The sequence below is a fragment of the Scyliorhinus torazame genome, chromosome 23 (assembly GCF_047496885.1).
Source record: "Scyliorhinus torazame isolate Kashiwa2021f chromosome 23, sScyTor2.1, whole genome shotgun sequence".
NCBI classification, from domain to species: Eukaryota; Metazoa; Chordata; class Chondrichthyes; order Carcharhiniformes; family Scyliorhinidae; genus Scyliorhinus; species Scyliorhinus torazame.
Window position 1 is genome coordinate 14,864,172 of NC_092729.1, and position 1,146,210 is coordinate 16,010,381.

General features: G+C 49.4%; 5 long non-coding RNA genes and 2 other non-coding genes across 10 annotated transcripts; 3 read left to right on the forward strand and 4 right to left on the reverse strand.

Moving 5' to 3' along the window:
• Positions 1-9,709: 9,709 nt before the first annotated feature.
• On the forward strand, positions 9,710-596,526 carry LOC140399571 (uncharacterized). 2 transcript variants are annotated; one of them, XR_011937725.1, is made up of 5 exons: positions 9,710-9,861; positions 10,025-10,158; positions 10,494-10,579; positions 12,569-12,674; positions 596,455-596,526. It is a non-coding gene; the product is annotated as an uncharacterized lncRNA (long non-coding RNA). The 2 variants fall into 2 exon arrangements; XR_011937726.1 differs by lacking the exon at positions 596,455-596,526 and adding an exon at positions 78,505-79,934.
• Positions 348,057-948,339, reverse strand: LOC140399568 (uncharacterized). Of its 2 annotated transcripts, XR_011937722.1 has the most exons (6): positions 948,186-948,339; positions 947,889-948,022; positions 947,468-947,553; positions 945,373-945,478; positions 348,541-348,636; positions 348,057-348,451 (listed from the first exon to the last, which is right to left on the reverse strand). It is a non-coding gene; the product is annotated as an uncharacterized lncRNA (long non-coding RNA). The 2 variants fall into 2 exon arrangements; XR_011937723.1 differs by lacking the exons at positions 348,057-348,451; positions 348,541-348,636 and adding an exon at positions 868,623-868,760 and having other exon boundaries at positions 948,186-948,337.
• Positions 352,994-353,183, forward strand: LOC140399799 (U2 spliceosomal RNA). Its single transcript, XR_011937886.1, has one exon. It is a non-coding gene; the product is annotated as a U2 spliceosomal RNA (small nuclear RNA).
• LOC140399569 (uncharacterized) lies at positions 407,808-410,757 on the reverse strand. The gene is made up of 2 exons (XR_011937724.1): positions 410,209-410,757; positions 407,808-408,131 (listed from the first exon to the last, which is right to left on the reverse strand). It is a non-coding gene; the product is annotated as an uncharacterized lncRNA (long non-coding RNA).
• LOC140399817 (U2 spliceosomal RNA) lies at positions 591,293-591,482 on the reverse strand. Its single transcript, XR_011937891.1, has one exon. It is a non-coding gene; the product is annotated as a U2 spliceosomal RNA (small nuclear RNA).
• Positions 948,340-1,021,286: 72,947 nt separating the features above from the next.
• Positions 1,021,287-1,083,753, forward strand: LOC140399704 (uncharacterized). 2 transcript variants are annotated; one of them, XR_011937797.1, is made up of 6 exons: positions 1,021,287-1,021,343; positions 1,046,311-1,046,360; positions 1,048,784-1,048,826; positions 1,051,086-1,051,135; positions 1,075,953-1,076,003; positions 1,083,700-1,083,753. It is a non-coding gene; the product is annotated as an uncharacterized lncRNA (long non-coding RNA). The 2 variants fall into 2 exon arrangements; XR_011937798.1 differs by lacking the exon at positions 1,048,784-1,048,826.
• Positions 1,083,754-1,115,727: 31,974 nt separating this feature from the next.
• LOC140399572 (uncharacterized) lies at positions 1,115,728-1,122,470 on the reverse strand. Its single transcript, XR_011937727.1, has 2 exons — positions 1,121,999-1,122,470; positions 1,115,728-1,116,029 (listed from the first exon to the last, which is right to left on the reverse strand). It is a non-coding gene; the product is annotated as an uncharacterized lncRNA (long non-coding RNA).
• Positions 1,122,471-1,146,210: the final 23,740 nt, after the last annotated feature.

A 1,146,210-nucleotide genomic window follows, 5' to 3' on the forward strand; every position in this document is an offset into this window, starting at 1 on the left:
AGAGGGCGAGGGACACAGAGAGCGAGGGACGCACAGAGAGCGAGGGACACACAGAGGGCGGGGGACACACACAGAGAGCGAGGGACGCACAGAGTGCTAGGGACACACTCGGAGCGAGGAAGACACACAGAGAGTGATGGACACACAGAGCGCGAGGGACACAGAGAGTGAGGGGTGCACAGAGAGCGAGGGACACGCACAGAGCGAGGGACACACAGAGAGCGAGGGACGCAGAGAGAGCGAGTGGCGCACAGAGAGCGAGGGACGCACAGAGAGCGAGGGACGCACAGAGAGCGAGGGGCGCACCGAGAGCGAGGGACGCACAGAGAGCGAGGGACGCACAGAACGAGGGACACACAGAGAGCGAGGGACACACAGAGAGCGAGGGACACACAGAGCGAGGGACACACAGAGAGGGAGGGACACACAGAGAGCGAGGGACACACAGAGAGCAAGGGACACACAGAGAGCAAAGGACACACACAGAGCGTGGGACACACAGAGATCGAGGGACGCACAGAGAGAGGGACGCACCGAGCGAGGGACACAGAGCGAGGGACACAGAGAGCGAAGGACACATAGAGCGAGGCACACAGAGAGCGAGGGACACAGAGAGCGAGGGGTGCACGGAGAGCGATGGACACACACTGAGACCGAGGGACACACAGAGAGCGAGGGACACACAGAGAGCGAGGGACACACAGAGAGCGAAGGACGCACAGAGAGCGAGGGACACACAGAGGGCGAGGGACACAAAGAGCGAGGGGTGCACAGAGAGCGAGGCACACACACAGAGAGCGAGGGACGCACAGAGAGCGAGGAACACACACAGAGAATCAGGGACACACAGAGCGCGAGGGACACAGAGAGTGAGGGGTGCACAGAGAGCGAGGGACACGCACAGAGCGAGGGACACTCAGAGAGCGAGGGACGCAGAGAGATCGAGTGGGGCACAGAGAGCGAGGGACGCACAGAGAGCGAGGGACGCACAGAGAGCGAGGGACGCACAGAACGAGGGACACACAGAGAACGAGGGACACACAGAGAGCGAGGGACGCAGAGAGAGCGAGTGGCGCACAGAGAGCGAGGGACGCACAGAGAGCGAGGGACAAACAGAGTGCGAGGGACAAACAGAGAGCGAGGGACACACAGAGAGCGAGGGACGCACAGAGAGCGAGGGACGCACAGAGAGCGAGGGACACACAGAGAGCGAGGGACACACAGAGAGCGAAGGACGCACAGAGGGCGAGGGACACACAGAGGGCGAGGGACACAAAGAGCGAGGGGTGCACAGAGAGCGAGGAACACACACAGAGAGTGAGGGACACGCAGAGCGCGAGGGACACAGAGAGTGAAGGGTGCACAGAGAGCGAGGGACACGCACAGAGCGAGGGACACTCAGAGAGCAAGGGACACACAGAGAGCGAGGGATACACAGAGGTCGAGGAACACAGAGAGCGAGGGGTGCACAGAGAGCGAGGGACACACAGAGAGCGAGGGACACACAGAGAGCGAGGGACGCACAGAGAGCGAGGGATACACAGAGGTCGAGGAACACAGAGAGCGAGGGGTGCACAGAGAGCGAGGGACACATAGAGCGAGACACACAGAGATCGAGGGACGCACAGAGAGAGGGACGCACAGAGCGAGGGACACAGAGCGAGGGACACAGAGAGCGAGGGACACATAGTGCGAGGCACACAGAGAGGGAGGGACACAGAGAGCGAGGGACAGAGATAGCGAGGGACACACAGAGAGCGAGGGACACACAGAGAGCGAAGGACGCACAGAGAGCTAGGGACACACAGAGGGCGAGGGACACAGAGAGCGAGGGACGCACAGAGAGCGAGGGACACACAGAGGGCGGGGGACACACACAGAGAGCGAGGGACGCACAGAGTGCTAGGGACACACTCGGAGCGAGGAAGACACACAGAGAGTGATGGACACACAGAGCGCGAGGGACACAGAGAGTGAGGGGTGCACAGAGAGCGAGGGACACGCACAGAGCGAGGGACACACAGAGAGCGAGGGACGCAGAGAGAGCGAGTGGCGCACAGAGAGCGAGGGACGCACAGAGAGCGAGGGACGCACAGAGAGCGAGGGACGCACCGAGAGCGAGGGACGCACAGAGAGCGAGGGACGCACAGAACGAGGGACACACAGAGAGCGAGGGACACACAGAGAGCGAGGGACACACAGAGCGAGGGACACACAGAGAGGGAGGGACACACAGAGAGCGAGGGACACACAGAGAGCAAGGGACACACAGAGAGCAAAGGACACACACAGAGCGTGGGACACACAGAGATCGAGGGACGCACAGAGAGAGGGACGCACCGAGCGAGGGACACAGAGCGAGGGACACAGAGAGCGAGGGACACATAGAGCGAGGCACACAGAGAGCGAGGGACACAGAGAGCGAGGGGTGCACGGAGAGCGATGGACACACACTGAGACCGAGGGACACACAGAGAGCGAGGGACACACAGAGAGCGAGGGACACACAGAGAGCGAAGGACGCACAGAGAGCGAGGGACACACAGAGGGCGAGGGACACAAAGAGCGAGGGGTGCACAGAGAGCGAGGCACACACACAGAGAGCGAGGGACGCACAGAGAGCGAGGAACACACACAGAGAATCAGGGACACACAGAGCGCGAGGGACACAGAGAGTGAGGGGTGCACAGAGAGCGAGGGACACGCACAGAGCGAGGGACACTCAGAGAGCGAGGGACGCAGAGAGATCGAGTGGGGCACAGAGAGCGAGGGACGCACAGAGAGCGAGGGACGCACAGAGAGCGAGGGACGCACAGAACGAGGGACACACAGAGAACGAGGGACACACAGAGAGCGAGGGACGCAGAGAGAGCGAGTGGCGCACAGAGAGCGAGGGACGCACAGAGAGCGAGGGACAAACAGAGTGCGAGGGACAAACAGAGAGCGAGGGACACACAGAGAGCGAGGGACGCACAGAGAGCGAGGGACGCACAGAGAGCGAGGGACACACAGAGAGCGAGGGACACACAGAGAGCGAAGGACGCACAGAGGGCGAGGGACACACAGAGGGCGAGGGACACAAAGAGCGAGGGGTGCACAGAGAGCGAGGAACACACACAGAGAGTGAGGGACACGCAGAGCGCGAGGGACACAGAGAGTGAAGGGTGCACAGAGAGCGAGGGACACGCACAGAGCGAGGGACACTCAGAGAGCAAGGGACACACAGAGAGCGAGGGATACACAGAGGTCGAGGAACACAGAGAGCGAGGGGTGCACAGAGAGCGAGGGACACACAGAGAGCGAGGGACACACAGAGAGCGAGGGACGCACAGAGAGCGAGGGATACACAGAGGTCGAGGAACACAGAGAGCGAGGGGTGCACAGAGAGCGAGGGACACACACACAGAGCTCGGGACGCACAGAGAGCTCGGGACACACAGAGAGCGAGGGCACAGAGAGCGAGGGGTGCACAGAGAGCGAGGGACACACACAGAGAACGAGGGACACACACAGAGAGCGAGGGACACACAGAGAGCGAGGGACACACAGAGAGTGAGAGGCACACAGAGAGTGAGAGGCACACAGAGAGTGAGGGACACACAGAGAGCGAGGGACACACAGAGAGCGAGGGACACACAGAGAGCGAGGGACACACAGAGAGCGAGGGACACACAGAGCGAGGGGCACCCTTAGAGCGAGCGACACAGAGAGCGAGGGACACACACAGAGCGAGGGACACAAAGAGAGATGGGACACACAGAGAGCGAGGGACACACACAGAGAGCGAGGGACACACACAGAGATCAGGGCCACATACAGAGAGCGAGGGGCACACACAGAGAGCGAGGGACACACAGAGAGCGAGCGACACACAGAGAGCGAGGGACACACAGAGAGCGAGGGACACACAGAGTGAGGGACACACAGAGAGCGAGGGACACACAGAGAGCGAGAGACACACAGAGAGCGAGGGACACAAAGAGAGCGAGGAACACAGAGAGAGCGAGGGACACACAGAGAGCGATGGCACAGAAAACGAGGGGTGCACAGAGAGTGAGGGACACACAGAGAGCGAGGGACACACAGAGGGCGAGGGACACCAGAGAGCGAGGGACACACAGAGAGCGAGGGACACACAGAGAGCGAGGGACGCACAGAGAGCGAGGGACACACAGAGAGCGAGGCACATAGTGAGCAAGGGACACACAGAGAGCGAGGGACACAGAGAGCGAGGGGTGCACAGAGAGCGAGGGACACAAAGAGAACGAGGAACACACAGAGAACGAGGGACACACAGAGAGCGAGGGACACACAGAGAGCGAGGGACACACAGAGAGATTGGGAGGCAAAGAGAGCGAGGGACACACAAAGAGCGAGGGACACAGAGAGCGAGGGGTGCACAGATATCGAGGGGCACACACAGAGAGCGAGGGAGACACAGAGAGCGAGGAACACACACACAGAGCGAGGGACACACACAGAGAGCGAGGTACACACAGAGTGCGAGGGACACACAGAGAGCAAGGGACGCAGAGAGCGAGGGACACGCAGAGAGCGGGGGACACACACAGAGCGAGGAACACACACAGAGAGCGAGGGACACACACAGAGAGCGAGGGACACACACAGTGCAAGGGACACACACAGAGAGCGAGGGACACACAGAGAGCGAGAGACACACAGAGAGTGAGGGACACACAGAGAGCGAGGGACACACAGAGAGCGAGGAACACACACAGAGAGCGAGGGACACACACAGAGAGCGAGGGCCACACAGAGAGCGAGGGACACACAGAGAGCGAGGAACACACACAGAGAGCGAGGGTCACACAGAGAGCGAGCGACACACAGAGAGCGAGGGACACACAGAGTGCGAGGGACACACAGAGCGAGGGACACACAGAGAGCGAGGGACACACAGAGAGCGAGGGACACACAGAGAGCAAGGGACACACAGAGAGCAAAGGACACACACAGAGCGTGGGACACACAGAGATCGAGGGACGCACAGAGAAAGTGACGCACAGAGCGAGGGGCGCAGAGCGACAGACACAGAGAACGAGGGACACAGAGAGTGAGGGACACAGAGAGCGAGGGGTGCACAGAGAGCGAGGGGTGCACAGAGAGCGAGGGACACACACAGAGAGCGAGGGACACACAGAGAGCGAGGTACACACAGAGAGCGAGGGACACACAGAGAGCGAGGGACGCACAGAGAGCGAGGGATACACAGAGGTCGAGGAACACAGAGAGCGAGGGGTGCACAGAGAGCGAGGGACACACACAGAGAGCTCGGACGCACAGAGAGCTCGGGACACACAGAGAGCGAGGGCACAGAGAGCGAGGGGTGCACAGAGAGCGAGGGACACACACAGAGAACGAGGGACACATACAGAGAGCGAGGGACACACAGAGAGCGAGGGACACACAGAGAGTGAGAGGCACACAGAGAGTGAGAGGCACACAGAGAGTGAGGGACACATAGAGAGCGAGGGACACACAGAGAGCGAGGGACACACAGAGAGCGAGGGACACACAGAGCGAGGGGCACCCTTAGAGCGAGCGACACAGAGAGCGAGGGACACACACAGAGCGAGGGACACACAGAGAGCTGGGACACGCAGAGAGCGAGGGACACACAGAGAGCAGGGACAGACACAGAGAGCGAGGGACACACAGAGAGTGAGAGGCACACAGAGAGTGAGAGGCACACAGAGAGTGAGGGACACATAGAGAGCGAGGGACACACAGAGAGCAAAGGACACACACAGAGCGTGGGACACACAGAGATCGAGGGACGCACAGAGAGAGGGACGCACAGAGCGAGGGACACAGAGCGAGGGACACAGAGAGCGAGGGACACATAGAGCGAGGCACACGGAGAGGGAGGGACACAGAGAGCGAGCGACAGAGATAGCGAGGGACACACAGAGAGCGAGGGACACACAGAGAGCAAAGGACGCACAGAGAGCGAGGGACACACAGAGGGCGAGGGACACAGAGAGCGAGGGACGCACAGAGAGCGAGGGACACACAGAGGGCGGGGGACACACACACAGAGCGAGGGACGCACAGAGTGCTAGGGACACACTAGGAGCGAGGAAGACACACAGAGAGTGATGGACACACAGAGCGCGAGGGACACAGAGAGTGAGGGGTGCACAGAGAGCGAGGGACACGCACAGAGCGAGGGACACACAGAGAGCGAGGGACGCAGAGAGAGCGAGTGGCGCACAGAGAGCGAGGGACGCACAGAGAGCGAGGGACGCACAGAGAGCGAGGGACGCACCGAGAGCGAGGGACGCACAGAGAGCGAGGGACGCACAGAACGAGGGACACACAGAGAGCGAGGGACACACAGAGAGCGAGGGACACACAGAGCGAGGGACACACAGAGAGGGAGGGACACACAGAGAGCGAGGGACACACAGAGAGCAAGGGACACACAGAGAGCAAAGGACACACACAGAGCGTGGGACACACAGAGATCGAGGGACGCACAGAGAGAGGGACGCACCGAGCGAGGGACACAGAGCGAGGGACACAGAGAGCGAGGGGTGCACGGAGAGCGATGGACACACACAGAGACCGAGGGACACACAGAGAGCGAGGGACACACAGAGAGCGAGGGACACACAGAGAGCGAAGGACGCACAGAGAGCGAGGGACACACAGAGGGCGAGGGACACAAAGAGCGAGGGGTGCACAGAGAGTGAGGCACACACACAGAGAGCGAGGGACGCACAGAGAGCTAGGGACACACAAGGAGCGAGGAACACACACAGAGAATCAGGGACACACAGAGCGCGAGGGACACAGAGAGTGAGGGGTGCACAGAGAGCGAGGGACACGCACAGAGCGAGGGACACTCAGAGAGCGAGGGACGCAGAGAGATCGAGTGGCGCACAGAGAGCGAGGGACGCACAGAGAGCGAGGGACACACAGAGAGCGAGGGACACACAGAGAGCGAGGGACGCACAGAGAGCGAGGGACGCACAGAACGAGGGACACACAGAGAACGAGGGACACACAGAGAGCGAGGGACGCAGAGAGAGCGAGTGGCGCACAGAGAGCGAGGGACGCACAGAGAGCGAGGGACAAACAGAGTGCGAGGGACAAACAGAGAGCGAGGGACACACAGAGGGCGAGGGACACACAGAGAGCGAGGGACACACAGAGAGCGAGGGACACACAGAGGGCGAGGGACACACAGAGAGCGAGGGACACACAGAGAGCGAAGGACACACAAAGAGCGAGGGACACACAGAGGGCAAGGGACACAGAGAGCGAGGGGTGCACAGAGAGCGAGGCACACACACAGAGAGCGAGGGACGCGCAGAGAGCTAGGGACACACAAGGAGCGAGGAACACACACAGAGAGTGAGGGACACGCAGAGCGCGAGGGACACAGAGAGTGAGGGGTGCACAGAGAGCGAGGGACACGCACAGAGCGAGGGACACTCAGAGAGCGAGGGACGCACAGAGAGAGAGGGACGCAGAGAGATCGAGTGGCGCACAGAGAGCGAGGGACGCACAGAGAGCGAGGGACGCACAGAACGAGGGACACACAGAGAACGAGGGACACACAGAGAGCGAGGGACGCAGAGAGAGCGAGTGGCGCACAGAGAGCGAGGGACGCACAGAGAGCGAGGGACAAACAGAGTGCGAGGGACACACAGAGAGCGAGGGACACACAGAGAGCGAGGGACGCACAGAGAGCGAGGGACACACAGAGAGCGAGGGACACATAGAGAGCGAGGGACACATAGAGAGCGAGGGACACACTGAGAGCGAGGGACACACCGTGAGCGAGGGACACACAGCGAGCGAGGGACACACAGAGATCGAGGGACGCACAGAGAGCGAGGGACGCATAGAGAGCGAGGGACACACTGAAAGCGAGGGACACACTGAGAGCGAGGGACACACCGTGAGCGAGGGACACACAGAGCGAGAGGGACACACAGAGAGCGGGGGATGCACAGAGAGCGAGGGACGCACAGAGAGCGAGGGACAAACAGAGTGCGAGGGACAAACAGAGAGCGAGGGACACACAGAGAGCGAGGGACACACAGAGAGCGAGGGACACACAGAGAGCGAGGGACGCACAGAGGGCGAGGGTCACGTAGAGAGCGAGGGACACATAGGGAGCGAGGGACACATAGTGAGCGAGGGACACACTGAGAGCGAGGGACACACCGTGAGCGAGGAACACACAGAGAGCGAGGGACACACAGAGATCGAGGGACGCACAGAGAGCGAGGGATGCACAGAGAGCGAGGGACACACAGAGAGCGAGGGCCGCACAGAGAGTGAGGGGTACACAGAGAGTGTGGGGTACACAGACAGTGAGGGGTACACAGAGAGCGAGGGACACAGCTAGAGCGAGGGACACAGCGAGACCGAGGGACACAGCGAGAGCGACGACACAGCAAGAGCGAGGGACACAGCGAGAGCGAGAGGCACAGCGAGAGAAGGAGAGAGAGAGATAGAGTGATAGAAAGTGAGAGAGATGTACACAGTGAGCGAGAGTGGGACAAAGAGAGAGAGGGATAGAGATAGAGGGACAGGGAGAGAGGGGGACAGAGAGAGGGGGGAACTTTTTGGGAGAGGGCGACAGAGAGAGTGACACAGAGAGAAAGACGTAGACAGTGAAAGAGAGGGATAGAGTGAGAGGACACTTTGAGAGCAACAGGGACACAGAGGGAGAGAGGGACAGAGAGAGGTGGGCACACGGAGAGAGTGAGGGACACACACAGAGAAAGAGGTACACAGCGGTCAGGATCTGAGGTTTCGGGGACGTGAGTGGGTCAGGATGTGAGGGATAGGGGACATGAGGGTGTGATGGTGTGAGGGTGCCAGGACGTGAGGCAGTCAGGACATTAGGGTTATCAAACTGACCGTTTTCATTCAATCCAAATTGTTTCTTTATAAATTCTAATCTCAGGAATTAACATCAGAAGATTTCAGTGAAAAATCTGTCCGTGAACAACAAGTAAAATATGAAGTGTAACTTTGCAATGAGCTTTGTTTGTCTGGCCAGGAATCTTCTCTCTAAATGGGAGCAGAAATGAAGTTGTGTTTAACTCACATTCTGTGATTTCTTGCTGGTTTTTACTCATTCTATGGAAAGCCTTCCTCAGGCGACAGACGAATGGTCATTCCCAACATGTCAGAAATTCAGAGGGAACAAATGTGAAACAAAGACAGAAATAACGACAGGACATTGTGAATCTGTTGTTATCTGCTGAATTAACATAACCATCGACAGGACAAGTGTTACCTTTGCAGACACAGGAAACACACCGAGGGGGACATTCCTGACAGAAAGTCGGGGGTGGGGACTGCACACAGGTCACTGAGGAGATCTCAGTCCAAACTGTTTCTAATCATTTCCCAATACTATTTTAAATTATGATTCAATCCTATTGGGAGGGGAGTGAGTGAGAGAGAGATGTGGCAGATGCAGTATAACATGGATAAATGTGAGGTTATGCACTTGGGTAGAAAAAATAAGAACGTCCCTGTCTAATAATTACATTTAATCCAATTTTTTCCGGCCTGCTCAGTGAACAACACTGGTGTGGGGAAGGCCAAGGTTTCGCTGAAGTCACATTCTGTGTGTGTGGGGCTGAGCAGCAAGGAGATCAGCATCTCTTGTCACTCATTTACATGTCAATAGAGAGCTGTCCTCTGAGACAGACATTCCACACATGGCAGAGACTAGGGGTGGAGTCTGCTCACAGCTCACTGAGGATATATCTGTGTCTGAGGGACTTCAGTTCACAAACCAAAAACCCACGACACTGAAAACATTACCCCTCTGCTTCAGTGTGTGTGTGTGTGTGTGTGTGTCGCTGGGTGTGTCAATCTGTCTGTTTTGAGCTGTGCATTTTGGGTGTTGACATGTTGCTGATTGGCTCGAGATTGGAAATGTTGGACTCCTGTTGTGCTGTTTTGTATTTTTTTTTAAATGTTCCTGTTATTGTCTTTATAACCAATTTTATCTCCTTTTTTTCTCCAGAGGCATCTTTATTTGGAAAACTGGAAGGAGGTCGGGAATCCTGTGAGGAGGACGAGGGAGTGTGAATTCTTCCCGAGGGAGCGCTGGCTGAGGCCTGTTCCGCAGGCTTCACCCGGGTTATTACCCTGACTGAGGTTTCATTTTAATATTGGAGGGATCAAAGAGAGTGAGGGAGGGAGACATAAATATGTATAAGAGGTACAGAGAGACAGCAAGAAACACAAGAGAAGGGGATTTTCACAGTAACTTCATTGCAGTATTAATGTAAGCCTAATTGTGATAATAAAAAGATTTTGAGTATTAATTGTCTCTCAATCTTTTTTAACCTCTGGTTGAAAGCTGTGACTTATTTGTATTCGGATGTTGCTGAGGAGTTGTAAAACTGAAAAGGGGACCCTGGGCTCTCGCTGTATTAAATAGTTTCAATCTTTTCCAGTGGTTTAGTTAATTTTCTCCCTCTTTTTCCCAGGAATTTGAATTTTGAAAGACTGCAATGTGAGCAGGAATCTTTGGACAAGTGGATGGACTGAGGCCTACTCCACAGGCCGCACTCACGTGAGTTGTCTCTTTATTGCCTCCCCGGCCTTGCACTTAGACACAAACACATTAACCCTTTGGTGGGCGGCAAAGAGTAAAATACAAATCTGGAATATGAAGCTGTCTAATTTTGTTCCAAAATGACAGGGGTTATATTGATTCTGAGCGTCCCAGCGGTGGGGGGGGGGATGATGGGGGTGGGGGGGGTGGGGCATTTCACTGTTTCAGCCAATCTCTGCAATCTGGGAGAGAGAGCGAGAGAAATCTCAGATCAGAAACTCTGAACTCACTTTTGAAAGTGGTCATCATTTGTTGGGCTCTCCCTGTGCCCAGGTTGCCTGCAGAATTCACAAAATTAACGATAGTGGGGTCACTTTTAAAATGAATCCATTGACTGTAAAGTAATCTCGATTGCCCGGAATTAAAGTCCCTTAACTTGAAGCGGGTATAATTCTGGAATGAAGCCTGTGTTTTAGGCCGAGACACAAGTTTTTTTTTTAGAAAATACAGCACAGAACAGGCCTTTCGGCCCACAATGTTGTGCCGAACCTTTGTCCTAGATTAATCATAGATTATCATTGAATTTACAGTGCAGAAGGAGGCCATTCGGCCCTTTGAGTCTGCACCGGCTCTTGGAAAGAGCACCCTACCCAAACTCAACACCTCCACCCAACACAAAGGGCGATTTTGGACACTAAGGGCAATTTTTCATGGCCAATCCACCTAACCTGCACATCTTTGGACTGTGGGAGGAAACCGGAGCACCCGGAGGAAACCCACGCAGACAAGGGGAGGATGTGCAGACTCCGCACAGACAGTGATCCAAGCCGGAATCGAACCTGGGACCCTGGAGCTGTGAAGCAATTGTGCTATCCACAATGCTACCGTGCTGCCCTTAAGAACAAATAAATCTACACTATATCATTTAACCGTAATCCATGTAACTATCCAATAGCTGCTTGAAGGTCCCGAATGTTTCCGATTCAACTACTTCCACAGGCAGTGCATTCCATGCCCCCACTACTCTCTGGGTAAAGAACCTACCTCTGACATCCCTCCTATATCTTCCACCTTTCACCTTAAATTTATGTCCCCTTGTAATGGTTTGTTCCACCCGGGGGAAAAGTCTCTGACTGTCTACTCTTATCTATTCCCCTGATCATCTTATAAACCTCTACCAAGTCGCCCCTCATCCTTCTCCGTTCTAATGAGAAAAGGCCTAGCACCCTCAACCTTTCCTCATAAGACCTACTCTCCATTCCAGGCAACATCCTGGTAAAGTATGAGGGTGAAATTAAATTTGCAGGAGGTCATTTGAATTCAGTTTGCTGTGGTTATGAATGTTGGATTCCTGTGTGTGACCCTGTCTCTCTTTCTTTCTCCTTCCCAACTATTAGAATGAGAGTGAGAAAGAGAGAGAGAGTACAGAAAGAGTGTGAGGCTGGGGGGTAATGGAGATTAGAGAGAGGGAGAGGAGAAAGAAAGAGAGGGTGGAGGGAGAGGGAGGTCGTGAAAAAGAGAGGCTTTCTCTCCCTTTCTGTCTTCTTTCCATTCTTGCCTCTCTCTCTCTCTCTGTCTCCCCTGCTTTCTGCCTCTATCTGTCCATTTCTCTCCAGCTTTTTAGTGTCTCTTTAAACCTTTAATCGAAGAAAACCACCCCACAAACTGCAATGGGGAGTCTCATCACATCTTTCTGGGGATACCCTGATTAGGGAAATAAATAGAAATAAATGCTGGGAGGGTGATGAGGGATAACGAGGGAGACAGAAATATGAATGAGAGGGATAGAGAGACCGAATGAGATAGCGAGAGAGAGAGAAAGAGAAACACAAGGGAAGCGGGAACTATCTCTCAATCGTTTTTATTCTGTGGTTTATAACTGAGATTATTGTAGGTGGATGTTGCTGAGAGTGTGTGTAACTGAGAGGGGGAATCTTGGCCTCTTGCTGTGCTACAAGTTTAAACATTTTCCTGCGTTTTAGTTAATTTTCTCCCTCTTTTCCCCAGGAATTTGAACTTTGAAGACTGCAGTGCGACCATGAATCTTTGGACAAAGGCTATTCTCCAGAGGACAAGTGGATGGACTGAGGCCTACTCCACAGGCCGCACTCACGTGAGTTGTCTCTTTATTGCTGCCCCGGCCTTGCACTTAGACACAAACACATTAACCCTTTGGTGGGCGGCAAAGAGTAAAATACAAATCTGGCATATGAAGCTGTCTAATTTTGTTCCAAAATAACAGGGGTTATATTAATTCTGAGCGTCTCAGGTATTTGTGGTGGGGTAGGGGGTAGGGGGCGGGGGGGGGGGGATTTCACGATTTCAGCCACTCTCTGCAACCTGGTAGCAAATGTAAACGACACTCAACACTGCCGACTGCACCTTCTGGGATCTTTCTGTGTGCCAATGGATTTCGTTTTAGAAAGGTTTTTCTTCATTTTAAGAGGCAGTTTAACTCTTTCAGAAACTGAAGGGACTTCTCCAGGGATGTTCCAATCCACACATGACACGGCGGTGGGGGTGGGGTTGTTAGGTGCAGTGGGGAATGGGGCACCCAGCAGTAGTGAGGGTGGGAGGGAGGAAGGACAGTGTCCCATCGGTTAGGTCCAGATAGCTGCCGCTGTGGGATCTTGCTGTTCACTCAGCAACAGTGACCACAACTCTTACAATAAAATAGCTCTCCCAGTGTTTGCGTGGGTTTCGCCCCCACAACCCAAAGATGTGCAGGCTCGGGGGACTGGCCACGCGGAATTGTCCCTGAATTGGAAAAAATGAATTGGGCACTCTAAATTTATAAAAATAAATAAATAAATCTACAGTCCCTACTTCTTAAAAAAAAACAATGAAATAGCTCACAGACTGCAAAGTGGGTTTGAAGGTCTCGAATGTTAAAGTTTTAAACTTGAGTGGTTGCGAACGAGGGAGTTAATGAAACCTTCCTGCTGCACTGACGGGATATTCAGCCAGATCTCATAGCCGCTGAGAGAGAAATCCACCATCAGAAACTCGGAACTCAATTTGGAAAGTGTCACCATTTTGGGGATCTCCCCGTGCACAAGTTGCCTGCAGAATTCCGGAAATGAACCAACAGTGGGGTCACTTTAATAATGAATCCATCGACTGTAAAGTAATCTCGAATTATAGTCCCTTAATTTGAAGCGGGGATAATTCTGGAATAAAGCCTGTGTTTTAGGCCGAGATTTAAATGTGAGGGTGAAATGAAATTGACAGGGGGCCATTTGAATTCAGTTTGCTGTGGTAGTGATTGTTCGATTCCTGTGTGTGACCATCTCAGTCTCTCCATCCCTCTCAGTCTCTCACCCTCTCAGTCTCTCTCACCCTCTCAGCCTCTCTCTCCCTCTCAGTCTCTCTCACCCTCTCAGTCTCTCTCCCTCTCAGCCTCTCTCTCCCTCTCAGTCTCTCTCTCCCTCTCAGTCTCTCACCCTCTCAGTCTCTCACCCGCTCTCTCCCTCTCAGTCTCTCTCCCTCTCAGTCTCTCACCCTCTCAGTCTTTCCCTCCCTCTCAGTCTCTCCCTCTCTCTCTCCCTCTCAGTCTCACCCCCTCTCAGCCTCTCCCTCCCTCTCAATCTCTCACCCTCTCAGTCTCTCTCCCTCTCAGTCTCTCTCTCTCCCTCTCAGTCTCTCCCCCTCTCAGCCTCTCCCTCCCTCTCAATCTCTCACCCTCTCAATCTCTCCCTCTCAGTCTCTCCCTCTCTCTCTCTCTCCCTCTCAGTCTCTCACCCTCTCAGTCTCTCCCTCTCAGTCTCTCTCCCGCTCAGTCTCTCTCTCCCTCTCAGTCTCTCTCTCCCTCTCAGTCTCTCCCCCTCTCAGCCTCTCCCTCCCTCTCAATCTCTCACCCTCTCAATCTCTCCCTCTCAGTCTCTCCCTCTCTCTCTCTCTCCCTCTCAGTCTCTCACCCTCTCAGTCTCTCCCTCTCAGTCTCTCTCCCTCTCAGTCTCTCTCTCCCTCTCAGTCTCTCTCTCCCTCTCAGTCTCTCACCCTCTCAGTCTCTCTCGCCCTCTCAGCCTCTCTCACCCTCTCAGTCTCTCTCCCTCTCAGCCTCTCTCTCCCTCTCAGTCTCCCTCACCCTCTCAGCCTCTCTCCCCCTCTCAGCCTCTCTCACCCTCTCAATCTCTCGCCCTCTCAGTCTCTCTCTCCCTCTCAGCCTCTCCCTCTCAGCCTCTCCCTCTCAGTCTCTCTATCCCTCTCAGCCTCTCAGTCCCTCTCAGCCTCTCTTTCCCTCTCAGTCCCTCTGCCTCTCAGCTTCTCTCTCCCTCTCAGTCTCTCTCTCCCTCTCAGCCTCTCTCCCTCTCAGTCTCTCTCTCCCAGTCTCTCACCCTCTCAGTCTCTCGCCCTCTCAGTCTCTCTCTCCCTCTCAGACTCTTTCTCCCTCTCAGTCTCTCTCAGCCTCTCTCCCTCTCAGTCGCTTTCTCCCTCTCAGTCTCTCTCTCCCTCTCAGTCTCTCTCACCCTCTCAGCCTCTCTCACCCTCTCAGCCTCTCTCCCTCTCAGTCTCTCTCTCCCTCTCAGTCTCTCTCGCCCTCTCACCCTCTCAGTCTCTCTCCCTCTTAGCCTCCCTCACCCTCTCAGCCTCTCTCCCTCTCAGCCTCTCTCTCCCTCTCAGTCTCTCTCCCTCTCTGTCTCTCTCTCCCTCTCAGCTTCTCTCTCCCTCTCAACCTCTCAGTCTCTCTCAACCTCTCAGTTTCTCTCCCTCCTGAGACAGTCGATTTGAAAATGTCCTGAGACAGCCCTGTCCTGTCCTGAGACAGTCGATTTGAAAATGTCCTGAGACAGCCCTGTCCTGTCCTGAGACAATCGATTTGAAAATGTCCTGAGACAGCCCTGTCCTGTCCTCAGACGGTCGATTTGAAAATGTCCTGAGACAGCCCTGTCCTGTCCTGAGACAGTCGATTTGAAAAAGTCCTGAGACAGCCCTGTCCTGTCCTGAGACAGCCGATTTGAAAATGTCCTGAGACAGCCCTGTCCTGTCCTGAGACAGTCGATTTGAAAATGTCCTGAGAGAGCCCTGTCCTGTTCTGAGACAGTCGATTTGAAAACGTTCTGAGACAGCCCTGTCCTGTCCTGAGACAGTCGATTTGAAAAAGTCCTGAGACAGCCCTGTCCTGTCCTGAGACAGTCGATTTGAAAATGTCCTGAGACAGCCCTGTCCTGTTCTGAGACAGTCGATTTGAAAATGTCCTGAGACAGCCCTGTCCTGTCCTGAGACAGTCGATTTGAAAATGTCCTGAGACAGCCCTGTCCTGTCCTGAGACAGTCGATTTGAAAATGTCCTGAGACAGCCCTGTCCTGTCCTGAGACAGTCGATTTGAAAATGTCCTGGGACAGCCCTGTCCTGTCCTGAGACAGTCGATTTGAAAATGTCCTGGGACAGCCCTGTCCTGTCCTGAGACGGTCGATTTGAAAATGTCCTGGGACAGCTCTGTCCTGTCCTGAGACAGTCGATTTGAAAATGTCCTGGGACAGCCCTGTCCTGTCCTGAGACAGTCGATTTGAAAATGCCTCCAGAGGGAAAGAGACGGGGTGTGGGAGAAATTCCCTGTCTCACTCTTCCCCACCGCATCCCCCTCCCCTCACCGAGCCTCCCTCTCCAGCTATTTCCCTCTATATTTCCTCTTCCAATAAAATGATAAAAACACCAATGTGATTTGTCGTTATTTGAATGGGGAGGCTGGTGGGGGTGGGGAATGTGTGTGTGTGTGTGGGGGTGGGGTGTGTGTGTGGGGGGGGGGGTGCGTGTGGGGGGGTGGTGTGGGGGTGGGATGTGTTTGTGTGGGGGTGGGGTGTGTGTGTGTGTGGGGGGGTGGGGAATGTGTGTGTGGGGGGGGGGGTGTGAGGGAGGGGTGTGTGTGTGTGTGGGGGTGTGGAATGTGTGTGTGTGGGGTTGGGGTGTGTGTGTGGGGGTGGGGGTGGGGTGTGTGGGGGTGGGGGTGGGGGTGGGGGTGGGGGTGGGGGGGGGCTGTGGGGGGAGGGGTTGTTCAGAGAGCCGCAGGATCTGGGCTGGGCTCCTGTCTCCATCATGTTTATTTTCTGTGGGATCCTGCTGTGCGCACTGCAACATGTAACCATGAACGTGTCGACGTCCATCATGTTGCCGAGGAGCTGGAATTGAAGTTGTAAATGTGAGGCTGTGTCAGGGACTGTTTCTAATCCCGGAATATCTCCTGTGCTGAAGACGGACTGATTAGTGAAGTGATGGTGATGGGGAGGGGGGTGCGTGTGTGTGGGGAGAGGTGGGGGGTTAATTCAGCTCGCTGAGTTCTCCAAAGTCTCCAGTCCCCCCCCCCCCCCCACCCCCCACCCCTGCCCCACTGCCAGTGGAAAGAGGGGCTTCCATTCAATCAGAGAATTTCCCAATCGCACGGTGCCCGTGTGTAACTGTGATTAATGTCACGGTTCCTTATGAAAGCCCAGCGGACCATTTGAATCAACTTTTACTGAGTTTCTGCTTGTCCCATTCTCAGTCTCTCTCCCTCTCTCAGTCTCTCTCGCTCTCTCTCAGCCTCTCTCCCTCTCTCTGTCTCTCTCTACCTCTCTCTGTCTCTCACCCCCACTGTTCCTCTCCCTCTCAACCTCTCTCCCTCTCAGCCTCTCTCCCTCTCAGACTCTCACCCTCTCTCCCTCTCAGCCTCTCTCCCTCTCAGCCTCTCTCCCACTCAGCCTCTCTCCCTCTCAGCCTCTCACCCTCTCTCCCTCTCAGCCTCTCTCCCTCTCAGCCTCTCACCCTCTCATCCTCTCTCCCTCTCAGCCTCTCTCCCTCTCACCCTCTCTCCCTCTCAGCCTCTCACCCTCTCTCCCTCTCAGCCTCTCACCCTCTCTCCCTCTCAGCCTGTCTCCCTCAGCCTCTCAGCCTCTCTCCCTCTCAGCCTCTCACCCACTCAGCCTCTCACCCTCTCTCCCTCTCAGCCTCTCTCCCTCTCACCCTCTCTCCCTCTCAGCCTCTCACTCTCTCACCCTCTCACCCTCACTCCCTCTCAGCCTCTCAGCCTCTCTCCCTCTCAGCCTCTCACCCTCTCACCCTCTCTCCCTCTCAGCCTCTCAGCCTCTCAGCCTCTCTCCCTCTCAGCCTCTCACCCTCTCTCCCTCTCAGCCTCTCTCCCTCTCACCCTCTCTCCCTCTCAGCCTCTCACTCTCTCACCCTCTCACCCTCTCTCCCTCTCAGCCTCTCAGCCTCTCTCCCTCTCAGCCTCTCAGCCTCTCTCCCTCTCAGCCTCTCACCCTTTCTCCCTCTCAGCCTCTCACCCTCTCTCCCTCTCAGCCCCTCACCCTCTCTCCCTCTCAGCCTCTCTCCCTCTCTCCCTCTCAGTCTCTCTCTCCCTCTCAGTCTCTCTCGCCCTCAGCCTCTCTCCCTCAGCTTCTCAGCCTCTCTCCCTCTCAGTCTCTTTCCCTCTCAGTCTCTCCCTCTCAGTCTCTCACCCGCTCAGTCTCTCTCCCTCTCAGCCTCTCTCCCTCTCAGCCTCTCTCCCTCTCAGTCTCTCTCCCTCTCAGTCTCTCACCCTCTCAGCCTCTCTCCCTCTCAGTCTCTCTCCCTCTCAGTCTCTCTCCCTCAGCCTCTCTCCCTCTCAGTCTCTCTCACCCTCTCAGTCTTTCTCCCTCTCAGTCCCTCTCTCTCTCCGTCTCTCTCCCTCTCAGTCTCTCTCTCCCTCTCAGTCTCTCTCCCTCTCAGTCTCTCTCTCCCTCTCAGTCTCTCTCCCTCTCAGCCTCTCTCTCCCTCTCAGTCTCTCTCCCTCACAGTCTCTCTCTCCCTCTCTGTCTCTCTCCCTCTCAGCCTCTCACTCCCTCTCAGTCTCTCTCCCTCTCAGTCTCTCTCTCCCTCTCAGTCTCTCTCCATGTCAGTCTCTCTCCCTCTCAGTCTCTCTCTGCCTCTCAGTCTCTCTCCCTCTCTGTCTCTCTCCCTCTCTGTCTCTCTCCCTCTCAGTCTCTCTCCCTCTCTGTCTCTCTCCCTCTCTGTCTCTCTCCCTCTCAGTCTCTCTCACCATCTCAGTCACTCTCCCTCTCAGTCTCTCTCCCTCTCAGTCTCTCTCACCCTCTCAGTCTCTCTCCCTCTCAGCCTCTCTCTCCCTCGCAGTCTCTCACCCTCTCAGCCTCTCTCCCTCTCAGTCTCTCTCCCTCTCAGTCTCTCTCCCTCTCAGTCTCTCTCCCTCTCAGTCTCTCTCCCTCTCAGTCTCTCTCACCCTCAGTCTCTCTCCCTCTCAGTCTCTCTCCCTCTCAGTCTCTCTCACCCTCTCAGTCTCTCACCCTCTCAGTCTCTCTCTCCCTCTCAGCCTCTCACCCTCTCTGTCTCTCTCCCTCTCTGTCTCTCTCCCTCTCAGTCTCTCTCCCTCTCAGTCTCTCTCCCTCTCAGTCTCTCTCCCTCTCAGTCTCTCTCCCTCTCAGCCTCTCTGTCTCTCTCTCCCTCTCAGTCTCTCTCCCTCTCAGTCCCTCTCCCTCAGTCTCTCTCACTCTCTGTCTCTCTCCCTCTCTGTCTCTCTCCCTCTCAGTCTCTCTCTCCCTCTCAGTCTCTCTCACCCTCTCAGTCTCTCTCCCTCTCAGTCTCTCTCTCCCTCTCTCCCTCTCAGTCTCTCTCCCTCTCAGTCTCTCTCCCTCTCAGTCTCTCTCTCCCTCTCAGTCTCTCTCCCTCTCAGTCTCTCTCCCTGTCAGTCTCTCTCCCTCTCAGTCTCTCTCACTCTCTGTCTCTCTCCCTCTCTGTCTCTCTCCCTCTCAGTCTCTCTCTCCCTCTCAGTCTCTCTCACCCTCTCAGTCTCTCTCCCTCTCAGTCTCTCTCTGTCTCTCTCCCTCTCAGTCTCTCTCCCTCTCAGTCTCTCTCCCTCTCAGTCTCTCTCCCTCTCAGTCTCTCTCTCCCTCTCAGTCTCTCTCCCTCTCAGTCTCTCTCTCCATCTCAGTCTCTCTCCCTCTCAGCCTCTCTCCCTCTCTGTCTCTCACCCTCTCAGTCTCTCTCCCTCTCCGTCTCTCTCCCTCTCAGTCTCTCTCCCTCTCAGTCTCTCTCCGTCACTCTCCCTCAGTCTCTCTCCCTCTCAGTCTCTCTCCCTCTCAGTCTCTCTCCCTCTCAGCCTCTCTCCCTCTCTGTCTCTCACCCTCTCAGTCTCTCTCCCTCTCCGTCTCTCTCCCTCTCAGTCTCTCTCCCTCTCAGTCTCTCTCCGTCTCTCTCCCTCTCAGTCTCTCTCCCTCTCAGTCTCTCTCTCTCTCCGTCTCTCTCCCTCTCAGTCTCTCACCCTCTCAGCCTCTCTCTCCCTCTCAGTCTCTCTCCCTCTCAGCCTCTCTCCCTCTCAGTCTCTCTCTCCCTCTCAGTCTCTCTCCCTCTCAGTCTCTCTCCCTCACAGCCTCTCTCCCTCTCTGTCTCTCACCCTCTCAGTCTCTCTCCCTCTCCGTCTCTCTCCCTCTCAGTCTCTCCCTCTCAGTCTCTCTCCCTCTCAGCCTCTCACCCTCTCAGCCTCTCTCACCCTCTCAGTCTCTCTCCCTCTCCGTCTCTCTCCCTCTCAGTCTCTCTCCCTCTCAGCCTCTCTCCCTCTCTGTCTCTCACCCTCTCAGTCTCTCTCCCTCTCCGTCTCTCTCCCTCCCAGTCTCTCTCCCTCTCAGTCCCTCTCCCTCTCAGTCTCTCCCTCTCAGTCTCTCTCCCTCTCAGTCTCTCTCCCTCTCTGTCTCTCACCCTCTCAGTCTCTCTCCCTCTCCGTCTCTCTCCCTCTCAGTCTCTCTCCCTCTCAGTCTCTCTCCGTCTCTCTCCCTCTCAGTCTCTCTCCCTCTCAGTCTCTCTCTCTCTCTCCGTCTCTCTCCCTCTCAGTCTCTCACCCTCTCAGCCTCTCTCTCCCTCTCAGTCTCTCTCCCTCTCAGCCTCTCTCCCTCTCAGTCTCTCTCCCTCTCAGTCTCTCTCCCTCTCAGTCTCTCTCCCTCTCAACCTCTCACCGTCTCTCTCCCTCTCTGTCTCTCTCCCTCTCAGCCTCTCTCCCTCTCCGTCTCTCTCCCTCTCTGTCTCTCTCTCCCTCTCAGCCTCTCTCCCTCTCAGTCTCTCTCCCTCTCAGTCCCTCTCCCTCTCAGTCTCTCTCACCCTCTCAGCCTCTCTCTCCCTCTCAGTCTCTCTCCCTCTCAGTCTCTCTCCCTCTCAGTCTCTCTCCGTCTCTCTCCCTCTCTGTCTCTCTCCCTCTCAGCCTCTCTCCCTCTCAGCCTCTCTCCCTCTCAGTCTCTCTCCCTCTCAGTCCCTCTCCCTCTCAGTCTCTCTCCCTCTCAGTCTCTCTCACCCTCTCAGCCTCTCTCTCCCTCTCAGTCTCTCTCCCTCTCAGTCTCTCTCTCCCTCTCAGCCTCTCTCCCTCTCAGTCTCTCTCCCTCTCAGTCCCTCACCCTCTCAGTCTCTCTCACCCTCTCAGCCTCTCTCTCCCTCTCAGTCTCTCTCCCTCTCAGTCTCTCTCCCTCTCAGTCTCTCTCCCTCTCAGTCTCTCTCTCCCTCTCAGTCTCTCTCTCAGCCTCTCTCTCCCTCTCAGTCTCTCTCCCTCTCAGTCTCTCTCCCTCAGTCTCTCTCACTCTCTGTCTCTCTCCCTCTCAGTCCCTCTCCCTCTCAGTCTCTCTCACCCTCTCAGCCTCTCTCTCCCTCTCAGTCTCTTTCCCTCTCAGTCTCTCTCCCTCTCAGTCTCTCTCCCTCTCAGTCTCTCTCTCCCTCTCAGTCTCTCTCTCAGCCTCTCTTCCTCTCTGTCTCTCCCCCTCTCAGTCTCTCTCTCAGCCTCTCTCTCCCTCTCAGTCTCTCTCCCTCTCAGTCTCTCTCCCTCTCAGTCTCTCACCCTCTCAGTCTCTCTCACCCTCTCAGTCTTTCTCCCTCTCAGTCCCTCTCTCTCTCCGTCTCTCTCCCTCTCAGTCTCTCTCTCCCTCTCAGTATCTCTCCCTCTCAGTCTCTCTCGGTCTCTCTCCCTCTCAGCCTCTCCCTCCCTCTCAGTCTCTCTCCCTCTCAGTCTCTCTCCCTCTCAGCCCCTCTCCCTCTCAGCCTCTCACTCCCTCTCAGTCTCTCTCCCTCTCAGTCTCTCTCCCTCTCAGTCTCTCTCCCTCTCAGCCCCTCTCCCTCTCAGCCTCTCACTCCCTCTCAGCCTCTCTCCCTCTCAGTCTCTCTCTCTCTCAGTCTCTCTCCCTCTCAGCCTCTCACTCCCTCTCAGTCTCACTCCCTCTCAGTCTCTCTCCCTCTCAGTCTCTCTCTGCCTCTCAGTCTCTCTCCCTCTCAGTCTCTCTCCCTCTCAGTCTCTCTCCCTCTCAGTCTCTCTCCCTCTCAGTCTCTCTCACCCTCTCAGTCTCTCTCCCTCTCAGCCTCTCACCCTCTCTGTCTCTCTCCCTCTCTGTCTCTATCCCTCTCAGTCTCTCTCACCATCTCAGTCACTCTCCCTCTCAGTCTTTCTCACCCTCTCAGTCTCTCTCCCTCTCAGTCTCTCTCCCTCTCAGTCTCTCTCCCTCTCAGTCTCTCTCCCTCTCAGTCTCTCTCACCCTCTCAGTCTCTCTCCCTCTCAGCCTCTCACCCTCTCTGTCTCTCTCCCTCTCTGTCTCTATCCCTCTCAGTCTCTCTCCCTCTCAGTCTCTCTCCCTCTCAGTCTCTCTCCCTCTCTGTCTCTCTCCCTCTCAGTCTCTCTCCCTCTCAGTCTCTCTCCCTCTCTGTCTCTCTCCCTCTCAGTCTCTCTCACCATCTCAGTCACTCTCCCTCTCAGTCTCTCTCACCCTCTCAGTCTCTCTCCCTCTCAGTCTCTCTCCCTCTCTGTCTCTCTCCCTCTCAGTCTCTCTCCCTCTCAGTCTCTCTCCCTCTCTGTCTCTCTCCCTCTCAGTCTCTCTCACCATCTCAGTCACTCTCCCTCTCAGTCTCTCTCACCCTCTCAGTCTCTCTCCCTCTCAGTCTCTCTCCCTCTCAGTCTCTCTCCCTCTCTGTCTCTCTCCCTCTCAGCCTCTCACCCTCTCTGTCTCTCTCCCTCTCTGTCTCTCTCCCTCTCAGTCTCTCTCCCTCTCAGCCTCTCACCCTCTCTGTCTCTCTCCCTCTCAGTCTCTCTCCCTCTCTGTCTCTCTCCCTCTCAGTCTCTCTCCCTCTCAGTCTCTCTCCCTCTCAGTCTCTCTCTCCCTCTCAGTCTCTCTCACTCTCAGTCTCTCTCCCTCTCAGTCTCTCTCCCTCTCAGTCCCTCTCCCTCTCCCTCATTCCCTCTCCCTCTCTGTCTCTCTCCCTCTCAGTCTCTCTTCCTCTCAGTCTCTCTCTCCCTCTCAGTCTCTCTCCCTCTCAGCCTCTCTCCCTCTCAGTCTCTCTCAACCTCTCAGTCTCTCTCCCTCTCAGCCTCTCACCCTCTCTGTCTCTCTCCCTCTCTGTCTCTCTCCCTCTCAGTCTCTCTCACCCTCTCAGTCTCTCTCCCTCTCTCCCTCTCACCATCTCTCCCTCTCAGCCTCTCACTCTCTCACCCTCTCACCCTCTCTCCCTCTCAGCCTCTCAGCCTCTCTCCCTCTCAGTCTCTCTCTCCCTCTCAGTCTCTCTCTCCCTCTCAGCCTCTCACCCTCTCTCCCTCTCAGCCTCTCACTCTCTCACCCTCTCACCCTCTCTCCCTCTCAGCCTCTCACCCTCTCTCCCTCTCAGCCTCTCTCCCTCTCTCCCTCTCAGTCTCTCTCCCTCTCAGTCTCTCACCCGCTCAGTCTCTCTCCCTCTCAGCCTCTCTCCCTCTCAGCCTCTCTCCCTCTCAGTCTCTCTCCCTCTCAGTCTCTCTCCCTCTCAGTCTCTCTCCCTCAGCCTCTCTCCCTCTCAGTCTCTCACCCTCTCAGCCTCTCTCCCTCTCAGTCTCTCTCCCTCTCAGTCTCTCTCCCTCAGCCTCTCTCCCTCTCAGTCTTTCTCCCTCTCAGTCCCTCTCTCTCTCCGTCTCGCTCCCTCTCGGTCTCTCTCTCCCTCTCAGTCTCTCTCCCTCTCAGTCTCTCTCTCCCTCTCAGTCTCTCTCCCTCTCAGTCTCTCTCCCTCTCAGTCTCTCTCCCTCTCAGTCTCTCTCTCCCTCTCAGTCTCTCTCCCTCTCAGTCTCTCTCTCCCTCTCAGTCTCTCTCCCTCTCAGTCTCTCTCCCTCTCAGTCTCTCTCCCTCTCAGTCTCTCTCCCTCTCAGTCTCTCTCCCTCTCAGTCTCTCTCCCTCTCAGTCTCTCTCTCCCTCTCAGTCTCTCTCCCTCTCAGTCTCTCTCTCCCTCTCAGTCTCTCTCCCTCTCAGTCTCTCTCCCTCTCAGTCTCTCACCCTCTCAGTCTCTCTCACCCTCTCTGTCTCTCTCCCTCTCAGCCTCTCACTCCCTCTCAGTCTCTCTCCCTCTCAGTCTATCTCCCTCTCAGCCTCTCACTCCCTCTCAGTCTCTCTCCCTCTCAGTCTCTCTCCCTCTCAGCCTCTCACTCCCTCTCAGTCTCTCTCCCTCTCAGTCTCTCTCCCTCTCAGTCTCTCTCTGCCTCTCAGTCTCTCTCCCTCTCAGTCTCTCTCCCTCTCTGTCTCTCTCCCACTCAGTCTCTCTCCCTCTCAGTCTCTCTCCCTCTCAGTCTCTCTCCCTCTCAGTCTCTCTCCCTCTCAGCCTCTCACACACTCTCAGTCTCTCTCCCTCTCAGTCTCTCTCCCTCTCAGTCTCTCTCTGCCTCTCAGTCTCTCTCCCTCTCAGTCTCTCTCCCTCTCAGTCTCTCTCCCTCTCTGTCTCTCTCCCTCTCAGTCTCTCTCCCTCTCTGTCTCTCTCCCTCTCTGTCTCTCTCCCTCTCAGTCTCTCTCACCATCTCAGTCACTCTCCCTCTCAGTCTCTCTCACCCTCTCAGACTCTCTCCCTCTCAGCCTCTCTCTCCCTCGCAGTCTCTCACCCTCTCAGCCTCTCTCCCTCTCAGTCTCTCTCCCTCTCAGTCTCTCTCCCTCTCAGTCTCTCTCCCTCTCAGTCTCTCTCACCCTCTCAGTCTCTCTCCCTCTCAGCCTCTCACCCTCTCTGTCTCTCTCCCACTCTGTCTCTCTCCCTCTCAGTCTCTCTCCCTCTCAGTCTGTCTCCCTCTCAGTCTCTCTCCCTCTCAGCCTCTCTGTCTCTCTCTCCCTCTCAGTCTCTCTCCCTCTCAGTCCCTCTCCCTCAGTCTCTCTCCCTCTCAGTCTCTCTCCCTCTCAGTCTCTCTCCCTCTCAGTCTCTCTCACTCTCTGTCTCTCTCCCTCTCAGTCTCTCTCCCTCTCAGCCTCTCTGTCTCTCTCTCCCTCAAAGTCTCTCTCCCTCTCAGTCTCTCTCCCTCTCAGTCTCTCTCTCCCTCTCAGTCTCTCTCACCCTCTCAGCCTCTCTCCCTCTCAGTCTCTCTCCCTCTCAGTCTCTCTCTGTCTCTCTCCCTCTCAGTCTCTCTCCCTCTCAGTCTCTCTCCCTCTCAGTCTCTCTCCCTCTCAGTCCCTCTCCCTCTCAGTCTCTCTCTGTCTCTCTCCCTCTCAGTCTCTCTCCCTCTCAGTCTCTCTCCCTCTCAGTCTCTCTCCCTCTCAGTCTCTCTCCATCTCAGTCTCTCTCCCTCTCAGTCTCTCTCCCTCTCAGTCTCTCTCTCCCTCTCAGTCTCTCTCCCTCTCAGTCTCTCTCTCCCTCTCAGTCTCTCTCCCTCTCAGTCTCTCTCCCTCTCAGTCTCTCACCCTCTCAGTCTCTCTCACCCTCTCTGTCTCTCTCCCTCTCAGCCTCTCACTCCCTCTCAGTCTCTCTCCCTCTCAGTCTATCTCCCTCTCAGCCTCTCACTCCCTCTCAGTCTCTCTCCCTCTCAGTCTCTCTCCCTCTCAGCCTCTCACTCCCTCTCAGTCTCTCTCCCTCTCAGTCTCTCTCCCTCTCAGTCTCTCTCTGCCTCTCAGTCTCTCTCACTCTCAGTCTCTCTCCCTCTCTGTCTCTCTCCCTCTCAGTCTCTCTCCCTCTCAGTCTCTCTCCCTCTCAGTCTCTCTCCCTCTCAGTCTCTCTCCCTCTCAGCCTCTCACACCCTCTCAGTCTCTCTCCCTCTCAGTCTCGCTCCCTCTCAGTCTCTCTCTGCCTCTCAGTCTCTCTCCCTCTCAGTCTCTCTCCCTCTCAGTCTCTCTCCCTCTCTGTCTCTCTCCCTCTCAGTCTCTCTCCCTCTCTGTCTCTCTCCCTCTCTGTCTCTCTCCCTCTCAGTCTCTCTCACCATCTCAGTCACTCTCCCTCTCAGTCTCTCTCACCCTCTCAGACTCTCTCCCTCTCAGCCTCTCTCTCCCTCGCAGTCTCTCACCCTCTCAGCCTCTCTCCCTCTCAGTCTCTCTCCCTCTCAGTCTCTCTCCCTCTCAGTCTCTCTCCCTCTCAGTCTCTCTCACCCTCTCAGTCTCTCTCCCTCTCAGCCTCTCACCCTCTCTGTCTCTCTCCCACTCTGTCTCTCTCCCTCTCAGTCTCTCTCCCTCTCAGTCTCTCTCCCTCTCAGTCTCTCTCCCTCTCAGCCTCTCTGTCTCTCTCTACCTCTCAGTCTCTCTCCCTCTCAGTCCCTCTCCCTCAGTCTCTCTCCCTCTCAGTCTCTCTCCCTCTCAGTCTCTCTCCCTCTCAGTCTCTCTCACTCTCTGTCTCTCTCCCTCTCAGTCTCTCTCCCTCTCAGCCTCTCTGTCTCTCTCCCTCTCAGTCTCTCTCCCTCTCAGTCTCTCTCCCTCTCAGTCTCTCTCTCCCTCTCAGTCTCTCTCACCCTCTCAGCCTCTCTCCCTCTCAGTCTCTCTCCCTCTCAGTCTCTCTCTGTCTCTCTCCCTCTCAGTCTCTCTCCCTCTCAGTCTCTCTCCCTCTCAGTCTCTCTCCCTCTCAGTCTCTCTCCCTCTCAGTCTCTCTCTGTCTCTCTCCCTCTCAGTCTCTCTCCCTCTCAGTCTCTCTCCCTCTCAGTCTCTCTCCCTCTCAGTCTCTCTCCCTCTCAGCCTCTCTCCCTCTCAGTCTCTCTCACCCTCTCAGTCTCTCTCCCTCTCTGTCTCTCTCTCCCTCTCAGTCTCTCTCCCTCTCAGTCTCTCTCCCTCTCAGTCTCTCTCCGTCTCTCTCCCTCTCAGTCTCTCTACCTCTCAGTCTCTCTCCCTCTCCGTCTCTCTCCCTCTCAGTCTCTCTCCCTCTCAGTCTCTCTCTCTCTCCGTCTCTCTCCCTCTCAGCCTCTCTCTCCCTCTCAGTCTCTCACCCTCTCAGCCTCTCTCTCCCTCTCAGTCTCTCTCCCTCTCAGCCTCTCTCCCTCTCAGTCTCTCTCCCTCTCAGTCTCTCTCTGTCTCTCTCCCTCTCAGTCTCTCTCCCTCTCAGTCTCTCTCCCTCTCAGTCTCTCTCCCTCTCAGTCTCTCTCCCTCTCAGTCTCTCTCACCCTCTCAGTCTCTCCCTCTCAGTCTCTCTCCCTCTCAGTCTCTCACCCTCTCAGTCTCTCTCCCTCTCAGCCTCTCTGCCTCTCAGTCTCTCTCACCCTCTCAGTCTCTCTCCCTCTCTGTCTCTCTCTCCCTCTCAGTCTCTCTCCCTCTCAGTCTCTCTCCCTCTCAGTCTCTCTCCGTCTCTCTCCCTCTCAGTCTCTCTCCCTCTCAGTCTCTCTCTCCCTCTCAGTCTCTCTCTCAGCCTCTCTCTCCCTCTCAGTCTCTCTCTCCCTCTCTGTCTCTCTCCCCCTCAGTCTTTCTCCCTCTCAGTCCCTCTCCCTCTCAGTCTCTCTCCCTCTCAGTCTCTCTCCCTCTCAGCCCCTCTCCCTCTCAGCCTCTCACTCCCTCTCAGTCTCTCTCCCTCTCAGTCTCTCTCCCTCTCAGTCTCTCCCTTTCAGCCTCTCTCCCTCTCAGCCTCTCACTCCCTCTCAGTCTCTCTCCCTCTCAGTCTCTCTCCCTCTTAGTCTCTCTCCCTCTCAGTCTCTCTCTCCCTCTCAGTCTCTCTCCCTCTCAGTCTCTCTCCCTCTCAGTCTCTCTCCCTCTCAGTCTCTCTCCCTCTCTGTCTCTCTCCCTCTCAGTCTCTCTCACCATCTCAGTCACTCTCCCTCTCAGTCTCTCTCACCCTCTCAGTCTCTCTCCCTCTCAGTCTCTCTCCCTCTCAGTCTCTCTCCCTCTCTGTCTCTCTCCCTCTCAGTCTCTCTCACCATCTCAGTCACTCTCCCTCTCAGTCTCTCTCTCCCTCTCAGTCTCTCTCACCATCTCAGTCACTCTCCCTCTCAGTCTCTCTCACCCTCTCAGTCTCTCTCCCTCTCAGTCTCTCTCCCTCTCAGTCTCTCTCCCTCTCTGTCTCTCTCCCTCTCAGTCTCTCTCACCATCTCAGTCACTCTCCCTCTCAGTCTCTCTCACCCTCTCAGTCTCTCTCCCTCTCAGTCTCTCTCCCTCTCAGCCTCTCTCTCCCTCGCAGTCTCTCACCCTCTCAGCCTCTCTCCCTCTCAGTCTCTCTCCCTCTCAGTCTCTCTCTGCCTCTCAGTCTCTCTCCCTCTCAGTCTCTCTCCCTCTCTGTCTCTCTCCCACTCAGTCTCTCTCCCTCTCAGTCTCTCTCCCTCTCAGTCTCTCTCCCTCTCAGTCTCTCTCCCTCTCAGCCTCTCACACCCTCTCAGTCTCTCTCCCTCTCAGTCTCTCTCCCTCTCAGTCTCTCTCTGCCTCTCAGTCTCTCTCCCTCTCAGTCTCTCTCCCTCTCAGTCTCTCTCCCTCTCTGTCTCTCTCCCTCTCAGTCTCTCTCCCTCTCTGTCTCTCTCCCTCTCTGTCTCTCTCCCTCTCAGTCTCTCTCACCATCTCAGTCACTCTCCCTCTCAGTCTCTCTCACCCTCTCAGACTCTCTCCCTCTCAGCCTCTCTCTCCCTCGCAGTCTCTCACCCTCTCAGCCTCTCTCCCTCTCAGTCTCTCTCCCTCTCAGTCTCTCTCCCTCTCAGTCTCTCTCCCTCTCAGTCTCTCTCACCCTCTCAGTCTCTCTCCCTCTCAGCCTCTCACCCTCTCTGTCTCTCTCCCACTCTGTCTCTCTCCCTCTCAGTCTCTCTCCCTCTCAGTCTGTCTCCCTCTCAGTCTCTCTCCCTCTCAGCCTCTCTGTCTCTCTCTCCCTCTCAGTCTCTCTCCCTCTCAGTCCCTCTCCCTCAGTCTCTCTCCCTCTCAGTCTCTCTCCCTCTCAGTCTCTCTCCCTCTCAGTCTCTCTCACTCTCTGTCTCTCTCCCTCTCAGTCTCTCTCCCTCTCAGCCTCTCTGTCTCTCTCTCCCTCAAAGTCTCTCTCCCTCTCAGTCTCTCTCCCTCTCAGTCTCTCTCTCCCTCTCAGTCTCTCTCACCCTCTCAGCCTCTCTCCCTCTCAGTCTCTCTCCCTCTCAGTCTCTCTCTGTCTCTCTCCCTCTCAGTCTCTCTCCCTCTCAGTCTCTCTCCCTCTCAGTCTCTCTCCCTCTCAGTCCCTCTCCCTCTCAGTCTCTCTCTGTCTCTCTCCCTCTCAGTCTCTCTCCCTCTCAGTCTCTCTCCCTCTCAGTCTCTCTCCCTCTCAGTCTCTCTCCATCTCAGTCTCTCTCCCTCTCAGTCTCTCTCCCTCTCAGTCTCTCTCTCCCTCTCAGTCTCTCTCCCTCTCAGTCTCTCTCTCCCTCTCAGTCTCTCTCCCTCTCAGTCTCTCTCCCTCTCAGTCTCTCACCCTCTCAGTCTCTCTCACCCTCTCTGTCTCTCTCCCTCTCAGCCTCTCACTCCCTCTCAGTCTCTCTCCCTCTCAGTCTATCTCCCTCTCAGCCTCTCACTCCCTCTCAGTCTCTCTCCCTCTCAGTCTCTCTCCCTCTCAGCCTCTCACTCCCTCTCAGTCTCTCTCCCTCTCAGTCTCTCTCCCTCTCAGTCTCTCTCTGCCTCTCAGTCTCTCTCACTCTCAGTCTCTCTCCCTCTCTGTCTCTCTCCCTCTCAGTCTCTCTCCCTCTCAGTCTCTCTCCCTCTCAGTCTCTCTCCCTCTCAGTCTCTCTCCCTCTCAGCCTCTCACACCCTCTCAGTCTCTCTCCCTCTCAGTCTCGCTCCCTCTCAGTCTCTCTCTGCCTCTCAGTCTCTCTCCCTCTCAGTCTCTCTCCCTCTCAGTCTCTCTCCCTCTCTGTCTCTCTCCCTCTCAGTCTCTCTCCCTCTCTGTCTCTCTCCCTCTCTGTCTCTCTCCCTCTCAGTCTCTCTCACCATCTCAGTCACTCTCCCTCTCAGTCTCTCTCACCCTCTCAGACTCTCTCCCTCTCAGCCTCTCTCTCCCTCGCAGTCTCTCACCCTCTCAGCCTCTCTCCCTCTCAGTCTCTCTCCCTCTCAGTCTCTCTCCCTCTCAGTCTCTCTCCCTCTCAGTCTCTCTCACCCTCTCAGTCTCTCTCCCTCTCAGCCTCTCACCCTCTCTGTCTCTCTCCCACTCTGTCTCTCTCCCTCTCAGTCTCTCTCCCTCTCAGTCTCTCTCCCTCTCAGTCTCTCTCCCTCTCAGCCTCTCTGTCTCTCTCTACCTCTCAGTCTCTCTCCCTCTCAGTCCCTCTCCCTCAGTCTCTCTCCCTCTCAGTCTCTCTCCCTCTCAGTCTCTCTCCCTCTCAGTCTCTCTCACTCTCTGTCTCTCTCCCTCTCAGTCTCTCTCCCTCTCAGCCTCTCTGTCTCTCTCTCCCTCTCAGTCTCTCTCCCTCTCAGTCTCTCTCCCTCTCAGTCTCTCTCTCCCTCTCAGTCTCTCTCACCCTCTCAGCCTCTCTCCCTCTCAGTCTCTCTCCCTCTCAGTCTCTCTCTGTCTCTCTCCCTCTCAGTCTCTCTCCCTCTCAGTCTCTCTCCCTCTCAGTCTCTCTCCCTCTCAGTCTCTCTCCCTCTCAGTCTCTCTCTGTCTCTCTCCCTCTCAGTCTCTCTCCCTCTCAGTCTCTCTCCCTCTCAGTCTCTCTCCCTCTCAGTCTCTCTCCCTCTCAGCCTCTCTCCCTCTCAGTCTCTCTCACCCTCTCAGTCTCTCTCCCTCTCTGTCTCTCTCTCCCTCTCAGTCTCTCTCCCTCTCAGTCTCTCTCCCTCTCAGTCTCTCTCCGTCTCTCTCCCTCTCAGTCTCTCTACCTCTCAGTCTCTCTCCCTCTCCGTCTCTCTCCCTCTCAGTCTCTCTCCCTCTCAGTCTCTCTCTCTCTCCGTCTCTCTCCCTCTCAGCCTCTCTCTCCCTCTCAGTCTCTCACCCTCTCAGCCTCTCTCTCCCTCTCAGTCTCTCTCCCTCTCAGCCTCTCTCCCTCTCAGTCTCTCTCCCTCTCAGTCTCTCTCTGTCTCTCTCCCTCTCAGTCTCTCTCCCTCTCAGTCTCTCTCCCTCTCAGTCTCTCTCCCTCTCAGTCTCTCTCCCTCTCAGTCTCTCTCACCCTCTCAGTCTCTCCCTCTCAGTCTCTCTCCCTCTCAGTCTCTCACCCTCTCAGTCTCTCTCCCTCTCAGCCTCTCTGCCTCTCAGTCTCTCTCACCCTCTCAGTCTCTCTCCCTCTCTGTCTCTCTCTCCCTCTCAGTCTCTCTCCCTCTCAGTCTCTCTCCCTCTCAGTCTCTCTCCGTCTCTCTCCCTCTCAGTCTCTCTCCCTCTCAGTCTCTCTCTCCCTCTCAGTCTCTCTCTCAGCCTCTCTCTCCCTCTCAGTCTCTCTCTCCCTCTCTGTCTCTCTCCCCCTCAGTCTTTCTCCCTCTCAGTCCCTCTCCCTCTCAGTCTCTCTCCCTCTCAGTCTCTCTCCCTCTCAGCCCCTCTCCCTCTCAGCCTCTCACTCCCTCTCAGTCTCTCTCCCTCTCAGTCTCTCTCCCTCTCAGTCTCTCCCTTTCAGCCTCTCTCCCTCTCAGCCTCTCACTCCCTCTCAGTCTCTCTCCCTCTCAGTCTCTCTCCCTCTTAGTCTCTCTCCCTCTCAGTCTCTCTCTCCCTCTCAGTCTCTCTCCCTCTCAGTCTCTCTCCCTCTCAGTCTCTCTCCCTCTCAGTCTCTCTCCCTCTCTGTCTCTCTCCCTCTCAGTCTCTCTCACCATCTCAGTCACTCTCCCTCTCAGTCTCTCTCACCCTCTCAGTCTCTCTCCCTCTCAGTCTCTCTCCCTCTCAGTCTCTCTCCCTCTCTGTCTCTCTCCCTCTCAGTCTCTCTCACCATCTCAGTCACTCTCCCTCTCAGTCTCTCTCTCCCTCTCAGTCTCTCTCACCATCTCAGTCACTCTCCCTCTCAGTCTCTCTCACCCTCTCAGTCTCTCTCCCTCTCAGTCTCTCTCCCTCTCAGTCTCTCTCCCTCTCTGTCTCTCTCCCTCTCAGTCTCTCTCACCATCTCAGTCACTCTCCCTCTCAGTCTCTCTCACCCTCTCAGTCTCTCTCCCTCTCAGTCTCTCTCCCTCTCAGCCTCTCTCTCCCTCGCAGTCTCTCACCCTCTCAGCCTCTCTCCCTCTCAGTCTCTCTCCCTCTCAGTCTCTCTCCCTCTCAGTCTCTCTCCCTCTCAGTCTCTCTCCCTCTCAGTCTCTCTCACCCTCTCAGTCTCTCTCCCTCTCAGTCTCTCTCACCCTCTCAGTCTCTCTCCCTCTCAGCCTCTCTCCCTCTCTGTCTCTCTCCCACTCTGTCTCTCTCCCTCTCAGTCTCTCTCCCTCTCAGTCTCTCTCCCTCTCAGTCTCTCTCCCTCTCAGCCTCTCTGTCTCTCTCTCCCTCTCAGTCTCTCTCCCTCTCAGTCCCTCTCCCTCAGTCTCTCTCCCTCTCAGTCTCTCTCCCTCTCTGTCTCTCTCCCTCTCAGTCTCTCTCACTCTCTGTCTCTCTCCCTCTCAGTCTCCCTCCCTCTCAGCCTCTCTGTCTCTCTCTCCCTCTCAGTCTCTCTCCCTCTCAGTCTCTCTCTCCCTCTCAGTCTCTCTCACCCTCTCAGCCTCTCTCCCTCTCAGTCTCTCTCCCTCTCAGTCTCTCTCCCTCTCAGTCTCTCTCCCTCTCAGTCTCTCTCTGTCTCTCTCCCTCTTAGTCTCTCTCCCTCTCAGTCTCTCTCCCTCTCAGTCTCTCTCCCTCTCAGTCTCTCTCCCTCTCAGTCTCTCTCTGTCTCTCTCCCTCTCAGTCTCTCTCCCTCTCAGTCTCTCTCCCTCTCAGTCTCTCTCCCTCTCAGTCTCTCTCCCTCTCAGTCTCTCTCCCTCTCAGCCTCTCTCCCTCTCAGTCTCTCTCACCCTCTCAGTCTCTCTCCCTCTCTGTCTCTCTCTCCCTCTCCGTCTCTCTCCCTCTCAGTCTCTCTCCCTCTCAGTCTCTCTCCGTCTCTCTCCCTCTCAGTCTCTCTACCTCTCAGTCTCTCTCCCTCTCCGTCTCTCTCCCTCTCAGTCTTTCTCCCTCTCAGTCTCTCTCTCTCTCCGTCTCTCTCCCTCTCAGCCTCTCTCTCCCTCTCAGTCTCTCACCCTCTCAGCCTCTCTCTCCCTCTCAGTCTCTCTCCCTCTCAGCCTCTCTCCCTCTCAGTCTCTCTCCCTCTCAGTCTCTCTCTGTCTCTCTCCCTCTCAGTCTCTCTCCCTCTCAGTCTCTCTCCCTCTCAGTCTCTCTCCCTCTCAGTCTCTCTCACCCTCTCAGTCTCTCCCTCTCAGTCTCTCTCCCTCTCAGTCTCTCACCCTCTCAGTCTCTCTCCCTCTCAGCCTCTCTGCCTCTCAGTCTCTCTCACCCTCTCAGTCTCTCTCCCTCTCTGTCTCTCTCTCCCTCTCAGTCTCTCTCCCTCTCAGTCTCTCTCCCTCAGTCTCTCTCCGTCTCTCTCCCTCTCAGTCTCTCTCCCTCTCAGTCTCTCTCTCCCTCTCAGTCTCTCTCTCAGCCTCTCTCTCCCTCTCAGTCTCTCTCTCCCTCTCTGTCTCTCTCCCCCTCAGTCTTTCTCCCTCTCAGTCCCTCTCCCTCTCAGTCTCTCTCCCTCTCAGTCTCTCTCCCTCTCAGCCCCTCTCCCTCTCAGCCTCTCACTCCCTCTCAGTCTCTCTCCCTCTCAGTCTCTCTCCCTCTCAGTCTCTCCCTTTCAGCCTCTCTCCCTCTCAGCCTCTCACTCCCTCTCAGTCTCTCTCCCTCTCAGTCTCTCCCTCTCAGTCTCTCTCCCTCTCAGTCTCTCTCCCTCTCAGTCTCTCTCTCCCTCTCAGTCTCTCTCCCTCTCAGTCTCTCTCCCTCTCAGTCTCTCTCCCTCTCAGTCTCTCTCCCTCTCTGTCTCTCTCCCTCTCAGTCTCTCTCACCATCTCAGTCACTCTCCCTCTCAGTCTCTCTCACCCTCTCAGTCTCTCTCCCTCTCAGCCTCTCCCTCCCTCGCAGTCTCTCACCCTCTCAGCCTCTCTCCCTCTCAGTCTCTTTCACCCTCTCAGTCTCTCTCCCTCTCAGTCTCTCTCCCTCTCAGTCTCTCTCCCTCTCTGTCTCTCTCCCTCTCAGTCTCTCTCCCTCTCAGTCTCTCTCCCTCTCAGCCTCTCACCCTCTCTGTCTCTCTCCCTCTCTGTCTCTCTCCCTCTCAGTCTCTCTCCCTCTCAGTCTCTCTCACCCTCTCAGTCTCTCTCCCTCTCAGCCTCTCACCCTCTCTGTCTCTCTCCCTCTCAGTCTCTCTCCCTCTCTGTCTCTCTCCCTCTCAGTCTCTCTCCCTCTCAGTCTCTCTCCCTCTCAGTCTCTCTCTCCCTCTCAGTCTCTCTCCCTCTCAGTCTCTCTCCCTCTCAGTCCCTCTCCATCTCCCTCATTCCCTCTCCCTCTCTGTCTCTCTCCCTCTCAGTCTCTCTTCCTCTCAGTCTCTCTCACCCTCTCAGTCTTTCTCCCTCTCAGTCCCTGTCTCTCTCCATCTCTCTCCCTCTCAGTCTCTCTCCCTCTCAGTCTCTCACCCTCTCTGTCTCTCTCCCTCTCAGTCTCTCTCCCTCTCAGTCTCTCTCCCTCTCAGTCTCTCTCCCTCTCAGTCTCTCTCCCTCTCAGCCTCTCACCCTCTCAGCCTCTCACCCTCTCTGTCTCTCTCCCTCTCTGTCTCTCTCCCTCTCAGTCTCTCTCCCTCTCAGTCTCTCTCACCCTCTCAGTCTCTCTCCCTCTCAGCCTCTCACCCTCTCTGTCTCTCTCCCTCTCAGTCTCTCTCCCTCTCTGTCTCTCTCCCTCTCAGTCTCTCTCCCTCTCAGTCTCTCTCCCTCTCAGTCTCTCTCTCCCTCTCAGTCTCTCTCCCTCTCAGTCTCTCTCCCTCTCAGTCCCTCTCCATCTCCCTCATTCCCTCTCCCTCTCTGTCTCTCTCCCTCTCAGTCTCTCTTCCTCTCAGTCTCTCTCACCCTCTCAGTCTTTCTCCCTCTCAGTCCCTGTCTCTCTCCATCTCTCTCCCTCTCAGTCTCTCTCCCTCTCAGTCTCTCACCCTCTCTGTCTCTCTCCCTCTCAGTCTCTCTCCCTCTCAGTCTCTCTCCCTCTCAGTCTCTCTCACCCTCTCAGTCTCTCTCCCTCTCTGTCTCTCTCCCTCTCAGTCTCTCTCCCTCTCAGTCTCTCTCTCCCTCTCAGTCTCTCTCCCTCTCAGTCTCTCTCACCCTCTCAGTCTCTCTCCCTCTCAGCCTCTCACCCTCTCTGTCTCTCTCCCTCTCAGTCTCTCTCCCTCTCTGTCTCTCTCCCTCTCAGTCTCTCTCCCTCTCAGTCTCTCTCCCTCTCAGTCTCTCTCTCCCTCTCAGTCTCTCTCCCTCTCAGTCACTCTCCCTCTCAGTCTCTCTCACCCTCTCAGTCTCTCTCCCTCTCCGTCTCTCTCCCTCTCAGTCCCTCTCCCTCTCAGTCTCTCTCCCTCTCAGTCTCTCTCTCCCTCTCAGTCTCTCTCCCTCTCAGTCTCTCTCCCTCTCAGTCTCTCTCCCTCTCAGTCTCTCTCAGTCTCTCTCCCTCTCACTCTCTCTCTCCCTCTCAGTCTCTCTCCCTCTCAGTCTCTCTCTCCCTCTCAGTCTCTCTCCCTCTCAGTCTCTCCCCCTCTCAGTCTCTGTCCCTCTCAGTCTCTCTCTCCCTCTCAGTCTCTCTCCCTCTCAGTCTCTCTCTCCCTCTCAGTCTCTCTCCCTCTCAGTCTCTCTCCCTCTCAGTCTCTCTCTCCCTCTCAGTCTCTCTCCCTCTCAGTCTCTCTCTCCCTCTCAGTCTCTCTCCCTCTCAGTCTCTCCCCCTCTCAGTCTCTCTCCTTCTCAGTCTCTGTCCCTCTCAGTCTCTCTCTCCCTCTCAGTCTCTCTCCCTCTCAGTCTCTCTCTCCCTCTCAGTCTCTCTCTCCCTCTCAGTCTCTCTCCCTCTCTGTCTCTCTCCCTCTCAGTCTCTCTCTCCCTCTCAGTCTCTCTCCCTCTCAGTCTCTCTCTCCCTCTCAGTCTCTCTCTCCCTCTCAGTCTCTCTCCCTCTCAGTCTCTCTCCCTCTCAGTCTCTCTCTCCCTCTCAGTCTCTCTCTCCCTCTCAGCCTCTCACCATCTCAGTCTCTCTCCCTCTCAGCCTCCATCATTCACCCAGAATGAGAGAAATTGTTGAAGAGAGAGAAAGGGGAGAGTGAGGGAAACAGGAGACATGGGGGTGGGGATGGGGGTCTCTGTCACACCCTGTGGGGATTCCCTGATTTGGGAATAGAAATAAATTCTGGGGGGCGATTATAAAAAGTGTCCGAAAGGAATGGACAGCTGATTTCCCCAGTGGAAAGAGGGCGGTGACGTGATGACTTTGCATTTGTCCCTGTGGCTGTCTCTCTCTCTCAGTCACTCTGTGTCTGCGTCATTTTCTCGTTCTGTCAATACCTCTCTGACTGCCTGACTCTGTCTCTCTCTTTGCCTCTCTCTCTCCCTGTCTCTGTGCCAGTTTCTCATTCTGTCTCTCTCTCTGACTGCCTGACTCTGTCTGTCCTCTCCTCCTGTCGGTCTGTCTCTACGTCTCTCTGTCTGTCTCTGTCTCTCTCTCTCCCCCTTTCGGTGTGTCTCTACCTCTCTCTGACTGCCTGACTCTTTCTCTCTCTCTCCCCCTTTCGGTCTGTCTCTACCTCTCTCTGACTGCCTGGCTCTGTCTGTCTCTCTCTCTCCCCCTGTCGGTGTGTCTCTACCTCTCTCTGACTGCCTGTCTCTGTCTCTCTCTCTCTCTCCCCCTGTCGGTCTGTCTCTACCTCTCTCTGACTGCCTGGCTCTGTCTGTCTCTCTCTCTCCCCCTGTTGGTGTGTCTCTACCTCTCTCTGACTGCCTGTCTCTGTCTCTCTCTCTCTCTCCCCCTGTCTGTCTGTCTCTACCTCTCTCTGACTGCCTGGCTCTGTCTGTCTCTCTCTCTCCCCCTGTCGGTCTGTCTCTACCTCTCTCTGACTGCCTGTCTCTGTCTCTCTCTCTCCCCCTGTCGGTCTGTCTCTACCTCTCTCTGACTGCCTGACTCTGTCTCTCTCTCTCTCTCTCCCTGTCGGTCTGTCTCTACCTCTCTCTGACTGCCTGACTCTGTCTGTCTCTCTCTCTCTCCCTGTCGGTCTGTCTCTACCTCTCTCTGACTGCCTGACTCTGTCTCTCTCTCTCTCTCTCCCCCCGTCGGTCTGTCTCTACCTCTCTCTGACTGCCTGTCTCTGTCTCTCTCTCTCCCCCTGTCGGTCTGTCTCTACCTCTCTCTGACTGCCTGACTCTGTCTCTCTCTCTCTCTCTCTCCCTGTCGGTCTGTCTCTGCCTCTCTCTGACTGCCTGACTCTGTCTGTCTCTCTCTCTCCCTGTCGGTCTGTCTCTGCCTCTCTCTGACTGCCTGACTCTGTCTCTCTCTCTCTCTCTCCCTGTCGGTCTGTCTCTACCTCTCTCTGACTGCCTGACTCTGTCTGTCTCTCTCTCTCTCCCTGTCGGTCTGTCTCTGCCTCTCTCTGACTGCCTGACTCTGTCTGTCTCTCTCTCTCTCCCTGTCGGTCTGTCTCTGCCTCTCTCTGACTGCCTGACTCTGTCTGTCTCTCTCTCTCTCCCTGTCGGTCTGTCTCTACCTCTCTCTGACTGCCTGACTCTGTCTGTCTCTCTCTCTCTCCCTGTCGGTCTGTCTCTACCTCTCTCTGACTGCCTGACTCTGTCTGTCTCTCTCTCTCTCCCTGTCGGTCTGTCTCTACCTCTCTCTGACTGCCTGACTCTGTCTGTCTCTCTCTCCTCCCCCTGTCGGTGTGTCTCTACCTCCCTCTGATGCCTGTCTCTGTCACTCTCTCTCTCTCCCCCTGTCAGTCTGTCTCTACCTCTCTTTGACTACCTGTCTCTGTCTCTGTCTCTCTCTCTCCCCCTGTCGGTCTGTCTCTACCGCTCTCTGACTGCCTGACTCTGTCTCTCTCTCTCTCTCTCCCTGTCGGTCTGTCTCTACCTCTCTCTGACTGCCTGTCTCTGTCTCTCTCTCTCCCCCTGTTGGTCTGTCTCTACCTCTCTCTGACTGCCTGACTCTGACTCTCTCTCTCTCTCCCCCTGTCGGTCTGTCTCTACCTCTCTCTGACTGCCTGACTCTGTCTGTCTCTCTCTCTCCCCCTGTCGGTCTGTCTCTGCCTCTCTCTGACTGCCTGACTCTGTCTCTCTCTCTCTCTCCCCCTGTCGGTCTGTCTCTACCTCTCTCTGACTGCCTGACTCTGTCTCTCTCTCTCTCTCCCTGTCGGTCTGTCTCTGCCTCTCTCTGACTGCCTGGCTCTGTCTCTCTCTCTCTCTCCCTGTCGGTCTGTCTCTACCTCTCTCTGACTGCCTGACTCTGTCTCTCTCTCTCCCCCTGTCGGTCTGTCTCTGCCTCTCTCTGACTGCCTGACTCTGTCTCTCTCTCTCTCTCCCCCTGTCGGTCTGTCTCTACCTCTCTCTGACTCGGTCTGTCTCTCTCTCTCCCCCTGTCGGTCTGTCTCTACCTCTCTCTGACTGCCTGACTCTGTCTGTCTCTCTCTCTCCCCCTGTCGGTCTGTCTCTACCACTCTCTGACTCGGTCTGTCTCTCTCTCTCTCCCTGTCGGTCTGTCTCTACCTCTCTCTGATTGCCTGGCTCTGTCTGTCTCTCTCTCTCCCCCTGTCGGTCTGTCTCTGCCTCTCTCTGACTGCCTGACTCTGTCTCTCTCTCTCTCTCCCCCTGTCGGTCTGTCTCTGCCTCTCTCTGACTGCCTGTCTCTGTCTCTCTCTCTCTCCCTGTCGGTCTGTCTCTACCTCTCTCTGACTGGGTCTGTCTCTCTCTCCCCCTGTCGGTCTGTCTCTGCCTCTCTCTGACTGCCTGACTCTGTCTGTCTCTCTCTCTCTCCCTGTCGGTCTGTCTCTGCCTCTCTCTGACTACCTGACTCTGTCTGTCTCTCTCTCTCCCTGTCGGTCTGTCTCTGCCTCTCTCTGACTGCCTGACTCTGTCTCTCTCTCTCTCCCCCTGTCGGTCTGTCTCTACCTCTCTCTGACTGCCTGACTCTGTCTCTCTCTCTCTCCCCCTGTCGGTCTGTCTCTACCTCTCTCTGACTGCCTGACTCTGTCTCTCTCTCTCTCTCCCCCTGTCGGTCTGTCTCTACCTCTCTCTGACTGCCTGACTCTGTCTCTCCCTCTCTCTCCCTGTCGGTCTGTCTCTACCTCTCTCTGACTGCCTGTCTCTGTCTGTCTCTCTCTCCCCCTGTCAGTCTGTCTCTACCTCTCTCTGACTGCCTGACTCTGTCTCTCTCTCTCTCCCCCTGTCGGTCTGTCTCTGCCTCTCTCTGACTGCCTGTCTCTGTCTGTCTGTCTCTCTCTCCCTGTCGGTCTGTCTCTGCCTCTCTCTGACAGCCTGTCTCTGTCTCTCTCTCTCTCTCGCTGTCGGTCTGTCTCTGCTTCTCTCTGACTGCCTGATTCTGTCTCTCTCTCTCTCTCCCCCTGTCGGTCTGTCTCTGCCTCTCTCTGACTGCCTGACTCTGTCTCTCTCTCTCTCTCCCTGTCGGTCTGTCTCTGCCTCTCTCTGACTGCCTGACTCTGTCTCTCTCTCTCTCCCTGTCGGTCTGTCTCTGCCTCTCTCTGACTGCCTGTCTCTGTCTGTCTCTCTCCCTGTCGGTCTGTCTCTGCCTCTCTTTGACTACCTGTCTCTGTCTCTCCCCCTGTCGGTCTATCTCTACCTCTCTCTGACTGCCTGACTCTGTCTGTCTCTCTCTCTCCCTGTCGGTCTTGTGGTGTTGGGTGTTCTGACACACAGATGAGCCAACACAGTTGCATATGGTACAACGCTTCTTTATTTAAACTTACTATTTACAGTTTGGTCTTTGCACTCTGCACGTGGGGGGTTCCCTGCTTGTGGTGTTTTAACAGCTCTTTCTTGTTCCCTTCTCCCCAGACCTACTGACCTCCAGGTGTCGTGCTCGTGCTTTTTATGTGGTTGGTGTTCTTGTCTGTGATTGGTTGTGGTGTTGTGTACTCTGATTTGCCTGTTAGTGTGTCCATCATGATGTGTGTGTTTGAATATCATGACAGGTCTGTCTCTCTCTCTCTCTCCCTGTCGGTCTGTCTCTGCCTCTCTCTGACTGCCTGACTCTGTCTGTCTCTCTCTCTCCCCCTGTCGGTCTGTCTCTACCTCTCTCTGACTGCCTGACTCTGTCTGTCTCTCTCTCTCTCCCTGTCGGTCTGTCTCTGCCTCTCTCTGACTGCCTGACTCTGTCTCTCTCTCTCTCCCCCTGTCGGTCTGTCTCTGCCTCTCTCTGACTGCCTGTCTCTGTCTCTCTCTCTCTCTCCCCCTGTCGGTCTGTCTCTACCTCTCTCTGACTGCCTGACTCTGTCTCTCTCTCTCTCCCCCTGTCGGTCTGTCTCTACCTCTCTCTGACTGCCTGACTCTGTCTGTCTCTCTCTCTCCCCCTGTCGGTCTGTCTCTGCCTCTCTCTGACTGCCTGACTCTGTCTGTCTCTCTCTCTCTCTCCCTGTCGGTCTGTCTCTGCCTCTCTCTGACTGCCTGTCTCTGTCTCTCTCTCTCCCTGTCGGTCTGTCTCTACCTCTCTCTGACTGCCTGATTCTGTCTGTCTCTCTCTCTCCCTGTCGTTCTGTCTCTGCCTCTCTCTGACTGCCTGACTCTGTCTCTCTCTCTCTCTCCCTGTCGGTCTGTCTCTGCCTCTCTCTGACTGCCTGACTCTGTCTCTCTCTCTCTCTCCCTGTCGGTCTGTCTCTACCTCTCTCTGACTGCCTGACTCTGTCTCTCTCTCTCTCTCTCCCTGTCGGTCTGTCTCTACCTCTCTCTGACTGCCTGACTCTGTCTGTCTCTCTCTCTCTCTCCCTGTCGGTCTGTCTCTACCTCTCTCTGACTGCCTGACTCTGTCTGTCTCTCTCTCTCTCCCTGTCGGTCTGTCTCTACCTCTCTCTGACTGCCTGTCTCTGTCTGTCTCTCTCTCCCTGTCGGTCTGTCTCTGCCTCTCTCTGACTGCCTGACTCTGTCTCTCTCTCTCTCCCCCTGTCGGTCTGTCTCTACCTCTCTCTGACTGCCTGACTCTGTCTCTCTCTCTCTCTCCCTGTCGGTCTGTCTCTACCTCTCTCTGACTGCCTGACTCTGTCTCTCTCTCTCCCCCTGTCGGTCTGTCTCTATCTCTCTCTGACTGCCTGGCTCTGTCTCTCTCTCTCTCTCTCTCCCTGTCGGTCTGTCTCTGCCTCTCTCTGACTGCCTGACTCTGTCTCTCTCTCTCTCGCCCTGTCGGTCTGTCTCTACCTCTCTCTGACTGCCTGACTCTGTCTCTCTCTCTCTCCCTGTCGGTCTGTCTCTACCTCTCTCTGACTGCCTGACTCTGTCTGTCTCTCTCTCCCCCTGTCGGTCTGTCTCTACCTCTCTCTGACTGCCTGACTCTGTCTCTCTCTCTCTCTCCCTGTCGGTCTGTCTCTACCTCTCTCTGACTGCCTGACTCTGTCTGTCTCTCTCTCTCCCCCTGTCGGTCTGTCTCTACCTCTCTCTGACTGCCTGACTCTGTCTCTCTCTCTCTCCCTGTCGGTCTGTCTCTGCCTCTCTCTGACTGCCTGGCTCTGTCTGTCTCTCTCTCTCCCTGTCGGTCTGTCTCTGCCTCTCTCTGACTGCCTGACTCTGTCTGTCTGTCTCTCTCTCCCTGTCGGTCTGTCTCTGCCTCTCTCTGACTGCCTGACTCTGTCTGTCTCTCTCTCTCCCTGTCGGTCTGTCTCTACCTCTCTCTGACTGCCTGATTCTGTCTGTCTCTCCCTCTCCTCCTGTCGGTCTGTCTCTACCTCTCTCTGACTGCCTGACTCTGTCTGTCTCTCTCTCTCCCCCTGTCGGTCTGTCTCTGCCTCTCTCTGACTGCCTGACTCTGTCTGTCTCTCTCTCTCCCCCTGTCGGTCTGTCTCTACCTCTCTCTGACTGCCTGACTCTGTCTCTCTCTCTCTCTCCCTGTCGGTCTGTCTCTACCTCTCTCTGACTGCCTGACTCTGTCTCTCTCTCTCTCCCTGTCGGTCTGTCTCTACCTCTCTCTGACTGCCTGACTCTGTCTGTCTCTCTCTCCCCCTGTCGGTCTGTCTCTACCTCTCTCTGACTGCCTGACTCTGTCTCTCTCTCTCTCCCTGTCGGTCTGTCTCTACCTCTCTCTGACTGCCTGACTCTGTCTGTCTCTCTCTCTCCCCCTGTCGGTCTGTCACTACCTCTCTCTGACTGCCTGACTCTGTCTCTCTCTCTCTCCCCCTGTCGGTCTGTCTCTACCTCTCTCTGACTGCCTGACTCTGTCTCTCTCTCTCTCTCCCCCTGTCGGTCTGTCTCTACCTCTCTCTGACTGCCTGACTCTGTCTCTCTCTCTCTCTCCCTGTCGGTCTGTCTCTACCTCTCTCTGACTGCCTGACTCTGTCTGTCTCTCTCTCTCCCCCTGTCGGTCTGTCACTACCTCTCTCTGACTGCCTGACTCTGTCTCTCTCTCTCTCTCCCCCTGTCGGTCTGTCTCTACCTCTCTCTGACTGCCTGACTCTGTCTGTCTCTCTCTCTCTCCCCCTGTCGGTCTGTCTCTACCTCTCTCTGACTGCCTGGCTCTGTCTGTCTCTCTCTCTCTCTCCCTGTCGGTCTGTCTCTACCTCTCTCTGACTGCCTGACTGTCTCTCTCTCTCTCTCCCTGTCGGTCTGTCTCTGCCTCTCTCTGACTGCCTGACTCTGTCTCTCTCTCTCTCCCCCTGTCGGTCTGTCTCTGCCTCCCTCTGACTGCCTGACTCTGTCTGTCTGTCTCTCTCTCTCCCCCTGTCGGTCTGTCTCTACCTCTCTCTGACTGCCTGACTCTGTCTGTCTGTCTCTCTCCCCCTGTCGGTCTGTCTCTGCCTCTCTCTGACTGCCTGATTCTGTTAGTCACTATTTGCCTCTCTCCCTCTGCCTCTGACTGTCTCTCTCCCTGTCGGTCTGTCTCTACCTCTCTCTGACTGCCTGTCTCTCTCTTTCCTTCTCTCTCAGTCCCTCTGTCTCTGCCTGCCTGTCTGTGTGTCGTTGTGTCGCTCTCTTTCTCTTCCTGTCTGTCTCTGTGTGTAAATGCTTGTCACAGGGTTTAAAGTGCTCCACACAGCTGACATTGCAATAAATCCAGGTTCCAGTTAAATGCACAGGAAATATTTGGATTTGAGGTTTAGTGATGGACTGACTTTGCATTTTCCCTTTCTCTCTGTCTGTTTCTGTCTCTCTGTCTGTTTCTCTCTCTCCCTCCCATCTTTGTCTTCAGCTTGTGAAGTATCAGAGAGAGAGAAAGAGAGACAGAGAGAGAGTCAGACAGAGAGAGAGACAGAGAGAGAGTCAGATAGAGACAGGGAGAGAGTCAGATAGAGACAGAGAGAGAGTCAGATAGAGACAGGGAGAGAGTCAGAGAGAGAGACAGAAAGATAGAGAGAGTCAGAGAGAGACAGGGAGAGAGTCAGAGAGAGAGACAGAGAGATAGAGAGAGTCAGAGAGAGACAGGGAGAGAGTCAGAGAGAGAGACAGAGAGATAGAGAGAGTCAGAGAGAGACAGAGAGAGAGCGAGAGAGAGAGTCAGACAGAGCGAGAGAGTCAGAGAGAGAGAGAGTCAGAGAGACAGAGAAAAGCAGAGAGAGCGAGAGAGAGAGAGGGAGAGTCAGAGAGAGAGAGAGTCAGAGAGACCGAGAGAGAGAGAGAGTCAGAGAGAGTGACAAGAGAGAGAGAGAGTCAGAGAGAGACCGAGAGAGAGAGTCAGAGAGAGAGTGAGAGAGACAGAGAGAGAGACAGAGAGAGAGAGACAGAGAGAGAGGGAGAGAGAGAGAGAGAGTCAGAGAGAGAGAGACAGAGAGAGAGAGAGAGAGAGTCAGAGAGAGATAGTCAGAGAGAGATAGAGAGAGAGACAGAGAGAGAGAGAGACAGAGAGTGAGAGAGTCAGAGAGAGACAGAGAGAAACACAGAGAGAGAGAGACAGGGAGAGGGAGAGAGGGAGCGAAAGAGTCAGAGAGAGAGACAGAGAGAGAGATAGACAGAGAGAGAGGCAGAGAGAGAGACAGAGAGAGAGAGAGAGTTACAGAGAGATAGACAGAGAGAGAGTCAGAGAGAGAGACAGGGAGAGAGAGAGAGACAGAGAGAGAGACAGAGAGAGAGAGACAGAGAGATAGACAGAGAGAGTCAGAGAGAGAGACAGAGAGAGAGAGACAGAGAGATAGACAGAGAGAGAGGCAGAGACAGAGAGACAGAGAGATAGACAGAGAGTCAGAGAGAGAGACAGAGAGTCAGAGAGAGAGACAGAGAGAGAGAGAGACAGAGAGAGCGAGTCAGAGAGAGAGACAGAGAGAGAGAGTCAGAGAGAGAGTCAGAGAGAGAGACAGAGAGAGAGAGTCAGAGGAGAGAGACAGGGAGAGAGAGACACAGAGAGAGAGAGAGACAGAGAGAGAGAGGGAGAGAGAGAGAGAGAGGCAGAGAGAGAGTCAGAGAGAGAGACAGAGAGAGACAGAGACAGAGAGAGACAGGGAGAGAGAGACAGAGAGAGAGACAGAGACAGAGAGAGACAGGGAGAGAGAGACAGAGAGAGAGAGGCAGTGAGAGAGACAGAGAGAGAGAGACAGAGAGAGAGTCAGAGAGAGAGACACAGAGAGAGAGAGACAGAGAGAGAGAGAGACAGAGAGAGAGAGGCAGAGAGAGAGACAGCGAGAGAGTCAGAGAGGGAGACAGAGAGAGAGGCAGAGAGAGAGTCAGAGAGAGAGACAGAGAGAGAGAGAGTCAGAGAGAGACAGAGAGAGAGAGAGTCAGAGAGAGAGAGACAGAGGCAGAGAGAGAGATGGGGATGTCAGAGGGGCAGGGAGAGGGAAAGGACAGCACGGTAGCATTGTGGATAGCACAATCTCTTCACAGCTCCAGGGCCCCAGGTTCGTTTCCCGGCTTGGGTCATTGTCTGTGCGGAGTCTGCACATCCTCCCCGTGTGTGCGTGGGTTTCCTCCGGGTGCTCCGGTTTCCTCCCACAGTCCAAAGATGTGCAGGTTGGTGGATTGGCTATGATAAATTGCCCTTAGTGTCCAAAATTTCCCTTAGTGTTGGGTGGGGTTACTGGGTTATGGGTATGGTGTTGACCTTGGGTAGGGTGCTCTTTCCAAGAGCCGGTGCAGACTCGATGGGCCGAATGGCCTCCTTCTGCACTGTAAAATCTATGAAATCTAGAAGAGATTTTTGGGTGGGGGTCTCTGCTGCACAGCCAGGGCTCAGACCCCCACCTCCCCACCCCATATTCCTCACCCCACCATGGTGTCCACACTGTAAACCTAACTAGACGGAGGGAAAGGGCGGGGGGAGAAACAGGGTGAGGGAGAACCAAACTGGGAGGGGGGGGAACGTTGGGGACTCAGTGGGGGAAATCAATGCTGCATCTTGGGAGCGGTTGAGTCCTCCTCCGTTGTGGGGCTGCCCGTGGGATCCTGCTATGCAGACTGGTCTACATTGTAACTTTAGTCATTAGTACATTGACTGGCCGTGGGGGGGTAAGGTTTTGGGTTTTAGTTCTGTAATCATAAATATTAAACATGTCCAGTGTGGTGGGACACTTATTCCAAATGGGAAGACAGGAGATTTTCCGAGGACATTTCAATCCAGCTCTCTCAAAGGGCCTGGAACGGGAAAGGCTGCGATTGGGGCCTGGCTTAATTTATCAATCGCACAGTGCCCGTGTTTTACTGGAATTAATGGGAAAGGAGAGAGAGAGAATGGGAAAGGAGAGAGAGAGAATGGGAAAGGAGATAGAGAGAATGGGAAAGGAGAGAGAGAGAGAGAGAATGGGAAAGGAGAGAGAGAGAGAGAGAGAATGGGAAAGGAGTGAGAGAATGGGAGAGGAGAGAGAGAGAGAGAGAGAGAATGGGAAAGGAGAGAGAGAGAGAGAGAGAATGGGAAAGGAGAGAGAGAATGGGAAAGGAGAGAGAGAGAGAGAGAGAATGGGAAAGGAGAGAGAGAGAGAATGGGAAAGGAGAGAGAGAATGGGAAAGGAGAGAGAGAATGGGAAAGGAGAGGGAATGGGAAAGGAGAGAGAGAATGGGAAAGGAGAAAGAGAGAGAGAATGGGAAAGGAGAGAGAGAGAAAGGAAAAGGAGAGAGAGAATACAGTAAAGGGGGGGGGAGAGAGAGAAGGGTGAAAGGAGAGAGAGAGAATGGGAAAGGAGAGAGAGAATGGGAAAGGAGAGAGAGAAAGGAAAAGGAGATAGAGAAAGCAAAAGGAGAGAGAGAATGCGGTGAAGGGGGAGGGAGAGGGAGAAGGGGGCGGAGATTGGTAACGGTGCCTTGGAGTCTTGCTGGGCAGAGATGACCCGGAAAGTGCCTCCCGAAAGAAGCAGCCGCTGGGTTTTAAATCCATCCCCCACTTGTGAAGCTGGTGGGAGAGGGACGGGAATTGAAAGTTGTTTAAGGTGAAGTTTTATTCCAGGATAATTCTGCTGCCAGTTTTCCCCACACGGGGCTGAATTGAGGGATTCAGTGTGATGTGCAGGAAGCATTTTGAGTTTATTGAGGTGTTGACTGGATTTCTCTCTCTGTCTCTCTCTGTCTGCCTGTCCACATTTTGGCCCACCTGTGGATTTTGTGTTGATAAAGATCCACCCTGGATAATGTTGCTGCCCAGCTTGTTTTAAAGGAGGATACAGCTCTGGGGAGGATCAGAGGATGCGGGGGGGGGGAACAGGTTACTGAGTTGCATGGTCAGCCGTGATAATGAATGGCAGAGCAGGTTGGAAGGGCCGAATGGCCTGCTCCTGGTTTCAGTGTTTAAATTGTTCCCCTGTCTGTGAGCAGGTTGTGTGTGTTTGTGGAATCGTGCTGTGTACTCGCCTGGTCTGGCTCCCTATTACTTACAAACACCCGCGAGCTGACTGTAAATGTAAAAGATTGAGGGAAAGAGGGAGGCTGGGAGAGGGAGAGGCAGACACAGAGAGAGAGAGATGGGGAAATGGAGGGAGGGAAGGGCAGCTGAACAGGGAGGGGCTGGGAATGGGGGTGTGAGGAGCTCAGGAAGGGTAGTGGAAAGAGACAGAGTGTCAGGGTGGGGGTGTTGTAGGAATCTATAATTGATAGGATCTTAACTTGTCGAACTACGTCAAGTTTGGGGGAAGCTTAGTTGATGAATCAAAGTCCTGGCACAATACGACAAGTTGTAAGATTTGTAATATTTTTGGACTATGCCAAGTTGTTCGATTCCTAGTATTATTCGACTGTGCAAAGTTGAAGGAATTTAGATCATTTCTGCCATTCGGTTACCAGTAGCACTTTGCGAATACTGGGGCTCAGCAGAAACTTCAGGTAAGGAATTTCTCAGGTGCCAAAAAGAATTGTTTTATTTGTAGTCGCTTGATTACAATTTGAAAGTCATTTAAAAGGCAATTCGTAGACAATTCGAAGCTTTCAGAGAATTACAGACATTATCTTTTTTGCTTAGACAGACAGCCGAAAGTAACTTTTAAACGGTCAAAGTCTGGCAATGGAACATGAAAAGAGAGAGAGAGCTAATCTTCAGCTAAACTCAAACTCAAAGTCAAAAGTGCACTCCATCACTGACACAGACTGACAGAACCCCCAAAAGACATCTCAAACAGAGACTATTAAGGACAAAACTGACTAAACTAACAGAAAGACACACTGACAGAATCAAAGACAGAAATTAAGGACAGACAACACTAAAAGACAACACACAAAGACACCTCTGACAGAATCAAAGACAGAAATTAAGGACAGACAACACCAAAAGACAACACACTAAAGACAATACTAAAATGGCGGGCGGAAACTTTTCAGTTATACACTTTCATATCTGTCTTAAGTCATCTAATCACACCCCAATATAATCCGAATTGGTTTGGGTGAGACTCAAACACATTTGATTTGATGGCAAGCCGTCCATCTTCAATGTGCAACATCAGCTTTTCAATTGTTTCATGTCTACATGTTATGGAATGTGATATTCTGCTAATCTTTACCAGCAATAGACTGGTTTTAGACTAGCTGTTATCTGCATTCTGAACAATGGTGCCTTCATGTTGCTGTGGTATTCAGTCCTTGTCCTTGACAATTAGCACAAGCAGTGTCAAATTGTCTTGCAACTGTGCTGTTTTAATGTCACACTGACTTTCAAAATATGCATTTGCCAGAACAACGGACCTCAGTAAAAGTGAATTATGCTGTATAAATGGGTATTTAAAACTAGGGCTCAATATTTATGCTTAAACAGCTATCTTTTACCTATACTAGTTGTATTCGAAATACCTGGCTTCTACAGGTGTCCACCGCTGCCGTGGGACTGTTACTGGGATCTTGCTGTGCGGAACTGCCTTCATTGCGACTGTAATCGATTCATTGACTGGAGAGGGTTTGGGATGTGATTGTGGAATGTTAAACACTGACACATGTCCCGTGTGGCGGGACTTTATTCAGAATGATAAGACATGAACATTTTGAAGGACATTTCGATCGAGCGCTGACAAGGGCCTGGAATGTAAAAGGCTGTGACTGGAAGGGGGCTTAAATTGCCAATCAGAACAGGGCCTATGTCTTGGTGTCAGTAATGTCACTTTTACATGTAAAAGGCCAGGGACCATTTCAATTCACTTTACTGAGTTTCTGAGTGTAGAATGTTCTTGTCTCTCTGCCCTTCCAGATTTCTCTCTGTTGGAGAGAATTGGGCGGTTGCGACACCCAACGTGTGGTAACATTCAAGGCTCTGGGCCTAGTGCTGGGCAGAGGGATTGGAGCAGATTAGAGTATTTACACTTGTCTCTCCAGGCTTGGTGGGTGGAAGGGCCAGTTCTGTACGGTCTGATTCTGTGGAGATCCGGCTCAGAGAGGGATAGAGAGAGAGAGCAATGAAATGAGAGAGAGGGAGAGAGAGAAATGAAATGAGAGAGAGGGAGGGAGAGAAATGAAATGAGAGAGAAAGAGAGAGATGGAGGCAGAGGTAAGTGTGGAAGTTGAAGGCGAGGGATGTGAAGGTTATCTAGTGGGGTGGGGGAGAGAGACAGAGAGTGTGGGAGGGGTGTCCTGCACCATCGTGGTACTGCCAGTGGGATCTTGCTGTGTAGAATTGCCTTCATTGCTCATGTACACTGACTGGAGGGGTGATTGGATCCGATTGTGCAATTAGGATGGAGATAGGGGAGAGTGCAAAGCCAGAGGGAGCGGAGAGAGAGAGACAAGAGTCGTGGCTGGGGGGTAGAGTCAGGGTCCAGCTTCCTCCTCCCCCCCCCCTCCTTGTGCCCACACAACCCACCCCATATTCCTCGCACGGCGACAGTGTCCACACTGGGGGGGGTGGGGAATGTTGGAGGCTGTGTGGGTGAAAGAGAGCCAGTGAGGCGATGGCGTGGGAGGGGTATCCAGAGACAGCAAAGCAGAGGTGGACATTGGTTGGTGGGTCAAGGGAGGGGGAGGGGATAAAGACACAGGATCTGACGGTCTCCAGTGTGGGATCTTGCTGTGTGAGGCTGAGGGAAATATTGACGTGGAGCGGTGGGGCTGGAGAATCAATCTCCACTTGGGAGAGGCGAGTTTTGATCAGGAATAGTCAGCGTGGCAGAGGGAGGCCGTGCTGAACAAATGGGACTGAATTATTGGAGGAGGTGACCAGATGAGGGTGGTGCAGTTGATGTAGTTTATCTGGATTGCAGCCAAGCCTCTGACAAGGCCCCACATGGGAGACTGACAAAGAAGTCAAATGCACATGGGAGATGGGGTAACTTGGAAGCAGAACTGAGTTAGTGATGGGAGACAGAGGGCGGTGGGAGAAGGCTGTTTGTGTGACTGGAGGCCAGTCATAGAGTGAAAGATGTTTACAGCATGGAAACGGTCCCTTCGGCCCAGCTTGTCCGTGCCGCCCAGTTTCTATCACTAAGCAAGTCCCACTTGCCCGCATTTGGCCCATATCCCTCTGTACCCACCCTGCCCACGGATGGGAGGGTTCTTGCCCCCCTAGACCCCGCCCCACATTCCTCGCACAACAACTGCGGCTATTCTCACCTCAAACACTTTTTTTTTTCAAATCCGGCCGATCCCACACTGGAGTGTGTGTGTGTGTGTGTGTGTGTGTGTGTGTGTGTGGGGTGGGGGGGGGGATCCTGCTGTGCGAGGATGAGGGACATATTGAAGTGGAGTAAGAGGGGGTAGTTTGTTTGGAGAGAGGTAAATGTTCTCGGGTGTTTGTGGGATCTGACTGTGCACTGCCACTGTACCATGGAATATACAGACTTCCAAGTGTTTGGGAGAGAGGGAGAGGTGACTGATGGAAGGGGAAGTGTCCGTATTAATACTGAATGAAACAGCAGCAAGCCTGGAGCCAGTGGCTCGGGAGACATATTTGACAGTAAAATTCTCTCGTCCCACATTGTTGTAATGATGTAAAGATGTTCCAGCTGTGCAGTGATTGAGTAGCAGGTGCTACATCGGTGTTGTAATAGGTTAGCGGGTGCCCCATCAGTGCTGTAATTAATAATTGTGCTCGCTCAGTGTTGTAATTGGGTATCGGGTGCTCCCTCAGTGTTGTAATTGGGTATCGGGTGCTCCCTCAGTGTTGTAATTGGGTATCGGGTGCTCTGTCAGTGTTGTAATTGTGTATCGGGTGCTCCCTCACTGTTGTAATTGGGTATCGGGTGCTCCCTCAGTATTGTAATTGGGTATCGGGTGCTCCCTCAGTGTTGTAATTGGGTATCGGGTGCTCTGTCAGTGTTGTAATTGGGTATCGGGCACTCCCTCAGTGTTGTAATTGGGTATTCGGTGCTCCCTCAGTGTTGTAATTGGGTATTCGGTGCTCCCTCAGTGTTGTAATTGGTTATCGGGTGCTCCCTCAGTGTTGTAATTGGGTATCGGGTGCTCCCTCACTGTTGTAATTGGGTATCGGGTGCTCTGTCAGTGTTGTAATTGGGTATCGGGTACTCCCTCAGTATTGTAATTGGTTTTTGGGTGCTCCCTCAGTGTTGTAATTGGGTATCGGGTGCTCCCTCAGTGTTGTAATTGGGTATCGGGTGCCCCCTCAGTGTTGTAATTGGGTATCGGGTGCTCCCTAAGTGTTAATTGGTTATCGGATGCCCCCTCAGTGTTGTCAGTGACTATCGGGTGCCCCCTCAGTGTTGCAATTGGTTATCGGGTGCTCCCTCAATGTTGTAATTGGTTATCGGATGCCCCCTCAGTGTTGTAATTGGTTATCGGGTGCCCCCTCAGTGTTGTAATTGGTTTTCGGGTGCTCCCTCAGTGTTGTAATTGAGTATCGGGTGTTCCCTCAGTGTTGTAATTGGCTATCGGGTGCTCTGTCAGTGTTGTAATTGGGTATCCGGTGCACCCTCAGTGTTGTAATTAGGTATTGGGTGCTCCCTCAGTGTTATAATTGGTTATCGGGTGCTCTGTCAGTGTTGTAATTGAGTATCGGATGCCCCCTCAGTGTTGTAATTGGTTTTCGGGTGCTCACTCAGTGTTGTAATTGGCTATCGGGTGCTCCCTCAGTGTTGTAATTGGCTATCGGGTGCTCTGTCAGTGTTGTAATTGGGTATCGGGTGCCCCCTCAGTGTTGTAATTGGGTATCGGGTGCTCCCTAAGTGTTAATTGGTTATCGGATGCCCCCTCAGTGTTGTAAGTGACTATCGGGTGCCCCCTCAGTGTTGTAATTGGTTATCGGGTGCTCCCTCAATGTTGTAATTGGTTATCGGATGCCCCCTCAGTGTTGTAATTGGTTATCGGGTGCCCCCTCAGTGTTGTAATTGGTTTTCGGGTGCTCCCTCAGTGTTGTAATTGAGTATCGGGTGCTCCCTCAGTGTTGTAATTGGCTATCGGGTGCTCTGTCAGTGTTGTAATTGGGTATCCGGTGCACCCTCAGTGTTGTAATTAGGTATTGGGTGCTCCCTCAGTGTTGTAATTGGTTATCGGGTGCTCTGTCAGTGTTGTAATTGAGTATCGGATGCCCCCTCAGTGTTGTAATTGGTTTTCGGGTGCTCACTCAGTGTTGTAATTGGCTATCGGGTGCTCCCTCAGTGTTGTAATTGGCTATCGGGTGCTCTGTCAGTGTTGTAATTGGGTATCGGGTGCCCCCTCAGTGTTGTAATTGGGTATCGGGTGCTCCCTAAGTGTTAATTGGTTATCGGATGCCCCCTCAGTGTTGTAAGTGACTATCGGGTGCCCCCTCAGTGTTGTAATTGGTTATCGGGTGCTCCCTCAATGTTGTAATTGGTTATCGGATGCCCCCTCAGTGTTGTAATTGGTTATCGGGTGCCCCCTCAGTGTTGTAATTGGTTTTCGGGTGCTCCCTCAGTGTTGTAATTGAGTATCGGGTGCTCCCTCAGTGTTGTAATTGGCTATCGGGTGCTCTGTCAGTGTTGTAATTGGGTGTCCGGTGCACCCTCAGTGTTGTAATTAGGTATTGGGTGCTCCCTCAGTGTTGTAATTGGTTATCGGGTGCTCTGTCAGTGTTGTAATTGAGTATCGGATGCCCCCTCAGTGTTGTAATTGGTTTTCGGGTGCTCACTCAGTGTTGTAATTGGCTATCGGGTGCTCCCTCAGTGTTGTAATTGGCTATCGGGTGCTCTGTCAGTGTTGTAATTGGGTATCGGATGCCCCCTCAGTGTTGTAATTGGCGATCGGGTGCTCCCTCAGTGCTGCAATTGGGTATAGGCTGCTCCCTCAGTGTTGTAATTGGTTATCGGGTGCTCTGTTAGTGTTGTAATTGAGTATCGGGTGTACCCTTAGTGTTGTAATTGGGTATTGGGTGCTCTCTCTGTGTTGTAATTGGTTATCGGGTGCTCCCTCAGTGTTGTAATTGGGTATCGGGTGCTCACTCAGTGCTGTAATTGGGTATAGGCTGCTCCCTCAGTGTTGTAATTGGTTTTCGGGTGCTCCCTCAGTGTTGTAATTGGGTATCGGGTGCTTCCTCGATGTTGGAATTGGGTTGGGTGCTCCCTCAGTGTTGTAATTGTGTATTGGGTGCTCCCTCAGTGTTGTAATAGTTTTTTGTGTGATCCCTCAGTGTTGTAATTGGTTATCGGGTGCTCCCTCAGTGCTGTAATTGGTTGTCGGGTGCTCCCTCAGTGTTGTAATTGGGTACCGGCTGCTCCCTCAGTGTTGTAATTGGTTATCGGGTGCTCTCTCAGTATTGTAATTAGGTATTCGGTGCTCCCGCAGTGTTGTAAATGGGTATCGGCTGCTCCCTCAGTGTTGTAATTGGGTATCGGGTGCTCTCTGTGTTGTAATTGGTTTTCGGGTGCTCCATCAGTGTTGTAATTGGGTATCGGGTGCTCCCTCAGTGTTGGAATTGGGTTGGGTGCTCCCTCAGTGTTGTAATTGTGTATTGGGTGCTCCCTCAGTGTTGTAATAGTTTTTTGTGTGATCCCTCAGTGTTGTAATTGGTTATCGGGTGCTCCCTCAGTGCTGTAATTGGTTTTCGGGTGCTCCCTCAGTGTTGTAATTGGGTATCGGGTGCTCCCTCAGTGTTGTAATTGGTTATCGGGTGCTCCCTCAGTGTTGTAATTGGTTATCGGGTGCTCCCTCAGTGTTGTAATTGGTTGTCGGGTGCTCCCTCAGTGCTGTAATTGCGTACAGGCTGCTCCCTCAGTGTTGTAATTGGGTATCAGGTGCTCCCTCAGTGTTGTAATTGGTTGTCGGGTGCTCCCTCAGTGCTTTAATTGGGTACAGGCTGCTCCCTCAGTGTTGTAATTGGGTACAGGCTGCTCCCTCAGTGTTGTAATTGGGTACAGGCTGCTCCCTCAGTGTTGTAATTGGGTATCAGGTGCTCCCTCAGGGCTGTAATTGTGAAGCAGAGGGGCTGAAAGTGTCTCAGTCCTCAGCTGCGGCAGGGAGGTGAATAGACTCGATAGGTACAGGTGCTTCAGGAGGGACAGAGGTGCAGGAAAGAGAGGAGGGGGAAGTGCTTTGATCAAGGGGAGCCTCACTGGAGTAGTCAAGAGATGAAATAACCGAGGAATCATCCAGCGATGTTTTGTGGGTGAACCAAGTATGGGATGGTGACCTCATTGGGATTGTACCCAAATAGTCAACAGGAATTAGCAGATGGAACTTGCAGAAGGAATAGGGTGGTCACACTCGGGGATTTTAATTTTCCTAATATAGTCTCTGTCAAGGTTGTGGAGGGAGGGTGAGGGAAAGAGTGTGCAAGAGGGTAGCGGGAGTCTGAGGGGGAAGGGGGAGTCTGAGGGGGAGAGTGTAGGGGGATTCCGAGGGGAAAGGGGGAGTCTGAGGGGGAGAGGGTAGGGGGAGTCTGAGGGGGAAGGGTGAGTCTGAGGCGAGGTGCAATATGGTTAAGGGATACAGAAGGGGTTGGGTGGGAAATGTCTAGTTTACAATGTTGATGGTTATGTTATTATTGCTTTTGTTATTGCTATAAAAATTTTGCAAGTACTTCAATAAAAATATTTTATTTAAAAGCAACAAAATTGTGCATCGTCTGGCGTGTTTATAAAATGGGTTATATAACACAGATTGGGGCAGTCCAAGAATGTTGCTGTGCCTTTATTATTTCAATAACGCTTTGCTGTAATCAATTTCCAGCTTTCTCTTTCTCCCCGAGGAGAGTTGATTTTGAAGCTTGGACGACGCAAAGAGAATCTTTCCTCGGCGAGGAATCCTCAGACAGGAGTTCTAACCTGAGAGAAACAGAATAAATGTCAATGTGTCTTTGTCCGTCATGATTGGGGTTTCATTATTCTGATGGGCCCTCAAGCGGTGGGCTGTGTTTTGTTTTTTTGGGAGGGGGGCAGGAGTCTCAGTGTCTCTGGGGGGAGTGGGAGACCGGTGACATTTTCACACCGAGGGTTGGGTGAGTTATTCCAGTGAACAAGATGGACAGTGGGAGCAGGAGGGAACGCAGCCTCAGGAAGGGATTAAGGAGGTGGAGAGTGGGAGCAGGAGGGAACGCAGCCTCAGGAGGGGATTAAGGAGGTGGAGAGTGGGAGCAGGAGGGAACGCAGCCTCAGGAAGGGATTAAGGAGGTGGAGAGTGGGAGCAGGAGGGAACGCAGCCTCAGGAGGGGATTAAGGAGGTGGAGAGTGGGAGCAGGAGGGAACGCAGCCTCAGGAGGGGATTAAGGAGGTGGAGAGTGGGAGCAGGAGGGAACGCAGCCTCAGGAGGGGATTAAGGAGGTGGAGAGTGGGAGCAGGAGGGAACGCAGCCTCAGGAGGGGATTAAGGAGGTGGAGAGTGGGAGCAGGAGGGAACGCAGCCTCAGGAAGGGATTAAGGAGGTGGAGAGTGGGAGTAGGAGGGAACGCAGCCTCAGGAAGGGATTAAGGAGGTGGAGAGTGGGAGCAGGAGGGAACGCAGCCTCAGGAGGGGATTAAGGAGGTGGAGAGTGGGAGCAGGAGGGAACGCAGCCTCAGGAAGGGATTAAGGAGGTGTAGAGTGGGAGTAGGAGGGAACGCAGCCTCAGGAGGGGATTAAGGAGGTGGAGAGTGGGAGCAGGAGGGAACGCAGCCTCAGGAGGGGATTAAGGTGGAGAGTGGGAGTAGGAGTGAACGCAGCCTCAGGAGGGGATTAAGGAGGTGTAGAGTGGGAGTAGGAGGGAATGCAGCCTCAGGAAGGGATTAAGGAGGTGGAGAGTGGGAGCAGGAGGGAACGCAGCCTCAGGAAGGGATTAAGGAGGTGTAGAGTGGGAGCAGGAGGGAATGCAGCCTCAGGAGGGGATTAAGGAGGTGTAGAGTGGGAGCAGGAGGGAACGCAGCCTCAGGAAGGGATTAAGGAGGTGGAGAGTGGGAGCAGGAGGGAACGCAGCCTCAGGAAGGGATTAAGGAGGTGGAGAGTGGGAGCAGGAGGGAACGCAGCCTCAGGAGGGGATTAAGGAGGTGTAGAGTGGGAGCAGGAGGGAACGCAGCCTCAGGAGGGGATTAAGGAGGTGGAGAGTGGGAGCAGGAGGGAACGCAGCCTCAGGAGGGGATTAAGGAGGTGGAGAGTGGGAGCAGGAGGGAACGCAGCCTCAGGAGGGGATTAAGGAGGTGGAGAGTGGGAGCAGGAGGGAACGCAGCCTCAGGAAGGGATTAAGGAGGTGGAGAGTGGGAGCAGGAGGGAACGCAGCCAGAGGAGGGGAGTAAGGAGTAGAGTGGGAGCAGGAGGGGTCTGGTGACGAAACGCCCCCACCTCTGTATCCATTTTGGCAATAAAATAAATTTTGTGGGTAAAATGTTTTTGGGAGGGGGTGGATAAGTTTGGGAGGGGGGAATTGAGGGGGGGTAATGACATTTGGGGGGAGAATAAAATTGGGGGGGGCAAATTTGGGAAAGGAATAAATTGGGGGGAGGAAATTATGTCAGTGCTCCCAACCCACAGCTTGCACTGTCAGTGCTCACCCCACACAGCCAGCACTGTCAGTGCTCCCACCACACAGTCAGCACTGTCAGTGCTCCCACCACACAGCCAGCACTGTCAGTGCTCCCCACACAGCCAGCACTGTCAGTGCTCCCCCACACAGCCAGCACTGTCAGTGCTCCCCCCACACAGCCAGCACTGTCAGTGCTCCCACCACACAGCCAGCACTGTCAGTGCTCCCCACACACAGCAAGCACTGTCAGTGCTCCCCCACACAGCCAGCACTGTCAGTGCTCCCACCACACAGCCAGCACTGAGAGTGCTCCCCCACACAGCCAGCACTGTCAGTGCTCCCACCACACAGCCAGCACTGTCAGTGCTCCCACCACACAGCCAGCACTGACAGGGCTCCCCCACACGGTCAGCACTGTCAGTGCTCCCCCACACAGCCAGCACTGTCAGTGCTCCCCCACACAGCCAGCACTGTCAGTGCGCCCCCACACTGCCAGCACTGTAAGTGCTCCCACCCACACAGCCAGCACTGTCAGTGCTCCCCCCCACACGGTCATCACTGTCAGTGCTCCCCCACACAGCCAGCGCTGTCAGTGCTCCGACCACACAGCCAGCACTGCCAGTGCTCCCACCACACAGACAGCACTGTCAGTGCTCCCCGCCCACAGCCAGCACCATCAGTGCCCCCACCACACAGCCAGCACTGTCAGTGCTCCCCCACACAGCCAGCATTGTCAGTGCTCCCACCACACAGCCAGCAGTGTCAGTGCTCCCACCACTCAGCCAGCACTGTCAGTGCTCCCACAACACAGCCAGGACTGTCAGTGCTCCCACCACACAGCCAGCACTGTCAGTGCTCCCATCACACAGTCAGCACTGTCAGTGCTCCCACCATACAGCCAGCACTGTCAGTGCTCCCACCACACAGCCAGCACTGTCAGTGCTCCCACCACACAGCCAGCACTGTCAGTGCTCCCAACACACAGCCAGCACTGTCAGTGCACCCACCCCACAGCCAGCACTGTCGGTGCTCACCCCACACAGCCAGCACTGTCAGTGCTCCCACCACACAGCCAGCACTGTCAGTGCTCCCACCACACAGTCAGCACTGTCAGTGCTCCCACCACACAGCCAGCACTGTCAGTGCTTCCCACACAGCCAGCACTGTACGTGCTCCCCCGCACAGCCAGCACTGTCAGTGCTCCCACCATACAGCCAGCACTGTCAGTGCTCCCACACACAGCCAGCACTGTCAGTGCTCCCCCACACAGCCAGCACTGTCAGTGCTCCCACCACACAGCCAGCACTGTCAGTGCTACCCCACACTGCCAGCACTGTCAGTGCTCCCACCACACAGCCAACACTGTCAGTGCTCCCCCACACAGCCAGCACTGTCAGTGCTCCCACCACACAGCCAGGACTGTCGGTGCTCCCAACACACAGCCAGCACTGTCAGTGCTCCCACCACACAGCCAGCACTGTCAGTGCTCCCACCACACAGACAGCACTGTCAGTGCTCCCCCACACAGCCAGCACTGTCAGTGTCCCCGCCACACAACCAGCACTGTCAGTGCTCCCCCCACACAGCCAGCATGTCAGTGCTCCCACCACACAGAAAGCACTGTCAGTGCTCCCACCACACAGCCAGCACTGTCAGTGCTCCCACCACACAGCCAGCACTGTCAGAGCTCCCACCACTCAGCCAGCACTGTCAGTGCTCCCACCACACAGCCAGCACTGTCAGTGCTCCCACCACACAGCCAGCACTGTCAGTGCTCCCACCGCACAGCCAGCACTGTCAGTGCCCCCACCACACAGCCAGCACTGTCAGTGCTCCCACCACACAGCCAGCACTGTCAGTGCTCCCACCACACAGCGAGCACTGTCAGTGCTCCCACCACACAGCCAGCACTGTCAGTGCTACCACCACACAGCCAGCACTGTCAGTGCTCCTGCCACACAGCCAGCACTGTCAGTGCTCCCCCCCACACAGCCAGCACTGTCAGTGCACCCCCACACAGCCAGCATTGTCAGTGCTCCCCCACACAGCCAGCACTGTCAGTGCTCCCCCCACACAGCCAGCACTGTCAGTGCTCCCCACACACAGCAAGCACTGTCAGTGCTCCCCCACACAGCCAGCACTGTCAGTGCTCCCACCACACAGCCAGCACTGTCAGTGCTCCCCCACACAGCCAGTACTGTCAGTGCTCCCCCCCTCACAGCCAGCACTGTCAGTGCTCCCCCCACACAGTAAGCACTGTCAGTGCTCCCACCACACAGCCAGCACTGTCAGTCCTCCCCACGCACCAGACCCAGCTCCTGATTGGCTGAGAGGCTGTCAGTCAGCGCCAGGAGATACTGGTTGGCTGAGAGACTGTCAGTCAGCGGTTGGAGCTCCTGATTGGCTGAGAGACTGCTAGCCGGCAGCTGGAGCTCCTGATTGGTTGAGAGACTGACAGTCAGCGGCTCGAGCTCCTGATTGGCTGAGAGACTGTCAGTCAGCGGTTGGAACTCCTGATTGGCTGAGAGGCTGTTACACAGCGGCTGGAGCTGCTGATTGGCTGAGGTGGTTTCAGTCAGCGGCTGGAGCTCCTGATTGGCTGAGAGGCTGTTAGTAGCGGCTGGAGCTCCTGATTGGCAGAGAGGCTGTCAGTCAGCGGCTGGAGCTCCTGATTGGCTGGGAGACTGTCAGTCAGCGGCTGGAGCTCCTGATTGGCTGAGAGACTGTCAGTCAGCGGCTGGAGCTCATGATTGGCTGAGATACTGTCAGTCAGCGGCTGGAGCTCCTGATTGGCTGAGAGACTGTCAGTCAGTGGTTGGAGCTCCTGATTGGCTGAGAGGCTGTTACTCAGCGGCTGGAGCTGCTGATTGGCTGAGATGGTTTCAGTCAGCGGCTGGAGCTCCTGATTGGCTGAGAGGCTGTCAGTCAGCGGCTGGAGCTCCTGATTGGCTGAGAGGCTGTCAGTCAGCGGCTGGAGCTCCTGATTGGCTGAGGGGTTTTCAGTCCGTTTTATTTTCTCATTAATTTAATAATTGATGTAACCGGATATTTCACCACGACCTTGATCTGCTCCCTGAACCTGGACTGAGTCACCACATAAATAAATGTGTTTGTGCAGCAATTTAAATCCTGCAGCATAAATCCGACTTGTTGTAAAGTATATTGAGGAAGGGTGAGGTAAACTAATTCTCTCACATCCATATAGAAAAATTTAATAACAGACACGGTCCAGAGGAGAATGAAAGCTCCGGAGATGCTGAAGAGTAAAATCATTGACTTCCTTCTGCTCTCCATCTCTGGGTCGCTGCGTTTGTCTCCCTGACTCTGAGTCCTCAGTGCCTTCCGGACTCGACTGGTGAGTAAAATGTGTCTGACTGTCAGAGCGTTGGTCAACAGGATTGAGAAGAACGGCATCAATGGGGTTACAACCTGATCAAACCAGAGATACCCACCCCATCCCGAGTCAGTGTAAACGCTGCTCTTTGTGACGCAGAACCACTGGACATTGTCCATTATCCCCCCAGGTTCCAATGTCAAGTACCGGGGGATGTTTTTCACACAGAGCAGGAGGCCGCTTGTGGACAGAACCACAGCCGCAGTTTTCCCGGTGCAATATTTAGTTTTCAGTTTCTGGCAGCGAATGGCCACAAATCGATCAAAGGAGAAAGTGAGGGTGAACCAGACAGAACAGTCCGTGGCTGCAGCCCGCAGGACAGAGTTAACACTACACACAGGGGTGAGGTACAGGAAACTCCAGGGGAAATAATAACCATTGATCCTGTTCAGTATGGGGTTAGTGATGATAAACAGCAGATCCGCCGTTGCCATGGCCACCAGGTAGCGAGTGGTGCAGGTAGAGAGGCCACACTTCCCCCGACACAGAATCACAATTCCCAGTATATTAACTGTCAGAGAGAGAAAGGAGAGACGCGGGAATTTACTGGGTAATGAATCTCCCTGTCTGAACCAGGACACAATTGCAGCATCAATATAATGGACAGTGGGTGGGTGGGGGTGTGGGGAGAGGAGTGGGCACAGAGATTAACATTGCAGAGAGGGGAGTAGGAAATGTAACTCCAGTGTTAAAGGTGAGGAATGGGGGTAAAGTGTGAATTGCAGCCCTGTCAGTTTGATGGCAGTGGTAGGAAAATGTTTATAATTCAGAGACCTTTGGGAGAGGTTACATTTCTCATTTAGTCTGATTTACAGGATTCACTCAGGCCGGCCAGGTTTCCCAAACCGGATACAAACAGACCCGAGATTGTCATCCCAGCTCAATTATTGGTGCACCCCCCGGATTGGACCGTTCCCTGGACTGGATTTCTGATGGGGTTAGACCCCACTCCTGGTTTATTTGAATACTCCACGATCAATGGAAAAAATAAAACAAACGCGGGACCTTCCCACTTCATAACCATGGGAGGAATAGAAATATAGAATGTACAGTGCAAAAGGAGGCCATTCGGCCCATCGAGTCTGCACTGGCCCTTGGAAAGAGAAAACCAGTTCAGCCCACCCCATCCCCATAACCCAGTGACCCCATCTAAATTGTTTGGAAACTAAACACAATTTATCTTGGCCAATCCACCTAACCCGCACATCTTTGGACTGTGGGAGGAAACCGGAGCACCCGGAGGAAACCCACGCAGATACGGGGAGGATGTGCAGACTCCGCACAGACAGTCACCCAAGCCGGGAATCGAACCTGGGACCCTGGCGCTGTGAATCAACTGTGCCAGCCACTGTGCTACCGTGAGGCCCAGCCTGTCCAGAATAGAGTCTGTCCAGTCTCCAGAACATCCCGAGGGATCACCCCTCCCAGGTTTAGTCATTCGTACAGCACCCGCTTCCAGGAATCCCCCATTGCCATGCCTCGAACATCCCAACATCACTGTTCCCAGGAATCCATCCTCTCCCTGTTTGGAAAGAATCCCTGCCAAGCTTTTCTCAGGTGTATTCCCGCTCCGGCATTGGACATTCCCCAGGGTTCACTTGGCCAGAATAGACTCTCTCCAGATTCGGACTCATTGCATTCGACGAAAAAGTAGGAACATTCCAAAACAAGAGCGTTAAGATGGAGGAGAAAGTTCCCAGAATAAAGTTGTTTAAATTAAAGTTACATCCTGCGGGACCTAACATCCGAATTGGACGATGAGATGTTGCTCCTCCAGCTTGCGTTGGGCTTCACTGCATTCTGGCAGCAGGCCAAGGACAGACATGTGGGCCTGAGAGCAAGGTGCTGAGTTAACATGGCCACAATAGGAAGGCTGGGGCCATGCTGTGGGCTGAGTGAAGGTGTTCCACAAAGCAGTCTCCCAGTCTGCGTTTAGTCTCCCCAATGTAGAGGAGACGGTATTGGCAGCAGCGAATAAAGGAGAACAAACTGAAGGCACAGAAGTGAAACGCTGCTTCCCCAGAAAGGAGAGTTTGCTGCTGAGAACCGGGACACGGGAGGAGGTAAAGGGACAGTTGTTGCACCGTCTGTGATTGCAGGGGAAGGTGCTGGGGGAAGGGAAAGGGGTGTGGGGTGTGAGGGGGAAGTGGACAAGGGGGAGGGAGCGGTACCTGAGGAATGCAGACATTGAGGGGGGTGGTTGGAGAGAGGTGAAGATGTGTTTGGTGGTGACATCATGCTGGAGTTGGCAGAAATGGAGGAGGATTTTCCTTTCAATGGGGAGGCTGATGGTGTGGAAAGTGAGGAGGGGAACCCGATCATGTTTCCGGGAGGGAGGGGGCTGTGTGAGGACAGAGGTGTGAGAAGTGAATTGAACACGACTGCGAGCCCTGTTAACAAAGGAAGGTGATGGGGACAGACCGGTTAAGGAAAAGACAGACATGCCAGGGGGGCTATTTTCGAAGACGCCAGCATCAGAACAGAGGCGATGGAGGCGGAGAAAGTGGAAGAATGAGATGCAGTCTTTACAGGAAGCAGGGTATGAGGATCTGTACACAACCCACGAGTTGGGGAACGGAGATGCAGAGGGACTGGACATCCATTGTGAAGATTAGGCGGTTAGGGCCAGGGAAATGGACCTTGTTTATATGACATACAACACCAGAGGAATCAGGAACCATAAAATCCCCACAGTGCAGAAGGAGGCCATTCGGCCCATTAAGTCTGTACCAAACCTCTGAAAGAGTACCTCAACCAAGCTCACCACCCCCCCCCCCCTCCCCTATCTCATTAACCACTTAATCTAACCGACACATCTTTTTGGACACTACGGAGTAATTTAGCATGGCCAATCCACCTAACCTGCACATCTTTGGGCTATGGGAGATAACCGGAGACCCGGAGGAAACCAATGCAGACAGGGAGAAAAAGTGCAGTATCCACACAGACAGTCACCCAAGGTAGGAATTGATTTCGGGATCCTGGTGCTGTGAGGCAGCAGTGCAAACCACTGTGTCACTGTGACACCGCTGTCTTTGGGAAGGGGCAGAACAAGGTAAAGCGGATGGAATCAAGATGGGAAGAAATGATCTTGGAGGGGCTGGAACAGGCCGAAATAATGGGTGCACTCGGACTTTCCTGTTTGTGGATTTTGGGAAGGAGGTAGAAGCGGGAGGTTGATGCAGGATGTGTGGGGTTGTGGCACTATGGTGTCCGAGGCTGTGGACAGAAGATATCCAGAGTCAACGAGGCCAGTGAAAGCCGTGGAAACAATATCATGATGTTTGGTGGTGTGCTGCTGGTCCAGGGGGAGGTACCAGGATGGGCCTGAGAGCGGACGGTCAGCCTCTGTGAGGAAGAGGTCAGTACACCAGACAATAATGACACCACCCTTGTGAGCAGCTTAGATCACCAGGCCAGGGTTGGATATCAGAGAGAGGATTGGAGCAAGTTTAGAGTGAGTCAGGATAGAGTTGGTGAGAGGCACAGGGAAATTGAGACGGTCGATGTCGCACTGACAGATCTCAATGAAAAGATCAAGAGCTGATAGGAGGCCAGAGGGTGGGGTCCAGGTAGAGGGAGATTACTGGAGGCGGATGGATTTCACAACAAATATTCATAAAATAGACAGTGAGAAACAGCAGAGACAATATTATCTATTCACTGATCACCATCAGAATAATTACCAAAGAATTGAAAAGCAGGAGTCGGTCTCTGTTATTCTTGAATTTAGAACAGAATATAATCACATCTTCCAGTCACAATGTCAACAGTTGGAAACAGTGAATTAGAAGCATGAGTTAAAAGAAATCCAGTAACACAGATTATACTAAATAGTTGGCACATATTCCAAAGTCAACATTATTCCTGACACATTTCATCCAAGTATTTCAATAACTACCAGAAATAATAGCTCTGAGTAGTATGATAGATGTTAAACAATTTGATTTTCTAAAGGCCGTCAGTAAGATTCGACGTAACAGACTGATGAGTAATCTCAGAGCCAGTGGAGTTAGGGGACACAGCAGCAGAATGGACACATGCTGGCGACACACACAGAAAACATGGAGAGGAGTTAAAGGGATTTAGGCTGATTGGTGGAAGGTGGGAAGTGGTGTTCCACAAGGATCAGCACTGGGATCACTCTCCTTCACCATTCCCATCAACGGTATGGGATCGGGAAGCAGAATGATAATTACACAATTTACAGACAGAATCAAATTGAGAGTGATAGTGAATACAGAGGCAGAATACAACTAATTACAGGCACACACCATCATTAATTATGAATTTGCAAAGTGGGTATTTCAATGGGACATTAATGTCCCGACAGATCAGTGTCCGCTGCTGCATTTTGTTCAGAACAATAAGTCCCGCAATCACTCCTTGGAAAACAAGTGTGTGAATGGACTGGAGGGGTTTCTGGCTTCAGGTGAATAGATTCACAAATCGTGTGAAGCAGAAAGACAGTTTAAAAACACCCATAAAAATGGATCAAACATGTGAGTTCATTTCAGGATGAATAGAAATGAGAAAATATCACAAAACCTATTGGAATACTGCACTGCTGTGGGTTTTCTGAAACATTAGAGTGTGGGTGATATCTGTTCCTGTTAGAATAGATCAATAGAAAACAGAGATAGAGACATTTCACTTCATACAATAAATATCAAACATCTTCAAAACACAGCCAAACTCTTCCTGTTTTCAACCTATTCCAAAGTTAAAACACACAGAGTGGAGCGACCCCTCACCAATAAAATACATCATTTCAAAACAGAACCAACTAATGTCAGTCCAGTTACTGACCCACACACAATACAATTCCACACGAACATATAGTCCCAGTAATAGATAGATACTTGGATCAGATATTCCAGTCTGATGAGAGACCCACATTCAGTACAATTCTACACTGACAGATACTTCCAGTAATCCTTGTTCACTGCTGTCAGATATCCCACTCTGGTGTGGGACCCACAGTCAGTACAATTCTACACTGACAGATACTTCCAGTAATCCTTGTTCACCGCTGTCAGATATTCCACTCTGGTGAGAGACCCACAGTCAGCACAATTCTACACTGACAGTGCCCGCAGTCAGTGTGATTAAATTCTTTCTCCTCCTAAACCTCCCTTCAGAGAGATTGCCTTTTCTGTGATCCAAGCTAACATTATACAAAATTCCACTCAATATAATAACTTCCCCGGTCAGAGGTCCAGTGAGTTACAAACAGTAGTTTATTGTGAGTTGATGAAAGGGATTCAAACCATTGACAGGCTTAAAGACATTTGACAATTATATCGTTGGCCAGGTGTCTATATAACAGTGAGCACGAGATCAGGATCAGATTTTCAGTCCCAGTTTAAAATCAGAGAGCAGCTCACACACAAATTAACACAACTTCAATGGTGACAGTCACTTACCAGGAACACCAACAATAGCCAGGATTGGGTAGAATACTTTCTCAACCATTTGAATTGGACGATGCATTTTCAGTGTGAAGTGATGTGCCCCTTCCTGCGATTGGCAATCTCTCGATCTAAAACTCTGAGGTTATATATTCTCCAAGCTTTTAATTAATACCCTGTGGAGCCACTTCAGGGGTATTGAGGTTGTGACATCGTTAAACTTATTTTTCAAGATGTGAACAAACAGATTCCGATATTGTGTTCAGTGAAAGCAAATATTATTTTTCTGATTGAGTGACCTCTTTGCAAACACTGGACTGTGTTGATCACATTGTTCAACTAACATTAACAGAAAGGATGCTGTCCACTCAGACACCATCAGTCCCATCTCTACATCTCACATTGTTTCAGTGATATCCCTCACTCCACTGTGACCATTCAGTGATTTAGTTCCAATTGTCAGTTTGTTTCTCTGGGTGGTTCCACTGCACTCTGGGGTGTAGCTGTCTCTGTAACTGTGACCATTCAGAGATTCAGTTCCAATTGTCAGTGTGTTTCTCTGGGTGGTTCCACTGCACTCTGGGGTGTAGCTGCCTCTGTAACTGTGACCATTCAGTGATTCAGTTCCAATTGTCAGTGTGTTTCTCTGGGTGGTTCCACTGCACTCTGGGATGTAGCTGCCTCAATCCACTGTGACCATTCAGTGATTCAGTTCCAATTGTCAGTGTGTTTCTCTGGGTGGTTCCACTGCACTCTGGGATGTAGCTGCCTCAATCCACTGTGACCATTCAGTGATTCAGTTCCAATGGTCAGTGTGTTTCTCTGGGTGGTTCAACTGCACTCTGGGATGTAGCTGTCTCTGTAACTGTGACCATTCAATTATTCAATTCCAATTGTCAGTGTGTTTCTCTGGGTCGGTCCACTGCAATCTGGGGTGTAGCTGTCCCTGTAATTGTGACCAGTCAGTGATTCAGTTCCAATTGTCAGTGTGTTTCTCTGGGTGGGCCCACTGCACTCTGGGGTGTAGTTGTCTCTGTGACGGTGACCATTCAGTGATTCAGTTCCAATTGTCAGTGTGTTTCTCTGGGTGGTTCCACTGCACTCTGGGATGTAGCTGCCTCAATCCACTGTGACCATTCAGTGATTCAGTTCCAATGGTCAGTGTGTTTCTCTGGGTGGTTCCACTGCACTCTGGGATGTAGCTGCCTCTGTAACTGTGACCATTCAGTGATTCAGTTCCAATTGTCAGTGTGTTTCTCTGGGTGGTTCCACTGCACTCTGGGGTGTAGCTGCCTCTGTAACTGTGACCATTCAGTGATTCAGTTCCAATTGTCAGTGTGTTTCTCTGGGTGGGCCCACTGCACTCTGGGGTGTAGCTGCCTCTGTAACTGTGACCATTCAGTGATTCAGTTCCAATTGTCAGTGTGTTTCTCTGGGTGGTTACACTGCGCTCTGGGGTGTAGCTGCCTCTGTAACTGTGACCATTCAGGGATTCAGTTCCAATTGTCAGTGTGTTTCTCTGGGTGGTTCCACTGCACTCTGGGATGTAGCTGCCTCTGTAACTGTGACCATTCAGTGATGCAGTTCCAATTGTCAGTGTATTTCTCTGGGTGGGTCCACTGCACCCTGGGATGTTGCTGCCTCTGTAACTGTGACCATTCAGTGATTCAGTTCCAATTGTCAGTGTGTTTCTCTGGGTGTTTCCACTGCACTCTGGGGTGCAGCTGCCTCTGTAACTGTGACCATTCAGTGACTCAGTTCCAATTGTCAGTGTGTTTCTCTGGGAGGTTCCACTGCACTCTGGGGTGTAGCTGCCTCTGTAACTGTGACCATTCAGTGATTCAGTTCCAATTGTCAGTGTGTTTCTCTGGGAGGTTCCACTGCACTCTGGGGTGTAGCTGCCTCTGTAACTGTGACCATTCAGTGATTCAGCTCCAATTGTCAGTGTGGTTCTCTGGGTGGGCCCACTGAACTCTGGGCTGTAGCTGCCTCTGTAACTGTGACCATTCAGTGATTCAGTTCCAATTGTCAGTGCGTTTCTCTGGGTGTGTCCCCTGCACTCTGGGGTGTACCTGCCTCTGTAACTGTGACCATTCAGTGATTCAGTTCCAATTGTCAGTGTGTATCTCTGGCTGATTCCACTGCACTCTGGGGTGTCGCTGCCTCTGTAACTGTGACCATTCAGTGATTCAGTTCCAATTGTCAGTGTGTTTCTCTGGGTGGTTCCACTGCACTCTGGGGTGTAGATGCCTCTGTAACTGTGACCATTCAGTGATTCAGTTCCAATTGTCAGTGTGTTTCTCTGGGTGTTTCCACTGCACTCTGGGGTGTAGCTGCCTCTGTAACTGTGACCATTCAGTGACTCAGTTCCAATTGTCAGTGTGTTTCTCTGGGAGGTTCCACTGCACTCTGGGGTGTAGCTGCCTCTGTAACTGTGACCATTCAGTGATTCAGTTCCAATTGTCAGTGTGTTTCTCTGGGTGGTTCCACTGCACTCTGGGGTGTAGCTGCCTCTGTAACTGTGACCATTCAGTGATTCAGCTCCAATTGTCAGTGTGGTTCTCTGGGTGGGCCCACTGAACTCTGGGCTGTAGCTGCCTCTGTAACTGTGACCATTCAGTGATTCAGTTCCAATTGTCAGTGCGTTTCTCTGGGTGTGTCTCCTGCACTCTGGGGTGTACCTGCCTCTGTAACTGTGACCATTCAGTGATTCAGTTCCAATTGTCAGTGTGTATCTCTGGCTGATTCCACTGCACTCTGGGGTGTAGCCGCCTCTGTAACTGTGACCATTCAGTGATTCAGTTCCAATTGTCAGTGTGTTACTCTGGGTGGGTCCACTGCACCCTGGGGTGTAGCTGCCTCTGTAACTGTGACCATTCAGTGATTCAGTTCCAATTGTCAGTGTGTTTCTCTGGATGGTTCCACTGCACCCTGGGGTGTAGCTGCCTCTATAACTGTGACCATTCAGTGATTCAGTTCCAATTGTCAGTGTGTTTCTCTGGATGGTTCCACTGCACCCTGGGGTGTAGCTGCCTCTATAACTGTGACCATTCAGTGATTCAGTTCCTATTGTCAGTGTGTTTCTCTGGGTGGTTCCACTGCACTCTGGGGTGTAGCTGCCTCTGTAACTGTGACCATTCAGTGATTCAGTTCCAATTGTCAGTGTGTTTCTCTGGATGGTTCCACTGCACCCTGGGGTGTAGCTGCCTCAGTAACTGTGACCATTCAGTGATTCAGTTCCAATGGTCAGTGTGTTTCTCTGTGTGGTTCCACTGCACTCTGGGGTGTAGCTGCCTCTGTAACTGTGACCATTCCTTTATTTTATTTCAGTAGTTTCTGTTTGAGCATAAGTAGAACATTTCAATGTCTCCAAAATCTGGAACTATTTAAAATGCAAAGTATGTGATCCCATATCTAAATCTGATTCAGCCCCTCAAACTAAGAAAATATTTAGAATCATTGGAACCTCAGAAAACTCAGAGGCTGCAGCAGCAACAAACTCATCACCTCAGAGAGCAGCATTAAAACATAGTCAGCAGTGAAAACTAATACCCCGTCTCTAACTGACACCGGCCTCCATCTGATACACACACTTCAACTGGGAGAGAGGCGGGGTGAGATGTGGAGGAAGAGAGAACTGGTGTGTGAGATGTGCTGATAGAAGACAGGGTGAGAGAGAAAGAGGGTGGGAGGAGAGATATTGGGAGAGAAAGAGGGTGGAGAAATAAAGCATAAAACGGGAGAAAGCGGTGGATTGTCTGAGAGAAAGGGAAGCAGAGAGTGGAGAGGGTGAGTGGCTGAGGGAGGCAGATTGGGTGAGAAGGATGGTGTATTAAATACTCACATAATCTTAGACATAAGTACAGGAGGGAGCGACTGAGTGACTGAGGGAGCGGGAGAGGGAAAGATTGAGGGAAAGTGTGAGAGAGGGAAAGAGAGTGAGAGAAAGTGTGATAGAGGGAAAGAGTGTGAGAGAAAGTGTGAGAGAGGGAAAGAGAGTGAGCGAAAGTGTAATAGAGGGAAAGAGTGTGAGAGAAAGTGTGAGAGAGGGAAAGAGTGTGAGAGAAAGTGTGAGAGAGGGAAAGAGAGTCAGAGAAAGTGTGAGAGAGGGAAAGTGTGAGAGAAAGTGTGAGAGACGGAAAGAGTTTACGACAAAGTGTGAGAGAGTGAAAGAGAGTCAGAGAATTGAGAGAGAGGGAAAGAGAGTGAGAAAATGTGTGAGAGAGGGAAAGAATGAGAGAGAACGTGTGAGAGAGAGAAAGAGTGTGAGGGAAATTGTGAGAGAGGGAAAGAGAGTGAGAGAACTTGAGGGAGGGAATGAGAGTGAGAAAAAGTGTGAGAGAGGGAAAGTGTGAGAGAGGGAAAGATTGAGAGAGAAATTGTGAGAGACGGAAAGAGTGTGAGAGAAATTGTGAGAGAGGGATAGAGAGTGAGAGAAAGTGTGAGAGAGGGACAAAGTGTGAGAGAGAGAAAGAGTGTGAGAGAAAGTGTCATTGAGGGAATTTTGTGAGAGGGAGGGAGGCATGGAGGGAGAGAGATGTAGGGATGGAGAGAGAGAGGGACAGAGTGTGAAAGTGTGTAACGGAGATGTGAGGGAGGGAGGGAGGCATGGAGCAGAGAGAGAGAGGGAGGGGGAGAGTGAGAGAGAAGGACAGAATGTGAGAGAGGGGTAAGAGTGAGGCAAGGGAAATCTGCTAGAGTGTGGGAGAGTGGGAGTGAGTATCAATGAAGAAGAAAGTATGTGAGAGGCAGGAATTTGAGAGAGGGAGTGTGAGAGAGGGAGGGAGTGTGAGAGATGGAGGGTGAGAGAGGGAGAGAGTGTGAGGAAGGGAGAGTGAGTGAGACAGGTAGATTGTGTTAGACAGGGAGAGAGTGTGAGAGAGGGAGAGATTCTGATAGGGAGACAAAGTGGGAGACAGTGGGAGAGAGGGAGGGTGACTGAGGTAGATAATGTGTCAGAGGGAGAGAATGTGAGGGGGAGAGTGTGAGAGAGGGTGAGAGTGCTAGAGAGGGAGGGAGTACAAAAGAGAGAATGCAAAAGGGGAGAGGGGGAGAGAGTATGAGAGAGGGAGGAAGTGTGAGAGAGTGCGGGTGAGAGAGTGTGAGAGAGTGAGACACTGTGAGAGAGGGAGGGAGTGTGAGAGGGGGACAGAATGTGATAGAGGGAGAGAGTGTCAGAGAGAGAGACAGTGTGAGAGAGGGAGAGAGAGTGAGAGAGGGAGAGAGTGTGAGAGAGGGAGAGAGTGTGAGAGGAGAGAGTGTGAGAGAGGGAGAGAGTGTGAGAGAGGAAGAGAGTGTGGGAGAGGGCGAGAGTGTGAGAGAGGGATAGATGGTGAGAGAGGGAGAGAGGGTGAGAGAGGGAGAGAGTGTGAGGAAGGGAGAGTGAGTGAGACAGGTAGATTGTGTTAGACAGGGAGAGAGTGTGAGAGAGGGAGAGATTCTGATAGGGAGACAAAGTGGGAGACAGTGGGAGAGAGGGAGGGTGACTGAGGTAGATAATGTGTCAGAGGGAGAGAATGTGAGGGGGAGAGTGTGAGAGAGGGTGAGAGTGCTAGAGAGGGAGGGAGTACAAAAGAGAGAATGCGAAAGGGGAGAGGGGGAGAGAGTATGAGAGAGGGAGGAAGTGTGAGAGAGTGCGGGTGAGAGAGGGAGGGTGAGAGAGTGTGAGAGAGTGAGACACTGTGAGAGAGGGAGGGAGTGTGAGAGGGGGACAGAATGTGATAGAGGGAGAGAGTGTGAGAGAGGGAGAGAGTGTGGGAGAGGGCGAGAGTGTGAGAGAGGGATAGATGGTGAGAGAGGGAGAGAGGGTGAGAGAGGGAGAGAGTGTGAGAGAGGGATAGTGTGAGAGAGTGAGGGTGAGGGTGGGAGAGAGGGAGACAGTGTGGGAGAGGGAGAGACTGTGAGAGAGGGAGAGAGTGTGAGAGTGGGAGGTAGTGTCTGCGTGGGTTTCCTCCGGGTGCTCCGGTTTCCTCCCACAGTCCAAAGATGTGCGGGTTAGGTGAATTGGCCAATGATAAATTGCCCTTAATGTCCAAATTGCCCTTGGTGTTGGGTGGAGGTGTTGAGTTTGGGTATGGTGCTCTTTCCAAGAGCCGGTGCAGACTCAAAGGGCCGAATGGCCTCCTTCTGCACTGTAAATTCAATGATAATCTATGATTAATCTAGGACAAAGGTTCGGCACAACATCGTGGGCCGAAGGGCCTGTTCTGTGCTGTATTTTCTATGTTCTATGTTCTAGTGTGGGAGAGGGAGAGAGTGTGAGAGAGGGACAGAGTGTGAGAGAGGGAGACAGTGTGGGAGAGGGAGAGAGTGTCAGAGAGGGAGACAGTGTGAGAGAGGGAGAGAGTGTGAGAGTGGGAGGGATTGATGAGAGGGAGAGAGAGTGAGCGAGGGAGAGAGTGTGAGAGAGGGAGAGAGTCTGGAAGAGTGGGTGACAGTGTGGGAGAGGGAGAGAGTGTGAGAGTGGGTGACAGTGTGGGAGAGGGAGAGAGTGTGAGAGTGGGTGACAGTGTGGGTGAGGGAGAGAGTGTGAGAGTGGGTGACAGTGTGGGAGAGGGAGAGAGTGTGAGAGTGGGAGGCAGTGTGGGAGAGGGAGAGAGTGTGAGAGTGGGAGGCAGTGTGGGAGAGGGAGAGAGTGTGAAAGTGGGAGGCAGTGTGGGAGAGGGAGAGAGTGTGAGAGTGGGAGGCAGTGTGGGAGAGGGAGAGAGTGTGAGAGTGGGTGACAGTGTGGGAGAGGGAGGGAGTGTGAGAGTGGGAGGTAGTGTGGGAGAGGGAGACAGTGCGAGAGTGGGTGACAGTGTGGGAGAGGGAGAGAGTGTGAGAGAGGGAGAGAGTGAGACACTGTGAGAGTGGGTGACAGTGTGGGAGAGGGAGGGAGTGTGAGAGTGTGAGGCAGTGTGGGAGAGGGAGACAGTGCGAGAGTGGGTGACAGTGTGGGAGAGGGAGAGAGTGTGAGAGAGGGAGAGAGTGTGAGAGTGGGAGGGATTGTTGAGAGGGAGAGAGTGTGAGAGAGGGAGAGAGTGTGAGAGTGGGAGACAGTGTGGGAGAGGGAGAGAGTGTGAGAGAGGGAGACAGTGTGAGAGAGGGAGAGAGTATGAGAGAGGGAGGCAGTGTGGGAGAGGGAGAGAGTGTGAGAGTGGGTGACAGTGTGGGAGAGGGAGAGAGTGTGAGAGTGGGAGGGATTGTTGAGAGGGAGAGTGTGAGAGCGAGGGAGAGAGTGAGAGAGGGATAGTGTTAGAGAGTGAGGGTGAGGGAGGGAGAGAATGCAAGGGAGAGATAGAGTGTGAGGGAGTGCTCTTGGAGATACAAAGAACAAAGAACAAAGAAATGTACAGCACAGGAACAGGCCCTTCGGCCCTCCAAGCCCGTGCCGACCATGCTGCCCGACTAAACTACAATCTTCTACACTTCCGGGGTCCGTATCCCTCTATTCCCATCCTATTCATGTTTTTGTCAAGATGCCCCTTAAATGTCACTATCGTAAAGATATCTGGAACTGGGTATCAGGGGGAAACACAATCCGGATTCATACATTTGCTGAGGAAACAAACTTGTTCCTAAATTATAAAATCAGATCCTGGATGAAGTAAATGTCCTTCATGCAGTATTGCACCATTTAAGTTGTGAATAACTGACAGAGTGTGATAGGTCAGTTATTGTGCAGAGCTGGAATAGAACTTGTCTTTCCCCAGTCAGAGGCCAGAAAGCAAACACGTGGCACAGCCGCTTTTAAAAATAATTGTAAAGCAACCTGAAAAAAAGATAGACCTCCCTCTAATGATTAAATGTGCGTCTGCTTTTATTGGGAGCAACACAGATGTTTTCAATATTAAAGCACAGGCAGCGCCCAGGGTCAGACAGATTGGAACTTACAATGAAGTTGATGCTGTGAAGTAAGCAGTGAGCTAAAGCGGACGCTGGGTTCACACATGGACACAGTGAATAGAAAGGATTACAGTGAGAATACTCGCGGTGCGGGGGAACTTGGAGGGAACCTGCAGGTGTTGGTCCCATCATCTCACAGCCAGACCACATCCAAAGCCTTTAAAATGCGTGAAGTCCCGAAGGAGGACATTCATTCCTGGGGCTGGTTTAGCACACTGGGATAAATCGCTGGCTTTTAAAGCAGACCAAGGCGTGCCAGCCGCACGGTTCAATTCCCGTACCAGCCTCCCCGAACAGGCGCCGGAATGTGGCGACTAGGGGCTTTTCACAGTAACTTCATTTGAAGCCTACTTGTGACAATAAGCGATTTTCATTTCATTTCATTCCGTTTCACCTCAGAGGCTCTATAGATGCGCAGATGATTCAATCCGACTGCACCGCCCTTTCCCTGGAGACGTACATTTGATTTCTGTCACTCCTACCATTCCCTGTGAAACCACTGTTGTATCTGCCGGCACCAGTGTCCCAGGCCGTGCAGACCAGATCAGAACCACTCGCTGTGTGAATCGTTTAGAAGCAGTTTTCCCTTCGGGATGATTGGATTGGCTGGGGCGGGGTTATTGGGAATAAAAGACGATGATGTGAGATTCGTTCCACACATTTAAGATGATAAAGTTTTGGATAATCTGGATGTAAATGAACTGTTTCCATGAAGAATATAAATATCTGTGGGAAAGATGTAACTGAAGTATATGATCATGCAGCTACATTCATCAGGAGTAATGCAGAGCCGGAACTGATAACAAATGGCAACATGGGAAGACTACACGGTCCCTCACACCTCCTCCACCATTCAATTTAATCACTGCTCAGCTTCTGCCTCAATGTCATTTCCCGCTTGTTCCTCGGGTCCTTTCATTACCTCATTTTCTGTAAGAATAATGGAGGCTGACACCCAAAGCCATATTTCAAACCGAGTTGGACATTTACGGCCGTAAGACCATAAGACACAGGAGCTGAACTTGGTCACTCGGCCCAGTGAGTCTGCTCCACCATTCAATCATGGCTGATATGTTTCTCATCCTCATTCTCTTTCCTTCACTCCTTCTCCCCATAACCCCTGATCTCCTTATTAACCAAGATCCTATCTGTCTCTGTCTTAAAGACACTCAGCGATTTGGCCTTCACAGCCTTCTGCGGCAAAGAGTTCCACAGATTCAGTACCTTCTGGCTGAATAAATTCCTCCACATCTCTGTTTAAAAGGATCGTGCCTTTAGCCTGAGATTGTGTCCTCTTTTTCTAGTTTTTCCTTCAAGTCGAAACACCCTCTCCACATCCACTCTGTCCAGGACTCGCAGTATCCTGGAAGTTTCAATAAGATCCCCCCCTCATCCTTCTAAACTCCAACGAGTACAGACCCAGTGTCCTCAACCGTTCCTCACACGACAAGCTCTTCATTCCAAGGATCGTTCTAGTGAACCTCCTCTGGACCCTTTCCAAGTGAAGCATATCCTTCTTCAGATACGGGGCCCAGAACTGCTCACAATACTCCAAATGGAGACTTATCCAGCCTCAGGAATACATCCCTGCTCGTGTACCCTCGCCCTCTCGACATGAATGCTAACATTGCAATTGCCTTCCTAACTGCCGACTGAACCTGCCCGTTAACCGTAAGAGAATCGTGAACAAGGCCTCCCAAGTCCCTTTGTGCTTCTGATTTGCGAAGCATTTCCCCATTTAGAGAATAGTCAATTCCTCCATTCCTCCTTCGAAAGTGCATAACTTCACACTTTTCCACATTGTATTCCATCTGCCACGTCTTTGCAGAATCTCCGAGCCTCAAAGTCCTTCTGCAGCCCCCCCCCCCCTCCCCCCCCCCTCCCCCACCGCTTCCTCAATACCACCTGTCCAGATCTTTGTATCATCTACAAACTCAGCAACAGTGCCTTCAGTTCCTTCTTCCAGATCATTAATGTATATTGTGGAAAGTTGTGGTCCCAGCACAGACCCCTGAGGCACACCACTAGACACCGGCTGCCATCCTGGAAAAGGCCCCTTTATCTTCACTCTCTGCCTCTGCCAGTCAGCCAATTCTTTTTCCATCCCAGGATATCACCCTGAACACCTTGGGCTCTTAACCAATTTAACAGCCTCCTGTGCGGCACCATCTCAAATGCCTCCTGGAAATCTAAATAAATCTTACCGCTGGTTCTCCTTTATCTAACTTCCGTGTTACTTCCTCAAAGAGAACTCTAACAGATTTGTCAGACATGACCTCCCCTTGACGAAGCCGTGCTGACTCAGTCCGATTTTATCCTGCGCTTCCAAGTACTCCGCAATCTCATCTTTAATAATGGATCTAAAATCTTACCAATGACCGAAGTCAGGCTAACCGGACGATAATTTCCCGTCTTCTGCCTCCCTCCCTTCTTATCCAGCGGTGCTACATTAGCCACTTTCCAGTCCTCTGGGACCCTTTCTGCCTCCAGTGATTCCTGAAAGATCACCACCACTGCCTCCACAACCTCCTCAGCTATCTCTTTTAGAACCCTGGGATGTAGTCCATCCGTCCAGGTCATTCATCCACCTTCAGACCTTTCAGTTTCCGCAGAACCTTCTCCTTAGTGATGGCCACGGCCCTCCCCTCTGCCCCCTGGCTCTCCTGGAGCTCTGGCATCCCACTGGTGTCTTCCACCGTGAAGACTGATGCAAAGTAACTATACAGCTCGTCTGCCATTTCTTTGTTACCTATTATTACTTCTCCAGTCACATTTTCCAGTGGTCCAATGTCTTTTTTTGTCTCTCTCTTACCTTTAATATATTGAAAAGAACATCTTCCTATCTTCTTTTACATTAATAGCTAGCTTGCCCTCAAATTTCATCTCCTTCTTTATTGCTTTTTCAGTTGTCCTCTGCTCGCTATTAAAGGCTTCCCAATTTTCTGGCATCCCACTATTCCGCGCCACATTGTATGTTTTTTATTTTGCATTACCGCTGTCCTTGACTTCCCTCATCAGCCATGGACTCCTTGTCCACCCCTTAGCATGCTTCCTCCTTCTTGGGATGACATTCTGTTGTTCCTCCCGAATAATCCCCCACAACTCATGCCATTGCTGTTCCACTCTCTTCCCTGCTAGGCTCTATTTACAATCAACACTGGGCAGCTCCTCCCTCATGTCTTTGTAGTACCCCTATTTAATTGTAATACTGTTACATCTGGCTCCAGCTTCTCCCTCTCAAACTGCAGGGTAAGTTATATCATATTGTGGTCACTGCTCCCTTCGGGTTCCTTCACCTTAAGTTCCCTAATCAAGTCTGCTTCATTACACATCACCAAATCCAGAATTGCCTGTTCCCCAGTCGGCTCTGTCACAAGCGGCTCCAAAAAAACCTCTCATTCCACAAATTCCTTTTCTTGGGATCCACGACCAACCTGATTTTCCCAGTCCACCTGCATGTTGAAGTCCCCCATGATTATTGTAATATTGCCGTTTTTACATGCCTTTTCTATCTCCTGATTTATTTTCTGCTCCACATCGCGATTATTGCTCCGAGTCTTGCAAATAAGTCCGATCAGAGTCTTTATATCGATTCGATTCCTCAACTCTGTCCATGGGGAATCTCTGCCTTCTGATCCTATATCGCTCCTTGCTATCGATTTAACTTCATTCCTTACTCACAATGCAACCACACTCCTTTTGCCCATCTGCCTGTCCTTTCGATAGAACACATATCCTTGCATATTTTGACCCCAGACCTGATCACGTCTCTGTGATTCCACCAAATCGTACCAGCCAATATCAATGTACGCAACATGCAAATGTACCTTGTTCCGTATACTGCGCACATTTAGGTCCACCACCCTCAATGCTGCATTGGGCATCTCCCTTCTCACCCTCGGCACCTTTTTTGCTCTGCCTGAGGGTGATGTTGTTCAGGTATTTGTGTTCTCCATTTCCCCTTCAGTTATTACACCTGCTGAGCTACCGCTCTGGTTCCCACTCCCTTTCATATTAGTTTCAATTCTCCCGAGTGACACTAACAAACCTCCCAGCGAGGATAGTGATGTCCCTCCAGTTTAGAAGCTGCCCGCCCTTCTTGTCCACCTATCCCGGAAGACAGCCCAATGGCCAAGAAATCTGAAACCCCCCCTCCTACACCACCAGTTTAGCCACGTGTTTAGCTGTACTGTCCTCTTGTTTCTTGCCTCGCTGTCACGGGGCACAGGGAGTAATCCTGAGACTACAACCCGAGAGGTCCTACTTTTTAGCTTACTGTCTAACTTCCTGAACTCCTTCTGCAGGACATCATCACTCTTCCTGCCGATGTCGTTAGTACCTCTGTGAACTAAGACCTCTGGCTGTTCACCCTCCCCTCCAGGACGTCCTGTGTTCGTTCAGCGACAACCTTGACCCTGGCACCAGGGAGGCAACATACCAACCTGGAGTCTCTTTCCTGTCCACAGAAGCGCCAATCTGTGCCCCTTACTATAATAAGAACATAAGAACAAAAGAACTAGGAGCAGGAGTCGGCTATCTGGCCCCTCGAGCCTGCTCCACCATTCAATGAGATCATGGCTGATCTTTTGTGGACTCAGCTCCACTTCCGGCCCGAACACCATAACCCTTAATCCGTTTGTTCTTCAAAAAACTATCTGTCTTTATCTTAAAAACATTTAATGAATGAGCCTCTATTGCTTCACTGGGCAAGAAATTCCATAGATTCACAACCCTTTGGGTGAAGAAGTTCCTCCTAAACTCAGTCCTAAATCTACTTCCCCTTATTTTGAGGCTATGCCCCCTAGTCTGCTTTCACCCGCCAGTGGAAACAACCTGCCCGCATCTATCCTATCTATTCCATTCATAATCTTATATGTTTCTATAAGATCCCCCCTCATCCTTTTAAATTCCAACGAGTACAGTCCCAGTCTACTCAACCTCTCCTAGTAATCCAACCCCTTCAGCTCTGGGATTAGCCTAGTGAATCTCCTCTGCACACCCTCCAGTGCCAGTACGTCCTTTCTCAGGTAAGGAGCCCAACACTGAACACAATACTCCAGGTGTGGCCTCGCGAACACCTTATACAATTGCAGCATAACCTCCCTAGTCTACAACTATCGCTTTCCTGCACTTTGCCCACCCTGCTGAGTTACAGAGCCAGTTGTGGTGCCACTGTTCTGGCTGCTGTTGTTTTCCCCTGATAGTCCATCCTCCCAAATATATCCAACACAGTATACCTATTAGAGATGGGGCGGCTACAGGTGATTCCAGCGCTGACTGCCTGCCCTTTTCAGCAGGCAGAAAATATTTGTCTGCACCTTAGGTGTGACCACATCTCCAGAACTTCTCTCAATTATGCTGTCCGCCACCTGCATGCTCCTCAGTGCATCCAATTGCTGCTCCAGCTGAACCACACGGTCTGTGAGGAGCTGCCATCGGCTGCACCTGCTGTAGACGTAGTTGACCGGAACACTGGAAGCGTCACGGTTCTCCCACGTCTCACAGTTAGAGCACTGCACCCCCTGAGTGACATTTATGCACTCGTTAATTCATTCAATATAATCATTTTATTATCAGATTAAGTTACAATTAACGGCATGGTCCTGGCGCTGGATTTTTACTGTAAATTAAATGTTAAGTTCTAATCCCTGCTCTCAGGTTTAGTTACTCATCTGCCCATGTAATGAATTAGTTGCTGCAGTTGTATAGAACTTGAGTTACATGAGTAATCCATGAGTAGAATGGGAATACAGGGATACGGACCACAGGAAGTGCAGAAGATTATAGGTCAGATGGGCAGCATGTTCATTACAGGCTTGAGGGCCGAAGGGCCAATATCTAGGTTGTACTTTTATTTGTGCTTTGTTCTAACTATTTGTATCAGGTATTGCTGAGTCCGGAGACCAACATCGCAATCAAGAGTCTATGTTACAAGTGTTTGTCTTGAACAACTAACACGAGGTAATGGGACTGAGAGACTGGAGGAGATAATCCCATACCTTCCGGGCCAGACAGCGGAAGAGAAGGCATCATGTGTTCAACTATTAATATGATAATAATAATCTTTATTAATAATACAAATATTTATTGTCACAAGTAGTCTCACATTAACGCTGCAATGAAGTTACTGTGAATATCCCCGAGTCGCCACACTCCGGCGCCTGTTCGGGTACACAGAGGGAGAATTTAGACTGTCCAACTCACCTCACAACACGTCTTTCGGGAGGAAACTGGAGCACCCGGAGGAAACCCACACAGACACGGGGGGAACATGCAGACTCCACACAGACAGTGACACAAGCCGGGAAACGAACCTGGGACCCCGGAGCTGTGAAGCCACTGTGCTAACCACTGTGCTATCATACCGGCCTTCACACCTGCAATCCTGAAGAATTGGGAGAGTGTCGGTATCACGGAGAGCTGTGGATCTGCTGTGTAATACTGAGAAATAAATCACCAAGGCCATGGCAGGGTTTGATTCTCCTCCAATCCGCCAGCTCCAATCTTAACCATCGCATTAGATCCCGGCATTGATCAGTCCATTAAACCTGGGGAACAGACTCTAATTGATAAATAATGAATGGAAACAATGGTTGATCACTCTCTTATTGTGAAACAGTCAGTATTGTCCCGAGGAGAAACCCGAGAGGATACAGAAGGGAACCGAAAGGACCAGTCTCCCCAACAACACCAGCGGGAGTTTGTAGTTATCCAGTTCCAGCAGTCAGATAGCCTCGATAATTTAAATAAATATGTGGCACAATATATAATTGTTTCTCAGCCCATTACTTCCCGGATTCCATTATTTAAATTGCTGAGACGTCTTCAGTAGAAACATGCAGATAGATCACAATGTATTCCACCACATAGCAGCGATATGTCTAGGAACTAATGGAATTAAAACCTGAAAGATAATTTCTGATACTCATAGAAATTTTCAAATGCATATTATTGTGAAAAGTATAAAGATTTCTAGACATATTCACTAATCATTGGACTGAAAATAATCATGTTCCTGGCATGATGATTCTATAGAAAGATAATCACAGTTTAGTTAATTGTGAGCAGAAATGTGCATGTTCAATTTATTGTGTTATTATAGGGAAGTCAGGAATTACTGACACTCTTTGAAAGAACAATCTTATTATGATTATTTTCTGAACAATATTTATTTACGCCTCTGATTACTGGAATAATCAATCCTTCAATAATCACTTTCAAAGTTGCAATCAAATGTTTTTCGTTATTTACTGTGTTCAATGGACTGAAAACGAACGTGATGCTTTCTATCAATGTTGTGCAAACATGATGGTGTAATATGTGTCATCCTGCCTTCCATCATTGGATTTCAGAGATCATAGAATTTACAGTGCAGAAGGAGGCCATTCGGCCCACCGAGTCTGCACCGGCTCTTGGAAAGAGCACCCTCCCCAAGCCCACACCTCCACCCTATCCCCATAACCCAGTAACCCCATCTAAGCTAAGAGCAATTTAGCGTGGCCAATCCACATAACCTGCACATCTTTGGACTGTGGGAGGAAACCGGAGTCCCGGAGGAAACCCGCGCAGACACGGGGAGAACGTGCAGACTCCGCACAGACAGTGACCCAAGCGGGAATCGAACCTGGGACCCTGGCGCTGTGATGTCATAGTGGCACCACTATGCTACCGTGCTGCCCGATTTGCTCAGTTTTCTTTGGTAGAAACAGGCAGAGAGAATTCTCACACGATTCCGTCATGGCACAACTATGATTAATGAAATTAAACCCTGAGATATAATTGCTGGTATCATAGACATGGGAAATATTTCCCAATACATATTATTGTGGGAAGTTAATTATTATGGTCTGAACAATAATTAGAAACGCCTGTGATTATTGCAATGAACAATCCTTTGCCAATCACAGTGAAAGATGCAATAACATTTTTTTAGTTATTTGCTGTGTTTAATGGACTGAAAACTAATTTGGTATTTTCTATCAATGTTGCACAAATAATAATTAGTTGTGTAATGCTTGTTGGACTTTAACATAATGAACTGTTCACTGATTTAATTCAACCTCGCAATGAATGAATGAGATAATTGTTTATTGGACCAAACAATCAATTCAAGTTCACTCTGATTATTGGGATGAACTATATTAACAGGTGATTAATCTTCACAGAAAACAATTAAATAATCCAAGTAAAAAGCACCAGATCCGTCAGAACTTCACCAGTTTAAAGACATTAAATGTTGTGACTCAGGCAATCATTGATTAAAATATCTCAGCCATTTTAACAGCTAGTTCTTCCATATTTGCTTTGATTATTGGGGGGAATGATTAAAAGTTAGTTACTCTAACTCTTGGACTGATGAAGAATTTGCTCTTCACTTTTCTGCGGAATCCAAGCAGTATAAAAAGTGTTGGCCCTCAGGACAATCCCAACGAAAGGACATTTGAAAAGGGACCTGTTGCAGTGACTGATGTTGTCTCCAAATCCGCAGCCCACTCACCCCTCTCTGGGGTGGGGTGATATCTGGGGTTGGGTGATCTCTGGGGTTGGGTGATCTCTGGGGTTGGGTGATCTCTGGGGTGGGGTGATATCTGGGGTTGGGTGATCTCTGGGGCTGGGTGATATCTGGGGTTGGGTGATCTCTGGGGTTGGGTGATCTCTGGGGTTGGGTGATCTCTGGCTCTGGGTGATATCTGGGGTTGGGTGATCTCTGGGGTTGGGTGATATCTGGGCTTGGGCGATCTCTGCCGTTGGGTGATATCTGGCGTTGGGTGATCTCTGGCGTTGGGTAATATCTGGGGTTGGGTGATATCTGGGGTTGGGTGATCTCTGGCGTTGGGTGATATCTGGGGTTCGGTGATATCTGGGGTTGGGTGATCTCTGGGGTAGGGTGATCTCTGGGGTTGGGTGATCTCTGGTGTTGGGTGATATCTGGGGCTGGGTGATATCTAGGGTTGCGTGATATCTGGGGTTGGGTTATATCTGGGGTTGGGTGATATCTGGGGTTGGGTGATATCTGGGGTTGGGTGATCTCTGGGGTTGAGTGATTTCTGTAATTGGGTGATATCTGGGGTTGGGTAATATCTGGGGTTGGGTGATATCTGGGGTGGGGTGATATCTAGGGTTAAGTGATCTCTGGGGTAGGGTGATATCTGGGGTTGGGTGATATCTGGGGTTGGGTGATCTCTGGGGTTGGGTGATATCTGGGGTTGGGTGATCTCTGGTGTTGGGTGATATCTGGGGCTGGGTGATATCTAGGGTTGCGTGATATCTGGGGTTGGGTTATATCTGGGGTTGGGTGATATCTGGGGTTGGATGATATCGGGGATTGGGTGATCTCTGCGGTTGGGTGATCTCTGGGGTTGGGTGATATCTGTGGTTGGATGATATATGGGGCATGTGATCTCTGGAGTTGGGTGACATCTGGGTTGGGTGATATCTGGGTTGCGTGATCTCTGGCGTTGGGTGATCTCTGCGGTTGGGTGATCTCTGGGGTTGGGTGATATCTGGGGTTGGGTGATCTTTGGGGTTGGGTGATATCTAGGGTTGGGTGATCTCTGGGGTAGGGTGATATCTGGGGTTGGGTGATATCTGGGGTTGGGTGATCTCTGGGGTTGGGTGATCTCTGGCGTTGGGTAATATCTGGGGTTGGATGATCTCTGGGGTTGAGTGATATCTGGGGTTGGGTGATATCTGGGGTTGGGTGATCTCTGGGGTTGGGTGATCTCTGGCATTGGGTGATATCTGGGGCTGGGTGATATCGGGGGTTGGGTAATCTCTGGTGTTGGGTGATATCTGGGGTTGGGTGATCTCTGGGGTTTGGTGATCTCTGGGGTTGGGTGATCTCTGGGGTTGGGTGATCTCTGGGGTTGGGTGATCTCTGGGGTTGAGTGATATCTGGGGTTGGGTGATCTCTGGGGTTGGGTGATCTCTGGAATTGGGTAATATCTGGGGTTGGGTAATATCTGGGGTTGGGTGATATCTGGGGTTGGGTGATATCTGGGGTTGGGTGATATCTGGGGTTGGGTGATCTCTGGGGTTGGGTGATATCTGGGGTTGGGTGATATCTGGGGTTGGGTGATCTCTGGGGTTAATTGATATCTGGGTATCGGTGAACTCTGGGGTTCGGTGATATCAGGTGTTGGGTGATATCTGGGGTTTGGTGATATCTGGGGTTGGGTGATATCTGGGGTTGGGTGATATCTGGGGTTGGGTGATATCTGGGGTTGGGTGATTTCTGGGGTTGGGTGAACGCTGGGGTTGGGCGATATCTGGTGTTGGGTGATATCTGGGGTTGGGCGATATCTGGTGTTGGGTGATATCTGGGGTTGGGTGATATGTGGGGGGTGATATCCGGTGGGTGCTGATATCCGTTCTGCGGAGATGTTTGGTGGGGGGCATCAATTCCAGGCTGGGTTCATATCCGAGGGGGGGGGGGTGATGTATTAATAATAATCGCTTATTGTCACAAGTATATTTCACTTAAGTCAATGTGAAAAGCCCCTAGTCGCCATAGTCCGGCGCCTGTTTGTCGAGGCCGGCACGGGAATTGATCCCGCGCTACTCGCATTGTTCTGCACTGCAAACCAGCTATTTAGCCCACTGGTATCGGGGGGTGGGTGTGTCATCGGGCAGAATGATACCTTGCTGGGGGCATCCGGAGGTTGTGGGTGTTAATCAGGGTGATAATATCGAGGGTCGTTATATCTGGGGACTGACATAGGAGGGGGGGGTATTTAAGGGGGTGATATCCGGTTGGGAGGGGTGACGTTTGGCGGGCGGGGGTGATCTCCGGGGGAGGGGCAGAGTTGATATCCAAGAGTAGTGACATATGCCAGTGGGTGATATCGGGGTGCGGGTGATATCGGGGAGGGGGTGATATCGGGGTGGGGGTAATATCGGGCAGGGGGTGATATCGGGGAGGGGTGATATCGGGGAGTGGGTGATATCGGGGTGGGGTGATATCGGGAGGGGGTGATATCGGGGAGGGGGTGATATCGGGGAGTGGGTGATATCGGGATGGGGTGATATGTGGGAGGGGGTGATATCGGGGAGGGGTGATATCGGGGAGTGGGTGATATCGGGGTGGGGTGATATCGGGCAGGGGGTGATATCGGGGTGGGTGTAATATCGGGCAGGGGGTGATATCGGGGAGGGGTGACATCGGGGAGTGGGTGATATCGGTGTGGGGGTGATATCGGGGAGTGGGTGATATCGGGGTGGGGTGATATCGGGAGGGGGTGATATCGGGGAGGGTGTGATATCGGGGAGGGGGTAATATCGAGGAGGGGGTGATATTGGGGGAGGTGGTGATATCGGGGAGTGGGTGAAATCGGGGAGGGGGTGATTTCGGGGTGGGGTGATATCGGGGAGAGGGTGATATCGGGGAGGCAGTGCTATAGGGGAGGGGGTGATATCGGGGTGGGGGGATATCGGGGGGAGGTGGTGATATCGGGGAGTGGGTGATATCGGGGAGGAGGGGTTATCGGGTTGGGGCTGATATCGGGGGGGAGGGGTGATATCGGGGTGGGGGTGATATCGGGGTCGAGTGATATCGGGGTTGGGGTGATATCGGAGTGGAGGTGATATTGGGGTGGGGGTGATATCGGGCAGGGGTGATATTGGGGAGGGGGTGATATCGGGGTGGGGTGATATCGGAGTGGGGGTGATATCGTGGAGGGGGTGACATCGGTGAGGGGGTGATATCAGGGTGTGGGTGATATCGGGGAGGGGGTGATATCGGTGTGGGCATGATATCGAGGAGGGGGTGATATCAGGGAGGGTGTGATATCGGGGAGGGGGTGATCTCGGGGAGGGTGTGATATCGGCGGGGAAGTGATATCGAGGTGGGTGTGACATCGGGGAGGGGGTGATATCGGGGAGGGGGTGATATCGGGGAGGCGGTGATATCGGGGAAGGGGTGATATCGGGGCAGGAGTGATATCGGGGAGGGGGTGATATCGGGGGTGATATCCGGTTGGGGGTGATATATGGGAGGGCGTGAAATCGGGGAGTGGGTGATGCCGGGTGGGTGGGGGTGATATCGGGGTGGGGGTGATATCGGTGTGGGGCCGATATCGGGGTGGGGTGATATCGGGGAGGGGGTGCTAACGGGGAGTGGGTGATATCGGGGAGGGGGTGATATCGGGGAGGGGGTGATATCGGGGTGGGGGTGATATCGGGGAGGGGGTGATATCGGGGTGGGGGTGATATCGGGGAGGGGGTGATATCGGGGAAGGGGTGATATCGGGGAGGGGGTGATATCGGGGAGGGGGCGATATTGGGGATGGGGTGATATCGGGGAGGGGGTGATATCGGGGTGGGGTGATATCGGTGTGAGGTGATATCGGGGAGGGGGTAATATCGGGGAGAGGCTGATGTCGGGGAGGGGGTGATATCGGGGTGGGGGTGATTTCGGGGAGGGGGAGAGATTGGGGAGGGGTGATATCTGGGAGGGGGTGATATCGGGGTGGGGGTGATTTCGGGGAGGGGGTGATATTGGGGTGGGGGTGATATCGGGGTGGAGTGATATCGGGGAATGGGTGATATCGGGGAGGGGGTGACATCGGGGTGGGGGTGATATCGGGGTGGGGGTGATTTCGGGGAGGGGGTGATATCGGGGTAGGGTGATTTCGGGGAGGGCGTGATATCGGGGTGGGGGTGATAACGGGGCGGGGTGATATCGGGGAGTGGGTGATATTGGGGAGGGGGTGATATCGGGGTAGGGGTGATATCCGGGTGGGTGTGATTTCGTGGAGGGGTTGATATCGGTGAAGGGGTGATATCGGGGAGGGGGTGATATAGGTGTGGGGGTGATATCGGGCAAGGGGTGATACCGGGGTGGGAGTGATATCGGGGTGGGGGTGATATCGGGGTGGGGGTGATTTCGGGGAGGAGGTAATATCGGGGTGGGGGTGATATCGGGGTGGGGTGATTTCGGGGAGGGGGTGATTTCGGGGAGGGGGTGATATCGGGGTGGGGGTGATATCGGGGGTGATATCAGGGTGGGGGTGATATATGAGAGGGGGTGATATCGGGGAGTCGGTGATGCCGGGTGGGTGGGGGTGATATCGGGGTGGGGGTGATATCGGGGAGGGGGTGCTATCGGGGAGTGGGTGATATCGGGGAGGGGGTGATATCGGGGAGGGGGTGATATCGGGGAGGGGGTGCTATCGGGGAGTGGGTGATATCGGGGAGGGGGTAATATCGGGGAGGGGGTGATATCAGCGTGGGGGCGATTTCGGGGTGGGGGTGATCTCGGGGAGGGGGTGATTTCGGGGAGGGGGTGATATTGGGGAGGTGGTGATATCGGGGAGGGGGTAATATCGGGGAGGGGGTGATATCGGCGTGGGGGCGATTTCGGGGTGGGGGTGATCTCGGGGAGGGGGTGATTTCGGGGAGGGGTGATATTGGGGAGGTGGTGATATCGGGGAGGGGGTAATATCGGGGAGGGGGTGATATCGGCGTGGGGGCGATTTCGGGGTGGGGGTGATCTCGGGGAGGGGGTGATTTCGGGGAGGGGGTGATATTGGGGAGGTGGTGATATCGGGGAGGGGGTGATATCGGCGCGGGGGTGATTTCGGGGAGGGGGTGATATCATGGTGGGGGTGATTTCGGAGAGGGGGTGATAGCGGGGAGGGGGTGATATTGGGGAGGGGGTGATAGCGGGGTGGGGGTGATATTGGGGAGGGGATATCGGGGGTGGGGGAGGGGCAGCGCTGCTTTTTGTATTGAGACACAACAATCTCGAAGTCCACCAATGGGCAGCAGAAGCCGCCACTGCGCCTGTGTCACACCCATCCCAGCATGCCCTGCGTGCTGGCGGCACCAATCTTGTGTTGCCAGGGGGACCACCGACAGCCATCTTGTGTTGCCAGGGGAGACACCCCGCAGCCATCTTGTGTTGCCAGCGGAGACACACCGCGACCATCTTGTGTTGCCAGTGGAGACACCCCGCAGCCATCTTGTGTTGCCAGGGGAGACACCCCGCAGCCATCTTGTGTTGCCAGGGGAGACACCCCGCAGCCATCTTGTGTTGCCAGCGGAGACACACCGCGACCATCTTGTGTTACCAGCGGAGACACCCCGTTACCATCTTGTGTTGCCAGGGGAGACACCCCGCAGCCATCTTGTGTTGCCAGGGGAGACACCCCGCAGCCATCTTGTGTTGCCAGCGGAGACACACCGCGACCATCTTGTGTTGCCAGAGGAGACACCCCGCTACCATCTTGTGTTGCCAGTGGCATCTGGCGGCAAGCAAGGGGGGCAGCAGATGGTGAGCAGTGAGTGCGGGTGGGGCTGAGTCTGTCTCTGTCTATGTCTGTGTCTCTGTGTCTGTCTGTGTCTCTGTCTCTGTCTCTGTCTGTGTCTCTGTCTGTGTCCCTGTCTCTGTCTCTGACTGTGTCTCTGTCTGTGTCTCTGACTGTGTCTCTGTCTGTGTCACTGTCTGTGTCTCTGTCTGTGTCTCTGTCTCTGTCTGTGTCTCTTTCTGTGTCTCTGTCTGTGTCCCTGTCTCTGTCTCTGACTGTGTCTCTGTCTGTGTCTCTGTCTGTGTCTCTGACTGTGTCTCTGTCTGTGTCACTGTCTCTGTCTGTGTCTCTGTCTGTGTCTCTGTCTGTGTCCCTGTCTCTGTCTCTGACTGTGTCTCTGTCTGTGTCTCTGTCTGTGTCTCTGTCTCTGTCTCTGACTGTGTCTCTGTCTGTGTATCTGTCTGTGTCTCTGTCTGTGTCCCTGTCTCTGTCTGTATCTCTGTCTGTGTCTCTGTCTGTGTACCTGTCTCTGTCTGTGTCTCTGTCTGTGTTCCTGTCTCTGTCTGTGTCTCTGTCTGTGTCTCTGTCTGTGTCTCTGTCTCTGTCTCTGACTGTGTCTCTGTCTGTGTATCTGTCTGTGTCTGTCTCTGTCTGTGTCTCTGTCTGTGTATCTGTCTGTGTCTCTGTCTGTGTCCCTGTCTCTGTCTGTATCTCTGTCTGTGTCTATGTCTCTGTCTGTGTCTCTGTCTGTGACTCTGTCTGTGTCTCTGTCTGTGTCCCTGTCTCTGTCTGTATCTCTGTCACTGTCTGTGTCTCTGTCTCGTCTGTGTCTATGTCTCTGTCTGTGTCTCTGCCTCTGTCTGTGTATCTGTCTGTGTCTCTGTCTCTGTCTCTGTCTGTGTCCCTGTCTCTGTCTGTATCTCTGTCTCTGTCTGTTTCTCTGTCTGTGTCTATGTCTCTGTCTGTGTCTCTCTCTGTGTCTCTGTCTGTGTCACTGTCTCTGTCTGTATCTCTGTCTCTGCCTGTGTCTCTGTCTCTGTCTGTGTCTATGTCTCTGTCTCTGTCCCTGTCTCTGTCTGTATATCTGTCTGTGTCTCTGTCTGTGTCTCTGTCTCTGTCTCTGTCTCTGTGTCTGTCTGTGTCTCTGTCTGTGTCCCTGTCTCTGTCTGTATCTCTGTCTGTGTCTATGTCTCTGTCTGTGTCTCTCTCTGTGTTTCTGTCTGTGTATCTGTCTGTGTCTCTGTCTGTGTCTCTGTCTGTGTATCTGTCTGTGTCTCTGTCTGTGTCCCTGTCTCTGTCTGTAACTCTGTCTCTGTCTGTGTCTCTGTCTCTGTCTGTGTCTGTCTGTGTCCCTGTCTCTGTCTATGTCTCTGTCTCTGTCTGTGTCCATGTATCTGTCTGGATATCTGTCACTGTCTGTGTCTGTGTCTGTGTCTGTGTCTCTGTCTGTGTCTCTGCCTGTGTCCCTGTCTCTGTCTGTATCTGTGTCGCTGTCTATGTCTCTGTCTGTGTCTCTGTCTGTGTCCCTGTCTCTGTCTGTATCTCTGTCACTGTCTGTGTCTCTGTGTCTGTCTGTGTCTATGTCTCTGCCTGTGTCTCTGCCTGTGTCTCAGTCTGTGTATCTGTCTGTGTCTCTTTCTGTGTCTCTGTGTCCCTGTCTCTGTCTGTATCTCTGTCTCTGTCTCTGTCTGTGTCTCTGTCTGTGTATCTGTCTGTGTCTCTGTCTGTGTCTCTGTCTGTGTCCCTGTCTCTGTCTGTATCTCTGTCTCTGTCTGTGCCTCTGTCTCGGTCTGTGTCTGCCTGTGTCCCTCCCTCTGTCTATGTCTCTGTCTGTGTCTCTGTCTGTGTCCATGTCTCTGTCTGTGTCCCTGTCTCTTTCTGTATCTCTGTCTGTGACTCTGTCTGTGTCTCTGTCTGTGTCTCTGTCTCTGTGAGGGTCTGTGTCTCTGTCTGTGTCCCTGTCTCTGTCGGTATCTCTGTCTCCGTCTGTGTCTATGTCTCTGTCTGTGTCTCTGTCTGTGTCTTTGTCTGTGTATCTGTCTGTGTCCCTGTCTCTGTCTGTATCTCTGTCTCTGTCTGTGTCTCTGTCTCGGTCTGTGTCTGTCTGTGTCCCTGTCTCTGTCGATGTCACTGTCTGTGTTATCTCTGTGCCCATGTCTCTGTCTGTGTCCCTGTCTCTGGCTGTATCTCTGTCTGTTTCTCTGTCTGTGTCTCTGTCTCTTTGTCTGTCTGTGTCTCAATCTGTATCTCTGTCTGTGTCTGTGTCTCTGTCTCTGTCTGTGTAACTGTCTGTATCTCTGCCTGTGTCTGTGTCTCTGTCTGTGTATCTGTCAGTGTCTCTGTCTGTGTCTCTGTCGGTGTCCCTGTCTCTGTCTGTATCTCTATCTCTGTCTGTGGCTCTGTCTCAGTCTGTGTGTATCTGTGTCCCTGTCTCTGTCTATGTCTCTGTCTGTGTCTCTGTCTGTGTCTACGTCTCTGTCTGTGTCCCTGTCTCTGTCTGTATCTCTGTCTGTGTCTCTGCCTGTGTCTCTGTCTGTGTCTCTGTCTCTGTGTCTGTCTGTGTCCCGGTCTCTGTCTGTATTTCTGTCTCTGTCTGTGTCTATGTCTCTGTCTGTGTCTCTGTCTGTGTCTCTGTCTGTGTATCTGTCTATGTATCTGTATGTGTCTCTGTCTGTGTCCCTGTCTCTGTCTGTGTCTGTCTGTGTCCCTGTCTCTGTCGATGTCACTGTCTGTGTTATCTCTGTGCCCATGTCTCTGTCTGTGTCCCTGTCTCTGGCTGTATCTCTGTCTGTTTCTCTGTCTGTGTCTCTGTCTCTTTGTCTGTCTGTGTCTCAATCTGTATCTCTGTCTGTGTCTGTGTCTCTGTCTCTGTCTGTGTAACTGTCTGTATCTCTGCCTGTGTCTGTGTCTCTGTCTGTGTATCTGTCAGTGTCTCTGTCTGTGTCTCTGTCGGTGTCCCTGTCTCTGTCTGTATCTCTATCTCTGTCTGTGGCTCTGTCTCAGTCTGTGTGTATCTGTGTCCCTGTCTCTGTCTATGTCTCTGTCTGTGTCTCTGTCTGTGTCTACGTCTCTGTCTGTGTCCCTGTCTCTGTCTGTATCTCTGTCTGTGTCTCTGCCTGTGTCTCTGTCTGTGTCTCTGTCTCTGTGTCTGTCTGTGTCCCGGTCTCTGTCTGTATTTCTGTCTCTGTCTGTGTCTATGTCTCTGTCTGTGTCTCTGTCTGTGTCTCTGTCTGTGTATCTGTCTATGTATCTGTATGTGTCTCTGTCTGTGTCCCTGTCTCTGTCTGTGTCTGTCTCTGTCTGTGTCTTTCTGTGTCCCTGTCTCTGTCTATGTCTCTGTCTGTGTCTCTGTCTGTGTCTACGTCTCTGTCTGTGTCCCTGTCTCTGTCTGTATCTCTGTCTGTGTCTCTGCCTGTGTCTCTGTCTGTGTCTCTGTCTCTGTGTCTGTCTGTGTCCCGGTCTCTGTCTGTATTTCTGTCTCTGTCTGTGTCTATGTCTCTGTCTGTGTCTCTGTCTGTGTCTCTGTCTGTGTATCTGTCTCTGTCTGTATCTCTGTCTCTGTCTGTGTCTCTGTCTCGGTCTGTGTCTGTCTGTGTCCCTGTCTCTGTCGATGTCACTGTCTGTGTTATCTCTGTGCCCATGTCTCTGTCTGTGTCCCTGTCTCTGGCTGTATCTCTGTCTGTTTCTCTGTCTGTGTCTCTGTCTCTTTGTCTGTCTGTGTCTCAATCTGTATCTCTGTCTGTGTCTGTGTCTCTGTCTCTGTCTGTGTAACTGTCTGTATCTCTGCCTGTGTCTGTGTCTCTGTCTGTGTATCTGTCAGTGTCTCTGTCTGTGTCTCTGTCAGTGTCCCTGTCTCTGTCTGTATCTCTATCTCTGTCTGTGGCTCTGTCTCAGTCTGTGTGTATCTGTGTCCCTGTCTCTGTCTATGTCTCTGTCTGTGTCTCTGTCTGTGTCTACGTCTCTGTCTGTGTCCCTGTCTCTGTCTGTATCTCTGTCTGTGTCTCTGCCTGTGTCTCTGTCTGTGTCTCTGTCTCTGTGTCTGTCTGTGTCCCGGTCTCTGTCTGTATTTCTGTCTCTGTCTGTGTCTATGTCTCTGTCTGTGTCTCTGTCTGTGTCTCTGTCTGTGTATCTGTCTATGTATCTGTATGTGTCTCTGTCTGTGTCCCTGTCTCTGTCTGTGTCTGTCTCTGTCTGTGTCTTTCTGTGTCCCTGTCTCTGTCTGTGTCTCTGTCTGTGTCTCTGTCTGTGTCCCTGTCTCTGTCTGTATCTCTGTCTGTGTCTCTGTCTGTGTCTCTGTCTGTGTCTCTGCCTGTGTCCCTGTCTCTGTCTGTATCTCTGCCTGTCTATGTCTCTGTCTGTGTCTCTGTCTGTGTCTCTGTCTGTGTCCCTGTCTCCGTCTGTATCTCTGTCTCTGTCTGTGTCTCTCTCTGTCTGTGTCTTTCTGTGTCCCTGTCTCTGTCTGTGTCTCTGTCTGTGTCTCTGTCTGTGTCCCTGTCTCTGTCTGTATCTCTGTCTGTGTCTATGTCTGTGTCTCTGTCTGTGTCTCTTCCTGTGTCCCTGTCTCTGTCTGTATCTCAGCCTGTCTATGTCTCTGTCTCTGTCTGTGTCTGTCTCTGTCTGTGTCTCTGCCTGTGTCTCTGCCTGTGTCTCTGCCTGTGTCTCTGTCTGGGTCCCTGTCTCTGTCTGTGTCTCTGTCTGTGTCTCTGTCTGTGTCCCTGTCTCTGCCTGTATCTCTGTCTCTGTCTGTGTCTCTGTCTCGGTCGGTGTCTGTCTGTGTCCCTGCCTCTGTCCATGTCTCTGTCTGTGTCCCTGTCTCTGTCTGTATCTCTGTCTGTGACTCTGTCTGTGTCTATGTCTGTGTCTCTGTCTCTGTGTCTGTGTCTCTGTCTGTGTCCCTGTCTCTGTCTGTATCTCTGTCTCTGTCGGTGTCTATGTCTCTGTCTGTGTCTCTGTCTGTGTCCCTGTCTCTGTCCCTGTCTGTGTCTCTGTCTCTGTCTGTATCTGTCTGTGTCCCTGTCTGTGTCTATATCTCTGTCTGTGTCTCTGTCTGCGTCCATGTCTCTGTCTGTGTCCCTGTCTCTGTCTGTATCTCTGTCTGTGTCTCTGTCTGTGTCTCTGTCTCTGTGTCTGTCTGTGTCTCAATCTGTGTCTCTGTCTGTGTCTCTGTCTGTGTACTGTCTGTATCTCTGTCTGTGTCTCTACTCTGTGTCTGTCTGTGTCTCTGTCTGTATCACTGCCTGTGTCTGTGTCTCTGTCTGTGTCTCTGTCTGTGAATCTGTCTGTGTCTCTGTCTGTGTCTCTGTCTGTGTCTGCATCTCTATCTCTGTCTGTGGCTCTGTCTGTGTCTGTCTGTGTCCCTGTCTCTGTCTGTATCTCTGTTTGTGTCTCTGCCTGTGTCTCTGTCTGTGTCCCTGTCTCTGTCCCTGTCTGTGTCTCTGTCTCTGTCTGTGTCTGTCTGTGTCTCTGTCTGTGTCCCGGTCTCTGTCTGTATCTCTGTCAGTGTCTATGTCTCTGTCTGTGTCTCTCTCTGTGTATCTGTCTGTGTATCTGTCTGTGTCTCTGTCTGTGTCCCTGTCTCTGTCTGTATCTCTGTCTCTGTCTGTGTCTGTCTCTCTCTGTGTCTGTCTGTGTCTCTGTCTGTGTCTCTGTCTGTGTCTCTGTCTGTGTCCATGTCTCTGTCTGTGTCCCTGTCTCTGTCTGTATCTCTGTCTGTGTCTCTGTCTCTGTGTCTGTCTGTGTCTCTGTCTGTATCTCTGTCTGTGTCTCTGCCTGTGAACCTGTCTCTGTCTCTGTCTGTGTCTCTGTCTGTGTCTCTGTCTGTATCTCTGTCTCTGTCTCTGTGTCTGTCTGTGTCCCTGTCTGTGTCTCTGTCTGTGTCTCTGTCTGTGTCTATGTCTGTGTCTCTGTCTGTGCCTGTCTGTGCCGCTATCTCTGTCACTGTCTCTGTCGCTGTCTCTGTCGCTGTTTCTGTCTGTTTCTCTGTCTATGTCTGTGTCTGTGCCTGTGTCTCTGTCTGTGCCTGTGTCTCTGTCTGTGCCTGTGTCCCTGTCTCTGTCTGTGTCTCTCTCTGTCTCTATGCCTGTCTCTGTCTGTGTCTGTGTCTCTGTCGCTGTCTCTGTCTGTTCTCTGTCTGTGTCTCCGTCTGTGTCGGTGTCTCTGTGTCTGCCTGTGCACCTGTATCTGTCTGTGTCTCAGCCTTTGTCTCTGTCTGTGTCTCTGAATCTGACTGTGTTTCTGTCTGAGTCTCTGTCTGTGTCGCTGTCTCTGTCTCTGTCTGCGTCGTGTGTCTGCCTGTGTCTCTGTCTCTGTCTGTATATCTGTCTGTGTCCCTGTCTCTGTCTGTGTCGATGTCTGTGTCTCTGTGTCTGCCTGTGTCCCTGTATCTGTCTGTGTCGATGTCTGTGTCTCTGTCTGTGTCCCTGAATCTGACTGCGTTTCTGTCTGTGTCTCTGCCTGTGTCTTTTTCTTTCTCTCGGTCTGTGTCTGTCTGTGTTTCTGTCAGTGTCTCTTTCTCTGTCTGTGTCTGTGTATCTGTCTGTGTCTCTGTCTGTGTCTGTGTCTCTGTCTGTGTATCTGTCTGTGTCTCTGTCTGTGTCTCTGTCTGTGTCCCTGTCTCTGTCTGTACCTCTGTCTCTGTCTGTGTCTCTGCCTCTGTATGTGTCTGTCTGTGTCCCTGTCTCTGTCTGTGTCTCTGTCTCTGTCTGTGTCTCCGTCTGTGTCTCTGCCTGTGTCTCTGTCTGTGCATCTGTCTGTGTCTCTGTCTGTGTCTGTGCCTGAGTCTGTGCCTGTGGATGTGTCTCTGTTTCTGTCTGAGTCTCTGTTTGTGTCTGTGTCTTTTTCTGTGTCTCTGTTTGCGTCTGTGTCTCTGTCTGTGATTCTGCCTCTGTCTGTGTCTGTCTCTGTTTCCGTCTGTGTCTATTTCTCTGTCTGTGTCTCTGTATGTGCCTGTGTCCCTGTTGTGGCTGTGTCTGTGTCTCTATCTGTGTCTCTATCTGTGTCTCTGTCTGTCTTTCTGTCTGTGTCTCTTTCTCTGTCTGTGTCTGTCTCTGTATCTCTGTCTGTGTCTCTGTCTGTGTCACTGCCTCTGTCTCTGTCTGTGTCTGTGTCTCTGTCTGTTTCTGTGTTTGTGTCTCTGTCTGGGTCTCTGCCTGTGTCTGTGTCTGTCTCTGTATCTCTGTCTGTGTCTCTGTCTGTGTCACTGCCTCTGTCTCTGTCTGTTTCTGTGTGTTTGTCTCTGTCTGTCTCTCTGTCTGTGTCTCTGTCTCTGCCTCTGTCTGTGTCTTTGTCTCTGTCTGTGTCTCTGTCTGTGTCCTGTCTCTGTCTCTGTCTGTGTCTCTCTGTACCTCTTTCTGTGTCTCTGTGTCTGTCTGTGTCTCAGTCTCTGTCTCCGTCTGGGGCACATTCTGCTGCACAGACTGTGTTTCAGTGTGAGGCACACACCCTGCTGATCGGCAATGGGGCGAGGCACATACCCAGCTGATCGGCAATGGGAGGAAGGACAGACCCAGCTGATCGGCAATTGGGGGACGCACACACCCAGCTGATCGGCAATGGGGGGGGGGGGTAACTACGCACCCAGCTGATCGGCAATGGGGGGAAGCACACACCCAGCTGATCGGCAATGGGGGGTAGCACACACCCAGCTGATCGGCAATGGGGGGAAGGACACACCCAGCTGATCGGCAATGGGGGGGAAGGACACACCCAGCTGATCGGCAATGGGGGGTAGCACACACCCAGCTGATCGGCAATGCGGGGAAGTACACACCCAGCTGATCGGAAATGGGGGGAAGGACAGACCCAGCTGATCGGCAATGGGGGGAAGCACCCACCCAGCTGATCGGCAATGGGGGAAACACACACCCAGCTGATCGGCAATTGGGGGACGCACACACCCAGCTGATCGGCAATGGGGGGGGGGGGGTAACTACGCACCCAGCTGATCGGCAATGGGGGGAAGCACACACCCAGCTGATCGGCAATGGGGGGTAGCACACACCCAGCTGATCGGCAATGGGGGGAAGGACACACCCAGCTGATCGGCAATGGGGGGGAAGGTCACACCCAGCTGATCGGCAATGGGGGGTAGCACACACCCAGCTGATCGGCAATGCGGGGAAGTACACACCCAGCTGATCGGAAATGGGGGGAAGGACAGACCCAGCTGATCGGCAATGCGGGGAAGCACACACCCAGCTGATCGGCAATGGGGGGAAGGACAGACCCAGCTGATCGGCAATGCTGGGAAGAACACTCCCAGCTGATCGGCAATGGGGGGAAGGACAGACCCAGCTGATCGGCAATGGGGGGGGGAAGCACACAGCCAGCTGATCGGCAATGGAGGGAAGCACACACCCAGCTGATCGGCAATGGAGGGAAGCACACACCCAGCTGATCGGCAATGGAGGGAAGCACACACCCAGCTGATCGGCAATGGAGGGAAGCACACACCCAGCTGATCGGCAATGGAGGGAAGGACACACTCAGCTGATCGGCAATGGGGGGACTGACAGACCCAGCTGATCGGCAATGGGAGGAAGCATACTCCCAGCTGATCGGCAATGCGGGGAAGGACACACCCAGCTGATCGGCAATGGGGGGAATGACAGACCCAGCTGATCGGCAATAGGGGGAAGCACACTCCCAGCTGATCGGCAATGGGGGGAAGCACACACCCAGCTGATCGGCAATGCGGGGAAGCACACTCCCAGCTGATCGGCAATGGGGGGAAGGACACACCCATCTGATCGGCAATAGGGGGAATGACAGACCCAGCTGATCGGCAATGGGGGGAGGCACACTCCCAGCTGATCGGCAATGGGGGGAAGGACACACCCAGCTGATCGGCGATGATGGAAAGCATACTCCCAGCTGATCGGCAATGCGGGGAAGCACACTCCCAGCTGATCGGCAATGCGGGGAAGCACACTCCCAGCTGATCGGCAATGCGGGGAAGGACAGACCCAGCTGATCGGCAATGTGGGGAAGCACACTACCAGCTGAACGGCAATGCGGGGAAGCACACACCCAGCTGATCGGCAATGCGGGGAAGCACACACCCAGCTGATTGGCAATGCGGGGAAGCACACACCCAGCTGATCGGCAATGGGGGGAAGGACAGACCCAGCTGATCGGCAATGGGGGGAAGGACACTCCCAGCTGATCGGCAATGGGGGGGAAGCACACACCCAGCTGATCGGCAATGCGGGGAAGCACACACCCAGCTGATCGGCAATGCGGGGAAGCACACACCCAGCTGATCGGCAATGGGGGGAAGGACAGACCCAGCTGATCGGCAATGCGGGGAAGCACACACCCAGCTGATCGGCAATGGGGGGGAAGCACACACCCAGCTGATCGGCAATGCGGGGAAGCACACACCCAGCTGATCGGCAATGCGGGGAAGCACACACCCAGCTGATCGGCAATGGGGGGAAGGACAGACCCAGCTGATCGGCAATGCGGGGAAGCACCCACCCAGCTGATCGGCAATGGGGGGAAGGACAGACCCAGCTGATCGGCAATGGGGGGAAGCACACACCCAGCTGATCGGCAATGGGGGGGGAAGCACACACCCAGCTGATCGGCAATGGGGGGAAGGACACACCCAGCTGATCGGCAATGGGGGGAGGCACACTCCCAGCTGATCGGCAATGGGGGGAAGGACACACCCAGCTGATCGGCGATGATGGAAAGCATACTCCCAGCTGATCGGCAATGCGGGGAAGCACACTCCCAGCTGATCGGCAATGCGGGGAAGCACACTCCCAGCTGATCGGCAATGCGGGGAAGGACAGACCCAGCTGATCGGCAATGTGGGGAAGCACACTACCAGCTGAACGGCAATGCGGGGAAGCACACACCCAGCTGATCGGCAATGCGGGGAAGCACACACCCAGCTGATTGGCAATGCGGGGAAGCACACACCCAGCTGATCGGCAATGGGGGGAAGGACAGACCCAGCTGATCGGCAATGGGGGGAAGGACACTCCCAGCTGATCGGCAATGGGGGGGAAGCACACACCCAGCTGATCGGCAATGCGGGGAAGCACACACCCAGCTGATCGGCAATGCGGGGAAGCACACACCCAGCTGATCGGCAATGGGGGGAAGGACAGACCCAGCTGATCGGCAATGCGGGGAAGCACACACCCAGCTGATCGGCAATGGGGGGGAAGCACACACCCAGCTGATCGGCAATGCGGGGAAGCACACACCCAGCTGATCGGCAATGCGGGGAAGCACACACCCAGCTGATCGGCAATGGGGGGAAGGACAGACCCAGCTGATCGGCAATGCGGGGAAGCACACACCCAGCTGATCGGCAATGGGGGGAAGGACAGACCCAGCTGATCGGCAATGGGGGGAAGCACACACCCAGCTGATCGGCAATGGGGGGGGAAGCACACACCCAGCTGATCGGCAATGGGGGGAAGGACACACCCAGCTGATCGGCAATGCGGGGAAGCACACACCCAGCTGATCGGCAATGGGGGGAAGGACACACCCAGCTGATCGGCAATGGGGGGAAGCACACTCCCAGCTGATCGGCAATGGGGGGAAGGACACACCCAGCTGATCGGCAATGCGGGGAAGCATACACCCAGCTGATCGGCAATGCGGGGAAGCACACACCCAGCTGATCGGCAATGGGGGGGAAGGACACACGCAGCTGATCGGCAATGGGGGGGAAGCACACACCCAGCTGATCGGCAATGGGGGGAAGCACACTCCCAGCTGATCGGCAATGGGGGGAAGGAAACACCCAGCTGATCGGCAATGGGGGAAAGCACACTCCCAGCTGATCGGCAATGGGGGGGGGGGGGAAGGACACACCCAGATGATCGGCAATGGGGGGAAGGACACACCCAGCTGATCGGCAATGTGGGGAAGCACCCACCCAGCTGATCGGCAATGGGGGGGGGGGGAAGGACAGACCCAGCTGATCGGCAATGGGGGGAAGCACACGCCCAGCTGATCGGCAATGCGGGGAAGGACACACACAGCTGTTCGGCAATGGGGGGATTCACACCCACCCACCGATAATCCCTCCTGTTAATGCAGAATGGTAAATCATGGTGGGGCTGGCTGGGGAGGGTCAGTTTTACCGGCAGTGCGAGGAGAGATATGCTGAGTGGGTGGGGTTTCCCCTCAGGATTTAATGAATTGAATAGGTAATTGGGGCAGCACGGTAGCCTTGTGGATAGCACAATTGCTTCACAGCTCCAGTGTCCCAGGTTCGATTCGGGCTTGGGTCACTGTCTGTGCGGAGTCTGCACATCCTCCCCGTGTGTGAGCGGATTTCCTCCGGGTGCTCCGGTTTCCTCCCACAGTCCAAAGATGTGCAGGTTAGGTGGATTGGCCATGATAAAATTGCCCTTGTGTCCAAAATTGCCCTTAGTGTTGGGTGGGGTTACTGGGTTATGGGGATAGGGTGGCGGTGTTGACCTTGGGTAGGGTGCTCTTTCCAAGAGCCGGTGCAGACTCGATGGGCCGAATGGCCTCCTTCTGCACTGTAAATTCTATGATGAGTGAACTAAAGGGAACTTTCAGCACATTTTTCAACTGCTGCCTGAACTGAGTCTGTGTCACGGCGTAAATCGCAGTGTTTGTGCAGCAACTCAGGAGCTGCAGCATGAAGCCCAATTCCCGAACGGAAGAATCTAACCATACAGACCGATACCCGAGATCGTACATCCGGAACCATATAGAATAAAGCATTACCGCTGACCATAACAGGATGAAATTGGCAGAGATAATGAAGAGTAAAATTATGGATTTCCTCCGACTCTCCATCTCTGGGTCTCTGGGACTCTCCCCACTGCTGTGAGCCCGGAGTCTCCTGCGGGCCCTGCTGCTCAGGACAATGTGTCTGACGGTGAGAACATTGAGCAGCAGAATCAGGGCGAATGGAACACCCGGGGTTAGAATGTGGAGGAGGAACTCGATTGTTACCCAGACTGGAGAGTACACAGCAGCCATTGTGACGAAACAAAACCAGGTGCGGTTCCACAGCGAATACCGACCGGTCAGCATCACCCCCCAGGTAATGTCCTTCAAACAGCTCAGCACAGCCACTGTTCCCAGAACCACAGTCGCCGTTTTCTCGCTGCAATATTTACTTTTCAGCCTCGGGCAACAAATGGCCACAAATCGATCAAAGGTGAAAGTGACGGTGAACCAGACAGAACAGTCAGTGGCTGCATAAAGCAGGGCGGCGTGGATATTACACACGCGGATGGACCGCAGGAAAATAAACTGTTCCTCAAAAACAATGGGAATGTGTCTCAATATCAGGTCGAGAATAATGACCAGGAGATCCCCCACTGCCATGGCCAACAGGTAACAAGTCACACATTTGGACAGCCCACAGTTTCTTCTCTTCAGGATCACAATTGTGATGAGGTTCACTGTGAGGAAGGGAAATACACAATGAAATTATACATCACACTGGGAAAGACATCACAAGTATGGTCGGCGTGGTGTTGAGGAAGTCAAATAAATATATACTAATACAGACACTCACACGCACACAGACAGTAATACACACACACACTCACACACACACATACAGAGACAGTAACAAACACACATACAGAGACAGTAACACACACACTCACACACACACATACAGAGACAGTAACACACACACACACACACAAACTAACACACTCACACTCACTAACACACAGACAGTAATACACACACACAGACACTAACACACACACACACTAACACACACACACTAACCCACAGACAGTAGTACACACACATACATACACTAACACACTCACACAAACACAGACACTAACACACACACAGACACTAACACACTCACATACAGACAGTAATACACACACTGACACTTACACACTCACACACACACAGAGACAGTAACACACACACACAGACACTAACACACTCACACACACACTAACACACTCACACACACAGTAACACACTCACACTCACTAACACACTCACACACAGACAGTAATACACTCACACAGACACTAACACACTCACACACACAGAGAGACAGTAACACACTCACACACACACACAGACAGTAATACTCTCACACACAGACACCTCCCGTACCAGCCTCCCCGAACAGGCACCGGAATGTGGCGACTAGGGGCTTTTCACAGTAACTTCATTTGAAGCCTACTTGTGACAATAAGCGATTTTCATTTTATTTCATTTCACTAACACACTCACACACATACAGAGACAGTAATGCACTCACACTCACACAGACACTAACACACACACATACAGATACAGTAATACACTCACACTCACACAGACACTAACACACACACACGCATACAGTAATACACTCACACACACACAGTAATACACTCACACACACTGACACACACTCACACACACATACAGAGACAGTAATACACTCATACAGACACTGACACACACTTACAAACACACATACAGAGACAGTAATACACACACACATACAGAGGCAGTAATACCCTCACACTCACACAGACACTAACAGACACACCGACACACATACAGTAATACACTCTCTCACACACACGGGCAGAGACAGTTATGCATTCACACTCACACAGACACGAAAACACACACACACATACAGTAACACACTCACACACGCACACACAGACAGTTATACACTCTCACTCACAGACACTGACAGACACTCACACACACACAGACACTAACACACACATACACACATACAGAGACAGTAATACACTCACATACAGAGACAGTAATACACTCACACTCACACATACAGAGTCAGTAATACTCACACAGACTAACACACTCATGCACTCACATACAGAGACAGTAATACACTCGCACACTCACACAGACACTAACACACTCACACACACATACAGTAATACACTCACACACACACAGATAGATACAGTAATACACTCACACTCACACAGATACTAACACACACACACAGTAATACACTCACACACGCACAGACAGAGACAGTAATGCACTCACACAGAGACTAACACATTCACACACACATATACAGAGACAGTAATACACTCACACACACACAGACACTACACACTCACACACACTCATACAGAGACAGTAATACACTCACATACACTGACACACACTCACACACACAAACAGAGACAGTAATATACTCACGCTCACACACACATACAGAGACAGTAATACACTCACGCTCACACAGACACTAACACTCGCACACACACAGAGGCAGTAATATACTCAGGCACAAAGGCACTAATACACACTCATAAAGACACTAATGCACACACTCACACAACAGACACAAATACACACACTCACTGATACTGATACACTAATACAAACACTCACAGAAACAGAGACACTAATACCCACACTCAAAGACACACAGAGACACTAATACACACACTCACTGACACGCAGATACACTAATACAAACTCACAGACACACACAGACACTAATACACACACAGAGACAATAATACACACACAGGCACATAGAGAAAGAAATATACACACAGACACTAATACACACACGCACTGACACTGATAAACACACTCACAGGCACAGAGACAATAATACACATACTCACACACAGACACTAATACACACTCACAGACAGACTGCTACACTAATACACACACTCACACACAGATACACTAATACACACTATCACTGACTCACACAGACATTAATACATACACACACAGACATACAGAGACACGAATACACACACACAGAAACTAATAGACACACTCACAGCCGCACACAAAGACTCTAATACACACATTCACTCACACACACAAATACACACACTCACAGACACACAGATAGAACATAGAATATAGAACATTACAGCGCAGTACAGGCCCTTCAGCCCTCGATGTTGCGCCGACCTGTAGATAGAAAAATACACACACGCACTGACACGCAGATATACTAAAACATACTCACAGGCACACACCCATGCACAGTAATACACACAAACACTATTGCACACACACACACAGACAGTAACACACACTCACAGACACACACAGGGACACAAATACACACTCACACAGAGACAGTAATACACACACATACACGCAAACACAAATACACACACTCACAGGCACACAGATAGACCCTAATACACACACTCACTCACACACACAAAGACACCAATGCGTACAATCTCACACAGGTACACTAATACACATACACTCACAGACCTAAACAGAGACTCTAATACACACACACACACAGACACTAATACACACACACAGATACACTAATGCACACACTCACAGACAAACACACAGACAGCAATACGCACACTCACACACACAAACACTAATACACACACTCACACAAAACAGACACACACAGGGACATTAATTCACACTCACAGACACTAAGAGGCACAAATACACACACACTCACACAGAGACAATAATACACACACTCACAGACACAAACACAGACATTAATACACACACTCACACACACAGTAATACACACACACAAAGACACAGACAGAGGCACGAATACACAACCTCATAAGCACACACAGACACACACAGATACACTAATGCACACACACAGACATACAGAGACACCAATACACACACTCAACGACACACAGAGGCACTAATACACACACTCACTGACAAGCAGATACACTAATACATACTCAGACACACACACTAATACAAACACAAACAGACACTCACAGGCACACACACGCACACTAATACACACACTCTCACACACAAGCACTAATGCACACACTCACAGACACACATAGACACTAATGCACATGCACACACAGACACTAATACAAACACTCACTGACACATAGAGACAGTAATATACACAATGAGAGACACAGACACAATAATACACATCCTCACCCACAGGCACTAATACACACTCACAGACTCACAGATACATTAATACAGACACTAATACACACACTCACACACACAGGCGCACTAATACATACACTCACAGTCACACACAAACACTAATACACACACTCACAGACACCCAGAGACACTAATTCACACACTCACTGACACACAGAGACACTAATGTGCACACTTACAGACCCAGAGACACAAAACTCACACACACAGACATACACAGATACATTGATAGATAAATTGAAACACACAGGGACACTAATACACACAATCACACATACACACACTAATGCACACACTCACAGACATACAGAGACACTAATACACACACTGACTGACACATAGAGACACTAATATACACACTTATATACACAGAGACACTAAAACACAGAGACACTGATACACACACTCACAGTCACGCAGAGACATGAATATTCACACACTCCCCCAGACACTAAGTCAGACACTCACTGACACACAGCGACATTAATCTACCCAGCCTCAGATACACACAGAGACACTAATAAACGCACTCACACAACTCAGACACTAATGCACACACTCTCACACACACAGACACTAATCCATACACACAGACACACACAGACACTAATGCACAAACTCAAAGTCACACACACAGGCACTAATACACACACACAGACACACAGAGAAACTAATACAACTACTCACACACAGACACTAATACACACACACTGACATGCAGGTACACTAATACACACACACTCACATAAACACTGGCAAGAATGCCCATACTCACACACAAACAGACACTAATACACACACACAGACACACAGAGACACGAATACACCACTCACACACAGACACACATACACTAATGCACACATTCACACAGACACACAGAGACACTAATACACACACAGAAACACAGAGACACTAATACACCACTCACACACAGACACTAATACACTCACTCACTGGCACGCAGATGCACTAAACACACACACTTGCACAACACACAGAGACACGAATACACACACGCACACACACGCACATATCGTAATACACATACTCAAATACACAGACAGACACTAACACACAAACTCACAAACAAACACAGACACTAATGCACAAACCCAAAGACGCACACAGATACACAAATACACACACACAGACACTAAAACACACACACACACACACTCACCGACACATAGATACACTAATACACACCTACAGACACACATACAGTCACTAATACACACACTAACACACATAGACACTAATACACGGATCGGAAATTAGCAAACGTGACACCACTGTTTAAAAAAGGAGGTAGGCAGAAAGCGGGTAATTATAGGCCAGTGAGCTTAACTTCGGTAATAGGGAAGATGCTGGAATCTATCATCAAGGAAGAAATAGCGAGGCATCTGGATGGAAATTGTCCCATTGGGCAGACGCAGCATGGGTTCATAAAGGGCAGGTCGTGCCTAACTAATTTAGTGGAATTTTTGAGGACATTACCAGTGCGGTAGATAACGGGGAGCCAATGGATGTGGTATATCTGGATTTCCAGAATACTACAGACAAGGTGCCACACAAAAGGTAACTGCATAAGGTAAAGATGGATGGCATTAAGGGGAAAGTAGTAGCATAGATAGAGGATTGGTTAATTAATAGAAAGCAAAGAGTGGGGATTAATGGGTGTTTCTCTGGTTGGCAACCAGTAGCTAGTGGTGTCCCTCAGGGATCAGTGTTGGGCCCACAACTGTTCACAATTTACATAGATGATTTGGAGTTGGGAACCAAGGGCAATGTGTCCAAGTTTGCAGATGACACTAAGATGAGTGGTAAAGCAAAACGTGCAGAGGGTACTGGAAGTCTGCAGAGGGATTTGGATAGGCTAAGTGAATGGGCGATGGTCTGGCAGATGGAATACAATGTTGACAAATATGAGGTTATCCATTTTGGTAGGAATAATAGCAAAAGGGATTATTATTTAAATGATAAAATATTAAAACATGCTGCTGTGCAGAGAGACCTGGGTGTGCTATTGCATGAGTTGCAAATAGTTGGTTTACAGGTGCAACAGGTGATTAAGAAGGCAAATTGAATTTTGTCCTTCATTGCTAGAGGGATGGAGTTTAAGACTAGGGAGGTTATGCTGCAATGGTATGAGGTGTTAGTGAGGCCACACCTGGAGTATTGTGTTCAGTTTTGATCTCCTTACTTGAGAAAGGACGTACTGGCACTGGAGGGTGTGCAGAGGAGATTCACTAGGTTAATCCCAGAGCTGAAGGGGTTGGATTACGAGAAGAGGTTGAGTAGACTGGGACTGTACTTGTTGGAATTTAGAAGGATGAGGGTTGATCTTATAGAAACATATAAAATTATGAAGAGAATAGATAGGATAGATGCGGGCAGGTTGTTTCCATGGCGTGTGGCAGCAGAACTAGGGGGCATAGCCTCAAAATAAGGGGAAGTAGATTGAGGACTTAGTTTAGGAGGATCTTCTTCACCCAAAGAGTTGTGAATCTATGGAATTTCTTGCCCAGTGAAGCAGTAGAAGCTCCTTCATGAAATGTTTTTAAGATAAAGATAGATAGTATTTTGAAGAATAAAGGGATTAAGGGTTATGGTGTTCGGGCCGGAAAGTGGAGCTGAGTCCACAAAAGATCAGCCATGATCTCATTGAATGGTGGAGCAGGCTCGAAGGGCCAGATGGCCTACTCCTGCTCCTAGTTCTTATGTCCTCACAGACACACGCTGACACTAATACACACTCACAGGCTCAAAAAAACAATAAAACACACTCGCAGACACACAGAGACACTAATACACACTCACAGAAACACATACAGACACTAATACACACACACATACTCTAATACACCCACTCACTGACACACACTGGCACCAATACACACAGACATTAACACACACACAGAGATACTAATACACACTCTAACGATGCACAGAGACAATAATACACACACACAGACACAGGGAGACTCGAATGCATACACTCACACACAGCGACACTAATACACACAGTCACACACACATGCACTAATACACGCACTAACACACACACACATAAACTAGTACACACACTAACTGATACACAGAGACAACAATATACACACTTCCAGACACATGGAGATTGTAATGCACACACTCACAGACACACAGAGACACTAATACAGACACTCACAGACACACAGACACTAGCACACACTCGCAGACACACAGAGACACTAATGCACCCACTCACAGACACACAGAGACACTAATACACACACTCACAGACACAAGCAGACACTAATACACACACACAGAGACACTAATACACACACTCACAGACACACAGAGACACTAATACAGACACTCACAGACACACAGACACTAGCACACACTCGCAGACACACAGAGACACTAATGCACCCACTCACAGACACACAGAGACACTAATACACACACTCACAGACACAAGCAGACACTAATACACACACACAGAGACACTAATACACACACTCACAGACTCACAGAGACACTAATACAGACACTCACAGACACACAGACACTAACACACACTCGCAGACACACAGAGACACTAATACACACACTCACAGAAACAAGCAGACACTAATACACACACACAGACACTAATACACACACTCTCACACACACAGACACTAATACACACACACAGACACACACTGACACTAATACACACACTGACTGACACATAGAGACACTAATAGACACACTTACATACACAGAGACATTAAAACACACACACAGGCACACACAGATACAATGATACACACATAGGGACAGTAATAAACACAATCACAGACTCACGCACACACTAGCACACACACACACAGAAACACTAATACACACACTCACAGACACACACAGAGACACTAACACATACACTCACAGACTCACACAGACAGTAGCACACACACTCACAGACACACAGAGACACTAATATACACACTCACAGACACACACACAGACACTAATACATACACTCACAGACTCACACAGACAGTAGCACACACTCAGACACACAGAGACACTAATACACACACTCACAAACACACAGAGACACTAATACACACACTCACAGACACACAAATACACACACTTACATACACACAGAGACACTAACACACACTCTCAGACACACAGAGACACTAATACACACACTCACAGACACAGAGAGACACTAATACACACACTCACAGACACAAATACACACATTCACAGACACAAATAGACACTAACACACACTCGTAGACACACAGAGACACTAATATACACACACGCAGACACACAAATACGCACACTCACATACACACAGAGCCACTAACACTCACTGAGACACACAGAGACACTAATACACACACTCACAGCCACACAGAGACACTACTACACACACTCTCAAACACACAGGGATACTAATACTCTATTCACACACAAATAAACCCTAATACACACTCTCATACACACATACAGACACTAATACACACACATACAGTCACACACAGACATAAATTCACAGAGCGACTAATACACACAGTCACAGATACACAGGCAATGCTACACACACTCAGAGACACACACATACACTAATACAGACACTCACAGATGCACATCGACACTAAAACACACACATACACAGAGATACTGATACACACAGACACACAGATACTCGTATGTATGTATACACGCACTCACACACAGAGACACTAGTACACAGCTCACAGACAGGCAGAGACACTGGTACTCACACACACACCAATAGAGACACTCACACTCACAGACACGAATACACTCACACACACAAACACAGACACTAATGCACACATTCTCACACACACACAGACACTCACAGATATACTAATAAATACAGAAACACAGACTCTAATGCACACACACACAGATACTGTCCTGTGCGAGTACCTGTAAGAAGTGGGTGTTTATAAATGGGTGTGTATATAAATATCTATAGTGAAGTACCTTACAGAAATGGGTGTTTATTACTGCAGTGATGTCAGAGATTGGGTGGAGATGGGCTGTCTGTCCGCTTTTTCTTTCATTTTGGCTGTTTGCTCCAGGGTGTGTTTTAGATTTGTTTTCAGTGTTGGAGCTGAAGCCAGACAGAGCAGGTGTACTGTTGATCTCTCTGCCATGAGAAACTGTCTCTTGATCATTTGGTGAATTCAGAATTATAAATGTTCTCAGTAGTGAATGTAAATCTAATGTCCCTCTGGTAAAATGTGTCTGAAGTCTTCTGGATGTCAAAAGGACAGCTTACGGATTACTTAGTGTTGTATTCTTTGGGGGTTGAATTTGAATTAATGGTTCCTAAGTTTTTCACTGTATGTTTTAAAAAGGTTAACTTGAGCTTATAGAATAAACATTGTTTTGCTTCGAAAAATACGTTTCCATTTCTGCTGTACCACACTGTAGTGTGTGCCGTGTGCTCCCCATAACACAATCTATTAAAATTTGTGGGTCAGGGGAACTCCAAGATACACTTTGGGGTTCTCTAAACCCTGGCCCATAACACTAAGACACACACTCACAGACACACAGAGACACTAATACACACACTCACAGACACACAGAGACACTAATACACACACTCGCAGACACACAGAGACACTAATACACACACTCGCAGACACACAAATACACACACTCACATACACACAGAGACACTAACACACACTCGCAGACACACAGAGACACTAACGCAGACACTCGCAGACACACAAATACACACACTCACGTACACACAAATACACACACTCACAGTCACACAGAGACACTAATATACACACTCGCAGACACACAGAGACACTGACACACACACTCACAGTCACGCAGAGACACAAATATTCACACACTCCCCCAGACACTAAGACAGACACTCACTGACACACAGACACTAATACATACACACAGACACACACATACACTAATGCACAAACTCAAAGACACACACAGCGACACTAATCTACCCAGTCTCAGATACACACAGAGACACTAATAAACGCACCCACACAACTCAGACACTAATGCACACACTCACACACACACAGACACTAATACATACACACAGACACACACATACACTAATGCACAAACTCAAAGACACACACAGCGACACTAATCTACCCAGTCTCAGATACACACAGAGACACTAATAAACGCACCCACACAACTCAGACACTAATGCACACACTCACACACACACAGACACTAATACATACACACAGACACACACATACACTAATGCACAAACTCAAAGACACACACAGAGACACTAATACACACACACACAGACACACAGAGAAACTACTCACACACAGCCACTAATACACACACACTGACATGCAGGTACACAAATACACACACTCACACAAACACAGGCAAGAATGCACACACTCACACACAAACAGACACTAATACACACACACAGACACACAGAAACACTAATACAACACTCTCACACAGGCACACATACACTAATGCACACATTCACACAGACACACAGAGACACTAATACACACACACAGACACACAGAGACACTCATACACCACTCACACACAGACACTAATACTCACTCACTGGCACGCAGATGCACTAAAACACACACTCGCACAACACACAGAGACACTAATACACACACGCACACACACGCGCATATAGTAATACACACACTCAAAGACACAGACAGACACTAACACACAAACTCACAAACGCACACAGCCACACACAGACACTAATGCACAAACCCAAAGACACACACACAGACACAAATACACACACAGACACTAAAACAGACACACTAATACACACATTCACCGACACATAGATACACTAATACACACTTACAGACACACATACTGTCACTAATACACACACTCACACACATAGATACTAATACACGGATCGGAAATTCGCAAACGTGACACCACTGTTTAAAAAAGGAGGTAGGCAGAAAGTGGGTAATTATAGGCCAGTGAGCTTAACTTCGGTAATAGGGAAGATGCTGGAATCTATCATCAAGGAAGAAATAGCGAGGCATCGGGATGGAAATTGTCCCATTGGGCAGACGCAGCATGGGTTCATAAAGGGCAGGTCGTGCCTAACTAATTTAGTGGAATTTTTGAGGACATTACCAGTGCGGTAGATAATGGGGAGCCAATGGATGTGGTATATCTGGATTTCCAGAATACCATTGACAAGGTGCCACACAAAAGGTTACTGCATAAGATAAAGATGCATGGCATTAAGGGGAAAGTAGTAGCATGGATAGAGGATTGGTTAATTAATGGAAAGCAAAGAGTGGGAATTAATGGTGTTTCTCTGGTTGGCAATCAGTAGCTAGTGGTGTCCCTCAGGGATCAGTGTTGGGCCCACAACTGTTAACAATTTACATAGATGATTTGGAGTTGGGGACCAAGGGCAATGTGTCCAAGTTTGCAGACGACACTAAGATGAGTGGTAAAGCAAAAAGTGCAGAGGATACTGGAAGTCTGCAGAGGGATTTGGATAGGCTAAGAGAATGGGCTAGGGTCTGGCAGATGGAATACAATGTTGACAAATGTGAGGTAATCCATTTTGGTAGGAATAATAGCAAAAGGGATTATTATTTAAATGATAAAATATTAAAACATGCTGCTGTGCAGAGAGACCTGGGTGTGCTATTGCATGAGTTGCAAATAGTTGGTTTACAGGTGCAACCGGTGATTAAGAAGGCAAATTGAATTTTGTCCTTCATTGCTAGAGGGATGGAGTTTAAGACTAGGGAGGTTCTGCTGCAATTGTGTAAGGTGTTAGTGAGGCCACACCTGGAGTATTGTGTTCAGTTTTGGTCTCCTTACTTGAGAAAGGACGTACTGGCACTGGAGGGTGTGCAGAGGAGATTCACTAGGTTAATCCCAGAGCTGAAGGGGTTGGATTACGAGGAGAGGTTGAGTAGACTGGGACTGTACTTGTTGGAATTTAGAAGGATGAGGGTTGATCTTATAGAAACATTTAAATTATGAAGGGATTAGATAGGATAGATGCGGGCAGGTTGTTTCCATGGCGGGTGAAAACAGAACTAGGGGGCATAGCCTCAAAATAAGGGGAAGTAGATTTAGGACTGAGTTTAGGAGGAACTTCTTCACCCAAAGGGTTGTGAATCTATGGAATTCCTTGCCCAGTGAAGCAGTAGAGGCTCCTTCATTAAATGTTTTTAAGATACAGATAGATAGTTTTTTGGAGAATAAAGGGATTAAGGGTTATGGTGTTTGGGCTGGAAAGTGGAGCTGAGTCCACAAAAGATCAGCCATGATCTCATTGAATGGTGGAGCAGGCTCGAGGGGCCAGATGGCCTACTCCTGCTCCTAGTTATTATGTTCTCACAGACACACGCTGGCACTAATACACACTCACAGGCTCAAAGAAACACTGATACACACTCGCAGACACACAGATACACTAATACACACTCACAGAAACACATACAGACACTAATACACACACACAGACACTATTACACCCACTCACAGACACACACTGGCACCAATACACAAAGACATTAACACACACACACAGATACTAATACACACTCTAACGATGCACAGAGACAATAATACACACACACACAGACACAGGGAGATCGAATGCATACACTCACACACAGCGACACTAATACACACAGTCACACACACATGCACCAATACACGCACTAACACACACACAGAAACTAATACACACACTCACTGATACACAGAGACAACAATATACACACCCACAGACACAGGGAGACTCGAATGCACACACTCACAGACACACAGAGACACTAATACAGACACTCACAGACACACAGACACTAATACACACACACAGACACTAATACAAACACTCACAGACACACACAGACACTAATACACAGACTCACAGTCACACGCAGACACTAATACACACACTAACACACAGAGACACTAATACACATTCACAGACACACAGATACACTGATACACCGACTCACACACAGAGAGGCACTAGTACACAGCTCACAGACTGACAGAGACACTAATACACAAACACACACACATTAATAGAGACACTCACACACATAGCCACTAATGCACTCACACACACAGACACTAATACACACACTCACAGACACACACAGACACTAATACACACGCTCACACTAACAGAGACACTAGTACACACACTCACTGACACATAGATACACTGATACACACTCACTGACACACATACAGACACTAATACACACACTCACATACACAGACACTAGTACTCGCACTCACAGACACTGGCACCAATACACACATACACACTCACACACACAGACACTAATACACACACTCACAAACTCACACTGGCACTAATACACACACACACATACACTAACGCACAGACACAGATACTAATACACACACAGTGATACACAGAGACAATAATATACACACTCACAGACAGAGGAAGACTCTAATGCATACACTCACACACACACAGCGACACTAATACAAACAGTCACACACACACACATGCACTAATAAACACACTAACGCAAACACACAGATACTAATACACATACTTACTGATACACAGCGGCAATACTACACACTCACAGACACACACAGACACTAATACAGACACGCACACACAGAGAGACACTAGTACACAGCTCACAGACCGACAGAGACATTAATACACAAACACACACACACTAATAGTGACACTCACACACATAGACATTAATACACTCACACACACAGACTAATGCACACATTCTCACACACACACCGATACTCACATACACCAATATACACGGAAATACAGACACACACAGACTCTAATACACACACTCAAACGTCCCTCCACACGCACACCACCCTCCACACACACACTAACCCCTCCACACACACTAACCCCCTAAACCACAGATCGACGAACCCCTCCACACGCACTAAATCCCCCACACACTGACCCCACCCCATACACACTGACCCCCGCCCACACACACACTAACCCCCCCACAGACACACTAACCCCCCCCCCACACACACACTAACCCCCCACACACACTAACCCCCACACACACTAACCCCCCCCCACACACACACTAACCCCCCACACACACTAACCCCCACACACACTAACCCACCCCCACACACACTAACCCCTCCACACGCATTAACCCCCCCACACACTGGCCCCACCCCTCACACACTGACCCCCGCCCACACACACACTAACCCCCCACACACACTAACCCCCCCAATCCCACTAACCCCCCCACACACACTGACCCCACACCACACACACTAACCCCCCCACACACACTAACCCCCCACACACACTAAACCCTCCCCACAAACCCTGACACACAAACACACACTAATCCCCCCACACACACACTAACCCCCACACATACACTCCCCCACCCCACACACACTCACCCCCACACACACACTCCCCCACCCCACACACACTAACCCTCACACACACTAACCACCCCCCCAACACACAAACACACACACTAACCCCCCCACACACTAACCCCTCCCCAAAATAAACACACACACTAACACCCCACACACACTAACCCCCCCCACACTAACCACCCCCAACACACACTAACCCCCCCCCACACACACACTAACAACCCCACACACACTAACCCCCCACACACACTAACCACCCCCAACACACACTAACCCCCACCACACACAGACTAACCACCCCCAACACACACTAGCCACCCGAACACACACTATCCCCCACCACACACACACTAACTCTCCCATGCATACACTAGCCCCCTGTGGTGGTTTGTATTAGGGGTATTGCGGTACCCTGTGATGCCGAGAGGCTATTGGTGGATAGACACTGTGGCCTGATTGGATCAGCCGCCTACTGGCTCCACCCAGTAAGGCGGAGTATAAGAGCCCGGGTTCGCCCAGCAGCCGCATTCAGTAACTGTGCTGCTGGGGAACAAGTCTGCGTAATAAAGCCATCGATCGACTCTTTCTCTTCTCGTCTCGTGAGTGATTGATTGTGCTGCAATTTATTACGCAGACTTAAAGGACATGGAGCTCCGACTCACTCCGGAGTGTCTGCGAATCAGCCCCCACGCGGCAGACTCTGCGGCCACTTTTAAACACTGGCTAGCGTGGTTCGAAGGATACCTCCGAACGGCCCCCGGCATTCCTACAGAAGACCAGAAAATGCAAGTCCTGCATTCCAGGGTGAGCCCGGGACCCCCCTTCCCCCCCACAGTGATCCATGTGCGGCCAACGGGCGCCACCATGTTGGGTCCCGGACTCCATGTGGGAGGGAGTGGCGCCGCCATCTTGGGTCCCGGACTCCTTGCGGGAACGATGGGCGCCGCCATCTTGGCTGACGGCCAAGGACCCCGGAATGGACGACTTCACAGGGCCTGAAGAAAACGCCCCAATGCAGCAACTACGACTGGCTTCTGTGACCCTGGGCCAGTCGCGGCCCCGAACGCTCCAAACAGCAACAACAACAGTATTTATAAACGGGTACGAGACGCCCTGCCTGATCGACACTGGGAGCACGGAGAGTTTTATACATTCCGATACGGTAAGACACTGTTCCCTTCCAATCCACCCGAGCAATCAAAAGAAAATTCTGGCAGCAGGATCCCATTCTGTACAGATCAAAGGCTTCTGCATCGCGAACCTCACGGTGCAGGGGAGGGAGTTCAAGAACTACCAGCTTTACGTCCTCCCCCACCTCTGCACTGCCACACTCCTGGGGTTGGATTTTCAGTGTAACCTCCAGAGTTTAACGTTTCAATTCGGCGGCCCTATACCCCCACTCACTATCTGCGGCCTCGCGACCCTCAAGGTCAACCCACCGTCCCTATTTGCGAACCTCACCCCGGATTGCAAACCCGTCGCCACTAGGAGCAGATGATACAGCGCCCAGGACCGAACATTTATCCGGTCTGAAGTCCAGCGGCTGCTGCGGGAAGGCATAATCCAGGCCAGCAATAGTCCCTGGTCCCTGGAGAGCCCAGGTGGTAGTTGTAAAGACCGGGGAGAAGCAGAGGATGGTTATAGACTGTAGTCAAACCATCAATAGGTACACGCAGCTGGATGCGTACCCTCTCCCCCGCAGAGCCGACATGGTCAATCGGATTGCACAGCACAAGGTCTTTTCCACCGTGGACCTTAAGTCCGCCTACCACCAGCTCCCCATCCGCCCGAGCGACCGCAAATACACTGCTTTTGAAGCGGATGGGCAGCTCTATCACTTTTTAAGGGTTCCATTTGGCGTCACTAACGGGGTCTCGGTCTTCCAACGGGAGATGGGCCGAATGGTTGAGCGGGACGGTTTGCGGGCCACGTTCCCATACCGCGATAACATCACCATCTGCGTCCATGACCAGCAGGACCACAACGCCAACCTCCGCAAATTCCTCCAGACCGCTAACGCCCTGAACCTCACATACAACAGGGAGAAATGCGTGTTTAGCACCGACTGTCTAGCCATCCTCGGCTACGTAGTACGAAATGGAGTGATAGGCCCAGACCCCGAACGCATGCGCCCCTGTTCCCCCTCCCTCACTGCTCCACGGCCCTGAAACGCTGCCTGGGCTGTTTCTCTTATTATGCCCAGTGGGTCCTCAACTACGCGGACAAGGTACGTCCGCTAATCCAGTCCACGGTCTTTCCCCTGTCGACAGAGGCCCTCCAGGCCTTCAGCCACATCAAAGCGGATATCGGAAAGGCCACGATGCGCGCCATCGACGAGTCCCTCCCCTTCCAGGTCGAGAGTGACGCATCCGACGTAGCTCTGGCGGCCACCCTCAACCAAGCGGGCAGACCCGTGGCCTTTTTTTCACGCACCACCCACGCTTCAGAAATCCGCCACTCCTCAGTGGAAAAGGAGGCCCAGGCCATAGTGGAAGCTGTGCGGCATTGGAGGCATTACCTGGCCGGGAGGAGATTTACTCTCCTCACTGACCAACAGTCGGTGGCCTTCATGTTCGATAATGCACAGTGGGGCAAGATCAAGAACGACAAGATCCTGCGGTGGAGGATCGAACTCTCCACCTATAACTCCGAGATCTTGTATCGTCCCAGAAAGCTGAACGAGCCTCCTGATGCCCTGTCCCACGGCACATGTGCCAACGTCTCTGAACCTTCCACGAGGACCTCTGCCACCCGGTGGGTCACCCGGTTCTATCACTTCGTAAAGACCCGCAACCTGCCCTACTCCATCGTGGAGGTCAGGACAGCCACCAGGAACTGCCAAATCTGCCAGAGTGTAAGCCGCACTTCTACAGGCCAGAGAAAGAGCACGTGATAAAGGCTTCCCGTCCCTTTGAGCGCCTCAGTCTGGACCTCAAAGGCCCCATTCCCTCCACCGACCGCAACATGTACTTCCTGAACGTGATTGGCGAATACTCCCGGTTCCCATTCGCCATCCCCTGTCCCCACATGACCGCGGCCACGGTCATTCGAGCTGTCGGCACCATCTTTACCCTGTTCGGTTTCCCCGCGGACAGACAGAGCGATAGGGGGTCCTCCTTCATGAGCGGCGAACTGCGTCAATCCCTGCTCTGCATGGGCATCGTCTCGAGCAGGACGACCAGTTACAACCCCCGGGGGAACGGTCAGGTAGAGAGGGAGAACGGAACGGTCTGGAAACCAGTCCTGCTGGCCCTACGGTCCAGAGGTCTCCCAGTTTCCCGCTGCAGGAAGTCCTCCCGGACGCCCTCCACTCCATCGGGTCACTGCTGTGTACAACAACAAATCAAACACCTCACGAAGTCCTCCTTGTCTTCCCTAGGAAGCCCTCCTCCGGAACGTCACTTCCGACCTGGCTGGCAGCCCCGGGACACATCCTGCTCCGAAAACATGTGCGGACGCACAAATCGGACCCGTTGGTCGACAGGGTTCATCTCCTCCACGCGGACCCTCAATACGCCTGCGTGCGTTCCCCGACGGCCGACAGGACACGGTCTCCCTGCGGGACCTGGCACCCGCCGGAGCTCCACACACACACCCTTTCACCAATCACCCCCTCCCTCCCACCGGCACACCCCACAGCCGTCCCCTCCGGAGCTCCACCCCCCCCCCAAAACCAGTCACCCCCTCCCTCTCACCGGCGCACCACACAGCCGCCCCCTCCGGAGCTCCACACCCCCGCCCCCAACACCAGTCACCCACTCTGGAGCTCCACACCCCCCCTCACAGATCCCCTAACACCACTCACCCCCGCCCTCCCACCGGCGCCCCCCACAGCCGCCCCCTTCCAGGGTGGATCGGTCCTTCCCCCGGTCCCGAATAGGGATATTGGAGCGGGAGGAGGCATCGTGACGCTCCCAGAGACGAGGGGGCCTGAACCAGAGCCTGCATCACCACCGGGGCTAAGCCGATCGGCGAGGATGACCAGGGCACCAATTCGACTCATCAAATCAGTATAGTAAAGCAAGAAATGTCTCTGTAAATAATTTTTTGGGTTGCCCAGTAAAAGCGGCATTGTAAGTAGTACTAGTAGTTGATATCGGAGCATAGCCGCCGTGTTAGCGGCATCCTAGGTACCGATTCTGTAAACCCCTACCACCATACGGCCCACGACCCCGCCGGGTTCTTTTTCAACAAGGGGTGAATGTGGTGGTATGTATTAGGGGTATTAAGGTACCCTGTGATGCCGAGTGCATATTGGTTGATAGACACTGGGTCCCGAGTGGATCAGCCGCATACTGGCTCCACCCTGTAAGGCGGAGTATAAGAGCCCGGGTTCTCTCAGCAGACGCATTCTGTAACTGTGCAATTGGGGAAGAAGTCTGCATAATAAAGCCATTGTTCGACTCCTTCTCGTCTCGTCTCGTGAGTGATTGATTGTGCTACACCCTGTGCCTGTATACAGATAACCATTTACTGCTCAATAATCACTGGGAGCAGGGGACAGACAGTGTGGTCCGGGAGCCCCCAATTAAAAAGATGTTTCAGAGACCTCTGTGCTGTATATAGTTAACCATTTACTGCTCAATAATCCCTGGGTGCAGGGGACAGGCAGTGTGGTCTGGGAGCTCCCAATTAAAAAGCTGTTTCAGAGAGCTCCGTGCCTGTATATAGTTAACCATTTACTGCTCAATAATCCCTGGGAGCAGGGGTCAGGCAGTGTGGATCCGGGAGCCCCGAATTAAAAAGCTGTTTCAGAGACCTCTGTGCCTATATATAGTTAACCATTTGCTGCTTAATAATCCCTGGGAGAAGAGACAGGCAGTGTGGTCCGCGATCCTGCTATTAAAAAGCTGTTTCAGAGACCTCTGTGCTGTGTATAGTTAACCATTTACTGCTCAATAATCCCTGGGAGCAGGGGTCAGGCAGTGTGGCTCCGGGAGCCCTGTTGAAATCTTTAATTTGAAGGGATCTTAACCCGCCGAACTACGCCAAGTTGGGGGAAGCTTAGTAGATGAATCAAAGTCCTGGCGCAACACGACAAGTTGTAAGATTTAATATTTCTGGACTATGCCAAGAATTCCTAGTATTATTCGACTGTGTAAAGTTGAAGGAATTTCTATCAATTGCACTACTCGGTTACCAGAAGCACTTTGCGAATACTGGGACTCAGCAGAAATTTCAGTTAAAACTTCTCAGGTGCCAATAAGAATTGTTTTATTTGTCGTCGCTTGATTACAATTTGAAAGTCATTTAAAAGGCAATTCGTAGACAATTCGAAGCTTTCAGAGAATTACAGACATTATCTTTTTGCTTCGGCAGACAGCTCGAAAGTAACTTGAAGGTCAAAGTCTGGCAATGGAACATGAAGAGAGAGAGAGAGAGCTAAACTTCAGCTAAACTCAAACTCAAAGTACAAAACAGACTAACAGACTGACAGACTGACAGAATCAAAGACAGAGCCCCCTAAAGACAACTAAAAACAAACTAACAGAAAGACTATGAAGGACAAAACTAACACCCCGAAGAAGACAACTATTAAAGAACAGACTAAGAGAATTAAAGACAGACAATTAAAGACAGACGAACAAACTAACAGAACACAACACAACAACATAACACAACACAAAGACTAACAGAAAGACACGAAAACTGGCGGGCGGAAACTTTTCAGTTATACACTTTCATGTCTGTCTGAAGTCATCTAATCACACCCCAATATAATCCGAATTGGTTTGGGTTAGACTCAAACACATTTGATTTGATGGCAAGCCGTCCATCTTCAATGTGCAGCATCAGCTTTTAATTGTTTCATGTCTTCATGTTCTGGAATGTGATATTCTGACCAACAAAAACTGGTCTTTTGCTGACTTAGCTGTTATCTGCATTGTGAACAATGGTGCCTTCATGTTGCTGTGGTATTCAGTCCTTGTCCTTGACAATTAGCACAAGCAGTGTCAAGTTGTCTTGCAACTGTGCTGTTTTAATGTCACACTGACTTTGAAAATATGCATTTGCCAGAACAACGGACCTCGGTAAAAGTGAATTATGCTGTATAAATGGGTATTTAAAACTGGGGTTTAATATTTATGCTTAACAGCTATCTTTTACCTACACTAGTTGTATTCGAAATACGTGGCTTCAACAAGCCCCCAATTAAAAAGCTGTTTGAGAGAACTCTGTGCTGTATATTGTTAAACATTTACTGCTCAATAATCCCTGGGAGCAGGGGTCAGGCAGTGTGGACCGGGAGCCTCCAATTAAAATGTTGTTTCAGAGACCTCTGTGCCTGTATATAGTTAACCATTTACTTCCTCTCAATAATCCTTGGGAGCAAGGAACAGGCAGTGTGGCCTCGGGAGCCCACAGATATAAAGCTGTTTCAGAGACCTCTGTGCTGTATATAGTTAACCATTTACTGCTCAATAATCCATGGGAGCAGGGAACAGGCAGTGTGGCAGCGGGAGCCTACAGTTAAAAAGCTGTTTCAGAGAGCTCTGTGCTGTATATAGTGAACCATTTACTTCTGAATAATCTCTGGGAGCAGGGGACAGGCAGTGTGGTCCGGGACCTCCAATTAAAAAGGTCTTTGAGAGACCTCTGTGCTGTTTATAGTTAACCATTTACTGCTCAATAATCCCTGGGAGCAGAGGACAGGCAGTGTGGCTCCGGGATCCCCTAATTAAAACGCTGTTTCAGTGACCTCTCTGCTGCATATATTTAACCATTTACTTCCTCTCAATAATCCCTGGGAGCACGGAACAAGCAGTTTGGCCTCGGGAGCCCCGATTAAAAAGCTGTTTCAGAGGCCTCTGTGCTGTATATAGTTAACCATTTACTTCTCAATAATCTCTGGGAGCAGGGGAAAGGCAGGGCGGCCTGGGAGCCTCCTATTAAAAAGCTGTTTATGTGACCTCTGTGCTGGATATAGTTAACCATTTATGTCTCAATAATCCCTGGGAGGAGGGTCAGTCAGTGTGGCCACGGGAGCCCCCAATTAAAAAGCTGTTTCAGAGACCTCTGTGCCTGTATATAGTTAACCATTTAATGCCCAATAATCCGTCGGAGCAGGCGACAGGCAGTGAGGCCTCGGGAGCCCCCAATTAAAAAGCTGTTTCAGAGACCTCTGTGCTGTATACAGTTAACCATTTACTTCTCAATATTCCCTGGGAGCAGGAGACCGGCAGTGTGGCTCCGGGGGCACCCAGTTAAAAAGCTGTTTCAGGGGCCTCTGTGCTGCATATAGTTAACCATTTACTGCCCAATAATCCGTGGGAGCAGGGGACAGGCAGTGTGGCTCCGGGAGCCCCAGTTAAAAAGATGATTCAGAGACCTCTGTCCTTGTATCTTGTTAACCATTTACTTCTCAATAACCCCTGGGAGCAGGGAACAGGCAGTGTGGGATGGGACCCCCAATTAAAAATCTGTTTCAGAGACCTATGTGCTGTATATATTTAACCATTTACTTCCTTTCAATAATCCCTGGGAGCAGGGAACAAGCAGTTTGGACTCGGGAGCCCCAATTAAAAAGCTGTTTCAGAGACCTCTGCGCTGTATTTAGTTAACCATTTACTGCTCAATAATCCCTGAAAGCAGGGGACAGGCAATGTGATCCGGGAGCCCCCAGTTAAAAAGCTGGAACAGTGACCTCTGCGCTGTATATAGTTAACCATTTACTGCTCAATAACCCCTGGGAGCAGGGGACAGGCAGTGTGGTCCGGGAGCCCCCAGTTAAAAAGCTTTTTCAGAGACCTCTGTGCCTGTATATAGTTAACCATTTTCTGCTCAATAATCCCTGGGAGCAGGGAACAGGCAGTGTGGTCCGGGAACCCGCAATTAAAAAGCTGTTTCAGAGACCTCGGTGCTGTATATAATTAACCATTTACTGTTCAATAATCCCTGGGAGCAGGGGACAGGCAGTGTGGCCTCGGGAGCCCCCAATTACAAAGCTGTTTCAGAGACCTCTGTGCTGTACATAGTTAACCATTTACTGCTCAATAATCCCTGGGAGCAGGGAGCAGGCAGTGTGGTCCGGTGGTCCCCAGTTAAAATGCTGTGTCAGAGACCACTGAGCCTTCATATAGTTAACCGTTTACTGCTCAATAATCCCTGGGAGCAGGGGACAGGCAGTGTGGTCCGGGAGCCCCCAGTTAAAAAGCTTTTTCAGAGACCTCTGTGCCTGTATATAGTTAACCATTTTCTGCTCAATAATCCCTGGGAGCAGGGGTCAGGCAGTGTGGCCTCGGGAGCCCCCAATTAAAAAGCTGTTTCAGAGACATCTGTGCTGTATACAGTTAACCATTTAATTCCCAATAATCCCTGGGAGCAGAGGAAAGGCAGTGTGGCCTCGGGAACCCCCAATTAAAAAGCTGTTTCAGAGACCTCTGTGCTGTACGTAGTTAACCATTTACTGCTCAATAATCCTTGGTAGCAGGGGACAGGATGTGTGGCGCTGGAAGCCCCTAATTAAAAAGCTGTTTCAGAGACCTCTGTGCTGCATATAGTTAACCATTTACTGCTCAATAATCCCTGGGAGCAGGGGACAGGCAGTGTGGCCTCGGGAGCCCCAATTAAAAAGCTGTTTCAGAGACCTCTGTGCTGCATATAGTTAACCATTTACTGCTCAATAATCCCTGGGAGCAGGGGACAGGCAGTGTGTACTCGGGAGCCCCCAATTAAAAAGCTGTTTCAGAGACCACTGTGCTGCATATAGTTAACCATTTACTGCTCAATAATACCTGGGAGCAAGGGACAGCCAGTGTGGCCTTGGGAGCCCCCAATTAAAAAGTTGTTTCAGAGACCTCTTTGCTGTATAAAATTAACCAATTACTTCTCAATAATCCCTGGGAGCAGGGGACAGGCAGTGTGGCTCCGGGAGCCCTCAATTAAAACGCTGTTTCAGAGACCACTGCGCCTGTATATAGTTAACCATTTCCAGCTCAATAATCCCTGGGAGCAGGGGACAGGCAGTGTGCTCCGGGAGCCCCCAATTAAAAGCTGTTTCAGTGACCTCTGTGCTGTATATCGCTAACCATTTACTGGTCAATAATCCCTCGGAGAAGGGAACAGGCAGTGTGGCTCTGGGAGCCCCTAATTCAAAAGCTGTTTGAGAGACCTCTGTGCTGTATATTGTTAAACATTTACTGCTCAATAATCCCTGGGAGCAGGGGTCAGGCAGTGTTGACCGGGAGCCTCCAATTAAAATGTTGTTTCAGAGACCTCTGTGCTGTATATAGTTAACCATTTACTTCCTCTCAATAATCCTTGGGAGCAAGGAACAGGCAGTGTGGCCTCGGGAACCCTTAATTCAAAAGCTGTTTCAGTGACCTCTGTGCCTGTATATAGTTAACCATTTCCAGCTCAATAATCCCTGGGAGCAGGGGACAGGCAGTGTGACCTCGGGAGCCCCCAATTAAAAAGCTGTTTCAGAGACCTCTGTGCTGTATATAGTTAACCATTTAATTCCCAATAATCCCTGGGAGCAGGGTACAGGCAGTGTGGCCTCGGGAACCCCCAATTAAAAGGCTGTTTCAGAGACCTCTGTGCTGTATATAGTTAATCATTTACTTCCCAATAATCCCTGGGATCAGGGTACAGGCAGTGTGGCCTCGGGAGCCCCCAATTAATAGGCTGTTTCAGAGACATCTGTGCTGTGTATAGTTAACCATTTACTTCTCAATAATCCCTGGGAGCAGGGGACAGGCAGTGTGGTCCGGGAGCCCCCAATTAAAAAGCTGTTTCAGAGACCTCTGTGACTGTATATCGTTAACCAATTACTTCCCAATAATCCCTGGGAGCAGGGGACAGGCAGTGTGGCCTCGGGAGCCCCCAGTTAAAAAGGTGTTTCAGATACTCTGTGCTGTATTTCGTTAACCATTTACTGCTCAATAATCCCATGGAGCAGGGGACAGGCAGTGTGGTCCGGGAGCCCACAGTTATGAAAGCTGTTTCAGAGACCACTGTGCTGTATATAGTTAACCATTTATTTCTGAATAATCCCTGGGAGCAGGCGTCAGGCAGAGTGGCTCCGGGAGACCCGAATTAAAAACCTGTTTAAGTGACCTCTGTGCTGTACATGGTTAACCATTTACTGCTCAATAATCCCTGGGAGCAGGGGACAGGCAGTGTGGCCTCGCAGCCCCCAATTAAAAATCTGTTTCAGAGACCTCTGTGCTGTATATAGTTAACCATTTACTTCTCAATAATCCCTGGGAGCAGGGGCCAGGCGGTGTGGCTCCGGGAGCCCCCAATTACAAAGCTGTTTCAGAGATCTCTGTGCTGTATATAGTTAACCATTTACTTCTCAATAATCCCTGCGAGCAGGGAACAGGTAGTGTGGTCGGTGAGCCACAATTAAAAAGCTGTTTCCGAGACGTCTTTGCTGTATATGGTTAACCATTTACTGCTCAATAATCCCTGGGAGTAGGGGAAAGGCAGTGTAGCCTCGGGAGCCCCCAATTTTAAGGCTGTTTCAGAGACCTCTGTGCTGTACGTATTTCACCATTTACTGCTCACTAATCCCTAGGAGCAGGGGTCAGGCAGTGTGGCCTCGTAACCCCCCAATTAAAAAGCTGTTTCAGAGACCTCTGTGCTGTATATGGTTAACCATTTACTGCTCAATAATCCCTGGGAACAGGGAACAGGCAGTGTGGCTCCGGGAGCACCCAACTAAAAAGCTGTTTCAGAGGCCTCTGTGCCTGTATAGCGTTAACCATTTACTGCTCAATAATCCCTGGGAGCAGGGGACAGGCAGTGTGGCCTTGGGAGCCCCCAATTAAAAAGCTGTTTCAGAGACCTCTGCGCCTGTATATAATTCACCATTTACTGCTCAATAATCCCTGGGAGCAGGGGACAGGCAGTGTGGCCTTGGGAGCCCCCAATTAAAAAGCTGTTTCAGAGACCTCTGCGCCTGTATATAATTCACCATTTACTTCTCAATAATCCCTGGGAGCGTGGAACAGGAAGTGTGTCACCGGGAGCCCCCAATTAAAACGCTGTTTCAGAGACCACTGCGCCTGTATATAGTTAACCATTTACTGCTCAATAATCCCTGGGAGCAGGGGACAGGCAGTGTGGCCTCGGGAGCCCCCAATTAAAAAGCTGTTTCAGAGACCTCTGTGCTGTATATAGTTAACCATTTACTGCTCAATAATGCCTGGGAGCAGGGGTCAGGCAGTGTGGTCCGGGAGCCCCCAATTAAAAAGCTGTTTCAGAGACCTCTGTGCTGTATATAGTTAACCATTTACTGCTCAATAATCCCTGGGAGCAGGGGACAGGCAGTGTGGCCTCGGGGGCCCTGTAGCAGCCAGGTATTTCAAATACAACTTGTATAGGTAAAATATAGCTGTTGAAGCATAAATGTTGAGCCCCAGTTTTAAATACCCATTTATACAGCATAATTCACTTTTACTGAAGTCCGTTGTTCTGGCAAATGCATATTTTCAAAGACAGTGTGACATTAAAACAGCACAGTTGCAAAACAATTTGACACTGCTTGTGCTAATTGTCAAGGCCAAGGGCTGGATACACAGCACCATTGTTCACAATGCAGATAACAGCTAGGTCAGAAAAGCTGATGTTGCACATTGAAGATGGACGGCTTGCCATCAAATCAAATGTGTTTGAGTCTAACCCAAACCAATTCGGATTATATTGGGGTGTGATTAGATGACTTAAGATAGATATGAAAGTGTATAACTGAAAAGTTTCCGCCCGCCATTTTAGCGTGTTGTCTGTGGAGTATTGTCTTTGGGGGGTGTGTGTTGAGGAGATGTCTTTGTGTTGTCTTTCTGTTAGTTTAGTGTTTTTTTTGCCTTTGATTCTAGTCTCCATTTTAGTTTATGTCTTTTGGGGGTTCTGTCAGTCTAACAGTCTGTGTCAGTGATGTTAGTCCACTTTTGACTTTGAGTTTGAATTTAGCTGAAGATTAGCTTTCTCTCTCTCTTCATGTTTCATTGCTAGACTTTGACCGTTTAAAAGTTACTTTCGAGCTGTCTGCCTAAGCAAAGAAAGATAATGTCTGTAATTCTCTGAAAACTTTGAATTGTCTACGAATTGCCTTTTAAATGACTTTCAAATTGTAATCAAGCGACTACAAATAAAACATTTCTTTTTGGCACCTGAGAAGTTTATACTGCAAATTTCTGCTGTGTTCCAGTATTCACAAAGTGCTACTGATAACCAAATAGCAGAGATAATATAAATTCCTTCAACTATACACAGTCGAATAATACAAGGAATCGAACAACTTGACATAGTCCGGAAATAGTACAAATCTTACAACTTGTCGTATTGCGCCAACTGTTTCAGATACTCTGTGCTGTATATTGTTAACCATTTACTGCTCAATGATCCCTGGGAGCAGGGGACAGGCAGTGTGGCCTTGGGAGCCCCTAATTTAAAAGCTGTTTCAGAGACGTCTTTGCTGTATATGGTTAACCATTCACTGCTCAATAATCCCTGGGAGCAGGGGACAGGCAGTGTGGTCTCGGGAGCCCCTAATTAAAAGCTGTTTCAGAGAGCTCTGTGCCTGTATATAGTTAACCATTTACTGCTCAATAATCCCTGAGAGCAGAGGACAGGCAGTGTGGCCTCGGGAGCCCCCAGTTAAAACGTTGTTTCAGTGACCTCTGTGCCTGTACATAGTTAACCATTTACTGCGCAATAATTCCTGGGAACAGGGACAGGCAGTTTGGCCTGGGGAGCTACCAATTAAAAGCTGTTTCAGAGGCCTCTGTGCTGTATAGAGTTAACCATATAGAGTTAAAAGTGCAGTGTAGATTAGTGTCTGATTGGCTGAAGCTGCCCCCACCCTAATTGCTGAGAGGCAGTTATCTGGCAGTCACCTGAGGCCTGTTAAGGGGCACAAAGGTACACATTGTATTCTTCTTTTGAAGTTTTACTGTGAGTCATCCTAAAGTCTGTATAAAAGAGAGACAGAAAGCGCACATTAGTAAGCATTGCGCAGGTCAAGGACACACAGCCTCAGTGGAGAGATACAGACCGAGTGAGAATTATGTAATTTGGTGCAGTGAGGTAATTCGGTGAAGAGTGGGAAAGGTGCTTTTTCCCGACTGTTTTGTTCTCTCTCTTTCTTCGGGCCTAATTTCGGGAGCCGTTCTGAGGAGGAGGAGCAGTCTCTGTGAGTATAAAAACCTAACGGAAACTTCCTGTTGTCCAGTTTTTTCCCCAAAAGTGACGTCAGAGGGAAGCTGTGATCTGATTGGTTGATAGCAAATCTGCCCCAAATTAAAAAAAACACACAGCTAAACTCATAAACTTAAGTAAAACTAATTAATTAATTAGTGATGGCTGGTCAGGTGATGTGCTTGAGCTGCTTGATGTGGGAGCTGGCAGATCCCATTGCGAGCTGCAGCGACCACATCTGCAGTAAGTCTTTGCTGCTCGAAGAGCTCCGGCTCAGAGTTGATGAGCTGGAGTCTGAGCTTCAAACACTGAGGCACATCCGGGAAAGGGAGACTTACCTGGACACTGTGTTTCAGGAGGCAGTCACACCTGTCAGTGTAAGTAGTTTAAATCCTGCCAGTGGCCAGGGACAGCAGGGTGTGACTGCAAGTCAGGCAGGTAAAGGGAACCAGCAGTCAGGAACTCAGGAGCCTCAGCCCTTGACTCTGTCCAACAGTTATGAGGCACTTGCTCCCTGTGTAGATGGGGAACAAGGCTGCAGGAAGGATGTGTCAGCTGACCAAGGCACCATGGTTCAGCAGGCCATTCAAGGGGAGGGAGTAAATAGGCAAGTTGTAGTTGTAGGGGATTCTATTATCAGGGGATAGATAGTATCCTTTGTGAGCAGGATAAAGAGTCCCGCATGGTATGTTGCCTGCCCGGTGCTGGGGTGCAGGACATCTCTGACCGGCTTGAAAGGATACTGGAGAGGGAGGGGAAGGATCCAGTTGTTGTGGTCCATGTCGGTACCAACAACATAGGCAAGTCTAGGAAAGAGGACCTGTTTAGAGATTATAAAGAGCTAGGATTCAAATTAAAAAACAGGTCCTCAAGGATCATAATCTCCGGATTACTGCCCGAGCCACGTGCAAATTGGCATAGGGAGGCAAGAATAAGGGAAGTTAACACGTGGCTGAAAGAGTGGTGTGGGAAAGAGGGGTTCCTTTTCATGGGACACTGGCATCAGTTTTGGGACAGGGGGGACCTATACCGTTGGGATGTTCTCCAACTGATCCGAGCTGGGACCAGTGTTCTGGCGGAAAGAATAAATAGTGTGGTCAACAGAACTTTAAACTAAAGATTGGGGTGTGGGGGGGGGGGGGGGGGGGGGGGGGAGGGAAAGTCAGGGAACTAAGAGGTGAAGTAATCAGTGGGAAGCGTAGCTGCTTAGGAATTAAAAAAAGCACGAAAAGACAAAACTCAGGAGAGGTTACGATAGTCCCCATCCCACAAAATATGACACAGTGTGTGGAAAGACTCAGTAAACCAAGGTCCACCACACTAAGAAAACAAAAAGGGACGGTCAATAGAGAATTAAAGGTGCTATATTTAAATGCGCGCAGTGTATGGAAAAAGGTAGATGAGCTTGTGGCCCAGATTGTGACTGGCAGGTATGATGTGGTAGGCATCACAGAGACATGGTTGCAGGGGGTTCAGGACTGGCATTTAAACATCCAGGGGTTCACAACCTATCGAAAAGACAGGGAGGTGGGCAGAGGGGGTGGGGTTGCCTTGTTAATTAGGAATGAAATTAAATCAATAGCACTAAATGACATAGGGTCAGTTGATGTGGAGTCTGTGTGGGTAGAGTTGAGGAACCACAAAGGCAAAAAAACCATAATGGGAGTTATGTACAGGCCTCCTAACAGTGGTCAGGACCAGGGGCACAAAATGCACCACGAAATAGAAAGTGCATGTCAGAAAGGCAAGGTCACAGTGATCATGGGGGACTTCAATATGCAGGTGTACTGGGTAAATAATGCTGCCAGTGGACCCAAGGAAAGGGAATTCATTGAATGTTTACAGGAGGGCTTTTTGGAACAGCTTGTGATGGATCCCACGAGGGAACAGGCCATTCTGGACTTAGTGTTATGTAATGAGCCAGACTTGATTAAAGATCTTAAAGTAAGGGAGCACTTAGGAGGCAGTGATCATAATATGGTAGAATTCAATCTCCAATTTGAAAGAAAGAAGGTAGAATCAGATGTAAAGGTGTTACAGTTAAATAAAGGTAACTACAGGGGCATGAGGGAGGAACTGACGAAAATCGACTGGGAGCAGAGCCTAGTGGGAAAGACAGTAGAACAGCAATGGCAGGAGTTTCTGGGAGTAATTGAGGACACAGTGCAGAGGTTCATCCCAAAGAAAAGAAAGGTTATCAGAGGGGGGATTAAGCAGCCATGGCTGACAAAGGAAGTTAGGGAATGCATCAAAGCAAAAGAGAAAGCCTATAATGTGGCAAAGAGTAGTGGAAGTCAGAAGATTGGGAAGGCTACAAAAACAAACAGAGGATAACAATGAGAGAAATAAGGAAAGAGAGGATCAAATATGAAGGTAGCCTTGCCAGTAACATTAGGAATGATAGTAAAAGTTTCTTTAAATACATTAAAAACAAACGGGAGGCAAAAGTTGACATTGGACCGCTCCAAAATGACGCTGGTAATTTTGTGATGGGAGACAAGGAAATAGCTGAGGAACTAAATAAGTACTTTGCGTCAGTCTTCACAGTAGAAGACATGAGTAATATCCCACCAATTCCGGAGAGTCAGGGGGCAGAGTTGAATATGGTAGCCATCACAAAGGAGAAAGTGCTCTGGAAACTAAGAGGTCTAAAAATTGATAAATCTATGGGCCCAGATGGACTACATCTTAGAGTTCTAAAGGAGATAGCTGAAGAAATAGTGGAGGCGTTAGTTATGATCTTTCAAAAGTCACTGGAGTCCGGGAAAGTCCTAGAGGATTGGAAAATCGCTGTTGTAACCCCCCTGTTCAAGAAGGGAACAAGGAAAAAGATGGAAAATTATAGGCCAATTAGCCTAACCTCGGTTGTTGGCAAGATTCTAGAATCCATTGTTAAGGATGAGATTTCTAAATTCTTGGAAGTGCAGGGTCAGATTAGGACAAGTCAGCATGGATTTAGTAAGGGGAGGTCGTGCCTGACAAACCTGTTAGAGTTCTTTGAAGAGATAACAAATAGGTTAGACCAAGGAGAGCCAATGGATGTTATCTATCTTGACTTCCAAAAGGCCTTTGATAAGGTGCCTCACGGGAGACTGCTGAGTAAAATAAGGGCCCATGGTATTCGAGGCAAGGTACTAACATGGATTGACGATTGGCTGTCAGACAGAAGGCAGAGAGTTGGGATAAAAGGATCTTTTTCGGAATGGCAACCGGTGACGAGTGGTGTCCCGCAGGGTTCAGTGTTGGGGCCACAGCTGTTCTCTTTATATATTAACGATCTAGATGACGGGACTGGGGGCATTCTGGCTAAGTTTGCCGATGATACAAAGATAGGTGGACGGGCAGGTAGTATGGAGGAGGTGGGGAGGCTCCAGAAAGATTTAGACAGTTTAGGAGAGTGGTCCAAGAAATGGCTGATGAAATTCAACGTGGGCAAGTGCGAGGTCTTGCACTTTGGAAAAAAGAATAGAGGCATGGACTATTTTCTAAACGGTGACAAAATTCATAATGCTGAAGTGCAAAGGGACTTGGGAGTCCTAGTCCAGGATTCTCTATTACAGGTTGAATCTGTAATTAAGAAAGCAAATGCAATGTTGTCATTCATCTCAAGAGGCTTGGAATATAAAAGCAGGGATGTACTTCTGAAGCTTTATAAAGCATTAGTTAGGCCCCATTTAGAATACTGTGAGCAATTTTGGGCCCCACACCTCAGGAAGGACATACTGGCACTGGAGCGGGTCCAGCGGAGATTCACACGGATGATCCCAGGAATGGTAGGCCTAACGTACGATGAACGTCTGAGGATCCTGGGATTATAGTCATTGGAGTTTAGGAGGTTGAGGGGAGGCCTAATAGAAACTTACAAGATAATGAATGGCTTAGATAGGGTGGATGTAGGGAAGTTGTTTCCATTAGCAGGGGAGACTAAGACCCGGGGGCACAGCCTTAGAATAAAAGGGAGTCACTTTAGAACAGAGATGAGGAGAAATTTCTTCAGCCAGAGAGTGGTGGGTCTGTGGAATTCATTGCCACAGAGGGCGGTGGAGGCCGGGACGTTGAGTGTCTTTAAGACAGAAGTTGATAAATTCTTGATTTCTCGAGGACTTAAGGGCTATGGAGAGAGAGCGGGTAAATGGAGTTGAAATCAGCCATGATTGAATGGAGGAGTGGACTCGAAGGGCCGAAGGGCCTTACTTCCGCTCCTATGTCTTATGGCCTTATGGTCTTATAACCATTTACTGCTCAGTAATCGCTGGGAACAGAGGACAGACAGTGTGGCCTGGGGAGCTACCAATTCAAAGCTGTTTCAGAGACCTCTGTGCCTGCAGAAAGTTAACCATTTACTGCTCAATAATACTTGGGAGCAGGGGACAGGCAGTGTGGCTCCGGGAGCCCCCAATAAAAAGTTGTTTCACAGACCTCTGAGCTGTATACAGTTAACCAGTTACGTCTCAATAATCTTTGGGAGCAGTGGTCAGGCAGTGTGGCCTCGGGAACCCTCAATTAAAAAGCTGTTTCAGAAGCCTCTGTGCTGTATATAATTTACCATTTACTGCTCAATAATCCCTGGGAGCAGGGGACAGGCAGTGTGGTCCGGGAGTCCCCAGTTAAAAAGCTGTTTCAGAGACCTGTGTGCTGTATATAGTTAACCATTTACTGCTCAATAATCCCTGTGAGCAGGGGACAGGCAGTGTGGCCTCGGGAGCCCCCAATTAAAAGGCTGCTTCAGAGACCTCTGTGCTGTGTATAGTTAACCATTTACTTCTCAATAATCCCAGGGAGCAGGAGACAGGCCGTGTAGCCTCGGGAGCCCCAATTAAAAAGCTGTTTCAGAGACCTCTGTGCCTGTATGTAGTTAACCATTTACTTCCCAATAATCCCTGGGAGCAGGGGACAGGCAGTGTGGCCTCGGGAGCCCCCAGTTAAAAAGGTGTTTCAGATACTCTGTGCTGTATATAGTTAACCATTTACTGCTCAATAATGACTGGGAGCAGGGGACAGGCAGTGTGGACCGGGAGCACCCAATTAAAAAGCTGTTTCAGAGACCTATGTGCTGTATATATTTAACCATTTACTGCTCAATAATCACTGGGAGCAGGGGACAGGCAATGTGGTCCGGGAGCCCACAGTTAAAAAGCTGTTTCAGAGACCTCTGTGCTATATATAGTTAACCATTTACTTCTGAATAATCCCTGGGAGCAGGGGACAGGCAGTGTGGTCCGGGAGCACCCATTTAAAAAGCTGTTTCAGTGACCTCTGTGCCTGTATATAGTTAACCATTTACTGCTCAATAATCCCTGGGAGCAGAGGACAGGCAGTGTGGACACGGGAGCCCCCAATTAGAAAGCTGTTTCAGAGACCTCTGTGCCTGTATATAGTTAACCATTTACTTCTCAATAATCCCTGGGAGCAGGGGACAGGCAGTATGGCCTCGGGAGCCCCCAATTAAAAAGCTGTTTCCGAGCCCTCTGTGCTGTATATAGTTAACCATTCACTGCTCAATAATCCCTGGGAGCAGGGGACAGGCAGTGTGGCCTCGCGAGCCCCCAATTAAAAAGTTGTTTCAGTGACCTCTGTGCCTGTACATAGTTAACCATTTACTGCGCAATAATCCCTGGGAGCAGGGAGCAGGCAGGTTGGCCTGGGGAGATACCAATTAAAAGCTGTTTCAGAGGCCTCTGTGCTGTATAGAGTTAACCATTTACTGCTCAGTAGTGCCTCTGAACAGAGGACAGACAGTGTGGCCTGGGGAGCTCCCAATTCAAAGCTGTTTCAGAGACCTCTGTGCCTGCAGAAAGTTAACTATTTACTGCTCAATAATCCTTGGGAGCAGGGGACAGGCAGTGTGGCTCCGGGAGCCCCCAATAAAAAGCTGTTTCACAGACGTCTGCGCCTGTATATAGTTAACCATTTACTTCCCAATGATCCCTGGGAGCAGGGTACAGGCAGTGTGGCATCAGGAGCCCCCAATTAAAAGGCTGTTTCAGAGCCCTCTGTGCTGTTTATAGTTAACCAGTTACGACTCAATAATCTTTGGGAGCAGTGGTCAGGCAGTGTGGCCTCGGGAACCCCCAATTAAAAAGCTGTTTCAGTGACCTCTGTGCTGTATATATTTAACCATTTACTGCTCAATAATCCCTAGGAGCAGGGGACAGGCAGTGTGGTCCGGGAGCCCACAGTTAAAAAGCTGTTTCAGAGACCTCTGTGCTGTATATAGTTAACCATTTATTTCTGAATAATCCCTGGGAGCAGGCGTCAGGCAGTGTGGCTCCGGGAGCCCCCAATTAAAATGCTGTTTCAGAGACCACTGCGCCTGTATATAGTTAACCATTTACTGCTCAATAATCCCTGGGAGCAGGGGACAGGCAGTGTGGACCGGGAGCCCCCAATTAAAAAGCTGTTTCAGAGACGTCTGTGCTGTATATAGTTACCCATTTACTTCTCAATAATGCCTGGGAGCAGGGGACAGGAAGTGTGGCTCCGGGAGCCCCCAATTAAAACGCTGTTTCAGAGACCACTGCGCCTGTATATAGTTAACCATTTACTGCTCAATAATACCTGGGAGCAGGGGACAGGCAGTGTGGACCGGGAGCCCCCAATTAAAAAGCTGTTTCATAGACGTCTGTGCTGTATATAGTTACCCATTTACTGCTCAATAATCCCTGGGAGCAGGGGACAGGCAGTGTGGTCCGGGAACCCCTAATTTAAAAGCTGTTTCGGAGACGTCTTTGCTGTATATGGTTAACCATTTACTGCTCAATAATCCCTCGGAGCTGGGGGCAGGCAGTGTGTCTCTGGGAGCCCCTAATTAAAAGTTGTTTCAGTGACCTCTGTGCTGTACAGAGTTATCCATTTACTTCTCAATAATCCCTGGGAGAAGGGGACAGGCAGGTTGGCCTCGGGAGCCTCCAATTAAAAAGCTGTTTCAGAGATCTCTGTGCCTGTACATCGTTAACAATTTACTGCGCAATAATTCCTGGGAACAGGGACAGGCAGTTTGGCCTGGGGAGCTACCAATTAAAAGCTGTTTCAGAGGCCTCTGTGCTGTATAGAGTTAACCATATAGAGTTAAAAGTGCAGTGTAGATTAGTGTCTGATTGGCTGAAGCTGCCCCACCCTAATTGCTGAGAGGCAGTGATCTGGCATTCACCTGAGGCCTGTTAAGGGGCACAAAGGTACACATTGTATTCTTCTCTTTGAAGTTTTAGTGTGAGTCATCCTAAAGTCTGTATAAAAGACAGACAGAGAGCGCACATTAGTAAGCATTGCGCAGGTCAAGGACACACAGCCTGAGTGAAGAGATACAGACCGAGTGAGAATTTGGTAATTTGGTGCAGTGAGGTAATTCGGTGAAGAGTGGGAGAAGGTGCTTTTTCCCTCCTGCTGTGTTCTCTCTCTTTCTTCGGGCCTAATTTCGGGAGCCGTTCGGAGGAGGAGGAGCAGTCTCTGTGTATAAAAACCTAACGGTAACTTCCTGTTTTCCAGTTTTTTCCCCCAAAAGTGACGTCACAGGGAAGCTGTGATCTGATTGGTTGATAGCAAATCTGCCCCAAATTTAAAAAAAAACACAGCTAAACTCATAAACTTAAGTAAAACTAATTAATTAATTAGTTATGGCTGGTCAGGTGATGTGCTTGAGCTGCTTGATGTGGGAGCTGGCAGATCCCATTGCGAGCTGCAGCGACCACATCTGCAGTAAGTCTTTGCTGCTCGAAGAGCTCCGGCTCAGAGTTGATGAGCTGGAGTCTGAGCTTCAAACACTGAGGCACATCCGGGAAAGGGAGACTTACCTGGACACTGTGTTTCAGGAGGCAGTCACACCTGTCAGAGTAAGTAGTTTAAATCCTGCCAGTGGCCAGGGACAGCAGGGTGTGACTGCAAGTCAGGCAGGTAAAGGGAACCAGCAGTCAGGAACTCAGGAGCATCAGCCCTTGACTCTGTCCAACAGGTATGAGGCACTTGCTCCCTGTGTGGATGGCGAACAGGGCTGCAGGAAGGATGAGTCAGCTGACCAAGGCACCATGGTTCAGCAGGCCATTCAAGGGGAGGGAGTAAATAGGCAAGTTGTAGTTGTAGGGGATTCTATTATCAGGGTGATAGATAGTATCCTTTGTGAGCAGGATAAAGAGTCCCGCATGGTATGTTGCCTGCCCGGTGCTGGGGTGCGGGACATCTCTGACCGGCTTGAAAGGATACTGGAGAGGGAGGGGGAGGATCCAGTTGTTGTGGTCCATGTCGGTACCAACAACATAGGCAAGTCTAGGAAAGCGGACCTGTTTAGAGATTATAAAGAGCTAGGATTCAAATTAAAAAACAGGTCCTCAAGGATCATAATCTCCGGATTACTGCCCGAGCCACGTTCAAATTGGCATAGGGAGGCAAGAATAAGGGACGTTAACACGTGGCTGAAAGAGTGGTGTGGGAAAGAGGGGTTCCTTTTCATGGGACACTGGCATCAGTTTTGGGACAGGGGGGACCTATACCGTTGGGATGTTCTCCACCTGAACCGAGGTGGGACCAGTGTTCTGGCGAAAAGAATAAATAGGGTGGTCAATAGGACTTTAAACTAAAGATTGGGGGGGAAGGGAAAGTCAGGGAACCAAGAGGTGAAGTAATCAGTGGGAAGCGTAGCTGCTTAGGAATACAAAAAAGCACGAAAAGACAAAACTCAGGAGAGGTTACGATAGTCCCCATCCCACAAAATATGACACAGTGTATGGAAAGGCTCAGTAAACCAAGGTCCACCACACTAAGAAAACAAAAAGGGACGGTCAATAGAGAATTAAAGGTGCTATATTTAAATGCGCGCAGTGTACGGAACAAGGTAGATGAGCTTGTGGCCCAGATTGTGACTGGCAGGTATGATGTGGTAGGCATCACAGAGACATGGTTGCAGGGGGTTCAGGACTGGCATTTAAACATCCAGGGATTCACAACCTATCGAAAAGACAGGGAGATGGGCAGAGGGGGCGGGGTTGACTTGTTAATTAGGAATGAAATTAAATCAATAGCACTAAATGACATAGGGTCAGATGATGTGGAGTCTGTGTGGGTAGAGTTGAGGAACCACAAAGGCAAAAAAACCATAATGGGAGTTATGTACAGGCCTCCTAACAGTGGTCAGGACCAGGGGCACAAAATGCACCACGAAATAGAAAGTGCATGTCAGAAAGGCAAGGTCACAGTGATCATGGGGGACTTCAATATGCAGGTGGACTGGGTAAATAATGCTGCCAGTGGACCCAAGGAAAGGGAATTCATTGAATGTTTACAGGAGGGCTTTTTGGAACAGCTTGTGATGGATCCCACGAGGGAACAGGCCATTCTGGACTTAGTGTTATTTAATGAGCCAGACTTGATTAAAGATCTTAAAGTAAGGGAGCACTTAGGAGGCAGTGATCATAATATGGTAGAATTCAATCTCCAATTTGAAAGAAAGAAGGTAGAATCAGATGTAAAGGTGTTACAGTTAAATAAAGGTAACTACAGGGGCATGAGGGAGGAACTGACGAAAATCGACTGGGAGCAGAGCCTAGTGGGAAGGACAGTAGAACAGCAATGGCAGGAGTTTCTGGGAGTAATTGAGGACACAGTGCAGAGGTTCATCCCAAAGAAAAGAAAGGTTATCAGAGGGGGGATTAGGCAGCCATGGCTGACAAAGGAAGTTAGGGAATGCATCAAAGCAAAAGAGAAAGCCTATAATGTGGCAAAGGGTAGTGGAAGTCAGAAGATTGGGAAGGCTACAAAAACAAACAGAGGATAACAATGAGAGAAATAAGGAAAGAGAGGATCAAATATGAAGGTAGGCTAGCCAGTAACATTAGGAATGATAGTAAAAGTTTCTTTAAATACATTAAAAACAAACGGGAGGCAAAAGTTGACATTGGACCGCTCCAAAATGACGCTGGTAATTTTGTGATGGGAGACAAGGAAATAGCTGAGGAACTGAATAAGTACTTTGCGTCAGTCTTCACAGTAGAAGACATGAGTAATATCCCACCAATTCCGGAGAGTCAGGGGGCAGAGTTGAATATGGTAGCCATCACAAAGGAGAAAGTGCTAGAGAAACTAAGAGGTCTAAAAATTGATAAATCTCCGGGCCCAGATGGACTACATCCTAGAGCTCTAAAGGAGATAGCTGAAGAAATAGTGGAGGCGTAAGTTATGATCTTTCAAAAGTCACTGGATTCCGGGAAAGTCCCAGAGGATTGGAAAATCGCTGTTGTAACCCCCCTGTTCAAGAAGGGAACAAGGAAAAAGAGGGAAAATTATAGGCCAATTAGCCTAACCTCGGTTGTTGGCAAGATTCTAGAATCCATTGTTAAGGATGAGATTTCTAAATTCTTGGTAGTGCAGGGTCAGATTAGGACAAGTCAGCATGGATTTAGTAAGGGGAGGTCGTGCCTGACAAACCTGTTAGAGTTCTTTGAAGAGATAACAAATAGGTTAGACCAAGGAGAGCCAATGGATGTTATCTATCTTGACTTCCAAAAGGCCTTTGATAAGGTGCCTCACGGGAGACGGCTGAGTAAAATAAGGGCCCATGGTATTCGAGGCAAGGTACTAACATGGATTGACGATTGGCTGTCAGACAGAAGGCAGAGAGTTGGGATAAAAGGTTCTTTTTCGGAATGGCAACCGGTGACGAGTGGTGTCCCGCAGGGTTCAGTGTTGGGGCCACAGCTGTTCTCTTTATATATTAACGATCTAGATGACGGGACTGGGGGCATTCTGGCTAAGTTTGCCGATGATACAAAGATAGGTGGACGGGCAGGTAGTATGGAGGAGGTGGGGAGGCTCCAGAAAGATTTAGACAGTTTAGGAGAGTGGTCCAAGAAATGGCTGATGAAATTCAACGTGGGCAAGTGCGAGGTCTTGCACTTTGGAAAAAAGAATAGAGGCATGGACTATTTTCTAAACGGTGACAAAATTCATAATGCTGAAGTGCAAAGGGACTTGGGAGTCCTAGTCCAGGATGCTCTATTACAGGTTGAGTCTGTAATTAAGAAAGCAAATGCAATGTTGTCATTCATCTCAACAGGCTTGGAATATAAAAGCAGGGATGTGCTTCTGAAGCTTTATAAAGCATTAGTTAGGTCCCATTTAGAATACTGTGAGCAATTTTGGGCTCCACACCTCAGGAAGGGCATACTGGCACTGGAGCGGGTCCAGCGGAGAATCACACGGATGATCCCAGGAATGGTAGGCCTAACATACGATGAACGTCTGAGGATCCTGGGATTATATTCATTGGAGTTTAGGAGGTTAAGGGGAGATCTAATAGAAACTTACAAGATAATGAATGGCTTAGATAGGGTGGACGTAGGGAAGTTGTTTCCATTAGCAGGGGAGACTAGGAACCGGGGGCACAGCCTTAGAATAAAAGGGAGTCACTTTAGAACAGAGATGAGGAGACATTTCTTCAGCCAGAGAGTGGTGGGTCTGTGGAATTCATTGCCACAGAGGGCGGTGGAGGCCGGGACGTTGAGTGTCTTTAAGACAGAAGTTGATAAATTCTTGATTTCTCGAGGAATTAAGGGCTATGGAGAGAGCGGGTTAATGGAGTTGAAATCAGACATGATTGAATGGTGGAGTGGACTCGATGGGCCGAAGGGCCTTACTTCATCTCCTATGTCTTATGGTCTTATGGTCTTATAACCATTTACTGCTCAGTAATCCCTGGGAACAGAGGACAGACAGTGTGGCCTGATGAGCTACCAATTCAAAGCTGTTTCAGAGACCTCTGTACCTGCAGAAAGTTAACCATTTACTGCTCAATAATCCTTGGGAGCAGGGGACAGGCAGTGTGGCTCCGGGAGCCCCCAATAAAAAGTTGTTTCACAGACGTCTGTGCTGTATACAGTTAACCAGTTACTTCTCAATAATCGTTGGGAGCAGGGGTCAGGCAGTGTGGTCTTGGGGGCCCCCAATTAAAAAGCTGTTTCAGTGACCTCTGTGCTGTATATAGTTAACCATTTACTTCCCAATAATTCCTGGGAGCAGGGGTCAGGCAGTGTGGCCTCGCAGCCCCCAATTAAAAAGCTGTTTCAGAACCCTCTGTGCTGTATATAATTAACCATTTACTGCTCAATAATCCCTGGGAGCAGGGGACAGGCAGAGTGGTCCGGGAGTCCCCAGTTAAAAAGCTGTTTCAGAGACCTCTGTGCTGTATGTAGTTAACCATTTACTTCCCAATAATCCCTGGGATCAGGGGACAGGCAGTGTGGCCTCGGGAGCCCCCAGTTAAAAAGGTGTTTCAGATACTCTGTGCTGTATATAGTTAACCATTTAGTGCTCAATAATCCCTGGGAGCAGGGGACAGGCAGTGTGGACCGGGAGCCCACAATTAAAAAGCTGTTTCAGAGACCTCTGTGCTGTATATATTTAACTATTTACTGCTCAATAATCACTGGGTGCAGGGGACAGGCAGTGTGGTCCGGGAGCCCACAGTTAAAAAGCTGTTTCAGAGACCTCTGTGCTGTATATAGTTAACCATTTACTTCTGAATAATCCATGGGAGCAGGCGTCAGACAGTGTGGCTCCGGGAGCCCCGAATTAAAAAGCTGTTTCAGTGACCTCTGTGCCTGTATATAGTTAACCATTTACTGCTCAATAATCCCTGGGAGCAGAGGACAGGCAGTGTGGACTCGGGAGCCCCCAATTAAAAAGCTGTTTCAGAGACCTCTGTGTCTGTATATAGTTAACCATTTACTTCTCAATAATCCCTGGGAGCAGGGAGCAGGCAGTGTGGCTCCGGAACCCCCAATTACAAAGCTTTTTTAGAGACCTCTATGCTGTATACAGTTAAGCATTTACTGCTCAATAATCCCTGGGAGCAGGGGACAGGCAGTGTGGCCTTCGGAGCCACCAATTAAAAAGTTGTTTCAGAGACCACTGCGCCTGTATATAGTTAACCAGTTACTGCTCAATAATCCCTGGGAGCAGGGGACAGGCAGTGTGGCCTCGGGGGCCCCCAATTAAAAGGCTGTTTCAGAGACCTTTGTGCTGTGTATAGTTAACCATTTACTTCTCAATAATCCCTGGGAGCAGGAGACAGGCAGTGTGGCCTCGGAATCCCCAATTAAAAAGCTGTTTCATAGACCTCTGTGCCTGTAGAGAGTTAACCATTTACTTCCCAATAATCCCTGGGAGCTGGGGACAGGCAGTGTGGCCTCGGGAGCCCCCAGTTAAAAAGGTGTTTCAGATACTCTGTGCTGTATATATTTAACCATTTACTGCTCAATAATCCCTGGGAGCAGGGGACAGGCAGTGTGGTCCGGGAGCCCACAGTTAAAAAGCTATTTCAGAGACTTCTGTGCTGTATATAGTTAACCATTTACTTCTGAATAATCCATGGGAGCAGGGGACAGGCAGTGTGGCTGCGGGAGCCCCGAATTAAATAGCTGTTTCAGTGACCTCTGTGCCTGTATATAGTTAACCATTTACTGCTCAATGATCCCTGGGAGCAGAGGACAGGCAGTGTGAACTCGGGAGCCGCTAATTAAAAAGCTGATTCAGAGACCTCTGTGCCTGTATATAGTTTACAATTTACTTCTCAACAATCCCTGGGAGCAGGGAGCAGGCAGTGTGGTACCGGAACCCCCAATTACAAAGCTGTTTCAGAGACCTCTGTGCTGTATATAATTAACCATTTACTTCTCAATAATCCCTGGGATCAGGGGACAGGCAGTGTGGCTCCGGGAGCCCCCAATTAAAAAGCTGTTTCAGAGAGCTCTGTGCCTGTATATAGTTAACCATTTACTGCTCAATTATCCCTGGGAGCAGAGGACAGGCAGTGTGGCCTCGGGAGCCCCCAGTTAAAAAGTTGTTTCAGTGACCTCTGATCTGTACAGAGTTATCCATTTACTTCTCAATAAACCCTTGGAAAAGGGGACAGGCAGTGTGGCCTCGGGGGCCCCCAATTAAAAAGCTGTTTCAGAGACCTCTGCGCAGTATATAATTAACCATGTACTTCTCAGTAATCCCTGCAGGTTACACGCATTGGCCTTGGGAGTCACAATTCAAAAGCTGTTTCAGAGACCTGTGTGCCTGTCTCTCATTAACCATTTACTGCTCAATAATCCCTGGGAGCGGGGGACAGGCAGAGTGGCCACGAAGTCCCCAATTAAAAAGCTGTTTCTGAGCCCTCTGTGCTGTATATATTTAACCATTTATGCTCAATAATCCCTGGGAGCAGGGTACAGGCAGTGTGGCCTCGGGAGCCCCCAATTAAAAGGCTGTTTCAGAGACCTCTGTGCTGTGTATAGTTAACCATTTACTTCTCAATAATCCCTGGGAGCAGGGTACAGGCAGTGTGGCCTCGGGAGCCCCCAATTAAAAGGCTGTTTCAGAGACCTCTGTGCTGCGTATAGTTAACCATTTACTTCTCAATAATCCCAGGGAGCAGGAGACAGGCAGTGTGGCCTCGGGAGCCCCAATTAAAAAGCTGTTTCATAGACCTCTGTGCCTGTATATAGTTAACCATTTACTTCCCAATAATCCCTGGGAGCAGGGGACAGGCAGTGTGGCCTCGGGAGCCCCCAGTTAAAAAGGTGTTTCAGATACTCTGTGCTGTATATATTGAACCATTTACTGCTCAATAATCCCAGGGAGCAGGAGACAGGCAGTGTGGCCTCGGGAGCCCCAATTAAAAAGCTGTTTCATAGACCTCTGTGCCTGTATATAGTTAACCATTTACTTCCCAATAATCCCTGGGAGCAGGGGACAGGCAGTGTGGCCTCGGGAGCCCCCAGTTAAAAAGGTGTTTCAGATACTCTGTGCTGTATATATTGAACCATTTACTGCTCAATAATCCCTAGGAGCAGGGGACAGGCAGTGTGTTCCGGAAGCCCACAGTTAAAAAGCTGTTTCAGAGCCCTTTGTGCTGTATATAGTTAACCATTTACTGCTCAATAATCCCTGGGAGCAGGCGACAGGCAGTGTGGCCTTATGAGCCCCCAATTAAAAAGCTGTTTCAGAGACCTCTGCGCCTGTATATAATTAACCATTTACTTCTCAATAATGCCTGGGAGCAGGGGACAGGAAGTGTGGCTCCGGGAGCCCCCAATTAAAACGCTGTTTCAGAGACCACTGCGCCTGTATATAGTTAACCATTTACTGTTCAAAAATCCCTGGGAGCAGGGGACAGGCAGTGTGGCTCTGGGAGCCCCTAATTAAAAGCTGCTTCAGAGAGCTCTGTGCCTGTATATAGTTAACCATTTATTGCTCAATTATCCCTGGGAGCAGAGGACAGGCAGTGTGGCCTCGGGAGCCCCCAGTTAAAAAGTTGTTTCAGTGACCTTGATCTGCACAGAGTTGTCCATTTACTTCTCAATAATCCCTGGGAAAAGGGAACAGGCAGGTTGGCCTCGGGAGCCTCCAATTGAAAAGCTGTTTCTGAGATCTCTGTGCCTGTATGTAGTTAACCATTTACAGCTCAATAATCCCTGGTAGCAGGGGACAGGCATTGTGTCCTCGGTAGCCCCAAGTTAACAAGTTGTTTCAGTGACCTCTGTGCCTGTGCATAGTTAACCATTTACTGCTCAATAATTGCTGGGAACAGGGACAGGCAGGTTGTCCTGGGGAGCCCACAATTAAAAGCTGTTTCAGAGGCCTCTGTGCTGTATAGAGTTAACCATTTACTGCTCAGTAATCCCAGGGAACAGAGGAAAGACAGTGTAGCCTGGGGAGCTACCAATTCAAAGCTGTTTCAGAGATCTCTGTGCCTGCAGAAAGTTAACCATTTACTGCTCAATAATCCTTGGGAGCAGGGGACAGGCAGTGTGGCCTCGGGAGCCCCCAGTTAAAACGGTGTTTCAGATACTCTGTGTTGTATATAGTTAACCATTTACTGCTCAATAATCCCTGGGAGCAGGGGACAGGCAGTGTGGACCGCGAGCCCCCAATTAAAAAGCTGTTTCAGAGACCTCTGTGCCTGTATATAGTTAACCATTTACTGCTCAATAATCCCTGGGAGCAGAGGACAGGCAGTGTGGCTCCGGAACCCCCAATTACAAAGCTGTTTCAGAGACCTCTGTGCTGTATATAATTAACCATTTACTTCTCAATAATCCCTGGGAGCAGTGGACAGGCAGTGTGTTCCGGGAGCCCCCAATTAAAAAGCTGTTTCACAGACCTCTGTGCCTGTATATAGTTAACCATTTACTTCCCAATAATCCCTGGGAGCAGGGGACAGGCATTGTGGTCTCGAGACCCCCAATTAAAAAGCTGTTTCGAGACCTCAGTGACTGAATATAGTTAACCATTTACTGCTCAATAATGCCTGGGAGCAGGGGACAGGCAGTGTGGCCTCGGGGGCCCACAATTAAAAAGCTGTTTCAGAGACCTCTGTGCTGTATATAATTAACAATTAACTTCTCAATAATCCCTGGGAGAAGGGGACAGGCAGTTTGGCCTCGGGAGCCTCCAATTAAAAAGCTGTTTCTGAGATCTCTGTGCCTGTATGTAGTTAACCATTTACTGCTCAATAATCCCTGGTAGCAGGGGACAGGCATTGTGTCCTCGGTAGCCTCCAGTTAAAAAGTTGTTTTAGTGACCTCTGTGCCTGTGCATAGTTAACCATTTACTGCGCAATAATTACTGGAAACAGGGACAGGCAGGTTGGCCTGGGGAGCCCACAATTAAAAGCTGTTTCAGAGGCCTCTGTGCTGTATAGATTTAACCATTTACTGCTCAGTAATCCCAGGGAACAGAGGAAAGACAGTGTAGCCTGGGGACCTACCAATTCAAAGCTGTTTCAGAGATCTCTGTGCCTGCAGAAAGTTAACCATTTACTGCTCAATAATCCTTGGGAGCAGGGGACAGGCAGTGTGGCTCCGGGAGCCCCCAATAAAAAGCTGTTTCACAGACCTCTGTGCCTGTATATAGTTAACCATTTACTTCCCAATAATCCCTGGGAGCATGGGACAGGCACCGTGGTCTTGGATTCCCCAGTTAAAAAGCTGTTTCAGAGACCTCTGTGCTGTATATAGTTAACCATTTACTTCCCAATAATCCCTGGGAGCAGGGGACAGGCAGTGTGGCCTCGGGAGCCCCCAGTTAAAAAGGTGTTTCAGATACTCTGTGCTGTTTTTCGTTAACCATTTACTGCTCAATAATCCCTAGGAGCAGGGGACAGGCAGTGTGGTCCGGGAGCCCCCAATTAAAAAGCTTTTTCAGAGACCTCTGTGCTGTATATAGTTAACCATTAAATGCTCAATAATCCCTGGGAGCAGGGGACAGGCAGTGTGGCCTCGGGAGCCCCCAATTAAAAAGCTGTTTCAGAGACATCTGTGCTGTATGTAGTTAACCATTTAATTCCCAATAGACCCTGGGAGCAGAGGAAAGGCAGTGTGGCCTCGGGAGCCCCAATTAAAAGGCTGTTTCAGAGACCTCTGTGCCTGTATATAGTTAACCATTTACTTCTCAATAATCCCTTGGAGCAGGGGACAGGCAGTGTGGCCTCGCAGCACCCAATGAAAAAGCTGGTTGGGAGACATCTGTGCTGTATACAGTTAACAATTTAATTCCCAATAATCCCTGGGAGCAGGGGAAATGCAGTGTAGCCTCGGGAGCCCGCAATTTAAAGGCTGTTTCAGAGGCCTCTGTGCTGTACGTATTTAACCATTTACTGCTCAATAATCCCTGGGAGCAGGGGTCAGGCAGTGTGGCCTCGAGACCTCCCAATTAAAAAGCTGTTTCAGAGACCTCTGTGCTGTATATGGTTAACCATTTACTGCTGAATAATCCCTGGGAGCAGGGAACAGGCAGTGTGGTCCTTGGGCCACAATTAAAAAACTGTTTCAGAGACGTCTTTGCTGTATATGGTTAACCATTTACTGCTCAATAACCCCTGGCAGCAGGGAGCAGGCAGTGTGGTCCGGGAGCACCCAATTAAAATGCTGTGTCAGAGACCACTGCGCGTGTATATAGTTAACCATTTACTGCTCAATAATTCCTGGGAGCAGGGGACAGGCAGTTTGGCCTTGGGAGTCCCCAATTAAAAAGCTGTTTCAGAGACCTTTGTGCCAGTCTCTCGTTAACCATTTACTGCTCAATAATCCCTAGGAGCAGGGCACAGGCAGTGTGGCCTCGGGAGCCCCCAATTAAAAGGCTGTTTCAGAGACCTCTGTGCTGTATATTGTTACCCATTTACTGCAAAATAATCCCTGGGAGCAGGGGACAGGCAATGTGTTGTCCGGGAGCCCCTAATTAAAAAGCTGTTTCAGAGACCTCTGTGCATGTATATAGTTAACCATTTACTTCTCAATAATTCCTGGGAGCAGGGGACAGGCAGTGTGTCCTCGGGAGCCCCCAATAAAAAAGCTGTTTCAGAGACCTCTGTGCTGTATACATTTAACCATTTACTTCCCAATAATCACTGGGAGCAGGGGAAATGCAGTGTGGCCTCGGGAGCCCCCAATTAAAAGGCTGTTTCAGAGACCTCTGTGCTGTACGTATTTAACCATTTACTGCTCAATAATCCCTGGGAGCAGGGGACAGGCAGCGTGGCCTCGAGACCCCCCAATTAAAAAGCTGTTTCAGAGACCTCTGTGCTGTATATGGTTAACCATTTACTGCTCAATAATCCCTGGGAGCAGGGGACAGGCAGTGTGGCCTCGGAAGCCCCCAGTTAAAAAGCTGTTTCAGATACTCTGTGCTGTATACAGTTAACTATTTACTGCTCAATAATCCCTGGAAGCAGGGGGCAGGCAGTGTGGCCTCTGGAGCCCCCAGTTAAAAAGGTGTTTCAGATACTCTGTGCTGTAATTAGTTAACCATTTACTGCTCAATCATCCCTCGGAGCAGGGGACAGGCAGCGTGGCCTCGGGGGCCCCTAATTAAAAAGCTGTTTCAGTGAGCTTTGTTCCTGAAGATGGTTAATCATTTACTTCTCAATAATCCCTGGGAGCAGGGAGCAGGCAGTGTGGCTCCGGGAGCCCCCAATTACAAAGCTGTTTCAGAGAACTCTGTGCTGTATATAGTTAACCATTTACTGCTCAATAATCCCTGGGAGCAGGGGACAGGCAGTGTGGCGTCGGGAGCCCCCAATTATAAAGCTGTTTCAGAGACCTATGTGCTGTACATAGTTAACCATTTACTGCTCAATAATCCCTGGGAGCAGGGAGCAGGCAGTCTGGTCCGGGGGCCGCAAGTTAAAATGCTGTGTCAGAGACCACTGCGACTGCATATAGTTAACCATTAACTTCTCAATAATCCCTGGGAGCAGGGGACAGGCATTGTGGTCTCGAGACCCCCAATTAAAAAGCTGTTTCGAGACCTCAGTGACTGAATATAGTTAACCATTTACTGCTCAATAATCCCTGGGAGCAGGGGACAGGCAGTGTGGCTCTGGGAGCCCCTAATTAAAAGCTGCTTCCGAGAGCTCTGTGCCTGTATATAGTTAACCATTTACTGCTCAATAATCCCTGGGAGCAGGGGACGGGCAGTGAGGCTTCGGGGGCCCACAATTAAAAAGCTGATTCAGATACCTCTGTGCAGTATATAATTAACAATTAACTTCTCAATAATCCCTGGGAGCAGGGGACAGGCAGTTTGGCCTCGGGAGCCTCCAATTATAAAGCTGTTTCAGAGGCCTATGTGCTGTACATAGTTAACCATTTACTGCTCAATAATCCCTGGGAGCAGGTAGCAGGCAGTCTGGTCCGGGGGCCCCCAGTTAAAATGCTGTGTCAGAGACCACTGTGCCTGCATATAGTTAACCATTAACTTCTCAATAATCCCTGGGAGCAGGGGACAGGCAGTGTGGCTCCGGGAGCCCTCAATTAAAACGCTGTTTCAGAGAACACTCCGCCTGTATATAGTTAACCATTCCCAGATCAATAATCCCTGGGAGCAGGGGTCAGGCAGTGTGGTCGCGAGAGCCCCCAATTAAAAAGCTGTTTCAGAGACCTCTGTGACTGAATATAGTTAACCATTTACTGCTCAATAATGCCTGGGAGCAGGGTACAGGCAGTTTGGCCTTGGGAGTCCCCAATTAAAAAGCTGTTTCAGAGACCTTTGTGCCTGTATATAGTTAACCATTTACTGCTCAATAATCCCTGGGAGCAGGGGTCAGGCAGTGTGGCTTCGGAAGCCCCCAAATAAAAAGCTGTTTCAGAGACCTCTGTGCTGTATATAGTTAACCATTTACTGCTCAATAATCCCTGGGAGCAGCGGACGCAGTGTGGCTCCGGGAGCCCCCAATTAAAAAGCTGTTTCAGATAGTCTGTGCTGTATATAGTTAACCATTATCTTCTCGATTATCCCTGGGAGCAGCGGACAGGCAGTGTGGCTCCGGGAGCCCTCAATTAAAACGCTGTTTCAGAGAACACTGCTCCTGTTTATAGTTAACCATTTACTGCTCAATAATCCCTGGGAGCAGGAGACAGGCTGTGTGGCCTCGGGGGCCCCCAATTAAAAAGCTGTTTCAGAGATCTCTGTGCCTGTATATAGTTAATCATTTACTGCTCAATAATACCTGGGAGCAGGGTACAGGCAGTTTGGCCTTGGGAGTCCCCAATTAAAAAGCTGTTTCAGAGACCTTTGTGCCTGTATATAGTTAAACATCTACTGCTCAATAATCCCTGGGAGCAGGGGACAGGCAGTTTGGCCTCGGGGGCCCCCAATTAAAAAGCTGTTTCAGAGACCTCTGTGCTGTATATAGTTAACCATTTACTGCTCAATAATCCCTGGGAGCAGGGGACAGGCAGTTTGGCCTCGGGGGCACCCAATTAAAAAGCTGTTTCAGAGACCTCTGTGCTGTATTTGATTAACCATTAACTTCTCAATAATCCCTGGGAGCAGGGGACAGGCAGTTTGGCTCCGGGAACCCCCAATTGAAAAGCTGTTTCAGAGGCCTCTGTGCCTGTAAAGAGTTAACCATTTACTGCTCAATAATCCCTGGGAGCAGGGGATAGGCAGCGTGGCCTTGGGAGCCCCCAATTAAAAAGCTGTTACAGAGACCTCTGCGCCTGTATATAATTAACAATTAACTTCTCAATAATCCCTGGGAGCAGGGGACAGGCAGTTTGGCTCCAGGAGCCGCCAATTAAAAAGCTGTTTCAGAGGCCTCTGTGCCTGTATAAAGTGAACAATTTTCTGCTGAATAATCCCTGGGAGCAGGGGACAGGCAGTGTGGCCTTGGGAGCCCGCAATTAAAAAGCTGTTGCAGAGAACTCTGCGCCTGTATATAATTAACCATTTACTTCTCAATAATCCCTGGGAGCAGGGGACAGGAAGTATGGCTCCGGGAGCCCCCAATTAAAACTCTGTGCTGTATATAATTAACCATTTACTTCTCAATAATCCCTGGGAGCAGGGGACAGGCAGTTTGGCCTCGTGGGCCCCAATTAAAAAGGTGTTTGAGAGACCTCTGTGCTGAATATAATTAACCTTTACTTCCCAATAATCCCTGGAAGCAGGGTAAAGACAGTGTGGCCTCGGGAGCCCCCAATTAAAAAGATGATTCAGAGACCTCGGTGCTGTATATAGTTAACCATTTACTTCACAATAATCCCTGAGAGCAGGGGACAGGCAGTGAGGCTCCGGGAGCCCCCAATTAAAAAGCTGTTTCAGATACCTCTGAGCTGTATATAGTTAACCATTTACTGCTCAATAATCCCTGGGAGCAGGGGACAGGCAGTGTTGCCTCGGGAGCCCGCAATTAAAAAGCTGTTTCAGAGACCTCTGTGCTGTATATAGTTAACCATTTACTGCTCAATAATCCCTGGGAACAGGGGTCAGGCAGTGTGGCTCCGGGAGCCCCAAATTAAAAAGCTGTTTCAGAGACCTCTATGCGGTATATAGTTAATCATTTACTGCTCAATAATCCATTGGAGCAGGGGATAGGCAGTGTGGCCTCGGGAGCCCCCAGTTAAAAAGTTGTTTCAGTGACCTCTGTGCCTGTACATAGTTAACCATTTACTGCTCAATAATCCCTCGGAGCAGGGGACAGGCAGTGTGGCCTTGGGAGCCCGCAATTAAAAAGCTGTTGCAGAGAACTCTGCGCCTGTATATAATTAACCATTTACTTCTCAATAATCCCTGGGAGCAGGGGACAGGAAGTGTGGCTCCGGGAGCCCCCAATTAAAACTCTGTTTCAGAGAGCTCTGTGCTGTATATAATTAACCATTTAATTCTCAATAATCCCTGGGAGCAGGGAGTAGGCAGTGTTGCCTCGGGAGCCCCCAATTACAAAGCTGTTTCAGAGAGCTCTGTGCTGTATATAGTTAACCATTTACTGCTCAATAATCCTTGGGAGCAAGGGGACAGGCAGTGTGGCCTCGGGAGCCCCCAATTATAAAGCTGTTTCAGAGGCCTATGTGCTGTACATAGTTAACCATTTACTGCTCAATAATCCCTGGGAGCAGGTAGCAGGCAGTCTGGTCTGGGGGCCCCCAGTTAAAATGCTGTGTCAGAGACCACTGTGCCTGCATATAGTTAACCATTAACTTCTCAATAATCCCTGGGAGCAGGGGACAGGCAGTGTGGCTCCGGGAGCCCTCAATTAAAACGCTGTTTCAGAGAACACTCCACCTGTATATAGTTAACCATTCCCAGATTAATAATCCCTGGGAGCAGGGGTCAGGCAGTGTGGCCGCGAGAGCCCCCAATTAAAAAGCTGTTTCAGAGACCTCTGTGACTGAATATAGTTAACCATTTACTGCTCAATAATGCCTGGGAGCAGGGTACAGGCAGTTTGGCCTTGGGAGTCCCCAATTAAAAAGCTTTTTCAGGGACCTTTGTGCCTGTATATAGTTAACCATTTCCAGATCAATAATCCCTGGGAGCAGGGGTCAGGCAGTGTGGTCTCGAGAGCCCCCAATTTAAAAGCTGTTTCAGAGACCTCTGTGACTGAATATAGTTAACAATTTACTGCTCAATAATCCCTGGGAGAAGGGGACATGCAGGTAGGCCTCGGGAGCCCCCAATTAAAAAGCTGTTTCAGAGACCTCTGTGCTGTATATAGTTAACCATTTACTGCTCAATAACCCCTGGGAGCAGGGGACAGGCAGTGTGGCCTCGGAAGCCCCCAAATAAAAAGCTGTTTCAGTGACCTCTGTGCTGTATCTAGTTAACCATTTACTGCTCAATAATGCCTGGGAGCAGGGTACAGGCAGTTTGGCCTTGGGAGTCCCCAATTAAAAAGCTGTTTCAGAGACCTTTGTGCCTGTATATAGTTAACCATTTACTGCTCAATAATCCCTGGGAGCAGGGGTCAGGCAGTGTGGCTTCGGAAGCCCCCAAATAAAAAGCTGTTTCAGAGACCTCTGTGCTGTATATAGTTAACCATTTACTGCTCAATAATCCCTGGGAGCAGCGGACGCAGTGTGGCTCCGGGAGCCCCCAATTAAAAAGCTGTTTCAGATAGTCTGTGCTGTATATAGTTAACCATTATCTTCTCGATTATCCCTGGGAGCAGCGGACAGGCAGTGTGGCTCCGGGAGCCCTCAATTAAAACGCTGTTTCAGAGAACACTGCTCCTGTTTATAGTTAACCATTTACTGCTCAATAATCCCTGGGAGCAGGAGACAGGCTGTGTGGCCTCGGGGGCCCCCAATTAAAAAGCTGTTTCAGAGATCTCTGTGCCTGTATATAGTTAATCATTTACTGCTCAATAATACCTGGGAGCAGGGTACAGGCAGTTTGGCCTTGGGAGTCCCCAATTAAAAAGCTGTTTCAGAGACCTTTGTGCCTGTATATAGTTAAACATCTACTGCTCAATAATCCCTGGGAGCAGGGGACAGGCAGTTTGGCCTCGGGGGCCCCCAATTAAAAAGCTGTTTCAGAGACCTCTGTGCTGTATATAGTTAACCATTTACTGCTCAATAATCCCTGGGAGCAGGGGACAGGCAGTTTGGCCTCGGGGGCACCCAATTAAAAAGCTGTTTCAGAGACCTCTGTGCTGTATTTGATTAACCATTAACTTCTCAATAATCCCTGGGAGCAGGGGACAGGCAGTTTGGCTCCGGGAACCCCCAATTGAAAAGCTGTTTCAGAGGCCTCTGTGCCTGTAAAGAGTTAACCATTTACTGCTCAATAATCCCTGGGAGCAGGGGATAGGCAGCGTGGCCTTGGGAGCCCCCAATTAAAAAACTGTTACAGAGACCTCTGCGCCTGTATATAATTAACAATTAACTTCTCAATAATCCCTGGGAGCAGGGGACAGGCAGTTTGGCTCCAGGAGCCGCCAATTAAAAAGCTGTTTCAGAGGCCTCTGTGCCTGTATAAAGTGAACAATTTTCTGCTGAATAATCCCTGGGAGCAGGGGACAGGCAGTGTGGCCTTGGGAGCCCGCAATTAAAAAGCTGTTGCAGAGAACTCTGCGCCTGTATATAATTAACCATTTACTTCTCAATAATCCCTGGGAGCAGGGGACAGGAAGTATGGCTCCGGGAGCCCCCAATTAAAACTCTGTGCTGTATATAATTAACCATTTACTTCTCAATAATCCCTGGGAGCAGGGGACAGGCAGTTTGGCCTCGTGGGCCCCAATTAAAAAGGTGTTTGAGAGACCTCTGTGCTGAATATAATTAACCTTTACTTCCCAATAATCCCTGGAAGCAGGGTAAAGACAGTGTGGCCTCGGGAGCCCCCAATTAAAAAGATGATTCAGAGACCTCGGTGCTGTATATAGTTAACCATTTACTTCACAATAATCCCTGAGAGCAGGGGACAGGCAGTGAGGCTCCGGGAGCCCCCAATTAAAAAGCTGTTTCAGATACCTCTGAGCTGTATATAGTTAACCATTTACTGCTCAATAATCCCTGGGAGCAGGGGACAGGCAGTGTTGCCTCGGGAGCCCGCAATTAAAAAGCTGTTTCAGAGACCTCTGTGCTGTATATAGTTAACCATTTACTGCTCAATAATCCCTGGGAACAGGGGTCAGGCAGTGTGGCTCCGGGAGCCCCAAATTAAAAAGCTGTTTCAGAGACCTCTATGCGGTATATAGTTAATCATTTACTGCTCAATAATCCATTGGAGCAGGGGATAGGCAGTGTGGCCTCGGGAGCCCCCAGTTAAAAAGTTGTTTCAGTGACCTCTGTGCCTGTACATAGTTAACCATTTACTGCTCAATAATCCCTCGGAGCAGGGGACAGGCAGTGTGGCCTTGGGAGCCCGCAATTAAAAAGCTGTTGCAGAGACCTCTGTGCCTGTATATAGTTAACCATTTACTTCTCAATAATCCCTGGGAGCAGGGGACAGGAAGTGTGGCCTTGGGAGTCCCCAATTAAAAAGCTGATTCAGAGATCTCTGTGCCTGTATATAGTTAATCATTTACTGCTCAATAATACCTGGGAGCAGGATACAGGCAGTTTGGCCTTGGGAGTCCCCAATTAAAAAGCTGTTTCAGAGACCTATGTGCCTGTATATAGTTAAACATCTACTGCTCAATAATCCCTGGGAGCAGGGGACAGGCAGTTTGGCCTCGGGGGCCCCCAATTAAAAAGCTGTTTCAGAGACCTCTGTGCTGTATATAGTTAACCATTTACTGCTCAATAATCCCTGGGAGCAGGGGGCAGGCAGTTTGGCCTCAGGTGCACCCAATTAAAAAGCTGTTTCAGAGACCTCTGTGCTGTATTTGATTAACCATTAACTTCTCAATAATCCCTGGGAGCAGGGGACAGGAAGTGTGGCTCCGGGAGCCCTCAATTAAAACGCTGTTTCAGAGACCACTGCGCCTGTATATAGTTAACCATTTACTGCTCAATAATCCCTGGGAACAGGGGACAGGCAGTGTGGTCCGGGAGCCCCCAATTAAAAAGCTGTTTCTGAGACCTCTGTGCTGTATGTAGTTACCCATTTACTGCTCAATAATCCCTGGTAACAGGGGACAGGCAGTGTGGCCTAGGGAGACGCTAATTCAAAAGCTGTTTCAGTGAGCTTTGTTCCTGAAGATGGTTAACCATTTTCTGCTCAATAATCCCTGGGAGCAGGGGACAGGCAGTGTGGTCCGGGAGCCCGCAATTAAAAAGCTGTTCCAGAGACCTATGTGCTGTACAAAGTTAACCATTTACTGCTCAATAATCCCTGGGGGCAGAGAGCAGGCAGTCTGGTCCGGGGGCCCCCAGATAAAATGCTGTGTCAGAGACCATTGCGCCTGCATATAGTTAACCATTAACTTCTCAATAATCCCTGGGAGCAGGGGACAGGCTGTGTGGCTCCGGGAGCCCTCAATTAAAACGCTGTTTCAGAGACCACTGCGCCTGTACATAGTTAACCATTTCCAGCTCAATAATCCCTGGGAGCAGGGGTCAGGCAGTGTGGTTCGCGAGAGCCCCCAATTACAAAGCTGTTTCAGAGACCTATGTGCTGTACATAGTTAACCATTTACTGCTCAATAATCCCTGGGAGAAGGGGACAGGCAGGTTGGCCTCGGGAGCACCCAATTAAAAAGCTGTTTCAGAGACGGCTGTGCCTGTATATAGTTAACCATTTGCTGCTTAATAATCCCTGGGAGCCGGGGACAGGCAGTGTAGCCTCGGGAGCCCCCAATTAAAACGCTGTTTCAGAGACCTCTGTGCTGTATATAGTTACCCATTTACTGCTCAATAATCCCTGGGAGCAGGGGACAGGCAATGTGTTGTCCGGGAGCCCCTAATTAAAAAGCTGTTTTAGAGACCTCTGTGCCTGTATATAGTTAACCATTTACTTCTCAATAAACCCTGGGATCAGGGGACAGGCAGTGTGGCCTCGGGAGCCCCCAATTAAAAAGCTGTTTCAGAGACCTCTGTGCTGTATATAGTTAACCATTTATTGCTCAATAATCCCTGGGAGCAGGGGACAGGCAGTTTGGCCTCGGGGGCCCCCAATTAAAAAGCTGTTTCAAAGGCCTCTGTTCCTGTATATAGTTAACCATGTACTGCTCAATAATCCCTGGGAGCAGGGGACAGGCAGTGTGGCCTCGGGGGCCCACAATTAAAAAGCTGTTTCAGAGACCTCTGTGCTGTATATAATTAACAATTAACTTCTCAATAATCCCTGGGAGCAGGGGAAAGGCAGTTTGGCTCCAGGAGCCCCGAATTAAAAAGCTGTTTCAGAGGCCTCTGTGCCTGTATAGAGTTAACCATTTACTGCTCAATAATCCCTCGGAGCAGGGGACAGGCAGTGTGGCCTTGGGAGCCCCAATTAAAAAGCTGTTTCAGAGACCTCTGCGCCTGTATATAATTAACCATTTATTTCTCAATAATCCCTGGGAGCAGGGGACAGGCAGTGTGGCCTCGGGAGCCCCCGATTAATAAACTGTTTCAGAGACCTCTGTGCTGTATATAGTTACCCATTTACTGCTCAATAATCCCTGGGAGCAGGGGACAGGCAATGTGTTGTCCGGGAGCCCCTAATGTAAAAGCTGTATCAGAGACATCTGTGCCTGTATATAGTTAACCATTTACTACTCAATAAACCCTGGGAGCAGAGGACAGGCAGTGTGGCCTCGGGAGCCCCCAATTAAAAAGCTGTTTCAGAGACCTCTGTGCTGTATATAGTTAACCTTTTACTGCTCAATAATCCCTGGGAGCAGGGGACAGGCAGTGTGGCCTCGGGAGACCCCAGTTAAAAAGCTGTTTCAAAGACCTCTGTGCCTGTATAGAGTTAACCATTTACTGCTCAATAATGCCTGGGAGCAGGGGACAGGCAGTGTGGCCTTGGGAGCGCCCAAATAAAAAGCTGTTTCAGAGACCACTGCGCCTGTATATAATTAACCATTTACTTCTCAATAATCCCTGGGAGCAGGGGACAGGAAGTGTGGCTCCGGGAGCCCCCAATTAAAACGCTGTTTCAGAGACCTCTGTGCTGTATATAATTAACCATTTAATTCTCAATAATCCCTGGGAGCAGGGAGCAGGCAGTGTGGCTCCGGAGCCCCCAATTACAAAGCTGTTTCAGAGAGCTCTGTGCTGTATATAGTCAACCATTTACTGCTCAATAATCCCTGGGAGCAGGGGACAGGCAGTGTGGCCTCGGGAGCCCCCAATTATAAAGCTGTTTCAGAGACCTATGTGCTGTACATAGTTAACCATTTACTGCTCAATAATCCCTGGGAGCAGGGAGCAGGCAGTCTGGTCCGGGGGCCCCTAGTTAAAATGCTGTGTCAGAGACCACTTCGCCTGCATATAGTTAACCATTAACTTCTCAATAATCCCTGGGAGCAGGGGACAGGCAGTGTGGCTCCGGGAGCCCTCAATTAAAACGCTGTTTCAGAGAACGCAGCGCCTGTATATAGTTAACCATTTCCAGATCAATAATCCCTGGGAGCATGGGTCAGGCAGTGTGGTCTCGAGAGCCCCCAATTAAAAAGCTGTTTCAGAGACCTCTGTGACTGAATATAGTTAACCATTTACTGCTCAATAATCCCTGGGAGAAGGGGACATGCAGGTTGGCCTCGGGAACCCCCAAGAAAAAGCTGTTTCAGAGTTCTCTGTGCCAGTATATAGTTAACCATTTACTGCTCAATAATCCCTGGGAGCAGGGGACAGGCAGTGTGGCTCCGGGAGCCCCCAATTAAAACGCTTTTTCAGAGACCACTGTGCTGTACATCGTTACCCATTTACTGCTCAATAATCCCTGGGAGCAGGGGACAGGCAATGTATTGTCCGGGAGCCCCTAATTAAAAAGCTGTTTCAGAGATCTCTGTGCCTGTATATAGTTAACCATTTACTTCTCAATAATCCCTGGGAGCAGGGAAGAGGCAGTGTGGCCTCGGGAGCACCCAGTTAAAAAGCTGTTTCAGAGATCTCTCTGCTGTATATAGTTAACCATTTACTGGTCAATAATCCCTTGGAGCAGGGGACAGGCAGTGGGGCCTCGGGGGCCCCCAATTAAAAAGCTGTTTCAGAGACCTCTGTGCTGTCTCAGGTTAACCATTTACTGCTCAATAATCCCTGGGAGCAGGGGTCAGGCAGTGTGGCCTCGGGAGCCCCCAGTTCAAAAGCTGTTTCAGAGACCTCTGTGCTGTATATAGCAACCATTTACTGGTCAATAATCCCTGGGAGCAGGGAGCAGGCAGTGTGTTCCGGGAGCCCCCAATTAAAAGGCTGTTTCAGAGACTGTGCTGTACGTATTTAACTATTTACTGCTCAATAATCCCTGGGAGCAGGGAACAGGCAGTGTGGCCTCGGGAGCACCCAGTTAAAAAGCTGTTTCAGAGATCTCTCTGCTGTATATAGTTAACCATTTACTGGTCAATAATTCCTGGGAGCAGGGGTCAGGCAGTGTGGCCTCGGAAGCCGCCAGTTCAAAAGGTGTTTCAGATACTCGGTGCTGTATATAGTTAACCACTTACTGCTCAATAATCCCTGGGAGCAGGGGACAGGCAGTGTGGCCTTGGGAGCCCCCATTTAAAAAGCTGTTTCAGATACCTCTGTGCTGTATATAGGTAACCATTTAATTCTCAATAATCCCTGGGAGCAGGGTTCAGGCAGTGTGGCCTCTGGAGCCCCCAATTAAAACGCTGTTTCAGAGAACTCTGCGCCTGTATATAGTTAAACATTTACTGCTCAATAATCCCTGTGAGCAGGGGACAGGCAGTGTGGCCTTGGGAGCCCCCTATTAAAAAGCTGTTTCAGAGACCTCTGTGCTGTATATAGTTACACATTTGCTGCTCAATAATCCCTGGGAGCAGGGGACAGGCAGTGTGGTCCGGGAGCCCCTAATTAAAAAGCTGTTTCAGAGACGTCTTTGCTGTATATGGTTAACCATTTACTGCTCAATAAACCATGGGAGCAGGGGACAGGCAGAGTGGCCTCGGGAGCCTCCAATTAAAAAGCTGTTTGGGAGACCTCTGTGCTGTATATAGTTAACCATTTACTTCCCAATAATCCATGGGAGCAGGGGAAAGGCAGTGTGGCCTCGGGAGCCCCAATTAAAAGGCTGTTACAGAGACCTCTGTGCTGTACGTATTTAACCATTTACTGCTCAATAATCCCTGGGACCAGGGGTCAGGCAGTCTGGCCTCGAGACCCCCCAATTAAGAAGCTGTTTCAGAGACCTCTGTGCTTGTATATAGTTAACCATTTACTGCTCAATAAACCCTGGGAGCAGGGGACAGGCAGTGTGGCCTGGGAAGCCCCCAGTTAAAAAGCTTTTTCAGATACTCTGTGCTGTATATAGTTAACCATTTACTGCTCAATCATCCCTGGGAGCAGAGGACAGGAAGTGTGCTCCTGGAGCCCCCAATGAAAAAGCTGTTTGGGAGACCTCTGTGCTGTATACATTTAACCATTTATCTGCTCAATAATCCTTGGTAGCAGGGGACAGGCTGTTTGGCTCTGGCAGCCCCTAATTAAAAAGCTGTTTCAGTGACCTTTGTGCCTGTATATGGTGAACCATTTACTGCTCAATAATCCCTGGGAGCAGGGGACAGGCAGTGTGGTCTGGGGCCCAGCAGTTAAAATGTTGTGTCAGAGACCACTGCGCCTGTATATAGTTAACCATTTATCTGCTCAATAATCCTTCGTAGCAGGGGACAGGCAGTGTGGCCCTGGTAGCCCCTAATTAAAAAGCTGTTTCAGAGATCTCTGTGCTGTATATAGTTAACCATTTACTGCTCAATAATCCTTCGTAGCAGGGGACAGGCAGTGTGGCCCTGGTAGCCCCCAATTAAAAAGCTGTTTCAGAGATCTCTGTGCTGTATATAGTTAACCATTTACTTCTCAATAATCCCTGGGAGCACGGAACAGGCAGTGTGGTCGGTGAGCCACAATTAAAAAGCTGTTTCAGAGACCTCTGTGCTGTATATGGTTAACCATTTACTGCTCAATAATCCCTGGGAGCACGGAACAGGCAGTGTGGTCCGTGAGCCACAATTAAAAAGCTGTTTCAGAGACGTCTGTGCTGTATATGGTTAACCATTTACTGCTCAATAATCCCTGGGAGCAGGGGTCAGGCAGTGTGGTCCGTGAGCCCCCAATTAAAAAGCTGTTTCAGAGACCTCTGTGCTGTATATAGTTAACCATTTGCTGCTCAATAATCCCTTAGAGCAGGGGACAGGCAGTGTGGCCTCGCAGCACGCAATGAAAAAGCTATTTGGGAGACTTCTGTGCTGTATACAGTTAACCATTTACTTCCCAATAATCCCTGTGAGCGGGGAGCAGGCAGTGTGGTCCAGGAGCCCCCAAATAAAAAGCTGTTTCAGTAACCTTTGTGCCTGTATATGGTGAACCATTTACTTCTCAATAATCCCTGGGAGCAGGGAACAGGCAGTGTCGCCTCGGGAGCTCCCAGTTAAAAAGCTGTTTCAGAGACCTCTGTGCTGTATATAGTTAACCATTTACTGCTCAATAATCCTTGGGAGCAGGGGTCAGGCAATGTGGCTCCGGGAGCCCCCAACAAAAAGCTCTTTCAGAGACCTCTGTGCTGTCTCTGGTTAACCATTTACTGCTCAATAATCCCTGGGAGCAGGGGACAGGCAGTGTTGCCTCGGGAGACCCAAATTAAAAAGCTGTTTGAGACCTCTGTGCCTGTATATAGTTAACCATTTACTGCTCAATAGTCCCTGGGAGCAGGGGACAGGCAGGGTGGCCTCGGGAGCCCCCAATTAAAAAGCTGGTTCAGAGACCACTGCGCCTGTATATAGCTAAGCATTTACTGCTCAATAATCCCTGGGAGCAGGGAGCAGGCAGTGTGGTCCGGGAGCCCGCAATTAAAAGGCTGTTTCAGAGACCTCTGTGCTGTACGTATTTAACCAATTACTGCTCAATAATTCCTGGGAGCAGGGGCCAGGCAGTGTGGCCTCGGGAGCCCCCAGTTAAAAAGATGTTTCAGATACTCGGTGCTGTATATAGTTAACCATTTACTGCTCAATAATCGCTGGGAACAGGGGACAGGCAGTGTGGCCTTGGGAGTCCCCAACTTAAAAAGCAGTTTCAGAGGCCTCTGTGCTGTACATAGTTAAACATTTACATCTCTATAATCCATGGGAGCAGCGGAGAGGGAGTTTGGCCTCGTGGGCCCCAATTAAAAAGTTGTTTGAGAGACCTCTGTGCTGAATATAATTAACCTTTACTTCCCAATAATCCCTGGGAGCAGGGTAAAGACAGTGTGGCCTCGGGAGCCCCCAATTAAAAAGATGATTCAGAGACCTCGGTGCTGTATATAGTTAACCATTTACTTCTCAGTAATCCCTGAGAGCAGGGGACAGGCAGTGAGGCTCCGGGAGCCCCCAATTAAAAAGCTGTTTCAGAGACCTCTGAGCTGTATATAGTTAACCATTTACTGCTCAATAATCCCTGGGAGCAGGGGACAGGCAGTGTTGCCTCGGGAGCCCGCAATTAAAAAGCTGTTTCAGAGACCTCTGTGCTGTATATAGTTAACCATTTACTGCTCAATAATCTCTGGGAACAGGGGTCAGGCAGTGTGGCTCCGGGAGCCCCAAATTAAAAAGCTGTTTCAGAGACCTCTATGCGGTATATAGTTAATCATTTACTGCTCAATAATCCATTGGAGCAGGGGATAGGCAGTGTGGCCTCGGGAGCCCCCAGTTAAAAAGTTGTTTCAGTGACCTCTGTGCCTGTACATAGTTAACCATTTACTGCTCAATAATCCCTCGGAGCAGGGGACAGGCAGTGTGGCCTTGGGAGCCCGCAATTAAAAAGCTGTTGCAGAGAACTCTGCGCCTGTATATAATTAACCATTTACTTCTCAATAATCCCTGGGAGCAGGGGACAGGAAGTGTGGCTCCGGGAGCCCCCAATTAAAACTCTGTTTCAGAGAGCTCTGTGCTGTATATAATTAACCATTTAATTCTCAATAATCCCTGGGAGCAGGGAGTAGGCAGTGTTGCCTCGGGAGCCCCCAATTACAAAGCTGTTTCAGAGAGCTCTCTGCTGTATATAGTTAACCATTTACTGCTCAATAATCCTTGGGAGCAAGGGGACAGGCAGTGTGGCCTCGGGAGCCCCCAATTATAAAGCTGTTTCAGAGGCCTATGTGCTGTACATAGTTAACCATTAACTGCTCAATAATCCCTGGGAGCAGGTAGCAGGCAGTCTGGTCTGGGGGCCCCCAGTTAAAATGCTGTGTCAGAGACCACTGTGCCTGCATATAGTTAACCATTAACTTCTCAATAATCCCTGGGAGCAGGGGACAGGCAGTGTGGCTCCGGGAGCCCTCAATTAAAACGCTGTTCAGAGAACACTCCGCCTGTATATAGTTAACCATTCCCAGATTAATAATCCCTGGGAGCAGGGGTCAGGCAGTGTGGCCGCGAGAGCCCCCAATTAAAAAGCTGTTTCAGAGACCTCTGTGACTGAATATAGTTAACCATTTACTGCTCAATAATGCCTGGGAGCAGGGTACAGGCAGTTTGGCCTTGGGAGTCCCCAATTAAAATGCTTTTTCAGAGACCTTTGTGCCTGTATATAGTTAACCATTTCCAGATCAATAATCCCTGGGAGCAGGGGTCAGGCAGTGTGGTCTCGAGAGCCCCCAATTTAAAAGCTGTTTCAGAGACCTCTGTGACTGAATATAGTTAACAATTTACTGCTCAATAATCCCTGGGAGCAGGGGTCAGGCAGTGTGGCCTCGGGAGCCCCCAATTAAAAAGCTGTTTCAGAGATCTCAGTGCCTGTATATAGTTAACCATTTACTGCTCAATAATCCCTGGGAGCAGGGTACAGGCAGTTTGGCCTTGGGAGTCCGCAATTAAAAAGCTGTTTCAGAGACCTTTGTGCCTGTATATAGTTAACCATTTACTGCTCAATAACCCCTGGGAGCAGGGGACAGGCAGTGTGGCCTCGGAAGCCCCCAAATAAAAAGCTGTTTCAGTGACCTCTGTGCTGTATCTAGTTAACCATTTACTGCTCAATAATCCCTGGGAGCAGCGGACAGGCAGTGTGGTCTGGGGCCCACCAGTTAAAATGTTGTGTCAGAGACCACTGCGCCTGTATATAGTTAACCGTTTACTGCTCAATAATCTCGGGGAGCAGGGAAAGGCAGTGTGGCCTCGGGAGCCCCCAATGAAAAAGCTGTTTGGCAGACCTCTGTGCTGTATATAGTTAATCATTTAATTCACATTAGTCCCTGGGAGCAGAGGAAAGGCAGTGTAGCCTCGGGAGCCCCAATTAAAAAGCTGTTTCAGAGACGTCTGTGCTGTATATGGTTAACCATTTACTTCTCAATAATCCCTGGGAGCACGGAACAGGCAGTGTGGTCCGTGAGCCACAATTAAAAAGCTGTTTCAGAGACGTCTGTGCTGTATATGGTTAACCATTTACTGCTCAATAATCCCTGGGAGCAGGGGCCAGGCAGTGTGGTCCGTGAGCCACAATTAAAAAGCTGTTTCAGAGACGTCTGTGCTGTATATGGTTAACCATTTACTGCTGAATAATCCCTGGGAGCAGGGGTCAGGCGGTGTGGCTCCGGGAGCCCCCAATTAAAAAGCTGTTTCAGAGACCTCTGTGCTGTATATAGTTAACCATTTACTGCTCAATAATCCCTGGGAGCAGGGGCCAGGCGGTGTGGCTCCGGGAGCCCCCAATTAAAAAGCTGTTTCAGAGACCTCTGTGCTGTATATAGTTAACCATTTACTGCTCAATAATCCCTTGGAGCAGGGGACAGGCAGTGTGGCCTCGCAGCACGCAATGAAAAAGCTATTTGGGAGACTTCTGTGCTGTATACAGTTAACCATTTACTTCCCAATAATCCCTGTGAGCGGGGAGCAGGCAGTGTGGTCCAGGAGCCCCCAAATAAAAAGCTGTTTCAGTAACCTTTGTGCCTGTATATGGTGAACCATTTACTTCTCAATAATCCCTGGGAGCAGGGAACAGGCAGTGTCGCCTCGGGAGCTCCCAGTTAAAAAGCTGTTTCAGAGACCTCTGTGCTGTCTCTGGTTAACCATTTACTGCTCAATAATCCCTGGGAGCAGGGGACAGGCAGTGTTGCCTCGGGAGACCCAAATTAAAAAGCTGTTTGAGACCTCTGTGCCTGTATATAGTTAACCATTTACTGCTCAATAGTCCCTGGGAGCAGGGGACAGGCAGGGTGGCCTCGGGAGCCCCCAATTAAAAAGCTGGTTCAGAGACCACTGCGCCTGTATATAGCTAAGCATTTACTGCTCAATAATCCCTGGGAGCAGGGGACAGGCAGTGTGGCCTGGGAAGCCCCCAGTTAAAAAGCTTTTTCAGATACTCTGTGCTGTATATAGTTAACCATTTACTGCTCAATCATCCCTGGGAGCAGAGGACAGGAAGTGTGCTCCTGGAGCCCCCAATGAAAAAGCTGTTTGGGAGACCTCTGTGCTGTATACATTTAACCATTTATCTGCTCAATAATCCTTGGTAGCAGGGGACAGGCTGTTTGGCTCTGGCAGCCCCTAATTAAAAAGCTGTTTCAGTGATCTTTGTGCCTGTATATGGTGAACCATTTACTGCTCAATAATCCCTGGGAGCAGGGGACAGGCAGTGTGGTCTGGGGCCCAGCAGTTAAAATGTTGTGTCAGAGACCACTGCGCCTGTATATAGTTAACCATTTATCTGCTCAATAATCCTTCGTAGCAGGGGACAGGCAGTGTGGCCCTGGTAGCCCCTAATTAAAAAGCTGTTTCAGAGATCTCTGTGCTGTATATAGTTAACCATTTACTGCTCAATAATCCTTCGTAGCAGGGGACAGGCAGTGTGGCCCTGGTAGCCCCCAATTAAAAAGCTGTTTCAGAGATCTCTGTGCTGTATATAGTTAACCATTTACTTCTCAATAATCCCTGGGAGCACGGAACAGGCAGTGTGGTCGGTGAGCCACAATTAAAAAGCTGTTTCAGAGACCTCTGTGCTGTATATGGTTAACCATTTACTGCTCAATAATCCCTGGGAGCACGGAACAGGCAGTGTGGTCCGTGAGCCACAATTAAAAAGCTGTTTCAGAGACGTCTGTGCTGTATATGGTTAACCATTTACTGCTCAATAATCCCTGGGAGCAGGGGTCAGGCAGTGTGGTCCGTGAGCCCCCAATTAAAAAGCTGTTTCAGAGACCTCTGTGCTGTATATAGTTAACCATTTACTGCTCAATAATCCCTTAGAGCAGGGGACAGGCAGTGTGGCCTCGCAGCACGCAATGAAAAAGCTATTTGGGAGACTTCTGTGCTGTATACAGTTAACCATTTACTTCCCAATAATCCCTGTGAGCGGGGAGCAGGCAGTGTGGTCCAGGAGCCCCCAAATAAAAAGCTGTTTCAGTAACCTTTGTGCCTGTATATGGTGAACCATTTACTTCTCAATAATCCCTGGGAGCAGGGAACAGGCAGTGTCGCCTCGGGAGCTCCCAGTTAAAAAGCTGTTTCAGAGACCTCTGTGCTGTATATAGTTAACCATTTACTGCTCAATAATCCTTGGGAGCAGGGGTCAGGCAATGTGGCTCCGGGAGCCCCCAACAAAAAGCTCTTTCAGAGACCTCTGTGCTGTCTCTGGTTAACCATTTACTGCTCAATAATCCCTGGGAGCAGGGGACAGGCAGTGTTGCCTCGGGAGACCCAAATTAAAAAGCTGTTTGAGACCTCTGTGCCTGTATATAGTTAACCATTTACTGCTCAATAGTCCCTGGGAGCAGGGGACAGGCAGGGTGGCCTCGGGAGCCCCCAATTAAAAAGCTGGTTCAGAGACCACTGCGCCTGTATATAGCTAAGCATTTACTGCTCAATAATCCCTGGGAGCAGGGAGCAGGCAGTGTGGTCCGGGAGCCCGCAATTAAAAGGCTGTTTCAGAGACCTCTGTGCTGTACGTATTTAACCAATTACTGCTCAATAATTCCTGGGAGCAGGGGCCAGGCAGTGTGGCCTCGGGAGCCCCCAGTTAAAAAGATGTTTCAGATACTCGGTGCTGTATATAGTTAACCATTTACTGCTCAATAATCGCTGGGAACAGGGGACAGGCAGTGTGGCCTTGGGAGTCCCCAATTTAAAAAGCAGTTTCAGAGGCCTCTGTGCTGTACATAGTTAAACATTTACATCTCTATAATCCATGGGAGCAGCGGAGAGGGAGTTTGGCCTCGTGGGCCCCAATTAAAAAGTTGTTTGAGAGACCTCTGTGCTGAATATAATTAACCTTTACTTCCCAATAATCCCTGGGAGCAGGGTAAAGACAGTGTGGCCTCGGGAGCCCCCAATTAAAAAGATGATTCAGAGACCTCGGTGCTGTATATAGTTAACCATTTACTTCTCAGTAATCCCTGAGAGCAGGGGACAGGCAGTGAGGCTCCGGGAGCCCCCAATTAAAAAGCTGTTTCAGAGACCTCTGAGCTGTATATAGTTAACCATTTACTGCTCAATAATCCCTGGGAGCAGGGGACAGGCAGTGTTGCCTCGGGAGCCCGCAATTAAAAAGCTGTTTCAGAGACCTCTGTGCTGTATATAGTTAACCATTTACTGCTCAATAATCTCTGGGAACAGGGGTCAGGCAGTGTGGCTCCGGGAGCCCCAAATTAAAAAGCTGTTTCAGAGACCTCTATGCGGTATATAGTTAATCATTTACTGCTCAATAATCCATTGGAGCAGGGGATAGGCAGTGTGGCCTCGGGAGCCCCCAGTTAAAAAGTTGTTTCAGTGACCTCTGTGCCTGTACATAGTTAACCATTTACTGCTCAATAATCCCTCGGAGCAGGGGACAGGCAGTGTGGCCTTGGGAGCCCGCAATTAAAAAGCTGTTGCAGAGAACTCTGCGCCTGTATATAATTAACCATTTACTTCTCAATAATCCCTGGGAGCAGGGGACAGGAAGTGTGGCTCCGGGAGCCCCCAATTAAAACTCTGTTTCAGAGAGCTCTGTGCTGTATATAATTAACCATTTAATTCTCAATAATCCCTGGGAGCAGGGAGTAGGCAGTGTTGCCTCGGGAGCCCCCAATTACAAAGCTGTTTCAGAGAGCTCTCTGCTGTATATAGTTAACCATTTACTGCTCAATAATCCTTGGGAGCAAGGGGACAGGCAGTGTGGCCTCGGGAGCCCCCAATTATAAAGCTGTTTCAGAGGCCTATGTGCTGTACATAGTTAACCATTAACTGCTCAATAATCCCTGGGAGCAGGTAGCAGGCAGTCTGGTCTGGGGGCCCCCAGTTAAAATGCTGTGTCAGAGACCACTGTGCCTGCATATAGTTAACCATTAACTTCTCAATAATCCCTGGGAGCAGGGGACAGGCAGTGTGGCTCCGGGAGCCCTCAATTAAAACGCTGTTCAGAGAACACTCCGCCTGTATATAGTTAACCATTCCCAGATTAATAATCCCTGGGAGCAGGGGTCAGGCAGTGTGGCCGCGAGAGCCCCCAATTAAAAAGCTGTTTCAGAGACCTCTGTGACTGAATATAGTTAACCATTTACTGCTCAATAATGCCTGGGAGCAGGGTACAGGCAGTTTGGCCTTGGGAGTCCCCAATTAAAATGCTTTTTCAGAGACCTTTGTGCCTGTATATAGTTAACCATTTCCAGATCAATAATCCCTGGGAGCAGGGGTCAGGCAGTGTGGTCTCGAGAGCCCCCAATTTAAAAGCTGTTTCAGAGACCTCTGTGACTGAATATAGTTAACAATTTACTGCTCAATAATCCCTGGGAGCAGGGGTCAGGCAGTGTGGCCTCGGGAGCCCCCAATTAAAAAGCTGTTTCAGAGATCTCAGTGCCTGTATATAGTTAACCATTTACTGCTCAATAATCCCTGGGAGCAGGGTACAGGCAGTTTGGCCTTGGGAGTCCGCAATTAAAAAGCTGTTTCAGAGACCTTTGTGCCTGTATATAGTTAACCATTTACTGCTCAATAACCCCTGGGAGCAGGGGACAGGCAGTGTGGCCTCGGAAGCCCCCAAATAAAAAGCTGTTTCAGTGACCTCTGTGCTGTATCTAGTTAACCATTTACTGCTCAATAATCCCTGGGAGCAGCGGACAGGCAGTGTGGTCTGGGGCCCACCAGTTAAAATGTTGTGTCAGAGACCACTGCGCCTGTATATAGTTAACCGTTTACTGCTCAATAATCTCGGGGAGCAGGGAAAGGCAGTGTGGCCTCGGGAGCCCCCAATGAAAAAGCTGTTTGGCAGACCTCTGTGCTGTATATAGTTAATCATTTAATTCACATTAGTCCCTGGGAGCAGAGGAAAGGCAGTGTAGCCTCGGGAGCCCCAATTAAAAAGCTGTTTCAGAGACGTCTGTGCTGTATATGGTTAACCATTTACTTCTCAATAATCCCTGGGAGCACGGAACAGGCAGTGTGGTCCGTGAGCCACAATTAAAAAGCTGTTTCAGAGACGTCTGTGCTGTATATGGTTAACCATTTACTGCTCAATAATCCCTGGGAGCAGGGGCCAGGCAGTGTGGTCCGTGAGCCACAATTAAAAAGCTGTTTCAGAGACGTCTGTGCTGTATATGGTTAACCATTTACTGCTGAATAATCCCTGGGAGCAGGGGTCAGGCGGTGTGGCTCCGGGAGCCCCCAATTAAAAAGCTGTTTCAGAGACCTCTGTGCTGTATATAGTTAACCATTTACTGCTCAATAATCCCTTGGAGCAGGGGACAGGCAGTGTGGCCTCGCAGCACGCAATGAAAAAGCTATTTGGGAGACTTCTGTGCTGTATACAGTTAACCATTTACTTCCCAATAATCCCTGTGAGCGGGGAGCAGGCAGTGTGGTCCAGGAGCCCCCAAATAAAAAGCTGTTTCAGTAACCTTTGTGCCTGTATATGGTGAACCATTTACTTCTCAATAATCCCTGGGAGCAGGGAACAGGCAGTGTCGCCTCGGGAGCTCCCAGTTAAAAAGCTGTTTCAGAGACCTCTGTGCTGTCTCTGGTTAACCATTTACTGCTCAATAATCCCTGGGAGCAGGGGACAGGCAGTGTTGCCTCGGGAGACCCAAATTAAAAAGCTGTTTGAGACCTCTGTGCCTGTATATAGTTAACCATTTACTGCTCAATAGTCCCTGGGAGCAGGGGACAGGCAGGGTGGCCTCGGGAGCCCCCAATTAAAAAGCTGGTTCAGAGACCACTGCGCCTGTATATAGCTAAGCATTTACTGCTCAATAATCCCTGGGAGCAGGGAGCAGGCAGTGTGGTCCGGGAGCCCGCAATTAAAAGGCTGTTTCAGAGACCTCTGTGCTGTACGTATTTAACCAATTACTGCTCAATAATTCCTGGGAGCAGGGGCCAGGCAGTGTGGCCTCGGGAGCCCCCAGTTAAAAAGATGTTTCAGATACTCGGTGCTGTATATAGTTAACCATTTACTGCTCAATAATCGCTGGGAACAGGGGACAGACAGTGTGGCCTTGGGAGTCCCCAATTTAAAAAGCAGTTTCAGAGGCCTCTGTGCTGTACATAGTTAAACATTTACATCTCTATAATCCATGGGAGCAGCGGAGAGGGAGTTTGGCCTCGTGGGCCCCAATTAAAAAGGTGTTTGAGAGACCTCTGTGCTGAATATAATTAACCTTTACTTCCCAATAATCCCTGGGAGCAGGGTAAAGACAGTGTGGCCTCGGGAGCCCCCAATTAAAAAGCTGTTTCAGAGACCTCTGTGCCTGTGTATAGTTAACCATTTACTTCTCAATAATCCCTGAGAGCAGGGGACAGGCAGTGAGGCTCCGGGAGCCCCCAATTAAAAAGCTGTTTCAGAGACGTCTGTGCTGTATATAGTTAACCATTTACTGCTCAATAATCCCTGGGAGCAGGGGACAGGCAGTGTTGCCTCGGGAGCCCGCAATTAAAAAGCTGTTTCAGAGACCTCTGTGCTGTATATAGTTAACCATTTACTGCTCAATAATCCCTGGGAACAGGGGTCAGGCAGTGTGGCTCCGGGAGCCCAAAATTAAAAAGCTGTTTCAGAGACCTCTATGCGGTATATAGTTAATCATTTACTGCTCAATAATCCATTGGAGCAGGGGATAGGCAGTGTGGCCTCGGGAGCCCCCAGTTAAAAAGTTGTTTCAGTGACCTCTGTGCCTGTACATAGTTAACCATTTACTGCTCAATAATCCCTCGGAGCAGGGGACAGGCAGTGCTGCCTCGGGAGCCCCGAATTAAAAAGCAGTTTCAGAGACCTCTGTGCTGTATATAGTTAACGACTTACTGATCAATAATCCCTGGGAGCAGGGACAGGCAGTGTGGTCCAGGAGCCCCCAATTAAAAAGCTGGTTGAGTGACCTCTGTGCCTGTACATAGTTAACCATTTACTGCTCAATAATCCCTGGGAGCAGGGTACAGGCAGTGTGGCCTCGGGAGCCCCCAATTAAAAAGCTGTTTCAGTGAACTCTGTGCCTCTAAATTGTTAACCATTTACGTCTCAAGAATCCTGGGGAGCAGGGGACAGGCCGTGTGTCTCCGGGAGCCCCGAATCTAAAAGCTGTTTCAGAGACTTCTGTGCTGTATATCGTTAACCATTTACTGCTCAATAATCCCTGGGAGCAGGGACAGGCAGTGTGGTCCAGGAGCCCCCAATTAAAAAGCTGGTTGAGAGACCTCTGAGCTGAAAAAAGTTAACCATTTACTGCTCAATAATCCCTGGGAGCAGGGGTCAGGCAGTGTGGTCCGGGAGCCCCCATTTAAAAAGCTGTTTCAGTGACCTCTGTGCCTGTATATAGTTAACCATTTACTGCTCAATAATCCCTGGGAGCAAGGGACAGGCAGTGTGGCTGCGGTAGCCTCCAATTAAAAAGCTGTTTCAGAGACATCTGTGCTGTATATAATTAACCATTTACTGCTCAATAATCCCTGGGAGCAGGGGACAGGCAGTCTGGCCTTGCAGCTCCAAATTAAAAGGCTGTTTCAGTGACCTCTGTGCCTGTATATAGGTAACCATTTACTGCTCAATAATCCCTGGGAGCAGGGGACAAACATTGTGGCCTCGGTAACCCCAATTAAAAAGCTGTTTCAGAGACCTCTGTGCTGAATGTAATTAACCATTTACTGCTCAATAATCACTGGGAGCAGGGGACAGGCAGTGTGGTCCGGGAGCCCCCAATTAAAAAGCTGTTTCAGAGACCTCTGTGCTGTATATAGTTCACCATTGACTTCTCAATAATCCCTGGGAGCAGGGGACAGGCAGTGTGGTCCGGGAGCCCCCAATTAAAAAGCTGTTTCAGAGACCTCTGTGCTGTATATAGTGAACCATTTCCTGCTCAATAATCCCTGGGAGCAGGGGACAGACAGTGTGGCTCCGGGAGCCCCCAATTAAAAAGCTGTTTCAGAGACCTCTGTGCCTGTATATAGTTAGCCAAGTTCCGCACACATGAGTGCGGCCTCAACCGTGACCTGGGATTCATGTCGCATCACATTCTTCCCCCACCATCTGGCCTGCGAAATCCTACCAACTGTCCTGGCTTGACACAATTCACACCTCTTTAACCTGGGGTTACCCCATCTCTGGATCTGCAAAGATTTAATCACCTGCTAATGCTCGCATTCCAAGCATTGTTTGGCATCTTTGAATTTGTATATATATGTGTTTCTGGAACAGACCTCTTCATTCACCTGAGGAAGGAGCAGCGCTCCGAAAGCTAGTGACATCGAAACAAACCTGTTGGACTTTAACCTGGTGTTGTAAGACTTCGTACTGTGCTCACCCCAGTCCAACGCCGGCATCCCCACATCATGTATATAGTTAACCATTTACTGCTCAATAATCCCTGGGAGCAGGGGACAGGCAGTGAGGCCTCGTGAGCCCCCAATTAAAAAGCTGTTTCAGAGACCTCTGTGCTGTATATAATTAACCATTTACTCCTCAATATCCCTGGGAGCAGGGGACAGGCAGTGAGGCTCCGGGAGCCCCCAATTAAAAAGCTGTTTCAGAGACCTCTGTGCTGTATATAGTTAACCATTTACTGCTCAATAATCCGTCGGAGCAGGGGACATGCAGTGTGGCCTCGGGAGCCCCAATTAAAAAGCTGTTTCAGAGACCTCTGTGCCTGTGTATAGTTAACCATTTACTGCTCAATAATCCCTGGGAGCAGGGGACAGGCAGTGTGGTCCGGGAGCCCCCAATTAAAAAGCTGTTTCAGAGACCTCTGTGCTGTATATAGTTAACCATTTACTGCTCAATAATCCCTGGGAGCTGGGGACAGGCAGTGTGGTCCGGGAGCCCCCAATTAAAAAGCTGTTTCAGAGACCTCTGTGCTATATATAGTTAACCATTTACTGCTCAATAATCCCTGGGAGCAGGGGACAGGCAGTGTGGACTCGGGAGCCCCAATTAAAAAGCTGTTTCAGAGACCTCTGTGCTATATATAGTTAACCATTTACTGCTCAATAATCCCAGGGAGCAGGGGACGGCAGTGTGGCCTCGGGAGCCCCCAATTAAAAAGCTGTTTCAGAGACCTCTGTGTGGTGGTATGTATTAGGGATACTAAGGTACCCTTTGATGCCGAGAGGCTATTAGTGGATAGACGCTGGGTCCCGATTGGTTCTGCCGCCTGCTCACTCCACCCAGTAAGGCAGCGTCTCAGAGCCCGGGTTCTCCCAGCAGCCGCATTCTGTAACTGAGCTGCTGGGGAACATGTCTGCGTAATAAAGCCATCGATCGACTCCTTTTTTTCTCATCTCACGAGTGATTGATTGTGCTACAATTTATGACGCAGACTTTAAAGGACATGGAGCTCCGAATCATTCTGTAGTGCTTGCGAATCAGCCCCCACGTGGCAAAATCAGCGGCCACTTTTAAACACTGGCTAGCGTGTTTTCATGGATACCTCCGAACGGCCCCCGGCATTCCTACAGAAGACCAGAAAATGTAGGTCTTGCCAGCCCTGAAATCTAAACTCTCATAGAGGATGCGGACGATTTCCCGACGGCGATCGCCATGCTGATAGAAATCTATATTCGGCCCGTCAACCAGGTCTACACACGCCACCAGCTCGCGACGAGACGGCAAATCCCCGGGGAATCGCTGGACGAATTCTACAGTGCGCTCTTAATACTGGGGAGAAACTGCAACTGCCCATCGGTTTCGGCTAACGAACACACAGAGCTGCTGGTCTGAGATGGGTTCGTGGCAGGCATGCTTTTGTCCCAAATTGGCCAGCGATTGCTGGAAAAAGACACACTAGGCCTCAAAGAGGCACGGGCCCTCGCGGCCTCGTTCGCTGTGGCATCGCAAAACTCCCATGCCTACGCCGCTGACTGCGCGGCCGCCCCTTGCGCAACGTGGACCCCCGCCGCAACCGAACCCCTGGGACCCCCCCCGCCCCCCCTTGCAGGCCTGCGCTGCCAGAGCGGCAGATCACACGGGGGGGCCCCGCTGCTACTTTTGTGGGCAAGGGAACACCCCCGAATGCGCTGCCCATCCCGCTCGGCCCTCTGTAAATGGTGCGGCAAGTAGGGGCACTTTTTAGCAGTGTGCCAGGCCCGCGAGGTAGCCGCAATCTCCGGGGGAGAACCCCAATCTCAACCCCCACCTCCACCCCACCCCCCCAGCGATCCATGTGCGGCCAACAGGCGCCGCCATCTTGGGTCCCGGACTCCATGCGGGAGTGATGTGCGCCGCCATTTTGTGCTCCTCCGGCAACGTGCGATCAATGGGCGGCGCCATCTTGTCCACCCCTGTCCGTGTGCGACCCGTGGAAGCCGCCATCTTGGCTGACAGCTAATGACCCCGGGATGGACGGCCCCACGGGGCCTGAAGAAAACGCCCCAATGCAGCAACTACGACTGGCTTCTGTGACCCTGGGCCAGTCGCGGCCCCGAAGGCTACAAACAGCAACAACAACAGTATTTATAAACGGGTACGAGACGCCCTGCCTGATCGACTCTGGGAGCACGGAGAGTTTTATACACCCCAATACGGCAAGACGCTGTTTCGATCTGCCCGAGTAATCAAAAAAATGTTCTGGCGGTAGGGTCCCATTCCATAGAGATCAAAGGGTTCCACATCGTGAACCTCACGGTGCAGAGGTGGGAGTTCAAGAACTACCAGCTTTGCGTCCTTCCCACCTCTGTGCTGCCACACTCCTGGGGTTCGATTTTCAGTGAAACCTCCAGAGTTTAATGTTTGAATTCGGCGGCCCTATACCCCCACTCACTATCTGCGGCCTCGCGACCCTCAAGGTCGACCCACCGTCCCTATTTGCGAACCTCACCCCGGATTGCAAACCAGCCGCCACTAGGAGCAGCCGGTACAGCGCCCAGGACCGAACCTTTATCCGGTCTGAAGTCCAGCGGCTGCTGCGGGAAGGCGTAATCCAGGCCAGCTATAGTCCCTGGTCCCTGGAGAGCCCAGGTGGTAGTTGTAAAGACCGGGGAGAAGCAGAGGATGGTTATAGACTATAGTCAGACCATCAATACGTACACGCAGCTGGATGCGTACCCTCTCCCCCGCAGAGCCGACATGGTCAATCGGATTGCACAGTACAAGGTATTTTCCACGGTGGACCTTAAGTCCGCCTACCATCAGCTCCCCATCCGCTCGAGCGACCGCAAATACACTGCTTTGAAGCGGATGGGCAGCTCTATCACTTTTTAGGGGCTATATTCGGAGTCACTAACAGGGCCTCGGTCTTCCAACGGGAGATGGACCGAATGGTTGACCGGTACGGTTTGCGGGCCACGTTCCCGTACCTCGACAACATCATCATCTGCGGCCACGACCAGCAGGACTACGACGCCAACCTCCGCAAATTCCTCCAGACCGCTAACGCCCTGAATCTCACATACAACAGGGAGAAACACCAGGTGTTAGATTTGGAGGTAGTTGAACACTTTGGGGAAAGTGACCACAATTCGGTGACGTTTACGTTAGTGATGGAAAGGGATAAGTATACCCCGCAGGGCAAGAGTTATAGCTGGAGGAAGGGCAATTATGATGCCATTAGACGTGACTTGGGGGGGATAGGTTGGAGAAGTAGGCTGCAAGTGTTGGGCACACTGGATATGTGGAGCTTGGTCAAGGAACAGCTACTGCGTGTTCTTGATAAGTACGTACCGGTCAGGCAGGGAGGAAGGCATCGAGCGAGGGAACCGTGGTTTACCAAAGAAGTGGAATCTCTTGTTAAGAGGAAGAAGGAGGCCTATGAGAAGATGAGGTGTGAAGTTTCAGTTGGGGCGCTTGATAGTTACAAGGTAGCGAGGAAGGATCTAAAGAGAGAGCTAAGACGAGCAAGGCGGGGACATGAGAAGTATTTGGCAGGTAGGATCAAGGATAACCCAAAAGCTTTCTATAGGTATGTCAGGAATAAAAGAATGACTAGGGTAAGAGTAGGGCCAATCAAGGACAGGAATGGGAAGTTGTGTGTGGAATCTGAAGAGATAGGCGAGATACTAAATGATTATTTTTCGTCAGTATTCACTCAGGAAAAAGAGAATGTTGTGGAGGAGAATGCTGAGACCCAGGCTATGAGAATAGATGGCATTGAGGTACGTAGGGAAGAGGTGTTGGCAATTCTGGACAGGCTGAAAATAGATAAGTCCCCGGGGCCTGATGGGATTTATCCTAGGATTGTCTGGGAGGCCAGGGAAGAGATTGCTGAGTCTTTGTCTTTGATTTTTATGTCATCATTGGCTACAGGAATAGTGCCAGAGAACTGGAGGATAGCAAATGTGGTCCCTTTGTTCAAGAAGGGGAGTAGAGACAACCCCGGCAACTATAGACCGGTGAGCCTCACGTCTATTGTGGGTAAAGTCTTGGAGGGGATTACAAGAGACAAGATTTATAATCATCTAGATAGGAATAATATGATTAGGGATAGTCAGCATGGCTTTGTGAAGGGTAGGTCATGCCTAGCAAACCTTATCGAGTTCTTTGAGAAGGTGACTGAACAGGTAGACGAGGGTAGAGCAGTTGATGTGGTGAAAATGGATTTCAGTAAAGCGTTTGATAAGGTTCCCCACGGTAGGCTATTGCATAAAATACGGAGGCTGGGGATTGAGGGTGAGTTAGAGATGTGGATCAGAAATTGGCTAGCTGAAAGAAGACAGAGGGTGGTGGTTGATGGGAAATGTTCAGAATGGAGTTCAGTTACAAGTGGCGTACCACAAGGATCTGTTCTGGGGCCGTTGCTGTTTGTCATTTTTATAAATGACCTAGAGGAAGGCGCAGAAGGGTGGGTGAGTAAATTTGCAGACGACACTAAAGTCGGTGGTGCTGTCGACAGTGCGGAAGGATGTTGCAGGTTACAGAGGGACATAGATAAGCTGCAGAGCTGGGCTGAGAGGTGGAAAATGGAGTTTAATGTAGAGAAGTGTGAGGTGATTCACTTTGGAAGGAATAACAGGAATGCAGAATATTTGGCTAATGGTAAAATTCTTGGAAATGTGGATCAGCAGAGGGATCTCGGTGTCCATGTACATAGATCGCTGAAAGTTGCCACCCAGGTTGATAGGGTTGTGAAGAAGGCCTATGGAGTGTTGGCCTTTATTGGTAGAGGGATTGAGTTCCGGAGTCAGGAGGTCATGTTGCAGCTGTACAAAACTCTGGTACTGCCGCATTTGGAGTATTGCGTGCAGTTCTGGTCACCTCATTATAGGAAGGACGTGGAAGCTTTGGAACGGGTGCAGAGGAAATTTACCAGGATGTTGCCTGGTATGGAGGGAAAATCTTATGAGGAAAGGGTGATGGACTTGAGGTTGTTTTCGTTGGCGAGAAGAAGGTTAAGAGGAGACTTAATAGAGGCATACAAATGATCAGGGGGTTAGATAGGGTGGACAGTGAGAGCCTTCTCCCGCGGATGGAAATGGCTAGCAAGAGGGGACATAGCTTTAAACTGAGGGGTAATAGATATAGGACAGAGATCAGAGGTAGGTTCTTTACGCAAAGAGTGGTGAGGCCGTGGAATGCCCTACCTGCAACAGTAGTGAACTCGTCAACATTGAGGGCATTTAAAAGTTTATTGGATAAGCGTATGGATGATAATGGCATAGTGTAGGTTAGATGGCTTTTGTTTTATGATTTCCCATGTCGGTGCAACATCGTGGGCCGAAGGGCCTGTACTGCACTGTATCGTTCTATGTTCTATGTTCTATGTTCTAAATGCGTGTTTAGCCCTGACCTTCTAGCCATTCTCGGCTACGTAGTGCGAAATGGAGTGATAGGCCCAGACCCCGAACACATGCGCCCCCTCATGGAGTTCCCCCTCCCCCACTGCTCCAAGGCCCTGAAACGCTGCCTGGGTTTTTTCTCTTGTTACGCCCAGTGGGTCCCCAACTACGCGGACAAGGCCCGTCCGCTAATTTAGTCCACGGTCTTTCCCCTGTCGGCAGAGGCCCGACAGGCCTTCAGCCGCATCAAAGTGGATATCGCAAAGGCCACGATGCACGCGATCGACGAGTCCCTCCCCTTCCAAGTCGAGAGCGATGCGTCCGACGTAGCTCTGGAGGCAACACTCAACAAGAGGGCAGACCCGTGGCCTTCTTTTCACGCACCCTCCACGCTTCCAAAATCCGCCACTCCTCAGTGGAAAAGGAGGACCGGGCCATAGTGGAAGCTGTGCGGCATTGGAGGCATTACCTGGCCGGTAGGAGATTTACTCTCCTCACTGACCAACAGTCGGTTGCCTTCATGTTCGATAATGCGCAGCGGGGCAAGATAAAGAACGACAAGATCTTGCGGTGGAGGATCGAACTCTCCACCTATAACTCTGAGATCTTGTATCATCCCAGAAAGCTGAACGAGCCTTCCGATGCTCTATCCCACGGCACATGTGCCAACGCACAAGTGAACCGTCTCTGAACCTTCCACGAGGACCTCTGCCACCCGGGGGGTCACCCGGTTCTATCACTTCGTAAAGATCCGCAACCTGCCCTACTCCATCGAGGAGGTCGGGACAGCCACCAGGAACTGCCAAATCTGCGCAGAGCGCAAACCGCACTTCTCCAGGCCAGAGAAAGCACATGTGCTAAAGGTTTCCGGTCCCTTTGAGTGCCTCAGTCTGGACTTCAAAGGCCCCGTCCCCTCCACCGACCACAACACGTACTTCCTGAACGTGATTGACAAGTACTCCCTGTTACCATTAGCTATTCCCTGTCCAGACATGACCGTGGCCACGGTCATTAGAGCCCTCGGCACCATCTTTACCCTGTTCGGTTTCCCCGCGGACAGACAGAGCGATAGGGGGTCCTTCTTCATGAGCTACGAACTGCGTCAATTCCTGCTCAGCAAGGGCATCGCCTCGAGCAGGACGACCAGTTACAACCCCCGGGGGAACGGTGAGGTAGAGAGGGAGAACGGAACGGTCTGGAAGACCGTCCTGCTGGCCCTATGGTCCAGAAGTCTCCCAGTTTCCCGCTGCAGGAAGTCCTCCGGGACACCCTCCACTTCATCCAGTCGCTGCTGTGTACAACAACGAATCAAACAGCTCCCGAATGCCTCCTTGTCTTCCCTAGGAAGTCCTCCTCCGGAACGTCACTTCCGACCTGGCTGGCAGCCCCGGGACACATCCTGCTCCGAAAACATGTGCGGGCGCACAAATCGGACCCGTTGGTCGACAGGGTTCATCTCCTCCACGCGGACCCTCAATACGCCTGCGTGCGTTCCCCGACGGCCGACAGGACACGGTCTCCCTGCGGGGCCTGGCACCCGCCGGAGCTCCACACACACCCTCCCTCGCACCGGCGCACCCCACAGCCGACCCCTCCGGAGCTGCACACAACCCCCCCCCCCAACACCAATCACCCCCTCTGGAGCTCCACACCCCCACCCCAACACCAATCACCCCTCCCTCCCACCGACACACCCCACAGCCGCCCCCTTCCCGGGTAGATCGGTCCTTCCCCCGGTCCCGAATAGGGATATTGGAGCGGGAGGAGGCATCGTGACGCTCCCAGAGACGACGGGGCCTAAACCAGCGCCTGCATCACCACCGGGGCTAAGCCGATCGGGGAGGACGACCAGGGCACCAATTTGACTCATCAAATCAGTTTTGTAGAGCAAGAAATGTCTCTGTAAATAATTTTTTGGGGTTGCCCAGTAAAAGCGGCAATGTAAGTAGTACTAGTCGTTGATATCGGAGCATAACCACCTTGTTAGCGGCACCCTAACACAACCTGCAGAAACCCATCCTCACGATCTCCACTCACCTCCCCATAACACAAACTGCAGAAACCCATCCTCAGCATCTTCACTCACCTCCCAATAACACAAACTGCAGAAACCCATCCTCAGCATCTTCACTCACCTCCCAATAACACAACCTACAGAAACCCATCCTCAGCATCTTCACTTAGCTCCCAATAACACAACCTACAGAAACCCATCCTCAGCATCTTCACTCAGCTCCCAATAACACAACCTGCTGAAACCCATCCTCAGCATCACCACTCACCTCCCCATAACACAACCTGCAGAAAACCATCCTCAGCAATTTCACTCACCTCCCAATAACACAACCTGCAGAAACCCATCCTCAGCATCTCCACTCATCTTCCAATAACACAACCAGCAGAAACCCATCCTCAGCATCTTCACTAACCTCCCAATAACACAACCTGCAGAAACCCATCCTCAGCATCTTCACTCACCTCCCAATAACACAACCTGCTGAAACCCATCCTCAGCATCTTCACTCACCTCCCAATAACACAACCTGCTGAAACCCATCCTCAGCACCTTCACTCACCTCCCAATAACACAACCTGCAGAAACCCATCCTCAGCATCTTCTAGCACCTTCCATAACACAACCTGCAGAAACCCATCCTCAGCATCTTCACTCAGCTCCCAATAACACAACCTGCTGAAACCAATCCTTAGCATCACCACTCACCTCCCCATAACACAACCTCCAGAAAACCATCCTCAGCAATTTCACTCACCTCCCAATAACACAACCTGCAGAAACCCATCCTCAGCATCTCCACTCATCTTCCAATAACACAACCAGCAGAAACCCATCCTCAGCATCTTCACTCACCTCCCAATAACACAACCTGCTGAAACCCATCCTCAGCATCTTCACTCACCTCCCAATAACACAACCTACAGAAACCCATCCTCAGCATCTTCTAGCACCTTCCATAACACAACCTGCAGAAACCCATCCTCAGCATCGCCACTCACCTCCCAATAACACAACCTGCAGAAACCCATCCTCAGCATCTTCTAGCACCTTCCATAACACAACCTGCAGAAACCCATCCTCAGCATCTTCACTCACCTCCCAATAACACAACGTGCAGAAACCCATCCTCAGCATCTCCACCCTCCTCCCAATAACACAACATGCAGAAACCCATCCTCAGCACCTTCACTCACCTTCCAATTACACAACCTGCAGAAACCCATCCTCACGATCTCCACTCACCTCCCCATAACACAAACTGCAGAAACCCATCCTCAGCATCTTCACTCACCTCCCAATAACACAACCTGCTGAAACCCATCCTCAGCACCTTCACTCACCTCCCAATAACACAACCTGCAGAAACCCATCCTCAGCATCTTCTAGCACCTTCCATAACACAACCTGCAGAAACCCATCCTCAGCATCTTCACTCAGCTCCCAATAACACAACCCGCTGAAACCCATCCTTAGCATCACCACTCACCTCCCCATAACACAACCTGCAGAAAACCATCCTCAGCAATTTCACTCACCTCCCAATAACACAACCTGCAGAAACCCATCCTCAGCATCTCCACTCATCTTCCAATAACACAACCAGCAGAAACCCATCCTCAGCATCTTCACTCACCTCCCAATAACACAACCTGTTGAAACCCATCCTCAGCATCTTCACTCACCTCCCAATAACACAACCTGCAGAAACCCATCCTCAGCATCTTCTAGCACCTTCCATAACACAACCTGCAGAAACCCATCCTCAGCATCGCCACTCACCTCCCAATAACACAACCTGCAGAAACCCATCCTCAGCATCTTCACTCACCTCCCAATAACAGAACCTGCAGAAAACAATCCTCAGCATCTCCACTAACCTCCCAATAACACAACCTGCAGGCACACATCCTCAGCATCTCCACTCACCTTCCAATAACACAACCTGCAGAAACCCATCCTCAGCATCTTCACTCACCTCCCAATAACACAACCTGCAGAAACCCATCCTCAGCGCCTCCATTCGCCTCCCAATAACACAACCTGCAGAAACCCATCCTCAGCATCTCCACTCACCTCCCAATAACACAACCTGCAGAAACCCATCCTCAGCATCTCCACTGACCTTCCAATAACACAACCTGCAGAAACCCATCCTCAGCCTCTTCACTCACCTCCCAATAACACAACCTGCAGAAACCCATCCTCAGCATCTCCACTCACCTCCCAATAACACAACCTGCAGAAACCCATCCTCAGCATCTTCACTCACCTCCCAATAACCCAATCTGTAGAAACCCATCCTCAGCATCTCCACTCGCCTCCCAATAACACAACCTGCAGAAACTCATCCTCAGCATCTCCACTCACCTCCCAATAACACAACATGCAGAAACCCATCCTCAGCATCTTCACTCAGCTCCCAATAACACAACCTGCAGAAACCCATCCTCAGCATCTCCACTCACCTCCCCATAACACAACCTGCAGAAACCCATTCTCAGCATCTTCACTCACCTCCCAATAACACAACCTGCAGAAACCCATCCTCAGCATCTTCACTCACCTCCCAGTAACACAACCTGCAGAAACCCATCCTCAGCGTCTCCACTCACCTCCCAATAACACAACCTGCAGAAACCCATCCTCAGCCTCTTCACTTACCTCCCAATAACACAATCTGCAGAAAACCATCCTCAGCATCTTCACTCACCTTCCAATAACACAATCTGCAGAAACCCATCCTCAGCATCTCCACTCACCTCCCAATAACACAACCTGCAGAAACCCATCCTCTGCATCTTCAATCACCTCACAATAACACAACCTGCAGAAATGCATCCTCAGCATCTTCACTCACCTCCCAATAACACAACCTGCAGAAACCCATCCTCAGCCTCTTCACTCACCTCCCAATAACACAACGTGCAGAAACCCATCCTCAGCATCTCCACCCTCCTCCCAATAACACAACCTGCAGAAACCCATCCTCAGCACCTTCACTCACCTTCCAATTACACAACCTGCAGAAACCCATCCTCAGCCTCTTCACTCACCTCCCAATAACACAACCTGCAGAAACCCATCCTCAGCACCTTCACTCACCTTCCAATTACACAACCTGCAGAAACCCATCCTCAGCATCTCCACTCACCTTCCAATAACACAACCTGCAGAAACCCATCCTCAGCCTCTTCACTCACCTCCCAATAACACAACGTGCAGAAACCCATCCTCAGCATCTCCACCCTCCTCCCAATAACACAACATGCAGAAACCCATCCTCAGCATCTTCACTCACCTTCCAATTACACAACCTGCAGAAACCCATCCTCACGATCTCCACTCACCTCCCCATAACACAACCTGCAGAAACCCATCCTCACGATCTCCACTCACCTCCCCATAACACAACCTGCAGAAACCCATCCTCAGCATCTTCACTCAGCTCCCAATAACACAACCTGCTGAAACCCATCCTTAGCATCACCACTCACCTCCCCATAACACAACCTGCAGAAAACCATCCTCAGCAATTTCACTCACCTCCCAATAACACAACCTGCAGAAACCCATCCTCAGCATCTCCACTCATCTTCCAATAACACAACCAGCAGAAACCCATCCTCAGCATCTTCACTCACCTCCCAATAACACAACCTGTTGAAACCCATCCTCAGCATCTTCACTCACCTCCCAATAACACAACCTGCAGAAACCCATCCTCAGCATCTTCTAGCACCTTCCATAACACAACCTGCAGAAACCCATCCTCAGCATCGCCACTCACCTCCCAATAACACAACCTGCAGAAACCCATCCTCAGCATCTTCACTCACCTCCCAATAACAGAACCTGCAGAAAACAATCCTCAGCATCTCCACTAACCTCCCAATAACACAACCTGCAGGCACACATCCTCAGCATCTCCACTCACCTTCCAATAACACAACCTGCAGAAACCCATCCTCAGCATCTTCACTCACCTCCCAATAACACAACCTGCAGAAACCCATCCTCAGCGCCTCCATTCGCCTCCCAATAACACAACCTGCAGAAACCCATCCTCAGCATCTCCACTCACCTCCCAATAACACAACCTGCAGAAACCCATCCTCAGCATCTCCACTGACCTTCCAATAACACAACCTGCAGAAACCCATCCTCAGCCTCTTCACTCACCTCCCAATAACACAACCTGCAGAAACCCATCCTCAGCATCTCCACTCACCTCCCAATAACACAACCTGCAGAAACCCATCCTCAGCATCTTCACTCACCTCCCAATAACCCAATCTGTAGAAACCCATCCTCAGCATCTCCACTCGCCTCCCAATAACACAACCTGCAGAAACTCATCCTCAGCATCTCCACTCACCTCCCAATAACACAACATGCAGAAACCCATCCTCAGCATCTTCACTCAGCTCCCAATAACACAACCTGCAGAAACCCATCCTCAGCATCTCCACTCACCATCCCATAACACAACCTGCAGAAACCCATTCTCAGCATCTTCACTCACCTCCCAATAACACAACCTGCAGAAACCCATCCTCAGCATCTTCACTCACCTCCCAGTAACACAACCTGCAGAAACCCATCCTCAGCGTCTCCACTCACCTCCCAATAACACAACCTGCAGAAACCCATCCTCAGCCTCTTCACTTACCTCCCAATAACACAATCTGCAGAAAACCATCCTCAGCATCTTCACTCACCTTCCAATAACACAATCTGCAGAAACCCATCCTCAGCATCTCCACTCACCTCCCAATAACACAACCTGCAGAAACCCATCCTCTGCATCTTCAATCACCTCACAATAACACAACCTGCAGAAATGCATCCTCAGCATCTTCACTCACCTCCCAATAACACAACCTGCAGAAACCCATCCTCAGCCTCTTCACTCACCTCCCAATAACACAACGTGCAGAAACCCATCCTCAGCATCTCCACCCTCCTCCCAATAACACAACATGCAGAAACCCATCCTCAGCACCTTCACTCACCTTCCAATTACACAACCTGCAGAAACCCATCCTCAGCCTCTTCACTCACCTCCCAATAACACAACCTGCAGAAACCCATCCTCAGCACCTTCACTCACCTTCCAATTACACAACCTGCAGAAACCCATCCTCAGCATCTCCACTCACCTTCCAATAACACAACCTGCAGAAACCCATCCTCAGCCTCTTCACTCACCTCCCAATAACACAACGTGCAGAAACCCATCCTCAGCATCTCCACCCTCCTCCCAATAACACAACATGCAGAAACCCATCCTCAGCATCTTCACTCACCTTCCAATTACACAACCTGCAGAAACCCATCCTCACGATCTCCACTCACCTCCCCATAACACAACCTGCAGAAACCCATCCTCACGATCTCCACTCACCTCCCCATAACACAACCTGCAGAAACCCATCCTCAGCATCTTCACTCACCTCCCAATAACACAACCTACAGAAACCCATCCTCAGCATCTTCACTCAGCTCCCAATAACACAACCAGCCGAAACCCATCCTCAGCATCTTCACTCACCTCCCAATAACACAACCTGCTGAAACCCATCCTCAGCATCTTCACTCACCTCCCAATAACACAACCTGCTGAAACCCATCCTCAGCAATTTCACTCACCTCCCAATAACACAACCTGCAGAAACCCATCCTCAGCATCTCCACTCCTCTTCCAATAACACAACCAGCAGAAACCCATCCTCAGCATCTTCACTCACCTCCCAATAACACAACCTGCTGAAACCCATCCTCAGCATCTTCACTCACCTCCCAATAACACAACCTGCAGAAACCCATCCTCAGCATCTTCTAGCACCTTCCATAACACAACCTGCAGAAACCCATCCTCAGCCTCTTCACTTACCTCCCAATAACACAACCCGCAGAAACCCATCCTCAGCATCTCCACTCACCTCCCAATAACACAACCTGCAGAAACCCATCCTCTGCGTCTCCACTCAACGCCCAATAACACAACCTGCAGAAACCCGTCCTCAGCATCTCCACTCACCTCCCAATGACACAACCTGCAGAAACCCATCCTCAGCGTCTCCAATCACCTCCCAATAACACAACCTGCAGAAACCCATCCTCAGCATCTCCACTCACCTCCCAATAACACAACCTGCAGAAACCCATCCTCAGCTTCTCCAATCACCACCCAATAACACAACCTGCAGAAACCCATCCTCAGCATCTCCACTCACCTCCCAATAACACAACCTGCAGAAACCCATCCTCAGCATCTTCACTCACCTCCCAATAACACAACCTGCAGAAACGCATCCTCAGCATCTCCACTCACCTTCCAATAACACAACCTGCAGAAACCCATCCTCAGCATCTCCACTCACCTCCCAATAACACAACCTGCAGAAACCCATCCTCAGCATCTCCACTCACCTCCCAATAACACAACATGCAGAAACCCATCCTCAGCATCTTCACTCACCTCCCAATAACACAACCTGCAGAAACCCATCCACAGCATCTTCACTCACCTTCCAATAACACAATCTGCAGAAAACCATCCTCAGCATCTTCACTCCCCTTCCAATAACACAATCTGCAGAAACCCATCCTCTGCATCTTCAATCACCTTACAATAACACAACCTGCAGAAACGCATCCTCAGCATCTTCACTCACCTCCCAATAACACAACCTGCAGAAACGCATCCTCAGCATCTCCACTCACCTCCCAACAACACAACCTGCAGAAACCCATCCTCAGCATCTTCACTCACCTCCCAATAACACAACCTGCAGAAACGCATCCTCAGCATCTCCACTCACTTCCCAATAACACAACCTGCAGAAACCCATCCTCAGCCTCTTCACTCACCTCCCAATAACACAACGTGCAGAAACCCATCCTCAGCATCTCCACTCACCTCCCAATAACACAACATGCAGAAACCCATCCTCAGCACCTTCACTCACCTTCCAATAACACAACCTGCAGAAACCCATCCTCAGGATCTCCACTCACCTCCCCATAACACAACCTGCAGAAACCCATCCTCAGCATCTTCACTCACCTCCCAATAACACAACCTACAGAAACCCATCCTCAGCATCTTCACTCAGCTCCCAATAACACAACCTGCTGAAACCCATCCTCAGCATCACCACTCACCTCCCATAACACAACCTGCAGAAAACCATCCTCAGCAATTTCACTCACCTCCCAATAACACAACCTGCAGAAACCCATCCTCAGCATCTCCACTCATCTTCCAATAACACAACCAGCAGAAACCCATCCTCAGCATCTTCACTCACCTCCCAATAACACAACCTGCTGAAACCCATCCTCAGCACCTTCACTCACCTCCAAATAACACAACCTGCAGAAACCCATCCTCAGCATCTTCTAGCACCTTCCATAACACAACCTGCAGAAACCCATCCTCAGCATCTTCACTCAGCTCCCAATAACACAACCTGCAGAAACCATCCTCAGCAATTTCACTCACCTCCCAATAACACAACCTGCAGAAACCCATCCTCAGCATCTCCACTCATCTTCCAATAACACAACCAGCAGAAACCCATCCTCAGCATCTTCACTCACCTCCCAATAACACAACCTGCTGAAACCCATCCTCAGCATCTTCACTCACCTCCCAATAACACAACCTGCAGAAACCCATCCTCAGCATCTTCTAGCACCTTCCATAACACAACCTGCAGAAACCCATCCCCAGCATCGCCACTCACCTCCCAATAACACAACCTGCAGAAACCCATCCTCAGCATCTTCTAGCACCTTCCATAACACAACCTGCAGAAACCCATCCTCAGCATCTTAACTCACCTCCCAATAACAGAACCTGCAGAAACCAATCCTCAGCATCTCCACTAACCTCCCAATAACACAACCTGCAGACACACATCCTCAGCATCTCCACTCACCTTCCAATAACACAACCTGCAGAAACCCATCCTCAGCATCTTCACTCACCTCCCAATAACACAACCTGCAGAAACCCATCCTCAGCGCCTCCATTCGCCTCCCAATAACACAACCTGCAGAAACCCATCCTCAGCATCTCCACTCACCTCCCAATAACACAACCTGCAGAAACCCATCCTCAGCCTCTTCACTCACCTCCCAATAACACAACCTGCAGAAACCCATCCTCAGCATCTCCACTCACCTCCCAATAACACAACCTGCAGAAACCCATCCTCAGCATCTTCAGTCACCTCCCAATAACCCAATCTGCAGAAACCCATCCTCAGCATCTCCACTCGCCTCCCAATAACACAACCTGCAGAAACTCATCCTCAGCATCTCCACTCACCTCCCAATAACACAACATGCAGAAACCCATCCTCAGCATCTTCACTCAGCTCCCAATAACACAACCTGCAGAAACCCATCCTCAGCATCTCCACTCACCTCCCCATAACACAACCTGCAGAAACCCATCCTCAGCATCTTCACTCACCTCCCAATAACACAACCTGCAGAAACCCATCCTCAGCATCTTCACTCACCTCCCAGTAACACAACCTGCAGAAACCCATCCTCAGCGTCTCCACTCACCTCCCAAAAACACAACCTGCAGAAACCCATCCTCAGCCTCTTCACTTACCTCCCAATAACACAACCCGCAGAAACCCATCCTCAGCATCTCCACTCACCTCCCAATAACACAACCTGCAGAAACCCATCCTCTGCGTCTCCAATCACCTCCCAATAACACAACCTGCAGAAACCCATCCTCAGCCTCTTCACTCACCTCCCAATAACACAACGTGCAGAAACCCATCCTCAGCATCTCCACTCACCTCCCAATAACACAACATGCATAAACCCATCCTCAGCACCTTCACTCACCTTCCAATAACACAACCTGCAGAAACCCATCCTCAGGATCTCCACTCACCTCCCCATAACACAACCTGCAGAAACCCATCCTCAGCATCTTCACTTACCTCCCAATAACAAAACCTACAGAAACCCATCCTCAGCATCTTCACTCAGCTCCCAATAACACAACCTGCTGAAACCCATCCTCAGCATCACCACTCACCTCCCCATAACACAACCTGCAGAAAACCATCCTCAGCAATTTCACTCAACTCCCAATAACACAACCTGCAGAAACCCATCCTCAGCATCTCCACTCATCTTCCAATAACACAACCAGCAGAAACCCATCCTCAGCATCTTCACTCACCTCCCAATAACACAACCTGCTGAAACCCAACCTCAGCATCTTCACTCACCTCCCAATAACACAACCTGCAGAAACCCATCCTCGGCATCTTCTAGCACCTTCCATAACACAACCTGCAGAAACCCATCCTCGGCATCTTCACTCAGCTCCCAATAACACAACCTGCTGAAACCCATCCTCAGCATCACCACTCACCTCCCCATAACACAACCTGCAGTAAACCTTCCTCAGCAATTTCACTCACCTCCCAATAACACAACCTGCTGAAACACATCCTCAGCATCTTCACTCACCTCCCAATAACACAACCTGCTGAAACCCAACCTCAGCATCTTCACTCACCTCCCAATAACACAACCTGCAGAAACCCATCCTCAGCATCTTCTTGCACCTTCCATAACACAACCTGCAGAAACCCATCCTCAGCATCGCCACTCACATCCCAATAACACAACCTGCAGAAACCCATCCTCAGTATCTTCACTCACCATCCAATAACACAACCTGCAGAAACCCATCCTCAGCATCTTCACTCACCTCCCAATAACACAACCTGCAGAAACGCATCCTCAGCATCTCCACTCACCTCCCAATAACAGAACCTGCAGAAACGCATCCTCAGCATCTCCACTCACCTCCCAATAACACAACCTGCAGAAACCCATTCTCAGCATCTTCACTCACCTCCCAATAACACAACCTGCAGAAACCCATCCTCAGCATCTTCACTCACCTCCCAATAACACAACCTGCAGAAACCCATCCTCAGCATCGCCACTCACATCCCAATAACACAACCTGCAGAAACCCATCCTCAGTATCTTCACTCACCATCCAATAACACAACCTGCAGAAACCCATCCTCAGCATCTTCACTCACCTCCCAATAACACAACCTGCAGAAACGCATCCTCAGCATCTCCACTCACCTCCCAATAACAGAACCTGCAGAAACGCATCCTCAGCATCTCCACTCACCTCCCAATAACACAACCTGCAGAAACCCATTCTCAGCATCTTCACTCACCTCCCAATAACACAACCTGCAGAAACCCATCCTCAGCATCTTCACTCACCTCCCAATAACACAACCTGCAGAAACCCATCCTCAGCATCTCCACTCACCTCCCAATAACACAAGCTACAGAAACCCATCCTCAGCATCTTCACTCAGCTCCCAATCACACAACCTGCAGAAACCCATCCTCAGCATCTCCACTCACCTTCCAATAACAAAACCTGCATAAACCCATCCTCAGCATCTTCACTCACCTCCCAATCACACAACCTGCAGAAACCCATCCTCTGCATCTTCAATCACCTCACAATAACACAACCTGCAGAAACGCATCCTCAGCATCTTCACTCACCTCCCAATAACACAACCTGCAGAAACGCATCCTCAGCATCTCCACTCACCTCCCAATAACACAACCTGCAGAAACCCATCCTCAGCATCTTCACTCACCTCCCAATAACACAACCTGCAGAAACGCATCCTCAGCATCTCCACTCACCTCCCAATAACACAACCTGCAGAAACCCATCCTCAGCCTCTTCACTCACCTCCCAATAACACAACGTGCAGAAACCCATCCTCAGCATCTCCACTCACCTCCCAATAACACAACATGCAGAAACCCATCCTCAGCAGCTTCACTCACCTTCCAATAACACAACCTGCAGAAACCCATCCTCAGGATCTCCACTCACCTCCCCATAACACAACCTGCAGAAACCCATCCTCAGCATCTTCACTCACCTCCCAATAACACAACCTACAGAAACCCATCCTCAGCAACTTCACTCAGCTCCCAATTACACAACCTGCTGAAACCCATCCTCAGCATCACCACTCACCTCCCCATAACACAACCTGCAGAAAACCATCCTCAGCAATTTCACTCACCTCCCAATAACACAACCTGCAGAAACCCATCCTCAGCATCTCCACTCATCTTCCAATAACACAACCAGCAGAAACCCATCCTCAGCATCTTCACTCACCTCCCAATAACACAACCTGCTGAAACCCATCCTCAGCACCTTCACTCACCTCCCAATAACACAACCTGCAGAAACCCATCCTCAGCATCTTCTAGCACCTTCCATAACACAACCTGCAGAAACCCATCCTCAGCATCTTCACTCAGTTCCCAATAACACAACCTGCTGAAACCCATGCTCAGCATCACGACTCACCTCCCCATAACACAACCTGCAGAAAACCATCCTCAGCAATTTCACTCACCTCCCAATAACACAACCTGCAGAAACCCATACTCAGCATCTCCACTCATCTTCCAATAACACAACCAGCAGAAACCCATCCTCAGCATCTTCACTCACCTCCCAATAACACAACCTGCAGAAACCCATCCTCAGCATCTTCTAGCACCTTCCATAAAACAACCTGCAGAAACCCATCCTCAGCATCGCCACTCACCTCCCAATAACACAACCTGCAGAAACCCATCCTCAGCATCTTCTAGCACCTTCCATAACACAACCTGCAGAAACCCATCCTCAGCATCTTCACTCACCTCCCAATAACAGAACCTGCAGATACCAATCCTCAGCATCTCTACTAACCTCCCAATAACACAACCTGCAGACACACATCCTCAGCATCTCCACTCACCTTCCAATAACACAACCTGCAGAAACCCATCCTCAGCATCTTCACTCACCTCCCAATAACACAACCTGCAGAAACCCATCCTCAGCGCCTCCATTCGCCTCCCAATAACACAACCTGCAGAAACCCATCCTCAGCATCTCCACTCACCTCCCAATAACACAACCTGCAGAAACCCATCCTCAGCCTCTTCACTCACCTCCCAATAACACAACCTGCAGAAACCCATCCTCAGCATCTCCACTCACCTCCCAAAAACACAACCTGCAGAAACCCATCCTCAGCATCTTCACTCACCTCCCAATAACCCAATCTGAAGAAACCCATCCTCAGCATCTCCACTCGCCTCCCAATAACACAACCTGCAGAAACTCATCCTCAGCATCTCCACTCACCTCCCAACAACACAACATGCAGAAACCCATCCTCAGCATCTTCACTCAGCTCCCAATAACACAACCTGCAGAAACCCATCCTCAGCATCTCCACTCACCTCCCCATAACACAACCTGCAGAAACCCATCCTCAGCATCCTCACTCACCTCCCAATAACACAACCTGCAGAAACCCATCCTCAGCATCTTCACTCACCTCCCAGTAAAGCAACCTGCAGAAACCCATCCTCAGCGTCTCCACTCACCTCCCAATAACACAACCTGCAGAAACCCATCCTCAGCCTCTTCACTCACCTTCCAATAACACAAACAGCAAAAACCCATCCTCAGCATCTTCACTCACCTCCCAATAACACAATCTGCATAAACCCATCCTCAGCATCTTCACTCAGCTCCCAATAACACAACCTGCAGAAACCCATCCTCAGCATCTTCACTCACCTCCCAATAACACAACCTGCAGACACACATCCTCAGCATCTCCACTCACCTTCCAATAACACAACCTGCATAAACCCATCCTCAGCATCTTCACTCACCTCCCAATAACACAACCTGCAGAAACCCATCCTCTGCATCTTCAATCACCTCACAATAACACAACCTGCAGAAACGCATCCACAGCATCTTCACTCACCTCCCAATAACACAACCTGCAGAAACGCATCCTCAGCATCGCCACTCACCTCCCAATAACACAACCTGCAGAAACCCATCCTCAGCATCTTCACTCACCTCCCAATAACACAACCTGCAGAAACGCATCCTCAGCATCTCCACTCACCTCCCAATAACACAACCTGCAGAAACCCATCCTCAGCCTCTTCACTCACCTCCCAATAACACAACGTGCAGAAACCCATCCTCAGCATCTCCACTCACCTCCCAATAACACAACATGCAGAAACCCATCCTCAGCAGCTTCACTCACCTTCCAATAACACAACCTGCAGAAACCCATCCTCAGGATCTCCACTCACCTCCCCATAACACAATCTGCAGAAACCCATCCTCAGCATTTTCACTCACCTCCCAATAACACAACCTACAGAAACCCATCCTCAGCAACTTCACTCAGCTCCCAATAACACAACCTGCTGAAACCCATCCTCAGCATCACCACTCACCTCCCCATAACACAACCTGCAGAAAACCATCCTCAGCAATTTCACTCACCTCCCAATAACACAACCTGCAGAAACCCATCCTCAGCATCTCCACTCATCTTCCAATAACACAACCAGCAGAAACCCATCCTCAGCATCTTCACTCACCTCCCAATAACACAACCTGCTGAAATCCTTCCTCAGCACCTTCACTCACCTCCCAATAACACAACCTGCAGAAACCCATCCTCAGCATCTTCTAGCACCTTCCATAACACAACCTGCAGAAACCCATCCTCAGCATCTTCACTCAGCTCCCAATAACACCACCTGCTGAAACCCATTCTCAGCATCACGACTCACCTCCCCATAACACAACCTGCAGAAAACCATCCTCAGCAATTTCACTCACCTCCCAATAACACAACCTGCAGAAACCCATCCTCAGCATCTCCACTCATCTTCCAATAACACAACCAGCAGAAACCCATCCTCAGCATCTTCACTCACCTCCCAATAACACAACCTGCTGAAACCCATCCTCAGCACCTTCACTCACCTCCCAATAACACAACCTGCAGAAACCCATCCTCAGCATCTTCTAGCACCTTCCATAACACAACCTGCAGAAACCCATCCTCAGCATCTTCACTCAGTTCCCAATAACACAACCTGCTGAAACCCATGCTCAGCATCACGACTCACCTCCCCATAACACAACCTGCAGAAAACCATCCTCAGCAATTTCACTCCCCTCACAATAACACAACCTGCAGAAACCCATCCTCAGCATCTCCACTCATCTTCCAATAACACAACCAGCAGAAACCCATCCTCAGCATCTTCACTCACCTCCCAATAACACAACCTGCTGAAACCCATCCTCAGCATCTTCACTCACCTCCCAATAACACAACCTGCAGAAACCCATCCTCAGCATCTTCTAGCACCTTCCATAAAACAACCTGCAGAAACCCATCCTCAGCATCGCCACTCACCTCCCAATAACACAACCTGCAGAAACCCATCCTCAGCATCTTCTAGCACCTTCCATAACACAACCTGCAGAAACCCATCCTCAGCATCTTCACTCACCTCCCAATAACAGAACCTGCAGATACCAATCCTCAGCATCTCTACTAACCTCCCAATAACACAACCTGCAGACACACATCCTCAGCATCTCCACTCACCTTCCAATAACACAACCTGCAGAAACCCATCCTCAGCATCTTCACTCACCTCCCAATAACACAACCTGCAGAAACCCATCCTCAGCGCCTCCATTCGCCTCCCAATAACACAACCTGCAGAAACCCATCCTCAGCATCTCCACTCACCTCCCAATAACACAACCTGCGGAAACCCATCCTCAGCATCTCCACTCACCTCCCAATAACACAACCTGCAGAAACCCATCCTCAGCATCTTCACTCACCTCCCAATAACCCAATCTGAAGAAACCCATCCTCAGCATCTCCACTCGCCTCCCAATAACACAACCTGCAGAAACTCATCCTCAGCATCTCCACTCACCTCCCAACAACACAACATGCAGAAACCCATCCTCAGCATCTTCACTCAGCTCCCAATAACACAACCTGCAGAAACCCATCCTCAGCATCTCCACTCACCTCCCCATAACACAACCTGCAGAAACCCATCCTCAGCATCCTCACTCACCTCCCAATAACACAACCTGCAGAAACCCATCCTCAGCATCTTCACTCACCTCCCAGTAAAACAACCTGCAGAAACCCATCCTCAGCGTCTCCACTCAGCTCCCAATAACACAAACTGCAGAAACCCATCCTTAGCCTCTTCACTCACCTTCCAATAACACAAACAGCAAAAACCCATCCTCAGCATCTTCACTCACCTCCCAATAACACAATCTGCATAAACCCATCCTCAGCATCTTCACTCAGCTCCCAATAACACAACCTGCAGAAACCCATCCTCAGCATCTTCACTCACCTCCCAATAACACAACCTGCAGACACACATCCTCAGCATCTCCACTCACCTTCCAATAACACAACCTGCATAAACCCATCCTCAGCATCTTTACTCACCTCCCAATAACACAACCTGCAGAAACCCATCCTCTGCATCTTCACTCACCTCCCAATAACCCAATCTGAAGAAACCCATCCTCAGCATCTCCACTCGCCTCCCAATAACACAACCTGCAGAAACTCATCCTCAGCATCTCCACTCACCTCCCAACAACACAACATGCAGAAACCCATCCTCAGCCTCTTCACTCACCTTCCAATAACACAAACAGCAAAAACCCATCCTCAGCATCTTCACTCACCTCCCAATAACACAATCTGCATAAACCCATCCTCAGCATCTTCACTCAGCTCCCAATAACACAACCTGCAGAAACCCATCCTCAGCATCTTCACTCACCTCCCAATAACACAACCTGCAGACACACATCCTCAGCATCTCCACTCACCTTCCAATAACACAACCTGCATAAACCCATCCTCAGCATCTTTACTCACCTCCCAATAACACAACCTGCAGAAACCCATCCTCTGCATCTTCAATCACCTCACAATAACACAACCTGCAGAAACGCATCCTCAGCATCTTCACTCACCTCCCAATAACACAACCTGCTGAAACCCATCCTCAGCATCTCCACTCACCTCCCAATAACACAACCTGCAGAAACCCATCCTCAGCATCTTCGCTCACCTCCCAATAACACAACCTGCAGAAACGCATCCTCAGCATCTCCACTCACCTCCCAATAACACAACCTGCAGAAACCCATCCTCAGCCTCTTCACTCACCTCCCAATAACACAACGTGCAGAAACCCATCCTCAGCATCTCCACTCACCTCCCAATAACACAACATGCAGAAACCCATCCTCAGCAGCTTCACTCACCTCCCAATAACACAACTTGCTGAAACCCATCCTCAGCATCACCACTCACATCCCAATAACACAACCTGCAGAAACCCATCCTCAGCATCTTCACTCACCTCCCAATAACACAACCTACAGAAACCCATCCTCAGCAACTTCACTCAGCTCCCAATAACACAACCTGCTGAAACCCATCCTCAGCATCACCACTCACCTCCCCATAACACAACCAGCAGAAACCCATCCTCAGCATCTTCACTCACCTCCCAATAACACAACCTGCTGAAACCCATCCTCAGCACCTTCACTCACCTCCCAATAACACAACCTGCAGAAACCCATCCTCAGCATCTTCTAGCACCTTCCATAACACAACCTGCAGAAACCCATCCTCAGCATCTTCACTCAGCTCCCAATAACACAACCTGCTGAAACCCATGCTCAGCATCACGACTCACCTCCCCATAACACAACCTGCAGAAAACCATCCTCAGCAATTTCACTCACCTCCCAATAACACAACCTGCAGAAACCCATCCTCAGCATCTCCACTCATCTTCCAATAACACAACCAGCAGAAACCCATCCTCAGCATCTTCACTCACCTTCCAATAACACAACCTGCTGAAACCCATCCTCAGCATCTTCACTTACCTCCCAATAACACAACCTGCAGAAACCCAACCTCAGCATCTTCTCGCACCTTCCATAAAACAACCTGCAGAAACCCATTCTCAGCATCGCCACTCACCTCCCAATAACACAACCTGCAGAAACCCATCCTCAGCATCTTCTAGCACCTTCCATAACACAACCTGCAGAAACCCATCCTCAGCATCTTCACTCACCTCCCAATAACAGAACCTGCAGATACCAATCCTCAGCATCTCCACTAACCTCCCAATAACACAACCTGCAGAAACCCATCCTCAGCATCTTCACTCACCTCCCAATAACCCAATCTGAAGAAACCCATCCTCAGCATCTCCACTCGCCTCCCAATAACACAACCTGCAGAAACTCATCCTCAGCATCTCCACTCACCTCCCAATAACACAACATGCAGAAACCCATCCTCAGCATCTCCACTCACCTCCCAATAACACAACATGCAGAAACCCATCCTCAGCATCTTCACTCAGCTCCCAATAACACAACCTGCAGAAACCCATCCTCAGCATCTCCACTCACCTCCCCATAACACAACCTGCAGAAACCCATCCCCAGCATCTTCACTCACCTCCCAGTAACACAACCTGCAGAAACCCATCCTCAGCGTCTCCACTCACCTCCCAATAACACAACCTGCAGAAACCCATCCTCAGCATCTTCACTCACCTCCGAATAACACAACCTGCAGAAACCCATCCTCAGAATCTCCACTCACCTTCCAATAACACAACCTGCAGAAACCCATCCTCAGCATCTTCACTCACCTCCCAATAACACAACCTGCAGAAACCCATATTCAGCATCTTCACTCACCTCCCAATAACACAACCTGCAGAAACCCATCCTCAGCATCTTCACATACCTCCCAATAACAAAACTTGCAGAAACCCATCCTCAGAATCTCCACTCACCTTCCAATAACACAACCTGCAGAAACCCATCCTCAGCATCTTCACTCACCCCCCAATAGCACAACCTGCAGAAAGCCATCCTCAGCATCTTCACTCACCTCCCAATAACACAACCTGCAGAAACCCATCCTCAGCACCTCCATTCGCCTCCCAATAACACAACCTGCAGAAACCCATCCTCAGCATCTCCACTCACCTCCCAATAACACAACCTGCAGAAACCCATCCTCCGCATCTTCACTCACCTCCCAATAACACAACCTGCAGAAACCCATCCTCAGCATCTTCACTAACCTCCCAATAACACAAACTGCAGACACACATCCTCAGCATCTCCACTCTCCTCCCAATAACACAACCTGCAGAAACCCATCCTCAGCACCTTCACTCACCTTCCAATAACACAACCTGAAGAAATCCATCCTCAGCCTCTTCACTCACCTCACAATAACACAACCTACAGAAACCCATCCTCAGCATCTCCACTCACCTTCTGTAACACAACCTGCAGAAACCCATCCTCATTATCTCCACTCACCTCCCAATAACACAACCTGCAGAAACCCATCCTCAGCATCTTCACTCACCTCCCAATAACACAACCTACAGAAACCCATCCTCAGCATCTTCACTCACCTCCCAATTACACAACCTGCTGAAACCCAACCTCAGCATCATCACTCACCTCCCAATAGCACAACCTGTAGAAACCCATCCTCAGCATCTCCACTCACCTCGCCATAAGACAACCTGCAGAAACTCATTCTCAGCAACTTCACTCACCTCCCAATAACACAACCTGCTGAAACCCATCCTCAGCATCTCCACTCACATTCCAATAACACAACCTGCAGAAACCCAGCCTCAGCATCTTCACTCACCTCCCAATAACACAACCTGCCGAAACCCACCCTCCGCATCTTCACTCACCTCCCAAAGACACAACCTGCAGAATCCCATCCTCAGCATCTCCACTCACCTTCTAGAACACAACCTGAAGAAACTATCCTCACCATCTCCACTCACCTGCCAATAACACAACCTGCAGAAGCCCATCCTCAGCATCTCCACTCACTTTCTAATAGCACAACCTGCAGAAACCCATCCTCAGCATCTCCACTCACCTTCCAATAACACAACCTGCAGAAACCCATCCTCAGCAACTTCACTTACCTCCCAATAACACAACCTGCAGAAACCCATCCTCAGCATCTCCACTCACCTTCCAATAACACAACCAGCAGAAACCCATCCTCACCATCTTCACTCACCTCCCAATAACACAAGTTGCTGAAACCCATCCTCAGCATCTTCACTCCCCTCCCAATAACGCAACATGCAGAAACCCATCCTCAGCATCTTCTATCACCTTCCATAACACAACCTGCAGAAACCCATCCTCAGCATCACCACTCACATCCCAATAACACAACCTGCAGAAACCCATCCTCAGTATCTTCACTCACCTTCCAATAACACAATCTGCAGAAACCCATCCTCAGCATCTCCACTCACCTCCCAATAACACAACCTGCAGAAACCCATCCTCAGCATCTCCACTCACCTCCCAATAACACAACCTGCAGAAACACATCCTCAGCATCTCCATTAACCTCCCAATAACACAACCTGCAGGAACACATCCTCAGCATCTTCAATCACCTCACAATAACACAACCTGCAGAAACCCATCCTCAGCATCTACACTCACCACCCAATAACACAACCTGCAGAAACGCATCCTCAGCATCTCCACTCACATTCCAATAAGACAACCTGCAGAAACCCATCCTCAGCCTCTTCACTCACCTCCCAATAACACAACCTGCTGAAACCCAACCTCAGCATCATCACTCACCTCCCAATAGCACAACCTGTAGAAACCCATCCTCAGCATCTCCACTCACCTCGCCATAAGACAACCTGCAGAAACTCATTCTCAGCAACTTCACTCACCTCCCAATAACACAACCTGCAGAAACCCATCTTCAGCATCTTCACTCACCTCCCAATAACACAACCTGCAGAAACCCATCCTCAGCATCTTCACTCACCTCCCAATAACACAACCTGCCGAAACCCACCCTCAGCATCTTCACTCACCTCCCAAAGACACAACCTGCAGAAACCCATCCTCAGCATCTCCACTCACCTTCTAGAACACAACCTGAAGAAACTATCCTCACGATCTCCACTCACCTCACAATAACACAACCTGCAGAAACCCATCCTCAGCATCTCCAGTCACCTCCCAATAACACAACCTGCAGAAACCCATCCTCAGCATCTTCACTCAGCTCCCAATAACACATCCAGCAGAAACGCATACTCAGCACCTCCATTCGCCTCCCAATAACACAACCTGCTGAAACCCATCCTCAGCATCTTCACTCACCTCCAAATAACACAATCTGCAGAAACCCATCCTCAGTATCTTCACTCACCTCCCAATAACACAACCTACTGAAACCCATCCTCAGCATCACCACTCACCTCCCCATAACACAACCTGTAGAAACCCATCCTCAGCAACTTCACTCACCTCCCAATAACACAACCTGCAGAAACCCATCCTCAGCATCTTCACTAACCTCCCAATAACACAACCTGCAGAAACCCATCCTGAGCAACTTCACTCACCTTCCAATAACACAACCTGCAGAAACCCATCCTCAGCAACTTTACTCACCTTCCAATAACACAACCTGCAGAAACCCATCCTGAGCAACTTCACTCACCTCCCAATAACACAACCTGCAGAAACCCATCCTCAGCATCTCCACTCACCTCCCAATAACACAACCTGCAGAAACCCATCCTCAGCATCTCCACTCACCTTCCAATAACACTACCAGCTGAAACCCATCCTCAGCATCTTCACTCACCTCCCAATAACACAACTTGCTGAAACCCATCCTCAGCATCACCACTCACATCCCAATAACACAACCTGCAGAAACCCATCCTCAGCATCACCATTCACATCCCAATAACACAACCTGCAGAAACCCATCCTCAGCATCTCCACTCACCTCCCAATAACACAACCTGCAGAAACCCATCCTCAGAATCTTCACTAACCTTCCAATAACACAACCTGCAGAAACCCATCCTCAGCATCTTCACTCACCTCCCAATAACACAAACCTGCAGAAACCCATCCTCAGCATCTTCACTCACCTCCCAATAACACAACCTGCAGAAACCCATCCTCAGCATCTTCACTAACCTCCCAATAACGCAACCTGCAGAAACCCATCCTCAGCATCTTCACTCATCTCCCAATAACACAACCTGCAGAATCCCATCCTCAGCATCTCCATTCACCTCCCAATAACACAACCTGCAGAAACCCATCCTCAGCATCTCCACTCACCTCCCAATAACACAACCTGCAGAAACCCATCCTCAGAATCTCCACTCACCTTCCAATAACACAACCTGCAGAAACCCATCCTCAGCATCTTCACTCACCTCCCAATAACACTACCTGCAGAAACCCATCCTCAGCATCTTCACTCACCTCCCAATAACACCACCTGCAGAAACCCATCCTCAGCATCTTCACTCACCTCCCAATAACACAACCTGCAGAAACCCATCCTCAGAATCTTCACATACCTCCCAATAACACAACCTGCAGAAACACATCCTCAGAATCTCATCTCACCTTCCAATAACACAACCTGCAGAAACCCATCCTCAGCATCTTCACTCACCCCCCAATAACACAACCTGCAGAAAGCCATCCTCAGCATCTTCACTCACCTTCCAATAACACAACCTGCAGAAACCAATCCTCAGCAACTTCACTCACCTCCCAATAACACAACCTGCAGAAACCCATCCTCAGCATCTCCACTCACCTTCCAATAACACAACCAGCAGAAACCCATCCTCAGCATCTTCACTCACCTCCCAATAACACAAGTTGCTGAAACCCATCCTCAGCATCTTCACTCACCTCCCAATAACGCAACCTGCAGAAACCCATCCTCAGCATCTTCTATCACCTTCCATTACACAACCTGCAGAAACCCATCCTCAGCATCACCACTCACATCCCAATAACACAACCTGCAGAAACCCATCCTCAGTATCTTCACTCACCTTCCAATAACACAATCTGCAGAAACCCATCCTCAGCATCTCCACTCACCTCCCAATAACACAACCTGCAGAAACCCATCCTCAGCATCTCCACTCACCTCCCAATAACACAACCTGCAGAAACACATCCTCAGCATCTCCATTAACCTCCCAATAACACAACCTGCAGGAACACATCCTCAGCATCTTCAATCACCTCACAATAACACAACCTGCAGAAACCCATCCTCAGCATCTGCACTCACCACCCAATAACACAACCTGCAGAAACGCATCCTCAGCATCTCCACTCACATTCCAATAACACAACCTGCAGAAACCCATCCTCAGCCTCTTCACTCACCTCCCAATAACACAACCTGCTGAAACCCAACCTCAGCATCATCACTCACCTCCCAATAGCACAACCTGTAGAAACCCATCCTCAGCATCTCCACTCACCTCGCCATAAGACAACCTGCAGAAACTCATTCTCAGCAACTTCACTCACCTCCCAATAACACAACCTGCAGAAACCCATCTTCAGCATCTTCACTCACCTCCCAATAACACAACCTGCAGAAACCCATCCTCAGCATCTTCACTCACCTCCCAATAACACAACCTGCCGAAACCCACCCTCAGCATCTTCACTCACCTCCCAAAGACACAACCTGCAGAAACCCATCCTCAGCATCTCCACTCACCTTCTAGAACACAACCTGGAGAAACTATCCTCACCATCTCCACTCACCTCCCAATAACACAACCTGCAGAAACCCATCCTCAGCATCTCCAGTCACCTCCCAATAACACAACCTGCAGAAACCCATCCTCAGCATCTTCACTCAGCTCCCAATAACACATCCAGCAGAAACCCATACTCAGCACCTCCATTCGCCTCCCAATAACACAACCTGCTGAAACTCATCCTCAGCATCTTCACTCACCTCCAAATAACACAATCTGCAGAAACCCATCCTCAGTATCTTCACTCACCTCCCAATAACACAACCTACTGAAACCCATCCTCAGCATCACCACTCACCTCCCCATAACACAACCTGTAGAAACCCATCCTCAGCAACTTCACTCACCTCCCAATAACATAACCTGCAGAAACCCATCCTCAGCATCTTCACTAACCTCCCAATAACACAACCTGCAGAAACCCATCCTGAGCAACTTCACTCACCTTCCAATAACACAACCTGCAGAAACCCATCCTCAGCAACTTTACTCACCTTCCAATAACACAACCTGCAGAAACCCATCCTCAGCAACTTCACTCACCTCCCAATAACACAACCTGCAGAAACCCATCCTCAGCATCTCCACTCACCTCCCAATAACACAACCTGCAGAAACCCATCCTCAGCATCTCCACTCACCTTCCAATAACACTACCAGCTGAAACCCATCCTCAGCATCTTCACTCACCTCCCAATAACACAATTTGCTGAAACCCATCCTCAGCATCACCACTCACATCCCAATAACACAACCTGCAGAAACCCATCCTCAGCATCACCATTCACATCCCAATAACACAACCTGCAGAACTCCATCCTCAGCATCTCCACTCACCTCCCAATAACACAACCTGCAGAAACCCATCCTCAGTATCTTCACTAACCTTCCAATAACACAACCTGCAGAAACCCATCCTCAGCATCTTCACTCACCTCCCAATAACACAAACCTGCAGAAACCCATCCTCAGCATCTTCACTCACCTCCCAATAACACAACCTGCAGAAACCCATCCTCAGCATCTTCAATAACCTCCCAATAACACAACCTGCAGAAACCCATCCTCAGCATCTCTACTCACCTTCCAATAACACAACCAGCAGAAACCCATCCTCAGCATCTTCACTCACCTCCCAATAACACAAGTTGCTGAAACCCATCCTCAGCATCTTCACTCACCTCCCAATAACGCAACCTGCAGAAACCCATCCTCAGCATCTTCTATCACCTTCCATTACACAACCTGCAGAAACCCATCCTCAGCATCACCACTCACATCCCAATAACACAACCTGCAGAAACCCATCCTCAGTATCTTCACTCACCTTCCAATAACACAATCTGCAGAAACCCATCCTCAGCATCTCCACTCACCTCCCAATAACACAACCTGCAGAAACCCATCCTCAGCATCTCCACTCACCTCCCAATAACACAACCTGCAGAAACACATCCTCAGCATCTCCATTAACCTCCCAATAACACAACCTGCAGGAACACATCCTCAGCATCTTCAATCACCTCACAATAACACAACCTGCAGAAACCCATCCTCAGCATCTGCACTCACCACCCAATAACACAACCTGCAGAAACGCATCCTCAGCATCTCCACTCACATTCCAATAACACAACCTGCAGAAACCCATCCTCAGCCTCTTCACTCACCTCCCAATAACACAACCTGCTGAAACCCAACCTCAGCATCATCACTCACCTCCCAATAGCACAACCTGTAGAAACCCATCTTCAGCATCTCCACTCACCTCGCCATAAGACAACCTGCAGAAACTCATTCTCAGCAACTTCACTCACCTCCCAATAACACAACCTGCAGAAACCCATCTTCAGCATCTTCACTCACCTCCCAATAACACAACCTGCAGAAACCCATCCTCAGCATCTTCACTCACCTCCCAATAACACAACCTGCCGAAACCCACCCTCAGCATCTTCACTCACCTCCCAAAGACACAACCTGCAGAAACCCATCCTCAGCATCTCCACTCACCTTCTAGAACACAACCTGGAGAAACTATCCTCACCATCTCCACTCACCTCCCAATAACACAACCTGCAGAAACCCATCCTCAGCATCTCCAGTCACCTCCCAATAACACAACCTGCAGAAACCCATCCTCAGCATCTTCACTCAGCTCCCAATAACACATCCAGCAGAAACCCATACTCAGCACCTCCATTCGCCTCCCAATAACACAACCTGCTGAAACTCATCCTCAGCATCTTCACTCACCTCCAAATAACACAATCTGCAGAAACCCATCCTCAGTATCTTCACTCACCTCCCAATAACACAACCTACTGAAACCCATCCTCAGCATCACCACTCACCTCCCCATAACACAACCTGTAGAAACCCATCCTCAGCAACTTCACTCACCTCCCAATAACATAACCTGCAGAAACCCATCCTCAGCATCTTCACTAACCTCCCAATAACACAACCTGCAGAAACCCATCCTGAGCAACTTCACTCACCTTCCAATAACACAACCTGCAGAAACCCATCCTCAGCAACTTTACTCACCTTCCAATAACACAACCTGCAGAAACCCATCCTCAGCAACTTCACTCACCTCCCAATAACACAACCTGCAGAAACCCATCCTCAGCATCTCCACTCACCTCCCAATAACACAACCTGCAGAAACCCATCCTCAGCATCTCCACTCACCTTCCAATAACACTACCAGCTGAAACCCATCCTCAGCATCTTCACTCACCTCCCAATAACACAATTTGCTGAAACCCATCCTCAGCATCACCACTCACATCCCAATAACACAACCTGCAGAAACCCATCCTCAGCATCACCATTCACATCCCAATAACACAACCTGCAGAACTCCATCCTCAGCATCTCCACTCACCTCCCAATAACACAACCTGCAGAAACCCATCCTCAGTATCTTCACTAACCTTCCAATAACACAACCTGCAGAAACCCATCCTCAGCATCTTCACTCACCTCCCAATAACACAAACCTGCAGAAACCCATCCTCAGCATCTTCACTCACCTCCCAATAACACAACCTGCAGAAACCCATCCTCAGCATCTTCACTAACCTCCCAATAACACAACCTGCAGAAACCCATCCTCAGCATCTCTACTCACCTTCCAATAACACAACCAGCTGAAACCCATCCTCAGCATCTTCACTCACCTCCCAATAACACAACTTGCTGAAACCCATCCTCAGCATCACCACTCACATCCCAATAACACAACCTGCAGAAACCCATTCTCAGCATCACCACTCACATCCCAATAACACAACCTGCAGCAACCCATCCTCAGCATCTCCACTCACCTCCCAATAACACAACCTGCAGAAACCCATCCTCAGAATCTTCACTAACCTTCCAATAACACAACCTGCAGAAACCCATCCTCAGCATCTTCACTCACCTCCCAATAACACAAACCTGCAGAAACCCATCCTCAGCATCTTCACTCACCTCCCAATAACACAACCTGCAGAAACCAATCCTCAGCATCTTCACTAACCTCCCAATAACACAACCTGCAGAAACCCATCCTCAGCATCTTCACTCATCTCCCAATAACACAACCTGCAGAAACCCATCCTCAGCATCTCCACTCACCTCCCAATAACACAACCTGCAGAAACCCATCCTCAGCATCTCCACTCACCTCCCAATAACACAACCTGCAGAAACCCATCCTCAGCATCTCCACTCACCTCGCCATAAGACAACCTGCAGAAACTCATTCTCAGCAACTTCACTCACCTCCCAATAACACAACCTGCAGAAACCCATCTTCAGCATCTTCACTCACCTCCCAATAACACAACCTGCAGAAACCCATCCTCAGCATCTTCACTCACCTCCCAATAACACAACCTGCCGAAACCCACCCTCAGCATCTTCACTCACCTCCCAAAGACACAACCTGCAGAAACCCATCCTCAGCATCTCCACTCACCTTCTAGAACACAACCTGAAGAAACTATCCTCACCATCTCCACTCACCTCCCAATAACACAACCTGCAGAAACCCATCCTCTGCATCTCCAGTCACCTCCCAATAACACAACCTGCAGAAACCATCCTCAGCATCTTCTCTCAGCTCCCAATAACACATCCAGCAGAAACCCATACTCAGCACCTCCATTCGCCTCCCAATAACACAACCTGCTGAAACCCATCATCAGCATCTTCACTCACCTCCAAATAACACAATCTGCAGAAACCCATCCTCAGTATCTTCACTCACCTCCCAATAACACAACCTACTGAAACCCATCCTCAGCATCACCACTCACCTCCCCATAACACAACCTGTTGATACCCATCCTCAGCAACTTCACACACCTCCCAATAACACAACCTGCAGAAACCCATCCTCAGCATCTTCACTAACCTCCCAATAACACAACCTGCAGAAACCCATCCTGAGCAACTTCACTCACCTCCCAATAACACAACCTGCAGAAACCCATCCTCAGCAACTTCACTCACCTTCTAATAACACAACCTGCAGAAACCCATCCTCAGCAACTGCACTCACCTCCCAATAATACAACCTGCTGAAACCCATCCTCAGCATATCCACTCACCTCCCAATAACACAACCTGCAGAAACCCATCCTCAGCATCTCCACTCACCTTCCAATAACACAACCAGCTGAAACCCATCCTCAGCATCTTCACTCACCTCCCCATAACACAACCTGTAGAAACCCATCCTCAGCAACTTCACTCACCTCCCAATAACACAACCTGCAGAAACCCATCCTCAGCATCTTCACTAACCTCCCAATAACACAACCTGCAGAAACCCATCCTGAGCAACTTCACTCACCTTCCAATAACACAACCTGCAGAAACCCATCCTCAGCAACTTTACTCACCTTCCAATAACACAACCTTCAGAAACCCATCCTCAGCAACTTCACTCACCTCCCAATAACACAACCTGCAGAAACCCATCCTCAGCATCTCCACTCACCTCCCAATAACACAACCTGCAGAAACCCATCCTCAGCATCTCCACTCACCTTCCAATAACACTACCAGCTGAAACCCATCCTCAGCATCTTCACTCACCTCCCAATAACACAATTTGCTGAAACCCATCCTCAGCATCACCACTCACATCCCAATAACACAACCTGCAGAAACCCATCCTCAGCATCACCATTCACATCCCAATAACACAACCTGCAGAACTCCATCCTCAGCATCTCCACTCACCTCCCAATAACACAACCTGCAGAAACCCATCCTCAGTATCTTCACTAACCTTCCAATAACACAACCTGCAGAAACCCATCCTCAGCATCTTCACTCACCTCCCAATAACACAAACCTGCAGAAACCCATCCTCAGCATCTTCACTCACCTCCCAATAACACAACCTGCAGAAACCCATCCTCAGCATCTTCACTAACCTCCCAATAACACAACCTGCAGAAACCCATCCTCAGCATCTCTACTCACCTTCCAATAACACAACCAGCTGAAACCCATCCTCAGCATCTTCACTCACCTCCCAATAACACAACTTGCTGAAACCCATCCTCAGCATCACCACTCACATCCCAATAACACAACCTGCAGAAACCCATTCTCAGCATCACCACTCACATCCCAATAACACAACCTGCAGCAACCCATCCTCAGCATCTCCACTCACCTCCCAATAACACAACCTGCAGAAACCCATCCTCAGAATCTTCACTAACCTTCCAATAACACAACCTGCAGAAACCCATCCTCAGCATCTTCACTCACCTCCCAATAACACAAACCTGCAGAAACCCATCCTCAGCATCTTCACTCACCTCCCAATAACACAACCTGCAGAAACCAATCCTCAGCATCTTCACTAACCTCCCAATAACACAACCTGCAGAAACCCATCCTCAGCATCTTCACTCATCTCCCAATAACACAACCTGCAGAAACCCATCCTCAGCATCTCCACTCACCTCCCAATAACACAACCTGCAGAAACCCATCCTCAGCATCTCCACTCACCTCCCAATAACACAACCTGCAGAAACCCATCCTCAGCATCTCCACTCACCTCGCCATAAGACAACCTGCAGAAACTCATTCTCAGCAACTTCACTCACCTCCCAATAACACAACCTGCAGAAACCCATCTTCAGCATCTTCACTCACCTCCCAATAACACAACCTGCAGAAACCCATCCTCAGCATCTTCACTCACCTCCCAATAACACAACCTGCCGAAACCCACCCTCAGCATCTTCACTCACCTCCCAAAGACACAACCTGCAGAAACCCATCCTCAGCATCTCCACTCACCTTCTAGAACACAACCTGAAGAAACTATCCTCACCATCTCCACTCACCTCCCAATAACACAACCTGCAGAAACCCATCCTCTGCATCTCCAGTCACCTCCCAATAACACAACCTGCAGAAACCATCCTCAGCATCTTCTCTCAGCTCCCAATAACACATCCAGCAGAAACCCATACTCAGCACCTCCATTCGCCTCCCAATAACACAACCTGCTGAAACCCATCCTCAGCATCTTCACTCACCTCCAAATAACACAATCTGCAGAAACCCATCCTCAGTATCTTCACTCACCTCCCAATAACACAACCTACTGAAACCCATCCTCAGCATCACCACTCACCTCCCCATAACACAACCTGTTGATACCCATCCTCAGCAACTTCACACACCTCCCAATAACACAACCTGCAGAAACCCATCCTCAGCATCTTCACTAACCTCCCAATAACACAACCTGCAGAAACCCATCCTGAGCAACTTCACTCACCTCCCAATAACACAACCTGCTGAAACCCATCCTCAGCATATCCACTCACCTCCCAATAACACAACTGCAGAAACCCATCCTCAGCATCTCCACTCACCTTCCAATAACACAACCAGCTGAAACCCATCCTCAGCATCTTCACTCACCTCCCAATAACACAACCTGCAGAAACCCATCCTCAGCATCTTCACTCACCTCCCAATAACACAACCTGCAGAAACCCATCCTCAGAATCTTCACTAACCTTCCAATAACACAACCTGCAGAAACCCATCCTCAGCATCTTCACTGTCCTCCCAAAAACACAAACCTGCAGAAACCCATCGTCAGCATCTTCACTCACCTCCCAGTAACACAACCTGCAGAAACCCATCCTCAGCATCTTCACTAACCTCCCAATAACACAACCTGCAGAAACCCATCCTCAGCATCTTCACTCATCTGCCAATAACACAACCTGCATAAACCCATCCTCAGCATCTCCACTCACCTCCCAATAACACAACCTGCAGAAACCAATCCTCAGAATCTCCACTCACCTTCCAATAACACAACCTGCAGAAACCCATCCTCAGCATCTTCACTCACCTCCCAATAACACAACCTGCAGAAACCCATCCTCAGCATCTTCACTCACCTCCCAATAACACAACCTGCAGAAACCCATCCTCAGCATCTTCACTCACCTCCCAATAACACAACCTGCAGAAACCCATCCTCAGCATCTTCACATACCTCCCAATAACACAACCTGCAGAAACCCATCCTCAGAATCTCCACTCACCTTCCAATAACACAACCTGCAGAAACCCATCCTCAGCATCTTCACTCACCTCCCAATAACACAACCTGCAGAAAGCCATCCTCAGCATCTTCACTCACCTCCCAATAACACAACCTGCAGAAACCCATCCTCAGCACCTCCATTCGCCTCCCAATAACACAACCTGCAGAAACCCATCCTCAGCATCTCCACTCACCTCCCAATAACACAACCTGCAGAAACACATCCTCAGCATCTTCACTCACCTCCCAATAACACAACCTGCAGAAACCCATCCTCAGCATCTTCACTAACCTCCCAATAGCACAACCTGCAGAAACCCATCCTCAGTATCTTCACTCACCTTCCAATAACACAATCTGCAGAAACCCATCCTCAGTATCTCCACTCACCTCCCAATAACACAACCTGCAGAAACCCATCCTCAGCGTCTCCACTCACCTCAAAATAACACAACCTGCAGAAACACATCCTCAGCATCTCCACTAACCTCCCAATAACACAACCTGCAGAAACACATCCTCAGCATCTTCAATCACCTCACAATAACACAACCTGCAGAAACCCATCCTCAGCATCTGCACTCACCACCCAATAACACAACCTGCAGAAACGCATCCTCAGCATCTCCACTCACATTCCAATAACACAACTTGCAGAAACCCATCCTCAGCCTCTTCACTCACCTCCCAATAACACAACCTGCTGAAACCCAACCTCAGCATCATCACTCACCTCCCAATAGCACAACCTGTAGAAACCCATCCTCAGCATCTCCACTCACCTCGCCATAAGAGAACCTGCAGAAATTCATTCTCAGCAACTTCACTCACCTCCCAATAACCCAACCTGCAGAAACCCATCTTCAGCATCTTCACTCACCTCCCAATAACACAACCTGCAGAAACCCATCCTCAGCATCTTCACTCACCTCCCAATAACACAACCTGCCGAAACCCACCCTCAGCATCTTCACTCACCTCCCAAAGACACAACCTGCAGAAACCCATCCTCAGCATCTCCACTCACCTTCTAGAACACAACCTGAAGAAACTATCCTCACCATCTCCACTCACCTCCCAATAACACAACCTGCAGAAGCCCATCCTCAGCATCTCCACTCACTTTCTAATAGCACAACCTGCAGAAACCCATCCTCAGCTTCTCCACTCACCTCCCCATAACACAACCTGCAGTAACCCATACTCAGCATCTTCACTCACCTCCCAATAACACAACCTACAGAAACCCATCCTCAGCATCTTCACTCACCTCCCAATAACACAACCTGCTGAATCCCATCCTCAGCATCATCACTCACCTCCCAATAACACAACCTGTAGAAACACATCTCAGTATCTTCACTCACCTGCCAATAACACAACCTGCAGAAAGCCATCCTCAGCATCTCCACTCACCTTCCAATAACACAACCTGCAGAAACCCATCCTCAGCATCTTCACTCACCTCCCAATAACGCAACCTGCAGAAACCAATCCTCAGCATCTTCTATCACCTTCCATAACACAACCTGCAGAAACCCATCCTCAGCATCACCACTCACATCCCAATAACACAACCTGCAGAAACCCATCCTCAGTATCTTCACTCACCTTCCAATAACACAATCTGCAGAAACCCATCCTCAGCATCTCCACTCACCTCCCAATAACACAACCTGCAGAAACCCATCCTCAGCATCTCCACTCACCTCCCAATAACACAATCTGCAGAAACACATCCTCAGCATCTCCACTAACCTCCCAATAACACAACCTGCAGAAACACATCCTCAGCATCTTCAATCACCTCACAATAACACAACCTGCAGAAACCCATCCTCAGCATCTGCACTCACCACCCAATAACACAACCTGCAGAAACGCATCCTCAGCATCTCCACTAACCTCCCAATAACACAACCTGCAGAAACACATCCTCAGCATCTTCAATCACCTCACAATAACACAACCTGCTGAAACCCAACCTCAGCATCATCACTCACCTCCCAATAGCACAACCTGTAGAAACCCATCCTCAGCATCTCCACTCACGTCGCCATAAGACAATCTGCAGAAACCCATCCTCAGCATCTCCACTCGCCTCCCAATAACACAACCTGCAGAAACCCATCCTCAGCATCTCCACTAACCTCCCAATAACACAACCTGCAGAAACACATCCTCAGCATCTTCAATCACCTCACAATAACACAACCTGCAGAAACCCATCCTCAGCATCTGCACTCACCACCCAATAACACAACCTGCAGAAACGCATCCTCAGCATCTCCACTCACATTCCAATAACACAACCTGCAGAAACACATCCTCAGCCTCTTCACTCACCTGCCACTAACACAACCTGCTGAAACCCAACCTCAGCATCATCACTCACCTCCCAATAGCACAACCGGTAGAAACCCATCCTCAGCATCTCCACTCACCTCGCCATAAGACAACCTGCAGAAACTCATTCTCAGCAACTTCACTCACCTCCCAATAACACAACCTGCAGAAACCCATCTTCAGCATCTTCACTCACCTCCCAATAACACAACCTGCAGAAAACCATCCTCAGCATCTTCACTCACCTCCCAATAACACAACCTGCTGAAACCCACCCTCAGCATCTTCACTCACCTCCCAAAGACACAAACTGCAGAAACCCATCCTCAGCATCTCCACTCACCTTCTAGAACACAACCTGAAGAAACTATCCTCACCATCTCCACTCACCTCCCAATAACACAACCTGCAGAAGCCCATCCTCAGCATCTCCACTCACCTTCTAGAACACAACCTGCAGAAACTATCCTCACCATCTCCACTCACCTCCCAATAACACAACCTGCAGAAACCCATCCTCAGCATCTCCACTCACCTTGCCATAACACAACCTGCAGTAACCCATACTCAGCATCTTCACTCACCTCCCAACAACACAACCTACAGAAACCCATCCTCAGCATCTTCACTCACCTCCCAATAACACAACCTGCTGAATCCCATCCTCAGCATCATCACTCACATTCCAATAACACAACCTGCAGAAACCCATCCTCAGCCTCTTCACTCACCTCCCAATAACACAACCTGCTGAAACCCAACCTCAGCATCATCACTCACCTCCCAATAGCACAACCTGTAGAAACCCATCCTCAGCATCTCCACTCACCTCGCCATAAGACAACCTGCAGAAACTCATTCTCAGCAACTTCACTCACCTCCCAATAACACAACCTGCAGAAACCCATCTTCAGCATCTTCACTCACCTCCCAATAACACAACCTGCAGAAACCCATCCTCAGCATCTTCACTCACCTCCCAATAACACAACCTGCTGAAACCCACCTCAGCATCTTCACTCACCTCCCAAAGACACAACCTGCAGAAACCCATCCTCAGCATCTCCACTCACATTCTAGAACACAACCTGAAGAAACTATCCTCACCATCTCCACTCACCTCCCCATAACACAACCTGCAGTAACCCATACTCAGCATCTTCACTCACCTCCCAATAACACAACCTACAGAAACCCATCCTCAGCATCTTCACTCACCTCCCAATAACACAACCTGCTGAATCCCATCCTCAGCATCATCACTCACCTCCCAATAACACAACCTGTAGAAACCCATCTCAGTATCTTCACTCACCTGCCAATAACACAACCTGCAGAAACCCATCCTCAGCATCTCCACTCACCTTCCAATAACACAACCTGCAGAAACCCATCCTCAGCAACTTCACTCACCTCCCAATAACACAACCTGCAGAAACCCATCCTCAGCATCTGCACTCACCTTCCAATAACACAACCAGCAGAAAACCGTCCTCAGCATCTTCACTCACCTCCCAATAACACAAGTTGCTGAAACTCATCCTCAGCATCTTCACTCACCTCCCAATAACGCAACCTGCAGAAACCCATCCTCAGCATCTTCTATCACCTTCCATAACACAACCTGCAGAAACACATCCTCAGCATCACCACTCACATCCCAATAACACAACCTGCAGAAACCCATCCTCAGTATCTTCACTCACCTTCCAATAACACAATCTGCAGAAACCCATCCTCAGCATCTTCACTCACCTCCCAATAACACAAGTTGCTGAAACTCATCCTCAGCATCTTCACTCACCTCCCAATAACGCAACCTGCAGAAACCCATCCTCAGCATCTTCTATCACCTTCCATAACACAACCTGCAGAAACCCATCCTCAGCATCACCACTCACATCCCAATAACACAACCTGCAGAAACCCATCCTCAGTATCTTCACTCACCTTCCAATAACACAATCTGCAGAAACCCATCCTCAGCATCTCCACTCACCTCCCAATAACACAACCTGCAGAAACACACCCTCAGCATCTTCAATCACCTCACAATAACACAACCTGCAGAAACCCATCCTCAGCATCTGCACTCAGCACCCAATAACACAACATGCAGAAACCCAACCTCAGCATCATCACTCACCTCCCAATAGCACAACCTGTAGAAACCCATCCTCAGCATCTCCACTCACCTCGCCATAAGACAACCTGCAGAAACTCATTCTCAGCAACTTCACTCACCTCCCAATAACCCAACCTGCAGAAACCCATCTTCAGCATCTTCACTCACCTCCCAATAACACAACCTGCAGGAACCCATCCTCAGTATCTTCACTCACTCCCCAATAACACAAGCTGCAGAAACCCATCCTCAGCATCACCACTCACCTCCCCATAACACAACCTGCAGAAAACCATCCTCAGCAATTTCACTCACCTCCCAATAACACAACCTGCAGAAACCCATCCTCAGCATCTCCACTCACCTCCCAATAACACATCCTGCAGAAACCCATCCTCAGCATCTCCACTCACCTCCCAATAACACAAGCTACAGAAACCCACCCTCAGCATCTTCACTCACCTCCCAATAACACAACCTGCAGAAAGCCATCCTCAGCACCTTCACTCACCTCCCAATAACACAACCTGCAGGCACATATCCTCAGCATCTCCACTCTCCTCCCAATAACACAACCTGAAGAAATCCATCCTCAGCCTCTTCACTCACCTCACAACAACACAACCTACAGAAACCCATCCTCAGCATCTTCACTCACCTCCCAATAACACAACCTGCTGAAACCCACCCTCAGCATCTTCACTCACCTCCCAAAGACACAACCTGCAGAAACCCATCCTCAGCATCTCCACTCACCTTCTAGAACACAACCTGAAGAAACTATCCTCACCATCTCCACTCACCTCCCAATAACACATTCTGCAGAAACCCATCCTAAGCATCTCCACTCACTTTCAAATAGCACAACCTGCATAAACCCATCCTCAGCTTCTCCACTCACCTCCCCATAACACAACCTGCAGTAACCCATACTCAGCATCTTCACTCACCTCCCAATAACACAACCTACAGAAACCCGTCCTCAGCATCTTCACTCACCTCCCAATAACACACCTGATGAATCCCATCCTCAGCATCATCACTCACCTCCCAATAACACAACCTGTAGAAACCCATCCTCAGCATCTTCACTGACCTCCCCATAACACAACCTGCAGAAACTCATCCTCATCAACTTCACTCACCTCCCAATAACACAACCTGCAGAAACCCAGCCTCAGCATCTCCACTCACCTTCCAATAACACAACCAGCAGAAACCAATCCTCAGCATCTTCACTCACCTCCTAATAACACAACCTGCTGAAACCCATCCTCAGCGTCTTCACTCACATCCCAATAACACAATCTGCAGAAACCCATCTCAGTATCTTCACTCACCTCCCAATAACACAACCTGCAGAAACCCATCCTCAGCATCTCCACTCACCTTCCAATAACACAACCTACAGAAACCCATCCTCAGCAACTTCACTCACCTCCCAATAACAGAACCTGCAGAAACCAATCCTCAGCATCTCCACTCACCTTCCAATAACACAACCAGCAGAAACCCATCCTCAGCATCATCACTCACCTCCCAATAACGCAACCTGCAGAAACCCATCCTCAGCATGTTCTATCACCTTCCATAACACAACCTGCAGAAACCCATCCTCAGCATCTCCACTCACCTCCCAATAACACAACCTGCAGAAACACATCCTCAGCATCTTCAATCACCTCACAATAACACAACCTGCAGAAACCCATCCTCAGCATCTTCACTCACCACCCAATAACACAACCTGCAGAAACGCATCCTCAGCATCTCCACTAACATTCCAATAACACAACCTGCAGAAACCCATCCTCAGCCTCTTCACTCACCTCCCAATAACACAACCTGCAGAAACCCATCCTCAGCATCTCCACTCGCCTCCCAATAACACAACCTGCAGAAACTCATCCTCAGCATCTTCACTCACCTCCCAAAGACACAACCTGCAGAAACCCATCCTCAGCATCTTCACTCACCTTCTAGAACACAACCTGAAGAAACTATCCTCACCATCTCCACTCACCTCCCAATAACACAACCTGCAGAAACCCATCCTCAGCATCTCCACTCACTTTCTAATAGCACAACCTGCAGAAACCCATCCACAGCATCTCCACTCACCTCCCCATAACACAACCTGCAGTAACCCATACTCAGCATCTTCACTCACCTCCCAATAACACAACCTACAGAAACCCGTCCTCAGCATCTTCACTCACCTCCCAATAACACAATCTGCTGAATCCCATCCTCAGCATCATCACTCATCTCCCTATAACACAACCTGTAGAAACCCATCCTCAGCATCTCCACTCACCTCCCCATAACACAACCTGCAGAAACCCATCCTCAGCATCTGCACTCACCTTCCACTAACACAACCAGCAGAAACCCATCCTCAGCATCTTCACTCACATCCCAATAACACAACTTGCTGAAACCCATCCTCAGCATCTTCACTCACCTCCCAATAACGCAACCTGCAGAAACCCATCCTCATCATCTTCTATCACCTTCCATAATACAACCTGCAGAAACCCATCCTCAGCATCACCACTCACATCCCAATAACACAAGCTGCAGAAACCCATCCTCAGTATCTTCACTCACCATCCAATAACACAACCTGCAGAAACCCATCCTCAGCATCTCCACTCGCCTCCCAATAACACAACCTGCAGAAACTCATCCTCAGCATCTTCACTCACCTCCCAAAGACACAACCTGCAGAAACCCATCCTCAGCATCTTCACTCACCTTCTAGAACACAACCTGAAGAAACTATCCTCACCATCTCCACTCACCTCCCAATAACACAATCTGCTGAATCCCATCCTCAGCATCTTCACTCACCTCCCAATAACACAAATTGTAGAAACCCATCCTCAGCATCTCCACTCACCTCCCCATAACACAACCTGCAGAAACCCATCCTCAGCATCTGCACTCACCTTCCAATAACACAACCAGCAGAAACCCATCCTCAGCATCTTCACTCACCTCCCAATAACACAGCTTGCTGAAACCCATCCTCAGCATCTTCACTCACCTCCCAATAACGCAACCTGCAGAAACCCATCCTCAACATCACCACTCACATCCCAATAACACAACCTGCAGAAACCCATCCTCAGTATCTTCACTCACCTTCCAATAACACAATCTGCAGAAACCCATCTTCAGCATCTTCACTCACCTCCCAATAACACAACCTGCAGAAACCCATCCTCAGCATCTCCACTCACCTCCCAATAACACAACCTGCAGAAACACATCCTCAGCATCTTCAATCACCTCCCAATAACACAACCTGCAGAAATCCATCCTCAGCATCGCGACTCACATCCCAATAACACAACCTGCAGAAACCCATCCTCAGCATCTGCACTCACCACCCAATAACCCAACTGCAGAAACGCATCCTCAGCATCTCCACTCACATTCCAATAACACAACCTGCAGAAACCCATCCTCAGCCTCTTCACTCACCTCCCAATGACACAACCTGCAGAAACCCATCCTCAGCATCTTCACTCACCTCCCAATAACACAACCTGCAGAAACTCATCCTCAGCATCTCCACTCACCTCCCAATAACACAACATGCAGAAACCCATGCTCAGCACCTTCACTCACCTTCCAATAACACAACCTGCAGAAACCCATCCTCAGGATCTCCACTCACCTCACAATAACACAACCTACAGAAACCCATCCTCAGCATCTCCACTCACCTTCTATAACACAACCTGCAGAAACCCATCCTCATCATCTCCACTCACCTCCCAATAACACAACCTGCAGAAACCATCCTCAGCATCTTCAATCACCTCCCAATAACAAAACCTACAGAAACCCATCCTCAGCATCTTCACTCACCTCCCAATAACACAACCTGCTGAAACCCATCCTCAGCATCATCACTCACCTCCCAATAGCACAACCTGCAGAAACCCATCCTCAGCATCTCCACTCACCTCCCCATAAGACAACCTGCAGAAACTCATCCTCAGCATCTCCACTCACCTTCTATAACACAACCTGCTGAAACCCATCCTCAGCGTCCTCACTCACATCCCAATAATACAATCTGCAGAAACCCATCTCAGTATCTTCACTCACCTCCCAATAACGCAACCTGCAGAAACCCATCCTCAGCATCTCCACTCACCTTCCAATAACACAACCTGCAGAAACCCATCCTCAGCAACTTCACTCACCTCCCAATAACACAACCTGCAGAAACCCATCCACAGCATCTCCACTCACCTCCCAATAACACAAACCTGCAGAAACCCATCCACAGCATCTCCACTTACCTCCCAAATAACACAACCTTTAGAAACCCATCCTCAGCATCTTCACTCACCTCCCAATAACACAACTTGCTGAAACCTATCCTCAGCATCTTCACTCACCTCCCAATAACGCAACCTGCAGAAACCCATCCTCAGCATCTTCTATCACCTTCCATAACACAACCTGCAGAAACCCATCCTCAGCATCACCACTCACATCCCAATAACACAACCTGCAGAAACCCATCCTCAGTATCTTCACTCACCTTCCAATAACACAACCTGCAGAAAACCATCCTCAGCATCTTCACTCACCTCCCAATAACACAACCTGCAGAAGCCCATCCTCAGCATCTCCACTCACCTCCCAATAACACAACCTGCAGAAACACATCCTCAGCATCTTCACTCACCACCCAATAACATAACCTGCAGAAACGCATCCTCAGCATCTCCACTCACATTCCAATAACACAACCTGCAGAAACCCCTCCTCAGCCTCTTCACTCACCTCCCAATAACCCAACCTGCAGAAACCCATCCTCAGCATCTTCACTCACCTCCCAATAACACAACCTGCAGAAACCCATCCTCAGCATCTCCACTCGCCTCCCAATAACACAACCTGCAGAAACCCATCCTCAGCATCTTCACTCACCTCCCAAAGACACAACCTGCAGAAACCCATCCTCAGCATCTCCACTCACCTTCTAGAACACAACCTGAAGAAAGAATCCTCACCATCTCCACTCACCTCCCAATAACACAACCTGCAGAAACCCATCCTCAGCATCTCCACTCACTTTCTAATAGCACAACCTGCAGAAACCCATCCACAGCATCTCCACTCACCTCCCCATAACACAACCTGCAGTAACCCATACTCAGCATCTTCACTCACCTCCCAATAACACAACCTACAGAAACCCGTCCTCAGCATCTTCACTCACCTCCCAATAACACAACCGGCTGAATCCCATCCTCAGCATCATCACTCACCTCACAATAACACAACCTGTAGAAACCCATCCTCAGCAACTCCACTCACCTCCCCATAACTCAACCTGCAGAAACCCATCCTCAGCATCTCCATTCACCTCCCAGTAACACAACCAGCAGAAACCCATCCTCAGCATTTTAACTCACCTCCCAATAACACAACCTGAAGAAACCCATCCTCAGCATCTCCACTCACCTTCCAATAACACAACCTGCAGAAACCCATCCTCAGCAACTTCACTCACCTCCCAATAACACAAACTGCAGAAACCCATCCTCAGCATCTTCACTCACCTCCCAATAACACAACCTGTAGAAACCCATCCTCAGCATCTCCACTCACCTTCCAATAACACAACCTGCAGAAACCCATCCTCAGCAAATTCACTCACCTCCCAATAACACAACCTGCAGAAACCCATCCTCAGCATCTCCACTCACCTCCCAATAACACAACCTGTAGAAACCCATCCTCAGCATCTCCACTCACCTTCCAATAACACAACCTGCAGAAACCCATTCTCAGCAACTTCACTCACCTCCCAATAACACAACCTGCAGAAACTCATCCTCAGCATCTTCACTCACCTCCCAAAGACACAACCTGCAGAAACCCATCCTCAGCATCTCCACTCACCTCCCAATAACACAACCTGCAGAAATCCATCCTCAGCATCTTCACTCACCTCCCAATAACACAACCTGCTGAAACCCATCCTCAGCATCTTCACTCACCTCCCAATAACACAACCTGCTGAAACCCATCCTCAGCATCACCACTCACCTCCCCATAACACAACCTGCAGAAACCCATCCTCAGCAACTTCACTCACCTCCCAAAAACACTACCTGCAGAAACCCATCCTCAGCATCTCCACTCACCTTCCAATAACACAACCAGCAGAAACCCATCCTCAGCATCTTCACTCACCTCCCAATAACACAACCTGCAGAAACCCATCCTCAGCATCTCCACTCACCTCCCAATAACACAACCTGCAGAAACCCATCCTCAGCATCTTCTATCACCTTCCATAACACAACCTGCAGAAACCCATCCTCAGCATCACCACTCACCTCCCAATAACACAACCTGCAGAAACCCATCCTCAGTATCTTCACTCACCTCCCAATAACACAACCTGCAGAAACCCATCCTCAGCATCTCCACTCACCTCCAAATAACACAACCTGCAGAAACACATCCTCAGCATCTTCAATCACCTCACACTAACACAACCTGCAGAAACCCATCCTCAGCATCTTCACTCACCACCCAATAACACAACCTGCAGAAACGCATCCTCAGCATCTCCACTCACATTCCAATAACACAACCTGCAGAAACCCATCCTCAGCCTCGTCACTCATCTCCGAATAACACAACCTGCAGAAACCCATCCTCAGCATCTTCACTCACCTCCCGATAACACAACCTGCAGAAACCCATCCTCAGCATCTCCACTCGCCTCCCAATAACACAACCTGCAGAAACTCATCCTCAGCATCTCCACTCACCTCCCAATAACACAACCTGTAGAAACCCATCCTCAGCATCTTCACTCATCTCCCAATAACACAACCTGCAGAAACCCATCCTCAGCATCTTTACTCACCTCCCGATAACACAACCTGCAGAAGCCCATCCTCAGCATCTCCACTCGCCTCCCAATAACACAACCTGCAGAAACTCATACTCAGCATCTCCACTCACCTCCCAATAACACAAACTGCAGAAACACATCCTCAGCATCTTCACTCACCTCCCGATAACACAACCTGCAGAAAGCCATCCTCAGCATCTCCACTCACCTCCCAATAACACAACATGCAGAAACCCATCCTCAGCACCTTCACTCACCTTCCAATAACACAACCTGCAGAAACCCATCCTCAGGATCTCCACTCACCTCCCAATAACACAACCTGCAGAAACCCATCCTCAGCATCTTCACTCACCTCCCAATAACACAACCTACTGAAACCCATCCTCAGCATCTTTACTCACCTCCCAATAACACAACCTGCTGAAACCCATCCTCAGCATCACCACTCACCTCCCCATAACACAACCTGCAGAAAACCATCCTCAGCAATATCACTCACCTCCCAATAACACAACCTGCAGAAACCCATCCTCAGCATCTTCACTCATCTTCCAATAACACAACCTGCAGAAACCCATCCTCAGCATCGCCACTCACATCCCAATAACACAACCTGCAGAAACCCATCCTCAGTATCTTCACTCACCTCCCACTAACACAACCTGCAGAAACCCATCCTCAGCATCTCCACACACCTCCCAATAACACAACCTGCAGAAACCCATCCTCAGCATCTTCACTCACCTCCAATAACACAACCTGCAGAAACCCATCCTCAGCATGTTCACTCACCTCCCAATAACACAACCTGCAGAAACCCATCCTCAGCATCTTCACTCACCCCCAATAACACAACCTGCAGAAACCCATCCTCAGCATCTTCACTCACCTCCCGATAACACAACCTGCAGAAACCCATCCTCAGCACCTTCACTCACCTTCCAATAACACAACCTGCAGAAATCCATCCTCAGCCTCTTCACTCACCTCCCAATAACACAACTTGCTGAAACCCATCCTCAGCATCTTCACTCACCTCCCAATGACGCAACCTGCAGAAACCCATCCTCAGCATCTTCTATCACCTTCCATAACACAACCTGCAGAAACCCTTCCTCAGCATCACCACTCACATCCCAATAATACAACCTGCAGAAACGCATCCTCAGCATCTCCACTCACATTCCAATAACACAACCTGCAGAAACCCATCCTCAGCCTCGTCACTCATCTCCGAATAACACAACCTGCAGAAACCCATCCTCAGCATCTTCACTCACCTCCCGATAACACAACCTGCAGAAACCCATCCTCAGCATCTCCACTCGCCTCCCAATAACACAACCTGCAGAAACTCATCCTCAGCATCTCCACTCACCTCCCAATAACACAACCTGTAGAAACCCATCCTCAGCATCTTCACTCATCTCCCAATAACACAACCTGCAGAAACCCATCCTCAGCATCTTCACTCACCTCCCGATAACACAACCTGCAGAAGCCCATCCTCAGCATCTCCACTCGCCTCCCAATAACACAACCTGCAGAAACCCATCCTCAGCATCTCCACTCACCTCCCAATAACACAAACTGCAGAAACACATCCTCAGCATCTTCACTCACCTCCCGATAACACAACCTGCAGAAAGCCATCCTCAGCATCTCCACTCACCTCCCAATAACACAACATGCAGAAACCCATCCTCAGCACCTTCACTCACCTCCCAATAACACAAACTGCAGAAACACATCCTCAGGATCTCCACTCACCTCCCAATAACACAACCTGCAGAAACCCATCCTCAGCATCTTCACTCACCTCCCAATAACACAACCTACTGAAACCCATCCTCAGCATCTTTACTCACCTCCCAATAACACAACCTGCTGAAACCCATCCTCAGCATCACCACTCACCTCCCCATAACACAACCTGCAGAAAACCATCCTCAGCAATATCACTCACCTCCCAATAACACAACCTGCAGAAACCCATCCTCAGCATCTTCACTCATCTTCCAATAACACAACCTGCAGAAACCCATCCTCAGCATCGCCACTCACATCCCAATAACACAACCTGCAGAAACCCATCCTCAGTATCTTCACTCACCTCCCAATAACACAACCTGCAGAAACCCATCCTCAGCATCTCCACACACCTCCCAATAACACAACCTGCAGAAACCCATCCTCAGCATCTTCACTCACCTCCAATAACACAACCTGCAGAAACCCATCCTCAGCATGTTCACTCACCTCCCAATAACACAACCTGCAGAAACCCATCCTCAGCATCTTCACTCACCCCCAATAACACAACCTGCAGAAACCCATCCTCAGCATCTTCACTCACCTCCCGATAACACAACCTGCAGAAACCCATCCTCAGCACCTTCACTCACCTTCCAATAACACAACCTGCAGAAATCCATCCTCAGCCTCTTCACTCACCTCCCAATAACACAACTTGCTGAAACCCATCCTCAGCATCTTCACTCACCTCCCAATGACGCAACCTGCAGAAACCCATCCTCAGCATCTTCTATCACCTTCCATAACACAACCTGCAGAAACCCTTCCTCAGCATCACCATTCACATCCCAATAACACAACCGGCAGAAACCCATCCTCAGTATCTTCACTCACCTTCCAATAACGCAACCTGCAGAAACCCATCCTCAGCATCTCCACTCACCTCCCAATAACACAACCTGCTGAAACCCATCCTCAGCATCTCCACTCACCTCCTCATAACTCAACCTGCAGAAACCCATCCTCAGCAACTTCACTCACCTCCCAATAACACAACCTGCAGAAACCCATCCTCAGCATCTCCATTCACCTTCCAGTAACACAACCAGCAGAAACCAATCCTCAGCATCTTCACTCACCTCCCAATAACATAACCTGCTGAAACCCATCCTCAGCGTCTTCACTCACATCCCAATAACACAATCTGCAGAAAACCATCTCAGTATCTTCACTCACCTCCCAATAACACAACCTGCTGAAACCCATCCTCAGCATCTTCACTCACCTCCCAATAACACAACCTGTAGAAACCCATCCTCAGCATCTCCACTCACCTTCCAATAACACAACCTGCAGAAACCCATCCTCAGCAACTTCACTCACCTCCCAATAACACAACCTGCAGAAACCCATCCTCAGCATCTTCACTCATCTTCCAATAACACAACCTGCAGAAACCCATCCTCAGCATCGCCACTCACATCCCAATAACACAACCTGCAGAAACCCATCCTCAGTATCTTCACTCACCTCCCAATAACACAACCTGCAGAAACCCATCCTCAGCATCTCCACACACCTCCCAATAACACAACCTGCAGAAACCCATCCTCAGCATCTTCACTCACCTCCAATAACACAACCTGCAGAAACCCATCCTCAGCATGTTCACTCACCTCCCAATAACACAACCTGCAGAAACCCATCCTCAGCATCTTCACTCACCCCCAATAACACAACCTGCAGAAACCCATCCTCAGCATCTTCACTCACCTCCCGATAACACAACCTGCAGAAACCCATCCTCAGCACCTTCACTCACCTTCCAATAACACAACCTGCAGAAATCCATCCTCAGCCTCTTCACTCACCTCCCAATAACACAACTTGCTGAAACCCATCCTCAGCATCTTCACTCACCTCCCAATGACGCAACCTGCAGAAACCCATCCTCAGCATCTTCTATCACCTTCCATAACACAACCTGCAGAAACCCTTCCTCAGCATCACCACTCACATCCCAATAACACAACCGGCAGAAACCCATCCTCAGTATCTTCACTCACCTTCCAATAACGCAACCTGCAGAAACCCATCCTCAGCATCTCCACTCACCTCCCAATAACACAACCTGCTGAAACCCATCCTCAGCATCTCCACTCACCTCCTCATAACTCAACCTGCAGAAACCCATCCTCAGCAACTTCACTCACCTCCCAATAACACAACCTGCAGAAACCCATCCTCAGCATCTCCATTCACCTTCCAGTAACACAACCAGCAGAAACCAATCCTCAGCATCTTCACTCACCTCCCAATAACATAACCTGCTGAAACCCATCCTCAGCGTCTTCACTCACATCCCAATAACACAATCTGCAGAAAACCATCTCAGTATCTTCACTCACCTCCCAATAACACAACCTGCTGAAACCCATCCTCAGCATCTTCACTCACCTCCCAATAACACAACCTGTAGAAACCCATCCTCAGCATCTCCACTCACCTTCCAATAACACAACCTGCAGAAACCCATCCTCAGCAACTTCACTCACCTCCCAATAACACAAACTGCAGAAACCGATCCTCAGCATCTGCACTCACCTTCCAATAACACAACCTGCAGAAACCCATCCTCAGCATCTCCACTCGCCTCCCAATAACACAACCTGCAGAAACTCATCCTCAGCATCTCCACTCACCTCCCAATAACACAAACTGCAGAAACCCATCCTCACCATCTTCACTCACCTCCCGATAACACAACCTGCAGAAACCCATCCTCAGCATCTCCACTCACCTCCCAATAACACAACATGCAGAAACCCATCCTCAGCACCTTCACTCACCTTCCAATAACACAACCTGCAGAAACCCATCCTCAGGATCTCCACTCACCTCATAATAACACAACCTGCAGAAACCCATCCTCAGCATCTTCACTCACCTCCCAATAACACAACCTACTGAAACCCATCCTCAGCATTTTTACTCACCTCCCAATAACACAACCTTCTGAAACCCATCCTCAGCATCACCACTCACCTCCCCATAACACAACCTGCAGAAAACCATCCTCATCAATATCACTCACCTCCCAATAACACAACCTGCAGAAACCCATCCTCAGCATCTTCACTCATCTTCCAATAACACAACCTGCAGAAACCCATCCTCAGCATCCCCACTCACATCCCAATAACACAACCTGCAGAAACCCATCCTCAGTATCTTCACTCACCTCCCAATAACACAACCTGCAGAAACCCATCCTCAGCATCTCCACACACCTCCCAATAACACAACCTGCAGAAACCCATCCTCAGCATCTTCACTCACCTCCAATAACACAACCTGCAGAAACCCATCCTCAGCATCTTCACTCACCTCCCAATAACATAACCTGCAGAAACCCATCCTCAGCATCTTCACTCACCCCCAATAACACAACCTGCAGAAACCCATCCTCAGCATCTTCACTCACCTCCCGATAACACAACCTGCAGAAACCCATCCTCAGCACCTTCACTCACCTTCCAATAACACAACCTGCAGAAATCCATCCTCAGCCTCTTCACTCACCTCCCAATAACACAACTTGCTGAAACCCATCCTCAGCATCTTCACTCACCTCCCAATGACGCAACCTGCAGAAACCCATCCTCAGCATCTTCTATCACCTTCCATAACACAACCTGCAGAAACCCTTCCTCAGCATCACCACTCACATCCCAATAATACAACCTGCAGAAACCAATCCTCAGTATCTTCACTCACCTTCCAATAACGCAACCTGCAGAAACCCATCCTCAGCATCTCCACTCACCTCCCCATAACACAACCTGCAGAAACCCATCCTCAGCATCATCACTCACCTTCCAATAACGCAACCTGCAGAAACCCATCCTCAGCATCTCCACTCACCTCCCAATAACACAACCTGCTGAAACCCATCCTCAGCATCTCCACTCACCTCCCCATAACTCAACCTGCAGAAACCCATCCTCAGCAACTTCACTCACCTCCCAATAACACAACCTGCAGAAACCCATCCTCAGCATCTCCATTCACCTTCCAGTAACACAACCAGCAGAAACCAATCCTCAGCATCTTCACTCACCTCCCAATAACATAACCTGCTGAAACCCATCCTCAGCGTCTTCACTCACATCCCAATAACACAATCTGCAGAAAACCATCTCAGTATCTTCACTCACCTCCCAATAACACAACCTGCTGAAACCCATCCTCAGCATCTTCACTCACCTCCCAATAACACAACCTGTAGAAACCCATCCTCAGCATCTCCACTCACCTTCCAATAACACAACCTGCAGAAACCCATCCTCAGCAACTTCACTCACCTCCCAATTACACAAACTGCAGAAACCGATCCTCAGCATCTGCACTCACCTTCCAATAACACAACCTGCAGAAACCCATCCTCAGCATCTTCACTCACCTCCCAATAACACAACTTGCTGAAACCCATCCTCAGTATCTTCACTCACCTCCCAATAACGCAACCTGCAGAAACCCTTCCTCATCATCTTCTATCACCTTCCATAACACAACCTGCAGAAACCCATCCTCGGCATCACCACTCGCATCCCAATAACACAACCTGCAGAAACCCATCCTCAGTATCTTCACTCACCTTCCAATAACACAATCTGCAGAACCAATCCTCAGCATCTTCACTCACCATCCAATAACACAATCTGCAGAAACCCATCCTCAGCATCTTCACTCACCTCCCAATAACACAACCTGCAGAAACCCATCCTCAGCATCTCCACTAACCTCCCAATAACACAACCTGCAGAAACACATCCTCAGCATCTTCAATCAGCTCACAATAACACAACCTGCAGAAACCCATCCTCAGCATCTTCACTCACCACCCAAGAACACAACCTGCAGAAACCCATCCTCAGCAACTTCACTCACCTCCCAATAACACAACCTGCAGAAACCCATCCTCAGCATCTCCACTCACCTTCCAATAACACAACCAGCAGAAACCCATCCTCAGCATCTTCACTGACCTCCCAATAACACAACTTGCTGAAACCCATCCTCAGCATCTTCACTCACCTCCCAATAACGCAACCTGCAGAAACCCAGCCTCAGCATCTTCTATCACATTCCATAACACAACCTGCAGAAACCCATCCTCAGCATCACCACTCACTTCCCAATAACACAACCTGCAGAAACCCATCCTCAGTATCTTCACTCACCTTCCAATAACACAATCTGCAGAAACCCATCCTCAGCATCTTCACTCACCTCCCAATAACACAAACTGCAGAAACCCATCCTCAGCATCTCCACTTACTTCCCAATAACACAACCTGCAGAAACACATCCTCAGCATCTTCAATCACCTCACAATAACACAACCTGCAGAAACCCATCCTCAGCATCTTTACTCACCACCCAATAACACAACCTGCAGAAAGGCATCCTCAGCATCTCCACTCACATTCCAATAACACAACCTGCAGAAACCCATCCTCAGCCTCTTCACTCACCTCCCAATAACACAACCTGCAGAAACCCATCCTCAGCATCTTCACTCACCTCCCAATAACACAAGCTGCAGAAACCCATCCTCAGCATCTCCACTCGCCTCCCATTAACACAACCTGCAGAAACTCATCCTCAGCATCTACACTCACCTCCCAAAGACACAACCTGCAGAAACCCATCCTCAGCATCTCCACTCACCTTCTAGAACACAACCTGAAGAAACTATCCTCACCATCTCCACTCACCTCCCAATAACACAACCTGCAGAAACCCATCCTCAGCATCTCCACTCACTTTCTAATAGCACAACCTGCAGAAACCCATCCTCAGCATCTCCACTCACCTCCCCATAACACAACCTGCAGTAACCCATCCTCAGCATCTTCACTCACCTCCCAATAACACAACCTGCAGAAACCCATCCTCTGCATCTCCACTCAACTTCCAATAACACAACCTGCAGAAACCCATCCTCAGCATCTCCACTCACCTTCCAATAACACAACCTACAGAAACCCGTCCTCAGCATCTTCACTCACCTCCCAATAACACAACCTGCTGAATCCCATCCCCAGCATCATCACTCACCTCCCAATAACACAACCTGTAGAAACCCATCCTCAGCATCTCCACTCACCTCCCCATAACACAACCTGCAGAAACCCATCCTCAGCAACTTCACTCACCTCCCAATAACACAACCTGCAGAAACCCATCCTCAGCATCTCCACTCACATTCCAATAACACAACCAGCAGAAACCAATCCTCAGCATCTTCACTCACCTCCCAATAACACAACCTGCTGAAACCCATCCTCAGCGTCTTCACTCACCTTCTAGAACACAACCTGCAGAAACTATCCTCATCATCTCCACTCACCTCCCAATAACAAAACCTGCAGAAACCCATCCTCAGCATCTCCACTCACCTTCCAATAACACAACCAGCAGAAACCAATACTCAGCATCTCCACTCACCTCCCAATAACACAACCTGCAGAAACCCATCCTCAGCATCTTCACTCACATCCCAATAACACAATCTGCAGAAACCCATCTCAGTATCTTCACTCACCTCCCAATAACACAACCTGCTGAAACCCATCCGCAGCATCACCACTCACCTCCCCATAACACAACCTGCAGAAACCCATCCTCAGCAACTTCACTCACCTCCCAATAACACAACCTGCAGAAACCCATCCTCAGCATCTCCACTCACCTTCCAATAACACTACCAGCAGAAACCCATCCTCAGCATCTTCACTCACCTCCCAATAACACAACTTGCTGAAACCCATCCTCAGCATCTTCACTCACCTCCCAATGACGCAACCTGCAGAAACCCATCCTCAGCATCTTCTATCACCTTCCATAACACAACCTGCAGAAACCCATCCTCAGTATCTCCACTCACCTCCCAATAACACAACCTGCAGAAACCCATCCTCAGCATCTCCACTCACCTCCCAATAACACAACCTGCAGAAACACATCCTCAGCATCTTCAATCACCTCACACTAACACAACCTGCAGAAACCCATCCTCAGCCTCGTCACTCATCTCCCAATAACACAACCTGCAGAAACCCATCCTCAGCATCTTCACTCACCCCCAATAACACAACCTGCAGAAACCCATCCTCAGCATCTTCACTCACCTCCCGATAACACAACCTGCAGAAACCCATCCTCAGCACCTTCACTCACCTTCCAAAAACACAACCTGCAGAAATCCATCCTCAGCCTCTTCACTCACCTCCCAATAACACAACTTGCTGAAACCCATCCTCAGCATCTTCACTCACCTCCCAATGACGCAACCTGCAGAAACCCATCCTCATCATCTTCTATCACCTTCCATAACACAACCTGCAGAAACCCTTCCTCAGCATCACCACTCACATCCCAATAATACAACCTGCAGAAACCCATCCTCAGTATCTTCACTCACCTTCCAATAACGCAACCTGCAGAAACCCATCCTCAGCATCTCCACTCACCTCCCAATAACACAACCTGCTGAAACCCATCCTCAGCATCTCCACTCACCTCCCCATAACTCAACCTGCAGAAACCCATCCTCAGCAACTTCACTCACCTCCCAATAACACAACCTGCAGAAACCCATCCTCAGCATCTCCATTCACCTTCCAGTAACACAACCAGCAGAAACCAATCCTCAGCATCTTCACTCACCTCCCAATAACATAACCTGCTGAAACCCATCCTCAGCGTCTTCACTCACATCCCAATAACACAATCTGCAGAAAACCATCTCAGTATCTTCACTCACCTCCCAATAACACAACCTGCTGAAACCCATCCTCAGCATCTTCACTCACATCCCAATAACACAAACTGCAGAAACCGATCCTCAGCATCTGCACTCACCTTCCAATAACACAACCTGCAGAAACCCATCCTCAGCATCTCCACTCGCCTCCCACTAACACAACCTGCAGAAACTCATCCTCAGCATCTCCACTCACCTCCCAATAACAAAACGTGCAGAAACCCATCCTCAGCATCTCCACTCACCTTCCAATAACACAACCAGCAGAAACCAATACTCAGCATCTCCACTCACCTCCCAATAACACAACCTGCAGAAACCCATCCTCAGCATCTTCACTCACATCCCAATAACACAATCTGCAGAAACCCATCTCAGTATCTTCACTCACCTCCCAATAACACAACCTGCTGAAACCCATCCGCAGCATCACCACTCACCTCCCCATAACACAACCTGCAGAAACCCATCCTCAGCAACTTCACTCACCTCCCAATAACACAACCTGCAGAAACCCATCCTCAGCATCTCCACTCACCTTCCAATAACACTACCAGCAGAAACCCATCCTCAGCATCTTCACTCACCTCCCAATAACACAACTTGCTGAAACCCATCCTCAGCATCTTCACTCACCTCCCAATGACGCAACCTGCAGAAACCCATCCTCAGCATCTTCTATCACCTTCCATAACACAACCTGCAGAAACCCATCCTCAGCATCACCACTCACCTCCCAATAACACAACCTGCAGAAACACATCCTCAGCATCTTCAATCACCTCACACTAACACAACCTGCAGAAACCCATCCTCAGCATCTTCACTCACCACCCAATAACACAACCTGCAGAAACGCATCCTCAGCATCTCCACACACATTCCAATAACACAACCTGCAGAAACCCATCCTCAGCCTCGTCACTCATCTCCCAATAACACAACCTGCAGAAACCCATCCTCAGCATCTTCACTCACCTCCCGATAACACAACCTGCAGAAACCCATCCTCAGCATCTCCACTCGCCTCCCAAGAACACAACCTGCAGAAACCCATCCTCAGCATCTCCACTCACCTCCCAATAACACAACCTGCAGAAACCCATCCTCAGCACCTTCACTCACCTTCCAATAACACAACCTGCAGAAACCCATCCTCAGGATCTCCACTCACCTCCCAATAACACAACCTGCAGAAACCCATCCTCAGCATCTTCACTCACCTCCCAATAACACAACCTACTGAAACCCATCCTCAGCATCTTTACTCACCTCCCAATAACACAACCTACTGAAACCCATCCTCAGCATCACCACTCACCTCCCCATAACACAACCTGCAGAAAACCATCCTCAGCAATATCACTCACCTCCCAATAACACAACCTGCAGAAACCCATCCTCAGTATCTTCACTCACCTCCCAATAACACAACCTGCAGAAACCCATCCTCAGCATCTTCACTCACCCCCAATAACACAACCTGCAGAAACCCATCCTCAGCATCTTCACTCACCTCCCAATAACAAAACCTGCAGAAACCCATCCTCAGCATCTCCACTCACCTTCCAATAACACAACCAGCAGAAACCAATACTCAGCATCTCCACTCACCTCCCAATAACACAACCTGCAGAAACCCATCCTCAGCATCTTCACTCACATCCCAATAACACAATCTGCAGAAACCCATCTCAGTATCTTCACTCACCTCCCAATAACACAACCTGCTGAAACCCATCCGCAGCATCACCACTCACCTCCCCATAACACAACCTGCAGAAACCCATCCTCAGCAACTTCACTCACCTCCCAATAACACAACCTGCAGAAACCCATCCTCAGCATCTCCACTCACCTTCCAATAACACTACCAGCAGAAACCCATCCTCAGCATCTCCACTCACCTCCCAATAACACAACCTGCAGAAACACATCCTCAGCATCTTCAATCACCTCACACTAACACAACCTGCAGAAACCCATCCTCAGCATCTTCACTCACCACCCAATAACACAACCTGCAGAAACGCATCCTCAGCATCTCCACACACATTCCAATAACACAACCTGCAGAAACCCATCCTCAGCCTCGTCACTCATCTCCCAATAACACAACCTGCAGAAACCCATCCTCAGCATCTTCACTCACCTCCCGATAACACAACCTGCAGAAACCCATCCTCAGCATCTCCACTCGCCTCCCAATAACACAACCTGCAGAAACTCATCCTCAGCATCTCCACTCACCTCCCAATAACACAACATGCAGAAACCCATCCTCAGCACCTTCACTCACCTTCCAATAACACAACCTGCAGAAACCCATCCTCAGGATCTCCACTCACCTCCCAATAACACAACCTGCAGAAACCCATCCTCAGCATCTTCACTCACCTCCCAATAACACAACCTACTGAAACCCATACTCAGCATCTTTACTCACCTCCCAATAACACAACCTGCTGAAACCCATCCTCAGCATCACCACTCACCTCCCCATAACACAACCTGCAGAAAACCATCCTCAGCAATATCACTCACCTCCCAATAACACAACCTGCAGAAACCCATCCTCAGTATCTTCACTCACCTCCCAATAACACAACCTGCAGAAACCCATCCTCAGCATCTCCACTCACCCCCAATAACACAACCTGCAGAAACCCATCCTCAGCATCTTCACTCACCTCCCGATAACACAACCTGCAGAAACCCATCCTCAGCACCTTCACTCACCTTCCAAAAACACAACCTGCAGAAATCCATCCTCAGCCTCTTCACTCACCTCCCAATAACACAACTTGCTGAAACCCATCCTCAGCATCTTCACTCACCTCCCAATGACGCAACCTGCAGAAACCCATCCTCAGCATCTTCTATCACCTTCCATAACACAACCTGCAGAAACCCTTCCTCAGCATCACCACTCACATCCCAATAATACAACCTGCAGAAACCAATCCTCAGTATCTTCACTCACCTTCCAATAACGCAACCTGCAGAAACCCATCCTCAGCATCTCCACTCACCTCCCAATAACACAACCTGCTGAATCCCATCCTCAGCATCATCACTCACCTCACAATAACACAACCTGCAGAAACCCATCCTCAGTATCTTCACTCACCTTCCAATAACGCAAACTGCAGAAACCCATCCTCAGCATCTCCACTCACCTCCCAATAACACAACCTGCTGAAACCCATCCTCAGCATCTCCACTCACCTCCACATAACTCAACCTTCAGAAACCCATCCTCAGCAACTTCACTCACCTCCCAATAACACAACCTGCAGAAACCCATCCTCAGCATCTCCATTCACCTTCCAGTAACACAACCAGCAGAAACCAATCCTCAGCATCTTCACTCACCTCCCAATAACATAACCTGCAGAAACCCATCCTCAGCATCTCCACTCACCTCCCAATAACACAACCTGCAGAAACACATCCTCAGCATCTTCAATCACCTCACACTAACACAACCTGCAGAAACCCATCCTCAGCATCTTCACTCACCACCCAATAACACAACCTGCAGAAACGCATCCTCAGCATCTCCACACACATTCCAATAACACAACCTGCAGAAACCCATCCTCAGCCTCGTCACTCATCTCCCAATAACACAACCTGCAGAAACCCATCCTCAGCATCTTCACTCACCTCCCGATAACACAACCTGCAGAAACCCATCCTCAGCATCTCCACTCGCCTCCCAAGAACACAACCTGCAGAAACCCATCCTCAGCATCTCCACTCACCTCCCAATAACACAACCTGCAGAAACCCATCCTCAGCACCTTCACTCACCTTCCAATAACACAACCTGCAGAAACCCATCCTCAGGATCTCCACTCACCTCCCAATAACACAACCTGCAGAAACCCATCCTCAGCATCTTCACTCACCTCCCAATAACACAACCTACTGAAACCCATCCTCAGCATCTTTACTCACCTCCCAATAACACAACCTGCTGAAACCCATCCTCAGCATCACCACTCACCTCCCCATAACACAACCTGCAGAAAACCATCCTCAGCAATATCACTCACCTCCCAATAACACAACCTGCAGAAACCCATCCTCAGTATCTTCACTCACCTCCCAATAACACAACCTGCAGAAACCCATCCTCAGCATCTTCACTCACCCCCAATAACACAACCTGCAGAAACCCATCCTCAGCATCTTCACTCACCTCCCAATAACAAAACCTGCAGAAACCCATCCTCAGCATCTCCACTCACCTTCCAATAACACAACCAGCAGAAACCAATACTCAGCATCTCCACTCACCTCCCAATAACACAACCTGCAGAAACCCATCCTCAGCATCTTCACTCACATCCCAATAACACAATCTGCAGAAACCCATCTCAGTATCTTCACTCACCTCCCAATAACACAACCTGCTGAAACCCATCCGCAGCATCACCACTCACCTCCCCATAACACAACCTGCAGAAACCCATCCTCAGCAACTTCACTCACCTCCCAATAACACAACCTGCAGAAACCCATCCTCAGCATCTCCACTCACCTTCCAATAACACTACCAGCAGAAACCCATCCTCAGCATCTCCACTCACCTCCCAATAACACAACCTGCAGAAACACATCCTCAGCATCTTCAATCACCTCACACTAACACAACCTGCAGAAACCCATCCTCAGCATCTTCACTCACCACCCAATAACACAACCTGCAGAAACGCATCCTCAGCATCTCCACACACATTCCAATAACACAACCTGCAGAAACCCATCCTCAGCCTCGTCACTCATCTCCCAATAACACAACCTGCAGAAACCCATCCTCAGCATCTTCACTCACCTCCCGATAACACAACCTGCAGAAACCCATCCTCAGCATCTCCACTCGCCTCCCAATAACACAACCTGCAGAAACTCATCCTCAGCATCTCCACTCACCTCCCAATAACACAACATGCAGAAACCCATCCTCAGCACCTTCACTCACCTTCCAATAACACAACCTGCAGAAACCCATCCTCAGGATCTCCACTCACCTCCCAATAACACAACCTGCAGAAACCCATCCTCAGCATCTTCACTCACCTCCCAATAACACAACCTACTGAAACCCATCCTCAGCATCTTTACTCACCTCCCAATAACACAACCTGCTGAAACCCATCCTCAGCATCACCACTCACCTCCCCATAACACAACCTGCAGAAAACCATCCTCAGCAATATCACTCACCTCCCAATAACACAACCTGCAGAAACCCATCCTCAGTATCTTCACTCACCTCCCAATAACACAACCTGCAGAAACCCATCCTCAGCATCTCCACTCACCCCCAATAACACAACCTGCAGAAACCCATCCTCAGCATCTTCACTCACCTCCCGATAACACAACCTGCAGAAACCCATCCTCAGCACCTTCACTCACCTTCCAAAAACACAACCTGCAGAAATCCATCCTCAGCCTCTTCACTCACCTCCCAATAACACAACTTGCTGAAACCCATCCTCAGCATCTTCACTCACCTCCCAATGACGCAACCTGCAGAAACCCATCCTCAGCATCTTCTATCACCTTCCATAACACAACCTGCAGAAACCCTTCCTCAGCATCACCACTCACATCCCAATAATACAACCTGCAGAAACCCATCCTCAGTATCTTCACTCACCTTCCAATAACGCAACCTGCAGAAACCCATCCTCAGCATCTCCACTCACCTCCCAATAACACAACCTGCTGAATCCCATCCTCAGCATCATCACTCACCTCACAATAACACAACCTGCAGAAACCCATCCTCAGTATCTTCACTCACCTTCCAATAACGCAAACTGCAGAAACCCATCCTCAGCATCTCCACTCACCTCCCAATAACACAACCTGCTGAAACCCATCCTCAGCATCTCCACTCACCTCCCCATAACTCAACCTGCAGAAACCCATCCTCAGCAACTTCACTCACCTCCCAATAACACAACCTGCAGAAACCCATCCTCAGCATCTCCATTCACCTTCCAGTAACACAACCAGCAGAAACCAATCCTCAGCATCTTCACTCACCTCCCAATAACATAACCTGCTGAAACCCATCCTCAGCGTCTTCACTCACATCCCAATAACACAATCTGCAGAAAACCATCTCAGTATCTTCACTCACCTCCCAATAACACAACCTGCTGAAACCCATCCTCAACATCTTCACTCACCTCCCAATAACACAACCTGTAGAAACCCATCCTCAGCATCTCCACTCACCTTCCAATAACACAACCTGCAGAAACCCATCCTCAGCAACTTCACTCACCTCCCAATAACACAAACTGCAGAAACCGATCCTCAGCATCTGCACTCACCTTCCAATAACACAACCTGAAGAAACCCATCCTCAGCATCTTCACTCACCTCCCAATAACACAACTTGCTGAAACCCATCCTCAGTATCTTCACTCACCTCCCAATAACGCAACCTGCAGAAAGCCTTCCTCATCATCTTCTATCACCTTCCATAACACAACCTGCAGAAACCCATCCTCGGCATCACCACTCGCATCCCAATAACACAACCTGCAGAAACCCATCCTCAGTATCTTCACTCACCTTCCAATAACACAATCTGCAGAAACCAATCCTCAGCATCTTCACTCACCATCCAATAACACAATCTGCAGAAACCCATCCTCAGCATCTTCACTCACCTCCCAATAACACAACCTGCAGAAACCCGTCCTCAGCATCTTCACTCACCTCCCAATAACACAACCTGCTGAATCCCATCCTCAGCATCATCACTCACCTCCCAATAACACAACCTGAAGAAACCCATCCTCAGCATCTCCACTCACCTCCCCATAACACAACCTGCAGAAACCCATCCTCAGCAACTTCACTCACCTCCCAATAACACAACCTGCAGAAACCCATCCTCAGCATCTCCACTCACATTCCAATAACACAACCAGCAGAAACCAATCCTCAGCATCTTCACTCACCTCCCAATAACACAACCTGCTGAAACCCATCCTCAGCGTCTTCACTCACCTTCTAGAACACAACCTGCAGAAACTATCCTCATCATCTCCACTCACCTCCCAATAACAAAACCTGCAGAAACCCATCCTCAGCATCTCCACTCACCTTCCAATAACACAACCAGCAGAAACCAATACTCAGCATCTCCACTCACCTCCCAATAACACAACCTGCAGAAACCCATCCTCAGCATCTTCACTCACATCCCAATAACACAATCTGCAGAAACCCATCTCAGTATCTTCACTCACCTCCCAATAACACAACCTGCTGAAACCCATCCGCAGCATCACCACTCACCTCCCCATAACACAACCTGCAGAAACCCATCCTCAGCAACTTCACTCACCTCCCAATAACACAACCTGCAGAAACCCATCCTCAGCATCTCCACTCACCTTCCAATAACACTACCAGCAGAAACCCATCCTCAGCATCTTCACTCACCTCCCAATAACACAACTTGCTGAAACCCATCCTCAGCATCTTCACTCACCTCCCAATGACGCAACCTGCAGAAACCCATCCTCAGCATCTTCTATCACCTTCCATAACACAACCTGCAGAAACCCATCCTCAGCATCACCACTCACATCCCAATAATACAACCTGCAGAAACCCATCCTCAGTATCTTCACTCACCTGCCAATAACGCAACCTGCAGAAACCCATCCTCAGCATCTCCACTCACCTCCCAATAACACAACCTGCAGAAACCCATCCTCAGTATCTTCACTCACCTCCCAATAACACAACCTGCAGAAACCCATCCTCAGCATCTTCACTCACCACCCAATAACACAACCTGCAGAAACGCATCCTCAGCATCTCCACTCACATTCCAATAACACAACCTGCAGAAACCCATCCTCAGCCTCGTCACTCATCTCCCAATAACACAACCTGCAGAAACCCATCCTCAGCATCTTCACTCACCTCCCGATAACACAACCTGCAGAAACCCATCCTCAGCATCTCCACTCGCCTCCCAATAACACAACCTGCAGAAACTCATCCTCAGCATCTCCACTCACCTCCCAATAACACAACATGCAGAAACCCATCCTCAGCACCTTCACTCACCTTCCAATAACACAACCTGCAGAAACCCATCCTCAGGATCTCCACTCACCTCCCAATAACACAACCTGCAGAAACCCATCCTCAGCATCTTCACTCACCTCCCAATAACACAACCTACTGAAACCCATCCTCAGCATCTTTACTCACCTCCCAATAACACAAACTGCTGAAACCCATCCTCAGCATCACCACTCACCTCCCCATAACACAACCTGCAGAAAACCATCCTCAGCAGTATCACTCACCTCCCAATAACACAACCTGCAGAAACCCATCCTCAGCATCTTCACTCACCTCCCAATAACACAACCTGCATAAACCCATCCTCAGCATCTTCACTCACCCCCAATAACACAACCTGCAGAAACCCATCCTCAGCATCTTCACTCACCTATCGATAACACAACCTGCAGAAACCCATCCTCAGCACCTTCACTCACCTTCCAATAACACAACCTGCAGAAATCCATCCTCAGCCTCTTCACTCACCTCCCAATAACACAACTTGCTGAAACCCATCCTCAGCATCTTCACTCACCTCCCAATGACGCAACCTGCAGAAACCCATCCTCAGCATCTTCTATCACCTTCCATAACACAACCTGCAGAAACCCATCCTCAGCATCACCACTCACATCCCAATAATACAACCTGCAGAAACCCATCCTCAGTATCTTCACTCACCTTCCAATAACGCAACCTGCAGAAACCCATCCTCAGTATCTTCACTCACCTCCCAATAACACAACCTGCAGAAACCCATCCTCAGCATCTCCACTCACCTCCCAATAACACAACCTGCAGAAACACATCCTCAGCATCTTCAATCACCTCACACTAACACAACCTGCAGAAACCCATCCTCAGCATCTTCACTCACCACCCAATAACACAACCTGCAGAAACGCATCCTCAGCATCTCCACTCACATTCCAATAACACAACCTGCAGAAACCCATCCTCAGCCTCGTCACTCATCTCCCAATAACACAACCTGCAGAAACCCATCCTCAGCATCTTCACTCACCTCCCAATAACACAACCTGCAGAAACCCATCCTCAGCATCTCCACTCGCCTCCCAATAACACAACCTGCAGAAACTCATCCTCAGCATCTCCACTCACCTCCCAATAACACAACATGCAGAAACCCATCCTCAGCACCTTCACTCAGCTTCCAATAACACAACCTGCAGAAACCCATCCTCAGGATCTCCACTCACCTCCCAATAACACAACCTACTGAAACCCATCCTCAGCATCTTTACTCACCTCCCAATAACACAACCTGCTGAAACCCATCCTCAGCATCACCACTCACCTCCCCATAACACAACCTGCAGAAAACCATCCTCAGCAATATCATTCACCTCCCAATAACACAACCTGCAGAAACCCATCCTCAGCATCTTCACTCACCCCCAATAACACAACCTGCAGAAACCCATCCTCAGCATCTTCACTCACCTCCCGATAACACAACCTGCAGAAACCCATCCTCAGCACCTTCACTCACCTTCCAATAACACAACCTGCAGAAATCCATCCTCAGCCTCTTCACTCACCTCCCAATAACACAACTTGCTGAAACCCATCCTCAGCATCTTCACTCACCTCCCAATGACGCAACCTGCAGAAACCCATCCTCAGCATCTTCTATCACCTTCCATAACACAACCTGCAGAAACCCATCCTCAGCATCACCACTCACATCCCAATAATACAACCTGCAGAAACCCATCCTCAGTATCTTCACTCACCTTCCAATAACGCAACCTGCAGAAACCCATCCTCAGCATCTCCACTCACCTCCCAATAACACAACCTGCAGAAACCCATCCTCAGTATCTTCACTCACCTCCCAATAACACAACCTGCAGAAACCCATCCTCAGCATCTCCACTCACCTCCCAATAACACAACCTGCAGAAACACATCCTCAGCATCTTCAATCACCTCACACTAACACAACCTGCAGAAACCCATCCTCAGCATCTTCACTCACCACCCAATAACACAACCTGCAGAAACGCATCCTCAGCATCTCCACTCACATTCCAATAACACAACCTGCAGAAACCCATCCTCAGCCTCGTCACTCATCTCCCAATAACACAACCTGCAGAAACCAATCCTCAGCATCTTCACTCACCTCCCAATAACACAACCTGCAGAAACCCATCCTCAGCATCTCCACTCGCCTCCCAATAACACAACCTGCAGAAACTCATCCTCAGCATCTCCACTCACCTCCCAATAACACAACATGCAGAAACCAATCCTCAGCACCTTCACTCAGCTTCCAATAACACAACCTGCAGAAACCCATCCTCAGGATCTCCACTCACCTCCCAATAACACAACCTGCAGAAACCCATCCTCAGCATCTTCACTCACCTCCCAATAACACAACCTACTGAAACCCATCCTCAGCATCTTTACTCACCTCCCAATAACACAACCTGCTGAAACCCATCCTCAGCATCACCACTCACCTCCCCATAACACAACCTGCAGAAAACCATCCTCAGCAATATCATTCACCTCCCAATAACACAACCTGCAGAAACCCATCCTCAGCATCTTCACTCATCTTCCACTAACACAACCAGCAGAAACCCATCCTCAGCATCTTCACTCACCTCCCAATAACACAACCTGCAGAAACCCATCCTCAGCATCTTCTATCACCTTCCATAACACAACCTGCAGAAACCCATCCTCAGCATCGCCACTCACATCCCAATAACACAACCTGCAGAACCCCATCCTCAGTATCTTCACTCACCTCCCAATAACACAACCTGCAGAAACCCATCCTCAGCATCTCCACACACCTCCCAATAACACAACCTGCAGAAACCCATCCTCAGCATCTTCACTCACCTCCAATAACACAACCTGCAGAAACCCATCCTCAGCATCTTCACTCACCTCCCAATAACACAACCTGCAGAAACCCATCCTCAGCATCTTCACTCACCCCCAATAACACAACCTGCAGAAACCCATCCTCAGCATCTTCACTCACCTCCCGATAACACAACCTGCAGAAACCCATCCTCCGCACCTTCACTCACCTTCCAATAACACAACCTGCAGAAATCCATCCTCAGCCTCTTCACTCTCCTCCCAATAACACAAACTGCAGAAACCCATCCTCAGCATCTCCACACACCTCCCAATAACACAACCTGCAGAAACCCATCCTCAGCATCTTCACTCACCTCCAATAACACAACCTGCAGAAACCCATCCTCAGCATCTCCACTGACCTTCCAATGACACAACCTGCAGAAACCCATCCTCAGCATCTCCACTCACCTCCCAATAACACAACCTGCAGAACCCATCCTCAGAATCTTCAGTAACCTTCCAATAACACAATCTGCAGAAAACCATCCTCAGCATCTTCCCTAACCTTCCAAGAACACAACATGCAGAAACACATCCTCAGCATCTCCACTCACTTCCCAATAACACAACCTGCAGAAACCCATCCTCAGCATCTTCACTCACCTCCCGATAACACAACCTGCAGAAACCCATCCTCAGCACCTTCACTCACCTTCCAATAACACAACCTTCAGAAATCCATCCTCAGCCTCTTCACTCACCTCACAATAACACAACCTGCAGAAACCCATCCTCAGCACCTTCACTCACCTTCCAATAACACAACCTGCAGAAATCCATCCTCAGCGTCTTCACTCACCTCCCAATAACACAACCTGCAGAAACCCATCCTCAGCATCTTCACTCACCTCCCAATAACACAACCTGCAGAAACCCATCCTCAGCATCTCACTCACATCCCAATAACACAACCTGCAGAAACCCATCCTCAGCATCTTCACTCACCTCCCAATAACACAACCTGCAGAAACCCATCCTCAGCACCTCCATTCGCCTCCCAATAACACAACCTGTAGAAACCCATCCTCAGCATCTCCACTCACCTCCCAAAAACACAACCTACAGAAACCCATCCTCAGCACCTTTACTCACCTTCCAATAACACAACCTGCAGAAATCCATCCTCAGCCTCTTCACTCACCTCACAATAACACGACCTACAGAAACCCATCCTAAGCATCTCCACTCACCTTCTATAACACAACCTGCAGAAACCCATCCTCATCATCTCCATTCACCTCCCAATAACACAACCTGCAGAAACCCATCCTCAGCATCTTCACTCACCTCCCAATAACACAACCTGCTGAAACCCATCCTCAGCATCTTCACTCACATCCCAATAACACAACCTGCAGAAACCCATTCTCAGCATCTCCACTCACCTCCCAATAACACAAACTGCAGAAACCCATTCTCAGCATCTCCACTCACCTCCCAATAACACAGCCTGCAGAAACCCTTCCTCAGCATCTCCTCTCACCTTCCAATAACACAACCAGCAGAAACCAATACTCAGCATCTTCACTCACCTCCCAATAACACAACCTGCTGAAACCCATCCTCAGCATCTTCACTCACATCCCAATAACACAATCTGCAGAAACCCATCTCAGTATCTTCTCTCACCTCCCAATAACACAACCTGCTGAAACCCATCCTCCGCATCACCACTCACCTCCCCATAACACAACCTGCAGAAACCCATCCTCAGCATCTCCACTCACCTCCCAATAACACAACTTGCTGAAACCCATCCTCATCATCTTCACTCACCTCCCAATGACGCAAACTGCAGAAACCCATCCTCAGCATCTTCTATCACCTTCCATAACACAACCTGCACAAACCCATCCTCAGCATCACCACTCACATCCCAATAACACAACCTGCAGAAACCCATCCTCAGTATCTTCACTCACCTTCCAATAACACAATCTGCAGAAACCCATCCTCAGCATCTTAACTCACCTCCCAATAACACAACCTGCAGAAACCCATCCTCAGCATCTCCACTCACCTCCCAATAACACAACCTGCAGAAACACATCCTCAGCATCTTCAATCACCTCACAATAACACAACCTGCAGAAACCCATCCTCAGCATCTTCACTCACCACCCAATAACACAACCTGCAGAAACGCATCCTCAGCATCTCCACTCACATTCCAACAACACAACCTGCAGAAACCGATCCTCAGCCTCTTCACTCACCTCCCAATAACACAACCTGCAGAAACCCATCCTCAGCATCTTCACTCACCTCCCAATAACACAACCTGCAGAAACCCATCCTCAGCATCTCCACTCGCCTCCCAATAACACAACCTGCAGAAACCCATCCTCAGCCTCGTCACTCATCTCCCAATAACACAACCTGCAGAAACCCATCCTCAGCACCTTCACTCACCTTCTAATTAACACAACCTGCAGAAACCCATCCTCAGCATCTCCACACACCTCCCAATAACACAACCTGCAGAAACCCATCCTCAGCATCTTCACTCACCTCCAATAACACAACCTGCAGAAACACATCCTCAGCATCTTCACTCACCTCCCAATAACACAACCTGCAGAAACCCATCCTCAGCATCTTCACTCACCCCCAATAACACAACCTGCAGAAACCCATCCTCAGCATCTTCACTCACCTTCCAATAACACAACCTGCAGAAATCCATCCTCAGCCTATTCACTCACCTCCCAATAACACAACTTGCTGAAACCCATCCTCAGCATCTTCACTCACCTCCCAATGACGCAACCTGCAGAAACCCATCCTCAGCATCTTCTATCACCTTCCATAACACAACCTGCAGAAACCCTTCCTCAGCATCACCACTCACATCCCAATAATACAACCTGCAGAAACCCATCCTCAGTATCTTCACTCACCTTCCAATAACGCAACCTGCAGAAACCCATCCTCAGCATCTTCACTCACCTCCCAATAACACAACCTGCAGAAACCCATCCTCAGCATCTCACTCACATCCCAATAACACAACCTGCAGAAACCCATCCTCAGCATCTTCACTCACCTCCCAATAACACAACCTGCAGAAACCCATCCTCAGCACCTCCATTCGCCTCCCAATAACACAACCTGTAGAAACCCATCCTCAGCATCTCCACTCACCTCCCAATAACACAACCTACAGAAACCCATCCTCAGCACCTTTACTCACCTTCCAATAACACAACCTGCAGAAATCCATCCTCAGCCTCTTCACTCACCTCACAATAACACGACCTACAGAAACCCATCCTAAGCATCTCCACTCACCTTCTATAACACAACCTGCAGAAATCATCCTCATCATCTCCATTCACCTCCCAATAACACAACCTGCAGAAACCCATCCTCAGCATCTTCACTCACCTCCCAATAACACAACCTGCTGAAACCCATCCTCAGCATCTTCACTCACATCCCAATAACACAATCTGCAGAAACCCATTCTCAGCATCTCCACTCCCCTCCCAATAACACAAACTGCAGGAACCCATTCTCAGCATCTCCACTCACCTCCCAATAACACAGCCTGCAGAAACCCTTCCTCAGCATCTCCTCTCACCTTCCAATAACACAACCAGCAGAAACCAATACTCAGCATCTTCACTCACCTCCCAATAACACAACCTGCTGAAACCCATCCTCAGCATCTTCACTCACATCCCAATAACACAATCTGCAGAAACCCATCTCAGTATCTTCACTCACCTCCCAATAACACAACCTGCTGAAACCCATCCTCCGCATCACCACTCACCTCCCCATAACACAACCTGCAGAAACCCATCCTCAGCATCTCCACTCACCTCCCAATAACACAACTTGCTGAAACCCATCCTCATCATCTTCACTCACCTCCCAATGACGCAACCTGCAGAAACCCATCCTCAGCATCTTCTATCACCTTCCATAACACAACCTGCACAAACCCATCCTCAGCATCACCACTCACATCCCAATAACACAACCTGCAGAAACCCATCTTCAGTATCTTCACTCACCTTCCAATAACACAATCTGCAGAAACCCATCCTCAGCATCTTAACTCACCTCCCAATAACACAACCTGCAGAAACGCATCCTCAGCATCTCCACTCACATTCCAACAACACAACCTGCAGAAACCGATCCTCAGCCTCTTCACTCACCTCCCAATAACACAACCTGCAGAAACCCATCCTCAGCATCTTCACTCACCTCCCAATAACACAACCTGCAGAAACCCATCCTCAGCATCTCCACTCGCCTCCCAATAACACAACCTGCAGAAACCCATCCTCAGCCTCGTCACTCATCTCCCAATAACACAACCTGCAGAAACCCATCCTCAGCACCTTCACTCACCTTCTAATTAACACAACCTGCAGAAACCCATCCTCAGCATCTCCACACACCTCCCAATAACACAACCTGCAGAAACCCATCCTCAGCATCTTCACTCACCTCCAATAACACAACCTGCAGAAACACATCCTCAGCATCTTCACTCACCTCCCAATAACACAACCTGCAGAAACCCATCCTCAGCATCTTCACTCACCCCCAATAACACAACCTGCAGAAACCCATCCTCAGCATCTTCACTCACCTTCCAATAACACAACCTGCAGAAATCCATCCTCAGCCTATTCACTCACCTCCCAATAACACAACTTGCTGAAACCCATCCTCAGCATCTTCACTCACCTCCCAATGACGCAACCTGCAGAAACCCATCCTCAGCATCTTCTATCACCTTCCATAACACAACCTGCAGAAACCCTTCCTCAGCATCACCACTCACATCCCAATAATACAACCTGCAGAAACCCATCCTCAGTATCTTCACTCACCTTCCAATAACGCAACCTGCAGAAACCCATCCTCAGCATCTCCACTCACCTCCCAATAACACAACCTGCTGAATCCCATCCTCAGCATCATCACTCACCTCACAATAACACAATCTGCAGAAACCCACCCTCAGTATCTTCACTCACCTTCCAATAACGCAACCTGCAGAAACCCATCCTCAGCATCTCCACTCACCTCCCAATAACACAAGCTGCTGAAACCCATCCTCAGCATCTCCACTCACCTCCCCATAACTCAACCTGCAGAAACCCATCCTCAGCAACTTCACTCACCTCCCAATAACACAACCTGCAGAAACCCATCCTCAGCATCTCCATTCACCTTCCAGTAACACAACCAGCAGAAACCAATCCTCAGCATCTTCACTCACCTCCCAATAACATAACCTGCTGAAACCCATCCTCAGCGTCTTCACTCACATCCCAATAACACAATCTGCAGAAAACAATCTCAGTATCTTCACTCACCTCCCAATAACACAACCTGCTGAAACCCATCCTCAGCATCTTCACTCACCTCCCAATAACACAACCTGTAGAAACCCATCCTCAGCATCTCCACTCACCTTCCAAAAACACAACCTGCAGAAACCGATCCTCAGCAACTTCACTCACCTCCCAATAACACAAACTGCAGAAACCGATCCTCAGCATCTGCACTCACCTTCCAATAACACAACCTGCAGAAACCCATCCTCAGCATCTTCACTCACCTCCCAATAACACAACTTGCTGAAACCCATCCTCAGTATCTTCACTCACCTCCCAATAACGCAACCTGCAGAAACCCTTCCTCATCATCTTCTATCACCTTCCATAACACAACCTGCAGAAACGCATCCTCGGCATCACCACTCGCATCCCAATAACACAACCTGCAGAAACCCATCCTCAGTTTCTTCACTCACCTTCCAATAACACAATCTGCAGAAACCAATCCTCAGCATCTTCACTCACCATCCAATAACACAATCTGCAGAAACCCATCCTCAGCATCTTCACTCACCTCCCAATAACACAACCTGCAGAAACCCATCCTCAGCATCTCCACTAACCTCCCAATAACACAACCTGCAGAGACACATCCTCAGCATCTTCAATCAGCTCACAATAACACAACCTGCAGAAACCCATCCTCAGCATCTTCACTCACCACCCAAGAACACAACCTGCAGAAACCCATCCTCAGCAACTTCACTCACCTCCCAATAACACAACCAGCAGAAACCCATCCTCAGCATCTCCACTCACATCCCAATAACACAACCTGCAGAAACCCATCCTCAGCATCTTCACTCACCTCCCAATAACACAACTTGCTGAAACCCATCCTCAGCATCTCCACTTACCTCCCAATAACACAACCTGCAGAAACACATCCTCAGCATCTTCAATCACCTCACAATAACACAACCTGCAGAAACCCATCCTCAGCATCTTTACTCACCACCCAATAACACAACCTGCAGAAAGGCATCCTCAGCATCTCCACTCACATTCCACTAACACAACCTGCAGAAACCCATCCTCAGCCTCTTCACTCACCTCCCAATAAAACAACATGCAGAAACCCATCCTCAGCATCTTCACTCACCTCCCAAAGACACAACCTGCAGAAACCCATCCTCAGCATCTCCACTCACCTTCTAGAACACAACCTGAAGAAACTATCCTCACCATCTCCACTCACCTCCCAATAACACAACCTGCAGAAACCCATCCTCAGCATCTCCACTCACCTCCCCATAACACAACCTGCAGTAACCCATCCTCAGCATCTTCACTCACCTCTCAATAACACAACCTGCAGAAACCCATCCACAGCATCTCCACTCACCTCCCAATAACACAACCTGCAGAAACCGATCCTCAGCATCTTCACTCACCTCCCAATAACACAACCTGCAGAAACCCATCCTCAGCATCTCCACTCACCTCCCAAGAACACACCCTGCAGAAACCCATCCTCAGCATCTTCACTCACCTTCCAATAACACAACCTGCTGAATCCCATCCTCAGCATCATCACTCACCTCCCAATAACACAACCTGTAGAAACCCATCCTCAGCATCTCCACTCACCTCCCCATAACACAACCTGCAGAAACCCATCCTCAGCAACTTCACTCACCTCCAATAACACAACTTGCTGAAACCCATCCTCAGCATCTTCACTCACCTCCCAATGACGCAACCTGCAGAAACCCATCCTCAGCATCTTCTATCACCTTCCATAACACAACCTGCACAAACCCATCCTCAGCATCACCACTCACATCCCAATAACACAACCTGCAGAAACCCATCTTCAGTATCTTCACTCACCTTCCAATAACACAATCTGCAGAAACCCATCCTCAGCATCTTAACTCACCTCCCAATAACACAACCTGCAGAAACCCATCCTCAGCATCTCCACTCACCTCCCAATAACACAACCTGCAGAAACACATCCTCAGCATCTTCAATCACCACCCAATAACACAACCTGCAGAAACGCATCCTCAGCATCTCCACTCACATTCCAACAACACAACCTGCAGAAACCGATCCTCAGCCTCTTCACTCACCTCCCAATAACACAACCTGCAGAAACCCATCCTCAGCATCTTCACTCACCTCCCAATAACACAACCTGCAGAAACCCATCCTCAGCATCTCCACTCGCCTCCCAATAACACAACCTGCAGAAACCCATCCTCAGCCTCGTCACTCATCTCCCAATAACACAACCTGCAGAAACCCATCCTCAGCACCTTCACTCACCTTCTAATTAACACAACCTGCAGAAACCCATCCTCAGCATCTCCACACACCTCCCAATAACACAACCTGCAGAAACCCATCCTCAGCATCTTCACTCACCTCCAATAACACAACCTGCAGAAACACATCCTCAGCATCTTCACTCACCTCCCAATAACACAACCTGCAGAAACCCATCCTCAGCATCTTCACTCACCCCCAATAACACAACCTGCAGAAACCCATCCTCAGCATCTTCACTCACCTTCCAATAACACAACCTGCAGAAATCCATCCTCAGCCTATTCACTCACCTCCCAATAACACAACTTGCTGAAACCCATCCTCAGCATCTTCACTCACCTCCCAATAATACAACCTGCAGAAACCCATCCTCAGTATCTTCACTCACCTTCCAATAACGCAACCTGCAGAAACCCATCCTCAGCATCTCCACTCACCTCCCAATAACACAACCTGCTGAATCCCATCCTCAGCATCATCACTCACCTCACAATAACACAATCTGCAGAAACCCATCCTCAGTATCTTCACTCACCTTCCAATAACGCAACCTGCAGAAACCCATCCTCAGCATCTCCACTCACCTCCCAATAACACAACCTGCTGAAACCCATCCTCAGCATCTCCACTCACCTCCCCATAACTCAACCTGCAGAAACCCATCCTCAGCAACTTCACTCACCTCCCAATAACACAACCTGCAGAAACCCATCCTCAGCATCTCCATTCACCTTCCAGTAACACAACCAGCAGAAACCAATCCTCAGCATCTTCACTCACCTCCCAATAACATAACCTGCTGAAACCCATCCTCAGCGTCTTCACTCACATCCCAATAACACAATCTGCAGAAAACCATCTCAGTATCTTCACTCACCTCCCAATAACACAACCTGCTGAAACCCATCCTCAGCATCTTCACTCACCTCCCAATAACACAACCTGTAGAAACCCATCCTCAGCATCTCCACTCACCTTCCAAAAACACAACCTGCAGAAACCGATCCTCAGCATCTTCACTCACCTCCCAATAACACAACCTGTAGAAACCCATCCTCAGCATCTCCACTCACCTTCCAAAAACACAACCTGCAGAAACCGATCCTCAGCAACTTCACTCACCTCCCAATAACACAAACTGCAGAAACCGATCCTCAGCATCTGCACTCACCTTCCAATAACACAACCTGCAGAAACCCATCCTCAGCATCTTCACTCACCTCCCAATAACACAACTTGCTGAAACCCATCCTCAGTATCTTCACTCACCTCCCAATAACGCAACCTGCAGAAACCCTTCCTCATCATCTTCTATCACCTTCCATAACACAACCTGCAGAAACGCATCCTCGGCATCACCACTCGCATCCCAATAACACAACCTGCAGAAACCCATCCTCAGTTTCTTCACTCACCTTCCAATAACACAATCTGCAGAAACCAATCCTCAGCATCTTCACTCACCATCCAATAACACAATCTGCAGAAACCCATCCTCAGCATCTTCACTCACCTCCCAATAACACAACCTGCAGAAACCCATCCTCAGCATCTCCACTAACCTCCCAATAACACAACCTGCAGAGACACATCCTCAGCATCTTCAATCAGCTCACAATAACACAACCTGCAGAAACCCATCCTCAGCATCTTCACTCACCACCCAAGAACACAACCTGCAGAAACCCATCCTCAGCAAGTTCACTCACCTCCCAATAACACAACCAGCAGAAACCCATCCTCAGCATCTCCACTCACATCCCAATAACACAACCTGCAGAAACCCATCCTCAGCATCTTCACTCACCTCCCAATAACACAACTTGCTGAAACCCATCCTCAGCATCTCCACTTACCTCCCAATAACACAACCTGCAGAAACACATCCTCAGCATCTTCAATCACCTCACAATAACACAACCTGCAGAAACCCATCCTCAGCATCTTTACTCACCACCCAATAACACAACCTGCAGAAAGGCATCCTCAGCATCTCCACTCACATTCCACTAACACAACCTGCAGAAACCCATCCTCAGCCTCTTCACTCACCTCCCAATAAAACAACATGCAGAAACCCATCCTCAGCATCTTCACTCACCTCCCAAAGACACAACCTGCAGAAACCCATCCTCAGCATCTCCACTCACCTTCTAGAACACAACCTGAAGAAACTATCCTCACCATCTCCACTCACCTCCCAATAACACAACCTGCAGAAACCCATCCTCAGCATCTCCACTCACCTCCCCATAACACAACCTGCAGTAACCCATCCTCAGCATCTTCACTCACCTCTCAATAACACAACCTGCAGAAACCCATCCACAGCATCTCCACTCACCTCCCAATAACACAACCTGCAGAAACCGATCCTCAGCATCTTCACTCACCTCCCAATAACACAACCTGCAGAAACCTATCCTCAGCATCTCCACTCACCTCCCAAGAACACACCCTGCAGAAACCCATCCTCAGCATCTTCACTCACCTTCCAATAACACAACCTGCTGAATCCCATCCTCAGCATCATCACTCACCTCCCAATAACACAACCTGTAGAAACCCATCCTCAGCATCTCCACTCACCTCCCCATAACACAACCTGCAGAAACCCATCCTCAGCAACTTCACTCACCTCCAATAACACAACTTGCTGAAACCCATCCTCAGCATCTTCACTCACCTCCCAATGACGCAACCTGCAGAAACCCATCCTCAGCATCTTCTATCACCTTCCATAACACAACCTGCACAAACCCATCCTCAGCATCACCACTCACATCCCAATAACACAACCTGCAGAAACCCATCTTCAGTATCTTCACTCACCTTCCAATAACACAATCTGCAGAAACCCATCCTCAGCATCTTAACTCACCTCCCAATAACACAACCTGCAGAAACCCATCCTCAGCATCTCCACTCACCTCCCAATAACACAACCTGCAGAAACACATCCTCAGCATCTTCAATCACCTCACAATAACACAATCTGCAGAAACCCATCCTCAGCATCTTCACTCACCACCCAATAACACAACCTGCAGAAACGCATCCTCAGCATCTCCACTCACATTCCAACAACACAACCTGCAGAAACCGATCCTCAGCCTCTTCACTCACCTCCTAATAACACAACCTGCAGAAACCCATCCTCAGCATCTTCACTCACCTCCCAATAACACAACCTGCAGAAACCCATCCTCAGCATCTCCACTCGCCTCCCAATAACACAACCTGCAGAAACCCATCCTCAGCCTCGTCACTCATCTCCCAATAACACAACCTGCAGAAACCCATCCTCAGCACCTTCACTCACCTTCTAATTAACACAACCTGCAGAAACCCATCCTCAGCATCTCCACACACCTCCCAATAACACAACCTGCAGAAACCCATCCTCAGCATCTTCACTCACCTCCAATAACACAACCTGCAGAAACACATCCTCAGCATCTTCACTCACCTCCCAATAACACAACCTGCAGAAACCCATCCTCAGCATCTTCACTCACCCCCAATAACACAACCTGCAGAAACCCATCCTCAGCATCTTCACTCACCTTCCAATAACACAACCTGCAGAAATCCATCCTCAGCCTATTCACTCACCTCCCAATAACACAACTTGCTGAAACCCATCCTCAGCATCTTCACTCACCTCCCAATGACGCAACCTGCAGAAACCCATCCTCAGCATCTTCTATCACCTTCCATAACACAACCTGCAGAAACCCTTCCTCAGCATCACCACTCACATCCCAATAATACAACCTGCAGAATCCCATCCTCAGTATCTTCACTCACCTTCCAATAACGCAACCTGCAGAAACCCATCCTCAGCATCTCCACTCACCTCCCAATAACACAACCTGCTGAATCCCATCCTCAGCATCATCACTCACCTCACAATAACACAATCTGCAGAAACCCATCCTCAGTATCTTCACTCACCTTCCAATAACGCAACCTGCAGAAACCCATCCTCAGCATCTCCACTCACCTCCCAATAACACAACCTGCTGAAACCCATCCTCAGCATCTCCACTCACCTCCCCATAACTCAACCTGCAGAAACCCATCCTCAGCAACTTCACTCACCTCCCAATAACACAACCTGCAGAAACCCATCCTCAGCATCTCCATTCACCTTCCAGTAACACAACCAGCAGAAACCAATCCTCAGCATCTTCACTCACCTCCCAATAACATAACCTGCTGAAACCCATCCTCAGCGTCTTCACTCACATCCCAATAACACAATCTGCAGAAAACCATCTCAGTATCTTCACTCACCTCCCAATAACACAACCTGCTGAAACCCATCCTCAGCATCTTCACTCACCTCCCAATAACACAACCTGTAGAAACCCATCCTCAGCATCTCCACTCACCTTCCAAAAACACAACCTGCAGAAACCGATCCTCAGCAACTTCACTCACCTCCCAATAACACAAACTGCAGAAACCGATCCTCAGCATCTGCATTCACCTTCCAATAACACAACCTGCAGAAACCCATCCTCAGCATCTTCACTCACCTCCCAATAACACAACTTGCTGAAACCCATCCTCAGTATCTTCACTCACCTCCCAATAACACAACCTGTAGAAACCCATCCTCAGTTTCTTCACTCACCTTCCAATAACACAATCTGCAGAAACCAATCCTCAGCATCTTCACTCACCATCCAATAACACAATCTGCAGAAACCCATCCTCAGCATCTTCACTCACCTCCCAATAACACAACCTGCAGAAACCCATCCTCAGCATCTCCACTAACCTCCCAATAACACAACCTGCAGAGACACATCCTCAGCATCTTCAATCAGCTCACAATAACACAACCTGCAGAAACCCATCCTCAGCATCTTCACTCACCACCCAAGAACACAACCTGCAGAAACCCATCCTCAGCAACTTCACTCACCTCCCAATAACACAACCAGCAGAAACCCATCCTCAGCATCTCCACTCACATCCCAATAACACAACCTGCAGAAACCCATCCTCAGCATCTTCACTCACCTCCCAATAACACAACTTGCTGAAACCCATCCTCAGCATCTCCACTTACCTCCCAATAACACAACCTGCAGAAACACATCCTCAGCATCTTCAATCACCTCACAATAACACAACCTGCAGAAACCCATCCTCAGCATCTTTACTCACCACCCAATAACACAACCTGCAGAAAGGCATCCTCAGCATCTCCACTCACATTCCACTAACACAACCTGCAGAAACCCATCCTCAGCCTCTTCACTCACCTCCCAATAAAACAACATGCAGAAACCCATCCTCAGCATCTTCACTCACCTCCCAAAGACACAACCTGCAGAAACCCATCCTCAGCATCTCCACTCACCTTCTAGAACACAACCTGAAGAAACTATCCTCACCATCTCCACTCACCTCCCAATAACACAACCTGCAGAAACCCATCCTCAGCATCTCCACTCACCTCCCCATAACACAACCTGCAGTAACCCATCCTCAGCATCTTCACTCACCTCTCAATAACACAACCTGCAGAAACCCATCCACAGCATCTCCACTCACCTCCCAATAACACAACCTGCAGAAACCGATCCTCAGCATCTTCACTCACCTCCCAATAACACAACCTGCAGAAACCCATCCTCAGCATCTCCACTCACCTCCCAAGAACACACCCTGCAGAAACCCATCCTCAGCATCTTCACTCACCTTCCAATAACACAACCTGCTGAATCCCATCCTCAGCATCATCACTCACCTCCCAATAACACAACCTGTAGAAACCCATCCTCAGCATCTCCACTCACCTCCCCATAACACAACCTGCAGAAACCCATCCTCAGCAACTTCACTCACCTCCAATAACACAACCTGCAGAAACCCATCCTCAGCATCTCCACTCACATTCCAATAACACAACCAGCAAAAACCAATCCTCAGCATCTTCACTCACCTCCCAATGACACGACCTGCTGAAACCCATCCTCAGCGTCTTCACTCACCTTCTAGAACACAACCTGCAGAAACTATCCTCATCATCTCCACTCACCTCCCAATAACAAAACCTGCAGAAACCCATCCTCAGCATCTCCACTCACCTTCCAATAACACAACCAGCAGAAACCAATACTCAACATCTTCACTTACCTCCCAATAACACAACCTGCTGAAACCCATCCTCAGCATCTTCACTCACATCCCAATAACACAACCTGCTGAAACCCATCCGCAGCATCACCACTCACCTCCCCATAACACAACCTGCAGAAACCCATCCTCAGCAACTTCACTCACCTCCCAATAACACAATCTGCAGAAACCCATCCTCAGCATCTCCACTCACCTTCCAATAACACTACCAGCAGAAACCCATCCTCAGCATCTTCACTCACCTCCCAATAACACAACTTGCTGAAACCCATCCTCAGCATCTTCACTCACCTCCCAATGACGCAACCTGCAGAAACCCATCCTCAGCATCTTCTATCACCTTCCATAACACAACCTGCAGAAACCCATCCTCAGCATCACCACTCACATCCCAATAATACAACCTGCAGAAACACATCCTCAGTATCTTCACTCACCTTCCAATAACGCAACCTGCAGAAACCCATCCTCAGCATCTCCACTCACCTCCCAATAACACAACCTGCAGAAACCCATCCTCAGTATCTTCACTCACCTCCCAATAACACAACCTGCAGAAACACATCCTCAGCATCTCCACTCACCTCCCAATAACACAACCTGCAGAAACACATCCTCAGCATCTTCAATCACCTCACACTAACACAACCTGCAGAAACCCATCCTCAGCATCTTCACTCACCACCCAATAACACAACCTGCAGAAACGCATCCTCAGCATCTCCACTCACATTCCAATAACACAACCTGCAGAAACCCATCCTCAGCATCGTCACTCATCTCCCAATAACACAACATGCAGAAACCCATCCTCAGCATGTTCACTCACCTCCCGATAACACAACCTGCAGAAACCCATCCTCAGCATCTCCACTCGCCTCCCAATAACACAACCTGCAGAAACTCATCCTCAGCATCTCCACTCACCTCCCAATAACACAACATGCAGAAACCCATCCTCAGCACCTTCACTCACCTTCCAATAACACAACCTGCAGAAACCCATCCTCAGGATCTCCACTCACCTCCCAATAACACAACCTGCAGAAACCCATCCTCAGCATCTTCACTCACCTCCCAATAACACAACCTACTGAAACCCATCCTCAGCATCTTTACTCACCTCCCAATAACACAACCTGCTGAAACCCATCCTCAGCATCACCACTCACCTCCCCATAACACAACCTGCAGAAAACCATCCTCAGCAATATCATTCACCTCCCAATAACACAACCTGCAGAAACCCATCCTCAGCATCTTCACTCATCTTCCAATAACACAACCAGCAGAAACCCATCCTCAGCATCTTCACTCACCTCCCAATAACACAACCTGCAGAAACCCATCCTCAGCATCTTCTATCACCTTCCATAACACAACCTGCAGAAACCCATCCTCAGCATCGCGACTCACATCCCAATAACACAACCTGCAGAAACCCATCCTCAGTATCTTCACTCACCTCCCAATAACACAACCTGCAGAAACCCATCCTCAGCATCTCCACACACCTCCCAATAACACAACCTGCAGAAACCCATCCTCAGCATCTTCACTCACCTCCAATAACACAACCTGCAGCAACCCATTCTCAGCATCTTCACTCACCTCCCAATAACACAACCTGCAGAAACCCATCCTCAGCATCTTCACTCACCCCCAATAACACAACCTGCAGAAACCCATCCTCAGCATCTTCACTCACCTCCCGATAACACAACCTGCAGAAACCCATCCTCAGCACCTTCACTCACCTTCCAATAACCCAACCTGCAGAAATCCATCCTCAGCCTCTTCACTCATCTCCCAATAACACAACTTGCTGAAACCCATCCTCAGCATCTTCAGTCACCTCCCAATGACGCAACCTGCAGAAACCCATCCTCAGCATCTTCTATCACCTTCCATAACACAACCTGCAGAAACCCATCCTCAGCATCACCACTCACATCCCAATAATACAACCTGCAGAAACCCATCCTCAGTATCTTCACTCACCGTCCAATAACGCAACCTGCAGAAACCCATCCTCAGCATCTCCACTCACCTCCCAATAACACAACCTGCAGAAACCCATCCTCAGTATCTTCACTCACCTCCCAATAACACAACCTGCAGAAACCCATCCTCAGCATCTCCACTCACCTCCCAATAACACAACCTGCAGAAATACATCCTCAGCATCTTCAATCACCTCACACTAACACAACCTGCAGAAACCCATCCTCAGCATCTTCACTCACCACCCAATAACACAACCTGCAGAAACGCATCCTCAGCATCTCCACTCACATTCCAATAACACAACCTGCAGAAACCCATCCTCAGCCTCGTCACTCATCTCCCAATAACACAACCTGCAGAAACCCATCCTCAGCATCTTCACTCACCTCCCAATAACACAACCTGCAGAAACCCATCCTCAGCATCTCCACTCGCCTCCCAATAACACAACCTGCAAAAACTCATCCTCAGCATCTCCACTCACCTCCCAATAACACAACATGCAGAAACCCATCCTCAGCACCTTCACTCAGCTTCCAATAACACAACCTGCAGAAACCCATCCACAGGATCTCCACTCACCTCCCAATAACACAATCTGCAGAAACCCATCCTCAGCATCTTCACTCACCTCCCTATAACACAACCTACTGAAACCCATCCTCAGCATCTTTACTCACCTCCCAATAACACAACCTGCTGAAACCCATCCTCAGCATCACCACTCACCTCCCCATAACACAACCTGCAGAAAACCATCCTCAGCAATATCATTCACCTCCCAATAACACAACCTGCAGAAACCCATCCTCAGCATCTTCACTCATCTTCCAATAACACAACCAGCAGAAACCCATCCTCAGCATCTTCACTCACCTCCCAATAACACAACCTGCAGAAACCCATCCTCAGCATCTTCTATCACCTTCCATAACACAACCTGCAGAAACCCATCCTCAGCATCGCCACTCACATCCCAATAACACAACCTGCAGAAACCCATCCTCAGTATCTTCACTCACCTCCCAATAACACAACCTGCAGAAACCCATCCTCAGCATCTCCACACACCTCCCAATAACACAACCTGCAGAAACCCATCCTCAGCATCTTCACTCACCTCCAATAACACAACCTGCAGAAACCCATCCTCAGCATCTTCACTCACCTCCCAATAACACAACCTGCAGAAACCCATCCTCAGCATCTTCACTCACCCCCAATAACACAACCTGCAGAAACCCATCCTCAGCATCTTCACTCACCTCCCGATAACACAACCTGCAGAAACCCATCCTCAGCACCTTCACTCACCTTCCAATAACACAACCTGCTGAAATCCATCCTCAGCCTCTTCACTCTCCTCCCAATAACACAACCTGCAGAAACCCATCCTCAGCATCACCACACACCTGCCAATAACACAACCTGCAGAAACCCATCCTCAGCATCTTCACTCACCTCCAAAAACACAACCTGCAGAAACCCATCCTCAGCATCTCCACTGACCTTCCAATGACACAACCTGCAGAAACCCATCCTCAGCATCTCCACTCACCTCCCAATAACACAACCTGCAGAACCCATCCTCAGAATCTTCAGTAACCTTCCAATAAATCAATCTGCAGAAAACCATCCTCAGCATCTTCCCTAACCTTCCAAGAACACAACATGCAGAAACACATCCTCAGCATCTCCACTCACTTCCCAATAACACAACCTGCAGAAACCCATCCTCAGCCTCTTCACTCACCTCCCAATAACACAACCTGCAGAAACCCATCCTCAGCATCTTCACTCACCTCCCAATAACACAACCTGCAGAAACCCATCCTCAGCATCTCCACTCACATCCCAATAACACAACCTGCAGAAACCCATCCTCAGCATCTTCACTCACCTCCCAATAACACAACCTGCAGAAACCCATCCTCAGCACCTCCATTCGCCTCCCAATAACACAACCTGTAGAAACCCATCCTCAGCATCTCCACTCACCTCCCAATAACACAACCTACAGAAACCCATCCTCAGCACCTTTACTCACCTTCCAATAACACAACCTGCAGAAATCCATCCTCAGCCTCTTCACTCACCTCACAATAACACGACCTACAGAAACCCATCCTAAGCATCTCCACTCACCTTCTATAACACAACCTGCAGAAACCCATCCTCATCATCTCCATTCACCTCCCAATAACACAACCTGCAGAAACCCATCCTCAGCATCTTCACTCACCTCCCAATAACACAACCTGCTGAAACCCATCCTCAGCATCTTCACTCACATCCCAATAACACACTCTGCAGAAACCCATTCTCAGCATCTCCACTCACCTCCCAATAACACAAACTGCAGAAACCCATTCTCAGCATCTCCACTCACCTCCCAATAACACAGCCTGCAGAACCCATCCTCAGCATCTCCACTCACGTTCCAATAACACAACCAGCAGACACACATCCTCAGCATCTCCATTCTCCTCCCAATAACACAACCTGCAGAAACCCATCCTCAGCACCTTCACTCACCTTCCAATAACACAACCTGAAGAAATCCATCCTCAGCCTCTTCACTCACCTCCCAATAACACAACCTGCAGAAACCCATCCTCATCATCTCCACACACCTCCCAATAACACAACCTGCAGAAACCCAACCTCAGCATCTTCACTCACCTCCCAATAACACAACCTACAGAAACCCATCCTCAGCATCTTCACTCAACTCCCAATAACACAACCTGCTGAAACCCATCCTCAGATTCATCACTCACCTCCCAATAATACAACCTACAGAAACCCGTCCTCAGCATCTTCACTCACCTCCCAATAAAACAACCTGCTGAATCCCATCCTCAGCAACTTCACTCACCTCCCAATAACACAACCTGCAGAAACCCATCCTCAGCATCTCCTCTCACCTTCCAATAACACAACCAGCAGAAACCAATACTCAGCATCTTCACTCACCTCCCAATGACACAACCTGCTGAAACCCATCCTCAGCATCTTCACTCACATCCCAATAACATAATCTGCAGAAACCCATCTCAGTATCTTCACTCACCTCCCAATAACACAACCTGCTGAAACCCATCCTCCGCATCACCACTCACCTCCCCATAACACAACCTGCAGAAACCCATCCTCAGCATCTCCACTCACCTCCCAATAACACAACTTGCTGAAACCCATCCTCATCATCTTCACTCACCTCCCAATGACGCAACCTGCAGAAACCCATCCTCAGCATCTTCTATCACCTTCCATAACACAACCTGCACAAACCCATCCTCAGCATCACCACTCACATCCCAATAACACAACCTGCAGAAACCCATCCTCAGTATCTTCACTCACCTTCCAATAACACAGTCTGCAGAAACCCATCCTCAGCATCTTAACTCACCTCCCAATAACACAACCTGCAGAAACCCAGCCTCAGCATCTCCACTCACCTCCCAATAACACAACCTGCAGAAACACATCCTCAGCATCTTCAATCACCTCACAATAACACAACCTGCAGAAACCCATCCTCAACATCTTCACTCACCACCCAATAACACAACCTGCAGAAACGCATCCTCAGCATCTCCACTCACATTCCAATAACACAACCTGCAGAAACCGATCCTCAGCCTCTTCACTCACCTCCCAATAACACAACCTGCAGAAACCCATCCTCAGCATCTTCACTCACCTCCCAATAACACAACCTGCAGAAACCCATCCTCAGCATCTCCACTCGCCTCCCAATAACACAACCTGCAGAAACCCATCCTCAGCCTCGTCACTCATCTCCCAATAACACAACCTGCAGAAACCCATCCTCAGCACCTTCACTCACCTTCCAATAACACAACCTGCAGAAACCCATCCACAGGACCTCCACTCACCTCCCCATAACACAACCTGCAGAAACCCATCCTCAGCATCTTCACTCACCTCCCAATAACACAACCTACTGAAACCCGTCCTCAGCATCTTTAGTCACCTCCCAATAACACAACCTGCTGAAACCCATCCTCAGCATCACCACTCACCTCCCAATAACACAACCTGCAGAAAACCATCCTCCGCAATATCACTCACCTCCCAATAACACAAACAGCAGAAACCCATCCTCAGCATCTCCACTCATCTTCCAATAACACAACCAGCAGAAACCCATCCTCAGCATCTTCACTCACCTCCCAATAACAAAACCTGCTCAAACCCATCCTCAGCATCTTCACCCACCTCCCAATAACACAACCTGCAGAAACCCATCCTCAGCATCTTCTATCACCTTCCATAACACAACCAGAAGAAATCCATCCTCAGCATCGCCACTCACATCCCAATAACACAACCAGCAGAAACCCATCCTCAGCATCTTCACTCACCTCCCAATAACAAAACCTGCTCAAACCCATCCTCAGCATCTTCACTCACCTCCCAATAACACAACCTGCAGAAACCCATCCTCAGCATCTTCTATCACCTTCCATAACACAACCTGAAGAAATCCATCCTCAGCATCGCCACTCACATCCCAATAACACAACCTGCAGAAACCCATCCTCAGCATCTTCACTCACCTCCCAATAACACAACCTGCAGAAACCCATCCTCAGCATCTTCACTCACCTCCCAATAACACAACCTGCAGAAATCCATCCTCAGCATCTCCACTCACCTCCCAATAACACAACCTGCAGAAACGCACCCTCAGCATCTCCACTCACCTCCCAATAACACAACCTGCAGAAACCCATCCTCAGCATCTCCACTCACCTCCCAATAACACAAACTACAGAAACCCGTCCTCAGCATCTTCACTCACCTTCCAATAACACAACCTGCAGAAACGCACCCTCACCATCTCCACTCACCTTCCAATAACACAACCTGCAGAAACCCATCCTCAGCATCACTCACCTCCCAATAACACAACCAGCAGAAACCCATCCTCAGCATCTTCACTCACCTCCCAATAACAAAACCTGCTCAAACCCATCCTCAGCATCTTCACTCACCTCCCAATAACACAACCTGCAGAAACCCATCCTCAGCATCTTCTATCACCTTCCATAACACAACCTGAAGAAATCCATCCTCAGCATCGCCACTCACATCCCAATAACACAACCTGCAGAAACCCATCCTCAGCATCTTCACTCACCTCCCAATAACACAAACTACAGAAACCCGTCCTCAGCATCTTCACTCACCTTCCAATAACACAACCTGCAGAAACGCACCCTCACCATCTCCACTCACCTTCCAATAACACAACCTGCAGAAACCCATCCTCAGCATCACTCACCTCCCAATAACACAACCTGCAGAAACCCATCCTCAGCATCTCCACTCACCTTCCAATAACGCAACCTGCAGAAACCCATCCTCAGCACCTCCATTCGCCTCCCAATAACACGACCTGTGGAAACCCATCCTCAGCATCTCCACTCACCTCCCAATAACACAACCTACAGAAATCCATCCTCAGCATCGCCACTCACATCCCAATAACACAACCTGCAGAAACCCATCCTCAGCATCTTCACTCACCTCCCAATAACACAACCTGCAGAAACCCATCCTCAGCATCTTCACTCACCTCCCAATATCACAACCTGCAGAAACGCACCCTCAGCATCTCCACTCACCTCCCAATAACACAACCTGCAGAAACCCATCCTCAGCATCTCCACTCACCTCCCAATAACACAAACTACAGAAACCCGTCCTCAGCATCTTCACTCACCTTCCAATAACACAACCTGCAGAAACGCACCCTCACCATCTCCACTCACCTTCCAATAACACAACCTGCAGAAACCCATCCTCAGCATCACTCACCTCCCAATAACACAACCTGCAGAAACCCATCCTCAGCATCTTCACTCACCTCCCAATAACACAACCTGCAGACACACATCCTCAGCATCTCCACTCACCTTCCAATAACACAACCTGCAGAAACCCATCCTCAGCACCTCCATTCGCCTCCCAATAACACAACCTGTAGAAACCCATCTTCAGCATCTCCACTCACCTCCCAATAACACAACCTACAGAAACCCATCCTCAGCACCTTCACTCACCTTCCAATAACACAACCTGAAGAAATCCATCCTCAGCCTCTTCACTCACCTCACAATAACACGACCTACAGAAACCCATCCTCAGCATCTCCACTCACCTTCTATAACACAACCTGCAGAAACCCATCCTCATCATCTCCACTCACCTCCCAATAACACAACCTGCAGAAACCAATCCTCAGCATCACTCACCTTCCAATAACACAACCTGCTGAAACCCATCCTCAGCAACATCACTCACCTCCCAATAGCACAATCTGTAGAAACCCATCCTCAGCATCTCCACTCACCTCCCAATAACACAAACTGCAGAAACCCATTCTCAGCATCTCCACTCACCTCCCAATAACACAGCCTGCAGAAACCCATCCTCAGCATCTCCACTCACGTTCCAATAACACAACCAGCAGACACACATCCTCGGCATCTCCACTCTCCTCCCAATAACACAACCTGCAGAAACCCATCCTCATCATCTCCACACACCTCCCAATAACACAACCTGCAGAAACCCATCCTCAGCATCTTCACTCACCTCCCAATAACACTACCTGCAGAAACCCATCCTCATCATCTCCACACAGCTCCCAATAACACAACCTAAAGAAACCCATCCTCAGCATCTTCACTCAGCTCCCAATAACACAATCTGCTGAAACCCATCCTCAGCATCATCACTCACCTTCTAGAACACAATCTGCAGAAACTATCCTCACCATCTCCACTCACCTCCCAATAACAAAACCTGCAGAAACCCATCCTCAGCATCTCCACTCACTTTCTAATAGCACAACCTGCAGAAACCCATCCTCAGCATCTCCACTCACCTCCCCATAACACAACCTGCAGTAACCCATTATCAGCATCTTCACTCACCTCCCAATAACACAACCTACAGAAACCCGTCCTCAGCATCTTCACACACCTCCCAATAATACAACCTGCTGAATCCCATCCTCAGCAACTTCACTCACCTCCCAATAACACAACCTGCAGAAACCCATCCTCAGCATCTCCACTCACCTTCCAATAACACAAACTGCAGAAACCCATTCTCAGCATCTCCACTCACCTCCCAATAACACAGCCTGCAGAAACCCATCCTCAGCATCTCCACTCACGTTCCAATAACACAACCAGCAGACACACATCCTCAGCATCTCCACTCTCCTCCCAATAACACAACCTGCAGAAACCCATCCTCATCATCTTCACACACCTCCCAATAACACAACCTGCAGAAATCCATCCTCAGCATCTTCACTCACCTCCCAATAACACAACCTGCAGAAACCCATCCTCATCATCTCCACACACCTCCCAATAACACAACCTAAAGAAACCCATCCTCAGCATCTTCACTCACCTCCCAATAACACAATCTGCTGAAACCCACCCTAAGCATCATCACTCACCTTCTAGAACACAATCTGCAGAAACTATCCTCACCATCTCCACTCACCTCCCAATAACAAAACTTGCAGAAACCCATCCTCAGCATCTCCACTCACTTTCTAATAGCACAACCTGCAGATACCCATCCTCAGCATCTCCACTCACCTCCCCATAACACAACCTGCAGTAACCCATACTCAGCATCTTCACTCACCTCCCAAAAACACAACCTACAGAAACCCGTCCTCAGCATCTTCACACACCTCCCAATAATACAACCTGCTGAATCCCATCCTCAGCAACTTCACTCACCTCCCAATAACACAACCTGCAGAAACCCATCCTCAGCATCTCCACTCAACTTCCAATAACACAACCAGCAGAAACCCATCCTCAGCATCTTCACTCACCTCCCAATAACACAACCTGCTGAAACCCATCCTCAGCATCTTCACTCACATCCCAATAACACAATCTGCAGAAACCCATCTCAGTATCTTCACTCACCTCCTAATAACACAACCTGCTGAAACCCATCCTCAGCATCACAACTCACCTCCCCATAACACAACCTGCAGAAACCCATCCTCAGCAACTTCACTCACCTCCCAATAACACAACCTTCAGAAACCCATCCTCAGCATCTCCACTCACCTTCCTATAACACAACCTGCAGAAACCCATCCTCAGCATCTTCACTCACCTCCCAATAACACAACCTGGAGAAACCCATCCTCAGCATCTTCACTCACCTCCCAATGACGCAATCTGCAGAAACCCATCCTCAGCATCTTCTATCACCTTCCATAACACAACCTGCAGAAACCCATCCTCAGTATCACCACTCACATCCCAATAACACAACCTGCAGAAACCCATCCTCAGTATCTTCACTCACCTCCCAATAACACAACCTGCAGAAACCCATCCTCAGCCTCTTCACTCACATCCCAATAACACAACCTGCAGAAACCCATCCTCAGCATCTTCACTCACCTCCCAATAACACAACCTGCAGAAACCCATCCTCAGCATCTCCACTCGCCTCCCAATAACACAACCTGCAGAAACTCATCCTCAGCATCTCCACTCACCTCCCAATAACACAACCTGCAGAAACCCATCCTCAGAAACTCCACTCACCTCCCAATAACGCAACCTGCAGAAACCCATCCTCAGCAACTCCACTCACCTCCCAATAACACAACCTGCAGAAACCCATCCTCAGCAACTCCACTCACCTCCCAATAACACAACCCGCAGAAACACATCCTCAGCGGCTCCACTCACCTCCCAATAACACAACCTGCAGAAACCCATCCTCAGCATCTCCACTCACCTTCCAATAACACAACTTGCAGAAACCCATCCTCAGCACCTTCACTCACCTTCCAATAACACAACCTGAAGAAACCCATCCTCAGGATCTCCACTCACCTCCCCATAACACAACCTGCAGAAACCCATCCTCAGCATCTTCACTCACCTCCCAATAACACAACCTGCTGAAACCCATCCTCAGCATCTTTACTCACCTCCCAATAACACAACCTGCTGAAACCCATCCTCAGCATCCCCACTCACCTCCCCATAACACAACCTGCAGAAAACCATCCTCAGCAATATCACTCACCTCCCAATAACACAACCTGCAGAAACCCATCCTCAGCATCTTCTATCACCTTCCATAACACAACCTGCAGAAACCCATCCTCAGCATCGCCACTCACATCCCAATAACACAACCTGCAGAAACCCATCCTCAGCATCTTCACTCACCTCCCAATAACACAACCTGCAGAAACCCATCCTCAGCATCTCCACTCACCTCCCAATAACACAACCTGCAGAAACCCACCCTCAGCATCTCCACTCACCTGCCAATAACACAACCTGCAGAAACGCACCCTCACCATCTCCACTCACCTTCCAATAACACAACCTGCAGAAACCCATCCTCAGCATCACTCACCTCCCAATAACACAACCTGCAGAAACCCATCCTCAGCATCTTCACTCACCTCCCACTAACACAACCTGCAGACACACATACTCAGCATCTCCACTCACCTTCCAATAACACAACCTGCAGAAACCCATCCTCAGCACCTCCATTCGCCTCCCAATAACACAACCTGTAGAAACCCATCTTCAGCATCTCCACTCACCTCCCAATAACACAACCTACAGAAACCCATCCTCAGCACCTTCACTCACCTTCCAATAACACAACCTGAAGAAATCCATCCTCAGCCTCTTCACTCACCTCACAATAACACGACCTACAGAAACCGATCCTCAGCATCTCCACTCACCTTCTATAACACAACCTGCAGAAACCCATCCTCATCATCTCCACTCACCTCCCAATAACACAACCTGCAGAAACCAATCCTCAGCATCACTCACCTTCCAATAACACAACCTGCTGAAACCCATCCTCAGCATCTCCACTCACCTCCCCATAACACAACCTGCAGTAACCCATACTCAGCATCTTCACTCACCTCCCAATAACACAACCTACAGAAACCCGTCCTCAGCATCTTCACACACCTCCCAATAATACAACCTGCTGAATCCCATCCTCAGCAACTTCACTCACCACCCAATAACACAACCTGCAGAAACCCATCCTCAGCATCTCCACTCACCTTCCAATAACACAAACTGCAGAAACCCATTCTCAGCATCTCCACTCACCTCCCAATAACACAGCCTGCAGAAACCCATCCTCAGCATCTCCACTCACGTTCCAATAACACAACCAGCAGACACACATCCTCAGCATCTCCACTCTCCTCCCAATAACACAACCTGCAGAAACCCATCCTCATCATCTTCACACACCTCCCAATAACACAACCTGCAGAAATCCATCCACAGCATCTTCACTCACCTCCCAATAACACAACCTGCAGAAACCCATCCTCATCATCTCCACACACCTCCCAATAACACAACCTAAAGAAACCCATCCTCAGCATCTTCACTCACCTCCCAATAACACAATCTGCTGAAACCCACCCTAAGCATCATCACTCACCTTCTAGAACACAATCTGCAGAAACTATCCTCACCATCTCCACTCACCTCCCAATAACAAAACTTGCAGAAACCCATCCTCAGCATCTCCACTCACTTTCTAATAGCACAACCTGCAGAAACCCATCCTCAGCATCTCCACTCACCTCCCCATAACACAACCTGCAGTAACCCATACTCAGCATCTTCACTCACCTCCCAATAACACAACCTACAGAAACCCGTCCTCAGCATCTTCACACACCTCCCAATAATACAACCTGCTGAATCCCATCCTCAGCAACTTCACTCACCTCCCAATAACACAACCTGCAGAAACCCATCCTCAGCATCTCCACTCAACTTCCAATAACACAACCAGCAGAAACCCATCCTCAGCATCTTCACTCACCTCCCAATAACACAACCTGCTGAAACCCATCCTCAGCATCTTCACTCACATCCCAATAACACAATCTGCAGAAACCCATCTCAGTATCTTCACTCACCTCCTAATAACACAACCTGCTGAAACCCATCCTCAGCATCACAACTCACCTCCCCATAACACAACCTGCAGAAACCCATCCTCAGCATCTCCACTCACCTTCCAATAACACAACTTGCAGAAACCCATCCTCAGCACCTTCACTCACCTTCCAATAACACAACCTGAAGAAACCCATCCTCAGGATCTCCACTCACCTCCCCATAACACAACCTGCAGAAACCCATCCTCAGCATCTTCACTCACCTCCCAATAACACAACCTGCTGAAACCCATCCTCAGCATCTTTACTCACCTCCCAATAACACAACCTGCTGAAACCCATCCTCAGCATCCCCACTCACCTCCCCATAACACAACCTGCAGAAAACCATCCTCAGCAATATCACTCACCTCCCAATAACACAACCTGCAGAAACCCATCCTCAGCATCTTCTATCACCTTCCATAACACAATCTGCAGAAACCCATCCTCAGCATCGCCACTCACATCCCAATAACACAACCTGCAGAAACCCATCCTCAGCATCTTCACTCACCTCCCAATAACACAACCTGCAGAAACCCATCCTCAGCATCTCCACTCACCTCCCAATAACACAACCTGCAGAAACCCACCCTCAGCATCTCCAGTCACCTGCCAATAACACAACCTGCAGAAACGCACCCTCACCATCTCCACTCACCTTCCAATAACACAACCTGCAGAAACCCATCCTCAGCATCACTCACCTCCCAATAACACAACCTGCAGAAACCCATCCTCAGCATCTTCACTCACCTCCCAATAACACAACCTGCAGACACACATACTCAGCATCTCCACTCACCTTCCAATAACACAACCTGCAGAAACCCATCCTCAGCACCTCCATTCGCCTCCCAATAACACAACCTGTAGAAACCCATCTTCAGCATCTCCACTCACCTCCCAATAACACAACCTACAGAAACCCATCCTCAGCACCTTCACTCACCTTCCAATAACACAACCTGAAGAAATCCATCCTCAGCCTCTTCACTCACCTCACAATAACACGACCTACAGAAACCCATCCTCAGCATCTCCACTCACCTTCTATAACACAACCTGCAGAAACCCATCCTCATCATCTCCACTCACCTCACAATAACACAACCTGCAGAAACCAATCCTCAGCATCACTCACCTTCCAATAACACAACCTGCTGAAACCCATCCTCAGCATCATCACTCACCTCCCAATAGCACAACCTGTGGAAACCCATCCTCAGCATCTCCACTCACCTCCCAATAACACAAACTGCAGAAACCCATTCTCAGCATCTCCACTCACCTCCCAATAACACAGCCTGCAGAATTCCATCCTCAGCATCTCCACACAGCTCCCAATAACACAACCTAAAGAAACCCATCCTCAGCATCTTCACTCAGCTCCCAATAACACAATCTGCTGAAACCCATCCTCAGCATCATCACTCACCTTCTAGAACACAATCTGCAGAAACTATCCTCACCATCTCCACTCACCTCCCAATAACAAAACCTGCAGAAACCCATCCTCAGCATCTCCACTCACTTTCTAATAGCACAACCTGCAGAAACCCATCCTCAGCATCTCCACTCACCTCCCCATAACACAACCTGCAGTAACCCATTATCAGCATCTTCACTCACCTCCCAATAACACAACCTACAGAAACCCGTCCTCAGCATCTTCACACACCTCCCAATAATACAACCTGCTGAATCCCATCCTCAGCAACTTCACTCACCTCCCAATAACACAACCTGCAGAAACCCATCCTCAGCATCTCCACTCACCTTCCAATAACACAAACTGCAGAAACCCATTCTCAGCATCTCCACTCACCTCCCAATAACACAGCCTGCAGAAACCCATCCTCAGCATCTCCACTCACGTTCCAATAACACAACCAGCAGACACACATCCTCAGCATCTCCACTCTCCTCCCAATAACACAACCTGCAGAAACCCATCCTCATCATCTTCACACACCTCCCAATAACACAACCTGCAGAAATCCATCCTCAGCATCTTCACTCACCTCCCAATAACACAACCTGCAGAAACCCATCCTCATCATCTCCACACACCTCCCAATAACACAACCTAAAGAAACCCATCCTCAGCATCTTCACTCACCTCCCAATAACACAATCTGCTGAAACCCACCCTAAGCATCATCACTCACCTTCTAGAACACAATCTGCAGAAACTATCCTCACCATCTCCACTCACCTCCCAATAACAAAACTTGCAGAAACCCATCCTCAGCATCTCCACTCACTTTCTAATAGCACAACCTGCAGATACCCATCCTCAGCATCTCCACTCACCTCCCCATAACACAACCTGCAGTAACCCATACTCAGCATCTTCACTCACCTCCCAATAACACAACCTACAGAAACCCGTCCTCAGCATCTTCACACACCTCCCAATAATACAACCTGCTGAATCCCATCCTCAGCAACTTCACTCACCTCCCAATAACACAACCTGCAGAAACCCATCCTCAGCATCTCCACTCAACTTCCAATAACACAACCAGCAGAAACCCATCCTCAGCATCTTCACTCACCTCCCAATAACACAACCTGCTGAAACCCATCCTCAGCATCTTCACTCACATCCCAATAACACAATCTGCAGAAACCCATCTCAGTATCTTCACTCACCTCCTAATAACACAACCTGCTGAAACCCATCCTCAGCATCACAACTCACCTCCCCATAACACAACCTGCAGAAACCCATCCTCAGCAACTTCACTCACCTCCCAATAACACAACCTGCAGAAACCCATCCTCAGCATCTCCACTCACCTTCCTATAACACAACCTGCAGAAACCCATCCTCAGCATCTTCACTCACCTCCCAATAACACAACCTGGAGAAACCCATCCTCAGCATCTTCACTCACCTCCCAATGACGCAATCTGCAGAAACCCATCCTCAGCATCTTCTATCACCTTCCATAACACAACCTGCAGAAACCCATCCTCAGTATCACCACTCACATCCCAATAACACAACCTGCAGAAACCCATCCTCAGTATCTTCACTCACCTCCCAATAACACAACCTGCAGAAACCCATCCTCAGCCTCTTCACTCACATCCCAATAACACAACCTGCAGAAACCCATCCTCAGCATCTTCACTCACCTCCCAATAACACAACCTGCAGAAACCCATCCTCAGCATCTCCACTCGCCTCCCAATAACACAACCTGCAGTAACTCATCCTCAGCATCTCCACTCACCTCCCAATAACACAACCTGCAGAAACCCATCCTCAGAAACTCCACTCACCTCCCAATAACGCAACCTGCAGAAACCCATCCTCAGCAACTCCACTCACCTCCCAATAACACAACCTGCAGAAACCCATCCTCAGCAACTCCACTCACCTCCCAATAACACAACCCGCAGAAACACATCCTCAGCGGCTCCACTCACCTCCCAATAACACAACCTGCAGAAACCCATCCTCAGCATCTCCACTCACCTTCCAATAACACAACTTGCAGAAACCCATCCTCAGCACCTTCACTCACCTTCCAATAACACAACCTGAAGAAACCCATCCTCAGGATCTCCACTCACCTCCCCATAACACAACCTGCAGAAACCCATCCTCAGCATCTTCACTCACCTCCCAATAACACAACCTGCTGAAACCCATCCTCAGCATCTTTACTCACCTCCCAATAACACAACCTGCTGAAACCCATCCTCAGCATCCCCACTCACCTCCCCATAACACAACCTGCAGAAAACCATCCTCAGCAATATCACTCACCTCCCAATAACACAACCTGCAGAAACCCATCCTCAGCATCTTCTATCACCTTCCATAACACAACCTGCAGAAACCCATCCTCAGCATCGCCACTCACATCCCAATAACACAACCTGCAGAAACCCATCCTCAGCATCTTCACTCACCTCCCAATAACACAACCTGCAGAAACCCATCCTCAGCATCTCCACTCACCTCCCAATAACACAACCTGCAGAAACCCACCCTCAGCATCTCCACTCACCTGCCAATAACACAACCTGCAGAAACGCACCCTCACCATCTCCACTCACCTTCCAATAACACAACCTGCAGAAACCCATCCTCAGCATCACTCACCTCCCAATAACACAACCTGCAGAAACCCATCCTCAGCATCTTCACTCACCTCCCAATAACACAACCTGCAGACACACATACTCAGCATCTCCACTCACCTTCCAATAACACAACCTGCAGAAACCCATCCTCAGCAACTCCATTCGCCTCCCAATAACACAACCTGTAGAAACCCATCTTCAGCATCTCCACTCACCTCCCAATAACACAACCTACAGAAACCCATCCTCAGCACCTTCACTCACCTTCCAATAACACAACCTGAAGAAATCCATCCTCAGCCTCTTCACTCACCTCACAATAACACGACCTACAGAAACCGATCCTCAGCATCTCCACTCACCTTCTATAACACAACCTGCAGAAACCCATCCTCATCATCTCCACTCACCTCCCAATAACACAACCTGCAGAAACCAATCCTCAGCATCACTCACCTTCCAATAACACAACCTGCTGAATCCCATCCTCAGCAACTTCACACACCTCCCAATAACACAACCTGCAGAAACCCATCCTCAGCATCTCCACTCACCTTCCAATAACACAAACTGCAGAAACCCATTCTCAGCATCTCCACTCACCTCCCAATAACACAGCCTGCAGAAACCCATCCTCAGCATCTCCACTCACGTTCCAATAACACAACCAGCAGACACACATCCTCAGCATCTCCACTCTCCTCCCAATAACACAACCTGCAGAAACCCATCCTCATCATCTTCACACACCTCCCAATAACACAACCTGCAGAAATCCATCCACAGCATCTTCACTCACCTCCCAATAACACAACCTGCAGAAACCCATCCTCATCATCTCCACACACCTCCCAATAACACAACCTAAAGAAACCCATCCTCAGCATCTTCACTCACCTCCCAATAACACAATCTGCTGAAACCCACCCTTAGCATCATCACTCACCTTCTAGAACACAATCTGCAGAAACTATCCTCACCATCTCCACTCACCTCCCAATAACAAAACTTGCAGAAACCCATCCTCAGCATCTCCACTCACTTTCTAATAGCACAACCTGTAGAAAACCATCCTCAGCATCTCCACTCACCTCCCAATAATACAACCTGCTGAATCCCATCCTCAGCAACTTCACTCACCTCCCAATAACACAACCTGCAGAAACCCATCCTCAGCATCTCCACTCAACTTCCAATAACACAACCAGCAGAAACCCATCCTCAGCATCTTCACTCACCTCCCAATAACACAACCTGCTGAAACCCATCCTCAGCATCTTCACTCACATCCCAATAACACAATCTGCAGAAACCCATCTCAGTATCTTCACTCACCTCCTAATAACACAACCTGCTGAAACCCATCCTCAGCATCACAACTCACCTCCCCATAACACAACCTGCAGAAACCCATCCTCAGCATCTCCACTCACCTTCCAATAACACAACTTGCAGAAACCCATCCTCAGCACCTTCACTCACCTTCCAATAACACAACCTGAAGAAACCCATCCTCAGGATCTCCACTCACCTCCCCATAACACAACCTGCAGAAACCCATCCTCAGCATCTTCACTCACCTCCCAATAACACAACCTGCTGAAACCCATCCTCAGCATCTTTACTCACCTCCCAATAACACAACCTGCTGAAACCCATCCTCAGCATCCCCACTCACCTCCCCATAACACAACCTGCAGAAAACCATCCTCAGCAATATCACTCACCTCCCAATAACACAACCTGCAGAAACCCATCCTCAGCATCTTCTATCACCTTCCATAACACAACCTGCAGAAACCCATCCTCAGCATCGCCACTCACATCCCAATAACACAACTTGCAGAAACCCATCCTCAGCATCTTCACTCACCTCCCAATAACACAACCTGCAGAAACCCATCCTCAGCATCTCCACTCACCTCCCAATAACACAACCTGCAGAAACGCACCCTCACCATCTCCACTCACCTTCCAATAACACAACCTGCAGAAACCCATCCTCAGCATCACTCACCTCCCAATAACACAACCTGCAGAAACCCATCCTCAGCATCTTCACTCACCTCCCAATAACACAACCTGCAGACACACATACTCAGCATCTCCACTCACCTTCCAATAACACAACCTGCAGAAACCCATCCTCAGCACCTCCATTCGCCTCCCAATAACACAACCTGTAGAAACCCATCTTCAGCATCTCCACTCACCTCCCAATAACACAACCTACAGAAACCCATCCTCAGCACCTTCACTCACCTTCCAATAACACAACCTGAAGAAATCCATCCTCAGCCTCTTCACTCACCTCACAATAACACGACCTACAGAAACCCATCCTCAGCATCTCCACTCACCTTCTATAACACAACCTGCAGAAACCCATCCTCATCATCTCCACTCACCTCCCAATAACACAACCTGCAGAAACCAATCCTCAGCATCACTCACCTTCCAATAACACTACCTGCAGAAACCCATCCTCATCATCTCCACACACCTCCCAATAACACAACCTAAAGAAACCCATCCTCAGCATCTTCACTCAGCTCCCAATAACACAATCTGCTGAAACCCATCCTCAGCATCATCACTCACCTTCTAGAACACAATCTGCAGAAACTATCCTCACCATCTCCACTCACCTCCCAATAACAAAACCTGCAGAAACCCATCCTCAGCATCTCCACTCACTTTCTAATAGCACAACCTGCAGAAACCCATCCTCAGCATCTCCACTCACCTCCCCATAACACAACCTGCAGTAACACATACTCAGCATCTTCACTCACCTCCCAATAACAAAACCTGCAGAAACCCATCCTCAGCATCTCCACTCACTTTCTAATAGCACAACCTGCAGAAACCCATCCTCAGCATCTCCACTCACCTCCCAATAACACAATCTGCAGAAACCCATACTCAGCATCTTCACTCACCTCCCAATAACACAACCTGCAGGCACATATCCTCAGCATCTCCACTCTCCTCCCAATAACACAACCTGAAGAAATCCATCCTCAGCCTCTTCACTCACCTCACAACAACACAACCTACAGAAACCCATCCTCAGCATCTTCACTCACCTCCCAATAACACAACCTGCTGAAACCCACCCTCAACATCTCCACTCAACTTCCAATAACACAACCAGCAGAAACCCATCCTCAGCATCTCCACTCACTTTCTAATAGCACAACCTGCAGATACCCATCCTCAGCATCTCCACTCACCTCCCCATAACACAACCTGCAGTAACCCATACTCAGCATCTTCACTCACCTCCCAAAAACACAACCTACAGAAACCCGTCCTCAGCATCTTCACACACCTCCCAATAATACAACCTGCTGAATCCCATCCTCAGCAACTTCACTCACCTCCCAATAACACAACCTGCAGAAACCCATCCTCAGCATCTCCACTCAACTTCCAATAACACAACCAGCAGAAACCCATCCTCAGCATCTTCACTCACCTCCCAATAACACAACCTGCTGAAACCCATCCTCAGCATCTTCACTCACATCCCAATAACACAATCTGCAGAAACCCATCTCAGTATCTTCACTCACCTCCTAATAACACAACCTGCTGAAACCCATCCTCAGCATCACAACTCACCTCCCCATAACACAACCTGCAGAAACCCATCCTCAGCAACTTCACTCACCTCCCAATAACACAACCTTCAGAAACCCATCCTCAGCATCTCCACTCACCTTCCTATAACACAACCTGCAGAAACCCATCCTCAGCATCTTCACTCACCTCCCAATAACACAACCTGGAGAAACCCATCCTCAGCATCTTCACTCACCTCCCAATGACGCAATCTGCAGAAACCCATCCTCAGCATCTTCTATCACCTTCCATAACACAACCTGCAGAAACCCATCCTCAGTATCACCACTCACATCCCAATAACACAACCTGCAGAAACCCATCCTCAGTATCTTCACTCACCTCCCAATAACACAACCTGCAGAAACCCATCCTCAGCCTCTTCACTCACATCCCAATAACACAACCTGCAGAAACCCATCCTCAGCATCTTCACTCACCTCCCAATAACACAACCTGCAGAAACCCATCCTCAGCATCTCCACTCGCCTCCCAATAACACAACCTGCAGAAACTCATCCTCAGCATCTCCACTCACCTCCCAATAACACAACCTGCAGAAACCCATCCTCAGAAACTCCACTCACCTCCCAATAACGCAACCTGCAGAAACCCATCCTCAGCAACTCCACTCACCTCCCAATAACACAACCTGCAGAAACCCATCCTCAGCAACTCCACTCACCTCCCAATAACACAACCCGCAGAAACACATCCTCAGCGGCTCCACTCACCTCCCAATAACACAACCTGCAGAAACCCATCCTCAGCATCTCCACTCACCTTCCAATAACACAACTTGCAGAAACCCATCCTCAGCACCTTCACTCACCTTCCAATAACACAACCTGAAGAAACCCATCCTCAGGATCTCCACTCACCTCCCCATAACACAACCTGCAGAAACCCATCCTCAGCATCTTCACTCACCTCCCAATAACACAACCTGCTGAAACCCATCCTCAGCATCTTTACTCACCTCCCAATAACACAACCTGCTGAAACCCATCCTCAGCATCCCCACTCACCTCCCCATAACACAACCTGCAGAAAACCATCCTCAGCAATATCACTCACCTCCCAATAACACAACCTGCAGAAACCCATCCTCAGCATCTTCTATCACCTTCCATAACACAACCTGCAGAAACCCATCCTCAGCATCGCCACTCACATCCCAATAACACAACCTGCAGAAACCCATCCTCAGCATCTTCACTCACCTCCCAATAACACAACCTGCAGAAACCCATCCTCAGCATCTCCACTCACCTCCCAATAACACAACCTGCAGAAACCCACCCTCAGCATCTCCACTCACCTGCCAATAACACAACCTGCAGAAACGCACCCTCACCATCTCCACTCACCTTCCAATAACACAACCTGCAGAAACCCATCCTCAGCATCACTCACCTCCCAATAACACAACCTGCAGAAACCCATCCTCAGCATCTTCACTCACCTCCCACTAACACAACCTGCAGACACACATACTCAGCATCTCCACTCACCTTCCAATAACACAACCTGCAGAAACCCATCCTCAGCACCTCCATTCGCCTCCCAATAACACAACCTGTAGAAACCCATCTTCAGCATCTCCACTCACCTCCCAATAACACAACCTACAGAAACCCATCCTCAGCACCTTCACTCACCTTCCAATAACACAACCTGAAGAAATCCATCCTCAGCCTCTTCACTCACCTCACAATAACACGACCTACAGAAACCGATCCTCAGCATCTCCACTCACCTTCTATAACACAACCTGCAGAAACCCATCCTCATCATCTCCACTCACCTCCCAATAACACAACCTGCAGAAACCAATCCTCAGCATCACTCACCTTCCAATAACACAACCTGCTGAAACCCATCCTCAGCATCTCCACTCACCTCCCCATAACACAACCTGCAGTAACCCATACTCAGCATCTTCACTCACCTCCCAATAACACAACCTACAGAAACCCGTCCTCAGCATCTTCACACACCTCCCAATAATACAACCTGCTGAATCCCATCCTCAGCAACTTCACTCACCACCCAATAACACAACCTGCAGAAACCCATCCTCAGCATCTCCACTCACCTTCCAATAACACAAACTGCAGAAACCCATTCTCAGCATCTCCACTCACCTCCCAATAACACAGCCTGCAGAAACCCATCCTCAGCATCTCCACTCACGTTCCAATAACACAACCAGCAGACACACATCCTCAGCATCTCCACTCTCCTCCCAATAACACAACCTGCAGAAACCCATCCTCATCATCTTCACACACCTCCCAATAACACAACCTGCAGAAATCCATCCACAGCATCTTCACTCACCTCCCAATAACACAACCTGCAGAAACCCATCCTCATCATCTCCACACACCTCCCAATAACACAACCTAAAGAAACCCATCCTCAGCATCTTCACTCACCTCCCAATAACACAATCTGCTGAAACCCACCCTAAGCATCATCACTCACCTTCTAGAACACAATCTGCAGAAACTATCCTCACCATCTCCACTCACCTCCCAATAACAAAACTTGCAGAAACCCATCCTCAGCATCTCCACTCACTTTCTAATAGCACAACCTGCAGAAACCCATCCTCAGCATCTCCACTCACCTCCCCATAACACAACCTGCAGTAACCCATACTCAGCATCTTCACTCACCTCCCAATAACACAACCTACAGAAACCCGTCCTCAGCATCTTCACACACCTCCCAATAATACAACCTGCTGAATCCCATCCTCAGCAACTTCACTCACCTCCCAATAACACAACCTGCAGAAACCCATCCTCAGCATCTCCACTCAACTTCCAATAACACAACCAGCAGAAACCCATCCTCAGCATCTTCACTCACCTCCCAATAACACAACCTGCTGAAACCCATCCTCAGCATCTTCACTCACATCCCAATAACACAATCTGCAGAAACCCATCTCAGTATCTTCACTCACCTCCTAATAACACAACCTGCTGAAACCCATCCTCAGCATCACAACTCACCTCCCCATAACACAACCTGCAGAAACCCATCCTCAGCATCTCCACTCACCTTCCAATAACACAACTTGCAGAAACCCATCCTCAGCACCTTCACTCACCTTCCAATAACACAACCTGAAGAAACCCATCCTCAGGATCTCCACTCACCTCCCCATAACACAACCTGCAGAAACCCATCCTCAGCATCTTCACTCACCTCCCAATAACACAACCTGCTGAAACCCATCCTCAGCATCTTTACTCACCTCCCAATAACACAACCTGCTGAAACCCATCCTCAGCATCCCCACTCACCTCCCCATAACACAACCTGCAGAAAACCATCCTCAGCAATATCACTCACCTCCCAATAACACAACCTGCAGAAACCCATCCTCAGCATCTTCTATCACCTTCCATAACACAACCTGCAGAAACCCATCCTCAGCATCGCCACTCACATCCCAATAACACAACCTGCAGAAACCCATCCTCAGCATCTTCACTCACCTCCCAATAACACAACCTGCAGAAACCCATCCTCAGCATCTCCACTCACCTTCCAATAACACAACCTGCAGAAACCCATCCTCAGCACCTCCATTCGCCTCCCAATAACACAACCTGTAGAAACCCATCTTCAGCATCTCCACTCACCTCCCAATAACACAACCTACAGAAACCCATCCTCAGCACCTTCACTCACCTTCCAATAACACAACCTGAAGAAATCCATCCTCAGCCTCTTCACTCACCTCACAATAACACGACCTACAGAAACCCATCCTCAGCATCTCCACTCACCTTCTATAACACAACCTGCAGAAACCCATCCTCATCATCTCCACTCACCTCACAATAACACAACCTGCAGAAACCAATCCTCAGCATCACTCACCTTCCAATAACACAACCTGCTGAAACCCATCCTCAGCATCATCACTCACCTCCCAATAGCACAACCTGTGGAAACCCATCCTCAGCATCTCCACTCACCTCCCAATAACACAAACTGCAGAAACCCATTCTCAGCATCTCCACTCACCTCCCAATAACACAGCCTGCAGAATTCCATCCTCAGCATCTCCACACAGCTCCCAATAACACAACCTAAAGAAACCCATCCTCAGCATCTTCACTCAGCTCCCAATAACACAATCTGCTGAAACCCATCCTCAGCATCATCACTCACCTTCTAGAACACAATCTGCAGAAACTATCCTCACCATCTCCACTCACCTCCCAATAACAAAACCTGCAGAAACCCATCCTCAGCATCTCCACTCACTTTCTAATAGCACAACCTGCAGAAACCCATCCTCAGCATCTCCACTCACCTCCCCATAACACAACCTGCAGTAACCCATTATCAGCATCTTCACTCACCTCCCAATAACACAACCTACAGAAACCCGTCCTCAGCATCTTCACACACCTCCCAATAATACAACCTGCTGAATCCCATCCTCAGCAACTTCACTCACCTCCCAATAACACAACCTGCAGGAACCCATCCTCAGCATCTCCACTCACCTTCCAATAACACAAACTGCAGAAACCCATTCTCAGCATCTCCACTCACCTCCCAATAACACAGCCTGCAGAAACCCATCCTCAGCATCTCCACTCACGTTCCAATAACACAACCAGCAGACACACATCCTCAGCATCTCCACTCTCCTCCCAATAACACAACCTGCAGAAACCCATCCTCATCATCTTCACACACCTCCCAATAACACAACCTGCAGAAATCCATCCTCAGCATCTTCACTCACCTCCCAATAACACAACCTGCAGAAACCCATCCTCATCATCTCCACACACCTCCCAATAACACAACCTAAAGAAACCCATCCTCAGCATCTTCACTCACCTCCCAATAACACAATCTGCTGAAACCCACCCTAAGCATCATCACTCACCTTCTAGAACACAATCTGCAGAAACTATCCTCACCATCTCCACTCACCTCCCAATAACAAAACTTGCAGAAACCCATCCTCAGCATCTCCACTCACTTTCTAATAGCACAACCTGCAGATACCCATCCTCAGCATCTCCACTCACCTCCCCATAACACAACCTGCAGTAACCCATACTCAGCATCTTCACTCACCTCCCAATAACACAACCTACAGAAACCCGTCCTCAGCATCTTCACACACCTCCCAATAATACAACCTGCTGAATCCCATCCTCAGCAACTTCACTCACCTCCCAATAACACAACCTGCAGAAACCCATCCTCAGCATCTCCACTCAACTTCCAATCACACAACCAGCAGAAACCCATCCTCAGCATCTTCACTCACCTCCCAATAACACAACCTGCTGAAACCCATCCTCAGCATCTTCACTCACATCCCAATAACACAATCTGCAGAAACCCATCTCAGTATCTTCACTCACCTCCTAATAACACAACCTGCTGAAACCCATCCTCAGCATCACAACTCACCTCCCCATAACACAACCTGCAGAAACCCATCCTCAGCAACTTCACTCACCTCCCAATAACACAACCTGCAGAAACCCATCCTCAGCATCTCCACTCACCTTCCTATAACACAACCTGCAGAAACCCATCCTCAGCATCTTCACTCACCTCCCAATAACACAACCTGGAGAAACCCATCCTCAGCATCTTCACTCACCTCCCAATGACGCAATCTGCAGAAACCCATCCTCAGCATCTTCTATCACCTTCCATAACACAACCTGCAGAAACCCATCCTCAGTATCACCACTCACATCCCAATAACACAACCTGCAGAAACCCATCCTCAGTATCTTCACTCACCTCCCAATAACACAACCTGCAGAAACCCATCCTCAGCCTCTTCACTCACATCCCAATAACACAACCTGCAGAAACCCATCCTCAGCATCTTCACTCACCTCCCAATAACACAACCTGCAGAAACCCATCCTCAGCATCTCCACTCGCCTCCCAATAACACAACCTGCAGTAACTCATCCTCAGCATCTCCACTCACCTCCCAATAACGCAACCTGCAGAAACCCATCCTCAGCAACTCCACTCACCTCCCAATAACACAACCTGCAGAAACCCATCCTCAGCAACTCCACTCACCTCCCAATAACACAACCCGCAGAAACACATCCTCAGCGGCTCCACTCACCTCCCAATAACACAACCTGCAGAAACCCATCCTCAGCATCTCCACTCACCTTCCAATAACACAACTTGCAGAAACCCATCCTCAGCACCTTCACTCACCTTCCAATAACACAACCTGAAGAAACCCATCCTCAGGATCTCCACTCACCTCCCCATAACACAACCTGCAGAAACCCATCCTCAGCATCTTCACTCACCTCCCAATAACACAACCTGCTGAAACCCATCCTCAGCATCTTTACTCACCTCCCAATAACACAACCTGCTGAAACCCATCCTCAGCATCCCCACTCACCTCCCCATAACACAACCTGCAGAAAACCATCCTCAGCAATATCACTCACCTCCCAATAACACAACCTGCAGAAACCCATCCTCAGCATCTTCTATCACCTTCCATAACACAACCTGCAGAAACCCATCCTCAGCATCGCCACTCACATCCCAATAACACAACCTGCAGAAACCCATCCTCAGCATCTTCACTCACCTCCCAATAACACAACCTGCAGAAACCCATCCTCAGCATCTCCACTCACCTCCCAATAACACAACCTGCAGAAACCCACCCTCAGCATCTCCACTCACCTGCCAATAACACAACCTGCAGAAACGCACCCTCACCATCTCCACTCACCTTCCAATAACACAACCTGCAGAAACCCATCCTCAGCATCACTCACCTCCCAATAACACAACCTGCAGAAACCCATCCTCAGCATCTTCACTCACCTCCCAATAACACAACCTGCAGACACACATACTCAGCATCTCCACTCACCTTCCAATAACACAACCTGCAGAAACCCATCCTCAGCAACTCCATTCGCCTCCCAATAACACAACCTGTAGAAACCCATCTTCAGCATCTCCACTCACCTCCCAATAACACAACCTACAGAAACCCATCCTCAGCACCTTCACTCACCTTCCAATAACACAACCTGAAGAAATCCATCCTCAGCCTCTTCACTCACCTCACAATAACACGACCTACAGAAACCGATCCTCAGCATCTCCACTCACCTTCTATAACACAACCTGCAGAAACCCATCCTCATCATCTCCACTCACCTCCCAATAACACAACCTGCAGAAACCAATCCTCAGCATCACTCACCTTCCAATAACACAACCTGCTGAAACCCATCCTCAGCATCATCACTCACCTCCCAATAGCACAACCTGTAGAAACCCATCCTCAGCATCTCCACTCACCTCCCAATAACACAAACTGCAGAAACCCATTCTCAGCATCTCCACTCACCTCCCAATAACACAGCCTGCAGAAACCCATCCTCAGCATCTCCACTCACGTTCCAATAACACAACCAGCAGACACACATCCTCGGCATCTCCACTCTCCTCCCAATAACACAACCTGCAGAAACCCATCCTCATCATCTCCACACACCTCCCAATAACACAACCTGCAGAAACCCATCCTCAGCATCTTCACTCACCTCCCAATAACACTACCTGCAGAAACCCATCCTCATCATCTCCACACACCTCCCAATAACACAACCTAAAGAAACCCATCCTCAGCATCTTCACTCAGCTCCCAATAACACAATCTGCTGAAACCCATCCTCAGCATCATCACTCACCTTCTAGAACACAATCTGCAGAAACTATCCTCACCATCTCCACTCACCTCCCAATAACAAAACCTGCAGAAACCCATCCTCAGCATCTCCACTCACTTTCTAATAGCACAACCTGCAGAAACCCATCCTCAGCATCTCCACTCACCTCCCCATAACACAACCTGCAGTAACCCATACTCAGCATCTTCACTCACCTCCCAATAACACAACCTACAGAAACCCGTCCTCAGCATCTTCACACACCTCCCAATAATACAACCTGCTGAATCCCATCCTCAGCAACTTCACTCACCTCCCAATAACACAACCTGCAGAAACCCATCCTCAGCATCTCCACTCACCTTCCAATAACACAAACTGCAGAAACCCATTCTCAGCATCTCCACTCACCTCCCAATAACACAGCCTGCAGAAACCCATCCTCAGCATCTCCACTCACGTTCCAATAACACAACCAGCAGACACACATCCTCAGCATCTCCACTCTCCTCCCAATAACACAACCTGCAGAAACCCATCCTCATCATCTTCACACACCTCCCAATAACACAACCTGCAGAAATCCATCCACAGCATCTTCACTCACCTCCCAATAACACAACCTGCAGAAACCCATCCTCATCATCTCCACACACCTCCCAATAACACAACCTAAAGAAACCCATCCTCAGCATCTTCACTCACCTCCCAATAACACAATCTGCTGAAAACCACCCTAAGCATCATCACTCACCTTCTAGAACACAATCTGCAGAAACTATCCTCACCATCTCCACTCACCTCCCAATAACAAAACTTGCAGAAACCCATCCTCAGCATCTCCACTCACTTTCTAATAGCACAACCTGTAGAAAACCATCCTCAGCATCTCCACTCACCTCCCAATAATACAACCTGCTGAATCCCATCCTCAGCAACTTCACTCACCTCCCAATAACACAACCTGCAGAAACCCATCCTCAGCATCTCCACTCAACTTCCAATAACACAACCAGCAGAAACCCATCCTCAGCATCTTCACTCACCTCCCAATAACACAACCTGCTGAAACCCATCCTCAGCATCTTCACTCACATCCCAATAACACAATCTGCAGAAACCCATCTCAGTATCTTCACTCACCTCCTAATAACACAACCTGCTGAAACCCATCCTCAGCATCACAACTCACCTCCCCATAACACAACCTGCAGAAACCCATCCTCAGCATCTCCACTCACCTTCCAATAACACAACTTGCAGAAACCCATCCTCAGCACCTTCACTCACCTTCCAATAACACAACCTGAAGAAACCCATCCTCAGGATCTCCACTCACCTCCCCATAACACAACCTGCAGAAACCCATCCTCAGCATCTTCACTCACCTCCCAATAACACAACCTGCTGAAACCCATCCTCAGCATCTTTACTCACCTCCCAATAACACAACCTGCTGAAACCCATCCTCAGCATCCCCACTCACCTCCCCATAACACAACCTGCAGAAAACCATCCTCAGCAATATCACTCACCTCCCAATAACACAACCTGCAGAAACCCATCCTCAGCATCTTCTATCACCTTCCATAACACAACCTGCAGAAACCCATCCTCAGCATCGCCACTCACATCCCAATAACACAACTTGCAGAAACCCATCCTCAGCATCTTCACTCACCTCCCAATAACACAACCTGCAGAAACCCATCCTCAGCATCTCCACTCACCTCCCAATAACACAACCTGCAGAAACGCACCCTCACCATCTCCACTCACCTTCCAATAACACAACCTGCAGAAACCCATCCTCAGCATCACTCACCTCCCAATAACACAACCTGCAGAAACCCATCCTCAGCATCTTCACTCACCTCCCAATAACACAACCTGCAGACACACATACTCAGCATCTCCACTCACCTTCCAATAACACAACCTGCAGAAACCCATCCTCAGCACCTCCATTCGCCTCCCAATAACACAACCTGTAGAAACCCATCTTCAGCATCTCCACTCACCTCCCAATAACACAACCTACAGAAACCCATCCTCAGCACCTTCACTCACCTTCCAATAACACAACCTGAAGAAATCCATCCTCAGCCTCTTCACTCACCTCACAATAACACGACCTACAGAAACCCATCCTCAGCATCTCCACTCACCTTCTATAACACAACCTGCAGAAACCCATCCTCATCATCTCCACTCACCTCCCAATAACACAACCTGCAGAAACCAATCCTCAGCATCACTCACCTTCCAATAACACTACCTGCAGAAACCCATCCTCATCATCTCCACACACCTCCCAATAACACAACCTAAAGAAACCCATCCTCAGCATCTTCACTCAGCTCCCAATAACACAATCTGCTGAAACCCATCCTCAGCATCATCACTCACCTTCTAGAACACAATCTGCAGAAACTATCCTCACCATCTCCACTCACCTCCCAATAACAAAACCTGCAGAAACCCATCCTCAGCATCTCCACTCACTTTCTAATAGCACAACCTGCAGAAACCCATCCTCAGCATCTCCACTCACCTCCCCATAACACAACCTGCAGTAACACATACTCAGCATCTTCACTCACCTCCCAATAACAAAACCTGCAGAAACCCATCCTCAGCATCTCCACTCACTTTCTAATAGCACAACCTGCAGAAACCCATCCTCAGCATCTCCACTCACCTCCCAATAACACAATCTGCAGAAACCCATACTCAGCATCTTCACTCACCTCCCAATAACACAACCTACAGAAACCCGTCCTCAGCATCTTCACACACCTCCCAATAATACAACCTGCTGAATCCCATCCTCAGCAACTTCACTCACCTCCCAATAACACAACCTGCAGAAACCCATCCTCAGCATCTCCACTCACCTTCCAATAACACAAACTGCAGAAACCCATTCTCAGCATCTCCACTCACCTCCCAATAACACAGCCTGCAGAAACCCATCCTCAGCATCTCCACTCACGTTCCAATAACACAACCAGCAGACACACATCCTCAGCATCTCCACTCTCCTCCCAATAACACAACCTGCAGAAACCCATCCTCATCATCTTCACACACCTCCCAATAACACAACCTGCAGAAATCCATCCACAGCATCTTCACTCACCTCCCAATAACACAACCTGCAGAAACCCATCCTCATCATCTCCACACACCTCCCAATAACACAACCTAAAGAAACCCATCCTCAGCATCTTCACTCACCTCCCAATAACACAATCTGCTGAAACCCACCCTAAGCATCATCACTCACCTTCTAGAACACAATCTGCAGAAACTATCCTCACCATCTCCACTCACCTCCCAATAACAAAACTTGCAGAAACCCATCCTCAGCATCTCCACTCACTTTCTAATAGCACAACCTGCAGAAACCCATCCTCAGCATCTCCACTCACCTCCCCATAACACAACCTGCAGTAACCCATACTCAGCATCTTCACTCACCTCCCAATAACACAACCTACAGAAATCCGTCCTCAGCATCTTCACACACCTCCCAATAATACAACCTGCTGAATCCCATCCTCAGCAACTTCACTCACCTCCCAATAACACAACCTGCAGAAACCCATCCTCAGCATCTCCACTCAACTTCCAATAACACAACCAGCAGAAACCCATCCTCAGCATCTTCACTCACCTCCCAATAACACAACCTGCTGAAACCCATCCTCAGCATCTTCACTCACATCCCAATAACACAATCTGCAGAAACCCATCTCAGTATCTTCACTCACCTCCTAATAACACAACCTGCTGAAACCCATCCTCAGCATCACAACTCACCTCCCCATAACACAACCTGCAGAAACCCATCCTCAGCAACTTCACTCACCTCCCAATAACACAACCTGCAGAAACCCATCCTCAGCATCTCCACTCACCTTCCTATAACACAACCTGCAGAAACCCATCCTCAGCATCTTCACTCACCTCCCAATAACACAACCTGGAGAAACCCATCCTCAGCATCTTCACTCACCTCCCAATGACGCAACCTGCAGAAACCCATCCTCAGCATCTTCTATCACCTTCCATAACACAACCTGCAGAAACCCATCCTCAGTATCTTCACTCACCTCCCAATAACACAACCTGCAGAAACCCATCCTCAGCCTCTTCACTCACATTCCAATAACACAACCTGCAGAAACCCATCCTCAGCATCTTCACTCACCTCGCAATAACACAACCTGCAGAAACCCATCCTCAGCATCTCCACTCGCCTCCCAATAACACAACCTGCAGAAACTCATCCTCAGCATCTCCACTCACCTCCCAATAACACAACCTGCAGAAACCCATCCTCAGCAACTCCACTCACCTCCCAATAACGCAACCTGCAGAAACCCATCCTCAGCAACTCCACTCACCTCCCAATAACACAACCTGCAGAAACACATCCTCAGCGGCTCCACTCACCTCCCAATAACACAACCTGCAGAAACCCATCCTCAGCATCTCCACTCACCTTCCAATAACACAACTTGCAGAAACCCATCCTCAGCACCTTCACTCACCTTCCAATAACACAACCTGAAGAAACCCATCCTCAGGATCTCCACTCACCTCCCCATAACACAACCTGCAGAAACCCATCCTCAGCATCTTCACTCACCTCCCAATAACACAACCTGCTGAAACCCATCCTCAGCATCTTTACTCACCTCCCAATAACACAACCTGCTGAAACCCATCCTCAGCATCCCCACTCACCTCCCCATAACACAACCTGCAGAAAACCATCCTCAGCAATATCACTCACCTCCCACTAACACAACCTGCAGAAACCCATCCTCAGCATCTTCTATCACCTTCCATAACACAACCTGCAGAAACCCATCCTCAGCATCGCCACTCACATCCCAATAACACAACCTGCAGAAACCCATCCTCAGCATCTTCACTCACCTCCCAATAACACAACCTGCAGAAACCCATCCTCAGCATCTTCTATCACCTTCCATAACACAACCTGCAGAAACCCATCCTCAGCATCGCCACTCACCTTCCAATAACACAACCTGCAGAAACCCATCCTCAGCACCTCCATTCGCCTCCCAATAACACAACCTGTAGAAACCCATCCTCAGCATCTCCACTCACCTCCCAATAACACAACCTGCAGAAACCCATCCTCAGCATCACTCACCTCCCAATAACACAACCTGCAGAAACCCATCCTCAGCATCTTCACTCACCTCCCAATAACACAACCTGCAGACACACATTTTCAGCATCTCCACTCACCTTCCAATAACACAACCTGCAGAAACCCATCCTCAGCACCTCCATTCGCCTCCCAATAGCACAACCTGTAGAAACCCATACTCAGCATCTTCACTCACCTCCCAATAACACAACCTACAGAAACCCGTCCTCAGCATCTTCACACACCTCCCAATAATACAACCTGCTGAATCCCATCCTCAGCAACTTCACTCACCTCCCAATAACACAACCTGCAGAAACCCATCCTCAGCATCTCCACTCACCTTCCAATAACACAAACTGCAGAAACCCATTCTCAGCATCTCCACTCACCTCCCAATAACACAGCCTGCAGAAACCCATCCTCAGCATCTCCACTCACGTTCCAATAACACAACCAGCAGACACACATCCTCAGCATCTCCACTCTCCTCCCAATAACACAACCTGCAGAAACCCATCCTCATCATCTTCACACACCTCCCAATAACACAACCTGCAGAAATCCATCCACAGCATCTTCACTCACCTCCCAATAACACAACCTGCAGAAACCCATCCTCATCATCTCCACACACCTCCCAATAACACAACCTAAAGAAACCCATCCTCAGCATCTTCACTCACCTCCCAATAACACAATCTGCTGAAACCCACCCTAAGCATCATCACTCACCTTCTAGAACACAATCTGCAGAAACTATCCTCACCATCTCCACTCACCTCCCAATAACAAAACTTGCAGAAACCCATCCTCAGCATCTCCACTCACTTTCTAATAGCACAACCTGCAGAAACCCATCCTCAGCATCTCCACTCACCTCCCCATAACACAACCTGCAGTAACCCATACTCAGCATCTTCACTCACCTCCCAATAACACAACCTACAGAAACCCGTCCTCAGCATCTTCACACACCTCCCAATAATACAACCTGCTGAATCCCATCCTCAGCAACTTCACTCACCTCCCAATAACACAACCTGCAGAAACCCATCCTCAGCATCTCCACTCACCTTCCAATAACACAAACTGCAGAAACCCATTCTCAGCATCTCCACTCACCTCCCAATAACACAGCCTGCAGAAACCCATCCTCAGCATCTCCACTCACGTTCCAATAACACAACCAGCAGACACACATCCTCAGCATCTCCACTCTCCTCCCAATAACACAACCTGCAGAAACCCATCCTCATCATCTTCACACACCTCCCAATAACACAACCTGCAGAAATCCATCCACAGCATCTTCACTCACCTCCCAATAACACAACCTGCAGAAACCCATCCTCATCATCTCCACACACCTCCCAATAACACAACCTAAAGAAACCCATCCTCAGCATCTTCACTCACCTCCCAATAACACAATCTGCTGAAACCCACCCTAAGCATCATCACTCACCTTCTAGAACACAATCTGCAGAAACTATCCTCACCATCTCCACTCACCTCCCAATAACAAAACTTGCAGAAACCCATCCTCAGCATCTCCACTCACTTTCTAATAGCACAACCTGCAGAAACCCATCCTCAGCATCTCCACTCACCTCCCCATAACACAACCTGCAGTAACCCATACTCAGCATCTTCACTCACCTCCCAATAACACAACCTACAGAAACCCGTCCTCAGCATCTTCACACACCTCCCAATAATACAACCTGCTGAATCCCATCCTCAGCAACTTCACTCACCTCCCAATAACACAACCTGCAGAAACCCATCCTCAGCATCTCCACTCAACTTCCAATAACACAACCAGCAGAAACCCATCCTCAGCATCTTCACTCACCTCCCAATAACACAACCTGCTGAAACCCATCCTCAGCATCTTCACTCACATCCCAATAACACAATCTGCAGAAACCCATCTCAGTATCTTCACTCACCTCCTAATAACACAACCTGCTGAAACCCATCCTCAGCATCACAACTCACCTCCCCATAACACAACCTGCAGAAACCCATCCTCAGCAACTTCACTCACCTCCCAATAACACAACCTGCAGAAACCCATCCTCAGCATCTCCACTCACCTTCCTATAACACAACCTGCAGAAACCCATCCTCAGCATCTTCACTCACCTCCCAATAACACAACCTGGAGAAACCCATCCTCAGCATCTTCACTCACCTCCCAATGACGCAACCTGCAGAAACCCATCCTCAGCATCTTCTATCACCTTCCATAACACAACCTGCAGAAACCCATCCTCAGTATCTTCACTCACCTCCCAATAACACAACCTGCAGAAACCCATCCTCAGCCTCTTCACTCACATCCCAATAACACAACCTGCAGAAACCCATCCTCAGCATCTTCACTCACCTCGCAATAACACAACCTGCAGAAACCCATCCTCAGCATCTCCACTCGCCTCCCAATAACACAACCTGCAGAAACTCATCCTCAGCATCTCCACTCACCTCCCAATAACACAACCTGCAGAAACCCATCCTCAGCAACTCCACTCACCTCCCAATAACGCAACCTGCAGAAACCCATCCTCAGCAACTCCACTCACCTCCCAATAACACAACCTGCAGAAACCCATCCTCAGCAACTCCACTCACCTCCCAATAACACAACCTGCAGAAACACATCCTCAGCGGCTCCACTCACCTCCCAATAACACAACCTGCAGAAACCCATCCTCAGCATCTCCACTCACCTTCCAATAACACAACTTGCAGAAACCCATCCTCAGCACCTTCACTCACCTTCCAATAACACAACCTGAAGAAACCCATCCTCAGGATCTCCACTCACCTCCCCATAACACAACCTGCAGAAACCCATCCTCAGCATCTTCACTCACCTCCCAATAACACAACCTGCTGAAACCCATCCTCAGCATCTTTACTCACCTCCCAATAACACAACCTGCTGAAACCCATCCTCAGCATCCCCACTCACCTCCCCATAACACAACCTGCAGAAAACCATCCTCAGCAATATCACTCACCTCCCAATAACACAACCTGCAGAAACCCATCCTCAGCATCTTCTATCACCTTCCATAACACAACCTGCAGAAACCCATCCTCAGCATCGCCACTCACATCCCAATAACACAACCTGCAGAAACCCATCCTCAGCATCTTCACTCACCTCCCAATAACACAACCTGCAGAAACCCATCCTCAGCATCTTCTATCACCTTCCATAACACAACCTGCAGAAACCCATCCTCAGCATCGCCACTCACCTTCCAATAAAGAACCTGCAGAAACCCATCCTCAGCACCTCCATTCGCCTCCCAATAACACAACCTGTAGAAACCCATCCTCAGCATCTCCACTCACCTCCCAATAACACAACCTGCAGAAACCCATCCTCAGCATCACTCACCTCCCAATAACACAACCTGCAGAAACCCATCCTCAGCATCTTCACTCACCTCCCAATAACACAACCTGCAGACACACATCCTCAGCATCTCCACTCACCTTCCAATAACACAACCTGCAGAAACCCATCCTCAGCACCTTCACTCACCTTCCAATAACACAACCTGAAGAAATCCATCCTCAGCCTCTTCACTCACCTCACAATAACACGACCTACAGAAACCCATCCTCAGCATCTCCACTCACCTTCTATAACACAACCAGCAGAAACCCATCCTCATCATCTCCACTCACCTCCCAATAACACAACATGCAGAAACCCATCCTCAGCATCTTCACTCGCCTTCCAATAACACAACCTGCTGAAACCCATCCTCAGCATCATCACTCACCTCCCAATAGCACAACCTGTAGAAACCCATCCTCTGCATCTCCACTCACCTCCCAATAACACAAACTGCAGAAACCCATTCTCAGCATCGCCACTCACCTCCCAATAACACAGCCTGCAGAAACCCATCCTCAGCATCTCCACTCACGTTCCAATAACACAACCAGCAGACACACATCCTCAGCATCTCCACTCTCCTCCCAATAACACAACCTGCAAAAACCCATCCTCAGCACCTTCACTCACCTTCCAATAACACAACATGAAGAAATCCATCCTAAGCCTCTTCACTCACCTCACAATAATACGACCTACAGAAACCCATCCTCAGCATCTCCACTCACCTTCTATTACACAACCTGCAGAAACCCATCCTCATCATCTCCACACACCTCCCAATAACACAACCTGCAGAAACCCATCCTCAGCATCTTCACTCACATCCCAATAACACAACCTACAGAAACCCATCCTCAGCATCTTCACTCACCTCCCAATAACACAACCTGATGAAACCCATCCTCAGCATCATCACTCACCTCCCAATAGCACAACCTGTAGAAACCCATCCTCAGCATCTCCACTCACCTCCCCATAAGACAACCTGCAGAAACTCATTCTCAGCAACTTCACTCACCTCCCAATAACACAACCTGCAGAAACCCATCCTCAGCATCTCCACTCACCTTCCAATAACACAACCAGCAGAAACCCATCCTCAGAATCTTCACTAACCTTCCAATAACACAACCTGCAGAAACCCATCCTCAGAATCACCACTCACATCCCAATAACACAATCTGCAGAAACCCATCCTCAGCATCTTCACTCACCTCCCAATAACACAACCTGCAGAAACCCATCCTCAGCATCTTCACTCACCTCGCAATAACACAACCTGCAGAAACCCATCCTCAGCACCACCACACACCTTCCAATAACACAACCTGCAGAAGCCCATCCTCAGCATCTTCACTCACCCCCCAATAACACAACCTGCAGAAAGCCATCCTCAGCATCTTCACTCACTTCCCAATAACACAACCTGCAGAAACCAATCCTCAGCACCTCCATTCGCCTCCCAATAACACAACCTGCAGAAACACATCCTCAGCATCTTCACTCACCTTCCAATAACACAACCTGCTGAAATCCATCCTCAGCATCATCACTCACCTCCCAATAGCACAACCTGTAGAAACCCATCCTCAGCATCTCCACTTACCTCCCAATAACACAGCCTGCAGAAACCCATCCTCAGCATCTCCACTCACCTCCCAGTAACACAACCTGCAGTAACCCATACTCAGCATCTTCACTCACCTTCCAATAACATAACCTACAGAAACCCGTCCTCAGCATCTTCACTCACCTCCCAATAACACAACCTGCTGAATCCCATCCTCAGCATCATCACTCACCTCCCAATAGCACAACCTTCAGAAACCAATCCTCAGCATCTCCACTCACCTCCCCATAACACAACCTGTTGAAACCCATCCTCAGCATCCTCATTCACCTCCCAATAACACAACCTGCTGAAACCCATCCTCAGCATCACCACTCACCTCCCCATAACACAACCTGCAGAAACCCATCCTCAACATCTTCACTCACCTCCCAATAACACAATCTGCAGAAACCCATCATCAGCATCTTCACTCACCTCCCAATAACACAACCTGCAGAAACCCATCCTCAGCATCTCCACTCACCTCCCAGTAACACAACCTGCAGAAACCCATCCTCAGCATCTCCACTCACCTCCCAATAACACAACCTGCAGAAACCCATCATCAGCATCTTCACTCACCCCCCAATAACACAACCTGCAGAAACCCATCCTCAGCATCTCCACTCACCTCCCAGTAACACAACCTGCAGAAACCCATCCTCAGCATCTCCACTCACCTCCCAATAACACAACCTGCAGAAACCCATCCTCAGCATCTTCACTCACCTCCCAATAACACAACTTGCTGAAACCAATCCTCAGCATCTTCACTCACCTCCAAATAACGCAACCTGCAGAAACCATCCTCAGCATCTCCACTCACCTCCCAATAACACAACCTGCAGAAGCCCATCCTCAGAATCTTCACTAACCTTCCAATAACACAACCTGCAGAAACCCATCCTCAGCATCACCACTCACATCCCAATAACACAAACTGCAGAAACCCATCCTCAGTATCTTCACTCACCTTCCAATAACACAACCAGCAGAAACACATCCTCAGCATCTTCACTCACCTCCCAACAACACAACCTGCTGAAACCCACCATCAGCATCTTCACTCACCTCCCAATGACACAACCTGCAGAAACCCATCCTCAGCATCTCCACTCACCTTCTAGAACACAACCTGCAGAAACTATCCTCACCATCTCCACTCACCTCCCAATAACACAACCTGCAGAAACCCATCCTCAGAATCTCCACTCACTTTCTAATAGCACAACCTGCAGAAACCCATCCTCAGCATCTCCACTCACCTCCCCATAACACAACCTGCAGTAACCCATACTCAGCATCTTCACTCACCTTCCAATAACATAACCTACAGAAACCCGTCCTCAGCATCTTCACTCACCTCCCAATAACACAACCTGCTGAATCCCATCCTCAGCATCATCACTCACCTCCCAATAGCACAACCTTCAGAAACCCATCCTCAGCATCTCCACTCACCTCCCCATAACACAACCTGTTGAAACCCATCCTCAGCATCATCACTCACCTCCCAATAACACAACCTGCTGAAACCCATCCTCAGCATCACCACTCACCTCCCCATAACACAACCTGCAGAAACCCATCCTCAACATCTTCACTCACCTCCCAAAAACACAATCTGCAGAAACCCATCATCAGCATCTTCACTCACCTCCCAATAACACAACCTGCAGAAACCCATCCTCAGCATCTCCACTCACCTCCCAGTAACACAACCTGCAGAAACCCATCCTCAGCATCTCCACTCACCTCGCAATAACACAACCTGCAGAAACCCATCATCAGCATCTTCACTCACCTCCCAATAACACAACCTGCAGAAACCCATCCTCAGCATCTCCACTCACCTCCCAGTAACACAACCTGCAGAAATCCATCCTCAGCATCTCCACTCACCTCCCAATAACACAACCTGCAGAAACCCATCCTCAGCATCTTCACTCACCTCCAAATAACGCAACCTGCAGAAACCATCCTCAGCATCTCCACTCACCTCCCAATAACACAACCTGCAGAAGCCCATCCTCAGAATCTTCACTAACCTTCCAATAACACAACCTGCAGAAACCCATCCTCAGCATCACCACTCACATCCCAATAACACAAACTGCAGAAACCCATCCTCAGTATCTTCACTCACCTTCCAATAACACAACCAGCAGACACACATCCTCATCATCTCCACTCTCCTCACAATAACACAACCTGCAGAAACCCATCCTCAGCACCTTCACTCACCTTCCAATAACACAACCTGAAGAAATCCATCCTCAGCCTCTTCACTCACCTCACAATAACACGACCTACAGAAACCCATCCTCAGCATCTCCACTCACCGTCTGTAACACAACCTGCAGAAACCCATCCTCATCATCTCCACACACCTCCCAATAACACAACCTGCAGAAACCCATCCTCAGCATCTTCACTCACATCCCAATAACACAACCTACAGAAACCCATCCTCAGCATCTTCACTCACCTCCCAATAACACAACCTGCTGAAACCCATCCTCAGCATCATCACTCACCTCCCAATAGCACAACCTGTAGAAACCCATCCTCAGCATCTCCACTCACCTCCCCATAAGACAACCTGCAGAAACCCATCATCAGCATCTTCACTCACCTCCCAATAACACAACCTGCAGAAACCCATCCTCAGCATCTTCACTCACCTCCCAATAACACAACTTCAGAAACCCATCCTCAGCACCTCCACACACCTTCCAGTAACACAACCTGCAGAAGCCCATCCTCAGCATCTTCACTCACCCCCCCCCCCCAATAACACAACCTGCAGAAAGCCATCCTCAGCATCTTCACTCACCTCCCAATAACACAACCTGCTGAAACCCATCCTCAGCACCACCATTCGCCTCCCAATAACTCAACCTGCAGAAACCCATCCTCAGCATCTTCACTCACCTTCCAATAACACAACCTGCTGAAACCCATCCTCAGCATCATCACTCACCTCCCAATAACACAACCTGTAGAAACCCATGCTCAGCATCTCCACTCACCTCCCAATAACACAAACTGCAGGAACCCATTCTCAGCATCTCCACTCACCTCCCAATAACACAGCCTGCAGAAACCCATCCTCATCATCTCCACTCACGTTCCAATAACACAACCAGCAGACACACATCCTCAGCATCTCCACTCTCCTCCCAATAACACAACCTGCAGAAACCCATCCTCAGCACCTTCACTCACCTTCCAATAACACAACCTGAAGAAATCCATCCTCAGCCTCTTCACTCACCTCACAATAACACGACCTACAGAAACCCATCCTCAGCATCTCCACTCACCTTCTGTAACACAACCTGCAGAAACCCATCCTCATCATCTCCACACACCTCCGAATAACACAACCTGCAGAAACCCATCCTCAGCATCTTCACTCACATCCCAATAACACAACCTACAGAAACCCATCCTCAGCATCTTCACTCACCTCCCAATAACACAACCTGCTGAAACCCATCCTCAGCATCATCACTCAACTCCAAATAGCACAACCTGTGGAAACCCATCCTCAGCATCTCCACTCACCTCCCCATAAGACAACCTGCAGAAACTCATTCCCAGCAACCTCACTCACCTCCCAATAACACAACCTGCAGAAACCCATCCTCAGCATCTCCACAACACCTTCCAATAACACAACCAGCAGAAACCCATCATCAGCATTTCACTCACCTCGCAATAACACAACCTGCTGAAACCCACCATCAGCATCTTCACTCACCTCCCAATGACACAACCTGCAGAAACCCATCCTCAGCATCTCCACTCACCTCCCCATAAGACAACCTGCAGAAACTCATTCCCAGCAACCTCACTCACCTCCCAATAACACAACCTGCAGAAACCCATCCTCAGCATCTCCACAACACCTTCCAATAACACAACCAGCAGAAACCCATCATCAGCATCTTCACTGACCTCGCAATAACACAACCTGCTGAAACCCACCATCAGCATCTTCACTCACCTCCCAATAACACAACCTGCAGAAACCCATCCTCAGCATCTCCACTCACTTTCTAATAGCACAACCTGCAGAAGCCCATCCTCAGCATCTCCACTCACCTCCCCATAACACAACCTGCAGTAACCCATACTCAGCATCTTCACTCACCTTCCAATAACATAACCTACAGAAACCCGTCCTCAGCATCTTCACTCACCTCCCAATAACACAACCTGCTGAATCCCATCCTCAGCATCATCACTCACCTCACAATAGCACAACCTGTAGAAACCCATCCTCAGCATCTCCATTCACCTCCCCATAACACCACCTGTTGAAACCCATCCTCAGCATCTCCACTCACCTCCCCATAACACAACCTGCAGTAACCCATACTCAGCATCTTCACTCACCTTCCAATAACATAACCTACTGAAACCCGTCCTCAGCATCTTCACTCACCTCCCAATAACACAACCTGCTGAATCTCATCCTCAGCATCATCACTCACCTCCCAATAGCACAACCTGGAGAAACCCATCCTCAGCATCACCACTCACCTCCCCATAACACAACCTGCAGAAACCCATCCTCAGCATCTCCACTCACTTTCCAATAACACAACCTGCAGAAACTCATCCTCAGCATCTCCACTAACCTCCCAACAACACAACCTGCAGAAACCCATCCTCAACATCTCCACTCACCTCCCAATATCACAACCTACAGAAACCCGTCCTCAGCATCTTCACTCATCTCCCAATAACACAACTTGCTGAATCCCATCCTCAGCATCATCACTCACCTCCCAATAGCACAACCTGTAGAAAACCATCCTCAGCATCTCCACTCACCTCCCCATAACACAACCTGCAGAAACCCATCCTCAGCAACTTCACTCACCTCCCAATAACACAAGCTGCAGAAACCCATCCTCAGCATCTCCACTCACCTCCCAGTAACACAACCTGCAGAAACCCATCCTCAGCAACTTCACTCACCTCCCAATAACACAACCTGCAGAAACACATCCTCAGCATCTCCACTCACCTCCCAGTAACACAACCTGCAGAAACCCATCCTCAGCATCTCCACTCACCTCCCAGTAACACAACCAGCAGAATCCCATCCTCAGCATCTCCACTCACCTTCCAATAACACAACCTGAAGAAATCCATCCTCAGCCTCTTCACTCACCTCACAATAACACGACCTACAGAAACCCATCCTCAGCATCTCCACTCACCTTCTGTAACACAACCTGCAGAAACCCATCCTCATCATCTCCACACACCTCCCAATAACACAACCTGCAGAAACCCATCCTCAGCATCTTCACTCACATCCCAATAACACAACCTACAGAAACCCATCCTCAGCATCTTCACTCACCTCCCAATAACACAACCTGCTGAAACCCATCCTCAGCATCATCACTCACCTCCCAATAGCACAACCTGTAGAAACCCATCCTCAGCATCTCCACTCACCTCCCCATAAGACAACCTGCAGAAACCCATCATCAGCATCTTCACTCACCTCCCAATAACATAACCTGCAGAAACCCATCCTCAGCATCTTCACTCACCTCCCAATAACACAACTTCAGAAACCCATCCTCAGCACCTCCACACACCTTCCAGTAACACAACCTGCAGAAGCCCATCCTCAGCATCTTCACTCACCCCCCCCCCAATAACACAACCTGCAGAAAGCCATCCTCAGCATCTTCACTCACCTCCCAATAAGACAACCTGCTGAAACCCATCCTCAGCACCACCATTCGCCTCCCAATAACTCAACCTGCAGAAACCCATCCTCAGCATCTTCACTCACCTTCCAATAACACAACCTTCTGAAACCCATCCTCAGCATCATCACTCACCTCCCAATAACACAACCTGTAGAAACCCATCCTCAGCATCTCCACTCACCTCCCAATAACACAAACTGCAGAAACCCATTCTCAGCATCCCCACTCACCTCCCAATAACACAGCCTGCAGAAACCCATCCTCAGCATCTCCAGTCACGTTCCAATAACACAACCAGCAGACACACATCCTCAGCATCTCCACTCTCCTCCCAATAACACAACCTGCAGAAACCCATCCTCAGCACCTTCACTCACCTTCCAATAACACAACCTGAAGAAATCCATCCTCAGCCTCTTCACTCACCTCACAATAACACGACCTACAGAAACCCATCCTCAGCATCTCCACTCACCTCCCAATAACACAAACTGCAGAAACCCATTCTCAGCATCTCCACTCACCTCCCAATAACACAGCCTGCAGAAACCCATCCTCATCATCTCCACTCACGTTCCAATAACACAACCAGCAGACACACATCCTCAGCATCTCTACTCTCCTCCCAATAACACAACCTGCAGAAACCCATCCTCAGCACCTTCACTCACCTTCCAATAACACAACCTGAAGAAATCCATCCTCAGCCTCTTCACTCACCTCACAATAACACGACCTACAGAAACCCATCCTCAGCATCTCCACTCACCTTCTGTAACACAACCTGCAGAAACCCATCCTCATCATCTCCACACACCTCCGAATAACACAACCTGCAGAAACCCATCCTCAGCATCTTCACTCACATCCCAATAACACAACCTACAGAAACCCATCCTCAGCATCTTCACTCACCTCCCAATAACACAACCTGCTGAAACCCATCCTCAGCATCATCACTCAACTCCAAATAGCACAACCTGTAGAAACCCATCCTCAGCATCTCCACTCACCTCCCCATAAGACAACCTGCAGAAACTCATTCCCAGCAACCTCACTCACCTCCCAATAACACAACCTGCAGAAACCCATCCTCAGCATCTCCACAACACCTTCCAATAACACAACCAGCAGAAACCCATCATCAGCATTTCACTCACCTCACAATAACACAACCTGCTGAAACCCACCATCAGCATCTTCACTCACCTCCCAATGACACAACCTGCAGAAACCCATCCTCAGCATCTCCACTCACCTCCCCATAAGACAACCTGCAGAAACTCATTCCCAGCAACCTCACTCACCTCCCAATAACACAACCTGCAGAAACCCATCCTCAGCATCTCCACAACACCTTCCAATAACACAACCAGCAGAAACCCATCATCAGCATCTTCACTGACCTCGCAATAACACCACCTGCTGAAACCCACCATCAGCATCTTCACTCACCTCCCAATAACACAACCTGCAGAAACCCATCCTCAGCATCTCCACTCACTTTCTAATAGCACAACCTGCAGAAGCCCATCCTCAGCATCTCCACTCACCTCCCCATAACACAACCTGCAGTAACCCATACTCAGCATCTTCACTCACCTTCCAATAACATAACCTACAGAAACCCGTCCTCAGCATCTTCACTCACCTCCCAATAACACAACCTGCTGAATCCCATCCTCAGCATCATCACTCACCTCACAATAGCACAACCTGTAGAAACCCATCCTCAGCATCTCCATTCACCTCCCCATAACACCACCTGTTGAAACCCATCCTCAGCATCTCCACTCACCTCCCCATAACACAACCTGCAGTAACCCATACTCAGCATCTTCACTCACCTTCCAATAACATAACCTACTGAAACCCGTCCTCAGCATCTTCACTCACCTCCCAATAACACAACCTGCTGAATCCCATCCTCAGCATCATCACTCACCTCCCAATAGCACAACCTGGAGAAACCCATCCTCAGCATCACCACTCACCTCCCCATAACACAACCTGCAGAAACCCATCCTCAGCATCTCCACTCACTTTCCAATAACACAACCTGCAGAAACTCATCCTCAGCATCTCCACTAACCTCCCAACAACACAACCTGCAGAAACCCATCCTCAACATCTCCACTCACCTCCCAATATCACAACCTACAGAAACCCGTCCTCAGCATCTTCACTCATCTCCCAATAACACAACTTGCTGAATCCCATCCTCAGCATCATCACTCACCTCCCAATAGCACAACCTGTAGAAAACCATCCTCAGCATCTCCACTCACCTCCCCATAACACAACCTGCAGAAACCCATCCTCAGCAACTTCACTCACCTCCCAATAACACAAGCTGCAGAAACCCATCCTCAGCATCTCCACTCACCTCCCAGTAACACAACCTGCAGAAACCCATCCTCAGCAACTTCACTCACCTCCCAATAACACAACCTGCAGAAACACATCCTCAGCATCTCCACTCACCTCCCAGTAACACAACCTGCAGAAACCCATCCTCAGCATCTCCACTCACCTCCCAGTAACACAACCAGCAGAATCCCATCCTCAGCATCTCCACTCACCTTCCAATAACACAACCTGAAGAAATCCATCCTCAGCCTCTTCACTCACCTCACAATAACACGACCTACAGAAACCCATCCTCAGCATCTCCACTCACCTTCTGTAACACAACCTGCAGAAACCCATCCTCATCATCTCCACACACCTCCCAATAACACAACCTGCAGAAACCCATCCTCAGCATCTTCACTCACATCCCAATAACACAACCTACAGAAACCCATCCTCAGCATCTTCACTCACCTCCCAATAACACAACCTGCTGAAACCCATCCTCAGCATCATCACTCACCTCCCAATAGCACAACCTGTAGAAACCCATCCTCAGCATCTCCACTCACCTCCCCATAAGACAACCTGCAGAAACCCATCATCAGCATCTTCACTCACCTCCCAATAACACAACCTGCAGAAACCCATCCTCAGCATCTTCACTCACCTCCCAATAACACAACTTCAGAAACCCATCCTCAGCACCTCCACACACCTTCCAGTAACACAACCTGCAGAAGCCCATCCTCAGCATCTTCACTCACCCCCCCCCCAATAACACAACCTGCAGAAAGCCATCCTCAGCATCTTCACTCACCTCCCAATAAGACAACCTGCTGAAACCCATCCTCAGCACCACCATTCGCCTCCCAATAACTCAACCTGCAGAAACCCATCCTCAGCATCTTCACTCACCTTCCAATAACACAACCTTCTGAAACCCATCCTCAGCATCATCACTCACCTCCCAATAACACAACCTGTAGAAACCCATCCTCAGCATCTCCACTCACCTCCCAATAACACAAACTGCAGAAACCCATTCTCAGCATCCCCACTCACCTCCCAATAACACAGCCTGCAGAAACCCATCCTCAGCATCTCCAGTCACGTTCCAATAACACAACCAGCAGACACACATCCTCAGCATCTCCACTCTCCTCCCAATAACACAACCTGCAGAAACCCATCCTCAGCACCTTCACTCACCTTCCAATAACACAACCTGATGAAATCCATCCTCAGCCTCTTCACTCACCTCACAATAACACGACCTACAGAAACCCATCCTCAGCATCTCCACTCACCTTCTGTAACACAACCTGCAGAAACCCATCCTCATCATCTCCACACACCTCCCAATAACACAACCTGCAGAAACCCATCCTCAGCATCTTCACTCACATCCCAATAACACAACCTACAGAAACCCATCCTCAGCATCTTCACTCACCTCCCAATAACACAACCTGCTGAAACCCATCCTCAGCATCATCACTCAGCTCCAAATAGCACAACCTGTAGAAACCCATCCTCAGCATCTCCACTCACCTCCCCATAAGACAACCTGCAGAAACTCATTCTCAGCAACTTCACTCACCTCCCAATAACACAACCTGCAGAAACCCATCCTCAGCATCTCCACTCACCTTCCAATAACACAACCAGCAGAAACCCATCCTCAGCATCTTCACTCACCTCCCAATAACACAACCTGCTGAAACCCACCATCAGCATCTTCACTCACCTCCCAATGACACAACCTGCAGAAACCCATCCTCAGCATCTCCACTCACCTTCTAGAACACAACCTGCAGAAACTATCCTCACCATCTCCACTCACCTCCCAATAACACAACCTGCAGAAACCCATCCTCAGCATCTCCACTCACTTTCTAATAGCACAACCTGCAGAAACCCATCCTCAGCATCTCCACTCACCTCCCCATAACACAACCTGCAGTAACCCATACTCAGCATCTTCACTCACCTTCCAATAACATAACCTACAGAAACCCGTCCTCAGCATCTTCACTCACCTCCCAATAACACAACCTGCTGAATCCCATCCTCAGCATCATCACTCACCTCACAATAGCACAACCTGTAGAAACCCATCCTCAGCATCTACATTCACCTCCCCATAACACCACCTGTTGAAACCCATCCTCAGCATCTCCACTCACCTCCCCATAACACAACCTGCAGTAACCCATACTCAGCATCTTCACTCACCTTCCAATAACATAACCTACAGAAACCCGTCCTCGGCATCTTCACGCACCTCCCAATAACACAACCTGCTGAATCCCATCCTCAGCATCATCACTCACCTCCCAATTGCACAACCTGTAGAAACCCATCCTCAGCATCACCACTCACCTCTCCATAACACAACCTGCAGAAACCCATCCTCAGCAACTTCACTCACATCCCAATAACACAAACTGCAGAAACCCATCCTCAGTATCTCCACTCACCTCCCAATAACACAATCTGCAGAAACCCATCCTCAGCATCTCCACTCACTTTCCAATAACACAACCTGCAGAAACTCATCCTCAGCATCTCCACTAACCTCCCAACAACACAACCTGCAGAAACCCATCCTCAACATCTGCACTCACCTCCCAATATCACAACCTACAGAAACCCGTCCTCAGCATCTTCACTCATCTCCCAATAACACAACTTGCTGAATCCCATCCTCAGCATCATCACTCACCTCCCAATAGCACAACCTGTCGAAAACCATCCTCAGCATCTCCACTCACCTGCCCATAACACAACCTGCAGAAACCCATCCTCAGCAACTTCACTCACTTCCCAATAACACAAGCTGCAGAAACCCATCCTCAGCATCTCCACTCACCTCCCAGTAACACAACCTGCAGAAACCCAACCTCAGCAACTTCACTCACCTCCCAATAACACAACCTGCAGAAACACATCCTCAGCATCTCCAATCACCTCCCAGTAACACAACCTGCAGAAACCCATCCTCAGCATCTCCACTCACCTCCCAGTAACACAACCAGCAGAATCCCATCCTCAGCATCTCCACTCACCTTCCAATAACACAACCAGCAGAAACCCATCCTGAACAACTTCACTCACCTCCCAATAACACAACCTGCAGAAACCCATCCTCAGCATCTCCACTCACCTTCCAAGAACACAACCAGCAGAAACCCATCCTCAGCATCTTCACTCACCTCCCAATAACACAACCTGCTGAAACCCATCCTCAGCATCTTCACTCACCTTCTATAACACAACCTGCAGAAACCCATCCTCAGCATCTCCACTCACCTCACAATAACACAACATGCAGAAACCCATCCTCATCATCTCCACTCACCTTCCAATAACACAACCAGCAGAAACCCATATTCAGCATCTTCACTCACCTCCCAATAACACAACCAGCTGAAACCCATCCTCAGCATCTTCACTCACCTTCTATAACACAACCTGCAGAAACCCATCCTCAATATCTTCACTCACCTCCCAATAACACAACCTGCAGAAACCCATCCTCAGCACCTTCTATCACCTCCCAATAACACAACCTGCAGAAACCCAGCCTCAGCATCTTCACTCACCTCCCAAAAACACAACCTGCAGAAACACATCCTCAGTATCTTCACTCACCTCCGAATAACACAATCTGCAGAAACCCATCCTCAGCATCTTCACTCATCTCCCAATAACCCAATCTGCATAAACCCATCCTCAGCATCTTCACTCACCTTCCAATAACACAACCTGCAGAAACCCAACCTCAGCATCTCTACTAACCTCCCAATAACACAACCTGCAGACACACATCCTCAGCATCTCCACTCACCTTCCAATAACACAACCTGCAGAAACCCATCCTCAGCCTCTTCACTCACCTCCCAATAATACAACCTGCAGAAACCCATCCTCAGCATCTCCACTCACCTTCCAATTCCACAACTTGCAGAAACCCATCCTCAGCACCTTCACTCACCTCCAAATAAAACAACCTGCAGAAACCCAACCTCAGCATCTCCACTCACCTCCCAATAACACAACGTACAGAAACCCATCCTCAGCATCTCCACTCACATTCCAATAACACAACCTGCATAAACCCATCCTCAGCATCTCCACTCAACTCCCAATAACACAACCTGCAGAAACACATCCTCAGCATCTCCATTCGCCTCCCAATAACAACAACCAGCAGAAACCCATCCTCAGCATCTCCACTCACCTCCCAATAACACAACATGCAGAAACACATCCTCAGCATCTTCACTCACCTCCCAATAACACAACCTGCTGAAACCCATCCTCAGCATCTTCACTCACATCCCAATAACACAATCTGCAGAAACCCATCCTCAGTATCTTCACTCACCACCCAATAACACAACCTGCTGAGACCCATCCTCAGCATCACCACTCACCTCCCAATAACACAACCTGCAGAAACCCATCCTCAGCAACTTCACTCACCTCCCAAGAACACAACCTGCAGAAACCCATCCTCAGCATCTCCACTCACCTTCCAATAACACAACCAGCAGAAACCCATCCTCAGCATCTGCACTCACCTCCCAATAACACAACTTGCTGAAACCGATCCTCAGCATCTTCACTCACCTCCCAATAACGCAACCTGCAGAAACCCATCCTCAGCATCTTCTATCACCTTCCATAACACAACCTGCAGAAACCCATCCTCAGCATCACCACTCACATCCCAATAACACAACATGCAGAAACCCATCCTCAGTATCTTCACTCACCTTGCAATAACACAATCTGCAGAAACCCATCCTCAGCATCTTCACTCACCTGCCAATAACACAACCTGCAGACACCCATCCTCAGCATCTTCACTCACCTCCCAATAACACAACCTGCAGAAACCCATCCTCAGCATCTTCACTCACCTCCCAATAACACAACCTGCAGAAACCCACCCTCAGCACCTCCACTCACCTTCCAATAACACAACCTGCAGAAGCCCATCCTCAGCATCTTCACTCACCCCCCAATAACACAACCTGCAGAAAGCCATCCTCAGCATCATCATTCATCTCCCAATAACACAACCTGCAGAAACCCATCCTCAGCATCTTCACTCACCTCCCAATAACAGAACCTGCAGAAACCCATCCTCAGCATCTCCACTCACCTCCCAATTACAGAACCTGCAGAAAACCATCCTCAGCATCTCCACACATCTCCCAATCACACAACCTGCAGAAATCCATCCTCAGCATCTCCACTCACCTTCCAATAACACAACCTGCAGAAACCCATCCTCAGCATCTCCACTCACCTCCCAATAACACAACCAGCAGAAACCCATACTCAGCACCTCCATTCGCCTCCCAATAACACAACCTGCAGAAACCCATCCTCAGCATCTCCACTCACCTCCTAATAACATAACCTGCAGAAAGCCATCCTCAGCACCTTCACTCACCTCCCAATAACACAACCTGCAGAAACCCATCCTCAGCATCTTCACTAACCTCCCAATAACACAACCTGCAGAACCCCATTCCTCAGCACCTTCACTCACCATCCAATAACAGAACCTGCAGAAATCCAAACTCAGCCTCTTCACTCATCTCACAAAAACACAACCTACAGAAACCCATCCTCAGCATCTCCACTCACCTTCTATAACACAACCTGCAGAAACCCATCCTCAGCATCTCCACTCACCTCCCCATAACACAACCTGCAGAAACCCATACTCAGCATCTTCACTCACCTCCCAATTACACAACCTACAGAAATCCATCCTCAGCATCTTCACTCACCTCCCAATAACACAACCTGTTGAAACCGATCCTCAGCATCATCCCTCACCTCCCAATAACACAACCTGTAGAAACCCATCCTCAGCATCTCCACTCACCTCCCCATAACACAACCTCCAGAAACCCATCCTGAGCAACTTCACTCACCTCCCAATAACACAACCAGCAGAAACCCATACTCAGCACCTCCATTCGCCTCCCAATAACACAACCTGCAGAAACCCAACCTCAGCATCTCCACTCACCTCCCAATAACACAACGTACAGAAACCCATCCTCAGCATCTCCACTCACATTCCAATAACACAACCTGCATAAACCCATCCTCAGCATCTCCACTCAACTCCCAATAACACAACCTGCAGAAACACATCCTCAGCATCTCCATTCGCCTCCCAATAACAACAACCAGCAGAAACCCATCCTCAGCATCTCCACTCACCTCCCAATAACACAACATGCAGAAACCCATCCTCAGCATCTTCACTCACCTCCCAATAACACAACCTGCTGAAACCCATCCTCAGCATCTTCACTCACATCCCAATAACACAATCTGCAGAAACCCATCCTCAGTATCTTCACTCACCACCCAATAACACAACCTGCTGAGACCCATCCTCAGCATCACCACTCACCTCCCAATAACACAACCTGCAGAAACCCATCCTCAGCAACTTCACTCACCTCCCAAGAACACAACCTGCAGAAACCCATCCTCAGCATCTCCACTCACCTTCCAATAACACAACCAGCAGAAACCCATCCTCAGCATCTGCACTCACCTCCCAATAACACAACTTGCTGAAACCGATCCTCAGCATCTTCACTCACCTCCCAATAACGCAACCTGCAGAAACCCATCCTCAGCATCTTCTATCACCTTCCATAACACAACCTGCAGAAACCCATCCTCAGCATCACCACTCACATCCCAATAACACAACATGCAGAAACCCATCCTCAGTATCTTCACTCACCTTGCAATAACACAATCTGCAGAAACCCATCCTCAGCATCTTCACTCACCTGCCAATAACACAACCTGCAGACACCCATCCTCAGCATCTTCACTCACCTCCCAATAACACAACCTGCAGAAACCCATCCTCAGCATCTTCACTCACCTCCCAATAACACAACCTGCAGAAACCCATCCTCAGCACCTCCACTCACCTTCCAATAACACAACCTGCAGAAGCCCATCCTCAGCATCTTCACTCACCCCCCAATAACACAACCTGCAGAAAGCCATCCTCAGCATCATCATTCATCTCCCAATAACACAACCTGCAGAAACCCATCCTCAGCATCTTCACTCACCTCCCAATAACAGAACCTGCAGAAACCCATCCTCAGCATCTCCACTCACCTCCCAATTACAGAACCTGCAGAAAACCATCCTCAGCATCTCCACACATCTCCCAATCACACAACCTGCAGAAATCCATCCTCAGCATCTCCACTCACCTTCCAATAACACAACCTGCAGAAACCCATCCTCAGCATCTCCACTCACCTCCCAATAACACAACCAGCAGAAACCCATACTCAGCACCTCCATTCGCCTCCCAATAACACAACCTGCAGAAACCCATCCTCAGCATCTCCACTCACCTCCTAATAACATAACCTGCAGAAAGCCATCCTCAGCACCTTCACTCACCTCCCAATAACACAACCTGCAGAAACCCATCCTCAGCATCTTCACTAACCTCCCAATAACACAACCTGCAGAACCCCATCCTCAGCACCTTCACTCACCATCCAATAACAGAACCTGCAGAAATCCAAACTCAGCCTCTTCACTCATCTCACAAAAACACAACCTACAGAAACCCATCCTCAGCATCTCCACTCACCTTCTATAACACAACCTGCAGAAACCCATCCTCAGCATCTCCACTCACCTCCCCATAACACAACCTGCAGAAACCCATACTCAGCATCTTCACTCACCTCCCAATTACACAACCTACAGAAATCCATCCTCAGCATCTTCACTCACCTCCCAATAACACAACCTGTTGAAACCGATCCTCAGCATCATCCCTCACCTCCCAATAACACAACCTGTAGAAACCCATCCTCAGCATCTCCACTCACCTCCCCATAACACAACCTCCAGAAACCCATCCTGAGCAACTTCACTCACCTCCCAATAACACAATCTGCAGAAACCCATCCTCAGCATCTCCACTCACCTTCCAATAACACAACCAGCAGAAACCTATCCTCAGCATCTTCACTCACCTCCCAATAACACAACCTGCTGAAACCCATCCTCAGCATCTTCACTCACCTCCCAATAACACAACCTGCAGAAACCCATCCTCAGCATCTCCACTCACCTTCCAATAACACAACCTGCAGAAACCCATCCTCAGTATCTTCACTCTCCTTCCAATAACACAACCTGCAGAAACCCATCCTCAGCATCACCACTCAAATCCCAATAACACAATCTGCAGAAACCCATCCTCAGTATCTTCACTCTCCTTCCAATAACACAACCTGCAGAAACCCATCCTCAGCACCTTCTATCACCTTCCATAACACAACCTGCAGAAACCCATCCTCAGCATCACCACTCACCTTCCAATAACACAACCAGCAGAAGCCCATCCTCAGCATCTTCACTCGCCTCCCAATAACACAACCTGCAGAAACCCATCCTCAGCATCTCCACTCACCTTCCAATTCCACAACCTGCAGAAGACCATCCTCAGCATCTTCATTCACCCCCCAATAACACAACCTGCAGAAACCCATCCTCAGCATCTTCACTCACCTCCCAATAACAGAACCTGCAGAAACCCATCCTCAGCATCTCCACTCACCTCCCAATTACACAATCTGCAGAAAACCATCCTCAGCATCTCCACACACCTCCCAATAACACAACCTGCAGAAATCCATCATCAGCATCTCCACTCACCTTCCAATAACACAACCTGCAGAAACCCATCCTCAGCATCTCCACTCACCTCCCAATAACACAACCAGCGGAAACCCATACTCAGCACCTCCATTCGCCTCCCAATAACACAACCTGCAGAAACCCATCCTCAGCATCTCCACTCACCTCCCAATAACATAACCTGCAGAAACCCATCCTCAGCATCTTCACTCACCTCCCAATAACACAACCTGCAGAAACCCATCCTCAACATCTTCACTAACCTCCCAATAACACAACCTGCAGACACACATCCTCAGCATCTCCACTCACCTCCCAATAACACAACCTGCAGAACCCCATCCTCAGCACCTTCACTCACCTTCCAATAACAGAACCTGCAGAAATCCAAACTCAGCCTCTTCACTCATCTCACAAAAACACAACCTACAGAAACCCATCCTCAGCATCTCCACTCACCTCCCAATAACACAACCTGCAGAAACCCATCCTCAGCATCTTCACTCACCTCCCAATAACACAACCTGCAGAAACCCATCCTCAGCATCTTCACTCACCTCCCAATGACACAACCTGCAGAAACCCATCCTCAGCATCTCCACTCACCTCTCAATAACACAACCTGCAGAAACCCATCCTCAGCATCTCCACTCACCTCCCCATAACACAACCTGCAGAAACCCATTCTCAGCATCTTAACTCACCTCCCAATAACACAACCTACAGAAATCCATCCTCAGCATCTTCACTCATCTCCCAGTAACACAACCTGTTGAAACCCATCCTCAGCATCATCCCTCACCTCCCAATAACACAACCTGTAGAAACCCATCCTCAGCATCTCCACTCACCTCCCAATTACAGAACCTGCAGAAAACCATCCTCAGCATCTCCACACATCTCCCAATCACACAACCTGCAGAAATCCATCCTCAGCATCTCCACTCACCTTCCAATAACACAACCTGCAGAAACCCATCCTCAGCATCTCCACTCACCTCCCAATAACACAACCAGCAGAAACCCATACTCAGCACCTCCATTCGCCTCCCAATAACACAACCTGCAGAAACCCATCCTCAGCATCTCCACTCACCTCCTAATAACATAACCTGCAGAAAGCCATCCTCAGCACCTTCACTCACCTCCCAATAACACAACCTGCAGAAACCCATCCTCAGCATCTTCACTAACCTCCCAATAACACAACCTGCAGAACCCCATCCTCAGCACCTTCACTCACCATCCAATAACAGAACCTGCAGAAATCCAAACTCAGCCTCTTCACTCATCTCACAAAAACACAACCTACAGAAACCCATCCTCAGCATCTCCACTCACCTTCCAATAACACAACCTGCAGAAACCCATCCTCAGCATCTCCACTCACCTCCCAATAACACAACCAGCGGAAACCCATACTCAGCACCTCCATTCGCCTCCCAATAACACAACCTGCAGAAACCCATCCTCAGCATCTCCACTCACCTCCCAATAACATAACCTGCAGAAACCCATCCTCAGCATCTTCACTCACCTCCCAATAACACAACCTGCAGAAACCCATCCTCAACATCTTCACTAACCTCCCAATAACACAACCTGCAGACACACATCCTCAGCATCTCCACTCACCTCCCAATAACACAACCCGCAGAACCCCATCCTCAGCACCTTCACTCACCTTCCAATAACAGAACCTGCAGAAATCCAAACTCAGCCTCTTCACTCATCTCACAAAAACACAACCTACAGAAACCCATCCTCAGCAACTCCACTCACCTTCTATAACACTACCTGCAGAAACCCATCCTCAGCATCTCCACTCACCTCCCAATAACACAACCTGCAGAAACCCATCCTCAGCATCTTCACTCACCTCCCAATAACACAACCTGCAGAAACCCATCCTCAGCATCTTCACTCACCTCCCAATGACACAACCTGCAGAAACCCATCCTCAGCATCTCCACTCACCTCTCAATAACACAACCTGCAGAAACCCATCCTCAGCATCTCCACTCACCTCCCCATAACACAACCTGCAGAAACCCATTCTCAGCATCTTAACTCACCTCCCAATAACACAACCTACAGAAATCCATCCTCAGCATCTTCACTCATCTCCCAGTAACACAACCTGTTGAAACCCATCCTCAGCATCATCCCTCACCTCCCAATAACACAACCTGTAGAAACCCATCCTCAGCATCTCCACTCACCTCCCAATTACAGAACCTGCAGAAAACCATCCTCAGCATCTCCACACATCTCCCAATCACACAACCTGCAGAAATCCATCCTCAGCATCTCCACTCACCTTCCAATAACACAACCTGCAGAAACCCATCCTCAGCATCTCCACTCACCTCCCAATAACACAACCAGCAGAAACCCATACTCAGCACCTCCATTCGCCTCCCAATAACACAACCTGCAGAAACCCATCCTCAGCATCTCCACTCACCTCCTAATAACATAACCTGCAGAAAGCCATCCTCAGCACCTTCACTCACCTCCCAATAACACAACCTGCAGAAACCCATCCTCAGCATCTTCACTAACCTCCCAATAACACAACCTGCAGAACCCCATCCTCAGCACCTTCACTCACCATCCAATAACAGAACCTGCAGAAATCCAAACTCAGCCTCTTCACTCATCTCACAAAAACACAACCTACAGAAACCCATCCTCAGCATCTCCACTCACCTTCTATAACACAACCTGCAGAAACCCATCCTCAGCATCTCCACTCACCTCCCCATAACACAACCTGCAGAAACCCATACTCAGCATCTTCACTCACCTCCCAATTACACAACCTACAGAAATCCATCCTCAGCATCTTCACTCACCTCCCAATAACACAACCTGTTGAAACCGATCCTCAGCATCATCCCTCACCTCCCAATAACACAACCTGTAGAAACCCATCCTCAGCATCTCCACTCACCTCCCCATAACACAACCTCCAGAAACCCATCCTGAGCAACTTCACTCACCTCCCAATAACACAATCTGCAGAAACCCATCCTCAGCATCTCCACTCACCTTCCAATAACACAACCAGCAGAAACCCATCCTCAGCATCTTCACTCACCTCCCAATAACACAACCTGCTGAAACCCATCCTCAGCATCTTCACTCACCTCCCAATAACACAACCTGCAGAAACCCATCCTCAGCATCTCCACTCACCTTCCAATAACACAACCTGCAGAAACCCATCCTCAGTATCTTCACTCTCCTTCCAATAACACAACCTGCAGAAACCCATCCTCAGCATCACCACTCACATCCCAATAACACAATCTGCAGAAACCCATCCTCAGTATCTTCACTCTCCTTCCAATAACACAACCTGCAGAAACCCATCCTCAGCACCTTCTATCACCTTCCATAACACAACCTGCAGAAACCCATCCTCAGCATCACCACTCACCTTCCAATAACACAACCAGCAGAAGCCCATCCTCAGCATCTTCACTCGCCTCCCAATAACACAACCTGCAGAAACCCATCCTCAGCATCTCCACTCACCTTCCAATTCCACAACCTGCAGAAGACCATCCTCAGCATCTTCATTCACCCCCCAATAACACAACCTGCAGAAACCCATCCTCAGCATCTTCACTCACCTCCCAATAACAGAACCTGCAGAAACCCATCCTCAGCATCTCCACTCACCTCCCAATTACACAATCTGCAGAAAACCATCCTCAGCATCTCCACACACCTCCCAATAACACAACCTGCAGAAATCCATCATCAGCATCTCCACTCACCTTCCAATAACACAACCTGCAGAAAACCATCCTCAGCATCTCCACTCACCTCCCAATAACATAACCTGCAGAAACCCATCCTCAGCATCTTCACTCACCTCCCAATAACACAACCTGCAGAAACCCATCCTCAACATCTTCACTAACCTCCCAATAACACAACCTGCAGACACACATCCTCAGCATCTCCACTCACCTCCCAATAACACAACCTGCAGAACCCCATCCTCAGCACCTTCACTCACCTTCCAATAACAGAACCTGCAGAAATCCAAACTCAGCCTCTTCACTCATCTCACAAAAACACAACCTACAGAAACCCATCCTCAGCAACTCCACTCACCTTCTATAACACAACCTGCAGAAACCCATCCTCAGCATCTCCACTCACCTCCCAATAACACAACCTGCAGAAACCCATCCTCAGCATCTTCACTCACCTCCCAATAACACAACCTGCAGAAACCCATCCTCAGCATCTTCACTCACCTCCCAATGACACAACCTGCAGAAACCCATCCTCAGCATCTCCACTCACCTCTCAATAACACAACCTGCAGAAACCCATCCTCAGCATCTCCACTCACCTCCCCATAACACAACCTGCAGAAACCCATTCTCAGCATCTTAACTCACCTCCCAACAACACAACCTACAGAAATCCATCCTCAGCATCTTCACTCATCTCCCAATAACACAACCTGTTGAAACCCATCCTCAGCATCATCCCTCACCTCCCAATAACACAACCTGTAGAAACCCATCCTCAGCATCTCCACTCACCTCCCCATAACACAACCTGCAGAAACCCATCCTGAGCAACTTCACTCACCTCCCAATAACACAACCTGCAGAAACCCATCCTCAGCATCTCCACTCACCTTCCAATAACACAACCAGCAGAAACCCATCCTCAGCATCTTCACTCACCTCCCAATAACACAACCTGCTGAAACCCATCCTCAGCATCTTCACTCACCTCCCAATAACACAACCTGCAGAAACCCATCCTCAGCACCTTCTATCACCTTCCATAACACAACCTGCAGAAACCCATCCTCAGCATCACCACTCACATCCCAATAACACAATATGCAGAAACCCATCCTCAGTATCTTCACTCTCCTTCCAATAACACAATCTGCAGAAACCCATCCTCAGCATCTTCACTCACCATCCAATAACACAACCAGCAGAAACCCATCCTCAGCATCTTCACTCGCCTCCCAATAACACAACCTGCAGAAACCCATCCTCAGCATCTCCACTCACCTTCCAATTCCACAACCTGCAGAAGACCATCCTCAGCATCTTCATTCACCCCCCAATAACACAACCTGCTGAAACCCACCATCAGCATCTTCAGTCACCTCCCAATGACACAACCTGCAGAAACCCATCCTCAGTATCTTCACTCACCACCCAATAACACAACCTGCTGAGACCCATCCTCAGCATCACCACTCACCTCCCAATAACACAACCTGCAGAAACCCATCCTCAGCAACTTCACTCACCTCCCAATAACACAACCTGCAGAAACCCATCCTCAGCATCTCCACTCACCTTCCAATAACACAACCAGCAGAAACCCATCCTCAGCATCTGCACTCACCTCCCAGTAACACAACTTGCTGAAACCGATCCTCAGCATCTTCACTCACCTCCCAATAACGCAACCTGCAGAAACACATCCTCAGCATCTTCTATCACCTTCCATAACACAACCTGCAGAAACCCATCCTCAGCATCACCACTCACATCCCAATAACACAACATGCAGAAACCCATCCTCAGTATCTTCACTCACCTTGCAATAACACAATCTGCAGAAACCCATCCTCAGCATCTTCACTCACCTGCCAATAACACAACCTGCAGACACCCATCCTCAGCATCTTCACTCACCTCCCAATAACACAACCTGCAGAAACCCATCCTCAGCATCTTCACTCACCTCCCAATAACACAACCTGCAGAAACCCATCCTCAGCACCTCCACTCACCTTCCAATAACACAACCTGCAGAAGCCCATCCTCAGCATCTTCACTCACCCCCCAATAACACAACCTGCAGAAAGCCATCCTCAGCATCATCATTCATCTCCCAATAACACAACCTGCAGAAACCCATCCTCAGCATCTTCACTCACCTCCCAATAACAGAACCTGCAGAAACCCATCCTCAGCATCTCCACTCACCTCCCAATTACAGAACCTGCAGAAAACCATCCTCAGCATCTCCACACATCTCCCAATCACACAACCTGCAGAAATCCATCCTCAGCATCTCCACTCACCTTCCAATAACACAACCTGCAGAAACCCATCCTCAGCATCTCCACTCACCTCCCAATAACACAACCAGCAGAAACCCATACTCAGCACCTCCATTCGCCTCCCAATAACACAACCTGCAGAAACCCATCCTCAGCATCTCCACTCACCTCCTAATAACATAACCTGCAGAAAGCCATCCTCAGCACCTTCACTCACCTCCCAATAACACAACCTGCAGAAACCCATCCTCAGCATCTTCACTAACCTCCCAATAACACAACCTGCAGAACCCCATCCTCAGCACCTTCACTCACCATCCAATAACAGAACCTGCAGAAATCCAAACTCAGCCTCTTCACTCATCTCACAAAAACACAACCTACAGAAACCCATCCTCAGCATCTCCACTCACCTTCTATAACACAACCTGCAGAAACCCATCCTCAGCATCTCCACTCACCTCCCCATAACACAACCTGCAGAAACCCATACTCAGCATCTTCACTCACCTCCCAATTACACAACCTACAGAAATCCATCCTCAGCATCTTCACTCACCTCCCAATAACACAACCTGTTGAAACCGATCCTCAGCATCATCCCTCACCTCCCAATAACACAACCTGTAGAAACCCATCCTCAGCATCTCCACTCACCTCCCCATAACACAACCTCCAGAAACCCATCCTGAGCAACTTCACTCACCTCCCAATAACACAATCTGCAGAAACCCATCCTCAGCATCTCCACTCACCTTCCAATAACACAACCAGCAGAAACCCATCCTCAGCATCTTCACTCACCTCCCAATAACACAACCTGCTGAAACCCATCCTCAGCATCTTCACTCACCTCCCAATAACACAACCTGCAGAAACCCATCCTCAGCATCTCCACTCACCTTCCAATAACACAACCTGCAGAAACCCATCCTCAGTATCTTCACTCTCCTTCCAATAACACAACCTGCAGAAACCCATCCTCAGCATCACCACTCACATCCCAATAACACAATCTGCAGAAACCCATCCTCAGTATCTTCACTCTCCTTCCAATAACACAACCTGCAGAAACCCATCCTCAGCACCTTCTATCACCTTCCATAACACAACCTGCAGAAACCCATCCTCAGCATCACCACTCACCTTCCAATAACACAACCAGCAGAAGCCCATCCTCAGCATCTTCACTCGCCTCCCAATAACACAACCTGCAGAAACCCATCCTCAGCATCTCCACTCACCTTCCAATTCCACAACCTGCAGAAGACCATCCTCAGCATCTTCATTCACCCCCCAACAACACAACCTGCAGAAACCCATCCTCAGCATCTTCACTCACCTCCCAATAACAGAACCTGCAGAAACCCATCCTCAGCATCTCCACTCACCTCCCAATTACACAATCTGCAGAAAACCATCCTCAGCATCTCCACACACCTCCCAATAACACAACCTGCAGAAATCCATCATCAGCATCTCCACTCACCTTCCAATAACACAACCTGCAGAAACCCATCCTCAGCATCTCCACTCACCTCCCAATAACACAACCAGCGGAAACCCATACTCAGCACCTCCATTCGCCTCCCAATAACACAACCTGCAGAAACCCATCCTCAGCATCTCCACTCACCTCCCAATAACATAACCTGCAGAAACCCATCCTCAGCATCTTCACTCACCTCCCAATAACACAACCTGCAGAAACCCATCCTCAACATCTTCACTAACCTCCCAATAACACAACCTGCAGACACACATCCTCAGCATCTCCACTCACCTCCCAATAACACAACCTGCAGAACCCCATCCTCAGCACCTTCACTCACCTTCCAATAACAGAACCTGCAGAAATCCAAACTCAGCCTCTTCACTCATCTCACAAAAACACAACCTACAGAAACCCATCCTCAGCAACTCCACTCACCTTCTATAACACAACCTGCAGAAACCCATCCTCAGCATCTCCACTCACCTCCCAATAACACAACCTGCAGAAACCCATCCTCAGCATCTTCACTCACCTCCCAATAACACAACCTGCAGAAACCCATCCTCAGCATCTTCACTCACCTCCCAATGACACAACCTGCAGAAACCCATCCTCAGCATCTCCACTCACCTCTCAATAACACAACCTGCAGAAACCCATCCTCAGCATCTCCACTCACCTCCCCATAACACAACCTGCAGAAACCCATTCTCAGCATCTTAACTCACCTCCCAATAACACAACCTACAGAAATCCATCCTCAGCATCTTCACTCATCTCCCAATAACACAACCTGTTGAAACCCATCCTCAGCATCATCCCTCACCTCCCAATAACACAACCTGTAGAAACCCATCCTCAGCATCTCCACTCACCTCCCCATAACACAACCTGCAGAAACCCATCCTGAGCAACTTCACTCACCTCCCAATAACACAACCCGCAGAAACCCATCCTCAGCATCTCCACTCACCTTCCAATAACACAACCAGCAGAAACCCATCCTCAGCATCTTCACTCACCTCCCAATAACACAACCTGCTGAAACCCATCCTCAGCATCTTCACTCACCTCCCAATAACACAACCTGCAGAAACCCATCCTCAGCACCTTCTATCACCTTCCATAACACAACCTGCAGAAACCCATCCTCAGCATCACCACTCACATCCCAATAACACAATATGCAGAAACCCATCCTCAGTATCTTCACTCTCCTTCCAATAACACAATCTGCAGAAACCCATCCTCAGCATCTTCACTCACCATCCAATAACACAACCAGCAGAAACCCATCCTCAGCATCTTCACTCGCCTCCCAATAACACAACCTGCAGAAACCCATCCTCAGCATCTCCACTCACCTTCCAATTCCACAACCTGCAGAAGACCATCCTCAGCATCTTCATTCACCCCCCAATAACACAACCTGCTGAAACCCACCATCAGCATCTTCAGTCACCTCCCAATGACACAACCTGCAGAAACCCATCCTCAGCATCTCCACTCACCTCCCAATAACACAACCTGCAGAAACCCATCCTCAGCCTCTTCATTCACCCCCCAATAACACAACCTGCTGAAACCCACCATCAGCATCTTCACTCACCTCCCAATGACACAACATGCAGAAACCCATCCTCAGCATCTACACTCACCTCCTTAATAACACAACCTGCAGAAACCCATCCTCAGCATCTCCACTCACCTCCCAATAACACAACCTGCAGAAACCCATCCTCAGCATCTCCACTCACCTCCCAATAACACAACCTACAGAAACCCATCCTCAGCATCTCCACTCACCTTCCAATAACACAACCTGCAGAAACCCATCCTCAGCATCTCCATTCGCCTCCCAATAACAACAACCTGCAGAAACCCATCCTCAGCATCTCCACTCACCTCCCAATAACACAACCTGCAGAAACCCATCCTCAGCATCTTCACACACCTCCCAATAACACAACCTGCAGAAACCCATCCTCAGCATCTTCGCTAACCTCCCAATAACACAACCTGCAGAAACCCATCCTCAGCACCTTCAGTCACCTTCCAATAACACAACCTGCAGAAATCCATCCTCAGCCTCTTCACTCACCTCTCAATAACACAACCTGCAGAAACCCATCCTCAGCATCTTCACTCACCTCCCAATAACACAACCTGCAGAATCCCCAACCTCAGCATCTTCACTCACCTCCCAATGACACAACCTGCAGAAACCCATCCTCTGCATCTCCACTCACCTTCTATAACACAACCTGCAGAATCCCATCCTCAGCATCTTCACTAACGTTCCAATAACACATCCCACAGAAACCAATCCTCAGCATTTTCACTAACCTTCCAGTAACACAACCTACAGAAACCCAACCTCAGCATCTCCACTCACCTCCCAATAACACAACCTGCAGAAACCCATCCTCAGCATCTCCACTCACCTCCCAATAACACAACCTGCAGAAACCCACCCTTAGCATCTCCACTCACCTCCCAATAACTCAACCTGCAGAAACCCATCCTCAGCATCTTCACTCACCTCCCAATAACACAACCTGCAGAAACCAATCCTCAGCATCTTCACTAACCTCCCAATAACACAACCTGCAGAAACCCATCCTCAGCATCTGCACTCACCTCCCAATAACACAACCTGCAGAAACCCATCCTCAGCACCTTCACTCACCTTCCAATAACACAACCTGCAGAAACCCAACCTCAGCATCTCCACTCACCTCCCAATAACACAACCTGCAGAAACCCATCCTCAGCATCTCCACTCACCTCCCAATAACACAACCTGCAGAAACCCATCCTTAGCATGTTCACTCACCTCCCAATAACACAACCTGCAGAAACCCATCCTCAGAATCTTCACTAACCTCCCAATAACACAACCTGCAGAAACCCATCCTCAGCATCTCGACTCACCTCCCAATAACACAACCTGCAGAAACCCATCCTCAGCACCTTCACTCACCTTCGAATAACACAACCTGCAGAAACCCATCCTCACCATCTCCACTCACCTCCCAATAACACAACCTGCAGAAACCCATCCTCAGCATCTCCACTCATCACCCAATAACACAACCTGCAGAAACCCATCCTCAGCATCTCCACTCACCTCCCAATAACACAACATGCAGAAACCCATCCTCAGCATCTCAACTCACCTCCCAATAACACAACCTGCAGAAACCCACCCTCAACATCTCCACTCACCTCCCAATAACACAACCTGCAGAAACCCATCCTCAGCATCTCCACTCACCTCCCAATAACACAACATGCAGAAACCCATCCTCAGCATCTCCACTCACCTCCCAATAACACAACCTGCAGAAACCCACCCTCAACATCTCCACTCACCTCCCAATAACACAACCTGCAGAAACCCATCCTCAGCATCTCCACTCACCTCCCAATAACACAACCTGCAGAAACCTATCCTCAGCATCTACACTCGCCTCCCAATAACACAACCTGCAGAAACCCATCCTCAGCATCTTCACTCACCTCCCATTAACACAACCTGCAGAAACCCATCCTCAGCATCTTCACTCACGTTCCAATAACACAACCTGCAGAAACCCAGCCTCAGCATCTCCACTCAACTCCCAATAACACAACCTGCAGAAACCCATCCTCAGCATCTTCACTCACCTCCCAATAACACAACCTGCAGAAACCCATCCTCATCATCTCCATTCACCTTCCAATAACACAACCTGCAGAAACCCATCCTCAGCATCCCCACTCACCTTCCAATAACACAACCTGCAGAAACCCATCCTCAGCCTCTTCACTCACCTCCCAATAACATAACCTGCAGAAACCCATCCTCAGCATCTTCACTCACCTCCCAATAACACAAGCTGCAGAAACCCATCCTCAGCATCTCCACTCACCTCCCAATAACTCAACCTGCAGAAACCCATCCTCAGCATCTTCTCTCACCTCCCAATAACACAACCTGCAGAAACCAATCCTCAGCATCTTCACTAACCTCCCAATAACACAACCTGCAGAAACCCATCCTCAGCATCTGCACTCACCTCCCAATAACACAACCTGCAGAAACCCATCCTCAGCACCTTCACTCACCTTCCAATAACACAATCTGCAGAAACCTATCCTCAGCATCTCCACTCACCATCAATAACACAACCTGCAGAAACCCATCCTCAGCATCGTCACTCACCTCCCAATAATACAACCTGCAGAAACCCATCCTCAGCATCTCCAATCGCCTCCCAACAACACAACCTGCAGAAACCCATCCTCAGCATCTTCACTCACCTCCCAATAACAGCATTGTAAAAATAATGAAAAATAACTCATTTCCTCATTCATTGAAAATGGACATGGGCTTGGTCTAATTTGATGATGTTGACTGTGGAGAATTTCAATCACTGAATGAGAATTCAGATAGTGAGATGCTCCCAGACTGGGAACCAATCTACATCAGTGAGCACAGGGATGATAGGTGACTGGAATTGGTTGAGGGTTAGGATATGGCAGCAGAGTTCGAGATGAGCTGCGCTTGATGAAGATTTGTATCAGAAATTGTGTGACAGAATACCATTGGATTAGTCGAGTGTGGATTTAACAAAGGCACAGATGATGATTTATTCTGCAGCTGAGATGAAGCAGAGGTGGCGATGGCAAGTGAGCAGGATTGGGAATGGAGAGAGCGTCTGGCTGTAATAACTTTACTGTCAAAGGGAGTGCAGGGATTGTGAACAGCCTCCGATATTAACCAGAGAGCGAGTGGAGCCACTGGATAGGGAATGACCTCAGTGACTGGAATCGATGTTGATATTTATAGCTAAAGGCACAGAGCTTCAAGGTAAGGAAGTGTTATTCCCACTTTTCCAGATGTTGCTCAGACCGCACCTGGAGTATTGCACAGTTCTGGCCCCTGATTTGAGGAAAGATGTAGGGGCTTTAGAGGCAGTTCAGCGGAGTTTGACTAGACTGACCGCAGAGATGAGGGCTTTGTCTTATCAAGAGAGTTGTTAAGAAGGAGTAGAGATCCAATTGTGGTTTATAAGATGATAAAAGGTGTGGGTGAAGTGGAAGTGGAGCGGATGCTTCCTCTTGTGGGGCGTTCTAGAACGAGAGGTCAGAATCTCAGGATAACAGGCAGCAAATGGGAATCAGAGCTGAGGAGAAACGACTTCTCCCAATGGGATGGGAACCTGTGGAATTCGCTATCCAGAGTGCGGGGCATGCTGGGACAGTGAGTACATTTAAGGAGCAGTTATATAGATTTTGAATTGTGAATTGGTTGAGAATTTTGGACAATGGGCAGGGCGGCGGCGTTAAGCCGAGGATGAGATCAGCCAAGACCGAATGACAGAGCAGACGCGAGGGGCCAAATAGCCTCATTCTGCTCCTGGACCTGAAAACTTACAAACTTCTGTACTGAAGAACGTGGATTCAATCTTTCCAAGATGCAAGTGACCAGAGCAATAATACACTTAAAGTGGTTTATACAATAAATAACTGAACAGGGAGACTTACCAGGGACACCGACAACAGCCAGGAGGGGATAGTAACCCGCTTGAATTATCATCAGTGCGCCGCAGATCCGGCCTTGTAAATACTGGGAAGACATATAGAAAATACCCTCGGATAAACCCCTGTCCATTGCTGTAACGTTCCTGTGGTTAGATCCCAGATTCTGATCCATTGCTGTAACGTTCCTGTGGTTAGATCCCAGATTCTGATCCATTGCTGTCACGTTCCTGTGGGTAGTTCCCAGATTCTGATCCATTGCTGTAACGTTCCTGTGGACAGTTCCCAGATTCTGATCCATTGCTGTAACGTTCCTGTGGGTAGTTCCCAGATTCTGCTCCCTCCTCTCGGTCTCTCTGGGAGGCTGATCTCTGGCAGTGTTGGAATTGACGCTCCCGCTGACTGTTTGGGATAACACAATGAAAGGAATCGCTTATTAATAGCAGAGACAAACCCTCCAGTGACACGGTTGGAATCCATAGAGACTGACATTAATCACAGTCACTAAACAAACAGGCTCAGTTAACCCCTTTCAATCCAATACTTTTTATATCACAATGAAATAGAAGATTAGCCGGGTCTGGATTGGCTGTGTGGCAGTGACTGAGGGATGGAGTGTGGAAATAGTGAACAATCCTCATTGATTTCTGAGTGGTTCCAATTTTCAATGTCCCATCCTGTTTATAAAAGGAGAGAGGGGGGTAAACCCTGGAGTGACAGAGCTGTCAGTATAATGTTAGTCACCAGGACATTTCTAGGGGTCAGACTGGGCAACAGGAATATTGTTCCTTCGCGAGGAAATGGTGTTATGTGACCAGAAACACGGCGATATTCGTGGGAAATCACGTCGCATGTTGTTATTGCAGTTATATTTCAAAATAACTGGACGATTAATGAGGGAACTGATATGAATTTATGTACTGGAACATATTGTGATAAAAAGTCATTTATTAGAGCTGTTATCGAGTCCCAAAGCCGTGGATTAAAGGGTCTGTGACAGTGAGAATGTGATATTGGCTAAGAAACAGAAAGCAGAGAGAAGCGGTGAATGATAGTTATTCAGACAGGAGGGGAGGAGACATTGATGTTCACTCGGGGTCCACATGAGGACAATTGCTCTTCAAGACACAATTCACTGCGATAGGCTTCAATGGAAAGAATTTCAACATTCACAAATGACAGACACTCAGCAATGACACAGTGAGCAGGGTAGCAGCAATCTTCAGCAGCATGTTCCCAGATCTGTGAAAGGGAGGGTCACGGGGAAAGTAAATTTAAATCACTGTCGTGTGGGTAATGCATTAGGGAGGAGGGCAGAGGACAGGAAATATAAACTAAACGGGACAAGTTTAAAAAGTGTACAGGAAGGGAGCGGGGACATGTCCACACTTTGCACTGGAAGGTCATGGTGATAAGATTGGAAAATCCTCAGAAGATATTTAACTTGATCAATAGAGGCGGAGACTCCTAAAAGTAGGATGTTAGGATCATAGAGTCATCGAGGTCCAGAGCACAGAAAGGCCATTCGGCCCATCTGGACTGGGCAGGTCATAAACAACCACCTGAGTATTTGAATCCCACTTTCTAATATTTTGCCAATAGCCTATAGAGTTATAACCAGGTTTATAGATAGGACCATAGCTGAGGAATTGCTTCTTGTTCTGCCGCTAAATATACAAAAGGATGTGAGGATCTTGGAGAGAAAACAAAGGGTATTTAATGGACTGTTGTCAGGGATGGAGGATTTCAGTTGAATGGTGGGATTAGTGAACTGGAATTGTAATCTGTAGATCTGGAGTTGGAAGAACTTCGGATCATTCGGGAGGCAAAGGGGGTCATAGATAGCAGCTTCAGGGAATTAGTTACACCAAAGATTGGAGATAGGTGGGTAACTGTAAGAGGGACTGGGAAGAAGCCGTCAGTGCAGGGATTCCCAGCGGTCGTTTCCCTGAGAAACAAGTATACCACTTTGGATACTTGTGGGAGGGGGACTTACCAGTGGTAAGACATGGGTACGGGCCTCTGGCACGGAGTCTGTCCCTGTTGTTCAGAAGGGAAGGGGGGAGTGGAGCAGAGCATTTGTAATTGGGGACTCGACAGTCAGGGGCACAGATAGGAGATTTTGAGGGAGCGAGAGAGACTCACGTTTGGTATGTTGCCTCCCAGGTGCAAGGGCACGTGATGTCTCGGATCGTGTTTTCCGGGTCCTTAATGGGGAGGGGGAGCAGCTCCAAGTCGTGGTCCACATTGGCACTAACGACATAGGTAGGAAAGGGGACAAGGATGTCAGGCAGGCTTTCAGGGAGCTAGGATGGAAGCTCAGAACTAGAACAAACAGAGTTGTTATCTCTGGGCTGTTGCCCGTGCCACGTGATAGTGAGATGAGGAATAGGGAGAGAGAGCAATTAAACACGTGGCTACAGGGATGGTGCAGGCGGGAGGTATTCAGATTTCTGGATAACTGGGGCTCTTTCTGGGGAAGGTGGGACCTCTACAGACAGGATGGTCTACATCTGAACCTGAGGGGCACAAATATCCTGGGGGGAAGATTTGTTAGTGCTCTTTGGGGGGGTTTAAACTAATGCAGCAGGGGCATGGGAACCTGGATTGTAGTTTTAGGGTAAGGGAGAATGAGAGTATAGAGGTCAGGAGCACAGATTTGACGTCGCAGGAGGGGGCCAGCGTTCAGGTAGGTGGTTTGAACTGTGTCTACTTCAATGCCAGGAGTATACGAAACAAGGTAGGGGAACTGGCAGCGTGGGTTGGTACCTGGGACTTCGATGTTGTGGCCATTTCGGAGACATGGATAGAGCAGGGACAGGAATGGATGTTGCAGGTTCCGGGATTTAGGTGTTTTAGTAAGCTCAGAGAAGGAGGCAAAAGAGGGGGAGGTGTGGCGCTGCTAGTCAAGAGCAGTATTACGGTGGCGGAGAGGATGCTAGATGGGGACTCTTCTTCCGAGGTAGTATTGGCTGAAGTTAGAAACAGGAAAGGAGAGGTCACCCTGTTGGGAGTTTTTTATAGGCCTCCTAATAGTTCTAGGGATGTAGAGGAAAGGATGGCGAAGATGATTCTGGATATGAGCGAAAGTAACAGGGTAGTTATTATGGGAGACTTTAACTTTCCAAATATTGACTGGAAAATATATAGTTCGAGTACAATAGATGGGTCGTTTTTTGTACAGTGTGTGCAGGAGGGTTTCCTGAAACAATATGTTGACAGGCCAACAAGAGGCGAGGCCACGTTGGATTTGGTTTTGGGTAATGAACCAGGCCAGGTGTTGGATTTGGAGGTAGGAGAGCACTTTGGGGACAGTGACCACAATTCGGTGACGTTTACGTTAATGATGGATAGGGATAAGTATACACCGCAGGGCAAGAGTTATAGCTGGGGGAAGGGCAATTATGATGCCATTAGACGTGACTTGGGGGGGATAAGGTGGAGAAGTAGGCTGCAAGTGTTGGGCACACTGGATAAGTGGGGCTTATTCAAGGATCAGCTACTGCGTGTTCTTGATAAGTATGTACCGGTCAGGCAGGGAGGAAGGCGTCGAGCGAGGGAACCGTGGTTTACCAAGGAAGTGGAATCTCTTGTTAAGAGGAAGAAGAAGGCCTATGTGAAGATGAAGTGTGAAGTTTCGGTTGGGGCGATGGATAGTTACAAGGTAGCGAGGAAGGATCTAAAGAGAGAGCTAAGACGAGCAAGGAGGGGACATGAGAAGTATTTGGCAGGAAGGATCATGGAAAACCCAAAAGCTTTCTATAGGTATGTCAGGAATAAGCGAATGACTAGGGAAAGAGTAGGACCAGTCAAGGACAGGGATGGGAAATTGTGTGTGGAGTCTGAAGAGATAGGCGAGATACTAAATGAATATTTTTCGTCAGTATTCACTCAGGAAAAAGATAATGTTGTGGAGGAGAATGCTGAGCCCCAGGCTAATAGAATAGATGGCATTGAGGTACGTAGGGAAGAGGTGTTGGCAATTCTGGACAGGCTGAAAATAGATAAGTCCCCGGGACCTGATGGGATTTATCCTAGGATTCTATGGGAGGCCAGGGAAGAGATTGCTGGACCTTTGGCTTTGATTTTTATGTCATCATTGGCTACAGGAATAGTGCCAGAGGACTGGAGGACAGCAAATGTGGTCCCTTTGTTCAAAAAGGGGAGCAGAGACAACCCCGGCAACTATAGACCGGTGAGCCTCACGTCTGTGGTGGGTAAAGTCTTGGAGGGGATTATAAGGGACAAGATTTATAATTATCTAGATAGGAATAATATGATCAGGGATAGTCAGCATGGCTTTGTGAAGGGTAGGTCATGCCTCACAAACCTTATTGAGTTCTTTGAGAAGGTGACTGAACAGGTAGACGAGGGTAGAGCAGTTGATCTGGTGTATATGGATTTCAGCAAAGCGTTTGATAAGGTTCCCCACGGTAGGCTATTGCAAAAAATACGGAGGCTGGGGATTGAGGGTGATTTAGAGATGTGGATCAGAAATTGGCTAGCTGAAAGAAGACAGAGGGTGGTGGTTGATGGGAAATGTTCAGAATGGAGTACAGTCACAAGTGGAGTACCACAAGGATCTGTTCTGGGGCCGTTGCTGTTTGTCATTTTTATCAATGACCTAGAGGAAGGCGCAGAAGGGTGGGTGAGTAAATTTGCAGACGATACTAAAGTCGGTGGTGTTGTCGATAGTGTGGAAGGATGTAGCAGGTTACAGAGGGATATAGATAAGCTGCAGAGCTGGGCTGAGAGGTGGCAAATGGAGTTTAATGTAGAGAAGTGTGAGGTGATTCACTTTGGAAGGAATAACAGGAATGCGGAATATTTGGCTAATGGTAAAGTTCTTGAAAGTGTGGCTGAGCAGAGGGATCTAGGTGTCCATGTACATAGATCCCTGAAAGTTGCCACCCAGGTTGATAGGGTTGTGAAGAAGGCCTATGGAGTGTTGGCCTTTATTGGTAGAGGGATTGAGTTCCGGAGTCGGGAGGTCATGTTGCAGCTGTACAGAACTCTGGTCCGGCCGCATTTGGAGTATTGCGTACAGTTCTGGTCACCGCATTATAGGAAGGACGTGGAGGCTTTGGAGTGGGTGCAGAGGAGATTTACCAGGATGTTGCCTGGTATGGAGGGAAAATCTTATGAGGAAAGGCTGACGGACTTGAGGTTGTTTTCGTTGGAGAGAAGAAGGTTAAGAGGAGACTTAATAGAGGCATACAAAATGATCAGGGGGTTGGATAGGGTGGACAGTGAGAGCCTTCTCCCGCGGATGGATATGGCTGGCACGAGGGGACATAACTTTAAACTGAGGGGTAATAGATATAGGACAGAGGTCAGAGGTAGGTTCTTTACGCAAAGAGTAGTGAGGCCGTGGAATGCCCTACCTGCTACAGTAGTGAACTCGCCAACATTGAGGGCATTTAAAAGTTTATTGGATAAACATATGGATGATAATGGCATAGTGTAGGTTAGATGGCTTTTGTTTCGGTGCAACATCGTGGGCCGAAGGGCCTGTACTGCGCTGTAATGTTCTATGTTCTATGTTCTAGAAGTTGGTGGCTTCCAATAAATTAGAAGAAAAGTTTATTAAAGACGCATAATTAGAGTGAATTTGGTGTACATACGGAAGTACCGGATAGGGGACAAAGAGCTCTATCCTACGATGGATTTAGACGGAAAAGGTTCTTCCAATGGAACCTATCAGGCAAAGGCCAGGCGTGTGGCAAGTAGATTTGAAGAAAACTTAGAAGATCAGGATTGAAGGGTAGGTTCACCTACGCTGCGAAAGGTTATTTTAAAGATCTTCTTGGCTCTATAAACCACAAAGGCATGGGAATTCAAATCTATCGATATAAAAGCTGCCTTTTTGCAGGGGCATCAGCTTCAGAGAGACAATTTTCTCTGTCCAGCTAAAGAGGCGGCTAACACAGAAGGGGGACTATGGGAGTTGAACAAATGTGTATATGGATTAAATGATGCGTCTAGATTCTGTTTTTTTTCGGTAAGGTTAGTTTTGTTCAAGTTAGGCTGTTGCCAGTTCAAAGCAGATCCGGCAACGTTTTACTGGCACTATGAAGGAAATCTTTCAGGCATCTTTATGACGCATGTGGATGATTTTTTGTGGGGTGGGCCTAGTGATTTCGAAGCTATTGTATTATCTGGTTTGAAGAAAGAATTCAGGCTCCCGGTGCATTTAAATATATAGGACTGGAAATCGGACAGACTAAGTTAGGGGCAACTTTACGTCAGCCGTCTTATTAAGAGAGCACCAGCCCAATAGCAATTAGTCGTGGTCGGGTTTCACAAAAAGATGCAGTAGATTCAATGATGGAAAAAGAGCAACTGCGAAGTTTAATTGGGTAACTGAATTGGTTAGGTAGACAGGCTAGACCGGACTTTAGTTTTGATGTCTTCGGGTTGAGAACAGAAATAAATGCTCCCAAAAGGGAAGACATAACAAGAGCAATTACAGCGTTGGTCAAGCTAAAAATGCAGGATGGGTTTTGAGGTTCCCGGTTTTAGGTGACCTGAGGCACTTGAAATTCATAGTTTATAGTGATGCGTCCTATGCAAATTTATGTGATGGGGTTTCAAGCGCAGGGGTTTTGACAATTTTCCCTTTGGGGAACAATGGTAAATGTTGCCCTCTTGTGTGGGAAGCGATGAAAATAAGGAGAGTGGTAAAAAGCACTTTCGCTGCTGAGACGTTATGCCTTGTAGATGCGGTGGATATGGCCTTTTATATCTCTCAGATATTGACAGACATTTGGGGATTCGGGGACTTGGGTAACATACCCATTGAGTGTCACCTTGACAATAAATCCTTGTGGGAAAATGTGCACTCTACACAAAGTGTCAATTAGAAAAGTTTAAGGATGGACATCGCAAGTTTGAAGCAGATATTGGAAAAAGGTGAGATAGCAAAAATCAACTAGGTGGACAGTAGTTATCAATTGTCAGATTGCTTTACGAAAAGAGGGTCTAATTCACAGAAACCTTTGGATATTGTCAATGACGGGCGCCTGTTTCTATGACTGCTTGTTTTTTTCTTTTCCCAAAAAATGAAAAACAGAGTGAGGGGGGGGGGGGGGGGAGGGGAAATTACGTGTGTTTTTGAGTTTCTTGTAATTTTGTTTTCACCAAATTATTTTTTTTCTCCATGGATGTGGATACTGTTAAGGTATGGACTAAGAGACATTCTAATTAGATGTCTCGTTTATATTAAGTATCCAATAATTGACACTAATATGTAAAGAGGCTTCAGGTGGCCTCTGGAGCAAGTGATGTAGTGATAGAATGTGTTCAAGGAAAATGAAAATATTTGTGAAAAGGAGCAGAAATCTTTACTCTTCACTCAATAGCAGCCAAAGGCTAACAATGGGAACCAGAGCGTTAGCTTAGAAGGTGTCCGAACTAAGGGAAAGTGGAGAACAAAAATAAGAGAACAACATCATAAGACCACAAGACCATAAGACGTAGGAGCAGAATTTGGCCACTTGGCCCATCGAGTCTGTTCCGCCATTAAATCAAGACTGATATTTTTTCATCACTGTTTTGCTGCCTTCACCCCATAACCCCGATCGCCTTATTAATCAATGACCTATCTATATCTGTCTTAAAGATACTCAGTGAATTGGCCTCCAAAGCCATCTGCGGCAATGACTTCCACAGATTCACCACCCTCTGGCTGAAGAAATTCCTCCTAATCTCTGTTTTAAAGGATCGTCCCTTTAGTCTGAGATGGTGTTCTCTGGTTCTGGTTTTTCCAACAAGTGGCAACATCCACTCCACGTCCACTCTATCCAGGCCTCGCAGTATCTTGTACGTTTCAATAAGATCCCCTCTCATCTTTCTAAACTCCAACGATACAGATCCAGAGTCCTCAAACGTTCCTCATACGAAAAGTTCTTCATTCCATGTATCATTCTTGTGAACCACCTCTGGATCCTTTCCAAGGCCAGCACATCCTTCCTTAGATATGGGGCCGAAAACTGCTCACAATATTCCAAATGGGGTCTCCCCAGAACCTTGTACAGCCTCAGAAGTACATCTTTGGTCTTGTATTCTAGCCCTCTTGAGATGAATGCTAACATTACATTTGCCTTCTAAACTGCCGACTGAACCTGCATATTAACTTTCAGAAGAGAAACGTGAAGATAAGGGGTGAGAAGATGAAACACGAGTGCAAGCTAGCGACTAACATAAAATAAGATATTAAGAGTTTTTCCAATATATAATTGGTAAGAGAGAGGCAAAATTAGACATTGGACCACTGCAAAACGTGGCTGGAGAAGTAATAATAGGAAACAAAGAAATGGCAGATGAACTGAATAGTTCCATTGCAACATTCTTCACGGTGGAATGCACCAGTGTGATGCCAGAGCTCCAGTAGAATCAGGGGGCAGATCTGATTGCAGTGGCCATCACTAAGGAGAAGGTTCTGGGGAAACTGAAAGGTCTGAAGGTGGATAAATTACCTGGACCGGATGGACAACACTCCAGGGTTCTAAAAGTGATAGCTGAGGAAATTGTGGAGGCATTAGTGATGCTGTTTGAGGAATCACTGGAGGCGGTTGGGGTCCCAGAGGACTGTAAAGTGATTAATATAACACCACTGATTCAGAAGGGAGGGAAGCTGAGGCGGGAAATTAGGTTAGCCTGGCTACGGTCATTTGTAAGATTTTAGAGTCTGTTATTAAAGATGAGATTGCAGAGGACTTGGAAGTGCAGGATAAAATAGGACTGAGTCAGCACGGCTTTGTCAATGGGTCATGTCTGACAAATCTGTCAGAATTCTTTGCGGAGATAACAAGGAAGATAGACAAAGGAGAACTGGAAGATGTGATGCATTTTGATTTCCAGAAGGCTTTTGACAAAGTGCCGCATATGAGATTGTTAAATAAGTTACGAGCTCATGGTGTTAAGGGTAAGATCCTGGCATAGATAGAGGATTGGCTGACTGGCAAAAGGCAGAGCGTGGGGATAAAGGTTTCTTTTTCAGGATGAGAGCCGGTGAGTAGTGGTGTGCTCAGGGGTCTGTGCTGAGACCACAACTTTTTACAAGAAAGCACAACAGCGCCTATACTTCCTCAGGAAACGAAGGAAATTCGGCATGTCCACATTAACCCTTACCAATTTTTACAGATGCACCATAGAAAGCACCCTATCGGGCTGCATCACAGCCTAGTATGGCAACTGCGCGGCCTAGGACCGCAAGAAACTTTAGAGAGTCGTGAACACCGCCCAGTCCATCACACGAACCGTTGACTCCAGCTACACCTCCCGCTGCCTGGGGAAAGCGGGCAGCATAATCAAAGACCCCTCCCACCCGGCTTACTCACTCTTCCAACTTCTTCCATCGGGCAGGAGATACAGAAGTCTGAGAACACGCACGAACAGACGCAAAAACAGCTTCTTCCCCACTGTCACCAGACTCCTAAATGACCCTCTTATGGACTGACCTCATTACACCCTGTATGTTTTATCCGATGCCAGTGCTTATGTAGTTACATTGTACAGGTTGTGTTGCCCTATTATGTATTTTATTTTATTCCCTTTTCTTCCCATGTATTTAATGATCTGTTGAGCTGCTCGCAGAAAAATACTTTTCACTGTGCCTCGGTACACGTGACAGTAAACAAATCCAATCCAATCCAATCCATCCAATATACATTTATGATCTGGAAAAAGGAACTGCACGCACTGTTGCTAAGTTTGGAGATGATACATAGATCTGTAGAGGGACAGGAAGTATTGAGGAAGCAAAGAGGTCGTGGAAGTATTTGGGCAGGCGAGGAGAGTGGGCAACGAAGGGGCAGATGAAATACAATGTGGAAAATTGGGAGGTTAGGCACTTTGGAAGGAGGAATTTAGGCAGAACATATTTACCTTGGAAACCAGAACCACAAAGGGAATTGGGAGTCCTTGTTCACGTTTCTCTTACGGTTAACGTGAAGGTTCAGTCGGCAGTTAGAAAGGCAAACACAATGTTAGCATCTATGTCAAGAGGGCTGAAATGCAAGAGCAGGGATGTACTTCTGAGGCTGTAAACGACTCTGGTCAGACCCCATTTGCAGCACTGTGAGCTGTTTTGGGCCCCGTATCTGAGGAAGGACGTGTTGGCCTTGGAAAGTTTGCAGAGGAGCTTCACAAGAATGATCCCTGGAATGAACAGCTTGTCGTTTCAGTACTCTGAGTATGTACTCGCTCGTGTTTTGAACGATTAAGGGAGATCTTGTTGAAATTGCAGGATACTGCGAGGCCTAGAAAGAGTGGACGTGGAGAGGATGTTTCCACATATAGGAATAACCAAAGGAAACAATGTCAGACTAAAGGGAGATCCTTTAAAACAGTAATGCGGAGTCCTTTCTTCAGCTAGAGGGTGGCGAAATCTGTGGAACTCTTTGCCACAGACGGCTGTGCAGGCCAAATCATTGAGTGTCTTTAAGACAGAGATATTTAGGTTTTTGATGAATAAGGGGTCCCGGGGTTATGGGGCAGAAGGCAGGACAATGGAGGTGAGAAAAATATCTGCCATGATTGAATGGCCGGGCCTCGTCGCCTACTTATGCTCCTATGTCTTATGGTCTTATCGCCTTACACTGTCCCAGGAAACAGTCCCAGGACAGGAGCAGCTCAGGATGTGATACAGAGTAGAGCTCCCTCCGCATTGTCCCCAACACACATTTCCACGACAAGTACAGCAAGGTGTTAGATCGAGTGTAAAGCTCCCTCTACACTGTTCGCATCAAACACACCCAGGACAAATACATCACATGGTTTGATAAAGAGTAAATATCCCTCTGCACTATCCTCATCAAAAACTCCGAGGACAGGTAGAGTACGAGGGTAGATACAGAATAAAGCTCCCTCCACAGTCTCCATCAAACACTCCCAGGACAGGTACAGCACGGTGTTAGATACAGAGTACATCTTCCTCTACACTGTTCCCATCAAACACCCCCAGGCAGGTACAGCAAGGGGTTAAATACACAGTGAATCACGTTCCTCAGTGTCCCAACAAGCACGTCATCATACGTGTACTCTGCATATTTGGCAACAAGAATACATTTACATTCCTAAGTGCTGCTCCGGCAGAGAGTGAGCGTGAGGATGTGTGTGTGTTTGTTACTGTTTTTGTCTGTGTGTGTGTGTGTGAGCTCTCAGTGTCATACAGAAGCTTCACATCCCCTCTCCTATGCTGACATCTCCTTGACATCAACGGGGTGCTCCATCTGGGAGTTCCACAGCCCTGTAACCCCTCGATTTAAAGCCTATAATTGTTAGAGATGGAAAATCATTGAACTGGATTCACGTGCCTGTTGGCGCAAAATAAGCAATCTGCAGATAATTGAAAGCTGGTTCAGGCTATACAAACCCTAGAGAACAGAATGTATTGGGATATTACAGATGTTGTTCCACTCAGTACACTGGCTGCCTTCATGTTGCAAGAAACTGATATAATATTTATTCTGATGATAGGGGCCACAATTTCACTGTGTCCATATTCCCAGCGCCTTTTGATATAATTTCAACACGACTTTACTGGTGTGTTTCTCCTGGTCTGTTTTGATGCTCTGATAGATTCCTACTGCTAATCCTTAAATGAGTAGTTGTCCAGAATCCTTGTATCTATTCTGCTCCCAATCACAGTATATGATTGTCATAACGTACGTGATGCAGGAGGGTCTCCGTGTTTGCAGAAGTTGAGCCATTGTCCTGCCCCAGCTGTGTAAGATTCATGGGTTAATCCGAATCTGCAGTCACGGTTTACACACAGCTTTTAGCTTTGGAAATCAAAATATTAACCAGTCACTATATCGGACTGCATCCACGTGTGTGTTTGTCTATGTGTTCCTGTGATTGCGTGCATGCCATATTGGAATTGGTGCTTGGCAACGAACCAGGCCAGGTTTAGGATGTCTCGTTGGGACAGCATTTCGGTGACAGTGTCCAGAACTCCTTAACCTTTACGATCGTCATGGGGAGAGATGGGAACAGGTAGGAAGGGAAGGTGTTTAATTAGGGGAGGGGGAAATATACTGCTATTAGACATGAGCTGAGGAGCATGAAGTGGGAACAGATGTTTTCATGGAAATGCACAACAGTAATGTGTTTTTTGTTTCAGGAGCACTTGCTGCCATTGCTGGATAGTTTTGTCCCACTGAGACGGGGAAGGAATGGTAAGGTGAAGGATCCTTGGATGACAAGTGAAGCTGAGTTTCTAGTCAAGAGGAAGAAGGAAGCTTTCATCAGGTTGAGGAAGCAATGAACTGGCACAGCTCGAGAGGGTTACAAGGTAGCCAGGAAGGAACTAAAAAATGGACTTAGGAGAGCGAGAAGGGGTCATGAAAAATCCCTGGCGGGAAGGATTAGAGAAAACACTTGTGTGAGAAAGAAGAGGATGATCAGAGTAAGCATAGGATCGTTCAGAATCGTATGTGTACGTGTGTGTCTGTGTGTGGCCTTGTGCGTGTTTGTGTATCCTTGTCTGTGTGTGTTTCTCTCAGTGTCAATGATCCTGTAATGTGAGGCCATGATGTAATTATCTATAACTCCCAATCGAGCTCTGGACCAGTGAACATTGACAGTGTCTAAATCGTGTAACTCTCACCCTCTTTTTCTCTGTGTGTCTTAATTTCTCCATCTCTATCTCTCTCACACATTGCCAAACACATAAATGAAATGAAATGAAAATCACTTATTGTCACAAGTAGGCTTCAATGAAGTTACTGTGAAAAGCTCCTAGTCGCCACATTCCAGCGCATGTTCGGGGAGGCCGGCACGGGAACTGAACCGTGCTGCTGGCCTTGGTCTGCCAGCTCTTTAGCCCTGTGCTAAACCAGCTAATGCAGAACTCTCACTCTCCCACAGTCAGACAAACTCTCACTGGCACATACACACTCTGCCTCTCACAAAAACATTCTCTCACACTATCTCTCACGCACACACTGTTTCTCCGACAAACACGTTGTCTCACACTCCCGAAAGATGTTAGGTGAATTGGGTATTCTGAACTCTCCCTCTGTGTACCCGAACACGCGCCAGAATGTGGCGACTCGGGGCTTTTCACATTAACTTCATTGCAGTGTTAATGCAAGCCTATTTGTGAGAATGAAGATTATTATTATAATACTACCTCTCACACACAGTCTGCCTCTCGCATTCACATACTCTCACACCATCTCACGGAAACGCTGTCTCTCACAAACACATTCTCTCACTATCACGCATACACTGTCTCGCACAAACATATTCTCTCACATTATCCCACACAGGCAATCTCACACTGATTCACTCCATGTTACATTCTGACAGTCAGAGATACTCATTAACGCGCACACGTATCCATTCTGATTGAGAGAGAGACCAAGAGGGTGGGAGAGAGTGAAAGAAGGATCTTTGGCCGACGGTGCCGGAAACAGAAGGATCACATTTCTCAATTCAGTTTCACATTAACTCAGATCCTTGCTGATCTGTGATATAACTCCACATTGCTGCATTCGTCTGTTATCCCTTCATAACGTTGGATAACACAATTCTCCAATTGAAAATCCCAAAACTGATAATGTTTGAATTCACAATTGTAGGAGAGAGTGAGCACGCTGACATGTTCAAATCGCCAATCTCTGTCCAGTCCACACTTTCAGACCCGGGAATCGTTGTGCCTGTTTGATGACAGTTGTCGGATTAGATAATATAGAGTCTGCAACATGAAGCTACTAAACTGACTGAGCGATTACAGATAACGGCCACATTGACATTAAAGAGGGATGAGAATATTAAACGCCTTTAGGAGGATATAGTCAGTCTTGTGAAATGGTACAGCACAGGGTGAGAGACGGAGGAAGCTCCCCCGAAAATGTGACATCAAACACTCCCAGGACAGGGAGTAGGTATAGAATAAATCTCCATTCCACATTGTCTCCTCAGACACTCCTTGGGCTGATGCATTACGGAATTAGATCCAGTATAATGATCACTCAGTTCGCACAGTCAACTAAAATATTCCCAGCAGAGCTACTGCGCAGGATTTGTATTGAGTAAAACTCCCTCCACACTCACCCTGAAACACTTCAATTGCGGCCACAACATACAGTCAGGCTCCCTCTGCTCTCACATGCTCCGTCACACACTTTCACACAGTCTGAGCCTCTCTCACACTCTCTCGCACACTCTAAAAAATCTCACACGCTATCTCACACTCTCAAACTCCATCACACTCCCTCACACACTCTAAAACCCGCTCACACTCTCTCCCACAATCAAACTCTCTCACACTCGATCTCACATTTTTTAGTTCTCCAACACCCACTCATATTCTCTCCCCAAGCCCACTTCCCACCAGCTCCCTGTCTGTCTTCGGATGCTCCATCAGCTGCTATCTTACAGACGTTCTCTCACATGCGTTCTCACATACGCTCTCCTACACTCTCTCACATGATCTCCCTCTGCCCCGCTCCATCCACGATCCCACTCCGCTCTTTCCCACACTGTCTCTCCCGCGCTCTTCCGCCACAGCACTCTTTCTCTCTCTTCCTCTCTCTCTCTCTTTTTCTCTTTCGCTTTCTCTCTTTTCCCTCTCCTATCTTTCTCTATATGTTTCTCTCTTCCCCGATATAGCTCTCTCTCATTCCTCTATATCACACTCTCTTCTTTTTCTCCTTCTCTTTCTCTCTCTTTCTCAGTCTTCCATGATATATCTCTCTCTGAAATTTAAATTTCTCTATCTCTCTCTCTTTATCACTCTCTCTCTCCTTCTTTTTCTCTTTCTCTTTCTCTTTCTCTCTCCCTTGATATAGCTCTCTCTCAACTCAAAATCTCTCTCTCTCCCTCTCTCACACACTCTCTTTTTCTCTTTCTCTTCTCTCTTTTTCTCTTTCTCTTTTCTTCTCTGTCTCTCTCATTCTCTTTTCCACCCTCGATATATGCTCTCTCAACAATCGATTTCTCTGTCTCTCACACTCTCTCTCCTTATTTTTCTCTTTCTATTTCCCTCTCATTCCCTATCTTTCTCTTTCTCTCCTTCTCCCTCGATGCAGCTCTCTCTCAACCCTCGATTTCTCTCTGTCAGTCTATTTCTCTCTTTCATTCTCTCTCCTTTTTCTATTTGCCTCTTTCCCCCTCTCTTTCTCTATCTTTCGAAATCTTTCTCCTTCGATATGGCTCTCTCTCAACCTTCAATGTATCTCTCCAGCTCCCTCTCTCTCGTTCTCCCCTTTTCCCCTCTCTTTCTCTCTCTTTCTCTCTCTCCCTCGATATAGCTCTCAACCCTCGATTTCGGTCCGTCTCTCTCTCTCAGTCTCTCTCTCCTGCTTTATCTCTTTCGCTTTCTCTCTGTTCCTCTTTCTCTCTCCTTATTTGACTCCTGCTCTTTATCTCTTTTTTTCTCTGTCTCTCTCTTTCTCACTCTCTCCCACAATAAATCTCTCAAATTTCAATTTCTCACTCTCTCCCCTTCCTTTTATTTCTCTTTCTCTCTCGTTCCCTCTCTTTCTAACTCTTTCTCTCTTTTTCTCTCGCTCCCTCGATATACCTCTCTCTCACCCCCTTTCTCTCTCTATTTCTCTCACTTTCTCTTTCTCCCTCTATTTCTCTTCTGTTTCTCTCGTTCTCACTCTCTTTCTCTCTCCCTCAATAGAGCTTTCAACACTCGATTTCTCTCTCTCTCTGTCCTTCCTTTTCTCTTTCACTATCTCCCTCTTTCCCTCTCTTTCTCTCTTTTCTCCCTCTCAACCCTCGATTTATCTCAGTCTCTCTCCTGCCTTTTCTCTCCTTTCTCTTTCTCTCTCCCTCGATATAGCTCTCCCAACCCTCGATTTCTCTCCTGCCTTTTCTCTCCTCTCTCTTTCTCTCTCCCTCGATATAGCTCTCCCAACCCTCGATTTCTCTCAGTCTCTCTCCTGCCTTTTCTCTCCTCTCTCTTTCTCTCTCCCTCGATATAGCTCTCCCAACCCTCGATTTTTCGGTTTCTCTGTCTCCTTCCTTTTCTCTTTCTCTCTCTTTCCCTCTCGTTCTCTTTTCTCTCTCTCTCACCCCTCGATTTCTCTCTCTTTCTCTCTCTCTCTCGCTCTCTCACTCTCTTTCTCTCTCATACTCTCTCTCCTTTTTCTCTTTATTTTTCTCGCTATTTTCCTCTCTTTCTCTATCATTCTCTCTCTTTCTCTCTCCCTCAATACAGCTCTCTCAAGCCTCGGTATCTTGCAGTCTCTCTCTCCATCTTTTTTCATTTTCTCGGTCTCTCTCTTCCCCTCTCTCTCCCTTTTTTCTCTTTCTCTTTCTCTCTCTCTCCCTTGCTATCGCTCTCTCTCAACTCACAATTTCTCTCTCTCTGGCTCTCTTTTTCTCTTTCTCTTTCTTTCTCTTCTTTCTCTCTTTTTACCTTTCTATTTTCTTCTCTGTCTCTCTCAACGCTGGATTTCTCAGTCTCTCCCTCTCTCTCTCTCTCTGTCACTCACTCTCTCCTTAGTTTTCACTTCCTCTTTCCCTCTCAGTCCCTCTCTACTTTTTCTCATTTTATTTACCTCTTTCCTTCTCTTGCTCTCTCCTTCTCTCTCTTTCACACTCTCTCCCACAATCTCTCTCTCTCTCTCTCAAACCTCAAGTTCTCTTTCTCTCCTTTTTCCCTTTCTCATTCTCTCTCTTTCATTCTTTTCTCTCTCGCCCCCTCCATATAGCTCTCTTATGCACCGAATTCTATCTCTCTCCCTCCCCGTCTCTCTCTCTCACTTTCTCTCTCTCTCTCCTTATTTTTCGATTCTCTTAGTCTCCTTCTCCCTCTATTTCCCACTTTTCTCTCTTTCTCTCTATCGTGCTTTTTCTCTTTCTCGTTCTCACTCTTCCTATTTCTCTCTATTTCTCTCCTCTCTCTCTCTCGCTGCCTCTCTTTTTTTCTCTCTCTCTCTCTTTCTCGCTCTCTCTCTCTGTCTCTTTTCTCTTCCTCTGCCTCTCTTTTTCTTTGTCCCTCCCTTGATATAGCTCTCTCCCAACCCTCGATTTCTCTCTCTCTACTTTTTCTCTTTCTCTCACTTCCTCTGTCCTTCGAGATAGCTCTCTCCCAACCCTCGATTTCACTCTCTCTACTTTTTCTCCTTGTCTTTATCTCTTTTTCCATTTATTTCTCTCTCTCTTTCTCACTGTCTCCCACAATATATCTCTCTCTCAAACTTCAATTTCTCTCTCCTTCTTTTTCTCTTCCTCACTTTCCTCCTCTCTCTCTCTCTGTACATATATATGCTCTCTATTTCCATCTCCCTCTTGTTTTCTCTTCCTCTTTCTCTCTTTTTCCCTCTATTTCTCTCTCCCTTTGTCTTTTACTATTTCTTTTTCATTCTCTTTTCTTCACTTTCTCTCTTTCTCTCCCTCTCCCTCGATGCAGCTCTCTCTCAAGTCTCGATTTCTCTCTGTCCCTCTATTTCTCTCCTTCATTCTCTCTCCTTTTTCTCTTTGTCTCTTTTTCCCGCTCTATCTCGATCTCTCCCTCCCTTTCTCCCTCGATACGGCTCTCTCTCAACCTTCAATGTTTCTCTCCATGACTTCCGGGTCGCGGCGATGCGGAGCTAAGCCGCGCGAGTCGGCAGCTCCCGCAGAAACGGACTTTTGGGCCCAACGGACCTGTAAAAAAAAAACAACCCGTGGGGAAGAACGGAGGAAGTCCCCTACAGACCTGCATGGACCGGACCCGCAGTGAAACGGCGAGGAAAGAGGCCCTGGAGCAGCGGGAGAAGAAAGAAGAAAAAAACAAAATGGCGGTGCCCACGGACAGAGAGGAGATGAAAGAGTTCATCAAGTGCTGCTTCGAGGAGCTGCGTAAGGAGATGGTGGCGCCTATACTGGCAATGGTGGGAAAACTTGGAGCAACTCAGAAAGCCCAAGAGGTGAAGATTCAGGAGATCCAGGAAAAAGTGAGTGAGAACGGCGACGAGCTCGTGGGCCTGGCGGAGAGAGTGGAGCGGCACGAGGCGCGGCACAAGACGTGGACGGGAAGACTCGAAGACCTGGAGAACAGATCGAGGAGAAACAACTTGAGGATCCTGGGTCTCCCAGAAGGAGTGGAGGGGGCCGACGCCGCGGCATATGTGGGCACAATGATCGGGACGCTGATGGGCGTGGAGGCCCCCCCCGGGATTGCTGGAGCTGGAAGGGGCGCTCCGGGTGCTAGTGAGGAAGCCCAAGGCAAAAGAGCCGCCAAGGGCGATGGTGGTGAGATTTCACCGGTTTACGGACAGAGAGAGGGTCCTGAAATGGGCCAAGAAGGAACGGAGCAGCAAGTGGGACAATGCAGAGATCAGAATATACCCGGACTGGAGCACGGAGGTCGCTAAGCGGAGAGCGGGTTTCAACCGGGCCAAAGCGGTGCTGCATCGGAAAGGAGTGAAATTTGGAATGTTGCAGCCAGCGCGACTGTGGGTCACATAATGGCCAACACCACTACTTCGAAACGCCCGAAGAGGCGTGGACCTTTATACTAACTGAAGAATTGGACTCTAATTGAGGGTTTGTGTGGGAGGGGGGTGTTTGAGGGGTGAAGTATGATGTTTGTTGTACATAGGGGGTCAACCACGCGCAGGAAAGGATATATGGGCTGGGGGAGAGGGACAAGGCCTGACAGGAGCAGCGCCATGGGGGGGCGGGGCAGGCTTTGGGAAGCGCGGGGGTTTTCCCGCGCGCGGCAGCATAAAAAAAAAAGGGCGGGAAGGGGACAATGGAATGTACATTGATTGGGAGAGTCCCACACGGGGGGGGGGTTAAAGGGATGGCGGGGGAAGCCGGGGTCAGCAGGTGTCAGCTGACTTACGGGAGGGATATGGGGGGAGCAAAAAAGCTAGACGGGGATCTAGCGGGAGGGGGGGGGGGAAGGGGGAGAGGCGGGAGGTGGGGAAGGGGGGGGGGGAAAGGGTTGCTGCCGCACTGGCCGAAAGAGAACGGGACACAGAAGAGGTGGCTGGGACGGGGGGAGACGTGGACAAGGGACTGGCCCAGAAAAGGAGATGGCTAGTCGCCGGGGGGGGGGGTGAGAGTCCCTCCAATCCGGCTGATAACGTGGAACGTGAGGGGCCTGAATGGGCCGGTGAAGCGGGCTCGAGTGTTTGCGCACTTGAAGGGAATGAAGGCAGATGTGGCAATGCTCCAAGAGACACACCTGAAGGTGGCGGACCAGGTCAGGTTAAGAAAGGGATGGGTAGGACAGGTATTTCACTCGGGATTGGACGCGAAAAATAGAGGGGTGGCAATTCTGGTGGGAAAGCATGTGTCATTTGAGGCCAAGACTATAGCGGATAATGGAGGGAGATACGTGATGGTGAGCGGTAGGTTGCAAGGGACATGGGTGGTGTTGGTAAATGTATACGCCCCGAACTGGGATGATGCTGGATTCATGAAGCGCATGTTGGGGCGCATTCCGGACCTGGAGGTAGGAGGACTAATAATGGGAGGGGAATTCAATACGGTGCTGGACCCAGCACTGGACCGCTCCAGATCAAGGACTGGAAAGAGGCCGGCGGCGGCCAAGGTACTTAGGGGGTTTATGGATCAGATGGGGGGAATGGACCCATAGAGGTTTGCAAGGCCGCAGGCCAGGGAATTTTCTTTTTTCTCCCACGTGCACAAGGCCTACTCCCGGATAGATTTCTTTGTTCTGGGCAGGGCGCTCATCCCGAGAGTGGAGCGGACGGAGTATTCGGCCATAGCCGTTTCGGACCATGCCCCGCACTGGGTGGAACTGGAGCTGGGAGAGGAGAGGGACCAACGCCCGTTGTGGCAGCTGGATGTGGGACTGCTGGCGGACGAGGTGGTGTGTGGGAAGGTGAGGGGGTGTATTGAAAGGTACTTGGAGGCCAACGACAACGGGGAGGTGCGCGTGGGGGTGGTATGGGAGGCGTTGAAGGCGGTGATCAGGGGAGAGCTGATCTCCATCAGGGCTCATAGGGAGAAGACAGAGGGAATGGAAAGGGCGAGGTTAGTGGGGGAGATCTTGCGGGTGGACAGGAGATACGCAGAGGCCCCGGAGGAAAGATTACTTGGGGAAAGACGACGGCTCCAGACGGAGTTTGACCTGCTGACCACGGGCAAGGCGGTGGCACAGTGGAGGAAGGCGCAAGGGGCGGCTTACGAGTACTGGGAAAAGGCTAGTCGGATGCTGGCGCACCAGCTCCGTAAGAGGGCGGCAGCGAGGGAAATAGGGGGAATCAAAGATGGAGGGGGAGCCACGGTTCAGAGTGCAACGGAAATAAATAAGGTATTTAAGGACTTTTATGAAGAGCTGTACAGATCCCAACCCCCAGGAGGGGAAGGAGGGATGAGGCAATTCCTGGACCAGCTGGGGTTCCCGAGGGTGGAGGAGCAGGAGGCGGTTGGTTTGGGGGCACCAATTGGGCTGGAGGAGTTGAGTAAGGGTTTGGGGAGCATGCAGGCGGGGAAGGCCCCGGGGCCGGACGGGTTCCCGGTGGAATTCTACAGAAAATATGTGGACCTGCTGGCCCCGCTACTAGTGAGGACCTTCAACGAGGCAAGAGAGGAGGGAACCCTGCCCCAGACAATGTCGGAGGCGACAATCTCCCTGGTCCTAAAGCGAGACAAGGATCCACTGCAATGTGGATCGTACAGGCCGATTTCGCTCCTCAATGTGGATGCTAAGCTATTGGCGAAGGTACTGGCCACTAGGATTGAGGACTGTGTCCCGGGGGTGATTCACGAGGACCAAACGGGATTCGTAAAGGGCAGGCAGTTAAATACCAATGTACGGCGGCTCTTAAACGTGATATTGATGACATCGGAGGAGGGAGAGGCGGAGATAGTGGCAGCTATGGACGCGGAAAAAGCCTTTGACCGAGTAGAGTGGGAGTACCTCTGGGAGGTGCTGCGCAGGTTTGGGTTCGGGGGAGGGTTTATTAGCTGGGTTAAGCTCCTTTACAGCGCCCCGGTGGCGAGCGTAGTGACAAACCGGCGGAGGTCAGAGTACTTTCGGTTGTACCGAAGGACGAGGCAGGGGTGCCCCCTGTCCCCCCTCTGGTTTGCATTGGCGATCAAACCCTTGGCCATATCACTTAGGGAGTCTCAGAAATGGAGGGGGATAGTCCGCGGGGGAGAGGAGCATCGGGTATCGCTATACGCGGATGACCTGCTGCTATACGTGGCGGACCCAATGGAGGGGATGGTGGAGGTCATGCAGACTCTTAGGGAGTTTGGGGAGTTCTCGGGCTACAAGCTTAATGTAGAGAAGAGTGAGCTTTTTGTATTACAGGCAGGGGACCAGGAAAGAGGGATAGGGGACCTACCGCTGAGGAGGGCGGAGAGGAGTTTTCGGTATCTGGGGATCCAGATAGCCAGAAGTTGGGGGGCCCTACATAAACTGAATTTGACGAGGGTGGTGGAGCAAATGGAGGAGGATTTTAAAAGATGGGACATGCTCCCGCTCTCGTTGGCGGGTAGGGTGCAGTCGGTCAAAATGGTGGTCCTTCCGAGGTTTTTGTTCGTGTTTCAGTGCCTTCCCATCGTGATCACCAAGGGCTTTTTCAAGAGAGTAGGTCGGAGTATTATGGGGTATGTGTGTGCAAATAAGACCCGAGGGTTAGGAGAGGGTTCTTGGAACGCAGCAGGGACCGAGGAGGGTTGGCTTTGCCAAACCTAGAGAGTTACTACAGGGCAGCAAACGTGGCGATGATCCGTAAGTGGGTTATGGAGGGAGAGGGGGTGGCATGGAAGAGGATGGAGATGGCGTCCTGTAAAGGAACGAGCCTGGGGGCGTTGGTAACGGCACCGCTGCCGCTCTCGCCGACAAAATACACGACAAGCCCGGTGGTGGCGGCAACATTAAAGATCTGGGGCCGGTGGAGAAGACACAGGGGTGCAATGGGAGCATCGGTGTGGTCCCCGATCAGGGGTAACCACCGGTTTGTCTCGGGGAAGATGGACGGAGGGTTCCAAGGCTGGCATCGGGCGGGGATAAGAAGAATGGGGGACCTGTTCATTGACGGGACATTTGCGAGTCTAGGGGCACTGGAGGAGAAGTTCGAGTTACCCCCGGGAAATGCATTTAGATATATGCAGGTGAGGGCTTTTGTGAGGCGACAGGTGAGGGAATTTCCGTTGCTCCCGGCACAAGAAGTTCAAGACAGGGTGATCTCGGGTGTATGGGTCGGGGAGGGCAAGGTGTCGGAAATACACCAGGAAATGAAAGAAGAGGGGGAAGCGCTGGCAGAAGAGTTGAAGGGTAAATGGGAGGAGGAGCTGGGGGAGGAGATTGAGGAAGGTCTGTGGGCTGTTGCCCTAGGTAGGGTTAATACCTCTTCCTCGTGTGCCAGGCTCAGCCTGATACAATTTAAGGTGGTTCACAGAGCGCACTTGCCGGGGGTGAGGTTGAGTAGGTTCTTTGGGGTAGAGGACAGATGTGGAAGGTGCTCAGGGAGCCCGGCGAACCATGTCCATATGTTTTGGTCATGCCCGGCACTGGAGGGGTTCTGGAGAGGAGTGGCGGGAGTAATATCTCAGGTGGTGAAAGTCCGGGTCAAGCCAAGCTGGGGGCTAGCAATATTTAGAGTAGTGGACGAGCCGGGAGTGCAGGAGGCGAAAGAGGCCGGCATTCTGGCCTTTGCGTCCCTTGTAGCCCGGCGAAGGATCTTGCTATTGTGGAAGGAGGCGAAGCCCCCTAGCCTGGAGGCCTGGATTAATGGCGGGGTTCATAAAATTGGAGAGAATTAAGTTCGCTTTGAGAGGGTCTGCGCAGGGGTTTTACAGGCGGTGGCAACCGTCCCTAGATTATCTCGCAGAGCATTAGAAGAAGGTCGATCAGCAGCAGCAGCAACCCTGGGGGGCGGGGGGGGGGGAGGGGGGAACGAGAGACTGTCTGAGGGGATGGACGAGCGGGAGATAGCATGGAGGGTGGGGGGAAACGGTACGCGCGGCCAAGAGCCAGTGTATAAAGCTATGTAAATATACCATCTTGCCTTGTATATATCTGGCTCAGGGAGAATTTGCGTTATTTTGTGACGGGGGGGGTTATTGTTTGTAAGGGGAAAAAATTGTGTTGTTAAAAAACCTTAATAAAAATATTTTTTTAAAAAAATATATATATTTTTTAAGACACCCAACACCTCGTCTTTTTGGATCTCAATGTGACCCAGGCTATCTACACCCCCTTCTCCAGACTCAACATCTATCAATTCCTTCTCTTTGGTGAATACTGATGCAAAGTATTCATTTAGTACCTCGCCCATTTCCTCTGGCTCCACACATAGATTCCCTTGCCTATCATTCAGTGGGCCAACCCTTTCCCTGGCTACCCTCTTGCTTTTTATGTACGTGTAAAAAGCCTTGGGATTTTCCTTAACCCTATTTGCCAATGACTTTTCATGACCCCTTCTAGCCCTCCTGACTCCTTGCTTAAGTTCCTTCCTACTTTCCTTATATGCCACACAGGCTTCGTCTGTTCCCAGCCTTTTAGCCCTGACAAATGCCTCCTTTTTCTTTTTGACGAGGCCTACAATATCTCTCGTTAATTATGTTAATTAAATTAATAATGTTAAAAGAAATTTACATCAAACGCAAATTGTCCAGTGACGATGTTCAATGCCGTGTATTATACATCACCAAGGAAGGTGGTACAGACATAAACACGGTCCCATAATGGGAAAAACGAGTGTGACGAGGCTCTGCTAATTGCGCCTGTTTCAGGAGTTTGGGCGTCCAGGGACAAACACTGTCTATATGCTGTGGCAGCAATTATTGATGAGAACTACAAACCAACAGATAACAGTTTATTCCAGTTGTGTCATTGAGACAGGAGAAATAGTTAAAATAGTTTAATATAGTCACAATTATTACCTCGATACTATTATATGGAGGTACAACTTTGTCTGTTCAGTTATGATGGAGTTTGAAATGGTAACTGCTCTCCCCATTCCTCTCGTCTTTATAATGCTGAAAGAGAGACAGAGGAAGTGGAGGACAGAAGGATAGGAGAGAGAATTGAGGATGTGCGTGGGGAGGCGAATGAGAGTTAGGAGAGAGGAGCTAAACTCCAGACCAAATCTAAGAGGGCCGCAGAGATCATTGCAATAAACCAAACTTTCTGATATCTAACATTAATGGAAGACGCTGAGAATTATCTGGTCCATTCCGCAGGATAATTAATGTCATCAGCAATCAGCTTATCCGCTGCAAAGGCGGATGGACACGGGAACAAATGTAAGGTGACTGGGGGAGCGAAAGTTGTGGATGAGGCACACTTTTACCGGAGATTAATGAAGGAGGTCAGAATGTGTGAAGAGCAGAGTCCGCAAGAAAACCCTTCAAGCGAAAGACAAATCAATCGGACATATTTGGAAAACTTGTACCTGAATAGACTCAGTATTCGGAATAAGATCAATGAGCAGACAGCACAAATAGATTCAAATGGGTATGATTTGCTGGGGTCACTGAAGCATGGTTGCAGGAGGACCGGGACTGGGAGATAAATGTCCAAGGGCACTCAGCATTCTGAAAGGATAGATAGAATGGAACAGGAGGTGGAGTTGCTGTATTGGATATAGAATTGGTATTGATAGAGTGGGGCAAGATGCCGATTCGAAATGGATGGAAACAAAACAATATCAGAATAAAAGCTCCTTGTAAAGTCAATGAGTCGACAGCACACATAGATACAAATGGGTATGGTTTGGAACGGATCACCTAGACATGGTTGGAACAAAGAACAATACAGCACAGAAACAGGTCGTTCGGCCTTCTAAACCTGTACCGGTCATGATACCAACCTTTCCCAAAACTCTCAGCCGTATCCCTCTATACCCACCCTAGCCATGTTATTTTGCAAGATGCCTTTTGAACGCCGTTAAGGTATTTGTTTTCACAATCTCCCCCGGCAACGCGTTCCAGGCGCACGCCACCATCTGTGTAAAAATCCTGCTTCGCACATATGCTCTAAGCTTTGCCCCACGGACTTTAAACCTATGTACCATGGTGCCTGACCCGCCTACCTTGGAAAGAGGGCCTGCCAGTCCAATTTAACAATGCCCCTCATGATATTATAGACCTTGATCAGGTCACCCCTCAACCTCCGTCTTTCTAATGAAAACAGTCCAATCAGCATCTCCGCCTAGGTAACACTATCCAGACCAGGCAAATCCCGGTCATCTGCACGCTCTCCAAAGCCTCCACATCTGTTCGGTAATGTGGCGTCCAGAATTGTGCGCAATATTCCAAGTGCGGCCTTACCAAGGTTCTATCCATGACTTGCTAGCTTTTATTCTAGTTTTTATACGAGGTGCCACGTCCAATGAAGGCAAGCATCCGTATGCTTTCTTCATTACATTGTCCACTTGTGTCCCGTTTTAAAAGATATGTGAACTTGCAGGCTCAGATCTCTCTGACTTTCTACATTCCTACGAGTTTTGCCATTTACTGTATATTTCCCCTCTATATTAAACCGATCCCGATCCAAGGTTCGAAACTGCACATGTCCTGCTGTATCCTCTAATGATCCTCAACACTATCTGCCACTCCACCGAACTTGGTGTCATCCATAAACCTATTGATCAGATCATTTACATTTTCCTCAATCATTCATCGATAGTCCAAACAGCAGAGCCCCAGCACAAATCCCCGTGGAACACCACTGGTCCTTACCTTTCATTCGGAAAAACATCCTTTTTATTGCTACCCTCTGCCATCCGTGACAGAGCGAGTTCTGTAGCCATCTTATCATTTCACCTCAGGTCCCGTGTGACTTCACCTTTTGTACCAGTCTGCCATGAGGCACTCGTCAAAGGTTCTGTTACAGAAATTTCAAGTACCCAATTCATTATTTTTCCAATTAGCGGGCAATTTAGAATGGCGAATCCACTCACACTGCACATCTTTGGGTTTTGGAGGCGAAACGCACGCAAACACGGGGAGTATGTGCGATCTCCACACAGACAGTGACCGAGAGCCGGGATTGAACCTGGAACGTGGAACCATTTATTGAAAAAACAGCATGTGGTAAAATTATGAAGGCGTTCTCCTGTTGATGGTTCCACGTTGCAGTAATGATGACGTCAATGAGATCGCAATGTACAACCGTTAAACAAAACTATTTCAGTTGGTTACACGGAATGTTATTAAAATTTTGCTTTAGAGACATAGAGTCATGGATGTTTAGAACCTGGAAACAAGGCCTTTGGCCCAGCTTGACCATGCCACATAGTTTCTATCACTAAGCTAGCCCCATTTTCACGAATTTGGACCATATTCCTCTATACCCACCCTGCCTATGTACCTGTCTACCTGTTTTTTAAATGACAAAATCGCACCCACCTCTACTACTGCCTCTGGAATCCCATTCCAGATGTACACCACCCGCTGTGTGAAGATATTTTCTCTCGGGTCTCTTTTGTATATCTCCCCTCTCACCTTAAACCTATGCCCTCTAGTTCTAGGTTCCTTCACCATGGGGAAAAAAGAGGACTATCGAACTAATGTATTTCCTCATTATTTTGTAGACGTCTATAAGTTCACACCAAATCCTCCAATGCTCCAGGGAAAAAGGTCTCAGCCTATCCAGCCTCTCCTTAGAACTCAGACCATGAAATCCTGGTACCATCTCGTAAATCCCCTCTGCGCTTTCCAGTTTAACAATATTCTTCCTATAATAAGATTAGCAGAATGGAACATAGTATTCCATGTGTGGCCTTCCGAATGCCTTGTTCAACTTCGACAAGACGTTCCAACCCCTGTATTCAATATTCTAACCAATACAGCCTGGCATTCTGAATGCCTTGTTCACCAACCTGTCCACCTGGGACTCCACCCTCAAGGAGCTGTGAGCCTGTTCTCCTAGATATCTTTGTTCTGTAACACTCCCCATCACCGTACCATTAACTGAATCGGTCCTGCCCTGATTTGATTTACCAAAATGCATTTCCTCACATTTATCCAACTTAAACTCCACCTGCAATTCATCGGCCCACTGGCCCAAATGGTCAAAATCCTGTTGCAATCTTATATTATCTTCTTCACTATCCACTAAGCCACCAGAACTCAAACTCCTTGACAAATATGCAACAAGTGCACAGTTTGTGGATGAGATCTTACATTATCTTTGGGTCGGTTTTACCAGTTTAACCCGTCTGAAATTCAGCGGATTAAAAATTTCAAATGTAAGTTACACCAAACTCAAATTGCCCACGGATTTTCTTCAACTCTTTTTATTAACATCAGCAATGAAGCTGGAACATGAATAACCACGGTCCCTTGATGGGAAGAGTAAGTGCGATGAGTCTCTGCTCATTCAGTCTGTTTGAGGTGACTCTTCAAATTTCACTCAGGGTTTTTGGGCGTCTCGGAGCCAACAGACAGTTATATTCATGGCTCCTGTCTCCATGCTGCGGCCATTAATTGTTTTCAGAGAACTACAAGAAAACAGATAATAGTTTATTCCAGTTGTGTCACTTAGTCAGGAGAAATAGTTACAATAGCTTCATATATTCACTATTATTACCTCAATAATATTGTATGGAGGTTCGTCTTTCTCTTTTCATTGATGATCGAGTATAAAATGGTAACTGCTCTCTCCAGTCCTCTGGCGTTTCTAATGCTGAAGGAGAGATAGAGAAAGTATGGACTGAGGATAAGAGAGAGAGTTGAGGACGAGAGAGGGGAGGAGAATGAGAGATAGGTTAGACGAGCAAAACTTTACATCAATTCTGTGGGAACGCAGGGATCATTGCAATAAACCAAACTTCCTGATACTTAACATTGATGGAATACGCTGAGAATGATCTGGTCTATTCCGCAGGAAAATGAATATCATCAGCAACTACCGTGTGTTCTGCTGACACATGTCACAGAGCAACTTCAGCCTCTGTTCCCTGACATCATCTTCTGTTTAGATTACATTTTCTGGAGACATGTTAGAGACCACAGATACACTGCAGTATATCAAACAGCTAATATACACCAAGGAATTCTCTAAAGTGATCTATGACCTCTGAAAAAACATCCATATCTGAGGACGATGAGAAATGCTTTGAGTATAATGACTGTTGGAAGTGGCTGTGGGCTGGGACAGAATTTCATGTGGATTCTGAGCAGTGATCTCCAGTTTCTTTTAATTCCGGCTGTCGGTTAATAGATTAACTCCAGTTGCTTCCATATTTCTTAATCTCCTCTCTGACATAAATCTCCCAATCCAGTTTTACATATTGTCAGTTGCCATTTCAAAGTAGTGACTGTGTTACGGCTGTAGGGTAAACAGAACACAGGTGTTAAAGGGACAATATTTGCCTGACAAGCGGAGGTGACCTTGTTCCCTCAGTGTTGGGTTTGGTCACAGCTCGGGAGAAACATTGCTTTGGTTTGTGTCAGTGGAAAGACAGTGTCAGAGTGAGAAGAATGCTGAGCAGAAGCTGCCAGGATTGGTTGAAAACCTAAACACAGAGCAGCTTCAGTATCTGTTCCATGACATCATCTGCTGTTCAGAGTTACATTTTCTGGAGACATATTAATGACCATCCATATCTGAAGACGCTCTGAAGGCAGTTCGCTGACTCTGTCAAGATGAACTTCCGGACCAACATTCACTCCGCCCCACACAGGAACCCACAATTGCCGAGGCCGAAATCAACTGCCTTACTGGGACTGTTTGACGTGGGGCGTTGCTTATAGTTGCTTTGTACCTTTTTCTCCATTGAATCGCTGCGCAATTTGATGCCCTTTTGTGGGCCGGACCTCTCCTTTCTTCCACAACCAAATTCCATCAATATCAAACTTTCTGACAGGATCAGGATTTACTCTGTGTTTCGGTGATTAATGTCGTTCTATCTCCCATTTAAATTGTGCAGAAGGTATTCCTTCCATGTTATATTCCATTTTTTAAAAATGTGATTTGGTTTCTATCTGTACAGCCTAAATTCTGAGAAAGAGGAACAGAAGAAATGCAATTGATGTGAGCTAGCTACGAAACTCGGAGACACAGTTGCAGAATATGAACCATGTGTACAAGCGAGCTGGCGATCCAGGACACACTATCAGAATAAGAATCATCATGTGTATAAGCTAGCCAGGGAGCGATGAGACACAGTTAAATAATAATTATCATGTATATTAGTTCGCTGGAAAAATGGAGACGTAGTTGCACAATAAGGAACATGTGGATAGGTTGGCTGGGGAACGACGAGGCACAGCGACAGAATAATAGTCATGTATATAAGTTGGCTGTGGAACGAGGAGACACAGTTACAGAATAACGGCCATGAGTCTAAGCTAGAAGAGAACAAGGACACCCGGTTACAGACTAATGATCATGTATATAATCCAGCTAGTGAACTAGGAGACATGTTCACAGAACAAGGGTTATTTATTTAAGCTCGCTGGGGAACTATAAGGCACAGTTACAGAATTATGTTCAAATATATAACCTAGCTGAAGAACAGGCGACACATTAGACGTATGGCCATTTATATAGGCTATCTGGGGATCCAGGAGAGACAGGTAAAGAATAGGGATCATGTAACCACAACCACACGGCACCTCTCTCCTCACACTGCCAGTAAAACAGCCCATCACCAGCCAGACTCACCCTGATTTGTCATCCTGCATTACCAGGGTCGTTGGCTATTTATGTTACCATTGGAGATGGTCGCCGGCCACTTTGGGTTTTGTGTGTGTATGTGTGTGGGTGGTGGGGCCGGCGATGCGAGGCCAAGAGGTTACTCTGGGAGGGGCAGCTACCACCTCAGGAGAACTGCAGCGGCCCCTGGGAATCGGGAGGAGGTAGAGGAGAAGGAACGCCACCAACTACAATGGGGAAAAGACTAGAAAAGATCTCAAATGAAATAAATCCGCTGACACAAGCATTATTTTAATGTTTCCTAAATTATTGAAACTTCCAAGTTCATGAAATGGAGAAATTCTCTTTATCAGTCATTAAAAAAAGTAAACGACCTCAGCACCAACATTCAGAATAATAGGGCAGCATTGCCGAGGCCCACTCACCTGCGCCATCCCGGAACCCTGCCTAACCGCCAACAACCCTCCAAATCGCTTCTCACCCCCCGCTGAGGGGTGGAGGACTCTTTAGTCCGTTGTATAAAAGGTCGGTCAGGAAGGTATCCACCAGGGGAGAAACCCAGCTGCTTCTGAGTGATTCCCCCATGACCAATCAGCTGAGTCTAGTGGGAAATGTCTGAATCACACACACCATTACCAATCTCCACCTAGTGGGGAATGTCTGAATCACACATACCTTTACCAATCTCCACCTAGTGGGGAATGTCTGAATCACACACACCTTTACCAATCTCCACCTAGTGGGGAATGTCTGAATCACACACACCTTTACCAATCTCCACCTAGTGGGGAATGTCTGAATCACACACACACCTTTACCAAACTCCACCTAGTGGGGAATGTCTGAATCACACACACCTTTACCAATCTCCACCTAGTGGGGAATGTCTGAATCACACACACACCTTTACCAATCTCCACCGAGTGGGGAATGTCTGAATCACACACACCTTTACCAATCTCCACCTAGTGGGGAATGTCTGAATCACACACACCTTTACCAAACTCCACCTAGTGGGGAATGTCTGAATCACACACACCTTTACCAAACTCCACCTAGTGGGGAATGTCTGAATCACACACACCTTTACCAATCTCCACCTAGTGGGGAATGTCTGAATCACACACACGTTTACCAAACTCCACCTAGTGGGGAATGTCTGAATCACACACACACCTTTACCAATCTCCATCTAGTGGGGAATGTCTGAATCACACACACACCTTTACCAAACTCCACCTAGTGGGGAATGTCTGAATCACACACACCTTTACCAATCTCCACCTAGTGGGGAATGTCTGAATCACACACACACCTTTACCAATCTCCACCGAGTGGGGAATGTCTGAATCACACACACCTTTACCAATCTCCACCTAGTGGGGAATGTCTGAATCACACACACCTTTACCAAACTCCACCTAGTGGGGAATGTCTGAATCACACACACCTTTACCAAACTCCACCTAGTGGGGAATGTCTGAATCACACACACCTTTACCAATCTCCACCTAGTGGGGAATGTCTGAATCACACACACGTTTACCAAACTCCACCTAGTGGGGAATGTCTGAATCACACACACACCTTTACCAATCTCCATCTAGTGGGGAATGTCTGAATCACACACACACCTTTACCAATCTCCAACTAGTGGGGAATTTTCTGACGTAATTAAGGGGTGGAGCCAGGGCTGAAGCTGACAGGACTGCCAAATGCATCCCGAACACGCCTATTTTTAATAGCACAGCACGAGTGGTTAGAATCTGCAATGCGCTGCCTGAGAGTTTCACCAATAAGAAGTCTTACAACACCAGGTTAAAGTCCAGCAGGTTTGTTTCAAATCAGTAGCTTCCAGAAGACTGCTCCTTACCAAACCTGTTGGACTCTAACCCCGTGTTGTCAGACTCCTTACTGTGCCCACCCCAGTCCAACGCCGGCACCTCCACATCCTGAGAGTTCCAAGCCTGCCTTTCAAAAGGGGAATTATCTGATGGGGAAATATTTGCAGGGCTCTGGGAGAAGGCAGGGCGAGTGGCAGCAGCCGAGTTCCTTCCCCCTGCTGCTGCCCATTCAAGGGTTTTCCAAAGCTTGCTCTGCAGCAGCTGCCTGTGACAGTGACATGCGTGTGGATAGGCACCGCCCGCGCCCATCCGATTGGCGGCCCGCTCCTCATCTACATACGTGTCACGCGGTCCGGCTGAAAAAGGGGGAAAGAGGCCGGTTCTGTAAATGTGAATCTCCTGTTCCGATGAGAAAGGCCAGGGAGCAATAAGCCAAGAGGGAAAGTCTCAGTGTTGACATCGGAAAGTCTTTGAATGCTGTCAGTCCGCTGTCAAAGAGGGAAGGCATAAGACACTTGGGCAACTCCAGAGCGCTGGGCATCGCTTCTCGGCCTTTTGGCTCAGATCAAGTGTAGTTTTTGTTCTTTTCAGTTTAATATCTGGAATGTCCCTTATCGGGGACCGTATGTTAAATTGATTTTTACAGCAGGGAGATGGACCCGGGACTTGCTCCGTCCACTCCGCGCATCGACCTGATATGGCAGTGTCTCCGGGATTGGTGCACACCCTCCTTTATGGGGAATTTCCAAGTCAAAAAACAAATTGCAAAGACAACGCTGTCCTTTATCTCATTTTCCTCTCATCCTTTTCACTCATTCACTCACAAAACAAAATTACTGCCCATTCTCCACCTCCCACACACTAAATACACCACACATTTAATAACAGATAGACTGGAGTGAGTTACGACTGGAATCTAATCGAGGAGTTTGGGTGGTTTATATATAGAATAACAGATACCCGGGAGTGAGTTACGACTGGAATCTAATCGAGGGGTTCGGGGTGGTTTATATATAGAATAACAGATACCCGGGAGTGAGTTACAGACTGAAATCTAATCGAGGGGTTGGGGATGGTTTATATATAGAATAACAGATACCCGGGAGTGAGTTACAGACTGGAATCTAATCGAGGGGTTCGGGATGGTTTATATATAGAATAACAGATACCCGGGAGTGAGTTACAGACTGGAATCTAATCGAGGAGTTCAGGGTGGTTTATATATAGAATAACAGATACCCGGGAGTGAGTTACAGACTGGAATCTAATCGAGGGTTTCGGGGTGATTTATATATAGAATAACAGATACCCGGGAGTGAGTTACAGACTGGAATCTAATCGAGGGGTTCGGGATGGTTTATATATAGAATAACAGATACCCGGGAGTGAGTTACAGACTGGAATTTAATCGAGGGGTTCGGGGTGGTTTAAATATCGAATAACAGATACCCGGGAGTGAGTTACAGACTGGAATCTAATCGAGGGATTCAGGGTGGTTTATATATAGAATAACAAATACCCGGGAGTGAGTTACAGACTGGAATCTAATCGAGGGGTTCGGGGTGGTTTATATATAGAATAACAGACACCCGGGAGTGAGTTACAGACTGGAATCTAATCGAGGGGTTCAGGGTGGTTTATATATAGAATAACAGATACCCGGGAGTGAGTTACAGACTGGAATCTAATCGAGGGGTTCAGGATGGTTTATATATAGAATAACAGATACCCGGGAGTGAGTTACAGACTGGAATCTAATCGAGGGGTTCGGGGTGGTTTATTTATAGAATAACAGATACCCGGGAGTGAGTTACAGACTGGAATCTAATCGAGGGGTTCAGGGTGGTTTATATATAGAATAACAGATACCCGCGAGTGAGTTACACACTGGAATCTAATCGAGGGGTTCAGGATAGTTTATATAAAGAATAACAGATACTCGGGAGTGAGTTACAGACTGGAATCTAATCGAGGGGTTCAGGGTGGTTTATATATAGAATAACAGATACCCAGGAGTGAGTTACAGACTGGAATCTAATCGAAGGGTTCGGGGAGGTTTATATATAGAATAACAGATACCCGGGAGTGAGTTACAGACTGGAATCTAATCGAGGGGTTCAGGGTGATTTATATATAGAATAACAGATACCCGGGAGTGAGTTACAGACTGCAATCTAATCGAGGGGTTCGGGGAGGTTTATATACAGAATAACAGAGACCCGGGAGTGAGTTATAGACTGGAATCTAATCGAGGGGTTCGGGGTGGTTTATATATAGAATAACAGATATCCGGGAGTGAGTTACAGACTGGAATCTAATCGAGGGGTTCGGGGTGGTTTATGCATAGAATAACAGATATCCAGGAGTGAGTTACAGACTGGAATCTATTCGAGGGGTTCAGGATGGTTTATATATAGAATAACAGATACCCGGGAGTGAGTTACAGACTGGAATCAAATCGAGGGGTTCGGGGTGGTTTATATATAGAATAACAGATACCCGGGAGTGAGTTACTGACTGGAATCTAATCGAGGGATTCGGGGTGGTTTATATATAGAATAACAGATACCCGGGAGTGAGTTACAGACTGGAATCTAATTGAGGGGTTCAGGATAGTTTATATATAGAATAACAGATACCTGGGAGTGAGTTACAGACTGGAATCTAATCGAGGGGTTCGGGGTGGTTTATATATAGAATAACAGATACCCGGGAGTGAGTTACAGACTGGAATCTAATCGAGGGTTTCAGGGTGGTTTGTATATAGAATAACAGATACCCGTGAGTGAGTTACAGTCTGGAATCTAATCGAGGGGTTCGGGGTGGTTTATATATAGAATAACAGATACCCGGGAGTGAGTTACAGTCTGGAATCTAATCGAGGGGTTCAGGATGGTTTATATATAGAATAACAGATACCCAGGAGTGAGTTACAGACTGGAATCTAATCGAGGGGTTCAGGATGGTTTATATATAGAATAACAGATACCCGGGAGTGAGTTACAGACTGGAATCTAATCGAGGGGTTCAGGGTGGTTTATATATAGAATAAAAGATACCCGGGAGTGAGTTACAGACTGCAATCTAATCGAGGGGTTGGGGATGGTTTATATATAGAATAACAAATGCACAGGAGTGAGTTACAGACGGGAATCTAATCGAGGGTTTCGGGGTGGTTTATATATAGAATAACAGATACCCGGGAGTGAGTTACAGACTGGAATCTAATCGAGGGGTTTGGGATGGTTTTTATACAGAATAACAGATACCCGGGAGTGAGTTACAGACTGGAATCTAATCGAGGGGTTCGGGGTGGTTCATATATAGAATAACAGATACCCGGGAGTGAGTTACAGACTGGAATCTAATCGAGGGGTTCAGGGTGGTTTTTATACAGAATAACAGATACCCGGGTGTGAGTTACAGACCGGAATCTAATCGAGTGTTTCAGGATAGTTTATATATAGAATAACAGATACCAGGGAGTGAGTTACAGACTGGAATCTAATCGAGGGGTCAGGGTGGCTTTGATATAGAATAACAGATACCCGGGAGTGAGTTACAGACTGGAATCTAATCGAGTGTTTCAGGATAGTTTATATATAGAATAACAGAGACCCGGGAGTGAGTTACAGACTGGAATCTAATCGAGAGCTTCAGGATCGTTTATATATAGAATAACAGATACCCAGGAGTGAGTTACAGACTGGAATCTAATCGAGGGGTTCGGGGTGGTTTATATATAGAATAACAGATACCCGGGAGTGAGTTACAGACTGGAATCTAATCGGGGGGTTCAGGATGGTTTAGAAATAGAATAACAGATACCCGGGAGTGAGTTACAGTGGAATCTAATCGAGGGGTTCAGGGTGGTTTATATATAGAATAACAGGTACCCGGGAGTGAGTTACAGACTGGAATCTAATCGAGGGGTTCAGGGTGGTTTATATATAGAATAACAGATACCCGGGAGTGAGTTACAGACTGGAATCTAATCGAGGGGTTGGGGTGGTTTATATATAGAATAACAGATACCCGGGAGTGAGTTACAGACTGGAATCTAATCGAGGGGTTCGGGGTGGTTTATATATAGAATAACAGGTTCCCGGGAGTGAGTTACAGACTGGAATCTAATCGAGGGGTTCAGGATAGATTATATATAGAATAACAGATACTCGGGATTGAGTTACAGACTGGAATCTAATCGATGGGTTCAGGGTGGTTTATATATAGAATAACAGATACCCAGGAGTGAGTTACAGACTGGAATCTAATCGAGGGGTTCGGGGAGGTTTATATATAGAATAGCAGATACCCGGGAGTGAGTTATAGACTGGAATCTAATCGAGGGGTTCAGGATAGTTTATATATAGAATACCAGATATCCAGGAGTGAGTTACAGACTGGAATCTAATCGAAGTGTTCGGGGAGGTTTATATATAGAATAGCAGATACCCGGGAGTGAGTTACAGACTGGAATCTAATCGAGGGGTTCGGGGAGTTTTATATACAGAATAACAGATATCCAGGAGTGAATTACAGACTGGAATCTAATCGAGGGGTTCAGGATGGTTTATATATAGAATAACAGATACCCGGGAGTGAGTTACAGACTGGAATCTAATCGAGGGGTTCGGGGTGGTTTATATATAGAATAACAGATACCCGGGAGTGAGTTACTGACTGGAATCTAATCGAGGGATTCGGGGTGGTTTATATATAGAATAACAGATACCCGGGAGTGAGTTACAGACTGGAATCTAATCGAGGGGTTCAGGGTGGTTTGTATATAGAATAACAGATACCCGGGAGTGAGTTACGACTGGAATCTAATCGAGGGGTTCGGGATGGTTTATATATAGAATAACAGATACCCGGGAGCGAGTTACAGACTGGAATCTAATCGAGGGTTAGGGGTGGTTTATATATAGAATAACACATACCCGGGAGTGAGTTACAGACTGGAATCTAATCGAGGGGTTCGGGGTGGTTTATATATAGAATAACAGATACCCGGGAGTGAGTTACAGACTGGAATCTAATCGAGGGGTTCGGGGTGGTTTATATATAGAATAACACATACCCGGGAGTGAGTTACAGACTGGAATCTAATCGAGGGGTTCAGGATTGTTTATATATAGAATAACAGAGACCCGGGAGTGAGTTACACACTGCAATCTAATCGAGGGGTTCAGGATTGTTTATATATAGAATAACAGATACCCGGGAGGGAGTTACAGACTGGAATCTAATCGAGGGGTTCAGGGTGGTTTATATATAGAATAACAGATACCCGGGTGTGAGTTACAGACTGGAATCTAATCGAGGGGTTCGGGGTGGTTTATATATAGAATAACAGATACCCGGGAGTGAGTTACAGACTGGAATCTAATCGAGTGTTTCAGGATAGTTTATATATAGAAAAGCAGATACCCGGGAGTGAGTTACAGACTGGAATCTAATCGAGGGGTTCGGGGTGGTTTATGTATAGAATAAAAGATACCGGGGAGTGAGTAACAGACTGGAATATAATCGAGGGGTTTGGAATGGTTTATATATAGAATAACAGATACCCGGGAGTGAGTTACAGACTGGAATCTAATCGAGGGGTTCGGGGTGGTTTATATATAGAATAACAGATACCCGGGAGGGAGTTACAGACTGGAATCTAATCGAGGGGTTCGGGGTGGTTTATATATAGAATAACAGATACCCGGGAGTGAGTTACAGACTGGAATCTAATCGAAGGGTTCGGGGTGGTTTATATATAGAATAACAGGTACCCGGGAGTGAGTCACAGACTGGAATCTAATCGAGGGGTTCAGGATAGTTTATATAAAGAATAACAGATACTCGGGAGTGAGTTACAGACTGGAATCTTTTCGAGGGGTTCAGGGTGGTTTATATATAGAATAAGAGATACCCAAGAGTGAGTTACAGACTGGAATCTAATCGAGAGGTTCGGGGAGGTTTATATATAGAATAGCAGATACCCGGGAGTGAGTTACAGACTGGAATCTAATCGAGGGGTTCGGGGTGGTTTATATATAGAATACCAGATATCCAGGAGTGAGTTACAGACTGGAATCTAATCGAAGGGTTCGGGGAGGTTTATATATAGAATAACAGATACCCGGGAGTGAGTTACAGACTGGAATCTAATCGAGGAGTTCGGGGTGGTTTATATATAGAATAACAGATACCCGGGAGTGAGTTACAGACTGGAATCTAATCGAGGGGTTCAGGGTGATTTATATATAGAATAACAGATACCCGGGAGTGAGTTACAGACTGGAATCTAATCGAGGGGTTCGGGGTGGTTTATATACAGAATAACAGTGACCCGGGAGTGAGTTACAGACTGGAATCTAATCGAGGGGTTCAGGGTGGTTTATATATAGAATAACAGATACCCAGGAGTGAGTTACAGACTGGAATCTAATCGAAGGGTTCGGGGAGGTTTATATATAGAATAACAGATACCCGGGAGTGAGTTACAGACTGGAATCTAATCGAGGGGTTCAGGGTGATTTATATATAGAATAACAGATACCCGGGAGTGAGTTACAGACTGGAATCTAATCGAGGGGTTCGGGGAGGTTTATATACAGAATAACAGAGACCCGGGAGTGAGTTACAGACTGGAATCTAATCGAGGGGTTCGGGGTGGTTTATATATAGAATAACAGATATCCGGGAGTGAGTTACAGACTGGAATCTAATCGAGGGGTTCGGGGTGGTTTATGCATAGAATAACAGATATCCAGGAGTGAGTTACAGACTGGAATCTATTCGAGGGGTTCAGGATGGTTTATATATAGAATAACAGATACCCGGGAGTGAGTTACAGACTGGAATCTAATCGAGGGGTTCGGGGTGGTTTATAAATAGAATAACAGATACCCGGGAGTGAGTTACTGACTGGAATCTAATCGAGGGATTCGGGGTGGTTTATATATAGAATAACAGATACCCGGGAGTGAGTTACAGACTGGAATCTAATTGAGGGGTTCAGGATAGTTTATATATAGAATAACAGATACCTGGGAGTGAGTTACAGACTGGAATCTAATCGAGGGGTTCGGGGTGGTTTATATATAGAATAACAGATACCCGGGAGTGAGTTACAGACTGGAATCTAATCGAGGGGTTCAGGGTGGTTTATATATAGAATAACAGATACCCGTGAGTGAGTTACAGTCTGGAATCTAATCGAGGGGTTCGGGGTGGTTTATATATAGAATAACAGATACCCGGGAGTGAGTTACAGTCTGGAATCTAATCGAGGGGTTCAGGATGGTTTATATATAGAATAACAGATACCCAGGAGTGAGTTACAGACTGGAATCTAATCGAGGGGTTCAGGATGGTTTATATATAGAATAACAGATACCCGGGAGTGAGTTACAGACTAGAATCTAATCGAGGGGTTCGGGGTGGTTTATATATAGAATAACAGCTACCCGGGAGTGAGTTACAGACTGGAATCTAATCGAGGGGTTTGGGATGGTTTTTATACAGAATAACAGATACCCGGGAGTGAGTTACAGACTGGAATCTAATCGAGGGGTTCGGGGTGGTTCATATATAGAATAACAGATACCCGGGAGTAAGTTACAGACTGGAATCTAATCGAGGGGTTCGGGGTGGTTTATATATAGAATAACAGATACCCGGGAGTGAGTTACAGTCTGGAATCTAATCGAGGTGTTCGGGGTGGTTTATATATAGAGTAACAGATACCCGGGAGTGAGTTACAGACTGGAATCTAATCGAGGGGTTCAGGGTGGTTTTTATACAGAATAACAGATACCCGGGTGTGAGTTACAGACCGGAATCTAATCGAGTGTTTCAGGATAGTTTATATATAGAATAACAGATACCAGGGAGTGAGTTACAGACTGGAATCTAATCGAGGGGTCAGGGTGGCTTTGATATAGAATAACAGATACCCGGGAGTGAGTTACAGACTGGAATCTAATCGAGTGTTTCAGGATAGTTTATATATAGAATAACAGAGACCCGGGAGTGAGTTACAGACTGGAATCTAATCGAGGGCTTCAGGATCGTTTATATATAGAATAACAGATACCCAGGAGTGAGTTACAGACTGGAATCTAATCGAGGGATTCAGGATGGTTTAGAAATAGAATAACAGATACCCGGGAGTGAGTTACAGTGGAATCTAATCGAGGGGTTCAGGGTGGTTTATATATAGAATAACAGATACCCGGGAGTGAGTTACAGACTGGAATCTAATCGAGGGGTTCAGGGTGGCTTATATGTAGAATAACAGATACCCGGGAGTGAGTTACAGACTGGAATCTAATCGAGGGGTTCGGGGTAGTTTATATATAGAATAACAGATACCCGGGAGTGAGTTACAGACTGGAATCTAATCGAGGGGTACAGGATGGTTTATATATAGAATAACAGATACCCGGGAGTGAGTTACAGACTGGAATCGAATCCAGGGGTTCGGGGTGGTTTATATATAGAATAACAGATACCCGGGAGTGAGTTACAGACTGTAATCTAATCGAGGGGTTGGGGTGGTTTATATATAGAATAACAGATACCCGGGAGTGAGTTACAGACTGGAATCTAATCGAGGGGTTCGGGGTGGTTTATATATAGAATAACAGGTACCCGGGAGTGAGTTACAGACTGGAATCTAATCGAGGGGTTCAGGATAGTTTATATATAGAATAACAGATACTCGGGAGTGAGTTACAGACTGGAATCTAATCGAGGGGTTCAGGGTGGTTTATATATAGAATAACAGATACCCAGGAGTGAGTTACAGACTGGAACCTAATCGAGGGGTTCGGGGAGGTTTATATATAGAATAGCAGATACCCGGGAGTGAGTTATAGACTGGAATCTAATCGAGGGGTTCAGGATAGTTTATATATAGAATACCAGATATCCAGGAGTGAGTTACAGACTGGAATCTAATCGAAGTGTTCGGGGAGGTTTATATATAGAATAGCAGATATCCGGGAGTGAGTTACAGACTGGAATCTAATCGAGGGGTTCGGGGAGTTTTATATACAGAATAACAGAGACCCGGGCGTGAGTTACAGACTGGAATCTAATCGAGGGGTTCAGGGTGGTTTATATATAGAATAACAGATACCCGGGAGTGAGTTACAGACTGGAATCTAATCGAGGGGTTCAGGGTGATTTATATATAGAATAACAGATACCCGGAAGTGAGTTACAGACTGCAATCTAATCGAGGGGTTCGGGGAGGTTTATATACTGAATAACAGAGACCCGGGAGTGAGTTATAGACTGGAATCTAATCGAGGGGTTCGGGGTGGTTTATATATAGAATAACAGATATCCGGGAGTGAGTTACAGACTGGAATCTAATCGAGGGGTTCGGGGTGGTTTATGCATAGAATAACAGATATCCAGGAGTGAGTTACAGACTGGAATCTATTCGAGGGGTTCAGGATGTTTTATATATAGAATAACAGATACCCGGGAGTGAGTTACAGACTGGAATCAAATCGAGGGGTTCGGGGTGGTTTATATATAGAATAACAGATACCCGGGAGTGAGTTACTGACTGGAATCTAATCGAGGGATTCGGGGTGGTTTATATATAGAATAACAGATACCCGGGAGTGAGTTACAGACTGGAATCTAATTGAGGGGTTCAGGATAGTTTATATATAGAATAACAGATACCTGGGAGTGAGTTACAGACTGGAATCTAATCGAGGGGTTCGGGGTGGTTTATATATAGAATAACAGATACCCGGGAGTGAGTTACAGACTGGAATCTAATCGAGGGTTTCAGGGTGGTTTATATATAGAATAACAGATACCCGTGAGTGAGTTACAGTCTGGAATCTAATCGAGGGGTTCGGGGTGGTTTATATATAGAATAACAGATACCCGGGAGTGAGTTACAGTCTGGAATCTAATCGAGGGGTTCAGGATGGTTTATATATAGAATAACAGATACCCAGGAGTGAGTTACAGACTGGAATCTAATCGAGGGGTTCAGGATGGTTTATATATAGAATAACAGATACCCGGGAGTGAGTTACAGACTGGAATCTAATCCAGGGGTTCGGGGTGGTTTATATATAGAATAACAGATACCCGGGAGTGAGTTACAGACTGGAATCTAATCGAGGGGTTTGGGATGGTTTTTATACAGAATAACAGATACCCGGGAGTGAGTTACAGACTGGAATCTAATCGAGGGGTTCGGGGTGGTTCATATATAGAATAACAGATACCCGGGAGTGAGTTACAGACTGGAATCTAATCGAGGGGTTCAGGGTGGTTTTTATACAGAATAACAGATACCCGGGTGTGAGTTACAGACCGGAATCTAATCGAGTGTTTCAGGATAGTTTATATATAGAATAACAGATACCAGGGAGTGAGTTACAGACTGGAATCTAATCGAGGGGTCAGGGTGGCTTTGATATAGAATAACAGATACCCGGGTGTGAGTTACAGACTGGAATCTAATCGAGTGTTTCAGGATAGTTTATATATAGAATAACAGAGACCCGGGAGTGAGTTACAGACTGGAATCTAATCGAGAGCTTCAGGATCGTTTATATATAGAATAACAGATACCCAGGAGTGAGTTACAGACTGGAATCTAATCGAGGGGTTCGGGGTGGTTTATATATAGAATAACAGATACCCGGGAGTGAGTTACAGACTGGAATCTAATCGGGGGGTTCAGGATGGTTTAGAAATAGAATAACAGATACCCGGGAGTGAGTTACAGTGGAATCTAATCGAGGGGTTCAGGGTGGTTTATATATAGAATAACAGGTACCCGGGAGTGAGTTACAGACTGGAATCTAATCGAGGGGTTCAGGGTGGTTTATATATAGAATAACAGATACCCGGGAGTGAGTTACAGACTGGAATCTAATCGAGGGGTTGGGGTGGTTTATATATAGAATAACAGATACCCGGGAGTGAGTTACAGACTGGAATCTAATCGAGGGGTTCGGGGTGGTTTATATATAGAATAACAGGTTCCCGGGAGTGAGTTACAGACTGGAATCTAATCGAGGGGTTCAGGATAGATTATATATAGAATAACAGATACTCGGGAGTGAGTTACAGACTGGAATCTAATCGATGGGTTCAGGGTGGTTTATATATAGAATAACAGATACCCAGGAGTGAGTTACAGACTGGAATCTAATCGAGGGCTTCGGGGAGCTTTATATATAGAATAGCAGATACCCGGGAGTGAGTTATAGACTGGAATCTAATCGAGGGGTTCAGGATAGTTTATATATAGAATACCAGATATCCAGGAGTGAGTTACAGACTGGAATCTAATCGAAGTGTTCGGGGAGGTTTATATATAGAATAGCAGATACCCGGGAGTGAGTTACAGACTGGAATCTAATCGAGGGGTTCGGGGAGTTTTATATACAGAATAACAGAGACCCGGGAGTGAGTTACAGACTGGAATCTAATCGAGGGGTTCAGGGTGGTTTATATATAGAATAACAGATATCCAGGAGTGAATTACAGACTGGAATCTAATCGAGGGGTTCAGGATGGTTTATATATAGAATAACAGATACCCGGGAGTGAGTTACAGACTGGAATCTAATCGAGGGGTTCGGGGTGGTTTATATATAGAATAACAGATACCCGGGAGTGAGTTACTGACTGGAATCTAATCGAGGGATTCGGGGTGGTTTATATATAGAATAACAGATACCCGGGAGTGAGTTACAGACTGGAATCTAATCGAGGGGTTCAGGGTGGTTTGTATATAGAATAACAGATACCCGGGAGTGAGTTACGACTGGAATCTAATTGAGGGGTTCAGGGTGGTTTATATATAGAATAACAGATACCCGGGAGTGAGTTACGACTGGATTCTAATCGAGGTTTTCGGGATGGTTTATATATAGAATAACAGATACCCGGGAGCGAGTTACAGACTGGAATCTAATCGAGGGTTAGGGGTGGTTTATATATAGAATAACACATACCCGGGAGTGAGTTACAGACTGGAATCTAATCGAGGGGTTCGGGGTGGTTTATATATAGAATAACAGATACCCGGGAGTGAGTTACAGACTGGAATCTAATCGAGGGGTTCGGGGTGGTTTATATATAGAATAACACATACCCGGGAGTGAGTTACAGACTGGAATCTAATCGAGGGGTTCAGGATTGTTTATATATAGAATAACAGAGACCCGGGAGTGAGTTACACACTGCAATCTAATCGAGGGGTTCAGGATTGTTTATATATAGAATAACAGATACCCGGGAGGGAGTTACAGACTGGAATCTAATCAAGGGGTTCAGGGTGGTTTATATATAGAATAACAGATACCCGGGTGTGAGTTACAGACTGGAATCTAATCGAGGGGTTCGGGGTGGTTTATATATAGAATAACAGATACCCGGGAGTGAGTTACAGACTGGAATCTAATCGAGTGTTTCAGGATAGTTTATATATAGAAAACCAGATACCCGGGAGTGAGTTACAGACTGGAATCTAATCGAGGGGTTCGGGGTGGTTTATGTATAGAATAAAAGATACCGGGGAGTGAGTTACAGACTGGAATATAATCGAGGGGTTTGGAATGGTTTATATATAGAATAACAGATACCCGGGAGTGAGTTACAGACTGGAATCTAATCGAGGGGTTCGGGGTGGTTTATATATAGAATAACAGATACCCGGGAGTGAGTTACAGACTGGAATCTAATCGAGGGGTTCGGGGTGGTTTATATATAGAATAACAGATACCCGGGAGTGAGTTACAGACTGGAATCTAATCGAGGGGTTCGGGGTGGTTTATATATAGAATAACAGGTACCCGGGAGTGAGTCACAGACTGGAATCTAATCGAGGGGTTCAGGATAGTTTATATAAAGAATAACAGATACTCGGGAGTGAGTTACAGACTGGAATCTTTTCGAGGGGTTCAGGGTGGTTTATATATAGAATAACAGATACCCAAGAGTGAGTTACAGACTGGAATCTAATCGAGAGGTTCGGGGAGGTTTATATATAGAATAGCAGATACCCGGGAGTGAGTTACAGACTGGAATCTAATCGAGGGGTTCGGGGTGGTTTATATATAGAATACCAGATATCCAGGAGTGAGTTACAGACTGGAATCTAATCGAAGGGTTCGGGGAGGTTTATATATAGAATAACAGATACCCGGGAGTGAGTTACAGACTGGAATCTAATCGAGGAGTTCGGGGTGGTTTATATATAGAATAACAGATACCCGGGAGTGAGTTACAGACTGGAATCTAATCGAGGGGTTCAGGGTGATTTATATATAGAATAACAGATACCCGGGAGTGAGTTACAGACTGGAATCTAATCGAGGGGTTCGGGGTGGTTTATATACAGAATAACAGTGACCCGGGAGTGAGTTACAGACTGGAATCTAATCGAGGGGTTCAGGGTGGTTTATATATAGAATAACAGATACCCAGGAGTGAGTTACAGACTGGAATCTAATCGAAGGGTTCGGGGAGGTTTATATATAGAATAACAGATACCCGGGAGTGAGTTACAGACTGGAATCTAATCGAGGGGTTCAGGGTGATTTATATATAGAATAACAGATACCCGGGAGTGAGTTACAGACTGGAATCTAATCGAGGGGTTCGGGGAGGTTTATATACAGAATAACAGAGACCCGGGAGTGAGTTACAGACTGGAATCTAATCGAGGGGTTCGGGGTGGTTTATATATAGAATAACAGATATCCGGGAGTGAGTTACAGACTGGAATCTAATCGAGGGGTTCGGGGTGGTTTATGCATAGAATAACAGATATCCAGGAGTGAGTTACAGACTGGAATCTATTCGAGGGGTTCAGGATGGTTTATATATAGAATAACAGATACCCGGGAGTGAGTTACAGACTGGAATCTAATCGAGGGGTTCGGGGTGGTTTATAAATAGAATAACAGATACCCGGGAGTGAGTTACTGACTGGAATCTAATCGAGGGATTCGGGGTGGTTTATATATAGAATAACAGATACCCGGGAGTGAGTTACAGACTGGATCTAATTGAGGGGTTCAGGATAGTTTATATATAGAATAACAGATACCTGGGAGTGAGTTACAGACTGGAATCTAATCGAGGGGTTCGGGGTGGTTTATATATAGAATAACAGATACCCGGGAGTGAGTTACAGACTGGAATCTAATCGAGGGGTTCAGGGTGGTTTATATATAGAATAACAGATACCCGTGAGTGAGTTACAGTCTGGAATCTAATCGAGGGGTTCGGGGTGGTTTATATATAGAATAACAGATACCCGGGAGTGAGTTACAGTCTGGAATCTAATCGAGGGGTTCAGGATGGTTTATATATAGAATAACAGATACCCAGGAGTGAGTTACAGACTGGAATCTAATCGAGGGGTTCAGGATGGTTTATATATAGAATAACAGATACCCGGGAGTGATTACAGACTAGAATCTAATCGAGGGGTTCGGGGTGGTTTATTTATAGAATAACAGATACCCGGGAGTGAGTTACGGACTGGAATCTAATCGAGGGGTTTGGGATGGTTTTTATACAGAATAACAGATACCCGGGAGTGAGTTACAGACTGGAATCTAATCGAGGGGTTCGGGGTGGTTCATATATAGAATAACAGATACCCGGGAGTGAGTTACAGACTGGAATCTAATCGAGGGGTTCGGGGTGGTTTATATATAGAATAACAGATACCCGGGCGTGAGTTACAGTCTGGAATCTAATCGAGGGGTTCGGGGTGGTTTATATATAGAGTAACAGATACCCGGGAGTGAGTTACAGACTGGAATCTAATCGAGGGGTTCAGGGTGGTTTTTATACAGAATAACAGATACCCGGGTGTGAGTTACAGACCGGAATCTAATCGAGTGTTTCAGGATAGTTTGTATATAGAATAACAGATACCAGGGAGTGAGTTACAGACTGGAATCTAATCGAGGGGTCAGGGTGGCTTTGATATAGAATAACAGATACCCGGGAGTGAGTTACAGACTGGAATCTAATCGAGTGTTTCAGGATAGTTTATATATAGAATAACAGAGACCCGGGAGTGAGTTACAGACTGGAATCTAATCGAGGGCTTCAGGATCGTTTATATATAGAATAACAGATACCCAGGAGTGAGTTACAGACTGGAATCTAATCGAGGGATTCAGGATGGTTTAGAAACAGAATAACAGATACCCGGGAGTGAGTTACAGTGGAATCTAATCGAGGGGTTCAGGGTGGTTTATATATAGAATAACAGATACCCGGGAGTGAGTTACAGACTGGAATCTAATCGAGGGGTTCAGGGTGGTTTATATGTAGAATAACAGATACCCGGGAGTGAGTTACAGACTGGAATCTAATCGAGGGGTTCGGGGTAGTTTATATATAGAATAACAGATACCCGGGAGTGAGTTACAGACTGGAATCTAATCGAGGGGTACAGGATGGTTTATATATAGAATAACAGATACCCGGGAGTGAGTTACAGACTGGAATCGAATCCAGGGGTTCGGGGTGGTTTATATATAGAATAACAGATACCCGGGAGTGAGTTACAGACTGGAATCTAATCGAGGGGTTGGGGTGGTTTATATATAGAATAACAGATACTCGGGAGTGAGTTACAGACTGGAATCTAATCGAGGGGTTCGGGGTGGTTTATATATAGAATAACAGGTACCCGGGAGTGAGTTACAGACTGGAATCTAATCGAGGGGTTCAGGATAGTTTATATATAGAATAACAGATACTCGGGAGTGAGTTACAGACTGGAATCTAATCGAGGGGTTCAGGGTGGTTTATATATAGAATAACAGATACCCAGGAGTGAGTTACAGACTGGAACCTAATCGAGGGGTTCGGGGAGGTTTATATATAGAATAGCAGATACCCGGGAGTGAGTTATAGACAGGAATCTAATCGAGGGGTTCAGGATAGTTTATATATAGAATACCAGATATCCAGGAGTGAGTTACAGACTGGAATCTAATCGAGCGGTTCGGGGAGTTTTATATACAGAATAACAGAGACCCGGGCGTGAGTTACAGACTGGAATCTAATCGAGGGGTTCAGGGTGGTTTATATATAGAATAACAGATATCCTGGAGTGAATTACAGACTGGAATCTAATCGAGGGGTTCAGGATGGTTTATATATAGAATAACAGATACCCGGGAGTGAGTTACAGACTGGAATCTAATCGAGGGGTTCGGGGTGGTTTATATATAGAATAACAGATACCCGGGAGTGAGTTACTGACTGGAATCTAATCGAGGGATTCGGGGTGGTTTATATATAGAATAACAGATACCCGGGAGTGAGTTACAGACTGGAATCTAATCGAGGGGTTCAGGGTGGTTTGTATATAGAATAACAGATACCCGGGAGTGAGTTACGACTGGAATCTAATTGAGGGGTTCAGGGTGGTTTATATATAGAATAACAGATACCCGGGAGTGAGTTACGACTGGAATCTAATCGAGGGGTTCGGGATGGTTTATATATAGAATAACAGATACCCGGGAGTGAGTTACAGACTGGAATCTAATCGAGGGTTAGGGGTGGTTTATATATAGAATAACACATACCCGGGAGTGAGTTACAGACTGGAATCTAATCGAGGGGTTCGGGGTGGTTTATATATAGAATAACAGATACCCGGGAGTGAGTTACAGACTGGAATCTAATCGAGGGGTTCGGGGTGGTTTATATATAGAATAACACATACCCGGGAGTGAGTTACAGACTGGAATCTAATCGAGGGGTTCGGGGTGGTTTATATATAGAATAACAGATACCCGGGAGTGAGTTACAGACTGGAATCTAATCGAGGGGTTCGGGGTGGTTTATATATAGAATAACAGGTACCCGGGAGTGAGTCACAGACTGGAATCTAATCGAGGGGTTCAGGATAGTTTATATAAAGAATAACAGATACTCGTGAGTGAGTTACAGACTGGAATCTAATCGAGGGGTTCAGGGTGGTTTATATATAGAATAACAGATACCCAAGAGTGAGTTACAGACTGGAATCTAATCGAGAGGTTCGGGGAGGTTTATATATAGAATAGCAGATACCCGGGAGTGAGTTACAGACTGGAATCTAATCGAGGGGTTCGGGGTGGTTTATATATAGAATACCAGATATCCAGGAGTGAGTTACAGACTGGAATCTAATCGAAGGGTTCGGGGAGGTTTATATATAGAATAACAGATACCCGGGAGTGAGTTACAGACTGGAATCTAATCGAGGGGTTCAGGGTGATTTATATATAGAATAACAGATACCCGGGAGTGAGTTACAGACTGGAATCTAATCGAGGGGTTCGGGGAGGTTTATATACAGAATAACAGTGACCCGGGAGTAAGTTACAGACTGGAATCTAATCGAGGGGTTCGGGGTGGTTTATATATAGAATAACAGATATCCGGGAGTGAGTTACAGACTGGAATCTAATCGAGGGGTTCGGGGTGGTTTATGCATAGAATAACAGATATCCAGGAGTGAGTTACAGACTGGAATCTATTCGAGGGGTTCAGGATGGTTTATATATAGAATAACAGATACCCGGGAGTGAGTTACAGACTGGAATCTAATCGTGGGGTTCGGGGTGGTTTATATATAGAATAACATATACCCGGGAGTGAGTTACTGACTGGAATCTAATCGAGGGATTCGGGGTGGTTTATATATAGAATAACAGATACCCGGGAGTGAGTTACAGACTGGAATCTAATTGAGGGGTTCAGGATAGTTTATATATAGAATAACAGATACCTGGGAGTGAGTTACAGACTGGAATCTAATCGAGGGGTTCGGGGTGGTTTATATATAGAATAACAGATACCCGGGAGTGAGTTACAGACTGGAATCTAATCGAGGGGTTCAGGGTGGTTTATATATAGAATAACAGATACCCGTGAGTGAGTTACAGTCTGGAATCTAATCGAGGGGTTCGGGGTGGTTTATATATAGAATAACAGATACCCGGGAGTGAGTTACAGTCTGGAATCTAATCGAGGGGTTCAGGATGGTTTATATATAGAATAACAGATACCCAGGAGTGAGTGACAGACTGGAATCTAATCGAGGGGTTCAGGATGGTTTATATATAGAATAACAGATACCCGGGAGTGAGTTACAGACTGGAATCTAATCGAGGGGTTCAGGGTGGTTTATATATAGAATAACAGATACCCGGGAGTGAGTTACAGACTGGAATCTAATCGAGGGGTTGGGGATGGTTTATATATAGAATAACAAATGCCCAGGAGTGAGTTACAGACTGGAATCTAATCGAGGGGTTCGGGGTGGTTTATATATAGAATAACAGATACCCGGGAGTGAGTTACAGACTGGAATCTAATCGAGGGGTTTGGGATGGTTTTTATACAGAATAACAGATACCCGGGAGTGAGTTACAGACTGGAATCTAATCGAGTGGTTCGGGGTGGTTTATATATAGAATAACAGATACCCGGGAGTGAGTTACAGACTGGAATCTAATCGAGGGGTTCGGGGTGGTTTGTATATAGAATAACAGATACCCGGGAGTGAGTTACAGTCTGGAATCTAATCGAGGGATTCGGGGTGGTTTATATATAGAGTAACAGATACCCGGGAGTGAGTTACAGACTGGAATCTAATCGAGGGGTTCAGGGTGGTTTTTATACAGAATAACAGACACCCGGGTGTGAGTTACAGACCGGAATCTAATCGAGTGTTTCAGGATAGTTTATATATAGAATAACAGATACCAGGGAGTGAGTTACAGACTGGAATCTAATCGAGGGGCCAGGGTGGCTTTGATATAGAATAACAGATACCCGGGAGTGAGTTACAGAATGGAATCTAATCGAGTGTTTCAGGATAGTTTATGTATAGAATAACAGAGACCCGGGAGTGAGTTACAGACTGGAATCTAATCGAGGGCTTCAGGATCGTTTATATATAGAATAACAGATACCCAGGATTGAGTTACAGACTGGAATCTAATCGAGGGATTCAGGATGGTTTAGAAATAGATTAACAGATACCCGGGAGTGAGTTACAGTGGAATCTAATCGAGGGGTTCAGGGTGGTTTATATATAGAATAACAGATACCCGGGAGTGAGTGACAGACTGGAATCTAATCGAGGGGTTCAGGGTGGTTTATATATAGAATAACAGATACCCGGGAGTGAGTTACAGACTGGAATCTAATCGAGGGGTTCGGGGTGGTTTATATATAGAATAACAGATAGCCGGGAGTGAGTTACAGACTGGAATCTAATCGAAGGGTTCGGGGTGGTTTATATATAGAATAACAGATACCCGGGAGTGAGTTACAGACTGGAATCTAATCCAGGGGTTCGGGGTGGTTTATATATAGAATAACAGATACCCGGGAGTGAGTTACAGACTGGAATCTAATCGAGGGGTTGGGGTGGTTTATATATAGAATAAGAGATACCCGGGAGTGAGTTACAGACTGGAATCTAATCGAGGGGTTCGGGGTGGTTTATATATAGAATAACAGGTACCCGGGAGTGTGTTACAGACTGGAATCTAATCGAGGGGTTCAGGATAGTTTATATATAGAATAACAGATACTCGGGAGTGAGTTACAGACTGGAATCTAATCGAGGGGTTCAGGGTGGTTTATATATAGAATAACAGATACCCAGGAGTGAGTTACAGACTGGAATCTAATCGAGGGGTTCGGGGAGGTTTATATATAGAATAGCAGATACCCGGGAGTGAGTTATAGACTGGAATCTAATCGAGGGGTTCAGGATAGTTTATATATAGAATACCAGATATCCAGGAGTGAGTTACAGACTGGAATCTAATCGAAGGGTTCGGGGAGGTTTATATATAGAAAACCAGATACCCGGGAGTGAGTTACAGACTGGAATCTAATCGAGGGGTTCGGGGAGTTTTATATACAGAATAACAGAGACCCGGGATGAGTTACTGACTGGAATCTAATCGAGGGGTTCAGGGTGGTTTATATATAGAATAACAGATATCCCGGAGTGAGTTCCAGACTGGAATCTAATCGAGGGGTTCAGAATGGTTTATATATAGAATAACAGATACCCGGGAGTGAGTTACAGACTGGAATCTAATCGAGGGGTTCGGGGTGGTTTGTATATAGAATAACAGATACCCGGGAGTGAGTTACTGACTGGAATCTAATCGAGGGATTCGGGGTGGTTTATATATAGAATAACAGATACCCGGGAGTGAGTTACAGACTGGAATCTAATCGAGGGGTTCGGGGTGGTTTATATATAGAATAACAGATACCCGGGAGTGAGTTACAGACTGGAATCTAATCGAGGGGTTCAGGGTGGTTTATATATAGAATAACAGATACCCGTGAGTGAGTTACAGTCTGAAATCAAATCGAGGGGTTCGGGGTGGTTTATATATAGAATAACAGATACCCGGGAGTGAGTTACAGACTGGAATCTAATCGAGGGGTTCAGGGTGTTTTATATATAGAATAACAGAGACCCGGGAGTGAGTTACACACTGGAATGTAATCGAGGGGTTCAGGATTGTTTATATATAGAATAACAGATACCCGGGAGGGAGTTACTGACTGGAATCTAATCGAGGGGTTCGGGGTGGTTTATATATAGAATAACAGATACCCGGGAGTGAGTTACAGACTGGAATCTAATCGAGGGGTTCGGGGTGGTTTATATATTGAATAACAGACACCCGGGAGTGAGTTACAGACTGGAATCTAATCGAGGGGTTCGGGGTGGTTTATATATAGAATAACAGACACCCGGGAGTGAGTTACAGACTGGAATCTAATCGAGGGGTTCAGGGTGGTTTATATATAGAATAACAGATACCCGGGAGTGAGTTACAGACTGGAATCTAATCGAGGGGTTCAGGATCATTTATATATAGAATAACAGATACCCGGGAGTGAGTTACAGACTGGAATCTAATCGAGGGGTTCGGGGTGGTTTATATATAGAATAACAGACACCCAGGAGTGAGTTACAGACTGGAATCTAATCGAGGGGTTCAGGGTGGTTTATACATAGAATAACAGATACCCGGGAGTGAGTTACAGACTGGAATCTAATCGAGGGGTTCAGGATGGTTTATATATAGAAAACCAGATACCCGGGAGTGAGTTACAGACTGGAATCTAATCGAGGGGTTCGGGGTGGTTTATATATAGAATAACAGATACCCGGGAGCGAGTTACAGACTGGAATATAATCGAGGGGTTTGGGATGGTTTATATATAGAATAACAGATACCCGGGAGTGAGTTACAGACTGGAATCTAATCGAGGGGTTCGGGGTGGTTTATATATAGAATAACAGGTACCCGGGAGTGAGTTACAGACTGGAATCTAATCGAGGGGTTCGGGGTGGATTGTATATAGAATAACAGATACCCGGGAGTGAGTTACTGACTGGAATCTAATCGAGGGATTCGGGGTGGTTTATATATAGAATAACAGATACCCGGGAGTGAGTTACAGACTGGAATCTAATCGAGGGGTTCGGGGTCGTTTATATATAGAATAACAGATACCCGGGAGTGAGTTACAGACTGGAATCTAATCGAGGGGTTCAGGGTGGTTTATATATAGAATAACAGATACCCGTGAGTGAGTTACAGTCTGAAATCAAATCGAGGGGTTCGGGGTGGTTTATATATAGAATAACAGATACCCGGGAGTGAGTTACAGACTGGAATCTAATCGAGGGGTTCAGGGTGTTTTATATATAGAATAACAGAGACCCGGGAGTGAGTTACACACTGGAATGTAATCGAGGGGTTCAGGATTGTTTATATATAGAATAACAGATACCCGGGAGGGAGTTACTGACTGGAATCTAATCGAGGGGTTCAGGGTGGTTTATATATAGAATAACAGATACCCGGGAGTGAGTTACAGACTGGAATCTAATCGAGGGGTTCGGGGTGGTTTATATATAGAATAACAGATACCCGGGAGTGAGTTACAGACTGGAATCTAATCGAGGGGTTCGGGGTGGTTTATATATTGAATAACAGACACCCGGGAGTGAGTTACAGACTGGAATCTAATCGAGGGGTTCGGGGTGGTTTATATATAGAATAACAGACACCCGGGAGTGAGTTACAGACTGGAATCTAATCGAGGGGTTCAGGGTGGTTTATATATAGAATAACAGATACCCGGGAGTGAGTTACAGACTGGAATCTAATCGAGGGGTTCAGGATCATTTATATATAGAATAACAGATACCCGGGAGTGAGTTACAGACTGAAATCTAATCGAGGGGTTCGGGGTGGTTTATATATAGAATAACAGACACCCAGGAGTGAGTTACAGACTGGAATCTAATCGAGGGGTTCAGGGTGGTTTATACATAGAATAACAGATACCCGGGAGTGAGTTACAGACTGGAATCTAATCGAGGGGTTCAGGATGGTTTATATATAGAAAACCAGATACCCGGGAGTGAGTTACAGACTGGAATCTAATCGAGGGGTTCGGGGTGGTTTATATATAGAATAACAGATACCCGGGAGCGAGTTACAGACTGGAATATAATCGAGGGGTTTGGGATGGTTTATATATAGAATAACAGATACCCGGGAGTGAGTTACAGACTGGAATATAATCGAGGGGTTCGGGGTGGTTTATATATAGAATAACAGGTACCCGGGAGTGAGTTACAGACTGGAATCTAATCGAGGGGTTCAGGATAGTTTCTATATAGAATAACAGATACTCGGGAGTGAGTTACAGACTGGAATATAATCGAGGAGTTCAGGATAGTTTATATATAGAATACCAGATATCCAGGAGTGAGTTACAGACTGGAATCTAATCGAAGGGTTCGGGGAGGTTTATATATAGAATAGCAGATACCCGGGAGTGTGTTACAGACTGGAATATAATCGAGGGGTTCGGGGAGGTTTATATACAGAATAACAGAGACCCTGGAGTGAGTTACAGACTGGAATCTAATCGAGGGGTTCAGGGTGGTTTATATATAGAATAACAGGTATCCAGGAGTGAGTTACAGACTGGAATCTAATCGAGGGCTTCAGGAAGATTTATATATAGAATAACAGATACCCGGGAGTGAGTTACCGACTGGAATCTAATCGAGGGGTTCGGGGTGGTTTATATATAGAATAACATATACCCGGGAGTGAGTTACAGACTGGAATCTAATCGAGGGGTTCGGGTGGTTTATATATAGAATAACAGATACCCGGGAGTGAGTTACAGACTGGAATTTAATCGAGGGGTTCAGGGTGGTTTATATATAGAATAACAGATACCCGTGAGTGAGTTACAGTCTGGAATCTAATCGAGGGGTTCGGGGTGGTTTATATATAGAATAACAGATACCCGGGAGTGAGTTACAGACTGGAATCTAATCAAGGGGTTCAGGATTGTTTATATATAGAATAATAGATATCCAGGAGAGAGTTACAGACTGGAATCTAATCGAGGGGTTCAGGATGGTTTATATATAGAATAACAGATACCCGGGAGTGAGTTACAGACTGGAATCTAATCGAGGGGTTGGGGATGGTTTATATATAGAATAACAAATGCCCAGGAGTGAGTTACAGAATGGAATCTAATCGAGGGGTTCGGGGTGGTTTATATATGGAATAACAGATACCCGGGAGTGAGTTACGGACTGGAATCTAATCGAGGGGTTTGGGATGGTTTTTATACAGATCAACAGATACCCGGGAGTGAGTTACAGACAGGAATGTAATCGAGGGGTTCAGGATGGTTTATATATAGAGTAACAGATACCCGGGAGTGAGTTACAGACTGGAATCTAATCGAGGGGTTCAGGGTGGTTTTTATACAGAATAACAGATACCCGGGTGTGAGTTACAGACCGGAATCTAATCGAGTGTTTCAGGATAGTTTATATATAGAATAACAGACACCCGGGAGTGAGTTACAGACTGGAATCTAATCGAGGTGCCAGGGTGGCTTTGATATAGAATAACAGATACCCGGGAGTGAGTTACAGACTGGAATCTAATCGAGTGTTTCAGGATAGTTTATATATAGAATAACAGAGACCCGGGAGTGAGTTACAGACTGGAATCGAATCGAGGGCTTCAGGATCGTTTATATATAGAATAACAGATACCGGGGAGTGAGTTACAGACTGGAATCTAATCGACGGATTCAGGATTGTTTAGAAATAGAATAACAGATACCCGGGAGTGAGTTACAGTGGAATCTAATCGAGGGGTTCAGGGTGGTTTATATATAGAATAACAGATACCCGGGAGTGAGTTACAGACTGGAATCTAATCGAGGGGTTCAGGGTGGTTTATATATAGAATAACAGATACCCGGGAGTGAGTTACAGACTGGAATCTAATCGAGGGGTTCGGGGTGGTTTATATATAGAACAACAGATACTCGGGAGTGAGTTACAGACTGGAATCTAATCGAGGGGTTCAGGATAGTTTCTATATAGAATAACAGATACTCGGGAGTGAGTTACAGACTGAAATCTAATCGAGGGGTTCAGGGTGGTTTATATATAGAATTACAGATACCCGGGAGTGAGTTACAGACTGGAATCTAATCGAGGGGTACAGGATGGTTTATATATAGAATAACAGATACCCGGGAGTGAGTTACAGACTGGAATCTAATCCAGGGGTTCGGGGTGGTTTGTATATAGAATAACAGATACCCGGGAGTGAGTTACAGACTGGAATCTAATCGAGGGGTTGGGGTGGTTTATATATAGAATAATAGATACCCGGGAGTGAGTTACAGACTGGAATCTAATCGAGGGGTTCGGGGTGGTTTATATATAGAATAACAGGTACCCGGGAGTGAGTTACAGACTGGAATCTAATCGAGGGGTTCAGGATAGTTTCTATATAGAATAACAGATACTCGGGAGTGAGTTACAGACTGGAATCTAATCGAGGGGTTCAGGGTGGTTTTTATATAGAATAACAGATACCCGGGAGTGAGTTACAGCTTGGAATCTAATCGAGGGGTTCGGGGAGGTTTATATATAGAATAGCAGATACCCGGGAGTGAGTTACAGACTGGAATCTAATCGAGGGGTTCAGGGTGGTTTTTATATAGAATAACAGATACCCGGGAGTGAGTTACAGACTGGAATCTAATCGAGGGGTTCGGGGAGGTTTATATACAGAATAACAGAGACCCGGGAGTGAGTTACAGACTGGAATCTAATCGAGGGGTTCAGGGTGGTTTATATATAGAATAACAGATATCCAGGAGTGAGTTACAGACTGGAATCTAATCGAGGGGTTCAGGATGCTTTATATATAGAATAACAGATACCCGGGAGTGAGTTACAGACAGGAATCTAATCACGGGTTCAGGATGGTTTATATATAGAATAACAGATACCCGGGAGTGAGTTACAGACTGTAATCTAATCGAGGGGTCCGGGGTGGTTTATATATAGAATAACAGATACCCGGGAGTGAGTTACTGACTGGAATCTAATCGAGGGATTCGGGGTGGTTTATATATAGAATAACAGATACCCGGGAGTGAGTTACAGACTGGAATCTAATCGAGGGGTTCGAGGTGGTTTATATATAGAGTAACAGATACCCGGGAGTGAGTTACAGACTGGAAACTAATCGAGTGGTTCGGGGTGGTTTATATACAGAGTAACAGACACCCGGGAGTGAGTTACAGACTGGAATCTAATCGAGGGGTTCAGGGTGGTTTATATATAGAATAACAGATACCCGTGAGTGAGTTACAGTCTGGAATCTAATCGAGGGGTTCGGGGTGGTTATATATAGAATAACAGATACCCGGGAGTGAGTTACAGACTGGCATATAATCAAGGGGTTCAGGATTGTTTATATATAGAATAACAGATATCCAGGAGAGAGTTACAGACTGGAATCTAATCGAGGGGTTCAGGATGGTTTATATATAGAATAACAGATACCCGGGAGTGAGTTACAGACTGGAATCTAATCGAGGGGTTGGGGATGGTTTATATATAGAATAACAAATGCCCAGGAGTGAGTTACAGACTGGAATCTAATCGAGGGGTTCGGGGTGGTTTATATATAGAATAACAGATACCCGGGAGTGAGTTACAGACTGGAATCCAATCGAGGGGTTTGGGATGGTTTTTATACAGAATAACAGATACCCGGGAGTGAGTTACAGACAGGAATCTAATCGAGGGGTTCAGGATGGTTTATATATAGAGTAACAGATACCCGGGAGTGAGTTACAGACTGGAATCTAATCGAGGGGTTCAGGGTGGTTTGTAAACAGAATAACAGATACCCGGGTGTGAGTTACAGACCGGAATCTAATCGAGTATTTCAGGATAGTTTATATATAGAATAACAGATACCCGGGAGTGAGTTACAGACTGGAATCTAATCGATGGGCCAGGGTGGCTTTGATATAGAATAACAGATACCCGGGAGTGAGTTACAGACTGGAATCTAATCGAGTGTTTCAGGATAGTTTATATATAGAATAACAGAGACCCGGGAGTGAGTTACAGACTGGAATCTAATCGAGGGCTTCAGGATCGTTTATAAAAAGAATAACAGATACCCGGGAGTGAGTTACAGACTGGAATCTAATCGAGGGGTTCGGGGTGGTTTATATATAGAATAACAGATACCCGGGAGTGAGTTACTGACTGGAATCTAATCGAGTGATTCGGGGTGGTTTATATATAGAATAACAGATACCCGGGAGTGAGTTACAGACTGGAATCTAATCGAGGGGTTCAGGGTGGTTTATATATAGAATAACAGATACCCGGGAGTGAGTTACAGACTGGAATCTAATCGAGGGGTTCGGGTGGTTTATATATAGAATAACAGATACCCGGGAGTGAGTTACAGACTGGAATCTAATCGAGGGGTTCGGGGTGGTTGAAAAATAGAGTAACAGATACCCGGGAGTGAGTTACAGACTGGAATCTAATCGAGGGGTTCGGGGTGGTTTTTATACAGAATAACAGATACCCGGGTGTGAGTTACAGACCGGAATCTAATCGTGTATTTCAGGATAGTTTATATATAGAATAACAGATACCCGGGAGTGAGTTACAGACTGGAATCTAATCGAGGGGCCAGGGTGGCTTTGATATAGAATAACAGATACCCGGGAGTGAGTTACAGACTGGAATCTAATCGAGTGTTTCAGGATAGTTTATATATAGAATAACAGAGACCCGGGAGTGAGTTACAGACTGGAATCTAATCGAGGGCTTCAGGATCGTTTATATATAGAATAACAGATACCCGGGAGTGAGTTACAGACTGGAATATAATCGAGGGGTTCGGGGTGGTTTATATATAGAATAACAGATACCCGGGAGTGAGTTACTGACTGGAATCTAATCGAGGGATTCGGGGTGGTTTATATATAGAATAACAGATACCCGGGAGTGAGTTACAGACTGGAATCTAATCGAGGGGTTCGGGGTGGTTTATATATAGAGTAACAGATACCCGGGAGTGAGTTACAGACTGGAATCTAATCGAGGGGTTCGGGGTGGTTTATATATAGAGTAACAGATACCCGGGAGTGAGTTACAGACTGGAATCTAATCGAGGGGTTCAGGGTGGTTTATATATAGAATAACAGATACCCGTGAGTGAGTTACAGTCTGGAATCTAATCGAGGGGTTCGGGGTGGTTTATATATAGAATAACAGATACCCGGGAGTGAGGTACAGACTGGAATCTAATCAAGGGGTTCAGGATTGTTTATATATAGAATAACAGATATCCAGGAGAGAGTTACAGACTGGAATCTAATCGAGGGGTTCAGGATGGTTTATATATAGAATAACAGATACCCGGGAGTGAGTTACAGACTGGAATCTAATCGAGGGGTTGGGGATGGTTTATATATAGAATAACAAATGCCTAGGAGTGAGTTACAGACTGGAATCTAATCGAGGGGTTCGGGGTGGTTTATATATAGAATAACAGGTACCCGGGAGTGAGTTACAGACTGGAATCTAATCGAGGGGTTTGGGATGGTTTTTATACAGAATAACAGATACCCGGGAGTGAGTTACAGACAGGAATCTAATCGAGGGGTTCAGGATGGTTTATATATAGAATAACAGATACCCGGGAGTGAGTTACAGACTGGAATCTAATCGAGGGGCCAGGGTGGCTTTGATATAGAATAACAGATACCCGGGAGTGAGTTACAGACTGGAATCTAATCGAGTGTTTCAGGATAGTTTATATATAGAATAACAGAGACCCGGGAGTGAGTTACAGACTGGAATCTAATCGAGGGCTTCAGGATCGTTTATATATAGAATAACAGATACCCGGGAGTGAGTTACAGACTGGAATCTAATCGAGGGATTCAGGATCGTTTAGAAATAGAATAACAGATACCCGGGAGTGAGTTACAGTGGAATCTAATCGAGGGGTTCAGGATGGTTTATATATAGAATAACAGATACCCGATAGTGAGTTACAGACTGGAATCTAATCGAGGGGTTCATGGTGGTTTATATATAGAATAACAGATACCCGGGAGTGAGTTACAGACTGGAATCTAATCGAGGGGTTCGGGGTGGTTTATATATAGAATAACAGATACCCGGGAGTGAGTTACAGACTGGAATCTAATCGAGGGGTTCAGGATGGTTTATATATAGAATAACAGATACCCGGGACTGAGTTACAGACTGGAATCTAATCCAGGGGTTCGGGGTGGTTTATATATAGAATAACAGATACCCGGGAGTGAGTTACAGACTGGAATCTAATTGAGGGGTTGGGGATGGTTTTTCTATAGAAAAACAGATACCCGGGAGTGAGTTACATACTGGAATCTAATCGAGGGGTTCGGGATGGTTTATATATAGAAGAACAGATACCCGGGAGTGAGTTACTGACTGGAATCTAATCGAGGGATTCGGGGTGGTTTATATATAGAATAACAGATACCCGGGAGTGAGTTACAGACTGGAATCTAATCGAGGGGTTCGGGGTGGTTTATATATAGAGTAACAGATACCCGGGAGTGAGTTACAGACTGGAATCTAATCGAGGGGTTCGGGGTGGTTTATATATAGAATAACAGATACCCGGGAGTGAGTTACAGACTGGAATCTAATCGAGGGGTTCAGGATGGTTTATATATAGAATAACAGATACCCGGGACTGAGTTACAGACTGGAATCTAATCCAGGGGTTCGGGGTGGTTTATATATAGAATAACAGATACCCGGGAGTGAGTTACAGACTGGAATCTAATTGAGGGGTTGGGGATGGTTTTTCTATAGAAAAACAGATACCCGGGAGTGAGTTACATACTGGAATCTAATCGAGGGGTTCGGGATGGTTTATATATAGAAGAACAGATACCCGGGAGTGAGTTACTGACTGGAATCTAATCGAGGGATTCGGGGTGGTTTATATATAGAATAACAGATACCCGGGAGTGAGTTACAGACTGGAATCTAATCGAGGGGTTCGGGGTGGTTTATATATAGAGTAACAGATACCCGGGAGTGAGTTACAGACTGGAATCTAATCGAGGGGTTCGGGGTGGTTTATATATAGAGTAACAGATACCCGGGAGTGAGTTACAGACTGGAATCTAATCGAGGGGTTCAGGGTGGTTTATATATAGAATAACTGATACCCGGGAGTGAGTTACAGACTGGAATCTAATCGAGGGGTTCAGGGTGGTTTATATATAGAATAACAGATACCCGGGAGTGAGTTACAGACTGGAATCTAATCGAGGGGTTCAGGGTGGTTTATATATAGAATAACAGATACCCGGGAGTGAGTTACAGACTGGCATCGATTCGAGGGGTTCGGGGTGATTTATATATAGAATAACAGATACCCGGGAGTGAGTTACAGACTGGAATCTAATCGAGGGGTTCAGGGTGGTTTGTATATAGAATAACAGATACCCGGGAGTGAGTTACAGACTGGAATCTAATCGAGGGGTTCGGGGTGGTTTATATATAGAATAACAGATACCCGGGAGTGAGTTCCAGACTGGAATCTAATCGAGGGGTTCATGGTGGTTTATATATAGAATAACAGATACCCGGGAGTGAGTTACAGACTGGAATCTAATCGAGGGGTTCAGGGTGGTTTATATATAGAATAACAGATACTCGGGAGTGAGTTACAGACTGGAATCTAATCGAGGGGTTCGGGGTGGTTTACATATAGAATAACAGATACCCGGGAGTGAGTTACAGACTGGAATCTAATCGAGGGGTTCAGGGTGGTTTATATATAGAATAACAGATACCCGGGAGTGAGTTACAGACTGGAATCTAATCGAGGGGTTCAGGGTGGTTTATATATAGAATAACAGATACCCGGGAGTGAGTTACAGACTGGAATCTAATCGAGGGGTTCAGGATGGTTTATATATAGAATAACAGATACCCGGGACTGAGTTACAGACTGGAATCTAATCCAGGGGTTCGGGGTGGTTTATATATAGAATAACAGATACCCGGGAGTGAGTTACAGACTGGAATCTAATTGAGGGGTTGGGGATGGTTTTTCTATAGAAAAACAGATACCCGGGAGTGAGTTACATACTGGAATCTAATCGAGGGGTTCGGGATGGTTTATATATAGAAGAACAGATACCCGGGAGTGAGTTACTGACTGGAATCTAATCGAGGGATTCGGGGTGGTTTATATATAGAATAACAGATACCCGGGAGTGAGTTACAGACTGGAATCTAATCGAGGGGTTCGGGGTGGTTTATATATAGAGTAACAGATACCCGGGAGTGAGTTACAGACTGGAATCTAATCGAGGGGTTCGGGGTGGTTTATATATAGAGTAACAGATACCCGGGAGTGAGTTACAGACTGGAATCTAATCGAGGGGTTCAGGGTGGTTTATATATAGAATAACTGATACCCGGGAGTGAGTTACAGACTGGAATCTAATCGAGGGGTTCAGGGTGGTTTATATATAGAATAACAGATACCCGGGAGTGAGTTACAGACTGGAATCTAATCGAGGGGTTCAGGGTGGTTTATATATAGAATAACAGATACCCGGGAGTGAGTTACAGACTGGCATCGATTCGAGGGGTTCGGGGTGGTTTATATATAGAATAACAGATACCCGGGAGTGAGTTACAGACTGGAATCTAATCGAGGGGATCTGGGTGGTTTGTATATAGAATAACAGATACCCGGGAGTGAGTTACAGACTGGAATCTAATCGAGGGGTTCGGGGTGGTTTATATATAGAATAACAGATACCCGGGAGTGAGTTCCAGACTGGAATCTAATCGAGGGGTTCATGGTGGTTTATATATAGAATAACAGATACCCGGGAGTGAGTTACAGACTGGAATCTAATCGAGGGGTTCAGGGTGGTTTATATATAGAATAACAGATACTCGGGAGTGAGTTACAGACTGGAATCTAATCGAGGGGTTCGGGGTGGTTTACATATAGAATAACAGATACCCGGGAGTGAGTTACAGACTGGAATCTAATCGAGGGGTTCAGGGTGGTTTATATATAGAATAACAGATACCCGGGAGTGAGTTACAGACTGGAATCTAATCGAGGGGTTCAGGGTGGTTTATATATAGAATAACAGATACCCGGGAGTGAGTTACAGACTGCAATCTAATCGAGGGGTTCAGGGTGGTTTATATATAGAATAACAGATACTCGGGAGTGAGTTACAGACTGGAATCTAATCGAGGGTTTAGATTTAACTCAATCTTACACAATCACTCACTCACACACTCACTCACACATGCTCACACACTCTTGCACACTCACCTGTACACAGATACTCACTCATTCCTAAACACTCCCTCTGTCTTACACACTCACTCTTCCACACTTACTCACACTTAAACACTCCCTCACTTACTCACTCATTCTTACACAATCACTCACACTCTCTCACTCTTACATACATCACTCGCTGATTCAAACTCACTCTTACACACAAAGATAGCGAGGGACACAGAGAGAGCGAGGGATACACAGAGAGCGAGGGATACACAGAGAGCGAGGGATACACAGAGAGCGAGGGGCACACAGAGAGCGAGGGACACACAGAGAGCGAGGGACACACTGAGAGCGAGGGATACACAGAGAGCGAGGGACACACAGAGAGCGAGGGATAGACAGAGAGAGGGGCACACAGAGAGAGGGGCACACAGAGAGCGAGGGACACACAGAGAGCGAGGGATACACAGAGAGCGAGGGATAAACAGAGAGCGAGGGGCACACAGAGAGCGAGGGACACACAGAGAGCCAGGAACACACTGAGAGCGAGGGATACACAGAGAGCGAGGGGCACACAGAGAGCGATGGACACACAGAGAGCGATGGACACACTGAGAGCGAGGGACACACAGAGAACGAGGGACGCACAGAGAGCGAGGGATGCACAGAGCGAGGGACACACACAGAGAGCGAGGGACACACAGAGAGCGAAGGACGCACAGAGAGCGAGGGACACACAGAGAGCGAGGGGCGCACAGAGAGCGAGGGACGCACAGAGAGCGAGGGACGCGCAGAGGGCGAGGGACACACAGAGTGAGGGACACACAGAGTGAGGGACACACAAAGAGCGAGGGGCGCACAGAGAGCGAGGGACACACAGAGAGCGGGGGACACACAGAGAACGAGGGACACACAGAGAGCGAGGGACACACAGTGAGCGAGGGATACACAGAGCGAGGGACACACACAGAGAGCGAGGGACACACAGAGAGCGAGGGACGCACAGAGAGCGAGGGATGCACAGAGCGAGGGACACACACAGAGAGCGAGGGACACACAGAGAGCGAAGGACGCACAGAGAGCGAGGGACACACAGAGAGCGAGGGGCGCACAGAGCGAGGGACGCACAGAGAGCGAGGGACGCGCAGAGAGCGAGGGACACACAGAGTGAGGGACACACAGAGTGAGGGACACACAGAGAGCGAGGGGCGCCCAGAGAGCGAGGGACACACAGAGAGCGGGGGACACACAGAGAACGAGGGACACACAGAGAGCGAGGGACACACAGTGAGCGAGGGACACACAGAGCGAGGGACACACACAGAGAGCGGGGTCACACAGAGAGCGAGGGAAACACAGAGTGCGAGGGACACACAGAGCGAGGGGTGCACATAAAGCGAGGGACACACAAAGAGAGCGAGGGTCACACACAGAGAGTGAGGGACACACGGAGAGCGAGGGACACAAAGACTGCGAGGGACACAAAGAATGCGAGGGACACACAGAGAGTGAGGGACACACAGAGAGCGAGGGACACGCAGAGAGCGAGGGACACACAGAGAGCGAGGGACACACAGAGCGAGGGACACACAGAGAGCGAGGGACACACAGAGAGCGAGGGACACACAGAGAGCGAGGGACACACAGAGAGCGAGGGACCACAGAGAGTGTGGGACACACACAGAGAGCAAGGGACACACAGAGGGCGAGGGACACACAGAGCGAGGGACACACAGAGAGCGAGGGACACAAAGAGCGAGGGGTGCCCAGAGAGCGAGGACACACACAGAGAGGGAGGGACACACAGTGAGCGAGGGACACACAGAGCGAGGGACACACACAGAGAGCGAGGGACACACAGAGAGCGAGGGACGCACAGAGAGCGAGGGATGCACAGAGCGAGGGACACACACACAGAGCGAGGGACACACAGAGAGCGAGGGAAACACACAGAGAGCGAGGGACACACAGAGAGCGAGGGACACACAGAGAAAGCGAGGGACGCACAGAGAGCGAGGGACACACAGAGAGCGAGGGACGCGCAGTGAGCGAGGGACACACACAGAGTGAGGGACACACAGAGTGAGGGACACACAGAGAGCGAGGGGCGCACAGAGAGCGAGGGACACACAGAGAGCGGGGGACACACAGAGAACGAGGGACACACAGAGAGCGAGGGACACACAGTGAGCGAGGGACACACAGAGCGAGGGACACACACAGAGAGCGGGGTCACACACAGAGCGAGGGAAACACAGAGTGCGAGGGACACACAGAGCGAGGGGTGCACATAAAGCGAGGGACACACAAAGAGAGCGAGGGTCACACACAGAGAGTGAGGGACACACGGAGAGCGAGGGACACAAAGAGTGCGAGGGACGCAAAGAGTGCGAGGGACACACAGAGAGTGAGGGACACACAGAGAGCGAGGAACACACAGAGAGCGAGGGACACACAGAGCGAGGGACACACAGAGAGCGAGGGACACACAGAGCGAGGGACACACAGAGAGCGAGGGACACACAGAGAGCGAGGGACACACAGAGAGCGAGGGACACACAGAGAGCGAGGGACGCACAGAGAGTGTGGGACACACACAGAGAGCGAGGGACACACAGAGGGCGAGGGACACACAGAGCGAGGGACACACAGAGAGCGAGGGACACACAGAGCGAGGGACACACAGAGAGCGAGGGACGCAGAGAGCGAGGGACACACAGAGAGAGGGAGGGACACACAGAGGGCGAGGGACAAACTGAGAGCGAGGGACACACTGAGAGCGAGGGACACACAACAGAGCGAGGGACGCAGAGAGAGCGAGGGACGCAGAGAGAGCGAGGGACGCACAGAGAGAGAGGGACGCAGAGAGCGAGGTACACACAGAGAGCGAGGGACACACAGAGAGCGAGGGACACACAGAGAGCGAGGGACACACAGAGAGCGAGGGTGCACAGAGAGCGAGGGACACAGACAGCGAGGGACACAGAGAGCGAGGGACACACAGAGGTCGTGGGACACACAGAGAGCGAGGGACACACAGAGAGTGAGGGGTGCACAGAGAGCGAGGGACACAGACAGCGAGGGACACAGAGAGCGAGGGACACACAGAGATCGAGGGACACACAGAGTGCGAGAGACGCACAGAGAGCAAGGGGCGCACAGAGAGCGAGGGACACACAGAGAGCGAGGGACGCACAGAAAGCGAGGGGTGCACAGAGAGCGAGGGGTGCACAGAGAGCGAGGGACACACACAGAGAGCGAGGGACGCACAGTGAGCGAGGGACGCACAGAGAGCGAAGGACGCACAGAGAGCGGGGGACGCACAGAGAGCGAAGGAAGCACAGAGAGCGAGGGACGCACAGAGAGCGAAGGACGCACAGAGAGCGGGGGACGCACAGAGAGCGAAGGAAGCACAGAGAGCGAGGGACACAGAGAGCGCGAGGGACACACACAGAGCGAGGGACACACACAGAGCGAAGGACAAACAGAGAGCGAGGGAAACACAGAGAGCGAGGGACAGACAGAGAGCGAGGGACACACAGAGAGCGATGGACGCACAGAGAGCGAGGGGGACAAAGAGAGCGAGGGACGCACAGAGAGCGAAGGACGCACAGAGAGCGAGGGACGCACAGAGAGCGAGGGACACAGAGAGCGAGGTACACACAGAGAGCGAGGGACACACAGAGAGCGAGGGACACAGAGAGAGCGAGGGACACACACAGAGCGAGGGACACACACAGAGCGAGGGACACACAGAGCGAAGGACAAACAGAGAGCGAGGGACGCACAGAGAGCGAGGGGCGCACAGAGAGCGAGGGACACACAGAGAGCGAGGGACACACACAGAGCGAGGGACACACACAGAGCGAGGGACACACAGAGCGAAGGACAAACAGAGAGCGAGGGACGCACAGAGAGCGAGGGACACACACAGAGCGAGGGACACACAGAGCGAAGGACAAACAGAGAGCGAGGGACGCACAGAGAGCGAGGGACACACAGAGAGCGAGGGACACACAGAGAGCGTGGGACACAGAGAGCGAGGGACGCACAGAGAGCGAGGGACACACACAGAGAGCGAGGGACACACAGAGAGCGAGGGACGCACAGAGAGCGAAGGACGCACAGAGAGCGAGGGACCACAGAGAGCGAGGGACACAGAGATCGAGGTACACACAGAGAGCGAGGGACACAGAGAGAGCGAGGGACACACACAGAGCGAGGGACACACAGAGAGCGAGGGAAACACACAGAGAGCGAGGGACACACAGAGAGCGAGGGACACACAGAGAAAGCGAGGGACGCACAGAGAGCGAGGGACACACAGAGAGCGAGGGACGCGCAGAGAGCGAGGGACACACACAGAGTGAGGGACACACAGAGTGAGGGACACACAGAGAGCGAGGGGCGCACAGAGAGCGAGGGACACACAGAGAGCGGGGGACACACAGAGAACGAGGGACACACAGAGAGCGAGGGACACACAGTGAGCGAGGGACACACAGAGCGAGGGACACACACAGAGAGCGGGGTCACACACAGAGCGAGGGAAACACAGAGTGCGAGGGACACACAGAGCGAGGCGTGCACATAAAGCGAGGGACACACAAAGAGAGCGAGGGTCACACACAGAGAGTGAGGGACACACGGAGAGCGAGGGACACAAAGAGTGCGAGGGACACAAAGAGTGCGAGGGACACACAGAGAGTGAGGGACACACAGAGAGCGAGGAACACACAGAGAGCGAGGGACACACAGAGCGAGGGACACACAGAGAGCGAGGGACACACAGAGCGAGGGACACACAGAGAGCGAGGGACACACAGAGAGCGAGGGACACACAGAGAGCGAGGGACACACAGAGAGCGAGGGACGCACAGAGAGTGTGGGACACACACAGAGAGCGAGGGACACACAGAGGGCGAGGGACACACAGAGCGAGGGACACACAGAGAGCGAGGGACACACAGAGCGAGGGACACACAGAGAGCGAGGGACGCAGAGAGCGAGGGACACACAGAGAGAGGGAGGGACACACAGAGGGCGAGGGACAAACTGAGAGCGAGGGACACACTGAGAGCGAGGGACACACAACAGAGCGAGGGACGCAGAGAGAGCGAGGGACGCAGAGAGAGCGAGGGACGCACAGAGAGAGAGGGACGCAGAGAGCGAGGTACACACAGAGAGCGAGGGACACACAGAGAGCGAGGGACACACAGAGAGCGAGGGACACACAGAGAGCGAGGGTGCACAGAGAGCGAGGGACACAGACAGCGAGGGACACAGAGAGCGAGGGACACACAGAGGTCGTGGGACACACAGAGAGCGAGGGACACACAGAGAGTGAGGGGTGCACAGAGAGCGAGGGACACAGACAGCGAGGGACACAGAGAGCGAGGGACACACAGAGATCGAGGGACACACAGAGTGCGAGAGACGCACAGAGAGCAAGGGGCGCACAGAGAGCGAGGGACACACAGAGAGCGAGGGACGCACAGAAAGCGAGGGGTGCACAGAGAGCGAGGGGTGCACAGAGAGCGAGGGACACAGAGAGATCGAGGGACACACAGAGTGCGAGCTACGCACAGAGATCGAGGGACACACAGAGAGCGATGGACACACAGAGAGCGAGGGACACAGAGAGCTGGGGACACACACAGAGAGCGAGGGACGCACAGTGAGCGAGGGACGCACAGAGAGCGAGGGACGCACAGAGAGCGAAGGACGCACAGAGAGCGGGGGACGCACAGAGAGCGAAGGAAGCACAGAGAGCGAGGGACACACAGAGAGCGAGGGACACAGAGAGCGCGAGGGACACACACAGAGCGAGGGACACACACAGAGCGAGAGACACACACAGAGCGAGGGACATACACAGAGCGAAGGACAAACAGAGAGCGAGGGAAACACAGAGAGCGAGGGACAGACAGAGAGCGAGGGACACACAGAGAGCGATGGACTCACAGAGAGCGAGGGGGACAAAGAGAGCGAGGGACGCACAGAGAGCGAAGGACGCACAGAGAGCGAGGGATGCACAGAGAGCGAGGGACACAGAGAGCGAGGTACACACAGAGAGCGAGGGACACACAGAGAGCGAGGGACACAGAGAGAGCGAGGGACACACTCAGAGCGAGGGACACACACAGAGCGAGGGACACACAGAGCGAAGGACAAACAGAGAGCGAGGGACGCACAGAGAGCGAGGGACGCACAGAGAGCGAGGGACACACAGAAAGCGAGGGACACACACAGAGCGAGGGACACACACAGAGCGAGGGACACACAGAGCGAAGGACAAACAGAGAGCGAGGGACGCACAGAGAGCGAGGGACACACACAGAGCGAGGGACACACAGAGCGAAGGACAAACAGAGAGCGAGGGACGCACAGAGAGCGAGGGACACACAGAGAGCGAGGGACACACAGAGAGCGTGGGACACAGAGAGCGAGGGACGCACAGAGAGCGAGGGACACACACAGAGAGCGAGGGACGCACAGAGAGCGAGGGACGCACAGAGAGCGAAGGACGCACAGAGAGCGAGGGACGCACAGAGAGCGAGGGACAGACAGAGAGCGAGGGACACAGAGATCGAGGTACACACAGAGAGCGAGGGACACGCAGAGAGCGAGGGACACACAGAGAGCGAGGGACACACAGAGAGCGTGGGACACAGAGAGCGAGGGACACACAGAGAGCGAGGGACGCACAGAGAGCGAGGGACACACAGAGAGCGAGGGACACACAGAGAGCGTGGGACACAGAGAGCGAGGGACGCACAGAGAGCGAGGGACACACACACAGAGCGAGGGACGCACAGAGAGCGAGGGACGCACAGAGAGCGAAGGACGCACAGAGAGCGAGGGACGCACAGAGAGCGAGGGACACACAGAGCGAGGGACACACATAGAGCGAGGGACGCACAGAGAGCGAGGGACGCAGAGAGAGCGAGGGACGCACAGAGAGCGAGGGACGCACAGAGAGCGAGGGACACAGAGATCGAGGTACACACAGAGAGCGAGGGACACGCAGAGAGCGAGGGACACACAGAGAGCGAGGGACACACAGAGCGAGGGACACACAGAGAGCGAGGGACACACAGAGAGCGAGGGACACACAGAGAGCGAGGGACACACAGAGAGCGAGGGACGCACAGAGAGTGTGGGACACACACAGAGAGCAAGGGACACACAGAGGGCGAGGGACACACAGAGCGAGGGACACACAGAGAGCGAGGGACACAAAGAGCGAGGGGTGCCCAGAGAGCGAGGGACACACACAGAGAGGGAGGGACACACAGTGAGCGAGGGACACACAGAGCGAGGGACACACACAGAGAGCGAGGGACACACAGAGAGCGAGGGACGCACAGAGAGCGAGGGATGCACAGAGCGAGGGACACACACACAGAGCGAGGGACACACAGAGAGCGAGGGAAACACACAGAGAGCGAGGGACACACAGAGAGCGAGGGACACACAGAGAAAGCGAGGGACGCACAGAGAGCGAGGGACACACAGAGAGCGAGGGACGGGCAGAGAGCGAGGGACACACACAGAGTGAGGGACACACAGAGTGAGGGACACACAGAGAGCGAGGGGCGCACAGAGAGCGAGGGACACACAGAGAGCGGGGGACACACAGAGAACGAGGGACACACAGAGAGCGAGGGACACACAGTGAGCGAGGGACACACAGAGCGAGGGACACACACAGAGAGCGGGGTCACACACAGAGCGAGGGAAACATAGAGTGCGAGGGACACACAGAGCGAGGGGTGCACATAAAGCGAGGGACACACAAAGAGAGCGAGGGTCACACACAGAGAGTGAGGGACACACGGAGAGGTAGGGACACAAAGAGTGCGAGGGACACAAAGAGTGCGAGGGACACACAGAGAGTGAGGGACACACAGAGAGCGAGGAACACACAGAGAGCGAGGGACACACAGAGCGAGGGACACACAGAGAGCGAGGGACACACAGAGCGAGGGACACACAGAGAGCGAGGGACACACAGAGAGCGAGGGACACACAGAGAGCGAGGGACACACAGAGAGCGAGGGACGCACAGAGAGTGTGGGACACACACAGAGAGCGAGGGACACACAGAGGGCGAGGGACACACAGAGCGAGGGACACACAGAGAGCGAGGGACACACAGAGCGAGGGACACACAGAGAGCGAGGGACGCAGAGAGCGAGGGACACACAGAGAGAGGGAGGGACACACAGAGGGCGAGGGACAAACTGAGAGCGAGGGACACACTGAGAGCGAGGGACACACAACAGAGCGAGGGACGCAGAGAGAGCGAGGGACGCACAGAGAGAGAGGGACGCAGAGAGCGAGGTACACACAGAGAGCGAGGGACACACAGAGAGCGAGGGACACACAGAGAGCGAGGGACACACAGAGAGCGAGGGTGCACAGAGAGCGAGGGACACAGACAGCGAGGGACACAGAGAGCGAGGGACACACAGAGGTCGTGGGACACACAGAGAGCGAGGGACACACAGAGAGTGAGGGGTGCACAGAGAGCGAGGGACACAGACAGCGAGGGACACAGAGAGCGAGGGACACACAGAGATCGAGGGACACACAGAGTGCGAGAGACGCACAGAGAGCAAGGGGCGCACAGAGAGCGAGGGACACACAGAGAGCGAGGGACGCACAGAAAGCGAGGGGTGCACAGAGAGCGAGGGGTGCACAGAGAGCGAGGGACACACACAGAGAGCGAGGGACGCACAGTGAGCGAGGGACGCACAGAGAGCGAAGGACGCACAGAGAGCGGGGGACGCACAGAGAGCGAAGGAAGCACAGAGAGCGAGGGACGCACAGAGAGCGAAGGACGCACAGAGAGCGGGGGACGCACAGAGAGCGAAGGAAGCACAGAGAGCGAGGGACACACAGAGAGCGAGGGACACAGAGAGCGCGAGGGACACACACAGAGCGAGGGACACACACAGAGCGAGGGACACACACAGAGCGAGGGACACACACAGAGCGAAGGACAAACAGAGAGCGAGGGAAACACAGAGAGCGAGGGACAGACAGAGAGCGAGGGACACACAGAGAGCGATGGACGCACAGAGAGCGAGGGGGACAAAGAGAGCGAGGGACGCACAGAGAGCGAAGGACGCACAGAGAGCGAGGGACGCACAGAGAGCGAGGGACACAGAGAGCGAGGTACACACAGAGAGCGAGGGACACACAGAGAGCGAGGGACACAGAGAGAGCGAGGGACACACACAGAGCGAGGGACACACACAGAGCGAGGGACACACAGAGCGAAGGACAAACAGAGAGCGAGGGACGCACAGAGAGCGAGGGACGCACAGAGAGCGAGGGACACACAGAGAGCGAGGGACACACACAGAGCGAGGGACACACACAGAGCGAGGGTCACACAGAGCGAAGGACAAACAGAGAGCGAGGGACGCACAGAGAGCGAGGGACACACACAGAGCGAGGGACACACAGAGCGAAGGACAAACAGAGAGCGAGGGACGCACAGAGAGCGAGGGACACACAGAGAGCGAGGGACACACAGAGAGCGTGGGACACAGAGAGCGAGGGACGCACAGAGAGCGAGGGACACACACAGAGAGCGAGGGACGCACAGAGAGCGAGGGACGCACAGAGAGCGAAGGACGCACAGAGAGCGAGGGACGCACAGAGAGCGAGGGACACAGAGATCGAGGTACACACAGAGAGCGAGGGACACAGAGAGAGCGAGGGACACACACAGAGCGAGGGACACACAGAGAGCGAGGGAAACACACAGAGAGCGAGGGACACACAGAGAGCGAGGGACACAGAGCGCGAGGGACACACAGAGAGCAAGGGGCGCACAGAGAGCGAGGGACACACAGAGAGCGAGGGACGCACAGAAAGCGAGGGGTGCACAGAGAGCGAGGGGTGCACAGAGAGCGAGGGACACAGAGAGATCGAGGGACACACAGAGTGCGAGCTACGCACAGAGATCGAGGGACACACAGAGAGCGATGGACACACAGAGAGCGAGGGACACAGAGAGCTGGGGACACACACAGAGAGCGAGGGACGCACAGTGAGCGAGGGACGCACAGAGAGCGAGGGACGCACAGAGAGCGAAGGACGCACAGAGAGCGGGGGACGCACAGAGAGCGAAGGAAGCACAGAGAGCGAGGGACACACAGAGAGCGAGGGACACAGAGAGCGCGAGGGACACACACAGAGCGAGGGACACACACAGAGCGAGGGACACACACAGAGCGAGGGACACACACAGAGCGAAGGACAAACAGAGAGCGAGGGAAACACAGAGAGCGAGGGACAGACAGAGAGCGAGGGACACACAGAGAGCGATGGACGCACAGAGAGCGAGGGGGACAAAGAGAGCGAGGGACGCACAGAGAGCGAAGGACGCACAGAGAGCGAGGGACGCACAGAGAGCGAGGGACACAGAGAGCGAGGTACACACAGAGAGCGAGGGACACACAGAGAGCGAGGGACACAGAGAGAGCGAGGGACACACACAGAGCGAGGGACACACACAGAGCGAGGGACACACAGAGCGAAGGACAAACAGAGAGCGAGGGACGCACAGAGAGCGAGGGACGCACAGAGAGCGAGGGACACACAGAGAGCGAGGGACACACACAGAGCGAGGGACACACACAGAGCGAGGGACACACAGAGCGAAGGACAAACAGAGAGCGAGGGACGCACAGAGAGCGAGGGACACACACAGAGCGAGGGACACACAGAGCGAAGGACAAACAGAGAGCGAGGGACACACACAGAGAGCGAGGGACGCACAGAGAGCGAGGGACACACAGAGAGCGAGGGACACACAGAGAGCGAGGGACACACAGAGAGCGTGGGACACAGAGAGCGAGGGACGCACAGAGAGCGTGGGACACACAGAGAGCGAGGGACGCACAGAGAGCGAGGGACACACTGAGAGCGAGGGACACACAGAGAGCGTGGGACACAGAGAGCGAGGGACGCACAGAGAGCGAGGGACACACACAGAGAGCGAGGGACGCACAGAGAGCGAGGGACGCACAGAGAGCGAAGGACGCACAGAGAGCGAGGGACGCACAGAGAGCGAGGGACACAGAGATCGAGGTACACACAGAGAGCGAGGGACACAGAGAGAGCGAGGGACACACACAGAGCGAGGGACACACACAGAGCGAGGGACACACACTGAGCGAGGGACACACACAGAGCGAGGGACACACACAGAGTGAAGGACAAACAGAGAGCGAGGGACACACAGAGCGAGGGACACAGAGAGAGCGAGGGACGCACAGAGAGCGAAGGACACACAGAGAGCGAGGGACACAGAGAGAGCGAGGGACACACACAGAGCGAGGGACACACACAGAGCGAGAGACACACACAGAGCGAGGGACACACACAGAGCGAGGGACACACACAGAGCGAGGGACACAGACAGAGCGAAGGACAAACAGAGAGCGAGGGAAACACAGAGAGCGAGGGACAGACAGAGAGCGAGGGACACGCAGAGCGAGGGACGCACAGAGAGAGGGGCACAAAGAGCGAGGGGTACAGAGAGCGAGGGACACAGACAGCGAGGGACACAAGACAGCGATGGATGCAAGACAGCGAGGGACACACACAGTGCGAGGGACACACACAGTGCGAGGGACACACACAGAGAGCGAGGGACACAGAGAGCGAGGGACACAGAGAGAGCGAGGGACACACAGAGAGCGAGGGACGCACAGAGAGCGAGGGACACACAGAGAGCGAGGGACACACACAGAGAGCGAGGGACACACAGAGAGCGAGGAACACACAGAGAGCGAGGGACACACACAGAGAGCGAGGGACACACAGAGAGCGAGGGACACACAGAGAGCGAGGGACAAACTGAGTGAGGGACACACAGAGAGCGAGGGACACACAGAGTGCGAGGGACACACAGACAGCAAGGGACACACAGAGAGCGAGGGACGCACAGTGAGCGAGGGACACACAGAGCGAGGGACACACACAGAGAGCGAGGGCCACACAGAGAGCGAGGGGCGCACAGAGAGCGAGGGACACACAGAGAGCGAGGGACACACACAGAGAGCGAGGGACACACAGAGAGCGAGGGACACACAGAGAGCGAGAGACACACAGAGAGCGAGGGACACACAGAGAGCGAGGGACACACAGAGAGCGAGGGACACACAGAGAGCGAGGGACACACACAGAGAGCGAGGGACACACACAGAGAGCGAGGGGTGCACAGTGAGCGAGGGACACACAGAGTGCGAGGGACACAAAGAGCGAGTGACACAGAGCGAGGGACACAAAGAGCGAGGGACACACAGAGAGCGAGGGACACACACAGAGAGCGAGGGACACACAGAGAGCGAGGGACGCACAGAGAGCGAGGGACACACAGAGAGCGAGGGACACACAGAGAGCGAGGGACACACAGGGAGTGAGGGATACACACAGAGAGCGAGGGACACACAGAGAGCGAGGGACGCACAGAGAGCGAGTGACACACACAGAGAGCGAGGGACACACAGAGAGCGAGGGACACACAGAGAGCGAGGGACACACACAGAGAGCGAGGGACACACAGAGAGCGAGGGACGCACAGAGAGAGCGAGGGACACACAGAGAGAGCGAGGGACACACAGAGAGCGAGGGACACACAGAGAGCGAGGGACACACACAGAGAGCGAGGGACACACACAGAGAGCGAGGGACACACACAGAGAGCGAGGGACACACAGAGAGCGAGGGACACACACAGAGAGCGAGGGACACACACAGAGAGCGAGGGACACACAGAGAGCGAGGGACACACACAGAGAGCGAGGCGCACACAGAGAGCGAGGGACACACAGAGAGCGAGGGACACACAGAGAGCGAGGGACACACAGAGAGCGAGGGTCACACACAGAGCGAGGGACACACAGAGAGCGAGGGACGCACAGAGAGCGAGGGACACACAGAGAGCGAGGGACACACAGAGAGCCTGTGAACTTACCATCCCATGACTAATTCCAATCCCCTGTGATCAGCCCCTTCACTGACTAATTATCATTTCCCTGTGAGCAGCTCCTTCCCTGACTAATTGCCTCGCCAGTGAAGAACCCCTACCCTGACTAATTCCCCTGCCAGTGAACAACCCCTACCCTGACTAATTGCCCTGCCAGTGAACAGCCCCTACCCTGACTAATTCCCCTGCCAGTGAACAGCCCCTACCGTGACTAATTCCCTGCCAGTGAACAGCCCCTACCCTGACTAATTCCCCTGCCAGTGAACAGCCCCTACCCTGACTAATTGCCTCGCCAGTGAAGAACCCCTACTCTGACTAATTGCCCTGCCAGTGAACAGCCCCTACCCTGACTAATTCCCCTGCCAGTGAAGAACCCATACTCTGACTAATTGCCCTGCCAGTGAACAGCCCCTACCCTGACTAATTGCCCTGCCAGTGAACAGCCCCTACCCTGACTAATTCCCCCGCCAGTGAACAATCCCTACCCTGACTAATTCCCCTGCCAGTGAACAGCCCCTACCCTGACTAATTCCCCTGCCAGTGAACAGCCTCCACCCTGACTAATTGCCCTGCCAGTGAACAGCTCCTACCCTGACTAATTTCCCTGCCGGTGAACAGCCCCTACCCTGACTAATTCCCCTGCCAGTGAACAACCCCTACCCCGACTAATTCCCCTGCCAGTGAATAGCCCCTACCCCGACTAATTTCCCTGCCGGTGAACAATCCCTACCCTGACTAATTCCCCTGCCAGTGAACAACCCCTACCCTGACTAATTCCCCTGCCAGTGAACAACCCCTACCTTGACTAATTCTCCTGCCAGTGAACAGCCCCTACCCTGACTAATTCCCCTGCCAGTGAACAACCCCTACTCTGACTAATTCCCCTGCCAGTGAACAGCATCGACCCTGACTAATTCCCCTGCCAGTGAACAGCCCCTACCCTGACTAATTCCCCTGCCGGTGAACAGCCCCTTCCCTGACTCATTCCCCTGCCAGTGAACAGCCCCTTCCCTGACTAATTCCCCTGCCAGTGAACAGCCCCTACCCTGACTAATTCCACTGCCAGTGAACAGCCCCTACCCTGACTAATTCCCCTGCCAGTGAACAGCTCCTACCCTGACTAAATCCCCTGCCAGTGAACAGCCCCTACCATGACTAATTCCCCTGCCAGTGAACAGCCCCTACCCTGACTAATTCCCCTGCCGGTGAACAGCCTCTACCCTGACTAATTCCCCTGCCAGTGAACAAACCCTACCCCGACTAATTCCCCTGCCAGTGAACAGCCCCTACCCTGACTAATTCCCCTGCCGGTGAACAGCCTCTACCCTGACTAATTCCCCTGCCAGTGAACAACCCCTTCCCTGACTAATTCCCCTGCCAGTGAACAACCCCTACCCTGACTAATTCCCCTGCCAGTGAACAGCCCCTTCCCTGACTAATTCCCCTGCCAGTGAACAAACCCTACCCTGACTAATTCCCCTGCCGGTGAACAGCCTCTACCCTGACTAATTCCCCTGCCAGTGAACAGCCCCTACCCTGACTAATTCCCCTGCCAGTGAACAGCCCCTACCCTGACTAATTCCCCTGCCGGTGAACAGCCTCTACCCTGACTAATTCCCCTGCCAGTGAACAAACCCTACCCCGACTAATTCCCCTGCCAGTGAACAGCCCCTACCCTGACTAATTCCCCTGCCGGTGAACAGCCTCTACCCTGACTAATTCCCCTGCCAGTGAACAACCCCTTCCCTGACTAATTCCCCTGCCAGTGAACAACCCCTACCCTGACTAATTCCCCTGCCAGTGAACAGCCCCTACCCTGACTAATTCCCCTGCCGGTGAACAGCCTCTACCCTGACTAATTCCCCTGCCAGTGAACAACCCCTTCCCCGACTAATTCCCCTGCCAGTGAACAGCCCCTACCCTGACTAATTCCCCTGCCAGTGAACAGCCCCTACCCTGACTAATTCCCCTCTCAGTGAACAGCCCCTACCCGGACTAATTCCCCTGCTAGTGAACAGCCCCTACCCTGACTAATTCCCCTGCTAGTGAACAGCCCCTACCCTGACTAATTCCCCTGCCAGTGAACAGCCCCTACCTTGACTAATTCCCCTGCCGGTGAACAGCCCCTACCCTGACTAATTCCCCTGCCAGTGAACAGCCCCTACCCTGACTAATTCCCCTGCCAGTGAACAGCCCCTACCCTGACTAATTCCCCTGCTAGTGAACAGCCCCTTCCCTGACTAATTCCCCTGCCAGTGAACAGCCCCTACCCTGAGTAATTCCCGTGCCAGTGAACAATCCCTACCCTGACTAATTCCCCTGCCAGTGAACAGCCCCTACCCTGACTAATTCCCCTGCCAGTGAACAGCCCCTTCCCTGACTAATTCCCCTGCCAGTGAACAATCCCTACCCTGACTAATTCCCCTGCCAGTGAACAATCCCTACCCTGACTAATTCCCCTGCCAGTGAACAGCCCCTTCCCTGACTAATTCCCCTGCCAGTGAACAATCCCTACCCTGACTAATTCCCCTGCCAGTGAACAGCCCCTACCCTGACTAATTCCCCTGCCAGTGAACAGCCCCTACCCCGACTAATTCCCCTGCCAGTGAACAACCCCTACCCCGACTAATTCCCCTGCCAGTGAACAGCCCCTACCCTGACTAATTCCCCTGCCAGTGCCCCTGCCAACTTCTTAGGCAAATTCATACCCTTCTTATCAACCCGAACAACAGCTCTGAGAAACTTGATCAAAAAATACACCTCTTTCGAATGGACAAGTGATCATCAGAGTGGCTTGATTTGAAATCGCAATTAACGACTGCACCTATAACAGCATCTTTCGATCCAAATCGGAAGATGAAAATTTCTACTGATGCGAGTCAGGACAGAATAGGAGCTGTACTGTTGCAAAAAGACGACAGTTCGTCTTTAGTTCCTGTTGCATATGCATCTACTGCGATTACACCAACAGAATGTCGAAATGCTCAAATTGAAAAAGTGTGTTTTGGACACTAACAGGCGTATTTTCCACCTCACTGGTGATGTCCTCTCGTTTTGGAATGGGAGAGTGTTCCCTCATGATGCTCTTGTTGAGATCCTTGGGGTCCATACATATCCGTAGATCACCTGACGGCTTCTTCAAACAAAGGATCGAACTGACCCAGTCAGTCGGTTCAGTGACTCATGAAATCATTCCTTGTTGTTTGAGCCTTCCCAATTCTAGTTTTAGTCTTTCTTTTAGTGGAGCAGGAATTCTCCGAGGACGATGTACCAAAGATTTTGCATCAGTCCTCAACAGGACCTTACACTTGAACGGAAGTGTACCCACGCCTTTAAAGATATCTGCACTGAAAGTCTGTGATTCTATGATTAAATGGTCTCTTTCGAGGAAGGAGTTATTTTCTAGCCTCCTATTAATGGAGAAAATGGTTGACATGGTCCTTGTTTAATGTCGTACATTGTTTCAATAATACCTGTTTTATTGTGTATACTGTTTTAACTCGCCGCTGTTTAATGTCAGACATTGTTTTAATAATCTGTTTGATAATGTATATTGTTTAAATGGTCCCTGTTTAATGTTGGACATTGTTTCAATAATCTTTGTTTTTTTTGTGTCTTCTGTTCAAATGGCCTCTGTTTAATATAAGAAACAGATCGATTTCAGCGGAGCGGTGGGCAAGTGATTTCTGGGAGGTAAGTGTATCCTTTTAAAAAAAAACACTTCTTTTCTGTTTTATTTTTTTCGACCCGGGGATTTCTGGGAAGACCCCCCTTCTCCCCCCCCCCCCCCCCCCCCCCCCCCCCCCCAACCAATAAATTCTGCTGGAGAGGAAACCCGAGACACTACACGTGTAGTGTCTCCCACCCGCCCTCCTCCTCTAACCTAATAATAAGACCCATTGGTGTGAGGTAAGTGCCATATTATATTTTATTATATTATATTATTAGCATTGTGCAGGTCAAGGTTCGGAGGTGGAGGAGCAGTCTCTGTCAGGGAGAGAACCTGAGAACATCTAAGACACTCAGAAGGTAAGAAGGTAAGTAAGTGATTTTTACTCATTTTTACTTTTATAACTTTTTCAAATTGTGTGTGTCGGGGGAAATTGAAGTGACATCACAGAAAAGCTGTGACCTGAGTGGCTGGTTGGGAATCTACACTTAATTTTAAAAATTAAGCATTGGTAACTAATTAAACATAATTACTAAATTATAATTTAGAGGGGTATCTAAGCCAGAGATCGGAGAGTACTATATTTAGTTTTCGCATTTCTATTAGAAATCTAGTGCTAGGAAACAGATAGTTAGCAGTAACTTTGAAATTTAAAAAATATATATATTAAAAAAAAAAAAATTTAAATTTAAATTAATTGACGCAATGTCAGTTAGAGGGGTGCAGTGCTCTGACTGTGAGATGTGGCAGGTCCTGGAGGCTTCCAGCGTCCCGGATGGCTTCATCTGCAGAAAGTGCACCCAACTGGAGCTCCTCACAGACCGCATGGTTCGGTTGGAGCAGCAATTGGATGCACTTAGGAGCATGCAGGTGGCGGAAAGCGTCATAGATCGCAGTTATGTAAATGTGGTCACACCCAAGGTGCAGGCAGAGAAATGGGTGACCACCAGATAGGGCAGGCAGTCAGTGCAGGAATCCCCTGTGGTTGTCCCCCTCTCGAACAGGTATACCCCTTTGGATACTGTCGGGGGGGGGGGGGGGGATAGCCTATCAGGGGAAAACAGCAGCAGCCAGAGCAGTGGCACCACAGCTGGCTCTGATGTTCAGAAGGGAGGGTCAAAGCGCAGAAGAGCAATAGTAATAGGGGACTCTATAGTCAGGGGCACAGATAGGCGCTTCTGTGGACGTGAAAGAGACTCCAGGATGGTATGTTGCCTCCCTGGTGCCAGGGTCCAGGATGTCTCCGAATGGGTAGAGGGCATCCTGAAGGGGGAGGGTAAACAGGCAGAGGTCGTTGTACATATTGGTACTAACGACATAGGCAGGAAGGGGCATGAGGTCCTGCAGCAGGAGTTCAGGGAGCTAGGCAGAAAGTTAAAAGACAGGACCTCTAGGGTTGTAATCTCGGGAGTACTCCCTGTGCCACGTACCAGTGAGGCTAGAAATAGGAAGATAGAGCAGCTAAACACGTGGCTAAACAGCTGGTGTAGGAGGGAGTGTTTCTGTTATCTGGACCACTGGAGCTCTTCCAGGGCAGGTGTGACCGATATAAGAAGGACGGGTTGCATCTAAACCGGAGAGGCATAAATATCCTGGCCGCGAGGTTTGCTAGTGTCACACGGGAGGGTTTAAACTAGTATGGCAGGGGGGTGGGCACGGGAGCAATCGGTCAGAAGGTGAGAGCATTGAGGGAGAACTATGGAATAGGGACAGTGGGGCTCTGAGGCAGAGCAGACAGGGAGAAGTTGCTGAACACAGCGCGTCTGGTGGCCTGAAGTGCATATGTTTTAATGCAAGAAGTATTACGGGTAAGGCAGATGAGGTAGAGCTTGGATTAGTACTTGGAACTATGATGTTGTTGCCATTACAGAGACCTGGTTAAGGGTAGGGCAGGATTGGCAGCTAAACGTTCCAGGATTTAGATGTTTCAGGCGGGATAGAGGGGGATGTAAAAGGGGTGGCGGAGTTGCGCTACTGGCTAGGGAGAATGTCACAGCTGTACTGCGGGAGGACACCTCAGAGGGCAGTGAGGCTATATGGGTAGAGATCAGGAATAAGAAGGGTGCAGTCACAATGTTGGGGGTTTACTACAGGCCTCCCAACAGCCAGCGGGAGATAGAGGAGCAGATAGGTAGACAGATTTTGGAAAAGAGTAAGCACAACAGGGTTGTGGTGATGGGAGACTTCAACATCCCCAATATTGACTGGGACTCACTTAGTGCCAGGGGCTTAGACGGGGCAGAGTTTGTAAGGAGCATCCAGGAGGGCTTCTTAAAACAATATGTAGACAGTCCAACTAGGGAAGGGGCGGTACTGGACCTGGTATTTGGGAATGAGCCCGGCCAGGTGGTAGATGTTTCAGTAGGGGAGCATTTCGGTAACAGTGACCACAATTCAGTAAGTTTTAAAGTACTGGTGGACAAGGATAAGAGTGGTCCTGGGATGAATGTGCTAAATTGGGGGAAGGCTAATTATAACAATATTAGGCGGGAACTGAAGAACATAGATTGGGGGCGGATGTTTGAGGGCAAATCAACATCTGACATGTGGGAGGCTTTCAAGTGTCAGTTGAAAGGAATTCAGGACCGGCATGTTCCTGTGAGGAAGAAGGATAAATACGGCAATTTTCGGGAACCTTGGATAACGAGAGATATTGTAGGCCTCGTCAAAAAGAAAAAGGAGGCATTTGTCAGGGCTAAAAGGCTGGGAACAGACGAAGCCTGCGTGGAATATAAGGAAAGTAGGAAGGAACTTAAGCAAGGAGTCAGGAGGGCTCGAAGGGGGTCACGAAAAGTCATTGGCAAATAGGGTTAAGGAAAATCCCAAGGCTATTTACACGTACATAAAAAGCAAGAGGGTAGCCAGGGAAAGGGTTGGCCCACTGAAGGATAGGCAAGGGAATCTATGTGTGGAGCCAGAGGACATGGGCGAGGTACTAAATGAATACTTTGCATCAGTATTCACCAAGAGAAGAAATTGGTAGATGTTGAGTCTGGAGAAGGGTGTGTAGATAGCCTGGGTCACATTGAGATCCAAAAAGACGAGGTGTTGCGTGTCTTAAAAAATATTAAGGTAGATAAGTCCCCAGGGCCTGATGGGATCTACCCCAGAATACTGAAGGAGGCTGGAGAGGAAATTGCTGAGGCCTTGACGGAAATCTTTGGATCCTCACTGTCTTCGGGGGGATGTCCCGGAGGACTGGAGAATAGCCAATGATGTTCCTCTGTTTAAGAAGGGTAGCAAAGATAATCCAGGGAACTACAGGCCGGTGAGCCTTACTTCAGTGGTAGGGAAATTACTGGAGAGAATTCTTCGAGACAGGATCTACTCCCATTTGGACACAAATGGACGTATTAGTGAGAGGCAGCATGGTATTGTGAAGGGGAGGTCGTGTCTCACTAACTTAATAGAGTTTTTCGAGGAGGTCACTAAGATGATGGATGCAGGTAGGGCAGTGGATGTTGTCTATATGGACTTCAGTAAGGCCTTTGACAAGGTCTCTCATGGTAGACTAGTACAAAAGGTGAAGTCACACGGGATCAGGGGTGAGCTGGCAAGGTGGATACAGAACTGGCTAGGTCATAGAAGGCAGAGAGTAGCAATGGAAGGATGCTTTTCTAATTGGAGGGCTGTGACCAGTGGTGTTCCACAGGGATCAGTGCTGGGAACTTTGCTCTTTGTAGTATATATAAATGATTTGGAGGAAAATGTAACTGGTCTGATTAGTAAGTTTGCAGACGACACAAAGGTTGGTGGAATTGCGGATAGCGATGAGGACTGTCAGAGGATACAGCAGGATTTAGATTGTTTGGAGACTTGGGCGGAGAGATGGCAGATGGAGTTTAATCCGGACAAATGTGAGGTAATGCATTTTGGAAGGTCTAATGCAGGTAGGGAATATACAGTGAATGGTAGAACCCTCAAGAGTATTGAAAGTCAAAGAGATCTACTAGGAGTACAGGTCCACAGGTCATTGAAAGGGGCAACACAGGTGGAGAAGGTAGTCAAGAAGGCTTACGACATGCTTGCCTTCATTGGCCGGGGCATTGAGTATAAGAATTGGCAAGACATGTTGCAGCTGTATAGAACCTTAGTTAGGCCACACTTGGAGTATAGTGTTCAATTCTGGTCGCCACACTGCCAGAAGGATGTGGAGGCTTTAGAGAGGGTGCAGAAGAGATTTACCAGAATGTTGCCTGGTATGGAGGGCATTAGCTATGAGGAGCGGTTGAATAAACTCGGTTTGTTCTCACTGGAACGAAGGAGGTTGAGGGGAGACCTGATAGAGGTCTACGAAATTATGAGGGGCATAGACAGAGTGGATAGTCAGAGGCTTTACGCCAGGGTAGAGGGGTCAATTACTAGGGGGCATAGGTTTAAGGTGAGAGGGGCAAGGTTTAGAGTAGATGTACGAGACAAGTTTTTTACGCAGAGGGTAGTGGGTGCCTGGAACTCGCTGCCGGAGGAGGTGGTGGAAGCAGGGACGATAGTGACATTTGAGGGGCATCTTGACAAATACATGAATAGGATGGGAATAGGAAGATACGAACCCAGGAAGTGTAGAAGATTGTAGTTTAGTCGGGCAGCAAGGTCAGCATGGAGGGCCGAAGGGCCTGTTCCTGTGCTGTACATTTCTTTGTTCTTGAAACTGTTTAAATGGCCATTTTTGCGGGGGAAAGCACTATTAAAATCGGCTCTTTAAAGTAATTCTTTTAAATAATCTTTTAAATAATCTGTGCTGACTGGAGGTCACTATTTAAATGTTCTCCCTTTAATGTAGTGCAGGGCACTATTTTAGTTTCTCTGTTGAGTGGAGAACACTTTTTCAATCATCTCTTTTGAATGTCGGACTGTATTTAAATAGACGCAGTTTAATGTAGGAAACTGTTTAATTGATTTATTTAATGTGTGGCATTGTTTAAATGACCTCACATTGTTGTAGTAGTTTGTATTTAATATTGTACATGGCTTAAATAGTCTCTGTTAAATTCAGGACACTGGTTAAATAAACTATTTCTAAAACGGCTATATTTTTAATGTTAGTTTTTTAATGTCCGCTTCATGTAGGACACTCATTCAAAGATCTTTTTAAAACTTCGTTCATGGGATGTGGGCACCGCAGTCTGTGCCATAATTTTCGGCCAATCCTCAATGTTGCAGCAGTTAATAGTCAACAACATTGCTGTGGGTCTGATGTCACATGTCGGCCGGACCAGGTAAAGGCGGCAGATTTCCTCCCGGAAGGACATTTGTGAACCAGATGGGTTTTTACGACAACAGACAATTGTTTCATGGTCGCCGTCAGATTTCAGTGAATTCAAATGTCACCATCTGCCATGGTGGGACTTGAACCTGCGTCCCCAGAGCATTACTTAGGGTCTCTGAGTCTTTCCTTAACTAGTCCAATGAAAATACCACTACGCCACCGCCTCCCCTCTACACCTATTCCTGATTCCTTTTGGCAGTAACCGAATCTCGTCCCCACCCTCTCTTTGCCTTCCGCACCCAGTGACAGTCATTCCCATCTCTCCGAATCCTTTCTAAACACACTGAAAATCTTCCTTAGTTCCTCATTCCCTCCCCACCCATTGAAAGTTACCTTGACCCCTGTCACCACCACTTTTCTCTCCGCTGAAACGTTTCCCAGCACCATCTGCACTCACTGGAAATTCCCCTCACTATTCTTCTCCCTCCGACCGTTCAAAATATCTTGTAGCAAGATCAATCCACCTGTGACACATAAAACCTCTTCCCCTCCAGAGCGAATATCGTTCCGTCCGCTAAAACCTTTCCCAGTACTCTACCTTTGCGGTAACCTACAACCACGCATGGTGTTCGGAACCCCCTGCCCCCCCCCCCCCCCCCCCCTCCCTCCCCCATGGCGACTAGAGACCCTTCACGGTGTCCTGAAGCCCTCCAGGGCGCCGAGAGAACCTTCACGGTTTCCTGATCCCCCCCATGGCGCCTAGAGACACTTCACGGTGCCCTGCCACCCCCCCCATAGCGCCTGGAACCCTTCCCAGCGCCCAGCCCTCCTCCATGGCGCCAAGAGGCCCATAATGGTGCCCTGCACCCATCCGTGGCGCCTGGAAACCCTTAACGGTGCTCTACACCCCTCCAAAGCGCCCAGAGACCCGTGCCGATGCCCTGAACACCTCCATGGCACCTAGAGACCCTTCATGGTGCCCAGACCCCCTCCATGGCGCCTAGAGACCCTTCACGGTGCCCTGAACCACTCCATGGCGCCCAGAGACCCTTCACGGTGCCCTGACCCCCTCCATGGCGCCCAGAGACCCTTCACGGTGCCCTGAACCACTCCATGGCGCCCAGAGACCCTTCACGGTGCCCTGACCCCCTCCATGATGCCGGGAAACCCGCAACGGTGTTCTGAAACACTTTACGGCGCCTAGAAACCGTTAACGGATCCCGGAAAACTTTTGTGGTCACCTGAAAACATCCCGGGTGCCGTGAAAAATGAAAGCAAACCTCAGCACCCACTCAACATTTCCTCCACACTCTGATCTCCTGCACCATCCCCTGAATTATGATCTCAGCTTCGGAATCACTTTACCATCCTCTTACCCACCCACTAAATCCCTTCCCTATTTTCTGAATCAATTGCCGAGCTCCAGAACCATTTCCATGGTTACCTTCTATCACTTCCAGATCCCCAGCCCGTTCTCCATAGCCCAGTATTTGTGAGACACCCTCACATGTAAGTGGTCAGAGAGCTGATATTGTGGCCCCCTATCTTATCTCAGACCATTTGCACCGACCTCCCCTTCCCTTTATCTGCAATGAACACATCTGTGCCCAGCCTCAATTCAAACCGGACACCTTCGCTACAGACAGCCTGATCCTGAGGGGAAACAAGACATGAAGCAGTGACCAATGCAGTAAGTTTTATTTCTGATTACAGGCCATTATCCAGACAGCAGGAATACAAGGTCAGGTGTTAGAGGAGTGAAGTAATAAATTAGCCTGTTTTCCAGGAAAGAAGCTTCCATTCAGAGAGAACATGGAGATCCCGGGTTGATGGGAGTCCCTCACTGGATCATTCATCTTTACCTTCAATACCGTTTTGACCATTCATCGCTCCATAGAGTTTTTTTTTTTCCAGGTCAGGTGAACGTCAGGTATCATCTTCTCAGTGATTGGCTCATCACTGAGTCTGGTCACGCCACTCGGCGGATGTTTTGAATGAAAACCCCCTAAAAGTAAAAGAAAACATGATGATGGAACTAATTACGGGTTCCTCAGCCTGATGGAGAACAATGAGAAAACAGAAAGCAGAATCTGTCAGCCGGACAGGGACACACTCGGCACAAAGCAGCAACATTAGGTTTGTTGTATATAATAATATTCCACAGTTTACAGCCTCCCACTCCAGAACTTGGAAAAGCCCACTCCGTCTCTCCATCTCTTGGTCTGTACAAACTCACTCACTCCACCTTCTGGTCTGTACAAGCTCACTCACTCCACCTCCTGGTCTGTACAAACTCACGCCCTCCACCTCCTGGTCTGTACAAACTCACTCACTCCACCTCCTGGTCTGTACAAACTCACGCCCTCCACCTCCTGGTCTGTACAAACTCCCTCCCTCCCTCCACCTCCTAGTCTGTACAGACTCCCTCTACCTCCTGGTCTGTACAAACTCACCGTCTCCCTCCAACTCCTGGTCTGTACAAACTCACTCCCTCCACCTCCTGGTCTGTGCAAATTCCCTCCCTCCCTCCACCTCCTGGTCTGTACAGACTCCCTCCACTCCTGGTCTGTACAAACTCCCTCCCTCCCTCCACCTCCTGGTCTGTACAGACTCCCTCTACCTCCTGGTCTGTACAAACTCACCGTCTCCCTCCACCTCCTGGTCTGTACAAACTCCCTCCCTCCCTCCACCTCCTGGTCTGTACAAACTCCCTCCACCTCCTGGTCTGTACAAACTCCCTCCCTCCCTCCACCTCCTGGTCTGTAGAAACTCCCTCCACCTCCTGGTCTGTACAAACTCCCTCCCTCCACCTCCTGGACTGTACAAATACACCCCCTCCAACTTCTGGTCTGTACAAACTCCCTCCACCTCCTGGTCTGTACAAACTCACTCCCTCCACCTCCTGGTCCGTACAAACTCCCTCACTCCCTCCACCTCCTAGTATTGACAAACTCACTCCCTCCACCTACTGGTCTGTACAAACTCCCTCCCTCCACCTCTTGGCCTGTACAAACTCCCTCCCTCCACCTCCTGGTCTGTACAAACTCACTCCCTGCCCCCACCTCCTGGTCTGTACAAATTCAATCCCTCCACCTCCTGGTCTGTACAAACTCACTCTCTCCCTCCACCTCCTGGTCTGTACAAACCCACTCCCTCCCTCCTCCTCCTGGTCTGTACAAACTCACTCCCTCCACCTCCTGGTCTGTACAAACTCCCTCCCTCCACCTCCTGGTCTGTACAAACTCACTCCCTCCACCTACTGGTCTGTACAAACTCACTCCCTCCACCTCTTGGCCTGTACAAACTCCCTCCCTCCACCTCCTGGTCTGTACAAACTCACTCCCTGCCCCCACCTCCTGGTCTGTACAAACTCACTCCCTCTACCTCCTGGTCTGTACAAACTCACTCCCTCCACCTCCTGGTCTGTACAAACTCACTCCCTCCACCTCCTGGTCTGTTCAAACTCCCTCACTCCCTCCACCTCCTGGTCTTCACAAACACACTCCCTCCACCTCCTGGTCTGTACAAATTCACTCCGTCCCTCCACATCCTGTTCTGTACAAATTCACTCCGTCCCTCCACATCCTGGTCTGTACGAACTCCCACCCTCTACCTCCTGTACCGAAGTACAGTGAAAATTAAATGGGGAGAAATAGCTGATGGAGATGCTGATCCTGTCTTCACACACAGTCCACACTCTCACAATCTGTAGCAGTGTCAGTGACCAGGAGCAGTAACTGAATTCTGCAATAAGGACAATGACAGAGTTTGCTATCCGGATCAATGATCCCACTATGACCCAGCAACGTGCCCCGCTCAGTAACTTGTGGTTTCATTATTGATCCGTGTGGACCAGCTCACAAAACCAACAAGCCCCGCGAAACACTCCGATAGTGACTAAAATATCAGAGATTTACCAATGGAGATTGTTTATCCTGAATTCTTCAGTTTGTTTTAGAATCTCACAATCCACATCTCTTAACCTATCAAACCATTGCATTCATAGCAAATACAATCGATTTAAAATTAATCTGCATGAACCCCAGCGGCTTTAGTGTTGGAGAACGTTAAGAGATTCTTACTTCCTTCCATAATATCTGGTCTCGCTCCAGTAGGATTGCTCTGAGTCAGCACTAGAAATACAAGCACCAGGAACAGCCCTTTCTGCATCTTCACTGGGGTCTGTCAGAGTTACGGTCAGAATGCTGGTGTAGATCTGCTCTCTATCGAATCGCGGAGTGTTGCTGCTTTTATAATCCCACGAGCGGGCGTGTCTGCTTCCTGGTGATATCATTGGAAACTGTGTTTTCCTTATTGCTGCCTTATTTCCATGAATGTCGCCTTGAGCAAAGCCAGATCCACACAGCTGTTTAGTTTAAAAATCTAAAGGGGACAGCAGTGTACCTCGCTAGTGTTCCACATGATGTGTTCCTCTTGCTGACATCCTCTCCCTCCGAAATGAAGCTGTGCTTAGACTACATATACAGACACAGTGCCTGTAAAAATGTTCATCAAAACCCCTGAATTTGGACGAACGTCCTTTTTTGTGAAGCACATCTGTATCTTAGATCCTGCCTCGTTGTGTAAGGCCATCTTCAGATGCCTATCCACATGTAGGTCCGGACACTGTATCCCTGCACTCTTCAGACCGGAGACATTATTTCCGTGTCGTCCCTGCCTCGCACTTTTGTTAAAATGCATCACGTCACAATGAAGGAAAAGAAGAGCAAAGCAAATTACAGCACAAGAGCAGGCCCTTCGGCCCTTCAAGACTGCAGCCACTTTGCTGCCCGTCTGAAAGGCGCTTCTGTGGCCGCGAAAGGACTCCAGGTTGGTAGTTTGCCTCCCTGATGCCAAGGTCCTGGATGTCTCTGAGCGGCTACAGAGCATCTTCAAACGGGAGGCTATCAGACAGAGGTCATTGCCCACATTGGCACCAATGACATAGGAGAAGGAGTAGCGGTGTCCTGTGACTGCAATTTACGCAGCTCGGTACAATATTAAAAAGCAAATCCTCTAGGGTAGTAATCTCAGGAATACTCCAGGCGCCATGTACTCGCAAGGCTAGCAACAGGGATATAGTGCAGATGAACACGTGACTAAAGAACTGCTGCAGAAGGGAGGGCTTCAATTTTTTTGATGACTGGGATGTCTTCCACGGAAGGCGAGGCCTTACAAGAAGGGCAGGTTACACCTGAACTAGAGGGGCACCAATATCCTGACTCGGAGGCTTGCTTGTATGCTATCTGTCTTACTCAGATACACTCCAGACCTCCAGGCCCACTGAGTTCGACCTCCCTCAGCCTCCCCTTCCTGTTCTCCTGGCTGACCCTGGTACCATGCTCATCCCCAGCCTCTACACTTGCTCGCGTACTGTCCTGATTCCCAGCCCTGCCAGATTAGTTTAAACCCACCCGCACAATACAGCTGTAGATGGTTGGGCCCCCGGCAATATCCTGAGGAACTCCTGCAGCGATGCCCAACCATCGTACCTTCTGCCAGTTATGACTCCAACCAGCGGAGAGTTTTCCCCCTGATTCCCATTGACTCACAGTGGAACATCATCTTTGTGTATTTCATGATGCCTTTCTTTTATTCCTTTCTTTATCTCTGTCGCACATCCCGACTACTGCCTGGGGGTCTGTACTTAACTCCCATCAGGCTTTTTCCCCTTTCTGCTCCTCAACTCTACCCACGCAGATTCTATGCCTTCCGACCCAATATCGCTTCTGACTATAAATTGAATTCATTTCCTTACTAACAATGCAACCACGCTCCCTCGTCCCAGCTGCGTGTCCTTTCTGGAGGACAGAGATCATTGGCTACTTAAGTCCCAGCCCTGATCCCCTTGCAGCCACGATGCCCCCAACATCGTACCGGCCAAATTTCAATTTGCGCGACCACCTTATTCACCTTGTTTCGTATAACGCACGCATTTAGGTGCAACCCCCTCATTCCAGAATAGACCGCCACCACCGCCCCACTCCGTTATCATATTTGTCCCCTCTTTTGCTTTAGCTGAAGTTGGATTCCTGCCACCTTCTCCTGTTGTACAAGGTGTTCTGGAAACTTTATTATCATTTCTGCAGGCCTCGGCCCCTTTAATTAAATTAAAGTCCTCTCCATTGACCTGCACTTCTACCTTCTCCTTTAACTTGGAGTTTCTAAACCACGCCCATATGTTCGGGTCATGCCCGGCACTGGATGGGTTCTGGAGGGGGGTTGCGAGAACTATATCTAAGGTGGTGAAAGTCCAGGTCAAGCCAAGTTGGGGGCTAGCACTATTTGGAGTGGCGGACGAGCCAGGTGTGCAGGAGGCGAAAGAGGCCGGCATTCTGGCCTTTGCGTCCCTGGTAGCCCAGCGGAGGATCTTGTTAGTGTGGAAAGATGCGAAGCCCCCCAGTGTGGAAGCCTGGACAAATGACATGGCAGGGTTTAATCAAGTTGGAGAGGATAAAGTTTGCCTTGAGAGGGTCAGTGCAGGGGTTCTCCAGGCGGTGGCAACCGTTCCTAGACTATCTCGCGGAGTGTTAGATGAAGATCGGTTACCAGCAGCAGCAGCAACCCGGGGGGAGGGGGGACATCTCTTTCGGGGGGGGGGGGGGAGGCTGGACGGGGAAGGGGGGTTTTCCTGGGGGCACTTGAGCAAGAAAATACATAAATGTTCAGGAAAGTTAATCTGTGCGGGAGGAATCGAATGTACAAAGTTCTGTATTATGTCGATTTGATATGTTTATGTCTTGCTCGGCGGCCTTTCTTTTCTTTCTGTTACGCGGGGGGGGGGGGGGGGTATATAGGTGACAATTTTGTTGAAAAATTCTTAACAAAACATATTTTTAAATAAAAACTTGGAGTTTCTCATTCTTCAGACAACTGAAGCCCCCCCCCCCCTCACCCCTGCCCGCGCCACTATTTAGTTAAAAGCCGCGCCTACAGCCCGAGTTGTGCCATTCGCCAAGACTCTGGTGCAAATATGATTCAGATGAATGTGCCAATGTGACATGAATTTAAACCGATTTCTCCCAAAAGCAATCTTTACCTCCTTTATCTTATTTACCAGTACCAACTGTCATGTGAGAGTCCATTTCAGAAAAATGTGTTTTATCAAATGGCTACAGTGATGTCATTTGTGGATGGAGCTGGAATGGAATTCTGCATTTTCCTTTCTGCGTTTTGAGCTGGAAGCTGTTTTTGGCTCTGTGCTTTAGTTTCACTTTCAGTTGGAGAGCTGCGTTCAAACCAAGCAGGTGTATATTGGTCTCTCTCTCTGTATGATAAACAAGATGTTCACATCACTTGATAATTTAAAAGTGATAGCTGTTCTCTGTATCGAACTCAAACCTTCTACCTTTGTTAAAACGTGTTTTGGCTCATGGATGTTGTTTGGAAAGTTACTAAGGGTTACCTATAGAGTACTGTATCTTTTTGGTGGGTTATCAGTGTTGGTAGATGATAAGATGTTTACTGTGGGTTTATAAAATGTTAACTGAATTCATGGAATAAACATTGTTTTGTTTTACAAATACTTTAAATCTCTGTTGCATCACACCTGTAAAGTGGGCCCTTGTGCTCCCCATAACCAAAATCTATTAAAAGTTGTAGGTCGAGGTGAACTCCATGACATACTTTGGTGTTCTCTGAACGCTGGCCCATGTCACAATTAGCTCGTGGTTCAGATATCAATCCAGAGATTATTACCTTTTCAAAACTCTCTTTTTTTAAATTCAGCTCTAGCTCTCACACTCTCTGAGCAGAACCTCTGTCCTAGTTCTAGCTATGTCGTACCTACGTAGACCACTAGAACTGGATCATTACCCTCCTACTCCGAGTGCACAGCTGTACCGCAGGAGAAGACCTGAGAGGGATCATGTAGCGAGGCAATGTGAGTAGAGATCAGAAACAGGTAGGTTACAGCCAAAATTTTGGAGTTTTACTATAGGACTCCCAACAGCCAGCGGGAGAAATTGGAGCAGATATGCAGGCAGATTTTGGAAAGGTATAAATGGAACAGGATTGTTGTGGGGGTCATATTCACTGTCCATATATTTCATAGATTTCGTAGAATTTACAGTGCAGTAGGCCATTCGGCCCATCGAGTCTGCACTGTCTCTTAGCACCCTACCCAAGGTTAACACCTCCACCCTATCCCCATAACCCAGTGACCCCACCCAATACTAAGGGCAATTCTGGACACTAAGGACAATTTAACATGGCCAGTCCACCTAACCTGCACATCTTTGGGCGGAAACCGGAGCACACGGAGGAAACCCACGCACACACGGGGAGGACGTGCAGACTCCGCACAGACAGTGACCCAAGCCGGGAATCGAACCTGGAGCCCTGGAGCTGTGAAGCAATTGTGCTATCCACTATGCTACCGTGCTGCCCGGTTGACTGGGACGCATTTATTTCCAGGGGCTTGGATCTGGTAGAACTTGTACGGAGCATCCATGTGGGCATCTTGAAACAATATGTAGATAGTCCAACTAGGAAAGGGAACGCACTGGGTCTGGCACAGCGGAATGACCACGGGCAGGCTTTTGACATTTCAGTTGGGGAACATTTCATGAAGAGTGACCATAATCTATTTTGTTTTAAGGTACTGTTAGACAAAGATAAGAGTTGTCCTCGGGTGAAGGTGCTAATTTGGTGGAAGGCTGATTATAACAATATTCGGCAGGAACTGAACAGTCCAGATTGGGAGACGCGGGGGGGGGGGGGGGGGGGGGGGGGAGAGACGGATGTTTGGGAGTATATCAACATCTAGCATGTGGAACGGTTTCTAATGTCAGCTGAAAGCAAGTCAGGACCGGGATGATCCTGTGAGGAAGAATAAGAAGGACAAGTTTTGGGAACCTTGGATAACGAGGGATATTGTGAGCCTGGTTCAAAGTAAAATGAAGCATGTGTAAGGGCTGGATGGCTGGGAACACATAAAGCCCGTGAGGAATTTCAATAAAACAGGAAGGAACATACGCTAGGAGTCAGGGCTTAAAGGGTCATGAAAAACGTCATCGGCAAACAGGATTAAATAAAAGCCCAAGTCTATTAGACATATATAATGAGCAAGAGATGAGCCAGGTAAAGGGTTGGCCAAGTCAAGGACAGCGGAAGGAATATCTGCTTGGAACCAGAGGAAATCGGCGAGGTACTGAATGAGTACTTTGCATCAGCATTCACCACAGAGAACGACTTGAGGAATGATGTGTCTGGGGAAGGGTGGAGTACATTGGTCAGCTCAGGCTTGTAGAGCCGAAGGGCCTGTTCATGTGCTGTACCTTTCTTTGTTCGTCTTCACCCCAGATGAGATGGCCAAACCCCTGCCCCAGACAGCACCAGAATCTGCGAGATTATCGATCTTGGTTACAGTAAATAATACCAATGCCGGTAACTCCCCGATGACGCCTCCATTTCTTTCTCCGCCGACCCGCCCCCCACACACACTTTAACCGATCCCTGTACCATGGTCAATTTGGTCATCCTCTCTCCAGTCCCCGATTCCACCCAATCAGGAGGAAAGAATGTCGAACTTTTTGGAGATGGACATGGGCTGAGGATCCTGTAACTCTACCTCCTGGACTCCTCTACCTGGATCTCATCCCTCTCCCCACATCACCCTTCTTATGTTACGTGTCTCTTAGTTCCTCAGCTAGGTTATATTCATGTCCCATTTTTTGTAATCTTGTGTAATCATATTTACATGACTCGTATCTCGTATTCCATAACTCTTATTTATGTCTTAATTATTTCCGATCTTATATTACCTATATTCCACTGAATTGCCTTCCAAAATTAGGTCTAAAAAATTATCTTTCTTCATATTGTTTAAATTAACTAGGAGCCTCCCTCACTCGAGGGATCGATGACCAATAGGGGAATACACTCAGAATATCAGGAGCAACATTTGCCAAATGTTAAAATCTGTAAGATACGTCTACAATTTGACACAGCTGCCTCAGTTACAGAGACAGAGTGTCAAAGAGAATACCCTCAGCGGCTGAATATCCACAGGGTTTGGGAAAACAGAATTCAATAGATCCAAAATCCTCTGAGATAAATATTGTTCACCTCGTTTCAGTCTTCAGTGGCGGCCCCTGAGACTGCGTCTCCCCTATCCAGATTGACTGGTGAGTGTCTACAGATACGGGTGGATATATCGCGATGCGGAGTAGGTATTTGAGTGAGACATGAGAGCAGAAGGACAGTGTACAGTTTATGGTATAAATAGTCTTATACAGGCACACAGAGTGTTAAGAACAGATTGAATTATCTCAGCTACAAAGTCAACTTGGCTGTCACAACATGGCAGACATTACAGAGACATGACTGCAAGATGCTCACAACTAGAAAGGCTGACCAAACAGCTAATAAAATCCACAAAAACGGTGCCTGAAAGCAACCTCGCAAGTGAAAACATCGGCATCACAGGAAACATTTACAATTTTTAAGGAAAATGAGAAAAGTTAGAAGATATGTGGGCCCTTTTAAACTGAAATTGAGTTGTTTTCAATTAAAAGAAGGTGGTGACAGATATGCTGAAGGATGGATTGCTTTCAATATTTACAATAGAGGAAGAGATTGGCATGCCAGAGGTCTCAAGGACAATATTATTTAACAGGAGCGGGGATTTATTAAAATTCACACAGTCTGCGTATCACTAATGGAGAAATTACTCGTGTTGGAATGTGACAGATACCAAGGAATAGGCCCTTCCCATTCCAGGGGTTTTAAGGAAGGAGTTGGGAACATTGCAGATTCCTGAAATGACGAGTACCCGTGCTAGCAATGAACATGACCCTTATTCTGGAACTGTGTCTCCGAGTTCAACTAGTGAGCTCGTATGCATAATCCTCATGCTGTAAATGTGAGTCTTAGTTCTCCAGCGAGCTTATGTACATGACCATTAATCTGTAACCGTGTTTCTCAGTCACCCAGAGGTGTATGCACGTAATATATTTCATGTAACTGTCGCCAAATTCTCAAGCAAGCTTCCTTACAGTACTCTTGTTCTGTAACTGGGCCCGCCAGTTCCACAGGGAGCTGACACACATGACGTTTGTTCTGTAACTGTGTCTCCTGGTTAACAGGCAGTGTGCAGACATGATCCTTACTCTGTAACTGTGTCTCCCAGTTAACAGGTAGTTTGTAAAAATGATCGTTATTCTGCAACGTTGTCTCCTAGTTCGATAGCGACATCATTTAAATGTCACTTGTTCTATTGCTGTTTCTCCGAGGTCGCTGCCTATGAAATTTTCAATGGTTTTAATATTCATGTCCAATTTTTTCCGACCTTTGCTTCTATATTTTCGTCTAAATTTTCTTGCAAACTTGAGCCTCAATAATGATCTTCCTTCACGTTATTTAAACTGACTCGGATTCTGCCTCACCGACGGATCTGGTGAATAATTAAAGATCTCACAGGTAGACATCCTTTCGGAAGGAGCGGTCACAGTATGGTTGAATTTAAAATACAGATGGAGGGTAAGAAGCTCAAATCCTATTGCAGCTTCATCTGCTTAAGCAAAGGAGACGACACTGAGGGAGGAGTTGGCTAATGTAGACTGGGAGCAAAGACTTCATGGTTGGACAATTGACGAAACGTGGAGTACATTCAGAGTTTATTCATAGTGCTCCGCAAAGGTATGTTGCAGTGAAAGTGAAGGAGTGGAGGAAAAGGGATAATCAGCCATGGATATCGAAGGGAAAACGTGAATAAAAATCCAAACAAAGTGGCAAAGATTAGTGGGAAACTCGAGCATTTGGAAACCTTTGCAAGTCAATAGAAAGCCACGAAAAAAGAAATAAAGAAAAGGAAGATAGATTAAGAGGCTAAAGTAGCTGAGAATATAAATGAAAAGGAGTGGCTCGGGTCAACATTGTTCCTTTCGAGTATGAGAACGGGATTTAATAATGGGAATTGAGGAAATGGCGATGGAGTGAACGAATATTTTGTGTCGGTCTTCACAGTATAAGCCACAAACAGCATGCCAATAATTAAAGGCAAGGAGGCTATGGCAGGTAAGGACCTAGAAACGATCATTATTACTAATGAGATAGTGTTGGGTAAGCTATTGGGGCTACAGGTACACACGTCTCCTGGCGGGGAAATAGCAGATGCCTTTGTGGTAGTTTACCAAATGTCGCTGGAACCTGGGGCGATTCTGGCAGATTGGAAAACAGCAAATATGACGCCACTGATTTAAAAAGGAGGGAGACAAAAGGCCAGTTAGCTTAACTTCTGTAGTGGGGGAAATGCTTGAATCTATCATCAAGGAAGAAATACCGAGACATCTGGATCAAATGTGTCCCAATAGGCAGACGCAGCATGGGTTCATGAAAGGCCGGTCATGCTTCACTAATTGTCTGGAATTCTATGAGGACATTACTAGCTCGGTAGACAACGGGGAACTCGCGGATGTGAGGTATCTGAATTTCCAGAAGACATTCGACAAGGTACCCCACGAAAGGCTGCTACATCAGTTAAAGGTGTAAATTGTTACGGGTAATGCAGTAGCATATATAGAGGATTGGTTAACTGAAAGAAAGCAAAGAGTGGGGAAAACAGTTTTTGTCTTGTTGGTGATCATTGGCTAGTTGTGTTCCTCGTGGATCAGTGTTGAGATCGCAATTGTTTACAATTTACATAGATAATTTGGAGTTTGGGACCAATTGTAATGTGTCAAAGTTCGCAGATGTCACTAAGATGAGTCTTGGAGCAAAGTTTACAGGACACTGAATGTCTGCAGAAAGCTGTAGATCGTTTCAGTGAGTAGGTAGGGATCTGGCAGGTGGAGTACATGTTTGGTAAATGTGAGTCAATCTATTTTGGTAGGAATAAAGCAAAATGGACTATGATTTAAATGGTAAAAAATGTCAGCTTGCTGCTGTGCAGAGGGACCTGGGTTTCCATGTGCATGAATCGCAAAATGTTAGCTTGCAGGTTCAGCAGGTGATTAAGGCGGCAAATGATATGTTGTCGTTCATTGCCAAAGGGATGGAATTTAAAGAACAGTAAGGTTATGTTGCAGCTGTTCAAGGTGGTGGTGAGGCCACACCTGGACTACTGTGCACAGTTTTGGTTCCATCCTTGAGAAAGGATGTGCTGACATTGGAGGGGTGCAGAGGAGATTCAACAGGTTTATTCCGGAGTTGAAACGCTTGTCTTTTGACGAGAGACTGAGTAGACTGTGACTATACTGATTGGAATTTGGAAGAATGAGGTGGGACCTTGTGGAAACAAATGACGGGAATAGATAGAATAGATGCAGGGAGGTTGTTTTCACTGCTGAGTGAATCTAGGACTAGAAGGCATAGCCTAAAAATATGGGACAGCAGATTTAAGACTGAGTTTAGGAGGAACTTCTTCACCCGAAGGGTTGTGAATCTGTGGAAATCCCTGCCCAGTGAAGCAGTTATTGCTGACTCGTTGAATCTGTTTTTAAGACAAAGATAGATATATCTTTGAACAGTAAAGAAATTAAGATTTATGGTGAGCGGGAGGGTAAGTGGAGATGAGTCCACAAAAAGATCAGTAACGATCTTATTGAATGGCGGAGCAGCTCGAGGGGCCAGATGGCCTACTCCTCTTTCTAGGTCTTATGTTTTTATTGTGTTCTTATGTCGAACAGTGAAATACTCTCAGCAGATCAGCAGAAACACTTGCAAACTATTCAAATACACCCGATACATTTGCAAGTTGACACATCAGCCTCAGTTACAGAGACAGCCTGTCAAAGGTTATAGTCTCTGCGACTGGACATGCACAGACATATGGGGTAGAACATTTAAAAGATCCAAAATCATCTGAAATAAATAATATTCCCCTCGGTTCAGTCTTTAGTGCCTGCCCCTTATACTGAGATTGTATCACCTCATATCGGTCTCCCCGCACAGTGTACAGAAACGGGTGGAGATGCCACTGTAAGGTGAATATTAAACATTTGGGCAATGTATTAGAGATGAACACTTTGCAGTTTACAGCATCAACACTGTTCCTGATATAAATTGATGGAGTATGAAGAAAACTTTTCATGAACCCAGCCTCAGATTCAATTTGGGGTTGCAACGTGGCAGCCAGAAAAGACATGTCTGGAGATGGTTGCAACTGTAAAGGGTGACAAAGTAGATAGTATAATCCGTAAAAATGGAGTATTGAAATAAACTCGCAAGTGAAAACAAAACATAGAACATAGAACATAGAACATAGAACATAGAACATAGAAAATACAGCACAGAACAGGCCCTTCGGCCCACGAAGTTGTGCCGAACCTTTGTCCTAGATTAATCATAGATTATCATTGAATTTACAGTGCAGAAGGAGGCCACTCGGCCCCCCGAGTCCGCACCGGCTCCTGGAAAGAGCACCCCACCCAAACTCAACACCTTCACCCAACACCAAGGGCAATTTGGACATTAAGGGCAATTTATCATTGGCCAATTCACCTAACCTGCACATCTTTGGATTGTGGGAGGAAACCGGAGCACCCGGAGGAAACCCACGCAGACACGGGGAGGACGTGCAGACTCCGCACAGTCAGTGACCCAAGCCGGAATCGAACCTGGGACCCTGGAGCTGTGAAGCAATTGTGCTATCCACAATGCTACCGTGCTGCCCTTGAGAACAAATAAATCTACACTATATCATTTAACCGTAATCCATGTACCTATCCAATAGCTGCTTGAAGGTCCCTAATGTTTCCGACTCAACTACTTCCACAGGCAGTGCATTCCATGCCCCCACTACTCTCTGGGTAAAGTAAAACATTCACAGAAAATGTGTAGTATTATGTGGAAAAGGAGAGTGGTCGGAGAGAATGTGGCTCCTTGTAAATTCAAAATGGTTCTGTTCTCAATGAAAATAAAGTGATGAAAAACATGTAGGATGAATCTGTTACAGTATTCACCATTGAGGGCGCGTTTCCATGTCAGGGAGCCGAAGAAAACTATTATTGAACAGGAGCAGGAACTGAAAAAAATTCAGTCGGGGTGTCACTAATGGTGAATTTAATAGCGTTCGAACGTGAATACTCCCCACCAACAGTGCGTTCCCATTTCAGGGTCTTCAAGGGGGGAGATAGAAACACTGCAGATTCGTGAAATCAGAAGAACCCAGATACCTGAGATACAGACCACTGTTCTATAATTGTGTCTCCTAATTCCCCAGCTGAATTATATGCATGACCCTCATTCTGAAATGTGGCTCCTAGTTCCACATACACATAGTATACCTGTCCCTTATTTTGTAACTATGTCGCCTGGCTCTCTATATGATTTATACATATAACCCTTATTCTGTAACTGTCTCAGAGGTCCCCAACTAGGTTATTCAAATGAGCCAGTTTCTGCAACTGTGTCTTCTGGTAACAGTTAGGTAATATGCATGATTATAGTTTTTAAAATCTGTCTCCTAGTTTCCCACCTCGCTAATGAAAATGACACCCATCCTGTAACGTGTATAGACTTTCCCCAGCTCGATTATCTGTAAATTTGCCTCTTTGCACCCCAACTAATTTTTGTACATGATTCTTATTCTGCAACATTGTCTGCTTGTTCTCCAGGTAGAGTATATACATGTTTTCTGTAACTGTATCTTGTATAACCACCTGGCTTATATACATGACCCATATTCTATAGCTGGCTCCTTGTCAGTCTGTAACTTTGTCTCCTAGTTCCCCAGCTAACTTACGTACATGACCCTTACTCTGTACCTGTATCGCCTAGTTCCCCAGTTAACTTACATAGGTAAGGTTTACTCTGTAACTGTGTCTGCTAGTTCCCATCTAACTTTTATACAAGACCCTTATTCTGTGCCTGTCGTGCCTCGTTTCCCAGCTAGTTTATATACAGGACCCTCATTTTGTACTCGTGTCTCCCATTCCCCAGCTAGCATGTTTAACTAACCCTTATTATGTACCCGTGTCTCCCAATTTCCCCATTTGCGTGTATACATGACCCTTAGTGTGTACCTATGTCCCATAGTGTGTCTATGTTCTCCAGCGACCATGACTACGTGGCACTTATTCTGAAACTGTCACCCAGTTCCCCAGCGAACTTACATACATACTCTTATTCTGCAACTGTGTCGCACAGTCCCGCAGCTAGCTGATAGAGATGAAACACGCGATGTTAACTGTGCCTCCAAGTTCATAGAATTCACAGTGCAGAGGGAGACCATTTGGCCCATCGAGCCTGCACAGGCCGTTAGAAAGATCACCCTACTTTAAGTCCACCTTATCCCCGCAACCCAGTAACCCCACCCAAACTTTTTTGGACATAATGGGCAATTTAGCATGGCCACTCCACCTAACCTGCACATCCCCGGACCGTGGGAGAAAGCCGAAGCTCCCGGAGGAAACCCACGCAGACGTTGGGAGAACATGCAGACTCCGCACAGACAGTGACCGAAGCCAGGAATCGACCCTGTGACCCTGGCGTGTGAAGAAACAGTGCTAACCAATGTGTTCCTGTGCCACCCACTGACAGTGCCACCAAGTGACATTTACTCTCAGTAATAACCTGCTCGCTGACCCCCAGTTCGGTTCTACAGCAAGTGAATATGCATAACTCTTATTGTGTAACGGTGTCTCCCAATTCACCATTGTGCTTATACGCCTTACACATGTTCTATAACTGCGACCCTGAGTTCTCCGGCTAGCTTATATATATGACGCTGATTTTGTAACTGTGTCTCCCCGCTGCCCAGATAGCTCATATACATGACCCTTATTCTGTAACTATATATCCTGGTTCCCCAGCTAGTGATATACATGGTCCTTATTTTGTAACTGTCCAGACAGTTGCTGAGGGAGATTTTATACGACCCTCATTATGTATCTGTGTCTCCTAGTTCCCCAGATAGCTAGGTACACATGATCCTTATTCTCTAACTGTCTCTCCCAGTTCATCAGCGAGCTAATATACATGACCCATTTCCGTAACTGTGTCTCCTAGTTTCACAACTAGTTACCATACATAACTCTAATCCTGTAACTTTGTCTCCTCGTTCTGCAGGTAGCTTCTCTTCATGGCCAGTATTCTGTTACTGTGTCTCCGCCTTCTCCAGCGCGAATGTATACATGACTCTCACTGCAACTGTCACCCTGTTCCCCAGCCAACGTACATGCATACTCTTATTCTGTAATAGTGTCTCACAGTTCCCAGGTAACAAACATGTTTAAAACTCATTCTGGAACTGTGCCTCCGAGTTCTCCAGCGAGCTTATGTACATGACCATTACTCTGTAATGGTGTCTCTTAGTTCAACATCTAACCTACACGCATGATCACGATTCTGTAACTGTGTCTCCCATTTCCCAGCTGGCTTGTATACCTAACAGTTATTCTCCACCTGCCACTTCCAATTTCCCTGCTTGTGATACACATGGCCCTTATTATGTAATTGTATCTCCCAGTTCCCCAGCTAGATTTTGTGCATTTGTTTTATTCTGCAACTTTATCCCAGTTCACTGAGAGCTTTTATATTGTGACCCTCATTATCTAACGGTGTCTCAGAGTTCTCCAGCGACATTAAATTAATAAATATGATTCTGTTATTGACTCCCAGATCCTCCGCGACATTATATACATGACCGTTATTCTTCAACGGTGTCTCGCACTTGCACAGCTCGCTAACATACATGAGCCTCATTGTGTAATTTTGTCTCCTAGTTCTAAATAAATGACCCTTATTCTGCAACTGTCTGTCTTGGTTCCCCAGAAGCTTATACACATGATCTATATTCTGTAACTGCGACTCGTAGTTCTCCAACTAACTTATATACATGAGGTGTGTAACTGTATCTCTTGCTTCCCAAGGTAGCTTATATACATGAACCATTTTCAGTAATGTGTCAGCCAGGTCCTGAGCAAGTTTATATACATTACCCTCTGTATGTACCTATGTCTCCTAGTTCCGCAACTAGCTCGGTATATTATTCCCTAGTTGTATCTGCTGGTTACCCAACGAGGATATATCCATAATCCTTATTCTGTAACAGTGTCTCCTAGTTCCAGTTAGTTGGAAACATGATTCTTCCTCTCTAACTGTGTTTCCTTGGTCCTCAGTGAGCTTATACACCTGACCCTTATTTGTAACTGTACTCGTAGTTCCGTAGCTAGCTCAGATCTATGACTTTGTTCCAATCTTGTGTTTCCAAGTTCTCCGGCTATGTATTTTGCCATGATTATTTGATTTATCTTCAAATAGTTCAGAGCATTGCTTCCAAATTTTCCTCTAAATTGTTCACCAAAATTAGGTTGAAAGAACGATCTTCATTCACGTCACTTAGACTGACTCGGAAATAGGGCCCATGTAAATAATCGCACTGTGGAAGAGGAGGTGCAGTGACGATTGAGGTTCGTGTATATATGCCAGCTGGCGAACCAGGTGACACAGTTATAGAGAGAGGGTTGTGTATATGACCCAGCTGGGGAACCATAGGACGCAGTTACAGAATAAGGGTCATGTATATAAGCTCGCAGGGGATGTGGCGGACAAACGTTGAGAAAAAGGTTGATATATATCAGTATAAAAACTGGCAAGTTATGCTACAGTTCTCCAGAAATTTGGTAAGACCGCACTTGGAATATTGCGCACAATTCTGATCACCGTTCAACCAGAAGGATGAGGAGGCTTTGGGGAGGCTGCACAGATTTACCAAGATGTTGTCTGGTCTGGAGGGTGAGAGCTGTGCGGAGAGGCTGAATAGACTCGGACTGTTTTCATTAGATCCCCTGGAAGTTGAGGAGTGACCTGATCGAGCTCTTCAAGATTATGAGGGGCATGGACAGGGTGGATGGGCAGGCACTCATTCCCAGGGTGGAGGGATCAGTCACCAGGGGGCATAGGTTTAGGTTCCGCTGGGCAAAGTTTCGTGGAGATATGCGAGGCAGATTTTTTACACAGTGTGTGAGGAATGCCTGAAACCTGCTGCCAGAGGCGGTTGTGGAACAGATACATTAACGGCGTTCAAAAGGCACCTCGAGAAACACGGTTAGAACGGATATCGAGCGATACATCACGAGGAAGTGCTGCGGGGTTTGGTGAAGGGCGGTATCATAACCGGTACAGGGTTAGAGGGCCGAATATCCTGTTTATGTGCTGCATTGTTCTTTGTTCTAGATCAGTTCACTGAGAAATAAGGAGATACGGTTACAGTATACAGGTCATGGATCTCAGCTAGCTGGAGAACGAAGAGACACAGTTACCAAACAGAGCCATGTGTATAGGCCTGCGACGGAACTAGGAGACACAGTTGCAGAATGTAGGTAATATAAATACGCTAGCTAGGAAAAACTGGAGCCACGGATGCAGGATCAGGGCCAGGACTATCAGCGAAATGTGTATCTATAATAAATAATGATCAGGTATATAAGCTGTCTGTAGAACTGGGAGAAACATTCGCAAAATAACGGTCATATATATATAAACTCCATGAGGAACGGGAGAGAAACAGTTCCAGAACAAGCGTCGTGACTATAAGATAGCTAGCGAATACGGGGACACAGTTACAGAATAAGGGCCATGTATATATTTTGCTGAGGAACGAGAAGGCTCATTTACAGAATGAGATTAATGTATATAGGAGACACAGCTGCACAATGAGAAGGAGACAGCTAAAGAAATTAAAGACTGCATGTATAAACTAGCTGGGAAACACAAGAGATACATTTGCTGAAAATTGGACATGTATATAATCTAACTGGACCACTATCAGACAATGTTTCAGAATAAGGATCAGAGATATTAACTATCTGGGCTATAAGATTCAGGGTGGTCTATATAGGAGGGATGTCCGAGGTCGGTTCTTTACTCAGAGAGTGGTTAGGGTGTGGAATGGACTGCCTGCTGTGATAGTAGAGTGGGACACTTTAAGGAACTTTCAAGCGGTTATTGGATAGGCACATGGAGCACACCAGAATGACAGGGAGTGGGATAGCTTGATCTTGGTTTCGGACAAGGCTCGGCACAACATCGAGGGCCGAAGAGCCTGTTCTGTGCTGTACTGTTCTATGTTTAAGGAGATATAGTTACAGAAAAAAGTATCACGTATATTAGCTAGCTGGGGAACTGAGACAAAGTTGCAGAATGAGTCTCAAGTATAAAAAGTAACTGTGGAACTAGATGAGACAGTTCAGAATGGAGGTTAGTTAAATAGGTAAAATGGAGAATTAGGAGACACAGATACAGAATCACGGTCATGGATATAGATTGGATGATAAAGTAGGAGGCACAATTACGGAATTATATCTGCAGATAATTGAGCCGGGGAACAGAGACAAGTGCAGGGTCAGGGTCATGTAAATAACCCAGCTGAGGAGCTGAGAGTCCCATGTTCAGAATAAGGGACGCCTTTCTGCCTGGCCACTCCCCTTTATATACCTTAATTGTAGCATTTCCTCTGATGAGTTTGATATTACTTTCGAGTTTATTTCCATGCACCATTTCTTTGCATTTCACTCTTGCTTTATCACCATTTACAGCTGTGACCATCTTGCAGCCAGGCTGCCATGTTGTAACCCGCAAGTTAAATCTGTGGCTTGTCATGTGAGCCATCTTACGCAACATCCATATAGACTTACCCTTTTAAATTGGTACAGGTTATCATGGAAATTGAAAGTATACTTAAAAATGGCATAATTGAAGTGGGTTGCAGCCAATGGAGCTCACCTACAGTGATCGAACCGAACACTGGATGGTACCCAACGGTTGTGTGTGGACTATAGAAAGGTTAATGCAGTCTCAAGAACGGACTCATATCGTATCCCACGCTTAGAGGATTGCATTGAGAAGGTGGGACAATCAGCTATTATTTCCAAACTGGATTTACTTCAAGGCTACTGGCAGGTAGGTTTATCCGAATGGGCTTTCATGATTCCAGATGTTATAAACCAATTCAAAGTTATGCCATTTGGCATGAAAGACGCCCCAGTCACATTTCAATGGTTAACGAACAGTCATTTCAGGATTACCCAATTGTGCAGCATACATCGACAATCTGGTAATTTTCAGTCTGACATGGAAAGAACATTTAAAGCATCTGATGAGTTATTCAAGCGACTTCAGGAGGCGGATTTGGAGGTAAACCTAGCCAAAAGTGAATTTGGAAAAACCCAAGTCACTTTCCTTGGCCATATAATCGGACAGGGTCAAATGGTCCCACGGGATGTGAAAGCAAACGTTATTGGGGAGTTTTCAATACCCTCGACACGAAGGGAAATAATGCGATTTCTTTGCGTGAGTGGATTTTATCGGAAATTTGTGCCGAATTTAAGCAGTGTGGTCGCTCTACTAACGGACTTGCTAAAGAAGAGTGGCACATTTCAGTGGCCATCGGTGTGTCAATAGGCATTTGATGGCCTGAAGCTGTTTTAACCAATGCACCTGTGTTGATAATTACAACGGGCCCTCTGATCGGATTCAACTAAAATATCTGACCTTATAGAGGAATGCCGAGGCGCAGAGAAATGCATGGATCGTGCAGAGACCTTCTTGTCCAAAAAGACTGTCAATCAAGAGGAATTTCAGTTGGAGGAAGAACAACTGTGGGTTTATAAAAATAGTAACTGGATTCATAGAATAAACATTGCTTTGTTTTACAAGCACTTTAAATCTCTGTTGTATCACACCTGTAAAGTGGGCCCTTGTGCTCCCCATCACCAGAATCTATTAAAAGTTGTGGGTCAGGGAAACACCATGATATACTTTGGTGTTCTCTAAACCCTGGCCCAGAACAGGATGGAGACATTCAATCTATTTCTCATGCTCTGTGTGTTTGTGTAAAGAACATTAATAACGCCATAAGCTGTGCACTGTCCTTCTGCACTATTTTGTTTAATACCCAAACGATAACTATTCCTATTTCAGTGACTTATCCGGACATGGAATATTGAGCACAACTGTAGTCTCCAGAAGGATGGGGAGGCTTTGGAGATGGTGCAGAGAAGGTTTACCAGGGTGTTGCCTGGTCTGCAGGGTGTTAGCTATGCGAAAAGGCTGAATAGACCCGCAATGTTTTTATCAGAACAGGGAGGTTGATGAATAAGGGTGATGAATATCGTACAAAACGTCATCCTCCATTTGCTTGGAAGCACTGTTAGGCCTAAACGATTATGAGGGGCGTGCACAGAGTGGATGAGCAGGCAAACTATACTTGGGTTGAGGAGTCAGCCACTAAGGGGCATAGGTTTAAGTTCAGTGGGGAAAAGTTTAGTGGAGATGTGCGAGGCAAATTTTATTACACAGGATGATGAGTGGCTGGAACGTGTTATCAGATGAGGTTGTGAAAGCAGATATATTAACGACGCTCAAAAGGGATCTCGACAAATACATGGATAAGGTGGATATAGAGGGATACGGCACTAGGAAGTGCCGAGGGTTTTGGCTAAGTGTGGTATCATGGCCGTGAAAGGCTTGGAGGAGAAGGTCCTCTTCGTGTTCATTGTTTCCCAGTGAGCTTCTGTGGAATAATGAGACATGGTTACAAATCAAGGGTCATGTATCAAAGCTAGCTGGGGAACAAGGAGACACAGTTACAGAATATGGATCATTAAGATAAGCTTGCTTGGGAACTTGGAGAAACTTCCAGAATTAGGTAATGTAAATACGCTAGCTGGAGAACCAGGAGGCACGGGTGCAGAATAAATCTCAAGTATAAAAAGTAACTATGGACCTAGTAGAGACGGTTATGAAGGAAGGTTGACGAGACAAGTTTAAAGGGGAACTCGGAGGAACAGAGACAGAATCACGGTCATGTGTACAGATTAGATGAAGAAGTAGCAGGCACAAGATCAGAATAAGGGACAGGTAGATAATTGAGTTGGGGAACAGAGACATGTGCAGGGTCAGGTTGATGTGTATTAGCAAACTGAGAAGCTGAGAGGCCCATCCTTTCCTTGGAGATATTTTCTGATCTTTTCTTCCTATAAGGGACACTCTCCTACTCTACTGGTCGCTGCGACCTCGAATTCTTATGGGTTCATAACGCATTACATTGCCTTCGTTGCCATTTTCTCTCTATCCTTGTGTTCTCTACTGAACTTTTTGCACTGAGTGCTGAATTTGGTGCTTTTTGAGTGCTATAGTAAGAGTTTGGTGACCGAGGGAGTATAAGGCTTCATTTTTATCTAAAGTTTAGTCTTTCTTTTATTTAGTTAATTAACTTAAAAGTTGCTGTTTGGTTCAGAAGAAGGTGAATTTTCAATAAGCTTTAAACAGGCTTTTACTTGTAGGCACTTGCAGCTGGAGCTTGTTAATTAGTTAATTGGATTAGGCCAATTTTCAGAGGTTAGATTCACAGTATAAAAGTGATCCCCTACAGTGCAGACTTTGTTTGCACTGAGTGCTGAATTTGGTGCTTTTTGAGTGCTATAGGAAGAGTTTGGTGACCGAGGGAGTAGAAGGCTTCATTTTTATCTAAAGTTTAGTCTTTCTTTTATTTAGTTAATTAACTTAAAAGTTGCTGTTTGGTTCAGAAGAAGGTGAATTTTCAATAAGCTTTAAACAGGCTTCTACTTGTAGGCACTTGCAGCTGGAGCTTGTTAATTAGTGAATTGGATTAGGCCAGTTTTCAGAGGTTAGATTCACAGTATAAAAGTGATCCCCTGCAGTGCAGACTTTGTTTGCACTGAGTGATGAATTTGGTGCTTTTTGAGTGCTATAGTAAGAGTTTGGTGACCGAGGGAGTTCGGTGAGGAGGGAGTAAGGTGCTCCTTTCATTTTGTTTCCAACATTTCCGCAAAGAGTGCGAAGAGAGCCAGGAGTTTACAGAAAGTGTAGCTGACTGGGAGCAGGGTCGGAGGGTGGAGATCTAGTTAGTCCACAGGGCAGATATATTCTGTCAGGTAAGAAGGGATGGAGCCTAGGCCAGTTGCATGCTCCTCCTGTAGGATGTGGGTGGTGAGGGATACCACCGGTGTCTCCGCTGACTATACCTGCGGGAAGTGCACCCAACTTCAGCTCCTCAAAGACCGTGTTAGGGAACTGGAGCTGAAGCTGGATGAACTTCGGATCATCCGGGAGGCAGAGGGGGTGATTGAGAAGAGTTACAAGGAGGTAACCACACCCAAGGTACAGGACAAGAATAGCTGGGTTACAGTCAGGGGGAAAAAAACAAACAGGCAGACAGTGCAGGGATCCCTCGTGGCCGTTCCCCTTCAAAACAAGTATACCGTTTTGGATGCTGTTGGGGGGGATGACCTACCGGGGGAAGGCCCTAGCGGTCAGGTCTCTGGCACTGAGTCTGGCTCTGGGGCTCAGAAGGGAAGGGGGGAGAATAGAAAAGCAATAGTTGCAGGAGATTCAATGATTAGGGAAATAGATAGGAGATTCTGTGGTCGCGAGCGAGACTCTCGGAAGGTATGTTGCCTCCCGGGTGCCAGGGCCAGGGATGTCTCGGATCGTGTCTTCAGGATCCTTAAGGGGGAGGGGGAGCAGCCAGAAGTCGTGGTGCACATTGGTACCAACGACATAGGTAGGAAAAGGGGTGTGGAGGTAATAAACAAGTTTAGGGTGTTAGGCTGGAAGTTAAAAGCCAGGACAGACAGAGTTGTCATCTCTGGTTTGTTGCCGGTGCCACGTGACAGCGAGGCTCGGAATAGGGAGAGAGTGCAGTTGAACACGTGGCTGCAGGAATGGTGTAGGAGGGAGGGCTCCAGGTATTTGGATAATTGGCGCGCATTTTGGGGAAGGTGGGACCTGTACAAGCAGGACGGGTTGCATCTGAACCAGAGGGGCACCAATATCCTGGGAGGGAGGTTTTCTAGTACTCTTCGGGAGGGTTTAAACTAATTTGGCAGGAGAATGGGAACCGGATTTGTAGTCCAGCAACTAAGGTAGCCGATATTCAGGACGCTAAAGCATGTAGTGAGGCAGTGGGGAAGGGAACACTGACAAAGGAGAGTACTTGCAGGCACGGAGGTGGGTTGAAGTGTGTATGCTTCAACGCAAGAAGCATCAGGAATAAGGTGGGTGAACTTAAGGCATGGATCGGTACTTGGGACTACGACGTGGTGGCCATCACGGAAACTTGGATAGGAGAGGGGCAGAAATGGTTGTTGGAGGTCTCTGGTTATAGATGTTTCAATCAGATTAGGGAGGGTGGTAAAAGAGGTGGGGTGGGGGGGGGGTGGCATTATTAATTAGAGATAGTATAACAGCTGCAGAAAGGCAGTTCGAGGAGTATCACCCTATTGAGGTAGTATGGGTTGAAGTCAGAAATAGGAAAAGAGCAGTCACCTTGTTAGGAGTTTTCTATAGGCCCCCCAATAGTAGCAGAGATGTGGAGGAACAGATTGGGAAACAGATTTTGGAAAGGTGCAGAAGTCATAGGGTAGTAGTCATGGGCGACTTTAACTTTCCAAATATTGAGTGGAAACTCTTTAGATCAAATAGTTTGGATGGGGTGGTGTTTTGTGCAGTGTGTCCAGGAAGCTTTTCTAACACAGTATGTAGATTGTCCGACCAGAGGAGGGGCAATATTGGATTTAGTACTGGGTAATGAACCAGGGCAAGTGATAGATCTGTTAGCGGGGGAGCATTTTGGAGATAGTGACCACAATTCTGTGACTTTCACTTTAGTAATGGAGAGGGATAGGTACGTGCAACAGGGCAAGGTTTACAATTGGGGGAAGGGTAGATACGATGTTGTCAGACAAGAATTGAAGTGCAGAAATTGGGAACATAGGCTGTCAGGGAAGGACACAAGTGAAATGTGGAACTTGTTCAAGGAACAGATGCTACGTGTCCTTGATATGTATGTCCCTGTCAGGCAGGGAAGAGATGGTCGAGTGAGGGAACCATAGTTGACAAGAGAGGTTGAATGTCTTGTTAAGAGGAAAACGGAGACTTATGTAAGACTGAGGAAACAAGGTTCAGACAGGGCATTGGAGGGATACAAGATAGCCAGGAGGGAACTGAAGAAAGGGATTAGGAGAGCTAAGAGAGGGCATGAACAATCTTTGGCGGGTAGGATCAAGGAAAACCCCAATGCCTTTTACACATATGTGAGAAATATGAGAATGACTAGAGCGAGGGTAGGTCCGATCAAGGGCAGTAGCGGGAGATTGTGTATTGAGTCTGAAGAGATAGGAGAGGTCTTGAACGAGTACTTTTCTTCTGTATTTACAAATGAGAGGGGCGATATTGTTGGAGAGGACAGTGTGAAACAGATTGGTAAGCTCGCGGAAATACTTGTTAGGAAGGGAGATGTGTTGGGCATTTTGAAAAACTTGAGGATAGACAAGTCCCCCGGGCCTGACGGGATATATCCAAGGATTCTATGGGAAGCAAGAGAAGAAATTGCAGAGCCGTTGGCAATGATCTTTTCGTCCTCGCTGTCATCAGGGGTGGTACCAGGGAATTGGAGAGTGGCGAATGTCGTGCCCCTGTTCAAAAAAGGGACTAGGGATAACCCTGGGAATTACAGGCCAGTTAGTCTTACTTCGGTGGTAGGCAAAGTAATGGAAAGGGTACTGAAGGATAGGATTTCTGAGCATCTGGAAAGACACTGCTTGATTAGGGATAGTCAGCAAGGATTTGTGAGGGGTAGGTCTTGCCTTACAAGTCTTATTGAATTCTTTGAGGAGGTGACCAAGCATGTGGATGAAGGTAAAGCAGTGGATGTAGTGTACATGGATTTTAGTAAGGCATTTGATAAGGTTCCCCATGGTAGGCTTATGCAAAAAGTAAGGAGGCATGGGATAGTGGGAAATTTGGCCAGTTGGATAACGAACTGGCTAACCGATAGAACTCAGAGAGTGGTGGTGGATGGTAAATATTCAGCCTGGATCCCAGTTACCAGTGGCGTACCGCAGGGATCAGTTCTGGGTCCTCTGCTGTTTGTGATTTTCATTAATGACTTGGATGAGGGAATTGAAGGGTGGGTCAGTAAATTTGCAGACGATACGAAGATTGGTGGAGTTGTGGATAGTGAGGAGGGCTGTTGTCGGCTGCAAAGAGACATAGATAGGATGCAGAGCTGGGCTGACAAGTGGCAGATGGAGTTTAACCCTGAAAAGTGTGAGGTTGTCCATTTTGGAAGGACAAATATGAATGCGGAATACAGGGTTAACGGTAGAGTTCTTGGCAATGTGGAGGAGCAGAGAGATCTTGGGGTCTATGTTCATACATCTTTGAAAGTTGCCACTCAAGTGGATAGAGCTGTGAAGAAGGCCTATGGTGTGCTCGCGTTCATTAACAGAGGGATTGAATTTAAGAGCCGTGAGGTGATGATGCAGCTGTACAAAACTTTGGTAAGGCCACATTTGGAGTACTGTGTACAGTTCTGGTCGCCTCATTTTAGGAAGGATGTGGAAGCTTTGGAAAAGGTGCAAAGAAGATTTACCAGGATGTTGCCTGGAATGGAGAGTAGGTCCTGCGAGGAAAGGTTGAGGGTGCTGGGCCTTTTCTCATTAGAACGGAGAAGGATGAGGGGCGACTTGATAGAGGTTTATAAGATGATCAGGGGAATAGATAGAGTAGACAGTCAGAGACCTTTTCCCTGGTGGAACAAACCATTACAAGGGGACATAAATTTAAGGTGAAAGGTGGAAGACATAGGAGGGATATCAGAGGTAGGTTCTTTACCCAGAGAGTAGTGGGGGCATGGAATGCACTGCCTGTGGAAGTAGTCGGAAACATTAGGGACCTTCAAGCAGCTATTGGATAGTTACATGGATTACGGTTAAATGATATAGTGTAGATTTATTTGTTCTTAAGGGCAGCACGGTAGCATTGTGGATAGCACAATTGCTTCACGGCTCCAGGGTCCCAGGTTCGATTCCGGCTTGGGTCGCTGTCTGTGCGGAGTCTGCACGTCCTCCCCGTGTCTGCGTGGGTTTCCTCCGGGTGCTCCGGTTTCCTCCCACGGTCCAAAGATGTGCAGGTTAGGTGAATTGGCCAATGATAAATTGCCCTTAATGTCCAAAATTGCCCTTGGTGTTGGGTGGAGGTGTTGAGTTTGGGTAGGGTGCTCTTTCCAAGAGCCGGTGCAGACTCAAAGGGCCGAATGGCCTCCTTCTGCACTGTAAATTCAATGATAATCTATGATTAATCTAGGACAAAGGTTCGGCACCACATCGTGGGCTGAAGGGCCTGTTCTGTGCTGTATTTTCTATGTTCTATGTTCTATGAACTTGGAACAGGGGGTGATAAAGTGGTGATGTAAACAGGAGTACGGCTTACGCTATTTTCCGGCCTACAAAACTCCCGACAGTTTAACGCAACAAAATCTCTCAGGTTTACCTTATATCCCTATTAGTACGCATGCATTAACACACTTCCGAATCTCGGAGGTTTGATCAGTATCGTTCTCACACTTGTGGTTTTTCTGTTTGCAATTGGAATCTAATTCAAATTTGGGTTCTCTCGGAGTGACTAGGCCACTTCTAGGTCGAGTCCCAGCGGAGTCGCCAGTAAATGTTGTTAAATGTTTTCTATCTTTCGTTGGCTCTGAATATGGCAGCCAATATGGTCGCCTTCCTTAATTCTAATTACGTTGACTCGAGAGACGCCAGGTATCTATTGAAACCACCACACAGTTCAAACCGAATACTGATCAAAGACTCCATGGACCCGTTCGTTAGTTCAATGTCAAATGCTTATTTATTTAAACACACAGTTAAATATACTCATGCACAAATACTACAGACTAAACTATCACTACTGCTAAAGCCTATAGTTAGCTTTGGGCGCCCATTCAGTCAGAGGAACAATGGCCGTTGTTCGGTTCTGAGGCTGCCGGGGTCGAAGTAGTGAAGGGAAACAGCTAAGGTCGCCCGCCTGATAGCGAGCGTTGAACTTGGACATACTTGCTCTGGTGCAGCTGTTGGATAGGTCTCTCCTCGGTGAGAGCCGGAGCCAAGAGAAAGATTCTCTCTTGGGGGCTCTTTCTTATCCCCAAAGGGGCTGCACGCTTTTTTGGGCGAGCCTTGAACTTGGCCCCAATCAATTGGGCCGTTTCTCGATGGTTCCTATCGATTTCATCCAATAAAGGGGTGGGTGCCCTGATTGCTGGGCGTGTCCTAGGTGGCCGTTGGCCTGCTTTGTTCTGGTCTCCTCTGGCGCCGGAGTGTCTGCCTTAGTATCGGTTACTCAAATGTTACTCTTTTGATCCCGGAGATGGGCCATTAGTATGCTAATGGACCTACAGTTTTTGGTCTTGTCTGGGAGCTGCGGCTCAAATCAACAGACAAACCCTGAACCTGCTTGTTTTCTCAGTATTGTCCATTTTCCCTGAAATCCTTACAAAGTGTCCATTTTGTAATCGGGAAGTGGCCATCCCAGATGGCTACAATACCACACTTAGTACTTCCTGGCGCCGTACCCCTCTATATCCATCTAATCCATGTATTTGTCGTTAACCCCTTTGAACGCCGTTAATATATCTGCTTCGACAAACTAATCTGATAATGCGTCCCTGGCAATCACCAACCAATCTAATAAAACCTGTCTCGCACATCTCCTCTAAACATTTCCCCACTGACCATAAATCCTCCTGGTGGCTGACTCCTCCACCCAACAATAGAGTGCCTGCTCATCTACTATATGCACGCACCTCAAAATATTTTATGCCTTACATCGGTTCCAAAAAAATTAAAGATGACTTTTTATACTGATATGCTCCAGCCTTATTCATCAACCTCCGGCGTTCTGATAAAAACAGTCCGAGTGTTTTCAGCCTTTTCCCATAGCTAACACCCTGCAGACCAGACAACATGCTGGTAAACCTCCTCTGCACCCTCTCTCTAAGCCTCTCCATCCTTCTGTGGACAAAAATCGTGCTCAATGATTCAAGTGCGGCCACACATAGATTCGAAACAACTACAGCATGAATTGGCAGTTCCTATGCTGACATACAACAGCGTTATTCTTTAAGTTGGCTCGCCACTTACCCAGAGAGCTTAAATTCATGGCCCTTTTCTGTAACTGTGTCTCCCAGTTCACCAGCGAGCTTATATACCTGAGCTATAATTCTGTAACTGTGTGCCCCATTTCCGCAGCTAGCTCTGATTAATGTCTATTGAATAGAACATGTGTTCTATTGCAGTGTCTCCAAGTTCTATGGCTTTGTATTTTTATGGAAGTATTATATTTATTTTCAATTATTTCATAACTTTGGTTATATCGTTTCCTCGAAGTTGTCATCAAAAATTAGGTCCAAAAATTATATTTCTTAATGTTATTTAAACTTAGTCTGAGCTTTGCTCACCCTGACCTCGATGTCCAATAGGGAAATAAACTCAGAAGATCACCAGCAACTCTTGCAAATAATTCAAATCTAGAAGGTATATTTGCAAGTTGACACAGCAGCCTCATTCACAGAGACAGCCTTTTAAATATAATATCCTCTGCAGCTGAAAATTCACAGCGTTCTGGGGTAGAGAATTCAGAACATCCCAAAACCTCTGAAATAAATAATATGCCCCTTTTTACAGACGTCAGTTGCTGCCAATTATTTCGAGACTGTATCTTCCAGTACCCGGGTTAGTGTCTGTACAAAAACGTGGATAAGTCACTGAAATAGCAATAGTTAACAAACAAAATTAGAGCAGAAAGACTGTGTCTAGCTTCCGGCATTACTAATCTTGTTTGTACATATCCTGAGTATAAATAATAGATTAAATGACTCCAGCCACAAAATCTAGCTTGCGGGTTACAAGATGGCAGCCATGACAGAATCATGAATGCAAGATTGTCACAGTTGTAAATGGTGACAAAGAAAGAGTAAAATACAAATAAATGGAGCATGAAAATAAACTCGCAATACTAAAATCATCACAGGGAGCTTTTGCAATTAATTATGAAAATGAGAATGGTCACATGGAAGGTCGTCCCTTTTTAACAGTTGATGGTGCATTTGTCAATTAAAATAAGGAAATGACAAACGTGCTTTTTAATGACTGTGTTTCAGTATTTACAAGAGAGGAAGAGTTCAAAATGCTAGCGATACGAGGAGACATATTATTGAAACAGGAGCAGGGTCTGGGCAAAATTCAGATATCTAGGAACCCCACTACCTGGTGATTTCCCTCCAAGTCACTCACCACCCTGACTTGGAAATATAGCCACAGTCTGTAACTGTTTCTACTATTTCCCAACAAGCTTCACTTAATAACCCGTGCTGTGGCTGTGTCTCCAAGTTAAAAATCTTGTGTATTTACATTGCCCACACAATGTAACTGTGTCTCCTGTTTTCATAGCCAGCCTCTTCACACAGTAATGGTATCTCCATGTCCCCATATAACTTAAGTACCTGAACATCATTCGATAACTGAGTCTCCTAGTTCCCAAGCTAGCTGAGATACATGAACATTATTCTGCATCCGTACCTCCTTGTTTCCCAGGGAGCATATATAGAACAAAAAGCAATATAGCACAGGAACAGGACATTTGGCCCTGCAAGCTTGTACCGGTGATGATACCATTCTTGGCCAAAATCCATAGCACTCCCTAGTGCTGAATCGTTCTATACCCAATCTAGCCATGTTTTGTCGATATGCCTTTTGAACGCCATGAAAGTACCTGCTTCTACGACCTCAACATGCTGTGTGTAATAAACCAGCCTCGCACATCTCCTCTACACTTTTCCCCACTGACCTTAAATACATGACCCCTGGTGACAGGCACCAACTTGGAATAGAGTTCCTGCCCATCCACTCTATCTATGCCCCTCATAATCTTGTAGACCTCTATCAGTTCGCCCCTCAACCTCCGGGGTTCTAATGAAAACAGTCCTTGTCTATTCATCCTCTCCACAGACCTAACATCCTCCTGACCAGGCAACATCCTGATAACCGTCCTCTTCACACGCTACATCATTCTGGCAGTGGTCGGCCAGAATTGTGCGCAATAATCCAAGTGCGGCTTTACAGCTGTTCCATATAAATGAAGGATGACTTGCCAATTTGTATACTGATATTCATCAGCCTTATTCATAACGTTGGTCCGATACTTCGTCAGAGAGCTGGTATACATGACCCTTTTTCTGTTACAATGCCTCCTAGTTCACCAGCTAGCTGATATTCATGACCTTATTCAATCACCGTCACTCCTCGGTGCCCTGCGAGGTTACATACATGACCCGTATTCTGTGTGTCCAATTTCCGCAGCTAGCTCATATTAATGATATGTCTTCTATTGCAGTGTCTCCAAGTTCTCTGGTTATGTACTTTTCAAAGAGTATTATATTTAATTTCAATGATTTCGAACCTTTGTTTACATCGTTTCCTCGAAGCGAGCTCCTGTAGAACAATGAACACGAAGATGACCTTCGGTTCTCCAATGCTTTCACGGTCATGATACCACACTTAGCACTTCCTCGTGCCGTATCCCCCTATATCCATCTTATCCATGTATTTGTTGTTGACTATTTTGAACGCGTTAATATATCTGATTCCACAACCTCATCTGATAATGCTTTCCAGCACTCACCACCCTGTGCAATAAAACCTCCCTCGCACATCTCGAAACTTTGCCTCACTGACCTTAAACCTATGCCTCCTGGTGGCTGACATCCACTCAAGAGTAAAGTGCCTGCTCACCCACTCTATGCATGCTCCTCATAATCCTTTAGGCCTTACAGCATACATTCAAATACATGAAGGATGACTTTTTGTACTGATATTCAACGGACTTAGTCATCATCCTCCGGGGTTCTGATAAAAACAGTCCGGGTCTATTGAGACTCTTTGCATAGGTAGCACCCTGCAGACCAGGCAACATCCTGGTAACCCTACTCTGAACCCTCTCCCAAAGTCTCTCCATCCTTCTGGGGACTACAATCGTGCTCAATATTCCAAGTGTGGCCTAACATAGCTTCGAAACAACTGTAGCACGAAGTGCCAGTTTGTATGCTGACATACATCAGCGTTATTCTTTAAGTTGGCTCGCCACTTACCCAGCGAGCTGATATAATGGCCCTTATTCTCTAACTGTGTCTCCCAGTTCACCTGCGAGCTTTTCTACATGAACTTTATTCTGGAACTATGTGCCCCATTTCCGCAGCTAGCTCTTATTAATGTCATGTTTTCTATTGCAGTGTCTCCAAGTTCTATGGCGATGTATTTTAATGGAAGTATTGTATGTATTTTCAATTATTTCATAGCTTTGGTTATACTGTTTCCTCTCAGTTGTCATCCAAAATTAGGTCCAAAAAATTATATTTCTTAACGTTATTTAAACTTAGTCTGAGCTTCCCTCACCCTGACATCGATGTCTAATAGGGAAATACACTCAGAAGATCACCAGCAACTCTTGCAAATAATTCAAATGTAGAAGGTATATTTGCAAGTTGACACAGCAGCCTTAGTTACAGAGACAGCCTTTTAGAGATAATATCCTCTGCAGATGAGAATTCGCAGCGTTCAGGTGTAGAGAATTCAGAACATCTCAAATCCTGTGAATGAAATAAATATGCCCCTTTTTACAGACTTCAGTGGCTGCCCCTTGTTCCGAGTCTGTATCTTGCAGTATCCGTCTCCCGAGTTAGTGTCTCTACAGAAACGTGGATAAGTCGCTGAAATAGCAACAGTTACCGCGTTTGGGTAAAACAAAATTAGAGCAGAATGACTGTGTCTAGCTTACGATATTATTAATTTTGTTTGTACAGACACACACAAAACGTTTGAAGAATAGATTAAATGACACCAGCCACAAATTGAACTTCCGTGTGACAACATGGCAGCCATGATAGAATCGTGGATGCAGGATTGTCACAGTTGTAAACAGTGACAAAGCAAGAGTAAAGTACAAATAAATAGAGCAGGGAACTAAAATCGCAAGGAATCATCACAGGGAGCGTTTGAAATTAATTATGAAAAGGAGAGCCGTCACATGGAATATCGTCCTTTTTTAACTGTTGATGGTGTATTTGCCAATTAAAATAAGGACATGACAAACATGCATTTAATGACTTGGTTTCAGTATTTACAAGAGAGGAAGAGTTCAAAATGCCAGCGATACAAGGAAACAAATAATTGAATCCGGAGCAGGGACTGGACAAAATTCAGATATCGAGGAAACCCACTACCTGGTGATTTCCCCTCCAAGTCACTCACCACCCTGACTTGGAAATATAGCCACAGTCTGTAACAGTTTCTACTATTTCCCAACAAGCTTCACTTAATGACCCGTGCTGCACCTGTGTCTCCAAGTTAAAAATCTTGTGTATTGACATTGCCCACACGATGTAACTGTGTCTCCCATTTCCCTAGCCAGCCTATAGACATGGCTCTTCATTCAGTAATGGTATCTCCATATGCCCACATAACGTAAATACCTAAACATCATTCGGTAACTGAGTCTCCATGTTCCAAAGCTAGCTTAGATACATGAACCTTATTCTGTAATCGTATCGCCTTGTTTCCCAGCGAGCTTATATAGAACAAAAAACAATATAGCACAGGAACAGGACATTTGGCCCTGCAAGCTTGTACCGATGATACCATACTTGCCCTATATCCATAGCCCTTCCTCGTGCTGTATCGCTTCATACCCAACTGATCCATGTATTTGCGACATGCCTTTTCAACGCCGCAAAAGTACGTGTTTCTGCAACCTCCCCTGGCAACGTGTTCCAGCCACTCTATACGCTGTGTGTAATAAACCTGCCTCGCAGATCTCCTCTAAAAATTTCCCGTCTGACCTTAGGTCCACGACCCCTGGTGGTAGACACCACCTTGGGATAGGGTGCCTGCCCATCCATTCTATCCATGCCCCTCATAATCTTGTAAACCTCTATCAGTTCGCCCCTCAACCTCCGGGGTTCTAATGAAAACAGTCCGAGTCTATTCATCCTCTCCACATAACTAACATCCTCCTAACCGGGCACCATCCTGATAACTGTCCTCTTCACACTCGACATCATTCTGGCAGTGTGGCGACCAGAATTGTGCACAATAATCCAAGTGCGGCTTTACAACTGTTCCATATAAATGAAGGATGACTTGCCAATTTGTATACTGCTATTCATCAGCCTTATTCATAATGTTGGTCCGCCACTTCACCAGCGAGCTTATATACATGACCCTTATTCTGTTACTGTGCCTCCCAGTTCACCAGCTAGCTGATATGCACGACCTTATTCAATAACCGTGTCTCCTCGCTCCCCATAGAGGTTACATACATGACTCGTATTCTGGAACTGTTTGCCCAATTTCCCCAGCTAGCTCATATTAATGTATGTCTTCTATTGCAGTGTCTCCAGGTTCTTTGGTTATGTATTTTTCAAAGAGTATTATATTTAATTTCAATTACTTCGGAACTTTGGTTACATAGGTTACTCCATGTTTTCATGTAAAATTAGGTTTAAAGAACATATTTCGTGACGTTATTAAAACTTACTCTGAGCCTCCCGGACCCCAGGGATGAATGTCCAAAAGGGAAATACACTCTGAAGATCAGCAGAAACAATTGCAAATTATTAAAATCTATAAGATATATTTGCAAGTTGACACAGAAGCCTCAGTCACAGAGACAGCCTGTTAAAGGTAATATCCTCTGCTGCAGAAAATTCACAGAGTTCTGGGATAGAAAATTCAAAATATACCAAATCCTCTGAAATAAGTAATATGCCCCTTTTTACAGACTTTACTGGCTGCCCCTTATTCTGAGACTGTACCTCCCAGGAACCTGATTATCTAGTTTCCAGACATGACCCTAAATGTGTAAATGCATTTCCCAGTTCCCAGCTGGCTTATATCTAAGGCCTTGATTCTGTAATTTTTTTTCTGCTACTTCTCCAGTCAGCGATACACATTATCCTTATTCTGTATCCGTTTGCATGCATGACTCTTATTCTGAACATAGGCCTCTCAGCTTCTCAGTTGGCTAATACACATCAACCTGACCCTGCGCATGTCTCTGTTCCCCAACTCAATTATCTACCTGTCCCTTATTCTGATCTTGTGCCTCCTAATTCTTCATCTAATCTGTACACATGACCGTGATTCTGTCTCTGTACCTCCGAGTTCCCCTTTGAACTTATCTCGCCAACCTTCGTTCTTAACCGTCTTTACTCGGTCCATCGTTACTTTTTATACTTGAGACTTATTCTGCACCCTTGCCTCCTGGTTCTCCAGCTAGCGTATTTACATTACCTAATTCTGGAAGTTTCTCCAAGTTCCCCAGCAAGCTTATCTTAATGATCCATATTCTGTAACTGTGACTCCTTGTTCCCCAGCTAGCTTTGATACATGACCCTTGATTTGTAACCATGTCTCATTGTTCCACAGAAGCTCACTTGGAAACAATTAACACGAAGAGGACCTTCTCCTCCAAGCCTTTCACGGCCATGATACCACACTTAGCCAAAACCCTCGGCACTTCCTAGTGCCGTATCCCTCTATATCCACCTTATCCATGTATTTGTCGACATCCATTTTGAGCGTCGTTAATAGATCTGCTTTCACACCCTCATCTGATAACACGTTCCAGCCACTCATAATCCTGTGTAATAAAACTTGCCTCGCACATCTTCACTAAACTTTTCCCCACTGACCTTAAACCTATGGCCTCTGGTGGCTGACTTCACAACCCAAGGGTAGTTTGCCTGATCCTAATTGTACATAATATGGGCCATATGCCAGCTGGCATATATACACGAACCTTATTCGTCACTGCACCTCCTCTTCCACAGTGCGATTATTTACATGGCCCCTATTTCCGAGTCAGTCTGTGACGTGAATGAAGATCGTTCTTTCGACCTAATTGTGGTGAACAATTTAGAGGAAAATTTGGAAGCACTGCTCTGAACTAATTGAAGATAAATCAAATAATCATGGCAAAATACATAGCCGGAGGACTTGGAAACACAAGATTGGAACAAAGTCATAGATCTGAGCTAGCTACGGAACTACGAGTACAGTTACAAATAAGGGTCAGGTGTATAAGCTCACTGAGGACCAAGGAAACACAGTTACAGAGGAAGAATCATGTTTCCAACTAACTGGAACTAGGAGACACTGTTACAGAATAAGGATTATGGATATATCCTCGCTGGGTAACCAGGAGGTACAACTAGGGAATAATATACCGAGCTAGTTGGGGAACTGGGAGACATAGGTACATACAGAGGGTAATGTATATAAACTTGCTCAGGACCTGGCTGACACATTACTGAAAATGGTTCATGTATATAAGCTACCTTGGGAAGCAGGAGATACAGTTACACAATAGACCTCATGTATACAAGTTAGTTGGAGAACTACGAGTCGCAGTTACAGAATATAGATCATGTGTATAAGCTTTTGGGGAACCAAGACAGACATTTGCAGAATAAGGGTCATTTATTTAGAACTAGGAGACAAAATTACACAATGAGGCTCATGTATGTTAGCGAGCTGTGCAAGTGCGAGACACGGTTGAAGAATAACGGTCATGTATATAATGTCGCGGAGGATCTGGGAGTCAATAACAGAATCATATTTATTAATTTAATGTCACTGGAGAACTCTGAGACACCGTTAGATAATGAGGGTCACAATATAAAGCTCTCAGTGAACTGGGATAAAGTTGCAGAATAAGAGAAATGCAAAAAATCTAGCTGGGGAACTGGGAGATACAATTACATAATAAGGGTCATGTGTATCACAAGCGGGGAAATTGGAAGTGGCAGGTGGAGAATAACTGTTAGGTATACAAGCCAGCTGGGAAATGGGAGACACAGTTACAGAATCGTGATCATGCGTGTAGGTTAGATGTTGAACTAAGAGACACCGTTACAGAGTAATGGTCATGTACATAAGCTCGCTGGAGAACTCGGAGGCACAGTTCCAGAATGAGTTTTAAACATGTTTGTTACCTGGGGAACTGTGAGACACTATTACAGAATAAGAGTATGCATGTACGTTGGCTGGGGAACAGGGTGACAGTTGCAGTGAGAGTCATGTATACATTCGCGCTGGAGAAGGCGGAGACACAGTAACAGAATACTGGCCATGTAGAGAAGCTACCTGCAGAACGAGGAGACAAAGTTATAGGATTAGAGTTATGTATGGTAACTAGTTGTGAAACTAGGAGACACAGTTACGGAAATGGGTCATGTATATTAGCTCGCTGATGAACTGGGAGAGACAGTTAGAGAATAAGGATCATGTGTACCTAGCTATCTGGGGAACTAGGAGACACAGATACATAATGAGGGTCGTATAAAATCTCCCTCAGCAACTGTCTGGACAGTTACAAAATAAGGACCATGTATATCACTAGCTGGGGAACCAGGATATATAGTTACAGAATAAGGGTCATGTATATGAGCTATCTGGGCAGCGGGGAGACACAGTTACAAAATCAGCGTCATATATATAAGCTAGCCGGAGAACTCAGGGTCGCAGTTATAGAACATGTGTAAGGCGTATAAGCACAATGGTGAATTGGGAGACACCGTTACACAATAAGAGTTATGCATATTCACTTGCTGTAGAACCGAACTGGGGGTCAGCGAGCAGGTTATTACTGAGAGTAAGTGTCACTTGGTGGCACTGTCAGTGGGTGGCACAGGAACACATTGGTTAGCACTGTTTCTTCACACACCAGGGTCACAGGGTCGATTCCTGGCTTCGGTCACTGTCTGTGCGGAGTCTGCATGTTCTCCCAACGTCTGCGTGGGTTTCCTCCGGGAGCTTCGGCTTTCTCCCACGGTCCGGGGATGTGCAGGTTAGGTGGAGTGGCCATGCTAAATTGCCCATTATGTCCAAAAAAGTTTGGGTGGGGTTACTGGGTTGCGGGGATAAGGTGGACTTAAAGTAGGGTGATCTTTCTAACGGCCTGTGCAGGCTCGATGGGCCAAATGGTCTCCCTCTGCACTGTGAATTCTATGAACTTGGAGGCACAGTTAACATCGCGTGTTTCATCTCTATCAGCTAGCTGCGGGACTGTGAGACACAGTTGCAGAATAAGAGTATGTATGTAAGTTCGCTGGGGAACTGGGTGACAGTTTCAGAATAAGTGCCACGTAGTCATGGTCGCTGGAGAACATAGACACACTATGGGACATAGGTACACACTAAGGGCCATGTATACACGCAAATGGGGAAATTGGGAGACACGGGTACATAATAAGGGTTAGTTAAACATGCTAGCTGGGGAATGGGAGACACGGGTACAAAATGAGGGTCCTGTATATAAACTAGCTGGGAAACGAGGCACGACAGGCACAGAATAAGGGTCTTGTATAAAAGTTAGATGGGAACTAGCAGACACAGTTACAGAGTAAACCTTACCTATGTAAGTTAACTGGGGAACTAGGCGATACAGGTACAGAGTAAGGGTCATATCCGTAAGTTAGCTGGGGAACTAGGAGACAAAGTTACAGACTGACAAGGAGCCAGCTATAGAATATGGGTCATGTATATAAGCCAGGTGGTTATACAAGATACAGTTACAGAAAACATGTATATACTCTACCTGGAGAACAAGCAGACAATGTTGCAGAATAAGAATCATGTACAAAAATTAGTTGGGGTGCAAAGAGGCAAATTTACAGATAATCGAGCTTGGGAAAGTCTATACACGTTACAGGATGGGTGTCATTTTTATTAGCGAGGTGGGAAACTAGGAGACAGATTTTAAAAACTATAATCATGCATATTACCTAACTGTTACCAGAAGACACAGTTGCAGAAACTGGCTCATTTGAATAACCTAGTTGGGGACCTCTGAGGCAGTTACAGAATAAGGGTTATATGTATAAGTCATATAGAGAGCCAGGCGACATAGTTACAAAATAAGGGACAGGTATACTATGTGTATGTGGAACTAGGAGCCACATTTCAGAATGAGGGTCATGCATATAATTCAGCTGGGGAATTAGGAGACACAATTATAGAACAGTGGTCTGTATCTCAGGTATCTGGGTTCTACTGATTTCAGGAATCTGCAGTGTTTCTATCTCCCCCCTTGAAGACCCTGAAATGGGAACGCACTGTTGGTGGGGAGTATTCACGTTCGAACGCTATTAATTTCATCATTAGTGACACCCCGACTGAATTTTTTTCAGTTCCTGCTCCTGCTCAATAATAGTTTTCTTAGGCTCCCTGACATGGAAACCGCGCCCTCAATGGTGAATACTGTAACAGATTCATCCTACATGTTTTTCATCACTTTATTTTCATTGAGAACAGAACCATTTTGAATTTACAAGGAGCCACATTCTCTCCGACCACTCTCCTTTTCCACATAATACTACACATTTTCTGTGAATGTTTTGTTTTCACTTGCGAGTTTATTTCAATACTCCATTTTTACGGATTATACTATCTACTTTGTCACCCTTTACAGTTGCAACCATCTTCAGACATGTATTTTCTGGATGCCATGTTGCAACCCCAAATTGAATCTGAGGCTGGGTTCATGAAAAGTTTTCTTCATACTCCATCAGTTTATATCAGGAACAGTGTTGATACTGTAAACTGCAAAGTGTTCATCTTTAATACATTACCCAAATGTTTAATATTCATCTTAAAGTGGCATATCCACCCGTTTCTGTACACTATGCGGGGAGACCGATATGAGGTGATACAATCTCAGTGTAAGGGGCAGGCACTAAAGACTGAACCGAGGGGAATATTATTTATTTCAGATGATTTTGGATCTTTTAAATGTTCTACCCCATATGTCTGTGCATGTCCAGCCGCAGAGACTATAATCTTTGACAGGCTGTCTCTGTAACTGAGGCTGATATGTCAACTTGCAAATGTATCGGGTGTATTTGAATAGTTTGCAAGTGTTTCTGCTGATCTGCTGAGAGTATTTCACTGTTCGACATAAGAACACAATAAAAACATAAGACCCAGAGAGAGGAGTAGGCCTTCTGGCCGCTCGAGCAGCTCCGCCATTCAATTAGATCGTGGGTGATCTTTTTGTGGACTCATCTCCACTTACCCTCCCGCTCACCATAAATCTTAATTTCTTTACTGTTCAAAGATATATCTATCTTTGTCTTAAAAACAGATTCAACGAGTCAGCAATAACTGCTTCACTGGGCAGGGACTTCCACAGATTCACAACCCTTCGGGTGAAGAAGTTCCTCCTAAACTCAGTCTTAAATCTGCTGTCCCATATTTTTAGGCTATGCCTTCTAGTCCTAGATTCACTCAGCAGTGAAAACAACCTCCCTGCTTCTATCCTATCTATTCCCGTCATTTGTTTCCACAAGGTCCCACCTCATTCTTCCAAATTCCAATCAGTATAGTCACAGTCTACTCTGTCTCTCGTCAAAAGACAAGCGTTTCAACTCCGGAATAAACCTGCTGAATCTCCTCTGCACCCCTCCAGTGTCAGCACATCCTTTCTCAAGGAAGGACACCAAAACTGTGCACAGTAGTCCAGGTGTGGCCTCACCAGCACCTTGAACAGCTGCAACATAACCTAACTGTTCTTTAATTTCCATCCCTCTGGCAATGAACGACAACATATCATTTGCCGCCTTAATCACCTGCTGAACCTGCAAGCTAACATTTTGCGATTCATGCACATGGAAACCCAGGTCCCTCTGCACAGCAGCAAGCTGACATTTTTTACCATTTAAATCATAGTCCATTTTGCTTTATTCCTACCAAAATAGATTGACTCACATTTACCATACATGTACTCCACCTGCCAGATCCCTACCTACTCACTTAAACGATCTACAGCTTTTTGCAGACATTCAGTGTCCTGTAAACTTTGCTCCAACACTCATCTTAGTGACATCTGCGAACTTTGACACATTACAATTGGTCCCAAACTCCAAATTATCTATGTAAATTGTAAACAATTGCGATCTCAACACTGATCCACGAGGAACACAACTAGCCAATGATCACCAACAAGACAAAAACTGTTTTCCCCACTCTTTGCTTTCTTTCAGTTAACCAATCCTCTATATATGCTACTGCATTACCCGTAACAATTTACACCTTTAACTGATGTAGCAGCCTTTCGTGGGGTACCTTGTCGAATGTCTTCTGGAAATTCAGATTCCTCACATCCGCGAGTTCCCCGTTGTCTACCGAGCTAGTAATGCCCTCATAGAATTCCAGACAATCAGTGAAGCATGACCGGCCTTTCATGAACCCATGCTGCGTCTGCCTATTGGGACACATTCGATCCAGATGTCTCGGTATTTCTTCCTTGATGATAAATTCAAGTATTTCCCCCACTGCAGAAGTTAAGCTAACTGGCCTTTTGTCTCCCTCCTTTTTAAATCAGTGGCGTCATGTTTGCTGTTTTCCAATCTGCCAGAATCGCCCCAGGTTCCAGCGACATTTGGTAAACTATCGCGAGTGCATTTGCTATTTCCGCCGCCATCTCTTTTAGTTCCCTGGGATGCATTCCATCATGGCCAGGAGACTTGTGTACCTGTAGCCCCAATAGCTTACCCAACACTATCTCATTAGTAATAATGATCGTTTCTAGGTCCTTAACTGCCATAGCCTCCTTGCCTTTAATTATTGGCATGCTGTTTGTGGCTTATACTGTGAAGACCGACACAAAATATTCGTTCACTCCATCGCCATTTCCTCAATTCCCATTATTAAATCCCGTTCTCATACTCGAAAGGACCAATGTTGACCCTAACCACTCCTTTTCATTTATATTCCCAGCTACTTTAGCCTCTTAATCTATCTTCCTTTTCTTTATTGCTTTTTTCGTGGCTTTCTATTGACTTGCAAAGGTTTCCAAATGCTCGAGTTTCCCACTAATCTTTGCCACTTTGTTTGGATTTTTATTCAACTTTTTCCTTCGATATCCATGGCTGATTTTCCCTTTTCCTGCACTGCTTCATTTTCACTGGAACATACCTTTGCGGAGCACTATGAATAAACTCTGAATGTACTCCACGTTTCGTCAATTGTCCAACCATGAAGTCTTTGCTCCCAGTCTACATTAGCCAACTCCTCCCTCAGTGTCGTCTCCTTTGCGTAAGCAGATGAAGCTGCAATAGGATTTTAACTTCTTACCCTCCATCTATATTTTAAATTCAACCATACTGTGACCAGTCCTTCCGAAAGGATGTCTACCTGTGAGATCTTTAATTATTCATCAGATCCGTCGGTGAGGCAGGGTCCGAGTCAGTTTAAATAACGTGAAGGAAGATCATTATTGAGGCCAAAGTTTGCAAGAAAATTTAGACGAAAATATAGAAGCAAAGGTCGGAAAAAATTGGACATGAATATTAAAACCATTGAAAATTACATAGGCAGCGACCTAGGAGAAACAGCAATAGAACAAATGACATTTAAATGATGTCACTATAGAACTAGGAGACAACGTTGCAGAATAACGATCATTTTTACAAACTACCTGTTAACTGGGAGACATAGTTACAGAGTAAGGATCATGTGTACATACTGCCTGTTAACCAGGAGATACAGTTACAGAACAAACGTCACATGTGTCAGCTCCCTATGGAACTGGCCGGCCGTTACAGAACAAGAGTACTGTAAGTAAGCTTGTTTGAGCATTTTGCGACACAGTTACATAAAATGTATTACGTGCATAAACCTCTGGGAGACTGCGAGACACGGTTCCAGATTAATGGTCATGTATATAAGCTCGCTGGAGAACTAAGAGTCACATTTACAGCATGAGGATCCTGCATATGAGCTCGGTGGTTGAACTCGGAGACACAGTTACAGAATAAGGGTCATGGTCATGGCGAACGCGTGTACTCGTGATCTCAGGAATCTACAATGTTCCCAACTCCTTCCTTAAACCCCCTGGAATGGGAAGGGCCTATTCCTTGGTATCTGCCACATTTCAAAACTAGTAATTCCTCCATTAGTGATACACAGACTGTGTGAATTTTAATAAATCCCTGCTCCTGTTAAATAATATTGTCCTTGAGACCTCTGGCATGCCAACCTCTTCCTCTATTGTAAATACTGAAAGCAATCCATCCTTCAGCATATCTGTCACCACCTTCTTTTAATTGAAAACAGCCCCATTATAAGATTAAAAGGGCCCACATATCTTCTAACTTTTCTCATTTTCTTAACAAAATTGTAAATATTTCCTGTGATGAGGATGTTATTACTTGAGAGTTTGCTTTCAGGCACCGTTTTTCTGGATTTAATTAGCTGCTTGGTCAGCCTTTCTAGTTGTGAGCATCTTGCAGTCATGTCTCTGTAATGTCTGCCATTTTGTGACAGCCAAGTTGACTTTGTAGCTGAGATAATTCAATTTGTTCTTAACACTCTGTGTGCCTGTACAAGGAAGACTATTTGTACCATAAACCTCACACTGTCCTTCTGCTCTCATGTCTCACTCAAATACCTACTCCGCATCGCGATATATCCACCCTGATCTGGAGACACTCACCGGTCAATCTGGATAGGGGAGACGCAGTCTCAGGGGCCGCCACAAAAGACTGAAACGAGGTGAAAATTATTTATCTCAGAGGGTTTTGGATCTATTGAATTCTCTGTTCCAATACCCTGTGGATATTCAGCCGCTGAGGGTATTATCTTTGACACTGTCTCTGTAACTGAGGCTGCTGTGTCAATTTGTAATTGTAGACGTATCTTATAGATTTCAATATTTTGCAGGTGTTGCTCCTGATCTTCTGAGTGTATTTTCCTATTGGACATCGATCCCTGGTGTGAGGGAGGCTCCTAGTTAATTTAAAAAATATGGAGAAAGATATTTTGTAGACCTAATTTTGGAAGACAATTCAGCGGAAAATCTGTCATATAAGGTCTGAAATTAGTAAGACATAAATAATAGTTATGTATATATTTTACATATGGTTACAAAGAAATAGAACATGAATATAACCTAGATGAGGAACGAAGCGACACGTAACAGAGGAAGGGCCATGTTGATAGGGAGATGAGATCCAGGTAGAGGAGTCCAGGAGGTAGAGTTACAGGATCCTCAGCCCATGTACATCTCCAAAAGTTTGACATTCATTCCTCCTGTGTGGGTGGAATCGGGGACTGGAGAGAGGATGACCAAATTGACCATCGTACAGGCATCGGTCAAAGTGTGAGTAGGGGTGGGGCGGGAGGGGGGGCGGCTGGGGGCGGAGAAACAAATGGAGGCGTCATTGGGGAGAGTATAGTTACGGGCATTGACATTGTTTACTGTGACCAAGATGGATAATCTCGCAGGGACTGGTGCCTGCCTGGTGCACGGGTTGGGCCTTCTCGTCTGGGGTGAAGATGAACAAAGAACAAAGAAAGGTACAGGACAGGAGCAGGCCCTTAGGCTCCACAAGGCTGAGCTGACCAATGTAACCCACCCTTCCCCAGACACATCATCCCTCAAGTCGTTCTCTGCGGTGAATGCTGATGCAAAGTGCTCATTCAGTACCTCGCCGATTTCCTCTGGTTCCAAGCAGATATTCCCTCCGCTGTCCTTCACTTGGCCAACCCTTTACCTGGCTCATCTCTTGCTCATTATATATGTCTAATAGACTTGGGCTTTTATTTAATCCTGTTTCCCGATGACGCTTTTCATGACCCTTTAAGCCCTGACTCCGAGCGTATGTTCCTTCCTGTTTTATTTAAATTCCTCACAGGCTTTGTGTGTTCCCAGCCATCCAGCCCTTACACATGCTTCATTTTACTTTGGACCTGGCTCACAATATCCCTCGTTATCCAAGGTTCCCAAAACTTGTCCTTCTTATTCTTCCTCACAGGATCATCCCGGTCTTGACTTCCTTCAACTGACATTAGAAACCGTTCCACATGCCAGGTGTTGATTTACTCTCAAACCTCCGCCTCTCCCCCCCCCCCCCTCCCCCCCCCCCCCCCCCCCCCGTCTCCCAATCTGGACTGTTCAGTTCCTGCCGAATATTGTTATAATCAGCCTTCCACCAAATTAGCACCTTCACCCGAGGACAACTCTTATCTTTGTCTAACAGTACCTTAAAACAAAATAGATTATGGTCACTCTTCATGTAATGTTCCCCAACTGAAATTTCGAAAGCCTGGCCATGGTCATTTCGCTGTGCCTGATCCAGTGTGGACCCTTTCCCAGTTGGACTATCTATATATTGTTTCAAGAAGCCCACATAGATGCTCCGTACAAGTTCTACCAGATCCAAGCCCCTGGAAATAAATGCGTCCCAGTCAATATATGGACAGTGAATATTACCCCCCACAACAATCCTGTTAATTTTAAACCTTTACAAAATCTGCCTGCATATCTGATCCTCTATCTCCCGCTGGCTGAGTCCTATAGTAAAACCCCAAAAGTTTGGCTGGACCCTCCCTGTTTCTGATCTCTACCCACATTGCCTCGCTGCATGATCCCTCTCAGGTCTCCTCTCGCGGTACAGCTGTGCACTCGGAGTAGGAGAGTAATGATCCAGTTCTAGTGGTCTACGTTGGTACCCAAGGCACAGCTAGAGCTAGGACAGAGGTTCTGCTACGTGAGTGTGAGAGCTAGGAGTTGAATTTTTAAAAAAGAGAACTGAAAAGGTAATAATCTCTGGATTGATATCTGAACCACGAGCTAATTGTGACATGGGCCAGGGTTTAGAGAACACCAAAGTATATCATGGAGTTCACCTGACCCACAACTTTTAATAGATTTTGTTTCTGGGGCGCACAAGGGCCCAATTTACAGGTGTGATGCAACAGAGATCTAAAGTATTTTTAAAACGAAACAATGTTTATTCTATGAATTCAGTTAAAATGTTATAAACTGACCAGTAAACGTCTTTCCAACTACCAACACTGATAAACCCCCAAAAAGATACTGTACTCTATAGGTAACTCTTAGTAACTTTCCTAACAACACCCATCAGCCAAAACACTTTTTACCAAAGACAGAAGGTTTGAGTTCTTTACAGAGAACAGCTATCACTTTTAAATTATCAAGTGATGTGAACATCTTGCTTAACATAGAGAGAGAGAGACCAGTATACACCTGCTTGGTTTGAACGCAGCTCTCCAACTGAAAGTGAAACTAAAGCACAGAGCCCAAAACAGCTTCCAGCTCAAAACGCAGGAAGTAAAACGCAGAATCACATTCCAGATCCACCTACAAATGACATCACTGCAGCCATTTGATAAAACACACTTTTATTAAAGGGACTGTCACATGACAATTGGTACTGGTAAATAAGATAAAGGAGGGTAAGATAGTTTTTGGGAGAAATCGGTTCAAATCCATGTAACATTGGCACGTTCATCTGAATCATACTTGCACCAGAGTCTTGGCGAATAGCAGACCTCGGGCTGTCGGCGCGGCTTTTAACTAAATAGTGGCGCGGGGTGGGGGGGGGGGGGGGGGGCGGGGGCGGGTGCGGGTGGTGCTTCAGTTGTATGAAGAATGAGAAACTCCATCTTAAAGGAGAAGGTAGAAGTGCATTTCAATGGCGAGGACTTTAATTTAATTAAAGGGGCCGAGGCCTCCACAAAGGATAATAAAGTTTCCAGAACACCTAGTACAACAGTAGAAGGTGGCAGAAGTCTAACTTCAGCTGAAGCAAAAGAGGGGACAAATATGATAACGTAGTGGGGCGTGGTGGCGGTCTATTCTGGAATGAGGGGGGTTGCACCTAATTGCCCGCATTATATGAAACAAGGTGAATAAGGTGGTCGCGCACATTGAAATTTGGCCGGTACGATGTTGGGGGCATCATAGACTCGTGGCAGCAAGGGGATCAGGGTGGGATTTGACTATCCAATGATATATGTCCTCCAGAAAGGACAAGAAGATGGGACGAGGGAACGTGGTTGTATTGTTCGTATGGAAATAAATCCAATTGATGGTCAGAAGCGATATAGTGTTGGAAGGCATAGAATCTTCGTGGGTAGAGTTGAGGAGTAGAAAGGGGAAAAAGCCTGATGGGAGTTAGGTACAGACGCCCTATCAGTAGTCGGTATGTGCGACAGAGATAAAAAAGGAATATAAGAAAGGCATCATGAAATACACGAAGATGGTGTTCCACTGTGAAGGCGGTGGCTGACTGGTATCGTCGCTGGACTCATAATCCAGAGACACGGGATAATAATCTGGGGACCTGGATTCAAATCCCACTCGGAGGAAACTCTGAGCGTGGCAAGGATGCAGCATGTGTTCCGGGTGAGGCACTTCAATGTTTGTCACCAAGAGCGACTCGGTAATACCACCACAGACCGCGCTGGCTGGGTCCTAAAGGACATAGCGGCCAGACTGGGACTGAAGCAGGTGGTGAAGGATCCAGCAAGAGGGAAAAGCATAGTTGACCTCTTCCTCGCCAATCTGCCTGCTGCAGATGCGCATGTCCATAACAATATAGGTGCAAGTGACCATCGTCCAGTTCTTATGTAGACAAGGTCCCGTCTTCAGTTTGATGATACCCTCCATTGTGTTGTGTAGCACTAACAACGAGCTGAATGGAGTAGACTTCGAAAATATGTAGCAACTGAAGACTGGGGATCCATGAGGAGCTGTGGGCCGTCAGCAGCAGCAGAATTGTATTCAACTACAATCTGCAACGTCATGGCCTGGGATATCCCCCACTCTACCATTACTACCAAGACAGGGGTTCAACCCTAGTTGAATGAAGAGTGCAGGAGAGCCTGAAAGGAGCAACACCAGGCGTACCGAAAAATGAGGAGTCAACCTGGTGAAGCTACGACACAGGACTGCGTGTGAGCCAAACATCGTACGCAGCAAATAATAGACAGAGCAAAGTGATTCCACAAGAAACGCATGAGATCTAAGCTCTGCAGTACTCCTTCATCCAGCCGTGAATGGCGTTGGACAATTAAATAACTCACTGGAGGAAAGGACTTCACAAATATCTCCATAATGGAGGTGCCCAGCACGTATGTGCAAAACACAAGGCTAGGCATTCGCAGCAATCTTCAGCCAGATGTGCCGTGTGGATTACATAGCTTGGTCTCCTCCGGAGGTCCCAAGCATCACAGACGTCAGTCTTCAGCCAATACGATTTGCTCCACGTGATATGAAGAAACGGCAGAAGACACTGGATTCTGCAAAGGCTATAGGTCCTGACAATATTCCGGCAAGAGTACTGAAGACTTATGCTCCAGAATTTGCCGCACCCCTCGCCAAACTGTTCCAGTAGAACTCCAACAATGGCATCTACCCGGCAATGTGGAAAATTGCCCAGGTGTGTCCTGCACACAAGACACCGAACCCATCCAACACAACCAGTTACCTCCTTATCAGCCTACTCTTCATCATGAGCAAAGTGATGTAAGGAGCCATCAACAGTGCTATCAAGCGGCACTTACTCAGCAATAACCCCTTCACGGATGCTCAGTTTCAGTACCGCAAGTGTCACTCAACCTATGACCTCATTACAGCCTTGGTTCAAACATTGACGAAAGAGTTGACTGCCAGAGGTGAAGTGAGAGTGACGGCCTTTGATATCACGGCAGCATTTGACCGAGTGTGGCATCAAGGAGCCCAAGCTAAACTGGAGTCAATGGGAATCGGGGAAAACCCTCCGCTGGTTGGAGTCATACCTGGCAGAAAGTATGATGGTTGGACATCGCTGCAGGAGTTCCTCAGGATATTGCCGGGGGCCCAACCATCTACAGCTGTATTGTGCGGGTGGGTTTAAACTAATCTGGCAGGGGTGGGAATCAGGACAGTACGCCAGCAAGTGCATAAACTGGGTATGAGCATGGTACCAGTGTCAGCCTGGATAACAGGAAGGGTAGGCTGAGGGAGGTCGAACTCAGTGGGCCTGGAGGTCTGGAGTGTATCTTCTTCAATGCACGGAGTATAACAAGTAAGACACATAGCATACAAGCAAGCCTCCCAGTCAGGGTAATGGTGCCCCTCTAGTTCAGGTGTAACCCGCCCTTGTATAGGCCTCGCCTTCCGTGGAACACATCCCAGTGATCCAAAAAATTGAAGCCCTCCCTTCTGCACCAGTTCTTTAGCCACGTGTTCATCTGCACTATATCCCTGTTGCTAGCCTTGCGAGTACATGGCACCTGGAGTATTCCTGAGATTACAACCCTAGAGGATTTGCTTTTTAACCTTGTACCGAGCTGCGTAAATTGCGGTTACAGGACCTCGCTACTCCTTCTCCTATGTCATTCCTGCCAATGTGGACAATGACCTCTGTCTGATTTCTTCCGTTTGAAGTGCTCTGCAGCCGCTCAGAGACGTCCAGGACTTTGGCATCAGGGAGGCAAACTACCATCCTGGAGTCCTTTCGCGGCCACAGAAGCGCCTTTCAGACGGGCAGCAAAGTGGCTGCAGTCTTGAAGGGCCGAAGGGCCTGCTCTTGTGCTGTAATTTGCTTTGCTCTTCTTTTCCTTCATTGTGACGTGATGCATTTTAACAAAAGTGCGAGGCAGGGACGACACGGAAATAATGCCTCCGGTCTGAAGAGTGCAGGGATACAGTGTCCGGACCTACATGTGGATAGGCATCTGAAGATGGCCGTAGACAACGAGACAGGATCTGAGATACAGATGTGCTATTAACCTTCACAACAAAGGACGTTCGTCCAAATTCAGGGGTTTTGATGAACATTTTACAGGCACTGTGTCTGTATATGCACTCTAAGCACAGCTTCATTTGGGAGGGAGAGGCTGTCAGCAAGAGGAACACATCATGTGGAACACTAGCGAGGTACACTGCTGTCCCCTTTAGATTTTTAAACTAAACAGCTGTGTGGATCTGGCTTTGCTCAAGGCGACATTCATGGAAATAAGGCAGCATTAAGGAAAACAGTTTCCAAAGATATTACTAGGAAGCAGTCACGCCATCTCGTGGGATAATAAAAGCAGCAACACTCCGTGATTAGATAGAGAGCAGATCTACACCAGCATTCTGACCGTAACTCTGACAGACCCCAGTGAAGATGCAGAAAGGGCTGTTCCTGGTGCTTGTATTTCTAGTGCTGACTCAGAGCAATCCTACTGGAGCGAGACTAGATATTATGGAAGGAAGTAAGAATCTCTTAACGTTCTCCAACACTAAAGCCGCTGGGGTTCATGCAGATTAATTTTAAATCGACTGTATTTTCTTTGTGTGCAATAGTTTGATAGGTTAAGAGATGTGGATTGTGAGATTCTAAAACAAACTGAAGAATTCAGGATAAACAATCTCCATTGGTAAATCTCTGATATTTTAGTCACTATCGGAGTGTTTCGCGGGGCTTGTTGGTTTTGTGAGCTGGTCCACACGGATCAATAATGAAACCACAGGTTACTGGGCGGGGCACGTTGCTGGGTCATAGTGGGATCATTGATCCGGATAGCAAACTCTGTCATTGTCCTTATTGCAGAATTCAGTTACTGTTCCTGGTCACTGACACTGCTACAGATTGTGAGAGTGTGGACTGTGTGTGAAGACAGGATCAGCATCTCCATCAGCCATTTCTCCCCATTTAATTTTCACTGTACTTCGGTACAGGAGGTAGAGGGTGGGAGTTCGTACAGACCAGGATGTGGAGGAACGGAGTGAATTTGTACAGACCAGGATGTGGAGGGACGGAGTGAATTTGTACAGACCAGGAGGTGGAGGGAGTGTGTTTGTGAAGACCAGGAGGTGGAGGGACTGAGTTTGTACGAACCAGGAGGAGGAGGGAGTGAGTTTGTACAGGCCATGAGGTGGAGGGAGTGAGTTTGTAAACACCAGGAGGTGGAGGGACTGAGTTTGTACGAACCAGGAGGAGGAGGGAGTGAGTTTGTACAGGCCATGAGGTGGAGGGAGTGAGTTTGTAAACACCAGGAGGTGGAGGGAGGGAGGGAGTTTGTACAGACCAGGAGGTGGAGGGAGGCAGTGTACTTGTACAGACCAGGAGGAGGAGGGGGGAGTGGGTTTATACAGACCAGGAGGTGGAGTGGGTGAGTTTGTAAACACCAGGAGGTGGAGGGAGGGAGTGAGTTTGTACAGACCAGGAGGTGGAGGGAGTTAGTTTGTACAGACCAGGACGTGGAGGGTGTGAGTTTGTACAGAGCAGGAGGAGAAGGGTGTTAGTTTGTACAGACAAGGAGGTGGAGGGAGGGAGTTTGTACAGACCAGGAGGTGGAGGGAGGGAGTTTGTACAGACCAGGAGGTGGATGGAGTGAATTTGTACAGACCAGGAGGTGGAGGGAGTGTGTTTGTGAAGACCAGGAGGTGGAGGGAGTGAGGGAGTTTGAACAGACCAGGAGGTGGAGGGAGTGAGTTTGTACAGACCAGGAGGTGGAGGGAGTGAGTTTGTACAGACCAGGAGGTAGAGGGAGTGAGTTTGTACAGACCAGGAGGTGGGGGCAGGGAGTGAGTTTGTACAGACCAGAAGGTGGAGGGAGGGAGTGAGTTTGTACAGACCAGGAGGTGGAGGGAGGGAGTTTGTACAGGCCAAGAGGTGGAGGGAGTGAGTTTGTACAGACCAGTAGGTGGAGGGAGTGAGTTTGTACAGACCAGGAGGTGGAGGGAGGGAGTTTGTACAGACCAGGAGGTGGAGGGAGTGCGTTTGTACAGACCAGGAGGAGGAGGGAGGGAGTGGGTTTGTACAGACCAGGAGGTGGAGGGAGAGAGTGAATTTGTACAGACCAGGAGGTGGAGGGATTGAATTTGTACAGACCAGGAGGTGGAGGGAGTGAGTTTGTCAATACCAGGAGGTGGAGGGAGTGAGGGAGTTTGTACAGACCAGGAGGTGGAGGGAGTGAGTTTGTACAGACCAGGAGGTGGAGGGAGTTTGTACAGACCAGAAGTTGGAGGGGGTGTATTTGTACAGTCCAGGAGGTGGAGGGAGGGAGTTTGTACAGACCAGGGGGTGGAGGGAGGGAGTTTCTACAGACCAGGAGGTGGAGGGAGGGAGGGAGTTTGTACAGACCAGGAGGTGGAGGGAGATTGTACAGACCAGGAGGTGGAGGGAGGGAGGGAGTTTGTACAGACCAGGAGGTGGAGGGAGACGGTGAGTTTGTACAGACCAGGTGGTGGAGAGAGTGAGTTTGTACAGACCAGGAGGTGGAGGGAGGGAGGGAGTTTTTACAGACCAGGAGGTGGAGGGAGTCTGTACATACCAGGAGGTGGAGGGAGGGAGGGAGTTTGTACAGACCAGGAGGTGGAGGGAGTGAGTTTGTACAGACCAGGAGTTGGAGGGAGACGGTGAGTTTGTTCAGACCAGGAGGTAGAGGGAGTCTGTACAGACCAGGAGGTGGAGGGAGGGAGGGAGTTTGTACAGTCCAGGAGATGGAGGGAGTCTGTACAGACCAGGAGGTGGAGGGCGTGAGTTTGTACAGACCAGGAGGTGGAGTGAGTGAGTTTGTACAGACCAGGAGATGGAGAGACGGAGTGGGCTTTTTCAAGTTCTGGAGTGGGAGGCTGTAAACTGTGGAATATTATTATATACAACAGACCTAATGTTGCTGCTTTGTGCCGAGTGTGTCCCTCTCCGGCTGACAGATTCTGCTTTCTGTTTTCTCAATGTTCTCCATCAGGCTGAAGAACCCGTATTTAATTCCATCATCATGTTTTCTTTTACTTTTAGGGGGTTTTCATTGAAAACATCCGCCGAGTGGCGTGACCAGACTCAGTGATGTGCCAATCACTGAGAAGATGATACCTAACGTTCCCCTTTCCCGGAAAAAAAAAATTCTATCGAACGATGAATGATCAAAATGGTATTGAAGGTAGAGATGAATGATCCAGTGAGGGGCGACCATCAACCCGAGATCTCCATGTTCTCTCTGAATGGAAGCTTCTTTCCTGGAAAACAGGCTCATTGATTACTTCACTCCTCTAACACCTGACCTTGTATTCCTGCTGTCTGGATAATGGCCTGTAATCAGAAATAAAACTTACTGCATTGGTCACTGCTTCATGTCTTGTTAACCCTCAGGATCAGGCTGTCTGTAGCGAAGGTGTCCGGTTTGAATTGAGGCTGGGAACAGATGTGTACATTCCAGATAAAGGGGAGGGGAGGTCGATGCAAATGGTCTGAGATAAGATAGGGGGCCACAATATCAGCTCTCTGACCACTTACATGTGAGGATGTCTCAAGTACTGGGCTATGGAGAACGAGCTGGGGGTCTGGAAGTGATAGAAGGTAACCATGGAAATGGTTCTGGAGCTCGGCAATTGATTCAGAAAATAGGGAAGGGATTTAGTGGGTGGGTAAGAGGATGGTGAAGTGATTCCGAAGCTGGGATCATAATTCAGGGGATGGTGCAGGAGATCAGAGTGTGGAGGAAATGTTGAGTGGGTGCTGAGGTTTGCTTTCATTTTTCACGGCACCCCGGATGTTTTCAGGTGACCACAAAAGTTTTCCGGGAACCGTTAACGGTTTCTAGGCGCCGTAAAGTGTTTCAGAACACCGTTGCGGGTTTCTCGGCATCATGGACGGGGTCAGGACACCGTGAAGGGTCTCTGGGCGCCATGGAGGGGGTCAGGGCACCGTGAACGGTCTCTGGGCGCCATGGAGTGGTTCAGGGCACCGTGAAGGGTCTCCAGGCGCCATGGAGGGGGTCTGGGCACCATGAAGGGTCTCTAGGTGCCATGGAGGTGTTCAGGGCATCGGCACGGGTCTCTGGGCGTTTTGGAGGGGTGTAGAGCACCGTTAAGGGTTTCCAGGCGCCAAGGATGGGTGATGGGCACCATTATGGGCCTCTTGGCGCCATGGAGGAGGGCTGGGCGCTGGGAAGGGTTCCAGGCGCTATGGGGGGTGGCAGGGCACCGTGAAGTGTCTCTAGGCGCCATGGGGGGGTTCAGGAAACCGTGAAGGTTCTCTCGGCGCCATGGAGGGGCTCAGGGCACTTTGAAGAACCTCTCGGCGCCATGGAGGGCTTCAGGACACCGTGAAGGGTCTCTAGTCGCCATGGGGGAGGGGGGGCAGGGGGTTCCGAACACCATGCGTGGTTGTAGGTTACCGCAAAGGTAGAGGACTGGGAAAGGTTTTAGCGGACGGAACGATATTCGCTCTGGAGGGGAAGAGGTTTTATGCGTCACAGGTGGATTGATCTTGCTACAAGATATTTTGAACGGTCGGAGGGAGAAGAATAGTGAGGGGAATTTCCAGTGAGTGCAGATGGAGGAGACTTAATAGAGGCATACAAAATGATCAGGGGGTTGGATAGGGTGGACAGTGAGAGCCTTCTCCCGCGGATGGATATGGCTGGCACGAGGGGACATAACTTTAAACTGAGGGGTAATAGATATAGGACAGAGGTCAGAGGTAGGTTCTTTACGCAAAGAGTAGTGAGGCCGTGGAATGCCCTACCTGCTACAGTAGTGAACTCGCCAACATTGAGGGCATTTAAAAGTTTATTGGATAAACATATGGATGATAATGGCATAGTGTAGGTTAGATGGCTTTTGTTTCGGTGCAACATCGTGGGCCGAAGGGCCTGTACTGCGCTGTATTGTTCTATGTTCTATGTTCTATGGTGCTGGGAAACGTTTCAGCGGAGAGAAAAGTGGTGGTGACAGGGGTCAAGGTAACTTTCAATGGGTGGGGAGGGAATGAGGAGCTGAGGAAGATTTTCAGTGTGTTTAGAAAGGATTCGGAGAGATGGGAATGACTGTCACTGGGTGCGGAAGGCAAAGAGAGGGTGGGGACGAGATTCGGTTACTGCCAAAAGGAATCAGGAATAGGTGTAGAGGGGAGGCGGTGACGTAGTGGTATTTTCATTGGACTAGTTAAGGAAAGACTCAGAGACCCTAAGTAATGTTCTGGGGACGCAGGTTCAAGTCCCACCATGGCAGATGGTGACATTTGAATTCACTGAAATCTGATGGCGACCATGAAACAATTGTCTGTTGTCGTAAAAACCCATCTGGTTCACAAATGTCCTTCCGGGAGGAAATCTGCCGCCTTTACCTGGTCCGGCCTACATGTGACATCAGACCCACAGCAATGTTGTTGACTATTAACTGCTGCAACATTGAGGATTGGCCGAAAATTATGGCACAGACTGCGGTGCCCACATCCCATGAACGAAGTTTTAAAAAGATCTTTGAATGAGTGTCCTACATGAAGCGGACAGTAAAAAACTAACATTAAAAATATTGCCGTTTTAGAAATAGTTTATTTAACTAGTGTCCTGAATTTAACAGAGACTATTTAAGCCATGTACAATATTAAATACAAACTACTGCAACAATGTGAGGTCATTTAAACAATGCCACACATTAAATAAATCAATTAAACAGTTTCCTACATTAAACTGCGTCTATTTAAATACAGTCCGACATTCAAAAGAGATGATTGAAAAAGTGTTCTCCACTCAACAGAGAAACTAAAATAGTGCCCTGCACTACATTAAAGGGAGAACATTTAAATAGTGACCTCCAGTCAGCACAGATTATTTAAAAGATTATTTAAAAGAATTACTTTAAAGAGCCGATTTTAATAGTGCTTTCCCCGCAAAAATGGCCATTTAAACAGTTTCAAGAACAAAGAAATGTACAGCACAGGAACAGGCCCTTCGGCCCTCCATGCTGACCTTGCTGCCCGACTAAACTACAATCTTGTACACTTCCTGGGTCCGTATCCCTCTATTCCCATCCTATTCATGTATTTGTCAAGATGCCCCTCAAATGTCACTATCGTCCCTGCTTCCACCACCTCCTCCGGCAGCGAGTTCCAGGCACCCACTGCCCTCTGCGTAAAAAACTTGTCTCGTACATCTACTCTAAACCTTGCCCCTCTCACCTTAAACCTATGCCCCCTACTAATTGACCCCTCTACCCTGGGGAAAAGCCTCTGACTATCCACTCTGTCTATGCCCCTCATAATTTCGTAGACCTCTATCAGGTTTCCCCTCAACCTCCTTCGTTCCAGTGAGAACAAACCGAGTTTATTCAACCGCTCCTCATAGCTAATGCCCTCCACACCAGGCAACATTCTGGTAAATCTCTTCTGCACCCTCTCTAAAGCCTCCACATCCTTCTGGTAGTGTGGCGACCAGAATTGAACACGATACTCCAAGTGTGGCCTAACTAAGGTTCTATACAGCTGCAACATGTCTTGCCAATTCTTATACTCAATGCCCCGGCCAATGAAGGCAAGCATGTCGTAAGCCTTCTTGACTACCTTCTCCACCTGTGTTGCCCCTTTCAATGACCTGTGGACCTGTACTCCTAGATCACTTTGACTTTCAATACTCTTGAGGGTTCTACCATTCACTGTATATTCCCTACCTGCATTAGACCTTCCAAAATGCATTACCTCACATTTGTCCGGATTAAACTCCATCTGCCATCTCTCCGCCCAAGTCTCCAAACAATCTAAATCCTGCTGTATCCTCTGACAGTCCTCATCGCTATCCGCAATTCCACCAACCTTTGTGTCGTCTGCAAACTTACTAATCAGACCAGTTACATTTTCCTCCAAATCATTTATATATACTACAAAGAGCAAAGTTCCCAGCACTGATCCCTGTGGAACACCACTGGTCACAGCCCTCCAATTAGAAAAGCATCCTTCCATTGCTACTCTCTGCCTTCTATGACCTAGCCAGTTCTGTATCCACCTTGCCAGCTCCCCCATGATCCCGTGTGACTTCACCTTTTGTACTCGTCTACCATGAGAGACCTTGTCAAAGGCCTTACTGAAGTCCATATAGACAACATCCACTGCCCTACCTGCATCCATCATCTTAGTGACCTCCTCGAAAAACTCTATTCAGTTAGCGAGACACGACCTCCCCTTCACAATACCATGCTGCCTCTCACTAATACGTCCATTTGTGTCCAAATGGGAGTAGATCCTGTCTCGAAGAATTCTCTCCAGTAATTTCCCTACCACTGAAGTAAGGCTCACCGGCCTGTAGTTCCCTCGATTATCTTTGCTACCCTTCTTAAACAGAGGAACAACATTGGCTATTCTCCAGTCCTCCGGGACATCTCCTGAAGACAGTGAGGATCCAAAGCTTTCTGTCAAGGCCTCAGCAATTTCCTCTCCAGTCTCCTTCAGTATTCTGGGGTAGATCCCATCAGGCCCTGGGGACTTATCTACCTTAATATTTTTTAAGATACCCAACACCTCGTCTTTTTGGATCTCAATGTGACCCAGGCTATCTACACACCCTTCTCCAGACTCAACATCTACCAATTTCTTCTCTTTGGTGAATACTGATGCAAAGTATTCATTTAGTACCTCGCCCATTTCCTCTGGCTCCACACATAGATTCCCTTGCCTATCCTTCAGTGGGCCAACCCTTTCCCTGGCTACCCTCTTGCTTTTGATGTACGTGTAAATAGCCTTGGAATTTTCCTTAACTCTATTTGCCAATGACTTTTCGTGACCCCCTTCGAGCCCTCCTGACTCCTTGCTTAAGTTCCTTCCTACTTTCCTTATATTCCACGCAGGCTTCGTCTGTTCCCAGCCTTTTAGCCCTGACAAATGCCTCCTTTTTCTTTTTGACGAGGCCTACAGTATCTCTCGTTATCCAAGGTTCCCGAAAATTGCCGTATTTATCCTTCTTCCTCACAGGAACATGCCGGTCCTGAATTCCTTTCAACTGACACTTGAAAGCCTCCCACATGTCAGATGTTGATTCGCCCTCAAACATCCGCCCCCAATCTATGTTCTTCAGTTCCCGCCTAATATTGTTATAATTAGCCTTCCCCCAATTTAGCACATTCATCCTAGGACCACTCTTATCCTTGTCCACCAGTACTTTAAAACTTACTGAATTGTGGTCACTGTTACCGAAACGCTCCCCTACTGAAACATCTACCACCTGGCCGGGCTCACTCCCCAATACCAGGTCCAGTACCGCCCCTTCCCTAGTTGGACTGTCTACATATTGTTTTAAGAAGCCCTCCTGGATGCTCCTTACAAACTCCGCCCCGTCTAAGCCCCTGGCACTAAGTGAGTCCCAGTCAATATTGGGGAAGTTGAAGTCTCCCATCACCACAACCCTGTTGTGATTACTCTTTCCCAAAATCTGTCTACCTATCTGCTCCTCTATCTCCCGCTGGCTGTTGGGAGGCCTGTAGTAAACCCCCAACATTGTGACTGCACCCTTCTTATTCCTGATCTCTACCCATATCGCCTCACTGCCCTCTGAGGTGTCCTCCCGCAGTACAGCTGTGACATTCTCCCTAGCCAGTAGCGCAACTCCGCCACCCCTTTTACATCCCCCTCTATCCCGCCTGAAACATCTAAATCCTGGAACGTTTAGCTGCCAATCCTGCCCTACCCTCAACCAGGTCTCTGTAATGGCAACAACATCATAATTCCAAGTACTAATCCAAGCTCTACCTCATCTGCCTTACCCGTAATACTTCTTGCATTAAAACATATGCACTTCAGGCCACCAGACCCGCTGTGTTCAGCAACTTCTCCCTGTCTGCTCTGCCTCAGAGCCCCACTGTCCTTATTCCCTAGTTCTCCCTCAATGCTCTCACCTTGTGACCTATTGCTCCCGTGCCCACCCCCCTGCCATACTAGTTTAAACCCTCCCGTGTGACACTAGCAAACCTCGCGGCCAGGATATTTATGCCTCTCCGGTTTAGATGCAACCCGTCCTTCTTATATAGGTCACACCTGCCCTGGAAGAGCTCCCAGTGGTCCAGATAACGGAAACACACCCTCCTACACCAGCTGTTTAGCCACGTGTTTAGCTGCTCTATCTTCCTATTTCTAGCCTCACTGGCACGTGGCACAGGGAGTAATCCCGAGATTACAACCCTAGAGGTCCTATCTTTTAACTTTCTGCCTAGCTCCCTGAAGTCCTGCTGCAGGACCTCATGCCCCTTCCTGCCTATGTCGTTAGTACCAATATGTACAACGACCTCTGCCTGTTTACCCTCCCCCCTCAGGATGCCCTCTACCCGTTCGGAGACATCCTGGACCCTGGCACCAGGGAGGCAACATACCATCCTAGAGTCTCTTTCACGTCCACAGAAGCGCCTATCTGTGCCCCTGACTATAGAGTCCCCTATTACTATTGCTCTTCTGCGCTTTGACCCTCCCTTCTGAACATCAGAGCCAGCTGTGGTGCCACTGCTCTGGCTGCTGCTGTTTTCCCCTGATAGGCTATCCCCCCCCCCCCCCCCCCAACAGTATCCAAAGGGGTATACCTGTTCGAGAGGGGGACAACCACAGGGGATTCCTGCACTGACTGCCTGCCCTCTCTGGTGGTCACCCATTTCTCTGCCTGCACCTTGGGTGTGACCACATTTACGTAACTGCGATCTATGATGCTTTCCGCCACCTGCATGCTCCTAAGTGCATCCAATTGCTGCTCCAACCGAACCATGCGGTCTGTGAGGAGCTCCAGTTGGGTGCACTTTCTGCAGATGAAGCCATCCGGGACGCTGGTAGCCTCCCGGACCTGCCACATCTCACAGTCAGAGCACTGCTCCCCTCTAACTGACATTGCGTCAATTAATTTAAATTTAATTTTTTTTAATTTTTTTTTTAATATATATATATTTTTTAAATTTCAAAGTTACTGCTAACTATCTGTTTCCTAGCACTAGATTTCTAATAGAAATGCAAAAACTAAATATAGTACTCTCCGATCTCTGGCTTAGATACCCCTCTAAATTATAATTTAGTAATTATGTTTAATTAGTTACCAATGCTTAATTTTTTAAATTAAGTGTAGATTCCCAACCAGCCACTCAGGTCACAGCTTTTCTGTGATGTCACTTCAATTTCCCCCGACACACACAATTTGAAAAAGTTATAAAAGTAAAAATGAGTAAAAATCACTTACTTACCTTCTTACCTTCTGAGTGTCTTAGATGTTCTCAGGTTCTCTCCCTGACAGAGACTGCTCCTCCACCTCCGAACCTTGACCTGCACAATGCTAATAATATAATATAATAAAATATAATATGGCACTTACCTCACACCAATGGGTCTTATTATTAGGTTAGAGGAGGAGGGCGGGTGGGAGACACTACACGTGTAGTGTCTCGGGTTTCCTCTCCAGCAGAATTTATTGGTTGGGGGGGGGGGGGGGGGAGAAGGGGGGTCTTCCCAGAAGTCCCCGGGTCGAAAAAAAAAACAGATAAGAAGTGTTTTTTTTTAAAGGATACACTTACCTCCCAGAAATCACTTGCGCACCGCTCCCGCTGAAATCGACTGGCCTGTTCCTGTGAAGGTAAGAGTTTTTAACGGATATACTTACCTCCCAGAAATCACTTGCCCACCGCTCCCGCTGAAATCGACTGGCCTGTTCCTGTGAAGGTAAGAGTTTTTAACGGATACACTTACCTCCCAGAAATCACTTGCCCACCGCTCCCGCTGAAATCGACTGGCCTGTTCCTGTGAAGGTAAGAGTTTTTAACGGATTCACTTACCTCCCAGAAATCACTTGCGCACCGCTCCCGCTGAAATCGACTGGCCTGTTCCTGTGAAGCTAAGAGTTTTTAACGGATATATTTACCTCCCAGAAATCACTTGCCCACCGCTCCCGCTGAAATCGACTGGCCTGTTCCTGTGAAGGTAAGAGTTTTTAACGGATACACTTACCTCCCAGAAATCACTTGCCCACCGCTCCCGCTGAAATCGACTGGCCTGTTCCTGTGAAGGTAAGAGTTTTTAACGGATTCACTTACCTCCCAGAAATCACTTGCGCACCGCTCCCGCTGAAATCGACTGGCCTGTTCCTGTGAAGGTAAGTGTTTTTAAAGGATACACTTACCTCCCAGAAATCACTTGCGCACCGCTCCCGCTGAAATCCACTGGCCTGTTCCTGTGAAGATAAGAGTTTTTACCGGATACACTTACCTCCCAAAAATCACTTGCCCACCGCTCCCGCTGAAATCGATCTGTTTCTTACATTAAACAGAGACCATTTGAACAGTATACACACAAAAAAACAAAGATTATTGAAACAATGTCCAACATTAAACAGGGACCATTTAAACAATATACATTATCAAACAGATTATTAAAACAATGTCTGACATTAAACAGCGGCGAGTTAAAACAGTATACACAATAAAACAGGTATTATTGAAACAATGTACGACATTAAACAAGGACCATGTCAACCATTTTCTCCATTAATAGGAGGCTAGAAAATGACTCCTTCCTCGAAAGAGACCATTTAATCATAGAATCACAGATTTTCAGTGCAGATATCTTTAAAGGCGTGGGTACACTTCCGTTCAAGTGTAAGGTCCTGTTGAGGACTGATGCAAAATCTTTGGTACATCGTCCTCGGAGAATTCCTGCTCCACTAAAAGAAAGACTAAAACTAGAATTGGGAAGGCTCAAACAACAAGGAATGATTTCATGAGTCACTGAACCGACTGACTGGGTCAGTTCGATCCTTTGTTTGAAGAAGCCGTCAGGTGATCTACGGATATGTATGGACCCCAAGGATCTCAACAAGAGCATCATGAGGGAACACTCTCCCATTCCAAAACGAGAGGACATCACCAGCGAGGTGGAAAATACGCCTGTTAGTGTCCAAAACACACTTTTTCAATTTGAGCATTTCGACATTCTGTTGGTGTAATCGCAGTAGATGCATATGCGACCGGAACTAAAGACGAACTGTCGTCTTTTTGCAACAGTACAGCTCCTATTCTGTCCTGACTCGCATCAGTATAAATTTTCATCTTCCGATTTGGATCGAAAGATGCTGTTATAGGTGCAGTCGTTAATTGCGATTTCAAATCAAGCCACTCTGATGATCACTTGTCCATTCGAAAGAGGTGTAGTTTTTGATCAAGTTTCTCAGAGCTGTTTTCTGGTTGATAAGAAAGGTATGAATTTGCCTAAGAAGTTGGCAGGGGCACTGGCAGGGGAATTAGTCAGGGTAGGGGCTGTTCACTGGCAGGGGAATTAGTCGGGGTAGGGGTTGTTCACTGGCAGGGGAATTAGTCGGGGTAGGGGTTGTTCACTGTCAGGGGAATTAGTCAGGGAAGGGGCTGTTCACTGCAGGGGAATTAGTCAGGGTAGGGGCTGTTCACTGGCAGGGGAATTAGTCAGGGTAGGGGCTGTTCACTGGCAGGGGAATTAGTCAGGTCGGGGCTGTTCACTGGCAGGGGAATTAGTCAGGGTAGGGGCTGTTCACTGGCAGGGGAATTAGTCAGGTAGGGGCTGTTCACTGGCAGGGGAATTAGTCAGGGTAGGGGTTGTTCACAGGGAGGGGAATTAGTCAGGGTAGGGGCTGTTCACTGGGAGGGCAATTAGTCAGGGTAGGGGTTCTTCACTGGCGAGGCAATTAGTCAGGGAAGGAGCTGCTCACAGGGAAATGATAATTAGTCAGTGAAGGGGCTGATCACAGGGGATTGGAATTAGTCATGGGATGGTAAGTTCACAGGCAGGAGGAATTAACTAATGTAGGGGATGTTCACAGGGAGGGGGCATTAACCACCATAGTGGTTAATTAGTCAGGGTAGGGGCTGGTAACTGGGGAGCAGAATTAGCCATGTTACCGTGTAGTCACAGACAGGAGGAATTGGTCAGTCTGGGATCTGTCACAGTGAGAAGGAAATTAGTCATGGTATTGTCTGCAATCAGTGATCATAGAATATAGAATTTACAGTGTAGAAGGAGGCCATTCGGCGCATCGAGTCTTGGAGGGAGCACCCTACTTAAACCCAGACCTCCACCATATCCCCGTAACCCAGGTCCCCACCTAAACGACATAGGTTAAAAAAAGGGATGAATCCCCAAAAGCAGAATACAGGGAATTAGGACGGGTTAAGAAATCGGACCTGAAAGGTAGTGATCTCAGGATTACTACAGGTGCCACATGCTAGTCAGAGTAGAAATGTCAGGATATATAGGATGAATACGCGACTGAAGAGATGGTTTCAGGGGGAGGGTTTCAGATTTCTGGGGCATTGGGACCGGTTCTGGGGGCGGTGAGACCAGCAACACACAGGACGGGTTACACCTGGGCAGGACTGGGACTGATATCCTCGGGGGCTATTTGCCAGTGCGATTGGAGAGGGATTAAACTAATATGCCATGGGGATGGGAACCTATGCAAGCAGACAGAGAAAGAGGGAGCGTGGAAAAAAGCAAAAGGTAGAAAAGTGAAGAAGAGAAGTGATAGGTGGAGAAACCGAGAGTAAAATTCAAACAGGGCAATAGAGGAAAATATTGGGAGCAAGAAAAACTCTGTGAAAAAGACAAACTGAAAGGCTCCGTGCCTTAATGCACCGAACATTTGCAACAAAATGGATTAACTAATCGCGCAGATAGAAATCAATGGATATGACATCATTGGGATTGCAGAGACATGGCTGCAGGGGGAACACGGATGGGAACTGAATTTCCCAGGGTTTTCAATATTTAGGAAGGACAGGCATAAAAGAAAAGATGGTGGCGTGCCGCTGCTGGTTAAAGACGAAATTGAGCAGTAGTGCGAAAGGATATTAGCTCTGACAATGTGGAATCTGAATGGGTACTGTTCAGAAATACCAAGGGACAAAATACATTAGTGGGTGTCACATATAGGTCTCCATACTGCAGTGGTGCGGTTGGGATTGGCATTAAACAAGAAATTAGAGATGCATGTAACAGGGGAAACTCTGTGATCATGGGTGATTTTAATCTTCACATAGATCGGGCAGATCAAATCAGCCACGATGCCGCAGAGGAGGAATTCCTGGAGTGTAGACGGGATGGTTTTCTTGACCAATATATGGAGGAACCCACTAGGGAGCAGGCCATCTTTGTCTGTGTACTCTGTAATGAGAAGGCTGTATTTGCCAATCTGGCTGACCGAGATCCCTTGGGGATGAGCGACCATAACCTGGTATAAATTTTTATCCAGGTGGAGAGTGAAGTAGTTGATTGAAGACACCACAAATGTTGGAGAATGAAAGGTTTAGTGAGAGGGAAGAACTGAGGGCGATCGACATGAGTAAAGAAATGGTGCTAGGAAAATTGATGGGAATAAAGGCGGATAAATCCTCAGGGCCTGAGAACCTGCATCTCAGAGTGTATTGAGGTGGATAGAAAACTGGTTGGCAGAGAGAAAACAAAGAGAAGGGATTAATGGGTCCTTTTCAAATTGGCAGGCAGTAACTAGTGGGGTCCCACAGGTGTCGGTGCTGGGACGCCAGCTATTCACACTATATATTTATTATTTGGATGAGGGAATAGAATGGAACATCTCAAAGCTTGCAGCTGATACCAAGTTATATGGGAGGGTGAATTGTGACGTGGATACAGGGATCCTACAGCATGATCTGGATAGGTTGGACGACTGGGCAATTCAATGGCAGATGTCGTATAATTTCGATTTGTGATGTTATTGACTTTAGAAACGAAAACAGGAAGGCAGATAACTACCGGAATGGTTGTAAATTGGGGGAGGGGAGTATGCAGCGGGACCTGGCTGTCCTTGTGCACCATTCGCTGAAGGTAAGCATGCAGGTGGTTAAAAAAGGCTAATGGTATGTTGAACTCCAGCAGAGGGTAGTAGAGCAGAGCTGCTGATTGGCTGTTGCGAGGGAAATTTGCATACTTCCGTGTGCTCATCCTAACTTGAAGGTGGTTTGTATAGGAGCTGTTGTCAAGTGGCACTTAAACCCGAAACACTTCTTCAGTGTTTCCCACCCTTCCCCCTCCTCTAAACAAAAAAACAACCGCTGTAAAGATCAAGAGGAAGGCTCGCGGGCAGGTAGAAGTAAAAAGAAGTTGAACCGTAACATTACTGCCTGCAGGTAACAGATTGGCTGGTGACTGGTAAGTAGTTTTTATTTTATTTTCCCTCAGGTGTTATCGTGCGGGGCGTGCTGAGTGAGTGCTTGCTGAGAAGGGGAGTGAATAACAGGTAAGCTCTTTCTTTTTTTTATCTGGAGGGGATGGCAAGGAAGGTGGTGCAATGTTCCTCCTGCAGAATATTTGAGGTGAGGGACGCTGGCAGTGTCCATGCTGATTTCATCTGTGGGAAGTGCACCCATCTCCAGCTCCTCAGAAACCGCATTGAGGAACTGGAGCTGGAGCTGGATGAACTTCGGATCATTCGGGAGGCAGAGTTGGTCATAGATAGAAGCTTCAGGGATGTAGTTACTCCGAAGAATAAAGATAGATGGGTGACGGTGAGAGGGGCTGGGAGGAAGCAGTCAGTACAGGGATCCGCTGTGGTTGTTCCCCTTAGTAACAACTATACCGCTTTGTACACTGTTGGGGGGGGGGGGAGACTTACCATGGGTAGGCCATGGGCTCCAGGTCTCTGGCACAGAGTCTGTCCTTGTTGCTCAGAAGGGAAGGGGGAGAGGAGTAGAGCATTAGTCATTGAAGCCCCATAGTGAGGGAGATAGATAGGAGAATCTGTCGGAACGATAGAGACTCGCGGTTGGTGTGTTGCCTCCCAGGTGCCAGGGTGCGTGATGTCTCGGATCGTGTTTTCGGGATCCTTAAGGGGGAGGGGACAGCCCCAAGTCGTGGTCCACATAGGTACCAACGCCACAGGTAGGAAAAGGGATAGGGATGTAAGGCAGGAATTCAGGGAGCTAGGGTGGAGACATAGATCTAGGACAAACAGAGTTATTATCGCTGGGTTGTTACCCGTGCCATGTGATAGCGAGACGAGGAATAGGGACAGAGATGAGTTGAACACGTGTCTACAGGGATGGTGCAGGAGGGAGGGTTTCAGATTTCTGGCTAATTGGGGCTCATTCTGGGGTCGGTGGGACCTCTACCAACGGGATGGTCTATACCTGGACCAGAGGGGTACCAATATTCTGGGGGGGACATTTGCTAATGCTCTTCGGGAGGGTTTAAACTAGTTCAGCAGGGGCTTGGAAACCTGAATTGCAGCTCCAATATACAGGAGGTTGAGAGTAGTGAGGTCATGAGTAAGGTTTCAAAGTTGCAGGAGTGTACTGGCAGGCAGGAAGGTGGTTTAAAATGTGTCTTCGTCAATGCCAGGAGCATCCGGACTAAGGTGGTGAACTTGGGGCATTTGTTGGTACCTGGGACTTCGATGTTATGGCCATTTCGGAGACATGGATAGAGCAGGGACAGGAATGGCTGTTGCAGGTGCCGGGGTTTAGATATATCAGTAAGCTCAGGGAAGGTGGTAAAAGAGGGGGAGGGGCGGCATTGTTAGTCAAGGACAGTATTACGGTGGCAGAAAGGACGTTTGATGAGGGCTCGTCTACTGTGGTAGTGTGGGCTGAGGTTAGAAACAGGAAAGGAGAGGTCACCCTGTTAGGGGTTTTCTATAGACCTCCGAAAAGTTCCAGAGATGTAGAGGAAAGAATTGCAAAGATGATTCTGGATAGGAGCGAAAGCAACAGGGTAGTTGTTGTAGGGGATTTTAACTTCCCAAATATTGACTGGAAACGCTGTAGTTCGAGTACTTTAGATGGGTCCGTTTTTGTCCAATGTGTGCAGGAGGGTTTCCTGACACAGTATGCAGATAGGCCAACGAGAGGCGAGGCCATATTGGATTTGGTACTGGGTAATGAACCAGGACAGGTGTTAGATTTGGAGGTAGGTGAGCACTTGGGTGATAATGACCACAATTCGATTACGTTTACTTTAGTCATGGAAAGGGATAGGTATATACCGCAGGGCAAGAGTTATATCTGGGGGAAAGGCAATTATGATGCGACGAGGCAAGACTTAGGATGCATCGGATGGAGAGGAAAACTGCAGGAGATGGGCACACTGGAAATGTGGCGCTTGTTCAAGGAACAGCTACTGCGTGTCCTTGATAGGTATGTACCTGTCAGGCAGGGAGGAAGTAGGCGAGCAAGGGAACCGTGGTTTACTAAAGAAGTCGAAACACTTGTCAAGAGGAAGAAGGAGGCTTATGTAAAGATGAGACATGAAGGTTCAGTTAGGGCGCTCGAGAGTTACAAGTTAGCAATGAAGGACCTAAGGAGAGAGCTAAGAATAGCCAGGAGGGGACATGATGAGTCTTTGGCAGGTAGGATCAAGGATAACCCTAAAGCTTTCTATACATATGTCGGGAATAAATGAATGACTAGAGTAAGAGTAGGGCTAGTCAAGGGCAGTAGTGGGAAGTTGTGCTTGGAGTCCGAGGAGATAGGTGAGGTGCTAAATGAATATTTTTCGTCAGAATTCACACAGGAAAAAGACAATGTTGTCGAGGAGAATACTGAGATTCAGGCTACTGGACTAAAAGGGCTTGAGGTTCATAAGGAGGAGGTGTTAGCAGTTCTGGAAAGTGTGAAAATAGATAAGTCCCCTGGGCCGGATGGGATTTATCCTAGGATTCTCTGGGAAGCTAGTGAGAAGATTGCTGAGCCTTTGGTTTTGATTTTTAAGTCATCTTTGCCTACAGGAATAGTGCCAGAAGACTGGAGGATAGCAAATCTCCTCCCCTTGTTCAAGAAGGGTAGTCGAGACAACCCCGGTAACTATAGACCAGAGAGCCTTGTGGGCAAAGTCTTGGAAAGGTTTATAAGAGGTAGGATGTATAATCATCTGGAAAGGAATAATTTGATTAGAGATAGTCAACACGGTTTTGTGACGGGTAGGTCGTGCCTCACAAACCTTATTGAGTTCTTTGAGAAGGTGACCAAACAGGTGGATGAGGATAAAGCAGTTGATATGGTGTATAGGGATTTCAGCAAAGCGTTTGATAAGGTTCCCCACGGTAGGCTACTGCAGAAAATACTGAGGCATGGGATTCAGGGTGATTTAGCAGTTTTGATCAGAAATTGGCTAGCTGGAAGAAGACAAAGGGTGGTGGTTGATGGGAAATGTTCAGACTGGAGTCCAGTTTCTAGTGGTGTACCATAAGGATCTGATTTGGTGCCACTGCTGTTTGTCATTTTTGTAAATTACCTGGAGGAGGGCGTAGAAGGATGGGTGAGTAAATTTGCAGATAACAGTAAAGTCGGTGGAGTTGTGGACAGTACGGAAGGATGTTACACGTTACAGAGGGACATAGATAAGCTGCAGAGTTGGGCTGAGAGGTGACAAATGGAGTTTAATGCCGAAAAGTGTGAGGTGATTTATTTTGGAAGGAATAACAGGAAGCCAGAGTACTGGGCTAATGGTAAGATTCTTGGCAGTGTGGATGAGCAGAGAGATCTCGGTATCCATGTGCATAGATCCCTGAAAGTTGCCACCCAGGTTGAGAGGTTTGTCAAGAAGGCGTAAGAATGTGTTAGCTTTTATTGGTATAGGGATTGAGTTTCGGAGCCATGATGTCATAACTTTGGTGCGGCTGAATTTGGAATATTGCGTGCAATTCTGGTCGCCACATTATAGGAAGGATGTGGAAGCATTGCAAAGGGTGCAGAGGAGATTTACCAGAATGTTGCCTGCTATGGAGGGAAGATTTTATGAGGAAAGGCTAAGGGACATGAAGCTGTTTTCGTTAGAGAGAAGAAGGTTAAGAGGTGACTTTATTGAGGCATACAAGATGATCAGAGGATTGGATAGGGTGGACAGTGAGAGCCTTCTTCCTTTGATGGTGATGTCTAGCACGAGGGGACATAGATTTGAGTTGAGGGGAGATAGATATAAGACAGATGTCAGATGTAGGTTCTTTACTCAGAGAGTAGTAAGGGTGTGGAATGCTCTGCCTGCAACAGTAGTGGACTCGCCAACATTAAGGGCATTCAAATGGTCATTGGATAGACATATGCACGATAAGGGAATAGTGTAGATGGGCTTTAGAGTGGTTTCACAGGTCGGCGCAACATTGAGTGCCGAAGGGCCTAGACTGCACTGTAATTAATGTTCTATGTTCAATGTTCATTGCGAGAGGTTTTGTGCATAAAAGCAGGGATGTGTTGCTGCAATTGGAAGGGCCTTGGTGAGGCCACACCTGGAGTATTGTGGGCAGTTTTGGTCTCCTTCTCTGAGGAAGGATGTTCTTGCTCTCGATGGAGTGCAGCGAAGGTTTACCAGACTGATTCCAGGGATGGCGGGACTGCCGTATGAGGAGAGATTGACGAGGTTTGGATTTTGCTCGCTGGAGTTCAGACGAATGAGGGGGGATCTCATAGAGACTTATAAAATTCTAACCGGACTAGACGGTGGATGCAGCAAAGATGTTACCAGTGATGAGTGTGTCACGAACCAGGGGTTACAGTCTGAGGATGCAGGGTTAACCATTTCGGAAAGAGTTAAGGAGAGATTTAGTCAGAAAAAGAGTGGTGAGCCTGTGGAAGTCATTACCACAGGAACTAGTTGATGCTAAAACTTTGAACATATTCAAGAGGCGGCTAAATGTAGCACTTGGGGAGGATGGGATCAAAGGCTACGGGGAGAAAGCAGGTACCGGCAGCACGGTAGCCTTGTGGATAGCACAATTGCTTCACAGCTCCAGGGTCCCAGGTTCGATTCCAGCTTGGGTCACTGTCTGTGCGGAGTCTGCACATCTTCCCCGTGTGTGCGTGGGTTTCCTCCGGGTGCTCCGGTTTCCTCCCACAGTCCAAAGATGTGCAGGTTAGGTGGATTGGCCATGATAAATTGCCCTTAGTGTCCAAAATTGCCCTTAGTGTTGGGTGGCGTTACTGGGTTATGGGGATAGGGTGCCGGTGTTGACCTTGGGTAGGGTGCTCTTTACAAGAGCCGGTGCAGACTCGATGGGCCGAATGGCCTCCTTCTGCTCTGTAAATTCTATGATAATTAGGCTATTGAGTTGGATGATCAGCCATGATGGTGATGAATGGCGGAGCAGGCTCGAAGGGCCAAAAGGCCTCCTCCTGCTTCTATCTTCTCTGTATCTAGGTAAACTTTTTAAACACGAAGCAGTAAACTAGCATGGACAATCTACCCAACCTGCACATCTTTAGACTGCGGGAGGGAACAGGATTCCCCGAAGGAACCTCACACAGACACGGGGAAATACTGCAAACTCCAAACAGGCAGTCACGTTAGGTCGAAATGCCACCGTGCCTCCCAGGGGTATTCGTCAGGGTGGTCACAGTGAGGGATATTAGTCAGGGTAGGGACTGTTCAAAGGGAAGGGAATTAGTCATGCTATGCTATGTCCGGAGGCTGGGGGAATTAGTGAGTTGAGGGGCTTTACACCGGGATATTCAATTAGTCAGGGGAGGGATCGATACGAGTGAAGCACATATCTCCAACGGTCACCTCAGCCAACTCGTGAATAATAAAACAACCAAGCAGGATCGGACAGTGACTCACGGCTACTGGTGAGGAACAGAATCGCCGATGCAGGTGATCTGCATCCTGCGATATTCAAACAACTGTCTTCGAACCACGATTAACATGCTAAAACTGTCCTCCAAATGTAATAATTTGAAGTACTGGATCACCTCTCAACACGCACCACTCTCAATCCAAGAAATGTCCAGTAAAGTGAGGCACAGTCAATCCTTCTTAACCGTGGTTCCTAAATTTGTCTTTTATTCATCTTTTCTTCACTGCTCTTCCCATTATAACGAAGTAGCGGGAAATGAAATCTGCCTTACAGTGTACTGAACGTCATTGATGCTCCATGCAGACTCCGTCCCGCAGAGACTGTCCCCTGGTCCCCCAAACTTCTGAAACTAATGTACCCACCGTCGACGTGATTAGTGATTTTGAAACCTGTCTATCCCACCTCTCTTTATTCTCTGTCCTGTTGGTGAGTAAGACAGTTTAATTCAATGTGTTTTCTGCGAAAAACAAAGACACGAATCCCTGATTTTCACAAAAGTCTGATGTATAATGTTCGTTGCTGACTTTATAAATAGTGGGCCTGCTTAGGCAACTGGTCAATCCAAATCGTTTTTTTAAAATGGAGCCAAATATAATTTCGTGACGAATTTCTGCTGCATCTCATGTCTCTGGAACAGATCGCCTGAATATTCCTGTGAGGAGCTGGCAATTGAGCCAGGAGTCCTGCAGATGTCAGGGTCTGAAGTGAACAACCGCCTCACTATTTGCAGCTCACCGCACGCCGAAGCGTTTGGCTGCTTCTGCATTCTGTCTTCCAAAGTTAATCTGGGAGCATCTTCATTTAACACAGTATTTATTTGCCACGGCAATTACTGATTTCACAGGCAGAGCGAGCAACTGCAGTGAACCGAGTGATTTTAGAGGAGAAGCAAACCTCTGTGGGGCACTGGGGGAAATCAAACCGCAGTTCCTCGTTAGTATAGTGGTTAGTATCCACGCTTATCACGCGGGAAACCGGGGTTCAATTCCCCAACGGGGAATTTGTACCTCTCCAGAAAAACGACGGGGGACCCTTTTGAAAGTTGGCACAGCGGCTGCCAAATCCGCCAAAGCACATCGCTCAAAAGTTGCATTCAACGGGGCGGACTTGACACCACTCCTCAAAACCGCCCGCACCAATTTTGTTGTACAATACTTCAGTCAGCGAACAGAACACATATCGTTTCAGTTCACAAATTTGCCCGTTGAAAAGTCCAAATGCTGCCTTCAACGGGAGCCATTTTTCGCACAAGATATGCGCTCGCAAAAGCGATACGAGTGAATCACATATCTCCAACGGTCACCGCAGCCAACTCGTGAAGAATAAAACAATCAAGCAGGATTCCAGTAATGGTCACTCGACCCTCTCCAGGGTATCAGAGCTGGGCTAGATCTCCCAAATAGGGGAGGGGAAGCCTTCCAGCCCGTCAATCTCGCCTCCGAGGCATCGACTAGGCGAAAGACGTCCCGTTCCGACCCCCCGTATACAACGCCAGGTGAGTCTGTGGCCAAGGCTCCAGCTCGCTACCAAGACCCCCTGTCATAGCGTTAAAGAGGGGATCCGGGATCTGACAAGTTTAGAGCAAAACCAGAAGGCATGATACCCCGCACCTCAAAACTAACATATGCACATATCCCCCACCCCTGAGGAAAATACCACTCAACCTTGCCCTGGTCAAGGCCGCCCTGTGCACCATCTTCAACCGGATCAAGATGAGCCGAGTGCAGGGGAAGAACATAAGAACTAGGAACAGGAGTAGGCCATCTGGCCCCTCGAGCCTGCTCCGCCATTTAATGAGATCATGGCTGATCTTTGTGGACTCAGCTCCACTCTCCATATCCCCGAATCCCTTTATTCTTTAGAAAGGCATCTATCTTTTTCTTAAAAACGTTTAAAGAAGGAGCCTCAACTGCTTCAATGGGCAAGGAATTCCAGAGATTCACAACCCTTTGGGTGAAGAAGTTCCTCCTACACTCCATCCTAAATCTACCTCCCCTTATTTTGAGGCTATGCTCCCTAGTTCTGATGTCCCTGACCAGTGGAAACAACCTGCCCACATCTATCCTATCTATTCCCTTCATAATTTTATATGTCTCAATAAGATCCCCCCGCATCCTTCTAAACTCCAATGAGTAAAGTCCCAGTCTACTCAACCTCTCGTCATAATCTAATCCCCTCAACTCTGGGATCAACCTAGCGAATCTCCTCTGCACTCCCTCCAGTGCCAATATGTCCTTTCTCATGTAAGGAGACCAAAACTGAACACAATACTCCAGATGCGGCCTCACCAACACCCTATACAATTGCAGCATAACCTCACTAGTCTTGAACTCCATCCCTCTAGCAATGAAAGACGAAACTCGATTAGCCTTCTTATTCACCTGTTGCACCGGCACACCAACTTTTTGCGACTCGTGCACCAGCACACCCAGGTCCCTCTGCAGAGCAGCATGTTTTAACTTCTTACCGTTTAAATAATAATCCATTCTGCTGTTATTCCTCCCAAAATGGATAGCCTCACACTTGCAGACCCTAGCCCATTCACTTATCCTATCCAAATCCTTCTGCAGACTTCCGGTATCCTCTGCACTTTTTGCTTTACCACTCATCTTCGTGTCGTCTGCAAACTTTGACACATTGCACTTGGTTCCCAACTCCAAATCGTCTATGTAAATTGTGAACAACTGCGGGCCCAACACTGATCCTTGAGGGACCCCACTAGTTACAGGTTGCCAACCAGAGAAACACCCATTAACCGCACTCTCTGCGTTCTGTTAGTTAACCAATCCTCTACCCATGCTACCACTTTACCCTCAATGCCATGCATCTTTAGTTTATGCAGCAACCTTTTGTGTGGCACCTTGTCAAAAGCTTTCTGGAAATCCAGATATACCACAGCCATTGGCTCCCCGTTATCTACTGCACTGGTAACGTCCTCAAAAAATTAGTCAGACACGACCTACCCACTGACCCCGTGAACAGCCTCACTCCTGACTCTCAGAGGGTGCTGGAGGCAGCCCCAAAACCTATCAGAAGCATACGGATGAGCATGTGGAGAGCCCTCGCCATACAGGGCTACGGAGCGGTTGCTAGAAAATTAGATGAGGCTAGATAGGTGCTTGATGGCCGGAACCGACATGATGGGCCTAAGTGTCCCTTTCTATGCAGCCCTTTCACCCCACAACGGGAGCACGTCCTCTCTCTAGAAGAGGGCGACATCTCCAAACATCGCAAAGCTGCAGAGATTCCCTGCAGGGTGTTACATTCGGAAAGACAACTTTCTGTTTTTTGGAGGTGTCCACCCTGAAGGCCAACACACCCGATTTCTCCACAAATGCCTCCAGACATTTTAAAAATTATTATTAAATTCTGTCCAGGCTACGGCCTGTTAAAAACTTGGAAAATAACTGGTGTCCAGTGGCAAAGCAGCGGATGTTATTGCAAAACATCCGTCCAACCCAGACATTCTCTCAATCCTGCGCACAAATTCACCAAACTCTCACTGCCACACATTCACATATACACACACGCTCACACACACGCCAACACATATCCACGTAGACACCACAAACAGACATGCACACTCACACCTGCATTCAAAAACAGACTCACACCTATACATTTACTTACAGTGCCTCACACACACGCGGACGCGCCCTCACACACACATAAATGGTACGCATTTACACACAAACGTTGGCACACGCTCTCTCCACACACACACTCACACAAACACTACACACACATGCATAGAAACACACACGACACACACACTCACATAGACACAGTGACGTGGACACACTCACACTTATAGAGAAACTCCAACACTCATGCCCACAGGCACATTCTCACAAACTCTCGCCAGAAACACACTCTCACATACACAAACAGACACCTTAACAACCTTAGACACAGATCCGGAAAGGTATGTGCGCGTGATTCTGACATTTTCTACAGGGGATGGATTAGTAGAGGTTTATGTGTGTAATTCTGACATTTCCCATTAGAGGGTAGATTGGTAAAGGTTTATCTGTGTGCGATTCTGATATTTTGCATCATGGGGTAGACTGGTACAGGTGCTTCTGTGTGACCCTGTCTTTCCCCATTAGGGCAAAGGATTAGGAGGATGGGGGTGAAAGGAGAGAACCAGGGCGAGAGAGAGTTAAACAGAGAGAGGGGGTTTGAGTAATGTTGGAGACGCAGTGGGAGAAATACATGGGTGTATCTGGATGTGGGGGTGCGGGTGCGTTTTCCTGCATGGTGAGACTTGTTGCAATGTCTTCATTGCAACTTTAATCATTCACTCATTGACGAGTGGGGGTACGAGTTTTGGAATTTAGTTGTATAATACTAAAACATTCCACTGTTCACTCTGGTGGGGACATTTAATGCAAATGGGAAGACAGGAGCCTTTCAGAATGCATTTTAATCCAGCTCTCACAGGGCCTGGATTGAAAAAGGCTGCAATTGGGGCTCAGTTTAATTCGCCAATCACAGTGTCCGAGGTTTGCTGTAATGAATGTCACTGTTCCCGGTGAAAGCCCAGGGGAACGTTTGAATTGAATTTTATTGAGTTTCTGCTTGTAAATGGGGCTGTTTAGCACAGGGCTAAATCGATGGCTTTGAAAGCAGATCAAGGCAGGCTAGCAACACGATTCAATTCTCATAACAGCCTCCCCGAACAGGCGCCGGAATGTGGCGACTAGGGGCTTTTCACAGTAACTTCATTGAAGCTTACTTGTGACAATTAGCGAATTTCATTTCATTTCATTCATTTCCATTTCATTTCAAATTCCTCGTCTGTCTCTCTCTCTCTCTCTGCCTCTCTCCCTCCATCTCTCTCTCCCTCCCTATCACCGTTTCTCCTTCTCTCTCTCTCTCGCTCTCCCTCTTCCTCTCTTTCTCCATGAATAAGAGAATAGAAAGAGAGGAAGGGGGAGTGAGGGAAACAGGAAGAGACAGCAGAATAGAGGTAGCATTTGATGGGGGATCTCAGGGGAGGGAAGGTGATAGTCAATTCCCACCCAGACCCCCTTTATAATGGGATACTGTCGGTGAACTCTGTCCCTCATTCCCCTCTCCCCTCATTGGGAGATATTGTCTGGAGATTGTACTCGGGGTGTGTGCGTGCATGGGATGATCAAATTCTGCAATGTGTGCATGTTGGGTCAGTTATCCGATCACAGACCCATTCAGAATGAGAGTTCAGGGAAGCTTTGCTGAAACTCTCTTATTCCTCTGACACATTCTCAATGTAGGCGCTGATTTTTTTCATGTCTGGAAAGAAAATGTGTCCATTTCATAAACCTGGTTGTCTCAATATTTTTAAAAACTTAGAAATAATGCTTTTGCCAGGGCATCTATTTCTTTAGAGAACTTTTGCAGCCTTTATTCCCATTGTGGCTGCTCTTCCTCCTCCTCCTCCCGCCGGCCATGGGCTCCATAGCTCTCCTTGCGGCAGCTGCTGCTCCTTCCAGAGTCACCTCTTGGCATCGCATCCCCTGCTTCCCACACACACAAAACGCAGGTTGAACGCCGACCGTCACCAATGCAAGATGGCTGCCTACCGACTCCAAAGAGAATGCAACATAGCTACCTACAGTCTCCAATGGGAATGCAAGATGGCTGCCCACAGTCTCCAATGGGAATGCAAGATGGTTACCTACAGTCTCCAATGGGAATGCATGATGGCTGCCCACAGTCTCCAATGGGAATGCAAGATGGTTACCTACAGTCTCCAATGGGAATGCATGATGGCTGCCTGCCATCTCCAATGGGAATGTAAGCTGGTTACCTACAGTCTCCAATGGGAATGCATGATGGCTGCCTGCCATCTCCAATGGGAATGCAAGATGGCTGCCGACCGTCACCACGGAAATGCAAGATGGCCACCGAACGCCTGACCTGACAACACACGATGGTCCCTCACCATCTCCCCGGCAACTCAAAATGGCCACCGAACGCTTCACCAGGTAATGCAAGATAGAACATAGAACATAGAACAATACAGCGCAGTACAGGCCCTTCGGCCCACGATGTTGCACCGAAACAAAAGCCATCTAACCTACACTATGCCATTATCATCCATATGTTTATCCAATAAACTTTTAAATGCCCTCAATGTTGGCGAGTTCACTACTGTAGCAGGTAGGGCATTCCACGGCCTCACTACTCTTTGCGTAAAGAACCTACCTCTGACCTCTGTCCTATATCTATTACCCCTCAGTTTAAAGTTATGTCCCCTCGTGCCAGCCATATCCATCCGCGGGAGAAGGCTCTCACTGTCCACCCTATCCAACCCCCTGATCATTTTGTATGCCTCTATTAAGTCTCCTCTTAACCTTCTTCTCTCCAACGAAAACAACCTCAAGTCCGTCAGCCTTTCCTCATAAGATTTTCCCTCCATTCCAGGCAACATCCTGGTAAATCTCCTCTGCACCCGCTCCAAAGCCTCCACGTCCTTCCTATAATGCGGTGACCAGAACTGTACGCAATACTCCAAATGCGGCCGGACCAGAGTTCTGTACAGCTGCAACATGACCTCCCGACTCCGGAACTCAATCCCTCTACCAATAAAGGCCAACACTCCATAGGCCTTCTTCACAACCCTATCAACCTGGGTGGCAACTTTCAGGGATCTATGTACATGGACACCTAGATCCCTCTGCTCAGCCACACTTTCAAGAACTTTACCATTAGCCAAATATTCCGCATTCCTGTTATTCCTTCCAAAGTGAATCACCTCACACTTCTCTACATTAAACTCCATTTGCCACCTCTCAGCCCAGCTCTGCAGCTTATCTATATCCCTCTGTAACCTGCTACATCCTTCCACACTATCGACAACACCACCGACTTTAGTATCATCTGCAAATTTACTCACCCACCCTTCTGTGCCTTCCTCTAGGTCATTGATAAAAATGACAAACAGCAACGGCCCCAGAACAGATCCTTGTGGTACTCCACTTGTGACTGTACTCCATTCTGAACATTTCCCATCAACCACCACCCTCTGTCTTCTTTCAGCTAGCCAATTTCTGATCCACATCTCTAAATCACCCTCAATTCCCAGCCTCCGTATTTTTTGCAATAGCCTACCGTGGGGAACCTTATCAAACGCTTTGCTGAAATCCATATACACCACATCAACTGCTCTACCCTCTTCTACCTGTTCAGTCACCTTCTCAAAGAACTCAATAAGGTTTGTGAGGCATGACCTACCCTTCACAAAGCCATGCTGACTATCCCTGATCATATCATTCCTATCTAGATGATTATAAATCTTGTCCCTTATAATCCCCTCCAAGACTTTACCCACTACAGACGTGAGGCTCACCGGTCTATAGTTGCCGGGGTTGTCTCTGCTCCCCTTTTTGAACAAAGGGACCACATTTGCTGTCCTCCAGTCCTCTGGCACTATTCCTGTAGCCAATGATGACATAAAAATCAAAGCCAAAGGTCCAGCAATCTCTTCCCTGGCCTCCCATAGAATCCTAGGATAAATCCCATCAGGTCCCGGGGACTTATCTATTTTCAGCCTGTCCAGAATTGCCAACACCTCTTCCCTACGTACCTCAATGCCATCTATTCTATTAGCCTGGGGCTCAGCATTCTCCTCCACAACATTATCTTTTTCCTGAGTGAATACTGACGAAAAATATTCATTTAGTATCTCGCCTATCTCTTCAGACTCCACACACAATTTCCCATCCCTGTCCTTGACTGGTCCTACTCTTTCCCTAGTCATTCGCTTATTCCTGACATACCTATAGAAAGCTTTTTGGTTTTCCTTGATCCTTCCTGCCAAATACTTCTCATGTCCCCTCCTTGCTCGTCTTAGCTCTCTCTTTAGATCCTTCCTCGCTACCTTGTAACTATCCATCGCCCCAACCGAAACTTCACACTTCATCTTCACATAGGCCTCCTTCTTCCTCTTAACAAGAGATTCCACTTCCCTGGTAAACCACGGTTCCCTCGCTCGACGCCTTCCTCCCTGTCTGACCGGTACATACTTATCAAGAACACGCAGTAGCTGATCCTTGAACAAGCCCCACTTATCCAGTGTGCCCAACACTTGCAGCCTACTTCTCCACCTTATCCCCCCCAAGTCACGTCTAATGGCATCATAATTGCCCTTCCCCCAGCTATAACTCTTGCCCTGCGGTGTATACTTATCCCTTTCCATCATTAACGTAAACGTCACCGAATTGTGGTCACTGTCCCCAAAGTGCTCTCCTACCTCCAAATCTAACACCTGGCCTGGTTCATTACCCAAAACCAAATCCAACGTGGCCTCGCCTCTTGTTGGCCTGTCAACATATTGTTTCAGGAAACCCTCCTGCACACACTGTACAAAAAACGACCCATCTATTGTACTCGAACTATATCTTTTCCAGTCAATATTTGGAAAGTTAAAGTCTCCCATAATAACTACCCTGTTACTTTCGCTCATATCCAGAATCATCTTCGCCATCCTTTCCTCTACATCCCTAGAACTATTAGGAGGCCTATAAAAAACTCCCAACAGGGTGACCTCTCCTTTCCTGTTTCTAACTTCAGCCAATACTACCTCGGAAGAAGAGTCCCCATCTAGCATCCTCTCCGCCACCGTAATACTGCTCTTGACTAGCAGCGCCACACCTCCCCCTCTTTTGCCTCCTTCTCTGAGCTTACTAAAACACCTAAACCCCGGAACCTGCAACATCCATTCCTGTCCCTGCTCTATCCATGTCTCCGAAATGGCCACAACATCGAAGTCCCAGGTACCAACCCACGCTGCCAGTTCCCGTACCTTGTTTCGTATACTCCTGGCATTGAAGTAGACACACTTCAAACCACCTACCTGAACGCTGGCCCCCTCCTGCGACGTCAAATCTGTGCTCCTGACCTCTATACTCTCATTCTCCCTTACCCTAAAACTACAATCCAGGTTCCCATGCCCCTGCTGCATTAGTTTAAACCCCCGCAAAGAGCACTAACAAATCTCCCCCCCAGGATATTTGTGCCCCTCAGGTTCAGATGTAGACCATCCTGTCTGTAGAGGTCCCACCTTCCCCAGAAAGAGCCCCAGTTATCCAAAAATCTGAAACCCTCCCGCCTGCACCATCCCTGTAGCCACGTGTTTAAATGCTCTCTCTCCCTATTCCTCATCTCACTATCACGTGGCACGGGCAACAACCCAGAGATAACAACTCTGTTTGTTCTAGTTCTGAGCTTCCATCCTAGCTCCCTGAAAGCCTGCCTGACATCCTTGTCCCCTTTCCTACCTATGTCGTTGGTGCCAATGTGGACCACGACTTGGGGCTGCTCCCCCTCCCCCCTAAGGACCCGGAAAACACGATCCGAGACATCACGTACCCTTGCACCTGGGAGGCAACATACCAAACGTGAGTCTCTCACGCTCCCACAAAATCTCCTATCTGTGCCCCTGACTATAGAGTCCCCAATTACTAATGCTCTGCTCCTCTCCCCCCTTCCCTTCTGAGCAACAGGGACAGACTCCGTGCCAGAGGCCCGTACCCCATGGCTTACCCCTGGTAAGTCGTCCCCCCCACAAGTATCCAAAGCGGTATACTTGTTTCTCAGGGGAACGACCGCAGGGGATCCCTGCACTGACTGTTTTTTCCCAGTCCCTCTTACAGTTACCCACCTATCTCCAATCTTTGGTGTAACTAATTCCCTGAAGCTGCTATCTATGACCCCTTCTGCCTCCCGAATGATCCGAAGTTCTTCCAACTCCAGCTCCAGTTCCCTAACTCGGTCTTGGAGGAGCTGGAGATGGCAGCACTTCCTGCAGGTAAAATCAGCAGGGACACTAACTGCATCCCTCACCTCAAACATCCTGCAGATGGTCGCTCACTCTCTCCCTGGCAACGCAAGATGGCCATCGAACGCCTCACCAGGTAACGCAACATGGCAAATTAGGGTAAGGTGGCTGGTGATGGGCACTTTCACCGACAGTGGCAGGAGAAAATACTGGAAAATATCTGACGGACTGGCAGCATGTTTAAGTGGAGAAAGCAGCTAACATTTCGAGTCCAGGTGACTCTTTATAAAGGTCTGATAAGGGATCATCTGGACTCGAAACGTTAGCGCTGTTCTCTCCTTTCAGATGGGAACAGGCCTGCTGATATTTTCCAGCAGTTTCTCTTTTGGTTTGAGATTCGAGAATCCCCAGTAATTTGCTTTAAAATATGAGGAGAGTGATGCCGTGTAGGAGGGGTTTCTGCTCAGGGTTTAATTAGTTGAATAATCGGAATAAAGGGAAATTTCAACACATTCTTAAAATGCTGTCTGAACTGAGTCTGTGTCACGGCATAAATCGCAGTGTTTGTGCAGCAGCTCAGGAGCTGAAACATGTAGCCCAATTCCCGAACATAACTATCTAACGATATAGGCGTAGACGTCAGATAAAACATCCGGGTCCATATGGAATAAAACATTAACACTGACCACAGCAGGATGAAATTAGCCGAGATAATAAACAGTAAAATGATGGATTTCCTCCGACACTCCATCTCCGGGTCGCTGAGACTATTTCTACTGCTGTCAGCCGGGAATCTCCTCCGGGCCCTGCTGCTCACGACAATGTGTCTGACGGTGAAAACATTCAGCAGTAGAATGACGGCAAATGGAACACACGGGGTCAGAATGTGGTGGAGGAACTCGATTGTTGCCCAGACCGGAGAGAACTTCACAGTCCTTGAGACAACACAAAACCAGGGTTCATTCCACAGCTGATACCGATATAAGAACATAAAATACCAGAAAGTGTTCTTAAAACAGCTCAGCACAGTCACTGTTCCCAGAACCACAGCCGCCGTTTTCTCGCTGCAATATTTACTTTTCAGCTTCGGGCAACAAATGGCCACGAATCGATCAAAGGTGAAAGTGACGGTGAACCAGACAGAACAGTCAGTAGCTGCATAAAGCAGGACGGCGTGGATATTACACACGCAGATATTCCGCAGGAAATAAAACTGTTCAATAAAAACAATGGGAATGTGCCTCAATATCAAGTCGAGCACAACGACCAGGAGATCCCCCACTGCCATGGCCACAAGGTAACAAGTGACACATTTGGACAGTCCACAGTTTTTTCTCTTCAGGATCACAATTGTCATGAGGTTCACTGTGAGGAAGGGAAATTAACAATGACATTGATCATCATGCTGGGGAAGACATTACCAGTTTCATCGAAACCAAAGAGAAAACGTTGGAAAATCTCAGCAGATCTGGCAGCATCCATAGGGAGAGAAAAGAGCTAACGTTTCGAGTCCAGGTGACGCTTTGTCAAGTTTGACTAGTTCGACGGAGGTGGTGTTGACAAAGACAAACAAATGCACATAAATACACACTCACAGGCACAGAGATAAAAATACACACACTCACACACGCTGAGAGACACTAATGCAAACACTGACAGACACAGACACACATATATACACACTCACAGAGACAGAGAGAGGCGCGATTACAAAATATAGACATATATGTTCACACACTCACAGACATAGAGACAGAAATACACACACTCACAGACATAGAGATACAAATACACACACTCACAGACATGGAGACAGAAATACACACACTCACAGACATAGAGATACAAATACACACACTCACAGACATGGAGACAGAAATACACACACTCACAGACATAGAGATACAAATACACACACTCTAAGAATCAGAGAAACACTGATTCCACTGATTCACCACTCTCTCGGTGAAGAAACTTCTCCTCCCCTCAGTCCAAAAGGGTTTACCCCGTACCCTCAAACTGTGATCCACAGTTCCGTACTCTCCCACCATCGGGACATACTTTCTGAATCTAGCCTGTCTAATCCTGTTCGAATTTTGCAATTTTCCACAGGACCCCCTCTCACTCTTCTAAACGTCAATGAATGTAATCCTAACCGATTTATTATCTCCTCGTATGACAGTCCCGCCATCTCAGGAATCACTCTGGTAAATCTTCGCTCCACTCCCTCCATAGCACGAAAATCTTTCCTCAGATAAGTGCACCAAAACTGCAGACAATACTCCAATTCCCGATATAGTTGCAGTCAATAAAAATAATAATCCTGGAACTCCCTCCCTTAGAGCACTGTCGGTGTTCCTACACCACGTGGACTGACCGATATCCATAAGCAATCCTGGAATTCACTCCCTATCCGCACTGACGTTGTACAGAAGCTACATGGACCGAATGATTAATAATAGCAATTATATTACGTATTAGCTGACAGCACTCTGGGTGTACCTATGCCACAGGGTCAGACTGATGTCCAATAAAGAAAATGGATCCCCTCCCAAACAGCACAGTGGGGTTGTTTTTTTAATTCATTTACGGGACGTGGGTGTCGCTGATTCGGCCCAAATATATTGGCCATCCCTAGTTGCCTAGTTGAAGATGGTGGTGAGTTGCCTTCTTGAAAAGCTGACGCCCTGCAGGGGTAGGTACACCCACTCTGCTTTTCGATAGGGAGTTGCAGTTTAGTGCCCCAGCGATAGTGAAGGGACGGCGATATGTATCCAAGTCAGGATGGTTACTGTTTTGGAGGGGAATCTCTAGGTGGTGGGGTTCCCAGCTCTGCTGCTCTTGTTCTTCTTGACAGCAGTGGTCGTGGGATTGGAAGGTTTAGTCTAACCAAACGTGCTATGTTGCGGCAGTGCATTTTGTAGGTGGCACACACGGCTGTCACTGTCTGTGGAAGTGGAAGAAATCAAGCGAGCAGCTTTGTCTTGGATGGTTATTTCAGGGCATTCTGGAATGGTCCACTCCAATCGCACGGACTACGAGGTAAGATCCGGGAAATCAAGACGGGTCATCATCGGATCTGAGGAAACAGCACAAGGCATCAGCTACCTCCAGAGGCCGGACAAAACAGCACATTGTTCCCAGGATTGCTTGAACCCAGACCAAACAGCACATTACACCATGCGGTCTGCTGAGGTTGGTCCAAACAGCACATGGCACCATGCGGTCTGCTGAGGCCAGTCCAAACAGCACATGGCACCATGCGGTCTGCTGAGGCCAGTCCAAACAGCACATGTCACCATGCGGTCTGCTGAGCCCAGTCCAAACAACACATGGCACCATGCGGTCTGCTGAGGCCAGACCAAACAGCACATGGCACCATGCGGTCTGCTGAGGCCAGTCCAAACAGCACATGGCACCATGCGGTCTGCTGAGTCCAGTCCAAACAGCACATGGCACCATGCGGTCTGCTGAGCCCAGTCCAAACAGCACATGGCACCATGCGGTCTGCTGAGCCCAGTCCAAACAGCACATGGCACCATGCGGCCTGCTGAGGCCAGTCCAAACAGCACATGGTACCATGCGGTCTGCTGAGGCCAGACCAAACAGCACATGGTACCATGCGGTCTGCTGAGGCCAGTCCAAACACCACATGGTACCATGCGGTCTGCTGAGCCCAGACCAAACAGCACATGGTACCATGCGGTCTGCTGAGGCCAGTCCAAATAGCACATGGCACCATGCGGTCTGCTGAGGCCAGTCCAAACAGCACATTACACCACGCGGTCTGCTGAGCCCAGTCCAAACAGCACATGGCACCATGCGGTCTGCTGAGGCCAGACCAAACAGCACATGGTACCATGCGGTCTGCTGAGGCCAGTCCAAACAGCACATGGTACCACGCGGTCTGCTGAGGTCAGTCCAAACAGCACATGGTACCATGCGGTCTGCTGAGGCCAGTCCAAACAGCACATTACACCACGCGGTCTGCTGAGCCCAGTCCAAACAGCACATGGCACCATGCGGTCTGCTGAGGCCAGAATAAACTGCACATGGTACCATGCGGTCTGCTGAGGCCAGTCCAAACAGCACATGGTACCATGCGGTCTGCTGAGGCCAGTCCAAACAGCACATGGCACCATGCGGTCTGCTGAGGCCAGTCCAAACAGCACATGGTACCATGCGGTCTGCTGAGGCTAGTCCAAACAGCACATGGTACCTTGCGGTCTGCTGAGTCCAGTCCAAACAGCACATGGTCCCATGCGGTCTGCTGAGGCCAGTCCAAACAGCACATGGTACCAGGTGGTCTGCTGAGGCCAGTCCAAACAGCACATGGTACCATGCGGTCTGCTGAGGCCAGTCCAAACAGCACATGGCACCATGCGGTCTGCTGAGGCCAGTCCAAACAGCACCTGGTACCATGGGGTCTGCTGAGGCCAGTCCAAACAGCACATGGTACCATGGGGTCTGCTGAGGCCAGAATAAACTGCACATTGTACCATGCGGCCTGCTGAGGCCAGTACAAACAGCACATGGTACCATGTGGTCTGCTGAGGCCAGTCCAAACAGCACATGGTACCTTGCGGTCTGCTGAGGCCAGAATAAACTGCACATTGTACCATGCGGCCTGCTGAGGCCAGTACAAACAGCACATGGTACCATGTGTTCTGCTGAGGCCAGTCCAAACAGCACATGGCACCATGCGGTCTGCTGAGGCCAGTCCAAACAGCACATGGTACCATGGGGTTTGCTGAGGCCAGTCCAAACAGCACATGGTACCTTGCGGTCTGCTGAGGCCAGAATAAACTGCACATGGTACCACGCGGTCTGCTGAGGCCAGTCCAAACAGCACATGGCACCATGCGGTCTGCTGAGGCCAGTCCAAACAGCACATGGCACCATGTGGTCTGCTGAGGCCAGTCCAAACAGCACATGGTACCACGCGGTCTTCTGAGGCCAGTCCAAACAGCACATGGTACCATGCGGTCTGCTGAGGCCAGTCCAAACAGCACATGGTACCATGCGGTCTTCTGAGGCCGGAATTAAACAGCACTTTGTACCAGGGGGGTCTCTTGAGGCCGGACAAAACAGCACATTGTACCAAGTGCCTGCTGAGGCCGGACAAAAAAGCACATGGTGCCATGCGGTATGATGAGGTGAGTCAAAACAGCACATTGCACCAGGGGATTTGCGGAGGCCAGATTCAACAGCACATTGTACCAGGGGGCTCCTGAGGCCAGACCAAACAGCACATTGTACCAGGGGATCTGCGGAGGCCAGACTAAACAGCACATTGCACCAGGGGATGTGCTGAGGCCAGACTAAACAGCACATTGTACCAGGGGGTCTCCTGAGGCCAGACCAAACAGTTCATTGCACCAGGGGGTTTCCTTCTTTTATAATTGAAAGTGAAATCCATCTTCTTTTTCTAAGCCCCAGTAAGTATCCAGATAGTAAAATTATAAAATCCAAACTCACAGAAAATAAAGGGAAGCAAGGTGGCTGATATACAAGATTTACAAGAGGATCCTTACATATGAAATGAATGAAAAAATTAAAATCGCTTTTTGTCACAAGTAGGCTTCAAATAAAGTTATTGTGAAAAGCCCTTAGTCGCCACACTCCAGCGCCTGTTCGGGGAGGCTGCCGTGGGAATTGAACCGTGCTGCTGGCCTGCCCCCGGTCCGCTTGCAAAGCCAGCGATTTAGCCCTGTGCTAAACAGCCCTAGCGAATGGTCCTGACCGATGGCATCGGGACAAATCAGACCAATTTAGGCCACATCTCATCAGAAAAGCTGCACTCCGTTGTGAGGACAGAGTATTCCTCTTGGTTTCCCGGGAGGTGTTTCCCCCCTAGAAAGACAGCCACTGCTGCAGGAATTACAGTGCACACTGTAAGTAACGTGCGAAATCTTTGTCTGTTTTGTGTTCCTCTTTTCAATCCCTCTCTCCGCAACTTTGCGGTTTCGTTTTGGAACGCGGAACTAAGCCAATTTGCTCAAACCAAAACCACTCCGTGTCTACTGCCTGCGTCCTTTTACTGCCTGTCCAGCTGGCTGGGTTGAAAATCACAGCCTTCTGTTTTTGAACTGAACCCACGCTGCAAGCTACTATTTGGACTGATCCCAGATCTCCCCTTTTCGCGAATTGGCACAGCCCGTGATGTCAGTTTGTTGGAATTGGCAAGCACCCAATAAATGTGGTTAAAATTCTGGAGCAGCGCCTTCTCTCGGTTGATGTTGGCGGGGCCATTGAGAACCTTCTGGAAGAAAGTCGGGTCTTGTGATGTCTACATTTTTTGTCCTGGGTTCCGAGAAATATCCAAGGATGAAGCAGCTTTAAAACTCTCTTTCTCTCAGCTCTCTCTGCCCGGCGAGTTAAAGCTCTTCCAGCCACACCTGTGGAAATCACACCTGTTTGTAAAATTGCAGACAGCAGCGAGACCTGCGAAAGGAACTATTGGTTTAAATCTTCCACCACGTCTCCATCAATGTAATCCAAATAGCCTTCAGGCTCCGGCTGAATCCATCATTAGGTAATCACTGGCAACAAAGGTCGCTGCCCCGGCAGTAAAAAAGAAACACCTCACACCCATTAATCCCTGTTACCTACCCCCTCTCTCCACGTGTATCAGTCCTGGGAAGCGGTTTGTGGAACAGTTTGATTAGCAGACAATTGCTCCATTCTTGTCATTGTTTATTCGTCCTTTCCTGTTATAAATAAACAGTTTGAATGCTTTATGTGGTGCCTGTAACTCATTGGAGCATTCCTGGGCCAAATATTTCAACAGGTTTGTAAGGATTATTTGATAATTCACATACGTCGCTACTCCGGGTCGAGGGAGACTGGAATTGATGGAACGCTCGCCCAGGGCTTCATATCAAGACCCTGGGGATAAAATATGGGAATGTTGGCCAGAAACTACATATGGTGACCCGGCATTCATAAGGATATTGAGCCACGGGAGCAGAGCAAACTTTGCCACACACGGTCCACCTGAATCCATTAAAGTACCTGGTCCTTCGTGGACGAGATTACATATTGAATTCACAGGCGCATTCCTGGGAAGAATATTCCTGATACTAGTGGATGCCCACTCCAAGTAGTTGGATATTCAGGAGGTGTGGGCTACAGCGTAAAAAACTTGCCTCGTACATCTACTCTAAACCTTGCCCCTCTCACCTTAAACCTATGCCCCCTAGTAATTGACCCCTCTACCCTGGGGAAAAGCCTCTGACTATCCACTCTGTCTATGCCCCTCATAATTTTGTATACCTCTATCAGGTCGCCCCTCAATCTCCTTCGTTCCAGTGAGAACAAACCGAGTTTATTCAATCGCTCCTCATAGCTTATGCTCTCCATACCAGGCAACATTCTGGTAAATCTCTTCTGCACCCTCTCTAAAGCCTCCACATCCTTCTGGTACTGTGGCGACCAGAATTGAACACTATACTCCAAGTGTGGCCTAACTAAGGTTCTATACAGCTGCAACATGACTTGCCAATTCTTATACTCAATGCCCCGGCCAATGAAGGCAAGCATGCCGTATGCCTTCTTGACTACCTTCTCCACCTGTGTTGCCCCTTTCAATCACCTGTGGACCTGTACTCCTAGATCTCTTTGACTTTCAATACTCTTGAGGGTTCTACCATTCACTGTATATTCCCTACCTGCATTAGCCCTTCCAAAATGCATTACCTCACATTTGTCCGGATTAAACTCCATCTGCCATCTCTCCGCCCAAGTCTCCAGACAATCTAAATCCTGCTGTATCCTCAGACAGTCCTCATCGCTATCCGCAATTCCACCAACCTTTGTGTCGTCTGCAAACTTACTAATCAGACCAGTTACATTTTCCTCCAAATCATTTATATATACTACAAACAGCAAAGGTCCCAACACTGATCCCTGTGGAACACCACTGGTCACAGCCCTCCAATTGGAAAAGCATCCCTCCATTGCTACCCTCTGCCTTCTATGGCCTAGCCAGTTCTGTATCCACCTTGCCAGTTCACCCCTGATCCCGTGTGACTTCACCTTTTGTACTAGTCTACCACGAGGGACCTTGTCAAAGGCCTTACTGAAGTCCATATAGACAACATCTACTGCCCTACCTGCATCAATCATCTTAGTGACCTCCTCGAAAAACTCTATCAAGTAAGTGAGACACGACCTCCCCTTCACAAAACCGTGCTGCCTCTCACTAATACGTCCATTTGCTTCCAAATGGGAGTAAATCCTGTCTCGAAGAATTCTCTCCAGTAATTTCCCTACCACTGAAGTAAGGCTCACCGGCCTGTAGTTCCCGGGATTATCCTTGCTACCTTCTTAAACAGAGGAACAACATTGGCTATTCTCCAGTCCTCCGGGACGTCCCCTGAAGACAGCGAGGATCCAAATAATTCTGTCAAGGCCTCAGCAATTTCCTCTCCAGCCTCCTTCAGTATTCTGGGGTAGATCCCATCAGGCCCTGGGGACTTATCTACCTTAATATTTTTTAAGACACCCAACACCTCGTCTTTTTGGATCACAATGTGACCCAGGCTATCTACACCCCCTTCTCCAGACTCAACATCTACCAATCCCTTCTCTTTGGTGAATACTGATGCAAAGTATTCATTTAGTACCTTGCCCATTTCCTCTGGCTCCGCACATAGATTCCCTTGCCTATCCTTCAGTGGGCCAACCCTTTCCCTGGCTACCCTCTTGCTTTTTATGTACGTGTAAAAAGCCTTGGGATTTTCCTTAACCCTATTTGCCAATGACTTTTCATGACCCCTTCTAGCCCTCCTGACTCCTTGCTTAAGTTCCTTCCTACTTTCCTTATATGCCACACAGGCTTCGTCTGAAACACGTCACGTAAAGTTGGCAACCTTGTCTTTCATTCAGGCCCACATTGGTTACCCGGCAGAATTGTGGTGAAGACTGGTCCAGTCTCATACATGTTGGAATTGCAAAGCAGACGAGTGAGGAAGTTCTTGGACCATTTAAAGAGGTGAGAGGTCACACAGCCAATGTTTGAATAGTTGGAACCAGCTGGTACTACCACTGTCCCCGTTGCAGAGCCGGAAAAGAGGGAACTGGGGAGTTCCATGGAGGACCCGCCGATGACCCCTATGGAGCTGGAGAGATGGTAATCCACGAACTGCTGGCAATGAAACTGTGCCATTGGTGGAGGATCCGGGTGGTGGACTGAGGCGATACACCATGCCTCCGAAGTTCCTGGGAGATCCATCCTCTGAAAGGCTGTTCTAAATTGCCTCTTTTTCATGTCTCAAACTTTTCTGAGATAGTTGATGCAAAATGACTCATGTTTTATGTATGTTACTGAGGGACATTAATGGGTAGGAATGTAATAGCGTTGCTCGTTTCAGGGGTGACCCCTTGCGATCCTCGTGACCAGCTCGAGGCCTCTTATGTGTGAGCTTGGACTGCGACCAATGGGGAAAACGTGGGGAACCTGGAGCAGGGAGCCTGACACTGTGGACCCGTGAGTCCCAGAGTAAAAAGCTGCTTCAGGTACCTCTGTGCCTGTAATTAGTTCCCCCATCCTTGTTCTCAATACGCCCGAGTTGTTCTACAGGAAGTGTCCGCAGTCTTGCCTCAAACCACCAGTTTCAGGGTCACCGTTACTGAGACGGGCTTTTCAATTCCGTAGACTGAGAAGGTCAATGAAGTTGTGATTGAAATGGCCACTGACAGCTCCATCCTCACCCCTGGTGTGAGGCTCCAGGTCGATTTGGAGGAGGGGATGCAGCTCTGTGACCATCGCCATGTTGAATCAGAGTCACCTCAATCCTGCTCCTTCATTAGGTGTAGGGTTGAGTTTAATTCGATGCATGTGCTCACAGAACCACGGAAACATACATTGCACATTAATGCCCTTCGGCCCATCGAGTCTGCCATGACGCATGGAAAATATCTGGCCGACAGATCTAACCCATTTACTAGTACCAGGCCTATAGCCTTGAATTTTATGACGTGCCAAGTGCTCATCAAGGTACTTTTTAAAACATAAATTTGGAGTAACCAATTCATTGTTTTTTCAATTAAGGGGCATTTTGGCGTGGCTAATCCACCTACTTTGCACACCTTTGGGTTGTGGGGCGAAACTCCCGCAAACATGGGGAGAATGTGCAAACTCCACTTGGACAGTGACCCAGAGCCGAGATCGAACCTGGGACCTTGGCGCCATGAGGCAGCAGTGCTAACCATTGCGCCACCGTGCTGCCCTTTCAAGGTACGCTTTGAAGGATGTGAGGCAACTCGCCTCTACCACCCTCCCAGGCAGTGCGTTCCAGACCATCACCACCCTCTGGTAAAAAAGGGTTTTTCCTCAAATCCCTCCTATCACTACTGCCCCTCACCTTGAACTGTCTCCCCTCAAAACTTACGATTCAACTAATGGGCACAGCTACTACCTATCCAACCTGTTTATGCCCCCCCATAATCTTGCACACCTCGCTCAGGTCGCCCCTCAGTCCTCTCTGTTACAGTGAAACAACCCCAGCCTATCCAAACTCTTTTCATAACTTAAATGTTCCATCCCATGCAACATCCTTTTGAATCGGCTCCACACTCCTTCCAGTTCAATCACAACCTTTGTGTAATGTGGGTGATCAGAAATGCAAATACTACTTCAGCTGTGGCCAAAATTCTACTGAAATCGAACATGAGCTCCTTGGTTGACAAATCTTTCTTGTAAACCTGGATTGGTAGGACAGAGCATCCCCCACCCCACCCCTTCTCTTCAAAGAGTTTCTCCTCTCTGCACCCTCGCCTTTATTTGTTGGCCATGTTACAGACCCAGATACACTGTAATAACAGTCCTCATACAATGTCCAGAGCTGTGTCCCCAAACTTCTATCCTCCCTGAATGTCTGCAGCAGGACATAAGACAATCTCCAGAAACCCGTCCACAGCATCTCTCCTGACTCTACAATAACAGATCTAGGCAAGTAATGGAAATGAACTCATTTCACATTCATTGGAAATTGACATGGGGATGTGTAAATCGGTGAGTGAGATTGTGGAGAATTTAAATTACAGAATGAGAATATTGCTAGTGAGATGCTGCCCAGACTGGGAACCAATGTAGATCGATGAGCACAGGAATGATCTGTGACTGGGATTGGGTGAGGATTAGTATATGGACAGCAGGTTGTGGATGAGCTATGCTTCATGTAGATTTGTAACATGAATTGCGCGACGAGACAATCATTTAATTAGTCGAGTCTGGAAATTACAGAGACACAGATGATGGTTTGTTCTGCAACTGGGATAAGACAGAGGGACTATGGCAGGTGAAAAGTACATGGTACATAGTACATAGAACAGAGAACATACAGTGCAGAAAGAGGCCGTTCGGCCCATCGAGTCTGCACCGACCCACTTAATCCCTGACTACCACCCTATCGCCATAATCCAATAACCCGTTCTAACCTTTTTGGCCACTAAGGGCAATAAATCATGGCCAATCTACCCAGCCTGCACGTCTTTGGGCTGTGGGAGGAAACCGGAGCACCCGGAGCAAACCCACGCAGACACGGGGAGAACGTGCAGACTCCGCACAGACAGTGACCCAGCGAGGATTTGAACCTGGGACCCTGGCGCTGTGAAGCCACAGTGCTATCCACTTGTGCTACCGTACTGCCCTTAAGCATTTGGAATGTAGGGAACATCTGGAAATACATAATTGCAGTGTCAAAGGGAGTGTGCAGTGTGGAACAGTCTCCAATATCAACCGGAGAGCGGTGTGGAGCCAATGGATAGAGATTGGCCTGGGTGACTAGAACGGGAACTTGGATTCAATATTTCCAACATGTCAATGACGAGATACACTTAAAAGGTTCATGCAATAAATATATGAACAGGGAGACTTACCAGGTACACCAATAATAGCCAGGATGGGATAATATCCGGCTTGAATGATCAGAAGTGTGCCGAGGAACAGAGTTGATGAAGGCAAACCGTTGGAAGAAAAATAGAACAGACCCGTGGTGAAACCCCTGTCCATTGTTGTAACTTTCCGATCGCTAGTTCCCAGATTCTGCTCCATTGCTGTCACGTTCCGATCGATAGTTCCCAGATTCTGATACTTTACTGTCGCGTTCTGATCGATTTTTGCCAGATTCAGATCAATTGCTGGATCGTTCCGATCGATTGCTCACAGATTCTGCTCCCTCCTCTCGGCCTCTCTGCAGCCGCTGATCTCTGTCAGTGTTGTTGTTGATGCTCCCGCTGACAGTGTGTGCTAACACATTGAAAGGAATCCCTTATTAGTAGAAGAGTGAACCTCCCCCCCACAGTGATACAATTAGGACCCATGGAGACTGACATTAATTGCAGTCACTGAACAAACTGGTTAATTTAACCACTTCCAATCCAACACTTTTTATATCACAATGAGGCAGAAGATTAACCAGCTAGATTGGCTGTGTGAGAGTGACTGGTGAATGGAATGTTGAAAATAGTGGCAACACTGACCGTAATATTCAATCCTCATTGATATATGAGTGGTTCCAGGGGACTGGAGGATTATCAATGTCCCATCCTGTTTATAAAAGGAGAGAGAAATGAACCCTGGAGTGATAGAGCAGTCAGTATAATGTTAGACATGAAGACATTTCTAGAGGTCAGAATGGCGGATAATAACATTGCTTCTTAGCGAGGAAATTATGAGTGAACAGAAGCACGGTGATCTTCATGGAAAGGTACATGTCATGTCGGTAGTATAGTTGTTTTTCAAAATAGCTGCAGGAATGATGAGCCTCGTTTATATATTTGTAATATGTCGATCGACGGGCGACTACCAGATGGATTAATCATTGAACGATTTATTTAATGTCAGCAATATAGAGAGTGAATGAGATAAAAGCTACCAGGATACAAGACTCCAAACTCACAACTGGCGGGAAACCCGGGCTCCAGCCCCACGATTCACACGCTGCAATCCCAATAGCCGATCGAGTCTCATGACCCTCCCTGACCCATTAATTTACCATTTAACATTCACAAATATGAAAGGAACTACTTACAAAAATGTAAATCACATGTCTCTCAAAAGAGTCTCTCATAGAATCAGTCGTTCAGAGGATCGTAATCCCCTGAACGCGGCACAAATCATTGGCGAGTGCTTCGGAAGTAGAGCTGAGTCGTAATAGGCCCTCAACGAGCTGAATATCGATAGGTGACGATGTTTCCATTCAGGGAGTTTTCTCACTCCGCCCCGAAGCTATACTGGGTTTGTCCTCGGGGTAACTTGCAGCAGCATTACTTTCATCCACATCCATCTCACTGCCCGACAAGTCTACGAGGGGCAGGTAGTTCCTGTAGCTCGGTGTGTGGTTCAATACTTCTTCAGTGGGCCAGGTGATTTTTTAAAACATTCTCCCTTAAACCTTTACCTTCCCTGACACTTGGCCTTTTTTGGCAACGACCGTTCCCAAAAATCTATTTGGGCCAGCCCCGAAATTCATCACATCAACCAAATCACCCTGCACAAATGTTCTTTCAACTTCCTTTAAACCACTGGGTGTTTGCTGCTCATTCTGCTGGGCCTCCACACACCCGACAAATTTGAAAAGATAAGGACAAATGTGTTCTGATATCTGTCCATCAGCAGTTCGCCGGGTATTGCACCCGTGGTAGTGTGAGGTATAGTTTGATAGGTGAGTAAGGACCGGGTCGATCTGAGTCTCAAATGGCAGATGCCTGCATTTTCATGATCGCCTTGAACGTCTCTAACAGCAGGTCGATTGGAAGCAGGGTGGTAGAGAGCTGTCCAACCATGTTGGGTACCGTGGGTCCTCATGAGTTATAGCACTGAAGACTTGTGCTCCAGAACTTGCTTCATCCCGAGACAAGCTGTTCCAGGACTGCTACAACACTGGCATCTACCCGGCAATGTGGAAAATTGCCCAGGTGCGTCGTGAGAACAAGAAACAAAACAGATCCAAACCAGCCAATTTCCGTCCGATCAGTCTATTCTCCATCGTCAGCAAAGTGATGGCACGGTGCTATCAAGCGCCAGCCACTCAGCAATAACCTGCTCACGGACGCTCAGTTGGCGTTCCGACAGGTTCAATCAGCTGCTGACCTCATTACAGCCTTGGTTCAAACCTGGACAAAAGTTCTGAATTGCAGAGGTGAGGCGAGAGTGACTGCCCTTGACATCAACGCGGCATTTGACCGAGTACGGCATCAAAGAGCCCTAGCTAAACTGGAGACAATGGGAATCAGTGGACGACTCTCCCCTGGTTGGAGTCATACCTGGCACAAAGGAAGATGGTTCTGGTGATTGGAGGTCAATCATCTCCGCACTAGGACATGACTGGAGGAGTTCCACAGGGTAGTCTCCCAGGCCTAACCATCTTCAGCTGCTTCATTAATGACCTGCCTTCCATCATGAGATCAGAAGTGGAGATATTTGCGAATGACTGTATAATGATCAGCACCATTCGCAACTCCTCAGATAATGAAGCAGTCCGTGTCCAAATGCAGCAAGACCTGGACAATATCCAGGCTTGGGCTGACAAGTGGCAAGTTATTCGCACCACACAAGTGTCAGGCAATGACGATCTCCTACAAGAAAGGTTGTTACCATATCCACTTGACATTAAATTTAATTGCCATCGCTGAATCCACCACTATTCTGGGGATCATTGATCAGAAATTGAATTGGACTAACCAGGGCAGGTCGAAAGCCAGGAATCCTACGCCGAGAAACTCACCTCCTGTCCCCACCCCTCTACCCTCTCCCAAAGCCAGTCTGCCATCTACAATCAACAAGTCAGGATTGTAATGGAATACTCTCCACTTGCCGGGATGAATGTAGCTCCAACAACACTCAATAAACTCGACACCATCCAGGACAAAGCAGCCTCGCTTGATTGCTCCTCCTTCCACCAACATTAAAACCGTCCACCACCGACGAACAGTAGCTGCTACTGTGTGTACCATGTACAAGATGCACTGCAGGAACTTACCAAGGTGCTTTCGACAGTACCTTCCAAATCCCCGACCGCAACCATCCAGGAGTGCATCAGCAGCAGATACCTCGGAATCCCACCATCTGGAGTTTCCCTCCAAATCACTCACGACTCGTACTTGGAAATATATCGCCGTTCCTTCGTTGTCGCTGGATCAAAATCCTGGAACCCCCTCCTTAACAGCAGATTGGGTGTACCTACACCTCAAGAGATGCAGCAGTTCAAGAAGGCAACCCACCTTTTGAATGGCAAGTAGGAGTGGGTAATAAATGAGGGCCTCAGCAGCGACACGCGCATCCAGTAAAATGATTTTAAAAGTCTTCACTCGAAAATGCAGTCCCATTATAGAAGGCCAGAACCTGAGGTCACCCATGATTGGAGACTGTCGCAAGTTGTCTGCTATTGCTGATGAGTATGTGGACATCATATTGTGTATTTAGAAACACTTGGACTGGACATCTACGTTAATTAAGGACACGGATCTGAAAGTTGGGCCACCAAATTCGAAGTGTCGTCTCACCCAGTGGCGACCTGAGCACACCCAAAGGTACCCAGGTGCAGCAGACAACAAATGTTGCTGCACTGGATACTGGTCACACTTTTTGACCAGATTCTCCATGACAATGTCCATCCCCGGCCATTGCATACAACTGCGTGCGAGCATCATTTTGCCAATCCCAGGATTTCATAGGATGGGTGCAATGTATCTCAAATTCAACTGCGGCTTCCTCGTGGAAGTGGGAACGACCAACCGAGCTCCCCACAATAGTATCCCGTGTTCACAACTCAACTTGCCTTTTCCTATCTTGAAGCGTCGCAGCAATTCTGATATATTCTCACACTGCCAGCCATGAAGTGCCATGTGGTTGACTCGAGATTTAAAAAATGGTCCTTTTGTGTTCAACGTTTGACCCACCTCACTGACACTGGCAACGTGCAAAGGAAGGGCAAATCAAGAATGTTCTGCTGTGGCCCCAGCGGCAGATATATACTCTGAGGTAGGGGAAGACGGTTCACATTGACTTCATTCTAAATGTGGGTGCCCAGCCTATGTTTACCCATATACTCGCCGGCAGGTAACAGTACAGCCGAGCGTGAGAGCTTGGCTGAAGTTATGGCGGGAATGGTCTCGTCCTCTGTAAATAACACCTTGTGATCCGTTACAACTAGGGAATATCGTCCAGAGACGCATTGCTACAGTTGTTAGACTCCGAATAGCATAGCCAGACCCTGGGAGTCAGCTTGTTCAACATTGCTCAAAGTCTTCGAGTAGTTGGTAATCGGCATTTCTGCACCAACTTCCACCTTCTGGTCAAAACCGTCCGTATTCCAAAAGGGGAATAGTCACAGGTAAGGATGATCTATTTTGATGGGTCGAAGTGGAACAAGAGACTGGGTGACTGTCGAGCTCCTTTACCCAGTTGAAACGTATCATTCTGATGTCATTTCCAACACCACCTCTGGTGCTTCCTGAATGTAAGTGTGACAACAATGTGGAAAATGTCGTAGTTCATGATTGCGAACAGAAAAATCAATTCTGACGCATGCTTGGGCGCAGTTGCATCATTAATCTCTTTGGACTTTCTTCTACAATTGATTTAGCCCTTTGGTGTCCACCCTGAATCCTGAGTAAATCACTTCCTGGGCTGACAAAAATTGCATTTTTCCATTATTCTGGCCTTCTTCAATCATTTTAAGATGTCTTCAAAATTTGCTGAGTGCTCCTGTTCATGTATTCCTGTAATTACTACATCTTCTGGATAGACAACCACCTGGGTGGCTTTGGGCAGCACGGTATCATTGTGGATAGCACAATTGCTTCACAGCTCCAGGGTCCAAGGTTCGATTTCGGCATGGGTCACTGTCTCTGTGGAGTCTGCACATCCTCCCCGTGTGTGCGTGGGTTTCCTCCGGGTGCTCCGGTTTCCTCCCACACTCCAAAGATGTGCAGGTTAGGTGGATTGGCCATGATAAATTGCCCTTAGTGTCCAAAATTGCCCTTAGTGTTGGGTGGAGGTGTTGACCTTGGGTAGGGTGCTCTTTCGAAGAGCCGGTGCAGACTCGATGGGCCGAATGGCCTCCTTCTGCACTGTAAATTCTATTCTATTCTATTATGTAAACTTTCAATCAAGAGCTGTAATATCCCACAGCCAGTTGAGACTCCACATAGTAGCCGGGTAGACTGGAATGAACCATTGGCCTACACTGTGTGTCCCTAGCTTTTAAAGGCTCACCTACCACTGGTAACTACACTAAAACGTTATAAAACGACGAACTTTGGATTCCTTATCCGCTACCCGTTTCACCACATTTTGTGCACCTTTTAAATGTTGTCTGGCCAATTTGCCTGCTCTATTTAATCGTTCCCTAAACTTTGACACGTAATCGAATAATGAAATTTCCGATTTCTCACTCACCAATTTTTCCTGAATCAATTTAACTGGTCCTCTTACCTCGTGACCAAAAATAAGTTCAACAGGACTAAATTTGGTTGACTCATTCGGTGCATCCCTAATTGCAAACAGTACGAATGGAATTCCTTTCTCCCAATCCTCTGGATAATCTTGATAGTAAGCCCTCAACATTGTCTTTAATGTCTGATGCCACCTTTCGAACGCAATGTGCGATTCTGGATGATACACAGTTGATTTAAATTGTTTTATTCCCAGGCTATCCATAAATTCTTTGAATACCTTTTGAGGTAAAATTTATCCTTGATCCGATTGTATTTCTGTGGGTAGTCCATATCTAGTAAATAATTCATGTAATTCCTCCACAATACTTTTAGCTGTAATATTACATAATGGAAACCTAGTAGACACATCCATTATAGTCAAAAGATATTGATTCCCACGGTTTGTTTAGGAAGCGGCCCTACGCAATCAATTAGGACCCTTTTAAATGGGTATTAAGGGCACTGGTTTTTATCACTGCTTGGGGTATGACTTGACATGTGTGACTTGATTGACAACTTTTAACTACATCGTTATGTAGTCCAAGCCAATAAAAATGTTTCTAGATTTTAGCTTGAGTTTTCCTTAACCCCAAATCACCTCCCACTGGTGCCTCATGTGGAACTCGCAATACCTCCTTTCTATACCTTACCGGCAATACTACTTGATGAACTTCTGCCCACTTTTCATCCGCCTGCATATGTAAAGGTCTCAATTTTCTCATCAATACATCACTTTTACGGTAATAACACTCTGGTATACACTCAGATTCCTCTTCCGTATATGCTTTCTGATACACCTGTTTCATTTTTATATCTTTCTGTTTTAACTCCGCCAATTTTCCTGAACTAAAAATATCCGCCTTATCCTCCACCTGTTCGTGTTCTTTTTCAATCATCTGATCAAAAATCAACCACTGGCTTATCAACCACAGTAGGCATCACTCCCACTTGCGATCCAGCTGTATCATTACCCAAGATAAACTGTATTCCTGGGCAAGATCGTTTCTCTATTACTCCTACTACCACTTCACCACCCTTCACTATACTTTCCAACCTTAACTTATATAATGGAACGCTACTCCTCTCACCCTGCATTCCACATATTATCACCTTTTCTGGCAACATTCTTCCCAACCTACATAACTCCGCATCTCTTACCATTAAAGATTGACTAGCTCCCGTATCTCTTAAAATTGTGACTTATTTATCTGCTCCTCCTGAAACACATGAGTAAACTTTTACCCACACAAGTAACTTCTTTAAGGAAATCTGGCACCTTCTTGAACAGTCTGTACAATCATTTGCACCTTCTTGGCTTCCCTTGGGCTTTCCTTCACCATTCTAACAAACCCCACTGTCTTATCCTGTTTCATCACATCAGCCTTCCCAGTGCTTTTCTCCAACCACCGACACTGTGACTTTACATGGTCTAGTTAATTTGAGTGAAAACATTTGAAACGTTTCATTTCTTTTCTACCCTCCTGGATTTAAAATGAAAATCTGAGGTACACTCTCCTTATTATCTCCCATCAGATCACCTTTACCTTTACCACTTGAGTATGTCTCATCTCCCCAGTTTCTATCGCTCACAGGCTGAAACTGATGTCGGAAACCAATCTTTGATTTATGAACTAATTCATAATCATCTGCCATTTTTGCTGCTAATCTCGCAGTTTTAACACTCTGCTCTTCCACATGAGTTCTCACTCCGCCAGGAATTGAATTTCTAAACTCCTCCAAAAGTATAATTTCTCAGAGAGCTTCATGCGTTTTGTCTATTTTCAAAGCCCTTATCCACCTATCAAAATGACTCTGTTTGAGCCTTTCAAACTCCATGTATGTTTGAGCAAATTATTTCCTTAAATTTATAAACCTTAATCTGTAAGCTTCAGGCCCTAGTTCAAATGCACCTAAGATGGATTTTTTTCACGTCCTCATACGACACCGATACCTCCTCCGGTAGTGCTGCGAACACCTTACCAGCCCTACTTACCAGCTTTGTTTCAATCAGGAACGCGCATGTCCTGTGGCCATTTCATTTGTTTAGCTACCTTCTCAAATGAAATGAAAAAGGCTTCTACCTCCTTCTCGTCAAACGTTGGCAATGCTTGGACATATTTAAATAGATCCCCACCACGCCTTCGACTATGACGCTCTTTCTCACTATCCTACTCAGTATCATCCAACTGAACGTTTCCCTTTACGTCTGCTAAATTTAAATGACTGTCATGTTTCATGGCCATTTTCTGAAGTTCAAACTTTCTCTCTTTATCTATTTCCCTTTATTTTTATTTTCTGCGAGAGCTATTCTTTCTTTACCAGTTTCTTCTCTCTCCTTTTCTTTTTCCTCTCTCTCACTTTCTCTTTCCGCGCTCTCTCTTTCATATTCAAGCTGCTTTAATTCTTTCTCATGTTCCATTTGTTTAATTTGTAACTGAATTTTTGCCATTTCCAATGAGTCAAACTGTATTTCAGGCAACTTTAAATGCTTTTCCACCGCCATAAATACCTCATCTTTTCGCATTTTGTCAGATAATGTTAACTGCAATGTTGTTGCTAAATCTAACAGGCTGCTTTTAGTCTCTGTCCGTAAGGTACTGTGAGTGACCGTCTCCACCCCCAAAAGCGTCTGAGCCTCTGAGCCATTGTCCACGACACCACCACCCCTTCCCACTTAAACGAAAATAGCACACCCGAAAATCAACCACAATATGCTCACCCCACGGTCTTTAAGTTCACTAAGCCAATCAAATAGATAGATTTTTATCCCGGATGAGCCCCCAATTGTTACGGGTCGTTGTTTAGAGAATCCCAAAGTGTATCATGGAGTTCACCTGACCCACAACTTTTAATAGATTGTTGTTTGGGGAGCACATTCTACAGCCTACAGTCATGCAACAGAAGAAGTGGCCCAGTATTTTTAAAAACAGAACAATGTTTAATCTATGAACTCAAGTTATCCTTTATGTTGTCATCACTAAAATAAGATGAACAAGGTAGCACCTATTTAATTTGTTTTGATTTGATTTATTGTCACAATAACCGAAGTATATTGAAAAGTATTTTCTGCTGCCAATGAGATGTACATAGTGGACGAAAATAATAATTGACAGAGTAGATTGACAAATGGTACATCGACAAACAGTAATTGGTTACAATGCGGAACAAAGGGCCAAACAAAGCAAATACATGAGCAAGAGTAACATAGGGCGTCGTGAATAGCGCCTTACAGGGAGCAGATCAGTCCGAGGGGGAGTCGTTGAAGAGCCTAGCAGCTTTGGGCAACAAGCTGTTCCTTCTGTATCTTCTGCCTGATGGAAGGGTCTGGAAGAAGGCAACGGCTATGTGGGAATGGTGTCCGCCGGCCTGAGGCATCGGGAGGTATAGGCAGAATCAATGTGCGGGTGGCAAGCTTGTGTAATGCGTTGTGTCATGTGTTATTAATCTTAAATCAGATCTGTTTGTCCCAAAATATTCCTCCAACCCTTCTCCACCCATGGAAATATCTTTCGACTCTTTCCCTGAAATAATGTTGTGGAATCAATTCTCCTAACTCTGTTTATCTTTACCTATGTCTATTCTGTCAGGTATAAGTTCAGGCTAGATCAGAGCTTTTGAGCGGTTATCTAGATTTTCGGGTTTGGAGTGTGTATACAGTCAAGCATCCAAGTTTCAATTGGTGTATCTTGGAAAAGGTGGCAGCTATGATACGCAGAGTATCTCAGCCACGGACGTTGTGTCAAGAGGCAGACAACACCTCTGCTCTGTCCACTAGCTTAATCATGACCGTCGTGTTATTTTTATTCGCTGCCTTGCTTCAACTCTGATCGTTCTGTCATTGGTCTGCTGGGCTGTTCCAGTGAAGTTCAATACAACCTCGACAATGAGCTCATGATCGTCCAGACTCAGAAATCCACATATATCTGGACTTAATATTGAGTTCAACAGCTTTATCTCCTAACCTTTGTCTCCATCTTGTTGTTTGTGTTTCATATTTAATTGACATTGTTGGCTTGGTTTTCTTTCTTTCTCGCATCATGTTACAATCAGATCGGTTTCATATATTACCGGCCAGTGTTTCGAGATCACAAAAGTGTATCATGGAGTTCAACTGACCCACAACTTTCAAATAGATTGTAGTTATGGCGAGCAGAAGGGCCCACTTTGGTGTGATACAACAGAGATCAAAAGTGCTTTTCAAACAAAACAATGTTTATCATATGAATCAAGTTAACATGTTATAAACACATAGTAAACATCTTGGCAACTATCAACTCAAAAACTCCCCCCCAAAGAATACAGCACTCTATAAGTAACCCTTAATCATTCCCAGCAACATCCATAAGACAAATACTCTCTTTAACAAATACATCAAGTTTAAATTCTCTACTGAGAGCAGATATCACTTTGAAATTAGCAAGTAATCTGAAGACATTCTTTTCATGCAGAGAGAGATCAAAATTACATCTTGTTTGGCTGGTTGCAGCTCCAACTCTGAAAGCGAAACTAAACACACACTGGAGCAGCCAGCTCAAAAACGAAAGTAAAAGCAGACAGACAGCCCAGCTCCACCCAGACTCTGACATCACTGCATCTATTTGATAAACACCCGTTTCTTAAAGGTAGTCTTACATGACACATGTATCAATCAAAGTTCTTTAGACACAACCTTTATTTCATTGCTACTGCCATGACCATTCTCTCTGTCTTTCTATCATGAAATATATTTCTCTTCCATCATTGTTTGTCTCCACACTCACGCACACTCATCCTTTGCTCGCCCTGACCCGTCCTTCTTCCCCTGGTTTATTACTCTGACATTTTTATCATTCTTTCCTTATGATGGCAGGACATCCTGAACTGAAGCGTTAACTGGATTATCTCCACCGATGCTGCCTGGACTGTTGAACTTCTTAAGAATGTTTTCGTCCTCTGTCAGTTTTCAGTCTACACAGCATTTGGTTTTGAAATTAATCTTTATGATTAGATCAGACCCATGCTGTGGAATAGGTCACTTTACCCGTCTGCATGTTGTCTACAACTTTAACCATTGTCCAGATAGTTTGAGGATTGCTGTGGGGTGGATGAGGTTGGAATTATATATTTAATTTGAATACTTTGTGTTTCGCTGATTCTGTTGTTTTTCGCCAGTTTGGCGCTTGCGGAATTGCATCAATAGACGTCCCACAACAGAGGTATGTATTTTTTCCATTTTGCGTTGTGAACAAGAATACAATGAGATGTTTTCTTTGTCCATTCTGCCATGTGGTTTGGACATCTCTGGAAAGGCCAGCATGACGTATCCATGATAATTGCACTGGATCTCAGTCTCTAACTCGACCATTTCAGAGGGAAGGTAAGATTAAAGCAGAATTCTATGCATCTGCAGTCACATGTAGACCAGAACAGGAGGTAATTATCACTTTAACCACTAAATATAGGCAGACTTGCACAGCACAGGGGCTGAATAGAGAATGTGTTTAAATCCACCAACCAGGTTAGTCAAGTTACAGGACAGCCAATAATAATCCCCCCACAATTTTATTCCCCCAAATTTTCGCCGCCCACATTGCCCCCCCCCCCACCCCCAAATGAGCTGATAATCAGAATCTTCCTCGGTGATGGGACAAGCAACATCGACAGACCGAGTAGCCCAGAGAAGTCAGCAGAAGACCAAAGGTTAAAGAAAACTAATTGCCAAGAGTGACTTGAAATTCTGCAACTGGCCCGAACAAGCAAAGATCCTTTTACCTTTCTGTAAAAGTAGTTATTCTCTTTTAACTTGAAAATAAAGTTAAGTTGAAATTGATAACCTGAAAGAGTGGTGATTATTATTTTCTTTATAAAGTTTACTTTACTTCACTTAGCAAACTGGACCCATGTGTAAGTTACTAAGTGGTAAGCAAATAAAATTATTCTCCGAAGATATGGGTTATACCGGGGGATAACTTGAAAAAGCTAGTTTGACCCGAATAGTAAAGGTGTCTGTGTGATTCAGACATTCCCCACTAGACTCAGCTGATTGGTCATGGGGGAATGACTCAGAAGCAGCTGGGTTTCTCCCCTGGTGGACAGCGTCCTGAACGACCTTTTATACAACGGACTAAAGAGTTCCCCAACGCTCAGCGGGGGAGGGGCGGGGGGCGAGAAGCGATTAGGAGGGTTGCTGGAGGTTCGCTGGGGTTCCGGGATGGCGCAGGTGAGTGTGCCTCGGTAATGCTGCCCTATTATTCTGACTGTTGGTGCTGAGGTCTTTTACGTTTTTTTATTGACTGATTAAGAGAATTTCTCCATTTCATGAACTTGGAAGTTTCAATAATTTTGAAAACATTAAAATGATGCTTGTGTCAGCGGATTTATTTCATTTGAGATCTTTTCTCGTCTTTTCCCCATTGTAGTTGGTGGCGTTCCTTCTCCTCTACCTGCTCCCGATTCCCAGGGGCCGCTGCAGTTCTCCTGAGGTGGTAGCTGCCCCTCCCAGAGTAACCTCTTGGTCTTGCATCGCCGGCCCCACCACCCACACACATACACACACAAAACCCAAAGTGACCGGCGACCATCTCCAATGGTAACATAAATAGCCAACGACCCTGGTAATGCAGGATGACAAATCAGGGTGAGTCTGGCTGGTGATGGGCAGTTTTACTGGCAGTGTGAGGAGAGAGGTGCCGTGTGGTTGTGGTTCCCTCACAGGATTTCATAAATTGAAGAATCGGACTAAAGGGAAATGTCAGCATATTCTTAACCTGCTGCCTGAACTGAGTCTGTGTCACGGCGTAAATCGCAGTGTTTGTGCAGCAACTCAAGAGCTGCAACATGAACCCCAATTCCATAACATAATAATCTACCCATACAGTGGTATGCCCCAGATAATCCAGCCGGTTCCACATAGAAAAAAACATTAACATTGACCATAACAGGATGAAATTGGCCGAGATAATAAACAGTAACATGATTGATTTCCTCCGACTCTCCATCTCAGGGTCTCTGGGACTGTGCCCACTGCTGTGAGCCCGGAGTCTCCTGCGGGCCCTGCTGCTCAGGACAATGTGTCTGACGGTGAGAACATTGAGCAGTAGAATCAGGGCGAATGGAACACACGGGGTTAGACTGTTGTGGAGGAGCTCGATTGTTGTCCAGACAGGAGAGAACGCAACATCCCCTGGGACATGACAAAACCAGGGCAGATTCATCAACCGATACTCACCTGAGAACATAAAATACCAGAAAATGTTCTTCAAACAGCTCAGCACAGTCGTTGTAGCCAGGACCACAGCCGCCGTTTTCTGGCTGCAATGTTTACTTTTCAGCTTCGGGCAACAAATGGCCACAAATCGATCAAAGGTGAAAGTGACGGTGAACCAGACAGAACAGTCAGTGGCTGCATAGAGCAGGACGGCGTGGATATTACACACGGGGATAGACCACAGAAAAACAAACTGCTTATCAAAGACAATGGGAATGTGTCTCAATATCAGGTCGAGAATCACGACCAGCAGATCTCCCACTGCCATGGCCACCAGGTAACAAGTCACACATTTGGACAGTCCACAGTTTTTTCTCTCCAGGATCATAATTGTGATGAGGTTCACTGTGAGGAAGGGAAGTAGACAATGAAATTATACATCTGGCTGGGGAAGGCGTTCCCAGTTTGATAGAGGTGTTGTTGACTAAGACAAACAGATATGCACAAATACACTCACACACAGATACACAGAGGCACACATACAGACACGCAGACACAGATACACAAATGCACTGTCACAGACACAGCAATGCAAACTCACACACTCACAAAATCACAGAGACACAAATACAGACACTCACAGACACAGAGACGCAAACACAAACACTCACAGACACAGAGACACACATACACACACAAACACACACACGTATATTTGTACCCACAAATACATTCCACTGCACCCACCCACACACCCAAGAACATGCACACACACCCACATACACACACACACACCCTGGCATGCACTCACGTACCCACACACAAACACCAATGCACACAGACACTCTAAAACTTACCCCCCCCCACACACACCCGCAAAATTAGTCCCCCAAACACAAAATGCACACACATATACTTAAGCACACAAAATCCAAGCACACTCAGACATACTACATACGCACACACAGACTCCCCCCAAACACACATCCACTCCCACACACACAAACTCACTCATACACAAAAACCCCGACAGAAACACAAAGACACACATGCATACACATATACAGTCCCCCCACGCACACTCATACTCACACTCTCATACACACCCACATATACACAGAGACCATCTCACAGAGATCCCCATCGCACACTCACACACAGCAACACGAATATGCACACGCATATGCACAAACAAAACCACCACACGCAAACCCACACATACAAGTCCACCCAAGCACACTCACACACATACCCAAACACACAAAGACGGATACATACATACATCCTCACACAAACACCCCCACACGCCCACATACACAGGCGCACACTCGTACCCTCACACACAAAAATGCACCCTCACAAAGACAAACGCATAAACTCTCACATACACACACCCAAACCAAGACGCGCACATACACACACTCAAATACGCACACATGCAAACCAACACACAACCCCACCCTCACACTCAAAGACGCTCACATAGGCACACATACACATACACTCCCACTCACACATTTCCACAAACAGGCCCACAGCCGCACACTCGCACTCACACACACAAGAACACACGCACAATCTCACACGTTTACTTGCCCACACTCCACCAACTCACCCAAATAGGCGTACACCCTCCACGCACACACAGACCCATTCACACACATATCAGCCGCGCATACACAGAAGCTCACACGCACACCCAAACACGGACCCACACACAGAAACCCCCACACACCCTCTCACACACACATGCACATGCTCATACCCACAAGCACACATTCACACTCAAATCCAACCACAGAAACAGACTTACTTTCACACTAAAACACACACCCACAGGCAGAAGCCCTCACACACACTGACCCTCTCTCACGCACACGCAACCAAACACTTTCTCAAAAACAGTCCACATAAAACGCCCACCCACAAACACCTCCTCCCACCCAAATACACAGGCACCCGCTCGCACAAATCTACGCACATAAGCACACACACAGCTGCACATTCACCCGCACACCTATACACACAGACACACATACATAGACACAACCAAACGCACACACAAACAGGCGCACACACCGGCACACACTCTCTCACACTCACATATATACATACACTCACACACCAACACACAAAGACACGCCCACACCCACACGCATACACCCACACATACACACTCTCAGCCGACACACACACCAACAAGCACATGCACAATAACAACCACATGCACACCCACATGCGTACACACAAACACCAAAACGCGCACCAAAGAACATTCATAACCAAATGCCCAGTCACACGTACACATGAACCCTCATCCTGTTCCACAGAGCCCACCCCCATGCCTATCCTCAGAGCCCGTCTCCATCCATACCCACAGAACTCACCCCATCCTTGCCCACAGTGCCCGTCTCCATCCTTACCCACAGTGCCCGTCTCCATCCTTACCCGCAGAGCCCACCCGCATCCCTATCTTCAGAGCCCGACTCCAATCCTGTCCACAAAGCCCAGGCCCATTCTGACCCACAGAGCCCGTCTCTATTCTGACCCACAGAGCCCGTCTCAATACTTACCCACAGAGCCCGTCTCCATCCATACCCACAGAACTCACCCCCATCCTTGCCCACAGTGCCCGTCTCTATCCTTACCCGCAGAGCCCACCCGCATCCCTATCTTCAGAGCCCGACTCCATTCCTGTCCACAAAGCCCAGCCCCATTCTGACCCACAGAGACAGTCTCCATCCTTACCCACAGAGACCGTCTCAATCCTTTCCCACAGAATACACCCCCATCCTTACCCACAGAGACCGCCTCTATCCTTACCCACAGAGCCCGTCTCTATCCTTACCCACAGAGCCCGTCTCCATTCTTATCCACGGAGCCCGTCTCCATCCTTACCCACAGACCCCTCCCCTCCTGACACCATCCTCCCACATTCTCAGCGTTTACCCCCCCCAGTAATGGTAAAGCGAGTTCGGGAGGCACAGTCGCCGCTCTGTAATGCCACCTTTCTAATTCTGGTGAGCCCCTCCCACAAAAAGAAATATGAATGAGATCAACTTATCCACGCCCTTGATGAACGATTTCGGTAGAACTGCGGGCAGCACTGGCACAGAAACAGCGGTAACATATTCACTTTGACAGCCTGTTCCCGGCCTGCCAATGGCAACGAAAGAATGTTCCACCTTGTCAAATCAGCATTCCCACTCCCCACCAAGATGGGTTACAGTTTCCTCTAACAAGTCCCGAAAGACGTGCTTGTTAGGTGAATTGGACATTCTGAATTCTCCCTCAGTGTACCCGAGCAGGCGCCGGAGTGTGGCGACAAAGGGTGTTTGTGAAACTAGAGGCCTGTGACCAGCTCAGTGTCGCAACATCAGTGCTGGCTCCATTGTTATTTGTTAGTTATCCTTCTGATTTGCATGAGCATTTAGGAGGCATGGCGAGTAAGTTTGTAGATTGGTGGCATTGTGGACATTGAGGAAGGTTATCTCAGATTGAAACTGGACATTAATCAATTGGGCCAGTGAGCCGAGGAATAGCAGATGGCGTTTTATATAGACAAATGTTAGGTGTTGCATTTTGGGAGATCGAATCATGGCAGGATCTACTCAGTTAATGGTAGGGAGTTGGGAAGAGTTAGACAACAACGTGATCTACGAATGCAAATTCATCGCTCCTTGAAAGTGGAGTCCCAGGAGGACAGAGGGGCGAAGAAGGCATTCGGCATGCTTTGTTTCATAGGTTAGAAAATTGAATACAGAAGTTGGGACATCTTGCTGAATTTGTACAAGACATTCGTAAGGCCACACTTGGAATACTATGTACAGTTTGGTCCCCCTGTTATAGAAAGGATATTATTAAACTAGAAATTGTAAAGAAAAGATTTGGTGGGATGCTGCCGGGACTTGATGGTTTGAATAATAAGGAGAGGCTGGGGAGACTGGGACTTTTTCCGTGGAGCATAGGAGGCTCAGGGATGAACTGATTGAAGTCTACTAAATAATGAGGGCATAGATAAGATAGATAGTCAACCTGTTTTCCAAAAGGTAGTGGGTCTAAAACTATAGTGGAGAGGTTTATGGTGAGAGGGGAGAGATACTAAATAATCCAGAGAGGCAATGTTTTAACACAGAAGATGGTGATTGTCTGGAAACAGCTGCCAGATGCAGCAGTAGTGGCGGATACAGGTTTGTCCTTTTACAAACATTTAGACAGTTATTTGGCTAAGGTGGGTAGAACGGGACAGGGATCAAATGCGGGCAATTGGGGCCAACGTAGTGGGTAAACTTGTGTGGCATGGGCAAGTTGGAGGGACGGGCCTGTTTCCATGGTATCAACATTCATGATTCTGACTCTATCAGCATGCCTGCTTCTTCTCGGCCAATTTGTAGATGGGACATGTAGCGCCCATTGATTCTGACCAGATGTTCCAAGAGTCGGTTAATGAGTTTGGTTTGATGTCAATTTCAATCCCATGCGTCCTGCAATGATAGTTGGGTTTTTCCTCTACAGTGGAATATTTTATCTCCACCAAAATCGCTCAGCTGCCCTTCACCTGTTTCTTCGGTCTCTTGCTTCGCAACAACATCATTGTTGAACAGTTTGAGTTCACGGCCACAAACGGAGCTCTCCGTTCTTACCAGCTGTGTTCCTCGTTATCCATAAGGGTTCGTTCATTCCGGGTTCTGAAATTCAGTTTGGGTTTGATAATCTGACCCCAGGTAAATGAGTTACTGGTTGTTGCCACTTTCGGATCGGAACAGACTATTTTCGGCACCTTTTTCTTCCATGTTCTCATACATGGTGAGCAGAGAGCAGGCTGGAGGGCTGCTCAGTCATGACGGTAGCAGGCGAAACGCTCTTTTGTTCTTATCTCAAGAGCTAGAAGATTGAATAAAACTCCACCACCAACGTTCCGGTCTGAAGTTCGGGTCTTGGCGATCTAACTGTCCTTTCTGATGGTCACAGAGGATTTGCTGTGTGTAGGGTAGGTGCTGGTTTGCTCTGAGTAGACGCCTGATGCAGGGTGTGCTGAATGTATGAATTTCAGATATAGTATATTTTGTGTATTTGGTGCAGTAAGGGTTAAAATTCTTGTGTCGTTCGTGTGTAGAACGGCTGCGTCATAGTTTCGAAAACAAAAAATTCAGATTTGCAAGACAGCGAGAATTTTGGGCAACAACAGATGCAATGAAGGTTTTGTAAACGTTTGGGCTAATGGATTTTTGTTTCTATCAAGATGTTTCCGTCTGGAATAGTTAATCACCAACGTTCTGTTCAGTTTAGTGAGATGATGTCGGAAATGGGTGGAGCCAGAACCAGTTTACGAGGCAGTCAGGTGCTAAGGGTCAGGGTTTGTTCCTGGTTGGAAGTTGAGCTGTCAAAATTTTGTGAAAAAATAAAGACGAGATTTTGAATTAATCTGAAAGTGCTCGTTCTTTAAAGAAGTCTCAAAACATCTCTCTTTCTCAAACTAAAGTTTTCAAGACAGCTCTGTACAGTCCGTATATCTGACTGCAAACAGTGAACTGGGATCTGAGATTGTTTCGTTGTTTGAGTGGGAAGATAGAGCAGTGACGGGCTATTGTGGCACCGTATTGATTAGCATTTCTAAAGGGGCAATCGAACGCTATTTTCTTGTTTGATGCTAAATATGCTTGTTTTACTTTTAGCAATAAAGCTAGCTTTAGTATACCATTTCCATATTTTCCGAACATTGTTCCTGGAGCGTATCCTTTCAGCACTGTTTAGACTATTGAGATAAAATTTTGTGGTTTCTGTCCAGTATTCAACCACAGTTGGGTCTGGTGCGGATCGTCATAGCGACATTTATGAGGTGGATCGGCCGTTGCAGATCAGAAGACAGCGGGTCGTTAATCGAGGGTCGGTCCAGTTCCTGTGACAATGCGAACATCGATCACGGTGAAACGCCCACTGATGCAGTTTTCATCACACCGGGCAGACATTGACCTATACGGGTAACGTCCACCTCATCCGACGTTAGGGAGTTGTTTTACTTTGCAATTGTCTGGTTCCACCCTTCCAAAATGGGACGGCCCGCTAGCACAGTTGATAGCAGTGTTGCTTTACAGCTCTAGGGTCCTGGTTCGATTTCCTTCTTGGGCAACTGTCTGTGCAGATTCATCCCTTTCCACTGTTTCTGCGTGGTTTTCCTCCGGGTGCTCCGGCTTCCTCCCACATGTCCCGATAGACGTGCTATTCGGTGAATTGGACATTCTGAATTCTCATTCCGTGTACCCGGACAGGCGCCGGTGTGTGGCGACTAGGGGTTCATCACAGTAACTTCATTGCAGTGTTGATGTAAGCCTCCTTGTGATACGAATAAAGATTATTGCTAAAAGACAGGTGTGGATCATCCTGTGGAAGCATTCCCCTGTTAACCCCCGTTTGACTCTTGTTTTCTCTCTCTTTCTTCCTATTGTATGTTTGCAGGTGGCTGAGACAATTGAGAAAATAGTGACCCAGATTGAGTTGCCAAAAGTGAATCTTACATTACTCCTGCAGTCCAAATTGAAGGGGTGAGCACAGGAAGTGAATGCTTCCTTGTCACAGGAGGTCTATAAGAGTTATGAGGCGGCAAGAAAGGTTCATGTAGATGGACACGAATTGATTCCGGAAGTATACAGGAAAGAATTTTGGAATTTAGGGATACAAACAGGACAAACAGACTTAACCAGAATTTCAAAGGGATAAACGTAAACATTTTAATAGATAGGTACCATTGCGAGATGAAACTGCCTTTGAGGCTCTGGGAGAGGTCGTTGTCTTCGAGGAGCTGAAGAATTGGTGACCTTCAATAATGAAACCCATGTTGAAGATCAGATGGTGCAATCTGCTGGCCAAACAGCAACAATGGCTGACAAGTATGCACCAATCCAGTGATTTTCAAAGTGGGGGTCGTGAACCACGGATGGGTCGGAGGATCGTGGCACATGGGTCGCCAAAAGGACACCGAAAAAAATTCTCAATGATCGCCTGACCATTTTTCCATTTTCTCACGAGGTAAAATCTCACTGCAGTACAGTGTATGGCAACACCGGACTGATGTAGAACATGGGACCATGGACACCCTTGCCACTTTGGTCGAAAATATAGTTGGTGCCGTTTGCAGATTGGGTGGCCTTTCCATCTACTGTGTTCAGAGTGTGGATCTGTATAAATTTCGTAATTTCAGTGTGTCACTAACAAACCCCGTGTGTGCTTTACCATTCTCTGAGTTAACCCTGACCTACAGTCTCCATCAACCGGACTAGCCCCTATCTCCACTCCTTTAATTTCTGAATTGCCTCTCTGCACCTGGGCTCGTGTCCTTCAATCTCTTTTTCTTGTATTTTGCAATGAATTTGGACTAGCTAATTATTTGTTTTACCAATTCAGGGACAATTTCGCGTGACTAATCCACTTTTCCTGCCCATTTTAGGGTTGTGGAGGTGAAACCCAGGCAAACCAGGGGAGAATCTGCAACCTCCACACGGAGAGGGACCCGGGGCCGGAATCGAACCCAGGTCCTTAGTGGTTTGAGGCAGCAGTGCAGATCAATGCGCCACGGTGTCGCCCATTCTCCTTTAAAAACGCTTAACTTTTCATCTCCTCTTCAGCCTCTATCCACCCCGTCTTCCGAGATACTTGTCTCCAAGCATCCATCTCTGCCGTGTGACTACATGGACTTCATCAGCTGAATTTGTTCATCGACAGCAAGGACTTTTGCTTCTAACTTTATCAGATCTCCAATTGTTCGCCAAAGATGGCATTCACTGTGGACAAAGCTACACTCAGATATACAGGGCCTGGTAAAATGTCGCAGGTGGATGGAATGGAATGTGCCTACACATTTTGCACATTGTTCAACTGAGCTGTGCCCAACATTGTTTTTTTAAATGTTTTCAGTATGTTGTATGTTTACATGGGAAACGGTATTGACAGGCGTCCAGTGATATGCTGTCTGGCGGCGCTTTGAATTCACCCGTTAGGGCTCCTCTTTCTGAAGTGCGAGGTTTATGTTTAATTTCCAATCCGATGTCATGTTAGGCTTTGAATGAATGTGTACGACGTTGTTAAAACTAAACAATATTGAGCCTGTTAAAATTTCCAGCGCTTGTAAGCATTTTTCCAAATGCTAATAATTGCTGTGAAGAAATTAAATAATCAAATGATCCTCAGTTGTAGCCTTGAGCAATGTGTCAGGATATTACTGTCCTCCATGGTGAAACAGCAGTGCAAATTACAATGTTTACATTTAATGATATAGAAGTGCCAACAATGAGTGCGACGTTTTGAACAGTAACTGTGCAGAATCTGTGCTGACTGTGGTGTGGGTCGCGAGAGTTGGCCATTCTATAAAAGTTGGTTGCCGGAAAAAATAAGTTTCAGAAACACTAGTGTAGATGCACTGACCAATCAAGTGACGCTATGATGTTTTTTTGCCACACTGCTGCCAGGTTGTTGATGTCATGCTCCAGGCATTAGTAATCATTTGGAAGGTCAGTTCGAGGGCTTCTGCCATCTGTTGCTGAATGGAACATCTGAAGTGGAACCTCTGGACCATAATGGATTCTAAAGATTTATCCTGTTTTATTCTCTGTGCCATTGCGCACAGGAGGTGGTTTGGCAATTATGGGTCGGGCAATATCTAGTCATGTAAAATACACATCCCGTGAAATATAAAATGAATGTCTGTGTCCTCATTATGGTGATGATATGAAGGGCACAGCAAAACTCCATGTCTACTCCATGGACCCCTGCTCCAGCTGTACAAGAAGCTTCACTCCGAGCCGTTCAGGAACCACAAGTATTGTTTTATCACATCGATGGTGGCCCTGGTGGTGCCATTGCACTTGCATGCACGTGTTATTTTCACATGATTGGTTTTCAGGGGGAAGGGGGAGGGATTTGCACCATGAAACGAAGGGGCACCCTTCATGGTGGCGGAGCGGTGGGTCCATGGTTAGAACTGGTGCCTCACAACAACAGGGACCAGAGTTCGATTCCGGCTGTCTGGTGAGAGTATGCAATTCCCTCCCTTGTCTTCATGGGTTTCGTCCAGGTGCTCCGTTGTCCTCTCACTATACAATGATGTGCAGGTTAGGTGGACCGTATATGCTCAATTGTCCCAGGGGGTGTTGCAATGCTGGAGTGGGGGATTTAACACAGTTGAGAGTGCTCTCAGAGGGTCGGCGCAGACTAGATTGGCCGAATGTCCTCCTACTCCCCTTTAGGGATTCTATGATTCTGTATCTGAGAAACTATCCTCTGGGCGCCGTGAGGGTCTGACGAAGTTGGGAGTGACTGACTGTTCCTGAATGAAGGAGTGGAGACTGCTGCCAGGATACTGGACATTCGCCAACATGATGTACTACACATGGTCACACACCAACCGTACATTAATGGAGTGAGTGTTCATTCAGTTCCTCTGCCTCTCCCCATTGACACGGCGACGCGGAAGAGGCGCAGGCACCATCAGGAATTCCACTATCCAGGGAATACCAAGTGATCTCTCATCCTGATTTTCCAGGCTAAGGGAGAAAACATACTTTATCAGTAAGTGTGTCGAGGACGGTGTACCAATGATACGGCCGTTCCGCACTCGGACACCCTGGCTCAGTCAAAAGGTCCACTCCCTGCTGAAATCCCCGACCGAGTCGTTCAGGTCTGACGACCCTGACCTATATGAGAATCCTCGGTACAACGTACGGAAAGCCATCAGGGACGCCAAAAGTTAGCACCGCATCAAACTAGAATCTCAGGTCAACGGCAGTAACCCACGACGACTCTGATAAGGCCTACACGAGATGACAGGCTACAAAGCAAAGCCAGATCGACTATCTGGGGCTGGACTATCCCTCCCCGATGATCGAACAGGTTCTGTTCCCGCTTTGAGCTGTCAGCCAATGCATCAGTGCCAGCCGCCCCAACAGCCATGGGCACGCTCATACCCACTATTACAGCCTCAGAGGTAAGAGCTTTCTTCTTGAAAATGATTACGTGGAAAGTAAAGGGCGCCAACGTAGTCCCTGGGTGAGCACTCAATGCCCGCATAGACCAGCTGGCGAGATTATTCGCAGATATCTTCAACACCTCACTCCTTCGCCCCGAGGTCATCACCTCCTTCAAGTAGACCACCATTATACCAGTACCCAAGAAGACAAGGTAGAGTGCCTCAACCACTACCGACTGGTGGCCCTGACGTCTGTTATCATGAAATGCTTCCAGCACTCGTCATGAGACCGTTATTGATGTGGGCATCAACTCCGAAGAAGTGGGTCACTGCAGAAAAGTCATTTCTTTTTGAGCAAAACCAAGGGGCAAATTAAGACATGTTGCTGAGACAGGCAGGGCGTGCTGAGTCTAAGAAACAATTCCAGTCACGAACAAGGAGAATAAATCTGATGATCAGAAATCCACAAGTTGAATATGACAAAGAAATGAAATAAATGAAAGTGAGCAAACCCATTTCAATAGAAATCGTTTTCATTGTTAACGGGCGATCAGTAAGTTCGATGCAAGGATGTCCACCATAGTTGTGGGATAACAAACATTGTGATATTATCAAGGAAGAATGCAGCCTTTGAATTAGACAAGTAGAAACACCAAACTAGCGACGGATGCAAGGGAAAGCTTGAGGATTCATCGAACAACCGCAATTCTAGTGTCATTCAAAGAACATAGAAAATTCCAGCACAGGAACAGGCCCTTCGGCCCTCCCACCCTGCGCCGATCCAGATCCTTTATCTGAACCTGCCTTCTATTATCCAAGGATCTACATCCCTCTGCCCCCGCCCGTTCATATATCTGTCTAGATGCACCTTAAATGATGCTATCATGCCCGCCTCTGCCACCTCCGCTGGCAAAGCGTTCCAGGCACCCACCACCCTCTGCATAACAAACGTTCAACGCACATCTCCCTTAAACTTTCCCCCTCTCACATTGAAATCGTGACCCCCTTGTAATTGACACCCCCACTCTTGGAAAAAGCTTGTTGCTATCCACCCTGTACATACCTCTCATAATTTTGTAGACCTCAATCATATCCCCCCCCCCCCCCCGCCCCCGCAACCTCCATCTTTCCAACGAAAACATTCCTAATCTACTCAACCTTTCGTCATAGCAAACACCCTGCATATCAGGCAACATCCTGGTGAACCTCCTCTGCACCCTCTCTGAAGCTTATCATAGAATTTACAGTGCAGAATGAGGCCATTCGGCCCATCGAGTCTGCACCGGCTCCTGGAAAGAGCACCCTACCCAAGGTCAACACCTCCACCCTATCCCCATAACCCAGTAACCCCACCCAATCCAACACTAAGGGCAATTTTGAACACTAAGGGGAATTTATCATGGCCAATCCACCTAACCTGCACATCTTTGGACTGTGGGAGGAAACTGGAGCACCCGGAGGAAATCCACGCACACACCGGGAGGATGTGCAGACTCCACACAGACATTGACCCAAGCCGGAATCGAACCTGGGACCCTGGAGCTGTGAAGCAATTGTGCTATCCACAATGCTACCGTGCTGCCCTACCTCTCCGTACCCCACCTCTTCATTCACCCGAGGAAGGAGCACTGCTCCGAAAGCTAGTGATTCTTAACAAACCTGTTGGACTTTAAACTGGTGTTGTTAAACTGTTTACCAAATTCCCGGCTGAGCACTGAAATGTCATAATATTCAAGACAAGTGTCAAGAGCTGGGACTCGCGGGACTAGTGTGGGTTAGATGATGTTTATCTTTTTTCCCTGCAGGCTTGTTTGGTCCAAGGGCCTTTTCTGTACTGTCCGATTCTTTGAAGGCCATCCCGCCCTTTCCAGAATGAAGCAAATAATCGTGACCGAAAGGAATCATGTCAAATCAGACCAACTTGGAAGTCACACGTGCTTGCCATCCGTCCATTGATTCTGTCTACACGTCGCACTGCCTCAGGACGGCAGACAGCATTGGCAAAGACCCCTCCAGACCCTTCCATCAGGCAGAAGATACAGAAGTCTGAAGACTCACACATCCAGACATAGGAACCCGTTCCCTCGAGATAATCTAGTCCACTCCTCCACCATACCCAGTACCTCTCCCAGCACCCATGGCACCGTCCCATGCAATCGCTGAAGGTGTGACACCTGCCCCTTTCCCTCTTCCATGCTTAACATCCCAGGCCCAAAACACTCATTCCAGGTTAAGCAGCGTTTCACTTGCAGCTCTTCTAATCTGGTCTATTGCATTCGCTGCTCCCAATATGGTCCTCCCTATATCGGAGAGGCCAAACGCAGACTGTGTGAAAGCTTTGCTGAGCACCTTCGGTCTGTGCGCATTCAGGACCTGGATCTTCTCGTTGCTTGCTATTTTAGCACAAGACCCTACGCCCATGATCACATGTCTGTCCTTAGCCTGATACAATGTTTCAGTGAAGCGCGGCGCAAGCTCGAGGAACAACATTGCATCTTCCAGTTAGGCACGCTCTAATCTTCCGGTCTCAACATCGATTTCACCAACTTCAGATGATTAGCTCTACCCCACCTAGACCCATTTGTTTTCATCCCATTTATTTCAACTGTCTCTTACCATTTCTTTTTTTCTTGTCTTTCTTAATACATACTTAATCCCAACGCCAATCTTATCCACATTTCCTTACCCCTTCTCCCCTTTGCATCTCCCTTCCCTTCCCCCCACATCTCCATCTGTCACAGTTTAGCCTCTGATGCTAGTTTATCTCCTGTTTGGCCTCTCACATCTTTTTTCTTTCTGGGGACTGCCATTAAAACTCTTTCCCCTTGGTTTCTGTGGCTATTACACGCCGTTTCCCTGGGTTTCTGTGGCTGTTAGCACCCCGTTTCCCTGGGTTTCTGTCGCTGTTAGCACCCCTTTTCCCTGGGTTTCTGTCGCTGTTAGCACCCCTTTTTCCTTGGTTTCTGTGGCTATTGCACGCCGTTTCCCTGGGTTTCTGTAGCTGTTAGCACCCCGTTTCCCTGGGTTTCTGTGGCTATTAGCACCCCGTTTCCCTGGGTTTCTGTCGCTGTTAGCACCCCGTTTCCCTGGGTTTCTGTGGCTATTAGCACCCCGTTTCCCTGGGTTTCTGTGGCTGTTAGCACCCCGTTTCCCTGTGTTTCTGTCGCTGTTAGCACCCCGTTTCCCTGGGTTTCTGTCGCTGTTAGCACCCCTTTTCCCTGGGTTTCTGTCGCTGTTAGCACCCCTTTTTCCTTGGTTTCTGTGGCTATTGCACGCCGTTTCCCTGGGTTTCTGTGGCTGTTAGCACCCCGTTTCCCTGGGTTTCTGTGGCTATTAGCACCCCGTTTCCCTGGGTTTCTGTCGCTGTTAGCACCACGTTTCCCTGGGTTTCTGTGGCTATTAGCACCCTGTTTCCCTGGGTTTCTGTGGCTGTTAGCACCCCGTTTCCCTGGGTTTCTGTCGCTGTTAGCACCCCGTTTCCCTGGGTTTCTGTCGCTCTTAGCACCCCGTTTCCCTGGGTTTCTGTGGCTGTTAGCACCCCGTTTCCCTGGGTTTCTGTGGCTGTTAGCACCCTGTCTCCCTGGGATTCTGTGACTGTTAGCACCCTGTTTCCCTGGGTTTCTGTGACTGTTAGCACCCCGTTTCCCTGGGTGTCTGTCGCTGTTAGCACCCCGTTTCCCTGGGTTTCTGTGGCTATTAGCACCCCGTTTCCCTGGGTTTCTGTCGCTGTTAGCACCCCGTTTCCCTGGGTTTCTGTGGCTATTAGCACCCCGTTTCCCTGGGTTTCTGTGGCTGTTAGCACCCTGTTTCCCTGGGTTTCTGTGGCTGTTAGCATCCTGTCTCCCTGGGTTTCTGTGACTGTTAGCACCCCGTTTCCCTGGGTTTCTGTCGCTGTTAGCACCCCGTTTCCCTGGGTTTCTGTCGCTGTTAGCACCCCGTTTCCCTGGGTTTCTGTCGCTGTTAGCACCCCGTTTCCCTGGGTTTCTGTCGCTGTTAGCACCCCGTTTCCCTGGGTTTCTGTCGCTGTTAGCACCCCGTTTCCCTGGGTTTCTGTGACTGTTAGCACCCCGTTTCCCTGGGTTTCTGTGGCTGTTAGCACCCTGTTTCCCTGGGTTTCTGTGGCTGTTAGCACCCCGTTTCCCTGGGTTTCTGTGGCTGTTAGCACCCCGTTTCCCTGGGTTTCTGTGGCTGTTAGCACCCTATCTCCCTGGGTTTCTGTGACTGCTAGCACCCCGTTTCCCTGGGTACCTATCGCTGTTAGCACCCCGTTTCCCTGGGTTTCTGTGGCTGTTAGCACCCCGTTTCCCTGGGTTTCTGTTGCTGTTAGCACCCCGTTTCCCTGGGTTTCTGTGACTGTTATCACCCTGTCTCCCTGGGTTTCTGTGGCTGTTAGCACCCCGTTTCCCTGTGTTTCTGTCGCTGTTAGCACCCTGTTTCCCTGGGTTTCTGTGACTGTTAGCACCCCGTTTCCCTGGGTTTCTGTGGCTGTTAGCACCCCGTTTCCCTGGGTTTCTGTGGCTATTAGCACCCCGTTTCCCTGGGTTTCTGTGGCTGTTAGCACCCTGTTTCCCTGGGTTTCTGTGACTGTTAGCACCCCGTTTCCCTGGGTTTCTGTGGCTATGACTCATCTTTCATTCTCACTCCACGGTATAAATATTTCCCACGGCCTCTGACTGTTAGCGTTGACAAAGAGTCATTGGACTCAAAACGGTAACTCTTTTCTCTCCCTGCAGATGCTGCCAGACCTGCTAAGATTCTCCAGCGTTTTCTCTTTCGTTTCAGATTCCAGCATCCGCAGTAATTTGCTTTTAAACAGTTTATTCCCCACAGCTACTCGGCTGCTGAACGACTCTCCCATGGACAGACATGTTCCCTGTAAGAACGCTATTGATGACGCACTATAATGCTTTGCTCATGTACTGCATGTTTGGTCCATGTTCCGAACTGGAACCAATCACTAGTTGTTAACGTACCATTTGACTCTGTCGATTATTCTTTTGCCAACTATGTGCGTACTGTGTACATTCCCTTGGCTGCACAAAACATACTTTTCACTGTTCTCCGGTTCATGTGACGATAAATATCAATCAAAGCTTCGATCATGCCTTATCAGAAAAGATGGGTTCCGTGGTGAGACCAGAATCTGACTCTGCGCTTCCCCGGTGGTAATTCCACCCCCACCAATACAGCCGCTATAGCAGGAGTTAAACAGGGAACACTGTTCAAACAAAGATGGGAATGTTGGTCATAAACTACATTTGGTAACGCAGCATTGATAAGGACATTGACGTTTTCTGCCAGGCACAGCAAACGTCTCCACCCAGGACGGACCGTTCGTTGACAAGGTTAATTTTGATTTCGCTGCTGCTTTCTTCGGCAGAATGTTCCTGCACCGAGTGACCGCCCAGTCCAAGTGGTGGGATGATTAGGGCATCGGGACAGTATCCTCAGCAGCCACCGTAGACACTCTACATTGAATGGCTGTGATCCAAGGACACCCTGGGCATTAGTGTCCTACAATGGCGCTGCATTCACCAAGGGATATTTTCAACGCTGTGTCAAACCAAATGACATCCACTACATCCAAACAGCTCCGTATCGCCCGGCCTTGGGCGGGTTAGCAGCGGTCAGCTCAGCCATTCAGTTCGCAGTGAAGAAGCAACCAAACAGACCATTGCGCATTAAATTGGTGAATGTCCTTCTCTCGGAGAACGCTCCACGTCACGCCCCCCTCCCCCCGCCCCTGCCCCCCGCTCTTCCCACTACTCGACTCACGCCCGCAGAGTTATTAATTGGTCGGCACGAGCAGACTCGATTAGCCCTCGTTTTCCCCAATCATGCAATAAGGCGAAAGGTGCATTGGGCTCCCAATACTTGCAGCGTGACTCGGCAAAGGGAGACATGTTATTTAAACTCGGTGACCTGGTCTGAGAAATAAACTGCTTCAGACCCACTGTGGTTACCCGGCAGAATTGTGGTCAAATCTGTCCCAGTCTTGTACATGATGGATTTGCAAGGCGGGCAAGTGAAGAAGTATGCTGACCCTGTAAGGTGCTGATCGGACACACGCCCACTGTCAGAACAGTTGGACCCATCAGGCATCACCACTGACCCTGTGGCGGAGCTGACCAGAAGTCATGGGGAGTTCGGTAGAGAACCCGCCGATGACCTCTGAGGGAGCTGGAAAGGGTGCGCCTCCGAAGCAGTGCTCGAATCCTTAAGGTAACCTCCTCCTGCTCACAACGACAATATCTCACTGGTGGAGGAGCAGAATGAGGGACTGAGGCGCTGCACCGTGTTTCAGAAGCTATTGACAGATTAACTCTATCAAGGACAGTTCTGGACGTTCACACTGTCAGCTCTCAGCCTTTTCTCCTACATTATTGGCTGGAAATGTTGTCTCAATGTTACTGAGGGACGTTAGGGCGAGGAGTGCGACAGCGTTTTGAAGGGGTGATACCTTGTGGTCCACGTCATCAGGTTGGACCGATCCTGGATGAAAGCTCGAACTCCGGTGAATGGGGAAAGAGTGAGGAGGGGGAGGCGGCTGGGGGCAGGGGCCCGAGCTGAGCGGTTTCGGGTGTCGAGAGAAAATAGCTATTCCACTTAACCCTGTCCTTGTTCTCAATAAATCAGTTACGTTATACAAAAGACTCCGAGTGCTCCCTCAAACCACTACACTTTAATCGTTACCATTCCTGAAACGAGGTTTTTAATGCCAGGTGCAGAGAAGGTCAATAAAATGATGACTTTAACGGCCATTGATAACATTATACACACACTGGTGTGAGGCTTCAGGTCATGTTTAATGAGGTGACACATTTCAGTGATCACCTCCATGTTGAATCAGAGTCCGATCGCAGTCGGCTCCTGGGTTAGCTGTAGGTTGGCAAATCGTTCTTGTAAACCCTGAACAGACACCCTACTCATCTCCCCTTACAGGGCTTCCACTCTCTGCAGCACCTGCTCCACATGATGGCCAAGCTGTAGGTCCAGATACACTGTATCTACAATCCTCACAGCTCGTCCAGAGATGGATCACAGAACCCTTTGTTCTCCCTGAATGTATGCGGCAGCTCACAACACAACATCCAGAAACCCATCGGCAGAACTTCCACTAACTTTCCAATAAGAGAACTGGACAAGAAATACAAATTGATTATTGTTCACATTCATTGGAAATGGAGAAGGGGGTGAGATAAATTTGCGGTGAGACAGAATTTCAATCACAGAATGGGAGATATTGATATTCAGATGCTGCCAGACTGGGAACCAATGTAGATCAGAGAGCACCGGGATGATAGGTGACTGGCATTGGCTGAGAGTTAGGATATGGACAACAGAGTTGCGGATGATCTGTGCTCCATGAAGGTTTGTAACATAACTTGTGTGACTAGAATATCATGGGAATTATCAAGTCTGTTTAAACAATGACACATTATAGTTTATTCTGCATCTCAGGTGAGGCAGGGTGTCGATGGCATGTGGGCAGGATTGTAAGTGTTGAGCACACATTTGAATAAAGTATTACAGTGTCAAAGGGAGCGTGGATTGTGAATAACCTCCGTATCAACCAGAGCGCGGAGTAGAGACACTGGATACCGACTGAAATAAGTGACTGGGACTGAAGCATACTGATTGAATCTTTCCAAGATGTAAATTATGAGAGAAATATTGCACTTTCAGTAGATTATACAGTGAATAACTGGACAATGAGACTTACCAGTTACACCAACAATAGCCAGGATAGGATAGTAACCCACTTGAATAATCATAAGTGCGCCTTTGATCCGCCATGGTATATAACCAGACGAAATATAGTAAAATCCCTCGTATAAACTCCTGTCCATTTTTGTAATGTTCCGATCGATCGTACTCAGATTCTGATCCATTGTTGTTACATTCCGAGCGATTGTTCTGAGATTCTGATCCAATGTTAGAATGTTCCGATCGATTTCTTAGATTTTGATTCCTTCTCTGGGTCTCTGCTAGTGTTCGAGTTGATGCTCCCGCTCTCATAGTATGGGGTAACACATCGAAATGAATTCCTTATTAATAGAAGAGGATAATTCTCCAGCGACCCAATTATGATTGAAGGAGACTGATATTAATTGCAGTCACTAAACAAACAGGTTTTGTTAACCCCTTTCAATCCAAAACTTTTTAAATCACAAGTAAGTCAAAAAGGGAGCATTTCTCCAGGCTAGGAGGCTGGGAACACACGAAGCAAGTGTGCAATACAAGGAAAGTAGAAATAAAATGAAGCATTGAGTCACGAGGGCTAAAGTCTTTGGCCAGCAGGAGTAAGGAAAATCCCAAGGCTTTTGATACATATATAAAGAGCAAGAGGGTAGCCAGAGAGAGGTTTGCGTCACGCAAGGACAGGGGTGGGAATCTGCGTGGAGTCAGAGGTATTAAATGAGTTCTTTGTGTCAGTGTTCACCAAGGATAAGGGCTTGATGGATGATGAGTCTGGGGAAGGGTGTGCAGATGGTGGCTGTTATGTCGAGGTCAAACAGGAGCAGGTATTGAGTTTTGAAAAGCATTAAGCTAGACACGTTCATGGGACCTGATGGGAAGTCGCCTGAGAGAGGCAATGCAGGGAATTGCGGGGCCTTGAGAGGAATGTTTATATCCTCACGGGCTACAGGGCAGGTCGTAGACGATTGGAAAATGGCCAATGTTGTTCCTTTGTTTAGAAGGGTAACAAGGATACACCAGGTAATTACCGGCTGGTGAGCCTGATGTCAGTGCTCGGGAAATTATCGGAGAGGATTCTTCGAGACAGAATTTACACAATTTGGAAATAAGTGGAACGTATTAGCGAGAAGCAACATGGGTTTATGACGTGGAGTTCGTGTCTCACTAACTTGATCGTGTTTATCGAGGAAATGACGAAGATGATTGATGAGGGTAGGGCATTAGATGAACTTCAGTAAGGTCTTTGACAAGGTCCCTCATAGCAGACTGGTATAGAGGATGAAGTCGCACGGGGTCAGAGGTGTGCTGGCAAGATTAATACAGAACTGGAACAGCAGCACGGTGGCACAGTGGTTGGCGTTGCTGCCTCAAGGCGCCGATTTCCCAGGTTCGATCCCGGCTCTGGGTCATTGTCCGTGTGGAGTTTGCACATTCTCCCCGTGTTTGCATGGGTTTCGCCCCCACCACGCAAAGACGTGCAGGATAGATGAATTGGCCACGCTAAATTGCCCAGTAAGAGGAAAGAAATGAATTGGGTACTCTAAAAAAAACAACGTTTAAATAAAAAATAAATGGCTCGGTCGTAGAAGACACGTCTACGCAGTGGAAGCAGCAGGGAGCAGTGGAAACGTGCGTTTCTTAATGGAGCCCTGTGAATATTGGCGTTCGAACGGAATAAGTGCTGGGACCATTACTGTTTGTAGTATCTGGAAATGATTTGGAGGAAAATGCAACTGGTTTGATTAGTAAATTTGCGGATAACACAAGGTTTCGACGAATTGTGGATAGTGATGAGGACGGTCAGAGGATACAACAGGATATAGAACGGTAGGAGACTTGGGCGTTGAGATGGCAGCTGGAGTTTAATACGGACAAATGCGAGGTAATTAATTTTGTAAAGTGCAGTACAGGTGGAAAATATGCAGTAATTGGCAGAACCCTGAAGAGTATTAATAGGGAAAGGGATCTGGGTGTCCAGCTACATACGTCACTGAAGGTGACAACGCAGCTGGGGAAGATCGTCAACAAGACATAATGCATGCTTGCCTTGTTCGGCCGGGGCATTGAGTTTAGAAATTGGCAAATGAGTTACGTGGCACTTGGAATATAGTGTCATATTCTGGTCGCCACACTATCAGAAGGATGTGGAGACTTTGGACAGGGAGCAGACACGATTTACCACGATGCTGCCTTGTCTGTCGGTCATTAGCTATGAGGAGAGGTTGGAGAAACGTGGTTTGTTCTCACTGGATCGAGGGAGATTGTGGGCGACCTGATAGAATTCTACAAGATTGTGGGGGGCATGGACAGAGTGGATAGTCAGAAGTTTTTTTTTACCACAGTTGATGAAACAATTACGGGGGGGGGGGCATAGGTTTAACGTGCAGGGGGAATGGTTTAAAGACGATTACGAGGCGAGTTTGTTACACAGAGGGTGGTTCGTACATGGAACTCACTGCCTGGGGAGGAAGTGGAACGATATACGATAGCACCTTTTAAGGGACATCTTGACAAATACATGAATATGATGGGAATAGAATGATATGGCACCAAGAAGGGTAAGTGGTTTTTGTTCAGAAGGGCAGCACGGCCGGTGCAGGACTGAAGGGCAGAAGTATTGTTCCTGTGCTGTAATTGGCTTTGTTCTTTGAAGTTGAAGGTAAACACGGTCTGGATTGTAAGTATGTGAGTAACTGAGGGATGGAAAGCTGCAAATAGCGGGAACACTGACCGCAATATTAAATCCTCCTGTGATAGGTGCGTCGTTTCAGGGGACTGGACGATTATCTTTGGACTGTGGGAGGAAACCGGAGCACCCGGAGGAAACGCACGCACACACGGACGATTATCATTGTCAAGACGCCCCTTAAACGTCACTCTCACATTTGTTTCCACCACCTCTTTTGGCTGCGAGTGCCAGGCACCATCATTTATAAAGGGAGAAATAGAGATTTCCAGGCACCATCATTTACAAAGGGAGAAATAGAAAGACAACTCGGTTTGTGTTGGATGCACTCGATGTGTTCTCACTGGAACGATGGAGGGAGGGGGCGAACTGATGGAAGTCCAGAAAATTGTGAGGGAAATGAACAGTGGGTAGTCGCTTTTTTCGAGGGTGGAAGAGTCAGTTACTCGGGGATATAGGTTTTAGGTGCGAGGGGTACAGTTTGGAGCAGATGTGCAAGGCAGGATTTTTACACAGTGGGTAATGGGAGCCTGGAACTCGCTACCAGAGGAGGCGGTGAACGCAGCTACGACATTTACTTTTTAGGGGCATATCGACTCCTTCATGAATAGGATTGGAGCAGAGTGAAAGGTACTCCGGAAATGTAAAAGGATTTAGCTTAGACGGTGCCATGGTCGGCGGAGGCCTGGAGGGTTAAAGGGCCTGTTCCTGAACAATACTTGTCTTTGTTCTTTGACAAGGTAGTCAGTATAATCTTAGCCGTGGGAACATGTCTACAGGTCAGAATGGAGGACAGGAATATCGCTTCTCAGTGAGGCAATGGTGTTTATGAGTGACCAGAAGCTCGCCTATTGTTCAGGAAAATCGCATTTAATGCCCTTAATCTAGTTTCTTTTCACAGAAATTGAAGGGTTGATAAGGATACCGATCTTCATTCATGCACTTGTCGTATCTTGATAGACCAGTGGCCTCTCGTTGGATTAATGTATAACTTGCATTTAAAGTAAGCAGTCTGGAAAGCGAATAAGATAAAAAGCCTCCAAACTCCAGACTGGCGAGGAACCGCGCGCCGCCCTCAGGTTCCACAGGCTCAGACCCATTGTCTAATTGAATCACATTATGCCCCATGATTCTTGCTTCTTTACGGGGAAGGCTACCATAGCCCTCCCCGATAGTCCCTGATTAACATTCTCAAAGAACAAATACACTACTTACAAAAATGTACAACACATATCTGTCAAAGCAGTCCCTTATGGCAGCGTCTTTCAATCTCAGAGTTACGACCTTGGTCAGACGCGGCAATCCCGACCGCGGGTGAAGCGTCCACCGGCTTCCCGCGATGATCTTTTCAGAATTCCGGCCCCGACAGATCGTTCAATACAAACGATGGAGTTTTCCCGCCAGAAGCGGTGGCAGAGGACTAGTCACGAGCGCGGCACGTACACTGAAGTCACGCGCCATCTGCATCCCTGATTTGGCGGGAAGGTGATGAAGGAGAGATTCCTCCATTTGCAACTGTCAGCAATCCAGCAACAGGACTGTGTGAAGAACCTAAGATGGCTCATTGTGTAATAATAAGAGAGGGCCGGCGTCACAAATAGGCCAAGATCTCACAATTGAATCTTTTGGAGCGAGCTTTACAGGAGAGTCCAGGGCAGGACAAAGCAGCCCTGGTGTGAGCTGTATCCAGGACTCCAGGACTTCGGAGTAATACCCAACAAAGAAAATAACAAAAATCGAGGACAAAGACTAAAAAAAATTCAATGATGTGTGTTTTCTTAATTTTGCCAATGAGAACCAGGATGTTAAGTGTGTTGTATGGAGGGAGGTACTGTTAATGCAAAGTTTAAAACCCTCAAAATCTCAAACATGGCGATTTCGAGGACAAACCTCTTTGGTTCAAAGGATGCAACGAGAATTTAAATCGTCAGCTAAAGTCCTCAGCAGAAATGTTACATCGAATGACAAACAAAGCAAATGAGGTTCTGAGGATGAAGCAGGTTCACCGGTTGCATTAAATATAAGAAATAACGGTGGGCCACGGAGGTCGGCAAGGGTGGGTCGCGAAGATCAGATGGCTGGATTGTGAAGGTCAACCAGCATTGCTCGTGAAGGCATGTTTCCCGAAGTTTAGCCATTTGGTAAAAGTGGGTCTCGGGAAAAAAGTTTGAATAACACAATCTCACAGCGTCAATCTGTCAGGGGACTTATAGATCCTTTGAAAGCGACACAATTGCATCGGTATTCACCAAGGAGAAGGACATGACGGATGTTGAGGTTCGGGATGGATGTTTAAATACTCTAGGTCAAGTCGGCATAAGGAAGAGGGAATATTTGGGTATTCTAAAAGGCATTAAGGTGGACAAGTCCCAAGGTGCGGATGGGATCTATCCCAGGTTACTGAGGGAAGCGAGGGACGAAATGGCTGGGGCATTAACATATATCGCTGCAGCATCCTTGAGCACGGGAGAGGTCCCGGAGGACTGGAGAATTGCTAAGTTGTCCCTTTGTTTAAGAAGGGCGGCAGGGATAATCCAGGGAATTATAGACCTGTGAGCTTGACGGCAGTGGTAGGCAAACTGTTGGAGATGATACTGAGGGATAGGATCTATTCACATTTGGAAGAAAATAGACTTATCAATAATAGGCAGCATGATTTTGTGCCGGGAAGATCATGTCTTACAAACTTAACAGAATTCTTTGAGGAAGTGACAAAGTTAATTGATGAGGGAAGGGCTGTAGATGTCATATACATGGACTTTAGTAAGGCGTTTGATAAAGTTTCACATGGCAGGTTGATGGAAAAAGTGAAGTCGTATGGGGTTCAGGGTGTACTAGCTAGATGGATAAAGAACTGGCTGGGCAACAAGAGACAGAGAGTAGTGGTGGAAGGGACTGAGATACACAGAGCCCCAGGATTGTCTTTACTCTCTCACCCTGACTGAGATACACAGAGCCCCAGGATTGTCTTTGCTCTCTCACCCTGACTGAGACACACAGAGCCCCAGGATTGTCTTTACTCTCTCACACTGACTGAGACACACAGAGCCCCAGGATTGTCTTTACTCTCTCACCCTGACTGAGACACACAGAGCCCCAGGATTGTCTTTACTCTCTCACCCTGACTGAGGCACACAGAGCCCCAGGATTGTCTTTACTCTCTCACCCTGACTGAGACACACAGGGCACCAGGATTGTCTTTACTCCCTCACCCTGACTGAGATACACAGAGCCCCAGGGTTGTCTTTACTCTCTCACCCTGACTGAGATACACTGAGCCCCAGGATTGTCTTTACTCTCTCACACTGACTGAGATACACAGAGCCCCAGGATTGTCTTTACTCTCTCACACTGACTGAGATACACAGAGCCCCTGGATTGTCTTTACTATCTCACCCTGATTGAGATACACAGAGCCCCAGGATCGTCTTTACTCTCTCACCCTGACTGAGATACACAGAGCACCAGGACTGTCTTTACTCTCTCACCCTGACTGAGACACAAAGAGCCCCAGGATTGTCTTTACTCTCTCACCCTGACTGAGACACACAGCGCCCCAGGATTGTCTTTACTCTCTCACCCTGACTGAGATACACAGAGCCCCAGGATTGTCTTTACTCTCTCACCCTGACTGAGATACACAGAGCCCCAGGATTGTCTTTACTCTCTCACCCTGACTGAGATACACACAGCCCCAGGACTGTCTTTACTCTCTCACCCTGACTGAGACACACAGAGCCCCAGGATTGTCTTTACTCTCTCACACTGACTGAGATACACAGAGCCCCTGGATTGTCTTTACTATCTCACCCTGACTGAGATACACAGAGCCCCAGGATTGTCTTTACTCTCTCACCCTGACTGAGACACACAGAGCCCCAGGATTGTCTTTACTCTCTCACCCTGACTGAGAAACACTGAGCCCCAGGATTGTCTTTACTCTCTCACCCTGACTGAGATACACAGAGCCCCAGGATTGTCTTTACTCTCTCACCATGACTGAGATACACAGAGCCCCAGGATTGTCTTTACTCTCTCAGCCTGACTGAGACACACAGATTCCCAGTATTGTCTTTACTCTCTCACCCTGACTGAGACACACAGAGCCCCAGGATTGTCTTTACTCTCTCACCCTGACTGAGATACACAGAGCTCCAGGATTGTCTTTACTCTCTCACACTGACTGAGACACACAGAGCCCCAGGACTGTCTTTACTCTCTCACACTGACTGAGACACACAGAGCCCCAGGATTGTCTTTACTCTCTCACCCTGACTGAGATACACAGAGCCCCAGGATTGTCTTTACTCTCTCACCCTGACTGAGATACACAGAGCCCCAGGATTGTCTTTACTCTCTCACCCTGACTGAGGCACACAGAGCCCCAGGATTGTCTTTACTCTCTCACACTGACTGAGACACACAGAGCCCCAGGACTGTCTTTACTCTCTCACCCTGACTGAGACACACAGAGCCCCGGGATTGTCTTTAGTCTCTCACCCTGAATGAGACACACAGAGCCCCAGGATTGTCTTTTCTCTCTCACCCTGACTGAGATACACAGAGCCCCAGGATTGTCTTTAATCTCTCACCCTGACTGAGACACACAGAGCCCCAGTATTGTCTTTACTCTCTCACCCTGACTGAGACACACAGAGCCCCACGATTGTCTTTACTCCCTCACCCTGACTGATATACACAGAGCCCCAGGATTGTCTTTACTCTCTCACCCTGACTGTGATACACAGAGCCCCAGGATTGTCTTTACTCTCTCACCCTGACTGAGACACACAGAGCCCCAGGATTGTCTTTACTCTCTCACCCTGACTGAGACACACAGAGCCCCAGGATAGTCTTTACTCTCTCACCCTGACTGAGACACACAGAGCCCCAGGATTGTCTTTACTCTCTCACACTGACTGAGACACACAGAGCCCCAGGATTGTCTTTACTCTCTCACACTGACTGAGACACACAGAGCCCCAGGATTGTCTTTACTCCCTCACCCTGACTGAGACACACAGAGCCCCAGGATTGTCTTTACTCTCTCACCCTGACTGAGACACACAGAGCCCGAGGATTGTCTTTACTCTCTCACCCTGACTGAGATACACAGAACCCCAGATTGTCTTTACTCTCTCACCCTGACTGAGATACACAGAGCCCCAGGATTGTCTTTGCTCTCTCACACTGACTGAGACACACAGAGCATCAGGATTGTCTTTACTCTCTCACACTGACTGAGACACACAGAGCCCCAGGATTGTCTTTACTCTCTCACCCTGACTGAGATACACAGAGCCCCAGGATTGTCTTTACTCTCTCACCCTGACTGAGATACACAGAGCCCCAGGATTGTCTTTACTCTCTCACCCTGACTGAGGCACACAGAGCCCCAGAATTATCTTTACTCTCTCACCCTGACTGAGATACACAGAGCCCCACGATTGTCTTCACTCTCTCGCCATGACTGAGACACACTGAGCCCCAGGATTGTCTTTACTCTCTCACCCTGACTGAGATACACAGAGCCCCAGGATTGTCTTTACTCTTTCGCCCTGACTGAGACACACTGAGCCCCAGGATTGTCTTTACTCTCTCGCACTGACTGAGACACACAGAGCCCCAGGATTGTCTTTACTCTCCCACCCTGACTGAGACACACAGAGCCCCAGGATTGTCTTTACTCCCTCACCCTGACTGAGATACACAGAGCCCCAGGATTGTCTTTACTCTCTCACCCTGACTGAGACACACAGAGCCCCAGGATTGTCTTTACTCTCTCAGCCTGACTGAGACAAACAGAGCCCCAGGATTGTCTTTACTCTCTCACACTGACTGAGACACACATAGCCCCAGGATTGTCTTAACTCTCTCACGCTGTCTAAGATACACAGAGCCCCAGGATTGTCTTTACTCCCTCACCCTGACTGAGACACACAGAGCCGCTGGATTGTCTTAACTCTCTCACCCTGACTGAGACACACAGAGCCCCAGGATTGTCATAACTCTCTCACCCTGACTGAGACACACAGCGCCCCAGGATTGTCTTTACTCTCTCACCCTGACTGAGACACACAGAGCCCCAGGATTGTCTTCACTCTCTCACCCTGACTGAGACACACAGAGCCCCAGGATTGTCTTTACTCCCTCACCCTGACTGAGACACACAGAGCCCCAGGATTGTCTTTACTCTCTCACCCTGACTGAGACAAACAGAGCCCCAGGATTGTCTTTACTCTCTCACACTGACTGAGACACACAGAGCCCCAGGATTGTCTTAACTCTCTCACGCTGTCTAAGATACACAGAGCCCCAGGATTGTCTTTACTCCCTCACCCTGACTGAGATACACAGAGCCCCAGGATTGTCTTTACTCTCTCACACTGACTGAGACACACAGAGCCCCAGAATTGTCTTAACTCTCTCACGCTGTCTAAGATACACAGAGCCCCAGGATTGTCTTTACTCCCTCACCCTGACTGAGAAACACAGAGCCCCAGGATTGTCTTTACTCTCTCACCCTGACTGAGACAAACAGAGCCCCAGGATTGTCTTTACTCTCTCACACTGACTGAGACACACAGAGCCCCAGGATTGTCTTTACTCTCCCACCCTGACTGAGACACACAGAGCCCCAGGATTGTCTTTACTCTCCCACCCTGACTGAGACACACAGAGCCCCAGGATTGTCTTTACTCTCTCACCCTGACTGAGACACACAGAGCCCCAGGATTGTCTTTGCTCTCTCACACTGACTGAGACACACAGAGCCCCAGGATTGTCTTTACTCTCTCACCCTGACTGAGATACACAGAGCCCCAGGATTGACTTTACTCTCTCACCCTGACTGAGATACACAGAGCCCCAGGATTGTCTTTACTCTCTCACCCTGACTGAGGCACACAGAGCCCCAGAATTATCTTTACTCTCTCACCCTGACTGAGATACACAGAGCCCCACGATTGTCTTCACTCTCTCGCCATGACTGAGACACACTGAGCCCCAGGATTGTCTTTACTCTCTCACCCTGACTGAGATACACAGAGCCCCAGGATTGTCTTTACTCTCTCGCCCTGACTGAGACACACTGAGCCCCAGGATTGTCTTTACTCTCTCGCACTGACTGAGACACACAGAGCCCCAGGATTGTCTTTACTCTCCCACCCTGACTGAGACACACAGAGCCCCAGGATTGTCTTTACTCCCTCACCCTGACTGAGATACACAGAGCCCCAGGATTGTCTTTACTCTCTCACCCTGACTGAGACACACAGAGCCCCAGGATTGTCTTTACTCTCTCACCCTGACTGAGACAAACAGAGCCCCAGGATTGTCTTTACTCTCTCACACTGACTGAGACACACATAGCCCCAGGATTGTCTTAACTCTCTCACGCTGTCTAAGATACACAGAGCCCCAGGATTGTCTTTACTCCCTCACCCTGACTGAGACACACAGAGCCGCTGGATTGTCTTAACTCTCTCACCCTGACATAGACACACAGAGCCCCAGGATTGTCATAACTCTCTCACCCTGACTGAGACACACAGCGCCCCAGGATTGTCTTTACTCTCTCACCCTGACTGAGACACACAGAGCCCCAGGATTGTCTTCACTCTCTCACCCTGACTGAGACACACAGAGCCCCAGGATTGTCTTTACTCCCTCACCCTGACTGAGACACACAGAGCCCCAGGATTGTCTTTACTCTCTCACCCTGACTGAGACAAACAGAGCCCCAGGATTGTCTTTACTCTCTCACACTGACTGAGACACACAGAGCCCCAGGATTGTCTTAACTCTCTCACGCTGTCTAAGATACACAGAGCCCCAGGATTGTCTTTACTCCCTCACCCTGACTGAGATACACAGAGCCCCAGGATTGTCTTTACTCTCTCACACTGACTGAGACACACAGAGCCCCAGGATTGTCTTAACTCTCTCACGCTGTCTAAGATACACAGAGCCCCAGGATTGTCTTTACTCCCTCACCCTGACTGAGATACACAGAGCCCCAGGATTGTCTTTACTCTCTCACCCTGACTGAGACAAACAGAGCCCCAGGATTGTCTTTACTCTCTCACACTGACTGAGACACACAGAGCCCCAGGATTGTCTTTACTCTCCCACCCTGACTGAGACACACAGAGCCCCAGGATTGTCTTTACTCTCCCACCCTGACTGAGACACACAGAGCCCCAGGATTGTCTTTACTCCCTCACCCTGACTGAGACACACAGAGCCCCAGGATTGTCTTTGCTCTCTCACACTGACTGAGACACACAGAGCCCCAGGATTGTCTTTACTCTCTCACCCTGACTGAGACAAACAGAGTCCCAGGATTGTCTTTACTCTCTCACACTGACTGAGACACACAGAGCCCCAGGATTGTCTTAACTCTCTCACGCTGTCTAAGATACACAGAGCCCCAGGATTGTCTTTACTCCCTCACCCTGACTGAGACACACAGAGCCCCAGGACTGTCTTTACTCTCTCACCCTGACTGAGATACACAGAGCCCCACGATTGTCTTTACTCTCTCACCCTGACTGAGATACACAGAGCCCCACGATTGTCTTAACTCTCTCACGCTGTCTAAGATACACAGAGCCCCAGGATTGTCTTTACTCCCTCACCCTGACTGAGATACACAGAGCCCCAGGATTGTCTTTACTCCCTCACCCTGACTGAGACACACAGTGCCCCAGGATTGTCTTTACTCTCTCACACTGACGGAGACACACAGAGCCCCAGGATTGTCTTTACTCTCTCACCCTGACTGAGACACACAGAGCCCCAGGATTGTCTTTACTCTCTCACCCTGACTGAGAGACACAGAGCCCCAGGATTGTCTTTACTCCCTCACACAGACTGAGATACACAGAGCCGCAGGATTGTCTTTACTCTCTCACCCTGACTGAGATACTCAGAGCCCCAGGATTGTCTTTATTCTCTCACCCTGACTGAGATACACAGAGCCCAAGGATTGTCTTTACTCTCTCACCCTGACTGAGATACACAGAGCCCCAGGATTGTCTTTACTCCCTCACACTGACTGAGATACACTGAGTCCCAGGATTGTCTTTACTCTCTCACACTGACTGAGACACACAGAGCCCCAGGATTGTCTTTACTCTCTCACCCTGACTGAGACACACAGAGCCCCAGGATTGTCTTTACTCTCTCACCCTGACTGAGAGACACAGATCCCCAGGATTGTCTTTACTCTCTCACCCTGACTGAGACACACAGAGCACCAGGATTGTCTTTACTCCCTCACACTGACTGAGACACACAGAGCCGCAGGATTGTCTTTACTCTCTCACCCTGACTGAGACACACAGAGCACCAGGATTGTCTTTACTCCCTCACACTGACTGAGACACACAGAGCCGCAGGATTGTCTTTACTCTCTCATCCTGACTGAGACACACAGAGCCCCGGATTGTCTTTACTCTCTCACCCTGACTGAGACACACAGAGCCCCAGGATTGTCTTTACTCTCTCACCCTGACTGAGACACACAGAGCCCCAGGATTGTCTTTACTCTCTCACCCTGACTGAGACACACTGGGCCCCAGGATTGTCTTTACTCTCTCACCCTGACTGAGATACACAGAGCCCCAGGATTGTCTTTCCTCTCTCACCCTGACTGAGACACACAGAGCCCCAGGATTGTCTTTACTCTCTCACACTGACTGAGACACACAGAGCCCCAGGACTGTCTTTACTCTCTCACACTGACTGAGACACACAGAGCCCCAGGATTGTCTTTACTCTCTCACCCTGACTGAGATACACAGAGCCCCAGGATTGTCTTTACTCTCTCACCCTGACTGAGATACACAGAACCCCAGGATTGACTTTACTCTCTCACCCTGACTGAGATACACAGAACCCCAGGATTGTCTTTGCTCTCTCACACTGACTGAGACACACAGAGCCCCAGGACTGTCTTTACTCTCTCACCCTGACTGAGATACACAGAGCCCCAGGATTGTCTTTACTCTCTCACACAGACTGAGACACACAGAGCCCCAGGATTGTCTTTACTCTCTCACCCTGACTGAGATACACAGAGCCCCAGGATTGTCTTTACTCTCTCACACTGACTGAGATACACAGAGCCCCAGGATTGTCTTTACTCTCTCACCCTGACTGAGGCACACAGAGCCCCAGAATTATCTTTACTCTCTCACCCTGACTGAGATACAAAGAGCCCCACGATTGTCTTCACTCTCTCGCCCTGACTGAGACACACTGAGCCCCAGGATTGTCTTTACTCTCTCACCCTGACTGAGATACACAGAGCCCCAGGATTGTCTTTACTCTCTCGCCCTGACTGAGACACACTGAGCCCCAGGATTGTCTTTACTCTCTCACACTGACTGAGACACACAGAGCCCCAGGATTGTCTTTACTCTCCCACCCTGACTGAGACACACAGAGCCCACGGATTGTCTTTTACTATCTCACCCTGACTGAGACACACAGAGCCCCAGGACTGTCTTTACTCTCTCACCCTGACTGAGACACACAGAGCCCCAGGATTGTCTTTACTCCCTCACCCTGACTGAGATACACAGAGCCCCAGGATTGTCTTTACTCTCTCACCCTGACTGAGACACACAGAGCCCCAGGATTGTCTTTACTCCCTCACCCTGACTGAGACACACAGTGCCCCAGGATTGTCTTTACTCTCTCACACTGACGGAGACACACAGAGCCCCAGGATTGTCTTTACTCTCTCACCCTGACTGAGACACACAGAGCCCCAGGATTGTCTTTACTCTCTCACCCTGACTGAGAGACACAGAGCCCCAGGATTGTCTTTACTCCCTCACACAGACTGAGATACACAGAGCCGCAGGATTGTCTTTACTCTCTCACCCTGACTGAGATACTCAGAGCCCCAGGATTGTCTTTATTCTCTCACCCTGACTGAGATACACAGAGCCCAAGGATTGTCTTTACTCTCTCACCCTGACTGAGATACACAGAGCCCCAGGATTGTCTTTACTCCCTCACACTGACTGAGATACACTGAGTCCCAGGATTGTCTTTACTCTCTCACACTGACTGAGACACACAGAGCCCCAGGATTGTCTTTACTCTCTCACCCTGACTGAGACACACAGAGCCCCAGGATTGTCTTTACTCTCTCACCCTGACTGAGAGACACAGATCCCCAGGATTGTCTTTACTCTCTCACCCTGACTGAGACACACAGAGCACCAGGATTGTCTTTACTCCCTCACACTGACTGAGACACACAGAGCCGCAGGATTGTCTTTACTCTCTCACCCTGACTGAGACACACAGAGCACCAGGATTGTCTTTACTCCCTCACACTGACTGAGACACACAGAGCCGCAGGATTGTCTTTACTCTCTCATCCTGACTGAGACACACAGAGCCCCGGATTGTCTTTACTCTCTCACCCTGACTGAGACACACAGAGCCCCAGGATTGTCTTTACTCTCTCACCCTGACTGAGACACACAGAGCCCCAGGATTGTCTTTACTCTCTCACCCTGACTGAGACACACTGGGCCCCAGGATTGTCTTTACTCTCTCACCCTGACTGAGATACACAGAGCCCCAGGATTGTCTTTCCTCTCTCACCCTGACTGAGACACACAGAGCCCCAGGATTGTCTTTACTCTCTCACACTGACTGAGACACACAGAGCCCCAGGACTGTCTTTACTCTCTCACACTGACTGAGACACACAGAGCCCCAGGATTGTCTTTACTCTCTCACCCTGACTGAGATACACAGAGCCCCAGGATTGTCTTTACTCTCTCACCCTGACTGAGATACACAGAACCCCAGGATTGACTTTACTCTCTCACCCTGACTGAGATACACAGAACCCCAGGATTGTCTTTGCTCTCTCACACTGACTGAGACACACAGAGCCCCAGGACTGTCTTTACTCTCTCACCCTGACTGAGATACACAGAGCCCCAGGATTGTCTTTACTCTCTCACACAGACTGAGACACACAGAGCCCCAGGATTGTCTTTACTCTCTCACCCTGACTGAGATACACAGAGCCCCAGGATTGTCTTTACTCTCTCACACTGACTGAGATACACAGAGCCCCAGGATTGTCTTTACTCTCTCACCCTGACTGAGGCACACAGAGCCCCAGAATTATCTTTACTCTCTCACCCTGACTGAGATACAAAGAGCCCCACGATTGTCTTCACTCTCTCGCCCTGACTGAGACACACTGAGCCCCAGGATTGTCTTTACTCTCTCACCCTGACTGAGATACACAGAGCCCCAGGATTGTCTTTACTCTCTCGCCCTGACTGAGACACACTGAGCCCCAGGATTGTCTTTACTCTCTCACACTGACTGAGACACACAGAGCCCCAGGATTGTCTTTACTCTCCCACCCTGACTGAGACACACAGAGCCCACGGATTGTCTTTTACTATCTCACCCTGACTGAGACACACAGAGCCCCAGGACTGTCTTTACTCTCTCACCCTGACTGAGACACACAGAGCCCCAGGATTGTCTTTACTCTCTCACCCTGACTGAGACACACAGAGCCCCAGGATTGTCTTTACTCCCTCACCCTGACTGAGACACACAGAGCCCCAGGATTGTCTTTACTCTCTCACCCTGACTGAGACAAACAGAGCCCCAGGATTGTCTTTACTCTCTCACACTGACTGAGACACACAGAGCCCCAGGATTGTCTTAACTCTCTCACGCTGTCTAAGATACACAGAGCCCCAGGATTGTCTTTACTCCCTCACCCTGACTGAGATACACAGAGCCCCAGGATTGCCTTTACTCTCTCACACTGACTGAGACACACAGAGCCCCAGGATTGTCTTAACTCTCTCACGCTGTCTAAGATACACAGAGCCCCAGGATTGTCTTTACTCCCTCACCCTGACTGAGATACACAGAGCCCCAGGATTGTCTTTACTCTCTCACCCTGACTGAGACAAACAGAGCCCCAGGATTGTCTTTACTCTCTCACACTGACTGAGACACACAGAGCCCCAGGATTGTCTTTACTCTCCCACCCTGACTGAGACACACAGAGCCCCAGGATTGTCTTTACTCTCCCACCCTGACTGAGACACACAGAGCCCCAGGATTGTCTTTACTCCCTCACCCTGACTGAGACACACAGAGCCCCAGGAATGTCTTCGCTCTCTCCCCCTGACTGAGACAAACAGAGCCCCAGGATTGTCTTTACTCTCTCACACTGACTGAGACACACAGAGCCCCAGGATTGTCTTAACTCTCTCACGCTGTCTAAGATACACAGAGCCCCAGGATTGTCTTTACTCCCTCACCCTGACTGAGGCACACAGAGCCCCAGGACTGTCTTTACTCTCTCACCCTGACTGAGATACACAGAGACCCACGATTGTCTTTACTCTCTCACCCTGACTGAGACACACAGAGCCCCATGATTGTCTTAACTCTCTCACGCTGTCTAAGATACACAGAGCCCCAGGATTGTCTTTACTCCCTCACCCTGACTGAGATACACAGAGCCCCAGGATTGTCTTTACTCCCTCACCCTGACTGAGACACACAGAGCTCCAGGATTGTCTTTACTCTCTCACCCTGACTGAGACACACAGAGCCCCAGGATTGTCTTTACTCTCTCACCCTGACTGAGACACACAGAGCCCCAGGATTGTCTTTACTCTCTCACCCTGACTGAGAGACACAGAGCCCCAGGATTGTCTTTACTCCCTCACACTGACTGAGATACACAGAGCCGCAGGATTGTCTTTACTCTCTCACCCTGACTGAGATACACAGAGCCCCAGGATTGTCTTTACTCTCTCACCCTGACTGAGATACACAGAGCCCAAGGATTGTCTTTACTCTCTCACCCTGACTGAGATACACAGAGCCCCAGGATTGTCTTTACTCCCTCACACTGACTGAGATACACAGAGTCCCAGGATTGTCTTTACTCTCTCACACTGACTGAGACACACAGAGCCCCAGGATTGTCTTTACTCTCTCACCCTGACTGAGACACACAGAGCCCCAGGATTGTCTTTACTCTCTCACCCTGACTGAGAGACACAGATCCCCAGGATTGTCTTTACTCTCTCACCCTGACTGAGACACACAGAGCACCAGGATTGTCTTCACTCCCTCACACTGACTGAGACACACAGAGCCGCAGGATTGTCTTTACTCTCTCACCCTGACTGAGACACACAGAGCACCAGGATTGTCTTTACTCCCTCACACTGACTGAGACACACAGAGCCGCAGGATTGTCTTTACTCTCTCATCCTGACTGAGACACACAGAGCCCCAGGATTGTCTTTACTCTCTCACCCTGACTGAGACACACAGAGCCCCAGGATTGTCTTTACTCTCTCACCCTGACTGAGACACACAGAGCCCCAGGATTGTCTTTACTCTCTCACCCTGACTGAGACACACTGAGCCCCAGGATTGTCTTTACTCTCTCACCCTGACTGAGATACACAGAGCCCCAGGATTGTCTTTACTCTCTCACACTGACTGAGATACACAGAGCCCCAGGATTGTCTTTACTCCCTCACCCTGACTGAGACACACTGTGCCCCAGGACTGTCTTTACTCTCTCACCCTGACTGAGATACACAGAGCCCCAGGACTGTCTTTACTCTCTCACCCTGACTGAGACACACAGAGCCCCAGGATTGTCTTTACTCTCTCGCCCTGACTGAGACACACAGAGCCCCAGGATTGTCTTTACTCCCTCACCCTGACTGAGACACACTGTGCCCCAGGACTGTCTTTACTCTCTCACCCTGACTGAGATACACAGAGCCCCAGGACTGTCTTTACTCTCTCACCCTGACTGAGACACACAGAGCCCCAGGATTGTCTTTACTCTCTCGCCCTGACTGAGACACACAGAGCCCCAGGATTGTCTTTACTCTCTCACACTGACTGAGATACACAGAGCCCCAGGACTGTCTTTACTCTCTCAGCCTGACTGAGACACACAGAGCCCCAGGATTGTCTTTACTCTCTCACCCTGACTGAGACACACAGAGCCCCAGGATTGTCTTTACTCTCTCACCCTGACTGAGACACACAGAGCCCCAGGATTATCTTTACTCTCTCACCCTGACTGAGATACACAGAGCCCCAGGATTGTCTTTACTCTCTCACCCTGACTGAGACACACAGAGCCCCAGGATTGTCTTTACTCTCTCACCCTGACTGAGATACACAGAGCCCCAGGATTGTCTTTACTCCCTCATCCTGACTGAGACACGCAGAGCCCCAGGATTGTCTTTACTCCCTCACCCTGACTGAGACACACAGAGCCCCAGGATTGTCTTTACTCCCTCACCCTGACTGAGACACACAGAGCCCCAGGATTGTCTTTACTCCCTCACCCTGACTGAGACACACAGAGCCCCATGATTGTCTTTACTCTCTCACCCTGACTGAGACACACAGAGCCCCAGGATTGTCTTAACTCTCTCACGCTGTCTAAGATACACAAAGCCCCAGGATTGTCTTTACTCCCTCACCCTGACTGAGACACACAGAGCCGCAGGATTGTCTTTACTCCCTCATCCTGACTGAGACACACAGAGCCCCAGGATTGTCTTTACTCTCTCGCCCTGACTGAGACACACAGAGCCCCAGGATTGTCTTTACTCTCTCACCCTGACTGAGACACACAGAGCCCCAGGATTGTCTTTACTCCCTCACCCTGACTGAGACACACAGAGACCCAGGACTGTCTTTACTCTCTCACCCTGACTGAGACACACAGAGCCCCAGGATTGTCTTTACTCTCTCACCCTGACTGAGACACACAGAGCCCCAGGATTGTCTTAACTCTCTCACCCTGACTGAGACACACAGTGCCCCAGGATTGTCTTTACTCTCTCACCCTGACTGAGATACAGAGAGCCCCAGGATTGTCTTTACTCTCTCACCCTGACTGAGATACACAGAGCCCCAGGATTGTCTTTACTCTCCCACCCTGACTGAGACACACAGAGCCCCAGGATTGTCTTAACTCTCTCACCCTGACTGAGACACACAGAGCCCCAGGATTGTCTTTACTCCCTCACCCTGACTGAGACAGACAGAGCCCCAGGACTGCCTTTACTCTCTCACCCTGACTGAGACACACAGAGCCCCAGGATTGTCTTTACTCTCTCACCCTGACTGAGACACACAGAGCCCCAGGATTGTCTTAACTCTCTCACCCTGACTGAGACACACAGTGCCCCAGGATTGTCTTTACTCTCTCACCCTGACTGAGATACACAGAGCCCCAGGATTGTCTTTACTCTCTCACCCTGACTGAGACCCACAGAGCCCCAGGATTGTCTTTACTCTCTCACCCTGACTGAGACACACAGAGCCCCAGAATTGTCTTTACTCTCTCACCCTGACTGAGACACACAGAGTCCCAGGATTGTCTTTACTCTCTCACCCTGACTGAGACACACAGAGCCGCAGGATTGTCTTTACTCTCTCACCCTGATTGAGACACACAGAGCCCCAGGATTGTCTTAACTCTCTCACGCTGTCTAAGATACACAGAGCCCCAGGATTGTCTTTACTCTCTCACCCTGACTGAGACACACAGAGCCCCAGGATTGTCTTTACTCTCTCACCCTGACTGAGACACACAGAGCCCCAGGATTGTCTTTACACTCTCACCCTGACTGAGATACACAGAGCCCCAGGATTGTCTTTACTCTCTCACCCTGACTGAGACACACAGAGTCCCAGGATTGTCTTTACTCTCTCACCCTGACTGAGACACACAGAGCCCAAGGATTGTCTTTACTCTCTCACCCTGACTGAGACACACAGAGCCCCAGGATTGTCTTTACACTCTCACCCTGACTGAGATACACAGAGCCCCAGGATTGTCTTTACTCTCTCACCCTGACTGAGACACACAGAGCCCCAGGATTGCCTTTTCTCTATCACCCTGACTGAGACACACAGAGCCCCAGGATTGTCTTTACACTCTCACCCTGACTGAGACACACAGAGCCCCAGGATTGTCTTTACTCTCTCACCCTGACTGAGACACACAGAGCCCCAGGATTGTCTTTACTCTCTCACCCTGACTGAGACACACTGAGCCCCAGGATTGTCTTTACTCTCTCACCCTGACTGAGACACACAGAGCCCCAGGATTGTCTTTACTCTCTCACCCTGACTGAGACACACTGAGCCCCAGGATTGTCTTTACTATCTCACCCTGACTGAGGCACACAGAGCCCCAGGATTGTCTTTACTCTCTCACCCTGACTGAGACACACAGAGCCCCAGGATTGTCTTTACTCTCTCACCCTGACTGAGATACACAGGACCCCAGGATTGCCTTTACTCCCTCACCCTGACTGAGACACACTGAGCCCCAGGATTGTCTTTACTCTCTCACCCTGACTGAGACACACAGAGCCCCAGGATTGTCTTTACTCTCTCACCCTGACTGAGACACACAGAGCCCCAGGATTTTCTTTACTCTCTCACCCTGACTGAGACACACAGAGCCCCAGGATTGTCTTTACTCTCTCACCCTGACTGAGATACACAGAGCCCCAGGACTGTCTTTACTCTCTCACCCTGACTGAGACACACAGAGCCCCAGGATTGTCTTTACTCTCTCACCCTGACTGAGATACACAGAGCCCCAGGACTGTCTTTAATCTCTCACCCTGACTGAGACACACAGAGCCCCAGGATTGTCTTTACTCTCTCACCATGACTGAGACACACAGAGCCCCAGGATTGTCTTTACTCTCTCACACTGACTGAGACACACAGAGTCCCAGGATTGTCTTTACTCTCTCACCCTGACTGAGATACTCAGAGCCCCAGGATTGTCTTTACTCTCTCACCCTGACTGAGATACACAGAGCCCCAGGATTGTCTTTACTCTCTCACCCTGACTGAGATACTCAGAGCCCCAGGATTGTCTTTACTCTCTCACCCTGACTGAGATACTCAGAGCCCCAGGATTGTCTTTACTCTCTCACCCTGACTGAGACACACAGAGCCCCAGGATCGTCTTTACTCTCTCACCTTGACTGAGATACTCAGAGCCCCAGGATTGTCTTTACTCCCTCACCCTGACTGAGATACACAGAGCCCCAGGATTGTCTTTACTCTCTCACCCTGACTGAGATACACAGAACCCCAGGATTGTCTTTACTTTCTCACCCTGACTGAGACACACAGAGCCCCAGGGTTGTCTTTACTCTCTCACCCTGACTGAGACACACAGAGCCCCATGATTGTCTTTACTCTCTCACCCTGACTGAGACACACTGAGCCCCAGGATTATTTTTACTCTCTCACCCTGACTGAGATACACAGGGTCCCAGGATTGTCTTTACTCCCTCACCCTGACTGAGACACACAGAGCCCCAGGATTGTCTTTACTCCCTCACCCTGAGTGAGACACACAGAGCCCCAGGATTGTCTTTACTCTCTCACCCTGACTGAGATACACAGAACCCCAGGATTGTCTTTACTCTCTCACCCTGACTGAGATACACAGAACCCCAGGATTGTCTTTACTTTCTCACCCTGACTGAGACACACAGAGCCCCAGGATTGTCTTTACTCTCTCACCCTGACTGAGACACACAGAGCCCCATGATTGTCTTTACTCTCTCACCCTGACTGAGACACACTGAGCCCCAGGATTATTTTTACTCTCTCACCCTGACTGAGATACACAGGGTCCCAGGATTGTCTTTACTCCCTCACCCTGACTGAGACACACAGAGCCCCAGGATTGTCTTTACTCCCTCACCCTGACTGAGACACACAGAGCCCCAGGATTGTCTTTACTCCCTCACCCTGACTGAGACACACTGAGCCCCAGGATTGTCTTTACTCTCTCACCCTGACTGAGACACACAGAGCCCCAGGATTGTCTTTACTCTCTCACCCTGACTGAGAGACACAGATCCCCAGGATTGTCTTTACTCTCTCACCCTGACTGAGACACACAGAGCACCAGGATTGTCTTCACTCCCTCACACTGACTGAGACACACAGAGCCGCAGGATTGTCTTTACTCTCTCACCCTGACTGAGACACACTGAGCACCAGGATTGTCTTTACTCCCTCACACTGACTGAGACACACAGAGCCGCAGGATTGTCTTTACTCTCTCATCCTGACTGAGACACACAGAGCCCCAGGATTGTCTTTACTCTCTCACCCTGACTGAGACACACAGAGCCCCAGGATTGTCTTTACTCTCTCACCCTGACTGAGACACACAGAGCCCCAGGATTGTCTTTACTCTCTCACCCTGACTGAGACACACTGAGCCCCAGGATTGTCTTTACTCTCTCACCCTGACTGAGATACACAGAGCCCCAGGATTGTCTTTACTCTCTCACACTGACTGAGATACACCGAGCCCCAGGATTGTCTTTACTCCCTCACCCTGACTGAGACACACTGTGCCCCAGGACTGTCTTTACTCTCTCACCCTGACTGAGATACACAGAGCCCCAGGACTGTCTTTACTCTCTCACCCTGACTGAGACACACAGAGCCCCAGGATTGTCTTTACTCTCTCGCCCTGACTGAGACACACAGAGCCCCAGGATTGTCTTTACTCCCTCACCCTGACTGAGACACACTGTGCCCCAGGACTGTCTTTACTCTCTCACCCTGACTGAGATACACAGAGCCCCAGGACTGTCTTTACTCTCTCACCCTGACTGAGACACACAGAGCCCCAGGATTGTCTTTACTCTCTCGCCCTGACTGAGACACACAGAGCCCCAGGATTGTCTTTACTCTCTCACACTGACTGAGATACACAGAGCCCCAGGACTGTCTTTACTCTCTCACCCTGACTGAGACACACAGAGCCCCAGGATTGTCTTTACTCTCTCACCCTGACTGAGACACACAGAGCCCCAGGATTGTCTTTACTCTCTCACCCTGACTGAGACACACAGAGCCCCAGGATTATCTTTACTCTCTCACCCTGACTGAGATACACAGAGCCCCAGGATTGTCTTTACTCTCTCACCCTGACTGAGACACACAGAGCCCCAGGATTGTCTTTACTCTCTCACCCTGACTGAGATACACAGAGCCCCAGGATTGTCTTTACTCCCTCATCCTGACTGAGACACACAGAGCCCCAGGATTGTCTTTACTCCCTCACCCTGACTGAGACACACAGAGCCCCAGGATTGTCTTTACTCCCTCACCCTGACTGAGACACACAGAGCCCCAGGATTGTCTTTACTCCCTCACCCTGACTGAGACACACAGAGCCCCATGATTGTCTTTACTCTCTCACCCTGACTGAGACACACAGAGCCCCAGGATTGTCTTAACTCTCTCACGCTGTCTAAGATACACAAAGCCCCAGGATTGTCTTTACTCCCTCACCCTGACTGAGACACACAGAGCCGCAGGATTGTCTTTACTCCCTCATCCTGACTGAGACACACAGAGCCCCAGGATTGTCTTTACTCTCTCGCCCTGACTGAGACACACAGAGCCCCAGGATTGTCTTTACTCTCTCACCCTGACTGAGACACACAGAGCCCCAGGATTGTCTTTACTCCCTCACCCTGACTGAGACACACAGAGCCCCAGGACTGTCTTTACTCTCTCACCCTGACTGAGACACACAGAGCCCCAGGATTGTCTTTACTCTCTCACCCTGACTGAGACACACAGAGCCCCAGGATTGTCTTAACTCTCTCACCCTGACTGAGACACACAGTGCCCCAGGATTGTCTTTACTCTCTCACCCTGACTGAGATACAGAGAGCCCCAGGATTGTCTTTACTCTCTCACCCTGACTGAGATACACAGAGCCCCAGGATTGTCTTTACTCTCCCACCCTGACTGAGACACACAGAGCCCCAGGATTGTCTTAACTCTCTCACCCTGACTGAGACACACAGAGCCCCAGGATTGTCTTTACTCCCTCACCCTGACTGAGACACACAGAGCCCCAGGACTGCCTTTACTCTCTCACCCTGACTGAGACACACAGAGCCCCAGGATTGTCTTTACTCTCTCACCCTGACTGAGACACACAGAGCCCCAGGATTGTCTTAACTCTCTCACCCTGACTGAGACACACAGTGCCCCAGGATTGTCTTTACTCTCTCACCCTGACTGAGATACACAGAGCCCCAGGATTGTCTTTACTCTCTCACCCTGACTGAGACCCACAGAGCCCCAGGATTGTCTTTACTCTCTCACCCTGACTGAGACACACAGAGCCCCAGAATTGTCTTTACTCTCTCACCCTGACTGAGACACACAGAGTCCCAGGATTGTCTTTACTCTCTCACCCTGACTGAGACACACAGAGCCGCAGGATTGTCTTTACTCTCTCACCCTGACTGAGACACACAGAGCCCCAGGATTGTCTTAACTCTCTCACGCTGTCTAAGATACACAGAGCCCCAGGATTTTCTTTACTCTCTCACCCTGACTGAGACACACAGAGCCCCAGGATTGTCTTTACTCTCTCACCCTGACTGAGACACACAGAGCACCAGGATTGTCTTTACACTCTCACCCTGACTGAGATACACAGAGCCCCAGGATTGTCTTTACTCTCTCACCCTGACTGAGACACACAGAGTCCCAGGATTGTCTTTACTCTCTCACCCTGACTGAGACACACAGAGCCCAAGGATTGTCTTTACTCTCTCACCCTGACTGAGACACACAGAGCCCCAGGATTGTCTTTACACTCTCACCCTGACTGAGATACACAGAGCCCCAGGATTGTCTTTACTCTCCCACCCTGACTGAGACACACAGAGCCCCAGGATTGCCTTTTCTCTATCACCCTGACTGAGACACACAGAGCCCCAGGATTGTCTTTACACTCTCACCCTGTCTGAGACACACAGAGCCCCAGGATTGTCTTTACTCTCTCACCCTGACTGAGACACACAGAGCCCCAGGATTGTCTTTACTCTCTCACCCTGACTGAGACACACTGAGCCCCAGGATTGTCTTTACTCTCTCACCCTGACTGAGACACACAGAGCCCCAGGATTGTCTTTACTCTCTCACCCTGACTGAGACACACTGAGCCCCAGGATTGTCTTTACTATCTCACCCTGACTGAGGCACACAGAGCCCCAGGATTGTCTTTACTCTCTCACCCTGACTGAGACACACAGAGCCCCAGGATTGTCTTTACTCTCTCACCCTGACTGAGATACACAGGACCCCAGGATTGCCTTTACTCCCTCACCCTGACTGAGACACACTGAGCCCCAGGATTGTCTTTACTCTCTCACCCTGACTGAGACACACAGAGCCCCAGGATTGTCTTTACTCTCTCACCCTGACTGAGACACACAGAGCCCCAGGATTTTCTTTACTCTCTCACCCTGACTGAGACACACAGAGCCCCAGGATTGTCTTTACTCTCTCACCCTGACTGAGATACACAGAGCCCCAGGACTGTCTTTACTCTCTCACCCTGACTGAGACACACAGAGCCCCAGGATTGTCTTTACTCTCTCACCCTCACTGAGATACACAGGGCCCCAGGACTGTCTTTAATCTCTCACCCTGACTGAGACACACAGAGTCCCAGGATTGTCTTTACTCTCTCACCCTGACTGAGAGACACAGAGCCCCAGGATCGTCTTTACTCTCTCACCTTGACTTAGACACACAGAGCCCCGGGATTGTCTTTACTCCCTCACCCTGAGTGAGAGACACAGAGCCCCAGGATTGTCTTTACTCTCTCACCCTGACTGAGACACACAGAACCCCAGGATTGTCTTTACTCTCTCACCCTGACTGAGACACACAGCGCCCCAGGATTGTCTTTACTCTCTCACCCTGACTGAGACACACAGAGCACCAGGATTGTCTTTACTCTCTCACCCTGACTGAGATACACAGAGCCCCAGGACTGTCTTTACTCTCTCACCCTGACTGAGACACACAGAGCCCCAGGATTGTCTTTACTCTCTCACGCTGTCTAAGATACACAGAGCCCCAGGATTGTCTTTACTCTATCACCCTGGCTGAAACACAGAGCCCCAGGATTGTCTTTACTCTCTCACACTGACTGAGATACACAGAGCCCCAGGACTGTCTTTACTCTCTCACCCTGACTGAGACACACAGAGCCCCAGGATTGTCTTTACTCTCTCACGCTGTCTAAGATACACAGAGCCCCAGGATTGTCTTTACTCTCTCACCCTGACTGAAACACACAGAGCCCCAGGTTGTCTTTACTCTCTCACACTGACTGAGAAACACAGAGCCCCAGGATTGTCTTAACTCTCTCACGCTATCTAAGATACACAGAGCCCCAGGATTGTCTTTACTCCCTCACCCTGACTGAGATACACAGAGCCCCAGGATTGTATTTACTCTCTCACCCTGACTGAGACAAACAGAGCCCCAGGATTGTCTTTACTCTCTCACACTGACTGAGACACACAGAGCCCCAGGATTGTCTTTACTCTCCCACCCTGACTGAGACACACAGAGCCCCAGGATTGTCTTTACTCTCCCACCCTGACTGAGACACACAGAGCCCCAGGATTGTCTTTACTCCCTCACCCTGACTGAGACACACAGAGCCCCAGGATTGTCTTTGCTCTCTCACACTGACTGAGACACACAGAGCCCCAGGATTGTCTTTACTCTCTCACCCTGACTGAGACAAACAGAGCCCCAGGATTGTCTTTACTCTCTCACACTGACTGAGACACACAGAGCCCCAGGATTGTCTTAACTCTCTCACGCTGTCTAAGATACACAGAGCCCCAGGATTGTCTTTACTCCCTCACCCTGACTGAGACACACAGAGCCCCAGGACTGTCTTTACACTCTCACCCTGACTGAGATACACAGAGCCCCAGGATTTTCTTTACTCTCTCACCCTGACTGAGACACACAGAGCCCCAGGATTGTCTTTACTCTCTCACCCTGACTGAGAGACACAGAGCCCCAGGATTGTCTTTACTCCCTCACACTGACTGAGATACACAGAGCCGCAGGATTGTCTTTACTCTCTCACCCTGACTGAGATACACAGAGCCCCAGGATTGTCTTTACTCTCTCACCCTGACTGAGATACACAGAGCCCCAGGATTGTCTTTGCTCTCTCACACTGACTGAGACACACAGAGCCCCAGGATTGTCTTTACTCCCTCACCCTGACTGAGACACACACAGCCCCAGGATTGTCTTTACTCTCTCACACTGACGGAGACACACAGAGCCCCAGGATTTTCTTTACTCTCTCACCTTGACTGAGACACACAGAGCCGCAGGATTGTCTTTACTCTCTCACCCTGACTGAGATACACAGAGCCCCAGGATTGTCTTTACTCTCTCACCCTGACTGAGATACACAGAGCCCCAGGATTGTCTTTACTCTCTCACCCTGACTGAGATACACAGAGCCCCAGGATTGTCTTTACTCCCTCACACTGACTGAGACACACAGGGCCCCAGGATTGTCTTTACTCTCTCACCCTGACTGAGAGACACAGAGCCCCAGGATTGTCTTTACTCTCTCACCCTGACTGAGACACACAGAGCCCCAGGATTTTCTTTACTCTCTCACCCTGACTGAGACACACAGAGCCCCAGGATTGTCTTTACTCTCTCACCCTGACTGAGACACACTGAGCCCCAGGATTGTCTTTACTCTCTCACCCTGACTGAGATACACAGAGCCCCAGGATTGTCTTTACTCTCTCACCCTGACTGAGATAAACAGAGCCCCAGGATTGTCTTTACTCCCTCACCCTGACTGAGACACACTGTGCCCCAGGATTGTCTTTACTCTCTCACCCTGACTGAGATACACAGAGCCCCAGGGCTGTCTTTACTCTCTCACCCTGACTGAGACACACAGAGCCCCAGGATTGTCTTTACTCTCTCGCCCTGACTGAGACACACAGAGCCCCAGGATTGTCTTTACTCTCTCACACTGACTGAGATACACAGAGCCCCAGGATTGTCTTTACTCTCTCGCCCTGACTGAGACACACAGAGCCCCAGGATTGTCTTTACTCTCTCACCCTGACTGAGATACACAGAGCCCCAGGATTGTCTTTACTCTCTCACCCTGACTGAGCCACACAGAGCCCCAGGATTGTCTTTACTCTCTCACCCTGACTGAGATACACAGAGCCCCAGGATTGTCTTTAATCCCTCATCCTGACTGAGACACACAGAGCCCCAGGATTGTCTTTACTCCCTCACCCTGACTGAGACACACAGAGCCCCAGGATTGTCTTTACTCCCTCACCCTGACTGAGACACACAGAGCCCCAGGATTGTCTTTACTCCCTCACGCTGACTGAGACACACAGAGCCCCAGGATTGTCTTTACTCTCTCACCCTGACTGAGACACACAGAGCCCCAGGATTGTCTTAACTCTCTCACGCTGTCTAAGATACACAAAGCCCCAGGATTGTCTTTACTCCCTCACCCTGACTGAGATACACAGAGCCCCAGGATTGTCTTTACTCCCTCATCCTGACTGAGACACACAGAGCCCCAGGATTGTCTTTACTCTCTCGCCCTGACTGAGACACACAGAGCCCCAGGATTGTCTTTACTCTCTCACCCTGACTGAGACACACAGAGCCCCAGGATTGTCTTTACTCCCTCACCCTGACTGAGACACACAGAGCCCCAGGACTGTCTTTACTCTCTCACCCTGACTGAGACACACAGAGCCCCAGGATTGTCTTTACTCTCTCACCCTGACTGAGACACACAGAGCCCCAGGATTGTCTTAACTCTCTAACCCTGACTGAGACACACAGTGCCCCAGGATTGTCTTTACTCTCTCACCCTGACTGAGATACACAGAGCCCCAGGATTGTCTTTACTCTCTCACCCTGACTGAGACACACAGAGCCCCAGAATTGTCTTTACTCTCTCACCCTGACTGAGACACACAGAGGCCCAGGATTGTCTTTACTCTCTCACCCTGACTGAGATACACAGAGCCCCAGGATTGTCTTTACTCTCTCACCCTGACTGAGAAACACAGAGCCCCAGGATTGTCTTTACTCTCTCACCCTGACTGAGACACACAGAGCCCCAGGATTGTCTTAACTCTCTCACGCTGTCTAAGATACACAGAGCCCCAGGATTGTCTTTACTCTCTCACCCTGACTGAGACACACAGAGCCCCAGGATTGTCTTTACTCTCTCACCCTGACTGAGACACACAGAGCCCCAGGATTGTCTTTACTCTCTCACCCTGACTGAGATACACAGAGCCCCAGGATTGTCTTTACTCCCTCACCCTGACTGAGACACACAGAGCCCCGGGATTGTCTTTACTCTCTCACCCTGACTGAGACACACAGAGCCCCAGGATTGTCTTTACTCTCTCACCCTGACTGAGACACACAGCGCCCCAGAATTGTCTTAACTCTCTCACCCTGACTGAGACACACAGAGCCCCAGGATTGTCTTTACTCTCTCACCCTGACTGAGACACACAGAGCCCCAGGATTGTCTTTACACTCTCACCCTGACTGAGATACACAGAGCCCCAGGATTGTCTTTACTCTCTCACCCTGACTGAGACACACAGAGTCCCAGGATTGTCTTTACTCTCTCACCCTGACTGAGACACACAGAGCCCCAGGATTGTCTTTACTCTCTCACCCTGACTGAGACACACAGAGCCCCAGGATTGTCTTTACACTCTCACCCTGACTGAGATACACAGAGCCCCAGGATTGTCTTTACTCTCTCACCCTGACTGAGACACACAGAGCCCCAGGATTGCCTTTTCTCTATCACCCTGACTGAGACACACAGAGCCCCAGGATTGTCTTTACACTCTCACCCTGACTGAGACACACAGAGCCCCAGGATTGTCTTTACTCTCTCACCCTGACTGAGACACACAGAGCCCCAGGATTGTCTTTACTCTCTCACCCTGACTGAGACACACTGAGCCCCAGGATTGTCTTTACTCTCTCACCCTGACTGAGACACACAGAGCCCCAGGATTGTCTTTACTCTCTCACCCTGACTGAGACACACTGAGCCCCAGGATTGTCTTTACTATCTCACCCTGACTGAGGCACACAGAGCCCCAGGATTGTCTTTACTCTCTCACCCTGACTGAGACACACAGAGCCCCAGGATTGTCTTTACTCTCTCACCCTGACTGAGATACAAAGGGCCCCAGGATTGCCTTTACTCCCTCACCCTGACTGAGACACACTGAGCCCCAGGATTGTCTTTACTCTCTCACCCTGACTGAGACACACAGAGCCCCAGGATTGGCTTTACTCTCTCACCCTGACTGAGACACACAGAGCCCCAGGATTTTCTTTACTCTCTCACCCTGACTGAGACACACAGAGCCCCAGGATTGTCTTTACTCTCTCACCTTGACTGAGATACACAGAGCCCCAGGACTGTCTTTACTCTCTCACCCTGACTGAGACACACAGAGCCCCAGGATTGTCTTTACTCTCTCACCCTGACTGAGATACACAGAGCCCCAGGACTGTCTTTACTCTCTCACCCTGACTGAGACACACAGAGTCCCAGGATTGTCTTTACTCTCTCACCCTGACTGAGAGACACAGAGCCCCAGGATCGTCTTTCTCTATCACCTTGACTTAGACACACAGAGCCCCGGGATTGTCTTTACTCCCTCACCCTGAGTGAGACACACAGAGCCCCAGGATTGTCTTTACTCTCTCACCCTGACTGAGATATACAGAACCCCAGGATTGTCTTTACTCTCTCACCCTGACTGAGACACACAGAGCCCCAGGATTGTCTTTACACTCTCACCCTGACTGAGACACACAGAGCCCCAGGATTGTCTTTACTCTCTCACCCTGACTGAGACACACTGAGCCCCAGGATTATCTTTACTCTCTCACCCTGACTGAGATACACAGGGTCCCAGGATTGTCTTTACTCCCTCACCCTGACTGAGACACACAGAGCCCCAGGATTGTCTTTACTCTCTCACCATGACTGAGACACACAGAGCCCCAGGATTGTCTTTACTCCCTCACCCTGACTGAGACACACTGAGACCCAGGATTGTCTTTACTCTCTCACCCTGACTGAAACACACAGAGCCCCAGGATTGTCTTTACTCTCTCACCCTGACTGAGAGACACAGAGCCCCAGGATTTTCTTTACTCTCTCACCATGACTGAGACACACAGAGCCCCAGGATTGTCTTTACTCCCTCACCCTGACTGAGAGACACAGAGCCCCAGGATTGTCTTTACTCTCTCACCCTGACTGAGACACACAGAACCCCAGGATTGACTTTATTCTCTCACCCTGACTGAGACACACAGAGCCCCAGGATTGTCTTTACTCTCTCACCCTGACTGAGACACACAGAGCCCCAGGATTGTCTTTACTCTCTCACCCTGACTGAGATACACAGAGCCCCAAGACTGTCTTTACTCTCTCACCCTGACTGAGACACACAGAGCCCCAGGATTGTCTTTACTCTCTCACGCTGTCTAAGATACACAGAGCCCCAGGATTGCCAATACTCTCTCACCCTGACTGAAACACACAGAGCCCCAGGATTGTCTTTACTCTCTCACACTGACTGAGATACACAGAGCCCCAGGACTGGCTTTACTCTCTCACCCTGACTGAGACACACAGAGCCCCAGGATTGTCTTTACTCTCTCACGCTGTCTAAGATACACAGAGCCCCAGGATTGTCTTTACTCTCTCACCCTGACTGAGACACACAGAGCCCCAAGATTGTCTTTACTCCCTCACCCTGACTGAGACACACAGAGCCCCAGGATTGTCTTTACTCTCTCACCCTGACTGAGATACACAGAGTCCCAGGATTGTCTTTACTCTCTCACCCTGACTGAGACACACAGAGCCCCAGGATTGTCTTTACTCCCTCACCCTGACTGAGACACACAGAGCCCCAGGATTGTCTTTACTCTCTCACACTGACTGAGACACACAGAGCCCCAGGATTGTCTTTACTCTCTCACACTGACTGAGATACGCAGAGCCCCAGGACTGTCTTTACTCTCTCACACTGACTGAGACACACAGAGCCCCAGGACTGTCTTTACTCTCTCACCCTGAGTGAGACACACAGAGCTCCAGGATTGTCTTTACTCTCTCACCCTGACTGAGACACACAGAGCCCCAGGATTGTCTTTACTCCCTCACACTGACTGAGACACACAGAGCCCCAGGACTGCCTTTACTCTCTCACCCTGAGTGAGACACACAGAGCCCCAGGATTGTCTTTACTCTCTCACCCTGACTGAGAGACACAGAGCCCCAGGATTGTCTTTACTCACTCACCCTGACTGAGACACACAGAGCCCCAGGATTGTCTTTACTCCCTCAAACTGACTGAGACACACAGAGCCCCTGGATTGTCTTTACTCTCTCACCCTGACTGAGACACACAGAGCCCCAGGATTGTCTTTACTCCCTCACACTGACTGAGACACACAGAGCCCCAGGACTGTCTTTACTCTCTCACCCTGAGTGAGACACACAGAGCCCCAGGATTGTCTTTACTCTCTCACCCTGACTGAGAGGCACAGAGCCCCAGGATTGTCGTTACTCTCTCACCCTGACTGATATACACAGAACCCCAGGATTGTCTTTACTCTCTCACCATGACTGAGACACACAGAGCCCCAGGATTGTCTTTACTCCCTCACCCTGACTGAGACACACAGAGCCCCAGGATTGTCTTTACTCTCTCACCCAGACTGAGATACACAGAGCCCCAGGATTGTCTTTACTCCGTCACCCTGACTGAGATACACAGAGCCCCAGGATTGTCTTTACTCTCTCACCCTGACTGAGACACACAGAGCCCCAGGATTGTCTTTACTCTCTCACCCAGACTGAGAAACACAGAGCCCCAGGATTGTCTTTACTCCCTCACCCTGACTGAGATACACTGAGCCCCAGGATTGTCTTTACTCTCTCACCCTGGCTGAGACACACAGAGCCCCAGGATTGTCTTTACTCTCTCACCCTGACTGAGCTACACAGAGTCCCAGGATTGTCTTTACAAGCTCACCCTGACTGAGACACACAGAGCCCCAGGATTGTCTTTACTCTCTCACCCTGACTGAGACACACAGAGCCCCAGGATTGTCTTTACTCTCTCACCCTGACTGAGACACACAGAGCCCCAGGATTGTCTTTACTCTCTCACCCTGACTGAGACACACAGAGTCCCAGGATTGTCTTTACTCTCTCACCCTAACTGAGACACACAGAGCCCCAGGATTGTCTTTACTCTCTCACCCAGACTGAGATACACAGAGCCCCAGGATTGTCTTTACTCTCTCACCCTGACTGAGTCACACAGAGTCCCAGGATTGTCTTTGCTCTCTCACCCTGACTGAGACACACAGAGCCCCAGGATTGTCTTTACTCTCTCACCCTGACTGAGACACACAGAGCCCCAGGATTGTCTTTACTCTCTCACCCTGACTGAGACACACAGAGTCCCAGGATTGTCTTTGCTCTCTCACCCTGACTGAGACACACACAGCCCCAGGATTGTCTTTACTCTCTCACCCTGACTGAGACACACAGAGCCCCAGGATTGTCTTTACTCTCTCACCCTGACTGAGATACACAGAGCCCCAGTATTGTCTTTACTCTCTCACCCTGACTGAGACACACAGAGCCCCAGGATTTTCTTTACTCTCTCACGCTGACTGAGCTACACAGAGTCCCAGGATTGCCTTTACAATCTCACCCTGACTGAGACACACAGAGCCCCAGGATTGTCTTTACTCTCTCACCCTGACTGAGACACACAGAGCCCCAGGATTGTCTTTACTCTCTCACACTGACTGAGACACACAGAGCCCCAGGATTGTCTTTACTCTCTCACCCTGACTGAGACACACTGAGCCCCAGGATTGTCTTTACTCTCTCACCCTGACTGAGACACACAGAGTCCCAGGATTGTCTTTGCTCTCTCACCCTGTCTGAGATACACAGAGCCCCAGGATTGTCTTTACTCTCTCACCCTGACTGAGACACACAGAGCCCCAGGATTGTCTTTACTCTCTCACCCTGACTGAGATACACAGAGCCCCAGGATTGTCTTTACTCTCTCACCCTGACTGAGACACACAGAGCCCCAGGATTGTCTTTACTCCCTCACCCTGACTGAGACACACAGAGCCCCAGGATTGTCTTTACTCTCTCACCCTGACTGAGACACACAGAGCCCCAGGATTGTCTTTACTCTCTCACGCTGACTGAGATACACAGAGCCCCAGGATTGTCTTTACTCCCTCACCCTGACTGAGACACACGGACCCTCAGGATTGTCTTTACTCTTTCACCCTGACTGAGACACACAGAGCCCCAGGATTGTCTTTACTCTCTCACCCTGACTGAGACACACAGTGCCCCAGGATTGTCTTTACTCTCTCACCCTGACTGAGACACACACAGCCCCAGGATTGTCTTTACTCTCTCACCCTGACTGAGACACACAGAGGCCCAGGAGTCTCTTTGCAATCACACACTGACTGAGATACATAGACCCCCAGGACTGTCTTTACTCTCTCACCCTGACTGAGATACACAGTGTCCCAGGACGTCTTTACTCTCTCACCCTGACTGAGATACATAGAGTCCCAGGACGTCTTTACTCTCTCACCCTGACTGAGGCACAGTGCTAATCCGCAAATCATAATTGCTCCAACGTGACTGCTTCGAGGCAATAGACTGGTCCATATTTAATATCTTAACGATCAACCTAAACGAGTACTGCACCACTGTTCCAGACTTCGTCAGCAATGTGTAGAAGACTGCGCACCAAAGAAGGGAGTACGTACTTTCCAGAACCGCAAACCATGTCTTCATTGCGAGATTGACTTCCCACTCAAGTCCAGGTCTGAGCTGTTCAGTCCAGGCCACCCTGACCTATTAAAGGCATCCAGTAAAGCCTCCCCAAAGTCACCAAGGATGCCAAGAGACAATATAAGATGAAACTAGAGTTACAGTAACGTCGCAGACTCGCTGGCTGTGGCGAGGCTTAATCCACATGATGGTGTACAAACCGAGGGCGAGTAGAATCTCGGCAGCAGCGCAATCTTCCCCGATGAATCCTCTGCTCGGTTCGAGCAGGACACCATCGAACCGTTGTGGACTTCCCCAGCAGTCTCGGACACACTCTGACCCACTGCCATAGCTTCTAACATTAGATCGGTCTTGTTGAAAGTGGACACTCGGAGAGTGACGCGGCCTGACGTGTTCCCTGCTCATGCAGTCCGAGCCTACGCGGACCAGCTGGCATATGTTCGAGGACATCTTGGAAGTCTCCCTACTTCGTTTCGAGGTTCCCACTTATGTCAAGAAGACCACAACCATACCGGTGCTAAAGAAGTAGCAGACAACGACCCTCAATGACTATTGTACTGCGGCCCTGACATCAATCGTAATGAAGTGCTTTGAGATACTGGTCATGAGGAACATCAACTCCACACTCCCAGAATGCCTTGATACACTGCAAATTGCATACCGCGACAACCAGTCACAGCAGACTCCATCTCCCTGGCCCTTCACTTATCCGTGGAGCAGTTTGACAACACGCACTCCTATGGCAGACTTCAATTCATTGTCTACTGCTCCACCTTCAACAACATTATCCCAGCCAAGCTCATATCAAAGCTCTAGAAACGAAGACGTGCCTCCTCATCTGCAACTGGATCCTCGATTCAAGACACAGAGATCACAATCAGTAAGAATAATCAACACCTCCCTCAAGATACTCCTCAGAACCGAGGCCTCGCAAGGCTGCATACTTAGCCTCCTACTATCCCCGCTGTAGACACACGACTGTGTGGGAAACTTTGGCTCTACGTGTGTCAACAAGTTTGCTGATGACCCGACCGTAGTGGGTTGGTTATCGAATAAGTTTGAATCAGAGTACAGGAGGGAGGGAGGAAACCCAGGGGAGTGGTGTAACGACAGTAATCGATCCCTCAATGTCAGAAAAACAAAAGGGCTGGTCACTGACTTCAGGAATCGAAGTGTCGTGCACACCACTCTCTCCATCAGTAGGGCCTAATTGGAGATGGTTGACAGCTTCAATTTCTAGGTGTGCACATCACCAACTATCTGTCCTGGCCCACCCACGTTAACGCTACGAACAAGAAAGCACAACAGCGCCTATACCTCCTAAAGAATCTAAGGAAATTCAGATGTACCACCTTGACTCTTACCAATGTCTACAGATTCAACATGGAAAACACCCTATCTGGCTGAATCAAAACCTGGAATGGCAACTGCTCGTCCAAGACCACACGAAACTGCAGAGAGACGTGAACGCCGCCCGCTCTGTGAACCCGCGTCCCATGCATTTACACTGTCTATACCTCCCGCTGCCTTGGGAAAGCGGGCAGCGGAATGAAAGACGCGTCCCACCCGGTTTACTCACTCTTAGAACATAGAACATAGAACGATACAGCGCAGTGCAGGCCCTTCGGCCCACGATGTTGCACCGAAACAAAAGCCATCTAACCTACACTATGCCATTATCATCCATATGTTTATCCAATAAACTTTTAAATGCCCTCAATGTTGGCGAGTTCACTACTGTTGCAGGTAGGGCATTCCACGGCCTCACTACTCTTTGCGTAAAGAACCTACCTCTGACCTCTGTCCTACATCTATTACACCTCAGTTTAAAGCTATGTCCCCTCGTGCCAGCCATATCCATCCGCGGGAGAAGGCTCTCACTGTCCACCCTATCTAACCCCCTAATCATTTTGTATGCCTCTATTAAGTCTCCTCTTAACCTTCTTCTCTCCAACGAAAACAACCTCAAGTCCATCAGCCTTTCCTCATAAGATTTTCCCTCCATACCAGGCAACATCCTGGTAAATCTCCTCTGCACCCGCTCCAAAGCCTCCACATCCTTCCTGTAATGCGGTGACCAGAACTGTACGCAATACTCCAAATGTGGCCGTACCAGAGTTCTGTACAGCTGCAACATGACCTCCTGACTCCGGAACTCAATCCCTCTACCAATAAAGGCCAACACTCCATAGGCCTTCTTCACCACCCTATCAACCTGGGTGGCAACTTTCAGGGATCTATGTACATGGACACCGAGATCCCTCTGCTCATCCACACTTCCAAGAACTTTACCATTAGCCAAATATTCCGCATTCCTGTTATTCCTTCCAAAGTGAATCACCTCACACTTCTCTACATTAAACTCCATTTGCCACCTCTCAGCCCAGCTCTGCAGCTTATCTATGTCCCTCTGTAACCTCTTCCAACGTGTGCCATCAGGCAGGATACAAAAGTCTGAGGACACGCACTAACAGATTCAAAGACATCTTCTTGCCCGCAGTTACCAGATTGCTGAATGACACTCTTATGGACTGATATGATATCTTCACTCATCTACTCTACTGAGTAGTACTAACCTCCCGTGTGCTGCACCCGATGCCTGTGTCTGTATATTTACATTGTGTATTTATCTTTACCCTATGATTATTTTTTATGCATGATCTGTCTGGACTGGAATCCGAACAATACTTCCCGCAATACCTCAGTACACTTGGCAATAAACAAATCCAATCAAATCTGACTCACTCACAGCCAGTCTGGACCCGGTTAATCGTGTATTCATTGTGTATAATAAGTGTTGGATCGGAAGGGGTTAACATACCCTGTTTGTTCAGTGACTGCAATTAATGTCAGTCTCCATGGATTCTGATTGTGTCACTGGAGAATGTCCCTCTTCCATTAAAAGCGGTTCATTTCTATGAGTTATCCAGACTGTCAGCGGGAGCATCAACTCCAACACTGACAGGGATCAGCGGCTTCAGAGAGACCGGGAGGTGGGATCAGAATCCGAGATCGATCGAGTGGGATATTCCAGCAATGGATCCGAATCTGCGAACAATCGATCGGAACATTACAGCAATGGACAGGGCTTTATCCATGGGTCTTTTCTTCATTTCTCAAGATGGGATTTTATTATCATTCAGGATTCAATGTGTACTCTGGATTATTCAAGCGGGATACTATCCGATCCTGGCTACTGTTGGTGTCCCTGGTAAGTCTCCCTGTCCAGACATTAATTCTGTAAACCCTGTTTAACTGTATTATTGAACTTGTCATTAACTCCGCCCAGTTTGCTGCTGTTGTTTCATAGAACATAGAACATAGAACGATACAGCGCAGTACAGGCCCTTCGGCCCACGATGTTGCACCGAAACAAAAGCCATCTAACCTACACTATGCCATTATCATCCATATGTTTATCCAATAAACTTTTAAATGCCCTCAATGTTGGCGAGTTCACTACTGTTGCAGGTAGGGCATTCCACGGCCTCACCACTCTTTGCGTAAAGAACCTACCTCTGACCTCTGTCCTATATCTATTACCCCTCAGTTTAAAGCTATGTCCCCTCGTGCTAGCCATTTCCATCCGCGGGAGAAGGCTCTCACTGTCCACCCTATCTAACCCCCTAATCATTTTGTATGCCTCTATTAAGTCTCCTCTTAACCTTCTTCTCTCCAACGAAAACAACCTCAAGTCCATCAGCCTTTCCTCATAAGATTTTCCCTCCATACCAGGCAACATCCTGGTAAATCTCCTCTGCACCCGCTCCAAAGCCTCCACATCCTTCCTGTAATGCAGTGACCAGAACTGTACGCAATACTCCAAATGCGGCCGTACCAGAGTTCTGTACAGCTGCAACATGACCTCCTGACTCCGGAACTCAATCCCTCTACCAATAAAGGCCAACACTCCATAGGCCTTCTTCACAGCTAACTCTGCAAAACACTGGTAACTGTTGTAATGTTTTAGACTTCACTCTCTCGTCTGACGTCCAGTGGAATTGCTGCTAAGTGTCTCTATGCTGCTGTTATATTTGGAATCGACTTTATGATGTATTATTCTCCCTGTTGAAAAAGTCACGAGAACATGGACAGAGACTTCAGTCCCCAGCATATACTCTGCTCCCTGTGGACTGGCCCCCTTCCTGTACCTGAGGCTGGCCCACACTATTTACCACCTCTGTTACCCTTTAAATCTGAGAAGATTTATGACCCCATATCCACCTTATTAACAATAATGTCTACTGTCACCTCCAGAATATCATCCTCTGGCTTTCCCCAGCTCTCAATGTGAATTCCAGATTCAACTATTCCAATTCACAGCTGACCAGACTCCCAGTTACAACGCTGCAGAATTAAAGGTCATCTCAAACTCTGCTGTCCGTCTCCGAATCTCTGACAAAGTCCCCTTCACTCATCACCCTTGTGCTGACTGACCTCCATCACCAGCCGTTCTGAAAGCCTTAAGTTGCTCACTGCTCTGAACCAGTCACATGGCTGTGTCAGTCTGATTGTCCAACTCTGTCCATGTCCCAAAACGTTTCTGTTTGTTCACGTTGAAGCAGAGCCTGAAAAGATCCCGATCCCCATAATACCCCCGTCTCCAACCCCGCCCCCTATATCTCACTGGCACCAGTTTTCTCTGATACAGCCCCTCTTGCCCTGTGCCGCGCAAATCTCGATCCATAAATGTTGCATCCACACTGCTGATCACTTCCAGTGTGGCCTGGCCGTCTCCCCGTGCTGGACAGACTTTGACTCGCGTTGTATCTTGTTTGGTCAGGTAATGGGCGGTACGATATCACAGTGGCTAGCACTGTTGCTTTACAGTTCCAGAGTCCCCGGTTCAACTCCCGGCTTGGGTCACTGCCAGTACGGAGCCTGCACGTTTCTCCCCGTTTCTGCGTGGGTTCCCGCCGGCTGCTCAGGTTTCCTACCACAGGCCAACGATGTACAGTCAACGAGTATTGGCCACGCTAAATTGCCCTTCGTTTCCAAAAAGGTTAGGTGGGGTTCCGGGGACAGGGTGGAGGTGTGGGCTTAAGTCGGGTGCTCTTTCCAAGAGTCGATGCAGACTCGATGGGCCGAATAGCCTCCTGCTGCACTATAAATTCTCTGACCCGATGACGATACTATGAACGCGAGGCAACTTCTGAATGTGATACAAACCAGCTTGTTTACATCAATCTCGCAGTCCCTGAATTACAATTTCCCCATTCTTGTCTGTCAATTCCACATCCAATTTAACACATTCCACTTTGCCGGATTTCCTCAACGTGTCCCCTTTAACCATGTGTCCAAATCCCAGTCAAAAGTGAATTTCTGTCCCTCATTATCTCTCCATGGGTTTGATTTTGGCCTCCATGGAGTCACTGGTTCTGGTGTGACAGAGTTCAGAAAACATGAAATCCTCAGGCTTTAGTTCCCGCCGCCTCCCGTGTGGAGCTCCATGTTGGACAAAAGCTTTCAGCAGCTCTGACACATGTTTTTGAAACTTAGTGTGCGTTGGTCCACTGGGCATCTGTGTCAACACTCTGAGGTTCAGCAATGCGAGGAACACTCTCTCGTGTTCTTATGCACGGTCCATGGATATAAGACCATAAGGCCAGAAGACAGAGGAGAAGAATTAGGCCACTCGGCCCATTACTCCGCTCCGACATGATATCATGGCTGATATTTTTCTCATCCCCAACCCCTGCCTTCTCCCCACAACCCCGGATCCCCTTATTAACCAACAACCCAACTATCTCTGTCGTAAAGATATTCAGTTATTTGTCCGCCACAGTCTTCTGAGGCAGAGTTCCACAGCTTCATCACAATCTGCCTGAAGACATTTCTCCATATATCTGCGTTAAAGGATTGTCCCTTTAGTCTGAGATTGTGCCCTCTGCTTCTAGTGTTTCCTACAAGTGGAAACTTGCTCTGTGCGTCCACTCCACCCGCGCAGTATCCCATATGCTGACAATAAGATCCCCCCTCATCCTTCACTCCAGAGTACAGACCCAGATTCCTCAACAGTTGCTTAAAAGGCAACCTCGTCTTTCAAGGGATTATTCTTGTGAACCTCCTCTGGACCGTTTCCAAGGCCAGCACATTCTTCCTTACGTACGGAGCCCAAAACTGCTCACTATACTCCAAATGGAGTCTGACCAGAGCCTTACACAGCCTCAAAAGTGCATCCTGGCCTTTTATTTTAGCCCTCTTGACATGAATGCTAACATTACATTTCCCTTCCTACTGTCGACTAAACCTGCACATTGACCTTAAGAGAAGGGTGAATATGGACTCCCAAGTCCTTTGTGCTGCTGATTTCCTGAGCATTTCCCCATTTAATAAAAAGTCTATGCCTCAATTTCTTTTTCCAAAGTGCATGACCTCACACTTTTCCACATTGTTTTCCATTTGCCACTTCTTTTCCCACTCCCGTGGCCTGTCCAAGTCCTTCTGCAGCCCCCCTGCTTCCTGAATACTACCTGTCGCTCCACAGACCATTGTATAATCTGCAAACTGAGCAACAGCGCCTTCAGTTCCTACTTCCAGATCTTTAACATATATTAGGAAACGTTGTGGTCCCTGCACAGTCACCTGAGGCACAACATTATTCGCTCACTGCCACCCTCAAAAAGATGCATTTATACCCACTCTCTGCCTTCTGCCAGTCAACCAATCCTCTTTGCATGCCAGAACCCTACCCGCAACACCATGGAGCATTAATTTATTTAACAGTCCCCTGTGAGACATATAGTCAAAGGCCTTCTGAAAATCTAAATAAATCACATCCACTGGTTCTCCTTTGTCCACCTTCCTTGTTAGCTCCTCAAAGAACTCTAACTGATTTGTCAGACATGACCTCCCCTTGATGAAGCCGTGCTTACAGTCCTGTTTTATCAGGCAGTTCCAAGTACTCCGCAATCTCATCTTTTTAAAAAATACATTTAGAGTGCCCAATTCATTTTTTTTCCAATTTAAGGGGCAATTTAGCATGTTCAATCCACTTACCTTGTACACCTTTGTGTTGTGGGGCAAAACATACTCAAACACGGGGAGAACGTGCAAACTCCACACTGACAGTGGATATGCAGGTGGACTGGGTAAATAATGCTGCCAGTGGACCCAAGGAAAGGGAATTCATTGAATGTTTACAGGAGGGCTTTTTGGAACAGCTTGTGATGGAGCCCACGAGGGAACAGGCCATTCTGGACTTAGTGTTATGTAATGAGCCAGACTTGATTAAAGATCTTAAAGTAAGGGAAGACTTAGGAGGCAGTGATCATAATATGGTAGAAATCAATCTCCAATTTGAAAGAAAGAAGGTAGAATCAGATGTAAAGGTGTTACAGTTAAATAAAGGTACCTACAGGGGCATGAGGGAGGAACTGACGAAAATCGACTGGGAGCAGAGCCTAGTGGGAAAGATAGTAGAACAGCAATGGCAGGAGTTTCTGGGGGTACTTGAGGACACAGTACAGAGGTTCATCCCAAAGCAAAGAAAGGTTATCAGAGGGGGGATTAGGCAGCCATGGCTGACAAAGGAAGTTAGGGAATGCATCAAAGCAAAAGAGAAAGCCTATAATGTGGCAAAGAGTAGTGGGAAGTCAGAAGATTGGGAAGTCTACAAAAACAAACAGAGGATAACAAAGAGAGAAATAAGGAAAGAGTGGAACAAATATGAAGGTAGGCTAGCCAGTAACATTAGGAATGATAGTAAAAGTTTCTTTAAATACATTAAAAACAAACGGGAGGCAAAATTTGGGTCACTCCAAAATGACGCTGGTAATCTAGTGATGGGAGACAAGGAAATAGCTGAGGAACTAAATTAGTACTTTGCGTCAGTCTTCACAGTAGAAGACATGAGTAATATCCCAACAATTCAGGACAGTCAGGGGGCAGAGTTGAATATGGTAGCCATCACAAAGGAGAAAGTGCTAGAGAAACTAAGAGGTCTAAAAATTGATAAATCTCCGCGCCCAGATGGGCTACATCTAAAGGAGATAGCTGAAGAAATAGTGGAGGCGTTAGTTATGATCTTTCAAAAGTCACTGGAGTCAGGGAAAGTCCCAGAGGATTCGAAAATCGCTGCTGTAACCCCCCTGTTCAAGAAGGGAACAAGAAAAAAGATGGAAAATTATAGGCCAATTAGCCTAACCTCGGTTGTTGGCAAGATTCTAGAATCCATTGTTAAGAATGAGATTTCTAAATTCTTGGAAGTGCAGGGTCGGATTAGGACAAGTCAGCATGGATTTAGTAAGGGGAGGTCGTGCCTGACAAACCTGTTAGAGTTCTTTGAAGAGATAACAAATAGGTTAGACCAAGGAGAGCCAATAGATGTTATCTATCTTGACTTCCAAAAGGCCTTTGATAAGGTGCCTCACGGGAGACTGCTGAGTAAAATAAGGGCCCATGGTATTCAAGGCAAGGTACTAACATGGATTGACGATTGGCTGTCAGGCAGAAGGCAGAGAGTTGGGATAAAAGGTTCTTTTTCGGAATGGCAACCGGTGACGAGTGGTGTCCCGCAGGGTTCAGTGTTGGGGCCACAGATGTTCTCTTTATATATTAACGATCTAGATGACGGGACTGGGGGCATTCTGGCTAAGTTTGCCGATGATACAAAGATAGGCGGAGGGGCAGGTAGTATGGAGGAGGTGGGGAGGCTGCAGAAAGATTTAGACAGTTTAGGAGAGTGGTCCAAGAAATGGCTGATGAAATTCAACGTGGGCAAGTGCGAGGTCTTGCACTTTGGAAAAAAGAATAGAGGCATGGACTATTTTCTAAACGGTGACAAAATTCATAATGCTGAAGTGCAAAGGGACTTGGGAGTCCTAGTCCAGGATTCTCTAAAGGTAAACTTGCAGGTTGAGTCCGTAATTAAGAAAGCAAATGCAATGTTGTCATTTATCTCAAGAGGCTTGGAATATAAAAGCAGAGTTGTACTTCTGAAGCTTTATAAAGCATTAGTTAGGTCCCATTTAGAATACTGTGAGCAATTTTGGGCCCCACACCTCAGGAAGGACATACTGGCACTGGAGCGGGTCCAGCGGAGATTAACACGGATGATCCCAGGAATGGTAGGCCTAACATATGATGAACGTCTGAGGATCCTGGGATTATATTCATTGGAGCTTAGGAGGTTGAGGGGAGATCTAATAGAAACTTACAAGATAACGAATGGCTTAGATAGGGTGGACGTAGGGAAGTTATTTCCATTAGCAGAGGAGACTAGGACCCGGGGGCACAGCCTCAGAATAAAAGGGAGTCACTTTAGAACAGAGATGAGGAGAAATTTCTTCAGCCAGAGAGTGGTGGGTCTGTGGAATTCATTGCCACAGAGGGCGGTGGGGGCCGGGACGTTGAGTGTCTTTAAGACCGAAGTTGATAAATTCTTGATTTCTCGAGGAATTAAGGGCTATGGAGAGAGAGAGCGGGTAAATGGAGTTGAAATCAGCCATGATTGAATGGTGGAGTGGACTCGATGGGCCGAATGGCCTTACTTCCGCTCCTATGTCTTATGGACAGTGATCCGGAGCTGGGATCGAACCTGGGACCTCGGCGCCGGGAGATTGCAATGCTAACCACTGAACCACCGTGCTGCCCTCGGAATCTCATCTGTAATAATGGGCTCTAAAACCATACCAATGACCGAAGTCAGGCTGATTGGTCTATAATTTTCCGGCTTCTGCCTCCCTCCCTTCCTAAACAGTGGTGTTACATTAGCCGCGTTTCAGTTCTCTGGGACCTTCCTGTCTCCAGTGATTCCTGACAGATAACCTCCAGTACCTCCACAGTCTCCTCAGCTATCTCTGTGAGAAGCCTGGGGTGTAGTCTATCCTTATTCATGGCCACTGCACTCACCTCTGATTATCCTGGAGCACTGGCGTCTTCCACCGTGAAGACTGATGCAAATTACTTGTTCTGCCATTCCTTTGTCTCCTATTATTACTTCTCCAGCGACATTTTCCAACGGTCCATTGTCTATTTGCCTCTCTCTTACCTTTTATATGATTAAAATATACTCTTCCTATCATAGAACATAGAACATAGAACAATACAGCACAGTACAGGCCCTTCGGCCCACGATGTTGCACCGAAACAAAAGCCATCTAACCTACACTATGCCATTATCATCCATATGTTTATCCAATAAACTTTTAAATGCCCTCAATGTTGGCGAGTTCACTACTGTAGCAGGTAGGGCATTCCACGGCCTCACTACTCTTTGCGTAAAGAACCCAACTCTGACCTCTGTCCGATATCTATTACCCCTCAGTTTAAAGTTATGTCCCCTCGTGCCAGCCATTTCCATCCGCGGGAGAAGGCTCTCACTGTCCACCCTATCCAACCCCCTGATCATTTTGTATGCCTCTATTAAGTCTCCTCTTAACCTTCCTCTCTCCAACGAAAACAACCTCAAGTCCATCAGCCTTTCCTCATAAGATTTTCCCTCCATACCAGGCAACATCCTGGTAAATCTCCTCTGCACCCGCTCCAAAGCCTCCACGTCCTTCCTATAATGCGGTGACCAGAACTGTACGCAATACTCCAAATGCGGCCGTACCAGAGTTCTGTACAGCTACAACATGACCTCCCGGCTCCGGAACTCAATCCCTCTACCAATAAAGGCCAACACTCCATAGGCCTTCTTCACAACCCTATCAACCTGGGTGGCAACTTTCAGGGATCTATGTACATGGACACCTAGATCCCTCTGCTCATCCACACTTTCAAGAACTTTACCATTAGCCAAATATTCCGCATTCCTGTTATTCCTTCCAAAGTGAATCACCTCACACTTCTCTACATTAAACTCCATTTGCCACCTCTCAGCCCAGCTCTGCAGCTTATCTATATCCCTCTGTAACCTGCTACATCCTTCCACACTATCAACAACACCACCGACTTTAGTATCGTCTGCAAATTTACTCACCCACCCTTCTGCGCCTTCCTCTAGGTCATTGATAAAAATGACAAACAGCAACGGCCCCAGAACAGATCCTTGTGGTACTGCACTTGTGACTGTACTCCATTCTGAACATTTCCCATCAACCACCACCCTCTGTCTTCTTTCAGCTAGCCAATTTCTGATCCACATCTCTAAATCACCCTCAATCCCCAGCCTCCGTATTTTCTGCAATAGCCTACCGTGGGGAACCTTATCAAACGCTTTACTGAAATCCATATACACCACATATATCATCTTCTCTGTTGTTAGCTAGCTTGCACTCATATGTCATCTTCTCCCCCTACCCCCCACGATTATTTTTATAGTTTCCTCTGCTCGCTTTTAATGGTTTTCCAGTCGACTGGCTCCCCACTAAAGTTTGCCACGTTGAATGCTTTTTATTTTGCTATGATGCTGTCCTTGACTTCCCTAGTCAGCCTTCGATGCCTTGTCCTCCCCTTAGCATGATTCCTCTTCCTCGATATGAATTTCTGTTGCGCCTCCCGAATAACCCCTAAAAACAACCTCTATAGCTGTTCCACTGTCTTCCCTGCTTTGCTCCTTTTCCAATGAACTGTGGCCAGCTCCTCCCTAATTGGTAGTTACCCATATTTAATTGTAATACCATGACATCTGATTCCAGCTTCTCCCTCTCAAACTTCAGGGTAAATTCTATTCTATTTTAGTCACTGCTCCCGGAGGGTTCCTTCACCTTAAGTTCCCTAATCAAGTATGCCTCATTGCACATCAATAAAGCCAGAATTGCCTGTTCCCTGTAAGCTCTGTCGCAAGCTGCTCCAAAAAACATCCCTTAGTCATCCCACAAATTCCTTTTGATGAAATCCACTGCAAACCTGATTCTTCCAGTCCACCTGCATATTCATATCCCCCATGATTATTGTAATATTACCTGTTTTACATGCCTTTTCTATTTCCTGATTTATTTTGTCCCACATCCTGGCTACTGATAGGAGGGCTGTACATTCCTCCCATCAGGGTCTTTTCACCTTTGTGATTCTTCAACTCTACCCATAGAGATTCTATGCCTTCTGAAACTGTATCGCTCCTTGCTATCGATTTAACTTCATTCCTCACTAATCCCCACAATACCAATTTTGATCCTCCCGAGTGACTGGAGCAAACTCCCCAGACAGTATATTGGTGCCTCCCTGTTCAGATGCAACCTTACCTTCTTGGCCAGGTCCCACCTGCCCGAGAAGAGATCCCAATCGTGCAGATATCTGAAACCCTCCCTCCTACACCACCAGTTATTTTAGGTGTTTAGGTGCACGATCGTCCTATTTCAAGCCTCACTGGCACGTGGCACAGGGAATAATCCTGAGATCACAACCCAAGAGCTCGTGCTGTTTAGTTTACGATCTAACTCCCTGAACTGCTTCTATGGGATATCATCACTCCCAAGTTCAACGCTAAGCCTCCTACGCTGCAGGTAAAAAGGCACAATCTATCCAGCCTCCTCTAATAGCACAAGCAATCAAGTCTCGGTAGCATCCTAGTAAATGTTTCTTGTTTAATAAATCCTTTCTCTCGTAGGGTGACCAGAACTGTCGACCCTAGTCCAATTATGGTTTAACTAATGTCTAATATAACTTCAACATGACATCCCAACGCGTGCATTCATGCTCCGACCAATGAAATTAAGCGTGCCGAGTGTCTTCTTCACCACCCTGTCCACCTTTGACACCACATTCAAGGAGCTTTGAACCTTTACTCCTAGATCTCTTTGGTCTCTAACTCTTCCCAACCCCCTACCATTAAATATGCATGTCGTGCCCCAATTAGATCTACCAAAATGCATCACCTCACATTTATCCGAAGTAAACTCCATCTGCCATTCATCGGTCCTTTGGCCCAATTAAACAAGATCCCGTTTCAATCAAATATAATATAGCCTTCTTCATCGTCCACTGTGCCACTTGCAAACTTATTAACCATGCCTACAAAATACTCGCCCAAATCAATAACATGAATAACAAATAACAGTGGTCCCAGCACTGATCTCTGAGGTCACAGGCCTGCAGTTTGAAAAAAAAACAACAACCCTCTACAACCAGCCTCAGTTTTCAGTTGGCAAGCTAGTTTTGTATCCAATTCGCTACCTCACCGTGGATCCCGTGAGACTTAACCTTGTGCAACAACCTACCAAGCGCTTCTTTGTCAACGGCCTTGCAAAGTTCCATGTAGACAACGTGGCCTACACTGCCGTCATCCATCTTCTTGGTTACCCCTGATTCGGGGCGGTGTTTGGTGGTGTGTGTGCCTGTGTGTGAGGGCGTGTGGGTGTTTGCGGGTGGATGTGTTTACGAGTGTGTGTGTTTGCATAGGTTTATGTGTGTCTGCTAGTGTCTGGGCATTGTGTTTATGCAGACGGGTGTATGTGTGTGTTTTATTTGTGTGACAATGCATGTGTGTGTTTCTGTGGTTGTATGGATTCATGTAAGTGGATCTGTGTTTGGTAATGTGTTTGTGGGTACGGATGTGTGTGTGTTTATATGTGCGGGTGGGTATGTGTGAGTGTGGTTGTGTGGGGACGTGTGACTGTGTGTGTTTGGGTATGGCTTTGTGTATGGGTATGTGCATATGTGTATGCACCTGTGTGTGGGTGCGTGGATGTGTGAGGCACGTGTGCGTGTGTGGAAAATTGTGTGTGGTATGTGTGTGTGTTGATGGTGTTTCTGTGAGCGGCTGTGTGTAGTTGTGTGTATACGTGAATGTATATATTGGCGTTAATGTGTGGCGGTATGTGTGTGGTGTTGTGTGTGAGTGTGTGTGTCTGTGGGCGTGTATTTGTAAGTGTGAGTGGTTAGGTTTGTACGTGTGTGAGTTTATGTGTGTGAGGGCGTGTATGCGTGTGGGTGCGTGTGAGGGTGTGGTTGCGGCTGCTTCTTTGGATGTGCGACTGCATGTGTATGGTTATGGGTCTGTGTATCTGTACGTGTGAGTGTGCCTGGCTGTGTGTGTGCGTGAGTGTACCTCTGTGCGAGTCGTGTGTTTGTGTGGGTATGTCTGCGGGTATGAGTGATGCTGTCTGTGGATGCGGGTGTGAGGGTGAGAGTCTGGGAGGCACGGTAGGACCGTGCGTAGCACCGTTACCTCATAGCGCCACGGTCCCAGGTTCGATTCCCGGCTTGGGTCACTGCCTGTGCGGAGTCTGCACGTTCTCCATGTGTCTGCGTGGGTTTGCTCCGGGTGCTCCGGTTTCCTCCCACAAGGCTTGTTAGGTCATTTGGATAATCTGAATTCCCCCTCAGTGTACCCGAACAGGCGCCGGAGTGTGGCGACGAGCGCATTTCACAGTACTTAATTGCAGTCTTAATCCAAAACTATTTGTGACAATAATTAAAATTAATACGAGATGGGGTTTCTTTCTGATTGCTTGTGTGTGTGTGTATTCGGAGGAGTGATTGAGTCATTTTGTGGGTGTGAGTGTGACAAATCCCAAATTTATTTACCCGTCAGTCTGGCCTCAATAAAAGTCGAGGTCGATTTGCAGGTACAGCATTAGTTATTTTATTTGACTTGCAAGTCTTTCTCAATTCACAGCGGTACAAAGCACATCTTGCTTCGTACACCTCGGGAATCAAATGAGTCTGTAGGACAAAGGGATCTCTACTAATAACACAAATGGCATCAAGTTTCACATACACGATTCCCATAGGTCATCCTATACTCCTCCTGACCTGGCCATACATCCTAATTGGCTCACTTCCAATCCCTTCCTCTGGCCCCCTATTACCCAGCATCCTTTTCCCCTCTGTGGCTGGACACACCTCTTCCTTGTTTTGCCATGCGGTCTGAAATCCTTTGTCTGTGAACTCACCAGGATGAGACTGGCCTATCTCTACATTACAGTAACTAATATCTCTAAAGTAACTATTTTATATCACAGTCGTCAAGTGTGTGTGAATCCGTGTGTGTCAGGGTTTGTGTGCGTTTGTGTATGTGGATGTCGATGAGGGTTTGTATGTGTGTGTGTGTGTGTGTGTGTGTTTGGGTGAGTACGTATTGATGTGAATTTGTGACTGCATGACCGTGCGTAAAGGGCTGTGTATTAGCATGTATGTGTGGGTGTCTCTGTGTGTGAATGGCTGGGTATGAGTGCATGTGCATGGCATGTGGAAGTGCTTTTTGTGGGTGCGTGTGGGCGAGTGTATTTGATGGTATCTGTGTGTGGCTATATGTGTGTGGGGTTGATGTGTGTTTGTGTTGGTGTGTGCATTCGTAAATGTGAGTGAATTGTTTTTGTGTGAGTGTGAGGTTGTGAATGCGTTTGTACGAATGTTTGTGAGTGCGTGTTAATATTCGTGAGGGTCTTTGTGCGTTGGTGTGTGTGGGTGTGTGAATGTGTCTGTGTGACTGTGTGTGACTGTGTTTGGGTATGTGCTGTTTTGTGTGACTGTGTGTGTGGTTGCGTCTGGGTGTGCGTATGGTTTTGTGTGACTGCGTTTGTGTCTGTCTGAAATTGTGTATTTGTGTTTCCTTGTGTCTGGGTGTTTGTACTTGTGTCTCTGTATCTGTCAGTGTGTGTATTTATGTCTCTCTCTGTCAGAGTCTGTATTTGTATCTGTGTGTGTGAGTGTGTGTATTTCTGTTTCTCTGTTAGCCTTTGTCAATACCACCTCAATGAAACTGATTGTGTTCCGCTGCCTGATGTATCATATAATTGTTTATTTCCCTTCCTCACAGTGAACCTCATCACAATTGTTATCCTGCAGAGAAAAATGTGTGGACTGTCCAAATGTGTGACTTGTTACCTGTTGGCCATGGCAGTGGGCGATCTGCTGGTCGTTATTCTCGACCTGATATTGAGACACATTCCCATTGTTTTTGAGGAACAGTTTTATTTCCTGTGGTCCATCCCCGTGTGTAATATCCACGCCGGCCTGCTTTATGCAGCCACCGACTGTTCTGTCTGGTTCACCGTCACTTTTACCTTCGATCGATTTGTGGCCATTTGTTGCCCGAAGCTGAAAAGTAAATATTGCAGCGAGAAAACGGCAGCTGCGGTTCTGGGAACAGTGGCTGCGCTGAGCTGTTTGAAGAACATTTTCTGGTATTTTATGTTCACAGGTTGGTATCGGCTGTGGAACAATCCCTGGTTTTGTGATATCACAGATGATGTTCAGAAATCTCGTGTCTGGGGAATAATCGAGTTTCTCCACAACATTCTGACCCCGGGTGTTCCATTTGTCCTGATTCTGCTGCTCAATGTTCTCACCGTCAGACACATTGTCCTGAGCAGCAGGGCCCGCAGGAGACTCCGGGCTCACAGCAGTGGGGAGAGTCTCAGAGACCCAGAGATGGAGAACCGGAGGAAATCAATCATTTTACTATTTATTATTTCGGCTAATTTCATCCTGTTATGGTCAACATTAATGTTTTTTTCTATATGGGGTCGGATGTGGTTTCTGGGGTATAAGTCTGTATGGATAGATTATTATGTTATGGAACTGGGCTTCATGTTGCAGCTCTTGAGTTGCTGCACAAACACTGCGATTTACGCCGTGACACAGACTCAGTTCAGACAGCAGTTGAAGAATGTGCTGAAAATTCCCTTTCGTCCGATTATTAAATCCTGAGAGGAAAACCAGCCCACGCGTCATCTCCCTTCCCCCGAACCGCACGTCCACTGCTGGTGAAACTGCCCAACACCAGCCAGCCTCACCCTGATGTGCCATCCTGCAAATGAAGGTGGGTGGCCATCTTGCGTTGCTTGGGTTGACGATCCGTGGTCAAATCTTAACATGGGGAAACGGTCGGCAACCGTCTTGCGTTTTATCTGTGTGTCGGACGCGGGCAGGGGTGCGGGCCAAGAGGCGACACTTTGGATGAGCGCTGTACCCATATCCACCCCCCCCCCGTCCACTCCACCCTATCCCCGTGATCCTATAACCTAACCTGCACATCCCCGGACACTGTGGCCAATCCACCTAACTCGCACATCTTTGGACTGTGTGAAAAAACTGGACCTGGAGGAAACCCCACGCAGACACGGGGAGAACATACGGACTCCAGAATCAGTCGCCCATGGCCAGAATTGAACCCGGGTTCCTGGCGGAGTGAGGCAGTGCGTCCCTGCAAGTTCAATTTCCCAGCCCTAGTAACACTTTGTAAATCCAAATGATGATTTCATCCAATTAAACTGTACATTTAATATTCTTCTATTGCCAACTGTGGACAAGCACCAATGCACAAACGGTGATAATAATACTAATCTTTATTGTCACACGTAGACTTACATTAACACTGCACTGACGGTACTGTGAAAAGCCCGTAGTCGTCAAATTCCGGCGCTCTTCAGGTACACAGAGGGAGAATTAAAGATGTCCAAACTACCGAACTGTACGTTTATTGACGTTTTCCGGGTCCAGTGGGAGGAAGCTGGACCCCTACGAAACCCACGCAGACACAGGGAGAGTGTTCCCACTCCGTGCACACCGTGACCCAAGCCGGGAATCGAACTCGGGACCCTGGCGCTGTGAAGCAACAGTGCTAGCCGCTGTGCTACCGTGGTGCTCTTGACGCCGAAACGGTGGAAATGTCAGCATCTGGATTCAGGAATCAACGTCACATTTCTAACCTGTTGAGGTAAATCTCAATGATGGCCGTTGACCAGGTGAGCATTGAAAGCATGATGCTGTCCAAGGTGAAAAGTCCTTGGAACAAATAAAAAGTGATCCTGAGATTGGACGTTGCCCATGACTCATAACACAACAGGGATTCCAAACTCACCTCTCACCTGGTGTGTCAAAGGGGCACCAGGGCGAACTGAAGAGTTGGGTTTAACCAACACCGACATGTGTTTGCGTCCGGTGCTCCCGGTGGCGTACACATTCCGACCCAGTGTTGAATAATTCGGAGGCAGAGAGACATCAGGTTAAGATCATGTGTCGCACTGGGCCTTTCAATCTCAGCAGACAATCCATCCCCCTCTGACTCTCCCCAAACAGGTACAGCAGGGGTATTAGGTGGCGATGGTTAGGCAGATTGGCCATGTTAAATTGGCCTTTCGTGTACAGAGATGTGCACGTTAGGCTATGGAGATAGGGGTCGGGAGGCGCGATGAATGGACCGAGGTACAGTTCTCTTTCGGAAGGTTGGTGAATACTCGAATGGCGAAATGGCTACCTTCTGTATACATAGCGTCACAGAATCACATACCATACAAAAGGCCCTTCGGCCCATTGTGAATGCGCCAGTCAAACACTTCCACCGACTCATTCAAACCCGATTTTCAAGCACTTCGCCCATCGCCGTGCATGCCCTGTAGGAATGCTTTGAGATTGCACAGAATTTGCTCTTGAAGTCATGATGGAATCTACTTTCACCTCACTGTCAGGCAGGATATTCCAGGAAATAGCCACAGACCCTCTGTCGCCCAACCATCTTCGATTGCTTCATCAGTTACCGTCTCTGCAACGTAAGATCAGAAGTGGGAAGCTGGCTGATTATTACACAGCGTTCAGCACCAGACTAATACACGAGCCCTCAGATACTGGCATGGAAAATGTGCTCACATTCATGTGTTGAGGTGGAAAGATTGAAGCTGCCCATCTCTTCGGTCCCTGCCAACTGCAGGCGGGCTAATGGGTCAACTTGCATTTTCTCACCAGAACAGTCAGGCCGCCAGCCTCAGTGTATCAAATGTAGCAGGAAACAAAAATCAGTTACGCATTTCGATGTGGTTCCGCGAGAAAAACGATTTTAAGTTAGCAGTTTCTCACACCAGGGCGACTGTTTTAATTGTCAGCGACTGACTTTTTCCATCAGACATGGGCTTCACTCGATCCTTGCAGCAGGCTAGCACAGGCACGTGGGCAGCAGAGCAAGGTGCTGAGTGACAATGACAGGTGAGAGGAAGGCGGGGCCATTCTTGGGGCTGCGTGAAGGTGTTCTGCAAAGCGGTCACCATGTCTTCGGTTAGTACCTCCAAGGCACAGGAGACTCTATTGGAAGCAGTGAATGGGGTCGGTCAAATAGCAGGCTGCAAAAGTGAATGGCTGCTTTGCCTGAAAGGAGAGTTGCTGCCGAGAATCATGAACCGGGTACGGGGTAAATGAGCAGCTGTTTCACAATCTGCGGCTGCAATCGAAGGGGCACGGGGACATGGAAGGTGTGTTTGGTGCGATGGATGAGTGGGCAAAGTTATAAAGGAGGAACGGAACCTACAGAATGCAAATAACTGTATGTGTGTGTGGGGGGGGGGGAAATGTGTGGCGGGGGTGTTTGGAGAGAGTAGAAGATGTTGCTGTGCTGGAATCATGCTGGACTTGGTGCAAATAGAGGATCCTTTCAGTGTGAAGACCGCTGGTGAGGAAAGTGACGGTCCGGGGGAAAGAGGGAGCGTGGTGGCAGAAACGAAAAGAGAAAATGCTGGAAAATCTCAGCAGCTCTGGCAACAGATGTAGGGAGAGAAAAGAGCTAATGTTTCGAGTCCACATGAGCCTTTATGAAAGCTAAAATACGTAGCAAGTAGGACATGTTTATATGTGGCGCGAGGGAATGAAAGATGAGTTAGAGAAACCAAGGGAACAGAGTGCTAATAGCCACCGAAACCAAGGGAACAGAGTGCTAATAGCCACCGAAACCAAGGGAACAGAGTGCTAATAGCCACCGAAACCAAGGGAACAGAGTGCTAATAGCCACCGAAACCAAGGGAACAGAGTGCTAATAGCCACCGAAACCAAGGGAACAGAGTGCTAATAGCCACCGAAACCAAGGGAACAGAGTGCTAATAGCCACCGAAACTAAAGGAACAGAGTGCTAATAGCCACCGAAACCAAGGTAACAGAGTGCTAATACCCACCCAATCCAAGGGAACAGAGTGCTAATAGCCACCGAAACCAAGGGAACAGAGTGCTAATAGCCACCAAAACCAAGGGAACAGAGTGCTAATAGCCACCGAAACCAAGGGAACAGAGTGCTAATAGCCACCGAAACCAAGGGAACAGAGTGCTAATAGCCACCGAAACCAAGGGAACAGAGTGCTAATAGCCACCGAAACCAAGGGAACAGAGTGCTAATACCCACCGAAACCAAGGGAACAGAGTGCTAATAGCCACCAAAACCAAGGGAACAGAGTGCTAATAGCCACCGAAATCAAGGGAACAGAGTGCTAATAGCCACCGAAACCAAGGGAACAGAGTGCTAATAGCCACCGAAACCAAGGGAAGAGTGCTAATAGCCACCGAAACCAAGGGAACAGAGTGCTAATAGCCACCGAAACCAAGGGAACAGAGTGCTAATAGCCACCGAAACCAAGGGAACAGAGTGCTAATAGACACCGAAACCAAGGGAACAGAGTGCTAATAGCCACCGAAACCAAGGTAACAGAGTGCTAATACCCACCGAAACCAAGGGAACAGAGTGCTAATAGCCACCGAAACCAAGGGAACAGAGTGCTAATAGCCACCGAAACCAAGGGAACAGAGTGCTAATACCCACCGAAACCAAGGGAACAGAGTGCTAATAGACACCCAAACCAAGGGAACAGAGTGCTAATACTCACCGAAACTAAGGGAACAGAGTGCTAATGGTAGCCCCCAGAGAGAACAAAAGGTGGGAAAAGCAAAACAGCAGAAAAACTAAAATCAGAGGGTACGCTGTGACTGATGTAGATGTGGGGGGGAGGGGGACATTCCTAACCGGAGGATGAGATGCTCTCTCAGTGGGGTGCGGTGTTTTGTCTGTAGGGAGTGGGTTATATTGACTGATTCTGCGGAGCAACATATGGTGACTGAAGAGATCGGGATGTAGTCACTTCGGGAATTGGGATATTGCTACTGAGGGCGTACGATTGGATTGGATTCAGAGACAGTGGATGTGACTCCATAACTCTTTACAGACAGGTGGAGCGACTGCAGTTAGGATGCAATGAGAGAATGAAGTGAAATGCAGGGACACGGGTGTGTTCACTCTCACGACGACGGGAGGCGAGACAATATCAAAAATGCTGCGGATAATTTGAAGATTGATCCGAAATTTATTGGGGAAAAAGTCTTCAACTTTACATCCAGTGAGATTTTCTCAGAGAAGGAAAAGTTAGCCAGGCCGTGTGTTTTGATCAAATGTTCGAGGTTGGGGAGAAGCAAGGACTGAAGGGAAGTTATTTGATTGGCTGGGAATGAGTGGAGACATTAATTTGCAAAAGCTTCCACAATGCAAGGGCTGTGCTAATTCGCAAATGAAAGAAAGAAAAGATGTGTCGATTTTGTGTGAATAGTAGGAGATAGTGAGAGACGAAGGAATCAACGATGATGCTCAAAGCAAAATGTCGACAGCCCATTTGACCTTTAATTTGTGACATTAGCTTTGAGTGGAGTAAAGTGCTCTGTCAAAGTAACACACTGTTGCTCAAAACCTTGCGCTTCCTGTGGCTTCCTTGGTACTGTAACGGGGTTAAATGCGAGTTAAGAGTAGGGGGCCTGTTCTTTGTCCCCTGATGTTTAATTCAACCTCTCTGACTAGGCCTCAATACAAGGCGTCATCTGAGAGGGCCTCAGGAGAATTTCTGCATTTGTCCAACTCCTAATCAGTGCAACACCTCTTTAAGTACTTTTATTGAGGATTTCCCTGCTCTATGTCTCTTATTTCTTTGTGGTTAGAGGGAGAATATAAATGGGGGGGGGGGGAGAGAGAGAGAGAGAGAAGTGGGAAATGGAGAGAGACTGAAAATGGAAAGGGGTAGTGTGAGAGAATGTGAAAGGAGGTCAGAAAGAGAAAGATGGAGAGAGAGAATAAGAAGGGTGGGCGAGAGAAAAGAGTGGGAAAGAAAGAGAAAGAAAGAGACAGGAGGAGAGAGAAATGGGAAAGAGGGACAGAGAGAAATGGAAAAGCGTAGAGGGAGAAGTCTAGAGGGGAGAGAATGAGAAAGGAAAGGGAGAGATTGGCAATCGAGGAGAGAGAATGGGAAAGGATAAGAGAGAAATGGGAAATAGGCAGAGAGAGAAATGAGAAAGGGGAGAGAGAGAATCGGCAAGGAGAGGGAGAGAAAATGGTAAATGAGGAGAGAGGGAGAGAGAGAGAGAATGGCGAAGGGAGAGAGAGTTAATGGCAAAGGGAGAGAGAATGGAAAAGGGGGAGAGAGAGAATGGGTAGGAAGGCGAGAGGGAGGGAAGAGGAGAGAGAATGGAAACGGTAACTTGGGGTCTTGCTGTGCATAGATGACCCAATAAGATGTTGCCAAATGAAGCACACGCTGTTTTTATTTTTAAATCCGTCATCAACTTGTGAAGCTGGTGGAAGAGGGACCTGAATTGAAAGTTGGTTAAGGTGAAATTTTATTCCTGGATAATGCTGGTGACAGTTTCCCCTCCGCAATGCGATGGATTTAGGGATTCATTGCAATGTGCAGGAAGCATTTTGAACCGAGTTTATTAAGGTGCTAATTGCGGATTTCTCTGACTCTCTTGGCCAGCCTATATTTTGTGTTTATAGAGATCCACGTTGGACAATGCTGCTGGTTAATGTCGACTTGTTTTCAACGAATTAGAGACAGCTCTTCGGGGCTAAAGGAATCCAAGGATGTTTGCCGGGGGAGGCGGGAACTGAGTTGAATGATCAGCCATAATAATAAATAGCAGAGCCAATGGTCTCCTCCTGCTCCAGGTTTCAATGTTTAGATCGCTTTGATACCCCGGCCGTGACCAGTTTGTGAGTGTGGGATCGTGCTGTGTTCGCACGTTGCCGGGCTCCCTAATACTTGCACTGCAGCCATGAACTCACTTTAAACGTGAAATATTGAATGAAAGAGGGAGGCTGGGAGAGAGGGCGACTGGCAGAGAGATCTCGGGAAATGGAGGAAGGAAGGGGAAACTGAACAGGGAGAGGCCGGGGTGTGTGAGAGGCTCATGAGCGGTAGTGGAAAGAGACTAGATTCCGAGGAGAGTAAGGGTTGTCCTCCTCTGAAGTGGGCATGCTACTATAATCTTGCTGTACCAGAAATGCCTTCATTGCTACTGTAATCAATTCATTGACTGAAGGGGCTTTATTATCTGATGGTGTAATTTTAAACGTTGAAACATGACATGTCCAATGTGAGGGGGAATCTATTTCTAATGATACGACATGAACTTGTCTGAGGAGATTTTGATCGAGCGCTCCCAAAGGCCTGGAATAAAAAATGGCTCTGATGGAAACTTGTTTAATTTGTCAATGGGAACAGGGCCTGTGTTATGGTGTAATTAATGCCACGTTTACATGTAAAAGCACAGGAACCAGAAATATTTTAAGTCACGTTATTGGGTTTGTGACTGTAGAATATTCTAGTGTATCTGTCTCTGTCTCTCTCTATGTATCTCTCTCTCTATCACCCTCAGTCTCGCCATCTTTCTCCCTCATCGAGAGAATTGTGTGGAAAGAGAGGGCGAGAGGGAGAGAGAGAGGGATATGCAGCATTGTGTGGACGAAATGAAGGTCAAATGTCCCTGCCTCTGTCATAATTCCAACTTTCGCTCTACATTCCCAGCCATTTCTTCCCATATTTGATCGTGTAATAAGTGTAAATGATAATGTCAGTGTACAATTGAGCGACGGAGAGAGGCTGGATAAGCTTGGGTTGTTTTCCTTGGTAAGAACTCTGACAACATCAGGCTGAAGTCCAACAGGTTCCAGCCGTGCTCTGACAGATGGTGATTCGAAACAAACCTGTTGGACTTTAACCTGGTGATGTAAGACTTCGTACTGTGCTCACCCCAGTCCAACGCCGACATCTCCACATCATGTTTACCTTGGGGCTGAGAAGACTGAGGGGGGAGGTGTATAAGATTATGAGGGACATAGACATGATGGATAGGAAGCAGTCTTTCCCCTCAGCTGAAGTGTCAATAACAAGGGGGCATCACTTTCAGGTGAAAGTGGCCTTGTGGAAAGAAATGTCACCCAGAGGGATGGGGAATCCGGGACAGTGGAATCCGGGCCTTAGGAAGAGGAATGAGGATGGAAACCTCCCAATCTTTCAAAAGTAGCTGGATGAGCACCTGAAGTATCGCTGCAGGCTTGATGGGCCGAAGGGCCTGTTCAGTACTGTGCAACTCTATGATTATTACATCAAAACATGAAAGGCTATGGTGGAGACATTTTCTGTGTAAATCCGTCTGTGTAAACGATGTTGAATCTGTCCGGTTGTGTTTTAAAATATATTTCATAAACTCTCAAGTCTAAAACACCTGTTTTCAAATCTGGCGGATAACACATTGCAGGGTCTGTCTGTGGGATCCTGCTGTGCACGGTTGAAATACATATTGAAGTGGAGTAAGCACGGGATGTTTCTTAGGAGAGAGGCACAGTTTCTGGGGTGATCTCCTGATAGGGCAGTTTCTGCGATCTTGCTCAGCACTGCCTCTAGAAACACCAATACATTGACTTCCAAATGTTTCGGCGTTCCGAATGTTAATCACTGATAAATATAAAAGATGGCCACAGCACACCCTTTCATTTATAATGATGAAATAAATGCTGGGAAGGGTGGGTTTTAAAAAGTCTGGCAAAGGAATGAACCCGGCTTTTTGCGGGGTTAAAGAGGTGAGTTTTACTACTTCTGGGGACAGAGGGAGTGGGGTCTCCAAACTCGGAATGCCCATGGCTTTTAGATGGTGGGGTGGAAGGATTATACAAGGTACTAGGATGGGGGAATGCAATGTGTCCGGTTCTCCATACCTGATATTATCACATTGCTGCCTGTGGGATCCGCCAATGACCGGCGGTCTTCCTTGAACTGTAACTAGTTACCACACAATTAAAAAAAACACAGCTCAGTGAGTGAAAAGTAATCGAGAGGGGGTGAGGCAATGGGGCTAAAATTAAAAGTGGAAAGGCTTGTCCTCAATCACAGAGAGAGGATTTGTGTTTCGGACAGGGCGGTGACAGTTGGAGGATATAATAATATTTATTATTATAATAATATTTTACCCTCACCAACTAGGTTTACATTAACACTGTGATAAAGTTACTGTGAAAATCCCCTAGTGGTCAAATTTCGGCGCCTGTCCGGGTACACGAAGGGAGAATTCGGAATGTCCAATTCACCAAACAATACCTCTTTGGGGACTTGTGGGAGGAAACCAGAGCATCCGGAGGAAACCCACACAGACACGTTCAGAATGTGCAGACTCCGCGCCCAAGGCGGAAATCGAACTTCTGACCCGAGCGCTGGGAAGCAACAGTGCTAACTACTGTCCGACCGTGGATGTGAAATGAAATGAAATGAAAATCGTTTATTGTCACAAGTAGGCTTGAATGAAGTTACTGTGAAGTTACTGGAGGTGAGGCCATAAATGTCCCTTCCTCTGTCAACCTGTTTCAAACTTTCTCTCTCTTCCAACAATTTCTTTCGATATGTGATTGTTAGGGCCTAATTCTGCTCGCATTACTTTTGGTCTCCAGTGTAGAGTCAGTGCCCAGTCCCCATTATCTGGAGAGAAATTCCCAGTCACAGAGGGGGAGGGTTGTGGAGAGTCAGACGAGAAGACGGTGAGGGACCAATTCACAGGAGGATAGGGTGCGGAGAGACAGAGGAGGAGATGGGAGAGACAGAGGGGAAGGGGTGGGTGGGAGTCAGAAGCGGAGAGGGTAGGGGAGAGTCAGAGGGAAAGAGGATATGGAAGAGTCAGAGGAGAGAGGCTAGGGGAGTGCCAGTGGGGGATAGTATAGGGAGAGTCAGGGGGGAAAGGGTTGGAATTGTCTCAGGGGAATGGGGTGGGTGGGAGTCAGAATTAACAAGGGTAGGGCAGAGTCAAAGGCGAATAGGATAGGGGGAAAGGCAAGGGAAAGCGTAGGGAAGAGTCAAAATGGGAGACGATAGGGGAGGCAGAGGACAAGGAGGTAGAGGGTCTCAGAGGGGGAGGGAGAGAGTCAGGGGGGGAGGCTGGGGGAAGTCAGGGGGGAGAAGGTAGGGGGGTCGGAGAAGGAGAGGGTAGGGGGAGTCAGAGTGAGAAGGGAGGGGAGTCAGCTCAGGAGAGGATGGGGGGAGCCAGAGTTGGAGAGATTGGGGGAGAGTCAAAGGGGCAGAGGGTAGGGGCAGTCAAAGGGGAAGGGAGGGGGAGAGGGTGGCATAGAGTTAAAGGGCCACAGCGTTTTGGGCAGTCAAATAGTGAGAGGGTGGGGAAGAGTCAGACAGGGAGAGGATGGGGTGTCAGAGGGGGAGAGTCAGAGAGGGATAGGGGAGGGCGAGGCAGAGTGGTCCAATCAGAAGTTTGCTTGGCAAGGAAACACGGCGGACACGTCGCTGGAGGGCATCCCAGTTTAATCTGACAAGAACCTTGACAAATACCACTGCATCTCTCTCCAGACCTTCTTTGCAAAGGCCCATTCCACAAGGAGGTGTGTGACCGTCTCATTTCCCCCACAGCCACTCCGAGGGCAGCGTGCATTGGCGCAGAGCCTTTAGTTGTGCATGAAGAATCTGACGGGGAGGGCCCTTCTCACCACCAGCCAAGCTAGGTCTTGGTGCTTGTTTGAAAGTTCTGGTGATGAGGCGTTCTGCCAGATGACTCTGGCAGTCTGCTCAGGGAACCATACAACGTCCTCTACGGTCTCCTTTTCCCCGAGGGCCTCGAGGACATTACGTGCTGACCACTGCTTCATTGCCTTGTGGTCAAAGGTGTTTTTCTGGGGGAAAATATTCCACGAGGGACAGGTGGTACGGTACGGTCCAACTACTTGGAGCGTTCCGCGGCAATGAGGCCGGGCCCATCCTTCGTAACACCGGGGACAGGTAGAACCTCAGTACGTAGTGACACTTGGTGTTTGCATACTGGGGGTCCACGCACAGCTTGATGCAGTCACACACAAAGGTGGCCATCAGGATGAGGGAGACGCTGGATACATTTCTCCCTCCCTTATTCAGAGATTTGTACATGGTGTCCCTTCGGACACGGTCCATCTTGGATCTCCAGACGAACTTAAAGATGGCTCGGGTGACTGCTGTGGTGTGGGGTTGGGTAATGGGCCAGACCTGCGCCACGTACAGCAACACCGAGAGTACCTGACGCCTGATGACCAGGTTTTTGCCCGCAATGGAGAGGGAACGTTGCTCCCACCAGCCCAGTATCTGTCGTATCTTGGCGATGCGCTCCGCCCAGCTTTTGGTGCATGCCCCAGCCACTCTGAACCATGTCCCCAGCACCTTCAGGTAATCTGACCTGACGGTAAAGGGGACAAAGGGCCGGTCGGCCCAGTTACCAAAGAACACGGCCTCGCCCTTGCCGTGGATTACCTTGGCCAGTTCAAACTGGTCGCAGGCGTTCAAGAGCCTGCGTACCGACACGGGATCTGAGCGGAAGGCGGCGATGTCGTCCCTGTACGGGGAGGCCTTGTCTTGAGAGCCTCCGCTGCCTCAGAGCTGGCTTAGATACAAGAGCACTTTGGCTGGGCAGCAGGAGGTGTTGTGCGAAGCAAAGTGGTAAGGCAGAAAGGAAGGAGAAAATGCTGTAAAATCTGATCAAGTCTGGCAGCATCTGTCGGGAGAGGAAAGAGGTTTTGAGTCCGCTGACTCTCTGTCAAAGCTGAGAAAGAGTGGTGATGCAGTGCGGTGCATTGAGTGTGTGGGATGTGGAGAATGGGCAGTAATTTTGTTTTGTGAGTGAAGAGGATGAAAGAAAAAAAGAGATAAAGGGCAGCTTTGTGTGTGCAATCTGATTTTTGACTTGGAAATTCCCCATAAACGGGTGTGTGCACCATTCCTGGAGATACTGCAATATCAGGTTGATGCGTGGAGTGGACAGAGCAAGCCCCAGGTCCATCTCCCTGCTCTAAAAATCAATTTAATATACAGTCCCCAATAAGGGACGCTCCAGATATTAAACTGAAAAGAACAGAAACTACACTTGATCTGAGCCAAAAGGCCGAGAAGCGATGCCCAGAGCTCTGGAGTTGCCCAAGTGCCATATGCCTTCCCTCTTTTACAGCAGACTGACAGCATTCAAAGCCTTTCCGATGTCAACACTGAGACTTTCCCTCTAGGCTTATTGCTGCTGGCCTTTCCCATCGGAACAGGAGATTCACATTTACAGAACCGGCCTCTTTCCCCCTTTTTCAGCCGGACCGCGTGACACGTATGTAGATGAGGAGTGGGCCGCCAATCAGATAGGAGCGGGCGGTGCCTATCCGCACCCACGTCACTGTCACAGGCAGCTGCTGCAGAGCAGGCTTTGGAAAACACTTGAATGGGCAGCAGCAGGGGGAAGGAACTCGGCTGCTGCCACTCGCCCTGCCTTCTCCCAGAGCCCTGCAAATATTTCTCCCATCAGATAATTCCCCTTTTGAAAGGCAGGCTTGGAACTCTCAGGATGTGGAGGTGCCGGCGTTGGACTGGGGTGGGCACAGTAAGGAGTCTGACAACACCAGGTTAGAGTCCAACAGGTTTGGAAGGAGCAGTGTTCTGGAAGCTACTGATTTGAAACAAACCTCTTGGACTTTAACCTGGTGTTGTCAGACTTCTTATTGGTGAAACTCTCAGGCAGCGCATTGCAGATTCTAACCACTCGTGCTGTGCTATTAAAAATAGGAGTGTTCGGGATGTATTTGGCAGTCCTGTCAGCTTCAGCCCTGGCTCCACCCCTTAATTACGTCAGAAAATTCCCCACTAGGTGGAGATTGGTAAAGGTGTGTGTGATTCAGACATTCCCCACTAGGTGGAGATTGGTAAAGGTGTGTGTGATTCAGACATTCCCCACTAGGTGGAGTTTGGTAAAAGTGTGTGTGATTCAGACATTCCCCACTAGGTGGAGATTGGTAAAGGTGTGTGTGTGATTCAGACATTCCCCACTAGGTGGAGATTGGTAAAGGTGTGTGTGATTCAGACATTCCCCACTAGGTGGAGTTTGGTAAAAGTGTGTGTGATTCAGACATTCCCCACGAGGTGGAGTTTGGTAAAGGTGTGTGTGATTCAGACATTCCCCACTAGGTGGAGTTTGGTAAAGGTGTGTGTGATTCAGACATTCCCCACAAGGTGGAGATTGGTAAAGGTGTGTGTGATTCAGACATTCCCCACTAGGTGGAGTTTGGTAAAGGTGTGTGTGATTCAGACATTTCCCACTAGGTGGAGTTTGGTAAAGGTGTGTGTGATTCAGACATTCCCCACTAGGTGGAGATTGGTAAAGGTGTGTGTGATTCAGACATTCCCCACTAGGTGGAGTTTGGTAAAGGTGTGTGTGTGATTCAGACATTCCCCACTAGGTGGAGATTGGTAAAGGTGTGTGTGATTCAGACATTCCCCACTAGGTGGAGATTGGTAAAGGTGTGTGTGTGATTCAGACATTCCCCACTAGGTGGAGATTGGTAATGGTGTGTGTGATTCAGACATTCCCCACTAGATGGAGATTGGTAATGGTGTGTGTGTGATTCAGACATTCCGCACAAGGTGGAGATTGGTAAAGGTGTGTGTGATTCAGACATTCCCCACTAGGTGGAGTTTGGTAAAGGTGTGTGTGATTCAGACATTCCCCACTAGGTGGAGTTTGGTAAAGATGTGTGTGATTCAGACATTCCCCACTAGGTGGAGATAGGTAAAGGTGTGTGTGATTCAGACATTCCCCACTAGGTGGAGATTGGTAAAGGCGTGTGTGTGATTCAGACATTCCCCACCAGGTGGAGATTGGTAAAGGTGTGTGTGATTCAGACATTCCCCACTAGGTGGAGTTTGGTAAAGGTGTGTGTGATTCAGACATTCCCCACTAGGTGGAGATTGGTAAAGGTGTGTGTGTGATTCAGACATTCCCCACTAGGTGGAGATTGGTAAAGGTGTGTGTGTGATTCAGACATTCCCCACTAGGTGGAGATTGGTAAAGGTGTGTGTGATTCAGACATTCCCCACTAGGTGGAGTTTGGTAAAGGTGTGTGTGATTCAGACATTCCCCACTAGGTGGAGATTGGTAAAGGTGTGTGTGATTCAGACATTCCCCACTAGGTGGAGTTTGGTAAAGGTGTGTGTGATTCAGACATTCCCCACTAGGTGGAGATTGGTAAAGGTGTGTGTGATTCAGACATTCCCCACTAGGTGGAGTTTGGTAAAGGTGTGTGTGATTCAGACATTCCCCACTAGGTAGAGATTGGTAAAGGTGTGTGTGATTCAGACATTCCCCACTAGGTGGAGTTTGGTAAAGGTGTGTGTGATTCAGACATTCCCCACTAGGTGGAGATTGGTAAAGGTGTGTGTGATTCAGACATTCCCCACTAGGTGGAGATTGGTAAAGGTGTGTGTGTGATTCAGACATTCCCCACCAGGTGGAGATTGGTAAAGGTGTGTGTGATTCAGACATTCCCCACTAGACTCAGCTGATTGGTCATGGGGGAATGACTCAGAAGCAGCTGGGTTTCTCCCCTGGTGGATACCTTCCTGACCGACCTTTTATACAACGGACTAAAGAGTCCCCCACACCTCAGCGGGGTGTGAGAAGCGATTTGGAGGGTTGTTGGCGGTTAGGCGGGGTCCGGGATGGCGCAGGTGAGTGGGCCTCGGTAATGCTGCCCTATTATTCTGACTGTTGGTGCTGAGGTCTTTTACGTTTTTTATTGACTGATTAAGAGAATTTCTCCATTTCATGAACTTGGAAGTTTCAATAATTTAGAAAACGCTAAAATAATGCTTGTGTCAGCGGATTTATTTCATTTGAGATCTTTTCTAGTCTTTTCCCCATTGTAGTTGGTGGCGTTCCTTCTCCTCTACCTCCTCCCGATTCCCAGGGGCCGCTGCAGTTCTCCTGAGGTGGTAGCTGCCCCTCCCAGAGTAACCTCTTGGCCTCGCATCGCCGGCCCCACCACCCACACACATACACACACAAAACCCAAAGTGGCCGGCGACCATCTCCAATGGTAACATAAATAGCCAACGACCCTGGTAATGCAGGATGGCAAATCAGGGTGAGTCTGGCTGGTGATGGGCAGTTTTACTGCCAGTGTGAGGAGAGAGGTGCCGTGTGGTTGTGGTTACATGACCCCTATTCTTTAACTGTCTCTCCTGGATCCCCAGATAGCCTATATAAATGGCCATACGTCTAATGTGTCGCCTGTTCTCCAGCTGGGTCATATACTTGAACATAATTCTGTAACTGTGCCTTATAGTTCCCCAGCGAGCTTAAATAAATAACCCTTGTTCTGTGAACATGTCTCCGAGTTCACTAGCTGGATTATATACATGATCATTAGTCTGTAACCGGGTGTCCTTGTTCTTTTCTAGCTTACACGCGTGGCCCTTATTCTGTAACTGTGTCTCCTCGTTCCACAGCCAACTTATATCCATGACCATTATTCTGTCGCTGTGTCTCGTCGTTCCCCAGCCAACCTATCCACATGTTCCTTATTGTGCAACTACGTCTCCATTTCTCCGGCGAACTAATATACATGATAATTATTATTTAACTGTGACTGATCGTTCCCTGGCTAGCTTATATACATGATGATTCTTATTCTGATAGTGTGTCCTGGATCGCCAGCTCGCTTATACACATGGTTCATATTCTGCAACTGTGTCTCCGAGTTTCGTAGCTAGCTCACATCAATTGCATTTCTTCTGTTCCTCTTTCTCAGAATTTAGGCTGTACAGATAGAAACCAAATCACATTTTTAAAAACTGGAATATCACGTGGAAGGAATACCTTCTGCACAATTTAAATGGGAGATAGAACGACATTAATCACCGAAACACAGAGCAAATCCTGATCCTGTCAGAAAGTTTGGTATTGATGGAATTTGGTTGTGGAAGAAAGGAGAGGTCCAGCCCACAAAAGGGCATCAAATTGCGCAGCGATTCAATGGAGAAAAAGGTACAAAGCAAAATAAGCAACGCCCCACGTCAAACAGTCCCAGTAAGGCAGTTGATTTCGGCCTCGGCAATTGTGGGTTCCTGTGTGGGGCGGAGTGAATGTTGGTCCAGAAGTTCATCTTGACAGAGTCAGCGAACTGCCTTCAGAGCGTCTTCAGATATGGATGGTCATTAATATGTCTCCAGAAAATGTAACTCTGAACAGCAGATGATGTCATGGAACAGATACTGAAGCTGCTCTGCGTTTAGGTTTCAACCAATCCTGGCAGCTTCTGCTCAGCATTCTTCTCACTCTGACACTGTCTTTCCACTGACACAAACCAAAGCAATGTTTCTCCCGAGCTGTGACCAAACCCAACACTGAGGGAACAAGGTCCCCTTGTTCTCGTCCGTTTAACACCTGTGTTCTGTTTACCCTACAGCCGTAACACAGTCACTACTTTGAAATGGCAGCTGACAAAATGTAAAACTGGATTGGGAGATTTGTGTCAGAGAGGAGATTAAGAAATATGGAAGCAACTGGAGTTAATCTATCAATCGGCAGCCGTAATTAAAAGAAACTGGAGATCACTGCTCAGAATCCACATGAAATCCTGCCCCAGCCCACAGCCACGTCCAACAGTCATTATACTCAAAGCATTTCTCATCGTCCTCAGATATGGATGTTTTTTCAGAGGTCATAGATCACTTTAGAGAATTCCTTGGTGTATATTAGCTGTTTGATATTTTGGAGTGTATCTATGGTCTCTAACATATCTCCAGAAAATGTAATCTAAACAGAAGATGATGTCAGGGAACAGAGGCTGAAGTTGCTCTGTGACATGTGTCAGCAGAACACATGGTAGTTGCTGATGATATTCATTTTCCTGCGGAATAGACCAGATCATTCTCAGCGTATTCCATCAATGTTAAGTATCAGGAAGTTTGGTTTATTGCAATGATCCCTGCGTTCCCACAGAATTGATGTAAAGTTTTGCTCGTCTAACCTATCTCCCATTCTCCTTCCCTCTCTCGTCCTCAACTCTCTCTCTTATCCTCAGTCCATACTTTCTCTATCTCTCCTTCAGCATTAGAAACGCCAGAGGACTGGAGAGAGCAGTTACCATTTTATACTCGATCATCAATGAAAAGACAAAGACAAATCTCCATACAATATTATTGAGGTAATAATAGTGAATATATTAAACTATTGTAACTATTTCTCCTGACTAAGTGACACAACTGGAATAAACTATTATCTGTGCCCTTGTCGTTCTCTGAAACAATTAATGGCCGCAGCATGGAGACAGGAGCCATGAATATAACTGTCTGTTGGCTCCGAGATGCCCAAAAACCCTGAGTGAAATTTGAAGAGTCACCTCAAACAGACTGAATGAGCAGAGACTCATCGCACTTACTCTTCCCATCAAGGGACCGTGGTTATTCATGTTCCAGCTTCATTGCTGATGTTAACAAAAAGAGTTGAAGAAAATCCGTGGGCAATTTGAGTTTGGTGTAACTTACATTTGAAATTTTTAATCCGCTGAATTTCAGACGGGTTAAACTGGTAAAACCGACCCAAAGATAATGTAAGATCTCATCCACAAACTGTGCACTTGTTGCATATTTGTCAAGGAGTTTGAGTTCTGGTGGCTTAGTGGATAGTGAAGAAGATTATATAAGATTGCAACAGGATTTTGACCATTTGGGCCAGTGGGCCGATGAATTGCAGGTGGAGTTTAAGTTGGATAAATGTGAGGAAATGCATTTTGGTAAATCAAATCAGGGCAGGACCGATTCAGTTAATGGTGCGGTGATGGGGAGTGTTACAGAACAAAGATATCTAGGAGAACAGCTCACAGCTCCGTGAAGGTGGAGTCGCAGGTGGACAGGTTGGTGAACAAGGCATTCAGAATGTCAGGTTTTATTGGTTAGAATATTGAATACCGGGGTTGGAACGTCTTGTCGAAGTTGCACAAGGCATTCGGAAGGCCACACATGGAATACTATGTTCCATTCTGCTCATCTTATTATAGGAAGAATATTGTTAAACTGGAAAGCGCAGAGGGGATTTACGAGATGGTACCAGGATTTCATGGTCTGAGTTCTAAGGAGAGGCTGGATAGGCTGAGACCATTTTCCCTGGAGCATTGGAGGATTTGGTGTGAACTTATAGACGTCTACAAAATAATGAGGAAATACATTAGTTCGATAGTCCTCTTTTTTCCCCATGGTGAAGGAACCTAGAAGTAGAGGGCATAGGTTTAAGGTGAGAGGGGAGATATACAAAAGAGACCCGAGAGAAAATATCTTCACACAGCGGGTGGTGTACATCTGGAATGGGATTCCAGAGGCAGTAGTAGAGGTGGGTACGATTTTGTCATTTAAAAAACAGGTAGACAGGTCCATAGGCAGGGTGGGTATAGAGGAATATGGTCCAAATTCGTGAAAATGGGGCTAGCTTAGTGATAGTAACTATGTGGCATGGTCAAGCTGGGCCAAAGGCCTTGTTTCCAGGTTCGAAACATCCATGACTCTATGTCTCTAAAGCAAAATTTTAATAACATTCCGTGTAACCAACTGAAATAGTTTTGTTTAACGGTTGTACATTGCGATCTCATTGACGTCATCATTACTGCAACGTGGAACCATCAACAGGAGAACGCCTTCATAATTTTACCACATGCTGTTTTTTTCAATAAATGGTTCCATGTTCCAGGTTCAATCCCGGCTCTCGGTCACTGTCTGTGTGGAGATCGCACATACTCCCCGTGTTTGCGTGCGTTTCGCCTCCAAAACCCAAAGATGTGCAGTGTGAGTGGATTCGCCATTCTAAATTGCCCGCTAATTGGAAAAACAATGAATTGGGTACTTGAAATTTCTGTAAAAGAACCTTTGACGAGTGCCTCATGGCAGACTGGTACAAAAGGTGAAGTCACACGGGACCTGAGGTGAAATGATAAGATGGCTACAGAACTCGCTCTGTCACGGATGGCAGAGGGTAGCAATAAAAAGGATGTTTTTCCGAATGAAAGGTAAGGACCAGTGGTGTTCCACGGGGATTTGTGCTGGGGCTCTGCTGTTTGGACTATCGATGAATGATTGAGGAAAATGTAAATGATCTGATCAATAGGTTTATGGATGACACCAAGTTCGGTGGAGTGGCAGATAGTGTTGAGGATCATTAGAGGATACAGCAGGACATGTGCAGTTTGGAACCTTGGATCGGGATCGGTTTAATATAGAGGGGAAATATACAGTAAATGGCAAAACTCGTAGGAATGTAGAAAGTCGGAGAGATCTGAGCCTGCAAGCTCACATATCTTTTAAAACGGGACACAAGTGGACAATGTAACGAAGAAAGCATTCGGATGCTTGCCTTCATTGGACGTGGCACCTCGTATAAAAACTAGAATAAAAGCTAGCAAGTCATGGATAGAACCTTGGTAAGGCCGCACTTGGAATATTGCGCACAATTCTGGACGCCACATTGCCGAACAGATGTGGAGGCTTTGGAGAGCGTGCAGATGACCGGGATTTGCCCGGTCTGGATAGTGTTACCTAGGCGGAGATGCTGATTGGACTGTTTTCAATAGAAAGACGGAGGTCGAGGGGTGACCTGATCAAGGTCTATAATATCATGAGGGGCATTGTTAAATTGGACTGGCAGGCCCTCTTTCCAAGGTAGGCGGGTCAGGCACCATGGCACATAGGTTTAAAGTCCGTGGGGCAAAGCTTAGAGCGTATGTGCGAAGCAGGATTTTTACACAGATGGTGGCGTGCACCTGGAACGCGTTGCCGGGGGAGATTGTGAAAACAAATACCTTAACGGCGTTCAAAAGGCATCTTGCAAAATAACATGGCTAGGGTGGGTATAGAGGGACACGGCACAAGGAAGTGCTGAGAGTTTTGGGAAAGGTCGGTATCATGACCGGTACAGGTTTAGAAGGCCGAACGGCCTGTTTCTGTGCTGTATTGTTCTTTGTTCCAACCATGTCTAGGTGATCCGTTCCAAACCATACCCATTTGTATCGATGTGTGCTGTCGACTCATTGACTTTCCAAGGAGCTTTCATTCTGATATTGTTTTGTTTCCATCCATTTCGAATCGGCATCTTGCCCCACTCTATCAATACCAATTCTATATCCAATACAGCAACTCCACCTCCTGTTCCATTCTATCTATCCTTTCAGAATGCTGAGTGCCCTTGGACATTTATCTCCCAGTCCCGGTCCTCCTGCAACCATGCTTCAGTGACCCCAGCAAATCATACCCATTTGAATCTATTTGTGCTGTCTGCTCATTGATCTGATTCCGAATACTGAGTGTATTCAGGTACAAGTTTTCCAAATATGTCCGATTGATTTGTCTTTTGCTTGAAGGGTTTTCTTGCGGACTCTGCTCTTCACACATTCTGACCTCCTTCATTAATCTCCGGTAAAAGTGTGCCTCATCCACAACTTTCGCTCCCCCAGTCGCCTTACATTTGTTCCCGTGTCCATCCGCCTTTGCAGCGGATAGGCTGATTGCTGATGACATTAATTATCCTGCGGAATGGACCAGATAATTCTCAGCGTCTTCCATTAATGTTAGATATCAGGAAGTTTGGTTTATTGCAATGATCTCTGCGGCCCTCTTAGATTTGGTCTGGAGTTTAGCTCCTCTCTCCTAACTCTCATTCGCCTCCCCACGCTCATCCTCAACTCTCTCTCCTATCCTTCTGTCCTCCACTTCCTCTGTCTCTCTTTCAGCATTATAAAGACGAGAGGAATGGGGAGAGCAGTTACCATTTCAAACTCCATCATAACTGAACAGACAAAGCTGTACCTCCATATAATAGTATCGAGGTAATAATTGTGACTATATTAAACTATTTTAACTATGTCTCCTGTCTCAATGACACAACTGGAATAAACTGTTATCTGTTGGTTTGTAGTTCTCATCAATAATTGCTGCCACAGCATATAGACAGTGTTTGTCCCTGGACGCCCAAACTCCTGAAACAGGCGCAATTAGCAGAGCCTCGTCACACTCGTTTTCCCCATTATGGGACCGTGTTTATGTCTGTACCACCTTCCTTGGTGATGTATAATACACGGCATTGAACATCATCACTGGACAATTTGCGTTTGATGTAAATTTCTTTTAACATTATTAATGTAATTAACATAATTAACGAGAGATATTGTAGGCCTCGTCAAAAAGAAAAAGGAGGCATTTGTCAGGGCTAAAAGGCTGGGAACAGACGAAGCCTGTGTGGCATATAAGGAAAGTAGGAAGGAACTTAAGCAAGGAGTCAGGAGGGCTAGAAGGGGTCATGAAAAGTCATTGGCAAATAGGGTTAAGGAAAATCCCAAGGCTTTTTACACGTACATAAAAAGCAAGAGGGTAGCCAGGGAAAGGGTTGGCCCACTGAAGGATAGGCAAGGGAATCTATGTGTGGAGCCAGAGGAAATGGGCGAGGTACTAAATGAATACTTTGCATCAGTATTCACCAAAGAGAAGGAATTGATAGATGTTGAGTCTGGAGAAGGGGGTGTAGATAGCCTGGGTCACATTGAGATCCAAAAAGACGAGGTGTTGGGTGTCTTAAAAAATATATATATTTTTTAAAAAAAATATTTTTATTAAGGTTTTTTAACAACACAATTTTTTCCCCTTACAAACAATAACCCCCCCCCCCCGCCCCCCACCCACCCCGTCACAAAATAACGCAAATTCTCCCTGAGCCAGATATATACAAGGCAAGATGGTATATTTACATAGCTTTATACACTGGCTCTTGGCCGCGCGTACCGTTTCCCCCCACCCTCCATGCTATCTCCCGCTCGTCCATCCCCTCAGACAGTCTCTCGTTCCCCCCTCCCCCCCCCCGCCCCCCAGGGTTGCTGCTGCTGCTGATCGACCTTCTTCTAATGCTCTGCGAGATAATCTAGGGACGGTTGCCACCGCCTGTAAAACCCCTGCGCAGACCCTCTCAAAGCGAACTTAATTCTCTCCAATTTTATGAACCCCGCCATTAATCCAGGCCTCCAGGCTAGGGGGCTTCGCCTCCTTCCACAATAGCAAGATCCTTCGCCGGGCTACAAGGGACGCAAAGGCCAGAATGCCGGCCTCTTTCGCCTCCTGCACTCCCGGCTCGTCCACTACTCTAAATATTGCTAGCCCCCAGCTTGGCTTGACCCGGACTTTCACCACCTGAGATATTACTCCCGCCACTCCTCTCCAGAACCCCTCCAGTGCCGGGCATGACCAAAACATATGGACATGGTTCGCCGGGCTCCCTGAGCACCTTCCACATCTGTCCTCTACCCCAAAGAACCTACTCAACCTCACCCCCGGCAAGTGCGCTCTGTGAACCACCTTAAATTGTATCAGGCTGAGCCTGGCACACGAGGAAGAGGTATTAACCCTACCTAGGGCAACAGCCCACAGACCTTCCTCAATCTCCTCCCCCAGCTCCTCCTCCCATTTACCCTTCAACTCTTCTGCCAGCGCTTCCCCCTCTTCTTTCATTTCCTGGTGTATTTCCGACACCTTGCCCTCCCCGACCCATACACCCGAGATCACCCTGTCTTGAACTTCTTGTGCCGGGAGCAACGGAAATTCCCTCACCTGTCGCCTCACAAAAGCCCTCACCTGCATATATCTAAATGCATTTCCCGGGGGTAACTCGAACTTCTCCTCCAGTGCCCCTAGACTCGCAAATGTCCCGTCAATGAACAGGTCCCCCATTCTTCTTATCCCCGCCCGATGCCAGCCTTGGAACCCTCCGTCCATCTTCCCCGAGACAAACCGGTGGTTACCCCTGATCGGGGACCACACCGATGCTCCCATTGCACCCCTGTGTCTTCTCCACCGGCCCCAGATCTTTAATGTTGCCGCCACCACCGGGCTTGTCGTGTATTTTGTCGGCGAGAGCGGCAGCGGTGCCGTTACCAACGCCCCCAGGCTCGTTCCTTTACAGGACGCCATCTCCATCCTCTTCCATGCCACCCCCTCTCCCTCCATAACCCACTTACGGATCATCGCCACGTTTGCTGCCCTGTAGTAACTCTCTAGGTTTGGCAAAGCCAACCCTCCTCGGTCCCTGCTGCGTTCCAAGAACCCTCTCCTAACCCTCGGGTCTTATTTGCACACACATACCCCATAATACTCCGACCTACTCTCTTGAAAAAGCCCTTGGTGATCACGATGGGAAGGCACTGAAACACGAACAAAAACCTCGGAAGGACCACCATTTTGACCGACTGCACCCTACCCGCCAACGAGAGCGGGAGCATGTCCCATCTTTTAAAATCCTCCTCCATTTGCTCCACCACCCTCGTCAAATTCAGTTTATGTAGGGCCCCCCAACTTCTGGCTATCTGGATCCCCAGATACCGAAAACTCCTCTCCGCCCTCCTCAGCGGTAGGTCCCCTATCCCTCTTTCCTGGTCCCCTGCCTGTAATACAAAAAGCTCACTCTTCTCTACATTAAGCTTGTAGCCCGAGAACTCCCCAAACTCCCTAAGAGTCTGCATGACCTCCACCATCCCCTCCATTGGGTCCGCCACGTATAGCAGCAGGTCATCCGCGTATAGCGATACCCGATGCTCCTCTCCCCCGCGGACTATCCCCCTCCATTTCTGAGACTCCCTAAGTGATATGGCCAAGGGTTTGATCGCCAATGCAAACCAGAGGGGGGACAGGGGGCACCCCTGCCTCGTCCTTCGGTACAACCGAAAGTACTCTGACCTCCGCCGGTTTGTCACTACGCTCGCCACCGGGGCGCTGTAAAGGAGCTTAACCCAGCTAATAAACCCTCCCCCGAACCCAAACCTGCGCAGCACCTCCCAGAGGTACTCCCACTCTACTCGGTCAAAGGCTTTTTCCGCGTCCATAGCTGCCACTATCTCCGCCTCTCCCTCCTCCGATGTCATCAATATCACGTTTAAGAGCCGCCGTACATTGGTATTTAACTGCCTGCCCTTTACGAATCCCGTTTGGTCCTCGTGAATCACCCCCGGGACACAGTCCTCAATCCTAGTGGCCAGTACCTTCGCCAATAGCTTAGCATCCACATTGAGGAGCGAAATCGGCCTGTACGATCCACATTGCAGTGGATCCTTGTCTCGCTTTAGGACCAGGGAGATTGTCGCCTCCGACATTGTCTGGGGCAGGGTTCCCTCCTCTCTTGCCTCGTTGAAGGTCCTCACTAGTAGCGGGGCCAGCAGGTCCACATATTTTCTGTAGAATTCCACCGGGAACCCGTCCGGCCCCGGGGCCTTCCCCGCCTGCATGCTCCCCAAACCCTTACTCAACTCCTCCAGCCCAATTGGTGCCCCCAAACCAACCGCCTCCTGCTCCTCCACCCTCGGGAACCCCAGCTGGTCCAGGAATTGCCTCATCCCTCCTTCCCCTCCTGGGGGTTGGGATCTGTACAGCTCTTCATAAAAGTCCTTAAATACCTTATTTATTTCCGTTGCACTCTGAACCGTGGCTCCCCCTCCATCTTTGATTCCCCCTATTTCCCTCGCTGCCGCCCTCTTACGGAGCTGGTGCGCCAGCATCCGACTAGCCTTTTCCCAGTACTCGTAAGCCGCCCCTTGCGCCTTCCTCCACTGTGCCACCGCCTTGCCCGTGGTCAGCAGGTCAAACTCCGTCTGGAGCCGTCGTCTTTCCCCAAGTAATCTTTCCTCCGGGGCCTCTGCGTATCTCCTGTCCACCCGCAAGATCTCCCCCACTAACCTCGCCCTTTCCATTCCCTCTGTCTTCTCCCTATGAGCCCTGATGGAGATCAGCTCTCCCCTGATCACCGCCTTCAACGCCTCCCATACCACCCCCACGCGCACCTCCCCGTTGTCGTTGGCCTCCAAGTACCTTTCAATACACCCCCTCACCTTCCCACACACCACCTCGTCCGCCAGCAGTCCCACATCCAGCTGCCACAACGGGCGTTGGTCCCTCTCCTCTCCCAGCTCCAGTTCCACCCAGTGCGGGGCATGGTCCGAAACGGCTATGGCCGAATACTCCGTCCGCTCCACTCTCGGGATGAGCGCCCTGCCCAGAACAAAGAAATCTATCCGGGAGTAGGCCTTGTGCACGTGGGAGAAAAAAGAAAATTCCCTGGCCTGCGGCCTTGCAAACCTCTATGGGTCCATTCCCCCCATCTGATCCATAAACCCCCTAAGTACCTTGGCCGCCGCCGGCCTCTTTCCAGTCCTTGATCTGGAGCGGTCCAGTGCTGGGTCCAGCACCGTATTGAATTCCCCTCCCATTATTAGTCCTCCTACCTCCAGGTCCGGAATGCGCCCCAACATGCGCTTCATGAATCCAGCATCATCCCAGTTCGGGGCGTATACATTTACCAACACCACCCATGTCCCTTGCAACCTACCGCTCACCATCACGTATCTCCCTCCATTATCCGCTATAGTCTTGGCCTCAAATGACACATGCTTTCCCACCAGAATTGCCACCCCTCTATTTTTCGCGTCCAATCCCGAGTGAAATACCTGTCCTACCCATCCCTTTCTTAACCTGACCTGGTCCGCCACCTTCAGGTGTGTCTCTTGGAGCATTGCCACATCTGCCTTCATTCCCTTCAAGTGCGCAAACACTCGAGCCCGCTTCACCGGCCCATTCAGGCCCCTCACGTTCCACGTTATCAGCCGGATTGGAGGGACTCTCACCCCCCCCCCCGGCGACTAGCCATCTCCTTTTCTGGGCCAGTCCCTTGTCCACGTCTCCCCCCGTCCCAGCCACCTCTTCTGTGTCCCGTTCTCTTTCGGCCAGTGCGGCAGCAACCCTTTCCCCCCCCCCCCCTTCCCCACCTCCCGCCTCTCCCCCTTCCCCCCCCCCTCCCGCTAGATCCCCGTCTAGCTTTTTTGCTCCCCCCATATCCCTCCCGTAAGTCAGCTGACACCTGCTGACCCCGGCTTCCCCCGCCATCCCTTTAACCCCCCCCCCGTGTGGGACTCTCCCAATCAATGTACATTCCATTGTCCCCTTCCCGCCCTTTTTTTTTTATGCTGCCGCGCGCGGGAAAACCCCCGCGCTTCCCAAAGCCTGCCCCGCCCCCCCATGGCGCTGCTCCTGTCAGGCCTTGTCCCTCTCCCCCAGCCCATATATCCTTTCCTGCGCGTGGTTGACCCCCTATGTACAACAAACATCATACTTCACCCCTCAAACACCCCCCTCCCACACAAACCCTCAATTAGAGTCCAATTCTTCAGTTAGTATAAAGGTCCACGCCTCTTCGGGCGTTTCGAAGTAGTGGTGTTGGCCATTATGTGACCCACAGTCGCGCTGGCTGCAACATTCCAAATTTCACTCCTTTCCGATGCAGCACCGCTTTGGCCCGGTTGAAACCCGCTCTCCGCTTAGCGACCTCCGTGCTCCAGTCCGGGTATATTCTGATCTCTGCATTGTCCCACTTGCTGCTCCGTTCCTTCTTGGCCCATTTCAGGACCCTCTCTCTGTCCGTAAACCGGTGAAATCTCACCACCATCGCCCTTGGCGGCTCTTTTGCCTTGGGCTTCCTCACTAGCACCCGGAGCGCCCCTTCCAGCTCCAGCAATCCCGGGGGGGGCCTCCACGCCCATCAGCGTCCCGATCATTGTGCCCACATATGCCGCGGCGTCGGCCCCCTCCACTCCTTCTGGGAGACCCAGGATCCTCAAGTTGTTTCTCCTCGATCTGTTCTCCAGGTCTTCGAGTCTTCCCGTCCACGTCTTGTGCCGCGCCTCGTGCCGCTCCACTCTCTCCGCCAGGCCCACGAGCTCGTCGCCGTTCTCACTCACTTTTTCCTGGATCTCCTGAATCTTCACCTCTTGGGCTTTCTGAGTTGCTCCAAGTTTTCCCACCATTGCCAGTATAGGCGCCACCATCTCCTTACGCAGCTCCTCGAAGCAGCACTTGATGAACTCTTTCATCTCCTCTCTGTCCGTGGGCACCGCCATTTTGTTTTTTTCTTCTTTCTTCTCCCGCTGCTCCAGGGCCTCTTTCCTCGCCGTTTCACTGCGGGTCCGGTCCATGCAGGTCTGTAGGGGACTTCCTCCGTTCTTCCCCACGGGTTGTTTTTTTTTTACAGGTCCGTTGGGCCCAAAAGTCCGTTTCTGCGGGAGCTGCCGACTCGCGCGGCTTAGCTCCGCATCGCCGCGACCCGGAAGTCATGGAGAGAAACATTGAAGGTTGAGAGAGAGCCGTATCGAGGGAGAAAGGGAGGGAGAGATCGAGATAGAGCGGGAAAAAGAGACAAAGAGAAAAAGGAGAGAGAATGAAGGAGAGAAATAGAGGGACAGAGAGAAATCGAGACTTGAGAGAGAGCTGCATCGAGGGAGAGGGAGAGAAAGAGAGAAAGTGAAGAAAAGAGAATGAAAAAGAAATAGTAAAAGACAAAGGGAGAGAGAAATAGAGGGAAAAAGAGAGAAAGAGGAAGAGAAAACAAGAGGGAGATGGAAATAGAGAGCATATATATGTACAGAGAGAGAGAGAGGAGGAAAGTGAGGAAGAGAAAAAGAAGGAGAGAGAAATTGAAGTTTGAGAGAGAGATATATTGTGGGAGACAGTGAGAAAGAGAGAGAGAAATAAATGGAAAAAGAGATAAAGACAAGGAGAAAAAGTAGAGAGAGTGAAATCGAGGGTTGGGAGAGAGCTATCTCGAAGGACAGAGGAAGTGAGAGAAAGAGAAAGAGAAAAAGTAGAGAGAGAGAAATCGAGGGTTGGGAGAGAGCTATATCAAGGGAGGGACAAAGAAAAAGAGAGGCAGAGGAAGAGAAAAGAGACAGAGAGAGAGAGCGAGAAAGAGAGAGAGAGAGAAAAAAAGAGAGGCAGCGAGAGAGAGAGAGGAGAGAAATAGAGAGAAATAGGAAGAGTGAGAACGAGAAAGAGAAAAAGCACGATAGAGAGAAAGAGAGAAAAGTGGGAAATAGAGGGAGAAGGAGACTAAGAGAATCGAAAAATAAGGAGAGAGAGAGAGAAAGTGAGAGAGAGAGACGGGGAGGGAGAGAGATAGAATTCGGTGCATAAGAGAGCTATATGGAGGGGGCGAGAGAGAAAAGAATGAAAGAGAGAGAATGAGAAAGGGAAAAAGGAGAGAAAGAGAACTTGAGGTTTGAGAGAGAGAGAGAGAGATTGTGGGAGAGAGTGTGAAAGAGAGAGAAGGAGAGAGCAAGAGAAGGAAAGAGGTAAATAAAATGAGAAAAAGTAGAGAGGGACTGAGAGGGAAAGAGGAAGTGAAAACTAAGGAGAGAGTGAGTGACAGAGAGAGAGAGAGAGGGAGAGACTGAGAAATCCAGCGTTGAGAGAGACAGAGAAGAAAATAGAAAGGTAAAAAGAGAGAAAGAAGAGAAAGAAAGAGAAAGAGAAAAAGAGAGCCAGAGAGAGAGAAATTGTGAGTTGAGAGAGAGCGATAGCAAGGGAGAGAGAGAGAAAGAGAAAGAGAAAAAAGGGAGAGAGAGGGGAAGAGAGAGACCGAGAAAATGAAAAAAGATGGAGAGAGAGACTGCAAGATACCGAGGCTTGAGAGAGCTGTATTGAGGGAGAGAGAAAGAGAGAGAATGATAGAGAAAGAGAGGAAAATAGCGAGAAAAATAAAGAGAAAAAGGAGAGAGAGTATGAGAGAGAAAGAGAGTGAGAGAGCGAGAGAGAGAGAGAAAGAGAGAGAAATCGAGGGGTGAGAGAGAGAGAAAAGAGAACGAGAGGGAAAGAGAGAGAAAGAGAAAAGGAAGGAGACAGAGAAACCGAAAAATCGAGGGTTGGGAGAGCTATATCGAGGGAGAGAGAAAGAGAGAGGAGAGAAAAGGCAGGAGAGAGACTGAGAGAAATCGAGGGTTGGGAGAGCTATATCGAGGGAGAGAGAAAGAGAGAGGAGAGAAAAGGCAGGAGAGAAATCGAGGGTTGGGAGAGCTATATCGAGGGAGAGAGAAAGAGAAAGGAGAGAAAAGGCAGGAGAGAGACTGAGATAAATCGAGGGTTGAGAGGGAGAAAAGAGAGAAAGAGAGGGAAAGAGGGAGATAGTGAAAGAGAAAAGGAAGGACAGAGAGAGAGAGAAATCGAGTGTTGAAAGCTCTATTGAGGGAGAGAGAAAGAGAGTGAGAACGAGAGAAACAGAAGAGAAATAGAGGGAGAAAGAGAAAGTGAGAGAAATAGAGAGAGAAAGGGGGTGAGAGAGAGGTATATTGAGGGAGCGAGAGAAAAAGAGAGAAAGAGTTAGAAAGAGAGGGAACGAGAGAGAAAGAGAAATAAAAGGAAGGGGAGAGAGTGAGAAATTGAAATTTGAGAGATTTATTGTGGGAGAGAGTGAGAAAGAGAGAGACAGAGAAAAAAAGAGATAAAGAGCAGGAGTCAAATAAGGAGAGAGAAAGAGGAACAGAGAGAAAGCGAAAGAGATAAAGCAGGAGAGAGAGACTGAGAGAGAGAGACGGACCGAAATCGAGGGTTGAGAGCTATATCGAGGGAGAGAGAGAAAGAGAGAGAAAGAGAGGGGAAAAGGGGAGAACGAGAGAGAGGGAGCTGGAGAGATACATTGAAGGTTGAGAGAGAGCCATATCGAAGGAGAAAGATTTCGAAAGATAGAGAAAGAGAGGGGGAAAGAGGCAAATAGAAAAAGGAGAGAGAATGAAAGAGAGAAATAGACTGACAGAGAGAAATCGAGGGTTGAGAGAGAGCTGCATCGAGGGAGAAGGAGAGAAAGAGAAAGATAGGGAATGAGAGGGAAATAGAAAGAGAAAAATAAGGAGAGAGAGTGTGAGAGACAGAGAAATCGATTGTTGAGAGAGCATATATCGAGGGTGGAAAAGAGAATGAGAGAGACAGAGAAGAAAAGAGAAAGAGAAAAAGAGAGAAGAGAAAGAGAAAAAGAGAGTGTGTGAGAGAGGGAGAGAGAGAGATTTTGAGTTGAGAGAGAGCTATATCAAGGGAGAGAGAAAGAGAAAGAGAAAGAGAAAAAGAAGGAGAGAGAGAGTGATAAAGAGAGAGAGATAGAGAAATTTAAATTTCAGAGAGAGATATATCATGGAAGACTGAGAAAGAGAGAGAAAGAGAAGGAGAAAAAGAAGAGAGTGTGATATAGAGGAATGAGAGAGAGCTATATCGGGGAAGAGAGAAACATATAGAGAAAGATAGGAGAGGGAAAAGAGAGAAAGCGAAAGAGAAAAAGAGAGAGAGAGAGGAAGAGAGAGAAAGAGTGCTGTGGCGGAAGAGCGCGGGAGAGACAGTGTGGGAAAGAGCGGAGTGGGATCGTGGATGGAGCGGGGCAGAGGGAGATCATGTGAGAGAGTGTAGGAGAGCGTATGTGAGAACGCATGTGAGAGAACGTCTGTAAGATAGCAGCTGATGGAGCATCCGAAGACAGACTGGGAGCTGGTGGGAAGTGGGCTTGGGGAGAGAATATGAGTGGGTGTTGGAGAACTAAAAAATGTGAGATCGAGTGTGAGAGAGTTTGATTGTGGGAGAGAGTGTGAGCGGGTTTTAGAGTGTGTGAGGGAGTGTGATGGAGTTTGAGAGTGTGAGATAGCGTGTGAGATTTTTTAGAGTGTGCGAGAGAGTGTGAGAGAGGCTCAGACTGTGTGAAAGTGTGTGACGGAGCATGTGAGAGCAGAGGGAGCCTGACTGTATGTTGTGGCCGCAATTGAAGTGTTTCAGGGTGAGTGTGGAGGGAGTTTTACTCAATACAAATCCTGCGCAGTAGCTCTGCTGGGAATATTTTAGTTGACTGTGCGAACTGAGTGATCATTATACTGGATCTAATTCCGTAATGCATCAGCCCAAGGAGTGTCTGAGGAGACAATGTGGAATGGAGATTTATTCTATACCTACTCCCTGTCCTGGGAGTGTTTGATGTCACATTTTCGGGGGAGCTTATTCCGTCTCTCACCCTGTGCTGTACCATTTCACAAGACTGACTATATCCTCCTAAAGGCGTTTAATATTCTCATCCCTCTTTAATGTCAATGTGGCCGTTATCTGTAATCGCTCAGTCAGTTTAGTAGCTTCATGTTGCAGACTCTATATTATCTAATCCGACAACTGTCATCAAACAGGCACAACGATTCCCGGGTCTGAAAGTGTGGACTGGACAGAGATTGGCGATTTGAACATGTCAGCGTGCTCACTCTCTCCTACAATTGTGAATTCAAACATTATCAGTTTTGGGATTTTCAATTGGAGAATTGTGTTATCCAACGTTATGAAGGGATAACAGACGAATGCAGCAATGTGGAGTTATATCACAGATCAGCAAGGATCTGAGTTAATGTGAAACTGAATTGAGAAATGTGATCCTTCTGTTTCCGGCACCGTCGGCCAAAGATCCTTCTTTCACTCTCTCCCACCCTCTTGGTCTCTCTCTCAATCAGAATGGATACGTGTGCGCGTTAATGAGTATCTCTGACTGTCAGAATGTAACATGGAGTGAATCAGTGTGAGATTGCCTGTGTGGGATAATGTGAGAGAATATGTTTGTGCGAGACAGTGTATGCGTGATAGTGAGAGAATGTGTTTGTGAGAGACAGCGTTTCCGTGAGATGGTGTGAGAGTATGTGAATGCGAGAGGCAGACTGTGTGTGAGAGGTAGTATTATAATAATAATCTTCATTCTCACAAATAGGCTTGCATTAACACTGCAATGAAGTTAATGTGAAAAGCCCCGAGTCGCCACATTCTGGCGCGTGTTCGGGTACACAGAGGGAGAGTTCAGAATACCCAATTCACCTAACATCTTTCGGGAGTGTGAGACAACGTGTTTGTCGGAGAAACAGTGTGTGCGTGAGAGATAGTGTGAGAGAATGTTTTTGTGAGAGGCAGAGTGTGTATGTGCCAGTGAGAGTTTGTCTGACTGTGGGAGAGTGAGAGTTCTGCATTAGCTGGTTTAGCACAGGGCTAAAGAGCTGGCAGACCAAGGCCAGCAGCACGGTTCAGTTCCCGTGCCGGCCTCCCCGAACATGCGCTGGAATGTGGCGACTAGGAGCTTTTCACAGTAACTTCATTGAAGCCTACTTGTGACAATAAGTGATTTTCATTTCATTTCATTTATGTGTTTGGCAATGTGTGAGAGAGATAGAGATGGAGAAATTAAGACACACAGAGAAAAAGAGGGTGAGAGTTACACGATTTAGACACTGTCAATGTTCACTGGTCCAGAGCTCGATTGGGAGTTATAGATAATTACATCATGGCCTCACATTACAGGATCATTGACACTGAGAGAAACACACACAGACAAGGATACACAAACACGCACAAGGTCACACACAGACACACACGTACACATACGATTCTGAACGATCCTATGCTTACTCTGATCATCCTCTTCTTTCTCACACAAGTGTTTTCTCTAATCCTTCCCGCCAGGGATTTTTCATGACCCCTTCTCGCTCTCCTAAGTCCATTTTTTAGTTCCTTCCTGGCTACCTTGTAACCCTCTCGAGCTGTGCCAGTTCATTGCTTCCTCAACCTGATGAAAGCTTCCTTCTTCCTCTTGACTAGAAACTCAGCTTCACTTGTCATCCAAGGATCCTTCACCTTACCATTCCTTCCCCATCTCAGTGGGACAAAACTATCCAGCAATGGCAGCAAGTGCTCCTGAAACAAAAAACACATTACTGTTGTGCATTTCCATGAAAACATCTGTTCCCACTTCATGCTCCTCAGCTCATGTCTAATAGCAGTATATTTCCCCCTCCCCTAATTAAACACCTTCCCTTTCCACCTGTTCCCATCTCTCCCCATGACGATCGTAAAGGTTAAGGAGTTCTGGACACTGTCACCGAAATGCTGTCCCAACGAGACATCCTAAACCTGGCCTGGTTCGTTGCCAAGCACCAATTCCAATATGGCATGCACGCAATCACAGGAACACATAGACAAACACACACGTGGATGCAGTCCGATATAGTGACTGGTTAATATTTTGATTTCCAAAGCTAAAAGCTGTGTGTAAACCGTGACTGCAGATTCGGATTAACCCATGAATCTTACACAGCTGGGGCAGGACAATGGCTCAACTTCTGCAGACTCGGAGACCCTCCTGCATCACGTACGTTATGACAATCATATACTGTGATTGGGAGCAGAATAGATACAAGGATTCTGGACAACTACTCATTTAAGGATTAGCAGTAGGAATCTATCAGAGCATCAAAACAGACCAGGAGAAACACACCAGTAAAGTCGTGTTGAAATTATATCAAAAGGCGCTGGGAATATGGACACAGTGAAATTGTGGCCCCTATCATCAGAATAAATATTATATCAGTTTCTTGCAACATGAAGGCAGCCAGTGTACTGAGTGGAACAACATCTGTAATATCCCAATACATTCTGTTCTCTAGGGTTTGTATAGCCTGAACCAGCTTTCAATTATCTGCAGATTGCTTATTTTGCGCCAACAGGCACGTGAATCCAGTTCAATGATTTTCCATCTCTAACAATTATAGGCTTTAAATCGAGGGGTTACAGGGCTGTGGAACTCCCAGATGGAGCACCCCGTTGATGTCAAGGAGATGTCAGCATAGGAGAGGGGATGTGAAGCTTCTGTATGACACTGAGAGCTCACACACACACACACAGACAAAAACAGTAACAAACACACACACATCCTCACGCTCACTCTCTGCCGGAGCAGCACTTAGGAATGTAAATGTATTCTTGTTGCCAAATATGCAGAGTACACGTATGATGACGTGCTTGTTGGGACACTGAGGAACGTGATTCACTGTGTATTTAACCCCTTGCTGTACCTGCCTGGGGGTGTTTGATGGGAACAGTGTAGAGGAAGATGTACTCTGTATCTAACACCGTGCTGTACCTGTCCTGGGAGTGTTTGATGGAGACTGTGGAGGGAGCTTTATTCTGTATCTACCCTCGTACTCTACCTGTCCTCGGAGTTTTTGATGAGGATAGTGCAGAGGGATATTTACTCTTTATCAAACCATGTGATGTATTTGTCCTGGGTGTGTTTGATGCGAACAGTGTAGAGGGAGCTTTACACTCGATCTAACACCTTGCTGTACTTGTCGTGGAAATGTGTGTTGGGGACAATGCGGAGGGAGCTCTACTCTGTATCACATCCTGAGCTGCTCCTGTCCTGGGACTGTTTCCTGGGACAGTGTAAGGCGATAAGACCATAAGACATAGGAGCATAAGTAGGCGACGAGGCCCGGCCATTCAATCATGGCAGATATTTTTCTCACCTCCATTGTCCTGCCTTCTGCCCCATAACCCCGGGACCCCTTATTCATCAAAAACCTAAATATCTCTGTCTTAAAGACACTCAATGATTTGGCCTGCACAGCCGTCTGTGGCAAAGAGTTCCACAGATTTCGCCACCCTCTAGCTGAAGAAAGGACTCCGCATTACTGTTTTAAAGGATCTCCCTTTAGTCTGACATTGTTTCCTTTGGTTATTCCTATATGTGGAAACATCCTCTCCACGTCCACTCTTTCTAGGCCTCGCAGTATCCTGCAATTTCAACAAGATCTCCCTTAATCGTTCAAAACACGAGCGAGTACATACTCAGAGTACTGAAACGACAAGCTGTTCATTCCAGGGATCATTCTTGTGAAGCTCCTCTGCAAACTTTCCAAGGCCAACACGTCCTTCCTCAGATACGGGGCCCAAAACAGCTCACAGTGCTGCAAATGGGGTCTGACCAGAGTCGTTTACAGCCTCAGAAGTACATCCCTGCTCTTGCATTTCAGCCCTCTTGACATAGATGCTAACATTGTGTTTGCCTTTCTAACTGCCGACTGAACCTTCACGTTAACCGTAAGAGAAACGTGAACAAGGACTCCCAATTCCCTTTGTGGTTCTGGTTTCCAAGGTAAATATGTTCTGCCTAAATTCCTCCTTCCAAAGTGCCTAACCTCCCAATTTTCCACATTGTATTTCATCTGCCCCTTCGTTGCCCACTCTCCTCGCCTGCCCAAATACTTCCACGACCTCTTTGCTTCCTCAATACTTCCTGTCCCTCTACAGATCTATGTATCATCTCCAAACTTAGCAACAGTGCGTGCAGTTCCTTTTTCCAGATCATAAATGTATATTGGATGGATTGGATTGGATTGGATTTGTTTACTGTCACGTGTACCGAGGCACAGTGAAAAGTATTTTTCTGCGAGCAGCTCAACAGATCATTAAATACATGGGAAGAAAAGGGAATAAAATAAAATACATAATAGGGCAACACAACCTGTACAATGTAACTACATAAGCACTGGCATCGGATAAAACATACAGGGTGTAATGAGGTCAGTCCATAAGAGGGTCATTTAGGAGTCTGGTGACAGTGGGGAAGAAGCTGTTTTTGCGTCTGTTCGTGCGTGTTCTCAGACTTCTGTATCTCCTGCCCGATGGAAGAAGTTGGAAGAGTGAGTAAGCCGGGTGGGAGGGGTCTTTGATTATGCTGCCCGCTTTCCCCAGGCAGCGGGAGGTGTAGCTGGAGTCAACGGTTCGTGTGATGGACTGGGCGGTGTTCACGACTCTCTAAAGTTTCTTGCGGTCCTAGGCCGCGCAGTTGCCATACTAGGCTGTGATGCAGCCCGATAGGGTGCTTTCTATGGTGCATCTGTAAAAATTGGTAAGGGTTAATGTGGACATGCCGAATTTCCTTCGTTTCCTGAGGAAGTATAGGCGCTGTTGTGCTTTCTTGTAAAAAGTTGTGGTCTCAGCACAGACCCCTGAGCACACCACTACTCACCGGCTCTCATCCTGAAAAAGAAACCTTTATCCCCACGCTCTGCCTTTTGCCAGTCAGCCAATCCTCTATCTATGCCAGGATCTTACCCTTAACACCATGAGCTCGTAACTTATTTAACAATCTCATATGCGGCACTTTGTCAAAAGCCTTCTGGAAATCAAAATGCATCACATCTTCCAGTTCTCCTTTGTCTATCTTCCTTGTTATCTCCGCAAAGAATTCTGACAGATTTGTCAGACATGACCCATTGACAAAGCCGTGCTGACTCAGTCCTATTTTATCCTGCACTTCCAAGTCCTCTGCAATCTCATCTTTAATAACAGACTCTAAAATCTTACAAATGACCGTAGCCAGGCTAACCTAATTTCCCGCCTCAGCTTCCCTCCCTTCTGAATCAGTGGTGTTATATTAATCACTTTACAGTCCTCTGGGACCCCAACCGCCTCCAGTGATTCCTCAAACAGCATCACTAATGCCTCCACAATTTCCTCAGCTATCACTTTTAGAACCCTGGAGTGTTGTCCATCCGGTCCAGGTAATTTATCCACCTTCAGACCTTTCAGTTTCCCCAGAACCTTCTCCTTAGTGATGGCCACTGCAATCAGATCTGCCCCCTGATTCTACTGGAGCTCTGGCATCACACTGGTGCATTCCACCGTGAAGAATGTTGCAATGGAACTATTCAGTTCATCTGCCATTTCTTTGTTTCCTATTATTACTTCTCCAGCCACGTTTTGCAGTGGTCCAATGTCTAATTTTGCCTCTCTCTTACCAATTATATATTGGAAAAACTCTTAATATCTTATTTTATGTTAGTCGCTAGCTTGCACTCGTGTTTCATCTTCTCACCCCTTATCTTCACGTTTCTCTTCTGAAAGTTAATATGCAGGTTCAGTCGGCAGTTTAGAAGGCAAATGTAATGTTAGCATTCATCTCAAGAGGGCTAGAATACAAGACCAAAGATGTACTTCTGAGGCTGTACAAGGTTCTGGGGAGACCCCATTTGGAATATTGTGAGCAGTTTTCGGCCCCATATCTAAGGAAGGATGTGCTGGCCTTGGAAAGGATCCAGAGGTGGTTCACAAGAATGATACATGGAATGAAGAACTTTTCGTATGAGGAACGTTTGAGGACTCTGGATCTGTATCGTTGGAGTTTAGAAAGATGAGAGGGGATCTTATTGAAACGTACAAGATACTGCGAGGCCTGGATAGAGTGGACGTGGAGTGGATGTTGCCACTTGTTGGAAAAACCAGAACCAGAGAACACCATCTCAGACTAAAGGGACGATCCTTTAAAACAGAGATTAGGAGGAATTTCTTCAGCCAGAGGGTGGTGAATCTGTGGAAGTCATTGCCGCAGATGGCTTTGGAGGCCAATTCACTGAGTATCTTTAAGACAGATATAGATAGGTCATTGATTAATAAGGCGATCGGGGTTATGGGGTGAAGGCAGCAAAACAGTGATGAAAAAATATCAGTCTTGATTTAATGGCGGAACAGACTCGATGGGCCAAGTGGCCAAATTCTGCTCCTACGTCTTATGGTCTTGTGGTCTTATGATGTTGTTCTCTTATTTTTGTTCTCCACTTTCCCTTAGTTCGGACACCTTCTAAGCTAACGCTCTGGTTCCCATTGTTAGCCTTTGGCTGCTATTGAGTGAAGAGTAAAGATTTCTGCTCCTTTTCACAAATATTTTCATTTTCCTTGAACACATTCTATCACTACATCACTTGCTCCAGAGGCCACCTGAAGCCTCTTTACATATTAGTGTCAATTATTGGATACTTAATATAAACGAGACATCTAATTAGAATGTCTCTTAGTCCATACCTTAACAGTATCCACATCCATGGAGAAAAAAAATAATTTGGTGAAAACAAAATTACAAGAAACTCAAAAACACACGTAATTTCCCCTCCCCCCCCCCCCCCCCTCACTCTGTTTTTCATTTTTTGGGAAAAGAAAAAAACAAGCAGTCATAGAAACAGGCGCCCGTCATTGACAATATCCAAAGGTTTCTGTGAATTAGACCCTCTTTTCGTAAAGCAATCTGACAATTGATAACTACTGTCCACCTAGTTGATTTTTGCTATCTCACCTTTTTCCAATATCTGCTTCAAACTTGCGATGTCCATCCTTAAACTTTTCTAATTGACACTTTGTGTAGAGTGCACATTTTCCCACAAGGATTTATTGTCAAGGTGACACTCAATGGGTATGTTACCCAAGTCCCCGAATCCCCAAATGTCTGTCAATATCTGAGAGATATAAAAGGCCATATCCACCGCATCTACAAGGCATAACGTCTCAGCAGCGAAAGTGCTTTTTACCACTCTCCTTATTTTCATCGCTTCCCACACAAGAGGGCAACATTTACCATTGTTCCCCAAAGGGAAAATTGTCAAAACCCCTGCGCTTGAAACCCCATCACATAAATTTGCATAGGACGCATCACTATAAACTATGAATTTCAAGTGCCTCAGGTCACCTAAAACCGGGAACCTCAAAACCCATCCTGCATTTTTAGCTTGACCAACGCTGTAATTGCTCTTGTTATGTCTTCCCTTTTGGGAGCATTTATTTCTGTTCTCAACCCGAAGACATCAAAACTAAAGTCCGGTCTAGCCTGTCTACCTAACCAATTCAGTTACCCAATTAAACTTCGCAGTTGCTCTTTTTCCATCATTGAATCTACTGCATCTTTTTGTGAAACCCGACCACGACTAATTGCTATTGGGCTGGTGCTCTCTTAATAAGACGGCTGACGTAAAGTTGCCCCTAACTTAGTCTGTCCGATTTCCAGTCCTATATATTTAAATGCACCGGGAGCCTGAATTCTTTCTTCAAACCAGATAATACAATAGCTTCGAAATCACTAGGCCCACCCCACAAAAAATCATCCACATGCGTCATAAAGATGCCTGAAAGATTTCCTTCATAGTGCCAGTAAAACGTTGCCGGATCTGCTTTGAACTGGCAACAGCCTAACTTGAACAAAACTAACCTTACCGAAAAAAAACAGAATCTAGACGCATCATTTAATCCATATACACATTTGTTCAACTCCCATAGTCCCCCTTCTGTGTTAGCCGCCTCTTTAGCTGGACAGAGAAAATTGTCTCTCTGAAGCTGATGCCCCTGCAAAAAGGCAGCTTTTATATCGATAGATTTGAATTCCCATGCCTTTGTGGTTTATAGAGCCAAGAAGATCTTTAAAATAACCTTTCGCAGCGTAGGTGAACCTACCCTTCAATCCTGATCTTCTAAGTTTTCTTCAAATCTACTTGCCACACGCCTGGCCTTTGCCTGATAGGTTCCATTGGAAGAACCTTTTCCGTCTAAATCCATCGTAGGATAGAGCTCTTTGTCCCCTATCCGGTACTTCCGTATGTACACCAAATTCACTCTAATTATGCGTCTTTAATAAACTTTTCTTCTAATTTATTGGAAGCCACCAACTTCTAGAACATAGAACATAGAACATTACAGCGCAGTACAGGCCCTTCGGCCCACGATGTTGCACCGAAACAAAAGCCATCTAACCTACACTATGCCATTATCATCCATATGTTTATCCAATAAACTTTTAAATGCCCTCAATGTTGGCGAGTTCACTACTGTAGCAGGTAGGGCATTCCACGGCCTCACTACTCTTTGCGTAAAGAACCTACCTCTGACCTCTGTCCTATATCTATTACCCCTCAGTTTAAAGTTATGTCCCCTCGTGCCAGCCATATCCATCCGCGGGAGAAGGCTCTCACTGTCCACCCTATCCAACCCCCTGATCATTTTGTATGCCTCTATTAAGTCTCCTCTTAACCTTCTTCTCTCCAACGAAAACAACCTCAAGTCCGTCAGCCTTTCCTCATAAGATTTTCCCTCCATACCAGGCAACATCCTGGTAAATCTCCTCTGCACCCACTCCAAAGCCTCCACGTCCTTCCTATAATGCGGTGACCAGAACTGTACGCAATACTCCAAATGCGGCCGGACCAGAGTTCTGTACAGCTGCAACATGACCTCCCGACTCCGGAACTCAATCCCTCTACCAATAAAGGCCAACACTCCATAGGCCTTCTTCACAACCCTATCAACCTGGGTGGCAACTTTCAGGGATCTATGTACATGGACACCTAGATCCCTCTGCTCAGCCACACTTTCAAGAACTTTACCATTAGCCAAATATTCCGCATTCCTGTTATTCCTTCCAAAGTGAATCACCTCACACTTCTCTACATTAAACTCCATTTGCCACCTCTCAGCCCAGCTCTGCAGCTTATCTATATCCCTCTGTAACCTGCTACATCCTTCCACACTATCGACAACACCACCGACTTTAGTATCGTCTGCAAATTTACTCACCCACCCTTCTGCGCCTTCCTCTAGGTCATTGATAAAAATGACAAACAGCAACGGCCCCAGAACAGATCCTTGTGGTACTCCACTTGTGACTGTACTCCATTCTGAACATTTCCCATCAACCACCACCCTCTGTCTTCTTTCAGCTAGCCAATTTCTGATCCACATCTCTAAATCACCCTCAATCCCCAGCCTCCGTATTTTTTGCAATAGCCTACCGTGGGGAACCTTATCAAACGCTTTGCTGAAATCCATATACACCAGATCAACTGCTCTACCCTCGTCTACCTGTTCAGTCACCTTCTCAAAGAACTCAATAAGGTTTGTGAGGCATGACCTACCCTTCACAAAGCCATGCTGACTATCCCTGATCATATTATTCCTATCTAGATAATTATAAATCTTGTCCCTTATAATCCCCTCCAAGACTTTACCCACCACAGACGTGAGGCTCACCGGTCTATAGTTGCCGGGGTTGTCTCTGCTCCCCTTTTTGAACAAAGGGACCACATTTGCTGTCCTCCAGTCCTCTGGCACTATTCCTGTAGCCAATGATGACATAAAAATCAAAGCCAAAGGTCCAGCAATCTCTTCCCTGGCCTCCCATAGAATCCTAGGATAAATCCCATCAGGTCCCGGGGACTTATCTATTTTCAGCCTGTCCAGAATTGCCAACACCTCTTCCCTACGTACCTCAATGCCATCTATTCTATTAGCCTGGGCTCAGCATTCTCCTCCACAACATTATCTTTTTCCTGAGTGAATACTGACGAAAAATATTCATTTAGTATCTCGCCTATCTCTTCAGACTCCACACACAATTTCCCATCCCTGTCCTTGACTGGTCCTACTCTTTCCCTAGTCATTCGCTTATTCCTGACATACCTATAGAAAGCTTTTGGGTTTTCCATGATCCTTCCTGCCAAATACTTCTCATGTCCCCTCCTTGCTCGTCTTAGCTCTCTCTTTAGATCCTTCCTCGCTACCTTGTAACTATCCATCGCCCCAACCGAAACTTCACACTTCATCTTCACATAGGCCTTCTTCTTCCTCTTAACAAGAGATTCCACTTCCTTGGTAAACCACGGTTCCCTCGCTCGACGCCTTCCTCCCTGCCTGACCGGTACATACTTATCAAGAACACGCAGTAGCTGATCCTTGAACAAGCCCCACTTATCCAGTGTGCCCAACACTTGCAGCCTACTTCTCCACCTTATCCCCCCCAAGTCACGTCTAATGGCATCATAATTGCCCTTCCCCCAGCTATAACTCTTGCCCTGCGGTGTATACTTATCCCTATCCATCATTAACGTAAACGTCACCGAATTGTGGTCACTGTCCCCAAAGTGCTCTCCTACCTCCAAATCCAACACCTGGCCTGGTTCATTACCCAAAACCAAATCCAACGTGGCCTCGCCTCTTGTTGGCCTGTCAACATATTGTTTCAGGAAACCCTCCTGCACACACTGTACAAAAAACGACCCATCTATTGTACTCGAACTATATATTTTCCAGTCAATATTTGGAAAGTTAAAGTCTCCCATAATAACTACCCTGTTACTTTCGCTCATATCCAGAATCATCTTCGCCATCCTTTCCTCTACATCCCTAGAACTATTAGGAGGCCTATAAAAAACTCCCAACAGGGTGACCTCTCCTTTCCTGTTTCTAACTTCAGCCAATACTACCTCGGAAGAAGAGTCCCCATCTAGCATCCTCTCCGCCACCGTAATACTGCTCTTGACTAGCAGCGCCACACCTCCCCCTCTTTTGCCTCCTTCTCTGAGCTTACTAAAACACCTAAACCCCGGAACCTGCAACATCCATTCCTGTCCCTGCTCTATCCATGTCTCCGAAATGGCCACAACATCGAAGTCCCAGGTACCAACCCACGCTGCCAGTTCCCCTACCTTGTTTCGTATACTCCTGGCATTGAAGTAGACACAGTTCAAACCACCTACCTGAACGCTGGCCCCCTCCTGCGACGTCAAATCTGTGCTCCTGACCTCTATACTCTCATTCTCCCTTACCCTAAAACTACAATCCAGGTTCCCATGCCCCTGCTGCATTAGTTTAAACCCCCCCAAAGAGCACTAACAAATCTTCCCCCCAGGATATTTGTGCCCCTCAGGTTCAGATGTAGACCATCCTGTCTGTAGAGGTCCCACCTTCCCCAGAAAGAGCCCCAGTTATCCAGAAATCTGAATACCTCCCGCCTGCACCATCCCTGTAGCCACGTGTTTAATTGCTCTCTCTCCCTATTCCTCATCTCACTATCACGTGGCACGGGCAACAGCCCAGAGATAACAACTCTGTTTGTTCTAGTTCTGAGCTTCCATCCTAGCTCCCTGAAAGCCTGCCTGACATCCTTGTCCCCTTTCCTACCTATGTCGTTAGTGCCAATGTGGACCACGACTTGGAGCTGCTCCCCCTCCCCATTAAGGACCCGGAAAACACGATCCGAGACATCACGTGCCCTTGCACCTGGGAGGCAACATACCAAACGTGAGTCTCTCTCGCTCCCTCAAAATCTCCTATCTGTGCCCCTGACTGTCGAGTCCCCAATTACAAATGCTCTGCTCCACTCCCCCCTTCCCTTCTGAACAACAGGGACAGACTCCGTGCCAGAGGCCCGTACCCATGTCTTACCACTGGTAAGTCCCCCTCCCACAAGTATCCAAAGTGGTATACTTGTTTCTCAGGGAAACGACCGCTGGGAATCCCTGCACTGACGGCTTCTTCCCAGTCCCTCTTACAGTTACCCACCTATCTCCAATCTTTGGTGTAACTAATTCCCTGAAGCTGCTATCTATGACCCCCTTTGCCTCCCGAATGATCCGAAGTTCTTCCAACTCCAGATCTACAGATTACAATTCCAGTTCACTAATCCCACCATTCAACTGAAATCCTCCATCCCTGACAACAGTCCATTAAATACCCTTTGTTTTCTCTCCAAGATCCTCACATCCTTTTGTATATTTAGCGGCAGAACAAGAAGCAATTCCTCAGCTATGGTCCTATCTATAAACCTGGTTATAACTCTATAGGCTATTGGCAAAATATTAGAAAGTGGGATTCAAATACTCAGGTGGTTGTTTATGACCTGCCCAGTCCAGATGGGCCGAATGGCCTTTCTGTGCTCTGGACCTCGATGACTCTATGATCCTAACATCCTACTTTTAGGAGTCTCCGCCTCTATTGATCAAGTTAAATATCTTCTGAGGATTTTCCAATCTTATCACCATGACCTTCCAGTGCAAAGTGTGGACATGTCCCCGCTCCCTTCCTGTACACTTTTTAAACTTGTCCCGTTTAGTTTATATTTCCTGTCCTCTGCCCTCCTCCCTAATGCATTACCCACACGACAGTGATTTAAATTTACTTTCCCCGTGACCCTCCCTTTCACAGATCTGGGAACATGCTGCTGAAGATTGCTGCTACCCTGCTCACTGTGTCATTGCTGAGTGTCTGTCATTTGTGAATGTTGAAATTCTTTCCATTGAAGCCTATCGCAGTGAATTGTGTCTTGAAGAGCAATTGTCCTCATGTGGACCCCGAGTGAACATCAATGTCTCCTCCCCTCCTGTCTGAATAACTATCATTCACCGCTTCTCTCTGCTTTCTGTTTCTTAGCCAATATCACATTCTCACTGTCACAGACCCTTTAATCCACGGCTTTGGGACTCGATAACAGCTCTAATAAATGACTTTTTATCACAATATGTTCCAGTACATAAATTCATATCAGTTCCCTCATTAATCGTCCAGTTATTTTGAAATATAACTGCAATAACAACATGCGACGTGATTTCCCACGAATATCGCCGTGTTTCTGGTCACATAACACCATTTCCTCGCGAAGGAACAATATTCCTGTTGCCCAGTCTGACCCCTAGAAATGTCCTGGTGACTAACATTATACTGACAGCTCTGTCACTCCAGGGTTTACCCCCCTCTCTCCTTTTATAAACAGGATGGGACATTGAAAATTGGAACCACTCAGAAATCAATGAGGATTGTTCACTATTTCCACACTCCATCCCTCAGTCACTGCCACACAGCCAATCCAGACCCGGCTAATCTTCTATTTCATTGTGATATAAAAAGTATTGGATTGAAAGGGGTTAACTGAGCCTGTTTGTTTAGTGACTGTGATTAATGTCAGTCTCTATGGATTCCAACCGTGTCACTGGAGGGTTTGTCTCTGCTATTAATAAGCGATTCCTTTCATTGTGTTATCCCAAACAGTCAGCGGGAGCGTCAATTCCAACACTGCCAGAGATCAGCCTCCCAGAGAGACCGAGAGGAGGGAGCAGAATCTGGGAACTACCCACAGGAACGTTACAGCAATGGATCAGAATCTGGGAACTGTCCACAGGAACGTTACAGCAATGGATCAGAATCTGGGAACTACCCACAGGAACGTGACAGCAATGGATCAGAATCTGGGATCTAACCACAGGAACGTTACAGCAATGGATCAGAATCTGGGATCTAACCACAGGAACGTTACAGCAATGGACAGGGGTTTATCCGAGGGTATTTTCTATATGTCTTCCCAGTATTTACAAGGCCGGATCTGCGGCGCACTGATGATAATTCAAGCGGGTTACTATCCCCTCCTGGCTGTTGTCGGTGTCCCTGGTAAGTCTCCCTGTCCAGTTATTTATTGTATAAACCACTTTAAGTGTATTATTGCTCTGGTCACTTGCATCTTGGAAAGATTGAATCCACGTTCTTCAGTACAGAAGTTTGTAAGTTTTCAGGTCCAGGAGCAGAATGAGGCTATTTGGCCCCTCGCGTCTGCTCTGTCATTCGGTCTTGGCTGATCTCATCCTCGGCTTAACGCCGCCGCCCTGCCCATTGTCCAAAATTCTCAACCAATTCACAATTCAAAATCTATATAACTGCTCCTTAAATGTACTCACTGTCCCAGCATGCCCCGCACTCTGGATAGCGAATTCCACAGGTTCCCATCCCATTGGGAGAAGTCGTTTCTCCTCAGCTCTGATTCCCATTTGCTGCCTGTTATCCTGAGATTCTGACCTCTCGTTCTAGAACGCCCCACAAGAGGAAGCATCCGCTCCACTTCCACTTCACCCACACCTTTTATCATCTTATAAACCACAATTGGATCTCTACTCCTTCTTAACAACTCTCTTGATAAGACAAAGCCCTCATCTCTGCGGTCAGTCTAGTCAAACTCCGCTGAACTGCCTCTAAAGCCCCTACATCTTTCCTCAAATCAGGGGCCAGAACTGTGCAATACTCCAGGTGCGGTCTGAGCAACATCTGGAAAAGTGGGAATAACACTTCCTTACCTTGAAGCTCTGTGCCTTTAGCTATAAATATCAACATCGATTCCAGTCACTGAGGTCATTCCCTATCCAGTGGCTCCACTCGCTCTCTGGTTAATATCGGAGGCTGTTCACAATCCCTGCACTCCCTTTGACAGTAAAGTTATTACAGCCAGACGCTCTCTCCATTCCCAATCCTGCTCACTTGCCATCGCCACCTCTGCTTCATCTCAGCTGCAGAATAAATCATCATCTGTGCCTTTGTTAAATCCACACTCGACTAATCCAATGGTATTCTGTCACACAATTTCTGATACAAATCTTCATCAAGCGCAGCTCATCTCGAACTCTGCTGCCATATCCTAACCCTCAACCAATTCCAGTCACCTATCATCCCTGTGCTCACTGATGTAGATTGGTTCCCAGTCTGGGAGCATCTCACTATCTGAATTCTCATTCAGTGATTGAAATTCTCCACAGTCAACATCATCAAATTAGACCAAGCCCATGTCCATTTTCAATGAATGAGGAAATGAGTTATTTTTCATTATTTTTACAATGCTGTTATTGGGAGGTGAGTGAAGATGCTGAGGATGGGTTTCTGCAGGTTGTGTTGTTGGGAGGCGATTGGAGATGCTGAGGATGGGTTTCTGCAGGTTGTATTATTGGGAGGTGAGTGACGATGCTGAGGATGGGTTTCTGCAGGTTGTGTTATTGATGGTGAGTGGAGATGCTGAGGATAGGTTTCTGCAGATTGTGTTATTGGAAGGTGAGTGAAGGTGCTGAGGATGGGTTTCTGCAGGTTGTGTTATTGGGAGGTGAGTGCAGATGCTGAGGATGGGTTTCTGCAGGTTGTGTTATTGGGAGGTTAGTGAAGATGCTGAGGATTGGTTTCTGCAGGTTGTGTTATTGGGAGGTGAGAGAAGATGCTGAGGATGGGTTTCTGCAGGTTGAGTTATTGGGAGGTGAGTGGAGATGCTGAGGATGGGTTTCTGCAGCTTGTGTTATTGGGAGGTGAGTGAAGATGCTGAGGATGGGTTTCTGCAGGTTATGTTATTGGGAGGTGAGTGAAGAGGCTGAGGATGGGTTTCTGCAGGTTGTGTTATTGGAAGGTGAGTGGGGATGCTGAGGATGGGTTTCTGCAGGTTGTGTTATTGGAAGGTGAATGGAGATGATGAGGATGGGTTTCTGCAGGTTGTGTTATTGGGAGGTGAGTGAAGATGCTGAGGATGGGTTTCTGCAGGTTGTGTTATTGGGAGTTGAGTGGAGATGCTGAGGCTGGGTTTCTGCAGGTTGTGTTATTGGAACGTGAGTGAAGATGCTGAGGATGGGTTTCTGCAGGTTGTGTTAATGGGAGGTGAGTGAAGATGCTGAGGATGGGTTTCTGCAGGTTGTGTTATTGGGAGGCGAGTGTAGATGCTGAGGATAGGTTTCTGCAGGTTGTGTTATTGGGAGGTGAGTGGAGATGCTGAGGATGGGTTTCTGCAGGTTGTGTTATTGGGAGGTGAGTGGAGATGTTGAGGGTGGGTTTCTGCAGGTTGTGTTATTGGGAGGTGAGTGGAGATGCTGAGGATGGGTTTCTGCATGTTGTGTTATTGGGAGGTGAGTGGAGATGCTGAGGATGGGTTTCTGCAGGTTGTGTTATTGGGAGGTGAGTGGAGATGTTGAGGGTGGGTTTCTGCAGGTTGTGTTATTGGGAGGTGAGTTGAGATGCTGAGGATGGGTTTCTGCATGTTGTGTTATTGGGAGGTGAGTGGAGATGCTGAGGATGGGTTTCTGCAGGTTGTGTTATTGGGTGATGAGTGGAGATGCTGAGGATGGGTTTCTGCAGGTTGTGTTATTGGGAGGTGAGTGGAGATGGTGAGGATGGGTTTCTGCAGGTTGTGTTATTCGAAGGTGAGTGAAGGTGCTGAGGATGGGTTTCTGCAGGTTGTGTTATTGGGAGGTGAGTCGAGATGCTGAGGATGGGTTTCTGCAGGTTGTGTTATTGGGAGGTTAGTGAAGATTCTGAGGATGGGTTTCTGCAGGTTGTGTTATTGGGAGGTGAGTGAACATGCTAAGGATGGGTTTCTGCAGGTTGTGTTATTGGGAGGTGAGTGGAGATGCTGAGGATGGGTTTCTGCAGGTTGTGTTATTGGGAGGTGAGTGGAGATGCTGAGGTTGGGTTTCTGCAGGTTGTGTTATTGGAAGGTGAGTGAAGGTGCTGAGGATGGGTTTCTGCAGGTTGTGTTATTGGGAGGTGAGTGCAGATGCTGAGGATGGGTTTCTGCAGGTTGTGTTATTGGGAGGTTAGTGAAGATGCTGAGGATTGGTTTCTGCAGGTTGTGTTATTGGGAGGTGAGTGAAGATGCTGAGGATGGGTTTCTGCAGGTTGAGTTATTGGGAGGTGAGTGGAGATGCTAAGGGTGGGTTTCTGCAGGTTGTGTTATTGGGAGGTGAGTGGAGATGCTGAGGATGGGTTTCTGCAGGTTGTGTTATTGGGAGGTGAGTGGAGATGCTGAGGTTGGGTTTCTGTAGGTTGTGTTACTGGAAGGTTAGTGAAAATGCTGAGGATTGGTTTCTGTGGGATGTGTTATTGGAACGTTAGTGAAGATGCTGAGGATGGGATTCTGCAGGTTGTGTTATAGAAGGTGAGTGGAGATGCAGAGGATGGGTTTCTGCAGGTTGTGTCATTGGGAGGTGAGTGAAGATGCTGAGGTTGGGGATTCTGCAGGTTGTGTTATTGGGAGGTGAGTGAAGATGCTGAGGATGGGTTTCTGCAGGTTGTGTTATTGAGAGGTGAGTGAAGAGGCTGAGGATGGATTTCTGCAGGTTGTGTTATTGGAAGGTGACTGAAGGTGCTGAGGATGGGTTTCTGCAGGTTGTGTTATTGGGAGGTTAGCGAAGATGCTGAGGATGGGTTTCTGCAGGTTGTGTTATTGGGAGGTGTGTGAAGATGCTGAGGATGGGTTTCTGCAGGTTGTGTTATTGGGAGGTGAGTGGAGATGCTGAGGATGGGTTTCTGCAGGTTGTTGTTATTGGGAGGCGAATGGAGATGCTGAGGATGGGTTTCTGCAGGTTGTGTTATTGGAAGGTGAGTGGAGATGCTGAGGATGGGTTTCTGTAGGTTGTGTTATTGGGAGGTGAGTGGAGATGCTGAGGATGGGTTTCTGCAGGTTGTGTTATTGGGAGGTGAGTGGAGATGCTGAGGATGGGTTTCTGCAGGTTGTGTTATTAAGGAGGTGAGTGTAGATGCTGAGGATGGGTTTCTGCATGTTGTGTCATTGGGAGGTGAGTGAAGATGCTGATGGTGGGTTTCAGCAGGTTGTGTTATTGGGGGGTGAATGAAGAGGCTGAGGATGGGTTTCTGCAGGTTGTGTTATTGGGAGGTGAGTGGAGATGCTGAGGATGGGTTTCTGCAGGTTGTGTCATTGGGAGGTGACTGAAGATGCTGATGGTGGGTTTCAGCAGGTTGTGTTATTGGGGGGTGAATGAAGATGCTGAGGATGGTCTTCTGCAGGTTGTGGAATTGGAAGGTGAGTGGAGATGCTGAGGATGGGTTTCTGCAGGTTGTGTTATTGGGAGGCGAGTGAAGATGCTGAGGATGGGTTTCTGCTGGTTGTGTTATTGGATGGTGAGTGAAGATGCTGAGGATGGGTTTCTGCAGATTGTGTTATTGGAAGGAGAGTGAAGATACTGAGGATGGGTTTCTGCATATTGTGTTATTGGGATGTGAGTGGTGATGCTGAGGATGGGTTTCTGCAGGTTGTGTTATGGAAGGTGATAGAAGGTGCTGAGGATGGGTTTCTGCAGGTTGTGTTATTGGGAGGTGAGTGAAGATGCTGAGGATGGGTTTCAGCAGGTTGTGTTATTGGGAGGTGAGTGAAGATGCTGAGGATGGGTTTCTGCTGGTTGTGTTATTGGAAGGTGAGTGGAGATGCTGAGGATGGGTTTCTGCGGGTTGTGTTATTGGGAGGTGAGTGAAGTTGCTCAGGATGGGTTTCTGCAGGTTGTGTTATGGGGAGGTGAGTGGAGATGCTGAGGATGGGTTTCTACAGGTTGTGTTATTGGGAGGTGAGGGATGATGCTGAGGATGGGTTTCAACAGGTTGTGTTATTGGGAGATGAGTGAAGATGCTGAGGATGGATTTCTGTAGGTTGTGTTATTGGGAGGTGAGTTAAGATGCTGAGAATGGGTTTCTGCAGGTTGTGTTATGGGGAGGTGAGTGGAGATGCTGAGGATGGGTTTCTGCAGGTTGTGTTATTGAGAGGTGAGTGGAGATGCTGAGGATGGGTTTCTGCAGGTTGTGTCATTGGGAGGTGAGTGAAGATGCTGAGGATGGGTTTCTGCAGGTTGTGTTATTGGGAGGTGAGTGAAGATGCTGAGGATGGGTTTCTGCAGGTTGTGTTATTGGGAGGTGAGTGGAGATGCTGAGGATGGGTTTCTGCAGGTTGTGTTATAGAAGGTGAGTGGAGTTGCTGAGGATGGGTTTCTGTAGGTTGTGTTTTTGTGAGATGAGTGAAGAGGCTGAGTTTGGATTTCTGCAGGCTCTGTTATTGGAAGGTGAGTGAAGGTGCTGAGATGGGGTTCTGCAGGTTGTGTTATTGGGAGGTGAGTGGAGATGCTGAGGATGTGTGTCTGCAGGTTGTGTTATTGGGAGGTTAGTGAAGATGTTGAGGATGGGTTTCTGCAGGTTGTGTTATTGGGAGGTGAGTGAAGATGCTGAGGATGGGTTTCTGCAGGTTATGTTATTGGGAGGTGAGTGGAGATGCTGAGGATGGGTTTCTGCAGGTTGTGTTATTGGGAGGCGAATGGAGGTGCTGAGTATGGGTTTCCGCTGGTTGTGTTATTGGGAGGTGAGTGGAGATGCTGAGGATGGGTTTCTGCAGGTTGTGTTATTGGAAGGTGAGTGGAGATGCTGATGATGGATTTCTGCAGGTTGTGTTATTGGGAGGTGTGTGGAGATGCTGAGGATGGTTTTCTGCAGATTGTGTAATTGGGAGGTGAGTGGAGATGCTGAGGATGGGTTTCTGCAGGTTCTGTTATTGGGAGGTGAGTGAAGATGCTGAGGATGGGTTTCTGCAGGTTGTGTTGTTGGGGGGTGAATGAAGATGCTGAGGATGGTCTTCTGCAGGTTGTGGAATTGGAAGGTGAGTGGAGATGCTGAGGATGGGTTTCTGCAGGTTGTGTTATTGGGAGGCGAGTGAAGATGCTGAGGATGGGCTTCTGCTGGTTGTGTTATTGGAAGGTGAGTGGTGATGCTGAGGATGGGTTTCTGCAGGTTGTGTTATGGAAGGTGATAGAAGGTGCTGAGGATGGGTTTCTGCAGGTTGTGTTATTGGAAGGAGAGTGAAGATACTGAGGATGGGTTTCTGCAGATTGTGTTATTGGGATGTGAGTGGTGATGCTGAGGATGGGTTTCTGCAGGTTGTGTTATTGGAAGGAGAGTGAAGATACTGAGGATGGGTTTCTGCAGGTTGTGTTATTGGAAGGTGAGTGGAGATGCTGAGGATGGGTTTCTGCAGGTTGTGTTATTGGGAGGTGAGTGAAGATGCTGAGGATGGGTTTCAGCAGGTTGTGTTATTGGGAGGTGAGTGAAGATGCTGAGGATGGGTTTCTGCTGGTTGTGTTATTGGAAGGTGAGTGGAGATGCTGAGGATGGGTTTCTGCAGATTGTGTTATTGGGAGGTGAGTGAAGTTGCTCAGGATGGGTTTCTGGAGGTTGTGTTATGGGGAGGTGAGTGGAGATGCTGAGGATGGGTTTCTACAGGTTGTGTTATTGGGAGGTGAGGGATGATGCTGAGGATCGGTTTCAACAGGTTGTGTTATTGGGAGGTGAGTGAAGATGCTGAGGATGGATTTCTGTAGGTTGTGTAATTGGGAGGTGAGTGAAGATGCTGAGTATGGGTTTCTGCAGGTTGTGTTATGGGGAGGTGAGTGGAGATGCTGAGGATGGGTTTCTGCAGGTTGTGTTATAGAAGGTGAGTGGAGATGCTGAGGATGGGTTTCTGTAGGTTGTGTTTTTGTGAGATGAGTGAAGAGGCTGAGTTTGGATTTCTGCAGGTTCTGTTATTGGATGGTGAGTGAAGGTGCTGAGGATGGGGTTCTGCAGGTTGTGTTATTGGGAGGTTAGTGAAGATGCTGAGGATGGGTTTCTGCAGGTTGTGTTATTGGGAGGTGAGTGAAGGTGCTGAGGATGGCTTTCTGCAGGTTATGTTATTAGGAGGTGAGTGGAGATGCTGAGGATGGGTTTCTGCAGGTTGTGTTATTGGGAGGCGAATGGAGGTGCTGAGTATGGGTTTCTGCTGGTTGTGTTATTGGGAGGTGAGTGGAGATGCTGAGGATGGGTTTCTGCAGGTTGTGTTATTGGAAGGTGAGTGGAGATGCTGAGGATGGATTTCTGCAGGTTGTGTGATTGGGAGATGTGTGGAGATGCTGAGGATGGTTTTCTGCAGGTTCTGTAATTGGGAGGTGAGTGGAGATGCTGAGGATGGGTTTCTGCAGGTTCTGTTATTGGGAGGTGAGTGAAGATGCTGAGGATGGGTTTCTGCAGGTTGTGTTATTGGGAGATGAATGATGATGCTGAGGATGGCTTTCTGCAGGTTGTGTTATTGGGGGGTGAGTGAAGATGCTGAGGATGGGCTTCTGCAGGTTGTGTTATTGGAAGGTGAGTGGAGGTGCTGAGGATGGGTTTCTGCAGGTTGTGTTATTGGGAGGTGAGTGAAGATGCTGAGGATGGGTTTCTGCAGGTTGTGTTATTGGGAGGTGAGTGAAGATGCTGAGGATGGGTGTCTGCAGGTTGTGTTATTGGCAGGTGAGTGAAGATGCTGAGGATGGGTTTCTGCAGATTGTGTTATTGCAAGGTGAGTGAAGATACTGAGGATGGGTTTCTGCATGTTGTGTTATTGGGATGTGAGTGGTGATGCTGAGGATGGGTTTCTGCAGGTTGTGTTATGGAAGGTGATAGAAGATGCTGAGGATGTGTTTCTGCAGGTTGCGTTATTGGGAGGTGAGTGAAGATGCTGAGGATCGGTTTCAGCAAGTTGTGTTACTGGGAGGTGAGTGCAGATGCTGAGGATGGGTTTCTGCTGGTTGTGTTATTGGAAGGTGAGTGGAGATGCTGAGGATGGGTTTCTGCAGGTTGTGTTATTGGGAGGTGAGTGAAGTTGCTGAGGATGGGTTTCTGCAGGTTGTGTTATTGGGAGGTGAGTGGTGATGCTGAGGATGGGTCTCAGCAGGTTGTGTTATTGGGTGGTGAGTGAAGATACTGAGGATGGGTTTCTGCAGGTTGTGTCATTGGGAGGTGACTGAAGATGCTGATGGTGGGTTTCAGCAGGTTGTGTTATTGGGGGGTGAATGAAGATGCTGAGGATGGTCTTCTGCAGGTTGTGGAATTGGAAGGTGAGTGGAGATGCTGAGGATGGGTTTCTGCAGGTTGTGTTATTGGGAGGCGAGTGAAGATGCTGAGGATGGGTTTCTGCTGGTTGTGTTATTGGATGGTGAGTGAAGATGCTGAGGATGGGTTTCTGCAGATTGTGTTATTGGAAGGAGAGTGAAGATACTGAGGATGGGTTTCTGCATATTGTGTTATTGGGATGTGAGTGGTGATGCTGAGGATGGGTTTCTGCAGGTTGTGTTATGGAAGGTGATAGAAGGTGCTGAGGATGGGTTTCTGCAGGTTGTGTTATTGGGAGGTGAGTGAAGATGCTGAGGATGGGTTTCAGCAGGTTGTGTTATTGGGAGGTGAGTGAAGATGCTGAGGATGGGTTTCTGCTGGTTGTGTTATTGGAAGGTGAGTGGAGATGCTGAGGATGGGTTTCTGCAGGTTGTGTTATTGGGAGGTGAGTGAAGTTGCTCAGGATGGGTTTCTGCAGGTTGTGTTATGGGGAGGTGAGTGGAGATGCTGAGGATGGGTTTCTACAGGTTGTGTTATTGGGAGGTGAGGGATGATGCTGAGGATGGGTTTCAACAGGTTGTGTTATTGGGAGATGAGTGAAGATGCTGAGGATGGATTTCTGTAGGTTGTGTTGTTGGGAGGTGAGTTAAGATGCTGAGAATGGGTTTCTGCAGGTTGTGTTATGGGGAGGTGAGTGGAGATGCTGAGGATGGGTTTCTGCAGGTTGTGTTATTGAGAGGTGAGTGGAGATGCTGAGGATGGGTTTCTGCAGGTTGTGTCATTGGGAGGTGAGTGAAGATGCTGAGGATGGGTTTCTGCAGGTTGTGTTATTGGGAGGTGAGTGAAGATGCTGAGGATGGGTTTCTGCAGGTTGTGTTATTGGGAGGTGAGTGGAGATGCTGAGGATGGGTTTCTGCAGGTTGTGTTATAGAAGGTGAGTGGAGTTGCTGAGGATGGGTTTCTGTAGGTTGTGTTTTTGTGAGATGAGTGAAGAGGCTGAGTTTGGATTTCTGCAGGTTCTGTTATTGGAAGGTGAGTGAAGGTGCTGAGGATGGGGTTCTGCAGGTTGTGTTATTGGGAGGTGAGTGGAGATGCTGAGGATGTGTGTCTGCAGGTTGTGTTATTGGGAGGTTAGTGAAGATGTTGAGGATGGGTTTCTGCAGGTTGTGTTATTGGGAGGTGAGTGAAGATGCTGAGGATGGGTTTCTGCAGGTTATGTTATTGGGAGGTGAGTGGAGATGCTGAGGATGGTTTTCTGCAGGTTGTGTTATTGGAAGGTGAGTGGAGATGCTGATGATGGATTTCTGCAGGTTGTGTTATTGGGAGGTGTGTGGAGATGCTGAGGATGGTTTTCTGCAGATTGTGTAATTGGGAGGTGAGTGGAGATGCTGAGGATGGGTTTCTGCAGGTTCTGTTATTGGGAGGTGAGTGAAGATGCTGAGGATGGGTTTCTGCAGGTTGTGTTATTGGGGGGTGAATGAAGATGCTGAGGATGGTCTTCTGCAGGTTGTGGAATTGGAAGGTGAGTGGAGATGCTGAGGATGGGTTTCTGCAGGTTGTGTTATTGGGAGGCGAGTGAAGATGCTGAGGATGGGCTTCTGCTGGTTGTGTTATTGGAAGGTGAGTGGTGATGCTGAGGATGGGTTTCTGCAGGTTGTGTTATGGAAGGTGATAGAAGGTGCTGAGGATGGGTTTCTGCAGGTTGTGTTATTGGAAGGAGAGTGAAGATACTGAGGATGGGTTTCTGCAGATTGTGTTATTGGGATGTGAGTGGTGATGCTGAGGATGGGTTTCTGCAGGTTGTGTTATTGGAAGGAGAGTGAAGATACTGAGGATGGGTTTCTGCAGGTTGTGTTATTGGAAGGTGAGTGGAGATGCTGAGGATGGGTTTCTGCAGGTTGTGTTATTGGGAGGTGAGTGAAGATGCTGAGGATGGGTTTCAGCAGGTTGTGTTATTGGGAGGTGAGTGAAGATGCTGAGGATGGGTTTCTGCTGGTTGTGTTATTGGAAGGTGAGTGGAGATGCTGAGGATGGGTTTCTGCAGATTGTGTTATTGGGAGGTGAGTGAAGTTGCTCAGGATGGGTTTCTGGAGGTTGTGTTATGGGGAGGTGAGTGGAGATGCTGAGGATGGGTTTCTACAGGTTGTGTTATTGGGAGGTGAGGGATGATGCTGAGGATCGGTTTCAACAGGTTGTGTTATTGGGAGGTGAGTGAAGATGCTGAGGATGGATTTCTGCAGGTTGTGTAATTGGGAGGTGAGTGAAGATGCTGAGTATGGGTTTCTGCAGGTTGTGTTATGGGGAGGTGAGTGGAGATGCTGAGGATGGGTTTCTGCAGGTTGTGTTATAGAAGGTGAGTGGAGATGCTGAGGATGGGTTTCTGTAGGTTGTGTTTTTGTGAGATGAGTGAAGAGGCTGAGTTTGGATTTCTGCAGGTTCTGTTATTGGATGGTGAGTGAAGGTGCTGAGGATGGGGTTCTGCAGGTTGTGTTATTGGGAGGTTAGTGAAGATGCTGAGGATGGGTTTCTGCAGGTTGTGTTATTGGGAGGTGAGTGAAGGTGCTGAGGATGGCTTTCTGCAGGTTATGTTATTAGGAGGTGAGTGGAGATGCTGAGGATGGGTTTCTGCAGGTTGTGTTATTGGGAGGCGAATGGAGGTGCTGAGTATGGGTTTCTGCTGGTTGTGTTATTGGGAGGTGAGTGGAGATGCTGAGGATGGGTTTCTGCAGGTTGTGTTATTGGAAGGTGAGTGGAGATGCTGAGGATGGATTTCTGCAGGTTGTGTGATTGGGAGATGTGTGGAGATGCTGAGGATGGTTTTCTGCAGGTTCTGTAATTGGGAGGTGAGTGGAGATGCTGAGGATGGGTTTCTACAGGTTGTGTTATTGGGAGGTGAGGGATGATGCTGAGGATGGGTTTCAACAGGTTGTGTTACTGGGAGATGAGTGAAGATGCTGAGGATGGATTTCTGTAGGTTGTGTTATTGGGAGGTGAGTTAAGATGCTGAGAATGGGTTTCTGCAGGTTGTGTTATGGGGAGGTGAGTGGAGATGCTGAGGATGGGTTTCTGCAGGTTGTGTTATTGAGAGGTGAGTGGAGATGCTGAGGATGGGTTTCTGCAGGTTGTGTCATTGGGAGGTGAGTGAAGATGCTGAGGATGGATTTCTGCAGGTTGTGTTATTGGGAGGTGAGTGAAGATGCTGAGGATGGGTTTCTGCAGGTTGTGTTATTGGGAGGTGAGTGGAGATGCTGAGGATGGGTTTCTGCAGGTAGTGTTATAGAAGGTGAGTGGAGTTGCTGAGGATGGGTTTCTGTAGGTTGTGTTTTTGTGAGATGAGTGAAGAGGCTGAGTTTGGATTTCTGCAGGTTCTGTTATTGGAAGGTGAGTGAAGGTGCTGAGGATGGGGTTCTGCGGGTTGTGTTATTGGGAGGTGAGTGGAGATGCTGAGGATGTGTGTCTGCAGGTTGTGTTATTGGGAGGTTAGTGAAGATGTTGAGGATGGGTTTCTGCAGGTTGTGTTATTGGGAGGTGAGTGAAGATGCTGAGGATGGGTTTCTGCAGGTTATGTTATTGGGAGGTGAGTGGAGATGCTGAGGATGGGTTTCTGCAGGTTGTGTTATTGGGAGGCGAATGGAGGTGCTGAGTATGGGTTTCCGCTGGTTGTGTTATTGGGAGGTGAGTGGAGATGCTGAGGATGGGTTTCTGCAGGTTGTGTTATTGGAAGGTGAGTGGAGATGCTGAGGATGGGTTTCTGTAGGTTGTGTTTTTGTGAGATGAGTGAAGAGGCTGAGTTTGGATTTCTGCAGGTTCTGTTATTGGATGGTGAGTGAAGGTGCTGAGGATGGGGTTCTGCAGGTTGTGTTATTGGGAGGTTAGTGAAGATGCTGAGGATGGGTTTCTGCAGGTTGTGTTATTGGGAGGTGAGTGAAGGTGCTGAGGATGGCTTTCTGCAGGTTATGTTATTAGGAGGTGAGTGGAGATGCTGAGGATGGGTTTCTGCAGGTTGTGTTATTGGGAGGCGAATGGAGGTGCTGAGTATGGGTTTCTGCTGGTTGTGTTATTGGGAGGTGAGTGGAGATGCTGAGGATGGGTTTCTGCAGGTTGTGTTATTGGAAGGTGAGTGGAGATGCTGAGGATGGATTTCTGCAGGTTGTGTGATTGGGAGATGTGTGGAGATGCTGAGGATGGTTTTCTGCAGGTTCTGTAATTGGGAGGTGAGTGGAGATGCTGAGGATGGGTTTCTACAGGTTGTGTTATTGGGAATGTGAGGGATGATGATGAGGATGGGTTTCAACAGGTTGTGTTACTGGGAGATGAGTGAAGATGCTGAGGATGGATTTCTGTAGGTTGTGTTATTGGGAGGTGAGTTAAGATGCTGAGAATGGGTTTCTGCAGGTTGTGTTATGGGGAGGTGAGTGGAGATGCTGAGGATGGGTTTCTGCAGGTTGTGTTATTGAGAGGTGAGTGGAGATGCTGAGGATGGGTTTCTGCAGGTTGTGTCATTGGGAGGTGAGTGAAGATGCTGAGGATGGGTTTCTGCAGGTTGTGTTATTGGGAGGTGAGTGAAGATGCTGAGGATGGGTTTCTGCAGGTTGTGTTATTGGGAGGTGAGTGGAGATGCTGAGGATGGGTTTCTGCAGGTAGTGTTATAGAAGGTGAGTGGAGTTGCTGAGGATGGGTTTCTGTAGGTTGTGTTTTTGTGAGATGAGTGAAGAGGCTGAGTTTGGATTTCTGCAGGTTCTGTTATTGGAAGGTGAGTGAAGGTGCTGAGGATGGGGTTCTGCAGGTTGTGTTATTGGGAGGTGAGTGGAGATGCTGAGGATGTGTGTCTGCAGGTTGTGTTATTGGGAGGTTAGTGAAGATGTTGAGGATGGGTTTCTGCAGGTTGTGTTATTGGGAGGTGAGTGAAGATGCTGAGGGTGGGTTTCTGCAGGTTATGTTATTGGGAGGTGAGTGGAGATGCTGAGGATGGGTTTCTGCAGGTTGTGTTATTGGGAGGCGAATGGAGGTGCTGAGTATGGGTTTCCGCTGGTTGTGTTATTGGGAGGTGAGTGGAGATGCTGAGGATGGGTTTCTGCAGGTTGTGTTATTGGAAGGTGAGTGGAGATGCTGATGATGGATTTCTGCAGGTTGTGTTATTGGGAGGTGTGTGGAGATGCTGAGGATGGTTTTCTGCAGATTGTGTAATTGGGAGGTGAGTGGAGATGCTGAGGATGGGTTTCTGCAGGTTCTGTTATTGGGAGGTGAGTGAAGATGCTGAGGATGGGTTTCTGCAGGTTGTGTTATTGGGGGGTGAATGAAGATGCTGAGGATGGTCTTCTGCAGGTTGTGGAATTGGAAGGTGAGTGGAGATGCTGAGGATGGGTTTCTGCAGGTTGTGTTATTGGGAGGCGAGTGAAGATGCTGAGGATGGGCTTCTGCTGGTTGTGTTATTGGAAGGTGAGTGGTGATGCTGAGGATGGGTTTCTGCAGGTTGTGTTATGGAAGGTGATAGAAGGTGCTGAGGATGGGTTTCTGCAGGTTGTGTTATTGGAAGGAGAGTGAAGATACTGAGGATGGGTTTCTGCAGATTGTGTTATTGGGATGTGAGTGGTGATGCTGAGGATGGGTTTCTGCAGGTTGTGTTATTGGAAGGAGAGTGAAGATACTGAGGATGGGTTTCTGCAGGTTGTGTTATTGGAAGGTGAGTGGAGATGCTGAGGATGGGTTTCTGCAGGTTGTGTTATTGGGAGGTGAGTGAAGATGCTGAGGATGGGTTTCAGCAGGTTGTGTTATTGGGAGGTGAGTGAAGATGCTGAGGATAGGTTTCTGCTGGTTGTGTTATTGGAAGGTGAGTGGAGATGCTGAGGATGGGTTTCTGCAGATTGTGTTATTGGGAGGTGAGTGAAGTTGCTCAGGATGGGTTTCTGGAGGTTGTGTTATGGGGAGGTGAGTGGAGATGCTGAGGATGGGTTTCTACAGGTTGTGTTATTGGGAGGTGAGGGATGATGCTGAGGATCGGTTTCAACAGGTTGTGTTATTGGGAGGTGAGTGAAGATGCTGAGGATGGATTTCTGTAGGTTGTGTAATTGGGAGGTGAGTGAAGATGCTGAGTATGGGTTTCTGCAGGTTGTGTTATGGGGAGGTGAGTGGAGATGCTGAGGATGGGTTTCTGCAGGTTGTGTTATAGAAGGTGAGTGGAGATGCTGAGGATGGGTTTCTGTAGGTTGTGTTTTTGTGAGATGAGTGAAGAGGCTGAGTTTGGATTTCTGCAGGTTCTGTTATTGGATGGTGAGTGAAGGTGCTGAGGATGGGGTTCTGCAGGTTGTGTTATTGGGAGGTTAGTGAAGATGCTGAGGATGGATTTCTGCAGGTTGTGTTATTGGGAGGTGAGTGAAGGTGCTGAGGATGGCTTTCTGCAGGTTATGTTATTAGGAGGTGAGTGGAGATGCTGAGGATGGGTTTCTGCAGGTTGTGTTATTGGGAGGCGAATGGAGGTGCTGAGTATGGGTTTCTGCTGGTTGTGTTATTGGGAGGTGAGTGGAGATGCTGAGGATGGGTTTCTGCAGGTTGTGTTATTGGAAGGTGAGTGGAGATGCTGAGGATGGATTTCTGCAGGTTGTGTGATTGGGAGATGTGTGGAGATGCTGAGGATGGTTTTCTGCAGGTTCTGTAATTGGGAGGTGAGTGGAGATGCTGAGGATGGGTTTCTGCAGGTTCTGTTATTGGGAGGTGAGTGAAGATGCTGAGGATGGGTTTCTGCAGGTTGTGTTATTGGGAGATGAATGATGATGCTGAGGATGGCTTTCTGCAGGTTGTGTTATTGGGGGGTGAGTGAAGATGCTGAGGATGGGCTTCTGCAGGTTGTGTTATTGGAAGGTGAGTGGAGGTGCTGAGGATGGGTTTCTGCAGGTTGTGTTATTGGGAGGTGAGTGAAGATGCTGAGGATGGGTTTCTGCAGGTTGTGTTATTGGGAGGTGAGTGAAGATGCTGAGGATGGGTGTCTGCAGGTTGTGTTATTGGCAGGTGAGTGAAGATGCTGAGGATGGGTTTCTGCAGATTGTGTTATTGCAAGGTGAGTGAAGATACTGAGGATGGGTTTCTGCATGTTGTGTTATTGGGATGTGAGTGGTGATGCTGAGGATGGGTTTCTGCAGGTTGTGTTATGGAAGGTGATAGAAGATGCTGAGGATGGGTTTCTGCAGGTTGCGTTATTGGGAGGTGAGTGAAGATGCTGAGGATCGGTTTCAGCAAGTTGTGTTATTGGGAGGTGAGTGCAGATGCTGAGGATGGGTTTCTGCTGGTTGTGTTATTGGAAGGTGAGTGGAGATGCTGAGGATGGGTTTCTGCAGGTTGTGTTCTTGGGAGGTGAGTGAAGTTGCTGAGGATGGGTTTCTGCAGGTTGTGTTATTGGGAGGTGAGTGGTGATGCTGAGGATGGGTCTCAGCAGGTTGTGTTATTGGGTGGTGAGTGAAGATACTGAGGATGGGTTTCTGCAGATTGTGTTATTGGGATGTGAGTGAAGATGCTGAGGATGGGTTTCAGCAGGTTGTGTTATTGGGAGGTGAGTGAAGATGCTGAGGATGGGTTTCTGCATGTTGTGTTATTGGGAGGTGAGTGGAGATGCTGAGGATGGGTTTCTGCTGGTTGTTGTTATTGGGAGGCGAATGGAGATGCTGAGGATGTGTTTCTGCAGGTTGTGTTATTGGGAGTTGAGTGGAGATGCTGAGGATGGGTTTATGCAGGTTGTGTTATTGGAATGTGAGTGGAGATGCTGAGGATGGGTTTCTGTACGTTGTGTTATTGGGAGGTGAGTGGAGATGCTGAGGTTGGGTTTCTGCAGGTTGTGTTATTGGGAGGCGAATGGAGGTGCTGAGTATGGGTTTCTGCTGGTTGTGTTATTGGGAGGTGAGTGAAGTTGCTCAGGATGGGTTTCTGGAGGTTGTGTTATGGGGAGGTGAGTGGAGATGCTGAGGATGGGTTTCTACAGGTTGTGTTATTGGGAGGTGAGGGATGATGCTGAGGATCGGTTTCAACAGGTTGTGTTATTGGGAGGTGAGTGAAGATGCTGAGGATGGATTTCTGTAGGTTGTGTAATTGGGAGGTGAGTGAAGATGCTGAGTATGGGTTTCTGCAGGTTGTGTTATGGGGAGGTGAGTGGAGATGCTGAGGATGGGTTTCTGCAGGTTGTGTTATAGAAGGTGAGTGGAGATGCTGAGGATGGGTTTCTGTAGGTTGTGTTTTTGTGAGATGAGTGAAGAGGCTGAGTTTGGATTTCTGCAGGTTCTGTTATTGGATGGTGAGTGAAGGTGCTGAGGAATGGGGTTCTGCAGGTTGTGTTATTGGGAGGTTAGTGAAGATGCTGAGGATGGGTTTCTGCAGGTTGTGTTATTGGGAGGTGAGTGAAGGTGCTGAGGATGGCTTTCTGCAGGTTATGTTATTAGGAGGTGAGTGGAGATGCTGAGGATGGGTTTCTGCAGGTTGTGTTATTGGGAGGCGAATGGAGGTGCTGAGTATGGGTTTCTGCTGGTTGTGTTATTGGGAGGTGAGTGGAGATGCTGAGGATGGGTTTCTGCAGGTTGTGTTATTGGAAGGTGAGTGGAGATGCTGAGGATGGATTTCTGCAGGTTGTGTGATTGGGAGATGTGTGGAGATGCTGAGGATGGTTTTCTGCAGGTTCTGTAATTGGGAGGTGAGTGGAGATGCTGAGGATGGGTTTCTGCAGGTTCTGTTATTGGGAGGTGAGTGAAGATGCTGAGGATGGGTTTCTGCAGGTTGTGTTATTGGGAGATGAATGATGATGCTGAGGATGGCTTTCTGCAGGTTGTGTTATTGGGGGGTGAGTGAAGATGCTGAGGATGGGCTTCTGCAGGTTGTGTTATTGGAAGGTGAGTGGAGGTGCTGAGGGTGGGTTTCTGCAGGTTGTGTTATTGGGAGGTGAGTGAAGATGCTGAGGATGGGTTTCTGCAGGTTGTGTTATTGGGAGGTGAGTGAAGATGCTGAGGATGGGTGTCTGCAGGTTGTGTTATTGGCAGGTGAGTGAAGATGCTGAGGATGGGTTTCTGCAGATTGTGTTATTGCAAGGTGAGTGAAGATACTGAGGATGGGTTTCTGCATGTTGTGTTATTGGGATGTGAGTGGTGATGCTGAGGATGGGTTTCTGCAGGTTGTGTTATGGAAGGTGATAGAAGATGCTGAGGATGGGTTTCTGCAGGTTGCGTTATTGGGAGGTGAGTGAAGATGCTGAGGATCGGTTTCAGCAAGTTGTGTTATTGGGAGGTGAGTGCAGATGCTGAGGATGGGTTTCTGCTGGTTGTGTTATTGGAAGGTGAGTGGAGATGCTGAGGATGGGTTTCTGCAGGTTGTGTTCTTGGGAGGTGAGTGAAGTTGCTGAGGATGGGTTTCTGCAGGTTGTGTTATTGGGAGGTGAGTGGTGATGCTGAGGATGGGTCTCAGCAGGTTGTGTTATTGGGTGGTGAGTGAAGATACTGAGGATGGGTTTCTGCAGATTGTGTTATTGGGATGTGAGTGAAGATGCTGAGGATGGGTTTCAGCAGGTTGTGTTATTGGGAGGTGAGTGAAGATGCTGAGGATGTGTTTCTGCATGTTGTGTTATTGGGAGGTGAGTGGAGATGCTGAGGATGGGTTTCTGCTGGTTGTTGTTATTGGGAGGCGAATGGAGATGCTGAGGATGTGTTTCTGCAGGTTGTGTTATTGGGAGTTGAGTGGAGATGCTGAGGATGGGTTTATGCAGGTTGTGTTATTGGAATGTGAGTGGAGATGCTGAGGATGGGTTTCTGTACGTTGTGTTATTGGGAGGTGAGTGGAGATGCTGAGGTTGGGTTTCTGCAGGTTGTTTTATTTGGAGGTGAGTGAAGGTGCTGAGGATGGGTTTCTGCAAGTTGTGGAATTGGAAGGTGAGTGGAGATGCTGAGGATGGGTTTCTGCAGGTTGTATTATTGGGAGGTGAGTGAAGAGGCTGAGGATGGGTTTCTGCAGGTTGTGTTATTGGAAGGTGAGTGGAGATGCTGAGGATGTGTGTCTGCAGGTTGTGTTATTGGGAGGTTAGTAGAGATGCTGAGGTTGGGTTTCTGCAGGTTGTGTTATTGGAAGGTGAGTGAAGATGCTGAGGATGGGTTTATGCAGATTGGGTTATTGGGAGATGAGTGAAGATGCTGAGGATGGGTTTCTGCAGATTGTGTTATTGGGAGGTGAGTGAAGATACTGAGGATGTGTTTCTGCAGGTTGTGTTTTTGGGAGGTGAGTGAAGATGCTGAGGCTGGGTTTCTGCAGGTTGTGTTATTGGGAGGTGATAGAAGGTGCTGAGGATGGGTTTCTGCAGGTTGTGTTATTGGGAGGTGAGTGAAGATATTGAGGATGGGTTTCTGCAGGTTGTGTTATAGAAGGTGAGTGAAGATGCTGAGGATGGGTTTCAGCTGGTTGTGTTATTGGGAGGTGAGTGAAGATGCTGAATATGGGTTTCTGCTGGTTGTGTTATTGGAAGGTGAGTGGAGATGATGAGGATGGGTTTCTGCATGTTGTGTTATTGTGAGGTGAGTGGAGATGCTGAGGATGGGTTTCTGCAGGTTGTGTTATAGAAGGTGAGTGAAGATGCTGAGGATGGGTTTCAGCAGGTTGTGTTATTGGGAGGTGAGTGAAGATGCTGAGGATGGGTTTCTGCTGGTTGTGTTCTTGGAAGGTGAGTGGAGATGCTGAGGATGGGTTTCTGCAGGTTGTGTTATTGGGAGGTGAGTGAAGTTGTTCAGGATGGGTTTCTGCTGGTTGTGTTATTGGAAGGTGAGTGGAGATGCTGAGGATGGGATTCTGCTGGTTGTGTTACTGGGAGGTGAGTGGAGATGCTGAGGATGGGTTTCTGCAGGTTGTGTTACTGGGAGGTGATTGGAGATGCTGAGAATGTGTTTCTGCAGGTTGTGTTATTGGGAGGTGAGTGAAGTTGCTGAGGTTGGGTTTCTGCAGGTTGTGTTACTGGGAGGTGAGTGGAGATGCTGAGGATGGGTTTCTGCAGCTTGTGTTATTGGGAAGTGAGTGAAGTTGCTGAGGATGGGTTTCTGCAGGTTGTGTTATGGGCAGGTGAGTGGAGATGCTGAGGATGGTTTTCGACAGGTTGTGCTATTGGGAGGTGAGTGATGATGCTGAGGATGGGATTCAGCAAGTTGTGTTATTGGGAGATGAGTGAAGATGCTGAGGACGGGTTTCTGTAGGTTGTGATATTGGGAGGTGAGTGCAGATGTTGAGGATGGGTTTCTGCAGGTTGTGTTGTTGGGAGGTTAGTGGAGATGCTGAGGATGAGTTTCTGCAGGTTGTGTTATTGGAAAGTGAGTGGAGATGCTGAGGATGGGTTTCTGCAGATTGTGTTATTGGGAGGTGAGTGGAGATACTGAGGATGGGTTTCTGCAGTTTGTGTTATTGGGATGTGAGTGAAGTTGCTGAGGATGGGTTTCTGCAGGTTGTGTTATGGAGAGGTGAGTGGTGATGCTGAGGATGGGTTTCTACAGGTTGTGCAATTGGGAGGTGAGTGATGATGCTGAGGATGGGATTCAGCAGGTTGTGTTATTGGGAGGTGCGTGAAGATGCCGAGGACGGGTTTCTGTAGGTTATGTTATTGGAAGGTGAGTGAAGATGCTGAGTATGGGTTACTGCAGGTTGTGTTATGGGGAGGTGAGTGGAGATGCTGAGGATGGGTTTCAACAGGTGGTGTTATGGGGAGGTGAATGTAGATGCTGAGGATGGGTTTCTACAGGTTGTGCTATTGTGAGGTGAGTGATGATGCTGAGGATGGGATTCAGCAGGTTGTGTTATTGGGAGGTGAGTGAAGATGCTGAGGACGGGTTTCTGTAGGTTATGTTATTGGAAGGTGAGTGAAGATGCTGAGTATGGGTTACTGCAGGTTGTGTTATGGGGAGGTGAGTGGAGATGCTGAGGATGGGTTTCTGCAGGTTGTGCTATTAGAAAGTGAGTGGAGATGCTGAGGATGGGTTTCTGCAGGTTGTGTTATTGGGAGGTGAGTGGAGATGGTGAGGATAGTTTCTGCAGGTTGTGTTCTAGAAGGTGAGTGGAGATGCTGAGGATGGGTTTCTGCAGGTTGTGTCATTGGGAGGTGAGTGAAGATGCTGATGGTGGGTTTCAGCAGGTTGTGTTATTGGGAGGTGAGTGAAGATGCTGAGGATGGGTTTCTGCTGGTTGTGTTATTGGAAGGTGAGTGGAGATGCTGAGGATGGGTTTCTGCAGGTTGTGTTATTGGGAGGTGAGTGAAGTTGCTGAGAATGAGTTTCTGCAGGTTGTCTTATGGGGAGGTGAGTGGAGATGCTGAGGATGGGTTTCTACAGGTTGTGCTATTTGGAGCTGAGTGATGATGCTGAGGATGGGTTTCAGCAGGTTGTGTTATTGGGAGGTGAGTGAAGATGCTGAGGATGGGTTTCTGTAGGTTGTGTTATTGGGATGTGAGTGAAGATGCTGAGGATGGGTTTCTGCAGGTTGTGTTATTGGGAGGTGTGTGGAGATGATGAGGATGGGTTTCTGCAGGTTGTGTTACAGAAGGTGAGTGGAGATGCTGAGGATGGGTTTCTGTAGGTCGTGTTATTGTGAGGTGAGTGAAGAGGCTGAGGATGGATTTCTTCAGGTTGTGTTATTGGAAGGTGAGTGAAGGTGCTGAGGATGGGTTTCTGCAGGTTGTGTTATTGGGAGGAGAGTGGAGATGCTGAGGATGTGTGTCTGCTGGTTGTGTTATTGGAACGTGACTGGAGATGCTGAGGATGGGTTTCTGCAGGCTGTGTTATTGGGAGGTGAGTGGGGATGCTGAGAATGGGTTTCTGCAGTTTGTGTTATTGGGAGGTGAGTGGAGATGCTGAGGATGGGTTTCTACAGGTTGTGTTATTGGGAGGTGAGTGATGATGCTGAGGATGGGTTTCAGAAGGTTGTGTTATTGGAAGGTGAGTGAAGATGCTGAGGATGGGTTTCTGCAGGTTGAGTTATTGGGAGGCGAATGGTGGTGCTGAGGATGGGTTTCAGCAGGTTGTCTTATTGGGAGGTGAGTGAAGATGCTGAGGATGGCTTTCTGCAGGTTGTGTTATTGGGGGGGGGGGGTGAGTGAAGATGCTGAGGATGGGCTTCTGCAGGTTGTGTTACTGGAAGGTGTGTGGAGGTGCTGAGGATGGGTTTCTGAAGTTGTGTTATTGGGAGGTGAGTGAAGATGCTGAGGATGGGTTTCTGCAGGTTGTGTTATTGGGAGGTGAGTGAAGATGCTGATGATGGGTTTCTGCAGGTTGTCTTATGGGGAGGTGAGTGGAGATGCTGAGGATGGGTTTCTACAGGTTGTGCTATTGGGAGGTGAGTGATGATGCTGAGGATGGGTTTCAGCAGGTTGTGTTATTGGGAGGTGAGTGAAGATGCTGAGGATGGGTTTCTGTAGGTTGTGTTATTGGGATGTGAGTGAAGATGCTGAGGATGGGTTTCTGCAGGTTGTGTTATTGGGAGGTGTGTGGAGATGATGAGGATGGGTTTCTGCAGGTTGTGTTACAGAAGGTGAGTGGAGATGCTGAGGATGGGTTTCTGTAGGTCGTGTTATTGTGAGGTGAGTGAAGAGGCTGAGGATGGATTTCTTCAGGTTGTGTTATTGGAAGGTGAGTGGAGATGCTGAGGATGGGATTCTGCTGGTTGTGTTACTGGGAGGTGAGTGGAGATGCTGAGGATGGGTTTCTGCAGGTTGTGTTACTGGGAGGTGAGTGGAGATGCTGAGGATGTGTTTCTGCAGGTTGTGTTATTGGGAGGTGAGTGAAGTTGCTGAGGATGGGTTTCTGCAGGTTGTGTTACTGGGAGGTGAGTGGAGATGCTGAGGATGGGTTTCTGCAGCTTGTGTTATTGGGAGGTGAGTGAAGTTGCTGAGGATGGGTTTCTGCAGGTTGTGTTATGGGGAGGTGAGTGGAGATGCTGAGGATGGTTTTCTACAGGTTGTGCTATTGGGAGGTGAGTGATGATGCTGAGGATGGGATTCAGCAAGTTGTGTTATTGGGAGATGAGTGAAGATGCTGAGGACGGGTTTCTGTAGGTTGTGATATTGGGAGGTGAGTGGAGATGTTGAGGATGGGTTTCTGCAGGTTGTGTTGTTGGGAGGTTAGTGGAGATGCTGAGGATGAGTTTCTGCAGGTTGTGTTATTGGAAAGTGAGTGGAGATGCTGAGGATGGGTTTCTGCAGGTTGTGTTATGGGGAGGTGAGTGGTGATGCTGAGGATGGGTTTCTCCAGGTTGTGCTATTGGGAGGTGAGTGATGATGCTGAGGATGGGATTCAGCAGGTTGTGTTATTGGAAGGTGAGTGAAGATGCTGAGTATGGGTTACTGCAGGTTGTGTTATGGGGAGGTGAGTGGAGATGCTGAGGATGGGTTTCAACAGGTGGTGTTATGGGGAGGTGAATGGAGATGCTGAGGATGGGTTTCTACAGGTTGTGCTATTGTGAGGTGAGTGATGATGCTGAGGATGGGATTCAGCAGGTTGTGTTATTGGGAGGTGAGTGAAGATGCTGAGGACGGGTTTCTGTAGGTTATGTTATTGGAAGGTGAGTGAAGATGCTGAGTATGGGTTACTGCAGGTTGTGTTATGGGGAGGTGAGTGGAGATGCTGAGGATGGGCTTCTGCAGGTTGTGCTATTAGAAAGTGAGTGGAGATGCTGAGGATGGGTTTCTGCAGGTTGTGTTATTGGGAGGTGAGTGAAGATGCTGATGGTGGGTTTCAGCAGGTTGTGTTATTGCGAGGTCAGTGAAGATGCTGATGATGGGTTTCTGCTGGTTGTGTTATTGGAAGGTGTTGTGGAGATGCTGAGGATGGGTTTCTGCAGGTTGTGTTATTGGGAGGTGAGTGAGGTTGCTGGGAATGAGTTTCTGCAGGTTGTCTTATGGGGAGGTGAGTGGAGATGCTGAGGATGGGTTTCTGCAGGTTGTGTCATTGGGAGGTGAGTGAAGATGCTGATGGTGGGTTTCAGCAGGTTGTGTTATTGTGAGGTGAGTGAAATGCTGATGATGGGTTTCTGCTGGTTGTGTTATTGGAAGGTGTTGTGGAGATGCTGAGGATGGGTTTCTGCAGGTTGTGTTATTGGGAGGTGAGTGAGGTTGCTGGGAATGAGTTTCTGCAGGTTGTCTTATGGGGAGGTGAGTGGAGATGCTGAGGATGGGTTTCTACAGGTTGTGCTATTTGGAGTTGAGTGATGATGCTGAGGATGGGTTTCAGCAGGTTGTGTTATTGGGAGGTGAGTGAAGATGCTGAGGATGGGTTTCTGTAGGTTGTGTTATTGGGATGTGAGTGAAGATGCTGAGGATGGGTTTCTGCAGGTTGTGTTATTCGGAGGTGTGTGGAGATGATGAGGATGGGTTTCTGCAGGTTGTGTTACAGAAGGTGAGTGGAGATGCTGAGGATGGGTTTCTGTAGGTCGTGTTATTGTGAGGTGAGTGAAGAGGCTGAGGATGGATTTCTTCAGGTTGTGTTATTGGAAGGTGAGTGAAGGTGCTGAGGATGGGTTTCTGCAGGTTGTGTTATTGGGAGGAGAGTGGAGATGCTGAGGATGTGTGTCTGCTGGTTGTGTTATTGGAACGTGAGTGGAGATGATGAGGATGGGTTTCTGCAGGCTGTGTTATTGGGAGGTGAGTGGAGATGCTGAGAATGGGTTTCTGCAGTTTGTGTTATTGGGAGGTGAGTGGAGATGCTGAGGATGGGTTTCTGTAGGTCGTGTTATTGTGAGGTGAGTGAAGAGGCTGAGGATGGATTTCTTCAGGTTGTGTTATTGGAAGGTGAGTGAAGGTGCTGAGGATGGGTTTCTGCAGGTTGTGTTATTGGGAGGAGAGTGGAGATGCTGAGGATGTGTGTCTGCTGGTTGTGTTATTGGAACGTGACTGGAGATGCTGAGGATGGGTTTCTGCAGGCTGTGTTATTGGGAGGTGAGTGGGGATGCTGAGAATGGGTTTCTGCAGTTTGTGTTATTGGGAGGTGAGTGGAGATGCTGAGGATGGGTTTCTACAGGTTGTGTTATTGGGAGGTGAGTGATGATGCTGAGGATGGGTTTCAGAAGGTTGTGTTATTGGAAGGTGAGTGAAGATGCTGAGGATGGGTTTCTGCAGGTTGAGTTATTGGGAGGCGAATGGTGGTGCTGAGGATGGGTTTCAGCAGGTTGTCTTATTGGGAGGTGAGTGAAGATGCTGAGGATGGCTTTCTGCAGGTTGTGTTATTGGGGGGGGGGTGAGTGAAGATGCTGAGGATGGGCTTCTGCAGGTTGTGTTACTGGAAGGTGTGTGGAGGTGCTGAGGATGGGTTTCTGAAGTTGTGTTATTGGGAGGTGAGTGAAGATGCTGAGGATGGGTTTCTGCAGGTTGTGTTATTGGGAGGTGAGTGAAGATGCTGATGATGGGTTTCTGCAGGTTGTCTTATGGGGAGGTGAGTGGAGATGCTGAGGATGGGTTTCTACAGGTTGTGCTATTGGGAGGTGAGTGATGATGCTGAGGATGGGTTTCAGCAGGTTGTGTTATTGGGAGGTGAGTGAAGATGCTGAGGATGGGTTTCTGTAGGTTGTGTTATTGGGATGTGAGTGAAGATGCTGAGGATGGGTTTCTGCAGGTTGTGTTATTGGGAGGTGTGTGGAGATGATGAGGATGGGTTTCTGCAGGTTGTGTTACAGAAGGTGAGTGGAGATGCTGAGGATGGGTTTCTGTAGGTCGTGTTATTGTGAGGTGAGTGAAGAGGCTGAGGATGGATTTCTTCAGGTTGTGTTATTGGAAGGTGAGTGGAGATGCTGAGGATGGGATTCTGCTGGTTGTGTTACTGGGAGGTGAGTGGAGATGCTGAGGATGGGTTTCTGCAGGTTGTGTTACTGGGAGGTGAGTGGAGATGCTGAGGATGTGTTTCTGCAGGTTGTGTTATTGGGAGGTGAGTGAAGTTGCTGAGGATGGGTTTCTGCAGGTTGTGTTACTGGGAGGTGAGTGGAGATGCTGAGGATGGGTTTCTGCAGCTTGTGTTATTGGGAGGTGAGTGAAGTTGCTGAGGATGGGTTTCTGCAGGTTGTGTTATGGGGAGGTGAGTGGAGATGCTGAGGATGGTTTTCTACAGGTTGTGCTATTGGGAGGTGAGTGATGATGCTGAGGATGGGATTCAGCAAGTTGTGTTATTGGGAGATGAGTGAAGATGCTGAGGACGGGTTTCTGTAGGTTGTGATATTGGGAGGTGAGTGGAGATGTTGAGGATGGGTTTCTGCAGGTTGTGTTGTTGGGAGGTTAGTGGAGATGCTGAGGATGAGTTTCTGCAGGTTGTGTTATTGGAAAGTGAGTGGAGATGCTGAGGATGGGTTTCTGCAGGTTGTGTTATGGGGAGGTGAGTGGTGATGCTGAGGATGGGTTTCTCCAGGTTGTGCTATTGGGAGGTGAGTGATGATGCTGAGGATGGGATTCAGCAGGTTGTGTTATTGGGAGGTGAGTGAAGATGCTGAGGACGGGTTTCAGTAGGTTATGTTATTGGAAGGTGAGTGAAGATGCTGAGTATGGGTTACTGCAGGTTGTGTTATGGGGAGGTGAGTGGAGATGCTGAGGATGGGTTTCAACAGGTGGTGTTATGGGGAGGTGAATGGAGATGCTGAGGATGGGTTTCTACAGGTTGTGCTATTGTGAGGTGAGTGATGATGCTGAGGATGGGATTCAGCAGGTTGTGTTATTGGGAGGTGAGTGAAGATGCTGAGGACGGGTTTCTGTAGGTTATGTTATTGGAAGGTGAGTGAAGATGCTGAGTATGGGTTACTGCAGGTTGTGTTATGGGGAGGTGAGTGGAGATGCTGAGGATGGGCTTCTGCAGGTTGTGCTATTAGAAAGTGAGTGGAGATGCTGAGGATGGGTTTCTGCAGGTTGTGTTATTGGGAGGTGAGTGAAGATGCTGATGGTGGGTTTCAGCAGGTTGTGTTATTGCGAGGTCAGTGAAGATGCTGATGATGGGTTTCTGCTGGTTGTGTTATTGGAAGGTGTTGTGGAGATGCTGAGGATGGGTTTCTGCAGGTTGTGTTATTGGGAGGTGAGTGAGGTTGCTGGGAATGAGTTTCTGCAGGTTGTCTTATGGGGAGGTGAGTGGAGATGCTGAGGATGGGTTTCTGCAGGTTGTGTCATTGGGAGGTGAGTGAAGATGCTGATGGTGGGTTTCAGCAGGTTGTGTTATTGCGAGGTGAGTGAAATGCTGATGATGGGTTTCTGCTGGTTGTGTTATTGGAAGGTGTTGTGGAGATGCTGAGGATGGGTTTCTGCAGGTTGTGTTATTGGGAGGTGAGTGAGGTTGCTGGGAATGAGTTTCTGCAGGTTGTCTTATGGGGAGGTGAGTGGAGATGCTGAGGATGGGTTTCCACAGGTTGTGCTATTTGGAGTTGAGTGATGATGTTGAGGATGGGTTTCAGCAGGTTGTGTTATTGGGAGGTGAGTGAAGATGCTGAGGATGGGTTTCTGTAGGTTGTGTTATTGGGATGTGAGTGAAGATGCTGAGGATGGGTTTCTGCAGGTTGTGTTATTCGGAGGTGTGTGGAGATGATGAGGATGGGTTTCTGCAGGTTGTGTTACAGAAGGTGAGTGGAGATGCTGAGGATGGGTTTCTGTAGGTCGTGTTATTGTGAGGTGAGTGAAGAGGCTGAGGATGGATTTCTTCAGGTTGTGTTATTGGAAGGTGAGTGAAGGTGCTGAGGATGGGTTTCTGCAGGTTGTGTTATTGGGAGGAGAGTGGAGATGCTGAGGATGTGTGTCTGCTGGTTGTGTTATTGGAACGTGAGTGGAGATGATGAGGATGGGTTTCTGCAGGCTGTGTTATTGGGAGGTGAGTGGAGATGCTGAGAATGGGTTTCTGCAGTTTGTGTTATTGGGAGGTGAGTGGAGATGCTGAGCATGGGTTTCTACAGGTTGTGTTATTGGGAGGTGAGTGATGATGCTGAGGATGGGTTTCAGCAGGTTGTGTTATTGGAAGGTGAGTGAAGATGCTGAGGATGGGTTTCTGCAGGTTGAGTTATTGGGAGGCGAATGGTGGTGCTGAGGATGGGTTTCAGCAGGTTGTGTTATTGGGAGGTGAGTGAAGATGCTGAGGATGGCTTTCTGCAGGTTGTGTTATTGGGGGGGGGGGGGTGAGTGAAGATGCTGAGGATGGGCTTCTGCAGGTTGTGTTACTGGAAGGTGTGTGGAGGTGCTGAGGATGGGTTTCTGAAGTTGTGTTATTGGGAGGTGAGTGAAGATGCTGAGGATGGGTTTCTGCAGGTTGTGTTATTGGGAGGTGAGTGAAGATGCTGATGATGGGTTTCTGCAGGTTGTCTTATGGGGAGGTGAGTGGAGATGCTGAGGATGGGTTTCTACAGGTTGTGCTATTGGGAGGTGAGTGATGATGCTGAGGATGGGTTTCAGCAGGTTGTGTTATTGGGAGGTGAGTGAAGATGCTGAGGATGGGTTTCTGTAGGTTGTGTTATTGGGATGTGAGTGAAGATGCTGAGGATGGGTTTCTGCAGGTTGTGTTATTGGGAGGTGTGTGGAGATGATGAGGATGGGTTTCTGCAGGTTGTGTTACAGACGGTGAGTGGAGATGCTGAGGATGGGTTTCTGTAGGTCGTGTTATTGTGAGGTGAGTGAAGAGGCTGAGGATGGATTTCTTCAGGTTGTGTTATTGGAAGGTGAGTGAAGGTGCTGAGGATGGGTTTCTGCAGGTTGTGTTATTGTGAGGAGAGTGGAGATGATGAGGATGTGTGTCTGCTGGTTGTGTTATTGGAAGGTGAGTGAAGATACTGAGGATGGGTTTCTGCAGTTTGTGTTATTGGGATGTGAGTGGTGATGCTGAGGATGGGTTTCTGCAGGTTGTGTTATTGGAAGGTTAGTGAAGATTCTGAGGATGGGCTTCTGCAGGTTGTGTTATTGGGAGGTGAGTGGAGATGCTGAGGATGGTTTCTGCAGGTTGCGTTATTTGGAGGTGAGTGAAGATGCTGAGGATGGGTTTCTGCAGGTTGTGTTATTGGGAGGTGAGTGGAGATGCTGAGGATGGATTTCTGCAGGTTGTGTTACTGGGAGGTGAGTGGAGATGCTGAGGATGGGTTTCTGCAGGTTGTGTTATTGGGAGGTGAGTGAAGATGCTGATGATGGGTTTCTGCAGGTTGTGTTATTGCGAGGTGAGTGGAGATGCTGAGGATGGGTTTCTGCAGGTTGTGTTACTGGGAGGTGAGTGGAGATGCTGAGGATGGGTTTCTGCAGGTTGTGTTATTGGGAGGTGAGTGAAGATGCTGATGATGGGTTTCTGCAGATTGTGTTTTTGGGAGGTGAGTGAAGATGTTGAGGATGGGTTTCTGCAGGTTGTGTTATGGGGAGGTGAGTGGTGATGCTGAGGATGGGTTTCAGCAGGTTGTGTTATTGGGAGGTGAGTGATGATGCTGAGGATGGGTTTCAACAGGTTGTGTTATGGGGAGGTGAGTGGAGATGCTGAGGATGGGTTTCTGAAGGTTGTGCTATTGGGAGGTGAGTGATGATGCTGAGGATGGGATTCAGCAGGTTGTGTTATTGGGAGGTGAGTGAAGATGCTGAGGACGGGTTTCTGTAGGTTATGTTATTGGAAGGTGAGTGAAGATGCTGAGTATGGGTTACTGCAGGTTGTGTTATGGGGAGGTGAGTGGAGATGCTGAGGATGGGTTTCTGCAGGTTGTGCTATTAGAAAGTGAGTGGAGATTCTGAGGATGGGTTTCTGCAGGTTGTGTTATTGGGAGGTGAGTGGAGATGGTGAGGATAGTTTCTGCAGGTTGTGTTCTAGAAGGTGAGTGGAGATGCTGAGGATGGGTTTCTGCAGGTTGTGTCATTGGGAGGTGAGTGAAGATGCTGATGGTGGGTTTCAGCAGGTTGTGTTGTTGGGAGGTGAGTGAAGATGCTGAGGATGTGTTTCTGCTGGTTGTGTTATTGGAAGGTGAGTGAAGATACTGAGGATGGGTTTCTGCAGTTTGTGTTATTGGGATGTGAGTGGTGATGCTGAGGATGGGTTTCTGCAGGTTGTGTTATTGGAAGGTTAGTGAAGATTCTGAGGATGGGCTTCTGCAGGTTGTGTTATTGGGAGGTGAGTGGAGATGCTGAGGATGGTTTCTGCAGGTTGCGTTATTTGGAGGTGAGTGAAGATGCTGAGGATTGGTTTCAGCAAGTTGTGTTATTGGGAGGTGAGTGAAGATGCTGAGGATGGGTTTCTGCAGGTTGTGTTATTGGGAGGTGAGTGGAGATGCTGAGGATGGGTTTCTGCAGGTTGTGTTACTGGGAGGTGAGTGGAGATGCTGAGGATGGGTTTCTGCAGGTTGTGTTATTGGGGGGTGAGTGAAGATGCTGATGATGGGTTTCTGCAGGTTGTGTTATTGGGAGGTGAGTGGAGATGCTGAGGATGGGTTTCTGCAGGTTGTGTTACTGGGAGGTGAGTGGAGATGCTGAGGATGGGTTTCTGCAGGTTGTGTTATTGGGAGGTGAGTGAAGATGCTGATGATGGGTTTCTGCAGATTGTGTTATTGGGAGGTGAGTGAAGATGTTGAGGATGGGTTTCTGCAGGTTGTGTTATGGGGAGGTGAGTGGTGATGCTGAGGATGGGTTTCAGCAGGTTGTGTTATTGGGAGGTGAATGAGGATGCTGAGGATGGGTTTCAACAGGTTGTGTTATGGGGAGGTGAGTGGAGATGCTGAGGATTGGTTTCTGAAGGTTGTGCTATTGGGAGGTGAGTGATGATGCTGAGGATGGGATTCAGCAGGTTGTGTTATTGGGAGGTGAGTGAAGATGCTGAGGACGGGTTTCTGTAGGTTATGTTATTGGAAGGTGAGTGAAGATGCTGAGTATGGGTTACTGCAGGTTGTGTTACTGGGAGGTGAGTGGAGATGCTGAGGATGGGTTTCTGCAGGCTGTGTTATTGGTAGGTAAGTGGAGATGCTGAGGATGGGTTTCTACAGGTTGTGCTATTGGGAGGTGAGTGATGATGCTGAGGATGGATTTCAGCAGGTTGTGTTATTGGAAGGTGAGTGAAGATGCTGAGGATGTGTTTCTGCAGGTTGTGTTATTGGGAGGCGAATGGAGGTGCTGAGGATTGGTTTCTGCAGGTTGTGTTATTGGGAAGTGAGTGAAGATGCTGAGGATGGCTTTCTGCAGGTTGTGTTATTGGGGGGTGAGTGAAGATGCTGAGGATGGGCTTCTGCAGGTTGTGTTATTGGAAGGTGTGTGGTGGTGCTGAGGATGGGTTTCTGCAGGTTGTGTTATTGCGAGGTGAGTGAAGATGCTGAGGATGGGTTTCTGCAGGTTGTGTTATTGGGAGGTGAGTGAAGATGCTGAGGATGGGTTTCTGCAGATTGTGTTATTGGGATGTGAGTGGTGATTCTGAGGATGGGTTTCTGCAGGTTGTGTTATTGGAAGGTTAGTGAAGATTCTGAGGATGGGTTTCTGCTGGTTGTGTTATTGGAAGGTGAGTGGAGATGCTGAGGATGGGTTTCTGCAGGTTGTGTTATTGGGAGGTGAGTGAAGTTGCTGAGAATGAGTTTCTGCAGGTTGTCTTATGGGGAGGTGAGTGGAGATGCTGAGGATGGGTTTCTACAGGTTGTGCTATTGGGAGGTGAGTGATGATGCTGAGGATGGGTTTCATCAGGTTGTGTTATTGGGAGGTGAGTGAAGATGCTGAGGATGGGTTTCTGTAGGTTGTGTTATTGGGATGTGAGTGAAGATGCTGAGGATGGGTTTCTGCAGGTTGTGTTATTGGGAGGTGTGTGGAGATGATGAGGATGGGTTTCTGCAGGTTGTGTAATAGAAGGTGAGTGGAGATGCTGAGGATGGGTTTCTGTAGGTCGTATTATTGTGAGGTGAGTGAAGAGGCTTAGGATGGATTTCTTCATGTTGTGTTATTGGAAGGTGAGTGAAGGTGCTGAGGATGGGTTTTTGCAGGTTGTGTTATTGGGAGGAGAGTGGAGATGCTGAGGATGTGTGTCTGCTGGTTGTGTTATTGGAACGTGAGTGGAGATGCTGAGGATGGGTTTCTGCAGGCTGTGTTATTGGGAGGTGAGTGGCGATGCTGAGAATGGGTTTCTGCAGTTTGTGTTATTGGGAGGTGAGTGGAGATGCAGAGGATGGGTTTCTACAGGTTGTGCTATTGGGAGGTGAGTGATGATGCTGAGGATGGGTTTCAGCAGGTTGTGTTATTGGAAGGCGAGTGAAGATGCTGAGGATGGGTTTCTGCATGTTGTGTTATTGGGAGGTGAGTGGAGATGATGAGGATGGGTTTCTGCTGGTTGTGTTATAGAAGGTGAGTGGAGATGCTGAGGATGGGTTTCTGTAGGTCGTGTTATTGTGAGGTGAGTGAAGAGGCTGAGGATGGATTTCTTCAGGTTGTGTTATTGGAAGGTGAGTGAAGGTGCTGAGGATGGGTTTCTGCAGGTTGTGTTATTGGAAGGTGAGTGGAGATGCTGAGGATGTGTGTCTGCAGGTTGTGTTATTGGGAGGTGAGTGAAGATGCTGAGGATGGGTTTCTGCAGGTTGTGTTATTGGGAGGTGAGTGATGCTGAGGATGGGTTTCTGCAGGTTGTGTTATTGGGAGGTGAGTGGAGATGCTGAGGATGGGTTTCTACAGGTTGTGTTATTGGGAGGCGAATGGAGGTGCTGAGGATGGGTTTCTGCAGGTTGTGTTATTGGAAGGTGAGTGGCGATGCTGAGGATGGGTTTCTGCAGGTTGTGTTATGGAAGGTGATAGAAGATGCTGAGGATGGGTTTCTGCAGGTTGTGTTATTGGGAGGTGAGTGAAGATGCTGAGGATGGGTTTCTGCAGGTTGTGTTATTGGGATGTGAGTGGCGATGCTGAGGATGGGTTTCTGCAGGTTGTGTTATGGAAGGTGATAGAAGATGCTGAGGATGGGTTTCTGCAGGTTGTGTTATTGGGAGGTGAGTGATATTGCTGAGGATGGTTTTCTGCAGGTTGTGTTATGGGGAGGTGAGTGGGGATGCTGAGGATGGGTTTCAGCAGGTTGTGTTATTGGGAGGTGAGTAAAGATGCTGAGGATGGGTTTCAGCAGGTTGTGTTATTGGGAGGTGAGTGAAGATGCTGAGGATGGGTTTCTGCAGGTTGTGTTATGGGGAGGTGAGTGGAGATCCTGAGGATGGGTTTCTTCAGGTTGTGTTATTGGAAGGTGAGTGAAGGTGCTGAGGATGGGTTTCTGCAAGTTGTGTTATTGGAAGGTGAGTGGAGATGCTGAGGATGGGTTTCTGCAGGTTGTGTTATTGGGAGGTGAGTGGAGCCGCTGAGGATGTGTTTCTGCAGGTTGTGTTATTGGGAGGTGAGTGGAGTTGCTGAGGATGGGTTTCTGCAGGTTGTGTTATTGGGAGGTGAGTGGAGTTGCTGAGGATGGGTTTCTGCAGGTTGCGTTATTGGGAGGTGAGTGGAGTTGCTGAGGATGGGTTTCTGCAGGTTGTGTTATTGGGAGGTGAGTGGAGATGCTGAGGATGAGTTTCTGCAGGTTGTGTTATTGGGAGGCGAGTGGAGATGCTGAGGATGGGTTTCTGCAGGTTGTGTTATTGCGAGGTGAGTGAAGATGCTGAGGATGGGTTTCTGCAGGTTGTGTTATTGGGATGTGAGTGAAGAGGCTGAGGATGGGTTTCTGCAGGTTGTGTTATTGGGAGGTGAGTGAAGATACTGAGGATGGGTTTCTGCAGGTTGTGTTATGGAAGGTGATAGAAGATGCTGAGGATGGGTTTCTGCAGGTTGCGTCATTGGGAGGTGAGTGAAGATGCTGAGGATGGGTTTCTCCAGGTTGTGTTATTGGGAGGTGAGTGAAGATGCTGAGGATGGGTTTCTGCAGGTTGTGTTATAGGAAGGTGAGTGGACATGCTGAGGATGGGTTTCTGCAGGTTGTGTTATTGGGAGGTGAGTGAAGTTGCTGAGGATGGGTTTCTGCAGGTTGTGTTATGGGGAGGTGAGTTGTGATGCTGAGGATGGGTTTCAGCAGGTTGTGTTATTAGGAGGTGAGTGAAGATACTGAGATGGGTTTCTGCAGATTGTGTTATTGGGATGTGAGTGAAGATGCTGAGGATGGGTTTCAGCAGGTTGTGTTATTGGGAGGTGAGTGAAGATGCTGAGGATGGGTTTCTGCTGGTTGTGTTATTGGAAGTTGAGTGGAGATGCTGAGGATGGGTTTCTGCAGGTTGTGTTATTGGGAGGTGAGTGAAGTTGCTGAGGATGGGATTCAGCAGGTTGTATTATTGGGAGGTGTGTGAAGATGCTGAGGACGGGTTTCTGTAGGTTGTGTTATTGGGAGGTGAGTGAAGATGCTGAGTATGGGTTACTGCAGGTTGTGTTATGGGGAGGTGAGTGGAGATGCTGAGGATGGGTTTCTGCAGGTTGTGCTATTAGAAAGTGAGTGGAGATGCTGAGGATGGGTTTCTGCAAGTTTTGTTATTGGGAGGTGAGTGGAGATGGTGAGGATAGTTTCTGCAGATTGTGTTCTAGAAGGTGAGTGATGATGCTTAGGGTGGGTTTCAGCAGATTGTGTTATTGGGAGGTGAGTGAAGATGCTGAGGATGGGTTTCTTTAGGTTGTGTTATTGGGAGGTGTGTGGAGATGATGAGGATGGGTTTCTGCAGGTTGTGTTATTGGGAGGTGAGTGAAGATGCTGTGGATGGATTTCTGCAGGTTGTGTTATTGGGAGGTGTGTGAAGATGATGAGGATGGGTTTCTGCAGGTTGTGTTATTGGGAGGAGAGTGGAGATGCTGAGGATGTGTGTCTGCTGGTTGTGTTATTGGAACGTGAGTGGAGATGCTGAGGATGGGTTTCTGCAGGCTGTGTTATTGGGAGGTGAGTGGAGATGCTGAGAATGGGTTTCTGCAGTTTGTGTTATTGGAAGGTGAGTGGAGATGCTGAGGATGGGTTTCTGCAGGTTGTGTTATTGGGAGGTGAGTGAAGTTGCTGAGGATGGGATTCAGCAGGTTGTATTATTGGGAGGTGTGTGAAGATGCTGAGGACGGGTTTCTGTAGGTTGTGTTATTGGGAGGTGAGTGAAGATGCTGAGTATGGGTTACTGCAGGTTGTGTTATGGGGAGGTGAGTGGAGATGCTGAGGATGGGTTTCTGCAGGTTGTGCTATTAGAAAGTGAGTGGAGATGCTGAGGATGGGTTTCTGCAAGTTTTGTTATTGGGAGGTGAGTGGAGATGGTGAGGATAGTTTCTGCAGATTGTGTTCTAGAAGGTGAGTGATGATGCTTAGGGTGGGTTTCAGCAGATTGTGTTATTGGGAGGTGAGTGAAGATGCTGAGGATGGGTTTCTTTAGGTTGTGTTATTGGGAGGTGTGTGGAGATGATGAGGATGGGTTTCTGCAGGTTGTGTTATTGGGAGGTGAGTGAAGATGCTGTGGATGGATTTCTGCAGGTTGTGTTATTGGGAGGTGTGTGAAGATGATGAGGATGGGTTTCTGCAGGTTGTGTTATTGGGAGGAGAGTGGAGATGCTGAGGATGTGTGTCTGCTGGTTGTGTTATTGGAACGTGAGTGGAGATGCTGAGGATGGGTTTCTGCAGGCTGTGTTATTGGGAGGTGAGTGGAGATGCTGAGAATGGGTTTCTGCAGTTTGTGTTATTGGAAGGTGAGTGGAGATGCTGAGGATGGGTTTCTGCAGGTTGTGTTATTGGGAGGTGAGTGAAGTTGCTGAGGATGGGATTCAGCAGGTTGTATTATTGGGAGGTGTGTGAAGATGCTGAGGACGGGTTTCTGTAGGTTGTGTTATTGGGAGGTGAGTGAAGATGCTGAGTATGGGTTTCTACAGGTTGTGCTATTGGGAGGCGAATGGAGGTGCTGAGGATGGGTTTCTGCAGGTTGTGTTATTGGAAGGTGAGTGGAGATGCTGAAAATGTGTGTCTGCAGGTTGTGTTATTGGGAGGTGAGTGAAGATGCTGAGGATGGGTTTCTGCAGGTTGTGTTATTGGGAGGTGAGTGATGCTGAGGATGGGTTTCTGCAGGTTGTGTTATTGGGAGGTGAGTGGAGATGCTGAGGATGGGTTTCTACAGGTTGTGTTATTGGGAGGCGAATGGAGGTGCTGAGGATGGGTTTCTGCAGGTTGTGTTATTGGAAGGTGAGTGGCGATGCTGAGGATGGGTTTCTGCAGGTTGTGTTATGGAAGGTGATAGAAGATGCTGAGGATGGGTTTCTGCAGGTTGTGTTATTGGGAGGTGAGTGAAGATGCTGAGGATGGGTTTCTGCAGGTTGTGTTATTGGGATGTGAGTGGCGATGCTGAGGATGGGTTTCTGCAGGTTGTGTTATGGAAGGTGATAGAAGATGCTGAGGATGGGTTTCTGCAGGTTGTGTTAGTGGGAGGTGAGTGATATTGCTGAGGATGGTTTTCTGCAGGTTGTGTTATGGGGAGGTGAGTGGGGATGCTGAGGATGGGTTTCAGCAGGTTGTGTTATTGGGAGGTGAGTAAAGATGCTGAGGATGGGTTTCAGCAGGTTGTGTTATTGGGAGGTGAGTGAAGATGCTGAGGATGGGTTTCTGCAGGTTGTGTTATGGGGAGGTGAGTGGAGATCCTGAGGATGGGTTTCTTCAGGTTGTGTTATTGGAAGGTGAGTGAAGGTGCTGAGGATGGGTTTCTGCAAGTTGTGTTATTGGAAGGTGAGTGGAGATGCTGAGGATGGGTTTCTGCAGGTTGTGTTATTGGGAGGTGAGTGGAGCCGCTGAGGATGTGTTTCTGCAGGTTGTGTTATTGGGAGGTGAGTGGAGTTGCTGAGGATGGGTTTCTGCAGGTTGCGTTATTGGGAGGTGAGTGGAGTTGCTGAGGATGGGTTTCTGCAGGTTGTGTTATTGGGAGGTGAGTGGAGATGCTGAGGATGAGTTTCTGCAGGTTGTGTTATTGGGAGGCGAGTGGAGATGCTGAGGATGGGTTTCTGCAGGTTGTGTTATTGCGAGGTGAGTGAAGATGCTGAGGATGGGTTTCTGCAGGTTGTGTTATTGGGATGTGAGTGAAGAGGCTGAGGATGGGTTTCTGCAGGTTGTGTTATTGGGAGGTGAGTGAAGATACTGAGGATGGGTTTCTGCAGGTTGTGTTATGGAAGGTGATAGAAGATGCTGAGGATGGGTTTCTGCAGGTTGCGTCATTGGGAGGTGAGTGAAGATGCTGAGGATGGGTTTCTCCAGGTTGTGTTATTGGGTGGTGAGTGAAGATGCTGAGGATGGGTTTCTGCAGGTTGTGTTATAGGAAGGTGAGTGGAGATGCTGAGGATGGGTTTCTGCAGGTTGTGTTATTGGGAGGTGAGTGAAGTTGCTGAGGATGGGTTTCTGCAGGTTGTGTTATGGGGAGGTGAGTTGTGATGCTGAGGATGGGTTTCAGCAGGTTGTGTTATTAGGAGGTGAGTGAAGATACTGAGATGGGTTTCTGCAGATTGTGTTATTGGGATGTGAGTGAAGATGCTGAGGATGGGTTTCAGCAGGTTGTGTTATTGGGAGGTGAGTGAAGATGCTGAGGATGGGTTTCTGCTGGTTGTGTTATTGGAAGTTGAGTGGAGATGCTGAGGATGGGTTTCTGCAGGTTGTGTTATTGGGAGGTGAGTGAAGTTGCTGAGGATGGGATTCAGCAGGTTGTATTATTGGGAGGTGTGTGAAGATGCTGAGGACGGATTTCTGTAGGTTGTGTTATTGGGAGGTGAGTGAAGATGCTGAGTATGGGTTCCTGCAGATTGTGTTATGGGGAGGTGAGTGGAGATGCTGAGGATGGGTTTCTGCAGGTTGTGCTATTAGAAAGTGAGTGGAGATGCTGAGGATGGGTTTCTGCAAGTTTTGTTATTGGGAGGTGAGTGGAGATGGTGAGGATAGTTTCTGCAGATTGTGTTCTAGAAGGTGAGTGATGATGCTTAGGGTGGGTTTCAGCAGATTGTGTTATTGGGAGGTGAGTGAAGATGCTGAGGATGGGTTTCTTTAGGTTGTGTTATTGGGAGGTGTGTGGAGATGATGAGGATGGGTTTCTGCAGGTTGTGTTATTGGGAGGTGAGTGAAGATGCTGTGGATGGATTTCTGCAGGTTGTGTTATTGGGAGGTGTGTGAAGATGATGAGGATGGGTTTCTGCAGGTTGTGTTATTGGGAGGAGAGTGGAGATGCTGAGGATGTGTGTCTGCTGGTTGTGTTATTGGAACGTGAGTGGAGATGCTGAGGATGGGTTTCTGCAGGCTGTGTTATTGGGAGGTGAGTGGAGATGCTGAGAATGGGTTTCTGCAGTTTGTGTTATTGGAAGGTGAGTGGAGATGCTGAGGATGGGTTTCTGCAGGTTGTGTTATTGGGAGGTGAGTGAAGTTGCTGAGGATGGGATTCAGCAGGTTGTATTATTGGGAGGTGTGTGAAGATGCTGAGGACGGGTTTCTGTAGGTTGTGTTATTGGGAGGTGAGTGAAGATGCTGAGTATGGGTTTCTGCAGATTGTGTTATTGGGAGGTGAGTGGAGATGCTGAGGATGGGTTTCTGCAGGTTGTGCTATTAGAAAGTGAGTGGAGATGCTGAGGATGGGTTTCTGCAGGTTTTGTTATTGGGAGGTGAGTGAAGATGCTGAGTATGTGTTACTGCAGGTTGTGTTATGGGGAGGTGAGTGGAGATGCTGAGGATGGGTTTCTGCAGGTTGTGCTATTAGAAAGTGAGTGGAGATGCTGAGGATGGGTTTCTGCAGGTTTTGTTATTGGGAGGTGAGTGGAGATGGTGAGGATAGTTTCTGCAGATTGTGTTCTAGAAGGTGAGTGATGATGCTGAGGATGGGTTTCAGCAGATTGTGTTATTGGGAGCTGAGTGAAGATGCTGAGGATGGGTTTCTTTCGGTTGTGTTATTGGGAGGTGTGTGGAGATGATGAGGATGGGTTTCTGCAGGTAGTGTTATTGGAAGGTGAGTGATGCTGAGGATTGGTTTCTGCAGGTTGTGTTATTGGGAGGTGAGTGGAGATGATGAGGATGGGTTTCTGCAGGTTGTGTTATAGAAGGTGAGTGGAGATGCTGAGGATGGGTTTCTGTAGGTCGTGTTATTGTGAGGTGAGTGAAGAGGCTGAGGATGGATTTCTTCAGGTTGTGTTATTGGAAGGTGAGTGAAGGTGCTGAGGATGGGTTTCTGTAGGTTGTGTTATTGGGAGGTGAGTGGAGATGCTGAAGATGGGTTTCTACAGGTTGTGTTATTGGGAGGCGAATGGAGGTGCTGAGGATGGGTTTCTGCAGGTTGTGTTATTGGAAGGTGAGTGGAGATGCTGAGTATGTGTGTCTGCAGGTTGTGTTATTGGGAGGTGAGTGAAGATGCTGAGGATGGGTTTCTGCAGGTTGTGTTATTGGGAGGTGAGTGATGCTGAGGATGGGTTTCTGCAGGTTGTGTTATTGGAAGGTGAGTGGAGATGGTGAGGGTGCGTTTCTGCAGGTTGTGTTATTGGGAGGTGAGTGGAGATGCTGAGGATGGGTTTCTGCAGGTTGTGTTATTGGGAGGTGAGTGAAGATGCTGAGGATGGGTTTCTGCAAGTTGTGTTATTGGGATGTGAGTGGCGATGCTGAGGATGGGTTTCTGCAGGTTGTGTTATGGAAGGTGATAGAAGATGCTGAGGATGGGTTTCTGCAGGTTGTGTTATTGGGAGGTGAGTGATATTGCTGAGGATGGTTTTCTGCAGGTTGTGTTATGGGGAGGTGAGTGGGGATGCTGAGGATGGGTTTCAGCAGGTTGTGTTATTGGGAGGTGAGTAAAGATGCTGAGGATGGGTTTCAGCAGGTTGTGTTATTGGGAGGTGAGTGAAGATGCTGAGGATGGGTTTCTGCAGGTTGTGTTATGGGGAGGTGAGTGGAGATCCTGAGGATGGGTTTCTTCAGGTTGTGTTATTGGAAGGTGAGTGAAGGTGCTGAGGATGGGTTTCTGCAAGTTGTGTTATTGGAAGGTGAGTGGAGATGCTGAGGATGGGTTTCTGCAGGTTGTGTTATGGGGAGGTGAGTTGTGATGCTGAGGATGGGTTTCAGCAGGTTGTGTTATTAGGAGGTGAGTGAAGATACTGAGATGGGTTTCTGCAGATTGTGTTATTGGGATGTGAGTGAAGATGCTGAGGATGGGTTTCAGCAGGTTGTGTTATTGGGAGGTGAGTGAAGATGCTGAGGATGGGTTTCTGCTGGTTGTGTTATTGGAAGTTGAGTGGAGATGCTGAGGATGGGTTTCTGCAGGTTGTGTTATTGGGAGGTGAGTGAAGTTGCTGAGGATGGGATTCAGCAGGTTGTATTATTGGGAGGTGAGTGGAGATGCTGAGGATGGTTTTCTACAGGTTGTGCTATTAGAAAGTGAGTGGAGATGCTGAGGATGGGTTTCTGCAAGTTTTGTTATTGGGAGGTGAGTGGAGATGGTGAGGATAGTTTCTGCAGATTGTGTTCTAGAAGGTGAGTGATGATGCTTAGGGTGGGTTTCAGCAGATTGTGTTATTGGGAGGTGAGTGAAGATGCTGAGGATGGGTTTCTTTAGGTTGTGTTATTGGGAGGTGTGTGGAGATGATGAGGATGGGTTTCTGCAGGTTGTGTTATTGGGAGGTGAGTGAAGATGCTGTGGATGGATTTCTGCAGGTTGTGTTATTGGGAGGTGTGTGAAGATGATGAGGATGGGTTTCTGCAGGTTGTGTTATTGGGAGGAGAGTGGAGATGCTGAGGATGTGTGTCTGCTGGTTGTGTTATTGGAACGTGAGTGGAGATGCTGAGGATGGGTTTCTGCAGGCTGTGTTATTGGGAGGTGAGTGGAGATGCTGAGAATGGGTTTCTGCAGTTTGTGTTATTGGAAGGTGAGTGGAGATGCTGAGGATGGGTTTCTGCAGGTTGTGTTATTGGGAGGTGAGTGAAGTTGCTGAGGATGGGATTCAGCAGGTTGTATTATTGGGAGGTGTGTGAAGATGCTGAGGACGGGTTTCTGTAGGTTGTGTTATTGGGAGGTGAGTGAAGATGCTGAGTATGGGTTACTGCAGGTTGTGTTATGGGGAGGTGAGTGGAGATGCTGAGGATGGGTTTCTGCAGGTTGTGCTATTAGAAAGTGAGTGGAGATGCTGAGGATGGGTTTCTGCAGGTTTTGTTATTGGGAGGTGAGTGGAGATGGTGAGGATAGTTTCTGCAGATTGTGTTCTAGAAGGTGAGTGATGATGCTGAGGATGGGTTTCAGCAGATTGTGTTATTGGGAGCTGAGTGAAGATGCTGAGGATGGGTTTCTTTAGGTTGTGTTATTGGGAGGTGTGTGGAGATGATGAGGATGGGTTTCTGCAGGTAGTGTTATTGGGAGGTGAGTGAAGATGCTGAGGATGGGTTTCTGCAGGTTGTGTTATTGGGAGGTGTGTGGAGATGATGAGGATGGGTTTCTGCAGGTTGTGTTATTGGGAGGAGAGTGGAGATGCCGAGGATGTGTGTCTGCTGGTTGTGTTATTGGAACGTGAGTGGAGATGCTGAGGATGGGTTTCTGCAGGCTGTGTTATTGGGAGGTGAGTGGAGATGCTGAGAATGGGTTTCTGCAGTTTGTGTTATTGGGAGGTGAGTGGAGATGCTGAGGATGGGTTTCTACAGGTTGTGCTATTGGGAGGTGAGTGATGATGCTGAGGATGGGTTTCAGCAGGTTGTGTTATTGGAAGGTGAGTGATGCTGAGGATTGGTTTCTGCAGGTTGTGTTATTGGGAGGTGAGTGGAGATGATGAGGATGGGTTTCTGCAGGTTGTGTTATAGAAGGTGAGTGGAGATGCTGAGGATCGGTTTCTGTAGGTCGTGTTATTGTGAGGTGAGTGAAGAGGCTGAGGATGGATTTCTTCAGGTTGTGTTATTGGAAGGTGAGTGAAGGTGCTGAGGATGGGTTTCTGTAGGTTGTGTTATTGGGAGGTGAGTGGAGATGCTGAAGATGGGTTTCTACAGGTTGTGTTATTGGGAGGCGAATGGAGTTGCTGAGGATGGGTTTCTGCAGGTTGTGTTATTGGAAGGTGAGTGGAGATGCTGAGTATGTGTGTCTGCAGGTTGTGTTATTGGGAGGTGAGTGAAGATGCTGAGGATGGGTTTCTGCAGGTTGTGTTATTGGGAGGTGAGTGATGCTGAGGATGGGTTTCTGCAGGTTGTGTTATTGGAAGGTGAGTGGAGATGGTGAGGGTGCGTTTCTGCAGGTTGTGTTATTGGCAGGTGAGTGGAGATGCTGAGGGTGGGTTTCTGCAGGTTGTGTTATTGGGAGGTGAGTGGAGATGCTGAGGATGGGTTTCTGCAGGTTGTGTTATTGGGAGGTGAGTGAAGATGCTGAGGATGGGTTTCTGCAGGTTGTGTTATTGGGATGTGAGTGGCGATGCTGAGGATGGGTTTCTGCAGGTTGTGTTATGGAAGGTGATAGAAGATGCTGAGGATGGGTTTCTGCAGGTTGTGTTATTGGGAGGTGAGTGATATTGCTGAGGATGGTTTTCTGCAGGTTGTGTTATGGGGAGGTGAGTGGGGATGCTGAGGATGGGTTTCAGCAGGTTGTGTTATTGGGAGGTGAGTAAAGATGCTGAGGATGGGTTTCAGCAGGTTGTGTTATTGGGAGGTGAGTGAAGATGCTGAGGATGGGTTTCTGCAGGTTGTGTTATGGGGAGGTGAGTGGAGATCCTGAGGATGGGTTTCTTCAGGTTGTGTTATTGGAAGGTGAGTGAAGGTGCTGAGGATGGGTTTCTGCAAGTTGTGTTATTGGAAGGTGAGTGGAGATGCTGAGGATGGGTTTCTGCAGGTTGTGTTATTGGGAGGTGAGTGGAGCCGCTGAGGATGTGTTTCTGCGGGTTGTGTTATTGGGAGGTGAGTGGAGTTGCTGAGGATGGGTTTCTGCAGGTTGTGTTATTGGGAGGTGAGTGGAGTTGCTGAGGATGGGTTTCTGCAGGTTGCGTTATTGGGAGGTGAGTGGAGATGCTGAGGATGAGTTACTGCAGGTTGTGTTATTGGGAGGCGAGTGGAGATGCTGAGGATGGGTTTCTGCAGGTTGTGTTATTGGGAGGTGAGTGAAGATGCTGAGGATGGGTTTCTGCAGGTTGTGTTATTGGGATGTGAGTGAAGAGGCTGAGGATGGGTTTCTGCAGGTTGTGTTATTGGGAGGTGAGTGAAGATACTGAGGATGGGTTTCTGCAGGTTGTGTTATTGGGATGTGAGTGGTGATACTGAGGATGGGTTTCTGCAGGTTGTGTTATGGAAGGTGATAGAAGATGCTGAGGATGGGTTTCTGCAGATTGCGTCATTGGGAGGTGAGTGAAGATGCTGAGGATGGGTTTCTCCAGGTTGTGTTATTGGGAGGTGAGTGAAGATGCTGAGGATGGGTTTCTGCAGGTTGTGTTATAGGAAGGTGAGTGGAGATGCTGAGGATGGGTTTCTGCAGGTTGTGTTATTGGGAGGTGAGTGAAGTTGCTGAGGATGGGTTTCTGCAGGTTGTGTTATGGGGAGGTGAGTTGTGATGCTGAGGATGGGTTTCAGCAGGTTGTGTTATTAGGAGGTGAGTGAAGATACTGAGATGGGTTTCTGCAGATTGTGTTATTGGGATGTGAGTGAAGATGCTGAGGATGGGTTTCAGCAGGTTGTGTTATTGGGAGGTGAGTGAAGATGCTGAGGATGGGTTTCTGCTGGTTGTGTTATTGGAAGTTGAGTGGAGATGCTGAGGATGGGTTTCTGCAGGTTGTGTTATTGGGAGGTGAGTGAAGTTGCTGAGGATGGGATTCAGCAGGTTGTATTATTGGGAGGTGTGTGAAGATGCTGAGGACGGGTTTCTGTAGGTTGTGTTATTGGGAGGTGAGTGAAGATGCTGAGTATGGGTTACTGCAGGTTGTGTTATGGGGAGGTGAGTGGAGATGCTGAGGATGGGTATCTGCAGGTTGTGCTATTAGAAAGTGAGTGGAGATGCTGAGGATGGGTTTCTGCAAGTTTTGTTATTGGGAGGTGAGTGGAGATGGTGAGGATAGTTTCTGCAGATTGTGTTCTAGAAGGTGAGTGATGATGCTTAGGGTGGGTTTCAGCAGATTGTGTTATTGGGAGGTGAGTGAAGATGCTGAGGATGGGTTTCTTTAGGTTGTGTTATTGGGAGGTGTGTGGAGATGATGAGGATGGGTTTCTGCAGGTTGTGTTATTGGGAGGTGAGTGAAGATGCTGAGGATGGATTTCTGCAGGTTGTGTTATTGGGAGGTGTGTGAAGATGATGAGGATGGGTTTCTGCAGGTTGTGTTATTGGGAGGAGAGTGGAGATGCTGAGGATGTGTGTCTGCTGGTTGTGTTATTGGAACGTGAGTGGAGATGCTGAGGATGGGTTTCTGCAGGCTGTGTTATTGGGAGGTGAGTGGAGATGCTGAGAATGGGTTTCTGCAGTTTGTGTTATTGGAAGGTGAGTGGAGATGCTGAGGATGGGTTTCTGCAGGTTGTGTTATTGGGAGGTGAGTGAAGTTGCTGAGGATGGGATTCAGCAGGTTGTATTATTGGGAGGTGTGTGAAGATGCTGAGGACGGGTTTCTGTAGGTTGTGTTATTGGGAGGTGAGTGAAGATGCTGATAATGGGTTACTGCAGGTTGTGTTATGGGGAGGTGAGTGGAGATGCTGAGGATGGGTTTCTGCAGGTTGTGCTATTAGAAAGTGAGTGGAGATGCTGAGGATGGGTTTCTGCAGGTTTTGTTATTGGGAGGTGAGTGGAGATGGTGAGGATAGTTTCTGCAGATTGTGTTCTAGAAGGTGAGTGATGATGCTGAGGATGGGTTTCAGCAGATTGTGTTATTGGGAGCTGAGTGAAGATGCTGAGGATGGGTTTCTTTAGGTTGTGTTATTGGGAGCTGTGTGGAGATGCTGAGGATGGAATTCTGCAGGCTGTGTTATTGGGAGGTGAGTGGAGATGCTGAGAATGGGTTTCTGCAGTTTGTGTTATTGGGAGGTGAGTGGAGATGCTGAGGATGGGTTTCCACAGGTTGTGCTATTGGGAGGTGAGTGATGATGCTGAGGATGGGTTTCAGCAGGTTGTGTTATTGGAAGGTGAGTGATGCTGAGGATTGGTTTCTGCAGGTTGTGTTATTGTGAGGTGAGTGGAGATGATGAGGATGGGTTTCTGCAGGTTGTGTTATAGAAGGTGAGTGGAGATGCTGAGGATGGGTTTCTGTAGGTCGTGTTATTGTGAGGTGAGTGAAGAGGCTGAGGATGGATTTCTTCAGGTTGTGTTATTGGAAGGTGAGTGAAGGTGCTGAGGATGGGTTTCTGTAGGTTGTGTTATTGGGAGGTGAGTGGAGATGCTGAAGATGGGTTTCTACAGGTTGTGTTATTGGGAGGCGAATGGAGGTGCTGAGGATGGGTTTCTGCAGGTTGTGTTATTGGAAGGTGAGTGGAGATGCTGAGTATGTGTGTCTGCAGGTTGTGTTATTGGGAGGTGAGTGAAGATGCTGAGGATGGGTTTCTGCAGGTTGTGTTATTGGGAGGTGAGTGATGCTGAGGATGGGTTTCTGCAGGTTGTGTTATTGGAAGGTGAGTGGAGATGGTGAGGGTGCGTTTCTGCAGGTTGTGTTATTGGCAGGTGACTGGAGATGCTGAGGGTGGCTTTCTGCAGGTTGTGTTATTGGGAGGTGAGTGGAGATGCTGAGGATGGGTTTCTGCAGGTTGTGTTATTGGGAGGTGAGTGAAGATGCTGAGGATGGGTTTCTGCAGGTTGTGTTATTGGGATGTGAGTGGCGATGCTGAGGATGGGTTTCTGCAGGTTGTGTTATGGAAGGTGATAGAAGATGCTGAGGATGGGTTTCTGCAGGTTGTGTTATTGGGAGGTGAGTGATATTGCTGAGGATGGTTTTCTGCAGGTTGTGTTATGGGGAGGTGAGTGGGGATGCTGAGGATGGGTTTCAGCAGGTTGTGTTATTGGGAGGTGAGTAAAGATGCTGAGGATGGGTTTCAGCAGGTTGTGTTATTGGGAGGTGAGTGAAGATGCTGAGGATGGGTTTCTGCAGGTTGTGTTATGGGGAGGTGAGTGGAGATCCTGAGGATGGGTTTCTTCAGGTTGTGTTATTGGAAGGTGAGTGAAGGTGCTGAGGATGGGTTTCTGCAAGTTGTGTTATTGGAAGGTGAGTGGAGATGCTGAGGATGGGTTTCTGCAGGTTGTGTTATGGGGAGGTGAGTTGTGATGCTGAGGATGGGTTTCAGCAGGTTGTGTTATTAGGAGGTGAGTGAAGATACTGAGATGGGTTTCTGCAGATTGTGTTATTGGGATGTGAGTGAAGATGCTGAGGATGGGTTTCAGCAGGTTGTGTTATTGGGAGGTGAGTGAAGATGCTGAGGATGGGTTTCTGCTGGTTGTGTTATTGGAAGTTGAGTGGAGATGCTGAGGATGGGTTTCTGCAGGTTGTGTTATTGGGAGGTGAGTGAAGTTGCTGAGGATGGGATTCAGCAGGTTGTATTATTGGGAGGTGTGTGAAGATGCTGAGGACGGGTTTCTGTAGGTTGTGTTATTGGGAGGTGAGTGAAGATGCTGAGTATGGGTTACTGCAGGTTGTGTTATGGGGAGGTGAGTGGAGATGCTGAGGATGGGTTTCTGCAGGTTGTGCTATTAGAAAGTGAGTGGAGATGCTGAGGATGGGTTTCTGCAAGTTTTGTTATTGGGAGGTGAGTGGAGATGGTGAGGATAGTTTCTGCAGATTGTGTTCTAGAAGGTGAGTGATGATGCTTAGGGTGGGTTTCAGCAGATTGTGTTATTGGGAGGTGAGTGAAGATGCTGAGGATGGGTTTCTTTAGGTTGTGTTATTGGGAGGTGTGTGGAGATGATGAGGATGGGTTTCTGCAGGTTGTGTTATTGGGAGGTGAGTGAAGATGCTGTGGATGGATTTCTGCAGGTTGTGTTATTGGGAGGTGTGTGAAGATGATGAGGATGGGTTTCTGCAGGTTGTGTTATTGGGAGGAGAGTGGAGATGCTGAGGATGTGTGTCTGCTGGTTGTGTTATTGGAACGTGAGTGGAGATGCTGAGGATGGGTTTCTGCAGGCTGTGTTATTGGGAGGTGAGTGGAGATGCTGAGAATGGGTTTCTGCAGTTTGTGTTATTGGAAGGTGAGTGGAGATGCTGAGGATGGGTTTCTGCAGGTTGTGTTATTGGGTGGTGAGTGAAGTTGCTGAGGATGGGATTCAGCAGGTTGTATTATTGGGAGGTGTGTGAAGATGCTGAGGACGGGTTTCTGTAGGTTGTGTTATTGGGAGGTGAGTGAAGATGCTGAGTATGGGTTACTGCAGGTTGTGTTATGGGGAGGTGAGTGGAGATGCTGAGGATGGGTTTCAGCAGGTTGTGTTATTGGAAGGTGAGTGATGCTGAGGATTGGTTTCTGCAGGTTGTGTTATTGGGAGGTGAGTGGAGATGATGAGGATGGGTTTCTGCAGGTTGTGTTATAGAAGGTGAGTGGAGATGCTGAGGATCGGTTTCTGTAGGTCGTGTTATTGTGAGGTGAGTGAAGAGGCTGAGGATGGATTTCTTCAGGTTGTGTTATTGGAAGGTGAGTGAAGGTGCTGAGGATGGGTTTCTGTAGGTTGTGTTATTGGGAGGTGAGTGGAGATGCTGAAGATGGGTTTCTACAGGTTGTGTTATTGGGAGGCGAATGGAGGTGCTGAGGATGGGTTTCTGCAGGTTGTGTTATTGGAAGGTGAGTGGAGATGCTGAGTATGTGTGTCTGCAGGTTGTGTTAGTGGGAGGTGAGTGAAGATGCTGAGGATGGGTTTCTGCAGGTTGTGTTATTGGGAGGTGAGTGATGCTGAGGATGGGTTTCTGCAGGTTGTGTTATTGGAAGGTGAGTGGAGATGGTGAGGGTGCGTTTCTGCAGGTTGTGTTATTGGCAGGTGAGTGGAGATGCTGAGGGTGGGTTTCTGCAGGTTGTGTTATTGGGAGGTGAGTGGAGATGCTGAGGATGGGGTTCTGCAGGTTGTGTTATTGGGAGGTGAGTGAAGATGCTGAGGATGGGTTTCTGCAGGTTGTGTTATTGGGATGTGAGTGGCGATGCTGAGGATGGGTTTCTGCAGGTTGTGTTATGGAAGGTGATAGAAGATGCTGAGGATGGGTTTCTGCAGGTTGTGTTATTGGGAGGTGAGTGATATTGCTGAGGATGGTTTTCTGCAGGTTGTGTTATGGGGAGGTGAGTGGGGATGCTGAGGATGGGTTTCAGCAGGTTGTGTTATTGGGAGGTGAGTAAAGATGCTGAGGATGGGTTTCAGCAGGTTGTGTTATTGGGAGGTGAGTGAAGATGCTGAGGATGGGTTTCTGCAGGTTGTGTTATGGGGAGGTGAGTGGAGATCCTGAGGATGGGTTTCTTCAGGTTGTGTTATTGGAAGGTGAGTGAAGGTGCTGAGGATGGGTTTCTGCAAGTTGTGTTATTGGAAGGTGAGTGGAGATGCTGAGGATGGGTTTCTGCAGGTTGTGTTATTGGGAGGTGAGTGGAGCCGCTGAGGATGTGTTTCTGCGGGTTGTGTTATTGGGAGGTGAGTGGAGTTGCTGAGGATGGGTTTCTGCAGGTTGTGTTATTGGGAGGTGAGTGGAGTTGCTGAGGATGGGTTTCTGCAGGTTGCGTTATTGGGAGGTGAGTGGAGTTTCTGAGGATGGGTTTCTGCAGGTTGTGTTATTGGGAGGTGAGTGGAGATGCTGAGGATGAGTTTCTGCAGGTTGTGTTATTGGGAGGCGAGTGGAGATGCTGAGGATGGGTTTCTGCAGGTTGTGTTATTGGGAGGTGAGTGAAGATGCTGATGATGGGTTTCTGCAGGTTGTGTTATTGGGATGTGAGTGAAGAGGCTGAGGATGGGTTTCTGCAGGTTGTGTTATTGGGAGGTGAGTGAAGATACTGAGGATGGGTTTCTGCAGGTTGTGTTATTGGGATGTGAGTGGTGATACTGAGGATGGGTTTCTGCAGGTTGTGTTATGGAAGGTGATAGAAGATGCTGAGGATGGGTTTCTGCAGATTGCGTCATTGGGAGGTGAGTGAAGATGCTGAGGATGGGTTTCTCCAGGTTGTGTTATTGGGAGGTGAGTGAAGATGCTGAGGATGGGTTTCTGCAGGTTGTGTTATAGGAAGGTGAGTGGAGATGCTGAGGATGGGTTTCTGAAGGTTGTGTTATTGGGAGGTGAGTGAAGTTGCTGAGGATGGGTTTCTGCAGGTTGTGTTATGGGGAGGTGAGTTGTGATGCTGAGGATGGGTTTCAGCAGGTTGTGTTATTAGGAGGTGAGTGAAGATACTGAGATGGGTTTCTGCAGATTGTGTTATTGGGATGTGAGTGAAGATGCTGAGGATGGGTTTCAGCAGGTTGTGTTATTGGGAGGTGAGTGAAGATGCTGAGGATGGGTTTCTGCTGGTTGTGTTATTGGAAGTTGAGTGGAGATGCTGAGGATGGGTTTCTGCAGGTTGTGTTATTGGGAGGTGAGTGAAGTTGCTGAGGATGGGATTCAGCAGGTTGTATTATTGGGAGGTGTGTGAAGATGCTGAGGACGGGTTTCTGTAGGTTGTGTTTTTGGGAGGTGAGTGAAGATGCTGAGTATGGGTTACTGCAGGTTGTGTTATGGGGAGGTGAGTGGAGATGCTGAGGATGGGTATCTGCAGGTTGTGCTATTAGAAAGTGAGTGGAGATGCTGAGGATGGGTTTCTGCTGGTTGTGTTATTGGAAGTTGAGTGGAGATGCTGAGGGTGGGTTTCAGCAGGTTGTGTTATTGGGAGGTGAGTGAAGATGCTGAGGATGGGTTTCTGTAGGTTGTGTTGTTGTGAGGTGAGTGAAGAGGCTGAGGATGGATTTCTTCAGGTTGTGTTATTGGGAGGAGAGTGGAGATGCTGAGGATATGTGCCTGCAGGTTGTGTTATTGGGAGGTGAGTGAAGATGCTGAGTATGGGTTTCTGCAGATTGTGTTATTGGGAGGTGAGTGGAGATGCTGAGGATGGGTTTCTGCAGGTTGTGCTATTAGAAAGTGAGTGGAGATGCTGAGGATGGGTTTCTGCAGGTTTTGTTATTGGGAGGTGAGTGAAGATGCTGAGTATGTGTTACTGCAGGTTGTGTTATGGGGAGGTGAGTGGAGATGCTGAGGATGGGTTTCTGCAGGTTGTGCTATTAGAAAGTGAGTGGAGATGCTGAGGATGGGTTTCTGCAGGTTTTGTTATTGGGAGGTGAGTGGAGATGGTGAGGATAGTTTCTGCAGATTGTGTTCTAGAAGGTGAGTGATGATGCTGAGGATGGGTTTCAGCAGATTGTGTTATTGGGAGCTGAGTGAAGATGCTGAGGATGGGTTTCTTTAGGTTGTGTTATTGGGAGGTGTGTGGAGATGATGAGGATGGGTTTCTGCAGGTAGTGTTATTGGAAGGTGAGTGATGCTGAGGATTGGTTTCTGCAGGTTGTGTTATTGGGAGGTGAGTGGAGATGATGAGGATGGGTTTCTGCAGGTTGTGTTATAGAAGGTGAGTGGAGATGCTGAGGATGGGTTTCTGTAGGTCGTGTTATTGTGAGGTGAGTGAAGAGGCTGAGGATGGATTTCTTCAGGTTGTGTTATTGGAAGGTGAGTGAAGGTGCTGAGGATGGGTTTCTGTAGGTTGTGTTATTGGGAGGTGAGTGGAGATGCTGAAGATGGGTTTCTACAGGTTGTGTTATTGGGAGGCGAATGGAGGTGCTGAGGATGGGTTTCTGCAGGTTGTGTTATTGGAAGGTGAGTGGAGATGCTGAGTATGTGTGTCTGCAGGTTGTGTTATTGGGAGGTGAGTGAAGATGCTGAGGATGGGTTTCTGCAGGTTGTGTTATTGGGAGGTGAGTGATGCTGAGGATGGGTTTCTGCAGGTTGTGTTATTGGAAGGTGAGTGGAGATGGTGAGGGTGCGTTTCTGCAGGTTGTGTTATTGGGAGGTGAGTGGAGATGCTGAGGATGGGTTTCTGCAGGTTGTGTTATTGGGAGGTGAGTGAAGATGCTGAGGATGGGTTTCTGCAAGTTGTGTTATTGGGATGTGAGTGGCGATGCTGAGGATGGGTTTCTGCAGGTTGTGTTATGGAAGGTGATAGAAGATGCTGAGGATGGGTTTCTGCAGGTTGTGTTATTGGGAGGTGAGTGATATTGCTGAGGATGGTTTTCTGCAGGTTGTGTTATGGGGAGGTGAGTGGGGATGCTGAGGATGGGTTTCAGCAGGTTGTGTTATTGGGAGGTGAGTAAAGATGCTGAGGATGGGTTTCAGCAGGTTGTGTTATTGGGAGGTGAGTGAAGATGCTGAGGATGGGTTTCTGCAGGTTGTGTTATGGGGAGGTGAGTGGAGATCCTGAGGATGGGTTTCTTCAGGTTGTGTTATTGGAAGGTGAGTGAAGGTGCTGAGGATGGGTTTCTGCAAGTTGTGTTATTGGAAGGTGAGTGGAGATGCTGAGGATGGGTTTCTGCAGGTTGTGTTATGGGGAGGTGAGTTGTGATGCTGAGGATGGGTTTCAGCAGGTTGTGTTATTAGGAGGTGAGTGAAGATACTGAGATGGGTTTCTGCAGATTGTGTTATTGGGATGTGAGTGAAGATGCTGAGGATGGGTTTCAGCAGGTTGTGTTATTGGGAGGTGAGTGAAGATGCTGAGGATGGGTTTCTGCTGGTTGTGTTATTGGAAGTTGAGTGGAGATGCTGAGGATGGGTTTCTGCAGGTTGTGTTATTGGGAGGTGAGTGAAGTTGCTGAGGATGGGATTCAGCAGGTTGTATTATTGGGAGGTGAGTGGAGATGCTGAGGATGGTTTTCTACAGGTTGTGCTATTAGAAAGTGAGTGGAGATGCTGAGGATGGGTTTCTGCAAGTTTTGTTATTGGGAGGTGAGTGGAGATGGTGAGGATAGTTTATGCAGATTGTGTTCTAGAAGGTGAGTGATGATGCTAAGGGTGGGTTTCAGCAGATTGTGTTATTGGGAGGTGAGTGAAGATGCTGAGGATGGGTTTCTTTAGGTTGTGTTATTGGGAGGTGTGTGGAGATGATGAGGATGGGTTTCTGCAGGTTGTGTTATTGGGAGGTGAGTGAAGATGCTGTGGATGGATTTCTGCAGGTTGTGTTATTGGGAGGTGTGTGAAGATGATGAGGATGGGTTTCTGCAGGTTGTGTTATTGGGAGGAGAGTGGAGATGCTGAGGATGTGTGTCTGCTGGTTGTGTTATTGGAACGTGAGTGGAGATGCTGAGGATGGGTTTCTGCAGGCTGTGTTATTGGGAGGTGAGTGGAGATGCTGAGAATGGGTTTCTGCAGTTTGTGTTATTGGAAGGTGAGTGGAGATGCTGAGGATGGGTTTCTGCAGGTTGTGTTATTGGGAGGTGAGTGAAGTTGCTGAGGATGGGATTCAGCAGGTTGTATTATTGGGAGGTGTGTGAAGATGCTGAGGACGGGTTTCTGTAGGTTGTGTTATTGGGAGGTGAGTGAAGATGCTGAGTATGGGTTACTGCAGGTTGTGTTATGGGGAGGTGAGTGGAGATGCTGAGGATGGGTTTCTGCAGGTTGTGCTATTAGAAAGTGAGTGGAGATGCTGAGGATGGGTTTCTGCAGGTTTTGTTATTGGGAGGTGAGTGGAGATGGTGAGGATAGTTTCTGCAGATTGTGTTCTAGAAGGTGAGTGATGATGCTGAGGATGGGTTTCAGCAGATTGTGTTATTGGGAGCTGAGTGAAGATGCTGAGGATGGGTTTCTTTAGGTTGTGTTATTGGGAGGTGTGTGGAGATGATGAGGATGGGTTTCTGCAGGTAGTGTTATTGGGAGGTGAGTGAAGATGCTGAGGATGGGTTTCTGCAGGTTGTGTTATTGGGAGGTGTGTGGAGATGATGAGGATGGGTTTCTGCAGGTTGTGTTATTGGGAGGAGAGTGGAGATGCCGAGGATGTGTGTCTGCTGGTTGTGTTATTGGAACGTGAGTGGAGATGCTGAGGATGGGTTTCTGCAGGCTGTGTTATTGGGAGGTGAGTGGAGATGCTGAGAATGGGTTTCTGCAGTTTGTGTTATTGGGAGGTGAGTGGAGATGCTGAGGATGGGTTTCTACAGGTTGTGCTATTGGGAGGTGAGTGATGATGCTGAGGATGGGTTTCAGCAGGTTGTGTTATTGGAAGGTGAGTGATGCTGAGGATTGGTTTCTGCAGGTTGTGTTATTGGGAGGTGAGTGGAGATGATGAGGATGGGTTTCTGCAGGTTGTGTTATAGAAGGTGAGTGGAGATGCTGAGGATCGGTTTCTGTAGGTCGTGTTATTGTGAGGTGAGTGAAGAGGCTGAGGATGGATTTCTTCAGGTTGTGTTATTGGAAGGTGAGTGAAGGTGCTGAGGATGGGTTTCTGTAGGTTGTGTTATTGGGAGGTGAGTGGAGATGCTGAAGATGGGTTTCTACAGGTTGTGTTATTGGGAGGCGAATGGAGTTGCTGAGGATGGGTTTCTGCAGGTTGTGTTATTGGAAGGTGAGTGGAGATGCTGAGTATGTGTGTCTGCAGGTTGTGTTATTGGGAGGTGAGTGAAGATGCTGAGGATGGGTTTCTGCAGGTTGTGTTATTGGGAGGTGAGTGATGCTGAGGATGGGTTTCTGCAGGTTGTGTTATTGGAAGGTGAGTGGAGATGGTGAGGGTGCGTTTCTGCAGGTTGTGTTATTGGCAGGTGAGTGGAGATGCTGAGGGTGGGTTTCTGCAGGTTGTGTTATTGGGAGGTGAGTGGAGATGCTGAGGATGGGTTTCTGCAGGTTGTGTTATTGGGAGGTGAGTGAAGATGCTGAGGATGGGTTTCTGCAGGTTGTGTTATTGGGATGTGAGTGGCGATGCTGAGGATGGGTTTCTGCAGGTTGTGTTATGGAAGGTGATAGAAGATGCTGAGGATGGGTTTCTGCAGGTTGTGTTATTGGGAGGTGAGTGATATTGCTGAGGATGGTTTTCTGCAGGTTGTGTTATGGGGAGGTGAGTGGGGATGCTGAGGATGGGTTTCAGCAGGTTGTGTTATTGGGAGGTGAGTAAAGATGCTGAGGATGGGTTTCAGCAGGTTGTGTTATTGGGAGGTGAGTGAAGATGCTGAGGATGGGTTTCTGCAGGTTGTGTTATGGGGAGGTGAGTGGAGATCCTGAGGATGGGTTTCTTCAGGTTGTGTTATTGGAAGGTGAGTGAAGGTGCTGAGGATGGGTTTCTGCAAGTTGTGTTATTGGAAGGTGAGTGGAGATGCTGAGGATGGGTTTCTGCAGGTTGTGTTATTGGGAGGTGAGTGGAGCCGCTGAGGATGTGTTTCTGCGGGTTGTGTTATTGGGAGGTGAGTGGAGTTGCTGAGGATGGGTTTCTGCAGGTTGTGTTATTGGGAGGTGAGTGGAGTTGCTGAGGATGGGTTTCTGCAGGTTGCGTTATTGGGAGGTGAGTGGAGTTTCTGAGGATGGGTTTCTGCAGGTTGTGTTATTGGGAGGTGAGTGGAGATGCTGAGGATGAGTTACTGCAGGTTGTGTTATTGGGAGGCGAGTGGAGATGCTGAGGATGGGTTTCTGCAGGTTGTGTTATTGGGAGGTGAGTGAAGATGCTGAGGATGGGTTTCTGCAGGTTGTGTTATTGGGATGTGAGTGAAGAGGCTGAGGATGGGTTTCTGCAGGTTGTGTTATTGGGAGGTGAGTGAAGATACTGAGGATGGGTTTCTGCAGGTTGTGTTATTGGGATGTGAGTGGTGATACTGAGGATGGGTTTCTGCAGGTTGTGTTATGGAAGGTGATAGAAGATGCTGAGGATGGGTTTCTGCAGATTGCGTCATTGGGAGGTGAGTGAAGATGCTGAGGATGGGTTTCTCCAGGTTGTGTTATTGGGAGGTGAGTGAAGATGCTGAGGATGGGTTTCTGCAGGTTGTGTTATAGGAAGGTGAGTGGAGATGCTGAGGATGGGTTTCTGCAGGTTGTGTTATTGGGAGGTGAGTGAAGTTGCTGAGGATGGGTTTCTGCAGGTTGTGTTATGGGGAGGTGAGTTGTGATGCTGAGGATGGGTTTCAGCAGGTTGTGTTATTAGGAGGTGAGTGAAGATACTGAGATGGGTTTCTGCAGATTGTGTTATTGGGATGTGAGTGAAGATGCTGAGGATGGGTTTCAGCAGGTTGTGTTATTGGGAGGTGAGTGAAGATGCTGAGGATGGGTTTCTGCTGGTTGTGTTATTGGAAGTTGAGTGGAGATGCTGAGGATGGGTTTCTGCAGGTTGTGTTATTGGGAGGTGAGTGAAGTTGCTGAGGATGGGATTCAGCAGGTTGTATTATTGGGAGGTGTGTGAAGATGCTGAGGACGGGTTTCTGTAGGTTGTGTTATTGGGAGGTGAGTGAAGATGCTGAGTATGGGTTACTGCAGGTTGTGTTATGGGGAGGTGAGTGGAGATGCTGAGGATGGGTATCTGCAGGTTGTGCTATTAGAAAGTGAGTGGAGATGCTGAGGATGGGTTTCTGCAAGTTTTGTTATTGGGAGGTGAGTGGAGATGGTGAGGATAGTTTCTGCAGATTGTGTTCTAGAAGGTGAGTGATGATGCTTAGGGTGGGTTTCAGCAGATTGTGTTATTGGGAGGTGAGTGAAGATGCTGAGGATGGGTTTCTTTAGGTTGTGTTATTGGGAGGTGTGTGGAGATGATGAGGATGGGTTTCTGCAGGTTGTGTTATTGGGAGGTGAGTGAAGATGCTGAGGATGGATTTCTGCAGGTTGTGTTATTGGGAGGTGTGTGAAGATGATGAGGATGGGTTTCTGCAGGTTGTGTTATTGGGAGGAGAGTGGAGATGCTGAGGATGTGTGTCTGCTGGTTGTGTTATTGGAACGTGAGTGGAGATGCTGAGGATGGGTTTCTGCAGGCTGTGTTATTGGGAGGTGAGTGGAGATGCTGAGAATGGGTTTCTGCAGTTTGTGTTATTGGAAGGTGAGTGGAGATGCTGAGGATGGGTTTCTGCAGGTTGTGTTATTGGGAGGTGAGTGAAGTTGCTGAGGATGGGATTCAGCAGGTTGTATTATTGGGAGGTGTGTGAAGATGCTGAGGACGGGTTTCTGTAGGTTGTGTTATTGGGAGGTGAGTGAAGATGCTGATAATGGGTTACTGCAGGTTGTGTTATGGGGAGGTGAGTGGAGATGCTGAGGATGGGTTTCTGCAGGTTGTGCTATTAGAAAGTGAGTGGAGATGCTGAGGATGGGTTTCTGCAGGTTTTGTTATTGGGAGGTGAGTGGAGATGGTGAGGATAGTTTCTGCAGATTGTGTTCTAGAAGGTGAGTGATGATGCTGAGGATGGGTTTCAGCAGATTGTGTTATTGGGAGCTGAGTGAAGATGCTGAGGATGGGTTTCTTTAGGTTGTGTTATTGGGAGCTGTGTGGAGATGCTGAGGATGGAATTCTGCAGGCTGTGTTATTGGGAGGTGAGTGGAGATGCTGAGAATGGGTTTCTGCAGTTTGTGTTATTGGGAGGTGAGTGGAGATGCTGAGGATGGGTTTCCACAGGTTGTGCTATTGGGAGGTGAGTGATGATGCTGAGGATGGGTTTCAGCAGGTTGTGTTATTGGAAGGTGAGTGATGCTGAGGATTGGTTTCTGCAGGTTGTGTTATTGTGAGGTGAGTGGAGATGATGAGGATGGGTTTCTGCAGGTTGTGTTATAGAAGATGAGTGGAGATGCTGAGGATGGGTTTCTGTAGGTCGTGTTATTGTGAGGTGAGTGAAGAGGCTGAGGATGGATTTCTTCAGGTTGTGTTATTGGAAGGTGAGTGAAGGTGCTGAGGATGGGTTTCTGTAGGTTGTGTTATTGGGAGGTGAGTGGAGATGCTGAAGATGGGTTTCTACAGGTTGTGTTATTGGGAGGCGAATGGAGGTGCTGAGGATGGGTTTCTGCAGGTTGTGTTATTGGAAGGTGAGTGGAGATGCTGAGTATGTGTGTCTGCAGGTTGTGTTATTGGGAGGTGAGTGAAGATGCTGAGGATGGGTTTCTGCAGGTTGTGTTATTGGGAGGTGAGTGATGCTGAGGATGGGTTTCTGCAGGTTGTGTTATTGGAAGGTGAGTGGAGATGGTGAGGGTGCGTTTCTGCAGGTTGTGTTATTGGCAGGTGACTGGAGATGCTGAGGGTGGCTTTCTGCAGGTTGTGTTATTGGGAGGTGAGTGGAGATGCTGAGGATGGGTTTCTGCAGGTTGTGTTATTGGGAGGTGAGTGAAGATGCTGAGGATGGGTGTCTGCAGGTTGTGTTATTGGGATGTGAGTGGCGATGCTGAGGATGGGTTTCTGCAGGTTGTGTTATGGAAGGTGATAGAAGATGCTGAGGATGGGTTTCTGCAGGTTGTGTTATTGGGAGGTGAGTGATATTGCTGAGGATGGTTTTCTGCAGGTTGTGTTATGGGGAGGTGAGTGGGGATGCTGAGGATGGGTTTCAGCAGGTTGTGTTATTGGGAGGTGAGTAAAGATGCTGAGGATGGGTTTCAGCAGGTTGTGTTATTGGGAGGTGAGTGAAGATGCTGAGGATGGGTTTCTGCAGGTTGTGTTATGGGGAGGTGAGTGGAGATCCTGAGGATGGGTTTCTTCAGGTTGTGTTATTGGAAGGTGAGTGAAGGTGCTGAGGATGGGTTTCTGCAAGTTGTGTTATTGGAAGGTGAGTGGAGATGCTGAGGATGGGTTTCTGCAGGTTGTGTTATGGGGAGGTGAGTTGTGATGCTGAGGATGGGTTTCAGCAGGTTGTGTTATTAGGAGGTGAGTGAAGATACTGAGATGGGTTTCTGCAGATTGTGTTATTGGGATGTGAGTGAAGATGCTGAGGATGGGTTTCAGCAGGTTGTGTTATTGGGAGGTGAGTGAAGATGCTGAGGATGGGTTTCTGCTGGTTGTGTTATTGGAAGTTGAGTGGAGATGCTGAGGATGGGTTTCTGCAGGTTGTGTTATTGGGAGGTGAGTGAAGTTGCTGAGGATGGGATTCAGCAGGTTGTATTATTGGGAGGTGTGTGAAGATGCTGAGGACGGGTTTCTGTAGGTTGTGTTATTGGGAGGTGAGTGAAGATGCTGAGTATGGGTTACTGCAGGTTGTGTTATGGGGAGGTGAGTGGAGATGCTGAGGATGGGTTTCTGCAGGTTGTGCTATTAGAAAGTGAGTGGAGATGCTGAGGATGGGTTTCTGCAAGTTTTGTTATTGGGAGGTGAGTGGAGATGGTGAGGATAGTTTCTGCAGATTGTGTTCTAGAAGGTGAGTGATGATGCTTAGGGTGGGTTTCAGCAGATTGTGTTATTGGGAGGTGAGTGAAGATGCTGAGGATGGGTTTCTTTAGGTTGTGTTATTGGGAGGTGTGTGGAGATGATGAGGATGGGTTTCTGCAGGTTGTGTTATTGGGAGGTGAGTGAAGATGCTGTGGATGGATTTCTGCAGGTTGTGTTATTGGGAGGTGTGTGAAGATGATGAGGATGGGTTTCTGCAGGTTGTGTTATTGGGAGGAGAGTGGAGATGCTGAGGATGTGTGTCTGCTGGTTGTGTTATTGGAACGTGAGTGGAGATGCTGAGGATGGGTTTCTGCAGGCTGTGTTATTGGGAGGTGAGTGGAGATGCTGAGAATGGGTTTCTGCAGTTTGTGTTATTGGAAGGTGAGTGGAGATGCTGAGGATGGGTTTCTGCAGGTTGTGTTATTGGGTGGTGAGTGAAGTTGCTGAGGATGGGATTCAGCAGGTTGTATTATTGGGAGGTGTGTGAAGATGCTGAGGACGGGTTTCTGTAGGTTGTGTTATTGGGAGGTGAGTGAAGATGCTGAGTATGGGTTACTGCAGGTTGTGTTATGGGGAGGTGAGTGGAGATGCTGAGGATGGGTTTCAGCAGGTTGTGTTATTGGAAGGTGAGTGATGCTGAGGATTGGTTTCTGCAGGTTGTGTTATTGGGAGGTGAGTGGAGATGATGAGGATGGGTTTCTGCAGGTTGTGTTATAGAAGGTGAGTGGAGATGCTGAGGATCGGTTTCTGTAGGTCGTGTTATTGTGAGGTGAGTGAAGAGGCTGAGGATGGATTTCTTCAGGTTGTGTTATTGGAAGGTGAGTGAAGGTGCTGAGGATGGGTTTCTGTAGGTTGTGTTATTGGGAGGTGAGTGGAGATGCTGAAGATGGGTTTCTACAGGTTGTGTTATTGGGAGGCGAATGGAGGTGCTGAGGATGGGTTTCTGCAGGTTGTGTTATTGGAAGGTGAGTGGAGATGCTGAGTATGTGTGTCTGCAGGTTGTGTTAGTGGGAGGTGAGTGAAGATGCTGAGGATGGGTTTCTGCAGGTTGTGTTATTGGGAGGTGAGTGATGCTGAGGATGGGTTTCTGCAGGTTGTGTTATTGGAAGGTGAGTGGAGATGGTGAGGGTGCGTTTCTGCAGGTTGTGTTATTGGCAGGTGAGTGGAGATGCTGAGGGTGGGTTTCTGCAGGTTGTGTTATTGGGAGGTGAGTGGAGATGCTGAGGATGGGTTTCTGCAGGTTGTGTTATTGGGAGGTGAGTGAAGATGCTGAGGATGGGTTTCTGCAGGTTGTGTTATTGGGATGTGAGTGGCGATGCTGAGGATGGGTTTCTGCAGGTTGTGTTATGGAAGGTGATAGAAGATGCTGAGGATGGGTTTCTGCAGGTTGTGTTATTGGGAGGTGAGTGATATTGCTGAGGATGGTTTTCTGCAGGTTGTGTTATGGGGAGGTGAGTGGGGATGCTGAGGATGGGTTTCAGCAGGTTGTGTTATTGGGAGGTGAGTAAAGATGCTGAGGATGGGTTTCAGCAGGTTGTGTTATTGGGAGGTGAGTGAAGATGCTGAGGATGGGTTTCTGCAGGTTGTGTTATGGGGAGGTGAGTGGAGATCCTGAGGATGGGTTTCTTCAGGTTGTGTTATTGGAAGGTGAGTGAAGGTGCTGAGGATGGGTTTCTGCAAGTTGTGTTATTGGAAGGTGAGTGGAGATGCTGAGGATGGGTTTCTGCAGGTTGTGTTATTGGGAGGTGAGTGGAGCCGCTGAGGATGTGTTTCTGCGGGTTGTGTTATTGGGAGGTGAGTGGAGTTGCTGAGGATGGGTTTCTGCAGGTTGTGTTATTGGGAGGTGAGTGGAGTTGCTGAGGATGGGTTTCTGCAGGTTGCGTTATTGGGAGGTGAGTGGAGTTTCTGAGGATGGGTTTCTGCAGGTTGTGTTATTGGGAGGTGAGTGGAGATGCTGAGGATGAGTTTCTGCAGGTTGTGTTATTGGGAGGCGAGTGGAGATGCTGAGGATGGGTTTCTGCAGGTTGTGTTATTGGGAGGTGAGTGAAGATGCTGAGGATGGGTTTCTGCAGGTTGTGTTATTGGGATGTGAGTGAAGAGGCTGAGGATGGGTTTCTGCAGGTTGTGTTATTGGGAGGTGAGTGAAGATACTGAGGATGGGTTTCTGCAGGTTGTGTTATTGGGATGTGAGTGGTGATACTGAGGATGGGTTTCTGCAGGTTGTGTTATGGAAGGTGATAGAAGATGCTGAGGATGGGTTTCTGCAGATTGCGTCATTGGGAGGTGAGTGAAGATGCTGAGGATGGGTTTCTCCAGGTTGTGTTATTGGGAGGTGAGTGAAGATGCTGAGGATGGGTTTCTGCAGGTTGTGTTATAGGAAGGTGAGTGGAGATGCTGAGGATGGGTTTCTGAAGGTTGTGTTATTGGGAGGTGAGTGAAGTTGCTGAGGATGGGTTTCTGCAGGTTGTGTTATGGGGAGGTGAGTTGTGATGCTGAGGATGGGTTTCAGCAGGTTGTGTTATTAGGAGGTGAGTGAAGATACTGAGATGGGTTTCTGCAGATTGTGTTATTGGGATGTGAGTGAAGATGCTGAGGATGGGTTTCAGCAGGTTGTGTTATTGGGAGGTGAGTGAAGATGCTGAGGATGGGTTTCTGCTGGTTGTGTTATTGGAAGTTGAGTGGAGATGCTGAGGATGGGTTTCTGCAGGTTGTGTTATTGGGAGGTGAGTGAAGTTGCTGAGGATGGGATTCAGCAGGTTGTATTATTGGGAGGTGTGTGAAGATGCTGAGGACGGGTTTCTGTAGGTTGTGTTTTTGGGAGGTGAGTGAAGATGCTGAGTATGGGTTACTGCAGGTTGTGTTATGGGGAGGTGAGTGGAGATGCTGAGGATGGGTATCTGCAGGTTGTGCTATTAGAAAGTGAGTGGAGATGCTGAGGATGGGTTTCTGCAAGTTTTGTTATTGGGAGGTGAGTGGAGATGGTGAGGATAGTTTCTGCAGATTGTGTTCTAGAAGGTGAGTGATGATGCTTAGGGTGGGTTTCAGCAGATTGTGTTATTGGGAGGTGAGTGAAGATGCTGAGGATGGGTTTCTTTAGGTTGTGTTATTGGGAGGTGTGTGGAGATGATGAGGATGGGTTTCTGCAGGTTGTGTTATTGGGAGGTGAGTGAAGATGCTGAGGATGGATTTCTGCAGGTTGTGTTATTGGGAGGTGTGTGAAGATGATGAGGATGGGTTTCTGCAGGTTGTGTTATTGGGAGGAGAGTGGAGATGCTGAGGATGTGTGTCTGCTGGTTGTGTTATTGGAACGTGAGTGGAGATGCTGAGGATGGGTTTCTGCAGGCTGTGTTATTGGGAGGTGAGTGGAGATGCTGAGAATGGGTTTCTGCAGTTTGTGTTATTGGAAGGTGAGTGGAGATGCTGAGGATGGGTTTCTGCAGGTTGTGTTATTGGGAGGTGAGTGAAGTTGCTGAGGATGGGATTCAGCAGGTTGTATTATTGGGAGGTGTGTGAAGATGCTGAGGACGGGTTTCTGTAGGTTGTGTTATTGGGAGGTGAGTGAAGATGCTGATAATGGGTTACTGCAGGTTGTGTTATGGGGAGGTGAGTGGAGATGCTGAGGATGGGTTTCTGCAGGTTGTGCTATTAGAAAGTGAGTGGAGATGCTGAGGATGGGTTTCTGCAGGTTTTGTTATTGGGAGGTGAGTGGAGATGGTGAGGATAGTTTCTGCAGATTGTGTTCTAGAAGGTGAGTGATGATGCTGAGGATGGGTTTCAGCAGATTGTGTTATTGGGAGCTGAGTGAAGATGCTGAGGATGGGTTTCTTTAGGTTGTGTTATTGGGAGCTGTGTGGAGATGATGAGGATGGGTTTCTGCAGGTAGTGTTATTGGGAGGTGAGTGAAGATGCTGAGGATGGGTTTCTGCAGGTTGTGTTATTGGGAGGTGTGTGGAGATGATGAGGATGGGTTTCTGCAGGTTGTGTTATTGGGAGGAGAGTGGAGATGCCGAGGATGTGTGTCTGCTGGTTGTGTTATTGGAACGTGAGTGGAGATGCTGAGGATGGGTTTCTGCAGGCTGTGTTATTGGGAGGTGAGTGGAGATGCTGAGAATGGGTTTCTGCAGTTTGTGTTATTGGGAGGTGAGTGGAGATGCTGAGGATGGGTTTCTACAGATTGTGCTATTGGGAGGTGAGTGATGTTGCTGAGGATGGGTTTCAGCAGGTTGTGTTATTGGAAGGTGAGTGATGCTGAGGATTGGTTTCTGCAGGTTGTGTTATTGGGAGGTGAGTGGAGATGATGAGGATGGGTTTCTGCAGGTTGTGTTATAGAAGGTGAGTGGAGATGCTGAGGATGGGTTTCTGTAGGTCGTGTTATTGTGAGGTGAGTGAAGAGGCTGAGGATGGATTTCTTCAGGTTGTGTTATTGGAAGGTGAGTGAAGGTGCTGAGGATGGGTTTCTGTAGGTTGTGTTATTGGGAGGTGAGTGGAGATGCTGAAGATGGGTTTCTACAGGTTGTGTTATTGGGAGGCGAATGGAGGTGCTGAGGATGGGTTTCTGCAGGTTGTGTTATTGGAAGGTGAGTGGAGATGCTGAGGATGTGTGTCTGCAGGTTGTGTTATTGGGAGGTGAGTGAAGATGCTGAGGATGGGTTTCTGCAGGTTGTGTTATTGGGAGGTGAGTGATGCTGAGGATGGGTTTCTGCAGGTTGTGTTATTGGAAGGTGAGTGGAGATGGTGAGGGTGCGTTTCTGCAGGTTGTGTTATTGGAAGGTGAGTGAAGATGCTGAGGACGGGTTTCTGTAGTTTGTGTTATTGGGAGGTGAGTGGAGATGCTGAGGATGGGTTTCTGCAGGTTGTGTTATTGGGAGGTGAGTGGAGATGCTGAGGGTGCGTTTCTGCAGGTTGTGATATTGGGAGGTGAGTGAAGATGCTGAGGATGGGTTTCTGCAGGTTGTGTTATTGGGAGGTGAGTGAAGATGCTGAGGATGGGTTTCTGCAGGTTGTGTTATTGGGATGTGAGTGGCGATGCTGAGGATGGATTTCTGTAGGTTGTGTTATTGGGAGGTGAGTGGAGATGCTGAGGATGGGTTTCCACAGGTCGTGTTATTGGGAGGCGAATGGAGGTGCTGAGGATGGGTTTCTGCAGGTTGCGTTATTGGAAGGTGAGTGGAGATGCTGAGGATGGGTTTCTGCAGGTTGTGTTATTGGGAGGTGAGTGATGCTGAGGATGGGTTTCTGCAGGTTGTGTTATTGGAAGGTGAGTGGAGATGGTGAGGGTGCGTTTCTGCAGGTTGTGTTATTGGAAGGTGAGTGAAGATGCTGAGGACGGGTTTCTGTAGTTTGTGTTATTGGGAGGTGAGTGAAGATGCTGAGGATGGGTTTCTGCAGGTTGTGTTATTGGGATGTGAGTGGCGATGCTGAGGATGGATTTCTTCAGGTTGTGTTATGGAAGGTGATAGAAGATGCTGAGGATGGGTTTCTGCAGGTTGTGTTATTGGGAGGTGAGTGAAGATGCTGAGGATGGGTTTGAGCAGGTTTTGTTATTGGGAGGTGAGTGAAGATGCTGAGGATGGGTTTCTGCTGGTTGTGTTATTGGGAGGTGAGTGATGCTGAGGATGGGTTTCTGCAGGTTGTGTTATTGGAAGGTGAGTGGAGATGGTGAGGGTGCGTTTCTGCAGGTTGTGTTATTGGAAGGTGAGTGAAGATGCTGAGGACGGGTTTCTGTAGTTTGTGTTATTGGGAGGTGAGTGGAGATGCTGAGGATGGGTTTCTGCAGGTTGTGTTATTGGGAGGTGAGTGGAGATGCTGAGGGTGCGTTTCTGCAGGTTGTGTTATTGGGAGGTGAGTGGAGATGCTGAGGATGGATTTCTGCAGGTTGTGTTATTGGGAGGTGAGTGAAGATGCTGAGGATGGGTTTCTGCAGGTTGTGTTATTGGGAGGTGAGTGAAGATGCTGAGGATGGGTTTCTGCAGGTTGTGTTATTGGGATGTGAGTGGCGATGCTGAGGATGGATTTCTTCAGGTTGTGTTATGGAAGGTGATAGAAGATGCTGAGGATGGGTTTCTGCAGGTTGTGTTATTGGGAGGTGAGTGAAGATGCTGAGGATGGGTTTGAGCAGGTTTTGTTATTGGGAGGTGAGTGAAGATGCTGAGGATGGGTTTCTGCTGGTTGTGTTATTGGGATGTGAGTGGCGATGCTGAGGATGGATTTCTTCTGGTTGTGTTATGGAAGGTGATAGAAGATGCTGAGGATGGGTTTCTGCAGGTTGTGTTATTGGGAGGTGGGTGAAGATGCTGAGGATGGGTTTGAGCAGGTTTTGTTATTGGGAGGTGAGTGAAGATGCTGAGGATGGGTTTCTGCTGGTTGTGTTATTGGAAGATGAGTGGAGATGCTGAGGATGGGTTTCTGCTGTTTGTGTTATTGGGAGGTGAGTGATATTGCGGAGGATGGTTTTCTGCAGGTTGTGTTATTGGGAGGTGAGTGGTGATGCTGAGGATGGGTTTCAGCAGGTTGTGTTATTGGGAGGTGACTAAAGATGCTGAGGACGGGTTTCAGTAGGTTGTGTTATTGGGAGGTGAGTGAAGATGCTGAGGATGGGTTTCTGCAGGTTGTGTTATGGGGAGGTGAGTGGAGGTCCTGTGGATGGGTTTCTGCAGGTTGTGTTATTGGAAGGTGAGTGAAGGTGCTGAGGATGGGTTTCTGCAGGTTGTGTTATTGGGAGATGAGTGACGAGGCTGAGGATGGGTTTCTGCAGGTTGTGTTATTGGGAGGCGAGTGGAGATGCTGAGGATGGGTTTCTGCAGGTTGTGTTATTGGGAGGTGAGTGAAGATGCTGAGGATGGGTTTCTGCAGGTTGTGTTATTGGGAGGTGAGTGAAGAGGCTGAGGATCGGTTTCTGCAGGTTGTGTTATTGGAATGTGAGTGGAGATGCTGAGGATGCGTTTCTGCAGGTTGTGTTATTGGGTGGTGAGTGAAGATGTTGAGGATGGGTTTCTGCAGGTTGTGTTATTGTGAGGTGATTGAAGATGCTGAGGATGTGTTTCTGCAGGTTGTGTTATTGGGAGGTGAGTGGAGATGCTGAGGATGGGTTTCTGCAGGTTGTGTTATTGGGAGGTGAGTTAAGATGCTGAGGATGGGTTTCTGCAGACTGTGTTATTGGAAGGTGAGTGAAGATACTGAGGATGGGTTTCTGCAGGTTGTGTTATTGGGATGTGAGTGGTGATGCTGAGGATGGGTTTGTGCAGGTTGTGTTATGGAAGGTGATAGAAGATGCTGAGGATGGGTTTCTGCAGGTTGCGTCATTGGGAGGTGAGTGAAGATGATGAGGATGGGTTTCAGCAAGTTGTGTTATTGGGAGGTGAGTGGAGATGCTGAGGATGGGTTTCTGCAGGTTGTGTTATGGGGAGGTGAGTGGTGATGCGGAGGATGGGTTTCAGCAGGTTGTGTTATTGGGAGGTGAGTGAAGATACTGAGATGGGTTTCTGCAGATTATGTTATTGGGATGTGAGTGAAGATGCTGAGGATGGGTTTCAGCAGGTTGTGTCATTGGGAGGTGAGTGAAGATGCTGAGTATTGGTTTCTGCTGGTTGTGTTATTGGAAGGTGAGAGGAGATGCTGAGGATGGGTTTCTGCAGGTTGTGTTATTGGGAGGTGAGTGAAGTTGCTGAGGATGGGATTCAGCAGGTTGTTTTATTGGGAGGTGAGTGAAGATGCTGAGGACGGGTTTCTGTAGGTTGTATTATTGGGAGGTGAGTGATGAATCTGAGGATGGGTTTCAGCAGGTTGTGTTATTGGGAGTTGAGTGAAGATGCTGAGGATGGGTTTCTGTAGGTTGTGTTATTGGGAGGTGAGTGAAGATGCTGAGGTTGGGTTTCTGCAGGTTGTGTTATTGGGAGGTGTGTGGAGATGATGAGGATGGGTTTCTGCAGGTTGTGTTATTGGGAGGTGAGTGGAGATGCTGAGGATGGCTTTCTGTAGGTAGTCTTATTGTGAGGTGAGTGAAGAGGCTGAGGATGGATTTCTTCAGGTTGTGTTATTGGAAGGTGAGTGAAGGTGCTGAGGATGGGTTTCTGCAGGTTGTGTTATTGGGAGGAGAGTGGAGATGCTGAGGATGTGTGTCTGCTGGTTGTGTTATTGGAACGTGAGTGGAGATGCTGAGGATGGGTTCTGCAGGCTGTGTTATTGGGAGGTGAGTGGAGATGCTGAGAATGGGTTTCTGCAGTTTGTGTTATTGGGAGGTGAGTGGAGATGCTGAGAATGGGTTTCTGCAGAGTGTGTTATTGGGATGTGAGTGAAGATGCTGAGGATGGGTTTCAGCAGGTTGTGTTATTGGGAGGTGAGTGAAGATGCTGAGGATGGGTTTCTGCAGGTTGTGTTATTGGGAGGTGAATGGAGATGATGAGGATGGGTTTCTGCAGGTTGTGTTATAGAAGGTGAGTGGAGATGCTTAGGATGGGTTTCTGTAGGTCGTGTTATTGTGAGGTGAGTGAAGAGGCTGAGGATGGATTTCTGCAGGTTGTGTTATTGGAAGGTGAGTAAAGGTGCTGAGGATGGGTTTCTGTAGGTTGTGTTATTGGGAGGTGAGTGGAGATGCTGAGGATGGGTTTCTACAGGTTGTGTTATTGGGAGGCGAATGGAGGTGCTGAGGATGGGTTTCTGCAGGTTGTGTTATTGGGAGGTGAGTGAAGTAGCTGAGGATGGGTTTCTGCAGGTTGTGTTATTGGGATGTGAGTGGAGATGCTGAGGATGGGTTTCTGCAGGTTGTGTTATTGGGAGGTGAGTGAAGATGCTGAGGATGGGTTTCTGCAGGTTGTGTTATTGGGAGGTGAGTGAAGAGGCTGAGGATGGGTTTCTGCTGGTTGTGTTATTGGGAAGTGAGTGGAGATGCTGAGGATGTGTTTCTGCATGTTGTGTTCTTGGAAGGTTAGGGAAGATGCTGAGGATGGTTTTCTGCAGATTGAGTTATTGGAAGGTTACTGAAGATTCTGAGGATGGGTTCTGCAGGTTGTGTTATTGGGAGGTGAGTGGAGATGCTGAGGATGGGTTTCTGCAGGTTGTGTCATTGGAAGGTCAGTGGAGATGCTGAGGATGGGTTTCTGCAGGTTGTGTTTTTGGAGGTGAGTGAAGATGCTGAGGATGGGTTTCTGCAGGTTGTGTTATTGGCAGGTGTGTGGTGATGCTGAGGATGGGTTTCTGCAGGTTGTGTTATTGGGAGGAGAGTGAAGAGGCTGAGGATGGATTTCAGCAGGTTGTGTTATTGGAAGGTGAGTGAAGGTGCTGAGGATGGGTTTCTGCAGGTTGTGTTATCGGGAGGTGAGTGAAGATGCTGAGGATGGGTTTCTGCAGGTTGTGTTATTGGGGGTGAGTGAAGATGCTGAGGATGGGTTTCTGCAGGTTGTGTTATTGGGAGGTGAGTGAAGATGCTGAGGATGGGTTTCTGCAGGTTGTGTTATTGGAGGTGAGTGAAGATGCTGAGGATGGGTTTCTGCAGGTTGTGTTATTGGGAGGTGTGTGGAGATGCTGAGGATGGGTTTCTGCAGGTTGTGTTATTGGGAGGTGAGTGAAGATACTGAGGATGGGTTTCTGCAGGTTGTGTTATTGGGATGTGAGTGGCGATGCTGAGGATGGGTTTCTGCAGGTTGTGTTATGGAAGGTGATAGAAGATGCTGAGGATGGGTTTCTGCAGGTTGTGTTATTGGGAGGTGAGTGAAGATGCTGAGGATGGGTTTCTGCTGGTTGTGTTATTGGAAGATGAGTGAAGATGCTGAGGATGGGTTTCTGCAGGTTGTGTTATTGGGAGGTGAATGATATTGCTGAGGATGGTTTTCTGCAGGTTGTGTTATGGGGAGGTGAGTGGTGATGCTGAGGATGGGTTTCAGCAGGTTGTGTTATTGGGAGGTGAGTAAAGATGCTGAGGATGGGTTTCAGTAGGTTGTGTTATAGGGAGGTGAGTGAAGATGCTGAGGATGGGTTTCTGCAGATTGTGTTATTGGGAGGTGAGTGGAGATCCTGTGGATGGGTTTCTGCAGGTTGTGTTATTGGAAGCTGAGTGAAGGTGCTGAGGATGGGTTTCTGCATGTTGTGTTATTGGGAGGTGAGTGGAGATGCTGAGGATGAGTTTTTGCAGGTTGTGTTATTGGGAGGCGAGTGGAGATGCTGAGGATGGGTTTCTGCAGGTTGTGTTATTGGGAGGTGAGTGAAGATGCTGAGGATGGGTTTCTGCAGGTTGTGTTATTGGGAGATGAGTGACGAGGCTGAGGATGGGTTTCTGCAGGTTGTGTTATTGGAATGTGAGTGGAGATGCTGAGGATGCGTTTCTGCAGGTTGTGTTATTGGGTGGTGAGTGAAGATGCTGAGGATGGGTTTCTGCAGGTTGTGTTAGTGTGAGGTGATTGAAGATGCTGAGGATGTATTTCTGCAGGTTGTGTTATTGGGAGGTGAGTGGAGATGCTGAGGATGGGTTTCTGCAGGTTGTGTTATTGGGAGGTGAGTGAAGATACTGAGGATGGGTTTCTGCAGGTTGTGTTATTGGGAGGTGAGTGGAGATGCTGAGGATGGGTTTCTGCAGGTTGCGTTATTGGACGGTGAGTGAAGATACTGAGGATGGGTTTCTGCAGGTTGTATTATTGGGATGTGAGTGGTGATGCTGAGGATGGGTTTCTGCAGGTTGTGTTATGGAAGGTGATAGAAGATGCTGAGGATGGGTTTCTGCAGGTTGCGTCATTGGGAGGTGACTGAAGATGCTGAGGATGGGTTTCAGCAAGTTGTGTTATTGGGAGATGAGTGAAGAGGCTGAGGATGGATTTCTGCAGGTTGGGTTATTGGAAGGTGAGTGAAGGTGCTGAGGATGGGTTTCTGCAGGTTGTGTTATCGGGAGGTGAGTGAAGATGCTGAGGATGGGTTTCTGCAGGTTGTGTTATTGGGGGTGAGTGAAGATGCTGAGGATGGGTTTCTGCAGGTTGTGTTATTGGGAGGTGAGTGAAGATGCTGAGAATGGGTTGCTGCAGGTTGTGTTATTGGAGGTGAGTGAAGATGCTGAGGATGGGTTTCTGCAGGTTGTGTTATTGGGAGGTGTGTGGAGATGCTGAGGATGGGTTTCTGCAGGTTGTGTTATTGGGAGGTGAGTGAAGATACTGAGGATGGGTTTCTGCAGGTTGTGTTATTGGGATGTGAGTCGCGATGCTGAGGATGGGTTTCTGCAGGTTGTGTTATGGAAGGTGATAGAAGATGCTGAGGATGGGTTTCTGCAGGTTGTGTTATTGGGAGGTGAGTGAAGATGCTGAGGATGGGTTTCTGCTGGTTGTGTTATTGGAAGATGAGTGAAGATGCTGAGGATGGGTTTCTGCAGGTTGTGTTATTGGGAGGTGAATGATATTGCTGAGGATGGTTTTCTGCAGGTTGTGTTATGGGGAGGTGAGTGGTGATGCTGAGGATGGGTTTCAGCAGGTTGTGTTATTGGGAGGTGAGTAAAGATGCTGAGGATGGGTTTCAGTAGGTTGTGTTATTGGGAGGTGAGTGAAGATGCTGAGGATGGGTTTCTGCAGGTTGTGTTATTGGGAGGTGAGTGGAGATCCTGAGGATGGGTTTCTGCAGGTTGTGTTATTGGAAGGTGAGTGAAGGTGCTGAGGATGGGTTTCTGCATGTTGTGTTATTGGGAGGTGAGTGGAGATGCTGAGGATGAGTTTCTGCAGGTTGTGTTATTGGGAGGCGAGTGGAGATGCTGAGGATGGGTTTCTGCAGGTTGTGTTATCGGGAGGTGAGTGAACATGCTGAGGATGGGTTTCTGCATGTTGTGTTATTGGGAGATGAGTGACGATGCTGAGGATGGGTTTCTGCAGGTTGTGTTATTGGAATGTGAGTGGAGATGCTGAGGATGCGTTTCTGCAGGTTGTGTTATTGGGTGGTGAGTGAAGATGCTGAGGATGGGTTTCTGCAGGTTGTGTTAGTGTGAGGTGATTGAAGATGCTGAGGATGTGTTTCTGCAGGTTGTGTTATTGGGAGGTGAGTGGAGATGCTGAGGATGTGTTTCTGCAGGTTGTGTTATTGGGAGGTGAGTGAAGATACTGAGGATGGGTTTCTGCAGGTTGTGTTATTGGGAGGTGAGTGGAGATGCTGAGGATGGGTTTCTGCAGGTTGCGTTATTGGAAGGTGAGTGAAGATACTGAGGATGTGTTTCTGCAGGTTGTATTATTGGGATGTGAGTGGTGATGCTGAGGATGGGTTTCTGCAGGTTGTGTTATGGAAGGTGATAGAAGATGCTGAGGATGGGTTTCTGCAGGTTGCGTCATTGGGAGGTGAGTGAAGATGCTGAGGATGGGTTTCAGCAAGTTGTGTTATTGGGAGGTGAGTGAAGATGCTGAGGATGGGTTTCTGCTGGTAGTGTTATTGGAAGGTGAGTGGAGATGCTGAGGATGGGTTTCTGCAGATTGTGTTATTGGGAGGTGAGTGAAGTTGCTGAGGATGGGTTTCTGCAGGTTGTGTTATGGGGAGGTGAGTGGTGATGCTGCGGATGGGTTTCAGCAGGTTGTGTTATTGGGATGTGAGTGAAGATGCTGAGGATGGGTTTCAGCAGGTTGTGTTATTGGGAGGTAAGTGAAGATGTTGAGTATTGGTTTCTGCTGGTTGTGTTATTGGAAGGTGAGTGGAGATGCTGAGGATGGGTTTCTGCAGGTTTTGTTATTGGGAGGTGAGTGGAGATGATGAGGATAGTTTCTGCAGGTTGTGTTCTAGAAGGTGAGTGAAGACGCTGAGGATGGGTTTCAGCAGGTCGTGTCATTGGGAGGTGAGTGAAGATGCTGAGGATTGGTTTTTGCTGGTTGTGTTATTGGAATGTGAGTGGAGATGCTGAGGATGGGTTTCTGCAGGTTGTGTTATTGGAGGTGAGTGAAGTTGCTGAGGATGGGTTTCTGCAGGTTGTGTTATGGGGAGGTGAGTGGAGATGCTGAGGATGGGTTTCTACAGGTTGTGTTATTGGGAGGTGAGTGATGATGCTGAGGATGGGATTCAGCAGGTTGTGTTATTGGAAGGTGAGTGAAGATGCTGAGGATGGGTTTCTGCAGGGTGTGTTCTTGGGAGGTGAGTGGAGATGCTGAGGATGGGTTTCTGCAGGTTGTGTTATTGGGAGGTGAGTGAAGATGCTGAGGATCGGTTTCTGCAGGTTGTGTTATTGGGAGGTGAGTGGAGATGCTGTGGATGGGTTTCTGCAGGTTGTGTTATTGAGAGGTGAGTGAAGATGCTGAGGATGGGTTACTGCAGGTTGTGTTATGGGGAGGTGAGTGGAGATGCTGAGGATGGGTTTCTGCAGGTTGTGTTATTGGGAGGTGAGTGGAGATGGTGAGGATAGTTTCTTCAGGTTGTGTTCTAGAAGGTGAGTGGAGATGCTGAGGATGGGTTTCTGCAGGTTGTGTCTTTGGGAGGTGAGTGAAGATGCTGAGGATGGGTTTCTGCATGTTGTTTTATTGGGAGGTGAGTGAAGAGGCTGAGGATGGGTTTCTGCAGGTTGTGTTAGTGGAATGTGAGTGGAGATGCTGAGGATGCCTTTCTGCAGGTTGTGTTATTGGGTGGTGAGTAAAGATGCTGAGGATGGGTTTCTGCAGGTTGTGTTATTGTGAGGTGATTGAAGATGCTGAGGATGTGTTTCTGCAGGTTGTGTTATTGGGAGGTAAGTGGAGATGCTGAGGATGGGTTTCAGCAAGTTGTGTTATTGGGAGGTGAGTGAAGATGCTGAGGATGGGTTTCTGCAGGTTGTGTTATTGGGATGTGAGTGGAGATGCTGAGGATGGGTTTCTGCTGGTTGTGTTATTGGGAGGTGAGTGAAGTTGCTGAGGATGGGTTTCTGCAGGTTGTGTTCTTGGGTGGTGAGTGAAGATGCTGAGGATGGGTTTCTGCAGGTTGTGTTATTGTGAGCTGATTGAAGATGCTGAGGATGTGTCTCTGCAGGTTGTGTTATTGGGAGGTTAGTGGAGATGCTGAGGATGGGTTTCTGCAGGTTGTGTTATTGGGAGGTGAGTGAAGATGCTGAGGATGGGTTTCTGCAGATTGTGTTATTGGATGGTGAGTGAAGATGCTGAGGATTGGTTTCTGCAGATTGTGTTATTGGAAGGTGAGTGAAGAAACTGAGGATGGGTTTCTACAGGTTGTGTTATTGGGAGGTGAGTGAAGATACTGAGGATGGGTTTCAGCAAGTTGTGTTATTGGGAGGTGAGTGAAGATGCTGAGGATGGGTTTCTGCAGGTTGTGTTATTGGAAGGTGAGTGCAGATGCTGAGGATCGGTTTCTGCAGTTTGTGTTATTGGGAGGTGAGTGAAGTTGCTGAGGATCGGTTTCTGCAGGTTGTGTTTTTGGAAGGTGAGTGGAGATGCTGAGGATGGGTTTCTACAGGTTGTGTTATTGGGAGGTGAGTGAAGATGCTGAGGATGGGTTTCAGCAGGTTGTGTTATTGGGAGGTGAGTGAAGATACTGAGATGGTTTTCTGCAGATTGTGTTATTGGGATGTGAGTGAAGACGCTGAGGATGGGTTTCAGCAGGTTATGTTATTGGGAGGTGAGTGAAGATGCTGAGGATTGGTTTCTGCTGGTTGTGTTACTGGAAGGTGAATGGAGATGCTGAGGATGGGTTTCTGCAGGTTGTGTTATTGGGAGGTGAGTGAAGTTGCTGAGGATGGGTTTCTGCAGGTTGAGTTATGGGGAGGTGAGTGGAGATGCTGAGGATGGGTTTCAGCAGGTTGTGTTATTGGGAGGTGAGTGGAGATGCTGAGGATGGGTTTCTGCAGGTTGCGTTATTGGAAGGTGAGTGAAGATACTGAGGATGGGTTTCTGCAGATTGTGTTATTGTGAGGTGAGTGATGATGCTGAGGATGGGATTCAGCAGGTTGTGTTATTGGGAGGTGAGTGGAGATGCTGAGGATGGGTTTCTGCAGGTTGCGTTATTGGAAGGTGAGTGAAGATACTGAGGATGGGATTCTGCAGGTTGTATTATTGGGATGTGAGTGGTGATGCTGAGGAAGGGTTTCTGCAGGTTGTGTTATGGAAGGTGATAGAAGATGCTGAGGATGGGTTTCTGCAGGTTGCGTCATTGGGAGGTGAGTGAAGATGCTGAGGATGGGTTTCAGCAAGTTGTGTTATTGGGAGGTGAGTGAATAGGCTGAGGATGGATTTCTGCAGGTTGTGTTATTGGAAGGTGAGTGAAGATGCTGAGGATGGGTTTCTGCAGGTTGTGTTATTGGGGGTGAGTGAAGATGCTGAGGATGGGTTTCTGCAGGTTGTGTTATTGGGAGGTGAGTGAAGATGCTGAGGATGTGTTTCTGCAGGTTGTGTTATTGGAGGTGAGTGAAGATGCTGAGGATGGGTTTCTGCAGGTTGTGTTATTGGGAGGTGTGTGGAGATGCTGAGGATGGGTTTCTGCAGGTTGTGTTAATTAGAAGGTGAGTGAAGGTGCTGAGGATGGGTTTCTGCAGGTTGTGTTATTGGGAGATGAGTGACGAGGCTGAGGATGGGTTTCTGCAGGTTGTGTTATTGGGAGGCGAGTGGAGATGCTGAGGATGGGTTTCTGCAGGTTGTGTTATTGGGAGGTGAGTGAAGATGCTGAGGATGGGTTTCTGCAGGTTGTGTTATTAGGAGGTGAGTGAAGAGGCTGAGGATCGGTTTCTGCAGGTTGTGTTGTTGGAATGTGAGTGGAGATGCTGAGGATGCGTTTCTGCAGGTTGTGTTATTGGGTGGTGAGTGAAGATGCTGAGGATGGGTTTCTGCAGATTGTGTTATTGTGAGGTGATTGAAGATGCTGAGGATGTGTTTCTGCAGGTTGTGTTATTGGGAGGTGAGTGGAGATGCTGAGGATGGGTTTCTGCAGGTTGTGTTATTGGGAGGTGAGTTAAGATGCTGAGGATGGGTTTCTGCAGATTGTGTTATTGGAAGGTGAGTGAAGATACTGAAGATGGGTTTCTGCAGGTTGTGTTATTGGGATGTGAGTGGTGATGCTGAGGATGGGTTTGTGCAGGTTGTGTTATGGAAGGTGATAGAAGATGCTGAGGATGGGTTTCTGCAGGTTGCGTCATTGGGAGGTGAGTGAAGATGCTGAGGATGGGTTTCAGCAAGTTGTGTTATTGGAGGTGAGTGAAGTTGCTGAGGATGGGTTTCTGCAGGTTGTGTTATGGGGAGGTGAGTGGAGATGCTGAGGATGGGTTTCTACAGGTTGTGTTATTGGGAGGTGAGTGATGATGCTGAGGATGGGATTCAGCAGGTTGTGTTATTGGAAGGTGAGTGAAGATGCTGAGGATGGGTTTCTGCAGGGTGTGTTCTTGGGAGGTGAGTGGAGATGCTGAGGATAGGTTTCTGCAGGTTGTGTTATTGGGAGGTGAGTGAAGATGCTGAGGATCGGTTTCTGCAGGTTGTGTTATTGGGAGGTGAGTGGAGATGCTGTGGATGGGTTTCTGCAGGTTGTGTTATTGAGAGGTGAGTGAAGATGCTGAGGATGGGTTACTGCAGGTTGTGTTATGGGGAGGTGAGTGGAGATGCTGAGGATGGGTTTCTGCAGGTTGTGTTATTGGGAGGTGAGTGGAGATGGTGAGGATAGTTTCTTCAGGTTGTGTTCTAGAAGGTGAGTGGAGATGCTGAGGATGGGTTTCTGCAGGTTGTGTCTTTGGGAGGTGAGTGAAGATGCTGAGGATGGGTTTCTGCATGTTGTTTTATTGGGAGGTGAGTGAAGAGGCTGAGGATGGGTTTCTGCAGGTTGTGTTAGTGGAATGTGAGTGGAGATGCTGAGGATGCCTTTCTGCAGGTTGTGTTATTGGGTGGTGAGTAAAGATGCTGAGGATGGGTTTCTGCAGGTTGTGTTATTGTGAGGTGATTGAAGATGCTGAGGATGTGTTTCTGCAGGTTGTGTTATTGGGAGGTAAGTGGAGATGCTGAGGATGGGTTTCAGCAAGTTGTGTTATTGGGAGGTGAGTGAAGATGCTGAGGATGGGTTTCTGCAGGTTGTGTTATTGGGATGTGAGTGGAGATGCTGAGGATGGGTTTCTGCTGGTTGTGTTATTGGGAGGTGAGTGAAGTTGCTGAGGATGGGTTTCTGCAGGTTGTGTTCTTGGGTGGTGAGTGAAGATGCTGAGGATGGGTTTCTGCAGGTTGTGTTATTGTGAGCTGATTGAAGATGCTGAGGATGTGTCTCTGCAGGTTGTGTTATTGGGAGGTTAGTGGAGATGCTGAGGATGGGTTTCTGCAGGTTGTGTTATTGGGAGGTGAGTGAAGATGCTGAGGATGGGTTTCTGCAGATTGTGTTATTGGATGGTGAGTGAAGATGCTGAGGATTGGTTTCTGCAGATTGTGTTATTGGAAGGTGAGTGAAGAAACTGAGGATGGGTTTCTGCAGGTTGTGTTATTGGGATGCGAGTGGTGATGCCGAGGATGCGTTTCTGCAGGTTGTGTTATGGAAGGTGATAGAAGATGATGAGGAAGGGTTTCTGCAGGTTGCGTTATTGGGAGGTGAGTGAAGATACTGAGGATGGGTTTCAGCAAGTTGTGTTATTGGGAGGTGAGTGAAGATGCTGAGGATGGGTTTCTGCAGGTTGTGTTATTGGAAGGTGAGTGCAGATGCTGAGGATCGGTTTCTGCAGTTTGTGTTATTGGGAGGTGAGTGAAGTTGCTGAGGATCGGTTTCTGCAGGTTGTGTTTTTGGAAGGTGAGTGGAGATGCTGAGGATGGGTTTCTACAGGTTGTGTTATTGGGAGGTGAGTGAAGATGCTGAGGATCGGTTTCTGCAGGTTGTGTTTTTGGAAGGTGAGTGGAGATGCTGAGGATGGGTTTCTACAGGTTGTGTTATTGGGAGGTGAGTGAAGATGCTGAGGATGGGTTTCAGCAGGTTGTGTTATTGGGAGGTGAGTGAAGATACTGAGATGGTTTTCTGCAGATTGTGTTATTGGGATGTGAGTGAAGACGCTGAGGATGGGTTTCAGCAGGTTATGTTATTGGGAGGTGAGTGAAGATGCTGAGGATTGGTTTCTGCTGGTTGTGTTACTGGAAGGTGAATGGAGATGCTGAGGATGGGTTTCTGCAGGTTGTGTTATTGGGAGGTGAGTGAAGTTGCTGAGGATGGGTTTCTGCAGGTTGAGTTGTGGGGAGGTGAGTGGAGATGCTGAGGATGGGTTTCAGCAGGTTGTGTTATTGGGAGGTGAGTGGAGATGCTGAGGATGGGTTTCTGCAGGTTGCGTTATTGGAAGGTGAGTGAAGATACTGAGGATGGGTTTCTGCAGATTGTGTTATTGTGAGGTGAGTGATGATGCTGAGGATGGGATTCAGCAGGTTGTGTTATTGGGAGGTGAGTGGAGATGCTGAGGATGGGTTTCTGCAGGTTGCGTTATTGGAAGGTGAGTGAAGATACTGAGGATGGGTTTCTGCAGGTTGTATTATTGGGAGGTGAGTGAAGATGCTGAGGATGGGTTTCAGCAAGTTGTGTTATTGGGAGGTGAGTGAATAGGCTGAGGATGGATTTCTGCAGGTTGTGTTATTGGAAGGTGAGTGAAGATGCTGAGGATGGGTTTCTGCAGGTTGTGTTATTGGGGGTGAGTGAAGATGCTGAGGATGGGTTTCTGCAGGTTGTGTTATTGGGAGGTGAGTGAAGATGCTGAGGATGTGTTTCTGCAGGTTGTGTTATTGGAGGTGAGTGAAGATGCTGAGGATGGGTTTCTGCAGGTTGTGTTATTGGGAGGTGTGTGGAGATGCTGAGGATGGGTTTCTGCAGGTTGTGTTAATTAGAAGGTGAGTGAAGGTGCTGAGGATGGGTTTCTGCAGGTTGTGTTATTGGGAGATGAGTGACGAGGCTGAGGATGGGTTTCTGCAGGTTGTGTTATTGGGAGGCGAGTGGAGATGCTGAGGATGGGTTTCTGCAGGTTGTGTTATTGGGAGGTGAGTGAAGATGCTGAGGATGGGTTTCTGCAGGTTGTGTTATTGGGAGGTGAGTGAAGAGGCTGAGGATCGGTTTCTGCAGGTTGTGTTGTTGGAATGTGAGTGGAGATGCTGAGGATGCGTTTCTGCAGGTTGTGTTATTGGGTGGTGATTGAAGATGCTGAGGATGTGTTTCTGCAGGTTGTGTTATTGGGAGGTGAGTGGAGATGCTGAGGATGGGTTTCTGCAGGTTGTGTTATTGGGAGGTGAGTTAAGATGCTGAGGATGGGTTTCTGCAGATTGTGTTATTGGAAGGTGAGTGAAGATACTGAAGATGGGTTTCTGCAGGTTGTGTTATTGGGATGTGAGTGGTGATGCTGAGGATGGGTTTGTGCAGGTTGTGTTATGGAAGGTGATAGAAGATGCTGAGGATGGGTTTCTGCAGGTTGCGTCATTGGGAGGTGAGTGAAGATGCTGAGGATGGGTTTCAGCAAGTTGTGTTATTGGAGGTGAGTGAAGTTGCTGAGGATGGGTTTCTGCAGGTTGTGTTATGGGGAGGTGAGTGGAGATGCTGAGGATGGGTTTCTACAGGTTGTGTTATTGGGAGGTGAGTGATGATGCTGAGGATGGGATTCAGCAGGTTGTGTTATTGGAAGGTGAGTGAAGATGCTGAGGATGGGTTTCTGCAGGGTGTGTTCTTGGGAGGTGAGTGGAGATGCTGAGGATGGGTTTCTGCAGGTTGTGTTATTGGGAGGTGAGTGAAGATGCTGAGGATCGGTTTCTGCAGGTTGTGTTATTGGGAGGTGAGTGGAGATGCTGTGGATGGGTTTCTGCAGGTTGTGTTATTGAGAGGTGAGTGAAGATGCTGAGGATGGGTTACTGCAGGTTGTGTTATGGGGAGGTGAGTGGAGATGCTGAGGATGGGTTTCTGCAGGTTGTGTTATTGGGAGGTGAGTGGAGATGGTGAGGATAGTTTCTTCAGGTTGTGTTCTAGAAGGTGAGTGGAGATGCTGAGGATGGGTTTCTGCAGGTTGTGTCTTTGGGAGGTGAGTGAAGATGCTGAGGATGGGTTTCTGCATGTTGTTTTATTGGGAGGTGAGTGAAGAGGCTGAGGATGGGTTTCTGCAGGTTGTGTTAGTGGAATGTGAGTGGAGATGCTGAGGATGCCTTTCTGCAGGTTGTGTTATTGGGTGGTGAGTAAAGATGCTGAGGATGGGTTTCTGCAGGTTGTGTTATTGTGAGGTGATTGAAGATGCTGAGGATGTGTTTCTGCAGGTTGTGTTATTGGGAGGTAAGTGGAGATGCTGAGGATGGGTTTCAGCAAGTTGTGTTATTGGGAGGTGAGTGAAGATGCTGAGGATGGGTTTCTGCAGGTTGTGTTATTGGGATGTGAGTGGAGATGCTGAGGATGGGTTTCTGCTGGTTGTGTTATTGGGAGGTGAGTGAAGTTGCTGAGGATGGGTTTCTGCAGGTTGTGTTCTTGGGTGGTGAGTGAAGATGCTGAGGATGGGTTTCTGCAGGTTGTGTTATTGTGAGCTGATTGAAGATGCTGAGGATGTGTCTCTGCAGGTTGTGTTATTGGGAGGTTAGTGGAGATGCTGAGGATGGGTTTCTGCAGGTTGTGTTATTGGGAGGTGAGTGAAGATGCTGAGGATGGGTTTCTGCAGATTGTGTTATTGGATGGTGAGTGAAGATGCTGAGGATTGGTTTCTGCAGATTGTGTTATTGGAAGGTGAGTGAAGAAACTGAGGATGGGTTTCTGCAGGTTGTGTTATTGGGATGCGAGTGGTGATGCCGAGGATGCGTTTCTGCAGGTTGTGTTATGGAAGGTGATAGAAGATGATGAGGAAGGGTTTCTGCAGGTTGCGTTATTGGGAGGTGAGTGAAGATACTGAGGATGGGTTTCAGCAAGTTGTGTTATTGGGAGGTGAGTGAAGATGCTGAGGATGGGTTTCTGCAGGTTGTGTTATTGGAAGGTGAGTGCAGATGCTGAGGATCGGTTTCTGCAGTTTGTGTTATTGGGAGGTGAGTGAAGTTGCTGAGGATCGGTTTCTGCAGGTTGTGTTTTTGGAAGGTGAGTGGAGATGCTGAGGATGGGTTTCTACAGGTTGTGTTATTGGGAGGTGAGTGAAGATGCTGAGGATGGGTTTCAGCAGGTTGTGTTATTGGGAGGTGAGTGAAGATACTGAGATTGTTTTCTGCAGATTGTGTTATTGGGATGTGAGTGAAGACGCTGAGGATGGGTTTCAGCAGGTTATGTTATTGGGAGGTGAGTGAAGATGCTGAGGATTGGTTTCTGCTGGTTGTGTTACTGGAAGGTGAATGGAGATGCTGAGGATGGGTTTCTGCAGGTTGTGTTATTGGGAGGTGAGTGAAGTTGCTGAGGATGGGTTTCTGCAGGTTGAGTTATGGGGAGGTGAGTGGAGATGCTGAGGATGGGTTTCAGCAGCTTGTGTTATTGGGAGGTGAGTGGAGATGCTGAGGATGGGTTTCTGCAGGTTGCGTTATTGGAAGGTGAGTGAAGATACTGAGGATGGGTTTCTGCAGATTGTGTTATTGTGAGGTGAGTGATGATGCTGAGGATGGGATTCAGCAGGTTGTGTTATTGGGAGGTGAGTGGAGATGCTGAGGATGGGTTTCTGCAGGTTGCGTTATTGGAAGGTGAGTGAAGATACTGAGGATGGGTTTCTGCAGGTTGTATTATTGGGATGTGAGTGGTGATGCTGAGGAAGGGTTTCTGCAGGTTGTGTTATGGAAGGTGATAGAAGATGCTGAGGATGGGTTTCTGCAGGTTGCGTCATTGGGAGGTGAGTGAAGATGCTGAGGATGGGTTTCAGCAAGTTGTGTTATTGGGAGGTGAGTGAATAGGCTGAGGATGGATTTCTGCAGGTTGTGTTATTGGAAGGTGAGTGAAGATGCTGAGGATGGGTTTCTGCAGGTTGTGTTATTGGGGGTGAGTGAAGATGCTGAGGATGGGTTTCTGCAGGTTGTGTTATTGGGAGGTGAGTGAAGATGCTGAGGATGTGTTTCTGCAGGTTGTGTTATTGGAGGTGAGTGAAGATGCTGAGGATGGGTTTCTGCAGGTTGTGTTATTGGGAGGTGTGTGGAGATGCTGAGGATGGGTTTCTGCAGGTTGTGTTAATTAGAAGGTGAGTGAAGGTGCTGAGGATGGGTTTCTGCAGGTTGTGTTATTGGGAGATGAGTGACGAGGCTGAGGATGGGTTTCTGCAGGTTGTGTTATTGGGAGGCGAGTGGAGATGCTGAGGATGGGTTTCTGCAGGTTGTGTTATTGGGAGGTGAGTGAAGATGCTGAGGATGGGTTTCTGCAGGTTGTGTTATTGGGAGGTGAGTGAAGAGGCTGAGGATCGGTTTCTGCAGGTTGTGTTGTTGGAATGTGAGTGGAGATGCTGAGGATGCGTTTCTGCAGGTTGTGTTATTGGGTGGTGAGTGAAGATGCTGAGGATGGGTTTCTGCAGGTTGTGTTATTGTGAGGTGATTGAAGATGCTGAGGATGTGTTTCTGCAGGTTGTGTTATTGGGAGGTGAGTGGAGATGCTGAGGATGGGTTTCTGCAGGTTGTGTTATTGGGAGGTGAGTTAAGATGCTGAGGATGGGTTTCTGCAGATTGTGTTATTGGAAGGTGAGTGAAGATACTGAAGATGGGTTTCTGCAGGTTGTGTTATTGGGATGTGAGTGGTGATGCTGAGGATGGGTTTGTGCAGGTTGTGTTATGGAAGGTGATAGAAGATGCTGAGGATGGGTTTCTGCAGGTTGCGTCATTGGGAGGTGAGTGAAGATGATGAGGATGGGTTTCAGCAAGTTGTGTTATTGGGAGGTGAGTGGAGATGCTGAGGATGGGTTTCTGCAGGTTGTGTTATGGGGAGGTGAGTGGTGATGCGGAGGATGGGTTTCAGCAGGTTGTGTTATTGGGAGGTGAGTGAAGATACTGAGATGGGTTTCTGCAGATTGTGTTATTGGGATGTGAGTGAAGATGCTGAGGATGGGTTTCAGCAGGTTGTGTTATTGGGAGGTGAGTGAAGATGCTGAGTATTGGTTTCTGCTGGTTGTGTTATTGGAAGGTGAGAGGAGATGCTGAGGAAGGGTTTCTGCAGGCTGTGTTATTGGGAGGTGAGTGGAGATGCTGAGAATGGGTTCCTGCAGTTTGTGTTATTGGGAGGGGAGTGGAGATGCTGAGAATGGGTTTCTGCAGATTGTGTTATTGGGATGTGAGTGAAGATGCTGAGGATGGGTTTCAGCAGGTTGTGTTATTGGGAGGTGAGTGAAGATGCTGAGGATGGGTTTCTGCAGGTTGTGTTATTGGGAGGTGAATGGAGATGATGAGGATGATTTCTGCAGGTTGTGTTATAGAAGGTGAGTGGAGATGCTTAGGATGGGTTTCTGTAGGTCGTGTTATTGTGAGGTGAGTGAAGAGGCTGAGGATGGATTTCTGCAGGTTGTGTTATTGGAAGGTGAGTAAAGGTGCTGAGGATGGGTTTCTGTAGGTTGTGTTATTGGGAGGTGAGTGGAGATGCTGAGGATGGGTTTCTACAGGTTGTGTTATTGGGAGGCGAATGGAGGTGCTGAGGATGGGTTTCTGCAGGTTGTGTTATTGGGAGGTGAGTGAAGATGCTGAGGATGGGTTTCTGCAGGTTGTGTTATTGGGATGTGAGTGAGATGCTGAGGATGGGTTTCTGCAGGTTGTGTTATTGGGAGGTGAGTGAAGATGCTGAGGATGGGTTTCTGCAGGTTGCGTTATTGGAAGGTGAGTGAAGATACTGAGGATGGGTTTCTGCAGGTTGTATTATTGGGATGTGAGTGGTGATGCTGAGGAAGGGTTTCTGCAGGTTGTGTTATGGAAGGTGATAGAAGATGCTGAGGATGGGTTTCTGCAGGTTGCGTCATTGGGAGGTGAGTGAAGATGCTGAGGATGGGTTTCAGCAAGTTGTGTTATTGGGAGGTGAGTGAATAGGCTGAGGATGGATTTCTGCAGGTTGTGTTATTGGAAGGTGAGTGAAGATGCTGAGGATGGGTTTCTGCAGGTTGTGTTATTGGGGGTGAGTGAAGATGCTGAGGATGGGTTTCTGCAGGTTGTGTTATTGGGAGGTGAGTGAAGATGCTGAGGATGTGTTTCTGCAGGTTGTGTTATTGGAGGTGAGTGAAGATGCTGAGGATGGGTTTCTGCAGGTTGTGTTATTGGGAGGTGTGTGGAGATGCTGAGGATGGGTTTCTGCAGGTTGTGTTAATTAGAAGGTGAGTGAAGGTGCTGAGGATGGGTTTCTGCAGGTTGTGTTATTGGGAGATGAGTGACGAGGCTGAGGATGGGTTTCTGCAGGTTGTGTTATTGGGAGGCGAGTGGAGATGCTGAGGATGGGTTTCTGCAGGTTGTGTTATTGGGAGGTGAGTGAAGATGCTGAGGATGGGTTTCTGCAGGTTGTGTTATTGGGAGGTGAGTGAAGAGGCTGAGGATCGGTTTCTGCAGGTTGTGTTGTTGGAATGTGAGTGGAGATGCTGAGGATGCGTTTCTGCAGGTTGTGTTATTGGGTGGTGAGTGAAGATGCTGAGGATGGGTTTCTGCAGGTTGTGTTATTGTGAGGTGATTGAAGATGCTGAGGATGTGTTTCTGCAGGTTGTGTTATTGGGAGGTGAGTGGAGATGCTGAGGATGGGTTTCTGCAGGTTGTGTTATTGGGAGGTGAGTTAAGATGCTGAGGATGGGTTTCTGCAGATTGTGTTATTGGAAGGTGAGTGAAGATACTGAGGATGGGTTTCTGCAGGTTGTGTTATTGGGATGTGAGTGGTGATGCTGAGGATGGGTTTGTGCAGGTTGTGTTATGGAAGGTGATAGAAGATGCTGAGGATGGGTTTCTGCAGTTTGCGTCATTGGGAGGTGAGTGAAGATGATGAGGATGGGTTTCAGCAAGTTGTGTTATTGGGAGGTGAGTGGAGATGCTGAGGATGGGTTTCTGCAGGTTGTGTTATGGGGAGGTGAGTGGTGATGCGGAGGATGGGTTTCAGCAGGTTGTGTTATTGGGAGGTGAGAGAAGATACTGAGATGGGTTTCTGCAGATTGTGTTATTGGGATGTGAGTGAAGATGCTGAGGATGGGTTTCAGCAGGTTGTGTTATTGGGAGGTGAGTGAAGATGCTGAGTATTGGTTTCTGCTGGTTGTGTTATTGGAAGGTGAGAGGAGATGCTGAGGAAGGGTTTCTGCAGGCTGTGTTATTGGGAGGTGAGTGGAGATGCTGAGAATGGGTTTCTGCAGTTTGTGTTATTGGGAGGTGAGTGGAGATGCTGAGAATGGGTTTCTGCAGGTTGTGTTATTGGGATATGAGTGAAGATGCTGAGGATGGGTTTCAGCAGGTTGTGTTATTGGGAGGTGAGTGAAGATGCTGAGGATGGGTTTCTGCAGGTTGTGTTATTGGGAGGTGAATGGAGATGATGAGGATGGGTTTCTGCAGGTTGTGTTATAGAAGGTGAGTGGAGATGCTTAGGATGGGTTTCTGTAGGTCGTGTTATTGTGAGGTGAGTGAAGAGGCTGAGGATGGATTTCTGCAGGTTGTGTTATTGGAAGGTGAGTAAAGGTGCTGAGGATGGGTTTCTGTAGGTTGTGTTTTTGGGAGGTGAGTGGAGATGCTGAGGATGGGTTTCTACAGGTTGTGTTATTGGGAGGCGAATGGAGGTGCTGAGGATGGGTTTCTGCAGGTTGTGTTATTGGGAGGTGAGTGAAGATGCTGAGGATGGGTTTCTGCAGGTTGTGTTATTGGGATGTGAGTGAGATGCTGAGGATGGGTTTCTGCAGGTTGTGTTATTGGGAGGTGAGTGAAGATGCTGAGGATGGGTTTCTGCAGGTTGTGTTATTGGGAGGTGAGTGAAGACGCTGAGGATGGATTTCTGCAGGTTGTGTTATTGGAAGGTGAGTGAAGGTGCTGAGGATGGGTTTCTGCAGGTTGTGTTATTGTGAGGTGAGTGAAGAGGCTGAGGATGGATTTCTGAAGGTTGTGTTATTGGAAGGTGAGTGAAGGTGCTGAGGATGGGTTTCTGCAGGTTGTGTTATCGGGAGGTGAGTGAAGATGCTGAGGATGGGTTTCTGCAGGTTGTGTTATTGGGAAGTGAGTGGAGATGCTGAGGATGTGTTTCTGCATGTTGTGTTCTTGGAAGGTTAGGGAAGATGCTGAGGATGGTTTTCTGCAGATTGTGTTATTGGAAGGTTACTGAAGATTCTGAGGATGGGTTCTGCAGGTTGTGTTATTGGGAGGTGAGTGGAGATGCTGAGGATGGGTTTCTGCAGGTTGTGTCATTGGAAGGTCAGTGGAGATGCTGAGGATGGGTTTCTGCAGGTTGTGTTATTGGAGGTGAGTGAAGATGCTGAGGATGGGTTTCTGCAGGTTGTGTTATTGGGAGGTGTGTGGAGATGCTGAGGATGGGTTTCTGCAGTTTGTGTTATTGGGAGGAGAGTGAAGAGGCTGAGGATGGATTTCTGCAGGTTGTGTTATTGGAAGGTGAGTGAAGGTGCGGAGGATGGGTTTCTGCAGGTTGTGTTATCGGGAGGTGAGTGAAGATGCTGAGGATGGGTTTCTGCAGGTTGTGTTATTGGGGGTGAGTGAAGATGCTGAGGATGGGTTTCTGCAGGTTGTGTTATTGGGAGGTGAGTGAAGATGCTGAGGATGGGTTTCTGCAGGTTGTGTTATTGGAGGTGAGTGAAGATGCTGAGGATGGGTTTCTGCAGGTTGTGTTATTGGGAGGTGTGTGGAGATGCTGAGGATGGGTTTCTGCAGGTTGTGTTATTGGGAGGTGAGTGAAGATACTGAGGATGGGGTTCTGCAGGTTGTGTTATTGGGATGTGAGTGGCGATGCTGAGGATGGGTTTCTGCAGGTTGTGTTATGGAAGGTGATAGAAGATGCTGAGGATGGGTTTCTGCAGGTTGTGTTATTGGGAGGTGAGTGAAGATGCTGAGGATGGGTTTCTGCTGGTTGTGTTAGTGGAAGATGAGTGAAGATGCTGAGGATGGGTTTCTGCAGGTTGTGTTATTGGGAGGTGAATGATATTGCTGAGGATGGTTTTCTGCAGGTTGTGTTATGGGGAGGTGAGTGGTGATGCTGAGGATGGGTTTCAGCAGGTTGTGTTATTGGGAGGTGAGTAAAGATGCTGAGGATGGGTTTCAGTAGGTTGTGTTATTGGGAGGTGAGTGAAGATGCTGAGGATGGGTTTCTGCAGGTTGTGTTATTGGGAGGTGAGTGGAGATCCTGAGGATGGGTTTCTGCAGGTTGTGTTATTGGAAGCTGAGTGAAGGTGCTGAGGATTGGTTTCTGCATGTTGTGTTATTGGGAGGTGAGTGGAGATGCTGAGGATGAGTTTCTGCAGGTTGTGTTATTGGGAGGCGAGTGGAGATGCTGAGGATGGGTTTCTGCAGGTTGTGTTATTGGGAGGTGAGTGAAGATGCTGAGGATTGGTTTCTGCAGGTTGTGTTATTGGGAGATGAGTGACGAGGCTGAGGATGGGTTTCTGCAGGTTGTGTTATTGGAATGTGAGTGGAGATGCTGAGGATGCGTTTCTGCAGGTTGTGTTATTGGGTGGTGAGTGAAGATGCTGAGGATGGGTTTCTGCAGGTTGTGTTAGTGTGAGGTGATTGAAGATGCTGAGGATGTGTTTCTGCAGGTTGTGTTATTGGGAGGTGAGTGGAGATGCTGAGGATGGGTTTCTGCAGGTTGTGTTATTGGGAGGTGAGTGAAGATACTGAGGATGGGTTTCTGCAGGTTGTGTTATTGGGAGGTGAGTGGAGATGCTGAGGATGGGTTTCTGCAGGTTGCGTTATTGGAAGGTGAGTGAAGATACTGAGGATGGGTTTCTGCAGGTTGTATTATTGGGATGTGAGTGGTGATGCTGAGGATGGGTTTCTGCAGGTTGTGTTATGGAAGGTGATAGAAGATGCTGAGGATGGGTTTCTGCAGGTTGCGTCATTGGGAGGTGAGTGAAGATGCTGAGGATGGGTTTCAGCAAGTTGTGTTATTGGGAGGTGAGTGAAGAGGCTGAGGATGGATTTCTGCAGGTTGTGTTATTGGAAGGTGAGTGAAGGTGCTGAGGATGGGTTTCTGCAGGTTGTGTTATCGGGAGGTGAGTGAAGATGCTGAGGATGGGTTTCTGCAGGTTGTGTTATTGGGGGTGAGTGAAGATGCTGAGGATGGGTTTCTGCAGGTTGTGTTATTGGGAGGTGAATGATATTGCTGAGGATGGTTTTCTGCAGGTTGTGTTATGGGGAGGTGAGTGGTGATGCTGAGGATGGGTTTCAGCAGGTTGTGTTATTGGGAGGTGAGTAAAGATGCTGAGGATGGGTTTCAGTAGGTTGTGTTATTGGGAGGTGAGTGGAGATCCTGAGGATGGGTTTCTGCAGGTTGTGTTATTGGAAGCTGAGTGAAGGTGCTGAGGATGGGTTTCTGCATGTTGTGTTATTGGGAGGTGAGTGGAGATGCTGAGGATGAGTTTCTGCAGGTTGTGTTATTGGGAGGCGAGTGGAGATGCTGAGGATGGGTTTCTGCAGGTTGTGTTATTGGGAGGTGAGTGAAGATGCTGAGGATGGGTTTCTGCAGGTTGTGTTATTGGGAGATGAGTGACGAGGCTGAGGATGGGTTTCTGCAGGTTGTGTTATTGGAATGTGAGTGGAGATGCTGAGGATGCGTTTCTGCAGGTTGTGTTATTGGGTGGTGAGTGAAGATGCTGAGGATGGGTTTCTGCAGGTTGTGTTAGTGTGAGGTGATTGAAGATGCTGAGGATGTGTTTCTGCAGGTTGTGTTATTGGGAGGTGAGTGGAGATGCTGAGGATGGGTTTCTGCAGGTTGTGTTATTGGGAGGTGAGTGAAGATACTGAGGATGGGTTTCTGCAGGTTGCGTTATTGGAAGGTGAGTGAAGATACTGAGGATGGGTTTCTGCAGGTTGTGTTATCGGGAGGTGAGTGAAGATGCTGAGGATGGGTTTCTGCAGGTTGTGTTATTGGGGGTGAGTGAAGATGCTGAGGATGGGTTTCTGCAGGTTGTGTTATTGGGAGGTGAGTGAAGATGCTGAGGATGGGTTTCTGCAGGTTGTGTTATTGGAGGTGAGTGAAGATGCTGAGGATGGGTTTCTGCAGGTTGTGTTATTGGGAGGTGTGTGGAGATGCTGAGGATGGGTTTCTGCAGGTTGTGTTATTGGGAGGTGAGTGAAGATACTGAGGATGGGGTTCTGCAGGTTGTGTTATTGGGATGTGAGTGGCGATGCTGAGGATGGGTTTCTGCAGGTTGTGTTATGGAAGGTGATAGAAGATGCTGAGGATGGGTTTCTGCAGGTTGTGTTATTGGGAGGTGAGTGAAGATGCTGAGGATGGGTTTCTGCTGGTTGTGTTAGTGGAAGATGAGTGAAGATGCTGAGGATGGGTTTCTGCAGGTTGTGTTATTGGGAGGTGAATGATATTGCTGAGGATGGTTTTCTGCAGGTTGTGTTATGGGGAGGTGAGTGGTGATGCTGAGGATGGGTTTCAGCAGGTTGTGTTATTGGGAGGTGAGTAAAGATGCTGAGGATGGGTTTCAGTAGGTTGTGTTATTGGGAGGTGAGTGAAGATGCTGAGGATGGGTTTCTGCAGGTTGTGTTATTGGGAGGTGAGTGGAGATCCTGAGGATGGGTTTCTGCAGGTTGTGTTATTGGAAGCTGAGTGAAGGTGCTGAGGATTGGTTTCTGCATGTTGTGTTATTGGGAGGTGAGTGGAGATGCTGAGGATGAGTTTCTGCAGGTTGTGTTATTGGGAGGCGAGTGGAGATGCTGAGGATGGGTTTCTGCAGGTTGTGTTATTGGGAGGTGAGTGAAGATGCTGAGGATTGGTTTCTGCAGGTTGTGTTATTGGGAGATGAGTGACGAGGCTGAGGATGGGTTTCTGCAGGTTGTGTTATTGGAATGTGAGTGGAGATGCTGAGGATGCGTTTCTGCAGGTTGTGTTATTGGGTGGTGAGTGAAGATGCTGAGGATGGGTTTCTGCAGGTTGTGTTAGTGTGAGGTGATTGAAGATGCTGAGGATGTGTTTCTGCAGGTTGTGTTATTGGGAGGTGAGTGGAGATGCTGAGGATGGGTTTCTGCAGGTTGTGTTATTGGGAGGTGAGTGAAGATACTGAGGATGGGTTTCTGCAGGTTGTGTTATTGGGAGGTGAGTGGAGATGCTGAGGATGGGTTTCTGCAGGTTGCGTTATTGGAAGGTGAGTGAAGATACTGAGGATGGGTTTCTGCAGGTTGTATTATTGGGATGTGAGTGGTGATGCTGAGGATGGGTTTCTGCAGGTTGTGTTATGGAAGGTGATAGAAGATGCTGAGGATGGGTTTCTGCAGGTTGCGTCATTGGGAGGTGAGTGAAGATGCTGAGGATGGGTTTCAGCAAGTTGTGTTATTGGGAGGTGAGTGAAGAGGCTGAGGATGGATTTCTGCAGGTTGTGTTATTGGAAGGTGAGTGAAGGTGCTGAGGATGGGTTTCTGCAGGTTGTGTTATCGGGAGGTGAGTGAAGATGCTGAGGATGGGTTTCTGCAGGTTGTGTTATTGGGGGTGAGTGAAGATGCTGAGGATGGGTTTCTGCAGGTTGTGTTATTGGGAGGTGAATGATATTGCTGAGGATGGTTTTCTGCAGGTTGTGTTATGGGGAGGTGAGTGGTGATGCTGAGGATGGGTTTCAGCAGGTTGTGTTATTGGGAGGTGAGTAAAGATGCTGAGGATGGGTTTCAGTAGGTTGTGTTATTGGGAGGTGAGTGGAGATCCTGAGGATGGGTTTCTGCAGGTTGTGTTATTGGAAGCTGAGTGAAGGTGCTGAGGATGGGTTTCTGCATGTTGTGTTATTGGGAGGTGAGTGGAGATGCTGAGGATGAGTTTCTGCAGGTTGTGTTATTGGGAGGCGAGTGGAGATGCTGAGGATGGGTTTCTGCAGGTTGTGTTATTGGGAGGTGAGTGAAGATGCTGAGGATGGGTTTCTGCAGGTTGTGTTATTGGGAGATGAGTGACGAGGCTGAGGATGGGTTTCTGCAGGTTGTGTTATTGGAATGTGAGTGGAGATGCTGAGGATGCGTTTCTGCAGGTTGTGTTATTGGGTGGTGAGTGAAGATGCTGAGGATGGGTTTCTGCAGGTTGTGTTAGTGTGAGGTGATTGAAGATGCTGAGGATGTGTTTCTGCAGGTTGTGTTATTGGGAGGTGAGTGGAGATGCTGAGGATGGGTTTCTGCAGGTTGTGTTATTGGGAGGTGAGTGAAGATACTGAGGATGGGTTTCTGCAGGTTGCGTTATTGGAAGGTGAGTGAAGATACTGAGGATGGGTTTCTGCAGGTTGTATTATTGGGATGTGAGTGGTGATGCTGAGGATGGGTTTCTGCAGGTTGTGTTATGGAAGGTGATAGAAGATGCTGAGGATGGGTTTCTGCAGGTTGCGTCATTGGGAGGTGAGTGAAGATGCTGAGGATGGGTTTCAGCAAGTTGTGTTATTGGGAGGTGAGTGAAGAGGCTGAGGATGGATTTCTGCAGGTTGTGTTATTGGAAGGTGAGTGAAGGTGCTGAGGATGGGTTTCTGCAGGTTGTGTTATCGGGAGGTGAGTGAAGATGCTGAGGATGGGTTTCTGCAGGTTGTGTTATTGGGGGTGAGTGAAGATGCTGAGGATGGGTTTATGCAGGTTGTGTTATTGGGAGGTGAGTGAAGATGCTGAGGATGGGTTTCTGCAGGTTGTGTTATTGGGAGGTGAGTGATACTGCTGAGGATGGTTTTCTGCAGGTTGTGTTATGGGGAGGTGAGTGGTGATGCTGAGGATGGGTTTCAGCAGTTTGTGTTATTGGGAGGTGAGTAAAGATGCTGAGGATGGGTTTCAGTAGGTTGTGTTATTGGGAGGTGAGTGAAGATGCTGAGGATGGGTTTCTGCAGGTTGTGTTATTGGGAGGTGAGTGGAGATCCTGAGGATGGGTTTCTGCAGGTTGTGTTATTGGAAGGTGAGTGAAGGTGCTGAGGATGGGTTTCTGCATGTTGTGTTATTGGGAGGTGAGTGGAGATGCTGAGGATGAGTTTCTGCAGGTTGTGTTATTGGGAGGCGAGTGGAGATGCTGAGGATGGGTTTCTGCAGGTTGTGTTATCGGGAGGTGAGTGAAGATGCTGAGCATGGGTTTCTGCAGGTTGTGTTATTGGGAGATGAGTGACGAGGCTGAGGATGGGTTTCTGCAGGTTGTGTTATTGGAATGTGAGTGGAGATGCTGAGGATGCGTTTCTGCAGGTTGTGTTATTGGGTGGTGAGTGAAGATGCTGAGGATGGGTTTCTGCAGGTTGTGTTATTGGGAGGTGAGTGAAGATACTGAGGATGGGTTTCTGCAGGTTGTGTTATTGGGAGGTGAGTGGAGATGCTGAGGATGGGTTTCTGCAGGTTGCGTTATTGGCAGGTGAGTGAAGATACTGAGGATGGGTTTCTGCAGGTTGTATTATTGGGATGTGAGTGGTGATGCTGAGGATGGGTTTCTGCAGGTTGTGTTATGGAAGGTGATAGAAGATGCTGAGGATGGGTTTCTGCAGGTTGCGTCATTGGGAGGTGAGTGAAGATGCTGAGGATGGGTTTCAGCAAGTTGTGTTATTGGGAGGTGAGTGAAGATGCTGAGGATGGGTTTCTGCTGGTAGTGTTATTGGAAGGTGAGTGGAGATGCTGAGGATGGGTTTCTGCAGGTTGTGTTATTGGGAGGTGAGTGAAGTTGCTGAGGATGGGTTTCTGCAGGTTGTGTTATGGGGAGGTGAGTGGTGATGCTGCGGATGGGTTTCAGCAGGTTGTGTTATTGGGAGGTGAGTGAAGATACTGAGATGGGTTTCTGCAGATTGTGTTATTGGGATGTGAGTGAAGATGCTGAGGATGGGTTTCTGCAGGTTGTGTTATTGGGAGGTGAGTGGAGATGCTGAGTATTGGTTTCTGCTGGTTGTGTTATTGGAAGGTGAGTGGAGATGCTGAGGATGGGTTTCTGCAGGTTTTGTTATTGGGAGGTGAGTGGAGATGATGAGGATAGTTTCTGCAGGTTGTGTTCTAGAAGGTGAGTGAAGACGCTGAGGATGGGTTTCAGCAGGTTGTGTTATTGGGAGGTGAGTGAAGATGCTGAGGATTGGTTTCTGCTGGTTGTGTTATTGGAATGTGAGTGGAGATGCTGAGGATGGGTTTCTGCAGGTTGTGTTATTGGGAGGTGAGTGAAGTTGCTGAGGATGGGTTTCTGCAGGTTGTGTTATGGGGAGGTGAGTGGAGATGCTGAGGATGGGTTTCTACAGGTTGTGTTATTGGGAGGTGAGTGATGATGCTGAGGATGGGATTCAGCAGGTTGTGTTATTGGGAGGTGAGTGAAGATGCTGAGGACGGGTTTCTGCAGGTTGTGTTATTGGGAGGTGAGTGAAGATGCTGAGGATGGGTTTCTGCAGATTGTGTTATTGGATGGTGAGTGAAGATGCTGAGGATTGGTTTCTGCAGATTGTGTTATTGGAAGGTGAGTGAAGATACTGAGGATGGGTTTCTGCAGGTTGTGTTATTGGGATGCGAGTGGTGATGCCGAGGATGGGTTTCTGCAGGTTGTGTTATGGAAGGTGATAGAAGATGATGAGGAAGGCTTTCTGCAGGTTGCGTTATTGGGAGGTGAGTGAAGATACTGAGGATGGGTTTCAGCAAGTTGTGTTATTGGGAGGTGAGTGAAGATGCTGAGGATGGGTTTCTTCAGGTTGTGTTATTGGAAGGTGAGTGCAGATGCTGAGGATCGGTTTCTGCAGTTTGTGTTATTGGGAGGTGAGTGAAGTTGCTGAGGATGGGTTTCTGCAGGTTGTGTTATTGGAAGGTGAGTGGAGATGCTGAGGATGGGTTTCTACAGGTTGTGTTATTGGGAGGTGAGTGAAGATGTTGAGGATGGGTTTCAGCAGGTTGTGTTATTGGGAGGTGAGTGAAGATACTGAGATGGTTTTCTGCAGATTGTGTTATTGGGATGTGAGTGAAGACGCTGAGGATGGGTTTCAGCAGGTTATGTTATTGGGAGGTGAGTGAAGATGCTGAGGATTGGTTTCTGCTGGTTGTGTTACTGGAAGGTGAATGGAGATGCTGAGGATGGGTTTCTGCAGGTTGTGTTATTGGGAGGTGAGTGAAGTTGCTGAGGATGGGTTTCTGCAGGTTGAGTTATGGGGAGGTGAGTGGAGATGCTGAGGATGGGTTTCAGCAGGTTGTGTTATTGGGAGGTGAGTGGAGATGCTGAGGATGGGTTTCTGCAGTTTGCGTTATTGGAAGGTGAGTGAAGATACTGAGGATGGGTTTCTGCAGGTTGTGTTATTGTGAGGTGAGTGATGATGCTGAGGATGGGATTCAGCAGGTTGTGTTATTGGGAGGTGAGTGGAGATGCTGAGGATGGGTTTCTGCAGGTTGCGTTATTGGAAGGTGAGTGAAGATACTGAGGATGGGTTTCTGCAGGTTGTATTATTGGGATGTGAGTGGTGATGCTGAGGAAGGGTTTCTGCAGGTTGTGTTATGGAAGGTGATAGAAGATGCTGAGGATGGGTTTCTGCAGGTTGCGTCATTGGGAGGTGAGTGAAGATGCTGAGGATGGGTTTCAGCAAGTTGTGTTATTGGGAGGTGAGTGAAGAGGCTGAGGATGGATTTCTGCAGGTTGTGTTTTTGGAAGGTGAGTGAAGGTGCTGAGGATGGGTTTCTGCAGGTTGTGTTATCGGGAGGTGAGTGAAGATGCTGAGGATGGGTTTCTGCAGGTTGTGTTATTGGGGGTGAGTGGAGATGCTGAGGATGGGTTTCTGCAGGTTGTGTTATTGGGAGGTGAGTGAAGATACTGAGGATGGGTTTCTGCAGGTTGTGTTATTGGGAGGTGAGTGATATTGCTGAGGATGGTTTTCTGCAGGTTGTGTTATGGGGAGGTGAGTGGTGATGCTGAGGATGGGTTTCAGCAGGTTGTGTTATTGGGAGGTGAGTAAAGATGCTGAGGATGGGTTTCAGTAGGTTGTGTTATTGGGAGGTGAGTGAAGATGCTGAGGATGGGTTTCTGCAGGTTGTGTTATTGGGAGGTGAGTGGAGATCCTGAGGATGGGTTTCTGCAGGTTGTGTTATTGGAAGGTGAGTGAAGGTGCTGAGGATGGGTTTCTGCATGTTGTGTTATTGGGAGGTGAGTGGAGATGCTGAGGATGAGTTTCTGCAGGTTGTGTTATTGGGAGGCGAGTGGAGATGCTGAGGATGGGTTTCTGCAGGTTGTGTTATCGGGAGGTGAGTGAAGATGCTGAGGATGGGTTTCTGCAGGTTGTGTTATTGGGAGATGAGTGACGAGGCTGAGGATGGGTTTCTGCAGGTTGTGTTATTGGAATGTGTGTGGAGATGCTGAGGATGCGTTTCTGCAGGTTGTGTTATTGGGTGGTGAGTGAAGATGCTGAGGATGGGTTTCTGCAGGTTGTGTTAGTGTGAGGTGATTGAAGATGCTGAGGATGTGTTTCTGCAGGTTGTGTTATTGGGAGGTGAGTGGAGATGCTGAGGATGGGTTTCTGCTGGTAGTGTTATTGGAAGGTGAGTGGAGATGCTGAGGATGGGTTTCTGCAGGTTGTGTTATTGGGAGGTGAGTGAAGTTGCTGAGGATGGGTTTCTGCAGGTTGTGTTATGGGGAGGTGAGTGGTGATGCTGCGGATGGGTTTCAGCAGGTTGTGTTATTGGGAGGTGAGTGAAGATACTGAGATGGGTTTCTGCAGATTGTGTTATTGGGATGTGAGTGAAGATGCTGAGGATGGGTTTCTGCAGGTTGTGTTATTGGGAGGTGAGTGGAGATGCTGAGTATTGGTTTCTGCTGGTTGTGTTATTGGAAGGTGAGTGGAGATGCTGAGGATGGGTTTCTGCAGGTTTTGTTATTGGGAGGTGAGTGAAGATGCTGAGGATGGGTTTCTGCAGGTTGTGTTATTGGGGGTGAGTGAAGATGCTGAGGATGGGTTTCTGCAGGTTGTGTTATTGGGAGGTGAGTGAAGATACTGAGGATGGGTTTCTGCAGGTTGTGTTATTGGGAGGTGAGTGATATTGCTGAGGATGGTTTTCTGCAGGTTGTGTTATGGGGAGGTGAGTGGTGATGCTGAGGATGGGTTTCAGCAGGTTGTGTTATTGGGAGGTGAGTAAAGATGCTGAGGATGGGTTTCAGTAGGTTGTGTTATTGGGAGGTGAGTGAAGATGCTGAGGATGGGTTTCTGCAGGTTGTGTTATTGGGAGGTGAGTGGAGATCCTGAGGATGGGTTTCTGCAGGTTGTGTTATTGGAAGGTGAGTGAAGGTGCTGAGGATGGGTTTCTGCAGGTTGTGTTATTGGGAGGTGAGTGGAGATGCTGAGGATGGGTTTCTGCAGGTTGTGTTCTTGGGAGGCGAGTGGAGATGCTGAGGATGGGTTTCTGCAGGTTGTGTTATCGGGAGGTGAGTGAAGATGCTGAGGATGGGTTTCTGCAGGTTGTGTTATTGGGAGATGAGTGACGAGGCTGAGGATGGGTTTCTGCAGGTTGTGTTATTGGAATGTGTGTGGAGATGCTGAGGATGCGTTTCTGCAGGTTGTGTTATTGGGTGGTGAGTGAAGATGCTGAGGATGGGTTTCTGCAGGTTGTGTTAGTGTGAGGTGATTGAAGATGCTGAGGATGTGTTTCTGCAGGTTGTGTTATTGGGAGGTGAGTGGAGATGCTGAGGATGGGTTTCTGCAGGTTATGTTATTGGGAGGTGAGTGAAGATGCTGAGGATTGGTTTCTGCTGGTTGTGTTACTGGAAGGTGAATGGAGATGCTGAGGATGGGTTTCTGCAGGTTGTGTTATTGGGAGGTGAGTGAAGTTGCTGAGGATGGGTTTCTGCAGGTTGAGTTATGGGGAGGTGAGTGGAGATGCTGAGGATGGGTTTCAGCAGGTTGTGTTATTGGGAGGTGAGTGGAGATGCTGAGGATGGGTTTCTGCAGTTTGCGTTATTGGAAGGTGAGTGAAGATACTGAGGATGGGTTTCTGCAGGTTGTGTTATTGTGAGGTGAGTGATGATGCTGAGGATGGGATTCAGCAGGTTGTGTTATTGGGAGGTGAGTGGAGATGCTGAGGATGGGTTTCTGCAGGTTGCGTTATTGGAAGGTGAGTGAAGATACTGAGGATTGGTTTCTGCAGGTTGTATTATTGGGATGTGAGTGGTGATGCTGAGGAAGGGTTTCTGCAGGTTGTGTTATGGAAGGTGATAGAAGATGCTGAGGATGGGTTTCTGCAGGTTGCGTCATTGGGAGGTGAGTGAAGATGCTGAGGATGGGTTTCAGCAAGTTGTGTTATTGGGAGGTGAGTGAAGAGGCTGAGGATGGATTTCTGCAGGTTGTGTTTTTGGAAGGTGAGTGAAGGTGCTGAGGGTGGGTTTCTGCAGGTTGTGTTATCGGGAGGTGAGTGAAGATGCTGAGGATGGGTTTCTGCAGGTTGTGTTATTGGGGGTGAGTGGAGATGCTGAGGATGGGTTTCTGCAGGTTGTGTTATTGGGAGGTGAGTGAAGATACTGAGGATGGGTTTCTGCAGGTTGTGTTATTGGGAGGTGAGTGATATTGCTGAGGATGGTTTTCTGCAGGTTGTGTTATGGGGAGGTGAGTGGTGATGCTGAGGATGGGTTTCAGCAGGTTGTGTTATTGGGAGGTGAGTAAAGATGCTGAGGATGGGTTTCAGTAGGTTGTGTTATTGGGAGGTGAGTGAAGATGCTGAGGATGGGTTTCTGCAGGTTGTGTTATTGGGAGGTGAGTGGAGATCCTGAGGATGGGTTTCTGCAGGTTGTGTTATTGGAAGGTGAGTGAAGGTGCTGAGGATGGGTTTCTGCATGTTGTGTTATTGGGAGGTGAGTGGAGATGCTGAGGATGAGTTTCTGCAGGTTGTGTTATTGGGAGGCGAGTGGAGATGCTGAGGATGGGTTTCTGCAGGTTGTGTTATCGGGAGGTGAGTGAAGATGCTGAGGATGGGTTTCTGCAGGTTGTGTTATTGGGAGATGAGTGACGAGGCTGAGGATGGGTTTCTGCAGGTTGTGTTATTGGAATGTGTGTGGAGATGCTGAGGATGCGTTTCTGCAGGTTGTGTTATTGGGTGGTGAGTGAAGATGCTGAGGATGGGTTTCTGCAGGTTGTGTTAGTGTGAGGTGATTGAAGATGCTGAGGATGTGTTTCTGCAGGTTGTGTTATTGGGAGGTGAGTGGAGATGCTGAGGATGGGTTTCTGCTGGTAGTGTTATTGGAAGGTGAGTGGAGATGCTGAGGATGGGTTTCTGCAGGTTGTGTTATTGGGAGGTGAGTGAAGTTGCTGAGGATGGGTTTCTGCAGGTTGTGTTATGGGGAGGTGAGTGGTGATGCTGCGGATGGGTTTCAGCAGGTTGTGTTATTGGGAGGTGAGTGAAGATACTGAGATGGGTTTCTGCAGATTGTGTTATTGGGATGTGAGTGAAGATGCTGAGGATGGGTTTCTGCAGGTTGTGTTATTGGGAGGTGAGTGGAGATGCTGAGTATTGGTTTCTGCTGGTTGTGTTATTGGAAGGTGAGTGGAGATGCTGAGGATGGGTTTCTGCAGGTTTTGTTATTGGGAGGTGAGTGAAGATGCTGAGGATGGGTTTCTGCAGGTTGTGTTATTGGGGGTGAGTGAAGATGCTGAGGATGGGTTTCTGCAGGTTGTGTTATTGGGAGGTGAGTGAAGATACTGAGGATGGGTTTCTGCAGGTTGTGTTATTGGGAGGTGAGTGATATTGCTGAGGATGGTTTTCTGCAGGTTGTGTTATGGGGAGGTGAGTGGTGATGCTGAGGATGGGTTTCAGTAGGTTGTGTTATTGGGAGGTGAGTAAAGATGCTGAGGATGGGTTTCAGTAGGTTGTGTTATTGGGAGGTGAGTGAAGATGCTGAGGATGGGTTTCTGCAGGTTGTGTTATTGGGAGGTGAGTGGAGATCCTGAGGATGGGTTTCTGCAGGTTGTGTTATTGGAAGGTGAGTGAAGGTGCTGAGGATGGGTTTCTGCAGGTTGTGTTATTGGGAGGTGAGTGGAGATGCTGAGGATGGGTTTCTGCAGGTTGTGTTCTTGGGAGGCGAGTGGAGATGCTGAGGATGGGTTTCTGCAGGTTGTGTTATCGGGAGGTGAGTGAAGATGCTGAGGATGGGTTTCTGCAGGTTGTGTTATTGGGAGATGAGTGACGAGGCTGAGGATGGGTTTCTGCAGGTTGTGTTATTGGAATGTGTGTGGAGATGCTGAGGATGCGTTTCTGCAGGTTGTGTTATTGGGTGGTGAGTGAAGATGCTGAGGATGGGTTTCTGCAGGTTGTGTTAGTGTGAGGTGATTGAAGATGCTGAGGATGTGTTTCTGCAGGTTGTGTTATTGGGAGGTGAGTGGTGATGCTGAGGATGGGTTTCTGCAGGTTGTGTTATGGAAGGTGATAGAAGATGCTGAGGATGGGTTTCTGCAGGTTGCGTCATTGGGAGGTGAGTGAAGATGCTGAGGATGGGTTTCAGCAAGTTGTGTTATTGGGAGGTGAGTGAAGATGCTGAGGATGGGTTTCTGCTGGTAGTGTTATTGGAAGGTGAGTGGAGATGCTGAGGATGGGTTTCTGCAGGTTGTGTTATTGGGAGGTGAGTGAAGTTGCTGAGGATGGGTTTCTGCAGGTTGTGTTATGGGGAGGTGAGTGGTGATGCTGCGGATGGGTTTCAGCAGGTTGTGTTATTGGGAGGTGAGTGAAGATACTGAGATGGGTTTCTGCAGATTGTGTTATTGGGATGTGAGTGAAGATGCTGAGGATGGGTTTCTGCAGGTTGTGTTATTGGGAGGTGAGTGGAGATGCTGAGTATTGGTTTCTGCTGGTTGTGTTATTGGAAGGTGAGTGGAGATGCTGAGGATGGGTTTTTGCACGTTTTGTTATTGGGAGGTGAGTGGAGATGCTGAGGATGAGTTTCTGCAGGTTGTGTTATTGGGAGGCGAGTGGAGATGCTGAGGATGGGTTTCTGCAGGTTGTGTTATTGGAAGGTGAGTGCAGATGCTGAGGATCGGTTTCTGCAGTTTGTGTTATTGGGATGTGAGTGAAGATGCTGAGGATGGGTTTCAGCAGGTTGTGTTATTGGGAGGTGAGTGAAGATACTGAGATGGTTTTCTGCAGATTGTGTTATTGGGATGTGAGTGAAGACGCTGAGGATGGGTTTCAGCAGGTTATGTTATTGGGAGGTGAGTGAAGATGCTGAGGATTGGTTTCTGCTGGTTGTGTTACTGGAAGGTGAATGGAGATGCTGAGGATGGGTTTCTGCAGGTTGTGTTATTGGGAGGTGAGTGAAGTTGCTGAGGATGGGTTTCTGCAGGTTGAGTTATGGGGAGGTGAGTGGAGATGCTGAGGATGGGTTTCAGCAGGTTGTGTTATTGGGAGGTGAGTGGAGATGCTGAGGATGGGTTTCTGCAGGTTGCGTTATTGGAAGGTGAGTGAAGATACTGAGGATGGGTTTCTGCAGGTTGTGTTATTGTGAGGTGAGTGATGATGCTGAGGATGGGATTCAGCAGGTTGTGTTATTGGGAGGTGAGTGGAGATGCTGAGGATGGGTTTCTGCAGGTTGCGTTATTGGAAGGTGAGTGAAGATACTGAGGATGGGTTTCTGCAGGTTGTATTATTGGGATGTGAGTGGTGATGCTGAGGAAGGGTTTCTGCAGGTTGTGTTATGGAAGGTGATAGAAGATGCTGAGGATGGGTTTCTGCAGGTTGCGTCATTGGGAGGTGAGTGAAGATGCTGAGGATGGGTTTCAGCAAGTTGTGTTATTGGGAGGTGAGTGAAGAGGCTGAGGATGGATTTCTGCAGGTTGTGTTTTTGGAAGGTGAGTGAAGGTGCTGAGGATGGGTTTCTGCAGGTTGTGTTATCGGGAGGTGAGTGAAGATGCTGAGGATGGGTTTCTGCAGGTTGTGTTATTGGGGGTGAGTGAAGATGCTGAGGATGGGTTTCTGCAGGTTGTGTTATTGGGAGATGAGTGACGAGGCTGAGGATGGGTTTCTGCAGGTTGTGTTAGTGTGAGGTGATTGAAGATGCTGAGGATGTGTTTCTGCAGGTTGTGTTATTGGGAGGTGAGTGGAGATGCTGAGGATGGGTTTCTGCAGGTTGTGTTATTGGGAGGTGAGTGGAGATACTGAGGATGGGTTTCTGCAGGTTGTGTTATGGAAGGTGATAGAAGATGCTGAGGATGGGTTTCTGCAGGTTGCGTCATTGGGAGGTGAGTGAAGATGCTGAGGATGGGTTTCAGCAAGTTGTGTTATTGGGAGGTGAGTGAAGATGCTGAGGATGGGTTTCTGCTGGTAGTGTTATTGGAAGGTGAGTGGAGATGCTGAGGATGGGTTTCTGCAGGTTGTGTTATTGGGAGGTGAGTGAAGTTGCTGAGGATGGGTTTCTGCAGGTTGTGTTATGGGGAGGTGAGTGGTGATGCTGCGGATGGGTTTCAGCAGGTTGTGTTATTGGGAGGTGAGTGAAGATACTGAGATGGGTTTCTGCAGATTGTGTTATTGGGATGTGAGTGAAGATGCTGAGGATGGGTTTCTGCAGGTTGTGTTATTGGGAGGTGAGTGGAGATGCTGAGTATTGGTTTCTGCTGGTTGTGTTATTGGAAGGTGAGTGGAGATGCTGAGGATGGGTTTCTGCAGGTTTTGTTATTGGGAGGTGAGTGGAGATGATGAGGATAGTTTCTGCAGGTTGTGTTCTAGAAGGTGAGTGAAGACGCTGAGGATGGGTTTCAGCAGGTTGTGTTATTGGGAGGTGAGTGAAGATGCTGAGGATTGGTTTCTGCTGGTTGTGTTATTGGAATGTGAGTGGAGATGCTGAGGATGGGTTTCTGCAGGTTGTGTTATTGGGAGGTGAGTGAAGTTGCTGAGGATGGGTTTCTGCAGGTTGTGTTATGGGGAGGTGAGTGGAGATGCTGAGGATGGGTTTCTACAGGTTGTGTTATTGGGAGGTGAGTGATGATGCTGTGGATGGGATTCAGCAGGTTGTGTTATTGGGAGGTGAGTGAAGATGCTGAGGACGGGTTTCTGTAGGTTGTGTTATTGGAAGGTGAGTGGAGATGCTGAGGATGGGTTTCTGCAGGTTGTGTTATTGGAAGTTGAGTGGAGATGCAGAGGATGGGTTTCTGCAGGTTGTGTTATTGGGAGGTGAGTGAAGATGCTGAGGATGGGTTACTGCAGGTTGTGTTATGGGGAGGTGAGTGGAGATGCTGAGGATGGGTTTCTGCAGGTTGTGCTATTAGAAAGTGAGTGGAGATGCTGAGGATGGGTTTCTGCAGGTTGTGTTATTGGGAGGTGAGTGGAGATGGTGAGGATAGTTTCTTCAGGTTGTGTTCTAGAAGGTGAGTGGAGATGCTGAGGATGGGTTTCTGCAGGTTGTGTCTTTGGGAGGTGAGTGTAGATGCTGAGGATGAGTTTCTGCAGGTTGTGTTAATGGGAGGCGAGTGGAGATGCTGAGGATGGGTTTCTGCAGCTTGTGTTATTGGGAGGTGAGTGAAGATGCTGAGGATGGGTTTCTGCAGGTTGTGTTATTGGGAGGTGAGTGAAGAGGCTGAGGATGGGTTTCTGCAGGTTGTGTTATTGGAATGTGAGTGGAGATGCTGAGGATGCCTTTCTGCAGGTTGTGTTATTGGGTGGTGAGTAAAGATGCTGAGGATGGGTTTCTGCAGGTTGTGTTATTGTGAGGTGATTGAAGATGCTGAGGATGTGTTTCTGCAGGTTGTGTTATTGGGAAGTAAGTGGAGATGCTGAGGATGGGTTTCTGCAGTTTGTGTTATTGGGAGGTGAGTGAAGATGCTGAGGATGGGTTTCTGCAGATTGTGTTATTGGAAGGTGAGTGAAGATACTGAGGATGGGTTTCTGCAGGTTGTGTTATTGGGAAGTGAGTGGTGATGCTGAGGATGGGTTTCTGCAGGTTGTGTTATGGAATGTGATAGAAGATGCTGAGGCTGGGTTTCTGCAGGTTGCGTTATTGGGAGGTGAGTGAAGATGCTGAGGATGGGTTTCAGCAAGTTGTGTTATTGGGAGGTCAGTGAAGATGCTGAGGATGGGTTTCTGCTGGTTGTGTTATTGGAAGGTGAGTGGAGATGCTGAGGATGGGTTTCTGCAGGTTGTGTTATTGGGAGGTGAGTGAAGTTGCTGAGGATGGGTTTCTGCAGGTTGTGTTCTTGGGTGGTGAGTGAAGATGCTGAGGATGGGTTTCTGCAGGTTGTGTTATTGTGAGCTGATTGAAGATGCTGAGGATGTGTTTCTGCAGGTTGTGTTATTGGGAGGTTAGTGGAGATGCTGAGGATGGGTTTCTGCAGGTTGTGTTATTGGGAGGTGAGTGAAGATGCTGAGGATGGGTTTCTGCAGATTGTGTTATTGGATGGTGAGTGAAGATGCTGAGGATTGGTTCTGCAGATTGTGTTATTGGAAGGTGAGTGAAGATACTGAGGATGGGTTTCTGCAGGTTGTGTTATTGGGATGCGAGTGGTGATGCCGAGGATGGGTTTCTGCAGGTTGTGTTATGGAAGGTGATAGAAGATGATGAGGAACGGTTTCTGCAGGTTGCGTTATTGGGAGGTGAGTGAAGATACTGAGGATGGGTTTCAGCAAGTTGTGTTATTGGGAGGTGAGTGAAGATGCTGAGGATGGGTTTCTGCAGGTTGTGTTATTGGAAGGTGAGTGCAGATGCTGAGGATCGGTTTCTGCAGTTTGTGTAATTGGGAGGTGAGTGAAGTTGCTGAGGATGGGTTTCTGCAGGTTGTGTTATTGGAAGGTGAGTGGAGATGCTGAGGATGGGTTTCTACAGGTTGTGTTATTGGGAGGTGAGTGAAGATGCTGAGGATGGGTTTCAGCAGGTTGTGTTATTGGGAGGTGAGTGAAGATACTGAGATGGTTTTCTGCAGATTGTGTTATTGGGATGTGAGTGAAGACGCTGAGGATGGGTTTCAGCAGGTTATGTTATTGGGAGGTGAGTGAAGATGCTGAGGATTGGTTTCTGCTGGTTGTGTTACTGGAAGGTGAATGGAGATGCTGAGGATGGGTTTCTGCAGGTTGTGTTATTGGGAGGTGAGTGAAGTTGCTGAGGATGGGTTTCTGCAGGTTGAGTTATGGGGAGGTGAGTGGAGATGCTGAGGATGGGTTTCAGCAGGTTGTGTTATTGGGAGGTGAGTGGAGATGCTGAGGATGGGTTTCTGCAGGTTGCGTTATTGGAAGGTGAGTGAAGATGCTGAGGATGGGTTTCTGCAGGTTGTGTTATGGGGAGGTGAGTGGAGATGCTGAGGATGGGTTTCTGCAGGTTGCGTTATTGGAAGGTGAGTGAAGATACTGAGGATTGGTTTCTGCAGGTTGTATTATTGGGATGTGAGTGGTGATGCTGAGGAAGGGTTTCTGCAGGTTGTGTTATGGAAGGTGATAGAAGATGCTGAGGATGGGTTTCTGCAGGTTGCGTCATTGGGAGGTGAGTGAAGATGCTGAGGATGGGTTTCAGCAAGTTGTGTTATTGGGAGGTGAGTGAAGAGGCTGAGGATGGATTTCTGCAGGTTGTGTTATTGGAAGGTGAGTGAAGGTGCTGAGGATGGGTTTCTGCAGGTTGTGTTATCGGGAGGTGAGTGAAGATGCTGAGGATGGGTTTCTGCAGGTTGTGTTATTGGGGGTGAGTGAAGATGCTGAGGATGGGTTTCTGCAGGTTATGTTATTGGGAGGTGAGTGAAGATGCTGAGGATGGGTTTCTGCAGGTTGTGTTATTGGAGGTGAGTGAAGATGCTGAGGATGGGTTTCTGCAGGTTGTGTTATTGGGAGGTGTGTGGAGATGCTGAGGATGGGTTTCTGCAGGTTGTGTTATTGGGAGGTGAGTGAAGATACTGAGGATGGGTTTCTGCAGGTTGTGTTATTGGGATGTGAGTGGCGATGCTGAGGATGGGTTTCTGCAGGTTGTGTTATTGGAAGATGAGTGAAGATGCTGAGGATGGGTTTCTGCAGGTTGTGTTATTGGGAGGTGAGTGATATTGATGAGGATGGTTTTCTGCAGGTTGTGTTATGGGGAGGTGAGTGGTGATGCTGAGGATGGGTTTCAGAAGGTTGTGTTATTGGGAGGTGAGTAAAAATGCTGAGGATGGGTTTCAGTAGGTTGTGTTATTGGGAGGTGAGTGAAGATGCTGAGGATGGGTTTCTGCAGGTTGTGTTATTATGAGGTGAGTGGAGATCCTGAGGATGGGTTTCTGCAGGTTGTGTTATTGGAAGGTGAGTGAAGGTGCTGAGGATGGGTTTCTGCATGTTGTGTTATTGGGAGGTGAGTGGAGATGCTGAGGATGGGTTTCTGCAGGTTGTGTTATCGGGAGGTGAGTGAAGATGGTGAGGATGGGTTTCTGCAGTTTGTGTTATTGGGAGGTGAGTGGAGATGCTGAGGATGAGTTTCTGCAGGTTGTGTTATTGGGAGGCGAGTGGAGATGCTGAGGATGGGTTTCTGCAGGTTGTGTTATTGGAAGGTGAGTGCAGATGCTGAGGATCGGTTTCTGCAGTTTGTGTTATTGGGAGGTGAGTGAAGTTGCTGAGGATGGGTTTCTGCAGGTTGTGTTATTGGAAGGTGAGTGGAGATGCTGAGGATGGGTTTCTACAGGTTGTGTTATTGGGAGGTGAGTGAAGATGCTGAGGATGGGTTTCAGCAGGTTGTGTTATTGGGAGGTGAGTGAAGATACTGAGATGGTTTTCTGCAGATTGTGTTATTGGGATGTGAGTGAAGACGCTGAGGATGGGTTTCAGCAGGTTATGTTATTGGGAGGTGAGTGAAGATGCTGAGGATTGGTTTCTGCTGGTTGTGTTACTGGAAGGTGAATGGAGATGCTGAGGATGGGTTTCTGCAGGTTGTGTTATTGGGAGGTGAGTGAAGTTGCTGAGGATGGGTTTCTGCAGGTTGAGTTATGAGGAGGTGAGTGGAGATGCTGAGGATGGGTTTCAGCAGGTTGTGTTATTGGGAGGTGAGTGGAGATGCTGAGGATGGGTTTCTGCAGGTTGCGTTATTGGAAGGTGAGTGAAGATACTGAGGGTGGGTTTCTGCCGGTTGTGTTATTGGGATGTGAGTGGTGATGCTGAGGAAGGGTTTCTGCAGGTTGTGTTATGGAAGGTGATAGAAGATGCTGAGGATGGGTTTCTGCAGGTTGCGTCATTGGGAGGTGAGTGAAGATGCTGAGGATGGGTTTCAGCAAGTTGTGTTATTGGGAGGTGAGTGAAGAGGCTGAGGATGGATTTCTGCAGGTTGTGTTATTGGAAGGTGAGTGAAGGTGCTGAGGATGGGTTTCTGCAGGTTGTGTTATCGGGAGGTGAGTGAAGATGCTGAGGATGGGTTTCTGCAGGTTGTGTTATTGGGGGTGAGTGAAGATGCTGAGGATGGGTTTCTGCAGGTTGTGTTATTGGGAGGTGAGTGAACATGCTGAGGATGGGTTTCTGCAGGTTGTGTTATTGGAGGTGAGTGAAGATGCTGAGGATGGGTTTCTGCAGGTTGTGTTATTGGGAGGTGTGTGGAGATGCTGAGGATGGGTTTCTGCAGGTTGTGTTATTGGGAGGTGAGTGAAGATACTGAGGATGGGTTTCTGCAGGTTGTGTTATTGGGATGTGAGTGGCGATGCTGAGGATGGGTTTCTGCAGGTTGTGTTATTGGAAGATGAGTGAAGATGCTGAGGATGGGTTTCTGCAGGTTGTGTTATTGGGAGGTGAGTGAAGTTGCTGAGGATGGGTTTCTGCAGGTTGTGTTATTGGAAGGTGAGTGGAGATGCTGAGGATGGGTTTCTACAGGTTGTGTTATTGGGAGGTGAGTGAAGATGCTGAGGATGGGTTTCAGCAGGTTGTGTTATTGGGAGGTGAGTGAAGATACTGAGATGGTTTTCTGCAGATTGTGTTATTGGGATGTGAGTGAAGACGCTGAGGATGGGTTTCAGCAGGTTATGTTATTGGGAGGTGAGTGAAGATGCTGAGGATTGGTTTCTGCTGGTTGTGTTACTGGAAGGTGAATGGAGATGCTGAGGATGGGTTTCTGCAGGTTGTGTTATTGGGAGGTGAGTGAAGTTGCTGAGGATGGGTTTCTGCAGGTTGAGTTATGAGGAGGTGAGTGGAGATGCTGAGGATGGGTTTCAGCAGGTTGTGTTATTGGGAGGTGAGTGGAGATGCTGAGGATGGGTTTCTGCAGGTTGCGTTATTGGAAGGTGAGTGAAGATACTGAGGATGGGTTTCTGCCGGTTGTGTTATTGGGATGTGAGTGGTGATGCTGAGGAAGGGTTTCTGCAGGTTGTGTTATGGAAGGTGATAGAAGATGCTGAGGATGGGTTTCTGCAGGTTGCGTCATTGGGAGGTGAGTGAAGATGCTGAGGATGGGTTTCAGCAAGTTGTGTTATTGGGAGGTGAGTGAAGAGGCTGAGGATGGATTTCTGCAGGTTGTGTTATTGGAAGGTGAGTGAAGGTGCTGAGGATGGGTTTCTGCAGGTTGTGTTATCGGGAGGTGAGTGAAGATGCTGAGGATGGGTTTCTGCAGGTTGTGTTATTGGGGGTGAGTGAAGATGCTGAGGATGGGTTTCTGCAGGTTGTGTTATTGGGAGGTGTGTGGAGATGCTGAGGATGGGTTTCTGCAGGTTGTGTTATTGGGAGGTGAGTGAAGATACTGAGGATGGGTTTCTGCAGGTTGTGTTATTGGGATGTGAGTGGCGATGCTGAGGATGGGTTTCTGCAGGTTGTGTTATTGGAAGATGAGTGAAGATGCTGAGGATGGGTTTCTGCAGGTTGTGTTATTGGGAGGTGAGTGATATTGCTGAGGATGGTTTTCTGCAGGTTGTGTTATGGGGAGGTGAGTGGTGATGCTGAGGATGGGTTTCAGCAGGTTGTGTTATTGGGAGGTGAGTAAAGATGCTGAGGATGGGTTTCAGTAGGTTGTGTTATTGGGAGGTGAGTGAAGATGCTGAGGATGGGTTTCTGCAGGTTGTGTTATTGGGAGGTGAGTGGAGATCCTGAGGATGGGTTTCTGCAGGTTGTGTTATTGGGAGGTGAGTGGAGATGCTGAGGATGTGTTTCTGCAGTTTGTGTTATTGGGAGGTGAGTGAAGGTGCTGAGGATGGGTTTCTGCATGTTGTGTTATTGGGAGGTGAGTGGAGATGCTGAGGATGGCTTTCTGCAGGTTGTGTTATCGGGAGGTGAGTGAAGATGCTGAGGATGTGTTTCTGCAGTTTGTGTTATTGGGAGGTGAGTGGAGATGCTGAGGATGGGTTTCTGCAGGTTGTGTTATTGGGAGGCGAGTGGAGATGCTGAGGATGGGCTTCTGCAGGTTGTGTTATCGGGAGGTGAGTGAAGATGCTGAGGATGGGTTTCTGCAGGTTGTGTTATTGGGAGATGAGTGAAGATGCTGAGGATGGGTTTCTACAGGTTGTGTTATTGGGAGGTGAGTGGAGATGCTGAGGATGAGTTTCTGCAGGTTGTGTTATTGGGAGGCGAGTGGAGATGCTGAGGATGGGTTTCTGCAGGTTGTGTTATCGGGAGGTGAGTGAAGATGCTGAGGATGGGTTTCTGCAGGTTGTGTTATTCGGAGATGAGTGACGAGGCTGAGGATGGGTTTCTGCAGGTTGTGTTATTGGAATGTGAGTGGAGATGCTGAGGATGCGTTTCTGCAGGTTGTATTATTGGGATGTGAGTGGTGATGCTGAGGAAGGGTTTCTGCAGGTTGTGTTATGGAAGGTGATAGAAGATGCTGAGGATGGGTTTCTGCAGGTTGCGTCATTGGGAGGTGAGTGAAGATGCTGAGGATGGGTTTCAGCAAGTTGTGTTATTGGGAGGTGAGTGAAGAGGCTGAGGATGGATTTCTGCAGGTTGTGTTATTGGAAGGTGAGTGAAGGTGCTGAGGATGGGTTTCTGCAGGTTGTGTTATCGGGAGGTGAGTGAAGATGCTGAGGATGGGTTTCTGCAGGTTGTGTTATTGGGGGTGAGTGAAGATGCTGAGGATGGGTTTCTGCAGGTTGTGTTATTGGGAGGTGAGTGAACATGCTGAGGATGGGTTTCTGCAGGTTGTGTTATTGGAGGTGAGTGAAGATGCTGAGGATGGGTTTCTGCAGGTTGTGTTATTGGGAGGTGTGTGGAGATGCTGAGGATGGGTTTCTGCAGGTTGTGTTAGTGGGAGGTGAGTGAAGATACTGAGGATGGGTTTCTGCAGGTTGTGTTATTGGGATGTGAGTGGCGATGCTGAGGATGGGTTTCTGCAGGTTGTGTTATTGGAAGATGAGTGAAGATGCTGAGGATGGGTTTCTGCAGGTTGTGTTATTGGGAGGTGAGTGATATTGCTGAGGATGGTTTTCTGCAGGTTGTGTTATGGGGAGGTGAGTGGTGATGCTGAGGATGGGTTTCAGCAGGTTGTGTTATTGGGAGGTGAGTAAAGATGCTGAGGATGGGTTTCAGTAGGTTGTGTTATTGGGAGGTGAGTGAAGATGCTGAGGATGGGTTTCTGCAGGTTGTGTTATTGGGAGGTGAGTGGAGATCCTGAGGATGGGTTTCTGCAGGTTGTGTTATTGGAAGGTGAGTGAAGGTGCTGAGGATGGGTTTCTGCATGTTGTGTTATTGGGAGGTGAGTGGAGATGCTGAGGATGGCTTTCTGCAGGTTGTGTTATCGGGAGGTGAGTGAAGATGCTGAGGATGTGTTTCTGCAGTTTGTGTTATTGGGAGGTGAGTGGAGATGCTGAGTATGAGTTTCTGCAGGTTGTGTTATTGGGAGGCGAGTGGAGATGCTGAGGATGGGCTTCTGCAGGTTGTGTTATCGGGAGGTGAGTAAAGATGCTGAGGATGGGTTTCTGCAGGTTGTGTTATTGGGAGATGAGTGAAGATGCTGAGGATGGGTTTCTACAGGTTGTGTTATTGGGAGGTGAGTGGAGATGCTGAGGATGAGTTTCTGCAGGTTGTGTTATTGGGAGGCGAGTGGAGATGCTGAGGATGGGTTTCTGCAGGTTGTGTTATCGGGAGGTGAGTGAAGATGCTGAGGATGGGTTTCTGCAGGTTGTGTTATTCGGAGATGAGTGACGAGGCTGAGGATGGGTTTCTGCAGGTTGTGTTATTGGAATGTGAGTGGAGATGCTGAGGATGCGTTTCTGCAGGTTGTGTTATTGGGTGGTGAGTGAAGATGCTGAGGATGGGTTTCTGCAGGTTGTGTTAGTGTGAGGTGATTGAAGATGCTGAGGATGTGTTTCTGCAGGTTGTGTTATTTGGAGGTGAGTGGAGATGCTGAGGATGGGTTTCTGCAGGTTGTGTTATTGGGAGGTGAGTGAAGATACTGAGGATGGGTTTCTGCAGGTTGTGTTATTGGGAGGTGAGTGGTGATGCTGAGGATGGGTTTCTGCAGGTTGTGTTATGGAAGGTGATAGAAGATGCTGAGGATGGGTTTCTGCAGGTTGTGTTATTGGGAGGTGAGTGGAGATGCTGAGGATGGGTTTCTGCAGGTTGTGTTATTGGGAGGTGAGTGAAGATGCTGAGGATGGGTTTCTGCTGGTTGTGTTATTGGAAGGTGAGTGGAGATGCTGAGGATGGGTTTCTGCAGGTAGTGTTTTTGGGAGGTGAGTGAAGTTGCTGAGGATGGGTTTCTGCAGGTTGTGTTATGGGGAGGTGAGTGGTGATGCTGAGGATGGGTTTCAGCAGGTTGTGTTATTGGGAGGTGAGTGAAGATGCTGAGGATGGGTTTCAGCAGGTTGTGTTATTGGGAGGTGAGTGAAGATGCTGAGGATGGATTTCTGCAGGTTGTGTTATTGGGAGGTGAGTGGAGATGCTGAGGATGGGTTTCTGCAGGTTGTGTCTTTGGGAGGTGAGTGAAGATGCTGAGGATGAGTTTCTGCAGGTTGTGTTATTGGGAGGTGAGTGAAGTTGCTGAGAATGGGTTTCTGCAGGTTGTGTTATTGGAAGGTGAGTGGAGATGCTGAGGATGGGTTTCTACAGGTTGTGTTATTGGGAGGTGAGTGGAGATGCTGAGGATGGGTTTCTGCAGGTTGTGTTATTGGGAGGTGAGTGAATTTGCTGAGGATGGGTTTCTGCAGGTTGTGTTATTGGAAGGTGAGTGGAGATGCTGAGGATGGGTTTCTACAGGTTGTGTTATTGGGAGGTGAGTGAAGATGCTGAGGATGGGTTTCTGCAGTTTGTGTTATTGGGAGGTGAGTGAAGTTGCTGAGGATGGGTTTCTGCAGGTTGTGTTATTGGAAGGTGAGTGGAGATGCTGAGGATGGGTTTCTTCAGGTTGTGTTATTGGGAGGTGAGTGAAGATGCTGAGGATGGGTTTCTGCTGGTTGTGTTACTGGGAGGTGAATGGAGATGCTGAGGATGGGTTTCTGCAGGTTGAGTTATGGGGAGGTGAGTGGAGTTGCTGAGGATGGGTTTCTACAGGTTGTGTTATTGTGAGGTGAGTGATGATGCTGAGGATGGGATTCAGCCGGTTGTGTTATTGGGAGGTGAGTGAAGATGCTGAGGACGGGTTTCTGTAGGTTGTGTTATTGGGAGGTGAGTGAAGATGCTGAGTATGGGTTACTGCAGGTTGTGTTATGGGGAGGTGAGTGGAGATGCTGTGGATGGGTTTCTGCAGGTTGTGCTATTAGAAAGTGAGTGGAGATGCTGAGGATGGGTTTCTGCAGGTTGTGTTATTGGGAGGTGAGTGGAGATGGTGAGTATTCTTTCTTCAGGTTGTGTTCTAGAAGGTGAGTGGAGATGCTGAGGATGGGTTTCTGCAGGTTGTGTCTTTGGGAGGTGAGTGAAGATGCTGAGGATGGGTTTCTGCAGGTTGTGTTATTGGGAGGCGAGTGGAGATGCTGAGGATGGGTTTCTGCAGGTTGTGTTATTGGGAGGTGAGTGAAGATGCTGAGGATGGGTTTCTGCAGGTTGGGTTATTGGGAGGTGAGTGAAGAGGCTGAGGAGGGGTTTCTGCAGGTTGTGTTATTGGAATGTGAGTGGAGATGCTGAGGGTGCGTTTCTGCAGGTTATGTTATTGGGTGGTGAGTGAAGATGCTGAGGATGTGTTTCTGCAGGTTGTGTTATTGGGAGGTGAGTGGAGATGCTGAGGATGGGCTTCTGCAGGTTGTGTTATTGGGAGGTGAGTGAAGATGCTGAGGATGGTTTTCTGCAGGTTGTGTTATTGGAAGGTGAGTGAAGATACTGAGGATGGGTTTCTGCAGGTTGTGTTATTGGGATGTGAGTGGTGATGCTGAGGATGGGTTTCTGCAGGTTGTGTTATGGAAGGTGATAGAAGATGCTGAGGATGGGTTTCTGCAGGTTGCGTTATTGGGAGGTGAGTGAAGATGCTGAGGATAGGTTTCAGCAAGTTGTGTTATTGGGAGGTGAGTGAAGATGCTGAGGATGGGTTTCTAAAGGTTGTGTTATTTGGGAGGTAAGTGGAGATGCTGTGGATGGGTTTCTGCAGGTTTGTGTTATTGGGAGGTGAGTGGAGATGCTGTGGATGGGTTTCTGCAGGTTGTGTTATTGGGAGGTGAGTGAAGTTGCTGAGGATGGGTTTCTGCAGGTTGTGTTATTGGAAGGTGAGTGGAGATGCTGAGGATGGGTTTCTGCAGGTTGCGTTATTGGGAGGTGAGTGAAGATACTGAGATGGGTTTCTGCAGATTGTATTATTGGGATGTGAGTGAGGACGCTGAGGATGGGTTTCAGCAGGTTGTGTTATAGAAGGTGAGTGGAGATGCTGAGGATGAGTTTCTGCAGGTTGTCTTATGGGGAGGTGAGTGGAGATGCTGAGGATGGGTTTCTGCAGGTTGTGCTATTGGGAGGTGAGTGATGATGCTGAGGATGGGTTTCAGCAGGTTGTGTTATTGGGAGGTGAGTGAAGATGCTGAGGATGGGTTTCTGTAGGTTTTGTTATTGGGAGGTGATTGAAGATGCTGAGGATGGTTTCTGCAGGTTGTGTTATTGGGAGGTGAGTGGAGATGATGAGGATGGGTTTCTGCAGGTTGTGTTATAGAAGGTGAGTGGAGATGCTGAGGATGGGTTTCTGTAGGTTGTGTTATTGTGAGGTGAGTGGAGATCCTGAGGATGGGTTTCTGCAGGTTGTGTTATTGGAAGGTGAGTGAAGGTGCTGAGCATGGGTTTCTGCATGTTGTGTTATTGGGAGGTGAGTGGAGATGCTGAGGATGAGTTTCTGCAGGTTGTGTTATTGGGAGGTGAGTGAAGATGCTGAGGATGGGTTTCTGCAGGTTGTGTCATTGGGAGGTGAGTGAAGAGGCTGAGGATGGGTTTCTGCAGGTTGTGTTATTGGAATGTGAGTGGAGATGCTGAGGATGCGTTTCTGCAGTTGGGTTATTGGGTGGTGAGTGCAGATGCTGAGGATGGGTTTCTGCAGGTTGTGTTATTGGGATGTGAGTCGCGATGCTGAGGATGGATTTCTGCAGGTTGTGTTATTGGGAGGTGATTGAAGATGCTGAGGATGTGTTTCTGCAGGTTGTGTTATTGGGAGGTGAGTGGAGATGCTGAGGATGGGTTTCTGCAGGTTGTGTTATTGGGAGGTGAGTGAAGATGCTGAAGATGGGTTTCTGCAGATTGTGTTATTGGAAGGTGAGTGAAGATACTGAGGATGGGTTTCTGCAGGTTGTGTTATTGGGATGTGAGTGGTGATGTTGAGGATGGATTTCTGCAGGTTGCGTTATTGGGAGGTGAGTGAAGATGCTGAGGATGGGTTTCAGCAAGCTGTGTTATTGGGAGGTGAGTGAAGATGCTGAGGATGGGTTTCTGCTGGTTGTGTTATTGGAAGGTGAGTGCAGATGCTGAGGATGGGTTTCTGCAGGTTGTGTTATGGGGAGGTGAGTGGAGATGCTGAGGATGGGTTTCTACAATTTGTGTTATTGGGAGGTGAGTGAAGATGCTGAGGATGGGATTCAGCAGATTGTGTTATTGGGAGGTGAGTGGAGATGGTGAGGATAGTTTCTTCAGGTTGTGTTCTAGAAGGTGAGTGAAGATGCTGAGGATGGGTTTCTGCAGGTTGTGTCTTTGGGAGGTGAGTGAAGATGCTGAGGATGAGTTTCTGCAGGTTGTGTTATTGGGAGGCGAGTGGAGATGCTGAGGATGGGTTTCTGCAGGTTGTGTTATTGGATGGTGAGTGAAGATACTGAGGATGGGTTTCTGCAGCTTGTGTTATTGGGATGTGAGTGGTGATGCTGAGGATGGGTTTCTGCAGGTTGTGTTATGGAAGGTGATAGAAGATGATGAGGATGGGTTTCTGCAGGTTGCGTTATTGGGAGGTGAGTGAAGATGCTGAGGATGGGTTTCAGCAAGTTGTGTTATTGGGATGTGAGTGAAGATGCTGAGGATGGGTTTCTGCTGGTTGTGTTAGTGGAAGGTGAGTGCAGATGCTGAGGATGGGTTTCTGCAGGTTGTGTTATGGGGAGGTGAGTGGAGATGCTGAGGATGGGTTTCTACAGGTTGTGTTATAGGGAGATGAGTGATGATGCTGAGGATGGGATTCAGCAGATTGTGTTATTGGGAGGTGAGTGAAGATGCTGAGGACGGGTTTCTGTAGGTTGTGTTATTGGGAGGTGAGTGAAGATGCTGAGTATGGGTTACTGCAGGTTGTGTTATGGGGAGGTGAGTGGAGATGCTGTGGATGGGTTTCTGCAGGTTGTGCTATTAGAAAGTGAGTGGAGATGCTGAGGATGGGTTTCTGCAGGTTGTGTTATTGGGAGGTGAGTGGAGATGGTGAGGATAGTTTCTTCAGGTTGTGTTCTAGAAGGTGAGTGAAGATGCTGAGGATGGGTTTCTGCAGGTTGTGTCTTTGGGAGGTGAGTGAAGATGCTGAGGATGAGTTTCTGCAGGTTGTGTTATTGGGAGGCGAGTGGAGATGCTGAGGATGGGTTTCTGCAGGTTGTGTTATTGGGAGGTGAGTGAAGAGGCTGAGGATGGGTTTCTGCAGGTTGTGTTATTGGAATGTTAGTGGAGATGCTGAGGATGCGTTTCTGCAGGTTGTGTTATTGGGTGGTGAGTGAAGATGCTGAGGATGGGTTTCTGCAGGTTGTGTTATTGTGAGGTGATTGAAGATGCTGAGGATGTGTTTCTGCAGGTTGTGTTATTGGGAGGTGAGTGGAGATGCTGAGGATGGGTTTCTGCAGGTTGTGTTATGGAAGGTGATAGAACATGCTGAGGATGGGTTTCTGCAGGTTGCGTTATTGGGAGGTGAGTGATGATGCTGAGGATGGGTTTCTGCTGGTTGTGTTATTGGAAGGTGAGTGGAGATGCTGAGGATGGGTTTCTGCAGGTTCTGTTATTGGGAGGTGAGTGAAGTTGCTGAGGATGGGTTTCTGTAGGTTGTGTTATTGGAAGGTGAGTGGAGATGCTGAGGATGGGTTTCTGCAGGTTGTGTTATTGGGAGGTGAGTGAAGATACTGAGATGGGTTTCTGCAGATTGTGTTATTGGGATGTGAGTGAAGACGCTGAGGATGGGTTTCAGCAGGTTGTGTTATTAGGAGGTGAGTGAAGATGCTGAGGATTGGTTTCTGCTGGTTGTGTTATTGGAAGGTGAGTGGAGATGCTGAGGCTGGGTTTCTGCAGGTTGTGTTATTGGGAGGTGAGTGAAGTTGATGAGGATGAGTTTCTGCAGGTTGTGTTATGGGGAGGTCAGTGAAGATGCTGAGGATGGGTTTCTACAGGTTGTGTTATTGGGAGGTGAGTGATGATGCTGAGGATGGGATTCATCAGGTTGTGTTATTGGGAGGTGAGTGAAGATGCTGAGGACGGGTTTCTGTAGGTTGTGTTATTGGGAGGTGAGTGAAGATGCTGAGTATGGGTTACTGCAGGTTGTGTTATGGGGAGGTGAGTGGAGAAGCTGAGGATGGGTTTATGCAGGTTGTGCTATTTGAAAGTGAGTGGAGATGCTTAGGATGGGTTTCTGCAGAATGTGTTATTGGGAGGTGAGTGGAGATGGTGAGGATAGTTTCTTCAGGTTGTGTTCTAGAAGGTGAGTGGAGATGCTGAGGATGGGTTTCTGCAGGTTGTGTCTTTGGGAGGTGAGTGAAGATGCTGAGGGTGGGTTTCAGCAGGTTGTGTTATTGGGAGGTGAGTGAAGATGCTGAGGATGGGTTTCTGTAGGTTGTGTTGTTGTGAGGTGAGTGAAGAGGCTGAGGATGGATTTCTTCAGGTTGTGTTATTGGGAGGAGAGTGGAGATGCTGAGGATATGTGCCTGCAGGTTGTGTTATTGGGAGGTGAGTGAAGGTGCTGAGGATGGCTTTCTGCAGGTTGTGTTATTGGGAGGTGAGTGAAGATGCTGAGGGTGGGTTTCTGTAGCTTGTGTTATTGGGAGGTGAGTGGAGATGCTGAGGATGGGTTTCTGCAGGATGTGTTATTGGGAGGTGAGTGGAGATGCTGAGGATGGGTTTCTGCAGGTTGTGTTATTGGGAGGTGAGTGAAATTGCTGAGGATGGTTTTCTGCAGGTTGTGTTATGGGGAGGTGAGTGGTGATGCTGAGGATGGGTTTCTGCAGCTTGTGTTATTGGGGAGTGAGTGAAGATACTGAGGATGGGTTCCTGCAGGTTGTGTTATTGGGAGGTGAGTGAAGATGCTGAAGATGGGTTTCTGCAGGTTGGGTTATTGGGAGGTGAGTGAAGTTGCTGAGAATGAGTTTCTGCAGGTTGTCTTATGGCGAGGTGAGTGGAGATGCTGAGGATGGGTTTCTACAGGTTGTGCTATTGGGAGGTGAGTGATGATGCTGAGGTTGGGTTTCTGCATGTTGTGTTATTGGGTGCTGAGTGCAGATGCTGAGGATGGGTTTCTGCAGGTTGTGTTATTGTGAGGTGATTGAAGATGCTGAGGGTGTGTTTCTGCAGGTTGTGTTATTGGGAGGTGAGTGGAGATGCTGAGGATGGGTTTCTGCAGATTGTGTTATTGGAAGGTGAGTGAAGATACTGAGGATGGGTTTCTGCAGGTTGTGTTATTGGGATGTGAGTGGTGATGCTGAGGATGGGTTTCTGCAGGTTGTGTTATGGAAGGTGATAGAAGATGCTGAGGATGGGTTTCTGCAGGTTGCGTTATTGGGAGGTGAGTGAAGATGCTGAGGATGAGTTTCAGCAACTTGTGTTATTGGGAGGTGAGTGAAGATGCTGAGGATGGGTTTCTGCAGATTGTGTTATTGGAAGGTGAGTGAAGATACTGAGGATGGGTTTCTGCAGTTTGTGTTATTGGGATGTGAGTGGTGATGCTGAGGATGTGTTTCTGCAGGTTGTGTTATGGAAGGTGATAGAAGATGCTGAGGATGGGTTTCTGCAGGTTGCGTTATTGGGAGGTGAGTGAAGATGCTGAGGATGAGTTTCAGCAACTTGTGTTATTGGGAGGTGAGTGAAGATGCTGAGGACGGTTTTCTGCTGGTTGTGTTATTGGAAGGTGAGTGCAGATGCTGAGGATGGGTTTCTGCAGGTTGTGTTATTGGGAGGTGAGTGAAGTTGCTGAGGATGGGTTTCTGCAGGTTGTGTTATTGGAAGGTGAGTGGAGATGCTGAGGATGGGTTTCTGCAGGTTGTGTTATTGGCAGGTGAGTGAAGATACTGAGATGGGTTTCTACAGGTTGTGTTATTGGGAGGTGAGTGATGATGCTGAGGATGGGATTCAGCAGGTTGTGTTATTGGGAGGTGAGTGAAGATGCTGAGGATGGGTTTCTGTAGGTTGTGTTATTGGGAGGTGAGTGAAGATGCTGAGTATGGGTTACTGCAGGTTGTGTTATGGGGAGGTGAGTGGAGATGGTGAGGATAGTTTCTTCAGGTTGTGTTCTAGAATGTGAGTGGAGATGCTGAGGATGGGTTTCTGCAGGTTGTGTCTTTGGGAGGTGAGTGAAGATGCTGAGGTGGGTTTCAGCAGGTTGTGTTATTGGGAGGTGAGTGAAGATGCTGAGGATGGGTTTCTGCAGGTTGTGTTATTGGGAGGTGAGTGAAGATGCTGAAGATGGGTTTCTGCAGGTTGTGTTATTGGGAGGTGAGTGAAGTTGCTGAGAATGAGTTTCTGCAGGTTGTCTTATGGCGAGGTGAGTGGAGATGCTGAGGATGGGTTTCTACAGGTTGTGCTATTGGGAGGTGAGTGATGATGCTGAGGTTGGGTTTCAGCAGGTTGTGTTATTGGGAGGTGAGTGAAGAGGCTGAGGATGGGTTTCTGCAGGTTGTGTTATTGGAATGTGAGTGATGATGCTGAGGATGGGATTCAGCAGGTTGTGTTATTGGGAGGTGAGTGAAGATGCTGAGGATGGGTTTCTGTAGGTTGTGTTGTTGGGAGGTGAGTGAAGATGCTGAGTATGGGTTACTGCAGGTTGTGTTATGGCAAGGTGAGTGGAGATGCTGAGGATGGGTTTCTGCAGGTTGTGTTATTGGGAGGTGAGTGGAGATGGTGAGGATAGTTTCTGCAGGTTGTGTTCTAGAAGGTGAGTGGAGATGCTGAGGATGGGCTTCTGCAGGTTGTGTTATTGGGAGGTGAGTGGAGATGGTGAGGATAGTTTCTTCAGGTTGTGTTCTAGAAGGTGAGTGGAGATGCTGAGGATGGGTTTCTGCAGTTTGTGTCTTTGGGAGGTGAGTGAAGATGCTGAGGGTGGGTTTCAGCAGGTTGTGTTATTGGGAGGTGAGTGAAGATGCTGAGGATGGTTTTCTGCAGGTTGTGTTATTGGGAGGTGAGTGAAGATGCTGAAGATGGGTTTCTGCAGGTTGTGTTATTGGGAGGTGAGTGAAGTTGCTGAGAATGAGTTTCTGCAGGTTGTCTTATGGCGAGGTGAGTGGAGATGCTGAGGATGGGTTTCTACCGGTTGTGCTATTGGGAGGTGAGTGATGATGCTGAGGTTGGGTTTCAGCAGGTTGTGTTAGTGGCAGGTGAGTGAAGAGGCTGAGGATGTGTTTCTGCAGGTTGTGTTATTGGAATGTGAGTGGAGATGCTGAGGATGCGTTTCTGCAGGTTGTGTTATTGGGTGGTGAGTGCAGATGCTGAGGATGGGTTTCTGCAGGTTGTGTTATTGTGAGGTGATTGAAGATGCTGAGGATGTGTTTCTGCAGGTTGTGTTATTGGGAGGTTAGTGGAGATGCTGAGGATGGGTTTCTGCAGGTTGTGTTATTGGGAGGCGAGTGGAGATGCTGAGGATGGGTTTCTGCAGATTGTCTTATGGCGACGTGAGTGGAGATGCTGAGGATGGGTTTCTACAGGTTGTGCTATTGGGAGGTGAGTGATGATGCTGAGGTTGGGTTTCAGCAGGTTGTGTTATTGTGAGGTGATTGAAGATGCTGAGGATGTGTTTCTGCAGGTTGTGTTATTGGGAGGTTAGTGGAGATGCTGAGGATGCGTTTCTGCAGGTTGTGTTATTGGGTGGTGAGTGCAGATGCTGAGGATGGGTTTCTGCAGGTTGTGTTATTGTGAGGTGATTGAAGATGCTGAGGATGTGTTTCTGCAGGTTGTGTTATTGGGAGGTTAGTGGAGATGCTGAGGATGTGTTTCTGCAGATTGTGTTATTGGGAGGTGAGTGGAGATGCTGAGGATGGGTTTCTGCAGGTTGTGTTATTGGGAGGTGAGTGGAGATGCTGAGGATGGGTTTCTGCAGATTGTGTTATTGGAAGGTGAGTGAAGATACTGAGGATGGGTTTCTGCAGGTTGTGTTATTGGGATGTGAGTGGTGATGCTGAGGATGGGTTTCTGCAGGTTGTGTTATGGAAGGTGATAGAAGATGCTGAGGATTGGTTTCTGCAGGTTGCGTTATTGGGAGGTGAGTGAAGATGCTGAGGATGGGTTTCAGCAACTTGTGTTATTGGGAGGTGAGTGAAGATGCTGAGGATGGGTTTCTGCTGGTTGTGTTATTGGAAGGTGAGTGGAGATGCTGAGGATGGGTTTCTGCAGGTTGTGTTATTGGGAGGTGAGTGAAGTTGCTGAGGATGGGTTTCTGCAGGTTGTGTTATTGGAAGGTGAGTGGAGATGCTGAGGATGGCTTTCTGCAGGTTGTGTTATTGGCAGGTGAGTGAAGATACTGAGATGTGTTTCTACAGGTTGTGTTATTGGGAGGTGAGTGATGATGCTGAGGATGGGATTCAGCAGGTTGTGTTATTGGGAGGTGAGTGAAGATGCTGAGGATGGGTTTCTGTAGGTTGTGTTATTGGGAGGTGAGTGAAGATGCTGAGTATGGGTTACTGCAGGTTGTGTTATGGGGAGGTGAGTGGAGAAGCTGAGGATGGGTTTCTGCAGGTTGTGCTATTAGAAAGTGAGTGGAGATGCTGAGGATGGGCTTCTGCAGGTTGTGTTATTGGGAGGTGAGTGGAGATGGTGAGGATAGTTTCTTCAGGTTGTGTTCTAGAAGGTGAGTGGAGATGCTGAGGATGGGTTTCTGCAGGTTGTGTCTTTGGGAGGTGAGTGAAGATGCTGAGGGTGGGTTTCGGCAGGTTGTGTTATTGGGAGGTGAGTGAAGATGCTGAGGATGGGTTTCTGCAGGTTGTGTTATTGGGAGGTGAGTGAAGATGCTGAAGATGGGTTTCTGCAGGTTGGGTTATTGGGAGGTGAGTGAAGTTGCTGAGAATGAATTTCTGCAGGTTCTCTTATGGCGAGGTGAGTGGAGATGCTGAGGATGGGTTTCTACAGGTTGTGCTATTGGGAGGTGAGTGATGATGCTGAGGTTGGGTTTCAGCAGGTTGTGTTATTGGGAGGTGAGTGAAGAGGCTGAGGATGGGTTTCTGCAAGTTGTGTTATTGGAATGTGAGTGGAGATGCTGAGGATGCGTTTCTGCAGGTTGTGTTATTGGGTGGTGAGTGCAGATGCTGAGGATGGGTTTCTGCAGGTTGTGTTATTGTGAGGTGATTGAAGATGCTGAGGATGTGTTTCTGCAGGTTGTGTTATTGGGAGGTTAGTGGAGATGCTGAGGATGTGTTTCTGCAGGTTGTGTTATTTTGAGGTGAGTGGAGACGCTGAGGATGGGTTTCTGCAGGTTGTGTTATTGGGAGGTGAGTGGAGATACTGAGGATGGGTTTCTGCAGATTGTGTTATTGGAAGGTGAGTGAAGATACTGAGGATGGGTTTCTGCAGGTTGTGCTATTGGGAGGTTAGTGAAGATGCTGAGGATGGGTTTCTGCAGGTTGTGTTATTGGGAGGTGAGTGAAGATGCTGAGGATGTGTTTCTGCAGGTTGTGTTATTGGGAGGTGAGTGGAGATGCTGAGGATGGGTTTCTGCAGGTTGTGTTATTGGGAGGCGAATGGAGGTGCTGAGGATGGGTTTCTGCAGGTTGTGTTATTGGGAGGTGAGTGAAGATGCTGAGGATGGCTTTCTGCAGGTTGTGTTATTGGGAGGTGAGTGAAGATGCTGAGGATGGGTTTCTGCAGGTTGTGTTATTGGAAGGTGAGTGGAGATTCTGAGGATGGGTTTCTGCAGGTTGTGTTATTGGGAGGTATGTGAAGATGCTGAGGATGGGTTTCTGCAGGTTGTGTTATTGGGAGGTGAGTGAAGATGCTGAGGATGGGTTTCTGCAGGTTGTGTTATTGGGAGGTGAGTGAAGATGCTGAGGATGGGTTTCTGCAGGTTGTGTTATTGGGAGGTGAGTGAAGATGCTGAGGATGGGTTTCTGCAGGTTGTGTTATTGGAAGGTGAGTGGAGATTCTGAGGATTGGTTTCTGCAGGTTGTGTTATTGGGAGGTGAGTGGAGATGCTGAGGATGGGTTTATGCAGGTTGTGTTATTGGCAGATGAGTGAAGATGCTGAGGATGGGTTTCTGCAGGTTGTGTTATTGGGAGGTTAGTGAAGATGCTGAGGATGGGTTTCTGCAGGTTGTGTTACTGGGAGGTGAGTGAAGATGCTGACGATGGGTTTCTGCAGGTTTGTGTTTTTGGGAGGACAGTGAAGATGCTGAGGATGGGTTTCTGCAGGTTGTGTTATTGGAAGGTTAGTGAAGATTCTGAGGATGGGTTTCTGCAGGTTGTGTTATTGGGAGGTGAGTGAAGATGCTGAGGATGGGTTTCTGCAGGTTGTGTTATTGGGAGGTGAGTGAAGATGCTGAGGATGGGTTTCAGCTGGTTGTGTTATTGGAAGGTGAGTGGAGATGCTGAGGATGGGTTTCTGCAGGTTGTGTTATTGGGAGGTGAGTGGATATGCTGAGGATGGGTTTCAGCAGGTTGTGTTATTGGGAGGTGAGTGCAGTTGCTGAGGATGGGTTTCTGCAGGTTGTGTTATTAGAAGGTGAGTGAAGTTGCTGAGGATGGGTTTCTGCAGGTTGTGTTATTGGGAGGTGAGTGAAGTTGCTCAGGATGGGTTTCTGCAGGTTGTGTTATTGGGAGGTTAGTGAAGATGCTGAGGATGGGTTTCTGCAGGTTGTGTTATTGGGAGGTGTGTGAAGTTGCTGAGGATGGGTATCAACAGGTTGTGTTATGGGGAGGTGAGTGGTGATGCTGAGGATGGGTTTCAGTAGGTTGTGTTATTGGGAGGTGAGTGAAGATACTGAGGATGGGTTTCTGCAGATTGTGTTATTTGGAGGTGAGTGAAGATGCTGAGGATGGGTTTCAGCAGGTTGTGTTATTGGGAGGCGAATGGAGGTGCTGAGTATGGGTTTCTGCTGGATGTGTTATTGGGAGCTGAGAGAAGATGCTGAGGATGGTTTCTGCAGGTTGTGTTATTGGGAGGTGACTGGAGATGCAGAGGATGGGTTTCTGCAGGTTGTGTTATTGGGAGGTGAGTGGAGATGGTGAGGATAGTTTCTTCAGGTTGTGTTCTAGAAGGTGAGTGGAGATGCTGAGGATGGGTTTCTGCAGGTTGTGTCTTTGGGAGGTGAGTGAAGATGCTGAGGGTGGGTTTCGGCAGGTTGTGTTATTGGGAGGTGAGTGAAGATGCTGAGGATGGGTTTCTGCAGGTTGTGTTATTGGGAGGTGAGTGAAGATGCTGAAGATGGGTTTCTGCAGGTTGTGTTATTGGGAGGTGAGTGAAGTTGCTGAGAATGAGTTTCTGCAGGTTGTCTTATGGCGAGGTGAGTGGAGATGCTGAGGATGGGTTTCTGCAGGTTGTGTTATTGGGAGGTGAGTGGAGATGCTGAGGATGGGTTTCTGCAGGTTGTGTTATTGGGAGCTGAGTGGAGATGCTGAGGATGGGTTTCTGCAGGTTGTGTTATTGGGAGATGAGTGAAGATGCTGAGGATGGGTTTCTGCAGGTTGTGTTATTGGGAGGTTAGTGAAGATGCTGAGGATTGGTTTCTGCAGGTTGTGTTATTGGGAGGTGAGTGAAGATGCTGAGGATGGGTTTCTGCAGGTTTGTGTTATTGGGAGGTGAGTGAAGATGCTGAGGATGGGTTTCTGCAGGTTGTGTTATTGGAAGGTTAGTGAAGATTCTGAGGATGGGTTTCTGCAGGTTGTGTTATTGGGAGGTGAGTGGAGATGCTGAGGATGGGTTGCTGCAGGTTGTGTTATTGGGATGTGAGTGGTGATGCTGAGAATGGGTTTCTGCAGGTTGTGTTATTGGGATGTGAGTGGTGATGCTGAGGATGGGTTTCAGCAAGTTGTGTTATTGGGAGGTGAGTGAAGATGCTGAGGATGGGTTTCAGCTGGTTGTGTTATTGGAAGGTGAGTAGAGATGCTGAGGATGGGTTTCTGCAGGTTGTGTTATTGGGAGGTTAGTGAAGATGCTGAGGATGGGTTTCTGCAGGTTGTGTTATTGGGAGGTGAGTGAAGATGCTGAGGATGGGTTTCTGCAGGTTTGTGTTATTGGGAGGTGAGTGAAGATGCTGAGGATGGGTTTCTGCAGGTTGTGTTATTGGAAGGTTAGTGAAGATACTGAGGATGGGTTTCTGCAGGTTGTGTTATTGGGAGGTGAGTGGAGATGCTGAGGATGGAGTTCTGCAGGTTGTGTTATTGGGATGTGAATGGTGATGCTGAGGATGGGTTTCTGCAGGTTGTGTTATTGGGATGTGAGTGGTGATGCTGAGGATGGGTTTCAGCAAATTGTGTTATTGGGAGGTGAGTGAAGATGCTGAGGATGGGTTTCAGCTGGTAGTGTTATTGGAAGGTGAGTGGTGATGCTGAGGATGGGTTTCTGCAGGTTGTGTTATTGGGAGGTGAGTGGAGATGCTGAGGATGGGTTTCTGCAGGTTGTGTTATTGGGAGGTGAGTGAAGTTGCTGAGGATGGGTTTCTGCAGGTTGTGTTATTGGAAGGTGAGTAAAGTTGCTGAGGATGGGTTTCTGCAGGTTGTGTTATTGGAAGGTGAGTGAAGTTGCTCAGGATGGGTTTCTGCAGGTTGTGTTATTGGGAGGTTAGTGAAGATGCTGAGGATGGGTTTCTGCAGGTTGTGTTATTGGGAGGTGAGTGAAGTTGCTGAGGATGGGTTTCTACAGGTTGTGTTATGGGGAGGTGAGTGAAGATGCTGAGGATGGGTTTCAGCTGGTTGTGTTATTGGAAGGTGAGTGGAGATGCTGAGGATGGGTTTCTGCAGGTTGTGTTATTGGGAGGTGAGTGGATATGCTGAGGATGGGTTTCAGCAGGTTGTATTATTGGGAGGTGAGTGCAGTTGCTGAGGATGGGTTTCTGCAGGTTGTGTTATTAGAAGGTGAGTGAAGTTGCTGAGGATGGGTTTCTGCAGGTTGTGTTATTGGGAGGTGAGTGAAGTTGCTCAGGATGGGTTTCTGCAGGTTGTGTTATTGGGAGGTTAGTGAAGATGCTGAGGATGGATTTCTGCAGGTTGTGTTATTGGGAGGTGTGTGAAGTTGCTGAGGATGGGTATCAACAGGTTGTGTTATGGGGAGGTGAGTGGTGATGCTGAGGATGGGTTTCAGTAGGTTGTGTTATTGGGAGGTGAGTGAAGATACTGAGGATGGGTTTCTGCAGATTGTGTTATTTGGAGGTGAGTGAAGATGCTGAGGATGGGTTTCAGCAGGTTGTGTTATTGGGAGGCGAATGGAGGTGCTGAGTATGGGTTTCTGCTGGATGTGTTATTGGGAGCTGAGAGAAGATGCTGAGGATGGTTTCTGCAGGTTGTGTTATTGGGAGGTGACTGGAGATGCAGAGGATGGGTTTCTGCAGGTTGTGTTATTGGGAGGTGAGTGGAGATGGTGAGGATAGTTTCTTCAGGTTGTGTTCTAGAAGGTGAGTGGAGATGCTGAGGATGGGTTTCTGCAGGTTGTGTCTTTGGGAGGTGAGTGAAGATGCTGAGGGTGGGTTTCGGCAGGTTGTGTTATTGGGAGGTGAGTGAAGATGCTGAGGATGGGTTTCTGCAGGTTGTGTTATTGGGAGGTGAGTGAAGATGCTGAAGATGGGTTTCTGCAGGTTGTGTTATTGGGAGGTGAGTGAAGTTGCTGAGAATGAGTTTCTGCAGGTTGTCTTATGGCGAGGTGAGTGGAGATGCTGAGGATGGGTTTCTGCAGGTTGTGTTATTGGGAGGTGAGTGGAGATGCTGAGGATGGGTTTCTGCAGGTTGTGTTATTGGGAGGTGAGTGGAGATGCTGAGGATGGGTTTCTGCAGGTTGTGTTATTGGGAGATGAGTGAAGATGCTGAGGATGGGTTTCTGCAGGTTGTGTTATTGGGAGGTTAGTGAAGATGCTGAGGATTGGTTTCTGCAGGTTGTGTTATTGGGAGGTGAGTGAAGATGCTGAGGATGGGTTTCTGCAGGTTTGTGTTATTGGGAGGTGAGTGAAGATGCTGAGGATGGGTTTCTGCAGGTTGTGTTATTGGAAGGTTAGTGAAGATTCTGAGGATGGGTTTCTGCAGGTTGTGTTATTGGGAGGTGAGTGGAGATGCTGAGGATGGGTTGCTGCAGGTTGTGTTATTGGGATGTGAGTGGTGATGCTGAGAATGGGTTTCTGCAGGTTGTGTTATTGGGATGTGAGTGGTGATGCTGAGGATGGGTTTCAGCAAGTTGTGTTATTGGGAGGTGAGTGAAGATGCTGAGGATGGGTTTCAGCTGGTTGTGTTATTGGAAGGTGAGTAGAGATGCTGAGGATGGGTTTCTGCAGGTTGTGTTATTGGGAGGTTAGTGAAGATGCTGAGGATGGGTTTCTGCAGGCTGTGTTATTGGGAGGTGAGTGAAGATGCTGAGGATGGGTTTCTGCAGGTTTGTGTTATTGGGAGGTGAGTGAAGATGCTGAGGATGGGTTTCTGCAGGTTGTGTTATTGGAAGGTTAGTGAAGATACTGAGGATGGGTTTCTGCAGGTTGTGTTATTGGGAGGTGAGTGGAGATGCTGAGGATGGAGTTCTGCAGGTTGTGTTATTGGGATGTGAATGGTGATGCTGAGGATGGGTTTCTGCAGGTTGTGTTATTGGGATGTGAGTGGTGATGCTGAGGATGGGTTTCAGCAAATTGTGTTATTGGGAGGTGAGTGAAGATGCTGAGGATGGGTTTCAGCTGGTAGTGTTATTGGAAGGTGAGTGGAGATGCTGAGGATGGGTTTCTGCAGGTTGTGTTATTGGGAGGTGAGTGGAGATGCTGAGGATGGGTTTCTGCAGGTTGTGTTATTGGGAGGTGAGTGAAGTTGCTGAGGATGGGTTTCTGCAGGTTGTGTTATTGGAAGGTGAGTAAAGTTGCTGAGGATGGGTTTCTGCAGGTTGTGTTATTGGAAGGTGAGTGAAGTTGCTCAGGATGGGTTTCTGCAGCTTGTGTTATTGGGAGGTTAGTGAAGATGCTGAGGATGGGTTTCTGCAGGTTATGTTATTGGGAGGTGAGTGAAGTTGCTGAGGATGGGTTTCTACAGGTTGTGTTATGGGGAGGTGAGTGGTGATGCTGAGGATGGGTTTCAGTAGGTTGTGTTATTGGGAGGTGAGTGAAGATACTGAGGATGGGTTTCTGCAGATTGTGTTATTTGGAGGTGAGTGAAGATGCTGAGGATGAGTTTCAGCAGGTTGTGTTATTGGGAGGCGAATGGAGGTGCTGAGTATGGGTTTCTGCTGGATGTGTTATTGGGAGCTGAGTGAAGATGCTGAGGATGGGTTTCTGCAGGTTGTGTTATTGGGAGGTGACTGGAGATGCTGAGGATGGGTTTCTGCAGGTTGTGTTATTGGGAGGTGAGTGGAGATGGTGAGGATAGTTTCTCCAGGTTGTGTTCTAGAAGGTGAGTGGAGATGCTGAGGATGGGTTTCTGCAGGTTGTGTCTTTGGGAGGTGAGTGAAGATGCTGAGGGTGGGTTTCGGCAGGTTGTGTTATTGGGAGGTGAGTGAAGATGCTGAGGATGGGTTTCTGCAGGTTGTGTTATTGGGAGGTGAGTGAAGATGCTGAAGATGGGTTTCTGCAGGTTGTGTTATTGGGAGGTGAGTGAAGTTGCTGAGAATGAGTTTCTGCAGGTTGTCTTATGGCGAGGTGAGTGGAGATGCTGAGGATGGGTTTCTACAGGTTGTGCTATTGGGAGGTGAGTGATGATGCTGAGGTTGGGTTTCAGCAGGTTGTGTTATTGGGAGGTGAGTGAAGAGGCTGAGGATGGGTTTCTGCAGGTTGTGTTATTGGAATGTGAGTGGAGATGCTGAGGATGCGTTTCTGCAGGTTGTGTTATTGGGTGGTGAGTGCAGATGCTGAGGATGGGTTTCTGCAGGTTGTGTTATTGTGAGGTGATTGAAGATGCTGAGGATGTGTTCCTGCAGGTTGTGTTATTGGGAGGTTAATGGAGATGCTGAGGATGTGTTTCTGCAGGTTGTGTTATTGGGAGGTGAGTGGAGATGCTGAGGATGGGTTTCTGCAGGTTGTGTTATTGGGAGGTGAGTGGAGATGCTGAGGATGGGTTTCTGCAGATTGTGTTATTGGAAGGTGAGTGAAGATACTGAGGATGGGTTTCTGCAGGTTGTGTTATTGGGATGTGAGTGGTGATGCTGAGGATGGGTTTCTGCAGGTTGTGTAATGGAAGGTGATAGAAGATGCTGAGGATGGGTTTCTGCAGGTTGCGTTATTGGGAGGTGAGTGAAGATGCTGAGGATGGGTTTCAGCAACTTGTGTTATTGGGAGGTGAGTGAAGATGCTGAGGATGGGTTTCTGCTGGTTGTGTTATTGGAAGGTGAGTAGAGATGCTGAGGATGGGTTTCTGCAGGTTGTGTTATTGGGAGGTTATTGAAGATGCTGAGGATGGGTTTCTGCAGGTTGTGTTATTGGGAGGTGAGTGAAGATGCTGAGGATGGGTTTCTGCAGGTTTGTGTTATTGGGAGGTGAGTGAAGATGCTGAGGATGGGTTTCTGCAGGTTGTGTTATTGGAAGGTTAGTGAAGATACTGAGGATGGGTTTCTGCAGGTTGTGTTATTGGGAGGTGAGTGGAGATGCTGAGGATGGAGTTCTGCAGGTTGTGTTATTGGGATGTGAATGGTGATGCTGAGGATGGGTTTCTGCAGGTTGTGTTATTGGGATGTGAGTGGTGATGCTGAGGATGGGTTTCAGCAAATTGTGTTATTGGGAGGTGAGTGAAGATGCTGAGGATGGGTTTCAGCTGGTAGTGTTATTGGAAGGTGAGTGGAGATGCTGAGGATGGGTTTCTGCAGGTTGTGTTATTGGGAGGTGAGTGGAGATGCTGAGGATGGGTTTCTGCAGGTTGTGTTATTGGGAGGTGAGTGAAGTTGCTGAGGATGGGTTTCTGCAGGTTGTGTTATTGGAAGGTGAGTAAAGTTGCTGAGGATGGGTTTCTGCAGGTTGTGTTATTGGAAGGTGAGTGAAGTTGCTCAGGATGGGTTTCTGCAGGTTGTGTTATTGGGAGGTTAGTGAAGATGCTGAGGATGGGTTTCTGCAGGTTATGTTATTGGGAGGTGAGTGAAGTTGCTGAGGATGGGTTTCTACAGGTTGTGTTATGGGGAGGTGAGTGGTGATGCTGAGGATGGGTTTCAGTAGGTTGTGTTATTGGGAGGTGAGTGAAGATACTGAGGATGGGTTTCTGCAGATTGTGTTATTTGGAGGTGAGTGAAGATGCTGAGGATGAGTTTCAGCAGGTTGTGTTATTGGGAGGCGAATGGAGGTGCTGAGTATGGGTTTCTGCTGGATGTGTTATTGGGAGCTGAGTGAAGATGCTGAGGATGGGTTTCTGCAGGTTGTGTTATTGGGAGGTGACTGGAGATGCTGAGGATGGGTTTCTGCAGGTTGTGTTATTGGGAGGTGAGTGGAGATGGTGAGGATAGTTTCTCCAGGTTGTGTTCTAGAAGGTGAGTGGAGATGCTGAGGATGGGTTTCTGCAGGTTGTGTCTTTGGGAGGTGAGTGAAGATGCTGAGGGTGGGTTTCGGCAGGTTGTGTTATTGGGAGGTGAGTGAAGATGCTGAGGATGGGTTTCTGCAGGTTGTGTTATTGGGAGGTGAGTGAAGATGCTGAAGATGGGTTTCTGCAGGTTGTGTTATTGGGAGGTGAGTGAAGTTGCTGAGAATGAGTTTCTGCAGGTTGTCTTATGGCGAGGTGAGTGGAGATGCTGAGGATGGGTTTCTACAGGTTGTGCTATTGGGAGGTGAGTGATGATGCTGAGGTTGGGTTTCAGCAGGTTGTGTTATTGGGAGGTGAGTGAAGAGGCTGAGGATGGGTTTCTGCAGGTTGTGTTATTGGAATGTGAGTGGAGATGCTGAGGATGCGTTTCTGCAGGTTGTGTTATTGGGTGGTGAGTGCAGATGCTGAGGATGGGTTTCTGCAGGTTGTGTTATTGTGAGGTGATTGAAGATGCTGAGGATGTGTTCCTGCAGGTTGTGTTATTGGGAGGTTAATGGAGATGCTGAGGATGTGTTTCTGCAGGTTGTGTTATTGGGAGGTGAGTGGAGATGCTGAGGATGGGTTTCTGCAGGTTGTGTTATTGGGAGGTGAGTGGAGATGCTGAGGATGGGTTTCTGCAGATTGTGTTATTGGAAGGTGAGTGAAGATACTGAGGATGGGTTTCTGCAGGTTGTGTTATTGGGATGTGAGTGGTGATGCTGAGGATGGGTTTCTGCAGGTTGTGTAATGGAAGGTGATAGAAGATGCTGAGGATGGGTTTCTGCAGGTTGCGTTATTGGGAGGTGAGTGAAGATGCTGAGGATGGGTTTCAGCAACTTGTGTTATTGGGAGGTGAGTGAAGATGCTGAGGATGGGTTTCTGCTGGTTGTGTTATTGGAAGGTGAGTGGAGATGCTGAGGATGGGTTTCTGCAGGTTGTGTTATTGGGAGGTGAGTGAAGTTGCTGAGGATTGGTTTCTGCAGGTTGTGTTATTGGAAGGTGAGTGAAGATGCTGAGGATGGCTTTCTGCAGGTTGTGTTATTGGGGGGTGAGTGAAGATGCTGAGGATGGGTTTCTGCAGGTTGTGTTATTGGAAGGTGAGATGAGATTCTGAGGATGTGTTTCTGCAGGTTGTGTTATTGGGAGGTATGTGAAGATTCTGAGGATGGGTTTCTGCAGGTTGTGTTATTGGGAGGTGAGTGAAGATGCTGAGGATGGGTTTCTGCAGGTGGTGTTATTGGGAGGTGAGTGAAGATGCTGAGGATGGGTTTCTGCAGGTAGTGTTATTGGGAGGTGAGTGAAGATGCTGAGGATGGGTTTCTGCAGGTTGTGTTATTGGAAGGTGAGTGGAGATTCTGAGGATGGGTTTCTGCAGGTTGTGTTATTGGGAGGTGAGTGGAGATGCTGAGGATGGGTTTCTGCAGGTTGTGTTATTGGGAGGTGAATGGAGATGCTGAGGATGGGATTCTGCAGGTTGTGTTATTGGGAGATGAGTGAAGATGCTGAGGATGGGTTTCTGCAGGTTGCGTTATTGGGAGGTTAGTGAAGATGCTGAGGATGGGTTTCTGCAGGTTGTGTTATTGGGAGGTGAGTGAAGATGCTGAGGATGGGTTTCTGCAGGTTTGTGTTATTGGGAGGTGAGTGAAGATGCTGAGGATGGGTTTCTGCAGGTTGTGTTATTGGAAGGTTAGTGAAGATTCTGAGGATGGGTTTCTGCAGGTTGTGTTATTGGGAGGTGAGTGGAGATGCTGAGGATGGGTTTCTGCAGGTTGTGTTATTGGGATGTGAATGGTGATGCTGAGGATGGGTTTCTGCAGGTTGTGTTATTGGGATGTGAGTGGTGATGCTGAGGATGGGTTTCAGCAAGTTGTGTTATTGGGAGGTGAGTGAAGATGCTGAGGATGGGTTTCAGCTGGTAGTGTTATTGGAAGGTGAGTGGAGATGCTGAGGATGGGTTTCTGCAGGTTGTGTTATTGGGAGGTGAGTGGAGATGCTGAGGATGGGTTTCTGCAGGTTGTGTTATTGGGAGGTGAGTGAAGTTGCTCAGGATGGGTTTCTGCAGGTTGTGTTATTGGAAGGTGAGTAAAGTTGCTGAGGATGGGTTTCTGCAGGTTGTGTTATTGGAAGGTGAGTGAAGTTGCTCAGGATCGGTTTCTGCAGGTTGTGTTATTGGGAGGTTAGTGAAGATGCTGAGGATGGGTTTCTGCAGGTTGTGTTATTGGGAGGTGAGTGAAGTTGCTGAGGATGGGTTTCTACAGGTTGTGTTATGGGGAGGTGAGTGGTGATGCTGAGGATGGGTTTCAGTAGGTTGTGTTATTGGGAGGTGAGTGAAGATACTGAGGATGGGTTTCTGCAGATTGTGTTATTTGGAGGTGAGTGAAGATGCTGAGGATGGGTTTCAGCAGGTTGTGTTATTGGGAGGCGAATGGAGGTGCTGAGTATGCGTTTCTGCTGGATGTGTTATTGGGAGCTGAGTGAAGATGCTGAGGATGGGTTTCTGCAGGTTGTGTTATTGGGAGGTGACTGGAGATGCTGAGGATGGGTTTCTGCAGGTTGTGTTATTGTGAGGTGAGTGGAGATCGTGAGGATAGTTTCTTCAGGTTGTGTTCTAGAAGGTGAGTGGAGATGCTGAGGATGGGTTTCTGCAGGTTGTGTCTTTGGGAGGTGAGTGAAGATGCTGAGGGTGGGTTTCGGCAGGTTGTGTTATTGGGAGGTGAGTGAAGATGCTGAGGATGGGTTTCTGCAGGTTGTGTTATTGGGAGGTGAGTGAAGATGCTGAAGATGGGTTTCTGCAGGTTGTGTTATTGGGAGGTGAGTGAAGTTGCTGAGAATGAGTTTCTGCAGGTTGTCTTATGGCGAGGTGAGTGGAGATGCTGAGGATGGGTTTCTACAGGTTGTGCTATTGGGAGGTGAGTGATGATGCTGAGGTTGGGTTTCAGCAGGTTGTGTTATTGGGAGGTGAGTGAAGAGGCTGAGGATGGGTTTCTGCAGGTTGTCTTATTGGAATGTGAGTGGAGATGCTGAGGATGCGTTTCTGCAGGTTGTGTTATTGGGTGGTGAGTGTAGATGCTGAGGATGGGTTTCTGCAGGTTGTGTTATTGTGAGGTGATTGAAGATGCTGAGGATGTGTTCCTGCAGGTTGTGTTATTGGGAGGTTAATGGAGATGCTGAGGATGTGTTTCTGCAGGTTGTGTTATTGGGAGGTGAGTGGAGATGCTGAGGATGGGTTTCTGCAGGTTGTGTTATTGGGAGGTGAGTGGAGATGCTGAGGATGGGTTTCTGCAGATTGTGTTATTGGAAGGTGAGTGAAGATACTGAGGATGGGTTTCTGCAGGTTGTGTTATTGGGATGTGAGTGGTGATGCTGAGGATGGGTTTCTGCAGGTTGTGTTATGGAAGGTGATAGAAGATGCTGAGGATGGGTTTCTGCATGTTGCGTTATTGGGAGGGGAGTGAAGATGCTGAGGATGGGTTTCAGCAACTTGTGTTATTGGGAGGTGAGTGAAGATGGTGAGGATGGGTTTCTGCTGGTTGTGTTATTGGAAGGTGAGTGGAGATGCTGAGGATGGGTTTCTGCAGGTTGTGTTATTGGGAGGTAAGTGAAGTTGCTGAGGATGGGTTTCTGCAGGTTGTGTTATTGGAAGGTGAGTGGAGATGCTGAGGATGGGTTTCTGCAGGTTGTGCTATTAGAAAGTGAGTGGAGATGCTGAGGATGGGCTTCTGCAGGTTGTGTTATTGGCAGGTGAGTGGAGATGGTGAGGATAGTTTCTTCAGGTTGTGTTCTAGAAGGTGAGTGGAGATGCTGAGGATGGGATTCTGCAGGTTGTGTCTTTGGGAGGTGAGTGAAGATGCGGAGGGTGGGTTTCGGCAGGTTGTGTTATTGGGAGGTGAGTGAAGATGCTGAGGCTGGGTTTCTGCAGGTTGTGTTATTGGAATGTGAGTGGAGATGCTGAGGATGGGTTTCAGCAGGTTGTGTTATTGGGAGGTGAGTGAAGTTGCTGAGAATGAGTTTCTGCAGGTTGTCTTATGGCGAGGTGAGTGGAGATGCTGAGGATGGGTTTCTACAGGTTGTGCTATTGGGAGGTGAGTGATGATGCTGAGGTTGGGTTTCAGCAGGTTGTGTAATTGGGAGGTGAGTGAAGATGCTGAGGATGGGTTTCTGTAGGTTGTGTTATTGGGAGGTGAGTGAAGATGCTGAGGATGGGTTTCTGCAGGTTGTGTTATTGGGAGGTGAGTGGAGATAATGAGGATGGGTTTCTGCAGGTTGTGTTACAGAAGGTGAGTGGAGATGCTGAGGATGGGTTTCTGTAGGTTGTGTTATTGTGAGGTGAGTGAAGAGGCTGAGGATGGATTTCTTCAGGTTGTGTTATTGGAAGGTGAGTGAAGGTGCTGAGGATGGGTTTCTGCAGGTTGTGTTATTGGGAGGAGAGTGGAGATGCTGAGGATGTGTGTCTGCAGTTTGTGTTATTGGGAGGTTAGTGAAGATGCTGAGGATGGGTTTCTGCAGGTTGTGTTATTGGGAGGTGAGTGAAGATGCGGAGGATGGGTTTCTGCAGGTTGTGTTATTGGGAGGTGAGTGGAGATGCTGAGGATGGGTTTCTGCAGGTTGTGTTATTGGGAGGCGAATGGAGGTGCTGAGGATGGGTTTCTGCAGGTTGTGTTATTGGGAGGTGAGTGAAGATGCTGAGGATGGCTTTCTGCAGGTTGTGCTATTGGGGGGTGAGTGAAGATGCTGAGGATGGGTTTCTGCAGGTTGTGTTATTGGAAGGTGAGTGGAGATTCTGAGGATGGGTTTCTGCAAGTTTTGTTATTGGGAGGTATGTGAAGATGCTGAGGATGGGTTTCTGCAGGTTGTGTTATTGGGAGGTGAGTGAAGATGCTGAATATGGGTTTCTGCAGGTTGTGTTATTGGGAGGTGAGTGAAGATGCTGAGGATGGGTTTCTGCAGGTTGTGTTATTGGAAGGTGAGTGGAGATTCTGAGGATGGGTTTCTGCAGGTTGTGTTATTCGGAGGTGAGTGAAGATGCTGAGGATGGGTTTCTGCAGGTTGTGTTATTGGGAGGTGAGTGGAGACGCTGAGGATGGGTTTCTGCAGGTTGTGTTACTGGGAGGTGAGTGAAGATGCTGAGGATGGGTTTCTGCAGGTTGTGTTATGGGGAGGTGAGTGGAGATGCTGAGGATGGGTTTCTGCAGGTTGTGTTATTGGGAGCTGAGTGAAGATGCTGAGGATGGGTTTCTGCATGTTGTGTTATTGGGAGGTGAGTGGAGATGCTGAGGATGGGTTTCTGCATGTTGTGTTATTGGGAGGTGAGTGGAGATGCTGAGGATGAGTTTCTGCAGGTTGTGTTATTGGGAGGCGAGTGGAGATGCTGAGGATGGGTTTCTTCAGATTGGGTTATTGGGAGGTGAGTGAAGATGCTGAGGATGGGTTTCTGCAGGTTGTGTTATTGGGAGGTTAGTGGAGATGCTGAGGATTGGTATCTGCAGGTTCTGTTATTGGGAGGTGAGTGAAGATGCTGAGGATGGGTTTCTGCAGGTTGTGTTATGGAAGGTGCTAGAAGATGCTGAGGATGGGTTTCTGCAGGTTGTGTTATTGGGAGGTGAGTGGCGATGCTGAGAATGGGTTTCTGCAGGTTGTTTTATGGAAGGTGCTAGAAGATGCTGAGGTTGGGTTTCTGCAGGTTGTGTTATTGGGAGGTAAGTGAAGATGCTGAGGATGGGTTTCAGCAGGTTGTGTTATTGGAAGGTGAGTGAAGATGCTGAGGATGGGTTTCTGCTGGTTGTGTTATTGGAAGATGAGTGGAGATGCTGAGGATGGGTTTCTGCAGGTTGTGTTATTGGGAGGTGAGTGAAATTGCTGAGGATGGTTTTCTGCAGGTTGTGTTATGGGGAGGTGAGTCGTGATGCTGAGCATGGGTTTCAGCAGGTTGTGTTATTGGGAGCTGAGTGAAGATGCTGAGGATGGGTTTCTGCAGGTTGTGTTATGGAAGGCGCTAGAAGATGCTGAGGATGGGTTTCTGCAGGTTGTGTTATTGGGAGGTGAGTGAAGGTGCTGAGGATGGGTTTCAGCAGGTTGTGTTATTGGGAGGTGAGTGAAGATGCTGAGGATGGGTTTCTGCTGGTTGTGTTATGGGGAGGTGAGTGGTGATGCTGAGGATGGGTTTCAGCAGGTTGTGTTATTGGGAGCTGAGTGAAGTTGCTGAGGATGGGTTTCTGTAGGTTGTGTTATTGGGAGGTGAGTGAAGATGCTGAGGATGGGTTTCTGCAGGTTGTGTTATTGGGATGTGAGTGGTGATGCTGAGGATGGGTTTCAGCAAGTTGTGTTATTGGGAGGTGAGTGAAGCTGCTGAGGATGGGTTTCTGCATGTTGTGTTATTGGGAGGTGAGTGGAGATGCTGAGGATGGGTTTCTGCACGTTGTGTTATTGGGAGGTGAGTGAAGAGGCTGAGGATGGGTTTCTGCAGGTTGTGTTATTGGGAGGTGAGTGGAGATGCTGAGGATGCGTTTCTGCAGGTTGTGTTATTGGGAGGTGAGCGAAGATGCTGAGGATGGGTTTCTGCAGGTTGTGTTATTGGGAGGTGAGTGGAGATGCTGAGGATGGGTTTCAGCAGGTTGTGTTATTGGGAGGTGAGTGAAGATGCTGAGGATGCGTTTCTGCAGGTTGTGTTATTGTGAGGTGATTGAAGATGCAGAGGATGGGTTTCTGCAGGTTGTGTTATTGGGAGGTGAGTAAAGATGCTGAGGATGGGTTTATGCAGGTTGTGTTATTGGAAGGTGAGTGGAGATGCTGAGGATGTGTGTCTGCAGGTTGTGTTATTGGGAGGTGAGTGAAGATGCTGAGGATGGGTTTCTGCAGGTTGTGTTATTGGGAGCTGAGTGAAGATGCTGAGGATGGGTTTATGCAGATTGTGTTATTGGGAGGTGAGTGAAGATGCTGAGGATGGGTTTTTGCTGTTTGTGTTATTGGAAGGTGAGTGAAGAGGCTGAGGATGGGTTTCTGCATGTTGTGTTGTTGGGAGGTGAGTGGAGATGCTGAGGATGAGTTTCTGCAGGTTGTGTTATTGGGAGGCGAGTGGAGATGCTGAGGATGGGTTTCTTCAGATTGGGTTATTGGGAGGTGAGTGAAGATGCAGAGGATGGGTTTCTGCAGGTTGTGTTATTGGGAGGTGAGTAAAGATGCTGAGGATGGGTTTATGCAGGTTGTGTTATTGGAAGGTGAGTGGAGATGCTGAGGATGTGTGTCTGCAGGTTGTGTTATTGGGAGGTGAGTGAAGATGCTGAGGATGGGTTTCTGCAGGTTGTGTTATTGGGAGCTGAGTGAAGATGCTGAGGATGGGTTTATGCAGATTGTGTTATTGGGAGGTGAGTGAAGATGCTGAGGATGGGTTTTTGCTGTTTGTGTTATTGGAAGGTGAGTGAAGAGGCTAAGGATGGGTTTCTGCAGTTTGTGTTATTGGGAGCTGAGTGGAGACGCTGAGGATGGGTTTCTGCAGGTTGTTTTACTGGGAGGTGAGTGAAGATGCTGAGGATGGGTTTCTGCAGGTTGTGTTATTGGGAGGTGAGTGAGGATGCTGAGGATGGGTTTCTGCAGGTTGTGTTATGGGGAGGTGAGTGGAGATGCTGAGGATGGGTTTCTGCAGGTTGTGTTATTGGGAGCTGAGTGAAGATGCTGAGGATGGGTTTCTGCATGTTGTGTTGTTGGGAGGTGAGTGGAGATGCTGAGGATGAGTTTCTGCAGGTTGTGTTATTGGGAGGCGAGTGGAGATGCTGAGGATGGGTTTCTTCAGATTGGGTTATTGGGAGGTGAGTGAAGATGCTGAGGATGGGTTTCTGCAGGTTGTGTTATTGGGAGGTGAGTGGAGATGCTGAGGATGGGTTTCCGCAGGTTGTGTTATTGGGAGGTGAGTGGAGATGCTGAGGATGGGTTTCTGCAGGTTGTGTTATTGGGAGGCGAATGGAGGCGCTGAGGATGGGTTTCTGCAGGTTGTGTTATTGGGAGGTGAGTGAAGATGCTGAGGATGGGTTTCTGCAGGTTGTGTTATTGGAAGGTGAGTGGAGATGCTGAGGATGTGTGTCTGCAGGTTGTGTTATTGGGAGGTTAGTAGAGATGCTGAGGATTGGTATCTGCAGGTTCTGTTATTGGGAGGTGAGTGAAGATGCTGAGGATGGGTTTCTGCAGGTTGTGTTATGGAAGGTGCTAGAAGATGCTGAGGATGGGTTTCTGCAGGTTGTGTTATTGGGAGGTGAGTGGCGATGCTGAGGATGGGTTTCTGCAGGTTGTTTTATGGAAGGTGCTAGAAGATGCTGAGGATGGGTTTCTGCAGGTTGTGTTATTGGGAGGTGAGTGAAGATGCTGAGGATGGGTTTCAGCAGGTTGTGTTATTGGGAGGTGAGTGAAGATGCTGAGGATGGGTTTCTGCTGGTTGTGTTATTGGAAGATGAGTGGAGATGCTGAGGATGGGTTTCTGCAGGTTGTGTTATTGGGAGGGGAGTGAAATTGCTGAGGATGGTTTTCTGCAGGTTGTGTTATGGGGAGGTGAGTCGTGATGCTGAGCATGGGTTTCAGCAGGTTGTGTTATTGGGAACTGAGTGAAGATGCTGAGGATGGGTTTCTGCAGGTTGTGTTATGGAAGGTGCTAGAAGATGCTGAGGATGGGTTTCTGCAGGTTGTGTTATTGGGAGGTGAGTGAAGGTGCTGAGGATGGGTTTCAGCAGGTTGTGTTATTGGGAGGTGAGTGAAGATGCTGAGGATGGGTTTCTGCTGGTTGTGTTATTGGAAGATGAGTGGACATGCTGAGGATGGGTTTCTGCAGGTTGTGTTATTGGGAGGTGAGTGAAATTGCTGAGGATGGTTTTCTGCAGGTTGTGTTATGGGGAGGTGAGTCGTGATGCTGAGAATGGGTTTCAGCAGGTGGTGTTATTGGGAGCTGAGTGAAGATGCTGAGGATGGGTTTCTGCAGGTTGTGTTATGGAAGGTGCTAGAAGATGCTGAGGATGGGTTTCTGCAGGTTGTGTTATTGGGAGGTGAGTGAAGGTGCTGAGGAAGGATTTCAGCAGGTTGTGTTATTGGGAGGTGAGTGAAGATGCTGAGGATGGGTTTCTGCTGGTTGTGTTATTGGAAGATGAGTGGAGATGCTGAGGATGGGTTTCTGCAGGTTGTGTTATTGGGAGGTGAGTGAAATTGCTGAGGATGGTTTTCTGCAGGTTGTGTTATGGGGAGGTGAGTGGTGATGCTGAGGATGGGTTTCAGCAGGTTGTGTTATTGGGAGCTGAGTGAAGTTGCTGAGGATGGGTTTCTGTAGGTTGTGTTATTGGGAGGTGAGTGAAGATGCTGAGGATGGGTTTCTGCAGATTGTGTTATGGGGAGGTGAGTGGAGATCCTGAGGATGGGTTTCTGCAGGTTGTGTTATTGGAAGGTGAGTGAAGCTGCTGAGGATGGGTTTCTGCATGTTGTGTTATTGGGAGGTGAGTGGAGATGCTGAGGATGGGTTTCTGCACGTTGTGTTATTGGGAGGTGAGTGAAGAGGCTGAGGATGGGTTTCTGCAGGTTGTGTTATTGGGAGGTGAGTGGAGATGCTGAGGATGCGTTTCTGCAGGTTGTGTTATTGGGAGGTGAGTGAAGATGCTGAGGATGGGTTTCTGCAGGTTGTGTTATTGGGAGGTGAGTGGCGATGCTGAGGATGCGTTTCTGCAGGTTGTGTTATTGGGAGGTGAGTGAAGATGCTGTGGATGCGTTTCTGCAGGTTGTGTTATTGTGAGGTGATTGAAGATGCAGAGGATGGGTTTCTGCAGGTTGTGTTATTGGGAGGTGAGTGAAGATGCTGAGGATGGGTTTATGCAGGTTGTGTTATTGGAAGGTGAGTGGAGATGCTGAGGATGTGTGTCTGCAGGTTGTGTTATTGGGAGGTGAGTGAAGATGCTGAGGATGGGTTTCTGCAGGTTGTGTTATTGGGAGCTGAGTGAAGATGCTGAGGATGGGTTTATGCAGATTGTGTTATTGGGAGGTGAGTGAAGATGCTGAGGATGGGTTTTTGCTGTTTGTGTTATTGGAAGGTGAGTGAAGAGGCTGAGGATGGGTTTCTGCAGGTTGTGTTATTGGGAGGTGAGTGGAGACGCTGAGGATGGGTTTCTGCAGGTTGCTTTACTGGGAGGTGAGTGAAGATGCTGAGGATGGGTATCTGCAGGTTGTGTTATTGGGAGGTGAGTGAGGATGCTGAGGATGGGTTTCTGCAGGTTGTGTTATGGGGAGGTGAGTGGAGATGCTGAGGATGGGTTTCTGCAGGTTGTGTTATTGGGAGCTGAGTGAAGATGCTGAGGATGGGTTTCTGCATGTTGTGTTGTTGGGAGGTGAGTGGAGATGCTGAGGATGAGTTTCTGCAGGTTGTGTTATTGGGAGGCGAGTGGAGATGCTGAGGATGGGTTTCTTCAGATTGGGTTATTGGGAGGTGAGTGAAGATGCTGAGGATGGGTTTCTGCAGGTTGTGTTTTTGGGAGGTGAGTGGAGATGCTGAGGATGGGTTTCTGCAGGTTGTGTTATTGGGAGGTGAGTGAAGAGGCTGAGGATGGGTTTCTGCAGGTTGTGTTATTGGGAGGTGAGTGGAGATGCTGAGGATGGGTTTCTGCAGGTTGTGTTATTGGGAGGCGAATGGAGGCGCTGAGGATGGGTTTCTGCAGGTTGTGTTCTTGGGAGGTGAGTGAAGATGCTGAGGATGGGTTTCTGCAGGTTGTGTTATTGGAAGGTGAGTGGAGATGCTGAGGATGTGTGTCTGCAGGTTGTGTTATTGGGAGGTTAGTAGAGATGCTGAGGATTGGTATCTGCAGGTTCTGTTATTGGGAGGTGAGTGAAGATGCTGAGGATGGGTTTCTGCAGGTTGTGTTATGGAAGGTGCTAGAAGATGCTGAGGATGGGTTTCTGCAGGTTGTGTTATTGGGAGGTGAGTGGCGATGCTGAGGATGGGTTTCTGCAGGTTGTTTTATGGAAGGTGCTAGAAGATGCTGAGGATGGGTTTCTGCAGGTTGTGTTATTGGGAGGTGAGTGAAGATGCTGAGGATGGGTTTCTGCTGGTTGTGTTATTGGAAGATGAGTGGAGATGCTGAGTATGGGTTTCTGCAGGTTGTGTTATTGGGAGGTGAGTGAAATTGCTGAGGATGGTTTTCTGCAGGTTGTGTTATGGGGAGGTGAGTCGTGATGCTGAGCATGGGTTTCAGCAGGTTGTGTTATTGGGAACTGAGTGAAGATGCTGAGGATGGGTTTCTGCAGGTTGTGTTATGGAAGGTGCTAGAAGATGCTGAGGATGGGTTTCTGCAGGTTGTGTTATTGGGAGGTGAGTGAAGGTGCTGAGGATGGGTTTCAGCAGGTTGTGTTATTGGGAGGTGAGTGAAGATGCTGAGGATGGGTTTCTGCTGGTTGTGTTATTGGAAGATGAGTGGAGATGCTGAGGATGGGTTTCTGCAGGTTGTGTTATTGGGAGGTGAGTGAAATTGCTGAGGATGGTTTTCTGCAGGTTGTGTTATGGGGAGGTGAGTGGTGATGCTGAGGATGGGTTTCAGCAGGTTGTGTAATTGGGAGCTGAGTGAAGTTGCTGAGGATGGGTTTCTGTAGGTTGTGTTATTGGGAGGTGAGTGAAGATGCTGAGGATGGGTTTCTGCAGGTTGTGTTATGGGGAGGTGAGTGGAGATCCTGAGGATGGGTTTCTGCAGGTTGTGTTATTGGAAGGTGAGTGAAGCTGCTGAGGATGGGTTTCTGCATGTTGTGTTATTGGGAGGTGAGTGGAGATGCTGAGGATGGGTTTCTGCACGTTGTGTTATTGGGAGGTGAGTGAAGAGGCTGAGGATGGGTTTCTGCAGGTTGTGTTATTGGGAGGTGAGTGGAGATGCTGAGGATGCGTTTCTGCAGGTTGTGTTATTGGGAGGTGAGTGAAGATGCTGAGGATGGGTTTCTGCAGGTTGTGTTATTGGGAGGTGAGTGGAGATGCTGAGGATGCGTTTCTGCAGGTTGTGTTATTGGGAGGTGAGTGAAGATGCTGAGGATGCGTTTCTGCAGGTTGTGTTATTGTGAGGTGATTGAAGATGCAGAGGATGGGTTTCTGCAGGTTGTGTGATTGGGAGGTGAGTGAAGATGCTGAGGATGGGTTTATGCAGGTTTTGTTATTGGAAGGTGAGTGGAGATGCTGAGGATGGGTTTCTGCAGGTTGTGTGATTGGGAGCTGAGTGAAGATGCTGAGGATGGGTTTCTGTAGCTTGTGTTATTGGGAGGTGAGTGGAGATGCTGAGGATGGGTTTCTGCAGGTTGTGTTATTGGGAGGTGAGTGAAGATGCTGAGGATGGGTTTCTGCAGGTTGTGTTATTGGGAGGTGAGTGAAGATGCTGAGAATGGGTTTCTGCAGGTTGTGTTATTGGGAGGTGAGTGGAGATGCTGAGGATGCGTTTCTGCAGGTTCTGTTATTGGGAGGTGAGTGGAGATGCTGAGGATGCGTTTCTGCAGGTTGTGTTATTGGGAGGTGAGTGAAGATGCTGAGGATGGGTTTCTGCAGGTTGTGTTATTGGATGGTGAGTGAAGATACTGAGGATGGGTTTCTGCAGGTTGTGTTATTGGGATGTGAGTGGCGATGCTGAGGATGGGTTTCTGCAGGTTGTGTTATTGGGAGGTGAGTGAAGATGCTGAGGATGGGTTTCTGCAGGTTGTGTTATTGGGAGGTGAGTGAAGATGCTGAGAATGGGTTTCTGCAGGTTGTGTTATTGGGAGGTGAGTGGAGATGCTGAGGATGCGTTTCTGCAGGTTCTGTTATTGGGAGGTGAGTGGAGATGCTGAGGATGCGTTTCTGCAGGTTGTGTTATTGGGAGGTGAGTGAAGATGCTGAGGATGGGTTTCTGCAGGTTGTGTTATTGGATGGTGAGTGAAGATACTGAGGATGGGTTTCTGCAGGTTGTGTTATTGGGATGTGAGTGGCGATGCTGAGGATGGGTTTCTGCAGGTTGTGTTATGGAAGGTGCAAGAAGATGCTGAGGATGGGTTTCTGCAGGTTGTGTTATTGGGAGGTGAGTGAAGATGCTGAGGTTGGGTTTCAGCAGGTTGTGTTATTGGGAGGTGAGTGAAGATGCTGAGGATGTGTTTCAGCAGGTTGTGTTATTGGGAGGTGAGTGAAATTGCTGAGGAAGGTTTACTGCAGGTTGTGTTATGGGGAGGTGAGTGGTGATGCTGAGGATGGGTTTCAGCAGGTTGTGTTATTGGGAGCTGAGTGAAGATGCCGAGGATGGGTTTCTGCAGGTTGTGTTATGGAAGGTGCTAGAAGATGCCGAGGATGGGTTTCTGCAGGTTGTGTTATTGGGAGGTGAGTGAAGATGCTGAGGTTGGGTTTCAGCAGGTTCTGTTATTGGGAGGTGAGTGAAGATGCTGAGGATGGGTTTCTGCTGGTTGTGTTATTGGAAGATGAGTGGAGATGCTGAGGATGGGTTTCTGCAGGTTGTGTTATTGGGAGTTGAGTGAAATTGCTGAGGATGGTTTTCTGCAGGTTGTGTTATGGGGAGGTGAGTGGTGATGCTGAGGATGGGTTTCAGCAGGTTGTGTTATTGGGAGCTGAGTGAAGATGCTGAGGATGGGTTTCTGTAGGTTTTGTTATTGGGAGGTAAGTGAAGATGCTGAGGATGGGTTTCTGCAGGTTGTGTTATGGGGAGGTGAGTGGAGATCCTGAGGATGGGTTTCTGCAGGTTGTGTTATTGGAAGGTGAGTGAAGGTGCTGAGGATGGGTTTATGCATGTTGTGTTATTGGGAGGTGAGTGGAGATGCTGAGGATGGGTTTCTGCACGTTGTGTTATTGGGAGGTGAGTGAAGAGGCTGAGGATGGGTTTCTGCAGGTTGTGTTATTGGGAGGTGATTGGAGACGCAGAGGATGGGTTTCTGCAGGTTGTGTTATTGGGAGGTGAGTGGAGATGCTGAGGATGGGTTTCTGCGGGTTGTGTTATTGGGAGGTAAGTGAAGAGGCTGAGGATGGGTTTCTGCAGGTTGTGTTATTGGGAGGTGAGTGGAGACGCTGAGGATGGGTTTCTGCAGGTTGTGTTACTGGGAGGTGAGTGAAGATGCTGAGGATGGGTTTCTGCAGGTTGTGTTATTGGGAGGTGAGTGAAGATGCTGAGGATGGGTTTCTGCAGGTTGTGTTATGGGGAGGTGAGTGGAGATGCTGAGGATGGGTTTCTGCAGGTTGTGTTATTGGGAGCTGAGTGAAGATGCTGAGGATGGGTTTCTGCATGTTGTGTTATTGGGAGGTGAGTGGAGATGCTGAGGATGAGTTTCTGCAGGTTGTGTTATTGGGAGGCGAGTGGAGATGCTGAGGATGGGTTTCTGCAGATTGGGTTATTGGGAGGTGACTGAAGATGCTGAGGATGGGTTTCTGCAGGTAGTGTTATTGGGAGGTGAGTGGAGATGCTGAGGATGGGTTTCTGCAGGTTGTGTTATTGGGAGGTGAGTGAAGAGGCTGAGGATGGGTTTCTGCAGGTTGTGTTATTGGGAGGTGAGTGGAGATGCTGAGGATGGGTTTCTGCAGGTTGTGTTATTGGGAGGCGAATGGAGGCGCTGAGGATGGGTTTCTGCAGGTTGTGTTATTGGGAGGTGAGTGAAGATGCTGAGGATGGGTTTCTGCAGGTTGTGTTATTGGAAGGTGAGTGGAGATGCTGAGGATGTGTGTCTGCAGGTTGTGTTATTGGGAGGTTAGTGGAGATGCTGAGGATTGGTTTCTGCAGGTTCTGTTATTGGGAGGTGAGTTAAGATGCTGAGGATGGGTTTCTGCAGGTTGTGTTATGGAAGGTGCTAGAAGATGCTGAGGATGGGTTTCTGCAGGTTGTGTTATTGGGAGGTGAGTGGCGATGCTGGGGATGGGTTTCTGCAGGTTGTGTTATGGAAGGTGCTAGAAGATGCTGAGGATGGGTTTCTGCAGGTTGTGTTATTGGGAGGTGAGTGAAGATGCTGAGGATGGGTTTCAGCAGGTTGTGTTATTGGGAGGTGAGTGAAGATGCTGAGGATGGGTTTCTGCTGGTTGTGTTATTGGAAGATGAGTGGAGATGCTGAGGATGGGTTTCTGCAGGTTGTGTTATTGGGAGGTGAGTGAAATTGCTGAGGATGGTTTCTGCAGGTTGTGTTATTGGGAGCTGAGTGAAGATGCTGAGGATGGGTTTCTGCAGGTTGTGTTATGGAAGGTGCTAGAAGATGCTGAGGATGGGTTTCTGCAGGTTGTGTTATTTGGAGGTGAGTGAAGGTGCTGAGGATGGGTTTCAGCAGGTTGTGTTATTGGGAGGTGAGTGAAGATGCTGAGGATGGGTTTCTGCTGGTTGTGTTATTGGAAGATGAGTGGAGATGCTGAGGATGGGTTTCTGCAGGTTGTGTTATTGGGAGGTGAGTGAAATTGCTGAGGATGGTTTTCTGCAGGTTGTGTTATGGGAGGTGAGTGGTGATGCTGAGGATGGGTTTCAGCAGGTTGTGTTATTGGGAGCTGAGTGAAGATGCTGAGGATGGGTTTCTGTAGGTTGTGTTATTGGGAGGTGAGTGAAGATGCTGAGGATGGGTTTCTGCAGGTTGTGTTATGGGGAGGTGAGTGGAGATCCTGAGGATGGGTTTCTGCAGGTTGTGTTATTGGAAGGTGAGTGAAGGTGCTGAGGATGGGTTTCTGCATGTTGTGTTATTGGGAGGTGAGTGGAGATGCTGAGGATGGGTTTCTGCACGTTGTGTTATTGGGAGGTGAGTGAAGAGGCTGAGGATGGGTTTCTGCAGGTTGTGTTATTGGGAAGTGAGTGGAGATGCTGAGGATGCGTTTCTGCAGGTTGTGTTATTGGGAGGTGAGTGAAGATGCTGAGGATGGGTTTCTGCAGGTTGTGTTGTTGGGAGGTGAGTGGAGATGCTGAGGATGCGTTTCTGCAGGTTGTGTTATTGGGAGGTGAGTGAAGATGCTGAGGATGCGTTTCTGCAGGTTGTGTTATTGTAAGGTGATTGAAGATGCAGAGGATGGGTTTCTGCAGATTGTGTTATTGGAAGGGGAGTGAAGATGCTGAGGATGGTTTTCTGCAGATTGTGTTATTGGAAGGTGAGTGAAGATGCTGTGGATGGGTTTCTGCAGGTTGTGTTATTGGGAGGTGAGTGAAGATGCTGAGGATGGGTTTCTGCATGTTGTGTTATTGGGAGGTGAGTGGAGATGCTGAGGATGGGTTTCTGCAGGTTGTGTTATTGGGAGGTGAGTGGAGATGCTGAGGATGGGTTTCTGCAGGTTGTGTTATTGGAAGGTGAGTGGAGATGCTGAGGATGCGTTTCTGCAGGTTGTGTTATTGGGAGGTGAGTGAAGATGCTGAGGATGGGTTTCTGCAGGTTGTGTTATTGGGAGGTGAGTGGAGATGCTGAGGATGGGTTTCTGCAGGTTGTGTTATTGGGTGGTGATTGGAGAAGCTGAGGATGGGTTTCTGCAGGTTGTGTTATTGGGAGGTGAGTGGAGATGCTGAGGATGGGTTTCTGCAGGTTGTGTTATTGGGAGGTGATTGGAGACGCTGAGGATGGGTTTCTGCAGGTTGTGTCATTGGGAGGTGAGTGGAGATGCTGAGGACGGGTTTCTGCAGGTTGTGTTATTGGGCGTTGAGTGGAGACGCAGAGGATGGGTTTCTGCAGGTTGTGTTATTGGGAGGTGAGTGGAGATGCTGAGGATGGGTTTCTGCGGGTTGTGTTATTGGGAGGTAAGTGAAGAGGCTGAGGATGGGTTTCTGCAGGTTGTGTTATGGAAGGTGCTAGAAGATGCTGAGGATGGGTTTCTGCAGGTTGTGTTATTGGGAGGTGAGTGAAGATGCTGAGGATGGGTTTCAGCAGGTTGTGTTATTGGGAGGTGAGTGAAGATGCTGAGGATGGGTTTCTGCTGGTTGTGTTATTGGAAGAGGAGTGGAGATGCTGAGGATGGGTTTCTGCAGGTTGTGTTATTGGGAGGTGAGTGAAATTGCTGAGGATGGGTTTCAGCAGGTTGTGTTATTGGGAGGTGAGTGAAGATGCTGAGGATGGGTTTCAGCAGGTTGTGTTATTGGGAGGTGAGTGAAGATGCTGAGGATGGGTTTCGGCTGGTTGTGTTATTGGGAGCTGAGTGAAGATGCTGAGGATGGGTTTCTGTAGGTTGTGTTATTGGGAGGTGAGTGAAGATGCTGAGGATGGGTTTCTGCAGGTTGTGTTATGGGGAGGTGAGTGGAGATCGTGAGGATGGGTTTCTGCAGGTTGTGTTATGGGGAGGTGAGTGGAGATCGTGAGGATGGGTTTCTGCAGGTTGTGTAATTGGAAGGTGAGTGAAGATGCTGAGGATGGGTTTCTGCATGTTGTGTTATTGGGAGGAGGGTGGAGATGCTGAGGATGGGTTTCTGCACGTTGTGTTATTGGGAGGTGAGTGAAGAGGCTGAGGATGGGTTTCTGCAGGTTGTGTTATTGGAAGGTGAGTGGAGATGCTGAGGATGGGTTTCTGCAGGTTGTGTAATTGGAAGGTGAGTGAAGGTGCTGAGGATGGGTTTCTGCAGGTTGTGTTATTGGGAGGTGAGTGAAGAGGCTGAGGATGGGTTTCTGCAGGTTGTGTAATTGGAAGGTGAGTGAAGGTGCTGAGGATGGGTTTCTGCATGTTGTGTTATTGGGAGGAGGGTGGAGATGCTGAGGATGGGTTTCTGCACGTTGTGTTATTGGGAGGTGAGTGAAGAGGCTGAGGATGGGTTTCTGCAGGTTGTGTTATTGGGAGGTGAGTGAAGATGCTGAGGATGCATTTCTGCAGGTTGTGTTATTGTGAGGTGATTGAAGATGCAGAGGATGGGTTTCTGCAGGTTGTGTTATTGGGAGGTGAGTGGAGATGCTGAGGATGGGTTTCTGCAGATTGTGTTATTGGAAGGTGAGTGAAGATGCTGAGGATGGTTTTCTGCAGATTGTGTTATTGGGAGGTAAGTGAAGAGGCTGAGGATGGGTTTCTGCAGGTTGTGTTATTGGGAGGTGAGTGGAGACGCTGAGGATGGGTTTCTGCAGGTTGTGTTACTGGGAGGTGAGTGAAGATGCTGAGGATGGGTTTCTGCAGGTTGTGTTATTGGGAGGTGAGTGAAGATGCTGAGAATGGGTTTCTGCAGGTTGTGTTATGGGATGGTGAGTGGAGATGCTGAGGATGGGTTTCTGCAGGTTGTGTTATTGGGAGCTGAGTGAAGATGCTGAGGATGGGTTTCTGCATGTTGTGTTATTGGGAGGTGAGTGGAGATGCTGAGGATGAGTTTCTGCAGGTTGTGTTATTGGGAGGCGAGTGGAGATGCTGAGGATGGGTTTCTACAGATTGGGTTATTGGGAGGTGAGTGAAGATGCTGAGGATGGGTTTCTGCAGGTTGTGTTATTGGGAGGTGAGTGGAGATGCTGAGGATGGGTTTCTGCAGGTTGTGTTATTGGGAGGTGAGTGAAGAGGCTGAGGATGGGTTTCTGCAGGTTGTGTTATTGGAAGGTCAGTGGAGATGCTGAGGATGGGTTTCTGCAGGTTGTGTTATTGGGAGGTGAGTGGAGATGCTGAGGATGGGTTTCTGCAGGTTGTGTTATTGGGAGGCGAATGGAGGCGCTGAGGATGGGTTTCTGCAGGTTGTGTTATTGGGAGGTGAGTGAAGATGCTGAGGATGGGTTTCTGCAGGTTGTGTTATTGGAAGGTGAGTGGAGATGCTGAGGATGTGTGCCTGCAGGTTGTGTTATTGGGAGGTTAGTGGAGATGCTGAGGATTGTTTTCTGCAGGTTCTGTTATTGGGAGGTGAGTGAAGATGCTGAGGATGGGTTTCTGCAGGTTGTGTTATTGGGAGGTGAGTGGCGATGCTGAGGATGGGTTTCTGCAGGTTGTGTTATGGAAGGTGCTAGAAGATGCTGAGGATGGGTTTCTGCAGGTTGTGTTATTGGGAGGTGAGTGAAGATGCTGAGGATGGGTTTCAACAGGTTGTGTTATTGGGAGGTGAGTGAAGATGCTGAGGATGGGTTTCTGCTGGTTGTGTTATTGGAAGATGAGTGGAGATGCTGAGGATGGGTTTCTGCAGGTTGTGTTATTGGGAGGTGAGTGAAATTGCTGAGGATGGTTTTCTGCAGGTTGTGTTATGGGGAGGTGAGTGGTGATGCTAAGGATGGGTTTCAGCAGGTTGTGTTATTGGGAGCTGAGTGAAGATGCTGAGGATGGGTTTCTGCAGGTTGTGTTATGGGGAGGTGAGTGGAGATCGTGAGGATGGGTTTCTGCAGGTTGTGTTATGGGGAGGTGAGTGGAGATCGTGAGGATGGGTTTCTGCAGGTTGTGTAATTGGAAGGTGAGTGAAGATGCTGAGGATGGGTTTCTGCATGTTGTGTTATTGGGAGGAGGGTGGAGATGCTGAGGATGGGTTTCTGCACGTTGTGTTATTGGGAGGTGAGTGAAGAGGCTGAGGATGGGTTTCTGCAGGTTGTGTTATTGGAAGGTGAGTGGAGATGCTGAGGATGGGTTTCTGCAGGTTGTGTAATTGGAAGGTGAGTGAAGGTGCTGAGGATGGGTTTCTGCAGGTTGTGTTATTGGGAGGTGAGTGAAGAGGCTGAGGATGGGTTTCTGCAGGTTGTGTAATTGGAAGGTGAGTGAAGGTGCTGAGGATGGGTTTCTGCAGGTTGTGTTATTGGGAGGAGGGTGGAGATGCTGAGGATGGGTTTCTGCACGTTGTGTTATTGGGAGGTGAGTGAAGAGGCTGAGGATGGGTTTCTGCAGGTTGTGTTATTGGGAGGTGAGTGAAGATGCTGAGGATGCATTTCTGCAGGTTGTGTTATTGTGAGGTGATTGAAGATGCAGAGGATGGGTTTCTGCAGGTTGTGTTATTGGGAGGTGAGTGGAGATGCTGAGGATGGGTTTCTGCAGATTGTGTTATTGGAAGGTGAGTGAAGATGCTGAGGATGGTTTTCTGCAGATTGTGTTATTGGGAGGTAAGTGAAGAGGCTGAGGATGGGTTTCTGCAGGTTGTGTTATTGGGAGGTGAGTGGAGACGCTGAGGATGGGTTTCTGCAGGTTGTGTTACTGGGAGGTGAGTGAAGATGCTGAGGATGGGTTTCTGCAGGTTGTGTTATTGGGAGGTGAGTGAAGATGCTGAGAATGGGTTTCTGCAGGTTGTGTTATGGGGAGGTGAGTGGAGATGCTGAGGATGGGTTTCTGCAGGTTGTGTTATTGGGAGCTGAGTGAAGATGCTGAGGATGGGTTTCTGCATGTTGTGTTATTGGGAGGTGAGTGGAGATGCTGAGGATGAGTTTCTGCAGGTTGTGTTATTGGGAGGCGAGTGGAGATGCTGAGGATGGGTTTCTACAGATTGGGTTATTGGGAGGTGAGTGAAGATGCTGAGGATGGGTTTCTGCAGGTTGTGTTATTGGGAGGTGAGTGGAGATGCTGAGGATGGGTTTCTGCAGGTTGTGTTATTGGGAGGTGAGTGAAGAGGCTGAGGATGGGTTTCTGCAGGTTGTGTTATTGGAAGGTCAGTGGAGATGCTGAGGATGGGTTTCTGCAGGTTGTGTTATTGGGAGGTGAGTGGAGATGCTGAGGATGGGTTTCTGCAGGTTGTGTTATTGGGAGGCGAATGGAGGCGCTGAGGATGGGTTTCTGCAGGTTGTGTTATTGGGAGGTGAGTGAAGATGCTGAGGATGGGTTTCTGCAGGTTGTGTTATTGGAAGGTGAGTGGAGATGCTGAGGATGTGTGCCTGCAGGTTGTGTTATTGGGAGGTTAGTGGAGATGCTGAGGATTGTTTTCTGCAGGTTCTGTTATTGGGAGGTGAGTGAAGATGCTGAGGATGGGTTTCTGCAGGTTGTGTTATTGGGAGGTGAGTGGCGATGCTGAGGATGGGTTTCTGCAGGTTGTGTTATGGAAGGTGCTAGAAGATGCTGAGGATGGGTTTCTGCAGGTTGTGTTATTGGGAGGTGAGTGAAGATGCTGAGGATGGGTTTCAACAGGTTGTGTTATTGGGAGGTGAGTGAAGATGCTGAGGATGGGTTTCTGCTGGTTGTGTTATTGGAAGATGAGTGGAGATGCTGAGGATGGGTTTCTGCAGGTTGTGTTATTGGGAGGTGAGTGAAATTGCTGAGGATGGTTTTCTGCAGGTTGTGTTATGGGGAGGTGAGTGGTGATGCTAAGGATGGGTTTCAGCGGGTTGTGTTATTGGGAGCTGAGTGAAGATGCTGAGGATGGGTTTCTGCAGGTTGTGTTATGGAAGGTGCTAGAAGATGCTGAGGATGGGTTTCTGCAGGTTGTGTTATTGGGAGGTGAGTGAAGGTGCTGAGGATGGGTTTCAGCAGGTTGTGTTATTGGGAGGTGAGTGAAGATGCTGAGGATGGGTTTCTGCAGTTTGTGTTATGGGGAGGTGAGTGGAGATCGTGAGGATGGGTTTCTGCAGGTTGTGTAATTGGAAGGTGAGTGAAGGTGCTGAGGATGGGTTTCTGCATGTTGTGTTATTGGGAGGAGGGTGGAGATGCTGAGGATGGGTTTCTGCACGTTGTGTTATTGGGAGGTGAGTGAAGATGCTGAGGATGGGTTTCTGCAGGTTGTGTTATGGAAGGTGCTAGAAGATGCTGAGGATGGGTTTCTGCAGGTTGTGTTATTGGGAGGTGAGTGGCGATGCTGAGGATGGGTTTCTGCAGGTTGTGTTATGGAAGGTGCTAGAAGATGCTGAGGATGGGTTTCTGTAGGTTGTGTTATTGGGAGGTGAGTGAAGATGCTGAGGATGGGTTTCAGCAGGTTGTGTTATTGGGAGGTGAGTGAAGATGCTGAGGATGGGTTTCTGCTGGTTGTGTTATTGGAAGATGAGTGGAGATGCTGAGGATGGGTTTCTGCAGGTTGTGTTATTGGGAGGTGAGTGAAATTGCTGAGGATGGTTTTCTGGAGGTTGTGTTATGGGGAGGTGAGTGGTGATGCTAAGGATTGGTTTCAGCAGGTTGTGTTATTGGGAGCTGAGTGAAGATGCTGAGGATGGGTTTCTGCAGGTTGTGTTATGGAAGGTGCTAGAAGATGCTGAGGATGGGTTTCTGCAGGTTGTGTTATTGGGAGGTGAGTGAAGGTGCTGAGGATGGGTTTCAGCAGGTTGTGTTATTGGGAGGTGAGTGAAGATGCTGAGGATGGGTTTCAGCAGGTTGTGTTATTGGGAGGTGAGTGAAGATGCTGAGGATGGGTTTCTGCAGGTTGTGTTATTGGGAGGTTAGTGAAGATGCTGAGGATGGGTTTCTGCTGGTTGTGTTATTGGAAGATGAGTGGAGATGCTGAGGATGGGTTTCTGCAGGTTGTGTTATTGGGAGGTGAGTGAAATTGCTGAGGATGGTTTTCTGCAGGTTGTGTTATGGGGAGGTGAGTGGTGATGCTGAGGATGGGTTTCAGCAGGTTGTGTTATTGGGAGCTGAGTGAAGATGCTGAGGATGGGTTTCTGTAGGTTGTGTTATTGGGAGCTAAGTGAAGATGCTGAGGATGGGTTTCTGTAGGTTGTGTTATTGGGAGGTGAGTGAAGATGCTGAGGATGGGTTTCTGCAGTTTGTGTTATTGGGAGGTGAGTGAAGATGCTGAGGATGGGTTTCTGCAGTTTGTGTTATGGGGAGGTGAGTGGAGATCGTGAGGATGGGTTTCTGCAGGTTGTGTTAGGGTGCCGCTAACAAGGTGGTTATGCTCCGATATCAACGACTAGTACTACTTACATTGCCGCTTTTACTGGGCAACCCCAAAAAATTATTTACAGAGACATTTCTTGCTCTACAAAACTGATTTGATGAGTCAAATTGGTGCCCTGGTCGTCCTCCCCGATCGGCTTAGCCCCGGTGGTGATGCAGGCGCTGGTTTAGGCCCCGTCGTCTCTGGGAGCGTCACGATGCCTCCTCCCGCTCCAATATCCCTATTCGGGACCGGGGGAAGGACCGATCTACCCGGGAAGGGGGCGGCTGTGGGGTGTGTCGGTGGGAGGGAGGGGTGATTGGTGTTGGGGTGGGGGTGTGGAGCTCCAGAGGGGGTGATTGGTGTTGGGGGGGGGGGTTGTGTGCAGCTCCGGAGGGGTCGGCTGTGGGGTGCGCCGGTGCGAGGGAGGGTGTGTGTGGAGCTCCGGCGGGTGCCAGGCCCCGCAGGGAGACCGTGTCCTGTCGGCCGTCGGGGAACGCACGCAGGCGTATTGAGGGTCCGCGTGGAGGAGATGAACCCTGTCGACCAACGGGTCCGATTTGTGCGCCCGCACATGTTTTCGGAGCAGGATGTGTCCCGGGGCTGCCAGCCAGGTCGGAAGTGACGTTCCGGAGGAGGACTTCCTAGGGAAGACAAGGAGGCATTCGGGAGCTGTTTGATTCGTTGTTGTACACAGCAGCGACTGGATGAAGTGGAGGGTGTCCCGGAGGACTTCCTGCAGCGGGAAACTGGGAGACTTCTGGACCATAGGGCCAGCAGGACGGTCTTCCAGACCGTTCCGTTCTCCCTCTCTACCTCACCGTTCCCCCGGGGGTTGTAACTGGTCGTCCTGCTCGAGGCGATGCCCTTGCTGAGCAGGAATTGACGCAGTTCGTAGCTCATGAAGAAGGACCCCCTATCGCTCTGTCTGTCCGCGGGGAAACCGAACAGGGTAAAGATGGTGCCGAGGGCTCTAATGACCGTGGCCACGGTCATGTCTGGACAGGGAATAGCTAATGGTAACAGGGAGTACTTGTCAATCACGTTCAGGAAGTACGTGTTGTGGTCGGTGGAGGGGACGGGGCCTTTGAAGTCCAGACTGAGGCACTCAAAGGGACCGGAAACCTTTAGCACATGTGCTTTCTCTGGCCTGGAGAAGTGCGGTTTGCGCTCTGCGCAGATTTGGCAGTTCCTGGTGGCTGTCCCGACCTCCTCGATGGAGTAGGGCAGGTTGCGGATCTTTACGAAGTGATAGAACCGGGTGACCCCCCGGGTGGCAGAGGTCCTCGTGGAAGGTTCAGAGACGGTTCACTTGTGCGTTGGCACATGTGCCGTGGGATAGAGCATCGGAAGGCTCGTTCAGCTTTCTGGGATGATACAAGATCTCAGAGTTATAGGTGGAGAGTTCGATCCTCCACCGCAAGATCTTGTCGTTCTTTATCTTGCCCCGCTGCGCATTATCGAACATGAAGGCAACCGACTGTTGGTCAGTGAGGAGAGTAAATCTCCTACCGGCCAGGTAATGCCTCCAATGCCGCACAGCTTCCACTATGGCCCGGTCCTCCTTTTCCACTGAGGAGTGGCGGATTTTGGAAGCGTGGAGGGTGCGTGAAAAGAAGGCCACGGGTCTGCCCTCTTGTTGAGTGTTGCCTCCAGAGCTACGTCGGACGCATCGCTCTCGACTTGGAAGGGGAGGGACTCGTCGATCGCGTGCATCGTGGCCTTTGCGATATCCACTTTGATGCGGCTGAAGGCCTGTCGGGCCTCTGCCGACAGGGGAAAGACCGTGGACTAAATTAGCGGACGGGCCTTGTCCGCGTAGTTGGGGACCCACTGGGCGTAACAAGAGAAAAAACCCAGGCAGCGTTTCAGGGCCTTGGAGCAGTGGGGGAGGGGGAACTCCATGAGGGGGCGCATGTGTTCGGGGTCTGGGCCTATCACTCCATTTCGCACTACGTAGCCGAGAATGGCTAGAAGGTCAGGGCTAAACACGCATTTAGAACATAGAACATAGAACATAGAACGATACAGTGCAGTACAGGCCCTTCGGCCCACGATGTTGCACCGACATGGGAAATCATAAAACAAAAGCCATCTAACCTACACTATGCCATTATCATCCATACGCTTATCCAATAAACTTTTAAATGCCCTCAATGTTGACGAGTTCACTACTGTTGCAGGTAGGGCATTCCACGGCCTCACCACTCTTTGCGTAAAGAACCTACCTCTGATCTCTGTCCTATATCTATTACCCCTCAGTTTAAAGCTATGTCCCCTCTTGCTAGCCATTTCCATCCGCGGGAGAAGGCTCTCACTGTCCACCCTATCTAACCCCCTGATCATTTGTATGCCTCTATTAAGTCTCCTCTTAACCTTCTTCTCGCCAACGAAAACAACCTCAAGTCCATCACCCTTTCCTCATAAGATTTTCCCTCCATACCAGGCAACATCCTGGTAAATTTCCTCTGCACCCGTTCCAAAGCTTCCACGTCCTTCCTATAATGAGGTGACCAGAACTGCACGCAATACTCCAAATGCGGCAGTACCAGAGTTTTGTACAGCTGCAACATGACCTCCTGACTCCGGAACTCAATCCCTCTACCAATAAAGGCCAACACTCCATAGGCCTTCTTCACAACCCTATCAACCTGGGTGGCAACTTTCAGCGATCTATGTACATGGACACCGAGATCCCTCTGCTGATCCACATTTCCAAGAATTTTACCATTAGCCAAATATTCTGCATTCCTGTTATTCCTTCCAAAGTGAATCACCTCACACTTCTCTACATTAAACTCCATTTTCCACCTCTCAGCCCAGCTCTGCAGCTTATCTATGTCCCTCTGTAACCTGCAACATCCTTCCGCACTGTCGACAGCACCACCGACTTTAGTGTCGTCTGCAAATTTACTCACCCACCCTTCTGCGCCTTCCTCTAGGTCATTTATAAAAATGACAAACAGCAACGGCCCCAGAACAGATCCTTGTGGTACGCCACTTGTAACTGAACTCCATTCTGAACATTTCCCATCAACCACCACCCTCTGTCTTCTTTCAGCTAGCCAATTTCTGATCCACATCTCTAACTCACCCTCAATCCCCAGCCTCCGTATTTTATGCAATAGCCTACCGTGGGGAACCTTATCAAACGCTTTACTGAAATCCATTTTCACCACATCAACTGCTCTACCCTCGTCTACCTGTTCAGTCACCTTCTCAAAGAACTCGATAAGGTTTGCTAGGCATGACCTACCCTTCACAAAGCCATGCTGACTATCCCTAATCATATTATTCCTATCTAGATGATTATAAATCTTGTCTCTTGTAATCCCCTCCAAGACTTTACCCACAATAGACGTGAGGCTCACCGGTCTATAGTTGCCGGGGTTGTCTCTACTCCCCTTCTTGAACAAAGGGACCACATTTGCTATCCTCCAGTTCTCTGGCACTATTCCTGTAGCCAATGATGACATAAAAATCAAAGACAAAGACTCAGCAATCTCTTCCCTGGCCTCCCAGACAATCCTAGGATAAATCCCATCAGGCCCCGGGGACTTATCTATTTTCAGCCTGTCCAGAATTGCCAACACCTCTTCCCTACGTACCTCAATGCCATCTATTCTCATAGCCTGGGTCTCAGCATTCTCCTCCACAACATTCTCTTTTTCCTGAGTGAATACTGACGAAAAATAATCATTTAGTATCTCGCCTATCTCTTCAGATTCCACACACAACTTCCCATTCCTGTCCTTGATTGGCCCTACTCTTACCCTAGTCATTCTTTTATTCCTGACATACCTATAGAAAGCTTTTGGGTTATCCTTGATCCTACCTGCCAAATACTTCTCATGTCCCCGCCTTGCTCGTCTTAGCTCTCTCTTTAGATCCTTCCTCGCTACCTTGTAACTATCAAGCGCCCCAACTGAAACTTCACACCTCATCTTCTCATAGGCCTCCTTCTTCCTCTTAACAAGAGATTCCACTTCTTTGGTAAACCACGGTTCCCTCGCTCGATGCCTTCCTCCCTGCCTGACCGGTACGTACTTATCAAGAACACGCAGTAGCTGTTCCTTGACCAAGCTCCACATATCCAGTGTGCCCAACACTTGCAGCCTACTTCTCCAACCTATCCCCCCCAAGTCACGTCTAATGGCATCATAATTGCCCTTCCTCCAGCTATAACTCTTGCCCTGCGGGGTATACTTATCCCTTTCCATCACTAACGTAAACGTCACCGAATTGTGGTCACTTTCCCCAAAGTGTTCAACTACCTCCAAATCTAACACCTGGTGTTTCTCCCTGTTGTATGTGAGATTCAGGGCGTTAGCGGTCTGGAGGAATTTGCGGAGGTTGGCGTCGTAGTCCTGCTGGTCGTGGCCGCAGATGATGATGTTGTCGAGGTACGGGAACGTGGCCCGCAAACCGTACCGGTCAACCATTCGGTCCATCTCCCGTTGGAAGACCGAGGCCCTGTTAGTGACTCCGAATATAGCCCCTAAAAAGTGATAGAGCTGCCCATCCGCTTCAAAGCAGTGTATTTGCGGTCGCTCGAGCGGATGGGGAGCTGATGGTAGGCGGACTTAAGGTCCACCGTGGAAAATACCTTGTACTGTGCAATCCGATTGACCATGTCGGCTCTGCGGGGGAGAGGGTACGCATCCAGCTGCGTGTACGTATTGATGGTCTGACTATAGTCTATAACCATCCTCTGCTTCTCCCCGGTCTTTACAACTACCACCTGGGCTCTCCAGGGACCAGGGACTATAGCTGGCCTGGATTACGCCTTCCCGCAGCAGCCGCTGGACTTCAGACCGGATAAAGGTTCGGTCCTGGGCGCTGTACCGGCTGCTCCTAGTGGCGGCTGGTTTGCAATCCGGGGTGAGGTTCGCAAATAGGGACGGTGGGTTGACCTTGAGGGTCGCGAGGCCGCAGATAGTGAGTGGGGGTATAGGGCCGCCGAATTCAAACATTAAACTCTGGAGGTTTCACTGAAAATCGAACCCCAGGAGTGTGGCAGCACAGAGGTGGGAAGGACGCAAAGCTGGTAGTTCTTGAACTCCCACCTCTGCACCGTGAGGTTCACGATGTGGAACCCTTTGATCTCTATGGAATGGGACCCTACCGCCAGAACATTTTTTTGATTACTCGGGCAGATCGAAACAGCGTCTTGCCGTATTGGGGTGTATAAAACTCTCCGTGCTCCCAGAGTCGATCAGGCAGGGCGTCTCGTACCCGTTTATAAATACTGTTGTTGTTGCTGTTTGGAGCCTTCGGGGCCGCGACTGGCCCAGGGTCACAGAAGCCAGTCGTAGTTGCTGCATTGGGGCGTTTTCTTCAGGCCCCGTGGGGCCGTCCATCCCGGGGTCATTAGCTGTCAGCCAAGATGGCGGCGTCCACGGGTCGCACACGGACAGGGGTGGACAAGATGGCGCCGCCCATTGATCGCACGTTGCCGGAGGAGCACAAAATGGCGGCGCCCATCACTCCCGCATGGAGTCCGGGACCCAAGATGGCGGCGCCTGTTGGCCGCACATGGATCGCTGGGGGGGTGGGGTGGAGGTGGGGGTTGAGATTGGGGTTCTCCCCCGGAGATTGCGGCTACCTCGCGGGCCTGGCACACTGCTAAAAAGTGCCCCTACTTGCCGCACCATTTACAGAGGGCCGAGCGGGATGGGCAGCGCATTCGGGGGTGTTCCCTTGCCCACAAAAGTAGCAGCGGGGCCCCCCCGTGTGATCTGCCGCTCTGGCAGCGCAGGCCTGCAAGGGGGGGCGGGGGGGGTCCCAGGGGTTCGGTTGCGGCGGGGGTCCACGTTGCGCAAGGGGCGGCCGCGCAGTCAGCGGCGTAGGCATGGGAGTTTTGCGATGCCACAGCGAACGAGGCCGCGAGGGCCCGTGCCTCTTTGAGGCCTAGTGTGTCTTTTTCCAGCAATCGCTGGCCAATTTGGGACAAAAGCATGCCTGCCACGAACCCATCTCAGACCAGCAGCTCTGTGTGTTCGTTAGCCGAAACCGATGGGCAGTTGCAGTTTCTCCCCAGTATTAAGAGCGCACTGTAGAATTCGTCCAGCGATTCCCCGGGGATTTGCCGTCTCGTCGCGAGCTGGTGGCGTGTGTAGACCTGGTTGACGGGCCGAATATAGATTTCTATCAGCATGGCGATCGCCGTCGGGAAATCGTCCGCATCCTCTATGAGAGTTTAGATTTCAGGGCTGGCAAGACCTACATTTTCTGGTCTTCTGTAGGAATGCCGGGGGCCGTTCGGAGGTATCCATGAAAACACGCTAGCCAGTGTTTAAAAGTGGCCGCTGATTTTGCCACGTGGGGGCTGATTCGCAAGCACTACAGAATGATTCGGAGCTCCATGTCCTTTAAAGTCTGCGTCATAAATTGTAGCACAATCAATCACTCGTGAGATGAGAAAAAAAGGAGTCGATCGATGGCTTTATTACGCAGACATGTTCCCCAGCAGCTCAGTTACAGAATGCGGCTGCTGGGAGAACCCGGGCTCTGAGACGCTGCCTTACTGGGTGGAGTGAGCAGGCGGCAGAACCAATCGGGACCCAGCGTCTATCCACTAATAGCCTCTCGGCATCAAAGGGTACCTTAGTATCCCTAATACATACCACCACACAGAGGTCTCTGAAACAGCTTTTTAATTGGGGGCTCCCGAGGCCACACTGCCGTCCCCTGCTCCCTGGGATTATTGAGCAGTAAATGGTTAACTATATATAGCACAGAGGTCTCTGAAACAGCTTTTTAATTGGGGCTCCCGAGTCCACACTGCCTGTCCCCTGCTCCCAGGGATTATTGAGCAGTAAATGGTTAACTATATATAGCACAGAGGTCTCTGAAACAGCTTTTTAATTGGGGGCTCCCGGACCACACTGCCTGTCCCCAGCTCCCAGGGATTATTGAGCAGTAAATGGTTAACTATATACAGCACAGAGGTCTCTGAAACAGCTTTTTAATTGGGGGCTCCCGGACCACACTGCCTGTCCCCTGCTCCCAGGGATTATTGAGCAGTAAATGGTTAACTATACACAGGCACAGAGGTCTCTGAAACAGCTTTTTAATTGGGGCTCCCGAGGCCACACTGCATGTCCCCTGCTCCGACGGATTATTGAGCAGTAAATGGTTAACTATATACAGCACAGAGGTCTCTGAAACAGCTTTTTAATTGGGGGCTCCCGGAGCCTCACTGCCTGTCCCCTGCTCCCAGGGATTATTGAGGAGTAAATGGTTAATTATATACAGCACAGAGGTCTCTGAAACAGCTTTTTAATTGGGGGCTCACGAGGCCTCACTGCCTGTCCCCTGCTCCCAGGGATTATTGAGCAGTAAATGGTTAACTATATACATGATGTGGGGATGCCGGCGTTGGACTGGGGTGAGCACAGTACGAAGTCTTACAACACCAGGTTAAAGTCCAACAGGTTTGTTTCGATGTCACTAGCTTTCGGAGCGCTGCTCCTTCCTCAGGTGAATGAAGAGGTCTGTTCCAGAAACACATATATATACAAATTCAAAGATGCCAAACAATGCTTGGAATGCGAGCATTAGCAGGTGATTAAATCTTTGCAGATCCAGAGATGGGGTAACCCCAGGTTAAAGAGGTGTGAATTGTGTCAAGCCAGGACAGTTGGTAGGATTTCGCAGGCCAGATGGTGGGGGAAGAATGTGATGCGACATGAATCCCAGGTCACGGTTGAGGCCGCACTCATGTGTGCGGAACTTGGCTAACTATATACAGGCACAGAGGTCTCTGAAACAGCTTTTTAATTGGGGGCTCCCGGAGCCACACTGTCTGTCCCCTGCTCCCAGGGATTATTGAGCAGGAAATGGTTCACTATATACAGCACAGAGGTCTCTGAAACAGCTTTTTAATTGGGGGCTCCCGGACCACACTGCCTGTCCCCTGCTCCCAGGGATTATTGAGAAGTCAATGGTGAACTATATACAGCACAGAGGTCTCTGAAACAGCTTTTTAATTGGGGGCTCCCGGACCACACTGCCTGTCCCCTGCTCCCAGTGATTATTGAGCAGTAAATGGTTAATTACATTCAGCACAGAGGTCTCTGAAACAGCTTTTTAATTGGGGTTACCGAGGCCACAATGTTTGTCCCCTGCTCCCAGGGATTATTGAGCAGTAAATGGTTACCTATATACAGGCACAGAGGTCACTGAAACAGCCTTTTAATTTGGAGCTGCAAGGCCAGACTGCCTGTCCCCTGCTCCCAGGGATTATTGAGCAGTAAATGGTTAATTATATACAGCACAGATGTCTCTGAAACAGCTTTTTAATTGGAGGCTACCGCAGCCACACTGCCTGTCCCTTGCTCCCAGGGATTATTGAGCAGTAAATGGTTAACTATATACAGGCACAGAGGTCACTGAAACAGCTTTTTAAATGGGGGCTCCCGGACCACACTGCCTGACCCCTGCTCCCAGGGATTATTGAGCAGTAAATGGTTAACTTTTTTCAGCTCAGAGGTCTCTCAACCAGCTTTTTAATTGGGGGCTCCTGGACCACACTGCCTGTCCCTGCTCCCAGGGATTATTGAGCAGTAAATGGTTAACGATATACAGCACAGAAGTCTCTGAAACAGCTTTTAGATTCGGGGCTCCCGGAGACACACGGCCTGTCCCCTGCTCCCCAGGATTCTTGAGACGTAAATGGTTAACAATTTAGAGGCACAGAGTTCACTGAAACAGCTTTTTAATTGGGGGCTCCCGAGGCCACACTGCCTGTACCCTGCTCCCAGGGATTATTGAGCAGTAAATGGTTAACTATGTACAGGCACAGAGGTCACTCAACCAGCTTTTTAATTGGGGGCTCCTGGACCACACTGCCTGTCCCTGCTCCCAGGGATTATTGATCAGTAAGTCGTTAACTATATACAGCACAGAGGTCTCTGAAACTGCTTTTTAATTCGGGGCTCCCGAGGCAGCACTGCCTGTCCCCTGCTCCGAGGGATTATTGAGCAGTAAATGGTTAACTATGTACAGGCACAGAGGTCACTGAAACAACTTTTTAACTGGGGGCTCCCGAGGCCACACTGCCTATCCCCTGCTCCAATGGATTATTGAGCAGTAAATGATTAACTATATACCGCATAGAGGTCTCTGAAACAGCTTTTTAATTTTGGGCTCCCGGAGCCACACTGCCTGACCCCTATTCCCAGGGATTATTGAGCAGTAAATGGTTAACTATATACAGCACAGAGGTCTCTGAAACAGCTTTTTAATTGCGGGCTCCCGAGGCAACACTGCCTGTCCCCTGCTCCCAGGGATTATTGAGCAGTAAATGGTTAACTATATACAGCACAGACGTCTCTGAAACAGCTTTTTAATTGGGGGCTCCCGGAGCCTCACTGCCTGTCCCCTGCTCTCAGGGATTATTGAGAAGTAAATGGTTAACTATACACAGGCACAGAGGTCTCTGAAACAGCTTTTTAATTGGGGGCTCCCGAGGCCACACTGTCTTTACCCTGCTCCCAGGGATTATTGGGAAGTAAAGGTTAATTATATTCAGCACAGAGGTCTCTCAAACACCTTTTTAATTGGGGCCCACGAGGCCAAACTCCCTCTCCGCTGCTCCCATGGATTATAGAGATGTAAATGTTTAACTATGTACAGCACAGAGGCCTCTGAAACTGCTTTTTAAATTGGGGACTCCCAAGGCCACACTGTCTGTCCCCTGTTCCCAGCGATTATTGAGCAGTAAATGGTTAACTATATACAGCACCGAGTATCTGAAACATCTTTTTAACTGGGGGCTCCCGAGGCCACACTGCCTGGCCCCTGCTCCCAGGAATTATTGAGCAGTAATTGGTTAAATACGTACAGCACAGAGGTCTCTGAAACAGCCTTTTAATTGCGGGCTCCCGGACCACACTGCCTGCTCCCTGCTCCCAGGGATTATTGAGCAGTAAATGCTTAGCTATATACAGGCGCAGTGGTCTCTGAACCAGCTTTTTAATTGGGGGCTCCCGAGGCCACCCTGCCTGTCCCCTGCTCCCAGGGACTATTGAGCAGTAAATGGTTAACTATATACAGGCACAGAGGTCTCAAACAGCTTTTTAATTTGGGTCTCCCGAGGCAACACTGCCTGTCCCCTGCTCCCAGGGATTATTGAGCAGTAAATGGTTAACCAGAGACAGCACAGAGGTCTCTGAAACAGCTTTTTAACTGGGAGCTCCCGAGGCGACACTGCCTGTTCCCTGCTCCCAGGGATTATTGAGAAGTAAATGGTTCACCATATACAGGCACAAAGGTTACTGAAACAGCTTTTTATTTGGGGGCTCCTGGACCACACTGCCTGCTCCCCGCTCACAGGGATTATTGGGAAGTAAATGGTTAACTGTATACAGCACAGAAGTCTCCCAAATAGCTTTTTCATTGCGTGCTGCGAGGCCACACTGCCTGTCCCCTGCTCCAAGGGATTATTGAGCAGTAAATGGTTAACTATATACAGCACAGAGGTCTCTGAAACAGCTTTTTAATTGGGGGCTCCCGGAGCCACACCGCCTGACCCCTGCTCCCAGGGATTATTCAGCAGTAAATGGTTAACCATATACAGCACAGACGTCTCTGAAACAGCTTTTTAATTGTGGCTCACGGACCACACTGCCTGGCCCCTGCTCCCAGGGATTATTGAGCAGTAAATGGTTAACCATATACAGCACAGACGTCTCTGAAACAGCTTTTTAATTGTGGCTCACGGACCACACTGCCTGTTCCGTGCTCCCAGGGATTATTGAGAAGTAAATGGTTAACCATATACAGCACAGACGTCTCTGAAACAGCTTTTTAATTGGGGCTCCCGAGGCTACACTGCCTTTCCTCTGCTCCCAGGGACTAATGTGAATTAAATGATTAACTATATACAGCACAGAGGTCTGCCAAACAGCTTTTTCATTGGGGGCTCCCGAGGCCACACTGCCTTTCCCTGCTCCCCGAGATTATTGAGCAGTAAACGGTTAACTATATACAGGCGCAGTGGTCTCTGACACAACATTTTAACTGGTGGGCCCCAGACCACACTGCCTGTCCGCTGCTCCCAGGGATTATTGAGCAGTAAATGGTTAACTAGATACAGCACAGAGGTCACTGAAACAGCTTTTTATTTGGGGGCTTCCGAGGCCACACTGCCTGTCCCCTGCTCCCAGGGGTTATTGAGCAGTAAATGGTTAACTATATACAGGCACAAAGGTCTCTGAAACAGCTTTTTAATTGCGGACTCCCAAGGCCAAACTGCCTGTACCCTGCTCCCAGGGATTATTGAGCAGTAAATGGTTAACTATATACAGGCACTGAGATCTCTGAAACAGCTTTTTAATTGGGGGCTCCCGAGGCCACACTGCCTGACCCCTGCTCCCAGGGATTATTGAGCAGTAAATTGTTAACTATATTCAGTCACAGAGGTCTCTGAAACAGCTTTTAAATTGGGGGCTCTCGAGACCACACTGCCTGACCCCTGCTCCCAGGGATTATTGATCTGGAAATGGTTAACTATATACAGGCACAAAGGTCTCTGAAAAAGCATTTTAATTGGGGACTCCCAAGGCCAAACTGCCTGTACCCTGCTCCCAGGCATTATTGAGCAGTAAATGGTTAACTATATTCAGTCACAGAGGTCTCTGAAACAGCTTTTTAATTGGGGGCTCTCGCGGCCACACTGCCTGACCCCTGCTCCCAGGGATTATTAATCTGGGAATGGTTAACTATATACAGGCGGAGTGTTCTCTGAACAGCGTTTTAATTGAGGGCTCCCGGAGCCACACTGCCTGTCCCCTGCTCCCAGGGATTATTGAGAAGTTAATGGTTAACTATATGCAGGCACAGTGGTCTCTGACACAGCATTTTAACTGGGGGCCCCCAGACCAGACTGCCTGCTACCTGCTCCCAGGGATTATTGAGCAGTTAATGGTTAACTATGTACAGCACATAGGCCTCTGAAACAGCTTTATAATTGGGGGCTCCCGAGGCCACACTGCCTGTCCCCTTGCTCCCAAGGATTATTGAGCAGTAAATGGTTAACTATATACAGCAGAGAGCTCTCTGAAACAGCTTTGTAATTGGGGCCTCCCGAGGCAACACTGCCTACTCCCTGCTCCCAGGGATTATTGAGAATTAAATGGTTAATTATATACAGCACAGAGCTCTCTGAAACAGAGTTTTAATTGGGTGCTCCCGGACCACACTGCCTGTCCCCTGCTCCCAGGGATTATTGAGAAGTAAATGGTTAATTATATACAGGCGCAGAGGTCTCTGCAACAGCTTTTTAATTGCGGGCTCCCAAGGCCACACTGCCTGTCCCCTGCTCCGAGGGATTATTGAGCAGTAAATGGTTAACTATATACAGCACAGAGGTCACTGAAACAACTTTTTAACTGGGGGCTCCCGAGGCCACACTGCCTATCCCCTGCTCCAATGGATTATTGAGCAGTAAATGATTAACTATATACCGCATAGAGGTCTCTGAAACAGCTTTTTAATTTGGGGCTCCCGGAGCCACACTGCCTGACCCCTGTTCCCAGAGATTATTGAGCAGTAAATGGTTAACTATATACAGCACAGAGGTCTCTGAAACAGCTTTTTAATTGCGGGCTCCCGAGGCAACACTGCCTGTCCCCTGCTCCCAGGGATTATTGAGCAGTAAATGGTTAACTATATACAGCTCAGAGGTCTCTGAAACAGCTTTTTAATTGGGGGCTCCCGGAGCCTCACTGCCTGTCCCCTGCTCTCAGGGATTATTGAGAAGTAAATGGTTAACTATATACAGCACCGAGGTCTCTGAATCATCTTTTTAATTGGGGGCTCCCGAGGCCACACTGTCTTTACCCTGCTCCCAGGGATTATTGGGAAGTAAAGGTTAATTATATTCAGCACAGAGGTCTCTCAAACAACTTTTTAATTGGGGCCCACGAGGCCAAACTCCCTCTCCGCTGCTCCCATGGATTATAGAGATGTAAATGTTTAACTATGTACAGCACAGAGGCCTCTGAAACTGCTTTTTAAATTGGGGACTCCCAAGGCCACACTGCCTGTCCCCTGTTCCCAGCGATTATTGAGCAGTAAATGGTTAACTATATACAGCACCGAGTATCTGAAACATCTTTTTAACTGGGGGCTCCCGAGGCCACACTGCCTGGCCCCTGCTCCCAGGAATTATTGAGCAGTAATTGGTTAAATACGTACAGCACAGAGGTCTCTGAAACAGCCTTTTAATTGCGGGCTCCCGGACCACACTGCCTGCTCCCTGCTCCCAGGGATTATTGAGCAGTAAATGCTTAGCTATATACAGGCGCAGTGGTCTCTGAACCAGCTTTTTAATTGGGGGCTCCCGAGGCCACCCTGCCTGTCCCCTGCTCCCAGGGACTATTGAGCAGTAAATGGTTAACTATATACAGGCACAGAGGTCTCAAACAGCTTTTTAATTTGGGTCTCCCGAGGCAACACTGCCTGTCCCCTGCTCCCAGGGATTATTGAGCAGTAAATGGTTAACCAGAGACAGCACAGAGGTCTCTGAAAGAGCTTTTTGTTGGGGGCTCCCGGAGCCACATTGCCTGACCCCTGCTCCCAAGGATTATTGAGCAGTAAATGGTTAACTATATACAGCACAGAGGTCTCTGAAACAGCTTTTTAACTGGGAGCTCCCGAGGCGACACTGCCTGTTCCCTGCTCCCAGGGATTATTGAGAAGTAAATGGTTCACCATATACAGGCACAAAGGTTACTGAAACAGCTTTTTATTTGGGGGCTCCTGGACCACACTGCCTGCTCCCCGCTCACAGGGATTATTGGGAAGTAAATGGTTAACTGTATACAGCACAGAAGTCTCCCAAATAGCTTTTTCATTGCGTGCTGCGAGGCCACACTGCCTGTCCCCTGCTCTAAGGGATTATTGAGCAGTAAATGGTTAACTATATACAGCACAGAGGTCTCTGAAACAGCTTTTTAATTGGGGGCTCACGGACCACACTGCCTGACCCCTGCTCCCAGGGATTATTGAGCAGTAAATGGTTAACCATATACAGCACAGACGTCTCTGAAACAGCTTTTTAATTGTGGCTCACGGACCACACTGCCTGTTCCGTGCTCCCAGGGATTATTGAGCAGTAAATGGTTAACCATATACAGCACAGAGGTCTCTGAAACAGCTTTTTAATTGTGGCTCACCGACCACACTGCCTGTTCCGTGCTCCCAGGGATTATTGAGAAGTAAATGGTTAACTATATACAGCACAGAGATCTCTGAAACAGCTTTTTAATTGGGGGCTACCAGGGCCACACTGCCTGTCCCCTGCTACGAAGGATTATTGAGCAGTAAATGGTTAACTATATACAGCACAGAGATCTCTGAAACAGCTTTTTAATTAGGGGCTACCAGGGCCACACTGCCTGTCCCCTGCTACGAAGGATTATTGAGCAGATAAATGGTTAACTATATACAGGCGCAGTGGTCTCTGACACAACATTTTAACTGCTGGGCCCCAGACCACACTGCCTGTCCCCTGCTCCCAGGGATTATTGAGCAGTAAATGGTTCACCATATACAGGCACAAAGATCACTGAAACAGCTTTTTAATTAGGGGCTGCCAGAGCCAAACAGCCTGTCCCCTGCTACCAAGGATTATTGAGCAGATAAATGGTTAAATGTATACAGCACAGAGGTCTCCCAAACAGCTTTTTCATTGGGGGCTCCAGGAGCACACTTCCTGTCCTCTGCTCCCAGGGATGATTGAGCAGTAAATGGTTAACTATATACAGCACAGAGTATCTGAAAAAGCTTTTTAACTGGGGGCTTCCCAGGCCACACTGCCTGTCCCCTGCTCCCAGGGATTATTGAGCAGTAAATGCTTAGCTATATACAGGCGCAGTGGTCTCTGAACCAGCTTTTTAATTGGGGGCTCCCGAGGCCACCCTGCCTGTCCCCTGCTCCCAGGGACTATTGAGCAGTAAATGGTTAACTATATACAGGCACAGAGGTCTCAAACAGCTTTTTAATTTGGGTCTCCCGAGGCAACACTGCCTGTCCCCTGCTCCCAGGGATTATTGAGCAGTAAATGGTTAACCAGAGACAGCACAGAGGTCTCTGAAACAGCTTTTTAACTGGGAGCTCCCGAGGCGACACTGCCTGTTCCCTGCTCCCAGGGATTATTGAGAAGTAAATGGTTCACCATATACAGGCACAAAGGTTACTGAAACAGCTTTTTATTTGGGGGCTCCTGGACCACACTGCCTGCTCCCCGCTCACAGGGATTATTGGGAAGTAAATGGTTAACTGTATACAGCACAGAAGTCTCCCAAATAGCTTTTTCATTGCGTGCTGCGAGGCCACACTGCCTGTCCCCTGCTCCAAGGGATTATTGAGCAGTAAATGGTTAACTATATACAGCACAGAGGTCTCTGAAACAGCTTTTTAATTGGGGGCTCCCGGAGCCACACCGCCTGGCCCCTGCTCCCAGGGATTATTGAGCAGTAAATGGTTAACTATATACAGCACAGAGGTCTCTGAAACAGCTTTTTAATTGGGGGCTCCCGGAGCCACACCGCCTGACCCCTGCTCCCAGGGATTATTCAGCAGTAAATGGTTAACCATATACAGCACAGACGTCTCTGAAACAGCTTTTTAATTGTGGCTCACGGACCACACTGCCTGGCCCCTGCTCCCAGGGATTATTGAGCAGTAAATGGTTAACCATATACAGCACAGACGTCTCTGAAACAGCTTTTTAATTGTGGCTCACGGACCACACTGCCTGTTCCGTGCTCCCAGGGATTATTGAGAAGTAAATGGTTAACCATATACAGCACAGACGTCTCTGAAACAGCTTTTTAATTGGGGCTCCCGAGGCTACACTGCCTTTCCTCTGCTCCCAGGGACTAATGTGAATTAAATGATTAACTATATACAGCACAGAGGTCTGCCAAACAGCTTTTTCATTGGGGGCTCCCGAGGCCACACTGCCTTTCCCTGCTCCCCGAGATTATTGAGCAGTAAACGGTTAACTATATACAGGCGCAGTGGTCTCTGACACAACATTTTAACTGGTGGGCCCCAGACCACACTGCCTGTCCGCTGCTCCCAGGGATTATTGAGCAGTAAATGGTTAACTAGATACAGCACAGAGGTCACTGAAACAGCTTTTTATTTGGGGGCTTCCGAGGCCACACTGCCTGTCCCCTGCTCCCAGGGGTTATTGAGCAGTAAATGGTTAACTATATACAGGCACAAAGGTCTCTGAAACAGCTTTTTAATTGCGGACTCCCAAGGCCAAACTGCCTGTACCCTGCTCCCAGGGATTATTGAGCAGTAAATGGTTAACTATATACAGGCACTGAGATCTCTGAAACAGCTTTTTAATTGGGGGCTCCCGAGGCCACACTGCCTGACCCCTGCTCCCAGGGATTATTGAGCAGTAAATTGTTAACTATATTCAGTCACAGAGGTCTCTGAAACAGCTTTTAAATTGGGGGCTCTCGAGACCACACTGCCTGACCCCTGCTCCCAGGGATTATTGATCTGGAAATGGTTAACTATATACAGGCACAAAGGTCTCTGAAAAAGCATTTTAATTGGGGACTCCCAAGGCCAAACTGCCTGTACCCTGCTCCCAGGCATTATTGAGCAGTAAATGGTTAACTATATTCAGTCACAGAGGTCTCTGAAACAGCTTTTTAATTGGGGGCTCTCGCGGCCACACTGCCTGACCCCTGCTCCCAGGGATTATTGAGCAGTAAATGGTTAACTATATACAGGCGGAGTGTTCTCTGAACAGCGTTTTAATTGAGGGCTCCCGGAGCCACACTGCCTGTCCCCTGCTCCCAGGGATTATTGAGAAGTTAATGGTTAACTATATGCAGGCACAGTGGTCTCTGACACAGCATTTTAACTGGGGGCCCCCAGACCAGACTGCCTGCTACCTGCTCCCAGGGATTATTGAGCAGTTAATGGTTAACTATGTACAGCACATAGGCCTCTGAAACAGCTTTATAATTGGGGGCTCCCGAGGCCACACTGCCTGTCCCCTTGCTCCCAAGGATTATTGAGCAGTAAATGGTTAACTATATACAGCAGAGAGCTCTCTGAAACAGCTTTGTAATTGGGGGCTCCCGAGGCAACACTGCCTACTCCCTGCTCCCAGGGATTATTGAGAATTAAATGGTTAATTATATACAGCACAGAGCTCTCTGAAACAGAGTTTTAATTGGGGGCTCCCGGAGCCACACTTCCTGTCCCCTGCTCCCAGGGATTATTGAGAAGTAAATGGTTAATTATATACAGGCGCAGAGTTCTCTGCAACAGCTTTTTAATTGCGGGCTCCCAAGGCCACACTGCCTGTCCCCTGCTCCGAGGGATTATTGAGCAGTAAATGGTTAACTATGTACAGGCACAGAGGTCACTGAAACAACTTTTTAACTGGGGGCTCCCGAGGCCACACTGCCTGTCCCCTGCTCCAATGGATTATTGAGCAGTAAATGATTAACTATATACCGCATAGAGGTCTCTGAAACAGCTTTTTAATTTGGGGCTCCCGGAGCCACACTGCCTGACCCCTGTTCCCAGAGATTATTGAGCAGTAAATGGTTAACTATATACAGCACAGAGGTCTCTGAAACAGCTTTTTAATTGCGGGCTCCCGAGGCAACACTGCCTGTCCCCTGCTCCCAGGGATTATTGAGCAGTAAATGGTTAACTATATACAGCTCAGAGGTCTCTGAAACAGCTTTTTAATTGGGGGCTCCCGGAGCCTCACTGCCTGTCCCCTGCTCCCAGGGATTATTGAGAAGTAAATGGTTAACTATATACAGCACCGAGGTCTCTGAATCATCTTTTTAATTGGGGGCTCCCGAGGCCACACTGTCTTTACCCTGCTCCCAGGGATTATTGGGAAGTAAAGGTTAATTATATTCAGCACAGAGGTCTCTCAAACAACTTTTTAATTGGGGCCCACGAGGCCAAACTCCCTCTCCGCTGCTCCCATGGATTATAGAGATGTAAATGTTTAACTATGTACAGCACAGAGGCCTCTGAAACTGCTTTTTAAGTTGGGGACTCCCAAGGCCACACTGCCTGTCCCCTGTTCCCAGCGATTATTGAGCAGTAAATGGTTAACTATATACAGCACCGAGTATCTGAAACATCTTTTTAACTGGGGGCTCCCGAGGCCACACTGCCTGGCCCCTGCTCCCAGGAATTATTGAGCAGTAATTGGTTAAATACGTACAGCACAGAGGTCTCTGAAACAGCCTTTTAATTGCGGGCTCCCGGACCACACTGCCTGCTCCCTGCTCCCAGGGATTATTGAGCAGTAAATGCTTAGCTATATACAGGCGCAGTGGTCTCTGAACCAGCTTTTTAATTGGGGGCTCCCGAGGCCACCCTGCCTGTCCCCTGCTCCCAGGGACTATTGAGCAGTAAATGGTTAACTATATACAGGCACAGAGGTCTCAAACAGCTTTTTAATTTGGGTCTCCCGAGGCAACACTGCCTGTCCCCTGCTCCCAGGGATTATTGAGCAGTAAATGGTTAACCAGAGACAGCACAGAGGTCTCTGAAAGAGCTTTTTGTTGGGGGCTCCCGGAGCCACATTGCCTGACCCCTGCTCCCAAGGATTATTGAGCAGTAAATGGTTAACTATATACAGCACAGAGGTCTCTGAAACAGCTTTTTAACTGGGAGCTCCCGAGGCGACACTGCCTGTTCCCTGCTCCCAGGGATTATTGAGAAGTAAATGGTTCACCATATACAGGCACAAAGGTTACTGAAACAGCTTTTTATTTGGGGGCTCCTGGACCACACTGCCTGCTCCCCGCTCACAGGGATTATTGGGAAGTAAATGGTTAACTGTATACAGCACAGAAGTCTCCCAAATAGCTTTTTCATTGCGTGCTGCGAGGCCACACTGCCTGTCCCCTGCTCTAAGGGATTATTGAGCAGCAAATGGTTAACTATATACAGCACAGAGGTCTCTGAAACAGCTTTTTAATTGGGGGCTCACGGACCACACTGCCTGACCCCTGCTCCCAGGGATTATTGAGCAGTAAATGGTTAACCATATACAGCACAGACGTCTCTGAAACAGCTTTTTAATTGTGGCTCACGGACCACACTGCCTGTTCCGTGCTCCCAGGGATTATTGAGCAGTAAATGGTTAACCATATACAGCACAGAGGTCTCTGAAACAGCTTTTTAATTGTGGCTCACCGACCACACTGCCTGTTCCGTGCTCCCAGGGATTATTGAGAAGTAAATGGTTAACTATATACAGCACAGAGATCTCTGAAACAGCTTTTTAATTGGGGGCTACCAGGGCCACACTGCCTGTCCCCTGCTACGAAGGATTATTGAGCAGTAAATGGTTAACTATATACAGCACAGAGATCTCTGAAACAGCTTTTTAATTAGGGGCTACCAGGGCCACACTGCCTGTCCCCTGCTACGAAGGATTATTGAGCAGATAAATGGTTAACTATATACAGGCGCAGTGGTCTCTGACACAACATTTTAACTGCTGGGCCCCAGACCACACTGCCTGTCCCCTGCTCCCAGGGATTATTGAGCAGTAAATGGTTCACCATATACAGGCACAAAGGTCACTGAAACAGCTTTTTAATTAGGGGCTGCCAGAGCCAAACAGCCTGTCCCCTGCTACCAAGGATTATTGAGCAGATAAATGGTTAAATGTATACAGCACAGAGGTCTCCCAAACAGCTTTTTCATTGGGGGCTCCAGGAGCACACTTCCTGTCCTCTGCTCCCAGGGATGATTGAGCAGTAAATGGTTAACTATATACAGCACAGAGTATCTGAAAAAGCTTTTTAACTGGGGGCTTCCCAGGCCACACTGCCTGTCCCCTGCTCCCAGGGTTTATTGAGCAGTAAATGGTTAACTATATACAAGCACAGAGGTCTCTGAAACAGCTTCTTAATTGGGGGGTCTCGAGGCCAGACTGCCTGACCCCTGGTCCCAGGGATTATTGAGCAGTAAATGGTTAAATACGTACAGCACAGAGGTCTCTGTAACAGCCTTTTAATTGGGGCTCCCGAGGCCACACTGCCTTTCCCCTGCTCCCATGGATTATTGGGAAGTAAATGGTTAACTATATACAGCACAGAGGTCTCCCAAACAGCTTTTTAATTGGAGGCTCCCGAGGCCACTCTGCCTGTCCCCTGCTCCCATGGTTTATTGAGCAGTAAATGGTTAACCATATACAGCAAAGACGTCTCTGAAACAGCTTTTTAATTAGGGGCTCCCGGACCACACTGCCTGTCCCCTGCTCCCAGGGATTATTGAGCAGCAAATGTGTAACTATATACAGCACAGAGGTCTCTGAAACAGCTTTTTAATAGGGGGCTCCCAAGGCCACACTGCCTGTCCCCTGCTCACAGGGATTATTGAGCAGTAAATGTTTAACTATATACAGGCGCAGAGTTCTCTGAAACAGCGTTTTAATTGGGGGCTCCAGAGGCCACACTGCCTGAACCCTGCTCCCAGGGATTATTGAGAATTAAATGGTTACCTATATACAGCACAGAGGTATCTGAAACAGCTTTTTAAATGGGGGCTCCCAAGGCCACACTGCCTGTCCCCTGCTCCCAGGGATTATTGAGCAGTAAGTGGTTAACTATATACAGCACCGAGTATCTGAAACACCTTTTGAACTGGCGGCTTCCGAGGCCACACTGCCTGACCCCTGCTCCCAGGAATTATTGACCAGTAAATGGTTAACTATATACAGCAGAGAGATCTCTGAAACAGCTTTTTAACTGGGTGCTCCCGAGGCCACACTGCCTGTTCCCTGCTCCCAGGGATTATTGAGCAGTAAATAGTTAAATACGTACAGCACAGTCTCTGAAACAGCCTTTTAATTGGGGGCTCCCGGAACACACTGCCTGCTCCCTGCTCCCAGGGATTATTGACCAGTAAATGGTTGCTATATACAGCACAGAGGTCTCTGAAACAGCTTTTGAACTGGGGGCTCCCGAGGCCACACTGCCTGACCCCTGCTCCCAGGGATTATTGAGCAGTAAATGGTTAACCTGAGACAGCACAGAGGTCTCTGAAACAGCTTTTTAATTGGGGGCCCCCGAGGCCCCACTGCCTGTCCCCTGCTCCAAGGGATTATTGACCAGTAAATGGTTAACTATATACAGCAGAGAGATCTCTGAAACAGCTTTTTAACTGGGTGCTCCCGAGGCCACACTGCCTCTTCCCTGCTCCCAGGGATTATTGAGAAGTAAATGGTTAACTATATACAGGCACAGAGATCTCTGAAACAGCTTTTTAATTAGGGGCTCCCGGACAATACATTGCCTGTCCCCTGCTCCCAGGGATTATTGAGCAGTAAATGGGTAACGATGTACAGCACAGTGGTCTCTGAAAAAGCGTTTTAATTGGGGGCTCCCGGAGCCACACTGCCTGTCCCCTGCTCCCAGGGATTATTGAGCAGTAAATGGTTAACTATATACTGGCACAGAGAACTCTGAAACAGCTTTTTCTTGGGGGTTCCCGAGGCCAACCTGCATGTCCCCTTCTCCCAGGGATTATTGAGCAGTAAATGGTTAACTATATTCAGTCACAGAGGTCTCTGAAACAGCTTTTTAATTGGGGGCTCTCGAGACCACACTGCCTGACCCATGCTCCCAGGGATTATTGATCTGGAAATGGTTAACTATATACAGGCGCTGCGTTCTCTGAAACAGCGTTTTAATTGAGGGCTCCCGGAGCCACACTGCCTGTCCCCTGCTCCCAGGGATTATTGAGAAGTTAATGGTTAACTATATGCAGGCGAAGTGGTCTCTGACACAGCATTTTAACTAGGGGCCCCCGGACCAGACTGCCTGCTCCCTGCTCCCAGGGATTATTGAGCAGTAAATGGTTAACTATGTACAGCACATAGGTCTCTGAAACAGCTTTATAATTGGGGGCTCCCGAGGCCACACTGCCTGTCCCCTGCTCCCAGGGATTATTGAGCAGTAAATGGTTGACTATATACAGCACAGAGCTCTCTGAAACAGCTTTGTAATTGGGGGCTCCGGAGCCACACTGCCTGCTCCCTGCTCCCAGGGATTATTGAGAATTAAATGGTTAATTATATACAGCACAGAGGTCTCTGAAACAGCGTTTTAATTGGGGGCTCCCGGAGCCACACTTCCTGTCCCCTGCTCCCAGGGATTATTGAGAAGTAAATGGTTAATTATATACAGGCGCAGTGGTCTCTGAAACAGCTTTTTATTTGGGCGCTCCCAAGGCCACACTGCCTGTCCCCTGCTCCCAGGCATTATTGAGCAGTAAATGGTTAACTCTATACAGGCACAGAGGTCTTTGAAACAGCTTTTTAACTGGGGTCTCCCGAGGCCACACTGCCTGTCCCCTGCTCCCAGGGATTATTGAGCAGTAAAAGGTTAACTATATACAGCACAGAGGTCTCTGAAACAGCTTTTTAATTGGGGGCTCCCGAGGCCACACTGCCTGTCCTCTGCTCCCAGGGTTTATTGAGTAGTAAATGGTTAACTATATACAGGCACAGATGTCTCTGATACAGCTTTTACATTAGGGGCTCCCGGACAACACATTGCCTGTCCCCTGCTCCCAGGGATTATTGAGCAGTAAATGGGTAACTATATACAGCACAGAGGTCTCTGAAACAGTTTATTAATCGGGGGCTCCCGAGGCCACACTGCCTGTCCCCTGCTCCCAGGGATTATTGAGAAATAAATGGTTAATTATATACAGGCGCAGAGGTCTCTGAAACAGCTTTTTAATTGGGGCTCCCAAGGCCACACTGCCTGTCCCCTGCTCCGAGGGATTATTGAGCAGTAAATGGTTAACTCTATACAGGCACAGAGGCCTCTGAAACAGCTTTTTAATTCGGGGCTCCTGGAGCCAAACTGCCTTTCCCCTGCTCCCAGGGATTATTGAGAAGTTAATTGTTAATTATATACAGCACAGAGGTCTCTGAAACAGCTTTTTAATTGTGGGCCCCCGAGGCCACACTGCCTGTCCCCTGCTCCCAGGGATTATTGAGCAGTACATGGTTAACTATATACAGGAACAGAGGCCTTTGAAACAGCTTTTTAATTGGGGGCCCCCGAGGCCAAACTGCCTGTCCCCTGCTCCCAGGGATTATTGAGCAATAAATGGTTAACTATATACAGCACAGAGGTCTCTGAAACAGCTTTTTAATTGGGGGCTCCCGAGGCCACACTGCCTGTCCCCTGATCCCAGGGTTTATTGAGAAGTAAATGGTTAACTATATACAGGCACAGAGGTCTCTAAAACAGCTTTTTAATTAGGGGCTCCCGGACAACACATTGCCTGTCCCCTGCTCCCAGGGATTATTGAGCAGTAAATGGGTAACTATATACAGCACAGAGGTCTCTGAAACAGCGTTTTAATTGGGGGCTCCCGAGGCTACACTGCCTGTCCCCGGCTCCCAGGGATTATTAAGCAGCAAATGGTTAACTATATACAGGCACAGCCGTCTCTGAAACAGCTTTTTAATTGGGTGCTCCCGAGGCCAACCTGCCTGTCCCCTTCTCCCAGGGATTATTGAGCAGTAAATGGTTAACTATGTACAGCACATAGGTCTCTGAAACAGCTTTGTAATTGGGGGCTCTCGCGAACCACACTGCCTGACCCCTGCTCCCAGGGATTATTGAGCTGGAAATGGTTAACTATGTACAGGCGCAGTGGTCTCTGAAACAGCGTTTTAATTGAGGGCTCCCGGAGCCACACAGCCTGTCCCCTGCTCCCAGGGATTATTGAGAAGTTAATGGTTAACTATATGCAGGCGCAATGGTCTCTGACACAGCATTTTATCTGGGGGCCCCCGGACCAGACTGCCTGCTCTCTGCCCCCAGGGATTATTGAGCAGTAAATGGTTAACTTTGTACAGCACATAGGTCTCTGGAACAGCTTTTTAATTGCGGGCTCCCGGACCACACTGCCTGTCCCCTGCTCCCAGGGATTATTGAGCAGAAAATGGTTAACCATCTTCAGGAACAAAGCTCACTGAAACAGCTTTTGAATTAGCGTCTCCCTAGGCCACACTGCCTGTCCCCTGTTACCAGGGATTATTGAGCAGTAAATGGGTAACTACATACAGCACAGAGGTCTCAGAAACAGCTTTTTAATTGGGGGCTCCCGGACCACACTGCCTGTCCCCTGTTCCCAGGGATTATTGAGCAGTAAATGGTTAACTATATACAGGCGCAGTGGTCTCTGAAACAGCGTTTTAATTGAGGGCTCCCGGAGCCACACTTCCTGTCCCCTGCTCCCAGGGATTATTGAGAAGTTAATGGTTAATCAAATACAGCACAGAGGTCTCTGAAACAGCTTTTTAATTGGGTGCACCTGAGGCCAAACTGCCTGCCCCCTGCTCCCAGGGATTATTGAGCAGTAAATGGTTAACTATATACAGCACAGAGGTCTCTGAAACAGCTTTTTAATTGGGGGCCCCCGAGGCCAAACTGCCTGTCCCCTGCTCCCAGGGATTATTGAGCAGTAGATGTTTAACTATATACAGGCACATAGGTCTCTGAAACAGCTTTTTAATTGGGGACTCCCAAGGCCAAACTGCCTGTACCCTGCTCCCAGGTATTATTGAGCAGTAAATGATTAACTATATACAGGCACAGAGATCTCTGAATCAGCTTTTTAATTGGGGGCCCCCGAGGCCACACAGCCTGTCTTCTGCTCCCAGGGATTATTGAGCAGTAAATGGTTAACTATAAACAGGCGCAGTGTTCTCTGAAACAGCGTTTTAATTGAGGGCTCCCGGAGCCACACTGCCTGTCCGCTGCTCCCAGGGATAATTGAGAAGATAATGGTTAACTATATACAGCACAGACTATCTGAAACAGCTTTTTAATTGGGGGCTCCCGGAGCCACACTGCCTGACCCCTGCTCCCAGGGATTATTAATCTGGGAATGGTTAACTATATACAGGCGGAGTGTTCTCTGAAACAGCGTTTTAATTGAGGGCTCCCGGAGCCACACTGCCTGTCCCCTGCTCCCAGGGATTATTGAGAAGTTAATGGTTAACTATATGCAGGCACAGTGGTCTCTGACACAGCATTTTAACTGGGGGCCCCCAGACCAGACTGCCTGCTACCTGCTCCCAGGGATTATTGAGCAGTAAATGGTTAACTATGTACAGCACATAGGCCTCTGAAACAGCTTTATAATTGGGGGCTCCCGAGGCCACACTGCCTGTCCCCTTGCTCCCAAGGATTATTGAGCAGTAAATGGTTAACTATATACAGCACAGAGCTCTCTGAAACAGCTTTGTAATTGGGGGCTCCCGAGGCAACACTGCCTACTCCCTGCTCCCAGGGATTATTGAGAATTAAATGGTTAATTATATACAGCACAGAGCTCTCTGAAACAGAGTTTTAATTGGGGGCTCCCGGAGCCACACTTCCTGTCCCCTGCTCCCAGGGATTATTGAGAAGTAAATGGTTAATTATATACAGGCGCAGAGTTCTCTGCAACAGCTTTTTAATTGCGGGCTCCCAAGGCCACACTGCCTGTCCCCTGCTCCGAGGGATTATTGAGCAGTAAATGGTTAACTATGTACAGGCACAGAGGTCACTGAAACAACTTTTTAACTGGGAGCTCCCGGGCCACACTGCCTGTCCCCTGCTCCCTGGGATTATTGAGCAGTAAATGATTAACTATATACCGCATAGAGGTCTCTGAAACAGCTTTTTAATTTGGGGCTCCCGGAGCCACACTGCCTGACCCCTGTTCCCAGGGATTATTGAGCAGTAAATGGTTAACTATATACAGCACAGAGGTCTCTGAAACAGCTTTTTAATTGCGGGCTCCCGAGGCAACACTGCCTGTCCCCTGCTCCCAGGGATTATTGAGCAGTAAATGGTTAACTATATACAGCTCAGAGGTATCTGAAACAGCTTTTTAATTGGGGGCTCCCGGAGCCTCACTGCCTGTCCCCTGCTCTCAGGGATTATTGTGAAGTAAATGGTTAACTATATACAGCACCGAGGTCTCTGAATCATCTTTTTAATTGGGGGCTCCCGAGGCCACACTGTCTTTACCCTGCTTCCAGGGATTATTGGGAAGTAAAGGTTAATTATATTCAGCACAGAGGTCTCTCAAACACCTTTTTAATTGGGGCCCACGAGGCCAAACTGCCTGTCCCCTGCTCCCAGGGATTATTGAGAAGTAAATGGTTAATTATATACAGGCGCAGAGTTCTCTGCAACAGCTTTTTAATTGCGGGCTCCCAAGGCCACACTGCCTGTCCCCTGCTCCCAGGGATTATTCAGCAGAAAATTGTTCACTTTATACAGGCACAGAGGCCTCTGAAACAGCTTTTTAATTGGCGGCTCCTGGAGCCAAACTGCCTGTCCCCTGCTCCCAGGGATTATTGAGCAGTAAATGGTTAACTCTTTACAGGCACAGAGGCCTCTGAAACAGCTTTTCAATTGGGGGTTCCCGGAGCCAAACTGCCTGTCCCCTGCTCCCAGGGATTATTGAGAAGTTAATGGTTAATCAAATACAGCACAGAGGTCTCTGAAACAGCTTTTTAATTGGGTGCCCCCGAGGCCAAACTGCCTGTCCCCTGCTCCCAGGGATTATTGAGCAGTAAATGGTTAACTATATACAGCACAGAGGTCTCTGAAACAGCTTTTTAATTGGGGGCCCCCGAGGCCAAACTGCCTGTCCCCTGCTCCCAGGGATTATTGAGCAGTAGATGTTTAACTATATACAGGCACAAAGGTCTCTGAAACAGCTTTTTAATTGGGGACTCCCAAGGCCAAACTGCCTGTACCCTGCTCCCAGGTATTATTGAGCAGTAAATGATTAACTATATACAGGCACAGAGATCTCTGAAACAGCTTTTTAATTGGGGGCCCCCGAGGCCACACTGCCTGTCTCCTGCTCCCAGGGATTATTGAGCAGTAAATGGTTAACTATAAACAGGAGCAGTGTTCTCTGAAACAGCGTTTTAATTGAGGGCTCCCGGAGCCACACTGCCTGTCCGCTGCTCCCAGGGATAATCGAGAAGATAATGGTTAACTATATACAGCACAGACTATCTGAAACAGCTTTTTAATTGGGGGCTCCCGGAGCCACACTGCGTCCGCTGCTCCCAGGGATTATTGAGCAGTAAATGGTTAACTATATACAGCACAGAGGTCTCTGAAACAGCTTTTTATTTGGGGGCTTCCGAAGCCACACTGCCTGACCCCTGCTCCCAGGGATTATTGAGCAGTAAATGGTTAACTATATACAGGCACAAAGGTCTCTGAAACAGCTTTTTAATTGGGGACTCCCAAGGCCAAACTGCCTGTACCCTGCTCCCAGGCATTATTGAGCAGTAAATGGTTAACTATATTCAGTCACAGAGGTCTCTGAAACAGCTTTTTAATTGGGGGCTCTCGCGACCACACTGCCTGACCCCTGCTCCCAGGGATTATTGATCTGGGAATGGTTAACTATATACAGGCGGAGTGTTCTCTGAAACAGCGTTTTAATTGAGGGCTCCCGGAGCCACACTGCCTGTCCCCTGCTCCCAGGGATTATTGAGAAGTTAATGGTTAACTATATGCAGGCACAGTGGTCTCTGACACAGCATTTTAACTGGGGGCCCCCGGACCAGACTGCCTGCTACCTGCTCCCAGGGATTATTGAGCAGTAAATGGTTAACTATGTACAGCACATAGGCCTCTGAAACAGCTTTATAATTGGAGGCTCCCGAGGCCAAACTGCCTGTCCCCTGCTCCCAGGGATTATTGAGAAGTTAATTGTTAATTATATACTGCACAGAGGTATCTGAATCAGCTTTTTAATTGTGGGCCCCCGAAGCCTCACTGCCCGTCCCCTGCTCCCAGGGATTATTGAGCAGTAAATGGTTAACTATATACAGGCACAGAGCTCTCGGAAGCAGCTTTTAATTAGGGGCTCCCAGAGCCACACTGCCTGTCCCCTGCTCCCAGGGATTATTGAGCAGTAAATGGTTAACTATATTCAGTCACTGAGGTCTCGAAACAGCTTTTTAATTGGGGGTCTCGAGACCACAATGCCTGTCCCCTGCTCCCAGGGATTATTGAGAAGTTAATGGTTAACTATATGCAGTCGCAGTGGTCTCTGACACAGCATTTTAACTTGCGGCCCCCGGACCAGACTGCCTGCTCCCTGCTCCCAGGGATTATTGAGCAGTAAATGGTTAACTATGTACAGCACATAGGTCTCTGAAACAGCTTTATAATTGGGGGCTCCCGACGCCACACTGCCTGTCCCCTGCTCCCAGGGATTATTGAGCAGTAAATGGTTAACTATATACAGCACAGAGTTCTCTGAAACAGCTTTGTAATTGGGGGCTCCCGGAGCCACACTGCCTGCTCCCTGCTCCCAGGGATTATTGAGAAGTAAATGATTAACCATCTTCAGGAACAAAGCTCACTGAAACAGCTTTTTAATTAGGGGCCCCCGAGGCCACGCTGCCTGTCCCCTGCTCCGAGGGATGATTGAGCAGTAAATGGTTAACTAATTACAGCACAGAGTATCTGAAACACCTTTTTAACTGGGGGCTCCAGAGGCCACACTGCCTGCCCCCTGCTTCCAGGGATTATTGAGCAGTAAATAGTTAACTGTATACAGCACAGAGTATCTGAAACAGCTTTTTAACTGGGGGCTTCCGAGGCCACACTGCCTGTCCCCTGCTCCCAGGGATTATTGAGCAGTAAATGGTTAACCATATACAGCACAGAGGTCTCTGAAACAGCTTTTTAATTGGGGGGTCTCGAGGCCACGCTGCCTGTCCCCTGCTCCCAGGGATTATTGAGCAGTAAATGGTTAAATACGTACAGCACAGAGGTCTCTGAAACAGCCTTTTAATTGGGGGCTCCCGAGGCCACACTGCATTTCCCCTGCTCCCAGTGATTATTGGGAAGTAAATGGTTAAATGTATACAGCACAGAGGTCTCTGAAACAGCTTTTTTATTGGGGGCTCCCGAGGACACACTGCCTGTCCCCTGCTCCCAGGAATTATTGAGAAGTAAATGGTTAACTATATACATGCACAGAGGTCTCTGAAACAGCTTTTTAATTAGGGGCTCCCGGACAACACATTGCCTGTCCCCTGCTCCCAGGGATTATTTTGCAGTAAATGGGTAACAATATACAGCACAGAGGTCTCTGAAACAGCCTTTTAATTGGGGGCTCCCGAGGCCACACTGCCTGTGCCCTGCTCCTAGGGATTATTGAGCAGTAAATGGTTAACGAGAGACTGGCACAAAGGTCTCTGAAACAGCTTTTTAATTGGGGACTCCCAAGGCCAAACTGCCTGTCCCCTGCTCCCAGGAATTATTGAGCAGTAAATGGTTAACTATATACACGCGCAGTGGTCTCTGACACAGCATTTTAATTGGGTGCTCCCGGACCACACTGCCTGCTCCCTGCTGCCAGGGGTTATTGAGCAGTAAATGGTTAACCATATACAGCAAAGACGTCTCTGAAACAGTTTTTTAATTGTGGCCCAAGGACCACACTGCCTGTTCCCTGCTCCCAGGGATTATTCAGCAGTAAATGGTTAACCATATACAGCACAGAGGTCTCTGAAACAGCTTTTTAATTGGGAGGTCTCGAGGCCACACTGCCTGACCCCTGCTCCCAGGGATTATTGAGCAGTAAATGGTTAAATACGTACAGCACAGAGGCCTCTGAAACAGCCTTTAAATTGCGGGCTCCCGAGGCTACACTGCATTTCCCCTGCTCCCAGGGATTATTGGGAATTAAATTGTTAACTGTATACAGCACAGATGTCTCCCAACCAGCTTTTTCATTGGGTGCTGCGAGGCCACACTGCCTGTCCCCTGCTCCAAGGGATTATTGAGAAGTAAATGGTTAACTATATACAGGCACAGAGGTCTCTGAAACAGCCTTTTAATTGGGGCTCCCGAGGCCACACTGCCTTTCCTCTGCTCCCAGGGTCTATTGGGAATTAAATGGTTAACTACATACAGCACAGATGTCTCTGAAACAGCTTTTTAATTGGGGGCTCCCGAGGCCACACTGCCTGTCCCCTGCTCCCAGGGATTATTGAGCATTTAATGGTTAACTATATACAGCACAGAGGTCTCTGAAAAAGCTTTTTAATTGGGGGCTCCCGGACCACACTGCCTGTCCCCTGCTCCTAGGGATTATTGAGCAGTAAATGGTTAACGAAAAACAGCACAGAGTATCTGAAACACCTTTTTAACTGGGGGCTCCCGAGGCCACACTGCCTGTCCCCTGCTCCCAGGGATTATTGGGAAGTAAATGGTTAACTATATACAGCACAGAGGTCTCTGAAACAGCTTTTTAACTGGGGAATCCAAGACCACGGTGCCTGTCCCATGCTCCCAGGGATTATTGGGAAGTAAATGGTTAACTATATACAGGCACAGAGGTCTGTGAAACAGCTTTTTATTGGGGGCTCCCGGAGCCACACTGCCTGTCCCCTGCTCCCAAGGATTATTGAGCAGTAAATGGTTAACTTTCTGCAGGCACAGAGATCTCTGAAACAGCTTTGAATTGGTAGGTCCCCAGGCTACACTGTCTTTCCTCTGTTCCCTGGGATTACTGAGCAGTAAATGGTTAAATCTATACAGCACAGAGGCCTCTGAAACAGCTTTTAATTGTGGGCTCCCCAGGCCAACCTGCCTGTCCCTGTTTCCAGTAATTATTGCGCAGTAAATGGTTAACTATGCACAGGCACAGAGGTCACTAAAACAACTTTTTAACTGGAGGCTACCGAGGACACAATGCCTGTCCCCTGCTACCAGGGATTATTGAGCAGTAAATGGTTAACTACATACAGGCACAGAGATCTCAGAAACAGCTTTTTAATTGGAGGCTCCCGAGGCCAAACTGCCTGTCCCCTTCTCCCAGGGATTATTGAGAAGTTAATTGTTAATTATATACAGCACAGAGGTCTCTGAAACAGCTTTTTAATTGTGGGCCCCCGAGGCCACACTGCCTGTCCCCTGCTCCCAGGCATTATTGAGCAGTAAATGGTTAACTATATTCAGTCACTGAGGTCTCGAAACAGCTTTTTAATTGGGGGTCTCGAGACCACAATGCCTGTCCCCTGCTCCCAGGGATTATTGGGAAGTAAATGGTTAACTATATACAGGCACAGAGGTCTGTGAAACAGCTTTTTAATTGGGGGCTCCCGGAACACACTGCCTGTCCACTGCTCCCAGGGATTATTGAGAAGTAAATGGTTAATTATATACAGCACAGAGGTCTCTGAAACAGCTTTGTAATTGGGGGTTCCGGAGCCACACTGCCTGTCCTCTGCTCCCAGGGATTATTGAGCAGTAAATGGTTAACTATATACAGGCACAGAGGTCTCTGAAACAGCTTTTTAATTGGGGGCTCGCGGTCCACACTGCCTGTCCCCTGCTCCCAGGGATTATTGAGCAGTAAATGGTTAACTATATACAACACAGAGTATCTGAAACACCGTTTTAACTGGGGGCTCCCGAGGCCACACTGCCTGTCCCCTGCTCCCAAGGATTATTGAGCAGTAAATGGTTAACTTTCTGCAGGCACAGAGATCTCTGAAACAGCTTTGAATTGGTAGCTCCCCAGGCTACACTGTCTTTCCTCTGTTCCCTGGGATTACTGAGCAGTAAATGGTTAACTCTATACAGCACAGAGGCCTCTGAAACAGCTTTTAATTGTGGGCTCCCCAGGACAACCTGCCTGTCCCTGTTCCCAGCAATTATTGAGCAGTAAATGGTTAACTATGCACAGGCACAGAGGGCACTGAAACAACTTGTTAACTTGGGGCTACCGAGGACACAATGCCTGTCCCCTGCTACCAGGGATTATTGAGCTGTAAATGGTTAACTACATACAGGCACAGAGATCTCAGAAACAGCTTTTCAATTGGAGGCTCCCGAGGCCAACCTGCCTGTTCCCTTTTCCCAGGGATTATTGAGAAGTAAATGGACAACTCTGTGCAGATCAAGGTCACTGAAACAACTTTTTAACTGGGGGCTCCCGAGGCCACACTGCCTGTCCTCTGCTCCCAGGGATAATTGAGCAATAAATGGTTAACTATATACAGGCACAGAGCTCTCTGAAGCAGCTTTTAATTAGGGGCTCCCAGAGCCACACTGCCTGTCCCCTGCTCCCAGGGATTTTTGAACAGTAAATGGTTAACTATATACAGGCGCAGTGGTCTCTGAAACAGCGTTTTAATTGGGGGCTCCCGGAGCCACACTTCCTGTCCCCTGCTCCCAGGCATTATTGAGAAGTAAATGGTTAATTATATACAGGCGCAGAGGTCTCTGAAACAGCTTTTTAATTGGGGGCTCATAAGGCCACACTGCCTGTCGCCTGCTCCCAGGGATTATTGAGCAGTAAATGGTTAACTATATACAGCACAGAGGGCTCGGAAACAGCTTTTAATTGAGGGCTCCCAAGGCCATACTGCCTGTCCCCTGCTCCCAGTCATTATTGAGCAGTAAATGGTTAACTCTATACAGCCACAGAGGCCTCTGAAACAGCTTTTTAATTGGGGGTTCACGGAGCCACACTGCCTGTCCCCTGCTCCCAGGGATTATTGAGAAGTAAATGGTTAATTATATACAGCACAGTCTCTGAAACAGATTTGTATTTGGGGGTTCCGGAGCCACACTGCCTGCTCCCTGCTCCCAGGGATTGTTGAGAAGTAAATTGTTAACTATATACAGGCACAGAGGTCTCTGAAACAGCTTTTTAATTAGCGGCTACCGAGTCCACACTGCCTGACGCCTGCTCCCAGGGATTATTCAGAAGTAAATGATTAACTATATACAGCACAGAGGTCTCTGAAACAGCTTTTTAACTGTGGGCTTCCGGAACACACTGCCTGTCCCCTGCTCCTAGGGATTATTGAGCAGTAAATGGTTCAATATATACAGCACAGAGTATCTGAAACACCTTTTTAACTGGGGGCTCCCGAGGCCACACTGCCTGTCCCCTGCTCCCAGGGATTATTGGGAAGTAAATGGTTAACTATATACAGGCACAGAGGTCTATGAAACAGCTTTTTAATTGGGGCTCCCGAGGCCACACTGCCTGTCTCCTGCTCCCTGGGATTATTGAGAAGTAAATGGTTAACTATACGCAGCACAGAGGTCTCTGAAACAGCCTTTTAATTGGGGGCTCCCGAGGCCACACTGCCTGTACCCTGCTCCCAGGGATTATTGAGAAGTAAATGGTTAACTATACACAGCACAGAGGTCTCTGAAACAGCCTTTTAATTGGGGGCTCCCGAGGCCACACTGCCTGTACCCTGCTCTCAGGGATTATTGAGCATAAATGGTTAAATATATACAGCACAGAGGGCTCAGAAACAGCTTTTTAATTGGGGACTTCGTGGCCACTCTGCCTGTCCCCCGCTCCCAGGGATTATTGAGCAGTAAATGGTTAATGAGAGACAGGCACACAGGTCTCTGAAACAGCTTTTGAATTGTGACTCCCAAGGCCAATGCGTGTAACCTGCAGGGATTACTGAGAAGTACATGGTTAATTATATACTGCGCAGAGGTCTCTGAAACAGCTTTTTAATTGGGGGCCCCCGAGGCCACACTGCCTGTCCCCTTTTCCAAGGGTTTATTGAGAAGTAAATGGATAACTCTGTACAGATCAGAGGTCACTGAAACAACTTTTTAACTGGGGGCTCCCGAGGCCACACTGCCTGTCCTCTGCTCCCAGGGATAATTGAGCAGTAAATGGTTAACTATATACAGGCACAGAGCTCTCTGAAACAGCTTTTTAATTGGGGGCTCCCGGAGCCACACTGCCTGTCCCCTGATCCCAGGGATTATTGAGAAGTAAATGGTTAATTATATACAGCACAGAGGTCTCTGAAACAGCTTTGTAATTGGGGGTTCCGGTACCACACTGCCTGCTCCCTGCTCCCAGGGATTGTTGAGAAGTAAATTGTAAACTATATACAGGCACAGAGGTCTCTGAATCAGCTTTTTAATTAGCGGCTCCCGAGTTCACACTGCCTGTCCTCTGCTCCCAGGGATCATTGAGCAGTAAATGGTTAACTATATACAGGCACAGAGGTCACTGAAACAGCTATTTAATTCGGGGCTCCCGCAGCCACACTGCCTGTCCCCTGCTCCCATGGATTATTCAGAAGTAAATGGTTAACTATATACAGCACAGAAGTCTCTGAAATAGCTTTTTAACTGTGGGCTCCCGGACCACACTGCCTGTCCCCTGCTCCCAGGGATTATTGAGCAGTAAATGGTTAAATATATACAGCACAGAGTATCTGAAACACCTTTTTAACTGGGGGCTCCCGAGGCCACACTGCCTGTCCCCAGCTCCCAGGGATTATTGGGAAGTAAATGGTTAACTCTCTACAGGCACAGAGGTCTATGAAACAGCTTTTTAATTGGGGATTCCGAGGCCACACTGCCTGTCTCCTGCTCCCAGGGATTATTGAGAAGTAAATGGTTAACTATACACAGCACAAAGGTCTCTGAAACAGCCTTTTAATTGGGGGCCCCGAGGCCACACTGCCTGTCCCCTGCTCCCAGGGATTATTGAGCAGTAACTGGTTAACTATATACAGGCGCAGTGGTCTCTGAAACAACTTTTTAATTGGTGGCTCCGAAGGCCACACTGCCTGTCCCCTGCTCCCAGGGATTATTGAGCAGTAAATGCTTAACTGTATACAGCATAGAGGTCTCTAAAAAAGCTTTGTAATTGGGGGTTCCGGAGCCACACTGCCTGCTCCCTGCTCCCAGGGATTATTGAGAAGTAAATGGTTAACTATATACAGACACAGAGGTCTCTGAAACAGCTTTTTAATTGGGGGCTCCCGAGTCCACACTGCCTGTCCTCTGCTCCCAGGGATTATTGAGCAGTAAATGGTTAACTATATACAGGCACAGAGGTCACTGAAACAGCTTTTTAATTCGGGGCTCCCGGAGCCACACTGTCTGACGCCTGCTCCCATGGATTATTCAGAAGTAAATGGTTAACTATATACAGCACAGAGGTCTCTGAAACAGCTTTTTAACTGTGGGCTCCCGGACCACACTGCCTGTCCCCTGCACCCAGTGATTATTGAGCAGTAAATAGTTAAATATATACAGCACAGAGGTCTCTGAAACAGCTTTTTAATTGTGGGCTCCCGGTCCACACTGCCTGTCCCCTGCTCCCAGGGATTATTGAGCACTAAATGGTTAACTATATACAGCACAGAGTATCTGAAACACCTTTTTAACTGGGGGCTCCCGAGGCCACACTGCCTGTCCCCTGATCCCAGGGATTATTGGGAAGTAAATGGTTAACTACATACAGCACAGAGGTCTCTGAAACAGCTTTTTAACTGGGGACTCCCGGACCACTCTGCCTGTCCCCTGCTCCCAGGGATTATTGAGCAGTAAATGGTTAATTATATACAGCACAGAGGGTTCTGAAACAGCTTTTTAATTGGGGGCTGCGAGGCCACACTGCCTGACCCCTGCTCCCAGGAATTATTGGGAAGTAAATGGTTAACTATATACAGCACAGAGGTCACTGAAACAGCTTTTTAATTGGGGGCCCCCAAGACCACACTGCCTGACCCCTGCTCCCAACGATTATTGAGAAGTAACTGGTTAACTGTATACAGCACAGACGTCTGTGAAACAACTTTTTATTGGGGGCTCCCGGAGCCACACTGCCTGTCCCCTGCTCCCAAGGATTATTGAGCAGTAAATGGTTAACTTTCTGCAGGTACAGAGGTCTCTGAAACAGCTTTGAATTGGTAGCTCATCAGGCCACACTGTCTGTCCTCTGTTCCCAGGGATTACTGAGCAGTAAATGGTTATAAGACCATAAGACCATAAGACATAGGAGATGAAGTAAGGCCCTTCGGCCCATCGAGTCCACTCCACCATTCAATCATGTCTGATTTCAACTCCATTAACCCGCTCTCTCCATAGCCCTTAATTCCTCGAGAAATCAAGAATTTATCAACTTCTGTCTTAAAGACACTCAACGTCCCGGCCTCCACCGCCCTCTGTGGCAATGAATTCCACAGACCCACCACTCTCTGGCTGAAGAAATGTCTCCTCATCTCTGTTCTAAAGTGACTCCCTTTTATTCTAAGGCTGTGCCCCCGGTTCCTAGTCTCCCCTGCTAATGGAAACAACTTCCCTACGTCCACCCTATCTAAGCCATTCATTATCTTGTAAGTTTCTATTAGATCTCCCCTTAACCTCCTAAACTCCAATGAATATAATCCCAGGATCCTCAGACGTTCATCGTATGTTAGGCCTACCATTCCTGGGATCATCCGTGTGATTCTCCGCTGGACCCGCTCCAGTGCCAGTATGCCCTTCCTGAGGTGTGGAGCCCAAAATTGCTCACAGTATTCTAAATGGGACCTAACTAATGCTTTATAAAGCTTCAGAAGCACATCCCTGCTTTTATATTCCAAGCCTGTTGAGATGAATGACAACATTGCATTTGCTTTCTTAATTACAGACTCAACCTGTAATAGAGCATCCTGGACTAGGACTCCCAAGTCCCTTTGCACTTCAGCATTATGAATTTTGTCACCGTTTAGAAAATAGTCCATGCCTCTATTCTTTTTTCCAAAGTGCAAGACCTCGCACTTGCCCACGTTGAATTTCATCAGCCATTTCTTGGACCACTCTCCTAAACTGTCTAAATCTTTCTGGAGCCTCCCCACCTCCTCCATACTACCTGCCCGTCCACCTATCTTTGTATCATCGGCAAACTTAGTCAGAATGCCCCCAGTCCCGTCATCTAGATCGTTAATATATAAAGAGAACAGCTGTGGCCCCAACACTGAACCCTGCGGGACACCACTCGTCACCGGTTGCCATTCCGAAAAAGAACCTTTTATCCCAACTCTCTGCCTTCTGTCTGACAGCCAATCGTCAATCCATGTTAGTACCTTGCCTCGAATACCATGGGCCCTTATTTTACTCAGCCGTCTCCCGTGAGGCACCTTATCAAAGGCCTTTTGGAAGTCAAGATAGATAACATCCATTGGCTCTCCTTGGTCTAACCTATTTGTTATCTCTTCAAAGAACTCTAACAGGTTTGTCAGGCACGACCTCCCCTTACTAAATCCATGCTGACTTGTCCTAATCTGACCCTGCACTACCAAGAATTTAGAAATCTCATCCTTAACAATGGATTCTAGAATCTTGCCAACAACCGAGGTTAGGCTAATTGGCCTATAATTTTCCCTCTTTTTCCTTGTTCCCTTCTTGAACAGGGGGGTTACAACAGCGATTTTCCAATCCTCTGGGACTTTCCCGGAATCCAGTGACTTTTGAAAGATCATAACTTACGCCTCCACTATTTCTTCAGCTATCTCCTTTAGAGCTCTAGGATGTAGTCCATCTGGGCCCGGAGATTTATCAATTTTTAGACCTCTTAGTTTCTCTAGCACTTTCTCCTTTGTGATGGCTACCATATTCAACTCTGCCCCCTGACTCTCCGGAATTGGTGGGATATTACTCATGTCTTCTACTGTGAAGACTGACGCAAAGTACTTATTCAGTTCCTCAGCTATTTCCTTGTCTCCCATCACAAAATTACCAGCGTCATTTTGGAGCGGTCCAATGTCAACTTTTGCCTCCCGTTTGTTTTTAATGTATTTAAAGAAACTTTTACTATCATTCCTAATGTTACTGGCTAGCCTACCTTCATATTTGATCCTCTCTTTCCTTATTTCTCTCATTGTTATCCTCTGTTTGTTTTTGTAGCCTTCCCAATCTTCTGACTTCCACTACCCTTTGCCACATTATAGGCTTTCTCTTTTGCTTTGATGCATTCCCTAACTTCCTTTGTCAGCCATGGCTGCCTAATCCCCCCTCTGATAACCTTTCTTTTCTTTGGGATGAACCTCTGCACTGTGTCCTCAATTACTCCCAGAAACTCCTGCCATTGCTGTTCTACTGTCCTTCCCACTAGGCTCTGCTCCCAGTCGATTTTCGTCAGTTCCTCCCTCATGCCCCTGTAGTTACCTTTATTTAACTGTAACACCTTTACATCTGATTCTACCTTCTTTCTTTCAAATTGGAGATTGAATTCTACCATATTATGATCACTGCCTCCTAAGTGCTCCCTTACTTTAAGATCTTTAATCAAGTCTGGCTCATTAAATAACACTAAGTCCAGAATGGCCTGTTCCCTCGTGGGATCCATCACAAGCTGTTCCAAAAAGCCCTCCTGTAAACATTCAATGAATTCCCTTTCCTTGGGTCCACTGGCAGCATTATTTACCCAGTCCACCTGCATATTGAAGTCCCCCATGATCACTGTGACCTTGCCTTTCTGACATGCACTTTCTATTTCGTGGTGCATTTTGTGCCCCTGGTCCTGACCACTGTTAGGAGGCCTGTACATAACTCCCATTATGGTTTTTTTGCCTTTGTGGTTCCTCAACTCTACCCACACAGACTCCACATCATCTGACCCTATGTCATTTAGTGCTATTGATTTAATTTCATTCCTAATTAACAAGTCAACCCCGCCCCCTCTGCCCATCTCCCTGTCTTTTCGATAGGTTGTGAATCCCTGGATGTTTAAATGCCAGTCCTGAACCCCCTGCAACCATGTCTCTGTGATGCCTACCACATCATACCTGCCAGTCACAATCTGGGCCACAAGCTCATCTACCTTGTTCCGTACACTGCGCGCATTTAAATATAGCACCTTTAATTCTCTATTGACCGTCCCTTTTTGTTTTCTTAGTGTGGTGGACCTTGGTTTACTGAGCCTTTCCATACACTGTGTCATATTTTGTGGGATGGGGACTATCGTAACCTCTCCTGAGTTTTGTCTTTTCGTGCTTTTTTGTATTCCTAAGCAGCTACGCTTCCCACTGATTACTTCACCTCTTGGTTCCCTGACTTTCCCTTCCCCCCCAATCTTTAGTTTAAAGTCCTATTGACCACCCTATTTATTCTTTTCGCCAGAACACTGGTCCCACCTCGGTTCAGGTGGAGAACATCCCAACGGTATAGGTCCCCCCTGTCCCAAAACTGATGCCAGTGTCCCATGAAAAGGAACCCCTCTTTCCCACACCACTCTTTCAGCCACGTGTTAACGTCCCTTATTCTTGCCTCCCTATGCCAATTTGAACGTGGCTCGGGCAGTAATCCGGAGATTATGATCCTTGAGGACCTGTTTTTTAATTTGAATCCTAGCTCTTTATAATCTCTAAACAGGTCCGCTTTCCTAGACTTGCCTATGTTGTTGGTACCGACATGGACCACAACAACTGGATCCTCCCCCTCCCTCTCCAGTATCCTTTCAAGCCGGTCAGAGATGTCCCGCACCCCAGCACCGGGCAGGCAACATACCATGCGGGACTCTTTATCCTGCTCACAAAGGATACTATCTATCACCCTGATAATAGAATCCCCTACAACTACAACTTGCCTATTTACTCCCTCCCCTTGAATGGCCTGCTGAACCATGGTGCCTTGGTCAGCTGACTCATCCTTCCTGCAGCCCTGTTCGCCATCCACACAGGGAGCAAGTGCCTCATACCTGTTGGACAGAGTCAAGGGCTGATGCTCCTGAGTTCCTGACTGCTGGTTCCCTTTACCTGCCTGACTTGCAGTCACACCCTGCTGTCCCTGGCCACTGGCAGGATTTAAACTACTTACTCTGACAGGTGTGACTGCCTCCTGAAACACAGTGTCCAGGTAAGTCTCCCTTTCCCGGATGTGCCTCAGTGTTTGAAGCTCAGACTCCAGCTCATCAACTCTGAGCCGGAGCTCTTCGAGCAGCAAAGACTTACTGCAGATGTGGTCGCTGCAGCTCGCAATGGGATCTGCCAGCTCCCACATCAAGCAGCTCAAGCACATCACCTGACCAGCCATAACTAATTAATTAATTAGTTTTACTTAAGTTTATGAGTTTAGCTGTGTTTTTTTTTAAATTTGGGGCAGATTTGCTATCAACCAATCAGATCACAGCTTCCCTGTGACGTCACTTTTGGGGGAAAAAACTGGAAAACAGGAAGTTACCGTTAGGTTTTTATACACAGAGACTGCTCCTCCTCCTCCGAACGGCTCCCGAAATTAGGCCCGAAGAAAGAGAGAGAACACAGCAGGAGGGAAAAAGCACCTTCTCCCACTCTTCACCGAATTACCTCACTGCACCAAATTACCAAATTCTCACTCGGTCTGTATCTCTTCACTCAGGCTGTGTGTCCTTGACCTGCGCAATGCTTACTAATGTGCGCTCTCTGTCTGTCTTTTATACAGACTTTAGGATGACTCACACTAAAACTTCAAAGAGAAGAATACAATGTGTACCTTTGTGCCCCTTAACAGGCCTCAGGTGACTGCCAGATCACTGCCTCTCAGCAATTAGGGTGGGGCAGCTTCAGCCAATCAGACACTAATCTACACTGCACTTTTAACTCTATATGGTTAACTCTATACAGCACAGAGGCCTCTGAAACAGCTTTTAATTGGTAGCTCCCCAGGCCAAACTGCCTGTCCCTGTTCCCAGGAATTATTGCGCAGTAAATTGTTAACGATGTACAGGCACAGAGATCTCTGAAACAGCTTTTTAATTGGAGGCTCCCGAGGCCAACCTGCCTGTCCCCTTCTCCCAGGGATTATTGAGAAGTAAATGGATAACTCTGTACAGCACAGAGGTCACTGAAACAACTTTTAATTAGGGGCTCCCAGAGACACACTGCCTGCCCCCAGCTCCGAGGGATTATTGAGCAGTAAATGGTTAACCATATACAGCAAAGACGTCTCCGAAACAGCTTTTAAATTAGGGGTTCCCGGACCACACTGCCTGTCCCCTGCTCCCAGGGATTATTGAGCAGTAAATGGGTAACTATATACAGCACAGACGTCTATGAAACAGCTTTTTAATTGGGGGCTCCCGGTCCACACTGCCTGTCCCCTGCTCCCAGGTATTATTGAGCAGTAAATGGTTAACTATATACAGGCGCAGTGGTCTCTGAAACAGCGTTTTAATTGGGGGCTCCCGGAGCCACACTTCCTGTCCCCTGCTCCCAGGCATTATTGAGAAGTAAATGGGTAACTATATACAGCACAGACGTCTCTGAAACAGCTTTTTAATTGGGGGCTCCCGGTCCACACTGCCTGTTCCCTGCTCCCAGGGATTATTGAGCAGTAAATGGTTAACTATATACAGGCGCAGTGGTCTCTGAAACAGCATTTTAATTGGGGGCTCCCGGAGCCACACTGCCTGACGCCTGCTCCCAGGGATTATTCAGAAATAAATGGTTAACTATATACAGCACAGAGGTCTCTGAAACAGCTTTTTAACTGTGGGCTCCCGGACCACACTGCCTGTCCCCTGCTCCTAGGGATTATTGAGCAGTAAATGGTTAAATATATACAGCACAGAGGTCACTGAAACAGCTTTTTAATTGGGGGTTCCCGAGGCCACACTGCCTGACCACTGCTCCCAAAGATTATTGAGTCGTAACTGGTTAACTATAAACAGCACAGAGGGCTCTGAAACAGCCTTTTAATTGGGGGCTCCTGATGCCACACTGCCTGTACCCTGCTCCCAGGGATCATTGGGAAGTAAATGGTTAACTATATACAGGCGCAGACGTCTGTGAAACAGCTTTTTATTGGGGGCTCCCGGAGCCACACTGCCTGTCCCCTGCTCCCAAGGATTATTGAGCAGTAAATAGTTAACTTTCTGCAGGCACAGAGGTCTCTGAAACAGCTTTGAATTGGGAGCTCCCCAGGCCACACTGTCTGTCCTCTGTTCAGAGGCACTACTGAGCAGTAAATGGTTAACTCTATACAGCACAGAGGCCTCTGAAACAGCTTTTAATTGGTATCTCCCCAGGCCAACCTGCCTGCTCCCTGCTCCCAGGGATTATTGCGCAGTAAATGGTTAACTATGTACAGGCACAGAGGTCACTGAAACAACTTTTTAATTGGGGGCTCGCGAGGCCACACTGCCTGTCCCCTGCTCCCAGGGATTATTGAGCAGTGAATGGTTAACTATATACAGCACAGAGGGCTCGGAAACAGCTTTTTAATTGGGGGCTCCCGAGGCCATACTGCCTGTCCCCTGCTCCCAGGGATTATTGAGAAGTAAATGGTTAACTATATACAGGCACAGAGGTCTCTGAAACAGCTTTCTAATTGGGGGCTCCCGTGTCCACACTGCCTGTCCTCTGCTCCCAGGGATTATTGAGCAGTAAATGGTTAACTATATACAGGCACAGAGGTCACTGAAACAGCTTTGTAATTGCGGGCTCCCGTGTCCACACTGCCTGTCCTCTGCTCCCAGGGATGATTGAGCAGTAAATGGTTAACTATATACAGGCACAGAGGTCACTGAAACAGCTTTTTAAATGGGTGCTCCCGGACCACACTGCCTGTCCCCTGCTCCCAGGGATTATTCAGAAGTAAATGGTTAACTATATATAGCACAGAGGTCTCTGAAACAGCTTTTTAACTGTGGGCTCCCGGACCACATTGCCTGTCCCCTGCTCCCAGTGATTATTGAGCAGTAAATGGTTAAATATATACAGCACATAGGTCTCTGAAACAGCTTTTTAATTGGGTGCTCCCGGTCCACACTGCCTGTCCCCTGCTCCCAGTCATTATTGAGCAGTAAATGGTTAACTATATACAGCACAGAGTATCTGAAACACCTTTTTAACTGGGGGCTCCCGAGGCCACACTGCCTGTCCCCTGCTCCCAGGGATTATTGGGAAGTAAATGGTTAACTACATACAGGCACAGAGGTCTCTGAAACAGCTTTTTAATTGGGGCTCCCGAGGCTACACGGCCTGTCTCCTGCTCCCTGGGATTATTGAGAAGTAAATGGTTAACTATACACAGCACAGAGGTCTCTGAAGCAGCCTTTTAATTGGGGGCTCCCGAGGCCACACTGCCTGTCCCCTGCTCACAGGGATTATTGAGCAGTAAATGGTTAACTATATACAGCACACAGGTCTCTGAAACAGCTTTTTAACTGGGGACTCCCGGACCACACTGCCTGTCCCCTGCTCCCAGGGATTATTGAGCAGTAAATGGTAAATTATATACAGCACAGAGGCTTCTGAAACAGCTTTTTAATTGAGGGTTCCCGAGGCCACACTGCCTGACCACTGCTCCCAAAGATTATTGAGACGTAACTGGTTAACTGTATACAGCTCAGAGGTCTGTGAAACAACTTTTTATTGGGGGCTCCCGGAGCCACACTGCCTGTCCCCTGCTCCCAAGTATTATTGAGCAGTAAATGGTTAACTTTCTGCAGGCACAGAGGTCTCTGAAACAGCTTTGAATTGGTAGCTCCCCAGGCCACACTGTCTGTCCTCTGTTCCCAGCGATTACTGAGCAGTAAATGGTTATAAGACCATAAGGCCATAAGACATAGGAGCGGAAGTAAGGCCCTTCGGCCCTTCGAGTCCACTCCTCCATTCAATCATGGCTGATTTCAACTCCATTTACCCGCTCTCTCTCCATAGCCCTTAAGTCCTCGAGAAATCAAGAATTTATCAACTTCTGTCTTAAAGACACTCAACGTCCCGGCCTCCACCGCCCTCTGTGGCAATGAATTCCACAGACCCACCACTCTCTGGCTGAAGAAATTTCTCCTCATCTCTGTTCTAAAGTGACTCCCTTTTATTCTAAGGCTGTGCCCCCGGGTCTTAGTCTCCCCTGCTAATGGAAACAACTTCCCTACATCCACCCTATCTAAGCCATTCATTATCTTGTAAGTTTCTATTAGGCCTCCCCTCAACCTCCTAAACTCCAATGACTATAATCCCAGGATCCTCAGACATTCATCGTACGTTAGGCCTACCATTCCTGGGATCATCCGTGTGAATCTCCGCTGGACCCGCTCCAGTGCCAGTATGTCCTTCCTGAGGTGTGGGGCCCAAAATTGCTCACAGTATTCTAAATGGGGCCTAACTAATGCTTTATAAAGCTTCAGAAGTACATCCCTGCTTTTATATTCCAAGCCTCTTGAGATGAATGACAACATTGCATTTGCTTTCTTAATTACAGATTCAACCTGTAATAGAGAATCCTGGACTAGGACTCCCAAGTCCCTTTGCACTTCAGCATTATGAATTTTGTCACCGTTTAGAAAATAGTCCATGCCTCTATTCTTTTTTCCAAAGTGCAAGACCTCGCACTTGCCCACGTTGAATTTCATCAGCCATTTCTTGGACCACTCTCCTAAACTGTCTAAATCTTTCTGGAGCCTCCCCACCTCCTCCATACTACCTGCCCGTCCACCTATCTTTGTATCATCGGCAAACTTAGCCAGAATGCCCCCAGTCCCGTCATCTAGATCGTTAATATATAAAGAGAACAGCTGTGGCCCCAACACTGAACCCTGCGGGACACCACTCGTCACCGGTTGCCATTCCGAAAAAGATCCTTTTATCCCAACTCTCTGCCTTCTGTCTGACAGCCAATCGTCAATCCATGTTAGTACCTTGCCTCGAATACCATGGGCCCTTATTTTACTCAGCAGTCTCCCGTGAGGCACCTTATCAAAGGCCTTTTGGAAGTCAAGATAGATAACATCCATTGGCTCTCCTTGGTCTAACCTATTTGTTATCTCTTCAAAGAACTCTAACAGGTTTGTCAGGCACGACCTCCCCTTACTAAATCCATGCTGACTTGTCCTAATCTGACCCTGCACTTCCAAGAATTTAGAAATCTCATCCTTAACAATGGATTCTAGAATCTTGCCAACAACCGAGGTTAGGCTAATTGGCCTATAATTTTCCATCTTTTTCCTTGTTCCCTTCTTGAACAGGGGGGTTACAACAGCGATTTTCCAATCCTCTAGGACTTTCCCGGACTCCAGTGACTTTTGAAAGATCATAACTAACGCCTCCACTATTTCTTCAGCTATCTCCTTTAGAACTCTAAGATGTAGTCCATCTGGGCCCATAGATTTATCAATTTTTAGACCTCTTAGTTTCCAGAGCACTTTCTCCTTTGTGATGGCTACCATATTCAACTCTGCCCCCTGACTCTCCGGAATTGGTGGGATATTACTCATGTCTTCTACTGTGAAGACTGACGCAAAGTACTTATTTAGTTCCTCAGCTATTTCCTTGTCTCCCATCACAAAATTACCAGCGTCATTTTGGAGCGGTCCAATGTCAACTTTTGCCTCCCGTTTGTTTTTAATGTATTTAAAGAAACTTTTACTATCATTCCTAATGTTACTGGCAAGGCTACCTTCATATTTGATCCTCTCTTTCCTTATTTCTCTCATTGTTATCCTCTGTTTGTTTTTGTAGCCTTCCCAATCTTCTGACTTCCACTACTCTTTGCCACATTATAGGCTTTCTCTTTTGCTTTGATGCATTCCCTAACTTCCTTTGTCAGCCATGGCTGCTTAATCCCCCCTCTGATAACCTTTCTTTTCTTTGGGATGAACCTCTGCACTGTGTCCTCAATTACTCCCAGAAACTCCTGCCATTGCTGTTCTACTGTCTTTCCCACTAGGCTCTGCTCCCAGTCGATTTTCGTCAGTTCCTCCCTCATGCCCCTGTAGTTACCTTTATTTAACTGTAACACCTTTACATCTGATTCTACCTTCTTTCTTTCAAATTGGAGATTGAATTCTACCATATTATGATCACTGCCTCCTAAGTGCTCCCTTACTTTAAGATCTTTAATCAAGTCTGGCTCATTACATAACACTAAGTCCAGAATGGCCTGTTCCCTCGTGGGATCCATCACAAGCTGTTCCAAAAAGCCCTCCTGTAAACATTCAATGAATTCCCTTTCCTTGGGTCCACTGGCAGCATTATTTACCCAGTACACCTGCATATTGAAGTCCCCCATGATCACTGTGACCTTGCCTTTCTGACATGCACTTTCTATTTCGTGGTGCATTTTGTGCCCCTGGTCCTGACCACTGTTAGGAGGCCTGTACATAACTCCCATTATGGTTTTTTTGCCTTTGTGGTTCCTCAACTCTACCCACACAGACTCCACATCAACTGACCCTATGTCATTTAGTGCTATTGATTTAATTTCATTCCTAATTAACAAGGCAACCCCACCCCCTCTGCCCACCTCCCTGTCTTTTCGATAGGTTGTGAACCCCTGGATGTTTAAATGCCAGTCCTGAACCCCCTGCAACCATGTCTCTGTGATGCCTACCACATCATACCAGCCAGTCACAATCTGGGCCACAAGCTCATCTACCTTTTTCCATACACTGCGCGCATTTAAATATAGCACCTTTAATTCTCTATTGACCGTCCCTTTTTGTTTTCTTAGTGTGGTGGACCTTGGTTTACTGAGTCTTTCCACACACTGTGTCATATTTTGTGGGATGGGGACTATCGTAACCTCTCCTGAGTTTTGTCTTTTCGTGCTTTTTTTAATTCCTAAGCAGCTACGCTTCCCACTGATTACTTCACCTCTTAGTTCCCTGACTTTCCCTCCCCCCCCCCCCCCCCCCCCCACACCCCAATCTTTAGTTTAAAGTTCTGTTGACCACACTATTTATTCTTTCCGCCAGAACACTGGTCCCAGCTCGGATCAGTTGGAGAACATCCCAACGGTATAGGTCCCCCCTGTCCCAAAACTGATGCCAGTGTCCCATGAAAAGGAACCCCTCTTTCCCACACCACTCTTTCAGCCACGTGTTAACTTCCCTTATTCTTGCCTCCCTATGCCAATTTGCACGTGGCTCGGGCAGTAATCCGGAGATTATGATCCTTGAGGACCTGTTTTTTAATTTGAATCCTAGCTCTTTATAATCTCTAAACAGGTCCTCTTTCCTAGACTTGCCTATGTTGTTGGTACCGACATGGACCACAACAACTGGATCCTTCCCCTCCCTCTCCAGTATCCTTTCAAGCCGGTCAGAGATGTCCTGCACCCCAGCACCGGGCAGGCAACATACCATGCGGGACTCTTTATCCTGCTCACAAAGGATACTATCTATCTCCCTGATAATAGAATCCCCTACAACTACAACTTGCCTATTTACTCCCTCCCCTTGAATGGCCTGCTGAACCATGGTGCCTTGGTCAGCTGACACATCCTTCCTGCAGCCTTGTTCCCCATCTACACAGGGAGCAAGTGCCTCATAACTGTTGGACAGAGTCAAGGGCTGAGGCTCCTGAGTTCCTGACTGCTGGTTCCCTTTACCTGCCTGACTTGCAGTCACACCCTGCTGTCCCTGGCCACTGGCAGGATTTAAACTACTTACACTGACAGGTGTGACTGCCTCCTGAAACACAGTGTCCAGGTAAGTCTCCCTTTCCCGGATGTGCCTCAGTGTTTGAAGCTCAGACTCCAGCTCATCAACTCTGAGCCGGAGCTCTTCGAGCAGCAAAGACTTACTGCAGATGTGGTCGCTGCAGCTCGCAATGGGATCTGCCAGCTCCCACATCAAGCAGCTCAAGCACATCACCTGACCAGCCATCACTAATTAATTAATTAGTTTTACTTAAGTTTATGAGTTTAGCTGTGTGTTTTTTTTAATTTGGGGCAGATTTGCTATCAACCAATCAGATCACAGCTTCCCTCTGACGTCACTTTTGGGGAAAAAACTGGACAACAGGAAGTTTCCGTTAGGTTTTTATACTCACAGAGACTGCTCCTCCTCCTCAGAACGGCTCCCGAAATTAGGCCCGAAGAAAGAGAGAGAACAAAACAGTCGGGAAAAAGCACCTTTCCCACTCTTCACCGAATTACCTCACTGCACCAAATTACATAATTCTCACTCGGTCTGTATCTCTCCACTGAGGCTGTGTGTCCTTGACCTGCGCAATGCTTACTAATGTGCGCTTTCTGTCTCTCTTTTATACAGACTTTAGGATGACTCACAGTAAAACTTCAAAAGAAGAATACAATGTGTACCTTTGTGCCCCTTAACAGGCCTCAGGTGACTGCCAGATAACTGCCTCTCAGCAATTAGGGTGGGGGCAGCTTCAGCCAATCAGACACTAATCTACACTGCACTTTTAACTCTATATGGTTAACTCTATACAGCACAGAGGCCTCTGAAACAGCTTTTAATTGGTAGCTCCCCAGGCCAAACTGCCTGTCCCTGTTCCCAGGAATTATTGCGCAGTAAATGGTTAACTATGTACAGGCACAGAGGTCACTGAAACAACGTTTTAACTGGGGGCTCCCGAGGCCACACTGCCTGTCCTCTGCTCTCAGGGATTATTGAGCAGTAAATGGTTAACTATATACAGGCACAGAGCTCTCTGAAACAGCTTTTAATTAGGGGCTCCCGAGACCACACTGCCTGTCCCCTGCTCCCAGGGATTATTGAGCAGTGAATGGTTAACCATATACAGCAAAGACGTCTCTGAAACAGCTTTTAAATTAGGGGCTCCCAAGGCCACACTGCCTGTCCCCTGCTCCCAGGGATCATTGAGCAGTAAATGGTTAACAATATACAGCACAGAGTATCTGAAACAGTTGGCGCAATACGACAAGTTGTAAGATTTGTACTATTTCCGGACTATGTCAAGTTGTTCGATTCCTTGTATTATTCGACTGTGTATAGTTGAAGGAATTTATATTATCTCTGCTATTCGGTTATCAGTAGCACTTTGTGAATACTGGAACACAGCAGAAATTTGCAGTATAAACTTCTCAGGTGCCAAAAAGAAATGTTTTATTTGTAGTCGCTTGATTACAATTTGAAAGTCATTTAAAAGGCAATTCGTAGACAATTCAAAGTTTTCAGAGAATTACAGACATTATCTTTCTTTGCTTAGGCAGACAGCTCGAAAGTAACTTTTAAACGGTCAAAGTCTAGCAATGAAACATGAAGAGAGAGAGAAAGCTAATCTTCAGCTAAATTCAAACTCAAAGTCAAAAGTGGACTAACATCACTGACACAGACTGTTAGACTGACAGAACCCCCAAAAGACATAAACTAAAATGGAGACTAGAATCAAAGGCAAAAAAAACACTAAACTAACAGAAAGACAACACAAAGACATCTCCTCAACACACACCCCCCAAAGACAATACTCCACAGACAACACGCTAAAATGGCGGGCGGAAACTTTTCAGTTATACACTTTCATATCTATCTTAAGTCATCTAATCACACCCCAATATAATCCGAATTGGTTTGGGTTAGACTCAAACACATTTGATTTGATGGCAAGCCGTCCATCTTCAATGTGCAACATCAGCTTTTCTGACCTAGCTGTTATCTGCATTGTGAACAATGGTGCTGTGTATCCAGCCCTTGGCCTTGACAATTAGCACAAGCAGTGTCAAATTGTTTTGCAACTGTGCTGTTTTAATGTCACACTGTCTTTGAAAATATGCATTTGCCAGAACAACGGACTTCAGTAAAAGTGAATTATGCTGTATAAATGGGTATTTAAAACTGGGGCTCAACATTTATGCTTCAACAGCTATATTTTACCTATACAAGTTGTATTTGAAATACCTGGCTGCTACAGGGCCCCCGAGGCCACACTGCCTGTCCCCTGCTCCCAGGGATTATTGAGCAGTAAATGGTTAACTATATACAGCACAGAGGTCTCTGAAACAGCTTTTTAATTGGGGGCTCCCGGACCACACTGCCTGACCCCTGCTCCCAGGCATTATTGAGCAGTAAATGGTTAACTATATACAGCACAGAGGTCTCTGAAACAGCTTTTTAATTGGGGGCTCCCGAGGCCACACTGCCTGTCCCCTGCTCCCAGGGATTATTGAGCAGTAAATGGTTAACTATATACAGGCGCAGTGGTCTCTGAAACAGCGTTTTAATTGGGGGCTCCCGGTGACACACTTCCTGTTCCACGCTCCCAGGGATTATTGAGAAGTAAATGGTGAATTATATACAGGCGCAGAGGTCTCTGAAACAGCTTTTTAATTGGGGGCTCCCAAGGCCACACTGCCTGTCCCCTGCTCCCAGGGATTATTGAGCAGTAAATGGTGAATTATATACAGGCGCAGAGGTCTCTGAAACAGCTTTTTAATTGGGGGCTCCCAAGGCCACACTGCCTGTCCCCTGCTCCCAGGGATTATTGAGCAGTAAATGGTTAACGCTATACAGGCACAGAGGCCTCTGAAACAGCTTTTTAGTTGGGTGCTCCCGGAGCCACACTGCCTGTTCCCTGTTCCCAGGGATTATTGAGCAGTAAATGGTTAACCATATACAGCACAGAGGTCTCTGAAACAGCTTTTTAATTGGGGGGTTACGAGGCCACACTGCCTGACCCCTGCTCCTAGGGATTAGTGAGCAGTAAATGGTGAAATACGTACAGCACAGAGGTCTCTGAAACAGCCTTAAAATTGGGGGCTCCCGAGGCTACACTGCCTTTCCCCTACTCCCAGGGATTATTGAGCAGTAAATGGTTAACCATATACAGCAAAGACGTCTCGGAAACAGCTTTTTAATTGTGGCTCACCGACCACACTACCTGTTCCCTGCTCGCAGGGATTATTGAGAAGTAAATGGTTAACTATATACAGCACAGAGATCTCTGAAACAGCTTTGTAATTGGGGGCTCCCGGAGCCACACCGCCTGGCCCCTGCTCCCAGGGATTATTGAGAAGTAAATGGTTAACTATATACAGCACAGAGGTCTCTGAAACAGATTTTTAATTGGGGGCTGCGAGGCCACACTGCCTGTCCCCTGCTCCCAGGGATTATTGAGCAGTAAATGGTTAACCATGTACAGCACAGAGGTCACTTAAACAGGTTTTTAATTCGGGTCTCCCGGAGCCACTCTGCCTGACGCCTGCTCCCAGGGATTATTCAGAAATAAATGGTTAACTATATACAGCACAGTGGTCTCTGAAACAGCTTTCATAACTGTGGGCTCCCGGACCACACTGCCTGTCCCCTGCTCCATGGGATTATTGAGCAGTAAATGGTTAACGAAATACAGCACAGAGTATCTGAAACACCTTTTTAACTGGGGGCTCCCGAGGCCACACTGCCTGTCCCCTGCTCCCAGGGATTATTGGGAAGTAATTGGTTAACGATATACAGTCACAGAGGTCTCTGAAACAGCTTTTTAATTGGGGGCTCCCGGACCACACTGCCTGTCCCCTGCTCCCAGGGATTATTGAGAAGTAAATGGTTAACTATACACAGCACAGATGTCTCTGAAACAGCCTATTAATTGGGGGCTCCCGAGGCCACACTGCCTGTACCCTGATCCCAGGGATTATTGGGAAGTAAATGATTAACTATATACAGCACAGAGGTCTCTGAAACAGCCTTTTAATTGGGGGTTCCCGAGGCCACACTGCCTGTACCCTGCTCCCAGGGATTATTGGGAATTAAATGGTTAACTATATACAGCACAGAGGTCTCTGAAACAGCTTTTTAATTGGGGGCTCCCGAGGTCACACTGCCTGTCCCCTGCTCCCAGGGATTATTGAGCTGGAAATGGTTAACTATATACAGGCACAGAGGTCACTGAAACAGCTTTTGAATTAAGGGTTCCCGAGGCCACACTGCCTGTTCCTTGCTCCCAAGGATTATTGAGAGGAAGTAAATGGTTAACTATATACAGCACAGAGGTCTCTGAAACAACATTTTAATTGGAGGCTCCCGGTCAACACTGCCTGACCCCTGCTCCCAGGGATTATTGAGCAGTAAATGTTTAACAATATACAGCACAGAGGTCTCTCAAACAGCTTTTGAATTAGGGGCTCCCAGAGCCACACTGCCTGTTCCCTTCTCCGAGGGATTATTGACCAGTAAATGGTTAGCGATATACAGCACAGAGGTCACTGAAACAGCTTTTAATTGGGGGCTCCCGGAGCACACTGCCTGTCCCCTGCTCCCAGGGATTATTGAGCTGGAAATGGTTAACTATATACAGGCGCAGTGGTCTCTGAAACAGCGTTTTAATTGAGGGCTCCCGGAGCCACACTGCCTGTCCCCTGCTCCCAGGGATTATTGAGAAGTAATTGGTTAATTTTATACAGCAAAGAGGTCTCTGAAACAACTTTTTAATTGGGGGCTCCCAAGGCCACACTGGCTGTCCCATGCTCCCAGGTATTATTGAGCAGTAAATGGTTAACTATATGCAGCACAGTGGTCTCTGAAACAGCTTTTTAATTGGGGGCTCCCGAGTACACACTGCCTGTCCCCTGCTCCCAGGGATTATTGAGCAGTAAATGGTTAACTATATGCAGCACAGAGGTCTCTGAAACAGCTTTTTAATTGGGGCTCCCGAGGCCACACTGCCTGTCCCCTGCTCCCAGGGATTATTGAGCAGTAAATGGTTAACTATATGCAGCACAGAGGTCTCTGAAACAGCTTTTTAATTAGGGGCTTCCAGCGCCACACATCCTGTCCCCTGCTACCAAGGATTATTGAGCAGTAAATGGTTAACTACGTACAGCACAGAGGTCTCTGAAACAGCTTTTTAATTGGGGGTTCCCGAGGCCACACTGCCTTTCCTCTGCTCCCAGGGATTATTGGGAATTAAATGGTTAACTGTATACAGCACAGATGTCTCTGAAACAGCTTTTTAATTGGGGGCTCCCGAGGCCACACTGCCTGTCCCCTGCTCCCAGGGATTATTGAGCAGTAAACGGTTAACTATATGAAGGCTCAGTGGTCTCTGACACAGCATTTTAACTGGGGACCACCGGACCACACTGCCTGCTCCCTGCTCCCAGGGATTATTGAGCAGTAAATGGTTAACTATGTACAGCACAGAGGTCTCTGAAACAGCTTTGTAATTGGGGGCTCCCGAGGCCACACTGCCTGTCCCCTGCTCCCAGGGATTATTGAACAGTAAATGGTTAATTATATACAGCACCGAGGTCTCTGAAACAGCTTTTTAATTGCGGGTTCCCGGACCACACTGCCTGTTCCCTGCTCCCAGGGATTATTGAGCAGAAAATGGTTAACTATATACAGGCACAGAGGTCTCTGAAAAAGCTTTTTAACTGGGGGCTCCCGGACCACACTGCCTGTCCCCTGCTCCCAGGGATTATTGAGCAGTAAACGGTTAACTATATGAAGGCTCAGTGGTCTCTGACACAGCATTTTAACTGGGGACCACCGGACCACACTGCCTGCTCCCTGCTCCCAGGGATTATTGAGCAGTAAATGGTTAACTATGTACAGCACAGAGGTCTCTGAAACAGCTTTGTAATTGGGGGCTCCCGAGGCCACACTGCCTGTCCCCTGCTCCCAGGGATTATTGAACAGTAAATGGTTAATTATATACAGCACCGAGGTCTCTGAAACAGCTTTTTAATTGCGGGTTCCCGGACCACACTGCCTGTTCCCTGCTCCCAGGGATTATTGAGCAGAAAATGGTTAACTATATACAGGCACAGAGGTCTCTGAAAAAGCTTTTTAACTGGGGGCTCCCGGACCACACTGCCTGTCCCCTGCTCCCAGGGGTTATTGAGCAGTAAATGGTTAACTATATACAGCGCAGAGGTCACTGTTCCAGCTTTTTAACTGGGGGCTCCCGGATCACATTGCCTGTCCCCTGCTTTCAGGGATTATTGAGCAGTAAATGGTTAACTAAATACAGCGCAGAGGTCTCTGAAACAGCTTTTTAATTGGGGCTCCCGAGTCCAAACTGCTTGTTCCCTGCTCCCAGGGATTATTGAAAGGAAGTAAATGGTTAAATATATACAGCACATAGGTCTCTGAAACAGATTTTTAATTGGGGGTCCCATCCCACACTGCCTGTTCCCTGCTCCCAGGGGTTATTGAGAAGTAAATGGTTAACAAGATACAAGGACAGAGGTCTCTGAATCAGCTTTTTAACTGGGGCTCCCGGAGCCACACTGCCTGTCCCCTGCTCCCACGGATTATTGGGCAGTAAATGGTTAACTATATGCAGCACAGAGGCCCCTGAAACAGCTTTTTAACTGGGTGCCCCCGGAGCCACACTGCCGGTCTCCTGCTCCCAGGGAATATTGAGAAGTAAATGGTTAACTGTATACAGCACAGAGGTCTCTGAAACAGCTTTTTAATTGGGGGCTCCCGAGGCCTCACTGCCTGTCGCCTGCTCCGACGGATTATTGGGCATTAAATGGTTAACTATATACAGGCACAGAGGTCTCTGAAACAGCTTTTTAATTGGGGGCTCCCGTGGCCACACTGACTGACCCTCCTCCCAGGGATTATTGAGACATAAATGGTTAACTATATCCAGCACAGAGGTCACATAAACAGCTTTTTAATAGGAGGCTCCCAGGCCGCCCTGCCTTTCCCCTGCTCCCAGAGATTATTGAGAAGTAAATGGTTAACTATATACAGCACAGAGGCCTCTGAAACAGCTTTTTAATCGGGGCTCCCGAGGCCAAACTGCTTGTTCCGTGCTCCCAGGGATTATTGAGAGGAAGTAAATGGTTAAATATATGCAGCAGAGAGGTCACTGAAACAGCGTTTTAATTAGGGGATCCCGGAGCCACACTGCCTGTCCTCTGCTCCCAGGGATTATTGAGCAGTAAATGGTTAACTATAAACAGCACAGAGGTCTCTCAAAGACCTTTTTAATTGGAGGTCCCGGACCACACTGCCTGTCCCCTGCTCCCAGAGATTATTCAGAAGTAAATGGTTCACTATATACAGCACAGAGCTCTCTGAAACAGCTTTTTAACTGTAGGCTCCCGCTGCCACACTGCCTGTTCCCTGCTCCCATGGATTATTGAGCAGTAAATGGTTAACTATATACAGCACAGAGGTCTCTGAAACAGCTTTATATCTGTGGGCTCCCGAGGCCACACTGCCTGTTCCTTGCTCCCAAGGATTATTGAGAGGAAGTAAATGGTTAACTATATACAGGCACAGAGGTCTCTGAAACAACATTTTAATTGGAGGCTCCCGGTCCACACTGCCTGACCCCTGCTCCCAGGGATTATTGAGCAGTAAATGTTTAACAATATACAGCACAGAGGTCTCTCAAACAGCTTTTTAATTGGGGGCTTGTTGAAGCCACGTATTTCGAATACAACTAGTGTAGGTAAAAGATAGCTGTTAAGCATAAATATTAAACCCCAGTTTTAAATACCCATTTATACAGCATAATTCACTTTTACCGAGGTCCGTTGTTCTGGCAAATGCATATTTTCAAAGTCAGTGTGACATTAAAACAGCACAGTTGCAAGACAACTTGACACTGCTTGTGCTAATTGTCAAGGACAAGGACTGAATACCACAGCAACATGAAGGCACCATTGTTCACAATGCAGATAACAGCTAAGTCAGCAAAAGACCAGTTTTTGTTGGTCAGAATATCACATTCCAGAACATGAAGACATGAAACAATTAAAAGCTGATGCTGCACATTGAAGATGGACGGCTTGCCATCAAATCAAATGTGTTTGAGTCTAACCCAAACCAATTCGGATTATATTGGGGTGTGATTAGATGACTTCAGACAGACATGAAAGTGTATAACTGAAAAGTTTCCGCCCGCCAGTTTTCGTGTCTTTCTGTTAGTCTTTGTGTTGTGTTATGTTGTTGTGTTGTGTTCTGTTAGTTTGTTCGTCTGTCTTTAATTGTCTGTCTTTAATTCTCTTAGTCTGTTCTTTAATAGTTGTCTTCTTCGGGGTGTTAGTTTTGTCCTTCATAGTCTTTCTGTTAGTTTGTTTTTAGTTGTCTTTAGGGGGCTCTGTCTTTGATTCTGTCAGTCTGTCAGTCTGTTAGTCTGTTTTGTACTTTGAGTTTGAGTTTAGCTGAAGTTTAGCTCTCTCTCTCTCTCTTCATGTTCCATTGCCAGACTTTGACCTTCAAGTTACTTTCGAGCTGTCTGCCGAAGCAAAAAGATAATGTCTGTAATTCTCTGAAAGCTTCGAATTGTCTACGAATTGCCTTTTAAATGACTTTCAAATTGTAATCAAGCGACGACAAATAAAACAATTCTTATTGGCACCTGAGAAGTTTTAACTGAAATTTCTGCTGAGTCCCAGTATTCGCAAAGTGCTTCTGGTAACCGAGTAGTGCAATTGATAGAAATTCCTTCAACTTTACACAGTCGAATAATACTAGGAATTCTTGGCATAGTCCAGAAATATTAAATCTTACAACTTGTCGTGTTGCGCCAGGACTTTGATTCATCTACTAAGCTTCCCCCAACTTGGCGTAGTTCGGCGGGTTAAGATCCCTTCAAATTAAAGATTTCAACAGGGCTCCCGGAGCCACACTGCCTGACCCCTGCTCCCAGGGATTATTGAGCAGTAAATGGTTAACTATACACAGCACAGAGGTCTCTGAAACAGCTTTTTAATAGCAGGATCGCGGACCACACTGCCTGTCTCTTCTCCCAGGGATTATTAAGCAGCAAATGGTTAACTATATATAGGCACAGAGGTCTCTGAAACAGCTTTTTAATTCGGGGCTCCCGGATCCACACTGCCTGACCCCTGCTCCCAGGGATTATTGAGCAGTAAATGGTTAACTATATACAGGCACGGAGCTCTCTGAAACAGCTTTTTAATTGGGAGCTCCCAGACCACACTGCCTGTCCCCTGCACCCAGGGATTATTGAGCAGTAAATGGTTAACTATATACAGCACAGAGGTCTCTGAAACATCTTTTTAATTGGGGGCTCCCGGACCACACTGTCTGTCCCCTGCTCCCAGTGATTATTGAGCAGTAAATGGTTATCTGTATACAGGCACAGGGTGTAGCACAATCAATCACTCACGAGACGAGACGAGAAGGAGTCGAACAATGGCTTTATTATGCAGACTTCTTCCCCAATTGCACAGTTACAGAATGCGTCTGCTGAGAGAACCCGGGCTCTTATACTCCGCCTTACAGGGTGGAGCCAGTATGCGGCTGATCCACTCGGGACCCAGTGTCTATCAACCAATATGCACTCGGCATCACAGGGTACCTTAATACCCCTAATACATACCACCACATTCACCCCTTGTTGAAAAAGAACCCGGCGGGGTCGTGGGCCGTATGGTGGTAGGGGTTTACAGAATCGGTACCTAGGATGCCGCTAACACGGCGGCTATGCTCCGATATCAACTACTAGTACTACTTACAATGCCGCTTTTACTGGGCAACCCAAAAAATTATTTACAGAGACATTTCTTGCTTTACTATACTGATTTGATGAGTCGAATTGGTGCCCTGGTCATCCTCGCCGATCGGCTTAGCCCCGGTGGTGATGCAGGCTCTGGTTCAGGCCCCCTCGTCTCTGGGAGCGTCACGATGCCTCCTCCCGCTCCAATATCCCTATTCGGGACCGGGGGAAGGACCGATCCACCCTGGAAGGGGGCGGCTGTGGGGGGCGCCGGTGGGAGGGCGGGGGTGAGTGGTGTTAGGGGATCTGTGAGGGGGGGTGTGGAGCTCCAGAGTGGGTGACTGGTGTTGGGGGCGGGGGTGTGGAGCTCCGGAGGGGGCGGCTGTGTGGTGCGCCGGTGAGAGGGAGGGGGTGACTGGTTTTGGGGGGGGGGGTGGAGCTCCGGAGGGGACGGCTGTGGGGTGTGCCGGTGGGAGGGAGGGGGTGATTGGTGAAAGGGTGTGTGTGTGGAGCTCCGGCGGGTGCCAGGTCCCGCAGGGAGACCGTGTCCTGTCGGCCGTCGGGGAACGCACGCAGGCGTATTGAGGGTCCGCGTGGAGGAGATGAACCCTGTCGACCAACGGGTCCGATTTGTGCGTCCGCACATGTTTTCGGAGCAGGATGTGTCCCGGGGCTGCCAGCCAGGTCGGAAGTGACGTTCCGGAGGAGGGCTTCCTAGGGAAGACAAGGAGGACTTCGTGAGGTGTTTGATTTGTTGTTGTACACAGCAGTGACCCGATGGAGTGGAGGGCGTCCGGGAGGACTTCCTGCAGCGGGAAACTGGGAGACCTCTGGACCGTAGGGCCAGCAGGACTGGTTTCCAGACCGTTCCGTTCTCCCTCTCTACCTGACCGTTCCCCCGGGGGTTGTAACTGGTCGTCCTGCTCGAGACGATGCCCATGCAGAGCAGGGATTGACGCAGTTCGCCGCTCATGAAGGAGGACCCCCTATCGCTCTGTCTGTCCGCGGGGAAACCGAACAGGGTAAAGATGGTGCCGACAGCTCGAATGACCGTGGCCGCGGTCATGTGGGGACAGGGGATGGCGAATGGGAACCGGGAGTATTCGCCAATCACGTTCAGGAAGTACATGTTGCGGTCGGTGGAGGGAATGGGGCCTTTGAGGTCCAGACTGAGGCGCTCAAAGGGACGGGAAGCCTTTATCACGTGCTCTTTCTCTGGCCTGTAGAAGTGCGGCTTACACTCTGGCAGATTTGGCAGTTCCTGGTGGCTGTCCTGACCTCCACGATGGAGTAGGGCAGGTTGCGGGTCTTTACGAAGTGATAGAACCGGGTGACCCACCGGGTGGCAGAGGTCCTCGTGGAAGGTTCAGAGACGTTGGCACATGTGCCGTGGGACAGGGCATCAGGAGGCTCGTTCAGCTTTCTGGGACGATACAAGATCTCGGAGTTATAGGTGGAGAGTTCGATCCTCCACCGCAGGATCTTGTCGTTCTTGATCTTGCCCCACTGTGCATTATCGAACATGAAGGCCACCGACTGTTGGTCAGTGAGGAGAGTAAATCTCCTCCCGGCCAGGTAATGCCTCCAATGCCGCACAGCTTCCACTATGGCCTGGGCCTCCTTTTCCACTGAGGAGTGGCGGATTTCTGAAGCGTGGGTGGTGCGTGAAAAAAAGGCCACGGGTCTGCCCGCTTGGTTGAGGGTGGCCGCCAGAGCTACGTCGGATGCGTCACTCTCGACCTGGAAGGGGAGGGACTCGTCGATGGCGCGCATCGTGGCCTTTCCGATATCCGCTTTGATGTGGCTGAAGGCCTGGAGGGCCTCTGTCGACAGGGGAAAGACCGTGGACTGGATTAGCGGACGTACCTTGTCCGCGTAGTTGAGGACCCACTGGGCATAATAAGAGAAACAGCCCAGGCAGCGTTTCAGGGCCGTGGAGCAGTGAGGGAGGGGGAACAGGGGCGCATGCGTTCGGGGTCTGGGCCTATCACTCCATTTCGTACTACGTAGCCGAGGATGGCTAGACAGTCGGTGCTAAACACGCATTTCTCCCTGTTGTATGTGAGGTTCAGGGCGTTAGCGGTCTGGAGGAATTTGCGGAGGTTGGCGTTGTGGTCCTGCTGGTCATGGACGCAGATGGTGATGTTATCGCGGTATGGGAACGTGGCCCGCAAACCGTCCCGCTCAACCATTCGGCCCATCTCCCGTTGGAAGACCGAGACCCCGTTAGTGACGCCAAATGGAACCCTTAAAAAGTGATAGAGCTGCCCATCCGCTTCAAAAGCAGTGTATTTGCGGTCGCTCGGGCGGATGGGGAGCTGGTGGTAGGCGGACTTAAGGTCCACGGTGGAAAAGACCTTGTGCTGTGCAATCCGATTGACCATGTCGGCTCTGCGGGGGAGAGGGTACGCATCCAGCTGCGTGTACCTATTGATGGTTTGACTACAGTCTATAACCATCCTCTGCTTCTCCCCGGTCTTTACAACTACCACCTGGGCTCTCCAGGGACCAGGGACTATTGCTGGCCTGGATTATGCCTTCCCGCAGCAGCCGCTGGACTTCAGACCGGATAAATGTTCGGTCCTGGGCGCTGTATCATCTGCTCCTAGTGGCGACGGGTTTGCAATCCGGGGTGAGGTTCGCAAATAGGGACGGTGGGTTGACCTTGAGGGTCGCGAGGCCGCAGATAGTGAGTGGGGGTATAGGGCCGCCGAATTGAAACGTTAAACTCTGGAGGTTACACTGAAAATCCAACCCCAGGAGTGTGGCAGTGCAGAGGTGGGGGAGGACGTAAAGCTGGTAGTTCTTGAACTCCCTCCCCTGCACCGTGAGGTTCGCGATGCAGAAGCCTTTGATCTGTACAGAATGGGATCCTGCTGCCAGAATTTTCTTTTGATTGCTCGGGTGGATTGGAAGGGAACAGTGTCTTACCGTATCGGAATGTATAAAACTCTCCGTGCTCCCAGTGTCGATCAGGCAGGGCGTCTCGTACCCGTTTATAAATACTGTTGTTGTTGCTGTTTGGAGCGTTCGGGGCCGCGACTGGCCCAGGGTCACAGAAGCCAGTCGTAGTTGCTGCATTGGGGCGTTTTCTTCAGGCCCTGTGAAGTCGTCCATTCCGGGGTCCTTGGCCGTCAGCCAAGATGGCGGCGCCCATCGTTCCCGCAAGGAGTCCGGGACCCAAGATGGCGGCGCCACTCCCTCCCACATGGAGTCCGGGACCCAACATGGTGGCGCCCGTTGGCCGCACATGGATCACTGTGGGGGGGAAGGGGGGTCCCGGGCTCACCCTGGAATGCAGGACTTGCATTTTCTGGTCTTCTGTAGGAATGCCGGGGGCCGTTCGGAGGTATCCTTCGAACCACGCTAGCCAGTGTTTAAAAGTCGCCGCTGAGTCTGCCGCGTGGGGGCTGATTCGCAGACACTCCGGAGTGAGTCGGAGCTCCATGTCCTTTAAGTCTGCGTAATAAATTGCAGCACAATCAATCACTCACGAGACGAGAAGAGAAAGAGTCGATCGATGGCTTTATTACGCAGACTTGTTCCCCAGCAGCACAGTTACTGAATGCGGCTGCTGGGCGAACCCGGGCTCTTATACTCCGTCTTACTGGGTGGAGCCAGTAGGCGGCTGATCCAATCAGGCCACAGTGTCTATCCACCAATAGCCTCTCGGCATCACAGGGTACCGCAATACCCCTAATACAAACCACCACAGGGGGCTAGTGTATGCATGGGAGAGTTAGTGTGTGTGTGGTGGGGGATAGTGTGTGTTCGGGTGGCTAGTGTGTGTTGGGGGTGGTTAGTCTGTGTGTGGTGGGGGTTAGTGTGTGTTGGGGGTGGTTAGTGTGTGTGGGGGGTTAGTGTGTGTGGGGTTGTTAGTGTGTGTGTGTGGGGGGGTTAGTGTGTGTTGGGGGTGGTTAGTGTGGGGGGGGTTAGTGTGTGTGGGGTGTTAGTGTGTGTGTTTATTTTGGGGAGGGGTTAGTGTGTGGGGGGGTTAGTGTGTGTGTTTGTGTGTTGGGGGGGTGGTTAGTGTGTGTGAGGGTTAGTGTGTGTGGGGTGGGGGAGTGTGTGTGTGGGGGTGAGTGTGTGTGGGGTGGGGGAGTGTATGTGTGGGGGTTAGTGTGTGTGTGGGGGGATTAGTGTGTGTTTGTGTGTCAGGGTTTGTGGGGAGGGTTTAGTGTGTGTGGGGGGTTAGTGTGTGTGGGGGGGTTAGTGTGTGTGGTGTGGGGTCAGTGTGTGTGGGGGGGTTAGTGGGATTGGGGGGGTTAGTGTGTGTGGGGGGTTAGTGTGTGTGTGGGCGGGGGTCAGTGTGTGAGGGGTGGGGCCAGTGTGTGGGGGGGTTAATGCGTGTGGAGGGGTTAGTGTGTGTGGGGGTGGGTTAGTGTGTGTGGGGGTTAGTGTGTGTGGGGGGTTAGTGTGTGTGTGGGGGGGGGTTAGTGTGTGTGGGGGTTAGTGTGTGTGGGGGGTTAGTGTGTGTGTGGGGGGGGGGGTTAGTGTGTCTGTGGGGGGGTTAGTGTGTGTGTGGGCGGGGGTCAGTGTGTATGGGGTGGGGTCAGTGTGTGGGGGATTTAGTGCGTGTGGAGGGGTTCGTCGATCTGTGGTTTAGGGGGTTAGTGTGTGTGGAGGGGTTAGTGTGTGTGTGGAGGGTGGTGTGCGTGTGGAGGGACGTTTGAGTGTGTGTATTAGAGTCTGTGTGTGTCTGTATTTCCGTGTATATTGGTGTATGTGAGTATCGGTGTGTGTGTGAGAATGTGTGCATTAGTCTGTGTGTGTGAGTGTATTAATGTCTATGTGTGTGAGTGTCACTATTAGTGTGTGTGTGTTTGTGTATTAATGTCTCTGTCGGTCTGTGAGCTGTGTACTAGTGTCTCTCTGTGTGTGCGTGTCTGTATTAGTGTCTGTGTGTGTCTGTGAGTGTGTAGTATTGCCGCTGTGTATCAGTAAGTATGTGTATTAGTATCTGTGTGTTTGCGTTAGTGTGTTTATTAGTGCATGTGTGTGTGTGTGACTGTTTGTATTAGTGTCGCTGTGTGTGTGTGAGTGTATGCATTAGAGTCTTCCTCTGTCTGTGAGTGTGTATATTATTGTCTCTGTGTATCACTGTGTGTGTATTAGTATCTGTGTCTGTGCGTTAGTGTATGTGTGTGTGTGTATTAGTGCCAGTGTGAGTTTGTGAGTGTGTGTATTAGTGTCTGTGTGTGTGAGTGTGTATGTGTGTATTGGTGCCAGTGTCTGTGAGTGCGAGTACTAGTGTCTGTGTATGTGAGTGTGTGTATTAGTGTCTGTATGTGTGTCAGTGAGTGTGTATCAGTGTATCTATGTGTCAGTGAGTGTGTGTACTAGTGTCTCTGTTAGTGTGAGCGTGTGTATTAGTGTCTGTGTGTGTCTGTGAGTGTGTGTATTAGTGTCTGTGTGTGTGAGTGCATTAGTGGCTATGTGTGTGAGTGTCTCTATTAATGTGTGTGTGTTTGTGTATTAGTGTCTCTGTCAGTCTGTGAGCTGTGTACTAGTGCCTCTCTGTGTGTGAGTCGGTGTATCAGTGTATCTGTGTGTCTGTGAATGTGTATTAGTGTCTCTGTGTGTTAGTGTGTGTATTAGTGTCTGCGTGTGACTGTGAGTCTGTGTATTAGTGTCTGTGTGTGTCTGTGAGTGTTTGTATTAGTGTCTGTGTGTGTGTATTAGTGTCTGTGTGTCTGTGAGTGTCTGTATTAGTGTCTCTGTGTGTCTGTGAGTGTGTGCATTCGAGTCTCCCTGTGTCTGTGGGTGTGTATATTGTTGTCTCTGTGTATCAGTGAGTGTGTGTATTAGTTTCTGTGTGTGTGTTAGTGCGTGTATTGGTGCATGTGTGTGTGACTGTGTGTATTAGTGTCGCTGTGTGTGAGTGTATGCATTCGATCTCCCTGTGTCTGTGTGTGTGTGTATTATTGTCTCTGTGCATCGTTAGAGTGTGTATTAGTATCTGTGTGTGTGTGTTAATGTCTTTGTGTATTGGTGCCAGTGTGTGTCTGTGAGTGGGTGTAATAGTGTCTGTGTGTGTGTATTAGTGTCTGTATGTGTTTCTGTGAGTGTGTATTAGTGTATCTGTGTGTCTGCGAGTGTGTATCAGTGTTTCTTTGAGCCTGTGAGTGTGTATTAGTGCCAGCGTGTGTCTGTGAGAACATAATAACTAGGAGCAGGAGTAGGCCATCTGGCCCCTCGAGCCTGCTCCACCATTCAATGAGATCATGGCTGATCTTTTGTGGACTCAGCTCCACTTTCCAGCCCAAACACCATAACCCTTAATCCCTTTATTCTCCAAAAAACTATCTATCTGTATCTTAAAAACATTTAATGAAGGAGCCTCTACTGCTTCACTGGGCAAGGAATTCCATAGATTCACAACCCTTTGGGTGAAGAAGTTCCTCCTAAACTCAGTCCTAAATCTACTTCCCCTTATTTTGAGGCTATGCCCCCTAGTTCTGTTTTCACCCGCCATGGAAACAACCTGCCCGCATCTATCCTATCTAATCCCTTCATAATTTAAATGTTTCTATAAGATCAACCCTCATCCTTCTAAATTCCAACAAGTACAGTCCCAGTCTACTCAACCTCTCCTCGTAATCCAACCCCTTCAGCTCTGGGATTAACCTAGTGAATCTCCTCTGCACACCCTCCAGTGCCAGTACGTCCTTTCTCAAGTAAGGAGACCAAAACTGAACACAATACTCCAGGTGTGGCCTCACTAACACCTTACACAATTGCAGCAGAACCTCCCTAGTCTTAAACTCCATCCCTCTAGCAATGAAGGACAAAATTCAATTTGCCTTCTTAATCACCGGTTGCACCTGTAAACCAACTATTTGCAACTCATGCAATAGCACACCCAGGTCTCTCTGCACAGCAGCATGTTTTAATATTTTATCATTTAAATAATAATCCCTTTTGCTATTATTCCTACCAAAATGGATAACCTCACATTTGTCAACATTGTATTCCATCTGCCAGACCATCGCCCATTCACTTAGCCTATCCAAATCCCTCTGCAGACTTCCAGTATCCTCTGCACTTTTTGCTTTACCACTCATCTTAGTGTCGTCTGCAAACTTGGACACATTGCCCTTGGTCCCCAACTCCAAATCATCTATGTAAATTGTTAACAGTTGTGGGCCCAACACTGATCCCTGAGGGACACCACTAGCTACTGATTGCCAACCAGAGAAACACCATTAATTCCCACTCTTTGCTTTCCATTAATTAACCAATCCTCTATCCATGCTACTACTTTCCCCTTAATGCCATGCATCTTTATCTTATGCAGTAACCTTTTGTGTGGCACCTTGTCAATGGTATTCTGGAAATCCAGATATACCACATCCATTGGCTCCCCATTATCTACCGCACTGGTAATGTCCTCAAAAATTCCACTAAATTAGTTAGGCACGACCTGCCCTTTATGAACCCATGCTGCGTCTGCCCAATGGGACAATTTCCATCCCGATGCCTCGCTATTTCTTCCTTGATGATAGATTCCAGCATCTTCCCTATTACCGAAGTTAAGCTCACTGGCCTATAATTACCCACTTTCTGCCTACCTCCTTTTTTAAACAGTGGTGTCACGTTTGCGAATTTCCGATCCGTGTATTAGTATCTATGTGTGTGAGTGTGTGTATTAGTGACAGTATGTGTGTCTGTAAGTGTGTATTAGTGTATCTATGTGTCGGTGAATGTGTGTATTAGTGTGTCTGTTTTAGTGTCTGTGTGTGTATTTGTGTCTGTGTGTGTGTCTTTGGGTTTGTGCATTAGTGTCTGTGTGTGGCTGTGTGCGTTTGTGAGTTTGTGTGTTAGTGTCTGTCTGTGTCTTTGAGTGTGTGTATTACTATATGCGCGTGTGTGTGCGTGTGTGTATTAGTGTCTCTGTGTGTTGTGCGAGTGTGTGTTTTAGTGCATCTGCGTGCCAGTGAGTGAGTATTAGTGTCTGTGTGTGAGTGGTGTATGAGTGTCTCTGTGTGTCTGTGTGTGTGTATTAGTGTCTCTGTGTGTCTGTGTGAATGTGTGCATTAGTGTATGTGTGCCTGTGTGAGAGTGTTGTATTAGTGTTTCTGTGTGTCTGTGTGTGTGTATTAGTGTCTGTTTGTGTGTGAGTGTGTGCATTCTTGCCTGTGTTTGTGTGAGTGTGTGTATTTGTGTACCTGCATGTCAGTGTGTGTGTATTAGTGGCTGTGTGTGAGTAGTTTCTCTGTGTGTCTGTGTGTGTGTGTATTAGTGTCTCTGTGTGTGTCTTTGAGTTTGTGCATTAGTGTATGTGTGTGTCTGTGTGTATGTATTAGTGTCTGTGTGTGTGTGAGTGTGTGCATTAGTGTCTGAGTTGTGTGGGTGCGTTTATTAGTGTCTCTGTGTGTATCTGAGACTGGGTAGATTAGTGTCGCTGTGTGTGTCTTTGAGTTTGTGCATTAGTGTATGTGTGTGTCTGTGTGTATGTATTAGTGTCTGTGTGTGTGTGAGTGTGTGCATTAGTGTCTGAGTTGTGTGGGTGCGTTTATTAGTGTCTCTGTGTGTATCTGAGACTGGGTAGATTAGTGTCGCTGTGTGTGTCTTTGAGTTTGTGCATTAGTGTATGTGTGTGTCTGTGTGTATGTATTAGTGTCTGTGTGTCAGTGAGTGTCTGTCTTAGTGTCTGGGGGAGTGTGTGAATATTTGTGTCTCTGCGTGACTGTGAGTGTGTGTGTCAGTGTCTCTGTGTGTCTGCGAGTGTGTATATTAGTGTCTCTGTGTGACTGTGAGTGTGTGTATTTGTGTGTACGTGAGTGTGTGTATTTGTGTGTCTGCGAGTGTCTGCGTTAGTGTCTCTGTGTGTCTGCGAGTGTGTGTTAGTGTCTCTGTGTGTATGTGAGTGTGTGTATTTGTGTGTCTGCGAGTGTGTGTATTAGTGTCTCTGTGTGTCTGCGAGTGTGTGTATTAGTGTCTCTGTGTGTCTGTGAGTGTGTGTATTAGTGTCTCTGTGTGTCTGTGAGTGTGTGTCTTAGTGTTATGGGCCAGGGTTTAGAGAACCCCAAAGTGTATCTTGGAGTTCCCCTGACCCACAAATTTTAATAGATTGTGTTATGGGGAGCACACGGCACACACTACAGTGTGGTACAGCAGAAATGGAAACGTATTTTTCGAAGCAAAACAATGTTTATTCTATAAGCTCAAGTTAACCTTTTTAAAACATACAGTGAAAAACTTAGGAACCATTAATTCAAATTCAACCCCCAAAGAATACAACACTAAGTAATCCGTAAGCTGTCCTTTTGACATCCAGAAGACTTCAGACACATTTTACCAGAGGGACATTAGATTTACATTCACTACTGAGAACATTTATAATTCTGAATTCACCAAATGATCAAGAGACAGTTTCTCATGGCAGAGAGATCAACAGTACACCTGCTCTGTCTGGCTTCAGCTCCAACACTGAAAACAAATCTAAAACACACCCTGGAGCAAACAGCCAAAATGAAAGAAAAAGCGGACAGACAGCCCATCTCCACCCAATCTCTGACATCACTGCAGTAATAAACACCCATTTCTGTAAGGTACTTCACTATAGATATTTATATACACACCCATTTATAAACACCCACTTCTTACAGGTACTCGCACAGGACAGTATCTGTGTGTGTGTGCATTAGAGTCTGTGTTTCTGTATTTATTAGTATATCTGTGAGTGTCTGTGTGTGTGTGAGAATGTGTGCATTAGTGTCTGTGTTTGTGTGTGTGAGTGTATTCGTGTCTGTGAGTGTGAGTGTCTCTATTGGTGTGTGTGTGAGTACCAGTGTCTCTGCCTGTCTGTGAGCTGTGTACTAGTGTCTCTGTGTGTGAGTGCGTGTATACATACATATGAGTATCTGTGTGTCTGTGTGTATCAGTATCTCTGTGTATGTGTGTGTTTTAGTGTCGATGTGCATCTGTGAGTGTCTGTATTAGTGTATGTGTGTGTCTCTGAGTGTGTGTAGCATTGCCTGTGTATCTGTGACTGTGTGTATTAGTCGCTCTGTGAATTTATGTCTGTGTGTGACTGTATGTGTGTGTATTAGTGTCTGTATGTGTGTATGAGAGTGTGTATTAGGGTTTATTTGTGTGTGAATAGAGTATTAGTATCCCTGTGTGTTTGAGAGTGTGTGTAGTAGTGTCTCTGTGTGGCTGTGAGTGTGTGTATTAGTGTCTCTGTGTGTCTCAGTGAGTGTTAGTGGCTCTGTGTGTATGTGAGTGTGCGTATTTGTGTGTCTGCGTGTGTGTATATTAGTGTCTCTGTGTGTCTACGAGTGTGTGTTAGTGTCTATTTGTGTCTGTGAATGTGTGTATTTGTGTCTGTGAGTGTGTGTATTAGTGTCTCTCTGTGTCTGTGAGTGTGTGTATTAGTGTCTCTGTGTGTCTGAGAGTGTGTGTTAGTGTCTCTGTGTGTATGTAAGTGTGTGTATTTGTGTGTCTGTGAGTGTGTGTATTAGTGTCTCTGTGTGTTTGTGAGTGTGTGTATTAGTGTCTCTGTGTGTCTGAGTGTGTGCTACTGTCTGTGTGAGTCTGTGAGTGTATGTATTAGTGTCTGTGTGTGTGTCTGTGAGTGTGTATATTAGTGTCTCTGTGTGTCTGTGAGTGTGTGTGCTACTGTCTGTGTGAGTCTGTGAGTGTATGTGTTAGTGTCTCTGTGTGTGTCTGTGAGTGTGTGTATTAGTGTTTCTGTGTGTGTGTGTGCTAGTGTGTGCGTGAGTCTGTGATTGTGTTTATTACTGTCCCTATGTGTGTATCATTGTATCTGTGTGTGCCTGTGTGTGTGTTTTAATGTCTCTGTGTATGTAAGTGTGTCTATTAGTGTCTCTATGTGTCAGTCAGTGTGTGTATTAGTGTCAGTGTGTGTCTGTGTGTGTGTATTAGTGTCTGTGTGTGTGAGAGTGTGTGTATTAGTGTCTGTGTGTGTGTATTAGTGTCTGCTTGTTTCTGTGAGTGTGTGTATTAGTGTCTCTGTGTGTCTGCGAGTGTGTGTTAGTGTCTGTGTGTCTGTGAGTGTCTGTATTAGTGTCTCTGTGAGTCTGTGAGTGTGTGTATTAGTGTCTCTGTGTGTGTGTATTAGTGTCTGCTTGTGTCTGTGAGTGTGTGTATTAGTGTCTCTGTGTGTCTGTGAGTGGGTGCATTAGTGTCTCTGTGTGTCTGCGAGTGTGTGCTAGTGTCTGTGTGTCTGTGAGTGTCTGTATTAGTGTCTCTGTGTGTCTGTGAGTGTGTGTATTAGTGTCTCTGTGTGTGTGTATTAGTGTCTGCTTGTGTCTGTGAGTGTGTGTATTAGTGTCTCTGTGTGTCTGTGAGTGGGTGCATTAGTGTCTCTGTGTGTCTGCGAGTGTGTGCTAGTGTCTGTGTGTCTGTGAGTGTCTGTATTAGTGTCTCTGTGTGTCTGTGAGTGTGTGCATTACAATCTCCATGTGTCTGGAAGTGTGTATATTGTTGTCTCTGTGTATCAGTTAGTGTGTGTACTAGTTTATGTGTGTGTGTGTTAGTGCGTGTATTAGTGCATGTGTGTGTGACTGTGTGTATTAGTGTCGCTGTGTGTGAGTGTATGCATTCGAGTCTCCCTGTGTCTGTGTGTGTGTATTATTGTCTCTGTGCATCGTTAGAGTGTGTATTAGTATCTCTGTGTGTGTGTTAATGTCTGTGTGTATTGGTGCCAGTGTGTGTCAGTGAGTGGGTGTATTAGAGTATGTGTGTGTGTATTAGTGTCTGTATGTGTTTCTGTGAGTGTGTATTAGTGTCTCTGTGTGTCTGCGAGTGTGTTTTATTGTTTTTTTGAGCCTGTGAGTGTGTATTAGTGTCAGCGTGTGTCTGTGAGAACATAAGAACTAGGAGCAGGAGTAGGCCATCTGGCCCTTCGAGCCTGCTCCACCATTCAATGAGATCATGGCTGATCTTTTGTGGACTCAGCTCCACTTTCCGGCCCGAACACCATAACCCTTAATCCCTTTATTCTTCAAAATACTATCTATCTTTATCTTAAAAACATTTCATGAAGGAGCTTCTACTGCTTCACTGGGCAAGAAATTCCATAGATTCACAACTCTTTGGGTGAAGAAGATCCTCCTAAACTAAGTCCTCAATCTACTTCCCCTTATTTTGAGGCTATGCCCCCTAGTTCTGCTGCCACACGCCATGGAAACAACCTGCCCGCATCTATCCTATCTATTCTCTTCATAATTTTATATGTTTCTATAAGATCAACCCTCATCCTTCTAAATTCCAACAAGTACAGTCCCAGTCTACTCAACCTCTTCTCGTAATCCAACCCCTTCAGCTCTGGGATTAACCTGGTGAATCTCCTCTGCACACCCTCCAGTGCCAGTACGTCCTTTCTCAAGTAAGGAGATCAAAACTGAATACAATACTCCAGGTGTGGCCTCACTAACACCTCATACCATTGCAGCATAACCTCCCTAGTCTTAAACTCCATCCCTCTAGCAATGAAGGACAAAATTCAATTTGCCTTCTTAATCACCTGTTGCACCTGTAAACCAACTATTTGCAACTCATGCAATAGCACACCCAGGTCTCTCTGCACAGCAGCATGTTTTAATATTTTATCATTTAAATAATAATCCCTTTTGCTATTATTCCTACCAAAATGGATAACCTCATATTTGTCAACATTGTATTCCATCTGCCAGACCATCGCCCATTCACTTAGCCTATCCAAATCCCTCTGCAGACTTCCAGTACCCTCTGCACGTTTTGCTTTACCACTCATCTTAGTGTCATCTGCAAACTTGGACACATTGCCCTTGGTTCCCAACTCCAAATCATCTATGTAAATTGTGAACAGTTGTGGGCCCAACACTGATCCCTGAGGGACACCACTAGCTACTGGTTGCCAACCAGAGAAACACCCATTAATCCCCACTCTTTGCTTTCTATTAATTAACCAATCCTCTATCTATGCTACTACTTTCCCCTTAATGCCATCCATCTTTACCTTATGCAGTTACCTTTTGTGTGGCACCTTGTCTGTAGTATTCTGGAAATCCAGATATACCACATCCATTGGCTCCCCGTTATCTACCGCACTGGTAATGTCCTCAAAAATTCCACTAAATTAGTTAGGCACGACCTGCCCTTTATGAACCCATGCTGCGTCTGCCCAATGGGACAATTTCCATCCAGATGCCTCGCTATTTCTTCCTTGATGATAGATTCCAGCATCTTCCCTATTACCGAAGTTAAGCTCACTGGCCTATAATTACCCGCTTTCTGCCTACCTCCTTTTTTAAACAGTGGTGACACGTTTGCTAATTTCCGATCCGTGTATTAGTGTCTATGTGTGTTAGTGTGTGTATTAGTGACTGTATGTGTGTCTGTAGGTGTGTATTAGTGTATCTATGTGTCGGTGAGTGTGTGTGTGTGTGTGTTTTAGTGTCTGTGTGTGTGTATTTGTGTATCTGTGTGCGTCTTTGGGTTTGTGCATTAGTGTCTGTGTTTGTTTGTGAGTTTGTGTGTTAGTGTCTGTCTGTGTATTTGAGTATGTGTATTACGATATGTGCGTGTGTGTGCGTGTGTGTATTCGTGTCTCTGTGTGTTGTGCAAGTGTGTGTGTTTAGTGCATCTGCGTGCCAGTGAGTGAGTGTATTAGTGTCTGTGTGTGAGTGGTGTATTAGTGTCTCTGTGTTTCTGTGTGTGTATTAGTGTCTCTGTGTGTCTGTGTGAATGTGTGCATTAGTGTATGTGTGTCTGTGTGTGAGTGGTGTATTCGTGTCTCTGTGTGTCTGTGTGTGTGTATTAGTGTCTGTTTGTGTGTGAGTATGGGCATTCTTGCCAGTGTTTATGTGAGTGTGTGTGTATTAGTGTACCTGCATGTCAGTGTGTGTGTATTAGTGTCTGTGTGTGAGTAGTTGTATTAGTTTCTCTGTGTGTCTGTGTGTGTGTATTAGTGCCTGTGTGTGTGACTTTGAGTTTGTGCATTAGTGTCTGTGTGTGTCTGTGTGTATGGATTAGTGTCTGTGTGTGTGAGAGTGTGTGCATTAGTGTCTGAGTTGTGTGAGTGCGTTTATTAGTGTCTCTGTGTGTATCTGAGGCTGGGTAGATTAATGTCGCTGTGTGTCAGTGAGTGTCTGACTTAGTGTCTGGGGGAGTGTGTGAATATTCATGTCTCTGCGTGACTGTGAGTGTGTGTATCAGTGTCTCTGTGTTTTAGTGTCTCTGTGTATATAAGTGTGTATATTAGTGTCTCTATGTGTCAGTCAGTGTGTGTATTAGTGTCTCTGTATGTCTGTGAGTGTGTGCATTAGTGTGTGTATGTGTGATTGTGTGTATTAGTGTCCCTGTGTGTTTCAATTTATCTATCAATGTATCTGTGTATGTCTGTGTGTGTGAGTTTTGTGTCTCTGGGTCTGTAAGTGTGCACATTAGTGTCTCTGTGTGTCAGTGAGTGTGTGAATTAGTGTCTCTGGGTGTCTGTGAGTGTGTGTATTAGTGTTTGTGTGTGACTGTGAGTGTATGTATTAGTGCGCCTGTGTGTGTGAGTGTGTGTATTAGTGTCTGTATTAATGTATCTGTGAGTCTGTGAGTGTGTATTAGTGCCTGTGGGTGAGGATGTGTATTATTGTGTCTGTGTCTCTCATTGTGTATATTACTGTCTCTATGTGTCAGTGAGTGTTTGTATTAGTGTCTGTGTGTGCATGTGCATTAGTGTCTATGTGTGTCTGTGAGTGTGTGCATTAGTGCTTGTGTGTGAGAGTGTGTGTATTAGTGTGCGTGTGTGTGCCTGTGAGTGTCTGTTTGTGTTTGTATTAGTGTGTGTGTCTGAGTATGTATTAGTGTATCTGCTTGTCAGTGAGTGTGTGTATTAGTGCCTCTGTGTGTCGTTGAGTGTGTGTATTGGTGTCTCTGTATGTCTGTGTGTGTGCATTAGTGTATCTGTGTGTGTCTGTGTGTGCTTATGAGGTTGTGTATTCGTGCCTCTGTCTGTGTCTTTGTGTGTGTGTATTACTGTGTGTGTGAGTGTGTGTATTAATGTCTGTGTTTGTGTCTGTGAGTGTGTGTATTATTGTCTCTGTGTGAGTGTGTGTGTATTTGTGCCTCTTAGTGTCTGTGAGTGTGAATTAATGTCCCTGTGTGTGTCTGTTTTGTGTGAGTGTGTGTATTAGTGTTTGTGTGTGTGAGTGTGCGTATTGCTGTCTGTGTGTTTGTCTGTGAGTGTGTGCATTAGTGTATCTGTGTGTGTGTATTAGTGTCTGTGTGTGTGTGTGTATTAGAGTCTCTGTTTAGGTCTGTGAGTGTATGTGTATTAGTGTACCTGTGTGAGATTGTACGCATTGGTGTCTTTGTGTGTGTGAGTGAGTGTGTGTATTAGGGTCTATCTGTGTGCCTGTGAGTGTGTGTATTTGTGTTTGCGTGTATGTGTGTGTATTACTGTCTCTGTGTGAGTGTGTATTTGTGTCCCTGTGTGTGTCTGTGAGTGTGTGTTGCTGTCTGTGTGTGTGTGTGCAATAGTGTTTGTGTGTATTACTGTGCATGGGTGTGTGCCTGTGAGTATGTTTTAGTATATCTGCGTGTCAGTGCGTGTGTGTATTTTTCTATCTACAGGTCGGCGCAACATCGAGGGCTGAAGGGCCTGTACTGCGCTGTAATGTTCTATATTCTATGTTCTATCTGTGTGTCTGTGAGTGTGTGTATTTGTGTGTGTGAGTGAATGTGTGTATTAGAGTCTTTGTGTGCGGCTGTGAGTGTGTCTATTAGTTTCTGTGTGTGTGTATTCGTGTCTCTGTATGTCTGTGTGTGTATGTATTAATGTCTGTGTGAGTCAGTGATAGTGTGTATTAGTGTATCTGTGTGTGAGTGTGTGTATTAGTGTAGCAGTCTGTCTGTGAGTGTGTATTAGTGTCTGTGTGTGAGTATGTGTATTATTGTCTCTGTGCCTGTGAGTGTGTTTATCAGTGTCAGTGCGTGTGTGTATTAGTGTCTGTGTGTATATTTCTTTCTCTATGTGCCTGTGTGTGTATTATTGTCTCTGTGTGTGTATTAGTGTCTGTGTGTGTCTGTGAGTTTGTATTAGTGTATCTGCGTGTCAGTGAGTGTGTGTATTAGTGTCTCTGTGTGTCTTTGAGTGTGGGTATTAGTGTCTCTGTTTCTGTGAGTGTTTGTATTAGTGTATCAGTATCAGTGAGTGTGTGTATTTGTGTCTGTTGTGTGAGTGTGTGCATTAGTGTCTTTATGAGTGTGTATTAGTGCCTTTGTGCCTGAGTATATTACTGCCTCTGTGTGTGTGCGAGTGTTAGTGTCTGTGTGAGCGTGAGTGTATTACTGTCTCTGTATGTGTGTGTGAGCGTGAGTATATTACTGTCTCTGTTTGTGTGTGTGAGTGTGTGTCAGTGTATGTGAGTGTATTACTGTCTCTGTATGAGTGTGTGTGAGTGTGTAGTGTCTGTGTGTGTGTGAGTGTATTACTGTCTCTGTATATGTGTGTGTGAATGTGTTAGTCTCTGTGTGAGTGCATTACTGTCTCTGTCTGTGCGTGTGTGAGTGTATTACTGTGTGTGTGTGTTAGTATCTGTGTGAGTGTGAGTGTATTACTGTATCTATCTGTGTGTGTGTGAGTGTATTACTGTATGTGTGTGTGAGTGTGTTAGTGTCTGTGTGAGTGTGCGAGTGTATTACTGTCTCTGTATGTGAGTGCATGAGTGTGTTAGTCTGTGTGAGTATTACTGACTCTGTATGTGTGAGTGTGAGTGTATTACTGTCTCTGTATGTGAGTGTATTACTGTCTCTGTATGTGTGTATGTGTGTGTTAGTGTCTGTGTGTGTGTGAGTGTCTGTCAGTGTCTGTGAGTGAGAGTGTATAACTGTCTGTGTGTGCGTGTGTGAGTGTGTTACTGTATGTGTGTGTGTGTTTTCGTGTCTGTGTGAGTGTGAATGCATAACTGTCTCTGCCCGTGTGTGTGAGAGAGTGTATTACTGTATGTGTGTCGGTGTGTCTGTTAGTGTCTGTGTGAGTGTGAGGGTATTACTGCCTCTGTATGTGTGTGTGTATTACTGTCTCTGTATGTGTGTTTGTAAGTGTGTGTCAGTGTCTGTATGAGTGTATTACTGTCTCTGTATGTGTGTGTGAGTGTGTGTCAGTGTGTGTGAGTGTATTACTGTGTGTGTGTGAGTGTATTACTGTATGCGTGTGTGTGTGTTAGTGTCTGTGTGAGTGTGAGTGTATTACTGTATCTGTATGTGTGTGTGTTAGTGTCTGTGTGAGTGTGAGTGCATTACTGTCTCTGTATGTGTGTGAGTGTGTTAGTGAAATGAAATAAAATGAAAATCGCTTATTGTCACAAGTAGGCTTCAAATGAAGTTACTGTGAAAAGCCCCTAGTCGCCACATTCCGGTGCCTGTTCGGGGAGGCTGGTACGGGAGGTGTCTGTGTGTGAGAGTATTACTGTCTGTGTGTGTGTGTGAGTGTGTTACTGTCTCTCTGTGTGTGTGAGTGTGTTAGTGTCTGTGTGAGTGTATTACTGTCTGTGTGTGAGTGTGTTAGTGAGTGTGAGTGTGTTACTGTGTGTGTGAGTGTGTTAGTGTGTGTGTGAGTGTGTTAGTGTCTGTGTGTGTGTGTTACTGTCTCTGTGTGTGTGTGAGTGTGTAAGTGTCAGTGTGTGTATTACTGTCTGTATGTGAGTGTGTTAGTGTCTGTGTGTGTGTTAGTGTCTGTGTTTGTGTGAGTGTGTTAGTGTATGTATGTGTGTGTACTACTGTCTGTGGGTTAGTGTGTGTGTGTTAGTGTGTGTGTGTGTTAGTGTCTGTGTGTGTGTATTACTGTCTGTGTGTTAGTGAGTGTGAGTGTGTTAGTTTGTGTGTGTGTGTGTGTGTTACTGTCTCTGTATGTGTGTGTGTGAGTGTGTGTGTTACTGTCTCTGTATGTGTGTTTGTTACTGTCTCTGTATGTGTGTGTGTGAGTGTGTGTGTGTATTACTGTCTGTGTGCGTGTGAGTGTCTGTATTAGTATATATTTATTTGACTTCCTCAACACCACGCCGACCATACTTGTGATGTCTTTCCCAGTGTGATGTATAATTTCATTGTGTATTTCCCTTCCTCACAGTGAACCTCATCACAATTGTGATCCTGAAGAGAAGAAACTGTGGGCTGTCCAAATGTGTGACTTGTTACCTGTTGGCCATGGCAGTGGGGGATCTCCTGGTCATTATTCTCGACCTGATATTGAGACACATTCCCATTGTTTTTGAGGAACAGTTTATTTTCCTGCGGTCCATCCGCGTGTGTAATATCCACGCCGCCCTGCTTTATGCAGCCACTGACTGTTCTGTCTGGTTCACCGTCACTTTCACCTTTGATCGATTTGTGGCCATTTGTTGCCCGAGGCTGAAAAGTAAATATTGCAGCGAGAAAACGGCGACTGTGGTTCTGGGAACAGTGGCTGTGCTGAGCTGTTTGAAGGACATTTCCTGGGGGGTGATGCTGACCGGTCGGTATTCGCTGTGGAACCGCACCTGGTTTTGTTTCGTCACAATGGCTGCTGTGTACTCTCCAGTCTGGGTAACAATCGAGTTCCTCCTCCACATTCTAACCCCGGGTGTTCCATTCGCCCTGATTCTGCTGCTCAATGTTCTCACCGTCAGACACATTGTCCTGAGCAGCAGGGCCCGCAGGAGACTCCGGGCTCACAGCAGTGGGGAGAGTCCCAGAGACCCAGAGATGGAGAGTCGGAGGAAATCCATAATTTTACTCTTCATTATCTCTGCCAATTTCATCCTGTTATGGTCAGCGGTAATGCTTTATTCTATATGGTTCCGGATGTACGATCTCGGGTATCGGTCTGTATGGTTAGATTCTTCCGTTCGGGAATTGGGCTTCATGCTGCAGCTCCTGAGTTGCTGCACAAACACTGCGATTTACGCCGTGACACAGACTCAGTTCAGGCAGCAGTTGAAAAATGTGCTGAAAGTTCCCTTTAGTTCACTTATCATAGAATTTACAGTGCAGAAGGAGGCCATTCGGCCCATCGAGTCTGCACCGGCTCTTGGAAAGAGCACCCTACCCAAGGTCAACACCGCCACCCTATCCCCATAACCCAGTAACCCCACCCAACACTAAGGGCAATTTTGGACACAAGGGCAATTTTATCATGGCCAATCCACCTAACCTGCACATCTTTGGACTGTGGGAGGAAACCGGAGCACCCGGAGGAAACCCGCTCACACACGGGGAGGATGTGCAGACTCCGCACAGACAGTGACCCAAGCCCGAATCGAACCTGGGACACTGGAGCTGTGAAGCAATTGTGCTATCCACAAGGCTACCGTGCTGCCCCAATTACCTATTCAATTCATTAAATCCTGAGGGGAAACCCCACCCACTCAGCATCTCTCTCCTCGCACTGCCGGTAAAACTGACCCTCCCCAGCCAGCCCCACCATGATTTACCATTCTGCATTAACAGGAGGGATTATCGGTGGGTGGGTGTGAATCCCCCCATTGCCGAACAGCTGTGTGTGTCCTTCCCCGCATTGCCGATCAGCTGGGCGTGTGCTTCCCCCCATTGCCGATCAGCTGGGTCTGTCCTTCCCCCCCCCCCATTGCCGATCAGCTGGGTGGGTGCTTCCCCACATTGCCGATCAGCTGGGTGTGTCCTTCCCCCCATTGCCGATCATCTGGGTGTGTCCTTCCCCCCCCCCCCCCATTGCCGATCAGCTGGGAGTGTGCTTTCCCCCATTGCCGATCAGCTGGGTGTTTCCTTCCCCCCATTGCCGATCAGCTGGGAGTGTGCTTCCCCCCATTGCCGATCAGCTGGGTGTGTGCTTCCCCCCATTGCCGATCAGCTGGGAGTGTGCTTCCCCCCATTGCCGATCAGCTGGGTGTGTGCTTCCCCCCCATTGCCGATCAGCTGCGTGTGTCCTTCCCCCCCATTGCCGATCAGCTGGGTGTTTCCTTCCCCCCATTGCCGATCAGCTGGGAGTGTGCTTCCCCCCATTGCCGATCAGCTGGGTGTGTGCTTCCCCCCCATTGCCGATCAGCTGCGTGTGTCCTTCCCCCCCATTGCCGATCAGCTGGGAGTGTGCTTCCCCGCATTGCCGATCAGCTGGGTGTGTGCTTCCCCGCATTGCCGATCAGCTGGGTGTATGCTTCCCCGCATTGCCGATCAGCTGGGTGTGTCCTTCCCCCCATTGCCGATCAGCTGGGAGTGTGCTTCCCCCCATTGCCGATCAGCTGGGTGTGTCCTTCCCCCCATTGCCGATCAGCTGGGTGTGTGCTTCCCCGCATTGCCGATCAGCTGGGTGTGTCCTTCCCCCCATTGCCGATCAGCTGGGTGTGTGCTTCCCCCCCCATTGCCGATCAGCTGGGTGTGTGCTTCCCCCCATTGCCGATCAGCTGGGTCTGTCCTTCCCCCCATTGCCGATCAGCTGGGTGTGTGCTTCCCCGCATTGCCGATCAGCTGGGTCTGTCCTTCCCCCCATTGCCGATCAGCTGGGTGTGTGCTTCCCCGCATTGCCGATCAGCTGGGTGTGTGCTTCCCCGCATTGCCGATCAGCTGGGAGTGTGCTTCCCCCCCATTGCCGATCAGCTGGGTGTGTGCTTCCCCGCATTGCCGATCAGCTGGGTCTGTCCTTCCCCCCATTGCCGATCAGCTGGGTGTGTGCTTCCCCGCATTGCCGATCAGCTGGGTGTGTGCTTCCCCGCATTGCCGATCAGCTGGGTGTGTGCTTCCCCCCCATTGCCGATCAGCTGGGAGTGTCCTTCCCCCCATTGCCGATCAGCTGGGTCTGTCCTTCCCCCCATTGCCGATCAGCTGGGTGTGTGCTTCCCCCCATTGCCGATCAGCTGGGTGTGTGCTTCCCCGCATTGCCAATCAGCTGGGTGTGTGCTTCCCCGCATTGCCGATCAGCTGGGTGTGTGCTTCCCCCCATTGCCGATCAGCTGGGTGTGTGCTTCCCCCCATTGCCGATCAGCTGGGTGTGTGCTTCCCCGCATTGCCAATCAGCTGGGTGTGTGCTTCCCCGCATTGCCGATCAGCTGGGTGTGTGCTTCCCCCCATTGCCGATCAGCTGGGTGTGTGCTTCCCCCCATTGCCGATCAGCTGGGTGTGTGCTTCCCCCCATTGCCGATCAGCTGGGTGTGTGCTTCCCCGCATTGCCGATCAGCTGGGTGTGTGCTTCCCCGCATTGCCGTTCAGCTGGTAGTGTGCTTCCCCACATTGCCGATCAGCTGGGTCTGTCCTTCCCCGCATTGCCGATCAGCTGGGAGTGTGCTTCCCCGCATTGCCGATCAGCTGGGAGTGTGCTTCCCCGCATTGCCGATCAGCTGGGAGTATGCTTTCCATCATCGCCGATCAGCTGGGTGTGTCCTTCCCCCCATTGCCGATCAGCTGGGAGTGTGCCTCCCCCCATTGCCGATCAGCTGGGTCTGTCATTCCCCCCATTGCCGATCAGCTGGGAGTGTGCTTCCCCGCATTGCCGATCAGCTGGGTGTGTGCTTCCCCCCATTGCCGATCAGCTGGGAGTGTGCTTCCCCCTATTGCCGATCAGCTGGGTCTGTCATTCCCCCCATTGCCGATCAGCTGGGTGTGTCCTTCCCCGCATTGCCGATCAGCTGGGAGTATGCTTCCTCCCATTGCCGATCAGCTGGGTCTGTCAGTCCCCCCATTGCCGATCAGCTGAGTGTGTCCTTCCCTCCATTGCCGATCAGCTGGGTGTGTGCTTCCCTCCATTGCCGATCAGCTGGGTGTGTGCTTCCCTCCATTGCCGATCAGCTGGGTGTGTGCTTCCCTCCATTGCCGATCAGCTGGGTGTGTGCTTCCCTCCATTGCCGATCAGCTGGCTGTGTGCTTCCCCCCCCCATTGCCGATCAGCTGGGTCTGTCCTTCCCCCCATTGCCGATCAGCTGGGAGTGTTCTTCCCAGCATTGCCGATCAGCTGGGTCTGTCCTTCCCCCCATTGCCGATCAGCTGGGTGTGTGCTTCCCCCCATTGCCGATCAGCTGGGTCTGTCCTTCCCCCCATTTCCGATCAGCTGGGTGTGTACTTCCCCGCATTGCCGATCAGCTGGGTGTGTGCTACCCCCCATTGCCGATCAGCTGGGTGTGTCCTTCCCCCCCATTGCCGATCAGCTGGGTGTGTCCTTCCCCCCATTGCCGATCAGCTGGGTGTGTGCTACCCCCCATTGCCGATCAGCTGGGTGTGTGCTTCCCCCCATTGCCGATCAGCTGGGTGCGTAGTTACCCCCCCCCCCCCATTGCCGATCAGCTGGGTGTGTGCGTCCCCCAATTGCCGATCAGCTGGGTGTGTGTTTCCCCCATTGCCGATCAGCTGGGTGGGTGCTTCCCCCCATTGCCGATCAGCTGGGTCTGTCCTTCCCCCCATTTCCGATCAGCTGGGTGTGTACTTCCCCGCATTGCCGATCAGCTGGGTGTGTGCTACCCCCCATTGCCGATCAGCTGGGTGTGTCCTTCCCCCCCATTGCCGATCAGCTGGGTGTGTCCTTCCCCCCATTGCCGATCAGCTGGGTGTGTGCTACCCCCCATTGCCGATCAGCTGGGTGTGTGCTTCCCCCCATTGCCGATCAGCTGGGTGCGTAGTTACCCCCCCCCCCCCCCATTGCCGATCAGCTGGGTGCGTGCGTCCCCCAATTGCCGATCAGCTGGGTCTGTCCTTCCTCCCATTGCCGATCAGCTGGGTATGTGCCTCGCCCCATTGCCGATCAGCAGGGTGTGTGCCTCACACTGAAACACAGTCTGTGCAGCAGAATGTGCCCCAGACGGAGACAGAGACTGAGACACAGACAGACACAGAGACACAGAAAGAGGTACAGAGAGACACAGACAGAGACAGAGACAGGACACAGACAGAGACACAGACAGAGACAAAGACACAGACAGAGGCAGAGACAGAGACACAGACAGAGAGACAGACAGAGACAAACACACAGAAACAGACAGAGACAGAGGCAGTGACACAGACAGAGACACAGACAGAGATACAGAGATAGACACAGACACAGGCAGAGACCCAGACAGAGACACAAACACAGAAACAGACAGAGACACAGACACAGACAGAGACAGAGGCAGTGACACAGACAGAGACACAGACAGAGATACAGAGACAGACACAGACAGAGAAAGAGACACAGACAGAAAGACAGACAGAGACACAGATAGAGACACAGATAGAGACACAGACACAGCCACAACAGGGACACAGGCACATACAGAGACACAGACAGAGAAATAGACACAGACGGAAACAGAGACAGACACAGACAGAGGCAGAATCACAGACAGAGACACAGACGCAAACAGAGACACAGAAAAAGACACAGACACAAACAGAGACTCAGACAGAAACAGAGACACATCCACAGGCACAGACTCAGGCACAGACACAGACAGAGACACAGACAGATGCACAGACAGAGACACAGGCAGAGACACAGACGGAGACACAGACAGAGACAGAGACACAGACAGAGACAGGGACACAGACAGACACATACAGAGGCAGAGACACAGACAGAGACAGAGGTACAGACAGAGACAGGGACACAGACAGAGACACAGACAGAGACACAGACAGATACACAGACAGAGACACAGACACAGACAGAGACACAGACAGATACACAGACACAGACAGAGAAAGAGACACTGACAGAAACACAGACAGACACAGACCGAGAGAAAGAAAAAGACACAGGCAGAGACACAGACAGAAACGCAGTCAGATTCAGGGACACAGACAGAGACACAGACATCGACACAGACAGATACAGGGACACAGGCAGACACAGAGACACAGACATCGACACAGACAGAGACAGGGACACAGACAGATATACAGACAGAGACAGAGACACAGGCAGACACACGACGCAGACAGAGACAGAGACAGCGACACAGACAGAGACTCAGACAGAAACACAGTCAGATTCAGAGACACAGACAGAGACAAAGGCTGAGACACAGACAGATACAGGTGCACAGGCAGACACAGAGACACCGACACAGACGGAGACACAGACAGAGAACAGACAGAGACAGCGACAGAGACACAGACACAGACAGAGACAGGCATAGAGACAGAGAGAGACACAGACAGAGACAGGGACACAGGCACAGACAGAGACACAGGCACAGACAGAGACACAGGCACAGACACAGACATAGACAGAGAAACAGACAGAAACAGCGACAGAGACAGCGACAGAGACAGTGACAGAGATAGCGGCACAGACAGGCACAGACAGAGACACAGACATAGACACAGACAGAGACACAGACAGAGACACAGACAGGGACACAGACAGACACAGAGACAGAGACAGAGATACAGACAGAGACACAGACAGAGACACAGACAGAGACAGGGACACAGACAGAGACAGGTTCACAGGCAGAGACACAGACAGAGATACAGACAGAGACACAGACAGACACAGAGACAGAGACACAGACAGAGATACAGACAGAGACAGGGACACAGACAGAGACATGGACACAGACAGAGACACAGACAGAGACACAGACAGAGACACAGACAGACACAGAGAGAGACAGACACAGACAGAGACAGAGATACAGACAGAGACAGGGACACAGACAGAGACACAGACAGATACACAGACAGATACACAGAGAGAGACACAGACAGAGACATAGACACTGACAGAGACAGAGATACAGACAGAGACCGGGACACAGACAGAGACACAGACAGACACAGACAGAGACAGAGACACAGACAGGGACAGAGACAGGGACACAGACAGAGACACAGGCAGAGACACAAACAGAGATACAGACAGAGACAGGGACACAGACAGACACAGACAGAGCCACAGACAGAGATAGAGATGCAGACACAGACAGAGACACAGACAGAGACACAGACAGATTCACAGACAGAGACACAGACAGAGACACAGACACAGGCAGTGATACAGACAGAGACACAGACAGACACAGAGTAGAGACACAGACAGAGATACAGACAGTACACAGACAGAGACACAGACAGAGACACAGATTGAGACACAGACAGACACAGAGACAGAGACACAGACAGAGACACAGACAGAGATACAGACAGAGACAGGGACACAGACAGAGACATGGACGCAGACAGAGACACAGACAGAGATATAGACACAGACAGGGACACAGACAGATACAGACAGAGACAGAGACACAGACAGGGACAGAGACAGGGACACAGACAGAGACACAGACAGAGACATAGACACCGACAGAGACAGAGATACAGACAGAGACAGGGACACAGACAGAGACACAGACACAGAGACAGAGACACAGACATAGACACAGACAGAGTCACAGACAGAGATACAGACAGAGACAGGGACACAGACAGAGACATGGACAGAGGCAGGGACACAGACAGACACCGACCGAGACAGAGACACAGACAGAGACAGAGATACAGGCAGAGACAGGGACACAGACAGAGACACAGACAGAGACACAGACAGAGACAGGGACCCAGACAGAGACACAGGCAGAGACACAGGCAGAGACACAGGCAGAGACACAGACAGAGACAGACACAGACAGAGACAGAGACATAGACAGGCTGAGATACAGACAGAGACAGGGACACAGGAAGAGACACAGACAGAGACACAGACATAGACACAGACAGAGATACAGACAGAGACAGGGACACAGACAGAGACACAGACAGAGACACAGACAGAGACAGGGACACAGAAAGACACAGACAGAGAGAGACACAGACAGAGACAGAGATACAGACGGAGACAGGGACACAGACAGAGACACAGACAGAGACACAGACAGAGACATAGACAGGCAGAGATACAGACAGAGACAGGGACACAGGCAGAGACACAGACAGAGACACAGACAGAGACACAGACAGAGATACAGACAGAGACAGGGACACAGACAGAGACACAGACAGAGACACAGACAGAGACAGGGACACAGAAAGACACAGACAGAGACAGACACAGACAGAGACAGGGACACAGACAGAGACACATACAGATACATAGACAGATACACAGACAGAGACACAGACAGAGACACAGACAGAGACATAGACACAGACAGAGACAGAAATACAGACAGAGACCGGGACACAGACAGACACAGAGACAGAGACACAGACAGAGACACAGGCAGAGACACAGACAGAGATACAGACAGAGACAGGGACACAGACAGAGACGTAGACACAGACAGAGACACAGACAGAGACATAGACAGAGACAGGGACACAGATACACACAGACTGAGACAGAGCCACAGACAGAGATAGAGATACAGACAGAGACAGGGACACTGACAGAGACACAGACAGAGACACTGACAGATACACAGACAGAGACACAGACACAGGCAGAGATACAGACAGTTACACAGACAGAGACAGAGACACAGACACAGACAGAGATACAGATTGAGACACAGACAGACAAAGAGACAGAGACACAGACAGAGAAACAGACAGAGATACAGCCAGAGACAGGGACACAGACAGAGACATGGGCACAGAGATAACACAGACAGTGACATCGACAGAGACAGGGACACAGACAGACACAGACCGAGACAGAGACACAGACAGAGACAGAGATACAGACAGAGACAGATACACAGACAGAGACACAGACAGAGACACAGACAGAGACATAGACACAGACAGAGACAGAAATACAGACAGAGACCGGGACACAGACAGACACAGAGACAGAGACACAGACAGAGACACAGGCAGAGACACAGACAGAGATACAGACAGAGACAGGGACACAGACAGAGACGTAGACACAGACAGAGACACAGACAGAGACATAGACAGAGACAGGGACACAGAAAGACACAGACAGAGACAGACACAGACAGAGACAGGGACACAGACAGAGACACATACAGATACATAGACAGATACACAGACAGAGACACAGACAGAGACACAGACAGAGACATAGACACAGACAGAGACAGAAATACAGACAGAGACCGGGACACAGACAGACACAGAGACAGAGACACAGACAGAGACACAGGCAGAGACACAGACAGAGATACAGACAGAGACAGGGACACAGACAGAGACGTAGACACAGACAGAGACACAGACAGAGACATAGACAGAGACAGGGACACAGATACACACAGACTGAGACAGAGCCACAGACAGAGATAGAGATACAGACAGAGACAGGGACACCGACAGAGACACAGACAGAGACACTGACAGATACACAGACAGAGACACAGACACAGGCAGAGATACAGACAGTTACACAGACAGAGACAGAGACACAGACACAGACAGAGATACAGATTGAGACACAGACAGACAAAGAGACAGAGACACAGACAGAGAAACAGACAGAGATACAGCCAGAGACAGGGACACAGACAGAGACATGGGCACAGAGATAACACAGACAGTGACATCGACAGAGACAGGGACACAGACAGACACAGACAGAGACAGGGACACAGACAGAGACACATACAGATACATAGACAGATACACAGACAGAGACACAGACAGAGACACAGACAGAGACATAGACACAGACAGAGACAGAAATACAGACAGAGACCGGGACACAGACAGACACAGAGACAGAGACACAGACAGAGACACAGGCAGAGACACAGACAGAGATACAGACAGAGACAGGGACACAGACAGAGACGTAGACACAGACAGAGACACAGACAGAGACATAGACAGAGACAGGGACACAGATACACACAGACTGAGACAGAGCCACAGACAGAGATAGAGATACAGACAGAGACAGGGACACCGACAGAGACACAGACAGAGACACTGACAGATACACAGACAGAGACACAGACACAGGCAGAGATACAGACAGTTACACAGACAGAGACAGAGACACAGACACAGACAGAGATACAGATTGAGACACAGACAGACAAAGAGACAGAGACACAGACAGAGAAACAGACAGAGATACAGCCAGAGACAGGGACACAGACAGAGACATGGGCACAGAGATAACACAGACAGTGACATCGACAGAGACAGGGACACAGACAGACACAGACCGAGACAGAGACACAGACAGAGACAGAGATACAGACAGAGACAGGGACACAGACAGATACACAGACAAAGACACAGACAGAGACACAGACAGAGACATAGACACAGACGGAGACAGAGATACCGACAGAGACAGGGACACAGACAGAGACACAGACCCTCACAGAGACAGAGACACAGACAGAGACACAGACAGAGTCACAGACAGAGATACAGAAAGAGACAGGGACACAGACAGAGACATGGACACAGACAGAGACACAGACAGAGACATAGACAGAGGGAGGGACACAGGCAGACACAGACCGAGACAGAGGCACAGACAGAGACAGAGATACAGACAGAGACAGGGACACAGACAGAGACACAGACAGAGACACAGACAGATACACAGACAGAGACACAGACAGAGACAGAGACAGAGATACAGACAGAGACAGGGACACAGAGACACAGAAAGAGACACAGACAGATACACAGACTGAGACACAGGCAGAGACACAGGCAGAGACATAGACACAGACAGACACAGAGACACAGACAGTGACAGAGATACAGACAGAGACAGGGACACAGACAGAGACACAGACAGAGACATAGACAGCGACACAGATACAGACAGAGACAGGGACACAGGCAGAGACACAGACAGAGACACAAACACAGACACAGACACAGACAGTGACAGAGATCCAGACAGATACATGGACACAGACAGAGACAGAGACATAGACAGAGACAGGGACACAGACAGACACAGACAGAGACAGAGACACAGACAGAGACAGAGTTACAGACAGAGACAGGGACACAGACAGAGACACAGACAGATACACAGACAGAGACACAGACAGAGACACAGACAGATACACAGACAGAAACACAGAGAGAGACACAGACAGAGACATAGACACAGACAGAGATACAGACAGAGACAGGGACACAGACAGAGACACAGACAGACACAGAGACAGAGACAGAGACAGAGACACAGACAGAGACACAGACAGATATACAGACAGAGACAGGGACAGAGACAGAGACATAGACACAGACAGAGACAGAGACACAGGCAGAGACAGAGATACAGACAGAGACAGTGACACAGACAGAGACACAGAGAGAGACACAGACAGAGACATAGACACAGACAGAGAAACAGACAGAGACAGAGATACAGACAGAGACAGGGACACAGACAGAGACAGAGACAGAGACACAGACAGATACACAGACAGAGGCAGAGACACAGACAGAGACATAGACACAGACGAGACAGAGACACAGACAGTGACAGAGATACAGACAGAGACAGGGACACAGACAGAGACACAGACAGAGTCACAGACAGAGACACAGACAGAGACATAGACACAGACAGAGATACAGACAGAGACAGGGACACAGACAGAGACACAGACAGATACACAGACAGAGACACAGACAGAGACAGACACAGACAGATACACAGACAGAGACACAGTCAGAGACAGAGACAGAGACACAGACAGAGACACAGACAGAGACACAGACAGAGGTACAGACAGAGACAGGAACACAGACAGAGACACAGACAGAGACAGGTACACAGACAGAGACACAGACAGAGATACAGACAGAGACAGGGACACAGACAGAGACACAGACAGATACACAGACAGAGACACAGTCAGAGACACAGACAGAGACACAGTCAGAGACAGAGACAGGGACACAGACAGAGACACAGAAAGAGACACAGACAGAGACAGAGACACAGACAGAGACACAGACAGTGACACAGACAGAGACACAGTCAGAGACACAGACAGAGACACAGTCAGAGACAGAGACAGGGACACAGACAGAGACACAGACAGAGACAGAGACAGAGACACAGACAGACACAGAGACACAGACATAGACAGAGACAGACTCAGCCCCACCCGCACTCACTGCTCACCATCTGCTGCCCCCCTTGCTTGCCGCCAGATGCCACTGGCAACACAAGATGGTAGCGGGGTGTCTCCTCTGGCAACACAAGATGGTCGCGGTGTGTCTCCGCTGGCAACACAAGATGGCTGCGGGGTGTCTCCCCTGGCAACACAAGATGGCTGCGGGGTGTCTCCCCTGGCAACACAAGATGGTAACGGGGTGTCTCCGCTGGTAACACAAGATGGTCGCGGTGTGTCTCCGCTGGCAACACAAGATGGTCGCGGTGTGTCTCCGCTGGCAACACAAGATGGCTGCGGGGTGTCTCCCCTGGCAACACAAGATGGCTGCGGGGTGTCTCCCCTGGCAACACAAGATGGCTGCGGGGTGTCTCCACTGGCAACACAAGATGGTCGCGGTGTGTCTCCGCTGGCAACACAAGATGGCTGCGGGGTGTCTCCCCTGGCAACACAAGATGGCTGTCGGTGGTCCCCCTGGCAACACAAGATTGGTGCCGCCAGCACGCAGGGCATGCTGGGATGGGTGTGACACAGGCGCAGTGGCGGCTTCTGCTGCCCATTGGTGGACTTCGAGATTGTTGTGTCTCAATACAAAAAGCAGCGCTGCCCCTCCCCCACCCCCGATATCCCCTCCCCAATATCACCCCCACCCCGCTATCACCCCCTCCCCAATATCACCCCCTCCCCGCTATCACCCCCTCTCCGAAATCACCCCCACCATGATATCACCCCCTCCCCGAAATCACCCCCGCGCCGATATCACCCCCTCCCCGATATCACCACCTCCCCAATATCACCCCCTCCCCGAAATCACCCCCTCCCCGAGATCACCCCCACCCCGAAATCGCCCCCACGCCGATATCACCCCCTCCCCGATATTACCCCCTCCCCGATATCACCACCTCCCCAATATCACCCCCTCCCCGAAATCACCCCCTCCCCGAGATCACCCCAACCCCGAAATCGCCCCCACGCCGATATCACCCCCTCCCCGATATTACCCCCTCCCCGATATCACCACCTCCCCAATATCACCCCCTCCCCGAAATCACCCCCTCCCCGAGATCACCCCCACCCCGAAATCGCCCCCACGCTGATATCACCCCCTCCCCGATATTACCCCCTCCCCGATATCACCCACTCCCCGATAGCACCCCCTCCCCGATATCACCCCCTCCCCGATATCACCCCCTCCCCGATATCACCCACTCCCCGATAGCACCCCCTCCCCGATATCACCCCCACCCCGATATCACCCCCACCCACCCGGCATCACCGACTCCCCGATATCACCCCCTCTCATATATCACCCCCACCCTGATATCACCCCCGATATCACCCCCACCCCGATATCACCCCCTCCCCGAAATCACCCCCTCCCCGAAATCACCCCACCCCGATATCACCCCCACCCCGATATTACCTCCTCCCCGAAATCACCCCCACCCCGATATCACCCCCACCCCGATATCACTCCCACCCCGGTATCACCCCTTGCCCGATATCACCCCCACACCTATATCACCCCCTCCCCGATATCACCCCTTCACCGATATCAACCCCTCCACGAAATCACACCCACCCGGATATCACCCCTACCCCGATATCACCCCCTCCCCAATATCACCCACTCCCCGATATCACCCCGCCCCGTTATCACCCCCACCCCGATATCACGCCCTCCCCGAAATCACCCTACCCCGATATCACCCCCTCCCCGAAATCACCCCCACCCCGATATCACCCCCACCCCGATGTCACCCTCTCCCCGATATCACCCATTCCCCGATATCACTCCACCCCGATATCACCCCCACCCCAATATCACCCCCTCCCCGAAATCACCCCCACCCCGATATCACCCCCTCCCAGATATCACCCCTCCCCAATCTCTCCCCCTCCCCGAAATCACCCCCACCCCGATATCACCCCCTCCCCGACATCAGCCTCTCCCCGATATTACCCCCTCCCCGATATCACCTCACACCGATATCACCCCACCCCGATATCACCCCCTCCCCGATATCACCCCATCCCCAATATCGCCCCCTCCCCGATATCACCCCCTCCCCGATATCACCCCTTCCCCGATATCACCCCCTCCCCGATATCACCCCCACCCCGATATCACCCCCTCCCCGATATCACCCCCACCCCGATATCACCCCCTCCCCGATATCACCCCCTCCCCGATATCACCCACTCCCCGTTAGCACCCCCTCCCCGATATCACCCCACCCCGATATCGGCCCCACACCGATATCACCCCCACCCCGATATCACCCCCACCCACCCGGCATCACCCACTCCCCGATTTCACGCCCTCCCATATATCACCCCCAACCGGATATCACCCCCGATATCACCCCCTCCCCGATATCACTCCTGCCCCGATATCACCCCTTCCCCGATATCACCGCCTCCCCGATATCACCCCCTCCCCGATATCACCCCCTCCCCGATGTCACACCCACCTCGATATCACTTCCCCGCCGATATCACACCCTCCCCGAGATCACCCCCTCCCCGATATCACACCCTCCCTGATATCACCCCCTCCTCGATATCATGCCCACACCGATATCACCCCCTCCCCGATATCACCCACACCCTGATATCACCCCCTCACCGATGTCACCCCCTCCACGATATCACCCCCACTCCGATATCACCCCACCCCGATATCACCCCCTCCCCAATATCACCCCTGCCCGATATCACCCCCACCCCAATATCACCTCCACTCCGATATCACCCCAACCCCGATATCACTCGACCCCGATATCACCCCCACCCCGATATCACCCCTCCCCCCCGATATCAGCCCCAACCCGATAACCCCTCCTCCCCGATATCACCCACTCCCCGATATCACCACCTCCCCCCGATATCCCCCCACCCCGATATCACCCCCTCCCCTATAGCACTGCCTCCCCGATATCACCCTCTCCCCGATATCACCCCACCCCGAAATCACCCCCTCCCCGATTTCACCCACTCCCCGATATCACCACCTCCCCCAATATCACCCCCTCCTCGATATTACCCCCTCCCCGATATCACACCCTCCCCGATATCACCCCCTCCCGATATCACCCCACCCCGATATCACCCACTCCCCGATATCACCCCCACACCGATATCACCCACTCCCCGATGTCACCCCTCCCCGATATCACCCCCTGCCCGATATTACACCCACCCCGATATCACCCCCTGCCCGATATCACCCCACCCCGATATCACCCACTCCCCGATATCACCCCTCCCCGATATCACCCCCTCCCACATATCACCCCATCCCGATATCACCCACTCCCCGATATCACCCCCTCCCCGATATCACCCCCTCCCGATATCACCCCACCCCGATATCACCCACTCCCCGATATCACCCCTCCCCGATATCACCCCCTGCCCGATATTACCCCCACCCCGATATCACCCCCTCCCCGATATCACCCGCACCCCGATATCACCCACTGGCATATGTCACTACTCTTGGATATCAACTCTGCCCCTCCCCCGGAGATCACCCCCGCCCGCCAAACGTCACCCCTCCCAACCGGATATCACCCCCTTAAATACCCCCCCCTCCTATGTCAGTCCCCAGATATAACGACCCTCGATATTATCACCCTGATTAACACCCACAACCTCCGGATGCCCCCAGCAAGGTATCATTCTGCCCGATGACACACCCACCCCCCGATACCAGTGGGCTAAATAGCTGGTTTGCAGTGCAGAACAATGCGAGTAGCGCGGGATCAATTCCCGTGCCGGCCTCGACAAACAGGCGCCGGACTATGGCGACTAGGGGCTTTTCACATTGACTTAAGTGAAATATACTTGTGACAATAAGCGATTATTATTAATACATCACCCCCCCCCCCTCGGATATGAACCCAGCCTGGAATTGATGCCCCCCACCAAACATCTCCGCAGAACGGATATCAGCACCCACCGGATATCACCCCCCCACATATCACCCAACCCCAGATATCACCCAACACCAGATATCGCCCAACCCCAGATATCACCCAACACCAGATATCGCCCAACCCCAGCGTTCACCCAACCCCAGAAATCACCCAACCCCAGATATCACCCAACCCCAGATATCACCCAACCCCAGATATCACCCAACCCCAGATATCACCAAACCCCAGATATCACCCAACACCTGATATCACCGAACCCCAGAGTTCACCGATACCCAGATATCAATTAACCCCAGAGATCACCCAACCCCAGATATCACCCAACCCCAGATATCACCCAACCCCAGAGATCACCCAACCCCAGATATCACCCAACCCCAGATATCACCCAACCCCAGATATCACCCAACCCCAGATATTACCCAACCCCAGATATTACCCAATTCCAGAGATCACCCAACCCCAGAGATCACCCAACCCCAGATATCACCCAACCCCAGAGATCACCCAACCCCAGAGATCACCAAACCCCAGAGATCACCCAACCCCAGATATCACCCAACACCAGAGATTACCCAACCCCCGATATCACCCAGCCCCAGATATCACCCAATGCCAGAGATCACCCAACCCCAGAGATCACCCAACCCCAGATATCACCCAACCCCAGATATCACTCAACCCCAGAGATCATCCAACCCCAGATATTACCCAACGCCAGAGATCACCCAACCCCAGAGATCACCCAACCCCAGATATCACCCAACCCCAGATATCACCCTACCCCAGAGATCACCCAACCCTAGATATCACCCAACCCCAAAGATCACCCAACCCCAGATATCACCCAACCCCAGAGATCACCCAACCGCAGAGATCACCCAACGCCAGAGATCACGCAACCCAGATATCACCCAACCCAGATGTCACCCAACTCCAGAGATCACATGCCCCATATATCATCCAACCACAGATATCACCCAACCCCAGAGATCACCCAACCGCAGAGATCACCCAATCCCCGATATCATCCAACCCCAGATATCACCCAACCCCAGATATAACCCAACCCCAGATATCACGCAACCCTAGATATCACCCAGCCCCAGATATCACCCAACACCAGAGATCACCCAACCCCAGATATCACCCAACCCCAGAGATCACCCAACCCCAGATATCACCCAACCCCAGATATCACCCTACCCCAGAGATCACTTAACCCTAGATATCACCCCACCCCAGATATCACCCAACCCCAGATATTACCCAACCCCAGATATCACCCAATTACAGAAATCACTCAACCCCAGAGATCACCCAACCCCAGATATCACCCAACCCCAGATATCACCCAACCCCAGATATAACCCAACCCCAGATATCACGCAACCCTAGATATCACCCAGCCCCAGATATCACCCAACACCAGAGATCACCCAACCCCAGAGATCACCCTACCCCAGAGATCACCCAACCCCAGATATCACCGAACCCCAGATATCACCCAACGCCAGAGATCACCCAACCGCAGAGATCACCCAACGCCAGAGATCACGCAACCCAGATATCACCCAACCCAGATGTCACCCAACTCCAGAGATCACATGCCCCATATATCATCCAACCACAGATATCACCCAACCCCAGAGATCACCCAACCGCAGAGATCACCCAATCCCCGATATCATCCAACCCCAGATATCACCCAACCCCAGATATAACCCAACCCCAGATATCACGCAACCCTAGATATCACCCAGCCCCAGATATCACCCAACACCAGAGATCACCCAACCCCAGATATCACCCAACCCCAGAGATCACCCAACCCCAGATATCACCCAACCCCAGATATCACCCTACCCCAGAGATCACTTAACCCTAGATATCACCCCACCCCAGATATCACCCAACCCCAGATATTACCCAACCCCAGATATCACCCAATTACAGAAATCACTCAACCCCAGAGATCACCCAACCCCAGATATCACCCAACCCCAGATATCACCCAACCCCAGATATAACCCAACCCCAGATATCACGCAACCCTAGATATCACCCAGCCCCAGATATCACCCAACACCAGAGATCACCCAACCCCAGAGATCACCCTACCCCAGAGATCACCCAACCCCAGATATCACCGAACCCCAGATATCACCCAACGCCAGAGATCACCCAACCCCAGATATCACCCAACCCCAGATATTACCCAACGCCAGAGATCACCCAACGCCAGATATCACCCAACGGCAGAGATCGCCCAAGCCCAGATATCACCCAACCCCAGAGATCACCCAACCCCAGATATCACCCAGAGCCAGAGATCACCCAACCCCAGAGATCACCCAACCCCAGAGATCACCCAACCCCAGATATCACCCAGCCCCAGAGATCACCCAACCCCAGATATCACCCCACCCCAGAGATCACCCAACCCCAGAGATCACCCAACCCCAGAGATCACCCAACCCCAGATATCACCCCACCCCAGAGAGGGGTGAGTGGGCTGCGGATTTGGAGACAACATCAGTCACTGCAACAGGTCCCTTTTCAAATGTCCTTTCGTTGGGATTGTCCTGAGGGCCAACACTTTTTATACTGCTTGGATTCCGCAGAAAAGTGAAGAGCAAATTCTTCATCAGTCCAAGAGTTAGAGTAACTAACTTTTAATCATTCCCCCCAATAATCAAAGCAAATATGGAAGAACTAGCTGTTAAAATGGCTGAGATATTTTAATCAATGATTGCCTGAGTCACAACATTTAATGTCTTTAAACTGGTGAAGTTCTGACGGATCTGGTGCTTTTTACTTGGATTATTTAATTGTTTTCTGTGAAGATTAATCACCTGTTAATATAGTTCATCCCAATAATCAGAGTGAACTTGAATTGATTGTTTGGTCCAATAAACAATTATCTCATTCATTCATTGCGAGGTTGAATTAAATCAGTGAACAGTTCATTATGTTAAAGTCCAACAAGCATTACACAACTAATTATTATTTGTGCAACATTGATAGAAAATACCAAATTAGTTTTCAGTCCATTAAACACAGCAAATAACTAAAAAAATGTTATTGCATCTTTCACTGTGATTGGCAAAGGATTGTTCATTGCAATAATCACAGGCGTTTCTAATTATTGTTCAGACCATAATAATTAACTTCCCACAATAATATGTATTGGGAAATATTTCCCATGTCTATGATACCAGCAATTATATCTCAGGGTTTAATTTCATTAATCATAGTTGTGCCATGACGGAATCGTGTGAGAATTCTCTCTGCCTGTTTCTACCAAAGAAAACTGAGCAAATCGGGCAGCACGGTAGCATAGTGGTGCCACTATGACATCACAGCGCCAGGGTCCCAGGTTCGATTCCCGCTTGGGTCACTGTCTGTGCGGAGTCTGCACGTTCTCCCCGTGTCTGCGCGGGTTTCCTCCGGGACTCCGGTTTCCTCCCACAGTCCAAAGATGTGCAGGTTATGTGGATTGGCCACGCTAAATTGCTCTTAGCTTAGATGGGGTTACTGGGTTATGGGGATAGGGTGGAGGTGTGGGCTTGGGGAGGGTGCTCTTTCCAAGAGCCGGTGCAGACTCGGTGGGCCGAATGGCCTCCTTCTGCACTGTAAATTCTATGATCTCTGAAATCCAATGATAGAAGGCAGGATGACACATATTACACCATCATGTTTGCACAACATTGATAGAAAGCATCACGTTCGTTTTCAGTCCATTGAACACAGTAAATAACGAAAAACATTTGATTGCAACTTTGAAAGTGATTATTGAAGGATTGATTATTCCAGTAATCAGAGGCGTAAATAAATATTGTTCAGAAAATAATCATAATAAGATTGTTCTTTCAAAGAGTGTCAGTAATTCCTGACTTCCCTATAATAACACAATAAATTGAACATGCACATTTCTGCTCACAATTAACTAAACTGTGATTATCTTTCTATAGAATCATCATGCCAGGAACATGATTATTTTCAGTCCAATGATTAGTGAATATGTCTAGAAATCTTTATACTTTTCACAATAATATGCATTTGAAAATTTCTATGAGTATCAGAAATTATCTTTCAGGTTTTAATTCCATTAGTTCCTAGACATATCGCTGCTATGTGGTGGAATACATTGTGATCTATCTGCATGTTTCTACTGAAGACGTCTCAGCAATTTAAATAATGGAATCCGGGAAGTAATGGGCTGAGAAACAATTATATATTGTGCCACATATTTATTTAAATTATCGAGGCTATCTGACTGCTGGAACTGGATAACTACAAACTCCCGCTGGTGTTGTTGGGGAGACTGGTCCTTTCGGTTCCCTTCTGTATCCTCTCGGGTTTCTCCTCGGGACAATACTGACTGTTTCACAATAAGAGAGTGATCAACCATTGTTTCCATTCATTATTTATCAATTAGAGTCTGTTCCCCAGGTTTAATGGACTGATCAATGCCGGGATCTAATGCGATGGTTAAGATTGGAGCTGGCGGATTGGAGGAGAATCAAACCCTGCCATGGCCTTGGTGATTTATTTCTCAGTATTACACAGCAGATCCACAGCTCTCTGTGATACCGACACTCTCCCAATTCTTCAGGATTGCAGGTGTGAAGGCCGGTATGATAGCACAGTGGTTAGCACAGTGGCTTCACAGCTCCGGGGTCCCAGGTTCGTTTCCCGGCTTGTGTCACTGTCTGTGTGGAGTCTGCATGTTCCCCCCGTGTCTGTGTGGGTTTCCTCCGGGTGCTCCAGTTTCCTCCCGAAAGACGTGTTGTGAGGTGAGTTGGACAGTCTAAAATCTCCCTCTGTGTATCCGAACAGGCGCCGGAGTGTGGCGACTCGGGGATATTCACAGTAACTTCATTGCAGCGTTAATGTGGGACTACTTGTGACAATAAATATTTGTATTATTAATAAAGATTATTATTATTATATTAATAGTTGAACACATGATGCCTTCTCTTCCGCTGTCTGGCCCGGAAGGTATGGGATTATCTCCTCCAGTCTCTCAGTCCCATTACCTCGTGTTAGTTGTTCAAGACAAACACTTGTAACATAGACTCTTGATTGCGATGTTGGTCTCCGGACTCAGCAATACCTGATACAAATAGTTAGAACAAAGCACAAATAAAAGTACAACCTAGATATTGGCCCTTCGGCCCTCAAGCCTGTAATGAACATGCTGCCCATCTGACCTATAATCTTCTGCACTTCCTGTGGTCCGTATCCCTGTATTCCCATTCTACTCATGGATTACTCATGTAACTCAAGTTCTATACAACTGCAGCAACTAATTCATTACATGGGCAGATGAGTAACTAAACCTGAGAGCAGGGATTAGAACTTAACATTTAATTTACAGTAAAAATCCAGCGCCAGGACCATGCCGTTAATTGTAACTTAATCTGATAATAAAATGATTATATTGAATGAATTAACGAGTGCATAAATGTCACTCAGGGGGTGCAGTGCTCTAACTGTGAGACGTGGGAGAACCGTGACGCTTCCAGTGTTCCGGTCAACTACGTCTACAGCAGGTGCAGCCGATGGCAGCTCCTCACAGACCGTGTGGTTCAGCTGGAGCAGCAATTGGATGCACTGAGGAGCATGCAGGTGGCGGACAGCATAATTGAGAGAAGTTCTGGAGATGTGGTCACACCTAAGGTGCAGACAAATATTTGCTGCCTGCTGAAAAGGGCAGGCAGTCAGCGCTGGAATCACCTGTAGCCGCCCCATCTCTAATAGGTATACTGTGTTGGATATATTTGGGAGGATGGACTATCAGGGGAAAACAACAGCAGCCAGAACAGTGGCACCACAACTGGCTCTGTAACTCAGCAGGGTGGGCAAAGTGCAGGAAAGCGATAGTTGTAGACTAGGGAGGTTATGCTGCAATTGTATAAGGTGTTCGCGAGGCCACACCTGGAGTATTGTGTTCAGTGTTGGGCTCCTTACCTGAGAAAGGACGTACTGGCACTGGAGGGTGTGCAGAGGAGATTCACTAGGCTAATCCCAGAGCTGAAGGGGTTGGATTACTAGGAGAGGTTGAGTAGACTGGGACTGTACTCGTTGGAATTTAAAAGGATGAGGGGGGATCTTATAGAAACATATAAGATTATGAATGGAATAGATAGGATAGATGCGGGCAGGTTGTTTCCACTGGCGGGTGAAAGCAGACTAGGGGGCATAGCCTCAAAATAAGGGGAAGTAGATTTAGGACTGAGTTTAGGAGGAACTTCTTCACCCAAAGGGTTGTGAATCTATGGAATTTCTTGCCCAGTGAAGCAATAGAGGCTCATTCATTAAATGTTTTTAAGATAAAGACAGATAGTTTTTTGAAGAACAAACGGATTAAGGGTTATGGTGTTCGGGCCGGAAGTGGAGCTGAGTCCACAAAAGATCAGCCATGATCTCATTGAATGGTGGAGCAGGCTCGAGGGGCCAGATAGCCGACTCCTGCTCCTAGTTCTTTTGTTCTTATGTTCTTATTATAGTAAGGGGCACAGATTGGCGCTTCTGTGGACAGGAAAGAGACTCCAGGTTGGTATGTTGCCTCCCTGGTGCCAGGGTCAAGGTTGTCGCTGAACGAACACAGGACGTCCTGGAGGGGAGGGTGAACAGCCAGAGGTCTTAGTTCACAGAGGTACTAACGACATCGGCAGGAAGAGTGATGATGTCCTGCAGAAGGAGTTCAGGAAGTTAGACAGTAAGCTAAAAAGTAGGACCTCTCGGGTTGTAGTCTCAGGATTACTCCCTGTGCCCCGTGACAGCGAGGCAAGAAACAAGAGGACAGTACAGCTAAACACGTGGCTAAACTGGTGGTGTAGGAGGGGGGGTTTCAGATTTCTTGGCCATTGGGCTGTCTTCCGGGATAGGTGGACAAGAAGGGCGGGCAGCTTCTAAACTGGAGGGACATCACTATCCTCGCTGGGAGGTTTGTTAGTGTCACTCGGGAGAATTGGAACTAATATGAAAGGGAGTGGGAACCAGAGCGGTAGCTCAGCAGGTGTAATAACTGAAGGGGAAATGGAGAACACAAATACCTGAACAACATCACCCTCAGGCAGAGCAAAAAAGGTGCCGAGGGTGAGAAGGGAGATGCCCAATGCAGCATTGAGGGTGGTGGACCTAAATGTGCGCAGTATACGGAACAAGGTACATTTGCATGTTGCGTACATTGATATTGGCTGGTACGATTTGGTGGAATCACAGAGACGTGATCAGGTCTGGGGTCAAAATATGCAAGGATATGTGTTCTATCGAAAGGACAGGCAGATGGGCAAAAGGAGTGTGGTTGCATTGTGAGTAAGGAATGAAGTTAAATCGATAGCAAGGAGCGATATAGGATCAGAAGGCAGAGATTCCCCATGGACAGAGTTGAGGAATCGAATCGATATAAAGACTCTGATCGGACTTATTTGCAAGACTCGGAGCAATAATCGCGATGTGGAGCAGAAAATAAATCAGGAGATAGAAAAGGCATGTAAAAACGGCAATATTACAATAATCATGGGGGACTTCAACATGCAGGTGGACTGGGAAAATCAGGTTGGTCGTGGATCCCAAGAAAAGGAATTTGTGGAATGAGAGGTTTTTTTGGAGCCGCTTGTGACAGAGCCGACTGGGGAACAGGCAATTCTGGATTTGGTGATGTGTAATGAAGCAGACTTGATTAGGGAACTTAAGGTGAAGGAACCCGAAGGGAGCAGTGACCACAATATGATATAACTTACCCTGCAGTTTGAGAGGGAGAAGCTGGAGCCAGATGTAACAGTATTACAATTAAATAGGGGTACTACAAAGACATGAGGGAGGAGCTGCCCAGTGTTGATTGTAAATAGAGCCTAGCAGGGAAGAGAGTGGAACAGCAATGGCATGAGTTGTGGGGGATTATTCGGGAGGAACAACAGAATGTCATCCCAAGAAGGAGGAAGCATGCTAAGGGGTGGACAAGGAGTCCATGGCTGATGAGGGAAGTCAAGGACAGCGGTAATGCAAAATAAAAAACATACAATGTGGCGCGGAATAGTGGGATGCCAGAAAATTGGGAAGCCTTTAATAGCGAGCAGAGGACAACTGAAAAAGCAATAAAGAAGGAGATGAAATTTGAGGGCAAGCTAGCTATTAATGTAAAAGAAGATAGGAAGATGTTCTTTTCAATATATTAAAGGTAAGAGAGAGACAAAAAAAGACATTGGACCACTGGAAAATGTGACTGGAGAAGTAATAATAGGTAACAAAGAAATGGCAGACGAGCTGTATAGTTACTTTGCATCAGTCTTCACGGTGGAAGACACCAGTGGGATGCCAGAGCTCCAGGAGAGCCAGGGGGCAGAGGGGAGGGCCGTGGCCATCACTAAGGAGAAGGTTCTGCGGAAACTGAAAGGTCTGAAGGTGGATGAATGACCTGGACGGATGGACTACATCCCAGGGTTCTAAAAGAGATAGCTGAGGAGGTTGTGGAGGCAGTGGTGGTGATCTTTCAGGAATCACTGGAGGCAGAAAGGGTCCCAGAGGACTGGAAAGTGGCTAATGTAGCACCGCTGGATAAGAAGGGAGGGAGGCAGAAGACGGGAAATTATCGTCCGGTTAGCCTGACTTCGGTCATTGGTAAGATTTTAGATCCATTATTAAAGATGAGATTGCGGAGTACTTGGAAGCGCAGGATAAAATCGGACTGAGTCAGCACGGCTTCGTCAAGGGGAGGTCATGTCTGACAAATCTGTTAGAGTTCTCTTTGAGGAAGTAACACGGAAGTTAGATAAAGGAGAACCAGCGGTAAGATTTATTTAGATTTCCAGGAGGCATTTGAGATGGTGCCGCACAGGAGGCTGTTAAATTGGTTAAGAGCCCAAGGTGTTCAGGGTGATATCCTGGGATGGAAAAAGAATTGGCTGACTGGCAGAGGCAGAGAGTGAAGATAAAGGGGCCTTTTCCAGGATGGCAGCCGGTGTCTAGTGGTGTGCCTCAGGGGTCTGTGCTGGGACCACAACTTTCCACAATATACATTAATGATCTGGAAGAAGGAACTGAAGGCACTGTTGCTGAGTTTGTAGATGATACAAAGATCTGGACAGGTGGTATTGAGGAAGCGGTGGGGGAGGGGGGGGGGAGGGGGGGGGGGGCTGCAGAAGGACTTTGAGGCTCGGAGATTCTGCAAAGACGTGGCAGATGGAATACAATGTGGAAAAGTGTGAAGTTATGCACTTTCGAAGGAGGAATGGAGGAATTGACTATTCTCTAAATGGGGAAATGCTTCGCAAATCAGAAGCACAAAGGGACTTGGGAGGCCTTGTTCACGATTCTCTTACGGTTAACGGGCAGGTTCAGTCGGCAGTTAGGAAGGCAATTGCAATGTTAGCATTCATGTCGAGAGGGCGAGGGTACACGAGCAGGGATGTATTCCTGAGGCTGGATAAGTCTCCATTTGGAGTATTGTGAGCAGTTCTGGGCCCCGTATCTGAAGAAGGATATGCTTCACTTGGAAAGGGTCCAGAGGAGGTTCACTAGAACGATCCTTGGAATGAAGAGCTTGTCGTGTGAGGAACGGTTGAGGACACTGGGTCTGTACTCGTTGGAGTTTAGAAGGATGAGGGGGGGATCTTATTGAAACTTCCAGGATACTGCGAGTCCTGGACAGAGTGGATGTGGAGAGGGTGTTTCGACTTGAAGGAAAAACTAGAAAAAGAGGACACAATCTCAGGCTAAAGGCACGATCCTTTTAAACAGAGATGTGGAGGAATTTATTCAGCCAGAAGGTACTGAATCTGTGGAACTCTTTGCCGCAGAAGGCTGTGAAGGCCAAATCGCTGAGTGTCTTTAAGACAGAGACAGATAGGATCTTGGTTAATAAGGAGATCAGGGGTTATGGGGAGAAGGAGTGAAGGAAAGAGAATGAGGATGAGAAACATATCAGCCATGATTGAATGGTGGAGCAGACTCACTGGGCCGAGTGACCAAGTTCAGCTCCTGTGTCTTATGGTCTTACGGCCGTAAATGTCCAACTCGGTTTGAAATATGGCTTTGGGTGTCAGCCTCCATTATTCTTACAGAAAATGAGGTAATGAAAGGACCCGAGGAACAAGCGGGAAATGACATTGAGGCAGAAGCTGAGCAGTGATTAAATTGAATGGTGGAGGAGGTGTGAGGGACCGTGTAGTCTTCCCATGTTGCCATTTGTTATCAGTTCCGGCTCTGCATTACTCCTGATGAATGTAGCTGCATGATCATATACTTCAGTTACATCTTTCCCACAGATATTTATATTCTTCATGGAAACAGTTCATTTACATCCAGATTATCCAAAACTTTATCATCTTAAATGTGTGGAACGAATCTCACATCATCGTCTTTTATTCCCAATAACCCCGCCCCAGCCAATCCAATCATCCCGAAGGGAAAACTGCTTCTAAACGATTCACACAGCGAGTGGTTCTGATCTGGTCTGCACGGCCTGGGACACTGGTGCCGGCAGATACAACAGTGGTTTCACAGGGAATGGTAGGAGTGACAGAAATCAAATGTACGTCTCCAGGGAAAGGGCGGTGCAGTCGGATTGAATCATCTGCGCATCTATAGAGCCTCTGAGGTGAAACGGAATGAAATGAAATGAAAATCGCTTATTGTCACAAGTAGGCTTCAAATGAAGTTACTGTGAAAAGCCCCTAGTCGCCACATTCCGGCGCCTGTTCGGGGAGGCTGGTACGGGAATTGAACCGTGCGGCTGGCACGCCTTGGTCTGCTTTAAAAGCCAGCGATTTATCCCAGTGTGCTAAACCAGCCCCAGGAATGAATGTCCTCCTTCGGGACTTCACGCATTTTAAAGGCTTTGGATGTGGTCTGGCTGTGAGATGATGGGACCAACACCTGCAGGTTCCCTCCAAGTTCCCCCGCACCGCGAGTATTCTCACTGTAATCCTTTCTATTCACTGTGTCCATGTGTGAACCCAGCGTCCGCTTTAGCTCACTGCTTACTTCACAGCATCAACTTCATTGTAAGTTCCAATCTGTCTGACCCTGGGCGCTGCCTGTGCTTTAATATTGAAAACATCTGTGTTGCTCCCAATAAAAGCAGACGCACATTTAATCATTAGAGGGAGGTCTATCTTTTTTTCAGGTTGCTTTACAATTATTTTTAAAAGCGGCTGTGCCACGTGTTTGCTTTCTGGCCTCTGACTGGGGAAAGACAAGTTCTATTCCAGCTCTGCACAATAACTGACCTATCACACTCTGTCAGTTATTCACAACTTAAATGGTGCAATACTGCATGAAGGACATTTACTTCATCCAGGATCTGATTTTATAATTTAGGAACAAGTTTGTTTCCTCAGCAAATGTATGAATCCGGATTGTGTTTCCCCCTGATACCCAGTTCCAGATATCTTTACGATAGTGACATTTAAGGGGCATCTTGACAAAAACATGAATAGGATGGGAATAGAGGGATACGGACCCCGGAAGTGTAGAAGATTGTAGTTTAGTCGGGCAGCATGGTCGGCACGGGCTTGGAGGGCCGAAGGGCCTGTTCCTGTGCTGTACATTTCTTTGTTCTTTGTTCTTTGTATCTCCAAGAGCACTCCCTCACACTCTATCTCTCCCTTGCATTCTCTCCCTCCCTCACCCTCACTCTCTAACACTATCCCTCTCTCACTCTCTCCCTCGCTCTCACACTCTCCCTCTCAACAATCCCTCCCACTCTCACACTCTCTCCCTCTCCCACACTGTCACCCACTCTCACACTCTCTCCCTCTCCCACACTGCCTCCCTCTCTCATACTCTCTCCCTCTCTCACACTGTCTCCCTCTCTCACACTCTCTCCCTCTCCCACACTGTCTCCCACTCTCACACTCTCTCCCTCTCTCACACTCTCTCCCTCTCAACAATCCCTCCCACTCTCACACTCTCTCCCTCTCTCACACTCTCTCCCTCTCCCACACTGTCACCCACTCTCGCACTGTCTCCCTCTCCCACACTGCCTCACACTCTCACACTCCCTCCCTCTCCCACACTGTCACCCACTCTCACAGTGTCTCACTCTCTCCCTCTCTCACACTCTCTCCCTCTCCCACACTGTCACCCACTCTCGCACTGTCTCCCTCTCCCACACTACCTCCCACTCTCACACTCCCTCCCTCTCCCACACTGTCACCCACTCTCACACTCTCTCCCTCTCCCACACTGCCTCCCACTCTCACACTCTCTCCCTCTCCCACACTGCCTCCCACTTTCACACTCTCTCCCTCTCCCACACTGCCTCCCACTCTCACACTCTCTCCCTCTCCCACACTGCCTCCCACTCTCACACTCTCTCCCTCTCCCACACTGTCACCCACTCTCACACTCTCTCCCTCACCCACACTGTCACCCACTCTCACACTCTCTCCCTCTCCCACACTGTCACCCACTCTCACACTCTCTCCCTCTCCCACACTGTCACCCACTCTTCCAGACTCTCTCCCTCTCTCACACTCTCTCCCTCGCTCACTCTCTCTCCCTCTCATCAATCCCTCCCACTCTCACACTCTCTCCCTCTCTCACACTGTCTCCCTCTCTGACACTCTCTCCCTCTCCCACACTGTCTCCCTCTCTCACACTCTGTCCCTCTCTCACACTCTCTCCCTCTCCCACACTAGAACATAGAACATAGAAAATACAGCACAGAACAGGCCCTTCGGCCCACGATGTTGTGCCGAACCTTTGTCCTAGATTAATCATAGATTATCATTGAATTTACAGTGCAGAAGGAGGCCATTCGGCCCTTTGAGTCTGCACCGGCTCTTGGAAAGAGCACCATACCCAAACTCAACACCTCCACCCAACACCAAGGGCAATTTGGACATTAAGGGCAATTTATCATTGGCCAATTCACCTAACCCGCACATCTTTGGACTGTGGGAGGAAACCGGAGCACCCGGAGGAAACCCACGCAGACACTACCTCCCACTCTCACACTCTCTCCCTCTCTCACAGTCTCTCCCTCTCCCACACTGTCTCCCTCTCTCCCACCCTCACCCTCACTCTCTCACACTATCCCTCTCTCACACTCTCTCCCTCTCTCACCCTCTCTCCCTCTCTCACCATCTATCCCTCTCTCACACTCTCGCCCTCTCCCACACTCTCTCCCTCTCTCACACTCTCTCCCTCTATCACATTCTGTCCCCCTCTCACACTCCCTCCCTCTCTCACAGTGTCTCACTCTCTCACACTCTCTCACCCTCCCTCTCTCACCCGCACTCTCTCACACTTCCTCCCTCTCTCATACTCTCTCCCCCTCTCCCCTTTCGCATTCTCTCTTTTGTACTCCCTCCCTCTCTAGCACTCTCACCCTCTCTCACACTCTCCCCCTCACATTCTCTCCCTCTGACACATTATCTACCTCAGTCACCCTCCCTCTCTCCCACTGTCTCCCACTTTGTCTCCCTATCAGAATCTCTCCCTCTCTCACACTCTCTCCCTGTCTAACACAATCTACCTGTCTCACTCACTCTCCCTTCCTCACACTCTCTCCCTCTCTCACCCTCTCTCCCTCTCTCACCATCTATCCCTCTCTCACACTCTCGCCCTCTCCCACACTCTCTTCCTCTCTCACACTCTCTCCCTCTCTCACACTCTCTCCTCTCACACTCTCTCCCTCTCTCACACTCTCTCCCTCTCTCACTCTCTCTCCCTCTCTCACACTGTCTCTCTCTCTGACACTCTCTCCCTCTATCACATTCTGTCCCCCTCTCACACTCCCTCCCTCTCTCACAGTGTCTCACTCTCTCACACTCTCTCACCCGCACTCTCTCACACTTCCTCCCTCTCTCATACTCTCTCCCCCTCTCCCCTTTTGCATTCTCTCTTTTGTACTCCCTCCCTCTCTAGCACTCTCACCCTCTCTCACACTCTCCCCCTCACATTCTCTCCCTCTGACACATTATCTACCTCAGTCACCCTCCCTCTCTCCCACTGTCTCCCACTTTGTCTCCCTATCAGAATCTCTCCCTCTCTCACACTCTCTCCCTGTCTAACACAATCTACCTGTCTCACTCACTCTCCCTTCCTCACACTCTCTCCCTCTCTCACCCTCCATCTCTCACACTCCCTCCCTCTCTCACACTCCCTCTCTCAAATTCCTGCCTCTCACATACTTTCTTCTTCATTGATACTCACTCCCACTCTCCCACACTCTAGCAGATTTCCCTTGCCTCACTCTTACCCCTCTCTCACATTCTGTCCTTCTCTCTCACTCTCCCCCTCCCTCTCTCTCTCTGCTCCATGCCTCCCTCCCTCCCTCACATCTCCGTTACACACTTTCACACTCTGTCCCTCTCTCTCTCCATCCCTACATCTCTCTCCCTCCATGCCTCCCTCCCTCTCACAAAATTCCCTCAATGACACTTTCTCTCACACTCTTTCTCTCTCTCACACTTTGTCCCTCTCTCACACTTTCTCTCACTCTCTATCCCTCTCTCACAATTTCTCTCACACTCTTTCCGTCTCTCACAATTTCTCTCTCAATCTTTCCCTCTCTCACACTTTCCCTCTCTCACACTTTTTCTCACTCTCATTCCCTCCCTCAAGTTCTCTCACTCTCTTTCCCTCTCTCACAATTTCCCTCACACTCTTTCTCTCTCTCACACGTTCTCTCTCATTCTTTCCCTCTCTCACACATTTTCTCACTCTCTTTCCCTCTCTCTCAATTCTCTGACTCTCTTTCACTCTCTCACACTTTGTCGTAAACTCTTTCCGTCTCTCACACTTTCTCTCACACTTTCCCTCTCTCACACTTTCTCTGACTCTCTTTCCCTCTCTCACACTTTCTCTCACACTCTTTCCCTCTCTCACACTTTCTCTCACACTCTTTCCCTCTATTACACTTTCGCTCACTCTCTTTCCCTCTCTCACACTTTCTCTCACACTCTTTCCCTCTATCACACTTTCTCTCACTCTCTTTCCCTCTCTCACACTTTCCCTCAATCTTTCCCTCTCCCGCTCCCTCAGTCACTCAGTCGCTCCCTCCTGTACTTATGTCTAAGATTATGTGAGTATTTAATACACCATCCTTCTCACCCAATCTGCCTCCCTCAGCCACTCACCCTCTCCACTCTCTGCTTCCCTTTCTCTCAGACAATCCACCGCTTTCTCCCGTTTTATGCTTTATTTCTCCACCCTCTTTCTCTCCCAATATCTCTCCTCCCACCCTCTTTCTCTCTCACCCTGTCTTCTATCAGCACATCTCACACACCAGTTCTCTCTTCCTCCACATCTCACCCCGCCTCTCTCCCAGTTGAAGTGTGTGTATCAGATGGAGGCCGGTGTCAGTTAGAGACGGGGTATTAGTTTTCACTGCTGACTATGTTTTAATGCTGCTCTCTGAGGTGATGAGTTTGTTGCTGCTGCAGCCTCTGAGTTTTCTGAGGTTCCAATGATTCTAAATATTTTCTTAGTTTGAGGGGCTGAATCAGATTTAGATATGGGATCACATACTTTGCATTTTAAATAGTTCCAGATTTTGGAGACATTGAAATGTTCTACTTATGCTCAAACAGAAACTACTGAAATAAAATAAAGGAATGGTCACAGTTACAGAGGCAGCTACACCCCAGAGTGCAGTGGAACCACACAGAGAAACACACTGACCATTGGAACTGAATCACTGAATGGTCACAGTTACTGAGGCAGCTACACCCCAGGGTGCAGTGGAACCATCCAGAGAAACACACTGACAATTGGAACTGAATCACTGAATGGTCACAGTTACAGAGGCAGCTACACCCCAGAGTGCAGTGGAACCACCCAGAGAAACACACTGACAATAGGAACTGAATCACTGAATGGTCACAGTTATAGAGGCAGCTACACCCCAGGGTGCAGTGGAACCATCCAGAGAAACACACTGACAATTGGAACTGAATCACTGAATGGTCACAGTTATAGAGGCAGCTACACCCCAGGGTGCAGTGGAACCATCCAGAGAAACACACTGACAATTGGAACTGAATCACTGAATGGTCACAGTTACAGAGGCAGCTACACCCCAGGGTGCAGTGGACCCACCCAGAGTAACACACTGACAATTGGAACTGAATCACTGAATGGTCACAGTTACAGAGGCGGCTACACCCCAGAGTGCAGTGGAATCAGCCAGAGATACACACTGACAATTGGAACTGAATCACTGAATGGTCACAGTTACAGAGGCAGGTACACCCCAGAGTGCAGGAGACACACCCAGAGAAACGCACTGACAATTGGAACTGAATCACTGAATGGTCACAGTTACAGAGGCAGCTACAGCCCAGAGTTCAGTGGGCCCACCCAGAGAACCACACTGACAATTGGAGCTGAATCACTGAATGGTCACAGTTACAGAGGCAGCTACACCCCAGAGTGCAGTGGAACCACCCAGAGAAACACACTGACAATTGGAACTGAATCACTGAATGGTCACAGTTACAGAGGCAGCTACACCCCAGAGTGCAGTGGAACCTCCCAGAGAAACACACTGACAATTGGAACTGAGTCACTGAATGGTCACAGTTACAGAGGCAGCTACACCCCAGAGTGCAGTGGAAACACCCAGAGAAACACACTGACAATTGGAACTGAATCACTGAATGGTCACAGTTACAGAGGCATCTACACCCCAGAGTGCAGTGGAACCACCCAGAGAAACACACTGACAATTGGAACTGAATCACTGAATGGTCACAGTTACAGAGGCAGCGACACCCCAGAGTGCAGTGGAATCAGCCAGAGATACACACTGACAATTGGAACTGAATCACTGAATGGTCACAGTTACAGAGGCAGGTACACCCCAGAGTGCAGGGGACACACCCAGAGAAACGCACTGACAATTGGAACTGAATCACTGAATGGTCACAGTTACAGAGGCAGCTACAGCCCAGAGTTCAGTGGGCCCACCCAGAGAACCACACTGACAATTGGAGCTGAATCACTGAATGGTCACAGTTACAGAGGCAGCTACACCCCAGAGTGCAGTGGAACCTCCCAGAGAAACACACTGACAATTGGAACTGAATCACTGAATGGTCACAGTTACAGAGGCAGCTACACCCCAGAGTGCAGTGGAACCTCCCAGAGAAACACACTGACAATTGGAACTGAGTCACTGAATGGTCACAGTTACAGAGGCAGCTGCACCCCAGAGTGCAGTGGAAACACCCAGAGAAACACACTGACAATTGGAACTGAATCACTGAATGGTCACAGTTACAGAGGCAGCAACATCCCAGGGTGCAGTGGACCCACCCAGAGAAATACACTGACAATTGGAACTGCATCACTGAATGGTCACAGTTACAGAGGCAGCTACATCCCAGAGTGCAGTGGAACCACCCAGAGAAACACACTGACAATTGGAACTGAATCACTGAATGGTCACAGGTACAGAGGCAGCTACACCCCAGAGTGCAGTGGAACCACCCAGAGAAACACACTGACAATTGGAACTGAATCCCTGAATGGTCACAGTTACAGAGGCAGCTACACCCCAGAGCGCAGTGTAACCACCCAGAGAAACACACTGACAATTGGAACTGAATCACTGAATGGTCACAGTTACAGAGGCAGCTACACCCCAGAGTGCAGTGGGCCCACCCAGAGAAACACACTGACAATTGGAACTGAATCACTGAATGGTCACAGTTACAGAGGCAGCTACACCCCAGAGTGTAGTGGAACCACCCAGAGAAACACACTGACAATTGGAACTGAATCACTGAATGGTCACAGTTACAGAGGCAGCTACATCCCAGAGTGCAGTGGAACCACCCAGAGAAACACACTGACCATTGGAACTGAATCACTGAATGGTCACAGTGGATTGAGGCAGCTACATCCCAGAGTGCAGTGGAACCACCCAGAGAAACACACTGACAATTGGAACTGAATCACTGAATGGTCACCGTCACAGAGACAACTACACCCCAGAGTGCAGTGGGCCCACCCAGAGAAACACACTGACAATTGGAACTGAATCACTGACTGGTCACAATTACAGGGACAGCTACACCCCAGATTGCAGTGGACCGACCCAGAGAAACACACTGACAATTGGAATTGAATAATTGAATGGTCACAGTTACAGAGACAGCTACATCCCAGAGTGCAGTTGAACCACCCAGAGAAACACACTGACCATTGGAACTGAATCACTGAATGGTCACAGTGGATTGAGGCAGCTACATCCCAGAGTGCAGTGGAACCACCCAGAGAAACACACTGACAATTGGAACTGAATCACTGAATGGTCACAGTGGATTGAGGCAGCTACATCCCAGAGTGCAGTGGAACCACCCAGAGAAACACACTGACAATTGGAACTGAATCACTGAATGGTCACAGTTACAGAGGCAGCTACACCCCAGAGTGCAGTGGAACCACCCAGAGAAACACACTGACAATTGGAACTGAATCTCTGAATGGTCACAGTTACAGAGACAGCTACACCCCAGAGTGCAGTGGAACCACCCAGAGAAACAAACTGACAATTGGAACTAAATCACTGAATGGTCACAGTGGAGTGAGGGATATCACTGAAACAATGTGAGATGTAGAGATGGGACTGATGGTGTCTGAGTGGACAGCATCCTTTCTGTTAATGTTAGTTGAACAATGTGATCAACACAGTCCAGTGTTTGCAAAGAGGTCACTCAATCAGAAAAATAATATTTGCTTTCACTGAACACAATATCGGAATCTGTTTGTTCACATCTTGAAAAATAAGTTTAACGATGTCACAACCTCAATACCCCTGAAGTGGCTCCACAGGGTATTAATTAAAAGCTTGGAGAATATATAACCTCAGAGTTTTAGATCGAGAGATTGCCAATCGCAGGAAGGGGCACATCACTTCACACTGAAAATGCATCGTCCAATTCAAATGGTTGAGAAAGTATTCTACCCAATCCTGGCTATTGTTGGTGTTCCTGGTAAGTGACTGTCACCATTGAAGTTGTGTTAATTTGTGTGTGAGCTGCTCTCTGATTTTAAACTGGGACTGAAAATCTGATCCTGATCTCGTGCTCACTGTTATATAGACACCTGGCCAACGATATAATTGTCAAATGTCTTTAAGCCTGTCAATGGTTTGAATCCCTTTCATCAACTCACAATAAACTACTGTTTGTAACTCACTGGACCTCTGACCGGGGAAGTTATTATATTGAGTGGAATTTTGTATAATGTTAGCTTGGATCACAGAAAAGGCAATCTCTCTGAAGGGAGGTTTAGGAGGAGAAAGAATTTAATCACACTGACTGCGGGCACTGTCAGTGTAGAATTGTGCTGACTGTGGGTCTCTCACCAGAGTGGAATATCTGACAGCGGTGAACAAGGATTACTGGAAGTATCTGTCAGTGTAGAATTGTACTGACTGTGGGTCCCACACCAGAGTGGGATATCTGACAGCAGTGAACAAGGATTACTGGAAGTATCTGTCAGTGTAGAATTGTACTGAATGTGGGTCTCTCATCAGACTGGAATATCTGATCCAAGTATCTATCTATTACTGGGACTATATGTTCGTGTGGAATTGTATTGTGTGTGGGTCAGTAACTGGACTGACATTAGTTGGTTCTGTTTTGAAATGATGTATTTTATTGGTGAGGGGTCGCTCCACTCTGTGTGTTTTAACTTTGGAATAGGTTGAAAACAGGAAGAGTTTGGCTGTGTTTTGAAGATGTTTGATATTTATTGTATGAAGTGAAATGTCTCTATCTCTGTTTTCTATTGATCTATTCTAACAGGAACAGATATCACCCACACTCTAATGTTTCAGAAAACCCACAGCAGTGCAGTATTCCAATAGGTTTTGTGATATTTTCTCATTTCTATTCATCCTGAAATGAACTCACATGTTTGATCCATTTTTATGGGTGTTTTTAAACTGTCTTTCTGCTTCACACGATTTGTGAATCTATTCACCTGAAGCCAGAAACCCCTCCAGTCCATTCACACACTTGTTTTCCAAGGAGTGATTGCGGGACTTATTGTTCTGAACAAAATGCAGCAGCGGACACTGATCTGTCGGGACATTAATGTCCCATTGAAATACCCACTTTGCAAATTCATAATTAATGATGGTGTGTGCCTGTAATTAGTTGTATTCTGCCTCTGTATTCACTATCACTCTCAATTTGATTCTGTCTGTAAATTGTGTAATTATCATTCTGCTTCCCGATCCCATACCGTTGATGGGAATGGTGAAGGAGAGTGATCCCAGTGCTGATCCTTGTGGAACACCACTTCCCACCTTCCACCAATCAGCCTAAATCCCTTTAACTCCTCTCCATGTTTTCTGTGTGTGTCGCCAGCATGTGTCCATTCTGCTGCTGTGTCCCCTAACTCCACTGGCTCTGAGATTACTCATCAGTCTGTTACGTCGAATCTTACTGACGGCCTTTAGAAAATCAAATTGTTTAACATCTATCATACTACTCAGAGCTATTATTTCTGGTAGTTATTGAAATACTTGGATGAAATGTGTCAGGAATAATGTTGACTTTGGAATATGTGCCAACTATTTAGTATAATCTGTGTTACTGGATTTCTTTTAACTCATGCTTCTAATTCACTGTTTCCAACTGTTGACATTGTGACTGGAAGATGTGATTATATTCTGTTCTAAATTCAAGAATAACAGAGACCGACTCCTGCTTTTCAATTCTTTGGTAATTATTCTGATGGTGATCAGTGAATAGATAATATTGTCTCTGCTGTTTCTCACTGTCTATTTTATGAATATTTGTTGTGAAATCCATCCGCCTCCAGTAATCTCCCTCTACCTGGACCCCACCCTCTGGCCTCCTATCAGCTCTTGATCTTTTCATTGAGATCTGTCAGTGCGACATCGACCGTCTCAATTTCCCTGTGCCTCTCACCAACTCTATCCTGACTCACTCTAAACTTGCTCCAATCCGCTATCGAATATCCAACCCTGGCCTGGTGATCTAAGCTGCTCACAAGGGTGGTGTCATTATTGTCTGGTGTACTGACCTCTTCCTCACAGAGGCTGACCGTCCGCTCTCAGGCCCATCCTGGTACCTCCCCCTGGACCAGCAGCACACCACCAAACATCATGATATTGTTTCCACGGCTTTCACTGGCCTCGTTGACTCTGGATATCTTCTGTCCACAGCCTCGGACACCATAGTGCCACAACCCCACACATCCTGCATCAACCTCCCGCTTCTACCTCCTTCCCAAAATCCACAAACAGGAAAGTCCGAGTGCACCCATTATTTCGGCCTGTTCCAGCCCCTCCAAGATCATTTCTTCCCATCTTGATTCCATCCGCTTTACCTTGTTCTGCCCCTTCCCAAAGACAGCGGTGTCACAGTGACACAGTGGTTTGCACTGCTGCCTCACAGCACCAGGATCCCGAAATCAATTCCTACCTTGGGTGACTGTCTGTGTGGATACTGCACTTTTTCTCCCTGTCTGCATTGGTTTCCTCCGGGTCTCCGGTTATCTCCCATAGCCCAAAGATGTGCAGGTTAGGTGGATTGGCCATGCTAAATTACTCCGTAGTGTCCAAAAAGATGTGTCGGTTAGATTAAGTGGTTAATGAGATAGGGGAGGGGGGGGGGGGTGGTGAGCTTGGTTGAGGTACTCTTTCAGAGGTTTGGTACAGACTTAATGGGCCGAATGGCCTCCTTCTGCACTGTGGGGATTTTATGGTTCCTGATTCCTCTGGTGTTGTATGTCATATAAACAAGGTCCATTTCCCTGGCCCTAACCGCCTAATCTTCACAATGGATGTCCAGTCCCTCTGCATCTCCGTTCCCCAACTCGTGGGTTGTGTACAGATCCTCATACCCTGCTTCCTGTAAAGACTGCATCTCATTCTTCCACTTTCTCCGCCTCCATCGCCTCTGTTCTGATGCTGGCGTCTTCGAAAATAGCCCCCCTGGCATGTCTGTCTTTTCCTTAACCGGTCTGTCCCCATCACCTTCCTTTGTTAACAGGGCTCGCAGTCGTGTTCAATTCACTTCTCACACCTCTGTCCTCACACAGCCCCCTCCCTCCCGGAAACATGATCGGGTTCCCCTCCTCACTTTCCACACCATCAGCCTCCCCATTGAAAGGAAAATCCTCCTCCATTTCTGCCAACTCCAGCATGATGTCACCACCAAACACATCTTCACCTCTCTCCAACCACCCCCCTCAATGTCTGCATTCCTCAGGTACCGCTCCCTCCCCCTTGTCCACTTCCCCCTCACACCCCACACCCCTTTCCCTTCCCCCAGCACCTTCCCCTGCAATCACAGACGGTGCAACAACTGTCCCTTTACCTCCTCCCGTGTCCCGGTTCTCAGCAGCAAACTCTCCTTTCTGGGGAAGCAGCGTTTCACTTCTGTGCCTTCAGTTTGTTCTCCTGTATTCGCTGCTGCCAATACCGTCTCCTCTACATTGGGGAGACTAAACGCAGACTGGGAGACTGCTTTGTGGAACACCTTCACTCAGCCCACAGCATGGCCCCAGCCTTCCTATTGTGGCCATGTTAACTCAGCACCTTGCTCTCAGGCCCACATGTCTGTCCTTGGCCTGCTGCCAGAATGCAGTGAAGCCCAACGCAAGCTGGAGGAGCAACATCTCATCGTCCAATTCGGATGTTAGGTCCCGCAGGATGTAACTTTAATTTAAACAACTTTATTCTGGGAACTTTCTCCTCCATCTTAACGCTCTTGTTTTGGAATGTTCCTACTTTTTCGTCGAATGCAATGAGTCCGAATCTGGAGAGAGTCTATTCTGGCCAAGTGAACCCTGGGGAATGTCCAATGCCGGAGCGGGAATACACCTGAGAAAAGCTTGGCAGGGATTCTTTCCAAACAGGGAGAGGATGGATTCCTGGGAACAGTGATGTTGGGATGTTCGAGGCATGGCAATGGGGGATTCCTGGAAGCGGGTGCTGTACGAATGACTAAACCTGGGAGGGGTGATCCCTCGGGATGTTCTGGAGACTGGACAGACTCTATTCTGGACAGGCTGGGCCTCACGGTAGCACAGTGGCTGGCACAGTTGATTCACAGCGCCAGGGTCCCAGGTTCGATTCCCGGCTTGGGTGACTGTCTGTGCGGAGTCTGCACATCCTCCCCGTATCTGCGTGGGTTTCCTCCGGGTGCTCCGGTTTCCTCCCACAGTCCAAAGATGTGCGGGTTAGGTGGATTGGCCAAGATAAATTGTGTTTAGTTTCCAAACAATTTAGATGGGGTCACTGGGTTATGGGGATGGGGTGGGCTGAACTGGTTTTCTCTTTCCAAGGGCCAGTGCAGACTCGATGGGCCGAATGGCCTCCTTTTGCACTGTACATTCTATATTTCTATTCCTCCCATGGTTATGAAGTGGGAAGGTCCCGCGTTTGTTTTATTTTTTCCATTGATCGTGGAGTATTCAAATAAACCAGGAGTGGGGTCTAACCCCATCAGAAATCCAGTCCAGGGAACGGTCCAATCCGGGGGGTGCACCAATAATTGAGCTGGGATGACAATCTCGGGTCTGTTTGTATCCGGTTTGGGAAACCTGGCCGGCCTGAGTGAATCCTGTAAATCAGACTAAATGAGAAATGTAACCTCTCCCAAAGGTCTCTGAATTATAAACATTTTCCTACCACTGCCATCAAACTGACAGGGCTGCAATTCACACTTTACCCCCATTCCTCACCTTTAACACTGGAGTTACATTTCCTACTCCCCTCTCTGCAATGTTAATCTCTGTGCCCACTCCTCTCCCAGCACCCCCACCCACCCACTGTCCATTATATTGATGCTGAAATTGTGTCCTGGTTCAGACAGGGAGATTCATTACCCAGTAAATTCCCGCGTCTCTCCTTTCTCTCTCTGACAGTTAATATACTGGGAATTGTGATTCTGTGTCGGGGGAAGTGTGGCCTCTCTACCTGCACCACTCGCTACCTGGTGGCCATGGCAACGGCGGATCTGCTGTTTATCATCACTAACCCCATACTGAACAGGATCAATGGTTATTATTTCCCCTGGAGTTTCCTGTACCTCACCCCTGTGTGTAGTGTTAACTCTGTCCTGCGGGCTGCAGCCACGGACTGTTCTGTCTGGTTCACCCTCACTTTCTCCTTTGATCGATTTGTGGCCATTCGCTGCCAGAAACTGAAAACTAAATATTGCACCGGGAAAACTGCGGCTGTGGTTCTGTCCACAAGCGGCCTCCTGCTCTGTGTGAAAAACATCCCCCGGTACTTGACATTGGAACCTGGGGGGATAATGGACAATGTCCAGTGGTTCTGCGTCACAAAGAGCAGCGTTTACACTGACTCGGGATGGGGTGGGTATCTCTGGTTTGATCAGGTTGTAACCCCATTGATGCCGTTCTTCTCAATCCTGTTGACCAACGCTCTGACAGTCAGACACATTTTACTCACCAGTCGAGTCCGGAAGGCACTGAGGACTCAGAGTCAGGGAGACAAACGCAGCGACCCAGAGATGGAGAGCAGAAGGAAGTCAATGATTTTACTCTTCAGCATCTCCGGAGCTTTCATTCTCCTCTGGACCGTGTCTGTTATTAAATTTTTCTATATGGATGTGAGAGAATTAGTTTACCTCACCCTTCCTCAATATACTTTACAACAAGTCGGATTTATGCTGCAGGATTTAAATTGCTGCACAAACACATTTATTTATGTGGTGACTCAGTCCAGGTTCAGGGAGCAGATCAAGGTCGTGGTGAAATATCCGGTTACATCAATTATTAAATTAATGAGAAAATAAAACGGACTGAAAACCCCTCAGCCAATCAGGAGCTCCAGCCGCTGACTGACAGCCTCTCAGCCAATCAGGAGCTCCAGCCGCTGACTGACAGCCTCTCAGCCAATCAGGAGCTCCAGCCGCTGACTGAAACCATCTCAGCCAATCAGCAGCTCCAGCCGCTGAGTAACAGCCTCTCAGCCAATCAGGAGCTCCAACCACTGACTGACAGTCTCTCAGCCAATCAGGAGCTCCAGCCGCTGACTGACAGTATCTCAGCCAATCATGAGCTCCAGCCGCTGACTGACAGTCTCTCAGCCAATCAGGAGCTCCAGCCGCTGACTGACAGTCTCCCAGCCAATCAGGAGCTCCAGCCGCTGACTGACAGCCTCTCTGCCAATCAGGAGCTCCAGCCGCTACTAACAGCCTCTCAGCCAATCAGGAGCTCCAGCCGCTGACTGAAACCACCTCAGCCAATCAGCAGCTCCAGCCGCTGTGTAACAGCCTCTCAGCCAATCAGGAGTTCCAACCGCTGACTGACAGTCTCTCAGCCAATCAGGAGCTCGAGCCGCTGACTGTCAGTCTCTCAACCAATCAGGAGCTCCAGCTGCCGGCTAGCAGTCTCTCAGCCAATCAGGAGCTCCAACCGCTGACTGACAGTCTCTCAGCCAACCAGTATCTCCTGGCGCTGACTGACAGCCTCTCAGCCAATCAGGAGCTGGGTCTGGTGCGTGGGGAGGACTGACAGTGCTGGCTGTGTGGTGGGAGCACTGACAGTGCTTACTGTGTGGGGGGAGCACTGACAGTGCTGGCTGTGAGGGGGGGAGCACTGACAGTACTGGCTGTGTGGGGGAGCACTGACAGTGCTGGCTGTGTGGTGGGAGCACTGACAGTGCTGGCTGTGTGGGGGAGCACTGACAGTGCTTGCTGTGTGTGGGGAGCACTGACAGTGCTGGCTGTGTGGGGGGAGCACTGACAGTGCTGGCTGTGTGGGGGAGCACTGACAATGCTGGCTGTGTGGGGGTGCACTGACAGTGCTGGCTGTGTGGGGGGGAGCACTGACAGTGCTGGCTGTGTGGCAGGAGCACTGACAGTGCTGGCTGTGTGGTGGTAGCACTGACAGTGCTGGCTGTGTGGTGGGAGCACTGACAGTGCTCGCTGTGTGGTGGGAGCACTGACAGTGCTGGCTGTGTGGTGGGAGCACTGACAGTGCTGGCTGTGTGGTGGGGGCACTGACAGTGCTGGCTGTGCGGTGGGAGCACTGACAGTGCTGGCTGTGTGGTGGGAGCACTGACAGTGCTGGCTGTGTGGTGGGAGCACTGACAGTGCTGGCTGAGTGGTGGGAGCTCTGACAGTGCTGGCTGTGTGGTGGGAGCACTGACAGTGCTGGCTGTGTGGTGGGAGCACTGACAGTGCTTTCTGTGTGGTGGGAGCACTGACATGCTGGCTGTGTGGGGGGAGCACTGACAGTGCTGGTTGTGTGGCGGGGACACTGACAGTGCTGGCTGTGTGGGGGAGCACTGACAGTGCTGTCTGTGTGGTGGGAGCACTGACAGTGCTGGCTGTGTGGTGGGAGCACTGACAGTGCTGGCTGTGTGTTGGGAGCACCGACAGTCCTGGCTGTGTGGTGGGAGCACTGACAGTGCTGGCTGTGTGGGGGAGCACTGACAGTGTTGGCTGTGTGGTGGGAGCACTGACAGTGCTGGCAGTGTGGGGTAGCACTGACAGTGCTGGCTGTGTGGTGGGAGCACTGACAGTGCTGGCTGTGTGGGGGAGCACTGACAGTGCTGGCTGTGTGTGGGAGCACTGACAGTGCTGGCTGTATGGTGGGAGCACTGACAGTGCTGGCTGTGCGGGGGAGCACGTACAGTGCTGGCTGTGTGGGAAGCACTGACAGTGCTGGCTGTGTGGTGGGAGCACTGACAGTGCTGACTGTGTGGTGGGAGCACTGACAGTGCTGGCTGTGTGGTGGGAGCACTGACAGTGCTGGCTGTGTGGGGTGAGCACCGACAGTGCTGGCTGTGGGGTGGGTGCACTGACAGTGCTGGCTGTGTGTTGGGAGCACTGACAGTGCTGGCTGTGTGGTGGGAGCACTGACAGTGCTGGCTGTGTGGTGGGAGCACTGACAGTGCTGGCTGTATGGTGGGAGCACTGACAGTGCTGACTGTGTGATGGGAGCACTGACAGTGCTGGCTGTGTGGTGGGAGCACTGACAGTCCTGGCTGTGTTGTGGGAGCACTGACAGTGCTGGCTGAGTGGTGGGAGCACTGACACTGCTGGCTGTGTGGTGGGAGCACTGACAATGCTGGCTGTGTGGGGGAGCACTGACAGTGCTGGCTGTGTGGTGGGGGCACTGATGGTGCTGGCTGTGGGCGGGGAGCACTGACAGTGCTGTCTGTGTGGTGGGAGCACTGGCAGTGCTGGCTGTGTGGTCGGAGCACTGACAGCGCTGGCTGTGTGGGGGAGCACTGACAGTGATGACCGTGTGGGGGGGAGCACTGACAGTGCTGGCTGTGTGGGTGGGAGCACTTACAGTGCTGGCAGTGTGGGGGCGCACTGACAGTGCTGGCTGTGTGGGGGAGCACTGACAGTGCTGGCTGTGTGGGGGAGCACTGACAGTGCTGACCGTGTGGGGGAGCCCTGTCAGTGCTGGCTGTGTGGTGGGAGCACTGACAGTGCTGGCTGTGTGGTGGGAGCACTGACAGTGCTGGCTGTGTGGGGGAGCACTCTCAGTGCTGGCTGTGTGGTGGGAGCACTGACAGTGCTGGCTGTGTGGGGGAGCACTGACAGTGCTTGCTGTGTGTGGGGAGCACTGACAGTGCTGGCTGTGTGGTGGGAGCACTGACAGTGCTGGCTGTGTGGGGGGAGCACTGACAGTGCTGGCTGTGTGGGGGAGCACTGACAGTGCTGGCTGTGTGGGGAGCACTGACAGTGCTGGCTGTGTGGTGGGAGCACTGACAGTGCTGACTGTGTGGTGGGAGCACTGACAGTGCTGGCTGTGTGGGGTGAGCACTGACAGTGCAAGCTGTGGGTTGGGAGCACTGACATAATTTCCTCCCCCCAATTTATTCCTTTCCCAAATTTGCCCCCCCCAATTTTATTCTCCCCCCAAATGTCATTACCCCCCCTCAATTCCCCCCTCCCAAACTTATCCACCCCCTCCCAAAAACATTTTACCCACAAAACTTATTTTATTGCCAAAATGGATACAGAGGTGGGGGCGTTTCGTCACCAGACCCCTCCTGCTCCCACTCTACTCCTTACTCCCCTCCTCTGGCTGCGTTCCCTCCTGCTCCCACTCTCCACCTCCTTAATCCCTTCCTGAGGCTGCGTTCCCTCCTGCTCCCACTCTCCACCTCCTTAATCCCCTCCTGAGGCTGCGTTCCCTCCTGCTCCCACTCTCCACCTCCTTAATCCCCTCCTGAGGCTGCGTTCCCTCCTGCTCCCACTCTCCACCTCCTTAATCCCCTCCTGAGGCTGCGTTCCCTCCTGCTCCCACTCTACACCTCCTTAATCCCCTCCTGAGGCTGCGTTCCCTCCTGCTCCCACTCTCCACCTCCTTAATCCCTTCCTGAGGCTGCGTTCCCTCCTGCTCCCACTCTCCACCTCCTTAATCCCTTCCTGAGGCTGCGTTCCCTCCTGCTCCCACTCTACACCTCCTTAATCCCCTCCTGAGGCTGCATTCCCTCCTGCTCCCACTCTACACCTCCTTAATCCCTTCCTGAGGCTGCGTTCCCTCCTGCTCCCACTCTCCACCTCCTTAATCCCTTCCTGAGGCTGCATTCCCTCCTACTCCCACTCTACACCTCCTTAATCCCCTCCTGAGGCTGCGTTCACTCCTACTCCCACTCTCCACCTCCTTAATCCCCTCCTGAGGCTGCGTTCCCTCCTGCTCCCACTCTCCACCTCCTTAATCCCCTCCTGAGGCTGCGTTCCCTCCTACTCCCACTCTACACCTCCTTAATCCCTTCCTGAGGCTGCGTTCCCTCCTGCTCCCACTCTCCACCTCCTTAATCCCCTCCTGAGGCTGCGTTCCCTCCTGCTCCCACTCTCCACCTCCTTAATCCCTTCCTGAGGCTGCGTTCCCTCCTACTCCCACTCTCCACCTCCTTAATCCCTTCCTGAGGCTGCGTTCCCTCCTGCTCCCACTCTCCACCTCCTTAATCCCCTCCTGAGGCTGCGTTCCCTCCTGCTCCCACTCTCCACCTCCTTAATCCCCTCCTGAGGCTGCGTTCCCTCCTGCTCCCACTCTCCACCTCCTTAATCCCCTCCTGAGGCTGCGTTCCCTCCTGCTCCCACTCTCCACCTCCTTAATCCCCTCCTGAGGCTGCGTTCCCTCCTGCTCCCACTCTCCACCTCCTTAATCCCTTCCTGAGGCTGCGTTCCCTCCTGCTCCCACTCTCCACCTCCTTAATCCCCTCCTGAGGCTGCGTTCCCTCCTGCTCCCACTCTCCACCTCCTTAATCCCTTCCTGAGGCTGCGTTCCCTCCTGCTCCCACTGTCCATCTTGTTCACTGGAATAACTCACCCAACCCTCGGTGTGAAAATGTCACCGGTCTCCCACTCCCCCCAGAGACACTGAGACTCCTGCCCCCCTCCCAAAAAAACAAAACACAGCCCACCGCTTGAGGGCCCATCAGAATAATGAAACCCCAATCATGACGGACAAAGACACATTGACATTTATTCTGTTTCTCTCAGGTTAGAACTCCTGTCTGAGGATTCCTCGCCGAGGAAAGATTCTCTTTGCGTCGTCCAAGCTTCAAAATCAACTCTCCTCGGGGAGAAAGAGAAAGCTGGAAATTGATTACAGCAAAGCGTTATTGAAATAATAAAGGCACAGCAACATTCTTGGACTGCCCCAATCTGTGTTATATAACCCATTTTATAAACACGCCAGACGATGCACAATTTTGTTGCTTTTAAATAAAATATTTTTATTGAAGTACTTGCAAAATTTTTATAGCAATAACAAAAGCAATAATAACATAACCATCAACATTGTAAACTAGACATTTCCCACCCAACCCCTTCTGTATCCCTTAACCATATTGCACCTCGCCTCAGACTCACCCTTCCCCCTCAGACTCCCCCTACCCTCTCCCCCTCAGACTCCCCCTTTCCCCTCGGACTCCCCCTACACTCTCCCCCTCAGACTCCCCCTTCCCCCTCAGACTCCCGCTACCCTCTTGCACACTCTTTCCCTCACCCTCCCTCCACAACCTTGACAGAGACTATATTAGGAAAATTAAAATCCCCGAGTGTGACCACCCTATTCCTTCTGCAAGTTCCATCTGCTAATTCCTGTTGACTATTTGGGTACAATCCCAATGAGGTCACCATCCCATACTTGGTTCACCCACAAAACATCGCTGGATGATTCCTCGGTTATTTCATCTCTTGACTACTCCAGTGAGGCTCCCCTTGATCAAAGCACTTCCCCCTCCTCTCTTTCCTGCACCTCTGTCCCTCCTGAAGCACCTGTACCTATCGAGTCTATTCACCTCCCTGCCGCAGCTGAGGACTGAGACACTTTCAGCCCCTCTGCTTCACAATTACAGCCCTGAGGGAGCACCTGATACCCAATTACAACACTGAGGGAGCAGCCTGTACCCAATTACAACACTGAGGGAGCAGCCTGTACCCAATTACAACACTGAGGGAGCAGCCTGTACCCAATTAAAGCACTGAGGGAGCACCCGACAACCAATTACAACACTGAGGGAGCACCTGATACCCAATTACAACACTGAGGGAGCAGCCTGTACCCAATTACAGCACTGAGGGAGCACCCGACAACCAATTACAACACTGAGGGAGCACCCGATAACCAATTACAACACTGAGGGAGCACCCGATAACCAATTACAACACTGAGGGAGCACCCGATACCCAATTACAACACTGAGGGAGCACCCGAAAACCAATTACAGCACTGAGGGAGCACCCGATAACCAATTACAACACTGAGGGATCACACAAAAAACTATTACAACACTGAGGGAGCACCCAATACACAATTACAACACTGAGGGAGCACCCAACCCAATTCCAACACTGAGGGAGCACCCGATACCCAATTACAACACTGATGGAGCACCCGAAAACCAATTACAACACAGAGAGCACCCGATACCCAATTACAACACTGAGGGAGCAGCCGATACCCATTTACAACACTGAGGGAGCACCGAATACCTAATTACAATACTGAGAGAGCACCCGATAACCAATTACAACACTGAGGGAGCAGCCGGTACCCAATTACAACACTGAGGGAGCACCCGACAACCAATTACAGCACTGAGGGAGCACCCGATAACCAATTACAACACTGAGGGATCACACAAAAAACTATTACAACACTGAGGGAGCACCCAATACACAATTACAACACTGAGGGAGCACCCAACCCAATTCCAACATCGAGGAAGCACCCGATACCCAATTACAACACTGAGGGAGCACCCGAAAACCAATTACAACACTGAGGGAGCGGCCTATACCCAATTACAGCACTGAGTGAGCACCCGATACCCAATTACAACACTGAGGGAGCACCCGATAACCAATTACAACACAGAGAGAGCACCCAATACCCAATTACAACACTAAGGGTACACCCGATACTCAATTACAACACTAACAGAGCACCCGATAACCAATTACAACACTGAGGGAGCAGCCTATACCCAATTGCAGCACTGAGGGAGCACCCGATCGCCAATTACAACACTGAGGGGGCATCCGATACCCAATTACAACACTGACAGAGCACCCGATAGCCAATTACAACACTGAGGGAGCACCCGATAGCCAATTACAACACTGAGTGAGCACCCGAAAACCAATTACAACACTGAGGGGGCATCCGATACTCAATTACAACACTGACAGAGCACCCGATAACCAATTACAACACTGAGGGAGCACCCAATACCTAATTACAACACTGAGGGTGCACCGGACACCCAATTACAACACTGACAGAGCACCCGATAGCCAATTACAACACTGAGGGAGCACCCGATACTCAATTACAACACTGAGGGAGCACCCGAAAACCAATTACAACACTGAGGGGGCACCCGATAACCAATTACAACACTGAGGGGGCATCCGATAACCAATTACAACATTGAGGGAGCACCCGATAACCAATTACAACACTGAGGGGGCACCCGATAGTCACTTACAACACTGAGGGGGCATCCGATAACCAATTAACACTTAGGGAGCACCCGATACCCAATTACAACACTGAGGGGGCACCCGATACCCAATTACAACACTGACAGAGCACCCGATAGCCAATTACAACACTGAGGGAGCACCCGATAGCCAATTACAACACTGAGTGAGCACCCGAAAACCAATTACAACACTGAGGGGGCATCCGATACTCAATTACAACACTGACAGAGCACCCGATAACCAATTACAACACTGAGGGAGCACCCAATACCTAATTACAACACTGAGGGTGCACCGGATACCCAATTACAACACTGACAGAGCACCCGATAGCCAATTACAACACTGAGGGAGCACCCGATACTCAATTACAACACTGAGGGAGCACCCGAAAACCAATTACAACACTGAGGGGGCACCCGATAACCAATTACAACACTGAGGGGGCATCCGATAACCAATTACAACATTGAGGGAGCACCCGATAACCAATTACAACACTGAGGGGGCACCCGATAGTCACTTACAACACTGAGGGGGCATCCGATAACCAATTAACACTTAGGGAGCACCCGATACCCAATTACAACACTGAGGGGGCACCCGATACCCAATTACAACACTGACAGAGCACCCGATAGCCAATTACAACACTGAGGGAGCACCCGATAGCCAATTACAACACTGAGTGAGCACCCGAAAACCAATTACAACACTGAGGGGGCATCCGATACTCAATTACAACACTGACAGAGCACCCGATAACCAATTATAACACTGAGGGAGCACCCAATACCTAATTACAACACTGAGGGTGCACCGGATACCCAATTACAACACTGACAGAGCACCCGATAGCCAATTACAACACTGAGGGAACACCCGATACTCAATTACAACACTGAGGGAGCACCCGAAAACCAATTACAACACTGAGGGGGCACCCGATAACCAATTACAACACTGAGGGGGCATCCGATAACCAATTACAACATTGAGGGAGCACCCGATAACCAATTGCAACACTGAGGGGGCACCCGATAGTCACTGACAACACTGAGGGGGCATCCGATAACCAATTAACACTTAGGGAGCACCCGATACCCAATTACAACACTGAGGGGGCACCCGATACCCAATTACAACACTGAGGGAGCACCCGATACCCAATTACAACACTGAGGGAGCACCCAAAAACCAATTACAATACTGAGGGAGTACCCGATACCCAATTACAACACTGACAGAGCACCCGATACCCAATTACAACAGTGAGGGAGCACCCGATACCCAATTACAACACTGAGGGAGCACCCGATAACCAATTACAACACTGAGGGAGCACCGAATACCCAATTACAACACTGAGGGAGCACCGAATACCCAATTACAACACTGAGGGAGTGCCCGATACCCAATTACAACACTGACAGAGCACCCGATACCCAATTACAACACTGAGGGAGCACCCGATACCCAATTACAATACTGAGGGAGCACCCGATACCCAATTACAACAGTGAGGGAGCACCCGATACACAATTACAACACTGACAGAGCACCCGATACCCAATTACAACACTGAGGGAGCACCCGATACCCAATTACAACACTGAGGGAGCACCCGATACCCAATTACAACACTGAGCGAGCACAATTATTAATTACAGCACTGATGGGGCACCCGCTAACCTATTACAACACCGATGTAGCACCTGCTACTCAATCACTGCACAGCTGGAACATCTTTACATCATTACAACAATGTGGGACGAGAGAATTTTACTGTCAAATATGTCTCCCGAGCCACTGGCTCCAGGCTTGCTGCTGTTTCATTCAGTATTAATACGGACACTTCCCCTTCCATCAGTCACCTCTCCCTCTCTCCCAAACACTTGGAAGTCTGTATATTCCATGGTACAGTGGCAGTGCACAGTCAGATCCCACAAACACCCGAGAACATTTACCTCTCTCCAAACAAACTACCCCCTCTTACTCCACTTCAATATGTCCCTCATCCTCGCACAGCAGGATCCCCCCCCCCACCCCACACACACACACACACACACACACACACACACACACTCCAGTGTGGGATCGGCCGGATTTGAAAAAAAAAAGTGTTTGAGGTGAGAATAGCCGCAGTTGTTGTGCGAGGAATGTGGGGCGGGGTCTAGGGGGGCAAGAACCCTCCCATCCGTGGGCAGGGTGGGTACAGAGGGATATGGGCCAAATGCGGGCAAGTGGGACTTGCTTAGTGATAGAAACTGGGCGGCACGGACAAGCTGGGCCGAAGGGACCGTTTCCATGCTGTAAACATCTTTCACTCTATGACTGGCCTCCAGTCACACAAACAGCCTTCTCCCACCGCCCTCTGTCTCCTATCACTAACTCAGTTCTGCTTCCAAGTTACCCCATCTCCCATGTGCATTTGACTTCTTTGTCAGTCTCCCATGTGGGACCTTGTCAGAGGCTTGGCTGCAATCCAGATAAACTACATCAACTGCACCACCCTCATCTGGTCACCTCCTCCAATAATTCAGTCCCATTTGTTCAGCACGGCCTCCCTCTGCCACGCTGACTATTCCTGATCAAAGCTCGCCTCTCCCAAGTGGAGATTGATTCTCCAGCCCCACCGCTCCACGTCAATATTTCCCTCAGCCTCACACAGCAAGATCCCACACTGGAGACCGTCAGATCCTGTGTCTTTATCCCCTCCCCCTCCCTTGACCCACCAACCAATGTCCACCTCTGCTTTGCTGTCTCTGGATACCCCTCCCACGCCATCGCCTCACTGGCTCTCTTTCACCCACACAGCCTCCAACATTCCCCACCCCCCCCAGTGTGGACACTGTCGCCGTGCGAGGAATATGGGGTGGGTTGTGTGGGCACAAGGAGGGGGGGGGGAGGAGGAAGCTGGACCCTGACTCTACCCCCCAGCCACGACTCTTGTCTCTCTCTCTCCGCTCCCTCTGGCTTTGCACTCTCCCCTATCTCCATCCTAATTGCACAATCGGATCCAATCACCCCTCCAGTCAGTGTACATGAGCAATGAAGGCAATTCTACACAGCAAGATCCCACTGGCAGTACCACGATGGTGCAGGACACCCCTCCCACACTCTCTGTCTCTCTCCCCCACCCCACTAGATAACCTTCACATCCCTCGCCTTCAACTTCCACACTTACCTCTGCCTCCATCTCTCTCTTTCTCTCTCATTTCATTTCTCTCCCTCCCTCTCTCTCATTTCATTTCTCTCTCTCCCTCTCTCTCATTTCATTGCTCTCTCTCTCTATCCCTCTCTGAGCCGGATCTCCACAGAATCAGACCGTACAGAACTGGCCCTTCCACCCACCAAGCCTGGAGAGACAAGTGTAAATACTCTAATCTGCTCCAATCCCTCTGCCCAGCACTAGGCCCAGAGCCTTGAATGTTACCACACGTTGGGTGTCGCAACCGCCCAATTCTCTCCAACAGAGAGAAATCTGGAAGGGCAGAGAGACAAGAACATTCTACACTCAGAAACTCAGTAAAGTGAATTGAAATGGTCCCTGGCCTTTTACATGTAAAAGTGACATTACTGACACCAAGACATAGGCCCTGTTCTGATTGGCAATTTAAGCCCCCTTCCAGTCACAGCCTTTTACATTCCAGGCCCTTGTCAGCGCTCGATCGAAATGTCCTTCAAAATGTTCATGTCTTATCATTCTGAATAAAGTCCCGCCACACGGGACATGTGTCAGTGTTTAACATTCCACAATCACATCCCAAACCCTCTCCAGTCAATGAATCGATTACAGTCGCAATGAAGGCAGTTCCGCACAGCAAGATCCCAGTAACAGTCCCACGGCAGCGGTGGACACCTGTAGAAGCCAGGTATTTCGAATACAACTAGTATAGGTAAAAGATAGCTGTTTAAGCATAAATATTGAGCCCTAGTTTTAAATACCCATTTATACAGCATAATTCACTTTTACTGAGGTCCGTTGTTCTGGCAAATGCATATTTTGAAAGTCAGTGTGACATTAAAACAGCACAGTTGCAAGACAATTTGACACTGCTTGTGCTAATTGTCAAGGACAAGGACTGAATACCACAGCAACATGAAGGCACCATTGTTCAGAATGCAGATAACAGCTAGTCTAAAACCAGTCTATTGCTGGTAAAGATTAGCAGAATATCACATTCCATAACATGTAGACATGAAACAATTGAAAAGCTGATGTTGCACATTGAAGATGGACGGCTTGCCATCAAATCAAATGTGTTTGAGTCTCACCCAAACCAATTCGGATTATATTGGGGTGTGATTAGATGACTTAAGACAGATATGAAAGTGTATAACTGAAAAGTTTCCGCCCGCCATTTTAGTATTGTCTTTAGTGTGTTGTCTTTTGGTGTTGTCTGTCCTTAATTTCTGTCTTTGATTCTGTCAGAGGTGTCTTTGTGTGTTGTCTTTTAGTGTTGTCTGTCCTTAATTTCTGTCTTTGATTCTGTCAGTGTGTCTTTCTGTTAGTTTAGTCAGTTTTGTCCTTAATAGTCTCTGTTTGAGATGTCTTTTGGGGGTTCTGTCAGTCTGTGTCAGTGATGGAGTGCACTTTTGACTTTGAGTTTGAGTTTAGCTGAAGATTAGCTCTCTCTCTCTTTTCATGTTCCATTGCCAGACTTTGACCGTTTAAAAGTTACTTTCGGCTGTCTGTCTAAGCAAAAAAGATAATGTCTGTAATTCTCTGAAAGCTTCGAATTGTCTACGAATTGCCTTTTAAATGACTTTCAAATTGTAATCAAGCGACTACAAATAAAACAATTCTTTTTGGCACCTGAGAAATTCCTTACCTGAAGTTTCTGCTGAGCCCCAGTATTCGCAAAGTGCTACTGGTAACCGAATGGCAGAAATGATCTAAATTCCTTCAACTTTGCACAGTCGAATAATACTAGGAATCGAACAACTTGGCATAGTCCAAAAATATTACAAATCTTACAACTTGTCGTATTGTGCCAGGACTTTGATTCATCAACTAAGCTTCCCCCAAACTTGACGTAGTTCGACAAGTTAAGATCCTATCAATTATAGATTCCTACAACACCCCCACCCTGACACTCTGTCTCTTTCCACTACCCTTCCTGAGCTCCTCACACCCCCATTCCCAGCCCCTCCCTGTTCAGCTGCCCTTCCCTCCCTCCATTTCCCCATCTCTCTCTCTCTGTGTCTGCCTCTCCCTCTCCCAGCCTCCCTCTTTCCCTCAATCTTTTACATTTACAGTCAGCTCGCGGGTGTTTGTAAGTAATAGGGAGCCAGACCAGGCGAGTACACAGCACGATTCCACAAACACACACAACCTGCTCACAGACAGGGGAACAATTTAAACACTGAAACCAGGAGCAGGCCATTCGGCCCTTCCAACCTGCTCTGCCATTCATTATCACGGCTGACCATGCAACTCAGTAACCTGTTCCCCCCCCCCGCATCCTCTGATCCTCCCCAGAGCTGTATCCTCCTTTAAAACAAGCTGGGCAGCAACATTATCCAGGGTGGATCTTTATCAACACAAAATCCACAGGTGGGCCAAAATGTGGACAGGCAGACAGAGAGAGACAGAGAGAGAAATCCAGTCAACACCTCAATAAACTCAAAATGCTTCCTGCACATCACACTGAATCCCTCAATTCAGCCCCGTGTGGGGAAAACTGGCAGCAGAATTATACTGGAATAAAACTTCACCTTAAACAACTTTCAATTCCCGTCCCTCTCCCACCAGCTTCACAAGTGGGGGATGGATTTAAAACCCAGCGGCTGCTTCTTTCGGGAGGCACTTTCCGGGTCATCTCTGCCCAGCAAGACTCCAAGGCACCGTTACCAATCTCCGCCCCCTTCTCCCTCTCCCTCCCCCTTCACCGCATTCTCTCTCTCCTTTTGCTTTCTCTATCTCCTTTTCCTTTCTCTCTCTCCTTTCCCATTCTCTCTCTCCTTTCCCATTCTCTCTCTCTCCTTTCACCCTTCTCTCTCTCCCCCCCCCTTTACTGTATTCTCTCTCTCCTTTTCCTTTCTCTCTCTCTCCTTTCCCATTCTCTCTCTCTTTCTCCTTTCCCATTCTCTCTCTCCTTTCCCATTCCCTCTCCTTTCCCATTCTCTCTCTCCTTTCCCATTCTCTCTCTCCTTTCCCATTCTCTCTCTCTCTCCTTTCCCATTCTCTCTCTCTCTCTCTCTCCTTTCCCATTCTCTCTCTCCTTTCCCATTCTCTCTCTCTCTCTCTCTCCTTTCCCATTCTCTCTCTCTCTCTCTCTCTCCTCTCCCATTCTCTCACTCCTTTCCCATTCTCTCTCTCTCTCTCTCTCCTTTCCCATTCTCTCTCTCTCTCTCTCCTTTCCCATTCTCTCTATCTCCTTTCCCATTCTCTCTCTCTCCTTTCCCATTCTCTCTCTCTCCTTTCCCATTAATTCCAGTAAAACACGGGCACTGTGCGATTGATAAATTAAGCCAGGCCCCAATCGCAGCCTTTCCCGTTCCAGGCCCTTTGAGAGAGCTGGATTGAAATGTCCTCGGAAAATCTCCTGTCTTCCCATTTGGAATAAGTGTCCCACCACACTGGACATGTTTAATATTTATGATTACAGAACTAAAACCCAAAACCTTACCCCCCCACGGCCAGTCAATGTACTAATGACTAAAGTTACAATGTAGACCAGTCTGCATAGCAGGATCCCACGGGCAGCCCCACAACGGAGGAGGACTCAACCGCTCCCAAGATGCAGCATTGATTTCCCCCACTGAGTCCCCAACGTTCCCCCCCCTCCCAGTTTGGTTCTCCCTCACCCTGTTTCTCCCCCCGCCCTTTCCCTCCGTCTAGTTAGGTTTACAGTGTGGACACCATGGTGGGGTGAGGAATATGGGGTGGGGAGGTGGGGGTCTGAGCCCTGGCTGTGCAGCAGAGACCCCCACCCAAAAATCTCTTCTAGATTTCATAGATTTTACAGTGCAGAAGGAGGCCATTCGGCCCATCGAGTCTGCACCGGCTCTTGGAAAGAGCACCCTACCCAAGGTCAACACCATACCCATAACCCAGTAACCCCACCCAACACTAAGGGAAATTTTGGACACTAAGGGCAATTTATCATAGCCAATCCACCAACCTGCACATCTTTGGACTGTGGGAGGAAACCGGAGCACCCGGAGGAAACCCACGCACACACGGGGAGGATGTGCAGACTCCGCACAGACAATGACCCAAGCCGGGAAACGAACCTGGGGCCCTGGAGCTGTGAAGAGATTGTGCTATCCACAATGCTACCGTGCTGTCCTTTCCCTCTCCCTGCCCCTCTGACATCCCCATCTCTCTCTCTGCCTCTGTCTCTCTCTCTCTGACTCTCTCTCTCTCTGTCTCTCTCTGACTCTCTCTCTCTCTGTCTCTCTCTCTGACTCTCTCTCTGCCTCTCTCTCTGTCTCCCTCTCTGACTCTCTCGCTGTCTCTCTCTCTGCCTCTCTCTCTCTGTCTCTCTCTCTCTCTGTCTCTCTCTCTCTGTGTCTCTCTCTCTGACTCTCTCTCTGTCTCTCTCTCTCTGTCTCTCTCACTGCCTCTCTCTCTCTGTCTCTCTCTCCCTGTCTCTCTCTGTCTCTGTCTCTCTCTCTGTCTCTCTCTCCCTGTCTCTCTCTGTCTCTGTCTCTCTCTGTCTCTCTCTCTGACTCTCTCTCTGCCTCTCTCTCTCTCTCTCCCTCTCTCTCTCTGTCTCTCTCTCTCTCTGTGTCTCTCTCTCCCTGTCTCTCTCCTCTGACTCTCTCTCTCTGTCTCTCTCTCTGACTCTCTCTCTGACTCTCTCTCTCTGTCTCTCTCTCTGACTCGCTCTCTCTGTCTCTCTCTCTCTCTGTCTCTCTCTCTGACTCTCTGTCTCTCTCTCTGACTCTCTGTCTATCTCTCTGTCTCTCTGTCTCTGCCTCTCTCTCTGTCTATCTCTCTGTCTCTCTCTCTCTGTCTCTCTCTCTGACTCTCTCTGTCTATCTCTCTGTCTCTCTCTCTCTGTCTCTCTCTCTGTCTCTCTCTCTCTCCCTGTCTCTCTCTCTGACTCTCTCTCTGTCTATCTCTCTGTAACTCTCTCTCTCTCTCTGTCTCTCTCTCTGCCTCTCTCTCTGTCTATCTCTCTCTCTGTCTCTCTCTCTGACTCTTTCGCTCCCTCTCTCCCTCTCCCTGTCTCTCTCTCTCTGTGTTTCTCTCTGTCTCTCTCTGACTCTCTCACTCTCTGTCTCTCTCTCTCTCTGTCTCTCTCTCTATCTCTCTCTGACTATCTCTCTCTGACTCTCTCTCTCTCTCTCTCTGTCTCTCTCTCTCTGACTCTCTCTCTCTCTCTCCCTCTCTCTCTGTCTCTCTCTCTCTGTCTCTCTCTCTGTCTCTCTCACTCTCTCTCTGACTCTCTCTCTCGGTCTCTCTCTGACTCTCTCTCTCTCTTGTCTCTCTCTCTGACTCTCTCTCTCTCTCGGTCTCTCTGACTCTCTCTCTCTCTGACTCTCCCTCTCTCTCTCTCGCTCTCTCTGCTTTTCTCTGTCTCTCTGACTCTCTCTCTCTCTGACTCTCTCGCTCTGTCTGACTCTCTCTCTCGCTCTCTCTCTGTCTCTCTCTGACTCTCTCTATCTCTCTGTCTCTCTCTCTGACTCTCTCCCTGTCTCTCTCTGACTCTCTCTATCTCTCTGTCTCTCTCTCTGACTCTCTCCCTGTCTCTCTCTGACTCTCTCTATCTTTCTGTCTCTCTCTCTGACTCTCTCCCTGTCTCTATCTGACTCTCTCTCTGTCTCTATCTGACTCTCTCCCTGTCTCTATCTGACTCTCTCTCTGTCTCTCTCTCTGTCTGACTCTCTCTCTGTCTCTCTTTCTCTCTCTCTGATACTTCACAAGCTGAAGACAAAGATGGGAGGGAGAGAGAGAAACAGACAGAGAGACAGAAACAGACAGAGAGAAAGGGAAAATGCAAAGTCAGTCCATCACTAAACCTCAAATCCAAATATTTCCTGTGCATTTAACTGGAACCTGGATTTATTGCAATGTCAGCTGTGTGGAGCACTTTAAACCCTGTGACAAGCATTTACACACAGAGACAGACAGGAAGAGAAAGAGAGCGACACAACGACACACAGACAGGCAGGCAGAGACAGAGGGACTGAGAGAGAAGGAAAGAGAGAGACAGGCAGTCAGAGAGAGGTAGAGACAGACCGACAGGGAGAGAGACAGTCAGAGGCAGAGGGAGAGAGGCAAATAGTGACTAACAGAATCAGGCAGTCAGAGAGAGGCAGAGACAGACCGACAGGGGGAGAGAGACAGACAGACAGAGTCAGGCAGTCAGAGAGAGGTAGAGACAGACCGACAGGGGGAGAGAGAGAGACAGACAGACAGAGTCAGGCAGTCAGAGGGAGGCAGAGACAGACCGACAGGGGGAGAGAGAGAGAGACAGAGTCAGGCAGTCAGAGAGAGGCAGAGACAGACCGACAGGGAGAGAGAGAGAGAGACAGTCAGGCAGTCAGAGAGAGGTAGAGACAGACCGACAGGGAGAGAGAGAGAGAGACAGACAGAGCCAGGCAGTCAGAGAGAGGTAGAGACAGACCGACAGGGGGAGAGAGAGAGAGACAGACAGAGTCAGGCAGTCAGAGAGAGGTAGAGACAGACCGACAGGGGGAGAGAGAGAGAGAGACAGAGTCAGGCAGTCAGAGAGAGGTAGTGACAGACCGACAGGGGGAGAGAGAGAGACAGACAGAGTCAGGCAGTCAGAGAGAGGTAGAGACAGACCGACAGGGAGAGAGAGAGAGAGACAGAGTCAGGCAGTCAGAGAGAGGTAGAGACAGACCGACAGGGGGAGAGAGAGAGAGAGACAGAGTCAGGCAGTCAGAGAGAGGTAGAGACAGACCGACAGGGGGAGAGAGAGAGAGACAGAGTCAGGCAGTCAGAGAGAGGTAGTGACAGACCGACAGGGGGAGAGAGAGAGACAGACAGAGTCAGGCAGTCAGAGAGAGGTAGAGACAGACCGACAGGGAGAGAGAGAGAGACAGAGTCAGGCAGTCAGAGAGAGGTAGAGACAGACCGACAGGGGGAGAGAGAGAGAGAGACAGAGTCAGGCAGTCAGAGAGAGGCAGAGACAGACCGACAGGGGGAGAGAGAGAGAGAGACAGAGTCAGGCAGTCAGAGAGAGGTAGAGACAGACCGACAGGGAGAGAGAGAGAGAGACAGAGTCAGGCAGTCAGAGAGAGGTAGAGACAGACCGACAGGGGGAGAGAGAGAGACAGAGTCAGGCAGTCAGAGAGAGGTAGAGACAGACCGACAGGGAGAGAGAGAGAGAGAGACAGAGTCAGGCAGTCAGAGAGAGGTAGAGACAGACCGACAGGGGGAGAGAGAGAGACAGACAGAGTCAGGCAGTCAGAGAGAGGCAGAGACAGACCGACAGGGGGAGAGAGAGAGAGAGAGACAGAGTCAGGCAGTCAGAGAGAGGTAGAGACAGACCGACAGGGGGAGAGAGAGAGAGAGAGACAGAGTCAGGCAGTCAGAGAGAGGTAGAGACAGACCGACAGGAGGAGAGGGAGAGACAGACAGAATCAGGCAGTCAGAGAGAGGTAGAGACAGACCGACAGGGAGAGAGAGAGAGACAGACAGAGACAGGCAGTCAGAGAGAGGTAGAGACAGACCGACAGGGAGAGAGAGAGACAGACAGAGTCAGGCAGTCAGAGAGAGGCAGAGACAGACCGACAGGGAGAGAGAGACAGACAGACAGAGTCAGGCAGTCAGAGAGAGGTAGAGACAGACCGACAGGGGGAGAGAGAGAGACAGACAGAGTCAGGCAGTCAGAGAGAGGTAGAGACAGACCGACAGGGAGAGAGAGAGAGAGACAGAGTCAGGCAGTCAGAGAGAGGTAGAGACAGACCGACAGGGGGAGAGAGAGACAGACAGAGTCAGGCAGTCAGAGAGAGGTAGAGACAGACCGACAGGGAGAGAGAGAGAGACAGAGTCAGGCAGTCAGAGAGAGGTAGAGACAGACCGACAGGGCGAGAGAGAGAGAGACAGAGTCAGGCAGTCAGAGAGAGGTAGAGACAGACCGACAGGGAGAGAGAGAGAGAGACAGAGTCAGACAGTCAGAGAGAGGTAGAGACAGACCGACAGGGGGAGAGAGAGAGAGACAGAGTCAGGCAGTCAGAGAGAGGCAGAGACAGACCGACAGGGAGAGAGAGAGAGAGAGAGACAGAGCCAGGCAGTCAGAGAGAGATAGAGACAGACCGACAGGGGGAGAGAGAGAGACAGAGTCAGGCAGTCAGAGAGAGGTAGAGACAGACCGACAGGGAGAGAGAGAGAGAGACAGAGTCAGGCAGTCAGAGAGAGGTAGAGACAGACCGACAGGGAGAGAGAGAGAGAGACAGAGTCAGGCAGTCAGAGAGAGGTAGAGACAGACCGACAGGGGGAGAGAGAGAGAGACAGAGTCAGGCAGTCAGAGAGAGGCAGAGACAGACCGACAGGGGGAGAGAGAGAGAGACAGAGTCAGGCAGTCAGAGAGAGGTAGAGACAGACCGACAGGGGGAGAGAGAGACAGACAGAGTCAGGCAGTCAGAGAGAGGCAGAGACAGACCGACAGGGAGAGAGAGAGAGAGACAGAGTCAGGCAGTCAGAGAGAGGCAGAGACAGACCGACAGGGAGAGAGAGAGAGACAGACAGAGTCAGGCAGTCAGAGAGAGGTAGAGACAGACCGACAGGGAGAGAGAGAGACAGACAGAATCAGGCAGTCAGAGAGAGGTAGAGACAGACCGACAGGGAGAGAGAGAGAGACAGAGACAGGCAGTCAGAGAGAGGTAGAGACAGACCGACAGGGAGAGAGAGAGACAGACAGAGTCAGGCAGTCAGAGAGAGGTAGAGACAGACCGACAGGGAGAGAGAGAGAGACAGAGTCAGGCAGTCAGAGAGAGGCAGAGACAGACCGACAGGGAGAGAGAGAGAGACAGAGTCAGGCAGTCAGAGAGAGGTAGAGACAGACCGACAGGGAGAGAGAGAGACAGACAGAGTCAGGCAGTCAGAGAGAGGCAGAGACAGACCGACAGGGGGTGAGAGAGAGAGACAGAGTCAGGCAGTCAGAGAGAGGTAGAGACAGACCGACAGGGAGAGAGAGAGAGACAGACAGAGTCAGGCAGTCAGAGAGAGGTAGAGACAGACCGACAGGGAGAGAGAGAGAGACAGAGACAGGCAGTCAGAGAGAGGTAGAGACAGACCGACAGGGAGAGAGAGAGACAGACAGAGTCAGGCAGTCAGAGAGAGGTAGAGACAGACCGACAGGGAGAGAGAGAGAGACAGAGTCAGGCAGTCAGAGAGAGGTAGAGACAGACCGACAGGGAGAGAGAGAGACAGACAGAGTCAGGCAGTCAGAGAGAGGCAGAGACAGACCGACAGGGAGAGAGAGAGAGAGACAGACAGAGTCAGGCAGTCAGAGAGAGGCAGAGACAGACCGACAGGGGGAGAGAGAGAGACAGACAGAGTCAGGCAGTCAGAGAGAGGTAGAGACAGACCGACAGGGGGAGAGAGAGAGAGACAGAGTCAGGCAGTCAGAGAGAGGCAGAGACAGACCGACAGGGAGAGAGAGAGAGACAGACAGAGTCAGGCAGTCAGAGAGAGGTAGAGACAGACCGACAGGGGGAGAGAGAGAGACAGACAGAGTCAGGCAGTCAGAGAGAGGCAGAGACAGACCGACAGGGAGAGAGAGAGAGAGACAGACCTGTCATGATATTCAAACACACACATCATGATGGACACACTAACAGGCAAATCAGAGTACACAACACCACAACCAATCACAGACAAGAACACCAACCATATAAAAAGCACGAGCACGACACCTGGTGGTCAGTAGGTCTGGGGAGAAGGGAACAAGAAAGAGCTGTTAAAACACCACAAGCAGGGAACCCCCCACGTGCAGAGTGCAAAGACCAAACTGTAAATAGTAAGTTTAAATAAAGAAGCGTTGTACCATATGCAACTGTGTTGGCTCATCTGTGTGTCAGAACACCCAACACCACATGGTACAGGAGTGGATCGATACCTGCCTACTAACCTGCCATTCTGGACATGGACCACACCGGCAAACCGCAGCCGATGCAAGTCACGGGGAACCTAGGTACCAACTGGAAGCTCTACAGGCAGCGATTTGACCTGTACATCCGTGCCACCGAAAAACAGAATGTCTCGGATGACTCGAAGATTGCAATGCTCCTCTTCTACGCAGGTCCGCACGCAACCGACGTCTTCAACTCACTGGTGTTCGAAGAAGGCGAAAGCCAAGCCAAATATGACACGGTCATCCTCAAACTGGACCAGCACTTTCAAGTTGAAGTAAATGAAAGTTTTGAAAGATACCTCTTTCAGCAACGCCTGCAAGGTAAGGAGGAGCTTTTTCAACCCTTTTTGACGCACCTCCGGATTCTAGCGCAGTCCTGCGGTTACGGCACCACCACAGAGTACATGATCAGGGACCAGATTGTTTTTGGCGTTGCCTCTAGTGGCCTACGCCAGCAGCTTCTTAAAATGAAAAGCCTCACCTTAGCGTCTGCTGTGGAAGCCTGTGTCCTCCACGAAAATGCTACCTGCCGTTTTGCCCGATTTCAGGCGTCCGAGTTGGCACGGAGGGTGTCCCCAGCCGTCGAATCGGCAAGCCAGGCCGCCCACGACGTCGAACGCATCCAGGCCGTCGATTACTTCCCGACCCACGGCCCGGACGACAGCGGCCGCTTCCCGCGCTTTTCGCGGTCTTCCGCGCAGGTGCGCGCCAAAAATAACGGCCACAACGAGGGACGCACTGCGCAGGCGCGCCCACCGCATGATCGCACTGCGCATGCGCAGTGGCGCAACGAACGCCGTGACGTCATGACGTGCGGCAATTGTGGAGCTCTACATTTAAAAGGGCAATGTCCTGCAAAAAACCGACAGTGCCTCAGATGTGGCAAGATGGGCCACTACGCAGCCCACTGTCGTTCGGCTCAACCCATGGATCCGGCGCATCCTCGACAACCTCGCAGACGAGTCAGGACCGTCCAGCCCACGCATCAAGACTTCCAGTTAAGTGATGCAGATGACCAGGATGCCTTCCGAGTTTCCGTCATTGATGTCAACAAGGTCAATGCCATCAATCCAGCCGATGAGTGGTGTGCCACCCTGACGGTCAACCCGAACTCGTCGCAAGCCCATTAGAATGGACTTATAATACCGTTCATATGTTTAACAAGTTGCACAATTTTACATGATAACCTGTTGTTGTTTATCGTTCCAGAGGTCGTCTGACTGGACAACTGTTCAAGTTTTTTTTTTCTTCTTCTCTCGTTCGCATTTATGTTATGTTATGGTACAACTTGGCTCATGTGACGCACCCGACATCGCCCCATGTACATAGTTCCGTCATATGCACATGCTGCACACGACACACACACACTCCTAGATGCACTCACGACACGATCATATTTATCACCACGTAGGCACATATCTTTGTAAAAAGGGGGGATGTCATGATATTCAAACACACACATCATGATGGACACACTAACAGGCAAATCAGAGTACACAACACCACAACCAATCACAGACAAGAACACCAACCACATAAAAAGCACGAGCACGACACCTGGTGGTCAGTAGGTCTGGGGAGAAGGGAACAAGAAAGAGCTGTTAAAACACCACAAGCAGGGAACCCCCCACGTGCAGAGTGCAAAGACCAAACTGTAAATAGTAAGTTTAAATAAAGAAGCGTTGTACCATATGCAACTGTGTTGGCTCATCTGTGTGTCAGAACACCCAACACCACAAGACCGACAGGGAGAGAGAGAGACAGACAGAGTCAGGCAGTCAGAGAGAGGCAGAGACAGACCGACAGGGGGAGAGAGAGAGATAGACAGAGTCAGGCAGTCAGAGAGAGGTAGAGACAGACCGACAGGGAGAGAGAGAGAGACAGAGACAGGCAGTCAGAGAGAGGCAGAGACAGACCGACAGGGAGAGAGAGAGAGACAGACAGAGTCAGGCAGTCAGAGAGAGGTAGAGACAGACCGACAGGGGGAGAGAGAGAGAGACAGAGACAGGCAGTCAGAGAGAGGTAGAGACAGACCGACAGGGGGAGAGACAGAGTCAGGCAGTCAGAGAGAGGTAGAGACAGACCGACAGGGGGAGAGAGAGAGACAGAGACAGGCAGTCAGAGAGAGGCAGAGACAGACCGACAGGGAGAGAGAGAGAGACAGACAGAGTCAGGCAGTCAGAGAGAGGCAGAGACAGACCGACAGGGGGAGAGAGAGAGAGAGACAGAATCAGGCAGTCAGAGAGAAGCAGAGACAGACCGACAGCGAGAGAGAGAGAGAGACAGAGACAGGCAGTCAGAGAGAGGCAGAGACAGACCGACAGGGAGAGAGAGACAGACAGACAGAGACAGGCAGTCAGAGAGAGGCAGAGACAGACCGACAGGGGGAGAGAGAGAGAGACAGAGTCAGGCAGTCAGAGAGAGGTAGAGACAGACCGACAGGGAGAGAGACAGACAGAGTCAGGCAGTCAGAGAGAGGTAGAGACAGACCGACAGGGAGAGAGAGGGAGAGACAGAGTCAGGCAGTCAGAGAGAGGTAGAGACAGACCGACAGGGGGAGAGAGAGAGAGAGACAGAGTCAGGCAGTCAGAGAGAGGCAGAGACAGACCGACAGGGGGAGAGAGAGAGACAGACAGAGCCAGGCAATCAGAGAGAGGTAGAGACAGACCGACAGGGGGAGAGAGAGACAGACCGAGTCAGAGAGAGGTAGAGACAGACCGACAGGGGGAGAGAGAGAGACAGACAGAGTCAGGCAGTCAGAGAGAGGTAGAGACAGACCGACAGGGGGAGAGAGAGAGACAGACCGAGTCAGAGAGAGGTAGAGACAGACCGACAGGGGGAGAGAGAGAGAGAGACAGAGTCAGGCAGTCAGAGAGAGGCAGAGACAGACCGACAGGGGGAGAGAGAGAGACAGAGTCAGGCAGTCAGAGAGAGGTAGAGACAGACCGACAGGGAGAGAGAGAGAGAGACAGAGTCAGGCAGTCAGAGAGAGGTAGAGACAGACCGACAGGGGGAGAGAGAGAGACAGAGTCAGGCAGTCAGAGAGAGGCAGAGACAGACCGACAGGGAGAGAGAGAGAGAGACAGAGTCAGGCAGTCAGAGAGAGGTAGAGACAGACCGACAGGGGGAGAGAGAGAGAGAGACAGAGTCAGGCAGTCAGAGAGAGGCAGAGACAGACCGACAGGGGGAGAGAGAGAGACAGACAGAGTCAGGCAGTCAGAGAGAGGTAGAGACAGACCGACAGGGGGAGAGAGAGAGAGAGTCAGAGTCAGGCAGTCAGAGAGAGGTAGAGACAGACCAACAGGGGGAGAGAGAGAGACAGAGACAGGCAGTCAGAGAGAGGTAGAGACAGACCGACAGGGAGAGAGAGAGAGAGAGACAGAGTCAGGCAGTCAGAGAGCGGTAGAGACAGACCGACAGGGGGAGAGAGAGAGACAGAGACAGAGACAGGTAGTCAAAGAGAGGTAGAGACAGACTGACAGGGGGAGAGAGAGAGAGTGACAGAGACAGGCATCAGAGGGAGGTAGAGACACACCGACAGGGGGAGGAGAGAGAGACAGACAGAGTCAGGCAGTCAGAGAGAGGTAGAGACAGACCGACAGGGAGAGAGAGAGAGACAGACAGAGTCAGGCAGTCAGAGAGAGGTAGAGACAGACCGACAGGGGGAGAGAGAGAGACAGACAGAGTCAGACAGTCAGAGAGAGGTAGAGACAGACCGACAGGGAGAGAGAGAGAGACAGACAGAGTCAGGCAGTCAGAGAGAGGCAGAGACAGACCGACAGGGGGAGAGAGAGAGACAGAGTCAGGCAGTCAGAGAGAGGTAGAGACAGACCGACAGGGGGAGAGAGAGAGACAGACAGAGTCAGGCAGTCAGAGAGAGGTAGAGACAGACCGACAGGGAGAGAGAGAGAGAGAGACAGAGTCAGGCAGTCAGAGAGAGGCAGAGACAGACCGACAGGGAGAGAGAGAGACAGACAGAGTCAGGCAGTCAGAGAGAGGCAGAGACAGACCGACAGGGAGAGAGAGAGAGAGAGAGACAGAGTCAGGCAGTCAGAGAGAGGTAGAGACAGACCGACAGGGGGAGAGAGAGAGACAGAGACAGGCAGTCAGAGAGAGGTAGAGACAGACCGACGGGGGGAGAGAGAGAGAGAGAGACAGAGTCAGGCAGTCAGAGAGAGGTAGAGACAGACCGACAGGGAGAGAGAGAGAGACAGACAGAGTCAGGCAGTCAGAGAGAGGTAGAGACAGACCGACAGGGAGAGAGAGAGAGAGAGACAGAGTCAGGCAGTCAGAGAGAGGTAGAGACAGACCGACAGGGGGAGAGAGAGAGACAGAGACAGGCAGTCAGAGAGAGGTAGAGACAGACCGACAGGGGGAGAGAGAGAGACAGACAGAGCCAGGCAGTCAGAGAGAGGTAGAGACAGACAGACAGGGGGAGAGAGAGAGAGAGACAGAGACAGGCAGTCAGAGAGAGGTAGAGACACACCAACAGGGGGAGAGAGAGAGACAGACAGAGCCAGGCAGTCAGAGAGAGGTAGAGACAGACCGACAGGGGGAGAGAGAGAGAGAGACAGAGACAGGCAGTCAGAGAGAGGTAGAGACACACCGACAGGGGGAGAGAGAGAGACAGACAGAGCCAGGCAGTCAGAGAGAGGTAGAGACAGACCGAAAGGGGGAGAGAGAGAGAAAGAGTCAGGCAGTCAGAGAGAGGTAGAGACACACCGAAAGGGGGAGAGAGAGAGACAGAGACAGACAGAGAGACGTAGAGACAGACCGACAGGAGGAGAGGACAGACAGAGTCAGGCAGTCAGAGAGAGAGACAGAATGAGAAACTGGCACAGAGACAGGGAGAGAGAGAGGCAAAGAGAGAGACAGAGTCAGGCAGTCAGAGAGGTATTGACAGAACGAGAAAATGACGCAGACACAGAGTGACTGAGAGAGAGAGACAGCCACAGGGACAAATGCAAAGTCATCACGTCACCGCCCTCTTTCCACTGGGGAAATCAGCTGTCCATTCCTTTCGGACACTTTTTATAATCGCCCCCCAGAATTTATTTCTATTCCCAAATCAGGGAATCCCCACAGGGTGTGACAGATACCCCCATCCCCACCCCCATGTCTCCTGTTTCCCTCACTCTCCCCTTTCTCTCTCTTCAACAATTTCTCTCATTCTGGGTGAATGATGGAGGCTGAGAGGGAGAGAGACAGAGAGGGAGAGAGACTGAGAGGGAGAGAGAGACTGAGAGGGAGAGAGAGACTGAGAGGGAGAGAGACTGAGAGGGAGAGAGAGACTGAGAGGGACAGAGACTGAGAAGGAGAGAGACTGAGAGGGGGAGAGACTGAGAGGGAGAGAGACTGAGAGGGAGAGAGAGACTGAGAGGGAGAGAGACTGAGAGGGAGAGAGAGACTGAGAGGGAGAGAGACTGAGAGGGAGAGAGACTGAGAGGGAGAGAGAGACTGAGAGGGAGAGAGACTGAGAGGGAGAGAGAGACTGAGAGGGACAGAGACTGAGAGGGGGAGAGACTGAGAGGGAGAGAGACTGAGAGGGAGAGAGAGACTGAGAGGGAGAGAGACTGAGAGGGAGAGAGAGAGTGAGAGGGAGAGAGACTGAGAGAGACTGAGAGGGAGAGAGACTGAGAGGGAGAGAGACTGAGAGGGAGAGAGACTGAGAGGGAGAGAGAGACTGAGAGGGAGAGAGACTGAGAGGGAGAGGGACTGAGAGGGAGAGAGACGGAGAGGGAGAGAGACTGAGAGGGTGAGAGAGACTGAGAGGGAGAGTGACTGAGAGGGAGAGAGACTGAGAGGGAGAGAGAGACTGAGAGGGAGAGAGACTGAGAGGGAGAGAGACAGAGAGGGAGAGAGACTGAGAGGGAGAGAGACAGAGAGGGTGAGAGGCTGAGAGGGAGAGAGACTGAGAGGGTGAGAGAGACTGAGAGGGAGAGAGACTGAGAGGGAGAGAGAGACTGAGAGGGAGAGAGACTGAGAGGGAGAGAGACAGAGAGGGAGAGAGACTGAGAGGGTGAGAGAGACTGAGAGGGAGAGAGACTGAGAGGGAGAGAGACTGAGAGGGAGAGAGACAGAGAGGGTGAGAGACTGAGAGGGAGAGAGACTGAGAGGGAGAGAGATGGAGAGAGACAGGGACTGAGAGGGAGAAAGACTGAGAGGGTGAGAGAGACTGAGAGGAAGAGAGACTGAGAGGGAGAGAGACAGAGAGGGAGAGGGAATGAGGGAGATGGAGAGGGACTGAGAGGGAGAGAGACTGAGAGGGAGAGAGACTGAGAGGGAGAGAGAGACTGAGAGGGAGAGAGACTGAGAGGGAGAGAGACTGAGAGGGAGAGAGACAGAGAGGGAGAGAGACTGAGAGGGAGAGAGACAGAGAGGGTGAGAGGCTGAGAGGGAGAGAGACTGAGAGGGTGAGAGAGACTGAGAGGGAGAGAGACTGAGAGGGAGAGAGACAGAGAGGGAGAGAGACAGAGAGGGTGAGAGGCTGAGAGGGAGAGAGACTGAGAGGGAGAGAGACTGAGAGGGAGAGAGACTGAGAGGGAGAGAGACTGAGAGGGAGAGAGACTGAGAGGGAGAGAGACAGAGAGGGTGAGAGACTGAGAGGGAGAGAGACTGAGAGGGAGAGAGATGGAGAGAGACAGGGACTGAGAGGGAGAAAGACTGAGAGGGTGAGAGAGACTGAGAGGAAGAGAGACTGAGAGGGAGAGAGACAGAGAGGGAGAGGGAATGAGGGAGATGGAGAGGGACTGAGAGGGAGAGAGACTGAGAGGGAGAGAGACTGAGAGGGAGAGAGAGACTGAGAGGGAGAGAGACTGAGAGGGAGAGAGACTGAGAGGGAGAGAGACAGAGAGGGAGAGAGACTGAGAGGGAGAGAGACAGAGAGGGTGAGAGGCTGAGAGGGAGAGAGACTGAGAGGGTGAGAGAGACTGAGAGGGAGAGAGACTGAGAGGGAGAGAGACAGAGAGGGAGAGAGACAGAGAGGGTGAGAGGCTGAGAGGGAGAGAGACTGAGAGGGAGAGAGACTGAGAGGGAGAGAGACAGAGAGGGAGAGAGACTGAGAGGGAGAGAGACTGAGAGGGAGAGAGACTGAGAGGGTGAAAGAGACTGAGAGGGAGAGAGGCTGAGAGGGTGAGAGACTGCGAGGGAGGGAGAGGCTGAGAGGGAGAGAGACTGAGAGGGTGAGAGAGACTGAGAGGGAGAGTGACTGAGATGGTGAGAGAGACTGAGAGGGAGAGAGACAGAGAGGGAGAGAGACTGAGAGGGAGAGAGACTGAGAGGGAGAGAGACTGAGAGGGAGAGAGACTGAGAGGGAGAGAGAGACTGAGAGGGAGAGAGACTGAGAGGGAGAGAGACTGAGAGGGAGAGACTGAGAGGGAGAGAGACTGAGAGGGAGTGAGAGGCTGAGAGGGAGAGAGGCTGAAAGGGAGAGACTGAGAGGGAGAGAGACTGAGAGGGAGAGAGACTGAGAGGGAGTGAGAGGCTGAGAGGGAGAGGGGCTGAGAGGGAGAGAGACTGAGAGGGAGAGAGACTGAGAGGGAGAGGGACTGAGAGGGAGAAAGACTGAGGGGGAGAGAGACAGAGAGGGAGAGAGAGACTGAGAGGGAGAGAGAGGCTGAGAGAGAGACTGAGAGGGAGAGAGAGACTGAGAGGGAGAGAGACTGAGAGGGAGAGAGACGGAGAGAGACTGAGAGGGAGAGAGACTGAGAGGGAGAGAGACTGAGAGGGAGAGAGAGACAGAGAGGGAGAGAGACTGAGAGGGTGAGAGAGACTGAGAGGCAGAGAGGCTGAGAGGGAGAGAGACTGAGAGGGTGAGAGACTGAGAGGGAGAGAGACTGAGAGGGAGAGACTGAGAGGGTGAGAGAGACTGAGAGGGAGAGAGACTGAGAGGGAGAGAGACTGAGAGGGAGAGAGACTGAGAGGGAGAGAGACAGAGAGAGACTGAGAGGGAGAGAGACTGAGAGGGAGAGAGGCTGAGAGGGAGAGAGACTGAGAGGGAGAGAGAGGCTGAGAGGGTGAGAGACTGAGAGGGAGAGAGAGGCTGAGAGGGAGAGAGACGGAGAGAGAGAGAGACTGAGAGGGAGAAAGACTGAGAGGGAGAGAGACGGAGAGGGAGAGAGACTGAGAGGTAGAGAGACTGAGAGGGAGAGAGACGGAGAGAGACTGAGAGGGAGAGAGACTGAGAGGGAGAGAGACGGAGAGGGAGAGAGAGACAGAGAGGGAGAGAGACTGAGAGGGTGAGAGAGACTGAGAGGGAGAGAGGCTGAGAGGGAGAGAGACTGAGAGGGAGAGAGACTGAGAGGGAGAGAGACTGAGAGGGAGAGAGACTGAGAGGGAGAGAGACTGAGAGGGAGAGAGACAGAGAGAGACTGAGAGGGAGAGAGACTGAGAGGGAGAGAGACTGAGAGGGAGAGAGACTGAGAGGGAGAGAGACTAAGAGGGAGAGAGACAGAGAGAGACTGAGAGGGAGAGAGACTGAGAGAGAGAGAGGCTGAGAGGGTGAGAGAGACTGAGAGGGAGAGAGAGACTGAGAGGGAGAGAGACTGAGAGGGAGAGAGAGACAGAGAGGCTGAGAGGGAGGGAGACTGAGAGGGAGAGAGACAGAGAGTGAGAGAGACTGAGAGGGAGAGAGACAGAGAGGGAGAGAGACTGAGAGGGAGAGAGACTGAGGGAGAGGGACTGAGAGGGAGAGAGACTGAGAGGGAGAGAGAGACAGAGAGGCTGAGAGGGAGAGAGACTGAGAGGGAGAGAGACTGAGAGGGAGAGAGACTGAGAGGGAGAGAGACAGAGTGGGAGAGAGACAGAGAGGGAGAGAGGCTGAGAGGGAGAGAGACTGAGAGGGTGAGAGAGACTGAGAGGGAGAGAGACTGAGAGGGTGAGAGAGACTGAGAGGGAGAGAGACTGAGAGGGAGAGAGACTGAGAGGGAGAGAGACTGAGAGGGAGAGAGACTGAGAGGGAGAGAGGCTGAGAGGGTGAGAGACTGCGAGGGAGAGAGAGGCTGAGAGGGAGAGAGACTGAGAGGGAGAGAGACTGAGAGGGTGAGAGAGACTGAGAGGGAGAGTGACTGAGATGGTGAGAGAGACTGAGAGGGAGAGAGACAGAGAGGGAGAGAGACTGAGAGGGAGAGAGACTGAGAGGGAGAGAGACTGAGAGGGTGAGAGAGACTGAGAGGGAGAGTGACTGAGATGGTGAGAGAGACTGAGAGGGAGAGAGAGACTGAGAGGGAGAGTGACTGAGATGGTGAGAGAGACTGAGAGGGAGAGAGACAGAGAGGGAGAGAGACTGAGAGGGAGAGAGACTGAGAGGGAGAGAGACTGAGAGGGTGAGAGAGACTGAGAGGGAGAGTGACTGAGATGGTGAGAGAGACTGAGAGGGAGAGAGACAGAGAGGGAGAGAGACTGAGAGGGAGAGAGACTGAGAGGGAGAGAGACTGAGAGGGAGAGAGACTGAGAGGGAGAGAGAGACTGAGAGGGAGAGAGACTAAGAGGGAGAGAGACTGAGAGGGAGAGAGACTGAGAGGGAGTGAGAGGCTGAGAGGGAGAGAGGCTGAAAGGGAGAGACTGAGAGGGAGAGAGACTGAGAGGGAGAGAGACTGAGAGGGAGTGAGAGGCTGAGAGGGAGAGGGGCTGAGAGGGAGAGAGACTGAGAGGGAGAGAGACTGAGAGGGAGAGGGACTGAGAGGGAGAAAGACTGAGGGGGAGAGAGACAGAGAGGGAGAGAGAGACTGAGAGGGAGAGAGAGGCTGAGAGAGAGACTGAGAGGGAGAGAGAGACTGAGAGGGAGAGAGACTGAGAGGGAGAGAGACGGAGAGAGACTGAGAGGGAGAGAGACTGAGAGGGAGAGAGACTGAGAGGGAGAGAGAGACAGAGAGGGAGAGAGACTGAGAGGGTGAGAGAGACTGAGAGGCAGAGAGGCTGAGAGGGAGAGAGACTGAGAGGGTGAGAGACTGAGAGGGAGAGAGACTGAGAGGGAGAGACTGAGAGGGTGAGAGAGACTGAGAGGGAGAGAGACTGAGAGGGAGAGAGACTGAGAGGGAGAGAGACTGAGAGGGAGAGAGACTGAGAGGGAGAGAGACAGAGAGAGACTGAGAGGGAGAGAGACTGAGAGGGAGAGAGGCTGAGAGGGAGAGAGACTGAGAGGGAGAGAGAGGCTGAGAGGGTGAGAGACTGAGAGGGAGAGAGAGGCTGAGAGGGAGAGAGACGGAGAGAGAGAGAGACTGAGAGGGAGAGAGACTGAGAGGGAGAGAGACGGAGAGGGAGAGAGACTGAGAGGTAGAGAGACTGAGAGGGAGAGAGACGGAGAGAGACTGAGAGGGAGAGAGACTGAGAGGGAGAGAGACTGAGAGGGAGAGAGAGACAGAGAGGGAGAGAGACTGAGAGGGTGAGAGAGACTGAGAGGGAGAGAGGCTGAGAGGGAGAGAGACTGAGAGGGAGAGAGACTGAGAGGGAGAGAGACTGAGAGGGAGAGAGACAGAGAGAGACTGAGAGGGAGAGAGACTGAGAGGGAGAGAGACTGAGAGGGAGAGAGACTGAGAGGGAGAGAGACTGAGAGGGAGAGAGACAGAGAGAGACTGAGAGGGAGAGAGACTGAGAGGGAGAGAGGCTGAGAGGGTGAGAGAGACTGAGAGGGAGAGAGAGACTGAGAGGGAGAGAGACTGAGAGGGAGAGAGACTGAGAGGGAGAGAGAGACAGAGAGGCTGAGAGGGAGAGAGACTGAGAGGGAGAGAGACAGAGAGTGAGAGAGACTGAGAGGGAGAGAGACTGAGAGGGAGAGAGACTGAGAGGGAGAGAGACTGAGGGAGAGGGACTGAGAGGGAGAGAGACTGAGAGGTAGAGAGAGACAGAGAGGCTGAGAGGGAGAGAGACTGAGAGGGAGAGACTGAGAGGGAGAGAGACTGAGAGGGAGAGAGACAGAGTGGGAGAGAGACAGAGAGGGTGAGAGGCTGAGAGGGAGAGAGACACTGAGAGGGAGAGAGACTGAGAGGGAGAGAGACTGAGAGGGAGAGAGACTGAGAGGGAGAGAGGCTGAGAGGGTGAGAGACTGCGAGGGAGAGAGAGGCTGAGAGGGAGAGAGTCTGAGAGGGTGAGAGAGACTGAGAGGGAGAGTGACTGAGATGGTGAGAGAGACTGAGAGGGAGAGAGACAGAGAGGGAGAGAGACAGAGAGGGAGAGAGACTGAGAGGGAGAGAGACAGAGAGGGAGAGAGACTGAGAGGGAGAGAGACTGAGAGGGAGAGAGACTGAGAGGCAGAGAGAGACTGAGAGGGAGAGAGACTGAGAGGGAGAGAGACTGAGAGGGTGTGAGAGGCTGAGAGGGAGAGAGACTGAGAGGGAGAGAGACTGAGAGGGAGAGAGACTGAGAGGGAGAGAGACTGAGAGGGAGAGAGACTGAGAGGGAGAGAGACAGAGAGGGAGAGAGACTGAGAGTGAGAGAGACTGAGAGGCAGAGAGAGACTGAGAGGGAGAGAGACTGAGAGGGAGAGAGACTGAGAGGGAGTGAGAGGCTGAGAGGGAGAGAGACTGAGAGGGAGAGAGACTGAGAGGGAGTGAGAGGCTGAGAGGGAGATAGACTGAGAGGGAGAGAGACTGAGAGGGAGTGAGAGGCTGAGAGGGAGAGAGACAGAGAGGGTGAGAGAGACTGAGAGGGTGAGAGACTGAGAGGGAGAGAGACTGAGAGGGAGAGAGACTGAGAGGGAGAGAGAGACTGAGAGGGAGAGAGACTGAGAGGGAGAGAGAGACTGAGAGGGAGAGAGACTGAGAGGGAGAGAGACTGAGATGGAGAGAGACTGAGAGGGAGAGAGACTGAGAGGGAGAGAGACTGAGAGGGAGAGAGACTGAGAGGGAGAGAGACAGAGAGAGACTGAGAGGGAGAGAGACTGAGAGGGAGAGAGACTGAGAGGGAGAGAGACTGAGAGGGAGAGAGACTGAGAGGGAGAGAGACAGAGAGAGACTGAGAGGGAGAGAGACTGAGAGGGAGAGAGGCTGAGAGGGTGAGAGAGACTGAGAGGGAGAGAGAGACTGAGAGGGAGAGAGACTGAGAGGGAGAGAGACTTTGAGGGAGAGAGAGACAGAGAGGCTGAGAGGGAGAGAGACTGAGAGGGAGAGAGACAGAGAGTGAGAGAGACTGAGAGGGAGAGAGACTGAGAGGGAGAGAGACTGAGAGGGAGAGAGACTGAAGGAGAGGGACTGAGAGGGAGAGAGACTGAGAGGGAGAGAGAGACAGAGAGGCTGAGAGGGAGAGAGACTGAGAGGGAGACAGACTGAGAGGGAGAGAGACTGAGAGGGAGAGAGACAGAGTGGGAGAGAGACAGAGAGGGTGAGAGGCTGAGAGGGAGAGAGACTGAGAGGGTGAGAGAGACTGAGAGGGAGAGAGACTGAGAGGGAGAGAGACTGAGAGGGAGAGAGACTGAGAGGGAGAGAGGCTGAGAGGGTGAGAGACTGCGAGGGAGAGAGAGGCTGAGAGGGAGAGAGTCTGAGAGGGTGAGAGAGACTGAGAGGGAGAGTGACTGAGATGGTGAGAGAGACTGAGAGGGAGAGAGACAGAGAGGGAGAGAGACAGAGAGGGAGAGAGACTGAGAGGGAGAGAGACAGAGAGGGAGAGAGACTGAGAGGGAGAGAGACTGAGAGGGAGAGAGACTGAGAGGCAGAGAGAGACTGAGAGGGAGAGAGACTGAGAGGGAGAGAGACTGAGAGGGTGTGAGAGGCTGAGAGGGAGAGAGACTGAGAGGGAGAGAGACTGAGAGGGAGAGAGACTGAGAGGGAGAGAGACTGAGTGGGAGAGAGACAGAGAGGGAGAGAGACTGAGAGGGAGAGAGACAGAGGCAGAGAGAGACTGAGAGGGAGAGAGACTGAGAGGGAGAGAGACTGAGAGGGAGTGAGAGGCTGAGAGGGAGAGAGACTGAGAGGGAGAGAGACTGAGAGGGAGTGAGAGGCTGAGAGGGAGATAGACTGAGAGGGAGAGAGACTGAGAGGGAGTGAGAGGCTGAGAGGGAGAGAGACAGAGAGGGTGAGAGAGACTGAGAGGGTGAGAGACTGAGAGGGAGAGAGACTGAGAGGGAGAGAGACTGAGAGGGAGAGAGAGACTGAGAGGGAGAGAGACTGAGAGGGAGAGAGAGACTGAGAGGGAGAGAGACTGAGAGGGAGAGAGACTGAGAGGGAGAGAGACTGAGAGGGAGAGAGACTGAGAGGGAGAGAGACTGAGAGGGAGAGAGAGACTGAGAGGGAGAGAGACTGAGAGGGAGAGAGAGACTGAGAGGGAGAGAGACTGAGAGGGAGAGAGACTGAGAGGGAGAGAGACTGAGAGGGAGAGAGAGACTGAGAGGGAGAGAGACTGAGAGGGAGAGAGAGACCGAGAGGGAGCGAGACGGAGAGAGAGAGGGACTGAGAGGGAGAAAGACTGAGAGGGAGAGAGGCTGAGGGAGAGAGACTGAGAGGGAGAGAGACTGAGAGGGAGAGAGGCTGAGAGGGTGAGAGACTGAGAGGGAGAGAGGCTGAGGGAGAGAGACTGAGAGGGAGAGAGACAGAGAGTGAGAGAGACTGAGAGGGAGAGAGACTGAGAGGGAGAGAGACTGAGAGGGAGAGAGACTGAAGGAGAGGGACTGAGAGGGAGAGAGACTGAGAGGGAGAGAGAGACAGAGAGGCTGAGAGGGAGAGAGACTGAGAGGGAGACAGACTGAGAGGGAGAGAGACTGAGAGGGAGAGAGACAGAGTGGGAGAGAGACAGAGAGGGTGAGAGGCTGAGAGGGAGAGAGACTGAGAGGGTGAGAGACTGAAGGAGAGGGACTGAGAGGGAGAGAGACTGAGAGGGAGAGAGAGACAGAGAGGCTGAGAGGGAGAGAGACTGAGAGGGAGAGAGACAGAGAGTGAGAGAGACTGAGAGGGAGAGAGACTGAGAGGGAGAGAGACTGAGAGGGAGAGAGACTGAAGGAGAGGGACTGAGAGGGAGAGAGACTGAGAGGGAGAGAGAGACAGAGAGGCTGAGAGGGAGAGAGACTGAGAGGGAGACAGACTGAGAGGGAGAGAGACTGAGAGGGAGAGAGACAGAGTGGGAGAGAGACAGAGAGGGTGAGAGGCTGAGAGGGAGAGAGACTGAGAGGGTGAGAGAGACTGAGAGGGAGAGAGACTGAGAGGGAGAGAGACTGAGAGGGAGAGAGACTGAGAGGGAGAGAGGCTGAGAGGGTGAGAGACTGCGAGGGAGAGAGAGGCTGAGAGGGAGAGAGTCTGAGAGGGTGAGAGAGACTGAGAGGGAGAGTGACTGAGATGGTGAGAGAGACTGAGAGGGAGAGAGACAGAGAGGGAGAGAGACAGAGAGGGAGAGAGACTGAGAGGGAGAGAGACAGAGAGGGAGAGAGACTGAGAGGGAGAGAGACTGAGAGGGAGAGAGACTGAGAGGCAGAGAGAGACTGAGAGGGAGAGAGACTGAGAGGGAGAGAGACTGAGAGGGTGTGAGAGGCTGAGAGGGAGAGAGACTGAGAGGGAGAGAGACTGAGAGGGAGAGAGACTGAGAGGGAGAGAGACTGAGTGGGAGAGAGACAGAGAGGGAGAGAGACTGAGAGGGAGAGAGACAGAGGCAGAGAGAGACTGAGAGGGAGAGAGACTGAGAGGGAGAGAGACTGAGAGGGAGTGAGAGGCTGAGAGGGAGAGAGACTGAGAGGGAGAGAGACTGAGAGGGAGTGAGAGGCTGAGAGGGAGATAGACTGAGAGGGAGAGAGACTGAGAGGGAGTGAGAGGCTGAGAGGGAGAGAGACAGAGAGGGTGAGAGAGACTGAGAGGGTGAGAGACTGAGAGGGAGAGAGACTGAGAGGGAGAGAGACTGAGAGGGAGAGAGAGACTGAGAGGGAGAGAGACTGAGAGGGAGAGAGAGACTGAGAGGGAGAGAGACTGAGAGGGAGAGAGACTGAGAGGGAGAGAGACTGAGAGGGAGAGAGACTGAGAGGGAGAGAGACTGAGAGGGAGAGAGAGACTGAGAGGGAGAGAGACTGAGAGGGAGAGAGAGACTGAGAGGGAGAGAGACTGAGAGGGAGAGAGACTGAGAGGGAGAGAGACTGAGAGGGAGAGAGAGACTGAGAGGGAGAGAGACTGAGAGGGAGAGAGAGACCGAGAGGGAGCGAGACGGAGAGAGAGAGGGACTGAGAGGGAGAAAGACTGAGAGGGAGAGAGGCTGAGGGAGAGAGACTGAGAGGGAGAGAGACTGAGAGGGAGAGAGGCTGAGAGGGTGAGAGACTGAGAGGGAGAGAGGCTGAGGGAGAGAGACTGAGAGGGAGAGAGACTGAGAGGGAGAGAGACTGAGAGGGAGAGAGGCTGAGAGGGAGAGAGGCTGAGAGGGAGAGAGACTGAGCGGGTGAGAGACTGAGAGGGAGAGAGACTGAGAGGGAGAGAGGGAGAGAGGCTGAGAGGGAGAGAGGGTGAGAGGCTGAGAGGGAGAGAGGGTGAGAGGGTGAGAGAGTGAGAGGCTGAGAGGGAGAGAGGGTGAGAGGCTGAGAGGGAGAGAGAGACTGAGAGGGAGAGAGAGACTGAGAGGGAGAGAGGCTGAGAGGCTGAGAGGGAGAGAGGGTGAGAGGGTGAGAGAGTGAGAGGCTGAGAGGGAGAGAGGGTGAGAGGGAGAGAGGGAGAGAGACTGAGAGGGTGAGAGAGACTGAGAGGGAGAGAGACAGAGAGGGAGAGAGACAGAGAGGGTGAGAGGCTGAGAGGGAGAGAGACTGAGAGGTTGAGAGAGACTGAGAGGGAGAGAGGCTGAGAGGGAGAGAGACTGAGAGGGAGAGAGAGACTGAGAGGAAGAGAGACTGAGAGGGAGAGAGACAGAGAGGGAGAGGGAATGAGGGAGAGGGAGAGGGACTGAGAGGGAGAGAGACTGAGAGGGAGAGAGACTGAGAGTGAGAGAGACTGAGAGGGAGAGAGAGACTGAGAGGGAGAGAGACTGAGAGGGAGAGAGACTGAGAGGGAGAGAGACAGAGAGGGAGAGAGACTGAGAGGGAGAGAGACAGAGAGGGTGAGAGGCTGAGAGGGAGAGAGACTGAGAGGGTGAGAGAGACTGAGAGGGAGAGAGACTGAGAGGGAGAGAGACAGAGAGGGAGAGAGACAGAGAGGGTGAGAGGCTGAGAGGGAGAGAGACAGAGAGGGAGAGAGACTGAGAGGGAGAGAGACTGAGAGGGAGAGAGACTGAGAGGGTGAGAGAGACTGAGAGGGAGAGTGACTGAGATGGTGAGAGAGACTGAGAGGGAGAGAGACAGAGAGGGAGAGAGACTGAGAGGGAGAGAGACTGAGAGGGAGAGAGACAGAGAGGGAGAGAGACTGAGAGGGAGAGAGACTGAGAGGGTGAGAGAGACTGAGAGGGAGAGTGACTGAGATGGTGAGAGAGACTGAGAGGGAGAGAGACAGAGAGGGAGAGAGACTGAGAGGGAGAGAGACTGAGAGGGAGAGAGACAGAGAGGGAGAGAGACTGAGAGGGAGAGAGACTGAGAGGGAGAGAGACTGAGAGGGATAGAGACAGAGAGGGAGAGAGACAGAGAGGGTGAGAGGCTGAGAGGGAGAGAGACTGAGAGGGTGAGAGAGACTGAGAGGGAGAGAGACTGAGAGGGAGAGAGACTGAGAGGGAGAGAGACTGAGAGGGTGAGAAAGACTGAGAGGGAGAGTGACTGAGATGGTGAGAGAGACTGAGAGGGATAGAGACAGAGAGGGAGAGAGACAGAGAGGGTGAGAGGTGTGGTGTTGGGTGTTCTAACACACAGAAGAGCCAACACAGTTGCATATGGTACAACACTTGTTTATTTAAACTCACTATTTACAACTTGGTCTTTGCACTCTGCACGTGGGGGGCTCCCTGCTTGTGGTGTTTCAACAGCTCTTTCATGCTTCCTTCTCCCCAGACCTACTGACCTCCAGGTGTCGTGCTCGTGCTTTTTATGTGGTTGGTGTTCTTGTCTGTGATTGGTTGTGGTGTTGTGTACTCTGATTTGCCTGTTAGTGTGTCCATCATGATGTGTGTGTTTGAATATCATGACATCCCCCCTTTTTACAAAGATATGTGCCTACGTGGTAATAAATATGATCGTGACGTGAGTGCATCTAAGAGTGTGTGTGTGTCGTGTGCAGCATGTGTCTATGACGGAACTATGTACATGGGGCGATGTCGAGTGCGTCACATGAATCCAGTTGTACCATAACATAACAGAAATGCGAACGAGAGAAGAAGAAAAAAAATTTTGAACAGTTGTCCAGTCAGACGACATCTGGAACGATAAACAACAACAGGTTATCATGTAAAATTGTCCAACTTATTAAACATATGAACTGTATTATAAGTCCATTCTAATGGGTTTGCGACGAATTCGGGTTGACCGCCTTAAGGGTGGATCAAGAACCACCGGCTGCTGTGCAGGCATGGCCATGGGTGGCGATGGAAAGGGCGTGATGTGCGGCAGCTCCACAAAGTCATCCTCGGAAGCCTGTTGAGGATCTGGCGTGTTGTGTGGCTGTGAACGTGGAAGTCGGCGAAGGGCGCGCCGATTGCGGCGACGCACGGAACCATCCGGCATGCGAACCAGGAACGAGCGGGGAGCCACTTGTCGGAGGACTTCGGCCGGTGCTGACCAGCCACCATACGGTTGATGGACGCGTACTTTGTCTCCGGAGGACAGGGGGGGCAGGTCCGTCGCTCGTGTGTCGTACCGACCTTTCTGGCGATCACGCTGCAGTTGCATGTCCCGAAGAACCGCCTCATGGTCTGTTGTCGGTGCCAGGACGGAAGGTACCGTCGTCCTGAGGGAGCGACCCATTAGTAGCTGCGCTGGCGAGAGGCCCGTGGATAACGGGGCCGATCGATAGGCCAGCAAGGCAAGGTTAAAGTCCGATCCGGCATCAGCCGCCTTGCACAGGAGCCGCTTTGCGATGTGGACACCCTTTTCAGCCTTCCCGTTCGATTGTGGATGCAGAGGGCTGGATGTCACATGAGTGAAACCATATGCTGCGGCAAAGGACGACCATTCACGGCTGGCAAAACAAGGTCCATTGTCTGACATGACAGTCCTTGGAATGCCATGGCGAGCAAACGTTTCCTTGCAGGCCCCAATGACTGCGGACGACGTCAGATCATGGAGAGGCATGACTTCCGGGTAGTTTGAGAAGTAGTCTATAATAACAATGTAATCTCTGCCGAGCGCGTGAAATAGGTCAACACCCACCTTCGCCCAGGGGGACGTCACCATCTCGTGTGGTAGAAGTGTTTCCGGAGGTTGCGCCGGCTGAAACCTCTGACAGGTTGTGCAGTTGAGCACCATGTTGGCTATGTCTTCATTAATACCCGGCCAATATACCGCCGCCCGGGCCCTTCGTCTGCATTTTTCGACACCCAAGTGGCCTTCGTGTAGTTGACGAAGAATCATCTGGCGCACACTGTGTGGAATGACGATCCTATGCGATTTCATAAGGACCCCGTCTATATTGGTGAGATCATCTCGCACATTGTAAAACTGGGGGCACTGCCCTTTTAGCCACCCTTCCGTCATGTGGCGCATCACTCGCTGCAGCAGAGGGTCAGTCGCCGTCTCTGCGCGTATGTGGGCCAGACAAGGATCATCAGCTGGCATATTTGCTGCTGTCAGAGTCACGTGTGCCTCAATTTGACGCACGAACCCCTCCGCATCTGGTGGTGTGCTCACTGCTCGGGAAAGAGTGTCCGCCACTATGAGTTCCTTCCCCGGAGTGTAGATCAGTTCAAAATCGTACCTCCTGAGTTTGAGTAAGATGCGCTGGAGGCGAGGAGTCATGTCGTTCAGGTCTTTGTTAATGATGTTGACCAGGGGGCGGTGGTCAGTTTCGACCGTGAATCGTGGCAGGCCATACACATAGTCGTGGAACTTGTCCAGTCCAGTTAACAAGCCCAGGCATTCTTTTTCGATTTGCGCGTAGCGCTGTTCGGTAGGGGTCATGGCTCGTGAGGCATACGCAACCGGGGCCCATGATGACGTGCTGTCTTTTTGCAGGAGTACCGCTCCAATACCAGATTGGCTGGCGTCTGTTGAGATCTTTGTAGGGCGAGTCGCGTCAAAGAAGGCCAGCACTGGTGCCGTGACCAGTTTGTGCTTGAGCTCCTCCCATTCCTGCTGATGCGACTGGTGCCAGTTGAATTCCGTCGATTTTTTTACGAGATGGCGCATGTTTGTTGTATGAGAAGCCAGGTTGGGAATGAACTTCCCAAGGAAGTTGACCATGCCCAGGAATCTTAAGACAGCCTTCTTGTCAGCCGGTCGTGGCATGGCTGTGATGGCGCTAACCTTGTCTGCATCGGGACGGACCCCGGACCTTGAGATGTGGTCCCCGAGGAATTTCAGCTCCGTCTGGCCGAAAGCACACTTCGCACGGTTGAGACGCAGGCCATTTTGCCGTATGCGGGTGAAGACACGTCGAAGACGATGCATGTGTTCCTGCGGAGTGGTGGACCAAATGATGATATCGTCCACATATACACGTACCCCTTCGATGCCTTCCATCATCTGCTCCATAATGCGGTGGAATACTTCAGATGCCGAAATGATGCCGAATGGCATCCGGTTGTAGCAGAATCTGCCAAAAGGGGTGTTGAATGTGCATAGTCTTCGGCTGGCCGGGTCCAGTTGGATCTGCCAGAATCCTTTGGACGCATCCAATTTAGTGAATATGTTGGCTCGCGCCATCTCGCTGGTGAGGTCTTCTCGTTTTGGGATGGGATAGTGTTCCCGCATGATGTTGTTGTTCAGATCTTTTGGATCTATACATATACGGAGCTCGCCAGAGGGCTTCTTTACACAGACCATGGAGCTGACCCATGGCGTGGGCTCCGTGACCTTGGATAGGACCCCTTGGTCCTGAAGAATCTGCAGTTGTGCCTTGAGGCGGTCTTTGAGAGGCGCAGGAACCCTGCGAGGTGCGTGAACGACAGGGATGGCGTCCGGTCTGAGTCGAATCTTGTACGTGTGTGGCAATGTCCCCATGCCTTCAAAAACCTCCTGGTTGTGAGCGAGGAGGGAATGGAGATTCGCGTGGAACTCAGCATCCGGGAAGTCGGATATCTCATCTGGAGAGAGAGACATGATGCGCTGTACCAGGTGAAGGACCTTACACGCTTGTGCGCCCAGTAACGAGTCCTTTGATGAGCCCACAACTTCGAAGGGGAGTGTGGCCGTGTACCCCTTGTGAGTCACCTGTAGCTGGCAAGATCCTACGGACGGGATAACGTTCCCGTTATAGTCAACCATCTTAAGCCGGGATGGTGTGATGAGTGGTTTGACCTTCATGGCCTGGACTGCAGAGTAAGCAATCAGGTTGGCGGATGCGCCGGTGTCCAGACGGAAGGCGACGCGCGATCGGTTGACCGTCAGGGTGGCACACCACTCATCGTCTGGATTGATGGCATTGACCTTGTTGACATCAATGACGGCAACTCTGAAGTCATCCTGGTCATCTGCATCACTTAACTGGAAGTCTTGATGCGTGGGCTGGACGGTCCTGACTCGTGTGCGAGGTTGTCGAGGATGCGCCGGATTCATGGGTTGAGCCGCACGACAGCGGGCTGCGTAGTGGCCTATCATGGCACATCTGTTGCACTGTTGGTATTTTGCAGGACATTGCCCTTTTAAGTGTAGACCTCCACACTTGCTGCACGTCATGACGTCACGGCGTTCGTTGCGCCACTGCGCATGCGCAGTGCGATCTTGCGGTGGGCGCGCCTGCGCAGTGCGTCCCTCGTTGTGGCCGTTATTCTTGGCGCGCACCTGCGCGGGAGACCGCGAAAAGCGCGGGAAGCGGCCGCTGTCGTCCGGGCCGTGGGGCGGGAAGAAATCGACGGCCTGGATGCGTTCAACGTCGTGGGCGGCCTGGCTTGCCGATTCGACGGCTGGGGACCCCCTCCGTGCCAACTCGGACGCCTGGAATCGGGCAAAACGGCAGGTCGCATTTTCATGGAGGACACAGGCTTCCACAGCAGACGCTAAGGTGAGGCTCTTTATTTTAAGAAGCTGCTGGCGTAGGCCACTGGAGGCAACGCCAAAAACAATCTGGTCCCTGATCATGGACTCTGTGGTGGTGCCGTAACCGCAGGACTGCGCTAGAATCCGGAGGTGCGTCAAAAAGGGTTGAAAAAGCTCCTCCTTACCTTGCAGGCGTTGCTGAAAGATGTATCTTTCGAAAGTTTCGTTTACTTCAGTTTGAAAGTGCTGGTCCATTTTGAGGATGACCGTGTCATATTTGGCCTGGTTTTCGCCTTCCTCGAACACCAGTGAATTAAAGACATCATTTGGGTGGGGGCCTGCGTAGAAAAGGAGCATTGCAATCTTCGAATCATCCGAGACATTCTGTTTTTCGGTGGCACGGATGTACAGGTCAAATCGCTGCCTGTAGAGCTTCCAGTTGGTGCCTAGGTTCCCCGTGACTTGCATCGGCTGCGGTTTGCCGGTGTGGTCCATGTCCAGAATGGCAGGTTGGTAGGCAGGTATCGATCCACTCCTGTACCATGTGGTGTTGGGTGTTCTAACACACAGAAGAGCCAACACAGTTGCATATGGTACAACACTTGTTTATTTAAACTCACTATTTACAACTTGGTCTTTGCACTCTGCACGTGGGGGGCTCCCTGCTTGTGGTGTTTCAACAGCTCTTTCATGCTTCCTTCTCCCCAGACCTACTGACCTCCAGGTGTCGTGCTCGTGCTTTTTATGTGGTTGGTGTTCTTGTCTGTGATTGGTTGTGGTGTTGTGTACTCTGATTTGCCTGTTAGTGTGTCCATCATGATGTGTGTGTTTGAATATCATGACAAGAGGCTGAGAGGGAGAGAGACTGAGAGGGTGAGAGAGACTGAGAGGGAGAGAGACTGAGAGGGAGAGAGACTGAGAGGGAGAGAGACTGAGAGGCAGAGAGAGACTGAGAGGGAGAGAGACTGAGAGGGAGTGAGACTGAGAGGGAGTGAGAGGCTGAGAGGGAGAGAGACTGAGAGAGAGAGAGACTGAGAGGGAGAGAGGCTGAGAGGGAGTGAGAGGCTGAGAGGGAGAGGGGCTGAGAGGGAGAGAGACTGAGAGGGAGAGAGACTGAGAGGGAGAGAGACTGAGAGGGAGTGAGAGGCTGAGAGGGAGAGGGGCTGAGAGGGAGAGAGACTGAGAGGGAGAGAGACTGAGAGGGAGGGAGAGGCTGAGAGGGAGAGAGACCGAGAGAGACTGAGAGGGAGAGAGACTGAGAGGGAGAGAGAGACTGAGAGGGAGAGAGACGGAGAGAGAGAGGGACTGAGAGGGAGAAAGACTGAGAGGGTGAGAGAGACTGAGAGGGTGAGAGACTGAGAGGGAGAGAGACTGAGAGGGAGAGAGACTGAGAGGGAGAGAGAGGCTGAGAGAGAGACTGAGAGGGGGAGAGACAGAGAGGAAGAGAGGCTGAGAGAGAGACTGAGAGGGAGAGAGAGACTGAGAGGGAGAGAGACTGAGAGGGAGAGAGACTGAGAGGGAAAGAGACTGAGAGGGAGAGAGAGGCTGAGAGGGTGAGAGAGACTGAGAGGGAGAGGGACTGAGAGGGAGAGAGACAGAGAGTGAGAGAGACTGAGGGAGAGAGACTGAGAGGGAGAGAGACTGAGAGGGAGAGAGAGGCTGAGAGAGAGACTGAGAGGGAGAGAGAGACTGAGAGGGAGAGAGACTGAGAGGGAGAGAGACTGAGAGGGAGAGAGACTGAGAGGGAGAGAGAGGCTGAGAGGGTGAGAGAGACTGAGAGGGTGAGGGACTGAGAGGGAGAGAGACTGAGAGGGAGAGAGGCTGAGAGGGAGAGAGAGACTGAGAGGGAGAGAGACTGAGAGGGAGAGAGAGGCTGAGAGGGTGAGAGAGACTGAGAGGGAGAGAGACTGAGAGGGAGAGGGACTGAGAGGGAGAGAGACTGAGAGGGAGAGAGGCTGAGAGGGAGAGAGGCTGAGAGGGAGAGAGACAGAGAGGGAGAGAGACGGAGAGAGACTGAGAGGGAGAGAGACTGAGAGGGAGAGAGACTGAGAGGGAGAGAGAGGCTGAGAGGGTGAGAGAGACTGAGAGGGAGAGGGACTGAGAGGGAGAGAGACTGAGAGGGAGAGAGGCTGAGAGGGAGAGAGAGACAGAGAGGGAGAGAGACGGAGAGGGAGAGAGGCTGAGAGGGAGAGAGACAGAGAGGGAGAGAGACGGTGAGAGGTTGAGAGGGAGAGAGACTGAGAGGGAGAGAGACTGAGAGGGAGAGAGACTGAGAGGGAGAGAGGCTGAGAGGGAGAGAGACTGAGAGGGAGAGAGAGGCTGAGAGGGTGAGAGACTGAGAGGGAGAGAGACGGAGAGAGAGAGAGAGACTGAGAGGGAGAGAGACTGAGAGGGAGAGAGACGGAGAGAGACTGAGAGGGAGAGAGACTGAGAGGGAGAGAGACGGAGAGGGAGAGAGACTGAGAGGGTGAGAGACAGAGAGGGAGAGAGACTGAGAGGGAGAGAGACTGAGAGGGAGAGACTGAGAGGGAGAGACTGAGAGGGAGAGAGACTGAGAGGGAGAGAGACAGAGTGGGAGAGAGACAGAGAGGGTGAGAGGCTGAGAGGGAGAGAGACACTGAGAGGGAGAGAGACTGAGAGGGAGAGAGACTGAGAGGGAGAGAGACTGAGAGGGAGAGAGGCTGAGAGGGTGAGAGACTGCGAGGGAGAGAGAGGCTGAGAGGGAGAGAGTCTGAGAGGGTGAGAGAGACTGAGAGGGAGAGTGACTGAGATGGTGAGAGAGACTGAGAGGGAGAGAGACAGAGAGGGAGAGAGACAGAGAGGGAGAGAGACTGAGAGGGAGAGAGACAGAGAGGGAGAGAGACTGAGAGGGAGAGAGACTGAGAGGGAGAGAGACTGAGAGGCAGAGAGAGACTGAGAGGGAGAGAGACTGAGAGGGAGAGAGACTGAGAGGGTGTGAGAGGCTGAGAGGGAGAGAGACTGAGAGGGAGAGAGACTGAGAGGGAGAGAGACTGAGAGGGAGAGAGACTGAGAGGGAGAGAGACAGAGAGGGAGAGAGACTGAGAGTGAGAGAGACTGAGAGGCAGAGAGAGACTGAGAGGGAGAGAGACTGAGAGGGAGAGAGACTGAGAGGGAGTGAGAGGCTGAGAGGGAGAGAGACTGAGAGGGAGAGAGACTGAGAGGGAGTGAGAGGCTGAGAGGGAGATAGACTGAGAGGGAGAGAGACTGAGAGGGAGTGAGAGGCTGAGAGGGAGAGAGACAGAGAGGGTGAGAGAGACTGAGAGGGTGAGAGACTGAGAGGGAGAGAGACTGAGAGGGAGAGAGACTGAGAGGGAGAGAGAGACTGAGAGGGAGAGAGACTGAGAGGGAGAGAGAGACTGAGAGGGAGAGAGACTGAGAGGGAGAGAGACTGAGATGGAGAGAGACTGAGAGGGAGAGAGACTGAGAGGGAGAGAGACTGAGAGGGAGAGAGACTGAGAGGGAGAGAGACAGAGAGAGACTGAGAGGGAGAGAGACTGAGAGGGAGAGAGACTGAGAGGGAGAGAGACTGAGAGGGAGAGAGACTGAGAGGGAGAGAGACAGAGAGAGACTGAGAGGGAGAGAGACTGAGAGGGAGAGAGGCTGAGAGGGTGAGAGAGACTGAGAGGGAGAGAGAGACTGAGAGGGAGAGAGACTGAGAGGGAGAGAGACTTTGAGGGAGAGAGAGACAGAGAGGCTGAGAGGGAGAGAGACTGAGAGGGAGAGAGACAGAGAGTGAGAGAGACTGAGAGGGAGAGAGACTGAGAGGGAGAGAGACTGAGAGGGAGAGAGACTGAAGGAGAGGGACTGAGAGGGAGAGAGACTGAGAGGGAGAGAGAGACAGAGAGGCTGAGAGGGAGAGAGACTGAGAGGGAGACAGACTGAGAGGGAGAGAGACTGAGAGGGAGAGAGACAGAGTGGGAGAGAGACAGAGAGGGTGAGAGGCTGAGAGGGAGAGAGACTGAGAGGGTGAGAGAGACTGAGAGGGAGAGAGACTGAGAGGGAGAGAGACTGAGAGGGAGAGAGACTGAGAGGGAGAGAGGCTGAGAGGGTGAGAGACTGCGAGGGAGAGAGAGGCTGAGAGGGAGAGAGTCTGAGAGGGTGAGAGAGACTGAGAGGGAGAGTGACTGAGATGGTGAGAGAGACTGAGAGGGAGAGAGACAGAGAGGGAGAGAGACAGAGAGGGAGAGAGACTGAGAGGGAGAGAGACAGAGAGGGAGAGAGACTGAGAGGGAGAGAGACTGAGAGGGAGAGAGACTGAGAGGCAGAGAGAGACTGAGAGGGAGAGAGACTGAGAGGGAGAGAGACTGAGAGGGTGTGAGAGGCTGAGAGGGAGAGAGACTGAGAGGGAGAGAGACTGAGAGGGAGAGAGACTGAGAGGGAGAGAGACTGAGTGGGAGAGAGACAGAGAGGGAGAGAGACTGAGAGGGAGAGAGACAGAGGCAGAGAGAGACTGAGAGGGAGAGAGACTGAGAGGGAGAGAGACTGAGAGGGAGTGAGAGGCTGAGAGGGAGAGAGACTGAGAGGGAGAGAGACTGAGAGGGAGTGAGAGGCTGAGAGGGAGATAGACTGAGAGGGAGAGAGACTGAGAGGGAGTGAGAGGCTGAGAGGGAGAGAGACAGAGAGGGTGAGAGAGACTGAGAGGGTGAGAGACTGAGAGGGAGAGAGACTGAGAGGGAGAGAGACTGAGAGGGAGAGAGAGACTGAGAGGGAGAGAGACTGAGAGGGAGAGAGAGACTGAGAGGGAGAGAGACTGAGAGGGAGAGAGACTGAGAGGGAGAGAGACTGAGAGGGAGAGAGACTGAGAGGGAGAGAGACTGAGAGGGAGAGAGAGACTGAGAGGGAGAGAGACTGAGAGGGAGAGAGAGACTGAGAGGGAGAGAGACTGAGAGGGAGAGAGACTGAGAGGGAGAGAGACTGAGAGGGAGAGAGAGACTGAGAGGGAGAGAGACTGAGAGGGAGAGAGAGACCGAGAGGGAGCGAGACGGAGAGAGAGAGGGACTGAGAGGGAGAAAGACTGAGAGGGAGAGAGGCTGAGGGAGAGAGACTGAGAGGGAGAGAGACTGAGAGGGAGAGAGGCTGAGAGGGTGAGAGACTGAGAGGGAGAGAGGCTGAGGGAGAGAGACTGAGAGGGAGAGAGACTGAGAGGGAGAGAGACTGAGAGGGAGAGAGGCTGAGAGGGAGAGAGGCTGAGAGGGAGAGAGACTGAGCGGGTGAGAGACTGAGAGGGAGAGAGACTGAGAGGGAGAGAGGGAGAGAGGCTGAGAGGGAGAGAGGGTGAGAGGCTGAGAGGGAGAGAGGGTGAGAGGGTGAGAGAGTGAGAGGCTGAGAGGGAGAGAGGGTGAGAGGCTGAGAGGGAGAGAGAGACTGAGAGGGAGAGAGAGACTGAGAGGGAGAGAGGCTGAGAGGCTGAGAGGGAGAGAGGGTGAGAGGGTGAGAGAGTGAGAGGCTGAGAGGGAGAGAGGGTGAGAGGGAGAGAGGGAGAGAGACTGAGAGGGTGAGAGAGACTGAGAGGGAGAGAGACAGAGAGGGAGAGAGACAGAGAGGGTGAGAGGCTGAGAGGGAGAGAGACTGAGAGGTTGAGAGAGACTGAGAGGGAGAGAGGCTGAGAGGGAGAGAGACTGAGAGGGAGAGAGAGACTGAGAGGAAGAGAGACTGAGAGGGAGAGAGACAGAGAGGGAGAGGGAATGAGGGAGAGGGAGAGGGACTGAGAGGGAGAGAGACTGAGAGGGAGAGAGACTGAGAGTGAGAGAGACTGAGAGGGAGAGAGAGACTGAGAGGGAGAGAGACTGAGAGGGAGAGAGACTGAGAGGGAGAGAGACAGAGAGGGAGAGAGACTGAGAGGGAGAGAGACAGAGAGGGTGAGAGGCTGAGAGGGAGAGAGACTGAGAGGGTGAGAGAGACTGAGAGGGAGAGAGACTGAGAGGGAGAGAGACAGAGAGGGAGAGAGACAGAGAGGGTGAGAGGCTGAGAGGGAGAGAGACAGAGAGGGAGAGAGACTGAGAGGGAGAGAGACTGAGAGGGAGAGAGACTGAGAGGGTGAGAGAGACTGAGAGGGAGAGTGACTGAGATGGTGAGAGAGACTGAGAGGGAGAGAGACAGAGAGGGAGAGAGACTGAGAGGGAGAGAGACTGAGAGGGAGAGAGACAGAGAGGGAGAGAGACTGAGAGGGAGAGAGACTGAGAGGGTGAGAGAGACTGAGAGGGAGAGTGACTGAGATGGTGAGAGAGACTGAGAGGGAGAGAGACAGAGAGGGAGAGAGACTGAGAGGGAGAGAGACTGAGAGGGAGAGAGACAGAGAGGGAGAGAGACTGAGAGGGAGAGAGACTGAGAGGGAGAGAGACTGAGAGGGATAGAGACAGAGAGGGAGAGAGACAGAGAGGGTGAGAGGCTGAGAGGGAGAGAGACTGAGAGGGTGAGAGAGACTGAGAGGGAGAGAGACTGAGAGGGAGAGAGACTGAGAGGGAGAGAGACTGAGAGGGAGAGAGACTGAGAGGGTGAGAAAGACTGAGAGGGAGAGTGACTGAGATGGTGAGAGAGACTGAGAGGGATAGAGACAGAGAGGGAGAGAGACAGAGAGGGTGAGAGGCTGAGAGGGAGAGAGACTGAGAGGGTGAGAGAGACTGAGAGGGAGAGAGACTGAGAGGGAGAGAGACTGAGAGGGAGAGAGACTGAGAGGGAGAGAGACTGAGAGGCAGAGAGAGACTGAGAGGGAGAGAGACTGAGAGGGAGTGAGACTGAGAGGGAGTGAGAGGCTGAGAGGGAGAGAGACTGAGAGAGAGAGAGACTGAGAGGGAGAGAGGCTGAGAGGGAGTGAGAGGCTGAGAGGGAGAGGGGCTGAGAGGGAGAGAGACTGAGAGGGAGAGAGACTGAGAGGGAGAGAGACTGAGAGGGAGTGAGAGGCTGAGAGGGAGAGGGGCTGAGAGGGAGAGAGACTGAGAGGGAGAGAGACTGAGAGGGAGGGAGAGGCTGAGAGGGAGAGAGACCGAGAGAGACTGAGAGGGAGAGAGACTGAGAGGGAGAGAGAGACTGAGAGGGAGAGAGACGGAGAGAGAGAGGGACTGAGAGGGAGAAAGACTGAGAGGGTGAGAGAGACTGAGAGGGTGAGAGACTGAGAGGGAGAGAGACTGAGAGGGAGAGAGACTGAGAGGGAGAGAGAGGCTGAGAGAGAGACTGAGAGGGGGAGAGACAGAGAGGAAGAGAGGCTGAGAGAGAGACTGAGAGGGAGAGAGAGACTGAGAGGGAGAGAGACTGAGAGGGAGAGAGACTGAGAGGGAAAGAGACTGAGAGGGAGAGAGAGGCTGAGAGGGTGAGAGAGACTGAGAGGGAGAGGGACTGAGAGGGAGAGAGACAGAGAGTGAGAGAGACTGAGGGAGAGAGACTGAGAGGGAGAGAGACTGAGAGGGAGAGAGAGGCTGAGAGAGAGACTGAGAGGGAGAGAGAGACTGAGAGGGAGAGAGACTGAGAGGGAGAGAGACTGAGAGGGAGAGAGACTGAGAGGGAGAGAGAGGCTGAGAGGGTGAGAGAGACTGAGAGGGTGAGGGACTGAGAGGGAGAGAGACTGAGAGGGAGAGAGGCTGAGAGGGAGAGAGAGACTGAGAGGGAGAGAGACTGAGAGGGAGAGAGAGGCTGAGAGGGTGAGAGAGACTGAGAGGGAGAGAGACTGAGAGGGAGAGGGACTGAGAGGGAGAGAGACTGAGAGGGAGAGAGGCTGAGAGGGAGAGAGGCTGAGAGGGAGAGAGACAGAGAGGGAGAGAGACGGAGAGAGACTGAGAGGGAGAGAGACTGAGAGGGAGAGAGACTGAGAGGGAGAGAGAGGCTGAGAGGGTGAGAGAGACTGAGAGGGAGAGGGACTGAGAGGGAGAGAGACTGAGAGGGAGAGAGGCTGAGAGGGAGAGAGAGACAGAGAGGGAGAGAGACGGAGAGGGAGAGAGGCTGAGAGGGAGAGAGACAGAGAGGGAGAGAGACGGTGAGAGGTTGAGAGGGAGAGAGACTGAGAGGGAGAGAGACTGAGAGGGAGAGAGACTGAGAGGGAGAGAGGCTGAGAGGGAGAGAGACTGAGAGGGAGAGAGAGGCTGAGAGGGTGAGAGACTGAGAGGGAGAGAGACGGAGAGAGAGAGAGAGACTGAGAGGGAGAGAGACTGAGAGGGAGAGAGACGGAGAGAGACTGAGAGGGAGAGAGACTGAGAGGGAGAGAGACGGAGAGGGAGAGAGACTGAGAGGGTGAGAGACAGAGAGGGAGAGAGACTGAGAGGGAGAGAGACTGAGAGGGAGAGACTGAGAGGGAGAGGGACTGAGAGGGAGAGAGACTGGGAGGGAGAGAGACGGAGAGGGAGAGAGACTGAGAGGGTGAGAGACAGAGAGGGAGAGAGGCTGAGAGGGAGAGAGACTGAGAGGGAGAGAGACGGAGAGGGAGAGAGACTGAGAGGGTGAGAGAGGCTGAGAGGGTGAGAGGCTGAGAGGGAGAGAGACTGAGAGGGAGAGACTGAGAGGGAGAGAGACGGAGAGGGAGAGAGACTGAGAGGGTGAGAGACAGAGAGGGAGAGAGGCTGTGAGGGAGAGAGACTGAGAGGGAGAGAGACTGAGAGGGAGAGAGAGACTGAGAGGGAGAGAGGCTGAGAGGGAGAGAGACTGAGAGGGAGAGAGAGGCTGAGAGGGTGAGAGACTGAGAGGGAGAGAGACGGAGAGAGAGAGAGACTGAGAGGGAGAGAGACTGAGAGGGAGAGAGACGGAGAGAGACTGAGAGGGAGAGAGACTGAGAGGGAGAGAGACGGAGAGGGAGAGAGACTGAGAGGGTGAGAGACAGAGAGGGAGAGAGGCTGAGAGGGAGAGAGACTGAGAGGGAGAGAGACTGAGAGGGAGAGAGACTGAGGGAGAGTGACGGAGAGAGACTGAGAGGGAGAGAGACTGAGAGGGAGAGAGACGGAGAGGGAGAGAGACTGAGAGGGTGAGAGACAGAGAGGGAGAGAGGCTGAGAGGGAGAGAGACTGAGATGGAGAGAGAGACTGAGAGGGAGAGAGACTGAGAGGGAGAGAGAGACTGAGAGGGAGAGAGACTGAGAGGGAGAGAGACTGAGAGGGAGAGAGACTGAGAGGGAGAGAGACAGAGAGAGACTGAGAGGGAGAGAGACTGAGAGTATGAGAGAGACTGAGAGGGAGAGAGAGACTGAGAGGGAGAGAGACAGAGAGGGAGAGAGACAGAGAGTGAGAGAGACTGAGAGGGAGAGAGACTGACAGGGAGAGAGACTGAGAGGGAGAGAGACTGAGAGGGAGAGAGAGACTGAGAGGGAGAGAGACTGAGAGGGAGAGAGACTGAGAGGGAGAGAGGGAGAGAGAGACTGAGAGGGAGAGAGACTGAGAGGGTGAGAGAGACTGAGAGGGAGAGAGAGACTGAGAGGGAGAGAGACAGAGAGGGAGAGAGACAGAGAGTGAGAGAGACTGAGGGAGAGGGACTGAGAGGGAGAGAGACTGAGAGGGAGAGAGAGACAGAGAGGCTGAGAGGGAGAGAGACTGAGAGGGAGAGAGACTGAGAGGGAGAGAGACTGAGAGGGAGAGAGACTGAGAGGGAGAGAGACAGAGAGGGAGAGAGACAGAGAGGGTGAGAGGCTGAGAGGGAGAGAGAGACTGAGAGGGTGAGAGACTGAGAGGGTGAGAGAGACTGAGAGGGAGAGAGACTGAGAGGGAGAGAGACTGAGGGTGAGAGAGACTGAGAGGGAGAGAGACTGAGAGGGAGAGAGACTGAGAGGGAGAGAGACTGAGAGGGAGAGAGACTGAGAGGGAGAGAGGCTGAGAGGGTGAGAGACTGCGAGGGAGAGAGAGGCTGAGAGGGAGAGAGACTGAGAGGGTGAGAGAGACTGAGAGGGAGAGAGACTGAGAGGGAGAGTGACTGAGATGGTGAGAGAGACTGAGAGGGAGAGAGACAGAGAGGGAGAGAGACAGAGAGGGAGAGAGACTGAGAGGGAGAGAGACAGAGAGGGAGAGAGACAGAGAGGGAGAGAGACTGAGAGGCAGAGAGAGACTGAGAGGGAGAGAGACTGACATGGAGAGAGACTGAGAGGGAGAGAGAGACTGAGAGGGAGAGAGACTGAGAGGGAGTGAGAGGCTGAGAGGGAGAGAGACAGAGAGGGAGAGAGAGACTGTGAGGGAGAGAGACTGAGAGGGAGAGAGAGGCTGAGAGGGAGAGAGACTGAGAGGGAGAGAGAGACTGAGAGGGAGAGAGACTGAGAGGGAGAGAGAGACTGAGAGGGAGAGAGACGGAGAGAGAGAGGGACTGAGAGGGAGAAAGACTGAGAGGGTGAGAGAGACTGAGAGGGAGAGAGGCTGAGGGAGAGAGACTGAGAGGGAGAGAGACTGAGAGGGAGAGAGGCTGAGAGGGTGAGAGACTGAGAGGGAGAGAGACTGAGAGGGAGAGAGGCTGAGAGGGAGAGAGGCTGAGAGGGAGAGAGACTGAGCGGGTGAGAGACTGAGAGGGAGAGACTGAGAGGGAAAGAGACTGAGAGGGAGAGAGGCTGAGAAGCTGAGGGAGAGAGGCTGAGGGCGAGAGAGACTGAGAGGGAGAGAGAGACTGAGAGGGAGAGAGGGAGAGAGGCTGAGAGGGAGAGAGGGTGAGGGGCTGAGAGGGAGAGAGGGTGAGAGGCTGAGAGGGAGAAAGGGTGAGAGGCTGAGAGGGAGAGAGGCTGAGAGGCTGAGAGGGAGAGAGGCTGAGAGGCTGAGAGGGAGAGAGGGTGAGAGGGTGAGAGAGTGAGAGGCTGAGAGGGAGAGAGGGTGAGAGGGAGAGAGGCTGAGAGGGAGAGAGGGTGAGAGGCTGAGAGGGAGAGAGGCTGAGAGGCTGAGAGGCTGAGAGGGAGAGAGGGTGAGAGGGTGAGAGGCTGAGAGGGAGAGAGGCTGAGAGGCTGAGAGGGAGTGAGGGTGAGAGGGTGAGAGAGTGAGAGGCTGAGAGGGAGAGAGGGTGAGAGGGAGAGAGGCTGAGAGGGAGAGAGGGTGAGAGGCTGAGTGGGTGAGAGGCTGAGAGGGAGAGAGGCTGAGAGGCTGAGGGAGACAGGCTGAGAGGGAGAGAGGGTGAGAGGCTGAGAGGGAGAGAGGGTGAGAGGCTGAGAGGGAGAGAGGGTGAGAGGGAGAGAGGCTGAGAGGGAGAGAGGATGAGAGGGTGAGAGGCTGAGAGGGAGAGAGGCTGAGAGGGAGAGAGGGTGAGAGGCTGAGAGGGAGAGAGGCTGAGTGGGAGAGAGGCTGAGAGGGAGAGAGGCTGAGAGGGAGAGAGGGTGAGAGTCTGAGAGGGAGAGAGGCTGAGAGGGAGAGAGGTTGAGAGGGAGAGGAACAGTGGGGGTGAGAGACAGAGAGAGGTAGAGAGAGACAGAGAGAGGGAGAGAGGCTGAGAGAGAGCGAGAGAGACTGAGAGAGGGAGAGAGACTGAGAATGGGACAAGCAGAAACTCAGTAAAAGTTGATTCAAATGGTCCGCTGGGCTTTCATAAGGAACCGTGACATTAATCACAGTTACACACGGGCACCGTGCGATTGGGAAATTCTCTGATTGAATGGAAGCCCCTCTTTCCACTGGCAGTGGGGCAGGGGTGGGGGGTGGGGGGGGGGGGGGGGGACTGGAGACTTTGGAGAACTCAGCGAGCTGAATTAACCCCCCACCTCTCCCCACACACACGCACCCCCCTCCCCATCACCATCACTTCACTAATCAGTCCGTCTTCAGCACAGGAGATATTCCGGGATTAGAAACAGTCCCTGACACAGCCTCACATTTACAACTTCAATTCCAGCTCCTCGGCAACATGATGGACGTCGACACGTTCATGGTTACATGTTGCAGTGCGCACAGCAGGATCCCACAGAAAATAAACATGATGGAGACAGGAGCCCAGCCCAGATCCTGCGGCTCTCTGAACAACCCCTCCCCCCACAGCCCCCCCCACCCCCACCCCCACCCCCACCCCCACACACCCCACCCCCACCCCCACACACACACCCCAACCCCACACACCCACATTCCACACCCCCCACACACACACACACCCCTCCCTCACACCCCCCCCCCCACACACACATTCCCCACCCCCCCCACACACACACACACCCCACCCCCACACAAACACATCCCACCCCCACACCACCCCCCCACACGCACCCCCCCCCCCCACACACACACCCCACCCCCACACACACACACACATTCCCCACCCCCACCAGCCTCCCCATTCAAATAACGACAAATCACATTGGTGTTTTTATCATTTTATTGGAAGAGGAAATATAGAGGGAAATAGCTGGAGAGGGAGGCTCGGTGAGGGGAGGGGGATGCGGTGGGGAAGAGTGAGACAGGGAATTTCTCCCACACCCCGTCTCTTTCCCTCTGGAGGCATTTTCAAATCGACTGTCTCAGGACAGGACAGGGCTGTCCCAGGACATTTTCAAATCGACTGTCTCAGGACAGGACAGAGCTGTCCCAGGACATTTTCAAATCGACCGTCTCAGGACAGGACAGGGCTGTCCCAGGACATTTTCAAATCGACTGTCTCAGGACAGGACAGGGCTGTCCCAGGACATTTTCAAATCGACTGTCTCAGGACAGGACAGGGCTGTCTCAGGACATTTTCAAATCGACTGTCTCAGGACAGGACAGGGCTGTCTCAGGACATTTTCAAATCGACTGTCTCAGGACAGGACAGGGCTGTCTCAGGACATTTTCAAATCGACTGTCTCAGAACAGGACAGGGCTGTCTCAGGACATTTTCAAATCGACTGTCTCAGGACAGGACAGGGCTGTCTCAGGACTTTTTCAAATCGACTGTCTCAGGACAGGACAGGGCTGTCTCAGAACGTTTTCAAATCGACTGTCTCAGAACAGGACAGGGCTCTCTCAGGACATTTTCAAATCGACTGTCTCAGGACAGGACAGGGCTGTCTCAGGACATTTTCAAATCGGCTGTCTCAGGACAGGACAGGGCTGTCTCAGGACTTTTTCAAATCGACTGTCTCAGGACAGGACAGGGCTGTCTCAGGACATTTTCAAATCGACCGTCTGAGGACAGGACAGGGCTGTCTCAGGACATTTTCAAATCGATTGTCTCAGGACAGGACAGGGCTGTCTCAGGACATTTTCAAATCGACTGTCTCAGGACAGGACAGGGCTGTCTCAGGACATTTTCAAATCGACTGTCTCAGGAGGGAGAGAAACTGAGAGGTTGAGAGAGACTGAGAGGTTGAGAGGGAGAGAGAAGCTGAGAGGGAGAGAGAGACAGAGAGGGAGAGAGACTGAGAGGGAGAGAGAGGCTGAGAGGGAGAGAGGCTGAGAGGGTGAGGGAGGCTAAGAGGGAGAGAGACTGAGAGGGTGAGAGGGCGAGAGAGACTGAGAGGGAGAGAGAGACTGAGAGGGAGAGAGGCTGAGAGGGTGAGAGAGGCTGAGAGGGTGAGAGAGACTGAGAGGGAGAGAGAGACTGAGAGGGAGAAAGCGACTGAGAGGGAGAGAGGCTGAGAGAGACTGAGAGGGAGAAAGAGTCTGAGAGGGAGAGAGAGACTGAGAGGGCGAGAGACTGAGAGGGTGAGAGACTGGGAGAGAGAGACTGAGAGGGAGAGAGGCTGAGAGGGAGAGAGAGACTGAGAGGGAGAGAGAAGCTGAGAGGCAGAGGGACTGAGAGGGAAAGAGAGGCTGAGAGGGACTGAGAGGCTGAGAGGGATAGAGAGACTGAGAGGGAGAGGCTGAGAGGGAGAGGCTGAGAGGGAGAGAGAGACTGAGAGGGCGAGAGATTGAGAGGGTGAGAGAGGCTGAGAGGGGGAGAGAGGCTGAGAGGGTGAGGGAGACTGAGAGGGAGAGAGAGGCTGAGAGGGAGAGAGACTGAGAGGGTGAGAGAGGCTGAGAGGGCGAGAGAGACTGAGAGGGTGAGAGACTGAGAGGGAGAGAGAGACTGAGAGGGAGAGAGAGACTGAGAGGGAGAGAGACTGAGAGGGAGAGACTGAGAGGGTGAGAGACTGAGAGGGAGAGAGAGAGAGAGGGAGAGACTGAGAGGGAGAGATTGAGAGGGTGAGAGATTGAGAGGGAGGGAGAGGCTGAGAGGGGGAGAGACTGAGAGGGAGAGAGAGACTGAGAGGGAGAGAGAGACTGAGCGGGAGAGAGACTGAGAGGGAGAGACTGAGAGGGTGAGAGACTGAGAGGGAGAGAGAGAGAGAGGGAGAGACTGAGAGGGAGAGATTGAGAGGGTGAGAGATTGAGAGGGAGGGAGAGGCTGAGAGGGGGAGAGACTGAGAGGGAGAGAGAGAGACTGAGAGGGAGAGAGACTGAGAGGGTGAGAGATTGAGAGGGAGGGAGAGGCTGAGAGGGGGTGAGACTGAGAGGGAGAGAGAGAGGGAGAGACTGAGAGGGAGGGAAAGACTGAGAGGGTGAGAGACTGAGAGGGAGAGAGACTGAGAGGGAGAGAGCGGGTGAGAGACTGAGAGGGTGAGAGACTGAGAGGGAGAGAGAGACTGAGAGGGAGAGAGAGGCTGAGAGGGAGAGAGACTGAGAGGGTGAGAGAGACTGAGAGGGAGAGAGAGGCTGAGAGGGTGAGAGAGACTGAGAGGGTGAGAGACTGAGAGGGATGGAGAGACTGAGATGGTCACACACAGGAATCGAACAATCACTACCACAGCAAACTGAATTCAAATGGCCCCCTGTCAATTTCATTTCACCCTCACATTTAAATCTCGGCCTAAAACACAGGCTTTATTCCAGAATTATCCCCGCTTCAAATTAAGGGACTATAATTCGAGATTACTTTACAGTCGATGGATTCATTATTAAAGTGACCCCACTGTTGGTTCATTTCCGGAATTCTGCAGGCAACTTGTGCACGGGGAGATCCCCAAAATGGTGACACTTTCCAAATTGAGTTCCGAGTTTCTGATGGTGGATTTCTCTCTCAGCGGCTATGAGATCTGGCTGAATATCCCGTCAGTGCAGCAGGAAGGTTTCATTAACTCCCTCGTTCGCAACCACTCAAGTTTAAAACTTTAACATTCGAGACCTTCAAACCCACTTTGCAGTCTGTGAGCTATTTCATTGTTTTTTTTTAAGAAGTAGGGACTGTAGATTTATTTATTTATTTTTATAAATTTAGAGTGCCCAATTCATTTTTTCCAATTCAGGGACAATTCCGCGTGGCCAGTCCCCCGAGCCTGCACATCTTTGGGTTGTGGGGGCGAAACCCACGCAAACACTGGGAGAGCTATTTTATTGTAAGAGTTGTGGTCACTGTTGCTGAGTGAACAGCAAGATCCCACAGCGGCAGCTATCTGGACCTAACCGATGGGACACTGTCCTTCCTCCCTCCCACCCTCACTACTGCTGGGTGCCCCATTCCCCACTGCACCTAACAACCCCACCCCCACCGCCGTGTCATGTGTGGATTGGAACATCCCTGGAGAAGTCCCTTCAGTTTCTGAAAGAGTTAAACTGCCTCTTAAAATGAAGAAAAACCTTTCTAAAACGAAATCCATTGGCACACAGAAAGATCCCAGAAGGTGCAGTCGGCAGTGTTGAGTGTCGTTTACATTTGCTACCAGGTTGCAGAGAGTGGCTGAAATCGTGAAATCCCCCCCCCCCCGCCCCCTACCCCCTACCCCACCACAAATACCTGAGACGCTCAGAATTAATATAACCCCTGTTATTTTGGAACAAAATTAGACAGCTTCATATGCCAGATTTGTATTTTACTCTTTGCCGCCCACCAAAGGGTTAATGTGTTTGTGTCTAAGTGCAAGGCCGGGGCAGCAATAAAGAGACAACTCACGTGAGTGCGGCCTGTGGAGTAGGCCTCAGTCCATCCACTTGTCCTCTGGAGAATAGCCTTTGTCCAAAGATTCATGGTCGCACTGCAGTCTTCAAAGTTCAAATTCCTGGGGAAAAGAGGGAGAAAATTAACTAAAACGCAGGAAAATGTTTAAACTTGTAGCACAGCAAGAGGCCAAGATTCCCCCTCTCAGTTACACACACTCTCAGCAACATCCACCTACAATAATCTCAGTTATAAACCACAGAATAAAAACGATTGAGAGATAGTTCCCGCTTCCCTTGTGTTTCTCTTTCTCTCTCTCTCGCTATCTCATTCGGTCTCTCTATCCCTCTCATTCATATTTCTGTCTCCCTCGTTATCCCTCATCACCCTCCCAGCATTTATTTCTATTTATTTCCCTAATCAGGGTATCCCCAGAAAGATGTGATGAGACTCCCCATTGCAGTTTGTGGGGTGGTTTTCTTCGATTAAAGGTTTAAAGAGACACTAAAAAGCTGGAGAGAAATGGACAGATAGAGGCAGAAAGCAGGGGAGACAGAGAGAGAGAGAGAGGCAAGAATGGAAAGAAGACAGAAAGGGAGAGAAAGCCTCTCTTTTTCACGACCTCCCTCTCCCTCCACCCTCTCTTTCTTTCTCCTCTCCCTCTCTCTAATCTCCATTACCCCCCAGCCTCACACTCTTTCTGTACTCTCTCTCTCTTTCTCACTCTCATTCTAATAGTTGGGAAGGAGAAAGAAAGAGAGACAGGGTCACACACAGGAATCCAACATTCATAACCACAGCAAACTGAATTCAAATGACCTCCTGCAAATTTAATTTCACCCTCATACTTTACCAGGATGTTGCCTGGAATGGAGAGTAGGTCTTATGAGGAAAGGTTGAGGGTGCTAGGCCTTTTCTCATTAGAACGGAGAAGGATGAGGGGCGACTTGGTAGAGGTTTATAAGATGATCAGGGGAATAGATAAGAGTAGACAGTCAGAGACTTTTCCCCCGGGTGGAACAAACCATTACAAGGGGACATAAATTTAAGGTGAAAGGTGGAAGATATAGGAGGGATGTCAGAGGTAGGTTCTTTACCCAGAGAGTAGTGGGGGCATGGAATGCACTGCCTGTGGAAGTAGTTGAATCGGAAACATTCGGGACCTTCAAGCAGCTATTGGATAGTTACATGGATTACGGTTAAATGATATAGTGTAGATTTATTTGTTCTTAAGGGCAGCACGGTAGCATTGTGGATAGCACAATTGCTTCACAGCTCCAGGGTCCCAGGTTCGATTCCGGCTTGGATCACTGTCTGTGCGGAGTCTGCACATCCTCCCCTTGTCTGCGTGGGTTTCCTCCGGGTGCTCCGGTTTCCTCCCACAGTCCAAAGATGTGCAGGTTAGGTGGATTGGCCATGAAAAATTGCCCTTAGTGTCCAAAATCGCCCTTTGTGTTGGGTGGAGGTGTTGAGTTTGGGTAGGGTGCTCTTTCCAAGAGCCGGTGCAGACTCAAAGGGCCGAATGGCCTCCTTCTGCACTGTAAATTCAATGATAATCTATGATTAATCTAGGACAAAGGTTCGGCACAACATTGTGGGCCGAAAGGCCTGTTCTGTGCTGTATTTTCTAAAAAAAAAACTTGTGTCTCGGCCTAAAACACAGGCTTCATTCCAGAATTATACCCGCTTCAAGTTAAGGGACTTTAATTCCGGGCAATCGAGATTACTTTACAGTCAATGGATTCATTTTAAAAGTGACCCCACTATCGTTAATTTTGTGAATTCTGCAGGCAACCTGGGCACAGGGAGAGCCCAACAAATGATGACCACTTTCAAAAGTGAGTTCAGAGTTTCTGATCTGAGATTTCTCTCGCTCTCTCTCCCAGATTGCAGAGATTGGCTGAAACAGTGAAATGCCCCACCCCCCCCACCCCCATCATCCCCCCCCCCACCGCTGGGACGCTCAGAATCAATATAACCCCTGTCATTTTGGAACAAAATTAGACAGCTTCATATTCCAGATTTGTATTTTACTCTTTGCCGCCCACCAAAGGGTTAATGTGTTTGTGTCTAAGTGCAAGGCCGGGGAGGCAATAAAGAGACAACTCACGTGAGTGCGGCCTGTGGAGTAGGCCTCAGTCCATCCACTTGTCCAAAGATTCCTGCTCACATTGCAGTCTTTCAAAATTCAAATTCCTGGGAAAAAGAGGGAGAAAATTAACTAAACCACTGGAAAAGATTGAAACTATTTAATACAGCGAGAGCCCAGGGTCCCCTTTTCAGTTTTACAACTCCTCAGCAACATCCGAATACAAATAAGTCACAGCTTTCAACCAGAGGTTAAAAAAGATTGAGAGACAATTAATACTCAAAATCTTTTTATTATCACAATTAGGCTTACATTAATACTGCAATGAAGTTACTGTGAAAATCCCCTTCTCTTGTGTTTCTTGCTGTCTCTCTGTACCTCTTATACATATTTATGTCTCCCTCCCTCACTCTCTTTGATCCCTCCAATATTAAAATGAAACCTCAGTCAGGGTAATAACCCGGGTGAAGCCTGCGGAACAGGCCTCAGCCAGCGCTCCCTCGGGAAGAATTCACACTCCCTCGTCCTCCTCACAGGATTCCCGACCTCCTTCCAGTTTTCCAAATAAAGATGCCTCTGGAGAAAAAAAGGAGATAAAATTGGTTATAAAGACAATAACAGGAACATTTAAAAAAAAATACAAAACAGCACAACAGGAGTCCAACATTTCCAATCTCGAGCCAATCAGCAACATGTCAACACCCAAAATGCACAGCTCAAAACAGACAGATTGACACACCCAGCGACACACACACACACACACACACACTGAAGCAGAGGGGTAATGTTTTCAGTGTCGTGGGTTTTTGGTTTGTGAACTGAAGTCCCTCAGACACAGATATATCCTCAGTGAGCTGTGAGCAGACTCCACCCCTAGTCTCTGCCATGTGTGGAATGTCTGTCTCAGAGGACAGCTCTCTATTGACATGTAAATGAGTGACAAGAGATGCTGATCTCCTTGCTGCTCAGCCCCACACACACAGAATGTGACTTCAGCGAAACCTTGGCCTTCCCCACACCAGTGTTGTTCACTGAGCAGGCCGGAAAAAATTGGATTAAATGTAATTATTAGACAGGGACGTTCTTATTTTTTCTACCCAAGTGCATAACCTCACATTTATCCATGTTATACTGCATCTGCCACATCTCTCTCTCACTCACTCCCCTCCCAATAGGATTGAATCATAATTTAAAATAGTATTGGGAAATGATTAGAAACAGTTTGGACTGAGATCTCCTCAGTGACCTGTGTGCAGTCCCCACCCCCGACTTTCTGTCAGGAATGTCCCCCTCGGTGTGTTTCCTGTGTCTGCAAAGGTAACACTTGTCCTGTCGATGGTTATGTTAATTCAGCAGATAACAACAGATTCACAATGTCCTGTCGTTATTTCTGTCTTTGTTTCACATTTGTTCCCTCTGAATTTCTGACATGTTGGGAATGACCATTCGTCTGTCGCCTGAGGAAGGCTTTCCATAGAATGAGTAAAAACCAGCAAGAAATCACAGAATGTGAGTTAAACACAACTTCATTTCTGCTCCCATTTAGAGAGAAGATTCCTGGCCAGACAAACAAAGCTCATTGCAAAGTTTCACTTCATATTTTACTTGTTGTTCACGGACAGATTTTTCACTGAAATCTTCTGATGTTAATTCCTGAGATTAGAATTTATAAAGAAACAATTTGGATTGAATGAAAACGGTCAGTTTGATAACCCTAATGTCCTGACTGCCTCACGTCCTGGCACCCTCACACCATCACACCCTCATGTCCCCTATCCCTCACATCCTGACCCACTCACGTCCCCGAAACCTCAGATCCTGACCGCTGTGTACCTCTTTCTCTGTGTGTGTCCCTCACTCTCTCCGTGTGCCCACCTCTCTCTGTCCCTCTCTCCCTCTGTGTCCCTGTTGCTCTCAAAGTGTCCTCTCACTCTATCCCTCTCTTTCACTGTCTACGTCTTTCTCTCTGTGTCACTCTCTCTGTCGCCCTCTCCCAAAAAGTTCCCCCCTCTCTCTGTCCCCCTCTCTCCCTGTCCCTCTATCTCTATCCCTCTCTCTCTTTGTCCCACTCTCGCTCACTGTGTACATCTCTCTCACTTTCTATCACTCTATCTCTCTCTCTCCTTCTCTCGCTGTGCCTCTCGCTCTCGCTGTGTCCCTCGCTCTTGCTGTGTCGTCGCTCTCGCTGTGTCCCTCGGTCTCGCTGTGTCCCTCGCTCTAGCTGTGTCCCTCGCTCTCTGTGTACCCCTCACTGTCTGTGTACCCCACACTCTCTGTGTACCCCTCACTCTCTGTGCGGCCCTCGCTCTCTGTGTGTCCCTCGCTCTCTGTGCATCCCTCGCTCTCTGTGCGTCCCTCGATCTCTGTGTGTCCCTCGCTCTCTGTGTGTTCCTCGCTCACGGTGTGTCCCTCGCTCTCAGTGTGTCCCTCGCTCACTATGTGTCCCTCGCTCCCTATGTGTCCCTCGCTCTCTACGTGACCCTCGCCCTCTGTGCGTCCCTCGCTCTCTGTGTGTCCCTCGCTCTCTGTGTGTCCCTCGCTCTCTGTGTGTCCCTCGCTCTCTGTTTGTCCCTCGCACTCTGTTTGTCCCTCGCTCTCTGTGCGTCCCTCGCTCTCTGTGCATCCCCCGCTCTCTGTGTGTCCCTCTCGCTCTGTGTGTCCCTCGCTCACGGTGTGTCCCTCGCTCTCAGTGTGTCCCTCGCTTTCAGTGTGTCCCTCGCTCTCTATGCGTCCCTCGCTCTCTGTGTGTGTGCCTCGCTCTCTGTGCACCCCTCGCTCTCTGTGTCCCTTGCCCTCTGTGTGTCCCTCGCTCTTTGTGTGTCCTTCGCTCTCTGTGTGTCCCTCGCTCTCTGTGTGTCCCTCGCCCTCTGTGTGTCCCTCGCTCTCTGTGTGTCCCTCGCTCTCTGTGTGTCCCTCGCCCTCTGTGTGTCCCTCGCTCTCTGTTTGTCCCTCGCACTCTGTTTGTCCCTCGCTCTCTGTGCGTCCCTCGCTCTCTGTGCGCCACTCGCTCTCTCTGCGTCCCTCGCTCTCTGTGTGTCCCTCGTTCTCTGTGTGTCCCTCGTTCTGTGCGTCCCTCGCTCTCTGTGCGTCCCTCGCTCTCTGTGTGTCCCTCGCTCTCTGTGTGTCCCTCGCTCTCTGTGCGTCCCTCGCTCTCTGTGCGCCACTCGATCTCTCTGCGTCCCTCGCTCTCTGAGTGTCCCTCGCTCTGTGCGTGTCCCTCGCTCTCTGTGCACCCCTCACTCTCTGTGTCCCTCGCGCTCTGTGTGTCCCTGATTCTCTGTGTGTGTTCCTCGCTCCTTGTGTGTCCCTAGCTCTCTGTGCGTCCCTCGCTCTCTGTGTGTGTGCCTCACTCTCTGTGCACCCCTCGCTCTTTGTGTCCCTCGCCCTCTGTGTGTCCCTCGCTCTCTGTGCGTCCTTCGCTCTCTGTGTGTCCCTCGCTCTCTGTGTGTCCCTCGCTCTCTGTGTGTCCCTCGGTCTCTGTGTGTGTCCATCGCTCTCCGTGCACCCCTCGCTCTCTGTGTCCCTCGCTCTGTGTCCCTCGCTCGGTGCGTCCCTCTCTCTGTGCGTCCCTCGATCTCTGTGTGTCCCACGCTCTGTGTGTGTCCTTTGCTCTCTGTGTGTCTCTTGCTCTCTGTGTGTCCCTCGCTCTCTGTGTGTCCCTCCCTCTCTGTGTGTCCCTCGCTCTGTGTGTCCCTCGCTCTCTGTGTGTCCCTCGCTCTCTGTGTGTCCCTCGTTCTGTGCGTCCCTCGCTCTCTGTGCGTCCCTCGCTCTCGGTGCGTCCCTCGCTCTCTGTGCGTCCCTCGCTCTCTGTGCGTCCCTCGCTCTCTGTGCGCCACTCGCTCTCTCTGCGTCCCTCGCTCTCTGTGTGTCCCTCGCTCTGTGCGTGTCCCTCGCTCTCTGTGCACCCCTCACTCTCTGTGTCCCTCGCGCTCTGTGTGTCCATCACTCTCTGTGTGTCTTCCTCGCTCCTAGTGTGTCCCTAGCACTCTGTGCGTCCCTCGCTCTCTGTGTGTGTCCCCCGCCCTCTGTGTGTCCCTCGCTCTCTGTGCGTCCCTCGCTCTCTGTGTCCCTCGCCCTCTGTGTGTCCCTCGCTCTCTGTGCGTCCTTTGCTCTCTGTGTGTCCCTCGCTCTCTGTGTGTCCCTCGCTATCTCTGTCCCTCGCTCTCTGTGTCCCTCCCTCTCCGTGTGCCTCGCTCTATGTGTCCCTCGCTCTCTGTGTCCCTCGCTCTGTGTCCCTCGCTCTGTGCGTCCCTCTCTCTGTGCGTCCCTCGATCTCTGTGTGTCCCACGCTCTGTGTGTGTCCTTTGCTCTCTGTGTGTCCCTCGCTCTCTATGTGTCCCTCACTCTCTGTGTGCCTCTCACTCTCTGTGTGCCTCTCACTCTCTGTGTGTCCCTCGCTCTCTGTGTCTGTCCCTGCTCTCTGTGTGTCCCTCGCTCTCTGCGTGTCCCAGCTCTCTGTGTGTCCCTCGCTCTGTGTGTGTCCCTCGCTCTCTGTGTCGCTCGCTCTAAGGGTGCCCCTCGCTCTGTGTGTCCCTCGCTCTCTGTGTGTCCCTCGCTCTCTGTGTGTCCCTCGCTCTCTATGTGTCCCTCACTCTCTGTGTGCCTCTCACTCTCTGTGTGCCTCTCACTCTCTGTGTGTCCCTCGCTCTCTGTGTGTCCCTCGCTCTCTGTGTGTGTCCCTCGTTCTCTGTGTGTGTCCCTCGCTCTCTGTGCACCCCTCGCTCTCTGTGCCCTCGCTCTCTGTGTGTCCCGAGCTCTCTGTGCGTCCGAGCTCTCTGTGTGTGTCCCTCGCTCTCTGTGCACCCCTCGCTCTCTGTGTTCCTCGACCTCTGTGTATCCCTCGCTCTCTGTGCGTCCCTCGCTCTCTGTGTGTCCCTCGCTCTCTGTGTGTACCTCGCTCTCTGTGTGTCCCTCGCTCTCTGTGTGTGTCCCTCGCTCTCTGTGCACCCCTCGCTCTCTGTGCACCCCTCGCTCTCTGTGTCCCTCACTCTCTGTGTCCCTCGTTCTCTGTGTCTGTCGCTCTGCGTCCCTCGCTCTGTGCGTCACTTTCTCTGTGCGTCCCTCGATCTCTGTGTGTCCCACGCTCTGTGTGTGTCCTTTGCTCTCTGTGTGTCCCTTGCTCTCTGTGTGTCCCTCGCTCTCTGTGTGTCCCTCGCTCTCTGTGTGTCCCTCGCTCTGTGTGTCCCTCGCACTCTGTGTGTCCCTCGCTCTCTGTGTGTCGCTCGCTCTCTGTGTGACCCTCGCTCTCTGTGTGTGTTCCTCGCTCTCTGTGTGTCCCTCGCTCTCTGTGTGGCCCTCGCTCTCTGTGTGTGTCCCTCGCTCTCTGTGTGTGTTCCTCGCTCTCTGTGTGTCCCTCGCTCTCTGTGTGTCCCTCACTCTCTGTGTGTCTCTCGCTCTCTGTGTGTCCCTCGCTCTCTGTGTGTGTCCCTTGCACTGTGTGTGTCCCTCGCTCTCTGTGTGTGTCCCTCGCTCTCTGTGTGTGTTCCTCGCTCTGTGTGTGTCCCCCGCTCTCTGCGTGTCCCTCGCTCTCTGCGTCCCTTGCTCTCTGTGTGTCCCTCGCACTCTGTGTGTACCTCGCTCTCTGTGTGTGTCCCTCGCTCTCTGTGTGTGTTCCTCGCTCTCTGTGTCTCCCTCGCTCTCTGTGTGTGCCCCTCGATATCTGTGCACCCCTCGCTCTCTGTGTCCCTCGCTCTTTGTGTGTCCCTCGCTCTCTTTGCCTCCCAATCTCTCTGTGTGTCCCTCGCTCTCTGTGTGTCCCTCGCTCTCTGTGTGTCCCTCGTTCTCTGTGTGTTCCTCGTTCTCTTTGTGTCCCTCGCTCTCTGTGCACCCCTCGCTCTCTGTGTCCCTCGCTCTCTGTGTGTCCCTTGCTCACTATGTGCCTCGCTCTCTGTGTGTCCCTCGCTCTCTGTGCGTCCCTCGCTCTCTGTGTGTCCCTCGCTCTCTGTGTGTCCCTCGCTCTCTGGTGTCCCTCGCCCTCTGTGTGTCCCTCGCTCTCTGTGTGTCCCTCACTCTCTGTGCACCCCTCGTTTTCTGTGCCATCGCTCTCTGTGTGTCCCTCGCTCTCTCTGTGTTCCTCGCTCTCTTTGTGTCCCTCGCTCTCTGTGTGTCTCTCGCTCTCTGTGTGTCCCTCGCTCTCTGTGTGTCCCTCACTCTGTGTGTCCCTCGCTCTCTGTGTGTCCCTCGCTCTCTGTGTGTCGCTCGCTCTCTGTGTGTCCCTCGCTCTCTGTGTGTGCCCCTCGCTCTCTGTATGTGGCCCTGATCTCTGTGTGTGTCCCTCGCTCTCTGTGTGTGTCCCTCGCTCTCTGTGTGTCCCATCTCTCTTTGTGTCCCTCGCTCTGTGTGTGTCCCTCGCTCTCTGTGTCGCTCGCTCTAAGGGTGCCCCTCGCTCTGTGTGTCCCTCGCTCTCTGTGTGTCCCTCGCTCTCTGTGTGTCCCTCGCTCTCTGTGTGTCCCTCGCTCTCTGTGTGTCCCTCACTCTCTGTGTGCCTCTCACTCTCTGTGTGCCTCTCACTCTCTGTGTGTCCCTCGCTCTCTGTGTGTCCCTCGCTCTCTGTGTGTGTCCCTCGTTCTCTGTGTGTGTCCCTCGCTCTCTGTGCACCCCTCGCTCTCTGTGCCCTCGCTCTCTGTGTGTCCCGAGCTCTCTGTGCGTCCCGAGCTCTGTGTGTGTGTCCCTCGCTCTCTGTGCACCCCTCGCTCTCTGTGTTCCTCGACCTCTGTGTATCCCTCGCTCTCTGTGCGTCCCTCGCTCTCTGTGTGTCCCTCGCTCTCTGTGTGTCCCTCGCTCTCTGTGCACCCCTCGCTCTCTGTGTTCCTCGACCTCTGTGTATCCCTCGCTCTCTGTGTGTCCCTTGCTCTCTGAGTGTCCCTCGCTCTGTGCGTGTCCCTCGCTCTCTGTGCACCCTTCACTCTCTGTGTCCCTCGCGCTCTGCGTGTCCCTCACTCTCTGTGTGTGTTCCTCGCTCTCTGTGCACCCCTCGCTCTTTGTGTCCCTCGCCCTCTGTGTGTCCCTCGCCCTCTGTGCGTCCTTCGCTCTCTGTGTGTCCCTCGCTCTCTGTGTGTCCCTCGCTCTCTGTGCGTCCCTCGCTCTCTGTGCGTCCCTCGCTCTCTGTGTGTCCCTCGCTCTCTGTTTGTCCCTCGCACTCTGTTTGTCCCTCGCTCTCTGTGCGTCCCTCGCTCTCTGTGCGCCACTCGCTCTCTCTGCGTCCCTCGCTCTCTGTGTGTCCCTCGTTCTCTGTGTGTCCCTCGTTCTGTGCGTCCCTCGCTCTCTGTGCGTCCCTCGCTCTCTGTGCGTCCCTCGCTCTCTGTGCCCCACTCGATCTCTCTGCGTCCCTCGCTCTCTGAGTGTCCCTCGCTCTGTGCGTGTCCCTCGCTCTCTGTGCACCCCTCACTCTCTGTGTCCCTCGCGCTCTGTGTGTCCCTGATTCTCTGTGTGTGTTCCTCGCTCTCTGTGCGTCCCTCGCTCTCTGTGTGTGTGCCTCGCTCTCTGTGCACCCCTCGCTCTTTGTGTCCCTCGCCCTCTGTGTGTCCCTCGCTCTCTGTGCGTCCTTCGCTCTCTGTGTGTCCCTCGCTCTCTGTGTGTCCCTCGCTCTCTGTGTGTCCCTCGGTCTCAGTGTGTGTCCATCGCTCTCCGTGCACCCCTCGCTCTCTGTGTCCCTCGCTCTCTGTGTGCCTCGCTCTATGTGTCCCTCGCTCTCTGTGTCCCTCGCTCTGTGTCCCTCGCTCGGTGCGTCCCTCTCTCTGTGCGTCCCTCGATCTCTGTGTGTCCCACGCTCTGTGTGTGTCCTTTGCTCTCTGTGTGTCCCTTGCTCTCTGTGTGTCCCTCGCTCTCTGTGTGTCCCTCCCTCTCTGTGTGTCCCTCGCTCTGTGTGTCCCTCGCTCTCTGTGTGTCCCTCGCTCTCTGTGTGTCCCTCGTTCTGTGCGTCCCTCGCTCTCTGTGCGTCCCTCGCTCTCGGTGCGTCCCTCGCTCTCTGTGCGTCCCTCGCTCTCTGTGCGTCCCTCGCTCTCTGTGCGCCACTCGCTCTCTCTGCGTCCCTCGCTCTCTGTGTGTCCCTCGCTCTGTGCGTGTCCCTCGCTCTCTGTGCACCCCTCACTCTCTGTGTCCCTCGCGCTCTGTGTGTCCATCACTCTCTGTGTGTCTTCCTCGCTCCGAGTGTGTCCCTAGCACTCTGTGCGTCCCTCGCTCTCTGTGTGTGTCCCCCGCCCTCTGTGTGTCCCTCGCTCTCTGTGCGTCCCTCGCTCTCTGTGTCCCTCGCCCTCTGTGTGTCCCTAGCTCTCTGTGCGTCCTTCGCTCTCTGTGTGTCCCTCGCTCTCTGTGTGTCCCTCGCTATCTCTGTCCCTCGCTCTCTGTGTCCCTCCCTCTCTGTGTGCCTCGCACTATGTGTCCCTCGCTCTCTGTGTCCCTCGCTCTGTGTCCCTCGCTCTGTGCGTCCCTCTCTCTGTGCGTCCCTCGATCTCTGTGTGTCTCGCTCTATGTGTCCCTCGCTCTCTGTGCACCCCTCGCTCTCTGTGTTCCTCGACCTCTGTGTATCCCTCGCTCTCTGTGCGTCCCTCGCTCTCTGTGTGTCCCTCGCTCTCTGTGTGTCCCTCGCTCTCTGTGCACCCCTCGCTCTCTGTGTTCCTCGACCTCTGTGTATCCCTCGCTCTCTGTGTGTCCCTTGCTCTCTGAGTGTCCCTCGCTCTGTGCGTGTCCCTCGCTCTCTGTGCACCCTTCACTCTCTGTGTCCCTCGCGCTCTGCGTGTCCCTCACTCTCTGTGTGTGTTCCTCGCTCTCTGTGCACCCCTCGCTCTTTGTGTCCCTCGCCCTCTGTGTGTCCCTCGCCCTCTGTGCGTCCTTCGCTCTCTGTGTGTCCCTCGCTCTCTGTGTGTCCCTCGCTCTCTGTGCGTCCCTCGCTCTCTGTGCGTCCCTCGCTCTCTGTGTGTCCCTCGCTCTCTGTTTGTCCCTCGCACTCTGTTTGTCCCTCGCTCTCTGTGCGTCCCTCGCTCTCTGTGCGCCACTCGCTCTCTCTGCGTCCCTCGCTCTCTGTGTGTCCCTCGTTCTCTGTGTGTCCCTCGTTCTGTGCGTCCCTCGCTCTCTGTGCGTCCCTCGCTCTCTGTGCGTCCCTCGCTCTCTGTGCCCCACTCGATCTCTCTGCGTCCCTCGCTCTCTGAGTGTCCCTCGCTCTGTGCGTGTCCCTCGCTCTCTGTGCACCCCTCACTCTCTGTGTCCCTCGCGCTCTGTGTGTCCCTGATTCTCTGTGTGTGTTCCTCGCTCTCTGTGCGTCCCTCGCTCTCTGTGTGTGTGCCTCGCTCTCTGTGCACCCCTCGCTCTTTGTGTCCCTCGCCCTCTGTGTGTCCCTCGCTCTCTGTGCGTCCTTCGCTCTCTGTGTGTCCCTCGCTCTCTGTGTGTCCCTCGCTCTCTGTGTGTCCCTCGGTCTCAGTGTGTGTCCATCGCTCTCCGTGCACCCCTCGCTCTCTGTGTCCCTCGCTCTCTGTGTGCCTCGCTCTATGTGTCCTTCGCTCTCTGTGTCCCTCGCTCTGTGTCCCTCGCTCGGTGCGTCCCTCTCTCTGTGCGTCCCTCGATCTCTGTGTGTCCCACGCTCTGTGTGTGTCCTTTGCTCTCTGTGTGTCCCTTGCTCTCTGTGTGTCCCTCGCTCTCTGTGTGTCCCTCCCTCTCTGTGTGTCCCTCGCTCTGTGTGTCCCTCGCTCTCTGTGTGTCCCTCGCTCTCTGTGTGTCCCTCGTTCTGTGCGTCCCTCGCTCTCTGTGCGTCCCTCGCTCTCGGTGCGCCCCTCGCTCTCTGTGCGTCCCTCGCTCTCTGTGCGTCCCTCGCTCTCTGTGCGCCACTCGCTCTCTCTGCGTCCCTCGCTCTCTGTGTGTCCCTCGCTCTGTGCGTGTCCCTCGCTCTCTGTGCACCCCTCACTCTCTGTGTCCCTCGCGCTCTGTGTGTCCATCACTCTCTGTGTGTCTTCCTCGCTCCGAGTGTGTCCCTAGCACTCTGTGCGTCCCTCGCTCTCTGTGTGTGTCCCCCGCCCTCTGTGTGTCCCTCGCTCTCTGTGCGTCCCTCGCTCTCTGTGTCCCTCGCCCTCTGTGTGTCCCTAGCTCTCTGTGCGTCCTTCGCTCTCTGTGTGTCCCTCGCTCTCTGTGTGTCCCTCGCTATCTCTGTCCCTCGCTCTCTGTGTCCCTCCCTCTCTGTGTGCCTCGCTCTATGTGTCCCTCGCTCTCTGTGTCCCTCGCTCTGTGTCCCTCGCTCTGTGCGTCCCTCTCTCTGTGCGTCCCTCGATCTCTGTGTGTCTCGCTCTATGTGTCCCTCGTTCTCTGTGTCTGTCGCTCTGCGTCCCTCGCTCTGTGCGTCACTCTCTCTGTGCGTCCCTCGATCTCTGTGTGTCCCACGCTCTCTGTGTGTCCCTCGCTCTCTGTGTGTCCCTCGCTCTCTGTGTGTCCCTCGCTCTCTGTGTGTCCCTCGCTCTCTGTGTGTCCCTCACTCTGTGTGTCCCTCGCTCTCTGTGTGTCCCTCGCTCTCTGTGTGTCGCTCGCTCTCTGTGTGTCCCTCGCTCTCTGTGTGTGCCCCTCGCTCTCTGTATGTGTCCCTCGATCTCTGTGTGTGTCCCTCGCTCTCTGTGTGTGTCCCTCGCTCTCTGTGTGTGTCCCTCACTCTCTGTGTGTGTTCCTCGCTCTCTGTGTGTCCCTCGCTCACTATGTGTCCCTCACTCTCTGTGTGTCTCTCGGTCTCTGTGTGTCCCTCGCTCTCTGTGTGTGTCCCTCGCACTGTGTGTGTCCCTCGCTCTCTGTGTCTGTCCCTCGCTCTCTGTGCGTCCCTCGCTCTCTGCGTGTCCCAGCTCTCTGTGTGTCCCTCGCTCTGTGTGTGTCCCTCGCTCTCTTGTGTAGCTCGCTCTAAGGGTGCCCCTCGCTCTGTGTGTCCCTCGCTCTCTGTGTGTCCCTCGCTCTCTGTGTGTCCCTCGCTCTCTGTGTGTCCCTCACTCTCTGTGTGCCTCTCACTCTCTGTGTGCCTCTCACTCTCTGTGTGTCCCTCGCTCTCTGTGTGTCCCTCCCTCTCTGTGCACCCCTCGCTCTCTGTGTTCCTCGACCTCTGTGTATCCCTCGCTCTCTGTGCGTCCCTCGCTCTCTGTGTGTCCCTCGCTCTCTGTGTGTACCTCGCTCTCTGTGTGTACCTCGCTCTCTGTGTGTCCCTCGCTCTCTGTGTGTGTCCCTAGCTCTGTGCACCCCTCGCTCTCTGTGCACCCCTCGCTCTCTGTGGCCCTCACTCTCTGTTTCCCTCGCTCTCTGTGTGCCTCGCTCTATGCGTCCCTCGTTCTCTGTGTCTGTCGCTCTGCGTCCCTCGCTCTGTGCGTCACTCTCTCTGTGCGTCCCTCGATCTCTGTGTGTCCCACGCTCTGTGTGTGTCCTTTGCTCTCTGTGTGTCCCTCGCTCTCTGTGTGTCCCTCGCTCTCTGTGTGTCCCTCGCTCTCTGTGTGTCCCTCGCTCTCTGTGTGTCCCTCACTCTGTGTGTCCCTCGCTCTCTGTGTGTCCCTCGCTCTCTGTGTGTCGCTCGCTCTCTGTGTGTCCCTCGCTCTCTGTGTGTGCCCCTCGCTCTCTGTATGTGTCCCTCGATCTCTGTGTGTGTCCCTCGCTCTCTGTGTGTGTCCCTCGCTCTCTGTGTGTGTCCCTCACTCTCTGTGTGTCCCTCGCTCACTATGTGTCCCTCACTCTCTGTGTGTCTCTCGGTCTCTGTGTGTCCCTAGCTCTCTGTGTGTGTCCCTCGCACTGTGTGTGTCCCTCGCTCTCTGTGTCTGTCCCTCGCTCTCTGTGTGTCCCTCGCTCTCTGCGTGTCCCAGCTCTCTGTGTGTCCCTCGCTCTGTGTGTGTCCCTCGCTCTCTGTGTCGCTCGCTCTAAGGGTGCCCCTCGCTCTGTGTGTCCCTCGCTCTCTGTGTGTCCCTCGCTCTCTGTGTGTCCCTCGCTCTCTGTGTGTCCCTCACTCTCTGTGTGCCTCTCACTCTCTGTGTGCCTCTCACTCTCTGTGTGTCCCTCGCTCTCTGTGTGTCCCTCGCTCTCTGTGTGTGTCCCTCGTTCTCTGTGTGTGTCCCTCGCTCTCTGTGCACCCCTCGCTCTCTGTGCCCTCGCTCTCTGTGTGTCCCGAGCTCTCTGTGCGTCCGAGCTCTCTGTGTGTGTCCCTCGCTCTCTGTGCACCCCTCGCTCTCTGTGTTCCTCGACCTCTGTGTATCCCTCGCTCTCTGTGCGTCCCTCGCTCTCTGTGTGTCCCTCGCTCTCTGTGTGTACCTCGCTCTCTGTGTGTCCCTCGCTCTCTGTGTGTGTCCCTCGCTCTCTGTGCACCCCTCGCTCTCTGTGCACCCCTCGCTCTCTGTGTCCCTCACTCTCTGTGTCCCTCGCTCTCTGTGTGCCTCGCTCTATGTGTCCCTCGTTCTCTGTGTCTGTCGCTCTGCGTCCCTCGCTCTGTGCGTCACTCTCTCTGTGCGTCCCTCGATCTCTGTGTGTCCCACGCTCTGTGTGTGTCCTTTGCTCTCTGTGTGTCCCTTGCTCTCTGTGTGTCCCTCGCTCTCTGTGTGTCCCTTGCTCTCTGTGTGTCCCTCGCTCTGTGTGTCCCTCGCACTCTGTGTGTCCGTCGCTCTCTGTGTGTCGCTCGCTCTCTGTGTGACCCTCGCTCTCTGTGTGTGTTCCTCGCTCTCTGTGTGTCCCTCGCTCTCTGTGTGGCCCTCGCTCTCTGTGTGTGTCCTTCGCTCTCTGTGTGTGTTCCTCGCTCTCTGTGTGTCCCTCGCTCTCTGTGTGTCCCTCACTCTCTGTGTGTCTCTCGCTCTCTGTGTGTCCCTCGCTCTCTGTGTGTGTCCCTTGCACTGTGTGTGTCCCTCGCTCTCTGTGTGTGTCCCTCGCTCTCTGTGTGTGTTCCTCGCTCTGTGTGTGTCCCCCGCTCTCTGCGTGTCCCTCGCTCTCTGTGTCCCTTGCTCTCTGTGTGTCCCTCGCACTCTGTGTGTACCTCGGTCTCTGTGTGTGTCCCTCGCTCTCTGTGTGTGTTCCTCGCTCTCTGTGTGTGCCCCTCGATCTCTGTGCACCCCTCGCTCTCTGTGTCCCTCGCTCTTTGTGTGTCCCTCGCTCTCTTTGCCTCCCAATTTCTCTGTGTGTCCCTCGCTCTCTGTGTGTCCCTCGCTCTCTGTGTGTCCCTCGTTCTCTGTGTGTTCCTCGTTCTCTTTGTGTCCCTCGCTCTCTGTGCACCCCTCGCTCTCTGTGTCCCTCGCTCTCTGTGTGTCCCTTGCTCACTATGTGCCTCGCTCTCTGTGTGTCCCTCGCTCTCTGTGCGTCCCTCGCTCTCTGTGTGTCCCTCGCTCTCTGTGTGTCCCTCGCTCTCTGGTGTCCCTCGCCCTCTGTGTGTCCCTCGCTCTCTGTGTGTCCCTCACTCTCTGTGCACCCCTCGTTTTCTGTGCCATCGCTCTCTATGTGTCCCTCGCTCTCTGTGCGTGTCCCTCGCTCTCTGTGTGTCCCTCGCTCTCTCTGTGTTCCTCGCTCTCTTTGTGTCCCTCGCTCTCTGTGTGTCTCTCGCTCTCTGTGTGTCCCTCGCTCTCTGTGTGTCCCTCACTCTGTGTGTCCCTCGCTCTCTGTGTGTCGCTCGCTCTCTGTGTGTCCCTCGCTCTCTGTGTGTGCCCCTCGCTCTCTGTATGTGGCCGTGATCTCTGTGTGTGTCCCTCGCTCTGTGTGTGTGTCCCTCGCTCTCTGTGTGTCCCATCTCTCTTTGTGTCCCTCGCTCTGTGTGTGTCCCTCGCTCTCTGTGTCGCTCGCTCTAAGGGTACCCCTCGCTCTGTGTGTCCCTCGCTCTCTGTGTGTCCCTCGCTCTCTGTGTGTCCCTCGCTCTCTGTGTGTCCCTCGCTCTCTGTGTGTCCCTCACTCTCTGTGTGCCTCTCACTCTCTGTGTGCCTCTCACTCTCTGTGTGTCCCTCGCTCTCTGTGTGTCCCTCGCTCTCTGTGTGTGTCCCTCGTTCTCTGTGTGTGTCCCTCGCTCTCTGTGCCCTCGCTCTCTGTGTGTCCCGAGTTCTCTGTGCGTCCCGAGCTCTGTGTGTGTGTCCCTCGCTCTCTGTGCACCCCTCGCTCTCTGTGTTCCTCGACCTCTGTGTATCCCTCGCTCTCTGTGCGTCCCTCGCTCTCTGTGTGTCCCTCGCTCTCTGTGTGTACCTCGCTCTCTGTGTGTACCTCGCTCTCTGTGTGTCCCTCGCTCTCTGTGTGCCTCGCTCTATGTGTCCATCGTTCTCTGTGTCTGTCGCTCTGCGTCCCTCGCTCTGTGCGTCACTCTCTCTGTGCGTCCCTCGATCTCTGTGTGTCCCACTCTCTGTGTGTGTCCTTTGCTCTCTGTGTGTCCCTTGCTCTCTGGGTGTCCCTCGCTCTCTGTGTGTCCCTCGCTCTCTGTGTGTCCCTCGCTCTGTGTGTCCCTCGCACTCTGTGTGTCCCTCGCTCTCTGTGTGTCGCTCGCTCTCTGTGTGACCCTCGCTCTCTGAGTGTGTTCCTCGCTCTCTGTTTGTCCCTCGCTCTCTGTGTGGCCCTCGCTCTCTGTGTGTGTCCCTCGCTCTTTGTGTGTGTTCCTCGCTCTCTGTGTGTCCCTCGCTCTCTGTGTGTCCCTCACTCTCTGTGTGTCTCTCGCTCTCTGTGTGTCCCTCGCTCTCTGTGTGTGTCCCTTGCACTGTGTGTGTCCCTCGCTCTCTGTGTGTGTCCCTCGCTCTGTGTGTGTCCCCCCTCTCTGCGTGTCCCTCGCTCTCTGTGTGTCCCTTGCTCTCTGTGTGTCCCTCGCACTCTGTGTCGCTCGCTCTAAGGGTGCCCCTCGCTCTGTGTGTCCCTCGCTCTCTGTGTGTCCCTCGCTCTCTGTGTGTCCCTCACTCTCTGTGTGCCTCTCACTCTCTGTGTGCCTCTCACTCTCTGTGTGTCCCTCGCTCTCTGTGTGTCCCTCGCTCTCTGTGTGTGTCCCTCGTTCTCTGTGTGTGTCCCTCGCTCTCTGTGCACCCCTCGCTCTCTGTGCCCTCGCTCTCTGTGTGTCCCGAGTTCTCTGTGCGTCCCGAGCTCTGTGTGTGTGTCCCTCGCTCTCTGTGCACCCCTCGCTCTCTGTGTTCCTCGACCTCTGTGTATCCCTCGCTCTCTGTGCGTCCCTCGCTCTCTGTGTGTCCCTCGCTCTCTGTGTGTACCTCGCTCTCTGTGTGTACCTCGCTCTCTGTGTGTCCCTCGCTCTCTGTGTGCCTCGCTCTATGTGTCCATCGTTCTCTGTGTCTGTCGCTCTGCGTCCCTCGCTCTGTGCGTCACTCTCTCTGTGCGTCCCTCGATCTCTGTGTGTCCCACTCTCTGTGTGTGTCCTTTGCTCTCTGTGTGTCCCTTGCTCTCTGTGTGTCCCTCGCTCTCTGTGTGTCCCTCGCTCTCTGTGTGTCTCTCGCTCTGTGTGTCCCTCGCACTCTGTGTGTCCCTCGCTCTCTGTGTGTCGCTCGCTCTCTGTGTGACCCTCTATCTCTGAGTGTGTTCCTCGCTCTCTGTTTGTCCCTCGCTCTCTGTGTGGCCCTCGCTCTCTGTGTGTGTCCCTCGCTCTTTGTGTGTGTTCCTCGCTCTCTGTGTGTCCCTCGATCTCTGTGTGTCCCTCACTCTCTGTGTGTCTCTCGCTCTCTGTGTGTCCCTCGCTCTCTGTGTGTGTCCCTTGCACTGTGTGTGTCCCTCGCTCTCTGTGTGTGTCCCTCGCTCTGTGTGTGTCCCCCCTCTCTGCGTGTCCCTCGCTCTCTGTGTGTCCCTTGCTCTCTGTGTGTCCCTCGCACTCTGTGTGTACCTCGCTCTCTGTGTGTGTCCCTCGCTCTCTGTGTGTGTTCCTCGCTCTCTGTGTGTCCCTCGCTCTCTGTGTGTGTCCCTCGCTCTCTGTGCACCCCTCGCTCTCTGTGTCCCTCGCTCTTTGTGTGTCCCTCGCTCTCTTTGCCTCCCAATCTCTCTTTGTGTCCCTCGCTCTCTGTGTGTCCCTCGCTCTCTGTGTGTCCCTCGTTCTCTGTGTGTTCCTCGTTCTCTGTGTGTCCCTCGCTCTCTGTGCACCCCTCGCTCTCTGTGTCCCTCGCTCTCTGTGTGTCCCTTGCTCACTATGTGCCTCGCTCTCTGTGTGTCCCTCGCTCTCTGTGCGTCCCTCGCTCTCTGTGTGTCCCTCGCTCACTGTGTGTCCCTCGCTCTCTGGTGTCCCTCGCCCTCTGTGTGTCCCTCGCTCTCTGTGTGTCCCTCACTCTCTGTGCACCCCTCGTTTTCTGTGACGTCGCTCTCTGTGTGTCCCTCGCTCTCTGTGCGTGTCCCTCGCTCTCTGTGTGTCCCGCGCTCTCTGTGTGTTCGTCGCTCTCTTTGTGTCCCTCGCTCTCTGTGTGTCCCTCGCTCTCTGTGTGTCCCTCGCTCTCTGTGTGTCCCTCGCTCTCTGTGCGTCCCTCGCTCTCTGTGCGTCCCTCGCTCTCTGTGCGCCACTCGATCTCTCTGCGTCCCTCGCTCTCTGAGTGTCCCTCGCTCTGTGCGTGTCCCTCGCTCTCTGTGCACCCCTCACTCTCTGTGTCCCTCGCGCTCTGTGTGTCCCTCACTCTCTGTGTGTGTTCCTCGCTCCTTGTGTGTCCCTAGCTCTCTGTGCGTCCCTCGCTCTCTGTGTGTGTGCCTCGCTCTCTGTGCACCCCTCGCTCTTTGTGTCCCTCGCCCTCTGTGTGTCCCTCGCTCTCTGTGCGTCCTTCGCTCTCTGTGTGTCCCTCGCTCTCTGAGTGTCCCTCGCTCTCTGTGTGTCCCTGGTCTCTGTGTGTGTCCCTCGCTCTCCGTGCACCCCTCGCTCTCTGTGTCCCTCGCTCTCTGTGTGCCTCGCTCTATGTGTCCCTCGCTCTCTGTGTCCCTCGCTCTGTGTCCCTCGCTCGGTGCGTCCCTCTCTCTGTGCGTCCCTCGATCTCTGTGTGTCCCACGCTCTGTGTGTGTCCTTTGCTCTCTGTGTGCCCCTTGCTCTCTGTGTGTCCCTCGCTCTCTGTGTGTCCGTCGCTCTCTGTGTGTCCCTCGCTCTGTGTGTCCCTCGCTCTCTGTGTGTCCCTCGCTCTCTGTGTGTCCCTCGTTCTGTGCGTCCCTCGCTCTCTGTGCGTCCCTCGCTCTCGGTGCGTCCCTCGCTCTCTGTGCGTCCCTCGCTCTCTGTGCGTCCCTCGCTCTCTGTGCGCCACTCGCTCTCTCTGCGTCCCTCGCTCTCTGTGTGTCCCTCGCTCTGTGCGTGTCCCTCGCTCTCTGTGCACCCCTCACTCTCTGTGTCCCTCGCGCTCTGTGTGTCCATCACTCTCTGTGTGTCTTCCTCGCTCCTAGTGTGTCCCTAGCACTCTGTGCGTCCCTCGCTCTCTGTGTGTGTCCCTCGCTCTCTGTGCACCTCTCGCTCTCTGTGTCCCACGCCCTCTGTGTGTCCCTTCGCTCTCTGTGCGTCCCTCGCTCTCTGTGTCCCTCGCCCTCAGTGTGTCCCTCGCTCTCTGTGCGTCCTTCGCTCTCTGTGTGTCCCTCGCTCTCTGTGTGTCCCTCGCTATCTGTGTCCCTCGCTCTCTGTGTCCCTCCCTCTCTGTGTGCCTCGCTCTATGTGTCCCTCGCTCTCTGTGTCCCTCGCTCTGTGTCCCTCGCTCTGTGCGTCCCTCTCTCTGTGCGTCCCTCGATCTCTGTGTCCCACGCTCTGTGTGTGTCCTTTGCTCTCTGTGTGTCCCTCGCTCTCTGTGTGTCCCTCGCTCTCTGTGTGTCCCTCGCTCTCTGTGCACCCCTCGCTCTCTGTGCCCTCGCTCTCTGTGTGTCCCGAGTTCTCTGTGCGTCCCGAGCTCTGTGTGTGTGTCCCTCGCTCTCTGTGCACCCCTCGCTCTCTGTGTTCCTCGACCTCTGTGTATCCCTCGCTCTCTGTGCGTCCCTCGCTCTCTGTGTGTCCCTCGCTCTCTGTGTGTACCTCGCTCTCTGTGTGTACCTCGCTCTCTGTGTGTCCCTCGCTCTCTGTGTGCCTCGCTCTATGTGTCCATCGTTCTCTGTGTCTGTCGCTCTGCGTCCCTCGCTCTGTGCGTCACTCTCTCTGTGCGTCCCTCGATATCTGTGTGTCCCACTCTCTGTGTGTGTCCTTTGCTCTCTGTGTGTCCCTTGCTCTCTGTGTGTCCCTCGCTCTCTGTGTGTCCCTCGCTCTCTGTGTGCCCCTCGCTCTGTGTGTCCCTCGCACTCTGTGTGTCCCTCGCTCTCTGTGTGTCGCTCGCTCTCTGTGTGACCCTCGCTCTCTGAGTGTGTTCCTCGCTCTCTGTTTGTCCCTCGCTCTCTGTGTGGCCCTCGCTCTCTGTGTGTGTCCCTCGCTCTTTGTGTGTGTTCCTCGCTCTCTGTGTGTCCCTCGCTCTCTGTGTGTCCCTCACTCTCTGTGTGTCTCTCGCTCTCTGTGTGTCCCTCGCTCTCTGTGTGTGTCCCTTGCACTGTGTGTGTCCCTCGCTCTCTGTGTGTGTCCCTCGCTCTGTGTGTGTCCCCCCTCTCTGCGTGTCCCTCGCTCTCTGTGTGTCCCTTGCTCTCTGTGTGTCCCTCGCACTCTGTGTGTACCTCGCTCTCTGTGTGTGTCCCTCGCTCTCTGTGTGTGTTCCTCGCTCTCTGTGTGTCCCTCGCTCTCTGTGTGTGTCTCTCGCTCTCTGTGCACCCCTCGCTCTCTGTGTCCCTCGCTCTTTGTGTGTCCCTCGCTCTCTTTGCCTCCCAATCTCTCTTTGTGTCCCTCGCTCTCTGTGTGTCCCTCGCTCTCTGTGTGTCCCTCGTTCTCTGTGTGTTCCTCGTTCTCTGTGTGTCCCTCGCTCTCTGTGCACCCCTCGCTCTCTGTGTCCCTCGCTCTCTGTCTGTCCCTTGCTCACTATGTGCCTCGCTCTCTGTGTGTCCCTCGCTCTCTGTGCGTCCCTCGCTCTCTGTGTGTCCCTCGCTCACTGTGTGTCCCTCGCTCTCTGGTGTCCCTCGCCCTCTGTGTGTCCCTCGCTCTCTGTGTGTCCCTCACTCTCTGTGCACCCCTCGTTTTCTGTGCCGTCGCTCTCTGTGTGTCCCTCGCTCTCTGTGCGTGTCCCTCGCTCTCTGTGTGTCCCTCGCTCTCTGTGTGTTCGTCGCTCTCTTTGTGTCCCTCGCTCTCTGTGTGTCCCTCGCTCTCTGTGTGTCCCTCGCTCTCTGTGTGTCCCTCGCTCTCTGTGCGTCCCTCGCTCTCTGTGCGTCCCTCGCTCTCTGTGCGCCACTCGATCTCTCTGCGTCCCTCGCTCTCTGAGTGTCCCTCGCTCTGTGCGTGTCCCTCGCTCTCTGTGCACCCCTCACTCTCTGTGTCCCTCGCTCTCTGTGTGTCCCTCACTCTCTGTGTGTGTTCCTCGCTCCTTGTGTGTCCCTAGCTCTCTGTGCGTCCCTCGCTCTCTGTGTGTGTGCCTCGCTCTCTGTGCACCCCTCGCTCTTTGTGTCCCTCGCCCTCTGTGTGTCCCTCGCTCTCTGTGCGTCCTTTGCTCTCTGTGTGTCCCTCGCTCTCTGTGTGTCCCTCGCTCTCTGTGTGTCCCTGGGTCTCTGTGTGTGTCCCTCGCTCTCCGTGCACCCCTCGCTCTCTGTGTCCCTCGCTCTCTGTGTGCCTCGCTCTATGTGTCCCTCGCTCTCTGTGTCCCTCGCTCTGTGTCCCTCGCTCGGTGCGTCCCTCTCTCTGTGCGTCCCTCGATCTCTGTGTGTCCCACGCTCTGTGTGTGTCCCTTGCTCTCTGTGTGTCCCTCGCTCTCTGTGTGTCCCTCGCTCTCTGTGTGTCCCTCGCTCTGTGTGTCCCTCGCTCTCTGTGTGTCCCTCGCTCTCTGTGTGTCCCTCGTTCTGTGCGTCCCTCGCTCTCTGTGCGTCCCTCGCTCTCGGTGCGTCCCTCGCTCTCTGTGCGTCCCTCGCTCTCTGTGCGTCCCTCGCTCTCTGTGCGCCACTCGCTCTCTCTGCGTCCCTCGCTCTCTGTGTGTCCCTCGCTCTGTGCGTGTCCCTCGCTCTCTGTGCACCCCTCACTCTCTGTGTCCCTCGCGCTCTGTGTGTCCATCACTCTCTGTGTGTCTTCCTCGCTCCTAGAGTGTCCCTAGCACTCTGTGCATCCCTCGCTCCCTGTGTGTGTCCCTCGCTCTCTGTGCACCCCTCGCTCTCTGTGTCCCCCGCCCTCTGTGTGTCCCTCGCTCTCTGTGCGTCCCTCGCTCTCTGTGTCCCTCGCCCTCTGTGTGTCCCTCGCTCTCTGTGCGTCCTTCGCTCTCTGTGTGTCCCTCGCTCTCTGTGTGTCCCTCGCTATCTGTGTCCCTCGCTCTCTGTGTCCCTCCCTCTCTGTGTGCCTCGCTCTATGTGTCCCTCGCTCTGTGTCCCTCGCTCTGTGTCCCTCGCTCTGTGCGTCCCTCTCTCTGTGCGTCCCTCGATCTCTGTGTGTCCCACGCTCTGTGTGTGTCCTTTGCTCTCTGTGTGTCCCTCGCTCTCTGTGTGTCCCTCACTCTCTGTGTGTCCCTCGCTCTCTGTGTGTCCCTCACTCTGTGTGTCCCTCGCTCTCTGTGTGTCCCTCGCTCTCTGTGTGTCGCTCGCTCTCTGTGTGTCCCTCGCTCTCTGTGTGTGCCCCTCGCTCTCTGTATGTGTCCCTCGATCTCTGTGTGTGTCCCTCGCTCTCTGTGTGTGTCCCTCGCTCTCTGTGTGTGTCCCTCACTCTCTGTGTGTGTTCCTCGCTCTCTGTGTGTCCCTCGCTCACTATGTGTCCCTCACTCTCTGTGTGTCCCTCGCTCTCTGTGTGTCCCTCGCTCTCTGTGTGTGTCCCTCGCTCTCTGTGTGTCCCAGCTCTCTGTGTGTCCCTCGCTCTCTGTGTCGCTCGCTCTAAGGGTGCCCCTCGCTCTATGTGTCCCTCGCTCTCTGTGTGTCCCTCGCTCTCTGTGTGTCCCTCGCTCTCTGTGTGTCCCTCGCTCTCTGTGTGTCCCTCACTCTCTGTGTGCCTCTCACTCTCTGTGTGTCCCTCGCTCTCTGTGTGTCCCTCGCTCTCTGTGTGTGTCCCTCGTTCTCTGTGTGTGTCCCTCGCTCTCTGTGCACCCCTCGCTCTCTGTGCCCTCGCTCTCTGTGTGTCCCGAGCTCTCTGTGCATCCCGAGCTCTCTGTGTGTGTCCCTCGCTCTCTGTGCACCCCTCGCTCTCTGTGTTCCTCGACCTCTGTGTATCCCTCGCTCTCTGTGCGAACCTCGCTCTCTGTGTGTCCCTCGCTCTCTGTGTGTACCTCGCTCTCTGTGTGTCACTCGCTCTCTGTGTGTGTCCCTCGCTCTCTGTGCACCCCTCGCTCTCTGTGCACCCCTCGCTCTCTGTGTCCCTCACTCTCTGTGTCCCTCGCTCTCTGTGTGCCTCGCTCTATGTGTCCCTCGTTCTCTGTGTCTGTCGCTCTGCGTCCCTCGCTCTGTGCGTCACTCTCTCTGTGCGTCCCTCGATCTCTGTGTGTCCCACGCTCTGTGTGTGTCCTTTGCTCTCTGTGTGTCCCTTGCTCTCTGTGTGTCCCTCGCTCTCTGTGTGTCCCTCGCTCTCTGTGTGTCCCTCGCTCTGTGTGTCCCTCGCACTCTGTGTGTCCCTCGCTCTCTGTGTGTCGCTCGTTCTCTGTGTGACCCTCGCTCTCTGTGTGTGTTCCTCGCTCTCTGTGTGTCCCTCGCTCTCTGTCTGGCCCTCGCTCTCTGTGTGTGTCCCTCGCTCTCTGTGTGTGTTCCTCGCTCTCTGTGTGTCCCTCGCTCTCTGTGTGTCCCTCACTCTCTGTGTGTCCCTCGCTCTCTGTGTGCGTCCCTTGCACTGTTTTTTTCCCTCGCTCTCTGTGTGTGTCCCTCGCTCTCTGTGTGTGTTCCTCGCTCTGTGTGTGTCCCCCGCTCTCTGCGTGTCCCTCGCTCTCTGTGTGTCCCTTGCTCTCTGTGTGTCCCTCGCACTCTGTGTGTACCTCGCTCTCTGTGTGTGTCCCTCGCTCTCTGTGTGTGTTCCTCGCTCTCTGTGTCTCCCTCGCTCTCTGTGTGTGTCCCTCGATCTCTGTGCACCCCTCGCTCTCTGTGTCCCTCGCTCTTTGTGTGTCCCTCGCTCTCTTTGCCTCCCAATCTCTCTGTGTGTCCCTCGCTCTCTGTGTGTCCCTCGCTCTCTGTGTTTCCCTCGTTCTCTGTGTGTTCCTCGATCTCTGTGTGTCCCTCGCTCTCTGTGCACCCCTCGCTCTCTATGTCCCTCGCTCTCTGTGTGTCCCTTGCTCACTATGTGCCTCGCTCTCTGTGTGTCCCTCGCTCTCTGTGCGTCCCTCGCTCTCTGTGTGTCCCTCGCTCTCTGTGTGTCCCTCGCTCTCTGGTGTCCCTCGCCCTCTGTGTGTCCCTCACTCTCTGTGTGTCCCTCACTCTGTGCACCCCTCGTTTTCTGTGCCATCGCTCTCTGTGTGTCCCTCGCTCTCTGTGCGTGTCCCTCGCTCTCTGTGTGTCCCTCGCTCTCTCTGTGTTCCTCGCTCTCTTTGTGTCCCTCGCTCTCTGTGTGTCTCTCGCTCTCTGTGTGTCCCTCGCTCTCTGTGTGTCCCTCACTCTGTGTGTCCCTCGCTCTCTGTGTGTCCCTCGCTCTCTGTGTGTCGCTCGCTCTCTGTGTGTCCCTCGCTCTCTGTGTGTGCCCCTCGCTCTCTGTATGTGGCCCTGATTTCTGTGTGTGTCCCTCGCTCTCTGTGTGTGTCCCTCGCTCTCTGTGTGTGTCCCTCACTCTCTGTGTGTGTTCCTCGCTCTCTGTGTGTCCCTCGCTCTCTGTGTGTCCCTCACTCTCTGTGTGTGTCCCTCGCACTGTGTGTGACCCTCGCTCTCTGTGTCTGTCCCTCGCTCTCTGTGTGTCCCTCGCTCTCTGTGTGTCCCATCTCTCTTTGTGTCCCTCGCTCTGTGTGTGTCCCTCGCTCTCTTTGTGTCCCTCGCTCTGTGTGTGTCCCTCGCTCTCTGTGTGTCCCTCGCTCTCTGTGTGTCCCTCGCTCTCTGTGTGTCCCTCACTCTCTGTGTGCCTCTCACTCTCTGTGTGTCCCTCGCTCTCTGTGTGTCCCTCGCTCTCTGTGTGTGTCCCTCGTTCTCTGTGTGTGTCCCTCGCTCTCTGTGTGTCCCTCGCTCTCTGTGTGTCCCTCACTCTCTGTGTGTGTCCCTCGCTCTCTGTGTGCCTCTCACTCTCTGTGTGCCTCTCACTCCCTGTGTGTCCCTCGCTCTCTGTGTGTCCCTCGCTCTCTGTGTGTGTCCCTCGTTCTCTGTGTGTGTCCCTCGCTCTCTGTGCACCCCTCGCTCTCTGTGCCCTCGCTCTCTGTGTGTCCCGAGCTCTCTGTGCGTCCCGAGCTCTCTGTGTGCCTCTCACTCTCTGTGTGTCCCTCGCTCTCTGTGTGTCCCTCGCTCTCTGTGTGTGTCCCTCGTTCTCTGTGTGTGTCCCTCGCTCTCTGTGCACCCCTCGCTCTCTGTGCCCTCGCTCTCTGTGTGTCCCGAGCTCTCTGTGCGTCCGAGCTCTCTGTGTGTGTCCCTCGCTCTCTGTGCACCCCTCGCTCTCTGTGTTCCTCGACCTCTGTGTATCCCTCGCTCTCTGTGCGTCCCTCGCTCTCTGTGTGTCCCTCGCTCTCTGTGTGTACCTCGCTCTCTGTGTGTCCCTCGCTCTCTGTGTGTGTCCCTCGCTCTCTGTGCACCCCTCGCTCTCTGTGCACCCCTCGCTCTCTGTGTCCCTCACTCTCTGTGTCCCTCGCTCTCTGTGTGCCTCGCTCTATGTGTCCCTCGTTCTCTGTGTCTGTCGCTCTGCGTCCCTCGCTCTGTGCGTCACTCTCTCTGTGCATCCCTCGATCTCTGTGTGTCCCACGCTCTGTGTGTGTCCTTTGCTCTCTGTGTGTCCCTTGCTCTCTGTGTGTCCCTCGCTCTCTGTGTGTCCCTCGCTCTCTGTGTGTCCCTCGCTCTGTGTGTCCCTCGCACTCTGTGTGTCCGTCGCTCTCTGTGTGTCGCTCGCTCTCTGTGTGACCCTCGCTCTCTGTGTGTGTTCCTCGCTCTCTGTGTGTCCCTCGCTCTCTGTGTGGCCCTCGCTCTCTGTGTGTGTCCTTCGCTCTCTGTGTGTGTTCCTCGCTCTCTGTGTGTCCCTCGCTCTCTGTGTGTCCCTCACTCTCTGTGTGTCTCTCGCTCTCTGTGTGTCCCTCGCTCTCTGTGTGTGTCCCTTGCACTGTGTGTGTCCCTCGCTCTCTGTGTGTGTCCCTCGCTCTCTGTGTGTGTTCCTCGCTCTGTGTGTGTCCCCCGCTCTCTGCGTGTCCCTCGCTCTCTGTGTCCCTTGCTCTCTGTGTGTCCCTCGCACTCTGTGTGTACCTCGCTCTCTGTGTGTGTCCCTCGCTCTCTGTGTGTGTTCCTCGCTCTCTGTGTCTCCCTCGCTCTCTGTGTGTGCCCCTCGATCTCTGTGCACCCCTCGCTCTCTGTGTCCCTCGCTCTTTGTGTGTCCCTCGCTCTCTTTGCCTCCCAATTTCTCTGTGTGTCCCTCGCTCTCTGTGTGTCCCTCGCTCTCTGTGTGTCCCTCGTTCTCTGTGTGTTCCTCGTTCTCTTTGTGTCCCTCGCTCTCTGTGCACCCCTCGCTCTCTGTGTCCCTCGCTCTCTGTGTGTCCCTTGCTCACTATGTGCCTCGCTCTCTGTGTGTCCCTCGCTCTCTGTGCGTCCCTCGCTCTCTGTGTGTCCCTCGCTCTCTGTGTGTCCCTCGCTCTCTGGTGTCCCTCGCCCTCTGTGTGTCCCTCGCTCTCTGTGTGTCCCTCACTCTCTGTGCACCCCTCGTTTTCTGTGCCATCGCTCTCTGTGTGTCCCTCGCTCTCTGTGCGTGTCCCTCGCTCTCGTGTGTCCCTCGCTCTCTCTGTGTTCCTCGCTCTCTTTGTGTCCCTCGCTCTCTGTGTGTCTCTCGCTCTCTGTGTGTCCCTCGCTCTCTGTGTGTCCCTCACTCTGTGTGTCCCTCGCTCTCTGTGTGTCCCTCGCTCTCTGTGTGTCGCTCGCTCTCTGTGTGTCCCTCGCTCTCTGTGTGTGCCCCTCGCTCTCTGTATGTGGCCCTGATCTCTGTGTGTGTCCCTCGCTCTGTGTGTGTGTCCCTCGCTCTCTGTGTGTCCCATCTCTCTTTGTGTCCCTCGCTCTGTGTGTGTCCCTCGCTCTCTGTGTCGCTCGCTCTAAGGGTGCCCCTCGCTCTGTGTGTCCCTCGCTCTCTGTGTGTCCCTCGCTCTCTGTGTGTCCCTCGCTCTCTGTGTGTCCCTCGCTCTCTGTGTGTCCCTCACTCACTGTGTGCCTCTCACTCTCTGTGTGCCTCTCACTCTCTGTGTGTCCCTCGCTCTCTGTGTGTCCCTCGCTCTCTGTGTGTGTCCCTCGTTCTCTGTGTGTGTCCCTCGCTCTCTGTGCACCCCTCGCTCTCTGTGCCCTCGCTCTCTGTGTGTCCCGAGTTCTCTGTGCGCCCCGAGCTCTGTGTGTGTGTCCCTCGCTCTCTGTGCACCCCTCGCTCTCTGTGTTCCTCGACCTCTGTGTATCCCTCGCTCTCTGTGCGTCCCTCGCTCTCTGTGTGTCCCTCGCTCTCTGTGTGTACCTCGCTCTCTGTGTGTACCTCGCTCTCTGTGTGTCCCTCGCTCTCTGTGTGCCTCGCTCTATGTGTCCATCGTTCTCTGTGTCTGTCGCTCTGCGTCCCTCGCTCTGTGCGTCACTCTCTCTGTGCGTCCCTCGATCTCTGTGTGTCCCACTCTCTGTGTGTCGCTCGCTCTCTGTGTGACCCTCGCTCTCTGAGTGTGTTCCTCGCTCTCTGTTTGTCCCTCGCTCTCTGTGTGGCCCTCGCTCTCTGTGTGTGTCCCTCGCTCTTTGTGTGTGTTCCTCGCTCTCTGTGTGTCCCTCGCTCTCTGTGTGTCCCTCACTCTCTGTGTGTCTCTCGCTCTCTGTGTGTCCCTCGCTCTCTGTGTGTGTCCCTTGCACTGTGTGTGTCCCTCGCTCTCTGTGTGTGTCCCTCGCTCTGTGTGTGTCCCCCCTCTCTGCGTGTCCCTCGCTCTCTGTGTGTCCCTTGCTCTCTGTGTGTCCCTCGCACTCTGTGTCGCTCGCTCTAAGGGTGCCCCTCGCTCTGTGTGTCCCTCGCTCTCTGTGTGTCCCTCGCTCTCTGTGTGTCCCTCGCTCTCTGTGTGTCCCTCGCTCTCTGTGTGTCCCTCACTCTCTGTGTGCCTCTCACTCTCTGTGTGCCTCTCACTCTCTGTGTGTCCCTCGCTCTCTGTGTGTCCCTCGCTCTCTGTGTGTGTCCCTCGTTCTCTGTGTGTGTCCCTCGCTCTCTGTGCACCCCTCGCTCTCTGTGCCCTCGCTCTCTGTGTGTCCCGAGTTCTCTGTGCGTCCCGAGCTCTGTGTGTGTGTCCCTCGCTCTCTGTGCACCCCTCGCTCTCTGTGTTCCTCGACCTCTGTGTATCCCTCGCTCTCTGTGCGTCCCTCGCTCTCTGTGTGTCCCTCGCTCTCTGTGTGTACCTCGCTCTCTGTGTGTACCTCGCTCTCTGTGTGTCCCTCGCTCTCTGTGTGCCTCGCTCTATGTGTCCATCGTTCTCTGTGTCTGTCGCTCTGCGTCCCTCGCTCTGTGCGTCACTCTCTCTGTGCGTCCCTCGATCTCTGTGTGTCCCACTCTCTGTGTGTGTCCTTTGCTCTCTGTGTGTCCCTTGCTCTCTGTGTGTCCCTCGCTCTCTGTGTGTCCCTCGCTCTCTGTGTGTCTCTCGCTCTGTGTGTCCCTCGCACTCTGTGTGTCCCTCGCTCTCTGTGTGTCGCTCGCTCTCTGTGTGACCCTCGCTCTCTGAGTGTGTTCCTCGCTCTCTGTTTGTCCCTCGCTCTCTGTGTGGCCCTCGCTCTCTGTGTGTGTCCCTCGCTCTTTGTGTGTGTTCCTCGCTCTCTGTGTGTCCCTCGCTCTCTGTGTGTCCCTCACTCTCTGTGTGTCTCTCGCTCTCTGTGTGTCCCTCGCTCTCTGTGTGTGTCCCTTGCACTGTGTGTGTCCCTCGCTCTCTGTGTGTGTCCCTCGCTCTGTGTGTGTCCCCCCTCTCTGCGTGTCCCTCGCTCTCTGTGTGTCCCTTGCTCTCTGTGTGTCCCTCGCACTCTGTGTGTACCTCGCTCTCTGTGTGTGTCCCTCGCTCTCTGTGTGTGTTCCTCGCTCTCTGTGTGTCCCTCGCTCTCTGTGTGTGTCCCTCGCTCTCTGTGCACCCCTCGCTCTCTGTGTCCCTCGCTCTTTGTGTGTCCCTCGCTCTCTTTGCCTCCCAATCTCTCTTTGTGTCCCTCGCTCTCTATGTGTCCCTCGCTCTCTGTGTGTCCCTGATTCTCTGTGTGTTCCTCGTTCTCTGTGTGTCCCTCGCTCTCTGTGCACCGCTCGCTCTCTGTGTCCCTCGCTCTCTGTGTGTCCCTTGCTCACTATGTGCCTCGCTCTCTGTGTGTCCCTCGCTCTCTGTGCGTCCCTCGCTCTCTGTGTGTCCCTCGCTCACTGTGTGTCCCTCGCTCTCTGGTGTCCCTCGCCCTCTGTGTGTCCCTCGCTCTCTGTGTGTCCCTCACTCTCTGTGCACCCCTCGTTTTCTGTGACGTCGCTCTCTGTGTGTCCCTCGCTCTCTGTGCGTGTCCCTCGCTCTCTGTGTGTCCCGCGCTCTCTGTGTGTTCGTCGCTCTCTTTGTGTCCCTCGCTCTCTGTGTGTCCCTCGCTCTCTGTGTGTCCCTCGCTCTCTGTGCGTCCCTCGCTCTCTGTGCGCCACTCGATCTCTCTGCGTCCCTCGCTCTCTGAGTGTCCCTCGCTCTGTGCGTGTCCCTCGCTCTCTGTGCACCCCTCACTCTCTGTGTCCCTCGCGCTCTGTGTGTCCCTCACTCTCTGTGTGTGTTCCTCGCTCCTTGTGTGTCCCTAGCTCTCTGTGCGTCCCTCGCTCTCTGTGTGTGTGCCTCGCTCTCTGTGCACCCCTCGCTCTTTGTGTCCCTCGCCCTCTGTGTGTCCCTCGCTCTCTGTGCGTCCTTCGCTCTCTGTGTGTCCCTCGCTCTCTGTGTGTCCCTCGCTCTCTGTGTGTCCCTGGGTCTCTGTGTGTGTCCCTCGCTCTCCGTGCACCCCTCGCTCTCTGTGTCCCTCGCTCTCTGTGTGCCTCGCTCTATGTGTCCCTCGCTCTCTGTGTCCCTCGCTCTGTGTCCCTCGCTCGGTGCGTCCCTCTCTCTGTGCGTCCCTCGATCTCTGTGTGTCCCACGCTCTGTGTGTGTCCTTTGCTCTCTGTGTGTCCCTTGCTCTCTGTGTGTCCCTCGCTCTCTGTGTGTCCCTCGCTCTCTGTGTGTCCCTCGCTCTGTGTGTCCCTCGCTCTCTGTGTGTCCCTCGCTCTCTGTGTGTCCCTCGTTCTGTGCGTCCCTCGCTCTCTGTGCGTCCCTCGCTCTCGGTGCGTCCCTCGCTCTCTGTGCGTCCCTCGCTCTCTGTGCGTCCCTCGCTCTCTGTGCGCCACTCGCTCTCTCTGCGTCCCTCGCTCTCTGTGTGTCCCTCGCTCTGTGCGTGTCCCTCGCTCTCTGTGCACCCCTCACTCTCTGTGTCCCTCGCGCTCTGTGTGTCCATCACTCTCTGTGTGTCTTCCTCGCTCCTAGTGTGTCCCTAGCACTCTGTGCGTCCCTCGCTCTCTGTGTGTGTCCCTCGCTCTCTGTGCACCCCTCGCTCTCTGTGTCCCCCGCCCTCTGTGTGTCCCTCGCTCTCTGTGCGTCCCTCGCTCTCTGTGTCCCTCGCCCTCAGTGTGTCCCTCGCTCTCTGTGCGTCCTTCGCTCTCTGTGTGTCCCTCGCTCTCTGTGTGTCCCTCGCTATCTGTGTCCCTCGCTCTCTGTGTCCCTCCCTCTCTGTGTGCCTCGCTCTATGTGTCCCTCGCTCTCTGTGTCCCTCGCTCTGTGTCCCTCGCTCTGTGCGTCCCTCTCTCTGTGCGTCCCTCGATCTCTGTGTCCCACGCTCTGTGTCTGTCCTTTGCTCTCTGTGTTTCCCTCGCTCTCTGTGTGTCCCTCGCTCTCTGTGTGTCCCTCGCTCTCTGTGCACCCCTCGCTCTCTGTGCCCTCGCTCTCTGTGTGTCCCGAGTTCTCTGTGCGTCCCGAGCTCTGTGTGTGTGTCCCTCGCTCTCTGTGCACCCCTCGCTCTCTGTGTTCCTCGACCTCTGTGTATCCCTCGCTCTCTGTGCGTCCCTCGCTCTCTGTGTGTCCCTCGCTCTCTGTGTGTACCTCGCTCTCTGTGTGTACCTCGCTCTCTGTGTGTCCCTCGCTCTCTGTGTGCCTCGCTCTATGTGTCCATTGTTCTCTGTGTCTGTCGCTCTGCGTCCCTCGCTCTGTGCGTCACTCTCTCTGTGCGTCCCTCGATCTCTGTGTGTCCCACTCTCTGTGTGTGTCCTTTGCTCTCTGTGTGTCCCTTGCTCTCTGTGTGTCCCTCGCTCTCTGTGTGTCCCTCGCTCTCTGTGTTGTGGTGTTGGGTGTTCTGACACACAGATGAGCCAACACAGTTGTATATGGTACAACGCTTCTTTATTTAAACTCACTATTTACAACTTGGTCTGTGCACTCTGCACGTGGGGGGCTCCCTGCTTGTGGTGTTTCAACAGCTCTTTCTTGTTTCCTTCTCCCCAGACCTACTGACCTCCAGGTGTCGTGCTCGTGCTTTTTATGTGGTTGGTGTTATTGTCTGTGATTGGTTGTGGTGTTGTGTACTCTGATTTGCCTGTTAGTGTGTCCATCATGATGTGTGTGTTTGAATATCATGACATCCCCCCTTTTTACAAATATATGTGCCTACGTGGTAATAAATATGATCGTGACGTGAGTGCATCTAAGAGTGTGTGTGTGTCGTGTGCAGCATGTGTCTATGACGGAACTATGTACATGGGGCGATGTCGAGTGCGTCACATGAATCAAAATGTACCATAACATAACAGAAATGCGAACGAGAGAAGAAGAAAAAAAAATTTGAACAGTTGTCCAGTCAGACGACATCTGGAACGATAAACAACAACAGGTTATCATGTAAAATTGTCCAACTTATTAAACATATGAACTGTATTATAAGTCCATTCTAATGGGTTTGCGACGAATTCGGGTTGACCGCCTTAAGGGTGGATCAAGAACCACCGGCTGCTGTGCAGGCATGGCCATGGGTGGCGATGGAGAGGGCGTGGTCTGCGGCAGCTCCACAAAGTCATCCTCGGAAGCCTGTTGAGGATCTGGCGTGTTGTGTGGCTGTGAGCGTGGAAGTCGGCGAAGGGCGCGCCGATTGCGGCGACGCACGGAACCATCCGGCATGCGAACCAGGAACGAGCGGGGAGCCACTTGTCGGAGGACTTCGGCCGGTGCTGACCAGCCACCATACGGTTGATGGACGCGTACTTTGTCTCCGGAGGACAGGGGGGGCAGGTCCGTCGCTCGTGTGTCGTACCGACCTTTCTGGCGATCACGCTGCAGTTGCATGTTCCGAAGAACCGCCTCATGGTCTGTTGTCGGTGCCAGGACGGAAGGTACCGTCGTCCTGAGGGAGCGACCCATTAGTAGCTGCGCTGGCGAGAGGCCCGTGGATAACGGGGCCGATCGATAGGCCAGCAAGGCAAGGTTAAAGTCCGATCCGGCATCAGCCGCCTTGCACAGGAGCCGCTTTGCGATGTGGACACCCTTCTCAGCCTTCCCGTTCGATTGTGGATGCAGAGGGCTGGATGTCACATGAGTGAAACCATATGCTGCGGCAAAGGACGACCATTCACGGCTGGCAAAACAAGGTCCATTGTCTGACATGACAGTCCTTGGAATGCCATGGCGAGCAAACGTTTCCTTGCAGGCCCCAATGACTGCGGACGACGTCAGATCATGGAGAGGCATGACTTCCGGGTAGTTTGAGAAGTAGTCTATAATAACAATGTAATCTCTGCCGAGCGCGTGAAATAGGTCAACACCCACCTTCGCCCAGGGGGACGTCACCATCTCGTGTGGTAGAAGTGTTTCCGGAGGTTGCGCTGGCTGAAACCTCTGACAGGTTGTGCAGTTGAGCACCATGTTGGCTATGTCTTCATTAATACCCGGCCAATATACCGCCTCCCGGGCCCTTCGTCTGCATTTTTCGACGCCCAAGTGGCCTTCGTGTAGTTGACGAAGAATCATCTGGCGCACACTGTGTGGAATGACGATCCTATGCGATTTCATAAGGACCCCGTCTATATTGGTGAGATCATCTCGCACATTATAAAACTGGGGGCATTGCCCTTTTAGCCACCCTTCCGTCATGTGGCGCATCACTCGCTGCAGCAGAGGGTCAGTCGCCGTCTCTGCGCGTATGTGGGCCAGACTAGGATCATCAGCTGGCATGTTTGCTGCTGTCAGAGTCACGTGTGCCTCAATTTGACGCACGAACCCCTCTGCATCTGGTGGTGTGCTCACTGCTCGGGAAAGAGTGTCCGCCACGATGAGTTCCTTCCCCGGAGTGTAGATCAGTTCAAAATCGTACCTCCTGAGTTTGAGTAAGATGCGCTGGAGGCGAGGAGTCATGTCGTTCAGGTCTTTGTTAATGATGTTGACCAGGGGGCGGTGGTCAGTTTCGACCGTGAATCGTGGCAGGCCATACACATAGTCGTGGAACTTGTCCAGTCCAGTTAACAAGCCCAGGCATTCTTTTTCGATTTGCGCGTAGCGCTGTTCGGTAGGGGTCATGGCTCGTGAGGCATACGCAACCGGGGCCCATGATGACGTGCTGTCTTTTTGCAGGAGTACCGCTCCAATACCAGATTGGCTGGCGTCTGTTGAGATCTTTGTGGGGCGAGTCGTGTCAAAGAAGGCCAGCACTGGTGCCGTGACCAGTTTGTGCTTGAGCTCCTCCCATTCCCGCTGATGCGACTGGTGCCAGTTGAATTCCGTCGATTTTTTTACGAGATGGCGCATGTTTGTTGTGTGAGAAGCCAGGTTGGGAATGAACTTCCCAAGGAAGTTGACCATGCCCAGGAATCTTAAGACAGCCTTCTTGTCAGCCGGTCGTGGCATGGCTGTGATGGCGCTAACCTTGTCTGCATCGGGACGGACCCCGGACCTTGAGATGTGGTCCCCGAGGAATTTCAGCTCCGTCTGGCCGAAAGCACACTTCGCACGGTTGAGACGCAGGCCATTTTGTCGTATGCGGGTGAAGACACATCGAAGACGATGCATGTGTTCCTGCGGAGTGGTGGACCAAATGATGATATCGTCCACATATACACGTACCCCTTCGATGCCTTCCATCATCTGCTCCATAATGCGGTGGAATACTTCAGATGCCGAAATGATGCCGAATGGCATCCGGTTGTAGCAGAATCTGCCAAAAGGGGTGTTGAATGTGCATAGTCTTCGGCTGGCCGGGTCCAGTTTGATCTGCCAGAATCCTTTGGACGCATCCAATTTAGTGAATATGTTGGCTCGCGCCATCTCGCTGGTGAGGTCTTCTCGTTTCGGGATGGGATAGTGTTCCCGCATGATGTTGTTGTTCAGATCTTTTGGATCTATACATATACGGAGCTCGCCAGAGGGCTTCTTTACACAGACCATGGAGCTGACCCATGGCGTGGGCTCCGTGACCTTGGATAGGACCCCTTGGTCCTGAAGAATCTGCAGTTGTGCCTTGAGGCGGTCTTTGAGAGGCGCAGGAACCCTGCGAGGTGCGTGAACGACAGGGATGGCGTCCGGTCTGAGTCGAATCTTGTACGTGTGTGGCAATGTCCCCATGCCTTCAAAAACCTCCTGGTTGTGAGCGAGGAGGGAATGGAGATTCGCGTGGAACTCAGCATCCGGGAAGTCGGATATCTCATCTGGAGAGAGAGACATGATGCGCTGTACCAGGTGAAGGACCTTACACGCTTGTGCGCCCAGTAACGAGTCCTTTGATGAGCCCACAACTTCGAAGGGGAGTGTGGCCGTGTACCTCTTGTGAGTCACCTGTAGCTGGCAAGATCCTATGGACGGGATAACGTTCCCGTTATAGTCAACCATCTTAAGCCGGGATGGTGTGATGGGTGGTTTGACCTTCATGGCCTGGACTGCAGAGTAAGCAATCAGGTTGGCGGATGCGCCGGTGTCCAGACGGAAGGCGACGCGCGATCGGTTGACCGTCAGGGTGGCACACCACTCATCGTCTGGATTGATGGCATTGACCTTGTTGACATCAATGACGGCAACTCGGAAGTCATCCTGGTCATCTGCATCACTTAATTGGAAGTCTTGATGCGTGGGCTGGACGGTCCTGACTCGTGTGCGAGGTTGTCGAGGATGCGCCGGATCCATGGGTTGAGCCGCACGACAGCGGGCTGCGTAGTGGCCTATCATGGCACATCTGTTGCACTGTCGGTATTTTGCAGGACATTGCCCTTTTAAGTGTAGACCTCCACAATTTCTGCACGTCATGACGTCACGGCGTTCGTTGCGCCACTGCGCATGCGCAGTGCGATCTTGCGGTGGGCGCGCCTGCGCAGTGCGTCCCTCGTTGTGGCCGTTATTTTTGGCGCGCACCTGCGCGGGAGACCGCGAAAAGCGCGGGAAGCGGCCGCTGTCGTCCGGGCCGTGGGGCGGGAAGAAATCGACGGCCTGGATGCGTTCAACGTCGTGGGCGGCCTGGCTTGCCGATTCGACGGCTGGGGACCCCCTCCGTGCCAACTCGGACGCCTGAAATCGGGCTAAACGGCAGGTAGCATTTTCGTGGAGGACACAGGCTTCCACAGCAGACGCTAAGGTGAGGCTTTTTATTTTAAGAAGCTGCTGGCGTAGGCCACTAGAGGCAACGCCAAAAACAATCTGGTCCCTGATCATGGACTCTGTAGTGGTGCCGTAACCGCAGGACTGCGCTAGAATCCGGAGGTGCGTCAAAAAGGGTTGAAAAAGCTCCTCCTTACCTTGCAGGCGTTGCTGAAAGATGTATCTTTCAAAGCTTTCGTTTACTTCCACTTGAAAGTGCTGGTCCAGTTTGAGGATGACCGTGTCATATTTGGCCTGGTTTTCGCCTTCTTCGAACACCAGTGAATTAAAGACATCGTTTGGGTAGGGGCCTGCGTAGAAGAGGAGCATTGCAATCTTCGAATCATCCGAGGCATTCAGTTTTTCGGTGGCACGGATGTACAGGTCAAATCGCTGCCTGTAGAGCTTCCAGTTGGTGCCTAGGTTCCCCGTGACTTGCATCGGCTGCGGTCCGTCGGTGTGGTCCATGTCCAGAATGGCAGGTTAGTAGGCAGGTATCGATCCACTCCTGTACCATGTGGTGTTGGGTGTTCTGACACACAGATGAGCCAACACAGTTGCATATGGTACAACGCTTCTTTATTTAAACTCACTATTTACAACTTGGTCTGTGCACTCTGCACGTGGGGGGCTCCCTGCTTGTGGTGTTTCAGCAGCTCTTTCTGTTCCCTTCTCCCCAGACCTACTGACCTCCAGGTGTCGTGCTCGTGCTTTTTATGTGGTTGGTGTTCTTGTCTGTGATTGGTTGTGGTGTTGTGTACTCTGATTTGCCTGTTAGTGTGTCCATCATGATGTGTGTGTTTGAATATCATGACATGTGTGTCCCTCGCTCTGTGTGTCCCTCGCACTCTGTGTGTCCCTCGCTCTCTGTGTGTCGCTCGCTCTCTGTGTGACCCTCGCTCTCTGAGTGTGTTCCTCGCTCTCTGTTTGTCCCTCGCTCTCTGTGTGGCCCTCGCTCTCTGTGTGTGTCCCTCGCTCTTTGTGTGTGTTCCTCGCTCTCTGTGTGTCCCTCGCTCTCTGTGTGTCCCTCACTCTCTGTGTGTCTCTCGCTCTCTGTGTGTCCCTCGCTCTCTGTGTGTGTCCCTTGCACTGTGTGTGTCCCTCGCTCTCTGTGTGTGTCCCTCGCTCTGTGTGTGTCCCCCCTCTCTGCGTGTCCCTCGCTCTCTGTGTGTCCCTTGCTCTCTGTGTGTCCCTCGCACTCTGTGTGTACCTCGCTCTCTGTGTGTGTCCCTCGCTCTCTGTGTGTGTTCCTCGCTCTCTGTGTGTCCCTCGCTCTCTGTGTGTGTCCCTCGCTCTCTGTGCACCCCTCGCTCTCTGTGTCCCTCGCTCTTTGTGTGTCCCTCGCTCTCTTTGCCTCCCAATCTCTCTTTGTGTCCCTCGCTCTCTGTGTGTCCCTCGCTCTCTGTGTGTCCCTCGTTCTCTGTGTGTTCCTCGTTCTCTGTGTGTCCCTCGCTCTCTGTGCACCCCTCGCTCTCTGTGTCCCTCGCTCTCTGTCTGTCCCTTGCTCACTATGTGCCTCGCTCTCTGTGTGTCCCTCGCTCTCTGTGCGTCCCTCGCTCTCTGTGTGTCCCTCGCTCACTGTGTGTCCCTCGCTCTCTGGTGTCCCTCGCCCTCTGTGTGTCCCTCGCTCTCTGTGTGTCCCTCACTCTCTGTGCACCCCTCGTTTTCTGTGCCGTCGCTCTCTGTGTGTCCCTCGCTCTCTGTGCGTGTCCCTCGCTCTCTGTGTGTCCCTCGCTCTCTGTGTGTTCGTCGCTCTCTTTGTGTCCCTCGCTCTCTGTGTGTCCCTCGCTCTCTGTGTGTCCCTCGCTCTCTGTGTGTCCCTCGCTCTCTGTGCGTCCCTCGCTCTCTGTGCGTCCCTCGCTCTCTGTGCGCCACTCGATCTCTCTGCGTCCCTCGCTCTCTGAGTGTCCCTCGCTCTGTGCGTGTCCCTCGCTCTCTGTGCACCCCTCACTCTCTGTGTCCCTCGCTCTCTGTGTGTCCCTCACTCTCTGTGTGTGTTCCTCGCTCCTTGTGTGTCCCTAGCTCTCTGTGCGTCCCTCGCTCTCTGTGTGTGTGCCTCGCTCTCTGTGCACCCCTCGCTCTTTGTGTCCCTCGCCCTCTGTGTGTCCCTCGCTCTCTGTGCGTCCTTCGCTCTCTGTGTGTCCCTCGCTCTCTGTGTGTCCCTCGCTCTCTGTGTGTCCCTGGGTCTCTGTGTGTGTCCCTCGCTCTCCGTGCACCCCTCGCTCTCTGTGTCCCTCGCTCTCTGTGTGCCTCGCTCTATGTGTCCCTCGCTCTCTGTGTCCCTCGCTCTGTGTCCCTCGCTCGGTGCGTCCCTCTCTCTGTGCGTCCCTCGATCTCTGTGTGTCCCACGCTCTGTGTGTGTCCTTTGCTCTCTGTGTGTCCCTTGCTCTCTGTGTGTCCCTCGCTCTCTGTGTGTCCCTCGCTCTCTGTGTGTCCCTCGCTCTGTGTGTCCCTCGCTCTCTGTGTGTCCCTCGCTCTCTGTGTGTCCCTCGTTCTGTGCGTCCCTCGCTCTCTGTGCGTCCCTCGCTCTCGGTGCGTCCCTCGCTCTCTGTGCGTCCCTCGCTCTCTGTGCGTCCCTCGCTCTCTGTGCGCCACTCGCTCTCTCTGCGTCCCTCGCTCTCTGTGTGTCCCTCGCTCTGTGCGTGTCCCTCGCTCTCTGTGCACCCCTCACTCTCTGTGTCCCTCGCGCTCTGTGTGTCCATCACTCTCTGTGTGTCTTCCTCGCTCCTAGTGTGTCCCTAGCACTCTGTGCGTCCCTCGCTCTCTGTGTGTGTCCCTCGCTCTCTGTGCACCCCTCGCTCTCTGTGTCCCCCGCCCTCTGTGTGTCCCTCGCTCTCTGTGCGTCCCTCGCTCTCTGTGTCCCTCGCCCTCTGTGTGTCCCTCGCTCTCTGTGCGTCCTTCGCTCTCTGTGTGTCCCTCGCTCTCTGTGTGTCCCTCGCTATCTGTGTCCCTCGCTCTCTGTGTCCCTCCCTCTCTGTGTGCCTCGCTCTATGTGTCCCTCGCTCTCTGTGTCCCTCGCTCTGTGTCCCTCGCTCTGTGCGTCCCTCTCTCTGTGCGTCCCTCGATCTCTGTGTGTCCCACGCTCTGTGTGTGTCCTTTGCTCTCTGTGTGTCCCTCGCTCTCTGTGTGTCCCTCGCTCTCTGTGTGTCCCTCGCTCTCTGTGTGTCCCTCACTCTGTGTGTCCCTCGCTCTCTGTGTGTCCCTCGCTCTCTGTGTGTCGCTCGCTCTCTGTGTGTCCCTCGCTCTCTGTGTGTGCCCCTCGCTCTCTGTATGTGTCCCTCGATCTCTGTGTGTGTCCCTCGCTCTCTGTGTGTGTCCCTCGCTCTCTGTGTGTGTCCCTCACTCTCTGTGTGTGTTCCTCGCTCTCTGTGTGTCCCTCGCTCACTATGTGTCCCTCACTCTCTGTGTGTCCCTCGCTCTCTGTGTGTCCCTCGCTCTCTGTGTGTGTCCCTCGCTCTCTGTGTGTCCCAGCTCTCTGTGTGTCCCTCGCTCTCTGTGTCGCTCGCTCTAAGGGTGCCCCTCGCTCTATGTGTCCCTCGCTCTCTGTGTGTCCCTCGCTCTCTGTGTGTCCCTCGCTCTCTGTGTGTCCCTCGCTCTCTGTGTGTCCCTCACTCTCTGTGTGCCTCTCACTCTCTGTGTGCCTCTCACTCTCTGTGTGTCCCTCGCTCTCTGTGTGTCCCTCGCTCTCTGTGTGTGTCCCTCGTTCTCTGTGTGTGTCCCTCGCTCTCTGTGCACCCCTCGCTCTCTGTGCCCTCGCTCTCTGTGTGTCCCGAGCTCTCTGTGCGTCCCGAGCTCTCTGTGTGTGTCCCTCGCTCTCTGTGCACCCCTCGCTCTCTGTGTTCCTCGACCTCTGTGTATCCCTCGCTCTCTGTGCGTCCCTCGCTCTCTGTGTGTCCCTCGCTCTCTGTGTGTACCTCGCTCTCTGTGTGTCACTCGCTCTCTGTGTGTGTCCCTCGCTCTCTGTGCACCCCTCGCTCTCTGTGCACCCCTCGCTCTCTGTGTCCCTCACTCTCTGTGTCCCTCGCTCTCTGTGTGCCTCGCTCTATGTGTCCCTCGTTCTCTGTGTCTGTCGCTCTGCGTCCCTCGCTCTGTGCGTCACTCTCTCTGTGCGTCCCTCGATCTCTGTGTGTCCCACGCTCTGTGTGTGTCCTTTGCTCTCTGTGTGTCCCTTGCTCTCTGTGTGTCCCTCGCTCTCTGTGTGTCCCTCGCTCTCTGTGTGTCCCTCGCTCTGTGTGTCCCTCGCACTCTGTGTGTCCCTCGCTCTCTGTGTGTCGCTCGTTCTCTGTGTGACCCTCGCTCTCTGTGTGTGTTCCTCGCTCTCTGTGTGTCCCTCGCTCTCTGTCTGGCCCTCGCTCTCTGTGTGTGTCCCTCGCTCTCTGTGTGTGTTCCTCGCTCTCTGTGTGTCCCTCGCTCTCTGTGTGTCCCTCACTCTCTGTGTGTCCCTCGCTCTCTGTGTGCGTCCCTTGCACTGTTTTTTTCCCTCGCTCTCTGTGTGTGTCCCTCGCTCTCTGTGTGTGTTCCTCGCTCTGTGTGTGTCCCCCGCTCTCTGCGTGTCCCTCGCTCTCTGTGTGTCCCTTGCTCTCTGTGTGTCCCTCGCACTCTGTGTGTACCTCGCTCTCTGTGTGTGTCCCTCGCTCTCTGTGTGTGTTCCTCGCTCTCTGTGTCTCCCTCACTCTCTGTGTGTGTCCCTCGATCTCTGTGCACCCCTCGCTCTCTGTGTCCCTCGCTCTCTTTGCCTCCCAATCTCTCTGTGTGTCCCTCGCTCTCTGTGTGTCCCTCGCTCTCTGTGTTTCCCTCGTTCTCTGTGTTCCTCGATCTCTGTGTGTCCCTCGCTCTCTGTGCACCCCTCGCTCTCTATGTCCCTCGCTCTCTGTGTGTCCCTTGCTCACTATGTGCCTCGCTCTCTGTGTGTCCCTCGCTCTCTGTGCGTCCCTCGCTCTCTGTGTGTCCCTCGCTCTCTGTGTGTCCCTCGCTCTCTGGTGTCCCTCGCCCTCTGTGTGTCCCTCACTCTCTGTGTGTCCCTCACTCTCTGTGCACCCCTCGTTTTCTGTGCCATCGCTCTCTGTGTGTCCCTCGCTCTCTGTGCGTGTCCCTCGCTCTCTGTGTGTCCCTCGCTCTCTCTGTGTTCCTCGCTCTCTTTGTGTCCCTCGCTCTCTGTGTGTCTCTCGCTCTCTGTGTGTCCCTCGCTCTCTGTGTTCCTCGACCTCTGTGTATCCCTCGCTCTCTGTGCGTCCCTCGCTCTCTGTGTGTCCCTCGCTCTCTGTGTGTACCTCGCTCTCTGTGTGTACCTCGCTCTCTGTGTGTCCCTCGCTCTCTGTGTGTGTCCCTAGCTCTGTGCACCCCTCGCTCTCTGTGCACCCCTCGCTCTCTGTGTCCCTCACTCTCTGTGTCCCTCGCTCTCTGTGTGCCTCGCTCTATGTGTCCCTCGTTCTCTGTGTCTGTCGCTCTGCGTCCCTCGCTCTGTGCGTCACTCTCTCTGTGCGTCCCTCGATCTCTGTGTGTCCCACGCTCTGTGTGTGTCCTTTGCTCTATGTGTGTCCCTTGCTCTCTGTGTATCCCTCGCTCTCTGTGTGTCCCTCGCTCTCTGTGTGTCCCTCGCTCTGTGTGTCCCTCGCACTCTGTGTGTCCCTCGCTCTCTGTGTGTCGCTCGCTCTCTGTGTGACCCTCGCTCTCTGTGTGTGTTCCTCGCTCTCTTTTTGTCCCTCGCTCTCTGTGTGGCCCTCGCTCTCTGTGTGTGTCCCTCGCTCTTTGTGTGTGTTCCTCGCTCTCTGTGTGTCCCTCGCTCTCTGTGTGTCCCTCACTCTCAGAGTGTCTCTCGCTCTCTGTGTGTCCCTCGCTCTCTGTGTGTGTCCCTTGCACTGTGTGTGTCCCTCGCTCTCTGTGTGTGTCCCTCGCTCTGTGTGTGTCCCCCCTCTCTGCTTGTCCCTCGCTCTCTGTGTGTCCCTTGCTCTCTGTGTGTCCCTCGCACTCTGTGTGTACCTCGCTCTCTGTGTGTGTCACTCGCTCTCTGTGTGTGTTCCTCGCTCTCTGTGTCTCCCTCGCTCTCTGTGTGTGTCCCTCGCTCTCTGTGCACCCCTCGCTCTCTGTGTCCCTCGCTCTTTGTGTGTCCTTCGCTCTCTTTGCCTCCCAATCTCTCTTTGTGTCCCTCGCTCTCTGTGCGTCCCTCGCTCTCTGTGTGTCCCTCGCTCTCTGTGTGTCCCTCGCTCTCTGGTGTGCCTCGCCCTCTGTGTGTCCCTCGCTCTCTGTGTGTCCCTCACTCTCTGTGCACCCCTCGTTTTCTGTGCCATCGCTCTCTGTGTGTCCCTCGCTCTCTGTGCGTGTCCCTCGCTCTCTGTGTGTCCCTCGCTCTCTGTGTGTTCGTCGCTCTCTTTGTGTCCCTCGCTCTCTGTGTGTCCCTCGCTCTCTGTGTGTCCCTCGCTCTCTGTGTGTCCCTCGCTCTCTGTGTGTCCCTCACTCTCTGTGTGTCCCAGCTCTCTGTGTGTCCCTTGCTCTCTGTGTGCCCCTCGCTCTCTGTGTGTCCCTCGCTCTCTGTGTGTCCCTCGCTCTGTGTGTGTCCCAACTCTCTGTGTGTCCCTCGCTCTCTGTGTGTCCCTCGCTCTCTGTGTGTGTCCCTCGCTCTCTGAGTGTCCCTCGCTCTCTGTGTGTCCCTCGCTCTCTGTGTGTCCCTCGTTCTCTATGTGTCCCTCGCTCTCTGCGTGTCCCTCGCTCTGTGTGTCCCTCGCACTCTGTGTGTCCCTCGCTCTCTGTGTGTCGCTCGCTCTCTGTGTGACCCTCGTTCTCTGTGTGTGTTCCTCGCTCTCTGTGTGTCCCTCGCTCTCTGTGTGTCCCTCACTCTCTGTGTGTCTCTCGCTCTCTGTGTGTCCCTCGCTCTCTGTGTGTGTCCCTTGCACTGTGTGTGTCCCTCGCTCTCTGTGTGTGTCCCTCGCTCTGTGTGTGTCCCCCCTCTCTGCGTGTCCCTCGCTCTCTGTGTGTCCCTTGCTCTCTGTGTGTCCTTCGCACTCTGTGTGTACCTCGCTCTCTGTGTGTGTCCCTCGCTCTCTGTGTGTGTTCCTCGCTCTCTGTGTGTCCCTCGCTCTCTGTGTGTGTCCCTCGCTCTCTGTACACCCCTCGCTCTCTGTGTCCCTCGCTCTTTGTGTGCCCCTCGCTCTCTTTGCCTCCCAATCTCTCTTTGTGTCCCTCGCTCTCTGTGTGTCCCTCGCTCTCTGTGTGTCCCTCGTTCTCTGTGTGTTCCTCGTTCTCTGTGTGTCCCTCGCTCTCTGTGCACCCCTCGCTCTCTGTGTCCCTCGCTCTCTGTGTGTCCCTTGCTCACTATGTGCCTCGCTCTCTGTGTGTCCCTCGCTCTCTGTGCGTCCCTCGCTCTCTGTGTGTCCCTCGCTCTCTGTGTGTCCCTCGCTCTCTGGTGTCCCTCGCCCTCTGTGTGTCCCTCACTCTCTGTGCACCCCTCGTTTTCTGTGCCATCGCTCTCTGTGTGTCCCTCGCTCTCTGTGCGTGTCCCTCGCTCTCTGTGTGTCCCTCGCTCTCTGTGTGTTCCTCGCTCTCTTTGTGTCCCTCGCTCTCTGTGTGTCCCTCGCTCTCTGTGTGTCCCTCGCTCTCTGTGTGTCCCTCGCTCTCTGTGTGTACCTCGCTCTCTGTGTGTCCCTCACTCTCTGTGTGTCCCAGCTCTCTGTGTGTCCCTTGCTCTCTGTGTGCCCCTCGCTCTCTGTGTGTCCCTCGCTCTCTGTGTGTCCCTCGCTCTGTGTGTCCCCCAACTCTCTGTGTGTCCCTCGCTCTCTGTGTGTCCCTCGCTCTCTGTGTGTGTCCCTCGCTCTCTGAGTGTCCCTCGCTCTCTGTGTGTCCCTCGCTCTCTGTGTGTCCCTCGTTCTCTATGTGTCCCTCGCTCTGTGTGTGTCCCTCGCTCTCTGTGTGTGTCCCTCGCTCTCTGTGTGTCCCTCGCTCTCTGTGTGTGTCCCTCGCTCTGTGTGTGTCCCTCGCTCTCTATGTGTGTCCCTCGCTCTCTGTGTGTCCCTCGCTCTCTGTGTGTCCCTCGCTCTCTGTGTGTCCCTCGCTCTCTGTGTGGTCCTCGCTCTCTTTGTGTTCCTCGCTCTCTGTGTGTCCCTCGCTCACTGTGTGTCCCTCGCTCACTGTGCGTGTCCCTCGTTCTCTGTGTGTCCCTCGCTCTCTGTGTGTGTCTCTTGCTCTCTGTGTGTGTCCCTCGCTCTCTGTGTGTCTCTCGCTCTCTGTGTGTGTCCCTCGCTCTCTGTGTGTGATCCTCGCGCTCTGTGTGTCTCCCTCGCTCTCTGTGTGTGTCCCATCACTCTCTGTATGTTCCTTGCTCTCTGTGTGTGTCCCTCGCTTTCTGTGTGTGTCCCTCGCTCTCTGTGTGTTCCTCGCTCTCTGTGTGTCCCAGCTCTCTGTGTGTCCCTCGCTCTCTGTGTGTCCCTCGCTCTCTGTGTGTGTTCCTCGCTCTCTGTGTGTCCCTCGCTCTCTGTGTCCCTCGCTCTCTGGGTGCCCCTCGCTCTGTGTGTCCCTCGCTCTCTGTGTGTCCCTCGCTCTCTGTGTGTCCCTCGCTCTCTGTGTGTCCCTCACTCTCTGTGTGTCCCTCGCACTCTGTGTGTCCCAGCTCTCTGTGTGTCCCTCGCTCTCTGTGTGCGCCTCGCTCTCTGTGTGTCCCAACTCTCTGTGTGTCTCTCGCTCTCTGTGTGTGTCCCTCGCTCATCTGTGTGTGTCCCTCGCTCTCCATGTGTCCCTCATTCTCTGTGTGCTTCCCTCGTTCTCTGTGTGTGTCCCTCGCTCTCTGTGTGTGTCCCTCGCTCTCTGTGTGTGTCCCTCGCTCTGTGTGTGTCCCTCGCTCTCTGTGTGTCCCTCGCTCTCTGTGTGTCCCTCGCTCTCTGTGTGTTCCTCGCTCTTTGTGTGTCCCTCGCTCTCTGTGTGTCCCTCGCTCTCTATGTGTCCCTCACTCTCTGTGTGTCCCTCGCTCTCTGTGTGTGTCCCTCGCTCTCTGTGTGTGTTCCTCGCTCTCTGTGTGTCCCTCGCTCTCTGTGTCGCTCGCTCTAAGGGTGCCCCTCGCTCTCTGTGTCCCTCCCTCTCTGTGTGCCTCGCTCTATGTGTCCCTCGCTCTCTGTGTCCCTCGCTCTGTGTCCCTCGCTCTGTGCGTCCCTCTCTCTGTGCGTCCCTCGATCTCTGTGTGTCCCACGCTCTGTGTGTGTCCTTTGCTCTCTGTGTGTCCCTCGCTCTCTGTGTGTCCCTCGCTCTCTGTGTGTCCCTCGCTCTCTGTGTGTCCCTCACTCTGTGTGTCCCTCGCTCTCTGTGTGTCCCTCGCTCTCTGTGTGTCGCTCGCTCTCTGTGTGTCCCTCGCTCTCTGTGTGTGCCCCTCGCTCTCTGTATGTGTCCCTCGATCTCTGTGTGTGTCCCTCGCTCTCTGTGTGTGTCCCTCGCTCTCTGTGTGTGTCCCTCACTCTCTGTGTGTGTTCCTCGCTCTCTGTGTGTCCCTCGCTCACTATGTGTCCCTCACTCTCTGTGTGTCCCTCGCTCTCTGTGTGTCCCTCGCTCTCTGTGTGTGTCCCTCGCTCTCTGTGTGTCCCAGCTCTCTGTGTGTCCCTCGCTCTCTGTGTCGCTCGCTCTAAGGGTGCCCCTCGCTCTATGTGTCCCTCGCTCTCTGTGTGTCCCTCGCTCTCTGTGTGTCCCTCGCTCTCTGTGTGTCCCTCGCTCTCTGTGTGTCCCTCACTCTCTGTGTGCCTCTCACTCTCTGTGTGTCCCTCGCTCTCTGTGTGTCCCTCGCTCTCTGTGTGTGTCCCTCGTTCTCTGTGTGTGTCCCTCGCTCTCTGTGCACCCCTCGCTCTCTGTGCCCTCGCTCTCTGTGTGTCCCGAGCTCTCTGTGCATCCCGAGCTCTCTGTGTGTGTCCCTCGCTCTCTGTGCACCCCTCGCTCTCTGTGTTCCTCGACCTCTGTGTATCCCTCGCTCTCTGTGCGTCCCTCGCTCTCTGTGTGTCCCTCGCTCTCTGTGTGTACCTCGCTCTCTGTGTGTCACTCGCTCTCTGTGTGTGTCCCTCGCTCTCTGTGCAACCCTCGCTCTCTGTGCACCCCTCGCTCTCTGTGTCCCTCACTCTCTGTGTCCCTCGCTCTCTGTGTGCCTCGCTCTATGTGTCCCTCGTTCTCTGTGTCTGTCGCTCTGCGTCCCTCGCTCTGTGCGTCACTCTCTCTGTGCGTCCCTCGATCTCTGTGTGTCCCACGCTCTGTGTGTGTCCTTTGCTCTCTGTGTGTCCCTTGCTCTCTGTGTGTCCCTCGCTCTCTGTGTGTCCCTCGCTCTCTGTGTGTCCCTCGCTCTGTGTGTCCCTCGCACTCTGTGTGTCCCTCGCTCTCTGTGTGTCGCTCGTTCTCTGTGTGACCCTCGCTCTCTGTGTGTGTTCCTCGCTCTCTGTGTGTCCCTCGCTCTCTGTCTGGCCCTCGCTCTCTGTGTGTGTCCCTCGCTCTCTGTGTGTGTTCCTCGCTCTCTGTGTGTCCCTCGCTCTCTGTGTGTCCCTCACTCTCTGTGTGTCCCTCGCTCTCTGTGTGCGTCCCTTGCACTGTTTTTTTCCCTCGCTCTCTGTGTGTGTCCCTCGCTCTCTGTGTGTGTTCCTCGCTCTGTGTGTGTCCCCCGCTCTCTGCGTGTCCCTCGCTCTCTGTGTGTCCCTTGCTCTCTGTGTGTCCCTCGCACTCTGTGTGTACCTCGCTCTCTGTGTGTGTCCCTCGCTCTCTGTGTGTGTTCCTCGCTCTCTGTGTCTCCCTCGCTCTCTGTGTGTGTCCCTCGATCTCTGTGCACCCCTCGCTCTCTGTGTCCCTCGCTCTTTGTGTGTCCCTCGCTCTCTTTGCCTCCCAATCTCTCTGTGTGTCCCTCGCTCTCTGTGTGTCCCTCGCTCTCTGTGTTTCCCTCGTTCTCTGTGTGTTCCTCGATCTCTGTGTGTCCCTCGCTCTCTGTGCACCCCTCGCTCTCTATGTCCCTCGCTCTCTGTGTGTCCCTTGCTCACTATGTGCCTCGCTCTCTGTGTGTCCCTCGCTCTCTGTGCGTCCCTCGCTCTCTGTGTGTCCCTCGCTCTCTGTGTGTCCCTCGCTCTCTGGTGTCCCTCGCCCTCTGTGTGTCCCTCACTCTCTGTGTGTCCCTCACTCTCTGTGCACCCTCGTTTTCTGTGCCATCGCTCTCTGTGTGTCCCTCGCTCTCTGTGCGTGTCCCTCGCTCTCTGTGTGTCCCTCGCTCTCTCTGTGTTCCTCGCTCTCTTTGTGTCCCTCGCTCTCTGTGTGTCTCTCGCTCTCTGTGTGTCCCTCGCTCTCTGTGTGTCCCTCACTCTGTGTGTCCCTCGCTCTCTGTGTGTCGCTCGCTCTCTGTGTGTCGCTCGCTCTCTGTGTGTCCCTCGCTCTCTGTGTGTGCCCCTCGCTCTCTGTATGTGGCCCTGATTTCTGTGTGTGTCCCTCGCTCTCTGTGTGTGTCCCTCGCTCTCTGTGTGTGTCCCTCACTCTCTGTGTGTGTTCCTCGCTCTCTGTGTGTCCCTCGCTCTCTGTGTGTCCCTCACTCTCTGTGTGTGTCCCTCGCACTGTGTGTGACCCTCGCTCTCTGTGTCTGTCCCTCGCTCTCTGTGTGTCCCTCGCTCTCTGTGTGTCCCATCTCTCTTTGTGTCCCTCGCTCTGTGTGTGTCCCTCGCTCTCTTTGTGTCCCTCGCTCTGTGTGTGTCCCTCGCTCTCTGTGTGTCCCTCGCTCTCTGTGTGTCCCTCGCTCTCTGTGTGTCCCTCACTCTCTGTGTGCCTCTCACTCTCTGTGTGTCCCTCGCTCTCTGTGTGTCCCTCGCTCTCTGTGTGTGTCCCTCGTTCTCTGTGTGTGTCCCTCGCTCTCTGTGTGTCCCTCGCTCTCTGTGTGTCCCTCACTCTCTGTGTGTGTCCCTCGCTCTCTGTGTGCCTCTCACTCTCTGTGTGCCTCTCACTCCCTGTGTGTCCCTCGCTCTCTGTGTGTCCCTCGCTCTCTGTGTGTGTCCCTCGTTCTCTGTGTGTGTCCCTCGCTCTCTGTGCACCCCTCGCTCTCTGTGCCCTCGCTCTCTGTGTGTCCCGAGCTCTCTGTGCGTCCCGAGCTCTCTGTGTGCCTCTCACTCTCTGTGTGTCCCTCGCTCTCTGTGTGTCCCTCGCTCTCTGTGTGTGTCCCTCGTTCTCTGTGTGTGTCCCTCGCTCTCTGTGCACCCCTCGCTCTCTGTGCCCTCGCTCTCTGTGTGTCCCGAGCTCTCTGTGCGTCCGAGCTCTCTGTGTGTGTCCCTCGCTCTCTGTGCACCCCTCGCTCTCTGTGTTCCTCGACCTCTGTGTATCCCTCGCTCTCTGTGCGTCCCTCGCTCTCTGTGTGTCCCTCGCTCTCTGTGTGTACCTCGCTCTCTGTGTGTCCCTCGCTCTCTGTGTGTGTCCCTCGCTCTCTGTGCACCCCTCGCTCTCTGTGCACCCCTCGCTTTCTGTGTCCCTCACTCTCTGTGTCCCTCGCTCTCTGTGTGCCTCGCTCTATGTGTCCCTCGTTCTCTGTGTCTGTCGCTCTGCGTCCCTCGCTCTGTGCGTCACTCTCTCTGTGCATCCCTCGATCTCTGTGTGTCCCACGCTCTGTGTGTGTCCTTTGCTCTCTGTGTGTCCCTTGCTCTCTGTGTGTCCCTCGCTCTCTGTGTGTCCCTCGCTCTCTGTGTGTCCCTCGCTCTGTGTGTCCCTCGCACTCTGTGTGTCCGTCGCTCTCTGTGTGTCGCTCGCTCTCTGTGTGACCCTCGCTCTCTGTGTGTGTTCCTCGCTCTCTGTGTGTCCCTCGCTCTCTGTGTGGCCCTCGCTCTCTGTGTGTGTCCTTCGCTCTCTGTGTGTGTTCCTCGCTCTCTGTGTGTCCCTCGCTCTCTGTGTGTCCCTCACTCTCTGTGTGTCTCTCGCTCTCTGTGTGTCCCTCGCTCTCTGTGTGTGTCCCTTGCACTGTGTGTGTCCCTCGCTCTCTGTGTGTGTCCCTCGCTCTCTGTGTGTGTTCCTCGCTCTGTGTGTGTCCCCCGCTCTCTGCGTGTCCCTCGCTCTCTGTGTCCCTTGCTCTCTGTGTGTCCCTCGCACTCTGTGTGTACCTCGCTCTCTGTGTGTGTCCCTCGCTCTCTGTGTGTGTTCCTCGCTCTCTGTGTCTCCCTCGCTCTCTGTGTGCGCCCCTCGATCTCTGTGCACCCCTCGCTCTCTGTGTCCCTCGCTCTTTGTGTGTCCCTCGCTCTCTTTGCCTCCCAATTTCTCTGTGTTTCCCTCGCTCTCTGTGTGTCCCTCGCTCTCTGTGTGTCCCTCGTTCTCTGTGTGTTCCTCGTTCTCTTTGTGTCCCTCGCTCTCTGTGCACCCCTCGCTCTCTGTGTCCCTCGCTCTCTGTGTGTCCCTTGCTCACTATGTGCCTCGCTCTCTGTGTGTCCCTCGCTCTCTGTGCGTCCCTCGCTCTCTGTGTGTCCCTCGCTCTCTGTGTGTCCCTCGCTCTCTGGTGTCCCTCGCCCTCTGTGTGTCCCTCGCTCTCTGTGTGTCCCTCACTCTCTGTGCACCCCTCGTTTTCTGTGCCATCGCTCTCTGTGTGTCCCTCGCTCTCTGTGCGTGTCCCTCGCTCTCTGTGTGTCCCTCGCTCTCTCTGTGTTCCTCGCTCTCTTTGTGTCCCTCGCTCTCTGTGTGTCTCTCGCTCTCTGTGTGTCCCTCGCTCTCTGTGTGTCCCTCACTCTGTGTGTCCCTCGCTCTCTGTGTGTCCCTCGCTCTCTGTGTGTCGCTCGCTCTCTGTGTGTCCCTCGCTCTCTGTGTGTGCCCCTCGCTCTCTGTATGTGGCCCTGATCTCTGTGTGTGTCCCTCGCTCTGTGTGTGTGTCCCTCGCTCTCTGTGTGTCCCACCTCTCTTTGTGTCCCTCGCTCTGTGTGTGTCCCTCGCTCTCTGTGTCGCTCGCTCTAAGGGTGCCCCTCGCTCTGTGTGTCCCTCGCTCTCTGTGTGTCCCTCGCTCTCTGTGTGTCCCTCGCTCTCTGTGTGTCCCTCACTCTCTGTGTGCCTCTCACTCTCTGTGTGCCTCTCACTCTCTGTGTGTCCCTCGCTCTCTGTGTGTCCCTCGCTCTCTGTGTGTGTCCCTCGTTCTCTGTGTGTGTCCCTCGCTCTCTGTGCACCCCTCGCTCTCTGTGCCCTCGCTCTCTGTGTGTCCCGAGTTCTCTGTGCGTCCCGAGCTCTGTGTGTGTGTCCCTCGCTCTCTGTGCACCCCTCGCTCTCTGTGTTCCTCGACCTCTGTGTATCCCTCGCTCTCTGTGCGTCCCTCGCTCTCTGTGTGTCCCTCGCTCTCTGTGTGTACCTCGCTCTCTGTGTGTCCCTCGCTCTCTGTGTCCATCGTTCTCTGTGTCTGTCGCTCTGCGTCCCTCGCTCTGTGCGTCACTCTCTCTGTGTGTCCCTTGCTCTCTGTGTGTCCCTCGCTCTCTGTGTGTCCCTCGCTCTCTGTGTGTCCCTCGCTCTGTGTGTCCCTCGCTCTCTGTGTGTGTCCCTCGCACTCTGTGTGTCCCTCGCTCTCTGTGTGTCGCTCGCTCTCTGTGTGACCCTCGCTCTCTGAGTGTGTTCCTCGCTCTCTGTTTGTCCCTCGCTCTCTGTGTGGCCCTCGCTCTCTGTGTGTGTCCCTCGCTCTTTGTGTGTGTTCCTCGCTCTCTGTGTGTCCCTCGCTCTCTGTGTGTCCCTCACTCTCTGTGTGTCTCTCGCTCTCTGTGTGTCCCTCGCTCTCTGTGTGTGTCCCTTGCACTGTGTGTGTCCCTCGCTCTCTGTGTGTGTCCCTCGCTCTGTGTGTGTCCCCCCTCTCTGCGTGTCCCTCGCTCTCTGTGTGTCCCTTGCTCTCTGTGTGTCCCTCGCACTCTGTGTCGCTCGCTCTAAGGGTGCCCCTCGCTCTGTGTGTCCCTCGCTCTCTGTGTGTCCCTCGCTCTCTGTGTGTCCCTCGCTCTCTGTGTGTCCCTCGCTCTCTGTGTGTCCCTCACTCTCTGTGTGCCTCTCACTCTCTGTGTGCCTCTCACTCTGTGTGTGTCCCTCGCTCTCTGTGTGTCCCTCGCTCTCTGTGTGTGTCCCTCGTTCTCTGTGTGTGTCCCTCGCTCTCTGTGCACCCCTCGCTCTCTGTGCCCTCGCTCTCTGTGTGTCCCGAGTTCTCTGTGCGTCCCGAGCTCTGTGTGTGTGTCCCTCGCTCTCTGTGCACCCCTCGCTCTCTGTGTTCCTCGACCTCTGTGTATCCCTCGCTCTCTGTGCGTCCCTCGCTCTCTGTGTGTCCCTCGCTCTCTGTGTGTACCTCGCTCTCTGTGTGTCCCTCGCTCTCTGTGTGCCTCGCTCTATGTGTCCATCGTTCTCTGTGTCTGTCGCTCTGCGTCCCTCGCTCTGTGCGTCACTCTCTCTGTGCGTCCCTCGATCTCTGTGTGTCCCACTCTCTGTGTGTGTCCTTTGCTCTCTGTGTGTCCCTTGCTCTCTGTGTGTACCTCGCTCTCTGTGTGTCCCTCGCTCTCTGTGTGTCTCTCGCTCTGTGTGTCCCTCGCACTCTGTGTGTCCCTCGCTCTCTGTGTGTCGCTCGCTCTCTGTGTGACCCTCGCTCTCTGAGTGTGTTCCTCGCTCTCTGTTTGTCCCTCGCTCTCTGTGTGGCCCTCGCTCTCTGTGTGTGTCCCTCGCTCTTTGTGTGTGTTCCTCGCTCTCTGTGTGTCCCTCGCTCTCTGTGTGTCCCTCACTCTCTGTGTGTCTCTCGCTCTCTGTGTGTCCCTCGCTCTCTGTGTGTGTCCCTTGCACTGTGTGTGTCCCTCGCTCTCTGTGTGTGTCCCTCGCTCTGTGTGTGTCCCCCCTCTCTGCGTGTCCCTCGCTCTCTGTGTGTCCCTTGCTCTCTGTGTGTCCCTCGCACTCTGTGTGTACCTCGCTCTCTGTGTGTGTCCCTCGCTCTCTGTGTGTGTTCCTCGCTCTCTGTGTGTCCCTCGCTCTCTGTGTGTGTCCCTCGCTCTCTGTGCACCCCTCGCTCTCTGTGTCCCTCGCTCTTTGTGTGTCCCTCGCTCTCTTTGCCTCCCAATCTCTCTTTGTGTCCCTCGCTCTCTGTGTGTCCCTCGCTCTCTGTGTGTCCCTCGTTCTCTGTGTGTTCCTCGTTCTCTGTGTGTCCCTCGCTCTCTGTGCACCGCTCGCTCTCTGTGTCCCTCGCTCTCTGTGTGTCCCTTGCTCACTATGTGCCTCGCTCTCTGTGTGTCCCTCGCTCTCTGTGCGTCCCTCGCTCTCTGTGTGTCCCTCGCTCACTGTGTGTCCCTCGCTCTCTGGTGTCCCTCGCCCTCTGTGTGTCCCTCGCTCTCTGTGTGTCCCTCACTCTCTGTGCACCCCTCGTTTTCTGTGACGTCGCTCTCTGTGTGTCCCTCGCTCTCTGTGCGTGTCCCTCGCTCTCTGTGTGTCCCGCGCTCTCTGTGTGTTCGTCGCTCTCTTTGTGTCCCTCGCTCTCTGTGTGTCCCTCGCTCTCTGTGTGTCCCTCGCTCTCTGTGCGTCCCTCGCTCTCTGTGCGCCACTCGATCTCTCTGCGTCCCTCGCTCTCTGAGTGTCCCTCGCTCTGTGCGTGTCCCTCGCTCTCTGTGCACCCCTCACTCTCTGTGTCCCTCGCGCTCTGTGTGTCCCTCACTCTCTGTGTGTGTTCCTCGCTCCTTGTGTGTCCCTAGCTCTCTGTGCGTCCCTCGCTCTCTGTGTGTGTGCCTCGCTCTCTGTGCACCCCTCGCTCTTTGTGTCCCTCGCCCTCTGTGTGTCCCTCGCTCTCTGTGCGTCCTTCGCTCTCTGTGTGTCCCTCGCTCTCTGTGTGTCCCTCGCTCTCTGTGTGTCCCTGGGTCTCTGTGTGTGTCCCTCGCTCTCCGTGCACCCCTCGCTCTCTGTGTCCCTCGCTCTCTGTGTGCCTCGCTCTATGTGTCCCTCGCTCTCTGTGTCCCTCGCTCTGTGTCCCTCGCTCGGTGCGTCCCTCTCTCTGTGCGTCCCTCGATCTCTGTGTGTCCCACGCTCTGTGTGTGTCCTTTGCTCTCTGTGTGTCCCTTGCTCTCTGTGTGTCCCTCGCTCTCTGTGTGTCCCTCGCTCTCTGTGTGTCCCTCGCTCTGTGTGTCCCTCGCTCTCTGTGTGTCCCTCGCTCTCTGTGTGTCCCTCGTTCTGTGCGTCCCTCGCTCTCTGTGCGTCCCTCGCTCTCGGTGCGTCCCTCGCTCTCTGTGCGTCCCTCGCTCTCTGTGCGTCCCTCGCTCTCTGTGCGCCACTCGCTCTCTCTGCGTCCCTCGCTCTCTGTGTGTCCCTCGCTCTGTGCGTGTCCCTCGCTCTCTGTGCACCCCTCACTCTCTGTGTCCCTCGCGCTCTGTGTGTCCATCACTCTCTGTGTGCCTTCCTCGCTCCTAGTGTGTCCCTAGCACTCTGTGCGTCCCTCGCTCTCTGTGTGTCCCTCGCTCTCTGTGCACCCCTCGCTCTCTGTGTCCCCCGCCCTCTGTGTGTCCCTCGCTCTCTGTGCGTCCCTCGCTCTCTGTGTCCCTCGCCCTCAGTGTGTCCCTCGCTCTCTGTGCGTCCTTCGCTCTCTGTGTGTCCCTCGCTCTCTGTGTGTCCCTCGCTATCTGTGTCCCTCGCTCTCTGTGTCCCTCCCTCTCTGTGTGCCTCGCTCTATGTGTCCCTCGCTCTCTGTGTCCCTCGCTCTGTGTCCCTCGCTCTGTGCGTCCCTCTCTCTGTGCGTCCCTCGATCTCTGTGTCCCACGCTCTGTGTGTGTCCTTTGCTCTCTGTGTGTCCCTCGCTCTCTGTGTGTCCCTCGCTCTCTGTGTGTCCCTCGCTCTCTGTGCACCCCTCGCTCTCTGTGCCCTCGCACTCTGTGTGTCCCGAGTTCTCTGTGCGTCCCGAGCTCTGTGTGTGTGTCCCTCGCTCTCTGTGCACCCCTCGCTCTCTGTGTTCCTCGACCTCTGTGTATCCCTCGCTCTCTGTGCGTCCCTCGCTCTCTGTGTGTCCCTCGCTCTCTGTGTGTACCTCGCTCTCTGTGTGTACCTCGCTCTCTGTGTGTCCCTCGCTCTCTGTGTGCCTCGCTCTATGTGTCCATCGTTCTCTGTGTCTGTCGCTCTGCGTCCCTCGCTCTGTGCGTCACTCTCTCTGTGCGTCCCTCGATCTCTGTGTGTCCCACTCTCTGTGTGTGTCCTTTGCTCTCTGTGTGTCCCTTGCTCTCTGTGTGTCCCTCGCTCTCTGTGTGTCCCTCGCTCTCTGTGTGTCCCTCGCTCTGTGTGTCCCTCGCACTCTGTGTGTCCCTCGCTATCTGTGTGTCGCTCGCTCTCTGTGTGACCCTCGCTCTCTGAGTGTGTTCCTCGCTCTCTGTTTGTCCCTCGCTCTCTGTGTGGCCCTCGCTCTCTGTGTGTGTCCCTCGCTCTTTGTGTGTGTTCCTCGCTCTCTGTGTGTCCCTCGCTCTCTGTGTGTCCCTCACTCTCTGTGTGTCTCTCGCTCTCTGTGTGTCCCTCGCTCTCTGTGTGTGTCCCTTGCACTGTGTGTGTCCCTCGCTCTCTGTGTGTGTCCCTCGCTCTGTGTGTGTCCCCCCTCTCTGCGTGTCCCTCGCTCTCTGTGTGTCCCTTGCTCTCTGTGTGTCCCTCGCACTCTGTGTGTACCTCGCTCTCTGTGTGTGTCCCTCGCTCTCTGTGTGTGTTCCTCGCTCTCTGTGTGTCCCTCGCTCTCTGTGTGTGTCCCTCGCTCTCTGTGCACCCCTCGCTCTCTGTGTCCCTCGCTCTTTGTGTGTCCCTCGCTCTCTTTGCCTCCCAATCTCTCTTTGTGTCCCTCGCTCTCTGTGTGTCCCTCGCTCTCTGTGTGTCCCTCGTTCTCTGTGTGTTCCTCGTTCTCTGTGTGTCCCTCGCTCTCTGTGCACCCCTCGCTCTCTGTGTCCCTCGCTCTCTGTCTGTCCCTTGCTCACTATGTGCCTCGCTCTCTGTGTGTCCCTCGCTCTCTGTGCGTCCCTCGCTCTCTGTGTGTCCCTCGCTCACTGTGTGTCCCTCGCTCTCTGGTGTCCCTCGCCCTCTGTGTGTCCCTCGCTCTCTGTGTGTCCCTCACTCTCTGTGCACCCCTCGTTTTCTGTGCCGTCGCTCTCTGTGTGTCCCTCGCTCTCTGTGCGTGTCCCTCGCTCTCTGTGTGTCCCTCGCTCTCTGTGTGTTCGTCGCTCTCTTTGTGTCCCTCGCTCTCTGTGTGTCCCTCGCTCTCTGTGTGTCCCTCGCTCTCTGTGTGTCCCTCGCTCTCTGTGCGTCCCTCGCTCTCTGTGCGTCCCTCGCTCTCTGTGCGCCACTCGATCTCTCTGCGTCCCTCGCTCTCTGAGTGTCCCTCGCTCTGTGCGTGTCCCTCGCTCTCTGTGCACCCCTCACTCTCTGTGTCCCTCGCTCTCTGTGTGTCCCTCACTCTCTGTGTGTGTTCCTCGCTCCTTGTGTGTCCCTAGCTCTCTGTGCGTCCCTCGCTCTCTGTGTGTGTGCCTCGCTCTCTGTGCACCCCTCGCTCTTTGTGTCCCTCGCCCTCTGTGTGTCCCTCGCTCTCTGTGCGTCCTTCGCTCTCTGTGTGTCCCTCGCTCTCTGTGTGTCCCTCGCTCTCTGTGTGTCCCTGGGTCTCTGTGTGTGTCCCTCGCTCTCCGTGCACCCCTCGCTCTCTGTGTCCCTCGCTCTCTGTGTGCCTCGCTCTATGTGTCCCTCGCTCTCTGTGTCCCTCGCTCTGTGTCCCTCGCTCGGTGCGTCCCTCTCTCTGTGCGTCCCTCGATCTCTGTGTGTCCCACGCTCTGTGTGTGTCCTTTGCTCTCTGTGTGTCCCTTGCTCTCTGTGTGTCCCTCGCTCTCTGTGTGTCCCTCGCTCTCTGTGTGTCCCTCGCTCTGTGTGTCCCTCGCTCTCTGTGTGTCCCTCGCTCTCTGTGTGTCCCTCGTTCTGTGCGTCCCTCGCTCTCTGTGCGTCCCTCGCTCTCGGTGCGTCCCTCGCTCTCTGTGCGTCCCTCGCTCTCTGTGCGTCCCTCGCTCTCTGTGCGCCACTCGCTCTCTCTGCGTCCCTCGCTCTCTGTGTGTCACTCGCTCTGTGCGTGTCCCTCGCTCTCTGTGCACCCCTCACTCTCTGTGTCCCTCGCGCTCTGTGTGTCCATCACTCTCTGTGTGTCTTCCTCGCTCCTAGTGTGTCCCTAGCACTCTGTGCGTCCCTCGCTCTCTGTGTGTGTCCCTCGCTCTCTGTGCACCCCTCGCTCTCTGTGTCCCCCGCCCTCTGTGTGTCCCTCGCTCTCTGTGCGTCCCTCGCTCTCTGTGTCCCTCGCCCTCTGTGTGTCCCTCGCTCTCTGTGCGTCCTTCGCTCTCTGTGTGTCCCTCGCTCTCTGTGTGTCCCTCGCTATCTGTGTCCCTCGCTCTCTGTGTCCCTCCCTCTCTGTGTGCCTCGCTCTATGTGTCCCTCGCTCTCTGTGTCCCTCGCTCTGTGTCCCTCGCTCTGTGCGTCCCTCTCTCTGTGCGTCCCTCGATCTCTGTGTGTCCCACGCTCTGTGTGTGTCCTTTGCTCTCTGTGTGTCCCTCGCTCTCTGTGTGTCCCTCGCTCTCTGTGTGTCCCTCGCTCTCTGTGTGTCCCTCACTCTGTGTGTCCCTCGCTCTCTGTGTGTCCCTCGCTCTCTGTGTGTCGCTCGCTCTCTGTGTGTCCCTCGCTCTCTGTGTGTGCCCCTCGCTCTCTGTATGTGTCCCTCGATCTCTGTGTGTGTCCCTCGCTCTCTGTGTGTGTCCCTCACTCTCTGTGTGTGTTCCTCGCTCTCTGTGTGTCCCTCGCTCACTATGTGTCCCTCACTCTCTGTGTGTCCCTCGCTCTCTGTGTGTCCCTCGCTCTCTGTGTGTGTCCCTCGCTCTCTGTGTGTCCCAGCTCTCTGTGTGTCCCTCGCTCTCTGTGTCGCTCGCTCTAAGGGTGCCCCTCGCTCTATGTGTCCCTCGCTCTCTGTGTGTCCCTCGCTCTCTGTGTGTCCCTCGCTCTCTGTGTGTCCCTCGCTCTCTGTGTGTCCCTCACTCTCTGTGTGCCTCTCACTCTCTGTGTGCCTCTCACTCTCTGTGTGTCCCTCGCTCTCTGTGTGTCCCTCGCTCTCTGTGTGTGTCCCTCGTTCTCTGTGTGTGTCCCTCGCTCTCTGTGCACCCCTCGCTCTCTGTGCCCTCGCTCTCTGTGTGTCCCGAGCTCTCTGTGCGTCCCGAGCTCTCTGTGTGTCCCTCGCTCTCTGTGCACCCCTCGCTCTCTGTGTTCCTCGACCTCTGTGTATCCCTCGCTCTCTGTGCGTCCCTCGCTCTCTGTGTGTCCCTCGCTCTCTGTGTGTACCTCGCTCTCTGTGTGTCACTCGCTCTCTGTGTGTGTCCCTCGCTCTCTGTGCACCCCTCGCTCTCTGTGCACCCCTCGCTCTCTGTGTCCCTCACTCTCTGTGTCCCTCGCTCTCTGTGTGCCTCGCTCTATGTGTCCCTCGTTCTCTGTGTCTGTCGCTCTGCGTCCCTCGCTCTGTGCGTCACTCTCTCTGTGCGTCCCTCGATCTCTGTGTGTCCCACGCTCTGTGTGTGTCCTTTGCTCTCTGTGTGTCCCTTGCTCTCTGTGTGTCCCTCGCTCTCTGTGTGTCCCTCGCTCTCTGTGTGTCCCTCGCTCTGTGTGTCCCTCGCACTCTGTGTGTCCCTCGCTCTCTGTGTGTCGCTCGTTCTCTGTGTGACCCTCGCTCTCTGTGTGTGTTCCTCGCTCTCTGTGTGTCCCTCGCTCTCTGTCTGGCCCTCGCTCTCTGTGTGTGTCCCTCGCTCTCTGTGTGTGTTCCTCGCTCTCTGTGTGTCCCTCGCTCTCTGTGTGTCCCTCACTCTCTGTGTGTCCCTCGCTCTCTGTGTGCGTCCCTTGCACTGTTTTTTTCCCTCGCTCTCTGTGTGTGTCCCTCGCTCTCTGTGTGTGTTCCTCGCTCTGTGTGTGTCCCCCGCTCTCTGCGTGTCCCTCGCTCTCTGTGTGTCCCTTGCTCTCTGTGTGTCCCTCGCACTCTGTGTGTACCTCGCTCTCTGTGTGTGTCCCTCGCTCTCTGTGTGTGTTCCTCGCTCTCTGTGTCTCCCTCACTCTCTGTGTGTGTCCCTCGATCTCTGTGCACCCCTCGCTCTCTGTGTCCCTCGCTCTTTGTGTGTCCCTCGCTCTCTTTGCCTCCCAATCTCTCTGTGTGTCCCTCGCTCTCTGTGTGTCCCTCGCTCTCTGTGTTTCCCTCGTTCTCTGTGTTCCTCGATCTCTGTGTGTCCCTCGCTCTCTGTGCACCCCTCGCTCTCTATGTCCCTCGCTCTCTGTGTGTCCCTTGCTCACTATGTGCCTCGCTCTCTGTGTGTCCCTCGCTCTCTGTGCGTCCCTCGCTCTCTGTGTGTCCCTCGCTCTCTGTGTGTCCCTCGCTCTCTGGTGTCCCTCGCCCTCTGTGTGTCCCTCACTCTCTGTGTGTCCCTCACTCTCTGTGCACCCCTCGTTTTCTGTGCCATCGCTCTCTGTGTGTCCCTCGCTCTCTGTGCGTGTCCCTCGCTCTCTGTGTGTCCCTCGCTCTCTCTGTGTTCCTCGCTCTCTTTGTGTCCCTCGCTCTCTGTGTGTCTCTCGCTCTCTGTGTGTCCCTCGCTCTCTGTGTGTCCCTCACTCTGTGTGTCCCTCGCCCTCTGTGTGTCCCTCGCTCTCTGTGTGTCCCTCACTCTCTGTGCACCCCTCGTTTTCTGTGCCGTCGCTCTCTGTGTGTCCCTCGCTCTCTGTGCGTGTCCCTCGCTCTCTGTGTGTCCCTCGCTCTCTGTGTGTTCGTCGCTCTCTTTGTGTCCCTCGCTCTCTGTGTGTCCCTCGCTCTCTGTGTGTCCCTCGCTCTCTGTGCGTCCCTCGCTCTCTGTGCGTCCCTCGCTCTCTGTGCGCCACTCGATCTCTCTGCGTCCCTCGCTCTCTGAGTGTCCCTCGCTCTGTGCCTGTCCCTCGCTCTCTGTGCACCCCTCACTCTCTGTGTCCCTCGCTCTCTGTGTGTCCCTCACTCTCTGTGTGTGTTCCTCGCTCCTTGTGTGTCCCTAGCTCTCTGTGCGTCCCTCGCTCTCTGTGTGTGTGCCTCGCTCTCTGTGCACCCCTCGCTCTTTGTGTCCCTCGCCCTCTGTGTGTCCCTCGCTCTCTGTGCGTCCTTCGCTCTCTGTGTGTCCCTCGCTCTCTGTGTGTCCCTCGCTCTCTGTGTGTCCCTGGGTCTCTGTGTGTGTCCCTCGCTCTCCGTGCACCCCTCGCTCTCTGTGTCCCTCGCTCTCTGTGTGCCTCGCTCTATGTGTCCCTCGCTCTCTGTGTCCCTCGCTCTGTGTCCCTCGCTCGGTGCGTCCCTCTCTCTGTGCGTCCCTCGATCTCTGTGTGTCCCACGCTCTGTGTGTGTCCTTTGCTCTCTGTGTGTCCCTTGCTCTCTGTGTGTCCCTCGCTCTCTGTGTGTCCCTCGCTCTCTGTGTGTCCCTCGCTCTGTGTGTCCCTCGCTCTCTGTGTGTCCCTCGCTCTCTGTGTGTCCCTCGTTCTGTGCGTCCCTCGCTCTCTGTGCGTCCCTCGCTCTCGGTGCGTCCCTCGCTCTCTGTGCGTCCCTCGCTCTCTGTGCGTCCCTCGCTCTCTGTGCGCCACTCGCTCTCTCTGCGTCCCTCGCTCTCTGTGTGTCACTCGCTCTGTGCGTGTCCCTCGCTCTCTGTGCACCCCTCACTCTCTGTGTCCCTCGCGCTCTGTGTGTCCATCACTCTCTGTGTGTCTTCCTCGCTCCTAGTGTGTCCCTAGCACTCTGTGCGTCCCTCGCTCTCTGTGTGTGTCCCTCGCTCTCTGTGCACCCCTCGCTCTCTGTGTCCCCCGCCCTCTGTGTGTCCCTCGCTCTCTGTGCGTCCCTCGCTCTCTGTGTCCCTCGCCCTCTGTGTGTCCCTCGCTCTCTGTGCGTCCTTCGCTCTCTGTGTGTCCCTCGCTCTCTGTGTGTCCCTCGCTATCTGTGTCCCTCGCTCTCTGTGTCCCTCCCTCTCTGTGTGCCTCGCTCTATGTGTCCCTCGCTCTCTGTGTCCCTCGCTCTGTGTCCCTCGCTCTGTGCGTCCCTCTCTCTGTGCGTCCCTCGATCTCTGTGTGTCCCACGCTCTGTGTGTGTCCTTTGCTCTCTGTGTGTCCCTCGCTCTCTGTGTGTCCCTCGCTCTCTGTGTGTCCCTCGCTCTCTGTGTGTCCCTCACTCTGTGTGTCCCTCGCTCTCTGTGTGTCCCTCGCTCTCTGTGTGTCGCTCGCTCTCTGTGTGTCCCTCGCTCTCTGTGTGTGCCCCTCACTCTCTGTATGTGTCCCTCGATCTCTGTGTGTGTCCCTCGCTCTCTGTGTGTGTCCCTCACTCTCTGTGTGTGTTCCTCGCTCTCTGTGTGTCCCTCGCTCACTATGTGTCCCTCACTCTCTGTGTGTCCCTCGCTCTCTGTGTGTCCCTCGCTCTCTGTGTGTGTCCCTCGCTCTCTGTGTGTCCCAGCTCTCTGTGTGTCCCTCGCTCTCTGTGTCGCTCGCTCTAAGGGTGCCCCTCGCTCTATGTGTCCCTCGCTCTCTGTGTGTCCCTCGCTCTCTGTGTGTCCCTCGCTCTCTGTGTGTCCCTCGCTCTCTGTGTGTCCCTCACTCTCTGTGTGCCTCTCACTCTCTGTGTGCCTCTCACTCTCTGTGTGTCCCTCGCTCTCTGTGTGTCCCTCGCTCTCTGTGTGTGTCCCTCGTTCTCTGTGTGTGTCCCTCGCTCTCTGTGCACCCCTCGCTCTCTGTGCCCTCGCTCTCTGTGTGTCCCGAGCTCTCTGTGCGTCCCGAGCTCTCTGTGTGTCCCTCGCTCTCTGTGCACCCCTCGCTCTCTGTGTTCCTCGACCTCTGTGTATCCCTCGCTCTCTGTGCGTCCCTCGCTCTCTGTGTGTCCCTCGCTCTCTGTGTGTACCTCGCTCTCTGTGTGTCACTCGCTCTCTGTGTGTGTCCCTCGCTCTCTGTGCACCCCTCGCTCTCTGTGCACCCCTCGCTCTCTGTGTCCCTCACTCTCTGTGTCCCTCGCTCTCTGTGTGCCTCGCTCTATGTGTCCCTCGTTCTCTGTGTCTGTCGCTCTGCGTCCCTCGCTCTGTGCGTCACTCTCTCTGTGCGTCCCTCGATCTCTGTGTGTCCCACGCTCTGTGTGTGTCCTTTGCTCTCTGTGTGTCCCTTGCTCTCTGTGTGTCCCTCGCTCTCTGTGTGTCCCTCGCTCTCTGTGTGTCCCTCGCTCTGTGTGTCCCTCGCACTCTGTGTGTCCCTCGCTCTCTGTGTGTCGCTCGTTCTCTGTGTGACCCTCGCTCTCTGTGTGTGTTCCTCGCTCTCTGTGTGTCCCTCGCTCTCTGTCTGGCCCTCGCTCTCTGTGTGTGTCCCTCGCTCTCTGTGTGTGTTCCTCGCTCTCTGTGTGTCCCTCGCTCTCTGTGTGTCCCTCACTCTCTGTGTGTCCCTCGCTCTCTGTGTGCGTCCCTTGCACTGTTTTTTTCCCTCGCTCTCTGTGTGTGTCCCTCGCTCTCTGTGTGTGTTCCTCGCTCTGTGTGTGTCCCCCGCTCTCTGCGTGTCCCTCGCTCTCTGTGTGTCCCTTGCTCTCTGTGTGTCCCTCGCACTCTGTGTGTACCTCGCTCTCTGTGTGTGTCCCTCGCTCTCTGTGTGTGTTCCTCGCTCTCTGTGTCTCCCTCACTCTCTGTGTGTGTCCCTCGATCTCTGTGCACCCCTCGCTCTCTGTGTCCCTCGCTCTTTGTGTGTCCCTCGCTCTCTTTGCCTCCCAATCTCTCTGTGTGTCCCTCGCTCTCTGTGTGTCCCTCGCTCTCTGTGTTTCCCTCGTTCTCTGTGTTCCTCGATCTCTGTGTGTCCCTCGCTCTCTGTGCACCCCTCGCTCTCTATGTCCCTCGCTCTCTGTGTGTCCCTTGCTCACTATGTGCCTCGCTCTCTGTGTGTCCCTCGCTCTCTGTGCGTCCCTCGCTCTCTGTGTGTCCCTCGCTCTCTGTGTGTCCCTCGCTCTCTGGTGTCCCTCGCCCTCTGTGTGTCCCTCACTCTCTGTGTGTCCCTCACTCTCTGTGCACCCCTCGTTTTCTGTGCCATCGCTCTCTGTGTGTCCCTCGCTCTCTGTGCGTGTCCCTCGCTCTCTGTGTGTCCCTCGCTCTCTCTGTGTTCCTCGCTCTCTTTGTGTCCCTCGCTCTCTGTGTGTCTCTCGCTCTCTGTGTGTCCCTCGCTCTCTGTGTGTCCCTCACTCTGTGTGTCCCTCGCTCTCTGTGTGTCCCTCGCTCTCTGTGTGTCGCTCGCTCTCTGTGTGTCCCTCGCTCTCTGTGTGTGCCCCTCGCTGTCTGTATGTGGCCCTGATTTCTGTGTGTGTCCCTCGCTCTCTGTGTGTGTCCCTCGCTCTCTGTGTGTGTCCCTCACTCTCTGTGTGTGTTCCTCGCTCTCTGTGTGTCCCTCGCTCTCTGTGTGTCCCTCACTCTCTGTGTGTGTCCCTCGCACTGTGTGTGACCCTCGCTCTCTGTGTCTGTCCCTCGCTCTCTGTGTGTCCCTCGCTCTCTGTGTGTCCCATCTCTCTTTGTGTCCCTCGCTCTGTGTGAGTCCCTCGCTCTCTGTGTGTCCCTCGCTCTCTGTGTGTCCCTCGCTCTCTTTGTGTCCCTCGCTCTGTGTGTGTCCCTCGCTCTCTGTGTGTCCCTCGCTCTCTGTGTGTCCCTCGCTCTCTGTGTGTCCCTCACTCTCTGTGTGCCTCTCACTCTCTGTGTGTCCCTCGCTCTCTGTGTGTCCCTCGCTCTCTGTGTGTGTCCCTCGTTCTCTGTGTGTGTCCCTCGCTCTCTGTGTGTCCCTCGCTCTCTGTGTGTCCCTCACTCTCTGTGTGTGTCCCTCGCTCTCTGTGTGCCTCTCACTCTCTGTGTGCCTCTCACTCCCTATGTGTCCCTCGCTCTCTGTGTGTCCCTCGCTCTCTGTGTGTGTCCCTCGTTCTCTGTGTGTGTCCCTCGCTCTCTGTGCACCCCTCGCTCTCTGTGCCCTCGCTCTCTGTGTGTCCCGAGCTCTCTGTGCGTCCCGAGCTCTGTGTGTGTGTCCCTCGCTCTCTGTGCACCCCTCGCTCTCTGTGTTCCTCGACCTCTGTGTATCCCTCGCTCTCTGTGCGTCCCTCGCTCTCTGTGTGTCCCTCGCTCTCTGTGTGTACCTCGCCCTCTGTGTGTCCCTCGCTCTCTGTGTGTGTCCCTAGCTCTGTGCACCCCTCGCTCTCTGTGCACCCCTCGCTCTCTGTGTCCCTCACTCTCTGTGTCCCTCGCTCTCTGTGTGCCTCGCTCTATGTGTCCCTCGTTCTCTGTGTCTGTCGCTCTGCGTCCCTCGCTCTGTGCGTCACTCTCTCTGTGCGTCCCTCGATCTCTGTGTGTCCCACGCTCTGTGTGTGTCCTTTGCTCTCTGTGTGTCCCTTGCTCTCTGTGTATCCCTCGCTCTCTGTGTGTCCCTCGCTCTCTGTGTGTCCCTCGCTCTGTGTGTCCCTCGCACTCTGTGTGTCCCTCGCTCTCTGTGTGTCGCTCGCTCTCTGTGTGACCCTCGCTCTCTGTGTGTGTTCCTCGCTCTCTGTTTGTCCCTCGCTCTCTGTGTGGCCCTCGCTCTCTGTGTGTGTCCCTCGCTCTTTGTGTGTGTTCCTCGCTCTCTGTGTGTCCCTCGCTCTCTGTGTGTCCCTCACTCTCAGAGTGTCTCTCGCTCTCTGTGTGTCCCTCGCTCTCTGTGTGTGTCCCTTGCACTGTGTGTGTCCCTCGCTCTCTGTGTGTGTCCCTCGCTCTGTGTGTGTCCCCCCTCTCTGCTTGTCCCTCGCTCTCTGTGTGTCCCTTGCTCTCTGTGTGTCCCTCGCACTCTGTGTGTACCTCGCTCTCTGTGTGTGTCACTCGCTCTCTGTGTGTGTTCCTCGCTCTCTGTGTCTCCCTCGCTCTCTGTGTGTGTCCCTCGCTCTCTGTGCACCCCTCGCTCTCTGTGTCCCTCGCTCTTTGTGTGTCCTTCGCTCTCTTTGCCTCCCAATCTCTCTTTGTGTCCCTCGCTCTCTGTGCGTCCCTCGCTCTCTGTGTGTCCCTCGCTCTCTGTGTGTCCCTCGCTCTCTGGTGTGCCTCGCCCTCTGTGTGTCCCTCGCTCTCTGTGTGTCCCTCACTCTCTGTGCACCCCTCGTTTTCTGTGCCATCGCTCTCTGTGTGTCCCTCGCTCTCTGTGCGTGTCCCTCGCTCTCTGTGTGTCCCTCGCTCTCTGTGTGTTCGTCGCTCTCTTTGTGTCCCTCGCTCTCTGTGTGTCCCTCGCTCTCTGTGTGTCCCTCGCTCTCTGTGTGTCCCTCGCTCTCTGTGTGTCCCTCACTCTCTGTGTGTCCCAGCTCTCTGTGTGTCCCTTGCTCTCTGTGTGCCCCTCGCTCTCTGTGTGTCCCTCGCTCTCTGTGTGTCCCTCGCTCTGTGTGTGTCCCAACTCTCTGTGTGTCCCTCGCTCTCTGTGTGTCCCTCGCTCTCTGTGTGTGTCCCTCGCTCTCTGAGTGTCCCTCGCTCTCTGTGTGTCCCTCGCTCTCTGTGTGTCCCTCGTTCTCTATGTGTCCCTCGCTCTCTGTGTGTCCCTCGCTCTGTGTGTCCCTCGCACTCTGTGTGTCCCTCGCTCTCTGTGTGTCGCTCGCTCTCTGTGTGACCCTCGTTCTCTGTGTGTGTTCCTCGCTCTCTGTGTGTCCCTCGCTCTCTGTGTGTCCCTCACTCTCTGTGTGACTCTCGCTCTCTGTGTGTCCCTCGCTCTCTGTGTGTGTCCCTTGCACTGTGTGTGTCCCTCGCTCTCTGTGTGTGTCCCTCGCTCTGTGTGTGTCCCCCCTCTCTGCGTGTCCCTCGCTCTCTGTGTGTCCCTTGCTCTCTGTGTGTCCTTCGCACTCTGTGTGTACCTCGCTCTCTGTGTGTGTCCCTCGCTCTCTGTGTGTGTTCCTCGCTCTCTGTGTGTCCCTCGCTCTCTGTGTGTGTCCCTCGCTCTCTGTACACCCCTCGCTCTCTGTGTCCCTCGCTCTTTGTGTGCCCCTCGCTCTCTTTGCCTCCCAATCTCTCTTTGTGTCCCTCGCTCTCTGTGTGTCCCTCGCTCTCTGTGTGTCCCTCGTTCTCTGTGTGTTCCTCGTTCTCTGTGTGTCCCTCGCTCTCTGTGCACCCCTCGCTCTCTGTGTCCCTCGCTCTCTGTGTGTCCCTTGCTCACTATGTGCCTCGCTCTCTGTGTGTCCCTCGCTCTCTGTGCGTCCCTCGCTCTCTGTGTGTCCCTCGGTCTCTGTGTGTCCCTCGCTCTCTGGTGTCCCTCGCCCTCTGTGTGTCCCTCACTCTCTGTGCACCCCTCGTTTTCTGTGCCATCGCTCTCTGTGTGTCCCTCGCTCTCTGTGCGTGTCCCTCGCTCTCTGTGTGTCCCTCGCTCTCTTTGTGTTCCTCGCTCTCTTTGTGTCCCTCGCTCTCTGTGTGTCCCTCGCTCTCTGTGTGTCCCTCGCTCTCTGTGTGTCCCTCGCTCTCTGTGTGTACCTCGCTCTCTGTGTGTCCTGTCATGATATTCAAACACACACATCATGATGGACACACTAACAGGCAAATCAGAGTACACAACACCACAACCAATCACAGACAAGAACACCAACCACATAAAAAGCACGAGCACGACACCTGGAGGTCAGTAGGTCTGGGGAGAAGGAAGCATGAAAGAGCTGTTGAAACACCACAAGCAGGGAGCCCCCCACGTGCAGAGTGCAAAGACCAAGTTGTAAATAGTGAGTTTAAATAAACAAGTGTTGTACCATATGCAACTGTGTTGGCTCTTCTGTGTGTTAGAACACCCAACACCACATGGTACAGGAGTGGATCGATACCTGCCTACCAACCTGCCATTCTGGACATGGACCACACCGGCAAACCGCAGCCGATGCAAGTCACGGGGAACCTAGGCACCAACTGGAAGCTCTACAGGCAGCGATTTGACCTGTACATCCGTGCCACCGAAAAACAGAATGTCTCGGATGATTCGAAGATTGCAATGCTCCTCTTCTACGCAGGCCCCCACCCAAATGATGTCTTTAATTCACTGGTGTTCGAGGAAGGCGAAAACCAGGCCAAATATGACACGGTCATCCTCAAAATGGACCAGCACTTTCAAACTGAAGTAAACGAAACTTTCGAAAGATACATCTTTCAGCAACGCCTGCAAGGTAAGGAGGAGCTTTTTCAACCCTTTTTGACGCACCTCCGGATTCTAGCGCAGTCCTGCGGTTACGGCACCACCACAGAGTCCATGATCAGGGACCAGATTGTTTTTGGCGTTGCCTCCAGTGGCCTACGCCAGCAGCTTCTTAAAATAAAGAGCCTCACCTTAGCGTCTGCTGTGGAGGCCTGTGTCCTCCATGAAAATGCGACCTGCCGTTTTGCCCGATTTCAGGCGTCCGAGTTGGCACGGAGGGGGTCCCCAGCCGTCGAATCGGCAAGCCAGGCCGCCCACGACGTTGAACGCATCCAGGCCGTCGATTTCTTCCCGCCCCACGGCCCGGACGACAGCGGCCGCTTCCCGCGCTTTTCGCGGTCTCCCGCGCAGGTGCGCGCCAAGAATAACGGCCACAACGAGGGACGCACTGCGCAGGCGCGCCCACCGCAAGATCGCACTGCGCATGCGCAGTGGCGCAACGAACGCCGTGACGTCATGACGTGCAGCAAGTGTGGAGGTCTACACTTAAAAGGGCAATGTCCTGCAAAATACCAACAGTGCAACAGATGTGCCATGATAGGCCACTACGCAGCCCGCTGTCGTGCGGCTCAACCCATGGATCCGGCGCATCCTCGACAACCTCGCACACGAGTCAGGACCGTCCAGCCCACGCATCAAGACTTCCAGTTAAGTGATGCAGATGACCAGGATGACTTCAGAGTTGCCGTCATTGATGTCAACAAGGTCAATGCCATCAATCCAGACGATGAGTGGTGTGCCACCCTGACGGTCAACCGATCGCGCGTCGCCTTCCGTCTGGACACCGGCGCATCCGCCAACCTGATTGCTTACTCTGCAGTCCAGGCCATGAAGGTCAAACCACTCATCACACCATCCCGGCTTAAGATGGTTGACTATAACGGGAACGTTATCCCGTCCGCAGGATCTTGCCAGCTACAGGTGACTCACAAGGGGTACACGGCCACACTCCCCTTCGAAGTTGTGGGCTCATCAAAGGACTCGTTACTGGGCGCACAAGCGTGTAAGGTCCTTCACCTGGTACAGCGCATCATGTCTCTCTCTCCAGATGAGATATCCGACTTCCCGGATGCTGAGTTCCACGCGAATCTCCATTCCCTCCTCGCTCACAACCAGGAGGTTTTTGAAGGCATGGGGACATTGCCACACACGTACAAGATTCGACTCAGACCGGACGCCATCCCTGTCGTTCACGCACCTCGCAGGGTTCCTGCGCCTCTCAAAGACCGCCTCAAGGCACAACTGCAGATTCTTCAGGACCAAGGGGTCCTATCCAAGGTCACGGAGCCCACGCCATGGGTCAGCTCCATGGTCTGTGTAAAGAAGCCCTCTGGCGAGCTCCGTATATGTATAGATCCAAAAGATCTGAACAACAACATCATGCGGGAACACTATCCCATCCCAAAACGAGAAGACCTCACCAGCGAGATGGCGCGAGCCAACATATTCACTAAATTGGATGCGTCCAAAGGATTCTGGCAGATCCAACTGGACCCGGCCAGCCGAAGACTATGCACATTCAACACCCCTTTTGGCAGATTCTGCTACAACCGGATGCCATTCGGCATCATTTCGGCATCTGAAGTATTCCACCGCATTATGGAGCAGATGATGGAAGGCATCGAAGGGGTACGTGTATATGTGGACGATATCATCATTTGGTCCACCACTCCGCAGGAACACATGCATCGTCTTCGACGTGTCTTCACCCGCATACGGCAAAATGGCCTGCGTCTCAACCGTGCGAAGTGTGCTTTCGGCCAGACGGAGCTGAAATTCCTCGGGGACCACATCTCAAGGTCCGGGGTCCGTCCCGATGCAGACAAGGTTAGCGCCATCACAGCCATGCCACGACCGGCTGACAAGAAGGCTGTCTTAAGATTCCTGGGCATGGTCAACTTCCTTGGGAAGTTCATTCCCAACCTGGCTTCTCATACAACAAACATGCGCCATCTCGTAAAAAAATCGACGGAATTCAACTGGCACCAGTCGCATCAGCAGGAATGGGAGGAGCTCAAGCACAAACTGGTCACGGCACCAGTGCTGGCCTTCTTTGACGCGACTCGCCCTACAAAGATCTCAACAGACGCCAGCCAATCTGGTATTGGAGCGGTACTCCTGCAAAAAGACAGCACGTCATCATGGGCCCCGGTTGCGTATGCCTCACGAGCCATGACCCCTACCGAACAGCGCTACGCGCAAATCGAAAAAGAATGCCTGGGCTTGTTAACTGGACTGGACAAGTTCCACGACTATGTGTATGGCCTGCCACGATTCACGGTCGAAACTGACCACCGCCCCCTGGTCAACATCATTAACAAAGACCTGAACGACATGACTCCTCGCCTCCAGCGCATCTTACTCAAACTCAGGAGGTACGATTTTGAACTGATCTACACTCCGGGGAAGGAACTCATAGTGGCGGACACTCTTTCCCGAGCAGTGAGCACACCACCAGATGCGGAGGGGTTCGTGCGTCAAATTGAGGCACACGTGACTCTGACAGCAGCAAATATGCCAGCTGATGATCCTTGTCTGGCCCACATACGCGCAGAGACGGCGACTGACCCTCTGCTGCAGCGAGTGATGCGCCACATGACGGAAGGGTGGCTAAAAGGGCAGTGCCCCCAGTTTTACAATGTGCGAGATGATCTCACCAATATAGACGGGGTCCTTATGAAATCGCATAGGATCGTCATTCCACACAGTGTGCGCCAGATGATTCTTCGTCAACTACACGAAGGCCACCTGGGTGTCGAAAAATGCAGACGAAGGGCCCGGGCGGCGGTATATTGGCCGGGTATTAATGAAGACATAGCCAACATGGTGCTCAACTGCACAACCTGTCAGAGGTTTCAGCCGGCGCAACCTCCGGAAACACTTCTACCACACGAGATGGTGACGTCCCCCTGGGCGAAGGTGGGTGTTGACCTATTTCACGCGCTCGGCAGAGATTACATTGTTATTATAGACTACTTCTCAAACTACCCGGAAGTCATGCCTCTCCATGATCTGACGTCGTCCGCAGTCATTGGGGCCTGCAAGGAAACGTTTGCTCGCCATGGCATTCCAAGGACTGTCATGTCAGACAATGGACCTTGTTTTGCCAGCCGTGAATGGTCGTCCTTTGCCGCAGCATATGGTTTCACTCATGTGACATCCAGCCCTCTGCATCCACAATCGAACGGGAAGGCTGAAAAGGGTGTCCACATCGCAAAGCGGCTCCTGTGCAAGGCGGCTGATGCCGGATCGGACTTTAACCTTGCCTTGCTGGCCTATCGATCGGCCCCGTTATCCACGGGCCTCTCGCCAGCGCAGCTACTAATGGGTCGCTCCCTCAGGACGACGGTACCTTCCGTCCTGGCACCGACAACAGACCATGAGGCGGTTCTTCGGGACATGCAACTGCAGCGTGATCGCCAGAAAGGTCGGTACGACACACGAGCGACGGACCTGCCCCCCCTGTCCTCCGGAGACAAAGTACGCGTCCATCAACCGTATGGTGGCTGGTCAGCACCGGCCGAAGTCCTCCGACAAGTGGCTCCCCGCTCGTTCCTGGTTCGCATGCCGGATGGTTCCGTGCGTCGCCGCAATCGGCGCGCCCTTCGCCGACTTCCACGTTCACAGCCACACAACACGCCAGATCCTCAACAGGCTTCCGAGGATGACTTTGTGGAGCTGCCGCACATCACGCCCTTTCCATCGCCACCCATGGCCATGCCTGCACAGCAGCCGGTGGTTCTTGATCCACCCTTAAGGCGGTCAACCCGAATTCGTCGCAAACCCATTAGAATGGACTTATAATACAGTTCATATGTTTAATAAGTTGGACAATTTTACATGATAACCTGTTGTTGTTTATCGTTCCAGATGTCGTCTGACTGGACAACTGTTCAAAATTTTTTTCTTCTTCTCTCGTTCGAATTTCTGTTATGTTATGGTACAACTGGATTCATGTGACGCACTCGACATCGCCCCATGTACATAGTTCCGTCATAGACACATGCTGCACACGACACACACACACTCTTAGATGCACTCACGTCACGATCATATTTATTACCACGTAGGCACATATCTTTGTAAAAAGGGGGGATGTCATGATATTCAAACACACACATCATGATGGACACACTAACAGGCAAATCAGAGTACACAACACCACAACCAATCACAGACAAGAACACCAACCACATAAAAAGCACGAGCACGACACCTGGAGGTCAGTAGGTCTGGGGAGAAGGAAGCATGAAAGAGCTGTTGAAACACCACAAGCAGGGAGCCCCCCACGTGCAGAGTGCAAAGACCAAGTTGTAAATAGTGAGTTTAAATAAACAAGTGTTGTACCATATGCAACTGTGTTGGCTCTTCTGTGTGTTAGAACACCCAACACCACATGTCCCTCACTCTCTGTGTGTCCCAGCTCTCTGTGTGCCCCTCGCTCTCTGTGTGTCCCTCGCTCTCTGTGTGTCCCTCGCTCTGTGTGTCCCCCAACTCTCTGTGTGTCCCTCGCTCTCTGTGTGTCCCTCGCTCTCTGTGTGTGTCCCTCGCTCTCTGAGTGTCCCTCGCTCTCTGTGTGTCCCTCGCTCTCTGTGTGTCCCTCGTTCTCTATGTGTCCCTCGCTCTGTGTGTGTCCCTCGCTCTGTGTGTGTGTCCCTCGCTCTCTGTGTGTCCCTCGCTCTCTGTGTGTGTCCCTCGCTCTGTGTGTGTCCCTCGCTCTCTATGTGTGTCCCTCGCTCTCTGTGTGTCCCTCGCTCTCTGTGTGTCCCTCGCTCTCTGTGTGTCCCTCGCTCTCTGTGTGGTCCTCGCTCTCTTTGTGTTCCTCGCTCTCTGTGTGTCCCTCGCTCACTGTGTGTCCCTCGCTCACTGTGCGTGTCCCTCGTTCTCTGTGTGTCCCTCGCTCTCTGTGTTTGTCTCTTGCTCTCTGTGTGTGTCCCTCGCTCTCTGTGTGTCTCTCGCTCTCTGTGTGTGTCCCTCGCTCTCTGTGTGTGATCCTCGCGCTCTGTGTGTGTCCCTCGCTCTCTGTGTGTGTCCCATCACTCTCTGTGTGTTCCTTGCTCTCTGTGTGTGTCCCTCGCTTTCTGTGTGTGTCCCTCGCTCTCTGTGTGTTCCTCGCTCTCTGTGTGTCCCAGCTCTCTGTGTGTCCCTCGCTCTCTGTGTGTCCCTCGCTCTCTGTGTGTGTTCCTCGCTCTCTGTGTGTCCCTCGCTCTCTGTGTCCCTCGCTCTCTGGGTGCCCCTCGCTCTGTGTGTCCCTCGCTCTCTGTGTGTCCCTCGCTCTCTGTGTGTCCCTCGCTCTCTGTGTGTCCCTCACTCTCTGTGTGTCCCTCGCACTCTGTGTGTCCCAGCTCTCTGTGTGTCCCTCGCTCTCTGTGTGCGCCTCGCTCTCTGTGTGTCCCAACTCTCTGTGTGTCTCTCGCTCTCTGTGTGTGTCCCTCGCTCATCTGTGTGTGTCCCTCGCTCTCCATGTGTCCCTCATTCTCTGTGTGCTTCCCTCGTTCTCTGTGTGTGTCCCTCGCTCTCTGTGTGTGTCCCTCGCTCTCTGTGTGTGTCCCTCGCTCTGTGTGTGTCCCTCGCTCTCTGTGTGTCCCTCGCTCTCTGTGTGTCCCTCGCTCTCTGTGTGTTCCTCGCTCTTTGTGTGTCCCTCGCTCTCTGTGTGTCCCTCGCTCTCTATGTGTCCCTCACTCTCTGTGTGTCCCACGCTCTCTGTGTGTCCCTCGCTCTCTGTGCATCCCTCGCTCTAGAACATAGAACATAGAACATAGAACAATACAGCGCAGTACAGGCCCTTCGGCCCACGATGTTGCACCGAAACAAAAGCCATCTAACCTACACTATGCCATTATCATCCATATGTTTATCCAATAAACTTTTAAATGCCCTCAATGTTGGCGAGTTCACTACTGTAGCAGGTAGCGCATTCCACGGCCTCACTACTCTTTGCGTAAAGAACCTACCTCTGACCTCAGTCCTATATCTATTACCCCTCAGTTTAAAGTTATGTCCCCTCGTGCTAGCCATTTCCATCCGCGGGAGAAGGCTCTCACTGTCCACCCTATCCAACCCCCTGATCATTTTGTATGCCTCTATTAAGTCTCCTCTTAACCTTCTTCTCTCCAACGAAAACAACCTCAAGTCCATCAGCCTTTCTTCATAAGATTTTCCCTCCATACCAGGGAACATCCCGGTAAATCTCCTCTGCACCCGCTCCAAAGCCTCCACGTCCTTCCTATAATGCGGTGACCAGAACTGTACGCAATACTCCAAATGCGGCCGTACCAGAGTTCTGTACAGCTGCAACATGACCTCCTGACTCCGGAACTCAATCCCTCTACCAATAAAGGCCAACACTCCATAGGCCTTCTTCACAACCCTATCAACCTGGGTGGCAACTTTCAGGGATCTATGTACATGGACACCTAGATCCCTCTGCTCATCCACACTTTCAAGAACTTTACCATTAGCCAAATATTCCGCATTCCTGTTATTCCTTCCAAAGTGAATCACCTCACACTTCTCTACATTAAACTCCATTTGCCACCTCTCAGCCCAGCTCTGCAGCTTATCTATATCCCTCTGTAACCTGCTACATCCTTCCACACTATCGACAACACCACCGACTTTAGTATCGTCTGCAAATTTACTCACCCACCCTTCTGCGCCTTCCTCTAGGTCATTGATAAAAATGACAAACAGCAACGGCCCCAGAACAGATCCTTGTGGTACTCCACTTGTGACTGTACTCCATTCTGAACATTTCCCATCAACCACCACCCTCTGTCTTCTTTCAGCTAGCCAATTTCTGATCCACATCTCTAAATCACCCTCAATCCCCAGCCTCCGTATTTTCTGCAATAGCCTACCTTGGGGAACCTTATCAAACGCTTTGCTGAAATCCATATACACCACATCAACTGCTCTACCCTCATCTACCTGTTCAGTCACCTTCTCAAATAACTCAATAAGGTTTGTGAGGCATGACCTACCCTTCACAAAGCCATGCTGACTATCCCTGATCATATTATTCCTATCTAGATGATTATAAATCTTGTCTCTTATAATCCCCTCCAAGACTTTACCCACTACAGACGTGAGGCTCACCGGTCTATAGTTGCCGGGGTTGTCTCTGCTCCCCTTTTTGAACAAAGGGACCACATTTGCTGTCCTCCAGTCCTCTGGCACTATTCCTGTAGCCAATGATGACATAAAAATCAAAGCCAAAGGTCCAGCAATCTCTTCCCTGGCCTCCCAGAGAATCCTAGGATAAATCCCATCAGGTCCCGGGGTCTTATCTATTTTCAGCCTGTCCAGATTTGCCAACACCTCTTCCCTACGTACCTCAATGCCATCTATTCTATTAGCCTGGGGCTCAGCATTCTCCTCCACAACATTATCTTTTTCCTGAGTGAATACTGACGAAAAATATTCATTTAGTATCTCGCCTATCTCTTCAGACTCCACACACAATTTCCCATCCCTGTCCTTGACTGGTCCTACTCTTTCCCTCGTCATTCGCTTATTCCTGACATACCTATAGAAAGCTTTTGGGTTTTCCTTGATCCTTCCTGCCAAATATTTCTCATGTCCCCTCCTTGCTCGTCTTAGCTCTCTCTTTAGATCCTTCCTCGCTACCTTGTAACTATCCATCGCCCCAACCGAAACTTCACACTTCATCTTCACATAGGCCTCCTTCTTCCTCTTAACAAGAGATTCCACTTCCTTGGTAAACCACGGTTCCCTCGCTCGACGCCTTCCTCCCTGTCTGACCGGTACGTATTTATCAAGAACACGCAGTAGCTGATCCTTGAACAAGCCCCACTTATCCAGTGTGCCCAACACTTGCAGCCTACTTCTCCACCTTATCCCCCCAAGTCACGTCTAATGGCATCATAATTGCCCTTCCCCCAGCTATAACTCTTGCCCTGCGGTGTATACTTATCCCTTTCCATCATTAATGTAAACGTCACCGAATTGTGGTCACTGTCCCCAAAGTGCTCTCCTACCTCCAAATCCAACACCTTGCCTGGTTCATTACCCAAAACCAAATCCAACGTGGCCTCGCCTCTTGTTGGCCTGTCAACATATTGTTTCAGGAAACCCTCCTGAGATTAGAATTTATAATGAAACAATTTATATTCAATGAAAACGGTCAGTTTGATAACCCCAACTGCTTTCTGTTACCTCGCCCCTCACTCTCCTCTCTCACCTTGTTTTTAATTTGGGGAATTCTGCAGGCAGCTTGTGCACAGGAAGAGCCCAACAATGGGGCACTTTCAAAATTAAGTTCAGAGTCTCTGAAGATGGATTTCTTTCTCTCTTTCTACTTGAACCTGTACAAACTGACAGCAGGCATATTGATTGCACAGTAAGATTCCACAATCAGAAATGTGATCATGGTGGAAAATTCCCCCACGTCCCCAGTGGAAAGGATGAATTAACTCCCTCATTCCCACCTTTAAGTTTAAGACTTTTAACTCAAGACCTTCAAACCCATTTTGCAGTCCGTGAGCTAATTTTTTTAAAATGTGGTCATTATTGCTGTGTTTTTTGAAAATATTATCATTCCGATGAGGACGGACATAACAACATACAAACAATCAGTCACAACACAAACAAAATACTATTCTCCACATTTGAGATTTATTCCTTTATTTCCATTAAACCTTTCCCCTCTTCCCTCCCCTTACCCACTGGCAACAAACAGATCTGTAAATAGAGACAAGAACAGCCTCCATCTCGTCCAGAAACCCACACCTGAGCCAGAAAGGGCTAACTTTAGTTTCTCAAGTTTAAGGAATTCCGCAATATCCCTCAACCATGTCGATATTTTTGGCGGATCTTCTGACTTCCCTTCCAATAATATTAGCCTCTGGGCGATCAATGTGGCAAAGGCCACCACATCGGCCCCGTCCCCATCTATTAGTCCCGGTACTTCCGACACCCCAGAAATTACCTCATGTGTTCCCAGTAATATTTCCACCTCCACAACTTTTGTTACTGTTTTAAATAGCGAGAGCCAGAAGCCCAATAATCGTGGACGTGACCAGAAGATGTGGACGTGGTTCACTGGTCCTCCTTTACACTCTCACATTTATCTTCTTCCTCTGTGAAGGATCTGCTCGTTCGTCCCTGTGTCATATGGCCCCTGTGTACATCCTTGAATTGTATCAAGCCCATTCGAGCACGTGAAGATGTCGCATTGACCCTGTGTATAACCTCACTCCATAGTCCCCATTCCAACGCCACACCCAACTCTTCCTTCCACTTTTGTTTTATTTCCTCAATCGCTGCTTTCTTTCTGTCCATCAGCCACCTGTAAATGTTAGTAATTCTCCCATCACCAACTCAGCTGGGAGGAGCAATTTATCCAGCAGCTTGTTCTCTGGTAGGCAACGAAAGAGGACAACTCCTTTTTCACCAAGTTTCACCATTGAAGATAATTAAACTTCACCTCCCTCGGCATTTTATGTTTCTCCCTCAATTCTTCAAATCTACTTTCCAACAACAAGTCTGTAACCTGTCTCAGCCCAGCTTTATGCCACTGTTTAAATATTGTATCCAGTCTTGCCGCCGGGGTGAATCAGGGGTTTCCATAAATAGGGGCTCGCACCGTCAAGTTAACCAAAGCAAAATGGCGTCTCCGCTTGCTCCAGATGTTGAAGGAAGATGCCAGCACCGGGCTTTGTGTAAACTTCCCCGGGGGAAATGGGAGTGGGGCCGCAGCGAAAGTCTGCAAACTAGCCCCCTTACACGATGCTTACTCCACCTGTACCCATTCCGCTTCTTCCTCTCCCCACCATTGTCGAATATTCTCCAAATTCACCGCCCAATAATAATACAAAAGATTGGGAAGCACCAACCCTCCCACCCACCCATTCTTTTTAAATGTGTGCTGGTCCTTTTGAAGAGAAATCCAAAATCTCCTTCCATTTACTGATGGAGAAGTGATCTGCCGCATTTTCTATCTGTTTAGAGCAGGGTGTCTGTGTGAGGGTAAGTGTGTTACTGTGTGTGTGGACTTTTCTCTGTCTGTCTATCTGCCAGTCGCCCTGGTCCAACATTCTATTTCTCTCTCCACAGATGCTGCCTGACCTGCTCAGTATTTTCCGCATTGGTACAAGAGCGAGGAGGTAAGGCTGAACTTAAACAAGACACTAGTTAGACCTCAGCTGGAATATTGTGGACAGTTCTGGGCGCCACACTATCGGAAGGATGTGAACACACTGGAGCGAGTGCAGAGGAGGTTCACAAGAATGGTTCAGGAATGAGAAACTTCAGTGATGAGGATAGATTGGAGAGGTTGGGTCTGTTCTCCACGGAGAGAAATGGCCAAGAGGAGATTAGATAGAGGTGTTCAAATTCTTGGGGGTGCCGGACAGAGTAGACAGGGAGAAACTGTTCCCACTATTAAGAAGATCAAGAACGAGATGGCACAGAATTAAAGTGAATTGGAAAAGAAGCAAATATTTGTGAGAAAATGGAAACAGTATAGTGTAGAGAGAGCCCTGCTCGGTATCACACCCCGTGCTGTACCTCTCCTGGGAGTGTTTGAGAGGAAAAATGCAGAGGGAGCTTTACTCTGTATCTAACCCCGTGCTGTACCTGTCCTGGGAGTGTTTGATGGGGACAGTGTAGAGGGAGCTTTACTCTGTATCTAACCCCGTGCTGTACCTGTCCTGGGAGTGTTTGATGGGGACAGTGTAGAGGTAGCTTGACTCTGTATCTAACCCGGTGCTGCACCAGTCCTGGGAGTGTTTGATTGGGACAGTGTAGAGGGAGCTTTACTCTGCATCTAACCCCGTGCTGTACCTGTCCTGGGAGTGTTTGATGGGGACAGTGTAGAGGGAGCTTTACTCTGTATCTAACCCGGTGCTGCACCAGTCCTGGGAGTGTTTGATTGGGACAGTGTAGAGCGAGCTTTACTCTGTATCTTACCCCGTGCTGTACCTGTCCTGGGAGTGTTTGATGGGGACCGTGTAGAGCGAGCTTTACACTGCATCTAACCCCGTGCTGTACCTGTCCTAGGAGTGTTTGATGGGTACAGTGTAGAGGGAGCATTACTCTGTATCTAACCCCGTGCTGTACCTGTCCTGGAAGTGTTTGATGGGGACAGTGTAGAGGGAACTTTACTCTGTATCTAACCCCGTGCTGTACCTGTCCTGGGTGTGTTTGATGTTGACAGTGTAGAGGGAGCTTTACTCTATATCTAACCCCGTGCTCTAACTGTGCTGGGAGTGTTTGATGGGCACAGTGTAGAGAGAGCCTTGCTCGATATCTAATACCGTGTTGTACCTGTCCTGGGAGTGTTTGATGGGCACAGTGTAGAGAGAGCCTTGCTCGATATCTAATACCGTGATGTACCTGTCCTGGGAGTGTTTGATGGGCACAGTGTAGAGGAATCTTTGTCTAACCCCATGATGCACCTTTGCTGGTTGTGATTCACGGAGTTTCAAAATCTCAAATAAATGTCTTCTATTAGTTTCTCCATCCCTCTGTTTCTGCTTCTCTCTCTGTCTGTCTGGGAGTATTGTCAGAACAAAATCCACGATCAGCAGTCAGCCATTTTAAGTTACTTAATGGTGGCCATTTTAGGTGAGCACAGCACAGTCATTTCTGACATTTGTACACGTTGGTACAACAAAATCCTGATGGAAAGTGTCTGATTTAAACAGCGATTTGTTGGGGAATGTGGATGTAGGAAGGGAGCTGGCTGTCCTTGTACACCAGTCACTGAAAGTGGAGAGGGGGGTGCAGCAAGCAGTTAAGAAGACCAATGATATGTTGGCCTTCATTGAAAGAGGGATTTGAGTTCAGAAGTGGAGATGTCTTACTGCAGTTACACAAGGCCTTGGTGAGACCACACCTGGAGTACTGTGTACTGTTTCGGTCTCCCTAACTAAGAAAGGATATAGTTGCCAGAGAGGGAGTGCAGCGGAGGGTCATCGGCTGATAGGGAGGTTGCCGGACTGTCCTACAAGGAGAGATTGGTTTGACTGTGGCACAGTGGTTAGCACTGCTGCCTCACCGTGCCAGTGACCCGGGATAAATTCCGGCCTTGTGTGACTGATTACGTGGAGTTGGCAGTTTCTCCCCGTGTGTGCGTCGGTTTCCTCCGGGTGCTCCGGTTTCCTTCCACAGTCCAAAGACGTGCAGGCTAGGTGGAATGGTCCTGCTAAATTACCCCTTAGTGTCCAAGAAAGATTGTTTAGATTAGGTTCAGGAGTTATTGGGATAGGGCGGGTGACTGAGCTTACATAGAATGCTGTGTCAGAGGGTTGGTGTAGATTCGATGGGCAGAATGGCCTCCTTCTGCATTGTAGGGATTCTATGATTGTGCCTGTATTCACTAGGGCCTAGAAGGATGTGAGGAGATGTTTGCTGTGCTAAATTGCCCCTTTGTGGCCCAAAGGTTAGGTGGTGTTACTGGGGTTATTTGGATAGGGTGGAGGCGTGGGCTTAGGTAGGGTGCTCTCTCCGAGGGCCAGTGCAGACTCGATGGGCCAAATGGGCTACTCCTGCAATGTATATTCTATGATTCTGTGAGCTCTGATTATTACATTCCCACAGCGCTGTGCAGAGTATACACAGAGATGGAGATTCTGAACATTGAATTAATGTATTCTGTTATTCTCCCGATCTTCTCTGTCTCTGCATCTCTCTATCTCTCTCTCTGGGAATCTGTCTAAACAAATCCACGATCAGCAGTCTGCCATTTTAAGTTACTGAACGGTGGCCATTTTATGTGAGCACAACACTGAGACAATTCGGACAGTTGTCCAAGTTAGTGTCAAACAAAAACTGAAGGAAAGAGTCAAATTTAAACGGTGATATGTTGGGCAATGTGGATGTACCAATGGAGCTTGTACACCAGTCACTGAAAGTGGAGAGGGGGGTGCAGCAAGCAGTGAAGAAGACCAATGATATGTTGGCCTTCATTGAAAGAGGGATTTGAGTTCAGAAGTGGAGATGTCTTACTGCAGTTACACAAGGCCTTGGTGAGACCACACCTGGAGTATTGCGTACAGTTTCGGTCTCCCTAACTTAGAAAGGATATAGTTGCCAGAGAGGGAGTGCAGCGGAGGATCAATCGGCTGACAGGGAGATTGCCGGACTGTCCTCGGAGGAGAGATTGATTCAATAGGACCCGAACAAGCCCTGTTTCTCCAACCTAACACTGGAGATCTAATCCCACATTCCTGGTGATGTCTCCACTCTCAAAGATGGAAAGATATTCACCAAGTTTAAAGCAGAGATTGACTGATTTCTAAATCCCATTGACATAAAGGGACATGGGGATAGTGTTGGGGAAAAGACATTGAAGTGAAGATATTTCACAGCTGGATTCACAGAATACAGACAGCAAAGTATCTTCAATTTTGGAAGAGCCACAAATGTTGTGAAACATTTGGGAAATGGTTAGAAACAGTTTGGACTGAGATCTCCTCAGTGACCTGTGTGCTGTCCCCACCCCCGACTTTCTGTCAGGAATGTTCCCCTCGGTGTGTTTCCTGTGTCTGCAAAGGTAACACTTCACCTGTCGATGGTTATGTTAATTCAGCAGACAGCCACAGATTCACAATGTCCTGTCCTTATTTCTGTCTTTGTTTAACATTTGTTCCCTCTGAATTTCTGACATGTTGGGAATAACTATTCGTCTGTCGCCTTACGAAGGCTTTCCATAGAATGAGTAAAAACCAGCAAGAAATCACAGAATGTGAGTTAAACACAACTTCATTTCTGCTTCCATTTAGAGAGAAGATTCCTGGCCAGACAAACAAAGCTCATTGCAAAGTTTCACTTCATATTTTACTTGTTGTTCACAGGCAGATTTTTCACTGAAATCTTCTGATGTTAATTCCTGAGATTAGAATTTATAAAGAAACAATTTGGATTGAATGAAAACGGTCAGTTCGATAACCCTAATGTCCTGATAATGTCTATGTGTCCCTCGCTCTCTGTGTGTCCCTCGCTCTCTGTGTACCTTGCTGTCTGCGTCCCTTGCTCTCTGTACCCCTCGCTCTTTGTGTCCCTCTCTCTGTGCGTCCCTCGCTCTGCGTGTCCCTCGCTCTCTGTGCGTCCCTCGCTCTCTGTGCGTCCCTCGCTCTGTGTGTCCCTCGCTCTCTGTGTGTCCCTCGCTCTCTGTGTGTGTCCCTCGCTCTCTGTGTCCCTCGCTGTCTGTGTCCCTCGCTGTCTGTGTCCCTCGCTCTCTGTACCCCTCGCTCTTTGTGACCCTCTCTCTGTGCGTCCCTCGCTCTGCGTGTCCCTCTCTCCCTGTCGGTCCCTCGCTCTCTGTGTGTACCTCGCTCTCTGTGTTTCCCACGCTCTCTGTTTGTCCTTCGCTCTGTGTGTGTCCCTCGGTCTCGCTGTGTCACTCGCTCTTGCTGAGTCCCTCGCTCTCTGTGTACCCCTCACTCTCTGTGTGCCCCTCACTCTCTGTGTACCCCTCACTCTCTGTGCGTCCCTCGCACTCTGTGCGTCCCTCGCTCTCTGTGAGTCCCTCGCTCACTGTGCGTCCCTCACTATCTGTGCGTCCCTCGCACTCTGTGCGTCCCTCGCTCTCTCCGTGTCCCTCGCTCTGTGTCCCTCGCTCTCTGTGTGTGTCCCTCGCTCTCTGTGTGTGTCCCTCGCTCTCTGTGTGTGTCCCTCGCTCTCTGTGTGTCCCTCGCTCTGTGTGTGTGTGTCCCTCGCTCTCTGTGTGTGTTCCTCGCTCTCTGTGTGTCCCTCGCTCTCTGTGTGTGTCCCTCGCTCTCTGTGTGTGTCGCTCGCTCTTTGTGTCCCTCGCTCTCTGTGTGTCCCTCGCTCTCTGTGTGACCCTCGCTCTCTGTGTGTCCCTCGCTCTCTGTGCAGCCCCGCTCTCTGTGTGTCCCTCGCTCTCTGTGTGTCCCTCACTCTCTGTGTGTCCCTCGCTCTCTGTGTGAACCTCGCTCTCTGTGTGTCCCTCGCTCTCCATGTGTCCCTCGCTCTCTGTGTGTCCCTCGCTCTCTGTGTGTCCCTCACTCTCTGTGTGTCCCTCGCTCTCTGTGTGTCCCCCGCTCTCTGTGTGTCCCTCGCTCTCTGTGTGTCCCCCGCTCTCTGTGTGCCACTCGCTCTGTGTGTCCCTCGCTCTGTGCGTCCCTCGCTCTGTGTCCCACGCTCTCTGTGTGTCCCTCGCTCTCTGTGTGTCCCTCGCTCTCTGTGTGTCCCACGCTCTCTGTGTGTCCCTCGCTCTCTGTGTGTCCCTCGCTCTCTGTGTCTCTCGCTCTCTGTGCGTCCCTCGCTTTGTGTGTCCCTCGCTCTCTGTCTGACCCTCACTCTCTGTGTTTCCCTCGCTCTCTGTTTGTCCCTCGCTCTGTGTGTGTCCCTCGCTCTGTGTGTGTCCCTCGCTCTCTGTGTCCCTCGCTCTGTGTGTGTCCCTCGCTCTCTGTGCTTCCCTCGCTCTCGGTGTGTCCCTCGCTCTCTGTGTGTCCCTCGCTCTCTGTGCGTCCCTCGCTCTGTGTGTGTCACTCGCTCTGTGTGTGTCCCTCACTCTCTGTCTGTCCCTCGCTCTGTGTGTGTCCCTCGCTCTGTGTGTGTCCCTCGCTCTCTGTGTGTCCCTCGCTCTCTCTGCGTCCCTCGCTCTCTGTGCTTCCCTCGCTCTCGGTGTGTCCCTCGCTCTCTGTGTGTCCCTCGCTCTCTGTACGTCCCTCGCTCTCTGTGCGCCCCTCGATCTCTGTGTGTTCCACGCTCTCTGTGTCCCTCGCTGTCTATGTTCCTCGATGTCTGTGTCCCTCGCTCACTGTACCCTCGCTCTTTGTGTCCCTCTATCTGTGCGTCCCTCGCTCTGCGTGTCCCTCAATCTCTGTTTGTCCATCGCTCTCTGTGTGTCCCTCGATCTCTGTGCGTCCCTCGCTCTCTGTGTGCCCCTCGCTCTCTGTGCGTCCCTCGCTCTCTGTGTGTCCCTCGCTCTGTGTGTCCCTCGCTCTGTGTGTGTCCCTCGCTCTCTATGCGTCCCTCGCTCTCTGTGTGTCCCTCGCTCTCTGTGTGTCTCTCGCTCTCTGTGTGTCCCTCGCTCTCTGTGTGTCCCTCGCTCTCTGTGTGCCCCTCGCTCTCTGTGTGCCCCTCGCTCTGTGTTTCCCTCGCTCACTGTGTGTCCGTCGCTCTCTGTGTGTCCCTCGCTCTCTGTGTGTGTCCCTTGCTCTGTGTGTCCCTCGCTCACTGTGCGTCCCTTGCTCTCTGTGTGTCCCTCGCTGTCTTGTGTCCCTCGCTGTCTTGTGTCCCTCGCTGTCTGTGTCCCTCGCTCTCTGTACCCCTCGCTCTTTGTGTCCATCTCTGTGTGCGTCCCTCGCTCTGCGTGCCCCTCGCTCTCTGTCTGTCCCTCGCACTCTGTGTTTCCCTCGCTCTCTGTGTGACTCGCTCTCTGTGCGTCCCTCGCTCTCTGTTTGTCCTTCGCTCTGTGTGTGTCCCTCGTTCTGTGTGTGTCCCTCGCTCTGTGTCCCTCGCTCTTTGTGACCCTCGCTCATTGTGTCCCTCGCTCTGTGTGTCCCTCACTCTCTGTGTGTCCCTCGCTCTCTGTGCGTTCTGCGCTCTCTGTGCGTCCCTCGCTCTGTGTGTGTCCCTCGCTCTGTGTGTGTCCCTCGCTCTCTGTGTGTCCCTCACTCTCTGTCTGTCCCTCGCTCTGTGTGAGTCCCTCGCTCTGTGCGTCCCTCGCTCTCTGTGCGTCGCTCGCACTCTGGGCGTCCCTCGCTCTCTGTGTCCCTCGCTCTGTGTGTGTCCCTCGCTCTCTGTGCTTCCCTCGCTCTCGGTGTGTCCCTCGCTCTCTGTGTGTCCCTCGCTCTCTGTACGTCCCTCGCTCTCTGTGCGTCCCTCACTCTGTGTGTGTCCCTCGCTCTGTGTGTGTCCCTCGCTCTCTGTGTGTCCCTCACTCTCTGTCTGTCCCTCGCTCTGTGTGTGTCCCTCGCTCTGTGTGTGTCCCTCGCTCTCTGTGCTTCCCTCGCTCTCGGTGTGTCCCTCGCTCTCTGTGTGTCCCTCGCTCTCTGTACGTCCCTCGCTCTCTGTGCGTCCCTCGCTGTCTGTGTGCCAATCACTCTCTTTGTGTCCCTCGATCTCTGTGTGTCCCTCGCTCTCTGTGCGTCCCTCGCTCTCTGTGCGCCCCTCGATCTCTGTGTGTTCCACGCTCTCTGTGTCCCTCGCTGTCTATGTTCCTCGATGTCTGTGTCCCTCGCTCACTGTACCCTCGCTCTTTGTGTCCCTCTATCTGTGCGCCCCTCGCTCTGCGTGTCCCTCAATCTCTGTGTATCCCTCGTTCTCTGTGTTTCCCTCGCTCTCTGTGCGTCCCTCGCTCTCTGTGCGTCCCTCGCTCTCTGTGTGTCCCTCACTCTGTGTGTCCCTCGCTCTGTGTGTGTCCCTCGCTCTCTGTGCGTCCCTCGCTCTGTGTGTGTCCCTCGCTCTCTGTGTGTCCCTCGCTCTCTGTGTGTCTCTCGCTCTCTGTGTGTCCCTCGCTCTCTGTGTGCCCCTCGCTCTCTGTGTGCCCCTCGCTCTGTGTTTCCCTCGCTCACTGTGTGTCCGTCGCTCTCTGTGTGTCCCTCGCTCTCTGTGTGTGTCCCTTGCTCTGTGTGTCCCTCGCTCACTGTGCGTCCCTTGCTCTCTGTGTGTCCCTCGCTGTCTTGTGTCCCTCGCTGTCTTGTGTCCCTCGCTGTCTGTGTCCCTCGCTCTCTGTACCCCTCGCTCTTTGTGTCCATCTCTGTGTGCGTTCCTCGCTCTGCGTGCCCCTCGCTCTCTGTCTGTCACTCGCTCTCTGTGCGTCCCTCGCTCTCTGTTTGTCCTTCGGTCTTTGTGTGTCCCTCGTTCTGTGTGTGTCCCTCGCTCTGTGTCCCTCGCTCTTTGTGACCCTCGCTCATTGTGTCCCTCGCTCTGTGTGTCCCTCACTCTCTGTGTATCCCTCGCTCTCTGTGTGTCCCTCACTCTCTGTGCGTTCTGCGCTCTCTGTGCATCCCTCGCTCTGTGTGTGTCCCTCGCTCTGTGTGTGTCCCTCGCTCTCTGTGTGTCCCTCACTCTCTGTCTGTCCCTCGCTCTGTGTGTGTCCCTCGCTCTGTGTGTCCCTCGCTCTGTGTGTCCCTCGCTCTCTGTGCGTTCTGCACTTTCTGTGCGTTCTGCGCTCTCTGTGCGTCCCTCGCTCTCTGTGCGTCGCTCGCACTCTGGGCGTCCCTCGCTCTCTGTGTCCCTCGCTCTGTGTGTGTCCCTCGCTCTCTGTGCTTCCCTCGCTCTCGGTGTGTCCCACGCTCTCTGTGTGTCCCTTGCTCTCTGTACGTCCCTCGCTCTCTGTGCGTCCTTCGCTCTGTCTGTGTCCCTCGCTCTGTGTGTGTCCCTCGCTCTCTGTGTGTCCCTCACTCTCTGTCTGTCCCTCGCTCTGTGTGTGTCCCTCACTCTGTGTGTGTCCCTCGCTCTCTGTGCTTCCCTCGCTCTCGGTGTGTCCCTCGCTCTCTGTGTGTCCCTCGCTCTCTGTACGTCCCTCGCTCTCTGTGCGTCCCTCGCTGTCTGTGTGTCCATCACTCTCTTTGTGTCCCTCGATCTCTGTGTGTCCCTCGCTCTCTGTGCGTCCCTCGCTCTCTGTGCGCCCCTCGATCTCTGTGTGTTCCACGCTCTCTGTGTCCCTCGCTGTCTATGTTCCTCGATGTCTGTGTCCCTCGCTCACTGTACCCTCGCTCTTTGTGTCCCTCTATCTGTGCGCCCCTCGCTCTGCGTGTCATTCAATCTCTGTGTATCCCTCGTTCTCTGTGTTTCCCTCGCTCTCTGTGCGCCCCTCGATCTCTGTGTGTTCCACGCTCTCTGTGTCCCTCGCTGTCTATGTTCCTCGCTATCTGTGTCCCTCGCTCACTGTACCCTCGCTCTTTGTGTCCCTCTATCTGTGCGTCCCTCGCTCTGCGTGTCCCTCAATCTCTGTTTGTCCATCGCTCTCTGTGTGTCCCTCGATCTCTGTGCGTCCCTCGCTCTCTGTGTGCCCCTCGCTCTCTGTGCGTCCCTCGCTCTCTGTGTGTCCCTCGCTCTCTGTGCGTCCCTCGCTCTCTGTGTGCCCCTCGCTCTCTGTGCGTCCCTCGCTCTCTGTGTGTCCCTCGCTCTCTGTGCGTCCCTCGCTCTGTGTGTGTCCCTCGCTCTCTGTGTGCCCCTCGCTCTCTGTGTGCCCCTCGCTCTGTGTTTCCCTCGCTCACTGTGTGTCCGTCGCTCTCTGTGTGTCCCTCGCTCTCTGTGTGTGTCCCTTGCTCTGTGTGTCCCTCGCTCACTGTGCGTCCCTTGCTCTCTGTGTGTCCCTCGCTGTCTTGTGTCCCTCGCTGTCTTGTGTCCCTCGCTGTCTGTGTCCCTCGCTCTCTGTACCCCTCGCTCTTTGTGTCCATCTCTGTGTGCGTCCCTCGCTCTGCGTGCCCCTCGCTCTCTGTCTGTCCCTCGCTCTCTGTGTTTCCCTCGCTCTCTGTGTGTCACTCGCTCTCTGTGCGTCCCTCGCTCTCTGTTTGTCCTTCGCTCTGTGTGTGTCCCTCGTTCTGTGTGTGTCCCTCGCTCTGTGTCCCTCGCTCTTTGTGACCCTCGCTCATTGTGTCCCTCGCTCTGTGTGTCCCTCACTCTCTGTGTGTCCCTCGCTCTCTGTGTGTCCCTCGCTCTCTGTGCGTTCTGCGCTCTCTGTGCGTCCCTCGCTCTGTGTGTGTCCCTCGCTCTGTGTGTGTCCCTCGCTCTCTGTGTGTCCCTCACTCTCTGTCTGTCCCTCGCTCTGTGTGTGTCCCTCGCTCTGTGTGTCCCTCGCTCTGTGTGTCCCTCGCTCTCTGTGCGTTCTGCACTTTCTGTGCGTTCTGCGCTCTCTGTGCGTCCCTCGCTCTCTGTGTGTCCCTCGCTCTGTGTGTCCCTCGCTCTGTGTGTCCCTCGCTCTCTGTGCGTCCCTCGCTCTCTGCGTCCCTCGCTCTCTGTGTGTCCATCGCTCTCTTTGTGTCCCTCGCTCCGTGTGTCCCTCGCTCTCTGTGTGTCCCTCACTCTCTGTCTGTCCCTCGCTCTGTGTGTGTCCCTCGCTCTGTGTGTCATTCGCTCTGTGTGTCCCTCGCTCTCTGTGTGTGTTCCTCGCTCTCTGTGTGTACCTCGCTCTCTGCGTGTCCCTTGCTCTCTGTGTGTCCCTCGCTCTCTGTGCGTCCCTCGCTCTCTGTGCGTCCCTCGCTCTCTGTGCGTCCTTCGCTCACTGTGCGTCCTTGGCTCTCTGTGCGTCCTTCGCTCTGTTTAAATGTTTAGGTGAGTGTGAGTGAGCGTAATCGTGAGCGAATGTGAGTCAGGGTGTGTAACAGTTAGTTAGTGAGTGTGTGAAAGTGTGTGTTAGTTAGTGATTGAGTAAGAGTGATTGAGTGTGTCAGACTGTGTGTCAGATATGTGTGAAAGTGAGTGTGAGAGTGTGCATAAGAGTGAGTGTGAGTGATTGTGTAAGCGAGTGTCTGAGTGTGCAAGTGTGAACGAGTTAGTTGTGTGTGAATATTTGAGTGAGTGACTGTGTCAAGAGTTACTGAGTGTGTAATGGTGTGTGTAAGAGTGAGCGAATCAGTGTGTGTACGTATATCGGTGTAGTGATTGTGTAAGTCAGTTTCAGTGTGTGAGTGAGTGTGTGTGAGTTAGTCTGTAACAATGAGTGAGTAGGTGATAGAGTGTGAAAGAGTGTGTCTGTGTATAACAGTGAGCGTGTGAGTGAGTGTGTCGAACTGAGTGTGAGTTGGTATGCAAGAGTGATGTGTGTTAGCATCTGGGTGTGATTGTGTCAGAGTGACAGGCGTGTCAGAAAGAGTGTGTGACTGTGTGTGACAGTGAGTGTGAGAGTGTGTTTGTGTAAGACTGAGTGAGTGTGTGAAAGTAAGTGAGGGTGTGTGAATCAGTGTGCACTAATGAGTGAGCCTGTAGGAGTGAGTGAGTGTGTAGGTGAGTGTGAGTGAGTCAGTGTGTAATAGTGAGCGAGTGTGAGACAGGGTGTGTAAGAGTGAGTTAGTGAGTGAGTGTGTGTGTTAGTGCACAATTGAGTAAGAGTGTGAGCGAGTGTGTAAGAGTATGTGTGTAAGTGTGTGTGTGAGTGAAATCTAACCCCACAATTAGATTGCACACTGTGTCACACTCCAGTGTATCTGTTAACAGTGAGTGTGTGTTAGTGTGACTGTGTGTAAGAGTGAGCGAGTCAGTGTGTGAGTGTGTCAGTGTGAGTGATTGTGTAAGTGAGTTTGTGTGTGTGAGCAAGTTAGTGTGTAAGAATGAGTGAGTAGGTGAGTGAGTGTGCATGTGTGTGTGTGTAATAGTGCATGTGAGTGAGTACATAAGACTGAGTGAGTGTATGAATGAGTGAGTGTGTATGAGTGAGTGAGTGTGTAAGAGTGAGTATGTGTGTGTGAGAGGGAATGTGTAAGAGTGAGTGAGGGAGTGTGAGTGAGTGTGCAAGTGAGTGTTTAAGTGTGAGAGAATGTGAGTGTGTTTAAGACTGAGTGAGTGGTGTGAATTTGTAAGTAAGAGTTTGAGAGTAAGTGAGTGTGTAATAATGAGAAAGTGTTTAGGAATAAGTGAGTTTCAGTGTGTAAGTGAGTCTGCGAAAGTAAGTGAGTGTACTAGTGAGCGAATGTGAGTCAGGGTGTGTAAGAGTCAGTTAGTTGTTATGTGCGTAATAGTGTGTGTTAGTGAGTGAGTGTGTAAGAGTGAGTTAAATCTAACCCCTCGATTTGATTCCACTCTGTAACGCACTCATTCGTTAAATAAACATCCCCGAACCTCGATTAGATTCTAGTCTGTAACTCACTCCAGGGTAACTGTTATTCTACATGTAAACCACCCTGAACCCCTCAATTAGATTCCAGTCTGTAACTCACTCCCAGGTATCTGTTACTCTATATATGAACCACCCTGAACCCCTGGATTAGATTCCAGTCTGTAACTCACTCCCGGGTATCTGTTATTCTATATATAAACTATCCTGAACCCCTCGATTAGATTCCAGTCTGTAACTCACTCCCGGGTATCTGTTATTCTATATATAAACCACCCTGAACCCCTCGATTAGATTCCAGTCTGTAACTCACTCCCGGGTATCTGTTATTCTATATATAAACTATCCTGAACCCCTTGATTAGATTCCAGTCTGTAACTCACTCCCGGGTATCTGTTATTCTATATATAAACCACCCTGAACCCCTCGATTAGATTCCAGTCTGTAACTCACTCCCGGGTATCTGTTATTCTATATATTAACCACCCCAAACCCCTCAATTAGATTCCAGTCTGTAACTCACTCCTGGATATCTGTTATTCTATATATAAACCATACCGAACCCCTCGATTAGATTCCAGTCTGTAATTCACTCCCGGGTATCTGTTATTCTATATATAAACGATCCTGAACCCCTTGATTAGATTCCAGTCTGTAACTTACTCCCGGGTATCTGTTATTCTATATATAAACCACCCTGAACCCCTCAATTAGATTCCAGTCTGTAACTCACTCCTGGATATCTGTTATTCTATATATAAACCATACCGAACCCCTCGATTAGATTCCAGTCTGTAACTCACTCCCGGGTATCTGTTATTCTCTATATAAACCACCCTGAACCCCTCGATTAGATTCCAGTCTGTAACTCACTCCCGGGTATCTGTTATTCTATATATAAACCACCCCGAACCCCTCGATTAGATTCCAGTCTGTAACTCACTCCCGGGTATCTGTTATTCTATATATAAACCACCCTGAACCCCTCGATTAGATTCCAGTCTGTAACTCACTCCCGGGTATCTGTTATTCCATATATAAACCACCCTGAACCCCTCGATTAGATTCCAATCTGTAACTCACTCCCGGGTATCTGTTATTCTCTATATAAACCACCCCAAACCCCTCGATTAGATTCCAGTCTGTAACTTACTCCCGGGTACCTGTTATTCTAGAAATAAACTATTCTGAACACCTTGATTAGATTCCAGTCTGTAACTCACTCCCGGGTATCTGTTATTCTATATATAAACTATCCCGAACCCCTCGATTAGATTCCAGTCTGGAACTCACTCCCGGGTATCTGTTATTCTATATATAAACCACCCTGAACCCCTCGATTAGATTCCAGTCTGTAACTCACTCCCGGGTATCTGTTATTCTATATATAAACGATCCTGAAGCCCTCGATTAGATTCCAGTCTGTAACTCACTCCCGGGTATCTGTTATTCTATATATAAACCACCCTGAACCCCTCGATTAGATTCCAGTCTGTAACTCACTCCCGGGTATCTGTTATTCTATATATGAACCACCCTGAATCCCTCAATTAGATTCCAGTCTGTAACTCACTCCTGGATATCTGTTATTCTATATATAAACGATCCTGAACCCCTCGATTAGATTCCAGTCTGTAACTCACTCCCGGGTATCTGTTATTCTATATATAAACCATCCTGAACCCCTCGATTAGATTGCAGTCTGTAACTCACTCCCGGGTATCTGTTATTCTATATATAAACCACCCCGAACCCCTCGATTAGATTCCAGTCTGTAACTCACTCTCGGGTATCTGTTATTCTCTAGATAAACCATCCCCAACCCCTCGATTAGATTCCAGTCTGTAACTCACTCCCGGGTATCTGTTATTCTATATATAAACCACCCCGAACCCCTCGATTAAATTCCAGTCTGTAACTCACTCCCGGGTATCTGTTATTCGAGATATAAACCTGTCCTGGGAGTGTTTGCCAGGGACAGTGCAGAGGAATCTTTGTCTAACCCCATGATGTACCTTTGCTGGTCGTGTTTGACGGAGTTTCAAAATCTCAAATAAATGTCTTCTATTAGTTTCTCGATCCCTCTGTTTCTGCTTCTCTCTCTGTCTGTCTGGGAATATTGTCAGAACAAAATCCACGATCAGCAGTCAGCCATTTTAAGTTACTTAATGGTGGCCATTTTAGGTGAGCACAGCACAGTCATATCTGACATTTGTACTCGTTGGTATAACAAAATCCTGATGGAAAGTGTCTGATTTAAACAGTGATTTGTTGGGGAATGTGGATGTAGAAAGGGAGCTGGCTGTCCTTGTACACCAGTCACTGAAAGTGGAGAGGAGGGTGCAGCAAGATACTCCCGGGTATCTGTTATTCTATATATAAACCACCCCGAACCCCTCGATTAGATTCCAGTGTGTAACTCACTCCCGAGTATCTGTTATTCTATATATGAACCACCCTGAACCCCTCGATTAGATTCCAGTGTGTAACTCACTCCCGGGTATCTGTTATTCTATATATAAACCACCCCGAACCCCTCGATTAGATTCCAGTCTGTAACTCACTCCCGGGTATCTGTTATTCTATATATAAACCACCCTGAACCCCTCGATTAGATTCCAGTCTGTAACTCACTCACGGGTATCTGTTATTCCATATATAAACCACCCTGAACCCCTCGATTAGATTCCAATCTGTAACTCACTCCCGGGTATCTGTTATTCTCTATATAAACCACCCCAAACCCCTCGATTAGATTCCAGTCTGTAACTTACTCCCGGGTACCTGTTATTCTAGAAATAAACTATTCTGAACACCTTGATTAGATTCCAGTCTGTAACTCACTCCCGGGTATCTGTTATTCTATATATAAACTATCCCGAACCCCTCGATTAGATTCCAGTCTGGAACTCACTCCCGGGTATCTGTTATTCTATATATAAACCACCCTGAACCCCTCGATTAGATACCAGTCTGTAACTCACTCCCGGGTATCTGTTATTCTATATATAAACGATCCTGAAGCCCTCGATTAGATTCCAGTCTGTAACTCACTCCCGGATATCTGTTATTCTATATATAAACCACCCTGAACCCCTCGATTAGATTCCAGTCTGTAACTCACTCCCGGGTATCTGTTATTCTATATATGAACCACCCTGAACCCCTCGATTAGATTCCAGTCTGTAACTCACTCCCGGGTCTCTGTTATTCTATATATAAACGATCCTGAAGCCCTCGATTAGATTCCAGTCTGTAACTCACTCCCAGGTATCTGTTATTCTATATCAAAGCCACCCTGAACCCCTCGATTAGATTCCAGTCTGTAACTCACTCCCGGGTATCTGTTATTCTATATATAAACCATCCTGACCCCCTCGATTAGATTCCAGTCTGTAACTCAGTCCCGGGTATCTGTTATTCTATATATAAACCACCCTGAACCCCTCGATTAGATTCCAGTCTGTAACACACTCCCGGGTATCTGTTATTCTATATATAAACCACCCTGAACCCCTCGATTAGATTCCAGTCTGTAACTCACTCCCGGGTATCTGTTATTCTATATATAAACCACCCTGAACCCGTCGATTAGATTCCAGTCTGTAACTCACTCCCGGGTATCTGTTATTCTATATATAAACTATCCCGAAGCCCTCGATTAGATTCCAGTGTGTAACTCACTCCCGGGTATCTGTTATTCTATGTATAAACCATCCTGAACCCCTCGATTAGATTCCAGTCTGTAACTCACTCCCGAGTATCTGTTATTCTATATATGAACCACCCTGAATCCCTCGATTAGATTCCAGTCTGTAACTCACTCCCGGGTATCTGTTATTCTATATATAAACCACCCTAAACCCCTCGATTAGATTCCAGTCTGTAACTCACTCCCGGGAATCTGTTATTCTATATATAAACCACCCCGAACCCCTCGATTAGATTCCAGTCTGTAACTCACTCCCGGGTATCTGTTATTCTATATATAAACCACCCTGAACCCCTCGATTAAGTTCCAGTCTGTAACTCACTCCCGGGTATCTGTTATTCTATATATAAACCACCCTGAACCCCTCGATTAGATTCCAGTCTGTAACTCACTCCCGGGTCTCTGTTATTCTATATATAAACGATCCTGAAGCCCTCGATTAGATTCCAGTCTGTAACTCACTCCCGGGTATCTGTTATTCTATATCAAAGCCACCCTGAACCCCTCGATTAGATTCCAGTCTGTAACTCACTCCCGGGTATCTGTTATTCTATATATAAACCATCCTGAACCCCTCGATTAGATTCCAGTCTGTAACTCACTCCCGGGTATCTGTTATTCTGTATATAAACCACCCTGAACCCCTCGATTAGATTCCAGTCTGTAACACACTCCCGGGTATCTGTTATTCTATATATAAACCACCCTGAACCCCTCGATTAGATTCCAGTCTGTAACTCACTCCCGGGTATCTGTTATTCTATATATAAACCACCCTGAACCCCTCGATTAGATTCCAGTCTGTAACTCACTCCCGGGTATCTGTTATTCTATATATAAACTATCCCGAAGCCCTCGATTAGATTCCAGTGTGTAACTCACTCCCGGGTATCTGTTATTCTATATATAAACCATCCTGAACCCCTCGATTAGATTCCAGTGTGTAACTCACTCCCGGGTATCTGTTATTCTATATATAAACAATCCTGAACCCCTCGATTAGATTCCAGTCTGGAACTCACTCCCGGGTATCTGTTATTCTATATATAAACCACCCTGAACCCCTCGATTAGATACCAGTCTGTAACTCACTCCCGGGTATCTGTTATTCTATATATAAACGATCCTGAAGCCCTCGATTAGATTCCAGTCTGTAACTCACTCCCGGATATCTGTTATTCTATATATAAACCACCCTGAACCCCTCGATTAGATTCCAGTCTGTAACTCACTCCCGGGTATCTGTTATTCTATATATGAACCACCCTGAACCCCTCGATTAGATTCCAGTCTGTAACTCACTCCCGGGTCTCTGTTATTCTATATATAAACGATCCTGAAGCCCTCGATTAGATTCCAGTCTGTAACTCACTCCCAGGTATCTGTTATTCTATATCAAAGCCACCCTGAACCCCTCGATTAGATTCCAGTCTGTAACTCACTCCCGGGTATCTGTTATTCTATATATAAACCATCCTGACCCCCTCGATTAGATTCCAGTCTGTAACTCACTCCCGGGTATCTGTTATTCTATATATAAACCACCCTGAACCCCTCGATTAGATTCCAGTCTGTAACACACTCCCGGGTATCTGTTATTCTATATATAAACCACCCTGAACCCCTCGATTAGATTCCAGTCTGTAACTCACTCCCGGGTATCTGTTATTCTATATATAAACCACCCTGAACCCCTCGATTAGATTCCAGTCTGTAACTCACTCCCGGGTATCTGTTATTCTATATATAAACCACCCTGAACCCCTCGATTAAGTTCCAGTCTGTAACTCACTCCCGGGTATCTGTTATTCTATATATAAACCACCCTGAACCCCTCGATTAGATTCCAGTCTGTAACTCACTCCCGGGTCTCTGTTATTCTATATATAAACGATCCTGAAGCCCTCGATTAGATTCCAGTCTGTAACTCACTCCCGGGTATCTGTTATTCTATATCAAAGCCACCCTGAACCCCTCGATTAGATTCCAGTCTGTAACTCACTCCCGGGTATCTGTTATTCTATATATAAACCATCCTGAACCCCTCGATTAGATTCCAGTCTGTAACTCACTCCCGGGTATCTGTTATTCTGTATATAAACCACCCTGAACCCCTCGATTAGATTCCAGTCTGTAACACACTCCCGGGTATCTGTTATTCTATATATAAACCACCCTGAACCCCTCGATTAGATTCCAGTCTGTAACTCACTCCCGGGTATCTGTTATTCTATATATAAACCACCCTGAACCCCTCGATTAGATTCCAGTCTGTAACTCACTCCCGGGTATCTGTTATTCTATATATAAACTATCCCGAAGCCCTCGATTAGATTCCAGTGTATAACTCACTCCCGGGTATCTGTTATTCTATATATAAACCATCCTGAACCCCTCGATTAGATTCCAGTCTTTAATCACTCCCGAGTATCTGTTATTCTATATATAAACCACCCTGAATCCCTCAATTACATTCCAGTCTGTAACTCACTCCTGGATATCTATTATTCTATATATAAACCACCCCGAACCCCTCGATTAGATTCCAGTCTGTAACTCACTCCCGGGTATCTGTTATTCTATATATAAACCACCCCGAACCCCTCGATTAGATTCCAGTCTGTAACTCACTCCCGAGTATCTGTTATTCTATATATGAACCACCCTGAATCCCTCAATTAGATTCCAGTCTGTAACTCACTCCTGGATATCTGTTATTCTATATATAAACCACCCCGAACCCCTCGATTAGATTCCAGTCTGTAACTCACTCCCGGGTATCTGTTATTCTATATATAAACTATCCCGAACCCCTCGATTAGATTCCAGTCTGTAACTCACTCCCGGGTATCTGTTATTCTATATATAAACCATCCTGAACCCCTCGATTAGATTCCAGTCTGTAACTCACTCCCGGGTATCTGTTATTCTATATATAAACCACCCCGAACCCCTCGATTAGATTCCAGTCTGTAACTCACTCTCGGGTATCTGATATTCTCTAGATAAACCATCCCCAACCCCTCGATTAGATTCCCGTCTGTAACTCACTCCCGGGTATCTGTTATTCTATATATAAACCATCCTGAACCCCTCGATTAGATTCCAGTCTTTAACTCACTCCCGGGTATCTGGTATTCTATGTATAAACCACCCCGAACCCCTCGATTAGATTCCAGTCTGTAACTCACTCCCGGGTATCTGTTATTCTATATATAAACCACCCCGAACCCCTCGATTAAATTCCAGTCTGTAACTCACTCCCGGGTATCTGTTATTCTATATATAAACCACCCTGAACCCTTCGATTAGATTCCAGTGTGTAACTCACTCCCGGGTATCTGTTATTCTATATATAAACCACCCTGAACCCCTCAATTAGATTCCAGTGTGTAACTCACTCCCGGGTATCTGTTATTCTATATATAAACCTGTCCTGGGAGTGTTTGCCAGGGACAGTGTAGAGGAATCTGTGTCTAACCCCATGATGTACCTTTGCGGGTCGTGTTTCACGGAGTTTCAAAATCTCAAATAAATGTCTTCTATTAGTTTCTCGATCCCTCTGTTTCTGCTTCTCTCTCTGTCTGTCTGGGAATATTGTCAGAACAAAATCCACGATCAGCAGTCAGCCATTTTAAGTTACTTAATGGTGGCCATTTTAGGTGAGCACAGCACAGTCATTTCTGACATTTGTACACGTTGGTACAACAAAATCCTGATGGAAAGTGTCTGATTTAAACAGTGATTTGTTGGGGAATGTGGATGCAGAAAGGGGGGTGCAGCAAGCAGTTAAGAAGACCAATGATATGTTGGCCTTCATTGAAAGAGGGATTTGAGTTCAGAAGTGGAGATGTCTTACTGCAGTTGTACAAGGCCTTGGTGAGACCACACCTGGAATATTGCGTACAGTTTCGGTCTCCCTAACATAGAAAGGATATAGTTGCCAGAGAAGGAGTGCAGCGGAGGATCAATCGGCTGATAGGGAGGTTGCTGGACTGTCCTACAAGGAGAGATTGGTTTGACTGTGGCACAGTGGTTAGCACTGCTGCCTCACCGTGCCAGTGACCCGGGACAAATTCCGGCCTTGTGTGACTGATTACGTGGAGTTGGCAGTTTCTCCCCGTGTGTGCGTGGGCTTCCTCCGGGTGCTCCGGTTTCCTTCCACAGTCCAAAGATGTGCAGGCTAGGTGGAATGGTCCTGCTAAATTACCCCTTAGTGTCCAAGAAAGACTGTTTAGATTAGGTTAAGGAGTTATTGGGATAGGGCGGGTGACTGAGCTTACATAGAATGCTGTGTCAGAGGGTTGGTGTAGATTCGATGGGCAGAATGGCCTCCTTCTGCATTGTAGGGATTCTATCATTGTGCCTGTATTCACTAGGGCCTAGAAGGATGTGAGGAGATATTGGCCGTGCTAAATTGCCTCTTAATGGCACAACGGTTAGGTGGTGTTACTGGGGTTATTTGGATAGGGTGGAGGCGTGGGCTTGGGTAGGGTGCTCTCTCCGAGGGCCAGTGCAGGCTCGATGGGCCAAATGGCCTACTCCTGCAATGTATATTCTATCATTCTGTGAGCTCTGATTGAAATGTATTACATTCCAACAGCGCTGTGCAGACTATACACAGGGATGGTGATTTCCACGTTGTACTGCCTCTGCCATGTCTTGGGAGTGATCTTGGAGACAGTGCAGAGGGAGCTTTACTCTGTATCTAGCCCTGTGCTGTACCAGTCCTGGAAGTGTTTGGTGTGGACAGTGTAGAGCGAGCTTTACTCTGTATCAAGCCCTGTGCTGTACCTGTCCTGGGAGTGTTTGATGGGGACAGTGTAGAGCGAGCATTACTCTGTATCTAGCCTCGTGCTGTATCTGTCCTGGGAGTGTTTGATGGGGAGAGTGTAGACGGAGCTTTACTCTGTATCTAACCCCGTGCTGTACCTGTCCTGGGAGTGTTTGATGGGGACAGTGTAGAGGGAGCTTTACGCTGTATCTAACCCTGTGCTGTACCTGTCCTGGGGGTGTTTGATGGAGACAGTGTTGAGGGAGCTTTACTCTGTATCTAGCCGTGTGCTGTACCTGTCCTGGGAGTGTTTGGTGTGGACAATGCAGAGGGAGCTTTACTCTGTATCTAGCCCTGTGCTGCATCTGTCCTGGGAGTGTTTGATGGGGACAGTGTAGAGGGAGCTTTACCCTGTATCTAACCTGTGCTGTGCCTGTCCTGGGAGTGTTTGATGGGGACAGTGTTGAGGGAGGTTTACTCTGTCTCGAACACCGTGCTGTACCTGTCCTGGGAGTGTTTGATGGGGACAGTGTAGAGGGAGCTTTAATCTGTATCGAACCCCGTGCTCTACCTGTTCTGGGAGTGTTTGATGGAGACAGTGTCGAGGAAATCTTACCCTGTATCGAACCCCGTGCTGTACCTGTCCTGGGAGTGTTTGATGGGGACAGTGTAGAGAGAGGTTTACTCTGTATCTAACCCCGTGCTGTACCTGTCCAGGGAGTGTTTGATGTGGACAGTGTAGAGAGAGGTTTACTCTGTATCTAACCCCGTGCTGTACCTGTCCTGGGAGTGTTTGATGGGGACAGTGTGGAGGGAGCTTTACTCTGTATCTAACCCCGTGCTGTACCTGTCCGGGGAGTGTTTGATGGGGACAGTGTAGAGGGAGCTTTACTCTGTACCTTACCCTGTGCTGTACCTGTCCTGGGAGTGTTTGATGGGGACAGTGTGGAGGGAGCTTTACTCTGTATCTAACCCCGTGCTGTACCTGTCCTGGGAGTGTTTGATGGGGACAGTGTCGAGGGAGATTTACTCTGTATCTAACCCCGTGCGTACCTGTCCTGGGAGTGTTTGATGGGGATAGTGTAGAGGGAGCTTTACTCTGTATCTAACACCGTGCTGTAACTGTCCTGGGAGTGTTTGATGGGGACAGTGTAGAGGGAGCTTTACTCTGTATCTAACCCCGTGCGTACCTGTCCTGGGAGTGTTTGATGGGGACAGTGTAGTGGGAGCTTTACTCTGTATCTAACCCCGTGCTGTACCTGTCCTGGGAGTGTTTGATGGGGACTGTGTAGAGGGAGCTTTGTGCTGTATCTAACCCCGTGCTGTACCTTCCTGGGAGTGTTTGATGGGGAAAGTGCAGAGGGAGCTTTTCTCTCTATCTAACCCCGTGCTGTACCTGTCCTGGCAGTGTCTGATGGGGACGTGTCGAGGGAGCTTTACTCTGTATACATTCTCCTTCTGTAGCTGTCCTGGGAATGTTTGATGGGGACAGTGTAGATGGATGTGTAATCTGTATCTAACCCCATGATGTACTTTTGCTAACAGTGTTTGATGGCGATTCTGAATATTGAATTAATGTATTCTGTTATTCTCCCCATCTTCTCTGTCTCTGCATCTCTCTATCTCTCTCTCTGGGAATCTGTCTAAAAAAATCCACGATCAGCAGTCAGCCATTTTAAGTTACTGAACGGTGGCCATTTTATGTGAGCACAACACTGAGACAATTGGGACAGTTGTCCAAGTTAGTGTCAAACAAAAACTGAAGGAAAGAGTCAAATTTAAATGGTGATATGTTGGGCAATGTGGATGCACAAATGGAGCTTGTACACCAGTCACTGAAAGTGGAGAGGGGGTGAAGCAAACAGTTAAGGAGACCAATGATATGTCGGCCTTCATTGAAAGAGGGATTTGAGTTCAGAAATGGAGATGTCTTACTGCAGTTATACAAGCCCTTGCGGAGACCACACCTGGAGTATTGTGTACAGTTTTGGTCTCCCTAACATGGAAAGGATATCGTTGCCAGAGAGTAGGTGCAGCGGAAGGTCAGTCGGCTGAAGGTGAGATTGCCGGTCTGTCCTAGGAGGAGAGATTGATTCAATAGGACCCGAACGAGCCCTGTTTCTCCAACCTTACTCTGGAGATCAAATCCCACATTCCTGGTAATTTCTCCACTCTCAAAGATGGAAAGATATTGACCAAGTTTAAAGCAGAGATTGACTGATTTCTAAATCCCATTGACATAAAGGGACATGGGGATAGTGTTGGGGAAAAGACATTGAAGTGAAGATATTTCACAGCTGGATTCACAGAATACAGACAGCAAAGTATCTTAAATTTTGGAAGTGCCACAAATGTTGTGAAACATTTGGGAAATGATTGGAAAAAGTTTGGACTGAGAACTCCTCAGTGTCCCCCTCGGTGTGTTTCCTGTGTCTGCAAAGGTAACACTTGTCCTGTCTATGGTTATGTTAATTCAGCAGATAACAACAGATTCAGCAATGTCCTGTCCTTATTTCTGTCTTTGTTTAACATTTATTCCCTCTGAATTTCTGACATGTTGGGAATGACCATTCGTCTGTCGCCTTAGGAAGGCTTTCCATAGAATGATTAAAAACCAGCAAGAAATCACAGAATGTGAGTTAAACACAACTTCATTCCTGCTTCCATTTAGAGAGAAGATTCCTGGCCAGACAAACAAAGCTCATTGCAAAGTTTCACTTCATATTTTACTTGTTGTTCACGGACAGATTTCTTGAATGAGCTGCTTGAGAAATTTGGATTCAATTTCATTTTTTCACTCTGTGAGATGTAAAGTTTATTCCTGAATAAATACAGGGTCATCGGCAACAACATCATTTTATCAGAGAAGGAGGTTCAATGGGATCTTTCACTGAAATCCTCTGATGTCAATTCCTGAGATTAGAATTTATAATGAAACAATTTATATTCAATGAAAACGGTCAGTTTGATAACCCGAATTGCTTTCTGTTACCTCGCCCCTCACGCTCCTCTCTCACCTTGTTTTTAATTTGGGGAATTCTGCAGGCAGCTTGTGCACAGGAAGAGCCCCAAAAATGGTGGCACTTTCAAAATTAAGTTCAGAGTCTCTGAAGATGGATTTCTTTCTCTCTTTCTACTTGAACCTGTACAAACTGACAGCAGGCATATTGATTGCACAGTAAGATTCCACAATCAGAAATGTGATCATGGTGGAAAATTCCCCCACGTCCCCTGTGGAAAGGATGAATTAACTCCCTCATTCCCACCTTTAAGTTTAAGACTTTTAACTCAAGACCTTCAAACCCATTTTGCAGTCCGTGAGCTAATTTTTTAAAAATGTGGTCATTATTGCTGTGTTTTTTGAAAATATTATCATTCCGATGAGGACGGACATAACAACATACAAACAATCAGTCACAACACAAACAAAATACTATTCTCCTCATTTGAGATTTATTCCTTTCTTTCCATTAAACCTTTTCACACTTCCCTCCCCTTACCCACTGGCAACAAACAGATCTGTAAATAGAGACAAGAACAGCTTCCATCTCGTCCAGAACCCCCCACCTGAGCCACAAAGGGCTAACTTTAGTTTCTCAAGTTTAAGGAATTCCGCAATATCCCTCAACCATGTCGATATTTTTGGCGGATCTTCTGACTTCCCTGCCAATACAATTAGCCTCCGGGCGATCAATGTGGCAAAGGCCACCACATCGGCCCCGTCCCCATTTATTAGTCCCGGTACTTCCGACACCCCAGAAATTGCCTCATGTGGTCCCAGTAATATTTCCACCTCCACAACTTTTGTTACTGTTTTAAATAGCGAGAGCCAGAAGCCCAATAATCGTGGACGTGACCAGAAGATGTGGACGTGGTTCACTGGTCCTCCTTTACACTCTCACATTTATCTTCTTCCTCTGTGAAGGATCTGCTCGTTCGTCCCTGTGTCATATGGCCCCTGTGTACATCCTTGAATTGTATCAAGCCCATCCGAGCACGTGAAGATGTCGCATTGACCCTGTGTATAACCTCACTCCATAGTCCCCATTCCAACGCCACACCCAACTCTTCCTTCCACTTTTGTTTTATTTCCTCAATCGCTGCTTTCTTTCTGTCCATCAGCCAGCTGTAAATGTTAGTCATTCTCCCATCACCAACTCAGCTGGGAGGAGCAATTTATCCAGCAGCTTGTTCTCTGGTAGGCAACGAAAGAGGACAACTCCTCTTTCACCAAGTTTCATCATTGAAGATAATTAAACTTCACCTCCCTCGGCATTTTATGTTTCTCCCTCAATTCTTCAAATCTACTTTCCAACAACAAGTCTGTAACCTGTCTCAGCCCAGCTTTATGCCACTGTTTAAATATTGTATCCAGTCTTGCCGCCGGGGTGAATCGGGGGTTTCCATAAATAGGGGCTCGCACCGTCAAGTTATCCAAAGCAAAATGGCGTCTCCGCTTGCTCCAGATGTTGAAGGAAGATGCCAGCACCGGGCTTTGTGTAAACTTCCCCGGGGGAAATGGGAGTGGGGCCGCAGCGAAAGTCTGCAAACTAGCCCCCTTACACGATGCTTACTCCACCTGTACCCATTCCGCTTCTTCCTCTCCCCACCATTGTCGAATATTCTCCAAATTCACCGCCCAATAATAATACAAAAGATTGGGAAGCACCAACCCTCCCACCCACCCATTCTTTTTAAATGTGTGCTGGTCCTTTTGAAGAGAAATCCAAAATCTCCTTCCATTTACTGATGGAGAAGTGACCTGCCGCATTTTCTATCTGTTTAGAGCAGGGTGTCTGTGTGAGGGTAAGTGTGTTACTGTGTGTGTGGACTTTTCTCTATCTGTCTATCTGCCAGTCGCCCTGGTCCAACATTCTATTTCTCTCTCCACAGATGCTGCCTGACCTGCTCAGTATTTTCCGCATTGGTACAAGAGCGAGGAGGTAAGGCTGAACTTAAACAAGACACTAGTTAGACCTCAGCTGGAATATTGTGGACAGTTCTGGGCGCCACACTATCGGAAGGATGTGAACACACTGGAGCGAGTGCAGAGGAGGTTCACAAGAATGGTTCAGGAATGAGAAACTTCAGTGATGAGGATAGATTGGAGAGGTTGGGTCTGTTCTCCACGGAGAGAAATGGCCAAGAGGAGATTAGATAGAGGTGTTCAAATTCTTGGGGGTGCCGGACAGAGTAGACAGGGAGAAACTGTTCCCACTATTAAGAAGATCAAGAACGAGATGGCACAGAATTAAAGTGAATTGGAAAAGAAGCAAATATTTGTGAGAAAATGGAAACAGTATAGTGTAGAGAGAGCCCTGCTCGGTATCACACCCCGTGCTGTACCTCTCCTGGGAGTGTTTGAGAGGAAAAATGCAGAGGGAGCTTTACTCTGTATCTAACCCCGTGCTGTACCTGTCCTGGGAGTGTTTGATGGGGACAGTGTAGAGGGAGCTTTACTCTGTATCTAACCCCGTGCTGTACCTGTCCTGGGAGTGTTTGATGGGGACAGTGTAGAGGTAGCTTGACTCTGTATCTAACCCGGTGCTGCACCAGTCCTGGGAGTGTTTGATTGGGACAGTGTAGAGGGAGCTTTACTCTGCATCTAACCCCGTGCTGTACCTGTCCTGGGAGTGTTTGATGGGGACAGTGTAGAGGGAGCTTTACTCTGTATCTAACCCGGTGCTGCACCAGTCCTGGGAGTGTTTGATTGGGACAGTGTAGAGCGAGCTTTACTCTGTATCTTACCCCGTGCTGTACCTGTCCTGGGAGTGTTTGATGGGGACAGTGTCGAGGGAGATTTACTCTGTATCTAACCCCGTGCGTACCTGTCCTGGGAGTGTTTGATGGGGATAGTGTAGAGGGAGCTTTACTCTGTATCTAACACCGTGCTGTAACTGTCCTGGGAGTGTTTGATGGGGACAGTGTAGAGGGAGCTTTACTCTGTATCTAACCCCGTGCGTACCTGTCCTGGGAGTGTTTGATGGGGACAGTGTAGTGGGAGCTTTACTCTGTATCTAACCCCGTGCTGTACCTGTCCTGGGAGTGTTTGATGGGGACTGTGTAGAGGGAGCTTTATGCTGTATCTAACCCCGTGCTGTACCTTCCTGGGAGTGTTTGATGGGGAAAGTGCAGAGGGAGCTTTTCTCTCTATCTAACCCCGTGCTGTACCTGTCCTGGGAGTGTCTGATGGGGACGTGTCGAGGGAGCTTTACTCTGTATACATTCTCCTTCTGTAGCTGTCCTGGGAATGTTTGATGGGGACAGTGTAGATGGATGTGTAATCTGTATCTAACCCCATGATGTACTTTTGCTAACAGTGTTTGATGGCGATTCTGAATATTGAATTAATGTATTCTGTTATTCTCCCCATCTTCTCTGTCTCTGCATCTCTCTATCTCTCTCTCTGGGAATCTGTCTAAAAAAATCCACGATCAGCAGTCAGCCATTTTAAGTTACTGAACGGTGGCCATTTTATGTGAGCACAACACTGAGACAATTGGGACAGTTGTCCAAGTTAGTGTCAAACAAAAACTGAAGGAAAGAGTCAAATTTAAATGGTGATATGTTGGGCAATGTGGATGCACAAATGGAGCTTGTACACCAGTCACTGAAAGTGGAGAGGGGGTGAAGCAAACAGTTAAGGAGACCAATGATATGTCGGCCTTCATTGAAAGAGGGATTTGAGTTCAGAAATGGAGATGTCTTACTGCAGTTATACAAGCCCTTGCGGAGACCACACCTGGAGTATTGTGTACAGTTTTGGTCTCCCTAACATGGAAAGGATATCGTTGCCAGAGAGTAGGTGCAGCGGAAGGTCAGTCGGCTGAAGGTGAGATTGCCGGTCTGTCCTAGGAGGAGAGATTGATTCAATAGGACCCGAACGAGCCCTGTTTCTCCAACCTTACTCTGGAGATCAAATCCCACATTCCTGGTAATTTCTCCACTCTCAAAGATGGAAAGATATTGACCAAGTTTAAAGCAGAGATTGACTGATTTCTAAATCCCATTGACATAAAGGGACATGGGGATAGTGTTGGGGAAAAGACATTGAAGTGAAGATATTTCACAGCTGGATTCACAGAATACAGACAGCAAAGTATCTTAAATTTTGGAAGTGCCACAAATGTTGTGAAACATTTGGGAAATGATTGGAAAAAGTTTGGACTGAGAACTCCTCAGTGTCCCCCTCGGTGTGTTTCCTGTGTCTGCAAAGGTAACACTTGTCCTGTCTATGGTTATGTTAATTCAGCAGATAACAACAGATTCAGCAATGTCCTGTCCTTATTTCTGTCTTTGTTTAACATTTATTCCCTCTGAATTTCTGACATGTTGGGAATGACCATTCGTCTGTCGCCTTAGGAAGGCTTTCCATAGAATGATTAAAAACCAGCAAGAAATCACAGAATGTGAGTTAAACACAACTTCATTCCTGCTTCCATTTAGAGAGAAGATTCCTGGCCAGACAAACAAAGCTCATTGCAAAGTTTCACTTCATATTTTACTTGTTGTTCACGGACAGATTTCTTGAATGAGCTGCTTGAGAAATTTGGATTCAATTTCATTTTTTCACTCTGTGAGATGTAAAGTTTATTCCTGAATAAATACAGGGTCATCGGCAACAACATCATTTTATCAGACAAGGAGGTTCAATGGGATCTTTCACTGAAATCCTCTGATGTCAATTCCTGAGATTAGAATTTATAATGAAACAATTTATATTCAATGAAAACGGTCAGTTTGATAACCCGAATTGCTTTCTGTTACCTCGCCCCTCACGCTCCTCTCTCACCTTGTTTTTAATTTGGGGAATTCTGCAGGCAGCTTGTGCACAGGAAGAGCCCCAAAAATGGTGGCACTTTCAAAATTAAGTTCAGAGTCTCTGAAGATGGATTTCTTTCTCTCTTTCTACTTGAACCTGTACAAACTGACAGCAGGCATATTGATTGCACAGTAAGATTCCACAATCAGAAATGTGATCATGGTGGAAAATTCCCCCACGTCCCCTGTGGAAAGGATGAATTAACTCCCTCATTCCCACCTTTAAGTTTAAGACTTTTAACTCAAGACCTTCAAACCCATTTTGCAGTCCGTGAGCTAATTTTTTAAAAATGTGGTCATTATTGCTGTGTTTTTTGAAAATATTATCATTCCGATGAGGACGGACATAACAACATACAAACAATCAGTCACAACACAAACAAAATACTATTCTCCTCATTTGAGATTTATTCCTTTCTTTCCATTAAACCTTTTCACACTTCCCTCCCCTTACCCACTGGCAACAAACAGATCTGTAAATAGAGACAAGAACAGCTTCCATCTCGTCCAGAACCCCCCACCTGAGCCACAAAGGGCTAACTTTAGTTTCTCAAGTTTAAGGAATTCCGCAATATCCCTCAACCATGTCGATATTTTTGGCGGATCTTCTGACTTCCCTTCCAATACAATTAGCCTCCGGGCGATCAATGTGGCAAAGGCCACCACATCGGCCCCGTCCCCATTTATTAGTCCCGGTACTTCCGACACCCCAGAAATTGCCTCATGTGGTCCCAGTAATATTTCCACCTCCACAACTTTTGTTACTGTTTTAAATAGCGAGAGCCAGAAGCCCAATAATCGTGGACGTGACCAGAAGATGTGGACGTGGTTCACTGGTCCTCCTTTACACTCTCACATTTATCTTCTTCCTCTGTGAAGGATCTGCTCGTTCGTCCCTGTGTCATATGGCCCCTGTGTACATCCTTGAATTGTATCAAGCCCATCCGAGCACGTGAAGATGTCGCATTGACCCTGTGTATAACCTCACTCCATAGTCCCCATTCCAACGCCACACCCAACTCTTCCTTCCACTTTTGTTTTATTTCCTCAATCGCTGCTTTCTTTCTGTCCATCAGCCAGCTGTAAATGTTAGTCATTCTCCCATCACCAACTCAGCTGGGAGGAGCAATTTATCCAGCAGCTTGTTCTCTGGTAGGCAACGAAAGAGGACAACTCCTTTTTCACCAAGTTTCATCATTGAAGATAATTAAACTTCACCTCCCTCGGCATTTTATGTTTCTCCCTCAATTCTTCAAATCTACTTTCCAACAACAAGTCTGTAACCTGTCTCAGCCCAGCTTTATGCCACTGTTTAAATATTGTATCCAGTCTTGCCGCCGGGGTGAATCGGGGGTTTCCATAAATAGGGGCTCGCACCGTCAAGTTATCCAAAGCAAAATGGCGTCTCCGCTTGCTCCAGATGTTGAAGGAAGATGCCAGCACCGGGCTTTGTGTAAACTTCCCCGGGGGAAATGGGAGTGGGGCCGCAGCGAAAGTCTGCAAACTAGCCCCCTTACACGATGCTTACTCCACCTGTACCCATTCCGCTTCTTCCTCTCCCCACCATTGTCGAATATTCTCCAAATTCACCGCCCAATAATAATACAAAAGATTGGGAAGCACCAACCCTCCCACCCACCCATTCTTTTTAAATGTGTGCTGGTCCTTTTGAAGAGAAATCCAAAATCTCCTTCCATTTACTGATGGAGAAGTGACCTGCCGCATTTTCTATCTGTTTAGAGCAGGGTGTCTGTGTGAGGGTAAGTGTGTTACTGTGTGTGTGGACTTTTCTCTATCTGTCTATCTGCCAGTCGCCCTGGTCCAACATTCTATTTCTCTCTCCACAGATGCTGCCTGACCTGCTCAGTATTTTCCGCATTGGTACAAGAGCGAGGAGGTAAGGCTGAACTTAAACAAGACACTAGTTAGACCTCAGCTGGAATATTGTGGACAGTTCTGGGCGCCACACTATAGGAAGGATGTGAACACACTGGAGCGAGTGCAGAGGAGGTTCACAAGAATGGTTCAGGAATGAGAAACTTCAGTGATGAGGATAGATTGGAGAGGTTGGGTCTGTTCTCCACGGAGAGAAATGGCCAAGAGGAGATTAGATAGAGGTGTTCAAATTCTTGGGGGTGCCGGACAGAGTAGACAGGGAGAAACTGTTCCCACTATTAAGAAGATCAAGAACGAGATGGCACAGAATTAAAGTGAATTGGAAAAGAAGCAAATATTTGTGAGAAAATGGAAACAGTATAGTGTAGAGAGAGCCCTGCTCGGTATCACACCCCGTGCTGTACCTCTCCTGGGAGTGTTTGAGAGGAAAAATGCAGAGGGAGCTTTACTCTGTATCTAACCCCGTGCTGTACCTGTCCTGGGAGTGTTTGATGGGGACAGTGTAGAGGGAGCTTTACTCTGTATCTAACCCCGTGCTGTACCTGTCCTGGGAGTGTTTGATGGGGACAGTGTAGAGGTAGCTTGACTCTGTATCTAACCCGGTGCTGCACCAGTCCTGGGAGTGTTTGATTGGGACAGTGTAGAGGGAGCTTTACTCTGCATCTAACCCCGTGCTGTACCTGTCCTGGGAGTGTTTGATGGGGACAGTGTAGAGGGAGCTTTACTCTGTATCTAACCCGGTGCTGCACCAGTCCTGGGAGTGTTTGATTGGGACAGTGTAGAGCGAGCTTTACTCTGTATCTTACCCCGTGCTGTACCTGTCCTGGGAGTGTTTGATGGGGACCGTGTAGAGCGAGCTTTACACTGCATCTAACCCCGTGCTGTACCTGTCCTAGGAGTGTTTGATGGGTACAGTGTAGAGGGAGCATTACTCTGTATCTAACCCCGTGCTGTACCTGTCCTGGAAGTGTTTGATGGGGACAGTGTAGAGGGAACTTTACTCTGTATCTAACCCCGTGCTGTACCTGTCCTGGGTGTGTTTGATGTTGACAGTGTAGAGGGAGCTTTACTCTATATCTAACCCCGTGCTCTAACTGTGCTGGGAGTGTTTGATGGGCACAGTGTAGAGAGAGCCTTGCTCGATATCTAATACCGTGTTGTACCTGTCCTGGGAGTGTTTGATGGGCACAGTGTAGAGAGAGCCTTGCTCGATATCTAATACCGTGATGTACCTGTCCTGGGAGTGTTTGATGGGCACAGTGTAGAGGAATCTTTGTCTAACCCCATGATGCACCTTTGCTGGTCGTGATTCACGGAGTTTCAAAATCTCAAATAAATGTCTTCTATTAGTTTCTCCATCCCTCTGTTTCTGCTTCTCTCTCTGTCTGTCTGGGAGTATTGTCAGAACAAAATCCACGATCAGCAGTCAGCCATTTTAAGTTACTTAATGGTGGCCATTTTAGGTGAGCACAGCACAGTCATTTCTGACATTTGTACACGTTGGTACAACAAAATCCTGATGGAAAGTGTCTGATTTAAACAGCGATTTGTTGGGGAATGTGGATGTAGGAAGGGAGCTGGCTGTCCTTGTACACCAGTCACTGAAAGTGGAGAGGGGGGTGCAGCAAGCAGTTAAAAGACCAATGATATGTTGGCCTTCATTGAAAGAGGGATTTGAGTTCAGAAGTGGAGATGTCTTACTGCAGTTACACAAGGCCTTGGTGAGACCACACCTGGAGTACTGTGTACTGTTTCGGTCTCCCTAACTAAGAAAGGATATAGTTGCCAGAGAGGGAGTGCAGCGGAGGGTCATCGGCTGATAGGGAGGTTGCCGGACTGTCCTACAAGGAGAGATTGGTTTGACTGTGGCACAGTGGTTAGCACTGCTGCCTCACCGTGCCAGTGACCCGGGATAAATTCCGGCCTTGTGTGACTGATTACGTGGAGTTGGCAGTTTCTCCCCGTGTGTGCGTGGGTTTCCTCCGGGTGCTCCGGTTTCCTTCCACAGTCCAAAGATGTGCAGGCTAGGTGGAATGGTCCTGCTAAATTACCCCTTAGTGCCCAAGAAAGATTGTTTAGATTAGGTTAAGGAGTTATTGGGATAGGGCGGGTGACTGAGCTTACATAGAATGCTGTGTCAGAGGGTTGGTGTAGATTCGATGGGCAGAATGGCCTCCTTCTGCATTGTAGGGATTCTATGATTGTGCCTGTATTCACTAGGGCCTAGAAGGATGTGAGGAGATGTTGGCCGTGCTAAATTGCCCCTTTGTGGCCCAAAGGTTAGGTGGTGTTACTGGGGTTATTTGGATAGGGTGGAGGCGTGGGCTTAGGTCGGGTGCTCTCTCCGAGGGCCAGTGCAGACTCGATGGGCCAAATGGGCTACTCCTGCAATGTATATTCTATGATTCTGTGAGCGCTGATTATTACATTCCCACAGCGCTGTGCAGAGTATACACAGAGATGGAGATTCTGAACATTGAATTAATGTATTCTGTTATTCTCCCGATCTTCTCTGTCTCTGCATCTCTCTATCTCTCTCTCTGGGAATCTGTCTAAACAAATCCACGATCAGCAGTCAGCCATTTTAAGTTACTGAACGGTGGCCATTTTATGTGAGCACAACACTGAGACAATTCGGACAGTTGTCCAAGTTAGTGTCAAACAAAAACTGAAGGAAAGAGTCAAATTTAAACGGTGATATGTTGGGCAATGTGGATGTACCAATGGAGCTTGTACACCAGTCACTGAAAGTGGAGAGGGGGGTGCAGCAAGCAGTGAAGAAGACCAATGATATGTTGGCCTTCATTGAAAGAGGGATTTGAGTTCAGAAGTGGAGATGTCTTACTGCAGTTACACAAGGCCTTGGTGAGACCACACCTGGAGTATTGCGTACAGTTTCGGTCTCCCTAACTTAGAAAGGATATAGTTGCCAGAGAGGGAGTGCAGCGGAGGATCAATCGGCTGACAGGGAGATTGCCGGACTGTCCTCGGAGGAGAGATTGATTCAATAGGACCCGAACGAGCCCTGTTTCTCCAACCTAACACTGGAGATCTAATCCCACATTCCTGGTGATGTCTCCACTCTCAAAGATGGAAAGATATTCACCAAGTTTAAAGCAGAGATTGACTGATTTCTAAATCCCATTGACATAAAGGGACATGGGGATAGTGTTGGGGAAAAGACATTGAAGTGAAGATATTTCACAGCTGGATTCACACAATACAGACAGCAAAGTATCTTCAATTTTGGAAGAGCCACAAATGTTGTGAAACATTTGGGAAATGGTTAGAAACAGTTTGGACTGAGATCTCCTCAGTGACCTGTGTGCAGACCCCACCCCTGACTTTCTGTCAGGAATGTCCCCCTCGGTGTGTTTCCTGTGTCTGCAAAGGTAACACTTCACCTGTCGATGGTTATGTTAATTCAGCAGACAGCCACAGATTCACAATGTCCTGTCCTTATTTCTGTCTTTGTTTAACATTTGTTCCCTCTGAATTTCTGACATGTTGGGAATAACTATTCGTCTGTCGCCTTACGAAGGCTTTCCATAGAATGATTAAAAACCAGCAAGAAATCACAGAATGTGAGTTAAACACAACTTCATTTCTGCTTCCATTTAGAGAGAAGATTCCTGGCCAGACAAACAAAGCTCATTGCAAAGTTTCACTTCATATTTTACTTGTTGTTCACAGGCAGATTTTTCACTGAAATCTTCTGATGTTAATTCCTGAGATTAGAATTTATAAAGAAACAATTTGGATTGAATGAAAACGGTCAGTTCGATAACCCTAATGTCCTGATAATGTCTATGTGTCCCTCGCTCTCTGTGTGTCCCTCGCTCTCTGTGTACCTCGCTGTCTGCGTCCCTTGCTCTCTGTACCCCTCGCTCTTTGTGTCCCTCTCTCTGTGCATCCCTCGCTCTGCGTGTCCCTCGCTCTCTGTGCGTCCCTCGCTCTCTGTGCGTCCCTCGCTCTGTGTGTCCCTCGCTCTCTGTGTGTCCCTCGCTCTCTGTGTGTGTCCCTCGCTCTCTGTGTCCCTCGCTGTCTGTGTCCCTCGCTGTCTGTGTCCCTCGCTCTCTGTACCCCTCGCTCTTTGTGACCCTCTCTCTGTGCGTCCCTCGCTCTGCGTGTCCCTCTCTCCCTGTCGGTCCCTCGCTCTCTGTGTGTACCTCGCTCTCTGTGTTTCCCACGCTCTCTGTTTGTCCTTCGCTCTGTGTGTGTCCCTCGGTCTCGCTGTGTCACTCGCTCTTGCTGAGTCCCTCGCTCTCTGTGTACCCCTCACTCTCTGTGTGCCCCTCACTCTCTGTGTACCCCTCACTCTCTGTGCGTCCCTCGCACTCTGTGCGTCCCTCGCTCTCTGTGTGTCCCTCGCTCACTGTGCGTCCCTCACTGTCTGTGCGTCCCTCGCACTCTGTGCGTCCCTCGCTCTCTCCGTGTCCCTCGCTCTGTGTCCCTCGCTCTCTGTGTGTGTCCCTCGCTCTCTGTGTGTGTCCCTCGCTCTCTGTGTGTGTCCCTCGCTCTCTGTGTGTCCCTCGCTCTGTGTGTGTGTGTCCCTCGCTCTCTGTGTGTGTTCCTCGCTCTCTGTGTGCCCCTCGCTCTCTGTGTGTGTCCCTCGCTCTCTGTGTGTGTCGCTCGCTCTTTGTGTCCCTCGCTCTCTGTGTGTCCCTCGCTCTCTGTGTGACCCTCGCTCTCTGTGTGTCCCTCGCTCTCTGTGCAGCCCCGCTCTCTGTGTGTCCCTCGCTCTCTGTGTGTCCCTCACTCTCTGTGTGTCCCTCGCTCTCTGTGTGAACCTCGCTCTCTGTGTGTCCCTCGCTCTCCATGTGTCCCTCGCTCTCTGTGTGTCCCTCACTCTCTGTGTGTCCCTCGCTCTCTGTGTGTCCCCCGCTCTCTGTGTGTCCCTCGCTCTCTGTGTGTCCCCCGCTCTCTGTGTGCCACTCGCTCTGTGTGTCCCTCGCTCTGTGCGTCCCTCGCTCTGTGTCCCACGCTCTCTGTGTGTCCCTCGCTCTCTGTGTGTCCCTCGCTCTCTGTGTGTCCCACGCTCTCTGTGTGTCCCTCGCTCTCTGTGTGTCCCTCGCTCTCTGTGTCTCTCGCTCTCTGTGCGTCCCTCGCTTTGTGTGTCCCTCGCTCTCTGTCTGACCCTCACTCTCTGTGTTTCCCTCGCTCTCTGTTTGTCCCTCGCTCTGTGTGTGTCCCTCGCTCTGTGTGTGTCCCTCGCTCTCTGTGTCCCTCGCTCTGTGTGTGTCCCTCGCTCTCTGTGCTACCCTCGCTCTCGGTGTGTCCCTCGCTCTCTGTGTGTCCCTCGCTCTCTGTGCGTCCCTCGCTCTGTGTGTGTCACTCGCTCTGTGTGTGTCCCTCGCTCTCTGTGTGTCCCTCACTCTCTGTCTGTCCCTCGCTCTGTGTGTGTCCCTCGCTCTGTGTGTGTCCCTCGCTCTCTGTGTGTCCCTCGCTCTCTCTGCGTCCCTCGCTCTCTGTGCTTCCCTCGCTCTCGGTGTGTCCCTCGCTCTCTGTGTGTCCCTCGCTCTCTGTACGTCCCTCGCTCTCTGTGCGCCCCTCGATCTCTGTGTGTTCCACGCTCTCTGTGTCCCTCGCTGTCTATGTTCCTCGATGTCTGTGTCCCTCGCTCACTGTACCCTCGCTCTTTGTGTCCCTCTATCTGTGCGTCCCTCGCTCTGCGTGTCCCTCAATCTCTGTTTGTCCATCGCTCTCTGTGTGTCCCTCGATCTCTGTGCGTCCCTCGCTCTCTGTGTGCCCCTCGCTCTCTGTGCGTCCCTCGCTCTCTGTGTGTCCCTCGCTCTGTGTGTCCCTCGCTCTGTGTGTGTCCCTCGCTCTCTATGCTCCCTCGCTCTCTGTGTGTCCCTCGCTCTCTGTGTGTCTCTCGCTCTCTGTGTGTCCCTCGCTCTCTGTGTGTCCCTCGCTCTCTGTGTGCCCCTCGCTCTCTGTGTGCCCCTCGCTCTGTGTTTCCCTCGCTCACTGTGTGTCCGTCGCTCTCTGTGTGTCCCTCGCTCTCTGTGTGTGTCCCTTGCTCTGTGTGTCCCTCGCTCACTGTGCGTCCCTTGCTCTCTGTGTGTCCCTCGCTGTCTTGTGTCCCTCGCTGTCTTGTGTCCCTCGCTGTCTGTGTCCCTCGCTCTCTGTACCCCTCGCTCTTTGTGTCCATCTCTGTGTGCGTCCCTCGCTCTGCGTGCCCCTCGCTCTCTGTCTGTCCCTCGCACTCTGTGTTTCCCTCGCTCTCTGTGTGTCACTCGCTCTCTGTGCGTCCCTCGCTCTCTGTTTGTCCTTCGCTCTGTGTGTGTCCCTCGTTCTGTGTGTGTCCCTCGCTCTGTGTCCCTCGCTCTTTGTGACCCTCGCTCATTGTGTCCCTCGCTCTGTGTGTCCCTCACTCTCTGTGTGTCCCTCGCTCTCTGTGCGTTCTGCGCTCTCTGTGCGTCCCTCGCTCTGTGTGTGTCCCTCGCTCTGTGTGTGTCCCTCGCTCTCTGTGTGTCCCTCACTCTCTGTCTGTCCCTCGCTCTGTGTGTGTCTCTCGCTCTGTGCGTCCCTCGCTCTCTGTGCGTCGCTCGCACTCTGGGCGTCCCTCGCTCTCTGTGTCCCTCGCTCTGTGTGTGTCCCTCGCTCTCTGTGCTTCCCTCGCTCTCGGTGTGTCCCTCGCTCTCTGTGTGTCCCTCGCTCTCTGTACGTCCCTCGCTCTCTGTGCGTCCCTCACTCTGTGTGTGTCCCTCGCTCTGTGTGTGTCCCTCGCTCTCTGTGTGTCCCTCACTCTCTGTCTGTCCCTCGCTCTGTGTGTGTCCCTCGCTCTGTGTGTGTCCCTCGCTCTCTGTGCTTCCCTCGCTCTCGGTGTGTCCCTCGCTCTCTGTGTGTCCCTCGCTCTCTGTACGTCCCTCGCTCTCTGTGCGTCCCTCGCTGTCTGTGTGTCCATCACTCTCTTTGTGTCCCTCGATCTCTGTGTGTCCCTCGCTCTCTGTGCGTCCCTCGCTCTCTGTGCGCCCCTCGATCTCTGTGTGTTCCACGCTCTCTGTGTCCCTCGCTGTCTATGTTCCTCGATGTCTGTGTCCCTCGCTCACTGTACCCTCGCTCTTTGTGTCCCTCTATCTGTGCGCCCCTCGCTCTGCGTGTCCCTCAATCTCTGTGTATCCCTCGTTCTCTGTGTTTCCCTCGCTCTCTGTGCGTCCCTCGCTCTCTGTGCGTCCCTCGCTCTCTGTGTGTCCCTCACTCTGTGTGTCCCTCGCTCTGTGTGTGTCCCTCGCTCTCTGTGCGTCCCTCGCTCTGTGTGTGTCCCTCGCTCTCTGTGTGTCCCTCGCTCTCTGTGTGTCTCTCGCTCTCTGTGTGTCCCTCGCTCTCTGTGTGCCCCTCGCTCTCTGTGTGCCCCTCGCTCTGTGTTTCCCTCGCTCACTGTGTGTCCGTCGCTCTCTGTGTGTCCCTCGCTCTCTGTGTGTGTCCCTTGCTCTGTGTGTCCCTCGCTCACTGTGCGTCCCTTGCTCTCTGTGTGTCCCTCGCTGTCTTGTGTCCCTCGCTGTCTTGTGTCCCTCGCTGTCTGTGTCCCTCGCTCTCTGTACCCCTCGCTCTTTGTGTCCATCTCTGTGTGCGTTCCTCGCTCTGCGTGCCCCTCGCTCTCTGTCTGTCACTCGCTCTCTGTGCGTCCCTCGCTCTCTGTTTGTCCTTCGGTCTGTGTGTGTCCCTCGTTCTGTGTGTGTCCCTCGCTCTGTGTCCCTCGCTCTTTGTGACCCTCGCTCATTGTGTCCCTCGCTCTGTGTGTCCCTCACTCTCTGTGTATCCCTCGCTCTCTGTGTGTCCCTCACTCTCTGTGCGTTCTGCGCTCTCTGTGCATCCCTCGCTCTGTGTGTGTCCCTCGCTCTGTGTGTGTCCCTCGCTCTCTGTGTGTCCCTCACTCTCTGTCTGTCCCTCGCTCTGTGTGTGTCCCTCGCTCTGTGTGTCCCTCGCTCTGTGTGTCCCTCGCTCTCTGTGCGTTCTGCACTTTCTGTGCGTTCTGCGCTCTCTGTGCGTCCCTCGCTCTCTGTGCGTCGCTCGCACTCTGGGCGTCCCTCGCTCTCTGTGTCCCTCGCTCTGTGTGTGTCCCTCGCTCTCTGTGCTTCCCTCGCTCTCGGTGTGTCCCACGCTCTCTGTGTGTCCCTTGCTCTCTGTACGTCCCTCGCTCTCTGTGCGTCCCTCGCTCTGTCTGTGTCCCTCGCTCTGTGTGTGTCCCTCGCTCTCTGTGTGTCCCTCACTCTCTGTCTGTCCCTCGCTCTGTGTGTGTCCCTCGCTCTGTGTGTGTCCCTCGCTCTCTGTGCTTCCCTCGCTCTCGGTGTGTCCCTCGCTCTCTGTGTGTCCCTCGCTCTCTGTACGTCCCTCGCTCTCTGTGCGTCCCTCGCTGTCTGTGTGTCCATCACTCTCTTTGTGTCCCTCGATCTCTGTGTGTCCCTCGCTCTCTGTGCGTCCCTCGCTCTCTGTGCGCCCCTCGATCTCTGTGTGTTCCACGCTCTCTGTGTCCCTCGCTGTCTATGTTCCTCGATGTCTGTGTCCCTCGCTCACTGTACCCTCGCTCTTTGTGTCCCTCTATCTGTGCGCCCCTCGCTCTGCGTGTCCCTCAATCTCTGTGTATCCCTCGTTCTCTGTGTTTCCCTCGCTCTCTGTGCGCCCCTCGATCTCTGTGTGTTCCACGCTCTCTGTGTCCCTCGCTGTCTATGTTCCTCGCTATCTGTGTCCCTCGCTCACTGTACCCTCGCTCTTTGTGTCCCTCTATCTGTGCGTCCCTCGCTCTGCGTGTCCCTCAATCTCTGTTTGTCCATCGCTCTCTGTGTGTCCCTCGATCTCTGTGCGTCCCTCGCTCTCTGTGTGCCCCTCGCTCTCTGTGCGTCCCTCGCTCTCTGTGTGTCCCTCGCTCTCTGTGCGTCCCTCGCTCTCTGTGTGCCCCTCGCTCTCTGTGCGTCCCTCGCTCTCTGTGTGTCCCTCGCTCTCTGTGCGTCCCTCGCTCTGTGTGTGTCCCTCGCTCTCTGTGTGCCCCTCGCTCTCTGTGTGCCCCTCGCTCTGTGTTTCCCTCGCTCACTGTGTGTCCGTCGCTCTCTGTGTGTCCCTCGCTCTCTGTGTGTGTCCCTTGCTCTGTGTGTCCCTCGCTCACTGTGCGTCCCTTGCTCTCTGTGTGTCCCTCGCTGTCTTGTGTCCCTCGCTGTCTTGTGTCCCTCGCTGTCTGTGTCCCTCGCTCTCTGTACCCCTCGCTCTTTGTGTCCATCTCTGTGTGCGTCCCTCGCTCTGCGTGCCCCTCGCTCTCTGTCTGTCCCTCGCTCTCTGTGTTTCCCTCGCTCTCTGTGTGTCACTCGCTCTCTGTGCGTCCCTCGCTCTCTGTTTGTCCTTCGCTCTGTGTGTGTCCCTCGTTCTGTGTGTGTCCCTCGCTCTGTGTCCCTCGCTCTTTGTGACCCTCGCTCATTGTGTCCCTCGCTCTGTGTGTCCCTCACTCTCTGTGTGTCCCTCGCTCTCTGTGTGTCCCTCGCTCTCTGTGCGTTCTGCGCTCTCTGTGCGTCCCTCGCTCTGTGTGTGTCCCTCGCTCTGTGTGTGTCCCTCGCTCTCTGTGTGTCCCTCACTCTCTGTCTGTACCTCGCTCTGTGTGTGTCCCTCGCTCTGTGTGTCCCTCGCTCTGTGTGTCCCTCGCTCTCTGTGCGTTCTGCACTTTCTGTGCGTTCTGCGCTCTCTGTGCGTCCCTCGCTCTCTGTGTGTCCCTCGCTCTGTGTGTCCCTCGCTCTCTGTGCGTCCCTCGCTCTCTGCGTCCCTCGCTCTCTGTGTGTCCATCGCTCTCTTTGTGTCCCTCGCTCCGTGTGTCCCTCGCTCTCTGTGTGTCCCTCACTCTCTGTCTGTCCCTCGCTCTGTGTGTGTCCCTCGCTCTGTGTGTCATTCGCTCTGTGTGTCCCTCGCTCTCTGTGCGTCCCTCGCTCTCTGTGCGTCCCTCGCTCTCTGTGCGTCCTTCGCTCACTGTGCGTCCTTGGCTCTCTGTGCGTCCTTCGCTCTGTTTAAATGTTTAGGTGAGTGTGAGTGAGCGTAATCGTGAGCGAATGTGAGTCAGGGTGTGTAACAGTTAGTTAGTGAGTGTGTGAAAGTGTGTGTTAGTTAGTGATTGAGTAAGAGTGATTGAGTGTGTCAGGCTGTGTGTCAGATATGTGTGAAAGTGAGTGTGAGAGTGTGCATAAGAGTGAGTGTGAGTGATTGTGTAAGCGAGTGTCTGAGTGTGCAAGTGTGAACGAGTTAGTTGTGTGTGAATATTTGAGTGAGTGACTGTGTCAAGAGTTACTGAGTGTGTAATGGTGTGTGTAAGAGTGAGCGAATCAGTGTGTGTACGTATATCGGTGTAGTGATTGTGTAAGTCAGTTTCAGTGTGTGAGTGAGTGTGTGTGAGTTAGTCTGTAACAATGAGTGAGTAGGTGATAGAGTGTGAAAGAGTGTGTCTGTGTATAACAGTGAGAGTGTGAGTGAGTGTGTCGAACTGAGTGTGAGTTGGTATGCAAGAGTGATGTGTGTTAGCATCTGGGTGTGATTGTGTCAGAGTGACAGGCGTGTCAGAAAGAGTGTGTGACTGTGTGTGACAGTGAGTGTGAGAGTGTGTTTGTGTAAGACTGAGTGAGTGTGTGAAAGTAAGTGAGGGTGTGTGAATCAGTGTGCACTAATGAGTGAGCCTGTAGGAGTGAGTGAGTGTGTAGGTGAGTGTGAGTGAGTCAGTGTGTAATAGTGAGCGAGTGTGAGACAGGGTGTGTAAGAGTGAGTTAGTGAGTGAGTGTGTGTGTTAGTGCACAATTGAGTAAGAGTGTGAGCGAGTGTGTAAGAGTATGTGTGTAAGTGTGTGTGTGAGTGAAATCTAACCCCACAATTAGATTGCACACTGTGTCACACTCCAGTGTATCTGTTAACAGTGAGTGTGTGTTAGTGTGACTGTGTGTAAGAGTGAGCGAGTCAGTGTGTGAGTGTGTCAGTGTGAGTGATTGTGTAAGTGAGTTTGTGTGTGTGAGCAAGTTAGTGTGTAAGAATGAGTGAGTAGGTGAGTGAGTGTGCATGTGTGTGTGTGTAATAGTGCATGTGAGTGAGTACATAAGACTGAGTGAGTGTATGAATGAGTGAGTGTGTATGAGTGAGTGAGTGTGTAAGAGTGAGTATGTGTGTGTGAGAGGGAATGTGTAAGAGTGAGTGAGGGAGTGTGAGTGAGTGTGCAAGTGAGTGTTTAAGTGTGAGAGAATGTGAGTGTGTTTAAGACTGAGTGAGTGGTGTGAATTTGTAAGTAAGAGTTTGAGAGTAAGTGAGTGTGTAATAATGAGAAAGTGTTTAGGAATAAGTGAGTTTCAGTGTGTAAGTGAGTCTGCGAAAGTAAGTGAGTGTACTAGTGAGCGAATGTGAGTCAGGGTGTGTAAGAGTCAGTTAGTTGTTATGTGCGTAATAGTGTGTGTTAGTGAGTGAGTGTGTAAGAGTGAGTTAAATCTAACCCCTCGATTTGATTCCACTCTGTAACGCACTCATTCGTTAAATAAACATCCCCGAACCTCGATTAGATTCTAGTCTGTAACTCACTCCAGGGTAACTGTTATTCTATATGTAAACCACCCTGAACCCCTCAATTAGATTCCAGTCTGTAACTCACTCCCAGGTATCTGTTACTCTATATATGAACCACCCTGAACCCCTGGATTAGATTCCAGTCTGTAACTCACTCCCGGGTATCTGTTATTCTATATATAAACTATCCTGAACCCCTCGATTAGATTCCAGTCTGTAACTCACTCCCGGGTATCTGTTATTCTATATATAAACCACCCTGAACCCCTCGATTAGATTCCAGTCTGTAACTCACTCCCGGGTATCTGTTATTCTATATATAAACTATCCTGAACCCCTTGATTAGATTCCAGTCTGTAACTCACTCCCGGGTATCTGTTATTCTATATATAAACCACCCTGAACCCCTCGATTAGATTCCAGTCTGTAACTCACTCCCGGGTATCTGTTATTCTATATATTAACCACCCCAAACCCCTCAATTAGATTCCAGTCTGTAACTCACTCCTGGATATCTGTTATTCTATATATAAACCATACCGAACCCCTCGATTAGATTCCAGTCTGTAATTCACTCCCGGGTATCTGTTATTCTATATATAAACGATCCTGAACCCCTTGATTAGATTCCAGTCTGTAACTTACTCCCGGGTATCTGTTATTCTATATATAAACCACCCTGAACCCCTCAATTAGATTCCAGTCTGTAACTCACTCCTGGATATCTGTTATTCTATATATAAACCATACCGAACCCCTCGATTAGATTCCAGTCTGTAACTCACTCCCGGGTATCTGTTATTCTCTATATAAACCACCCTGAACCCCTCGATTAGATTCCAGTCTGTAACTCACTCCCGGGTATCTGTTATTCTATATATAAACCACCCCGAACCCCTCGATTAGATTCCAGTCTGTAACTCACTCCCGGGTATCTGTTATTCTATATATAAACCACCCTGAACCCCTCGATTAGATTCCAGTCTGTAACTCACTCCCGGGTATCTGTTATTCCATATATAAACCACCCTGAACCCCTCGATTAGATTCCAATCTGTAACTCACTCCCGGGTATCTGTTATTCTCTATATAAACCACCCCAAACCCCTCGATTAGATTCCAGTCTGTAACTTACTCCCGGGTACCTGTTATTCTAGAAATAAACTATTCTGAACACCTTGATTAGATTCCAGTCTGTAACTCACTCCCGGGTATCTGTTATTCTATATATAAACTATCCCGAACCCCTCGATTAGATTCCAGTCTGGAACTCACTCCCGGGTATCTGTTATTCTATATATAAACCACCCTGAACCCCTCGATTAGATTCCAGTCTGTAACTCACTCCCGGGTATCTGTTATTCTATATATAAACGATCCTGAAGCCCTCGATTAGATTCCAGTCTGTAACTCACTCCCGGGTATCTGTTATTCTATATATAAACCACCCTGAACCCCTCGATTAGATTCCAGTCTGTAACTCACTCCCGGGTATCTGTTATTCTATATATGAACCACCCTGAATCCCTCAATTAGATTCCAGTCTGTAACTCACTCCTGGATATCTGTTATTCTATATATAAACGATCCTGAACCCCTCGATTAGATTCCAGTCTGTAACTCACTCCCGGGTATCTGTTATTCTATATATAAACCATCCTGAACCCCTCGATTAGATTGCAGTCTGTAACTCACTCCCGGGTATCTGTTATTCTATATATAAACCACCCCGAACCCCTCGATTAGATTCCAGTCTGTAACTCACTCTCGGGTATCTGTTATTCTCTAGATAAACCATCCCCAACCCCTCGATTAGATTCCAGTCTGTAACTCACTCCCGGGTATCTGTTATTCTATATATAAACCACCCCGAACCCCTCGATTAAATTCCAGTCTGTAACTCACTCCCGGGTATCTGTTATTCGAGATATAAACCTGTCCTGGGAGTGTTTGCCAGGGACAGTGCAGAGGAATCTTTGTCTAACCCCATGATGTACCTTTGCTGGTCGTGTTTGACGGAGTTTCAAAATCTCAAATAAATGTCTTCTATTAGTTTCTCGATCCCTCTGTTTCTGCTTCTCTCTCTGTCTGTCTGGGAATATTGTCAGAACAAAATCCACGATCAGCAGTCAGCCATTTTAAGTTACTTAATGGTGGCCATTTTAGGTGAGCACAGCACAGTCATATCTGACATTTGTACTCGTTGGTATAACAAAATCCTGATGGAAAGTGTCTGATTTAAACAGTGATTTGTTGGGGAATGTGGATGTAGAAAGGGAGCTGGCTGTCCTTGTACACCAGTCACTGAAAGTGGAGAGGAGGGTGCAGCAAGATACTCCCGGGTATCTGTTATTCTATATATAAACCACCCCGAACCCCTCGATTAGATTCCAGTGTGTAACTCACTCCCGAGTATCTGTTATTCTATATATGAACCACCCTGAACCCCTCGATTAGATTCCAGTGTGTAACTCACTCCCGGGTATCTGTTATTCTATATATAAACCTCCCCGAACCCCTCGATTAGATTCCAGTCTGTAACTCACTCCCGGGTATCTGTTATTCTATATATAAACCACCCTGAACCCCTCGATTAGATTCCAGTCTGTAACTCACTCACGGGTATCTGTTATTCCATATATAAACCACCCTGAACCCCTCGATTAGATTCCAATCTGTAACTCACTCCCGGGTATCTGTTATTCTCTATATAAACCACCCCAAACCCCTCGATTAGATTCCAGTCTGTAACTTACTCCCGGGTACCTGTTATTCTAGAAATAAACTATTCTGAACACCTTGATTAGATTCCAGTCTGTAACTCACTCCCGGGTATCTGTTATTCTATATATAAACTATCCCGAACCCCTCGATTAGATTCCAGTCTGGAACTCACTCCCGGGTATCTGTTATTCTATATATAAACCACCCTGAACCCCTCGATTAGATACCAGTCTGTAACTCACTCCCGGGTATCTGTTATTCTATATATAAACGATCCTGAAGCCCTCGATTAGATTCCAGTCTGTAACTCACTCCCGGATATCTGTTATTCTATATATAAACCACCCTGAACCCCTCGATTAGATTCCAGTCTGTAACTCACTCCCGGGTATCTGTTATTCTATATATGAACCACCCTGAACCCCTCGATTAGATTCCAGTCTGTAACTCACTCCCGGGTCTCTGTTATTCTATATATAAACGATCCTGAAGCCCTCGATTAGATTCCAGTCTGTAACTCACTCCCAGGTATCTGTTATTCTATATCAAAGCCACCCTGAACCCCTCGATTAGATTCCAGTCTGTAACTCACTCCCGGGTATCTGTTATTCTATATATAAACCATCCTGACCCCCTCGATTAGATTCCAGTCTGTAACTCACTCCCGGGTATCTGTTATTCTATATATAAACCACCCTGAACCCCTCGATTAGATTCCAGTCTGTAACACACTCCCGGGTATCTGTTATTCTATATATAAACCACCCTGAACCCCTCGATTAGATTCCAGTCTGTAACTCACTCCCGGGTATCTGTTATTCTATATATAAACCACCCTGAACCCCTCGATTAGATTCCAGTCTGTAACTCACTCCCGGGTATCTGTTATTCTATATATAAACTATCCCGAAGCCCTCGATTAGATTCCAGTGTGTAACTCACTCCCGGGTATCTGTTATTCTATGTATAAACCAACCTGAACCCCTCGATTAGATTCCAGTCTGTAACTCACTCCCGAGTATCTGTTATTCTATATATGAACCACCCTGAATCCCTCGATTAGATTCCAGTCTGTAACTCACTCCCGGGTATCTGTTATTCTATATATAAACCACCCTAAACCCCTCGATTAGATTCCAGTCTGTAACTCACTCCCGGGAATCTGTTATTCTATATATAAACCACCCCGAACCCCTCGATTAGATTCCAGTCTGTAACTCACTCCCGGGTATCTGTTATTCTATATATAAACCACCCTGAACCCCTCGATTAAGTTCCAGTCTGTAACTCACTCCCGGGTATCTGTTATTCTATATATAAACCACCCTGAACCCCTCGATTAGATTCCAGTCTGTAACTCACTCCCGGGTCTCTGTTATTCTATATATAAACGATCCTGAAGCCCTCGATTAGATTCCAGTCTGTAACTCACTCCCGGGTATCTGTTATTCTATATCAAAGCCACCCTGAACCCCTCGATTAGATTCCAGTCTGTAACTCACTCCCGGGTATCTGTTATTCTATATATAAACCATCCTGAACCCCTCGATTAGATTCCAGTCTGTAACTCACTCCCGGGTATCTGTTATTCTGTATATAAACCACCCTGAACCCCTCGATTAGATTCCAGTCTGTAACACACTCCCGGGTATCTGTTATTCTATATATAAACCACCCTGAACCCCTCGATTAGATTCCAGTCTGTAACTCACTCCCGGGTATCTGTTATTCTATATATAAACCACCCTGAACCCCTCGATTAGATTCCAGTCTGTAACTCACTCCCGGGTATCTGTTATTCTATATATAAACTATCCCGAAGCCCTCGATTAGATTCCAGTGTGTAACTCACTCCCGGGTATCTGTTATTCTATATATAAACCATCCTGAACCCCTCGATTAGATTCCAGTGTGTAACTCACTCCCGGGTATCTGTTATTCTATATATAAACAATCCTGAACCCCTCGATTAGATTCCAGTCTGGAACTCACTCCCGGGTATCTGTTATTCTATATATAAACCACCCTGAACCCCTCGATTAGATACCAGTCTGTAACTCACTCCCGGGTATCTGTTATTCTATATATAAACGATCCTGAAGCCCTCGATTAGATTCCAGTCTGTAACTCACTCCCGGATATCTGTTATTCTATATATAAACCACCCTGAACCCCTCGATTAGATTCCAGTCTGTAACTCACTCCCGGGTATCTGTTATTCGATATATGAACCACCCTGAACCCCTCGATTAGATTCCAGTCTGTAACTCACTCCCGGGTCTCTGTTATTCTATATATAAACGATCCTGAAGCCCTCGATTAGATTCCAGTCTGTAACTCACTCCCAGGTATCTGTTATTCTATATCAAAGCCACCCTGAACCCCTCGATTAGATTCCAGTCTGTAACTCACTCCCGGGTATCTGTTATTCTATATATAAACCATCCTGACCCCCTCGATTAGATTCCAGTCTGTAACTCACTCCCGGGTATCTGTTATTCTATATATAACCCACCCTGAACCCCTCGATTAGATTCCAGTCTGTAACACACTCCCGGGTATCTGTTATTCTATATATAAACCACCCTGAACCCCTCGATTAGATTCCAGTCTGTAACTCACTCCCGGGTATCTGTTATTCTATATATAAACCACCCTGAACCCCTCGATTAGATTCCAGTCTGTAACTCACTCCCGGGTATCTGTTATTCTATATATAAACTATCCCGAAGCCCGCGATTAGATTCCAGTGTGTAACTCACTCCCGGGTATCTGTTATTCTATGTATAAACCATCCTGAACCCCTCGATTAGATTCCAGTCTGTAACTCACTCCCGAGTATCTGTTATTCTATATATGAACCACCCTGAATCCCTCGATTAGATTCCAGTCTGTAACTCACTCCCGGGTATCTGTTATTCTATATATAAACCACCCTAAACCCCTCGATTAGATTCCAGTCTGTAACTCACTCCCGGGAATCTGTTATTCTATATATAAACCACCCCGAACCCCTCGATTAGATTCCAGTCTGTAACTCACTCCCGGGTATCTGTTATTCTATATATAAACCACCCTGAACCCCTCGATTAAGTTCCAGTCTGTAACTCACTCCCGGGTATCTGTTATTCTATATATAAACCACCCTGAACCCCTCGATTAGATTCCAGTCTGTAACTCACTCCCGGGTCTCTGTTATTCTATATATAAACGATCCTGAAGCCCTCGATTAGATTCCAGTCTGTAACTCACTCCCGGGTATCTGTTATTCTATATCAAAGCCACCCTGAACCCCTCGATTAGATTCCAGTCTGTAACTCACTCCCGGGTATCTGTTATTCTGTATATAAACCACCCTGAACCCCTCGATTAGATTCCAGTCTGTAACACACTCCCGGGTATCTGTTATTCTATATATAAACCACCCTGAACCCCTCGATTAGATTCCAGTCTGTAACTCACTCCCGGGTATCTGTTATTCTATATATAAACCACCCTGAACCCCTCGATTAGATTCCAGTCTGTAACTCACTCCCGGGTATCTGTTATTCTATATATAAACTATCCCGAAGCCCTCGATTAGATTCCAGTGTGTAACTCACTCCCGGGTATCTGTTATTCTATATATAAACCATCCTGAACCCCTCGATTAGATTCCAGTCTTTAATCACTCCCGAGTATCTGTTATTCTATATATGAACCACCCTGAATCCCTCAATTACATTCCAGTCTGTAACTCACTCCTGGATATCTATTATTCTATATATAAACCACCCCGAACCCCTCGATTAGATTCCAGTCTGTAACTCACTCCCGAGTATCTGTTATTCTATATATGAACCACCCTGAATCCCTCAATTAGATTCCAGTCTGTAACTCACTCCTGGATATCTGTTATTCTATATATAAACCACCCCGAACCCCTCGATTAGATTCCAGTCTGTAACTCACTCCCGGGTATCTGTTATTCTATATATAAACTATCCCGAACCCCTCGATTAGATTCCAGTCTGTAACTCACTCCCGGGTATCTGTTATTCTATATATAAACCATCCTGAACCCCTCGATTAGATTCCAGTCTGTAACTCACTCCCGGGTATCTGTTATTCTATATATAAACCACCCCGAACCCCTCGATTAGATTCCAGTCTGTAACTCACTCTCGGGTATCTGATATTCTCTAGATAAACCATCCCCAACCCCTCGATTAGATTCCCGTCTGTAACTCACTCCCGGGTATCTGTTATTCTATATATAAACCATCCTGAACCCCTCGATTAGATTCCAGTCTTTAACTCACTCCCGGGTATCTGGTATTCTATGTATAAACCACCCCGAACCCCTCGATTAGATTCCAGTCTGTAACTCACTCCCGGGTATCTGTTATTCTATATATAAACCACCCCGAACCCCTCGATTAAATTCCAGTCTGTAACTCACTCCCGGGTATCTGTTATTCTATATATAAACCACCCTGAACCCTTCGATTAGATTCCAGTGTGTAACTCACTCCCGGGTATCTGTTATTCTATATATAAACCACCCTGAACCCCTCGATTAGATTCCAGTGTGTAACTCACTCCCGGGTATCTGTTATTCTATATATAAACCTGTCCTGGGAGTGTTTGCCAAGGACAGTGTAGAGGAATCTGTGTCTAACCCCATGATGTACCTTTGCTGGTCGTGTTTCACGGAGTTTCAAAATCTCAAATAAATGTCTTCTATTAGTTTCTCGATCCCTCTGTTTCTGCTTCTCTCTCTGTTCTTCTGGGAATATTGTCTCCCTAACATAGAAAGGATATAGTTGCCAGAGAAGGAGTGCAGCGGAGGATCAATCGGCTGATAGGGAGGTTGCTGGACTGTCCTACAAGGAGAGATTGGTTTGACTGTGGCACAGTGGTTAGCACTGCTGCCTCACCGTGCCAGTGACCCGGGATAAATTCCGGCCTTGTGTGACTGATTACGTGGAGTTGGCAGTTTCTCCCCGTGTGTGCGTGGGTTTCCTCCGGGTGCTCCGGTTTCCTTCCACGGTCCAAAGACGTGCAGGCTAGGTGGAATGGTCCTGCTAAATTACCCCTTAGTGCCCAAGAAAGATTGTTTAGATTAGGTTAAGGAGTTATTGGGATAGGGCGGGTGACTGAGCTTACATAGAATGCTGTGTCAGAGGGTTGGTGTAGATTCGATGGGCAGAATGGCCTCCTTCTGCATTGTAGGGATTCTATCATTGTGCCTGTATTCACTAGGGCCTAGAAGGATGTGAGGAGATATTGGCCGTGCTAAATTGCCTCTTAATGGCACAACGGTTAGGTGGTGTTACTGGGGTTATTTGGATAGGGTGGAGGCGTGGGCTTGGGTAGGGTGCTCTCTCCGAGGGCCAGTGCAGGCTCGATGGGCCAAATGGCCTACTCCTGCAATGTATATTCTATCATTCTGTGAGCTCTGATTGAAATGTATTACATTCCAACAGCGCTGTGCAGACTATACACAGCGATGGTGATTTCCACATTGTACTGCCTCTGCCATGTCTTGGGAGTGATCTTGGAGACAGTGCAGAGGGAGCTTTACTCTGTATCTAGCCCTGTGCTGTACCAGTCCTGGAAGTGTTTGGTGTGGACAGTGTAGAGCGAGCTTTACTCTGTATCAAGCCCTGTGCTGTACCTGTCCTGGGAGTGTTTGATGGGGACAGTGTAGAGCGAGCATTACTCTGTATCTAGCCTCGTGCTGTATCTGTCCTGGGAGTGTTTGATGGGGAGAGTGTAGACGGAGCTTTACTCTGTATCTAACCCCGTGCTGTACCTGTCCTGGGAGTGTTTGATGGGGACAGTGTAGAGGGAGCTTTACGCTGTATCTAACCCTGTGCTGTACCTGTCCTGGGGGTGTTTGATGGAGACAGTGTTGAGGGAGCTTTACTCTGTATCTAGCCGTGTGCTGTACCTGTCCTGGGAGTGTTTGGTGTGGACAATGCAGAGGGAGCTTTACTCTGTATCTAGCCCTGTGCTGCATCTGTCCTGGGAGTGTTTGATGGGGACAGTGTAGAGGGAGCTTTACCCTGTATCTAACCTGTGCTGTGCCTGTCCTGGGAGTGTTTGATGGGGACAGTGTTGAGGGAGGTTTACTCTGTCTCGAACACCGTGCTGTACCTGTCCTGGGAGTGTTTGATGGGGACAGTGTAGAGGGAGCTTTAATCTGTATCGAACCCCGTGCTCTACCTGTTCTGGGAGTGTTTGATGGAGACAGTGTCGAGGAAATCTTACCCTGTATCGAACCCCGTGCTGTACCTGTCCTGGGAGTGTTTGATGGGGACAGTGTAGAGAGAGGTTTACTCTGTATCTAACCCCGTGCTGTACCTGTCCAGGGAGTGTTTGATGTGGACAGTGGAGAGAGAGGTTTACTCTGTATCTAACCCCGTGCTGTACCTGTCCTGGGAGTGTTTGATGGGGACAGTGTGGAGGGAGCTTTACTCTGTATCTAACCCCGTGCTGTACCTGTCCGGGGAGTGTTTGATGGGGACAGTGTAGAGGGAGCTTTACTCTGTACCTTACCCTGTGCTGTACCTGTCCTGGGAGTGTTTGATGGGGACAGTGTGGAGGGAGCTTTACTCTGTATCTAACCCCGTGCTGTACCTGTCCTGGGAGTGTTTGATGGGGACAGTGTCGAGGGAGATTTACTCTGTATCTAACCCCGTGCGTACCTGTCCTGGGAGTGTTTGATGGGGATAGTGTAGAGGGAGCTTTACTCTGTATCTAACACCGTGCTGTAACTGTCCTGGGAGTGTTTGATGGGGACAGTGTAGAGGGAGCTTTACTCTGTATCTAACCCCGTGCGTACCTGTCCTGGGAGTGTTTGATGGGGACAGTGTAGTGGGAGCTTTACTCTGTATCTAACCCCGTGCTGTACCTGTCCTGGGAGTGTTTGATGGGGACTGTGTAGAGGGAGCTTTATGCTGTATCTAACCCCGTGCTGTACCTTCCTGGGAGTGTTTGATGGGGAAAGTGCAGAGGGAGCTTTTCTATCTGTCTAACCCCGTGCTGTACCTGTCCTGGGAGTGTCTGATGGGGACGTGTCGAGGGAGCTTTACTCTGTATACATTCTCCTTCTGTAGCTGTCCTGGGAATGTTTGATGGGGACAGTGTAGATGGATGTGTAATCTGTATCTAACCCCATGATGTACTTTTGCTAACAGTGTTTGATGGCGATTCTGAATATTGAATTAATGTATTCTGTTATTCTCCCCATCTTCTCTGTCTCTGCATCTCTCTATCTCTCTCTCTGGGAATCTGTCTAAAAAAATCCACGATCAGCAGTCAGCCATTTTAAGTTACTGAACGGTGGCCATTTTATGTGAGCACAACACTGAGACAATTGGGACAGTTGTCCAAGTTAGTGTCAAACAAAAACTGAAGGAAAGAGTCAAATTTAAATGGTGATATGTTGGGCAATGTGGATGCACAAATGGAGCTTGTACACCAGTCACTGAAAGTGGAGAGGGGGTGAAGCAAACAGTTAAGGAGACCAATGATATGTCGGCCTTCATTGAAAGAGGGATTTGAGTTCAGAAATGGAGATGTCTTACTGCAGTTATACAAGCCCTTGCGGAGACCACACCTGGAGTATTGTGTACAGTTTTGGTCTCCCTAACATGGAAAGGATATCGTTGCCAGAGAGTAGGTGCAGCGGAAGGTCAGTCGGCTGAAGGTGAGATTGCCGGTCTGTCCTAGGAGGAGAGATTGATTCAATAGGACCCGAACGAGCCCTGTTTCTCCAACCTTACTCTGGAGATCAAATCCCACATTCCTGGTAATTTCTCCACTCTCAAAGATGGAAAGATATTGACCAAGTTTAAAGCAGAGATTGACTGATTTCTAAATCCCATTTAGGAATATGAAGGGACATGGGGATAGTGTTGGGGAAAAGACATTGAAGTGAAGATATTTCACAGCTGGATTCACAGAATACAGACAGCAAAGTATCTTAAATTTTGGAAGTGCCACAAATGTTGTGAAACATTTGGGAAATGATTAGAAACAGTTTGGACTGAGATCTCCTCAGTGACCTGTGTGCTGTCCCCACCCCCGACTTTCTGTCAGGAATGTCCCCCTCGGTGTGTTTCCTGTGTCTGCAAAGGTAACACTTGTCCTGTCTATGGTTATGTTAATTCAGCAGATAACAACAGATTCAGCAATGTCCTGTCCTTATTTCTGTCTTTGTTTAACATTTATTCCCTCTGAATTTCTGACATGTTGGGAATGACCATTCGTCTGTCGCCTTAGGAAGGCTTTCCATAGAATGAGTAAAAACCAGCAAGAAATCACAGAATGTGAGTTAAACACAACTTCATTTCTGCTTCCATTTTGAGAGAAGATTCCTGGCCAGACAAACAAAGCTCATTGCAAAGTTTCACTTCATATTTTACTTGTTGTTCACGGACAGATTTCTTGAATGAGCTGCTTGAGAAATTTGGATTCAATTTCATTTTTTCACTCTGTGAGATGTAAAGTTTATTCCTGAATAAATACAGGGTCATCGGCAACAACATCATTTTATCAGACAAGGAGGTTCAATGGGATCTTTCACTGAAATCCTCTGATGTCAATTCCTGAGATTAGAATTTATAATGAAACAATTTATATTCAATGAAAACGGTCAGTTTGATAACCCGAATTGCTTTCTGTTACCTCGCCCCTCACGCTCCTCTCTCACCTTGTTTTTAATTTGGGGAATTCTGCAGGCAGCTTGTGCACAGGAAGAGCCCCAAAAATGGTGGCACTTTCAAAATTAAGTTCAGAGTCTCTGAAGATGGATTTCTTTCTCTCTTTCTACTTGAACCTGTACAAACTGACAGCAGGCATATTGATTGCACAGTAAGATTCCACAATCAGAAATGTGATCATGGTGGAAAATTCCCCCACGTCCCCTGTGGAAAGGATGAATTAACTCCCTCATTCCCACCTTTAAGTTTAAGACTTTTAACTCAAGACCTTCAAACCCATTTTGCAGTCCGTGAGCTAATTTTTTTAAAATGTGGTCATTATTGCTGTGTTTTTTGAAAATATTATCATTCCGATGAGGACGGACATAACAACATACAAACAATCAGTCACAACACAAACAAAATACTATTCTCCTCATTTGAGATTTATTCCTTTATTTCCATTAAACCTTTTCACACTTCCCTCCCCTTACCCACTGGCAACAAACAGATCTGTAAATAGAGACAAGAACAGCTTCCATCTCGTCCAGAACCCCCCACCTGAGCCACAAAGGGCTAACTTTAGTTTCTCAAGTTTAAGGAATTCCGCAATATCCCTCAACCATGTCGATATTTTTGGCGGATCTTCTGACTTCCCTTCCAATACAATTAGCCTCCGGGCGATCAATGTGGCAAAGGCCACCACATCGGCCCCGTCCCCATTTATTAGTCCCGGTACTTCCGACACCCCAGAAATTGCCTCATGTGGTCCCAGTAATATTTCCACCTCCACAACTTTTGTTCCTGTTTTAAATAGCGAGAGCCAGAAGCCCAATAATCGTGGACGTGACCAGAAGATGTGGACGTGGTTCACTGGTCCTCCTTTACACTCTCACATTTATCTTCTTCCTCTGTGAAGGATCTGCTCGTTCGTCCCTGTGTCATATAGCCCCTGTGTACATCCTTGAATTGTATCAAGCCCATCCGAGCACGTGAAGATGTCGCATTGACCCTGTGTATAACCTCACTCCATAGTCCCCATTCCAACGCCACACCCAACTCTTCCTTCCACTTTTGTTTTATTTCCTCAATCGCTGCTTTCTTTCTGTCCATCAGCCAGCTGTAAATGTTAGTCATTCTCCCATCACCAACTCAGCTGGGAGGAGCAATTTATCCAGCAGCTTGTTCTCTGGTAGGCAACGAAAGAGGACAACTCCTTTTTCACCAAGTTTCATCATTGAAGATAATTAAACTTCACCTCCCTCGGCATTTTATGTTTCTCCCTCAATTCTTCAAATCTACTTTCCAACAACAAGTCTGTAACCTGTCTCAGCCCAGCTTTATGCCACTGTTTAAATATTGTATCCAGTCTTGCCGCCGGGGTGAATCGGGGGTTTCCATAAATAGGGGCTCGCACCGTCAAGTTATCCAAAGCAAAATGGCGTCTCCACTTGCTCCAGATGTTGAAGGAAGATGCCAGCACCGGGCTTTGTGTAAACTTACCCGGGGGAAATGGGAGTGGGGCCGCAGCGAAAGTCTGCAAACTAGCCCCCTTACACGATGCTTACTCCACCTGTACCCATTCCGCTTCTTCCTCTCCCCACCATTGTCGAATATTCTCCAAATTCACCGCCCAATAATAATACAAAAGATTGGGAAGCACCAACCCTCCCACCCACCCATTCTTTTTAAATGTGTGCTGGTCCTTTTGAAGAGAAATCCAAAATCTCCTTCCATTTACTGATGGAGAAGTGATCTGCCGCATTTTCTATCTGTTTAGAGCAGGGTGTCTGTGTGAGGGTAAGTGTGTTACTGTGTGTGTGGACTTTTCTCGATCTGTCTATCTGCCAGTCGCCCTGGTCCAACATTCTATTTCTCTCTCCACAGATGCTGCCTGACCTGCTCAGTATTTTCCCTCATTGGTACAAGAGCGAGGAGGTAAGGCTGAACTTATACAAGACACTAGTTAGACCTCAGCTGGAATATTGTGGACAGTTCTGGGCGTCACACTATAGGAAGGATGTGAACACACTGGAGCGAGTGCAGAGGAGGTTCACAAGAATGGTTCAGGGATGAGAAACTTCAGTGATGAGGATAGATTGGAGAGGTTGGGTCTGTTCTCCACAGAGAGAAATGGCCAAGAGGAGATTAGATAGAGGTGTTCAAATTCTTGGGGGTGCCGGACAGGGTAGACAGGGAGAAACTGTTCCCACTATTAAGAAGATCAAGAACGAGATGGCACAGAATTAAAGTGAATTGGAAAAGAAGCAAATATTTGTGAGAAAATGGAAACAGTATAGTGCAGAGAGAGCCCTGCTCGGTATCACACCCCGTGCTGTACCTGTCCTGGGAGTTTTGATGGGGACAGTGTAGAGAGAGCCCTGCCCGGCATCACACCCCGGGCTGTACCTGTCCTGGGAGTGTTTGAGAGGAAAAATGCAGAGGGAGTTTTACTCTGTATCTAACCCCGTGCTGTACCTGTCCTGGGAGTGTTTGATGGGGACAGTGGAGAGGGAGCTTTACTCTGTATCTAACCCGGTGCTGCACCAGTCCTAGGAGTGTTTGATGGGGACCATGTAGAGCGAGCTTTACACTGCATCTAACCCCGTGCTGTACCTGTCCTAGGAGTGTTTGATGGGTACAGTGTAGAGGGAGCATTACTCTGTATCTAACCCCGTGCTGTACCTGTCCTGGGAGTGTTTGATGGGGACAGTGTAGAGGGAACTTTACTCTGTATCTAACCCCGTGCTGTACCTGTCCTGGGTGTGTTTGATGTTGACAGTGTAGAGGGAGCTTTACTCTATATCTAACCCCGTGCTGTACCTGTGCTGGGAGTGTTTGATGGGCACAGTGTAGAGAGAGCCTTGCTCGATATCTAATACCGTGTTGTACCTGTCCTGGGAGTGTTTGATGGGCACAGTGTAGAGAGAGCCTTGCTCGATATCTAATACCATGTTGTACCTGTCCTGGGAGTGTTTGCCAGGGACAGTGTAGAGAGACCTTGCTCGATATCTAATACCGTGATGTACCTGTCCTGGGAGTGTTTGCCAGGGACAGTGTAGAGCAATCTTTGTCTAACCCCATGATGTACCTTTGCTGGTCGTGTTTGACGGAGTTTCAAAATCTCAAATAAATGTCTTCTATTAGTTTCTCCATCACTCTGTTTCTGCTTCTCTCTCTGTCTGTCTGGGAATATTGTCAGAACAAAATCCACGATCAGCAGTCAGCCATTTTAAGTTACTTAATGGTGGCCATTTTAGGTGAGCACAGCACAGTCATTTCTGACATTTGCACACGTTGGTATAACAAAATCCTGATGGAACGTGTCTGATTTAAACAGTGATTTGTTGGGGAATGTGGATGTAGAAAAGGAGCTGGCTGTCCTTGTACACCAGTCACTGAAAGTGGAGAGGGGGGTGCAGCAAGCAGTTAAGAAGACCAATGATATGTTGGCCTTCATTGAAAGAGGGATTTGAGTTCGGAAGTGGAGATGTCTTACTGCAGTTACACAAGGCCTTGGTGAGACCACACCTGGAGTACTGTGTACAGTTTCGGTCTCCCTAACATAGAAAGGATAGAGTTGCCAGAGAGGGAGTGCAGCGGAGGGTAATCGGCTGATAGGGAGGTTGCCGGACTGTCCTACAAGGAGAGATTGGTTTGACTGTGGCACAGTGGTTAGCACTGCTGCCTCACCGTGCCAGTGACCCGGGATAAATTCCGGCCTTGTGTGCCTGATTACGTGGAGTTGGCAGTTTCTCCCCGTGTGTGCGTGGGTTTCCTCCGGGTGCTCCGGTTTCCTTCCACAGTCCAAAGACGTGCAGGCTAGGTGGAATGGTCCTGCTAAATTACCCCTTAGTGTCCAGGAAGATTGTTTAGATTAGGTTAAGGAGTTATTGGGATAGGGCGGGTGACTGAGCTCACATAGAATGCTGTGTCAGAGGGTTGGTGTAGATTCGATGGGCAGAATGGCCTCCTTCTGCATTGTAGGGATTCTATGATTGTGCCTGTATTCACTAGGGCCTAGAAGGATGTGAGGAGATGTTGGCCGTGCTAAATTGCCCCTTTGTGGCCCAAAGGTTAGGTGGTGTTACTGGGGTTATTTGGATAGGGTGGAGGCGTGGGCTTGGGTAGGGTGCTCTCTCCGAGGGCCAGTGCAGACTCGATGGGCCAAATGGCCTACTCCTGCAATGTATATTCTATCATTCTGTGAGCTCTGATTGAAATGTATCACATTCCAACAGCGCTGTGCAGACGATACACAGGGATGGTGATTTCCACGTTGTACTGCCTCTGCCATGTCTTGGGAGTGATCTTGGAGACAGTGCAGAGGGAGCTTTACTCTGTATCTAGCCCTGTGCTGTAGCTGTCCTGGGAGTGTTTGGTGTGGACAATGCAGAGGGAGCTTTACTCTGTATCTAGCCCTGTGCTGTACCTGTCCTGGGAGTGTTTGATGGGGAGAAAGTAGAGGGAGCTTGACTCTGTACCTAGCCTCGTGCTGTATCTATCCTGGGAGTGTTTGATGGGGAGAGTGCAGAGGGAGATTTACTCTGTATCTAGCCCTGTGCTGTACCTGTCCTGGGAGTGTTTGATGGGGACAGTGTAGAGGGAGCTTTACTCTGTATCTAACCCTGTGCTGTACCTGGCCTGGGAGTGTTTGATGGGGACAGTGTTGAGGGAGCTTTACTCTGTCTCTAACACCGTGCTGTACCTGTCCTGGGAGTGTTTGATGGGGACAGTTTAGAGGGAGCTTTAATCTGTATCGAACCCCGTGCTGTACCTGTCCTGGGAGTGTTTGATGGGGAAAGTGTTGAGGGAGCTTTACTCTGTATCTAACCCCGTGCTGTACCTGTCCTGGGAGTGTTTGATGGGGACAGTTTAGAGGGAGATTTACTCTGTATCGAACCCTGTGCTGTACCTGTCCTGGGAGTGTTTGATGGGGACTGTGTAGAGGGAGCTTTACGCTGTATCTAACCCCGTGCTGTACCTGTCCTGGGAGTGTTTGATGGGGAAAGTGCAGAGGGAGCTTTTCTCTCTATCTAACCCCGTGCTGTACCTTTCCTGGGAGTGTCTGATGGGGACGTGTAGAGGGAGCTTTACTCTGTATACATCCTCGTACTGTAGCTGTCCTGGGAATGTTTGCTGGGGACAGTGTAGAGGGATGTGTAATCTGTATCTAACCCCATGATGTACTTTTGCTAACAGTGTTTGATGGCGATTCTGAATCTTGAATTAATGTATTCTGTTAGTCTCCCCATCTTCTCTGTCTCTGCATCTCTCTATCTCTCTGTCTGGGAATCTGTCTAAACAAATCCACGATCAGCAGTCAGCCATTTTAAGTTACTGAACGGTGGCCATTTTATGTGAGCACAATACTGAGACAATTGGGACAGTTGTCCAAGTTAGTGTCAAACAAATTTAAACGGTAATATGTTGGACAATGTGGATGCACAAAGGGAGCTTGTACACCAGTCACTGAAAGTGGAGAGGGGGGTGCAGCAAGCAGTTAAGAAGACCAATGATATGTTGGCTTTCATTGAAAGAGGGATTTGAGTTCAGAAGTGGAGATGTCTTACTGCAGTTATACAAGGCCTTGGCGAGACCACACCTGGAGTATTGTGTACAGTTTCGGTCTCCCTAACTAAGAAAGGATATAGTTGCCAGAGAGGGAGTGCAGCGGAGGATCAATCGGCTGATAGGGAGATTGCCGGACTGTCCTAGGAGGAGAGATTGGTTCAATAGGACCCGAACGAGCCCTGTTTCTCCAACCTAACCCTGGAGATCTAATCCCACATTCCTGGTGATGTCTCCACTCTCAACGATGGAAAGATATTGACCAAGTTTAAAGCAGAGATTGACTGATTTCTAAATCCCAATGACGTAAAGGGACATGGGGATAGTGTTGGGGAAAAGACATTGAAGTGAAGATATTTCACAGCTGGATTCACAGAATACAGACAGCAAAGTATCTTAAATTTTGGAAGTGCCACAAATGTTGTGAAACATTTGGGAAATGATTGAAAAAAGTTTGGACTGAGATCTCCTCAGTGACCTGTGTGCAGTCCCCACCCCCGACTTTCTGTCAGGAATGTCCCCCTCGGTGTGTTTCCTGTGTCTGCAAAGGTAACACTTGTCCTGTCTATGGTTATGTTAATTCAGCAGATAACAACAGATTCAGCAATGTCCTGTCCTTATTTCTGTCTTTGTTTAACATTTATTCCCTCTGAATCTTTTACATGTTTGGACTGACCATTCGTCTGTCGCCTTAGGAAGGCTTTCCATAGAATGAGTAAAAACCAGCAAGAAATCACAGAATGTGAGTTAAACACAACTTCATTTCTGCCTCCATTTTGAGAGAAGATTCCTGGCCAGACAAACAAAGCTCATTGCAAAGTTTCACTTCATATTTTACTTGTTGTTCACGGACAGATTTCTTTAATGAGCTGCTTGAGAAATTTGGATTCAATTTCATTTTTTCACTCTGTGAGATGTAAAGTTTATTCCTGAATAAATACAGGGTCATCGGCAACAACATCATTTTATTAGACAAGGAGGTTCAATGGGATCTTTCACTGAAATCCTCTGATGTCAATTCCTGAGATTGGAATTTATAATGAAACAATTTATATTCAATGAAAACGGTCAGTTTGATAACCACAACTGCTTTCTGTTAACTCGCCCCTCACTCTCCTCTCTCACCTTGTTTTTAATTTGGGGAATTCTGCAGGCAGCTTGTGCACAGGAAGAGCCCCAAAAATGGTGGCACTTTCAAAATTAAGTTCAGAGTCTCTGAAGATGGATTTCTTTCTCTCTTTCTACTTGAACCTGTACAAACTGACAGCAGGCATATTGATTGCACAGTAAGATTCCACAATCAGAAATGTGATCCTGGTGGAAAATTCCCCCACGTCCCCTGTGGAAACGATGAATTAACTCCCTCATTCCCACCTTTAAGTTTAAGACTTTTAACTCAAGACCTTCAAACCCATTTTGCAGTCCGTGAGCTAATTTTTTTAAAATGTGGTCATTATTGCTGTGTTTTTTGAAAATATTATCATTCCGATGAGGACGGACATAACAACATACAAACAATCAGTCACAACACAAACAAAATACTATTCTCCTCATTTGAGATTTATTCCTTTATTTCCATTAAACCTTTTCACTCTTCCCTCCCCTTACCCACTGGCAACAAACAGATCTGTAAATAGAGACAAGAACAGCTTCCATCTCGTGCAGAACCCCCCACCTGAGCCACAAAGGGCTAACTTTAGTTTCTCAAGTTTAAGGAATTCCGCAATATCCCTCAACCATGTCGATATTTTTGGCGGATCTTCTGACTTCCCTTCCAATAATATTAGCCTCCGGGCGATCAATGTGGCAAAGGCCACCACATCGGCCCCGTCCCCATCTATTAGTCCCGGTACTTCCGACACCCCAGTAATTGCCTCATGTGGTCCCAGTAATATTTCCACCTCCACAACTTTTGTTACTGTTTTAAATAGCGAGAGCCAGAAGCCCAATAATCGTGGACGTGACCAGTAGATGTGGACGTGGTTCACTGGTCCTCCTTTACACTCTCACATTTATCTTCTTCCTCTGTGAAGGATCTGCTCGTTCGTCCCGGTGTCATATGGCCCCTGTGTACATCCTTGAATTGTATCAAGCCCATCCGAGCACGTGAAGATGTCGCATTGACCCTGTGTATAACCTCACTCCATAGTCCCCATTCCAACGCCACACCCAACTCTCCCTTCCAGAGAGTAGCAATGGAGGGATGCTTTTCTAATTGGATGGCTGTGACCAGTGGTGTTCCACAGGGATCAGTGCTGGGGCCTTTGCTCTTTGTAGTATATATAAATGATTTGGAGGAAAATGTAACTGGTCTGATTAGTAAGTTTGCAAACGACACAAAGGTTGGTGGAATTGCGGATAGCGATGAGGACTGTCGGAGGATACAGCAGGATTTAGATTGTCTGGAGACTTGGGCGGAGAGATGGCAGATGGAGTTTAATCCGGACAAATGTGAGGTAATGCATTTTGGAAGGTCTAATGCAGGTAGGGAATATACAGTGAATGGTAGAACCCTCAAGAGTATTGAAAGTCAAAGAGATCTAGGAGTACAGGTCCACAGGTCATTGAAAGGGGCAACACAGGTGGAGAAGGTAGTCAAGAAGGCATACGGCATGCTTGCCTTCATTGGCCGGGCATTGAGTATAAGAATTGGCAAGTCATGTTGCAGCTGTATAAAACCTTAGTTAGGCCACACTTGGAGTATAGTGTTCAATTCTGGTCGCCACACTAGCAGAAGGATGTGGAGGCTTTAGAGAGGGTGCAGAAGAGATTTACCAGAATGTTGCCTGGTATGGAGGGCATTAGCTATGAGGAGCGGTTGAATAAACTCGGTTTGTTCTCACTGGAACGAAGGAGGTTGAGGGGAGACCTGATAGAGGTATACAAAATTATGAGGGGCATAGACAGAGTGGATAGTCAGAGGCTTTTCCCCAGGGTAGAGGGGTCAATTACTAGGGGGCATAGGTTTAAGGTGAGAGGGGCAAGGTTTAGAGTAGATGTGGGAGGCAAGTTTTTTACGCAGAGGGTAGTGGGTGCCTGGAACTCACTACCGGAGGAGGTAGTGGAAGCAGGGACGATAGGGGCATTTCAGGGGCATCTTGACAAATATATAAATAGGATGGGAATAGAAGGATACGGACCCAGGAAGTGTAGAAGATTGTCGTTTAGTCGGGCAGCATGGTCGGCACGGGCTTGGAGGGCCGAAGGGCCTGTTCCTGTGCTGTACATTTCTTTGTTCTTTGTTCTTGTTTTGTTTTATTTCCTCAATTGCTGCTTTCTTTCTGTCCATCAGCCAGCTGTAAATGTTAGTAATTCTCCCATCACCAACTCAGCTGGGAGGAGCAATTTATCCAGCAGCTTGTTCTCTGGTAGGCAACGAAAGAGGACAACTCCTTTTTCACCAAGTTTCATCATTGAAGATAATTAAACTTCACCTCCCTCTGCATTTTATGTTTCTCCCTCAATTCTTCAAATCTACTTTCCAACAACAAGTCTGTAACCTGTCTCAGCCCAGCTTTATGCCACTGTTTAAATATTGTATCCAGTCTTGCCGCCGGGGTGAATCAGGGGTTTCCATAAATAGGGGCTCGCACCGTCAAGTTAACCAAAGCAAAATGGCGTCTCCACTTGCTCCAGATGTTGAAGGAAGATGCCAGCACCGGGCTTTGTGTAAACTTACCCGGGGGAAATGGGAGTGGGGCCGCAGCGAAAGTCTGCAAACTAGCCCCCTTACACGATGCTTACTCCACCTGTACCCATTCCGCTTCTTCCTCTCCCCACCATTGCCGAATCTTCTCCAAATTCATAGCCCAATAATAATGCAAAAGATTGGGAAGCACCAACCCTCCCACCCACCCATTCTTTTTAAATGTGTGCTGGTCCTTTTGAAGAGAAATCCAAAATCTCCTTCCATTTACTGATGGAGAAGTGATCTACCGCATTTTCTATCTGTTTAGAGCAGGGTGTCTGTGTGAGGGTAAGTGTGTTACTGTGTGTGTGGACTTTTCTCTATCTGTCAATCTGCCAGTCGCCCTGGTCCAACATTCTATTTCTCTCTCCACAGATGCTGCCTGACGTGCTCAGTATTTTCCGCATTGGTACAAGAGCGAGGAGATAAGGCTGAACTTATACAAGACACTAGTTAGACCTCAGCTGGAATATTGTGGACAGTTCTGGGCGCCACACTATCGGAAGGATGTAAACACACTGGAGCGAGTGCAGAGGAGGTTCACAAGAATGGTTCAGGGATGAGAAACTTCAGTGATGAGGATAGATTGGAGAGGTTGGGTCTGTTCTCCACAGAGAGAAATGGCCAAGAGGAGATTAGATAGAGGTGATCAAATTCTTGGGGGTGCCGGACAGAGTAGACAGGGAGAAACTGTTCCCACTATTAAGAAGCTCAAGAACGAGATGGCACAGAATTAAAGTGAATTGGAAAAGAAGCAAATGTGATGGGGGAAAATGGAAACAGTATAGTGTAGAGAGAGCCCTGCTCGGTATCACACCCCGTGCTGTACCTGTCCTGGGAGTGTTTGAGAGGAAAAATGCAGAGGGGGCTTTGCTCTGTATCTAACCCCGTGCGGTACCTGTCCTGGGAGTGTTTGATGGGGACAGTGTAGAGAGAGCCCTGCTCGGTATCACACCCCGTGCTGTACCTGTCCTGGGAGTGTTTGAGAGGAAAAATGCAGAGGGAGCTTTACTCTGTATCTAACCCTGTGCTGTACCTGTCCTGGGAGTGTTTGATGGGGACAGTGTAGAGGGAGCTTTACTCTGTATCTAACCCCGTGCTGTACCTATCTTGGGAGTGTTTGATGGGGACAGTGTAGAGGGAGCTTTACTCTGTATCTAACCCCGTCCCGTGCTGTACCTCTCCTGGGAGTGTTTGATGGGTACAGTGTAGAGGGAGCTTTACTCTGTATCTAACCCCGTGCTGTACCTGTCCTGGGAGTGTTTGATGGGGACAGTGAAGAGGGAACTTTACTCTGTATCTAACCCCGTGCTGTACCTGTCCTGGGAGTGTTTGATGGGGACAGTGTAGAGGGAGCATTACTCTGTATCTAACCCCGTGCTGTACCTGTCCTGGGAGTGTTTGATGGGGACAGTGTAGAGGGAGCTTTACTCTGTATCTAACCCCGTGCAGAACCTGTTCTGGGAGTGTTTGATGGGGACAGTGTAGAGGGAGCTTTACTCTGTATCTAACCCCGTGCTGTACGTGTCCTGGGAGCGTTTGATGGGGACAGTGTAGAGGGAGCTTTACTCTGTGTCTAACCCCGTGCTGTACGTGTCCTGGGAGTGTTTGATGGGGACAGTGTAGAGGGAGCTTTACTCTGTATCTAACCCCGTGCTGTACCTGTCCTGAGAGTGTTTGATGGGGACAGTGTAGAGGGAGCACTACTCTGTATCTAACCCCGTGCTGTACCTGTCCTGGTAGTGTTTGATGGGTCAGTGTAGAGGGAGCTTTACTCTGTATCTAACCCCGTGCTGTACCTGTCCTGGGAGTGTTTTATGGGGACAGTGTAGAGGGAGCTTTACTCTGTATCTCACCCCGTGCTGTCCCTGTCCTGGGAGTGTTTGATGGGGACAGTGTAGAGGGGGCTTTACCCTGTATCTAACCCCGTGCTGTACCTGTCCTGGGAGTGTTTGATGGGTCAGTGTAGAGCGAGCTTTACTCTGTATCTAACCCCGTGCTGTACCTGTCCTGGGAGTGTTTGATGGGGACAGTGTAGAGGGAGCTTTACTCTGCATCTCACCCCGTGCTGTACCTGTCCTGGGAGTGTTTGATGGGGCAGGGTAGATGGAGCTTTACTCTGTATCTAACCCCGTGCTGTACCTGTCCTGGGAGTGTTTGATGGGGACAGTGTAGAGGGAGCTTTACTCTGTATCTAACCCCGTGCTGTACCTGTCCTGGGAGTGTTTGATGGGGAGAGTGTAGAGGGAGCTTTACGCTGTATCTAACCCCGTGCTATACCTGTCCTGGGAGTGTTTGATGGGTCAGTGTAGAGGGAGCTTTACTCTGTATCTAACCCCGTGCTGTACCTGTCCTGGGAGTGTTTGATGGGTCAGTGTAGAGGCAGCTTTACTCTGTATCTAACCCCATGCTGTACCTGTCCTGGGAGTGTTTGATGGGTCAGTGCAGAGGGAGCTTTACTCTGTATCTAACTCCTTATTCATGGGTCACTAAACACTTGCGTGCGAGTATATTGACCAATCAGGAAGGCCAATGGTACGTTAACTTTCATCGCTCGGGGTTATTCGTATTGGGGTTAAGATGACTTGCTGCAATTGTACAGAGCCTTGGTCACAACACACCTGGACCATTGTGTGGAGTTTTGTTCCCCATATCTAAGGAAGGATGTACTTGCTGTAGAAGGAGTGTAACGGAGATTCACCAGACGAATCCCTGGGATGGTGACGTTGTCCGATGAGGAGAGATTGAGGAAAATGTACCTGTGTTCCCGAGAGTGCCGAAAAATGAGAGGTGATCTTGAAACATCCACAATTCATACGGGGCATCACAAGATAGATGTAGGTTGGATGATCTCTCTGACTGGTGAGATTAGAACCAGGGGGAGGGGGCACAGTCTCAAACAATAAGACCAGAAGACATAGAAGCAGAATTAGGCCACTCGGCCCATCGAGTCTGCTCCGCCATTCAATCATGGCTGATATTTTTCTAATTCCCATTCTCCTGCCTTCTCTCCCTATCCCCTGAACCCCTTATTGATCAAGAACCTATCTATCTCTGTCTTAGAGACACTCAGTGATTTGGCCTCCACACCCTTCTGTGGCAAAGAGTTCCACAGATTCACCTCCCTCTGGCTGAAGAAATTACTCCTCATCTCTGTTTTAAAGGATCGTCCCTTTAGTCTGAGATAGTGTTCTCTGCTTCTAGTTTTTCCTACATGTGGAAACATCCTCTCCACGTCCACTCTATCCAGGCCTCGCAGTATCCTGTAAGTTTCAATAAGACCACCCCTCATCCTTCTAAACTCCAATGTGTACAGACCCAGTGTCCTCAACCATTCCTCATATGACAGGTTCTTCATTCCAGGGAACATTCTTGTGAACCTCCTCTGGACTCTTTCCAAGGCCAGCACATCCTTCCTTAGATACTGGGCCCAAAACTGCTCACAATACTCCAAATGGGATCTGACCAGAGCCTTATACAGCCCCAGAAGTACATCCCTGGTCTTGTATTCTCTCCCTCTTGACATGAATACTCAGAATCAGGGGTAGACCATTGCAGACTGAGATGAGGGGGAATTTCTTCATTCAGAGGGTGGAGAATCTTTGGAATTCTCTGATCCAGAGGGTTGTGGAAGCTCACTCATTGAGCATGTTCCAGACACAAATCGAGTGTGTATAATAAAATCGGAATGTGTGTGAGTGTGCGTGCGTCTGTGCGTGCCAGGATCTGTTTGAATGGTGGAGCAGACTCAATGGGCCAAATCGCCTACACCTGCTCATATTTTCCTTTGAGACTTAAATGCGTTTACACACACAAGTTTACAGATACACACACACATGTGCGTGCACACACTGACTGATACATACACGGGTCCAGATACATGCACACACACCCTGCGTGCATAGACACATGCGTGTACACACACATTGTCACACACACACACACGTATATATTAGCCATTTAAGACCATTTGATAGAATGCTACACATCCCAGTTTGCCAATGACACCAAACATTAGACAGCGTTGTAAGCAACATAGCTGGAAACATCAAATTGCAGGGAGATATTATCGTTTTGGCAGTAGACTGAACTGTGGACGTGTTTCAGTGTTGGGAAATGTTTCGATGATGTGCTTTAGACATAAAAAGGATAGAACCGTGATCTTTATAAATGATGAGAAGACAGAAACAGTGGAAGTTTAAACTGGACAGATATTTCACAGCTGGATTCACACAATACAGACAGCAATGTATCGTAGATTGTGGAAGTGCCACAAATGTTGTCAAGTGCAGTGCGAGGCGTACCTCAATGTTTCAGTCTCACTGTGAAACTGTCAGCCCACAGGGACAACATTTCTGTATAATAGGATTAAAGCACAAGTTCAAATAGTTTTGTTTCAAAGTTTAAAATACCCAGTCATTTTTCTGTGCAGCTTTCGGAATCTGTCAGTGGAATTTAGGTAAAACAGGCAAGTATTGGGAACTGATTGGAAGTTTTGATGGAGAAATTCCTGCATTATGGAAATCTGTGAGATCTATTTCGGGTTGGGGAATGGATTGATCAAAGGATGTAGTTTTTTGTTATCTACATTAGACTGACAGCCTTGAAGATTCACAACTTCCATGTGCTGGGATAAAGGATTGATTAACCAAGGCCTATTATTCAAATACTTCAGACAAGTGACAAAACAACAATAACAGAGAATATACAAACAGAGACAAGCAGACACCTGTAATCGGAGCTTAAACTTCATGTTTGAATGTGAAGGGCTGAAATAAACAAGAGTCCACCTTGGGGTACGGTGCAATTTGAGTTCTGCTTTTCTAAAAAATAAAAATAACTGTCTGCAATGAAAAATTCTTTGGACTGGACAGAGGGATTTTGACTCTGTATTTAACCCCAGACAGTATTTGTGTTGTGAGTGTTTGATGGACAGTGCAGATAAAGCTTTACTCTGAAACACTGGAATTTAGTTTAAGGGTGATTTAATCAAATGCTTCAGAATAATAATTGATATTGTACATCTCGTGTGTGTCTCAGTGTCAGCTGTGACTGTTATTCTATAGATAAACCATCCTGAACCCCTCGATTAGATTCCAGTGTGTAACTCACTCCCGGGTATCTGTTATTCTATATATAAACCATCCTGGACCCCTCGATTAGATTCCAGTCTGTAACTCACTCCCGGGTACCTGTTATTCTATATATAAACCACCCCGAACCTCTCGATTAGATTCCAGTCTGTAACTCACTCCTGGGAATCTGTTATTCTATATATAAACCACCCCGAACCCCTCGATTAGATTCCAGTCTGTAACTCACTCCCGGGTATCTGTTATTCTATATATAAACTATCCCGAACCCCTCGATGAGATTCCAGTCTGTAACTCACTCCCGGGTATCTGTTATTCTATATATAAACCACCCTGAACCCCTCGATTAGATTACAGTCTGTAACTCACTCCCGGGTATCTGTTATTCTATATATAAACTATCCCGAACCCCTCGATTAGATTCCAGTGTGTAACTCATTCCCGGGTATCTTTATTCTATATATAAACCATCCTGGACCCCTCGATTAGATTCCAGTCTGTAACTCACTCCCGGGTATCTGTTATTCTATATATAAACCACCCTGAATCCCTCAATTAGATTCCAGTCTGTAACTCACTCCTGGATATCTGTTATTCTATATATAAACCACCCCGAACCCCTCGATTAGATTCCAGTCTGTAACTCACTCTCGGGTACCTGTTATTCTATATATAAACCACCCCGAACACCTCGATTACATTCCAGTCTGTAACTCACTCTCGGGTATCTGTTATTCTATAGATAAACCATCCACAACCCCTCGATTAGATTCCAGTCTGTAACTCACTCCCGGGTATCTGTTATTCTATATATAAACCTGTCCTGGGAGTGTTTGATGGGCACAGTGTAGAGAGAGCCTTGCTCGATATCTAACCCCGTGATGTACCTGTCCTGGGAGTGTTTGATGGGCACAGTGTAGAGAGAGCCTTGCTCGATATCTAACCCCGTGATGTACCTGTCCTGGGAGTGTTTGCCAGGGATAGTGTAGAGGAATCTGTGTCTAACCCCATGATGTACCTTTGCTGGTCGTGTTTGACGGAGTTTCAAAATCTCAAATATATGTCTTCTATTAGTTTCTCCATCCCTCTGTTTCTGCTTCTCTCTCTGTCTGGGAATATTGTCAGAACAAAATCCACGATCAGCAGTCAGCCATTTTAAGTTACTTAATGGTGGCCATTTTAGGTGAGCACAGAACAGTCATTTCTGACATTTGTACACGTTGGTACAACAAAATCCTGATGGAAAGTGTCTGATTTAAACAGTGATTTGTTGGGGAATGTGGATGTAGAAAGGGAGCTGGCTGTCCTTGTACACCAGTCACTGAAAGTGGAGAGGGGGGTGCAGCAAGCAGTTAAGAAGACCAATGATATGTTGGCCTTCATTGAAAGAGGGATTTGAGTTCAGAAGTGGAGATGTCTTACTGCAGTTACACAAGGCCTTGGTGAGACCACACCTGGAGTATTGCGTACAGTTTTGGTCTCCCTAACTAAGAAAGGATAGAGTTGCCAGAGAGGGAGTGCAGCGGAGGGTCAATCGGCTGATAGGGAGGTTACCGGACTGTCCTACAAGGAGAGATTGGTTTGACTGTGGCACAGTGGTTAGCACTGCTGCCTCACCGTGCCAGTGACCCGGGATAAATTCCGGCCTTGTGTGACTGATTACGTGGATTTGGCAGTTTCTCCCCGTGTGTGCGTGGGTTTCCTCCGGGTGCTCCGGTTTCCTTCCACAGTCCAAAGATGTGCAGGCTAGGTGGAATGGTCCTGCTAAATTACCCCTTAGTGCCCAAGAAAGATTGTTTAGATTAGGTTAAGGAGTTATTGGGATAGGGCGGGTGACTGAGCTTACATAGAATGCTGTGTCAGAGGGTTGGTGTAGATTCGATGGGCAGAATGGCCTCCTTCTGCATTGTAGGGATTCTATGATTGTGCCTGTATTCACTAGGGCCTAGAAGGATGTGAGGAGATGTTGGCCGTGCTAAATTGCCCCTTTGTGGCCCAAAGGTTAGGTGGTGTTACTGGGGTTATTTGGATAGGGTGGAGGCATGGGCTTGGGTAGGGTGCTCTCTCCGAGGGCCAGTGCAGGCTCGATGGGCCAAATGGGCTACTCCTGCAATGTATATTCTATGATTCTGTGAGCGCTGATTATTACATTCCAACAGCGCTGTGCAGACTATACACAGAGATGGAGATTCTGAATATTGAATTAATGTATTCTGTTATTCTCCCCATCTTCTCTGTCTCTGCATCTCTCTATCTCTCTCTCTGGGAATCTGTCTAAACAAATCCACGATCAGCAGTCTGCCATTTTAAGTTACTGCGCGGTGGCCATTTTATGTGAGCACAACACTGAGACAATTCGGACAGTTGTCCAAGTTAGTGTCAAACAAAAACTGAAGGAAAGAGTCAAATTTAAATGGTGATATGTTGGGCAATGTGGATGTACAAATGGAGCTTGTACACCAGTCACTGAAAGTGGAGAGGGGGGTGCAGCAAGCAGTTAATAAGACCAATGATATGTTGGCCTTCATTGAAAGAGGGATTTGAATTCAGAAGTGGAGATGTCTTACTGCAGTTATACAAGCCCTTGGTGAGACCACACCTGGAGTACTGTGTACAGTTTTGGTCTCCCTAACATAGAAAGGATATAGTTGCCAGAGAGGGAGTGCAGCGGAGGGTCAGTCGGCTGATAGGGAGATTGCCGGACTGTCCTCGGAGGAGAGATTGATTCAATAGGACCCGAACGAGCCCTGTTTCTCCAACCTAACCCTGGAGATCTAATCCCACATTCCTGGTGATGTCTCCACTCTCAAAGATGGAAAGTTATTGACCAAGTTTAAAGCAGAGATTGACTGATTTCTAAATCCCAATGACATAAAGGGACATGGGGATAGTGTTGGGGAAAAGACATTGAAGTGAAGATATTTCACAGCTGGATTCACAGAATACAGACAGCAAAGTATCTTAAATTTTGGAAGAGCCACAAATGTTGTGAAACATTTGGGAAATGATTAGAAACAGTTAGGACTGAGATCTCCTCAGTGACCTGTGTGCAGACCCCACCCCCGACTTTCTGTCAGGAATGTCCCCCTCGGTGTGTTTCCTGTGTCTGCAAAGGTAACACTTGTCCTGTCTATGGTTATGTTAATTCAGCAGACAGCCACAGATTCACAATGTCCTGTGTTATTTCTGTCTTTGTTTAACATTTGTTCCCTCTGAATTTCTGACATGTTGGGAATAACCATTCGTCTGTCGCCTGAGGAAGGCTTTCCATAGAATGAGTAAAAACCAGCAAGAAATCACAGAATGTGAGTTAAACACAACTTCATTTCTGCTCCCATTTAGAGAGAAGATTCCTGGCCAGACAAACAGCTCATTGCAAAGTTTCACTTCATATTTTACTTGTTCACAGGCAGATTTTTCACTGAAATCTTCTGATGTTAATTCCTGAGATTAGAATTTATAAAGAAACAATTTGGATTGAATGAAAACGGTCAGTTTGATAACCCTAATGTCCTGACTGCCTCACGTCCTGGCACCCTCACACCATCACACCCTCATGTCCCCTATCCCTCACATCCTGACCCACTCCCATCCCCGAAACCTCAGATCCTGACCCGCTGTGTACCTCTTTCTCTGTGTGTGTCCCTCACTCTCTCCGTGTGCCCACCTCTCTCTGTCCCTCTCTCCCTCTGTGTCCCCGTTGCTCTCAAAGTGTCCTCTCACTCTATCCCTCTCTTTCACTGTCTACCTCTTTCTCTCTGTGTCACTCTCTCTGTCTCCCTCTCTCTTTATGTATCCCCCTCTCTCTGTCCCCCTCTCTCCCTCTCCCTCTATCTCTATCCTTCTCTCTCTTTGTCCCACCCTCTCACTGTGTACATCTCTCTCTCTTTTTATCACTCTATCTCTCACTCTCCTTCTCTCGCAGTGTCCCTCACTCTTGCTGTATCTCTCGCTCTGTGTGTCCCTCGCTCTCTGTGTGTCCCTCGCTCTCTGTGTGTGTCCCTCGCTCTCTGTGCGTCCCTCGCTCTCTGTGTGCCCCTCGCTCTCTGTGTGTCCCTCGCTCTGTGTGTGTGTCCCTCGCTCTGTGTGTCCCTCGCACTCTGTGTGTCCTTCGGTCCCTGTCTGTCCCTCGCTCTGTGTGTGTGCCCCTCGCTCTGTGTGTCCCTCGCTCTCTGTGTGTCCCTCGCTCTCTGTGTGTCCCTCACTCTCTGTGTGTCCCTCGCTCTTTGTGTGTCCCTCGCTCTCTGTGTGTGTCCCTCTCTCTGTGCGTCCCTCGCTCTCTCTGTGTCCCTCGTTCTCTGTGTGTCCCTCACTCTCTGTGTATCCCTCGCTCTCTGTGTGTCCCTCGCTCTCTGTGTGTGTCCCTCGCTCTCTGTGCATCCCTCGCTCTCTGTGTGCCCCTCGCTCTCTGTGTGTCCCTCGCTCTCTGTGTGTGTCCCTCGCTCTGTGTGTCCCTCGCTCTCTGTGTGTCCCTCGGTCCCTGTCTGTCCCTCGCTCTGTGTGTGTGCCCCTCGCTCTGTGTGTCCCTCGCTCTCTGTGTGTCCCTCGCTCTTTGTGTGCCCTCGCTCTCTGTGTGTGTCCCTCACTCTGTGCGTCCCTCGCTCTCTGTGCGTCCCTCGCTCTGTGTGTGTCTCCCTCGCTCTGTGCGTCCCTCGCTCTCTGTGTGCCCCTCGCTCTGTGTGTCCCTCGCTCTGTGTGTGTCCCTCTCTCTCTGTGTGTCCCTCGCTCTCTGTGTGTCCCTCGCTCTCTGTGTGTCCCTCGCTCTCTGTGTGTCCCTCGCTCTCTGTGTGTCCCTCGCTCTCTGTGTGTCCCTCGCTCTGTGCGTCCCTCGCTCTCTGTGTGCCCCTCGCTCTGTGTGTCCCTCGCTCTCTGTGCCTCCCTCGCTCTCTGTGTGTCCCTCGCTCTCTCTGTGTGTCCCTCACTCTCGGTGTGTGTCCCTCGCTCTCTCTGTGTGTCCCTCACTCTCGGTGTGTGTCCCTTGCTCTCTGTGTGTCCCTCGCTCTGTGTGTGTCTCCCTCGCTCTGTGCATACCTCGCTCTGTGTGTCCCTCGCTCTCTGTGCCTCCCTCGCTCTCTGTGTGTCCCTCGCTCTCTCTGTGTGTCCCTCGCCCTCGGTGTGTGTCCCTCGCTCTCTGTGTGTCCCTCGCTCTGTGTGTGTGTCCCTCGCTCTGTGCATTCCTCGCTCTCTGTGTGCCCCTCGCTCTGTGTGTCCCTCGCTCTCTTTGTTTCCCTCGCTCTCTGTGCGTCCCTCACTCTCTGTGCGTCCCTCGCTCTCTGTGTGCCCCTCGCTCTGTGTGTCCCTCGCTCTCTGTGCCTCCCTCGCTCTCTGTGTGTCCCTCGCTCTCTCTGTGTGTCCCTCGCCCTCGGTGTGTGTCCCTCGCTCTCTGTGTGTCCCTCGCTCTGTGTGTGTGTCCCTCGCTCTGTGCGTCCCTCGCTCTCTGTGTGCCCCTCGCTCTGTGTGTCCCTCGCTCTCTGTGCCTCCCTCGCTCTCTGTGTGTCCCTCGCTCTCTCTGTGTGTCCCTCGCTCTCGGTGTGTGTCCCTCGCTCTCTGTGTGTCCCTCGCTCTCTGTGTTTCCCTCGCTCTCTGTGCGTCCCTCACTCTCTGTGCGTCCCTCGCTCTCTGTGTGCCCCTCGCTCTGTGTGTCCCTCGCTCTCTCTGCCTCCCTCGCTCTCTGTGAAGGGGCTGCACCCTTTTTTGGGCGAGCCTTGAACTTGGCCCCAATCAATTGGGCCGTTTCTTGATGGTTCCTATCGATTTCATCCAATAAAGGGGTGGGTGCCCTGATTGCTGGGCGTGTCCTAGGTGGCCGTTGGCCTGCTTTGTTCTGGTCTCCTCTGGCGCCGGGGTGTCTGCCTTAGTATCGGTTACTCAAATGTTACTCTTTTGATCCCGGAGATGGGCCATTAGTATGCTAATGGACCTACAGTTTTTGGTCTTGTCTGGGAGCTGCGGCTCGAATCAACAGACAAACCGTGAACCTGCTTGTTTTCTCAGTATTGTCCAATTTCCCTGCAATCCTTACAAAGTGTCGATTTTGTAATCGGGAAGTGGCCATCCCAGATGGCTACAATACCACACTTAGTACTTCCTGGCGCCGTATCCCTCTATATCCATCTTATCCATGTATTTGTCGTTAACCCCTTTGAACGCCGTTAATATATCTGCTTCGACAAACTATTCTGATAATGCGTTCCTGGCAATAACCACCCAATCTAATAAAACCTGTCTCGCACATCTCCTCTAAACATTTCCCCACTGACCATAAATCCTCCTGGTGCCTGACTCCTCCACCCAACAGTAGAGTGCCTGCTCATCTACTCTCTGCACGCACCTCAAAATATTTTATGCCTTACATCGGTTCCAAAAAAATGAAAGATGACTTTTTATACTGATATTCTCCAGCCTTATTCATCAACCTCCGGCGTTCTGATAAAAACAGTCCGGGTGTTTTCAGCCTTTTCCCATAGCTAACACCCTGCAGACCAGACAACATGCTGGTAAACCTCCTCTGCACCCTCTCTCAAAGCCTCCCCATCCTTCTGTGGACAAAAATCGTGCTCAATGATTCAAGTGCGGCCACACATAGGTTGGAAACAACTGCAGCATGAATTGGCAGTTCCTATGCTGACATACAACAGCGTTATTCTTTAAGTTGGCTCGCCACTTACCCAGAGAGCTTAAATTCATGGCCCTTTTCTGTAACTGTGTCTCCCAGTTCACCAACGGGCTTATATACCTGAGCTATAATTCTGTAACTGTGTGCCCCATTTCCGCAGCTAGCTCTGATTAATGTCTATTGAATAGAACATGTGTTCTATTGCAGTGTCTCCAAGTTCTATGGCTTTGTATTTTTATGGAAGTATTATATTTATTTTCAATTATTTCATAACTTTGGTTATATCGTTTCCTCTAAGTTGTCATCCAAAATTAGGTCCAAAAATTATATTTCTTAACGTTATTTAAACTTAGTCTGAGCTTCGCTCACCCTGACCTCGATGTTCAATAGGGAAATACACTCAGAAGATCACCAGCAACTCTTGCAAATAATTCAAATCTAGAAGGTATATTTGCAAGTTGACACAGCAGCCTCATTCACAGAGACAGCCTTTTAAAGATAATATCCTCTGCAGCTGAAAATTCACAGCGTTCTGGGGTAGAGAATTCAGAACATCCCAAAACCTCTGAAATAAATAATATGCCCCTTTTTACAGACGTCAGTTGCTGCCAATTATTTCGAGACTGTATCTTCCAGTACCCGGGTTAGTGTCTGTACAAAAACGTGGATAAGTCACTGAAATAGCAATAGTTAACAAACAAAATTAGAGCAGAAAGACTGTGTCTAGCTTCCGGCATTATTAATCTTGTTTGTACATATCCTGAGTATAAATAATAGATTAAATGACTCCAGCCACAAAATCTAGCGTGCGGGTTACAAGATGGCAGCCATGACAGAATCATAGAACATAGAACATAGAACAATACAGCGCAGTACAGGCCCTTCGGCCCACGATGTTGCACCGAAACAAAAGCCATCTAACCTACACTATGCCATTATCATCCATATGTTTATCCAATAAACTTTTAAATGCCCTCAATGTTGGCGAGTTCACTACTGTAGCAGGTAGGGCATTCCACGGCCTCACTACTCTTTGCGTAAAGAACCTACCTCTGACCTCTGTCCTATATCTATTACCCCTCAGTTTAAAGTTATGTCCCCTCGTGCCAGCCATATCCATCCGCGGGAGAAGGCTCTCACTGTCCACCCTATCCAACCCCCTGATCATTTTGTATGCCTCTATTAAGTCTCCTCTTAACCTTCTTCTCTCCAACGAAAACAACCTCAAGTCCGTCAGCCTTTCCTCATAAGATTTTCCCTCCATACCAGGCAACATCCTGGTAAATCTCCTCTGCACCCGCTCCAAAGCCTCCACGTCCTTCCTATAATGCGGTGACCAGAACTGTACGCAATACTCCAAATGCGGCCGGACCAGAGTTCTGTACAGCTGCAACATGACCTCCCGACTCCGGAACTCAATCCCTCTACCAATAAAGGCCAACACTCCTTAGGCCTTCTTCACAACCCTATCAACCTGGGTGGCAACTTTCAGGGATCTATGTACATGGACACCTAGATCCCTCTGCTCAGCCACACTTTCAAGAACTTTACCATTAGCCAAATATTCCGCATTCCTGTTATTCCTTCCAAAGTGAATCACCTCACACTTCTCTACATTAAACTCCATTTGCCACCTCTCAGCCCAGCTCTGCAGCTTATCTATATCCCTCTGTAACCTGCTACATCCTTCCACACTATCGACAACACCACCGACTTTAGTATCATCTGCAAATTTACTCACCCACCCTTCTGTGCCTTCCTCTAGGTCATTGATAAAAATGACAAACAGCAACGGCCCCAGAACAGATCCTTGTGGTACTCCACTTGTGACTGTACTCCATTCTGAACATTTCCCATCAACCACCACCCTCTGTCTTCTTTCAGCTAGCCAATTTCTGATCCACATCTCTAAATCACCCTTAATCCCCAGCCTCCGTATTTTTTGCAATAGCCTACCGTGGGGAACCTTATCAAACGCTTTGCTGAAATCCATATACACCACATCAACTGCTCTACCCTCGTCTACCTGTTCAGTCACCTTCTCAAAGAACTCAATAAGGTTTGTGAGGCATGACCTACCCTTCACAAAGCCATGCTGACTATCCCTGATCATATCATTCCTATCTAGATGATTATAAATCTTGTCCCTTATAATCCCCTCCAAGACTTTACCCACTACAGACGTGAGGCTCACCGGTCTATAGTTGCCGGGGTTGTCTCTGCTCCCCTTTTTGAACAAAGGGACCACATTTGCTGTCCTCCAGTCCTCTGGCACTATTCCTGTAGCCAATGATGACATAAAAATCAAAGCCAAAGGTCCAGCAATCTCTTCCCTGGCCTCCCATAGAATCCTAGGATAAATCCCATCAGGTCCCGGGGACTTATCTATTTTCAGCCTGTCCAGAATTGCCAACACCTCTTCCCTACGTACCTCAATGCCATCTATTCTATTAGCCTGGGGCTCAGCATTCTCCTCCACAACATTATCTTTTTCCTGAGTGAATACTGACGAAAAATATTCATTTAGTATCTCGCCTATCTCTTCAGACTCCACACACAATTTCCCATCCCTATCCTTGACTGGTCCTACTCTTTCCCTAGTCATTCGCTTATTCCTGACATACCTATAGAAAGCTTTTGGGTTTTCCTTGATCCTTCCTGCCAAATACTTCTCATGTCCCCTCCTTGCTCGTCTTAGCTCTCTCTTTAGATCCTTCCTCGCTACCTTGTAACTATCCATCGCCCCAACCGAAACTTCACACTTCATCTTCACATAGGCCTCCTTCTTCCTCTTAACAAGAGATTCCACTTCCCTGGTAAACCACGGTTCCCTCGCTCGACGCCTTCCTCCCTGTCTGACCGGTACATACTTATCAAGAACACGCAGTAGCTGATCCTTGAACAAGCCCCACTTATCCAGTGTGCCCAACACTTGCAGCCTACTTCTCCACCTTATCCCCCCCAAGTCACGTCTAATGGCATCATAATTGCCCTTCCCCCAGCTATAACTCTTGCCCTGCGGTGTATACTTATCCCTTTCCATCATTAACGTAAACGTCACCGAATTGTGGTCACTGTCCCCAAAGTGCTCTCCTACCTCCAAATCCAACACCTGGCCTGGTTCATTACCCAAAACCAAATCCAACGTGGCCTCGCCTCTTGTTGGCCTGTCAACATATTGTTTCAGGAAACCCTCCTGCACACACTGTACAAAAAACGACCCATCTATTGTACTCGAACTATATCTTTTCCAGTCAATATTTGGAAAGTTAAAGTCTCCCATAATAACTACCCTGTTACTTTCGCTCATATCCAGAATCATCTTCGCCATCCTATCCTCTACATCCCTAGAACTATTAGGAGGCCTATAAAAAACTCCCAACAGGGTGACCTCTCCTTTCCTGTTTCTAACTTCAGCCAATACTACCTCGGAAGAAGAGTCCCCATCTAGCATCCTCTCCGCCACCGTAATACTGCTCTTGACTAGCAGCGCCACACCTCCCCCTCTTTTGCCTCCTTCTCTGAGCTTACTAAAACACCTAAACCCCGGAACCTGCAACATCCATTCCTGTCCCTGTTCTATCCATGTCTCCGAAATGGCCACAACATCGAAGTCCCAGGTACCAACCCACGCTGCCAGTTCCCCTACCTTGTTTCGTATACTTCTGGCATTGAAGTAGACACACTTCAAACCACCTACCTGAACGCTGGCCCCCTCCTGCGATGTCAAATCTGTGCTCCTGACCTCTATACTCTCATTCTCCCTTACCCTAAAACTACAATCCAGGTTCCCATGCCCCTGCTGCATTAGTTTAAACCCCCCCAAAGAGCACTAACAAATCTCCCCCCCAGGATATTTGTGCCCCTCAGGTTCAGATGTAGACCATCCTGTCTGTAGAGGTCCCACCTTCCCCAGAAAGAGCCCCAGTTATCCAAAAATCTGAAACCCTCCCGCCTGCACCATCCCTGTAGCCACGTGTTTAAATGCTCTCTCTCCCTATTCCTCATCTCACTATCACGTGGCACGGGCAACAACCCAGAGATAACAACTCTGTTTGTTCTAGTTCTGAGCTTCCATCCTAGCTCCCTGAAAGCCTGCCTGACATCCTTGTCCCCTTTCCTACCTATGTCGTTGGTGCCAATGTGGACCACGACTTGGGGCTGCTCCCCCTCCCCCCTAAGGACCCGGAAAACACGATCCGAGACATCACGTACCCTTGCACCTGGGAGGCAACATACCAAACGTGAGTCTCTCACGCTCCCACAAAATCTCCTATCTGTGCCCCTGACTATAGAGTCCCCAATTACTAATGCTCTGCTCCTCTCCCCCCTTCCCTTCTGAGCAACAGGGACAGACTCCGTGCCAGAGGCCCGTACCCCATGGCTTACCCCTGGTAAGTCGTCCCCCCCACAAGTATCCAAAGCGGTATACTTGTTTCTCAGGGGAACGACCGCAGGGGATCCCTGCACTGACTGCTTTTTCCCAGTCCCTCTTACAGTTACCCATCTATCTCCAATCTTTGGTGTAACTAATTCCCTGAAGCTGCTATCTATGACCCCTTCTGCCTCCCGAATGATCCGAAGTTCTTCCAACTCCAGCTCCAGTTCCCTAACTCGGTCTTGGAGGAGCTGGAGATGGCAGCACTTCCTGCAGGTAAAATCAGCAGGGACACTAACTGCATCCCTCACCTCAAACATCCTGCAGGAGGAACATTGCACTCCCTTCCCTGCCATTCCTCCAACTTTCTACCAAGATCTGGCTATCAACTAAATTAAATTTTTATAAAAAATAATAATAATATAATAAAAATATGGTACTTACCTCAGACCAATGGGTTTTATTATTAGGTTAGAGGAGGAGGGCGGGTGGGAGACACTACACGTGTAGTGTCTCGGGTTTCCTCTCCACCAGAATTTATTGGTGAGGGTCTTCCCAGACGTCCGCGGGTCGACTTCCTGATCCCGCCTAAAAAACTAATTTAAAGAAAAGAGAAAAAGTCTCAGCTCCTGCTGAAACTGACTCACCACTCACCAGCTGCTCTCACGCCGCCGAAATCGACTGGCCTGCCCCTGCAAAGAGAAGTGCTTTTAAAGGTTGACTTACCTCCCAGCACCCTCCTTCCGCAATGCTCCCGCTGAAACTGACTAACCAGCTGCTCTCACGCCGCCGAAATCGACTGCAAGATGAATGCAAGATTGTCACAGTTGTAAATGGTGACAAAGCAAGAGTAAAATACAAATAAATGGAGCATGAAAATAAACTCGCAATACTAAAATCATCATCAGGAGCTTTTGCAATTAATTATGAAAATGAGAGTGGTCACATGGAAGGTCGTCCCTTGTTAACAGTTGATGGTGCATTTGTCCATTAAAATAAGGAAATGACAAATGTGCTTTTTAATGACTGTGTTTCAGTATTTACAAGAGAGGAAGAGTTCAAAATGCCAGCGATACGAGGAGACATATTATTGAAACAGGAGCAGGGTCTGGGCAAAATTCAGATATCTAGGAACCCCACTACCGGGTGATTTCCCTCCAAGTCACTCACCACCCTGACTTGGAAATATAGCCACAGTCTGAAACTGTTTCTACTATTTCCCAACAAGCTTCACTTAATAACCCGTGCTGTGGCTGTGTCTCCAAGTTAAAAATCTTGTGTATTTACATTGCCCACACAATGTAACTGTGTCTCCTATTTTCATAGCCAGCCTCTTCATACAGTAATGGTATCTCCATGTCCCCATATAACTTAAGTACCTGAACATCATTCAATAACTGAGTCTCCCAGTTCCCAAGCTAGCTGAGATACATGAACATTATTCTGTATCCGTACCTCCTTGTTTCCCAGGGAGCATATATAGAACAAAAAACAATATAGCACAGGAACAGGACATTTGGTCCTGCAAGCTTGTACCGGTGATGATACCATTCTTGGCCAAAATCCATAGCACTCCCTAATGCTGAATCGTTCTATACCCAACCTAGCCATGATTTGTCGACATGCCTTTTGAACGCCATGAAAGTACCTGCTTCTACGACCTCACCATGCTGTGTGTAATAAACCAGCCTCGCAGATCTCCTCTACACTTTTCCCCACTGACCTTAAATACATGACCCCTGGTGACAGACACCAACTTGGAATAGAGTTCCTGCCCATCCACTCTATCTATGCCCCTCATAATCTTGTAGACCTCTATCAGTTCGCCCCTCAACCTCTGGGGTTCTAATGAAAACAGTCCTTGTCTATTCATCCTCTCCACAGAACTAACATCCTCCTGACCAGGCAACATCCTGATAACCGTCCTCTTCACACGCTGCATCATTCTGGCAGTGGTCGGCCAGAATTGTGCGCAATAATCCAAGTGCGGCATTACAACTGTTCCATATAAATGAAGGATGACTTGCCAATTTGTATACTGATATTCATCTGCCTTATTCATAACGTTGGTCCGTCACTTCGTCAGAGAGCTGGTATACATGACCCTTATTCTGTTACAATGCCTCCTAGTTCACCAGCTAGCTGATATTCATGACCTTACTCAATCACCGTCACTCCTCGGTGCCCTGCGAGGTTACATACATGACCCGTATTCTGTGTGTCCAATTTCCGCAGCTAGCTCATATTAATGATATGTCTTCTATTGCAGTGTCTCCAAGTTCTCTGGTTATGTACTTTTCAAAGAGTATTATATTTAATTTCAATGATTTCGAACCTTTGTTTACATCGTTTCCTCGAAGCGAGCTCCTGTAGAAAAATGAACACGAAGGTGACCTTCGGTCCTCCAATGCTTTCACGGTCATGATACCACACTGAGCACTTCCTCGTGCCGCATCCCCCTATATCCATCTTATCCATGTATTTGTTGTTGACTATTTTGAACGCCGTTAATATATCTGATTCCACAACCTCATCTGATAATGCGTTCCAGCACTCACCACCCTGTGCAATAAAACCTGCCTCGCACATCTCGAAACTTTGCCTCACTGACCTTAAACCTATGCCCCCTGGTGGCTGACATCCACTCAAGAGTAAAGTGCCTGCTCACCCACTCTATGCATGCTCCTCATAATCCTTTCGGCCTTACAGCCGTTCCAAACACATGAAGGATGACATTTTGTACTGATATTCATCGGACTTAGTCATCATCCTCCGGGGTTCTGATAAAAACAGTCCGGGTCTATTGAGACTCTTTGCATAGCTAGCATCCTGCAGACCAGGCAACATCCTGGTAACCCGACTCTGAACCCTCTCCCAAAGCCTCTCCATCCTTCTGGGGACTACAATCGTGCTCAATATTCCAAGTGCGGCCTAACATAGCTTCGAAACAACTGTAGCACGAAGTGCCAGTTTGTATGCTGACATACATCAGCGTTATTCTTTAAGTTGGCTCGCCACTTACCCAGCGAGCTGATATAATGGCCCTTATTCTCTAACTGTGTCTCCCAGTTCACCTGCGAGCTTATATACATGAACTTTATTCTGGAACTGTGTGCCCCATTTCCGCAGCTAGCTCTTATTAATGTCATGTTTTCTATTGCAGTGTCTCCAAGTTCTATGGCTATGTATTTTAATGGAAGTATTATATGTATTTTCAATTATTTCATAGCTTTGGTTATACTGTTTCCTCTAAGTTGTCATCCAAAATTAGCTCCAAAAAATTATATTTCTTAACGTTATTTAAACTTAGTCTGAGCTTCGCTCACCCTGACATCGATGTCCAATAGGGAAATACACTCAGAAGATCACCAGCAACTCTTGCAAATAATTCAAATCTAGAAGGTATATTTGCAAGTTGACACAGCAGCCTTAGTTACAGAGACAGCCTTTTAGAGATAATATCCTCTGCAGATGAGAATTCGCAGCGTTCAGGGGTAGAGAATTCAGAACATCTCAAAACCTCTGAATGAAATAAATATGCCCCTTTTTACAGACTTCAGTGGCTGCCCCTTGTTCCGAGTCTGTATCTTGCAGTATCCGTCTCCCGGGTTAGTGTCTGTACAGAAACGTGGATAAGTCGCTGAAATAGCAACAGTTACCGCGTTTGGGTAAAACAAAATTAGAGCAGAATGACTGTGTCTAGCTTACGATATTATTAATTTTGTTTGTACAGACACACACAAAACGTTTGAAGAATAGATTAAATGACGCCAGCCACAAATTGAACTTCCGTGTGACAACATGGCAGCCATGATAGAATCGTGGATGCAGGATTGTCACAGTTGTAAACAGTGACAAAGCAAGAGTAAAGTACAAATAAATAGAGCAGGGAACTAAAATCGCAAGGAATCATCACAGGGAGCGTTTGAAATTAATTATGAAAAGGAGAGCCGTCACATGTAATGTCGTCCTTTTTTGACTGTTGATGGTGTATTTGCCAATTAAAATAAGGACTTGACAAACATGCCTTTAATGACTTGGTTTCAGTATTTACAAGAGAGGAAGAGTTCAAAATGCCAGCGATACAAGGAGACAAATAATTGAATCCGGAGCAGGGACTGGACAAAATTCAGATATCGAGGAAACCCACTACCTGGTGATTTCCCCTCCAAGTCACTCACCACCCTGACTTGGAAATATAGCCACAGTCTGTAACAGTTTCTACTATTTCCCAACAAGCTTCACTTAATGACCCGTGCTGCACCTGTGTCTCCAAGTTAAAAATCTTGTGTATTGACATTGCCCACACGATGTAACTGTGTCTCCCATTTCCCTAGCCAGCCTATAGACATGGCTCTTCATTCAGTAATGGTATCTCCATATGCCCATATAACGTAAATACCTGAACATCATTCGGTAACTGAGTCTCCATGTTCCAAAGCTAGCTTAGATACATGAACCTTATTCTGTAATCGTATCGCCTTGTTTCCCAGCGAGCTTATATAGAACAAAAAACAATATAGCACAGGAACAGGACATTTGGCCCTGCAAGCTTGTACCGGTGATGATACCATACTTGGCCTATATCCATAGCCCTTCCTCGTGCTGTATCGCTTCATACCCAACTGATCCATGTATTTGCGACATGCCTTTTCAACGCCGCAAAAGTATGTGTTTCTACAACCTCCCCTGGCAACGTGTTCCAGCCACTCTATACGCTGTGTGTAATAAACCTGCCTCGCAGATCTCCTCTAAAAATTTCCCGTCTGACCTTAGGTCCATGACCCCTGGTGGTAGACACCACCTTGGGATAGGGTGCCTGCCCATCCATTCTATCCATGCCCCTCATAATCTTGTAGACCTCTATCAGTTCGCCCCTCAACCTCCGGGGTTCTAATGAAAACAGTCCGAGTCTATTCATCCTCTCCACATAACTAACATCCTCCTAACCGGGCACCATCCTGATAACTGTCCTCTTCACACTCTACATCATTCTGGCAGTGTGGCGACCAGAATTGTGCACAATAATCCAAGTGCGGCTTTACAACTGTTCCATATAAATGAAGGATTACTTGCCAATTTGTATACTGCTATTCATCAGCCTTATTCATAATGTTGGTCCGTCACTTCACCAGCGAGCTTATATACATGACCCTTATTCTGTTACTGTACCTCCCAGTTCACCAGCTAGCTGATATGCACGACCTTATTCAATAACCGTGTCTCCTCGCTCCCCATAGAGGTTACATACATGACTCGTATTCTGTAACTGTGTGCCCAATTTCCCCAGCTAGCTCATATTAATGTATGTCTTCTATTGCAGTGTCTCCAGGTTCTTTGGTTATGTATTTTTCAAAGAGTATTATATTTACTTTCAACTACTTCGGAACTTTGGTTACATAGGTTACTCTATGTTTTCATGTAAAATTAGGTCTAAAAACATATTTCGTCACGTTATTAAAACTTACTCTGAGCCTCCCGGATCCCAGGGATGAATGTCCAAAAGGGAAATACACTCTGAAGATCAGCAGAAACAATTGCAAATTATTCAAATCTATAAGATATATTTGCAAGTTGACACAGAAGCCTCAGTCACAGAGGCAGCCTGTTAAAGGTAATATCCTCTGCTGCAGAAAATTCACAGAGTTCTGGGGTAGAAAATTCAAAAGATACCAAATCCTCTGAAATAAGTAATATGCCCCTTTTTACAGACTTTACTGGCTGCCCCTTATTCCGAGACTGTACCTCCCAGGAACCTGATTATCTAGTTTCCAGACATGACCCTAAATGTGTAAATGCATTTCCCAGTTCCCAGCTGGCTTATATATAAGGCCTTGATTCTGTAATTTTTTTTCTGCTACTTCTCCAGTCAGCGATACACATTATCCTTATTCTGTATCCGTTTGCATGCATGACTCTTATTCTGAACATAGGCCTCTCAGCTTCTCAGTTGGCTAATACACATCAACCTGACCCTGCGCATGTCTCTGTTCCCCAACTCAATTATCTACCTGTCCCTTATTCTGATCTTGTGCCTCCTAATTCTTCATCTAATCTGTACACATGACCGTGATTCTGTCTCTGTACCTTCGAGTTCCCCTTTGAACTTATCTCGCCAACCTTCCTTCTTAACCGTCTTTACTCGGTCCATCGTTACTTTTGAAACTTGAGACTTATTCTGCACCCGTGCCTCCTGGTTCTCCAGCTAGCGTATTTACATTACCTAATTCTGGAAGTTTCTCCAAGTTCCCCAGCAAGCTTATCTTAATGATCTGTATTCTGTAACTGTGTCTCCTTGTTCCCCAGCTAGCTTTGATACATGACCCTTGATTTGTAACCATATCTCATTGTTCCACAGAAGCTCACTTGGAAACAATGAACACGAAGAGGACCTTCTCCTCCAAGCCTTTCACGGCCATGATACCACACTTAGCCAAAACCCTCGGCACTTCCTAGTGCCGTATCCCTTTCTATCCACCTTATCCATGTATTTGTCGAGATCCATTTTGAGCGTCGTTAATAGATCTGCTTTCACACCCTCATCTGATAACACGTTCCAGCCACTCATCATCCTGTGTAATAAAACTTGCCTCGCACATCTCCACTCAATTTTTCCCCACTGACCTTAAACCTATGGCCTCTGGTGGCTGACTTCTCAACCCAAGGGTAGTTTGCCTGATCCTAATTGTACATAATATGGGCCATATGCCAGCTGGCATATATGCACAAACCTTATTCGTCACTGCACCTCCTCTTCCACAGTGCGATTATTTACATGGCCCCTATTTCCGAGTCAGTCTAAGTGACGTGAATGAAGATCGTTCTTTCAACCTAATTTTGGTGAACAATTTAGAGGAAAATTTGGAAGCACTGCTCTGAACTAATTGAAGATAAATCAAATAATCATGGCAAAATACATAGCCGGAGAACTTGGAAACACAAGATTGGAACAAAGTCATTGATCTGAGCTAGCTACGGAACTACGAGTACAGTTACAAATAAGGGTCAGGTGTATAAGCTCACTGAGGACCAAGGAAACACAGTTACAGAGGAAGAATCATGTTTCCAACTAACTGGAACTAGGAGACACTGTTACAGAATAAGGATTATGGATATATCCTCGTTGGGTAACCAGGAGATACAACTAGGGAATAATATACCGAGCTAGTTGGGGAACTGGGAGACATAGGTACATACAGAGGGTAATGTATATAAACTTGCTCAGGAACTGGCTGACACATTACTGAAAATGGTTCATGTATATAAGTTACCTTGGGAGCAGGAGATACAGTTACACAATAGACCTCATGAAAATAAGTTAGTTGGAGAACTACGAGTCGCAGTTACAGAATATAGATCATGTGTATAAGCTTTTGGGGAACCAAGACAGACAGTTGCAGAATAAGGGTCATTTATTTAGAACTAGGAGACAAAATTACACAATGAGGCTCATGTATGTTAGCAAGCTGTGCAAGTGCGAGACACGGTTGAAGAATAACGGTCATGTATATAATGTCGCGGAGTATCTGGGAGTCAATAACAGAATCATATTTATTAATTTAATGTCTCTGGAGAACTCTGAGACACCGTTAGATAATGAGGGTCACAATATAAAGCTCTCAGTGAACTGGGATAAAGTTCCAGAATAAGAGAAATGCACAAAATCTAGCTGGTGAACTGGGAGATACAATTTCATAATAAGGGTCATGTGTATCACAAGCGGGGAAATTGGAAGTGGCAGGTGGAGAATAACTGTTAGGTATACAAGCCAGCTGGGAAATGGGAGACACAGTTACAGAATCGTGATCATGCGTGTAGGTTAGATGTTGAACTAAGAGACACCGTTACAGAGTAATGGTCATGTACATAAGCTTGCTGGAGAACTCGGAGGCACAGTTCCAGAATGAGTTTTATACATGTTTGTTACCTGGGGAACTGTGAGACACTATTACAGAATAAGAGTATGCATGTACGTTGGCTGGGGAACAGGGTGACAGTTGCAGTGAGAGTCATGTATACATTCGCGCTGGAGAAGGCGGAGACACAGTAACAGAACACTGGCCATGTAGAGAAGCTACCTGCAGAACAAGGAGACAAAGTTACAGAATTAGAGTTATGTATGGTAACTAGCTGTGAAACTAGGAGACACAGTTACGGAAATGGGTCATGTATATTAGCTCGCTGATGAACTGGAAGAGACAGTTAGAGAATAAGGGTCATGTGTACCTAGCTATCTGGGGAACGAGGAGACACAGATACACAATGAGGGTCGTATAAAATCCCCCTCAGCAACTGTCTGGACAGTTACAAAATAAGGACCATGGATATCACTAGCAGGGGAACCAGGATATATAGTTACAGAATAAGGGTCATGTATATGAGCTATCTGGGCAGCGGGAGACACAGTTACAAAATCAGCGTCATATATATAAGCTAGCCGGAGAACTCAGGGTCGCAGTTATAGAACATGTGTAAGGCGTATAAGCACAATGGTGAATTGGGAGACACCGTTACACAATAAGAGTTATGCATATTCACTTGCTGTAGAACCGAACTGGGGGTCAGCGAGCAGGTTATTACTGAGAGTAAGTGTCACTTGGTCGCACTGTCTGTGGGTGGCACAGGAACACATTGGTTAGCACTGTTTCTTCACACGCCAGGGTCACAGGGTCGATTCCTGGCTTCGGTCACTGTCTGTGCAGAGTCTGCATGTTCTCCCAACGTCTGCGTGGGTTTCCTCCGGGAGCTTCGGCTTTCTCCCACGGTCCGGGGATGTGCAGGTTAGGTGGAGTGGCCATGCTAAATTGCCCATTATGTCCAAAAAGGTTTGGGTGGGGTTACTGGGTTGCGGGGAGAAGGTGTACTTAAAGTAGGGTGGTTTTTCTAACGGCCTGTGCAGGCTCGATGGGCCAAATGGTCTCCCTCTGCACTGTGAATTCTATGAACTTGGAGGCACAGTTAACATCGCGTGTTTCATCTCTATAAGCTAGCTGCGGGACTGTGAGACACAGTTGCAGAATAAGAGTATGTATGTAAGTTCGCTGGGGAACTGGGTGACAGTTTCAGAATAAGTGCCACGTATTCATGGTCGCTGGAGAACATAGAGACACTAGGGGACATAGGTACACACTAAGGGTCATGTATATACGCAAATGGGGAAATTGGGAGTCACGGGTACATAATAAGGGTTAGTTAAACACGCTAGCTGGGGAATGGGAGACACGAGTACAAAATGAGGGTCCTGTATATAAACTAGCTGGGAAACGAGGCACGACAGGCACAGAATAAGGGTCTTGTATAAATGGTAGATGGGAACTAGCAGACACAGTTACAGAGTAAACCTTACCTATGTAAGTTAGCTGGGGAACTAGGCGATACAGGTACAGAGTAAGGGTCATGTACGTAAGTTAGCTGGGGAACTAGGAGACAAAGTTACAGAATGACAAGGAGCCAGCTATAGAATAAGGGTCATGTGTAGAAGCTCTGTGTGTCCCTCGCTCTCTGTGTGACCCTCGCTCTCTGTGTGTCCCTCGCTCTCTGTGTGTGTCCCTCGCTCTGTGTGTCCCTTGCTCTCTGTGTGTCCCTCGCTCTCTGTGTGTCCCTCGCTCTCTGTATGTCCCTCGCTCTCTGTGTGTCCCTCGCTCTCTGTGTGTGTCCGTCGCTCTGTGTGTCCCTCGCTCTCTGTGTGTCCCTCGCTCTTTGTGTGTCCCTCGCTCTCTGTGTGTGTCCCTCGCTCTGTGCGTCCCTCGCTCTCTGTGCGTCCCTCGCTCTCTGTGTGCCCCTCGCTCTCTGTGTGTCCCTTGCTCTCTGTGTGTGTCCCTCGCTCTGTGTGTCCCTCGCTCTCTGTGTGTCCCTCGCTCTCTGTGTGTCCCTCGGTCCCTGTCTGTCCCTCGCTCTGTGTGTGTGCCCCTCGCTCTGCGTGTCCCTCGCTCTCTGTGTGTCCCTCGCTCTTTGTGTGTCCCTCGCTCTCTGTGTGTGTCCCTCGCTCTCTGTGCGTCCCTCGCTCTGTGTGTGTGTCCCTCGCTCTGTGCGTCCCTCGCTCTCTGTGTGCCCCTCGCTCTGTGTGTGTCCCTCGCTCTGTGTGTGTCCCTCTCTCTCTGTGTGTCCCTCGCTCTCTGTGTGTCCCTCGCTCTCTGTGTGTCCCTCGCTCTCTGTGTGTCCCTCGCTCTGTACGTCCCTCGCTCTCTGTGTGCCCCTCGCTCTGTGTGTCCCTCGCTCTCTGTGCCTCCCTCGCTCTCTGTGTGTCCCTCGCTCTCGGTGTGTGTCCCTCGCTCACTGTGTGTCCCTCGCTCTGTGTGTGTGTCCCTCGCTCTGTGCGTCCCTCGCTCTCTGTGTGCCCCTCGCTCTGTGTGTCCCTCGCTCTGTGTGTCCCTCGCTCTCTGTGCCTCCCTCGCTCTCTGTGTGTCCCTCGCTCTCTCTGTGTGTCCCTCGCTCTCGGTGTGTGTCCCTCGCTCTCTGTGACGGGGCTGCACCCTTTTTTGGGCGAGCCTTGAACTTGGCCCCAATCAATTGGGCCGTTTCTCGATGGTTCCTATCGATTTCATCCAATAAAGGGGTGGGTGCCCTGATTGCTGGGCGTGTCCTAGGTGGCCGTTGGCCTGCTTTGTTCTGGTCTCCTCTGGCGCCGGGGTGTCTGCCTTAGTATCGGTTACTCAAATGTTACTCTTTTGATCCCGGAGATGGGCCATTAGTATGCTAATGGACCTACAGTTTTTGGTCTTGTCTGGGAGCTGCGGCTCGAATCAACAGACAAACCCTGAACCTGCTTGTTTTCTCAGTATTGTCCAATTTCCCTGCAATCCTTACAAAGTGTCGATTTTGTAATCGGGAAGTGGCCATCCCAGATGGCTACAATACCACACTTAGTACTTCCTGGCGCCGTATCCCTCTATGTCCATCTTATCCATGTATTTGTCGTTAACCCCTTTGATCGCCGTTAATATATCTGCTTCGACAAACTAATCTGATAATGCGTTCCTGGCAATCACCACCCAATCTAATAAAACCTGTCTCGCACATCTCCTCTAAACATTTCCCCACTGACCATAAATCCTCCTGGTGCCTGACTCCTCCACCCAACAGTCGAGTGCCGGCTCATCTACTCTCTGCACGCACCTCAAAATATTTTATGCCTTACATCGGTTCCAAAAAAATGAAAGATGACTTTTTATACTGATATTCTCCAGCCTTATTCATCAACCTCCGGCGTTCTGATAAAAACAGTCCGGGTGTTTTCAGCCTTTTCCCATAGCTAACACCCGGCAGACCAGACAACATGCTGGTAAACCTCCTCTGCACCCTCTCTCAAAGCCTCCCCATCCTTCTGTGGACAAAAATCGTGCTCAATGATTCAAGTGCGGCCACACATAGGTTGGAAACAACTGCAGCATGAATTGGCAGTTCCTATGCTGACATACAACAGCGTTATTCTTTAAGTTGGCTCGCCACTTACCCAGAGAGCTTAAATTCATGGCCCTTTTCTGTAACTGTGTCTCCCAGTTCACCAGCGAGCTTATATACCTGAGCTATAATTCTGTAACTGTGTGCCCCATTTCCGCAGCTAGCTCTGATTAATGTCTATTGAATAGAACATGTGTTCTATTGCAGTGTCTCCAAGTTCTATGGCTTTGTATTTTTATGGAAGTATTATATTTATTTTCAATTGTTTCATAACTTTGGTTATACTGTTTCCTCTAAGTTGTCATCCAAAATTAGGTCCAAAAATTATATTTCTTAATGTTATTTAAACTTAGTCTGAGCTTCGCTCACCCTGACCTCGATGTCCAATAGGGAAATACACTCAGAAGATCACGAGCAACTCTTGCAAATAATTCAAATCTAGAAGGTATATTTGCAAGTTGACACAGCAGCCTCATTCACAGAGACAGCCTTTTAAAGATAATATCCTCTGCAGCTGAAAATTCACAGCGTTCTGGGGTAGAGAATTCAGAACATCCCAAAACCTCTGAAATAAATAATATGCCCCTTTTTACAGGCGTCAGTTGCTGCCAATTATTTCGAGACTGTATCTTCCAGTACCCGGGTTAGTGTCTGTACAAAAACATGGATAAGTGACTGAAATAGCAATAGTTAACAAACAAAATTAGAGCAGAAAGACTGTGTCTAGCTTCCGGCATTATTAATCTTGTTTGTACATATCCTGAGTATAAATAATAGATTAAATGACTCCAGCCACAAAATCTAGCTTGCGGGTTACAAGATGGCAGCCATGACAGAATCATGAACGCAAGATTGTCACAGTTGTAAATGGTGACAAAGCAAGAGTAAAATACAAATAAATGGAGCATGAAAATAAACTCGCAATACTAAAATCATCATCGGGAGCTTTTGTAATTAATTATGAAAATGCGAGTGGTCACATGGAAGGTCGTCCCTTGTTAACAGTTGATGGTGCATTTGTCAATTAAAATAAGGAAATGACAAACGTGCTTTTTAATGACTGTGTTTCAGTATTTACAAGAGAGGAAGAGTTCAAAATGCCAGCGATACGTGGAGACATATTATTGAAACAGGAGCAGGGTCTGGGCAAAATTCAGATATCTAGGAACCCCACTACCGGGTGATTTCCCTCCAAGTCACTCACCACCCTGACTTGGAAATATAGCCACAGTCTGTAACTGTTTCTACTATTTCCCAACAAGCTTCACTTAATGACCCGTGCTGTGGCTGTGTCTCCAAGTTAAAAATCTTGTGTATTTACATTGCCCACACAATGTAACTGTGTCTCCTATTTTCATAGTATGAAGTCTTACAGCACCAGGTTAAAGTCCAACAGGTTTGTTTCGATGTCACTAGCTTTCGGAACGCTGCTCCTTCCTCAGGTGAATGAAGAGGTCTGTTCCAGAAACACACATATAGACAAATTCAAATATGCCAAACAATGCTAGGAATGCGAGCATTAGCAGGTGATTAAATCTTTACAGATCCAGAGATGGGGTAACCCCAGGTTAAAGAGGTGTGAATTGTATCAATTAGGGCAGCATGGTAGCATGGTGGTTAGCCCAATTGCTTCACAGCTCCAGGGTCCCAGGTTCGATTCCCGGCTTGGGTCACTGTCTGTGCGGAGTCTGCACGTTCTCCCCGTGTCTGCGTGGGTTTCCTCCGGGTGCTCCGGTTTCCTCCCACAGACCAAAGATGTGCAGGTTAGGTGGATTGCCCATGATAAATTGCCCTTAGTGTCCAAAATTGCCCATAATGTTGAGTGGGGTTACTGGGTTATGGGGATGAGATGGAGGTGTTGACCTTGGGTAGGGTGCTCTTTCCAAGAGCCGGTGCAGACTCGATGGGCCGAATGGCCTCCTTCTGCACTGTAAATTCTATGAAATCTATGAAATTCTATGAAATCAAGCCAGGACAGTTGGTAGGATTTCGCAGGCCAGATGGTGGGGGATGAATGTAATGCGACATGAATCCCAGGTCCCGGTTGAGGCCGCACTCATGTGTGCGGAACTTGGCTATAAGTTTCTGCTCGGCGATTCTGCGTTGTCGCGGGTCCTGAAGGCCGCCTTGGAGAACGCTTACCCGGAGATCAGAGGCTGAATGCCCTTGACTGCTGAAGTGTTCCCCGACTGGAAGGGAACATCCCTGCCTGGTAATTGTTGCGCGATGTCCGTTCATTCGTTGTCGCAGCGTCTGGTGTTCTAAAGAATAAAGGGATTCGGGGATATGGTGTACGGGCCGGAGAGTGGAGCTGAGTCCACAAAGATCAGCCATGATCTCATTAAATGTCGGAGCAGGCTCGAGGGGCCAGATGGCCTACTCCTGTTCCTAGTTCTTATGTTCTTCCCCTGCACTCAGCTCATCTTGATCCGGTTGAAGATGGTGCACAGGGCGGCCTTGACCAGGGCAAGGATGAGTGGTATTTTCCTCAGGGGTGGGGGATATGTGCATATGTTAGTTTTGAGGTGCGGGGTATCATGCCTTCTGGTTTTGCTCTAAATTTGTCAGATCCCTGATCCCCTCTTTAACGCCATGTCAGGGGGTCTTGGTAGCGATCTGGAGCCTTGGCCACCGACTCACCTGGCGTTGTATACGGGGGGTCGGAAACGGGACGTCTTTCACCTAGTCGATGGCTCGGAGGCGAGATTGACGGGCTGGAAGGCTTCCCCTCCCCTAGTTGGGAGATCAAGCCCCGCTCTGATACCCTGTTTTGGAGGGAGATGACCGCAGGGGACACCTGCATTGCCTTCCTGCTCTTTCTCTGCCTTAATAGCTGTTTTCTTGTGTATAATGTTTTAATGGTCCCTGTTTAATGTTGGACATTGTTTTAATTATCTTTGATTTTTGTGTGTATACTGTTCAAATGGTCTCTGTTTAATATAAGAAACTGTTTAAATGGCCATTTTTGCGTGGAGAGTACTATTTAAATCGGCTCTTTAACGTAGGAACATTTTTAAATAATCTGTGTTGACTGGAGGTCACTATTTAAATGTTCTACGTTTAATGTAGGTCCAGGGCACTATTTTAGTTCCCTCTGTTGAAAGGAGGACACTTTTTCAATACTCTCTTTTGAATGCAGAACGGTATTTAAATCAACGCGGTTTTCTGTCGGAAACGGTTTAATTGGTCTATTTAATGTACGAAAATGTTCTAATGACCTCACATTGTTTAAGTAGTTTGTATTTAATATTGTACACGGCTTAAATAGTCTCTGTTAAATTCAGGACACAGGTTAAATAAACTATTTTTTAAAAGGATATGTTTCTAATGTTAGCTTCATGTAGGACACTCATTCAAAGGACCTTTTAAAAATTCGTTCATGGGATGTGGGCGTCGCAGTCTGTGCCAGAATTTTCTGCCAATCCGAAATGGATTGTTAAGAGTCAACAACATAGCTGTGGGTCTGACGTCACATGTCGGCCGCACCAGGTAAAGGCGGCAGATTTCCTCCCGAAAGGACATTTGTGAACCAGATGGGCTTTTACGACAATTGTTTCATGGTCACCATCAAACTTTCAGTGAATTCAAATGTCACCATCTGCCATGGTGGGACTTGAACCTGCGTCCCCAGAGCAGTGCTTAGGGTCTCTGAGTCTTTGGTTAACTCGTCCAATGGAAATACCACTACGCCACCGCCTCCCCTCTACATCTATTCCTGATACCTTTTGTCGCTTACCGAATCTCCTCCCCATCCTCTCTTTGCCTTCCGCACCCAGTGACAGTCATTCCCATCTCTCCGAATCCTTTCTAAACACACTGAAAATCTTCCTTAGCCGCTCATTCCCTCCCCACCCATTGAAATTATTTAAGTTCCCTTGACCCCCGTCACCACCGCTTTCCTATCCACTGAAACGTTTCCCAGCACCATCTGCACTCACTGGAAATTCCCCTCACTATTCTTCTCCCTCCGACCGTTCAAATATCTTGTAGCAAGATCAATCCATCTGTGACGCAGAAAACTCCTTCCCCTCCAGCAGGAATTTCATTCCTTGCGCTAAAATCTTTCACAGTCCTCGAATATCCTTTCCGGTAACCGACAACCCCGGACTGTGTCCGGAACCCCTCCATGGCGACTAGAGACCCTTCATCCGTGAACCCCTCCATGGCGACTAGAGACCCTTCATCCGTGAACCCCTCCATGGCGACTAGAGACCCTTCATCCGTGAACCCCTCCATGGCGACTAGAGACCCTTCATCCGTGAACCCCTCCATGGCGCCTAGAAACCTTGCAAGGTGCCCTGAACCCCTCCATGGCGCCTGGAGACGCTTCACGGTGTTCCGAACAGTTCCATGGCACCTAGAAACCCGTAACTGTGTTCTGAAACACTCCATGGCGTTCAGAAACACTTCACCGTGCCTTGAACCCCTCCATGGCGCCTCAATGCAGTTCGCGGCACCGAGAAACCGTTAACGGTTCCGGGAAAACTTTTGTGGTGTTCTGAAAACATCCGGGGTGCCCTGAAAAATGAAAGCAAACCTCAGCACCCACTGAACATTTCCTCCACACTCTGATCTCCTGCACCATCCTCTGAATCACTTCACCATCCTCTTACTCACCCACTAAATCCCTCCCCTATTTTCTGAATCAATTGCCGAGCTCCAGAACCATTTCCATGGTTACCTTCTATCACTTCCAGACCCCCAGCTCGTTCTCCATAGCCCAGTACTTGAGACATCCTCACATGTAAGTGGTCAGAGAGCTGATATTGTGGCCCCCTATCTTATCTCAGACCATTTGCATCGACCTCCCCTCCCCTTTATCTGGAATGTACACATCTGTTCCCAGCCTCAATTCAAACCGGACACCTTCGCTACAGACAGCCTGATCCTGAGGGGAAACAAGACATGAAGCAGTGACCAATGCAGTAAGTTTTATTTCTGATTACAGGCCATTATCCAGACAGCAGGAATACAAGGTCAGGTGTTAGAGGAGTGAAGTAATAAATTAGCCTGTTGTCCAGGAAAGAAGCTTCCATTCAGAGAGAACATGGAGATCCCGGGTTGATGGTCGCCCCTCACTGGATCATTCATCTTTCCCTTCAATCCGAATTTGACCCATCATCGTTTTGGGAAGGGAGAAAGTCACGTGCAATCTTCTCAGTGACTGACGGATCACTGATTCTGGCCTCCAACATCGGAGTTTTTGATTTATAACCGTCTAAGAGTAAAAGAAAACATGATGAAGGAATTAATTACGGGTTGTTCAGCCTGATGGAGAACAATGAGAAAACAGAAAGCAGAATCTCTCAGCCTGACAGGGACACACTCGGCACAAAGCAGCAACATTAGGTTTGTTGTATATAATAATATTCCACAGTTTACAGCCTCCCACTCCCAGACTTGTATAAACCCACTCCGTCTCCCCACCTCCTGGTCGGAACAAACTCATTCCCTCCCTCCACCTGCTGGTCTGTACAAACACACTCCCTCCACCTCCTGGTCTGTACAAACTCCCTCCCTCCCTCCACCTGCTGGTCTGTACAAACTCACTCCCTCCACCTCCTGGTCTGCACAAACTCACTCCCTCCACCTCCTGGTCTGTACAAACTCACTCCGTCCACCTCCTGGTCTGTACAAACTCACTCCCTCCACCTCCTGGTCTGGACAAACTCACACCCACCACCTCCTGGTCTGTACAAACTCACTTTCTCCATCCACCGCCTGGTCTGTACAAACTCACTCCCTCCACATCCTGGTCTGTACAAACTCACACCCTCCACCTCCTGTCTGTACAAACTCACTCCCTCCACATCCTCGTCTGTACAAACTCACTCACTCCACCTCCTGGTCTGTACAAACTCACACCCTCCACATCCTGGTCTGTACAAACTCACACCCTCCACCTCCTGTCTGTACAAACTCACTCCCTCCACATCCTCGTCTGTACAAACTCACTCACTCCACCTCCTGGTCTGTACAAACTCACACCCTCCACATCCTGGTCTGTACAAACTCCCTCCCTCCACCTCCTGGTCTGTACAATCTCACTCCCTCTCCTCCTCGTCTGTACAAACTCACGCCCTCCACCTCCTGGTCTGTACAAACTCACTTCCTCCATCCACCTCCTGGTCTGTACAATCTCACTCCCCCTCCTCCTCATCTGTACAAACTGACTCCCTCCCACCGCCTCCTGGTCTGTACAAACTCACTTTCTCCATCCACCGCCTGGTCTGTACAAACTCCCGCCCTCCCTCCACCTCCTGGTCTGTACAAACACATTCCCTCCACCTCCTGGTCTGGACAAACACATGCCCTCCCTCCACATCCTGCTCTGTAAAAACGCACACCCTCCAACTCCTGGTCTGTACAAACTCACTCACTCCCTCCACTCGTGGTCTTCACAAACTCACTCCCTCCACCTCACGGTCTGTACAAATTCACTCCCTCCACCTCCTGGTCTGTACAAACTTACTCACTCCCTCCACCTCCTGGTCTGTACAAAGTCACTCCCTCAACCTCCTGGTCTGTACAAACTCACCCCCACCACCTCCTGGTCTGTACAAACTCCCTCACTCCCTCCACATCCTGGTCTTCACATACTCACCCCCACCACCTCCTGGTCTGCACAAACTCCCTCCCTCCACCTCCTGGTGTGTACAAACTACCTCCCTCCACCTCCTGGTCTGGACAAACTCACTCCCTCCCTCCACTTCCTGGTCTGTACAAATTCACTCCCTCCACCTCCTGGTCTGTACAAACTCCCTCCCTCCACCTCTTCGTCTGTACAAACTCATTCCCTCCACCTCCTGGTCTGTAAAAACTCCCTCCCACCACCTCCTGGTCTGTACAAACTCACTCACTCCACCTCCGGGTCTGCACAAACTCTCTCCCTCCACCTCCTGGTCTGTACAATCTCACTCCCCCCTCCTCCTCGTCTGTACAAACTCACTCCCTCCCACCACCTTCTGGTCTGTACAAACTCACTTCCTCCATCCACGTCCTGGTCTGTACAAACTCCCTCCCACCCTCCACCTCCTGTTCTGGACAAACACATTCCCTCCAACTCCTGGTCGGTACAAACTCACTCCCTCCCTCCACCTCCTGGTCTGTACTAATAGACTCCCTCCCTCCACTTCATGGTCTGTACAAACTCACTCACTCCACCTCCTGGCCTGCACAAACTCACACCCTCCACCTCCTGGTCTGTACAAACTAACTCTGTCCACCTCCTGGTCTGCACAAACTCACTCCCTCCAGCTCCTGGTCTGTACAAACTAACTCTGTCCACCTCCTGGTCTGCACAAACTCACTCCCTCCAGCTCCTGATCTGTACAAACTCACACCCTGCACCTCCTGGTCTGTACAAACTCACTCACTCCACCTCCTGGTCTGCACAAACTCACTCCCTCCACATCCTGGTCTGTACAAACTCACTCCGTCCACCTCCTGGTCTGCACAAACTCGCTCCCTCCACCTCCTGGTCTGCACAAACTCACTCGCTCCACATCCTGGTCTGTACAAACTCACTCCGTCCACCTCCAGGTCTGCACAAACTCACTCCCTCCACCTCCTGGTCTGCACAAACTCACTTCCGCCACCTCCTGGTCTGTACAAACTCTCTCGCTCCACCTCCTGGTCTGTACAAACTCTCTCGCTCCACCTCCTGGTCTGTACAAAGTCACTCCCTCAACTTCCTGGTCTGTACAAACTCCCTCACTCCCTCCACCTCCAGGTCTTCACATACTCACTCTCTCCACCTCCTGGTCTGTACAATCTCCCTCCCTCCACCTCCTGGTCTGTACAAACTCGCTCCCTCCACCTCCTGGTCTGTACAAACTCCCTCCCTCCACCTCCTGGTCTGTACAAACTCCCTTCCTCCACCTCCTGGTCTGTACAAACTCCCTCCCTCCACCTCCTGGTCTGTACAAACTCCCTCCCTCCACCTCCTGGTCTGTACAAACTCCCTCCCACCACCTCCTGTTCTGTAAAAACTCACACCCTCCACCTCCTGGTCTGTACAAACTCGCTCCCTCCACATCCTGGTCTGTACAAACTCACTCCCTCCACCTCCTGGTCTGGACAAACTCCCTCCCTCCACCTCCTGGTCTGTACAAACTCACTCCCTCCCTGCACCTCCTGGTCTGTACAAACTCCCTCCCTCCACCTCCTGGTCTGGACAAACACACTCCCTCCCTCCACCTCCTAGTCTGTACAAACCACTTCCCTCCCTCCACCTCCAGGTCTGTACAGATATACTCCCTCCTCTTCCTGGTCCGGACAAGCTCACTCAATCCCTCCACCTCTTGGTCTGTACAAACTCACACCCTCCACCTCCTGGTCTGCACAAACTCCCTCCCTCCACCTTCTGGTGTGTACAATCTCACTCCCTCCACCTCCTGATCTGTACAGACTCACTCCCTCCCTCCTCCTCCTGGTCTGTACAAATAGACTTGCTTCCTCCACCTCCTGGTCTGTACATACTTACACCCTCCACCTCCTGATCTGTACAAATAGCCTCCCTCCCTCCACCTCTTCGTCTGTACAAACTCACACCCTCCACCTCCTGGTCTGTACAAACTCCCTCCCACCACCTCCTGGTCTGTACAAACTCACTCATTCCACCTCCTGGTCTGCACAAACTCACTCCCTCCACCTCCTGGTCTGTACAATCTCACTCCCCCCTCCTCCTCGTCTGTGCAAGCTCACTCCCTCCCACCACCTCCTGGTTTGTACAAACTCACTTCCTCCATCCACCTCCTGGTCTGTACAAACTCCCTCCCTCCCTCCACCTCCTGGTCTGTACAAACACATTCCCTCCACCTCCTGGTCTGTACAAACACATTCCCTCCACCTACTGGGCTGGACAAACACACGCCCTCCCTCCAAATCCTGCTCTGTACAAACGCACACCGTCCAACTCCTGGTCTGTACAAACTCACTCCCTCTACATCCTGGTCTGTACAAACGCACTCCCTCCACCCTCTGGTCTGTACAAACTCCCTCCCTCCACCTCCTTGTCTGTACAAACCCCCTCCCTCCACCTCCTGGTCAGTACAACTCACACCCTCCACCTCCTGGTCTGTACAAACTCACTCCCTCTACATCCTGGTCTGTACAAACTCCTTCCCTCCACCTCCTGGTCTGTACAAACTCCCTCACTCCACCTCCTGGTCTGTACAAACTCACTCCCTCCCTCCACCTTCTGGTCTGTACAAATTCACTCCCTCCACCTCCTGGTGTTTACAAACTCACTCCCTCCACCTCCTGGTCTGTACAAACTACCTCCCTCCACCTCCTGGTCTGTACAAACTCACTCCCTCCCTCCACCTTCTGGTCTGTACAAATTCACTCCCTCCACCTCCTGGTCTGTAAAAACTCCCTCCCTCCACCTCCTGGTCTGTACAAACTCCCTACCTCCACCTCCTGGTCAGTACAAACTCCCTCCCTCCACCTCCTGGTCTGTACAAACTCACTCCCTCCACCTCCTGGTCTGTACAAACTCACTCCCTCCACATCCTGATCTGTACAAACTCACTCCCTCCACCTCCTGATCTGTACAAACTCCCTCCCTCCACCTCTGGGTCTGTACAAACTCCCTCTATCCCTCCACCTCCTGGTCCGTACAAACTCCCTCCCTCCACCTCCTGGTCTGGACAAACACACTCGCTGCCTCCACCTCCTGGTGTTTACAAACTCACTCCCTCCACCTCCTGGTCTGTACAAACTCCTTCCCTCCCTCCACCTCCTGGTCTTGACAAACTCCCTCCCTCCACCTCCTGGTCTGTACAAACTCCCTCCCTCCCTCCAACTCCTGGTCTACACAAACGTACTCCCTCCACCTCCTGGTCTGTACATAACTCACTCCCTCCACCTCCTGGACTGTGCCAACTCCCTCCCTCCACCTCCTGGTCTGTACAAACTCACTCCCTCAACCTCCTGGTCTGTACAAACTCACTCCCTCCACTTCCTGGTCTGTACAAACTCCCTCACTCCCTCCACCTCCTGGTCTTCACATACTCACTCCCTCCACCTCCTGGTCTGTACAAACTCACGCCCTCCACCTCCTGGTCTGTACAAAGTCACTCCCTCAACCTCCTGGTCTGTACAAACTCTCTCCCTCCACTTCCTGGTCTGTACAAACTCCCTCACTCCCTCAACCTCCTGGTCTGTACAAACTCACTCCCTCCACTTCCTGGTCTGTACAAACTCCCTCACTCCCTCCACCTCCTGGTCTTCACATACTCACTCCCTCCACCTCCTGGTCTGTACAAACTATCTCCCTCCACCTCCTGGTCTGTACAAACTCACTCCCTCCCTCCACCTCCTGGTCTGTACAAATTCACTCCCTCCACCTCCTGGTCTGTAAAAACTCCCTCCCTCCACCTCCTGGTCTGTACAAACTCCCTACCTCCACCTCCTGGTCAGTACAAACTCCCTCCCTCCACCTCCTGTTCTGTAGAAACTCCCTCCCTCCAACTCCTGGTCTGCACAAACTGACTCCCTCCACCTCCTGGTCTGTACAAACTCACACCCTCCAGCTCCTGGTCTGTATAAACTCACTCCCTCCACCTCCTGGTCTTTACAAATTCACACCCTCAACCTCCTGGTCTGCACAAAGTCACTCCGTCCCTCTACCTCCTGGTCTACATCAACACACTCCCTCCCTCCTCCTAGTCTGTACAAACTCACTACCTCCCTCTACCTCCTGTACCGAAGTACAGTGAAAATTAAATGGGGAGAAATGGCTGATGGAGATGCTGATCCTGTCTTCACACACAGTCCACACTCTCACAATCTGTAGCAGTGTCAGTGACCAGGAACAGTAACTGAATTCTGCAATAAGGACAATGACAAGAGTTTGCTATCCGGATCAATGATCCCACTATGACCCAGCAACGTGCCCCGCCCAGTAACCTGTGGTTTCATTATTGATCCGTGTGGACCAGCTCACAAAACCAACAAGCCCCGCGAAACACTCCGATAGTGACTAAAATATCAGAGATTTACCAATGGAGATTGTTTATCCTGAATTCTTCAGTTTGTTTTAGAATCTCACAATCCACATCTCTTAACCTATCAAACCATTGCATTCAAAGCAAATACAATCGCTTTAAAATTAATCTGCATGAACCCCAGCGGCTTTAGTGTTGGAGAACGTTCAGAGATTCTTACTTCCTTCCATAATACCTGGTCTCGCTCCAGTAGGATTGCTCTGAGTCAGCACGAGAAGTACAAGCACCAGGAACAGCGCTTTCTGCATCTTCACTGGGGTCTGTCAGAGGTACGGTCAGAATGCTGGTGTAGATCTGCTCTCTATCTAATCGCGGAGTGTTGCTGCTTTTATAATCCCACTAGCGGGCGTGTCTGCTTCCTGGTGATATCATTGGAAACTGTTTTCCTTAATGCTGCCTTATTTCCATGAATGTCGCCTTGAGCAAAGCCAGATCCACACAGCTGTTTAGTTTAAAAATCTAAAGGGGACAGCAGTGTACCTCGCTAGTGTTCCACATGATGTGTTCCTCTTGCTGACAGCCTCTCCCTCCGAAATGAAGCTGTGCTTAGAGTGCATATACAGACACAGTGCCTGTAAAAATGTTCATCAAAACCCCTGAATTTGGACGAACGTCCTTTTTTGTGAAGCACATCTGTATCTTAGACCCTGTCGCGTTGTGTCAGGCCATCTTCAGATGCCTATCCACATGTAGGTCCGGACACTGTATCCCTGCACTCTTCAGACCGGAGACATTATTTCCGTGTCGTCCCTGCCTCGCACTTTTGTTAAAATGCATCACGTCACAATGAAGGAAAAGAAGAGCAAAGCAAATTACAGCACAAGAGCAGGCCCTTCGGCCCTTCAAGACTGCAGCCACTTTGCTGCCCGTCTGAAAGGCGCTTCTGTGGCCGCGAAAGGACTCCAGGTTGGTAGTTTGCCTCCCTGATGCCAAGGTCCTGGATGTCTCTGAGCGGCTACAGAGCATCTTCAAACGGGAGGAAATCAGACAGAGGTCATTGCCCACATTGGCACCAATGACATAGGAGAAGCAGTAGCGAGGTCCTGTAACTGCAATTTACGCAGCTCGGTACAATATTAAAAAGCAAATCCTCTAGGGTAGTAATCTCAGGAATACTCCAGGTGCCATGTACTCGCAAGGCTAGCAACAGCGATATAGTGCAGATGAACACGTGGCTAAAGAACTAGTGTAGAAGGGAGGGCTTCAATTTGTTTGATCACTGGGATGTCTTCCACGGAAGGCGAGGCCTTACAAGAAGGGCAGGTTACAACTGAACTAGAGGGGCACCAATATCCTGACTGGGAGGTTTGCTTGTATGCTATCTGTCTTACTTGTTGTACTCCGTGCATTGAAGCAGATACACTCCAGACCTCCAGGCCCACTGAGTTCGACCTCCCTCAGCCTACACTTCCTGTTATCCTGGCTGACCCTGGTACCATGCTCATCCCCAGTCTCTACACTTGCTGGCGTACTGTCCTGATTCCCACCCCTGCCAGATTAGTTTAAACCCACCCGCACAATACAGCTGTAGATGGTTGGGCCCCCGGCAATATCCTGAGGAACTCCTGCAGCGATGTCCAACCATCGTACCTTCTGCCAGGTATGACTCCAACCAGCGGAGAGTTTTCCCCCTGATTCCCATTGACTCACAGTGGAACATCATCTTTGTGTATTTCATGATGCCTTTCTTATATTCCTTTCTTTATCTCTGTCCCACATCCCGACTACTGTCTGGGGGTCTGTACCTAACTCCCATCAGGCTTTTTCCCCTTTCTGCTCCTCAACTCTACCCACGCAGATTCTCTGCCTTCCAACCCTATATCGCTTCTGACTATAAATTGAATTCATTTCCTTACTAACAATGCAACCACGCTCCCTCGTCCCAGCTGCGTGTCCTTTCTGGAGGGCATATATCATTGGCCATTTAAATGCCAGCCCTGATCCCCTTGCTGCCACGAGTCTGTGATGCCCCCAACATCGTACCGGCCAAATTTCAATTTGCGCGACCATCTTATTCACCTTGTTTCGTATAATGCGCGCATTCAGGTGCAACCCCCTCATTCCAGAATAGACCGCCACCACCGCCCCACTCTGTTATCATATTTGTCCCCTCTTTTGCTTTAGCTGAAGTTGGATTCCTGCCACCTTCTCCTGTTGTACTAGGTGTTCTGGAAATTTTACTATCCTTTCTGGAGGCCTCGGCCCCTTTAATTAAATTAAAGTCTTCTCCATTAACCTGCGCTTCTACCTTCTCCTTTAACTTGGAGTTTCTAAACCACGCCCATATGTTCGGGTCGCGCCCGGCACTGGATGGGTTCTGGAGGGGGGTTGCGAGAACTATATCTAAGGTGGTGAAAGTCCAGGTCAAGCCAAGTTGGGGGCTAGCACTATTTGGAGTGGCGGACGAGCCGGGTGCGCAGGAGGCGAAAGAGGCCGGCATTCTGGCCTTTGCGTCCCTGGTAGCCCGGCGGAGGATCTTGTTAGTGTGGAAAGATGCGAAGCCCCCCAGTGTGGAAGCCTGGATAAATGACATGGCAGGGTTTATCAAGTTGGAGAGGATAAAGTTTGCCTTGAGAGGGTCAGTGCAGGGGTTCTCCAGGCGGTGGCAACCGTTCCTAGACTATCTCGCGGAGCGTTAGATGAAGATCGGTTAGCAGCAGCAGCAGCAGCAACCCGGGGGAGGGGGGACATCTCTTTCGGGGGGGTGGGGGGAAGGCTGGACGGGGAAGGGGGTTTTCCTGGGGGCACTTGAGCAAGAAAATACATAAATGTTCAGGAAAGTTAATCTGTGCGGGAGGAATCGAATGTACAAAGTTCTGTATTATGTCGATTTGATATGTGTATGTCTTGCTCGGTGACTTTTCTTTTCTTTCTGTTAGGGGGGGGGGGGTGGTTATATGGGTGAAAATTTTGTTGAAAAATTCTTAACAAAACATATTTTTAAATAAAAACTTGGAGTTTTTATCCCATAACCCAGTAACCCCACCCAATACTAAGGGCAATTCTGGACACTAAGGACAATTTAACATGGCCAGTCCACCTAACCTGCACATCTTTGGGCTGTGGGAGGAAACCGGAGCCCCCGGAGGAAACCCACGCACTCACGGGGAGGATGTGCAGACTCCGCACAGACAGTGACCCAAGCCGGAATCGAACCTGGGACCCTGGAGCTGTGAAGCAATTGTGCTATCCACAATGCTACCGTGCTGCCCGGTTGACTGGGACGCATTTATTTCCAGGGGTTTGGATCTATAGAACTTGTACGGAGCATCCATGTGGGCATCTTGAAACAATATGTAGATAGTCCAACTAGGAAAGGGTTCGCACTGGGTCTGGCACAGCGGAATGACCACGGCCAAACTTTCGACATTTCTGTTGGTGAACATTTCATAAAGAGTGACCATAATCTATTTTGTTTTAAGGTACTGTTAGACAAAGATAAGAGTTGTCCTCGGGTGAAGGTGCTAATTTGGTGGAAAGCTGATTATAACAATATTCGGCAGGAACTGAACAGTCCAGATTGGGAGACGTGGGGGGGGGGGGGGGGAATATTTGGGAGTATATCAACATCTAGCATGTGGAACGGTTTCTAATGTCAGTTGAAAGGAAGTCAGGACCGGGATGATCCTGTGAGGAAGAATAAGAAGGACAAGTTTTGGGAACCTTGGATAATGAGGGATATTGTGAGCCAGGTCCAAAGTAAAATGAAGCATGTGTAAGGGCTGGATGGCTGGGAACACACAAAGCCTGTGAGGAATATAAAGAAACCAGGAAGGAACATACGCTAGGAGTCAGGGCTTAAAGGGTCATGAAAAACGTCATCGGCAAACAGGATTAAATAAAAGCCCAAGTCTATTAGACATATATAATGAGCAAGAGATGAGCCAGGTAAAGGGTTGGCCAAGTGAAGGACAGCGGAGGGAATATCTGCTTGGAACCAGAGGAAATCGGAGAGGTACTGAATGAGTACTTTGCATCAGCATTTACCACAGAGAACGACTTGAGGAATGATGTGTCTGGGGAAGGGTGGGGTACATTGGTCAGCTCAGGCTTGTAGAGCTGAAGGGCCTGTTCATGTGCTGAACCTTTCTTTGTTCGTCTTCACCCCAGATGAGATGGCCAAACCCCTGCCCCAGACAGCACCAGAACCTGCGAGATTATCGATCTTGGTTCCAGTAACTAATACCAATGCCGGTAACTGTACTCTCCCCGATGACGCCTCCATTTCTTTCTCCGCCGCCCCGCTCCCCACACACACTTTAACCGATCCCTGTACCATGGTCAATTTGGTCATCCTCTCTCCAGTCCCCGATTCCACCCAATCAGGTGGAAAGAATGTCGAACTTTTTGGAGATGGACATGGGCTGAGGATCCTGTAACTCTACCTCCTGGACTCCTCCACCTGGATCTCATCCCTCTCCCCACATCACCCTTCTTATGTTACGTGTCTCTTAGTTCCTCAGCTAGGTTATATTCATGTCCCATTTTTTGTAACCATATGTAATCATATATACATGACTCGGATCTCGTATTCCATAACTCTTATTTATGTCTTAATTATTTCCGACCTTATATTACCTATATTCCACTGAATTGTCTTCCAAAATTAGGTCTAAAAAATTATCTTTCTTCATATTGTTTAAATTAACTAGGAGCCTCCCTCACTCCAGGGATCGATGTTCAATAGGGGAATACACTCAGAATATCAGGAGCAACATTTGCCAAATGTTAAAATCTGTAAGATACGTCTACAATTTGACACAGCTGCCTCAGTTACAGAGACAGAGTGTCAAAGAGAATACCCTCAGCGGCTGAATATCCACAGGGTTTGGGAAAACAGAATTCAAAAGATCCAAAATCCTCTGAGATAAATATTGTTCACCTCGTTTCAGTCTTCAGTGGCGGCCCCTGAGACTGCGTCTCCCCTATCCAGATTGACCGGTGAGTGTCCACAGATACGGGTGGATATATCGCGATGCGGAGTAGGTATTTGAGTGAGACATGAGAGCAGAAGGACAGTGTACAGTTTATGGTATAAATAGTCTTCCTTATACAGGCACACAGAGTGTAAAGAACAGATTGAATTATCTCAGCCAAAAAGTCAACTTGGCTGTCACAACATGGCAGACATGACAGAGACATGACTGCAAGATGCCCACAACTAGAAAGGCTGACCAAACAGCTAATAAAATCCACAAAAACGGTGCCTGAAAGCAACCTCGCAAGTGAAAACATCGGGATCACAGGAAACATTTACAATTTTTAAGGAAAATGAGAAAAGTTAGAAGATAATTGGGCCCTTTTAAACTTATAATGGGGCTGTCTTCAATTAAAAGAAGGTGGTGACAGATATGCTGAAGGATGGATTGCTTTCAATATTTACAATAGAGGAAGAGGTTGGCATGCCAGAGGTCTCAAGGACAATATTATTAAACAGGAGCAGGGATTTATTAAAATTCACACAGTCTGCGCATCACTATTGGAGAAATTACTAGTGTTGGAATGTGACAGATACCAAGGAATAGGCCCTTCCCATTCCAGGGGTTTTAAGGAAGGAGTTGGGAACATTGCAGATTCCTGAAATGACGAGTACCCGTGCTAGCAATGAACATGACCCTTATTCTGGAACTGTGTCTCCGAGTTCAACTAGTGAGCTCGTATGCATAATCCTCATGCTGTAAATGTGAGTCTTAGTTCTCCAGCGAGCTTATGTACATGACCATTAATCTGTAACCGTGTTTCTCAGTCACCCAGAGGTGTATGCACGTAATATATTTCATGTAACTGTCACCAAATTCTCAAGCAAGCTTCCTTACAGTACTCTTGTTCTGTAACTGGGCCCGCCAGTTCCACAGGGAGCTGACACACATGACGTTTGTTCTGTAACTGTATCTCCTGGTTAACAGGCAGTGTGCACACATGATCCTTACTCTGTAACTGTGTCTCCCAGTTAACAGGTAGTTTGTAAAAATGATCGTTATTCTGCAACGTTGTCTCCTAGTTCTATAGCGACATCATTTAAATATCACTTGTTCAATTGCTGTTTCTCCTAGGTCGCTGCCTATGAAATTTTCAATGGTTTTAATATTCATGTCCAATTTTTTCCGACCTTTGCTTCTATATTTCCGTCTAAATTTTCTTGCAAACTTTGGCCTCAATAATGATCTTCCTTCACGTTATTTAAACTGTCTCGGATTCTGCCTCACCGACGGATCTGGTGAATAATTAAAGATCTCACAGGTAGACATCCTTTCGGAAGGAGCGGTCACAGTATGGTTGAATTTAAAATACAGATGGAGGGTAAGAAGCTAAAATCCTATTGCAGCTTCATCTGCTTAAGCAAAGGAGACGACACTGAGGGAGGAGTTGGCTAATGTAGACTGGGAGCAAAGACTTCATGGTTGGACAATTGACGAAACGTGGAGTACATTCAGAGTTTATTCATAGTGCTCCGCAAAGGTATGTTGCAGTGAAATTGAAGGAGTGGAGGAAAAGGGATAATCAGCCATGGATATCGAAGGGAAAACGTGAATAAAAATCTAAACAAAGTGGCAAAGATTAGTGGGAAACTAGATCATTTGGAAACCTTTGCAAGTCAATAGAAAGCCACGAAAAAATAAATAAAGAAAAGGAAGATAGATTAAGAGACTAAAGTAGCTGAGAATATAAATGAAAAGGAGTGGCTAGGGTCAACATTGTTCCTTTCGAGTATGAGAACGGGATTTAATAATGGGAATTGAGGAAATGGCGATGGAGTGAACGAATATTTTGTGTCGGTCTTCACAGTATAAGCCACAAACAGCATGCCAATAATTAAAGGCAAGGAGGCTATGGCAGGTACGGACCTAGAAACGATCATTATTACTAATGAGATAGTGTTGGGTAAGCTATTGGGGCTACAGGTACACAAGTCTCCTGGCCATGATGGAATGCATCCCAGGGAACTAAAAGAGATGGCGGCGGAAATAGCAAATGCACTCGTGATAGTTTACCAAATGTCGCTGGAATCTGGGGTGATTCTGGCAGATTGGAAAACAGCAAATGTGACGCCACTGATTTAAAAAGGAGGGAGACAAAAGGCCAGTTAGTTTAACTTCTGTAGTGGGGGAAATGCTAGAATTTATCATCAAGGAAGAAATACCGAGACATCTGGATCGAATGTGTCCCAATAGGCAGACGCAGCATGGGTTCATGAAAGGACGGTCATGCTTCACTAGTTGTCTGGAATTCTATGAGGACATTACTAGCTCGGTAGACAAAGGGGAACTCGCGGATGTGAGGAATCTGAATTTCCAGAAGACATTCGACAAGGTACCGCACGAAAGGCTGCTACATCAGTTAAAGGTGTAAATTGTTACGGGTAATACAGTAGAATATATAGAGGATTGGTTAACTGAAAGAAAGCAAAGAGTGGGGAAAACAGTTTTTGTCTTGTTGGTGATCATTGGCTAGTTGTGTTCCTCGTGGATCAGTGTTGAGATCGCAATTGTTTACAATTTACATAGATAATTTGGAGTTTGGGACCAATTGTAACGTGTCAAAGTTCGCAGATGTCACTAAGATGAGTGTTGGAGCAAAGTTTACAGGACACTGAATGTCTGCAGAAGGTTGTAGATAGTTTAAGTCAGTAGGTAAGGATCTGGCAGGTGGAGTACATGTTTGGTAAATGTGAGTCAATCTATTTTGGTAGGAATAAAGCAAAATGGACTATGATTTAAATGGTAAAAAATGTCAGCTTGCTGCTGTGCAGAGGGACCTGGGTTTCCATGTGCATGAATCGCAAAATGTTAGCTTGCAGGTTCAGCAGGTGATTAAGGCGGCAAATGATATGTTGTCGTTCATTGCCAAAGGGATGGAATTTAAAGAACAGTAAGGTTATGTTGCAGCTGTTCAAGGTGCTGGTGAGGCCACACCTGGACTACTGTGCACAGTTTTGGTGTCCATCCTTGAGAAAGGATGTGCTGACACTGGAGGGGTGCAGAGGAGATTCAGCAGGTTTATTCCGGAGTTGAAACGCTTGTCTTTTGACGAGAGACTGAGTAGACTGTGACTATACTGATTGGAATTTGGAAGAATGAGGTGGGACCTTCTGGAAACAAATGACGGGAATAGATAGGATAGATGCAGGGAGGTTGTTTTCACTGCTGAGTGAATCTCGGACTAGAAGGCATAGCCTAAAAATATGGGACAGCAGATTTAAGACTGAGTTTAGGAGGAACTCCTTCACCCGAAGGGTTGTGAATCTGTGGAAATCCCTGCCCAGTAAAGCAGTTATTGCTGCCTCGTTGAATCTGTTTTTAAGACAAAGATAGATATATCTTTGAACAGTAAAGGAATTAAGGTTTATGGTGAGCGGGAGGGTAAGTGGAGATGAGTCCACAAAAAGATCACCCACGATCTAATTGAATGGCGGAGCTGCTCGAGCGGCCAGATGGCCTACTTCTCTCTCTGGGTCTTATGTTTTTATTGTGTTCTTATGTCGAACAGTGAAATACTCTCAGCAGATCAGCAGAAACACTTGCAAACTATTCAAATACACCCGATACATTTGCAAGTTGACACATCAGCCTCAGTTACAGAGACAGCCTGTCAAAGGTTATAGTCTCTGCGGCTGGACATGCACAGACATATGGGGTAGAACATTTAAAAGATCCAAAATCATCTGAAATAAATAATATTCCCCTCGGTTTAGTCTTTAGTGCCTGCCCCTTACACTGAGATTGTATCACCTCATATCGGTCTCCCCGCATAGTGTACAGAAACGGGTGGAGATGCCACTTTAAGATGAATATTAAACATTTGGGTAATGTATTAAAGATGAACACTTTGCAGTTTACAGTATCAACACTGTTCCTGATATAAACTGATGGAGTATGAAGAAAACTTTTCATGAACCCAGCCTCAAATTCAACTTGGGGTTGCAACACGGCAGCCAGAAAAGACATGTCTGGAGATGGTTGCAACTGTAAAGGGTGACAAAGTAGATAGTGTAATCCGTAAAAATGGAGTATTGAAATAAACTCGCAAGTGAAAACAAAACATTCACAGAAAATGTGTAGTTTTATGTGGAAAAGGAGAGTGGTCGGAGAGAATGTGGCTCCTTGTAAATTCAAAATGGTTCTGTTCTCAATGAAAATAAAGTGATGAAAAACATGTAGGATGAATGTGTTACAGTTTTCACCATTGAGGGCGCGGTTTCCATGTCAGGGAGCCTAAGAAACTATTATTGAACAGGAGCAGGGACTGAAAAAAATTCAGTCGGGGTGTCACTAATGGTGAAATTAATAGTGTTCGAACGTGAAAACTCCCCACCAACAGACCGTTCCCATTTCAGGGTCTTCAAGGGGGGAGATACAAACACTGCAGATTCCTGAAATCAGTAGAACCCAGATACCTGAGATACAGACCATTGTTCTATAATTGTGTCTCCTAATTCCCCAGCTGAATTATATGCATGACCCTCATTCTGAAATGTGGCTCCTAGTTCCACATACACATAGTATACCTGTCCCTTATTTTGTAACTATGTCGCCTGGCTCGCTGTATGACTTATACATATAACCCTTATTCTGTAACTGTCTCAGAGGTCCCCAACTAGGTTATTCAAATGATCCAGTTTCTGCAACTGTGTCTTCTGGTAACAGTTAGGTAATATGCATGATTATTTTTTTTAAAAATCTGTCTCCTAGTTTCCCACCTCGCTAATAAAAATGACACCCATCCTGTAACGTGTATAGACTTTCCCCAGCTTGATTATCTGTAAATTTGCCTCTTTGTACCCCAACTAATTTTTGTACAGGATTCTTATTCTGCAACATTGTCTGCTTGTTCTCCAGGTAGAGTATATACATGTTTTCTGTAACTGTATCTTCTATAACCACCTGGCTTATATACATTATATACCTTATTCTATAGCTGGCTCCTTGTCATTCTGTAACTTTGTCTCCTAGTTCCCCAGCTAACTTACGTACATGACCCTTACTCCGTACCTGTATCGCCTAGTTCCCCAGTTAACTTACATAGGTAAGGTTTACTCTGTAACTGTATCTGCTAGTTCCCATCTACCTTTTAGACAAGACCCTTATTCTGTGCCTGTCGTGCCTCGTTTCCCAGCTAGTTTATATACAGGACCCTCATTTTGTACTCGTGTCTCCCATTCCCCAGCTAGCATGTTTAACTAACCCTTATTATGTACCCGTGACTCCCAATTTCCCCATTTGCGTATATAATGGCCCTTAGTGTGTACCTATGTCCGCCAAGTGTCTCTATGTTCTCCAGCGACCATGAATACGTGGCACTTATTCTGAAACTGTCACCCAGTTCCCCAGCGAACTTGCATACATACTCTTATTCTGCAACTGTGTCTCACAGTCCCGCAGCTAGCTTATAGAGATGAAACACGCGATGTTAACTGTGCCTCCAAGTTCATAGAATTCACAGTGCAGAGGGAGACCATTTGGCCCATCGAGCCTGCACAGGCCGTTAGAAAAATCACCCTACTTTAAGTACACCTTCTCCCCGCAACCCAGTAACCCCACCCAAACCTTTTTGGACATAATGGGCAATTTAGCATGGCCACTCCACCGAAACTGCACATCCCCGGACCGTGGGAGAAAGCCGAAGCTCCCGGAGGAAACCCATGCAGACGTTGGGAGAACATGCAGACTCCGCACAGACAGTGACCGAAGCCAGGAATCGACCCTGTGACCCTGGCGTGTGAAGCAACAGTGCTAACCAATGTGTTCCTGTGCCACCCACTGACAGTGCGACCAAGTGACACTTACTCTCAGTAATAACCTGCTCGCTGACCCCCAGTTCGGTTCTACAGCAAGTGAATATGCATAACTCTTATTGTGTAACGGTGTCTCCCAATTCACCATTGTGCTTATACGCCTTACACATGTTCTATAACTGCGACCCTGAGTTCTCCGGCTAGCTTATATATATGACGCTGGAACGTGTTATCAGATGAGGTTGTGAAAGCAGATCTATCAACGGCGCTCAAAATGGATCTCGACAAATACATGGATAAGGTGGATATAGAGGGATACGGCACTAGGAAGTGCCGAGGGTTTTGGCTAAGTGTGGTATCATGGCCGTGAAAGGCTTGGAGGAGAAGGTCCTCTTCGTGTTCATTGTTTCCAAGTGAGCTTCTGTGGAACAATGAGATATGGTTACAAATCAAGGGTCATGTATCAAAGCTAGCTGGGGAACAAGGAGACACAGTTACAGAATACAGATCATTAAGATAAGCTTGCTGGGGAACTTGGAGAAACTTCCAGAATTAGGTAATGTAAATACGCTAGCTGGAGAACCAGGAGGCACGGGTGCAGAATAAGTCTCAAGTATAAAAAGTAACGATGGACCGAGTGAAGACGGTTAAGAAGGAAGGTTGGCGAGATAAGTTCAAAGGGGAACTCGGAGGTACAGAGACAGAATCACGGTCATGTGTACAGATTAGATGAAGAATTAGGAGGCACAAGATCAGAATAAGGGACAGGTAGATAATTGAGTTGGGGAACAGAGACATGCGCAGGGTCAGGTTGATGTGTATTAGCCAACTGAGAAGCTGAGAGGCCTATGTTCAGAATAAGAGTCATGCATGCAAACGGATACAGAATAAGGATAATGTGTATCACTGACTGGAGAAGTAGCAGAAAAAAAATTACAGAATCAAGGCCTTATATATAAGCCAGCTGGGAACTGGGAAATGCATTTACACATTTAGGGTCATGTCTGGAAACGAGATAATCAGGTTCCTGGGAGGTACAGTCTCGGAATAAGGGGCAGCCAGTAAAGTCTGTAAAAAGGGGCATATTACTTATTTCAGAGGATTTGGTATCTTTTGAATTTTCTACCCCAGAACTCTGTGAATTTTCTGCAGCAGAGGATATTACCTTTAACAGGCTGTCGCTGTGACTGAGGCTTCTGTGTCAACTTGCAAATATATCTTATAGATTTGAATAATTTGCAATTGTTTCTGCTGATCTTCAGAGTGTATTTCCCTTTTGGACATTCATCCCTGGGGTCCGGGAGGCTCAGAGTAAGTTTTAATAACGTGACGAAATATGTTTTTAGACCTAATTTTACATGAAAACATAGAGTAACCTATGTAACCAAAGTTCCGAAGTAGTTGAAATTAAATATAATACTCTTTGAAAAATACATAACCAAAGAACCTGGAGACACTGCAATAGAAGACACACATTAATATGAGCTAGCTGGGGAAATTGGGCACACAGTTACAGAATACGAGTCATGTATGTAACCTCTATGGGGAGCGAGGAGACACGGTTATTGAATAAGGTCGTGCATATCAGCTAGCTGGTGAACTGGGAGGTACAGTAACAGAATAAGGGTCATGTATATAAGCTCGCTGGTGAAGTGACGGACCAACATTATGAATAAGGCTGATGAATAGCAGTATACAAATTGGCAAGTAATCCTTCATTTATATGGAACAGTTGTAAAGCCGCACTTGGATTATTGTGCACAATTCTGGTCGCCACACTGCCAGAATGATGTAGAGTGTGAAGAGGACAGTTATCAGGATGGTGCCCGGTTAGGAGGATGTTAGTTATGTGGAGAGGATGAATAGACTCGGACTGTTTTCATTAGAACCCCGGAGGTTGAGGGGCGAACTGATAGAGGTCTACAAGATTATGAGGGGCATGGATAGAATGGATGGGCAGGCACCCCATCCCAAGGTGGTGTCTACCACCAGGGGTCATGGACCTAAGGTCAGACGGGAAATTTTTAGAGGAGATCTGCGAGGCAGGTTTATTACACACAGCGTATAGAGTGGCTGGAACACGTTGCCAGGGGAGGTTGTAGAAACACGTACTTTTTGCGGCGTTGAAAAGGCATGTCGCAAATACATGGATCAGTTGGGTATGAAGCGATACAGCACGAGGAAGGGCTATGGATATAGGCCAAGTATGGTATCATCACCGGTACAAGCTTGCAGGGCCAAATGTCCTGTTCCTGTGCTATATTGTTTTTTGTTCTATATAAGCTCGCTGGGAAACAAGGCGATACGATTACAGAATAAGGTTCATGTATCTAAGCTAGCTTTGTAACATGGAGACTCAGTTACCGAATGATGTTCAGGTATTTACGTTATATGGGCATATGGAGATACCATTATTGAATGAAGAGCCATGTCCAGAGGCTGGCTAGGGAAATGGGAGACACAGTTACATCGTGTGGGCAATGTCAATACACAAGATTTTTAACTTGGAGACACAGGTGCAGCACGGGTCATTAAGTGAAGCTTGTTGGGAAATAGTAGAAACTGTTACAGACTGTGGCTATATTTCCAAGTCAGGGTGGTGAGTGACTTGGAGGGGAAATCACCAGGTAGTGGGTTTCCTCGATATCTGAATTTTGCCCAGTCCCTGCTCCGGATTCAATTATTTGTCTCCTTGTATCGCTGGCATTTTGAACTCTTCCTCTCTTGTAAATACTGAAACCAAGTCATTAAAGGCATGTTTGTCATGTCCTTATTTTAATTGGCAAATACACCATCAACAGTTAAAAAAGGACGACATTACATGTGACGGCTCTCCTTTTCATAATTAATTTCAAACGCTCCCTGTGATGATTCCTTGCGATTTTAGTTCCATGCTCTATTTATTTGTACTTTACTCTTGCTTGTTCACTGTTTACAACTGTGACAATCCTGCATCCACGATTCTATCATGGCTGCCATGTTGTCACACGGAAGTTCAATTTGTGGCTGGCGTCATTTAATCTATTCTTCAAACGTTTTGTGTGTGTCTGTACAAACAAAATTAATAATATCGTAAGCTAGACACAGTCATTCTGCTCTAATTTTGTTTTACCCAAACGCGGTAACTGTTGCTATTTCAGCGACTTATCCACGTTTCTGTACAGACACTAACCCGGGAGACGGATACTGCAAGATACAGACTGGGAACAAGGGGCAGCCACTGAACTCTGTAAAAAGGGGCATATTATTTCATTCAGAGGTTTTGGGATGTTCTGAATTCTCTACCCCAGAACGCTGCGAATTCTCATCTGCAGAGGATATTATCTCTAAAAGGCTGTCTCTGTAACTAAGGCTGCTATGTCAACTTGCAAATATACCTTCTAGATTTGAATTATTTGCAAGAGTTGCTGGTGATCTTCTGAGTGTATTTCCCTATTGGACATCGATGTCAGGGTGAGGGAAGCTCAGACTAAGTTTAAATAACGTTAAGAAATATAATCTTCTGGACCTAATTTTGGATGACAACTTAGAGGAAACAGCAAAGCTATGAAATTATTGAAAATACATACAATACTTCCATTAAAATACATAGCCATAGAACTTGGAGACACTGCAATAGAAAACATGACATTAATAAGAGCTAGCTGCGGAAATGGGGCACACAGTTCCAGAATAAAGTTCATGTATATAAGCTCGCAGGTGAACTGGGAGACACAGTTAGAGAATAAGGGCCATTATATCAGCTCGCTGGGTAAGTGGCGAGCCAACTTAAAGAATAACGCTGATGTATGTCAGCATACAAACTGGCACTTCGTGCTACTGTTGTTTCAAAGCTATGTTAGGCCGCACTTGGAATATTGAGCACGATTGTAGTCCCCAGAACATAGAACATAGAACATAGAAAAATACAGCACAGAACAGGCCCTTCGGCCCACGATGTTGTGCCGAACCTTTGTCCTAGATTAATCATAGATTATCATTGAATTTACAGTGCAGAAGGAGGCCACTCGGCCCCTTGAGTCTGCACCGGCTCTTGGAAAGAGCACCCTACCTAAACTCAACACTTCCACCCAACACCAAGGGCAATTTGGACATTAAGGGCAATTTATCATTGGCCAATTCACCTAACCCGCACATCTTTGGACTGTGGGAGGAAACCGGAGCACCCGGAGGATGGAGAGGCTTTGGGAGAGGGTTCAGAGTCGGGTTACCAGGATGTTGCCTGGTCTGCAGGGTGCTAGCTATGCAAAGAGTCTCAATAGACCCGGACTGTTTTTATCAGAACCCTGGAGGATGATGACTAAGTCCGATGACTATCAGTACAAAATGTCATCCTTCATGTGTTTGGAACCTCTGTAAGGCCTAAAGGATTATGAGGAGCATGCATAGAGTGGGTGAGCAGGCACTTTACTCTTGAGTGGATGTCAGCCACCAGGGGGCATAGGTTTAAGGTCAGTGAGGCAAAGTTTTGAGATGTGCGAGGCAGGTTTTATTGCACAGGGTGGTGAGTGCTGGAACGCATTATCAGATGAGGTTGTGGAATCAGATATATTAACGGCGTTCAAAATAGTCAACAACAAATACATGGATAAGATGGATATAGGTGGATGCGGCACGAGGAAGTGCTCAGTGTGGTATCATGACCGTGAAAGCATTGGAGGACCGAAGGTCATCTTCGTGTTCATTGTTCTACAGGAGCTCGCTTCGAGGAAACGATGTAAACAAAGGTTCGAAATCATTGAAATTAAATATAATACTCTTTGAAAAGAACATAACCAGAGAACTTGGAGACACTGCAATAGAAGACATATCATTAATATGAGCTAGCTGCGGAAATTGGACACACAGAATACGGGTCATGTATGTAACCTCGCTGGGCACCGAGGAGTGACGGTTATTGAATAAGGTCATGAATATCAGCTAGCTGGTGAACTAGGAGGCATTGTAACAGAAAAAGGGTCATGTATACCAGCTCTCTGACGAAGTGACGGACCAACGTTATGAATAAGGCTGATGAATATCAGTATAAAAATTGGCAAGTCATCCTTCATTTATATGGAACAGTTGTAATGCCGCACTTGGATTATTGCGCACAATTCTGGCCGACCACTGCCAGATTGATGTTGCGTGTGAAGAGGACGGTTATCAGGATGTTGCCTGGTCAGGAGGATGTTAGTTCTGTGGAGGATGAATAGACAAGGACTGTTTTCATTAGAACCCCGGAGGTTGAGGGGCGAACTGATAGAGGTCTACAAGATTATGAGGGGCATGGATAGAATGGATGGGCAGGCACTCTATCCCAAGGTGGTGTCTACCACCAGGGGTCATGTATTTAAGGTCAGTGGGGAAAAGTGTAGAGGAGATCTGCGAGGCTGGTTTATTACACACAGCATGGTGAGGTCGTAGAAGCAGGTACTTTCATGGCGTTCAAAAGGCATGTCGACAAAACATGGCTAGATTGGGTATAGAACGATTCAGCACTAGGGAGTGCTATGGATTTTGGCCAAGAATGGTATCATCACCGGTACAAGCTTGCAGGGCCAAATGTCCTGTTCCTGTGCTATATTGTTTTTTGTTCTATATAAGCTCTTTGGGAAACAAGGAGGTACGGATACAGAATAATGTTCATGTATCTCAGCTAGCTTGGGAACTGGGAGACTCAGTTATCGAATGATGTTCAGGTACTTAAGTTATATGGGGACATGGAGATACCATTACTGTATGAAGAGGCTGGCTATGAAAATAGGAGACCCAGTTACATTGTGTGGGCAATGTAAACACACAAGATTTTTAACTTGGAGACACAGCCACGGCACGGGTTATTAAGTGAAGCTTGTTGGTAAATAAGAGAAAAATTTACAGACTGTGGCTATATTCCCAAGTCAGGGTGGTGAGTGACTTGGAGGGAAATCACCCGGTAGTGGGGTTCTTAGATATCTGAATTTTGCCCAGACCCTGCTCCTGTTTCAATAATATGTCTCCTCGTATCGCTGGCATTTTGAACTCTTCCTCTCTTGTAAATACTGAAACACAGTCATTAAAAAGCACGTTTGTCATTTCCTTATTTTAATGGACAAATGCACCATCAATTGTTAACAAGGGACGACCTTCCATGTGACCACTCTCATTTTCATAATTAATTGCAAAAGCTCCCTGTGATGATTTTAGTATTGCGAGTTTATTTTCACGCTCCATTTATTTGTATTTTACTCTTGCTTTGTCACCATTTACAACTGTGACAATCTTGCATTCATGATTCTGTCATGGCTGCCATCTTGTAACCAGCAAGCTAGATTTTGTGGCTGGAGTCATTTAATCTATTATTTATACTCAGGATATGTACAAACAAGATTAATAATGCTGGAAGCTAGACACAGTCTTTCTGCTCTAATTTTGTTTGTTAACTATTGCTATTTCAGTCACTTATCCACGTTTTTGTACAGACACTAACCCGGGTACTGGAAGATACAGTCTCAAAATAATTGGCAGCAACTGACGCCTGTAAAAAGGGGCATATTATTTATTTCAGAGGTTTTGGGATGTTCTGAATTCTCTACCCCAGAACGCTGTGAATTTTCAGCTGCAGAGGATATTGTCTTTAAAAGGCTGTCCCTGTGAATGAGGCTGCTGTGTCCACTTGCAAATATACCTTCTAGATTTGAATTATTTGCAAGAGTTGCTCGTGATCATCTGAGTGTATTTCCCTATTGGACATCGAGGTCAGGGTGAGCGAAGCTCAGACTAAGTTTAAATAACATTAAGAAATATAATTTTTGGACCTAATTTTGGATGACAACTTAGAGGAAACAGTATAACCAAAGTTATGAAACAATTGAAAATAAATATAATACTTCCATAAAAATACAAAGCCATAGAACTTGGAGACACTGCAATAGAACACATGTTCTATTCAATAGACATTAATCAGAGCTAGCTGCGGAAATGGGGCACACAGTTACAGAATTATAGCTGAGGTATATAAGCGCGCTGGTGAACTGGGAGACACAGTTACAGAAAAGGGCCATGAATTTAAGCTCTCTGGGTAAGTGGCGAGCCAACTTAAAGAATAACGCTGTTGTATGTCAGCATAGGAACTGCCAATTCATGCTGCAGTTGTTTCCAACCTATGTGTGGCCGCACTTGAATCATTGAGCACGATTTTTGTCCACAGAAGGATGGGGAGGCTTTGAGAGAGGGTGCAGAGGAGGTTTACCAGCATGTTGTCTGGTCTGCAGGGTGTTAGCTATGGGAAAAGGCTGAAAACACCCGGACTGTTTTTATCAGAACGCTGGAGGTTGATGAATAAGGCTGGAGAATATCAGTATAAAAAGTCATCTTTCATTTTTTTGGAACCGATGTAAGGCATAAAATATTTTGAGGTGCGTGCAGAGAGTAGATGAGCAGGCACTCTACTGTTGGGTGGAGGAGTCAGGCACCAGGAGGATTTATGGTCAGTGGGGAAATGTTTAGAGGAGATGTGCGAGACAGGTTTTATTAGATTGGGTGGTGATTGCCAGGAACGCATTATCAGAATAGTTTGTTCAAGCAGATATATTAACGGCGTTCAAAGGGGTTAACGACAAATACATGGATAAGATGGATATAGAGGGATACGGCGCCAGGAAGTACTAAGTGTGGTATTGTAGCCATCTGGGATGGCCACTTCCCGATTACAAAATGGACACTTTGTAAGGATTGCAGGGAAAATGGACAATACTGAGAAAACAAGCAGGTTCAGGGTTTGTCTGTTGATTGGAGCCGCAGCTCCCAGACAAGACCAAAAACTGTCGGTCCATTAGCATACTAATGGCCCATCTCCGGGATCAAAAGAGTAACATTTGAGTAACCGATACTAAGGCAGACACCCCGGCGCCAGAGGAGACCAGAACAAAGCAGGCCAACGGCCACCTAGGACACGCCCAGCAATCAGGGCACCCACCCCTTTATTGGATGAAATCGATAGGAACCATCGAGAAACGGCCCAATTGATTGGGGCCAAGTTCAAGGCTCGCCCAAAAAAGTGTGCAGCCCCTTCACAGAGAGCGAGGGAGGCACAGAGAGCGAGGGACACACAGAGCGAGGGGCACACAGAGAACAAGGGACGCACAGAGAGCGAGGGACACACAGAGCGAGGGGAACACAGAGAGAGCGAGGGGCGCACAGAGCGAGGGACACACAGAGAGCGAGGGACACACAGAGAGCGACGGACACACAGAGCGAGGGACACACATTGAGCGAGGGACACATAGAGAGCGAGGGGCACACAGAGAGCGAGGGACGCACAGAGAGCGCGGGACGCACAGAGCGAGGGACACACACAGAGAGCGAGGGACACACAAAGAGCGAAGGACACACAGAGAGCGAGGGACACACAGAGAGCGAGGGACACACACTGAGAGCGAGGGACACACAGAGAGCGAGGGACATACAGAGAGCGAGGGACACACAGAGAGCGAGGGACACACAGAGAGCGAGGGACACACAGAGAGCGAGGGACACACAGAGCGAGGGACACACACAGAGCGAGGGACACACACAGAGCGAGGGACACACACAGAGAGCGAGGGACACACAAAGAGCGAAGGACACACAGAGAGCGAGGGACACACAGAGCGACGGACACACACTGAGAGCGAGGGACACACAGAGAGCGAGGGACACACAGAGAGCGAGGGACACACAGTGAGCGAGGGACACACAGTGAGCGAGGGACACACAGAGAGCGAGGGAGACACAGAGCGAGGGACACACAGAGAGCGAGGGACACACAGTGAGCGAGGGACACACAGAGAGCGAGGGAGACACAGAGCGAGGGACACACAGTGAGCGAGGGACACACAGTGAGCGAGGGACACACAGAGAGCGAGGGAGACACAGAGCGACGGACACACACTGAGAGCGAGGGACACACAGAGAGCGAGGGACATACCGAGAGCGAGGGACACACAGAGAGCGAGGGACACACAGTGAGCGAGGGACACACAGTGAGCGAGGGACACACAGAGAGCGAGGGAGACACAGAGGGAGGGACACACACAGAGAGCGAGGGACACACACAGAGAGCGAGGGACACACACAGAGAGCGAGGGACACGCAGAGAGCGAGGGACTCACAGAGCGAGGGACACACACAGAGAGCGAGGGACACACAAAGAGCGAGGGACACACAGAGAGCGAGGGACACACAGAGAGCGAGGGACACACAGAGAGCGAGGGACACACACAGAGAGCGAGGGACACACAGAGAGCAAGGGATACACAGAGCGAGGGACACACACACAGAGCGAGGGACACACACAGAGAGCGAGGGACACACAAAGAGCGAGGGACACAGTGAGAGCGAGGGACACACTGAGAGCGAGGGACACACTGAGAGCGAGGGACACACACAGAGAGCGAGGGACACACACAGAGAGCAAGGGACAGACAGAGACCGAGGGACGCACAGAGAGCGAGGGAGGCACAGAGCGAGGGACACACACAGAGAGCGAGGGACACACAAAGAGCGAAGGACACACAGAGAGCGAGGGACACACAGAGCGAGGGACACACAGAGCGACGGACACACACAGAGAGCGAGGGACACACAGAGAGCGAGGGACATACCGAGAGCGAGGGACATACCGAGAGCGAGGGACACACAGAGAGCGAGGGACACACAGAGAGCGAGGGACACACAGAGCGAGGGACACACACAGAGAGCGAGGGACACACAGAGAGCCAGGGACACATAGAGGGAGGGACACACACAGAGAGCGAGGGACACACACAGAGAGCGAGGGACACACAGAGAGCCAGGGACTCACAGAGCGAGGGACAAACACAGAGAGCAAGGGACACACAAAGAGCGAGGGACACACAGAGAGCAAGGGACACACAGAGCGAGTGACACACACAGAGAGCGAGGGACACACAGAGAGCGAGGGGTACACAGAGCGAGGGACATACACACATAGCGAGGGACACACAAGAGAGCGAGGGACACACAGAGCGAGGGACACACACAAAGAGCGAGGGACACACTGAGAGCGAGGGACACACAGAGCGAGGGACACACACAGAGAGCGAGGGCCACACAGGGAGCGAGGGACACACAGGGAGCGAGGGACACACAGAGAGTGAGGGACACACAGAGCGAAGGAAACACACACAGAGAGCGAGGGACAGACAGAGAGCGAGGGACGCACAGAGAGCGAGGCACGCACAGAGAGCGAGGCAGACACAGAGAGCGAGGGAGACACAGAGAGCTAGGGATACACGGAGAGTGAGGGACACACAGAGAGCGAGGGACGCAAAGAAAGCGAGGGAATACAGAGAGCGAGGGACACTCAGAGAGCGAGGGACACACAGAGCGAGGGACACACAGAGCGAGGGATACACAGAGAGCGAGGGATACACAGAGAGCGAGGGACACTCATAGAGAGCGAGGGACACACAGAGAGCGAGGGACACACAGAGAGCGAGGGACACACAAAGAGCGAGGGACACACAGAGAGCGAGGGACACACAGAGCGAGGGACACACAGAGAGCGAGGGACACATAGAGAGCGAGGGACATACAGACAGCGGCGGACGCACAGAGAGCGATCACAGTTTATCAGAGAATTTAAAGTGCAGAAGGAGGCCATTCGGCCCGTCGAGTCTGTACCAGATCTTGGAAAGAGCACCCTATCCAAGCCCACACACCCACCCTATCCCCATAACCCAGCAGCCCCACCCAACACTGAGGGCAATTTTGGACACTAAGGGCAATTTATCAAGGCCAATCCACCTAACCTGCACATCTTTGGACTGTGGGAGGAAACCGGAGCACCCGGAGGAAACACACGCACACACGGGGAGGATGTGCAGACTCCGCACAGACAGTGACCCAATCCGGAATCGAACCTGGGACCCTGGAGCTGTGAAGCAATTGTGCTATCCACAATGATACCGTGCGCATGGGCGCACACAGAGCGAGTGACGCACAGAGCGAGGGACGCACAGAGAGCGAGGGACACACAGATAGCGAGGGACACACACAGAGAGCGAGGGACACACAGAGAGCGATGGACACACAGAGCGATGGACACACACAGAGATCGAGTGACACACAGAGAGCGAGGGATACACAGAGCGAGGGACATACACACAGAGCGAGGGACACACACAGAGAGCGAGGGACACACAGAGCGAGGGACACACACAGAGAGCGAGGGACACATAAAGAGCGAGGGACACACTGAGAGCGAGAGACACACAGAGCGAGGGACACACCCAGAGAGCGAGGGACACACAGGGAGCGAGGGACACACAGAGAGCGAGGGACACACAGAGCGAGGGACACACAGAGCGAGGGACACACACACAGAGCGAGGGACAGACAGAGAGCGAGTCACGCACAGAGAGCGAGGGAGACACAGAGAGCGAGGGACACACAGAGAACTAGGGATACACAGAGAGTGAGGGACACACAGAGAGCGAGGGACGCACAGAGAGCGAGGGACTACAGAGTGCGAGGGACACACAGAGAGCGAGGGACACACAGAGAGCGAGGGACACACAGAGAGCGAGGGACACACAAAGAGCGAGGGACACACAGAGAGCGAGGGACACACAGAGCGAGGGACACACAGAGAGCGAGGGACACATAGAGAGCGAGGGACATACAGACAGCGGCGGACGCACAGAGAGCGATCACAGTTTATCAGAGAATTTAAAGTGCAGAAGGAGGCCATTCGGCCCGTCGAGTCTGTACCAGATCTTGGAAAGAGCACCCTATCCAAGCCCACACCCCCACCCAATCCCCATAACCCAGCAACCCCACCCAACACTAAGGGCAATTTTGGACACTAAGGGCAATTTATCAAGGCCAATCCACCTAACCTGCACATCTTTGGACTGGGGGAGGAAACCGGAGCACCCGGAGGAAACCCACGCACACACGGGGAGGATGTGCAGACTCCGCACAGACAGTGACCCAATCCGGAATCGAACCTGGGACACTGGCGCTGTGAAGCAATTGTGCTATCCACAATGATACCGTGCGCATGGGCGCACACAGAGCGAGGGACGCACAGAGCGAGGGACGCACAGAGAGCGAGGGACACACAGAGAGCGAGGGACACACACACAGAGCGAGGGACACACAGAGAGCGAGGGACACACACAGAGAGCGAGGGACACACAGAGGGCGAGGGACGCACAGAGAGCGAGGAACGCACAGAGCGAGGGGCACACACAGAGAGCGAGGGACGCACAGAGAGCGAGGGACGCACAGAGAGCGAGGGACGCACAGAGAGAGCGAGGGACGCACAGAGAGAGCGAGGGACGCACAGAGCGAGGGACACACAGAGAGCGAGGGACACACAGAGCGAGGGGCACACAGAGAGCGAGGGGCGCACAGAGAGCGAGGGACGCACAGAGAGCGAGGGACGCACAGAGCGAGAGACACACAGAGCGAGGGACACACAGAGAGCGAGGGGCACACAAAGAGCGAGGGACACACAAAGAGCGAGGGACGCACAGAGAGCGAGGGACACACAGAGCGAGGGACACACACAGAGAGCGAGGGGCACACAGAGAGCGAGGGACGCACAGAGAGCGAGGAACTCACAGACCGAGGGACACACACAGAGAGCAAGGGAGGCACAGAGTGAGGGACACACACAGAGAGCGAGGGACGCACAGAGAGCGAGGGACGCACAGAGCGAGGGACAGACAGAGTGCGAGGGACACACACAGAGAGCGGGGGACACACAGAGAGCGAGGGACACACAGGGTGCGAGGGACACACAGAGAGCGAGGGACACACACAGAGAGCGGGGGACACACAGAGAGCGAGGGACACACAGAGAACGAGGGACGTACAGAGAGCGAGGGACACACAGAGAGCGAAGGACACAGAGAGCGAGGGGGGCACAGAGATCGAGACACACACACACAGAGCGAGGGACACACAGAGTGCGAGGAACACACGGAGAGCGAGGGACTCACAGAGAGCAAGGGACACACAGAGAGCGAGGGACACACAGAGAGCGAGGGATGCACAGAGAGCGAGGGACACACAGACAGCGAGGGACGCACAGAGAGCGAGGGACACACAGAGAGCGAATTACACAGAGAGCGAGGGGTGCACAGAGAGCGAGGAACACACACACAGAGCGAGGGACACACACAGAGAGCGTGGGACACACAGAGAGCAAGGGACACAGAGAGCAAGGGACACACAGAGATCGAGGGACATACCGAGAGCGAGGGACACAAAGAGAGCGAGGGACACACAGTGAGCGAGGGACACACAGTGAGCGAGGGACACACAGAGAGCGAGGGAGACATAGAGCGAGGGACACACAGAAAGCGAGGGACACACAGTGAGCGAGGGACACACAGAGAGCGAGGGAGACACAGAGCGAGGGACACACAGTGAGCGAGGGACACACAGTGAGCGAGGGACACACAGAGAGCGAGGGAGACACAGAGCGACGGACACACACTGAGAGCGAGGGACACACAGAGAGCGAGGGACATACCGAGAGCGAGGGACACACAGAGAGCGAGGGACACACAGTGAGCGAGGGACACACAGTGAGCGAGGGACACACAGAGAGCGAGGGAGACACAGAGGGAGGGACACACACAGAGAGCGAGGGACACACACAGAGAGCGAGGGACACG